Source organism: Durotheca rogersii (genome assembly GCF_024521655.1).
Source record: "Durotheca rogersii strain YMJ 92031201 chromosome Unknown GGS23scaffold_2, whole genome shotgun sequence".
Taxonomy (NCBI): domain Eukaryota; kingdom Fungi; phylum Ascomycota; class Sordariomycetes; order Xylariales; family Xylariaceae; genus Durotheca; species Durotheca rogersii.
Window position 1 is genome coordinate 183,708 of NW_026251233.1, and position 905,292 is coordinate 1,088,999.

The 905,292-nt window shown below is 56.3% G+C and overlaps 238 protein-coding genes, 3 non-coding genes and 1 pseudogene across 242 annotated transcripts; 125 read left to right on the top strand and 117 right to left on the bottom strand.

Annotated features, from left to right (window-relative positions):
* The first annotated feature begins 4,054 nt into the window (after nt 1-4,054).
* On the top strand, nt 4,055-7,442 carry GGS23DRAFT_547012 (uncharacterized protein). The gene is made up of 5 exons (XM_051515065.1): nt 4,055-4,279; nt 4,355-4,459; nt 4,525-5,221; nt 5,288-7,194; nt 7,276-7,442. The coding sequence occupies exons 1-4, from the start codon at nt 4,256-4,258 to the stop codon at nt 6,865-6,867; spliced, it is 2,406 nt and encodes an 801-aa protein (XP_051375855.1). The 5' UTR covers nt 4,055-4,255; the 3' UTR covers nt 6,868-7,194; nt 7,276-7,442.
* A 3,143-nt stretch (nt 7,443-10,585) lies between these two features.
* On the bottom strand, nt 10,586-11,856 carry GGS23DRAFT_163106 (uncharacterized protein). The gene has a single exon (XM_051511466.1). It carries the CDS (start codon nt 11,588-11,590, stop codon nt 10,805-10,807), a length of 786 nt encoding a protein of 261 aa, XP_051375856.1. The 5' UTR covers nt 11,591-11,856; the 3' UTR covers nt 10,586-10,804.
* A 10,700-nt stretch (nt 11,857-22,556) lies between these two features.
* Nucleotides 22,557-24,230, top strand: GGS23DRAFT_592493 (uncharacterized protein; the record flags this gene model as incomplete). Its single annotated transcript, XM_051517886.1, has 1 exon — nt 22,557-24,230. One exon carries the CDS (start codon nt 22,557-22,559, stop codon nt 24,228-24,230), a length of 1,674 nt encoding a protein of 557 aa, XP_051375857.1.
* Nucleotides 24,231-25,844: 1,614 nt separating this feature from the next.
* On the bottom strand, nt 25,845-26,640 carry GGS23DRAFT_163364 (uncharacterized protein). The gene has a single exon (XM_051511467.1). It carries the CDS (start codon nt 26,534-26,536, stop codon nt 25,985-25,987), a length of 552 nt encoding a protein of 183 aa, XP_051375858.1. The 5' UTR covers nt 26,537-26,640; the 3' UTR covers nt 25,845-25,984.
* A 3,084-nt stretch (nt 26,641-29,724) lies between these two features.
* GGS23DRAFT_612257 (uncharacterized protein) lies at nt 29,725-31,835 on the top strand. Its single transcript, XM_051520473.1, has one exon. The coding sequence runs from the start codon at nt 30,282-30,284 to the stop codon at nt 31,803-31,805; it is 1,524 nt and encodes a 507-aa protein (XP_051375859.1). The 5' UTR covers nt 29,725-30,281; the 3' UTR covers nt 31,806-31,835.
* A 1,459-nt stretch (nt 31,836-33,294) lies between these two features.
* GGS23DRAFT_163400 (uncharacterized protein) lies at nt 33,295-35,428 on the bottom strand. Its single transcript, XM_051511468.1, has 7 exons — nt 35,082-35,428; nt 34,627-35,019; nt 34,290-34,562; nt 34,119-34,238; nt 34,024-34,064; nt 33,800-33,960; nt 33,295-33,732 (listed from the first exon to the last, which is right to left on the bottom strand). Exons 1-7 carry the CDS (start codon nt 35,182-35,184, stop codon nt 33,399-33,401), a joined length of 1,425 nt encoding a protein of 474 aa, XP_051375860.1. The 5' UTR covers nt 35,185-35,428; the 3' UTR covers nt 33,295-33,398.
* A 502-nt stretch (nt 35,429-35,930) lies between these two features.
* GGS23DRAFT_163419 (uncharacterized protein) lies at nt 35,931-36,767 on the bottom strand. Its single transcript, XM_051511469.1, has one exon. The coding sequence runs from the start codon at nt 36,655-36,657 to the stop codon at nt 35,971-35,973; it is 687 nt and encodes a 228-aa protein (XP_051375861.1). The 5' UTR covers nt 36,658-36,767; the 3' UTR covers nt 35,931-35,970.
* Nucleotides 36,768-39,004: 2,237 nt separating this feature from the next.
* On the top strand, nt 39,005-41,829 carry GGS23DRAFT_163530 (uncharacterized protein). Its single transcript, XM_051511470.1, has one exon. It carries the CDS (start codon nt 39,273-39,275, stop codon nt 41,448-41,450), a length of 2,178 nt encoding a protein of 725 aa, XP_051375862.1. The 5' UTR covers nt 39,005-39,272; the 3' UTR covers nt 41,451-41,829.
* A 1,548-nt stretch (nt 41,830-43,377) lies between these two features.
* Nucleotides 43,378-44,382, top strand: GGS23DRAFT_163552 (uncharacterized protein). Its single transcript, XM_051511471.1, has 2 exons — nt 43,378-43,920; nt 43,972-44,382. Exons 1-2 carry the CDS (start codon nt 43,609-43,611, stop codon nt 44,170-44,172), a joined length of 513 nt encoding a protein of 170 aa, XP_051375863.1. The 5' UTR covers nt 43,378-43,608; the 3' UTR covers nt 44,173-44,382.
* A 2,292-nt stretch (nt 44,383-46,674) lies between these two features.
* GGS23DRAFT_163601 (uncharacterized protein) lies at nt 46,675-49,606 on the top strand. Its single transcript, XM_051511472.1, has 2 exons — nt 46,675-46,905; nt 47,089-49,606. The coding sequence occupies exons 1-2, from the start codon at nt 46,890-46,892 to the stop codon at nt 49,482-49,484; spliced, it is 2,412 nt and encodes an 803-aa protein (XP_051375864.1). The 5' UTR covers nt 46,675-46,889; the 3' UTR covers nt 49,485-49,606.
* A 992-nt stretch (nt 49,607-50,598) lies between these two features.
* GGS23DRAFT_547079 (60S ribosomal protein L17) lies at nt 50,599-52,014 on the bottom strand. The gene is made up of 4 exons (XM_051515066.1): nt 51,871-52,014; nt 51,454-51,667; nt 51,103-51,290; nt 50,599-50,993 (listed from the first exon to the last, which is right to left on the bottom strand). The coding sequence occupies exons 1-4, from the start codon at nt 51,871-51,873 to the stop codon at nt 50,835-50,837; spliced, it is 564 nt and encodes a 187-aa protein (XP_051375865.1). The 5' UTR covers nt 51,874-52,014; the 3' UTR covers nt 50,599-50,834.
* On the top strand, nt 52,015-54,070 carry GGS23DRAFT_547082 (Fibrillarin-domain-containing protein). The gene is made up of 4 exons (XM_051515067.1): nt 52,015-52,532; nt 52,602-52,729; nt 52,800-53,460; nt 53,525-54,070. The coding sequence occupies exons 1-4, from the start codon at nt 52,397-52,399 to the stop codon at nt 53,578-53,580; spliced, it is 981 nt and encodes a 326-aa protein (XP_051375866.1). The 5' UTR covers nt 52,015-52,396; the 3' UTR covers nt 53,581-54,070.
* A 55-nt stretch (nt 54,071-54,125) lies between these two features.
* On the bottom strand, nt 54,126-55,248 carry GGS23DRAFT_612263 (uncharacterized protein; the record flags this gene model as incomplete). The annotated part of the gene is made up of 1 exon (XM_051520474.1): nt 54,126-55,248. The coding sequence occupies exon 1, from the start codon at nt 54,918-54,920 to the stop codon at nt 54,126-54,128; it is 795 nt and encodes a 264-aa protein (XP_051375867.1). The 5' UTR covers nt 54,921-55,248.
* Nucleotides 55,249-59,949: 4,701 nt separating this feature from the next.
* GGS23DRAFT_163864 (family A G protein-coupled receptor-like protein) lies at nt 59,950-62,026 on the top strand. Its single transcript, XM_051511473.1, has 3 exons — nt 59,950-60,538; nt 60,626-60,892; nt 60,946-62,026. The coding sequence occupies exons 1-3, from the start codon at nt 60,279-60,281 to the stop codon at nt 61,874-61,876; spliced, it is 1,458 nt and encodes a 485-aa protein (XP_051375868.1). The 5' UTR covers nt 59,950-60,278; the 3' UTR covers nt 61,877-62,026.
* A 3,523-nt stretch (nt 62,027-65,549) lies between these two features.
* On the bottom strand, nt 65,550-68,541 carry GGS23DRAFT_547101 (uncharacterized protein). Its single transcript, XM_051515068.1, has 4 exons — nt 67,394-68,541; nt 67,082-67,334; nt 66,505-67,034; nt 65,550-66,443 (listed from the first exon to the last, which is right to left on the bottom strand). Exons 1-4 carry the CDS (start codon nt 67,803-67,805, stop codon nt 65,764-65,766), a joined length of 1,875 nt encoding a protein of 624 aa, XP_051375869.1. The 5' UTR covers nt 67,806-68,541; the 3' UTR covers nt 65,550-65,763.
* Nucleotides 68,542-71,916: 3,375 nt separating this feature from the next.
* Nucleotides 71,917-74,398, top strand: GGS23DRAFT_163960 (xanthine/uracil permease family protein-like protein). Its single transcript, XM_051511474.1, has 8 exons — nt 71,917-72,185; nt 72,345-72,434; nt 72,498-72,594; nt 72,656-72,749; nt 72,807-73,158; nt 73,220-73,329; nt 73,386-73,866; nt 73,936-74,398. Exons 1-8 carry the CDS (start codon nt 72,072-72,074, stop codon nt 74,092-74,094), a joined length of 1,497 nt encoding a protein of 498 aa, XP_051375870.1. The 5' UTR covers nt 71,917-72,071; the 3' UTR covers nt 74,095-74,398.
* Nucleotides 74,399-75,061: 663 nt separating this feature from the next.
* Nucleotides 75,062-76,748, top strand: GGS23DRAFT_547111 (ubiquitinyl hydrolase). Its single transcript, XM_051515069.1, has 3 exons — nt 75,062-75,528; nt 75,618-75,631; nt 75,739-76,748. Exons 1-3 carry the CDS (start codon nt 75,507-75,509, stop codon nt 76,735-76,737), a joined length of 1,035 nt encoding a protein of 344 aa, XP_051375871.1. The 5' UTR covers nt 75,062-75,506; the 3' UTR covers nt 76,738-76,748.
* A 94-nt stretch (nt 76,749-76,842) lies between these two features.
* Nucleotides 76,843-77,776, top strand: GGS23DRAFT_547115 (uncharacterized protein). The gene has a single exon (XM_051515070.1). It carries the CDS (start codon nt 77,250-77,252, stop codon nt 77,730-77,732), a length of 483 nt encoding a protein of 160 aa, XP_051375872.1. The 5' UTR covers nt 76,843-77,249; the 3' UTR covers nt 77,733-77,776.
* Nucleotides 77,777-78,102: 326 nt separating this feature from the next.
* Nucleotides 78,103-79,207, bottom strand: GGS23DRAFT_164020 (uncharacterized protein). The gene is made up of 3 exons (XM_051511477.1): nt 78,818-79,207; nt 78,203-78,749; nt 78,103-78,146 (listed from the first exon to the last, which is right to left on the bottom strand). Exons 1-3 carry the CDS (start codon nt 79,026-79,028, stop codon nt 78,122-78,124), a joined length of 783 nt encoding a protein of 260 aa, XP_051375873.1. The 5' UTR covers nt 79,029-79,207; the 3' UTR covers nt 78,103-78,121.
* Nucleotides 79,208-82,159: 2,952 nt separating this feature from the next.
* Nucleotides 82,160-84,728, bottom strand: GGS23DRAFT_164005 (CASP C terminal-domain-containing protein). The gene is made up of 2 exons (XM_051511475.1): nt 84,477-84,728; nt 82,160-84,401 (listed from the first exon to the last, which is right to left on the bottom strand). Exons 1-2 carry the CDS (start codon nt 84,595-84,597, stop codon nt 82,288-82,290), a joined length of 2,235 nt encoding a protein of 744 aa, XP_051375874.1. The 5' UTR covers nt 84,598-84,728; the 3' UTR covers nt 82,160-82,287.
* A 483-nt stretch (nt 84,729-85,211) lies between these two features.
* Nucleotides 85,212-89,515, top strand: GGS23DRAFT_164166 (uncharacterized protein). Its single transcript, XM_051511479.1, has 2 exons — nt 85,212-85,562; nt 85,645-89,515. Exons 1-2 carry the CDS (start codon nt 85,418-85,420, stop codon nt 89,106-89,108), a joined length of 3,609 nt encoding a protein of 1,202 aa, XP_051375875.1. The 5' UTR covers nt 85,212-85,417; the 3' UTR covers nt 89,109-89,515.
* On the bottom strand, nt 89,515-92,997 carry GGS23DRAFT_164162 (periodic tryptophan protein 2). The gene is made up of 3 exons (XM_051511478.1): nt 92,774-92,997; nt 92,596-92,708; nt 89,515-92,529 (listed from the first exon to the last, which is right to left on the bottom strand). The coding sequence occupies exons 1-3, from the start codon at nt 92,789-92,791 to the stop codon at nt 89,922-89,924; spliced, it is 2,739 nt and encodes a 912-aa protein (XP_051375876.1). The 5' UTR covers nt 92,792-92,997; the 3' UTR covers nt 89,515-89,921.
* A 629-nt stretch (nt 92,998-93,626) lies between these two features.
* On the top strand, nt 93,627-95,228 carry GGS23DRAFT_164209 (Septin-domain-containing protein). Its single transcript, XM_051511480.1, has 4 exons — nt 93,627-93,811; nt 93,906-94,068; nt 94,146-94,456; nt 94,514-95,228. Exons 1-4 carry the CDS (start codon nt 93,707-93,709, stop codon nt 95,087-95,089), a joined length of 1,155 nt encoding a protein of 384 aa, XP_051375877.1. The 5' UTR covers nt 93,627-93,706; the 3' UTR covers nt 95,090-95,228.
* Nucleotides 95,229-95,722: 494 nt separating this feature from the next.
* On the bottom strand, nt 95,723-98,431 carry GGS23DRAFT_547137 (alpha-ketoacid dehydrogenase kinase). Its single transcript, XM_051515071.1, has 4 exons — nt 97,839-98,431; nt 97,637-97,756; nt 97,247-97,529; nt 95,723-97,149 (listed from the first exon to the last, which is right to left on the bottom strand). The coding sequence occupies exons 1-4, from the start codon at nt 98,180-98,182 to the stop codon at nt 96,289-96,291; spliced, it is 1,608 nt and encodes a 535-aa protein (XP_051375878.1). The 5' UTR covers nt 98,183-98,431; the 3' UTR covers nt 95,723-96,288.
* Nucleotides 98,432-100,393: 1,962 nt separating this feature from the next.
* Nucleotides 100,394-105,948, top strand: GGS23DRAFT_547142 (cysteine proteinase). The gene is made up of 9 exons (XM_051515072.1): nt 100,394-100,888; nt 101,224-101,389; nt 101,472-101,619; nt 101,686-102,148; nt 102,228-103,170; nt 103,252-104,498; nt 104,560-104,874; nt 104,928-105,051; nt 105,103-105,948. Exons 1-9 carry the CDS (start codon nt 100,886-100,888, stop codon nt 105,213-105,215), a joined length of 3,522 nt encoding a protein of 1,173 aa, XP_051375879.1. The 5' UTR covers nt 100,394-100,885; the 3' UTR covers nt 105,216-105,948.
* Nucleotides 105,949-106,394: 446 nt separating this feature from the next.
* GGS23DRAFT_612269 (uncharacterized protein) lies at nt 106,395-108,483 on the bottom strand. The gene has a single exon (XM_051520475.1). The coding sequence runs from the start codon at nt 107,781-107,783 to the stop codon at nt 106,623-106,625; it is 1,161 nt and encodes a 386-aa protein (XP_051375880.1). The 5' UTR covers nt 107,784-108,483; the 3' UTR covers nt 106,395-106,622.
* A 1,622-nt stretch (nt 108,484-110,105) lies between these two features.
* On the top strand, nt 110,106-112,766 carry GGS23DRAFT_612275 (uncharacterized protein; the record flags this gene model as incomplete). The annotated part of the gene is made up of 7 exons (XM_051520476.1): nt 110,106-110,219; nt 110,286-110,326; nt 110,461-110,631; nt 110,700-111,326; nt 111,414-111,610; nt 111,713-111,936; nt 112,034-112,766. The coding sequence occupies 7 exons, from the start codon at nt 110,106-110,108 to the stop codon at nt 112,052-112,054; spliced, it is 1,395 nt and encodes a 464-aa protein (XP_051375881.1). The 3' UTR covers nt 112,055-112,766.
* A 1,011-nt stretch (nt 112,767-113,777) lies between these two features.
* Nucleotides 113,778-115,988, bottom strand: GGS23DRAFT_592512 (protein phosphatase 2A regulatory B subunit; the record flags this gene model as incomplete). The annotated part of the gene is made up of 4 exons (XM_051517887.1): nt 113,778-114,150; nt 114,206-115,461; nt 115,533-115,889; nt 115,968-115,988. The coding sequence occupies 4 exons, from the start codon at nt 115,986-115,988 to the stop codon at nt 113,778-113,780; spliced, it is 2,007 nt and encodes a 668-aa protein (XP_051375882.1).
* A 2,781-nt stretch (nt 115,989-118,769) lies between these two features.
* GGS23DRAFT_164707 (uncharacterized protein) lies at nt 118,770-121,348 on the top strand. Its single transcript, XM_051511481.1, has 3 exons — nt 118,770-119,083; nt 119,140-119,560; nt 119,619-121,348. The coding sequence occupies exons 1-3, from the start codon at nt 118,913-118,915 to the stop codon at nt 120,902-120,904; spliced, it is 1,878 nt and encodes a 625-aa protein (XP_051375883.1). The 5' UTR covers nt 118,770-118,912; the 3' UTR covers nt 120,905-121,348.
* On the top strand, nt 121,349-123,051 carry GGS23DRAFT_164708 (uncharacterized protein). Its single transcript, XM_051511482.1, has 3 exons — nt 121,349-121,787; nt 121,879-121,992; nt 122,078-123,051. The coding sequence occupies exons 2-3, from the start codon at nt 121,883-121,885 to the stop codon at nt 122,838-122,840; spliced, it is 873 nt and encodes a 290-aa protein (XP_051375884.1). The 5' UTR covers nt 121,349-121,787; nt 121,879-121,882; the 3' UTR covers nt 122,841-123,051.
* On the bottom strand, nt 123,052-125,049 carry GGS23DRAFT_164756 (N2227-domain-containing protein). Its single transcript, XM_051511483.1, has 2 exons — nt 124,635-125,049; nt 123,052-124,409 (listed from the first exon to the last, which is right to left on the bottom strand). The coding sequence occupies exons 1-2, from the start codon at nt 124,832-124,834 to the stop codon at nt 123,263-123,265; spliced, it is 1,347 nt and encodes a 448-aa protein (XP_051375885.1). The 5' UTR covers nt 124,835-125,049; the 3' UTR covers nt 123,052-123,262.
* Nucleotides 125,050-125,766: 717 nt separating this feature from the next.
* Nucleotides 125,767-127,041, top strand: GGS23DRAFT_547196 (uncharacterized protein). Its single transcript, XM_051515073.1, has 2 exons — nt 125,767-126,110; nt 126,185-127,041. Exons 1-2 carry the CDS (start codon nt 125,925-125,927, stop codon nt 126,452-126,454), a joined length of 456 nt encoding a protein of 151 aa, XP_051375886.1. The 5' UTR covers nt 125,767-125,924; the 3' UTR covers nt 126,455-127,041.
* Nucleotides 127,042-130,861: 3,820 nt separating this feature from the next.
* Nucleotides 130,862-134,554, top strand: GGS23DRAFT_164820 (armadillo-type protein). The gene is made up of 3 exons (XM_051511484.1): nt 130,862-131,573; nt 131,694-134,312; nt 134,370-134,554. Exons 1-3 carry the CDS (start codon nt 131,472-131,474, stop codon nt 134,469-134,471), a joined length of 2,823 nt encoding a protein of 940 aa, XP_051375887.1. The 5' UTR covers nt 130,862-131,471; the 3' UTR covers nt 134,472-134,554.
* A 1,212-nt stretch (nt 134,555-135,766) lies between these two features.
* On the bottom strand, nt 135,767-137,731 carry GGS23DRAFT_612279 (uncharacterized protein; the record flags this gene model as incomplete). The annotated part of the gene is made up of 2 exons (XM_051520477.1): nt 135,767-137,517; nt 137,582-137,731. The coding sequence occupies 2 exons, from the start codon at nt 137,729-137,731 to the stop codon at nt 135,964-135,966; spliced, it is 1,704 nt and encodes a 567-aa protein (XP_051375888.1). The 3' UTR covers nt 135,767-135,963.
* Nucleotides 137,732-138,193: 462 nt separating this feature from the next.
* GGS23DRAFT_547204 (uncharacterized protein) lies at nt 138,194-139,933 on the bottom strand. The gene is made up of 7 exons (XM_051515074.1): nt 139,826-139,933; nt 139,595-139,724; nt 139,419-139,512; nt 139,239-139,338; nt 139,158-139,171; nt 139,059-139,084; nt 138,194-138,987 (listed from the first exon to the last, which is right to left on the bottom strand). Exons 3-7 carry the CDS (start codon nt 139,472-139,474, stop codon nt 138,656-138,658), a joined length of 528 nt encoding a protein of 175 aa, XP_051375889.1. The 5' UTR covers nt 139,475-139,512; nt 139,595-139,724; nt 139,826-139,933; the 3' UTR covers nt 138,194-138,655.
* Nucleotides 139,934-141,139: 1,206 nt separating this feature from the next.
* Nucleotides 141,140-144,854, top strand: GGS23DRAFT_592520 (DNase I-like protein; the record flags this gene model as incomplete). The annotated part of the gene is made up of 3 exons (XM_051517888.1): nt 141,140-141,181; nt 141,239-144,669; nt 144,743-144,854. The coding sequence occupies 3 exons, from the start codon at nt 141,140-141,142 to the stop codon at nt 144,852-144,854; spliced, it is 3,585 nt and encodes a 1,194-aa protein (XP_051375890.1).
* A 1,233-nt stretch (nt 144,855-146,087) lies between these two features.
* Nucleotides 146,088-148,859, top strand: GGS23DRAFT_612285 (asparaginase-domain-containing protein). Its single transcript, XM_051520478.1, has 2 exons — nt 146,088-146,574; nt 146,910-148,859. The coding sequence occupies exons 1-2, from the start codon at nt 146,385-146,387 to the stop codon at nt 148,514-148,516; spliced, it is 1,797 nt and encodes a 598-aa protein (XP_051375891.1). The 5' UTR covers nt 146,088-146,384; the 3' UTR covers nt 148,517-148,859.
* On the bottom strand, nt 148,389-150,989 carry GGS23DRAFT_547213 (phosphatidylserine decarboxylase). Its single transcript, XM_051515075.1, has 2 exons — nt 150,318-150,989; nt 148,389-150,252 (listed from the first exon to the last, which is right to left on the bottom strand). The coding sequence occupies exons 1-2, from the start codon at nt 150,695-150,697 to the stop codon at nt 149,046-149,048; spliced, it is 1,587 nt and encodes a 528-aa protein (XP_051375892.1). The 5' UTR covers nt 150,698-150,989; the 3' UTR covers nt 148,389-149,045.
* A 759-nt stretch (nt 150,990-151,748) lies between these two features.
* GGS23DRAFT_165061 (uncharacterized protein) lies at nt 151,749-154,430 on the top strand. The gene is made up of 2 exons (XM_051511485.1): nt 151,749-152,109; nt 152,179-154,430. The coding sequence occupies exons 1-2, from the start codon at nt 151,840-151,842 to the stop codon at nt 154,255-154,257; spliced, it is 2,349 nt and encodes a 782-aa protein (XP_051375893.1). The 5' UTR covers nt 151,749-151,839; the 3' UTR covers nt 154,258-154,430.
* Nucleotides 154,431-154,945: 515 nt separating this feature from the next.
* Nucleotides 154,946-158,855, bottom strand: GGS23DRAFT_547218 (V-type ATPase). Its single transcript, XM_051515076.1, has 6 exons — nt 157,671-158,855; nt 157,489-157,531; nt 157,366-157,387; nt 157,155-157,288; nt 155,518-157,082; nt 154,946-155,423 (listed from the first exon to the last, which is right to left on the bottom strand). The coding sequence occupies exons 1-6, from the start codon at nt 158,160-158,162 to the stop codon at nt 155,367-155,369; spliced, it is 2,313 nt and encodes a 770-aa protein (XP_051375894.1). The 5' UTR covers nt 158,163-158,855; the 3' UTR covers nt 154,946-155,366.
* A 4,157-nt stretch (nt 158,856-163,012) lies between these two features.
* Nucleotides 163,013-164,295, bottom strand: GGS23DRAFT_612289 (ACT domain-containing protein; the record flags this gene model as incomplete). Its single annotated transcript, XM_051520479.1, has 2 exons — nt 163,013-164,196; nt 164,266-164,295. The coding sequence occupies 2 exons, from the start codon at nt 164,293-164,295 to the stop codon at nt 163,054-163,056; spliced, it is 1,173 nt and encodes a 390-aa protein (XP_051375895.1). The 3' UTR covers nt 163,013-163,053.
* A 3,512-nt stretch (nt 164,296-167,807) lies between these two features.
* On the bottom strand, nt 167,808-170,530 carry GGS23DRAFT_602411 (methyltransferase domain-containing protein; the record flags this gene model as incomplete). Its single annotated transcript, XM_051519322.1, has 4 exons — nt 167,808-167,900; nt 167,940-168,318; nt 168,352-169,580; nt 170,339-170,530. The coding sequence occupies 4 exons, from the start codon at nt 170,528-170,530 to the stop codon at nt 167,808-167,810; spliced, it is 1,893 nt and encodes a 630-aa protein (XP_051375896.1).
* Nucleotides 170,531-170,619: 89 nt separating this feature from the next.
* GGS23DRAFT_547239 (uncharacterized protein) lies at nt 170,620-171,088 on the top strand. Its single transcript, XM_051515077.1, has one exon. The coding sequence runs from the start codon at nt 170,721-170,723 to the stop codon at nt 170,994-170,996; it is 276 nt and encodes a 91-aa protein (XP_051375897.1). The 5' UTR covers nt 170,620-170,720; the 3' UTR covers nt 170,997-171,088.
* A 447-nt stretch (nt 171,089-171,535) lies between these two features.
* Nucleotides 171,536-173,749, bottom strand: GGS23DRAFT_165282 (GLE1-domain-containing protein). Its single transcript, XM_051511486.1, has 2 exons — nt 172,513-173,749; nt 171,536-172,463 (listed from the first exon to the last, which is right to left on the bottom strand). Exons 1-2 carry the CDS (start codon nt 173,368-173,370, stop codon nt 171,687-171,689), a joined length of 1,635 nt encoding a protein of 544 aa, XP_051375898.1. The 5' UTR covers nt 173,371-173,749; the 3' UTR covers nt 171,536-171,686.
* A 5,438-nt stretch (nt 173,750-179,187) lies between these two features.
* On the top strand, nt 179,188-184,272 carry GGS23DRAFT_165345 (RNB-domain-containing protein). The gene is made up of 4 exons (XM_051511487.1): nt 179,188-179,850; nt 180,033-182,578; nt 182,631-183,985; nt 184,052-184,272. The coding sequence occupies exons 1-4, from the start codon at nt 179,721-179,723 to the stop codon at nt 184,089-184,091; spliced, it is 4,071 nt and encodes a 1,356-aa protein (XP_051375899.1). The 5' UTR covers nt 179,188-179,720; the 3' UTR covers nt 184,092-184,272.
* A 3,265-nt stretch (nt 184,273-187,537) lies between these two features.
* On the top strand, nt 187,538-188,898 carry GGS23DRAFT_165351 (ferritin-like domain-containing protein). The gene is made up of 2 exons (XM_051511488.1): nt 187,538-187,882; nt 187,963-188,898. Exons 1-2 carry the CDS (start codon nt 187,710-187,712, stop codon nt 188,759-188,761), a joined length of 972 nt encoding a protein of 323 aa, XP_051375900.1. The 5' UTR covers nt 187,538-187,709; the 3' UTR covers nt 188,762-188,898.
* Nucleotides 188,899-191,117: 2,219 nt separating this feature from the next.
* Nucleotides 191,118-192,630, top strand: GGS23DRAFT_165416 (Clavaminate synthase-like protein). The gene is made up of 3 exons (XM_051511489.1): nt 191,118-191,513; nt 191,577-191,643; nt 191,706-192,630. Exons 1-3 carry the CDS (start codon nt 191,224-191,226, stop codon nt 192,438-192,440), a joined length of 1,092 nt encoding a protein of 363 aa, XP_051375901.1. The 5' UTR covers nt 191,118-191,223; the 3' UTR covers nt 192,441-192,630.
* A 3,932-nt stretch (nt 192,631-196,562) lies between these two features.
* On the top strand, nt 196,563-199,200 carry GGS23DRAFT_165448 (glyoxylate/hydroxypyruvate reductase). Its single transcript, XM_051511490.1, has 5 exons — nt 196,563-196,769; nt 197,039-197,086; nt 197,476-197,630; nt 197,873-198,417; nt 198,754-199,200. The coding sequence occupies exons 1-5, from the start codon at nt 196,767-196,769 to the stop codon at nt 199,098-199,100; spliced, it is 1,098 nt and encodes a 365-aa protein (XP_051375902.1). The 5' UTR covers nt 196,563-196,766; the 3' UTR covers nt 199,101-199,200.
* A 2,116-nt stretch (nt 199,201-201,316) lies between these two features.
* Nucleotides 201,317-205,389, bottom strand: GGS23DRAFT_165716 (timeless-domain-containing protein). Its single transcript, XM_051511491.1, has 2 exons — nt 202,736-205,389; nt 201,317-202,647 (listed from the first exon to the last, which is right to left on the bottom strand). Exons 1-2 carry the CDS (start codon nt 205,008-205,010, stop codon nt 201,509-201,511), a joined length of 3,414 nt encoding a protein of 1,137 aa, XP_051375903.1. The 5' UTR covers nt 205,011-205,389; the 3' UTR covers nt 201,317-201,508.
* Nucleotides 205,390-205,632: 243 nt separating this feature from the next.
* On the top strand, nt 205,633-207,058 carry GGS23DRAFT_165740 (3-hydroxyacyl-CoA dehydrogenase). Its single transcript, XM_051511492.1, has 4 exons — nt 205,633-205,678; nt 205,749-205,898; nt 205,967-206,066; nt 206,123-207,058. Exons 2-4 carry the CDS (start codon nt 205,773-205,775, stop codon nt 206,851-206,853), a joined length of 957 nt encoding a protein of 318 aa, XP_051375904.1. The 5' UTR covers nt 205,633-205,678; nt 205,749-205,772; the 3' UTR covers nt 206,854-207,058.
* An 8,177-nt stretch (nt 207,059-215,235) lies between these two features.
* GGS23DRAFT_547292 (uncharacterized protein) lies at nt 215,236-216,232 on the top strand. The gene has a single exon (XM_051515078.1). It carries the CDS (start codon nt 215,768-215,770, stop codon nt 216,089-216,091), a length of 324 nt encoding a protein of 107 aa, XP_051375905.1. The 5' UTR covers nt 215,236-215,767; the 3' UTR covers nt 216,092-216,232.
* Nucleotides 216,233-216,456: 224 nt separating this feature from the next.
* Nucleotides 216,457-221,449, top strand: GGS23DRAFT_165828 (uncharacterized protein). The gene is made up of 2 exons (XM_051511493.1): nt 216,457-216,757; nt 216,822-221,449. Exon 2 carries the CDS (start codon nt 216,886-216,888, stop codon nt 221,392-221,394), a length of 4,509 nt encoding a protein of 1,502 aa, XP_051375906.1. The 5' UTR covers nt 216,457-216,757; nt 216,822-216,885; the 3' UTR covers nt 221,395-221,449.
* A 3,236-nt stretch (nt 221,450-224,685) lies between these two features.
* Nucleotides 224,686-226,920, top strand: GGS23DRAFT_165859 (ent-kaurene oxidase). The gene is made up of 5 exons (XM_051511494.1): nt 224,686-225,077; nt 225,142-225,267; nt 225,346-225,505; nt 225,645-226,280; nt 226,416-226,920. Exons 1-5 carry the CDS (start codon nt 224,832-224,834, stop codon nt 226,871-226,873), a joined length of 1,626 nt encoding a protein of 541 aa, XP_051375907.1. The 5' UTR covers nt 224,686-224,831; the 3' UTR covers nt 226,874-226,920.
* Nucleotides 226,921-228,056: 1,136 nt separating this feature from the next.
* On the bottom strand, nt 228,057-230,334 carry GGS23DRAFT_165875 (phospholipase A2). The gene is made up of 2 exons (XM_051511495.1): nt 229,911-230,334; nt 228,057-229,791 (listed from the first exon to the last, which is right to left on the bottom strand). Exons 1-2 carry the CDS (start codon nt 230,234-230,236, stop codon nt 228,207-228,209), a joined length of 1,911 nt encoding a protein of 636 aa, XP_051375908.1. The 5' UTR covers nt 230,237-230,334; the 3' UTR covers nt 228,057-228,206.
* A 1,804-nt stretch (nt 230,335-232,138) lies between these two features.
* On the bottom strand, nt 232,139-234,762 carry GGS23DRAFT_165905 (aminopeptidase I zinc metalloprotease-domain-containing protein). The gene is made up of 3 exons (XM_051511496.1): nt 233,912-234,762; nt 233,497-233,836; nt 232,139-233,436 (listed from the first exon to the last, which is right to left on the bottom strand). The coding sequence occupies exons 1-3, from the start codon at nt 234,335-234,337 to the stop codon at nt 232,481-232,483; spliced, it is 1,722 nt and encodes a 573-aa protein (XP_051375909.1). The 5' UTR covers nt 234,338-234,762; the 3' UTR covers nt 232,139-232,480.
* A 717-nt stretch (nt 234,763-235,479) lies between these two features.
* Nucleotides 235,480-238,073, top strand: GGS23DRAFT_612299 (cytochrome P450; the record flags this gene model as incomplete). Its single annotated transcript, XM_051520480.1, has 7 exons — nt 235,480-235,485; nt 235,584-235,826; nt 235,918-236,332; nt 236,460-236,869; nt 236,959-236,980; nt 237,068-237,259; nt 237,332-238,073. The coding sequence occupies 7 exons, from the start codon at nt 235,480-235,482 to the stop codon at nt 237,769-237,771; spliced, it is 1,728 nt and encodes a 575-aa protein (XP_051375910.1). The 3' UTR covers nt 237,772-238,073.
* GGS23DRAFT_547309 (EXS-domain-containing protein) lies at nt 237,542-241,846 on the bottom strand. The gene is made up of 5 exons (XM_051515079.1): nt 241,490-241,846; nt 239,581-241,400; nt 239,443-239,532; nt 239,070-239,364; nt 237,542-238,975 (listed from the first exon to the last, which is right to left on the bottom strand). The coding sequence occupies exons 1-5, from the start codon at nt 241,527-241,529 to the stop codon at nt 238,182-238,184; spliced, it is 3,039 nt and encodes a 1,012-aa protein (XP_051375911.1). The 5' UTR covers nt 241,530-241,846; the 3' UTR covers nt 237,542-238,181.
* A 1,142-nt stretch (nt 241,847-242,988) lies between these two features.
* Nucleotides 242,989-244,549, top strand: GGS23DRAFT_166035 (glycoside hydrolase family 18 protein). The gene is made up of 2 exons (XM_051511497.1): nt 242,989-244,330; nt 244,386-244,549. Exons 1-2 carry the CDS (start codon nt 243,315-243,317, stop codon nt 244,393-244,395), a joined length of 1,026 nt encoding a protein of 341 aa, XP_051375912.1. The 5' UTR covers nt 242,989-243,314; the 3' UTR covers nt 244,396-244,549.
* A 444-nt stretch (nt 244,550-244,993) lies between these two features.
* On the top strand, nt 244,994-246,475 carry GGS23DRAFT_547318 (uncharacterized protein). Its single transcript, XM_051515080.1, has 3 exons — nt 244,994-245,368; nt 245,431-245,941; nt 246,006-246,475. Exons 1-2 carry the CDS (start codon nt 245,234-245,236, stop codon nt 245,761-245,763), a joined length of 468 nt encoding a protein of 155 aa, XP_051375913.1. The 5' UTR covers nt 244,994-245,233; the 3' UTR covers nt 245,764-245,941; nt 246,006-246,475.
* Nucleotides 246,476-246,830: 355 nt separating this feature from the next.
* Nucleotides 246,831-247,545, bottom strand: GGS23DRAFT_592544 (uncharacterized protein; the record flags this gene model as incomplete). The annotated part of the gene is made up of 2 exons (XM_051517889.1): nt 246,831-247,342; nt 247,524-247,545. 2 exons carry the CDS (start codon nt 247,543-247,545, stop codon nt 246,831-246,833), a joined length of 534 nt encoding a protein of 177 aa, XP_051375914.1.
* Nucleotides 247,546-247,985: 440 nt separating this feature from the next.
* GGS23DRAFT_166073 (regulator of volume decrease after cellular swelling-domain-containing protein) lies at nt 247,986-249,511 on the top strand. The gene is made up of 3 exons (XM_051511498.1): nt 247,986-248,460; nt 248,521-249,397; nt 249,452-249,511. Exons 1-2 carry the CDS (start codon nt 248,165-248,167, stop codon nt 249,194-249,196), a joined length of 972 nt encoding a protein of 323 aa, XP_051375915.1. The 5' UTR covers nt 247,986-248,164; the 3' UTR covers nt 249,197-249,397; nt 249,452-249,511.
* A 261-nt stretch (nt 249,512-249,772) lies between these two features.
* On the bottom strand, nt 249,773-253,012 carry GGS23DRAFT_592546 (uncharacterized protein; the record flags this gene model as incomplete). The annotated part of the gene is made up of 1 exon (XM_051517890.1): nt 249,773-253,012. One exon carries the CDS (start codon nt 253,010-253,012, stop codon nt 249,773-249,775), a length of 3,240 nt encoding a protein of 1,079 aa, XP_051375916.1.
* A 1,379-nt stretch (nt 253,013-254,391) lies between these two features.
* Nucleotides 254,392-256,912, bottom strand: GGS23DRAFT_166100 (uncharacterized protein). Its single transcript, XM_051511499.1, has 5 exons — nt 256,789-256,912; nt 256,488-256,704; nt 256,231-256,390; nt 255,610-256,109; nt 254,392-255,560 (listed from the first exon to the last, which is right to left on the bottom strand). The coding sequence occupies exons 2-5, from the start codon at nt 256,654-256,656 to the stop codon at nt 254,776-254,778; spliced, it is 1,614 nt and encodes a 537-aa protein (XP_051375917.1). The 5' UTR covers nt 256,657-256,704; nt 256,789-256,912; the 3' UTR covers nt 254,392-254,775.
* A 5,441-nt stretch (nt 256,913-262,353) lies between these two features.
* GGS23DRAFT_166131 (uncharacterized protein) lies at nt 262,354-265,625 on the top strand. The gene is made up of 2 exons (XM_051511500.1): nt 262,354-265,186; nt 265,441-265,625. Exons 1-2 carry the CDS (start codon nt 262,565-262,567, stop codon nt 265,540-265,542), a joined length of 2,724 nt encoding a protein of 907 aa, XP_051375918.1. The 5' UTR covers nt 262,354-262,564; the 3' UTR covers nt 265,543-265,625.
* Nucleotides 265,626-268,197: 2,572 nt separating this feature from the next.
* On the bottom strand, nt 268,198-269,682 carry GGS23DRAFT_547334 (uncharacterized protein; the record flags this gene model as incomplete). Its single annotated transcript, XM_051515081.1, has 2 exons — nt 269,270-269,682; nt 268,198-269,192 (listed from the first exon to the last, which is right to left on the bottom strand). Coding segments are annotated over exons 1-2 (649 nt in total), but the record flags the coding sequence as incomplete, so codon positions are not given.
* Nucleotides 269,683-271,161: 1,479 nt separating this feature from the next.
* GGS23DRAFT_547336 (uncharacterized protein) lies at nt 271,162-272,025 on the top strand. The gene has a single exon (XM_051515082.1). The coding sequence runs from the start codon at nt 271,401-271,403 to the stop codon at nt 271,887-271,889; it is 489 nt and encodes a 162-aa protein (XP_051375920.1). The 5' UTR covers nt 271,162-271,400; the 3' UTR covers nt 271,890-272,025.
* A 445-nt stretch (nt 272,026-272,470) lies between these two features.
* Nucleotides 272,471-274,456, top strand: GGS23DRAFT_592549 (general substrate transporter; the record flags this gene model as incomplete). Its single annotated transcript, XM_051517891.1, has 4 exons — nt 272,471-272,570; nt 272,636-273,359; nt 273,425-273,795; nt 273,963-274,456. The coding sequence occupies 4 exons, from the start codon at nt 272,471-272,473 to the stop codon at nt 274,454-274,456; spliced, it is 1,689 nt and encodes a 562-aa protein (XP_051375921.1).
* A 2,284-nt stretch (nt 274,457-276,740) lies between these two features.
* On the top strand, nt 276,741-276,992 carry GGS23DRAFT_547340 (uncharacterized protein). The gene has a single exon (XM_051515083.1). It carries the CDS (start codon nt 276,752-276,754, stop codon nt 276,980-276,982), a length of 231 nt encoding a protein of 76 aa, XP_051375922.1. The 5' UTR covers nt 276,741-276,751; the 3' UTR covers nt 276,983-276,992.
* Nucleotides 276,993-285,929: 8,937 nt separating this feature from the next.
* On the top strand, nt 285,930-287,050 carry GGS23DRAFT_166258 (uncharacterized protein). The gene is made up of 2 exons (XM_051511501.1): nt 285,930-286,638; nt 286,794-287,050. The coding sequence occupies exons 1-2, from the start codon at nt 286,276-286,278 to the stop codon at nt 286,851-286,853; spliced, it is 423 nt and encodes a 140-aa protein (XP_051375923.1). The 5' UTR covers nt 285,930-286,275; the 3' UTR covers nt 286,854-287,050.
* Nucleotides 287,051-287,214: 164 nt separating this feature from the next.
* On the bottom strand, nt 287,215-289,051 carry GGS23DRAFT_547349 (ubiquitin-conjugating enzyme/RWD-like protein). The gene is made up of 2 exons (XM_051515084.1): nt 288,259-289,051; nt 287,215-288,088 (listed from the first exon to the last, which is right to left on the bottom strand). Exons 1-2 carry the CDS (start codon nt 288,503-288,505, stop codon nt 287,835-287,837), a joined length of 501 nt encoding a protein of 166 aa, XP_051375924.1. The 5' UTR covers nt 288,506-289,051; the 3' UTR covers nt 287,215-287,834.
* Nucleotides 289,052-289,090: 39 nt separating this feature from the next.
* GGS23DRAFT_547351 (uncharacterized protein) lies at nt 289,091-291,722 on the top strand. The gene has a single exon (XM_051515085.1). The coding sequence runs from the start codon at nt 289,150-289,152 to the stop codon at nt 291,118-291,120; it is 1,971 nt and encodes a 656-aa protein (XP_051375925.1). The 5' UTR covers nt 289,091-289,149; the 3' UTR covers nt 291,121-291,722.
* GGS23DRAFT_166324 (uncharacterized protein) lies at nt 291,371-292,459 on the top strand. Its single transcript, XM_051511503.1, has one exon. It carries the CDS (start codon nt 291,621-291,623, stop codon nt 292,170-292,172), a length of 552 nt encoding a protein of 183 aa, XP_051375926.1. The 5' UTR covers nt 291,371-291,620; the 3' UTR covers nt 292,173-292,459.
* A 1,204-nt stretch (nt 292,460-293,663) lies between these two features.
* On the bottom strand, nt 293,664-299,016 carry GGS23DRAFT_166292 (uncharacterized protein). Its single transcript, XM_051511502.1, has one exon. The coding sequence runs from the start codon at nt 298,794-298,796 to the stop codon at nt 293,670-293,672; it is 5,127 nt and encodes a 1,708-aa protein (XP_051375927.1). The 5' UTR covers nt 298,797-299,016; the 3' UTR covers nt 293,664-293,669.
* Nucleotides 299,017-302,217: 3,201 nt separating this feature from the next.
* Nucleotides 302,218-304,556, top strand: GGS23DRAFT_612324 (ferric reductase like transmembrane component-domain-containing protein; the record flags this gene model as incomplete). The annotated part of the gene is made up of 2 exons (XM_051520481.1): nt 302,218-302,717; nt 302,776-304,556. The coding sequence occupies 2 exons, from the start codon at nt 302,218-302,220 to the stop codon at nt 304,487-304,489; spliced, it is 2,214 nt and encodes a 737-aa protein (XP_051375928.1). The 3' UTR covers nt 304,490-304,556.
* Nucleotides 304,557-305,607: 1,051 nt separating this feature from the next.
* GGS23DRAFT_166425 (uncharacterized protein) lies at nt 305,608-306,770 on the bottom strand. Its single transcript, XM_051511504.1, has one exon. It carries the CDS (start codon nt 306,527-306,529, stop codon nt 305,702-305,704), a length of 828 nt encoding a protein of 275 aa, XP_051375929.1. The 5' UTR covers nt 306,530-306,770; the 3' UTR covers nt 305,608-305,701.
* A 4,772-nt stretch (nt 306,771-311,542) lies between these two features.
* Nucleotides 311,543-314,652, top strand: GGS23DRAFT_166514 (uncharacterized protein). The gene is made up of 2 exons (XM_051511505.1): nt 311,543-312,830; nt 312,891-314,652. The coding sequence occupies exons 1-2, from the start codon at nt 311,839-311,841 to the stop codon at nt 314,425-314,427; spliced, it is 2,529 nt and encodes an 842-aa protein (XP_051375930.1). The 5' UTR covers nt 311,543-311,838; the 3' UTR covers nt 314,428-314,652.
* A 1,351-nt stretch (nt 314,653-316,003) lies between these two features.
* On the bottom strand, nt 316,004-316,372 carry GGS23DRAFT_547379 (uncharacterized protein). Its single transcript, XM_051515086.1, has one exon. It carries the CDS (start codon nt 316,314-316,316, stop codon nt 316,074-316,076), a length of 243 nt encoding a protein of 80 aa, XP_051375931.1. The 5' UTR covers nt 316,317-316,372; the 3' UTR covers nt 316,004-316,073.
* Nucleotides 316,373-316,888: 516 nt separating this feature from the next.
* Nucleotides 316,889-317,781, bottom strand: GGS23DRAFT_166547 (uncharacterized protein). The gene has a single exon (XM_051511506.1). The coding sequence runs from the start codon at nt 317,643-317,645 to the stop codon at nt 317,097-317,099; it is 549 nt and encodes a 182-aa protein (XP_051375932.1). The 5' UTR covers nt 317,646-317,781; the 3' UTR covers nt 316,889-317,096.
* A 7,556-nt stretch (nt 317,782-325,337) lies between these two features.
* GGS23DRAFT_547387 (uncharacterized protein) lies at nt 325,338-327,450 on the top strand. Its single transcript, XM_051515087.1, has one exon. It carries the CDS (start codon nt 325,739-325,741, stop codon nt 326,843-326,845), a length of 1,107 nt encoding a protein of 368 aa, XP_051375933.1. The 5' UTR covers nt 325,338-325,738; the 3' UTR covers nt 326,846-327,450.
* Nucleotides 327,451-328,931: 1,481 nt separating this feature from the next.
* On the bottom strand, nt 328,932-330,566 carry GGS23DRAFT_166585 (2-nitropropane dioxygenase). The gene has a single exon (XM_051511507.1). The coding sequence runs from the start codon at nt 330,242-330,244 to the stop codon at nt 329,129-329,131; it is 1,116 nt and encodes a 371-aa protein (XP_051375934.1). The 5' UTR covers nt 330,245-330,566; the 3' UTR covers nt 328,932-329,128.
* Nucleotides 330,567-331,206: 640 nt separating this feature from the next.
* GGS23DRAFT_547392 (uncharacterized protein) lies at nt 331,207-333,879 on the bottom strand. The gene has a single exon (XM_051515088.1). The coding sequence runs from the start codon at nt 333,256-333,258 to the stop codon at nt 331,936-331,938; it is 1,323 nt and encodes a 440-aa protein (XP_051375935.1). The 5' UTR covers nt 333,259-333,879; the 3' UTR covers nt 331,207-331,935.
* GGS23DRAFT_166622 (uncharacterized protein) lies at nt 333,270-334,157 on the bottom strand. Its single transcript, XM_051511509.1, has one exon. It carries the CDS (start codon nt 334,100-334,102, stop codon nt 333,404-333,406), a length of 699 nt encoding a protein of 232 aa, XP_051375936.1. The 5' UTR covers nt 334,103-334,157; the 3' UTR covers nt 333,270-333,403.
* Nucleotides 334,158-334,571: 414 nt separating this feature from the next.
* Nucleotides 334,572-339,604, top strand: GGS23DRAFT_166603 (SAC3/GANP/Nin1/mts3/eIF-3 p25 family-domain-containing protein). The gene is made up of 3 exons (XM_051511508.1): nt 334,572-334,745; nt 335,165-338,023; nt 338,152-339,604. Exons 1-3 carry the CDS (start codon nt 334,682-334,684, stop codon nt 339,234-339,236), a joined length of 4,008 nt encoding a protein of 1,335 aa, XP_051375937.1. The 5' UTR covers nt 334,572-334,681; the 3' UTR covers nt 339,237-339,604.
* Nucleotides 339,605-341,994: 2,390 nt separating this feature from the next.
* Nucleotides 341,995-343,783, top strand: GGS23DRAFT_166654 (uncharacterized protein). The gene is made up of 3 exons (XM_051511510.1): nt 341,995-342,508; nt 342,578-342,870; nt 342,934-343,783. The coding sequence occupies exons 1-3, from the start codon at nt 342,243-342,245 to the stop codon at nt 343,392-343,394; spliced, it is 1,020 nt and encodes a 339-aa protein (XP_051375938.1). The 5' UTR covers nt 341,995-342,242; the 3' UTR covers nt 343,395-343,783.
* Nucleotides 343,784-347,008: 3,225 nt separating this feature from the next.
* GGS23DRAFT_592565 (FAD-binding domain-containing protein) lies at nt 347,009-349,175 on the bottom strand (the record flags this gene model as incomplete). Its single annotated transcript, XM_051517892.1, has 4 exons — nt 347,009-348,103; nt 348,163-348,565; nt 348,616-349,018; nt 349,079-349,175. 4 exons carry the CDS (start codon nt 349,173-349,175, stop codon nt 347,009-347,011), a joined length of 1,998 nt encoding a protein of 665 aa, XP_051375939.1.
* Nucleotides 349,176-350,989: 1,814 nt separating this feature from the next.
* Nucleotides 350,990-352,635, top strand: GGS23DRAFT_166830 (uncharacterized protein). Its single transcript, XM_051511511.1, has 5 exons — nt 350,990-351,259; nt 351,328-351,353; nt 351,406-351,442; nt 351,536-351,998; nt 352,062-352,635. Exons 1-5 carry the CDS (start codon nt 351,046-351,048, stop codon nt 352,546-352,548), a joined length of 1,227 nt encoding a protein of 408 aa, XP_051375940.1. The 5' UTR covers nt 350,990-351,045; the 3' UTR covers nt 352,549-352,635.
* Nucleotides 352,636-362,951: 10,316 nt separating this feature from the next.
* Nucleotides 362,952-363,590, top strand: GGS23DRAFT_167051 (uncharacterized protein). Its single transcript, XM_051511512.1, has one exon. The coding sequence runs from the start codon at nt 363,219-363,221 to the stop codon at nt 363,552-363,554; it is 336 nt and encodes a 111-aa protein (XP_051375941.1). The 5' UTR covers nt 362,952-363,218; the 3' UTR covers nt 363,555-363,590.
* Nucleotides 363,591-365,395: 1,805 nt separating this feature from the next.
* GGS23DRAFT_167118 (uncharacterized protein) lies at nt 365,396-366,166 on the bottom strand. The gene is made up of 2 exons (XM_051511514.1): nt 365,998-366,166; nt 365,396-365,826 (listed from the first exon to the last, which is right to left on the bottom strand). The coding sequence occupies exon 2, from the start codon at nt 365,807-365,809 to the stop codon at nt 365,507-365,509; it is 303 nt and encodes a 100-aa protein (XP_051375942.1). The 5' UTR covers nt 365,810-365,826; nt 365,998-366,166; the 3' UTR covers nt 365,396-365,506.
* Nucleotides 365,910-367,144, top strand: GGS23DRAFT_547455 (uncharacterized protein). The gene is made up of 2 exons (XM_051515089.1): nt 365,910-366,239; nt 366,296-367,144. The coding sequence occupies exon 2, from the start codon at nt 366,409-366,411 to the stop codon at nt 367,114-367,116; it is 708 nt and encodes a 235-aa protein (XP_051375943.1). The 5' UTR covers nt 365,910-366,239; nt 366,296-366,408; the 3' UTR covers nt 367,117-367,144.
* A 1,634-nt stretch (nt 367,145-368,778) lies between these two features.
* On the top strand, nt 368,779-369,803 carry GGS23DRAFT_167100 (uncharacterized protein). Its single transcript, XM_051511513.1, has 3 exons — nt 368,779-369,089; nt 369,168-369,304; nt 369,402-369,803. The coding sequence occupies exons 1-3, from the start codon at nt 368,882-368,884 to the stop codon at nt 369,561-369,563; spliced, it is 507 nt and encodes a 168-aa protein (XP_051375944.1). The 5' UTR covers nt 368,779-368,881; the 3' UTR covers nt 369,564-369,803.
* Nucleotides 369,804-378,079: 8,276 nt separating this feature from the next.
* Nucleotides 378,080-381,079, top strand: GGS23DRAFT_602430 (PLC-like phosphodiesterase; the record flags this gene model as incomplete). The annotated part of the gene is made up of 1 exon (XM_051519323.1): nt 378,080-381,079. One exon carries the CDS (start codon nt 378,080-378,082, stop codon nt 381,077-381,079), a length of 3,000 nt encoding a protein of 999 aa, XP_051375945.1.
* A 6,891-nt stretch (nt 381,080-387,970) lies between these two features.
* On the bottom strand, nt 387,971-390,576 carry GGS23DRAFT_547472 (palmitoyltransferase PFA3). Its single transcript, XM_051515090.1, has 2 exons — nt 390,113-390,576; nt 387,971-389,989 (listed from the first exon to the last, which is right to left on the bottom strand). The coding sequence occupies exons 1-2, from the start codon at nt 390,306-390,308 to the stop codon at nt 388,479-388,481; spliced, it is 1,707 nt and encodes a 568-aa protein (XP_051375946.1). The 5' UTR covers nt 390,309-390,576; the 3' UTR covers nt 387,971-388,478.
* A 201-nt stretch (nt 390,577-390,777) lies between these two features.
* GGS23DRAFT_167300 (glycoside hydrolase family 7 protein) lies at nt 390,778-392,867 on the bottom strand. Its single transcript, XM_051511515.1, has 2 exons — nt 391,943-392,867; nt 390,778-391,820 (listed from the first exon to the last, which is right to left on the bottom strand). The coding sequence occupies exons 1-2, from the start codon at nt 392,585-392,587 to the stop codon at nt 391,080-391,082; spliced, it is 1,386 nt and encodes a 461-aa protein (XP_051375947.1). The 5' UTR covers nt 392,588-392,867; the 3' UTR covers nt 390,778-391,079.
* Nucleotides 392,868-393,860: 993 nt separating this feature from the next.
* Nucleotides 393,861-395,682, bottom strand: GGS23DRAFT_612348 (uncharacterized protein; the record flags this gene model as incomplete). The annotated part of the gene is made up of 3 exons (XM_051520482.1): nt 393,861-394,781; nt 394,841-395,445; nt 395,509-395,682. 3 exons carry the CDS (start codon nt 395,680-395,682, stop codon nt 394,313-394,315), a joined length of 1,248 nt encoding a protein of 415 aa, XP_051375948.1. The 3' UTR covers nt 393,861-394,312.
* Nucleotides 395,683-397,020: 1,338 nt separating this feature from the next.
* Nucleotides 397,021-398,116, top strand: GGS23DRAFT_592573 (UBC-like protein; the record flags this gene model as incomplete). Its single annotated transcript, XM_051517894.1, has 2 exons — nt 397,021-397,069; nt 397,185-398,116. The coding sequence occupies 2 exons, from the start codon at nt 397,021-397,023 to the stop codon at nt 398,114-398,116; spliced, it is 981 nt and encodes a 326-aa protein (XP_051375949.1).
* Nucleotides 398,117-399,057: 941 nt separating this feature from the next.
* Nucleotides 399,058-405,627, bottom strand: GGS23DRAFT_602433 (uncharacterized protein; the record flags this gene model as incomplete). The annotated part of the gene is made up of 2 exons (XM_051519324.1): nt 399,058-405,434; nt 405,561-405,627. The coding sequence occupies 2 exons, from the start codon at nt 405,625-405,627 to the stop codon at nt 399,058-399,060; spliced, it is 6,444 nt and encodes a 2,147-aa protein (XP_051375950.1).
* Nucleotides 405,628-405,882: 255 nt separating this feature from the next.
* On the bottom strand, nt 405,883-407,281 carry GGS23DRAFT_167358 (uncharacterized protein). Its single transcript, XM_051511516.1, has 3 exons — nt 407,148-407,281; nt 406,061-407,091; nt 405,883-406,011 (listed from the first exon to the last, which is right to left on the bottom strand). The coding sequence occupies exons 1-2, from the start codon at nt 407,186-407,188 to the stop codon at nt 406,188-406,190; spliced, it is 945 nt and encodes a 314-aa protein (XP_051375951.1). The 5' UTR covers nt 407,189-407,281; the 3' UTR covers nt 405,883-406,011; nt 406,061-406,187.
* Nucleotides 407,282-407,710: 429 nt separating this feature from the next.
* On the top strand, nt 407,711-409,330 carry GGS23DRAFT_167409 (uncharacterized protein). The gene is made up of 2 exons (XM_051511517.1): nt 407,711-408,072; nt 408,134-409,330. The coding sequence occupies exons 1-2, from the start codon at nt 407,864-407,866 to the stop codon at nt 409,104-409,106; spliced, it is 1,182 nt and encodes a 393-aa protein (XP_051375952.1). The 5' UTR covers nt 407,711-407,863; the 3' UTR covers nt 409,107-409,330.
* GGS23DRAFT_612350 (NAD(P)-binding protein) lies at nt 409,193-410,861 on the top strand (the record flags this gene model as incomplete). The annotated part of the gene is made up of 3 exons (XM_051520483.1): nt 409,193-409,779; nt 409,899-410,324; nt 410,566-410,861. The coding sequence occupies exons 1-3, from the start codon at nt 409,548-409,550 to the stop codon at nt 410,859-410,861; spliced, it is 954 nt and encodes a 317-aa protein (XP_051375953.1). The 5' UTR covers nt 409,193-409,547.
* Nucleotides 410,862-414,041: 3,180 nt separating this feature from the next.
* Nucleotides 414,042-417,298, top strand: GGS23DRAFT_612354 (uncharacterized protein; the record flags this gene model as incomplete). The annotated part of the gene is made up of 2 exons (XM_051520484.1): nt 414,042-414,875; nt 414,950-417,298. The coding sequence occupies 2 exons, from the start codon at nt 414,042-414,044 to the stop codon at nt 416,876-416,878; spliced, it is 2,763 nt and encodes a 920-aa protein (XP_051375954.1). The 3' UTR covers nt 416,879-417,298.
* Nucleotides 417,299-419,573: 2,275 nt separating this feature from the next.
* On the bottom strand, nt 419,574-421,170 carry GGS23DRAFT_167582 (terpenoid synthase). Its single transcript, XM_051511518.1, has 3 exons — nt 420,874-421,170; nt 419,760-420,734; nt 419,574-419,698 (listed from the first exon to the last, which is right to left on the bottom strand). Exons 1-2 carry the CDS (start codon nt 420,991-420,993, stop codon nt 419,811-419,813), a joined length of 1,044 nt encoding a protein of 347 aa, XP_051375955.1. The 5' UTR covers nt 420,994-421,170; the 3' UTR covers nt 419,574-419,698; nt 419,760-419,810.
* A 985-nt stretch (nt 421,171-422,155) lies between these two features.
* On the top strand, nt 422,156-424,886 carry GGS23DRAFT_547506 (TPR-like protein). The gene is made up of 4 exons (XM_051515091.1): nt 422,156-422,642; nt 422,713-423,276; nt 423,335-423,467; nt 423,521-424,886. Exons 1-4 carry the CDS (start codon nt 422,545-422,547, stop codon nt 424,742-424,744), a joined length of 2,019 nt encoding a protein of 672 aa, XP_051375956.1. The 5' UTR covers nt 422,156-422,544; the 3' UTR covers nt 424,745-424,886.
* Nucleotides 424,887-427,288: 2,402 nt separating this feature from the next.
* On the top strand, nt 427,289-428,259 carry GGS23DRAFT_167676 (uncharacterized protein). The gene has a single exon (XM_051511519.1). It carries the CDS (start codon nt 427,481-427,483, stop codon nt 427,973-427,975), a length of 495 nt encoding a protein of 164 aa, XP_051375957.1. The 5' UTR covers nt 427,289-427,480; the 3' UTR covers nt 427,976-428,259.
* Nucleotides 428,260-428,615: 356 nt separating this feature from the next.
* On the bottom strand, nt 428,616-430,184 carry GGS23DRAFT_547510 (uncharacterized protein). Its single transcript, XM_051515092.1, has 3 exons — nt 429,705-430,184; nt 429,564-429,633; nt 428,616-429,501 (listed from the first exon to the last, which is right to left on the bottom strand). The coding sequence occupies exons 1-3, from the start codon at nt 429,822-429,824 to the stop codon at nt 429,194-429,196; spliced, it is 498 nt and encodes a 165-aa protein (XP_051375958.1). The 5' UTR covers nt 429,825-430,184; the 3' UTR covers nt 428,616-429,193.
* A 186-nt stretch (nt 430,185-430,370) lies between these two features.
* On the top strand, nt 430,371-431,494 carry GGS23DRAFT_547513 (uncharacterized protein). The gene has a single exon (XM_051515093.1). It carries the CDS (start codon nt 430,998-431,000, stop codon nt 431,217-431,219), a length of 222 nt encoding a protein of 73 aa, XP_051375959.1. The 5' UTR covers nt 430,371-430,997; the 3' UTR covers nt 431,220-431,494.
* A 3,636-nt stretch (nt 431,495-435,130) lies between these two features.
* On the top strand, nt 435,131-435,767 carry GGS23DRAFT_592583 (uncharacterized protein; the record flags this gene model as incomplete). Its single annotated transcript, XM_051517895.1, has 2 exons — nt 435,131-435,384; nt 435,458-435,767. The coding sequence occupies 2 exons, from the start codon at nt 435,131-435,133 to the stop codon at nt 435,765-435,767; spliced, it is 564 nt and encodes a 187-aa protein (XP_051375960.1).
* Nucleotides 435,768-439,471: 3,704 nt separating this feature from the next.
* On the bottom strand, nt 439,472-443,499 carry GGS23DRAFT_167864 (putative GARP complex component). Its single transcript, XM_051511520.1, has 2 exons — nt 440,162-443,499; nt 439,472-440,079 (listed from the first exon to the last, which is right to left on the bottom strand). The coding sequence occupies exons 1-2, from the start codon at nt 443,311-443,313 to the stop codon at nt 439,812-439,814; spliced, it is 3,420 nt and encodes a 1,139-aa protein (XP_051375961.1). The 5' UTR covers nt 443,314-443,499; the 3' UTR covers nt 439,472-439,811.
* Nucleotides 443,500-444,034: 535 nt separating this feature from the next.
* GGS23DRAFT_547522 (MCM-domain-containing protein) lies at nt 444,035-446,822 on the top strand. Its single transcript, XM_051515094.1, has 4 exons — nt 444,035-444,515; nt 444,588-444,714; nt 444,776-446,184; nt 446,277-446,822. The coding sequence occupies exons 1-4, from the start codon at nt 444,379-444,381 to the stop codon at nt 446,788-446,790; spliced, it is 2,187 nt and encodes a 728-aa protein (XP_051375962.1). The 5' UTR covers nt 444,035-444,378; the 3' UTR covers nt 446,791-446,822.
* Nucleotides 446,823-447,684: 862 nt separating this feature from the next.
* Nucleotides 447,685-449,507, bottom strand: GGS23DRAFT_592586 (uncharacterized protein; the record flags this gene model as incomplete). Its single annotated transcript, XM_051517896.1, has 2 exons — nt 447,685-449,027; nt 449,084-449,507. The coding sequence occupies 2 exons, from the start codon at nt 449,505-449,507 to the stop codon at nt 447,685-447,687; spliced, it is 1,767 nt and encodes a 588-aa protein (XP_051375963.1).
* Nucleotides 449,508-450,518: 1,011 nt separating this feature from the next.
* GGS23DRAFT_167978 (NPCC-domain-containing protein) lies at nt 450,519-451,723 on the top strand. The gene is made up of 2 exons (XM_051511522.1): nt 450,519-450,892; nt 450,965-451,723. Exons 1-2 carry the CDS (start codon nt 450,645-450,647, stop codon nt 451,572-451,574), a joined length of 858 nt encoding a protein of 285 aa, XP_051375964.1. The 5' UTR covers nt 450,519-450,644; the 3' UTR covers nt 451,575-451,723.
* Nucleotides 451,724-453,862: 2,139 nt separating this feature from the next.
* On the bottom strand, nt 453,863-456,331 carry GGS23DRAFT_167938 (amino acid permease-domain-containing protein). The gene is made up of 2 exons (XM_051511521.1): nt 454,793-456,331; nt 453,863-454,706 (listed from the first exon to the last, which is right to left on the bottom strand). Exons 1-2 carry the CDS (start codon nt 455,810-455,812, stop codon nt 453,876-453,878), a joined length of 1,851 nt encoding a protein of 616 aa, XP_051375965.1. The 5' UTR covers nt 455,813-456,331; the 3' UTR covers nt 453,863-453,875.
* Nucleotides 456,332-457,750: 1,419 nt separating this feature from the next.
* Nucleotides 457,751-461,321, top strand: GGS23DRAFT_167985 (leucyl-tRNA synthetase). The gene is made up of 2 exons (XM_051511523.1): nt 457,751-458,632; nt 458,693-461,321. The coding sequence occupies exons 1-2, from the start codon at nt 458,120-458,122 to the stop codon at nt 461,129-461,131; spliced, it is 2,952 nt and encodes a 983-aa protein (XP_051375966.1). The 5' UTR covers nt 457,751-458,119; the 3' UTR covers nt 461,132-461,321.
* Nucleotides 461,322-461,618: 297 nt separating this feature from the next.
* On the top strand, nt 461,619-462,791 carry GGS23DRAFT_592590 (S-adenosyl-L-methionine-dependent methyltransferase; the record flags this gene model as incomplete). The annotated part of the gene is made up of 1 exon (XM_051517897.1): nt 461,619-462,791. The coding sequence occupies one exon, from the start codon at nt 461,619-461,621 to the stop codon at nt 462,789-462,791; it is 1,173 nt and encodes a 390-aa protein (XP_051375967.1).
* A 293-nt stretch (nt 462,792-463,084) lies between these two features.
* Nucleotides 463,085-464,862, bottom strand: GGS23DRAFT_612376 (carbohydrate esterase family 1 protein). Its single transcript, XM_051520485.1, has 5 exons — nt 464,360-464,862; nt 464,255-464,284; nt 464,046-464,170; nt 463,464-463,849; nt 463,085-463,333 (listed from the first exon to the last, which is right to left on the bottom strand). Exons 1-5 carry the CDS (start codon nt 464,678-464,680, stop codon nt 463,215-463,217), a joined length of 981 nt encoding a protein of 326 aa, XP_051375968.1. The 5' UTR covers nt 464,681-464,862; the 3' UTR covers nt 463,085-463,214.
* A 982-nt stretch (nt 464,863-465,844) lies between these two features.
* On the bottom strand, nt 465,845-468,241 carry GGS23DRAFT_168161 (major facilitator superfamily domain-containing protein). Its single transcript, XM_051511524.1, has 7 exons — nt 467,983-468,241; nt 467,826-467,888; nt 467,633-467,736; nt 466,631-467,517; nt 466,411-466,566; nt 466,067-466,335; nt 465,845-465,993 (listed from the first exon to the last, which is right to left on the bottom strand). The coding sequence occupies exons 1-7, from the start codon at nt 468,133-468,135 to the stop codon at nt 465,952-465,954; spliced, it is 1,674 nt and encodes a 557-aa protein (XP_051375969.1). The 5' UTR covers nt 468,136-468,241; the 3' UTR covers nt 465,845-465,951.
* Nucleotides 468,242-469,399: 1,158 nt separating this feature from the next.
* On the bottom strand, nt 469,400-471,438 carry GGS23DRAFT_168226 (kinase-like domain-containing protein). The gene is made up of 2 exons (XM_051511525.1): nt 470,753-471,438; nt 469,400-470,702 (listed from the first exon to the last, which is right to left on the bottom strand). Exons 1-2 carry the CDS (start codon nt 471,156-471,158, stop codon nt 469,681-469,683), a joined length of 1,428 nt encoding a protein of 475 aa, XP_051375970.1. The 5' UTR covers nt 471,159-471,438; the 3' UTR covers nt 469,400-469,680.
* Nucleotides 471,439-476,199: 4,761 nt separating this feature from the next.
* Nucleotides 476,200-476,338, top strand: GGS23DRAFT_t7 (annotated as a pseudogene). The gene has a single exon. The product of its transcript is annotated as a tRNA-OTHER (tRNA).
* Nucleotides 476,339-477,522: 1,184 nt separating this feature from the next.
* On the top strand, nt 477,523-478,803 carry GGS23DRAFT_592594 (uncharacterized protein; the record flags this gene model as incomplete). The annotated part of the gene is made up of 4 exons (XM_051517898.1): nt 477,523-477,729; nt 477,790-478,194; nt 478,271-478,675; nt 478,744-478,803. The coding sequence occupies 4 exons, from the start codon at nt 477,523-477,525 to the stop codon at nt 478,801-478,803; spliced, it is 1,077 nt and encodes a 358-aa protein (XP_051375971.1).
* Nucleotides 478,804-479,865: 1,062 nt separating this feature from the next.
* On the bottom strand, nt 479,866-481,380 carry GGS23DRAFT_612382 (uncharacterized protein). Its single transcript, XM_051520486.1, has one exon. It carries the CDS (start codon nt 481,252-481,254, stop codon nt 480,253-480,255), a length of 1,002 nt encoding a protein of 333 aa, XP_051375972.1. The 5' UTR covers nt 481,255-481,380; the 3' UTR covers nt 479,866-480,252.
* Nucleotides 481,381-482,062: 682 nt separating this feature from the next.
* On the bottom strand, nt 482,063-483,768 carry GGS23DRAFT_592596 (FAD binding domain protein; the record flags this gene model as incomplete). The annotated part of the gene is made up of 5 exons (XM_051517899.1): nt 482,063-482,083; nt 482,152-482,571; nt 482,641-483,008; nt 483,103-483,374; nt 483,467-483,768. 5 exons carry the CDS (start codon nt 483,766-483,768, stop codon nt 482,063-482,065), a joined length of 1,383 nt encoding a protein of 460 aa, XP_051375973.1.
* A 1,091-nt stretch (nt 483,769-484,859) lies between these two features.
* GGS23DRAFT_547556 (uncharacterized protein) lies at nt 484,860-486,571 on the top strand. The gene has a single exon (XM_051515095.1). The coding sequence runs from the start codon at nt 485,534-485,536 to the stop codon at nt 486,305-486,307; it is 774 nt and encodes a 257-aa protein (XP_051375974.1). The 5' UTR covers nt 484,860-485,533; the 3' UTR covers nt 486,308-486,571.
* Nucleotides 486,572-487,344: 773 nt separating this feature from the next.
* Nucleotides 487,345-488,839, bottom strand: GGS23DRAFT_168284 (uncharacterized protein). Its single transcript, XM_051511526.1, has one exon. The coding sequence runs from the start codon at nt 488,683-488,685 to the stop codon at nt 487,468-487,470; it is 1,218 nt and encodes a 405-aa protein (XP_051375975.1). The 5' UTR covers nt 488,686-488,839; the 3' UTR covers nt 487,345-487,467.
* A 2,039-nt stretch (nt 488,840-490,878) lies between these two features.
* GGS23DRAFT_168400 (uncharacterized protein) lies at nt 490,879-492,777 on the bottom strand. The gene is made up of 3 exons (XM_051511527.1): nt 492,495-492,777; nt 492,285-492,435; nt 490,879-492,221 (listed from the first exon to the last, which is right to left on the bottom strand). Exons 1-3 carry the CDS (start codon nt 492,552-492,554, stop codon nt 491,311-491,313), a joined length of 1,122 nt encoding a protein of 373 aa, XP_051375976.1. The 5' UTR covers nt 492,555-492,777; the 3' UTR covers nt 490,879-491,310.
* A 2,430-nt stretch (nt 492,778-495,207) lies between these two features.
* GGS23DRAFT_168458 (putative short chain dehydrogenase/ reductase) lies at nt 495,208-496,612 on the bottom strand. Its single transcript, XM_051511528.1, has 2 exons — nt 495,817-496,612; nt 495,208-495,689 (listed from the first exon to the last, which is right to left on the bottom strand). Exons 1-2 carry the CDS (start codon nt 496,443-496,445, stop codon nt 495,473-495,475), a joined length of 846 nt encoding a protein of 281 aa, XP_051375977.1. The 5' UTR covers nt 496,446-496,612; the 3' UTR covers nt 495,208-495,472.
* A 524-nt stretch (nt 496,613-497,136) lies between these two features.
* GGS23DRAFT_547604 (uncharacterized protein) lies at nt 497,137-498,782 on the top strand. Its single transcript, XM_051515096.1, has 5 exons — nt 497,137-497,655; nt 497,714-497,748; nt 497,838-497,974; nt 498,035-498,153; nt 498,214-498,782. The coding sequence occupies exons 1-5, from the start codon at nt 497,565-497,567 to the stop codon at nt 498,363-498,365; spliced, it is 534 nt and encodes a 177-aa protein (XP_051375978.1). The 5' UTR covers nt 497,137-497,564; the 3' UTR covers nt 498,366-498,782.
* A 2,227-nt stretch (nt 498,783-501,009) lies between these two features.
* Nucleotides 501,010-501,961, top strand: GGS23DRAFT_168552 (uncharacterized protein). The gene has a single exon (XM_051511529.1). It carries the CDS (start codon nt 501,162-501,164, stop codon nt 501,849-501,851), a length of 690 nt encoding a protein of 229 aa, XP_051375979.1. The 5' UTR covers nt 501,010-501,161; the 3' UTR covers nt 501,852-501,961.
* A 224-nt stretch (nt 501,962-502,185) lies between these two features.
* GGS23DRAFT_547610 (uncharacterized protein) lies at nt 502,186-503,641 on the bottom strand (the record flags this gene model as incomplete). Its single annotated transcript, XM_051515097.1, has 3 exons — nt 503,453-503,641; nt 502,719-503,385; nt 502,186-502,578 (listed from the first exon to the last, which is right to left on the bottom strand). Coding segments are annotated over exons 1-3 (1,084 nt in total), but the record flags the coding sequence as incomplete, so codon positions are not given.
* Nucleotides 503,642-505,349: 1,708 nt separating this feature from the next.
* On the top strand, nt 505,350-512,686 carry GGS23DRAFT_612389 (KR domain-containing protein; the record flags this gene model as incomplete). Its single annotated transcript, XM_051520487.1, has 7 exons — nt 505,350-505,518; nt 505,580-505,731; nt 505,831-505,911; nt 505,948-506,382; nt 506,416-506,557; nt 506,594-511,722; nt 511,826-512,686. The coding sequence occupies 7 exons, from the start codon at nt 505,350-505,352 to the stop codon at nt 512,684-512,686; spliced, it is 6,969 nt and encodes a 2,322-aa protein (XP_051375981.1).
* A 726-nt stretch (nt 512,687-513,412) lies between these two features.
* On the bottom strand, nt 513,413-513,501 carry GGS23DRAFT_t17. Its single transcript has one exon. It is a non-coding gene; the product is annotated as a tRNA-Arg (tRNA).
* A 689-nt stretch (nt 513,502-514,190) lies between these two features.
* GGS23DRAFT_547621 (Sucrase/ferredoxin-like-domain-containing protein) lies at nt 514,191-516,085 on the top strand. Its single transcript, XM_051515098.1, has 2 exons — nt 514,191-514,852; nt 514,956-516,085. Exons 1-2 carry the CDS (start codon nt 514,454-514,456, stop codon nt 515,751-515,753), a joined length of 1,197 nt encoding a protein of 398 aa, XP_051375982.1. The 5' UTR covers nt 514,191-514,453; the 3' UTR covers nt 515,754-516,085.
* A 312-nt stretch (nt 516,086-516,397) lies between these two features.
* On the top strand, nt 516,398-518,137 carry GGS23DRAFT_612392 (uncharacterized protein; the record flags this gene model as incomplete). The annotated part of the gene is made up of 2 exons (XM_051520488.1): nt 516,398-516,429; nt 516,482-518,137. The coding sequence occupies 2 exons, from the start codon at nt 516,398-516,400 to the stop codon at nt 517,791-517,793; spliced, it is 1,344 nt and encodes a 447-aa protein (XP_051375983.1). The 3' UTR covers nt 517,794-518,137.
* Nucleotides 518,138-519,332: 1,195 nt separating this feature from the next.
* Nucleotides 519,333-524,638, bottom strand: GGS23DRAFT_592605 (uncharacterized protein; the record flags this gene model as incomplete). Its single annotated transcript, XM_051517900.1, has 2 exons — nt 519,333-520,897; nt 520,954-524,638. 2 exons carry the CDS (start codon nt 524,636-524,638, stop codon nt 519,333-519,335), a joined length of 5,250 nt encoding a protein of 1,749 aa, XP_051375984.1.
* A 1,573-nt stretch (nt 524,639-526,211) lies between these two features.
* On the top strand, nt 526,212-527,938 carry GGS23DRAFT_168724 (uncharacterized protein). The gene is made up of 3 exons (XM_051511533.1): nt 526,212-526,394; nt 526,463-526,927; nt 526,989-527,938. Exons 2-3 carry the CDS (start codon nt 526,512-526,514, stop codon nt 527,557-527,559), a joined length of 987 nt encoding a protein of 328 aa, XP_051375985.1. The 5' UTR covers nt 526,212-526,394; nt 526,463-526,511; the 3' UTR covers nt 527,560-527,938.
* Nucleotides 527,939-529,863: 1,925 nt separating this feature from the next.
* Nucleotides 529,864-530,664, top strand: GGS23DRAFT_168627 (uncharacterized protein). The gene is made up of 3 exons (XM_051511530.1): nt 529,864-529,983; nt 530,045-530,415; nt 530,538-530,664. The coding sequence occupies exons 1-3, from the start codon at nt 529,957-529,959 to the stop codon at nt 530,605-530,607; spliced, it is 468 nt and encodes a 155-aa protein (XP_051375986.1). The 5' UTR covers nt 529,864-529,956; the 3' UTR covers nt 530,608-530,664.
* Nucleotides 530,665-531,275: 611 nt separating this feature from the next.
* GGS23DRAFT_168629 (uncharacterized protein) lies at nt 531,276-532,235 on the bottom strand. The gene has a single exon (XM_051511531.1). It carries the CDS (start codon nt 532,006-532,008, stop codon nt 531,517-531,519), a length of 492 nt encoding a protein of 163 aa, XP_051375987.1. The 5' UTR covers nt 532,009-532,235; the 3' UTR covers nt 531,276-531,516.
* A 1,843-nt stretch (nt 532,236-534,078) lies between these two features.
* GGS23DRAFT_168646 (uncharacterized protein) lies at nt 534,079-535,276 on the top strand. The gene has a single exon (XM_051511532.1). It carries the CDS (start codon nt 534,275-534,277, stop codon nt 535,265-535,267), a length of 993 nt encoding a protein of 330 aa, XP_051375988.1. The 5' UTR covers nt 534,079-534,274; the 3' UTR covers nt 535,268-535,276.
* A 1,205-nt stretch (nt 535,277-536,481) lies between these two features.
* Nucleotides 536,482-538,022, top strand: GGS23DRAFT_592609 (Hus1-like protein; the record flags this gene model as incomplete). Its single annotated transcript, XM_051517901.1, has 4 exons — nt 536,482-536,524; nt 536,635-536,740; nt 536,853-537,798; nt 537,996-538,022. The coding sequence occupies 4 exons, from the start codon at nt 536,482-536,484 to the stop codon at nt 538,020-538,022; spliced, it is 1,122 nt and encodes a 373-aa protein (XP_051375989.1).
* A 760-nt stretch (nt 538,023-538,782) lies between these two features.
* Nucleotides 538,783-545,906, bottom strand: GGS23DRAFT_547649 (Sec23-binding domain of Sec16-domain-containing protein). The gene is made up of 3 exons (XM_051515099.1): nt 545,544-545,906; nt 539,921-545,285; nt 538,783-539,869 (listed from the first exon to the last, which is right to left on the bottom strand). The coding sequence occupies exons 2-3, from the start codon at nt 545,211-545,213 to the stop codon at nt 539,253-539,255; spliced, it is 5,910 nt and encodes a 1,969-aa protein (XP_051375990.1). The 5' UTR covers nt 545,214-545,285; nt 545,544-545,906; the 3' UTR covers nt 538,783-539,252.
* Nucleotides 545,907-547,184: 1,278 nt separating this feature from the next.
* On the bottom strand, nt 547,185-548,909 carry GGS23DRAFT_592611 (FAD dependent oxidoreductase; the record flags this gene model as incomplete). The annotated part of the gene is made up of 3 exons (XM_051517902.1): nt 547,185-547,460; nt 547,544-548,475; nt 548,627-548,909. 3 exons carry the CDS (start codon nt 548,907-548,909, stop codon nt 547,185-547,187), a joined length of 1,491 nt encoding a protein of 496 aa, XP_051375991.1.
* Nucleotides 548,910-550,765: 1,856 nt separating this feature from the next.
* Nucleotides 550,766-552,070, bottom strand: GGS23DRAFT_168977 (domain of Kin17 curved DNA-binding protein-domain-containing protein). The gene has a single exon (XM_051511535.1). It carries the CDS (start codon nt 551,832-551,834, stop codon nt 550,797-550,799), a length of 1,038 nt encoding a protein of 345 aa, XP_051375992.1. The 5' UTR covers nt 551,835-552,070; the 3' UTR covers nt 550,766-550,796.
* A 490-nt stretch (nt 552,071-552,560) lies between these two features.
* GGS23DRAFT_168893 (aspartate kinase) lies at nt 552,561-554,901 on the bottom strand. Its single transcript, XM_051511534.1, has 6 exons — nt 554,619-554,901; nt 554,545-554,564; nt 554,396-554,476; nt 554,016-554,340; nt 553,036-553,954; nt 552,561-552,942 (listed from the first exon to the last, which is right to left on the bottom strand). Exons 1-6 carry the CDS (start codon nt 554,706-554,708, stop codon nt 552,845-552,847), a joined length of 1,533 nt encoding a protein of 510 aa, XP_051375993.1. The 5' UTR covers nt 554,709-554,901; the 3' UTR covers nt 552,561-552,844.
* Nucleotides 554,902-557,161: 2,260 nt separating this feature from the next.
* Nucleotides 557,162-560,763, bottom strand: GGS23DRAFT_547658 (RFX DNA-binding domain-containing protein). The gene is made up of 4 exons (XM_051515100.1): nt 560,268-560,763; nt 559,515-560,142; nt 559,114-559,410; nt 557,162-559,047 (listed from the first exon to the last, which is right to left on the bottom strand). Exons 1-4 carry the CDS (start codon nt 560,275-560,277, stop codon nt 557,538-557,540), a joined length of 2,445 nt encoding a protein of 814 aa, XP_051375994.1. The 5' UTR covers nt 560,278-560,763; the 3' UTR covers nt 557,162-557,537.
* Nucleotides 560,764-564,130: 3,367 nt separating this feature from the next.
* Nucleotides 564,131-565,771, top strand: GGS23DRAFT_547666 (TB2/DP1, HVA22 family-domain-containing protein). Its single transcript, XM_051515101.1, has 5 exons — nt 564,131-564,491; nt 564,617-564,832; nt 564,908-564,933; nt 564,995-565,090; nt 565,150-565,771. The coding sequence occupies exons 1-5, from the start codon at nt 564,441-564,443 to the stop codon at nt 565,268-565,270; spliced, it is 510 nt and encodes a 169-aa protein (XP_051375995.1). The 5' UTR covers nt 564,131-564,440; the 3' UTR covers nt 565,271-565,771.
* Nucleotides 565,772-566,708, top strand: GGS23DRAFT_547667 (uncharacterized protein). The gene has a single exon (XM_051515102.1). It carries the CDS (start codon nt 566,291-566,293, stop codon nt 566,660-566,662), a length of 372 nt encoding a protein of 123 aa, XP_051375996.1. The 5' UTR covers nt 565,772-566,290; the 3' UTR covers nt 566,663-566,708.
* Nucleotides 566,709-567,779: 1,071 nt separating this feature from the next.
* GGS23DRAFT_169166 (translation initiation factor eIF4e) lies at nt 567,780-569,329 on the top strand. Its single transcript, XM_051511536.1, has 3 exons — nt 567,780-567,910; nt 567,999-568,823; nt 568,883-569,329. Exons 1-3 carry the CDS (start codon nt 567,873-567,875, stop codon nt 569,076-569,078), a joined length of 1,059 nt encoding a protein of 352 aa, XP_051375997.1. The 5' UTR covers nt 567,780-567,872; the 3' UTR covers nt 569,079-569,329.
* Nucleotides 569,330-569,961: 632 nt separating this feature from the next.
* GGS23DRAFT_547673 (uncharacterized protein) lies at nt 569,962-571,182 on the top strand. Its single transcript, XM_051515103.1, has one exon. It carries the CDS (start codon nt 570,057-570,059, stop codon nt 570,813-570,815), a length of 759 nt encoding a protein of 252 aa, XP_051375998.1. The 5' UTR covers nt 569,962-570,056; the 3' UTR covers nt 570,816-571,182.
* Nucleotides 570,903-573,035, bottom strand: GGS23DRAFT_592617 (chromatin assembly factor 1 subunit A-domain-containing protein; the record flags this gene model as incomplete). Its single annotated transcript, XM_051517903.1, has 3 exons — nt 570,903-571,375; nt 571,476-572,789; nt 572,867-573,035. 3 exons carry the CDS (start codon nt 573,033-573,035, stop codon nt 570,903-570,905), a joined length of 1,956 nt encoding a protein of 651 aa, XP_051375999.1.
* Nucleotides 573,036-574,212: 1,177 nt separating this feature from the next.
* On the top strand, nt 574,213-575,910 carry GGS23DRAFT_169235 (uncharacterized protein). The gene is made up of 2 exons (XM_051511537.1): nt 574,213-574,960; nt 575,098-575,910. The coding sequence occupies exons 1-2, from the start codon at nt 574,845-574,847 to the stop codon at nt 575,420-575,422; spliced, it is 441 nt and encodes a 146-aa protein (XP_051376000.1). The 5' UTR covers nt 574,213-574,844; the 3' UTR covers nt 575,423-575,910.
* A 413-nt stretch (nt 575,911-576,323) lies between these two features.
* GGS23DRAFT_169290 (glycoside hydrolase family 3 protein) lies at nt 576,324-579,544 on the bottom strand. Its single transcript, XM_051511539.1, has 4 exons — nt 578,989-579,544; nt 578,452-578,880; nt 578,311-578,399; nt 576,324-578,255 (listed from the first exon to the last, which is right to left on the bottom strand). Exons 1-4 carry the CDS (start codon nt 579,245-579,247, stop codon nt 576,351-576,353), a joined length of 2,682 nt encoding a protein of 893 aa, XP_051376001.1. The 5' UTR covers nt 579,248-579,544; the 3' UTR covers nt 576,324-576,350.
* Nucleotides 579,545-583,570: 4,026 nt separating this feature from the next.
* GGS23DRAFT_592620 (FAD/NAD(P)-binding domain-containing protein) lies at nt 583,571-585,370 on the bottom strand (the record flags this gene model as incomplete). Its single annotated transcript, XM_051517904.1, has 1 exon — nt 583,571-585,370. One exon carries the CDS (start codon nt 585,368-585,370, stop codon nt 583,571-583,573), a length of 1,800 nt encoding a protein of 599 aa, XP_051376002.1.
* Nucleotides 585,371-586,267: 897 nt separating this feature from the next.
* On the bottom strand, nt 586,268-588,554 carry GGS23DRAFT_169337 (RNI-like protein). Its single transcript, XM_051511540.1, has 3 exons — nt 588,437-588,554; nt 586,631-588,377; nt 586,268-586,501 (listed from the first exon to the last, which is right to left on the bottom strand). Coding segments are annotated over exons 1-3 (1,833 nt in total). The 5' UTR covers nt 588,439-588,554; the 3' UTR covers nt 586,268-586,417.
* A 1,792-nt stretch (nt 588,555-590,346) lies between these two features.
* Nucleotides 590,347-591,233, top strand: GGS23DRAFT_169414 (uncharacterized protein). Its single transcript, XM_051511541.1, has 3 exons — nt 590,347-590,411; nt 590,680-590,804; nt 590,890-591,233. The coding sequence occupies exons 2-3, from the start codon at nt 590,714-590,716 to the stop codon at nt 591,105-591,107; spliced, it is 309 nt and encodes a 102-aa protein (XP_051376004.1). The 5' UTR covers nt 590,347-590,411; nt 590,680-590,713; the 3' UTR covers nt 591,108-591,233.
* GGS23DRAFT_547692 (uncharacterized protein) lies at nt 590,628-594,941 on the top strand. Its single transcript, XM_051515104.1, has 4 exons — nt 590,628-592,942; nt 593,024-593,234; nt 593,290-594,217; nt 594,287-594,941. The coding sequence occupies exons 1-4, from the start codon at nt 591,359-591,361 to the stop codon at nt 594,516-594,518; spliced, it is 2,955 nt and encodes a 984-aa protein (XP_051376005.1). The 5' UTR covers nt 590,628-591,358; the 3' UTR covers nt 594,519-594,941.
* A 24-nt stretch (nt 594,942-594,965) lies between these two features.
* GGS23DRAFT_547693 (methionyl-tRNA synthetase) lies at nt 594,966-597,447 on the top strand. The gene is made up of 3 exons (XM_051515105.1): nt 594,966-595,315; nt 595,380-596,644; nt 596,779-597,447. Exons 1-3 carry the CDS (start codon nt 595,108-595,110, stop codon nt 597,079-597,081), a joined length of 1,776 nt encoding a protein of 591 aa, XP_051376006.1. The 5' UTR covers nt 594,966-595,107; the 3' UTR covers nt 597,082-597,447.
* Nucleotides 597,448-598,853: 1,406 nt separating this feature from the next.
* GGS23DRAFT_169463 (pyridoxal-phosphate dependent enzyme) lies at nt 598,854-600,436 on the bottom strand. The gene is made up of 3 exons (XM_051511542.1): nt 600,239-600,436; nt 599,914-600,143; nt 598,854-599,819 (listed from the first exon to the last, which is right to left on the bottom strand). The coding sequence occupies exons 1-3, from the start codon at nt 600,322-600,324 to the stop codon at nt 598,966-598,968; spliced, it is 1,170 nt and encodes a 389-aa protein (XP_051376007.1). The 5' UTR covers nt 600,325-600,436; the 3' UTR covers nt 598,854-598,965.
* A 644-nt stretch (nt 600,437-601,080) lies between these two features.
* GGS23DRAFT_169485 (uncharacterized protein) lies at nt 601,081-602,205 on the bottom strand. The gene is made up of 2 exons (XM_051511543.1): nt 602,098-602,205; nt 601,081-601,964 (listed from the first exon to the last, which is right to left on the bottom strand). Exons 1-2 carry the CDS (start codon nt 602,141-602,143, stop codon nt 601,411-601,413), a joined length of 600 nt encoding a protein of 199 aa, XP_051376008.1. The 5' UTR covers nt 602,144-602,205; the 3' UTR covers nt 601,081-601,410.
* Nucleotides 602,206-602,648: 443 nt separating this feature from the next.
* Nucleotides 602,649-603,146, top strand: GGS23DRAFT_169512 (uncharacterized protein). Its single transcript, XM_051511544.1, has one exon. The coding sequence runs from the start codon at nt 602,733-602,735 to the stop codon at nt 603,042-603,044; it is 312 nt and encodes a 103-aa protein (XP_051376009.1). The 5' UTR covers nt 602,649-602,732; the 3' UTR covers nt 603,045-603,146.
* A 108-nt stretch (nt 603,147-603,254) lies between these two features.
* Nucleotides 603,255-603,782, bottom strand: GGS23DRAFT_592626 (uncharacterized protein; the record flags this gene model as incomplete). Its single annotated transcript, XM_051517905.1, has 1 exon — nt 603,255-603,782. One exon carries the CDS (start codon nt 603,780-603,782, stop codon nt 603,255-603,257), a length of 528 nt encoding a protein of 175 aa, XP_051376010.1.
* A 1,839-nt stretch (nt 603,783-605,621) lies between these two features.
* On the bottom strand, nt 605,622-607,325 carry GGS23DRAFT_592627 (protein prenylyltransferase; the record flags this gene model as incomplete). The annotated part of the gene is made up of 3 exons (XM_051517906.1): nt 605,622-606,499; nt 606,553-607,185; nt 607,280-607,325. 3 exons carry the CDS (start codon nt 607,323-607,325, stop codon nt 605,622-605,624), a joined length of 1,557 nt encoding a protein of 518 aa, XP_051376011.1.
* Nucleotides 607,326-607,567: 242 nt separating this feature from the next.
* On the top strand, nt 607,568-610,505 carry GGS23DRAFT_547712 (arginyl-tRNA synthetase). The gene is made up of 4 exons (XM_051515106.1): nt 607,568-608,029; nt 608,079-609,095; nt 609,149-609,759; nt 609,810-610,505. Exons 1-4 carry the CDS (start codon nt 607,766-607,768, stop codon nt 609,814-609,816), a joined length of 1,899 nt encoding a protein of 632 aa, XP_051376012.1. The 5' UTR covers nt 607,568-607,765; the 3' UTR covers nt 609,817-610,505.
* A 2,923-nt stretch (nt 610,506-613,428) lies between these two features.
* On the bottom strand, nt 613,429-616,022 carry GGS23DRAFT_547722 (mevalonate kinase). The gene is made up of 4 exons (XM_051515107.1): nt 615,857-616,022; nt 615,686-615,743; nt 615,090-615,583; nt 613,429-615,035 (listed from the first exon to the last, which is right to left on the bottom strand). The coding sequence occupies exons 3-4, from the start codon at nt 615,306-615,308 to the stop codon at nt 613,752-613,754; spliced, it is 1,503 nt and encodes a 500-aa protein (XP_051376013.1). The 5' UTR covers nt 615,309-615,583; nt 615,686-615,743; nt 615,857-616,022; the 3' UTR covers nt 613,429-613,751.
* Nucleotides 616,023-618,502: 2,480 nt separating this feature from the next.
* Nucleotides 618,503-619,996, bottom strand: GGS23DRAFT_169701 (uncharacterized protein). The gene is made up of 2 exons (XM_051511546.1): nt 619,549-619,996; nt 618,503-619,467 (listed from the first exon to the last, which is right to left on the bottom strand). Exons 1-2 carry the CDS (start codon nt 619,772-619,774, stop codon nt 618,854-618,856), a joined length of 840 nt encoding a protein of 279 aa, XP_051376014.1. The 5' UTR covers nt 619,775-619,996; the 3' UTR covers nt 618,503-618,853.
* Nucleotides 619,673-620,866, bottom strand: GGS23DRAFT_169924 (uncharacterized protein). The gene has a single exon (XM_051511547.1). The coding sequence runs from the start codon at nt 620,615-620,617 to the stop codon at nt 619,874-619,876; it is 744 nt and encodes a 247-aa protein (XP_051376015.1). The 5' UTR covers nt 620,618-620,866; the 3' UTR covers nt 619,673-619,873.
* Nucleotides 620,867-623,977: 3,111 nt separating this feature from the next.
* GGS23DRAFT_547730 (uncharacterized protein) lies at nt 623,978-624,955 on the top strand. The gene has a single exon (XM_051515108.1). It carries the CDS (start codon nt 624,039-624,041, stop codon nt 624,864-624,866), a length of 828 nt encoding a protein of 275 aa, XP_051376016.1. The 5' UTR covers nt 623,978-624,038; the 3' UTR covers nt 624,867-624,955.
* On the bottom strand, nt 624,934-625,887 carry GGS23DRAFT_547732 (ribosomal protein L38e). The gene is made up of 4 exons (XM_051515109.1): nt 625,685-625,887; nt 625,571-625,604; nt 625,333-625,461; nt 624,934-625,261 (listed from the first exon to the last, which is right to left on the bottom strand). Exons 1-4 carry the CDS (start codon nt 625,712-625,714, stop codon nt 625,206-625,208), a joined length of 249 nt encoding a protein of 82 aa, XP_051376017.1. The 5' UTR covers nt 625,715-625,887; the 3' UTR covers nt 624,934-625,205.
* Nucleotides 625,888-627,384: 1,497 nt separating this feature from the next.
* GGS23DRAFT_547736 (peptidase family M48-domain-containing protein) lies at nt 627,385-629,543 on the top strand. Its single transcript, XM_051515110.1, has 4 exons — nt 627,385-627,630; nt 627,683-627,831; nt 627,900-628,826; nt 628,879-629,543. The coding sequence occupies exons 2-4, from the start codon at nt 627,817-627,819 to the stop codon at nt 629,302-629,304; spliced, it is 1,368 nt and encodes a 455-aa protein (XP_051376018.1). The 5' UTR covers nt 627,385-627,630; nt 627,683-627,816; the 3' UTR covers nt 629,305-629,543.
* An 8,377-nt stretch (nt 629,544-637,920) lies between these two features.
* GGS23DRAFT_170336 (DNA polymerase family B-domain-containing protein) lies at nt 637,921-641,921 on the top strand. The gene is made up of 3 exons (XM_051511549.1): nt 637,921-638,860; nt 638,916-640,729; nt 640,807-641,921. Exons 1-3 carry the CDS (start codon nt 638,105-638,107, stop codon nt 641,546-641,548), a joined length of 3,312 nt encoding a protein of 1,103 aa, XP_051376019.1. The 5' UTR covers nt 637,921-638,104; the 3' UTR covers nt 641,549-641,921.
* Nucleotides 641,922-643,242: 1,321 nt separating this feature from the next.
* Nucleotides 643,243-645,679, top strand: GGS23DRAFT_170308 (NADP-specific glutamate dehydrogenase). The gene is made up of 6 exons (XM_051511548.1): nt 643,243-643,266; nt 643,354-643,646; nt 643,736-643,961; nt 644,174-644,223; nt 644,362-644,622; nt 644,761-645,679. Exons 2-6 carry the CDS (start codon nt 643,601-643,603, stop codon nt 645,630-645,632), a joined length of 1,455 nt encoding a protein of 484 aa, XP_051376020.1. The 5' UTR covers nt 643,243-643,266; nt 643,354-643,600; the 3' UTR covers nt 645,633-645,679.
* Nucleotides 645,680-649,494: 3,815 nt separating this feature from the next.
* On the bottom strand, nt 649,495-649,974 carry GGS23DRAFT_170446 (uncharacterized protein). Its single transcript, XM_051511550.1, has one exon. The coding sequence runs from the start codon at nt 649,866-649,868 to the stop codon at nt 649,602-649,604; it is 267 nt and encodes an 88-aa protein (XP_051376021.1). The 5' UTR covers nt 649,869-649,974; the 3' UTR covers nt 649,495-649,601.
* A 3,550-nt stretch (nt 649,975-653,524) lies between these two features.
* On the top strand, nt 653,525-658,231 carry GGS23DRAFT_612438 (FAD/NAD(P)-binding domain-containing protein; the record flags this gene model as incomplete). The annotated part of the gene is made up of 6 exons (XM_051520489.1): nt 653,525-654,167; nt 654,222-654,338; nt 654,445-655,003; nt 655,057-655,394; nt 655,452-655,641; nt 655,697-658,231. The coding sequence occupies 6 exons, from the start codon at nt 653,525-653,527 to the stop codon at nt 658,011-658,013; spliced, it is 4,164 nt and encodes a 1,387-aa protein (XP_051376022.1). The 3' UTR covers nt 658,014-658,231.
* A 2,271-nt stretch (nt 658,232-660,502) lies between these two features.
* GGS23DRAFT_547776 (uncharacterized protein) lies at nt 660,503-665,597 on the top strand. The gene is made up of 5 exons (XM_051515111.1): nt 660,503-660,988; nt 661,048-663,873; nt 663,939-664,115; nt 664,182-665,337; nt 665,397-665,597. The coding sequence occupies exons 1-4, from the start codon at nt 660,731-660,733 to the stop codon at nt 665,058-665,060; spliced, it is 4,140 nt and encodes a 1,379-aa protein (XP_051376023.1). The 5' UTR covers nt 660,503-660,730; the 3' UTR covers nt 665,061-665,337; nt 665,397-665,597.
* Nucleotides 665,598-666,568: 971 nt separating this feature from the next.
* Nucleotides 666,569-668,563, bottom strand: GGS23DRAFT_547780 (putative cytochrome c oxidase polypeptide VI mitochondrial precursor). Its single transcript, XM_051515112.1, has 3 exons — nt 667,825-668,563; nt 667,515-667,560; nt 666,569-667,288 (listed from the first exon to the last, which is right to left on the bottom strand). Exons 1-3 carry the CDS (start codon nt 668,028-668,030, stop codon nt 667,049-667,051), a joined length of 492 nt encoding a protein of 163 aa, XP_051376024.1. The 5' UTR covers nt 668,031-668,563; the 3' UTR covers nt 666,569-667,048.
* Nucleotides 668,564-670,910: 2,347 nt separating this feature from the next.
* On the top strand, nt 670,911-671,646 carry GGS23DRAFT_170753 (uncharacterized protein). Its single transcript, XM_051511551.1, has 2 exons — nt 670,911-671,078; nt 671,147-671,646. The coding sequence occupies exon 2, from the start codon at nt 671,223-671,225 to the stop codon at nt 671,559-671,561; it is 339 nt and encodes a 112-aa protein (XP_051376025.1). The 5' UTR covers nt 670,911-671,078; nt 671,147-671,222; the 3' UTR covers nt 671,562-671,646.
* On the top strand, nt 671,647-673,088 carry GGS23DRAFT_170763 (elongation of fatty acids protein). The gene is made up of 4 exons (XM_051511552.1): nt 671,647-672,151; nt 672,233-672,302; nt 672,362-672,574; nt 672,643-673,088. Exons 1-4 carry the CDS (start codon nt 671,732-671,734, stop codon nt 672,948-672,950), a joined length of 1,011 nt encoding a protein of 336 aa, XP_051376026.1. The 5' UTR covers nt 671,647-671,731; the 3' UTR covers nt 672,951-673,088.
* Nucleotides 673,089-679,253: 6,165 nt separating this feature from the next.
* Nucleotides 679,254-680,360, top strand: GGS23DRAFT_602468 (uncharacterized protein; the record flags this gene model as incomplete). Its single annotated transcript, XM_051519325.1, has 1 exon — nt 679,254-680,360. The coding sequence occupies one exon, from the start codon at nt 679,254-679,256 to the stop codon at nt 680,358-680,360; it is 1,107 nt and encodes a 368-aa protein (XP_051376027.1).
* Nucleotides 680,361-680,605: 245 nt separating this feature from the next.
* Nucleotides 680,606-681,374, bottom strand: GGS23DRAFT_612448 (uncharacterized protein; the record flags this gene model as incomplete). Its single annotated transcript, XM_051520490.1, has 2 exons — nt 680,606-680,880; nt 681,104-681,374. Coding segments are annotated over 2 exons (546 nt in total), but the record flags the coding sequence as incomplete, so codon positions are not given.
* Nucleotides 681,375-685,373: 3,999 nt separating this feature from the next.
* On the bottom strand, nt 685,374-686,206 carry GGS23DRAFT_170940 (uncharacterized protein). Its single transcript, XM_051511553.1, has one exon. It carries the CDS (start codon nt 686,088-686,090, stop codon nt 685,599-685,601), a length of 492 nt encoding a protein of 163 aa, XP_051376029.1. The 5' UTR covers nt 686,091-686,206; the 3' UTR covers nt 685,374-685,598.
* A 4,271-nt stretch (nt 686,207-690,477) lies between these two features.
* Nucleotides 690,478-692,596, top strand: GGS23DRAFT_547809 (uncharacterized protein). Its single transcript, XM_051515113.1, has one exon. The coding sequence runs from the start codon at nt 690,729-690,731 to the stop codon at nt 691,872-691,874; it is 1,146 nt and encodes a 381-aa protein (XP_051376030.1). The 5' UTR covers nt 690,478-690,728; the 3' UTR covers nt 691,875-692,596.
* A 6,475-nt stretch (nt 692,597-699,071) lies between these two features.
* GGS23DRAFT_602470 (uncharacterized protein) lies at nt 699,072-701,165 on the top strand (the record flags this gene model as incomplete). Its single annotated transcript, XM_051519326.1, has 8 exons — nt 699,072-699,097; nt 699,434-699,542; nt 699,577-699,672; nt 699,733-700,183; nt 700,308-700,574; nt 700,735-700,796; nt 700,836-700,943; nt 700,992-701,165. The coding sequence occupies 8 exons, from the start codon at nt 699,072-699,074 to the stop codon at nt 701,163-701,165; spliced, it is 1,293 nt and encodes a 430-aa protein (XP_051376031.1).
* Nucleotides 701,166-701,279: 114 nt separating this feature from the next.
* GGS23DRAFT_t16 lies at nt 701,280-701,403 on the bottom strand. Its single transcript has one exon. It is a non-coding gene; the product is annotated as a tRNA-Leu (tRNA).
* Nucleotides 701,404-702,676: 1,273 nt separating this feature from the next.
* GGS23DRAFT_602471 (GTP cyclohydrolase 1) lies at nt 702,677-703,599 on the top strand (the record flags this gene model as incomplete). The annotated part of the gene is made up of 3 exons (XM_051519327.1): nt 702,677-702,764; nt 702,907-703,193; nt 703,288-703,599. 3 exons carry the CDS (start codon nt 702,677-702,679, stop codon nt 703,597-703,599), a joined length of 687 nt encoding a protein of 228 aa, XP_051376032.1.
* A 1,365-nt stretch (nt 703,600-704,964) lies between these two features.
* On the bottom strand, nt 704,965-705,767 carry GGS23DRAFT_592645 (uncharacterized protein; the record flags this gene model as incomplete). The annotated part of the gene is made up of 2 exons (XM_051517907.1): nt 704,965-705,536; nt 705,614-705,767. 2 exons carry the CDS (start codon nt 705,765-705,767, stop codon nt 704,965-704,967), a joined length of 726 nt encoding a protein of 241 aa, XP_051376033.1.
* Nucleotides 705,768-706,119: 352 nt separating this feature from the next.
* On the top strand, nt 706,120-710,276 carry GGS23DRAFT_547830 (phosphoribosyl transferase domain protein). Its single transcript, XM_051515114.1, has one exon. The coding sequence runs from the start codon at nt 706,535-706,537 to the stop codon at nt 710,024-710,026; it is 3,492 nt and encodes a 1,163-aa protein (XP_051376034.1). The 5' UTR covers nt 706,120-706,534; the 3' UTR covers nt 710,027-710,276.
* Nucleotides 710,277-710,915: 639 nt separating this feature from the next.
* On the top strand, nt 710,916-715,248 carry GGS23DRAFT_171266 (NACHT domain protein). The gene is made up of 6 exons (XM_051511556.1): nt 710,916-711,660; nt 711,720-712,094; nt 712,165-712,725; nt 712,783-712,888; nt 712,945-713,202; nt 713,256-715,248. Exons 1-6 carry the CDS (start codon nt 711,165-711,167, stop codon nt 715,009-715,011), a joined length of 3,552 nt encoding a protein of 1,183 aa, XP_051376035.1. The 5' UTR covers nt 710,916-711,164; the 3' UTR covers nt 715,012-715,248.
* A 1,453-nt stretch (nt 715,249-716,701) lies between these two features.
* Nucleotides 716,702-717,866, top strand: GGS23DRAFT_592648 (P-loop containing nucleoside triphosphate hydrolase protein; the record flags this gene model as incomplete). The annotated part of the gene is made up of 6 exons (XM_051517908.1): nt 716,702-716,791; nt 716,885-717,144; nt 717,206-717,391; nt 717,462-717,612; nt 717,679-717,777; nt 717,843-717,866. The coding sequence occupies 6 exons, from the start codon at nt 716,702-716,704 to the stop codon at nt 717,864-717,866; spliced, it is 810 nt and encodes a 269-aa protein (XP_051376036.1).
* Nucleotides 717,867-718,037: 171 nt separating this feature from the next.
* Nucleotides 718,038-721,351, bottom strand: GGS23DRAFT_547839 (uncharacterized protein). Its single transcript, XM_051515115.1, has one exon. It carries the CDS (start codon nt 721,214-721,216, stop codon nt 718,682-718,684), a length of 2,535 nt encoding a protein of 844 aa, XP_051376037.1. The 5' UTR covers nt 721,217-721,351; the 3' UTR covers nt 718,038-718,681.
* A 1,484-nt stretch (nt 721,352-722,835) lies between these two features.
* On the top strand, nt 722,836-723,847 carry GGS23DRAFT_171348 (heat shock factor-binding protein). The gene is made up of 4 exons (XM_051511557.1): nt 722,836-722,889; nt 723,004-723,197; nt 723,316-723,406; nt 723,512-723,847. The coding sequence occupies exons 2-4, from the start codon at nt 723,147-723,149 to the stop codon at nt 723,598-723,600; spliced, it is 231 nt and encodes a 76-aa protein (XP_051376038.1). The 5' UTR covers nt 722,836-722,889; nt 723,004-723,146; the 3' UTR covers nt 723,601-723,847.
* Nucleotides 723,787-725,202, bottom strand: GGS23DRAFT_171365 (disulfide isomerase). Its single transcript, XM_051511558.1, has 2 exons — nt 724,538-725,202; nt 723,787-724,475 (listed from the first exon to the last, which is right to left on the bottom strand). The coding sequence occupies exons 1-2, from the start codon at nt 725,046-725,048 to the stop codon at nt 723,871-723,873; spliced, it is 1,116 nt and encodes a 371-aa protein (XP_051376039.1). The 5' UTR covers nt 725,049-725,202; the 3' UTR covers nt 723,787-723,870.
* Nucleotides 725,203-725,636: 434 nt separating this feature from the next.
* On the top strand, nt 725,637-726,273 carry GGS23DRAFT_171417 (ribosomal protein S14). Its single transcript, XM_051511559.1, has 3 exons — nt 725,637-725,882; nt 726,000-726,099; nt 726,191-726,273. Exons 1-3 carry the CDS (start codon nt 725,821-725,823, stop codon nt 726,197-726,199), a joined length of 171 nt encoding a protein of 56 aa, XP_051376040.1. The 5' UTR covers nt 725,637-725,820; the 3' UTR covers nt 726,200-726,273.
* A 1,996-nt stretch (nt 726,274-728,269) lies between these two features.
* Nucleotides 728,270-732,629, top strand: GGS23DRAFT_612459 (acetyl-CoA synthetase-like protein; the record flags this gene model as incomplete). The annotated part of the gene is made up of 3 exons (XM_051520491.1): nt 728,270-728,792; nt 728,916-729,070; nt 729,163-732,629. The coding sequence occupies 3 exons, from the start codon at nt 728,270-728,272 to the stop codon at nt 731,947-731,949; spliced, it is 3,465 nt and encodes a 1,154-aa protein (XP_051376041.1). The 3' UTR covers nt 731,950-732,629.
* Nucleotides 732,630-732,755: 126 nt separating this feature from the next.
* On the bottom strand, nt 732,756-734,703 carry GGS23DRAFT_602478 (MFS general substrate transporter; the record flags this gene model as incomplete). Its single annotated transcript, XM_051519328.1, has 4 exons — nt 732,756-733,371; nt 733,434-733,833; nt 733,900-734,163; nt 734,226-734,703. The coding sequence occupies 4 exons, from the start codon at nt 734,701-734,703 to the stop codon at nt 732,756-732,758; spliced, it is 1,758 nt and encodes a 585-aa protein (XP_051376042.1).
* A 6,431-nt stretch (nt 734,704-741,134) lies between these two features.
* On the top strand, nt 741,135-742,781 carry GGS23DRAFT_171556 (translation elongation factor Tu). Its single transcript, XM_051511560.1, has 2 exons — nt 741,135-741,441; nt 741,525-742,781. Exons 1-2 carry the CDS (start codon nt 741,232-741,234, stop codon nt 742,653-742,655), a joined length of 1,341 nt encoding a protein of 446 aa, XP_051376043.1. The 5' UTR covers nt 741,135-741,231; the 3' UTR covers nt 742,656-742,781.
* A 1,058-nt stretch (nt 742,782-743,839) lies between these two features.
* GGS23DRAFT_171563 (uncharacterized protein) lies at nt 743,840-744,450 on the bottom strand. The gene has a single exon (XM_051511561.1). The coding sequence runs from the start codon at nt 744,302-744,304 to the stop codon at nt 743,909-743,911; it is 396 nt and encodes a 131-aa protein (XP_051376044.1). The 5' UTR covers nt 744,305-744,450; the 3' UTR covers nt 743,840-743,908.
* A 7,801-nt stretch (nt 744,451-752,251) lies between these two features.
* On the top strand, nt 752,252-752,325 carry GGS23DRAFT_t8. Its single transcript has one exon. It is a non-coding gene; the product is annotated as a tRNA-Ile (tRNA).
* Nucleotides 752,326-753,915: 1,590 nt separating this feature from the next.
* Nucleotides 753,916-755,943, top strand: GGS23DRAFT_171880 (DUF1546-domain-containing protein). Its single transcript, XM_051511563.1, has 2 exons — nt 753,916-754,529; nt 754,592-755,943. Exons 1-2 carry the CDS (start codon nt 754,094-754,096, stop codon nt 755,608-755,610), a joined length of 1,455 nt encoding a protein of 484 aa, XP_051376045.1. The 5' UTR covers nt 753,916-754,093; the 3' UTR covers nt 755,611-755,943.
* A 389-nt stretch (nt 755,944-756,332) lies between these two features.
* Nucleotides 756,333-757,143, bottom strand: GGS23DRAFT_592658 (succinate dehydrogenase cytochrome b560 subunit; the record flags this gene model as incomplete). The annotated part of the gene is made up of 3 exons (XM_051517909.1): nt 756,333-756,777; nt 756,844-756,931; nt 757,104-757,143. 3 exons carry the CDS (start codon nt 757,141-757,143, stop codon nt 756,333-756,335), a joined length of 573 nt encoding a protein of 190 aa, XP_051376046.1.
* Nucleotides 757,144-758,199: 1,056 nt separating this feature from the next.
* GGS23DRAFT_171693 (uncharacterized protein) lies at nt 758,200-759,504 on the top strand. Its single transcript, XM_051511562.1, has one exon. It carries the CDS (start codon nt 758,527-758,529, stop codon nt 759,418-759,420), a length of 894 nt encoding a protein of 297 aa, XP_051376047.1. The 5' UTR covers nt 758,200-758,526; the 3' UTR covers nt 759,421-759,504.
* An 84-nt stretch (nt 759,505-759,588) lies between these two features.
* GGS23DRAFT_592659 (uncharacterized protein) lies at nt 759,589-760,971 on the top strand (the record flags this gene model as incomplete). Its single annotated transcript, XM_051517910.1, has 1 exon — nt 759,589-760,971. One exon carries the CDS (start codon nt 759,589-759,591, stop codon nt 760,969-760,971), a length of 1,383 nt encoding a protein of 460 aa, XP_051376048.1.
* A 152-nt stretch (nt 760,972-761,123) lies between these two features.
* Nucleotides 761,124-763,039, bottom strand: GGS23DRAFT_171917 (uncharacterized protein). Its single transcript, XM_051511564.1, has 3 exons — nt 762,198-763,039; nt 762,027-762,145; nt 761,124-761,910 (listed from the first exon to the last, which is right to left on the bottom strand). The coding sequence occupies exons 1-3, from the start codon at nt 762,576-762,578 to the stop codon at nt 761,277-761,279; spliced, it is 1,134 nt and encodes a 377-aa protein (XP_051376049.1). The 5' UTR covers nt 762,579-763,039; the 3' UTR covers nt 761,124-761,276.
* GGS23DRAFT_547872 (Adenosylhomocysteinase) lies at nt 762,963-765,568 on the bottom strand. The gene is made up of 5 exons (XM_051515116.1): nt 765,201-765,568; nt 765,025-765,091; nt 764,048-764,950; nt 763,543-763,978; nt 762,963-763,461 (listed from the first exon to the last, which is right to left on the bottom strand). The coding sequence occupies exons 3-5, from the start codon at nt 764,946-764,948 to the stop codon at nt 763,449-763,451; spliced, it is 1,350 nt and encodes a 449-aa protein (XP_051376050.1). The 5' UTR covers nt 764,949-764,950; nt 765,025-765,091; nt 765,201-765,568; the 3' UTR covers nt 762,963-763,448.
* A 1,395-nt stretch (nt 765,569-766,963) lies between these two features.
* GGS23DRAFT_547878 (eukaryotic translation initiation factor 3 subunit 3) lies at nt 766,964-768,432 on the bottom strand. The gene is made up of 3 exons (XM_051515117.1): nt 768,183-768,432; nt 767,620-768,089; nt 766,964-767,556 (listed from the first exon to the last, which is right to left on the bottom strand). The coding sequence occupies exons 1-3, from the start codon at nt 768,234-768,236 to the stop codon at nt 766,995-766,997; spliced, it is 1,086 nt and encodes a 361-aa protein (XP_051376051.1). The 5' UTR covers nt 768,237-768,432; the 3' UTR covers nt 766,964-766,994.
* A 1,090-nt stretch (nt 768,433-769,522) lies between these two features.
* On the bottom strand, nt 769,523-770,541 carry GGS23DRAFT_172085 (uncharacterized protein). The gene is made up of 2 exons (XM_051511565.1): nt 769,942-770,541; nt 769,523-769,882 (listed from the first exon to the last, which is right to left on the bottom strand). Exons 1-2 carry the CDS (start codon nt 770,415-770,417, stop codon nt 769,672-769,674), a joined length of 687 nt encoding a protein of 228 aa, XP_051376052.1. The 5' UTR covers nt 770,418-770,541; the 3' UTR covers nt 769,523-769,671.
* Nucleotides 770,542-777,900: 7,359 nt separating this feature from the next.
* GGS23DRAFT_592663 (uncharacterized protein) lies at nt 777,901-779,148 on the top strand (the record flags this gene model as incomplete). Its single annotated transcript, XM_051517911.1, has 3 exons — nt 777,901-778,314; nt 778,409-778,702; nt 778,816-779,148. The coding sequence occupies 3 exons, from the start codon at nt 777,901-777,903 to the stop codon at nt 779,146-779,148; spliced, it is 1,041 nt and encodes a 346-aa protein (XP_051376053.1).
* A 1,513-nt stretch (nt 779,149-780,661) lies between these two features.
* On the bottom strand, nt 780,662-783,288 carry GGS23DRAFT_172114 (chaps-domain-containing protein). Its single transcript, XM_051511567.1, has 5 exons — nt 783,158-783,288; nt 782,951-783,077; nt 782,479-782,890; nt 781,429-782,414; nt 780,662-781,378 (listed from the first exon to the last, which is right to left on the bottom strand). The coding sequence occupies exons 1-5, from the start codon at nt 783,178-783,180 to the stop codon at nt 780,836-780,838; spliced, it is 2,091 nt and encodes a 696-aa protein (XP_051376054.1). The 5' UTR covers nt 783,181-783,288; the 3' UTR covers nt 780,662-780,835.
* A 788-nt stretch (nt 783,289-784,076) lies between these two features.
* On the bottom strand, nt 784,077-787,777 carry GGS23DRAFT_172111 (Coatomer, beta subunit). The gene is made up of 4 exons (XM_051511566.1): nt 787,384-787,777; nt 786,866-787,286; nt 784,802-786,803; nt 784,077-784,726 (listed from the first exon to the last, which is right to left on the bottom strand). Exons 1-4 carry the CDS (start codon nt 787,686-787,688, stop codon nt 784,575-784,577), a joined length of 2,880 nt encoding a protein of 959 aa, XP_051376055.1. The 5' UTR covers nt 787,689-787,777; the 3' UTR covers nt 784,077-784,574.
* Nucleotides 787,778-789,102: 1,325 nt separating this feature from the next.
* GGS23DRAFT_592666 (Mago nashi protein) lies at nt 789,103-790,436 on the top strand (the record flags this gene model as incomplete). Its single annotated transcript, XM_051517912.1, has 5 exons — nt 789,103-789,143; nt 789,259-789,296; nt 789,452-789,547; nt 789,759-789,896; nt 790,297-790,436. 5 exons carry the CDS (start codon nt 789,103-789,105, stop codon nt 790,434-790,436), a joined length of 453 nt encoding a protein of 150 aa, XP_051376056.1.
* Nucleotides 790,437-790,919: 483 nt separating this feature from the next.
* Nucleotides 790,920-792,562, bottom strand: GGS23DRAFT_172492 (vacuolar import and degradation protein-domain-containing protein). Its single transcript, XM_051511569.1, has 4 exons — nt 791,931-792,562; nt 791,715-791,865; nt 791,247-791,604; nt 790,920-791,131 (listed from the first exon to the last, which is right to left on the bottom strand). The coding sequence occupies exons 1-4, from the start codon at nt 792,426-792,428 to the stop codon at nt 791,065-791,067; spliced, it is 1,074 nt and encodes a 357-aa protein (XP_051376057.1). The 5' UTR covers nt 792,429-792,562; the 3' UTR covers nt 790,920-791,064.
* Nucleotides 792,563-794,417: 1,855 nt separating this feature from the next.
* Nucleotides 794,418-796,425, bottom strand: GGS23DRAFT_612477 (tRNA guanosine-2'-O-methyltransferase TRM11; the record flags this gene model as incomplete). Its single annotated transcript, XM_051520492.1, has 4 exons — nt 794,418-795,091; nt 795,149-795,354; nt 795,407-796,251; nt 796,312-796,425. 4 exons carry the CDS (start codon nt 796,423-796,425, stop codon nt 794,907-794,909), a joined length of 1,350 nt encoding a protein of 449 aa, XP_051376058.1. The 3' UTR covers nt 794,418-794,906.
* A 477-nt stretch (nt 796,426-796,902) lies between these two features.
* On the top strand, nt 796,903-798,315 carry GGS23DRAFT_592669 (ribonuclease P 40kDa subunit; the record flags this gene model as incomplete). The annotated part of the gene is made up of 6 exons (XM_051517913.1): nt 796,903-797,046; nt 797,122-797,269; nt 797,338-797,400; nt 797,470-797,571; nt 797,630-797,755; nt 797,819-798,315. The coding sequence occupies 6 exons, from the start codon at nt 796,903-796,905 to the stop codon at nt 798,313-798,315; spliced, it is 1,080 nt and encodes a 359-aa protein (XP_051376059.1).
* A 20-nt stretch (nt 798,316-798,335) lies between these two features.
* On the bottom strand, nt 798,336-799,297 carry GGS23DRAFT_172836 (ankyrin repeat-containing protein). The gene has a single exon (XM_051511571.1). It carries the CDS (start codon nt 799,029-799,031, stop codon nt 798,357-798,359), a length of 675 nt encoding a protein of 224 aa, XP_051376060.1. The 5' UTR covers nt 799,032-799,297; the 3' UTR covers nt 798,336-798,356.
* Nucleotides 799,209-800,473, bottom strand: GGS23DRAFT_172787 (uncharacterized protein). The gene has a single exon (XM_051511570.1). The coding sequence runs from the start codon at nt 800,274-800,276 to the stop codon at nt 799,386-799,388; it is 891 nt and encodes a 296-aa protein (XP_051376061.1). The 5' UTR covers nt 800,277-800,473; the 3' UTR covers nt 799,209-799,385.
* A 2,962-nt stretch (nt 800,474-803,435) lies between these two features.
* GGS23DRAFT_172942 (uncharacterized protein) lies at nt 803,436-804,336 on the top strand. The gene is made up of 3 exons (XM_051511572.1): nt 803,436-803,701; nt 803,786-803,817; nt 804,067-804,336. Exons 1-3 carry the CDS (start codon nt 803,598-803,600, stop codon nt 804,270-804,272), a joined length of 342 nt encoding a protein of 113 aa, XP_051376062.1. The 5' UTR covers nt 803,436-803,597; the 3' UTR covers nt 804,273-804,336.
* Nucleotides 804,337-807,765: 3,429 nt separating this feature from the next.
* Nucleotides 807,766-809,231, top strand: GGS23DRAFT_612485 (Aldo/keto reductase; the record flags this gene model as incomplete). Its single annotated transcript, XM_051520493.1, has 3 exons — nt 807,766-807,788; nt 807,856-808,339; nt 808,399-809,231. The coding sequence occupies 3 exons, from the start codon at nt 807,766-807,768 to the stop codon at nt 808,786-808,788; spliced, it is 897 nt and encodes a 298-aa protein (XP_051376063.1). The 3' UTR covers nt 808,789-809,231.
* GGS23DRAFT_612491 (HIT-like protein) lies at nt 808,733-810,506 on the bottom strand (the record flags this gene model as incomplete). The annotated part of the gene is made up of 2 exons (XM_051520494.1): nt 808,733-809,626; nt 810,492-810,506. 2 exons carry the CDS (start codon nt 810,504-810,506, stop codon nt 809,054-809,056), a joined length of 588 nt encoding a protein of 195 aa, XP_051376064.1. The 3' UTR covers nt 808,733-809,053.
* Nucleotides 810,296-811,517, top strand: GGS23DRAFT_547944 (DNA directed RNA polymerase). The gene is made up of 2 exons (XM_051515118.1): nt 810,296-810,909; nt 811,129-811,517. Exons 1-2 carry the CDS (start codon nt 810,653-810,655, stop codon nt 811,151-811,153), a joined length of 282 nt encoding a protein of 93 aa, XP_051376065.1. The 5' UTR covers nt 810,296-810,652; the 3' UTR covers nt 811,154-811,517.
* A 162-nt stretch (nt 811,518-811,679) lies between these two features.
* GGS23DRAFT_602487 (uncharacterized protein) lies at nt 811,680-812,955 on the bottom strand (the record flags this gene model as incomplete). Its single annotated transcript, XM_051519329.1, has 2 exons — nt 811,680-812,503; nt 812,598-812,955. The coding sequence occupies 2 exons, from the start codon at nt 812,953-812,955 to the stop codon at nt 811,680-811,682; spliced, it is 1,182 nt and encodes a 393-aa protein (XP_051376066.1).
* A 1,468-nt stretch (nt 812,956-814,423) lies between these two features.
* On the bottom strand, nt 814,424-815,975 carry GGS23DRAFT_547949 (uncharacterized protein). The gene has a single exon (XM_051515119.1). The coding sequence runs from the start codon at nt 815,628-815,630 to the stop codon at nt 814,803-814,805; it is 828 nt and encodes a 275-aa protein (XP_051376067.1). The 5' UTR covers nt 815,631-815,975; the 3' UTR covers nt 814,424-814,802.
* On the bottom strand, nt 815,300-816,621 carry GGS23DRAFT_173177 (uncharacterized protein). The gene is made up of 2 exons (XM_051511573.1): nt 816,350-816,621; nt 815,300-816,292 (listed from the first exon to the last, which is right to left on the bottom strand). Exons 1-2 carry the CDS (start codon nt 816,450-816,452, stop codon nt 815,727-815,729), a joined length of 669 nt encoding a protein of 222 aa, XP_051376068.1. The 5' UTR covers nt 816,453-816,621; the 3' UTR covers nt 815,300-815,726.
* A 3,818-nt stretch (nt 816,622-820,439) lies between these two features.
* GGS23DRAFT_547962 (signal peptidase-like protein complex catalytic subunit SEC11) lies at nt 820,440-821,394 on the top strand. The gene is made up of 2 exons (XM_051515120.1): nt 820,440-820,716; nt 820,787-821,394. Exons 1-2 carry the CDS (start codon nt 820,636-820,638, stop codon nt 821,231-821,233), a joined length of 528 nt encoding a protein of 175 aa, XP_051376069.1. The 5' UTR covers nt 820,440-820,635; the 3' UTR covers nt 821,234-821,394.
* A 165-nt stretch (nt 821,395-821,559) lies between these two features.
* On the bottom strand, nt 821,560-824,567 carry GGS23DRAFT_547965 (uncharacterized protein). The gene is made up of 3 exons (XM_051515121.1): nt 823,799-824,567; nt 823,517-823,728; nt 821,560-823,429 (listed from the first exon to the last, which is right to left on the bottom strand). The coding sequence occupies exons 1-3, from the start codon at nt 824,253-824,255 to the stop codon at nt 821,672-821,674; spliced, it is 2,427 nt and encodes an 808-aa protein (XP_051376070.1). The 5' UTR covers nt 824,256-824,567; the 3' UTR covers nt 821,560-821,671.
* Nucleotides 824,568-828,018, top strand: GGS23DRAFT_547966 (cell cycle control protein cwf19). Its single transcript, XM_051515122.1, has 2 exons — nt 824,568-827,591; nt 827,669-828,018. Exon 1 carries the CDS (start codon nt 825,136-825,138, stop codon nt 827,284-827,286), a length of 2,151 nt encoding a protein of 716 aa, XP_051376071.1. The 5' UTR covers nt 824,568-825,135; the 3' UTR covers nt 827,287-827,591; nt 827,669-828,018.
* A 248-nt stretch (nt 828,019-828,266) lies between these two features.
* GGS23DRAFT_547968 (ubiquitin-conjugating enzyme) lies at nt 828,267-829,695 on the top strand. Its single transcript, XM_051515123.1, has 2 exons — nt 828,267-828,755; nt 828,866-829,695. Exons 1-2 carry the CDS (start codon nt 828,726-828,728, stop codon nt 829,313-829,315), a joined length of 480 nt encoding a protein of 159 aa, XP_051376072.1. The 5' UTR covers nt 828,267-828,725; the 3' UTR covers nt 829,316-829,695.
* Nucleotides 829,696-830,799: 1,104 nt separating this feature from the next.
* GGS23DRAFT_602493 (TBC domain-containing protein) lies at nt 830,800-833,568 on the bottom strand (the record flags this gene model as incomplete). Its single annotated transcript, XM_051519330.1, has 2 exons — nt 830,800-833,228; nt 833,331-833,568. The coding sequence occupies 2 exons, from the start codon at nt 833,566-833,568 to the stop codon at nt 830,800-830,802; spliced, it is 2,667 nt and encodes an 888-aa protein (XP_051376073.1).
* A 5,010-nt stretch (nt 833,569-838,578) lies between these two features.
* On the top strand, nt 838,579-839,800 carry GGS23DRAFT_173418 (uncharacterized protein). Its single transcript, XM_051511574.1, has 3 exons — nt 838,579-838,835; nt 839,082-839,185; nt 839,269-839,800. Exons 1-3 carry the CDS (start codon nt 838,738-838,740, stop codon nt 839,613-839,615), a joined length of 549 nt encoding a protein of 182 aa, XP_051376074.1. The 5' UTR covers nt 838,579-838,737; the 3' UTR covers nt 839,616-839,800.
* A 3,042-nt stretch (nt 839,801-842,842) lies between these two features.
* GGS23DRAFT_592684 (arginosuccinate synthetase) lies at nt 842,843-845,608 on the bottom strand (the record flags this gene model as incomplete). The annotated part of the gene is made up of 18 exons (XM_051517914.1): nt 842,843-842,968; nt 843,021-843,185; nt 843,298-843,318; nt 843,684-843,730; nt 843,918-843,941; nt 844,001-844,039; nt 844,090-844,233; nt 844,288-844,342; nt 844,400-844,420; nt 844,475-844,568; nt 844,621-844,713; nt 844,792-844,810; nt 844,881-844,973; nt 845,026-845,049; nt 845,108-845,277; nt 845,360-845,444; nt 845,510-845,523; nt 845,586-845,608. The coding sequence occupies 18 exons, from the start codon at nt 845,606-845,608 to the stop codon at nt 842,843-842,845; spliced, it is 1,257 nt and encodes a 418-aa protein (XP_051376075.1).
* On the bottom strand, nt 845,515-846,887 carry GGS23DRAFT_173522 (uncharacterized protein). The gene is made up of 2 exons (XM_051511575.1): nt 845,586-846,887; nt 845,515-845,523 (listed from the first exon to the last, which is right to left on the bottom strand). The coding sequence occupies exon 1, from the start codon at nt 846,573-846,575 to the stop codon at nt 845,781-845,783; it is 795 nt and encodes a 264-aa protein (XP_051376076.1). The 5' UTR covers nt 846,576-846,887; the 3' UTR covers nt 845,515-845,523; nt 845,586-845,780.
* GGS23DRAFT_547999 (ATP-dependent rRNA helicase RRP3) lies at nt 846,499-848,469 on the bottom strand. Its single transcript, XM_051515124.1, has 4 exons — nt 848,154-848,469; nt 847,287-848,088; nt 847,069-847,215; nt 846,499-846,986 (listed from the first exon to the last, which is right to left on the bottom strand). The coding sequence occupies exons 1-4, from the start codon at nt 848,328-848,330 to the stop codon at nt 846,664-846,666; spliced, it is 1,449 nt and encodes a 482-aa protein (XP_051376077.1). The 5' UTR covers nt 848,331-848,469; the 3' UTR covers nt 846,499-846,663.
* A 175-nt stretch (nt 848,470-848,644) lies between these two features.
* GGS23DRAFT_548000 (ribosome biogenesis protein-like protein Ssf2) lies at nt 848,645-851,019 on the top strand. The gene is made up of 2 exons (XM_051515125.1): nt 848,645-849,278; nt 849,357-851,019. Exons 1-2 carry the CDS (start codon nt 848,841-848,843, stop codon nt 850,344-850,346), a joined length of 1,428 nt encoding a protein of 475 aa, XP_051376078.1. The 5' UTR covers nt 848,645-848,840; the 3' UTR covers nt 850,347-851,019.
* Nucleotides 851,020-853,481: 2,462 nt separating this feature from the next.
* Nucleotides 853,482-855,194, top strand: GGS23DRAFT_592687 (MFS general substrate transporter; the record flags this gene model as incomplete). The annotated part of the gene is made up of 4 exons (XM_051517915.1): nt 853,482-853,682; nt 853,753-854,202; nt 854,277-854,952; nt 855,013-855,194. The coding sequence occupies 4 exons, from the start codon at nt 853,482-853,484 to the stop codon at nt 855,192-855,194; spliced, it is 1,509 nt and encodes a 502-aa protein (XP_051376079.1).
* A 1,379-nt stretch (nt 855,195-856,573) lies between these two features.
* On the top strand, nt 856,574-860,123 carry GGS23DRAFT_174068 (small oligopeptide transporter). Its single transcript, XM_051511576.1, has 5 exons — nt 856,574-857,295; nt 857,346-858,289; nt 858,348-858,855; nt 858,963-859,453; nt 859,541-860,123. The coding sequence occupies exons 1-5, from the start codon at nt 856,996-856,998 to the stop codon at nt 859,629-859,631; spliced, it is 2,334 nt and encodes a 777-aa protein (XP_051376080.1). The 5' UTR covers nt 856,574-856,995; the 3' UTR covers nt 859,632-860,123.
* Nucleotides 860,124-860,579: 456 nt separating this feature from the next.
* GGS23DRAFT_602498 (dihydroxy-acid dehydratase) lies at nt 860,580-862,445 on the bottom strand (the record flags this gene model as incomplete). The annotated part of the gene is made up of 1 exon (XM_051519331.1): nt 860,580-862,445. One exon carries the CDS (start codon nt 862,443-862,445, stop codon nt 860,580-860,582), a length of 1,866 nt encoding a protein of 621 aa, XP_051376081.1.
* Nucleotides 862,446-863,434: 989 nt separating this feature from the next.
* GGS23DRAFT_174320 (H+/nucleoside cotransporter-like protein) lies at nt 863,435-865,885 on the bottom strand. The gene is made up of 4 exons (XM_051511578.1): nt 865,412-865,885; nt 864,950-865,320; nt 863,921-864,885; nt 863,435-863,840 (listed from the first exon to the last, which is right to left on the bottom strand). Exons 1-4 carry the CDS (start codon nt 865,777-865,779, stop codon nt 863,655-863,657), a joined length of 1,890 nt encoding a protein of 629 aa, XP_051376082.1. The 5' UTR covers nt 865,780-865,885; the 3' UTR covers nt 863,435-863,654.
* Nucleotides 865,886-868,824: 2,939 nt separating this feature from the next.
* Nucleotides 868,825-871,946, bottom strand: GGS23DRAFT_174455 (glycoside hydrolase family 3 protein). The gene has a single exon (XM_051511580.1). It carries the CDS (start codon nt 871,841-871,843, stop codon nt 868,958-868,960), a length of 2,886 nt encoding a protein of 961 aa, XP_051376083.1. The 5' UTR covers nt 871,844-871,946; the 3' UTR covers nt 868,825-868,957.
* On the bottom strand, nt 871,947-873,974 carry GGS23DRAFT_612505 (carboxymethylenebutenolidase; the record flags this gene model as incomplete). Its single annotated transcript, XM_051520495.1, has 3 exons — nt 871,947-872,851; nt 872,960-873,554; nt 873,629-873,974. The coding sequence occupies 3 exons, from the start codon at nt 873,972-873,974 to the stop codon at nt 872,527-872,529; spliced, it is 1,266 nt and encodes a 421-aa protein (XP_051376084.1). The 3' UTR covers nt 871,947-872,526.
* A 593-nt stretch (nt 873,975-874,567) lies between these two features.
* On the bottom strand, nt 874,568-876,427 carry GGS23DRAFT_174343 (putative glutamine synthetase). Its single transcript, XM_051511579.1, has 2 exons — nt 875,783-876,427; nt 874,568-875,705 (listed from the first exon to the last, which is right to left on the bottom strand). The coding sequence occupies exons 1-2, from the start codon at nt 876,204-876,206 to the stop codon at nt 874,672-874,674; spliced, it is 1,458 nt and encodes a 485-aa protein (XP_051376085.1). The 5' UTR covers nt 876,207-876,427; the 3' UTR covers nt 874,568-874,671.
* Nucleotides 876,428-879,795: 3,368 nt separating this feature from the next.
* Nucleotides 879,796-881,372, top strand: GGS23DRAFT_174520 (NAD(P)-binding protein). Its single transcript, XM_051511582.1, has 3 exons — nt 879,796-880,118; nt 880,281-880,422; nt 880,568-881,372. Exons 1-3 carry the CDS (start codon nt 880,057-880,059, stop codon nt 881,216-881,218), a joined length of 855 nt encoding a protein of 284 aa, XP_051376086.1. The 5' UTR covers nt 879,796-880,056; the 3' UTR covers nt 881,219-881,372.
* Nucleotides 881,373-881,720: 348 nt separating this feature from the next.
* Nucleotides 881,721-883,485, bottom strand: GGS23DRAFT_602503 (isocitrate lyase; the record flags this gene model as incomplete). The annotated part of the gene is made up of 2 exons (XM_051519332.1): nt 881,721-883,126; nt 883,185-883,485. The coding sequence occupies 2 exons, from the start codon at nt 883,483-883,485 to the stop codon at nt 881,721-881,723; spliced, it is 1,707 nt and encodes a 568-aa protein (XP_051376087.1).
* A 1,470-nt stretch (nt 883,486-884,955) lies between these two features.
* GGS23DRAFT_174510 (citrate synthase) lies at nt 884,956-887,214 on the top strand. Its single transcript, XM_051511581.1, has 4 exons — nt 884,956-885,372; nt 885,454-885,638; nt 885,705-886,403; nt 886,467-887,214. Exons 1-4 carry the CDS (start codon nt 885,325-885,327, stop codon nt 886,957-886,959), a joined length of 1,425 nt encoding a protein of 474 aa, XP_051376088.1. The 5' UTR covers nt 884,956-885,324; the 3' UTR covers nt 886,960-887,214.
* Nucleotides 887,215-889,063: 1,849 nt separating this feature from the next.
* Nucleotides 889,064-890,579, top strand: GGS23DRAFT_174699 (uncharacterized protein). The gene is made up of 3 exons (XM_051511583.1): nt 889,064-889,498; nt 889,590-889,811; nt 889,967-890,579. The coding sequence occupies exons 1-3, from the start codon at nt 889,202-889,204 to the stop codon at nt 890,210-890,212; spliced, it is 765 nt and encodes a 254-aa protein (XP_051376089.1). The 5' UTR covers nt 889,064-889,201; the 3' UTR covers nt 890,213-890,579.
* Nucleotides 890,580-891,072: 493 nt separating this feature from the next.
* GGS23DRAFT_592698 (glycoside hydrolase family 16 protein) lies at nt 891,073-892,501 on the bottom strand (the record flags this gene model as incomplete). The annotated part of the gene is made up of 2 exons (XM_051517916.1): nt 891,073-891,568; nt 891,690-892,501. 2 exons carry the CDS (start codon nt 892,499-892,501, stop codon nt 891,073-891,075), a joined length of 1,308 nt encoding a protein of 435 aa, XP_051376090.1.
* Nucleotides 892,502-894,909: 2,408 nt separating this feature from the next.
* Nucleotides 894,910-897,939, bottom strand: GGS23DRAFT_602505 (glycosyl transferase family group 2-domain-containing protein; the record flags this gene model as incomplete). Its single annotated transcript, XM_051519333.1, has 4 exons — nt 894,910-896,051; nt 896,176-896,626; nt 896,741-897,388; nt 897,496-897,939. The coding sequence occupies 4 exons, from the start codon at nt 897,937-897,939 to the stop codon at nt 894,910-894,912; spliced, it is 2,685 nt and encodes an 894-aa protein (XP_051376091.1).
* Nucleotides 897,940-902,064: 4,125 nt separating this feature from the next.
* Nucleotides 902,065-904,590, bottom strand: GGS23DRAFT_548099 (glycoside hydrolase family 16 protein). Its single transcript, XM_051515126.1, has 2 exons — nt 903,473-904,590; nt 902,065-903,395 (listed from the first exon to the last, which is right to left on the bottom strand). Exons 1-2 carry the CDS (start codon nt 903,946-903,948, stop codon nt 902,459-902,461), a joined length of 1,413 nt encoding a protein of 470 aa, XP_051376092.1. The 5' UTR covers nt 903,949-904,590; the 3' UTR covers nt 902,065-902,458.
* Nucleotides 904,591-905,292: the final 702 nt, after the last annotated feature.

Sequence of the window (905,292 nt, forward strand, 5' to 3'; positions counted from 1 at the left end):
AAGTGTTCGGAAGTCCCGGGGAGTGGGGGGAGGGGGGAGACACAACGGCCAGCGGGCTTCGTCTGGTCCCCAGTGGCGGGTGATATGAACGAGACGGTTCGCTGTTGGTTTCCGCGTGGCCGGCGTGTATATTTTGGTCGGGTGTGGCACCGCCACCGAATCAAGCAGCCCTCGGCGTTTGTTGACAGGACCTGCAGGTCTCTCTCTCTGTGTGTGTCTCTCGTGTCGCTGCTCTGTCTGTAGGCAGGTAGGTACCCGAGTTAGGATGCCACATAGACGCAAAACGGCCTCGCAGCAGGCGCCCCCAGAGCGATCAATTATTGGAGGGGGCGCTCGGTAGGGTCTGTCTATCGCAGACCAGACGAGGTCGTGCTCCTCATCTCTTAGTAACTGTATCCACAGAGAAACTCCGGATTGGGCTGGTGGCTGGCTTTCGCGGCAAGGTCATACGCGCCTGCGCGATACTGAAGGGTGAGCCGGGGCGGGTTGAAAACATGGTAACGAAGGCCTCCGACAGTAGCGCGCCCCCTTCTTCCCTTCTGCTCATAGCTGCGTTGGCAGGATCCCCTTTGACGCCTAGGGATTCCTAGTGGCGCCGCTAAACCAAGGATTGCCATACCGTGGAATCGATGGTAAGGCGTTTTCCCTGTCCTCGCCCTGCTAGACGTTCTCCCTGCGTCAAGCGTTGCCTAGACGCCGGAAAAGAGCGCGATTAGCAGAGCCCGGGTGACAGAAAGAAGGGTTGGGTTCGGGCTCCGAAAGAGTCGTCCTCCACGCTTCCCCGATGTTCTTCTAGTAGGATGACGTGCGGTTCATCTGACACCTCCTAGAACTAGTTCCATAGAGATTAAGCACGACTCAGTTACACGAGGGCGACGACGCAGTCAATGTGTTGAGGATGGAGTCCGGAAGGATCTTGTGCTCCCTACCGTAGTGTCGAACCGAGCTTCTCTGAATTGACCTCGCAAAGTCTTTCCGACCGCGCTGGGACAGGTGGATCTACGCCCAAGAGCTTTGGGTCAGAAAGGAGGCGTTAATTTCGGGGGGAGTCGTAAAGAACATTAGGGATGAAGCCGTGGAGGCAGCCAACAAGGAACTTGGCTAGATGTCGTGGATGTCGAGGACTTTCGAACACATATGCCGTCTAAGCGATAGAACGCCCCCATCCCCCCGCCTCAGTAGTAGTCACTCGCTTCGGATATTGTGTCCTCTCTCTCTAATCATGTTGTTTGGGGGCCAGCAAAATCGATATTCGTGGCTGTTTGCTGCCCTTCTGAGAGCATACCTTCGCCCGACCAACTTCAGACTCGACTTCATCCTGCTCCCAACGAACTTCCTCACGTCCGCCTAACTCCTTTTCCCCTCCGTCGATGTCCTCCATGGCGGTTGACTCTCTCCCCTCCCACCCTTTTCTGCATGCCTCTGCTAGCTTGTCTAGCTAGCTGACTGCAGGATGGAAAACTGTCGTAACTAACTGCCTTCTCCTCAGCCGCGATGAATTCCGACAGAGCATTAGCCATACCCACGCATAAACACGCCGAGCCTGCTATAGCAACACGCATGGCTACCTAAAGAGCTCGTCTCAGTGTTACAACGGTCGATAGTAGAGAGAACGCTTCGGTCGCATGTCGAATAAAAGCGGGTTCGAGAGTGATGTTGACAATATAACATGGTTATCTCTCTAGCCTTACCTCTACTATCAAGCCGTGAATCCGGGGAACTCGGACGCCTTTGTTATCCCTCTTGGCCTAGACATATGCTGCCGTCCTTGAAAGCTACACCTTAGAAGCGGGTGAGGTCCATTCCTGCATTAACATCATGTTCGAATCGAGTTTGACTTGGTGACGACCACGGCACCCTCGACGAGGTGGTGGAATAGGGGCTTCCCGGACGTATGATACGGGACCAGCCTCGATCCGAATGATACTAACATGCAGAAAGCTTCCTCGATACTCGGTACCACCCTTTCGGACGTCGCCTAGACATCGTAACCAGAGTAGAAGACCGGCCTCGGGATAAAATAGAATTTGGAAAGTCTCTAAACAGCCTTCTCATGCGAGAGTATTGGTAATCATCTGCCTATTTCGATAGCAGCCTAGGAAGCTAACTCATCTCTTACTTAGTAGGGTATACCGCCTTAGCGAGCCCATCCCGCGCCTACTCGATGTATGCTACATATACTGGGTAACTGGAAGAGAGATGCTGTTGTTGGAAGAGCATCTAGGCTCCGCTTCCGCGTCCCGTTGGAGCCTGTGATTGTTTCCTTCAAAACTGGCCCTGATACATGGCCCGTATATCTTGGTCCTCTATGCTATGCCTATCCCGTCGCTACTGCGTCGACTTTGCCTGTCAACCGGCTCCCCTTATGCTGACAGCCTCGACCTGCACCCACCTTTGGTAACTCGAGCCTCTACCCTATCCAGGCATCCAACCCCAGACGGGTGAGGTGGGACATGAGGATACCCTTAAAACCGAGCATCCCGACGCCTTCATCTGTCGAAGGTACGGGGGATTTAAGGCCTCACGTTAGGCGGGTTTCCATAGATATTGAAACCAGCAATACTGCTTGCCTTCGGACAATCCTACAAAGCGATAGAGCAGTCGGTTGCCTCCATACAAGGCGAACACAGCGAAGGTCGAGATAGGTTCCTTCCCCGAATCCCATTCGATAGGTAAGGATAACTTGCTCAGCGGCCTCGACGTCATTTGATGTTTCCGCATAACGAGCGCAAGGTGACTGATGTCGTCGGAACGAGGGGCTCTCTACTACCTAATTCAACTAGGCTAGAATGATGCCGAGGATATAGGCTTCACGTACGGACCTTGCCTCGACATCTCGGTATGCCCAAGGTACTTTATGGTACCTGTTGGGTAGGGACGACGAGTTAAACTAGGGCTAGTTGATGCCGTAGGGGGGCTCGCGTATGAGTAGTCTCGAGCTCAAGAATGCCGTGAAGACCGTCAGTTACTCGAGGCCGGAGTCGTACTACTCGAGCCCGATCCTAGGGTTTCTACGAGAACCGACGCTACATTTATTGCAATGCGTCACTTGGGCATTGGAGGCCTCGGTAAAGGTAGGTCGTGTCGTGCCGGAAGAGCTCCCTTCTCTGTCGTACGATTCCTCCGGGATCTGTGACAACTGCGTGTGCTGTATAGTAGGTAGTATTGGCTCTACAAAGAACCGAGGGCATCGAAGACAAGAACTAGTGGTGTAGTAGATAGTCGCGAGAGCACTACGTCCACTGGGTTCAACAAGTGAAAGACGGCGATGAGAATCTCGCGTAAAAACTGCAGCAAGAAGACAGACGTTGCATATGCAGGGGCGCTGGGCGCCGGGCACCAATGCCCACCGAAGGTCTTGAACCGCCTGTTCTCTTCAACCCCTGGGTCGTAGACATGTCTTGGCTGCTCTACGGAACACGGAAACCAGTGAGACTTCCGGGTTATATGTGGTTAGGGGAGGGGGTTGTTGGGTGGGAGCATCAATAGAGAGAGAACAAGAAGACAGCTTGTTTCTCTCTTCCCCCTCTCTAGAACCCAAAAACAAAGAAGAGAGCTGCTCACAAGACAGGCTATACGTGCCTGGATAGAGAAAAGGCAAGTGAAGACGCCGGCGAAGGGTAGAGGAGAGGCGGTGTTCGGTCTGCGAGCGGATGGACCTCGGCACGCGGAGAACGGGAATGGGTAACGCCGACTGCGCCGGTGCCTTAGGTAAGAAGAGAGTCGGCCAGGACAATCGAGTCGTTGAGTCGCACAGGAGCATCGGGAGCTTGATAATCCGCAGGGTCCAATGAGAACGGCGCGAGCCCTTAACCAGAGCCAGCCCCGGTTGCGGACAGAGTCGCGTCATAAGTTTCAAGATACCTATCCAATACATGGACACGTGGTATTGGTAGCTGTCGATATAGGCGGCGTGCCTGCGCGAGGGCGGCGTGGCGGGGTACTCGCGGTCTGCGTACTGTCGAGGTACTCAGTGGGCCAGGTGTACAAAGCTACGCGGCCTAGTACTGGCAACTCTAATAGGTGGCATTTCCAATTCAACCTGTGCTTTGCATTCTGTCTCCTTGCCGACCTCCAGCAGCCCACCATCTTCTATCACCAAACTCCTTGCCACTACCAACCTGCCATCGTCGACCTGATCGCAATCCTTCCCGTGGTGGAAATGATGGGCACCTAAGCCGTTCCCCCCAGCCACGGCCTCGTATCCATACCTTGCACTTCTTCCATCATCGCCGCCGTCGCCGCCGTCGCCGCCATGCGACTCTTTTGGTACGCCGGGGTAAGCTTCCTTTCCCTTATCGTCCTCTACCACCCGTGACGAACTTCGAAGCTGATGCCATCTCCTGTCGCCCAGACATCAACCGCCCTGGCGGTCGGCGTCGTCGCCTATGCCTTCAACCAGCGCGCCAACTTCTACTCTGCCATGGTTTACCTATCGCAAAACAACCTTAGCCTCATGGTGCGCTCCGCTGCCCCCCCTCCGCCCCTCTACCAGATCGCTGACCCCCGCCGCCCCCGGCGTAGATCCTCGTGAACCTGGTCCTCCTGATTTATGGCTCCTTTGTCTGGGGCCTTCAACGATTGTGTTATGGCCCCCTCCGCCCCGTCGAAATCGAACAGCTGTACGAGAAAGCCTGGTTCGCCGTAACCGAGACCTGCCTCGCCATGACCATCTTCCGCGAAGAGGTTGGCGCCTGGTTTCTCGTCATGTTCACAGCTCTAGTCACCGGAAAGGTCTGGGAGTGGATTGGCGAAGGACGCGTCGAGGTACTCGAGCAGCAGCCCCCCGCTAACCCGCGCCTCTTCCACACGAGACTCAGCATATCCCTCCTGCTCAGCGTCGTATACGATACTTGGCTGTTCACCTACACGGTCAATGCCGTCATCCAGCAAGCTCGACCCAACATGATGGTTATGTTCTTGTTCGAATTCGCTGTCTTGGCTACCTGCTCGTTCCGCACCGGCTTCCGATACGCCTTGTCGCTGGTTGAAGCCGACATCGTCAGAAAGCAGACCCGCCAGCGACTAGAGAACCGACGTAAGCAAGTCCGAGAACAGCGTGCCGATATCATGAGGCGCCGGGAATCTGGGGATGCCGCGGAGGCAGCCGCCGCAGAGCAGGAGGAGCTGCCCAGCGAGGAGGATATTGATGTGACCGATATCGAAGTGCCCGGCTGGGAATCTAAGGGGCAATGGGTCCTAAGCCTCGACCTACTAACTGGTGAGTGTTCCCCCCTCTCCTAAAATGGACGAAAAAGGTGGCGACCTCTTTCTGACATGTTCCTAGACTTCGTCAAGCTTGGGATCTATTCGGCGTTTTTCGCCATCTTAATGATGTTCTATGGTCTACCTATCCACATCATGCGCGATCTGTTCATGACAGCTCGATCCTTTGTCAAACGTCTCAGTGCCCTGATGCGATATCGTAAAGCGCTGCAGGACATGAATAAGTACCCGGATGCCACGCACGAGGAGCTAGCGCGTGAGGACACATGCATCATCTGCCGAGAAGAGATGAGGCCCTGGGACCCATCTGTAGGTGCGGTAGAGCGGTCTCGTCCGAAGAAGCTTCCCTGCGGCCACATCTTGCACTTTGGGTGTCTCAAGAGTTGGTTAGAGAGACAGCAGGTATGCCCAACCTGCCGTCGCCCAGTTGCAATCGAGGGTGGCGCCCCCAATGGCGCCCCAGGTGCGAATTTTGGCGGCCAGCCTCAGGCTCCGGGTCAACCAGCACCAGGCAATAGAGCAGCCAATGGTGGTCAGCCCGCCCCGGCCCGTGGTGCTGGCAATATGCGGGTATTTCAGTTTGGTCCAATTCGGCTGGGGTTTGCACAGGGCAACGCCGAAAACATTCATGAGATGGCACAACGACTCCGTCTCCCCCTGGGTGGCGTCGACGCCCCCGCACCGGCGCCCCCGGCACCGGTTCCGGCCCCCCAGGCGGCCGCTGTCCGTCCTAACGATAGACTTCTCCACCTGCTCCAGATACAAACACAGCTATATGACATATCGGAGCAGATTCAAGGAGAGTTAAGGACCGTACAGGCGAGCCAGGCCGAATTGCAGGTTCTCCATCATTTGCTGCTAGAGTTCGACCGCGTTCGCGGCCCGCCTCTGGAGCCTGAAACTGCGCCGGCGGCCCAAAACGGACAGCCAGGCGTCAACGTCCAGTTTACTTCTTACCAACCTATCGTGCCACACCAACCCCTTCCCCATTTTCAACCGATGACACAGACACCTCCCTTTCTACCCTTCCCCTCTACTTTGACACCGACCGTGACCAGACACGGCGGTGTACCCTATTCTGCTGCCATCCCTGCCGGCAGTCCAGAACTTCCCGAAGGAGTTGTCATCCCTCCTGGCTGGTCATTGCTGCCTCTGCAGCGCCTCGATGGCCAGCCATCACAGCCTACGGGTACCCACCAACCCGCCCAACAGGTTGATACCAATGGCCAACAGCCACAGGCCGCCGAAGCGGCCAACACGAGTGCCGTCACCACCAGCGCTGCCTCGGTTTCACGACCGTCGAATTCTAGGGCTGGAGAGGCCGACCTCCGACGTCGCGAGGCGTCCCGTGGCGGACTTGTAGAGAGTTCTACTCCGACTGCTTCACATCAACAGAGAGAGCCTCCGGTCGTTGCGGCCCCTACGCCGGTTATGCCCAATTGGGGCAGTGCTGCACGGCTTTTTGCCGGTAGTAGCGCCGACAGCTCTGCCTCTACGGCTGAGACGGGGACAAGAGCCGAGGAGGCCACGACTTCTGAGGAAACCCATAGTCAGAGCTCGGACGACGAGCATGAGGCACCAAGCAGCGACGCGAAAGGGAAGGCGAAGGCAGTGACGGTCGAGGACGCGGAGGATGAATAGATTCGTTTATGCTGTCTTTCCGAGTCATGTTTCTGAGCCCGTTCGCGCGGGAAAACTGCATCAGGGCAAGGCGTTGGTGGGGTTCCGGAGATTCATGTCTAGAAAAACACTGAACTGTCGAGTTATACCTAATCATCAGGGAATCTCCCACCTCAGCACTTGACCTCAGGGGAGGATATGTCTAGGCACCCACGGCTCTGATTCGACTTTGCACCATCAGAGGGCGGTGCCGATGGAAAATGATGTATCTACACGAAGTCAGTGGGTAACAAAGTGGCCATCGTCCTGGCAGGGTGAGATCGATGAGATCTTTTTTTTTTCGCAGACGTATGTGCCCTGACGCTCGCGGCCTCCCACGGCCTCTCTTCCAAGGTAGAAAATGGATATCCTTGTACTCATATTGATTAGGGTGGTATTCTAAGGCTCAGTAGAACGAGTAATTGCCATCGCGCTATCACGTCCTGAGATACTCATTTCGAGAACGGATGTTTATAAATATGCTCATTAATCAAGTCTTGGCCTCGGGAAGTAGTCTATCATGCTATGAACATTTCCCGCCGCCATTGCCACTGTTGAAGAGACTGCCCTACCATGTCGTCCGCCAAAACTAAAGGAGTGCAGGTAAGGAGGCGAGCATAGGTGCCACCGAGTCTCGCCATAGAAATCACATGCCTACGCGTTACACGAAGAAATTAGTATGGAGTTGTCGCTAATTATAGAGCGCGAGTTTCCCAGCTGCGAGGCTCCGACTATCTTCGTCACACTAGAGGCGAGGCCACACGGTACACAGCACACGCCTCTCTGTCTCTGCCTCTGTGCCGCAGGACTGGGAGTACTAGGTGCGGTGGGCCAGCCACGCCACGTCGTTGTGGGTTAGAAAGTTATCACGACCTGGGCGTAGCTCCCGGTCGTCTGGAGGTGGTGGGGAAGAAGAGGAGCTGAGGATAGGACCCCTCGCGGCGTCCCCGTCGATTATCGTGATCCTGCTGAGCGTGAAATCGGACGTCTAGCCCCTTTTGCGCCCGCCTAGACACACCCCTGCCCGGGCCCAGGAGAGTCGGGCCCGGGTCTCGGCTTACGAGGCGCCCTTGGAGTTGCGGTGTCTGCACCGACCTATGTCAGCTAGCGAGGATACTTCGCGTCAAGCCCTCTCCTCCTATCGTCGATATCCTCAACCCACTCCCCTCTTCCCTCCCCTTTCCCTTTCTAGGTGTGGAGGCGCCGGAGAGAGAGAGAGGGAAGGGAGGGGGGGTAGAGGCGGTTACCTGGCAGTGTGACTAAGGGCTCTTATTAACGGGAAATAAATAACGGGGCTCGTAGTTAGTAAACTGACGCTTGGTCGAATCCTGCGTGTCCTGGCTTGGGACCCCGTCCCCTCGGGCACGGCTACCCAGCAACGTGGTCGAGTGCTATATATGGTTTTGCCACCTGTTGGAAGTAAGCGGAACGAGGCTATCCTCTGACCGATGCGTATCCTGTTGCTGATGCTAATATGGGATTCGGAACGTACTAGCCCTTCCGTAGACGAGGGAAAGCATGTAGTTTCGAGAGGCGACATCCACCTACTCTCTAGGTAAAACTAGAACCTCATTAAATGGAGGGCGTCAGAAGACTAGGGCCTCTGGTGCTGCGAGGCGCACGTCTTACTGACCGTCGCCGATGGGCGCGGGTAAGGTAACGCAGACACTTCCTCGCTATAGGGCGAGGATGGGTGTGCTCGGTCTAGACACCTAGATCCGGCCTCTCCAAGATCAGCCAGGGCGTGTCGAAAACAGCACGTTCGGTAGGCATACCAAGACGGAAATCCGAGAAGGCGGTAAACTAGGTAGAGAGAGAATGGGGGTCGACTCCTTATGAGCTATAGAGTAGTGCTTAGAAGAGGCCGAGGGAATAACTCTCGTGTGTCGACTTCGTAGATATTAGCTCCTGTTCCGTGATTTCGGACCTATGTAGTCGGGCGTCAATACGAAAAGAGGGTAGGGTAGGGCGGTGATCCCAGTCGTGATTCCGTGGCAAAACTCGACAAATAAAGTAGAGTAAGCCCACGTTCTCCCAGCCGGAGGAGAGGATGGTCTGGTCAGATTATATCTACGAGGCTAGCTAGCCGTCTAACTCCATAGAAATACATTTATGACTAGTCGGAGAGCGGAGACGAGTAGGGGAAGAACTCCAAGGTGGTGTACGCAGTTCTGTCGCCGCTCGCGGACAGCATCGTGTTACGGGCACTGTCCGGCAATAGTAACCTATCTCTCTCTCGCTCTCGCTCTCGCTCTCGCTCTCTCTCTCTCTCTCTCTCTCTCTCTCTCTCTCTCGCTCTCGCTCTCGCTCTCGCTCTCTCTCTCTCTCTCTCTCTCTCTCTCTCGCCACTAGCATACATCCCGCGTTCCCAAAAGAGGACGTATGGACGCCGCGTATGTATGTAGAGCATGGGCAGCAAGCGCTCACATCTTTATCCGCCGCCGCAGCCCTCACGAAAATCTCACGTAAGGTAGACCACCCACTCGTGCCCCCCTGCCCACCTTTGCCTTGGCCAACGCACGCATACACGCACCCAACGCGCGACCCAGCAGCTTGGAATCAATCGGCTCCACGGCACTCCGATGCGATGTCTAGCCAGCCATCCCACGTGCGTAAGCCGGCGGGCGCTCCTGCTTATGAGGGAGACTAGGGGGAGTGGAGGGGCCAGACGGCGACAGATGAGCGGTCAGGGAGGAGGGGCAGGAAGAGGAACAGGGGATGTATGTGCTCAGCAGCGCCGTCTATCTCGGCCGGTGGCCGTAGGCAGGCCTGCTTGCTTTGGCGCTGCTGCTGCTTACCTACGCCTTCGATCCCAGAAGCGACTAGAACGGAGGCGAGTTCTCTCGCCTCGGGAAGAGAGAGAAACATCCGTGTGATCTGCTCAGCCCATCCCGTCGGCCGTCGGCGAGCCTGCGGACAAGGACGAGAGACGGGACGACGCCAACGGGGCCAACTCGCAGTGTCCACGTCCCACGTGCTGACGTCGTCTCGTCCCGAAGCCCGCCCTGACCCCCACCGCCCTCCTCCCAGTCCAGGCCGCCGGCGCGAATCCCTGGGTATAGACACATCTATGTGCGTACATCCACGAATCCCCATACCTCCGCATATGCGCATACGCAACCCGCGGCCGCGCAGCGTGACGTCGTGCGACGTCGCCTTTCTCACCCCCCTCCCTGCGTCTGCGCCGGGGAGATAAGCGAGCAGTAGGCAGGTATGCGTATGCCGGGCATAGGGCTGAAAGGAGCACCCACCCACAAATCCTCGCCCTCCCCGAACGACTGAGGATCCCTGAGGGCAACAGGTGAGGAAGATATCGGGTTGGATCCGGGTGCGATCGGAAATGGCGAGGAACTGCCCTTTCTCGCTTAGTATATGTCTTTACAGAGGGAGCGAGATGGTAGAGGTGAAATGAGGCTAGATTCATCGCCTTGGCTCACTCGCGTCGGCAACCTATCGATGTAAGTCTGCCTCGTACTAGAACGGCCATGTTTGCAGCACGGATACATACGCGGAGTCGTCTGTGTCGACACCACACTTAGAACTACTGAACGGGCCTGAAGTTCAAGTGATAACATAGAAACCTCGCAATCCCAGGTATTGGGCATATTAAGAGCAGTTCGCAGAAAAAGATCAAGAGTCAAGCCACTGGGTTGACCGGAATGTAGATAGAGTAGACTTTGATATAGATACTGTCCGAGCCGCTTTCCGAAATGCGTACGCCGAGGTAGTACATAGGCGCCTGGGCAATTCAGAAGAATTCCCTCCACTAGATGATATGCCCGATCCACCCTCCTTAATGTGGTCCTTGTTGATATTACCGAAGTGAGATAGAGAAATGCAACCCCCTGTGACGCCGTTTATATGCATGGATGCCGGGCCGCCCTCCTGGGACAATGCAGACGTAGGAAATATGCTATTACTACTCCTTGACCGGTAGCACGAACCGAACCCTCTTCCGTGGCTTTGCAGCCGGTATGTCTATTGGTTGCGTCTTCCTCTCCTCGCCCTCAGAAAGGTACTCGACGCTCAAACCCATCTCGCTCATTGTCTCCTTTTCCGGTTCCTCTTCGATAGAATATACATCGGGACTGGGTTCGCGCCATGAGTGGCGTCGTTGAAGCGATTGATACGGCGACCTCCCGCGAAACGAGCGTCGTGGTGGTGCGAAACGCCTAGGTGGCCGTTCTTGAGGCGATCCGACATGAAATGATGCAGGGGATAACAAGGATTCTGTCGTTTGGGATATTATGGTGGAAGTAGGCCGCGTTTGGTCGAAAAACCTCTCAAACTCGAATGGCAACGACGTATGGCCGTGAGGATGGAATCGGATATACTCCTCGTCGTCACTTTCGTCGTCCTCGTCGTCGTCATCCAGGATGGCGCAGTCTGCCAGCCTGTCTCTGGGCTTATATTTCCTAAGGCCATCAAGGGTGGATGGGGAGACGGTCCGGGTGATTTCCTGGGGCCGGTTGGAGTCTTCGATTCCCGCGTCAAACTCGAATTCGAATTCCAGGTCCTCGCCTTTGGGGGTTGGCGGCGTCAGGAAATACATCATAGGATTTTCGCTGGACCACGGCGCATCTGGCTCGTCCTCATCTATCGAATTACTGTCGTCTTCCAACGATGGGGGAAGGCGGCTGGGACTCGGCGGCCAGGACGACCCGGGCCGGTCACGCAGGGGCGCGTCAGTCGGTAGCGGAGGCATGATGGTAGTTGTAGTAGACAGTGGGAGTGGGGGGAGAAGTTGGGGATGAGGCCAAACAGTAAGGAACTAGGCGACGATGGCTGGATTCCGCGTCGAGGTCATCACTAGAGGTTTATACCAACGGTCTGAGCGAAGTGCAACTGAGGCAGCCTGCCTTCTTGTGTTAACCCTAACGAGGGGCTGCCGGGCTCAAGCCGGCTCAGGTAACAGTTATCTTGAGAAGAGGCGAAAAATGAGAAAATCGAAGCCGGCCCACCACCCTAGAAGAAGAGACTGCGGGATCGTTGCAACGGAGGGAGCAAAAAGGGAAGGGAACTAGAATAGGCGGCCAGGCTGCCGAATATATACCACAGCGATCAGGCAGGAAATATATTCCCGGCAGTTTTGCGAGTCACCGGTCAGCTTGGAGGGACTGCCTTGTGAGTCGGCAAGCTGGGGGAAATGGTGGTCATGCCCTAGGGAGCCCAGCTGGAAAAGGAACGCTGTAGAACGCCGACGGTGCTCGTGAACGACAGTGCATCTTCGCAATGAATCATCGAATTGGGGGGGAGGCACAGCCAGCAATAGGTCCTAAGCTGATTTCCCAAAACAGCATCACGCGTCCAAGAGGGTGTGAGAACTGATTTAAACCTAGGTTGGTGGGTGGGGGTCGACGGCCTTGACTGAGCGTAAGCCTGCTTTCCAAGACATCGGGGCCACCCATCCAGGTTGAGTCGGATAGCCATCTGACAATGGTATGCGCATATCGAGAGCCGAAATGTCCGGGTGCCCGTGGTTTGGGTCCATCGTTATTTTGTGATTGCGACGCCTTGAGGCTCGTGGGCCGCCTTGTGATTCGATGCCGCCGAGCTCGATCGAATTGAATCGCTGCTGGATGGACGAATACGTATGCATCGTACCTTGCAGGATGCTGGACTGCGGCACCACTGACGGCGACGCGAATTTGTCCAGCTTCCACGACCATCAAGCACGGCCCCGATAACTTTTTTCCCGCTTCGTCAGTTGTCGCATACAGAGCCGACTCCACGACATCGATGTACTGAGGCTTAGAGCCGTCGGCGTCAGCATCACCCTCATGGTTACTAATATACCTACAGTCCTGAGATACATAGAGGTTGGCGCTTGCAGGGGGGAAGCATTCACCTAGTTGGTCACTAAGAGGATGGTAGAATTCCACCTGACCGTGGTAGAGGCTGTGATTTGCTATCCGGCCGGAGTCGAAGCACACAATCTTCCTTTGATGAGGGATAGAGTACTAGAGGCGCCAGCGCGACGGATGTGGCTCGTTTCCTGGTTTGGAGTAGCACCAACACCCCAAACGAGAAAGTGGTGTTGTATTTGTCGTGCCCGGCAGCCGTGTCAGATGACGGAAAGTGAGCTATCAAAAGAAGAGGTCTTGATCCGTCGTAGCAACGCAGAGTCGCAAATCCGCAACGACGCCGGCATTTGACTGTACTTCGGCGTCATCCGAACGGTCATGAGCAATCGATTAGCGGTCACCTCCTACTACATCGCGAAGACCTGCTTCTCTCGGTATTGCCTCTTCCATGCTATCGTGACGAGGGTACGAGAGGAGAGAGAAGCGCCGAAAGACATGCTGGGGTTGGGTCTGGGCGGCAGTTGGGCGAAAATCCGATCCAAACTGTGCCAGAATCATACCTAGCATCCGGCTTTCTTGACATCAGAGTTAGCACGTATCCGTATCCAAGGAGACGACTGTTAATACGCCGGCAGTAGCGCAACAGTCCCGTCTCGATTAGGGCTGGCCTGGGCGTGCGTCTCCGTCAGCGCAAGTGGGCGACAAGGCGTGCGGCGCCAGACGTGGTCCGATGGAGGAGAGCCACGGCCGACAGGTATACATTAGGTCGGTAGTGTATCATATCGTCAGGCACGAAGACAGGGGGCGGAAAGGAAGCTAATCTGCCTGTCAGGATTCGTAGCAGGTTCGGTAGCAGACCTCATCGTCCCTCCACAGATCGGAAGTGAAGATCTAGGTAGACGAGGCTCAAGCTGCAGCGTCCCTGCATGTCATCTCTTGACGTGCATACCCATATGAGTGCTGGCAAATTGGATGGGGAGGAGGGGAGGTTGTACTAGCACCGCCGAAGGGCCGACGTGGTTGGGCTGGTGATCATGACCCCAGGATCAGATCTAGACGGAGTTGGGGGGGGAGGACAGAAGAGGTGAAAGGGATCAGGCGGTACGTAAGGTAGATATCTGAATTATCATCTAGAAACGTACCCGCTTAGAAAGCTTTGCGGTTACGCATATTAATATATCGAAGCGTATGAGTAGTGTATAGGTATAATATTTTATACCTGTGCCTATACAGACATTTATGTAACATTGTAAGGTAGAGAGGTGGGTACGTGTGTATATACTAACATTTCCTCAAGTACATAATATTATGTCAGGTACCTAGTCTAGGTAGCTTAGGTGGTACACCAGCGGGTACCTGTACCTACTGTAGGTACCTACCTCTTAGGAACCTGTATACGGGCATCCATACCTGTACTAATCACGTGCAAGGCCCTTCAAATCGAAAGAGTTTAGGCCCTCACGTGGAACAACCTCGTGCGTACTCGTATACCAGGGACGCGTTTAAAAGACTGTGCTTCCATTTTAGAAGGTCGCCCTTCGTCTTCCTCCCTCCCCCTACAACCTACCTCTTAACCTTCCTCTTGCCGGACGACGACTTCGTGCCCAGGACCTGCCTAGTAGGCATAATCGCTGGCTCGGGTCAAAAGGCATTGGAGGCGTAGGCTTAGGACGGACCATCTTCTACTCAACCCCTCCTCCGCAGACAGGAATGGACATTTGTTCACATTCATAGGATACACATGCAGCGGGACCGCCCTCCAGTCAACCACGGGCTCTCTTCCAGAGATGGCGGCATATTGCAAGCGTTATTATTTCCTGTCTCCCACGACGTATGGCGTCCCGTCTCAAGGGGTTCCTCCCCACACAACCCTAGCCAAAACGCACTGAGCTTTGCAACCCAAACTGGATTTCGAATACTTTCCGATTGTCCCGACACTCGTATGCAGTTGCAAGACAGCATGGGCCCTCGATGTTGGGATATCGCCGGCCGTGTTTCCAGCTGTGGTTGGGCACCTATCTCTTTTTTAGGAGGAGTAAGGTCACCCTGCGGCATCTCGGTAAACTGTGCCCAACCTTCGCGGCCTTGTGATGCCATTACGAAATCCCCCCCTTCTTTTTGCAATGCCTGAGCAACACGTCGAGGACAGCTGTCATGATTACGCGGCCTTCCTGCGTCCGGCCCAAGCAGTCGTATGCCGGTTACGCCGTTTCACTGCTTTGGGATGGGTACCGCTTTCTGCGTGTGGAGCCGGCTCTCTCCAACATGAGAAGGGTGAGTTATCCCTCGATCCCTTGTACTGGGAGACAGGAGCTGGACGATATGCCGACAAAATAATCTTCAAGCAAACCTTTATTTTTTTATAGAGTTGACATAGTACCGCAAACTGGCCGGTTGGTATTGGAGTCGTTGCCTACAAAGAAGCAAATTTGTCTCCAGTTGTGTCGTATAACCCCCGAAGCCATAAAGACGTGGGGATCCTAGAGAGGGTGCCGGCAATCGCCAATGGACGCCTGGTTGGGATTATACTTCGGCACACACCCATTTTTCCAATGCCTTATCTCTTGGATGAATATGGTAAGGGAGGCGTCGTTGGGATGATAAACTTAGGAATGGCTATATCAATTGACGTCTTGAACCTTGCGTCCGAGAGTCGACGCCGGGAGCCGAAGAGCGTCGCTCCAAATATCGGAGCTAGGATGAATTGCCATCCTATTTCGGAATGATTAGGTCTGTCAGCATATTGGCGAAATTCTTTTCATCCCCCCTCAACCGGGCAATTATTGCTGGTATAACGATCTTGACGGTTGTTAGCAGTCTATCCATCTTGACTGACTCCATTTGGGTGTATGAAGTAATCATTCCGCTTAGTCTCTTATCCGACTCTTAGGATTGAACGTTAGCGCCCAAGCATTCGTTGGTACGAAGCCTTAGGAATATGTGCCTTAGATTGGGCTTGTTGGGGTGGCTTGAGCCGACGTCTCCGAGGTATCACTGTGTTCCTAGCCTCTGCTTGTTGGCAACTTACACGAAAGCATCAGCCCCCCAAAGCCACTTCGGGCGCGTTAAGCAGGCCCGCTCATCCCACACCTATGGTTCTAGGGACTTATGATCTCCCGCCCTAGAATGGGACCAAATTGTGGAAGAGCTGGTGTCGATGTGTCGTTGGTGTGTGTTGAGAAAAGAACCCCCTTTAGCGGATCTGGGGACGATGCCGGCACGACGCGAAGCCCGAGTCCCAACGGGAAAATTCACAGCGCATGTAGCTTATCCTCGACGACAGAGAGTGATCTCACCGACACAAGTGCTAGAATCGGTGGTTCGGTGTTGAGGCATCACAGAGAGTTGTACAGCATTGGTGACATGTGTCCGTCTCCCTAAGGTTCTAGGACATGAATGTTTTTCTTGTCGGTCGCCTCGAACATGGAGAACATTGCTTAGTATACTAGGGGATATATTAATGGTCGGGTAGGGGGTGGCTATCTCCCGTGGCGTCGGTCTGCCCGAATTGTTTGGCACAGCATTTTGTGCCCTTGGATCGAATAAGTTGACCGCTGTTTCGACGGCATCCTGCTTCTTGGATGTCGGTAGAGCGCCTGTATCTCTCCAGTTTCAACCATCCAATTGCCGAGGGAATCCCCACCAAGTTGACGAGTTAAACACCGTCATAAAGGGGGGAGGAGTTTCTGCGCCTGCAGAGAGAAGCCAGCGATGCTCGACCCAGCCAACCAATATCATACCAGACTCTCACCGAAATATTGTTCGGCTGCCGGCCGGCTGACAGTACTGTGGTAACAGACCACAGGCGTGTGTGTATCATCCAGTACATTTCTGTGGCAAATGTCAGCCTCATGAGATGTCCGGGTGTTGTGCCACTCTCGCTACTTACACATGCGACCCGGTGGTCATGTATGACCCATCCGTGGGGACGTGCCGACATAAAAGCTACGGAACGGTACGTGGTTAGCTTGATGCTGGGGAGTACGATCTGTAGAGGGATCACGCGTCTGCCCGTATATATGGTTGAGGTTGTTGTCGTGTTACATCTGGACTCTTGCATCTGCATCATGGCTTTGTTGCTGTGTGGCTACCCCATATCTGAGTGGTGTGAGTCTCCGTGTCCATACCAGACCGAGACAGCTACGCTTACTATGAGGCATGAAAGAAGCTAGCTAGCTCACCGGAGGCTATACAATACCTTCATAAGACTACGCAATGCTACAGCCGATCTCCACGGCATGGCGCGGAGGGGACTTTGCTAACTCCCCTGCACCACCTAGCCTCGAATGCGTCCATGGGCTCCCTTGGGAGCGCGATAGTCGATCACAAATTCTTAGATAAGACTTTGTGTCGCGGGACTCACCTCCTTGGTCTGCAGATGCTCTCGCTGGCCTGCCCAGGGAGACCGGGTCATCGCCGCCCCCCTTTCGAATTTACGTGCATAATAGGTAGGTACTGTATCCCCAAGGAATACAGCATAAGAATATGTATACAGGCGATTCGCGCACGCATCGTGGTACAGGCATCTAGGCGGATAGGGTTTGGCCTGTGGTATTCTGGGTGGATGACTTGCATCGCGAACGCGACACCAGACCGGGGAGATTCTTGAAGGCCCAGAATAGTCCTGGGCTCTACCTGCCAATCAGCCCAGACGCATCGGACAATCACCAGAAGTTTTCGCCCCCTTTCCCGTCTTGATTCGAAAAGGATCGTCGTTTTATATTGCTTATCGAACAACCTTCGCTCTATGAGCACCCGAAGGGCCGTATCGTTCCAGGATCGTCGTCGGCTTTCGCAGGAGCTACTACGTAGTAAGGTGGCGGTTGATGTTCGTGATCGCGTCACACGCTAGTACCAGGACTTTGAGCATGAGAGGCGGTGGGGAGCAGCAACGAAGCATCAGTCGTCTTCCGGGCCGCCTCATTCCCTCGAAGAACCGCGGGCTCGTCTCGCCCTATGCATGTTCGTCGAGGACCACCCGGCCCCTGTGTGCTCCGACACCCCTCCCAGGCGAACTGGCTATCAGATATGCTGGCCCGAAAGGCTTGACGCACGCTAAACGGGTGGGATGTGTACTGGTTCGATCCCGGCTAGAAGCGAGATGCGGCATCAGACGCGGAGCAGCTCGGTGATATGACCTCGACTCCCGTACGGAAGGCCAATCGATTGTCCTCGTGAATAGTACATAACCCGTCTAGCATCCTACTTAGACTAATGAGCATCTGCCCCAAGACGACGGGCAAGTTCACGCTTCATGGTGTAATATCTCCCCCCGCCCGATCCGGCTGTCTGCTATATGGCAACATACCTATACATTGGGAGCCTGGAGAGGGGGGCAGCGGAGGAGGAGAGAGACGGAAGGGAGACAGACGAGGGGAGACGAGCGGAGGCAGAGACGGGTTTGCACTTATGACTCCCCTCATCGTGGCAGACGGGTACGATGGCACACATGTTATCGTGGTTCGAACCCACATGCAGCCAAGGCAGTCCTGCCTATGAGAGACGGCGCTGGTGTGCATGCGTCCTGCATACCCTGATGGAGGCAAATGCCCAATGGCATCTCGGCTCTCCGGTGCCTCAGAGCCAGGAATGTTGCGTTGGCGAGCCGGTTCTGGCTGCGTCCCTCTGCCCCGTCCGCCAGCCAGCGAATGGCATCCCACGAGACGCAGAGCACAGGCGTCACCGTCGTCGTCATTATTTCCTGTCGCCGAGCCGTGCTCTACCCATCGTCCATCGATGCCCGTCGTCCTGTTTATTTCTAACCCAGCCGAAGGATCACGACCCATCGATCAAGTGATCCCGAATAAGAGCGTCGCGGGACCATTCGGAGACAGCTCGCTCGTCGCAGCAGAGTCAACCCGCGTACTGGTATATTTCCCGGCACCGTATTGGTACCCAAAGCGCGAGATATATAGAATCGGGCATTAAGGGCCGGCAGCTGATTTGATGGATTGGCCGCATCGCGTCTCGCCTTATCGGTGGAACTCGCCCAACTCGCTGTCCTTTCTGCCTCACGAGACAACGGACGACGTTTTTTTTTTTTTTTTCGCGTTGATCGGCGCCCAGGGTCTCTCCATCTCATCTCGGTATGCACCCACTCACACTGAGACGATTACACGTTTGCCACTGGACATGCTCTCCTGGATTGTAGAGGAACCACCAGCACCTATAAAAAAGAATCTTGCTAGACAACGCAACTCGGCGCTTATTCCAGACGGAGATCAGTTGCAGCGGTAACAACGAGGCTCGCGAGGAAATGAAGTATTTCAGGGATCCTGAACAAGGGGCACGCCTCGCCCCGGCCAAACTGTATCATGAGCGAAGGAGGGGGAGGGACGGTAGCCATCGGTTGGACGAGGCGGGATCTCCATTGGCGAGTATGATCCCGGGCTACGCTGTCGAAGAACGATATTTGTGGGATCTCTGGTCGTCCTTGGGGGGCTCGTGACCCACCGTTGGGTGTTGTCACCCTTTTTTTCCTTTCCTTTTTTTTTCTTCCTCTTCCTGCGTCTCGAACTTCCCAGGGATCTCTCTCCACTCCCTGCCCGGCTAGGCGTCTTCCTTTTGACGGGGATGGGCAGGGTGGGAGGTGAAAGCTGCCAAGCCCAACTCCCTCCACTCGATAATACACGTACATGCCGACAAATAGGTAGGTACATGTATGAATACGAATACCTATTACCTACCTCCTAGTACCATACTCTGGTCTGTAGAATGGATAACTCGCTCGCCTCAGTAGCATGAGAGTAGAGAGCGAGAGAGGGGAGCCGAGGGGAAGGGGAAGAAGGCGAGGGAAGAAAAGAAAAGAGTGATACATGGGCATGTACCTACGTAGGTATGCGCGAGATACCAGGTATGCAGGAGGTACCTAAGGCATTGACCAATTTTGAGGGTTATCGATATTACTTGCTGATATCTTATATCGGCATGTACCGCATCGATAAAACTGTGACAGGGACTGGGGCCATCCCCGCATGAACATATTATCCCTACATGTCGTAGGGACTCAGGGTTAGCCTAGGTAGGTACCTACGTAGTAGCAAGTACTCTAATGGTATTAGCGTTGCCTTTTTATTTCTCCCCGTGGCCGGAGGAGGCGGTAGAGGAGGCATATACTCATTTATATATCGCTTGCTTAGGAGACAGGTACTTACCTACTTAGGTCTTTACTTGCTTAGGTAGGAATGTAGGCACATCCTACAGTACATGCTTTTATATCTACCTAATATATCTATTCCATATATAAACGTCGAGAAGCAGGGCGGGAAGCCCGCGACTATACAGAGATACACAGAGTTCGGCGTTTCCACCCGAGATAGGATGAGAAACATCGGCCGGGACGTACCTCTAAGGGACAGATTTTGTCCCTGCTGCTGGCTCCCACGGAACGCTCGGTGCCCCATCTCAGATTAGACGGGCACGTAGGCGGACGCATGTAGGTATTTGCTGTGTGTTGAAGTATGCAGCGCAAGTCGATACCACCTTGCCCGGCAGGACATGGCATTGATTATGGCGTATTGTAACGCGTACACGGTCGTCTCCCATTCGCTCCTGTTGCGGGTTTCCATCTCGTCTGCTCCATTCTACATGTAGGTCAGCCTGCTTACCTATGCACAATATTGCCTGCTAGGTTGTCCTGCTAACCTTGCGGGCCTCTACCTTGGAAACGCTGTGCTGTTCAATAGTGTCTAGAATGGCTCGTATGTACACGTACACACCCAGAACACGTAGAACGCAACACGTCCATCACGAGCATGCCTAATGCAATGGAATACCTACATACCTACATACATGTCTACGCATCTCGTACCTCAGGTACCCAACGAAGGGACAGCCTCCCATATGGGTGGGCGCCAGGTACCTACCTTAGATACCTAGGTATCTAGGTACCCTAGCAACTTAGCTGCTTTACCTGGGTACCTACATGTAATATCTAGAGGTACTCGTCCACTCTCCTAGGTCCGCCCATCCACCGTCTTGCCCGATACGTACACGACCTCGGCGCGTAGGTACATAAGCTGTAGATAGGTATAGACCTGCCGAACTCGCTGGGATCAATGCCTACCTCCTACGCAAGGAGGTCATCCGCGCACCTAAAACATAATTAGGGGCCTGCCCGCATGGGGTTGAGGATTGAGCCAGAGCGAGGGGAAGTCCTAGGCAGGTGGTTAAATCCGGGTCGAACCCCGACTTGCCTGACTCTCTCTGGCCTGTCTCGGGGAGCTAGGGAGGATAGGTACCTAAGAAAATGGCCTTAGGGAGGGTTGCCCATGTACCTGGCCCAATGCGTGTCTATGTGTAGGTATTGTGTGCCTAATGTACCTAAGGTAGGCTAGTTGCAGGGGGGGGGGCGCCTTAGGTACCTACCTACCTACCTAATGCATCATACAGCCTACAGCCTTAAGAGGAGATAGGTACCTTAGGTACGTAGGGTAGGCGTAGCTGGCGGGAGCCTACCTCTTAGCTAACTTCAACCCGCCTGATAGGTACTTTCCCACACAAAGATTGCTGTTAGCAGAGGAGGTACTTGTACGCATACTCTGTAGGGAAACGATACCTTGCGCCTTAGATAGCTTCACGTATGCTGGGAGGTAAAAGTATGTGTACGTTGTATGTCATGTAAGTAGAAGGTAGGTATACAGCGACCGGCATCGACCCGGAGCAGGTCGGGACGTCGCTCCTTTAAGTACCTGCAAGCGCCCTCCTATCAACCCGGCAACGCCCTTCCTTCCTTCCGCTCCTCTCGCAGTAGCATCCCCGACTTTGTCTGTTGCGCCCCCCAATAGAAAGGGAAAGAAAAAAAAGAATCCCCCCCGCTACGCGTATACGTGAAAAGAGGAGAGAAAACAGAGAGAGGAGAACGGGGAAAAGAGAGAGAAAAAAAGGAAAAAAGAAAGAAAAAAGAACGAGAGCGAGAAAGAGAGAGACAGAAAGAAAGAAAGAAAGAAAGAGCGAGACACACACGCAGAGAGAGACCACAGAGAGACGAAGGGGAAGGGGCGAGACGACAACCACTCGATATCCTGCCTTCCTTCCCGATTGCCCACTGCGGGACATTTTTTCCCAGGCCCGTCCGTCGTCGTCGACTCGGTGCATCGTCCACATCCACATCCACAGCCCACGTCCGTGTTCGTCCCTCCACATCCACATCCGCTGCCTCGTCCGCCATCACCCATCACACTCTCGTCGAACTACGCCCACAGCTAAACGTGCCATAAATAATCTCTGATACAAATCCACTGCGTGCGTGCGTGCGTACATGCCTATAACCTACCTACCTGGCGATTTACCTGTCGATCTACCTTGACTATCCCGTCCCGTCGTCTGGCGAGTTCTTTTTTTACTCCCCTACATACGTCTCCATCCACACGCACATACAGACCAGGGCCCCCCCTCCCCCCCTTTCGCGCCAGTCTCCTGTCACCTTCGAATCAATCAATCAAGTTACCTGGTCCCAAGACCATCCGACTTTTCTGACACGACCAGTCTCGCCCGCAACGTCTGTTCGCGCGGGCCCCCACTTGGCCTGGGTCCATCGTCCATCCCGCCTATCGCTCGCCCGCTGCGTTCAGCCATTCATCCAATACATCCATACCTGCGTCCCCGTCCGTCCCCTACGTACAGCCCACTACATAGGACCTACATACGGCCTTTCCCTTTCCTGCTCTCCCAGAGGCACTCGCCCATATTATCCATACTGTAAGCACGCACAGTCAACTGCCACGCATTCGAAAACCCACTTTGTTGGGTAGCAGGACAGGCAGCCCAGCTCCGCCCGCTTCTGAGAGGCTCAAGCCTGCCTCTGGTCCATTTCCTAGCCTTGATCTAGTGACTGGATTCACTTATCAGGCCCTCTGCTCCCTCGGTATGGCGAAGAATTCCACTCCATCTGTTGCATACCTCGAGGAGGCCGACGACGACGGCCACGCTATCCCCGGCATCGCACCTAAATACGCCAGATCCACCGCAGCGAGCAGTCCTTCCAAGGAGCAACCCAACACGAGCAGATCGCGGAGAGACTCTCACCGGCTCGAGTCGAGATCGCCGAGCACCTCGGATTCGGAGTCCGACATCACCGAGCCCCCCGTACCGCCCTCCAAGCGAGAGCCCAAGATCAAGATGAAGGAGGAGAAGAAGCGGTCCTTCGTGGTCAAACCGCAGCGTCCGCCCCCCCGCACCCGCAAGACTGCTCCGCCACCCACCTCCCGTATCTCGGACGAGTCGTCCTACTACGGAGTCCACCCACAGCAGACTATGGCGCCCGCATCCTCGAGGCCTCGCGCCCATACCCGGCCCGAGCCCTCCTATAGCCAACGCCCGCCCCTATCGACGTCAGCCTACGCTCACCAGCCGCCGCACCCGCACCCGGCACAATTCCCTCCCCCTTCGTACCCCCCGCCTCAGTGGGCCGCCGGGGGGCCCATGGGCGGGGTGCCCATGGGGATGGGCCCTCCTCCCCTCCCTCCTCCGATGGGACACGCGCTGGTCCACCAGCCGATGCCCCCCCCTGGGTACGGGGAGATGAACCACGGCAGAGATCTGGCCTCCCGCTTCCGGCGTCCGCAGTCTGCCATGGGGTTCCACCAGCCCTCCAGGTCCCACGAGTACGAGCCGTCGAAGGAGAAAGCGCTGGCACGCCGGACCTCGGTATCGAGGAAGGCTGCCAAAGATCCCGACGACCGCATGCGGATGCCCCCCCCTCAACGACCGGCTTCTACTCGACCGGAGCGCTTGGTCCTGCGTCCGGGCCCGCCACCCCCGGCGAGGAGAAAGTCGGTCGGGTTTGAGGACGACGACTTGGAGGACGAAGCAGACCTTTACAAGGCCGTGGCCACCCGCCGTGAGGTGGAATACGGTTCTGGCGCTCTCCCCTCCCGATCAAGGGCGGAAACCTTCGACGTGGGCTCGGCTTACGATCTCGGCCACTACGAGCTGGAGCCCGCGTCGCGGAGTCGGCGAAACTCTTTTTATAACTTCGAGGACAAGGTGCGCGATGCTTCCCGGTACCAGGAAGACGTGAGCGGGCCCAACACGCTGCTGACGGCCGAATCCCTCCGGCGTGTGAAGAACGGAGGTAGCAGCCGCTCAACTCGCAGCAGCGAGAGTCGTGACGAGAGCGAGTACAAGCAATCGGCCACGACCCGCACCACCCGGTCTGGTAGCGGCGATGACGACATTACCATCAAGCTCCCTATGGGCGCCGTCATCGAGGTCGGAAACACCAAGATCCACTGCAGGGACGGCGGCGATATCAACATTGGCCGGAACGGAACTTCTCGTGGGGGGGGCAGCGACCGTGCCACTTCGTATGATGACGACCGGAAAAGCCGGGCGGACAAGTCGACAACGCGAACGCGGGCCAGCTCCCAAGCCGGATCATACTCCCGGACACGCCGCATGAGCTCGCGCGCGTATGCGCCACCCGCTTACGGGCCCTACGACGATCCCTACGATAGCTATTACGAAAGTCCTCGCCATGCTCCGTACTTGGGTTACCAATCCGAGGACCTCGATTACAGCGACGACGAGGAGGACGACTGACGGTGATCCAGCACCAATTTGAAAATGGCTATGGTGTCGAGAGAAGTTCAATTTGATTTTTGCCGGACCGAAGCGCTGCTATCTGATTTCCCATCATGTTATATTCGGGCTCTTTCTTATTTCGTATCTTCTCGCACCTATTATCTCGTTATATCTCAGCCTTGCACCTGCGGATGCCTCTGGTGGCTACTCATCGAAAAACCTACTCGAAAAATAAAGCGAAAAGATCAAACCCCCCCCCCCCACTCCAAAAATGGACTATAGAAGGGCACGTGGGATGGGGAACACCACAACTCGTTTCTCTTCTCTCTACCGGACTGTCCATGGTTGGTGGATTTTCCAACCGGTGTATACGACGATATGAGTGGACGAATGAATGATGGTCGGGTTAAGCTCTCCGGGGACAGCCAAGGGGGGGATATGTGTGGACCTGGTGGCTGTGTGCGATTCCGTCGAGCGCGCGTTGGCTTACGTTCTAATCTCATGAGAACATGTGTCGCCTCCCGTCCCGACGAGGGGATCCCGGGACGGAGACCATGTTCTATTTTAATCTTCTTCTCTACACAGGAACTGGCCGTGCCATACTGCTGTGCGATACCCTTTGTGCTTTGAAGCCGAGTCTCGCTCGCATTAGCATGGCGTAAGAGGTGGACCGATAGATCTAATCTGCCCCGCAATTGAAGTTCACACTTCTGTTGGCGGCGGGATACCATGCTTTGCATACAAAGGGGAGACGTTGTCCGCCTTCCTCCCTCGGCGCGGAGTTATTCCAATTGGACGATAGACACGAGTGAGGGAGAGAGGGAGAAGTTGGGGAATTTGTGTGTACCCTTAGCCAGCGGGTCTGGAGCCTGCCACGTATTACGTTGCGTGCGTGTAGGGTTGATGAGCCGAAGAAGGACGGTCGACCCGGGCGGGCAGGGCTCGGCTGGGTTGAGGGTATCGGTGGAGGAAGGCCAACGAGGCGGGGAGGGAGGAGTTGTCATTAATGGCTGTGGGCGCGATCTGGGATGGGTAATCTAGATGTGGTTTGTTCGGTTCGAAGTGCCGGTGGATGATGACAGTCGAGTCCTGATGTAACGAGCTACCTACGCGCGGACAAGGCATATACGCCACTTTACAGGATATCACCATCTACTCAATGGGGAAGCTTGTGTCGAATCGAACGGGCCAATACTGCTATTGTTATTGTGTTGCCGCTTCTTTTTCTTTCGCCTGTACTAGACCGTAGGCACACCATTACCACCACGGCCGGCGGCTTACTATGTGCGCGCGTGTAGATTGGCGTAGTATCTCCCTACCTAGTCACAGGTATTTGTATCGCCTGGTCATGTAGGAGTGGCGGCGGTCGAGGCGCGACGGGATACTACTGCGTAGCCAGTGAGCGAAGTCGCCGGATGGACAGTGGGAGTGGGTCTCGGAATATCAGGATATCAACCCATCACGAAGCCACGCGGGGAACGCGTGTTGGTAGGCGAGCAAGGAGGCGTCCACGGAGGTAAGGTATGTACGTTTGTATGCAAGTAAGTGAGAGGTGAACAAGTGACGACTGTGATACGGTCTGCCCTACTCCCTGCTGGCCCCCCTCCTCCTCGTCTCCCGTCTCCCGTCTCCCACTCCCCTGCCTCTCTGTGTCTTCTGTGTTCCCTTCCCCCTCCTTTCCCCCTTCCCTTCCCCCATGCTGATCGTGCCACGTCTGTGTGCGCGTACATGGCATATAGCCTTACATGTCCACCTACCTCCTAACCACTTACCTACCTACGTACTTCCCTAGGTAGGCAGGCAGGTATGTGCACATCCGAGTCCATTCGTGTGTATGCGTGTGGGGTATTCGCCTGTGCTGCTGGTACGAACGGAAAAAGAGGAGGAGGAGGAGGAGCGGGAGGAGGAAGGGAGCCAAGAGACGGATAGATAGGTTGGAATAAATCGCGCGCGTTGTTTTTCTCTCTCTTATCTTTCAACTGCAGTTCGATCTCGATGAGAGGTAGGTAGATAGGTATTGGATATACAGACACACGTACGCGGCTAGAGACACATAGGTAACAGAACCGACCTGGTGTCTCTTCTTGAGAATGAGATCTTGTATACCTAGATCGGACATATGCACGCGTACACGGCCACTCCCCCTCCTCTATCCGCCGGTATGTACACACATGCATACATGCCCACACACATATATAAATATAAATACCTAGATATATATTCATATACCCACACATGAATGTATGGATTGGAGGGATGTATAGGTTGATGTGCTCGGGCTGATCTGCTAGCAGGCTTACCCCCCCATACACACATACACACATGCAGACATGGCATACCTACCTAACCTGACCTACCCTAACCTACCTGCGTATATACATACACGAGGAGAAAAGGGGAGGAGCAAAGAGAGGGAGGACAGGACCAAGGGACAAGAAACATGTCGAGAGTCACGCGGGCCATGTTGAGCAGGACAAGGTAGTCAGACATACATGGGCGTGGACAGTCCGACGGGCCGATGCATGCCTGGGCATGTGTATGGACAAGATGGATATAACACCGTACGTTCATATAGGCAGGTATATATATATATATAGAGAGAGAGAGAGAGAGAGAGAGAGAGAGAGAGAGAGAGAGAAAAGTCCTAAAGTGTATGAGAATAGCACCTATCTCTATACCCCATCCATCTACCTGAGGTAATTTATCTCGGCTATTCTAGCTACCTAGGTACGTTAATTAGATATCTACCTGTCACCACAAGAAGGGAATAACCCGGCCGCAGGGATGTTTCCCTACCCAACTATTCATCTAGGTCCTCGTAGGGAACAGTGGACGGCGGCTGAGCCCTGCTGAGCCGGGGTGGGCTCGGCTAGGCTGGGCTGGGGTAGCTCGCTTTCTCCCTCCCACCGTTATATGACCGAGACACGCTCACTCCCTCGCCCATCAAAACCAAAAAAATACCGGTGCCAAGGATGGAGGGGTCGGCCGAGGGGTCGTGTGGGAGTGGGAATGGGCGGGTCGTCACTCCATCGTGCGTTGTTTCAGCGGCGGCCGCGCCCTCGTCGACCAAGCCTGCTGCCGACTTTTGGGGATGGGGAATTTTTGCCCATACTCGGAGATCTGCCGTGTGCGATGTGCGCGCATCTCTCTCTTTCTCCCTGTTTCACACTACGTTGCCTGCCGCTCGTTCGTGGTGACGAGCGACGAAGAGGTGGGATCTACTACACATAGACGACGTTCCCGATGGCTCGGCTTCTAAAAAAAACCCCCCAAGAAAAGACGTGCTAGTATCGCCTCGCTCCCGCTCCCGCACCAGCTACCCACACCCACACACGCTTACAACTAACTACCTACGTACTACCCCATGAGTCCATGTCTCCAAGCAGGGAGGCGTAAGCGTCCGCGTTTCCCGCCGTGTCATCTTAAGTGGTCGGGCCTAGAGTTACCGAGAGCGCCCTTTTCTCCTATTCCCGATGGCTTATTCGACTAGTCTCGTCAGACCGCTCCCGAGCCCCCGACGGAGTCAGTCCAGTCCAGTCCAGTGCTCCGGAATATGGCCGCAATCCTGGTAACTAGCGGTTTTTGGTACCCCGCCGAAGCGGTCCTTTCGCGTGATCTTGGTGAGGATGCCGTCGCCCGCCTCATCTATCGACTGGGGAACACGCACAGCCCTCGACCACATATACAAAGAGGGAAAAAAGAGGAGAACTTGCAGGCTGGCTCTCCCGTTGGCATTGGATTGCGGCATTGAGCGGCTATCGCTGCCTCTGCCGCTACTTTGGCGGCCGTGGCAGTGGGTTTCATCGCCCCGAGCAGAGAAACCCTCGGACGGCACTAGACGAGCAGCGGAAAAGACAAGTATGATAGCGGTAGCGAAAGTAGATTATGAGGCTGGCAAACAGAATTTTCGAAACGAGACTTTCTAGAAAAGGCCGGTGGGTGTAGTCTATCTTCTATTCCCGCATGCACTTCTGGGATTACCTATCTAGCTAGGTCCGTCCCATCCTAACCCCAGACGCCTTAGGAAGCGGATAGGTACTAATTCTACTACTAGTAGGATACCCCTTCTATTTTAGTACTTGGACAAAACAACCACTTGAACCCCTAAACCAAACCCTCATCACCCATCGCCTTTCTAGAGGCGTGGCGCCTGCGGTCTCTGGCGGCGATTGCCCACGGCCGAGTCCCAGTAATTGTGTAGGCAGTTCCCTACATGCTCCTACACGGCTAGGAAGATTACCTAAGTACTCATCGCTTCCCCCGCTAGCGGTTAATGCGACGGCGCCCATCCTATCACGCGTGCGAGAGCCTCTCGCAGTCTCGTGGTACCCTAGTGGGTAGTAGGCGGCAGAGCACCCGGCGCCGACATCCCACGGCAACCCATATCTACGTACGTTCGTACGCCTGCCTTGGGTGTTGACGAGAAATCCGGGAGGATATGATGGAGACGAGAGAGGCCAACACAGATATCCACTCGGCACAGAGAATCAAGTCATCATCCTCGGGTCCATATATAGGCATATGATCACGCCTAAAATAGGGAAAGAAAAAAAAGAAGAGCTAGCTGACGTGACTGCCCACGTTTCCGGGTCAATAGAGTCATGTTGAAATATGGGCGGTCCTCGATTTCACCCTGTTCGTCTACGGCCCGTTCAAGCGTGTTGCTCCTTTACCACTGCTGGTCTGAACATGGCCTGGAGTGTCACTCGCTAAAGTCACTGTTAGGCAGCCTGACCAGCGTCCAGCGTGCTTCGCGATCACCTGCTTCCACAGCAAGACTGGGTCCATCTGCTGATGATGTCTCTAACGCTGCCTACCTATATCGATCGCTCGACAGTGACCCCTTTTAGACATTCGCGGCCTCTGTGCTTTAAATAGGAAAGCCAGATATCTACCTGTCTATGGCCAGGCGTAAAGACCGCGGGGCTGCAAGGGCCGACTTGGCTTGATTTCCTCGGCACCAGGGCTAGCTGGCTGACCACCTCTGGGCAACCATTTCTGCATAGTCTCTTTCGACGAGACGCGGGATCGTGGCTTGCGGGGATGGCTGGGAAGCGATCACCAGGGACATTCTGCAGGAATGGGTGATAGGTATATGGGACATCTGACTGCTTGACTGCTCATGAACCGCGCCCAATATCGAAGGCGAATCCGTCTCCCTGCCCGTCTCCTTCGCCGACAACAGTGAGTAAGGGGGGGAGTTTGGTCCAAGGGAGGAGTAGAGACGCTTAGGGCGTCGCGATAATTCCCATAGAGTGGAAAACTCGGTGGAGGGGCGGCTTCCGATGTAGCTGTTATTATACGGGCCGGATTTGCGGCGACAGTCATGAATATGCGATCCGTTGATGATGCAGCAGGTGGTTGTTTTTCTGAATCTACAGGGGATATCCTAACGCCGTTGCCTTCCAATGGCATGACATAAGCACGCTTGTTCTCCGCCCTAGGAGATCATACTACATACCTGTTACGTGATATACCTAGACTGTTACATAAGGCGCCCGTATGCATAAATGCATTAAATAATTTATACGTGTATACCCCCCTTGGATAATGTTGTGAACAGTACTACAGGTACCTAGGTATCCGAGGTACGTCCACGGAGGTACATGTGGCTTGTCCTGAGCCTATCGATACCGCTTTTTAAATGGGCCATGGAGGAGTTGCCTGGCCAATGGAGGAAATGTTGACTCTTGACATCATCCCCAACCTCCCCCAGCCACAAATTTCCACAGCCCACGCCCCGGCCATAGAAACCACCAGACAACCAGCGGGTACGTGAGACAGTGACTTTTCTCTTTCTTTCCACCTCAACCAAATGAAACCCAATTCACATCCACACGCACCGCCCGGAAATTCCTGAGGTGCAGTGTAAGAAAAGCAACCCGACAGACAGCTCGTCTCGAGCCTCTTCAAGGAACGTGGGACTCCTGAGAGGACTGACTCGAATTCCTTCCGCAATCAACCTGGCTGGGGTTTTCCAGCAAAACACCAGCCGAGCCTACCCATCTCTGATCAACACACGCAAGCCCAGCTCCATTCCAACCGAAACCTTGCACGCCCGCCATCAAGATGGCTCCTCTACTCTCCAGCCTAGCCGCGCGCGCTCGCAGCCTTTTCGACTCGGCTCCAACCGCGGCTAGCGACGTCGCCGCCCGCTCGCCACCCGACGTCTCCGCCGAAGCCCTCTCGCAGCTCGGGCCGCTCGCCGCGCACTCCGTCCTGCTGGCCCGGCAGCAGGTCGAGGACGGCGCGGAGCAGATCGACCCGCACAAGGGCGTGGTGTCGCCGCAGGACATCAACAACACGTTCGTGTTCGTGCTGTTCGGCATCATCGGCGCGGCCTTCGTGTGCGCCGGCATCTGGTTCTTCTTCTGGGCGCGGAACGGCGGCTTCCACTTCCGCGAGAACGACTGGGACGACTACAAGTCGACGGTGCTGCGGCGCAAGGGCCCGAACGGCACCCTCCTGTCCAACGCCACGCCCACCACCGACCTCGGCGGCGGCAGCGTCTACAAGGACGTGCCCGACAACGCCACCGAGTACACCGGCGGCCTCACCCAGATGACGGGCGACACCGGCAGCACCCTGACCGGCATCACCGCCGGCGCCTCCGACCTGGCCGCCCGCGAGCGCCGCAAGCAGAAGCGCGAGCGCAAGGAGCGCGAGCGCGAGAAGAAGCGCGACCGCCGCCGCAGCGAGAAGGCCGCCGCCGGCCGCCGCGTCGGCGAGGACGGCGTGCTCGTCGACGAGGACGCAGAGGCCGAGGCCAAGGACCACCTGCGCGCCTACCGCAGCGAGAAGCCGGCGCGCGTCGGCGGGCTCAACAAGGAGAGCGAGGGCAGCACCTGGGACGGGTCGACGAACCCGGACCGGTCCACGGTCGCGAGCGAGCTGCTGAGCCACCGCGAGGGCACGCCGACCCGCGCCGAGGCCTACTCGGACGCGGCCGCCGGCCCCGCGCATCACGACGGCGGCGGCGACAACGACAACGACAACGACGAGACCGCCGCCCGCCGCCGCAGCACCGGCCACCGCCACGCCCACCGCTCCGCCAGCAAGGCCGAGGCCGACCGCAAGAGCCGCGCCGCCGGCGGCATCCGCAAGGTGTACAGCACGGCGGACCGCACGGCGGAGCGGGAGAGCGAGCGGCTGCGCGCCGAGGAGCGGCGCCTGCAGCGCGAGGAGGCGCGGTCCGGCGCCGGCGGCGTGCGGCGGGGCTTCAGCTTCCAGCGGGCGCCGGCCACCACCACCGCCCACAACGCGAGCGTGGTGTCGTCGTCGGTGCGCGCCAGCACCATCGAGGAGGAGGAGCCGGCCGCCGTCGCCGGCAACGACGACCGCGGCCGGTACCTCCCGGCGCCCGGCGGCTGGGTCGGCAGCGAGGCCGGCGCCGGCGCCCCCGCCGACAGCGACCTGGGCACCAAGTCGTACCACCACGTGATCCCGGGCCTGTCCTCGGTGGCGTCATCGTCCTCGGCGCCCGCGCCCGCGCACCCGCCCCCCGCCCGCGCCCCGAGCCACGCCGGCACCGCGAGCGACTACGCCGACGAGAAGCGCAAGAAGCGCGGCGCCGGCAAGCACCGCCGGGAGTAGGCACCGCGCCTAGAAGGAGCGTGTTCCCCGAGAGGGGGGGGGGGGGAGGGGACAGGGGGGCGCGCCGCTTACCTTTCTTCCCGTGTCCGCATGCGCGGGCCTGTCTTACCGAGGATGCCGAAGGGGGGGCAAGGGGAGTGAGTTTAATGTAGCGGCCCTACGCGGGCAGAGACGCTACGCTACACGAACAGTTACGGCGGCCCCTGTGTGTGTGTGTGTGTGTGTGTGTGCTGTTCTCGTTTCCTTCTGGCTGTGATGGCACGCCGTCACGTGGTCGCTCGTGCGCCAGCTACGGCACGCATAGGGCACGGGGGGAACACGGATGGACGGGTTTGGGTCGGTGGGTGGACGATGTGATGCGTGTAATGCTGTTATGTTATGTATGCCAGCACGAGGCCGGGCTGGTCCGGGATCGAGAGACGTGCCCACACGAGTATGTACGGAGTCGCTTGCTTTCGGGCGGGGGACGGATGGGCTGCCCGAGGTTGGGTCCCTCGGCAGCACACGCCGTTCGGTAGGAACGTCGGGGCGGGCCAGGTCAAAGAAACGAATAGAGAGGCAGGAATCAATGGTCCCCGGAGTCACAACGAAACGAAATAAAATAAATTCATCCATCGTATCGTCTTACCCCCTTTGGTGCCCCTATTTCTGGTATGATGCATTCGTTCTTGAAACCTGATGAGGCAACCTGGTGCCAGCAGTTGTGGAAGGGGGGCGGGTGATGGCAAGGAAACGGACCGTCGATACGGGGACTTGAGACGCCAGCTCGTTTCCGTCCCTCTCGACGAGGTAGAAACGACAAAACGTAGATCAAGAGGGTACTGCATTACTAGTGAAATGAGCCTGCTATCTTCATGTCCGTAACGGAGGGCGGAGAGGTGTGAGTGCAGACCAACATACGAAGAGGTGGACTCGCAGAATTTGTTTGGCCTGACTGGGGTAATTATATCATGAAAACGGACCGATCAGTCGGACACAACGTCCTTGATCCCTCCTTTCTCCTCTTCTATCCTATAATATAGGCTAAATGATAGACGTAGAAATAACCAAGGTGTTTAAACGCGGATAGCGGACGGATAGACAAGAGGAGACAACAACGCCCGGAATCCGTTTCCCCTGCTATTCAGACAAAATGCAGTCCTAATATCATAAATGATCACTCTGTCTGCGCGTCATTCTGCCCGTAATTTTTGTAGCTGTCGCATATTTTCTTTTCTCAAATTGCCTGTAGTGTCCGAATCCCTGAAGGCGGTCCGGCGTGTTAAGCACGGAGCCGCTTTGCCCTCACCCTTTCTGTTGTCGGTCCTCAAGTACCGGTGTAGTGTGCTGTTTTCCAGATCTCTTATAACTTGCAAATGTTGTTTGTGTGTGCGTTGTCGGAAGTAAAACGTGATGTGTTGAGATGTATGCCTTATACGTACCTACCAGCCCCCCTTGAGCCGGCGATGACAAAGAGTTGGGTAGTACAATCGTGGATGAGAATCTAAAAACGTATGTATAGCCTCGGCGCCTTTGGACACCATGGGTGGCGGCATCTGGCCGCAGAAGAACGTGTCGTTAGTGTTGTATGTCGAGAGGGAGGGCCGGGACGTTTCATCTCCTAGACTTCCTTGATGATCGGTGCATCTTCTTGTCCCAGCATTCGTTGACCGCACAGCGAACCTTTTCAAACTCGTCCCCGGTAATCGAACCGATGAAGAAGACTTTGACGTTGTGCTCGATAGTAACCAATTTGGAGTAATTAACTCGCGACTCCCTAGCAAGTTTCTCGCCCTCTGCGTAGACCTGAAGAGCCACTGGTTCGAATCCTAGCTGGGGCTCGTTCTTGAGCAGCCTCGGCTTCTGCCCTGCCATGTAAATGATACCATGTTTGCTGGGTCTCACGCCTTTCTTTAGACATCCCCTCCGGTCGTACGTCAAGATTGGGCTGTTCCTGCGAGTGAGTAGGGTTTTCAAGAAAGGGGGAAGAGGGGGAAGTTGAGCTCTATGCTTACACGCAAGTGCTGTGATGGCTTTCGTCTGTCGTGACGATAATAAACCTACGGAAGCCGATATAGAATCTGCCACCGCCCGCGATATTCATTTTAGTTACGTCGGAAATCGGGTCATCGCCACCGACTTGACCGCGAGGTTCAGACCACAGGATTTTGAATACCTAGGCGACCGGTTAAACGACTTGATGATCACTACTATAGATGTAGAGGTCTAGTTTACTTACTTCCCCTGGCTGGAACCGCGTAGAACGTTCTACTCGGTACCCTAAATGATCTTAACCCACGTCCGGAGCGGCTGAAAGAGGCGGGACGGGCTTACGACTATCTACCGTTTCCTCTTCCCCTGGAGTTCCTTGGATATAATTGGGATATAACGGGGCTATCGGAGAGCCGCTGCGGGGCGTCGGCGGCGAGCCCACGGCATCTGGCTGTGCCGAACCTGCTTAAACTCATCAATGGTTGATCCTTCTGGGTTGGACAAAGCACTGACCGAGCTCGTAAGCGTTTGGATCTACGGAGGGGGCCCAGGATGGCGGCGCGGCGGCGTCTTCTAAAGCTGTCGAATACGATGCTTCGCCCGTCTTCTTGGTTCCGTAATACTCGTTATGGCTCCTGCGGATGGCTTCCTCATACTCGGTTTCGTTGTAGGAGTGCTGGGCTCCCTCAGACCCGTACACATTTGCATGTGGATCTGCGATATTTGAAAAGGGGCTGGTCGTGGTGGTAGTAGTATTTCCGATACCCTGGTAGTTAGGCTCGATATCTGATATCGTCAGCTCCGTTTTCGTAGGGGCGTGAGCCACTGCGATCAACGGTGGCTGGCTTACATTGCGAGTGCGTTTCTGGGATGTATCCGTTGCTAGCCAATCCCAACCCGTCGGTGGCTTGTGGTAGGTTGCTGTCGAGGGAAGGGCGGCCGTATTCCTCGACCGACCCAACGGCGACCGACTTCCCCTTTCCTTTGTCGCTGTGCTGCTGCGCTTGCGGATTGTCCAAGTAGCTGGGCTCCTGGGTTTGGTGTGTGTCGAGCGTGTAGCTAGTATGCTCGACAGTAGGGTGGTGATGGCCTCCGTATTCGAAGGATTCGGCGTAGACGTTTTGGCCCACGCTCAAGTGTCCGACCCCCTCGGTCAAGTTGTCAATGGTTTGGTCGGACCGCGGAATGCTCTGGTCATGGGCGTCAGGGAGGGTCGGCCCGATCCAGTCATACTCTACGGTACCTAGCGGACGACCGCCCGTCAGTATGGGCCAGCACGGTCCTGGTAGATTACGAGAGACGTACCGTGCCGACCTACTCGCTCCGAATACCATTGCTGGTATTGGTCGTTCCACTTGGGTTCGCTCCAAGGGCGCGACGACTTTGACTTATGATTAGGTCTTTGCATTGTAACATTTTGCAATTTTGTTTCTCATTGGGAACCCCCGATAGACACGGAAGCGAGCGCGCGGAGTCTGGTGTGTGGACACCGGCAGTATTCACGGACGGACAGGGGGGGGGGGAGACGAGAGGATGCCGATGTGAGCTAAGCTTCCGGTCAGTTATGCGACTCTGTCATATATACGATTCTCCCTCTCTAATTATATTCCGGTCTATCACAAAGACAAAGACGGCGGCGGGCCCGCGGAGAGTGAGGAAGTTGTGAAACAGCTCTGCTGCACTCCGACCGAGCGCGTCAAATATCTCGTTGTAGACGAGTCGAAGCAATCTATTTTCTCTGGGAGCTCCAGGTGGCAGTTTATGCCTCGTGACGCAGCCGGCCGAGCGTCATTGGCCCCGAGAGTAGCTTCGCGGTAAAAAGAAACACAAGATGAAGAGGGCTCGGGGAATCAGATGGCGTGAGCGATGTGGGAATGGGGAAACGAACCGGTCAAGGGTTGCTGTAGGTAACCCAGAAGTGCAAGTGAAAAAAGCCCGGGTAGGCTAGCGAGGACCAAACCGGCAGCCAATCACCTGATTGAACGGCGATAGCTGCAGTCTGGCGCTTGTATACGGATGATCCCTCTCTCGGACTCTCTTTTTCTCGTTCTCAGGACTTTTTAGATAAGGGAGGGAAACCATGTGCGAGTGAGACCATGTCGGGACGCGGGACGGGACGAGGACGAGGGGAGGAGGGGAGGGGGGGGGGGGGGGGGGGCAGAGTCCGGGCGGCTAGATCAACGGTCAATGGCGGCTATAGACAGAAAACGGAGAGAGGGAGAGAGAGGGAACCAAAAAAAAGAGGGAGAGGGAGAGAAGAGGGCATGCTGTCGCGACAGAGAGCGACATGAACAAGCACGACCGCTACAAATGCATTCCGGTTTGGCCGTGTGCGTATTTCGGTGTCATAGTATGTGATGGTAGGGCATAGCGGAGATGGAGAAAGGGGGGGGGGGAGGGGTGGCGCGTTCTTATCATGGAATTTTTGGATACTCACTCCCTTGGTGGTCGACCCACCTCTATATGTATGTGTATAAGTATAGGCGTAGGTGCTTGTGTGTGTGTAAGAGTGCGTATGTGTGTGTGTGGTGTGTGGTGTGTGTTGTATAGTTGTATAGTTGTATATATGCGTGTGTAGAAATGTAGACATACCAGGTATATGTGTGTACGTGCCTCTCTCTCTCTCTCTCTCTCGCTCCTCTATGAGTATACTATCATTAGCACACACACACACACACACACATACACACACATACACACCACACATATGCGCTCTCCCTCCCTCTCCCTGTCCCTGTCCTTCTCTGTCCCCTTCTCTCTCTCCCTCTGTCGTCTGCCAACCCCCCCCCCCCCTTTTCCCACTTCCTCGAGGTATATATGCGCGCACGCAATTTCTCGTGGCCGGGGAGAGAGGGCGAGAGAGACAGAGCCCGGGTCTCATCCCCAGGGTCTCCCGTTGCTGTCTCGGAAGGTTGTTCGCTCCGGATATGCTGCGGCAAGGGGGGAGGGAAGCTCTAAACGGTCTGCAACCCGACGAAAGGGAACAATAGCAGATCAATCGTGGACCATCGAGCAGCAGCCACTTGGCGTGACTTGGGATGCCCCCAATCCGCCATGATCTGCGGCAGCATAGTACGTTGTTACAGCCGCAAATGGCCTAGCTAGCGATGCAGTGATGCAGCAGTGCAACGCAGCAGCGCATCCATTCTCCATGTTCCCAACGACACACCCCACCTACAGTTGCGGGCTGGTCGGGGCGTGTGCGCGAGCGAGCGAGCTGCCGGCCAGCGAGGATCGGAGGAGGGGAGGCCTGACGAGTCGTACAGACGCATGCGGGATGACAGGATGAGGCTCTGTGGTGAGTGAGGTCGCGGGTTTACCTCGTGCGCTGGATCGATTTGTATGCCGACTTGTAACTTGTCAAAGCTGTCAAAACTGCCAGAGGGGAGCATATCCGCGCGATTAATCCTCGACCGTGGCAGCGAGGCATGCCCGGAGGAGGAGGAGGCGGCCCTGTCAAGCAGAAGGGAAGTACCGAATGTAGGGGAGGCAGGCACGGGATGTACAATACGACGGATGGAAGGAATCGGTTGTGGAACTGCCTAGCGCTCGAAGCCACCACCATCGGACATCAGAGGCATGTAAGGTGCGGTGCAGGGAGAGGCTAGCTGCCTTGCCGTAGTCTCATCAGGTACCTCCCCCCTCCCCCTCTACCTCCGCCCTCCGCCGTGCTACGTAGCACATACTCATATTACCTCCTGCCCAGGTATCTCCGCCGGAGAGGGGTACCTGCTGCCTGGCGTTCGATCCGCGCATGCGCCCGCGTACACACCTACATGCCTCGAGAGGTACCCGGACTACGAGATTAAGGCCCGTTACATGGAGGTATTGATGAGAGGCCCATTACATGATATCGATGAGATGAGAACCTGGAGTTTGGATGGGTACCTCCGCATAATTGGTGGGAGTATTGCAAAGAGTGCCCCCCCCCCCCGGGCCAGGTGAGTACATCTGCTCCGCGGCTGGAAGTCTGGCAGAGAGGGCTTCCCTCCCCGACCGCGCTCTGGCTCTGTTATGCTATGCTACCACCTAAAGTAGCAGTATATATATGAGTAATAGGTAATGCACCATCCAAATAGCACCTACCTAATGGGGGCAGATGGGCTAGATAGGGATCGATGAGCAAGCCTAGGGAGATTTCGCGAGGGACCTACTCGGTACGGTATGCGCAGGTATATGCCTCTACCTTGGGCACCTAACCTCTGTATGTGTTCACATATTGGGTATGCTGTACAGCGTAGATTGCTGAAGGGGTGTATGAGTCTTCCGATATGGTAAGTGGAGGATTCCGAGCGGAACCTCGCTACGGCTACGGCCAAGTTCCTCCTCATGCACACATACCTCATGATAGCGTGATGGCAGAACACCCTTCCCAGGTAGGTACCTAACCTACCTGGGTGGGCTCGGCGCAGTTCGCACGCCACACACACACACACTCGCGCGCACACATCGTATATGTATGTACATACCTACATATATCTACCTGCATGTACCTTAGGTACCTACGTGCGCACCCCTCGACATAGGTACCTTTGTCGGTACGCATGAAAGTGACAGCAAGGTGAGAGGGTCCCCCCACCCCTCCTCCCCCTATGCGCGTGGATACCTACCTCGTCTACCTTGTACCTACCTACACGTACCTCTCTGACACTTGCAGAGGCCCCACGTACTGACCCGTCGACCAACGTTGGCGGGTTGTCAGGACGGCCGGGGGGCATTTAAGGACGACGGCAAGCACGGAACCACGAAGAGACCTCATCTCCGAGTGCCTACCCGACGACGTTGCGTAGAGGTAAGGTAGCTTCGAGGTTCCTGGCCGGCTTACGTGGACACGCCAGGCAGGCTCGATACCACCCAGGAGTACTGTCTGCCTACCTGTACTTACAACTCCTACCTCGGAGGCCCGTAGCCCGAGGTCTTCGGTAGGTACCCCTACCCCGTCAACCGCCTCTGGATGCATGGGCACACCTGCCTATATGTACCTCCCTGGTACATAATTACCATATAGCCGGTTTTGCTGGGGTGCGCAGGTAGGTTCCGACGACGACACGCCACGTGCTGAGCATCGCCCAACAGCCCGCACACCTTCTGGGCGACCTTAGCATTCCCGTATCCGTCCAGCCAAGGCGCCTACCGAGGTACCTACACTCCCGCCTTGTACTCACACGCGCCTCTGGCTTTGCTGTACCCCAGGCGGGTACTCGCCATGTCCATGTACAATACTGTCTGTCCTTTTAGGCTGCGTCAGTACCGGCGTGGGCCTCGTCGGTGTAACGGCCGTCGAGTCTCTCCCGTGCCTCTCGCCCTACGGCCAAAACATCCGCTCGCATCACCTCCACGTCACCTGCCCCCTACCCGCCGTGTTGACCAGAAGAAGACGAAGAACCCAAAAAAAAAGGACACCTACGGCCCGGTCCTTGGCACCTATCTACCCTCCAACATTTGCTCATACTTGCTAACCATGTCGCTGCAAAATCGCCAGGCGACTCTTTCTGAATGGCTCCGAACGTCGACCATCGCTATGTGATTCTGCCCAGAAATCCCCCGATCCTTTCCGACGTCTTCCCACCCCGACCCCTCGAGCGTAGCCGGCATCATGACTTGCACGACGGCGCGACCAAGCCCAGCAGTCAAGTCTCGATCATGTCCGCAGAGGACCTCCCCCTGGACCTCTCTCGCACTTTGACGACGGGGTCCGACGGCTGGAGCAATTCCGGAGACGACGACGAGTCGTCGGTCACGTCGGACACGTCGCATGCCCGCATCGCCCGTCGCCCGCATTTCCCGCCGGTCCTCCCCTCCGTAAATTCGTCTTCCAGCATTTCCAAGAGCCTGCCTCAAAAGTTGGCCGCCACCATTTCCGCAGTCGAGGGCTCCGCGATCTCGGCCCTCGGCCAGCGCCTTCCCAATCCGAGCAAGTCTCAGTCGCCATCCACCCGCTTTCGACGTCTGAAGCCGCCGCTGCCGCCCGCCGAGGCGCTGGGAGGGTCCCTCATATCTAGCGCCCTGCGTACCGGCTATCCACCGGATCCCGGGAGTCCGCCCGACCAGATCGATGTCCCGAAGAGTGAGCGAACACGGTCGCTGCCGCGTAGCGTCCATGAAGCGATACCGGCACCCGCGGGTTCCCTAGCTACCGCGGACTCCTCGTTCCAGTCACGCATCTGGAGCAGGCTGGAGGCGGGGGGTGGGGTAGGGGATGATGCCGACGACCAGAGTATGCCGGGCAGCTTTGAAGACGATGCCGACGACGATTACGACGAGGATGATTACCAAGTGCCCAGTCGCGCCTCGTACAGCCTCCGCCGATTGGCGGAACAGTACGCGAGGCTTAGAAACAAGAGGACTACCCTGTGGGAGATATTCGACGGCATCCGCGCAAGGCGAACACGGGTCCGAGATCTGCGTCATGCCAAACACGAAGCTAACCTCGCCTTTATGAGTGCTGTGCAGGCTATACTTCCAAGCAATCAAGAATTGGATCGGCTTTTCAAGGATATGCGAGATGCGCAGTTCGTGTGTCAGGAAGCCGAGCACAGCTTCGACGATATGCTGGACGAGCTTGAGCATGGCGAGGTCGAGCTGGAGCGCGAAGAGAGGCGATTCTACACTGCCGCCGCGGACATGGACAACACCGCTTCCGTCGAGTCTGACGACGATACCGCTTCCCAGACTTCCCAGAATTCGGTGTTGCGGGGGATCAGCGGTGATCGCCCAGAAGATATTCATCCACTTTTTGAAGAACTCCGAGAAGCCTTTCGAAATATCCAGCTAGCCAAGGAGCTGCTGGCAAACACCCGAATGAAGAGAAAAGCTATGGGCACGAGAAAATCCCATTTGTTGTCTATTGGTAGCATAGAGTTGTTAGAGCAGTACGGGGATGCAGGGAGGAGACGGGCGCTAGAACTGAGGCAGTCGGGGTTGATGTCGGAAGAGGATATCGAAATGTTGCAGGAATATGATGGCTTGGAAAAGAGGGCCCTCTTCGACATTGACCGGTATACGGAGGAGGCGAAAAGACTGGAGAAGGAGTGTCGCGAGAAGGGTGTCATGCCCAAGAACACCCCTTTTCAGCAGGAAGGGTTCGGATTCAACCCTGTCCACAGAGACGATATCCATTTGGGAGAGGGGCCATCCGGCAGACCAGCTCCGAGACAATATCGCAAGACGCTGGCGCACCCAATATTCCCGAAACTACTATACAACCCTACGCACGTTCTACAAAGCCCTCCGATGACAGCGCAACAACAACTTCGATTAGCCGTTTCGCTCCCCCCAGACACTCCCTCCCGGCAGAGGTACATCGACGATGCGGCTCGTGAGGTCAACATCCATTCGATTCTCCGAGAGACGGGCGACCAAGACAAGATTGGCTACATCAATCGCTGGCTGCTCCATAAGCTCCATCTGTCGCCTATGGAGGCCGAACTCCTGTGGTCCACTTTTCACGTCCGTCTCAAGATTCTCAACGTCGACAGATGGCAGCAGGACGTGCTCCACCTGTGGTGGAAAGACCAAGCCTCCAGCCTACCTTCGGCTGCATCCGAGTGCTTGTACGAAGACCGCAGCTCTGCGTCCGTAAGTCCAAGAGCAGACCTGCCCTCGAGGCGCCATTCCGATTCTAGCCAGCTGGATCGTCTGAACCCTTGTGATATCGAAGAAACGCCCAGTTGAAACAGGCGGCAATTTCGCTGGACCAGCTCTCTTTTTCTTCCCCCCCTCCTTTTTTTTTTTTTTTTTTGCGACAAGCAGGGGGGAAGGGCGCTTCCCCCAGCCACCATATCACATCTGCGGCCCCGGTTCCTCCTGTTTGATCTATACCGACTAGCTTGGCCTTGACATTGCAGGGCGCGATACAACGTGTAAACCGCGCTGGGAGAGAATGAATGACGGAACTGGCCCTATACCCCTTTGTATTGCGACTTTGCGTTATCTTGGTTATTTTCATCATGATTGCTTAGAAAGTGCCGAGACGGGATGTCCTATCTCGTCTACGTCTATGGTACTCTCACCTTGACACCAATGTGAGTTGCGCGGTGGCGTTTGGTTCGGTTCCATACAATATACCAATATACCCGGGGGCCGCCCCTAACTACTAGGAGGGGTTTTTTCCGTTTGATTTTGATCTCTTTTGATATAATCTCTTAAGGCGGATAGGCGAAACTGTGCGGGTGGACTTCTCAACATCCCCAATACACATACGCAGCGTCATATCTACCTCTCACGTAATGATTCACCCAGGCTCGTTAGTCCATAATAGTGAAGCTAATTCGGCGGCTCGTCCCACCCGAGGGCAAAGAGCCCGAAGCTCTTTACTATGCACATCCTTACTATGTAAGTCCTAGCTTGACTCAGGATTGGGGGTACAGACTACGTGTGTGTGTGGTTGTACGTACCCAGAAAGTTCTACTGGAGGTATTACTCGGTAGGATTCTCCTCCCTCGCTGTAGGCAACGAGTGCCCGTTTACAATACAACGATGTGGTTGAGGCTTGGGCGCGTGGGCGTCGAGGTGTCAACGGTTGGCTTGCTTGTAGGGAAAAGAGTCACGAAGGAAACTAACAAATCAAATGGCTGCGACACGGTGGGTGCGAGACCCGAAGCGGAGAGACGCATAGTGAGGAGAATTCGAAAGAGAAGGCGACGAAGAAATGAAGAGGGAGAAGAGGCAGAGGGGGAGCGAGACAAAGGCGGTAAGACCATACTCGTCCCCTCGCCGTATGTACTAATTTCGCCTCGCAGCGCAAGCTGTTCCTCCCTACCACTCGAATTTTTAGGGAAGATGACTGCATTCGAGGCCTGCTCTCGTAATGGCTCCGTATCAAACCGCACTACCCGAGCGGTGACGCCAAGCGCCGCAGGATTCGCTGCCGAGGGTCTTCTCCAACCCGGTCCACAGCAACTCCTAGACACGGGTCATCTGGTTCTATACTAGGAGCGGAGTCCCTTCGCTCGAAGGGGGGGGTCGCGGCAGCGCATAATACGTCCATTTCCGTCGTCGGGATCCGAAGCCTGCTTCCGCTGGTGGAGGGTACAAGTCGGGACTAGAATTCGAGAAGGATGTACGAGTTGTCGCGATATCCCTTCTTTAGATCATACCCGTGTCTCTCTCGCGCAAAAGTACAACCACACGCACCCCCGAGAGCGGGAGAACGACAAGACGCCCAGAGACACGCATGTGCGAGATGATAACACCACGCCCCCTCCCTCCCAGAAGTGCCTGCAACAGATGCGACAAATTACTATCGGCGGGTGACAAATCGGAAAATTGCATCCGGCCTCGTCCTTTTTTTTTCTGTTCTTTTATTATTGGTTCGCGAGGAATCCTGCTAGCGATGAGACTTTTCGGTACTCCAATCGCTGAACCATAGCTGCACACGGGTCAGGTGGTTAGGCCGCGATGCGCGCTTTCTCATGATGGCGACGTGGAGGATGAGTGCAGCGTTGAAAATACCCGAGCATAGAAAAATCTCCTAGGGCAGCCTGGTTAGGGACTGTCAACCTGCCGTTATGTGGACCGAACCCAGGCGATACATCCACCGGGGGTACCGTTAGCTACTCCAAACTTCGAAAAGATTCGAGGTGCCGAGATCCGTCCCACCACTCTACTTAGAGGGCAGGCAACCCGCCGATCTACGGCTGGTGATATTCCCGGTCAGGTTGAACGACAAACGATCAGTTTCGCGGATGTGGCCGCTTTTCAGTCGCCAGAGAGCCTCGGAGAGCCTTCGTCATGACCTGCCGGATCCCCCTACTCCGACCATCTGGCCCGCATCTCTGTTCCCCTGCGGCTCGAATACAAAATGCCGCCGATTGGGTTATCAAAGTAGTCCATGTCAACGCCGCGACAACACGCCATTCTTGCTTCTACCACGTCAACATTATCGTGTTGGCTCGGCTGCGCCTGCGATCCAGCAGCGACGTATGGAGAAAAACATGGGAATGTCGGGGGGTTTTTTTTAGGAGCTCACTCTAATATTTCCTCGATGTCTTCTTCTGGCAAGATCGCCCACCTATTCTTCGTCGTCTCCCTCTCTCTAACGCTCGGACTATGCGTCTTCGTATCCGTATGCTGTTTTCGGTTCTTTCGTAGTACCGACACCAAGAGGTTGCAGTCCCAGACGACGGGAATACGCTCGATAAAAGTATGCTGTGAGCTTTTGTGCCAGCGTTGGATTACTAGACTCACGTCTTAGAACGGCGTACTATGGCAATCGATATGCATAGGAGGCCGAGTATACCTTCGCTGCCCTCTCAGAAAGACAAAGCACTGCAACAGAACAGCCTCTCATGGACGAGATTCCAACGTCACTTGCTTGAAATCATCCAGAGGATCTGTATCAGGGAGCCAAAGGCAACGCGCAGATACCAGACAAGAGGTCAGCAGCTCGAGTTAAGCGCGGTATAAACAGTTGGAAACGGTATCTTTGGTGCCAAGGCAAGCCTTGGAACTGGGGGCCGGATTATTAGGATCTCTCAGATGTATGTCTGGCCCATCGATAAGTGTGTAACCATTCGGACTACTCCTTCGTATGTTCCAGGCACAGAGACACTACCGGAGTCCGGAGATTCAGGTCTACCATCAGGCGACAACTGCCTATATAACCAAACACGTCCACCGCACTACTTCTTTGCGTCAGACCATTTGAGACGCCAAAACTCGGTCAGGCGCCTGCGAGCGTGTAGCCGGGACCAAGATATGATACGGTGTGCATGAGGACAGTTATATTGTAAGTAGGCGTCAAGAGGTGTTATATAATATACAAAGAGTAGGGCTAATGCCGCGTGGGAAAACCACCGATGTAATAAAGCCTGCTGGTCCGAACGGGAAATCTAGGCGTCTTATGTTTCCACGTGACAGATGATAAGAGCGCCTGTAGTTCCGCATACTGAGGGTCTCATTTTAGTTGCTCGTAAGGAATTAGGGACTCTGATGATAATAAGTTTTGTGGAGCATTGAAATAATAATAGCGGCGCCATCTATAGATTGGTATTTGCAGGTGTTGATAGAATTGAACACCTAGTAATATCGTTGCTGTGGCTAGGAGTAGGCCGGCAGTCCGAGGAACAGTCTTCAGAAGTTCAAACAAGACGAGAGAGTTCATTGAGGTCATTAATAGATAGTATGGCCTAAGTGGTGTTTGGAACCGGTCTACACACTTTGGGAACCTCAAGAAAGGCATAGGTGGGTCTCCGTTCATCTAATATATAATTTCCAAGCTTGACGTTATTTTAACTATGCTTAAAACTGCATCTACCTCGCGAATGTACTTCATATATGAGCCCACCTTAAAGCACCTTCATTCCTTACTTAAACTTAAGAACATCATGGTAAAGTTTAAAGCAACACATAGGTACCTCCTATTATAGGTACCTCTCACTCAGGCAAGCATTTTCATTTAAGCTTAGAGAGAATGATACTTGAGATGATCTTGTGCAGTACCTATCCAAGTACCTAATGTATGTAAACAATTAAGTGTCTGTTTTCATACTTCCTTTATAGGCAATAAGCACCTGCTTACATGGTAGGCATCTGCCTAAGTACTCAAGCAATACTAGATCCTTTTAATATAAAGACAGGCAATATCAAAGTACCTACCGTGTACTACGTAGGTATACTCATACCTATACTTGCTAATAATATATCGCAAGAGGGCTGCAACACCAAGTGCAGGTACCCTCTTAAAGGAGGTAGGTACCTAAGGCGATACCTTAGGAGGCAGGTACCTCTTAGGCGCCCACATTCAAGCGACCTCTTAAAAGTAGACCACGATACATAAGAGGTAGGGGGAGGGCCACGTTATCTACCTTATCTCTCTTCTATAGGAGGTATGTACCTTACAAAAATGCGTTACCGTAAGTATAGGTAACGTAAGGCAGTTCCTTAAGTATCTAGGGTAGGTAGATAGGAGGTAGGTACAACATCCTGTAAGTATTTGCACTGTTACCTGGTTCGAGGCGAGGCTGTGAGGGAGGTAAATATTAACAATGTATGTACCCTTTCGCTAGACTCGGGGTCTCGTTCGGGGTACCCCAATGTGCGGGATTGAACTGTGGAAGGGTCTATCAGGTGTCAACTGTATCCGGGTAGGTTAGGTACCTACAGATAGTCGCCTAGGTACCTGTCTAGGGGTACGTAGATAGATGCTACAATCAGGTACCCTACCCTACCACCTCTGTGCCTACCAAGTACCGAGAGCTGTGTACACAACCTACCTCTAGGCAGGTACCCAGGGGTTTGTGGTACATGCTTCTGCGGGAAGATACCTATAATACATGGGTTGGGCTTATGTAGCCAAGCCTGAGGCTTAAAAAATCCGGGGTAAGTATTTCGTACCTGTGATTTGATTCCTAGGTTGAGATGGCAGGTGCCCCATTTTTATGCTGATCTACATGTAGAGCACTTGCCATAGCGGACTGATTCAATTAAGGTCTGCATCGAAGCAGGCCGGAAAGTGCTTCTTAACGAGCTCGACCTCTGCATACCTCATCAACACCCCTGTCCGCCTCCCTCTCTCCGAGTGGCCGCCGCAACCTATTCCACCTCCCCTCGACATCTTCTCTCCCATCGTCGCTCCATCTGCAAGGCCTCATCTCCTAGAAGCCTATATTCTATCCCATTGTCTCTCCTCACAACTCATATGTTACACAGCCTGCGATATTCCGTGTCTCACTACCGCCTAGCCGCTGCCTGCAGCCTGCTTACGGCATTGCAGTCTCGATTTCTGCCTCCTTGGTACCGCACGTCTTCTCCACCTCGGAGCAATTCACTTAGGCCAAATTGAATTGATTCAGTATCTGTCGGCGTCAAGTTAATTTATCAACTTAAAGCCTTACCTTTCCCCTAAGTATTCCCTTTGAAAGAGCAACAAACCTCACAAAATACAGACGACAGCATCGACAACATTGACAAGACCACCGTTGACACGCGATCCGTAAACATCACATTGCCAATACACACGTACCTGTTTTTTCTGTGTGCCTGTCGAGGTCCCTTCAGGAGAAGGCCACTTGAACGAGTTACATACACCATCTCCCTTTCTCATACTTTCCACATACCTATTTAGTTCCGCCGGAAAAGACATCTGATCTCGCATATCTGCCATCTCAAAGCATGGGTCCCTCCCCTGGTAAGAAAATCATCCATCTTCCCAAATCATGAAACCAGCTGTCCTCCTCCTCCTTCCCTCTCCCCTCTCTCCCTCTCCTCTCTCTCCTTCTCCCTCCCCACCCCCCGCTTTCCTTCTACGCAACCCCCCAGACTTTATTTGAGCCCTATTCGGGACTTCTATGGTTCCTGACTCATGCATCAGAACGCCGAGGGGGCTGGCCACCCAACACCATTCCCATCGAGCTGTTCGTCAAGATCGCCGGGTTGGTCGACAGCCGCCAAGACCTCAACGCATTGTGCCTTGTCAACAAGGAGTTCAACGCAAAGTTGGGATGTTGCCTTTTTCAGCGACTCGTGATCCACGTAGGACCTGGCCTCTGCGCAAAGGTGGATGCCGGCCTTCCTTATCGGACGGGTTTGAATTCGGTCGATGTTACCGACTACCTGTCAGATACCAACATTTTTCGTAACTTTGGCTCGGATATACGCCGGTTCGGGCTCGCACTCGAGCTTGACGAGCGCGATCTCGCAAGTCCCAGCACCGGCGACATGGAAGCAGTCGAGATTAGCCACTGGGGTGTTTACCGCTGGCCTGATCCGTCATGTGACTCTCGTGCCCGTTCACACCTAGCGTGTATCACCAAATCATTGGAGAGGTCGCAAGGTGTTTTTCGGCTTTTGTCCGGGGTAAGACAAATCCAAGAACTTGCTCTGTCTTGCGAAGGAGGGTTAGGATACCTCCAGGGACCCGACATCAACCGGCTGCTGCCCCCCACAAGATTCACTATTTTTGGAGACCCGAACCTGGCCCTCGCTACCGAAGATGATTCGTATCAAATCGAGTTTGACAAGTCTTATAGGCACGAGATGGTTGAACGCAAGCTAGCTGTTGCTGGTGTCGATCCCACGCTCATTCCTGGCCTGATAGACCAGCTTGTGGCCAATGAGAGAACCACTCTGGAGGGGTTTTCCCGCGAGAGACGCAGACGGCCTCTCCTCCCCGGAGGTGTCGATGGACGCAACTGCAGGGTTACGGCGCGTCCACAACGATATTACGAGATATATCGCCTGCAGCCAGATCTGCTTACCGACACGCAGAAAAGATTCCTTTACCAGCACGTCACTGCCCAGGCTGCGCTTGTTCAATCCTTTCTACTTGCCGCAATCGATAATAGCACACACTTCGAGAATCTGACGAAGATTAACATTGCCCGCCTTTCGAGCTTCCATATAGACTCGCTCTGTCGTGACGACTTCTGGTCTTGCCTCCGCGTCGAGGAGGTCTCTCTGGCTGTGGTGCCAGACTGGCGAGCTCTGACACAGATAAACGCATTTACCATCGGGGATAGAGAGGTTTTCCCGACGGATGCTATGCCGAAGGTTTTTCGACTATTGAACGACTACATCGGCAAGCAGCCGCACGTAAAAAAACTTCATTTCGAGTGGATTTGTGGCGGAGAGCTGGCGCCCGGACACTGCCAAAGAAACCAGAATATCCTGCCAGCGCCGTTCCTCAAGGAACACCGAAAGGTGGTAAACTCGTCTCTGGAAAACCTCCTTATCCTACCCTTCGTATCCCACCTGTCTCTGAAGAACTGCTGGTTCGCCCCGAACGTATTCTACCGCATCGTGCAGACCATGTCCCAAGAGCACCACCTTGTGTCATTGGAGCTCGAGACCGTCTCGCTCAGTGGTCCTTCGATTTTTCGAGCCAGGATGCTGGATGTGGACATCGGTAGTAACGACCAACATCTTGGTGACAACGATAATACACCTGCTCTGAACCCTCTTATGGCGCTATATGTTGCTGCCCGCATGGCTCCGGATCCGGAGCCAAACGAGCTTCGACGACCCCTAGACCTGTCTTGGTGTCACATAATCGATATGCTAACACCCGGTCCAACTATCGTGGAGCAGCTTCAGGGTGAAAATCGGGAAGATCACGTGAGCTTGCCCATAACGAAGCGTCTGAAGTTGCAGAAGCTGGTGTTCAAGTCGTGCGGTTATGTTATGGTTCCTGATGATCGCTTCATCTCGGACCGGCGATTTCGTCACATAACCTCGCCACGTCGACCCCCGGAAGTGATGCTGGAAGCCATTTTACAGGCACGAATGGCAATGAGGAATATGGCAGAGAAGGAGGCAATCTCCGGCATAATGCAGAAAAGCACGGACAGGCATCTTGCAAAAATCGTTACTCGCCTCGATCGTGACGAACTGTTTGCCATGCGAAGGGTCTTTGGCTTTCATATCGGATGGGACGGCATATATGATGCCAATTTTATCCGAGCTGCGTGGAGGGATGATGTTCCTAACCCTGGTGCCGGTCGGTTCAGCGGGACGATCCAATACCGTCCAGACTCCACCCGATATGCTTTTGGGGACGATGACACTGGGGGTGCTGTTTACGAATATAACAACTCGGTGTTTGATGAAAACTACGACGATAACGCTGACATTGACAATGTTATGAATCGCATGATGCATGATCTTGGGTATACAGAAGGATTAGGCAGGGGTCGCCCTCAGGCGGACCAGGAAGGCTCGTTATTATTCGAGTCCGACACCGAGGAGCCGTACCTCAACGGCGAGCGTTAGCGGCGCACGTTTGTGTTTTAGTTGGGGGGAGTTAGGCGTCTTACCAGGCGGCTCGCTAGGCGGCGGGCTAGGCGGCGAACTTGAACTCGCAGTATTTCGGCACTTCTTCCATGTCTAGAATACGGAGTCTTTCTTTTGGTTTCTTTCTCCCCACCTCGACGGTTTGGAGAATCGAAACCATATTCTGTGGTACGGCGGTGCTGTTTCTTCTGTTACCCGGGTTCGCATTGCACATCTTGCGCCCATGTTTGGTCCAGCTCGCATCGGCGCTCGTCCGGTCTTGGTTCCGTGTTGGCGTGTCTTGAGGGCGGAGGAACGAAGCTACGGGCTGGAGACGGCGAGGAAAACGACAAGACTTTTCAGGAACTTGCGTCGAAACTGGAAATGGGAACCGGAATTTACTTTTGATTCTCGACGCTCGCAGGCATCTTGATGTTCTTGATCCGGACCCGTCCACCCCTCGCTATCTCCGTCGTCTCCCCTCCCCTCCCCCCGGAAGCGGACGAGATAGGAGATTATCGTGAGAGGAAGAAGGAGAAGAAACAGAGGGAAGCACGGAGAGAAGAAGAGATCCTCCCCGCCTGCGATACTAGCCCTTAAGTGACGAAATGTAGTGGGGAGGGCGAAAGGGGAGGATAAAGGTGTACGAGTAATACATACCTCTGCTATTGTTGCTATTTGTCGGGTCGCCTGTTTTCCTAGATGATACCATAGATTTCTTGCACGCCCGCGCAAGCTAATTCATGCGAGACTTGCTGAAGACGGCCTCGTTGCTCCTCTCTGCCCGTGCGTTCCTCAACGTTCTCCCGTTAGCGCTGCCGCCGCCCTATAGACGGTAACACCCGCCCCTTGTTGTAAAGAGGCAACGTCCTCCCCTCTTACAAATATTCGAGGTTCCTAGCCTCGTTTTGAAATATTGAGCCTATGGGTGAGAGAGCAAGTGGGTGTGTACAGAAAGGGCTTAGATCGCGAAGCTCCTACTTCTTGACTGCCCGAGACGGTCTGTGCCGAGCGGGGAGATTCTATCGAGGTCGCTGATAGCAGCGCGCCGTCTCACCAGAATGGACCACTCCGGCATTGGAGGTCTATAGAACGTGGAGACGGGGAACTCGAGTTTTCGTTCATCAAATATTTCTTGTATTCTTTTTGTTAGGGGGGGGGTAATATCACGAAGAGTGTTTTATTCGCGAGTTGCATGCCATAAACCTAGACCCATGCTTTACGACCGCCTTTACACCTGGAGTGAAAGCAACTGAACCCCTGAACCATGTCGTCCATTGTTTTATCATCACATGCCTCTCTCTCGCCATCCCCGGCTCCTGCTTCTCCTACTTCCTCCCGCCGAACTGTCTACGAAGCGGTGATGGCCTGCCGGATGCGGGCACCTCGTTGCCTAGAGTTCAGGTGTGCCTCTTCGCGCCCGACGATCGCCTCCGACTTCTGGACCACCTCCTCGCCCTCGGTTAGGATGAGCTCGACGTGGCACGGGTTCGACATGTAAGGGTTGATCTGTAGAGAGGGGGGGAGGGGGGGGTTATGTTAGCAGAAGAAGGGATTGCTGGGAGAGCCGTCGTCCTCCGACTCGAAGACAAGTAGTAGTGAGAGGAGTGGGACATACACGACCGTGCGCTCGGTAGGTTCGCCTTCGTTGCTTGGGGGCTTGGTTGACCTGGATGTGCTTGACGATCAAGTTGCTGGTGTCAAGGCCCTTGGCATCGGCGTTGGACTCGGCGTTCTTCAGCAGGCCGAGGAGGAACTCGGCCGACTTGGTCGGCCACCGGGCGCGCGTCACACCGAACTGCTTGCCTGTACACATCCAGTGTCAGCTCGGTTCTTGTTCCTTCCCGATACGCGCGCAGCGCAGACGCATGCAAAAAAAAACATATCCCCCCCCTCCTCTCTCCGGTTCCATTCCATCGCCATAACTCGCACACATACACACGTGCTTGGGGCGGCTGCGTCTTCGTACCTTGGGCTGTTCGGCCTATGCTTCCGGCGTACCGCCGCATGGGGACGGCCTCGACCTTCTCCTTGACGTTCTCGAGGAACTTGACGGCGCGGACCAGCTTCCATCCGTTGATGGCCTGGGCCGTCTCTCGGGTGTTCTTGAAGGAAACGCGCAGGTAGGAGCCGCGGGCGCGGGCCGACTTTGCCGTGTCGATGTCCTGGGCAGCGTATCGAACCTACAGAGAAGAAAGCAGAGGCCTCCGTTAGCTACCGCCCAACTGCGTGGCCTGGATTCACGGGCCTAGTTTGCGGACGGCGACATCGCCGGCGAGGCGGAATTGTGCTATTTTCTCCTCTTCTTCCGGCCGTGGACAATTCGCGATTTGGGGATCGGCCTGCGACGAGCGATGCCGGGGGGGTGAGCTCGAGCAAAACGTACCATCTTTGCGGCGGTTGCTGCTGCTATGTATAGATTGGAGTTGAGATGGGTGTCGAGGTCTTGTCGTGGGTTGACTGAAGAATTTGGCGAAGGAGGCTCGGGACGGGTTAAAATTGTGGAAATTGATGAATTGTGCCCTCGCTTACTGCCCTGTGTGTGTGAGAGAGAGACAGGTACGTACCTCCTGCTTACCCACCTGCACGTTGCTATAGCTTACCTAAGGGGAATAATGGTTATCGGTTATCAGCACGTGATAGTAGGTATCTCCTAGTCCACTTTGTACCCATCTACCTCAGATACCTGGGTACCCACCTCGACATTAGCGTACCCGAGCTCCAGAAATTTTTCCTTCCCTTTTTTTTCTTCCCCGGAGCTCCATCGCAAACGACCAAACGTGCAACAAAAAATTTCACCAGCAGAAATCTCCCCCTCCCTAATTGAATCCGCAAACCTCCATAACGCGACGGAAATTTGCCGCCGTCGTCATAACCTGCTCGACGCAAAGTTCGCTTGGTAATAATAAACTATGGGCTTCCAGTCGAGAGGCGGCAGAGGAGGAGGAGGAGGAGGATTCGGTGCCCCCCGTGGCGGTGGCCGTGGTGGTGGTCGCGGCGGATTTAGCGATAGGGGTGGACGAGGAGGCGGCCGCGGAGGCGGCAGAGGTGAGTACGATTTGCTAGATCCGCGTCGTCGACTGTCCCGGACGTAGTGAGTTTACATAGCTTTCCCAGGCGGCGCACGAGGTGGATCTTTCCGCGGTGGCCGAGGCGGTCCGCCGAGGGGGGGGCGCGGTGGTCCGGCTCGTGGTGGTCGTGGAGGCAAGCCGGGCGGCGCGAGGGGTGGTGCCAAGGTCATTGTGGTAAGGAGCCTCTTCCTCTGCCGGTAGGACTGGTACATGGCATGATGCTGATCCTCTTCCCCCTACGCAGGAGCCTCACCGACACGAGGGCGTCTTCGTCTCGAGGGGTAAGGAGGACCACCTGCTCACCCGAAGCATCGCCCCCGGCCTCGAGGTCTACGGCGAGAAGAGAGTCTCGGCCGAATCTTCGACGAAAGACGAGGACGGCACGCCCATCACCACCAAGGTCGAATACCGAATCTGGAACCCCTTCCGAAGCAAGTTGGCCGCCGGTATCATTGGCGGCATCGACAATATCTATATGAAGCCCGGGTCCAAGGTCCTGTACTTGGGTGCTGCCTCCGGTACCTCTGTCTCCCACGTTTCAGATATCGTCGGACCCTCGGGAAATGTTTATGCCGTCGAGTTTTCGCATCGATCCGGCCGCGATCTCGTCAACATGGCCCAGAACCGAACCAACGTCATTCCGATCGTCGAAGACGCCCGCCATCCGATGAAGTACCGCATGCTTGTACCCATGGTAGACTGCATCTTTGCCGACGTCGCCCAGCCTGACCAAGCCCGCATCGTCGCCCTAAACGCGCACATGTTCCTGAAAGTGGGCGGAGGGGTTGTGATATCCATCAAGGCGAACTGCATCGACAGCACGGCCCCCCCAGAAGCCGTCTTCGCTCAAGAGGTGCAAAAACTCCGAGCCGAGCGTATCAAGCCCCAGGAGCAACTGACGCTAGGTATCATCTCCCCCAATTTCGTGTCCGCCCAGTTCTTGACACTGATGCTAATGCTTTTCGCCAGAACCCTACGAACGAGATCACTGTATCGTGATTGGACAATACCAAGAGGCGCAATAGGCACATCATAGGCTGAGAACAGAAACCTATCCTGTGTTGTATCAAAGTCTGGAATGTGACGACGGTAAAAAGTCCACGCGGTTCATAGTTCATGGGATGGAGTTATTCCCATCGGGACAAGGCGACTAGGCGTTTAGGGGTAATTTTGGCTCATGGTCTTTTCATCTGCGCATAGCTTCTGCAGGGACGACGAAGTCTTCAGGTTAATACCACGTTAGGCAGCTCCACCCGTCTGCTCATATATTCAGTGTGATGATAATTTGATGTGACGATAGTTCCTCGAGGTTTCGTGGCGGGGTCGAGCACGCAGCGACGCGCGTCTTGCGATCTAGACTTCCGACCCTCGGTGTTTCTCGATCCCTAATTAAACCTTGCCTACAGGCCTCGTTGTGCCTATGTGAATCTTAGCCCGGCCCGTCAAAGGCGCTCGGATAATCCACCAATAACACGTACCTACGTGCGTGATTCAAGGGCCTGGCCTGGTCCCCTGCGCGGCTTTAGCAGCCGGAGTCGTTCGTTCCGCTCTGGACACTCGCCCTGCTCAGCTACATAGGCACGGGCACGGGCAGCGGCGGGACACCGGCCGAGCCTGCGCCGGCGGCGGCCGCGAAGCCCGACGCGGGCGTGGGCGCGGAGGGAGTCGAGGCGTAGGGCGGCCAGGCCCAGGGCCCGGGGACCAGCGCGGCGACGCGCGGGCTCGGCGGCGACGGCGGGCGGGGCGCGGGGTCTTCTGCGGTGGCGCGCGCCCGCGGCGGCAGGAGCACGACGCGCACGACGGGCTCGGGCTGCCAGTCCATCTCGTCGGGGGCGGTGGCGCCGACGCCGGCGGCCTCGGCCCAGGCGCCGAGGCGCTCGCCGCAGCGCCGCAGCGCGCCCGCCGCCCAGTCCCGGAGCCGCAGGTTCGCGCGCCGCACAGAGCGGCACTCGGCGCAGGGGCCGCCGCCGCCGTCGTCGTCGTGCGCTCGCCCCCGCCCGCACGGGCTGTGGCTGCGGCACCTGCGCGCGTCCACGCCCCAAGCGCCCCCGTCCACGTCCCAGCCCTCACCGCCGCCGCGGCGCCGCCGGCTGCGGCTGTGCCGCCCCGCGGCGTGCGGCGCCTGGGGGGTTTCCGTTGCTGGCCGCGGCGCCAAGGCCCTCTTCTTCGCCCCCCTCCCGCCGTAGGACTGCCGCCGCTGGCCCTGGCCGTTGGGGGGGCCGTCGGCGTCCAGCATGGGGTGGTCTCCGTCGCTGTTTTCGTAGTCGTAGTCGTCGTTGTCGTCGAAGCGGACGGCCGGCTGTCTGTGTGCCGGGTTTGCCTTCTTCTTCGGTCGGTTGCTTGCGTGATTCCGCCTCTTTGCCATGTTGCGGATATCCGGACCGGGTTGACTGAGTATCGCCTTTCCTCGCGTGCCGGCCGGCTCGAATGGATAGTTCTTAGCCCAACCCGAGCCTTCTATAACTGCTATGCGAGGCCTCAAGACGCGCTCGTTCTCCTCGAAGCGTCATCACTGAGTGAGCGGAGTGGGGAAGGGGAGGCCTGGTGAAGATATATTGATACTCTGGGGCCCCAGATGGCTAGAAAGGACCCGGTAGATTCTAAAGGGGACTCTTTTCTCCATATCACACCTTCGTCGGCGCAGACACCTGAAAGGGTGTGATTCAGCCACTCGGCAGTATGGGTGAGGCGAGTAAACCTGCTGACTTGCCTAGTTTACAAAGGCATGATGAGTTGGCTAGTGAAGTGATGAGATTTCTCGAGAGCTACGAAGGCTATCTATCTAGGCTTGAGGTATGTAGAAACTCGCGAGATCTAGAATTGTAGCGTTCCTTTCTGATGCGAGGACCTGGCGCTTCTCTTATCGAAGTGGCTCTTCAAAGGGGATCTCACAAGCAAGGAAGGCTAACAGCGAGTCGGAATTCATGCAACCGTTCTCACGTATTTTCCGAAAAAACAATGGCCAATGTGCAGACGGGAAGACATTTCTTGAATGAACGAATAGTAGTTGACACAGGTGTCAGCCACCCAAGACTGTAGTCCTTTGTAATAGTTAGAAGAGTTATGGTGTGGGACCTAGCTTCATCCATGGTAGGGGAAACATATGTACAGGGGCGAAAGCAACAGTAGCTGGTTCTCAACTGTTGCTAAGTATCGCAAATAAATACCTGCATCGCAATGAGAATGCAACTCAGGGGAAATCGCTGGCTAGATACTTTTGTCAGATGCTTTTAGCGCGTGCCTATGTATGTATGAGAGGTAAGGTAGAGAGAAGAGGGGAGAGGGACAGTACGCGTGGGATCAACATTGACAATTGTAGGCAGGTTGCCTTCTGTTTTTCTGTGTCCTTGTCTTCCAAAGATGCAAAGACCTCTTTTCAAACGGCCTCACCCAAGACCTTAGGTAGCCGACCTTAGGTAGCCTGGAACGCCCCAGACGTCGTCACTTCTTGATTTCTTTCCTCAGTGGGATAGTCTCAGCCGTTGTCGGACATTCTCCGGGGTTCTTTCGGAGGGTCATAGAGCTGAAAAAAAATTGGGATAGGCGACAAGCTTGTTTGGTGGTGCCTAACTCCTCTTCTTAGGAGTTTTGAGCTTCACGACGCGCCAAGGCTTCGCCCAGCTTCGCGCGTCATCCCTAAAGGGAGAAGATATGAGGCGGCTATCCTAATCTGACATAGTTGGTCTCGAGGTCGTAACCCGTCCCTTGTCAAGGTCCCAGAGCAGCATGCCTGCTGCGCTCTCGCTACGCCTTAGGTGTTAAGACTTGCCAGGCACCGTAACATATGTAGGGTGCATACACGTGGACTCCGGATCCCAGATCTGCCGGACCCCACGAATGCATATATACGCGGGCGACGATGTGACAGAGTACGCTTTGACATTGGAGGATTTCTCCCAGCTTGGCAGCTCGGTGATGAGCATCTCCGGGGCGTGCTTCTTCTCCTCAGAGTCCCTGGGTCTAGGCCGACTACGAGATGCTGCTATTGAGGGACGAGCAGCGGGATGTAGCGAGAAGTAGTGCAATACCATACATATATGCTCGAGGAGGGATATCCCCTGCGGTAGTGGGCGACTTAGACGAGAGCTTTGTAAGGGGGAACGCATATAGCGTGTCGAATTCTGTCTCTCTAACGTCTAGCAACTCATCGCTGTTGGCATAGTAAGACGGGTTGAGGCGCCGAGTGCGATGATTGAGGCGAAATATCGCTTCAGGCTCACAGCTGGCTGGGGTTCGTTACCGCGCCGCACTAACAAGTGCGCTGGCTTAGGGCGGAACGCAGAGCGGAATGCAGCGAAGACGCGACGCTGTCTCCAAGGGACTAAGACCGATCGAGACGTTAGAACCGGAGAACAGGAGGAGCTAGAGGGTTGGTTGGTTATGCGACCCCGTCGACCCCCTCTCATTTAGCCACGAAGGCCGCCTAACGAAGAGCATTTCCGCTGTGGGATGATGATATGCTCTCTCTCTCCCTTCTTCCCCTTCTTCTTCTCTCTCCCCTCTCCCCCTCATACATACGCGCACGGGATGAGCATTGTCTGATCGCGATCTCGAGCTATTATGAACGCCGTCGCACCCGGGGTTCGTCATCTCCGGAGAGATTGATCCGCGACCGCGCTTGACCGCTCGGGGCGCCGTTCCCGAATAAAGTAGTGCGCCGTCGTTTTTTTTTTTGAGGGAGGGGGCGCCATAGTGCGTGCGTAAGCTCCGGGGAGTTGGCGGGAGGTAGAGCGGCCAGCGTGCCGGGTGCAGGCCGCGAGGCCGTCTCTGGCGCACCGCTAGGAGAGGGAGCACGATTCTCTCGTAGGCTCAGTTACTGCGGTCGTGTCTCGCGGGCGCTGCCAGTCAATAGATAGCAATGACCAGCCGCTGAGGGTGCGTTGCACGGCAGCACGTTGTCTCGCATTATAGAACGTGTCGGGCCGCGGGCGTTTGCTCGACATGCCACCAGTTGCTGTGCGAGTTTCCGTCCTCGACGAGATTGCAGGAGAGATGCATCATATTTATTTACCTGCTGACGCGAGGGGCGAATTTTTATACCTACTTGCCTGCCTAAGCAATTCCAGCGAGGGGGGAGAGCCGGAGAGATAGAGAGCGAGAGAGCCAGAGAGGAAGCAGAACGGGCGTGGTGAGTACGGGTGGAGGAGGTGTGGGTTGTAGGTGTGGGCGCGATGGCTACTATCATGGTTGTCGGATTTTCCGTCCCTCGCATGCGTCTCTTATGTAATCTCACTCCATACGTCAGGTACCTGGGTACCTTATGAGTAGGCACCTGTATACACAAATTGCAACGCGCCAGAAAAGAGGCGGAAAAGGTGGCAAGCTCAAGAAATAAACAGGTAACATGTCTGCCTGCCGCGGTGACCACATGTACAGGGTTTATCGCAAAACGCCCCGGTCCCCTCCCCCTTGACTCCATTGTTACCTGGTAACTCAGCTCGAGCGAAGAGGTACCTGGGGTGACTCAACTTATAGGAAGGAGGTTGGGGCAGGAAGCTTTCATAATTGGCCGCTATTGAGCTAGTAGGAAGTGCACCCTATTGATGAGTACCGACGGTGCCAATACAGGTACTACCTACAGGTTACCCAAGGCATTTCATGGCTTCAACAATGTGTAGGTACTTACCTACCTACTACCTCTACCTCCGAAGGCCCCTTGCCGTTATACGGAATGTTAGGTGGTAGGTGTAGTACCTATGTGTACCTGCAGTAGGAACCCCTTCCTATAGGTGCTTGGGGTGCCCCAGAGGTACCTGAAATCTTCTTATTTGTCCACCCCATCTCTCCTCTCCTCCTCCTCTCTCTCCACACACAGACATACACAGTACATACACACAGACACACACACACCATCGTCACCTTCGCCGTGAATGGTGCTGGATTTACTCCTCAACACTCGCTTGTTCGTCCTCGTCCTCATCCTCCTCTCCCTCTCCCTCTCTCTCTGTGTGTGTGTCTTGACAGCACCTTGTGGTTTGACCTTCAAACCGACCAAGGCTCGCTGGCCAGTCCCTAAAGCAGGATAGTCGTCGTGAACCCATTAGTGGCATGGTTTTCGGCCACCTTCACTGCGACCTCGCAGCATTGCCTGTTATTCTCCTCCTCTTCTTCTCCTCCTCCTCCTCCTCCTCCTCCTCCTCCGCTTCTCTTTTCACCCGCTAGCCCCCCCCCCCCCCCCCCCCCTCTTCCCCTTCTCCACAGTCGTTATCGATCCCCCGCGACGGGGATGGCACGGCTTAGTTCCGCCCCATGATAGCCAAATTGCGTAGGCATATGTGCGTATTCTGAGAGTGGATTCCCCCCCTAAACCTGTGCCACTTTCCATTAGAGGTTATATTTTCAAGGTTTTTTTTTCTTATTATCAGAGAAGAAGAAATTGCCGGCGGGAGATCTTCATCTTTCCCAGCTTCCCTCGCGGCCAGCTATGGCTCAGTCCCCAGGTACGGCCACCTCCCCGAACGCTGCTTGTAGTAATTTCGCGTATGGTAATGTTCGAGTCACCAAAGTATCCGATAGCCTGTAGGAGTATCTCCAGTGTCAGAAATGCGGCTGTCCCGGCGTATACTCCGACTGATATCATGTGTTTGCCCGCAACCTCTATCAAACCGCACCGCTCCACTGCTTGTCCCCCAAGCCTGTAGCCACTCACCTAGGCACGGGCCCATGGAGTCTGTCATTTGGCATGTCAACCATGTACTTGGCGAGAGGAATCCCAGCCTGCCAAGCTGGGGTAGGCTGTTCCAGGGAATTGGTGACGAGGTCTTTCTCCCTTGACAACCTAGAACCAGAAACCGGCGTCCACCTAGTCGACCAGGGCCAGCTGGTCGGATAGACACACGAAATCTCTACCTTCGTAGACCGAGCGCCGGCTACTTTCTCGCATGCTTCGAAGGAACATATATCCCTGCTACCCATTTCCGTGTTGATCGAGCGGCAGCCAGCGACCGACGCGATACCCTTTCCCTCTGGGGGAGCACCTAAGTCGTAAGGCGGTGGCTGAAGCGGCGAAATTCGACCAGATGGCAGATACGGAGCCTCTTTCCCCCTCCCCCCCCCCGGCCTCATCAGTCAGATTTTAACCCCAACATCAACATTTGCTCAGGGCACCCGTAGACTAGTACCGCGTAGCATCCCCGTCAGAGGCTTAGAGCTGCAGGGCTAGCGTCCCTATTCCGAGGGGGTGTCCCAAAAGCACGAGGACGGGGGCGCGAAGATGGAGAACTTGGGGAACCCTCCATGCCTCCAACGACTTCTCAAGGCCAGTTCGGACGGGCTAGCTTTTAGTTCTGTCTCCGCGAGAACACTGATGTCCAGCCGTTCATGCCGTACATGGATAGGTGGACCTCGGGGCTCGGCCGCCATCGATGGATCACCTTATAACAGATTAACCCACTGCTTCCTCTACGCATTCGGTGACGGATGCTAGCTGAAGGATAGATATTACCCATGTGAACGACGCCTAGGAAGGGGTTAGTCGAGTAGCGGTCGGATTCCCGACTCTGTGCGACTCTGCTTATATTCTGGCCAGTCGTGTGCTGTGTATGGGCGACTGTTGTCTGGATTGACATTTCATCCCGTCTGGCAAACAGATATATCGCCATTCACCCTCGTCTTACCAGTTCGACGGTGGGAGGTGCTGGCTAGAAAAGTCCAGCTTTCAGCTCCATTGACCGTTTCATACACAACTCCTACAACAACGCTGGGTCGATCATTCTCGTCCACGATGGCGGACGGGTTAACGCCAGGACAGCTTGAGGCAGTTGTCGTCATTGAGAGGGTCGGCTCCGTGTTCTCGATACTGGGATGCGTCTTCATCATCGTCACCTTCCTGCTCTTTAAGGCATTCCATAAACCGATCAACCGTCTAGTATTCTACGCTTCCTTCGGAAACTTGATGACAAACGTGGGGACGCTGATGGCGAGGGAATATGTGACCCAGGTGGATTCATTCGGATGCCAATTTCAAGCATTCCTCATCCAGATGTGAGTCCTCCCCCCCCCCCCCCCCCCCCTTTTTCTTTTCGTCTCTCAGCACCTATTTGCGTACTCGGCTAAAGTCTGTTTCCCAAGGTTCATGCCCGCCGACGCCCTCTGGATCTTAGCTATGGCCTTCAACGTCTACCTGACCTTCTACCACAAGTTCGACGCGAGACGGTTGCGGAGCATGGAAATTTGGTATCTGCTAATTTGCTACGGCATCCCCTTCGTACCCGCCCTCACGTTCATATTTGTCCAGAACGAGTCGGCCGGCAGGATGTACGGCGACGCTCTGCTGTGGTGCTGGGTGAGCTCGGAATGGGACATATTCCGTATCGCTACCTTCTACGGACCGGTCTGGTGAGAAGATATTGATGGTGCTTTCGGACTTGCATGTGCTGACGTAAACGTAGGGTCACGATCCTTCTCACGATGTCGATTTATATCCGGACAGGTGGAGAGATTTGGCGGAAGCGCAAACAGCTGCGGTACTTTGGCGCTAGTAGCAGCAGTGCCCATGACCCGGAGCCGTTCGGCGCGGGTGGTCCTTATACGATAAAGACCACCGAGGTCACGGTCACGACGGAAGCCGCCGAAGAGGGCCAGGACGGTATCGATCTCGCTCCGCTCGGCCGGCTCGCCGTGCCGAAGAAGAAGGCGGCATACTCGGTGACGATATCGTCGGCGGCGCCGCCTCCGACGCCTCAAGGGGACACGTCGTCGGTCAGCGCCAGCGCCCGGGATAGCATGCCGGCCGCAACGACGACGACGACGACGACGACGACGTCGACGGTTAGGGGACGGACGGCGGCGTCGGCAGCGAAGTCGCAGCGGCGGCGGGCGAACTTCGAGGCGAGCAACGCGGCGTGGTCGTACAGCAAGTGTGCAATCCTCTTCTTCACGGCGCTGCTGGTCACCTGGCTCCCCTCGTCGGCGAACCGCGCGTACGGGGTCGTTAACCACGACGGCGTGCAACCGGCCCTCGAGATCATGAGCGCCGTCGTCCTGCCGCTCCAGGGCTTCTGGAATACGCTGATCTACGTCGCGACGAGCTGGGAGGCGGTTAAGATGACCGCGGCAGACGTCATGGCCCGCGGCTGGGGTGGTGTCCAGGGCGAGCGGGCGGCGACGGCGACGGCGCACTTTGGCGGGGGCGGGAGCGGGGGCGGAGGAGGACAAAACGAGGGGGGCTTCCACGACAGGGACAGGGACCGGCGCGCGTTCGCCTTCCGCCTGTCGGGCCGCGGCGGGCGCAAGGACCCGGAGAGCGAGAGCATGACGGAGCTAGCCACGGAGGGCGACGACACGAGGAGTTCTAGCCGGGACGCCAAGGGGCAGACGTGACAGCGGGGCGCGGCAGGCGTCGTCGGTCCGGACTTGGGTACGGGATCGGTGTCAAGGGGGTGTTTTATTCTTTTCTTTTTTTACGGTCGACGATTGACTTGGTCACACATTCGCCATAGCAAATCCATGAATTCGCAGATATATCCCTCGAAGCCTAAGCTAACTATGGAATCTCCGGAACGAACAAACCTGATCGAACATGCGCGGAGATATACCTGGTCCCTATGTTATGCTTGATTCTCCCTAGCCATTTAGCCATTTTTTCTTTTCGGCCAATACCTACATACCTGCTCGCCTAGATGCCAGTCCGCCAACTGCCTACGATGGTTTTATATGAAGTAAACGTACCATGGCCTCTCTCTCTCAATCTCTGTTTATTTCCCCGGCGATTTCCCTTGGCGCACAACTCTTATATTCTGCCCATCCAAAATAAGCTTATTGATGCGACACCCCAGGCGGTTCCCTCGACCTGCTCTTGTTTTCCTGGGCGCTTTGCGTCCGGGGAACACGGTGGAACCGTTAGGCGCCCTCCGCCCTCCCTTCCCCCCTCGTCGTCGCACTGCATGCTAATTTTTACTTCATTTTGAATTGAGGGCGGGAATTCCGGGTCGAAGCGGGAGCGTGCATGTGTGCGTACGTGTATGTGTGGCGCATGTATGTGTGTATACATGCAGATGCACACATATCGTGCGAGGCGGACGGGATAGGGGTAGGTACCTAATGCAGATACCTTGGGTACCTACAGGGTACCTCCAACGTGCTAGGTCAGGGCTGTTGACCAATGGCGATTTTCAGTTTCTAGCTCGGGTTCCCGAACAGGCAAGGCACCCACCTAGGGCTTTGACCTCTTCTCTTCTCCTCTCCTCTTCTCGCCTCTCCTCTTCTCACCTCTCCTCTTCTCGCCTCTCCTCTTCTCACCTCTCCTCTCCCCTCCCCCCCTTCTCTCTCCCCGTCTCTCTATCTCTCTTCTGTGTAGTTGTCGTGGTTTTCTCGTAGTGCCTCGTCGGAAAAGCCTGCGACGTAAGGGCCTCAAAAGCACACCCACGTCGCTGGTAAGTGTCAGTGCTCGTCCTCTGGCCCTCCATCACGTATACCTACCCGTGCACGCACACGCCGTAGGTACATCAGGTACTATCTACAACCACGGCCCGTTCCCACACGGATCCCACAGCAAGGAGAGCCACAACAGGAAGGCGAAAAAAGGCAAGACCAAAGTTCGTCCACACGACTCGATATGGCCTTGGTTACCCGTCCCAGGCTCGGGGTCTGCCTCTCGGGGGTATCGTCGCTTTGGTAGAGGATCGACGGCGAGACCGGGGTAGGCCCGTGCGGTGGTAAATGCAGCGGCGCTGTATAATGACACCAACGCTCCACAACGTAGATTAATCTACCTACCTACGAGAGGGCCAAGAGAGAGAAAATTTTCGAGTGAGCGTGTTGTGCACGCGTAAGACGCAACATGTCGCAGACACCGCCTGGCTGCTGGGCCATGCCCGAAAGGCAGGGGCCTCGACAAGTTCCCTCGGCCGCTCCATCTCAATCCCCCTTCTCCTCTCCTTTCCTCGCTCCCCACCTCCTCTTGGGGATCAGCGACATCGCCCCTTAGTCTAGCGAGAGAAAGGTTCGGAGATATGAGGGCAAGCGGAAGACGGGCAGGCTTATGTACACGTATGTGTGTACGCGCCACCCGTCGGGTCATACGGCATATGTAGATACGCGCATGTTGAGACATCGCCGTCAACCGCGCGCCCCCGTAGCGGACAGAACATGCGTCGACGGGAGAGACGGAAGGGGCAGCGAGCTGAGCGAGACGACGCGTCATCGATGGCCGCCAGCACGATGCAGAGGGCTGGCTGGCTGCCTACGTGCAGCCTCTGCCTCGGCACGCGGGGCAGCCAGACGCAGCCTGCCGACGAACGACTCCCCGCGTACCTACTTAGAGGTCTAGACGTAGCCCCCCTTGGCTTTCTCCCTCCCGGTCGACCTGGTGACCTGTCCTGCCAGGCAGCCGCTGCGCATCATCCGAACCGGCGGGCGAGACTCAGAGCAAACATCGCGAAGCGAGGTGTGAGGGTGGCGGCTCGTCGACCTTACCCGACAAGCTGAAATGCCCTCGCCCCCCTCGGCCGAGAGAGAGTCGGACCCGAGGACCTAGCGCTCACGAGCCTCCTCCAGACGTGACGCGCAGACACGCAGGTGTATCCAAGTAGGTAAGGCAGGTTATATCTCAGCCATCGCACCCGGTGGAGCGGGCCGACGCAGGGCTTGCCCCGTCGACGGCATCCCACAGAAGGGCGGGAGCTGGGAGGGGAAAATAAGGACAAAAACAAAGAGCGGGCGGGAGAAGAAGAGAGAGAAAACTGCTGGTTCCCATCGCTACCGCACTCTACAGCAGTGCGACCCAAGCAAGCCCCCCTCTGCTCTGTCTCTCTCTCGCTTTCGGCTCGCCGCCGCGAGACACGACCCAGGCCTCGGGGCGCAGATCCCAGCCCCTTCGGCCGGCTGCGCGAGGGGAGCCCAGCCGTCGCCGCGGGTGGCCAGCCCCCTTACCTAGGTCCACACCCGCATCTCTCCCTCGGTGGCAGTGCGGCACGAGCCCAACGCGCACGGCACAGCATGTGTATGCATGCGGGAAGGTGTAGATGCGCGGATGTAGGGACGCTGTGTGCCGCGCGAGGCCCTTACCTTACCTGCCACCCCCCCCCCCCCCCTTTTTCCTCTCCTCCCCTTACCCTCGCATCCGCGCACACCCTCTCCCCAGCGACTGCGCCGTCGCCCCAAACCCCATACGTACGCGCCGCGGGAACCGCTCCCCGAGCCGCGTCTGCTTGCCTGCCCGACCTGCCCCCTCCCCCTCCCCGCGCGTCAGACCCCCGAGCACCCGCGTACCCGCTCTAGCTCTTCCGGGGCGTGCGCGTCGCGGCCGCGATCAGGCGGGGGGGTCGGCTAAGAGGGAAGGAAGCGGGCCGGGTCGATAGGGGGGCACGTATTAGGCGACATCTCGTGCGCCCGCGTGGCCCGCCCTAGGTAGGTAGGGGTCGGGCAAACCCGACTAGTCGCTCGCGCCTTTTTGTCCGGTCGCTCAGCCGCCCACCCGTGCTACGTACGGGCCGGCCGGCGGCCGGCGACAACGGCCCCCCCCCCTCTTCATTTCGTTTCGGCTTCCCGCTTCCCGGCCGGTATGCGTGTCTCCGAGCCTGCGCATGGCCGCGGCGGGTGCGCAGAGGCGGCCATGTGGTATACTACTTAGGTAGGTAGGTAGGTATGTAGCTACATCTATTACAGGCGCGTAGGCATACAGGTAGGCACAATATAGGTCTACTTTTGCTACGAGGTACGCACGTCAGCGATCCGTCAACGTCTCTACGAACCGCATTGGTACCTGCATCGCTGCTCTATCCCTCCGCGCATACGCGATGCATGCTCCCGTGCGGATACCTAGGCGATAGGGGCCTGTACGTCCAACCCAGCGGCGTGCGAAGATCAAAACACCCGGGCCTATCCGGCCTTTCTCGCCGTCTACCAGGACAAATACTAACCTAGGCGTCGCAGGCTGCCTGGAGCGAGCGCCTTTAGGTAGCTATGTATTAATTAATACCTACGGGCATTTTCCTACATCTGTGCCAAGCGAGAGAGGGCAAGATGTACGGGAGCAAATTTCCTTTAGGAAGGCTTCTGAGAAATTTGGGTACTAGTATTAAGGGGGAGAGAGGGGGTATCATGTGGGTATCATGTTATCCGTCCTAGAACGCCTATGCAATATTAAGCTGAATACACATTGTTCCCTTGACTGTCCTCATACACTACATCACGTCGTAGAAGCCTATTCTGCTTGCAATCTCTATCACTTAACCCCTTGCCAGAAGCCGGAAGGAGACCAGCAACGGTTACCTCCCGCTCTTCACGGCCACGACATGCGAGTATTGCCAGTAAGTTCCCCTCTCCACACATTCCTGAACGATCTCCTCTTCCTCCCACCACCATCGATTCGCATGTACATATTCGCCCCAGACTTCCTGCCAGAGCATTCTCGCCACCAGACAGCGGAGCTCGCCCTCCACCGGCCCGCGACCCTTTGCGTCCTCTCCCACCGTACCACCCTGATGTACAGCACGTACCGAAACTGTTGTGATTGTACTACCGAACCCGCGAAGTTTTGCGACAGCCAGCCAGGCTGGGAACGTGCCGCTCGGGTAGGTCGTGCGGCACCTCTTCTCGAGCTGTATCAGGAGCTTTTCAAACAGCCACTGCCGGAACTTCGGGCCCATCGACGACGAGACTGGCTGGGGGTCGATCAGCGTCAAGTGCAAAGCCCCATCTGGCGCCAAACAACGGTAAATATGACGAAGCATCAGGGGAATCTCGCTCGAAGGAAACAATGCCGGCATGGACAGGCACGTCGCAGTAAAGTAGAGCTGCGGGGTGAGGGACCGAGATCCAGCAGATGCGGATACTCCCGGTACCAGAATCGGGTTAACGTTGGAGAACGAATGGGACGATATGGGGTTGGGCGAAAGATGAGATATGGAGACCTGCGGGTACAGTGCCGCGAGAAAGGACGCGGATGCTAATCGCCGTATTAGCAAACTCGGACAGGAACAAACTAGCTGAACGGAGACATCGCACACCTTGAGTTTCGTAGAGCGCAAGAATTCTAGGTGGCAGCCTAGGTGGCCTGGATGGATCTAGATTCCCCAGGCAGTTGTCGTTGTGGTTAACCAGTGACATATAGCCCTCGTGCCGTAGGGCAGAAAACATCCACCGTTTCTTAGCCATCTCGAGCTCCTTGTATACCGTAGCATCTAGCCCATGTCCCATAGGACATTTGATGTTGGCGAGCATGAGCTCCGGGCCAGCCGCGGCCATCATTCGCACTTCGCGTTGCAGTGCCTTGAGGGTTGGAGACATGGATCGATCCAAATTGCCACCCGCTGTCGCGTTCGACAGCGCCTCTTGGTCTGGTGTAAGTACGTCGTCTTTGGGGAGAGTACCATCCCATTCATGCGGAGGTTTCCACGCATCTGGGTTTGCCAACCTGTCACTACCGCTCCAGTTCGCATTGTATCTGCCCAAGTTATGCTGGAGCTCGATAGGGGGTGGGGTTCGGGGCGATTCAAGCGGAGTAATGGAGCCAGGGTCATCGAATGCCACCGGATTCCTGCCATTTGTTAGAGCTGCTAACTCGGATCAATCTGACAGGCTTACGCTTCCTCGGGCAACTCTGATATGGACGGAGTCTTGACTTTTTCTCGGTCAGCAGAAATGTAGACTTGGGAAAACAACTGGCCAAGATCTGTCTCTGGATCACGAGTCGACGATATGACGTCCGTCCTCCTGGTGACGAAAGAAGACGGCCCTAGCGTTTGGACCAAATTTTCGGGCTTCGGAGTACCCGAGCTTTCGATGCCAGTGTTGTTAGTAGCGGTGGTTTGCTGCGTCCACTTTGACAGTGTCGAATCTAATACCCCGGGAAGTCAGTAGTCGTAGTAGGCGTCATGACAGCGCTGATGCTCCTACCTGGAGATGATAGGCTGGAGGAGCCATCGTTAATCTCGGGCAGCTGTAAGGAAGGATGGCTCGGCTGGGCAGGTTTCGTAGTGTCTCTCGAACTATCTCGATGATGCAGTACGGGCCTAGCATGATAACCCGATGTCCGGCTAACCTTAGCAGCATGATCGGCCAAAGATGCCGACGGCGAGGCTGGCGCGCCCTTGTCTTCAGCCTGAGGTGGTGTCTGGGCTTTCCTTCTGCTTCTCGATCCGAAGAATCTGAAGCTTCGATCACTTGACGTAGTGCTCTCTGTTGAAAACGATTGCCGATTGCGGTCTGACTTCTGCCTCTTCTCTCGCTCTTTGGCTTCTTGCTCTTTCCTGATAATCTTCTCGCCCATGAGTTCCCGGTTAGGGTCGGTCCACAGAACGTCAAACATTTTAAGGTACGCCGTCGAAGCGCGGTCTAAAGAGGTGATGTAGTTTCTTGTTGAGCAATTGCCCTAGCATCTGACGCGCAGGCGCGCTGTCACTCTAGTTGTGTCTGGATGATCGTAACCAGGTAGATTGGTGTAATATAGTTGTGGCAGCCTAATCTCTCTGCGAAGAACCTAACTCTTAAAGACGTTTCGGGCATGTCATGTCGAATTCGATCCGAGAAGCGCCGCCTCGTAGACCCCCAACGGAATACGACACAGTGCGATGAGCAACCGAGTATACGGTCGCTCTTGACAACGGGTAGAAGGCAGGTATGTGGCCCTCCACCACGAGCGAAGGGGGTCGATTGGTATCCCGGGATGACAAAACTTGCCTACACAGTTGGGACGAGGAATGGCTGCTCCTCTTCTTGTCGTAGTTAGTATGATGGCGAGGATACGAACACGCAACGGCCAGGGGGCGTGTGAGGTCGGATGCGGTCCAGAGATGAGGAGGGAGCAGTAGAAGATGAAGAAGCAGAGGAGAACCTGGCCGCAATGGAGGTCGGGAGGCTATAGGCTAGACCAGGGACACGGGAAGGTACGAGACAGAGAGACGTAGGAAACTGAACCGGAAAGAGGGGACGGGATGCATTCGGCTCCGCAGATTTTCGTAAGGAGAGAAGGTAGGTGCTACCTCGAGGGACCCATCACATTCAGAGATACCTGCTTTGGCAGGTACCTACCTACCTAGGTAGGTAGGTAGGTAGAGGTATGTATTTAACATATCTCTACCTCCTCCTAGTGGGTACTTACATTGGTAGGTAGAGTAGGTGTAGCTACCTCGTCTACCAGATATTCCACGATGCGTAACCTCCCGTGCTACCCCCTGTGGGACTTCTCGGAGGGGGTACCGAGGTATTTTTGCTGTATGTAGGTACGTACATGCCCGGCAGAAGATCAAGGCAGGTGGGGAACTCGGTGAGGTACTGAACACAATCAAGGATTGAAGAGAGAAAATTTAGATACTCTGATTTTAAGCAGTAGCTGTATAGTACCTCTTGAGTACCTGCTTACCTCCTAATCTATTGCTGATAGCTCTGGGTGAGGCGCACAAATGTACCTAAGGTACCTATCTAACATACATAAGTATATTTTACGTAGGTAGGTACCTATATAATACCTCCCGCAAGTAAGCTCCTATTACTCACCATTGGCGAACTGAGGTCCTACATCTGGGCTAAACCTCGGTACTTGAAGCTGTTGTTCCCATCGCCAATCTACCAGTTCTCCTTGCGTAGCAGCTACTTAGGTAGGTAGGTACCCAAGGTAGTTGTCCAATGTTGTGTACGTTGTGACATGTGGGTGGTATTGATGACTATTTGCTGCCGTTCATTTGTTTCATCCGGCCCAGACTTCGGCATTCTGCCCCTAAGTATTCTCCTGGTTTCCGGTTGAAGTTGCTACCCGGCCAGACTCCAGGCACTCCCCTCGCCATTGATAGCACCGTGCTCTCTCAGTCGGGGTTTTAGGTAACCAGATATGCTCATCAGGTATAGGACGCAAGGACTGGAGTGAAGTCTAGGTGTCTCCACATGCAAGCCACCGAGCGGGCTGATGCTAACTTGGGGTTTCCCCGCAACAAAGTCCAAGCAGGCATTGTTATTAACACCAAGTTTTGGAGGTTCCAGTCTGGCTTGACCTGGTCATGGCAGCCCTTGCAGAAGTCGGTAGCAAGCATTGGGCCGAAGAGATTATATTACTTTGAGACATCCCGGGCCTCCCCTCGCGGGGGGTACCCCATCGATTTAGCACCTTTCGCGGGTGAGCTCGAGCTTGCGATACCCGAGGAAGCTCGTGCTACAGAACTTGAAATGCAAGAGTTAAACAGGTTGGCGACGCGAGCACCCAATCCTTTTCGAGCTTGCTTTGCTCCCTGCAGCCTGCCTTGGTAACAAACTGCCGCCCAGCTTTTGCCTATAGAAAGACAAAGAGGTGCCGCGCTTAGACGCCCGTCGAGCGCGACACTACAGCCAAAGTCTCTATCCCCTGCGACGAGGTTGTCTAGATGTGACGAGACAGGAAAATAAGGTAGCTCTGCTGGTGCGTATGTTTCTATTTAGTGGCAACGCCCCCGCCCCCGTCCCCATCCGTGGTTTATTTGTCGGGTTGGTCAAGTAACACAAGTTAGATGGCAGGACACGATGTCGGGTAGCACCATTGCTACGGTGGAATGCCCCAGGATAAGTCCTCAGGTAGCCGTAAGTGTACCTACTCTCTGACACCTGGAGCCAATCGTATACCTAGGATTAGGCCATCACACACAAACCCTCTGAAGTTATCGAGTGTGGTGGCGTTACCTTCTCAGGCTAGCATGGAATGTTACAAATCTCACCAAACTAGGCGTAGTTGATATTGACATTACTAAGCTTCGCAGCAACGACAACTCCACATGGGTATAGGGCTGTAAGCAAAGCCGCCAATGCAGTCCACACCATTTTAATACCTCCCATCGGCTATCTAGGTATTACCTATACCTTACCTATATTAACATACATGGGCCTTTCTCGAAACAAACAGAAGCAGTAATATATGTATCTAGACTTAGACACGAAATATGGGATGGCGGGAGGACATATCATATTTCCACTCGTGTTCTTCCGTTGCAAGACGACTTGCTTGGTATTTCTAAGGGGTGCAAAGGGGTGCCGTAAAGGCAACCAGGGGTTATGGTACCAGGGGGTAGGATGGCAGATGCAATGCATGTACGTGACATTGGTATCTGCATGCATATCTGTTTACGAGTTGGTTGGTTTTTAGCTAGTGTTACACTTGTAGATCTTGCATACTGTATTATCCTATATCCTGATTTTTGACGCTGGACGGGCTTCTGTCAAGCCCCTCTCTTGACCAGGTGTTATTATCCGTTCAAGGCCAACCCACAAGACAGAGGCTTAAACAAGAGACAAAAACCGCGTCGGTTCGGGCAAGGCCAACACGCCTATATCGTTATTATGGATTGCATGAGATCGTCTGCAGGCGTATTACACCACCCTCCCTGCCCTACTGATGTGAGGAGAATCTACCATGGCACTGGTACAATACTTAACTTTGGGAAATGCACTCTCCACCATTAGAGGTCGGTAGGCAGGCGGTCTTTGCCAACCTGGGCCTGATTTTAATATGGAAATACTTGGGGCTCGCAGTTTGTACCTGCGGGTGCTTTAGGTACCTTAGGTAGGGAGGTAGGTACCTACCTACCTGACCTCTAAGGTACATTTCCCTTTAGGAGCGGTAGAATCGATCTGATCTGCACGTGTGTGCTCTTTTTAATCAAGCTGTAATATACCCAAGGCAGGTGAATATCATTGACACGACGTGCCGACTTCATATCGATTTCATATCGCTTCACCTATCACCACACCTCCTCCAGGTCAGGTCAAGAGGTACTTAACCCAGGTAATGTCTCCAAGCAGGAAGAATACAACGGCCCGGATCAGTACCTATACGACACTTGAATCAGCAGTTCCTAAAACGGACCATAAGACTTGTTGGCCTTAGGTACCTGTCTACCTACCCACCGAGGTATCACCACTACCATCTACCCATTTTTCACCAACGCATGCCTCCATCTTCCTCTTCTCCCCCCTCTGCTATCCAGCTCGGTATCCAGCCCAGACCTTCACTGCTGTCCCATACAGGTGCTTCCTCTCTAGGAGAAGACGCTGCCGACAAGGAACCCAGTTGATCTACCTATCCTCGACTGACTGACTGACGTAGGAATCTCCAAAACCCCTTCCCAACCCCACCATCTCGTCTTCCTCTCTACCCATAAATGCCGGTTGACCAGCCGTACTGCTTTCTCTCCCCCTTCTCTGCGAAACCCCGTTGCTCGAATCCCTCTTCCCTTCAAGCCCACGACCACTCTCTGATGCGCAGTCACGAACACTCCCTCCGCGACTAACGAGACGCACTCGGCATCTAGGACCGATCGACACATCCCCGTGCGACCCTCTGTCTGGTCTCAACATCTGCCTGCTCAGGGTGTCAATCTACCAGACGGACCACTGCCCGGTCAACTTCTCTCTCTTCACCCTCACTTCCTCGACGACACGCCACCAAATCTTTGGTTGGCGAACCCGATCCACTCTGGGGAAATCGTGTCCTTTACATAGCATTCACCCCCAACTATTTCGTCTTCCACTATCCATCGTTGGGTTTGGGTCCTGCTCTGGCCAAGGCAACCTCTGCTCGTCACCTACTTCGAGTTAGACTTTACGCCAGGCAGTCATGCCCGATCTAAAGAAGCTCTTCAATAACTGGACGAGCAAGATGGCCGTCTTCGAAGAGCGGATCAATGCCTCTACCTTCGGCCGCATTTTCCGCCTCGACGGCTCTGGTCATGTAAGTTGACTTGCTTGCTTTCGCTTCTACCTCACCACGAACCCTAGTATCACGGGCCTACCCGCCCTTGTGGGGCCTTCCTATGCAGCATTCCAGACTACGCGAGACGCCAGCTCGGCGCATAGTTGTCTTGGTTCAAGTCGTACTAACATTAGCTAGCCTGATGCTATCCGTGGCGCCAGCTTCACTCGAGAGATCCGTGCTGGATTCACAACCTTTGCCACTATGGCTTACATTGTTGCCGTCAATGTAAGTGCTATGCCATCCTCTTCCCGACGTCAACTTTGGTTACTCATCTGACCGCAACACAAGGCCGCCATCCTCGCTGATTCCGGAGGTACATGCGAATGCCCAGCTGGGTCACCGCGTGGCTGTCATAAAGATCCTGCCTACCAGAACTGCCTGGTTGGTATGTAAATATTCTCCTCCCGGATCTCGGCACAAGCTAACTGCTTACCACCCTCGTACAGGATTAAAACAGGATCTCGTCACCGCAACTGCAGCGCTGACGGGTCTCGCCAGTATCGCCTTTGGCTTCTTGACCAACCTGCCAGTCGCGCTCGGGTATGTGGGATCTTGATCGACATGATACGTACTTGCTATCTTCTAACCTTCTTCTAGACCCGGCATGGGAATGAATGCATATTTTACCTACCAGGTCGTTGGCTGGCATGGTACCGGCGAAGTCCCTTACCGAGTTGCCCTCACAGCTATATTCGTTGAAGGACTTATCTTTGTCTTCCTTGCTCTTACCGGAATGCGGCAGTGGCTAGTCCGAATGATCCCGGCTACCATAAAGACCGCTTGTGGTGTCGGCATCGGCTTGTACCTAACTGAGATTGGACTGTCCTATTCAACAGGCATTGGCGCCATTACCGGAGGATTTTCCACTCCGCTAGCTATCGGCGGATGCCCCCCAGAGTACCTCAACGACAGAGGAGAGTGTAGCAGCCACATCATGGCAAATCCGGCGGTAGGGGCTTCTTCTTCCCCTTAGCCGGATACCAGGCCGCCCCAGCTGACGTCACTGACAGATGTGGATCGGAATCTTCATCGGCGGCATATTGGTCGCTTTCTTGATGGCCTTCAAGGTCAAGAGTGCCATTATCATTGGCATCGCCCTCGTATCCATCATGTCTTGGCCGTAAGCGGAGTTTCCCAACCTCAGGGAATATTGGCTGACGAGCTGATGATTACTAGTCGCAATACTTCGTTTACGTACTTCCCCCACACCCCCGATGGCGACGAACGATTTGCATTTTTCAAGGAGGTCGTCGCATTCCACCCCATTAAGTCCGTCTTGGCCGTCCAGGAGTGGGATCTAGGGGGGACCAGCGGAACCCAGTTCGCCCTGGCACTGGTTACTTTCCTTTACGTCGATATTATCGACTGTACTGCAACCCTGTACTCCATGGCCAAATTTTGCGGTGTGGTCAAAGAAGACGGTAGCTTTCCTCGCTCGACCCTTGCGTATTGCACCGATGCGATCATGATCTCCATCAGCTCTCTACTCGGCTGTTCGCCCGTTACCGCTTTCATCGAGAGCGGCGCTGGGATTGCCGAGGGAGGTCGAACCGGACTGACTGCGATCTCGACTGGTTTCTGCTTTCTGATATGTTTGTTCTTTGCCCCGATTCTCGCGTCTGTTCCTCCCTGGGCCACAGGATCGACTTTGGTCTTGGTAAGTTCGCGGGGGAGGGGGGGTTTAGAAATCTCCCGTTTGAGAGACGACCGCTAATGTCGTTGCAAGGTTGGCTGCCTGATGATTCGTCAAGTCGTCAACATCAACTGGCGGTACATCGGCGACGCTGTTCCCTCTTTCGTAACCCTAGCCTTCATGCCGTTCAGTTACAGTGTCGCCTATGGCCTGATTGCGTATGTTTTTCACCTTTTGAATGTTCCCAGGTAGGAGGGACGTGAGCTAATCCCATTATACAGTGGTATGATGGTTTACCTTACCCTGAACGCGATGATCTGGGTCGTCGTACGGCTCTCCAGCGGCCGAGTTACGCCGTCGAATTGGCACCAGAAGGAGGTTTACAACTGGACATTGGGAATAAGGGATCTTCCTGGTTGGGTGCGGTCCTCGCTGCTGAAAATCATACCTATCCGCACTCAGGTGGACGACGACCGCAAAGATGGTGTCGAATTAATTGATAATGATAGCACCATGAACGCCACCACCAAGACGAGTTCTCGAGGCGGATCGGCCGTGGAGAGAGACGGAAACCCTCTTGCTAACCAACCCCGAATCCGGGATCCCGACGTCGACTCTCTCTACTAAAGACGTGAAAACATTGAGGCGGGGTGAGGGTGCCGATTACGACGTCATCCGCGAGTATTCACCAGCCTACCGTCGCGGCAACGTCTCGTGGAAGATATACCTACCGGCTAACACGTAGGATAGAGATATGCCACTAGTCAGGGAACAAAACCTGGATACGGGGGTAATATTGAGGAAGGCAAGGAGGGGGATACACGACATGTCGAAGAGGTTTCCGGAAAGTAAGAGCACCTATGTACCTAACTCAGTTTCCGTCTCCGGAGATGCTGCCATGTCAGAGTAGGGTCTGTATGAGGACCCATAAGCAGAGAGTAGAAGTGTGTGGGAAAGTGAAGGCCTTTGGCAATAGGGGGGGGAGGCAGGTTAGGTTGAGGTGATGTTAAGAGGTAGGTAGGTACCTACATAATAATCACTTGACCAGAGAAGGTACCTACTTACTTGCGGGGGATGACCAGGGCCAGCTTTATCTTATCTCAACCGAAAAACGTGTCGACCGCTTGAAGTCACCAAATTACTTAGGTATCTACCTAGATACCTAGGTACTTTAGGCCCAGGGGTAGGTTAAAAAATTACCTAGGTGGATAGAGGTACCTCCTAACATACCTGGGTACATGTGTACTTGCCAGAGTTTTATCAAGTTGGACTCGTTAGGTAAGCATAGGTAATTGACCAGGTAAGTACCTAACTCCCCTACACATACGTAACATCCCTGGCACACATGCCGACCACACCTTTCCCATCCTCGCCTGCGTGAAGGTGTTATGTTGAGTATTCTTCATAAACGGGCTTCCTACGACTAGAAATTCGACAACTTCCCAGAACTGTGTTGCTAGGTAGCGGAGCAGGAGGCGATATCTTGGCGCTTGCCCGCGTATTCCCTAGCGACGGAGTACTGGGCAGACAGCGATCTTGATATAGCCCGCACGGTCGGTCCTCGTGCCTCAGTTTCGACCTGGCCGTCGCTACCAGTGTTGTCGCTGAGCCCCTACCAACCCCTCAGCCTGTGTCTTGCCCACCTTGGCAAGCTCGGCTGGAAGATGAGCGGTGGCTGGAATACCAGTTGAGTCCATCTCCCCTGCTCCTCGATAGCTGCTGCTGCTCCTCAAGCACATGGGCGCCGGAATCTTAGGCTAATCACGTGGCTACAGTCGAGTCGGACGCTGTACGCTGAGTCCCGGCACCCGAAACATTCCTGACTGCCCAGTTCAAGGGCCTTTCTCCTTTCCCTCTCTTCCGCGCGAGCTAACTGCCGTCCCTATCTGACCACAGGGCGTGTTCACGTTCCTGGTGAACGACCTGGGCGCCGAGGACGTCCAGTTCGAGGAGCTGTTGTCGCTCGACCCGGATTCGCTGGCGGAGCTGTCGCCCGTGTACGGCGTCATCTTCCTGTTTAAGTACCCGACGGACACGCCCTACACGACGGCCGAGAAGCCGCTCGACGGGACCTTCGACCACGACGCGGCCGAGCGGCTCTGGTTCGCGGCGCAGACGATCCAGAACGCGTGCGGCACGCAGGCGCTGTTGTCGGTGCTGCTCAACCGCGGCGATGACGAGGTCGACGTCGGCGCCCCGCTGCGCGAGTTCCGCGAGTTCACCATGGCGCTGCCGCCCGAGTTCCGCGGCGAGGCCCTCAGCAACAGCGAGCTGATCCGCGGCGCCCACAACGCGCTCGCGCGCAGCAGCCCCTTCGTCGACGAGACGCAGCGCGCGGCCACGAACCCGGACGACGCCGAGGACGCGTTCCACTTCGTCGCGTACACGCCGGTGGCCGGCACGCTGTACGAGCTCGACGGGCTGCAGCCGGCGCCCATCAGCCACGGCGCGGTGGCGGCGGACCCGCTGTCGCCCGCGGGCTTCCCGGCGCGCGTCGCCGAGGTGCTGCAGCGCCGCATCGCGCGCTACAGCGCGTCCGAGATCCGGTTCAACCTGATGGCCATGGTGCGCGACGGGCGGCGGCGAGCGCGCGAGGCGGGCGACGCCGAGATGCTGGCGCGCGAGGAGCGCCGCCGCCGCGAGTGGCGCTTCGAGGACGCGCTGCGCCGCCACAATTTCGTCGGCTTCGCGGGCGCCGTCCTGCGCGCCGTCGTCGCCGCGAAGCTGCGCGAGGACCCGCCCGACGGCGGCGAGCGCGTCTACTCCCGCTGGGTCGAGGGCGCCCGGACGCGGATGCGGACGCGGCTCCAGAGCCGGAGAAAGGCCGCCGGCGGCGGAGGAGGAGGAGGAGGAGGCGGAGGGGGAGGGGAAGACGATGTGGAGATGGATGAGTGAGAATGGGCTGGCTGGCTCGAGAGGCGCCCGGTGCGCAGACGGGGGAGCGCTGGCTGTCTCGGTGCGTGACTAGGTTAATATATGCCACCGTCTGAGAGACGGGCACACGGGGGTATCTCTATCCTCTTCTATTTTATATTCTTTCGCCGACGCCGGCGGCAGACGACGGCGACGAAGCTAGTTTAATCGCAACGTCTCCGGGGGCTCGGAGGCGGGAAGGTAGGAAGACGGACGGAATTCTCGCGGCAACGGTGTGGACCAACCTGGCTGCTTCCCGGTACCTTACTTGCCTGTCTATCCCGTCGTGCTTCGTGCCTAGGTGAAATGCGTGTGCCCTCACCTGCGAGACGGCCCGCGAACGGTGGCCCAGTTCCCCCTCTTTTCCCAACCCACGCCGCCTCCGCTCGCAAGCAACGAATGCCCCTCCGGCAGACGGGCGCGCGCGGCGGCCCGCCGTGCCTCGTGGTCTCGCTCTCACCCCCCCTCACTCTCTCTCTCTCTCTCTCTCCTGCATGTCTCTGGCCACGGCATGCACAGCGCCACCACCGACCTATATATGCCTGGTAGGTACCTACCTAATGTATGTATGCGTATATATGTATATTGGGGGTACTACATCCGGGCCGAGCCGGGCATGCGCACGTACGCTTGTTTGCAGTAGAATAAATAGCATCGCACTGCACCCAGGCCTTTTCGCCTGGCGCACACGTGCGCGGGCAGGGCCCGACCCGAATGGTGGAGGCGCGCAATGCGTCCGGCGGTGCTCTTCCGGTGGTGGTGGCATACGACGGCCAAGGGAAGACGGGACAAGAGAGAGAGAAAAAAAAGGGCCCGGACGTCTAGGCGCTCGCTCGCTCGCCCCCTCCCCCAAGCCAGTGTGGGAGAGGAGGGCGAGTTCGTGGGTGAGAACAAGGAGGAGAATCACAGGTGCGAAGACGTGGGACGCGGGACGAAGAAGTGGATGGGTAATCAGGTCGATAATAAGAAGTAGATAGCGCCTATAATACCGAGATAGGAAGAAGAAGAGGAATGAGAAGAAGAAAAAGGGGGGAGGAAATAGAATAACAGGAAACAGAAATCGCTGCCGATCCCCAAAACAAATATACGGGATCGGCGGCGGGGGGTATAGACTCGTTTCCTCTACGGTCCTCGTCATCCTCATTGCTATCAATACCCGTGCCCGTGCCCATGCCCATGCCCCCCTCGTCGCCACGCCGCTCTCTGCGCCCAAGGCCCCGAATCTCGACATGCGACCGAGTCGCGCTCTATCATGCCCACGTCCTTATTACAAAGCACTCCCGTGCTTACCCTTTCCTCACATACCCGTTCTCTCTTTTTTTTTTTTAACATATAGTTTATTCTTTTATGGTAGAAGCAGGTGAACCTATTGGCTACGCCAGAACCAGTATCTATTTCTCGTGTTAGTAGATACGCCAAATCAAGCTATGGCTCGAGGGGGACGTACTGCGCGGCATATTGCCTCTCGAACGTGGCCGGCATGCCCTCGCACGTCGCGGGCGCACTGCCACCCACCGTCTCGAGGCGGTAGACCTCTTGAAGGTTGCCGGTGGCGCCCTCGCGGGTCTTGAGGCGGAGCCAGGGAACGGCCGGCTCGCCCAGCTGGCCCACGGGCGCGTCGGACGGCGCCGGGGTCTGGCTGTCCTTGGCACAGCCTGCCTCACCGATCTTGTACTGCTCCGTGTCGAGGTTGAAGAATGGCGTCGTGTTGTTGGTGAAGAAGTGGGTGCCCGAGACGATCAAGTTCGTTGGCCCCATCGGCGAGCCTTCCCGTGTGGTGAGGTTGAACTGCATCGCCAGCTTCGGCAGCATATTCAGCAGGTCGGGGTATGTCGAGGCAACGCAGCTGGCGTTGAAGAGCGTCGCTACGGCACCCGCTAGAACGGGGGCGGCTGTCGGGTTGGCGGTATCGCACGTGTAGTTCTGCGTACCGCGGCCAATGGCTACATGGGACAAAGTGAGGCCAGGGGAGGGAGGCGTCAGCGGCTCGGGAGCTGTGCTATTTGTTAGTCATTACTAGAAACAACAAGGGGGACGCTTTGCCAGATTTACGACAACGTACCCGCGGGCATCTTTGCCTTGGAGAGATCACAAACCGGCGCTATCGATAGGAGTTTTCCTACTGCGACCTTCTGCGCCAACATGTTGAAGTACTCGGAGACGGTATCGTAACCGTCAGTCTTAGCGGCGTCCCAGTTAACCTTTGGCCATATCGGAGCAGCGGTGACGGTGGAGGCACCCAGAAACGAAACTAATATCGTGGTGGCGTGCATCTTGTCGAGGTTGAGGGTCCGGGGAGGGAGATGATGAAGAAGAGCGAAGAAGGTCGGTCGGCTTATCGGGTTGTTCAGCGTCAAGGCGGGAAGGCTTCCAGAAATTTTGGGGGCAGTTCTCGTGTCGTTATATGGCGTTGACTAATAAGAAAAGAAACCCCAAAGAAAACCCGTCCGACAGAGATGGAGAGATAGAGGAGGAGGAAACTAAGGAAAGAGAAAAGGAAACAGCAAGGAGATAGGAAAATAGGAAAACGTAAAAGGAAACGATCTCTCGCAAGAGAGAAGATATAAGAAGGAGGCTTGAGGATGTGTGTACAACGGTTCAGCATCTTGCGGGAGCGGGACGAGGTGGCTTTATGCATGTTAGAGGCTGTAGCCCGCACCCGTCTTCTCACCTGCTGCCACGCCTTACCCCGGTCCAGCGGCACGACAGCGTGGGACCCGTGGACGGTCCTAAATTGGTACACGCGCGACCTGGTAGGGTACGATGGGAAAATCCGTGGCTGAGAAATGGCCATCTTTGCCTGTGAGTTTCGCGGAAAAGCAACGAGCTTAGGACTGGTAGACGCCGGGATGGTTGGATTGCATCTTGGCATATCCTTGCCGTCGACCCAACATGGGGATCTCTGTGGAGAGCTAAGCGATCCGCGGCCAGGATATGTCGACAGGGGAGGTGAGGAACTGCACCTCCACCGGGGCGGCGGACACGATATGACTGGCTGGTCAAGCTACCTTGCAAGCGCCAGGGCCGCCTCATTGCCGGCCACCCGCCCTACCCTCTCGGTGATCATTCCCTGGCGTATCCTCGAGAGAGATGAAGAGGGAGAGGGGGGAGGGGTGCCAGCGGCAAAAAGCTTGGTGTCCTGCCAGCATTGACTCCCGCTCGAGCTGGGTAAACATCGCCACGAACGATGAGGAAACTCGTGCATCCGAAGCGGCGGATGGGAGTGGGCGGGCCAAACCAAAAGTCACAGCAGACCTCGACTCGGACAGCCGCAAGTCCGGATTCTCGTAGCTTCCGGACGTAGAGGGAGGGAGCCAGCACTCGTCGACCCGCGACCGTGGCTTTGCCTTGCGTGAGATCCCAGACCTCAAGCATCGTGGGCGAGCTTGATCCCACGGGTTAGGTACGTGGCTAGCAAGGCAGGGAGATTGCGGGTTGTCACGCCAGCAGCGCACCCGTCCACCCATGGTACCCTATCCATCGCTTCACCTGAGGTAAGACAGGCGAAGCAAGGACGCCCAGCAGGGCAAACGGCCAGCGCCACTGAAGAAATGGTTGTCTCATTCGCCCGTGGGTCTGACGGGTCTGACGGGTCTGGGCGCTCGTAGATCCGGCTCGGGATGCAGCTCATCGCGATGCCACCACGGCCGGTCTAGAACCAGTCGTAGCCAGCAGCGCCGTCTCCCGTATCATTGGCGGGGGCGGCTAGAGGACTTGGGAGAAGAAGCGTTACCATGATCTCGGTTGCGTGCTGACTGCATCGACCAGGCGGACAGAGAGAGAGAGGGAGGAAGGGAGAGAAGGCCAAGTACCCACGTACCTCCTCTCGAAGTTGGGAGGGAAAGGCCGCGGGGTGTAGGGTTAATTAGCCCACAAAAACAAAGTCATCTGGGCTAATGGTGTGGCAGCCGGCGGCTAGTCAATTATCCACCCAAAAATAGCAACAAGCGCGCTCCCGGCTTTCCGTCCTAAAAATAATAGACTAATTAACCCGCATACACCGCATCACCGCATCAACGTCACATCCGACCCGGTCGTGGTAATATTGGTAATTTGCCCAGTCGTGCCAGCGTGCCCAGCTAATATACGCGCACGCCCATCGAGAAGCCGCCCGTGGCACGCCCAAGCCCGCGCGGCATAATGCGGGCAGATTGCACCGCGGGGCTTTACCAAGATCTGTACACTCGCCGTCGTCGCGAGTCACCGCGCTGCTTGTCACGTCAGCCTGCGTTAAGTACTTTGCTTGCGCACTCTCATGCCTACCCGCCGCCCCAGATTCCACGCGCACGCACCTATCGGCCCGCGGAGACGACCAGGCTAACAGAACAGGTGGACATACCCGCCTGCTTCCTGCCGGATCGGGAAATAGGCGCGGGCGTCTCGCTCGTCCGACGACGACGACGACGACGACTGTCACCACACCTGCTAGGCACGTCTACCTACCTCTCTACCCTACCTGTCTATATCAGTCCCATGTGTAGTGTAGTGAGTAGGCACGTAGGAGGTAGGTTCTTGTAGGCAGGCGAGCAGGCGGAATCCCGTCGTCCAGGCGGCCTCTCTCGCCTGCCGTGCTACGCTGGGCGCGCGTCGCATGCGCGGCGTCGGGGGAGAAGAAAAGAAGCAGGCTGGGTGGGAGGGATGCTGTCTGTCGGCCGGCGGGCAACGGACGAAAATTGCCTCGACGTAGGTACTTCTTCCCTCCTCCCCTCGGATCAGGGAGAAGGTGAGCAGACAGGACGGCCGGGGTGCTGGACCAGATCGATTGGCAACTCCCCCAACGCTACTCGCCAGGTAGTCGTCGGGTCCGAAAGGAGGGAGCTGTGGTTTGCGCGTGCCAAGAGACGGCGGGAGAGCAGGGACGGGGCCAATCAGCGCGTCCAAGTCCCCCCCCCCCTCCCCGGTCCCGCCAGCACTGTTCTTTTCTTCTTCAGGTGGACCGTCGCCTGCGGATTACGTGCAGGTGTCCAGCGTCCAAGCGCCCGGCTCGACCTGGCGGCGCATACCTAATCCTCCACGCGCGAGGACACTCAGTGGGGGGGATACACGGACAGAACCCCAGTCCTCCCGTGGCATCAAGCCTGAGAGTGAGTGGTTGACTGCTGCCTTCGGAAGGCTGATTGATTCCTCGATTTACAAATGGAGAAGCGGGCAAGTGAGCAACGCAAGCCGGGAATAACGTCGTGTTCTGTCCTCAACCCTACAACGCTCGACCGACCAACCCTTTTCCCCTCGTACAGTTCGTCTATAGTCGGACATGGTGTGATAGCTATGTACATTTGAGTTGATACCGGGAACACGCTGAGATATACCGGAGATGGAATATACAGTATTTGGGTCTAGTGTCCAAATACTCTCCGGATAAGATGCGAGGGCGCAGCCTTTGTCGCGAACTCTCCCATACTAGGCCTGCCGACTTGTGGGGATGGAGAGTGACATCAGTGGCACTCGTGAAATCGCAACTTGGTCTCCAAGATCGGTGTCTCGGCGCGGAATATATTACGACGACTTGCTGCTTGTGGGCGTATGCAATCATCATTGTCCGTGGAAGCCCTCCTCCTGCCAGTCACCGGGGTGGGCGACCTGCGCGCCTGGCCCAGAATTACCGCCGGCCGCCCCCTTCGCCGCGGCGGCGGCGGCGGCGGCGGCCACACCCTGACTCAGATTGCTCGAGTGCTGGCTAACGTCTGCCGTGCCGAGCCAATACAGCGAGAAGAAGACGAGGATGTGCAATGCTACGCAGTACGCTGCGAAGAGATTTCTGCTCGTCCGCGACGCCAGCACCATCCTCGTGATCGAGTACACCACCCTCTCGGGGAAACTCATGCGCTTGTAGGCCCTGGCGGACTCGCGTCCGCGGAAGGCTGCGAACGGCGATATGTTCGACTCGTACGCCTGCTTGTACCGATCTAGCGCGATTCCCGGGCTTCCTGTACCGCCCATGGCGACTATCGGCGGATTCGGGTTTGACGCGTACGCGGATGCCGACGAGGCCGACGGCCCGCTACGATTATATGTAGATACGTACCGTGTCTTCTCATACAGCTGCAGGTTGTCCTTCTGCAGCGCAGCGATTTCTTGCCGCAGCTGTGATATGGTGCGATGCGACTCCGAGAGCTCCCCTTCGAGTTGAGCATTACGCTTCTTGAAGCGATCACGCTGCGCCGTGATCATGGGCAAGATGCCGGAGCCGCCACCCATCGGCTCGCCGCCCATCGTGCGAGGATCGAAGCCAGATATGATGGACGAGGTTGGCGACGCTCTTCCACCCCTCCTCCCCGGCGCTATAGACGGCGCGTACCTCGTGTAGGTTCCAGCTACTGACGCACCCGACGGGAATGCGTTTTGACTCTGTGATTGGAGGCTGGCTAGATCATTTTCTAGCTGTGCATTGAGATTCTGCGACCTTTCCAGATCCGCATTCGTCTTCGACATCTCCTCTTGCAGATTCTCTAGCCGGCCCTGGAGATCTTGGTGAGAGACTCGCAATATGGTCAACTCGTCGCTCAACCTCTTATTCCTGGCTAACAACAACTGCTCGAGGGTGTCTCCTTTCCCCTTCGAAGCGGACCCGTTAGCTTCGGAAGCGGCCAGTACATCGTCGTCATCGCCCGTCGCAAACTCGATGCTCTTCAAAACCTCCAGCTCTTGCTTGATGTCTTCGTAGTCATTCCACTTTTGAACCTTGGCTCTCAGGCCGTCGCGCTCTTCCTTTAATAGGCCAACCTCTCGCTCCAGGCCCCGGAGCCTGGTATCGATGTCCCGCTTGAAAGCTTCCTTCTCCACCCTCGCCGAGTCGAGCTTGCGGATGAGAGATGAGTTTTCCGACCTCATGCGCATGTATGCGGGGTCGTCCTCCAAGACTGGCGCCGGCGCCGAGACCTGAGACTTGGATTGGGCAAGTTCTAGCCGCAACTGCTCATTTCTAGCTTCGATTTCGGCGAGTCTCGCGCTAGTCCGCTCCAGGTCCGAGTTGACCATCTCCAGCTCGGCACTAGCAACGTGGCCGTGATTTCCGTCGGCGTCAGCATTTTCGGAGCCCTTCAGACGTTGGTTCACCTCGTAGCTAGCCTTGATTTCGGTAAGTAGCCGATCCTGGCTCTCGATCTTGTCTTCGAGTGTCTTCTCTTTGGCTTCCCAGTTGTCCTTCTTCTCGTCTAAGACGGCGACCCAGGAGCTCTCCACCTCCCGAACCTTCGTTTCGAGGGTTGTCTCGAGCTGTTTTCGGTTCGCACTCTCTGTCTGCAGCCTCGACTCGGTCTCTTCTAGCTGTGATGTGAGCTTGACAACGTTGTCCTGGAGGTGCTGGTTCTCTTCGGTAAGCTTCGGGAGGGTATCCTCGGCCATAAGCATAGAGTCCACCGAAGCCTCGAGCAGGGGGTACGGGTCGGGAGCGTTCTCGAGGGCGGAGTAGATTTGTAAGAATGCGGAATTGGTGGACTTGGAGTGGTTGGTGAGGAGGTCGATGAAGGTCTGGTAGGCCTTTAAAAGGCTCTTGATCTCGACGAGTTTGGTCGCATCGTCTAGCTTTCGGAAGTCCTTGGTTTTCTGGGCCAGGTCCTTTCGCTGGACTGTGGAGTCTCGCTGGAAGGTGACGATGTCGGAAGCAGTATTATCAAGGGTCGATACTAACGAGGACAAATCGATGCCTGCCGAAGACGGTTAGAGAGGCAAATGCCACCACAGCAAATGCGGTAATGCCATCACCCGGCGGATGTGCGTACTTCTCCACGCTGAAATAGCATGCTGGAACCGGTTGGCCCCCTCAGGACCGGAGATATTGCCATGCTCGTCGCCAGCGGGATGGGACGGAGACGGCGGCGCGGGCTCTGCCACGTTGGCCATCCTCTCTCTCTCTCGGGGGGGTTGGCAGGTGTCGCTGCCGGGATGATTAGATCATCAGGTAGGCAGCAAGCGGACGGATGACCGACAGATCCGAGGGACGTATTAACACGTGGGGTATTATTATTATGATTAGGAACGAGTCGGTGATGTGGGAGGCGGATGGTTGGCAATAGTCAGGAGGCCATCAGCAGGCGGTTGGCAGGCATTTGCAAATGTTTAAAGAGGACGTGTTCGTTCTGTTCTCTCCCCCTTCTCACAGACTGTTACGGAGGTTGCACGGGTTGGAGGTTTAGTGCCTTGGTACCTATAACTGCATTAAGGTGCAGGTACCTTCTACGGAAATACATATCAATTATGGTTGCAGCCCAGGTACTCATGTATGTAGATGGGTACCTACCTATACAGATAGACTTGGCTGTCCCTCTCCCGGGCATTGACCTGCTAGGGTATATTCAGGTACCTAGGTATCTACCTACCTCATTGGTACTGTAGAAGGTACTTGGAATGTACCGCCTGTGTCATCGTGTTAGGTACATCAGGTACGTGATGTTACCTGTCCAGGTAGGTACTCGGAAAGGAAAAGGGGACAAGGGGCTAAAAGTAAATAGCCGCATCTAATGAACCTAGAATGTAACCTGTGGGAAACGCTTCATTTCGTTCCTACTAGTACTCATAGCCTCCATCTATTTCAAACCCTTACCTCACCATTCCCAGGCTGCCCTCATCTTTTGGCGATAGTCTCTTCATAGTCCGGCACAGGCCCAGAGAGCACCAACCGCCATGAGCCAATCGTCCTCGTTATGATGTTCGCGCTGCCACCATGGCATCCGATCCCCAGAGAGACGACCACCCGTCCACGGGCTCAGGTGCCGGTCCTTTCGTACTCCGCACCCTCTTTCCAGATGTGCCGCTCTCCGAAGATGGCACTAGAGATGACATAAAGATCACCTGTGTCGAATATCTAGGTACGCCTTACGCAAGGCCCCTCTACTTGTTATTAGTGGATGCCTTCTCGGTCTGGGCCGACTAGCTGACCTCTGCTCTTAGATCGGAACCTATACATAGGCACATCGGACTCGGAGCTGCTTCATTTCTTCCAGATCCCCGCAGACCCCGCCGACGAGTCTGGGGTCCCGACCTTTATCCTCGCCTCGAGACTGCGCCCTGTCTTCGCCGAGTCTGCCGGAACCTCCAATGCGACAAGACCCGGTGTCCAGCAGATACTGCTCTTGCCAACCGTGGGTAAGGCCTGCATCCTATGCAACTGGACCGTCACCTTCTACTCCCTCCCGGAACTGAGCCCAGTGTTTGGCTCAACTCAAGTCAAGAATTGCAATTGGATAGGTGGCATAGATCTCAACGCAGTGGGCGCCGATTCGGATCGACGAGAAGAAGGCGCGAGCGTCACTATACTCTTATCGTTGACCCGAAAGATCCAAGTCGTTGCGATAGACGATAGCGCTCGTCCCATCAAGAGGATCGATTTCGCCGGAAGCACTATATATGTCAGGAGGGACTCGATTGCCTGTGTGGCCGACTCGCGGGGCTATGCCCTCCTCGAAATCGAACGCCAGCTGAAAATTCCTCTAATGTCCGTATCTTCGCTAGATGAAGCCCAACCCGGTGACATCCTCGGTCAGGCCCAGCATATCTCTGTGAGTTCGGGTGGGCTACTACGTAGCAACTCATCCGCTCAAAGTCGCTCCCACGCGGCGGTTCCCGACCCTGTTGCGCATAGGCGAGGAACTAGTCTAGGCGATTTTATTACAGCCGCTACGCGAAGGCCAGACCATCACGGTGCGGAGGAAGACGGGTCTTCATCCCAGCAGACCACTTCTACTCCGCCAGGCGAGTTAACCGGTGCGGAAACCCCACCGCCACTGGATGCCGTGGCTGGCGGCCAAGCCAACCGAGCCGTCCCGCCTGCTAGGCCCCAGCCAGGTCTTCTCAAGCCGCTTATCGTGTCCCCAACGCCGGAAGAGTTCCTGTTGGTTACCGGCACCGGTCCGTTAGAGCCGGGCATTGGCATGTTTGTTAACCTAGATGGAGACCCAACGCGGCCGACAGTCGAGTTCGACCGGTACCCTAAGGAGATCGTCGTCGACGGGGGTCCGACGGACGTGTCATCATCACCAACATCCTCCAGTCCGGATGATGAGGGCTATATTCTGGCGTCGATGGGGAGGGATTTCCCGGATGGCGTCCACTACGGTCTAGAGATTCAACGTTGGGATCTCGATGTAGGCGAAGGTGAGCCGACGAAATACTGGCTTGAACCGCCAGACACTAGTGTGTCGGCGGTTATGCCGTCGCAAAGCCTAGGAATCAGATCCTTACGTGGGACCGAGAAGACGCACTTTCCAGAAATTGTAGATAGGCTCCGTCAGCGAAGATTCGTGCCGTTCTCCTCCGGCATCACAAAAGCCCCCTCAACTATGTCATTGAGGAGTTTCGACTCGAGGACGGCTCTCTCCGTCGAAAGAGTATCTAAGGAAAAAGAACTCTTTGAGAGAGATAACGATTCCCAGAGCGAGGAGTCTCTGCCCGATTCTTGGCAGGCGACTCGTAATGCCGAAGAAGAAGAATTCGCTCGTCGCCTTGCCGGCAGCACTACTCGTCTAGCTGTGTGGTCGGGGAAAAATATATGGTGGGCTATGCGAAATCCTTTGATTCTACAGTTGGATGCACGGTTAGAAGCGGCGGCTTCTATAAGTCAACCCTCTACTAAGAGACGAAAGTTGTTCACCATCTTGAATTCATTCCGTGGTCAAGACGCGAAGTCGGAATTGGAGTTTCTGACGTTCAACTACATACGGCAGCGAGTGGGTCTTCTCTTGTTAACGAGTTTCCTAAAGTCGGAAGAGGCCCCCTTTTCAGAACCAGAACTTCGGGCAACGGAAGAGATATTAGTGGATAGCCTCCTCGACCCTCGCGTCGTTCTCTCGCTCATCCCCGGAGTCCGTAACGAGGTAATCGAGACCAAGCGAGGAATATGGATTTTTGGGGGTGTCAAGTCGACCGCCGAGGAATATATCTCGGGTGGGGACTTTAGTGAGGATAGCTCCCTTATAGGGGCATTATCACAACCCGTATTGCATTTTCTAAGGCGTTTCTTGACCTCTTGGCGGGGGAAGAAGGGATTCGGTAGCATACCTGACGAAAACGAGGTTTTCAGGACAGTGGATGCGGCTTTACTTGCCGTTCTTCTTGAGCTTGACCAGCACTCCACTACCGGGCCAGCCAAAGCCAAATCCGTCCGCGCAGGCTTGTACGAGCTCGTAGATAACGGGGTCGACTGTTTCAATAGGGCGGAGACTCTGATCGAGTCTTACCACCGTCTTTATGTGCTCAGTCGGCTCTATCAGAGCCGCAAGATGGCGGCAGAGGTCTTGGCTACTTGGAGGCGCATCATCGAAGGTGAACGAGACGACGGCGGGGAATTGACCGACGGCGAACAACGCGTACGCGAATATCTCACGAAGGTCGGCAATCATGCTCTCGTCCAGGAATACGGCATTTGGCTCGCGAACCGAAACCCTAAGCTCGGCGTACAGATCTTTGCTGAGGACAGGAGCCGCGGCCCGAAATTCGATCCTAGCCAAGTTGTTCAGCTTCTTCGGGACGAGGCCCCCGAGGCAGTCAAGTATTATCTGGAATTCCTCGTCTTCGGGAAGGGCCACACCATCTACGTCAATGAGCTCATCACGTACTACCTAGACATCGTGACCTCTCACCTTCGAACGTCAGCTGAGGCCCACGAGGTAATGCTAGCTACTTACGCGGCCTATCGCGCTCTTCATCCTCCCAAGCCTACATACCGCCAGTTTCTGACGGAAAATGCCCCGGCCGATGATGAGGCGTGGCATAGTCGATTACGCCTCCTGCAGTTGCTCGGGGGAAGTTACGACTACGACTCTACGGCGATCAGAGAACGATTATCAGGTTTGGACAGCGCAGGCGAAGATCTGCTCGTGCCCGAAACGATAATCCTCGACGGTCGGGAGCGGAATCATGAGAACGCGCTGCGTTTGCTGGTCCACCGCCTAGGGGACTACGACACGGCGGTAGCCTACTGCCTTCGCGGCGGGGCGAGCATCTACACGATCTACCAGGCGCCGGCGCAGCAGCCGCCGCCGTCCGGGCCGGCGAGCCTCAAGGCGCCGCGGCGGCGGGACAGCACGCCGCCGACGCAGGACGAGCAGGCGCGCCTGTTCCGGGCGCTGCTCGGCGAGTTCCTCGAGCTCGAGGACGTGGGCGACCGCGTCGAGCAGACGGGCCTGCTGCTGGAGCGGTTCGGGGGCTGGTTCGACGTGACGGACGTGCTGGCGGCGATCCCGGACAGCTGGAGCGTCGACCTCGTCGCGGGCTTCCTGGCCAAGGCCCTGCGGCGCCTCGTCGCCGAGCGCAACGAGACGGCCATCGCGAGGGCGCTCAGCTCGGCGCAGAACCTCCGCGTCCAGCACGATCTCATCGTGCGGATCGACGAGAAGGGGCCTAGCATCGAGACGTAGTTGGATGTATGCTTGCGTGCACATGTACAGATACAGGACGACGATGCGACTGGAAGTGCGTCTAATATCGTTGCGGGCCCTACTATTGAGGGTAGCACTCTCTATACGAAGATCTACGAGCTGCGGATCGACCGAAGGGGGGAGGGCGATTGTTTTTTTCAGGAGATAGCATAGTTGGTCTATCGTTGTTTCCCGTCCCCTCTCCTTCCCCTTTGTGACGTGATGGCATTCCACGATCAAAGGACAGATCATATTGGAGAATAGCTTGCCTACTTCTCAACCCCCGAATTTCGGTAGAGAATTAACCTTCAGAACTAGAACTACCGCACAGTTCTTAAGAGAGCAAGACTAAAGATACGACGGGATAAGGGTTAACAGCTCAGACAACAATTCTTGGTTGGTGATCTTTTTTCGTCGGCTGTCTGGCCGAGTACCGTCAGATTCCGCTCCGAGCCCTCCAACCCTGCCTCGGTCGCTCGTCATCGCGGCCCTCAGGCTCTATTCTCGAATACGCAGCACGGCATTTATCAGTCGCTTAGAGAGGGCATAGAGACGTAGAAACGAAGTGGTATCATGGTATATTGCAGCAGCGGTGCGACATTGCCGGGATGAGATCTCGCTCGCCCCGCCCTGACAGGAGACCTCGTTGGCGGACGGGCACCGCGGGCGGAGGTAAACTAGACCCGGTTACGGGGTAGGGTCCGCAGACCGCCAGCACGGGTGCGGCGCCGTCGTAGTCGGGTGGCTCGCTGACCCGCGTTCTCGCTCTATGTACTCGCCCGTAGGCATATCGTTAGGCCCCAGTAATCATCGTCAATCAAGGCCGACCCATCCGCCCTCCGATTCGCTGCCGGACTGCATCTGGTCCTCGCGGCCGAGCGCTTCCTCCCCCAGCGTGAGCATCTTCATCGGGCCGCTGTCGCCGTTCCCGTTGGCGAGCAGCCCGTCTCGCCCGATCGCGCCCCATGCCGTCTCGGCGCTGGGCTGCTCGAGGAGGTAGTCCACCATGTAGACGTTCTCGTCCGCCAGCCGCTTGATCTCGTTCCGCATCCGCGTGATCGCCCTCGCGACGACCCGCAGCTCGACGTCGACCTTGCTCCGGTTCGTCGCGAGCCAGGGCCCGTGCTTGTCGACCACCGCCTTGATCCACAGCAGGCAGAATTCCATGTGTGGTGATTCTTCGGTTTGGGCCGCGACGAACCGCAGCAGTCTCGCGACGTATACCGAGGGGAGCTGCTCCACCAGCAGCGGGATGTCTACGTAGGGTACCGCTTGAAAGACCCTCTTTATCAGCCCTGGCTCATTGAGGCGGAACGCCATTACTAGCGCCTTTAGGTAATCCTTGTCGTTCTCGAGGACGGCGAGGGTTGACGCCGGAGTGATTTCCATGTTCAGGTCGAAAGGGTCGAATTGGAGGATGTTGTCTACGCTGTATATGAGAAGCCCTTCTGTCGACGCGGCACAGAACGAGGTGCCAGTAGGCGAGAAGGCCACGCTGGTCACTCTTACTTCTGGTATCTTTCTCCTCGCGGATAGATCACCCCCGCGTGTGGACCCAGGAAGGCGCTTGTCCCGTCGAGATTCACGGTCTGAATAATCCGTCTCGTCATCGATCAACTCCTCCGGCCCCGCTTCCGTGAGGTGTCGGCTGTTTAAGAACTCCTGCGTTCCCGACAACGATAGGTTGATGCTGACGGTGAACTTTCTCAGCAAGACCATCGTGCTCACCGAATAGAGACATATGTACTTGCTTCTCCCTGCCGCTAGGATACAGCTACCGTCGGCGCTATATTGTATAGTATTAAAGCTCTTGGTGTCGGCCACGTGGGCGGCAGTCTGGCGGTCGGTGATCCTCCGACCTCCCGACACATCCCTCCGACCGTCGAGGCCTGACACTTGCTCGGCTTCGGAGACGGACCAAAATGATATCTGGCCATCTAATGTAGAGATCGCAAGCTGTGCCGAATCCGGCCTAACGGCGATGTCTAGTACGTCCGCTTGTAACTGTAGAGGTTCGCTTGTTTGGGTCCGACTGAATATCGACCACATCCTGGCGGTCCGGTCCCAACTGCCGCTAAAGAGGAGGCTGCCATTTGGCGAGAATGCCAACGAGCAGACCGGGCCTTCGTGGCCGGACAGCTGGTCAAGCAGCTGACCAGTCTGTACGGACCAGATATGGATGTCGAACGAATCCAAAGACCCTGCGGCGACAACTTCGCCACTAGGATCAACTGCCATACAAGAGAAGGAAAGACGTGTCGGCGCTGTGAAGGTCCGGAAGTTTCTATATCTAACGAGATCCCAAGCTCGTACGGAACCGTCCAAGCTCGAGGTGAAGAGGACGTTGCCCTTCTTCGCAAACTCACACGCCGTCACGCCGCTCGTGTGCTCAGTAAAAGTAACGATACAGAAGCCCGAGTCGACATCCCAAACTTTGATCTTGCCATCGTCGGCAGCCGTCACGACACGTTTGCCATCGGGCGAATAGGTCAATGAGTTCATAGCGTCGAGATGGCCTTGCTGTTTTAGGATGTAGGATTCGGATTGCCATTCCCAGACGAGGAGCTGGCCCAGCTTAGAGGCGCCGAAGGCCAGCCATTCTCCGCTCTTGTTTATCGTGACGAAGTCGATATCGTTCTGCGATATGCTGAGGGTATGTATCGCATTGAAATCGGGCATCTCATACAAGCCGAATATGCCGTTGGAGAAGCCAGCCACCAGGAGGTTGGCCTCGGGGTGGTAAGAAGCGCACCGAACGCGCGCGTTGTTCTGCATGAAGTAATGGCGCTGGACGATCCTCCAGCCCATATCATCCGTGTCGGCGCCCTCCATGTCCTCGTCCTCGTCCTCGTCTCTCGGCGGCGCGTTGGGATGCCTAGCCCACCGCCAAGTAAAGACGGCGCCGTCCTTGCTGACCGTGTATATGGATTCTTGATCTTTTGAAAACCAGGCTCCGACGACAGCCTGCTTGTGGCCCGGCAAGACGGTGGGGGTGAAGCTTTTCACGCGGTTTATCGGCCATATCCGCGTCGTCATGTCCTTCGAGGCAGTCAGGAGGAAGCGCGAGTCGTGCGACCACTCGATATGGCGGACATCGTCGAAGTGGCCGGCGCACGTGCGGTGGCGCACAAAGGGCGAAAACTGCAGCTCGCCGTCCGGGTTGGACTCGGGGGTCGACGGGACGCGCCACACCTCGGTCTTCCTACCTAAGCCAATGGCAAAGTAGCGTCCCGACGGAGAGAAGGCGAGGGCGGTGACGGGATGTCGGAAGGAGAAATGGTATATGGGGATTTGCCGTAGAACATTGGTCAAGATGGCATTGCCGCCTTCGTCGACGGAGAGCAGGAGATTGCCCTGCGGGTTCAGGCCGATTCTCGATATGTTGGTCCGGTGGGTGAAGGGAAGGGTATGCGCCTTGTTGCTGCGAGGAACGAGCTATAGTCAGCGCCGGCCTGGCTTTGGAACTGGGGCGGGTAGAGTGACTCACTCTACCAGGTTGAAGACCGTGACCCGATTTCCCACGGGCGAGTACAGACAGGTTCCATCCGGGCTGAACAGCAGATTGCCCCGGCAGTAGACCGTCCCCAGCAGGTTGGAGAACTAGGAGGAGCGATCAACGGGCGAATCGTCGGAGGGAGGAGGGGCCAGAGCGGGCAGACACTCACCTTGAAATCTGTCTTCATTGTCACGACATAGCTGGGGGTATTTTTTCGCGGTCGGGTAGGTAGTTCTACAGGAAATTGTCGACGCCGAAGGAAAAAGCAGTCGTCGGCTGAAGTATTTCACCTTTCCAAGCCCATGTTCGATGTGATAGTAACCAGGCTGCTGTGCGATCTTAGCAGCAACTTGTGCTGTAGTTCTTTTTTTTTTCTTTCCCACCAGCTGCTCCTTATCGGCGATAAGATAGCAGCGACCCGCACCTCGACGAGAACGTGGCTTCCAGTCCCCCCAGCGCCTAATCCTCTTAGGGCTAGAGGCTGTTGGAATCGATGGCAGAATGCTAAGGTACGTACCTGTTGAGTGAGGCATGAGCCACCTGCCTGGGTGTCTAGTAGGGGTGTGGCAGGCGGTCAAGAGGCTCGGACCCCATTAATACAGGACATTAGGGACATTAGATATCATGTACTCAGTACTTGATGAAGTGCATCTTTTATGCGTACCTGTCCCGTTCCCCGCCCTGGCATCCGGTTGTACCCTGTACCTACCTACCTTGGTAGGTACCTGCTCTGGGCCTGGGTACCTGAGGTGTACCTGAGGTATGTGTTTTGTGCACACATCCCTGGATTGAATCGCTCGCCGTAGGAAATTTGCTGGACCAGCACCGCTCTTCTTTCCCCTGAAGCAGCCCAAAAACCTCTGTTCTCGTTCTCCAGTCCGTCAACATCTACGTCGATCCCGTCTCCCTCTCTTCCTCAACCACCCACCTGGTTGACCTGAGCTCTCTCTCTGTCTCCCCAACTACTTTATACCCGAGTTCGCCCTTCCTTGTTCCTTGGGTCCAATACCATCCTCTCTCGACTCGCCGTCGCTTCTTGTTCTGCACCTGTTTGCGTGATAGCTAAACCGCCTTGACCTGTCTCCCTAATACCATCGTCACCATGCCACCAGCCACCGCCGAAAGCGCGTCGCCCATTGGCATTGCCAATCTGCCGAACCAGCGCCACAAGATCGTTGCGAAGCGAGGTGCTGCCTTTACTATCATGGTATGCTGCTAGCTACACTAACTAGTCATGCTCCGAGACACCCATTGCCCGTATAGATCGTCCCTGTCTCTGCTGCTGACCACAAGTGCTATAGGTCGCTGGTGAATCGGGGTTGGGCAAGACCACCTTCATCAACACCCTCTTCTCCACCACCATCAAGAACTATGCCGACCACAAGCGACGGCACCAGAAGCAGGTCGACAAGACGGTCGAGATCGAAATCACCAAGGCTGAATTGGAGGAGAAGTTCTTCAAAGGTGCCCATCACCCTCCCCCTTCCCGCCCGGATCGAACAGTACCTAATTACTGACCCTTTTTTTCTTTCTTCCCGCAGTTCGCTTAACTGTCATCGATACCCCCGGCTTCGGCGATTATGTGAACAACCGAGATTCCTGGATGCCCATCATCGAGTTTCTAGATGACCAGCACGAGTCGTATATGCTTCAGGAGCAACAACCCCGCCGCCAGGACAAGATCGACCTCCGTGTCCATGCCTGCCTGTATTTCATTAGGCCCACCGGCCACACCTTGAAGCCTCTGGACATTGAAGTCATGAAGAGACTCTGCTCGCGAGTTAACCTGATCCCCGTCATCGCTAAGGCTGATACCCTGAGCCCTGTCGATCTCGCTAAATTCAAGGCCAAGGTGCGTCCTGCGTATTTTCGTTTGACGTGTAAGCTCTTATTAATAATTACGTCGTAGATCCGCGCCGTCATCGAGGCTCAGAGCATCAAGATCTACCAGCCCCCGATTGAGGAGGACGACGAAGCTGCTGCCCAACACGCACGAAGCCTCATGGCCGCGATGCCTTTTGCGGTCATCGGCTCTGAGAAGGACGTCAAGACGGGCGATGGCCGCATCGTCAAGGGCCGTCAGTACTCCTGGGGTGTTGCCGAGGTCGAGAATGAGGACCACTGCGACTTCAAGAAGTTGCGGTCGATCTTGATCCGCACCCACATGCTCGACCTAATCCATACTACTGAGGAGCTCCACTACGAGGCGTACCGCGCTCAGCAGATGGAAACCCGCAAATTCGGCGAGGCCCGCCCCCGCAAGCTGGACAACCCTAAGTACAAGGAGGAGGAAGAGGCCCTTCGCAAGCGCTTCACCGAGCAGGTTAAGATCGAGGAGCAGCGATTTAGATCGTGGGAACAGAAGCTCATCGCGGAACGGGACCGCCTTAACAAGGACCTCGAACAGACGCACGCCCAAATCAAGCAACTCGAGAACGAGCTCGAGCAAATGCAAGGCAGCGTCGCCCGCAGCGGCCGTCGTTAGGGGAAACAAACGCCCGCCTATATACCCCGTTCACCTAACGATACGCGCAGTTTCCTATAGCAGCAGGTAAACGGCCTTGCGACTACTTGTAAGGGAGTATGGAGTTATGAAATTGCCGAGGGCGTCTTCTCTTTTCGGCAGTCTCCTAATGCGGCAGAAATGGGTCGCCTCTGGCTGCGTGCGCGTATGTACGTAGACGGATCGACGGATCGACGAATGGATATGCTTACCAGCTTAATTGCGTGCGCTGCTCGCTTAGTGGATGGGGAATTGAGAGGATGAAGACGAAGAAGCGAATTGACAGAAAAGTGCCCACGGTGTCTGTGTATGTGTGTACTACATGCGATACGATATCGATACGCCACCGTGTGTCTCTGAGCAGAGGATGGCGATTGAAGGGTGATGTCTTTAATTTATCTAACACTCGGCGAGAGGAGGGAGAGGAAGAGAAAGAAAAGAATACGCAAAAGATATTTCACCTTTTTTTTTTTGCCCGGTTGAGGGAGCAAAAGGGGGGAGGGAGGTCTGGTTGTGTGGATGGCTTCCCCAACCCAACCTCTCTCTTCTCGTCTTCCTATCTCCGGTTTCTCTGCTACCGACGAGGCCGAAGACCTCGAGTTGGATTAAATTAGGTCTTTTTTATTATTATTTAGCTCTTAGCGACTGTTAATTCCAGTTTCTCACGATACCATTATTCACGCCACCGCCGACGCTGTCTCCTCTCTGCGGCTATTGGAGAGGAAGAGAAGAAGGGGGTGCGCTGCTATTCCTTCAAAAGAAGGAAGGGAAGTTGTCCAACTCATGTTCGCCAGCTACACAGCCCGTTACATGAGCGCTACCCTGTATCCCCCCCCCGGAATCGCTCGACAACGTCATAGACAGATGTCGTAATTAATGAGGTGAATCAAGGTATGCTTTCACCTCCCCCCGTCTCACACTACTGCCTGGGCACATAAAACATAAGTGAGCTCTTCCCTCTTCCTCCTTAGTTTCTTTATATGTAAGGAGGCCTGCGTATCCGATATACGGGTGTCCCCAAGCGGGATCGGTAAAATGGCTAGAGAGAAGTGGAAGAAGGAGACTCAAAGGAGAGGATAGGGTATGATTCCCTGCCCGCCTACCTACCCCTCGTCCATTTTCTCATCCCCGCCCTCTCTTTTCGTTCGATATTCTTTTCTTTGAAAGTGGTCTCCACTGGGTCAGACGGCGTCCATGGCGGCGCGGGTGGTCAGCTGCTCGTTCTTATTGCCGAGCTTGGAGATCTGCAGAAAAGCGTCGACGCCGTATCCCTCGAGGCTGTGCAGCTCGAGGCTGCCGGCCCAGTACTCCGCGTAGACGCGGCTGAGAGGCAGGCCCATACCGAGCCGAAGGTTTGGCGGGCGCGTGGACAGTGACGAGAGCGAACTCTCGTGACCGCTACCGCCGCCCGAATAGGGCAAGGTGGCGCTCTCGACCTTCGGGTCTGAGGGGTCCTTGCTGCTGCTGCTGCTACTAGCGTTCTCGCTATGATGACGGCCGTCGTCGGCCCGGAGCTCCTGCAGCGTGGCGGCCATAAGGGGCACCTGCTCAAGGTTGGCGAGATGCTGGTTCTTGAGGGGCCCTTTGCCGAACGACCAAAGGTACGGCAGAATATCGCGTGGGATACCGCCCCCTTGGTCCGAGATGCGGATGATGACGTGCTGTTGCGCCTCACACACCGTCACCTCGATGGGCGCCGGTAGTGCGGTGCCCTCTTGGTACTTCTCTATGACGGCCTGGACTGAATTTCGGAGGAGCTCACCGATGATGTACTCGAGGTGGCTCAGAATGTACGGGAAGGAGGCATCTAGATGCCCGTTGATCCTGATCTCGGGTACCTTCGTGTTCGGTCCGTTGGCGGATCGGGCAAGGCCCTGTACAGCTTTGGCGCAGTGTTCGATCACGTCCTTAGCCACACACCTAATGAAAACCTCGCCAATGAACTCGGATTCGGAGAGCTTGGCTCCAGGCGAGAACCAATGCGAGTTGAAGGTTTCGGTCAGAGCCAGATGCTGCTCTGCAATAACTCTACGAGATATTCGCTGCGGATTTAGAAGACATCGCCCCAAAAGTTAGTTAGCCACGCTACGCTAGGGCCTCCGAGTCTGATCGCTAACATCGCGGGGCATATTTACGTACGGATCGTAAGATGGTATTCATGAAGTGGTCAAGCTCAGCAGCGGGCATCAGGCCGCTACATTCGAGAATACCCATGGACAACTTAGGGATCACAGTCAGGTGCGCGCGCAGCATCCGGAAGATCTCCTTGCACAGACGTTCGTTGTCCTCGAGTGTCTTGACCTCCTTGATGCGCCGGAAGGTGTCGAAGGCGTTATAGTAGAGCTCGTACACGTCGCTGATGTGCGGGTTTGTAACGACAACGTAGGGCAGACGCTGCATGTCGCGGATCCGGTGAGCGATCCTGCACAGCTTCAGTGTGAGTCTAGTGATCTAATTGCTCTCCATTGCGCTCTCCTCCCCTCCTCCCACCCCCGATCCCCGTATCTCTCTTCATAGCGGCGGGTTTACCTGGTTGGCAGCTCGGTTCGAACGTAGTTTGCCGAGCTGATCAGTCGCGCCTCGGTCAGCGACCGGCCGAATACCATCAGCTGTCGCAGGCTGATCGGGCGGGCTTCCTTTGCCACCCATCTGGGTTCGCAGGCGACCCGGTGTCAGCCACGGCCGAGGGGATGCTACGGGGGCCAGAAGGCGAGGGAGAGGCACGACGTACTCGTCTAACACCCGTACCGGCCGCCATTTCGCAGAATGCGACAACCGTCTACGTGTTGGCGTTGTCCTCGGGTCGCCATAGCCATCTGTCGAGCTCGAGGCAACCGGGGAGAGGATGAGGCTCGGTAGGTTTGTCGAGAGTCTCGGGCAGAGGGTGGCTAACCGGAAGGCCTTGGTGACATCTCGCACCGCGCGTGGTAACATACCGATGGTTCCATGCCAGAATGGATATATGCCGCTGGGAGGTGGTAAGCGATTTGAGGTATCCGGGCGTAAATGCGTTTTCCCCCTCCCACCGTCTTTTCTTTTTCCTCTTGCCGTCCCTTCCTTTTGAGAGCGTGGCATTTGAGTTTGGACTTGCCCTGACTACCTCACATATAGGTAGGTCATTAGGTACCTACCTACACCAAGCGCCTGAGGTAGAGGTACAGGTGCCAGTAGGTATCAGTAGCAGGTACCTCCTAAGGTGTTCCTTGTACTCAATATGCAGATACCTAAGCTACCTGAGGTCCCTAGGGAGATTGGTGTAGGTGCCCGATCTAAAGGTACCTCCTGCAACCTCAGTAACTTGTAACTCTGACAATGACTCAGGGGTGACTGGCATTTGGTAGGTTGCAACTCTCACAATCCGCATGGCTCTCCCCTCCTCTTATCCTCGCAATAAGCTGACCGGCGGGCTGTTTAGGTACCTAGGTACTAGGTACGTACAAATTGTGCCCAGGCTCGGTCTCAGTAATGGGAGCTACAACATCTTCAAAGATGCTAAGAGGAGGAAGGTACCATATATAGGTATGATTTAAGTATGCAGATACTTAGTACCTAACTTAATCTTGTTTCTGCCCTCTTCTACATACCTAACTATACGTAAATACCTAGGTGCCTCTATGAGGTAGGTGCATTCATATTTATGTATTAGCAACTACCTGCTATAAATATTTATTATTATATAGTTCTTTTTCTTGCGAGCGGTCCTATTTTATGGCCTTTTACTTCCGAGTGGTATTGCTTATACGAAGTTATATAGATTGATTGTATATACTTATCTACCTTAAGTAGGTTATGAGGCCGCTCTCATCACTCTTACAGTTTACTGTCGCTGCCTTTCCCGAGCTAATTGGCTCAGCTATCTGTATCTGACCCTACCCGGGAACCTCCACACCACGATGTCCCGCGGCAGGTAGAAGGCTTTGATTAAGCCTAGACCCTTAGGGCGACTGGAGCCAGCCTTCCGGAGGGGGGTCCGTCATAGGAGACATATGCATATAGAGAGAGGCCTTTAGCGTTAGAGTCCTTATGAGTTCAAGAGAGCAGCTAGCTACGTCCATTTACTACTGCCTGAGCTCTTGACGTCTGTGCGATACCTATAGCGACACCCCTCCGTAATGCGGTTGTACTGAGTGTTTAGTAAGGCGTCCGCTCCTAAGCCGGTGCGTTGAGGTTTCTGCCCTACTAGTACTACCTTACGCTAAAACGAGAGCAGGGCGAGCAGCGTAGAGCATAGGGCAAAGCTTATCTACCATAAACTTACCAGCCTGTTGCCTAGCTCCCCCTATCTCTAGATAGAGGGGTGATGCTCAAGCAAGGGAATACCTAGGTAAGGGCAGATTCTATGAGTAGGTAAAACTAAGAAACAAGGTGGTAATATGAGAGGATATTAGAGGATGTCGGCAGGCCAAGAGATAGTACCCAACTACCCAAGGTGCCTCGGCATGTTCTTAGCTAGGCTTACTAGGTAGGTACCTACGGGCGTCAATATAGCAGCTGTACCGTACATCCTTGCTCCCTCTAGACATCTCCAACCTAAAACTTACATATAGTAGGGATATGGTATTAACAAGGGATATTACCTGCTCTGGGGGGACTTGAATGGCGTGGTGCTTCCTCTACACGTACGCATGTACCTACCTGAAAATGATGTCTTTTAAAAGCTGGGTGCTTAGCCCTCCTTATTCTACCCATAGGGGCTTGGCTGGGTTTTCACATCCAAACAGACTTGTTGTTTATAGGGTTGTAATTATGTGTACAGGGGGTAGTATTCACTGCAACCGCATCGTAAGGCTTTACAGAGGTAGGTACCTACCTCCTAGAGGAGGTACCTATGTATTATAGGCAACTCGAGGAGGTACCTACCTTAGGAGGTAGGCACCTACATATAACCTGAGGGAGATACCTAAGGTAGGTAGGTAATTATTACACATGTACCTGACCTTGATGCCATTATGCCTACCTAAGGCAGGCACCTAGGTAGGTACCTAGGTATTATACCTCTTATAGTAGGTACCTAGCCTAGGTTAACGTTAGGTTGCGAGTTTGATGTGGAAGATAGGTACGTCCGCCCGGCCTAGCATTCATTGAGATCAAACGCTTCGATGTGGGCACGTAGACAGGTACGAGCAATGTTGCATCACGATTCACAGTGCCGTGTACGCATTAGGCACATGTATAGCGGATCCAAACAGGCATCGATTTACACGTACGTACCCGCCGACCTTCTGCGGGGAGGTATATTAGGTACCTCGTACCTCCGTAGTACGTCGTAGCCTGGATTGCCCTGCCCATGGCTTCCGCACCTAGTATGGGGGAGAGAAGAGGGGGGGGGGCAACGTAGGGATCTCTCTCTGCGTCGACCTGGCTAGGTCGATGAAGCAATCCTAAAAACAGCTTCATCCTTACTTCCTACCTGATCAACTTACCCGATCAACTAACGTCCACTCCTCTTCGCTTCTCCCCATTCCCCAGCCTGCGCTCGGTCGCATCCATCCGCCCTACGTCCTCCATATACGTTACAGTTTCCGACTACCAGCCGTCTGCTACGGTTGCTGATAGCGAGCCAGACAGCCTATCCTCGTCTTCTCTCATTTAGTCGCTCCCACGCCACGCCACTCTGGAGAAACCCAGTCCGGCGGCGTTGTCGGCAACTCGACCACCTACGCAACCTGACGAGGCCGCGACCGGGGAGGATCATTTGACACTGAATGAAGCCAGAAGAACTTGGCCTCCGGCACAACCAGGTAGACTTACGCATCGTGGGCCATCCCACGCGCAAATATGGTGGGTTTGCCTCACCTACGCACTCCCAACCTTCTCTCTCGACGGCCTGGCTCCTGCCTGCCAAAGAAACATCATTTCACGCACAATTCACTCTTTTTTCCCGAGTCATATCGCCCCTCTCCTACTCCTCTACCCCCTCTACGAGCCGATTTTGCCCGCCCACTCGCCCGCCCGCCTGCTCCCCGAGCCTATGGAGAGGCACTGGTCCTGACAAGCCCTCCCAATTTCAAACACATGAAAATCTATCTGTGAAGGCTTCCCGCACCCCCCTCTCCTTCCCCCAAACCACCCCCGCCACCACGATGAGCCAAGCTAACTAGGCCCGTCTCCGACAGAGCTACGATTCCGAGATCCACTCGCTGAGTGACACGATGGTTGATAGCCAGGATGAGATGGTCGTCCAGCCGGCCTCGGGCGAGAGGGATCAGGTCGCTGAAATCAACCCAGACCACCTAGACAACGACACCGAACAATCCAAAAATGTCATCTTGGCCACCGACTGTATGTGCGAACCCGAATCACCGGCATTGTCCCCCTTCCCCCCCCAGAAGATCTATGTGCTGATGAGGCTGTTGTGTTCCAGTTGAGGCTATGAAGGCGATAGCGCTACCTCCTCTTCTTGACGAACCCCCGATTCTGGAAGATGCTGTCAACACCTGGACTGTGGAAAATTGGAGAGCTCTCTCGAAAAAAGAGCATGGCCCCATATTCGAGGCGGGCGGATTCCCATGGTAAGCACGCCCTAGTAGCACTACTCCCTTTCCCTTGGACGTCTTCTGATCGACCTGGTCCAACAGGCGAATACTCCTTTTCCCCTTCGGCAACAATGTCGACCAATCATCGATATATCTCGAGCATGGCTTCGAGGACACAAGCAGCATACCTGAGGACTGGAGTTGCTGCGTGCAGTTCGCGCTGGTCATGTGGAACATCAACCAGCCTTCCTTGCACTTCCACCACAACGCGCATCACCGCTTTACCAAAGAAGAGAGCGATTGGGGGTTCACTCGATTTCTGGAGCTTAGGAAGATGTTCCAACAGCCGTGGGACAACTCCAATCGACCTCTGGTGGAAAATGATGCCGTCAACATTACTGCATATGTTAGAGTGGTCAAGGATGAGACAGGTGTGCTGTGGCACAATTTCAACAACTACGATTCCAAGAAGGAGACGGGCTATGTTGGCTTAAAGAACCAGGGCGCCACATGTTACCTCAACTCACTCCTACAATCATTATTCTTCACCAACGCGTTCCGAAAGGTAAGACGGTACACTCGCTGCTCTGCGAGCCGGATGTTGAGCCCAAAGCGGGAACGCATGCTAACGTGCCATGGCATAGGCCGTATACGAAATCCCAACAGCCGAGGATGAGAGCATCACTAACAGTGCTTACACCCTCCAGAGGCTGTTTTACCAGCTCCAGATATCCAACTCGGCTGTGGGTACCACTGAACTGACCAAATCCTTCGGCTGGGATACTCGACATATCTTTGAGCAACAAGACGTGCAGGAGCTGTCCCGCAAGCTGATTGAGCGTATGGAAGAGAGGATGAAGGGCACTGCCGCCGAGGATGCCCTCCCACGTATGCTCAGCGGTAAAGTCAAAACGTATGTGTCCTGTATCGACGTCGAGTATGAATCCAGCCGAATTGAGGACTTTTGGGACATTCAACTCAACGTCAGAGGCATTCATAACCTCGAGGAAAGCTTCAAGGATTACATTCAGCAGGAGACGCTAGATGGCGACAATAAGTACTGGGCCGGCGATGAGTTCAAATACCAGGATGCTCGCAAGGGCGTCATCTTCAAGAGCTTCCCCGAAGTGCTACACCTGCACCTGAAGAGATTCGAGTACGATATCCAGCGTGATACTATGATGAAGATCAACGATCGCTTCGAGTACCCCGAAGTCTTAAACCTGGAGCCATTCCTCGACAACGACGCAGACAAATCTGAGCCGTGGATATATAAATTACATGGTGTTCTAGTGCACAGCGGAGACCTCAACGGCGGTCATTATTATGCCTACCTTAAGCCTAATAAGGACGGCTGGTTTCACAAGTTCGACGACGACAAGGTCACGAAAGCCACGATGAGGGAGACCCTCGAGGAGAATTTCGGAGGCGAGTACCCGGCATCGCTTGTGCAGGCTCGGACCGGCCTCCAAAAGAAGGCGCCAATAATGCGTCAGATGAGCGCGTACATGCTAGTATATATCCGAGAGTCTCGGCTAGATCAAGTTTTGACGCCGGTCAACAAAGAAGACTGCCCGGCACACCTCCGTAAGTTCCCCCGTCCCCACCACCCTCGGTTTGGACTCTCTGGTTTAAAGCAGAGCGATCGCGCTAACCATCCACCGGCAGAGAAACGTCTCGATGAGGAGGCGGCTGCCAGGGAAGCCAAGAAAAGGGAGCGAGAAGAGCAGCACCTATACCTCCCCGCCAAGGTCATCACCGAAGAGAGTTTCAGGCATCACGGAGGGACCGATCTCACAAATTTTGACGCAAACCCTGCCGAGGATCCCGCGGCGCCCAGGTTCTACCGCACAAAGAAGCAAACCAGCATGGAGGATCTAGTCGCGCAGATTGCCCACGACATAAACCAAAGTCCTAAGATGGTACGTCTGTGGATCATGGTTAATCGACAGAATAAGACCACTCGGCCCGACCAGCCGATAATGGACTTGAAGCCGACGATAGAAGAAACTTTCTCTCGAACCACCACGACAAGTAGAGACTATGCACTGAGGGTATGGGCTGAGGTAGCAGAGGAGGTCGACGCCAAAGGGGATGCCATTTGGCCTACCTACCAGAGCAACGCCAACGGCGTCGTCGTTAAAAATGACTTGATCCTCCTATTCCTGAAACACTTCGACGCCGAGAAACAGACACTCGAAGGGGTTGGCCATATCTACGTCAGCAAAGAGAAGAGGGTTGAAGAACTAGTGCCTATAATTGCGAAGAAGATGGGATGGGGCGAAAAGTTGCCCTCGGGGGAGCAGTTAGCTATGTGGGAGGAGATCAAGCCGGCTATGATCGAGAGCTTGAAGGCAAAACAATCCCTGAAGGCAGCCGAGTTGCAAGACGGCGATATAATATGCTTCCAGAGAGTGGTCGATCGTAAGTCTGGAGAGATACTTGGCAAGATACCACGCCTCGGGGACAGGAGCCCGGAGGAGACACCTAGGCGGTGGGACAGATACGACGATGCTAAAGCGTTCTACGACTTCCTGTGCAACAAGAGGGAGATTCGTTTCGACCCCCATCCGCGGTACGAAAAGGCAAACTATCAGAGTTTCATCCTGACTCTTAGCACCAAGATTTTCTACGACCAACTGGCCGAGAGGGTGGGCGAACAGTTGGGAGTAGAGCCGACTCACCTACGCTTCTTCACGGTCAACGCCTCGACGGGCACTCCTAAGGCGCCTATCAAAAGGGCGCAAGCCCAGAATCAAAACCTCGGCACCTTACTCAACAACGCTTATTCCACGCAAGGCACGCCAACTAAGCCCAACTCGCTCTTCTTCGAGGTTCTCGACATGAGCTTAGCGGAGCTTGACACCAAGAAGAATGTCAAAGTCACCTGGCTTAGTGAGGGGATAACGAAAGCCGTAAGTTTCCGGACACCCATAAACATGGTTGCTTTTTACTCTGCTCACCAAGGCCTCTTAGGACTCCTTCGACGTTCTGGTTCCCAAGCAAGGACATATCGAGGACCTCGTCCAGGCACTCACCAAGAAAGCCCAAATCCAAGATGAGCAGGAAGGCGGCCGCATAAGGGTCTACGAGATAAATCATCACAAGTTTTTCCGAGACCTCGCGCCCAACTATCCGGTGGTCAGTCTCAACGACTACGCAGATATTATCGCAGAACGCATCCCGGAAGAAGAGGCAGACGCGGACGATAGGGACTTCATTAGGGTCGTCCACTTCCAGAACGATTCGAGCCGAGTCCACGGCATCCCGTTCAAGTTCCTGCTCAAGGAGGTACGTAAATCTGGATCCCATCTAAGAGAATCGACAACGCTGATTGGATCTAGGGTGAGCCGTTCTCGGAAACGAAAAAGCGTCTAGAGAAGCGAACAGGTATCAAAGGGAAGGCATTCGAAAAGATTAAGTTCGCGATCTTACGACGCTATCAGAAGCCAGCTTATATTGGCGATGGTAAGAAAAGAATTCTAGTGACGCCTGCAAGACTGGGCTAACAGGTTGTAGACGATGTACTCTTTGACGAGGGTGGTTCGCTAGAGGATGATATCTTACTCGGATTGGATCACCCAGACCGGACTAGAGCAACGCGGAACGGCGGAGAAATGTTCCTCAGGTAGACATTGGCATCTATGTCTCATCCATTGCCGAGGTATTCAACTCTATCCTCTTGCATACTGCCCAGATGCGCTAGATTTCGGCGGCGTGACAAGGAGAGGCTGTCTGATGGTTCTAGCCGACGACGGCCTGCAAACCCGAGCATACCTGTTGTATTCAGTAGTCATTGGCTTTCTACGGCGTTATCGCCGATCCGTCCAGATGTGCTGGTGCTCCAAACAATCGCACGATGAATATAAGGCAAAGAGCAATCAGAATGGAGGCCGGGAGGGGTTCAATAAAAAATGGTATTGCGGTACCTTCTACAGGAATGAAGCGCCGCGGAAGTCCTAGGCACAGGACGATGTCCGCAGGGCCTGAGCAATAAGGTGGTTCTGTAGGCGACTTAGCCATATTAATGGCGTGGCCGTCGTGAAAGAAGAACTGGCTGGCTAGCTAGGTGCTTGGCTGCCCAGGGAGGAATTCACGGATCGGGACCTCGAGGGCTTTACGACCGGACAACAACACTGAGAGCCTCGTCGTTTTGCCGCGGACCCGTGGGAGGGCTCGGTACCTCGGAAGATAGGATACATATGATTATAGAAGCTTCGACGCGGGAAGTATTCTCTACTTTTATACCTACCTCCCGTAAGGGCTGGGCCGGACCGGACACCGTGACCCTGTCTAGAGAGTGTCTATGCTATGCCATAGCGCGCTAGGTAACTATTGCCTATCGGGCGGTGGGCGGGCTGTCGGGCGGGCGGAAGGTGGGCATGTAGGCTATCGCCGTCTGTGTATTTCCGTCGAGGTACAGCAGCGCGAAGCAGGGCTAGGTAAAGCTACACGGGAAGAGGCAGCCGTAACAGCGACGGCAAAGAAGCAAAGAGGTTATGACCCTCAGTTTGGTCTGGTTGGTTGATGTTGGTGGATCGATTTGACTAATTTCGATCGACTAGATCGATCAATCGGTCTGTTCCCTCCCCCCCTCCTCTTCTCCCCCTGGCCCTGAGTAACAAAATATAGTCCTCCGCGACGCCCTTCGCCGTCGAGATCCGGGAATATCGTCTCTTAGCCCAAGTAAAGCCGCCCGACATGTCTGTCGCCCCTTTGCGCGCGGCGAAGAGGAACTTTTCCCAACAGTTCCGACAAGGGGTTCTTATGTACATCCACGACCTCCGTCCACCCACGCAAGCATAATTCTGCCCCTTCTATATATCGCGGCGTGGGAGGTTGAGAAAATAAGGGCGACGAGGGAGAGCTGCGAGAGCGGTAGTGCTCTCCAGCTGGCTAAGGTATTAGCTTGCTTGCTTGCTTGGTCGGGGTATACGTGTGGGGGTGCGAGAACTGGACTAGGGGTAATGCGGTCGAGTGAACGAGTAGCCAGGTGAGAGGCGGCGTAGGGTATGTCTGACAGCTGGAGCGACCGGGGCTCATTTGCTGGCACGACGGCGAAGGCTCGGCGAGTCGTTGGCGGCCGCGTCTTCGCCCCCCTCGCTGTTCTCCCACGCACCAGGATGGTGGTTGCCGGGGCGTCCGCGCGAGCGGCCCGACGACGACGACGACGTTGTCACGACGAGCGTCGAGGACGAGGCGTAGGGGTGCGACGAGGCGCTGCGTGGGCCCGAGGGCGTCGATGGCGGCGGGAACCCGGACGAGGCGCCTGAGCTTGTCGAGGTCGCTGGGAACCTGGATGAGACGTCTGAGCTCGTCGCTGGCGTGCCTGGCGCTGAGGGGGGGGGCGCGGAGATTACGGCCACGACGGTCGCCGGCCTGACGCTGGGGAATCCGTACGGGTTGGTCTCGAGCGAGCCTGGGCCGTCAAAGAAGTGGCGGTAGAGGCGCTGCGCCCGCAGGTATGGGGGCACGTCGTCGCCCGTGTTGGGCTGGGCGCCATCAGCTTCGTGGCGCTCGCTGGCCTCGCCGTCGCTGTGTTCGGGGCTCTCAACGGCTAGGATCTCCACTTCCTGTGGCTCGTCTCCGTCTTCCGTATCCGTCTCATTCGCCTGGCTGCCCCGGCTCTTGCTCTCCGGGGACTCTGTTTCCTCGTCCTCGTCCTCGTCCGTTTCCTGCTTCTTGCCCTTCTTCTTGGAGCGCGCCGCCCTTTTCTGGTTGCGGGCGCGGGTGCGGGCGGCTGCTAGACGCTCACGCGCCGCCTCCCTCTCGAGCTTCACAAGCGGGCGCGCGAAGACGTTCTCAAAAATGTGCGGGGGGCGCCGCCACCTCCTGACACCGCGGCCCAGGCTCCTCTTCATCACCTTCTCAGCCGCCTTGGCCCTCTCGGCCTTGGAGTCGGACTGGGTGCCAGCGCCGCTCGTCCGACTCTTCTTCGAGGGCGGCGGCGGCGACGAGGGTGATGGTGGGGGGTGCTCGTCCTCGGCGGTCCCGCGCTGCTGCAGCCGGCACGCGCGGCAGAGGCCCTGCGGGTCGCGCTCGCGTGTCGGCACGGTGCGGTTCCGCAGGCCCTCAGAGCAGCACCCGAGGCGTCGTGCGGGCCGTGCCGCAACGCAGTATCGGTTACGCGTCCTCAACGTCAAGACCGCCGAGCAGTCGGGCGTGTGACAGAGCGTTTGGTGAAGGAGCTGCAGGCACATCCTGTCGGCGCCCCGGGAGAGATGACTTCGAGATCGAGTTAGTTGATTAGTATAGGGCACATAAGGTCTACTGCGCAAGAGAGAAGAAGGATGAAAAGAAAAGGGGGCTGGAGGATGAAACACAATAGGATTTACGGAGAAGGCACTGTGTGGACGTGTTGATGATGAGGAAGAGGTAGGTAAGTCGAGATGGGAGGAGTGGTGAATGAGCAGCCGACACGGCAAGGCTAGTATATAGATTTGATTGATGGCATGTTGGCTGTTTAATACGCCGTCGCCTGGTTGATAGATGGGTGTTGCTGGTTAACAGGTTGCTAGGTTAACACGTCTATAGGCGGACGGACATATAGCGGACGGAGGCAAGTAGAGCCAGTCGGTTGATTTTATGAGCAGGTGTTCGACGGTACTCGATATAAGACATGCATCTGGACTCTCCTTTCGCTGTCTTGGGATACGGGCTCGGTATGTATGTTGAGAGAAAAGCGTATAGGAGGTATCGTTCGCATCTACTCAACCTGGCTCCGTTCGGGTGTCCATCAAGGCGAAGGACGACTACGGGCTAGTAGGCGAAAAGGTGGGATGCTTAGGGCAACTACCAGACGAAACGCCCGAGCCTGCGGTTAGTCTGCCCTTTTGGCATCGCAATATTAGCATCGCAAAACATCGAACCGTGTCAAGTGTCACGAATGTTAATGTTATGGTTTTTGGCGCAGGCGCCTACGTGTGCGTCGGCGTTGGAAACTATATTGCGGGCGAACCGAGAGAAATCCCCGAACAGTAGTAAAGAGGGAGGAGGAGGGGGTTGAGAAGAAGGTGGTCTAGTGAAGTCACTTTTGCTACTCGCAAACTCGGGGGTTTGTGCTGGTTATTTTATGCGCCGCGAATAGGGGCCGGGCGGTTGTACTCGCACATTGTCACGAAAGACGAAGAAGAGAGAAACAAAGAAGAGACCGGTCTGGTCGAGCATCGAATATCGCGATCGCAATACGCCAGTAGAAGCGAAGTACCTCGCCGGGCATATAGCGTTCTACGCTCGTCGGAGCCGAACCTAGCGGATATCAAAGTCCCAAGGCAGGTTTTTTTTTTGGATTTGAGAGAGCTGTCACGTCCGTCTGGGAGCGACTATAGGAGCGAGCCATCGGAGGCTTGCCCTCGAGGACCGGGCCGGGCGCGTCGCAAGTTCTCAGCCCGCGAGAAGGCGGATGGTGTGTATACGGCCCGGGACGGAGGGCGGGAAAGATGTTGTTGACGTGCTAGCTTCGCTAGACTCCCGAGTAACACCAGCAACCACGACGAGAATTTCCCAGTTGAACCTGGAAACGAAAACAAATCGAAAGAATGCTAATTTGTTTATTTATTTGTCCGTGTGTTCGTCTCCAAAGGAGAGAGAGAGAGAGAGAGAGAGAAATGGAACCACGGTGAGGACGGAGGAACGGGGATGTGGCGAGTGCGGTGGATCTCGGGAGGCGCGACGCCGGCGAGATGGTTGATGCCGTGCCGACGATGATGCGGCGCCGGAAGGAGCGCGGGAGGTATGGGCCGTGGTCGGCTAGAGGCGGCTGCTGCCAGCTGCTGACTGTTCCTCGATCCGACCGTCGAGTCGTGTCGTCGGCTTTCCGAAGGCGGCGCGCATGACATGATCGACCACGCTAGGTAGGTACGTAGGTGCCACCACCACACCACGCATAAGTACCTAACATAGGCAGGTACCTACGCATTGTTGTCTAAGCAGGTTGCGTAATCAGGCGCGCCATTGGCTGGTCCGGCTCGCCGTGGCTTCCTAAGCAGCCGCTCTGGTTCGGACGATTACGTAGCAGACATGTAAGGTCATTGTCGCGGGCCGATCAGCTGATTTGTCGTGGTACCGACGTACATGGCGCCGGGGTCGACTTATAGTACAGAGGCAGAACCCAGCCAAGCTGTGAAGCCATGTGGAACGCTGCCCATACCAGCACCGCAACAGCCATCCTACCCCGATCCCAGCGAGACGACCCAATCGCCCATCACTGCGTGCCCTATGCCACCTGCTCGCTGCCTGCTTCGCGTGCCACCGATACACCTTTACGCTCCCCCCCGCCCAGATCTGATCCCATGCCCATTTGTAAGCCCAGAGTCCGCCTGTTGCTTCGGCCCCCGAGCTGGAGCGAAGCACGGATTTAGCTCGAATATGTGTCCCCCAGACCGTCGTAGACTACAAGTATGCCAGGAGCCCTGAGCCGTCGCTCGAACCAAGAGGGCTGCGAGAAGCCGCAAGGAGCTGCGAGAGTGCGCCTGGGAATGAGACTGTCTAGACAACCTCCGGTTCCGGTATAGCTCATCGCCATGGCCACTGCCTATACTATCCGTATCGCCCCCGACAATACTGGGCTCTGCAAAGTCCGACAGGATGAGTCCACCGCCAAGGCCGCCTCTGACTTGTTGCAGGACGACCTCGAGGTAAGCCTCGCCTTCGAGCGCGGCTGGTTGTGCTGATCGCCCCTGACCCGGGTGCTGAATGTCCAGAAACACCATGTCTTCTTCAACCCCCGGGGGTTCCATAACCAGTAAGCCAACCAACCCCCTTCCTCCCTCACGTCGTTGCCGAGCTCATACATACATACACCCACACCCACACGTACACAATATATACAGACATGCGTACAGGTAACCCACGTGCTAACTCGGGGTCGCAATCAAGTATAAGCCACCACATCCTGTCCTTGTACGGCACCGGCGCTTCCTCTGAGGACATGAAGAAGGGCTTCGATGGAAACAAGTCCTACCAGCGACCGGCATTCGAGGCCCACCGGGAGGTGATCGAGGGGCTGAAGGACTGGGAGGTGGCCAAGGGGCGTCTAGCAAACGAACTGTAAGTCAAGCCTCGTGCTCTCCAATCTCGACCGTGGCGGCTGACCTCGTGCCGGGGACCTGCGCAAGGCACTATCCCGACTTCCTCGCCTTCTTCCAAAAGGAAATCGAGAGGCTCGGGTGGCAGCAGGTGCTGAAAGAATATGTCTTCAACGGCGACACCAAGAGCGAGGACATGATGCTTAGGATGTTTTCCGGTGAGCTGGTCGGCCAGACGGCGATGCCGCGATACATGCTCCCCAAAGGGTGCCCGGACTGGAAGTTGACAGCTTCACCAGCTCTCCTCCACTCCCTGATCCAGCTGATGTACGGCGTGGAATGGGAGCAGCCCGCCATGGTCGCCATGGGCCTGGCGCAGGCCGCCGTCCACCGAGACAGCCTGAGAGCCTTCCTCCTCGGCGCGGAGGAGGCCGCCAAGTCGAACCCGGACCCGATGCCCAGTATCGTGAGCCTTCTCGAGGAGATCCGGTCGAACAAGACCGTTGCGGCGGCCGTCGAAAAGGCCGGCATCGACGAAATCCGCCAGGGAGTCCTCGAGGGAACCTGGGACGAGACCATCGCGATTGCGAGCCGTGTCAAGATCAAGCCCGAGGAGCTGGACGAGCGCACCGCCGAGATGTACGACTCCACCATCTACGCCAGCGCCGCCGCCGCGTTCCGGCCCGGCAAATACCCCAAGTTCGACTTCATCCTCATGTAAGCCCCAACTGCAGCCAGCCTTCCCACTCGTCGGGTCTTGCAGTGGGGATATCCGCTAACCGCTCGCGCGCGCCACCTCCCCAGGCACCACGTCAACGTCAATCCCATCTTCCTCGTCATAAACCGCCAGGACTGGATCCCGATCGAGAGCAAGGTGCGTCTCCTCGAGTGGAAGATACGCATCGATATTGCCCACTACGTCAACAGGGGCTGCCCCCCTCTCAGTCTCGAGAACGTCGCGTCGTATGTTCCGACGGATAAGAGTATTGGCCCGGCAGACGGTGAGTGTTATCTGCTTGATAACTCTGTCCCTTCCTCTCTCTCTCTCTCCCCTACGCGAGACGTGCCTATGTTGACAGCGAGAAACGCAAACCGGCAAACAGCCCAACTGCCCCGCGTCCACGCCCTGGACGACGACGGGCACGCCATCAAGCTCTTCCGGGCGCTTATCCTAGGCCGGGAGCTTAGCGAAAAGTACGGCGACAGGGACTGGGCCAACGTCAAGGGCGACTGCTTGTGGACGCGGCTCATCCACCTCATGGTCGACTCGGCGGAGTCGCCCGGACCGCGTTGGATCCGCAGTAAGATGCTAGGGGCGTCCTGGGCAGTGAGTATTTCTTTTTACGTCTCTACCCTCTGTGCTCGCGTACCCCCCCGCCTTTCCCTGTCGCTAGCAAGACCCAGTGGTTGATATAGCCTTGTAGTTTATCCCGGACCTACCGTAAGGTGGCGGAGGTGGTATGCCATTCGCCGGGTTGGTCGGGGAGGTCTGTTCTTGTAAGAACACGTGTAAAATTAGCACACACGCACACACGCACGCACACTCCCCTTTTAGTCATTGATTTTGGTGCGACGAGGGTACTGCTTGCTGTGTCGAAGAGAAGAAGGAAAAAAAATAAAAAGCCATCCTAGGCAGTTAAGGGGAGAGGCGGATGGTCTGGCGTCATCGTTCAGTATATGTAGCACCTAGGTACATATATAAACCCGAAATAACTCGGTGCAATACACGGCCAGTGTGAGCTTTACCTTGCCATTCTTTGCGGAGCGGTCAACGGCCCGGGGGGGGACAGTATCGGTCGACGTGCATGAGGCTCTCTCCTTCTCCTTCTCCCTCTCATCGGGGAAAACGCGGGGACCGGCGCGACGACGCCGCAACACCCTCGCCTCCAGCAACGCGCACAGCGGCAGCACCGCCCGTCTTCGCTGCGGCCGCGGCATATTTTCGCTTCTCTTCGTATCACGACGCACGACACGCGTGTAGGGTAGGATTCACGGCCATCATAGGAAGAAGAATAAGAAGAGAACCCTCAGGGATACGGTGAAACCAGGGAGAGAAAAAAAGTCGAGTTTTCTTTTCTTGGGAGAACAGAGAAGAAAAAGAGAAGAAAAAGAGAAGAAAAAAAGAAAAGGAAATGGGGTATGGGGTATGGGGTGGCAGGGGGAGGGGGAAGGAGAGGTATAAGGTACCCCATACACACACAAGAAGGGGGGGGGGGGCAAAGCCCCAGAAGTCTATGAAGATTGCATTATCGTTGACGAAGCAAGCCATTTCTCATTCCATTGCCCGGTGTTGTTGTTTTTTAGAAAACCCTCTCCCTTTCCTCCCTCCTCCTTTATACGCCCGCCACGCATAGGTCTGAGTCCTATTTTTTTGGTTGACTCCTCGGTCCCCTCCCCCACACACAGCACACAAACACCGGCAACGACAACAAGATCCATACACGGCATCGAGAGAAGAATCGGTCCTCCTCTGCTTCCTCGAGCCGTGCCGCCCACCCATCCATTCATACGTAGTAGCACCGCTTATCGTGCTCCGCCGCCACCAATGCGCGCGCCTCTCGATAAAGGGGGCCGCTCCCCTTCTGTCTCCAAGTGGTGTTGTGTGCTTTCCTCGCTCAGAACTGTCTCCCGGTCTAGTGTTTCCCCTCAATACCTCGTAGGCGGCGAAGAGTAACATAGTTTCCCCCAAGGGAATCTATGCGACAGATAAATTTCACCCGGGAAGGGGGCCCGTAGTTGGGTGTGTGGCAATAGAAATGGAGAACATCTGGAGCTGTCAAGCATGTACGCGGATGAAAGCACTGGAAATAACAAGTGCTCAACACCCGGGTATTGCCCAGGACAGGATCTCGGCTCCTAGTGGGGAAAAGAACCGCCAGACGACTCTCCATCAAGTCGAAATTGTGATCCGGACGTGGACGCTCTCGAGTCGGCCGATGCTTAGGATCCGAGGCCAGGCCGGAAGTTAGGAGGGAGGGGGGTTCCGTCGATTTACCGAAAAAAAAATCGTGGACGAGGGGAAAATGCATGGTTGTGCGCGGGTCAAAGTAGAATTTCTAGGAGGTTCGTGTAAACCGGGCCACCATGGCTTACAAAGTCTATCGAGAGGAAATCCGAGCACTAGAAACACGCTTCATGTCCAGACGAGGATAAAGACGCGGCGAGTAATCACCGCTGGCTCCTAGCGGAGCCTACCGAACTTTGCCGCTCATGAGCATTTGCCCGGCGATTGCTTCGGTCGGCATCCTGCAACTTAAGCGAATCCAACCTCTTTTGGTTGTCCTCCGTCACCGAATCCGCCTCCTCAACTCGTGGTAATATATTTAGCTTCGCCGTTGTGCTGCCGTTCCCGGGAACGCCATTTGACGGCCTCCTCTTGTTAGCTTGTTCTGTGATCGCGGCCCACTTCCTCTCTCGGAGAGCCTCCCTCGCAGCCGCATTGTTTTGCTGCTCTGTGTACTCGTGGGAGCAATCGTCGAAGAGCTGTGGGTTGATCTCCATAAAGAGCTTCATCGCGTTGTACACCATTCCGTGGATAGTACTGGGGTATCCGGTTAGCCTGAGAAACCATCACTCGTGCGCCGCAGCCTGCTTACCGGTTCCAATGTCCCTTAGAATTTTCGTAGAGCGGTGCAAACATGATGGGGAGGATAATCTCGACGTTATCGCTCACGAGGTTGCAAAAGTATTCGTTATTCCAGAAGTACAATGCCCGCTCCGCAACCTGGAAATGCGGGCTGGCTACCGATTTGGCGAGTTGGTGGAACAGGGGCTCCTGAACCTTGGCGAACTCTGCGGGATCCATCACCTCGAAAATGTCCTCGACTTCATTCAGATACATGACTTCCTTGGTGCTATTAACCTTGGGCCAGTATCGGAGTAGGCCGAGCACAACCTCTTCGGTGAGGGATGCGTCTTTTTCTAGGAATTGAACGATACAGTAGGCGAGCTGTGGGTGGTACATACTCAGACTCTTGACCTTGTGAAGAGGGAGTAGAACTCGCGTGAGAAATAGCTTGTGCTCCTCCTTGAGAGGCAGTGCGAATCCGTTAATGATAGACCCTAGAATTTCCAGAAGTTCGGCTACTCCGTTGAATCTCTCCGTTTCGTAGGTGAATTGGAAGAACACGTTATTGATCGAACGCCGGATGAAGGACCGGAGGTTGAGGAACTTCCCGTAGATTCGATGTAGGGTCGTCTTGAGAAAGTCCCTCTCGCGTGGATCTTCCGAGTCGAACAGCTCCAGGAGTTGAAGCACGAAGCTGTGGTCGATATAAGACTTAGCAATGTTGGTGTTGAAGTCCTGGCTCTCGATAAACCGCAGGAAGAACTCGTAGACGACCTGGATGTGCGGCCAAGCCACCTCGAGGACGGGTTCATCCTCTTCGGGATCGAACGCATCTCCCTGCGGATTCATCGGCGGGGGGATCGGGCGGAAGAGGTTCTTGGCAAACATCTCGACAACTCGAGGGTACATAGGTTCGGTGATTACTTGTCTATTATTGGCCACATAATCAAGCAACTCGTGCAGAGCCAGACGCTTGATCTCCTTGGACTTCATGTCGGCGCTGGCATCGTTGAAGTCGAATATGACATTGCACTGGTCAATCTTCTGCATGAACAACTCCTGTCGCCTGTTGGGCGGAACTTCGTGGAAGCCGGGCAGCTTCTCGAGCTCTCGGTGGGCAGAGATATCGAATCGAGACGAATGCTGTCTCTTGGGCGTCCTTAGGCCCTCGGGGACGTCTTTTGGTGTCTGGTGGAGGCGGTCGAACATGAGGGACTTCTGACCGGCTTTAGGCGGGGCAAGATCGTGCGGCATCGTCTCGGCAGCGCCAGGGGGTGGGATGTGCTACTCGGTAGTGCATTCATTAGCCCACATCTCGAAAGAGCAGTCAGGAAGGACATGGGACATCAGCATACTGGAGCGCTTGGGCTGATGACTACCGTCGGCGGGAGGGTACCGCCGTGACGAGAAGACGCGCCAGCACCATTAGGCGACGGCTGGGTACCGATATTGAACCGGTCGGGAAGAACCTGACTAGGAAGCTGACTCGGCTGGCCTTGCAGAGCAGGACCGCCGTGGTCGGGGCCGTGGATCCCGGCATTTCCAGGGGGCAGAGGCTTGTTTCTGATGTCATTCAAAGTCGACGTGGACGAAGACGGAGTCAGGACAGGCGATTGTGTCTCCCTCGAGCCGCTAGAGGATGGGGAAGCAGTGCCATCCTTCGAGTCCTTATTCTTCTTAGAGGACTTGCTGTCACCCTTGCCCCTCGAGAGCTGTTACACATCCATTGATTAGTGCGGATGATACACGGGAAGCGTCGAATGTAGCCAAGGAGAGCAAGCAATACATACAGCACGGCTGAAGCGCTTCATATTTATAGGTCACAGCCCGCGAGGTTACGGCGGGGTGGCGACGCCCGACTCGCTTGTCTTGTGAGGTATAAGTTGGCGAGGGGAGGAGGGGGGGGATAGTGTCGAAGGATGTCGGATTCGCGTTGGGAGACGCGTCGCCGAAGCGGAACTTTACCGGTTTCGAGACGTCGGCAGGGTCAGACAGGGTGCCCGGCAGTCGGGGTCGACGAGGGTGCGATCGACCGGAGAGGAATTGCGTGGTGTAGATGTGCGGCGGGAGGACCGAGTGAGAGAGACGAATGGATGGGCGGGATGGCTAAGCATTAACGATGCAGGATTGCGGGTTGCGAATTGGAGATTGCAGATTGCGGATAGGTGTGTGTTGAGGTTGAGGATCTAGCCAGGCCGTGGCCGTCGCAGTACACACACGCGGTGGCGAGGAGGTGAAGACAGGGCTGTCCGTGCAGTCGATGGGAATTGCAAGGGAAGCACGAAGGCTAAGATGGCTCAGATGGGGGCCTCGGGGAGGGGGGGAGGTGGAGGGACGGGGGAGTTATTGAGACTGGCAGGTCGAGAAATGAAAGAAGACGTCGGCGACGAGACACACTGGGACGGAACTCTTGGGTCTCCTGGGTAGGGACTGGTGGTTGAAGATAATGAGTTGTCGTGCTGTAAAGGTGGGTGGAGAGGAGACCTGGTGCTGGCAGAGAGTTATCCTCCTTACTGGTAACTCGGACAGCTGTTGCCAGGTCCGTTTGGCCAGGTTACCGGGTACCTACTCGCGCCAGAATACTTCCACTCTAGGTAACGGCATCGAAGGGCCAAAAAGCAGATTCGCAGGTTGTCACCTGCAGACAGCAGGTCGGGCTGGGAAGCACCTGAAAAGTTGCCTGTCGTATGTCTCTATAGGTACCTAGGTACCTCTCAACGTCCATGCTTGGGTTCCGCCCTGCCTATCGCCCAGGTACGTGCCGTACGGTAGGTACCTTACCTAACCTTAGGCAACGTGGTATGCTCCCCGGTCCGATGTGGGAGCATTTTCAGCTGTACCGGCACCTCCCTCCCCAACCTAGGAGGTAGGTAGCATGTCTTTTCCTAATTTCAACAAATGGCTACACCTGCCGCCAGCGGGACCGCGGTAGTAGTGACGAGACCATGTCGCTTAGCAGCGAGATTAGCTGCCTCCCATCCGCAGGTCCGGCCCTGTCCATACCTGGGCTGCTAGTTAGATTGAGGTATGAGGGAAAAGACCGTCACTGCCGTGATATTGTTTCTCAACGTGATATTAGGAAATTCCCTATATGAAATAAGATTAGTTGGGAGTCCTGGATATATCCAAACCCCTGTTATAGGTAAGCATCTTCTTTCTACTAACCCTGCCTACCTCCTTAGGTACTTACGTAGCATGTTTATATAGGTATATATGAGGTACCTAGGTACCTGCCTAGTAATAGGTACCTAGTACCTAAGGTACCCGCCTACCTCCTGCCTACACTTTTAGATACTGACTTTTTTCTACAAGTATAAAGATAGGATTTACCACCGATTCTGTATCCCTTCGGCGCTTATCGCAATAGTATAGCGTGTTGGATATTCTCTTCGCTAAGGTATGCAGGCACGTATGTCCCGGTATGCGGCAGCTTCGAATTCGGCGTATTTACGAAGACCGCCTGTGTGTGGGCAGGGAGGAGGAGAATGTGCATTTGTAAAGCCTGGGCACAGCCTGCGGTCCCTTAGGTCCCTAAATGCAGACACGCACTTCTCATAGTAGATACCTGGTACCTAGGTACCTAGGTAGATGTTAATATCGCCTACCACACAGGTACCTGCCCAAATGCCCGTAGGTACCTAATGTGTTGTTGTTGCAGTGGGTCGCTACCTAAGTAGGTACCTAGGTACCTTTCACCCAGCCAGGTACCTCGGGCAGGAGGTAGTATAGTATAGTAATGACGCAGAACAGCATCAATAAGGTACATAGCAAATCAGGGTTTGTTGGCAAGCGGGGGCGGATTGAGTTCAGACGAGAGGATGGAATACGTACATCTCCCGAGTGCTGCATGTACACACATAGGTACTTCGGACCGCCTACCACCCACCTAGGAACCTAGAGATACTTATCGCGACTAAAGTTATACTTTTATGCATACAACTGTGTAAAACGCCGAAGGCCGTCAAGTGAGTGCATGTACACGCACATAGGCATGTGCGCACGAAATGCATATACCTTGGGTGCCTCCATAAGGCTATGAGGTAGCTTTATGAGAGAGAGGTATGCTCCACTGAACACACTTATGAGTACCTATACTCGGCCCAACTGCACGTTGCTGATTGGCTCCCGGCCGTCTGCTCCGATTAGATACGCAAAGTAGATCCTACCGAATGTCGCACGCTGTGGCATTGGACCCTCCATTTCTCTCCCACCCACGTCTGCAAAAAGATATCGAGTCTACGGGTTCTTCCGTTCTGCGCAGCTTGACACTTACGAGTACAGTCCCGGGAGGAGATGCAGGGGTAGCCGAGGATTGCGCCGCATCCAGAGAGGAAAAAGACGCCGGCCAGTTTCCAGTTGGCCGCCGAATAGTTGTCACCGCCAGCGTGTCGGACCGGAATAGCTACCTACCAATACGGAATAGGTGCCACGACGCCGCCCAACGCTAAGTCGAACCTAAGCGTCCTGTAGCTTCAAGCTTCGACAGTGGGAATGAGACATCACGGAGCGACGTAAGGAAACCAACAACAGGAACCTGTCCGGGGTGTGTAAGTGCGAGAAGTACCGGCCATCCCACGAGGTGCGAAGAGAGCAACGCCCCTTATCGCGGCGTCGTTGATATCTACACATACTTCTAGATAGGTACACGCGATGGATGAGCGGTCCATAAGAGTCCGTTGGAGCTCCGTATTATGCGCGCCTCTACTATAGTCTGCAACAAAATACCTACTTCGTAATGATGGAAGGCGACGGTCCATATCCCCTCGACCATTCGAGTGAAACCGATGGTGGTGCGCCGGTCTTCGATGTGCCCGAGAGGAGGATAGTGGCTATAGAACACCCGTGTGTCTTGCGCAATCTCGATAGGGGGCTCGCTTCGTTTGGACAGGAGCCCGACTTTCACAAGGTTGGTACTCCTGCTGCTATCTGCTCGGACGAATATTAACCGCCACATCAATACAGCTTCTTATAGACACGCCAGAGCCGAGTTCGATTCCTCTATGGTTCCGGCCTGAAAACCCGACGTCAAAGCCTATCGTGTCGCATCATGCCGCGACCAACAACATCCTGCTCAAAATAACCGTCCCTAAGAGGACGGGCAGGAAGCGGAAGAGGGGAAGCAACGAGCCGTTTACCGGCGATGTCGACGGCGTCGATGCCAGTTCCTTCGGCTCCGAAGTCACTCAAGTCAGCTCCGTAGGCCGACGCGACACGCCAAGGTCTATCCTCCGCAAGATGCGGGACAATATCGACGATTACCAGACTGAAGTCGTCGGGGTGGTCCGAGATAGTCACAGATATCGGGGTCTCGCGGATTTCCAATTCGCCAACTCGAGCTCTTCTTTCTTAACGAAAACCGCGGAGCACTTGCTTCCCATGCAAGGTAGGCGAGAAACGCGGCCTAGCCGTCCGCGACGGGAGTCGGCTAACCTAGGTGCTAGTTCCCAAATTGAGGCAATTCCGGTTTTCCCCTGGCGTGGCGACGGGCCCGGGCCAGGAAATCATACCCCCGCCTCATTTCACCGACAAAGTCATCGGGTTCAATTACAACTACGAACAGAACCCGAACGTGAGGATCGGCGGCCTCGATGAGGTGGGGCAGCCAAAGCTCACGAATGTCCAGGGGAGGAAAAAACACTCGTACGGTTACTTCATCAACCACAACACGTTCCCCGTGCCCCAGAAACCTCGGCGCCAGCCAGATGCCACCTACCGGATACCGGACGACCTGCTAGGCCAACTTCGCGCTTTGATGGAAGAAAGGCCGGTGTGGACACGTCGCGCCATTCTCAATCGCGTAACAGGCAACTATACCGATTCGCTTCTTAGAATCGCGCTCCAGCTTGTCGGATACCAATTCAGGGGTGGACCGTGGCGCGACGCTTTCGTAAAGTACGGCGTCGACCCCCGAACGGATCCTAAGTTTCGAATCTACCAGACCCTAGCCTTCAAATTGGAGAAGAACATCGTAGGAACAAACAAAGTGCCGTGGGAAATTATCAGGAAGGACCAGTTCAAGAAGCGTTTGGCGGACAATCGCGATAGCCACATCTGGGACGGCGAACGCTTTTCTACGGACGGGAAGTTCTGGCAGGTCTGCGATATTACGGATTCGTTTGTGCGAAATATCATCGACCACGCGCCTCTTCGGGGCGAGTGCGACCTAGCGGACTCCGGGTGGTATTACCGCGGCATGTGGACCAAGGTCAAGATGGTCATGAAGGTGAAGATGGTAGCCATCAAGCGGGGAAGGATGGGCTCGGACGAGGACGACCCCCAGAAGCCGGGGTTCATCTACAACTCATTCCTCAATTCTAGAATCGGGCTATGGCCCGATACGACAGACAAGCCCATCGGCCTAACCATCGACCCGTTCCTCCGGCCGATAAAAGACCCGGACGGAAGACGACGCAGGCGCGCGCCCAATATCAAGCTGAAGCCGGACTCAGCCGAAGCGGATGCCCGCTCGAGCCCGGTCGGCGAAGATTTGGACAACTGGGACTCGGACGGGATGTTCAACGGAGAGGGCGGGCTAGGCGGTCAAGACGAGGGTGTCTTGGCGGAAGAGAGCGGTTGGTACGAGGCTATTTCCGACGACGATGCGGGCGAGGACACGGACGAGTATTACAGCCAGGGGAGCGACGGGAGAGACTACGGGGAAGAGGACGAAGACGAACGCGAGCAAGGCGATTACGATTCTGCGATGGAAGACAACCCGGCGCGATAGGCGGGCGAGTTAGCCGAGCCGGACTGCCAAGAAGAGAGAGAAAAAGGAGGGGAGGCAAGACGAAGCGAAGAGGCGTAGAGGTGTGTAGTCCCCACATACGACGCCCTCTCTCCGTTCTACGCGCCTGCTTGGCGCCCTCGTGATTGTTGGCGCACCGGTGAGCGACGAGTAGGTACCTAAGGCGTATACATTCCATTATCCATCCGTAAGCATGTTCTACCTACCTAAGGTACCTCCACGCACACGTAGGTACAAATGCGCATGGGATTTGGGTTATTGGGTACCTTAGGTAGAGGTGCCTCTAGTGCATCGGCCAGGTACCTGGCCTCGTTAGGAGGTACCTCCTGGTAGGGCCGTGTTGGGAGGTTTGTGGGGTTGAACCTGAACCTGATCGCTTGGCGGCCGTAAGCCTCGGCAAGTCCTCACAAAGGCCGGGGAACTTGATCCATCGCGCGCGCTACCTGGGGTACTTTGGCCGATGGCCGCGGGCGCCCACGGGGTCAAGTACTTATGGTGGCCATGTGCCCGCCACCGTGCGTTCTTGATAGATACCTACGTATATATTGACGCGGCAACGGACATCTCGCCCTCGTTCCAGGTTCATAATCCCTACAATCACTCCGACGAGTTGTCCAATTGCCCACTCGTCCAATGCTCAACCCTTCTGAAGCCGACGTCTCGTCCCTCTCCGCGGCGATTCGACTCGTATAGGGTTGTTTTGTTTGGGTACTTCTAGCCACGACCTTCACCTCGCAGCTCGTCCAAGTCTAGGCTACCTTTTAGCCCCGTATAGTCTCGAGTACTCTGCGGGACGCTTATACCACCATTACCGAGGTCGAGCCGGCATAGGTGTATATAGTATACATATCTAAGCACCTTACTTGTATGCCCATACCGGTCACCACTAACCTACACCGTCTCTCCCCGTCACCTTCGAAGCAACGGCCACTGATCATCACCCTCTAGCCACCCAGAACCATGGCCGACGAGACCGCCCTCCACGACTTCCCGTCGCTCTTCTCCCTCAAGGGCAAGATCGCCGTCGTTACTGGCGGCTCTAGGGGCTTGGGCCTCAACGCGGCATCGGCGTGAGTCCTACCCGTCCCAGGAAGCCAGGGAGGCAGACAACCAGCCCGTGGTCAACTCCGAGACTGACCATCCCTCTGCCCACAGCTTCCTCCAGGCCGGCTGCGCGACTGTGTTCATCAGCTCGCGCAAGGCCAAGGCCTGCGACGCCGCCGTCGCCCAGCTCAACGCGCTGCCGAGCCTAGCCCCGGGGGCCCGCGCCATCGCCGCCCCAGCCGACTGCTCGTCTCTGGCGGGCGTGCGCTCGCTCGTCGAGCAGGTCCGCCGCCACGCCGACCACGTCGACATCCTCTTCGCCAACGCCGGCGCCACCTGGGGCGAGGCCTTCGACACGCACCCCGACACGGCCTTCTCGAAGGTCATGGACCTCAACGTGCGCGGCGTGTTCCTGCTCGCGCAGCAGTTCGCGCCGCTGCTCGAGGCCCGCGCGACCCGCGACGACCCCTCGCGCATCATCATCACCGCCTCCGTCGCCGGGCTCAGCGTCGGCACGCTCGGGCCCCAGGCCACCTTCGGCTACTCGGCCAGCAAGGCCGCCGTCATCCACCTCGGCCGCAACCTCGCCGTCGAGCTCGCCCCCCGCCACGTCCTCGTCAACTCCATCTGCCCCGGCTTCTTCCCCACCAAGATGGCCAACGGCCTCCTCGCCCTCACCGGCGGCGTCGACCGCCACGCCCAGGCCAACCCCGCCGGCCGCCTCGGCCGCCCCGAGGACATCGCCGGCGCCGTCGTCTACCTTGCCTCCCGCGCCGGCTCCCACGTCAACGGCGCCGCCATCGAGATCGACGGCGGCTCCCTCTGGAGCCGCGGCGGCCTGTTCGAGGCCAACGCCCCCGAGCCCAAGCTGTGAGAGGTTGGTTGCGTCGTGCGTATATGTATGATAGTATTACTAGTCGAGAAAGGCCGAACAAGAGGGAAAAGATCTCACGAGGCTGACTACCGTGAACGATCTATGATATGGAAGGGACCTAGGAAATATGCAACTGTTATTATCTATGCAAGTTCTACGTCGCCATGTCGTATCACCGGCATATTCTCGCCTCCTACCATTATTGCGACCGTAGTATATATGTCTTATAGGTCACAGGTCTATAATATCCCTCCCTATGCATGTCATGACCTCGTTAACGTCTCCGCGCGCTGGCGGTAGAAGTAAGTGGTATCCGTGCGAAAGAGATTTTTTCGTCTCAAAACCCCAGATGCAAATGCTTGTTAGAAACTTCCGTTTCGCCCTCCCCTCTCCTCTCCTCCCGAGGCCTAGTCGGTACGCCCTTAGGGGCCAGTCCCGGGTTCGGCGGCGGCGACGGGTTTCCGCACAACCCAATGGCTGGCCTTGTACACCATCTGCAGCATGCTCTGGGCGTCCTGCACGTAGGGCGCGTGTAGGCCCTTCTCCCGCTTCTCGACGACGAAGCCCATGCGCTCGACCAGCGCGACGACCTCGTCGTCGGTGAGCTCGAAGCTCCCGGGCTCCGCGATGCCCGACACGCTGCTCTCGTCGTAGTCGCCGTCGCCGTCGTATCCGTGGTGCCCGGGCACGTGGTTCTCCCAGTGCCACAGCAGGGGGCCGACGTTGATGAGCACGCCGCCGGGCTTCAGGCAGCTCCGGATGACCTCGAGGTAGCGGATCAGGTTCGGGGCCGTGTCGAGGAAGAAGACCGCGGCCACGGCGTCGTACGAGTCCCTGTGGCCCTCGTCGCCGTACAGGCAGAGGAAGTCGGCTGCGCACATCTGCATCGACCCGATGCCTTGGGTCGACGCGAGCGTAGTTTGCGGGTGGATGTCGGGGATCTTGTAAGCTCTAAACTGGTTCTCTCGGGTCTGGTGGTTGGAGAAGCTGTGGATCCATGGGTATATCGTGTGCTGCCCCGCTTGCTCAGACCAATTAAGTATGTAGGACGACGCCAACAGCTGATGGTATGATATCTCGTTTCCTTCGCTCTCGTAGCCTAACCGGCAGAGATCGAAGACTAAGCGTCCCAGCCCGGCGCCGGGAACCAACACCTTCATCCGGACCCCGTCGTTACGCTTGGCCCTTTCTGCCTGCAGGACGTCGTAAACGGGACCGTAGCAAGCGTCGCGCTCGATGGCGCCCTCGGTCGACCAGTCACGGTAAAATTGCCGAATAATGCTCCGGGCCTTATCCAGGTCATTGTACTTAGCAATACCGGACCATTCCTCGGGCATGGTGGGTTCCTCTCCCGACGTCGTGCTAGCCACACCAAAGGATCGAAGGCCGGCCTTGACGATTATGCGAGCAAGCTCTGCGTTGCACTCTATGGCATCGTCTATCCGCGACAACATATCCAAATATGAGAAGGGAGGTTGGGCAAGCAACTGCCAGTGTGCTTGAGGCAGAGCGTAAAATGCTTGCCTGCGAAGATGGGTGCAATTTAGGTGGGCCGTCTTCGCGTATTGACTGTGTTATAGGTAGGTGTTCGTTAGTGTTCGCAACACAGATATAGGAACCGCGCGCCGGCGGAGGATCTATCCATATACTAAGAAGGACGGGGATGTATACTACGAGCGTGGAAAAACCTCTATCTTCCTCTCACTCATACAGAACAACCCCCCCCCCCCCCCTCCTCCCTCTCTCCCTCTCTCGGACACCCGCACACCCACACACATCTATATATATACATACATACCTAAGAGAGGGGGGCGTGGACGAGAGAAAAAAGCAGGAAGCACTGTAAAAGATACGATACGACGATAGGCCGATAATACTGACCTAAACGAATCAAGAGCGCAGAATATGACTCGGATCTCCTCTGGGTCCTCCGAGGTCTCCTCGACACCACTCCATTGTGAATTATCATCGCGAGCCCGGTTTACCGACTCCATCACGAGCGGTGAGAGACGCTACCCCAAGGAGGAGAAAGCAGGGAAAGAATCAGGAAGGGAATGGCCGGAGTTTGATGAAGACGGAATGGTCCTAACTGATAGCAACCAGAAGCTGACCGGCTTGCGGCGAGATGGCGGGGTAGCACGCGAGACGATGGAGCTGGGGAGGACCGGGTGGAGGGGCACACAGAGAGGATGACCCGATGACAGAGCGGCGGAACGGAGCGAGGTGGCTCTTCATCTACCAGTTGCTAGTATTTTGGCTGTATCGAAGCCAAGAAGAATACATCATTATCTGAATTTCATCATCAATTGCCCACGCAAGCATGGAATGTGTGACGGTGACGAGAGCCGGATTCCGGGGACTCCGGCGTCGTTTTCGAGGTGCTGACGCGGCGTAGCCTCGGATGGAGGGGGCTTGACGGGGAGAGTTAAGATAGTCGGTTCATGTGAAGGTGAGTTAACACAATCTCCGCGAGGGTGAGCCCGGAGCCACCAGATCGAGGTGTACGCCTAGGTAGGTATGTGAAATTGGGAGCTTGAGGTTGAGAAACTGCTCGAGGCGCCTCAGAATTTGCAGATCTCCCGATGTCGTTGCGTACAGAAGAGTACATAGGTACCTACCTGGTAGGTATCTTAGGTACCTAGAGGTACGTAGCCTTAGGGAACTTGGTGTGACCCGTTACATGTAACACTGCACTAGACGTCGCTATGCGTATTAGATAGGTAGGAAGTAGGTAGATAGCCTCGATGCTGTTACCAGGATATCTCTCTACGCAACAATGCTGCGAGAGTCCGGATTACCATATGTAGGTAGGTAGGTACCTACCTCCTACCTGACGTGGGTTGGGACGTAGGTACCTAAGGTACCAATAAACCCCAACACATTGCTGTAGGTAAACCGAATGTGTACCTAAGGTAGGTACCCGCAAATATCATGGAAGCTTATGAAAAGGAGTGCGTAATGTGCCTCCTTTCCTACCTACTATACTCCTACAAACCTAACTCGTACCATAATTCATACCAAGTCATCTGTGGTCAAGTCTGCCGTTGTAGAGGCTCCCCCTAAGTTGAATCCTCCAGTATTAAAATGGCTACGGCAGATACCGAGAACCCGATCCAACTCTCTCTCCCTTTACCACGCTCTTTAGATACGAGGATTCATATGCGCCTAGATATTACGTCCAAAGTTATCGTCATATTCCTCACCACCAAGTCTGTGGATGAGGAGCCTGGAGCAGCACCACTAGGATCGTTCGTCTACGCCTTACCTAACGTATGTAACCTAACCGCCACTCATGAATCTGCGTCTAATATTTTTCTGACATTGTCTGTGCTGCCCGTCTTTAGAAGTACAACCCCAGCCAGCCGCTGTCGACGGCAATCTACTCAGTAGAGGCTACGTTGGAGTTCACCACGCGGCTGGCCAAGATCTTGGCCAAGAAGACGCACATGCCCGTGTACGTGGCGAACTCCATCAGCCTCGCCAGCACGGGGCTCGGGGGGACGGTGGAGGAGGAGATGGAGGCGTTCAGGAGCGTCGTCGATGTCGCTCTCGGTAAGCTTCAGAGTGTCATCAAGCCACCTAACGCCTTGCCAAACGGGACTGGCAGTCCGTGAGGGCGCTACGGATCCCTATGCGGGAAGTGTGTTTTTGGGGAGTAGGTGGCATAGCGCCTTTGCACAATGCCAGCCTTATATAAGAGCCTCGATGGGTCGCGCGGAACCTCGCACGGTAGCCCCCGATAGGAGCTAGGCCGGCGGCTGTCGTCCGTATCTGTCGAGAGAAGCACGTGTGTATTCGGCAAGCTCTCGCTTGCCGTAGACCCAGAGGCACACAGAACGGGGTTCTCGTGAGACTAGACCACCTTGTTTAGTTCGGCGTGCTGCTTGGGGCGTCGATGTCGTATGAGCATATGCTCCCTAGGCCAGACCGGTCTGCGGAGTTAGGCAACCATATACGAGACCTATTAATCCTTCCATCCGTTTGCACGGTGGCTGTACGAAGAGGCACGGATTATAACGGCATGGCTGCCCGAGAGCCGTTACCTAGTTACGGAAATGGTCGTGCTCACTTCTGTCCAATACCCATAGCTCACTGCATATTCAATAGGAGTTGGTGTTGTGAAGGTTCGCCGGCCTACCCTAATGCATCGTCAACGGCCGTTCCCTAGAAACCCCCTCAAGCCGAGGCCATCCAACTTTACCTGTCTTAGGCTACGTATGAGTCTCAGGCTGCTAGAGAAAGCCCCTTCCCGAGTGGAAGAGGGGCTATATGAGTCAAGTACGAGCCGTCGACGGTATCCTATTTCCCTTGAATACGAACCTATATACCGGCTGCCTGGTCTCACTTTCGTGCTTATTATTAACGTTTGAATGGGGTTTATATTGTTGCCATTGGGTTATCCCGTCGCAGACACCTCTATCCTATCTCCCCCCCCTTCACTCGTATCACATCACCTACTTGATCGACGAGCAGTACATATGCCTTTTAAAACTCGGCCCATCGAACCATTCTTGTCTAACCAAACCCGCCATATAGACGTGGTTCGCCCGAGATACTTGCCATCTACAGCACTCGCGATCGAGACAACGCGTAGCACATATAGGAGGGAGACGCCTACGAGGGGACGTCGGTAGTAGTCTAGAATTCACTAGGCAGTGAGACAAGCATACGGCCTAGGGGGGCCTCTCCACTGCCGACATCGTCCTGCTCGGCCGCCCTGGCCAGGGCAGCGGGCTGATCTGCGTCAAAATCGGCAGCCCGGGCGCGGCTATCTGCATACGTCTTCTTGATCCGTGGTCTCTTCCCGACACATACGCGTGCGACGCAACCCCCGCCAGGATCGCCATCACCACCACAACCCGCCACCCACCGCTCGGGCGTACGTTACTTAGTAGTAGACGGCATAGAAAGGAGGGGGCAGGGAAGTCGTAGGATGTTTTCCTTTCCTTCCTTCAGAGGTAGGGTGCCGTCGATGTGCGGCAGCTGGCGGATTCAATAATGAATGCCCTGTGCAGATCCCCGGGTTCTACGGCATCTGGCCTGTCAAAAGTGGCTTGAAGGAAAAAAGTGATTACCTGAGGACAAACTTGAGGGGAAGGGAAAGCGGCCCAGGGAGTGGCCAGGAGATTGCTCACCAACCCGCTTGGGAGAAGCAGCATACCCGTACATGGGTGCGATATCGTATGTATCGAGATTACCTCTCGGGATGGGACAGCCAAACCGGATCCCGTGATATTAAAGAAACCCAGCATCGAAATGTTTGTGTTTCCCGTCGGCCTGAGGGTGCCGCTCACTGTCCCTTGGGGGCCCTTCCCCGAACCCTCAGCTGGACAAGCCCCACGGGAAGTGAATAATGATAGATATGAGAGATGACGGGGGAAACGGAGGGGTAGGCATGGGGATTGACGGGAGGTAGGGGTGATGTACAGGATTTCGTCATAGTGTCGTCCAGATCCCCAGCTGCTCGCCGCCACCGATTCACCTCGTATGTATGCAATGTGTTTATGTATGCCCAGTACCCGATTCTTGTCTCGATGTTCCCTCTGGCCCTTCGTCTTCTCGGTGTGAAGCCATCACCTGCCCGCCCCGGAAACAGGAGGGATGCCCCCAAAACAAAAGGGCAATTAAACCGTGGCAGCCTTTGGCTGACTTGCATCGGCCTGTACCCATCGCGCTGCTTCCACACTGTCTGCCTCCTGGGTAGATAACTTTGGTTTTCGTCCACGTTGATTTATTTTTAGACGAGGGGGCACTTCTTTAATAACAGCAGCCGTCTGGCCCGGCATCGTCTGGGTGGCGATCCGCGTCGCACCGGGGAGGAGGGCGTGCGGTGCCGCGGGTGGCAGTTCATTTCAGTTGCTGCTGTCACGGTGACCTCTCTCCTACACATTGCATGGCATATTTCGTATTCAGAGAGCCCGACCTGGCGGCCTCGTCGCACGGGCTACGACAGTATAGTACCGGCCGTAGTGGAAGGGACCACGAGGAGAGGCGAGTAGGTATAGGTGAGACCTGGCACCGGACGCTCTGTGCGCGGGCCGAATGTGCGTAGGCATACGTGTTCGGCGGGCGTGTCAACGCGTCGGTACGCTTGTTCTCACTCGCTAGCCTCACAGGCGGCCGGATTTATACGCGGAGAGGATAGGCGGGGAGAGGAATATAGAGACGGAGGCCGGAGAGCACGGCGTACACTAGATGGCCAGGGCAAGGTCAGCTGCCCCGTGGACCTGGGGTCTGCAGCGGGCGATGGAGTAGTGGAGACGTGGGTATCGGGAATGGGCTGGACGCTTCACCCGCGTTGAGGGATCTGCCTCTGAAAATCTTGTTTGATTCTTCTACCGCTTCGAGGGTGCCGAAGCTGTGTGCTACGCAAGCTTTGATTGAGCCGTGCGTAATTGTCAGGCCTTGTTTGAGGCCTGGGGGTTGTTTTGTTGCACGGAGCCGCGGCGAAGGTAGAAAACGAATCCGTAAACTGGCTGGCCTCTACATCCCTACGTATGCCTTGCCTACCTACCACCTCCTGCTAACCATTGCCAAGCCTGATGGGAAGATATTACTGAGTAATTCCTACAGAGAGGGAACGGTAGAGGTAGTTATTACGTAAGGATGGGTAAGAAGGAGACTTCAGGTAGCTACCTGGTACCTACCTCTTAAACTGCCTTCCGGGCCATGCATGGCAGGTACCTAACCTAATAGGGTTGCTTTTCCCCCTGGGAAACTGGTACGATTACAGAGTCTAAACAGGTACGTAACCCGATATTATGCACATATTTTATATTTTATTAATATGGGAGATCCCGCTCGCCCACCGTAAATTACTGTGCTACGTAGTATACCACTGCCTGCAGCGATGCGAGTATGAGGCCCTCTGCCATATGTCAACTTAGAGGTTAGGCGTATACGTATACGCAAGTAAATCACTTAATGTAGGTAGATACGCACCTAGGTACCTCCTCTATAAATACATACCTACCTAAGGAGAGGCAGCCTATCCACTTTCGGATACCAGAGAGGTGGGGAGACAGGTATCTGCCTATTAGTGGCATATGTACGTGTACAGCCTACCGTAGGTAGGTACCTTCTCCTAGGCTTACCCAGACCTGGCTAGAGCTTCATGCGTCATGTGCCCAGGGCGCTATCACCGCGCCGTTAGCTGGTGACTGTACCCAAGCCAGAGCCAGGCCAGCAAACTCCTCCCTACCCTACCAACGTTCACAGGTCGGCCCCCCGGCTGCTTGAATTTACGTACAACCTCCTACACATAGGTACCTAGGTATGTGTATTACACATCGACCTGGAGACAGGTCAAGAGGATATGGGACTGGCTCTATGTAGCCTACCCGGTGCCTACCCATGCAGAGGTAGGTAGGTATGTTATAGTGGTTGCATAGCCAACTTAGGTACCTACCTACCTAGGTACCCAGGTATGATAGAGTATGCACGCACATGTTGGGTACCTACCTAGATGTACGTAATGTACACACCATCTAAGCCGCTGTGGGGCCGTAGGAGATATACATTAATAGATAGGTACCTGGTCGACACACACTATGAGCACTACAGGTTAAGTACCCGGGTACCCACTTAGGTCAGTGTGGAGAGTGTGGGTGCAACCTGATGTTTTCCGTCGTCTTGCTTGACCAGCTGTTTATACTCTTACAGCCGAGTACCCCTCTCCATGTACCTGCCTTTGAAGAAGGTGGGCAGTCCTAACCGGTGGGGCGGAAGTGCATACATGCATACCTATATTAGGTACATGCATTATGTACAGATGGGGAGGATGGAAAGGGTTGAAGAAAAAAAAAAAAAAACTAAGAAGGGGGAGAAGAAAGAGGAAGGGGAAGTGGAGGGAGAGAAGGTTGCGGAAGGAGAAGAGGAGTCAACATAGCTAAAGTCACTAGTGGCGTGTGTAAAAAAAAAAAAAAAAAAAAGGTGCATGGCTCTCACCACCACCCCACCAATTAATTGTACCAGTTTTATCCATGAGCCCTGAGAGGCCCTCACCACATCCTCCCTCCCCCCCAAAATCCCACCCTTTGGTAACTCCCAAGGTCACGGCCCCCCCCTTTCCGGACCACAAGATCGATGAACTGTCTATCGATTCCTCCGGGTCACTTGTTACTTACCGTTGGATGTACCCCGATTCTCTTGTGACAATCCAACAGAGCCGTGACGACGACAACAGCCAGGCCGCTCGCCCTTCATTCATTCCACTTACCTCCCATCCCTACTTACACACTACCGCCCCTCGACAAGACAGATCAAGCACGACACAGATCGAGCGGACCCCAGGACAGCATCAAAGAGGGGCCCATCTTGCTGTTTTATCTCAATTATCCCCCGGCTCCCGTCCCTCTGATATTACCAGCATTTTGCCGTCTTTCCTCTCCCGACTCGGTTCAGTTGCTTTCAGCACACACCCCCACCATCACCAGAGAATCCCCATGATATTACTACCATCACCGCGGGGAGCCCATACCTGACCGCCTGTCTCTGCCTGCCTGCCTGCTTCCCACAGCTGTCGCAACACCTCGGGTATCCTCTCTAGACGCCTAGGAGAGTCGAGCACAGCCATTCGAACCTCTTATCTCGAATCCCGCTTCCCCCCCCCCCCCCTTCCCGCTGCCCACCATGGCATGGCAGCCCTCACCCGAGTCCCTGAGCACGCTGGCTGCTTGTCTCAAGGACTCCCTCAGCGGATTTGACGTCGCTGCCCAGAAACATGCCGAGAATGTGAGAGAAGACATCCCTTCCCTTGTCTGCGCTCCTGTCGTCGATAGGCCGTGGGCGTCTGTCGGATCCTCAGCACGCATTTTCGCCGGCGCAAGCTAACAGAGGCTCCCCTCCCTTCAGATGCTCACCCAAGCAAAGGCGTCTCCCGACATCAATAACTATCTCATCTATCTGTTCTCGAGCCAGGAGCCCCCCGCCGGCCTGCAGTGCTCCGTTCAGGACTATTTCCTCGTGCGGTCCGCTGCCGCGATCATGCTCAAGAACAACATCAAGACCGGTTCGAGGCAGATCGCTGCCAACAGCCTCGACCTGATCAAGATGGCGATCCCGCTCGGCCTGCAGGATAAGAACAGCCAGATGCGCAACTATGCTGGCAATATCGCGACCGAGATGATCCGTCGAGGCGGTATCATGAGTTGGCCCGAGCTGCTGCCGGAGCTTCTCAAGATGATCGGCAACGAGACCGGCCAGGTCTCGAATGAAGGCCAGGAGGGCGCCATGGCCGCCATGGCCAAGATCTGCGAAGACAACACCAAGATGCTGGAGCGCGAGCTGAACGGAGAGCGGCCTCTGAACTTCATCCTCCCCAAATTGATACAGGCGACTAAGAGTCCCCTGCCCAAGGTTCGCTCCCAGGCCTTGACAGCCATCAACGTCTTTGCTGCTCGAAAGTCCCAAGCCATGCTCAACTCCGTCGACGACTTGCTGCAACATCTATTCACTCTAGCTACGGACGAGAGCTCCGATGTCCGGATGCAAGTATGCAGAGCATTTATACAACTAGTCGAGTCTCGCCCGGATAAGATACAACCCCATCTCCCCGGTCTAGTCGACTACATCATCGCCCAGCAGCGGAGCGGCGATGAGGATCTAGCCTGCGATGCGGCCGAGTTCTGGCTGGCGGTCGGAGAGCACGAGCATCTGTGGCAATCCCTAAGTCCGTATATCGGCAAGATTATTCCGGTCCTGCTCGAATGCATGGTGTACAGCCCCGAGGACATCGCCCTGCTCGGCGGCGCGTCTGACGACGAAGACGAGGAAGATCGGCAGGAAGACATCAAACCTCAGTTTGCCAAGAAATCGTCGACGCGGCAAGCCAACGGCGAAGGCCCCGCGGATCCTTCGCAGAACGGAAACGCATTCGAGAAACTGGCTAGCATGGACGACCTCGAAGAAGGCGAAATCGATGACCTGGAAGACGGCGACGACGCAAATCCCGACGAGAGGTGGACTCTACGCAAGTGTTCGGCAGCTGCGCTAGACGTATTCGCCCACGACTTCGGGGATCCTGTCTTCGAGTCGATCCTGCCATACCTGACCAAAAATTTGAAGCACGCCGACTGGCCATATCGCGAGGTGGCGGTGCTTGCTTTGGGTGCTGTGTCCGAAGGCTGCATCAACGTAGTGACGCCTCATCTCCCTGAGCTTGTGTCGTACCTAATATCCCTCTTGAACGACCCCGAGCCCGTGGTTCGGCAGATCACCTGCTGGACGCTGGGCCGTTATTCCGCCTGGGCCGCGGATTTAGCCGATCCAACCCAGAAGCAGCTCTATTTCGAACCGATGATGGAGGGTATCCTCACCAAGATGCTAGACAGCAACAAGAGGGTCCAGGAGGCTGGGGCGTCTGCTTTTGCCAACCTCGAGGAGAAGGCGGGAAAGCGACTGGAGCCTTACAGCCTCCCAATAATCCAGCAATACGTTAAATGTTTTAAGAAGTACAAGGACCGGAATATGTACATCCTCTACGATTGCGTGCAGACGTTGGCGGAAAATATCGGGCCCGTCCTCGCTCGGCCTGATCTGGTCAACGAATTGATGCCGGCTCTCATCGAGAGGTGGACCAAAGTAACGGACCAGTCTCGAGAACTCTTCCCCCTGTTGGAGTGCCTGTCCTACGTTGCGATGGCACTGGGCGACGCCTTCACCCCATACGCGCAGCCGATATTCGCTCGCTGCGTCAACATCATCCACCGGAACCTCGAGGCGTCTCTTGCCTTGGCCAATGACCCGTCCATCGACGGCCCCGATAAGGACTTCTTGGTCACGAGTTTAGACCTCCTCAGCGCCATAATCCAGGCGCTCGATCGGTCCAAGTCTGCTAAGCTCGTCCAGGAGTCCCAACCGGCGTTCTTCGAACTCCTCACGTTCTGCATGGAAGACCCGACAGACGAAGTACGGCAGTCGGCGTATGCGCTTCTCGGAGACTGTGCGAAATATGTGTTTGCGCAACTGGAACCCTCGCTGCCGAACATCTTCTCCGTGCTTCTAAAGCAACTGGACCTGGATAGCATTCTAGACGAGGATATGGACAGCGGGTTTGGCGTGGTCAACAATGCGTGCTGGTCCGCGGGCGAGATTGCCATACAACACAAGTCGCGGATGGCGCCTTACGTGCCCGAGCTTTTCCAGCGCTTTGTCGAAATCGTTACCAATCAGGGTATCCCTAAGGGGGTGACGGAGAATGCTGCCATCGCGCTAGGACGCCTTGGACTCGGTAACGGCGAGCTCCTAGCACCGCATCTAGCCGGCTTTGCGGAAGATTTTCTCAAATCCATGGACGAAGTAGACCCATCCGATGAAAAGGCGACAGCCTTCCGAGGTTTCACTGCGATCGTGGAGAAGAATCCTATGGCCATGGAGAAGTCACTCTTACACTTTTTCACTGCCATTGCCCGATATAGAGACTTGAAGCTGCGCAGCGAGACCAAGAACGGACTGCACGAGGACTTCCAAAAGGTACGTGCGAGTTGGGTATCAAAATTGCCCGGATTGCGAGGTCTAACATCAAACTAGGCTATTGGTATTTACCGCCAGATTATCCCGCAGTTTGACCAATTCTTCGGCCAGCTGCAACCTCAGGACCAGGAGGCCCTAAGGACGACGTATGCCTTTTAAACTAACGACACGGAGAACGGTATGACTAGGGATTTAAACAGCACTTGAAGATATTGGGCAGACTTCCCTCGTGCCTCTCCTGTGGTTTTCGCCATTGGTGGTATCAACATTCCGGGACCTATAGCAACTCGCCACCCCTTCGGTATCTGAGGCGAACCACGGAGTATGGGCATGTGCGCCACGTCGATGGCATCCAGGGGCCGTCGCCCTAGGTCTGCGTCGAGGCGTATCAGTGTATGCGCGATCTTTGTTTATCGACATCTCTACGGCTGGATAGGAGAAAGGATGGTTTTGAGTTGTGGACGGAACCAACCGTCACGCACAACTTTAAGTAGTATGGAATGGATACGATTTGGCCGAAGGAGAGAAGCCATGAAAAAAAGCAACGAGCGGATAGCGCTCATACGTCGATGACGACGATGACGATGATGCCACCCACGGGTTGGTAGCAGGACTTGGACTTGGTGTGCCAACGAGAACGTGATAGCCTACCGGGCGTTTGCTACGTTCATCGTAAACACGCATTCATACCCACACGAACTCTACCACACGTACACATCTCACACATATTCACACACTTACACGAACACTTTTAGTAGATAGCACGTAGATAGACAATTTTGTTTCGCTCCGGGATCTCCCGCGAGAGAGAGAGGAAGAGAGAGAGGAGGGGAGGGGGGGCAGAAGCTCCTCTCATGTACCTCCTGTTTAAAAGAGGGAGGTGAATGAAAAACAAAGTAATGAGAGGAAAGATATACCTTGATACCAGATGACACGATTCCGATACGCCGAGGGGGGGTGAAGCAGCTGGGAAGAAGCAAAAATGAGAGAAGAATGGGTAGAAACGAATGAGATAGAAACGAAGCAATACGTAATATTTAGTCCGCGTGTTTTTTCCCCCTTCTTCTTCCCCCTTCTCCTCCTCCTCTTCTCCACCCCCTCCCACCCCTTCCGTTCTCCATCTCTCGCACGTAAGCACGTATCCGCGCAACGTATATATGTATATACGTGCCTAGGTAATACGGCACGTCGCTCACGTCAGAAGACGACGGGCTTCCGGGCCGGCGGCGACGGAGCTGCGTGGGCGCGTTCGCGGTAGGGGCTACGGGTGCGCGAGACGACGGGAGCGCGAGGCAGAGCCAGGCGAGCAGGACACGCGAATCGTCGAGCGAAGTTTAGCTAGCTAGCTGGCTACCTATCTAAGCAGACGGGGAGGTATCTAGAGGGAAAGCAGACAGGCAGACAGGCAGGCAGGCCCGCTGTGCGGATATATAGGCAGCGAGGGTGCGAGGGCGCGGCAAGGCTATACTCGTCGATATGCCCGGCAGCCTTCCCCCTCGCTGCGACTTCTCTGTAGAGTAGCACAAGGACGCCTTACGTTCCCGTTGTATACTTTCCCTCACCCCTTCGGCTTCACGTCGGAAGTGAAAAGGCCCTGTCTCTCCCCCTTCCCTGTATATAAAAAAAACAAAACAAAGTCGTAACGGACGAATCACCGGCCCCGACCTCGGTGCTGGTGATAATCCCAACCCCCGCGATGGCCGTGACCGTGATATTCTCCCCTCCCGCCCCGTCCGTACTGCTGCGGGGGCACCGGCGGCGGAGGCGGCGGGGCCGGCCACCCGCCCATCGCTGGCATACCCTGGAGCCACGTCGGTGGCATGCCGCCGATTGGTGGTGGTGGTGGCGGCGGAGGGTGCGGCAGCCACTGGCCTTGGAAGTTCGGAGGTAGAGGTGGAGGTACGATGAACTGGCTAAAGTCCGGCGGTAGCGGGAAAGAGTGCGGTTGCGGAAAAGGCGCGGGGTTCTGGTACTGGGGGTTTTGTGGTGGCGGCGGCGGCGGCGGTGGCGGCGACGTCCGGCCTGGAAAGCCGGTTTGCTTGCCGTTCGGGTTAGCGTAGTGATGGGGGGGATCGTAGGGTCGCGGGGGAGGCAGCGAGCTCCGTCCTTGGGACTGCGAGAGCGATCTGTCAGGCCGCCGGTCCCTCGAGGGCGAGGGCGACCTCGAGCTGCTGTACGATCGGTCCCGGCGCCGCCCCCTGCTGCTATAGCCCCGCCGGCGATCCCGACTCCCGCTTCTGCTCGAGTCCCGGGAGCCGGAAACTCTCTGCCGTTTGAAGGCCGGCCGCGACGGGCTCCGAGACGAACTTCGAGAGCGCGAGCGCGAAGTGCTCCGGCTACGACCACGGCCAGGGCTACGGCGTTTGCCCGCCCTAGCCTTCTCGCGTCGCTGTTTCATCTTCTCGCAGAAGGCGCGAGACCATCCGTAATAGGTTTCTCCGTCGATAACCTCCCCGGTGATTTCGTCAATCGTGATCCGCTGTCCGAGCTGATTGATGCTCTCGGCGGGCCGGTCGATTTCGCGCGCGTCCTTATTGTAGATGCGGTCCACGTCAGCTAGCAAGGCTCGCACGGCTCTGACGAGATCCTTATCCGCAGGTCCCACGGTAAGCTGTAGTGGCTTGATCATATCCGGGTTTATAGGCCTCGTGGAGTTGGGCTCGAGGGCAGAGAGCCAATTCGCCGCAGGCAAATCGTACCACGACGCGGTCGCGTCGCCGTGCATAGCCGGCATGATGAATGGAGCCTCTCTCGCGGATTTCGTGCCCGTAGCCGGAGCGCCGGCAGCCACGGCATCGGGTTTGGGTTCCGAATTGGGCGCCTCCTGGATGGTGGTCTGTAGCTTCTGGAAAAAGGCTTGCGTGAAATAACCGTTCTCGTTCCACAGGTCTACGAGTTCGTCGATCTTCTTGGCGTGCTTCGGGGAGTTCGGAAAAGCCGCGGCGGCCCGGACGAGGCCGAGTATGGCTGGTTCGAGCTTCTCGGCGAAGCTCGAGTCCCGGTCCCGGACGTGGACGTGGTAGAGCACATCGTTGAGAAGATAGAGCGTGTGAAGTCGTTTCCGTTTTGAGGAGGGCTCGCGGGCTTGTCTGCTGGCGGCAATATCCAGGGAGTAGGAGTTGGCCAAGGCTATGAGATACTTCCCCAGGGCGGCGATCCTAGCGGGGGACGGGACCAAATTCTTCAATATCCACTGCTTGCATTTCTACGCGACGACCGTTTAGCCGTGGCACAAGATACCAAGTTTCAAAAGATTGTGTTGCTCAAACCTGAACATTGGGCGGGGTGCATCGCGAGATGGTCGCGTCGAGCAGCTGGAGAAACTCGTCGATCTCGGGGCGCGAGCAGGGGGTCGGGTCCGGACGAAGGAGAACAGCAGAGAAGGAAACCCTCGCGATTGCGAGCTGCGGAGATGCCATGGTGATGAGATAGCGGCAGCGACAGGGCCGTGGGAGCGCATGCTCTTGAATTAGGAGGGTTGCGAACCACCAGGAGGTAGGAAAAGGGTAGGAAGTTAGGTATGTGAAATGAGGAAGACGAGCAGAGGCGCCCGGCTCGGCGCAGGTTTCCCTTCATTGCGTTAGGTTAGGTACCTACCTCCTCTCCGCTAGGGTGCTCTTAGGTACATAGAGGCTACTTAGGATCTGTGCCTGGTCCTGGAGGTACTTAGGGCACTGCTTTTTACGACAGAGTTGTGTTATGGAAAGAGGTACCTACCTAATGTAAGTACCCGTAATGTACCTAATGTAGGTACCTAACGTAGGTAGGAGATGAGCTAAACAACGAAGACTACCAAGTAGCGCTGTTAGGAATCGAACCTGTCCTTCGTAAAGTAACCTACTGATCTGTCGGTAAAACCGAGGACAAATCTGGGTCCTAAGTACCTGTAGGTACCTGGCGTGTGCTGGAGTTCTGCTCAAGTCCGGTGGGGCCAAATCGGGAAAGATGGCTGCCATTGTGAGCCGCCGATCAAGGGCATTGACGAGACCCCCTCCACAGCTTCATCCCTCTGCCAATCTTGGCCGTGTCGCAGACATTTTGAGGGCACATTATAGTCACCAGCTCCGATGTTGCTAGCCTGGTGAAAGTCCATGGTCTCCATGCCTGTGAGGTTTCAGCAGCTAGGCGTGCGCGGCATGCACCCATCTGTTATGTCATGGCACTTGGCATCAACCCGACAGCACAGAACCTATTATTACTCTAGTAGCGACAACTTACAACCACCTCCCCGGAGTAGAGTATGTATACTGATCAAAATGTTTTGGCGCAGAAACTTCTATACATGGAATTCTGATAATGGTCTCGTCATTGGGCCGAGATGGGCCCCGCCGTATCTACCATGACTAGGAGAAGCGATCGCCTTTTGGACTCTTAAACGGGGTACTGCTTTCGTACTTGCTCTTTTCTATTACTTGCTGTCCTTCTGTGGCGGGGGCATGCCTGGTCGGAGCGGGATCTCTGCTCGCCTCTTGACTTGGTGAGCCGGCGGTATCGGTTCGGGCTGGCGCTCCATTGCCATTGCCGTTCGCGGTCGCTGCGGATACGGGCTTGTCGGGAGGGTTGCTCGGATATTCGAGAGTGTCGATCACCTGCTTCCTTCGCCGGCTTTCCTCCAGGCGCGCAGCTCTGTCGGCATTGATGCTCTTCTTCGCAAAGTAGTACGCTCCGGCACCGGCTACACAGATTGCACTTGTTAGCGCCCAGCGGACGAGTTCGCGACGCGCAGACCAGAAAGCGGACGCATACCTAGACAGAGGGAGCCCCAGCCGAACCTTGGAAAGGGCAGCGGCAGTTAGCAACGCGATCGATTGGGTGGCGCGTCATTGGCGGTGAATCAGCACCTACCAGAACGATTTGGCCTGGGAAGGAGAGGGGCAAGTTAGTAGTATTCGACACTGGCGACACTCTGTGCGGTGGAACACATACCGTATTCATCTTGGGCACTGAGCCGTCGCTTGTAAGTTGGACAATGAGAGCGCGGACGGCGATGCGAGGGAGACGGTGTAGCTGCGTTGCAGTGGAAAAGCTTCAAAGAAAAATTAAGAAAAAAAAAATGATGAAGACGGGGAAAACGATCGAAAAATCGACGCAAGTTTAGGTACCTACAGGTTGCATATGCCCGGATTGGTCCCATTCTCGTCAGCGACTTCGCACTTTAGCATTACCTACGTCCTGTCCAGGAAGGTGAGGTACTCGGCTGCTAGTACATTAGGTTAGGTTGGAGGTGGATAGGTACAGGTAGATAGAGGTAGGTACCTAAAGCACCTAAGGTGGGGACTTACAGGCTCTATTTTTAGGCACGTTTGCCTCCGTAACCACTGACGAGTCTGATGTATAATGTGTACGAGGCCTACCAGGAGACGAGCTAAATAGGTAACGGAGACTACCAAGTAGCGCTGTTGGGAATCGAACCTATCCTCCATTAAGTAACCGATTGATCTCCAGGGAGAGATGTGTGTAGGGTACATGCTGCACATCACAGCCTTAGGTGAGATGTAATGTACTCTACCTACCTTTGATGTCTACTCGGGTACGAGACCGGGGGGGATTCAACTACATAGGCTGTACCCGGCGCCGGCCGGTAGGCGTTGTCGATGTTAGGATGGTTGTCACAGACAATCCCGGGAGTTGAGTTCTGGGTTCCCCGTCTTTCCGCCGCCTCTCTCGAGATTGCCAATTGCCATTCCGCGCCTGCGCCTGGCGATAACGTGCCTCAGCCAAGTACACGGTATTCCCGTACACATCCCGTACACATTACGTACCTCCACCTACCTGCTTTACCTGCCTTCCATCTACTTGTACGCAGGTACACCCACGTGTACCTAACAGATAAGGCACCTAACCCAGGGGGTGTGTGTACTGAAGCCCGGCGCAATCTCCACGCCGTGTCGCATCGAACCTTTTCGAACGACTAGTGAATCTCATACCGGCACGGTCCCCTACTTTCGATGGGTACCTACCTAGGTAGGTACCTATCTCGTACGTGCACGCCCAATGTGGGTGGGATGCCCACACGTACCTGTACCTCACGCCTCACGTACCGCCCGGAATGACGCGTGTGGTGTACATGCGAAGCCATACCCACGAGCACTCGGGCGTGTAGGCGATGATTCAAGTCCTCAGGTACACACACTTCAGGTAGCCCTTCCGCCGCTCATCGCTTCCGGCCGACACGCGGGCCAGCGCCAAGTCACGGCCCTGTATTCCTTTTGCTCTCTCCGTGTTACCGACTGGCCGTTTCGCATATTACCTTAACCCGTCGCCGGTCTCCAGGGCAGGTGGGAAATCCCCAACCCGAGACCAAATCAAATCAAAAACCGCCTGCAGACCCGTCTTTCATTTCCAAGACTCGGGAACCAAACCCAGACCAGCCGCCCCAATAGCAACTTACATACCAGCATAGTCGCGTTACGCCCGCTCATTTACGCCCTCTCTCCCTCTCCCTCTGTCTCTCCTTTTTCCTCCCTCTCCCTCCGAGTATGGTACACAAAGGGTCGGAACATGACTACGATCGACAGCCCCGGCCGACCATTGATAACGACAGCATCGAGTCTGACAGCATTGCCTAGGTCATATTACCGCAGCGGCGAAGCCCCAGCCCCAGCGCCCACGTGCCTCTACGTCTTATCCCGCCGTCACACTCGCTAGACTGGAACAAACGCGACCGAAACCTCCTCACCCACCACCTGTGCCGTCGAATTTGCCAACCCGAAGACCTGCTGGATTTGCTGTTGGATGATTTCGAGGGTCCCGACTCGAAGTTAGTAATGCCGTCGAAGCAGGAGGGTCGGCATATCGTAGGCTTATAGACGCAGCCTCTCCTCGCCATGGAGTCCCACGGCCAAGATGGGCCTGACGGCTCGTCCCTAGTAGGGTCCCCTCCCTTCGCGAGCGTGGGCTAAATTATATGCTGATGGGCCCTGCAGAAACCAGTCTCGTCCTTGAGATCCCATTTCGAGAATATGACCAAGTCCAAAGACGGCCTCAAGGATAGTCCGGCTCCTGCCCCTCCTACGCGCAATCAGTCGCCGTCTTCGATACCGCCCCCGGTCCCGGACACGAGACCCAGCCGGACTGTGAATGTGCCGCAGGAGAATGGGTGGGCAAAGCAGCCGAAGGACGTGGCGAATTCCTCGGCGCCCCGGTTACAAAACCCCGGCGACGCCGGTCCGGGGTATCGCTCCTCCGTACACATCATCGCCCCTCCGCCGCTGAGCCCCAGACCTATCAAGCCTCCGGCTGTCCTAGTCGAGCCGCCACAGTCGCCCCCGAAGCCGAGACCATTCTCTATGCTGCAGAGCGACACCACGGCTCGCCTGAATCCCGATATCTCGAAAACTCCCACTACGCCGACCGCACCTTCACCTCGATCCTTCAAGATGCCTACTCGGCCAAATACCCCGATAGTCGAACCCGGCCGAGCCCCCAGGCCCCCGGTTGTCTCCCAGCCACCCTCGCCGCCACCGCCGCGAAGATCTGCAGAGCTGCGGAGAGAACGCGAGGCCAGGGCTTCGCCTCCGATCCCGCCACCGATAAACCGCGCCGAGAAACCTGCCAATCGCCTGTCGAGACTGATGGGCAATGCCCCTAAGCTGGAGATGAGTCCTCAGGTTCCAGACCGACGTTCGCCGTTCAACAGCCCCCCTACTACTGCTAGCAGCCCCGAGATCGAAGAGCCTCCCCTAGTACCGAACCGACCCGCACGTCCACTTTCCCAAAAGGTGCCGCCAAGGGTTATACCGATAACCTTCGATCCTCCTCCCGTGCATCTTACTATTGCGAATATAAGGCGGGACCAGGAGGCCAATGGGATCGCCAGAACACCTATCGCAACTCAATTCTCCGACGACCGATCCGCACCCGCCCTCCCCGCTCGGCCACAGACGGTTCCAGACCCGGCGTCCGCGCGTGCCCCAGCGAACGCGCCCCTGAAGCCGCCGCCTCGGCCCCCGCGACCTACCGTGGCAACCGTTAGCCCAAGCGTAGACGCCCCCGTGTCTTCCCAGGCCGCGCGTGCTGTCTCGACTCCAACTACGCAATTTGCGCCGCCTCCGTCGCGGACTCACGGAAGATCCCTGACTGTGGACAAGGGCGCCGAAAAGATCCCGGCCGACGGCCATGAACCTTCGAGGAGGCCTGCCGCAAGTCATCCAAACGGCCACCCTTCCGATTCCCCAGTTTCGGGCACTACAAGCCACACAGAAATCATAACACAATTCCCCGATTCGGCGAAAATAAATCGCCGACCGCCTGTCATAAAGCAAGGCGCACACGAAATCAATACCAAATACGATACGAGGGTATTCGACGTTTGTGGACAGTACGTGTGCACCGCCGGCCAGTTCACTCGGGTCTGGAGTCTACTCGATGGCGAGCAGGTCGTGAGCTTTGCTCACGGCGAAGGGGTTCGGGCCACCGCGGTATCATTTAAGCCCACTCTCGACATCCAGGATGAGGGAATGCGCCTTTGGATCGGTAACAACGTCGGCGAGCTCGTAGAAGCCGACGTCGGGACCCAAAGCATAGTCGGTAACAAGACGAACGCCCACGGCCGAAATGAAATAATCAAGATCTACAGGTATTACAACGAGATGTGGTCCCTGGATGATGGGGGTACTCTGCATGTCTGGGGACCGGACGACGAAGGAATTCCCAACTTGGCCATCAACCCTCACCAGACCTACAGGCTGCCTAAGGGGCACACCTTTTCGATAATAGTCGACGGAGAGTTGTGGCATGCGACCGGGAAGGAGATCCGCATATTCGCGCCTACCGCCAACGGCCGAAATCAAGTACAAGTCCTCATGAGACCTCTCGTCGCGGAGGGAGCAGGCGAAGTAACGTCTGGCGCTCTCCTCAAATCGCAGCCTGGCAAGGTGTTCTTTGGTCACAACGACGGCAAAGTGAGCATCTACTCCCAAAAGGATTTCGCATGCCTCAGCGTGCTTAACGTCAGCACCTACAAGATCAACTCTCTAGTCGGCGTAGGGGGGCGTATGTGGGCCGCCTACAACACTGGCAAGATTTGCGTCTACGACGTTTCCGAGTCACCCTGGGTCGTCAAGAAGGACTGGCAAGCTCATAGCAACCCGGTTGTCAAGCTCGTTGCCGACCCGGCGAGCTTCTATAAGCTGGATCGATCTCAGGTAGTGTCTCTCGGAGCCGACAATACGGTCAGATCGTGGGATGGGCTATTGCAAGACGACTTCCTAGAAACCGAGATGAAAACCCTCGACAAGCAATATTGCCAATTCGAGGACATAAAACTGTTGGCGATGACGTGGAATGCCGGGGCATCGACCCCCAACAGTCTCAGATATTCCGACTCCGACGCCATGTTTATGCAAAATCTGCTGCAGTCGAGCGATTCTCCGGACATTCTCGTCTTCGGATTCCAGGAGTTGGTGGATCTGGAGGATAAAACCGCTACGGCGAAGCGCTTCTTCAAACCGAAGAAGAAAGATGCGACGGACCAAGAGCGGATGAGCCATCAGTACCGAGATTGGAGGGACTTCCTCGTTCGGTGCCTCGACGACTTCTTGCCCAGTTCCCTATATCACCTACTGCAAACCACGACGCTCGTTGGACTCTTCACCTGCATATTTGTGAAATCGACGCTCCGCGATCGTATACGAAATCTCGGCAGCGCCGAGATCAAACGTGGGATGGGGGGCTTGCACGGGAATAAAGGCGCCATCGTCGTGCGGTTCATGGTGGACGACACCTCGCTCTGCTTCATCAATTGCCATCTCGCGGCCGGCCAGTCGCAAGCCAATCACCGACATAACGATATCGCCGCCATCATGGAAAGCGCCCTCCTTCCCGGGGAACGCGACCCTAGCGTTCGTATCGACAGCTACGTCGGCGGCGGCGACGGGACCATGGTGCTCGATCACGAGCTCTGCCTGCTAAACGGCGATCTCAACTACCGTATCGACACCATGTCGCGGGATACGGTCGTGATCGCGGTGAAGCAGAACAATCTCGCCAAGCTCCTCGAGCGAGATCAGCTCCTCGTCGCCCGTCGGAGGAATCCGGCATTCAAACTTCGGGCTTTCGAGGAGATGCCGATCGAGTTCGCGCCGACGTACAAGTACGACGTAGGGACGGATACGTACGACAGCAGCGAGAAGAAGCGTTCTCCCGCCTGGTGCGACCGCCTCCTCCACCGGGGTTCTGGCAGGATCCGGCAACTTGACTACAGGCGACACGAGGTGCGGGTATCAGACCACCGACCCGTGACCGGCCAGTTCAAGTTTACGGTCAAGACCATCTCGCCTCAGAAACGAACGTTGGCTTGGGCGGACTGCCAGCAACGTTTCGAGGACCTCAGGGGGAAGGAGGCGAGCGAGGAGATGTGAGTGTGCCCTTCCTCTTCACGCGGATCTCTCTATACATGCCATAGACTATAAGTGCTGACTTGAGAAAAGGCTTAACTACCTCACCAAATTTATCGGATTTGATATGGAAACGAGTACGGAGCTGTTGCAAGAGAAAGCAGCCAGGAGGGACCACAGGAGTCCAAGCCGACTTAACGAATAGAGTAGAGAAGCGCCGAGGCCGACTCTACATCCTGCTGGGCAGACACGAGGAGAGGAGGGCCGGGTACATAGGCTCGGGAGATGCCAGTGAGGCAATCGAAGCGGAAGATAAGGTCAGCGCAACTGGTTACGAGGTTCGGGAACGACGAAGTTGAAAAGGAAAAAGAAAAAAATTAGATCCGCCAAGGAAGGCGAACGACTCCGACGTCGAGGTATTTGATGTCAAAATTTCACGAGGATCTCGTCGCGAAGCGAGCGACGAGGACGAAGGCACAGCCATAGAGAACCGGAATAAATAATGAAACCCTCTAGAATAGTAGACGCATATTGGTGGTCGGACGGTGTGGCGGCTCGGACGGATTGCTGTATTCGTTTCGGTGTTGACAGAATCATTTCAAGCTGAGGCGCCGCGGATTTTCGTCACCGGATGCCGTCTTGATTGGGCGGAGAACCGGCGAAGGAAGGGAATAAGGGGCCAGAGGTAAGAGGGGTGTAATGAAGTAGGTAGGTTAGGTAGGCATCCATAATTAGGAAAAAACCCCTCGCCCTCGTCCACGCCTCTCTCTGCTAACCGTTGGTAGGGGCTGGCTGCGTCTAACAATGACCGGTAATAGGCAGCAGATAAGAGACAACGGACAACAAACAGACAGACAGAGCCACCAGTATAGCACCAGTATAACCTACACATATATAGTTTTACATGGATATAATTACATACCGCACACACACACACCACACACACACACACACACACACACACCACACACACACACAGAGTACCTACGACATAGGCAACGAGAAGAAAGGATCCTCTTAACCAACCAGCCCCCTTTAGCCCTTTTTCCCCTTGTTTTTTTTTTTTCCTTCACATGCCCGGTCCCTATACAAGCTAGTTCACGGCGAAAGTGGAGTCTGGAGGCTTTTTCTCTAACGTAAGAGTTGGTGTAGGAACGCCCACGACCGGATGCCGGCCGGGCCTAGCCATTTTCGCCCGCATCCTCTCTTATATATTTGTACGTCCCACCGTACTCCCTCTCGTCGGCGAAAATCTCCGGTACAGCATAGAGAACAAACCCGAAAAAAAAAAGGCATTTCGGGTGCTTCTTCGTCTACTCGGGGAACAATTGACCAACGAAACGGAGCGTACGCGGATCTGTGCATGCGCTGCTGAAGGCTGTAGTGATCGGTGCGGGACTTACACCCACCTACAAACCTCACCACACCGCGCGACTTATACAGAGGAACCGTGATAGAGTGAAGCGGGAGACGAGGATGGGCTACAACTTCCCAAGACTTTAATACACGGGCAACCAATTCCTCATTCTTATATTCATTCTTCTCCTTGCTGCCTACCCGGCTGAGAGTGAAAAGAGAGAGACCTCACAACCGGCTGCTTACCTAACCTACTGTCCTACATATCCACCCACCTTACCTGAAGCCATCTTCCTCCTCCTTCCGTCCTCCCCATTCGTCTCCTCTACCTCTCTCTCAACAGGGACATAAAAATTTCTCGAATATCGCCGGCGAGACCATGGGGGCATTCGTGGCAGTCGACAGCGCCGGCGCCGAGCCGTCCACGTACCCTGAGTCGCGAGTACTCATCATCATTACCGGCGGTACTATCTGCATGCGCCCGTCGGCCGGCGGCCTCGTCCCCGTCAATGGTTTCCTCGAGAATGCGATGGCGCCGCGGCCGTCGTTCAACGATATGTCAGAGAGAGGTATGTGTCTGCGTTCACGTGTGCTTTAGTTCCTTGTTACGGCGTGTGTATCGGCTTCGGCGGGCGGAGCTACAAAGCTACGGCGTGTTCGAGACGCCCGCGTATGCTATTCCGTATCTACACGGTGAGAGCAAAATATGGGAAACAAACGGGGATATTGGGGATAGTTGGGAGAGGTTGAGGGGAGTGGGAAAGGGGCGCCATGCCAACTCTTCTACGAAAAGCCAATGTACCTCTTCCGGAGATGTCGCTTGGCATAAAAACAGGCCCCTAAATCAACCGAAAAGGATCAACCGAAAAGATTATACGGCTAACGAAACCGCACATATATGCAGTCCCGTTGACCATTGTTAAAGACGGCACCAAGATCACCGTCGACAGCCTGCGGACCCCGCCGAGCTCGTACTCGCGGCACATCCGGTACGGGGCGCTCGAGTTCGCGCCGCTGCTGGACTCGTCGAGCATCAGCAGCGTCGGGTGGACCCAGATCGCGCGGGCGATCGCCGAGAACTACCACCTGTTCGACGGGTTCGTCGTGCTGCACGGGACCGACTCGCTCGCCTACTCGGCGTCGGCGCTCTCGTTCATGCTCGAGGACCTCGGAAAGCCCGTCGTGCTGACGGGGTCGCAGGCCTCCATCTTCGCGCTGCAGTCCGACGCCGTCGACAACCTGCTCGGCTCGCTCATCGTCGCCGGCACCTTCGTCATCCCCGAGGTCTGCCTCTTCTTTCACCACGCCCTCTTCCGCGGCAACCGCACCACTAAGGTCTCCGCCTCCGCCTTCGACGCCTTCGCCAGCCCCAACTGTCCCCCGCTCGCCCGCGTCACGAGCCTCGGCCTCGACGTCAACTGGGCCCTCGTCCGCCGCCCCACTCGCATCGCCTGCTTCCGCGTCACCCCGTACCTCGACACCGCGCGCGTCGCCTGCCTTCGCATCTTCCCCGGCATCCGCCCCGAGATGGTCGACGCTGTCCTGCGGCTGCCCGGCCTGCGCGGGCTCGTGCTCGAGACCTTCGGCATGGGCAACGCGCCCGAGGTCGGCAGCGGCGACGGCGACGGCGGCGACGGCGAGGGCAGCCTCGCGCGCGCTATCCGCGACGCCGTGGCCCACCGCGGCGTCGTCGTCGTCAACGTGAGCCAATGCACCAGCGGCGTCGTCTCGCCGCTGTATGCGCCGGGATTCGCGCTGGGCCGGGCCGGCGTCGTCTTCGGGCACGACCTCACGTCGGAGGCGGCCCTGACCAAGCTCTCGTACCTGCTGGCGCTCGCGGCCGAGGGCGCGCTGCCCAAGGCCAGCGCGCCCCCCGAGACCGACGCCGAGACCATCGGGCGCCTCATGAGCACCTCGCTGCGCGGCGAGCTGACGGAGCTCGCCCGCCCCTCCTTCACTCACCCCGCGGCCAGCGCGGCCGGGCTGCGCGGCGACGACGACGACGGCCGGAACAATAACGACGGCGCCGGCGCCGCGCGCCTCGGCAAGACGGAGGCCGCGTTCGCCGCCCTCGGGTACGCAATCGCGGCGGGGGACCTGGCGGCGGTGCGGGAGATGCTGGACAGCGAGGCGGCAGCAGGGGCCGATAACGGAAGCACGGTTCGGGGGGATGCAGGGGAGGCGGCGGTCGTGGTGCTGCCGGGAGCGGGAGCGCCGTCGCCGGCGCGGGGCGAGGAACCGGCAGCGGCGCCGCCTCCGCCGGCGGGCCTGCTGCGGGGGGCGGACTACATCGGCAACACGGCGGTGCACCTGGCGGCGATGGGGCCGGAGGTGGCGGTGCTCGAGGAGCTGCTGCGGCGCGGGGCGAGCGTGCACGCGCGCAACCGCGCCGACAACACGCCGCTGTACCTGGCAGAGCGCACCGCCGGCGGCGGCGGCGAGTGCGCGCGCCTGCTGCGCGAGGCGGGCGCGCTGCTGTGGGGGGAGGAGGAGGTCGCGGGGCGGAGGTGATGCGCACACACGCGCATATGTTGTGCTCATAGATAAATAGATATACATATATCGCCTATTCTCTCTTGCGCGCCAGACGGAGGAGGGAATGCGAAGGCGATAGGAAGAGAGGGGGAGGGCCGAACCCGAGCTGGGCTGGATAGGGCGCCATGGCATTTCTACGTAGAAGTTGCTCGCATGGGTGCGGGCGGGGGTATTCTTGTTCTTGTTCTTGTTCTTGTTCTTTTGCTTTCTTGCTCTTTTTCGCGCTCCTCGCTTTCGAGATAGAGATGGGTATAGAGGTGGGGAGAAGCGGTTCTGCGGTTGTACACAGAAAGTTATCGTACAGTAGCCGGCCTACCCGGCTCGCCGTTCCTCTCCGCGTCTGCCCGTGCGCGCGCCAGGCGTCCGTTGCTGCGTCGCTACTATACAAAAACGACTTGCTTTGCGCTGTCCTTAACCCGTATCCCCTCTGCCCTTTTGCAGTATTTCCTCCATGTTTCTGTAGGCATCATTACTTTTCTTTTCGTCACGCGTGAGCGCAGGCCCGTCACTCCTCGACCGCGCCCAGCGCCTGGCCCATCTTGATCTGCTGGCCGCGCTCGACGGCCCAGACGAAGCCGCCGCGGGCGCCGGGGTGGTCGGGGACGGGGGCCTCGAAGACGAGGACGACGGTGCTGCCGAGCTTGAAGCCGCCCATCTCGTCGCCGCGGCGGAGGGCGTAGCCGCCGAGGACGGGGCTGGCGGCGCGGTAGGTGGCCTCGGCGAAGCCGTGGTAGGGCTCGCCGCGGGCGGCGGCGTGCTCGGCGGCGCGGGCGGCGGCGGTGTCGGTGAGCAGCGAGTTGGTGCGCAGCTCGCGGTCGAAGTTGACGGCGATGGAGCCGACGTTGGTCGCGCCGACGGGCACGAAGCTGAAGAAGCCCCAGCGCCAGCGCCCCAGCAGCACCACGCGCTCGTTGAGCGTGAACAGCCCCGGCAGCGTGCGCTGCAGGTACGGCGACACCGAGTACAGCTCCCCCGCGAAGTGCCGCCGCCGCTCCACCACCCAGTTCGCCGGCGAGTGGAACCGGTGGTAGTCCCCCGGCGCCAGGTACACCACCGCGTAGTAGAGCGCTGTCCGCTCGTCCGGCGACAGCAGCGCGTACCACGGCTTCTCGCCGAGCGCCAGGTCGGCGCGCACCTCCGAGACCGCACCCGGGCTAGACGGGGCGGCGGCTTGGTCCACGAGCTTCTTGCCGCTCTCGTGCGGGTCGTCGGATCCCGAGAAGAAATCGGGCAGCGTGTAGGAGATGCCGTTTACGCGCGCGAACTCTTGGTGCGCCTTGACGAGCTCCTCGTGGTCGTCGGTCTTGGGGGGCGGGTGGCCGTGCGCCCCGTGCGTGTCGGACACGCTATGGGCGGGCGTATGCTTGCCGAGGAGGGCGTCGATGGTGTAGGTCATGCCCTTGACCTGCTCGATGTCGTTGCCCTCGATCCGGCCAAACTGCAGCACGCGGCCGTCGGCGGGCGAGAGCAGCGCGTTCGGGTTCGGATCCAGGGGCCGCGCGCCGGGCTTCAAGGTCCGGTAGAAGAAGGCGGAGAGGTTCGGGTACGCGTGCAGGTCCGGCTCGGAGACCTCGTTCAGGTTGACGCCGAAGATGAAGGAGTACAGCTTGAAGCCGGGGACCCGCAGGTAGTACGGGATGGTCAGCTCGTTGAACCGGCCCCACAGCCGCGATATCGCCTTCAGAGGCAGAGTCGACATCACCTGAACCTGCCTGCGAAAGGGAGAGAAGGTAGGTCAGTCAGTCAGCGATCGTGGATGACGGGCGCGATGCCATACCATGGGCCGTCGGGTCGGACTCGCGGCCGCCTCTTGGGAGAGGGCGCCTCGGCATCGCCCGCTTCCCTGTCGAGCCTCTCCTTCTCGCGCGACTGGGTCTTGTAGAGCTGGACGAGGCCTAGGAAGCCAATGCCCAAGCCCACGGGTATGGGATACCACTGGACCTTGGTGTTCCTCAATGCCGTCCGCAGCCTCGACCCGAAAGGCTCCTGCTGCCGCCGTTTGCCCGACGACCGGCGGAAGGCTTGTCGGGACGTGGATGCGAAGTGCCTCGACTGCCGCGTCGCAGCCGCGCGGGGCTGGCGGAGGGCAGACGGCAGCGGCGGGCGGCACAGCCTGGGCGAGAGCCCTGGGGCCGATACGGAGCACCGAGCTATCATTGGCACTTGAGTCCTTCGCGGCGGTCGAGCGATGTTCACGGAGCCATCTAGGTCGCAAAGGAATAGCGACGAGAGGAGGGTAGGCTACCAATTGCAGCGTTTCGCAAGACCGATCTGGGGGGTCAGGGTGCGGACACCGGCGTGTGTGTCCCTTAGGGGAGGTCAACGGGGCGTGACCGTTGACAGCAATGGCATTCGTCTCGTAGGCAATGGGACAACGGGGTTGTGGCTGAGGATATTCCGGACTGGAGTTTACGGTGATTCTACCTAATACTCCGATCCAGAGAAGGAGGGGAGTTTTTAGTGGGCTGTACCAGTCGCCAAGGTGACGCTGAGCCAGCGACCCAAGGGTAACACGGGTACCTAAAGCTGGCGTATTTCCTACGTACCTCTAGGTGCGTCAATACCTTAGCAAGTACCTAGGTAATGTAAGAGGAACCTCATAAGATGCCTAATGTGCAGAGGCCATTTGGATTTTCCATGTATACACGTAGAATATCTCTAACAGATACCTCCTAGGTAGGTACCTCCACCCAGGTACCCACACGTACTGCTCTCGGTGTATACCAGGGCCATGTCCATAAGTACCTGTAGGTACCTTACCTCCTAGAAGGTCTTACCTAAGCACCTATAACCAACCTGGACATCGGGACAGCTTGCAATCATCGTCTTCTCATCCTCCCTCACTTACTCTCTCTCTCTCTCTCTCGCCCTCCCACCATCCCGCCGTTGATATAGTAATGTCACCAAGAGACTAACTACCTGTACTTTCCCCCCCCCTTTTCCTGTTCTCCCCAGACCGCCTTTCCTTCTTCCTCTCTTCATTCCTCTGTTTCTTGCCTGGCCCTCACAGAGAGACCCTCTCCTGTCCCAGACCCGTACCAGATCCACACGCCCAGACACCAACACACGACACCCGACTAGGCTGCCCAGCGCAACATAACGTGTCTCTCGCCGCATCTCTGTAAATGGTCTCTCTGCTCGCCGGCCTGCCTGACATGCTTCCTCTCTCTCGGGTCGAGACCTAACTAGGCGAATGTGTCCCTACTTGTAACCCCCGTCCGCTTACCTGCACCCTGTTCGCTGGCGAGAGGGCCTCTCTCACTACCCCGTCCCCAGCGCCTCCTCTGTGGTTGGTCACCATGGCCTCCGATCCCTCCGATCCGGCCATCTCCCAGGCCCAGTCCGACTCGACCACCTTCAAGTTGCAAATAATATCGCCCTCAGTCGGTGTCCCCCAGCCGCTAGTCCTACACGGGCTCCCTTTCCACCTCACTGTCGGACAACTGAAGGAGCGCATCCGAAATGCCATCGCCACTAAACCCGCAGACCAGGCCCAGCGCCTCATCCACCGGGGCCGCCTCCTATCTCGCGACAACGAGACGATGGCGGATGTCTTTAGCGAGGAATCTGTATGTGTCCCCTTATTCCTTCTATTTGCGTGTGTAAAGGCGCCACTCTGACTCGCCCTCGTGGCACAGCTTCGCTCCGTAGACCACCAAGCCGTACATCTGGTTCTGCGAGATCTATCCGACAGCCGACCAGCGTCCACCCCGACTCTTCAACATGCCGCGAGCAACGGCGCATCGCCTGCTCCGGGCCAACAACCCGCCGGGTCCAATACACCTAATGCTCCTCCGCAACCACAGCCCCAACCGCACCCGCACCCGCATCCGCACCTTCACCACCACCATCACCACCAGCATTACAACGCTCCCTTGCAGCCTCATGCCCAAGTACGGATCACAATCCCTAACTACCCCGGATTTGCATTTGGCCCTCCCCAGGGCCCCGTTCCCGGAATGCCCGCTACGGGCCAACCGGTCCCTCCGCAGGCGCAGTACAACCCTTGGGCAAGAGCTATGAATGCAGGTCCACATATGGGGGGTCTGAACCAGCAGAACCAGAACTTCAGCCAGAGAGATCGCGTTCCGATGGGCCCACAGGGAGCGCCAGATGCGTCCCACGCCGCCACGAGAGGGGCCCCGGGGACGAGCACACCGGGGAGCGGAGTGTCGCCATTCCAACCAGATTCTACTCGGACTATGATCCGCGAGGGAATTGGGCCAAATGGCGCGCAGTGGCGCATCACGGTGAACGAATCCTTCGTCAACCCGCACCAGCGGCCGGGAAGGACCGCGTCGCCGTTGTCGACGGCTGACGGCACCGCTCCGTGGATCCCCCAGGCGAGACCCGCCCCATCCAATGGGACCCAGCTGTCCAACAACGATGTGCAGAGCATCCTACGGGCTGCCGATGCTAGCTCGGCTACGAGAGTCATGGCCGACGCCATGCGCAGAAATGCTAGTAGCTCCTCGCTGGCGAACCTCGCGAGCAGCCAAGCTCAGCATCCCATCCCGCCTGGCGTTACTACCCCGTCGATCCCGTCTCGGGCGGGTAGTGCCGCCGGTACTCCCGATCCATTCAGAGCATCGGGTCAGCCCAGAAGCTCTTCGGCGCCCCATGTTCAGGCACAATTTTCGCAGGCGACGCCGGAGGTATACATCTTGACGTCCCCGAGCGGTCCGCGTGCTCTACTCCTTAATACCCCCTTAGAGACGTATTTCAGCCCCCCAGGCCGGGCCATCAATCTTCCTCCGGGCATGCCATTCCCCCACACGCTCGCCGTGCCGCCAGCGTTCAACCTTGGTCGGCAATACGTAGCCCCCACACCGACTACTCAACTACACAACGCTCAGGCAGGAGGGGGTCAGATACCCAATGCCCAAGCTCACCATCCACCCCAACATCCGCAGCCGCAGGTCCAGCTACAGCATGGCCTTCCCCAGCCCCCCCAAGCTCCCCCTCAGCTAGGACACATTATGGCACGCGCGGATAATCCGCATGTGCAGGCGGTCCGGATTGCCCAGCTGTGGCCCCACGTATGGATGATCATTCGTCTAGGCCTTTTCATATGGTGGTTCACGTCGCCGACTTCTAGCTGGTCCCGTTGGGTCACCGTCATTTCTATCGCCGTCACCTTGTTCCTCATCAATACGGGGCTTCTGAACCCTATCGCCGAGCAATTTTGGGTTCCCCTCCGCCGGCACCTCGAGAGCCTGATACCCCTGGCCGACGGCCACCACCGTAACGCCCGACCTGCAAGAGCCGAGAACGGCCGAGGCGCCGCCGGCGACCCCGGACCTCAGAGGGAGCTAGATCCCGCAGACACGGCAGCTATGCTGGTTAGGCAGCGGCGTAACGCCAACGCGAACTGGCTGATGAACCAGGCCAGGCGGCTCGAGCGCGCTGGCATCTTGTTCCTCGCCAGCATCGCGCCCGGGGTCGCCGAGAGGCACATCGCGCAGATGGAGGCGGAGGTGCGCGCCGAGCGGAGACGACGAGAGGCCGAGGCCGAAGCTGCTGCCATTATTGCCGCCGAGGCGACTGCTGCCCAGCAGGAAGCCGCGGAACGAAGCGCCGAGGATGGTGGCGGCGGCGGCGGGTCTACTGCTACCCCTGCGACCAGGGAATCAGAGAGGCAGGACCAGGTGGCAGGAGACGAGAGGGAAGACAACGGGCGACTGCGAGCCGCGGCCGAGCCAGTCAATGTGCTCTGAATTTGGGACCGTCCTCGTACAAAATACGGTACTGAATCACATGCCCGCCTATGGGGGCACGCCATCGGGCCGTGAATAAACGAAAAAGGAGGGGTAGTGGATAGGGAGGGTGAGGGAGAAAGGGGGGGGGGGGGGCGAGGCTAAAGACGATTAACGTATGTACGAGTTATCGACAGTGTAGTAAGTGTTGGCGGCAGAGGTCGGACGCGAGAGATGCCGCGTTGGGTAGAGCTGGGCAGGCCAGGCCAGAGTAGGGTAGAGTAAGGCGGGGCGATGTCGGGCGCCAGCCGGCCAACCAGCCAGCCAGCCAACCCGCCAGCTCGCTCCCGAACGGATATGTATGTACCTATGCTATTTTGCACCCGAGTCGCCGGGAGTGAAGCCGGGAGAGGCGGCAGACAGCAACGGAGGAGAGGGGGCTCTCCCTGAGCCTGGAAGGGGGGCCTACCTTACATAACCAGCTCCACTGAAGAAATGGACCTGCGCCCTGATGCGTTTGGCGTGGTTGTGAGCGGTGCTGCGTGCTGCGACCTGAGGATGAAAAAATCCAGAGCAAGTAAGAGAGCCGAGGGGGCTCGGCGTAGTGCAGCGGCATACTTACGGGTGCCCGTGCCTGCGTACAAACTTGACCACGGGGAGATGTGTGGGGGATAAGGAGAGAGTCAAGACACGACGGCGATAGCGACGGTGAGGGTAAATCATGTGTGGTGATATATAAATACGCGCGGGCAGCAGTAGCGTTGTTCTTCTCTCCGCCACAGCCACCACACACACACATTCTCTCTCTCTCTCTCTATCCCCTTTCCGGCGCTCCCTCTGTTCGTCTGCGACCTCTCGACTCGGATCCGGAGAAGAGACCGAGCGAGGGGCCACCCATCATCTTCTCTCCCAACTCGTCCCTCTCGACTTGCTCCCGTCCCCGGTCTAGGCTATGTACATGCGCACGCGCAGACGCACACACACCCACACACACCCACACACACACTCTCTCTCTCTCTGTTTTCTCTCCAAATAGGGGTAAGTTCGATCAGCGGGGACTCGAAAAAAAAATAACAAAACGCCCAAGACGTGCTATATAGATCCGATACTTCCTTCGTTGTTCTCATCCTCTACTCGTCCACGACCGAGGCAAATTTGTCCAGCATAGTTTGCAGGATGGCTTCGTACTGCACATATCGTAATAGGTTAGCCCGCCCGTCATGGCATTGGTAGTCCGTATTACTAGGGTGGGGAAAGGGGGGTTTATAGAAATGCACGCACCTTCTTGCTGATAGCCTCCTGGCCCTCGCTGGGCAGCTCGAACTTGAGGCCGCGCAGCTGCGCCTGCAGGTCGCCGGTAGCCTCGCGGACCTTGGCCCAGCTCTGGCCCTGGGCGATCGCCTTCTGGGCCTCGTCGTGGAAGCCGACCATGAGCTTCATCATCCACTCCGTCTTCCACAACGGGCAGAACTGGTCGTAGTCCGAGTACCCGTTCTGCTGCAGGAAGTCCTCCTTCAGCAGCGTCGCCATGTCGAGCGTGATCTTGTCTGGGTCTGACAACGCCGACTTGCCCACCAGCTGCACCACCTGGTCCAGCTCCTCCGAGTCGGACAGCAGCTGCTTGATGCGGTCGCGCAGCCGCGGGAACTCGGGAAAGTCCTTCTCGTACCACTTGTCGAGCGTGTTCGTGTACTTGCTGTACGATACCGACGTGTTGATCGACGGGAAATGCTTCCGCTGGGCCAGCCTCTTGTCGAGACCCCAGAAGACTTGCACGATGCTTAGCGTCGAGCTCGTGACGGGATCCGAGAAATCACCACCGGGAGGACTGACGGCGCCGACGATACTGACGCTACCCTCGCGCGCGGGCGAGCCGAGGCAGACCGTCTTGCCCGCACGCTCGTAGAAACTGGCCAATTTGGCGCTGAGATAAGCCGGGAAGCCCTGGTCGGCAGGCATTTCACCGAGACGACCGGAAATCTCACGCAGGGCCTCGGCCCATCGCGACGACGAGTCGGCCATCATAGCCACGTTCATACCCTGGTCGCGGAAGTACTCGGCGACGGTGATGCCGGTGTAGATGGAAGCTTCTCGGGCGGCGACGGGCATGTTGGAAGTGTTGGCGATCAGGGTAGTTCGCTTCATGATGGGCTCCTTGCGGCCGTCGACGTCGATGGACAGCTCGGGGAAATCCTTCAAGACTTCGGCCATCTCGTTGCCGCGCTCGCCGCATCCGACGTAGACGATGACATCGCTGTTCGAGAATTTGGACACGGACTGGGAAATGACGGTCTTGCCGCACCCGAAGGCGCCGGGGATGGCGACGGTACCGCCCTGGACGCTGGGGAAGAGCGCGTCGAGGACGCGTTGGCCGACGATGAAGGGGTTGCTGGCGGACAACTTCTCGGTGGTCGGTCGCGGTACACGGACGGGCCAGGTCTGCATCATGCCGAACTCGGTCTTGGTGCCGTTGAACTCGACTTCGAGGATCTTCTCGTCGACTGTGTATTCGCCCTTGGGGGCGATTCTCGTGATGGTGCCGCGGGCTCGCGGCGGCAGCGAGATCTTGTGCACCTTGATGAAAGAATTTTCGAATACTGTTCCCCAGACGTCGCCGCCGGAAATGTGGTCGCCGACCTTCAGACTCGGAGTAAACTCCCACTTCTTGGTTCGGTCGAGCGCGGGGGCGGAGATGCCACGGGGGATGTAGATGCTCTGAGATTGGCGGGAGATGGTCTCGAGGGGTCGTTGGATGCCGTCGTAGATGTTGTTTAATAGGCCGGGGCCGAGCTCGACGGAGAGGGGTTTGCCGGTGCGGTGGACGGGGTCACCGACAGTGATGCCAGCTATATAGGTACAGCAGTGTCAGCTCGGATTTCTGCTACTGGCGGGAGGGAGTGAAGATCGTTAAGACGCACCGGTCTCCTCGTAGACCTGGATCGTGGCCTGGTCACCGCTAATCCTGATGACTTCGCCAACCAAGTTATCGTGGCCTACTTTGACGAGCTCGTACATAGCCACACCGATCATATCCTCGGCGACCACGACAGGACTGTTTCGAACGATTAGCCAGCCAATAAGGCGGGAGGATTCGTGCGGACACGGAGAGGCAGCGCGGCGTGTACGAACCCGGATACGGAGTAGATCTTGCCTAGACGCACGCATTCGGTGGTTAGCTACCAGGGGGGGTGGCACGCAGGTGGTTGGTAGGTGGGCAATGGGAGGGGGAGGGGATGGGGATGGGTTTCATACCGCTATTGAGATGGTCGCGGTCGCCATTGGTGGCGTTCGCCGACTAGAGAAGGGCCGGACGAGTTAGAGAGGCCGAGGTGGCAAAGGCGGGAAAGCAAGACGGGCGACTCTTCCGGGCGGACTGCCGTCTTCTCGCAGGCAGAAGCAGAGAGGCGTGGGGGCTGATGATGGGTACGGCTTACCGGTGCCATCTTGGGAGGCTGTTGTCGAGGAATGGGCTGCTCGGCAGCTAGAGAGATGGAGGGAACGGCTAGAGAGATAGAGGGGACGGAGAGGCGAGGCGACGCCGAGGGCAGGAGGAGGGGCGAGGGGAGGGATGAGGGCGAGGTGGTGGTGGTGGTGGTGGTGGAAGCTGGAGTAGCAGCCGGGGTTGCAGCTATAGCTGTGATTATGGATGTTGTAGTTGGAAAGTGACCAGTAGCTGTAGCGCTGGCTAAACTGGTGGTAATGGTGGTGGTGGTGGTGGCGCTGGTGCCAGCTGTCGCCTCGGCGGAGGAGCTGGCAGCGGTGGTGGTAGTGCTGTCGGCAGCTGGCGACGGCAGCGGGCTGGGCGGCAGCGAGGGCGTGCTGGGTCGACTCGAATGGGGACTTGGACTTTGGCCGTTCCCCCGTCGAAGCAGGTCCACCAGCGACGCCCGGCCCCGGAGCGTCGGGCGCGCGTTGAGGCCCAGCATGCAGACGAGCGCGCGTTACGCATTCGTTCCCTGGCTCGAGATCCAGCTGCCTCCGAGACCCGCACAGCACGTCACCGCCCGCTGCGAGTCGTGCGCGTCTTAGGGAATGCCGTCGTCGCTGTAGATGCGACAATACTACCGTGCGACTGCTTACGCTTACGCTTACGCTGCCGTGGGCTGCATAGAGGGCAGTCGGAATTATGTAGGTAGCTCGGCCAGTCAACGTATCGAAGACGCTCGAGGTGAAGATGGGAGTAGAGTGGAGGTGGTAGGCTAGGGAGGTACGCGTCCGTCTGCCTCTGCCCCTACGCGATCCGGATACCGCAGGGAGACAGGGAGAATATCCGGGCAGCAAAGCGTAGGAATTTGGTCGCGGCTGTCGCTCCCACGCCAACCCGGTTTATTTCTAATCAGCCACGGTTACCAAGTCCTTAATTAATGACGGCACGCGCCTCCGAGGCACCGAACACAGGTAAGCATTATGTGCAAGATCACCGCCTCCCTCGAATGCCTGTAATCCCGTCTCGGGTAACTCTCTCTAGGCACTAATAGGCTCCGGCTCCAGGTTCACCCAACTCTCCAACCCCATTCCGAGCATAATAGAATAAACATACCTACAGATAGGAGAGTGTATGTATGTATATATATATATATATATCTCTCTCTCTCTTTATTCCTTACCTCTCAAGTTGCATCATATAACCCCGGCTTCTCCGTCGTTGATATTGCTGCTGCTAGATCCATTTCCAGCAAATCACCCTCATTTCCACGTCTATTAACTCACCCAACTCATCCACAAAGGGGCATTGCAATACGAACGACAAACGTAATGCGTAGCCCCGTTTACCTCCGCCGGCCTAATATAGGTACCTAGATTACGAATACCATCCTCGTTGAAACACAAGCCTTCTAGTCCGGATGAGGCCCTCACCATTCCTTTCCACAGTAATAATAGTAGGCGCTTACACGCCATGCGTAACAAGGCGACTTTATTAATACTGCCTAGAGGGCCGCTCACCCTTCCTTGATTATCTCCGCGGCGTCAGTCTAGCAAGCTACCAAACCATGTCCAGGGCTGGATGCGAAACATCTCCACGCCCCGAGTATTCTTCCAGCATGTCCAAAAGATTCGCACCGATGCAACGGTGCAAACAAAGGTGAAGGCAGACATTACCTGTTTCCCCTATGTTAGAGCAAACAGGCAGCACAACCCACCACCACAGACTCGCAGCATTCAATAGCTCAAAACGACAAATATCAGTTATCACAGATTGCCAGGTCGCTCTTCGTAGAGCACTGGGTTAATATAACTCAATCATTGCACACACCTAGCCAGGCAGAAGTCATGTATACCCACACATTTAGACCGATAATAGCTACAATTAAACACCCTCTACAAGCCTCCAAATATCCACGAATCCAACCACATTCACACAATATCTGCATACAAGAGACGAGTACACCACACGGTTGGGTTATCCGCGGACGCTCCTCCGGCGCTACTCTCTCAATATATGTATGTATGGTGTCGTCTGGAGGTGACACGGTGTCGGAGAATCCACGAAATAGCAACCGAGAAAGCCTACTTGCGGAGAAGTCGAGGCGAGAAGAGGGTAGGTAGGTGGGTGGTTAGATAGGTAGCCCGATAAATCCGACTGCCGATCAACCTGTTGTTCTAGAATCCAAATGTTCAAGAGTAGATACACCTATATAGAGACGGAAGGGCAAGTCAGAGAGCGAGTGTTAGGACGAATACCCGTAACATCTCGACAACTTGGATTCTAGGCGGCTAATAACCAGCGTAGTTTGATTTAGATAGTTATATCTCTATGTATGTTCTATCGTATGGCCTAACTACCTCGCGCGTTAACCTCACCACCCGCTACCTGTGTTCCTCCTACCTTTACGCTGACCTCCGCCCCGAACATTACGAAGTTGCACCCTCGGAAACTATCCTCTTCTCTAATCCTAGGCCTATATTATATAGTCCGCGTTTGCGGTCTTGGGGCCACAAACGTCTACGGGTAGAGGTGACAAACACGGTCAGAATCGCCTATCCACTTGTATCGATACGTAAACAAGGAAGGGAGGCAGGTAGAGGGAGAGAGGGGTGTACAGAAAGCTCGAAGTTAGGTACTAAAGCGAGCATCGGGGTAGATGATAGATGGGGCCTTCAAGGGGAAAACAAAAGGAGAGAAAACAAGAGCGACGATGACACCGGATCAGGTTGGATACGTAGAACGGGAAAGGGGGGAGGGGAAAAAAAAAGCAAAAAGCTCAGTCCCGCCGTTCGCCTGGTCCGGAATCGAACGGGAGACCTACGAAAAACCCGGCACTGCGCGCGGCAAGGGTGGGAGATTACCCAACTTCCCCTGCCTGGCGGAGGTGGGAGATTACCCAACTGCCTCCGCTGCGCAGGAGCCCGGTTTTTACTGACCGGTCCCCCTAACCACTAGGCCAAGAGCCAGGATCAGCCAGTGGGATAGGAGGTGTGGTCGAGGAGCGGTGCTCCTATCGCGGTACATACGGGCACGACCTGTTTGCCTCGCTGTCGTCTGGTTGCTGTGGCGGCGGCTAGATAAGGGGGGGCGGGAAGTACGCGGCGGCTGTACCTGTGCTTGCTTGCCTGCCTACCTCGCGCCCAAGCCTTGGGAAGGCGGCTCGCCGCGGAGGGGGGGGACGTGTCTTTGCGCGCTGTCCCGCTCTGCGCGTAAGCTATACCACCTACGCCGCCGCCGCGGTGCCCGCCCGAGGAGACGGCACGCGAACCGGGCCCCTTCGGCGACGCCGCGGCCTGCCGCCGTCCGGGTCCCGCTCCCGCCGGCGCCGCTTGCCTCGCCTCGGGCGCGTGGCGCGGCCCGCGGACGAGTTCCCGCTCCGGCCGAATCCAGGGGGGGGGGGGAGGGGGGAGCTTAGCGAGACGATGACGTGGGAAAAAAAGGGGGTGGGGGGCAGGTAGGGTGGCATGCATGGAAACGCCGGAAGACCGCCGTCGCGAGGCCCGCGCGGGCGTCCTCGCACGTCACATCGGGCTAGATATGCGGCGTGATGGGGTTGTTGGCGTCCTACAGATGGAGTTAGTCGATCGATATTTGGCCCTCAGGGTACGGGCGGGTTCTCGGGAAAGAGGCGGAACTAGCTGCCTTGGCTGACCACCTTCGCAGGCAGCGTACGATACCGGATCCCGCGCGCCTGCTACGGGAACAGCCGCTCGACCCTCGTCAGAACCAGGCGGGCTATCGCAAGCTGTTCCCGTTTCGTCGAGTTCCGAGGTCTCCTGGGCTCACCTACCCTCTCCCCCTCCTCGGGGGATATCAACTTAACTTATGACGTCCATTCTCCTACGCTCTCTGCCCCCCCGTTCGGAACGGTGGCGATGACAGCCACACCGAGGGGGTGTGTCTCGCGGACTCTCACGCCCGCGACGCCAGGCGTACGTGTAAATGGTCAGCTAGCCTGGGCTTCCGCGTGGGCAGGCACTTAGGCAGCCCACATGCGTCTCACCGCCCTCAGCTCCTCAGCAAAGGGTGAGATGGCGCTGCCCGAATCCGGGTCGGTGGATGGGGATGGCCCATTCGCTCGGTAGGCTCTGCTTTCTAGAGGGCGCTGAGAGAGCAGCCATACATGCAGCACTGAGGCGAGGATTGAATGATATCGCCGGTTGCAGTTAAGCCATGCACGCGATCCCATGCCCATACATGTATGCATGCATGAACTTCCCGTCACGGACCAATCGGAACCACGCCGGCGGGCATGTTGGGGATCTTGGGGTTCATTTGGGTGGCTGTGGATCTGAAGGGGACGGACGGACTCGTCTACGGTCACCAGACTGGTGGCATGTTTGCCATGCTGCCCTCCCGGTAAGGAGTTCTAGCTGGGATGGCGGGATGGATGACGCGAGCGGACGGCCGTGCGAGGTGGAGGTACGACATAACGGGGGCGTGGATAACACCTACGTAGGTATGCATTTCTCATAGCTTTGGAGTGCCACGCAGTATCGAGTGCCCATAGAGAGAGAACCGACCCCCCCCCCCTCCTTGACTGCTGGGTTAGGGAGTCTGTGCTATCACCCACTCCCACACCTCCGCACGAGATGAGAGGAGAGCCTCGTGTCGGACGTACACTTAGCGAGGCAACCTCTCTCCAGCCACTCCCTGCTTGGATAGGTATGTGTATGTAGGTGCTCGCCTCCCCCCCCCAACATCCTCGGGCTGGTGCCCCGATAAGGAGACCAAAATGCGCGTCTTCTCAGCCTTATGCGGACGGCCTACGAGTAAGCCCGTCCGCCAGTCGTTGACTTCATCCGGCCGACCCCCCGAAGTCGGGCTCTATTATCTAGACTATATTGACACTGCATGATAGGATGGAATGGACGCCTCCGAGAATGTAGGTAGGTATTATTGCCCTGCCCAGCGACTCGAGATGCATGCGTGACCGACCACACTTTTCATGCAAACCAATTAGGTATACCGCGATGCCGGGTCCTCTGCGTCCGGTGTTTTGAGGCAGTCGAGAGCGCAGCTCGTCTTGCCCCTTGTTTTTATAACCGCCTTCCGTAACCCCCCTCCGCGCGTACCCTGATGCACATGCTTGGCCCCCGCCCCCCTTTTCATGCTCCCTCCCGCCCAAGGCCGAGAAACGCCGCGAAAAGCAGTCATGACAAAATGATGCAAAAAAGAACGAATTCCGTTCTGGTGGCAGGCCGCAAACTGCCAGCCGGGTCCCTGGTGTGCATCCAGTGCCTGCCCGCTGTTCAGTCTCGTACGCCGTGTTTTCCGAGAAATTCCCAAAAATCCTTCTTGTCGTGATTCTTGCGCTCGTGAAAACCCCTCCCACGTCCCCTCCCCATCCCCGGGTCTACCTCGTATCGTACACGGTGGCATCTGCATTCCTACGCCTGTTCCTTTGAGAGGAGGGGCTTCAATATCTCCAGCGCCTTCATGGACTGTTGACTGGAGAGAATGACCGCGCCGGCGCGTGCGGTTGAGAGGTAAGAGAGCTCGCTGTTGATGCTCGTATCTTCGGTGCCCATCTCCGTAATGAGTCGGCCTGCAACCCCGGAAACGATGCCGGTGGCCTCCAGCGGGAGATTGGCGAGGTCCAGAAAAACCGGGACGAGGTCGCCCTCCGTGTCGCCGACGATGGAATCTCCGAAGACGCCGAGGTGTTCCTTATCTAATAGTAACGAAGGCGGGTCTTCCTGGGCGAGCGTGATGGAGAGGAACCTAGGCTGCTTCGCTAGAACGGAAATAAGGCTGGTGTATAGCTTTGTGTCGACATTATCGAGCCAGCTCCTCCGATGCCCGTTCCCCGAGGTCTGCCGGCTCAGGTTTGGCCGGTGGCCGTAATCGACTACCTGCGACGAGCGTCTGCCGGAACACTGCACCAGGGTCAGACACGGGCTGATGTACGGCGTGACGTTTCGCTTTCTCAAAAACTCGAACGTGCGCGCCTGCAGCTCGACCACGTTGGACGGCGGCGGTGTCGAGGGGGGATCGTGGTTGCGACTGGTGCCGCGGTGGCGAGGCATCACGCTGGGCGATACGTAGGCCGACTCGTCCTTGTCGAACTCGAAGTTCCGGGCGAGAAGCACCTGAACGACCGTCTGCCGGTCCTTGCTGGGCACCAGGATGAAATCCGAGTAGTACGTAGTGATGAAAAAGATGGGCACGCCGGCTAGCGCGAGGGGCGAGGTGAGGTCCATGACTCGGCCGCCCGCATCCATTCCAGCACTTATGACGGAGAGGATCAGGTAGCTGTCTCTCGAAATTGAGACCAGCTTCGAGACATGGGGCGGGAGGCGTTTTATGACTGGCTCGAAGACGTTCCGGGCCCAGCTGCTATGACACACCACCGAGCACTCGACGGGCGTGATGCTGATGTTGAGGAACCCGTGCTTGTTGTCGATGCTGAGACCCTCGGCCTCGATGGCAAGCGAATCGTCGTCGTCCTGGGGAAGAAGCACCTGCAGGATCGGCTGGAGGAAGGTCGAGTACAGGGTCAAGGGAATGTGTATAAGTCTGAAGGTCCCATCCTAGAATCGCGTTGGGTCAGTCAATGAACTCGGGTACCGTTCGCTCGGCGCATGCATCGCGGGCTGTACCAATATGCGCGCCGACAGTCTTTCCTCCATAGCCGCGAGGGGGAGGGGAGGGTTGTTGCGGGATGCAGATAACCAAGACTCGACCTCGGAGAGACTCTCTCGTGATCCTAGCTATGGTGACGGGCAGTTGTCGTCGTTGCGCCACCCACTTTGCAGTTGTATTGGTGCAACAAATTCGAGATAGGCGGATAAGGGAAGGCTTACGAGAAATGATATCTGAGCATTCATTATGACAATGTCGTATTTAGATAATGACGACGTAAGTAGATCACCGCTCGTGGGCCGTGGGCCGAAGCGTCCAACCCCGAAGATCGGGGGACAAAGGGACCCCTAGATCGCACAGGCCGAGAGTTGTGCCTCGCAACGAGAGAGCTGGACCGGGTTGTGATTGGCGAAAGCATCCCCTCGACCTTAGATCCGGGTTCGCTCGGCCGCCCAAGCTCTGAGATCCTTGTGATAGCTGGACGAAAGGAGCAAAGATTGAATAAAAAAAAGAAAAAAAAAAGATCAAGATAAAGGGGACCGTGCCAACCGAAAGGGGGAGGGGGGCGGGGCCGAAGAACCGGATGCTAAGTGGTCGTAGAGATAAGAGACTTAGGCCTCGCGCTGAGAAAGGAGCCGAGAGCGAACCGTCGTGGGCTGGGGGGGGAACAAAGGGAGGGGAGGCGAGGTGAGGGAGGGTTATAGCGTGGTGGGCTCCGAAACCCAGAGGCAGGAAGGCCTAGGTTTCCCTCCTTTTAATCAAGACGGACGGCGACCCTGGGGATGATGCCTCTTTCTAACTAAACACTCCGAGTCCGCCGGGTTTGTCTAGGTATGTAGATAACATGACATGGCACCACTCGATGGCCTCCCGCAGAGATCGGCGCGCGTCACGACCACTGGCACTAGGCCTCGTATACCGCGGCTGCTCGTCTATCTATGCGGATGCGAGTTGATGCAAGCAGCAGCAAACAACCTGGAATCAGGGCGGATCTCTATGGGGGACGAGACTCTCGACGAGCTAGGTCTGGAACATCGAGAGGGGTTGCCTACCGGCGGAACAGACCGACGCCGACCGACTGAGCGACGCTGGAGAGGGACGAGGGGGGAACATCGAAGGCTATTTATGTGCTTTTGGAAGTGCTGTAATCTCGCAAAGGCCGGGGTAACTTCGTGAGCCTGGCTGGTGTTCCTGGGCGCCGCCTTTTACCGCCTGCATACACACAGCGTCTGCGTGCTGGCGACCAACCTCCACGCGTACGCCCGCACGCCATTTGCTCCGAAAAAGGCAAGCCGCTACCTGAATAGGGTGCAGAAGGGGGCCTGCATAGAGGAGCGAAGAGGGCGAGAGAGAGGGCAAGGGGGAAAGGGGGGGGGGGGGCAGGAGAGGACCACCAAACTGTGTATGCTTGCTGCTACTCTCCCCCCAATCCTGTCTACAAGGTGCCTCGGGAAGGCATCAGCTCGAGAGCGCGCTCGGCCTTGGAGGGGGAGCTAGGTGAATTCGGGAGAATCTTGCAGGATTTGTTCTATATATTGGTACGACCTTGCAGCGCTGTCTTGCGTGGGGGGGGAGGACTAATGCCATAGCGCACCGGGAGATGGCTTCTTGCTGGGCAGTTCTGCAAGGAGTGTATATCCTCCTGCACGATGATGTCTGGTGTGTGCCGGGGGGGGTTGGCTGCGCTGCGAATCCGCATGGCTGTCTATACCTAGGTATGTAGCTCGGCCAGGGGAGGGGTGGAAGTAATATGAGTAGACTGCTGCAGACGAGCTGGACGAGGGCTCGTAGCACAGCAGATGTGATGGGCCGGATGGGTCGACAGGAAAGATGCCGTGCAGGTGAGTGCATTATCTGAAATGTGACCTCAAGACGGCGGAGAGATAGCGAGCCGTAGGATACAGCTACTACTACGTAGTATGCCAAAGGCTTGGCCGTAGGGACGCGACCTTGCACGAAGGGAGAATCTGTGAAGGGCGTCCGTAGCTGAGTTCCCGGGGCAAGACTCACCCTCGCCAACGCACAAGTGAGGATGTAGGCGGGCGCGGGCTTGGGAAGTGGGCGTTCTGTTGTCGTGTATGTACCTCTATGTAGGCACTGTTCGGACTTCTCGTCGAGATGCTGCGAATCAGGCCTCCTCTTCTGCCCTCGAACCCTGGACTTCGACCCTGGACTTCGACCCCTTGCTTGCCCCGCATTTTCCTATCTCGAGCCGTCCACTGAGTCCCGCTGATCCTGCCCGAACATTATGCGTAGGGGGAGCGAGAGCAGCGTGGTGGCATGGTAACGCCATTCGACGACGGTTGGCGTAACGCAGAACCTCGATATCGAATGCGCCAGGTCCCTGGGCGCTACGGTCACGATAGCTTGCGTGATATGATGCATGATGTCGAATATTCGCCCGTGGATGCCGCCTTTTCGACCGACGGACTGTCTTTGGCTAGATACGATCGGAGTATCCGGCGGGATGCATGGCTCGCGTTTTTCCTAAGCAAGAGTCGATTCGATCCGAGCCAGGTGTCACCCTTTCCTCTACCTACGTTCGATTCGTGATATCCGGTCCGCAGCCCCCCGCCAAGTACCCTTAATCCCACTATTGTTCCCTCTGGTTCGACGTTCCATACCGATTCACTCACTCGCGACGTGTCGTGCTTACCACGGCATCAGCTAGTCATAACAACAGGGGGGCCGTCTCGGGATTGGTCTATTTGCGCCGCGGCATTCCCGCTTCCTCGACAGATGAATGTGGGACCATTACCTATATGCAGAGAAGAGCTATTATACTTACTGATAGAGCTAGCATCCGCGGCTGTCGTCATGAGCGAGGAGAGCTAGACTGCTTCGAAAAGAAGTCGTCGGCTCATTTATCAGGTACGGCCAATCATCGCGCCTACGGGGCTCCGCTTCTAGCCTCCGCCTCCTTGGCGGAGGAGTTACATCACTAACGGATGACGAGCAACCTCGATGATGGGGCGCTCGGTACAATAGATTTGCGTTGAGGACGGTCTGCAGGCACGCGTGGGGTTGTGTGTTGGGTGGCATTGGGCCGTAATCGAGAACTAGGGTCTCCCTATAGTAAGCTCGCGTCCGGCTTGCTGTTTCGAATGCCTCGAAGCAACGATAGTCCGATATATGTTTTCTCTCGCTCGTTTGAGTTCGGTGAGAACCCGAGTGAGATTCGTCGGTACCGTGCATTCGTCTAAGTTGCCTTGTACGCTGACTGGCTTGACCGATCGACGCAATCTAGAGATAGGCAACTTTGCCGCGGTCCACAGATGCAGGTTCATGCATGGAATTGAGCCCTCATGTAGGGATACGTCCAATTACCGTCCCAGACTGTCCGGCTACCGCCAGAGAGGTGACCTCCCAATTATCAGGGGGGAGGGCAGGGAGGGGGCCTGGCAAGGATTGACAACGGCCAACTGGCTCGGTAGACGCGGGATCTGCGATCCTGGGATTCCCACGATGGTTTATTATGATTTGGTTATCGGCTCTACAACAGAGGAGTACCGTATCGTATGGGTAAGTACTGGAAAAGCTAGGGACTCTCCTGGCCGATCTAGGAGACCGGCTGTTTAATGCCGACGACCACTAGATTTCGAGGACTTTCGCGGTAGTCAAATACCGTCTCTACCCAACAGTCTTGTACTAGCTCGGGGTGTTGCCGAAGAAATAGCCATCTGTCCGTCACTATCAGGGACTCGGTGACAACGGAGCTAAACGCCATGAGACTCCAGATGGCGCTGAGTTCCCTCTTACGCGGGCCGTACGATTCCTCGTATCGGGCGATTTCCCCGTCTGTGATGTCAGCCATCTTCTCTTTGATTATGCCGCAGTACTCGTGATACTCGGAATTGGTGGTCAGCTTCGCGATCGCGCCTCTCACGTATGACCGGAATGTTTTGTAGCATGATTTGCGCAGAGAGCCGATAATGACGGGATTGGTGCTAAAGTTGAACGGGGTCTGGGATGGTTCGTTGCCGGCATGATTGCCACCACCGTCATGACGAACCTTGCCGATAACGCCTCTGTCGAGGAACATCTTTTGTAAGACCGCGCGGTAGAAGTGCCTAGTGAAGAAGGAGTCGCTCTCGGCTTCTGACCAGTTTTGCGGCGCTTGGCAAGCCATCATCCTCGCCGTGATATTAAGTCGGATGCCGTGATCGCGGTAGCTAGAGAGATAGTCACTCATCGGGAAGCCTTGCGGGTCTCGCCTTGCCGATTCTCTGACCACGCGACCATTAAGAGCCTGAAGACTTGGTCTCATGTACGGATGCTTGTACGTGGGGGGGCCTAGTTTCTCCGTCATGAGGTTATAGCAGCACCCGACGATAGCAATGGCTCGAACTCCTGGGTTCAGAACTAGGGACCGGATGCCGTGGTGCGAGAGGTTGCCGCAGGAATGGATGGAAATGGCTATGAGGGCTAGATCGTCTTGTCTTTTTACATCGGTCAAGGGGTCTTGCTCCAGTTGACCGATAACGTCGGACAGGTCTCCCGATTCCAGCCTCCCTTCAATATAACGTATAAATCCTTTGCCCTCCTCGGGGGTGTAGGTGGCCTCGAACTCACTCAAAGGTCTAAAGTCGGGCATGTACTCGTCCGAGATCTTCGGCGGATTAGCACCCCTCTTCAAGGCCTTCTCGTCCAATTGGTTCTCGGGGAGCATGCTATCGAGCTTTTGCAGCCAGAGCTTCTTGTTCCGCATGACTTTAGGCTTCTCTGAGATCCCAGCATGCATGTCGAACTCCTTAGCCCCGACGATGTTGTGCCCCCTACCCTCCACGGCGATGATCTGCCTGTTATAGGGAGAGCTAGCCAGCGCTCGTCCTAGATAGTTCTGTCCGCTGCCAAAATCTACGAAATGAGTGATCTGTGTACAGTACTGGGCAGAGATGTTGTTGGCGAGCATGTCCACGTAACTTGCAAAGTTGCTCACTTCATGCACTTTCTTTGGTTTCATCCCCACAGAGACCATCCGTGTTAGCTTCGGGAGCTTCTCCTTCTTGGGCGAAAACTCGCGTGCCAACGAGAACTTCCTAATATCCTTGATATACCTGACCAAGCTCTCAGGGGGTTGAGGATCTAGGGACGAGTCCAGAGTGTCTCTCATCAGGACGTCCAAGAACTTCATCGGCTCGCATTGTAAAACATAGGATTGCCACTCTATCGGTATCACGGATTGAAAAAGACCCGGCTCAGTGGTAAAGAAGTCCAGGATGTGTACGCCGCCACATAGTATCTGGAAGCTGTCTGATGTGGATGCGAAGTGTAAGAGCTGCTCAACGTAGGCTTCCGGGCCATCCCAGCAGTCTGGGTACGGTAGGGGCTTCTCTGGCCGCATAATTCTGGGGTACGGAGATGGCGAGGGGGAATTGACGCTGTGAGGCTCGTGGGTGAAGAGAGCGCACACAAAACGATTCAATCTTGGGAGTTTCGGAGGAAAAATGACAGACTTTGCCTACTTGGCTCATTCTTATTACCTATTTGCGTTGTGACATATTACTAAAAACATCATAAAAAAGAAACTCGTTATATGTATAATATATGCACATATGCAATAATCGATGCTTCGCAGCTGAGATCGAGAGGTTATGGCTGTCGGACGGCTGTCACCTAGGTATCTATATCCCACCAGTTGCAGACAGCTTCTCAAGTCCAATCCAAAGGAAACGAAAACACCACGTCATTCTCGTCACCTTTCCCCGTCTTATACTAAGCTAGCTTATCCAGCATTCGGCTTGCCGAGCACGATTCCAACGTGAATTTCACATACCGCATCGAAAATCTCGCTCCCCACCCCCGTGCCGAGCGCAGATGTAGCCGATACGTGTGCATCGGCGCATGTTGAAGCCCCCAGCAAGATGATGTCCTCAACTAATGAGGAGGACCCCTTCCTCCAAGTTCAGCAGTACGCCGAGATACCCGCCTCCCTACCCAAAAAGCTTATCCCCGCTAACATGGCCTCGCGTCGACTACCAACCACAGAGATGTCCTCTCGCAGATGCAGACCGTGCGGCCGCTCTTCGCCTCGTACCTGCGCATCCGCAGCCTCGCGGCGACCACCTCGACCACCTCTCCCACGACGACCACATCCCCCGAGCTCGCGTCCGCCCGCGCCGACCTGGAGCAGGCGCTGGGGGCGCTAGCCGAGGACCTCAGCGACCTGGTCGCCTCCGTGCAGGCGGCCGAGGTCGATCCGGCGCGGTACGGGCTGTCGAGCCACGAGGTGTTGCGGCGGCGGCGGCTCGTGCAGGAGGTGGGCGGCGAGGTGGAGGACATGCGGGAGGAGCTGGGGGGCGCGAAGGCGGCAGGGCGCGCGGCCCCTCCGGCGTCGGCGAACGCGCGGGCGGCGCGCGCCGCGGCCGACGGGGACCTGCCGTCGCCGAGCGCGTTCGCGCTCGAGGACGCGGGCCGCGACGACGACGACGGCGACGGCTACGCCGAGTTCGAGCACCGCCAGCAGCTGCAGATGATGCGCGACCAGGACGAGCAGCTCGACGGCGTCTTCACGACCGTCGGCAACCTGCGCCGCCAGGCCGACGACATGGGCCGCGAGCTCGAGGAGCAGGTCGAGATGCTCGGCGCCGTCGACACGCTCGCCGACCGCGTCGGCAGCCGCCTTCAGACCGGCCTCCAGAAGCTCGGCTACGTCGTCCGCCAGAACGAGGACCGCTACAGCGGCTGCTGCGTCGCCCTCCTCATCACCGTGCTCACCGTCCTGCTCGTTCTCCTGCTCATCCTATAGATACTTCCGGATTCTTACCTAACGGCGTCACCCAACCTGGCCCGGCTGAGGAGACTTTTTTCATGTCAGGGGAGGGGGTGGGCAACGGCAGGGTTTTGGATGATAGGCTCCCTGATAATGAGGCATGTCCGGGGTTTTTTTTTCTGTCAGCTCACTGTCTATTATATGTAGGCTTGATTGTACGCTTCGAACCAAGATAGGAAAACGAGGCGAGGGGGGGAACACGGCGCTTCTTAGTAATGACGGGCGAGCGTACCCTATATAGATTTAATACGGGAGACCTGTTCGTGGCTCTCTTCGTGCGAAGACGTATGCAGACACGCGGGTGGCGCGCACACACAAACTCGTATGGAGAAGAAAAAGCTGTCCTGCGAAAGCCAACTACCATAGCTGGGTATATTCAATGGTCTTGCTGAACCTCTCTAGACGCCTTCTTATGCCTAGTTTTTGCTATTATCGCTGAGGGTGCCCATTTACCAACGCCACCGGACAGACACATAACACATACACCCAGACAAAATCAAAAAAAAAATAATCAAAAAACAGGGAGGGTTGTTTTTTTAAAGGAGAGAGGAAACCCCTTCTCATGCTCCCACCCTCTTCCTCTTTCTATACCAGGTCCCAGATTCGTTTCGCACCGTGACCGAATAATCGTGACCGAGAATCTTCACTTATTATACAGATCGTCATCTATAATTCCAGTCCCAAATCCCGCTTCAATATCTGCGCCAGCACCTGCAGGCCGGAGACGCCCGGGGTCTTGATCTCGGCCTTGCTGGGGAACTCCACCAGCGCCTTCCTCAGCGCGGCTATAGCCGCGCTCCCGTAGAAGTGGATGAATCTCTCCTCGTAGATCTCGATCATGGCGCGGAGAACGATGCACTGCGTGTTCGAGATCTCGGCCGGGGGGGTGTTCACTATTCGCGCCAGGCAGGCCCAGTACTTCGACGGCGGCCACGGGTTCGTGTTGGGGGATTTCGAGAAATCCCTCAGCGTGATCGCGGCGTAGCCCACGCCTAGGCCCTTCATCCGGTCGGCGTGCTGCTGCTCGGGGGCCCATCCCGATGCGGTCCTTTTCCAGCCTAGGCGCAGACGGCCCTGTTCCGTCTTCTCGCTACCACGGTAACCGAAGAGGACGGGGCAGACGACGCGGAACTTGGCCATCAGTATGTCGATCAATGACTTACCGCGCCACAGATACGCTTTATTGGAGAATACCATAGCAGTCACGACTCCGATCGGGTCCGCTGTCTTGGGTTGCGCTCCACATTCGCTGATGAATTGGTTGATGACGGCTTTGGCGAAGTGATTTAGGAGGTAGATGAACAAGGACGGAAGCTGGGCTTCGTTATGCACAGCGCCATCGACAGGATCTCGCTTATCCGTGATGAAGAGCGAAGGGTCAACTGGTTCGCTTGGGACAGCCCCGCTCAGCGACTCGTTGAGCAACGTCTGGATGGTCACAACCTATCTCGAGTTAGTCAAGGACCTCGTGGCGTGTCGCCGGCGCACGAACCTGTTTCTTATTTCCACCCTTCTCGCCCACTAGCTGGCCCATGTTCTTCCGCAGTTCTCGTCTCATATCTCCCAAGCGTTGCTTCAAGAACGGTGACACTTTTGACTGCTGCACCAGCGAAGCCCGCAGATTCTTGAGGTTTTCGTGTATTTCGATGTATCGATCAACGTTAGTAATCGCTGGGCCTGTCCTAATGGACCCAACGAACACTCCATCCGACCGAGGGGTAGCCGTTTTTGGGGCTTGTGCGAAGGTGGATGGCGTTCTTGATGGTTGCCCCTCGGGCACGGGTTTGAAGGAGCTAAAGGGATTCGAGGAAGAGGGTTGCTGAGGTTTGACGCCGCCGCTAATGCCGTTGGCTTGTCCGGGCGCCCCCTTGAGGGAGGCTGGAGGTTGCTGAAGGAAGGGAGAAGGCTTTACGCTAGGTATCGTTTGCGAACGTCCAGTTGAGACGGGCTGAGGCTGCATGCGAGGAACAGCGGGACCGGCTGCTTCAGTGACGGGGGTAGGCGGTTCCGGCGGTAGCTTGGGGACGATCTTCGCTTTGAGAGCTCTCAGACGCTCCTGTTCTGCTCGCAGCCGTTCCTCGGACCGGATCCGCTCCTCCTCCTTCCTCTGCCGCTCTATCACTCTCTGATGCTCTGCTAGGATCCTTCTATGCTCCTCCTGTAACTCATGGTCGTGGTAGACCCTGATGGCGGCCGCGCGAACGCGCTCATGCTCGACTTGCGCTGCGGTGAGGGCATCTTGGTGGCTGAGCTCTGTATTTCGGTCCCCGGAGAACAGGCTCGACGAACGACTGCGGTCGGGGCTGGACCATTGATTCGATTTGCGGGTAGTGGGCGAAGAACCAGCCATTGCAGTCAGCGGGCAATTCTACGGCATTGCGGAGTGTACAGTTTCTGCCGTGGTGCGAGACGGTAGGCGATGTGTGAGACGGTAGGTAGCGACGGAGTTACACTGCCGTATGAATAGAAATTTGGGATAGGTCGAATCAACCACGAGGGGCGCCTCGAGGAACAGAAGAAATGATGTGTGCTTTATTCGGTCCAAAGCGACGGACAATGAATGGTGTAGGTCGGTACTCGGACTCTGCTTGACGCAGAACAAGGGTGGTCAAGGACAGGGATCGGTCATCCCAGTTGATAACGAAAGGTATGAAAGATATAGAGGAAGAGAGTAGACGGACAGGCGGGAGGGAGGCATGTAGATGTGAAGATAGGCGGACGCGGGCGGGTAGGTAGGTAGGTAGAGAGGTGGGTGGGTGGTAGGAGGGTAGGCCAGGTAAGGTAAAGCAAATGGATCAGAGAAGGTCGAGGTAGGTACTAAACAACGGAAAACGGAGCTTCAGACAGGTACCCCTGGCGACGGTGGCAGCTGGAAAAAGAGATTGACCGAGCGACGGTGTGGATTGTGCCGGCAGAATAACATCGATAAGACCTGGGCGGTAAGAGGCATTGGTAAGGCGCTGGACCTTGTACGGAGGTAGGTACCTCTTAGGTACGGAAGATGGACGGGGGCTGCGGACTCGAGAGCCGTGTAGATACGCGCGTATCGAGGTATCTAGGAGGGGTTTGGAAGTGAGTGCATAATAAGGTCGGTCTACCTGAGCTACCAATGTTCATACTCGGTAGGGGTGCCTACCTAAGGTTGGTGGATGTTACAATAAGAGGTTCACCCAAACGCATCGTCGATATTCTTGAGTCCAGTTGTCTCAGATACACATACCTGATATAGGTACCCAACATTAGGTACCTACACGGTTATATAGGAGGTACCTACCTACCTAGGTACCTACCTGTATTACGTGGTTAAAAGTGTATGTGGGATGCCAAGAAACAGGGGGGGTAAGTATGTATCCTCGACTTTCTAAGGCTTCTTATTTTCAAAGTCGCAAACCAACCTAGGTCCCCTATAACTTACCTTAAAACTGTGCTACCACCGCTACCACTACTGCTACTAGCACGCCAACTATCTGCACCACCACCACTCATTATATTGCCTCAAAATAACTCCCAAAGCAACATTTGATCGCGAAAAAAAAAATCAATTTAATACACTTTTGTACGGTAGCTAGAAGTGCAGTTAAAAGGAAAAATTTATACCTCTTGCAAAGAATAAGAATAAAGCTCCGTATAAAGCGGTACGGGAGTCGTAGAAGGTCGAGGATACGTACCCACCCCCCTGTTTCTTAGCATCCCACGTACACTACTTTTGCCTTTTACCACGTACATGTCCCCGCCTACCTCCGTACTGCTGTTCCGGCATCGTGGGAATTGATAATATCCCGCGTATATGCATGGTCGAAGGGCCGTGCTTTTTCTTTCCCGCCTTGGTCAAAACAGTTGTCCCGGTACACGTGCCTACACTCCAAACATATGATCAACTGTTGAGACGGGAGCTCCCCAAAGATGAGGGGAAATCTTGAGGTGATGGCCACTATACTCCGTATAGCGGTGCCTAGCCTGCCCAGGTTAGGAGGCAGGTGATGGATTCGTTAGAATTGCTGCACGAACATCTGGCGGCAGTACCGTCGTGGCATTTCTGCAAACTCGCCCAAGTCCCTAACGTCCTACCTCTCTGAGCCAGCCCCAAGGGCCGGGTTGTACATACGGGCATCAATTGTCCCACGTAGGTATACATGAATCTATACCTACCTCCTACGTGTAGAGAACATTGGGAAGTAAGTGCCTAAGGCAGGTGGCTAAGCTTAGGTACAAAATAGCCTACGCGGCGGTGCTGTCATGATTCAGAATCTCTCGTTTCCGCGAGCCCGTAAGAAAGGCATGTGGCACAGGCGGAGGGGATTTGGCTGCGCGATTCTACCAGTTAGGCCTCTAATACGCCCGCATGTACTTTACCTGCACACTCCCACCTCAACACGCCCCGTGTGCCTATCGGAGATATATAAGTACCCAGGTAGGTAGGTAGGTAGGTAGGTAGGTACCTATATATATCTAGCTCCTATATCTACGCATCGTATAGAGGTATCTACGTGCCTACGTGTACCTCCAGGATAGATCTCAGCACATATCATTAGCCTTACCTGGGCACATATGTAGGTAGGTATGTATAGATGTCTTAGGCAGCAGGTCTACTCATATATTAATGCCGTAGGAGGAGGCTATAGGCGGATAGGTAGAAGTACCCAAAGGTAGACCTGGTGGGTATGTGGGCTCGCGTGTGTGGATGAGAATCTGCCGCGTCCTCGCCCCGATCTCTCTCCTTCGTCCTCCTCCGTCCGTCTCCTCGCCGCAAAGTGATTCGAGCCAACTTACATGTGCGAACAATCGATCCTCGGCAGTAGGCAGCTAACGGCGCCGCTAAGTAGGCATCTCATAGGTCAACCTTGACTCTTCCGAGAGAGGCTCTAGCCAAGCGGCCATATCATCGCGTCGTCAGAGTCCCATGCCGATGAGACCTCGACGCCGACCTATTATATCAGACGGATGCCGTATCGAGTTAAAGCCATCGCCGTGGGTTGAGCTACCTTAGTGGATGGGTAGGTTGCGCAGCATTAGCAGCCGACCGTGTACATGGCCGTAATCTACACTGGACAACCTCACGTTGCTATCTCCACCCACCATACCCGAGCTCCTGTGTCTAAATCTAGGTAGGTATCACCTCTCCGTCTACCCGTAGGCATGCTATACCTAGGTATGCTCCTATACGTGATATCGGTGTGCACACATGAGTTAATATCTGGGTGGGTAGGTAGGTAGGTAAGGTAGGGAAGCAACATGCCGGAAACAATGCGATCCGTTAGATGCTAACCGTAACATGTCGGGTCCAATCGCATTGGCTTCACCGAAATCCGGGTCTCCGTTGTTGCGAGCGGTACCAAACATCGAATCTATATATCTATATATAAAAGGCAACCTCTATACGTACATTCACGTAGCCAATTGGAGGGAATACAGCTGTTATACATGATTGCGAGGTGACGCTTCTGATATCACACCTGCATCTGCCTTACCTACGCATCTACCGACCTTTTCCTACCCCATCGCCTACGCCACCTGTTACTGTCGGGCGCTGCCTATCTGTAACCTTGCAGGGCAGAGGCGACCTTTCGAATCGGCGAGCCCATTGAGATACCACTAAATTCGATAGGCCGGTGGCCGCCTCTGCGAAGTGAGTATGAGAGGCGCTCGATGTTCTCGACGCCCTCTCCCCCCTTCATCCGTCTTACCCGATGTGATCTGCAGGGCCTGGTCGTATCTACCCGCCTACGTACAGTAGGTACCTACCTTAGGTACCTTGGGTAGTCCCCAAGACAGGCAGACCCCTCCTTAGGTACCTATATAGAACCCATCGCAGACTGTAGGCACAGCCTAGGGGTCGAACACATCTGGGGTAGTAGAGGATCCTCCCCAGGTTGTAGGTCGAGACACGGTAGGTACTGAGGTTATAACCTGGCCACTGCACATAGACTGCGTCGCATACCGGAGACATTGCATGTACTATGTTATGCTGCACCTCTCTTATCACGAATTTCCTGTCTTAGGAGGTACCTAGGTAGGTAGGTAGGCTGTTGAATGAGTGGGTAGGTTCCATGTGAAAGGCTGGTGGGCGTTGGATGCGATTGGTTTCGGTAAATACCTAGCCGAATTGATAAAATATATCAGTATACGCAGCTGTGTACAAGACGTTAAGGTACCTAGGGGTTTACATCCCCCCCCTCCCCCCTTCCCGCGTGACCAGCGACGGCGCTAATCCCCGTTGTCCTCTGGCGGAGTCTTATCAAATATTACCGGGCATCCTTCTCGCTTACCGAGATAATAGAGAATTCTACGGCTGTCCGTCGAAAAAGCTAGCCTTAGCTTCTTTAACTTTTTGTTTTGTCTTTCTTCTCGACCTGAGTGCGCAGTCGAACGTTCGTTTTGTTTCAGGCTTGGGTACGGCTGGTGAGCCTCCATACAGGTACCTAACCTAAAGGATGTGTCCAATAGTAAGCATTACCTACCAAGGCACTTAGGTATAGATACGGGTACCTAGGTCGATACCTTAGGAAGAGGTAGATAGGTAGGTACGTAATTGCAAGGGAGGGATGGGATGTTGTCCCACAGATACCAAGGCAGTGGATGCGTTCAGTAATGTTTCAAACCATGTTCTACCACCTGCCTGCCTGCCTACCTACCCACCTATAGGTCCGCGGCGTCGACAGATAACGACGCAGAGGGAGCTCTCATGGATACATGTGATGATGTGCGTACCTACACGCGTGCGTACGCTGGCAGAGATGAGGCACATACATGGTAGGCAGGTTAGGTATTAGCAGAGTTGCTGCTGGGCCTTCTCAGGTGCCTAACCAGGGCAGGGGTCTTGCCTCTAAAACTACCGATGTTCGTATTAGCCACCTTAGCACTGAGCGCGATGGACTGATGGACCGGCGGAGGTACAACCTTCCTGGGTGTGCAATGCGTCAAATAACCTGGTCACCCCGTCCGCAGGCCACCCAACTCGTCGGTAGGTAGGTAGGTAAGTAGGTAGGTAGGCGCCTTTCCGTGGGCACAGCTCCTGGTATTAGGCATGTAGGTATGTCAGGATCTATGCGCGCATCCGCCGTGCCCCGGTCGAGCTTCTAAGACGTCTGGGCTGCTCGAGGCAAGGCATAGGTATACACTTGCCTAGTCCCGTTAAGCTCGTCTGGCCTGGGTTCGCTTGCCATGCACATGAATCAATCCGTGGCGGCGGCCCTCGGGGCCATCGACGCTAGCTGCTGGCTTACCAAATCATCGGCTCGACTGCGAAAGCACGGCATGGAAGAAGGGGTAGAACAAGGACGAGGACAGCATGTTTTTGTTCGATCCAATCCAGCCACCTGTTCGTTTTGGGACCGCCTGGACAATCTGGGCTTCCGCCATCCACCGGGGCCAGATCTATGACGAGCACGGGCCCCAATGCCAGAGGGGTGGCGGGCGCATACGCACGGCAATGCACACACACACATACACGGACAGACCTACATACATACACACGTACACACACGGTACATACATGCCCTCGACGCGCAAGGCAGCAGGGAGCTCTGGGCGGGCTGGCCGTCGCCTGTGCGTGTAAATGCGGCGGGCCTGCAGCTGGTAGCGAATGTACCTACGAATACTCGGTTCGTAGCTGGCTTCTTGTCCGTCGTACCCAAGACACACCACCGGGGCAGCCGCCCGTGCCCCCCCCGCTAAGCAATGCTCAGTGAGGTACCTAACCTGGATGGATGGGCACGTACCCGTCTCCATCCGGTACTGCGTGAAGGGAAGCCGTATGGATCTGGAGCCCAGAGGGCACAGCATTACGTGCTAACACTATGCTAAGTTGGGAGGCACCGAGCCTATAGTCAGTCCTCAGGTAGGTTGGAGGTACCTACCTGCCTGCCTACCTAGGTACCTGCCCACCCTAGGTAGGTACTTACCTAAGGTAGGGAGGTAGCTTAGGTTAAGGGTAGGTAGGCGGGCAGGCAGGTAAGGTTCGATACGGTGCCGCAGAGAGGAGGCGGCAGGAGGTAGAATACGTAGCGAGAAAAAGGCCTACGTACCCGTGTACCTCGTACCATTACCACATTGCGACGCTAGCAGCCAATCACATCACCCCCCCGGACCAGCCAGAAAGCCTGGCCCCACTCCAGTTGTTGCGTCCTGCCCGTGCTCGCTCTAACCCTGACCTCACTCAAGTCCCTCTCTTTTCCCCATACTCCCACCCAGCCTGGCCCATTGAGCGCTATCTTGGTTAAAACTCCAAAAGCTTCCCGGCCTCCATCGCCTCCCCCCCCCCCAATCCCTATCGCAACACCACACTCGTCTCTCTCCTCTTTCTCTCTCTCTCTCTCTATCTTTCCACCTCACCATCCACCCTCTCTCAGAACTTCTCACATTCCTTCTCTTGGAGTTCAAACATACCCAGCAGCTAGCATTGCAGCCTCTTTCCATCCTCTCATTTACCCTCCATTTTTTGTTAGTCGCAAAAAAACAAGTCCACGCAATCGCCCCCAGCAAAGAAGACACCGCAGCCACTCCTCCAACTTCTGTCCTCCGACATCCAGCTCCAGCTCCGACCAGCATCACAGCTCTACCACCGGCTTCACCACCAGCACTGGCTATCGCCTCCACTCCTCTATCCGCTCTAGCTGCTTCGGCTATTCCCACCAACCCAGCAGCCATTCCGGCTCCTCGCACTCGACTTGCTAGCTATTTAACTGCCGGGAGAGCCAGATCATGGACCAGCAGCAGCCTACTCCCCAGGCTGGGGGCGTCCCCAGACCGGGAGGCCGTCGCCTCCATATTGCTCACCGTAGGAGCCCGTCCGAGCTCACCCCGCTCATGAGCATGTTCGCGAACCCTGGAAGTAAGTCCCGTGTCTACATACATGTGTCTCTCGGCTGTCGGTGGTTGTAACCACCGTCGGCCTCGACGACTCGTTGCCGCTTCCCCCGCCCCCCTTTCCTCTCTCTCTCTCTCTCTCTGTCTCTTGCTTTGCTATTATTGGTGGAGTCCGGGAGCTGACCACGCTGGTTTCTTTGTGTCTAGTGGAGCAACTTGCTATTCAGCAACAGATCGAATTGTTGCAGCAGCAGCAGCAGCAGATACAAGCTACGCACCAGCAATACATGAATATGGGCATGATACCGCCGGGCCAGCTCGGGCCTGGCGGTTCCTTCAACCCCTTGCAGCCAAACATGGCCAACCTGTCGCCGCAGACTGCTTTCCAGTTTCCCAACCAGCTTCCGCAGCCGACTGTCCCCATGGGACCGAGTCAGCCCATGTCACATCGCCGTAACCAATCAGCTCTCCCTAACATGGGGATGGGACCACCCCCGGCTCCGTCCGCGGGGGCCGCGGGGACGGCCTTCGGGCAATTCGACAACTCGTCGGGTCAACAGAACCGAGAGAACGCACCTCGAGGAGGGCGAGGCGGCGGTCCCGGCCACCAGCGAAGACACTCGTTAGCTCTCGCCGACGCGAAAAAGGCGGCAGAGATTGCTCAGCAGAAGCGGACAACCTCCGGTTTTCAGTTCCCTGCCGCGGGTCCGCCCGAAGGCTCCGCCCCCGAAGAGCCGAAGCCGGTCGCCGCCGATACGCCTATTGCCCAGGGCTCGACCACCTCCGCCAGGGGCGGTCGCGGCGGCGGCCACGGACGGAGCCAAAGCATGGCCTCGACTAGCCGAGGCGGTGCCCGCGGCGGCGCTTCGTTGCACGTGAGCAATGAGGGGGCGGATTTCGGGCGTCGTGGCAGTGCCACGGGCGGCCACGCGCGATCTTCTTCGCGCAACTTCGAAGGGAACTGGCGTAATCAACAGGGCCAGAATCAGGGCCAGAGCCAGGGCCAGGAACAGGCTGGTCAAAGCCAGCCGGGCTTCCAGCCCGGCCATCGCTCTCGCGGCTCCGTGAACCAGTCCATCTCGAACATCGGGACGTTCCAGTATCCCGGTCAGCCCCAACTTATGCAGATTTCCGGCCAGGTACCGATGATGGCGGCGGCACAGATGTACCCTGGACAGCTCAACGCTATGCAGATAAACCAACTTCAGGCTCTCCAGGCTGCCCAGATGAACGGCCAGCACCTGGTTGGCCTCCAGGGCAGCCAGCATGCTCAGCAGCTTGGTGGCCAACAAGCGCAACAGCAGCAGAGGAAAACGCTGTTCACGCCGTATCTCCCGCAGGCTACTTTACCCGCCCTCCTCGGTGACGGGCAGCTCGTCTCCGGTATTCTCAGGGTCAACAGGAAGAACCGTAACGATGCGTACGTCTCTACCACCGACGGGCTCTTGGATGCGGACATCTTCATCTGCGGTAGCAAGGACCGTAACCGAGCTCTGGAAGGTGACCTCGTCGCGGTAGAACTTCTCGACGTCGACGAGGTATGGTCTCAGAAGCGAGAAAAGGAGGAAAAAAAGAAGAGAAAGGACATCACCGACACACGTTCGGGATCTACCAACGGCAATGCTCAGTCGGGCAACGCTAACGGCGAGGAGGCAGCTAACGGGGACGGAGGGATCCGTCGGCGCGGTAGTCTCCGGCAGAGGCCCACGCAGAAAAAGAATGACGACGTGGAAGTCGAAGGACAAAGTCTGCTTCTCGTCGAGGAGGAGGAAATCAGTGACGAGGCTAAGCCTCTGTACGCCGGCCATGTCGTCGCCGTCATCGAACGTGTGGCCGGCCAGATGTTTTCGGGTACGCTGGGCGTGTTGCGACCCAGCAGCCAAGCGACGAAGGAGAAGCAAGAAGCTGAGCGAGCCGCCCGCGATGGCGGTCGATCCCACGACAATCGCCAGCAGGACAAGCCCAAGATTGTTTGGTTCAAACCTACCGACAAGCGCGTTCCTCTCATCGCTATTCCCACCGAGCAGGCGCCGCGAGACTTCGTGGAGAAGCAGCAGGAATATGCGGGTCGCATCTTTGTCGCTTGCATCAAGCGTTGGCCCATCACATCTCTACACCCTTTTGGTACTCTTGTCGAGCAGCTTGGAAAGATGGGCGATTTGAAGGTGGAGACAGACGCCCTTCTACGCGATAACAACTTTTCGTCCGATGAGTTCTCCGAGGCCGTCCTACGAAGCGTCGGCCTTCAAGACTGGTCTATCGAGAAGGAGGATGAGGCTTCCATTGGTTCTCGCCGGGACTTCCGCGACGAGAAGACCTTCACCCTCGACCTTGCCGGCACCGGTGAGCTCGGAAACGCCGTGCATATCAAGACCGAGTCGGATGGGAAGATTGAAATCGGAATTCACGTGCCCGATGTCACCCACTTCGTCAAGCCTAACTCACTTGTGGATCGCGAAGCGAAGAAGCGCGGCACTGCTGTTCACCTCGTGAACCGAACCTGCGCTTTGCTTCCACCCAGGATTGCTTCTGAGCTTTGCACCCTGACCCCAGGGGACGACAGACTTACCGTCAGCGTCGTCTTCCGCGTCAATCCGCACAATCTTGTCGTCGGAGAGAGTGACATTTGGATTGGGAAGAGCATAATTAAGAGCGACGCGACACTGACTCTCGGCGAGCTCGACAGCGCCCTAGAAAACCAAAGCGGGTTCGCGCACGAAGGCGTCCAGGTCAACGACGTACAGATTCTCAATGTAAGACACACCGTTTCCTCTCTTATGCGGCCTGCTAACGCATCCCATCAAGGCTGTCGCGCAGAAATTCCGGGAGGCTCGACTAGGCTCTGAGGGTGAGCCGATGGCTCCTCTTAGACTGCTCCATCGGCTTGACGACGAGAATATCCCTATCCAGCACAACATCTTCTCTTCTACGCCGGGCACCGAGCTCGTCGAAGAGCTCTTGCATAAGGTAAACGCGTCTGTCGCTCAAAGGCTCGCTCAGGGTCTTCCCGAAAAAGCTCTGCTCCGTCGCCAATCGCCACCGAACGCGCGACGCTTGCAGACCTTTGTCGAACGCATGCGGGCACTTGGACACGATATCGATACCACGAGCAGCGGGACGCTCCAGAACAGCCTCTTCAGGGTTGACGACTCTGATATCCGCAAGGGTATGGAGACGCTGCTCCTGAAGAGTATGCAGCGTGCCAAGTACTTCATCGCCGGCAAGGCTAATAAGCAACTTTGGCCCCATTACGCCCTGAATGTCCCTCTGTATACCCATTTCACCGCGCCTACCAGGCGTTACGCCGACGTCATGGTCCACCGCCAACTGGAGGCTGTTCTTGCCGAAGACAAGATCGAGTATAACGACGAGATCGAGAATCTGGTCAAGACGATCGAATCCTGCAACACTAAGAAGGAATCCGCCCAGAACGCGCAGGAGCAGAGCATCCACATCGAATCGTGCCGAATCATGGACAAGAAGCGCCAGGAGGTGAACGGCGACCTGATCAGCGAAGGCGTCGTCATCTGCGTCTACGAATCCGCGTTCGACGTTCTCATTCCCGAATGGGGATTTGAGAAGCGCGTGCACTGCGATCAGCTACCGCTCAAAAAGGCCGAATTCAGAAAGGAGAAGAGGGTCTTGGAGCTCTACTGGGAGAAGGGCGTTCCAAGCTCAGCCTACGTACCGGAAGACGAGCGACCCAAGGCGGGCGCCTCCCAGCGCATCTCGAATGCGATGGCAGCTGTCAAGCAGGCCGAGGAAGCCGAGAGGGCAAAGAAGGAACGGGAAGAAGCGACACGCAAGCAGACACAGACGGAGACCGTGTCGGCGGGCGACGTAGAAGCCCTATTTGACGACGACGACGACAATGCCTCGGACATCACGGAGACCATGGCCGGCGCATCGTTAGCGGAGCGCCCTACCCAGAGCGTACCGGGTTCGCCGGCCCGGTCCTCGTCGAGTCCGGGGGTCCTTCACCGGACTCGATCGGACTCCAAGGTGCCTAAAGTGGAAGCTGTCGAAACTCGGCTGACTAATAAGGAGAAGTACCTCAAGCTGTTCGCGTTGAGGGAAGAGGACGGCGAGTACATCCAGGACGTGACGGAGATGACGAGGGTTCCCGTGATCCTCAAGACGGACCTGAGCAAGAGCCCACCGTAAGTCACCGTTCCCCTCCCCACCCAAAAGTTCAACTGCGCAGCAGGTAGACTAACAGTACGTAGTTGCTTAACGATCCGATCGCTCAACCCATACGCTCTATAGGAAAACCGTGACGGGAGCATTTGCCATGCTTGAAGTGTTTCAAGGATCAAGCGAAGCGACTGGGGACAGAGAAGGCTTTCTTTGGGGTGGTAATATGTATGCGGGGCGGAAGGCGAGGTAGATTGTAAGGTTGTGTGCCTCGTACGAAACCCCGTGAAGCCGTGTATCTCTTAACCTGTCGATAAAAGAGTATTTTGCTATTGGAGGAAGCGGATAGAACTAGGCAGCTGTCCCAACGAACAGAACTATCGTAGCAGAGATCAGAGACAATTCGAATCCGTCCCAGACAAATAAACTACATATTTTCAGCCGAGCAAGGACAGGAACAGAAATGGTAAAGGCGCAAGAGACGACGCGACGTGATGCGTGTCAACCCGAATGTCAACCGGACTAGCCAAGAAGTCAGAAGGTGGGCGATGCCGGCTCGGTCAGTCAGCTCTAGGAGTGTGCGTAATGCGACGGCGGACCTATACAGGTATAGCGATGCGCTAGCAGCCGATCCGACGAAACGGGAGGAATGGCAGAATGGTAGTGAATTGTAAGCGGTCGAGAGTACATTATTTATAGAATCGAAGTCCGGCAGGCGTCTCTACACATGTATATGTATATGCATGTATGTATAGGGTCGAGGACGGGTCAGGATGATGTGGCGCAGGACAGCCATGCGCATATACTCATCATGTAGGCAGAATAGATAGATGCTTGGATGCTTGGGCGATCTATACTACGTAGTATGGCTACCGGATATATAGATGGGTGGACAGGTGCGGTATAGGAAGGCCGGCATTTCGATGGGAGGCGATCGAGGAGGAGCCCAGGCGGATGCAGCGAGATCTGAGCCGAGGTTTGGGATGACGGGGTTATGTGGGAGTTTCCCTCACGCCGTGGCTGTTTGAGGATTCTCTTTCCGGATTACGGCAAAAAGGCGATCGCGATGCGAGTCAAGGGGTAAAGGAAAAGGAAGAGGGGAGGATTTTGATCCCGACCCCGCCCCCCTCCTCTCTTCCTTTACCTACCTACGTCGAAATCTAGTCTCTGGAGCTGGGTTGAGGGTCGATCCCGTCGACGAAGCTCGTCACGGGCCTCCACTCATCCCGTTCCCCTTTCCCACTTGTTCGCACCCCTTTCCCTCTCCGCCGGGAACGCAGAGAACCGAATTCGACAAGCGGGAGGGACCCGGGCCAGGGTGGCCCGTCGGGATCCGATCTCGCTGCCACTTTGGTTTTCTTTCCCGCTTCCTTTCTTCTTATTCTCTCTTGTTCTTCTCCCTCCCCTGCCTACATGTCTACGTAATAGCTAGCAAGTATGTATGAGTAGATGGGCGGACAACAACAGGTATGTGTGTACAAAGTCTATGTGTGCTGGTGAGAATGGAAGCCGGAATACGGACTGACAGAGCCTCCCTTCGCATGTACATACATACCTGACTTATATCTACACTTACATGCCTAATGAGCCCCATTCTCGACATAGGTAGTATTGTCTGTGTTGTATTCCATAGTCGTATCTGTTTCGCTCTCTCTTTATTTTATACTGTACCTCTTTTCCCATTCCGTCATTGTTTCCTACTGTCTCCAGCTCTCTCTCCACCTTTTTCTTGAATCATTTTTCAAATCAGGTCTCTCTTACATGGTAGGGACAGAATAGACTGTCGCCCGGACTCCGCACCGAGGAGAACAGTAAAGAGAGAGTAGCGGTGATGGTGGAAACGCGCGATACGACAATGTGGCCTTCCTGTCATTTCGATTTCCGCCTCGACCAATGACGACCCCGGTCACGACGGCGTACCCAGGGGGGCCCTCGCTGAGATCCCATCGCCATCTCGTCTCTTAAGCGAGGGAAAATAGAGTTAGTTGCTGAAATACCAAAATATGCTTAATCTCGGCGGAGGATGGCCATGAGGCTTTTCCTCTTTTTTCCCCCCCCCTCGTCTTTTTCCTTTCGCTTCCTGGGCGATCCATCTCGAAGGAGTTAACCTACATGTGCACGTATATATATATATATATATATATCTATCTATCTATAATCCGTGTGAGGCGACATGTTTGGCAGATGTAGACGTGCAGGCGAGGAGAGACTGGCGAGAGACCGATTCGGTAGGAATGGAGCGGGAGAGTGTGTATATGCAAATACACACGCCTGCAACTGATAACGCATACTATACAGATATGCATCTAAAGACACACGTACGGAGAGAGAAGAAGAGAGAGACCCGAAAAGAGAAACAGAGCGCGGATTTGACTTGGTATCGCCAAGCTGCGTCGCAGCATTTGCGCCGGTGCCTCATCGTCATCCAAGCTTAAAGATCCGTCCCGGCTGACCTGCATCCCTCGATTACTACTCCGACGCAGTGCCGCCAGCGCTCCTATTGACGACTGCTGACTATTAACAGCTAGTTCAGGAGCGGGAACATGGCTATCGACGAATCAACCGGCATCACTCAGTCTCCAGTTTCAGAGCTCGGCTGGCGGGCTGTCCGTTAGCTGAAACCGCATCTGAGGCAGACTTGGCTTCGACGAGCCGTCGAAACCCCGTGCGTCAAGCCCCCTTTTCCCTCAGCGCGTTCCCGCGACAAACTGACAGCTACGCAATGCTCAGTACCACGCCGCAAGTACTGCCTCTTCCGGTCCTCTCCCCCGGTCTTCGACCCCTAGTCCTCTCCTCGGCGGCTCTTGGCCCCAAATCCTCTCCTTAACCGAATGAGCGGCGATCCGAGCCCCCCGTCTCCCCCCTCCCCAAGGGCAGTAGAGAGCAGCTTTCATCCTAACCTTAACGGCCTTTTGACCTCTGGTGGATGATGAACCCGGCTCTCATTGGGCCGAGTCAAGCTCTTCCTCTTCTATCTTTGTTTCGTTTCCTCCTCTTCCTCCTCCTCCCTCATCTCATCCCTCCCTCCCCCCCCCTCCTCTTCCTTTCCTCTCCCCCACATCCCTAGGGCCTTGTCCCTAACAGATCCCGAGCGTGCTATGCAATCTAGATTGCCCGGGAGTGTGTTGGGTGACCCCCCCCTTGATTCTCGGAGTCGGAAGCTCGTGGGAAAAGATGGGTACCCTCCCTACGTAGTATGTAGCAAATGAGAACCGCCGGTCCTATTGACAAGGAGCCTCGAGGGGGTGCAGCCCGATGCAGAGGATCGCCCTGCCTACCGCCGGCCTGCCTTCTTTCCGTGACCCGCATGCCTATCACCTCATAATCTGCGGCCAGATGGCAACTTGGTTTTAATGAAGCGTTGTCTCCCGCCATCTCGGTTCTCTCTTTCCTTTCCCTTCCCATCCCGTTAACCAACTATTTCGTGTCCAACTCCGAACTTCAAGCGCTGGTCTGCTTCCCGCGGGATCAACGTCCTTTCACTCTCTTTTCCATTTTCGTTCTCCCGGCCTTTAATTCGTGTAGTAATAACCCCAGCGGGACATTTAGAAGAGAACAGCCAGACTGGTCTTGGTTTCGTTTTTTTATTTAATTCAACCGACGTTCCGTTCCCGGTCACGATATATATCCCCATCCGCTGTCTGTACCATCTGTCGATACCCGGACCCGGACGATACATATAGAAGAAGAACACGACGAGAAGATACCCAGACGAAGATCCACTCTCTCAGATCTAATCAGACCACCAAGATGCCTTCCATCACGAAGACCGTAGGAGTTGTTGTCGGACTGGCGGCCGTGGCCTCCGCCCTGCCGGCCCTACCGAAGCTGACGCCGAAACAAACCCACATCTACAACCTGGCCAAGCGCCAAAACGCGGCGGCCGCCGCTCTCGGTCTCGCGGATGTTGATATCCTGCAATTGTAAGTGCCTACCTGGGTGGACACCCTCAACGGAGACGCGCATATATAGGCGGGGGATCGCTAACCGAATATTCTCCCAGTGCGCTGACGCTCGAGTGGCTCGAGGCGACCTTCTACCAGCAGGGCTTCGCGCTGTTCGGCGACGACCAGTTCCGCGCGCTCGGGCTCAACGACGTGCAGCTGGCAGACCTGAAGGGCATCGGGTCGAGCGAGCTGACGCACGTGGGGCTGCTGCAGAGTGCGATCGCGCAGGCGGGCGTGCAGCCGGTGCAGCCGTGCGAGTACAACTTCGGGTTCACCGACGCGGCGGGCATGGTGGCGACGGCGGCGATCCTCGAGAGCGTCGGCGTGTCGGCGTACCTGGGCGCGGCGCCGCTGGTGTCGGACGGCGGGATCCTGGGCACGGCGGGGTCGATCCTGACGGTGGAGGCGCGGCACCAGTCGTTCATCCGCGTCGCGACGGGCGCGGCCGCGTCGCCGTCGCCGTTCGACACGCCGCTGGGGCCCAAGGCCATCTTCTCGCTCGCCGCGCCCTTCATCACGTCGTGCCCGGCCGGGTCGAACCTCGTGCTGACGGCGTTCCCGACGCTGGCGCTCGTCAGCCCCGCGCCCGCCGCCGGCGTGTCCGCGCTCGCCGCCGGCACCGTCCTCCAGTTCCAGAGCGACGCCGCCGCCGGCGCCACCCACTGCGGCTTCACCAACTCGGCCGCGACCGGCGGCACCGCCTTCGCACCTTTTGATGCTGCCGCCGGCACCTGCGCCCTCCCCCACAACCTCGCCGGCACCGTCTACGTCACCCTCACCAGCGCCGCGCCCATCACCGGCGTCCTGACCGACGACATCACCGTGGCCGGGCCCACGGTCCTGAACCTCAGCTAGATTACCCAAACGGAAACACAAAAAAAAGCCATGAGAAAAAAGATATATATACCTGTTACGTTCGGTAAAAAGCAAGGAGGGGCGTTCTTATCAGAGGGCGAGGCTTTATATTAAGCGGCGGGCATGGAGGGGAGCATGAGGGTGCCACGATGGCTACTGGCTACTGACTACTGGGAGGAGAGTAAAGGCGCAGAAAGAAAAGGGGGGGGGATAGGAGGGAGAGAAGAGGATACCTTTTTTTTTTTTTTTGAACGCTATTCTTTAACAGTCTAAATGACGCATACGTACATTATTCCCCCCCCGAAACCCCGTCGACGCACGGCGCGAAGCTTCTTCTTATCCTGTTATTATTATTACGATAGTAGGCTTTTAATCACGACTCGGGGCGCCTATTATTATTCTTACTATTCTTCCTTGCTTTTTTCCCTTCTCGATATTGTCGTGACTGTTCGTCCTTCTAGTTATGCCTCCTGGTGTTATTGCTGCTCGCGTATGTTGCTGTTCCCTCGTGTGTCGTTGTGTAAGACGGGACGGACGAAGAAAGGCCGAGAGAAGGGCGGGTGCGTGATACCCGATGCCGCATCTCGCTTCGACATAGATGGAGAGGGCCGGACGATTCTGATAAAAACGAAGAGTATAGGACTTGCCTTTTGCTTGACTGCAACTTATGCTAGCTCACTGCCTTTTTGGTGACTCTGGCCTTCGCTTCGCTATGTCTTTCGGTGATCCGCGGCTAAGTCCTAGGTTGTTGTGTATTTTCTAGTAGGTAGGATGGGTTGTTGTGTGATTCGATAAACGGGTACATGGTCATATTAGGCAGACTTCGCGAAGGTGGTGCCGGAAGAGCTCCTGTTGGGCTAGGAAAGCCAAGGGGAAGATCGGATACTTCATCTTCCGAAGTTGGTTCGATGCTTGTGTTATCTTCAGCAAGAGGTATTAGGATACGCACGCTGGCCGCCGTTCCTTCGTTCAGCATACGTTTATTAGCTGGCACAGGCGATGATATGTCGTAGTCTAAGTCTACAGAAGTACAAGACGAGTTGACTTGAAGGCCCTTCTACCTCCCTCCCTCTCATTTGTTTCATATGACAGACTAAGCTAAGAGTCAGGGATGGGGTAAGCACGTGTTTTCTAATACTGGAGCAAGCAAACGAACAGCTTGTACAATTTGGCCAGGTTTTTAGCAGAGACTGACTCGTCCCCGTAACCAGTTTAGAAGTCTGAAAAGAAAATCGTCGAAAGGTGTTGATACATAGAAGGGGTCCTATTTTGTTTAGCTTACTAAAATATAGCCTCAAACTCGACCAACCAAAAGGCATTTATCAACAACCTGGATCGTATGATATTTTCTGTAGGAGCCCTATGAAGCCACGTAACAAGTACCTGATTTCCCCGGCTCTGACGGTATTCTGTGTATTCTACGATCCGCGTGGCAGGGTAAGAGTCCAAAAAGGAAACTAATGTAATCACAGCTGAGACCAACACTTACTATAGACACTCCCCTTCGAAGACGGATATAAGTCATTGTTATTCAACCCATGTCTAGCCGCGGTTGTCACCTAGTTTCGGACTTAAGATAACATGTGCCTGTTTATACCCGATCTCCTTCTCGTCTCGTAGATTCCCATGAGAAGTCTAGAACCTGTAAGCATGAATATCCTATATAGCACCTTGTACGATTGATCAGGATGATCAGCTGAGGGGGACGGGAAGTTGATGATCGTGCCGTATTCATGGCACCTTAGACACCCTCGACGAAGACCTCACCGACTTCAGCATCAAAAGCCCGTAGATAGGGGCCCAGGAATGCGGAGATGGCTGGATAGGCAAACTTGAGATTGTCGCCAAAAGCCCATGCAAGAGGAGGCGCCCCTACACACCCGAACATCCAGGATAGATATCTGCCGTCCTTGGCACCACGTTTAATATAGATGTCGCCTCCTGGCATCTCCTGAAAACCCGACTGGGCGTGATAGATATTCGAGCAGGGACCTGGAATCTGCAGAGAAGGATAGGGTGCGGAGGTCGCACCCAGCCGCCGATCCAGGCACACGCGTCACCGGTTAAACTTGGAGATTAGGGGTTCATACCCTTTTCGATAGCGATAAGATGCCAAGAAGTGGTGTCAAAGCCCACGTCCCCAGAATATGGTCCGGTCCACTGGTACATCGCGGAGGAGGGCGAGTAAATATGCGACATCTGGGAAATGTAGGTGGATAAAAGGCAACGCGGGGGAGGGGAAAGTTGCATTCGATTCCCCGAAGCAGATGGAGGATAGTGCTCCGATAGGATAGCGTCTTCGTCTTCGTCACTGGTCTATAAAGTAGAAGAGTCCGCGAGTCGATGAGCGAGAGGACGAGGGAGTTTCTCGCATCGACATCAGCTAGGCAACACCCAGATAAAGAAAACCGGAACCCTCCCCCCAACACCCTCGTATCGAGCAGCAAGTACGCCTATCCATCATGGGCATCTCAACCGAAGTTCCCCAGACGGTGGAGTGGAACGGGAAGAAGGTCCCGGTCTACCCGATGGAGATCATCGACTTCTCGAAGCTGCTCTCCCAGGAGCCAGCCGAGATCGAGAAGCTCGTCCGCTCCTGCCAGGACGAGGGATACTTTTACCTGGACCTGCGAAATATCGACGGCCGCAGGCTGCTCGAAGACCAGCAGGAGACGTTGAAGCTCATGTACCGTTTCTTTGATGCACCTCTGGAGGCTAAGAACGAGTTTGGGCTTGTTGCTCCGCACCTAGGGTGAGTGGGACAGGGAGGAGACCAGTAGCGAGAAGACTTGTTGTTAACACAGGCGCGAAATAGCTACGAGCCCATCGGCTCCCGAACTGGAGTCCTCGAGAATACCAAGGACGGATACGAGATGATCAAGGTAAGATCTCGACGCATGGTACCGGAAGAACTGCGCTCACCGTTATCCCCCCCGCCGTGCAGGTTTCTCGAGACGAGATCCAGAAGGACAGCCCTCACCTACCGGCGGTCATCAAGAACAGCCCCGACATGAAGGTGCTGGAGAACGCCATAGCCGGTGCCAACATCGCCACAAAGACGATCCTGGCTGCGCTGTCGACGGGCCTGGGGCTCACGGGCGCCGCCCGGTTCGAGAACCTGCACCGCAACGACCGGCCGTCTACCAGCACGTTAGCGATGATGCACTACATCCCGTCGGAGCCGACGGCCAAGAACATCGGCCACCAGAAGCACACGGACATCAGCTCGCTAACGCTGCTCTTCGCCGAGCAGTGGGGCCTCCAGGTGCGGCCACCGGGCGCGAAGGAGTTTGGCTTCGTTGAGCCCAAGGACGGGTGCGCGGTCATCAACGTGGGCGACTCGCTGCGGTTCGCGAGCGGACACACGATGCAGTCCTGCATCCACCGCGTGGTGCCGCTGAACCCCGAGGAGCACCGCTACTCGATCGCGTACTTCCTGCGCGCCGAGAACGACACGTGGTTCACCGACAGCGAGGGCCGCTACATCACGGCCGGCCAGTGGCACGACGAGAAGTTCTTCGCCTTCACGAGCCCGCCCGAGATTCAGGCCCTCGCCCCGAGCTCCATGATCCTCGGCGGCATGACGGAGGAGGAGGAAGAGTCGGTCCAGCCCACCAAGGACGCGCCCAGCCCCGTCGTCGGCGTGACCGAGCTGAAGGAGGCCGTCCAAGCCTACTAGAGATGGGGCTCGTCCTTTCCTCCGCTGCCGCTGGGCCGGAATCAAGGGTAGAGATAGAGCTACAACGGGGGAGAGAATGAAGAAATGGAATACTGACGATCGTTAACTCCGCGTGAGGAGAAAGCCAAGCCCCCCCTCCTCGGGAAAGAAAAGCCCTTCCTCTTCCCACCGACGAATCGGCTGGTATACGGCAGGGATCGCTTCGATCGGTAGACGGGGGAAGGGCGCCGGCATATACCGTACCTTATTGTATTTAGTCCTCCGTATGATGAATTTCACTTGCGCTCACGAGATGACGGACTCCGTCGAGGAATGGATGTGATGCGCCCCTTGGAACGGTCGTAGAATCTCCTAGCAGCGTGTCGCGCCGAAAATGCCCTCAAATGTCCTCACGCGTAGTCAAGGGTTCAGTTGACCAAGAGCCATAAGGGGTCTGGTCTGCCCTGCAGTTGGGCAGGTAGGTAAAATCCGTTGGCAGAGAAGGGGGATGGAGAGGGATGAAGAGAAGACGGGAGGGACGGCCTGTGGATTTATTGAGGTATGCCGGAGTCGACGGATTATGGGTACGCAACCGACCCCGGACAAGTGCATGATATCGCCTTACACCGTGTCTATTACCGCGTCTGAACATATAGGTAGGTAATATGCAGTTATCCGCGCAGATAACTATTGCGCGATCAAATGGCCAACTTGGCACTGCTCTCTCTCCTCTCCTTCTTTCCCTTCTTCTTCTTCGTCCCAACAACCTCTCATCTCCCTCTTTCGCCTCTTCTTCTCGCCAGCTTCCGCTGGGAGAGGCACGCGCACTCCTCTGATGTCAACGCACCCGGCACTTGTGGAAGATCCCGGTAAACGTGAGACTGCTAGTAACGGTATGCGCTAGCTTTCGATCCCGGCGATACTATTAATACCCACAAGACACGCAGCGCGATGACGAATCTCTGCGTCGGGGATCTCTCGCCGAGGCGTTTCCAGATGCGACTCGGGGTAGCAGAGATCGTCGCCCAACGGTTCTCAACAGAGCAGGGTCAGCTGTGGTTGGCTTCCCTCATGCTGGGCGTGAGCATCGCGACAGGCAGATCTCCGGTTGAAAACGTCAACCGCATCACTTGCGCGAACCCTCGTCTTTCTTTATGACTACCAAGCCAACGGCAAACTCGGGGAAGGGGAGACATCCACCTCTCGTGTCTTCTTCTGCCATCGGCGGATGGGCCGTGTCTAGGTCCGTGGGGTTGCTGTCGCAGATCCGCGCCTCCCCTGTCTCATCTCATATTCAGTAACTAGGTTCGGTTGCCATAACACGATCTAGTCGCCGAGAATGCCGTGAGGCGGTCGATGCCCAGGACACATTCAAATATGTCGGGAACTATATCTTCCTCGTAGCTTCTCTGCTTGTAGTCATTTCGAATCATTTCACCTTCGTCCTAATATTTATCCTTCTCTTCGTCTGCTTCTTTTTCTCGCAATTGCTGGTCAATCTGCGCAGTGGTAGTTTTTAACTCCTTTTTTTCTTTCTTTCAAGATGCGGTGTGAATCTCTGGTCATATTAATAGGGGCGTCGGCGGTGCTGGCCGTTACGTCGCAAGGTTTTGAGCCTGCAGCCGTATCTAACCTGCTCGTCTCTTTCGGAAATGTTGTCGCAAATGGGGGAAACGTCCTAGCAAGAGAGGGTGAGCCATCGATGCGCGAGCTACCTTATACCTAGCTGGAACATCTTGTTGTTAACAGTCAGTGAAGTGACCCAGGCGACACCTAGAATCGGAACGCAGAGCCGGGTGCAGGGAACGTCGTTCGCCGTGCTGATGATTGACCTCGACATCCCGACGGACACTCCTCCCCAGACAGGAACGCTGCTCCACTGGTTACAGACTGGCCTTACGCAGAGCTCGACGTCGACAGCGATAAACACGACTACGGGGTCCACGACGGCTTTCCTATTCCAAACTCCGCAAGGACAGGCAGCGTTCGCGCCATACATTGGGCCGTCGCCCCCGGCCAGAATACCGCTATCCCATCGATACACGGAGATATTAGTAAATACGTCTGCCGCTACAGACGAGAACCTAGCTGTTCTCCAAAACGCCGCCTCGACTCGTAGAGGCTTCGATACGCTGGCTGTGCTGACGGAAGCTGGACTGGCGGATAAGGTGCTGGCTGGCAATTTTTTCAACGTGACGAACCCGGGCCCAGTATCGTCCAATTCTTCCACTGGCACCGGCAATGGCTCTGGGGGAACCGCTAATAACACCACGGGAAATGGCTCGGGCACAACACCGACTCAGACTCCGCTGATTCCCACAGCAGGCGCGGCGCAGACAGCAAGCGGAATGCTCCTGGCCATCGCTATGGTTGCCGCGGTATTCGTGACTTTGTAAATGGGATGGGGTTGGAAATGTGACGATAAAACATAACCCTACATCTGTATGTACGAGCGTGCGTGGGTGGAAGGAGAGGGGACGAGACAAGCGGCAGCCCGGGCAACGGGCAACGAGGACGAAATCAAGTAGACTGGCGGCACATGCTTGCCGGCACGAGGCTGTTTTGGAGGTCGACGCGAATCATCGCAAATTATGACCTACACGTATCTATATGTCGAACTCGGTGTTTCTCGGGAACGTGATCAGACGGAGTATCCATCGAAGGCGGGTGGGTTAGTGAGTGGCTACGTCGGAGGAATCCCAAAGCTCTAAGGCTACGCGCACATGAGCTCACCCAGAAACTCTGATGCAACAGTAAGCCGTTTCCTCATGCGGGCAAATAACTAACCCCGTGGATGAGAGGGCCGCTCTATACCGAGATTCCGCGACAGAGACAGGCAGACAGGGAGACGGATACCACTCTTCGCGTGCATCCACACCTTGCTGTCCACATCTACCACAGCACTTCCGGTTCCGTGTTGCGCTTGGGGTCTGGAGCAGGAAAAACTGCCGCGAAGTCTACAGGATTGATGCCGGGACGGCGCAGGCGTGGACCTCTACATATTGCCTTTCATTACCTAGTTGACATGGCCGGACCAATAGCCAGCACCGATGCTATTGTTCCTGGTTGCCGTCTCGCCTTTGTTATCTTGGCAGGCTGTCCGTGTGCCTCCATCTCCAACCGGTCGACGAGCTTTCCCCGCAGCACTTGGGAAACAAGGGGTTCTCGCAAGGCTCTCTCCATCGAACTAGTGGACACGTATACACATACGTTCTTGTCGTTGGCGTGGAGGCTTGCATGTAGTTGGTAGTCAGTCAGCACAGCGCCAGGGAGGCACTCGTATCAGAAGAGCGTTTTTCCAAGAATCTTCCTCCTCTCTGCCTTTTTTTTCGTCTCCTCGTCCTCCCCCTCCTCCCCCCGGTCGGTACTTATACAGCCAGACCCTCTCGGCTTGATCGTATGTGGATCATCAGATAACTCTCGGCTGACGATCGTCGACCTGTGTGGGCGGCGTCTTGGGCTAGTCTACTCCACCGGGGCGAGGGGTATCAAAGGCCTGGGACGCTTACCGAAACATCTCCGAGCGTGTCCGGCGGGCTTCCGAGTCCCCCTGAAGCCCAAGGTTCGGGAGATGGCACAGGCGGGTAAGACAAGCCCGTCCCATCTACGAGGCCCGGGGTGATACACGCTCGGGAAATGCGAGAGGGAGGGATGCTGGCTACTAATTATCGCTTCCGGCGTGGCTTAACCTGCGTCCAGATGCTACTCCCCCTCATCCCAGCCGACCGACATGGCCGGCCGCCTCTGTCTCTCCGCCCCTCCCTCCAACCGCGGATGGGGACGAAGCATCGCTTGGACGATGGCGTTAAACGCCCCCCCCTCCCCCTAGCCGTCGCCTCGCGCCGCTCATACAAGCAGCTACACCGAAGAGGCCGGCAAACACGACGGCGCACCGAAGATCATTGGTCAATGGGCGGACTCTCATCTGCCTCTGGTTAGCTCTGCGTGTCCGAGACTGCAGCTAAGACATTCCCCGACTGTGTCTACGACCCCTCCCGCTCCCCGAGCTGCTTGTGCGTGCGCTTTGTCGAACTACCACGGGCGAAAGATGCCGTTACGGTTCTGCCGTCTGACCTTTGTCCTGCGCGCGGGGGCTGGGCTCGATCCATAAATGGTCGAATATCCCCGCCATTGTAGCTCTTCTCCTCCGTCTGTGTTTCTCCCCGATCATCTTGCTCTCATACTCGCGTGGTAAAGTGCTCCCGGTCGTCTTCTAGTGAACCTAGAGTGATTCGTCGTCCCGGATTGCCATCATAGCCGACACCTAGTCCTTCCTCATCCTCGTCATCCCATACACACACGCGCCTGATTAGGCTGATTAGGCATTACCATCTAGCCAACTTCAAAATGGTATGACTCGCTCGCCGCATCCCCTTCCTGCTACCTGCCCTCTTCTCCCCCCGACGCAGACCAGACGGCCTTGTCTATCATTACGATAGTTCGCTCTGTTGGTAGTGAATGCGCGGCCTGGCTGGCCGCCACGCGCCGGTCTGACGTCATACGCAAGCCCGGGCGCTATCCGGGGGGGCGGTGGTGATCTGCGCTTCTGTTCGACTCGCCTTCGTACACCGCAAGTTCCCCCGCTTTGGCACGCCTGCTAACTGCTATATCGTCAACAGGTTAAGGTTCTGCTCGTCCTCTACGACGGTGGCCAGCACGCCAAAGACGTAAGTTACGAAGGGTTCTCGGGCTTCTCCCCGCGATTTCCAACTTGATTTGCTGCCTTCACTGCTGTCCTGTATCCTCTTCTTCTGCCTCTGGCTCTGCCGTCTCCCCCGCAGAGGCTGGGTTCTCGGTATATGCAGGTTAGCCATCCAATGCGAGCGGCCTGGGACGCAATTGGTTGAAGCGGGCATGCAATGGTCTGGATCTGGTAGCTGTACGTGTGCGGCAGATGTGAAGAGCGGAAAGAAAAGGAGAGGGGGGAAAGGGATTTTTGGGGGGGAAGCAGATCGTGTGGGGTATTGGGGGCACGTCGCGATTCACGCTCACACGACTATCCCTTTTTTTTCTTCCGGCATGGACTAACGGATCCTTCTCTTCTGCCCAATTATAGGTTCCCGAGCTGCTGGGAACGACGGAGAACGAGCTGGGCATCCGAAAGTGGCTCGAGGACCAAGGCCACACCCTCGTCACCACCTCCGACAAGGAGGGCGAGGACTCCACCTTCGACAAGGAACTCGTCGATGCTGAGATCATCATTACTACTCCGTATGTGTGGCCCCATTCTGCTACGCCTCACATCCCGTCCGGCCCTCCCTCTTCTTAGCAATGTAACCAAAAGATCCTATTAGGCTCAAGTGGGAGCGAGGAGGTGAGGGGGCGAGAGGAGAGAGGAGGAAACCAAGACTAAGGAGTACCACTATATCACCGCCGCTACCACCACTACCGCTGCTTCTACTCCAACTACCGCCTGCTGCTAGCCCCGGCTGGAGAGACTAACGTGACGATAGCTTCCACCCCGGCTACCTGACTGCTGAGCGGCTAGCCAAGGCTAAGAAGCTGAAGCTCGCCGTCACGGCCGGCATCGGCTCGGATCATGTCGACCTCAACGCGGCTAACAAGACCAACGGCGGTATCACTGTCGCCGAGGTGACCGGCTCAAACGTGGTGTCGGTAGCAGAGCACGTGGTCATGACGATCCTGGTGCTGGTGCGTAACTTCGTGCCGGCGCACGAGATGATCCAGGCGGGCGAGTGGGAGGTGGCCGCGGCGGCCAAGGACGAGTACGACCTCGAGGGCAAGGTCGTCGGCACCGTCGCCGTCGGCCGCATCGGCGAGCGCGTGCTACGTCGCCTCAAGCCCTTCGACTGCAAGGAGCTGCTCTACTACGACTACCAGCCCCTGCACCCGGACGCCGAGAAGGAGATCGGCTGCCGACGGGTCGACACGCTCGAGGAGCTGCTCGCCCAGTCGGACGTCGTCACCATCAACTGCCCGCTGCACGAGAAGACGCGCGGCCTGTTCAACAAGGAACTCATCGCAAAGATGAAGCCTGGTGAGTTGCCAGCTCTGACCTACCTGACCTTGCCTGCCTACCTCCTATGATACATGTGTGCATGTATACAACCCACCCATACATCGGCCCCCCCCCCCTCATCGATCACGTACATACATACACGTACATACGCATGCATGCGTGTGTGCACACATGAACACACACAGGCACACGCATACGTACACACACACATATATATATGTGTGTGTGTGTGGTATATGTATATATACGCGTGCATACCTACCCACATGCCCACACCGTCCATGACTCGTCACCCTAGCGCTTGTTTCTTTCTTGGGAGACTGAACTGACCGGCGCGCTTCTCGCCAACGACAGGCTCGTGGCTTGTGAACACGGCGCGTGGCGCGATCGTGGTGAAGGAGGACGTGGCGGAGGCGCTCAAGTCGGGCCACCTCCGGGGATACGGCGGTGACGTGTGGTTCCCGCAGCCGGCGCCGCAGGACCACCCGCTGCGGTACGCCAAGAACCCGTTCGGCGGCGGCAACGCGATGGTGCCGCACATGTCGGGCACGTCGATCGACGCGCAGAAGCGGTACGCCGCCGGCACCAAGGCCATCCTCGACAGCTACCTGTCGGGCCGCCACGACTACCGGCCCGAGGACCTCATCGTCAAGGACGGCGACTACGTCACCAGGTCCTACGGCCAGCGGAAGAAGGATTAGGGGGCGAGCGCGCCGAGGCTGGGCTGGTAGGAGGGGAGGAGAGGAGGAGGAGCACGTGAGGGCGACCCGGGACGTAGGTACGTGCGCGAGTAGGAGCAAGCTTGCGTAGGTATAGTGGTGGTCGGTCGGCCGCACTGCGCGGATTAGTGGATCATGTTACGATATGAAATACGACGATGGAATAATGAGCGGACCTTCGGATGGTAGCCGGGACTCTTTTGTTTATATGGGCGATCAGTATACCAAGTCCTTTTGCTTGGACCACGGCTCCCTCCCCCCCAAGGGCGCTGTGGCGTAACTGCCTCCATCTCCTATATGCATATAGCAACACGCCAAAATTGCAACCACGGCAGAGTGTGTTGCTGAAGAGACAAACGACGGTGACAGGGAGTTGTAATGGCAGTAACACCTAACCGCACATCTATTAGCCTAGGCGCCCACCTTTGAGAGAAGGGAGGGATGGATGTACATAAATCCCAACCGACCATGTGAGACTCGCCGTCTCGTGGACCGCGCCACAGCCTCTGGGAACAAAGGGATACCTCCCCGGGCCGATGTATGACGCTTACTGCCACGTCTGCAATGTGTGTGATGTCGACATGGCTCACCTACCTCTCCACCTGCAGCCCAGCGACGGCGCCGTACCCAAGATTTACGTCCCTCATACCGAAACAGGGCGTAATCCTGGGCTAGCTTCCAACCCGCCTCACTCCCGATCTCCGCGGAACTACAGCGAACATACCGGTGCCCGGTGACGTCTTTCTTACTCGATGGGTGTATGACGGATCTCGTCGTCAGAGACGCCGCCTCAATCTGGCGGCAGCTAGCGAGCCACTCGTCCGCCCGCCCTCCAGCTGGGCTGAGGAGAGCCATGCCCCCGCCCGCTGTCCCTCTCCGCTACGTCATTTGTCTGTGCCCGTGTCTGTGCCCGTCTGTGCCCGGCCCGTCTCCGCCTCTGACTCTGCACCCCCTCGGTGCTCCCCAGGTGGAAGTTGTCTAGCTCCCTCAAACGCACGCTGTCTTCTCCGGCCGAGGCGTAAGAGCAGCACGACCTGCTACGTAGGCAGGTAGTAGCAGCCAGGCACGGGGCGCACCCGGGCCGTTGTTGGATATATAAAGGGGCTTCTTCTCGCACCTTGATGGCCGACTCAGCTCCTCAGCAGCATTGTCCCCGATTCGACCAGCACCGGCCAATAGCAGTCAGCTCACCGGCGATTGCAACATACTCGCTCTCCATCGCAACCGTCGGGAACTAGTTACCCCCTCGGCCCGTTGTCTCGCAACACAATTACGCGATAATCAGCGCCTATATTCCTACCTACCTACCTATCTACCTACCTCCTTTGTTAACTCTTCCTCCGCCATGGCCTGCAACTGCAACTCCTCCGGCTCCTGCAGCTGTGCCTCCAGCGGCGCGTGCAACTGCCAGAACAACTGCGGCTGCGCCAACTGCCCCGTAAGCCGACCCCGATCCGCCGCCGTGTTGTTCTCTTCTTCTTCTTCTCCTCTTCCTCCCACTTTCTCATCCTCGCCGCCCTGCTAACCTCGTAACCCGCCCGCGAGCAGAAGAAATAAACCGGCCGACTCTCCGGAGCGCGCCCCCGTCCCGCCCGCTCCTACACGCCTCCTCCGTCCATCGCGAGGTCAGCCCCCGACACGCAGCCGCAGAATGCAGCAAACCCGCCTTGCGCTGGGGGGCGGGGACGGGGGGGCGCACGCACGCGGACCGGTAGGGCCGGCGGGACGTGGGGGTCCCCTGCTGCGACGGCCGTCGCTTTCTCTTCTCTCTTTTCACTCGTTCGCTGTACATAGTTCGCCCGCATCCCCCCCCGGGGGATAGGGGGGGGCCCGGCGAGGCAGATAGATAACATCCAACTTGCTAATCGGAGTCGCTCATTAAATTTTTGATCTGCGGACTGATGTCTGGGGAGACTATGCGCGCGTTTGTGTGACTGACCTGAAGGGGGGAGTAGCTAGGCTACAGAGAGCGTCGACGTGGTAACAGGAAACGATGGCCCCTTTGACTCTGCACCGGTAGAGGCTAGATCGCGAACCCAGAAAGTGCCGCCTACTCTACATATCTTGCGTGCTCGGCCAAGCATTAGCATAGGCTTCGCACGGGAGCACAAGGGAGATACATCACTCGTAATAGGAGCCAGCAGTCGTAAAACTAGGCATTATCTATAGGTATCTAGACATGCCCATAGACACGCACCACATGCCCGTCCCATCGACCGATCCGTCCACTCGCCCGCGCACAGCGCACGTACACGCAGCCCCCGTATCCGCCCAGCCCAGAGCAAGAGACACCCAACCAAAACGCCCGCGTGTACCTTCTCGCGTGCTCGCGTCCAGGCGAGAGAGAGAGCCGGAGAACCCAGGCCGAGACCTGCCTGCCGACTGTCCGGCTACTCCTCGTCGTCGCTGCTGTCGACCAGGAACCCGGCGGGGGCCCGGCGCCGCGGCGCCCGCGTCTGCGAGGCCGGCGCGTCCTGCATGTCGGCGTCCTCGGCTGCGCCGTCGTCGCCCGCGGGCTGCGGCTGGCGCTCCGTCGTAGCGGTGGCCGTAGTCGTAGTCGTAGTCGTAGTCGTAGTCGTAGTCGAGGCGGCAGACGGCTCCCGCGACAGGCGCCGCCTCTTGGCGCCGGCCGCCGAGCTCGCGTGCGGGCTCGACCGCGTGTCCGTGTCTTCTCCCCCTTCTTCTTGTTCTTCTCCCTCCTCGTCTCCCTCCGACCCGTCCGCGCGCACCCCAGCATCTCCGCCCCCCTCGTCGTCCGACTCCGGCGGCAGGATCAGGTCGTCGTCGTTGTCGCTCTCGTCGTCCGACGCCAGCGCCTGCGCCGCCTTGCGCTTCCTCCCGTTCTCCTCCTTCCCCTTCCCCTTTCCCTTGTCCTCCGCCTCGGCGACCGCTCCCGCCGCCGCCGCCGCTCGCTGCCGCGCCCGGATGCGCTCCTCGTTCGCGAAGAACTCGGCCCACCGCGTCCCGTCCTCGTCGTCCGACTCGTCGTCGCTCGCGTGCACGTACAGCTCGCTCTTGAACCGCCGCGCCTTCGCCCTCTCGCGCTCCCGCCGTAGTCTCGCCTTCTCCTTAAGTTGCTCCTCCGTCAGCGCTGGCTCCTCTCCGTCCTCGCTCTCGTCGTCGCGCCTTCGTCGTCGTGCCTTGGGCTTGTCCTGGGTCCCGTCCGCTACCTTGCGCGCCGTCGGCCCCCCCGCCGGGAACAGGATATCGTCGTCGTCTGCGTCGTCATCGTCGTCGTCGTCGTCGTCGAACACCGCCTTCTTCTTTCGCGGCGCCGCCTTCCGCCGCAGCTGGTCCTCCGCGAGCCGCCCGTCCTCGAACGACGGCGGCTCGAACTCGGCCCGCGCGATGAGGTCGAGCGACGCCTGCGCGTCGTCGGCCGTCACGTGCGGCGGCAGGATCCAGGCCGACTCCGGCGTCTCGTCGACGCCCGGCGCGAGCCGCTCCATGCCCACGAGCTTCATGAGCAGCCGGAGGTGCGAGTTCTTGAACATGGCTATCCGTCGCGCGTCGCTATCTGGACGTATTGCTATATAGGGAGGGAGGACTACTGGTTAGGTACGAACTCGAAACTAGATGGCGACTGGATGAGGGGCGGAAGGGGGGGCAAAACCTACAAATGGCCGGGGGATCTCTCCTGGGAGCATTCTCCTCCGGCTGCTGCTGCTCGCCTTCCTTCTCGGCTCCCTCTACGGAGGGTATGGCCTTCTCCGCTGCTTCCCACGCCCTCCGTTCGCTTTCGGCGGCGGACAGCTGGCCTTTCACCCAGTTAACGTGGTCCGCCAGGTTCTTGTCCAGCAAGACGCTAACGGCGATTGCGATCTGCTGGTCCCGCTCGAGGATATTCCGGAATTCCAGCTCGGCCGCCGGCTTAGATTGCGCCGTCGAGAGGGTCTGCTTATCGTATCCGTATTCGAGGTAATTTGCCGTCGTGTTGGTCTTCGAGAACAGCATCTCGATGATCAGCTGGGGCCGCTCCTCGATCTTGCGGATGCACTTCTTCAGTATCTGCTTCACCAGCTCTTCCCATTCCTTATACATCGGCGACCCCTTGTCGAGGGGCTCGTGGCCTTTTATCATGCCGTATAACAAGTGTATGATGTCGATCCGGAAGAGCATCACGCTCTTGTCCAGCTTAAAGGCTACGCGGTAAAAATAGCGATGGGCACGCTTCAGCTGAGAGTCATTCAGGTCCTGGTAATGCTTCGTGAAGTGCACGAATGTGTCTACGACGCCCTGGGGGACAAAGCGGCCCATGAAGCGATTGAAGTCAAACTTCCGCTCGCTGGAGGTTCGCTCCGCATTCGCCTGGTCATTCTCAGAATCGTCGACTTCTTCCTCTACTACAGGGTTCTCCTCGCCCTCCGCAACAGCTTTAGCAGCCTTCTTCTTCTTCCGGACCCGACGTCGTGACCGGACCTGCATGTCGACGTTCTGCTTCGAGTACGCTTCTAGAACGCGCAGGTATGTGTGCGTAAGCTCCGTGCAGGCGTCGAGATACTCAAAGCCTTGATCCTTGTAATCCCTAGCGATGCTCGCGACCCTATCGTGGGTCTCTTCCTCGTAGAAAATACGGCTGAGAATGTTCTCAGCAATCTCTTCGTCTTCCTCGTTCCCCGACTCAGACATCTCCTGGACCGTTAGGAGAATTTGCGTGAAACATCGCATGGCTGCGCATAATTCGTGCCAGCGCTTATTTTCTAGTGAGTCGGCAATGGCCCTGTTTAATGTGATGAACGTCTGCTGGTCGAGCACACCGGCGACGAGGTTGAAAGAGCTAACGTCTTGGGCATCGGTCGACTTGCGGCCCTTTGCAGCCTTCCTTCGAGCTCGTTCGGCTTCTAAAAACCACGCTACTAAATAGAAGAATTGTCGGGCATGGTATTCGAAGACGTAGTCTTTTTGGTCGTCGAGCTTCTTCCGGACATGTTGAAAGAGGGGGTTGAAGCCAGAGTCGAGGAAGTCTTCTACAAAGTTCTTCAGCTGCTTCCGCGCCCTAGAATTCAACGATACTGGGAGCCCAAGATCCAGTAGTTCCTTGCCGTCCTTTCTAGGTCTCCGCGGGGGTCTATACACCTTGCTGCTGTCCATCTTCCGCTGTCTCGTGGCAGAATCAAGTAAAGCATCCTGGCCGCTGACGGTGGAAACCTTGCCATCACCTCGATCGACCCAGATCATGGTTCCCCAGCGATTGTGGCGCGAGGGAGCTTTCCGATTGTAAGGGCGGTGCATCGCGGCTTCTTTGTTCATCATAGCCGCCAACTCGTCCGACTTCGCCTTGCCAAGCTCCTTGTCGTCCATAAACAGCTTCGATATGTCGACGCGCTTGACTAGGTGAAATATGATCTCCATCACAATGACGCCTTCTTGATTGAAGTCCTCCCCCATGTTGGAGGCCAGGGCCAGAAGGGCGAGGAGAATATCTTGGTAAGAAAAGGCATCAATTAAAGCCGAGCGCGATATCTGCGATTCGTCGCCATCGTACTGGACGCCCGGGGGTGGTGAGATCATGGCTATGTTTCGGAGGAACAGGAGGACAAGCTTGATTATACTCTCGTCGCGCGTTGATCGTTCGCTGCGAGACAGGGCTATGGAGGGCAAGGCAACCCGTACGGCAGTACGGAGGATCTCGGCCGCATCGAAGTTGATAATGGCACGCTTGTACCCGAATTGGGCGAGCTGCAGTACGGGGAGGTGTCGGTGGTGGTTGATGGTCATCTGGTCGGGGTCTCGTTCCAACGGCCAGGTTAACGGTACCATGATCTCGAAGCAGGCCAGGGCAGCCCTCGCCTTGAACCTATTGTCGGTGGCATTCTCGGGCCAGGAGGCGATGATGTGTAGCAGGTCCCCGTCGATGAGATTTGCTTCGGCTAAGCATCGCGCGACGTCCATCCGATTCGTTTTCTCGTCGTAGAAGCGGATCCATTTTTTGATATCTCGCAAGACCTCGAGGGCAGAGTCTCCGAGCACATATCGTCCGTCGTCGTCGGCGCTAAAACCACCAAGCTACAAGGTCGCGGTCAGCGCATAGCTCTCGAACGGAGGAGAAGGCCGGCAAGAAACTACTACTAACAGCTGAGACGAGACTGTTGATGTGCGCACGAACTTCGGGATGCACCACGTCAGTAGTGCCTTCTGACTGATCCATGATGGCGGCGAGGTATTGCCTCTCCCTGTCGAATTTCTGCCCGCGGTTCAGTCTAGGGAGATCATGAGTGCGAATAGTAGGGATTGGAGTGCCTCTAGAAATTGAAAACGCGTCACGCCCGCCCGGACGCGTGTCAATTAACTGATCCGCCGACTGGGGTGGGTACATTGGTACTTTTATACCTAGGTACCTGGGTACAGCTGTGTCGCAGACCTATGACGTAGATAGGTAGATGAATTACATAATCTTCTCCCCCCACCAACATCCTCCCCCACCTCTTACCTTAGCAGGATCTCCTGTCCTAGTCCTTCTTATCGATAACGCAGCTTTCCAAGCCCCTGCGGATATCTGTAACCCGAGGCTATCCGGTAATTGCCCGGCCTCCTTCGCAACGCTCAGCCCCGTAACACATGTAGGTGGACAGGCATACCTATTTTGTCTTACATCTCGTTAGTTTTCTCATCTCTCGAGTGGTCGTGTAGCCTTCGTAATACTTATACGTCCCCATGGCAAGTTCGATCTTGAGGAGCAGAGCGCTTCCGCTCACCCGCCAAATAAGACACTTCAACTCTAGTCCTGCTCACTATGCAGCAGAGGTAAAGAAGCTAGGTGTCCTGGGCGCCGGCCAAATGGTAAACAGCCTCTTTCACATGCCATCCGAGATAGCTGATTGCTCACATAACCAAATCGCCTCCTTCAGGGCTTGGGCATTGCCTTGGTGGCCGCCCGAAAAGCCGGTGTCTCCGTCACGCTGGTTGACTCGTCACAATCTTCCTTGGATAAGGGCATCTCCTTCGCGGGTCCGTTTCTCTTTCTAGTCTTTGGTCGACGTCACGGCATGCTCACCGGCACGCAGAGAAACTCCTATCCAAAGATGTCTCCAAGTCGCGGATCACGCAGGAGCAGGCCGACAAGGCGAGGTCTCTGCTCTCGCCTACGACCTCGGTGGAAGACCTGTCGGAGGTCGACTTCGTGATTGAGGCGGTGCCCGAAATTCCGCAGCTCAAGTTCGACATCTTCGCGCGGCTGGCCGAGGTCTGCCCGAAACACGCGATCCTCGCGACCAACACGTCGTCCATCTCGATCACCAAGATCGCCGCGGCGACGACTAAGGACCCGAAGGACACGTCGGCGAGTTCGCGTGTCGTGTCGACTCACTTCATGAACCCCGTGCCCGTGCAAAAGGGCGTGGAGATCATCAGCGGCCTGCAGACGAGCCCCGAGACGCTCGACACCGCTATCGCCTTCTGCAAGGCCATGCAAAAGATCCCCTCCGTATCCGGCGACTCTCCCGGTTTCCTAGCAAACCGTATCCTCATGCCGTATATCAACGAGGCCGTCATATGCCTCGAGACCGGCGTCGGCAAGCGCGACGACATCGACGCCATCATGAAGAACGGCACCAACGTGCCCATGGGCCCGCTGCAGCTCGCCGATTTCATCGGCCTCGACACGTGCCTAGCTATCATGAAGGTACTGCATCAAGAAACAGGCGACTCCAAGTACCGGCCGAGCGTGCTGCTCGCCAAGATGGTCGACGCCGGTTGGCTAGGGAAGAAGAGCGGCAAGGGGTTCTACGATTACTAGACGCGGTACATGTGTAAGTAGTTTCTATCGCCATTGGAATGTATCTATGAACCGACTGCCCATGGCATCTACCGTCATGGTAGGCTCATTTTAAAAGTGTGTGATCCACGGCTGTATCATATCAGTACCTACGGAGTAAGTCAAGAGGAATGAGGGCGGTCAATGAATAAAAAGGTGCGTCGGTACGACAAACCGGGACGTATGGGTTGCTTCTCAACTCAACACCAGCTTTGATAAATAGTTTATCTATCATCTGTACGCTCGCCTATATGTGTCACCGGCATCAACAGGGGGTCCGGCCACAATCGGTAGGAACAGGCTCAAGTCATCGATGATACCGGCAAGCTCAGAGCCACAAACCCTCGACTTGGACATCAAGGAAGCTAGTGTGTAGCTCGATCCACATAGGCTAACTGAACAGAATGCGGCCGGAGATTCTTCTTGTCTGACAGCATATTGGGGATTTAGGTATAAGTGCACCCATAGCTAATCGACACCCGGTGACCGGGTGCTGAGAGACAAAACCACCGGCGTCAGTGGCGGATATCCTAGCCTGAACTTCCAGGACTGTACGCCCCTTTTCCCACCAGAGTGGAATTTCCAAAGGCCCTGCACCCCGTGACCATCTCGGCCGATTCCAGAGCATGGGGACCATCGCTAAACGCGCGGGATAAGACGGCGGAGGCTCAGATATACCTATGCTCACCTGCCTAGACACCAGGCCACGAGGTCAAGATGGCACTCGCTCATTCCAGTGCTTAGGGGCATTGTCCTCTTCCCCAGACAGCGCTAACAAGGTTCAAGGAAGAATCGAAGACAACCAGCTGCCTATCGTCTTCGGATACGTTAGTCAAGATGGTTTTTCTTTTTGGATCTCTTAGACCCCAATTCCACCAACCCTGGACCATGCCGGAGGCGCATCTCACCTGGCGCGGGCGCCACCATACACGAGGCAACCCGTGCCCAGCTCCCGACTCGTTCGAAGGAGGACGTTAAGGGTAAGCCCGGTGGCGTATCCGCCTCGGCTTAGCCCTCACTAGCCATTACTTCGGTGTGAGGGTATACGTACCACGGGTTATAGGTAGGTGTCGCTGCTCGCGATGCGATCTAACAGGCAAGGCCTAGCGACTTGTCCTGGGTGGCCTCTTGGGGTCGGGACGAAGTATGAAAACGGACAAAAAAGCAACTAATATCAGCTCAGCCTGCATCCTGGGTGTATACATGTATACCTCTAGCAAGGTCGTCATCACCGCGTGTGAGCGGAACGTCGCGAAGCGGACAGTGAGCCGTGGTATAATGGTCCCAGCTTTGCGGACGGGCGCGTCGACGGGGTCGGGCTCGGGGGGACCAGCATCGGCAGCAGCCGTTGGCGGGAGAGTTCCTCTGGCCAGCGTAGCGGCGGCGATGCTCGCTTGCATCATCCTCGCCTTTCCTCGTCCCGGCAGCCGCTACCATAGCGCACTCAGCGGCTGGCGGCCCGATGAACTACGCGCCGCTAGGGAAGGCCTGCGCGCCGAACTACGCCGTAGGGGGAGAGACGGCGCCATCCGCGGCGCTTAACTGCCTACCGCAGGCCGCGCGCCGGGGAGGCTTCCGGAGGGCTCTCGTGGCGTCGGAATAGTAGGTATTGACTTCGAGGAGGGGGACGGACAATAGTGCGTGAGCATCTACTACGTAGGTGCACAATAAACATGGCCGCAGACTTAGGTACCTACATGGCTCTAATACGGACGAGAAACCCATGCGCGTCCACATAAGTATATCTACGTTGGGGCGGCGAAAGCGGCTCGGGGCGCGAGCGAGCGAGAAAACAGCCCGTAGAACCAAATTGTCGATTTACCGACAGCCTGGGACAACTTGTTCGACCCCGCGAGCATGACTACGCGCAATCTCTCACAGACGTCGGCCATGGGATCATGAGGCGACGCTGTGGGGGGTGGGTGGGGAGGGAGCGAGGTGGTGCGAGGCACGCCGGGAGACGCAGAGACCTGCTACCGGGGCAGTTCGCGTCACAGCGTGGGCCGTTAGGGATAGGGGAAGCGTAGCATTCGAACGCGGCGTCGAGCGCAGGCTCTCTCTCCCCGAGCCCTATCGCGACGGGCTGCTCGTCAAGCGAGATGCGCTGTCTAGGACCAGCGCAGCTCCAGCATGCGACACAGAGGCTTTACAGCCCACGTCGACTGTTCTAGATCAAATCCCTGGCCGCCTACGAACCTCATTCCCGCCCCCTGCCTCCTCCTACTCATACGCTGACAGCAAGCGGGCCACCCACGAGGGGAATATACTAGGCACGTAGTGCATATCTGCATACCGTAGGATGTGCTCACGCATGCGTGAACGGCGCATCGAAAAGGGGGCACGCAGGTACCTATGCTGGGGGCTCAAAAGGCTTTACGTCAGAATGTTGGTGGTAGTCATCTTCACCTAGGCGGCGCTGTCGACAATTCGTTGGTATTCCAACGAACGGCACTATGTGCAACGATGTTCTAACGTAGCAGTAATAGGTGGGAGAAACAGTGGGGGGTGGAGGGGGCTAACTACCTAGGTATAGTAGTGAAGAAAGCTATACCTACCTACCATAGAGGCACACATCCCCCACCAAGTTGAAGACACACTAGAGACGAATCCACGGCTTGGTGTGTGGCGGCAGATCGGACGTATCTGAGACATACATACACATCTGCATGCGTTAGATCCTTGGCTATGCCTCTCTCTGCCTCTCTCTCCCCCCCCCTCTCCAGCTGGTGTATGTAAGATCGCAGTGCGCACCGCGTTCCGTAGGCAAGGTAACCCGAACTGCATCCCTATCACCAACCCACACAACAGGGATATATACCTACATACATGCGTACACGAGCCATACATATGCCGCGAATCAGAAAGGGGGTGCCCCTTTCCGAGAGCCTGTTTTGTGCCCGTCGTATTGTCGTCAGCATTGGGGACCATCGATGGCTGCAATATTGCTACTTAATAAGTACGGCATAAGGAAAGAAAGAAGCCGGGCGAATTATCGACGCCAACCGCGCCAGAGGGGGGGGAGGACCGCGCGCTAATCCCGCATTTCCCCGTCGCTGACGGTACGCCGACGCCGCCACCAACTCGTGGTTTGGCTGGCCGTTTTGTGCTCCAGGGGCGAATAGAAACCGGCCCCTCAAAAGGTTGGGCGAGAGGGCTAAAACCTAGCGAGTGCCGTGCAAGTTGGGATGACCTTGTTCACCAGGTGGATACCCGCGGAGAAGTAGCGGCAGATATACCTCATGCTTCGTTGTTGGCTCGATTATCGTGAGAAGTGACCTGTGCCTTGAGAGAGAGGGGAGGGGAGGGGGGAGGGGGAGAGGAAAAGAACAGCCGCGGCGGCAGCAATTCGACCGAGCGAATGGAGAGCGGAAAACAAAAACGGAGAACCCGAGATAGGCTCGTAGAGAGAAGGTGAGAGGAGAGGAGAGAAAGGAGAAAGGAGAGGGAGAAAAAAGAGTCAGATTCCTTCCTGCTAGCCCTCGACACACCACCACCTTCTCGTCACGTTATCCGCGACGATACCAGAGTGCAAAGTCTTGGCTCCGAGCTGTCTCAGTTGCGCCGGCCAATGGTTCTGCAGAAGCACCCCGGTCCGTCCGAAGAGAAGGGGACCCTGGTTCGCGGCAGAGGAGAGAGGAGGGAGAGGCTCGTCCACGATTGGGATGGGCCGGGAACCTCGTGTGGTGCGTAAAGCCGCCAAGGAGGATCGTTCCGTAGCGTGCTGAAGATCCTCCTCGCCCTCACTTCTCTTTTTTTTGTTTTGATCTGTCGCGACTCCCCACGTACCCGTCCACAAGTCTTACCCCATGCGTGCGCACCCAGCACGTCCCAGGTTTTCTACGCAGACAGGCGGACGGAGGCCGCCAGGCGAACACTTCCGACCTCGAGTTCTCCTGGTTTCCGCTCTGCGGTTACGACGGGAATGCCACGTCGACGGGTCGCTAGATGGCACAGCCCACGTCGGAGCTGCGGTTAGGAGGGCGCCGCCCGCGAGGTCGCAAAGGCAGGGCTGGAGGACGAGTGTGTGGATGAGGTATGGGTCGCCTGGCATTGGGTGCTACGTAGGTACCTAGTATGTAGGTACAAGTCACAAGTCATGCGTATACGACCTGTGGCGGAGTGCATATCCTTGGTTGGCACTCGCCACAGGCCCGACGGCGGTGACGCACGAGCGGGCCCGAGCCGCTGGGCCAGCGAAAGACGAGGGGGGCTTCGGTGGCTAATGCATGCGTGTCTGTTACCTACGTAGGCAATATGTAGGTCATCCTCTGCGTCCGTACGTAGGGAATGGCAACGCGTTACCTACCATCGCCTCGCATCATGCCACTTTCAGCTCGTCTTGCTCTCACGTGCTGGGATGCGCGGTGCAGGGGACGGGTGGCCTTTGGGTCGGGGAGCCCAACCGGATAGTTGCTCGTAGCTCATGCTCATACCCCAAGCAACAAGCAACGGGTCTCTCTTCCTCTCGTCGACTCTGCATTGCTCATTCGGGGCGGACGAGGAGGTGGCCAAGTCGGCCGACCGCCCACCGCAGGCTAACTAGCGTTGGGACGTGGGGCGAGACGTCCTATCCTCGAGGCGTTCTAACCAGTCCACCTCAGTAAGCAGGGAGTCTGCCTGGCGAGCGACGAGATAGCCGGTAGCGGGTGGGAAGCGAATGAAGAGATGACGATGGCCGGAGCGGGAGGAGGGAAGAGAAGGGTAAAAACGGTCCTACAGCGCTAGCAGAATACACCAAAGAGCTCCAGTATCGCTCACATCGGGCGAATCAGATTACACGGAACGGTGTGTCCGATAAGATAAAGTCGCACACCCTTACCTAAGGGAGGTAGGTACCTAGCCAAAGGTAGTAGTACCGCGCAATCTATCGGTATAGTAACCCGCACATTAGGTACCTATAACCCTTTGATTAATGCATAATGCAATTTTATAGGTGTCCCAGGCAGGGTAGAGTATCACATACCTCAAGTTAGGTACCTCATCTGGGCCTAATTGCGGATACCGGGGACAGTCCAGGGTTGTCCGCAAAAAAGTATTGGACGCGTGGGAGCCGCCGGGGCTCTGCGAGGGGGCACGAGATGGATACAACGACTTGCCTATCAAAGACGTCGGGGAGACGTCGGCTGACTGAAGGAACGAACACGCCAGTTTCTCCCCCTCGTCCCTCGCCACGACTTCACCCACGCGCGATCGACATCGATACCAGCCCGTTGAGGGAGAGGAACGCGCTTCACCGAGCGCTCCGAAGGGAATAATCAATGCCGAGCAAACCTCCAACGGATCCTTACGGATAGGGAGAGACATGCAGACGGACCAACCCTCGCCTCACCACGACGGATTGGATGGAGAGAATCGTTGCGGCGTCCATTGGACCAAAAAGGGAGCGCCCAAAGACCAATCACAAAATTCAACGGCGTGGCTGTTTTTTTCTTCTTCAACTAGCGTATTCCCTCGACTTGCTAGTCATCCCTGCTGGCGACAAATGTAGACACAGAGATCTGAGATGGGGGCCTCTATCTCCAACCTGCTAGGTTTGCATAGATAGAGATCTTTCCCAGGGTGCTGGCGTTGCTAGTTGGATGCTTTACGTGATAGGCTGCCGGATAGGCAGCGAGCGTGCGAGGGTAGGTCTTGTCGAAAGGGGGTGGAGGGGGGGCGCGAAATACCTACTACTACAGGCTTACCTCCGTACCTACATGATGACATCCCATCGATGGCTTGCAGTGCGTCGCAGAGGAATGTAGGACGAGACATGTCGCCTAGTTATATGCGGCGAGATCGGCACTCACGGCCTCATCGTCTAAAGCAGTGTCGCCGATGACCAACACAAACGACACCTCGTAACCTGGACGGAACTTCCGGACCTAGCGCGCCGTTCCTATGCGATCGGAGTGCGATAGAGGCGGTTACAGATCGTGACAGGAAAAGCCAGGCTTCAGCGACACGCACGCCAGTCGGCCAATTCGAACACCAAACTTGCTAAATCCGAAGAAGGAATGGAATACGGCTGACAGCCTGCGAGTGAGAGGTAGTCACATGCACATAATAAGGTAGACTCGTCCAGGTGCCTTAGGTAGGTAGTGTGCCGACGACCAAACGACCTAACATAGGAATGCCCGTAGGACTTGGCGGCCTTGTATGGGCAGCTATCACGAGCGCCGCGCAACCGTTAGCTAGGGAAGTGGAGAGAGGTGCAGGGGTATTTCGCGGCCAGGTCGAGTTGGGGTTGAACCAAGATCGTCAAAGCCGGCGCAGCGATTCGGCCATGCAATGGGCTCCCTCGGAAGATGGAAGAGAGTGAGACATGCAGGAAAAAAAAGAGTGTGTGTGGGTGAGAGACGCAACGATGCAATGGAACGCTGATGGCAGCTTTCTGGAAAGGAGAGCGGGGGAGAGGAAGAGAGAGAGAGAGAGAGAGAAAACTGCGAAGCTAACCGTCTGAGACATAACACAACGAGGGCCAGAAACGGCTACTACCTCGGGTCGGTAATTACATGCCTAACCTAGCAAGATATGTACGTGTAGATTCTGCGGAATCACAGGCTTTTGGTGGACCAATATATGTAGGCATGGGTAAGCGCCGCACATATCTACCTATCACGTGGGCACGAATACCTACCTACCAGATGCGCAGTACCGGTGGGACGGCGAGGAACGAAGAACGGATTCTTCATCCCCTCTGTGGGTTTCGGTAGCTATGCGGGCGCTACGGAGGGGGAGGTTCTTCGTGACCCACCGTTGGGTGCTCAGCAGGCAGTCATAAGCGCTAATACCTAGCAGTAACATACCTACCTACCTACCTCCTAGGTAGGTAGGTAGGTAGGTAGGTAGGTAGGTAGGCAGATAACACGTACATCACGCCAGAGCCATGCCTCCTGGTCTGGGGATGTGAGCTTCGGGCTAGTGCCTACCGGCCATCATGCTATGTAATAACTTGCCCCCTAAGGTTCTTAGATTTAAGGGCGAGGAACGACGTCGCTGAAAAGTCAGGGATTCCCCTGTTGTTGGCAGTTGGTGACGACCTCGGACGGCCCGCTCCCTTCTCGAGATTCCGCTAGATGGGAGCAGTTGGGAGCTGTCAACTGTCATTGCTAGAAGCCCGACCTGCCCTCCCAGGACCAGGACCAGGACCAGGTTAGGCACCTAGCACCCTGAAAGGTACCTATCCCCAGAGGCGCTATACCTACCTACCTCTGTGGCAACGTTGGAAGTTAGGATAGGAGGAGGTAGGGCATATCATCATCTGTCTTACCGGGTCCCCTAGTCGAAAGGGCAATTTAGGTGATCACCTTAGCGTTGCCCATTGAAGCTGGACGCCCAAAAACGCGCGTGCTGGGCAGGCGAGTATCAGACTATTATCGGTCACCGCCACTGCCAGTTGTCATCTGCTCAGCAGCAAACGTCAATAGCTGTCTGGTATTAAGACGGAATACCCGTGTGTATTGCTCCCGAGGTTTCGTATAAGGGAACAAACACGCCTAGCCGGCTGCCTCCCTCCTCCGCTCCGGCGTCTCTCGACCTCTCTATGCGTCGCCGCCTGCACCCGATGCGACCAGCGAGCAACCAACCACTTGCCAGTGCAGGTTGAGGTGCACATGTGGGACGGGGCGAGGAGGGGGGAGGGAGGGGTGGGTTATAGGTACCTGTGGCCTGCAACGGGTCTGAAAGTACTCTGGTACATAGCTAAGTATCTTACCCGGATAAAGCAGTAGGAGGTAAGGTGGGTAGGATAAGGTCCCTCCTCATGCTGACAGCATTGATCAACGCAAGTAATACTGCCGTCATACAGTCCCACAGGTAAGTACCTAGGTAGGTATCCTTTTTGGGGGGGGTTTTTTTTGGCGGGCATTGCCAATTGCCATCAACCCGGTGAAGCACAATTTCTCAATATTGCTTCCCCTCTCCTTCACCCCACAATGCCACCAGGGACGACACGCACTTCAATTTCTCCTCTAACAAGACACAATTTGCTTGTAAATTGCATGCTAGCTACTTAGCGCCGCTATGCTCTGTCGCCGTCGTCGTCGCTGCTGACGTCCTTGCTATCCCTATCCGTCCGTATCCACATAGACGCTCCGGGTCGTCGTCCATTCGTGGCTCTCGTTCAGTTCCGACCCAGCGCCCAGAATGACCAGCGCCGAGCGAGGCAAGTAGGTAGTAGGATGACCGGCCTGCTTACAACGCCTCTTAGAGCGATCGGTAGCTGCGAGGAGCACCACCGTCGGATAGCGTCGTATGACCCCGTCACTACACGCTCCTCTCGCGCGCTCTTCCTTTCTTTTTTGTTTTTATTGAAATAATATGATCCTGCCTGCTACGTCCCTAGTAGGTGGGCTCGGCTCTGGGAGTGCTCGACTACCCTTTATTATACCTGGCTGGACCTAACCAGGGAAGAGGTCTCCAAAATGTCAAGGGTGTTTTGGACGAATAGCATCGTCGAGGGCTTGTCGCTGCCCTCCCATAGGACATCAGAATATGCACAATCTAAGACCGGCTTGCCAGTATGACCGGTGCGGTTCTTCTCGCTCCCGGCTTGAGCGTATCGTTAGCGGTAGCAGGTGGGAGCCGAAGAAGAGGCCATCGATGGAGAGATGCGCATCCGTAGGGTGCGCCGTTTGATGACGCAAACTCGCGAGAGAGCCTTCTCCAAGGGCGGCCAATATCCGACGTAGTTTGTTCGGTCCACGGCTTCGGCGCCTTCAGAGTCGCCTTTCGTCACCGGGTGTTGGTACCTACTGCTCGCAGCAGCAGGGTGCGTAAGAACCCTGGTTGGCAGGCATTCGGATCGGCTAAGGCGTACCTCTGTCGTGGGAATTGGCCCTGTGAAGGTCGATTCCGCAATGCTCGCCGCCAACCAAGCCGTCCACTCGGCGACTCCATCCTCGACAATCCCCAAATGGTCGCATCCTGCCCGTCCAGGCAGGGGTGTATGCGCCACACCAGCTCTAAAGGACTATTCGTCTGCATACTACGTACCGTCACCCATGTCTACACCCTTGGGTACTTTGCCCTCGCGCGGGTATACGAAGTGGAAGGACGATGCGAGCAGGAAAAATACAAGTATCTTGCTATATACGGCCATACGACTCTTCTCGCCTCCCGGATACCTCTCCTCCTGATATCGTCTCTCTTCTCCTGCCCTTATTGTGAGCTGCTAGCGAGTCTCTTTTCTTTCCGTTCTTATTATATTTTATGTTCTATATCTCTTTCCGTAAGATGACGTGACTGCTTCCGATCGGGGTTGTCGCCGCCGAGTACGTTTACGAGACGCGGAATTCTATGGTACCATCATCAACACCTAGGCCATCACTTCTGCCACGAGCCCTTCGCTGGAGCCAAAAAAAAAAAAAGAGAGAGAGAGAAGGAGAATACCAGCGCCATCGCTCGATTAAACGCCCTCGAGCTCACCCCTCACAACCTCTGTACCACCATACGGTTCTCTAACGAACTCGAGTCGACGTCCACACGGCAACATCCCTCCCCCCACCCATCCCTAGATCCTCCTCGAGCCTGAGTCTCCACGCCGTCGTTTAAGGACCTTCCCTGCTAGTCCATTCCTCCAGAGGATCTGTTTTGAGGATCATCTTGCCTAATTTTCATTGTTTTCGCTACATTAATATTCGAAGCTGCGGTTGAACGAGCCGGCTGTTATTGTTTTTCTTTTACACCATATAGTCGTCTTTGGCTATACCAGGATCCTGGGAGATTCATATCGTTAAATCAGCCGTCGTGGAACAGTATCGACCCTGCCTATCTATCAGCCGGTCTGGATCGCCTATTCCATTACGCCCGTCTTGCCGCCTCCGTGGAATGGTGTGGCCAGTCAGCACCTAATTGACGGACAGTCTTATTGTGTGAAGCCAATCGCGACAAACCTCTGCTATAGGTTGTTCCCGCAAGTATACCCGCCATCACGTCTCGCCGCTGACCACCCATCCCACATAAGCCAGCTGCCCCTACAACCCGGCCGTTAACATGGACACTTAACCGTACTCCGAGAAAGTAAAGACGGAGATGGTGTCTATTCGCCTACGCTCAGACTCTCGGACTCGGCCGAGTGATGAATCACGGCCCAAGAGGACAGGAGGCGTAATGGAGGCCCCGCAGCAGGACTTTCCGCCAACTACAAGTCGGATCGCCCGCACAGAGACTGACAGCACTCGGGTTGGGCCTTCTTCGGCACCACAGTCCAAGGCTCAGCAGAGTCGAATACCGCAAAATGTTTCTACCCGAAAACCCTCTAGTCAGAAGCCCTCTTCGAGGCCTCCTCTGACTCACGAGACGCAGTCTTGGTCGAGTCACCCTGGACGGCCAATGGCAAAGGCACCGACTTCTTCGGCAACTACCTCACGAGGTCAAAATGATTCAGGTCAGCCACCTCGGTCCGCCTTACCTCGAAAAGGTTCGGACAGGCCTCAGGAGCGACCAAGTTTGTATACCCAGCCGCGGTCACGCTCGGGGAGAAGTGATTCGTCGTCTTCGGTACCGAGGTCGCAAACGTCCGTAGATACGAGTGCTCCATACTCGGATCGCGGTATTACCGCCAGTCCCGTGGAGATGCGAACCTCGCAGGGGCTCGAGTTGCCTCGAACGTCAACACAACCTGCCAGGCTCTATCCTGAGCTAGACCGCTATCGAGATATCGATCTTCACCTACCAAGAAACGGGGCTGTTATAGATGTTCCGTTTAGGTTGGCCACCGAAGATCTCCCACCGCCGACCCCGATATTCTCCGGAGGGAGCAGCCACAGCCAGCTTAGCACTCTTAGTGCCAGCCCTTCCACTAGGTTTTCCGAGTCGCCAGGACCCGGACCATACAGCCGAGACACGACACCGACCTCAATGTCGTCGCAGTCCCCTGGGCTTGTCGCGCCGTTCCGCGTTCCTATCTCCAGAGTACGACAAGCGAGCCCAGCCGAAACGAGACCGCCGGTAACCCGGAGGAGGACCGGTAGCATACCGAACGAAAGCGAAGCGTTTAACGCAGATCCCCATGGCCTTGCCGCAGTCCGAGAAGCGCTAAATTCTTCTTCATCGGGTTCCACTGTGCGCGCGGGAGAGGGAAAAGAAAAAGAGAAGGGGGCACGCCGGGGTTTGTCGCCGGCGCCACTAAATCCTCCCCCAAGGAAATCATCCCAGAAGTTCAGGAAAGACCAGAGCCAAAACGAGCCGCTGTCAAAAGCACCCCCGCTTCCCTCCAGGACAATAATGAGGTCACCGTCTCCAACTAAACCGGAATACCCATCTCGAGATAGAGGACAGAAGACTACCCCACCTACCTTCACGCGACCAGCGCCGCCGTCGCGACCCAGCCGAGACGGGACACCCGACTTATATTACCAGTTAGGCGGCCCGATTCCTGTTATCCAGAGCAATCTTTCTTCGACGAGCCTTGCGGAAAGGCGTCACAGCAGCCAACTAGTATCTAGTTCTCTGTTAAAGACTACGTCTTCCGCCCAGGAGCGGTCGGTTTTAACGAAGGCCCCTGTTGCTCGAGAACCCACGCCAGCGCCCAGATCGGCGATTCCGAAGACCTCCCAGACAAACAGAGCAGAAGGAAGCAGCAAACCCGCCAGAACGCCAAGCCCCGTCGCCACTTCGCTCAAAACAAGATTTCCCCTGTTTGGGCGGCGGACTAAGACAACTCCTGATGTATCTCAGGTGGAAAAGAAGGATAAGCCGGCTCGAAAGGGACCGGCGGCGGGAACAGGCCACGAAGGATATGGTAGAATTGGCTTGGTCAAAAGGCGCAGTAGTAGCGCGACAAACCTACCGCGCGGGTTTTCGGGACCAGTTCCTTCTTCTGACAGCCTTGCAAGCATGCAGTCGACCGACCCCTTTCTTCTGGAGCGAATGAACCCGGTAATAATTGCTGGTGGAGAGGTGGTGGATAATCAAAATAAGAGCTTTGAGTTGGCCCGTACCGAGAGCAACCAAAGCGAATACTTTCCGAGTCGGTCGGGAATCTCGCGCAACAGCTCGTTCCTGTCGTCATCTTCGAGAGACGAGCCGAGACAAACGTTATTGCCTTCTAATATCCCTCGCACATCCACTCAGCTTCGTCCCTCAGATGGGAGTGACTCCGAAGGAATTTCGATGAAACCCACCATTGCGTTCCGAAGATCAGTCCAGCGCCTTCGATCCCCTAACCGTGCTCCTCTACAACTACCGAAGCCCATCATCACTGCGGGGATGCGTTTACCGTCTGTGGAGAGCGCGGGGGCGACGATTGTGACCGATGATTCTGTGCCAGATTCTAGACCGGAGCCCGTCCGTGAGAGGGTACAGCCGAAAGCCGCACCAAGGAAACTAACCAAGCAAGCCAGATCTCCCCGCAAATGGAACATATTTGGCAGGTCCCAAAGTCAACCCTCCACGGACCAAAAGAAGAAGGTCGAGGCGAGCGTATCTGCAGCCGTGAAACCCACCTCACGGAAGCCGGTTGCATTCTACACGATGATGGACTCCTCGGAACAAGACGAGGCCGAAGATCAAGATGTCTGCCAAGTTTTGAGAGAGGCAGAGGTTCTCGCACCGCTTACATCTGCAGACGGACGAGGGCAGCGGCCGTCTGTAGATGACCACCCACCAGAGGCGTCGCAAATTCGCCAAGCACCCCCCCAGAGGTCCTCGTTGGAATTACCGCGAAGTACCGAACACCCTCCCAGATCCAAGGATATCCCGGCGGCAACCCGACAAAATATAACCGCCAAACCCGCAGCTTTAGCGGTCCCTAAAGGCCGTCCAAGCAGGCTCCCCCAAGTTGGAAGGATACCCAGAGTAGTCAATACCCGCCCAGAACAGACCTCCCCGAAGAGCTTCTCTCGCCCCTTTAGTCGAATCAGTATGCAAATACAGCCCCTTGACCTGAGCCGGGTTGACCAAGACTCAGTTGCGAAAGGCCCCAGCCCACCTATGGTTACGTTACCAGAGCCCCCTCAGGAGGTGTTTTCAGCACCAATTGGTGATTCAATTTCCCCCGCCGAACACAATCTTCACACTGGAGATCTAGCTGTTGAGTCTAGGAAGGAATTCCTTGCGTTTTCGCCGCTCAAGGATTCGGAATGCACGACAAGCTCAAGCTCTTGCATTTCAGAACTAACGGACCTTCCTGCTGATGTGGCGCTGCTTGAGATGCCGACGGCTCCGCTTAGCGAGGATGAAATCTGGGACGAATATAACGATCTCCTGGGCGAGGTGCCGCCATCGACTACCTCCTCCCACGGCTTCCCTTTCCCTCTGGAAACCTACCAGTCAAAGCTTGTTGGAGGGCTAAGCGAGCCGCTTGAGTCGCCTACTATCAATACCTACCACTCCATTGACGTTCGTGATTCTATTAGGACTGGAAGGGCCGCCACCGAGTCGAGCCATTACAGCGCCGATATGACGGCTAGGATCAACGCTGCTTTTGGCTTCACTTCTGATCCTCCTGCGACGAGGTTTCCAGCATCGGAGTCTGCGTCTGGCCATAACGACCGTGACAAGGGCAGTGTCAATTTACAACAGGCTGCGCCCCTTGTTTCAACTCGGCGAGACAGCTCGTCCTCGAGCAAGAGCACCAAAACCAGGGGCTCGGATAGTAGCCACAGCAGCGAGCACACTCCGCTTTCCCAGGTTAATCTTCGGGTTGGTTCGATGACGGTGAGCAAGTGGCTTACATTTGGCCACGTGCTGTTTAGCCCAATCCGTGAGGACCTTGCGAGCGATGCCCACCCACTCAAGCGTAACTCGATACTTGTCATCGACGGACTCGGCAACGACGATTGGTCCTTCTACGCTGCGGAGACGTACCCTGATGCGACTTTTTTCAACTTGTCTCCGAGAGCGCCGCTACCGAAAGAGCAACAATCCGCGCCCTCGTTTCCCCTTTCGCCGCCAAATCATCATCAGATCCAATACGGCTCACAGCTGGACAAATTACCCTTTGGGCCGGACAGCTTCACATCGGTCGTATTCCGGTTCCCTTCTGCGGCTCCAGAATCCCACTACCGCAACATCATCTCAGAGGCCCGGCGTGTGCTTAAACCCGGCGGATACATAGAGCTGTCTATCCTCGACTCCGACTTAAACAACATGGGAAACCGCACTCGACGTGCTGTACGCCGTCTCAAGGAAAAGGTGAACGCGCGGCATCCCGATTTCAACCTCAGCAGCACTGCGGACCTCGTCCTACGCCTTCTCGGTAGGAAGGGCTTCGTCGACATGAAGTCTTGCCGCGTCGGTGTACCTGTAGCGAGTGCGGTTACCAAAGCATCCGGCGTCAAGGGCAAGAAAGACGAGCGAAGTCTGGCTGAGATGATGAATGATAAGACGGAGACTGGAGACGAAAACATCACGAAGATGGTCTCGAAAGTCGGCCGATGGTGGTATAATCGGTGCTACGAGGCTTCAACGGGCATAAATACTAGCATCTGGAACGACAAGTCCCTGTTGACCGAGTGCGAAGAGTGGGGGACGAGCCTCAAGTTGTTGGTATGCCACGCGAGAATACCTGACGCAGGAGGACGAGTGGCAAGCATTTGATGCTCGCCGTACGGATGACGGCCGAGACCATCCTGGATCTGCGACGACTTCATTGTCTACGCGACCACGAGCACCTGGATATTCCCTCGCTTCAAGACGCATGCCTCTCCCTAACTAGCCTGCCCGATCCCAATCAATATGTACAGCACCAACCCAACCCCGGATCCAAACCCCAATAGCATCATTTCATTTACTGTCAACATCATGGGCAAGGAAAATATGATAAAATGAGCATCGCAAGAAGAAGCCGTCCAAACAAGATTCCAGAAAGGGCGCGAGCCCATCACGAAAATCTATTTTTTTTTTTCCTCCCCTTCACTTATAAGAGACGGGCAGGGACCAGAGGACTCGAAGTCCCCACTTAGCAGGAGACCTGGGAAACAGCACGGCTCCGAACAACCTTTTCCCCCGCTGTACCCTTGATCGGGACCGCAACAACAAACGCTCTCACTTCTGGAAATCTACCTACCTTTACGGCAACACGTTTGTCTGTTATATTCGCCCTCGTCGAGTGGGCCGTACGAGTCTCTACAGGACGGAGAAACCTACTAATATTCTACATCGTTGCGGGATCGACCTCCAGGATGGCCCCTGCTACTCTCAATGGAGAGTATATCTAGGCGTTGAGCTGTTTTATTACGCATATTTGCCGGAGATGGAGGCACATTTCTCTTTATCTTTTGCTTGGTTGATTCGCGGCAGTAACTCGTTATTTCACTCTGTACGGTCACCTCGGTATTCGAGTGACCGTTCTCAAGGTGTGGGGAGACTCTGGGAGTGAGACTTGCATTGCACGGGAGAGCGAGCGAACCGCGTATTCTCTTCTTTTTATCTCCTTCATTGTTTTGTTTTGTTTCGAGGCCTTCTGGCAGATCATAACGAGTTATGACATGTAACGACGTGGGAGGGAGAGGAGAAAGCTTCAAACAGAAGCTTTGGAAATTTGGTACGAAGCCGGACAGAACAAGTAGCGTTGCGAATCTAGAGATACCCCGTTATTTTCTGATATAATTCACATTTAGCATTGCTCCGGCCCGTATTCGTTGATAGATGTCTGAACGAGTGGAGAGCGATGAGATTTGGTGCCTGTAAACTAAGCGGTGCTTGAGGCTTGCGAGGGGCTCAGTTGATATACCTACCTAGAGGACTTGCTAAACCTCACTTGGTAGATATGCGAACAATGGCGCGTTTCCACGTGCAGCCCCTGGGCAGTGTTACGGTGCGTGCTAACGTGGCCAATATGTAGGTAGGTATAGGAGCCTTACTGATACTAGTCCCAGTCCTGAATGAGGTGGATCGCACGCACACCTACATAGCACTGACAGAGCATGGACAAGATCGGCGCCGAACACGCCTTGCCTCCAGTTCCGTGCGCCTATCTCCAATGCCGTTGTGGGGGGGGCATCGATCATTCTCGCGGCCGACTTGCTTGTAACGTGGGCCAGAATACTCCCGAATAATGCCAAATTCGGGAATGTCCTCGAGAAAAGCCCCTCGTAAGACGATCGTCTCATAACGGATAACCTACCCGGCACAGCCGTGAGACAAGTAGGGTCGGGAACAATTTTATCCTATCATTCGGGGCTGAGATCAAGAATAGGTAGGTATTTACGACGTCGCGTGTGCCCGGTTGTTGGGACCAACAATAGCATTGCACATCTATAAGTACTCTTCTCTCTACTCAGATAAACAAGAATCTAAGAATCTTAGAAATGAAACCAGATCGATGGCGACGAAACAAGCATCGCCAAGATGGCTTGCTTCGTTGGTTCGGTTTCCTACGCCCGCGAACCAGGATATCGATATTTAAACAGGTAAAACCTCTCCGTGTAAGATGGATGGAGTGGTTTGGCGCGTGGCATGGGCGTTACCTCTCCGAGTATCCCTTACAGCTACGCCCGAAAAGCAGGCTTCAGGATGCCACGTCGACGTCTTTGGGGAAGTGTAGCGAAGGACGAGACAAGACTCGTAGAAGCTTGAGAGAAGGCCGGTCGAAGCCTAGGATCGGTACCAGCGCATGAACTCGCGCGGCTCGACTTGCCTTCGTGTTCATCTCGAGACTACTCCGTCGCTATTTAAAAAAAAAAAAAAATTACGACCCGAATCCGCTCGCCTGGCTCGTGATCTACTGACAGCTCAGACCGCACGGAAACGCAACCAGGGAGATTTCTGTTAGATATGCATGTAGATCATACTCGTTAAACTGGGCGGATACGCGTCTAGTCTAGTCGGGGGATCGACTCGTTGAGACGGCGCCAAGAACGGCACGGTCTACTTTACTGGCGATCCTGGGAGGGTCCGTAGGTACCCCTACGTAGAGGCTCCCTTCGCCGTACATGGTAACCACGGCGTCGGAATTAGCTGGCACATCGGAGCAAATCTGACATGTCCATCGCTAGTCATCATTTGCATCCGAGCAAGGATCGCGGCGAAGACGGAAAGATCATAGGCTGCCCGGGCGTCGACGACCGAGAGGAGGGAGACAGACGGAATACCCAGTCGCGCATCTTGCTGAAACGGGAAAGGTGAGGCGCTCCAAGCCGCGAACAAGAGCGGATGGAGGGCAACCCGGAGATGGCACCTCCCGGGGTTCCTTACCTTCGATCCAGTCACCCTCGTTTCAGCGTTCCTTGTTGGAAACCAGAAACAGCAACAAGGCAAACGCCCCCTGCGGTCTCATCAGCGCGCCGGCACGGGGGCCCTTCATCAGCTAAGCGACTTACACAAGACAGCAAGAAGGAAAAAAAGGACCAGCTAGTCGATGAAAACCGCCTTCGTCCGCGCTGCGTAGTACCGAGGAGGCAGGCCTGGAAGCGGCCAGGGTGGTGCCGGAAGGACGCGACGGAGCTGGAAGTGTTTCTCAGGCGCGCGATTCGGACCTCTCAGCTACGATAGTTATGTAAAGGCGCACAATTAGCCGGCGCCAGGTCCTCATCCGTGTAAGATGTCTCTGAATCCACATGGCTCTAGGGGCAGAGGACGCCTCTTTTCATAACCCCCTCCTCTCCGTCTTCTCTTCCCGCAATCACTCCCTACCTTTTTTTCTCGACATCCCCTCCATATTTCAACGTCTGAGCCGAGAGCGATAGTTGCCGCGTGGCTGCAATCCTCTCTATCAAACCCGACTTGCAACCGATTGCCCATAATACTGGATCGAATCGGTTGCGTATTCGTGCCCAGATAAGCCAATGACTTGAGCTATTTGGCTAGCCAAGACTATCCGTACGGATAGCGCTCTCTAACATTGACCCGACTGCTATCTTTGACCTCTGCGATAGGTCTCTCCTAAACAGATCCGATCACCAATGTTGTGTATCGGGAACTACACCCATGATAGGCGGTCATAGACATCCTCTTCCTTCTCCCTCCTTCTAAATCCCTCCCGACCTCCCTCGTCGACGCCTTGCTTTCTTGCGTCCCCTTCTTCCCTGGCCACGATGCCTTCCATGGTTGAGAATGCGGCCCCCCGCACGAACTTGACGGTAATAGCGGACGTGCTACCCGACCCGGGCCTGGGAGCCAGCCGCCTAAACTACTACCTCGCCATCGCCACGGTCCTGTTCTGCCTATGGCTGTTCCAGTCGGGGAAACAGAAGTGTGGCGTTGCCGCTCCGTTCTACAAGGCGTCTCGGTTAAAATGGATGTTCAGCGCCGACAAGCTGATAATGGATAGCTACTCCAAGGTCCGCACCGGTCCTCAGCGCCCTGCCGGGGGTCATCGCACAATGCTGACCTCTACTCTTCTAGTTCCGCGATACCGTATACCAGATCAAGACGACGGAGGGCATCCGGACCATCATCCCGGCGTCGTTGATTGGCGAGCTCAAGGGTCTCCCTGAGGATACCTTGAGCGCGAGGATAGCAGTGAGGGAGGTTCGTTTTTTTGCTAGCCAAGAGCTGATTCATTCTGCGGAGGAGATGTGCTAAAAAGGGGGGGCAAACCTCGAACAGGCTATGCTGAGCGAGTACACCGAGCTCTGCGCCGGCGATCACGCCGACACGCTGTCGCTGCTGCTGAAGTGCAAGATGACGGGGCAGCTAGCACGGATGGTACCGCAGCTCAAGGACGAGCTCGAGCACATCCTCGCGACGGAGTTCCCGGACTGCCAAGGTACATATCCACCCCGACAGGGCACATCTCCCGAAAGGAACCCACGAGAGGAGGGCAGTAGACGGGACGGACCTGGGGTAGAGGGGGAGAAGAGAGGGAGGGATAGATCGAACCTAGCTAATGCGGTGATTTCCCACAGACTGGACGCCGTTCAAGATCCAGCCGTTCATGGTGCGCACGGTGGCGCGGCTTAGCGGGCGCGTGTTCGTGGGGCCGGCGCTGAGCCGGGCGGAGGAGTGGCTGGACGTGAGCATCAACTTCGCGGTGACGGCGTTCATCGCGGTGACGAAGCTGCAGCTGTTCCCGCCGTGGATGCGGCCGGCGGCGCGGCGACTGGTGCCGGAGCTGGGGGCGATCCAGCGGGACCTGGAGCGGGCGCGGGCGATGCTGGCGCCGGTCATCGAGCGGCGGCTACACCTCGAGCGGCAGCAGCAGGATTTCGGAGATGACGACTACGACTACGAGAAGCCCGACGACTTCGTGCAGTGGCTGCTCGACGCGCTGCCCGCCGACCAGAAGACCGACTACCGCGCCCAGGCCAAGCTGCAGCTGCTGCTGAGCGCCGCCTCCATCCACACCACCAGCAACCTGACCACTGACTGCATCTACGACCTCGCCGTGCACCAGGACCTGCAGGAGGAGCTGCGCGCCGAGGCGCGCGAGGTGCTCGGCGACGGCGACGACCCCGCCGCCTGGGCCCGCGGCGACAGCCTGCACCGGCTCGCGAAGCTCGACAGCTTCATCAAGGAGTCGCAGCGGCTGTCCGGCAACGTCAGTAAGTCGCGGTCCCCGCCCTTTCCTCGTCCCTCTCTCCCTCCCTCCCCCAGAAACCCGACGTCCGAGACAGCGGACCTTGCTCGCTCGCTTGCCTGCTCACCCTGCTGACACCCACCCCCCCCCTTTCGCGCAGCCTCCTTCATCCGCAAGGTGACTCGGCCGATCGACCTGTCGGACGGGACGCACCTGCCGGCGGGCACGAACCTGCTGGCGCCGATGGCCGGGATCGCGCGGGACGCGCGGTACTACGCGGCGCCGGAGGCGTTCGACGGGCTGCGGTTCTGGAAGCTGCGGCAGCAGCAGACGCCGACGCAGCCGCCGTCCCCGTGCGGCAGCGGCAGCAGCGGCGGGGGCAAGTGGCAGTTCACGAGCACGGGGGACGCGAGCCTCAACTTCGGGCTGGGGCGGCACGCGTGCCCGGGGCGCTTCTTCGCGGGGGCCGAGATCAAGCTGGTGCTGGCGCACCTGCTGCTGCGCTACGACCTGCGGCTGCCCGCCGGCGCGCCGCGCCCCGCCCCCACCATGTTCATGATGACCCGGTGCCCCAGCACCACCGCCGAGGTGCTGTTCCGCCGGCGCGGCGGCGCGTGAGCGAGCTGCCCTCGTGCTTCCCCCTTCCTCGCCCGCCGGGGAGAAGAGCAGAGCGGGAGGACCTCCGACGATAGGTACCTACTACCTACCCAACTACACTTGATACCACACAGCGCGCAGAGACGCGACGACGGGGCATACACAGGACGGCGCGGAGGCGATTGATTTGGCGCGCCGCATGCGCGTGCCTATACTATACATATATATATATATACATATACCCAACGAGGCGCGTACGCCCCCGCGCCTGCTCGATCCCCGGGCGGATTGGCGGGCGGGCGTTACGGGGGCGAGCGGAACTCGCGCACGATAGAAAAGGAGGAGGGGGGCACTTGTACATACCATACCATGAGAACGGGACGGGGTGGGACGGGACGGGACGGGATGGGACGGGGCGCATCAGGACGGGAACGGTCGGGATCTGGGGAAAATATATTTGAACTAATACCTCTACGTATTACTGCGCGCGCGAGCGCAGAAGCAGGGAGTGTGTGTGTGTCTGTGTTTCGTCGTGATGCCCGACGCCAGCCACTGGGAGCTGGAATAGATGCCGAGCTGGCCCAATAGCGTGCGTGTGCCATCATACGTACGTGTCCCGCGCGACAATGCTGGATAGCAGTCGGTGCGTTCCGTAGGGCTTTGGGCTATCGAGAAAACCCACGGATATCCGCGCGGTGAAGAGGACCGCAAGATGTAGGTATACGTGGATTTGCATAGAGACTGTTGGAGTTTCTTGTATTACCATGCCCTCGAGAAGAGGGCTGAAAAAAAGGGGGACATGGAAGATTCATGTAGATGCGCCGTCAATTCGTGCGAACAGATCCAGTCCGATCCAGTCCAGCTCGGTCCGTCCGGTTCCCCCGTAGCTATGCGTACAACAGCCCGGCTCTCACGCGCGACGCCGCACGTAGGTAGCATATCGCCGCGGCCTTCTTCTTCTTCTAGCTCATCCCTTTCCCTACTTTTCCCGCCTTTCCCGTCCCTTACCACCTGTCTCCGGGTTGGAGCATTTTTTTCCTTCGCCAAAGCCTAGGGCCAGGCTGATATATACACACCCTCCTTCTCCTCCCCACCTTCTAAACCCGAATTCCTTTTTTTATCTTCACGGTCCCCCCTTACCCGACCAACCTCTCTATCAAGACCAGTAAAAATCCGTTTGAAACCCCTTCCTTTTAACTCCGAGGAGAGCATAAACAGAGGAGAAACCGACAAGAGAGAACAGAGAAGGGAGAAAATACACGGAGAGGACAATCGGAGACCCCGAAGGATACGAGCTACTGATAAAAAGAGGCGGTATTTCAGCCTCAACGCCAAATCAAGGTGTCATCCACCCTCATGTAGCAGCAGCAGCAGCAGCAGGGGCAATGGCTGTCGCTTTCGCGATCTTGCAGGAGGCTGCCTCCTCCGCGACGTTGGGCTCGATGAAATCGGCTATGGCAGCCGCGTCCGCGTCCTTCGCTCCCTCGGCATCTGCCATCGTGAACTCGCCCATGCCCACGATGTCGATCCACTGCCACGCGTCGACGGCGCCGTGCCCGCCGCGGTCTAGGATCGCCCTGTCGTCGTGGATCCCGTCGTCGGGGCCTCTGTCCTTCACCGCCATCGGCGAGGGCGACGGCGCTGCGTCCACCTGCGTGTTTCCGTCATTCTTACCACCGTCACTACCGTCCGCCTCGCCTTGGTCGGCCGGCACCGGCTCCTTGCCAAGTTTCTCACCGGTTTTCCCGACGTCCGCCCCGTCAACCAGGTCACCGGACCAGGTGCGCGCGACGGGCACGCCGTTGGCGCGCAGCACCTGGAGCATGGCGCGGCGGTTGAGGCGGAGCGCGCGCTCGGGCTCTTCCGAGCCGAAGACCTTATGCGTCAGCCAGGGGAATAAGACGCCGAAGTCGGACTGTGACAGGTGGGCCGAGCGCGAGACGAAGAAGAAGTGTGGTTCGGGCAGCTTGACACCCCGCGCGCCGAATGGCCGCTCCTCATAGAAGGCGGCAGCCGACACGGGGCCCGGTGCCGACGGGTCCGGCGATAGCGCGCGCGCCGTCGCGTGAAGGTGCTCTGTCCACTTGAAGAAGTCCTCTGACTCGATCGCCAGTAGTGCATTGCCGCCCGGCGCTGCCGGCGCGGGGGCGGACGAGGGAAGCGGGGGTCGCTCGGAGGGGGAGCAAGAGGGAGAGGAGGGAACGGGAGACGAGTCGACGTAGACGGGGAGGGGGAGGTCGAAGAGCTGTTTCGTCGTCTTGGCCAGCAGCGGGAAGCACCACATGTCCAGGAGGATAGTAACGTTTCGGGGTGTGATCTGACGGCAGAGGGCGGAGTCGCGGGAGGGTGTGTAGAGGGGATCTGCCATGGCCTCGAGCTCGGGGCGGCCGGCGTAGAAGACCGACTTGAGGAATTGGACGGCGGTGGCGGAGCCAAAGCTGTGGCCGATGAAGATAATGCTGCCGGGATCGTGGACGTGGAGCTGGTCGACGAACTGGGCGAGGGAAGGGGTGGTCTTGTTGAGATTCGTGCGGGAATGACCGCGGTCGATGGCGAGGACGGCGTCGTGGACGAGGCCGAGCTCCCAGAGGCGGATACGCAGCTGGTCGTTGCGCAGGGCGTGGACCTCGTCGGAGACCTCGTGGGGGATACGGCGGTATGGGACGACACGGCGCGTATTACGGACGAAGTACCGGTGCTGCTCGGAAGGAATGCGGATGAAAGAGGCGACGGCAGTGCCGTCACGATGTTCGGGGCAGATTACGACGACGCCGTGAGAGGCTAGGGAGCCGACGATCTGGGAGTAGGCATTGCGGCTGCCGCCGAGGCCGTGGGAGAAGATGGCGGTCGGCCAGCGTCCGTTCGGCGTGTTAGGCTCGAGTACTGGCGCATTTTTAACGACAGGAATTGACGTGTAGTGGAGGTGTCTCGGAAGAAAGCTGTATGCCAGAGGAGGTTTGTCGTTAGCTATGCCAATTCCTGTCAAATATCGCTATCGAGCAACAATGCAGTCTGCGCTGAGGAACGGACCGGAGTGCACGGTAGGGCTCTAACTTACGAGACAGCTTGCGCCACCATGGACCCAACACCCAGGAACTGTATGTATGCCGAGAGGTGCTCTCGCTGAGGAGCGGGCAGCCAGGTTATGCGCTTGCCCTGGGCGTCAGGGGGAGCCGGGTAGTAGATTCGGAATTGTACGGTCTCGATTTGGGAGGCGTTGTGCGGAGCTGGAGCGGGCGAGTCGAGCTCGGAGACAGGGATCTCGACGTCAACGGTACCAACCTTATAGGGCCCGGTGTACTCGGCGAAGCCCGGCACCGGGTTCAATCTCGAGAGCAGCGAGCTCCATTTGTCGGCGCTCGAGGCGTCTGCAGGGTGTGCCATGGCTGGTTTACTCGACGGCACCAAGATCTACGGTTTTCAACGGAAGATGAAGCAAGCAAGACAAGACAGGTGTCGGAGATATATGGGGAAGTGGATAGACGGAGGCCAATGACCAATAATGACGGAGTCGAACGACACGAATATGTGGTGAAAGGGATCGTCAGTTTCACCAGGTTGTAGCTCCGAGGATAGCTCTATGCTCTCTCTCTTCCGTATGAGAACAGTGCCGGAAATGCTAGTCGCTCCGGTAAGGAAGGTGACGTTGCGAGAGAGAGAAAAAAAAAGAAGGAATAGAAATAATAAAGTCGGTAGCAAGGGACACGAAGCGTTAAAAACAAGTAAGCGTTCGGCCACGATGAAATTTTACCGTGCTTGGGAGGGAAAGAGGGCGAAATGACAGAAAAGAGGTTAAATTGAGAAGTAGTGAAAGAAAAAAAATGAAGAGACGGGCTTGGACTGGCTATCAGGGTAACAGCCCCCTTTGCACACGAAGACGGACCAAGCTGTCGTAGTGAGGCAGAGCAGAGACCCGGGAACGCGGCAGTTGTTGTTCACTGCGGTATCCAAGCAGTGTTGTATCTAAACAGCGGCCGGAAGAGACGGTATGATATGCTTGGGGGCAGAAAAGATAAAATAAAATAACTAGACAACAACCAGAGGAGCAATAATAATAGGGGCAGTGATATGATATCTATTTATAACCTATGTTCCGCGAAACGAAAATGATAGGGCAGATTAAATAGGAGTATAGCATGTAGGTAGGTAGGTAAGAGGCAACCGGGGTATGGATGCGGAGGTAGCTGGTAGGGATGGAATTACGAACGCGTGGAGAGGGGGCCAGTCGGCTGCCGCAATTTAAAAAAAAAAAAAAAGGAAGAAAGGGGACAGCGGCTTGTAAAACAGGAAGAAGAGGCTGGTCGCGGAGAGCGGATGGGAGGCCAGCAAGAGAGGAAAATAGCCTGATGGTGTTCCATGTGTGCGTGGGTGGGAACGAGAGAGGGCTTCGAGAAAGAAGGGGAGAAGAGAGGACGACGATGAGGTTAGAGAAAGAAGTTGAACCAGCCGGCCGAGGAAGTATGTATTCAAGTACATGCCACATGCGCACATTATACGCTGCAGGAGCAGCATCCCTCGAGGGAAGTATGTAACTGGGTACATCCGTCATTCATGATTCAATTCACCGCCACATTTGCATGTGGCAGCCCACTCAAGGCTAGGGCACGTACCCACCAGCTAGGCGGGTTCCAGCCGGGGTCCGGGGGGATTAACCACGTCATCATCCAGGTCCATCGTTCAAGCCGGAGTTCAGCTACCACATGTACACCGCCAGCCAACGTTATACGACCGGATACCTCCAATCTCGGTACAGCATCCCGTCCTCCTACGCCCTCTTAGGGACAGGTGGTACCTACATGAGATAGCCCTCGGCCTCCCATCTGTTACCTGCCCTAGCTTCGTTCTACTCATAGGTAGGTAAGTCTGTCGATAGCAAGCCGATCTATCCGGGCAAGCCAGGCGCGACAGCGCGATCGGGCTATCTACGCCCACGCAGTCAGACATGGGTATCTATGCAGCCCGCCAATGCATGTAAGAGAAAGCAACGGTAATGTCCATAAATAGGTAGGTATATCTATAATGTATCACGTAGTGTATATAGACACGCATCGCCCTAGGTATGTGTAAGACCGTGGGGGGTGAGAAGTGATAGAAATGGTAAGGGCGGAGACGGAAACAAAATAAGAAGAGGGAGAGGAAGAGAGGAAAAGAAGAAGACTTCAGTTGGCTATGTTGGCATATAACCTTGAGTGGTCTCCTCCAAGGCCATACAGGAGACGACGGGTGGCGCTTCGCTACCTGTTTTGCCTTTTTGAAAAAGGTGCGGGCACCTTTTGCTAATAAAACGGAGAAGGCAATACACCGTATCGAGGAAATACCCTTTATTTCGCCCTGCTGTAACCCCCTTGTCTGTACACACCTTTAAACAAGACTTCGTCGTGGCCGCGCCACCTCTATATGCGTAGCGGGATCAGCGCCCAGCTTCTGAATAACCTACAGGCTACATGTACATGCTCTAATCCTCCCTCCTCTCGTGCCGGAGACCCAATCGACAGACGATACACGCGGAACCAATCCGCAACGAGCAAGAGGTCCCGTCCTGCTAACCGCTGTCGTCTCCCTCCCTCCCTCTGTATCAACACACCACATACGCTCCATACGCATACACACTCTTTCTCTCTCCCCGCCTCACTGCCACTCGCCGTCCACCTTCTCCCACCTGTCGAGGAACCCCTTGAAGAACTTGGCGCCGAGCCCGGGGTCGAGCGCGCCGCACGTCGCGCGGATCGAGTGCATGCTGAGCTGGGCCATGCCGGCGTCGGCCGCCTTGACGCCGAGCGCGCTGCTCAGCATCGGGCCGACGGTCCCGCCGCTGCGCGAGTCGTTGCGGATCTGGAACGCCTGGGCCGTGCAGCCGCTCAGCTCGCACACGCGCCGCAGCACCGCCGTCGACACCGAGTCCGTCGTCAGGTGGCCGTTGCTGTCCCCGCAGATGGTGATCCCCACGTTCAGCCGCGGCGCGTGCTCCTCCAGGTACCGCCCCGCGAAGTTGGGGTTCGCCGCGTGCGTCACGTCCGCCGACACCAGGAACGACCGCGCGTACGTCTGCCCCAGCACCCCCGGCCCGAACCCCTTCCCCGCCGCCCCGCTCAGCGCCTCCACCGCCCGCTCGATCGTCGACGGCAGGAAGTTGCCCCGAGCGCCCTGCCGGAGCAGCGAGCCGATCTCCTCGTCGTCGAAGAGCGCCACCAGCTTGATCACCCCGTCGTCCTCGTTCGTCTCCGACGCCAGGAGGCCCTGGAATGCGGCCCAACTGCACAGCTTGTCGTCGATTCTGCCGGCGAAGATGAACTCCCTGTCCATCCCTCCTACCGTCGCCAGCTGGACGTCGAAGAGCTCCAGTTCCCAGTCGACGATCTGCGAGTAGTCTTGGATCCGTAGCTCCTTAGATATCAACTGCACGAGCCTCGGCGGCTGGGTGGCGGCAAACGAGCCGACTGGGCCGAGGGTCTCGACCGGCTTAGGGTCTGAGGAGTATATGTCGGAATTATCCAGACCGATAATCGGCACCGCCTCGGTTTCCTTGTTATTCTGGCCCAGCATGCCGACGCCGAAATGCGGCGCGAGCGTCGGTATGCGCGCAACTGCAGTTCGTTAGTGTTAATATGCTCGGGCAGCTCGGCCGACGTGCATGGTAAGCTTACTGGGCCAGTCGAGCTTGACGAGCTTGCTCGACGTTTTGCCGGACTCGTCCCGTACGATGACTCGGCCTCCTATGCTCAGATCCCGGTCCCACCAAGTCTCGTTCAGAGCGCCGGCGTAGGGCGCGACGCCTAGCTGCACGTAGCCGGATTTGGTCGGCTTCTTGCTGATGGGCTTGAGCTTCGCGGTCAGGGCGTCGATATGGCCGGCAATTATGGCCACGCCGTTCCCGGGCCGGTACGCCTTTCCGACCGTAAAGCCGATGATAGAGCTGCCATTCCGAGTGACAAAGTACTTGCCGCCCGGCTCGAGCTTACCAGCCCAATCGTCGCGCGCAGGGAGCTGTGGCAAGTAGGTAAATCGTTGGCGCGCAACTCCGAGAAGACGAGATTAACAGGGCAAAAAAGCAGCACCTACCTCCTTGTAACCAAGTGCTATCATCTTGTCCTTGAAGTAGCTGACAGCGTGGAATACGGTGGGATTCTCCTGCAAAAACTTGCAGAAAGGCTCGGTGAAGGCCTCGGGCTTGGAGGCGAGGACATCGCAGCAGGAGCACGAGCCTCGATCGCTGGTGAGCTGGAAGGAGAGCGACTTCGTGCGACGATCCGCTATATCCCGGTAGCAAGAATCGCACAGGGTGAGGGATCGGTGACGAGCCAGCTCGCCCACGACGAAGGCCTTCTCGGCGTCGGACATGGCTGCCACGGTCTCGAACTCGGAAGGGTGGGCGAAGCTCGAGAGTTGAGACGTGTGTAGAGGGCTCGACGTTGCTGGGGCGGTGGCGGTTCGAAGAGACATGTTGGAAGGCCGCTGGCGCAAGGACTCGGAAGTGTGTCTGGTCATGGTTTTATCGCGAGCTTATGGTAGCCTTTGGTAGCCAGCTATCTGGGTTGGTTGGAGGAAAGGGGTTCTCGATAGAGAGAGGGTTGGGGATGATGAAATGTGTGTGGGTGGACATGTCAACAGACCCCTAAGCCAGCCACCTTTGAGACGCAGCCGGTTTGGCGGCATGGGGCACCTCCGGCCAAGGAACTGATAAGACTGCTTATCGGTTGCTAGGTCGCAGATGAGGTCATCTTACATACCTAACAGAGACCTCCAGTTGAGTCCTTATCCAATATCGCTACCGCTTCTATACACCGCAATATCGAGTCTTTATTAGGTATCTACAACGGAGGAGAGGAATACCGACAGGCACGTATCAAATCGGAAAAAAAAAGGCATCATGCACCTGTTAAGCATCAGTAAACTTCCTTAGAATTGTCCAATCAATGATCAAGGTATGAGTATCCTTCGTTAAGTAACCTACTGATCTGTCGGTGCCAGAGGTACATGCATTAGGTACCTGTAATTCCTCCGGGGGCAGCGTCCATAGGAATGAATGAGTAAGCAGTCCCGATAATCATGTGCCGGCATACTGGAAGGTAGGTACTAGAGACGCTGGAATGTAACGTCGTCGAGAACACACAAGAACACGCCGTGGACAACAACTAATTTCTAGACTGTGGCCGCGACTGAAACTCACAGTTTTCTCTTCTAACTACAGCCGAGAGCGTTCTCTACGCGTTCAGCGGCGCCGCAACCACGCCCGACTTATTGGGTCTTCACAGCGAAAGCACCCGCGTGTTGCGGTGTGCCGAGGGCTCACGAGCCCGAGCTCTAGCTGACGCCATCATTGAGGTTGGGCTCTGCTAGTGTGAGGAATTGGAATAAGATCACTCATTACGGGTAGCTCTATAAAAAGACTATGTGTCGTCGGCATCGGCATTCTCGACGCCGTCACTTCACGGGATGTGCCTGGGGACTATGGGGAGATTCCTATAGGGGGAGGATATATGGCTTCCGAGGCTGATGGCGAGCCCTCGCATTCATTTGCCACGGCACCGTAGGATCATCTCTCGAGATGACACCACGCGAGATGTTTGGTATTTCCGGGCCTGGCTTACTATGGCGCCTGACCCTGGCCGGGGTCTAGACAGACAAACATGACCGTTTCGTTTGGATCGGCGATAGCTTCTGAGCTCCTGTCTGATGGCATTCTACCCCCGGGGGCTGTTTCGATATATGTGCAATGCTTCTTCCTTTATAGTCTCCTGCCTTCGGGTCCGCCCTCAAACTAAATCTCTCCAACATCGTGATGGATATCCTCGCCTGCGCTAGCCTTTCGCTGTTGGAGCTGGCCGTGCTTCAACCCGCCGGGGAATTCAACGGCCTCGCAGCTTTCCGGCGGTTCCTCGTCGTCCTCGTCGCGCAGTATGCCGTGCTCAAATTCTACCGCGTCGTCCTGTATCCCAACTTCTTCTCGCCGCTTAGACACCTTCCGGGACCTAAGGTACAGTAGCCGCCCACGAACCTCTAATCGACCGCGTAGATATACATGCCCACGTGGGCCATCCCCTAAAACTAACCCCCGGTCCTTTTAGGACCACAACCTGCTCCTCGGCCAGGAACTGCGCAAGCTCAGGGCCGACGGCCCCGCCAGCATGCAGCTCGAGTGGATGCGGCGGTGGCCGGACGCGGCGTTCATCCGGTACGTTTCGTTCGCGGGGCGGGAGGTGCTGCTGGCCAACAGCCTGGACGCGCACCGGGCCGTCGTGCAGACGCACGCCTACGACTTCGTCAAGCCGCCCCTGTTCGCCCGCCTCGTCGGCGAGATCACCGGCACCGGCCTGCTGTTCGCCGAGGGCGCTACCCACCGCCGCGAGCGCCGCCTGCTCGCCGGCCCCCTCTCCGTCCCCGGCGTGCGCAAGCTCGCCCCCGTCTTCCGCGCCAAGGCCGCCGCCCTCTCCGACGTCTTCGCCCGTACCCTCGCCGGCAAGCCGCGCGCCACTATAGAAGGTGCGTACCGTCCCACAGCGCCCCCGGAGAAGGGGGAGAAGGGGGGAAAGGCGCGGGCCCGGCCGGCGGCTGAGTGTTGCGGTTCCAACCAACTAACGTCTTCTGTCCGTGTCATCCTCCTGCGCAGTCCTCGACACCTTCTCCCGATCGACCATGGACACGATCGGCGTGACCGTGCTCGGCGTCGAGCTCGACGAGCTGTCCGCAGCGCACCCGCTCGGCTTCCGGGAGCTGTACGGGCGGCTGCTGCACCAGGGGCGGACGGGGCAGCTGCTCTCGGTGGTGAACGCGTTCGTGCCCATCCGGCGCCTGGCCGCGCCGCTGGCCGCAAACCGCCGCTTCCTCCGCGCCACGCGGGACCTGCGCGCGATGCTGCGCGACGTCGTCGAGCGGCGCGCTGCCGAGCTCGCCGCGGGACGCTTCGGCGGCGGCAAGGCCGAATCCAGGGACCTCCTAACCTACATGCTGGAGGAGGCCCAGACCCGCCGCCGCGAGACGGGCGCCGACATATGGTCCGTGGATGACATCATCGGCCACGTAGGCTCCCCCCCCCCCTCCTCCTCCTTTTTTCCACTTCTGCTGCGTTCTCCCGCAATCCTGACGCTGACAGCCTCGCATATGCATAGCTCCTAAACTTCACCTCCGCCGGTAAGCCCCCCTCCCATGCTACAGCACCCGCCATCCCGACACCAAAATACAACCCTTCTCCGGCTATGCTAACCCCTGGCGCGCTAGGCCACGAGAGCACAGCTACCACGCTGTCCTGGTCGGTCTACGTGCTCGCGACGCACCCCGCCATGCAGGACCGCCTGCGGGTCGAGATCCGGGGCCTGCTCGCGGCGCACCCGGAGCCCGACCACGACGCGATCGCGGCGCTGCCGTTCCTGCACAACTTCGTGCGCGAGGTGCTGCGTGTCTACCCGCCGTGTAAGTCCCTTTTCTTCACTCCCCTCTCTTACCCCCTCTCCGTCTGACGCGCTAAACCCCCTCCCTCCGCAGCCTACATGGCCCAACGCGAAGCCGTCCGCGACCTGGTCCTGGACGGCGTGCACGTCCCGCGCGGCACGCAGGTCGACCTGTGCATCCCGCTGGCGCATCAGCACCCGGGGGTTTGGGGGTCAGGCGCCGCGGCCTTCGACCCGGACCGGTGGGACGCGCTCGCCGCCGCCGCCGCCAGCCCCTTCGCCTTCGAGGCCTTCCTCCAGGGGCCCCGTGCCTGCCCCGGCCGCGCCCTCGCCCTCGCCCTCGTCAAGGCGGTCCTCGTCACCCTCGTGCCGCGGTGGTGCTTCGTCGGCCTCCGCCGGCGACGGCGCCCGGGGCAGACAGAGGAAGAAGAGGAGGACGACGACGACAACGACGACGCTCCGGTCAAGCTCGCTAACCCGAGTCTGACGCTGGGACCCGCCGACGGGCTGCACGTGCGGTTCGAGAGGGTTTGACGAGGACGGGCGGATTTGGTGGGTTGGTTGGGGGAACGTGACGGAGGCCAGATAAGAGAGAAGCGCGATGGACAGGGCTCCCGTTGCTCCTGTTTTTTCGATACCCATCGCTTTCCTAGGGAGTCCCGGAAACGGACGTATTCTAATATATGCGACGGACAATTCGATCTCGCGTTTATTAGGCGTTCGCTCATTATCTCTTCTATCTCTACTAGGGTAGGACCTGGCCTTGACTAGATTTGATAGCCGCGCGTTTCGCGTACACGTATGCGTACGAGGGCGTGCAGGTATAGGGCCGCCCAAATCCGCTAGAATCCGTTATTAATACCATCCTTATTAGGTATTTACTCGTCCTATCGTCCCGGACTCCGCCGCACGTATGCACAGGTAGGTAAGTGAATCTCTGCGTCTCAGGTACGCCTCTCGCCCGTCTCCGGCGTCACCAGTCCCTCCTGTCGTACTTGCATGCGCTCGTCGGTTATGCTGCCCGTCTCCTCATCCTCATCCTCATCCTCGTCCTCTTCCTCATCTTCGCTCTGAATCGTGCTCACCAGCCCCCCGCCACCGCCACCGGACGTCCCGAGTTCTGACGGACGCCTCCGCTTCTCGAAGTCCTGCCTATGTGCCTCGGCCATGACGTCGCGGATCGACCGTGCGTGAACCATCTCGTGCTTCCTACGCCACCTGATTCCCCCGTTACTGCTGCTGGTCTGGGCGTCTTCCTGCTCCTGGGCATGGTCCTGGGCGTGCGCGCTCGCCGAGCCGCAATCGACGGCGCTTACGGTTGCTGTGCCGTCGGGGAAAAGAGAAGAAGCGCTTCCTGTCGTCCCCCGCCGTTGGTTTCCTTCTTCCTCTGTGCCCGCGCGCTCGATAAGCGGCTCATGGTCGAGGCGGTAGGGCAAGGGAATATCGCGGCTAGCCTTGTACTGGGCAACGTTGGTGCAGTGCTCGTTCTCGACGCGGAACAGCGCCCAGATACCGCGGCGGATCACCTCCGCGAGACAGATGAGGAAGGTCGCAGCGGTGCTATGCTGTTTGTCGTAGGCGAAAATGGTGTAGAATATCCAGCTAAACCGGAGTATCGGATCTAGAACCATGACGCAGTAGTACATCCTCCGCCGCTTAAGAGCTAGTATATCTCTCAAGAAGCGGTGGCGCGTGTCCGGTTGGAAGAAGGAGAAGTCCATGAAAAGGTCCCATATCGCTAGTAGGCACGCGTTAGAAGTTTCCCTAGATCATGAAGGGGGAGGGGGGGGGCGAAGGGAAAGCGTCGGAGAGAGGCAGCGTGAAAGTCTTACAAGTGTAGATGCTGTTGATGGCGGAAAAGGTGACGAAGAGCCCGAAGTTCGACTCGGTTCCCCACATGCGATAAAGTGACAAGGTCACAGCTGACATGATGGTCATGCCGTACTTGCCGCCGTTTACCAGATGGGGGAAGACGTTACCGGTGTCGTAGTATCGGCGGATACACTGTAACGCACGCCAGACCGGCGGGAGTGCGCTGAAGAAGCCGAGCAAGCGAGAGTTGCTGGAGCTGCACTGGTTAGGATTGGTCCAACCGTTCGCGTATAGGCAGAAGAACAGTTCGATATTCTACTCAGGGTTGGTTAGCCAGCCACCTGGGTTACGCGGTTGGGGGTTGCGTTGGTCGCGGGTGGGCTTTTGGCTTACAGAGGTAGCGTAGGTAAGCGAGCAATACATATCGCCGAGGAAGAAATCGCGGAACTCGACGGGGTACAAGCCGGCGAAGAATAACCGATACTACTGATGGTTAGGGCAGGCCGGTGGCATCTTGATCTCGACACTCACATGTGAATACGCGATCCACTGGCGGCTTCGATGCCATAGGATCGGCAACGGCAATAGGAGAATAACCAACGTGACCCCTATGAGGATCACGGGCCAGTAGATATATAATTCCTCGCCGCCGTACCGGAGAAAATTAAGCCAGAAGAAAAGCCCAAAGAGTAAGAAGAAGAAGCTCGGGAAGGCGGAGAGCTGTCTCCAATCCAAGTTATTCCTGGTATCAAACTCGAAGATGAAAGGGTAGTTGACCTTGTTGGCCGTCCACACGTAGCAATCGAGGCAAAACAGGAACATGAGAACCAGGATTAAGAAGTAGCCGCCGTATATCTGCATCAGGTATCTAGTCTGCTCTACTACGCTAGGGTCCTGGTCGGATAGGAGTTTAGCGCTGTAGACGAGGCCCTGGAGAGTAAATACAGCGCCGGTGCCGATGAAGAGTCCGCTCTCGAAGGCGACGTCGGATCTATCGCGGGGCCGTCGGTTGAGGCGACGGAGCTTCCCCGAGGCGATCTTTCGGTTTCCTTTCTCGAAGTATCGCGCGTAGAGGTCCTCGACCGCATGAATGTACCCGTCCACGGTGGTGCTGTTAACGAACCACGACGTGTTGACCTTCTCATTCATGTACCGATAAGGGGGTCTCGCCTTGACGGTTTTGTCATACTTCTTGTTGAGTTTCCGGAAGGCAACGCGGTTGAGCGATGCGTACGACTGTAGAAGTTCAAGACCCCGGTAGAATTCTTGCAGCGCCAACTTGAGCTTCCGTTTCGCTGTTCGGTACGACACGTCCTGGCTCGGCGGTCGCCTCGTGTAGTCTCTCCTTGCATGTGCCCCCACGGCATCCAATATGGGCGTGAATTGAGAGTTTAATAGAGCCTTCGAGTTGGCGCCAGGCTTGAATATCTTGGCCTTGATCGGAGCTACCCAGCCGTGAGAACCGTTGACGGCGGGCAACTTGCCCTTACCATCGTGGCCATTCCCGTTCTCGCCGCTCTCCCTCTGGCGCTTAAGCTCGGCGACCTCTTGCGTACGCCGGTTTCGCATCTCGTGCAGCTGTTCTCGCAGGGCCTGGAGCCGTTGACCGGCCTGCTCCTCCTTCTGGCGGTAGAATGTCTCTACCTTCTCCAGCTCGCGATCCAGAAAATCGGAGAAGTCTTTCTCTCGCTCCCTCACCGTCTCTATAGTCTGCAGGTCGTATTCGAGCTTGTTGTTTTCTGTGTTAGCCCGATACGGGCCTGTCGAGAAGATGCGCCTCAGCCTGCCGGGGACCGGGTTCTGTTGCTCCCTAGGGCTAGGGCGGGGCAAAATAGGTGGCCGAGGACCGGCTCCGACGGCCTCTCCGCTTAGCGACGCGCTGCGCCGGGGATTGACCGTATTCGAGGGTGCTTCGGTAGGGCGGGGTTGCAGTGCCGGCCCCGGTGCCCTCGAGTTTTCGGGCACGACAGGCATCAAAGCTGGAGCGGGCAGCTCGAAGGCGTTCCAAGCCTCCGCGGTGGCTGGCGGCGTGGGCACGAAGCTTCCATATTGCCTTTCGTGGCCCGGCGACGCAGTCAGCGATTGGCGTTCGGTCCAGATAGGAATTGGCGACGGTTGGGCCCTTGGTAGTTCGTGACCTCTCCCCGCTGCCTCGCTCTCCTCCGGTTCGGAGTCGCCACCCAGGCCTGGCCAACGAAAAGCTTGGCCTAGGAGATGGACAGTCTCTCGCCGTGAAGCGTCCCCTCTTCTTCCCAAGCTGCGAGGCGTCCCGCTCGCTCGGCTGATGGCTCTTGAGACGGCCTTGATGTATTTCTTGCCGGCCTTGTAGTTGAGGTACTTGACCCTCCATTCTAGTGGTCACGTCAACATCTGCGCCCGCGTTCCGGTCATCCATCGCTGACATGGACGAGGCCGCCATTGGCACGTTCTCGTCACTCACCTGGAACTAGGTCCTGCTCGAGTTCTTTGGCGAACTTCATGCCGTCGAGGTCTTGCGAGATTTTCAGCCTCGCCAACCCATGAGACGAACGGGTCTAGGCGGCCGCGCGGAAAGTGGGCTGAATTCAAAGAGGAGCCATCGAACGCGAGAACGGGCCTCGTATGGTCCAGGCGAGAGGGTGTGGCACGTCGGTGTAGGTTTTTTGTCGAGGATGGCTTCCCGGCAGTAGGACGCGAAGTAAATGAGGTGGCGAGAGAGAAAGAGAGAAAGAGATAGAAACAGAGAGCGAGAGCGAGAGGAAAGGAATAAATTTATTGATGTACCTAATGACGGAGTTGACACACGGACGGATGGGATTTTTGAGGCCGGCAAGCTTAGCCGATTGTTCAATAATGCCCGTTACAGGTACACCCGAACCTGCAGTAGGCACGTCGGTACCTACCGAACCTGTCTGAGGGTGACCCAGGTGGGCTCATGCACAACATGGTCGGGGTAGCCCTGGGACAGATGTGTGCGCTGCTACCACCAGCACTAGGGCCTCCCTATAGGGACTGCATAGGCACCTATTCTCAATAGGTTAGGTACCTATTTTTAGCGACGTCGGGACCGTTTTAGCGCACGCTCGGCGGACTCTAGCCCCCTCCTTTAGGTACCTATCGCACCGAAGCCTACGCGCCCGTGGGTGCTAATCCGGTTTCTGATGGCGGATACCGAGAGTTCAGGTATATTATTAGATTGGCCTTTGCCGTCACTTACGACCTTGAGTCCTACTCCTCGGCAAGATTGGTATCAGCAGTGCACTTACACAGACTTGGTTGTAGAACAAGACGTGGTCGAAGGCATGCGATTCCGACGTCGCACCTCCGGCCGTGTGGATCTCGGTATCACGAATGCAATCGCATAGCTCCATTCTTCGGGACTACCTAATAGCATACACTTCCCTGTGCTTTTACCACCCTGCAATCGAGCCCTTGAAATCATTATGCTGGGAAGACGTTGCCCACTTGTGATAGTCTTCTCTCGTATGCGCAGAAACCATCCCTACTAGGCCGTCCTCATCTCCTTCATCCCTCATCGGCTTCGACGCCTCTACAGAAACAACATGTCCAAAGCCAAGACGAAGCCAAGACGGTTGACAGTGACAGGTTTATCCATCGGACATCGGCCATATCTCAAGAGTAGGGTTGCGTTAAGCCTCTGTACATTCGCTGCAACGCAATCGGGCTCCTCCCGACTTCTTACTGACTTCTTACTGAAACCAGTGCTGGTCGGTCTTCGGCCACGGAAATGCCGCACAAAAGATATAAAATAGTTCGAGAGGCTGTGTTCAGTTAAAACGATAGCGACAACCTAGGCACCTATAGGTATTGCATTCCATATAGCCTGCCCATACCCGAGCCTGTCGTAGCTTAACCCCCGCCCCTTTTCAACTCTCGACGATTTCAGCTGCCAACGCCAGGAAGCCTATCGTCTATCGTCGTGCATCAACTGTGACGGACAGCCGGCCAGCCAGCCGGCGGCTGTCGGTTCAATCCTCGCCCGCCCATTTCCTTGCGACGAGCCGCTCAGCCATCGCCGTCAGCTTACCTTTATTGCTCATCGACACAGCATATTCACGAAGAGGTAACTAGTCTCCGCAGCCTTCGCTCGTCTGCTCGTCGTCTCGTACCTCCTCTGCCCTGGTTAAGTTTTATTTTATTTCTCTTCCCATTCTCTCCTTTCGTTCCTTTCTCCCCTCTTATTCTTCATTCATCCCTCATCCTTTTTTTTTTCTCTTTAGTATAATTCTCCCTCCTCCTCCCTGTACCCTAGACCACGCGATACGATGGCCTCAACTCTAGCGAGGCCGCGCTCAGAGTCGCGCCTCGTGGTCTATTACCAGACCACTCACGACCCGAGCGGCAATCTTATCTCCATCCTGCCCTTGATTACGAAGCCTGGCATCTCGGTCACCCACATCAACGTGGCCGCCATCCACCTCAACGAGGACCCCAATGCCATGACCCTCAACGACCATGCCCCCTCCGACCCCCGGTACACGACCATGTGGGCGGAGCTGCGCATCGCCCAAGCCAGCGGGATCAAGGTCCTCGGCATGCTAGGCGGCGCAGCCAAGGGCTCCTACACCCGCCTGGATCAGGACCAGAAGACTTTTGACGCCTACTACGGCCCGCTCTACGAGATGGTCCGGGAGAGGAGCCTCGACGGTCTCGACCTAGACGTCGAGGAGGACATGTCGCTCGCAGGCATCGTCCGCCTCATCGACAGGCTGAGGTCGGATTTCGGGCCTGCCTTCGTCATCACCCTCACACCCGTCGCCACCGCGCTCCTCGACCCAACACGGAATCTCAGCGGCTTCGACTACGAGGCTCTCGAGGTGATGCGCGGGTCGCAGATCGCCTGGTACAACGCCCAGTTCTACTGCGGCTGGGGGGACGCCAGCACCCCCCATATGTACCAACTATGCATCAGGAAAGGGTGGCAGCCCCAGAAGATCGTTCTTGGGCTCGTAACGACGCCGAAAAACGGCCCGGGCTGGGTACCCCCCGAAATGTTGGCCGCAACGCTCACCCTTCTGCGACACCAATTCCCCAACTTCGGCGGCGTGATGGGATGGGAGTACTTCAATAGCCTTCCCGGAGGCCAAGAACGGCCCTGGGAATGGGCACAGCAGATGACTAAAATACTTTCTGGTCCTCTAGCTCGCCCGAGCACGCAGGCGAAGGCTGTAGCGACAACCCAGAATACCCGAGTGGCAGAGAAGGAACTAGATGGAGAAGACGGAGCAACTATTCCCAAAAGTTTCGAGTACTACTCGGACGGCTCGAGTGAGGACGAGAGGTGAGCGAGATCTCTGGCACGGACCCCGTCATAAGGCCTTACTTAGATCGCATAGTCACACATGATTATGAATTCAGCATGGCCGAGATCGAGGAGAAGGGATAGAAGAGCTACGAAAAGAAAGAATCACCTGGAATTGTCAGCACAGTAACCATAAGGCCAGGCCAGGCCAGGCTTCGCATATTCCGTAACCGTTTGATCTCTGCCACCAAACAACCCTAGACGACGTTAGTCTAGTAGCTAGTCTCAGTATCATCCCATGATATAGGTAACATATCCTACCTCGAAAGCTACTTGCGTCAGTGTCATTTCCACCGTGGGGGTTAAACGGAAAAGGCGTTTGACTCAATCCCCCCTATAAATTCCTACTTCATGCTGCACTCTGTGAGTGGTTGAGGCTGGCATGCCTGCATCACTAACTGTCATCCGAACCTGGATTGTCAACGCATCGGCCAGCTGTGGTTCTTGCTGATTGTCCTCAAGGTACTCGCTCAGGCGCACCACTATCTCGACATGTCGACACATGTCGACACATGTCGAGACCATGAACATACCTCTCTTTATTCGTTCACAAGAATTTCAAGGACTCTTCGAGAGAAAACTCACACATCTCATATCCATCCGAACTCCCTGAATACCTAACAAGAAACCTCCATACGGTTTCAAACACCAAGAATCTCTGACCGGTAAGTCCAAACAACTGTATACTACTATCGGCCTTGGGGGGCTTGGCCTTGAAGATCAGCTACCACGCTCTGTTTTCCTTCCTCTCTGACGTCTTTTCTCCCTCCATCATATTGGTATTTGTCCCTGTCGCTCATTATCACGAGTAGCGAGGTTCAATAGACTGCTAACAGTTTCGTCCGTTACGTACGCTTACTGATTCTCAGTACTCTCGTCAAGATGGCCGATGCCAAGGATACCCAACCCGAGGGTATCGAGGAGCCGAAGCACAGCCCTCGGCGCGCCACCTCGGTCAAGATGCTCTGGGGACAAGCCAGGAAATCGCTCCCAGCTCTCCGCCGAGGTTCAAAGACGGTACGCCCACACCCTACCCGTTGCTCGACCAGCGCGCCGCGTCAGTTAACCATCGATCGCAGCTCGAGGGCGGGCCGTCCGGGGAGTTCGGCCCCAAGATGGCCCTAGAACACATAGAGAAGGACGGCGGCTCTAACAAGTCCTCCGAGGACAATCCCAAGCTCGCAGCCAAGTTCTACGCCGTTCCCGCTCAGGCCGCAGCCGACTCGCGACCCGCCACGCCAACAAGCGGCCGGATTAAGCCCGCCGACAAGTACAGCGCTATGGTGGGAAAGGGAATCGAGAAGGGCAAGGGCCTGGCCCGGCGCCTGACGCTGAGCCCCAAGCCGAAGCAGAAGGACCCCCTTCACCAGTGGATGGTGGACCACTCCGGCGGCACCATCCGGGACAAATAGGCCTAGGCGCCTGGCGACAACCCTGAAAGCGGCTGCCCTCCCTTTCCCCCTAAACTTAGCAACTGGAGGCGCGATGTTATAAAGTTCGGCTAGTCAAGGCCGGCGTGACTTTATGAGCCGGTGCGGCGATGACAAGCGCCGTTTTCGTATTGGCATATGTGCTGGTTCCATAGGAGAGGTATGTTGGTCTCGAGGTCGCGGATCTGCTTCTCGCTCCAATACTAACCTCCTCCAACATATAGGGAATACAGATTGCGCCAAACCTCGGGGTGCTGGGCCCGTCGAAAGTCACCATGCGAGATCATTAGCCTTGATAGAAAATAGAACACTCTGAGAGATGCGTTCCGTGGCATAGGATCCATTGGAACAGACTCGTATTAAGGACGTGGACGTGTGTAGGTTTGAAGACAGCCGAGCATAGATATATAAAAAGGAGATGTGGATCCACTCACGGCGATTACTATTGGGTGATTATGTGACCGAATCGGTGATCCAGGGTCGGAAATGCTTTCACTTTGGTTAACACAATAGGGGAAAGTCAACGTCTGTGAACTTGACATGGTCCGATGAAAGGGGTCGGCGGGAATGCGTGGCGTTATACCAGAAAGCTGGTTCGAGCGAGGTTCGGAGGGGACTTGGTTTACGAAGGGGGTTAGCTCCCGGGGTGTTTACGTATGTGGAAGAGCCACTCTATCGTAAGACATAACTGCCTACAGCTTATTCATTACGATGCTAGGGAGGGATGTTAAACGTTGAAAGCCTAAGCAAAATATAACGATACGAATCCGACGATGCTTCAGACAAATCGTACCAGGAACACTCGGATACTGCTCCCGCACGAGTTTCTATGCGCGCGCTAATAGATGAAAACACAAATGCCATAAAACGCAGACACAACCAAGAACTAACCACGACTGACAGGCCGCGATGAATGATCCCAGACGCCGAGAGCTCCGACACCAAGCCTCCCAATGCCATATTCAGATGAAGCCCAACCACAGCGCCGTAAGAAATCGATCACCGTCGTCATACTCGGTCCCCCACTTCCTTCCTCTCCACGCTCCCTTTCACTTGCCGCCGAAAGCTCGATCGAGCTCCTCGCCCTGGTCGACGGCCATCTCGCTGATAGCGGAGACGGGGCCGTCGAGGTCGGCGATGCTCATCTCGGCGAAGCGGCCGGCGACGGCGGCGGCGGCGGCGGCGGCCTTGCGCTCGGGCTGGAGGAGGCGGGCGTCGCTGTCGAGCCAGCCGGGGGCGACGCGGCGCTTCTCGGCGAGGTCGCGAGCGCGCAGGCGGGCGTCGAGCTCGCGCAGGAGGCGCTCCGACTCGTCCTGGACGCGCGCGATGTGGGCGCCCAGCGCGCGGCACGACGCCACGATGTCGTCCGGGTGCGCCGCGTGGCCCGACTGCGGCGCCACCACGTACCGCACCTTCTCGTCCGACGCGCCCGTCACGCCGCTCGCCGGCGCCGGCAGCGTCGACGGCATCGCCTTGTACGTGTACGGCAGCGTCGCGGCCGTCGGGAGCGAGACGAAGGGCGACACGGTCAGGGGCACCTGCGCCAGGAGCGGGTGCGTGCCTGAGAGGGGAGAGAGGCTGTTAGCGGGAGAAGAAGATGGTGTGGTTACGAGAGGGGAGTTATCTGGGAGGAGAGCTAGAAGTGAGAGGTTCGGAGGTGGTTGGGGGAGCGAGAAAGAAGAAGGCTAGGAGTGGAGGGACAGGCTGGCTGCCCTTGTTATATAGGAGAGGCGGAGACTTACGGTCATCGCGCATTGTCACCATGGTATACGGAATTAGGCGAGATGGTACTGCTCGGATTGAGAGGGGTTGAACGGTGAATGAAGGGGAGGAACAATAGGACCCGAATAGGGATTGTAGGAATATTGGAAGAGTCAAGTCGTACTACTATACCAGTCTTCCGACTATGCGGCGTGTGGGTAGGTGGGCATAAGTGACTGGAATTGACCCGGCTTAGTAGACGTGGCATGAGACGGAGAGGGACGAGAGGGACTTGGTGAGAGCCTCGGAGTTGGAGTTACGACGCAGGACAGCTGGCAGCGTATGTGTGTGCAGCTGGCAGCTGATAACGATAAGAACCCACCGGTTCTACTATTTCCCAAAGATGATGAATCAGCCACAATCGATAAGCCCGACTTGACCGGGCCAGAAACAGCTGACAACCAGCTGGCTGCCTGACCTCCGTACCTGAACTCCATCCATCAGTCGACTCCCGCCCAAAACCTGCAGCACCACATCTTCACTCACCGTTGCACTCGCCTAGCCTATTAGCAGCAACCATCTAATTTTCTGTTATTATCTCCCCATTGATACAGCTGCCCCCTCCCCTACACGTCTTTACCATTCTGGTCTTCCCCGAAGCATCTCTGATCTTGCCCAGATCATGCCACCAACAGTAATCAGGACCTGCCCGTCGGCAGACGACGACTTCCAGCCCCTGAGCGAGTACCAGGCCCAGACTCCCAACACCTTCTTCGATAGCAAGCCTATCCTCTACTACCACGATGAGAACGTAAAGGCGTGGGTCTCGGGCGAGCAGCACGAGCAGCTCTACTTCTTTTCCAAGGCCTCGGGAGACGACGATCTTGCTCTGTATCCCACTCCACCTGAGTCTCGTGCGCTCAAGGACGGAGATAAGCACTATCGAGAGGAGAAGGTTGAGGTTTTCGTTGCATCCCAGTAAGTCTACCGTTACCATCTCGGGATGGAAATGAATATTAGCTGAACTCTAATCTGCAGCAAATTGATCATCTTTTCTCACAAGAGCGGGACCGGTATCGAGATACCTTACCCGTCTATTACCCTCCACGCCATTAAGAATTTCCGGCTCGAGGAGGGAAATGATGACGCTTCATCCAAGTTCATCTCTGTTTATATGCAGCTCGAGTTATCTAGTTCGGGTGACGATGAGGACGAGGGCTCGGACCCGCTTGAGCTCTTCCTCATCCCGTACAAGGCGTCGCCGCGGGAGAATCCATCCGCCGAGGGGGCACCGGCCATCGACCCCCTGAGCGCCGAGAGAGCCACCGCGCTATTCAACCAGATCTCGGCGTGCTCGAATCTGCACCCAGACCCGGCAGACGAGGAAGAGGAGGACGGCGACGACGAGTTCGACCGCATCGTCTTCGAGGGAAACGTCGAGGGCAGCGAAATCGACGGCCTGCCCGGCGTCCTGAGAGGAGACAGCTCGGGCGGCCTGCCGCCGCCCATGCCGGGGAGCTCGGGTTGGATCACCGCCGACAATGTCGACCAGTATTTCGACGCCGACGGCAACTGGATCGGCCGAGAAGGCGTCAGCGGCGAGCTGGGGGACGGCGCGGGTCGCGTTCGAGGGCGCGACGAAGTGGAACAGGACGGCGTGAATGGGCTGCAGAACGGTGAAGACGTCGACCCGAAGCGTCCACGAACCGAATGAAAGCGTCACTGGTGGTATGGCGTGCCTCGCATTCTACGAGGCCACATGTCCCCGCCGAGGTGTCCATAAACCCAGAGGAGTTGCGGGATCCGCATCTGTTCTACAGGCACCCTAGTAGCTATACTGCCGTCATAGTATCGAATAGTACCCCTTGACCCCCAAGGCACGGGGGAGCGAGATAGAATTGCCTATCCTACCTAAGTAAGTTTAGTCCGTCGAGCTCCTCGTTAGAACAACGCGTTAACGTGCTAGTAGCTCGCGGCTCGTGCCAAATTAGAGTCCATGGGCACTGTCCACGACGTGGGAAGCCCGTGAGTTGAGGTCATCCGTATATTGATAATCGTCGCTAGACGTCTTGCCTGTATTGAACCGACTCTACACCCCAACTTCGCCTCAGGATATCGACACCACCAAGAAGTGAAATTAGGGGAGATTATGTTAGGCAGCCTTGAGTGAGGCTTTTGGTCATTGAAGATTGATATATCCGACAGGAGTGACAAAAGAAAAAAAGGTATTGGTAAGATGTATACAAGTCAGGAGGGGATAGATGCTCGTGCCGGGACCGCCCACCCACAGTTAACCCTTTAGAAACCCCTTTTCATCGTACAAGCTCTGCACGCTGCCCCTCTTGGCCGCCGCTTCTTCGCGCCTTATGTTGGAGGAGTGGGTCAGGATCTGGACAGTCTGTCTCGCGCCGACCGATCTGTGGCTATTTCCATAGCCCCGCATGACCTCGCGGGCCTCGTCGAGCTCTCTCTTCCTCGCCTCGAACTCCTGCACCATGGCCGTGCCGCGGCGTGGCCTCGCGGCGCCGCCCCTGCGCAGGGGGCTGAGGGCCTTGCCGCGCGCCGCGACGTCACCGACGGAGCCGGCGCTCGAGCGGGCGCTGCGCCCCGGGCTGCTGGTCCCGAGCGCGAGGTAGTTCCTGCCGCCGCTGCGGCGCACGCCGGGGCTGAAGCCGCCGCCGCGCATCTCGGGCAGCGTGGGGCTGCCGACCTCGGCCGCGTTCGCGACGCTGTGCTCGCTCACCGTGCTCACCTGGCTGTTCATGCGGCGCAGCTCCGCCACCGTGCTCGTCATCCGCACGCTCCCACCGCCGCTGCCGCCGCCGCTCCGCCGGGCCAGCGAGGCCGCCTTCGGCGTCGGCAGCGGCGCCACCCTGTCCCCCCCGTCCAGCGCCGGGTCCTGGTCCTGCGAGTAGAACGACTCGTCCGACGGCGCGCTGCGCCGCGCCTGCATCTGCGGCGTCGCGCCCACCACGCGGATGATGGGCTGCTCGCGCTCGCCCTTCCCCGGCACGTCGTCGCTGAACCTGACGGTGCTGCTGCGCCGGCTGTTGCTCCGGTACCTCGCCGGCAGCTGGGCCCCGGCTCGCGATTCCTGGCGCGGCGTCGGCGTGTCTTCTGCAGGCCTGGCCGGCGAGGTCTGGAGCGGGGTCTCGGGGAGAACGCGCGTGGTCATGGTGTCGTCGGTCGACTCGTCCATCGATGTGTCGTTGTAGCAGTAGCAGTCGTAGACGGATGAGAGCCCGGCTTCCGACATTTCTGGGCTCGATGCCCGGTCTGTCTCGCTGGGGATGGGCGACACGACACCTGCCCGGAGAGTGAGAGGCGGAGGCACGACTCTCTTCCGTGTGCTTCTCGTGGGCGATGGTGTTGGTGTCGCCGTGCTCTCAATATCTTGCGCCTCATTTGGGCCCGCATCGTCTTTAGACGGGTCTGCTGGCAATGGAGAGAAAACCTTCGATAAACGAGCGGGGCCCTCTGGTGTTTCTGATGTCGCCACGGTGAATGGGTCTTGATTATCTGCAGCACTGGTCGCAAAGGACAGTCTGCTCTTAGGCAGAATTGCAGGTTTTGTTGCTTGCGAGAAAGGCCGGGGGATGGTGGACGCGACCTCTGATAGCGACGGGTTCCCCAGGGTTCCCCTTCGGATCCGCAGTGGCTGGGGGCGCTCTCCGTCGTCGAATGCGAATTTGGGGCTGCCCCGCTCTTCTAGAGCGTCTAGAGCCGCATTCTCGTTAAACATATCAAAGGCTGAGAGAGTGTTCCCTCGACCCCGTCCCCCTCCATCTGGGGGAGCACCGTCGTCTGATTTCGGCTCAGTGGTCGGCGGGCTGCGGACCGAGGACTCCTCCATGCTGTATAACGTCGACAAGGCAGAGGACATGGAGCTGGCGTACGAAAACGGGCGTGGCTGTTGCTGGCCCGCTGCTTGAGGTCTGGGGGTAGTCCCGTCCGGCGCCGCATCTGACGTCTTCACCACGCGACTGGGACTGGACAGCGCCGTTGGCAATTCTACCTGCGAATCCCGTTTAGAAGGGATGAGACTATCCGAATCCGAAAACGTCGATGCCTGCGATGCTTGCGATAGGCGGGACAGCTGTCGTGAATGCCTCGGGGTCTGAATCGGCGGCAGGGTCAATTGCGCCTGTCGGCGATCCCTTTCGAAGTCCGGAGCCATCAGAGCCGCCGGGGCGCTCTTGTGGCTTTTGGTCGGACTGACGTCCCCGCCGTCGGAGGACCAGTTGCGGTGCATGTAGCTCCTGTTGTGATCAACCCGGCTGCTCTCGTACATCGGCTTCCGAGGGGAGTACGGGAGCATCAGAGTCTGTCGCCTCTCGCTGCGGCTCCCGTCCTCGAGCCGCTCAGCAGTCATGCGGAGAATCTCCGTAAGCTCGGTGTCCGTGGCGCTTTGCCTGAACCTCGGCGGCTTCGGGACCTGCGTGTGTGGGATAGTGATGGGTCCGGGTAGACGCGCCCCGCCCGCCAGTTGCTGTGCAGCGTTGAGCGCGACGCTGTTTCTGCGCCGTGGACTTTGCACGCCGTTTGAATTAGACCTCACGAGGCTTGCAGAAGCATTCCCAGGGCTAGGTAGGATGATGGGAGCGTATTGCTTTCGAGGACTGATATATACGGGTTGCTTCTGCGGCTGATTCAAGTGTACGACAGGGTATTTGTTTGCCTGAGTGCTTGATACTGGCGTCGTCAACTGCTTATTAGGGCTTCCGGTCGGCGTGACGTTCTGTTGCCCGGATCCGGTCTCGGTATAGGGCAAGGTCGGGCTTCCCATGCGCTCCGTCGTGTTACTCATCATGGAGAGACGGCTCAGGGAGCGGCTCAGGCCACCGTCGAGCCAGCCTGGCTTCTGCGCTGTTTTAGGCTTCACATTCTTCGCGGAGACGACCGTCGGGCCGTGCAGGGCGTCCTCGTCGATCCACGAGGACGTACGTCTGTGCTCGTATACGCCATATCCCTTCTGCTTCTCCGGAGACCTTTGCTTGCGTCTCTGCGTGGCAGCATCCGCGCTGCCACTGCGACAGCCCGGCCCGGCGCTGGACCTAGCGGTCGTGCCCGTTGTCGCCGTCACCGTCGAGCCCCCGATCGACACGCTCCCCGACCGCGAATATGCCTTCGCTGGTGACGTGGTGTGCTGGCTCGAGCGGCGGCTCTCGCTCTCCTCGCGCCCGACGTTGTCGTCGCTGTGATTGTTGACCGCGACGGTGGTGACGGCGGCCACCTGGTCTCCGGTGACGCTCTTCTTGCGCAACCGCCGCGGCGTCGGGGCCGCCGCCTCGGTACCGCACTCGACAGACACGTCCGGACAGGCAAAATCGGCTCGCCGCCGGTCGTGCCGCCGCGCTAGGTGGACGAGCAGGAGCGAGAGGCCCGCGAACAGCACCACCGCGCCGCCGACGGCGATGCCGGCTATAGCGCTTGTCGAGAGGCCCGTCGTCGGTGGGGGCACTATGGATGAGGAGGGAGGGGGAGACAATAAAGATACGGGGGCGTCTTGTCTCCGCGTGAAGGTAGGCATTTTAGGTATCTCGATGCTGTGTAGAGAATACTGTAACGAGGGCGGTTAACGGTGATTTCTCGTTATTCGTCGCCCGGGTGAACCGTCTTGCTTCGCTGCTGCTCCTGGACTGGTCGAATCGCAGCGGTAGGGTAACTCCGAACCGGTTTATACGAGCAACATGCTCTGCTATAGCGACGGGGGCTCTTAGAAATCTGCGATCCTTAGCCTACACCTGGCAGACACGATCCTTTGAGCTGGGTTAGGAGAGAGAAAGATGAGGTGAAGGCGATGAAATCGGAGTCCTCGAGAGGCAAAGGCAGGCGGGATGGGGGGACACAGCATCATAACGCGACAGATCCCGGACGACGAGGCATCATGAGACGTAAACATGAGCAGCATAGCATAGCATCGGTCTCTGCCCGGCAACTCCTTCCCGCCCTCTCACCGTGCGTGTATAAGTACGTGTTTGTCTCTCGCAGAAAGCGACCAAAGGGCCGCGGAATGCGAGGTAACGAGCGCGCGCGCCTCGGCTCGCCCGCCCGCACCGCCGCGGCTGGAATGCGTTGCCATGCTAGCCGGCGCCCATGACTCGGCAGCCCAGCTCACCTGAACAGTACGTGTGCGCGCGCGCCGCACTCTGCCTCTACTATGTCACCGCCCGCTCCGCCCGCCGCCAGAGACGTGGCATTCCAGCCGCCCGTCGTCATCGCCCGCGCCCGCCGAGGTCACGGTCCCGCGCCTCTGAGACATCGAGGCGGCCTGTGCAGGCCGCCTCCCTCCTCCTGGATGGTGGGGGCAGAGCGCTGTGCACAAGGCGACTGACTGGACGAGAGGCGAGATGGAGGCGTCGGCTGCTGGTTCGCGCAATCTAGATATCTTCTTCGGAAAGGGGGCACAAGTGCAGAGAGAAATAGACGCGAATACCATTCATCCATCTCCGTCGCAGCGCGTTTAAACGTCTTCCCTCCCCTCGTACTCGAACCTCGTACTCGAGCCGGAGAGAAAATGCACATTATTTCACAATGATTAGCACCGACTTCAATACACCCCGGCACCCCGGCCTGCACCACACCCGGTTGGCGCGTCCTCTCCGCCGCCACCAAGCCAGTTTCCAGTCCTCGGTCTCAGCGAGAGAGAGAGAGAGAGAGAGAGATAAGCTCAGAATAGAGTTCCGACGAGGCGAATAAAATCGTCTCGCTGACCCGGTAATACCATACCTTGAGCACCTTCTACAACGCAGCACCGTCACGGTTTCGCTAGTAGACGCGAACCACCCGAGACGACCCATCACATATTTAGTGTGCTCACAACATTCATAATTGCTCTGGGATCTGTCTTGTCGGAGAAAATAGCCGAATAAAAACTAAGAACACACGGATAGCCTAGACAACGCCGTCGGGTCTCTTCTGCCCGAAGAGATATACCCGTTATGCAATGCCGACGACTACGCCGCGTACTGGTATATGCCCGTAATAAACCTCCCTCGATTTAACGCCTTAAAGACTATGCCTCACGCAGTGTCACCTCCGGCCAACGCCGACTCTGAAAATAGCATCACGGGGCCTGCTCACAGCTTGTTTTTTTTTTCTGCCTGCTTAAACTCCTTCTAATTCATCACAGGCACTGCTTAGTTTCCCGGAATGCAGTGAAATAGCACTCGGACGGTGTAGGAACTCAGGCAGCACCCTGGAAAATGACGCAAAACATATCGTCCCTCACTACTGACGGGAGAATATCTCCATCGAAGAGAACATGAAGACGACCGGTCATCGACCTTGACGTCAGTGATGGCCGTGGTGTCGATGCTGCAAAGCGTGTCTTCCTTGAATCTTCCTAGCAGACCTCACCGCAGGAGGATTGACAGTGACTGTGGTGACAGAGTCTTCAGTCACATAAACGACAGGCTCCATCCAAACTATCTCCTCGATCAGGGGACCGTGCGTAATAGTCTGGGTGCTAACAACACGGTACTCCACACCAGGCTCGGACGTGAATACTGGGGCCGAGGTGGTGGTAGGTGGTGCGGGTTCCGAGCTCGAGGATTCGCTCGATGGTGTCGGTTCGGGTGGTGTCGGCTGGAGCGGTGAGGTGAGAGCGTTAAAATCTTGAGAAGACACCGCCGGGGTTGGCGAAGACTCGATGAAGGCTCCGCCTGGCGCCGAACTAGTCGCAATCGCGCTAGAAGAAGTGACAAGCGACGACGAAGTAGTAGAGAGCGCCGTTGTCGTTGTGCCACCGGCTCCGAGAACATCGCTTATGACACTGTTGACAACTGAGGCGATGGGAGTGGCATCAGCGGAACCACGAGTAGCCGACTGCGGGCCAGACTGGATCGCGAGGTTACCGGGTAGGCTCTTCAGATTCGGCACGGCACCGTCCTCGCCAGCCAACGCCTCGGGAAGGGCAAACTCGCAAGCATGTTGCTCCTCGTCGGTCTGGAGAGGGCCGTTTTCCACAAACACTGGGCAGTCCCGGATATCCCCCGAGTCATTGGTGCAGACATCGATGGCCTTTTGCAAAAACGCGGGATCCCAACCATTCATGAAATCGCCGTGATACCCAAATCCTAGTACCAGTTAGCATGATCATGTGGCATTTCGACACCATACACCTACCAGTTGGGTCTCCGTTTGAAATAACAAACTGCCCCTTGCGGCCTTGGAATTGGTTCGCATGCGTATCCCAGATGATCTCGTAGAAAAGAGTTGGCAACCGGGAGGTATGGGTGTCGGGACAGACGCCATTTCCAACTAGATCGGGATAGGCCACATGGCTCTTGTGGTCCTGCGCAGCGACTTCGCCGTTCCAGCACGAAGGGAACATGACTTCGAGGCGAAGGCCATCGATACAGTTGGCGTCGAGGAAGTCTTTGTCCGGCAAATAATGGCGGTCAAGGGAGCCCTCCGGAGTCTTCTGATAGTTCATGCAGTTAAATCCGAGCGCACGCTGTTCAAGATCTTCCTGGCTAGTCTGCTTGAGAGCGACCCAGCTGGACTGAGGGGGATCAGGAGCCTTGGGATCTCCGACGGTGTAATCTCGGCGATAATTGCTTCCAGCTACCATGTGGAAGTTGGGAGGAAACGCAGTGACATTGGGACCACGCAGCAAATAGTATCTATTTCCAGTAATTAGTACTGAAAAATCCCCCAGTCATTGGCCGCCACAAAATCGGTGAGACAGCATTCATAAACCTATGACAAGCTGTAGCACAAAAGAGTTAAGCAGACACCACTTACGCGAGCATGCCTCCAACCTGTGGCACGACTTCGAATTCTTGCGTTTCGGCATCTTGGAAGTAGAGGGCTGGAGTCCAATATGCCGACTTGTCCTGCTTGACAGCGCATGAGGTGCAGCTACCAGCAACAAGGTCGTTATAAGTGGCATCAAGGGCGAATCCTGTACACATCGTTAGCGAACACAATACGCACTATGTTACATGTCCCCAAGTTCATAAGAGACTACATTTGAGGGTATCGGTCGCGAGCGAGCTTACCTGAAGAACCGTGGACGGCATGGATGTGAGGAGAGACCACGCCCGGATCCATAATCGGGTCCATTCTGGCTAGACCTGTACGGCCGCGACACTCCATACGCCAGAAGGCCGCCACATCTTGGATGGCACCTAGGAGGAGGAAGGCTGTTGTTACAGCCTTAGTCGCCATGGTTAAATCGTAATAACCGACCCAATATGGAGACCAATAGGGGTAATACTGGACAGCGTATGCTGTCGAGTTAGAAGCGGCCTTGGAGGATCGATGGTGATGATGCAAGAGTATGCCTATTTCGATGCTCACAGAGTTGAGGTTTGGAGTTCCTTATTGAGAAGGCCGTAGCCTAGTGAACATAGAGGATGGCGTATTGTTTGTTTGTTGAGAATGGGAGAGGCTGAATCGTTCTCCTCTTTATGTAACAATTTCTTAGCCTGCCAACGCAGGGTGCGAATGATGAGTGTAACTCTTAGTTGTACCGTGACGACCAGCCTTTCTATGGTGTGGTCACAATGTGCGCTGGCCCCTGGGTTGATGCTGAGCAAACGGCGGACTGTAGTCAGGGCGTGCCGTCCTTCACGTCCTGACGAACGGTTGTCTTCTCAGTCACACACTTCAGATCGTAGGAGTTAATTTCTGGCCAATCTCCACTAGTCGATATCTCAATGGTTCTCACTGTTGTTGATATCTTTCCTGGTGCCGTCCGCAACAACCGGGAATGATTTCGCCGTCCGTGGATGGAGACAATTGCCTGGACGTGCCCGCGTGAGGATAGGATCGGACCCAACCCTAGGAGAATTTGGTCCGTCTCTTTGGTTCGGCGGCCAACGTACAGATGCGATGCCCAGCGCTGCCACTCCCGCACTCTTGGGTGTCGTGTACCTCAGTTTCTTGCCTACGGCCAGCCTCGGAGAGGGGACACCAAGTAGAGGAGGATGTTTGCTTCTCAGAGAATGGGAATGTGATCAACACAGGAAAAAGGAGCGTGATGGGGCCGATAGCCTGGATGAGGGGATCCGGGTTACCAGTCGAAAGGAGGTAAAAGGAGCGTGGTTGACAACTGTGGTCGAAGGAGAGTAATGAGCGGAAGGGTTCGGCGGAATGCGGTGAGGGGAGGGAGGATAAAGAGAAGGGCAACCAGAGGGACGGCGATTGAATGATCAAGAGAGAGGCGCGGAGGGAAGGGCTAATATCACGGGAGGGAAGGTGGGACCGGCGCATGAGGAGGTTGAACTATCGTGAGACAAAGGCAGGAGTAGCCACGATGTATCGGGTACATGGGGTACGTATCGGCGGATAAAGACCCCATTTCGTCATACCCCCATAGCATCAAACAAGTGGTTGCAGTGGGAGGTAATTGTTGTGATTGGAACCTACCTCTACCCTGCTAAGGAGATACCTTAGGTACCTCGGCACGTACACAGGTATCGGTACTTACAGCGAGGCGCGTTAAGAGGTACCTGCCTGCTTTGAGAGTAGGTAGGTAGATACCTAAGGGCAGGGAGGTCTCCCCAGCGAACGCTGATGTACCCGAGGCAGTTACTTAGCATACTACCTTAGGTACCTCTAGGGGCTGAGTGTGTGTACCTACCTCTACATGGGTACCTTCAGATAAGTACCTAGGTACCTACATCTTCAGATACCTGTGTATCTCCGGATAGGAATCTGGTTGCGATGACGGAAAGCCGTGACTTGGAGTGACGCCTTTTGCTCAGGAGATATATACCTATCTACCTCCTAGGTATCTTAGGTACCTACTTGCCTCTATTACAACAGCCACCCAAGGTACCTAATTCACCTATATAGCCCCTTTTAACCCACGTACCTTACCCACATACATACCTATACTGAGCATGAGTATACTCATAGGTACGTATATACAAGTTGGACGTTGGGAGGAGGAGACGGGCGGTAGATCTTGGCGACGCGACAGCCAATTCCCCTTTCCCCTTGGGAACCCCTGCAGGATCGCCATTCCTACCGAGAAAAGATCTGGTCCCTGCCTGCCTAACCGCATTGGGGCGCGTTGCCAAGCCTTCTAGCCTTACACGTCCTAGGGGTCCCCCTGCCGGACCTTCTCATTGGCTGGACACGCCACTTCGTAGTAAGATTCAGGGACAGACAAAGAGAAATAGGGACGAGAACCCCACGGGCACCCGGGGCCTGTCGAGACGGTAGAATTGTTCGGTGGCTAGAGAGAAAGAGAGAGACATACGAAGAATGACGAGGGTACTTGTTCTGTACAGCAGAGCAGAGGCCATCAATTCAGTACTCATAGCCAGGGTTGAAAAAAAAAGTTTAAGTTTTTAAGTTAAGTTAAGTTTTTTTAAGTTAAGTTAAGTTAAGTTTCCATTTTTAAAAACTTAAGTTAAGTTAAGTTAAGTTAAGTTTTTGAAAAAAATTTTTAAGTTAAGTTAAGTTTTTAATTATTTAAGTTAAGTTAAGTTTAAGTTAAGTTTTAAGTTTTTTTAAGTTTTTTTAAGTTTTTCTAAGTTTTTTTCTTTTGAAAATTCTATACTTTTAACGTATATTTATAAAACTTTATCGTAAAATATATAAAAAAAAATATTTTTTATAATTATATTAAATTTAAAATTAAATTACGTAATTAAATATTTAATAAATATTATAAAAAACATTTTTTTTAACCTATTAGTACGTAATTTAGAAACTTGAAAAAAAATTTCAAGTTTTTTTAAGTTTTTTTAAGTTAAGTTAAGTTAAGTTAAGTTTTAAAAAAATTTTCTTAAGTTAAGTTAAGTTTCTATTTTCAAAAACTTTTTTAAGTTAAGTTAAGTTTTCATTTTTAAAAACTTAAGTTAAGTTAAGTTAAGTTTCGTTAAAACTTAACTTAAAAACTTTTTTTTACAACCCTGCTCATAGCCCAAGAATTCTATGAGTGCCCGTCGATCGCAGCACAGCAGGCTATGTGCAGGGTACCTACCCCAGGCGCGGAGTTGCGAGTCGACGGACCGAGACGAGCCAATCTCGAGCGCCCCTGGTCCTGGGCGTTTCTATACCCTCTCGTCCTGCGAGGCGAGAAATGGGATTGGCCGCTTACTACTCTATCAGCTCAACCTACGCAACGGAAGTGTGCCCACGCTATGCTGGACGCAGATAGGCATGAGATAAGCTCCAAACAGCCTTCTCCACCGCAGGCATCGCATGGCGTAGCTGTTTACGTAGCCGCATTCGGTGGGTAGGCGGGCGACTAGCTACCTACCTGTCTCGAGAGGTGCCGTGTTAGCGAGCAGACGTAGGTATAGAAGATAGGTAGATGAAAAGGGGCATATGCGTAGACCATAGGCGTGTACATGCACCTCTAGAATCCACCCTCACCCACGATATTGTTCTATGGCTCCACCAGCCAAAAGAAAAAAAAAAACACCCTCCCGAAAAAGGAGGAGGGGAAGTAGAGGAGCTGCACCCACAACACGTAGGTAACACCGTGTGATATGTCACGCAGTGACAGTTGACTAGGCACCAGCCTGATACCGCCGTACTCACCTGCAGTTTTCGTGGGAAACGCAAGGCGACATGCCCGTCAGTTCATCAGTTCTGGCGGCAAACAAGCAGTTGGAGAGGGACGGAGAGCAGCCTGGCTTTAGCGACGGTGCGTTGGAGTGTTTGGGTGGGTAGAGGCACAATACCTGGCAAGCTATAGTCGACTTGGCGGGTTTGATGTTGATTGGCCCTTAGTATACCCTACCCCCACCTATCGCAACCCGCGAGAGTCGAAGATAATAGTTTGGGCCCTCTGCAATCCGACGATTGACTTACACGTGCCTAGATAGCAACTGGGTACCTATCATCTACCACCGCTACGAGAGAGACCCTGTCCAGGAACCCAATGCCGATGCGCAACGCCTCGGGAGTATCTTCGTTATGTAGCTATTCGCGTCTAAAGTAGCTCGCAACCACCCCTTCTCTACCTCGTCCGTCTCCGGGTGCATCACCGTACCACATCTCGGTCTGTGGGGAAGGACGAATAGGCGACATGATGCGGTGGCGCCGCTGTAGCTTCCTGACGAGATGCTGCCACGTACGCATCGCATCTCGGTTCTGGGTCACATAGCCGTCCGTGCTAGCTGGCGACCATACAGCTGCGAACATTTTGCTGTGGCGCCCACGCTGGCGCTCTTTTCATGATGACGGTAACTGCTTGGGTACCTAGGCAGGTTCAACGGGGTATAGTACGTAAAGCGCCATGCATCCATGAGGGTAAAAATATACCTCTCAGTAGGCGAGCGAAGAGAGGCGAGAGGGGTTGGTGCCTCCTGGACACCTCCTACGATCGATTTAGGTAGCTCTGCCGCCTCCGGTAGGGCCAAGCACCAACCGAATCGAAGCATGTACCCCGTATGTACCTGAACATCCCCAGGGGGAGACCCGTGCCAGGTTCCCGAAACCTGTCTCATTGCCCTGCCCTGGCGCGAAGTCGTTGGCCAATCAGGGCCGGATATTGCCATCCAGGATTGTTCTTCGGAATCCGTTGAGGACTGGTCTGTGCGCGGCAGGAAAATCCTTGGTGCCGACGCTGCAACCACTGGCAGCCGAGAACCCGTCTGCCCCGAAAAGGCAACCTGGGGGGAGCTCGCTTCGATGGACGACGGCGAAGCGCAGGATGCCCCTCTCCTCGAGGTGCAGTCTATCGGCCTACTGAGGCGACGGTCCGCGCCACGCGAGTCCCGTCGCGTCGCGGGCCACAGAACAGACGACACCAGCACTTCCTCGGCATCATAGAGGCCACAGAGGACGGAGCAGTAGGGAGAACACGCATCTCGAGGCAACATCGCCATCGGCAAGGTAGGTACCTAGGTAAGTATTGAACGTCGGCGGTGTCCTTTGCGTGCAGATAATAATGCGCAACAGATGTACATACGCAGGCACATATGCAGGTACATATGTATGTATGTAGTATTATCCATCCTATCGGTGCCCAATGACGTCCCGGCAGAAACGACCTTTAGTGCTCGCCTCTTCGATCAATGGGCGTAGCTGAAAATCTACCTGCCCTGCCAATCAGACGCCCTCGGTAGTTCTCCACGTCCTTAGCATCTACACGGTTCATTTCCACAGTCTGTTTTGGACCCACGCGAATTTCGTGCGTGGGACAAAATGGGATCTATACATATCTAGGCACCTATCTACCCTCTGCTATGACCGGACTGTGGTAAGCCCCCAGTCCCTCTCGGCCTTGGCCCGGATGATCGTAGGCCTCATTGGCGTACCTGTGCAATCTCCCTGGGAAGCCTGGCAGGAAAGCAGGTCGCAGACCCGCCCGAGCCGCTCCTGTGCTGTCGCTCGTAATGACGATGCGCCGGCTATCACATGGGAGCTGCCAAGTTTGAGAGGGTCACACAAGGTCCCCGACGAGGATGTCTATATTGCTCTTTGTGCACACCACAACTTCTGCGGTGATCAGCGCAATCGGCGTACGCGACAGTTTGGCGGGAATGCCGATGTGTGTGCATAGGTCAGGGGTTGTCGGAGAGCTATATAGCCTAATATTGAGCTAGGGGAAGACGCGAAAGGAGATGGGATCGTATTGCGAAATTCATGCCTGCACGACGCTCGTCAGATTGGCGGAAGAAAAGAGACGAGACCATTACGACATCCCTTTCCCCCCCCTCCTCCTCACCTAAACTCGGCCTCCGAAACATGTCGAGATCTGAAGTACGGGAACGCTTCCATCCCGGCCAACGTCGCAATCGGCTACGTATTAGGTAAGCATATCCGGGTAATTATCTCTAGCAATTACGGAAGCTTAGGGGATGTGGGCCGAGCAAGAGTTTCATTATGTAATCAAACGCCACACCCGTTCGTCAGTGTCCGGCGTCGGGGCGCATCTCTGAATCTTGTGGAGTGTCACTAGCCACAAAGTTAGTGGACCTCGTAGATTGGCGCCGCTAAAGGGGCATTTGGACCCTTCGCCTATTGCCAACTCCAACCAGATGCGGCAACGACAAACGACATCCACGCACCGCGCAACGCGTAGTCGATGGGGAACTCTGCCCGCGGGAATCTGACTATGTGGATTTCCTGATATGACGACACCCATATCACACGCTTTCCTACCGCGATGGACGATCTCTCTGGCCTCGACTGGTCTTCGACCAGCTCCGGCAAAGACACCAAGCCTTCTCCCGCTCTCGTGAACCCCGCGAGCTCAGCCTCTTTCTACCCGAGCCTACGACCGAACCCGTCTCCTCAGCTCTCCGGCCGGTCGACGCCGCTCTCGGCCCGAGCCTCCAGCCCTGCTGCCCCGAAACCCAATTCTGGTAAACTGGCCGCGGATAGCTTTAGTGGTCTCGTGAGCTTCGGTGGCGCCAAGAGCAACGCGAATCTCAGCCTTCGTGAGCGGCAGGAGCAGCTGGAAACACAGAAGCGCCAGAAGGAAGAGCAGGAGAGGCGGAAGTTGCAGGCGCAATATGGGGGTGGGCAGTTTTGGGACAACATTGGTCAGGGTTCTACGCCCGTGTCCAGAACCATCTCCCCAGCTGGTGTCAGCGGATCGGGATCTCAGGCCGGGCAGAAGCAAGATGATGACGACCTTTTCGCCGCGTTCAACAGAGACACCAAGGTCGACAATGCTAGTCACTTTCCTCCCCCTGCGCAACACCATTCGAACGCACCCCAACTCGACCTAACCAGCTCGAGTGCGTGGGGTAAACCCGCAGCTCCGAAAGGGAGCGGTTTCGGCGATGACGATGACCCATTCGGCTTGAGCCAGATGAGGTCTCGGCCGCAGCGGCAGCCTACGCTCGATGCAGATCAGGACGATGATTTGCTAGGAGATCTTGGCAAACCAGTCGAGGAGGTCCGGCGGAAGCAGCAAGCTTCTCAGCCAACCTCTCAGCCCAAACCGCAACCCGGCAGGCCCATCGAAAGTTCTGACTCTGACTCCGAGCCGGAAATCCCCTCGATAGGAGATAGCTCGGACCCGTTTGACAAAGCGGTCGCCGAATTGGTCGACATGGGATTTACAGCTGAGAACGCAAGGCGGGGTCTGACAGAAAGCGGCGTGGGCCTAAACATCCAAGCCGCAGTTGGCTGGCTGCTAGATGATGCACACAGGCAAGCTCGGGATGGTCAGGGTCCGAGGGAAGCTCCCAGAGAACGGGGAAGGAGAGACGATAGCCGCCCCGGAAATAGCGCCAGTCCCGCGTGGATGAGAGGCGACCAGGCTGAAGGCATTCCTTCTCGAAGAGATAGCCAGTCGCCCGCGTCCGGAGATGACTTCTCAAAAAGAGCCGCGGCGGTGGGCTCTAGCCTGTTTAAAACTGCCAATTCTCTCTGGAAGAGCGGACAAAAACAAGTCCAGAAAGCGGTTGCCGACTTCCAGCAAGAGAGCGGTGATTCCAACCAGCCGAAATGGATGCGGTCCGCCCAGGTGGACAGAGGGCACTCGGGAACACATGGCTCTCGGTCGACTACTGATGAGGCTTTGATGCTCGAGTCCGGCATGCGGCCCGAGCGACAATCGTCTAGATCGGCGCAAAGCCAGCATCACAATTCCCGAGATCGCTCTCCGGTCTTGCCCACCCGACCCTCTGCTAGCTCCTCGGGTGTGCCCAGATGGCAACAGGCAGCACAGCCAGGGTCACAGGATTCTCGAGGCCGCTTGAGCAAGCAGTCCATCGAAGAGCAGAGCGCGCAAGCGTACATCAGCCCAGCACGAAGGAAAAAGGTTACACCTCAACCCGAGCCGCAGCGTGAGCGTGAAGCCAACCTTCTATTTGACCAGCCTACTCTTCCACAGTCCTCACAGTCTAGGCCTCCCCTTCCCGCTCAGCGCTCGGCTTCCTCTTCGGTTCCCTCCGTTAGGCAGCCGACGCCTTCCTCCTCAGCATCCATCACACCTCGTCCACCTCCGCCCTCTCGTAAGATCCCCATGGTTGCTCAGAAAATCTTGGAAGCCTCTACGCGGAACCGTCTTGAAGGGACGGCGCACTTTAGGCGCGGAGATTACGACGCCGCACACACGAGCTACACGAATTCACTAGCCGGCATACCACAGTCACACCCCATCTGCATTGTCCTTCTTACCAACCGTGCCCTCACGGCTCTGAAGACCGGTAGTCCTAAGCAAGCAGTCAGCGACGCGGATGCCGCGATCGGCATCATAGGGCCCTCTCACGGCGAAGGCGAGAAGGTGGCGCTACCCGGTGGCGAATCGCGGGAGATGAAGGATCTCTACGGCAAAGCGCTCAGCCGCAAGGCCGAAGCGCTCGAGCAGATGGAGAAGTGGGCAGAGGCCGGAAACGTCTGGCAGCAGTGCGTAGAGGCAAGTGTCGGCGGCGCTAACGCCATCGCCGGACGGCAACGCTGCCAGAAGGCGCTCGCACCCAAACCTAAGCCCAACCCGAGGCCAGTCCAAGCAGCCAAACCCCGGCCGAAGGCATCGCCTACGTCGATACATAACGCTCAGCAGGGTTCCGAGGCCGTGCAACGCCTGCGGGAGGCCAACAAGGCAGCCGAGGCAGCCGACGACGAGAAATTCGCCCTCGGCGAGAAGATCGACGCGAGAATTGCCGCGTGGAGGGACGGCAAGAGGGAAAACCTACGCGCGCTGTTGGGCAGCCTCGACCAGGTGCTCTGGGAGGGTAGCGGGTGGAAGAAGATCGGCCTACACGAGCTGGTGGTCGCGAACAAGGTCAAAATACACTACATGAAAGCGATTGCTAAGTGTCATCCCGACAAGGTGAGCTTTTTCCCCTTCTCTCTCTCTCTCTCTCTCTCTCTCTCTCTCTCTCTCTCTCTCTCTCTCTGTCTCTCTCTCTCTCTCCTCTGTCTCCGTCGCACGCTGTTCCCCTCCCCAGCCCCCCTTCCCCTCCTTCCCCCTCTCCGTCCTGTCTAGGTGGGGAGTCTGTTGCGTTCGTATTTTCCCTCATAGTGGAGAAGGTTACTCCGAAGACAGATATGCGATCTCGATTGCTAACGACGGCGACGTTGCAGCTGCCGCAAGATGCCAGCACGGAGGTGAGGCTCATTGCCGGGACAGTGTTCGCGACGCTCAACGAGAGTTGGGACAAGTTCAAAGCTGAGAACGGGTTGTAGGGGGGGGGGAGGGAGGGGTGGGTGGGTGGATGCCGGCCGGTTTCTGCCCAACTTGCCAACCCGAGAAAGCGAGAAGACGAGGGGGAGAGCGAAATATTCCGGGACGTCGGGCACGGAAGAGACGAGACGATACCAGATAGAGCAATGAGATCATGAAACTACGTACATGCGTTACGATGCGCAGCCCAGAACGGCGATTGCGACGCGGTGTGATGATGTGCGATGGTGTGCGCTCCCAAGCCTACCGAATTCCAGAGCCGTGAGAAGCGCGCGACATGCCACCCCCCCGATTTGGCGGCGCGGTGGGATCGAGTCAGAGAGAATACCCACCGACGGATCGCGCTAGGCAGGTGTACGGTAGGATACGATAGATAACGCGGGCGAGGCGACGACACCTACGATAACCCCGGACAGGATGACATTTCTCAGTCGATACACACACCCGTCCATCCGCCGGTGCCCTCCCATGCTACGTAGGAGCCCGAATTACAGGTAGGGCGGGCCTAGGGAGACCGACGTGAGGTTGCTAGCCGCATTACACGTAGTCCCCTCGCCAGGGAGCGTGCAGGGCAGCCCCCTGCGCTGGGCGGCGCGATTTTTCTGCTCTCTCTCTCTCTCTCTCTCGGGGATAGGTGTGGTGTCACTCCTGTGTAGGAGCGGGAGCGGGAGCGTGAATGTGAATGTGAGCGTGAGTATGGGTGTGAGAGAGTTATCGAGTAGGAGTGGGAGCGTTGTTGTGCTTGGATGCTAGACGGCATCTAGAAGCCAGTCGGTATGAGGGAAACACGACGCACGAGGGGAGGGGCGCAAGAATGTGTGAGATGAGATAGGTCTTGTCGCACCCTCCGCCAGACCCAGGACGGCGGCAGCAGGTTACATAGATGTACACTAGCCCGACAAATGAACACACATCGTATTAGATGTATGCGACATCTGCAATCTATCGAGTGCCTCACGCGTCGGTCGTGGATAGCGGCAGCCACCCCTAATATAAAAAAAATGCCTTACGTATCTGCGATAATAACCTACCTATCAAGCTCGGTCATAGGGAATTCGCTCTTAGGTGTATATATGCATACCTTCCGAGGCAGATATGCAGCGCATCTATATACCTACCAGTACGTACGTATATGCACACATCATAGATTAAGCAGGCATCTATTCGTGTTTTTATTTATATATCGCAGACACATTACACACCCATGCCGACCCGCATACCACACGGCAGCACGGCGGCTATCGCTCTCCGTAGGGCAGACTAGAGCGGCCGGCATGTCCATTCCGGCTGGCTACGTCAGGCTCCCCAGCGAGGAGACAACAGGACGTAATGGAACGTGACAAGGCGTGTTCGTGCGCAAGACGTACCTACCAGCGGTATGCGAAATTAAGGCTCGAAGGCAGCACACAAGGCCTAGCTCAGGTGCCATATCACGATGCCCCCATAGTGAGGAGGTGCCTTTCTCTGACACGTTGACAGAAGACGTTACGTGCCTAGATACGTCGAGACCATCGCACATGACGCCTAGTACGCCAGGTACGGATAAGCGCATAAGTGCATAGATGACGAGTGCGCACCAAGCATAACCTAAAAAGAGCCCCGCGCGCGGCGTCGGTACGTAAGTATTGGCTTTCGGTAGTAGGCTAGCATGGGTGGGGAGGGGGAGGGGGAGGGGGAGGGGGGAGCCGAGCCGGCGCGACCTTTTCCCAGTACGACTACGACCCAACCGCTGCGACCTCTCTCGTCCGGCCGGTATGCGACCAGGAGGGCTGTGTGGCCGCCCGTACGTGCCTAGGTAGGTAGTAGCGCGCGATGAGATGTAAGATCCGCGGACGCTGTGGGGAGGCGCCGATATAAGACCGCCCGCCGGAAGCGAGCGAGCGGCCGCCGACCCACCCCCAGACCACGCGCCAGCGCCTCAACCCAGGACACTACGTCATAGCCCCCCCCCCCCCCTTCACTCGGACAAACGACCCAAGACCGAGGCGGGTTTGGGTAGGAGGGCTCGGCGAGAAGAAGGGGGAAAGAAAGAGAAAGAAAAAAAAAAGGAGAGAGAGAGAAAGAAGAGAAAAGGAAAGAGGCGGCTAGGCTAGGCAAGGCGAGACAGGGCGGACAGGGGTTGGTCGTTTCCGTCGCCTTTTCCCCTCCCCTTTTTGCGTCTCCTCGAAGTTAAAAGTCCTCCGCTTTGGGGGGGCGCTCTGCCGTCATGATAATACGAGGCAGGACAGGAGCGCGGGACCAGGGAGAAGGAGAGAGAAGAAAAAAGAAGCGGGAGAACGCCGGAGAACGAGAGGAAGAGAGAAGGGAGAAGGGAGAAAGAACAGTAGACCCGGGCACCCAGCTGCGCAATATAGAGGTACCTAGGTACCTACGATACGTGCCCGGCTCAGGTCCTGTTGGTTTTGATTGCTCGCCCCCCGGTGGTTCCCTGCGGAGAGATACCCACCCGGTACCTACCTGCGATACAGGGGGCGGCGGCGTACCGCGAGTAGGTACCTACATCTGGGTGGCCATCTAGATGTACACGCACACGCACATACGCACACACAATACCTACATCACACACACACACAACATGCCAGACACGCAGCCTGGGACGGCCGGGGTGGCCTAGGCTATATTAGGTGTTATTTCTCGGACATGCGCCGGCAGCAACCCACGACGCCGACTCAGTACACTCGTGCCCTGCCTTGGCTGCTGGCTGGCTGGCTGGCTGGCTGCCTTGCCTGTATACAATCCCAGCCCCGTTTCTCATCTCACAATTGTTCTCACCTCGTAACTACGGCTCTGCTCTTCTCCTCTCCCTAAGCCATCGTTCCCCCAATTTCTTGGAAGTGAGAGTGATCAAAACGAAACCCGGGGTTTCCGAATCCAGTAACCCGACGGCGAAGTTCCTCCCTTTTTTTCTTCCCTCGAGTTTCTCTTTTCTTTTTCCTTTTTTTTTTCTGTTTTCTTCGCCGCTCCTGTCCTGTCCTGTCGTTCGTGTGTGTCTTCACGGCTTGTCTTGGTTCTTTTTTTCCTTTCTCACCTGCTAGTTTAGAGTTTCACGGGTCTCGCTCGGGCGGCTCGCCTTGTCTCGTGCGGCGCGTCTCGCCCCCAAGTTCGCCTTCCGCCGAGGTTGGGCCTTTTCTCGGGGCCGTCTTTTCTTCTCTCTCCTTCTCCTCGCTTCCTGTTCTTTTGCTTCAGCTCCGTCGGCTCTCGGGGAGCGTCGCTTGGTCACGGGAGCCGGGGAGGGAGAGAGGCGAGAGAAGCAGGGCATCGCGGCGCGGGTTGCATAGGCGTCGCAGGGTTCCATGTTCGGGCGGGCGGGGCGTGGCCAAGTAAGGCGAGACGGCCTAGCCGCGCAGTTGTGGGCACAATACCATAGATAACATATCTCATACATATATCGGCTATCATCGATTTTATGGGGAGGGCCATCGAGGCCCGGAGAAACACCTCTCCCCCCTCCCCAGGCAAAGGCAAGGTTCCAAGCCGTCGTAGAGGTTGGTTGCCCGGTTGTGGTCATTCCCCATGTTTTGCGGGGGAGGAGATTTGAGAACCTGCCAGCTGGAAAATGGGGTCTTCCTCCATCTTTCTCCGCGTCCGCCGGACGGTTGGTGGTGAGGGGCCTATGGGGAAGATTCCGCCGCGGGAGAAGAGCACAGCAATCCTGCGTACGCGTGCGTACTTCAGCTGGGAGATACCTCTACCTCAGGTCTAGGTAGGTAGGTATGTAGGTACCCTTACCTGAGGACACATGGCTGAGGAGGTCATCCACATGGCATATCCGCATGGGGTAGGTAGCTATGTATGTGTTTGCAAGCTGGTACTTTAGGAATTGGCCGGTGCGCGCACGCATCTCGAAATCGAAAGAACACCGTCGGACCCATGGAATCAGGCATTTGTTCGATTGTTCGATTTGTAGCTACACCTTGTGCGCTGCCCGCGTACCCTATGACGCACGATGAGCGAACCGAGACATGGATGGCATGTTTACATCTCTGGCCGGGTGGATCGGGCGGGCGTTTCGCTTCTCTTCCTCTCGGTGTCGGGCCCTCCTGTTTACTCTAGTCTTGTCATCGGTTTTCTTCCCTACTACGGGCATGTGCCCACCTCGGCGGTGCGGGCTTATTCCTGTCGTGGTAATACTAGCAATGAATGCTTGCTATCCCCCCGTCCCCCCCTCCCCCCTCCGGAGCAACGAGTCGGTCAAGGTTTAGTAGGTATTGGTAGGCCAGGTTCGCGGACGCCGCCGCCTCTCCCCCTGGTGAAAGTTTGTCATCGCATATGACCTCCGGGAAGATGAATGACGAGAGAGATCTCACCTGCATGGATATGCTGGCCTCTGCTCTCTCGGGTTGCTTCGATGTCTCCCTCCATCCCCTCGCTCCGCGTACCGCCATTCCCACCCCCCTCCGCCTGCCCCCCAAATTACACCCCCCCCCTCTGTCGGAGGCAGGCCTGTACCAATCCAACATGTAACCTTTCACAAAAAGAGACCTGTCTATTTTGGGTTCCATTGCTCTGCTATGACTCCATACTGCTCTCCGCGCTACGTAGGTATGGGTGGTGGTATGGCAGGGTGTGCTAGACATGCAAGGCATGTGTACCAGCATGCCAACACCCGTCGCATCCAAGATAGGTAGGATACCACGTAGCACTGCTACAATGCGTGCGCATTCTCCGCGCCTTCGTAGGTACCCACCCAGGACACACCCCCGCCCATTCTCGATTCGGTCGCCTCCCCATGTTTCGTCCCCCGCTGGACCCTAAATGTTTTCCCTCAGCGTGTCCGTCTTCGTCCTCCCATTCCGGCGTCTGAGACCAACGACTTGCATGCTTCTGGCGTGCCGGCGGAGAGGGGAGGGCGTCGAGGTAGTTTAGTACCCCCGTACCTGCGTACCCGCCAGGGAAAACGCGGGTGGGCCAGATCGGCAACCGGTCAATCCATCAGAGCAGCGCGCGGCGCCCCCCAATTCGCCTATCAGCGCCCTCGCGCAGGCCCTTGTCGGTCGCGGGATGGGGCGCGGCATCCCAGCCGACTGCTGTGGTGCCCGACTGGGGACATCCCGGCTAGCCGGTGGCAGTCCTCGGCGCCTTGGCTGCCAGCCTGCTAAGCATCGATGACGGCTTCGACGCCTACACTTAGTGCCTACCTATAGGTATTCCGTGGGCGAGAGGAGGTAGGCTGGTAGGTAGGTAGGTAGGTACCTAGGTATGTAGTAAGGTACCTAAGGTAAGGTAAGGTATCTACGCACGCACGCGTGACCGACGGGGGCATGAGCGTGGGGATGACTGGAAGGCCGGTGCAATAGAAGATAATACTACGGTAACTTTACCTCCTCAAGAGGTACCTACCTTAGGTACCTCTGTGTAGGCACATGAGGTGCATACCCGAGGTAGGTACAAACATAGCAGGTGTACACGCAGAGTATTCGCATATCTAGCTCAGGTACCGACCGATTCACAGCGACCTGGACTAGCCCGAGCGGGCATAACACGTACCTAGGTAGGTGGGTAAGAGGTACCTCCAAACCTACACCTTTCCCTCTGCCTGCTAATCTGCTAGGTACGGGCTGGACGGTCCTCGGGCCTCGCTCAATCACCCCCTCCCCTACGTATCTACGTTCGTATATAACACAAAGTATAACTTAGGCGTATGGTTTGGCACCAGCTTGTAGGTATCCAATTCGATCCCTGCCTTTTGTAAGCCGTAGCTTGGAGGTACCAGCTCCGGTACTTAGGTGAGGACTGGCTAGGTGGACAGAGCCAGGTACCTGTCTCATGTGCGCACCTACGAGTATACGCCTCGCGCCTGCCGTCCACGTCCATCCCCAGATCCGACTGCCATTGCTCTTTCCGTAGACGGCCGCCTTCCATGCCTGCCGCCTCCAGCTCTTGTCTCTGCTGGTCCCGGACCTGTTCTGTTGCTCGAAACGTCCCAATGCGACTCTGTCACCAGTCTTGTCCTCCCGCTTCTCTTCTGCCTCCTCCTCTACCACGTCCACCAACCTCTGTCTTTGCAACCCTGCTTCGGCGGCTATCCCTCTGGTCCTATACTTCGGATCCTCTGTTTCTACTTCGGCTCCACATCCTCCACGCGCAGATCTACTTACATCCAGGTTGTACGCAATCCGCTTCACACACACACGCGCACGCACCACTCCCCAGACCCATGTTCCATAGATCCCGCATCATCGCACGTTTGTTCCCCCCCCCCCTCCGCCCCTCCTTCTCCTCCCCACTTACAGCATCCCCAAAGTCCCATGTTTCCTCTCTGGCTTGTTTTTGGGGAACCCTAGCTCTCGTGGCTCAAAGGATCGGCCTTGAGTTGCCGCGCTGTAGACTCTATATCTTACCTCTTTGACCTCCCGGCTTAAGTCACCCTTGCGTGGCGGACTCCATTGTTCATTTACTGTTTAAAGTCCTCTTGCTACGCCTTCGTCACACCCTACACCTACTCCTCTTCCCCCCCCCTCTCGTTTCGCTTATCGGTTTTTCGGTTTGCCTCGCCCTCTCTCGAGACATCCCCGGCCGAGACTTGACAGCCTATATAACACCTGCCGTTGTCCGCCTCCGCTTCCCCTTTCCCACCTCCTACTCACCTCTCCCATTAGCTCGAGCCTCTCCCGCTCTTACCTACCTACCACTCCCGTCACGACATATCTACTCCTTCTGTTGCCTTACTTGGGTCGACGTACAAGAGAGACCACCCCACTGACACGGCCTCGTTGACGTGTTGATCCTCCAGGATCGGGACCGAGAACGAGTAAGAGTCTTTTTACCTGCCTGCCCGTCCGCCTGCAAAGTCGTCGCCCCTGAAGCGAGACAGACTGCCCTACCAGCGAGACAGCCAGCCACTGCGTGCCATCTTGGCTCGACCCAGACTAACACCCCAGCCTCGCAGAAGCTCGCTAAGCCAGCACACCCTCTCTCGGCCTGCCCACCATGGTGAACTACTTCGGGAAGTACTTCGGCCTTCGTGGCCATTGGCTGAACTATGCCATCGGTATCATTGCGGGATGTGATTTCCTGCTGTTTGGATACGGTAGGTTGTCCCCTGGCGCCGGTAACCGGCCAGCCGCAAAACGAAACTTACACGAGCCGTGATAGATCAGGGTGTCATGGGTGGCATCCTCACCATGCATCAGTTCCTCGAGCAATTCCCGGAAATTAACCCAGACGAAGCCAATATCCTGCCGGAGGTCCAACGGAGTCGGTCTACGACGCAAGGAATATCCGTCGCCGCGTACAATCTCGGCTGCTTTGTCGGCGCCGTCACCACCATCTTCATCTCGAACCCGCTCGGCCGAAAACGGATGATCATGCTCGGCACAGCCATCATGATTGTCGGAGCTATACTGCAGGCTACCGCTTTCTCCCTCCCGCACTTTATCATCGGGCGTATCATCACCGGTCTCGGCAACGGCGGTAACACGTCGACTGTGCCGACTTGGCAGTCCGAGACATCGCACGCCCACAAGAGAGGCAAACTGGTCATGATTGAAGGCGCCTTGATCACTGGCGGTATTATGATCAGTTACTGGATCGACCTTGGCATCAGCTTCGTCGACACCAGTGTCGCTTGGAGATTTCCCCTCGCTTTCCAGATAGTCTTCTGTGTCTTCATCCTGGCCTTCATTTGGAACCTTCCCGAGAGCCCCAGGTGGTTGATCCTCAAGAATCGCGAGGACGAGGCCCGCGAGGTCCTTGCCGCCCTGTCAGACGTTAGCGTCGACGATAGGATCGTCGAGAACGAGTTCATGGCTATCAAGGAAACCGTCCTGGAAATGTCCAAGGGGTCTTTCAAAGACCTCTTCACCATGGATAAGGAGCGGTACGTATCAGCACCACTGCGTAGTATTGCCAGCCGTGCGCGGGCGGGAGCTTATTGTTTCACAGGAACTTCCACCGGACAATGCTGGCGGTCGTCAACCAGATGTTCCAGCAGATTTCCGGTATCAATCTGATCACGTACTACGCCCCGGTCATTTACCACCGCCTGAACATGAGCGACTTCATGGCCCGACTCCTTGCCTCCATCAATGGCACCGAGTATTTTCTTGCCTCGTGGCCCGCGGTCTTCCTTGTGGAGCGCGTTGGTCGACGAAAGCTCATGCTCTTCGGTGCCGTCGGTCAGGCCGTCTCCATGGCCGTCCTAGCGGGTACAAATTATGCCAGCGAAGCTTACGGTAGCAGCGGGGCTCAGATCGCCGCTGTCGTTTTCCTGTTCGTGTTCAACTCCTTTTTCGCAGTTGGCTGGCTAGGAATGAGTAAGTATTTTAGTAAATCCGCTGCTGTTCTCTTCCTCCAAACCCCCTGCACTAGAATACGTTACTGGAGACCTCGTGTCCCCAAAACGGAAAGAAAACCAGGAACCCGGCACACACCACAATATTTCCCCAATGTGAGATATTTATTAACGTCGAACTTCTCACAGCTTGGCTATACCCTGCGGAAATCACGAGTTTGCGAATCCGGGCACCCGCCAATGCACTGTCTACGTCCTCAAACTGGATCTTCAACTTTCTCGTCGTGATGATCACGCCGGTTGCGTTTGCCAATATTCGCTACCAGACGTACATCATCTTTGCCGCCATCAACGCCTTCATGGTGCCGGCAGTGTATCTGCTCTTCCCCGAGACAGCGTATCGGTCGCTCGAGGAGATGGATTCCATCTTCCACAAAGTGCGCGGGGCCCGGGGCTGGTTCGACGTTGTCGGTGCGGCCAAACGCGAGCCCCGCCGCTACGGTAAGAATGGCGAGCTGCTCATCGCCTACGACGAGACCGACGAGCACAAGGCCCACCTACCACAGCCTGCGGAACACCGAGAGCACGGTGGCGGGTCCGGATCCGGCTCACCCTCTCTCACGGACGCAGAAAAGGGAGGCCAGGGCACCTCCCTCTTCATCGAAAACCAGAACCGCGAGTAGTCGCACTGCGACACGCCCCCCTGCTAGGACGACTTTGCTGGCCATAGTATTTTCTTCTTCCTCCTTTGCCTTCGCTCTGGCAAATGGGTTCGAGTGTGCTGGAAGTGGTGGCGCTCTGTGAAGAATTTTGTACCTGATATCCCATCACTGTTGTCGAGAGTGGCCTCACGCTCATTTCTTTTCTACGTATTCCATTTTTACCGGGTATAGACATTTCGCGTGTCTGAAGGTGATTATGTGTTACCGGCCGCCATCTACGGCTCGGCACTTAGGTTCGGGATGATTCCTCCCTCGGAGAGCTCGAGAAGTACTCTCCCGGGGTACGATGTATCGGGGAGGGGGTGTGTTCTCACGGACAGAGTTGGGTGGATCGTGGATCTACGATATGGAGCATGATTAGATTCCCACGTCGAAAAATATGAGACGATGTAATAGTTCCTCTCCGACCGTATACCTGCGACGTGACCGAGCGCAACAACGCAGAGCATCGCGGAGCCGAGAGCATCGCGTTAGTCTGCGTGTCCTCTGGATGACAGTTGCGGTACCGAGAGGCGTCGATTTGTTCAGTGGGGAACTGAGGTTTCATCAACTACGACGGCGTCTGCACTGCAGCCCTAAGCACATGAGCATCAGGGGTGAAATAGATTAAAATGGCAGTCATAGGTGGCAGTGGAGAAATTCCCGCGCAACCATGCTAAATATCGCATATTGAACTGAGCAAAGGCGTGCCAGCAGAAGCCGGTAAGCTTGACCACGACCATGACGACAGCCCGAGCGATTCCCGTGCTTCTTCGTAGGCGGGGTTGCAACCCTTTGCCACCTTTCTCCCATCTCCGGCTCTTCCCCCATCCACACCGCGGGGACAGGATGCAACGGTATGTCTGACGTACAAACTCGTTGGGCTCTACGGGGGCGAGGCGATGTACCTACCTGTAAATACAGGTTTTACTACCTACCGTGCTGGCTCTCCATGTAAGATGGGGGCATACCTATATCGATAATATCGACAGGGAAGGGGAAAATAAGAGAGGTAAATTAAAAAAAAAAAGTAGGTAGGTAGTTTTTCCACTTAGCGAGAGGTGTCCAGGTATGAACGGGCGATCTTTATATTGTTTAGGTGTTGTGGAACTGGGATCGTAGCACGTTGGCGTCCGTTTAGGAGTAATATCTATGCGCGTAGATTTTCAGGCCCCTACGCGCTACCAACTAGACGGGCTGACGCTAATATGGCGGTCAAGTTGTCTCTCTCTCTCTCTCTTCTCTCCTCTCCCTGTCTCTTCTTTCTCCTTGTCTCTCTCTCTCCGCTCACTTTATGGTACCTTTCCATCCACCCATGCACCCAACAATCTGCCAATGTTACCGGGTGACGACAGCCAGCCAGCGAGCCAATGCCATCAATGCCAATCATCAAAAGCCGGTGTCAACGAACGATGGGACGGCGAAATTAAACAACCACATACCTAGCTGCAGGCTAGAAAATCGCATAAGTCGAATCCAAGACTTTTTTTTTGTCTTTTCCCTGCCCTTCACACACACACACACACACACATATTGCGTACGTAGCCCTATCCGTATCCCTTCCAGTCTCTCATCCGAGGGCGGGTAATAGGTGGGACAAAGAGTGACACGCGCCCCCGAGCACGCTTATAAATCAGCCCAGCCGGCCGAGCTCCGCCAACGGGACCGGAAATGCATGTATATTACGAGAGAGGCGTACACTATGTGTGAATAGGAGATAGTACATGGTAGGTAGGCATACGAGGCGGGATATGTAGATCGCCGTGCGAATCATTGCTGTCTTTGTCTGGGCGGCGTCCTCGGCTCTGCGAAAATAAAGAAAGGAGAACGAGAGAGAGAGAGAACACACTGCCCCATCCATATACGCACTGTCTTACCTATATATAGGATGGTCTGTATACACATATGCCTACATAGGTATGTTAGGCTATACGTACTTGTACACAAGTATGCTTGACGGTAATTGCAGGGTACGAAGGAAAAGGGGATGAGATGGGGGCAGAACGAGATGAGAGAGATGTATTCATTTTGAGGTGAAATAAAAAAGCAACAAATAAGCAGTAGATGGGAGAAGAAGAAGGAGATTAATTTCTACGAGGTCTGGCTCCGAGGTCTGGCTCCGAGCCTCATCCACGTACGGGAAGGAGACGATAATCGAGTCTCTGTCCGTCTTGGATTTGCCTGCACAGCTACGTTCATCTCCACATGACACACAGTTCGAGCCTTATCGCGATCGATTTATCTCCGACCCCGTCGGCTACGGCGTATTAATTAATAATGTCTGAGCTCGCGAGGACGACGTCGGCAATTCCTCTTGTTTTACGTTTTCTTCTTTGCGCCATCGGCCAGGCATCTCGCCGCTTTTCATTTATAATAAACGTGTACATATATTGTTGTTATACCTCTCTATTATATAGCTTTTGTCACCATGGAGCGGCCCTCGTACCACCCACCCTTTTTCCTGCACGTCAGTATGCAACGCGCGACTTCGTCTGGCCGAGCATCTGATATACGTACGTACATACCTACATACCTACATATTACATGCCATACACTCATTCATCCCACACGATGTGGGATAGGCGACCGCGAGGCGGCCAGCGACGCGGAGATACGGAGCCAGTCGGATCGCGAGCACAGCACCTACTCGCCCGACGCGTGCCGTGGCAGAGTAGAATGCACCTAGCTAGAGGGCGGGGCAGGCGACGAGGAGAGCCAGACACGACTCGGACGCTCGCTCGCGGAGGGTCGAGCTCGAAGCGGCGATCACCGAGGGGCTCGTGTTGCGATCTGAGACCTTGACCGCCCGCGCACTCCTCGCGCCTCGCCGCCGCCTCGTCGCCCGCTGGCGCGACGCCTGCGTCTTGGGTCGCGCACTATCAGCCGGTACGCGTGGGCACATACAAGCGTATTACTTACCTAACGCACGCGGCCGGCGCCAGGGGCGCGCATGGTTCGTGAACGGCACCCCCGCCCGCCGCCGGACGCTGCATATCTGCGGCAAAAGAAAGCGAGCAGGAGAGAGCGTGTCTCAGAGGGCGCGGCGCGCTGCCCGGGATCCGGTTCTCTCGCCGTCTCCCCCTGCCTCCCCCCCTGAGAATCATTGCCGTTTGGTGGTCCAACCAGACATGCGTACGCATACATACCGCCGCTGACTGGCTCTGCCCTCGGCTTGTGGGTGTGGCGTGCGCGTACATATGCGCGGGGTGGAGGATGAGAAATGAGAGCGGCGATGGCTGCGATCGGGCAGGGTGTTGTTATAGCTGCCTCTCGTCGGTGTCACGGTGCGGACACGGCTGCACAGTGGTGAGATTAGAAGTAAGACGGTGCATGGAGAGGCATGTAGGTAGGCCCAGCCATCCAGAGCCAGCCAGACAGCCCGTGGTGTCCGGGGCTGCTGACACGCAGGCTGCCGTGCACACCGAGCCCCCCGGCCGCCGTTTGGCGTCGCCGTCGCATCTCGTCTGTTCGTCTGCCCTCGTCCACGCTAGACAGATAGGCAGACAGGCAGACAGACAGACACGCCTGCGCGCGCACATACCTACATACTGTGCATAACATGCGCATACACGGCCTTCGTCTTCACACTCGCCGTCGGGTACGTGCATACGTGCTACCTCCCCACTGCATGTACATATGCGAGTGTCTACGGCACGGGCATGTATACATAACGTGCCTGTCTATCGAACCGGAACAGGGGAGCAGAAGGAGAGCGAGGGAGATTGTTGGCCCATGGAGCACGGCCACCTCGCCCCTTTTTTTTTCTTTACACACTATGTGCTGTTCGGCAATAGAATAATAAGGGGGGCCGGCGACGAAAGAAGACATGAGCGGCAACCGGTTCTTGGCGCGCGGATACATATTACACACACGTATGAGTATCTACGCGGGATCTCTTCGAGATATGTCCGTATGATACAGAGACGTCGATTTAAGGGTAGCTAACGAAGCGCCGTCGTCGTTCGCCGGTGTTGGCAGCGGTGGAGCGCCCAGCGCGCGCGATGTCACGCAAAGCCGGCGAGCTTCCAGGTTCCCGCCTGGGCCAGCGGGGGGTGATGGATCATGGATGTCCGGAATCAGGATGGGAGGCGTGAGCATTAACGGAAACGGGCAATCCAGCCAAGGCCGACGAGCCTAGAAAATGCCCCGGGACCCCTACTAGCCCTCCTCCCCTCGCGCTCCGCCGCCTCTCGATTATCTCCCCCCCAGCCCCTGTCCGCGCGATACCTGCCAAGTGCGATGGATGGCGTGTAGGTACGTAAACGCCGTATGTACCCAGGTGTAGACGTGTGTGTGTGAGTGAGTGAGCAAGGCCAGGTCCGCTGCGCCAATCCAGTCCCGCACCATCTTACCCCGACGAAAAAAAAAAAACCAAAAAGGGCTCCCGCGGTATGGCATGTCAGGGTATGGCGTGGTACGTCGATGGGATGTACGGTGTGGGCATAGCGCGAGCGCCTTCGGTTTCCCGTACTAGGTAGGTAAGATGAAGAAGAGGATGGAGGCTCTTATGTCATGCCGTGCCGACATTCCCACGGCCGCCTCTGCCCGCCTCCCCCCCCGCAGCACTTTTCTCTCCCTCCATCCCTCCCCCTCTCTCACGCACACCTGGGCAGATGACTAAGACGGCCGGGATGCCTGCCGGGTTCGTGGACGCGGCCGTGGCCGTTGTGTTCGTCGCGGCCGCAGTTAATAGTAGCCCCGACGTTCTCCTCCCTTGCCGTGGGAATTTGGTGAGGGGAACCGGGACGAGGAAGGGGGCGCCGCCAAGATAGCCCCGTGTCTATATGTAATGCCGCAGGAGCACCCACGCAGAGGCCGAGCTGGCCAAGAAGGCCAAGAATAGCCCATCGGCTCCCGTGCCGAACGCGTCTCGCTAGTGCGGCGTGCTTCGAGTAGGGGGCAACGATGGGTATACTCGCCGTATAGCTGTAGACGCGCGATGAGCTCGGTAGGGTATCATAGGAACCCACAGACTCTTAGTGCGTAGGAGTTGCGGTCTGCATTCTGCCCCGCCAATGTGCTCTTTGGGGACGTTGAGATACTAGCAGAGTAAAAATATTAGGAGTTAGTTAGGCTGCCCGTTGCTAGTCTGATACTGACAGGTTACATGCGTATTTGGCTTGTGCGCGAGTGTTGGACCAACTAGGCAGAGATAATAATAGACCCAGAGTCTTCTTGTGCGCCGTTGCGGAGTATAATACCATTGATCCAGCACAGAATTGTTGACCACCGCTTGTGTTACTTGAGAACTGAAGGCAATAAGAGGCTATTGTTAATGGGGACACGGAGACTAGCAGTGATTGAAGACTTGGTGAACTATTAGATATATAACTACAGTTATAATTTAGCCCAGAAGCATTCGCCTATTATACCTTATCCTAGATAACCAAGTCAACCTATTCTTAACCGCGGGATAAACACAACCATGTGAAGCATGGCCCGAGTTGCTGCTAGACACATTTGGTAAATAAGAGTGCTTCACCTCGAAAAGGACGAAGACCCTTCCCCCGGAGTTTGGAAACCCTCCCAAGACTTATCACACCTCCACGCCCACAGCCTGGCTACTCAGCTTAGCCCTTCTGTGATATAGATTTATAGATTATCACGAAACTAAGCTTATATCATCGGTTCTGCTTCACACTGTGCATCTATTAAGGAGTGACTGATTTGCACTCCCACTCTCTGAGTATTGAAACTACCCAGTACACCTACTTATCAAGATCACCAAGTGTTACACGAGCAAATTGCTCGAGATCTACATCTGTTGTATTTTCGACAGGGACAATTGTGATCTTAGGAAATACTGCTCGAAAAGTAGAGGCTATACCCGTTTAGGGGAATGTATATGAAGAATCACTGCTGTACCCGCTGTAGGTCTGTCAAAACAGCGGAGCCATGAAAGAAAGAGGTAGAAAAGTATATCCAGCGACGGCGACGTTTGTGATGATCTGTGAGAATCAGCAAGCTGAGAAGTCCATACAAAGCCTGAGCTCCCATGCCCTTGACTTGGTCTGGAAACCTTTCCCTCTTCTCTTCACACGCACACAGACACACACCACATCTGCAACACTCAAGCCAACTTCTCATCAGCATCCAGACAAGGCAAGACAACCACAAGTGTCATCCCAGACCATCAGCTCTCTCTGAGAAGCATCCATCCTCGGTAAGTAGAAGGCTGTGATACCCTCATCTCGCTTCCCCGGGAGCCCATCTCCAGTGTCCCGCTGGCTCTCCCGGCCCACACGCACGGATCGAACATGGGGAGGGGGGGGGGGCAGCCGCAGGAAAACTAACATCTCGGGTAGAAACGAGCAGAACCGCAAGTCTTCCTCCTCTAGCAGACGACTGCACTCGAGAAACGAAAAATGATGTACGCCGGCATGATGGCGGCCGCCGGCCTCCTGGTCTGCGCCTTGGTGATAGTGCTTGCGGGCCTAATCATCCGCCGCACCGCGGCTCCCAACGTGGAGCGCGGTGTCTGCCTCGCCCGCCTGCGACGCATGAAAACCTAGGCGCCCAGGCCGGCACGTGCGGCCGTCCCGGACGGACTGCCACGAGAGGCGTACGGTCAGCCCCGGACGGTACGAAGGGGCGTTGGTTGAGGCAGTGGTAGCACATACAATGCGGAGTTGGGCAGGAGAACGGACTCTATTTTTCTCATTATTCTCTGACTTTTGGCTTCGTCGGACGGCCAGACTATGTCATGGCGGGAAAACTAAGCTGGACGAATCTTCACACGCTCAACTCGTGTCATCAGTACTCTCTCTCCGACTAGTCTAGCACACATCGCCCGGGACTTGCTCCTCTGACCGTTGGGCGTTGGTATTCAACACCGAGACGAGGAGGCTGAGTTTCCTCGACGACAATACCGAAAAAATCGAGCTCCTGATCGCACCACAACTTGATTCCGCGCGTAGAAAGCCCTCGCGGCTTGTCGAAGCTGCTCAGCTTCTAGACACCTCTAGTAGACCCTGCTCGTGTGACTACAATTACCTGTGTCCTGTCGTGCTCACGGTAACGGGCTCTCTGTGACATGGTTGAAAATGCCGGACGGTGTTAATATTATGCGTTAAGCGAGGACCCCCGGCGAGGACCTCCCCCAAATCGGTGTGTATTTATGCACTGTCCCGCCGTATTTACCCCATCGAGAGAACACAGCCTAAGCTGCGTCGAAATATTATTACCTGTCTCTTTGGCTATGTTGCGAAATACATGCTGCCGGACGGGGAAGAAACAGAACACCAAACCCGTTGGTTCACCGGCTGCGGGACCAAAAAGGGGGGGGAGGGAGGCGAGCGTTGGGTGGTTGTTTATTTTATTTTATTTATTTTTTTCCTCCATGCGACGGAACCGCGGCCGGGACGCCGTGTCGTCGAGGGCAGCATGCCTACCGTTGCACCGGCAGCACGTGTAACGGGGCGTGTGCGTAGGGGGGGGGGTTCGAGGAGAGATGGGCGAGGAGAGAGAGAAAAAAAAAAGGAGGAGTCAGAAAGCCCGTGTGCTCCCTCTCTCCTCTTCAGCCCTACCGGCTGGAACGCTGTCATGTTCCGTTCCATTGCCCTCTGCCTCACACGTTACGGCTGTGACCATCCACTCCCGTTGCTGTCACTGTCGCGATTGCTACTAAACCTCTGACTGTAACCGTTGTCACCCCTCCCGCCGCCGCCGCGACTGCCACCGTTGCGCCGACCGGCACCCTGCCGCCGCACCGTCGTGTCATATCCTGCCGCGCATCTCTCCTCATCTCGCGCATGCGCCCTCCCTGGTCCCCGCGCGGAGCGCAGGGGAGAGAAGAGGGGGAGGAGGAGGAGGGGGGGGCTCAGCTCGGCTGCGGTCTCGTGCTCGAAGCCGCCGCTCCTGTGCCGCGCGGCGCGTGCGATTGCCGGTTTTGGGGGCGTGCGCCTGCATCGGGTCGGACGGCGGCGTTGGCCAGGTCAGCCCCCCCCCCCCCCCCCCTCCTCTCCTCTTCTCGCCTCGGCGTCCGCCCGACGGCGTCCGGTCGCTGGTGCACCACTACCACCACCCGGACCCGATCGGTGGGGGGAAGAGGCTGCAGGAGGGAGGGTCGGGCGAATGGCGCGGTGGCAGCGAGCAGGTGGGACGTGAGAGATGACGGGGCGGGGAGGGGGAAGGGGGGGGGGGGGGCGACGGAGCTGTCATGTGCGGATGCGGCAGGCCTGTCCGCATTGTAGAATATCACCCACCTGCTCACACCTGTGTTCTCTCTCTGCCCGTCCCAGAGCGGATGACGCGGGAGGCTATCGGGGATAGGGCACGTACGGCGCCCCCCCCCCCTTCGCCTAGGGCCCTCGGTGGCCGGGCACATGCGGTAATAGTAGGTAGGAGGTAGATTACGGGAGATGCCGTCTGGTTGCGTGCACGGCATGTCGCGACGTGGGCCTCTGGGGGGGGAGCGTGGGTGCGGACAGCGTCTCGGATCAGCAGGCATTCCGTCTTACGGCCATAATACCATAACAGCTGCAACGGCGACCGCAGCAGCAGCGAGTATGTAGATGCGCGCATTAGTCAGAGCCAGCATCTGATATCTGATAAGATGTTTGTTGCACGGGATGGCCCGCACCTTGTGCCTACCTACAGTGTCAGCTCAACCACTCGGTACGAGCATGACGAGAGGGAGAGTGGTGGTGATAGCGATAGCGACGGTGTCGATGCTTACTAGGTAACCCCCCGACGTCGTGGGATTAGTACGGGCAAGGTGGTGGGATGCGCCGGTGACGATGACGATGGGCCATGACGACGCCAAGGTCCGGCGTCCTATCAGGGCGCACATCCCTTGCGTTCCCCCCTGCGTGGATACTACGTAGCTACATACGTAGGTAGTACGTGTGTATGCGCATACCCTACCTGATTACCCACCCGAGGTACCTATCTACCCATGTACCTACTACTCGACGGGAGGCGGATCCGTCTGGGTCCGGTGCTCGGCGGTGGCGATGGCGATGGCAGGCGTATGACCGGCACCGCACAGGGTCGGCGGGGACGGAGCGAAGCCGGGGGCCGCGATCTGACGGCGTTCCGTCGCTCTCCACCATTTCTTGCGTGCCAATGCCGTTGATAGCGAGACAGGCACGCGCACCTATCCGCGATATTACGGCAATCAGGTACCTACGATCGCTATGCTGCACGTACCTACCTACGCGCGTAAGACGCACACACCCGCGCTTACCTGATACCTAGATCTTATCTTACCTATCGCCGACGGCTGTTGTGAGGGAGGTAGGTAGGATACCAAATGCCGCCGGGCTTGGCGGCTGGGAGAGGGGGGAGGAGGTCTCTTGCGTCGATGCTGTAGGTGTAGGTATGTCTCGATAGCATGGACAGCTGAATCCCGACGCGTGCGACGCGGTCCGCGAGTAGCTGACTGCAATTAGGTAATATCGGGACCCTATCGCCACACCGTTGCGGACGACGGAACGATAGCCTGGCCTGTCTACTCACAGGTACATACATACAATAACATACCTCCTACCTTAGGTACCTATGGGTGGGATGGCGTACTGTGTTATGTCAGGGGACGCTGACCGGTCCGGTTAACGTGCTGTGTGTTGGGTCGCACCCAGCATCGATCTTCCCATACCGCCATTTAGGTGGGTGGGCATTGATATTGTACCCAGGAGGTGGGTACATTAGATACCTACTTCCTCAGGTACCCAAGTCATCATATACCTTAGGTAGCATAAGTACATATCATATTTCGTATATACACCTAGGTACCTAGGTACCTAGGTAGATGATTACCAGGTATCCTGCGATCAATCCTGTAACAGGTATCTACCTGTAGTGACCGATGGAAGTTTGCCAACACCCGGGAATGAGGCAGGTAACGGAGTAGAGACCAGGGGCCGCGACGTTGTGATTAATATAGGTACCTAAGGTACCTAAGGCTTATTCGCAGGCGTGTACTTTGCCGAGTTTTTTTTTTTTGCCCACTCCTGTATGTACAATTTCTAGAGGTAAGGGGGATTATCTAGGTATCTTACACCGTGCTGGGGCTTGTTTGTGGACGCTCTTCGGATTTCTTGCCCTCGAGAAAAGGGCTATCTACCGGGTCCCTTTTGCTGTGCAAGGACCTGATACCTAACTAGGTGCCTAGGTACCTAGGGCCAGACACGGGTGATACCAAGTACCTAGGTCCCGAAGGTGGCGCGATGCCTAAGGCGCTTTTTCATCGCTTACTACCTACCTCCTATCTGTATCTCTAACGTCGCGTGTGCTAAATCTACGAGTACCTACGACATGCAGATACTGCCAGGGCCCGGGAGCTCGTAGCGGCGAGCTAGTGATTCTGTATACCTGCCCGTCCCTTGCCTCCTCCTACTGCCTGGTGATACGGTGCGCAGGCGTCTCATCGAGTGCTTCGAGGATCGATGCTGATACGTCGAAAAAGACCGAGCCCGACAACATTCATCCGTGGGTTAAAAAGTACGGCGAGAAGTGAGAAAATAAGCGGCAGGCGCCATGTCTAGCATCCGCATCGACGAGAGCAGACGGGGCCGACGCGCGCTGTTCTTATGGCCAGATCGGCCGTCCGATCCCCCTATTCGACGGGCATGCGCGATTGCTTGGGGGTTGTAGGCGGCGGGTTGTTTGGCCGCTGATAACGAGGCGCTGCGGAGTGAACAAACAGTATCTGCACTCGCAAGCTAACTCATATTCGTTGCCATATCTTTGAGTCGGTGTTTGTAGCGAGACTGGAGCAGCTCGAGAAGGGCCGGGCCAGGCCGGGCGATAGCCGATACCTGGGTAAGTGTCGATCTCGCGAAGGTGGGACTGCCTCCTTTTATGAAGACGGCACAAAGGGGAAGAGCGAGGTGGAGGCGGAGAGACCGATGGAGAGAGAGCGGTGCCGAGAAGGTTCCGTCGTCGCACACCGCACACGAATTAAGGATCGAATATTGGCCGATATCTGTGTGCCCGTCGCCGCGGCAGCGATCGCACGAATGACAGCCGCCAACCCGGACCAATGGACTCGCCTCTGTCCCTCCACTAATACGAGGTGGACCGACCAGCTCAGCCTCAGCCCTCGCCCTCGCCCTCGCCCTCGCCCTCGACCTCGCCTCGCCTTCACCCGGCCGAGGCGATCCCAGCTGCGAGAAAGGCGGGCCGGACTCGCTGCCGATCACCTCGTATTGCCTTTTGCTATTTCTCTGCATCTCTCTCTCCTTCTCTCGCGCGCTCTCGCCCCGAGCTCGTTTTCTCGGGTCCAAGCTAGGGAGAAAGCAAACCCGAGTGGACGACGAGTTGACGTGAGAATGGGAATCCTGCTGTGATCCCTCGGACCAATGGGCTAATCAGCCGACGTGGGCTTCGCTCCTCGCCCGCGGCAACAGGTGAGTGACGGTGAGTGAGGTGATGCCACGACACCAGTGCCTTCCTTGGGCCGCTCGTGTTCGGCCTAGTTGCCCGAGCGCTTTTGCCCATGTGCCATGAGGAAAACATCCGTATCTCCAGATGAGAATGTGCCTATCTGTCTGCGTGCGTGAATAATGCATACATGCCTACCTCCCTAGGTATCTGAGGATAAGCAAGCAAGCACCTGCCGTCTCGTCGAGGTTTGCCTCGAGGGTATTTAAGTCACCATCATAGGTGGCAATCTCCAACGAACCTTTCCACATCCTCGCAAGGTATCCCACCAGGCATCGATATAAATATTAATATATATCCCATCGGCTCTTTGTCCCTCTACACATCTCGGCATACTCATCTCCTCGCACTCATCCTGAGCAAGCTATAGCTACGAAAGCCTGCGGCCAAGCCAACCAAAAAAAAAAAGAAGCAAAATGCCTTCCGTCAAGTCCCTCCTCCTGCTGCCGCTGGCGGCGCTCGCGCGCCTGTCGGCCGGCTACATCACGCACGTAACCGCGCCGGCCGAGGCCGTGGCCGCGGGCGCCAACGTGAGGGCGACGCTGACGGCGGCTATCTACATCCAGAACTGGGATGACTTCGGCATCGTGTGGGGGCTGCGGCCGGCCGGCACGCCCAGCTGCGGGAGCGTGGTCTGCGTCGGCCGCCGCATCGCCTACACCCCGCTCTACCCCGACCACGTGCCCCAGCCCGGCTCCTTCGACATCGACGTCCTCATCCCCCCTGAGACCGCCCCCGGCGAGTACGACCTCGTCGCCGCCATCCCCTACCTCGTCGGTGTGAGTATTCTCCCCCCCCCCCCCCCCCTCTTTTTTTCCTTACCCCCGCTGTCCCCTAGCCCTTGGTGTCTCTTGATATTTTGGGGCGGGCGTATACCTATGTACTTCTGCACCACCGCCGGATGATGCCTAGCTAACGCACCCGAAATTACCAGGCCTCCGGAGTCACCGCCATCCAAACGTACAACGTGAGCGTCCGCGTCGAGGCGCCGTAAGCCGCGTCGGCAAGCGGCCCAGGGTTGCTGCATACTAGTCCGCGACGAGTGAAAGAGGGGGTTCCAACTGTACAGAGGGCTGCGTGGCATACATGTGGCACGACATAGCAACGACAGTGGCGCACATGGGGGTAATAATGGGATCGCCGGTACAGCTTTGAGGGGTAGACAGTAGACGGTTCAGGGATCACGTCCCCTACGAATGAAAATAAATACCTACGATAGCAAGGCTGTGTATAGGTACCTAATAAACGCGCTTCTTTTCATCAATCCGATCCCCTAAGAACTTTCACCCGTTTGGGCTATGCGCACTGGGACGAGAGACCCTCGCAGCGCCGAGCAAGCATCGCTCGCTTATCACGAATTCCCGACGATTGCACGAGACAGAAGCCAGGCATTGAAGCTGCCTACGTGTGGGAAAGGGATTCAACTTTTTGATTACCAACCGAGAACAGGCCTGCTACACCCGCTATGCATGATGTGTTTGAGCACGATTAAAATGGTTCGCCGCCGCAACCCCCTTCGACAGCGCCGCCGTGATCTAGATACTGTGATATCTCGACGACGCGATACATCCGAATTATCTGTCTCGCCTTCCGCGCCCACCCGGTCTGTCTCGCGGGGTTAGGTACTTACTGTTCCTACCCCGAGGCGCCATGGTAGCTTGTAATGGCGTCGTCTCGGTTCGAAAAACACGAAAAACATGCCGGGGAGAACTGCTAACCGCATAATCCCGTACATGGCGTAGGATGAGCATCTAAGTTCTTTCGTCTCACGCAGCGTCGTGATCTCGCAGCCACATTCCCCATATGGCGCGGACAGAAGAACACGACGTATCTTCCCAGACGCGCCTCTCCTCCCATCTTACCCACCCCCTCGGTCCTTCATCCACACGTCGCCCCACCGCCTTTCCCCCCTCGCTATATTTGATTCCCTCTGTCGCATTCCCGCAGCCCTCGCCCTGGCCCCCGACGGCCGGACTCAGAGGCCGAGCATGCGGCGGACGCCGTCGCGGACGCGCTGCTCGTACTCGGGGCGGCGGTCGCGCCACATCTTGGCGGCCTCGATGTTGGCGGGGCTCTCGTCGTTGGGCTCGGCGAGCATGCTCATGACGGAGATGAGGATCTTCTCGACCGACTGGATCGGGCTCCACCGCTCCGACGCGTGCTCGTAGTGGTTCGGGTCGTCGCCCGGCGGGTGCAGGATCGAGATGCAGACGAGCCCGCTCGGGTACACTGTGCCGATCGCGCGCGCGCGACTGCGCGTCAGCCCCCGCGGCGTACGTACGCGTACGACGAATGTGCGCGCGTGGATCTGTGAAGAGAGGGAGGGAGGGAGGCGGGGAAGAAATTGAGGAGAAGAAAAAAAAAAAAAAGAGAGAGGGGGAGAAAAGACGAGAACGTACCGTTCGGGTGGAAAATCTCGCCCAGAAAGGTCATCTTGGGCGGCGCGAGCGGGTAGTCCTTGGGGAACTTGAGCTCGGCCGGGAAGATGCCGCCCTCGAAGGGCGTGCCCTCGGGCCCCTGGATCAGCGCCTCCCAGTGCAGCATGTCGTCCTCGCTGACGGGGCCGGCCGTGATCCCGTCCGGCGGGTTGTTGGTCAGCATCTTGTACTCCTGCAGGAGGCGGCGGTGCGCGGTCGACTGGGCCATGGCGGGCGTCTTGTTGCCGGCGTTGGTGCTGGGGGGTAGAAGTAGAAAGGAGTGGCGCGACTTGTTGTTGTCTTGAGAGGGCGGAGGGAAAATGGAGTCGGATTCTGATACGTTTGGTGGTGGTGGACACGGCGGATTCGCTGTGTAGGTATTACCTATGAGGTTCGGTAGGTAGGTAGGTAGGTATGGTGCCTGTACGGAAACGCGACACTAGACGTGGGAAAACTGGACGCTCCTTAGGAAGCGTGGCGGTTGGCAGCGAAGCTACGTGAAGGTGGTGAGATTGGAGGTTGGATGTCGGAGGTCGGTGCTTAGGAACCTGAGAGAGTGGCGGACCCGCGGGGTTCTGTCGGTACGGAAGTACATGCCCGCATTGTGGTTGAGCCTTTGAGGTCCCTCTGTTCACAGAATAATTCTTATCTAATCTGCCTACCTCTCACCCTATTGGTTGCCCTCACTGAATAACCAACGCCGAGATGCCGAGGGGGATCCGACAGTTCCAAAGTGGTCCGGGCGTATCTCCGATTAGATAACGAAGCACTAAGATTAAGTAAGGCGGCCTGGGAAAGCTTGAAGCATCGGCAGGCCCATCGTTCGAGATTGCTTCGTTTTTCTGCCTCTCGACATCGGTTGAGGACTGGATTATGCCCCCTCGGCTGAGCCTGCGCCCTCTTGGGCACCGCCGTCCTCTCTTTCTCAAGGCGCAAAGTTCTGAGTGCAATTCTGTTTGTTTCTTCTGCTCGCTTTCTGTTCAATTTAATGCGGAATCTCGCCGGCGTCCGAGGCGCAGGTCGCAAAATCCCCGCCGCCTCCTGTCTTCCGCCTCAGCCGCTGCCTCTCTAACGGCTTCCGCCGATCCCGTAGTCGTTGCAGACCCCAGAAGGGAGCTGGAGAGCGTGCTGCTCGAGCTGCAGAAGCACGCCGCTAACTACGTTAACCTCTCCCGCTTGCAGCTGGCCCTCAACAGTCTGCGCCAACCGCCCGGTCACGAATCCATACGAGTCGCCGTCCTGGGCCTCAGCGATGGCCCGGAATCGGGCCGCACCGCGAAGCAAGTGCTGAAGCTTCTGCTCGCAGACCCATTAAAGGCCGAGGAGGACTGGGAGAAGGAGATTGAAGGCTACGACTTAACCCGGCCCGTCATCGTACGCGTCGGACCAGACCTGCCCCAAGAGCTTGGATCGGTGTCCATCCTGAAGGAGAGCCCATTGCGCGAGGTCAACGTCTCGTCGGCGACTCTGAATGAGCATAACCTCGAGTTGCTGCTTGCGGAGATAGATCCTCCCGTGCCTGTACGAGGGTCTACAACTCTGTCGCGACTCGAGGATTCGGTGTTGGTCCCTACCGTCGAAATCCCCACGTCGAGTACGGGGAGGCACACCCCCATCACCACCCCGGTACACAAGGCCCTGGTTGTGGCTGAGGGTATCTTGGGCGCAGCATCGGTAGTGCCGGCGACCGCGCTGGAAAGCAGAAATGTGGTGGCAGCAGCGGTAAACTTGCCAGACTATAAACCCACTGATGCTACCCCCTTGCCTTTTACTCCTATAGATATCGGAACCGCGAACGTCGGGCTGGGGCTCGTTCGCAATAATCTCGGCGATGCTATCAAATTCGAACACCTCTGGTTTCAAAGTAATCTCCCGCAACTGGTTGAATGGCTGAAGGCCGACACGGTGACGTCTCCGGATAATACGACCAAACTGCCCGTCAGGGCGCTCATTGGCTCGCTTCTTAGGAACGCATCCGCGGCGATACGCGACGAGGCGGCCCGTCGGGCTGGCTCATCGTTATCCGCGACGTCGTCCGCGTCCCTGAAGACTCTCCAGGCGAGCCTTGATGATTGGGCCGAGGGCGCGCACACCGAGTTGCAAGAACAGCTCGACCTAGCATTCTCCAGCAAGCGATGGCGCACGCTAAGTTGGTGGAAATTGTTCTGGCGTGTGGACGATGTGGGGATGATCACCAACGACATCCTCAGCCAACGATTCCTGCCGGCGTCGGAGAGGAGCGCCATATTTCTGGCCGGACGAATGAGAGAATCCGGCGTCGCGATAGGGCCTTTCCCCAACCCATCGGATTCCGAAGGCCCATCACGACCTTCGAGTGGCCAGGATAGCGCATCTACGCTTTCCGATGCCAAATCGGCTCCATCGCCGCCAGCGGTGCCCTGGCCGGTGAACATCCCCGCTACACGGCGCTACCTCCAAACAGAAACGATCCCCGCCCTGCAGGCGCTGGCGCAGAAGCTCGTGATGCAGAATCTGAGCACCTCGGGTCTCACCACCGCGCTTGGCGTGCTCGTCTACTGCGGCACCCTGACCACGACGCTGTACGAGGCCGGCGCGGTAGCGGCGCTGGGCATCGTGTGGAGCATGAGACGCATGCAGGAGCGGTGGGAGGCGGCCCGCGGATTCTGGGAGGACGAGGTTAGGGAGGAGGGCCGCAAGGCCGTCCGGGGCGTCGAGGGTGTCGTCGGCCAAGCCCTGTCGTCGTCGTCGTCGCCGGGTCGGGCGACGGACAGGGTGGACGACGGGGGCGAGGGTCGGGTCGAGCTGGACAGGGCCAAGGGCCTGGTGGAGAGGGCCCAGGAGATTCTCGGCCGGCTCAAGTGAGGCGTCGTCGGCTTCCTCCGTTCCCCCCCCTCTCCCCTCTCCCCTCTCCCCCTCTGTAGAACTATCGACACCTGTGCATAGCATACTGGCATTGGCCGGGAGAATCTGATGATACCAAGACGGCATGAACATTGACACTCTATACTGCTACCGTTGCGGGCTTGGCCTGCCTACCTGCCTGCCTACCTGCCTGCTCGCCCGCCCGCCCGTGTAGTCCCCCCGGAATACCCAATGCAGCGCCACCGCGTGACGCCGTGAGCTTGTGACCTCGCCCCCCATCTTCCCCCATTCCTTCATTCTGCGACCCCTCTCTGCCTCTGTATGCGTCTCGAGGTAACACGCGGTTTGGGAAGACCGCCGGCGAGAAAGGGGGGGGGGAGAGGGGGGGTTGGCGGGGGGTTCCTGTCCTTCCCCCCCCCATTCGCCGATCCGATTGAAGCCAACGTCCGACCTTCCTCCCGAAGTGTGCGATTCCCGTCTGGTGGTGCACGACATTTGACATGGCATTTCGAGAACTGCTTGCTTGCTTGCTTGCTTGCTTGCTGCTGCTGCTACTACCTGCCTGCCTGCCTCCACCACTGCACCGCTGCCACGACGGCCACTGCTACTGCTACCCATCCACGACGACGACGACGACGGGTACCGTCGCCACCGCTGCCGCATTCTCACCTCGCCGCCGCCCTCCTACCCCGCTGCGCCACCCACCCGGCGACGACGCTGCGGGCCTTGGCTCCCTGCCCCCCCGCCTCTTTCCCCGTGCACGAACGCCGTCGCCGGGCGTCGGCTCGGCGCCGAAGAGGAGGGTCGTTGTTGTATACGTGCGTACGGATGCGGTAGGATTCTGGAATGGACGTCTGCTGCGCGTCGACTGTCTGGGGGGGGGGTCTGCCTGTATGGCTTGTGTGCATGCGGCGTGTCGACATGTGTGTGTGTGTGTGTGCCAGGTATGTACGAGGGCCTGCGTGCGGTACGCGCGGCGCCGATCGACAGACAGACACGTATCTCTACCCCTGCCCCCCCTCGCAGCAGCGCTTCTTCTTCTCCTCTCCTAGCGGTTCGCGCCAGGCGTGCGGCGCGCGCCCTCGAGGATCGGGCGCTGCACGCATGTTTGTGCAGCGTAGCCTCGGCGTGCGAGTGCCTCCGCTCGCTCGACGACGAGTCGACGGCGCGAGGCCAGGGGGGAGGGAGTGAGGGTAGCCCGAACGGCGCACCGCAGCAACAGGCAAACCGCGAGACTATGACGTCGCGTCCGCACCCCGTCTGTCCGGCTTGTCCAGTCTCGGCGGCGGCCGGGGCGACAAGAGGAGGAGGAGGAGGAGGAAGAGGGGGGAGATGCGGGTTCTCGATCTCCACCCCAGCCAACGCAGCTTGGCCCGGTTTACTCTGTTGAGAGTCGTCGGGGCGAGTGAGGGGTTTCCCTCGTTCCCACTCCCCCGGACGGGGCAGGGCGTGGCGTCGATCAGGGGGAAGGAGAGAGAGGGGGAGAGGAGGGGGAGTGGCGAGTAAGTAAGCAGAGCAAGCAAGGGAGAGGATACAGAAGGAGTTGGCAGTTGGGGAAGAGGCACCGACGGCACCCGCCTAACACGTAGGGGCGAAGGGAAGAGAAAGGAGGCGACGACGGCGGCGAATGAGACGAGCGGCCTGGGGATCAGAGCTGCAGCAGTCTTCTCATCCGCCCCTTGCGTCCTCGGCCTCGCCTCCTCGCCCGCCTGCCCGTCTGCGCGCCGTCGTTTCTTGCCTGCTTGCTTGCTTGCTCGCTTGCCTGCCTACTTCGGGTACGTGACGTGCCCTCGCGCCCGACAAACGAACGAGAGAGACGGGCGCTCGCGGATCGACGAGCAAGCCCTCAGCTGCTCTGCTAGGCAACTCCCCCCCCTCCCTCCTTCGACCACGTACCTGAGTTGTGGCGCCACGCTAGGAGCGCCTGCATAGCGAAGAGAACGCTGCAGGCCTCGCGTCCCGTCGCGGCTCGGCCTGGCTACGCTGGGCTCCTCTATGCGTGGTGTAGCACAGCAGCCGTAGGAGAGTAGTCGAGGTACAGTGTTGTACCCTCGATGTCGCCGGTTGTAGACTACGACGCGACAGACTCGCTTTCCCGTCCAACTAACCTAAGAAGGTAAGGGGAAGGGGAGGAGGCTCTGGGGTTAGGTACGTGATGTAGATGGGTACGCAGATGCGCGAGGGGGTATTGTGTCTATGGTTGATTCCTTGGTGGACTCGAATAGGGGATACGGGATGGGGTATGGAAGAGGCAAGCTACGTTCCCTCACCTATACGGACCGTTAGTTAGCAGAGAGGAGTATACACGTCTGCACCGGAAAGGGGCAAGCTAGGAGTAGCAAGATAGTGATCGAGTAGGCAATAAATGGCAGGCTATGTATGGTTTACAGATATATTTATATAATCAGCAAGAAGAGGTACATTATCCACCGTCTATGATAACATGGTCTCCTGCACATGTCGCTATGCCCGCTAAAGAATACTGGTACGGGAAGACAAAAGAATTAGTATCGTGGGAATGTCACACCGAAGCTTGAGATCCTGGTGATTCACCAATCGCCGCCCGAGTAGTCCATCTGGACGAAGGCGCTGGCATCAAAGCTCATGCTCTCGTCGACGGCGGCCATTCCGCCCATGTCGCCCATACCGCCCATGCCACCGCTGCCGTCATCCATGTACATTGTCCCGCTCATGTTACCGTCCATGCTCACCCCAGCATACGCCGAGGCATCTATGTAGGAGCCGTCGGCGTACGTTGCGTCGATGTACGATGCATCGGTGTACGGCGTATCGGCGTATGATGTATCGGCGTATGATGTATCGGCGTAAGCCGTGGCATCTACATAAGAGCCATTGCTATTAGGGCCAACACCCGTCGGCATGCCCATAAACGCGGTCTCTGCATTTGCGTCCATGGCCACAGTGGTAGTAGAATCTATGTACACCGTATCCGCATGTGCGCCGGCATCTGCCCACACCGTCGTTTCGAAGTTCGCCCCTGTCGTGTTCACCGGATCTATGTAAGTTGTAGTATCAACCACGTTTGTAGTGTCAACCACGTTAGTCGTATCGACTATATTCGTCGTATCCAAAACCGTCGAATTATCGATTGCGACGTTATTGTTGATTGTGTTGTTGATGATGATGGTGTCAGACGCGGCTGCGGTCTCGGAAGCGACATGGGGTTCCCAGGTTGGATTTTCCGCTGTGTAGGTTTCGCCAGTTGGTGGTTCCGAGTATGTTGGATGTTGTTGCTCCGAGTGTTCCACAGCGCTGGGTTCGTGATGCTGATATTCACCCTGAAGCTGGGAATTTTCTGCGTGTTGCTGCTCGGAGTTAGCCTGTCCGGAAGAAGGCTCATTCTGTTGTTGCCCCGAGCTGTTCGCAGCAGACTGCTGTTGACCAGTCGGAGCCGCTCCTCCGGGTCTATCTGGGGCCAGGGCGGCGCCCAGGGCGCTTCCGAGAGTGGTACCCAAGGCCGTGTAGACGTCCGGACCTCCGTTTTGCTGGTAGCCTGGTTGATAAGGAGGCGCCTGGTACATGGGCTGGCGAAGAGGCGCTTGGTAAAAGGGCTGACCAGGAGCCGCCTGATAAAAGGGCTGACCGGGTGCCGCCTGAAAAGTGGGTTGGCCGGGAGTAAGAGGTTGTGGCTGAGGAAACGGTGGACGTCCAACTGGGGGACGAGGGATCTGATAATGTCCTTGGTTCATCACGTTCGGTTGAGGCTGCGGCTGCGATTGGGGTTGGAGTTGAGGCCGTACTTGTGGCTGTGGCTGTGGCTGTGGCTGAGGTTGGGGTTGTGGTCGTAGTTGCGGCCGCGGCTGCGGTTGAGACTGAGGTTGAGGCTGCGGTTGAGGCTGCAGTTGTAGTTGAGGTCGATGTTGTAGTTGTGGCGGTAGTTGGGGACGCAGTTGCGAAGGATTATTATTCGGAACCGCCCCAGCCGGTCCCGCGTTTTGCACTACAGGCGGCCGACCTGGCATTTGGAGGCCGATAGGATGCATGGCCGGTTGTGTCTGGCCCGTGTTTTGGACATACGGAGACGCGATATTTATGCCGGCTAAACCTTGAACTTGGGGCGGCGCCGTGGAAGCGTGTTGAAGACCTGGAGGCCGCTGGGGCATACCGCCTTGCTGAGGACGAGCCTGAGAAGTATTGAATATCTGGTTTGCCATACTGGCACCGGCGATTGCATTCCCGCCCATAGATTCAGCGACAAAAGCGCCTGCCACGATGGCGGTCGTTTGTTTCATAGCTGGCTTCTGAAATACATGCTGAACAAATTTCTTCATTTTCTTGTTTGCCCCAGACAGAGCGGCCTGGGTCGGGTGTGAAGGCCTCGCCGTCCCCGGTATCTGCGACAAATTAGGTTGGAATCCAAGAGCCTGGGCTTGTTGTGGCTGTCCTTGTCCCTGATCCTGCCCGACGGTCTGATTTACCAAGAATGGCTGGATCATTGAGGTAGCTTGACTCGCCAAACTTGGGGGCTGATTTACTTGGGACACCTGCAGCTGCTGGACCAAGGTACCTTGTGCTGGGGCACCCATTAGTTGCACATTGAGCCCCTGGCCGGCCTGGCCTATGTTCTGCTGAGGGTGCGGACTCGTACTCGGTAGACTTTGGACAGACTGCAGGAATGTATGTTGCGGGGTTGGCGTCATTGGCGTAGGCAGTTGAGGTTGAATTTGGTGCATAAGCCCTGGCATTGGCTGGCCAGATACGGAGCTTCCTAGAGTCGGTGTAGGGTGGTTTTGTATAGCTTGCTGCTGAAGCGGTCCACACATTGTTGCCTGCGATGCCGGTTGATTAGCTACCTGGTACTGGCTAGGCCTTACCGCTCCCCCGAGTCCCTGAAGATTCTGAGCCTGTGGTAGAGCTGTCAGGTTTGGATGGCCTTGTGAAACTGTAGGCGAACCAAGCTGCCCAGCGGTGGATGCCACCTGTCCCGGGAGCGTCGGATACGGTTTCATCACGCCGCCTACGGGAGGCCGAGAGGATGAAATGACCTGTGCGCTACTATGCACATGATTTCCTTGTGCAACTGGCGGTCTGGAAAGCTGGGGTGAATTCTGGTGTGACGGCGTCGAAGGTGGTGGAAGACTTAGTGAAGCAATCGATATTGCTGGCGATGATACTTGGCTCTGGGGTGGAGAGACAGAAGATACGGCTGGTGACGTGGGCGACGGTCTCCCTTGGATCGGTAGTTGACTAACTCCGTGTGTTACCGGTTGGGCAGTCGGTGAACCGTGACCCAAAGACGCAGCCGGGTTGAAATGGATTGAAGACGGTGTCTGTCCGGAGAATTGTAGATTCGATGCCGTTGTTTGGGCGGTGATCGGTCGGCTGGAGGTATTACCGGTGATGTAGATCCCACCAGGTGGTTGGGATGTCGTCCCTGGGTGTTGCAGCCTTTGGATAGATCCCTGTGAGTTAAGTGTGCTATTCTGAAGCGACTGTCCCTGCGCGTGGGCGGCTGCGTGGGTGACTCCATGGTTAGCATGTACTGCTGGTATCTGGTGCGGAGCTTGGGGAGGGCGTTGGTGCGGTCCAGATGTTGATGCCGGGCGTGACATGTAGACATGGATTTGTTGCCCAGATGCGCTCTGGGTGGCGGATGGGGCCGCCGCCGAATCAGGTCGAACCAACACTGCTGCTGACGGCGGTGTTCCCTGGTGAAGAGTAGCCTGATCATGTTGAGTTAATGTACCTGCTGCTTGTGGCTGAGGGGAAGTGTTCGCATTGACAGATGCCTGAGGTTGAGGAGCCAATGGATTTTGCCCAGGCTCTTGTTGAGGTCCGGTAGAGTTCCCTGTTATTGCCTGGGGGGCCACCGCGTGGTGTGCTTGTGGTGACGCGTGGGCGGTTCCTATTTGGGAAATAGTCGTTGTAGACGTAGGCTGGCCGATGGCCTGGCTAGTCTTAGGATGAAGGATCGCTTGCGGGAGAGGTCCGGACGCCGTAGAGGGCTGAATAGGTGATGCCTGTGTACCAGTAGGCTGGGATCCACCAGATATAGGAGAATCTGTCGCTAACTTGTCTGGAATCGTTGGACTTTGGGGCTTGGACAGAGATAGCGACGCAAATTCGGGAAGTGGCTCGTCAGTAACAGAACACGAAGATTCTGTGGATTGCAGAATTATCTGCGAGTGTATAACTGTGCTGGTCGAGGCATTTGCCGTGGTGTTGGAACCGTCTTGTGTGGTCGGATCTATCTTTTTTTCTTCTTTAGGGGGGCTTTGGCTCGAGGATATCTCCTTGAAAACAAAGATCCCTGGCCCACCCAGTCTAGGCGGCGACGGTGCGTGAGATGCCACAATATTCGGAAAAGTGCTGACCCTCTGCACACTCGGAGGAACATTATTCACGTGCCTCTCTATGGAGGTTTCGTCTCCTGATGGTGGATGACTTGGTTGACCATGCGCAGGTCTTAGTGATGGGATACTGAGTGGGCCGCGGCCGGTACCCTTACGACCCGAGTTGAGTTTCTGGAGAAACCCCCCCTGTCTTTCCCCAGTCCCTGGCAAACGCCGAGTGCTATTTTGCGGGCTCTGATGTTGCAAATTGTCTTGTGGCAATTGTGATCCGAACGGTGTTGCCGCAGGTTGGAAGACGGTTGGAATTGACGAATGTTCAGCCTCCCGAAGAGGGGTTGAACCCATTAGGGGTACCACAGGGGTCAACGCTGGTCTTAGTATGCTGGGAGTTCCCTCCAAGGACTTGGTAGGCCTAGAGGCAGAATGCTGGTTCTGCTCCATGGATCCGAGGTCCGCGTTCTGCACCTGGAGGACTGAAATAGTAGATGATCGCACCGAACCCGTATTTGAGCCGTTTGGTTCATCTTGTCCGGTGTTGCCCTGGGAGGGTCTCCACGTTTCGTACGTATTAGGGATTTCGGGTCCGGGTGGCAGTTGAGACACAGGAATGTCCTGCCCGGATTGCGGAGGTGAGCTCGTTTCTCTCACGGCGCTGTCGTTCGGGGGTCTAGTATCCCTTCTCAAAGGGGGGTATGCGAAGGATGCGGAAACTAATGGATACTCATCGACGGGTTCCATAGTATGCTGGGCAAATTGTTGAACCGGTTGCCTCTGCGCCGCCGAACGCCTCTGCGTTGGTAATTCTACCGGCGTATTCAGGCCAGGACCAGCACGCGGAGACGGTGTCACGATTTGGGTTGAATCCAATTCAACTGGAGCCAGTTCTTCTGCACATCTGGCGGTCTCGCTGCTCGCTAGCTCGGCAACAAAACTGGGCGGAGGCCGTATCGATTCGGAGCCTGCAGAAGGTGGAGTTCTGTTGACTCTAGTACTGACTGAGCCGATTTCATTACCGTTTCCCGTCCCAAAGTTTGTGAAGCTCTCGTGATCGAAATATCCCGTAGCCCCCATTTCATATCCTGTACTCGTTGATGTCACTTTGTCCCCTGTATTGCCGCCTGCCACCGTGGTGATTCCTGCACTGCCAGGCCCGTTAAGGGTGCTTGGTTGCCCAGCCTGCGGTTGACTAGCGGTTTCGTCGCCATGAGCAAGATCGAGCGGGCCAAAGCCGAGTCCCACGAGTTCAGGAAATTCATCGCCGGGTCGTGGGAAGTGATATTGCGTCAGACCCGTCGCCGTGAAGCGGTAAAACCACCGGGTGCCGTCATAATCAGACTCCCATCCCCTAGGAAGTTGCGCCATCCCAGCAGAGTAAAGCACAGGATGCGAACGCGATAGTCTCGGCGGAGGACCAGCAGAGAAGTGTACAGGAATGGGCGGACTCGTGGCAGGTTCGACAGCCGGGCCAGAATAGACCAGGCCAAGGGGAGGAGCCGTCCCTAGAGGTCCAACCCTCAATTAAGCATGCCGAGACGATGATTTCGGCCGATACGCGGGGTTGTAGAAGGGAAAAGCCTCTCTTGCGCGACGATGCCAGAGCCTGGCTGCCTCATTCAACCCAGGCCATGGGTAGGGCAGACATAGAAAAGTGCCTTGGAACGCCCACGAGGCAAAAGGCGAGGAGAGGGGGCATCTTTGGTCCCAATCAGCTTGATTCGTAAGGGCGCCTTGCCCTTCTAGATTTTGGTCCGTCGAATGGTGGCTTGGATCGTGCAGCAGCTGAACTCGTAGCCCCCATTTTGATGAAGCGACAGTCGGCGCGTGCCAAGGAAACCGACCAATCCCCAGCCGGCGCTTCACCAGCATCTATCACCAGCATCTATAAACCCATGTGTCCCGTCCCGGATACACCCCCAACGTTGTCTGACAGAGACGGGCGTGGCCATTTCGAAGAGAGTGAGGGCTGAAGGAAGACAGGCCCTAGTGCCGAAAAAGGACTCCAGGTCCGCAGCAGACGGTGATGAAAGCCCGAGCAGGGCCCCCCGGCGAAGGCGTGAAAGAGAATGGCAACACACAAATTTGCCGTAATCCTTCGAGGCTTAATCCGAGGGTAGACTCGCCTCGTTCGTGAGGGTAGGTGTGGGCTGCAGATTGCAAAGGCTTGACGGTTATTTGTCCTGTCTTGGACGAGATTCCGGTCAGAAGAGGGAGGTTAGGTTCGGTACCTGTCTCAGGTACCCAGCCTGGGGATCAAAAGGGTGCAACGTGGCTGCTGACTCATCCCAGCTCAGGGGTCGCGTTTCTGGCTAAGCTTGAGCAATGTAAGGGTTTAACGCCCTCAATGTACCTGTAACTTGGTATACTCGCACTGGGCCATGTACCTGTGGCATTCAAGTTGGCTCTCTCTTGGAGATCGTCCGCAGAGAGGTACAGGTACCTAGGGGTTAGGAGGTCCCTAACCTACCTAGGTTGGTATGGCAAGCGCACAAATGTGCGACCCTGGAAGAGGTCCTGTGACGATAGATTATGTAATTTGTTGTTCAGAACCGCCCCATCCAGCTCGCTAATCGCGGGCCCTGCTAGCGCGGACCAACCCCAACGCTCGACAACCGCGATAACCAAAGGAGTGAACCTCATCTCGCTGCGGCCCTAGACTTCGTGATCGCGTTTCGGCCGTATCCTTCTGTGCATGGAATTAGCAATAGTTACGACCGCGGCCTTGGTGCAGCGAGCCATTTGCCACTGGATCCCCGATCCCAGCCGTTCTGAGGAACGCTCTAAGAACAAACAGGAAGTAACCGACGATCTTCGTCACCACCGAGGGGCACCTTTTTAGGTATATGATTCGACCCGTTGCAGAAGAGACACTAAATTGAGCGACCGGCGACGAATTGGGTCACGAGCAGGCGCTCGAAGGTTTCTCGGCTAGTGCTCGAAGATTTCTCGGCCAGTACTCGTGCCCGCTCCGGCGCCGGCACTCCCCCGTCTGCTCCTCTTGCTGGTCGACCTTATCCTGGGGCATCCGATCCCTCTCAGATTGCAGCGTCTCCTCGAGGATTGACTTCGGCGCAAGCGCGGCCCGTACGAGAACAGCGTGGGTGACCATGGCTGATCGTCCGTCTCAGAACGATATCGCACGGACTTAACTGGGTCGCTGCTATGTAAGGCATCAAAACGTCACGCAAAGCCAACACGAGCGTCCCGGGCAGTAGCTCAACGACTTGGAATACTGGCGATGTAGAAAACCCACCGGCTAGATGGCGAGGCGGTGTCAGCTTATGAATTCTTCGGCCCCATGGCTTACCAAGAGCAGGCTGATGGCACCAAGGGCCCAGACACTTGGCGACGCGCTCCAGTAGTCAAGCAACTTTGAGCACATTTTGGTCGCTTTCTCCGCTCACTTGGGCCTGTCGACCTATATATAGTAGTCGTCGAAGAGGGACGATCGTGAGTGATAAGTCTCAACAGATGCGGATGGTGTACAGATCCAGCTTGACATTACCTTCCCCTAGGTATTTCCTATTCAGAATGCTTGTGCGTAACGCACCCGTCCGATATCTGGGCATCGATTCAAACAACTAACACATGCAGCAGATCCGGCACTTCAGACCAGCTAGCTAGGTCTAGTAGCCATTCCTTCTAGCACGAGATAGATGGATGGCACGGCCCGATAGGACGGGTCGCGAGGCCTCATTAGTAATGCCCATCATCTCGTTTGAAAAGGATGCCACGTTCTGATCCTTCTTCCGAACGCCGTCTTTCTCGAGGTCTCTTTGACGGTGGCTCACGCACGATTTTTCGGATCCTTGGCGTAATTCCTTCCCTTCATCCTCTTGTGCCCAGAGCCGCATGGCCGCGTTTCTCGTAATATCTCTGTATCAACTACACGCAGATGCTTCATTGCCCTCCATCATACTCTCGAAACGTTGACGACTCCTTAGCTCGAGGGAATTCTAGCTGATAACATATAGTAGTACGATGTTGTCGCTAAAGATTCCGAGGATTCGACAAATCCTGAAGCCACGAATAACCATGACGCCCATTCCGCCTCTCTAGCACATGCTCACGTCAATTGCGGGACACCACGGGGTGTTCAGGGTCTAGATATATGCAGGTTTGCCAGGGTTTCCGCTCATGTTGACGACGTCCAACCTTCGGCCAGGCGCGGACTCGGCTTGGCTGAGCATAGTTGGGCGGTTTCGTGCATTCGGAAATCGATTTCCGCCGGATACGCCTTGGGACGTACCCCACTGCGGTTACGCTAGTTAGATCCATCCGAGTTTGTGTGTTTAGCAGATATAAAATCCATCTGATAAGATCGATCATGTTTCGGAGGCGGGTGACAGCAGCATCGACGGATCTAACTCTCGAGATGATAGGATCCGTCATGTTTTGCCCACGTAGGTAAACCAGGCCTTGGTCGTGCGAGCCGTTCACGACTGGGTTCCGTCGAAGTAAGGAGCTGTCGAAGTGAGGAGCTCGACGCCTAATTCGTGGTAGTTGCCGTATACTGAGTGTCGCTGCACCGTGCAGTACACCCGCATGCCGGCGGGGAATACTTAAGTGTCAGGACGGAACCGGTGAACCATATATGTCACGTTGTCGTCGCCCTTAGATCAGGCACCGGTAATCTCTACGATTGGTAAGGACGAGAGATCCACGTTGCCTTTCAGGGTACATTTTTGATAAATAACCTCCCCCCCTTTCTACTCCCTCGTCTCGTCCGCATGCTCTCCTTCATCTCGTAGGTATCGTTTCTCTCGTGCCACGACCAGCTACCAATATGAAGCTCAAAACCGCTTTCCTTGTCCTGCCCTCCGTCGTCTCCGGAGAGATGATGTCGGAGGGCTACCGAGGATACGGCCTCATCGGACATGGAATATCTATGTACTACCCAACATGTGCATACGCATGTTACGGTATCCTGAAAGGGTACCAGCTCAAATGCTCTGACGGGCCGACGACATCCCCGGAGTGCTATACCACCGACGACAATTTCCTCCAGAGTCTCGCCTACTGTATCCATACGCATTGCGCCGGTGTCCCGATCTCCGACATCGAGGCTTACTGGGCAGCCTATATTCCTGGCCGCTTGCCGGGCCAGCCCAGCCCAAAGGAGCCGTATAGCGTAGCCTTGCTCCATGCCGACCCACCACCGGACCGGGTCATCGAATCTGGGGAGCTTCTCAACACCACTACCTTGGTCGACGAGGATCAGTATTTGGCAGCCTACAATAGCAACTCGTATTACGAACAGATGGAAGCCAGGCAGAGCGACTTCGGGTTTGTCTACCCCCCCCCTTTTTCCGCCACCCTGGACTCTGTTAACACGTAAGAAAAGATTAGTAGCTTTAGCCACCGGGGCTGTTATACCGATACTGCTTTCCCTACTTCGCTTCGTACCGTTTCCGAAGACTATCGTCAGCCGATTCTATGCCTACGTTATCGACCCGCCCCTGTTCTGCCACCGACATCGAGAACCAGTCTTGGGCCTCTTCATCATGCCAACTCGAGGCCAGGCGCTGTTCATAGCGTATTTCATCATTCTCAACGTTGTGCTGTCGTGCGTAGACTACCGCTTAGTGATCCCCAACTTCTGGTTTCCGTCGGAGCACGACCAGCTGGTATTCTATATTGCCAACCGCACCGCTGTCCTGGCCTTCGCGAACTTGCCACTCCTAGTACTCTACTCCAGCCGCAACAACTTCCTGCTGTGGCTTACGAATTGGTCTCACACCACGTTTCTCCTGATCCATCGCTGGATCGCTATCATCTGCACCCTCGAAGCGTGTGTGCACTCGTTAGTGTACCTGCGCATCTACGTCGCCCGCGGTGAGTATGAGTACGCGAGCGCCTTCGAGTATTGGAAGTGGGGGATCGCAGCGACCGTCGTAATGTGTGCCATACTCCTTTCCAGCATTTTGCCGCTGCGCCAGAAGCTGTACGAGCTCTTCCTCGCGACCCACTTCGTCCTTGCCCTCCTGGCGCTCCTCGCCTGCTACCATCACATCTACTTCCGGTACGAAAACCAGTGGGGCTACGAGACGTGGATATACGTCGCATTCGGCGTGTGGGCGTTCGACCGCGTCGCCCGCGTCGCGCGAATGGCTCGCAACGGCGTCCGGACCGCCTACGTCACCGTCCTCGACGACGACTACGTGCGCGTCGACGTGCCCGGCCTCGCGGTCGCCTACGGGCACGCGTACCTCTACTTCCCGACCCTAACCTGGCGCGTGTGGGAGAACCACCCCTTCTCCGTCATGGCTACTCCGGCGCCGTCGCTAGCTCCCTCCATCTCGGTCGTCGCCGCCGACGAGAAACCCAAATTCAACGCTTCTTCGACCTCGTCGTCCTCTCCCGAACTGGCGCCAGCCGTCATCCCCGAGCCATTCCCATCCTACCCCGAGCCAACTAAATCCTACCCCGAGGTATCTTCCTCCTCCTCCTCCTCCTCCTCCTCCTCCCCCTCCTCTTACACGCCGGGCCTCACCTTCTTCATCCGCACCGAGACCGGCCTCACGGCCTCCCTGCGCAAGCTCTGCCCGGGATCGGCGTCGCCGTCCGCGCCCGCGCCCGTGGCCGTGCTCGTCGAGGCGTCGTACGGGACGTCGTCGCTGCTCGAGCAGCTGCGCACGGCGCCGGCGCAGAAGTGCGTCGCGATCGCGGGGGGCGCGGGCATCGCGGGCGTGGCGCCGCTGCTGCGCCGCGCGCTGGCCGCGCCGCGCGACGGCGACACCGTGGCCGGGCCCGCGCGCGCGCGCCTGTTCTGGGGCGTGCGCAGCCCGGCGCTCGCGCGCTCGGCGCTCGGCGCCAGCGGCGTCGCGGCTGTGCACGCCGCCGGCGGCGAGGTCGCCGTCGGCCGCCGCCTCGACCTGCGCGCCATCCTCGAGCGCGAGGTCCCCGTCGGCCCTTCCCCCGCCGCCCCCGAGCACGAGCACGTCACCGTCGTCGTCTGCGGCCCCGACCCCATGGCCGACGAGGTCCGCGAGCTCGTCCGCGAGAGGGCCCTGCGCGGCGCCTCCGTCAGGCTGCTCGACGAGGCGTACAGCTGGTAGGCGGCCGGAGCTGCGTGGCGAGCTGGATGTGAGGAGGCGGGAGTGCGCGCGGTCTTGTGATGAACGAATTCATCACTTTGCCCCTTCATGGACCGTGCTTTTTGTACGGGTTTATATGTAAACGGACTTCCCGAGTAGTAAAAGGGGGGCACCGGAAAAGTTGTGATTCGTCACCTAATATGTGACGCGGTAGGTCTGACCAGAGTCTTTGCAAGGTTTCTTATATAATAGGTAATAAGTACGGGCCGCACGCCCATCTCGTCACGATCGTTTCTCCCCTGGGAAGTGCCAGGTAGATATTAGGGTCAGATAGGTCTATTGCTCCGTTGCTTCTTTCTTCGCCCTGATCTCTTGTTTTCCCGTTATCACGTAACAGCTGGCCATCACCAGTTACAGTAGTTGGTAGCTGCGATCATTCAGTCTCGTTCCCAAACGGCTTCCCCGCGCTGTTCCTCTTCGGTATGGATCAGCGCTGGTCGATATCTTCCTGGCCAATACACCGGGAGCTGGATTTAACGACGGAAAACATGTTATGGATTATTACGGTCGAACGAAACCGTCTCCCTGAGCTTAGTGGCATCCATGTAGTAGGGGCTACACCATTGATGCCGTACTTAGTCCTCTTTACTAGCGAGTCTCTCGTCCTTCCAATTAGGGGCTTCCAAGCCGCCGGGCCAAGACGCCGGTGTTCCGGATGGCCCTCTCGGCACTCTCTGCCGGATCTAACAATATGCCGGAACGGCTCTGGTAAACGATCACGCTAAACGCGTGGCGCTGTCGACTCCTGAAGTACACCCCTTATTCAAACACCGGATTCAACGCCATCTATGCTTGAAGTAGTTTCACTAAATATTAGTGTTTTCGGGCTACTATACGCATGCGCACATATATGCAAATAGGACACTTGTATCGAATAAACTTGCGAAGTCTGGTTGTGGGAATGAGTTATCACAATAATTGTCTCAGAAATCAAAACCTTAGAATTCCACCGTGTGATGTCGATATGCATGCCGGCTAAGTCCATTCTGAAAAGCCGCACCTACAGCTGCCAGCCGTATGCCGTACCCATCTCTCCATCGTACTGCTGCTCACGACGGCAAGAGAGCCTTCAAGAAAACCCACGGAAGTGAGAGCCGTAGAAACCTCCGCGTCTCCACGCAACAAATCGCACGACTACCTCGGCCTAGAGCGTGCCGTGGACCAATCTCGCGATCACTCCCCTAGCGCGATCCACGAGACGCCGCACGAGTAGATCTTGGTGTTAGCCCAGCTGTCTACGTTGACGGTGAAGCCGTAGGGATCGACGTCTGTCGCGTAGACGCGGACGCGGAAGTTGGCGCTGTTACAGACGTCGGCGGTGTCGATGCTGAGCGCCAGCTTGGGCGGCGCCGCGAACTTCCTGGCGAACTTGACGCGGCCCTCGGTGTGGTCCTGCGGCGCCGACCACGAGCGCACGTTGCTCGTGTTCCAGCTGCCCGCGTCGTACACGAGCTGAGGCCTCGTCGCCGCTATCGTCTGCCGCAGCTCCTGGCACTCCGCCGCGACCCTACCCGACAGCGAAACCAGGTCGCGTTGCACGCCCGCCGCCGCCGCCGTTGCCTGCTGCAGCTCCGCCGACTGCGCCTCGACCAGGCTCTTCAGCGAGGCCACCTGGCGTTCTAGGTCTGTCGTCGCGGCCGCCGCTGCGACCGCCCGCTGCAGCTCCGCCGACTGCGCCTCGACCCGGCTCTCCAGCGCGGCCACCTGGCGCACGAGGTCCGCCGCCGCCGCCGCCGGGCTTTTGGCCGCCTCGCTACTGTCGTCGCCGGTGGTCGTGGCCGTGGCCGGCGGCGTCGCCGCGCCCGGCCCTGCCGAGTTGAACACGTTGACCGTTACCTGCGGCCGGAACAGTACCGGCTTCGCCAGATCCTGGCCGTCGCCGCCGGCTGTCGCAGAGGCGCCGCCCGGCCCCACCGCGACGTAGTCGTCCGGCCACACCACATGCACCTGCTGGGGCCCCTGCGCCGGGACCGAGGGCTCGCCCATGTTCGTGACTGCCATGGGGCCGGGAGCGGAACGCGCGCACGCAACCGCACGCGGCAAAGAGAACTCGAGGGTTGGTTTGGGGGGCTGGGGGGGAGGGCGGCCAGAGATTCGACTCGGGCAGTTTCGGCTCGTCGTCCGCTGGCCTCGCCGAGGCGGCTCCTAGTGTACTGTGCTTACTAGAAGCGATACGTGCCGGCAACAAGGACAAGCTAGTGTGTTGTCTAGCGCATGCTAGTGTTCTAGGATTGCGGGAGGGGGTCGCCAGGATGGTGGTTGAGGACTTGGCGGGAGGGGGCGCGTTGGGCGGAAACCAGGCATTAAAAGCGCCACACCACCAATGGCGGGGGAATGTCGGCCAAAGATGGTCTGCGATGCTTCCGAGTCGATGACAACAACCCCTTAGCCACAACTGACCCAACGCGTGGCGCTGGATCGGGGACCCCAGCCACTCCCGCATTCGTTCCTGTGCTTCGTGGTTTGAGGACAGCAGAGACATCCTAGAGGTATATTCGGGCTGCCGCCCGTAACAGCACAGGCTGACTAGGGCTGAAGAACGACAACAGTGATTGCGTAGGACGACTCGGGGGCGATGCGTGGGGTTGTCGGGAGGCTTCACACCACGGTGCTAAACAGGCCGCTCCTAATGGCGGTTCTTGGCTGGAATTGTAACTACAATCCCCCTTGGATGGATAGGTTACGGACCGGCGCAATCCCATCTGTTGCTGTCATGTTAGGGGTAGTTAATATCTATCTGATAGCGGTGGCGGTCAGTGACATGTGGGCAATAGTTGCCAGTAAGGATAGTTACCAGCAATAGTTGAGGAGCAGAACAGTTACCATCAACTATGTTGAGATAGCCCAAGCCTATCGCGACTAGCAACAGCATGCGGGCAAGGAACGCGGCCGTGAAAATCCATCACGGGAAAATGTAACCGCCAGCGTTTCCTGCTTGGGCCTGAAGGTTCCGGCTTGCACGGTTTCGTTCCGATACGATAAAACCCAATATCCACGCTCTGGCGATAACAGTAGCCAAGGCCTTGATTATATGCCAACAGGTTGCTGGAAGCTTCCGTATAGGACGCAGACGCCAGTCTCGTTCTAGCACAGGACTAAATAGACTCGTGTTTCATAACACCGCCAGCGTAACTATCCAATTGCCACACTCTAGGTCCGCGCACAGATCAGTTGTAATAGTTAGACGGAAGGCTCGGAACGCCACAGAGACTAATAGAGGTACGCGTCCGCAGGCTGGTGGATATAGATAGTGTAGTGTAGGAGATGGAGACTTCTCCTTGGCCGATCGCCAGGGCAGGGCAAAGCCAGTCCTACCAAGTGGAACTCACTGAGGCTTTAAGATCAGTTTCTAGCTATCAAGGGAGGGCGAAGGCCCCAAATGGGCAAATGCCTAGATTGTATGTAAGTACCTAGGCATTTCACGGGTAAGTACACGTACACCATCAACTGGGCCCTACGATAAGGACAAAGCCGTAATGCTGGTAGCTCGTGTCTAGAGCCGGCCCTGTGGCGCCGGCGACTTGGGTGGGGAGCGAAACATGCTATGATTGTGGGCCCGATGGTGCGTGGCCTGGCATGAGGGAGAGAAGTGGTCGGGACCGGGTAAGACATAAAAATGGGAGAACCCTGGCTAGGTTCCTCGCGGGCCAACAAAGGCGAGGGGCGGCGGTGGCAATGTGCCGGCTCTCGTTCAGGGGTCGTAGAGAGGGCTCAAACCTTCGGGCTCTTGGTACTGGTGCCACGCCGCGATACGAGAAGACACCAGCCACTAGAAGAACCCGACACAGTACGCGCACATGTCAATCAAACCTTCTCGTCTTCCCGGCACGGCATATGCCGTTGACTAGGTCACCAGAATGCTGCCGTGCTAGCGCATGGTAGTTCGGTTCGGGTGCTTTACCAGACAGCTTCTCTGGGTATAGGGGTCCTGGGAGGGTCCGAAACTAGGCACCGTCGAGGGACGTGGGAATGAGAGGGAAGGAGGACGGGCGCAGAGGAGACGAGCAAGAAAAAAAAAGAAGTGAGAAAGAAGGAAGGAATTATGTATCTGAGAGGGTTATTTAATCATGGCGCTGATCGGCGCGTCCCTGTGATAATTACGGGAATTTGATTTAGCAGGCGACGCGGACGGGGTGCGGTGCGGTGGTGGGACTGGATCGCTGACCTTGCTGCGGTGGCCAATCCGGATGCTCGTCACGGACGTCGCGTTGTAATCCTCCGCGCCCAGCGATTCGGCAAGATGACGACAGGAGACCTGGCTCGTCTGTTTCTGGTCCGGCGGTTTCCCCGAACGGAGGTGGGAGATGCACCTGGAGAAGGTGGAGGATGACGACGGACTATCTATCGTGAGAACTGATCTGCGTCTGGTCGATCGTGGGGTTGGCTCCAGGTTCGCATGGGCGTCGAAGCTACGCAGAAAGGGCTCCGCACAAGAAAGAGATATATTAGATCCGACTTGCAGCGCATCCCTGCTTACTGTCTCTTCTCGTCCCTCGTTTCTTTGCCGTCGATATAAATGTAAAACAAGGCGAGGAATAAGTACTGGTGTCTCGATAGCTGGCAAGAGGCCTGCGATGGATGAACTCGACGACGACGCCGGCATGCGGTGAGCGAGGAGATGTGGATAGGTTATCCGGTAGCAATGGTAGTCTTGCAGCACCCAAAGGTCCCGCCGATCGGGCACGCAGCACGGGAATAGGATTCTTGTTGGTTGATCCAGGTCTGGACGGGTAGCTTGTTCGGTGTCGCAAGACGCGATCGGTGGCTTGAGTTGGCGGATCCATATGAGTGAATATCCAACAGACCCAACTAGTGCCTAGGGCGTGGGCGCCATTTCATCTAACGGGCGCAACACAGGAAAATGGCGATTTGTCCGATTGAGGTTGCTTATCTGCTAGGGCTTACCTATTTTGCCGCGTCTTGTTTTTTTTTTTTAATCCCCTTCCCTTGGGTTCGATCGATGGCAGAGAGCAGCATCTCCGTCCGGCCCGGCGACCGCCCCACGCACGGTCTGCCCGTCCAGGCCTAGACTCGCACACACGAACAAAGACGAATAAAAATAGCAATGCCGGCTCCGACGGGAGACACTACTATCCACCTGTTAGGTGCTCAGTGCTGGACCTGCGTACCGAGAAGAGACGTTGCAGTACCTGGTACCTCTACCTACGCGTTCTTCCCGTCCGCCCGAGCCCCTGGCCTGGGCAGGGCGACGGATTCATCGCACCAACCGGGAGACAACATGGTGTGCACACCGACACGGGTTATACTGCATTTTTGAGTAGCACGCCGCCGCCGCCGCCGACGCTCAAATTCGCCTTAGCGATGTGTCTTGTATTGCTCCATGGCCTGAGCACGCTGAGGTCTACATGAGCAGTAAGCAAGCAGGCCGGGATACAGACAGAGATGGGCGTTGGACAATTCCTTTGGGCTGGAGGGATCTCAAGCTCAGCACGGTTTTCCAGGGTGACCTGTACTCATATGTATCTTCTGGTCCCTGAACATATACAAGGCCAGGTACAAAAGCGCAGAGATGAGCAGCGAGGGGGAGAATGCAGGCACGTCCTGGTCGAGATTAGGACGATGACGACATGGTGGTGGGGCCGCCGGGAGGGGGGGGGGCCGCTTGAGGCCATGGCACAGCCTGGGCAGGACACGGTGCCGGAACCTGGGTAGGTACGGTACGGCACGGTACGGTACCTACTATAGTAGTGTGGGGGGCAGGTTAGGAGGTAGGTACCTCACTCAGCGAGGTCTCAGTTGGCGTTCCGTAGATAGGTAGGTACCTACCTAAGGTACCTAAGGTAGACACCAGAGCGCGAGTCGAGAAATAGGGACTTGTCGCTCGTATCGGCCGGGCTTGTCCCATTCTTACTGTGTACCGTCGCATGTGCTTTCACCCGGACTTCACCGTGACACTTTATCTCCCTCCTCCGGTACCTCAGGTAAGGTATCTTCGGTCGAGGACAACAAACGTGGCCCGCCGATAAAGAAACCTCTCTTTTACAGCTGGTCCACGCCTAGAACCCGAGCTGGCCTGGCCTGCCGGATGCTGCACGCAAAGCATTCCGGACCTGGGTAGATCCTGGCTAAGATGCCGGACGGTACGGGGTACCTAATGATCTACTATAGAGGCATTATCACCTTAGGTACTAACTACCTAGGTTGTAAGGTAGGAATAGCTTCGCACATGGCCCTATGTGCTACCCTTTGTTTCCGCCCTCCTCCCGACCTGTAGGCGGGTGGGTATAACTAACCACGCTGCCGCCTCGCGCACCCTCCACCGACGGTCCTATTGTACGGTCCTACAGTGTCCCCTACCTAGGTACCTACCTACTATATACCTCCCGCTATCTCTCCGTCTGCCTCTCCTCTCTCCTCCTAATCTCCTATTCATCTCTGTCCCCACTATTTCTAGCGGCCACTTAGCGCATCGGTGCCCCCACCCCTTTCCCTGGCCGGTTCCCTGAAATCCCAAGATTGTTGGTCGTCGGTTGCCCCCCGTACATCGACACCTCGCGTCACCTCCAAATCTTGGATTGTGTTGAGGTCGTATCGGTGATCTTCTCCTGAACAAGTAAAAAAAAGAGAGAGAGAGAGAGGCCCTCCCGTCTCCCCTCCGTCGACCTCACAAGCACCCGGCACCACGGGCTGCGTCCATTCTTTTATGTTCCCCTTCTCCCCCCGGGATACCCATTCCCACCAGCTATCTATGCCCATTCTTCTTCTCCCCTTTGCCCCCCCCCTTCAAGTTGTTCTCTCATCTCCCATCTGCTTAGTTATTGTCGAGCCCTGTTCAACCTTCACAGCAGAGATCTTCGAATGCATCTAACGCATCAATCAACCCTTGCCTAGGATCAACTCGACTGGGACAGATCTAGACCCGTTCGTTCATTTCGACAGCCATATACCGCACCTGATATCAACGCCTGTTCGATTTTTGGGTTGTCGACGGGTCAATGTCTGGCCTCTTCCACGCTCGTTTCTTGTTTCTCGTTTGCCCTCTGGCATAAATATCCTCGTGTTTCACTCAACCACCCCCTGTATTCCTCCTCCTACCTGAGTGATTTCGAATCGATTGCTTCCTCCCCTCGAGATACCTTCCCCCGAGATACCTTCACTCGAGATATCTTCTGCTACACGAGGCTGGTGTAGCTCTTGATTGTTGGTGGTGGCCAGGGTCGTGGGATATAAATATACGCGGTGCCCTATTGCAGCTATCAGCTCTGCTTTCTCCATTTCCCGCACACAACACGTCCACTACAGCTGATCGCCAGACCATTCTGCCTCTCCCGGCCTGGCGGCTATTCAAGATGGCTAGTGGACGCGACCATGACGAATTCGACGAGAAGCGCTCTCCTACGTTGACGCGCGCGGGAACTAGCTCCGACACCGCTGGCGATTCGGATAGGTTTCCGGATAAGTCTTTGGATAAATCCCACTCAGACCGACGCCAGTTCCTCCAGGTCCCTGACGAGACAGGCCGAGCGCCGACAGATCAGAGTCTCTTGTCAGATACCGAGTCCCGGGACCGAGCTACGCGTTTAGTCGACGATCTCACCTTACTCCAAGCCGAGCAGGCCGTCAGTCACCGCGAGTCCCTCGAAATTCGCCGTGCCCACTCCAAGTCGCGCAGCCACGAGCAAGTGAATCAAGATGTCTTCAACCAACCCGCACAGACCCCCACCGTCGGTTTGCCGCCCCAGCGCCAGAGCAGACTGAATAGAGCCTGGAGGGGTCTTAAGGGTCTCCCCCGCATCGTCCGCTACTTCTTGCATAGCGTACCCGTCGCAGTCATTCTCCTACTTCCCGTATTACTAGGAAGGATTCTCCCTCAGCAGAGCCAGGCTGTGATCGGCGGCCCCGGGGGCGTTCAACTGATGTGGTTCGGCATCTGGCTCGAGGTTGTCTGGCTCTCCCTGTGGGCGGCCAGAATCTTTACTACAGTAGTACCGTCTCTCCTGGGCTTCGTGGCTAGAATCCTAATCTCGGGAAACTATAAGAAGTGGAGGGGAATAGGTCGCCAGCTGGAGCTCCACGTCGCCTTCTTCCTCTGGATGCTGGCAGTCCGTATCTCCTATTTCCCCATTCTCAACAACCACAAGATCCCAGCCCAGGTTCCCGAGGAAGCGGATACCCCCTATCCCTCAATCTCGTGGATCGACATTGTAGACAAGGTCATCACCGCCGTTTTCGTCGTCACCGTTTTGAACTTCATCGAGAAGATGTTGATCCAATGGATAGCCGAGTCCTTCCATTTGAGGACGTACTCGACCCGTATTGCCACCAACAAGCAGTGCGTCGCGTAAGTACGGCTTCATTACCTAGCTGACGGGGTACCGTAGAAGCTGACTGCGAATGCTAGGTATTTGGTCCATCTCTACGAGTATTCCAAGGACAAGTTGGTTTCGGAAGCTTCAGTCAGCCAAGGGCCAGCATCAGGCAGCAGAACTCCCCTAGCGGTATTTTCGGAAAATGCCCGAGACGCTGTAGCCAAAGTTGGCGATATCGCGACCCGTGTGGCTGGGGACTTCACTGGACGCGAGGTCAAGTCCAGGAACCACCCCCGTAAGGTCGTTTCCGAGCTGCTTCGTAACGCCGACTCCGCCCGGGTGCTCGCTAGGCGCCTCTTCCGTACCTTCACCCGGCCCGGCTCCGACGTTCTGACACCACAGGATTTGCAGCTCGCTTTCCCCACCCCCGAAGACGCCGAAGCCGCCTTTCTCGTATTCGATCGGGACTTGAATGGTGATGTTTCGATGGACGAACTAGAGGCGTTCTGCGACGAGATTCACCGTGAGAAAAAGGCTATAACCGCGTCTCTCAAAGATCTCGATTCCGTCATCGCCAAGCTAGACAAGGTCTTCTTCGTCATCATCGTCATCATCGCCATCATCGTGTTTATCTCGATAATATCGGCCTCAACTGCTGCGGCGCTGACTTCGGCCGGTACTGCCGTCTTAGGTCTCGCCTGGGTGCTTCAGGCTACGGCTCAGGAGTTCCTCCAATCCATCATTTTCGTCTTCGTCAAGCACCCATTCGACGTCGGCGACCGGGTCACCGTCTATGGTAACACTGGATCCCTGATGCGAGGCGACGACTACTACGTCACTGAGATCTCGCTCCTATACACCGAGTTCAAGAAGATGGAAGGTCACATAGTTCAAGCGCCGAACTCGCTACTCAACACGTTGTTCATTCTCAACCACCGACGCAGCGGTTGCCTGGCTGACGTGTTTGAGCTCCGGATGAAATACGGAACGCCGTCAAGCGTGATTAAGGAACTTGAGGCCCGTATGGTGGAGTTTGTCTTGGACAACAAACGCGATTACACGAACAAGATCTTGACTGAACTCCGCAGCTTCGAGGATGCGTACTGCATGACGGTCAATTTCATCTGCTTTCACAAGACTAGCTTCCAGAACGAACTGCTGCGTCTTACCCGCCATAACAGGTTCGCGATTGAGCTGATGAATCAGATGGTCGCTCTCGGCATCGAGCAGCCTCGTCGACAGTACCAGATCTCGGGACAAGATTGGCCCGTCTACCAGTCGAATGTCCAACCCCCGGCGTATCACGAGCAGCAGCCCTCGGTAGACCCCTCGATACTTACTGCGACACGCCGGCGGGCCCATTCACGTACCATCGACACCTCGGGTGATGTTTTCCAAGACGTCTTTGTCAGCCGTAAGGCTAGCAACCCGAGCATCGGCCACCCGCCCCGCATTGATGAGGAGACGGCCGAAGCAAGCGGTGCTGCTGCTTCTGTAGGTAGTCCGCGCCTGGAGAAGCTTCCCTCGGGGGGCAGCGGCCGCCCGGGCAGCCAGAAGAAGATATTTGGACGGTCCATAAGCCTGAGGAAGGGTGGAGATCAGCCGGAACGAGATAGGGATATGGTCTAGGAACCGCGAAATTGGGACGAAACTGAGCAGGCAACGACGTCACTTCGCGGCGTGCTTCTGAACGAATGAATGGTAATGAAACAAAAAAAAAGGCAAATAGAGGGAGGTAGACTGGCAATATACCCCCCAGCGAGAAATGCCTGCCTGTCTATCTTAAGGCACGTAAGGATTGCGTTCGTGGCGTTAAAGCATTCTCGGCGTCATCTACGATTTTGGGCAGGGCCCGCCTAATGAAGGGCGGTGGGTGTGCTTAGTATAATGGCTAGCAAGGATAGCTGAGGAACTTACATGGAGGAACTTGAGGCGGCACATAGCACGGAAAGCACATCAGAGAAACAAGTTCTCTTGCTACCACACTCTTTTTTTCACTCGGTGTGCTGTAAAGCTGGCTGCTCTGTCTCTCGTTGACATTGCTGTGACTGGTTGCTCTCACGATCTACATTGATGGTTTACCAACGATAGCTAGGCCAAACAAGCCCCCGATGAGCTGAGGGATCTGGGGGGTTTCGTAGGGTCGCGAAGTTAATAGGGGTTACTGGAGCGTACGTAGTGTATAATAACCTGTCCAACAGCCCGAGGTATCCTCTTAACCCAACCAAACCACGACACGGCCCTGTCGCCCTCATCCACATCCCGAACGTGCGTACGCCTACCTATACACCCGCACACGTTGATTCCGAGCGGCATAATGCTTATATATCCTCGGATTCTAACTAGCCTATCTCCCTCGCACGCTCCGCGCCGAACCTACGGACCGGCGGGCGGCCTATTACCTCTGCTTCCGGCCCGCTGGCGCCGCAGGTCACGGCCCTGGCACCGAGGGCCGTGGTACTCCATGCGAGTGTATGCTGCGAGGAGCACAAGGCAACTATAGAATTGCGTCTCATTTTGCTCGGAAAAAGAGTGATAACAAAACTAAGCTATCTACACGCCACGTCCCTCCCCGCGCCCGTAGTCGAAGGGGGCAAGTTCTTTTTCGTATCCTGTTCATGTCCATGTATTTTGGCTCTTCGCTAGCGAGGATTATGCTACAGACATCGCCATACTATTCCGATTCCACCCGCCTGTTGTGTTCTCCAATCGACCCTCCTATCTTCTTCAGCTCTTCACACAGCGCGGAGACGGTACTTTTCAATACCACTGGTTCGGAAGCGGAGGCAGTGGATTCGGCGTGGCTGCTATGTAGGTATTTTGTTTCTTTTTTTTAATTCTGTTTTTAACCGGTCCTCCGTCGAACAAGGGGGCCCGGGGGCGCACTAATGACAACGATCGCGACCAACTAGAGAGTCAAAGCACTCTCCTGTTGAGCGCGACCACGAAGCGCTCCGTACGCACGGGAGACACGGGTCGCTGCGACGAGCACCTCGTCGGCTTGTATGGCTGGCGAGTAGTCCCTCACGAGTGGTGGTAAAAGGGCGGGCGTCGTAGATGTAATATGTGGTGGGAGGGATCTGTGATTACCGACGACCAGGCAGCCACGCCGCTACCCTATATTATAATTGCCTCGCGGGGCGGATGAAACGGAAAAGGAATCGGCGGTCGGTTTCCGCGGTGGAGTGGATCCGGTAACGGCATGATAAACTCGGGTCCAGATCTCCTCGTCAGATTTCCTAGTAACAATCGCTTCTAAAAGAGGGTTGACACGGTCAAAGTCGAAATTGTTCGTCGGAATCAGCCTTGATAGGTCGTGAATCTTCGTCGGATCCCTGCAGTATGTCCATCTTCTTCAGAGTGTCGTCGACGTACCCTCTAAGGTCACTCCCGTTGTGTTGCTCAACGTTGATCTCCAGATGGCGGAAGTGCGGTCGTGGCTCTAGTGAATCCGGCCTCATAGATACAAGAACTCGAACGGAAGGCTTGGTTCGATCCATGTCCCTGATGGTGTCCATCAATTGCCCCACCGCTTCTCTAGCACGAACCCCTAGGTCAGCCAACCCATCGAAGAAAATGGCGTTGCCAGAGGCTTGGTGGCTTTCGCTGTGTCTCGCTTCTTTGCGCAGTCGTCCCGGAGATGGGACTGGATTGTCAGAGGTAGGTGCTTTCTCACATGTGACAGTTTTGTCAATGTGTTGGAAGCGTGAGTCCAGGTTGTGTTGCAGCGTCTAACCGCTAGTTGGCAACAGTTATGGATTCGACGGGACGGACCCCCCCCCCCCCCCCCCCCATTCAGCTTCCCCGTGGTCTCGGCTGCTCTCTGGCATCCATTCCATGGATACCCCGTTGGGGTGTACTTGGCCCCTCGCTAATCATTGATACCCCCGGGACAGCTCCCACAAGAACGGTTTTGGCGCGGTAGGGTTGTAGAACCGACTGCCCTGGGGCCATTTCCCGGTTCCTTTGGCGCCGGTGTGGTACCCGGGTATAGCCCAGGGATTCCACGTGTCGGGCGTTGATCTTGGTCATGATCTCTGGCACCGAACTGGCCCAGTCTAACGGGTCTTGGAGAGGTGAAGGGTTGACTGTTTTCTTCAGTACCTGTTGCAAGATCTTGTTGAACACTTCTACCAGGCCCACGGATCTGTGTGAGCCCGACGGGGCGTTTACCACCAGTATTCCTTTGGACGTCAGATGCTGCACCATTCGTTGTGAGGTGAAAATGGAGCTTTCATCGCGGTTACCGATCTACATCATCTACCCCAGATCGGAAAATTCTCCACCACCATAGCCTACTACGCGCTAAGCAGCGAGAGCAGGGAAAGTACTGGCCTCTTATAAAGAAAGGATTGCGGGAGGCACCTCGGGATAAGAGGGCAACCCTTTTGAATTGTATCGAAGCTGTAAACGCGCCTTAGCTTGGGCGCGTACAGTACCACTGCGAAATGCGGCTCCGAATAGTTTTGGGCTTTGCGACGCCGCGGACCACCGAGATCCGTATGGATCGTTAGGACGATACAGGAGGCTGGGGATTCCGTCAAGGCCTTCTTTGTCTGGGAGTCGAAACTCCCAGATGACTGGTGGTCGAGCGTCCAGGCCGGATTCCGTTCGAAGACTGCCCGTCCTCTGGACAGGTTTTGAGCAGCCATCTCCTGTACGGACTTGATATGTTCCGTACTGAGGTATCTCCGTTTGTATACCGAGATGAGGGCGTTAGTAATGACGCGCCTGGAGTCGGCTAAATCTATACTGTCAGGGTCGAGAGGCGCCTGACGTTGGGTGGCGCTAGTTGGCGTGTTGGGAGGCAATATATTGCCTTTGGTTGCCTCGTAGATATACGCCATATCTGGCGTAGTCTCTTTCTGGTCCTTCCACCTCTTCTCGCCCCCATGTATCTCCCGATGGAGATCGTGGAGATCACGTAGATTACCACCTGTGCCCTGTCGTTATCCAAGCCGTGACAGATGAGCCAGCTGGAACGGCAGCCGGATGGCCGATATGGAAGAAGAGTACCGGCCGTTACAGAGCCGGCTGGTGGGTGCGCCGAGAGGGCAATATCGCTCAACTTCTCGGGATACCTAGTCATCTCCATCTCAACAAGAAGCCTATTATAATAAATGGCGCCGGACTATTCGAGGCGGGATCAACGGCAACGGTTGGTCCTGCGGGTGGCTGACAGAGGTCGCCTCTCTCGAATGCTCCTCACAGAGCGTAGCGCTCAGAACTTTGCCCTAACGGTTGGCTCTGTGGAGAGCTGGGAATCGCAGACGCCTGATGACAATCTGGTCGCTTGTGGATGTGCCGGTCCCCATGATGAGTCTCCATAGTTTCTTCCTCCTCCTCGTCAACGATGTTGCAGAGGAGGTTAACCCGGTCGTGGGTATCCATTACTGTCGAGAGTGTAAATAGACCCCCTGGGTCTTGGAAGGATGGTTGGACCACTGGTGTGTGGACGGTGATTTGAGGTATTTCTCTCCATTTAGTGGCTCGACAGTGTGGTTTATGAGCCACAGAATGGCCCTTACTCAACGTTAGCCAAGGATTCCCTGCAGCTTCGTGCTCTATCTGACTTCTCCTTACCGATGGCTGAGTCGCAGCTCGGATTAGGCCCCTGTAACGCGGGAGAAAAACCGACGCATACGACAGTACGTAGGGTTTGCCACAGCCAAGATCATTTGCTGCCCCGATACTCTACGCTGTACCGAGCAAGTTCCCGGATATAAATCCTCAACGAGGGGAGGCTCACGCTCCTGATTTGCCCGGAAGTATGCATGACGGTCGTCCTGGAATTCGTGGTTGGCGCCGTCGACAGAGAACAGACAGATGCCATAGGAGTACCTAAACACCCGTATCGCAGCGAGTTCAGCGCACTTCTGCTGCCACGACGGTGATTTTCTGAAAAGCGAGAGACGTCAATATATATGATCGATTCGGTGGGTGCGTTGTCTATACATACTGGAACCAGAAACTTGAATAAACAGTCAAGACAACGACCAAACCACTTGATTGTGTCGTAATCCCCCTTTCGCGGCACCAATCACTGACGAGGAAGTGTGATGAGCCAAATAGATTAGGAGATATCAGCCCACACCTACCCTACAAAAGAAGGGTAGTGGTAAGATATGGTAGGCGTCAATATATAGAAGCAGACTGGGTTCTTAGCGGAATCCGTCTCTCTGGCTACAGCCGATCGTAGAAGTCCTAACGGAGCAGTAAGCAATATGGTAAAGCCATGACTCCCAAGCTCGCGCCCGGCGAGCTGGTCTTCAATGCTTTTGATAAGCTCCAGCCGTTCCTCGAGCTCGTCGAAAGGAAGAATGCCATCGACCCCCTTTCGGGGCGGATCGGTTTCTAAGAATCGTATTACAGTATGCCGATCGTAGGCCGGGAGCGTCGGTTTCCTTTTTGATAAACTCGAGGATAAGTTTAAGGATTTTTCCGTTTTCCTTGCTGAAAGTCCCGCCTAGGAACTCGGAAAGCTATCCGGGTAAATCGCCGTCGTTAATACGCTTAGAACTTGCCATGTCCGTTGTCGTAGTCATTATCTCCCAATCTACCACTTGGCTCACTATAGTGTGATTAACCATTTAGTCAGTCAATTCAACCTCTTCCTCCCAGCTTCCATTGCCCCCACAGCAGAGCAACCTCAGCTCCATACGTAGCTCTCCAGAGTCATAACCTATTCCGTGGGAGGTTATTCTATGAAGGCATCTTATATGCTCCGTGCTTAAGAACTCCTCCAACAGTTATGACTCTGGAGAGCTACGTATGGAGCTGAGGTTGCTCTGCTGTGGGGGCAATGGAAGCTGGGAGGAAGAGGTTGAATTAACTCACAGTACGGTACTCCAGCATTGCTTCTTCGTCAAGCTCTACGAACAAGACATTCGTTCCAGCTCCCAGAGCCAGCCGGTCAAGATATCCCACGGACACCTTGGCTTGTACACGAACATCTCTCTGGGGAGCCGTGTCGGTTTGCTCGTTGGTATTGTCGGTTCGCCCATTGGTGTCACGCTGCAGTTGCTCGTGATAGCTCACGGACTGCCGGTTTGGCGGGTATGTTTGAGGCCGAGAGTAGGTACCTTGATGCTTCCGACAGGAGTCAAGTCTCGTTTACATTCCCGTTCAGACTCCTCCTGCCTGCCAGTGTTCGAAAGACTGGCAATTCCTCCAGAGCGCCGTTAGCCATGTATTTCGGTTGCAATGTGGGGGAAGCCATATGCCTACCATTTAGGAAATAGTAGTTTTTCTAAGTGGGAAGGGTTTAGATGAGACCCCTCCCTTGAAAGGTAAAGGTTTTCTGGCAGGGTGCGAAACCACAGGGTATCGAAAGGTCCCGGATTTGGTAGATGATAATATATTGATTGATGACGCTTATGATGCGTTAGGGGATGTAGGGTTTTCTGCAAGACCAGATATATACGGTGATATAGGATTCGATTCAGGGACTGGGCTGGAGATCCAAGGGGGATAATGGAGGTTAGGATGTGAGGACAGGTTTGAATCTCTCATCGGGTATTGGGGCTGAAGGGTAGTTATTAAAGACCTGGTAGCGGAAGAGAATGTATATGGGAAGAAGGTGTTGGAGGTGAGAGAGAATGGGAAGAAGGAAAAGAGTAATGGGAAGATGGGGAGGGGACTGGGGTATTTATAAAATTTTTTTGCCACATCCTAATCGGTAAGTAGTAGTAGTACTTTGCTATTCCTGTAGGTATTTGTTTGCCGGATTGATGACAATGTGCAAAAATTGTCGAAACAACAGCCATCGTCAGGATGAGGGCCATTGAAAGTGTGTATTGAGGATTGATTCACAGTGTGGGGGATTCTCAACAGTGTAAGAATGATTGACAGTGTGAGAATAATCGTCAAGACGACGCGTATTACCAGGGGATAGTTGGTATGCTACTACAAAGTAGCAGCCAGCTAATTTTGACTGGTGGCTACTAGATCTAGCTTAAGATCAGAGGGGGTTTGCTATTTACAAACTGGAATATTGCCAATTGCTAGAATTCAGACTTTGGGGGTGATGAGACTCCTTCCCGGCCTAGATTTCAGATGAGGCGATGCCAAGTTAGTATGTAAAGTGATGGATTCGTATCATGCCTGGAAGGTATAGGCCCCTGGCCCTTTGATCATCTTGGTGGTTCACGGCCACAAGACGGAGGGCTCTTGGGTTTCCCTATTTCCTTGCAGGAGCGTGAATGAGGATAGGGGGTCAAAGATGATGTATCAGAGGCCCCGATGCAACGTAAATACCATGGGAATCATAGTACATAGGAGGGAGAAATACGGAGTACGATGTTGATATGTTTATATTGTCAGCCAGTCGTGAAAATAACATGGTATTCAGCGGCTAGTGCCATCTAACATGCAGCTATGAGTACATATCTAATATAAATAACGGGTATATAAGAGTTACCACCGTACTCATGCGCTACTTACCTAGTATTGATGAAGTATTTGCAATTCTGTTGACAGGATATGGACTGGCAGCTGCTCCATACATAATCGTCATAATTACCCTGCTCTTTTCTGAGGATGGAAGACAGCTTGAAGTACGTAAAGCTCAGTTGGTTGATCATAATATGCTGCTGCTTGTGTGGAACGGGAACCAACCTAGATCTGTAACCGACACCCGAGACACGGTCAGCTGGAGCTGCCTGATGTGATAGTTGGACGGAACAATTCCGATACGCGTATCATGGAAGGGTTACAGGTAAAAAGGGGACCTCACAGACAGCGTAGGGAAACGGTGGAGTAAATTCAACACAAGATACTATCGAGGACCTTCAGCGGCCAGTATCAATCGGCGTAATTACAACGGGCGGAGAAAAAAACATGGGTTACAGGCCTACCCTAAATCTCTATGCTTATTGGTGCGAATCACAGGCGCATTACCGTATCGGGTAATCTGGTAATTTTTGAAGAGAGGCATGGCGAACCTCGGAGCGTGCAACTAGGTACCGCCTCACGACTTGATCGGAATACAGCGTAATGACGAAAAGGAAGCCAGAAAAGGATAAAGAAGGGGAAGGTGAAGATGGGAGAGATGCAGAATAGGAGGCTCGATGGAGGGGTTAGGAACTACTGACGTGTGCCCTGGTGAAGAGCGCCAAACTGCGATGGGAATCGGGGTTGAACAGCAGCTGGCGCTGGAGTTGTGACGTGATCTAGGTAGATCGCAGGATCGTGGGCCAGGAAGGATTGCGCGCACGAGAAGCCCAGTTCGTGAAAACACCTACGCGAATCTAAACGATACCCAAGTGCAAGTGTGTACGCTCTTTTCTCCGGTTTTGCATGCAGCGTAGGGGAGGACAGCGATGACGACGACTCGTTCTCGGCCACGGGGTTTCGGAGAGGCTAAACAAGCTCCAGGCGGGGGGGAGAATTGTGAAATAGACCATGGCCTTATTCTGTCCGTCCTTCGTCGGTGTTGTGATTTTCGTCGTTGACATCATTACGGCTGGGCGCGTTCGGCCCAGGGAGACGCCCGATTCTATCGCGACAACTCCGGCCAGTTCCGGCACGGCGACGAACATGACGTCGTTGCGGCGCTTCAGGAAATCTCGACAAAATGCAATTAGCACGGCCTGCGTGCCGAACTGGGCGTCTCTCGCAGGACTCCAGGCATGGGGAGGAATACTTTCCCAACATGGGATGCGGTGAAACATGCCGACACGTTGCTGACAGCGACAGTCCTCGTGGATTGGGTAGATGAAGCCCATGTTATCACTCGCCCAGAGCTTCGCAATGCATCATCATCTTATAAGCTCACGCAAAAATCGGCTCATCGAACGACGACGTTGCTGCGTACGGCCCCATACGCATCACATGGTCAAGCAAGTAGGAAATTCATCGTGTTGAACTCATCGTGGAGGTGTCTGTCGGTATGCAGAGCACCGGATCCTTCCCCGTCCCCTCCCTTTTCAATATTGTCCCTTTTTATTTTATTTTATTTTTTTCCGTGGTGACGAATGGAGGGCGACTGAGCACCGAGCCACCACCAATTTCCCGACGACGATCAATCTCGTGCGTGTTGATGTCATGAAATACACTGGGTGGACATTCGTCGTGTGCTATTAATATGTCCGACTGATAGGTTAATTAGAATCATAGACGCGGATTGCGTACTGCCGACTTCGCCTGGGTCGGGGTTCGGCCTTTACGCGGAGCGATGCCGCTCATCGATCTGGAGCCGACTTGGGACGCGGCGCGAGAATGGGCAGACTAGTACGTCGCGAAAAGCTAGGCGCCACGTAGACGCCGACGATGCATTGGGTAGTAGGTACTTGGGGTGTCATTTGTGATCATCGTCGCCTGGAGAGTCGGCATCGCGAGGGCACGATTCTGGCCGAGGCGAGAGACCGCCAAGCGTGAGTACGGTGGTGGTGGTGGTGGTAGTAAATCCCTAAATAACCCGTGTCGGTTAAGAAACACCTGCCTACCTAAGGTAAGGTGCCTGGGTAGGTAGGCAAGTCTAATCGATGTTCTTGACTAACAACAGCTCAGGTGTTGGTTCATGTCGCATGCGTCTCTTGCTGTACCTACCTCATGTATTAGTATCTGTCCATCGACGGCCTGCGAACATCCCCTTGAGGACATCTCCAGGGGGCTATTATCGCGGCGGCGTCAGAGAATGTAGGTAGGTATTAAGCCCATACAAACCAGGTACGGTGCCTCTCTTGTTCGTCTCTGTTGCCCATATGGCGGTACTTACCTCCCCTACCTGGGTACCTCTAGCTGTAAGGCGCTCCACGCCATATGGGAGACTCAGTACCACGTCCTACTCACCAAGTCCCCTGGCGTGCGGGCTTGGAGCGGGTACCTGCCTACCCCTCTCTAAGGGTATATAACCCGCCTACAAGTACCGTATGCAGAACGACAGGCGCCTTACGCAGGATACCCCGCCTTGGAGCCCACAATACGGAGGACGGAGGTGAGGGACCTCCGGGGTCCGATGAAAGCCGCGTGGGACGTGATTCAATGCCGCTGTCTAGCTTAAATTAGAAGACAATTTGGGTGTCTCCCGTAGGTACTTACCACATACCTAATATGGTGCAACCAACATCGCAGCTATGCATACCGACAGGCCCTGTGTTGACTTACATCTACCTTGGCGAGGCCACCGTCCTCGTATGGTGGCCTCCGCCCCCCCCTCTGCTTCATCTGCCTCGAGCATGCTCGAAGCTTCCGACGGCCCTGGGCCAGACCGAACTGCAGTCTAGCGAGAGAAAGAGAAGGGAGAGGGGGAGGGATACGACGTGCCGCCGGCAGCAAAAGCACCAATATCTAAGACAACGGCGGCTCCAGATCCCAACGCAACGCTCGCTGGCGGGTATTTCAGGTGCCGGAAAAGGCAACGTGTCTGCTGGCTCTCTCCTCCACCTCCACGATGCCGCTCTTCTCGTGGCTGTTACGACTTCTCCTCCGGGTCTCCTGACCGGTCTGGATGGTTCCCCGGTTGGCTGGAATCTGCATCGGCTTCTCCTACTGGCTGCCCTTTACCGTTCAACACGATCCGGGGTAGTTAGATAATGAAGCGCACTGGATGGAGCAGAGCCTGTAATAGTAAGCAGGGTGGTGGGTGGGGAGTACGCAGCTGGACGACCACGCGCCTGCGGATCGTCTTTTAGGTGGATGATGCGCCAAAGTAAGCCGTAATAGCGGCATGAGTCGCCGCGAGTCTGCTGGTGAGCACCACCCACTGCCCACCGTTGCATGGGGAGACGGGATGGCTCGGCAGAGTTAGCCTCTCTCTTGCGTCGAACGATCGAATGCAGACCGGTGGGAAACCACCGATCTAGACTAAGCGTTGGCAGGCATCACCTTTCTTCAGCAATCTCCACGCCGGACCGTCTCTAGTGACGAACTCAAGTGACGAACTCCAGCGAGGCTGGTCAACCACGCCCTCCTTAGACCGCAGGATGCCGCGAATGCATGCGTAATGCGTGCTCGACGGCCTGGCTATTGTGATCGCCTGCTGGCCATCTCCCCCGGTAGATCGTGCAGCATGAAGGCAACTTACGTGTCAACACTCTGTCATATTTACCACCGCCCCCCTTTTCTCTCTTCCCATCCTCTCCACGTCACATACGCAAGGTGCGTCTTCCCACGCGTAGCCGCAGCCGTGTCGCCTCGGGCGAGGACGCGGGCACGGAGAGTCGGCGACCGTGGCCGCTCTGCTTGCCATCCCCAGCGCATACACGCGCAGCTTATTGTGGAGGTCGGGTGTTACCCAGGTAGTCCTGGCTGTGGCTTTTGAGCCGCCTCGCGAGATCACTCATTCCTCATGTACGCGGTATCCGTGGCGTTGGCCGTAGCATCGTACCCGGAGACTCCATTCCCTGCTATGGGCCGGCGACTGGTAAGGGGGTCGCCAGCTATGGGGAGCATCCCGGGATGGGCTTGTCTCGCGTCGATCGGCGGCGTTCGCTCTTAGCACACAGCCTGGACCCTGTAAAGGCAGCCTGTTTCGCTCTACGGCCTGCCCAAGTACGTGTGTCTCTGCCAAACGTTGGCGTGGGGCAGTGAGGAAATGCTCACGGCCGTGATTTAAGACGAGACCGCCCTTTGCCCCCCGTTGCTCACATATAAACCCGACGACCCTCGGCGGTGCACTGCTGCCGTAGGATCGCCGCGCATCGCAGGACGCCTACATATCTATAGACCCCCCTTTTATTTTGCAGCAGAATCCTCCCAGACTTGCTCTGCAAGCCAAACTATTCAGTACGACCTGTAATCTATGCTCGCCAAGGGCTTCCCGGCCAATTGAGTATCATAGTCTGCACTGCAGCCATCACCTTACATACGCACGCATCCTTGCGGGGGGTGGGAGAGAGGAAAATACCTACCAGAAAGGACAATACCACCTTGGGGGGCCGCCCTCGTCATATTCCTTCAAGGGTCTACGCCGCCCAGAGCTTACAGACAAAGACCGTACATGGCCGTGTCGAAGAGAGCGGGCCAAAGCCCAAGTCTTTATTATAACAACTATGACGCCCCCCGCGTCGCAATACCTCTCATTAGTTCCATACCTCTACTTGCAAGCCTCTACCGCTGGCACCGGTCTCAATACCACCAGCAACCCAACACCATCAACACTACCATGGAGCAGACGCCACTACTATCACAACACTCCTCTGGGGCCCAAGGCCCCACCTCCTTCACTAAATTCAAGGAGCTACCCCCGGAGTTGCGTATCAAGATCTGGCACTACGCCATGCCGGAGCCTAGGACGGTCATCGTCAAATCACCCTATGCGAGACCGGGGAAGCGCGCGCCCCGGTCTCTGGAAGAAGCGCTTCCCGAGCCGCACCAGCACCCCGGCGAGGCCGAGACGTGGTACTCGCCGACGCCGGTCCCGGCGCTGTTGCACGTGAGCGCGGAGGCGCGGCACGAGGCGCTCAAGCGTTACTCGCTATCACTGGGGGCGGCGGAGGGCGGCGGCTCGCCGCGGGTGTACGTGGACCTGGGCCGCGACGCCGTGTACTTCGGGCACGCGGAGCTGCGCGCCGAGTGCGCGGGGCTGTGGGGGCGGACGCACGACCTCGCGCGCGTGCGGCGGCTCGCCGTCGTCGCCGAGGGCGCCTGGCGCGTCCTGCGCTGGAAGCGTGTCGGGCTCGACGCCCTGCGCCACCTCATCTTCGTCCACGGCACCGAGCGCGGCGAGCCCGAAGGCCCCCTGCCGCTGCTCGTCGAGGACGTCGTCGAAGACGAGCTCCCGGCGCGCCCGCAGTCACAGTCGCAGTTACGGGGAAACGAGGATCAAGAGCAGCAGCAGGAACATAGGGGCGAGGGCCTGGAGCTACTCTTTGAGGAGAGGAGGGAACGGGCAGGGGAGGGAGACGGGGAGGAGCAGAGGCGACGGCGACCCGACGATGGTGCTGCTGCTGCTGCTGCTGCACTGGATCCGGTGAACAAGCGGATGCAGGCCGCGCGCGAGGAGATAGACACGCTGATGGCGGTGCTACCGACCCAGTGGGAGAGAGAGCCGGCTGTATCCACAGCGGTGTTTAGGGAATGTGACAGGGACGAGTGGTTTTACTGATTCGCTGAGATCTGTCTCTCATCTTTCTGGGTGGGCTGAGACATTTATTCGTCATCCAGTACAATGTCTCGCCTTTGGGGCTTGTTTCAACTCTCTGTGCTCCAAGTGTAAACGTGTCAACAATGCCTTTGCGTATTTATGTGTGTGTGCTCGTCTACATGGCGCATCCGGGAGACAGAACCAGGCGGCGAGAGAGCGGGAGGGCAACGTTCAGATGTCCTTCCTACGCCACACGATGAGGGACTAGGCGTGGACGCCGTCCGACGTCAAGGGGAAGATCAATTCCTTGTTTCGGGAGGCTGTTAGGCATAGATTGCGACTCAGCGGGCGGTCCCTGCAAGACCTGATTCCCCTATTTGTCTAGACGCCCACTTGCAGGATCGTCGACGGCATACTCATGATTATTATCCCGCAAGGAGGGGCGCTACGACATGGACCTTACTAGCCACTAACAGATCCAATCACCATGCTTACCGTCTCTTCTGAGAAAGGACCCGTCAACTCTACTCTAGTCTCGACATCATGGGTGTGTGCAGAACTCCGCTGCCCTATTGTTAGACATGTATAAGAAGCAACAGCCGCTTCGCCGAGGCCATCGTCGTCGTACTACTGTCACTCTTTTCTGTATCTATCCTTATCGTCATGCTTGTTATGTACACACCACGCACTATTAGGTGAGATGGCTTGTTCCTGACGCATCGCCGAGAGCCACTGGCATCCTCCTGGGTCCGCCCCCAACCCGCAACTCTGACGATTAGAAACAGAGTGAGTAAAAAAAAAGAGCCAGGTTTCAGATACTACTGCGCAAAAAAGAAAAATGCGAAATCGAGGGCGGAACTACTCCCACCAATCTGCAAATGCGTGTCCCAGTCCACGTAACGCTTTCCAGGCATGCCTATAGGTGTGTACAGATACGTCGGTACGGCTTACATGCAGTGTATAGTTGCACACGCGGACGCCTCATGTAGGCAATTTACGGATCCGGGTATATCTTCAACACCCACCGCAGATTGCCGTGCAATATCTGACGACTCGTACGTTCAAAATCTGCCAATTATTAGAGGCGCGGATACACGCCTCGTCCGACAATATGTTCACATCTATTGCCTGAATTACGGACTGAAGAGTGGCCTATTCTACCCAATCTAGTGGGTCAAGTTTGAAGCAGTTATGCGTGTGTGTCGAGGTAGGGAAGATTTCTAAGAGGTAGATATCTAAATCGAGGTCAACGGCGGAAGATCGAAGAGCACGAGACTAGAGGGGGGAAGAGAGGAAAATAAAACCCTGCTGAAAATGACACATACACGCGTCCCTTGTCTCTCGACCCCTCCCGATCGTCGTCTCCTCCCGCCTCCTCTCCCTTCTTTTCCCCGTCACGGCTTGGGGGCTGTCGATTCCTTCCCCCCCCTTTCGAGCACCCACCTAACATTATGTCCACTGCATATGAAGTGCCGATGCGCGCCGCCGCGGCGCGTCATGTACGGACCGTATGTAGGCAGGCAGGCAGGCAGGCAGGCGAATAAGCAGAACCTGCAGGCAGGCGGCGGCGGGGGGGCCAGGCATGCTTACGTACCTACCTACACAATGCATGTAGCGAGCCGGCCGCTCGGACGACGAGGACGACGCCGACGATCGCGAGGCCCAGAACCACCGCCCGCCCGCCAACCCCCTTCTTTCCCTCACCTGGCGACGTTGTCGCTGCTTGGGCTGCGCTGCGCGGCCGCGTCGGCGCGCACTTCCACGGCCCACCGCCTGCGTAGGCACGGTGCATAGACATGCTCGCGGCACAGACGTGCATCTCGGTTGGCCGCTTACTACATCCTGCCGAAGGGCGAGTCCACGATTTGGTATAAAACGAATGTATGACTAATCTGTGCGGTGGCTATAGCGGTGGTGAAGAAAAGGAGGTGGAAATGTGTATGCGATATAAATATACATCGTAAACCCTACAAGGGCCAGTACTACACCACTGCTACAATATTGAGTGTAGGTAGGTAGATGGGAGGAATAAGCACTAGAGAGACGCAGCCAAAATGGAGACAAGATGGACATGCACAAGGTGTCGACCAGGGCGGGTAAAGGGGGGAGAAGGAGAGGGAAGTGACCAATCTACTGAATATCTCCCTGTATACGGTACTAGACGTGTAATCGTGTACGCGGCGTAATGTCGCGCTATATTACTATGCTACTCTCCTTCCTCGACACAGCAGTAATGCCTAGCTCTCAGGTGGTTGTCAATTTCCGCAGCTTCTACCCGCGACCCCTCTGGCCGACGTCGGCGCGTCACAGCTTGCTGCTCGGGGGGGCGGCGACGTCCCCGGCGGCGGCGGGGGACAGGTAGCCGTGGCCGCGGCGCAGCATGGCGACGGCGCCGTCGACCATCTCGCGGACGATGTCGGCGGCGGGCTTGACGTCGGTAATGGCGCCGGCGACCTGGCCCATGATGTGGGGGAAGTCGACGTCCTCGCCGGCGTCGAGGTCGTGGTCGAGCGGCACGACGCCGGCCGCGCACAGCTCGCGGATGCGCGCCGGCCGCGCGTGCCACGCCGTGATGTACGCGTTCGTCCGCACCCGCAGCGGCCGCCCGCTCACCACCAGCGTCCGCTCCGTCTCCTCGAACCCGCACCCGACCACGCTCGCCTTGTGCGCGTCGCTGCCCGCCCCCTCCGCGCTCGCCACGAACCGCGTCCCCACCCACGCCCCCGCCGCCCCCAGCATCAGCCCCGCCGCCAGCCCCCGCCCGTCGCCGATCCCGCCCGCCGCCAGCACCAGCGCCGGCGCCTCGCCCCCCAGCAGCGCCGGCCGGTACCGCGCCGCGACGTCGGCGACCGCCGGCACCAGGATCGACGTGGCGATGGCGCCGGTGTGGCCGCCGCCCTCGCCGCCCTGCGCGCAGACCATGTCGACGCCGAGGTCGAGCGCCTTGGCGGCGTGACGCGGGTGGCCGACCATGTTCATGACGAGAACGCCGGCGGCGTGGAGGCGGTCGACGACGCGCTTCGGCGGCACGCCGACGGCGCTGACGAAGAGCCGCGCGCCGCTCTCGATGGTGATGTCGATCAGCTCGTCGAGCTTGCCGCCCGTGTAGTCGTGGTTCGTCTTGCGCGCGCCCCCGCCCACCTGCGGCAGCGCCAGGTCCACGCCGAACGGCAGCGCCGGGTCGCGCAGCGCCGCCTTCAGCTCGCCGACGATCGCCCGCAGCTGCGCCGGCGTGTACTGGAACCCCCCGATCACGCCCAGCCCGCCCGCGTTCGACACCGCCGCCGCCAGCGCCCCGCCCGACACCCCGGCCATCCCCGCCAGCACGATCGGGTGCTCGATCCCGAGCAGGGTCGTCAGCGGCGTGACGATGGGGCCGCGCGGCGGCTTCTTCGGCGGCGGCTGCTGCTGGAGTGCCATCGTGTCTGCCGTCCTGTCTGTTTACCCGTCTCGAGGCGGGTCACGGATGTATATGTGTGTTTGTGTGCGGTCAAGCTGAGAAGTACGAAGGTAGGTAGAAACGAGTGTTCCAATGGCTGTATCCTGTAGTGCTCTGTCCGCCCGGTATATGTATAGCTGTGTCTGGGTCGGGGGCTATTGGGGGTGTGTGCTGCGCGGTGTAGAGTAAATGCTGCGTCGGCAGGATGAGGGTGAGGAGACCAGGAACGATGGGCAACAGAAATGATAGAGGGGGTTGAGGACCAAAGCGGCAAACATCAATAGATGGGTAGACAAGAGGGAGAGAGGCCTTTGTAGATCGGGTAGGTCGGGGCTGGCCACGGTAGGTGAGGCGCCTCAACAAGCCTCGGCTGGGCGGTTGATAATACCGAGCAGACGGCAACGGTAACGACCAATGGCTGCGACGGGTCTCGTGGCACGTAGCCAATAGCAATGGAAATATTTATAACAGGTAGTTAACCAGCTAGGAGCTCAGCAGGTTGCAGAAAGAGGAGGCGAAGAGGGAGAGGGAAGATACGGTGAGGCAGAAGATGGGGGCGAGAAGCTCGCAATTCAACCAGGCCCCTTTCAGCTTTCCTCCTAATGTAGGTAGGTAGGCTCTGTAGCTACGTGATATGTAGGTAGGTATGAGGAAGCTCGATTTCTTTGTTGTATTTTATGTTATTGTGCTCTGTCTCTCCCTTTTGACAACTAAGGCCCGGAATTAGTGCCGGAGACGAGGGATACCGATGCAAGATACCGTCTCTATTTTTCTCGACGGGGTCGCGATGGTCAGAAGCACTGGGTGGGGTTTCTGGGGAAGTGCGGAGACGGATGCCGAGGTACTTCTATTTTGGGCGACGTCCTGGGGAAAAGGGGGGGGAGGCTAGCGGATGCTACATTGTCGGTACTATGTAGGGCTGGGATGGCTGCGCATTCAGCGTCTCATATTTCTGTGATCTCGTCTCGTAGGTTACGTGACTAGTTCTAGTTCTGTCGAGTTCAGTTCTGTTGTATCGTAGCCGGACCAAGAGCTGCTCTCTCTAGCGGCGCGCCCTCGTTACCGTCCCGTTCTCTCGTATCTCATAGGTAGTATTACTACTATATATACCCCGTCTATATAGTACCGTCGTCGTCGACATGCCGTCAGTGTCGTGATTCCGGATGGCGCATCTCCCTAGTTGAAGAATTTGAACTTCTTAAACACATCCTATTGCCAACCATCACTAACATGGCTGCGGCATCATACACTTCGCGCCTCTCATACTACGCCTTTGCGTGCGTCCCCTCCCTGCTTCATCCTCCCCGCTGCGCCCCTGCCCTCTTTTCTTCACTCCCTCAATCTCTTCTCGTCCTCTTAATGGTAACTCATGGTATGGCCCACTGCACAGAAATGCACCGGCTGATCTTAGGTCGCTTAGGCGAAGCTGAATTGAGGAATCGGCAGGCTTCTCGCAGCATCTATCGTAGTGATGAGGCAGATTCGCGCAGCATGTAGTTCAAGTGCGATACATTTGTTGCAAAGCGTCACTACGCCTTATCTGGTGTAAATCCCCCTTCTACGTGCTGGTTTGAGCCGACGATCCTAGATATGGCTGTAGTGTTCCATATCTGCGAGGAGGAGTTGATTTGGACGGGACGGTTATCGCTGCCTGATAAATGGAGACCCATCATCATCGGAAATACGGGAGCCGCGCCGGCACAAACCCTTCTTGTGGCGGGTCGTTTGGAGGCAACTGATGCGAGATCGGATGATGCTTCAGTTCCCCAGACCTGGCCTCCACCTCGACCGGGTCTTGTTCGTCGTCTGTAGCCTCATCTAGTATCGCCTCCTCTGGCTCCGGGAGCTTCGCTACTTTGAAGAGTTCCGACTTAACTTCACGGACGGATTCAATCGCGAGGTTCTCTCGGCTCAACCCGCGCCGGAGGGCCAAGTTCGCCGCTGCCTGCCTCTTCTTCTCGATCGCTGCGCTCTCCTCTCTCTCTAGCCGTTCTTCTTCCAGCCTCATATCTTCTAGCGAGGATGCTGCGTGTAGTACCGGGCTTTCCGGCCGATCCGAGCTCGAACCCGGGTTAGGCCGTAGTGACGGTCGAGTCGAGTCGATCGTCGTCCTTGAGACGCTCCTCGGTATCCTTTGATCGGCTAATCTCTTCCCTTTACTACTTTTCGTCTTATTGCTTGCGCGGTCGTCGGCATGGTCTAGCGCGATGGTGAATTCGTCATCTAGTGGCACAGCATCTTCCTCTCCTTCCTCGTCGCTCGGAAATAGATCACCTCTCGACCTGTACGAGTCGCTCGTGTCCCCGCTACCCACCGTCCCGCTGCGCTTCCTGCTCTGCCGCGAAGATTCTTCGCCGTGAGCCACGTCTTCGTTTTCGCCCAGCAACGGCGCTCGTTCCGCGTCTAGTCCCGACCTCGACGCGCCAGGGTGCTCCTGGAGGTTGGCTGCGCTAGGCTTGTATCTCAAAGTGCCACCAATCTTGAATGGTAGGCGACCTAAAAATCCGAGAGGTGCTGTGCTCGGGATGATGGTAGGGTCTTCCTCGGCGCTAGGCTTCCTGCGAGAACTTTTTGTGCCGTAACTCATCGCTCGTTTCCGGCTCGCCGGCTGTTCGTGTATCTCGCCCCCGGCCCTCCTCTTCCCGGTGCCGGCCAGCAGGTGGTCCCAGTCTTCACTCCGCCATCCGCCCAGGAGTCCCCCGCCATCTTCCCCACCGCCCAGCTCCTCGTCCCAGTCGTCGTAGAAGTCGAAGCTGTACTCGGCCCTCCCTCGGGAGCGTTGGCGTTCCCTCGCCCGGCGCGCGCGCTCTTCGTGATCGCCGAGGCAAACAGAGGTGCAGCTGTCTATCGCCGACGAGACGGACGTTAGACATGGGGTAATGTAGGTGTGCCCGAAGCTCCAGATGCCTGCGGCTGCGTTTTCGGTCACCGTCTCTGTCGTGTGGGAGATCTGATTCCACCGCTGGCGAAGACGAGGGTCTTCGAGGAAAGCCATGGCTGGTAGCGGCGACTGTGGCTATGGGCTCACTTGTTATAGGCGAGTCTTCCGACGGGGTCGCGGGGATTTCAGTGGGGATTTCGAGATGGGGTACGATGCTATCTCGGACGGTTATCTGGTCGGAAATTCACGATACGATGGGTTAGCTAGCTAGATGGAGGCGCGGGCGTGTCAAGCTTCGGACCAGACACGTTACTCTGTCGCGCTGGATTGAATGGTCGAGAAGTGAATGGGATGCGGTTCTAGAGCAACTGCTGCTACTCGAGCGGTTGCTGAGGGGAGATCCGGGATAACAAGCGATGGCTGGGTGGGTATCGAGGACGAAGGTCGGGATGGAGGGAGCGTAGTAGCGGTTGGTATGAGCGTGGCTCAGGCCTTGGACGGGCCGGGGGACCCTGGAGGTTTGGAAAGACACAGTGAAGGGAGAGGAAGGGAGAGGAAAACTGAAGGGCCTTCCGCACAAGAATCCATCAAAGCGTGTTCGGATCTGGTCGTATTCTCTCGGCTGGAGGCTGATATCTGTTGGGTATACTACACACACCGGTACGACGTGATGGTGGAAAGTGGGTAGATAGGGAAGTGATCGATAGGTTGGGAGATCGCGAAGAGACATCTGTTGGTAGTAAATTTCGGATGCATGTAGGTAAGAGAGGTATGGGCGGTCTCGGCATGTAGGTATGCATACGTATATGCATTTTTCGGCAGACTTGCGCTTAATGGGGCATGCGACTGTGGCCAATCCGCAATCTGGTCGGTACGGCAATAGTTGGATCTGCCGAGCCCGAGACCTATAGGTACCCAAGGTACATAGGTAGCTGACCCACGAGATAGATAGGTACATGGGACCCGGGGGAATTTCAGGTGAGTGGGCAGTACAAACATAGACCAAAAGCCTAAGGTTACCTTGGGTATAGGTACCTTGGAGATCTCTGGAGGTACCTAACCTTCGCTGTAATGGTCCGGTCTAGGGCGGTCAGGTCAGGCAGGAATCCTCGGGCGGGTTTTCCTAGGTGGGCCTTCCGGTTGCGACCGTCAGAGCCTTATTAGGTAAGGCAGTGTGCGTACCGTTCCTTTGCGGTCTCGATAACAAAGAAAAGCTGCACCATAATCAACATCGACAGCCTCAGCATTGTTACGAGGAGACGGCAATCGACGACAGCCGCCGCAACGCCTACCGACGCATCCGTTCTCTACTGCTAGCCCGAATACACATTACCCTTTGCCTTCTTTCCCCTCTGCATGTTCCCACTCATCTGTATACGCTCCTTTTCCCCATCCGATCAAACCGTCCGGATCTCTTCTCGTCCATCGAAGCACAGAGGCCTCTGAGCCTTTCTCTCCCCCCTCGATTCCCGCCACCACCCAATCTCCCTCGGCCGACACCCGCGATAACCCATGACTGCCAAACCGGCGCGTCGAGATGATTGATCCCGAACGGCAGGGCGGCTGGGGATCTGGTGGACAGTCGGTCCCTTCCGCGAACCGTAAGTACCTAGATCCCTTTCCCCGATAATCACAGCTGCCTGCACTTGCCACCGCGAGCATCGATCATCTAGTTATCGGGTCGAGGCGCCGCCGAATGCGTGGGATTACCAAGCCCGACGGGTGGGTTGAACCGACGAAGAGGGGCGTGTTGTAGACTCAGGTGACGACGTGGCATGGGAGAATGATACGACAAGGACGCTTCGAGAGGAACAACGCGAGGCGCCTGGCCACCCGAGGGCATTTGCGGGACAGACTCGAGATGAATACTACGCGACGAGGTTATAGATACCGGCGCTCCGGGCGTGATGTTGGGTTTGCGCCGTCGCGACAACCTCTGATCGTCTACTTATCGAGGGAGAGCGAGGTGTAGGCTATACCTCGACGCGTTATACAGTCGCTGACGGAGCCTCTATTATAGCATTCGGCCAGCCGGCGCCCTCCCAACTAGCTAATCCTTTCGCCCAGCCTCCGGTCAATCCATTTTTACAGAAGCAGCCTAATGGCGTGGCCGCTGCTGCGAACCCTTTCCAAGCCAAACCCGCGGCTACGAATCCCTTTTTAGAACCCCCGGCGTCCACGGGGACAAAGAGATCAATTTCGCCTTTTGATCGACATCAGCAGAATACTACTTTAAAGCCTCACCCGTTCGCAAAACCCATCAATGGACATGGGCTCAAGTCGACAGCTAACTCAGGCAACAACTCTTCGGCGCCAAACCCCTTCTTAAAGACCACGTCGGCATCTTTCACTCAGGACGAAGCGCCCACGGCCCCAGCGCTCAGCGGAAAAAGGAGAAACGCCGACGCTCCCCAGCCGGCGCGGTCCAAGCAGCTGCGCAAGGATGCAGTCACGGCGGCGGCTCCTATAGGGCCTAGAAGCCAGGTCCATATGAAACGAAAAATCGAGGACGAGCTGAACGGAAAATCAAAATTCTCGAGACGTTCGCCAGACCCGAACCTCGCTTCCCTGCGGTCCCGGCCGCACGCCCAAGGTCCCAAAAATCAGATTCTTCGCGAAATCAAGCCACCCGAGGCGCCTGTACCTGCAGGACAACAAGACGACTTCGCGAAAAAGATTCTCAACCAGCTGGCGAAGGATAATGTCAAGCCTCCGCCATGGCCAGCGAACCCGGGAAGCTACTCGCAGCGCCAGGCCATCGAGGCCTTCCGAGAATCCTACAAGTCATACCGCGAGAAGGCTAGGAAGTCGCTGATACGGGCAGGTCTGATCGACGACCCCGACCAGAAGCGGACGCTCGACAAAGCGCTCGTCTTCAGAGGCATATGCGAGGACATGTGTCCCGAGTGGGAGAAGGTTACCCGCATCGTTGAGCACGACATCAGGTTGGCTGAGAAGGGAGAGGACGACAATGGGGATCTTGTTGCGATGCCCCCGTACATGGTCAAACGGCTCGCTCGTTCGGCGGCAGGGCAGGATGCTCCCCTTCCGATGGATGTGCGATCCTTCGCAGCTCTTCGACGAACTTTGGATTACCTCATTGACGAGCTCATTCCGTCCGACGACTTACTTCCTTCGCGACATAGCTTCCTTTGGGACCGCACTAGGGCCATTCGTATCGATTTCTCCTACCAGAAATATGCCATGACGGCCAAGGAGAGGACGGACCAGATCTACTGTCTCGAAACGATCGCACGTTTCCACGTTACCGCGCTCCATCTCTTGTCCCAGGAAGGGATTGCCCCCGAGGACTTTTCAGAACAGCAGGAGATAGAGCAACTAGGGAAGACACTGATCTCCCTTATCGAGGTTTACGACGATTGTGCGCAGCAAGGGATCGAGTGCGAAAACGAGGCCGAGTTCAGGGGGTATCATATAATATTTAATGCGCATAATCCCTCACTCATGGAGACGATCCAAGGTTGGGACCGACGGTTCTTGGAGACAGAGGGGATCAAAACCGCCGTGTGTCTCGTCCAGTCTATCGGGAATAGTTGGAGTGTACACGGTCCCCTAAATCCATACGCCCCCACCGAACTTGCCATCAACACCGCTTCAATATTCTTTTCAATCGTCGCGACCCCGCAAGTCTCTTACACCATGGCTTGCTTCGCCGAAATCCATTTTAATAGCGTGCGCAAGTCGATACTCCAGGTTATAAGGCGGGCGTTCTCCCGACCGCGAGACGGGCCGAAAGACCTCACACCCGCCTTCTTAAAGCAGTACCTTCGCACGGATACCGAAGCGGAAGCCATAGAATTCTTCGAGAAGCACGGCTTCGAGTTTCGGACGGACGGCGATCGTCAGTATCTCTATCTCAACGGTCGGCAAGAACCCACCGACCCCCGAATTCGGCACTCGTTTTCGCAGGGCATCGTAGAGCGCAAACGATCCGGACGACCTCTTCCTCAAGTAATACATCAGACCGTCTACGAAGACATATTTAACAGCTCATCTTCAATCCAAGTCTCCCCCGACCGCAGTCCAGAGGAAAGTTTGTTTGTCAGTGACGCTGAGGACGCGCCGCATTCAAGTCGAAATGGTCAGGGGGGGCATGACAGCGAAGCCGAAATCATCGAGCCTACACCACCTTCCAGTCCTCCAACTAGAACAGCGGAGCGGATGACTTCTGCCTTGACACAACTACCTTGCACATCGATCCCCGCGCAACCTAACGGCGATACTGGAGTACAATCTAGCCACCCCCTTTGGAACGCTACGGGCACTACTCAGACGCCTGGCAACTCTTCCAACATATACAATTCGTGGCCCCCGAAACCTCAATCGGAGGGTGCGCAGGTTTCGAACACCTCCGCCTCATCATTCCTCCCTACCAAGGACACATTCAAAAATGATGTCTCCAGAGTGTTGGCGAATCCCCCACCGGCAAGCAGCGCAACGCCGGGGCTTTTCGGCTTTCTCAATAAGGACGAAAGCAAAGGAGAAACTACTTTGCCTGCTGCACCACCGACACAACCCTTGTCGAGGGTCTTATCAAAGACCCCGGACTCATCGAACAAAGACGAGACTTACAAGTTGCCAACTCCAGGCGAGTCCGTGACACTAAAGTCAGGATCCACACTTTCAACACCTCCCGTACCAACCTTCAGTCCTTTCCCCGGCCTTCTACCAAAAACGTCAGACCCGCCAAATGCAGATTCGTCTCAACATGTGCCCTCGAGCGCATCTACAACACTGGGGTCGGGATTCCAACCCATGAACCCCCCAGAAGCCATTAGCAATATTCAACCCAGAAACCCCTCTGTGTTTTCTCCAAATCAACCTAGACATATTCCCCAAGCTGAACAAAGTCTTGCTGGTAAGCTAGTCCACGATATTACGAACACCATCCGGGACATCATTATACCTCATCGCGTCTATATCTCACGCCGAACCAGCTGCCGAAGATCTTGTATTTTCGCCAAAGCCATGCTAACAAACTTGCAGGCCAAAATTCAACGCTTCTTCACTCGCAATCTACGCGGTCATCTATAACAACGTCGTCTACCGGGTTGTCGTATCAGGTCGGTACTACAGACACCGCAGTTTCCCAGGCGCCTCCCCAGAAAGATGTGATGGGAGATTTCACTCGCTGGTTCGTTTGCGGCGACAAGGGATTAATGAAAAGCTGGCTTGTGGAATTTGCGGTTGAGCACGTGCTCAAGGAATTCTGGGACGAGTTCCAGGCCTCCGAGAAGGAGCGCATACGACGAGAGGAAGATGAGAAGTCCTGGGCTGAAGCACGAAAGTTCAGGGAGTATAGTCTCTCAGTCACATACTTCTATCGCTGGCGTGACGGGTTCCGCAAACGACAAGTCGTGAGGCGGATCAAGATGGAAAAGGAGAAGGCCAGGCAATGGAGGTTGCCTGAAAACGTGGCGAAGCGCGAGCAAGAAGCCAAGGCGGCAAAAGAGAAGGTGGTCGAGGAAGCGACGCACTCCATCCTAAAGAGGAGTATCCATAATGTCGACGAGGCCGTCAAGATGAGGGAATCGACTCGATCATCCCGGTCAAGTCTCATATCAGGGGAAGGCAATATCGAAGAAGCGTTACTGGCTACAGGTGTTTTCCGCGGCGTGCGAGACGAAAGAGCCGCTGCTCGACTGGCCGCTAAAGCAGAGGATCCAGAGCCGGAGTCAGAAATGACCCCTTCGGAGAAGGTCAGGTTACGATCCGAGAACCAGCGCCGTCGCAAACACGGCCTTCCTCCACTCAAGCAGCTTCCGGCGCCGAAAGTCTTCAAAGAGGGGTCGAAAACGGCAATGCTAAGGGCAGGTAACAGTGGCGCTGGGCGAGACTCCATGTCGATATCAACGGGAAGTATGCGCAACTCGACCTTTAGCTCGAGCTACCGCTCGAGTATCGGTTACAACAACAACAACAACAACAATCGAGTTTCCAAATCCCAATCAAGAGTCAGGGACCCGTATTGGCGCCTAAAGGCTCACGGATTTGTACGAATGCCAAATGGACAGTATTTACACGAGACAATAGCCCTTCCCATATTACAGGAGAAGGAACGGCAGAACTAGGTAGTTCTTGCGGCACTTTTGATGCATACCAATATATACATTTCCATACGGCTTCTTACACAACGGCGTTGATCTTTGTCTTATCGAGTGTATAACTAGCGCATTTGAACGATGGGGACCGACCGAACTGTTGTATTAGTACACGATGGGATTTCCTGGACCCTCATCTCAGCCCATGGAGATGTATGCATATATCGGGATCTCAGGATACTCTCGCACGTGCATCTATATGTATATAAAAAAGCCTTTTATAGAGGCGCCCGTGCAGAGTCGCACTGACTGGGGCGGAAATTAACGGGAGCCCACCTAAGCATCCATTAATCCATGTGCGACAGACGAGCCTAAATCCGACATCGTCCCAGTCTCTCGGGTCGGTGGTGACGGCTTGCAAGGGGGGGCGGAGAGTCCCAGGGATATCGAACCCCCCGATAGACGCGTAGCATTCCTTTAGGCTTTGACGCGAGCATTAAACTCGAAAGGGGGGGAAGGGAAGGTGGCGATGCTGTTTAGAGGCAATGGTTGCCATAGGGACGGCAGACAGACCGTTTCGTTCCTGGAATGACGAATGGGCGAATGCGTCTCGAGATCGTCGGGCAGCCTTGTACGGTGCGGACGAGGCAGATTTGACGCGCGGTGCTAGGCATGTGAGAGCAGATGCCTAAGGAGACGTTATTATTCGAGGCTTACAGCCACCCCCGGAACGCTGCGCAGCCGTCACATTAGCTCCCCTGGTAATTAACGATTAGCTGTCAACCACTCACAAACAGGAGCGTCGATAGCGTAGCCAACAATGGTGAGCCGTAGCAGCAGGCAGCCTATAGATCTCCTTCCAGTTATTAGCACCCCAGCATCATAGACACGTATGCAACCGCAGGAGATCCACCTAGCTAACTGTGCCAGTTGGAGCGTAAGATCGGCCGATCTGCTATCCGCTACTCGAGACGGATTTGGGAGTGGTCCGCTGGTGGACACCGACCTGCCTGGTGGCTCGTCGGCACGATCCAATCCCGCTGGCGACGAAAAGAAAATAAAAGAAAAAAAACCCCCCGTAAGAGAAAAAGGAAATGTCATTCGGCAATTCCGTGAGAATCGGCTTCTATGGGGTCTCTGACATTCAGCCACACGGGAATTTCCACTACCCATCCCGCCGGGAGCGAGTGCAACACGCAACCCCGCTGTCTAGGTAATATTCTTAGGTAGCTGGCTCTGTCCCCGCGTGCTATCCTCTGCGCTGACCCCGGCTTGGACACGTCAGGGCGACAGGTATGGATCCTAGGACATGGCACGTCGTGCGATGATCCAAATCACTAGGGCCAGCATGCAAGCGGCTAGTCCAGCCACGGTGGTCGTCGAGGGATAGAAATAATCAGATCGCAACGGGTCGGCTCGGGGGCTGTACGGATCCCTTAGAAATTGGCCGAATCCGGTCTCCGCCTCTAGCCGAATGCTGTAGCGTACGTCTGGTAAACGCGTCGTCACTGGGAGTGGGTGAGCCGAGATCGCTGTTGGCGCTCAGGTGCGCAGCGATGCTCCCTCTTGGCGATTCTCGCACCAAGGACAGTTTCGACCTGCAGGTGTGCAAGTTGGCAGCGCTGGTTGTTTGTTTCGCAATAATAGGTACTATAACATACGCGTGTCGCGCAAAGCTAGAGCGATATAGACTAAGAATGGGTGGGAAGAGAAGCACCAGTAACCGGCCGAGGCAAATGATACCTCTGTGAGTACGACGATTTGGCTGTGCCGTTGCACCCCGGAGCAGCAGCCACGTCAGTAAGTCTGGCAGGAGATATTGGAGGACCAGCTAGGAGGGGGAGGGGGACCAGGCGGTATTATGGTGCATCTCCTTTTTAAAGGGGACAACAAGGATAGCGGGACGCGAGTAAGAGAACGAAGCAGTCACAGGTTGGACCAGACGGTACGAAATAATACGGACGGATGGGAGTAATAAATTACGGAAATCCTCAATTCTTTTAGGAATCGATGTAGAATTCCGCCCCAAGTTTCCGAGTGCTCTTCTCATTATTAACAGTATAGGTAGTTCGTAGATAGAAAAGGCGCCTCCAAGACGATAAGACGACAACGCACACTCCTCACCACAACACGATAAAACTCACGATGCTCATCGCATCGATTAAGGTCTGAACGAGCTAGGCGGCCCTCGGATGTAATAAACCGGTATTATATTCCGTCCATAATCCTCGGCGCGGTCAGAACCAATGTAGTCTGCATGTACCATACGTATGTCTGGCCAAACGCCACCCACCTTGTCGCCCATCATCGCACCTGCGATGATGACGATGGAGGTGATAGCACAGGCGAGGCCAAATATAAATTTTGTCGCCTGCTTGGAATCACTCTCCGAGAATCTCTCATCCTATCTTCTAATTTCTCTTCCGCCGTCGCTTCGAAAGGGTCAGGACGATAAACAACGATTTACGCAAATGAACAAAACTATTTCCGACGTTAACAAGTGCGTGTCTAATAGCAAGTTAGCTTTCGGATCAGGGTCTTGCATGTTAATACTCACTGAACGAGCGCTCTGTCTCTCTGTCTCTCTGTCTGTCTGTCTGTCTGTCTGTCTCTCTGTCTGTCTGTCTGTCTGTCTGTCTGTCTGTCTGTCTCTCTGTCTCTCTGTCTCTTCACCTCGCCGCCTCTCTGTCTCTTCATCTCTTCTATAGCCCATTTGAACTTTTCTACCTCCCTACGCTCACCATTCACATACAGACGTCGATTTGAACCGCGCTTTGAAGAGAGCCTGTACTCCACCCACAACCTTGTCGAGAAGCAGGGCGGCTCTCAGGACATCGAGAGGTGGATGCGCTGCCCGACACCAACCCTGTCTTTCAAGTTGGTGGACGACCAGTGCGAATTCGAGAAACCGGCTGAGAGAGAGGCAGCCGTCATCGGGTTGCGTCGTATCAAGATCCTAGACATCATCACAGCGTTTGAAGAGGTGATACAGTTAGACAAGTGCTCCTCGTAGAGGACTCACCCAAAGCACTCGAGATGTTGTTTGACAGCCGCCTCTCAATGTCACCAGAAAATGTCAACAACTTCGCCTCGGGAACTCCGGTTATCGAAGCAGACTCGAAACCACTACACAGCTCAGCCGACATACTGAAGCTGCTCGAGACAACGGTTGAGACGATGTCCAATACCAATATCGATGAGAATCTCGCTTGCCCTTTCTGGAAGCATAATCCACTTCGGTACAAGTTAGTGAACAATGCATGTACAGACGGTATAGGATTCAAGGACATCGGGAAGTTGATGTTAGTATTGCCTAATTGACTCTTCTACACCTCCGGTCGAGGACTACAGCATTAAGACAATCGCCTTAGGGAACACATGAGACGGGTGCATTCCGGTAGATTCGGGTGCCCGAAGTGCCGAAAGAGGTTCACAAAATGCAAGATAGAAGACGTGGACAGGGAGAAGGCCAAACACAACTGCTGCAGCGCGGAGCGGGATGAGACATCCAAGGACCACGAGCCTGAGTGGATGGATAAGGACCAGGAAGCGAAATTCCAGCGTCTCAACTTCCAAAGGGACAAGGGACCTCCGCAAGAGTGCTGGAACAAAATATGCGAAGCACTGTTTGGTCGCGATTCGGTAAACCAGATTACAGGGCACAGTGAGTCCTCCGTGTAGCGAAAACACAGTTGTCCCGTTTCTCAGTGGTTACTGATCAGATCAGATCACGCCCCCGGATACCACGTATCGCTGTGCGTTTTCCTCCTAGAGCGGGGGCTGCGGAAAGCAACCGAGATAAAAATGAAAGAGTGCGGCGAGGAGATGCGAAATATAGTCGGACCCCCAGCTTCGAGCTACCCCCAGAGCATAAACCCGGTGGCGCTCTCTGAGAAAACCATCGCCGGTCTACCAGTCGGGCCCCCGCCCTTCTACAGAGGCCAAAGTTACGTTGACTCGGGATTGGGGACGGAGCCGTGGGGAACCCTGGACCCCGGGAAGGATTGCGAAGGGGAGATGTTTCCTCCGTCGCCCATAATAGACTCGATCTCCCACAATTTCGGGCTCTACGTGAATACCGGAGCTTGGACGCAGAATGAGACGCGGGACACACCTTCCGACTACCAATTCCATAATGATATGAACGATATCGGGATGACGACCGAGTTTCCTGACGCCCAACAATAGGGGCGGATACGAAGTGTCGGAACAGTACCCTGAGTCGTGAGGATTAGGAAGGGAGCGTTGGTTTGGATATTCTGGAGTCTTGTCTTGGCTAGCGCATATATACGAACCGAGATATACCGACAGATGATAGTTATGATAATGGCCTGTCTTTGCTTCGTCACTGCGTACCCACTCGTCCATTGCCACCCCGCAAAGAACGGGGGTTTCGTGAGGTTTTTATCGGGTATATTAGCCAGAGTGGGCCGGGGTTCGTTAACCGAGGAAGCCCGGGACGGGCCCTCCCTAAGCTGGCCGTCTCCAGGGAAACCCGGGGACTGGGTTTGGCGGCCCGGGGGATTCTATAACGACTGCCGCGTCCGTCGCCGACCGGCATATAAACCCTATCAAAGTTATCACTACCACCACCGTCTTTGCCGTCGTCGATAGGCTGGTTCGCTATAGGATCAATGAAACCGCCGGTCCTTTAATAATGCGAGGCCCTTTGTGCTTCATCGCTGATAAGCCCCAAGATTATTGAGGAGGGAAAGGGGCGAATACGATACATTATTAAACTGTCGGCACACGAGTGTTAAACAGCCGCAGCCGCAAGCGCCGATGGCTGGCACATGGAATCTTGTTACCTTCACTAATCGTCATTACTGCGAAAATGAGATGACGTAAAATGTCCCAGAAGCCCCGGTAAGTTGCCTTTATGCCACAGGCTATCTCATGTCGACGTGCGCCGAAATCTGGAGAGGTAAGGTCAAGTTAATTGATTTCCTGAAGCTCTAGCAGGCGATGGGTATTCGGGATACCAGACGGTCGCAAGCTAGGGATAAGAAATGGGCTAACACCCGAAGGCGGCTGTTGGCCGGCAGAGGGGTCGGGAAGTTGAGCAAGCTCGCTCCCCTGTTTATACCAGCTCAAGAAGGGCATATGCGAAGTTCGCACAAGAGTCCAGAGGGGATCTGCATCTCGCTAAACGGTCACTGACGAGGAGGCGTCAAATTAAGGACATTGGGCTGCTTATATATTATATACGACTTCGCATATCCTACGATTCCGAATTGGCTCGCTTCGTCTCTGCCCCCTCCTTCATGCTCCAACCCCACACGACACGACACGACATCGAGTCTGATGAGCGGGAGCAACGGTGACTCGCTCACCGCTCCGCTGATCAAGAGGAGGTCTATGTTGTGAAACGTGCAGCTACTTACAGCCTGCCCGGTTTCCTCGATGTCCTTCTCAGGGGGCGTCCAGATATTATGTATCAGACACTCGAAAATAATATTAATACAAGCGTCCTTGTGCAGTTCGTCTCCGTATACTGGGGCTTCGTAGAGGATCGCTTTCTACCCTCGGCCTTCGCAGAGTTCCCACGACACGGATTACTGCCGGTAAGAAATTCGTGCAATGGCAATCAATAGGCAACATCGCACCGTTAGGAGTCGAAGACAGAACCTGAGGTGAGGGGAAAAAGGACTTGAACTTGGCAATGTTGTCCTACGGGGATAGAGCCTTCTCCTAAATGACACAGACTCGAACGAAATTCCATTTCAACAACGCCTAGCCTGTCTCATCTTCGGGATGAATGTAGCTGTCCTCCTTTTCTACGTCGACAGTTTTCGTTTTCCTTCCCACGACAGCAAGCGCAATACACAGCATAAAAGGACGGCGGTAAACACGGCCAGTCCCTCCGTAAGGGCGGAGCCTCCGACGTAAGCAGCCATCATCTCCGGCGCCGTATCCCCTTTCATCACGCTCAGAATCTCATGCACCACGGCCCAAATGCCCGCACGATTCCGCGCACGCCAACTGGTGTGGTGAGACGACCGATTACGCTGCACCAGAAGGTAATAGCGGGGCAGAGAGCGGAGCCAAGGCGCCTCAGTAGAGTTGGAATATAAGCACCGATGATAGCTCCATGCCGAGAAACAGCATAACGAATTGGGCACAGAGCAGGTTCAGTTGTGTTGGGTTGACCGGGCTCATACTGAAACATTGCTGAATGAGGCGTCTTGAAAAGAATTTTCTAAAAAGGGGGAAGGGGTTTCGATTGTGGGCAGACACCCCGCTTTCTCAATATAATCGCGACAGTAATGCAACCAGGGAAACATACCTACATTAGATACGGATATATATATATCCCAGAGGCATTGTATTTCGGGGAATTTCAATCACAATGCCTAATACAGGACCCAGATCAGAAATCCGCACAAGGTTTGATGTTAGCATTTTCAAATCTAGCCGGGCAATTTTACGACAGTCTCTCCATTTGGGCGCTTCCTCATTTGCGCTCCTAATCTGAATTGTGGTAATATTCGGAGTGTGATCATGCGGGTAGGTATGTAATACTAGCAAATCCAGCTCAAACTTTCATATGCAATTAAAGGCATATATATATAACAAAACATAGCAGCGGAAATAGAGGTATCGGCTTACGTACAGTCATTCTATAAATCCATCATGGAACTTCTCGAGCGGACTGTTGGCAAATCCCAGTCCGTTTCCATCCTCAAGCCCTGCATGTCCCGATTTACACAATCAGTACTACTATGTGCCCGACTTACGCCAATCCCCTATTGATACCAACCAAGGGGGGTCCTGGGCCCCGTCCCGTCAACCCTTCTAGTTTACTGTGCAATACCGCGGATACTCGCAGAGGCGGGCAGGGAATCAGCTGCGCGCCCGGTTGCAGAATGGCACGACTGGCCTCGGGGAGTTCGGCACAGAATTCTACGAGTAGGCAATGCCCAGGGCGCGGAGTCCGAGAGCAGCATCTTGGCGCGCCGGGCGGGAGGGCCATGGCGCAGCCATGTCGTCACCCGACAGGGCCAGACGAGCGACCATCCCATCCGCCCAGTCCAGTTTTCCACTCGGAATGGGGATCCCAGCCGTCGCCATCCTTTCGCCCGTGAAAGCTCTTGGCGAGCAGCCGTTTATATACGCAGGCAGTGGTGCCAAGGGTAAAGCAGCCTACGCCAGCCAGCCAGCCCGACGGGGCAACGTCAAAGGGTAGTTAGGTCGAGAAGCGGACAGGTTGGAACAGTCTAATACCGCTGCCTAATTCAAATCCGATTATTAGCGTCACCTGCTGAAGAGCGGCATTGGCATCGTAACGGGCATTCCTCAAACATGATTACGATAGTAGTAGGTAAGTACTAGTCTGCCACCTCATACTACCCCTATCTTGGATTCCCCCTTTTACAAATAGGACCAGATCACAAGCGTTAATTTCGGAATTTAAATGCCAGCTAGCACAATGGTGAGGGCACAACTGTGTGCTTTCGTCTTGGCAATTCGCAGGGCCCAATACGTTGTTGGGACGGTGATAACTTGCGAAAGGATTTAGGGGCTATTCAGATCGAAATGCCGACATGAGCAAGTCAACAACAAAATGCCAATGAAACATGCGCTTCGTCTCAGTAACCTACAATATAGTCTCGAGTCTACTTACAACCCCAGAGCTAGCTCCACACACAAATTTGCTAGACTCTTAACATCAAGTTACCACCAAACCAAGGCCGTACGCCAAGGCGGCGAGACGCAAAACACGATATTACCTGATACCTACCCACGCACACGAGTCGACAACACGGCATGCCGGCTCCTCCTCTATTCTAATGCTATCTCTATTATACTCTACACAGCTTGCTATTCTGCGACGGCAAGTTCCCCAGTATCATCTCGGACATGGTCCAGTCCTCGGACCCGACCGCCGAGTGGGCGTAGAAGACGCCGAGCGGGTCGTAGCGCTGCTTGAGCTGGTACAGGCGGGGGTACTTGGACCCGAAGAAGGCCTGGGCGAAGTCGGGCTCGATGTAGTCGGCCTCGGACATGTAGGCGCCGGCGCCGGGGGAGACGTCGCGCCAGCGCTGGACCCAGTCGAAGGTGAGGCGGTCGCTGGCGGCGCGGATGTCGGCCTCGGGGCCGGACGTGTCCCACAGCGACGCGGCGATGGCGTGCATCACCGTCTGGCGCCAGGCCGGGTTGACGGCGTTGTCGGGGTACCCGGCCCTCGGCGCGGCCGCGACGTTGAACGCGATCACGTACCCGCCGTCCTCGACGACGCCCCGGACCGCGTCGAACGTCGCGTTCAGCCTCGCCGCGTCGCGCCAGCTCGCCCGCGGGAACAGCCGGCTCCCCTGCCGGATCGTGTGGCTGCCCCACGGCTCGACCGGGAAGTTCGCCGCCCACGCGTCGTAGAAGTCGCCGTACTCGGTGTAGACCGGGGCGACGGCGACGCCCAGCGCGCGGAACCGCGCCAGCAGCGGCGCCACGAGCGCTTCCAGCTCCGCCCGCGACATCCCGGGGGCGAACCACGGGCCCATGTCGGAGACGAACTGGCCGTCGCCGACGCGGGAGATCCGGAAGTACTCGTAGGTGCCGGCGTCCGTGTACGTGATGAAGCCGTCGAAGAAGGCGCGCAGGGCGGCCCAGAACTGCTCCGCGGTGACGGTCTCGCCCGTCGCCAGCACGTACGTCAGCGTGGTTACCTTGATCTTGGGATACGCCCTGACGACGACCGACGTCACGACGCCGAAGGTGGAGCCGCCGCCGCCGCGCAGAGCCCAGAAAAGATCCGGGTTCGACGTCTCGCTCGCCGTGACGAAGCGGCCGTCCGCCGTGACCACCTCCATCGAGAGCACCTGGTCGGCCGCCATCCCATACAGGCTCGATAGGGGGGAGTGGCCGCCGCCCAGGAGATAGCCGCCCATCACACCGACGGTCTGAGAGGTTGCGGGCTGTTAGCATCGGCTAAATCGCGATATAAGACGGGGAAGCTTACCCGCCCCTCGCCGCCGACAATAGTCACGCCCTGCTCGCGAGCTGCTTCGTAAGCTTCGAATGCTTGAACGCCGACGCCGAGCTTGAAGGCGGGTCCGAGGTAGCGGCCCTGCCGGTAGAGTCCGAAGAATTTGATGTCCTTGAGGTGGTGAGTCCAGATCGACAGCGCGCCCATGCCGACCGACTTGGCGGCGAAGTCGTGGCCGGTGTTCTTGATGACCAGGCGGAGGTTGAGGTTCCGGGCGAAGTTCACCGCGAGCTGGATCTGCGCCACGTTCCGGGCGGCGACCGCGTAGACGGGGTAACCGCCGATCGTGCACTTGGCCTTGGGAGCCACGAGGGTCGGCGGCATGCAGGTCAGTCCCTGAAATAAGACGGCATTGATCGACGTCGGATCTTCGGTGCTGCCACCGGGTTAGAACCAATGCACTGGCCCGCTCTCGATAACACGTACTGGTAGATGGACGCATTGATCCAATTGTTCGTGATGAAATCGCACTTGGCCTTGTCGTAGTTCCCAAACGAGTCGTAGCAGGCCGACGCGTAGGGGACCGTCTCGATCAAGGCTCCGCCGAGCAGCACATCAAACAGCTTCCAGACAGGCTTCGCGGGCCAGAGGGGGTCCCCAGGATACGTCTTGCATTTTCCGAACAGCGACTGCTTAGACAGCGTCTCCTCCGGACTGGACTCGCTCTGGAAGCTGAATAACGAAACATTGGACAGCTCCAAGTCCGTCAAGTTGGCTATGACGGCGTCAGTCAGCTGCAGCGTCTCGCCTTCAAAAAGAGCCGCCGTCGAGTTCGAGTCCCGCGCGTCTACGCTGGCTATAGCGGGGGCTACCGTGAACTCGTTGGCCGCTAATCCGGGAATTAGCTACGGTGTCTGGTCATGATCTCTTAAAGCTGGCGCAAACTAACCAACTGTGGAATTGTCCAAGACAATCGTTTGGGCCCATACAGCGCGCAGCCCAACGACCAACAGAAGGGTCAATACGGAATTTCCTGGGAGAGGCATAGTCGCTGCTACGTACGCTTAGAGAACCGGCCGGCGCGGGCAGCTTGGGTCCAGGGTAGGGTGATCAAGAGGATCTCCGCTTCGAGCGTGGAACACGTCCGCCATCGTCCTATATACTGGGCGCGCTCGGCTTCTGGATATCTTACGATGACCGCCGATCCTACAAATCCTGCATACATACCTGTTTTCCAGCCGGCGAGCGAAATCGCCATTCCGGCACCCCGTCGGGGTATCAGAACATGGGTAGAGACGTGCAATTCCCGCCAGCAAAGTGCGACAGTGAGTGGTACTATGTGCCCGGCAACGCGGGCATTGCCCAGGGCAGAAGGTGAGCCGGCGCCAGGTCGGTACATGCGACAGGCTCTGGGAACCTCTGGGGGAGGCGTTGGCCCCTCTGCAACTTTGCCGAGATCCCCTAGCGAACTGCGATATTATATGGCTGAAGACGTACGCTGATGTTACCTGTTGTATGCGATGTTTAGATGCCGCAAATTTGGACACAGCTGCGATGGCTTCATTTTATATTCGAATCTCTCGTAAGTTGCGGAATATGTTTATTAATCAATGTCGCGAGTCCAGAAGCCGTCGAGCACGTCCTAGACTCCTCATTCGAGGACAGGTCATATATACACCAGCAGAGCGGTCGTCGGCCGGGGCCTCTCCCATCCAAACGACAGGACGCAACCTTCCCCGGAAAAAGAGAGGGCTTCGCCAAGACAATGCGAGAACTCCTCTCCCGTGGGCGGGTCCACTTCCCATCGAGACGTGGCGGTATGAGGTCGAATTCTTCCCTCCCCCCTGTAGACTGGTTACATCGTGGGCGGGTTGGATAAAAGGCCCAGCAAATGAGGTCGGAGAACCAGCTTCTCCCAGACGCGGTCCCCAAATACCCCAGACCTGACCTCGACGGCGATGATTCGCACCAGTCGAGAACGAATGCGGGCCGAATGAATGCGGCCCGTCTTCGCAGGCGTCGAAGCCCCTCCTCCACACTGATCCCCGCCGATCCCCGCCGTGAATGGTGTCCCGGTGCGCAGCAAGCTCCTCCCTACGTTGCGACGCTGTAATGGGGTCGAATCTCGGTTGTATTCAGACGGGGATTCATTGGGCACGTCGCCCACGGGACATGGAGCTACGTTGGAAAGGCGGCGTCGGTCCACCTCGACCAATCGCTCCCGGTCAGGAAAGACGATTCATACCAAATCGAGCGTGTGTCCACGAGACGGTGTGTGTGCTGGCTTGCCGTCCGACGCAATGGCACACGGATTTGTCACTGCGAGCGCGCCTCGCTAGGCTCACCTCCTTCAGATGAGGGCGCCCGTTGCAGCGCCGGACTCGCGCGCGAGTTTTCCCATCCGTCCCCGCCGTGAGTCGTAAAACACGGGGGCTGAGATCCTCGTCGCCGCGGTGGGAGAGGAGCCGGCCTCCTGGGTAGGCCCAAGGGCCGGATTTGCAGCATCGCAGAACCAATGCCGCCGCCATCGACGGATATAAGCAAGTGAGCAAGCAAATGCAGAAGTGTATATAGATTCCCTACAAGAGAGAGCCTTGGCTGCAGGAAAACTCCGGCCGCGTCTTGCCAAACTCCGGTGAAACCATCGCCTTTACCCGAATAGAGACGCGTCGAGGCGGCAGAAAGAGGCTGAATTCGATATTGTCGTCGTATAACAGCTCTTTCGGCATGCATGCGCCCTCCCGTGCTGCCGCAGGACCCTGCTTGCTTGTTATGCGAGGCGAGCCGGGCAATCTAGAGATTATATAGATGCAGTTGCCACTGGTCCCGAACGTGGCCGCCGCCCCCTTCTCTTGGTCGTCTTTCTCCCGACGGGCGTAGCAGATCTGCTGAGCAGCTATAAGCGCCCAGACGAAGATGGAGTCTTCCCTTTACGGATTCCTCTCTCGCGTAGAGAAACGGCAGTCCCTCGAGGGGCCGGGGCTGCCCTCTGGAGACGTCAACAACGGCTACCCCTATTCCCCCCTTCAGCAGGGAGGCATCTTCATCCTGTTCTTCTTTCCCGCCATTGCCCTCGTTGTTATCTTCTTAAGAGTTTACGGGAGAGTGAGAAGTAGGCAGTTCGGATGGGGTAGGTGCTGGGCTGATGGACCAGATATCCCTTCGCGTTGTCCCGTAGCTGATAATAGCCCTTCACAGATGACGCTCTAGCATGCTTAGCCATGGTGAGGCGTCAAACACACACACGTCTCTGCAACTCCGCTAACACGCGTTCAGGCGTTCTCGGTCGCTGAGACTGGGTGTTCTTACATGGGTGCGTTTGCAGAGGAAAGAGGGAGACTTCCGCCACCAAACATATAGCAAGGGGATACGTTGTGCGTGTGATTAACCGTCTTCTCCATATCAGCCATGCGGACCGCCTTCCTAGGCGTCCACGTCTACGATATTCCGATGGGCGCGGACGTTAGCCTCGGGATGTTTTGGAACTACGTGATCCAGATCCTGTACAATCCGATCCTCGCCATCGTCAAGTCTTCGGTCCTCGTGTTCCTACTGCGGATAGGCGGGCAGCGGCGGAAGATCAGATACTCGATCCACGCGCTCAACGTGTTCAACGTCGGGCTCATGGTCGCCATCTTTGTCACCGTAATCTTCCAATGCTCGCCCATCCCCTATTTCTGGCAGCGGATCACAGACCCAACATTGGAAGGGAGATGCGTCGATACCGGAATATTCTACGTCGCGACCGCCGGCTTGACAATTTTCACGGACGTACTCGTCCTCGCCCTCCCGTTCTGGATCTTCATGGGGCTCAAAATGGCACCCAAGGTCAAGCTAGCTATCATGGCCGTATTCCTCCTGGGAGGGGTGTAAGTTCCGCTGATGGAACCGAAACGGAGTGGCCCACGAGGCTGACAGAACTTATTACCTAGGGTTACCGTTGTCAGTATCCTTCGGATGCTGTGGATCATCGAGACTTCTCTTTACCCGATGAAATACGACTACTCCTACGATATCCGATTCACGTACTCGGCGGTGGAAACGAACTTGGCAATAATCAGCGCCTCGGGGCCGGCCCTGCGGCCTCTGTTCATGGTCTGGTTTCCCCGGTTCTTCTCTTCGCTCCGCGGCACAACCAACCCGAATTACCGTTACCGCGATGCTGCCTACGCACTGAACGACACGGAAAATGCCAAGAAGTCCGCAACGAGAACGGGGACGCACGGGAATAGCTCGAAGTCGGAGCATACCTACACGCCGGCTTTCATGCTCAAGGATACCAAGAGACGGACAGAGATACGGGGCCACTCGCCCACCGACAGCGAGGAGGAGATCATGACGTACAACGGCATCGTACGGACGACCGAGGTCGACATCCAGTACGGCGTAAAGCCGCCGCCGTCTCCCCGTGAAAAATGAGGAAGGGGGTGTTAAGGGGGTGTTGTTAGCAGGGCTCTCTCTTTTCCTTCGAGGCCGAAGCCTGCTAGCGTGTACATTAGGTGCGATAATAGGTCTAGCTTCCATTGTAATAACTAATGCCGTCGTCTTAGACATTGAATGCGTGGACGAACCACCAATGGGGCATCCCATCGAGGTCGCTAATACCCAGCCACCGATGGTTTCATATTGCGAGAGATCGGCGTGGAGAATATTCTTTCACGGAAGTGCCACGGCATTGAGGGAATTCCTAGGCAATCTGGCGTGGTTTTGGATTTATTCGATTTGGTAGGCTGGGGAACTCTCGAGGACATTAAAGTGACACCTACCTAGATCTTGAAGCTATCCAGGCCCGCATACCAGCCCGTGCTCCTGTGCCCTGGTGGCTGGCCCCGACACACGACCCGGCCGCGGGATGGATCCCCCGGGCTTGTCCCAGTTCAGGGGTCCGGGGGTCAGGCCCGGTCGAATCAAACCGCAAACACGGCCAAACAACGAGGAAGCCCGAATCGCTAGTTTGTTTATTTAGTTGGCGCGCGGCCAAACGGGCTAGCGGATGTTTCGGTTTGATCCGCTGCAAATTCGAGGGCTCGATCATTTCCAGAAGAGGCCGAGGACAGAGAGGGAAATGTAATATTTACCAACTAATAGAATCCCGGCAAGTCGGTGGCGATCACGACATGACGTGGCCTCCAGAGACAGACAGGCCCAGTTACATAGCCCCGGGTTTTGGGAAAGATGGCCAATGTGGAAATCGTTCATATATTAGACCGGCTCCTGAAGGCACCGTGACGAATGCTGAGTGGTCGGGGAAGAGAACAGTCGAAACACGCTACCATCGCATCATCCGAAGTGATGTGGCAAGCACCGATAATACTACCTGGGCTCCCCGAACAAACTTCTAGAAGCTCGCCGGGGTGCGTATCTGGTCTATACTCGTTCGAGAAGTCGATGGAACTTGCGCTAGATAGCTGTCAGGCAAATACTACAGTTTCCGACTGGCTTCCACCGTATACACCGAGAACCGTATGCCTAGAAGCCCTTCCCCCCTCTCTAATATCTAGTTTAAGTGCCAGTTGGTTCACTTGAGACGACCTGGCTAAGGCCACTTCCAGCCTCGTAAACGTCTTTACAGGCCCTAGGTCAGCGACTCTCTGCCCCGTCAACTCATACGACGACGCACGTAGTTTGCAGATAACATGTGGCTGTCCCAAACCACTCCGGAGCAACACGCAACCCTGCTGTCGCCCCTCGGCCCATAGAGTATACTTAGGCCGCACGAACATACAACGGCGCCGTTAGAGCCCGCCCTCATGCCACAAGAACACTAGGGAGGAAAAGACAGAGCCTCGCCAGGACCCCTCCTCAAACCCACACACGCGCGGAGGAGGCACCGCGTAGACCCCCCCTAGCCCGCGCCGACCCATCGACGCCGGGCCCGCTCTCCTCGCCCAGGCCCACGGCTTCCTCGCCGCCCGCAGCCCGCGGTCCCCAGTCCCCGTCCTCGCCCGACAGCGCAGCAGCCCGCTTTCTCTCCTCAGGGTCCCGCCTCGATCCTGCACTCCCCTAGGCCCTCGACTCCTCTCGGGCGCAGCCTCGCGCGCCCTCCACACACGCACACACGGCACCGTCTCTAGCACACCGCCCGCCTCCCCCCTTCCTACCTGCCCACCCACCCACCTACCTAGAGCGCCCTCGCTCTTCGTACCCGCCAACCCGGCAGCCCGATCCGAGCATCCCTCTCTCTCTCTCTCTCTCTTGCCCACCGCCCCTTCGGAAAGGGGCCAGCCAGCCGCGGCGACGCCTCGCGCGTCCTGAACCGGACGTAGATTACCCCCCTCCCCCCCTTCCTATCCGCCCTCTCACTCTCTCCGGTTTCCCAGGTTTGTATTTCGACAAAAATGATTTTTTTTTTTCTTTTTTTGCATTCTCTCGCTTCTGCCGCTCTTGTCTCTCATCCTGGCTACGGCTCGCATTGACTCGGCTTCTGCTCTATTTTAACGCCCCCCCGCCCCCCCTATATATTATTATTATTATCCTACCTCCTGCAATGCAATGCAATGCCATGGATCGGTACGCCATCGAGACCCACGAGTCTGCAGACAGCCGTGGTGCAATTTCTTATGCGGCTTCCATTTGCTTTTTCTCTGCTTTTCTTGGAGCCTCCGGCGGTCCATATCTCTATTATCCAGCGCCGGCTGTCTAATATGTCCTGCTTCGTATATGTATACGTATATGTGTATGTGTATGTATGTGAGTATGTATGTGAAGATATGCGTGCGTGTTGCGCCGACGTCAGACTTCAGGTCAGCATTATACCCCCCCCCCCCCCCCCCCAATTCATTCCTCTCCCCCCTCTCTGATCTATACGCGCGCCCCCCTCCCCCAATATGGCGGCCAGTGGTCCTACCCACCACCGTGAGCCCGCGGAAGCATCTATCGTCACCCGCGTCCTCGCCCTCGAAGACAGTCCCCGACGCACTACGTTCACCTCTCCCCTATGTGCGCCGGCCAGTAGGGGATTTTTCTTTTTTTGGTCTCCCCTTTTTGCTTCTTCTCCCGCTGCCTTGTCCTTTCGTATAACCTGTCATCGGACGACTCTCGACCGCCTCCCCCGCTTACCTCAGATGTTGTTGGGAACTTGCATTGGAGATGGGGGGAGGCAGAAGTTCTGTAGCGAAAAAAAAAAAGGACGATCAACCTATTGACACATGAATAATGCTGGCGAACTAAAGGGGGCGCGGGAACGCAGATTTCTTCACATTGTCGCAACCGACGCCACCACCCACCAGATCGAAAACCTCCCCCCCCCCCGGCAGCTCGCGTCGTTGCGGTGTGATCCCGTATATTTTGCATGCGGTGCCCGGACGATTCGCCACCGCCGCGGCGGATCGACGGGCCATCGAGATAGCTCAGCTACGTAGATATAGAGAGGGGTTGAGCCCAGCTCGCGAGCAGACAGCCATGTTTTCCTATTTCGATCCTTTCTTGAAACATAACACACACACCCCACCTCTGCTTGCATGCATGCACAGACTCATACATATGTATGGACGCGCATGCATACACGGGCGGAAAAGCTGCTATTTAACACGGCCAGGCGAGAGTCATCGAAGATGAAAGAGGAGACGGAACGAAGGACCAAGGCAGGTAAGGCAGTGACATACCATCTCTGTCATACTTGCGTTCCGACACCGAAGCTGCCGCTTGCTCCGCTCGTCGAGCCGTGCGGCCCTTGAGACAAAGAGGCGTTCCTCTGCACGGCACCACGTCCCCGATTACACAGCGTCCTTTAGCAGCTCCTCTAGCCATAGGCGCGCGCCGGCCCACGAACTCCTGGCAGTGGGACGCCTCGTTCCCCTCTTCCATGAAGCCACCCTAGGAGGTGGGAGGAGAGAGTGATGAAAGGAGGCCAAGCGTTAGGATGGCTCTAGTGCCAGCCGAGGCGAACCGGTCGGGGGCCGGCCCGAACTAACGATCAGCTCAACAGGAGATCATCCGACTCTTTACTCTACCTCGTACGAGCCACGGGAGGAGAGAGAGAATAGAGGGGAGGAGAGAAATTCCTACGCGAAGGCTCTAAAACAGAGCAGAGCACACAGGAGAAATTGCAGACGGACACGAGTAGAGAAGGAGGGGAAGGGGGGGGGGGGGGTAACAAGCCACCAAAAACAGCTGACCCGACCGCTTTCGTCGGAGAAGCCGGAACCTATCGCGCGATATCGGATCGCGCGGTCCGTACCGGACGGGACGAGGTCGAAGCTGAGGCCGCATCAGTTATATAAAACATAGGGTTGCACCACGTCAAGCAGAGCGACCTGACCTACCTTACCTGTCCTACAAAAGAAATTAGAGAAAAAGAAAAGAAATTGGGGGCGGAGGACGAACCGAGGGAGGCAGGAAAGGAAAGAAGAAGAGAAGAGGGAGAATAGATGTGGAATTCGGAGGAGAGAGAATTCATTTCCCCGCTGTTTGGGAGGAATAGGAGGGCAAGAGGGGGGGGGGTTGAAGTGACGAGGAAAACCAGCCCTTGGGTGTTTTTCCCCTTAGACGACGACGCACATACAACCTACCACCGGCGCACACAGCGACACGAGACACACACACACACGCATACACGCATACATACGCAGGCCCGCGCACGCACGCGACAGGACGAAAGGGTAACGGGGAGGGACGAAACCACGCAAACCGTCCGGTCTATTTACCTACCCGTCCGCCAGTCTGACTGGCTAACCTGATGTACTAGGAGCCTTCTCGACCGCGCAGGGGTCCATATTGGGCGACGACTCTAGGTGTTGTTGCTGTCGCTGCTCCTCCTGCTGTATGACCGTCGCACAATAATATAGACCAGGGGAAGAGGGGGTAGGGGAGGGCGTAGTCGCCTGGAAGGGGTACCTTACCTGCAATAGGAAGAGGAGAAAAGACAGCACAGACAAACCCTGCTGTTCCCGCTGCCGCCTGCTGCTGATGTTACGGGATGCTACTGACACTGCGAAACGACCTCGCACCGCACGCGCGCACCGACTTTTTGGGGGTAGCCCAGGCTAGGCAGGCCAGGCGATCGCTTGATATCACTCCACCACACGCACGTGCCGGCTGGGCCCGGTGGGATGATGATGGCGGTGATGATGGCGCAGACGTATGTGGCATGATTAGGCGACCGACCGTGGTTATGAGCCGGGAGGGCCTTCTCTCGTGGAAGCGGGTGATTCGGCCGTCCGTCGATCGAAGTGATAGCGACGGGGTGGGGAGAGAAAAATGCAAGAGGAAAATGCAAAGAAAGGGAACCAGGGGATGGGATGGGGGAAGGAAAAGAAAGCAAGAAAAAAAAGAGGCAACCTGCCCGTCCGTACTCTCACATGGTCCGCGGCCATCTGAGCCAATGATTGATTTGACGAGCGGCAACCCAAACGCAGAGCCGATCCCCCGCGAGACCTATGCGCGTTCGTATTGCTTATTGCCGTCGCCGCCGTCGTCGTGCCTAACTTACAAGGCCCGACCTAGTCAACCGGGCGGCGGGCTGGGGAAAGGGACCAACCAGAGCTGCGACCGGGCGAGGCAGCGAGGTGAGGCGCCCAGGTACCGTGGCGTTGGGGTCCGGGATTAGAGACGTCGTGCCTGTGTGGACTGCCGGGAGCGCGCAGATACACCGACGCATGATTCGGTAGCAGGCCAAAGGAGGAGTAGGAGAAGAAGAAGAAGAAGAAGGGGAAAAACTGTTACTGCAGTCTGCTGGCTGCTGCATCAGGCTGCCTGGGCTGCTGGCCGGCCGCCCATTCCTTGCCTTTCTCCTTCATTGTTGCTCTCGTCCCTCTTTCCCATAGCATCTACGTCCGCGAGACATCTGGGTCGGCCCGTGAGACGTTTCACCATTCCCCACAGACTCTCTGACAGTCTGTGAGACGCGACAAGTCTGCGCGAGATGTGACATAGGAGATGATGGCGGAGGTGTAGGAAGCCAGGTAGGTCGTATTAGGTATCAAGCATCTGTATCACGGCTGCGAGCACCACTGCCCAGCGCCGCTGCTGCACGGACTGCCCGGCCGTCGGCTCGCTCGATCGCACCGACTGAGCATGCGGTCATGAGGCGATAACATCCTGCTTCCACTCGTCCTGGACCGGCCTGCCGACTTGGCGCCTCGGCTCACGGCAAAAGACCCATGACAAGTAGGCAGGCTGAGCACGAGAATACCTGTTCTCAAAATTTACTTCTACCCCTCCGTCCCCCGCCGAGAATAAGCGTGAGAGCAGGCGTGGTGGGAGAAGCGAGAATGCGCCACGTCAAGTAGCGCGGGATCGCCTCGAAAATAAGCCACGGTGGAGCGCGCACCCCGACAGCACGTGCCGGCGACGACAGCACGCTGAGCCCCTAGCATCTGCAACGGATGCACGGAGCGTAGCCTTGTGACACCAGGACGAGTAGGTGAGGCTCACTTAAGAATGCGTCAGCCGTATGGGTGATGTTCGATATACGAGACGCGCGCGCGCTGCAGCCCAGCGAGGGATCCGTAGCTAAGACCGGGCACCGCAGAGAGAGCTGCAAACGACCGGGAAAGGTAGGAGCCCAAATCCGGTGCCGAGCCATGGGCAGGTTATCTGGTCGATCATGCCGACCGAGGGACAAGCAGGCCCAATGCAGAGATCGGCTTCGTTGCAGGGCTGAGGCGAATGAAACTCGGAAATATCAACCCGATCAACGTGGCATTCAAATCCCGTCTGACCGGTAACGGTAGGTTCGGAGAAGAGGAGGGGGGGAGGGAATAAGGCCGTTCAGGGGATCTAGCCATCCCAGCTCGTAAGCGCAGACGGCCGTCTCGGACCGAATCTGGCTTAGACCGACGGAAGGATGCAGCAGACGGCGAATACGCCCTCGTTGCTGCAACGCGGAGCTATTTCTGGGTGAACGGAGGGGTGCGAGGGAAACTGAGATACGGAAGAGAGAGAAAACACAAGGCCGCGTGTGGTGTCGCTATTCGGACCCCATGGGACTACATCGCAATGGTGCTCAGATGACCCAAAGATCCCCCCCCCCCCTCCGCCCCGCCCCGGCCGTGCTTTGGCTGCCGATGGATGTACGATGGAAGATCTTGCTAAGGTAGCTCAGTCGTACTAGTCACTACTTGGGCGGTCAGGCGCCGCTGAGACCTGGCAAGGTCTAGGCCAAGGAAAATATAGAGAAAGAGAGGACTATAGAATGACTGCAGATGTAGGATGTCCTATAAAGGCAGTAGTCCACAGCTGAATGGAACACTGCGACAGGGCCCGGAGTGGCGGTCGGATTAATACCTCTTCGTTAGCCCAAATCGTAAACCAAGCAGGCGTTCGAAAGGCTCACCTGAACGTCCCGATAGCTTTCGTGTAAACCGAGTATGCTAGATCTCCGCGGCTCTGGGGATGAGTTGACGTCTTCCCGTAGGTGGGGGACAGCACCAGAACCGGGGGGGTATTCTCAGTATACAGGGGGAGGGGGGGTGGAACAGGGGAGGCGGTGTTGCTCGTGTCGAAGCAGGGAGACTTGAGAGCATGGCTTTCATGCGTCGCCGCTTGAACTAGACCGACGGCTAAATCTATGAAACCTCTCTGTAAGGTGGCAGTGACCAACGTAGAGACTGAACCCGAAACTAGGATAATATCGCCGTGTTATAAAAGATCGGCTCGCCGACTATTGCTCAATGTCTGTCGACTGATCGACCCGTCAGTCATCCTGGAGAACGCGCACCGGAGATGCGAAGATTCAGACCGCAAGAATGTACTCAGCCTGGCTGCCCCGAGTTCTGCTTGCTTTTAAATTAATTATTCGTCAGGCGCCTGCAGCCTTCTCTTTTGGGATGACTAGGAAACCGAATCGGGTCGGCCATGCTCGCGTGAGGCAACCGACGTAAGGTAAGCTGATACTAATTCGACAATGGTATCATGTCGCTTAGTTACTGCTACTGCCAATACCGCCGCCACCGTGGGATGATGAATTGTTCTCTTCTCTCTTGTATACGCTGTTCCGTAATCAGTTACGTCTTACCACGAAGCCATACGTACTGCGATTTACCGATTCCGCAAGCCAGATGAACGGATAGATGTATCTAATGTTCACCCTCAAAGGCTGCCACGTTCCCCCAAGTACCGATACCAAATGCTACTCTGGGTGCCCGATGGCCTCGATTCTACCCCCCTTGTGGACGATCTCGTTCATCCCCAAAGCTCAGAGGTAGCCCGCAGCGAGCCAGCAGGGGGGTTCGGCCTGCTGGGTCTAGCCGGCAGCGTCGAGGAACCATAAAAAATGACCTGTCAAAACTGGGCTCTCGTTCTGGTCCCCGTTTTCCCGCAGCGGTCGTTGCCGCAGCAGCAGCAGCAGCACATACCATTTCCATTGCCAGAACCTGCGAGGCTGGGTGACTTGCCTGACCTTGAGATGTGTCATGGTGAAGAAAGGTGTGCTCCGTTTCGAATCGCTACCAAACCAGTCTTGCTGATCGCACAACGCATCAAGCAACTTTTGAGTGATATGACATGCCCGTGTGTTACACCGTTTACTGCGGGGCACGTCACAATCCCATCCTCGAGTCCAAGTCCAGCAGTGCCGAGGATGTCATGGCATTCCTCTTCGTGCCGGGTACCTAGCCAGAGAATTGAGGTGGAGGCTCTCCTCCGGTAGAATCCATCGTGATGGATCCATGGTGATAGTGATGTATCAGGTGGGACAAGCGAGCCGTTGCGACATCGAGCAAGGCTGTTCTCGGTGAGGATTGGCCAGTCTCACCGACTGACCTGTCGTAGGCGGTATGCTTCCTATCACGAGCCTAGCCTGTCAGGTATGAGCACGAGCGGTGCAGCTCTGGCGTTATGGAGAAGATGGATACTTGGCAAGAGCAACTGTTGATCTGTGAGGTGGAGGGAGGGGAATGATGGGCAGCAGGGCGCCCCAAACGGCCGTCTAGCCGACAAGTCAAAAGTCGGAGCTGTCGCAGAGGGGGTTGTACCTGCTGTTCAGGGGCCAACGACAGCTGGCTCCTTGAGATAGCAGTCTCTCGGGGACTCAAAACGGAGAAAATAATACGTTTGCAGAAGAGACCCGGCCATTTGTGAAGTACCTATGGCAGGCGTCAACGGTTCTGTCCGTTTACATGGGAGCATGGCTCGGGCCTTACGCACCCTGTGAGGCCTAGGCCAAGCAAGGGACTTGAGAGGAGCCAGCGGGGGGAGGGGGGGGTGCTTTTTTTTCGAGCTGCCCACATACCTGACGGCGCGGATGGGCGGTCAGATGTGACAGGTCACGTCGGTCTGTTGTCGCCAGAGACGAGGGCCCGTTCAGGCTAGCTCACGATCCAAGCGAGCACGTCCACCCCAGCTGTCGGTTCGGTTACGACCCAAGAATCCGTCTAGACTTTAAGCTTATACTTCATGGGTGGGTGTAGTCCCTGTAGTCCCTGTAGTCCCTGCCATTTTGTTTCAGCCTCTGGCAGAGTTGGCTACCTGATCGGATAAGGGGCGGCGCAGTGCATGCGCTTATACTCATAATGCTGTCGCTTGCGAATGACGGCTGCAGATGCTGGTCGTACAAAGATCCTAGGAGAGCTGGTAGCTTCGAGGGGAACGAGCAATGGTCACTCACCTCCGCCGCCACTCTCCGGACATCTTCCACAAATTCCCTCTGCTTCAACCAAGCGTATCGGAGACCTGTCGCCGACGTGCTGGCGTCCTCGCCAGATCTAGGATGGTGGGTGTTGCTGTGAGTAGGCAATACCTATGGGGGTTGCACGTAAGAGCAGGCCCGACTCCCCGAGGACGCACGCCCCGGCCAGGCAGGGAGGCTGCTTTGTCTACTAACTTGCGTCAAAAACAGTTCTGTGGGGTAACGCGCGCGCCACGTCGATACGAAGGCGGTTATCTCGCCGTTGACCTTGACCCGCTAAGAGGTACGTAAGCGTAGTCATTTCCAGGGTGGTCTACGCGAAGCGTACGCCATCTCACTGAGGTAAGCATTGGTGTACCTATGGGGGGGGGGGGGGGGGGGGGGGGTTCTAGCCTCGCAGTTAAAGCGATATGGCCATTCCTAGCCAAGCCAGATAGATTGACTGGCGTCGTTGCTCCTACTGCTGTTGTCGTGGCTATTGTTGCTGCTACTCATGCCGCCGTTGCCGTGCCTTCATGAGGTTCTGTCGGCGGCGGATCGAAGGTGCTACGAAGGCGCCCGATCTGTTTGACTAGACCGTCGTCGTGATCGGCAAGCCATAAGATGCCAGCCTTGCGAGGAGGCATCGCAGGAAAACCGACGAAAGAGGCAGCATACGCGACCCCCTGACAGCCTGATCCGACGGCGTGGATAGGGGCCCATTTTTATTCACGTGTGAAATTGAAGGGATCTGGCTGGGATGATGGGCTAATGGGAAACGATGCTCACTCGCTAGAAAGCTTCTAGAAGAGGGAATGGAATTCGACGGGGCTCGCCTGGTTCCTCGGCTCAATGCAAGACCGCACCGTCCAATAAGCTGTCGGTGAGTCCGTAAGCCGTCAAACAGAAGCAGCAGCAGCAAAAAAAAAAAAGAAAAAAAAATCTCAGACATCCTCGCAGACACGATGGCTTGGGTTTCACCTCCGGAGAGGCACTGCGTCTTGCCGTCGTATCGCCTAAGCTGCAGATGGGGCCACTCTCCGAGTATACGCTGCCCCTCTACAGACTAGTAGATGAAAGGACCCCATGATACGAAGCATGCCGTGATGAATGTTGATTAACACAGCGGCAGATGACCAGTGGCGGTAAGCCCCGGAGTACTGCGGGACAACAGCAGGCGACGAAGCTCAATCTGGATATAGAAGTAACCGTGACGAGTCCCCCGTTGTGGCTTTTTTTGTCTTGGAAGAGGAGGGGTCGTGAACATCGGCAAGATTGTCGTACGATATGTGGAGACGCACAAGAGAAGACTGAAATCCGGTCCGGGGCGAGTCGAGAGCAAGTCACCGTACAACTGTGCCGTGGCATCTGGGCGGAAGCTTGGAGGGTCGGAGAGAGAGAGGATCGGAGAGAGGGGAAGAGGGGAGGGAGAGAGCTGTTGTCGCCGTGATGGGTTTACAGGGCTCGGGCGGTGGAGCATCGACGAGCTTTTGATCTGTTCGTCTTGGCCCTCGCATGGAGCTCAAACGGCACCGACCCGTGCATGTGTAGCGCAGCGGCAGCGGCAGCGGTGGCGGTGGCGGTAGCTGTGACCGAAAGTGCAGACGTGAGACGAAATGCTGGGCAGAGAAATTTAGCATACATTGCCGCAGCGATAGGGACGGAGCGAGAGAGAGAGAGAGAGAGAGAGAGAGAGGAGGGACAGACAAAGCCGGTGCCTGTAGGTGAGATTCTCAGGCTTACCTCTTCGGCGGTAGCTCGAGGTCCATATTCGCCAGAGCAGCGAATGGCACGCCTCGTTTCTCAGCTATTTTTATGTCGCTCTCCTAAAAATAAATCCACGGCGGACCTAGGCGGCGGCATGGCGCTGGCACTATAGGCATGCATCGTCCAAGCTGTGGCTAGTGGTAGATGTATGTAGGTAGTAGCAGATGTAAGGCAGGCCAGGTAGCTACCTGTAGGCATATGTGGACGACATAAAGATGAACCGTAGGGGGGCGGGAGAGGGTAGCAGCAGCGGCGGCAGCAGCAGCAAGGTTGTCGGAGGTTCAGAGGCGGCGGCGGGCTGTGGCAGAGGTGGTGAGGACAAGGAGCAACGGGTCATAACTATAACTGCAATTTAGGATATTACGTAACATTCCCACGAGAAATTCTCTCGTGCCATCCGGCGGAAGACTCCATCCTCTCGTCATATCACGCACTCTCCCCTTCGACGATTGTCTTCTCACACCGGGAGTTTCCTCGAGGCAACCTGAGGAGGTACCGACACCTACCTAAACCGAGCTGAGCTCGAATGTGCCTCGGTACCCCTGCCTCCTGCCTCCCGCTGGCTGCAATGCATACGAGCCTAAAGGGAGGTACCTAGGATAGATACCTGCGTCTGCATCCACAAGTACATCGCGGCAGGTACCTTGGCCATGCACCGAACGAACGCATCCACATTAGGTATACGTATGCGGCCGCTACCTGCCATACGGTGGGCGTGGCAGGGCCTGGCACCTATTTTTCCGTCCACTAATCGGTCGTAGCTCGGCCCTTAGCATCGACCAATCTACATTACATGACTCCTCCCCGAGGGTCCCTCGGGATAGCCTCCTGCTTCTGCACACGCGGGCTAGGGTCCGGATTGACGAGGCGCTAATCGCGATGAAAGCGTTCTAGCGGCCGTCGACAAGGAGAAGGGGGAGGGGGGGGAGCCGAGGTGCTCGTCGTTGGCTGCCCAGTAACGGTTTGCCAGTGTCGGACGGAATGGCGCCAACATCCTTCTTCTTGCAACCTTTTTCCCGCCCATCGTGGGCTGTTTGTTTTGCCTTTTTTTTTTCATCTCTTTTTCATCCCCTCCCTCCACCCGCCGGTGCCGCAGGGGAGGGAGCAGGGACGAAGATGCGAATCGCCAATGCATACGTGGAACACGTCGACGATATCAGGGGGGGTAGGGAGAGAGGGGAAGTGGAGGAGGGGGATAGGAGGGGTTAGTTTGTTCTCGGTCATCCCTATTGCAAAGTATCAGGATCGGAGGCGGGTCTGCGGTCCATCTTACGCCGGCGATCGAGCAATCATCGTCGGGGTTGGCCGCGATCCAGGCACGGCGAGACGTGTCTTCGCGAGTTCGATAGACAGCAGTAGGCCGCCTATTCGTGTGCCCACGTGGCAATCCGAGGCCTCGAGTGTAGCCTCGAGCAAATCAATGGACGCACAGTGTAGATCACGTACTTGGTAATAGACAGTACCAAGCAGACGGGGGGAAGGGGGAGAAAGAAAGGGGAGAGTGCGAGAGGGAGGCCGGGGATAAGCGAGAGGGGAGACGGCGAAGGGCGTGGATGGAAGAGTGGGAGAGAGAACGAGACACAACCACTCGGACAGAGACAGAAAGAGAGAGAGAGAGAGAGAAAGAGAGAGGGAGGAAGGGAGAGGAAGGGAGAGGGAGAGAAGAGACAGGCGGCGGAATGGGGGTGGGAGACGTTTCGTCGAACAAACATACATAACCTGTAACCCCGGACCGCTTTTTCTTCGAGTTGCGTGCCTCGCTAGACGTATGGGCGGTCGACAAATTGCGGCGGGTTGGGATGGAGGAATACCGGGTAATGCTGCAGAAATTACGGTATGCATATGTTGGCTCCGTCGATCTCCAGGACGATGCCGGAATTCCGTCTTGGGCGTGCTGTAACCCCCCTATGCTCGAGCGGAACCCGTGCGCAGGCCGAGGGGGAGCAAGGCTGTAAAACGCCAGCTAGAGGCGCGCTAATAGCATTCGCTTATGGGATTCTTTCTGTCTCGTTATTTGTTCTACGTAGTAGTCCTCCCGTGCGAGGCACTATTGTCTTGCCGTCATTAACCATGTGTCAAAGCGTACATGGAGGCTTTTGAGCTCTGATCGCCAGCCGGTCCCGAACGCACCGTTCCACCTCCCCCCCCCCTTCTCCCCCGTCGCCCTCGCCTTGGAGCACCGTAACCACCCACGACACCCGCTGCTACAGCGGCATCGGGTGCCATCGCCACGTCGTGGCCGGGTTTTTGCTTGGACATATTTGCCGCGGAGGGTAACCTCTTTCCGCTACAAGCCCTGGCTGAGGGCGAGAGAAGCGGAAATACGGAGGTGGAGACGGGGATGGCGAGAGAGGAGAGGGTAGGCATGATGTATTATGCCGCAGCTGGTGCAGCCCTATCAGCACACAAGAGCCCCTCTACATACGGTGACGGTGGGATTGGTGCGCACCCCCCCCCCCCCCCCCCCCTAAGCCAATGCGACTAGCCGCACGAAGTGGGCGCAGGCTGGATGGTCGAGCAAATACGGACGCATGCACATTTAACGAAATGCCTACCCGATTGTCTAACTACCTCGAAAGTAGCATCCTACCGGGCTTCTAGCTCTATTCTTTAATATGGCATGTTGGTCCGGTGCGGCCAGGTTTCAGCGCATCGTGCGCCGGCTGCCTCTTCAGGAAAGGATGAAGTGATCGCTATATGGCCGGTGGTCGATGGGGGCTGAAAGGGTCGATTGTCATAGGATAGGGATGACTCCGGAATAAGCTCCGCCCGTCGCGGGCCCCGTCTCGAGCGGCCGCTGCCGTGTCCGCCATCGTGAGCTTGTGACGGAGCGAAAGGGGGGAGGCCAGGCACCTCTATAGCGTCTTTTCCGACAGTCTGGCTTCGTGGCTTGTGGGAAGACAAATCGCGGATAAGGAAGGGGGCGCTGGAGGAGGTGCCGATGCGACGAGGCAGCTTTTCTGGTGATGAGAAGAATGAATACGGGCGAGTATAACCGGAGTGGAGGACGGGAGAAAGAAACGAGGGGAAAGAAAAAAAAAGACAGCGTGGAGGGGCTGATCTTGAGGCTCGCCAACCAGTCAGCTACCAAACCGCGGAGATGGGGATCATCACCTCCCCTGACAACTCGATCCCATTTCTTTTCTTCTTCTTCTTCTTCCTCCTCAAGCTGCACCACAAACATGCCTACATACACATGCACATGCATAATACCTGACTACGTACATACCCATCCACAACTGGTACACCCACACGCACTCGCGCTCATCACTTGCACTTTTCACTTATACACTCGCCTCAACATCCCCCCGTCCCTAGGCGGCACCATGGCTCGGTTGGCGCATTGTGCCGCCAGTACGCTCCCAATAACCCACGAGCAATTCCGGCGCCGTGATTGGTATAGTCCCCCCCTCGCGAGGAACCCCAAAGGAAAACCTCGACGGTTGCGCGGTTTCGTGGCATTGGGGGTAACTGACCACGCAGGGCCTAGAATGGGGGAGGGGCCTAGGTTGCGTTCTTCAATTTCTAGTTGCAGCCCGGGGCTGCAGTCTCGAGATGCCGCACGTAACGAGGAACTGAACCTTTCCGCAACGATATGTCCCTCTTGTCCTCTGTTGGCGATGACATGCCACCCCAGATGGCTCTACATCAGGTCGGCTGCAACATCACCGTAGATAGGTCACGTCGAGGGGGGGAGGGGGGGGTCACGTAGCCAACACGCAGGCCGCGGGCACGATCTAATATCCGAGGTTATCTTTTTGTCAGCCGGGTAGCTTCGCAGATCCCCACGCTCCCGTCTACCTGTATAGTAGATTACGTGGGCGTGGGCGTCGAGATAAGAAAGTGGATTGGGCTGTGCCGGACGAGATCGCTAGAAGCCGAAGCGGAATGTATGATGGGTGACGACGCGAGTGCGATGAGTCCGGGGAATGTCCCGTCGCTACAAGGCATAGCACGCGACATCGGTAGGTAGTTTGCCGTGCAACATAGCGCGGGAGGGGTTATCCGAGAGGCGATAACACCCCACCGGACCCGTTTGACGATGCAAGCCCGAGCAAAGTGAGCTGGTTGTCGTGGATAGGGTCTCTCGTGGATGTCGAGGGATTGTTTACTAGTTCGCGAACTTGGATCGGGATGACAGAACAAAAAAGGGGTGGGGGAGAGAAGACGACAGGCTACCTAGGAGGTAGGTAGTATGAGGTGGTATTACACGGATTGATGAGCTCACCAGGTACGCCGTCCCCCCCCCCCCCCCCCCCCCCCCTACGTACACTCCACCTCTACGCACCCCTACTAACCTCCAGAGGCCAAGTGTGGGATTACCGTTGATACCTCTGCCTACCTAACATAGCATGTATTGTCTGCGTGCGTATAGTTATCGTGACTCGGGCGGGTTCCAAGCTAGGAGGGCGAGTCCTAGGGATTCCGAACCGATTCGATTCCCTGCGAGCCGCTGTTAGCGAGGTCTGATGTGCAGAGCAGCATGGACTCTGCTCCTGCAATGAGCCACGCAACCATTGTCATCCTTGAGGTAAATTGTTGTCCATTACGCCGCTCAGGAGCCCTATGCGGTTGGCGTGCATGGCCCTTCTACGTGCGTGGGGCACGCTAGCTCGCGTCGTGGTCTTGATGCTAGCAGAGATACGCAGACCCGGATCGACGAAAGCATGCTAGCAGCTCCTTCACGATGGCCTATCCTCCGTGCTGGGTATCCGTGATGGGTACTGCGGCTGGGCCCGTCCAGGATGTGTATGTACATACGTACGCACGCATGCACGCACGCACCGATGTGTGCACATATACATACCTATAACTATAGGACAGCACACACACACACTTTCCCACCCCGCGCGTCGATGATGACCCGGTGAGAAAGAGGAGCCTGGCGGAGAGGAGGAGGAGGAGGAGGGAGGAGGAGGCGGAGGCGGGGAAGCAACCATTATCGTGATCATTAACCTGCTTGTTTCTTCTGGATGATCGCCGCCTTTTTTTTTTTTTTGCGCCGCCCCCTTCCCCCACCCGTGCTACCGCAGCCCTACTTTCTGGTCTCTCGCGGGCGGGGAATTCCGCCTGATGGGCGAAGATAATGTTGATCTGATTGTGGCAGGGCGCGTAGAGAGGACGTCCTCCCACGCTCCACGAGACTTGAGTGGTCGTCGCCGTACGGATGCCTTCAAGCAGAACGAACCACCCCTGATATCTCGTCAGTGTTGCCCTGCATACCAGAGACATTGCAGCGTGGTCCAAAAGGTCCTCGTGACACCTGCCCCTGGCTTTGTCGCACGTAGACTGCGAAGAAGGGCAGAAACGGCAAAGCCAATCAATGCGGCGATGGCTCTCGATAGGCGGCCCTGACAGCACCACTCAGCGTCCTCCCCAGTTCCAAAACGGGGTTTCCCATACGTCCCAACAAGGATTACACGGGAGCCTGTGATAGGCATGTACGTACGTACATACACATCCAGCCTGGTCGGGATTGGGGCCGGGCCTGTCTCTCGATCTCGCATTCAGCGGGTTCTCTACAGGGAGATAGGGAGATCAGTGGCCACTTATCGACAACAGGAGCGGTCATGTGCTCGAAAACGACCCAGGAGAAAGGGTTCGGGTTCGCCCTGCTTCCTAACCCTCGTTGCTGTATGGATTCTAGGTAGGTATCCATCAGGAAAATCGTCGAGCGGGCGGGCATGGAGCGGAGGGACTAACTTCGGCGCGCCGAGTCGAATAGGCAATCATCTATCCTCTTCGCTTCCCCGAGCCCAAGTCCTGCTTTACCCCCTTCGCGCGTTTGGGGACTTGGCTGATTTGACACGACGACAATCTCCACCGGTAGAGCCGTCTCTGCCGAAGATGCCGGTGAATCTTGTCCGTCACTCCGTGGCTCGTTGCTAGGCCCTCCCCACGCCCCTACCCTAGGAGCCATAAGGCACAGGGGTATTGTGGCTGCTGATTGGGTGCTAAGGCGATCGATGTCATCTGCTCGAAATGGGATGCAAATGAGCTGAAACTCGAGTCGCTAATGAGTGAAGAGCATGGGGAAAAACAAAAAGGGAACCCCCCCTCCAAAGAAATCGCACAACCTAAGATGATGAAACAATACGACACGTCGTTCTTAATTTTTTGATAATATTATGTTGGTTAAACCAACTTCGGTCGCCCACTGCTAACTCTTGATCACTTAACGGGTCATAGGATATAGCAGTCTAAATGGGGAGTGGATGGATGTCCCTGCTTGCTCGCCTTACATTTAATATTCTAAAATTGGCTTCTACCCTCTTTCAGTTTACCGGGTTTCTCCCTTTTGTGTTTCTTCTCTGAAGACAACCGTGGCCTGGGGCGCGGGGGGGGGGGGGTTCGCCGATGGTAGGCAGGTGAATACGAGCCGGTGCTGCTAGGGGTCTAACATGTATGTGCATAGATAAGTATGCGCGTACATAGAGAGTTGGCGACAGGCGAATCTCAGGGAGCGCTGCAAGATGGCATGCGCCCATCTGGTGCCGTTGAGCCAAATACGATACGACAATACGGTGTTGCGCAAGTCCGTGGATCGATGTCGAGCGACAAGATTGCGATTGGCCAGCGTCTCGAGAACCTAAGCTCTCCTCTCACTGCCTTTGCTCCCTCCCCTGACGCTAATGGCAGCATTGCGGTGTGGAGTTGTGCGCGAGACCCAACAGGGTCTTCGAACAGGGCTGCAGTAGAACAGAGAGATCTGCCTTCTGGAAGACCGTTTAGGCGTGTTGTGACTAAAACAGCACGGTGTACATCGGATCGTCGCCACCTAGTGTAGATGGAGCCACGCTTTGCCTATGAAACAGACTCCCATGTTGGCCTTTCCTGGATCCGGGGAAGATTATCTTGACGTGCGAAGCGGTACACCGTCACCAAACGGTGATGGGGCGAGGTGAAGCGAATGGGAGTCGGGCTATTATGGAGAGGAGAATGATTGCAGGACCTGATGATCGTGCCAGAACGGTTGACGTAATTCTTCAATGCGTCCCTGCGCGTTCGGACCATCGCTGTGACGATTCGATGAGGCCGCCGTGAGAGGAGGGAGAGGGACTAGGGGACAAGGGATGCCTTAGGCCGGGTCCTTACGCAGGTCGATCTCGCGCGGAACCTTTTCTCCTTCGATGGCGTCTCATCTGCCACTACGACAGTATGCAGGTATGGATGCATATACATACTACGTAGTAGAGCTGACGGATATCTATGTGCTACCTCTGGCAAAGAGGGTGAGCTGGTGTGATCCCACCCCCAGTTGCTTTGTAAAGTTGCAGTTGGAACGGTCGAGAGGCGATGAGTGTATGCATCCACATACGATACAGAGGGAGACGGCGAAGGGAGGAGAGACTAGAATATTCCAAAGCGTTTCTCAAGTGGGAATGTTGGTTCCTCCTCTTCTGCTATGCTGTCCCGTTTTACTATCGGGAATATCACCTGGGGCATAATCATGTGGTGCACATATCGTCGTCATCGTCGTCCACCATTTCTCCCCTCTTCTTCTTCCGTTAGCGCCCTGGAGGCGGTGAACGTGCCCTGCATCGGTTCAGCCTCTCGCCAATTATGAACTCTGGATCGGGGTGAACATGTCACTGGATACATGTTTGCGGCCAGTCAAACGGCGAAAACTCGATATCGCTAGACCGGGATATTCGAGGAGCAACGGCCGGCCTCTGGGGGAGGCTTGGTGCAACTGGACCTACTGTTGGACGCTTGCAACATCACAGCTGGCAGCCGTCTTCCAAGCCCACACACACAGACGTACGTACGTACGTACGGGTAATCTAGGATGAGATCTACATCCACGACTGGGGGGGGGGGGGGGGGGTTGAAGCGTGGGGCAATGCAAAGTCAGCGTGTAATGGTAGGTTGGATGTCGGCATCTCGTCGCTGTCACTGGCCGATAAAGTAGGCCCTTTCTCTGAAGGTCGTTCGCGAGAGGAGGCTGGAGAAGGCAATGGAGAATATGTGAATTCGACCCGGTCGGTCTATCGACGATGACGCATGGGGGATAGTCCTTATCGGTTGCGCCGGGAACTGGAATCGGTCAGTCCTCCAGTCTGGTAGCCAAGCCAGCTGGTAGTTTCGCCGGCCAGGGTTCCATTTTCCTCTGGGAGTATCTGATATAGTGTGTCAAGAGGTTGGGTGATGCTGGAGGAAAGGGGAGGCGATTCGAAAGGGAAAAAAAGAGTCCATCTATACGCAGATAGGATCAGGTGCAGATGGGGATGGATAAGACCCACCGGTACAAATGTATCTACACACATGCCTGAGGTTAGGAGGGGCCTACCTAACGTCCGGTGCCGCCCATCCTTCTCCAGGTCGGCACCTAGATACCTCCTATGTACCTAACATATTCACCCTTGCTCGTAACCTACCCAGGGGGTATCTTAGGTACCTACCTCCTAGGGAGATACCTAGGTAGACTAATACTTCCCGAATTGAACGAGCCTCTTGCGGGCAGACTCGCCAGGCTTTCTATCTCTCGCCCATCTCCCTACCTATGAGTAGGTATATATATATATATATATATATAGGTGCGTATACGTAAACATATAGGTAGGTATATGATATAGGTATATTGTGTGTAAGCATCGCTTCCAGTGGGTTCTTCTCTCCTTTTTGGTTAGTTAGCTAGCGTTGGCAGCAGCGATGCGCGCATCATCGTAGATATGTCTTGCATCGACAGGCCTCATTAAACAGGCCTCCGAGGGCAATGGGTGACTTATCGATTGACATCCCGACTGCCGGCAAGCAAGCAAGCAAGCCCGTCTTCGAAGCGTCGTCTCGCACGCCCCCTTTGGCTCCGGCCTATTGTCCCCTTTAGCGACCGCTCCATACGAACCTTCTAGACAAATCAGGACGCCCGAATCGGGTGGGCATCGTAAGTAGCTATGTACCTCAATTAATCCTCTCACATACGTCTGGTGCCGTTGAAAGCCTATCGTCATCATCACCACCGTCATCGTCATGTACAATTAGGTAGGTGTTATTAGCGATATTAGGGGGCTGTATTGTATGGAGTGTTGCGGCAGGCCGACTGTCTTGTTATTCTGTTATAGATAACCTATCTACCTACCTGGTAGCTACCTATACCTGTTATGCATCTAGGTAGGTACCTAACCTAAGCTGCCCACCTAAGGTACCTGATGCATCTGCCTAAGTACCTACCTCCTACGGATATGTATGAGATTGGAGAGGTACGCGTCGGGGAAACATAGGTACGTACGCGTGTACCATATATACGGTGAAATGAGGCAATCTCCAGTAGAACTTAAGCTTGCGTAATTAAGGGGTTTTCTAAGCCCTACATATATAACGTGTGTAGTCATGGAGGGGGAAAGGGGGGGTAGATGGTTGTTACTTGTTATCGTCATAGTCACGGTTGCCATCAGGTCTGTCGTACCAGATCTTCTTGTTATCGAACAATGATCAGAAGACGACAGGAATCAGCAATCGACCATCGAGGCTTGGAGCATGAAAAGTGAACGCCATAATGAGGAGACCGGCATTTTATTCGTCAATATCCTATCTTAGGGACCTGCCTATGCAAATCCCAGAAGCAGATGCCCGGGTACAGTAGGAAGTAGGGCACAAACTGCGTCGCAGACACGCATCATTTGTGTAGAAGCACCACTACGCCCTGGTATCGGGGCGGGTCAGCGATGCATGGGAACTCTCTTTGCTTTGCTGCTACCTCGTCTCGACATCAAGTTCAACCTGAGCCGGCCGGAAATGGCTGTCCGGCTAAAGCCCTTCTTTGATTTCCCCTTCCTTTCTTCTCTTTTTCTTCTACCCTCCCGTCCACCCACCCAGGTAGGTTAACCCTCTGGCTAACCGGACACCCCCTGCTGAGAGACATACCTCTCTCCCTTGTCTTGCTCATCTGGGCGGGAGCCGAGTGCGGATCGGGCTTAGGCGATTGATGATGTAGTTATGGGACCACCGTATATGCCGCCTGGCTCAGCAAAGCCCGCCTCGACTTGACTTGCCCCGCCGATACCTATACCTACGCCCCTGGTCTCCCTCTCGGTACCCTCGACTTAACGGTGCCAGTCCTAGCCACACCAAGCCTTAACGCATTTGCTCCTTCTGGAATAGCTCGTCGACCTTCTGAACAATTTAGCTGCCTCGTAAACCCAGCTAGCCCTGCCCGGCCTGGCCTGACCTCGCCTTGCCTGCCTGGCTGCAACGAAGACTACGGGGATATAAGGTCCTCACCGGTAAGAGGCGGACATGGATACCTTAGGCAGCCAATGTACGTAACTTCCAGTTTTGTTCATGGCTTAGGTACCTCTATTATCTCTGCTGCCAACCTCGAGGAAGCACCCGCATCGACCTCAAGTCTAAGTACCCCATGCAACTGAAGCTTAACAGAGAGGCTTAAGGGGTGCAGAGTACACGCTTGGTCCTCCTATCATGACGGGATATACCCATCCACATGTCTACCTCGTAGGTACCTTATACGTATACCTGCCGAATGCACGAGATGGCATCGAATCTCGAAGCGATAATACACACATGAAGACCTACAATTACGTTCTCTACTACTACTACTACGAGAGGACGATAGAAGTCGCAGAAGAGAGGGTTTGGCGGGCAGGTATAAGCAGACCTACACGTAAGGTGCCTGCCGACGTTCGGTAGCTACACCTAATACCACGTACCTCCTAACATACCTACCTCTAGGTAGCATGAGGTAAGATGCAGCAGTACCTACTTACACTTGTTTATATGCCTATGTACATCGATACCTCCACGTGCCGTCCTGCCCTTGATCAACAATGTCCATCCATGGCCTGTACGTGTATATTTACATATATGCACAGGGTAGGTGCGTGATACCTGATGTGTCTGCCTACATGCCAGCCTTGGGGAGAATAACAGAATGGAAAGGTTTGGTCGACAAAGACCCGGCAGAGCGCTTAAGTCTATCCCTCGGGGGCAGTGGGTGGATGAGACGAGGCCACCTGACTACCCCCTCTCGATATCAGTCGCGCAATGGGAGGCTTTGCCCTAGACGCCCAGCAGAAACAGCTAGGCAACCGGGGGGAGGGAAAAAAAAAGATTGTCTCGTGGGACGGCTTTTCTTGATAGGTAGCGGTGCTGATGTGATTGTGACGTCTTCCCCGGCCGGGTACCTGGGCAGATTAGTCAATTCGTTCTTTGTCGCGGTGCCGTTGTAGGAGCACTTTATGCTTGCGATGGACATGTCTCCTGACTCGCGAGAAAGGGGGAGAGAGAGTCATCAAACTCCCTATCGGTCCCACGTCCGGAGGCACTCTGGCATGAGAGCACCGTGGAGCCCGGCCCAATGCCTAAGCACAGTGGGACGAATGGGAAGCAGCCAGCAGGACGATGCCAGGTGCCTTTGGCAGCCAGAGCTGGAACAATTACGAAAAAAACACGACGAGACTCTACGGTAGGGACGCCGACGAGGAAAAAAAAAGGCCGACAACATGGCAGACAGACTGTCCTGAAAGGCGCGTAGGGAGCTACCTACCTACCTAGGTAGGTACCTCCTAGCCTACCTAACCGCTACCTGCGCGCAAGGCGGGCACACGTACCTTGGGTACCTGATGTCTCGGTCCCACATGCCGTGGTGGACAATGGCGCAACAAGGCGGAGGGGCAGCCGGTACGGTACGTATTCGCATCCAATGGCATCGGGACGGGATTATAAGCTAGGGGGGGGGGGTTTGCCAACCAACAAAACATGCCAGTATCTTACTGTATCCGAGCCAGAAACACGACACAGTAATGCCAACCTTGGCTTGGGGAGAGCGGATTGAAGCAACAGCGAAGAGGGCGCGTACCTTGTACCCGGCACGGGTGATGATGTAGGGTAGGTACTTACATACCTAGGTAGGTAGGTACCCGTAGGTCGGGAGGTAAGTGTAAGTACCTGAGGTGTGTACATACATGCCTACCTGCCTACCCGCCTACCTGCCTACCTGCCTACCTGGGTACCTTACCCAGGTACCAAGCCCAGCAGGCATTCCAAAGCGTCTGTTGCGCCGTCTGGTTGGCTGGGCCGGGCCAGGTTGGACTTGGGAAGAAGGGGGGGTTTTTTCTCTGCGCTCTTCGGCCCAGGCACGCTAACGCCTTAGTACGTGAAAAAGCCCACTAATTCCCAAGGTACCTGTGTACATCGAGCAGGAACCGGCGGCCAGGGAGACACGGGTGCTGGGAGATTCAGCATTAGGGCTTCATACCGCGCTCCCGCCTCCTATATGAGCATGCCTAATGGAACGTGCCACCTGACGAGCGCTGAAGTGGGTACGTAGCTCGGCATTGTATTTATTGTCGGGCGGCCGGTCGCCTGCTGCCATTGTGCCATTGACCTCCCGCCATCAAACGGACGTGTTCCTATAACGGGCTACTAATACCCAGTACATGAGGTGGGATGACGGTGTGTTGTACCGCCCAGCTCCTCCCTACCTACCTCTACCTACCTCTAAGCCTTAACTTAAGCTCGCCTTTGCGGTACCTCGCTAGCCAACATACCTCCTCGTACCCTTTTGCGCATCGTTTCCTCGTTCCTTTCTTCCCACCCCCTACTGTCTTCTCTCCCTGCCTTTTGCCCTTTTGCCATAGCTTGTCCCCTTCCTATCCGCTCCGCTACCTGATAATTTCCCGAACCCCATCCAGTCTCGCCCACCTGTCGACGGGGCTGCCAGCAGCGCCAGCAGCACCAGCACCGCCCAGCAGCTGGTGCACCTCGTCAGAGTCAAAGGTATCCTTTTTTTCTTTTCCTGTTGAAATTTTTTTTTCCTTTCCCCAGGGGGAGGAAAAAACTCTTTTTTTTTCTTTTCCTTCTTCGAGCCCTTGAACATCCTCCCGTCCGGCCCGCTGACTCTTCACTTAAGACCATTGATACGCCTGCGCATACTTACATGCATACGGACGGACGACGCGCATCTACAGACGTAGAGTCTTGACCACATTGCATTCCATTCTGCTCGCGTCGCACAGGGCAGGGTACGCAATCTCTCGCCATACGCGGACACCGGCTCACTACCACCTGCTGGCGACTCGCAAGTCGCTCTCTGCTGCCGGCTGCTGAGCCTCCCTGGACGTCATCACACAACGGCATCGCCAATTCTGCCGTATCACGCACAGAAATTACTAAGAGGCCGAGGCAGTCATCAGCTCGACGCAGTGACAGGATCCACCCTAACTCGTCTCCAGGGGCAAGACCGGGCCAGCACCAGCACGTAGGCGAACCTGGGACGCGCCAGCCAGACAGTTGGTCCGGCCGGGAAACTGGAATTGCAAGCCGGCTTTGCGGCGGGAGATATAAATATACACGTCCTGCGTGTGCGTGCGCGCGTGCGTGTGTGTATATCTATATATACACCCTCGCCAGAGGCTGGGGACTTACCGGGTCGAGTCGCATGGGCCAGGACGGCTTCCCACGAGCACCAAGTGCGGTCGAGTTGCTTGCAGGGGCCGCAGCAGAGCAACAATATCGATCCTCCTCTCGGGAGGAATTACATACATATCATCTCACTTGCAATCTGACGCTCTGGGGGGGAGGAAGAGAGAATCGTTCAGTTCCCCCCAACTTAGATATACCCAAACCAGCGACCTGCATGCGGCCTGCCACCTCATCATTTTTACCGTGAGCTGCTGCTGCAACATCAGTCCCCCATACCCGCCCTGTTTAGGACCTGGGTCTGCCACCTAGGGCGCGACGCAGCGCGGCAGCACCGCATCGAGGCGGCCCAGCAGCTGTGGCCCGTACCGAGACGTACCTCAGTCAGAGCACCGTACCAGTGACAGCCCTGTACTTTCTTATACCGCCGCTCCCGTACCCTTGCTCTCTCTGGTCCGCCATCGACGTATACGCACGTCGTGTGGAAAGGCGCTGCGTTTCCCTGCAGCGTCTCGAATTGGACGTCGACTGAATAAGTTGCCCTCCTTGGTGTTCCCTACCTACCTACCTACCTACCTACCTACCACCGTGGCCCACGGCCCACTGCAACGGCTTAGTCTACTTGTCTAACCTCACCCCCTGCTCTCCTCCCACCCCCCCCTCCCCCTGCCCCCCTTCTCCCTCTGCTAGATTCCCCTTTTTCCTTGGGAGGTGTCTCTATGAAAATCATATCGGCAAAAATGAGGCCTACAGGTTCAGCCCTCCTCATATAGACGCTGTCTCATCTTGTACTACAGGTACCAGCAGCGGTTCGACGCGGGCAGCGCCTCGCCGTATATCATGTCTTCGCATCCCAACCCAAACCCTTCCCGTCCCAGCGTCGAGTCCCGGATTCCTTCCAACACGTCCATCATGGCTGTCCAGAGTACTCTATGGCGGGTGCAACCGCCCAGCAAAGTCCAAACTAACACTCAACATGTTAACACTCTTCCCAACTCGATGCCTACTTCGGCCATAAGCGCCTCCTCCTCCGCCGCACCCTCTGGCTCTCCCCGGCATGGCTCTCCCCCCACGTCTCCAGACCGTGCGGTTTTGGCCACCAGCAGTTCTGTCCAGCCCTCGCCGGACCCGTCCCGCAGTCACGGTCCCGACGCCGAGCCATTCCCCGCCCCATCCCTCCTCCACCTCGGGGACCCTCTCGTGTCTTATAAGCCCGGCAACAGCCCCTCCGTGCCCGCTAGCGTAGGGACGCCGAGCGCTATGGCTGAGGCTTTGAGCCACCACACCCACTCGGGGAAGGGCCTGATTCGACGGCTGTCCAACCGGGCGACCAAGTTCGCCAGTAGAACGCGGCGGCAGTCGGCCGCCGCGCCCATGAGCCGGGAGGGAAGCGTGGGACCCGGCATTCTACGGCGTAGAAGCGATAGCACCAACACCGCACCTGCTGATGCCGTCCTATTGACGGATTCTGACGACGAGTCCCACGAGGACGCAAACGAGCTCAACTCCATCTTCGGCGCGGAGAGCATGACGCGGGACTTCTCGTCCGGGAGCGCTGCGCCGTCGGTAGCAGGGTCGGCCTCTTTTGCCGACGTCCCCACCGGACCGGTCGTGCCCATGGCCCTAGTCAAGGGGACCTATCTCGTCAAGGTATCCAAGAAGAAGAAGGCGAAGCGCCTGCTCTTCATCTTGGAGGCGGATGCCGGCAAGATCATCTGGGAGAAGGGCCGATCTACCAAGTGCATATACATCGACGATATCAAGGAAGTGAGGATAGGCTCCGACATCCGACAATATCGCATCGATTACGGGATTGCCGAGTCTGAGGAAGACCGCTTCTTCACCATCTTCTACGCCGTGCCCGACAGGTCTAGGAGCAAGACGATGCACCTGATCGCCGACGACGAAGAGACGTTCGCGCATTGGGTCAATGCCCTAGACTTGATCTCGAAGCATCGAGAAGTCCACATGGCCTCGCTGATGGCCTTCAACGACAGTGCCATCCGCGGGTATTGGGGCGGCGAGATGACGAAGCAGTTCGAGAATAGACTGCACTCGCCCGACGAGGAGGAGATGGACTTCCCCGGGGTTGAGCGAGTCTGTAGGAATCTCCATATCCACATGGCCCAGAGGGAACTCCGGGCCAAGTTCACCATCGCAGACGCCACCAGGACGGGCCGGCTGAACTTCAACGAGTTCCAGGTGTTCGTCCGCGAGATGAAGCGGAGGGAAGACGTCCGGCTGCTGTATCTCAGGCTAGCAGCCGATTCCGACCGGGGCATTACCCTGCCCGAATTCCTGCGATTCCTGCGCGACGAGCAGGGGGAAGATGTCGACAGAAACCTCGGCATCTGGGAGGCCCGATTCGTTCGCTATGCCTACAAGGGCGGCAAGCCCAGGACCGAGTCTCAACGTCCCGATAAGGATCTGATTACGATGAGCGAGCAGGCACTCGTAACATACCTAACCTCGAAAGACAACTTCCCCCTCGCGCGTGCACAGCCCGAGTACACGCTCGACCGGCCCTTCAACGAGTATTTCATATCTAGCTCACACAACACCTACCTAGTCGGCCGGCAGATCGCGGATGTTGCTTCCATCGAGGGTTATATCTCGACCCTGGCTCGAGGGTGCCGTAGCGTCGAGATCGACTGTTGGGATGGCTCCGACGGTCAGCCGGTAGTCAAGCACGGATACGCCATGACGAACACCATCTCGTTCCGCGAGGTGATCAACACCGTAAATAAGTACGCCTTTGTCGCGAGCCGATTCCCGCTTTGGGTCTCGCTCGAGGTTCACTGCAACGCATCGCAGCAGGAAGCCATGGCGGACATCATGAAGGATATATTCGGGTCCCGCCTCGTCACCGAGCCGTTAGATCCCTCTTCGACGAAGCTGCCGTCGCCTTCGGAGCTGAAAGATCGGATCCTAGTCAAGGTTAAGGGGACGCACGAGAACCCCGAGCAGCGACGCAATGGCGGCGGAGAGCCTACGATAGGCCGGCGGCGCGGGAACAGCCTGACGTCTCCCTTGTCGAGCCCGTTGCTGAGCCCGGTAAACCCGCCTCCCCGGCGCATGCCGGCCAAGCGGGTAGACACCATCACCGAAGGCGAGGTGCACGACACGGTGAGCAGCAGCACGAGCGAATGCGATAGCGAGGAGGAGAAGAAGGGAAAGCGGAAGACGAGCAAGATCGTCAGGAAACTGGGCGAACTCGGTGTCTACTGCACCGGCGTGAAGTTCCACGGCTTCGAGTCGGCGGAGTGCAAGAAGAGCAATCATATCTTGTCCTTTATGGAGGGCACCTTTCGGAAGCACTCCAAAGCCTCGGATTCGAAGCTGGCCCTGGCTCGGCACAACATGCGCTACATGATGCGTGTCTACCCGCAGTACTCGCGTCTCTCTTCCGATAACTTCAACCCCCTCATGTATTGGCGGAGGGGCGTGCAGATGGCAGCGCTCAACTGGCAGACCTTCGACCTCGGCATGCAACTGAATCAAGCCATGTTCGACGGCGGCACCGACAAATCCGGATACGTCCTGAAGCCGGAATCGATGCGCGAGATACGGATCTTACCCGGCGGACTGCCTGCGGAAGCCGTCGGGAAGTTGGAGCGCCAGAACATGTCCTTCAACCTCAACGTCATCTCGGCCCAGCAGCTCATCCGCCCGTCCAGCCTCTCGGCGAGCCGCACATTCGACCCGTACGTCGAGATCGAGGTGTTCCACACCAACGACAAGCGGGACAAGCACGATAGCATGGCCGGTATCCCCGTCCTCACGGATACGCCCCTCAAGTCCTCGACCGGAGTCGTAAAGGGGAACGGGTTCAATCCCGTATTCAACCACAACGCTCATTTCAACGTGACGACCAAGCACCCCGAGCTTGTCTTCGTCAAGTTCAGCGTGAAGCTTTCCGCCGACGGCGAGAACTCGTCAGGCCGCAATCCTACCATCGCGACCTACATGGTCAAGCTCGGCAGCCTCAAACAAGGCTACCGGACTCTGCCCCTGCTCGATTCTAACGGCGACCAGTATCTCTTCTCGACCCTCTTCTGCCACATAAAGGTCGACCCCACCACCAGCGTCTACCTCCCAAAAGCGTCGGAGAACGGCAGCGGCGAGGCTGGCGTGTCCAAGCTGAAGCACATAAGCCGCAACGTATTCGCCCGGTCCTCGGCCAACAGCGCCAAGTCGAGCTTCGAGAAGTCTAGCATCGACGGCGGCCATTCCGACGCCTCGCAGCACCCCGCTGTTTGATACCTACGTCAGCAGCCGTCACCATCGCTCGTCGCCGTTAACACGGATCGCCTTGTACCAACATTGTCTTTTTTTCCCCCGGAGTTTTCCCCTGTGCATAAATCAAGTCGCGATGATTTCCCCGATCCACCCGAATCTGCTACGAATACCCGTCGAACCACGTCCCCGAAGGGATAGTGTAGCATAGCTATAGGCGAAATGCATGAACCGGGGTTTTTTTTGTTTCTTTTTTCTCCCCCTCTTCGAGTCATTGTATCTCGCCTGGTTTCGGTGTCTCGAGAGAGTATCTGAGCAGTTTGCGGGAGCAAAGGAATGGTGGGCAAGGCATATTCATGGGTGTTGAAGGGACATGACAAGATAGATCTGGGAAGTGACAAGAAAATCGTTTTCATTTGTTTTCTGACGCATCGTGGACGGTGGCATTTGGGTTCTGGTGTTTTGTCGATTTGGGTCATTACGAGTTTCCTTGCGACGATATCATCATCACCCACCCCCACTTATCATCATCATCATTATCGACATCTTTGACCGTTGTCGCCGTCGTCGCTATCATCATCTAAGGCATATACGTTGGGAGTTTGTTTGCATTTCCATCTACGAGCAGGACTTGCATGTGGTGCAGCTGAGGCGCAGGGCCGCAATTGGCAGCAGCACGAGAAGGGGGAGTCTTGGGCGAGAGATTTGAATCTCACGGAACGGGGACTCACTGGGCCCCCCCCCGGGGGGTTCGGCGGCGGACGGTTCCTGGTGTCTTGATCTACATCAAGTTTGCGCCTCGACACTCTCCGCCTCCCTCTCGCAAGCCAGGTCCCTTGATGAAAGTAGCATTGGCATGTCGGCTCGCATTTACATGAACTCAGATAAATAACAGCCGTAGCTCGCGCTGCATACTACTACGTATTGAACCTATACCGAGGTTCCTGGCCACGGCAGCGCATTCGCCTGACGTGTCTGTCCGTCCCATCATTCTTAGTGCCTTGCAACCCCTTAAGGTCCCGAGCACGATAACGAATAGTCTATGTCGCCACCAACGAGGGTTAGAAGAAGAAGCACCCCCGACTCGTCTCTAACTTGGCGTGGCACGGCGGCGCACATGCTACCGAAAGCCTCTTAACCGGGCAGTTATTCGGGTATGTAGTTGGTTAGTATGCTCGCGCGCATGCCAGACAACCCCCAACGGCTGGGAATCCGTCGAGGTGTAAGCGGAGGCGACTGGTCTAAGGGGTGATTCGGATTCGCGGCTCAGGCGAAAAGGCAGCGTCGTGAGAGTACCGTGGTATTCAGCGGTCCTTGTCAGCCCTGGTTCGAGTCCTCCGCAACGAACGGCTCGGAATCTGGGTACATGGCCTAAGGATTACATGTCTCGCCAGGGTCTACTCGCACGATGCACCTAACCCCGCCGATCGCGACGCCACGGAAAACGCCTGGATCTGACGGCCATTCTTTTGCCCAAACTGGGGCACTCGACCGACAGCCTACGCTCGCCACGGCCGGTTCTACACCCGTCGCGGGCAAGACGAAGCGTGGCATGGCATCCTACTCTAGCTGCTTTCAGTGCATATTTATCCAATATGCAACGCGTGGCTTTTTCTTTTCTTTTTCCTCTCCATCTCCACAGCGAATGAAGCGTTATTGCTGGCGATGCGATGCCTCTTACCTCTATACGGTAAGGAACTGTCAGCTCGGCCCTCCAGTTGCTGACGCTCTCCGCGTATCTACGGTATGCTGCTTACTAGGAGCTGAGGGGGTTCTGAACCGGGGGCCGAGGGAGTTAACTACCACTAGATCGTGGCGCTGTTGTGACGGCCGGCCTCATCGCCTCCCCCCCCCCCCCCCCCCTTTCTCCCTCTTCCGCTCCCGCTCCCGTTCTCCCCTCACCTCCTTACTACCTATCCTCGCGCAGAATATCTAGGCGACACAGCCCGAGTCGCGGCCCGTATACTGCACACTGGGAACATAATGTTCTACCGATTACGCTGAGATGACCTCGATCAAGACCGAAGATTGGTTATTGGATGGTCCTGTACGGTGACAAATTTGGGGCGTGCGTAGAAGATGCGGGTGGGGATAGCAAAGAATCGCAACGGAGTCGTTTCTCAGCTTTCTAGCTTCAGCTACGAAGGGGTGTGAGTGGCGGAGAGGGAAGTAGAGAGAGAAGTGGAGGGCCACACCATGGGTAGTGAGAACGACGAGGAGGGATGCTTGGCTGCAACCTACTTGCTTAGCCACCACGTATAGCATTCCTATCACTACTGGTACAAGCTACGGCTGCTGGCTGCGCTTCTCCCTGCTGCATGTACTTCACATCTATGCACGAGGGCGTTCCCCCGTCACGTCCTTTCTTGCCCAAAAGAGAGCGACTGAGCTCCCTCATTGGACGGGGACGAGGAGAAGGGGGGTGAGGGTTACGCGGGCAAACGGAACGTGGTTCCTTGGGAGGGGAAGGGAGGGATAGGAGAGGAGGAGGATGGGGTGGCGAGTGATCCCAGCCCCCTGGACTGGGCACGCACGCGCAGCGGACAAGCAAGCAGGCAAGTATTGCTCACAGTATGGTGACGACGACGCGCTTACGAACCCCATCAGCCAGCCAATAGGTCTCACAGCCAGCCCTGTAAATCACGCAGGGACGCAGTTCCATCCTGTCGGGTCCTGCAGCCCGCGGCGACGGCAGTGGTGGTTAACGTGGCGGCATCATTGAACGCAGTCCCCCCCCTTGACCCCTGGGAGCCTTACGAGGCAACGGTGAGTGCCGTGATTACTTTGGGGCAATGCCACCACCCCCCCTCCCTTCTCGTCGCGGGGGGGGCATCGCGTCTCCCTTCCTGCGCTAGGAGACGCCATCGTACCGCATCCCCCATGCGCGCGGGCTCGGGCATGCAGGCCGCTGACAGAGCGGCCTACCCGATATGGTCAGCCACGGGAGTGAAATAGGTCCATTGTCTCTCTCCCTCCTTCTCTCTCTCTTCAGGGGACTTCGGAGACCACATTGGAGAAGCTCTCGGGGCAGATGAGGAACCCGCCATCCTCGAGCGGCTCCTCCCATTAGGTCCCGCTGAGCTTGCCTATCGTCCCGTCCCGTGCCGTCTCGACATGCCAAAGCCATGCTTGCAGGTGAGATAGGTAGGAAGCCCCTAGCATCTTACACTGTGCGTAAGCTGTCTTACTCGCGGCCTACCTAACCCACCACCCCTCTCGAGGAGCGGCCAGGGGTGCGTATACGGGGAGCGTCCCCTGACGTTGGTCGTCCGATGATGCCGCGGACCCGTAAGTCTCCCCTCCCTCTCGATGTCGCTCGCCCGGCCGAAGGCTGTCCGCGGGTTACAACACGGTAAATTACCCCTGGAAGAGGCCGATACGAAGCCGCCCTACCGCCGCACTGTATACTGGGGCGGGCTACGCTGCTGAGGTGACGCTGTTAGCACTGCACTGTTTCCGAGCCCGGGGCTCGCGGCCAGGGGCATCCGTAGCAGGGGCACGAGGCATCGCCTCGACCAACGCGGTCCGGCTGCGTCGAACCCACATATGCGAATATCGCGTCAAGATCGCTACTTACCGCTGCTGACGTGCCAGACCGGATGGGTGGTTCCTTGGGATGTATGTATCTATTGCAAGTATACGTACACACAGTACGTCCGAGTACAGTACGAAGGCCGCCGTGGGAATATTTAGCAAGGCACAGGCTTGTCGCGCGCCGTATTCACTAGACCCCTCTCGAGCAATCCAATATCCAAGACGGCGCGCTACGAGCACGGCTTTTCGCGTAGGTATATGCCTGTAGACTTAAATAAACACTTTAACCATGGCCCCCGCAACAACCTGCCAACCGGCGCCGCTCCTCTCTCGACGGCCGCGCCGCCTCACGGGCCGCGGCGTGGCTCCGGACTGCTGTCCATCGGCTATGCGTACATGTCGCCTACGTCTCCCTGGGCGGTGGTACTTTCGAGCAAGGGCAGAGGGCCGCGGAGAAATGCCCACAGGCCCGCCCCAGCTCGCCTCACAGTAGGAACTGGCATGCGCCGCGGCCCGGCCGGACGTAAAGGATACACGAGCCCGCTCATAGATGACAAAAACCCCTCTTACCCTGGATCGAGGAGGCATAACTCCGGGCCTGCGTGGTAAGACCCCCCCCCCCCCCCCTTCCCCCCTCAACCTCCAGGTCGCGAGGCAGTCAGACGCTCCTCGAAGCGAGACGGGCTATCGGATGGCGCGGGCTCACCGGCTCGTCTGCGGATTAACCCCCCCCCCCCTTCCACCCCCCGGCCCGTGGTTATTAGAGGTCGCCTCGCTGCGTCCCACCCAAGCGGTAATCGCAGCACGCGCGGGGGCAAGGCGGCGAACTGCCGGACCCAAGACTACAGCGCGCTGCGCGCGCGGTGCTGGGCCACAGCAACCCGGGTCCCTTCCGGTCCTATCCGCTCTCCGGGCCGTGCTAAGCACACACCCCCCCGACGTCGGCAGAGGAGGTACTCGAGTCCTCAAGGGGGTTAGTTGGGGAGGGATCGTCGTCTTTTTTTGGTCTTGGGGCGAGGGAGGGTCCCGAACAAAAGGCCCCAAGCGGCGCTCTATCCCCGTTTCGTTGTCGCCCCGACGGCAGCTCTTCCCCCCTGCCTCCCTCCCACCCCCCCTCTCTCTTCGCCCGCCTTATTTTTGGCGTCTGCCAACGGTCGCCGGGTTTACGAGGGCTGCGCCTCCCTCCCCCTCCCCGGGGGAATAGGGGGGGGGGGGGGACTGCTAGTCGTCTTCTCCGTCTCCCTCTCTCTCTGTATCTCCACACGCGCAGAGCTGCGGTAGGCTCGCTACAGACAAGATGGAGCCGACCCCCTGTCCGCCGGCGGGGGGCGGAGGAGGGGCGAGCGCCACTTGGCCGGTAGGTATCCACCACGGGCTATGTACGCAGCGTGCGGGCACGCCAGCGCTCGTCGATAAAAATAACGATGACATGCCTAGGCGCCCGCCGCGCAGGCGTCGAGAACAGGGCCAGGGGGGCGGGGAAGGGCAGCCAGCCAGCCAGCCAGCCAGCCAGGGGAGTAGGTGTGGGCGTAGACGGCGGGCGGGCGGCGGGACGTCGGGTCTGGGAATGCGCGCGCGAAGGGCAGCCTTGGGGACGACCGCGTGTGTGTACACACAAGTAGCGCTACCTCGCGTGGTATAGCCCGACGAAAGCGTGCCTCCCTATGGCGATTACGTACGTAGGCGGTGTATGTCCCCAGGAGGCCAGGCGGCGCGATGCCCTGCAGCGACGCAGCGCGGTCGCGCGGCGGGGAGGGTGAGGGGGAGAGACGTCGACGGCTGCCTCGGAACGCGCCTCTCCTCTCGATACAGACGGCTTTTCCCGATCCCCGAGGGCGGGCGTGATCGCCGACCTGCGAGCGAGCACACGCAGCCTGCTACCATTGTCCTGCCGATCTTGCCCTCATGCTTCCCTCTCTCTTTCTCTCTCCAACCCCTCGCACGCAAGGCTGTCGTAGGTTGCGTGCCGTACGCCTCAAGCCCGCCCGGCCACTCCGCGAGGGAAGATGGAGAAGAGAGGACGCCTTTTCTAGGCGACGCCTAGAGGCTAAAGTTACACCGCGTTGCTGGCGTTGAGAACGATGTCTCCGCGGAGGGGGTGGTGGCTGTAGGACTCGGGGAGGAGACGCGGCGGCGTTGGCACCGAGCGTGCGGGTGCGGGAAAGATACCTACGTGCTCGCTGTTTAGGATGACGGGAGAGGCCTGGAGCACACCTGGCTGGTAGGCAAATCATACTTCTTGCGGCGCGGAGGGCCCGCGTAGACTTGGATCAGAGCTGTGCTTCTAGTTAAGAAAAAATAACCGCACACTAAACATCCTACCTTTGCCCGGAGGTTATCTTGTAGAGATGCTGGCCTGGAGTTGTATACCTCGAGTTGAAAGAGAAGCAGCCCGGGACAGATTCGTTGAACCCTCTCCCGATGTCCTCTCCGACAGGCGTACAAGAGAGCCAGCTACTAAAATAGTGTGGAGAGATTCCCGTAATATCTACCCGCGACTATAGACCTAAAACGTGACTTTCTCATGGGCCATCTTGACCCAACTCGTCGATATCAAAGGGGGCATTCTCCGATCCGTCCTACACCTATGAAACCAGACATCGTCGTCCGTATCAGATCGTAAACCCGCGCTCCGTCCTTGACGTCGACTGCTAGGTGTCGAATCGCGGCAATCGCAAAACCCACCAACCGCCACCGCAGCCACCCCGGAACACCGCGAACCCGCTCGACGTAGAACCGCCCTGGCGCCCTCGACTTCCCGCCTGTCTAGCTCCATAGTACAAGCTTGCCCGCCGTGTCTCGGGCATCGCAGCCGCCTCCGCTCCCCCAGAGCAGCAGCCCGGCCCCTAACAACACCAGATGCCCGCCTCTCTTCTCTCGCCCTAAGCTCACCCGCGCCCTCGTTGCGCGCTCCCAGTCCGAGTGCCCTCGCCGCGCTCCTTCGCAGAGCGCACCCCGCGCCGGAGACCCCGGCCGCTAGCCCCCCGGCCGACGCAGCAGCCGTGGCCCTCCCCACCGCCTCGCCCCGCCGCCGCCCCCCCCCCCCCTGCCCGTCCGTCGCCGCCCCGCGCGCGGCCGAGCCAGCCGGACCCGACGGCCGGGCTATTATTGTATGGCGGGGGCAGCGCCCGCGAGTGAGGCGCGCCGCGGGCGGGGCCGAGACCCGCCGTGTCCCTGCTCCGCCGCGGGTGAGCTGTTCCCCGGGCCGCGGCCGGGCCGAGCAACGGGGACGCGTAGAGATCACGGCTTTTGAGACGGCGCTTGGTCTGCGGGGGAGCAAGCAGGCCCCGTAGGAGCTGTAGCGCGGGCCCCGTAACAGGCTGGGCCGCCTCCCGACGTAGGCGGCGGCGCAGGGCGCAGTCGCGTGGACGGCACGGGCACCTGGCGTTAAACGTCATTCATTGCGGCGAGCGCTACCTGCCTATCCTAGCCCCATGCCCTCCGGGATCCGTATTCCACCGTACAGAGCGAACCCGCTTCCCCGTTTTACTCCCTACACCTCCTCCCCCTCTTCTTCTCTTCCACCCCAGCTGCTCTGCCAACTTCTCCCCCGTATTCAATGGCCCCAAAGCAAAAAAAAAAAAAACCAGCTGTGCCTGCGTCCAAACGCACGTATTATATATGTACTGCCAGAATGAGATGTGGGGAGGAAGCAAACGCCCAAGCCATGCTAGTGCGCGTGCGCGTGTGGGCGACGCGATGTCCGCGGCGTACCATCATACAAGTTGTCCCCGTCTGTAGCCGTGACAGGGGAAGGGGAGGTACTTGAGGCCAATATGCCTAATCGAACCCCCCTCGACTCCTTTTTGTTTATACAATTCCGGGCCCGAGCTCCCTCTTTACCTACCTGCCTGCCTGCCGGGTCGTTCTACCGCTTCAGCCCTTAGCCTCAGTCGACCTCATCGTCGTCGTCATTTCGCGAGGACCGCAGCAGGGGGGTCGCGCTGGCCTTGGCGCTGCCGTTCCTCGCCCCTGTCGACGACGACGACGACGACGGCTTCCTCAGCAGGCCGCTGACGCCGCTCCGCGCCCACCCGCCGTTCGTGACGACGTTGAGCGCCCGCGTCTCGGCGTCGCTGTCATCTTCGTCGTCGTTGTCGTCGTCGTCGCTACTACCGCCGTCGCTCCCGACGTCCACACCCTGCCGGTTCAGCGTCCGCATCGACACCGACGTCGGCGGCTCGTCCGCGTACAGGTTCGGGTCGCGGCCCAGCACGCGGTCCGCCTTTGACGGTGTGCGCCGGCCCTGAACGCCGGTTCGAGAGTTCTGCGGCGGCACCAGATAGTGGCTGCCCGTGGCGCCGCCGACCCGCTCGACGGTGATGTGCGGTGCCGCCGGGTCCGGCTCGCCCCAGCCGGCGGCGCGCTCCCGCTGCGCCTGCTGCTCGCGCTCGCGCGCGATTTGTTCGCGGGCCGCGACCCACTTGGGGCTCGCCTCCCAGCTCCAGCCGTCGCCGGTCGTAGTGACGAAGGGCAAGGGCCAGAGGGCCGGGCGGGGGCCGAAGAGGTGCGCGAGGTTGCGCCGCACGCCGAGGTCGAACGCGTTCGGAAGCTTCTCCGAGTCCTGCTCGTCCATGTACTCCTCGTAACGCTTGCGCGCGCGGTAGCGCTCTATTTCCTCGTACGACAGTGGCCGCTGCCCCTGCCCCTGCCGCGTGATGACGTTATCATCGTAGTTCCCGTCCCGCGAGCTCCGCAGCTCCTCGCCCTCCTCAGGCCGCGTCACACCCGGTAACGCGTTCGCGTGGATATCGAGAAGCTGCTGGCCGTACCGCGGCAGCGGGATACCCTCGCCGTTGTGCTGGGCGATGAACTGGTGCTGTAGGGACTTCCGCAGCGGGCTCAGGTACCGAGTCTTCTCGAGACACTCGATCGTAGTCTGGCCGCGCGAGGCGAGCATAATGTGCCAGGCGGTGAAGGCGCCAACGACGATGCCGATGATTCCGGAGATGACGGATAGCATAATGAAGTTGACAGGCAAGAGAGTATTCGTATATTGGGTTTGCGTCAGCAGCTCAGAGTAAACCCAGGATCCGGAGACGGCGAAGCTGTAGAAGCAGAAGAGGGTGGTGTATATTAGGAAGAGCAGGAAAGCCTTGTGGTTGCGAAGGCCGATGCAAGTGGCGAGCCAGGGGCAGTGGTGGTCCATCTTGAGGACGCAGCGTCGGCAGGTCGAGCAGTGATGCGCGCGGTCAGGTTTCCGGGCCTGGCACTTTTTGCAATATCGCAGCTCGCCATTGGATTTAACGGTGAAGGACGTGGCTCGCGGAGGCGCGGTCGTGGGCAGGCCCGAGTACCCGGCCGAGTCGGTGGTGGTGCCAGGGTTCGTAAAGACGGCGGTGGTGTAGCACCAGTTAAGCATGAAGTAGAGGACGACGCCGCCGATGGAGGTTTGTGTTCCTGCGCGGCCCATCTGTCAGCTCCGGCTCTCGATCTCGCAGGCGCAACCAAATCCCAGTCCTCTCGTCGGCATCCGGCGCAGCCGAGGAGGGACACAGACCGCGAAAGGGGAGATAGACTGACCTATCCACGCCGGCTTAGACGATTCGTGAGAGCCGATACTGACGACGACCCAGACGGCCCAAGAAGTCAGGCTGTAGACAAAGGCTAAGGGAAAGTAGGTGAGGCAATTGCAGCAATAGCGCTCGAAACGCCGCGCCCATCGGCGAGCCATGTTTGGTGATTGTTGCCCGGGTGGTGACGGGACTCTGTCGTCCATGGAGTCAGGGACACGGAGAGGAGGGGAGAAGAGTACGAGGGAAGAGAGGTTCGACAGTGTGGCTTCTGTCAGATCAGATCGAGGCCAGTATCACATCATGAAACAGAACGCTAACTTATGTTGCTGTGTTTTTTTTTTTAACGGCTTTTAGATGGTGACGAGTCCCCTGAGGAATTACCTACGGACTTGGGGACGCGATGGGTCTGGCGGGCTGAGCTCATCTTGGCCAGGGACGACCAGTAGGTCAAGGGGTCGGCATGTTGATATCCCGGCCCGCTGCATAGCATGTGCCTGCGTACACCTCGTTATATGACCGTATCTCACGTAATGTTACGGTTAATTGGGTATCTTCTGGCTTATGTAGTATACATCTAAGTTACTATTGTGTGTCGCTTATCCTCCAGAAGCATATATGCATATATGCACATGTTATCGAATTCTTTTTTTATCTCCTCGACATCGTGATTCTTCTCTCTCTCCTTCGTCTAGGGTCATCACGTTAGAAGCCAACGATCACTGAGGAGATGGGGCGTATGCCCCTACACACATACGTGAATGAACTATGGCCATGCTGCCATATTCGACTGGCTAGGCGACTGTCCCTACTATCTTAATTTATGGCTACCAGTAGACGCCGCGTCAGACGCGTCCCGGCCCGGACACGATGGGTAGACGAAGCGGGCCGACCTGCTTTCCCTCCCTGGCCTGTCGCTGCCGCCGTCTCTCCACGCGTCCGTACATGCATAGCATACACGCGCGCATAACACATGGCTACACCGCCCCTGAGACGGTACCCTGCGAGCGGCCATATGTGCTCCCGATGTCGCCCCAGCGGATGTTCGAGAACGTGACGGCGGTGTCGGGGCGGCGCTCCTTGATCACGGCCGGGTTGCCCTCGCGGAGGTCGCAGGGGCCGGCGCGGCCCGAGTTGAGCCAGTTCATGAACTGGCGGCCGTCGTTCCAGATGCTGAAGGCGAGCACCATGCCGCGGTCGAGCGCGAGCCCGGCCGTGCGCAGGCCCCCCAGGTTCTCGAACGTGTTGCCGACCGCCTGGCAGTGGCTCATGCGCAGCGAGTCCCCCGGCGGCATCGCCGGGTCCGCCACCGCCGCGTTGTCGATCACCACGCCGTCCTGCACGTACAGCCGCCGCACCTCGTTGAGGGTGTCCTTGTTGATCGGCGACGGGTTGTTCGTGGTCAGGAACTGCGTCGTCACCGTGAACGGCCGCGTCGTGTCGATCGTGAACGGCGTCGCCCCCGGCGCGCCTGCCGTGTTGTTGCTCGGCGGCGGCGTTAACGCCGAGCGCGGCCCGTAGAAGGTCGTGTTGCCCATCCGCCATGTGTTGTACGCGCACCCAGACTTGTCACACACCCCGATGCTGCCGCATTCGCCGCCCGTGCACGCATACACGCCTGGTTGGCTGCACACGTGCGCCGTGAATGCCGACGCCACCGCGTTGGCCTCCCACAGGTCCATCTCGTTGCAGCACGCTCCCTTAGAGTCGAGGTTTGCCTAGATATATGTTGTCAACTTGGTCAGTTCGTCTCTTTTCGGGGACCGGCATGTGAGGTGGGCATTTAGGTAGAAAGGTAAGCCAGCTAGCACATGAGAAGAAAGGAAGAGGGAAAACTCACCACACCGTTGATAAAAGGTAGCTTCGGGCACTGTGCATCGCAGTATCCGGTGCCGTACCGCGCGCCGGCCGGGTTGAGAGCGCTGCGGGCTCCCGTCGAATTCATCTCGGCGAGGTACAGGGCGCCGTTCATGCCGCACACAAGCTTCGAGACATCGACGTCGAAGCTGATCTCCTTGTTCTTGATATACAGCACCTCGTAGTTGTCGCCCTCCTTATCGAGCAGGTAGACGCGCGGACTCACGGGCTCGAGGACACCGCGACGTTCCATGTACATGTTGAGGGTCAGGGAGCTGCCGTTGGCGAACACGCCGCTGCCCTCGTAGTCGGCCGCGTCGAAGACACAGTTGCGCGCGCACACCTCGGGGTCCGGGCATAGCTCCTTGCTCAGGGGCGGTGCCGCGCTGCCGATCCCATACCCGCCGCAGCTGCTCGTTCCGTTGACCTGCCGTAGCTCGTGGAAGCTCGCGTCCAGGACGATGGCCGTCTCCTGCTTGACGCAACCGCCCGTGTTGGTGCACTTCTCCGTCGACAGCCGCGGATGCGTGTCAGCGTTGCCAATGCCCTGCGCCGCCACGCCCTGCTGCTGCTGCTGCAACAACAAGGGCCACGCCCCGGCCACCGCGGCAACAATACGTGCGTGCATGATCGCCGTAGATCAAGGCGGCGCACCGGGGAACCGATGGAAACTATGCAGGCGAGGGATACAGGCCGCAGAGGTAGAGGTAGGTGGGAACACTCATAGGCAAGCGCATGCTGTGAGTTCCTCTAGGCGATATCACCAGTATCTCCCCTTTCCCCGTCGACGTTCGCGGGGTCGATATGGTAGTAATAACAATAACAGGTCAAGAAAGATTCCACGGCACGCAATCCTTCTCTCTCGTCTCCTTTCTCCTCGCCCTTCATCCGCTCACGCGTAATCCAAGCTCCTCCCCATTTCCCCCTATCTGCCGGCCCCTCCCGCCACGAAAAGAAAAACGGTGACCCCAGCCCGAAGGGTAATTTGCACGAACGCTTTATGCAGGGTTCGCGGCTGCAACGCTATTAGGCGCGGTCGCGGTGAATAGATTGCGATAGCCCCATTTTATTCAAAGGCCTATCCGTCGCCTAGACGGTTTACGTAGGTATGGTGATATCTCGGGGCGAGAGAGCAGGCAGACATAACACACAGCACAACGACTATATCTCGCCTGCGCCGACTGGGTAGATGCCTGTCGTCGCGTCGGCAATTAATTGTGAGCGAGGACGAACAGAACGGCTCCCCCCGCTGTCCGGTATCCCAGCACCTCTCCCTCTGTGGCAGCGCGGCCGCATCGCTCACTCCCAGCGGCGTCTTCCGCCCCCCCCTTTCGGCGCCGCGACGGCAAATAGCCGCGAAGCTTCCATATCACAGGAAAGCGTGCGGGAACAGCTCGTTAACCTACCCACCTCCCTACCTACCTAACCAACCAAGCCCGCCCCCCTACCCAGACTCTGCCGCCGTTCTTCTCGGCAAGTCCCCGCGACACTTCCCGCGCCTCGGCGGACTAGACCCGGAGACGCGCCTTTTCGGCTCCCTCCCCCCTTTCCCCCCTTTTACCACCCACCCGAGCAAGCATCCAGAGACCCGGCGCGGCTGAATACATGCACACACACACACACATGCATTCATATTAGGTACACGTGCCTACCCCCCTTTTGTCGGGCATCTTCTGTGTTCGCTCTAATTTCTGTGCCATACGAGACTCGTCCGCGCAACTGGGCCCGCGTCGTCGTCGTGCCGTGTCACACACGAGTGGCTATACACAATACTGCGCATACCGACCGATCCTACACCTTGGTTCTTCCCTACCTCCGGCTCCCGCTTCCCCGCGCGCGAGCGGTCGGTCGCCCCGGGTTTAAGGAAGTCAGTAAGAGGTGGAGAAGGGTGTTTTGTATCCGCTCGTCTCCATAGGTGTGCATGTACAGGTGCACGAAAATGAAATGCTTACCTGCGCCCCCTCGCGGATTTTCTTTTTCTTTTCCCCTTCGCGGCTCCGCCCTTATCGGCTGGAGAGACGCGATTCGAAAGCATTAGAAGTTGTCCGCTGCGGATCTTACACACCATGTCGATCGTTGTGAAACTTTTCTGGGATTTCCTATAGCAAGGTGTGTCGAATCTTCTGCCTACTAGACTGTTTCCTACGTAGACACTGAAGTATCTTCTATTTACAATCCCGGCGGAGAGAGCATCTTCAGAGAACACCAGGTGCTCGAAGCACCACTTGCAGTCCTCTCGAACACGACCGCCGTATCATTGAATATCTCCAGGATTAAACGATCTGAAGGCACGGGGCCAGTTGCGTCCGCCGTCAAGTAAATGTTGCCCAATGCATAAATGGGTGCCCGGCGTTTAGGAGGAGGACTCCTGCTGGGGTGAGCTTCCCGCCTGGCTGTCATCCGGGCGGTTTTCACCGCGTCCCTTTCCTCGGCGACGACGGCGCGATGGCTTTTTGGTGGCCTCCTCGTCTTTGTCCGTGTAATAAGCGCTCTTTCGTCCGTCCGTTCCCGGCACGGTGTGAAGCTTAGAAGGTCGCTTCGACTTGGCCCACTCCTCGTCAAACTTGAGTTTTGCCACACCATTGAGCAGCTGGCTGGCCGGGTCGATAACCAGAGCGCCATTGGTTATCTGTTGTATCATGAGGCCGTAGCTATGCAGCTTCCGAATACGGCATCTGGCCTCGCCGATCGTTTCGGCGTGTCTAATCCAAGCACTCTGAGAGACGAATGGGGCTCGGCAACCAGGGCAGTTAAACTTGATATCATAGTGGGCGGGAGATTTCAAGTGAGAGATCAGTCCGGTGCTGGTCTTGAACTTGGACCTAAACAGCTGTTAATGGGAAAATTGGGTAGAGGAAGGGAGGTTTATAGAATTACGAACTTGCAACTGTTGTGGGGACACTTATAAGTGTCGAGAATGGGATCGACGAAGAGGGCCGCATTGAAAGAGGGATGGTTGGGATCGATGATACGTCCTGTTGTAGGATTGGAAGCAGATGCTGGCTGGGCCAAGTCTTCAGCAGGAGGTGGTACGGTCTTATATGCCTCCTTGTATGCCTCTGTCGCAAACAACTTCTTTTGCTGGCCCCATGCATTGTCCTGGTCCTGGGCAAGGTTATCGATGCCATCCCCGGTCAGAAAGTCCTGCTGTGCGATGTCTCCGTGGCGGAATTTCTGCATGGCAGTTCGAGGGAAGTCGTTCTGATGTCCCTGCACATCAAACGTCGGACTCTTCTCATCGGCCCATTCATCACCCCAGACATTTTTGATGTGGGAGGGGGTATTCTCGTTGAGTATCTCATATTCGCCGGCCTTTAGCTTGCTAATGGACTCTTCTTTCATCTTCAATACCTTGTCCAGTCCCCCGGCCAAATCGGAAGGGAAGACGCGAGGACAGGCACCGTTCTCTACATGAACCATCCAGTCAGCGCCGCTGGCGAACTTGGCGTCACAGCCGGGGCAGATGAGATCTTGCAACTGGGGGCCCTAGATAGGTCCACGGGTCAGGTTGGGTCACCAAAGTCGGCTGGGAGAGGCAAGTTGGCTTACATGGGTGTGCACCGGTTGCTTGGCATAGAAGGATGCACCACAGTTAGGGCATGCAGAGTGGCCTTTGGCTTTCTGATGCTGGTCCAAACGCTCCTTGGTCGGGAACTTGCTCCCACACTTGTTGCACTGGTTTGTCAAGGCCGGAGCCACGATATTATCGTGCTTGGAAGCCATGGCTGCCGTAGCTGGCTGGGCTGCTCAGGAAGTAATAGTCAGGAGGAGGCGATGCTGGGCGGGAACGGCGGGAGGATGGCTGTTGAGAAAGACGGCGGAGAGAGAAAGGAAGAGGGGAGAAACAGAGAGACGAGGGGGAGAGGGAAAGGTGTATGGAGACGGATAGGCGAGACGGCGGCGACTTCCTCCTGTCAGCAGCCCAAACAAGGCAACGGCGTGGTGATTCCCTGTTCGGAGGATATATAAAAAGGGGGAAAGAATGAGATATGGAAGTGAAGTCAGGTATCTTCAGGTACCTTCAGGTACTTTACTTTACTGAGGTACCTGTTGATAGTAGTTTGCGTCAGGTAGGGCGATAACTACAGCTACGTGTGTCCTTAGCTGCTTAACCTCTAGAACAATGGACAGACAACACAACCTCCAACCCGGAATGAATACCTGCTAGGTAGGTATACAGTATTAAGAGGTTAGGAGGTAGGTGTAGGTATGCCGCCTCGAGGTACCTCTTAATATAGGTACATAGACACTAGTTCACTGGGCAAGGACTGCTATGTAGGCACCTTTAACCCACAGCATCGTGCGTCAACTGCTTTGAGGCAACTTGGATGGTTTGCTTGTTGTGTTGAGCTCTTGTCTTGATACTTGCCTCAATACCTACAGGTACCTATGTAGGTACCTATCTTCTGGAGGAGTAAATACCGTAGGGGTGCTTGTAGGTAGATGTGTTTACCCACCATCAAAATACAGGTTACCTAGGTAGGTAGGCGTTAATATATGCCAGATCTATAGGAATCTGGCTATCTAGGCACTCTGGTTGAAGCGACGTTGTTGATTTGCCTTACAAGCTTCCATTCCTACCTTATCAAGAGTTGGCTAGGGGAATGTGCTGACGTAATAGAACCATGCTGACATAATAACGAAATCCGATATCGTCATCGTCCCCTCGCCCGCCCTGAAGGGAGACCCTGCAGGTGACTTCGTACTACATCTTGAAACCAAATCCTACCTACCTCTATCATCAAGACAACCTGGCCTCCAGAGCGAGAGCAATCCATCATAGCCAGCAACATCAAAGCCAGCAACTTACTCCGCGATTTTAGTATCAGCCGGCGCTTTACCGATCAACTATTGATAGACTGCAGAATCAATTCCCAGCCTGTCTGTCCCAGCCCAACCGCATCCTGCCCGCTCCGTTTCCCCGTCCGCCATGACCTATAGGTAGATCGACTCGCTACCGCCCTCACCTCGCCTTGCCTAGCACGACGTTATCGCAACCCAGACCACATCGCGACTCCTCCCAAAACACCGTATCGGCCGAGCCGAAAGCCAGCAGAAAGCATGGCCAATCCCCAGTTCAATTCCAAATCGCCTACCATCCGGCGCATATGTACGCTCCTCCCCCCTCCCCTCCCTCGACACGCCTCTATACACGTCCAGCTCCCCATGCCATCCCGTCCACAGCCGACGTCTCTACCTCCCCCCCGTCGCTGACAACGAAGCAGTAAAAGAAGCCGCCGAGATCTCGTCCTCGCCGTCGCCCGACTACACGGCGGCGCCGCTCGAGACGGACCTGTTCGAGTGGCACTTCACGCTGCGCGGGCCGCCGGGGTCCGCGTTCGCGGGCGGGATCTACCACGGGCGGATCGTGCTGCCGCCGACGTACCCGCTGCGGCCGCCGTCGTTCCGCTTCGCGACGCCGAGCGGCCGCTTCGAGGCGAACCGCGAGATCTGCCTCAGCATCTCGGGCCACCACGAGGAGACGTGGCAGCCGGCGTGGGGCGTGCGCACCGCCCTCGTCGCCCTGCGCAGCTTCATGGAGACCGACGCCCGCGGCCAGCTCGGCGGCCTCGACGCCCCCGACGCCGTCCGCCGCCGCCTCGCCGCCGAGAGCCCCGCCTGGCGCTGCCCCGCCTGCGCCCGCTCCAACGCCGAGATCATCGCCGAGTGCGAGGAGCGCTCCCGCCGCGCCGACGCCGACGCCGCCGCCGCTGCCAGGCGCGACGTTCAGGTCCCCGCCGAGCTCCAGATGGGCTTCCGCGACGAGATGGAGAAGGCGAAGAAGAAGAAGAAGGCGGCCGGGGAAGAGGCGGGCGCCGGCGACGGCAACGAGAAAAGGGAAGCAGCGGACGGGGAGGACGACGATGACGACTCCGAGAGCGCCCAGCTCGCCGAGGGCTTCGTGCAGACGGTACCCGAGAGGGATGTCCCGCCGCCGCCGCCAGCGCCCGCCAGCGCCGCGCGGCCCGCGAAGGGCGTCCCGGTGCCGACGGCGGCAGGGGCGGCGGCGGCGACGGGATGGGCCGCCAGCAGGACGGCGCAGAGGACGCAGCCGGCAGACCCGAACGAGGGAGTGCCGGCGTGGGTCGACTACGCCATCGTGTCGCTCGTCGTCGTGCTGATCGCCATGCTCACCAAGATCCTCCTGGCGGGCTGAGAGAGCGGGCGCAGGTTCGCCCTCGGATCTGAATACGATGGCCGGGTTGCTCGACACCCGGGGCCGGTACCTAGATAATATACGCGTGATAAAAACTTTTTTTTTTGTCTTGCTTGCAGAGGGAGGGGACCGGACGGGAAGCATTGGGAATCGGCGTTCTGGTCGGGACACGGTAGATAGGAGAGTGCAGAGGAGAGGGGAGGGGAGGACAGGGGAGACGTTATCTGAGGCAGCATGCAAGAATGCACGGCGGGCCAGTAGTCCCCTCCTCTGCCGACCCCTTCCCCTCCCCCGGCGCGTGCGTCTTAAATGTCAGGCAGGCGAGCGACAGCGAGACCGAGCACTCTTTATTATATTGGTAGGGACTAGAAGTCGTACTGCTGTGGCTAGATTTCGGCGCCCGTCTCCGCGACGTTATGCACGGCCCATTCTCGCGATTGGCATCGACACGGTTTACGTCCGTAGTTGTTGAGGCGCCGAAGACGGTGGGCAAAGGACGTATTTATCTCTAGTCGGTAGGTCAATACCTTTCTATGAATTGGTCAAGCGCTGTGAGGTTATTACCTACTTAAAGCCTCTTTTTTTCTCCTGTTCACTATGCCTACGTGGCACGAGCGCGCGCGGTAGCGCTGATTACTAGGTGCTTATTTATTTACTTTCTACGCCGGGCCAATATACAAAGTGAACTCTCCACCGCAATTCAAGGTTGCCCATCACGCGACCATACGTTACGAAAGCACCATACCGCGGTGCAGCACGTCGGGGGGACGGGGCAATTCGTAAGTATATAATCTCGTCCGGCAAGGCACGAACAGAACTAAACAATACTGAAAGATTTTCCGGATTCCAACCCCTCCTATTCTGTGCCCTCTATCCGCCTCACTCGCAAATCCTAGAACGCGTAGCCGAGGGGGTGGAAGGATATCCTATAATAGCAAGCATCAGCCTTCGACGGCGACGCCCCCCGCCGCCTCCCTCTCCCTCCTCTGGCGGCCCTTCTCCTTCCAGTGCGCCATGGCCTGGCCGGCGACGAGCCACCACCACTCGCCGGCGGCCGCGCTGCGGTCGGAGGCGACGCGCTGGGCGAGGCCGAGGCCGTCGAGCCAGCCGGCCACCAGCTCGGCCTCGAAGGGCTCGACCAGGGGCTTCAGCAGCACGGCGGCGCCGGCCGGCGTCAGCGGGCCCTTGGTCGCCAGCGCCATCGCCGTCATCCCCAGGTACGCCGCCCAGCGGTCCTCGTCTAGCCGGCCGAACAGGTCGACCCAGATCGGCACCTCGCCCCGCGGCCCCCGCCGCGGCACCGCCGCGGCCCGCGCCCGCGCCAGCACCGGCATGTCCGCGTCGGCGACGTAGCTCGCCGTCGGCGCCACCTTCACCTGGAAGTGGTAGTAGCTCTTCGGGAACGTCCTCCCGTCGTAGTTGCCCGGCTCGAAGCCCAGCGGGATGTGCGGCATGTCGACCGGCTCGATGCGCACGCGCCCGTACGCTTGGAGGTTGAGCGCCGCGATGATCATCCCGTCGTTGGCCGCGTACGGCAGCAGGAACTCCTCCCCCCGGCCGAAGGCCTCGTCCAGCGACGCCTTGAACTCGACCGCCTGCGTAAGCTTCTCGAAGTGGGACTGCTTTTCGAGCTGCTTCACGAACACGCCGTGGAGTCTTAACGACTGGCCGAGGATCTTCCCCTTGCTCCTGGCCGCAATTTTCTCCGTCGTCAGCTGATCCACTACCCTTTTCAGCAGCTCGTTCGTCTCGGCTTCATCCCTGCCAGCCAGCTCGAGAAGCTTCGCACGAATCCGCTCCGGCATCTCGGCTCCCGTGATGGGCGTGCAGCAGAGAGACCGGACCCATGATCTTGCGAGGCTTATGCTCGCCTCATCAACGTGCGCGCTGGCCTCCAGAGGTTTCGAGAGAGGTTCGCCGGACACGGCTTCGACTCGGGAGTAGATCGACGCCCCACTAGAGAACCAGATCTCCCGCCAATCAGCGATTTCGTTGACGGGATTTTCGAGAGAATAGTTCTCGTCCAAGGCGCGGCGAGATCCGGGAAGGTCCACATTCTCGTGTGTCTCTAGCTTGCTCGTCCAAATGATCAGAGCCTTCCAGTCATACGAGTCGATGTCGTCGTAATTAAGAGGTGGGATATCGCCCGTCTCGTAGGCCTCGAGAAATGCCGATTGGAATTTCGACGTCAAAGCATCGATGTAGGTCTTTCGCTCCCGGCTGATCCTGGACCAGAATCTTCTTAGAGCCGAAAGAGAAAATTTGGGGAAGATTTGGAGAATCGATCCCAGATCTGCGAGCCTCTCGATACCCCCCAGGAGAGTCTTGAAGACAACATGCGCGGCTATTAGCTCGTCCTCGCTATTGAGGCCAATGTTTCCTTCGTCTGGCTTCGGTCTACTCACACGCCCTCGGTGTTGGATGGGAATTGGTCGGAGTGACCGCATCTTGTACTGAACCTCCGGTTGGGCTCTCCGAAGCCGCTGAGGCCTTGCCACGGCTTTCGCCTTCTCCGCGCTGGTCTTGGATCGCCTCTCGGGCCCCAGCCCAGCACCGTTATCTTGTCTCGGTCTACCCCGGCGGCGAGGTTGGTATAGAAAACCGGCATTTCCATCACCAGAGGGCGCGTCTTTGATCTCATTCGGCATGTTATCGGCAGTATATTGACTTTTACTCGGCCATTCGAGCGTGACAGGTACCGTGCCACCGCCCGAAACCTCAGTCCCGAGGGGGAGAAATATGTAATCGGGCGCAATTGACCCGTGCAACAGAATCTGGGAGCCTTCGGTCGATTGTTCCCATCTCTCGATCGCGTCCACTTCGCGGAGGAACTTGCCGTATGACGGGTCTACCCAGTTATTGGGGTTAAAGTGACCCCTACACGTTTTTACGATTTCCTCGGTGCTCTGTGGTAGATTCTCCCGTTGGAACCATCTGGCATCCGGCATGGCTCCGGCTAGCATGAAACTCATCGAATTCGATTCGAAGAAACTTGTCGGCTGTCGAGGCCAATAGCCCCGATGCGTACTTTGAATGATTTTTCCCTCGGTGAACTTTACGCTGAGCTCATTAGAACGGGCATTTGAAAAGTCGTCCGCATCGCCGTCTTGGTGGGTGTCAATCGGCGTGATGTCGTCTTCCTCTTCTTCAGATCCGACGTCTTCAGGCACAAAAGACGTGGATATCGACGGCTTCACGAATAGGTCCATCGGTACGGACCCCTCCGCGTTTTCAGTGGCGTTAAGCGCTATCCCTTCGTGCTCTTCGTTTTCGCCGTCTTGAGGAGAACCATCCCTGAGGCTCGTTTCGTAAAGCCTCATATGAGCCGGTCTCGACACCTTACTAGGAGCCTGGGTTTGGCGTCCAGGGCGCCGCGGCACCGAAGGCAGTGAATTCTCGCGAGTTTTCTGAAGCGACGATAAGACTACATCGACGCTAGGCCATGGGAAGGACACTTCTTCGGGGGGACTTGACCATGTCCCCCTCTCAAAGTCCTGGAGGAGGGAGGACCTCTGGTCCCAACTGTCCCGTGAGCTTCGTTTCTGGTTCCAAATGTATTGTGCGATATCCCCGGTTTGCCAGTACTCTCTTCGTTTCCGAGTCTTCTCAGCCCTCTGCGACTGGTCAGCTTCAACACGAGCTTTTTTAGTTGGCGCCGCATCTGTGTCCTCGACCTCTTCAATAAGCCGCTTCGAGTTGGGTAAATTCACGGGTACGTCGCTCATGATATGTGCTGGGTAGCGCAGAACCTCAATGTCCCCCGTCGCATTCGATTTCGGCTGTTGTTTACGGGCATCCCCCTCCTGTGAATCATCCCTGTACTTTGATGCGAGAGCATCAAACAATTCGCTCTCGACCTGGGACGGGGAAAATGCTTCCGGTATATAGGGCTCCGGAAACATCTCTCTCATCTTCTCCTTAATAATAACCACTTTGGCGTCAGTAGCCGAGTTTGGTGCACCATTTTCCTCTTGGAGATTTTTGACCAGGACGCAACAATCCTGGAGCTTACCACTGCCGTCGATGAAGAAGAAGTGATTCTGAGTTATCGTCTTTTCTTTCTCCATCCTGTTTACCACGTTCTGCAATACCTTCCAGTCAGGGGGGGGCATGTCGCTGTATTCTTTGATCCAGAAAGACACCACCGCCAAATACAGAGATCGTTTCCCGGGGAATACACCTTCATTTCCATCCAGGAGAAGTTGTATAATCCTAGAAGAACGTTCTCTGCGCGTGGCTCCAAGCGTTCTAGCAGACGGCTTGCGGCTTTTCCCAGAAATAGTCGGTAGGTCCGGTAACGCTGCATCGGTGATCGGTCCATTCTCCGATACCTTTCCTTCAGTCACCGGGTCTATTGGAGGATTTAGTGATGAGGATCCGACATTAGGTTCCCAGCAAAGCCCTCCAATCTGTCTCTGATTATTTGCTTCATGTCTGCCAACAGAATGGCCAGGAAGCGTGTTGTTTAATGTCTCCTTCCCTCGAGCAACTTCTTGTTCGTTCCTTGGCGGTCGTTTAGGTGTCCCTTGCGACGGTCCGTGTAGGGTCTGAGTTTGAGGGGGGTGGGCTGTTGTACTATAAGCGCTATGCGGTGCAACTTGAAGATTCTCTCGTCGTCGTCGATGATCAAGAATAGTATATGCTTCGATATCCTGTAAGATAAGAGAGCCTCTTATAGACCTAGGCTTGGATGGCGTCCCAGTATATTGGGTAGTTGTGCTCAAATTATTTTGGCGAATACGCTTGGAGGGGAGAAGGGGAAGACGCTGTTTGTCGTCCGGAGCACGATGGGGCGTCTTACTTGACAAATCCAACCAGCGACGGGCGGCAGGGGTAGTAAGGCCCCCGCGCTGGTTGTTGTCTGCAGATGATTTCGACGTGGAAATTCCCGGGGGCCTGCTCTCAGGGGGGGCTCTCTTAGGAAGCGGCGTGGTGGGTAGAGAGTGAGGAAGCTGAACGTGATTTGGGTTGCAAGTAGTACGAGATTTGGTGAGGTGATAATCCAAGCCGTTCGGGTTTTTCCAGCTCTTTCCGCACTTGTCACATCGGTAAGGCGCTGTACCAGCACCCCGAACCCTACCTTTTCCTACCAGCTGTTGTCCAGCCTCCGCTGCTGGTGCACTAGCAGAAGATGACGGGTCCTCTGAACCCATATTTTGAGATATGGTCTCTTCTGTAGCTGTGGCAAGGGGGGTTTCGACTTCGCGTGTCTCCCCAGCAGTAGTAGTTTGTCCAACAGGACCCCTTGCAAGGAATGACGCGTTCTTAAGCGACTCTAGCTTAAGCGTAAGAACAAGCGACTTTCTTCGACGCCCTCTCCGCCCAGGCGGATCGAGAAAGTTATTGGGCTCGCGATAGACACCTGGTGGTCTAGGAGGCGGTGGAGGGAGTGCTATTCGTTCTGGAGCATCACTTAGCGGGCGAGGGCTCGTGGTAGATGCAATTTCAGCCGTGTGTTCGTGGGGACGCCCTTCTTGGTCGTTCGTAACCTCCTTTTCCACGTTCACTTCCGTCCCCTCTATTCTAGCCACCTTTTTATCCCGTGGGCACTGGTCCCTGCTCGCGATTCCCCTAGATCCATCGCCAAAGACGCCCTTTCGTTTTCGCCCCCTTACAGTCTCAGGTTTTGGTATATGCAAGTAGCTACTTAGCTGAGCGAGTGATGATGCACTTGCGGGTGCAAACTTCGACTGTAACGGTTGTGAAAATGTTGGCCTGCTGGCCCGGGTACTAGAAGGTCGTTGTGAAGCCTCTCCATCAGTGGCTCCTACAGCAGTGGCCGCCTCCCGGGCCCTATCCCTGCTCTCGGGGATCTCGTCTTTTGCGAAGAAGTGGTAAGTCATTGTCTTCCCCACACGATATAGCTGTGATGTAACATCGAAATGTTCAAGATGGGAAGGTTGAGAATGTGACGAGATTGCTGCGATGAGAGCGACGATGTATTTTCGGTAATTGTACCCCAGTGTGCGGTGGCTAACCGCCAGATTCACGGATCCGTTTGGTCCTGCTCTCTTTATTATCTCGAATACCGTGTTCACAATAGGTTTGTAGGGAGTCCACAATGATTCCGCCGGCTCTTGATCGGGCGATTGGCTTTCTCGCCTTTTTCCCGGTGCTTGGCTCGCCTTGGCTTGGTGTTGCGGGTTAGATGCTTCTTTCCTATGCCTCTCCCGAGACGCTTGTCCTCGTTTCCCCAGCCGCGCTGATGGGAGCTTGACATAGGCCTTCGGTGTACTCCGAAAGACTCTCCATTCCTCGGCTGTCGGTTCCCGAATAAATTTGACACAATCCTTGAAGAGCCTGTTGTTGCCGGCGAATTTTGCGGCTACGAAAGCAACCGCACCGATGCTAGTGAACCACCGCGAAGTCTTTGCCAACGCTCGCATTTGAGGCACACGCTCCTCGACATCCAACTTGACTCGTATATCGCAATACCGGATTATGCCCCACGCCTTAACGACGGCATTGAATGCTTGGGCGATGGCTATGTAGTCGAGTCTCCCCCCGTTCCAGCAGTGACTGAATGGGACAGGAAGGAGATCTCTAGTCAAGGCCGCTTTCGTCAAGTTGACCTCTAACGGATTCAGCCCGTCACGGTTCTCCTTCGCGCTGTCGGCAAATTGAGCTAGCCATAGCATGCTTGATCGACATCCGCGGAGGATTATTGGCTGTTTAATTATGTACCCTTTTTTCGCCAGAGCATCGGTACGCATCGGGAGCGACCGCTTGTCTTGACCGGACAACCGAACCAGGTCGCCCTGGAGAATGCCCTTCTCCTTCACCGATGCAATGTCTACAAGTGCTCGCCACTCGTACAGCGGCACGCGCTTGAGATCCGGACCATGTCCAGCAAGCGTTTTCCATTGTCGCTCCTCGGATACACGGAGACGTGGTCTATGACTTGGAGAGGGAATTCCTGGGGCTCGTGAAGCATTCGAGCGACGCTTGGTTTTCTTGGCCGAGGTGACGCCTTCATTCTGTGATTTTCTAATTTCGCCCGTAGAGCACGAGGGGATCTCTTCTTCCGGAAGGCCCAAGATATCGTCCAAACTGAGATGATTAAATTGCCTGTCGACGCCAACTGATACATCCGGTCGCAAGACGAGCCATCGCCAGACTTTTGAGGCCACGGCAAGGTCACAGCCGCCATCATCACGTAACCCCCTAGATTTCTCATTTGAGTCAGCGATGTTTCCGTCGGCATCGCCTAACTCCCCGGGCCCTTCGCTCTGGAGCTCCGCGACAGGATTACTAGTGTCATCCCGAGGGTCTTTATAAAAGGATTTAATAGCCTCCAATAAAGTGGTGACAGAGCAACCTAGTCGGAAGAGGAAAATAGGTTAGTCGGGTTCGATGCATGAAATACCCTAGGGAGCAACCTGTCGCTACAGGAGCTGATCCTATCTCCTGGTTTTCATCACGCGATTGAGGACGGAAGGCTTACCTCGAACGCCAGAAAATGCGATCTCGGTCAACAGCGACTCAATCAGCTGATCGAGACCTCCCTCCATGTCGCGTGCGCTGGCGATCGAGCATCGGAGACGGCAAGACAAGGGAGGGAAAAGAAGGAGAAAAAAAAGGCTCGGAAATTTAGGCACTAAAAGGATCGAATCGAGGTGCTTCGGGGATCAAAGGCGGGCAATGAGCGGGAGAATGCTGCTGAATGGTTGTGAAAGTGGGGAGGAATAATATCGAGATTGAGTGGCGCGGACAAGGATAGGAAATTCCCTGAGAGGGCAAATCGATAAGAGTGCAACCCACACTTATGCCGCGTCAGCTGCCAACAGCGGGCACGTCATGAATTCACTCTTCATTCCGGTCCGCCACAGAGACTTGACAAGTACCTATGTATGTAGGTACCTAGGAGGTGCACTCGACGGCTTCCCATATTCAACCTGCGAAGGCGTCAGCGACCAGCTACGAAATTTACCGTAGGCACCTAACGTATCTTGCGCCCAGACCTGGTGGCTGTAGGTACATGACGCACTCCTCGACAGTGTCCCGAAAGACCGTATATAATTCCTAGTATCCCTAGTATTCGGGGTATAGGTATATAGGATGCGTGCCTATTTCACGACGAGCGTAAAGAGGGCCGCTTCTCGCCCATCAACTTCCGGTACGAGGCGACGACGTCGTCTCTGACGGTCTGCAGCTCTTCTCTCCGCCTCAAGCTTCCCGCTGCCTTCGGGATTCCATCGATCTCCACCGCCGCCCCCCTAACCGTCATCTTCTTGGACGGTTTAGCGGTGAATTCCGGAGGGGCTTGGACGACGTCATGCAGACCTGGCCTCGTCTCGCCGCGCTTTTTCCTCAACGCCTCCCACGGGTCTTCCTCCGTGTCTACGGCCTCTCCTAGATACCTCCCCTTCTTCCCCTTCTTCTTCTTTTTGCCAACGCCTCTCTGCAGGTCGAGTTTCCAGGTAACACCCAACTCATCCTCCTCGAGTTCCCTCTCCGCCAGGGTTTCAAGTTCGTCCTCTCGCTTCTCCTTGATTCGTCGCTCTTCCTCCCGCCATTCATCGTACAGCTTGCGCATCTTGATCTCCTTCTTCGTCCGCCATACCTTGAGGCCTAGGGGATCCTTCCCGTTTCTGACTGATTTGTTGATTAAGCCACCTATCGGAAGCTCAGCGTCTACTCGAGCGGCGAAATCCGACATCCGTTCTCCAGGCCGGATTGTAGGAGCCTGGGCTGCCGTTTTTGCGCCGGAGCGCGTGTCGGATACGGTGATCTCCTTCTTTTTTCTCTTCCCAGTTGGTTCATCGCCGTTGTCCAGTCCGGATCGTGGCTTCTTGCCCCCCGCAAGAGCCATCAATCTCTTGAACGCCCGAGGGGTGTCGTCTTTTCGCCCACCATCTCGCTTCCTTTTAAGATTCTTGGTTGGCTGATCTGAATTCTTGGCCTCGACCTTTTGCGGCTGCAACTGCGGCTTCACGGGTAGTGGCTTTGCGATTTGGGAGGGTGGTAGGTCGTATCTGACCGCAGTCCAATTAGCTCCTTGCCAGATTCTTTGGGATGTTATTGCGCCTACGTAGAGGGGTCCCTTTCCCTGCGCGTATGCTTGTGAGGCATGTTGCTTTGAGACACGGTAGGACGAAATGACCAGAGCACGGGATGCTATGTTGCACTTTTCTGGTCCTAGAAATTTTGATCTCAAGTTTGGCGATTCCTACTATGCATCTACCAGATTAGCGAGATAAGATAGGGTGCCTGATAAGCGGATATCGGAACCCGTGGTCATTGCGCCTGATCTCCGCCTTTCCCCTTTACATAAGCCGTCAAGACCGCGATGGGTCGCGCTTTAAAAGCCAGTCAATCGATCTCGGGATGAACCCACTCACTCTAACTCGAACGGTCTTCACCATTTTCCCGACCCCCTGTCTCTCATCCGAACCCCATCCCCTAATCCTTAACCTATCAACGTCATTGACCACCTCGTAGCTGTGTTGATGATTTGCTAGTTTGGATTCCTCCGTGAAGGGAATTATTCCACAACTCGTTCTGGTGTTGTTGACTCGATGCTAGCCAGCTCTACGGCATTCCGTATCGCTAGTTGATACCGGCTTCGTGCAAATTGAACAACACCACAGCTCTCCCCGTTCCGACGACACTCGCGATTGTGTTCTCGCAGTGATTAGCGGATCAAGCTAGTTTGCAACTTAGTCTGCCCATCCCACTTCTCCACGTCGATTCCGGACGCTTCTAGCCTGTATCTACTCCGTACGTCGTAGATATAGCCGGCCAAACATGGGGTTTTATTCACGATCCAGTAAAACTTTGCCTTCATTCTGGTCCCCAAACCCTGGTCACGACTACGCCCCAATCAACAAAGATGAAGGTGGCGACGATCCTACAGCAGCAATAGAACCTGCCAGCCGTACGGTGTCTCATACGCTACGAGAGCGACGCCGGTACAATCTTCTTAGGCTTTCTAGTGGCTTGGGCTGGTCCATATTGTAGGTGTTGCCGCCCAGACGTGTGGCCACTAGGAATTGCATGGCTGACACCAGTGCTCAGATTCGTATCCATCCTCACAAACATCTTTACCTTTGTCGGTCTGACACGAGCGTCGCCGGAAGACGACCCGGACGCGATTTTCAGCAATTGGGGGAAACCAGGCACAGGAACAGAAGATTTGGCCTGGTACCCCACAGATTTTCTCCGAGATGTCGTGCCGATACGGTGTCACTCACATAATGACTACTGGCGCAAGGTGCCTCTCTTTTCGGCCCTCCACGTCGGTTGCATCAGCGTCGAAGCGGATGTCTGGCTTTTCGACAAGAAGCCCGAACTCTTCGTTGGGCACGATACGGCCTCCCTAACTCCGAATCGCACCTTCGAGTCGCTTTACGTGAACCCTCTCGTCGAGCTATTGAACGGGAGCAATCCTCAGACAGAATTTTACAACGATACGCGCCGAGGCGTCTTCGATTACGACCCGGAGCAAACAGTCGTCCTCCTAGTCGACTTGAAAACCGACGGGGCTAAGACGTGGCCGCGTGTCCTTAGTCAATTAGAGCCTCTCAGATCTAGGGGTTGGTTGACCTATTTCGAAGATGGGGTTGTCCATCCAGGCCAAGTGACGGTTGTGGGCACGGGGAATACCCCGTTTGATCTCGTAGTGCAAAATTCGACATACCGAGACGCCTTCTTCGATGCACCACTCGGAGACATGTGGGAAGACCCTAGCAGTGCGAACCCGCCGTCCATCAGAGATGGCCCCGCACACGACGACAAAAACTCCTTCTACGCAAGCACGAGTCTGTTTGAAGCTGTCGGGATTGTTTGGGGTAGTTTTAGCGAGAGACAACTCGGCATAATCCGAGGTCAGATCAAGGGCGCTCACCGAAGAGGACTCAAAGCACGATACTGGGACACGCCAAGTTGGCCAATCAGTGTTAGGAATGAGGTATGGCGTACCTTAATAAAGGAGGGCGCGGACATCCTGAACGTGGACGACCTCAAAGCGGCGGCCGAGACGGAGTGGTGACGATTCAATTTCATCCCTTGATACCGTACAAGGTCGGTACATGTGGGCTCTTGTCTGACATTTTAATCCTACCGCCGTCTAGCGATCCCATCGCGGGTTCGATATCGGTATAATGATTATTGCAATATCCACTTCTCTAGACTACTACCTATATAGTATACTACCCGTTATACTAGGCATGTATGGGGGTCGGGCCATCTAGGGATTTCATACCTACACAAAGGGACCCCGCTCGCTTCTGGTCCGTTCCCACGTAATACGGGACAACCCCGCCCCCACCATTTATGACATAGGTAATGTGCTCTCCCTTCACGACAGACAGCACCTTGCCCAGCAGCATATGTGTAAGAAGCCCCTACTGCGAGTAAGCTACCTACGTAAGGTGGTGCTTTTCCACTACTACTTCATCCAGTCCGTTGGTCATAAACGCCAGGATAGAACATGTCCGCGAAAACCGTGTTGGTGACTGGGGCTACCGGTCTCCTCGGCAGGCAGGTCGTGAGAGCCTTCGAGAGAGCCGACTGGAATGTCAAGGGGACGGGCCACTCTCGCGCAGACGGGACGACGATACTCAAGGTTGATCTCGAAAACGAGCCAGAAGTCGTTGCCGCGCTGAACAAGACGAAGTATGTTTGCGCCAACCTCGTGGATCCCCAACTCCCGCTCGGGTTCCGTGAGTTGCGAGGCTGACCATCCCATCCGCCGCCAAGGCCACAGGTCGTGGTCCATTGTCAGTAATCTTCAGCGCATTTTCGGCCGCGAAGCCAGGAGACCTGCTGACACTCCGGCCAGGCGCCGCAAACCGATTCCCGGACAAATGTGACCTGGATCCCGAAGGGTGCCGTGCACTGAACGTCGAGGCTACCCGAAGATTGGCCTCGCTGTGTTCCGCTCGCGACATCTTCCTGATATACATATCCACCGACTACGTCTTCCCGGGCAAGCCCGGCGACGCTCCCTACGAGGCGGACGCGAAGCCGCAACCTACGAACCTGTACGGGCAGACGAAGCTGGATGGAGAGCAAGTCGTCTTGGAAGAATACCAGCGTGCTGGGAAGCAAGGCCTGGGTGTGGTCCTGCGCGTCCCGGTGCTATATGGTGACGCCGAGATGCCGACTGAGAGCGCAGTGAACGTGCTTATGGAGTCTGTCTGGAAGGTGCAGGAACCAGGTACCAAGATTAGCATGGATCACTGGGCCCTCCGATATCCTACCAATGGTATGTTTTCAATTACTCTGCTTCACGGGCGGGCCCCTACGGCAGTTCATCGTTATGGTCAAGAAGCTAACGTATTGTCAGTACGTTGTGTTTTCGTTCTTTTCCCTCATTGGGCCACGATGTGAAATATTAACCTGTAGTAGACCGAAGATGTAGGACGAGTGTGCTGTGGTAAGGTTCTCCTCATATCACGACTTAAAACTGTGCTGGAATTTTGGCGTTACTTACCTATACCTTGCAGATGTTTCTGCTAAATACCTAGGTTCTGATGATCGGTCCAAGTTACCGTCCATTCTACAATTCAGCTCGGAGGATAAGTTCACGAAGTACGAGATCTGCCAGCGGTTCGCAGAGATCATGGGCCTGTCGATCGCGGCCATAGAGCCCAAGACCGAGGGCAACGACCCAGGCGCTTCGGTTCAGAGACCGTACGACTGCCACCTTAGCACGAAAGCCCTAAAAGATCTCGGCATCGATGTATCGACCCAGGACTTCACCGGGTGGTGGCGGTGGAATGTCAGGGCCTTCCGAAAATGAGGGCCCCGGGGCACGGGTCTCGTGGCTACGCGCAGGGCCGGTTATACCTACGGCGTAATTAGCTTTCCCACGGGCCTAGTAGGTATAACTCACGCCCAGCTTTAATCGAACCTGAAAGCGCAGGGGACTCACTCAAACCCGCCGGATGTAACGAGGGGGCCGTCGGAATTTCGAGAATGGGGTGCAGACAATAAATACGGATGGAACTCAGCTACGCAACAAGAGCCCGAGAAGCGAGCTGCGAGCAATACGCGGGCGGAGAGGGGTGGGTACTGCGTGCACAGGCAAAGTAGAGAGTTGGCTGTTATCATGCTAATCAAGCTCAGGTCGAAGATGGCTCGCTCTCCAACATTGCTATGCGTCCCCTTTGGCCTACTCTATTTTCCTCTACTCACGAAATTTGTCCGCCATAGGTATTTGCTTCTAGAGAGGCATGTAGGACCTTAGTTGTGTGCACATACTACCTGACGTCCATAGCATACTACACGCTCACGTAGCTGCACCCTTGTTTTCGTGCACACAGACTTCACGGAGCTTAGATACGACGTCGAGCTCAGAACCCTGCATCTTAGCAGGACACGATATTTTCTTTTCGTCGGGCCCAATACGGGGTACGACGCCATATTTCGCTTATCTGCTTTGCGTTCTCGCGGGCGAAGGTACGCAGGTATTGTGTACATATATAAGTAGGCATACTCATATGCACACCATCTGCGGACTAATATGTGTAAATGATTGTTCGCGACGAGGACAAACTGGTCCCGAATTCAGCACAGGCCAAACCAAGTCAAGCAACAGGCGAAAGGACCGCCTGGGTGTCTCGACAATAGCCTTGTTGTGTCTCTCTGCTAAATTATGTCGGGCTGGACGGTTCTCCAATCGGGTTTAGTAGGTAGGTAGGCAGATAAGGGAGGTATGAAATGTATCCAGGAGGGAGGATGGCGGTTCAGTAGGGGTGGTCACGCTTCCGTCTCGGGATCCATGTCGGTCGGGTTCGCTTTGCTCGCCCCGCAGACCCTTTTACCCCCCCCCCCTTTCCCCGAGGTCTGTCTCATATACCCATCTCCTGACCGGCGCTGTGCTGCTGGCGTCACATGGGAGATTCGGCCTGCCTGTCGCGTGTCAGATGCTGTACTCTTGCTTGCCCCAGGCACCTCAACCTCAAAACCGCTGGAAGGGTCGGCGATGACGTGTGGAAGAATGGGGGGAGGCCAGGGAGATAAAGCGGGCCATGAGCGCCGGAGGTTGGATGGGACGATCTACGCGTGTTATGATACACATATCTATATACATATCTGTGAGGAGGAAATTTGCGGCCTCTGATAGGGTACCAGATAATCCGTGTCGGAGTGGCAATCCGCTGAGGATCGGCACGGGCCAAATTGGCCACGGCAAGTTTGGGAAGGAATGTGACGGAAGTTGGGAAGCTCTTGCCGCTATGCTGGGTTCTTAGGGAGAGGTACCTCCTACAGTCACCTGTATTCACCTGTATCGTATGTACCTGCCTATGTACCTAAGGTACCTACAGGTGCCCACTGTGATGTCAGGTACACTATGCCGCATGCGCAATACGTCAATGCGTGGCAAGGCTCCAATCTTACGTACCTGGGTCTACTTCAGAGGTGCCTACCAGATGTCAGATGTACCCAAGGTAAGTACTAAAGCCCCAATGAGTGCGCCTAACGCGATGCTACTAATAGGCTCTACATATACCTACTAATAGGCTGTACTGACGGGTGGGCTCGACTTCGGCGCCGGCAGCCGTTGAGTTCATTACGCGTTCCATCCATCCAATCCTCCTCCATCCAAACATTCGGAGCTACGTGCCTCTCCATGCCTCCATTCGTCATGCCCGTCATGTCATGCCCGTCACGCCCCGTCCCGCTCATCATCCTGCTAAATCCGCCACAGCGTAGTTGTATCCGCCGTGTCCGCAGCCATGGCTGCCATCACTATACCTACCGTTACCGCGCCCGACACCACCAGCGAAATTGCCCTGGTCTGACCGGGAAATGAGCCGACCCGGGTTTGGCTGGGTGCCGGGCGGTCAACCACTCGATATGGGTCGGTGACCTCTACCTTTGTTTCCTCCGCCCTCCTGCTCTTCGTGCCAGGCGCATCGCCCAGACATTTAGACAATTCACTTAACCCTCGCGATTCCGCTTTGGGTCGGCCTCGCACTCCACATCGCTCAGGAGGGAATATGGGGAGGACCCGGTATATGTCGATCCCCATGCGTCTGGTGTCCCCCATTGGCCTCTCAGCTGGTTCCTTGTACTCCTGTTTAATATGTGTGCATGTGTGTACATATGCGCCTGATCCTCTCGGCAATCTACCAAATTCGACCCGGCCCTCTTTTTCTTTATTGACCACTGGATCCTGCGCATAACAGGATTTACCTTGCCGCTGACAACCCCCCGTCCATCCCATCAACGGGTAGTAATCGTGACGGTGGTAATCGTGATGGTGATGGCGATGGTGATGATGATTGTGGTAGTGATACCGGACGGCACGACGAAGGGCATGGTTATTTAATTTAATATTATTTCAATCTTTTTTTCTTCAGGTGTCATTTTCCCTCCCACAGCGACTCGGCGGCGGAAGACGACACCGTCACGTTCGTACCCGAATTCTCCTAGCGACACTGGCGTTCAGGACCAAAATCTAGCGCCGACCCGTGCTATTACTACGCATAACCGGCCGGTTCCTAAAGTACTGTGGTCGTTGCTTTACCGCCTTTGTCGCAAAGTCGTTCTGACTGACCCGCGGGCCTACGAGGGGACTAGCTGTCATCTCCATTCGTGAGCGCCGACTTGCCGTTGCGCTCGATCTGAGGTCGCGGTCGAGATCCGATATCAATTATTGTCCATATCGATCCGTGGCTATCGCGGGAGCCGCTGGTGTTGTTGTTCATGCGCCCCTTGCAGACCCTGTCGAACATCATCATTATCTGTCCTGCAGACCAGTGGCACGGCCCAACCCTGCTCGTGCCCTGTGTTTCTTGAAGTGGTTTAGTGACACAGACCACCCCTGGCGACGTCGACAGGGCCCGAGACGGTCATCGTGCCGGCCACCCCGTTGCTGCCAAACTTCCTCTCGCGTACCACTTTTCCCTTCCAGCGCAAAGACAGCTCGAGACCACAGAGCCCGAGAGAGGACAGCCTTCCCACGCCCGCAAACATGGAGAATGGAGCGGCGTCGCAGCGCGGTCATCGCCAGAGCGGCGAGCACCAGAACCAGCAGCTAAGCGCTGCACCAGGGAATGCTACTTCTATCGCTCGATCCATGTCTCGCTACCGGAGGCGGGCGCATAGCGTTACTGTCAACGACAATGCAACCCCAAAAATTAATCCCGATCCACTATCCCCATGGGAACCTCCGAGAGTCCCCCCTGTGCCAGCTGTACCACGCCAGTCGAGAGCAGCCAGCTTATCACAAAAGCAGAATGGCGCCCCGGCCAAATCCTTACTCGACTCTCCTCCGCAGCATCAGCTGCGCCATACTGACACGGTGCGCCTACACACATTGCGACGAACCATGACGGATCACCAGAGTCGTCCCGGCACCGCGAAAACCGGGAAAAACGAGGAGAGCCCATGGCGGAAACTGGCGAGTCGGGACGGGCGACAGAAGAGACTAGATGGCGAGGGAGACGACGAGGCTGCCAGGCGCGAAGCCGCCCGCCTGGAAGCCGAAAGCTACCGACTACTAGCTGAGCAGAAGAGGAAGGATTTGGAAAGGCTCGAGCTCGAGCTGGTCAACAGCAAAAAAGCCGCAATCCAGTCGCCGGTGCACAAACCGAGGAGTCCCGTGGTCGAAAAGTTTGTTCTTCTAACCAAGGGCCGGAAGAATAAAGACGGGATGTCCCCTAAGCTACCCCCCGGACTCTCACCCACGGTTACAGTCGAGAACATCGAGTCGGCAAAAAAGCGCCCGATCGGTATAGAGTCCGGTGGTAGAGGTGCAGTGCCTCAAACGGATGCGCCGATATCTGCGATCAACGCAGGAGACCGGGTGAGTACGAGGCGGCTCCATGCTCTGGTAAGGATGGGATGGGATGGTGACAGCGTGCTAACTTGATCTTTCAGAATGTCGCGGTCCGCTTCCGGCAACATACACTCAACCTAGAGGTCACACCCGACACGACATCGGACGACCTGATAATCCTAGCCTCGGCGGAGATGTCTCATAACGGCATTAGCCCGGAACACTACGTTATCGTGGAAACTTATGCCGCGTTAGGCCTGGAACGCCGCCTACGACGTTACGAACGCATCCGAGACGTTATGAATTCGTGGGACCGGGACACGCAGAATCAGTTGACTATAACGACGTCTAATTCCGAGGAGGAGAAGTGGGAGCTCGATATTAGCTCGGTCCCGGGTAAGAATGAGCCGCCTCAGGGTTTTCAACTGAGCATGTATCACTCAAATCGCCCCGGGAAGTGGAACAAGAGATGGATCACCCTCCTCGAAAACGGGCAGATACTTTCCGCGAAAAAGCCGAATGGGAGCTCAATTGATAAAGATAGGGTGAGCTTGTGCCGCATGTCAGACTACGACGTCTACACACCTACGGAATCCCAATTGCGGAGACATATCAAGCCTCCGAAGCGATATTGCTTCGCGGTAAAGAGCCAGCAGAAGACTACGGTATTTATGAACACGGACAATTACGTCCAGTACTTCTCGACTGACGATCCCGGGATCGCGGCTCAATTTAGGGGAGCAGTGCAGGGGTGGCGCGGCTGGTACCTTGTAGATCGCCGACCGGAAGCGCTGAAAGCTTTGAAGGTCTCGACCCGTGATCATGCGGACGACAACCCGCCTCAGATCACGTCTCCAACTAGCCACGCACCAAAGAAGTCGACGAATGTCGCTTCGATGAACGGTCACCATCTCCAGGTGTCGGTCGACGAGACACCATATGCACTAGGCCAGTTCGAGCCGCTTCTCGACATGAGGCGCTTCGATAAGCGTCTATCTCAGTTCGGCCAGGACTTCTTGCCATCGGTACCGGACGTGTCGACGATGCCGAAGCAATTTCCAGCGCACCTGGTTTCCGATGCGAATAACGGCTACAGCAGCCAGAGGCTAATAGATACCGTCAAGTCGACTAGCAACGACGGCTTCACTGGAAGCGGCCTATTAGGTCAAGGATACCGAGACCGCAAGCAATCTATAACGGAAGGGGATAGATCTCTAGGCAGAGGAGGGAGAAGTTCTAAGGATGCCGGGTTCACCGACGGACCCTCGCTCTTGAACGGAATGCCCGAGCCGGAAACGCCAGCCTACAAACCCGAGTCCCCCTCGTGGTTCCCATCGGCTCTCGAGCATTCTGCAAGACAACGCACTTTCGATACGTCGTCCTTATCGGGGAGGCCGAGCACCTCGGCCGGCGTGATGCACACAAACCACACGCGGAGACCGTCATTCTCCTCGTCTTCCCGACCTCCGCTACCCTCTCTCGGCCGCAGGCCGTCGGCGCACGAGCGCTCGTACCCCCCCTCGTCGCCGTCGGCCGGGCTCTCGCACCAGAACCGCCGCGAGCGGCCGCGGCCCCTGGTCAATCTGGAGTCCACCTTCCAGGAGGCGCCGCAATGGTCGAAGGAGAAATTCGGCCACGGCGTGAGGGCGCCCGAGGGCACCCACCACCTCGTCGACCTCATCAGCGAATCCACTCCCGTCAAGCCTGCCCGCGTCGACCCGGAGCTCCCGCCGCGGAGCGCGCTGCGCCGCGTCCCGAACTCGGCGCCCCTGCCGAGCCTCTCCAGGACGCGGAGCAAAACCGCCGGGGCCCCGCCCCCCGCTAGGCTGTCGGAGGACACGCCCCCCGTCCCGACCCTGCCCGCGGGGCGTCTCTCCGGCGACGTATGGAAGTCGTCGCACCCCCCGCAGCCGCGCGGCAGGGACCGAGAAAGAGAAACGGATAGAGAAGGGAGGGGGCGGGAGCACAGAGAGAGAGAGGGCAGCTACAATTCGGTGCCCGGCAGGGTGGGCACGCTCCGGGTGGTATAACAACACCGATATCCGACTGTCTTATCATCAACGGCCGACCGACCTATTATTCCTTTCACGTCGCAGCAAGACGCACCACAGGGTTACCAAGTACGTTTTTTTTGTAATCACACCAAGCCAATTTTTCTCGACGAAAAACGGCACGGGCGGCGGAGTCCCGGGGAGGGGGAGGGGGCCAGGGGCCAGGGGCCAGCATAGCGGGAGATTCGAGTATTTAACGTTAACCGGCATGTTTTCTTGTTTTATGTACCTGTACCTGTAGTTTCGGATGAGGGAAGTGAGTCGAGTAAGCTAGGAAATATCCACGTTGGTATCGATTTGCATGGTTTCGCCCCGCGACCGAGACGCGGGGAAGGGGAAGGGGGGAGGATCGATCTCGTCGAAGGCCATCGGCACGTGGTGGAAAACTCTTGAAACCGCCGGCGTGGCGATGCGTGGTATCTGCCGCTATGTAGCAATGACAATGATCTGCGAGGCCGCCGAGCTCGTCCCAGACAGTCCTGTCCTCTCGCTCCTCCCTATGGCACGTACAACCATCTCCCACCCTCTAGCCGACCAGCGCCCGCCTACCACGTGCTCCCAGACCTCTCTCTGTCTTGCTCCTCGCGTATGCGAAACCCAGGTATGTGGGCGGGCTGCGAGTACCTAGAAGGAGGGGGCCGTCGGTCGAGTCTGCGAACTCGCGCGGCTACGGCTACGGCCGGGCGGCCCGAAGTAGGGAGGGGACTGGGTTCGTACCTAGGGGCTCGCCGCGGCGAACACCGCCCTCTCTCTCTCTCTCTCTCGCTCCGGAGCGGGACGAGTGCCAGCACAGGCTTCCGCGTCTGCTGCCCTTCCCCGCCCCGTCCCCCTCGCTCGTCGGGAGCCCTGCTGCTGCTGCTCCGAGGCCGGGTAGGACCTACATGTCTATACCGCGCACGGTGCGACAGCGCGCGCGCCTACTGTACGCGTGTACCCACGTAGATACGTAGGGAGCGTCTGAGCGCTAGGGACCGGCGTCGAAACGTCGCCGACGCGTGTAGCAGGCGGCTGGGCTGCCGGCCCGGGGAGCGAGGGACCTAGGGGGTCGAAGACGGGGAGGGGAAAGAGGGGGGGAAGCGAGGGAGGTGGGTACGCAGGGTGTCTCAGGCGCCACGTGTCTGCCAGCGTGCTTGCTTACTCGGGGGGGGGGGTATCTACTTGCTCTTCGAAGCGGGGGAGGGAGCTGAAGAAGACAAAAGCAAAAAAGGGAGGGAGGGCGGAGACGATCGCGGCCAATCGAGGTAGAGACCTCTCCGACTGTCCGCATATCTACTACGCCAAGGGGCCGGGGCGAGCGTTGCGTTGGGCGGCTGCGGTGCTGTGGGCTTGGGCCTCACTGGGCCTGGCTCCGGATGACGGCCGGGCAGCGGGTGCCTGGCACTGTCTCTCCCCTTACGCACCGCCTGTTCTTGTTGTTGTCGCCTCGTTCTAGGTGGCCTGTTTTACCCCCCCTGACTGTCTGCCTGTCTGCGCTCCTCACGCCTTCACCTATACGCGTTACCGTAGCACGGCAGCGGCCGCTGCGGTACTCGGTGAGGTACGGTAGGTAGGTAGGTTAGGTACCCCGTGAGACGGCTTCCATGAGCACCTACCTCCTCCTGAGACAGGCCGTCGTTATCCCGATGCCCTACCCAGGTACCTCTTCACCCCCCTGGACCGCTGCTTACTCGGCCGAGCTGCTGCTGCCGCCGTGGCGATATATACATAAGTAAGTACAGTTCCCATTGGCCAGGTCAGAAATGAAAAAGGAGGGACGAGGAGGAGGAGGCGTACGGGATGGCACCGATAAGCGCGTACGCGTGACCGGCTGCCCATCTATCGTACATAAGCAGGTACGGGCGGCACATGCATGGAGGAGGCTCTTGGGCGATCGTCGGGATGCTGGGACGGCCGATTGGTCCGCATGCACGGGCGATGCGGGGGCAAGGATCTGTAGGTAAGAGATGAGATGTTAGGTGGGACTGCGGACCGCGTGCTTGGGATCGCCGATGAGGTGGTAGCAGTGTTCGCGCGAGGCGTGCCTACTAGAGGAGCGGGTTGGAGTATGTATGGCCATGCATTGAAGGAGACACGGCTTAGGTAATGTGGCCGTCGGGTATAAATCGTCCTGTCTCGTCACCGTCATGGGGATGGCCCGAGTCTTATGGTTTTCCCATCCCTCTACCCCATCATCTCCGCCCCCAACACGACGACACTGCCGACTAGTGCACCCGCGCTTCCACCTCGACCACTCGCCATGGTGAGACCTTGATCTCACCTACTCAGTCGGGGGAAACCTTCTACCAGGCTGGATACGGCGTCTGTCGCCTCTGGACTCGGGGTCCCATCCGTGGGGGAGTGTCCCACCAGGTCTGGTGCGGCAGGATCCCAAACCGGGACCCGCGGGCGTGGGAATGTTCCTTACTGCTCTTCGGTCCGGAGCGGCGGTTGGTTGCGACGCATCTTTCTCCGGCTCGGCTCCGAGTTCGGGTCTGGGATGGCCGCTGCCACCTTACCATTTGGCTTTAGGACTCGGAGCTTCCCAGGCATCGTCCGGACGTGCCTGGTGACCTTCTCCAGAGCCGCATCCCGGGCCGAAGACGGACGCGACTTGGGCCCCGACGTTACATCTACACCTCCCTACTCCCTCCTATCTGCTCGGGCAGCGATCTAGCGTACACCTCTGTCCCAAGAAGCCTACTTTTCTATTCTGGGATCGGTACGGTTGACTCCTGTCTCTCTGAAATCACAGGGCCTATTGCAATTACGTGACTCCAAATTGACGGTTTGGCTGTACTTCTACTGCGTGCTGAGCTTTAGCTGTAAAATCGAGGGAAAATCATGAGGCATCCGACATGTGCCTGCTGGCGCACTAGCTTACTTGTCTGCCTGCCCGCTTCCGCCTTTCTGACCCCACATTCTTCCGTCCTCTTTACTTGCTTCTCTTGTAGATCTTCTGCAGGAAAGCCTCGAAGATGCTCTTTTTCAGCCCCGCGCTCTCGTCTATTTGGGAGATCAGTTGTCGGATCTCGCCGACGGTCTTCTCCTCGTAGTCCTGGTAGAGTTTCTCGAGCTTCAACTCGTCGTAGAGCTTCTTGACCTCGGCCTCGTGAGCCGCGTCCTTCCTGCCGTAGTGGTCCTCGAGCACCTTGCGCTGCGCCGGCGTGGCCAGCCGCAGAGCCTGGTTGACGAGCCACGAGCACTTGTTGTCCTGGATATCGGTACCGACCTTGCCGATGTGCTCGGGCAGGCCGAAGTTGTCCAGGTAGTCGTCCTGGATCTGGAAGTACTCGCCCATCGGGATGAGGATCTCCCGCGCCGACTTCAAGTTCTCCGGCGTCGCGATGTTGAGCAGGTGCAGGGCGAGGGCGACGGGGAGGTAGAAGCTGTAGTACGCGGTCTTGTAGATGACGATGAAGCTATACTTTTCCAGGCTGAAGCTGTTGAGGTTGACCCTGTCCTCGGGCGCGGTGAGGAGGTCGCACAGCTGGCCGAGTTCCGTCTGCATCGTGATGTCGTGGAACAGCTCGACCATGTCGATGTAGGCGGGGTGGCTCCGGAAGTGCTTCTTCAGCAGCACGTAAATGGAAGACTCGAGCATGAAGGAGTCGTTGATGGCAACCAAGCCCACGCCCTCCTGGCGGTACCAGCACGGCTTCCCGCGGCGGGTGATGCTGCTGTCCATCATGTCGTCGGAGACGAGGAAGAAGGCCTGGAGCAGCTCGATCAGCCAGCCTAGCGTGGCAGCCTGGAAGTACTCCTCCTCGGACAAGGCCTTGCCGAGGAGGAGAGAGACGGAGTCGGGGACGGACATGCCGCGATTGCATTTTCCACCGAGCGTGTTAGTCTCCAGCGACTAGATCCCGGTTAGCAGACAGCGTCGGGGAAACGCACGCGAAGCCAGCGTCAACAGCGGACACGAGAGAGGGGGGAGGGGAGAAGGATTCCGGCGGGCCTGGACCTCGGGGCCCTCCAGGAAGGGAACAATGGTATACCTTCTTGAACCAGTCCAGCTGCTCCTGGGGAAGGTTGTACTCCTTCACCCAGGCTATGAGGTCCCCCTCGAGCCGGGGAAAGACGGACTCGAACTCGGCGAGGGTCGTCGGCTTGGCCATCCTGTCGCGTCCAATGTTTTTGCGCGGGTGGGAGAGGTGAAGATAGAGGTAGAGGTAGGAGGTAGAGGTAGAGAGCGATGGAGGACAAGAAGGGTGGTGGTTGGCGTTGAGGGACTCTGTCCTCTTTGATGGGGTAGACAGGCTGCTGGGAATGGTGCGTGGAGGCGGGAAATAGCGCGACGGGGTGGTGCCCACCTTGCCATGCCCAGACGCCGATATTTGACGGACAGGCCTAGGAGCTCTCCGGCCGAGGACTTGCTACCGCCTGCTAGAGGAGGTATGTAGGTACCGCGATGCACTGCTATAGGTACTTGCCTACGGGTACCTAAGCTAGTACCGTGCCGTGCTAGGGAGATGAACAGTACCACCCGCCTCCTGCAACCTCCCCGTCGTGCTTCTCGCCATGCATGCATGTATCCCTCTGATGTCTTACGTAGTACACCCCGATGTCTGACCCCTTTTCGCGTGAGATACAATTTCCCGGTCCTGTTTCTCTGTTCTGTTTCTCTCTCGTCGCCTCTTCTCCCCTTGGCCTGTTCCACCCGGGTCTGCCGACAGGACAGCGCAGGCAAGGGGGAGAGCGAGGGGGGCTGCCGACACAGCTATGCCTTAACTACATGTCACCCGGTTGAAGAACGAGACCCTAAAGAAACTGTCTCGTTTTCCCTTAGGATTTGCCCGTGGCATGCTCGTGTAGCAACGGATATATGCATAGTGGTGTGCATCCCGACAACCCGTTGTGGAGAGGGGGCTTCGGCTCTTTTTTTTTTCTTTTCTTTTTTTTTCGTTTTTAGACTTGTGCCCTGTTTCCCGGTTGAGGGAAGCGGTGTAACGGAAATTAAGGAATCTGACAAGACTTCGGCGTCTATAGAATGAATGTGTACCGCACGTGCGGTGTGTACCTTACCTATTAGTAGTATTGGTGGTTGTGGTGGTGTACATGTGGGAGGGAGGCCCTCACAGAGGGTACCGAGGGTACCTAGAGGTCGGTACAAACCCTACCTACCTAGGTAGGTAGGTACCTACCTGGTAGGTAGCCTAGGCCGGGAACAGGAACCGATTCCTCCTGTTCTTATCGCTATCGGGGGCCGCGGTGCTTGTCTGGAAGTTGTACCGACCCGTGCCTCGACTATCGATAAGGTCAGGTCAATATTGACGTCCGAGGGGCAAGCCGGAGAAACACCGTGCTGTTGATAGCGAGAAGGGACGGTCGTCCTTAGGACCGTGTAATTGCATTTTTCCCGCCGTCTTCTTGTTCTTCTTCTTCTTCTTCTTCTTCGTCTGCGTCTGCTTCTGTTTCTGTTTCTGCTTCTGGCTTCTGTATCTCTACATACCTACATACAGGCAGGGAGGCATCTCCTGGTTGTGTGGCTGTAGGTATCCCTCCGTCGCAGCAGCCCGAGACTAGCACCACCCATACACGTCGATAGTGGTCGCGCCGTACTGCACGTTGCGCATCCCACCCACGCTTTCAAGAGCATCCGACAGTGGCTACATAGCAAGCAGCCGCCTCAGATCGCATCCGATGCCTATATAGCAGCACGTAGCGCCATGTCTCTAAATGACAGGGAGAAATCCCAGCTTCGAGGCGCCTTACAGGAAGCTGTCATCAAATGCTCCGAGAGGTGCCTCTATCAATCCTCAAAATGGTATCGCCCCCCCCTCCCCCCCCCCTCGGTGCCGGTTCTGCGACGGGTGCTTACCCGGCGTGTCCTCTAGGGCAGCTGAGCTCCTCAACGCCATTCCCGAACCCGAACCATCGCTCGATGACTCGCAGCTGTCGGACGCGTCTGCCGGATATGCCTCGACCATCATCGCCCCCAATACCGATCCCGAAGAGGCAGCGCTCGAGATGAGAGAGATCAACAAGTACCTGCTGGCCAAGTCCTTCTTCGATTGCCGAGAATACGACCGCTGCGCTGCCGTCTTCCTCCCCGACTCTACCTTGGCTGGCGTCGTAACCCTGAGGGAGCCCAGCAACACCACCCCCAAGGGCAAAGGAAAGGCGAGAGCTTCGGTCGGCGACGTGAAAGCTTCGGATAGCGCCCAAGCCCTGCCGCAGCTGAGCCAACGAAGCCTGTTCCTAGCTCTGTACGCCAAATATCTGTCGGGGGAGAAGCGTAAGGATGAGGATGCCGAGATGATCATGGGCCCGATGGACATCGGCACGTGCGTCAACAAGCAGCTGCTGACGGTCAGCCGCGTCCTGGAGGCCTGGTTCGAGCAGCGGAGGACTGAGGACGGCGAGGAGGCTGAGGGCAGCCAGGGATGGCTCGAGTATCTGTAAGGGGGTGCTGCCGCTTCTGTCTGCGGCCGCTGCGATGCTGACGTTCCGCGATAGTTACGGCATCGTTCTCTCCAGAGAAAAGAACGAGGAGCTGGCCTTGTACTGGCTCGTCCGCAGCGTCCATCTATTCCCCATGAATTGGGGCTGCTGGTTGGAAATGACTTCGCTCATTTCCCGGGTCGAGGACGTACGTTGGCCTACGCAACGCCCCCATTCGCCATGGCTGCTGACCGCATCTAGCTAAATCGAATCATGCCTCGTCTGCCGCAGAACATCGTCTCCTTCATGTTCCACATACACACCTCGCTCGAGTTGTACCAACACGACGCCAACCTCGCCAACTCGCTCGACCAGCTACTCAACATTTTCCCTACCTCGTCCTTCTTGCTCACGTGTGACGCGTTGCTGTCCTATCATGCGAAGGACCTGGTAGCCGCCGAGCAGCACTTCAGCCGCATCCTCTCGCTGCACCCCCACCGCCTCGATTCCCTGGACCATTACTCTAACATACTCTACGTCATGAACTCGCGGCCAAAGCTTGCCTTCTTAGCCCACCTGTGTAGCAGCGTCGACAAGTTCCGGCCCGAGTCGTGCGTGGTGATCGGGAACTACTACTCACTGCTATCCCTGCACGAGAAGGCGGTGCAATACTTTAGGCGGGCCCTGATGTTGGACCGGTCCTGCTTATCCGCATGGACGCTGATGGGACACGAGTACGTCGAACTCAAGAACACGCACGCCGCCATCGAATCCTATCGCCGGGCCGTAGATGTGAACCGGAGGGACTACCGCGCATGGTACGGGTTAGGTCAGACGTATGAGGTGTTGGAGATGCACGCGTATGCACTGTGGTATTACAAAAAAGCCGCCGGCCTCCGGCCGTGGGATGGGAAGATGTGGATGGCGGTCGGTTCGTGCCTCGAACGTATGAACCGGAACCAGGACGGGATCAAGGCCCTCAAGAGGGCTTTGCTCGCCGAGAGCTATTACGATACGGGCAGCAGCTTCGGGATATCGGGCAGCATCCAAGGCACGCATATGGACCCGGAGATCCTGCTACAGATCGCGACCATGTACGATAACATAGGCGAGGAAGAGGATGCCAAGGCCTACATGGAGATGTGCGTGGCCCAGGAAGACGGCGGGGCGGGCGAAAGCCAGGGCGAAAGCATCGCCATCCACAACGACTCGGGAGAGGGGTCGGACGACGGCGACGGCGACGGCGGAGGACGCGCGGCGACCAACGACGGCACGGGGGTCACCGCGGCGACTAGTAAGGCGCGGATGTGGCTCGCGCGCTACGCGATGCGCACCGAAGACTACGCCACGGCGAACCGCTTGGCCGGCGAGCTGTGCCAGGACGGCGTCGAGGTAGAGGAGGCCAAGGCTCTCATACGAGAGGTTAGGTCGCGGATGGAAGCTAGCGGGATGAACGATCCTCCCACAGGACGCGATGCCGTATGAATAGCAATACGACGGGGAATTTACGAGGTCTCGTAATAGTAGAGCTCGTGGTGCTTAATACGTCTCGAACGTCGAGGATATAACTAACGGCTTATGATCATCTGGAAAAAAGTATAATGGGGGAGGAGAGAGACGAAGCATGAGGGGGGGGGGGGGGGGGTAAGGGGTCCCCGCCGTCTCCCCGACGAGTATATCTGGTGATGGTGCGTCCCTTACTGGACTTACGGGCGAGGCGTCCACGAGCAACGTTTCTGGGAGGGAGTTCATAGCTAGCCTCTTAGAGTCCGGGTAGGGTCGAGATGACGTCTTGCCGTTCTCCACGGTTCCAAATCAAGAAAAGATCCTCGAACAACTCAGAGAGAAAAAAAAGAAACGAACAGCTCCGGCAGTAACGTAGTATGTTACAATAACGGCAGCGCTACTCTGACGGAGGGGCAGAGAGGGGAAGGGGGGACGAGAGAAGGAAGCTTACGCTGCGCACGCTGTGTAAGCACAACCCATCCTCTTAGATGGAGTTTTCCGTCCTACCCCTTTTTGGCCACGATGTTGGACCCAAGGCGCACCGGCGGCGCGTAACGTGCCGTGCGCATGTAGGCATGTTCTGAGTCCTCGTGTCGGCTCCTCGATCTAGGGATTGGTAGCTGCACATGCTTCCTCGGCCCGGCCTGCCATATTGGTAAGATCCTGGGGGAGAGCTAGGCGACCGCCAGCGGTTCTCGGACTCCACGCGCGGATCGGATCGGTCGAGGTCTGTAGACGTCGACGCCAGTTGGGTGACGATCCCTCGAACCCTCCCCCCACTCCTGGTCTTATGGCTTACCCGGGTCTCACGTGCGAGTGGTCCGTCATACCTACGTACATCGAGGCCGACGGCGATGGTGTCGCTGTGGGTTAATACCACCAACCGGACGCTGCTGCTACGACGGTGGTAACGTGAAGATCACGATCGCGAATCCGTTACGAGATCCCCTTTTTGTTCTCATTTTTCTTCTTTCCTCTTTGTGGCAGCTTCTAGTGTCTCTGAAAGTAGCATCCCGTGCTAGACGCCATCATACCGGGGTTGCAGCCGTAACCCATGGAGGAACGCTCGTGCGACGATAACCTAACGACTTACACATGTTCCTAGGCAGGATGTGCGCGCGTAAAGGGAAATGGGGATTTAGTGCCGATCAGGCCAACCCGTCAGCAGTAAGCCGCGGGAGTCATCAGAGTTCTCGCCGTAGAGAGATTCCTCTTCCTCCTTCGGCCCGGTGTCCAATCGCTGACTTTTACCCTGGCCCGAGTCCGGGGGATGCTCTAACGCTCTTTTCTCCTCCTCGACGTCTCCAGCTTCGCTCAAGCGCGAGAGGGAAGAGAAAAGAGGAGAGGGATTGTAAGCTCCCCCCTCTACCTCCCCCGGCTGGAATCTCACTCGAGGAACGCCCAACCACATCAACAAAGTTTTTATTCTCCCCTCTTTCCCTTAAGTGAAGTAGTGCGGGAATAAGTGAGCGAGTGAGAAGAGCGGTGATAGCGATGACGCCGTGGGATCTTCTGCCCCGCGTCGTCGTCTCGCCTGGTGCTTCCGTCCCCCCGGTCCTGCTCCCCTTCGCAAGCTACCCTACCCTGACACGACGACGGCCAAGTCGCCCCCGGTGGCATCGCAGCCAGCTTAGCCTTCACGATATTCCCAGTCGCCAAGCGACTGGTCTAGCACCCATGCAAGCTGGGCCGACGGCGCCGTGCGTCTGCCCAGCGGCAGGGCGGCAACGCAAATACGAGCTGGACGACGCCTTGGCGGCCACGCGCCGCCGAATCATCGTCGTACGCCTGTCGCGCGAACTGCCGTCGCATGCCTAATCCGTCACGTCCTCCATCCCCATCCAGCCCGGCCCCTCTGATAGGCATGGCGACGTGTAGGTAGGTAGGCACAGAGAGACGATGCACGTTTGTGGCGTGGCCCGGTACACAGCATCGTGCTGCATACCGACCTTGCATCCGTGACAGATGCGCAGATACACGCATAACGGTGACCGGAATATGGAGGGTACATGCCTCTTACCGGTACCGGCGGTGGTGCGCAAAGGAGCCGGGGGGTTGGTAGACCAACCAACCAACCGCCGGCGCTCCAAGAGGGAGGAAAAGGTAGAGACAGACAAGACAGACACACACACACGCACACACACAGAGAGAGAGAGAGGGAGAGAGAGACAGGGAGAGGGAGAGGGAGGAAAAAAAGAAGCGGGGGTTTCTTTTAAGAGGGGAGGAACTGGGGAGTCGGCACGGGTAGGGGAGTCTGTCTATGTGCCTGGTTGTCAAGTTGTCGGGGAGAGGAGATAGAGGCAGATTGACGAAGACGTAAACGCCACAGATCTTGACGCAGAATACCTTTTTGCGCACATCCACGCATACACGAGTAATGTCATGTATTCAACTATGTCCCCTTGCACTCGCACACGGATACCGATGCCTCCAGTGCCTTATCCGTCCAGTGTCTGCGAGTAGGGAGTTCCGTTATCCACAGACTTACTACGCGAAGATAAAAAATAAAAAAAAGAAATCGGCGGATTTTGTATTCTCTGTAAGAAACACACTTATAGAAACTTGGCGTACGTAGCCAATGCTACCTCTCGTCCCTATTGATAGGACGAACCTATGCAGCCCGGTATACACCTCGCCCAACTAACCAAACCAATATGCGTATGTAGCTAGGCAAGTATTAAGTCGGAGACAAGACGTTTCTTCTGCGGCTTGCTGATGCAGATTACCCGCACGCTTCGCCCTATCTCGACTCCTCGAGGTGTCTGCCTCCATCTTTTTCTCTCTCCAATTTTTGGTTTTCTGCTCCATCGCTATCGCTTACCTACCGCCTCCTCCATTCCCCATTCCCCATTCCCATTCTTCTTACCCCCGGAGAGAATACCCGCCAGGGCGAGGCGGAGGAAAAAAAAACCCCCCAAAGAACCCTTTCTCCAAAAAGTTGCCGAACAATCCACCGTATTACCCTCCCCCCATCTCTGTCCGTCCGCTGTCCGGCTAAGTCCCTCCACCACCGCGCGCCGCCTCTCTCGCCGTGCGTATACGTACCTCTACCTGCCTGCCCACGCGACTACCTGTCCTCGGCTCGCCTACCCGCGAGTCAGGTTGCCGTGCTGGCGGAGCCTGGGGGGAGGGGGAGGGGCTCTAGATACCTACGGCACATCTTGTCCTGTGTCTGTAGGATATGTGTGTGTGTGTGTGTGTGTGCCCTAGACGTACCTACCTACCTCATAGACCTCTCCACCATTACCCACCGACGTAGAACAGCCAGCCCCCCCTTTCCACTCCCCGGGCTCGGCTCGACTCGCTGTCCCCGCTGCGTGCATGCATATATATATTGCATCTGTACGCGGGCTCGCAAGTACCTAGGCAGGTATACGCGTGCGCACGTACCTCCCTCCCTGTATTCGGTACGTACGTCCAACGTACTCGGAGCGACGCCGCCCTCTTGCTGGGTAGACGGTGGCGCGCGCGAGAGATAAGGAGTGGGACCTGCTTTAGAAGAGAGGGGGAGGGGGGAGGGGATGTGTTCACTCGAACTGCCACGGCCGCGGCGGGCCCGAGGGCTAGGTATGCTGCCGCCGGCATGGCGTGTGCTACGTACCCGCCGATCCGCCTAGTCGTGTCCGTATGTGGGAGCGAGGGGGGGGAGAAGGGGAAAATAAGAGAGGCGAAAGAGAGGCAGGCTCGAGCATTGCGAGGTAGTGGGATGGTGTGTTCGACTTGAAGAGGTGGTATACAGATAGAGATAGGTAGGTAGGCAAGGTGTAAGTGGCTTAGTCGCTCCCTCGAGTGATAAGTCGAAACAGTAGTTATAGTATCCTTTTTCTTGTCACAATTGCGGTCCTCCGAGTTCAGTAGTTATTTACTGTTTATTTTGGTATTTCCGTGTAGGTTTGTCTGGGCATTATATATATCCCTAAGGGAGTGTGTGTATCTTCTTCAGCCGTAACGGCATAGTATTAACTACTACTATGTACTCTGTGAGAGCGCGCATGCATAGATGCGCACCACACCTCATATATAGGTATATATCGCAGTTAGATGGATCCCCAATTCCTTCTCTTCACCCGCCTCCTCCCACCATGTGAGCCTCAACTCCCCTTCAGAACTCCGTTTCCTCCCGTAGAAGCCCACATAACCTCGTCAATCGTCGTAACGTATAATTAAGGCACCAAGTGTCCCGTAGGGTTTCCTTGGCCGTCAAGGAGGGTATAGAACATTGTCCGCAAAAGTACACTCGCCCCCGCTCCGTCCGACTCTCAAGCTTGCTGAACCTTCAGAGAGACAGTTTCTCTGAAAAGCCCCTCTCTGTCGAAGACGAACAGGTTGGTAGTCGAATGCCACCTGGGATATTATAAAAGTAGAAATAAGAAAAAGGGGGGGTATCTGCAAAACCGAATAGCGTCACGACTTCTCGCGATACTAGAATTACAGAGCAAGAGCAGCCAGGCCCACGGCGATGAGGGCACCGACGGGCCCCATCCTTTCGGCAGCTGCGGTGGCGATCGTAGTCGGACTGCTCGTTGGCGGGGGCGGTGTCCTGGTCCCGGAGGTGAGCGTCGTCGTCGGCGGCGGCGGCGGCGGCTGCGTGTAAGTAGAGTTCAGGACCGAGGACTTAGAGATGGATCCCGTCGGGTACCAAGTGGGCTTGGTGTACGACTTAGTGATCGGGGGTGGCTTGGTGTACGACTTGGTGATCGGGGGCGGCTTGGTGTAAGTGACGGTGCAAGGGCAGTCTAAAGCATGGTTAGCCTCAGGCTGAACCTCATATGAATAGCAAGGTTAGACCAAGACTTACTGGTGACCGTGATGGTGGTTTCCGAGGTAGCAGTATAGGTCACATTGTGGTGAGAGAAGGTAGTCGGGGACTAGAAATCAAGTCAGTCGTGCTACAGCTCAGGATATGAGTTGGTAGTGAGTTGAGGTTGTATACACATACCGGGCAGTAGGTGGTATAGTCGGTGGTGAAGACGGTAGTCCAAGCAGTATGCTCGCCCGTAGTGGCCTCGACGGCAGCAAATAAGCCAACGGCGGCAGCAAGGATATGCGTTACTCTCATTTTGGTTGGTGATAGCGAGGGTTGCTAGCGATTGTGGTGGTATTAGGTTTTAGCAACGCGGTTGATCAAGCGACTGGGTGAGTTGCAAAACGATGGTGATGTCGGCCGAGACTCGACAGGATATTATGTATGTACTTAGTAGCGATCGCGATATATCTGTACGATACAGGATAGTGTGAGGGCAAAGGTCAACCGGAACTACAGGGTGAAGAGCCACCTATTTATTTTCTTGCCTCGAGACGAGACGAGAGGGCTTGTATGCACATGGCAACCCGATGGTGAGCAATGGGCGTAGCCTGATAGAGCCGGGCCAGGCCGCACATGCAGGCTTACTACCTTACCGAGGATTGGAAGTTCTTTAGACGATGCCATGCACGTTAATGGCAACGGGTGCGCATATCGACCGACGCCCGTCCGGGGTTGGCAAGCCCACTCACAAAGGCGGCCACACGACCTATGGCTATCTTTGGCCGGAGATATCGTGTGGTCGAGCCAGGTGATCAGTAGTTTTATAGCCTAAGACGATATAGCACTTTTTTAGACATGGCACTCTTTTAGTCATGGTGGTCAGGACGGAAAACGAACACCATTTGCCAACCTCGTAACAAGCCCCGGCGGAAGACGAGAGAGATACTATTCGAAAATAGCTGTTACGGGTGACAAGCTGATGGCAGAGGCTGGGGTCTCTTCATCCAACCTCGCCCAACCTGTAGGTACCGGCCTCTACGGATGGGCAGTGAGCTACGTTGCATCTTGATTAGGTGCTCGTCTATCGACTAGAGTGAAGGCGTTCTCTCTCGCAGTCACATAGGTGAGATTCTTTAGAGTGGTGTTCGGAGGTAATACGAAGTAACCGTCTCCTGGTCAATGAGGTTACCCGAGAGCGGCCGGGGGGGAGGATGGAAATTCTAGCGAAGAGAAAATCCGTATCTTGGGCAAATCGCCCTTCGGAGCCGCCCATGATGGGGTGATAGATAAGGTACCAGGGCATTCGGAGGGGTTGGGGACACCAGGCTGGGGGTCTGATAGGCCTCGTCCAGCCTCCCCCTGGCTCACCAGTCGACGATGCAGATGCTGGCCTGAGCTCATTGGGCAACGTGATATTGATCGACTGTCGATTTCGGACAAGCGGGCTTGGCTGGGCTGGTGGGGAGAGAGACCAGTTCGTTGGTGATGAGGGCCCTAGACCAGATCCAGCACAGCGATGCCACCCTGTTACCGAAAGGACCGAGAGAAAAGCTCGTGTTGCTATTGTTACTAGCTCCGCCCGTCGTCGCCTCGTCTGGCCGGCCGCCCAGGCCTCGAGAGACGTCCACGTTTCCCCCCCCCGTCGCTGGGGCCTTCCCTCGCGCGCCGTCACGTCGACAGCGGTACGTCAGAGGGTGCTATTCTTGACTCCCGTATTTTGCGACGCACTCCGCACGTCTGTACTCATAGATGGGGTGGGTAGGCGAGATCGGGCCTGGTCTGGGATTCTGCCAGGAACGCGTGAAATGCCAGCTGACCAAATCGATACGGGGCACGGAGTTTCGTAGCTTCGTAACTTTGAGAGCAGCCGGTGCAATAGCTCCGTAGCGGCAAACAAAGCATCAGAGCGTATAAGCTATTTTAAAGCGCATCGCTTAGGATGGCGCAGGCGATCTCGAGAGGTTGGTTCTGCATTGACGACAGAGGTGGATGGTTAGATCTGGAAGCCAATAGAGACGCATGGAAGAAGAGGCTGGTGGGCCAAAAGAGGGCGATATGCATGAAAGAGAGTCTCTGCATAAATGGATCGCCAATGGCCATCGCCTTACGGGTCCCTACACCTCAGATCTATGCATCTATGCATCCTTGGTATGCATATACTCCCCCTAATGCGCTTAAGGCGGGTGGTATTATGAGTAGAGGTAGGTAGGTAGAATCACACATCACGATAAGGGACAGGTGGAAAGCAAATGTCTCTGGCTTTTCTCCCCACCCTCCCCTCTTCCCACACCCCTTCCAGCACGCACTCAACTCAACCTCCGTATGTCCCTCTGTCTTCTCATCATATCCCCGAATCCATCCTCACTCGCCTCCACCCATCCTGGCCGACCGACGGGAAGAAGCTGAAGTGTTCTGCTTTGACGCCTTCAGTGGCGCTACGTGGTAAACGAAGACCAAGCTGCAATGATTCAACCACCCATCGACACGGCAGGGCCGGTAGCCCCCAGGTGCTGACGCGAGGGGGATCTCCGAATGGAAGGTATACCGTGACAACGATGGCGAGCCATGGGAACGGAGGGCTTGCGCGGCCTGTCTATTTCCGCCAGACGAATGACGAGAGAGCGGCTTCGCTGACCTCTAGCTGAACTATCGCCAGTCGGGAATACCGTCAACATTCTCGCTATGCCTTCGGCCCCCCTCGCCCTTCTATGTGCCTTACCCGCTTCCCACCTCTCGTCCGTCCACGTCTATTTGGGCGTACCTGACGAGCAATGCGCCAAGATACGGGCTACGAATCTTTGGCTCTCCCAATCTTCCCAGTACGCGTGGGATAGGTTAGGTAGCTAGTGCTATGCATGCTATCCCTTGTCTGCTGCTGGCCAAGCGCCCTCCCTCTCGGGTCCGCCAAGTCGGTACCGTCCCACACGGCATATGCCGAGCTTCCTAATCGCTCTGCACCTGAAGGGAGGCGGACCTGCTCTTCCCCTCGCGGTGAGCCGGCCAACACCGTGCACTCCTACGAGAGACTGCCGACGTCAAAGCCCGCCTTCTTCTCCCCGGTTCCCATGTAAGATTTTCTTTTTCCCTGCCGAAGAAGAAGGCTCACCGCCGTAGATACCGACGATGAGTGGTTGAGAGTGCCGAGTTGAGGTGGCTGGCCGCTGTGACGACCATCTGCATAGGTTGTGCTTGGCCAGGGAGGAAATGTGGGCACATTGCGACGTCTCGTCTCGCCGCATCTACTACGGCTCAGTGCTATATTCGCAGGTCTGGGCATCGCGACACATCTTGTGGTGGCAAACGCAAACTAGGGGCGCCATGCCGACTCCACCCCCATGTGCCGGCGTGTGATGGCGTGAAGGCACCAAGACTCTCTAGTGCCCGGCGATCCGCACTCACGGGCTAAGATCACCCTCTCCCCACATCAACTCCCATTTCCGAGTTTACACGTCGTCGAGTCCGGCTTCGGTCGACCGACTCCATCCCTCATGGACACTACCTAGCTTAGGTGCGAATTAGTTTTTATCCGATCCGCATGGCCTTCGGTGTTGGTTTCCCTTAATCGACGGATTCTCCAGCCTAAGAATTGCCGACTTATTGTCCCGTTATGTCTGCCTCGCCGCTTCGGGTTCTAGACCGCGTCCTTTGTTTCTCTTACTACAGCTAATGCCATCTCGATCTTCCTATCTCCGCTGGGAGGTCGGCACGGAACTCCAACATTGTATCGTCTCGTATCTCTGCGAAATGGGACAGGACCATGCGTCTAGCATATGGCCGCAGATAGGCCCGCATCTTACGGCGTAACCACTACTTTTCGGGCTAAAATCACCCCAACAATTTACACCGAAGTTTCTCGAATCCCCACCATCGCTGCCGTGCGAATCTGTAGTGCTTGCTCTCAAGCCTATCCACGTTATTGTGTGTAAAGTTCCGTCCGGAGGCGCAAGGGGACGCGGCACCAGTCTCCCAACAATCACCCATCGCTCACAATGCCTCTCAGCATGGCCATTTGGTCAAAAAGATCCCTCGCGTGCCTAACAATGAGATGCAATATACCGACGACGTAGCGTGCAACGCGCTGCCATCTGGCTCCACGTGTTGGGTGCTTTCCGGCGCAATAGAGGACAAAGGAGGCTCTTCTGACGACGATGCCCGACGACGCGTCTCTAGTTAGCGGCCTGGTCCCGCAGACCTAATGCATGCTTAGGTACGGCGGCATATCTCCTTGCCGGCGGTCGAGACCGGCGTTGTCTTTGTCGGGCGAAGCCCCCCTAACATGATAGAACCGAGGAGCACCTCTTAGAGCATGCCACATGGAAGAGCTGTCAGGTACCAGGAACGGGATCCGAAAGCCAACCAATCGGATCCGAACTCGCACGATTCATGCTAGGTGATATGCAGGTGCAAGAAAAAAAATCCCCTTCCCGCTCTCTCTTTGTGTGTGCCACCCCTCCCTCTCGGCCTTTGTACATCTCTCACCGTCTGCCCTGGCGGCGCTCAACACGCCCGGCCTCGTCAGATTGGTCGAGCTAGCAAGGTCTTACTGTTGACCGGCGGGGAGGGGCAAAGGAGAGAGGAGTCTTGCGGCGGCTTGCGTCTTACTCCCGCGCCCCCTTCCCGTTATCCGTCAGCCCTAAGGTTGGGTCTGCTAGCTCCGCGGCCCGGCAAGCGCTACGGATCAGGGCGGCGCGCGTTTCAATCAACTGCCGCCTCCCGCCAGTACATTCTAGAACTTCTCATCGCTCTCGGCGGATAGACTAAAGAAACGGGCGACGTGATGGTTCGATCGTCTAGCTGTTCCCCGGCATTTGACCCGAGGTTCTACTAAGCGTCCGGTTCGGAAGCAATGTCCAGTTCGGAAGCAACCCCTAGTTCGAGGCTTGCGGTCGATCTGATGTTGTCAAGCCAGCCGGATCTAGGATGTAGGCCGAGTTTAGGAATAGGCTATTTCTGTCATAGCTGGCCAATTAATGGCCTGGACCATGCCTGTACCACCCTGATACACTCACGGCCCTAGATGAAGTGGAAGGAATCCTGTACCTGGATGGGATCGGTGTAGGGCCGTCGACCGCGTCCCTACTCCGGATTTGTACGTTTCTTGCGAATTTCCCTACCATGCAATGGTACTACCGCCAGTGTACCCGAGAAGTTTCTGCTATCGTTGGGCCGTTTGATGGACTGGGGGCCACAATGGGGAAGGTCAGCACGCGGCCGCTAATGGTAAGTGAAGTCGCCTTTGTCCTCCCGTCTATAAAAGGGCTCGACTCACCCTGCAAAGATATCGAGACTTTGTAGACACACTCTTCTGTTGCACCAACGAGCTTTTGGTTCTTCACACTTTCTTTGCTCTTCGTAGCTATCGTTCCTTCATTTCAAGGCTTCTCAGCCATACACTCCTTATCACAGCCCTACTACATAGTTAGCTGCTGTACACAATCCTTCCAGTTCAGGTCCAGAAGACACGACGATCCCTCACTACGTTTAGTTTTCCGCAAAGAAACGCCTCCTTACCAACGTTTCAAAAGTTCACAACGAATTCGGTGGATTCTTTTTAGAAACCTGCATTTCGACTTCCCTTCCTATCCAAGCAGAAATCCGAGAACGACCAATAAGACAAAATGCCTTCCTTCACCCAAGTTGCTGCCTTCGTTGCCGCCGCTGTCTCGTTGGTCAGCGCGAACTCCATGACCTTCATCAACCAGGACGGGACGACTCGACGCATTGTCTTCACCCCGGACTACGGACATGCTGCCATTGACTCCATCACGCTCCCTGGAAACGCACAGGCTAGGGCAGAGTTCCCGACTGGGTGGATTGGTAACGCCTACTCCGTTAGCGAAGGAAAGGAGGATGTCCCTGGCATGCTTGCTGAGTAAGTCTCATGATGCGATGAAAGAGGGAGGTCCTCAACGTGACGAATCGCGTATGCTGACAGAAGGAACCAGGGTTGCATACCAGGGCTGGGATGGCCTGACTTACTTTGACGTCTCGGCCATCGTCAACGCTGCTGACCACGACGGTGTCAAGCAAATGTTCCCGGCCAGCCAGCTGTCCGTCGAGCCCAAGACGGTGTTCTCGGGCTGCCTCGTCTTCCCTTGCGGCACGGCGTACTACCTGCCCGACGACATTCAGACGGTGACGACCCCGGAGACGGACATCATCGTCACGCTAGGCAGCTCCCCTAACGACGTCGTTGCCCGCGAGGAACCCAGGATGGTGCCCCGTCACTACGTCCTCGGCAACCTGTCGGCCTAGTTGGTCGCTTTTCCTTTCTCGAACGGCGTGAGGAGGGCCGCTGTGGGGATGTATCGCGCTGAGCGCCGAGCATACGATGTTACGACGCTGCTGCGGTTACGGTGTTTTCTTCGAGATACCCGGTCCCACCCAAACTTCGCTTCTGTTCCCCACGGCTCATGGCAAGCCCAGGTTCTCGGGCAACGTTCACGGCCTCGACGGCCGCGCTGGAAAACTTGTTACCCTTGACGGGTGTGAACTTCTACGAGGATAGAATCCCGGGTTTCGCTTTGGAAGTAAAAGAGAGGGAAAAACAAACCAAAATAAAAACTTTCCGCCCCTATTCTTGACACTCGCTGGCTTACAATCGTTACAAGATCTGCTTCATGTATATACATTTGGTAACATGGGTTTCTGTGTGGGCTGCTTTGGAGACTTCAGAGAGAACAAAATAACAAGATACCCCTCAAAAAGAGGGACGGAAGGCAATAGAAGAATATTTCGAAATTTTACACCTAGACGAGCAAGCCTGCGAAACAAGTGACCCTTGCTCATAGAGTTAGTTGGCCCCCATATTGTGAAGCGACAAGGTATTTTTTTTCTCGTCTTTGATCGGGTCTCATCCTCAGCTATATTTAGCCACATCCTTGGCATGCCGAACACGCGACGACCCCTTGAAAGAGCGGGACGGACAAGAACAGAACAAACGGATCGGTCCGGCGACATCCCCCCGATCGAGACTAGGTCATTTCGACGGCCACAGGCCGGGTGCAACGCAGTGCCAACTGCGTTGCGCGACGTGGCCAAGCTAAGGGAGGTAACGGTCCCCCCCTCCCAACAAAGTGTTCTACCAAGTCCCTGAAAGGCGCTGTGGGTGGCCCAAGCCGGTAGCGGTATAGCAGGCAACCCACCTGTAGCCTACACTGTAGGTTAGGGGACACCCACATAAAGTACGAGCCTACCTCTAGGCACCTTACCTACCTCCTTAGGTACTTACCTACACAGCTAGGTACCTAACCTATAGGCCGAGCAGGGGATAGTTATACTCTCATGCTGGCCGTATGAGTAGGATGCACCTTTCTGCAAAACCGGGTATACCTAACATATGATATGGTCCGAGGCACACAACGCCGCCGGGCTAATAATAATAACAATGATCACGATCATGATCATATACCTATGTAACGGCAACAGTCGCAGCCAACCAGCAATTAGAATCGCAACGACTACCTACTTGATCCGTCTCGTAAGCAGCCATGTTTCCCATTCCCATCTCGCCGCGACCCCTTGCTTACCCCCTTACCCCCCTGCGCGCTACCCTCACATCCCACCTACCTAGGAGGTAGGTAGTGTGAGGTTACTGTGCGTAACGACGCAGGCGGACCAGCACCGCCGCCCTTCCCCTCTGCGAGCGGAACGCGCGCGCGCGCGTTCTCGCCTCGACCTACTCGTGCGTGGTGGGCGCCCGACCTACACCGCCCGTGCTGCGCGTGCGGACGCCGCCTCCGCCACCGCCACGACCACTAGCAGCGGCCGGCGCGAGGAGGCGTCGGCGGGGGGGCGCAGGTGGCCGCGCGGAATTCGCCCGTCCGACGTCTCTTGGCGCAAGCCACGGCGTGATTCCGATAGATAGGTAGATAGAGGGGATCGGGCGGACCGGCTTAGGTAGTGCTTGGCTGGCTGGCTGGCTGGCTGGCTGGCGGCGGCGGCGGCGGTGGAACGATGGGCCCAGTTCTTCCCTTGACCGCTCTCTCGGCGCCGAGCTGCTAGGTTACTGCTCGCCCAGCGCGCGATCGCGTCTTGCGTGGCGGCGGCCTCTGGGATCGGTCCGCCACGCGCGTGCGCCGCTGCGCCTGTAGGCGAGTGAACAATCTCGCCTTACTCCCATCTAATCCCACACTACCGGCCGACCCGTCGCCAACCTCCGGCGGGGTTCTTACTTGCATACTTGCCTGCGGGTTTCCTGCGGCTGTCTGCCGTGTCTCGGCGAATACAAGTACCTAGGTAGATGTATCCGCATATCGCATATGCAGAGGTGCGCGTCAACACCTGGTAGAGGTACCTATCTAATACTACAGTCTATCGGGTCGTCGGGGCCGCCCAGCTCGCTCCTAATTAACATGTACGTCGCCCGCCCCCGGCTGGGCATTTAATCGCCGAGATGTCACCCGCCAGCCTCGACTGGGGCTGCGACGACAGCAACGCGCCCCCGTCTCACCCGCTCCGGCAGTCGGACGAGTAGACGTGGCCAGGTGCTGGGGGCTTTACCGCTCCCCTTCCTCTCCTTCTGTCCTTTGCCCCAGATCAGTAGGTTACTTAACGAAGGATAGGTTCGATTCCTAACAGCGCTACTTGGTAGTCCGGCTCTCACGGATACCTACTTAAGCACCCTATGCTTATATGCAGACGGATCGACGCGCGGACAGATTGCCGGGCGGATCGAAGGGGGCGCGTCGTAAGCTGCGCGAGACAACGTCGTGTACCGGTGCTCGAGGACTCGCGGCGGCCTGGTTGGCTCGGCCCTTTGTCTGCCCCCCGCCCCCTTTTTGTACGTCCCGAAAATTAAATGTGCGCGTCACTTATCTGATAACTCACGCGTGGTCGTCGTCGGAGCCGAGTAAAGCGAGATGGGAATCCCGGAGCGAGAAGGCGGCTCAAGCAGGTAAGCAGGGGGGGTAGGCTAGCTATGTGTGCGATGCGTTTCCGCCGCGACAGCATGAGGCCCACGACAGTGAGGTTGCTCACGCCGGAAGCGAAGGCCAGCTTCAGCCCCGCTTCTGGCATTCTAAGTATGGCATGTATACCACCTATCCTCGCCATCTCGACCCCGATCCTTTGAAATCTACCATATGAGCCCTCGAGTAGCCCGAGGACGACGCGCATACTCCTCCACCATAGCTATACCCCTACCTGCCTGCCCCTCCCCCTCGGTCTACACCCACAACCCGCCCCCCTCTCCCGCCACGCCAGACAATAAGCTGGCCAGATATACCTCACTCGGTCCCTACCTCCAAAGAGTGCCCGCAGCCACGCGTCGGAGCGCGCGAGTCGGGGAGTAAAAGCGAGCCACGCGGGCCGGCTCGTGGCCGCTGCTGCCACTTTGCACTCTCTTTGTGTCATCCCCCTTTGTCTCCACCCCTCCTCTGCCTCTCTACCCGGCACTCCGGGTCTTTGTCTTCGCCGCTACCCCCCACTCCAGCCGGACAAGCGCGACACGGGCCAGAGACGGGGATCGAGCAGACAAAGCAGCCTTCGTGCCCCTCTTCCGTCCTTTTTCCGGGGCCCGGCCCGAGCTGCCCCCCCCCGATCCGATACGATCTAGGCCTACCTAGGTCGGGCCCAGGACGCGGGGGGGAGAGGGGGGGGGGGGCAAGGGAGGACCGCATAGCTCCCCGATAGGCAAGATCTTCATGTAGACGCAGGACACCCCGATCGGCCGCACCTCGTGTCCTTGGCGCCGTCGCACGCAACGCAGATATGTACGTATCTATGTAGACATGCCCGCCCCTGTTGCGGCAGCCGTAAGTCCGGCTCCTCGGGTCCAAGGCCCTGGCTCGTACAAGCGGCCCGGGCTGAAGCCGCTGGTAGCGCTGCTCGATGGCCTCGGGGATGCGCGCGGGGAGCAAGCGTTGCCGGGGATAGACCGAGAGAGAGGGTTTCCGGGTCGTGACCTCGTCAGGGACTTTTTTTTTTCATACTGACCGCGGTGCCGTGGTGCTCCTCCCGTTCGAGGGGCGGGGGCGCGGGACTCTGGACGCAAAGGCGATCGATCATATAACTACGTCTGGGAACGTAGGGCTGGAGCGGTATATACCTACGTGCATACATTACATACGTGCGCACCTCACCAGAGGATGATAACAGGGCCCGCGCCGCCTGAGGCGCCGCAACGGAAGGCTGCCTTATTCCTCGCGCTATGTGAGACAAGAGGGAAAAAATATTTCGTTTTCTCCCTGTGTAGAACTGCCAATTCCTTCTAATGGTAGACGAACGCCTTTTCTGATGCTGGACCGGGTGTGCGAGTGACCGTACGAGCGACTCACAATTAGAACGCTTCATCTCGCCTTACTTGCTCTCCTCCGCCTCCGCCTCCTTGGACTCGTTAGATGTGCGTTCCGGTTTGCCCTCTTCCTTCGCTTCGATGTCGTCGCTTTTCTCGGTCTTCTCCACCTCTGGGTCGGTGGTGACGGCGGCCGTGGCGATGCCGCTGCTCTCCGGCGCCGTCTGCTCGGGCTTCTTTAACTTCACGATGCCGATTAGGTGATCGTAGGTGTCGCCGAAGCCGTCTATTTTACCCAGCCGGTTATTGAGATAGTCGATATCGGCTCTCATCCTGTTTTGGGTTTCGAGTTAGCCAGACGAGCTGTGCGGTGGTGAGGCGCGACGATCTCACGATCGTGCGCCCTTCTACGTACCGGTTGATTGACGTCTCCGTCCTCGACTCCAGCCCCTGCAACGTCTTCCCGAGATGGGCCTTGTAGCTCTCGAACACGGGGGTCATGATCAGCCGGACGGTGCCCTCCGGTAGATGCTTCGTGAGCACCCTATGCAGCGTGACCGTCTCCTTGACGAGCGTTTCCATGTACGGGTTCGCGGTTTCCTCCGTTTTCACGTCCCAGTTGATAGCTTTCATGCTCTTAGCATGCGCGGCGGCGCGTCCGCTCATGATCTCGACTAATTTGTCGTATATGCTGTTCTGGTGCTCTTGGAACAGGCGCCTGACCTTGCCGAATTCGTTCATGAGGTTAGCGACGTTGGCATTGTTGACATGGGGACCGGAGCCTGCATGCCGGCGGACGAATTCGCGGACGTGGAGGATGAGTGTTGAGATGAATGCTAGCGCTTGTGAGGCGAGGGCGAGATGTCTGGTCGTGATGTTCTTGAGACCCGCCGAACGAGTAGCACCGGCGCCGAGGATGAGCTGCGTGCACCGAGAATTGAAGAGCTGTAGATACGAAATCAGGGATGTGGATATGTCGGAAGCCATAGAGGGGATTCCCGAGATGAGATGTAAAAAGTGAGACATCCCTTCGAGGCAGAGGATCGCCGAATTTGGCAGGATAAACGTCTCCAAATCTATAACCGCGCTTCGCGGCTTTTCCTTCGCTGCAGCATTCGACTCGGATCTAGGTCGCCCGCTGGAAGCTCCTTTGTCAGTCTCCGATTCTTCGAACGGTATGTAGATCTTGCTGTCCTCTAGCCAGGCAGCATTGTCCTTCGTACTGCATTCCAGCACGCGGTTGAGTAGCACAGTATCGTATTCGGTGAAATCCTTAGCGGCCCATTGATCGGATTCCATCCCCTGGGCTAACTTCTGCTTCTCCGCGTCGCCGTGCGATTGGATAAACTCCTTGATCTGGGAGTTGACGATACTTTTCAAGGCTGTCCCGCTCCGGCCGGAAATGGCTTCGCACTCGTTGGTGAAGTAGAGGTTAAGTGTGAAATACCGCAGGAACCACGCCAGGGGTAGGTGGGTACTCTGGTCGTTCCGGACACGGAGTACCTTCACGATTTTATCCTGTGAGATATCCACTGCCTGGCCAAGGAGATTTGCCATATCCATCGTCATATGGATGTCTTCCTGTAGATCGCGGTTTGCGTTGTTTAGGGGTGGCGACTTGAGAGGAGGCGGTGATTTTAGGCCTGCCTCGATAGACGGCTGTTGCCCCATCGAACTGACGACGTCAAATAGCACCTTGACTTGGGTACCTAGTCTTCGCAGCGTCTCCGTGACGCTGATATAGATCTTGACGAAAAGGGCCTCCGCATCCCGCTCGTCTAGTGCTCGAAGGTTTCGAGCTAGAATAGACGACTTCTCCTGTGGTGTCAGGCGTTTCGAACCCAGCGTAGATGCGGACATGATGGATTCACTGTCGTCGTCGTTAGAAGTGGGTAGGGGTCGCTTGATGAGATTTCGAATTTCGCGCAGAACCATCTCTCGATAAGACGCTATGGCAATAGAGACATGCTTAGAGCTGTGCAGCCCGTCGAATATAGGCACGAGCTGGGAGCGAAGATCTTCTGTATCGGCCAGGTATGACGGATACGCCGACGACTCCCTGCTGTGGGGTCCAGCTCCACGGGACCGCATTGCCGAGCTGCTCCACCGTAGGAGGACTTCCTGCGTGGGGACAGTATCGACGTAGTGCCTCAAATCCCCGATCAGCACGTCGATGAATTTCGTCTCGAACGCCTTTCCGATGCGGAACCGCAAGGCGGAGATGTCGCCGTTGACGCCTTGAAGGGCAACGGCGTCTCTGAGATCGCGCAACTGAGGCGCATGCTGCCCCTGCTCCTGCGCCTGCCCCTTGCCGGGTCTTGTCAGCTTCGTTATTCGTGTTCCGGCGATAAGCTTCTCCAAGGAATCGATGTTCGTTAATGCTTTTTCGGCTTCTCCCTCGTCTACCAATGCTTCGCAAGCAGCGACTGACTCGACAATCTCTCTTAGCTGCTTCACGGTGTCGTTCAACTGGCGAAGATTTTCGCGCCGCCGCTGTTTTTGGATGATATCTAGTCCCGTAGTCGCAATCTCCCGATCAAGGGTCTGCAGTTCGCGCCTTAACGTCCTGATTCTCTCGACGGAGTCGGCTGCCTCAGAGTGTAGTTCTCTCAGTGATCCCAGGGTCGTGAAGAACGTGGTGGAAGCCGTCGAGATGGAAGAGATCAGATGCATCTCGATAGTGTCCATATACCAGGACAGTTTCTCCTGCAATATGGCATTCGTAGCCAGAGCTTTGCGCGGGGCCGGAGCACTCCCGTTAGCGGCATTCTTCTCGTCCACAGAACCGGGAGGAGGTCGGACAACCTCGGACCGCTCGCTGACCACATCAAAGGTGCGGGGATTCTCGAGATGGAAATCCTCATCAAAGTAGACATTGGGAATGGTGGATAACGGAGGCGGGCCTTGATTTGCGGACTTTCGGCCGAGACCGGAGCTCGATCTCCTGCGGGTAGGGCGGACCAAGGGAGGTGAATCGATGGGTGACAGGGACCTCGTCGACGGCGCAGACACCTTGCGCGAGCTCGACGGACGGCTACTGGGTTTCAGGTGCCCGTCGTCGAAAACGCTCGAAAACTCGTCCATTCTGGTGCGCCCAAATACGTGCTCGCTGCCATCATCATCGCTCTCTTTGACACGTCTCAGTTGTTCATACAATGCTCCAACTTGGGTCAGATAAGGTTTGAACTCGGCGGCGTCTATATGGGGTATGTTGGTAAGGGTGACGGGTGGTATATCTCTTGCCGTCGGCGGCTTGTGAGTACTAGATGCGGGGGCAGAGGTGTGCGGTAGCAGTCCCGTGCGGACTATCGGCGGCTGGAGCAGGGTCGAGATGGCATTTTGGCCGGTCTCGAGGACGGTCTGAGACCAAGTACTGGACGTCTCGAGGTGGCTGCCGATAGAGTGGAGGGAGTGGATGGAGTGGATGGAGCTCGCTGTCGAGCCTCGTCGTGGGGCCGGGTGGGAGGTAACAGAGGGCTGCCGATGGTGGGGGAAGTCGGGTCGGGAGCTGGGCGACAGGGGCGGCAAGCTGTCGACAGACTTGCGAGCCTGGGGGTTGGAGAACATGGCGAGAGAAGCCGGAGGGCTACCGAGGAATCATAGCTATGCTGAAGCCAACTAGTTGAGTGTAGCGAGACGCCGATAGGGGCATACACACGGGGCGATGGGCGTGGTGAGGGGGTAAAGCTGCGGATTCAGCGGCTTAGGTGGATTAGGTAGCTTAGACGGCTAAGACGGCTAAGACGGCAAAAGTCGCAGACCCTACCGATAGGGTGGTAGGGCGGACGGGGAGGGCAAAAGGAAGAAACAGGATAACGAGAGAGAAGATTCGGGTTTGTAGGTCTATAGCTCTACAACGCGAGAAGGCCGAGTAGACAGGTGGTTGGCTGGCTCTCTGGACGTGGTAGGCAATGCGCAGGCCAGCCTCGGAAAGCTTGTGTTACGCGTAAGCCGATGGAGATTCAGTATCACGACGGTTTGGGCTCCGTGGAGGGGGTCTCGTTCTACCTAGTATAGGTGGTCTTGGTGGTTTTGGTAGCAGAGGCGGTAGTTGGTGATAAGTAGCAGCGGTGATTAGCATCACACCGGGTTACCTCAGCCAGAGAAATGTATGGGTACATAAGGGGTACCTAGAATGGTAGGAGTGGACGTCGATCAGGTCCCAGCAACCGGCGCGCCTGGGAGGGCAGGGTACCTTCTGACATGTACCCACTACGTCGTATAAGGTACCGTGTCCCCTATGCTCTTTCAGAGTAGGTCGGTGCGCATTAGATAATCGCAGCCTTAGGTCAGCGGCGGCGCTAGCTCCGAAGCGGACTAGAGGCCTATGCGACCTCTCAACCTCGCAACGCGTCTTCATACCGCGTTTTCAATTAACGCGAAATCCAAAATTCACCAGGAAATGAAATCTCAGCCGTCGACCCCTCGACCCACAACCCACCTGCATACATCGCCGTCCCTTACTAACCTGCCGCCTACCTAGTCGTCGATTAGTCGTCCGCGACACGTAACGCTTTCTCCCACCTACACATACCACAGGCTACTCACTCACCGCACTCGGGCTATGTAAATCGGGCGTACTGGCCCCCTAAACTTCTCCCACAAACAACAGCCCCCCCCCAAGCGTGCAAGATGGATCGCCAATCGGTCTACTCGGTTTCTGTCTTTCAGTCCAACTCGGGGCCTAACGAGGACAGCCGGCTGCAAATACTGGAGCAGCTAATGACCTTCATCCTCCAGTTTAGACACGACAATATCTTCGTGTATAGGTGCGCTAGCTTTCCCTCTCTCTTATCCTCTCCGCCGCCGACTGCCGGTTGCTGACCGATAGTGTGGTGCAGAGACCAATTACGAGAGAACGCGCTGTTAAAGAAGTATTTCTGCGATGTGAATATCACTGACTTGATCAAGTACAACGAGGAGCTTGCGCACCGGCTGGTGACGGAACCCGCCGATATCATTCCCCTGGTATGTTACATAGTGCTACTACTACGTCAAGCCGAACAAACCAGCTAAAGCGGTGCGGCAGTTCGAAACGGCCCTCAAGAAGTGCACACACCGGATTGTCTTCCCCCACGACCCGAAGGCCGCAATTCCCGAACATCAGCTCCTCCTCCACTCCAACGCCGAAGATGTCTCTATCCGCCACCTCGACTCCGAGACCATCGCCCGCCTCGTTAGGGTACCCGGCATCGTCATAGGCGCCTCCGTCATGTCTTCCAAAGCCACCGAGTTACACATCCAATGCCGAAATTGTCTACATGCCCAGACGCTACCCATCCTCGGCGGGTTCACCGGCGTCGCCCTCCCTCGACAGTGCGGCCGCCAGAGGGCCGCGAATGACCCGTCCGAGAAGTGTCCCCTCGATCCGTATTTTGTGATTCACGAGAAGTCTGTCTTTGTGGACCAGCAGATCATAAAACTCCAGGAAGCCCCCGATCAGGTACCCGTCGGAGAGTTGCCGCGACACGTACTGATTTCCGCCGATCGATACCTCACGAACAGGGTGGTTCCGGGATCGAGATGCACCATCATGGGCATCTTCTCGATTTACCAGAACAAGGGCTCCCGGAACTCGTCGACCGGCGGTGCCGTGGCTATTCGAACACCCTACCTCAGAGCGGTAGGCATCCAGACGGATATGGACTCCACGGCGAAGGGGCACTCGGTGTTCTCCGAGGAGGAGGAGCAGGAGTTTATGGAACTCAGCAGGCGGCCTGATCTGTACAACATCATGGCCGACTGCATTGCCCCGTCCATCTACGGGAATCGGGATATCAAGAAAGCCATACTGTGCCTACTTCTCGGAGGCTCGAAAAAGATCCTGCCTGACGGCATGAAGCTCCGAGGCGACATCAACGTGCTCCTCCTCGGCGACCCGGGTACGGCGAAGTCGCAGCTGCTGAAGTTCGTCGAAAAGGCCGCGCCTATTTCCATCTACACGTCGGGCAAGGGCTCGTCCGCGGCCGGTCTGACGGCGTCGGTGCAGCGGGACCACTCAACGCGGGAGTTCTACCTGGAGGGCGGAGCGATGGTGCTGGCGGACGGCGGGGTGGTGTGCATCGACGAGTTCGACAAGATGCGGGACGAGGACCGGGTCGCGATCCACGAGGCGATGGAGCAGCAGACCATCTCGATCGCCAAGGCGGGCATCACCACGATCCTCAACGCGCGCACGTCGGTCCTCGCGGCGGCGAACCCCATCTTCGGCCGCTACGACGACCTCAAGACCCCCGGCGAGAACATCGACTTCCAGACCACCATCCTGTCCCGCTTCGACATGATCTTCATCGTCAAGGACGAGCACACGCGCGAGAAGGACGAGCGCATCGCCAAGCACGTCATGGGCATCCACATGGGCGGCCGCGGCCTCGAGGAGCAGGTCGAGGGCGAGGTCCCCGTCGAGAAGATGCGGCGGTACATCAGCTACTGCAAATCGTAAGACTCTCTATCTCTCTTCTCTACTCCCCATCTCCGCGGAATGACGCATTCGATCGCTAACCCGACCTTTTTTTTTCCCCCACACACAGGCGGTGCGCGCCGCGCCTGTCGCCCGAGGCGGCGGAGAAGCTGTCATCGCACTTCGTGTCGATCCGGAAGCAGGTGCACGCGTCGGAGCTGGAGGCGAACGCGCGGTCGAGCATCCCGATCACGGTGCGGCAGCTGGAGGCGATCGTGCGGATCACGGAGGCGCTGGCGAAGCTGACGCTGTCGGCGGTGGCGACGGAGCAGCACGTGGACGAGGCCATCCGGCTGTTCCTGCGCAGCACCATGGACGCCGTGTCGCAGGGGACGTCGGCCGGGCCCGGCGGCGCCGGCGCCGGCAACCGCGAGCTCGCCGACGAGGTCGCCCGCGTCGACGCCGAGCTGCGCCGCCGCCTCCCCATCGGCTGGAGCACCAGCCTCGCCACCCTCCGCCGCGAGATGGTCGACGGCCGCGGCTTCTCCGAGCTCGCCCTCAACCGCGCCCTCATGATCCTCCAGCGCCGCGACACCATCATGTTCCGCAACCAGGGCACCCAGGTCTACCGGAACGGCGCTTGAGGAGGAGGAGGAGGAGGAGGAGGAGGAGGAGGCAGAGGCAGAGGTGGCGGCGCCGGGTCTGACCCCGGAAGCCGGATTCACGACGTGACGAGGAAACAAGACTGCAGTTTTTTCCCGACCCGTTGGCTCTGCGTGCGTTCGGCTCGGAGTTGGGGTGTTCTGCTTGCGTGCCTACCTATGTATGCTGCGTGCACGCGTGTCGGCCAGGTCGGCCGGCTACCTATCAGAATCGGAGGGGAGGGGAGGGGCGCGAGTAGATAGATAGCCAGGTAGGCGGTACACGATTATGACGATTCGCAGATGAGATATGCATGCGCGAGAGATGTCGACGGAGGAGCGGGCCTTAGTCTCTACACGAACCGCGAGGAGAGCGGGTATATGAAATAAATGAACAATTTAAGGGCCACCGGCAGAAAGAAAGGGGGCATGTCCTGTTTGAACAGACCCGCTCTGTCCTGGCTTCTTAGCTGAGGACACCGCTAAGCGTAAACAGATACTACGAGTTCCTTGGTCACCTAGGGTCTAGAGATGTAGGTCTATCTGTCGTAGGGTGAAAATGAGCGATAAAAACGATAGACGGAAGAGCCGACCAGACCTAGGCAAATTACCGTCTATCAACTTTGGAACAACGGACACAGACACCGGCAGGGTTACACTTCGAAGGTCGAAAGAAAATAGACTCTTTGCATTTCGCTACCTATACGTCAATGTACCTGTACATTGACTCCAACAAGCTGAACTGTTCCTCGCTATATCTCGTCCTATCCACTCCGCCATGCCGTATCGTACTATACCGAACCAAAACCGGCTTGTTGCAACCGCTCGCCCAAGGCCGCGCAAATCCGAAGCCTCGGGTCCCTCCTCTCGTCATTCCTTCTTTGCCCTCGTTCCTCTCTAGACAAGAGCTAGCGTGTTATCCGTTCTGATGGTGCCTACGACGCCGAGCGCGGCCTCGGACGCTCCTCCCCGGCCGTCGGCTTCGGTCTTGCGCGCGACCGCTGGGCCGCGGGCCACAATCTCGCCGGTGTAGTAGCTGTCGCCGGTGAACCTGTGGGCCGGGGTCTCACGGAGGAAGATCTCGATGCTGCTGACGGGTGGGCCGAAGTGAGAGCCGGTGCCATCGCCCGACACGCGGTAGTCGTGGATCTGGGTCTGCGAGACTGCGCCGGCCACGCGCGCCGCCGTCAGCGCGTACACGACGCGTGCCCCGGTGAACACGCGCAAGTCCGATAGCGTCTGCTCCGAGAGCCGCGGTGTCCCATCGTCGACTCCCGCCGGGTGCGCCACGAAGAGAAGCCGTAGCTTGCCCGGTGTCGGCGTGACGGCGAACGGGGAGGCACCTATCTTAGGATACAATGAGTCGTTGTACGACGCCAGGAACGAGGCGACTGGCCGTGCGCCGTTCTGCGTTAGGCTGTTCGTCTGCACCCAGTGCGAGATCTGTGTGAGCAACGAGCCGATCTTGGCCTTGGTCTCCTCGTGCGTCTTCTTGAGGGTCTGGGGTGTGGCGACGACGACGGTGGGTGCGACGCCGGCGGTGGCAAGGACGAGGTCCGGTGATGTTCCTGCGACAGAGTTGAATGCGACGGAGGCGTTGGAGTAGAGAGCGGCAAGGGTCAGTACTAGAGGGAACGATGCCGATAGCGACGCGGAGGGCAGAAACAGATCAGCGGGCGAGAGGCGCTCCCTCTGCGGGATGGCGGCGAGTTGGGCGGAGATGCCGGCAACGAGATTCCCTTGGCTAAATTGAACCACCTCCTCGAGGTTCCCCGGCTTGGATTGCCAGAAGGTGATGACGTCCGGCGACGTGGTCTGGGGGTCGACCTCGGGTACGTCGATGCCGACCCCGACGGGGCTGTTGTCCAGAACGTCTTGCCAAGTAGAGACGTTAACGCTGCCACCAGTACCCTTGGGAACCTCGTTCCAGTCGAGGTGCTTGTTACCCTCGTCGACGACCCAGATGAGCTGGCGGAGAGCCGGATAGCTTTTCACCACATTGTCAAAGGGGAAAGCGCCGGGCGCGGTGACAACGGTGTCGGCGTCGGACGCGCGCAGCATGGAGATTATGACATCCTCGGGCTGGTCGAAGGGCAAGAGGATGGCAGTCAAGTTGTAGAAGCTGGAAGCGAACAGTGTGGCGATGAATTCGACAGAGTTGGGAAGGTATATGGCCACCCTGCTGCCGCCCTGGGCGGATATGTGCTGTCCAATAAGGTTAATCTGCCGCGTAATGTCCTCTAACACTCGATTAGCCCTCGCTTGCCGGATGAGAGATAGCAGAGAAACAGCGTACTTAGGTCATGTTCGAGGACCTTCTCGCTGCCTAGTACGGTCAAGATGCGGCCGGTTGCCTTGTTGCCGGAGTCCTCGGAATTTCCGGTCACGACTCTACGCCAGACGTCCCTTAGGTCTCCGTTCCGGCCCGGCGCCCATTTCTGTGCGCCAGACTCCCGGACATTCAGGCCGCTGTTGAGCGGCATGCCATGGGGCGCCGAGTTGCCACGGTAGATAGGAGATTCTCCATTCTGTCGGACCGGCGAACCTGAAGCCTGGCGTGCGAGGAGCATGGGATGGATGTCAGGATCAACGCGGTTCATGACGGAATATGTGACGATGAGCGCGAGAACAGTGACAAGCACAGTGGAATAGACATTCCACTGGGCCAGCAGGGAACTCAGCCCATCGTCGAACTGGTTCAGAAGGCTAGCAACGCCCATGTTGGCTAGATGGGGGCGGGCTCTTCTCCTATAACGAGATTCGGATTCGGACGGATTCGGACGCAGGAAAGGATTATGTTCTCATGAGCAGCAGGCGTTTGCTTCGACATATGCTCTGGTCGGGCGGATCAGGCACCGGCCATCCAAAGGAGAAGCGGCCGGAGGTAAGATATAAAGAAGTGCGTAAGCTGGGGAAGGTCGGGAGGTGGAGAGACACGGGGTGGGTGGTCTGTCTCACTGCCGAGATGTTGTTGAATGGACGAAGCCGCAGCTGAGTTGGTTCCCGCCTGTTGGCGGGGCAGAAATAGAGTGGTGGCCAGTACGGAGTATGGTAGGTATGAGGTACTGCTTACATCGACGTGGGTACATAGCCGGCACTAGTGGGTACATGCGGGTGGCAGCTAATCGCGCTGTCTACGCGATGTATCTCGCCGGCGTCAAGGCCGTATCGCAGCTACGTTTTAGCCCTGCCCGGTACTTGCGAGTTCCGGGTGACGTAGCGATCCCACCAAAGCGGCAGGCTGCACATAGTTATGTATATGTATGTGTATATTCATACGTACATACTCTGCCAATACAAGTAAATACATAGCGTGTACGTATTGCTTACTCAAATATTTACTACAGGTACGTATACTTGGTACCTCTTAGGCAAGTGCCCTCTCCGCACAGCTATTAGATAATCCACCAACCACCCACTAACATCCCCGAGTGAGTTGAAGGACTTACGTAAGAAAGGGTACCGGACGATATGTTACTTCGTCAATTCCGGGCACTGGCTCGACAACCGCCTATCCCTGGACAATAAAAACAAAGCGACAAGGCGTCCTGGACGCAAACTCGACAACCACGGCGCCGACATACTAACATCAGTTACTAACTAGCACAGCAGCAGGCGAAAACGCAGAGAGGCAGCGGCCTCATGCTATAAAAATAATCTCTGAAACGACCCCGGCTGCGTTGATTCTCGCCTTTGTTCTCCCTAATTTCTCCCGTCGAAGCTGTCGCGACGCCCTCGCCGTTTGGCTTAGTCTAGTAAAACAACCCTCCCACGCCCCGTTCTCGAGGTCAGTCCCGGCCACCAAGCCATCACCTACCCGCATCGCGGCACGAAAGAAACGAGCACGGCCACGCAGTATGTCTCTATCCACCGCGCAAACAGCTGTCTCAACCCCCAAGAAATCCACCGAGGCGCCGGTCACTGAGAGCCCGGGGACTTGGCGCCATCCGCGACTCCCAGAGATCATCCGCCGACAAGAGGCCACCAACTTTGGCGAGAAGAATATCCGGCGTATTGCTATCAACGTTGCCGTGTTCGTCGGAACTATCGTGGCACACGCTCTGCTCACGCGCCTATTGCCGCCTAAGAAAGCGTTCCCGTACCTGTATGCTGCTGCCCTGGGCCTGCGTCCCCATCTCCAGCCGGATCAGGGAACTAACCAGAGGGTCTCATCTAGTGTGTGGTACTATTCGCGATGCGCGTACTGGGTAGTGCTCTCGATACCTCTCCTTAACATAGCCGTCAATTGCCTCCCCCTCGTGAGGCCGAAGGACGATCTCTCCGACATTCCCCTGACCCCCGGCCAGCGGCGACTGCTGGGCCTGCCGCCATCGTCCGCGCCTCCTACGCCGGGCTCCGCCTTCAGCACGCCGCCGCGTTACTCCCGAACCCCCTCAATCTCCGGGTCGGCAGGTAGCAGGCGCAGCTTCTCGACCTCGCCGCTCTCGAACCGCAGCATCTCGTCCAACTTCGGCAGCTCCGGCACGCTAACCGGAAACGGGAGCCTGAACGCGAGCTATCTCGGCCTCGGATCGCCGGGGAGCCCGCTGCTGCAGAAGGCGATGAACGGCGCGCGACGTTCCTCCTTCAGCAACTCGCTCGCGTCGAGCACCGCGAGCGCGAGCATCATGAACGCGAGCACCAGCTCCTCGTTCTGGGGCGGCGTCCCGGACAGCCCCAGCCCCAGCCCGTCGAAGAGGATCAATACCCTAGGCTTGAACAACAAGTGGTTGTACGAGAGAGGGCGGGACCGCAGGAGCTCGGCCAACGCCTGGTTGCAAAACTAGGCACGGGAGCGCCGATAATGAAATGACGATACACACTCCCATTGTCGGGGCGTTCGCGGCCGGCAGCTTGCAGAAAGCCCTCAGCATCAATAGCGACGTGGTTCATGTTACATATAGTACTCAGCAGGCTAGGCGTTTTGGTCTCCCAAATCCAACCGTAATGAGAAAAAAAAAATTATAAGCCACTAGTCCAACGCTCTTGTCCTGGTGTGAAGAATAGCTTGTCGTGGAAGCCCCGCGAAGTATCCCGAACATCGAACCCCTCGCTGTTTGAAATGCTACAAGAACCACGCGGCAATGGACCTACCTGCCTGTGCTCTGGTACACAGAACGGGCGACACAAGCGAGTCTACAAGGAATACACGTGTTGACGTGTCTCTCCCTCGAAGCCTCCGACGTGACCAATCGCCTTGCTCCGCCACTCTACCACTAATATTATGCGGGCGAGCCGCAGTGAACGCTTCGGATGGATGTATTACTGGCGGGCGACGGCTGGCCTGGCTATCCGCACGGGACCTTTTCTCCATCCGCTCGCTCCCGTTTCTCGAGTTTTTTTTTCCTGCCGGCGATCTGTTGCGACTGCAGCTAGAACGGGCCTGCGAGGATACGGGGAGGGGTTTCGGACGCTTAGCCACTTGCTCTCAGTCAATCTCTTTTTGTGGCTGTACATACACAGAGATAGAAAAGGGGAATTCTAGAGTAATCCGCGCAGTCCAGCTCTTGGCAAGCTCCGAACGTCCAGAACCAGAACTACGAGCAAGACACGCGGAAACGAACCAGCAATTCTATGGCAAATAAACCATAGCTATACTTCATCGCTCGACTCTGCAGAAGTCGCCGTATTCCGGACGGGCACCAGGGTGACGAGAGAAGGGGGTTGGGGGGGTACTACTCGGCTACGCCGGCGGTTGCCTACAAGAAAGCGCGCATAGGAGCTCGCAGCCATTAGAGTCAGTCGACAAAGTCCTGACACGCCGGTTTCCATTATATTTCAGCAAGCATACTACCTCGTCACACGGCCCGTGAGAAGAAGTCATCCAACCGGCGGAATAGGGGGGAGGAGAGCGTGCATATAAGTCTTCTTCGCGGCGTGCATCCACGATCCCAAGCGCCGGCTCCTCGTCGCAGCCGACCTGCCTCCATCTCCCGTCCGCCAGATCGTCGAGGCTATGAATTCGCGACGGCTTGTGGTCCCCGAGGGCGCCGTTCGCACGCTCGAAATGGGCGTAGGTGAGATTGGCGCGGGGAAGATATGGGGAGGCTCGGGCGGTGGTCGACGACGGGCCAGTAGGCATAGTACGTGTAACGCGCATCCAGACCTATCTACATACGTTCCCACGATAATGGTGCAGCGTATAACTAGTGTAAAGTTCGCGTACAACTCAATACCTGTAATGGTGGGGAGTATGTTGCCACGTGATAGACGTATTAATCGTTGGATACGTCCTCGTAGAAGCCTTGTTAGTGCTCTCTAGGAGCTAAGCTATGTATATTTCTAAGGGCGTTGAAGGTTACAGGGTGTTGGAAAGTAATATCGTGTCCAAAGGCAACCCCGGACCCTACTTATCAGCCTCGCCCTCGTCGTTCCGGGGTACATATCTAGGTTGGTGCCGAGGCTCGGGATCGGACCGCCGGTTGAAGTCAAAGACGCGGAGGTAGCAGCGAAGCGTAAAAAGGTGTGGCAGCCAGAGATCTGTCTCGGTGTGAGTGGAACTATGGAAGAACTTCGACGATCAAAGTAAGATGAAACAAGATCACCCCCCGGATGAGATGAAACCTTACACTGGATACTAGTTCATTGCATAACATAAAAGGGGGACGAGGCGAAATGTAGGTTGCAGAGAAGACCCTGGGGTGCGCATTGATTCACCGTGTGGCGAGATCTGGTCTCGTTCGTGTCGTTCGCTCCGCCGGACATTTGGGGCAGCCCGGGTAGTTAAGTCGCAGAGCAGGCCACAACCGGAACAGGCCTGCTAACGAGTCGCGCATTTTCTCATTGAGTAGTCACGCAAAGTAGGGCGATCGAGGGAGAGAGTTCTTAATGGAGGTCCTAGCTATAGGACCCCCATTTACGTGTATTACACCTCGAGGCACGCCCCGGCGCCCTTATATGCATGCTTTCTACCAATGGTATCGGTCTAGATTTCGACCCAAGTATGACGGTATGCTTCCGTGTGCTTTCTTACTCCGTTGACCTTATGCCCATTTTATTGAATGCTTGTCGTGTCCAATCGCTCACTTTGTGTCGAAAACGCCGGTCTAAACAACGAGCTTAATCATTTGCTTTTCATCTCCGTCGCTTCATCTCCGCCATCGTTTCCAGAACATCCAAGACGGTGTCGAGTCGCCAGAGCTAGTTTCTCGCTTCGTAACCTGGTCGCGACCATGTATTCTCAAAAAATACACCGGGATGCCAGAGAGGACGAACGTAACCACGATGAGCGTCTTTAACGGCTGGGCAAAGATTGCTCGGCTGAGGAGGAACAAGCTCACGCAGCAGAAGATGATCGGCGTTGTGATCCACGTTTTATACGGTCTCTCAAGATTCGGTTCCTTCACCCGAAGGATAATTAGGCCCAGTACCGTCAGGAAGTAGAACGAGTACCCGGCCACGCCATAAAACGTAACGAGTTCACCGAATTCACCCACTACCACGTAAATACCCGTTAAAACGCAATTCAACGCGAGCGCGTATACTGGGGTGAAGAAGAGTCCGGTTTCTTCATCGCCGACCATGTTACGCAATCGCTTCGAAAACCAGCTCCTGGACCTAATAGTCGAAGTCCCGGCCTCGCGAGAGCCAATACCAACGCGACCGATGATAGTCGGGATATAGCCCTCCTTAGCAGCCGCATAAACAAGCCGACTGCTCGTAAATGTCGTGGAGTTGAGGGCACCGAAACAGGAGGCGCTAACGATGAGCGCGAAGATGAGAGCGCCGATGGGACCGAATACTTGGCCGCCAAACATCACAGCGACCGTGTTCGTAGAATTGAGCGCGTCCAAGGGCAAGACAAGGAAGTACGAGACGTTGGCGAGAAGGTAGCAAACGATTACGAGGGGCATAGCCGTGTGGATAACGCGCGGGAGGTCTCTCGAGGGGTTTCGAAACTCGCCAACGACGTAATTTGTCTGGTGTTGCATGTTGTTAGCTAGAGGTAAGCCGTACCGGCTCTATACGCAATAGCATATCTCGAGGGGTTGGGGTGCACACTCACGTTGTCCCAACCATCGTAGGCCCAGAGCCCGGCATATAAGGCGACGGCCCAATGGCTCCCGTCTGTGCTCGTGCCATCGAACCAGGACTGGTTCTTCCAATCCACACTAGCGGTACCAGAAGCAGAGAACCCGGTAAGCGCTACGACGATCCCGACGACGGTGACGCCGATCAAGGCGATGAACTTCAAGAACATGAGCGTATCGTTCACGCGGGTGCCGAGCCGGGTCGACACGCAGTTAAAAAAGGTCACGAGGATTAGTCCCCCGAGGCCCACACCTTTGGCGACCCAGGGATTAACCGTCTCAGCTTGAGCGCCAATAACGGCGCGCACGAGATATTCCCCCATGATGATAGCTATGATGGCGGTGCTCCCAGGTTTCAGTACTAGGACGGCCACCCAAGTGAAGAGGAAGCTAGCTAACTCTCCCATGATCTTGGCTAAATAGGCTTGGGCGCCGCCATTGAGGGGAATAGCACCGCCAAGTTCCGCATAGCTTGCTGCACCCGTCCAGGCCAGGACTCCAGACAAGACCCAGACAATCAAGGATGCGCCGGGAGAGCCAACGTTCGCGTTGACTTGGCTGGGCGAGGAAAAGATACCGGAGCCGATGATGAGCCCGATGATCAAACTCAAGCCGTTCAAGTAGGTGAGGGTCTTGTGCTTTTCCAACGAGACTCCGCCTAGCCCCCCATTACGGTGTGCGGTAGATGTCGGGGCGCCGAGGGGGGTGTAGCCGGGGGCGTTGGACGAGGAGAGCGGGAAGAGATTCGCGGCAAAGTCGAAATTGGAGGTGACGGAGTAGGACCTGCGTTGGCGGGACCCGAACTCGGCGCGGGCGGCGGGATTGTTGTGGTCCAAAGGGTCTTCTCGCTCTAGCGAAAGCTTTCGCGACGAGGATATCGACGGCCGCGAATCTGTGTCTGAGTAGGCGTCGGGGTCGCCGGCGGAAGAGGCTAGCGACGCGAGCTCGAGGGAATCTCGGGCGCTGGGGTGGAGGGCGGAATATTGAGTGGGCATGGCAACTGCAGTACAGGTATTATGTGAGATGATATTTAACGCCTTAGCTAGTGTCTGTATTCTCAGCCGTGGCAGAGGAAAGCATTGTCGGCAGGTGAAGCGTCGCGAAGTGGTGGATTGTCGGGTGCAATATGGCGGCGTCGCTAGAGAGGCGGTAATGTCAAACTCCAGGTAGCCAAGATTTCGCAAGTATTGCACGGAGGAGGAGTAGGAGGGGGACAATTAAAATTAAATGCCAAAGCACCGTAGCCAACTTTCTCAGCAATTACGGACGGGACGGGTATCGCAATACACTTGGATAGAGAATGGAGTAGCCAGAGGAGAAGATGTTATGGAGACGGACCGGAAGCGAGAAGATGGGACAATGAGCTTAAGGGAAGACACCTGGAGGACGTGACCCATGCAGAGCTTAGCGTCGGTTGGCTGTCACTGGGCACTAAGCGACTGAGAATGCGCCCAGGGTTACAGCTATTCCCCCCTATGCATGTACCTATACATAGTACCTCCCCCCTAAAGGAGTTGGCATGTTAGGACTCAGGCGGTCGCCCGTGCTCCCTGCGTTTTTTTGGTTCTGAGGACAGTACCCAGACATGTTGTTGGCTGCGGTCGCATACCATTCTGTAGGTACCCTATACGTATTGGGAGTCGTCGAACCCAACCAGGGTACCCAACCTTAGGTGGAATGACCTCCTATGCAGGTTTCTGTACGAGCCGGTATTTTGAGCAGCCTAGCACAACCCTCTCCTAGACTTCATCGAGCTCCATCCAACGCGAGATAGGTGTGGTTGGGATACTGAGAGAGCCTGGAACCCAGGCCAGGTGCTTAGGAGACGACTATAGAGGACGGCATTGCTGTGAACGCCTCATCCGAGTACTCTATGACGGTATGGCTTCGGATCGACTAACCCATGGCCAACCGCTGTTCACATGGAGCCTTTCTCCACTTTGATCCCTCAAGTGCTCAATAAAGTATTCACCACCTCCCCCCGGATCTGCAGGAACCCCTTGGCGCTCACCATATAGGTATGCTTCGGCGGCATGACGGCGCCAAATTTGTCTACCTCGACCTTCGCAATAAGGATCCCAAGCGCGAACACGTCGGCCGGGCTGTTCTTGGTGAGATGCGTGGTAAATTCCCCAATGGACTTATTTATCGTTGACCTCGCTCGGAGAAATTGGAGACAATTCCTCACCGAATCCGAAGGGAACGATTCGATTGCGTTCAAGTTCGAATGTGAAGACGACTTCGTATCGTCATCTCATTTACCTACATCTCTCAGAGCTGGCCCTCCTTACGTCGACCCTTGGAACGCCTACCATTCACGACGAGGAACATGCCGGTGTTTGAAGGAGTGAAGAGTCTGTTTGACCGACTCTGGCCTCGCCCAGAGTGTGTGTGTGTTTGAGGAAGACGAGGAAGACTAGCCAAGGCTGGACCCCATAGCTCGGTAAGCCGATAAGGTTGCCCCGCTTTCGAGTTGAGTACCTAAAAAGAGGCACACATCGACACCTTCTCCCATATCTTCAGGGAATCTACCCCAGAGCGCACGCGATCCATCCGATTCGTGTCGAGAGGCTGAGGGATAGTCATCCTGCCTACTCAATCCAGGGTAAAGCCAGCTCTGGGAAACTGACTCTGATGAAAGTGCTCGGTCAACATCCCTAAACCTGCCCCGCTGCAACACCCACACCACCCCCGTAGGGCGTCGGATACCGCAAATCCGGTTCTAACCTCGTTTAGGCCAAGTCCTCGAAATAGGGCTTTAAGGCTTTGACGTAGATGTTTGATGTTGCGTAGCTCTAGGGTCAACGATGGGCTGGCGTAAAGTCCTAGGGGCGCGCCCAACGTACCTACCTACTCCAAGGTCGCTCCTAGGTATAAGTTAGACGCTTGCCTATGCCCACATAGAGTACGCGTAGGGGGTATCGAGGGTGGCTACTCACGTTTAGACTCGCCTATACATATGCATGGTAAGAAGGAAGACCAACCTGGAGATTATTTTTAGGGATGGTCTCCCCAGGCCAAGCTTCCCATCAGTTCGTATCGTCTAGGCTTGGAGGGAGTTATCGATAAACAACTCTGTTACCACCCGGAATTTCACAACCCTCTCTCTAAAAAGCCTCGACATTCGAGGACTGCCAAGCAACACTTAACTACAGCATATAGCTACCATGCACACGATGTAGGCGTGCACATCACAAACACTCTTCTCCATTCCTTTTCCTGTCGGGCTTCCAAGGCTTCTCAATTGCGCTGGGTTAAACAGGCTAGGATTGTTGTTCGTTTGACCCACTTCTCCCTAGCTCATGGCATGGCAGCCATGCGCGCTCCCTAGATCGCATCCAATGCAGTCCCTCGCGGGAAGGGCCATTGGCCAACCGAGACCGTTCCTGAATCTATATCGCTCGAGACCTCGATACGCCGTCCCTCGGCGGCTGTACGCGACGACGCAGCTCGACTTGCCTGCTCTCGACCAAAAATGGCGCCAAATTCGAAAGCAAAGCGAGACCTCCAAACCTCAGTCCGCTCAGCCTGCGTCCGCCGACGATTCTATGTACATCCTTTCCATGTTCCCGTATCCCTCTGGCAATCTTCATCTCGGCCATCTCCGAGTATACACCATAGCCGATGTAATAGCTCGCTTTCGTAGGCTACAGGGCCGCCGCGTTCTGCTGCCTATGGGTTGGGACGCCTTTGGGCTACCTGCTGAGAATGCCGCTATCGAACGTGGCATCGACCCCGCCGTCTGGACGCGAGACAACATCGCCCGCATGAAGGAGCAGCTCGAATTGATGAATGCGAGCTTCGATTGGTCCCGGGTTCGTTGAGGCACACCGTCATAGAGACAACTATAACCAGTATTGACCATCGCCCCGCAGGAATTCGCAACCTGCGACCCCGACTTCTATAAACACACACAGAAGATATTCCTTCTTCTCTACAAGCATGGCCTCGTCAGCCGGAGAAGAGCGACTGTCAACTGGGATCCCGTCGATAACACCGTACTAGCGAACGAACAGGTCGATTCGGACGGTCGGTCCTGGCGATCCGGGGCCAAGGTTGAGCAGCGCGAACTCGAGCAATGGTTCATCCATATAACCGAGTTCAAGGAGTTTCTCCTGAGAGACCTCGAGAAGCTAGGAGAGGACGATGCCTGGCCGGAAAGGGTCTTGGCTATGCAAAAGAATTGGCTTGGCCGCACAGAGGGTGCTTATTACCAATTTCCCATCCACGGTGCGGATACCATCTCGGAGTCGCAGGACCTAAAGATATACACCACGAGGCCAGAAACCATCTTCGCCGTTCAATTCGTCGCCCTATCCCCAAACTCGCCTTTCGTGCAGCAATTGGCTCAGAAGGACCCGGGTCTGCGCGACTTCGTGGACCGCGTGAAGGACCTCCCTCCGGACACTACAGAGGGCTACAGGATATCGTATCTGAGAGCGACCAACCCGTTGCAGTTCATAAAAAATGCACCCGGAGCTAGCTTCAAGCCTCTGCCCGTGTATGTTGCCGCCTACGTCAGGGGAAATTATGAGACGGGGGCAATCATGGGAGTCCCCGCCCACGACGCGAGAGATTTTGCATTTTGGAAAAGACACCACCCGGGCGAGAAGTTCGAATATGCCGTCACACCTGAGCCGGATGGATCAACGTCCGCCCTGAAGGGCGAGCCTTACTTTGATGCGGGGTATTTAACACCGATTACCGGTCCTTACTGCGCAAAGCCCTCGAGTGCCGCGGTTAAGGACATCATTGCCCAGATCAACACCGACTCGAATCTCGCGGAGGGCACCACAAAATGGAAAATCCGCGACTGGTTGATTAGTAGGCAGAGATATTGGGGAACCCCGATTCCGATTGTACATTGCCGCCACTGCGGGCCCCAGCCCGTACCGGATAGTCAGCTTCCCGTCACTCTCCCCAAGGTTGACAATCACTGGGCGAATGGTCGGGCAGGGAACCCGCTGGAGTCTGCCACGGATTGGGTCAACACGTCCTGCCCCAAGTGCCACGGTCCTGCTAAGAGGGACGCTGATACGATGGACACTTTTGTGGATTCGAGCTGGTATTACCTGAGGTTTCCCGATCCGAACAATTCAGAGGCACCGATATCCAAAGCTGCGGCTACGAGCCACCTTCCCGTCGATGTTTACGTCGGCGGTGTTGAGCATGCCATTCTTCACCTCCTCTACGCTAGGTTTGCGTACAAGGCCATTATGGGCACTCTCTGGCCCGAGTTAGAGGCAGACAAGAACAAGGAAGACGACGCCCGCACATCGCCACCCGGCTTCTCCGGGGAGCCCTTCAAGAGACTCATCACGCAGGGCATGGTACACGGTAAGACATACTCTGACCCGGATGGCGGCCGCTACTTGAAGCCAGACGAAGTAGACCTTTCCAACGCTTCGCAGCCGAGAGTGATAGCGTCGGGAAAGACTGCGACGGTGACGTTCGAAAAGATGTCGAAATCGAAACATAACGGCGTAGATCCGACTGCTTTCATCTCCAAGTACGGCGCTGACGCCACGAGGGCCCATATTCTCTTCCAAGCACCAGTTGGCGAGGTTCTCAATTGGGATGAAGACAAGATCTCGGGCATCACGCGCTGGCTGCGTCGGGTATACGACCACGTCCAAAGTGTCGGGGGCCTACGTGAGCCTCTGTCGACGCTAAGCGCAACCTTTAATGGGGAAGTATACTTTGATCGACCTGCGGGAGCACTGCAGGGTATGAGTGCCCACGAAGCAGCGCGGTGGGCGGCCGATGTGGAGGTCTGGCGCACCACACAAAATGCCATTCTCTCCGTCACCAACGCGCTGGAAAAGGTTTACCCGTTAAATACGATGGTCTCGACCTTGATGAGTCTTACGAACGTGCTCATCGAAAATAAGGCGGTTTCGGATCTGATCAAGTACGAAACCACGCTACAGCTAGTGCGGATGATGGCGCCGATTGCACCGGCATTCGCTGAGGAGTGCTGGAGCATAGTCGGCCCTCAGAATGACCGGAGCATCTTCGTCGAAGGCCAACGCGCCTGGCCCGTACCAGACGGGTCGCTGCGGCTGTTAGGGCGGAGCCGCATCAACTGCGCCGTCCAGGTGAACGGGAAATTGCGCTGCGTGGTGGAGATCCCAACCAAGCCGGTGGACATCGCGGATGGTAGCCCCGAGTTCCAGGACTGGGTCACCGCGGAGATCCTCAAGTCCACCGACGCGCAGGCCAAGCTAACAGGTGGCAATGACATCCGCAACGCGCGGAAATTCTTTGTCGCTAGGGGCGGAGCCGTCGTCAACTACGTGATGCCGAAGAAGTAGATTAAAAACGTGTGTATATGTGTATATGTAAGTAAGTGAGTAAATGGATACCCAGCTCGGTGCTTTTCGTCGGATGTAGAAATGATATACCTACTTAGAACGAAGAGGAATGGGAGTAGCTTGACTATACCTAACTAGGATCAAGATATACGGGATGCCGTGAATTACCTACCTACATTAAAATATTGGTGGGTTTTTTCCTTTCGTCCTAGGTAATCATTCTAAGGGAGAGACATATAACGAAACCCCTATCTCAGGGTTCTACCGACTTGTCAACCAATCACTAACAGCCATTATCACGGACCGGGTTAAGTAAGTGCTTAATCCCGAAAGAGAAAAAAAAAAAAGTCCTACTAACACTGTGAGTCGGTTTTACTACGACAAAATACAGGCCTCACTAGCGACTCTGCTTCCTCAATTTCAATCTCACCGCGACTGCGACCCGCAGATACATCTTTCCCTCCCCCCGAGCACGAACGGGGGCGCAATGCCGCGTCTGCCACCGTCCCTGTTCCGACGCGCACGCAGCATCTCGCCGCACGTAGCGACGCTTCTCCCCGCGTGCCGGGACCTGGACACGGCGCGGCGCGAGCTGCGGTGGATCCGGGAACACGCGTGTTCTGTCCTGTCTCGCAGCGCCACCCTGCGCGCCCGTCCGCCGACCGCTGCGCACTCCTCGCGCTCGCCGCGGCGGAGGAAACCGAGGGGTGAGCAGCTAGGCCATAGGCCAGGGACGGGAGCCGACGGGCGGGGAGCCAGCCGCGGCAAGCAACAAGGCGAGAAGCGCGCGGAACTCGACCGGCTCGTGGCCCGCCTGTGCCGCGAGCGCGGCGCGGGCAAGCCGCTGCAGTACGTGCTGGGGTCGCAGCCGTTCGGGCCGCTGGAGATCGCGTGCGGGCCGGGGGTGCTGATCCCGCGGGCGGAGACGGAGGCGTGGACGGCGCGGGTGGCGGCGGTGGTGGGCGAGGCCTGCGCGGCGGGCGACGCGCTGACCGTCGTCGACCTGTGTACGGGGACGGGGTGCGTCGCGCTGTTGCTGCACGCGCTGCTGCAGCGGCCGGGCCTGCGCATCCGCGGCGTCGACGTCGCGCCGCGCGCCGTCGCCCTCGCCCGCCGCAACCTCGCCGCCTACGCCGGCGCGGCGGCCACGCCCCCCGACGTCGCCTTCGCCCGCGCCGACGTGTTCGACCCCGCCGCCGGGCTCGCCGCCCTGCTGCCGCTGCCGCCGCCCGCTGCACCCGACGCCTGGCCCCGCGTCGACCTCCTCGTCGCGAACCCGCCCTACATCGCCCCGCGCGACTTCGCCCGCGACACCGCGCGCGCGGTGCGCAACTGGGAGCCGCGGCTCGCGCTGGTGCCACCCCCGGTGGCCGGGGAGACCTGGGCCGGCCGCGCGATCTACGCGCGCCTGCTGGACATCGCGGAGCGGACGCGCGCGCGCTTCGCTCTGTTCGAGGTGGGCGGCGCGGCGCAGGCGCACGGCGTGGTGCGGCTGGCGCGGCGGCGCGGCGACGTCGAGATCGAGATCTGGCGCGACTGGCCCGACGCGCAGCCGCAGGACGGCGAGGCGCAGGCCGTCGACGTCGACGGCGTCGCGCTCCCGGTGCGGGGCAGCGGACATATTAGGTCTGTGTTTATCCGGCGGGACGGGGCGAGGTAACTGCGAGGAGGAGGACGGGCGGGGACTGGGGAGCTCTGGCGGGTGCACGTGTGCTATCGACTTGCAGCTCCGTGGTGTGGATTTTACGGGAGGGGTGGCTGCGGTGGTGATACTCATAACTACCTACAGCAGACATGTTCTGGATGGTATGGGTGGCCTCTGAAGAGGAGCACTAGGTCGAGCATGGACTCACGAAGGCATTTCTCGAGCTTGACATTTCCCGTTGCAGTCTTTGGTAGGTATAGTTAATCCAAAGCACTTGCTCTAGGACTGTTGCCTCTCTTTCCAGATATCCCTTCCCCGAGGATACGGTCTATGCGCGGTATTACCTAGTCATTTATTCCGATGATATGTACAACGAACCCAAGAAGAACTCCTTACATATCCACACGCCTGTACAATTAATCGCCCTCTTCCCCCCACTCACGGCTTGGCGAACCGGTCGAAGAAGTCCATGATGATCCGCGAGGCCTGGATATACGTGGGCCCCTCGCCGGCCGCGATCTGGGAGAAGTTGATTTCGGTCGAGGCCCAGCAGTGTCCTGGGCGGGGGCGTCTCGTCAGCAAGCCGTTGGCGCTCCAACACGCGTCTGTCTCTCACCGCCACCATAAGAAGTGAAGAGAGAGAGAAAAAAAAAGGGGGGGGGGGGGAGAGAAGGGGGAGACGCTCACCCATGTCTTCAACGCGCCAGTGCTCCACGACGCCCTCGGCGCCGCCGCACGTCCACCTCTCGCGGCGCACCTTGCCGCCGAAGCTCAGGTCGACGGACGCGGGCGCGCCGTCGCCGCACGCGTTGCGCGCGGCCCAGCGCGCGAGCCACTCGGCGACGGGCGGCAGCGCGCCGCCCTCGCCCGCGCCGCCGGCGTACCGCACGCTCGCGTCCGCGGCGCCGTGGATCTCGAGCAGCGGCAGCGGCGCGCGCGCCGGCGCGCAGGCCGCCGACGCCGCGCCCCCGCTGTCCGTGTAGAACGACCCCGACGCCGCCGCGAACGCCGCGAACGCCGCGCCCGCCGCGCTGCACGCGATCGTGTTGACGAAGCCCCCGCCGTTGGACATGCTGCGCGGGTTTTTTGGCGAGGGTTAGCGGTTAGGTTGATTGTTTCTCTCTCTCTCTTCTTCTTCTTCTTCTTCTTCTGGGGTCGTGCCCGCCTGGAGGGGGAGAGTAGGGGCGGGAGAGGGTCTGCGAGTGGGGGAAAAAAAGAAGAGAGAGCAAGCAAGAAAAGAAAGACAGAATGAGAAAGGGCCCAACTCACCCCGTCGCGTAGATGCGGCTCTCGTCGACGCAGTACTCGGCGCGCAGGTCGTCGAGCAGGTCCGACACGAACTGCAGATCCTCGTCGACAGAAATCTCGGAGTAGTTCGCGCCAGCCCAGGCGCCCTGCGATAGTGGTCAATGCCGTTGCTAGAGGGGAGGGGAGGGGGGGGGGTAGAGGTGCGTAGAGGGAGATTGAGGTGTACTTACTCCAACGCCGTTCGGGTAGACCATTATTTTCTAGAGCGGTGGTGGCAGTTCTCGGGTTAGCTCTCTCCCCCCCTGCCCTCGATAGGGTCCGTCGCGACGACGTACGTTGGCGCTGAAGCGGCTCTCGCTCAGCTTGGTGTCGACCTCGAAGAAGAGCCCGATGCTGCTGGAGCCGTGAAAGCCTAGCACGACGGGGTACGGCGTGTTCTCGCTGAAGTTGCTCGGCAGGTGGAGCGAGTAGCTCCGGCTTCGCCCGCCGCTGGCAATGCTGCGGTACCGCGGCACGCTCGGGAACGGATGCGGCTTGCTGCAGCCGGCCGTGCCCGCCGCGGCGGAAACGGACGCGTCGTCGGCACGGGCCGGGGCGGCGAAGGCACCCGTGATAATGGCTGCCGCGATGGCGGTTGTGTATATAGAGAGCCTCATGGTTTCCTCCCTGTCCTAGCTGTGTGGGCGTGGTTGGTGGTGTCGGGGGTGCGGAGGATGTGGGTCTTGATATCTTCCTAGTTCCCAACCACACGCCATCACGACACAAAAAATCTCGATCTGCCAATCTCAACAGGTAGATAGATCCCTTATAAATTTACAGCCAGAGTGGGAGGATCGGCGGCCCCGACCCAATTACCGAAGGATCGCGTGTGACGGGCTACACGACTACGACGTCAGACACAACCACCTGCCCGAATTGTAAGGTCTGGCGGTTTGAGGCTGTGTTCTGGAAAGGCCTCAAGTATTAATAACTGCGCAGTTCATGCAACAGATGCTTCGAATATTCGTAGTATTCATAACCGACCCCTGTTCCGCTGCAAAATCGGGAGAGAATACGTTTCAAGGTCGGTAATTCGCACCCCCTCCCTCGATGATAATTATTGCCATCAGCATCCCGCATTTCCCAGCTTAACGAGCATTTGAACTCCTACTTAGGTCCCTCCTGGATGACAAAGAGACGTAACATCGTCCCTTTCCTCGGTCTTTGGCATCAATCGAAGCCGGGAAGGGAATTGTTCTATTTCGTTCTCGCAGCTACGGCTGCATGCCGAGCTCGCCGCTGTACTTTTTACGGCAGATTCGTCGCGCGTTAAAGTGCCTATTGCTTAATGTCATATTATCTACGCTATGCCAGAGACTTGGAACATATGTTGGCCTAGTCGCGGACATAATATCACTCTGGGATCTTGTCCTCCCGCTGCTCTTCTTCCAGTATCCCCTTGCAGCCGGCGCAAAAGAAAATAGTTGCGCGATGCGTTTCAGGACTGACAGTTCCAAACGTACGGATGACACTTCGAAGGTGATAGGGGAGCGAAAAGGGGAAACGAAGCCGTATGGCCTCAGGCACACCACCTTGCAAATTGCTTAAACATTCGAAATGTGAAAGGAACGAAGAAATTTTATTAAAATGCGTATTTATTCAACAGCGGACACGAATAACCCAACCGGTACTCGATAACCCTGCCGGTCTGGGGTATTATTATACCATGGGCTAGGATCCGGCATATCTTGTCAATTTTTATCTCTGCCACAACTTGATGCCTTGTAATAATAATCTAGGAAGCAGGTTGTATCCGATGCCTAGTACGGAAGCCTAGGCTTCCAAGACCAGAGGTCTCTAGTTAACCGTCCCATCGCCTTCCGGATCCCTTTCACGACCGCTTATCCAAAGGATCGGACGTCTTAATGTACACTTGCGGGCTGAAACACTAAGCAGCGACGGCACCCCCCTGGATGAAGAGCTTCTTCCGCTATAGAAATTATCTGGTTAGCACATGGGCCGCGCCCTCAAGTTCCTAAATGTTCTAGGGGCAGGGTGCTTACGTTCAAGAAAACAGACGTGATGAAGCCTATGGCACTGGTGCCAACAAGATAGAAGAAAGCGTCCCGGATGGCCAATGTCACTTGATCGACGACCAATACCTGCTCCTCGGGTACCAAGCTCTGATAAAAGCTTCCGCTGGTTCCAGTAACCAACTGGCTGACCTCATCGAACGAGGCATTTGGCAAAACGCCGGAGATATGAGTTATGGCGATGTTCTGGAAGATGGATCCGGACACTGCAAGGGATATTATGATGCCGATGACTTGCGCTGCATTTTCCAGTCTGTCAGCGAGGCAATCTGGAAATGCCTTTATGCATTTTACCGTGAGGTATCGGTACTTACAGATGGTCATAATGGAGACGGCATTGTTAATGTCGGCAGCTGGGGACAGTGCTGACACCACGGCGATACCGGCACTCTGGAAGCAGCCTGCCCCAAGCCCGATGAGCACAGTGAAGCCGTAGAGAGCGGAATCTGAGATCGATGCGTCGATAGTGGCTATATATACCCCGTATTAACAAACAAAACGTCGAGTCCGATAGAAGATAAGAGTCCCACTTACTCATACAAGCGGCGCCAGCTAATAGCAAAGCGTTGCCGAAAACATACCAAGGAAAGTAGTAGCCGAACTTGGGCATCAAAAAGCCGTTCGAAAGGCACCCGAAGACAATCATGCAGATGAGAGGCAAAATGCGGACACCGGCGTCCAAAGCGCCATCGCCCCTGGTGAACTGGAATATTAAAGGTGTATAGTAAATAGCCATCATCATGGACCCTGCGACGAGCATAGCTTGGAGGGGTAGGATGAGAAGGTCCTTGCTGCGCATGACATGCACAGGAAGCAGCCTCTGATCAGACGGTACGAAGGGGTGGAAGTAAGTGACGAAACCGAACGCGATCATCAGAACGACGGTCATGACCCAGAGGGCGATCTCCGAACCGCTGTTCCAGGCGTACAGGGTGCCACCGAAACTGCCGGCCATACAGAAACAGGCGCAAAAGGCGGTAAAGATGACAATTCCGACCCAGTCCTGCATAGCGAGCTTCTTTCTCCACGGCGTATCCGGCATGGCGTTGATGCTGGGCAGGCAGAAGATGTAGCCGGGCGCGAACACGGCGGCGATAGGCAGGTTGATATAAAAGCCCCAGCGCCAGGTCGCGGCACTCTCGGCGAGCGAGCCGCCCACGATGGGGCCCAGGACGTTGCCGACACCCCAGACGGACATGACGCCGGCGAGATAGATGGGGCGCTCGTGCGGGGTGGTCAGGATGCTGACGTAGGTCAAGCCTCCCACGTAGACGCCGCAACCGCCGACGCCGGCGATGACGCGGCCGATGATGAGGGCCGCCATGTTGGGCGCGGCGCCGCAGATGGCACTGCCCGCCTCGAAGAGGAAGATGCAGATCAGGAACACCCACTTCATGCTGAAGAGACCGAACGCTTTTCCACTACGGAGAGAGAATTATTAAGTCAGCCAGCCGGTCCATCAGTCAGTCAGTCAGTCAGCCAATCGGCGGCGCGAAAGGGGCAGAGGCGGAGACGACACTTGGGCGGGCCACGCACATGGGTAAGATGACGACCTGGCCCAGCACGAAGCTGACCCCGATCCACGCCAAGCTTTCCTGCTCGCCAAACGTCTCAACGATGGTAGGTTGAATCGTCGCGACCTTGCGAGGGACACGCGGTCAGCAAGCATTCAACCCAGATCACAGAACAGGCCGGGTCTGGACTTGGATTTGCGGTTTCGTCTACTCACGATGGTGTTATCGAGCGCGAAGAGCAGGACAGTCGACATGAGCGAAGCGTAGGCGAAAAACCACTAGAGGAAAAGAAAACGCGACGTCATCGTTAGCATAACAGCCATCGCACACGATGGGCGGTGCCAGGGGATGGCGACGGGACGACTTGCTCACCTTCACGCCGGTAATAGTCCTCTTGGGCGGCTCCTGGGGGCTGTCTTGTGCGCCGTCAAGAGTCTGGTGCTCGGGGGGCGTGGTGGTCGAACCCGAGACGGAGACCTTCTCGGGGTCGGCAGGCTGGCCGCCGCCGTTGGTAGCTGCCGTCATCTCGCCGGTGCCGTCTCGCGAGGTCGTCTATTAACGTTGCGATGATGCGTTGCCGTGGTGGGAGCTGGGGGTAGCACGCGTAGGAGGATCGTGGTCGTGGTGAGCCTGGGGAGATGCATGGGAGCCTGGGTAGTAGAGGGGGAGGTTTTTTGTATTTACGCAGCTGGGATAGTTATGGTGGAATTTGTAAGCAGTCTACATTTCTAAGCAGATTATTCGATATGTAGCCTGGACCCATCCCTTAGAAGGCTGTAGGTTGTAGGTAACGATCTGGTAGAGATTAATAGATCCGGCGGCATGAAACGTGTGGTCGTATGATCTCGGCACTGCAACTTGCAATTTCTCAGCGCGCCACGGTGGATGCGCCTCGCTCTACCACAGCGCCCTACACGATTCGCACTCACACTTGCGGCTACCGGCTAGAGAAGACCTATTCCTGATTTTGTTCATCTCAAATACCTATATATCTATCAACGTTTCCGAGGTGGTTTTGCTGGTACCATTCGTCTACCTGGTTACTGTGAACCGTGTGAGTGCCAGCAACCACACCCCATCTTGTCTGCAGTCTGACAGGCAGGGTCTGCTGGGATTACCGTAGGTATGTCGATCTCGACATCCGCAGAACACTCCGCTTGTGCGAGATTGGTTCGATTCGTGGGCTCTCGGATTGGGCTCACACGCAGGCTCTAACGTCCTACTCCACGACTGTCCGATTGGCTTGATTCGGATGCCTTCATGTCCCCTTCACCCTGTCAGTGCCGTACCCATATATCTGTTCTCTCCCCCCGACTGGCCCAACCCAACACGAACAGCGTCAGGCATCCCGGTCTACATCTACCTCCGGGCTTTGCTGACTTCTGTCGGTTACGTAGCCGCCTCCAGTTGGCAGGTTTGGCCCTCAGTCGCGTTGCCCGGCCCTGCCGCTCACTGACCTCCCTCTCCTCGCCTCTACGTTAATGAGGCCGATAGCGAGAAAGCGCTGTCTCGCAGCATCTGTTCGGACACTTGACGCGAAAAACAGAAGCACGATTACGGACGTGCTTTGGGGAGAAAACCAGGGAGCAGGTCGCGGAAAGTGGGAATAGGTGGGAATGAGACGGGGGCGCAGGTACGTACATATAAATTATGGGGCGTTTGCATGGCAGCGGCCCGGGAAGGTGCGGGGCGCGTCGACTAGCGCGGGCCGGGTGGGGCCGAGCCTCAAAATTAAGGTTTGGAAGCGCTGAAGACTTGACTCGATTCGGTAAGGCGCCGGGCCGATCTGACCGATCTACCTATCGCAGATCGTCCCATCTGGAGGTCCCACCCCGAGAGGCCCCACCTGCATGTCGAGCCCCCATTTGTCAAACCTGCTCCTACTCTTTCTCGACAATGCCAAGATCGACATTTCCTTATGTAATAATGTCATTCACGCCTCTCGCCTCCATGCCGCTGAAGGATATCTGTGCTCTGTTTTTGCTACCTTTTCTTCTCTCCTTCTCTCTCTTGGGCCTTTTTTTTCAGGGTCTCCCTTGTGCCATCTTGCAACTTTGCTACTATGAAATGCTAGTCATTCCCGTTCGCAGCCTTCTGAGCGTTCCACTCCTTCATCCAAAAGTCAACCAATTCTGATAGGTCGGGTCTCTTATTCGGATCCCGTGACATACATCGATCAACGAGCTGCTTCCAGGTGATGGGGATATCTTCAGACTTGTCCCAGTCCGTGACGAGCTGGTCGGGATGCTTAATGTCCTCAAAGTCGCTCTCTGGTTGACGAAGAAGCATCCACATACTTCTGCCTAGACTGAAGACTTCTGCAAGCTCGAGGGCCCATGGGCATGTATTATTCCAAATAGGGAAAACATTCCACGTATGCCACGGCGCATCTCCGAGGACGTCCTCGTCTACGTTTCGACGGGGTATACCACAGTATTTTGTGTACCGTAACGGAGGGCGCCCGGCCTGGATGGTCAGAAAGTCCTCGGTAACATCCCAGGTCCCATCCGCCTCGGGGGCGAGGGTTGTGGCTGGCGCGTCGTGCTGCTCCCAGTCGCAGAGAATAAGGTTATCACTCGCATCCGCGACAAAATTGCCAGGCTTGATATCCATGTGATACATCTTTGCGATTCGGTGCGTGTGGAAGACTGCCGTAGCCATATCGGCGCACCAATGCGCCTTGAGAAGTAGAGGAATGCGTACCCCCTTCTTGTTGCTGTCCTCGATGCGGGAAGCCGCACTACCCCCCGGATAAAACGGGAACAAAGCACCACAGAAGACTGGTGAGGCCGAACGGTCCGGCCACTGAATCGTAGCTAGTAACGACGGCGGAGGAAGCACGTTCGGGTGAGGCGGGATTTGCTGGAGGGTGTTGTACTCCCTCCACCAATTGCGAATCAGGTTCCGAATGACCTTATCACCTTGGTTGTCGCTGTACTGCAAAGCAGTTCGAAAATCGACGCCTTTGAAGACGGCGTATTCGCCCGTCGGTAGACGAACCCGCGTAGTACAGCCTCTTCCTCCGAGCTGCTCGTACCGGATGAGGCGGGCAAAGTCTACCGACTCGGCAGGACCAACCGGCGTTCTGCCGACTTTCGACTCGTCAATTTTAGGCCGCTTCAGCAAGGGTATGTTGACTTACGACTCTCCTCGGCAAGATTCCGAAGAAATTGGGGAAAGAGAGGATGGTTGTAGACATTCCACGTAACTTTCTCGATAGAGCCGTCTATGCTGTCGACCGCCACAACGGTATCCAACCTGATTCCGAGATCGGCGTGGGAGAAGTAGCGAGGCCAAACGTGACGAATTGCCCCCCAGATGGCGGCGTGCAAGTCCTTGATGGTAGGAAAGGTGGCTGCAGCGTCCTCCGTCTCGAGTCCTTCATATTTGGTGCACACTCGATTGGCTAGTGAGGTAGGAGGGTTGCGGTTGTCGGCAGAAAAGGAGAAGATGACAGTGAGATTTCGTCCATATCCCTGTGCGTACACATTACTGCCTTCATCGTCGACCCAAACCCATTCGGGCTCAAATTTATCGTATGTTTCCATCCTTCGTGCTGTAGTGTATGAGGGATGGTTTGTGTGAAATTGTGACGAGGATTTTGTGCGAGTGGACGAGGGCTATCTATGAGTCAATGGTGGAACGCACGGGACTTCGTCCGACGAAGTCAGTGTAGAGAAACCACGAATGGCAGTTACAGTCCATACATGGCTGAAGTAATGGCGTTCGGAATATCGGGTCTTTAGATTCTGCATTCAAAACGACGCATCAAGTTTTGGCGTAAGAGCCTAGGACTGATGCCTTTGGTCCCGGTTTCTTGCCCCGCGATCTGAACTCTCCAGTTTTCCCACGGCTACAGTAGCTACGTCATCCGGTCCACTTTTGCTGCCTGGTCATGGCGGCCGTCCCCAGCCGCCCGCAGATGGCCACGCGTCGGCTAACGATTGTCATTTGGTCGACGGGCGGCGATGTGGATAGCAACCACTACGAACCCAGCAGGCTCCATGTAGGCCGAACTTAGGTGTCTACCGGACTGCAAAACCCAGCTACCGCTTCATTTTTAAACGCCAAAGGCCTCCAGAAACGGTATAAATAGATGTTGTGGTGATGGGAATCGCTTATCAATTTTGTTTCCATAAGGGGCCGGAGTAAGAAATGATCCGACACGGGCTTGCCTCGGAGATTCCGCGGATTTGCCCTGGCAAAATTGGCGCTAACTCTGGGGACATTCCGCCAAACAGATGGCCTTCACCGCCCGGCATAATCAGGCAGCAAATTTGTCCAGCATCCTTTTTTACAAAATTGAGCGGCTATATCATTGGCTGACAGCTTTCCCGAACGACCATCCAACCCCGACACTCAGCCTCCACAATACAGCTCCCGAAATGACTAACCCGACTAACCACAACGATCTGAAGCCAGAATCAAGGCCCAAAGTGCGCAACGACGTGTAGGCTTCAGCGTGTACGTGCGGGAGTTTGCCGTAATTCCACGAGCAGGAGGAGCGGGCGGAGTAAAGAGGAGCAGAGGGCGGAGGGGTGGGAACGGGGAACTAGGGAGGAGTAGCGAAAGGGGAACTAGGGAGGAGTAGCGAAAGGGGAGTCAGAGGAGCAGAGGGGAGTAGAGAGGAGAGGAGGGCGCCATGTTGCTCTTGAAGTGTGTGTTTGAGAGCGAGGCAAAACAATACCCAGCCACTTATATCAACCAAAGGACCATTTCACCAACGAAGGGAAACCGGGGCAAGGTTCCAACTCGGCCACACAATGCGCTTTTGAGCCATTGGTCCGCCGATCTACCGGCCATCATGAGGCAGCCAACGGGTTATGTAGATTCATGCAAGGCAGAATGAAGTCGAGGAAGGCAGATTGTTCCCTTGCAGTGGAGATGTCCGTATGTAAGTGAAAGGGGAGGGAGGCCTCTGCCCAAGGTAGGCCACGACATGTGGCTTACGGGCTACGCGTGTCGAAGAACCACGAGACTCGATTCTTCTCAATGAGTCACGGGACCGTTGTTGGTGAAGTTTCAAATTTAGAACTGCATGATTCTAAGCCTCTTCTGCCTGCTGTTCCATGTACATCTGAGCCGCCGTTCCTGCCGTATCGTCTCGATCCCGCCTGCTTCCTGGTCGCCGCGTCAGCTGGCCCCTTTCTCGTAGTATCGGCCGGAGGAACTCCCCTGTCGGCAGGGCGCAAGATGTCCTATGAGGAGATCCTCAGGGCGTTCCGGATGCCGTAAGTCTAGGGGCGCAGGCGGCCTCCGCGGTCAGAACTTCCTCAACGGGAAACCTTGCGTTTCTGTAACGGCATGCGGGCGTATGATTCCGCCTGATCGACCAAATGGAAAGTGGTACTCAGGCGAGGCTGGTCCGAACTGCGTTCGGGGCCCATCCGTCCGAGCTTCCTTTCGTCTTCCAACAACGCTACCCAGTTATGATGACACCCATACACCATTGAGCGTTGGCCATCGAAACCTGCCCTGCTGGCGTGGCTTCTTGGTGTTGGCCCGATTCCAAGCGCCGGCGTCGTCATCAGCTGAATAGGCTCATGCCCTCGCTGTGCCACGATGTGCTGATTCCTGGTTTGCCCGCCCCTAATCTCGCCAGGTCCCTGTTCTTGTCCGCCTGACCCCAGGCACCCACGCCTCTATCTAAGAAAGCCCTGATGGCCACGTCGGACTGGCACCATCAGGGATGCCGCTGGTCCTGGGTATGGTCCTGCCCTGCCGCGTGTACCTCTCCGGTCCACCGAGATTGAGAACGAGCGGCGAAGGGCACCATGCGTCTTCCTCAGCCCCTGAACGGCCAGCAATGAACCCCAAGACCGGTGTAATCCCTGGGAGTTCAGAATGTCTGCCCGCGACGCCTAGCCAGGGGCGTCCCGTCCCTGTTCGCGGTGACCATGGCGATTAACGTTCGCGTACTTCGTTTGTCGACAACCAAAGACTTCTAGCCCGTTGGCTGCTGTTCCCTGGGCCACGCGGCTGTGCAGGCCTGGCTCACCCTGGCTCACCCTGGAGCAGCGGCAGCTCAGGGCCATGCGCGGACATGGAAATTGCTGAGGGCAACTCGTGCGTAAAACATAGAGCTGTTCTAAAAGACGAATCCCGTCATTGCCCCCCTATAGGGACGCGCGTGATTTCGGATTACTTTTATAGAGATTATACCGGCGCTACATACCCTAACATATGTGCTAAGTAACCCTACACCGGCATTAACCCGTAGCGCTTCTAATTACTTTATAATTAAGTCCTATAGTACTAATCTCTTGTATAGCACTAGTATAGGGCTAAAAACACTACTATAGTACTAGGTTACTACTGTACTAGACTATAGGCGTACTACTTTACCAACCCTGGCTTCAGGCTACATATACTTAGGGATTTTAGTATACGTTTTGCCGGGGTTTCCTGACGTCACATGTGGAGCGCGGCGGCGTAGCGGATAGCAGAAAGGCAAGCTCGTCGATGGCACTCTGGCCTGCGTAGTCGACTTCCTTTGAGACGCAAATAATCGTTTTCTGCGGGAGCCTAAGAAGTCATCTGATCAACCTGTGTATTGATGTGAAAGAGCAACTATGCTCGGCGATAGCCTCGTAAGGAACCTGACTTTTCCCGACCTCTTCGACGTTACTATAGGACGGGCTCTTAGAGGCACCAATTATCTCTCACTGCCAAGTCTACCACAGTTCTGAAACTCGCTCTCAATACGTCTGTTCTGAGTTGCAAAAGACCTGGGAGAAGTAAGCGGGCATATTCATCGCTTGCCTCGCGAGCAATCATAGTGGGGAGATGGTCAATGGCAATGATGCGCAGCTCAGGTCCGCCTAGTGTGCCCGATGGCAAAATAGCCGGGCTGTCAAAGGAGCTGTATCCGGAATAGACGGGAATTGGGTTGTTCTCGTTATTTGGGTCACAGCTTACATCGCATATCACGCGAAGCCGCCTCTCCGGCGTCGACAACGATTCGAGTGTGGTAAAAGGCGGAACCCGGTGTGCCCTCAGATAGACGCAACTCAAGAGGATATCAACGTCGACAATTTCGGGAAAGGGTCCGCCACGGCTGGTCTCAGCCATGTCCCATTTGAGAACCGACTTCTCGGGGATTCCCTCAGCAAGGCGACATTCAGTTGCCCCTTTTCCGCAACGACCTAGGGCTCCGATGATCATGAGACGGGGGTACTCGCCATCATTTAGTGGCAGTGCTTCTGTAATAGAAGATCGAACGAATTCCACCAAAGCAGAGGCGGAGTCGAATGCTGGCACTGCGCCTTGGGGAACTCTAGGGTAGAGAAGTTGATGCGCCTAGGATAACAAGGCCAGCGCAGCATCAGCAAAGCCCGCGCTGAAGCCGAACGCCGCTATGCGCGCACCTCTATCACCCATGAGAAATTAGAGATCATAGAGCAGACCCCCGGCCTTGGCAAAGCGCGAGAGCTCGGTGGCCCATCCATCCTGCTTCTTGAAACAGTGGGCGAAAAACATTTTTGCGACGAAAGAAACTACAGCGCCAGATTCGTCAGAATGCAAAACGTAATCCTAACGACTTTTGGGTATATTGCCGCATTTCTCATGTTGACATCGAGGAAGTTTCCCTAGCTTTACTTACCGTGTTGCCGTACCCGAGGTATTTCATGCATAATGCCTCCTTCCACATCCCGTTCCTCCTTACTCTAGCGGAGGCGGTAGATGTCATCTATCTCGGAAGCATCGCTCCTGGCAATGCTGAATCCGCTGCGTCATGGGCAGGGGAGTACGGGTACAAGCTGAGACCGCGTTCTATGCCGCAGCCACCTTTCGAAGGCCTGAATCAAGCCCTTCCGCTCAAGCAACCGACATTACAATTTGGTTCTATCACAACAAGACAATTTTAGACCCTAACCGAAGTTCTTTCATTCATCGACATATTCGCCAGACACCAGTGCCAGCTTTATTGCGATTCGGTCCCAGGCAACAAACGAAATTTGGTGGTCAAGCTTTTGGAGCAGCAAGGAATTTCGAAGAGCAGGAAACAAGGACAGCCATTGTACCAGCAACTGTCACAGGATCGAACATATACGGTACCCGGTTTATTCCTCGAGGAGTCTGAAATCGGAATTAACAAAGGAGGACTGATTTGAAAGACCAATTCATACAGTCGTCTATCGGGCTAACATCCTCATCATGATGTGAAATTTAATATTATTATAAGTTGCCAATGAGGCTATATCTGCTCCGGACTAGTCTACGTCTTGTGTAAAAAACCTAACCCAATAGACTACCTTCAATTAAGCAGTAGTTAAGATTTTCTTGAGCAGCAAAAAGGTGACCAGAGTCTAACAAGGTGAAAGGAGGAAAAAAAAAACCAGTGAACCTAGCTAGGCTGAGTTGTCCGACAAAAGATTTAGGGATCGACCTGGGCCTCAGAATTCATGGTGAGAAGTTTGACCTTAGTCTGACCCGCTTCCTGGGGTGGAGTTAGTGGAACCTTGGGATGATGCATCCGCTGTAGGTAAATCGGCAAAAAATTGCACAAATCGCCCCCATTTGCTTATGTAAGCAAGGCGGTGAGAAGAAACTGAAATACTTTCAAATGGACACATTATCCCAGCAAGCGGGGCGGTGGCGTAGTTGGTTAGTGTTTAACCACCTTGCGGGAATGGCAATCAATTAACTCATTATAGGGAGCGCGTCAGACTGAAGTCAACTTCATCACATAATCTGAAGGTCATCGGTTCGATCCCGGTCCACCCCAGAATTAATTTTTTCCATCTTTATTTACGGGTAGACACATTGGCTGAGTTTGCTTCACTTAAGATACCACGTTTTCAATCACGTGCTGAAAGACACGGCGTCGCTTACATGGGCATACTCTTAAGACTATCAGAATCTACTAGCGATGTGGCGCTCTCACATCTATGAGGATGGTTAGACACTGTAAGGCCAGCTGATGACTTGAATCCCAAACCTTATAAAAGTTTAGGCATGAACTGCTTCCTCTGGTAGAGTCTACCAACTACTGTCACGGCACTTAGGAAAGCAGAGGGTAAAAGCCAGAGATGATATCTCCATTGAGTAGGATCTCAAGCTGAGGAGAAAAGAAAACTAGAAGCTATTTCCAAGCTACTAGAGGCAAAGGTATACATAGTCTTAGGCATATGCTTCCCATACGTTCCCTACCGTAGCCCAGTATCAACATACCGCATCTGTAGAACTTGATCCTCCATCCAGACAAGGCCATTTCCTCTTCTGCTTCTGGCGGCCTAGATGTAGGTATGTCGTGTTGTAGGAGTTTGAAAACGACCCCCTGTAGCTTTGTGGCTTTGATTCCGCTTTTAGCTTGTGGCAACTTTAACCAGGTAGCAGAATGAGGCTTCCAACAGCGCCGCATTCCACACACCCAGCATTCCCTGCACACCTTGATGACAAGCATGTACGTGTAGATCTAGATAGGATGAACAGGGGCCTGGACTAAGCCCGGCCTTCCTAGTCATTCATCATCTCAATCAGCTGTTTCTAAGGCAAAAGTCCGGAACCCGACTCTTGAGCCCTTTCCTTCCACCAACCACAACTGCAGCAGAACTTATATGTAGATTTGCGAGACGCGTGTAGCCAGTAAGAGGGATAGAGTACAAAAAAGGGGGGTTTTTCTTATAAAAAAACGCAGTACCCTACGTTTAAAGACTATAATGTTGCAAGAGAGAAAAAAAACAGGTGGTAGGTTGTATGGGTGCGCCGTTCCGTCGATGACGTCGTGCCCTAAACCTTCCTTCGGAAGTCACATTTCTACTGCAGTTTTCGTCCACCATTTCACATTTCATGGCTCACGGCCATCGCAACGATACTTCCCTGCTGCTGCTCAACCATATCCTCCCTCTCCCACTCGTCTCTCCTACACAAACCAGAAATACAGACTTCGCGGCGGTATGTGCAAAGATAATGAGGGAGGACGACCCCCTTGAAGCATTGCGGGAGCTATTTCCAGGCCGCCATAGCCTTCAGGCATTTATGGACTGGGTCTATGAGCAAGTAAGAGAGGCAGCGCCAGAGACTCTTACCCGGGACAAGTTTGTAGTGGATATAGACAACGCTCAATTCTTCGACCTAGGTTTCCTCAACAGCATGCTGCGATCGACGAACGCCCGAGTCCTTCCTTGGGTCGCTGTCGGCAGAGATGGACATTTCAGTTAACGGCTTACTGTCGAGCTATTTGGTCTAGAGGCGACCGCCGATCAGAATCTGGCGTCGCAGCTTTCGCCCTGCATTCTCGCGTTCCAATCGCATGAAAAGCTAGACTTTGTCTTCTTCTGGCTTGGGAAGCTGGAACACACTCCATACACCGATACCGTCGTCAACGCCATCCGTCGCTGGGATGAGACGGGGTTCTATGTCGTTGCTCGAGTTGGACAGAGTGGCAAGATGGACGGCGTTTTGCCGTCTGTAAGATGCCTTCCGAGGATGACGATATGGGTGAAGCTACCGATGTGGAAGATTCCTGGGGACTGTTGCCGACACCACTTGGGGTCCTTGATAGCGTGGCGAAACGGTTCTTTTGCGCACGCCTGGGTGGAAGTCTCGGGCAACTGGGAGATGGATGGTATTACCATGAATGTCTGCTGCTCGTCCCCTATCTTTCACCCACCACATTCCGGCCACCGAGGTAATCAACACACTTCCCGTTTCAAAGCTGGCGATCTATCACGATATCCTCGCGGATGCCGCACAAGCGTTAACAACGGACATCAATCTCTTCATACGCGAAGGCCTTCACATCCCGCAGCGCCTAATTTCGGAAGATTTATTAACCGCCGCCAGATATTACAGCATAACATCAATTCAGGCTTCGCTGCAACAGCTAAACCAGCAGAGTAGTTGGCCAGTTTCGCTTGCCAAAGAGAGAACGAGCGAAGATACCACGTTCGCGGCCATGATGCCAGCCACAAATCGCCTCCGCGGCAGGATCGATGACGCGGGCTGGAACTTTATATGGCCGTCCCCAAGCTCTGTAGTTCCCTCGGCTAGCCTGTACCAATGCCTATACCGAACTTTGCTAGAGCGGGCGGGCTTGGCTAGCGTGAGGGACATAGGGAACGTGAGAGACTTGCTACGGAAGTGTCCTCCTGTCGCTTAGCAAATCCTATGTTGCTAAATTCATGACAGTGTCAGGCGAGCATCGAAGACTGTCACGTAGCGGCTATGGGTATGAGGGAGCGAGTATAAGAGCGTGAAAAAAAAAAAATAAAGTCGATAGAATATTCGTCGAACCACTCCGCTTCGCTTCGTTAAATTCGCGAAAACGTGGGCACGCCGTTCCTCTTCACGACCTTATGAGAAGAGTTGCTGAAGAGACCGGGAACTCTCGGCAAAGGAAGCCTTCATCTGGACAGTGCCGGCAGGATGATGTCACTACTCCTACGGCAGTTTCTAATATGCACAGTTGCATTGGCTAGGCTTGGCGGTTCCAACTCTGAGAACTCTGCGTAATTCGGCGATGGTATCAGATAAGGGGTGGCTAATGGCTCCTCTAGGTCAGAACAACTGGGCGGCTAATCTCCTAGAAGTTAAAGTAAGGCTAGGGGTTCATATAGCCACCCATTAACTGCCTCGACTCTTCATATTCGACGTCCTGTATTATTATAGATATCCGGGACCCACCTGGAAGTCGATCGGAAAACTGCTAGAGCTAGAGTATTCCTGATTCCGTGGAAGATTTAAAATTAACACAATGAGGCCTGCTGCTTCGTTTTCTTACCCGTCACGTAAGGTTACGCTTCAGGTGGCTCTTTAGCCAAGAGCTACTACTATAGAGAGCGCAACCTGACTCAACCAAGTTAGGTTAAATGTATATGTATATAGGCTAGCTAGCTCGACACTCTAGCTAGCAAGTCAGTTAATCTACCTTATTTCCGACATCCACATACTCCACGCGTAACCCATCACCGAACGCGTTGCTCGGAACTAGCTATGTGTCGTTAAGTGAGCTGTAAAGGGCGGGTAACTCGGATTAACCCCTACTTCTCTTCGGCGTCACAACCCCTAAACAAGACTTTGCTTAGGAAAAGAAGTAGAGAGCGTTTCCCCAACCAAGTGGTGCGAAGCTTATTTTCGGTTGCCAATCCAAACCAACGAATGACTCGCAGTCTCGAGCAAACGTCACCAGATCATGTACTCCCTTTAAGGGACTACGCAGACGCCACCACCAAGCATAGACAGGCCTGGCAACTTAGCCCTAAATATGTTTTGAAAGCAGTTACATAAGTGCCAGTCGAGTGGAATTTGCTGTAGAGTCCATGCCCAGCATCAAGGTTTCAACCTCTCGAAACTCGCTAGCTTTATGACGTTAGCCCCTGAAGGCCAGCAAGGCGCCATAACATCTAGACAACTAACGCTAACACGGCCGCTTTAGGAGGACATTTTAATGGTCCCCAATAAACGAGACGATCGGAGCGAATCGTAGGGGAAATGTGAATTCGGTAACCTTCATAGCGTGATGGTAACATCGAAGAAGACATTAAGTTACCTAGATAGTTAGCCAACATTGTCAGCTAATAAATCGATCTGACCGCCTTAAATCAAACCAAGTTCCCTGTTAAGTAATATGGGTATGACAAATCCATGTACAGATCAGTGCCGGCGGGCGCGGCAAGATAACAATGGAAAGTCCCAAGTCTATAAATAGGGTCGAAGGACTTCTTGCGTATGGTCCCAAATCTTTCCTGCTGCCTTCTCTCGAAGCCAAGACACGACCTTCACATTCGGGGTACAGTCGCACTTGTAATTGGCGAGAAACAATCCGTCCGCCGGCTGCCCTAGCGAATTTATGCCGGGCTTGCCCTTCCACGGTACGCCGCGGCCGCCGAAAGCAGCGCTCGTGCTCTGGAACAGGTGCCTCTGTCCGGACTCGTCGTCGCTGATCGCCAACAGGCGGATGAGGGGCTCGAGGACGAGCCAGACGAACCAGGCCCAGAGCGAATTCGGATCGGAGCCCCTCCTCACGTTCCCCGTGTCGACCCACCCGGGCCAGGAGTGGACGAAGGTCACGCCGGGGTTGTCGGCGGCGAGCTTGTCCAGCGCCACGGTGTTCATGGCGGCGTACTGCGGCTGGGCCCTGACGCCGCCGAAGCGGCCGGGCCGGCGCAGGTCCAAGTCGTCCAGGTCGACGGCGGCGCGGCGCTCCAGGCCGCCGGCGAGGACGCTGACGACCCGGGGCGCGGCGGCGGCGCGCAGGAGCGGCAGCAGGCGCAGCGCGAACAGCACGCGCGAGTAGTACTCGAGGCTCTGGGCGACCTCGACGCGCTCGGCCGTCTCGGCGCGCGCGGCGCCGAGCGGCGCGTAGCCCGCGCTGAGGAACAGCAGGTCGACGCGCGACTCCGCGGCCCGGATCGCCTCGCACACCCGCCCGACTTCGCCGAGCAGCGCCACCTCCGCCTCCGTCCAGACGACTTCCGCCCGCGGGTTCGCCGCGCGCAGCTCCCGGATGAACGCGCGCGCGCGCTCGCCGGCGCTCGGGCGCCCGACCAAGTAGATGCGCACGCTCGCCCCCGTGGCGACGAGGGCCCGGATCGTGAGCTTGCCGATGCCCGACGTGCCGCCGACGAAGACGGCGACACGCGGAGCCGTCGCGTCGTTGATGAGCGCGTTCGAGGCTCGTATTTCTTGCGAAGAAGCCATTCTCGATAGGTAGATTGACTGGTTGTTTCTGTTTTCAATACGTCCAAACCGTGTCAGACTGGGAAGGGATTACAAGAGCGCGACGGGCACGAGAAGCAATGTTTTGGAATGTTCTCGTGAATGATTACCTACATGAGAATATATAGAACTTAACAAGCACCCCGGCGCGCGCCGGGTTTCGGGCTCCCGGGCTTTTTCACATGCCGTAGGAGCGACACCCCAGTCTAGTTAGTTTCTAAGAGCCCCTCCAAGTTGCTGTAAACTACGGTGCGCTCCCACGCCGGCCTCGTACTCTCAGTTGGTCTGCGCTATTGCTGATCCTAGATAATTGTAAGTATTCGAAAGTGGACGTTAAGCTAGAATCCTATTTAATTACCTAATATCACGTAGCAGTTGCACCAGCCCTTATATGCCTACATACCGCAAAGCGTAAAAGTAGGCGTCTGCGTTTTACGCGATAATTAAACTGTTGCAACGGCTTTCTCCTCACTGTGTATTCTTGTTCTCCCCAACACTATGGACTGAGTGGAATTCTTTAAGGAGACCGTGCTTGTGTTAGGTTCTAATATGTATCTCTTGCGTATCTCCGGATAAGAACGGCCTTGACTATTATCTCTAACGGACAGGTCGATGGGAGCTCGGCATGATTGTGTGTGAGCTACTCTGGCCCCTTTTATCGTTCTCCCGAAACATTTTAACAGGCTGCCTGCTCCCGGGGCCAAGCAAGCCGATGTTTACAGTTATATGCCCTTCGCTGATAGGGTTCTCTGGTAGAAAAACTTATGTTCGCAACCCCCACTACCTGTAATTAAACCCCGAGACCCAACTGCTAACCGGGAGAGAGAAAGTCTTCGCCGCATAATAGTAATAAAAGACGATCATAAAGGCTGTAATCACGCTCAGCCCGCCGTAGCCGCTCTTGCTAGGTTTGATATCCTCGTTGGCCGTATACTTCCACGGCATGCGACCCGTAGGGAACTCCCCGACCTCGAGGAAATCCAGCTTCGGCGCCGAACTGATGATCCTCCCCAGGTTGTCGGCTAGCACGCGCTGCGGCAGCAGGGGGATCAGCCAGGTCGACAGGATCCGGTACCACACGGTGGGCCAGTTCTGCGCTTCGTTGGTTATCGAGGAGAACTTGAGCATCATCTTCATGCGCTCCAGGCGCTCCTTTTGGTATCTAGCGAGCGCCTTCTCGATTTCGGCGCTGCTCGGCTTCTTCCAATGGTTATCCACGAGCATCTGGCGAAGGTGGTTTGTCAGGACAGAGACCGACTCGATGCTGGCATTTCCCCCCAAGGCCATGTTCGGCATCACCTAGCCCGGTTAGCATTATTATCGGGAGGGGGGCGGTGGCTACGCCAGCGGCGGTTCGCCCTCGCTTACCTTGTGCGCCGAGTCGCCCGCCAGGGCGATTCTTCCAAAGTACCAATGGTCCAATATGCCTTCCTCGAGGTTCACAACGGTCGCACGCACCCGATGCTTCCAGATCTCTGCAAAGGTCAGCGTTTCAGACATAGGTTGGTCGGCGACACGTCTAGCCAGGTCGTCCGCATCCTGGTCCGTGTATCGTGGCACTGCAGGCCAGGTGGAGGGCTTGTCCAACTTGAAGTACACAAAGAAGTACCCTCGCTGTGGGGTAATTGTGAACAAGTGCGAGTAGTGTTTTCCGTGGATAACCGTCAGGTCGGAGGTCCCGAGCTCTGGGATGCCCGTTGTCATGAAGACCAGGCATTTGTAATCTGCCTTGATCGCTGGAAAGGGTCGTCCGTGAGCAGGTGTCTTTGGCAGTGGGGAAAGGGCATGATGCCAGAGGAATCTCAGAAATAGGGGCTGGGGTGATCATACCTGTCTTCTCCTTTACCGTAATCATCCCCGGCGAGGCCTTGTTCGCGTAGTCCCACATGATACTCTTCACCATGCTATAGACCCCGTCACAGCCTAGAACCAAATCACCTTTATAAACTTCGCCATTGCTCAACACCACCTCAACCCCATTCTCATCTTGGGTGATGCTATGCACCGGAGAATTTGTCTTGACGCGTGTCTTGTCAGGTAACGTTTCGTATAAGGCTTCAAGAAACTCCCGCCGCTCGATGTTGAGCATGCCAAAGCCATGACTGAAATTATCGGCCGGCGTGTATAAATTAGAAATGACTCAGATCAACCAGATATCTGTCGAGAGAAGAAAGAGACCAGGTGGTGGGCTCACTTGTCCTCGAGGTAGCGGAAAAAGCTACTATCTATAATCTTCTTGCCGCTTGGGAGCCGTGCATACCAGCGGCCGCACCGGACGGTGGTCTTCTTCACCCGATCCAGACAGCCCAGCTGGCTCAGAATCCGAGCCCCGTTCGGGTATATAGCAATGCTGGCACCAGCTTGTGGCGCGACAGTGGACCGCTTTTCGAGTACGACGTGGTCGATTCCAGCTTTGTAGAGGACATGGGAGGCAGCCAGGCCAGCCACGCCGCCGCCAACGACAATGACACGAAAGGGGGACTCCGGGGTTGACATATTGACTAATTTTGCAGTTTATTGTAATTTGATACTGGTGATATAACTGAGAAATTATAGGAATGGACTGCGCTTGGTGTCTTTTATACGGTTTGGCCCGACGCCACCCCCTGGAGCCAAACGGTGTCCGTCTACCACGCCTCCAGGCCTACTATTCCCTCTCTTCAACATTATACACTTAGTAAGAGCACTGTAGGTAGAACGTTAGGGTATACTCTGACCCTAGACTGCGTAAGTTCTTCGAGCTGCTGTGGTTGCTCTGTCTGCCCGGGCCGGGTACTCCGTTCAACGGATAGCTCCCCTGTCTATAGCTTACTTGGGTGAGGCACTAAACCACACGAGTTACTGTGTGCTGCAATCATCATTCTCCCGAACTCTGTGATTAATACCCCGGTGATTGTTAGTTTGGACTATTACTGCTTCCAGCTGAAAGGTGAAGCTCAGTATTAGATGTGATACCTTGACTTTTACGACTCCGAGCTCGCTCTAGGCTCGGATATCCGAAATCATACCGGCTATTCAGTACTCCAAAATAATCTCGTAGTTGTTGCCTAAATCATGAATAGTAATAATAGCTCCACAAAGAGAGCATACATGGCGCAGAATTCGGGGAGCATCATTTTGGGATGCCCTGCAACTTGGATACGACCTTGGCGCTACACGTAATCCTCGCAGGTATGACATAGTAGCGCTGCTATGGTCTTAGCCGCTTCTACATCACTGTGCGATCTAGAACACTGGATGACGGGATCTCGAAAGGCGCCCGTCGCCCCGTATCTCCGAGCAGCGCTTGCGAAGTCTTTAACCCAATGAAGGGTTGCCATTCCCGCCGGGCTGAGTGGAGCTTGACGGTATAGAACTGAGGGGGGATGCTGGTGCCTTACAGTCACTCGGGAGCGGCTCTCTAGCGAAATTTGCGATGAAGCCGTCTGACTAGCCAACTGGGGAGCAGCCCCGAGCTCAATCCCTCCTTCGGACCGAGGGCGCCGAGGCTCCTGGTCTGCCAGTTGGTATCGAGCTTCATGCCGTGAACCTGGAACCTTGGATGCCATGTTTCTCTACGTGAAGACGTAGTTGGCTTCCGCCGTTAATCTGATATCTTAATGTTTTTACAAATTGGAGATACCTCGCTACCGTTACGCTGCTGCCTATACTGCCTGCGCAATGACCTGATCTACGAGAACGAAGCCAGCAGTGTTTTCTTAAGCGTCTCTGTGCCGTCTATCCCGGATATCTCCGAAATAGTGTCTGCCCTGCTAGGCGCTAGGCTTTCGCACTATGAGATCGCGACTGGATTCCGGAATCGGTCGCATTGACCCCCAATCCCGTCTAATAACCAGCTTACCGAATATCGAGCGATACTTCCGTGTCCTCTTCTATGCCGCCCTCACTTTCCTTTGGGGGGGTAATCTCGTCAACGGGACGGTCAAGGCCCTCCTCCTGGCGGCGTGGAGGGGCCGTTTCGAGAACGGCGTCCCGCTGAGAACAGATTATACGGGCTTCCCTCCTCTGGACTACTGCCTCGCTATCCTGGTCGCCTTCTTCTTCTCCGGTACGAACGGACAAGAAACCGCATATCAGCTCTTCTTATTTGATCTGTACATCAACCTCCAGCTGGGTTACCTATGGCTGTACGCCGAGGCAGTCCGGCCGGGACCGAAGCCGAAATGGATCCGCAAGTGAGTTAACAATACCCCTTACCTGTCACAGAAACAGGAAGGTCGGGGAAGATGGGACTAATACCAAACACCGATGCCCCAGCCCCATGTATTTGGCGCTTCTCTGGCAAGCGTTGGGGGGTGCCGTCGCCATGCCGCTGTACTTTGGGATGCATATCCGATGGACCTGCAAGCAACGGGTTACGAAGGTCGCCGACCCGCACCAAGCCCGGGCCCTGGCCACGGCGTTCTGGCTGGGCGCTGTGGTCCCAATGCTGTGCCTCATGGCGCCCACCTGGCAGGGCCAGGCGTCGCGGTCGCCAGCCACGCAGCAGGGCATCGTCGCATTCTTCCAGCCGACCCCTCTCTATGCGTCTGGTATCATGATGGCGATGACCCGCGTTTCGACGCATCTGGCCGGCGGGCTAGGTTCCACTACAGAGACCCGGAAGGAACAGGCCTTGGCAGGACGGTGGATTCGAAGACTGTACTTGGCTGCTGCTGCTCTCGCGGCCATCGGGCATCTGTACGTAGTTGGTAGGGCTTTCCAGGCCGCTGACGGCGGCATAGTCACATTGACGCGCATGTATGTGCCCTCCCCCTTCCCTGGGCCGGCGGGTGTAGGCGAAGTTCTCGTCCGAGGACCGTGGCTGTTCCTACAATGGGACGGCATCATTATCGCGCTAGCCAGTCTATCGTGGGGGGTGATTCTCCTGAAACAGGCACTTCCAGCCGGAGAGGCTACGACGATCACGGTGATCCTTGCGTCTCTCGTGGGGGCTGTGGTTCTCGGGCCAGGCCCGACGGTTACGCTGGCGCTGTACGTCCGGGAGGGTTACTTGCAGGAGGGATCGGAGGAGCGCACGCAGCGTGGAAATTAGGAGCTGGTTTCGTCGTATTGCCGGTTTATGTCTGCAACGACACATAATATACCACGTAGTAAACGCCGATGGCCAGTGGCATCAAATGTGAGCGTAACACAACACGTGTTATTAGAAGGCGGCGAAGAGTGCAGGTTGATGTTCCTGCAAGAGGGGCGGGAATCGCCAGAAATACCCATTCCGACGGACGTGGGGAAGACGGCAACATGGGTGTAGATATCGAGGTACCGTTAGGTATCTTAGGTGGGTGGAATCGAACTACTAGCCAGGTACCTGAGGTGGGTAGGTTAGGTACCTACCGCATGCCTGTCACTATTCCATGGGTCCTTAGGTGGGTTATCTAGGTACCTTTAGGTGCCCAGTCACCTAACCCACCCAAGTATAGCGCTATAGTAGGTACGTAAATATGGATATCGGGGCTCGCCTATCCATGTACTTCTTAGGTACATGGGAGATGAGCTAAATGACGAAGGCTATCAAGTAGCGCTGTTAGGAATCGAACCTATCCTTCGTTAAGTAGCCTACTGATCTATAGGTAGGTAGAGGTACCTAGTTTCTTATCGCTGCGGCGTATGAACGGACTCAAAGCAACACCCCTTCTTACCTCCGGGATCACCTATCAAAAGAATCGTTTTTTCCTAGATGTAGATATGCGACTCCGTAAAAGTGCCTAAGTCGGCCCTCGCTACTAACGGCCCAGGCCGTTCAGCCACGGTACCTATGTAGGTACCTAGGCGAACGAACTGGTAGCAGCAGTTGAGCCTCAGGTCGGGAGCCAACCCATCACCTAAGCAGGGTATACCCTGCTTACTTAAGGCAGCGTGCGCATGATTCAACTACATACCTACCTAGGTACCTTTACTCCACACTCCTTTGAAGTCATGCTCATGATCGATACTGAGCAATGCATCTAATTCTCCGAAGTTCGTAACTGGCCATCTCGATACGGTACAAAGGTAATTTCTTATTCTACCCCCTCTTCTCGCTGATATGATACACGCACGGCTAGATTAGACATGACGAGGACGGCTAGGTGTATTCTATCCCGCTAAGATGCGTGAATTCACAGAAAGAGGTAGGGTGCGAAATGGTGAAAGCGGTGATGCACACCCTCTTTGGTCCTTCAGCGACAGCACTCCCAGCCAACCCTATAACCCCCGTCACCCGCGATTTAATTTCTTCGCGTCCGCTTTCCAGGGACTATGGATCTTGGGCGTCACCCCGTACAGTACTTCGTCTCGCAGCCAGCTCACGGCCATGATCGTCGTGCCGGGCCCGACGAGGAAGGAAGAGAGGAGGCAGACGACCGCCATCCGCGCCCAGCTGAACGATCCTAGGGGCTGGTCCGAGAAGCGCATCGAGTTCTGGAGCTGCGCCAAGAACACGAGCATGAACATCGTGAACCCGAACACCTGGTCCCACAGCATGAACCCCCAGATCCCGTCCCCGGGCGTTCTCACCACTTCCATCCCGATCGGCGGCACCGCGAGCGATAGAGGACGCAACGCTTCCGCGTACCCCGGGGCGAATATGGCCGGGAACAGTGCCGCCGAGAAAGACACGGCCGTCACGGAGGCGTGCATGGCGAAGCCGAACACCACAGACCCGACGCCGAGCCATCTTACCGCGCGTAGGTGCGCCTGCCGATCCGACAGCTGGCGGCCGGCCAGTACTGCGCCCAATAGCGGCTGGAGTGCGTATACGATGGCGACCAGGATCAAGGGAAACACATTCCAGATGACGATAGCCCACTGCTGAAAGTTGCCGGAGACGACGGTGGGCGACGGGATGCCCATGAGGACGGTGGTGCCCGCGAAGGCGACGAGCGTGGCTGGCAGTAGGAGGCTGGCAGCGATGGGCGACGCGACGAGCGAGACATCCTGCAGGGCGCTAAGCCCGACGGACGGCGAGAGCGTCGGCGACGAGGCGAGGTAGACAAGGGCCCAGGCGGCGCCGCTGGACCCGACAGCAGCAGCAGCGAAGACGAGGTACCAGAGCACAGGCCGGAGCAGGGACGCGCCGTTGCCCCTGCGCAGCCCGTCCAGGTAGATGGCCACGATGGTCGGGGCCATCTGCCCGGCGAAGTAGAGCCCCGCCGCTGCGTTCTTCGGATGCGAGCCATCCACCGACTCCCAGAAGAACACGACGAGCGTCCGCAGCAGGTAGTCCACCGGCCCGATTCCCGTGAAGCTCGGCAGCAGCTTGCACGCCGATCCCGGGAGGGTGTATTCGTCCTGTTCCAGGGCCGCTGTGATCAGACCCAGACTACCGCTCCCCACCGTCCGGCCCCAGGTGGCTATCGTCCCCAAGACACCCAACCCTACGAAGACGGCTTTTAGGCTTCGGCTGCCCGAAGAAGAGTGGCTTTCGTTCGACATTGTGGCGGGAATAAGAGAGGTATTGTGGCTGATAGGTGTGTGTGTGTAGTCTCGCGGCAAGAGAGGGGGGCGGGGGCAGAGAACGCAGGATTCTCTATAAAGCTATCCAGAAGAGCTTTGGAGACCCACCCAGAAGGTTTGCTCTGGGTTGAGAGATATAGGAGATGGACCTGCTTACCGCGCGCCTCAAGACTGCCCCGGATATAGTGGAGTCCGGGCCGTCCCGGCCCGGGATTCATGGGATAGTGCTCATGGCGCGGCCCAGGGAGGCCGAAAGAGGAAGCGGAGGAAAACAGAGGGCAAAGGGCGTTAAAGAAAAGAATAGTTATCCTGCCGTGCCCTGATTCTTGATTTGTCAGAATCGCTGTCCGGAGCGTCTTCCTCGCTACCAAGGTACGCAAAACAGAGCCTCCAGACCTTAGTGGCTATATTATTCCCCGATAAGCCGGAAGCCCCGCGGAAACCCGCATCCTGCTTGCTGCTTACCTTACACGGGCAGCGATAGGGACTTACGTAACGTCTATCGGGCATTTTCCCTACGAACGGTATCTTGGCCTAGAATCAGCATGCGGTGGTGTCGATCCGGTGTTGATCGTCGAGGCTTAGTTAGGTGTGGATACTCTTTGATCGGCTTCTAATGACGTACGCCGGGACGACTACCGTAACGGGCGAAGCGTTCGTAACCGGCAAGGGTTGCTTGGATTATTTGCATATCTAGCTTGGTTATTTTCCTAGTAAGGAACCCTTGCAGAATCTCTATAAGCCACCGTCCCCTGTCCTCTCACGAGAGCACCTTATTGTTCCGTTCCGCTAACCGGCCATCGCCACCCCCTGTCGCGAGCCGCTCGGAGTAAACTCCTAAGTAGCAGTGTTCCCCGGGCGACAACGCAGCGGATTAGACAAAGCCGAGGGTGAGATGGGAGAATTGTGGTAAGTCCGGCCTGGCCCCATATTAAGTCCTATTCCCCCAGGGTCTCTGCATGACCTACAGCCAGACCTCGAGAACAGGCGACGTGTGGTCTTATAGGTTGTAGCCGGGGTTCAACCGTTGATGTGGTTGTCTAGTCCATAACATTGCAACATCGAGAGGTCTCCACGGAGCTAGCTCGATGTCGTAATACCGAGAACCCATGGCGAGATAGCTAGAAGCGTCCAGTATGAGGGCGGGCAACCCGTTAGCCGCCGGCCTGCCACGCGACTCTCCGCATGCTCGTTGCAGACGCGCATGCAGCCAGCTGCGGTCATGCTCTGTCGGATCCTCCTCGACCGTAGGTGGCTAGATAACGGCGTGCGAGCATGCATGGAGCATGAGACCAGCTGACACGCGGATAGTCGGTGAGAGCCGAAGCGCATCGGCGAGCTATAATGGTCTATTTCTGGGTCGAGCACGGCCAGCCTCTAGACTGAATAGGGTAGGTAATATCGTGAGGGTCGTCGGCGACGAAGGGATTCGTGTCCGTGGTTCCTTTCTTTCACCTAGGCCTCTACGATACTACCCTGTTTCTACCCAGCATGCTCATTGCCAGACCCGATAACGATTTGGTTGTTTCAGTCCAGTCATTATAAACCATGCTTGACGTGGGGTAATAATACTCTTATTCCGCTTTGTATCGGCTTCCTCTGCGTATGTACGAATTCTAGGCGCTTTGCCGGGGGAGGGGGAGGAGGAAGGCGAGCATGGGTGTCCGATGACTTTCTCGTGAGCATTCATGGTTAGTTAAAAATTCCTTCCTACATTATCACCCCTGGTATAATGTCATCCCCAGGGCGTGGCCTGTCTGTCAGCTGTTGAAATACCACAGTTGGCCCTCTGTTAACGCCGAAACCTCCCCGGTCCAGCATCCCTTGCCTGCAGGAAGCGCAAACTACCTAGTTATCCCCCTCGCCTTATCAGTGATCTGGGATATGCTCACGTAGGGGGACTGGGGGCAGAAGGAGTACGTCAGACGAGACGCGAAAATCGGACCCAGGGCGGACTGGGGCCGTGTATAGTGAGGATTACATAGTAGTGCCGCCCCCGCATATGATAATATCATGTGGGGGGCGGGTGAACACATCCGGGTTTAGTTATGGGCACAATCTGTATAATGTGAATTTGCCCGGCTCATAGTCTGGGCCTGATCCTCCATTGCCTACGTTCTCGAATAAAACATTCTCGCCGTTGGTTCCACGGATTGTGTGAGAGGCGACACATGATGGCATGAGGCGTGGAGGGAGCTATGATATATGTGCATTTATAAAGTCGAACCCGACTTGTATCTATACCTAACGGTACGGTAAGACCCCATGGATCAAAAAAAATATACCGCGTACGGGGTTACGGGGTGCTGACCCCGTCGTCTAACAACTTGACATAAAATATTTTCCGGCAACCCATGTACTTTTTGATCATGGGTACCCTCTTTGGGTACATTGTGTACCGGCCGTTGCCGCAACTCCGGACATCGTAGGTAGGTTTAGGGGCTCCGGGGGATGGCAAGGATGCCTTGAGAGCTAAGCTTGTGGTGGCATAACGCCGGCACTCGGTCTTGTCATAATCCCAAATGTATCGCGTTAAGACTTCTTTCTTCTAAGCAATCCGTCGCGTGTTCGTCGTAAGCTACACGCGGTCTTGCCGTCAGGCCGTCAGGACGTGCCCCGAGGCTGCCCCGCGAGGGCGGTACAGGGGTCATAGCGCGTTTTGAAGAACTGGGACAGCTCAAGCGATTGTCTCTGGAGATCTTCTTCTAGACTGCTGAGCCTCGCGGCCATCGAGCCGCCTGGCGGCGCCACCCCCTCGAGTGCCGTCAGGAGCTCTCGCAACTCCCCGTGGTGCTTCTGCTGCGCTAATTCGCCCAGCTCGCGGAGGCGAATCTCGATGTTCTCGAGCATGCTCCTGATCACCTCGCTGGAATTGAGCGGAGAGCTGTTGGTCGGCACTGCGCGAATCCAGGCGATGTAATCGGCCACTACGGAAGCCATCCCCGCCGCCTCGCACTGTGTGCGGAACATGGCCGAAGAGAATGCTGCGAGTGTGTTGAGGATGACGGCTCCCGTCTCTTCGCTTACTTTCCCCATCGCCGCAGGATCGCGTGAGGGCGTGGGTGAAGGAATCGTGGTGCGGCCCGACGACAGATTCCGCGTATATATGCTCTCCTGCCCGTGGTCACTGCTGTCTTGTTGGGAAGGGTGCCCCCTTTTTGAGTAAAAATCCATATTGGCGTTATCGAAGGTCACTCTCTCGTCTACCCGGAACTGGGCTGAGCCTTTCCTCCCGTCCATCTTATGCTGGTTAACTCCTTGGGACGCCTCCATAAATTCGTTACTTAACATCCCCGCCGCCTGAAGCGACGACTGATACAATAAGTCTGGGTGTCCGGGCTGGTTGGTGGAAGGGCTGATCCCGCCCAGGGGTACGATAGAAGGAGTCGCAACGCTGGACGATACCAGGGTTGAAAATTCGCTGTTACCAGACCAATCGGAGCCGTAAGAATAAGGGGTACTCATGTTATTGTTTGAAAGGCCGCCCATTTTAGAAATTCGGGCTTCTGCTTCACCTTTTCGTGTAGTGTTAGCTAATCGTCCCCGGGTCGGCTGGACAGCGGTTCGGGTTGTCCAACCTAATCTCTTCTGCAGATCCTCCACAGTTTGGGCTAAATCGGCCTTGGTGGCCTTCTGGGTCGGGAGGTAGATACATTCGTCCCCTGACCGCCGGCACTTCTCGCATATCGGCTGCTCGCCAGGACAGCGAACCTTCCGGTCACGGCAAGGCTATATTATAATATGTCACCGTCAGTCCGGGTCGATAGGGGGTTTGGGGAGCAGCCAACCTTGCAAGCCATATGACGCGAGTATCCCCCCATTATTAAACTCGCGTCGGCGGTGGTCATGGTCTCTCTCAAGAAGCGAGGGCCGCGAGTACAGAGGGTAGCGTCTGGTAACCAACGACGGCGGCGGGGGCAACAGAGAGGGAGAACAAGGACAATATAATTAATATATCTTTATAGCACTCGCGTTCCGGATTTAGCAAGGAGACGGTATCTGCCGAAGACAACGTAAGCGATTCGCCAACCTTGCCGGTGCCGCAGTTCCCTACCGAAACGGTTGCTGTAGGCCAACTGGCATCAGTACCAAGTCCGGTCCAGGATTCGCTGCTCACCAACAGCCCTTGGCGACGCGGTATTTCCTGAGCAAGCGGCTTATCGCCTTGGGTAACTAGGTTCGGATGCGATAGAGCGGGCTTGGTTACCCTTGGAGTCGACGCGCGACGATTAGCTTAATTTTCGAAACCTGCCAGATATCTGCTTATGCTGTCTTTGGTGAGGCGATGCGGGGTTCAAACCGCAGACACGCGAGCCGCGTATGGCTCGTCCCGCGCGACGCAGTAGGTACATGTTGGTACCAGGGTGAGAGGCGGATTAGGCGACCTGTGGCCGCGGGGGGACGCGGCATCGAGCCAGGGATGTGCAGTATCGGCATGTACTCCGTAGTATCCGGGAGGGACATCGCGAGAGAGATCAGCCCCAAGCACTCGACGCTTCGATCCACGTGACGACCCCGGAACGGAACAGATGCAGTGTCCTTCTCACCCTAATCTCCTGCGGTTAGGCGCCTACAGGCCTGTATCAGGGACAAACGTCAGGCACCTTGGGGGTACCTACCTATCTGCTTTAGGTGTAAGTAGGTACCTTGACCTTGGGCAGGTGGCATTAATTAGGCCCCCGGGTAGGTACCTAAGGTGCCTAAGCGGGAGGTGGGAAGCACGTAGGGAGCTAGATACCGCACATTCCGTGCTAGGGTTATACCTACACCCACGAACCCGCGGGCACCGTTCTCAATCGCGTTACCGTCTCTCATTCTGGCTCCCTAGGGAATCCTGGAACACGGCGTCGCCAGCGGTGGGGGTCAGGTCATCCCTAAATATACCACGTAAGGAGTAAGCACGCACTAATTGGTTCACAATTCCAGGCGCTGGTAATGCCGTGGTGTATGCGACGAGGGAGCGTCTCATGCGCGCGCGGCTTTTCAGAGCGGAGCTAAGCCGCTTCTTCTTCATGGCCAGGCCGCCGTGTGCGCACCCGGAAAGACACCAGCCATATCCGATACCAACCAAACTGCATGCGGACGCAGTGAGAAAAGGCCTGGGGCGGGAGGCCTATACAAGACCTTCAGCGAAGAAGACACCGAGCACGACTAAATACGAATACGACCACCATCAAGGCGCCTCCCAGGCTTGCTTACCTACCTAGGTAGGTAGGAACCTAAGTACGTGTAGTGATGGGCTAGTAGGAGGTAACTTAGGTAAGTCAGCCTCCGGACGGGGCGGGAATAACCCGCTACGGCAAATATACCTACCTACCATCGACATCTTCCACTACCGTGGCGCATGCGACCCCATATGCGACAGGTCAAGCCAGCCAGACAGGCTCCCTCTATCAGCACGGCGCGCATATCAGCACCACTGCGCCTATCGTCACCTTCTCTCTCCAGCTCGTAGTTAGTGCCTGGTTAAGCGACAATTAAATAGCGCATACTGCGCGAACCAAACGCCGCCCAAGCACCTACCAGGGCGCTAACATACCTACGCGTTCGTTCGACAAAAGAATATGGCACCGGGGCGAGGCGAGGCAAGTCTCTGCGGGTTGTCTTCGATGACGGATAGGAAAAAAGCCCATACTTCTACAAGCTTGATGCCATGAGTATTGCAACCCATGGGTATTGCAACCTTCGCGAAGGCATCAGCTCACCCGTGACTAATACGCGCCGCCTTGGGTCTTTGGTAAAACCACCCCAGCGATCGACGACTACCAGCACAACCCCGCCGATGGAGACCCAGAGCTGATGACTTTGGACGGATAAGGGATTGACAACGTATAAGAGGATTTATTTTTTCTGCAGGGCCGCTTAAGCCGCTGGCGAATTGCTTTCGACCAGGAGAACCACTAGGTATGCGGCAGGCTATTTTTGCTTGAAGGAGACGGGAGCGGCTGCGAAACCTCGTCAGAACAAGCTTTCGTTACCTAGGTATGAGGCCATCGCTGGTGGGGGCCAACGCCCAGACGGAAAACAGGGATTGTCCCCTAACATCTGCGGCAGCTATGTATGAGTATGTACACACCACATACTACAGGCCCCACGATGGCACGGCGTTCGGAAATACGAACCTGGTGTGCCGATTAGATCGCCGGTCGGTTGCGATACGAAGCATACGAGGGGAAGGGCGGGGGGATTAGGTCAGAATTTCGGAATAGCTTCAAATGTCGCGTGTCACGGGACAGGAGGGGTTTTGTTGGCTACGTGAGTAGATCAGACCAGCAGTCACACTATTCGCGTTGAATACGGCCACCATGGCCCCTCTCCCCCCTCCGCAACGACAACAAAAAAAAAACCAGACCAGAAATACTGAGAAGAAGAGCACACATACAATACAACCTCTCAGCTGGTGGTCAGACGGATACTGCGCTTCACGCAATGCGACCCCCAGTTCTAACAACCACAACTTCTTACATGACTTCAGAGGTCCCCTTGGACGAACTGGGTAGGGATGCATCTACACTTGCCGAGATAAGTCGGCGCCGTATTACAATCAGCTGACAACCCCAATCCAGAAGATCAGCCACAGGAATGATCGTCAAGTAATACCGAACTAACACCCGAACTTCAGAACCCGAAAACGGAACTCGCTCTTGTCATTAACAACCATCATATTTGCCCTCCGCGAGATCGCTCGATGAACGAATGCCTACGTGAAAGCCTAGAGAGTTTCCATCCGCTTCCGTCCTTCCCCGCTGCCGTCAGTCTCGCCGACCTAACCTGCGCAGGACATGCCTCCGTCAATGGTGATAGGCTGGCCAGTGATGTAGCCGCTTTGTGGGCTCAGGAGAAAGGCCACTACCTCGGCTACCTCCAGATCCGTTCCTAGGCGGCCCAGGGCCGCCGTGGGTCCCCTGCCGTACATGTCTGCAGACGCCGTCTTGCCCATGGACGCCGCGACTGCCTGGAGCATCGGCGTATCGATCAAACCGCTGCGCGTCCGTTAGCGCGGGCCGAAGCCGGAGATGATGGAGGGGGGAGGGGGGGGGTTGGGGAAGACATGAAGATTGGAGAGAAGGATGAGGAGACGCGAGGCAGGACAGCGAGAGATATACTCACGGCGCGATAGCGTTCACCCGGATGCCCCTGGGAGCTTCCTCCTTGGCCACGGTGCGCGTTATCCCGATGACGGCGTGCTTGCTCGCGACGTAGGGCATGTAGCCGCCTAGGCCCATGAGGCCGGACAAGCTGCCGGCGTTGACGATGGCGCTGCCTTCAGCGGCGGGGGCGCCGACGCCGGCCTCCCGCATGTGCGGCAGCTCCGAGCGCAGGCAGTTGATGGTGCCCCGGACGTTGACCCCGAAGATGAAGTCGATCTCGGCGTCGCTGCTGTCGCGACCGTCGCACGCCGCTGCCTGGGGCAGCGTCACCACCCCCGCCAGGTTCGCCGCCCCGTCGATCTTGCGCCCCGCGAAGTGCGCCATCGTCCCCGCGATCCAGGCGTCACACGCTGCCTGCGAGCGCACGTCGCACGGCGAGGTGAAGACGGGGTCCGTGCCGTCGCTGGTCCCCTTCGCGGCATCCCCCCTCGCACTCTGGATCTCTTCCTTTAGGGTTTTTAGGCCAGTCTCGCTCACATCCGAAAGCGAGAGCAGGGCGCCGCGGCTGGCCAGGATCTTGGCCGTGGCCCGGCCGATACCGGAAGCGGCGCCGGTGATGACGACGAGTTTATTCTCGAAAGAAGCCATTTCAGACGAATAGAAGTAGCAGCAGACTCAGATGAAGGACGCAACGTTTGCCGCGCGATCCCCCCAGACTTTCTAGTATATTTTATGTTCTCCCCAGAAGTCATGCATGTGTGACGCTGTCCTGTTCTCACTCGTTTCGGTCCGTTCGGATGGATGGATGTAGGCAACGTGCCATAAGACTACTGTACCCATTAACACTCATGGTACACCACCGGAGATTTCCCCGATGGCTTTAAGACCTATCGCCGCGGTGAGTCTAAGCGTTGATGAGGTTCTAGATCCTGTCTAGCCATCAATACACATACGCACCCCAACCAGCGTGTGTTACTAGGTTTCAGCCCCTAGTCCTCCGGAAATATCCTAGCAACCGGGTCGCCCGGCACTCGTCCCTATTATCACCTGCCCAATTGCCTCGTCGACCAACTCCCTGCAGACCCGCCGGCTTATCCGCGGGCGTGGGGTACCTACTTTCATTCGTCCCCAATAATGGTTTGGCCCTCGCTCCAAGTTCACTAGGCGACTTCGTATCGTAGGTATACCGAGACGAAGGTGACCAAGGCCAAGATGCTTGGTCCCCAATCAAGCACCAGGGTAGAGATATTCCGGGGCATCCACCTGCGCCAAGAGCCCTGCCGATACCCCGTCGTGGGAACCTGAATCGGAGGATTACAAAGATTACAGGAAGTCCGTGGGCCGAGCCGCGCCGGCTGATGATATAGACCAAGGGTGGCCCGTTCCGCATCCCGGGGATTAACCGCCGGCCAGGGGCGAATATCGCCTGCGAGGGACTCGCTGACCGAACCCCGGCCGGGCTCTCCTTTTCCCTTACGTCATGCCGAGATGTGGGTCCCGGGCCGGGCCGAGAGGTCTATTCCCGAAACCCTCGGACCGAGAGCAGTGTAGAGCATCATCCCAAACTAGAAGTGAGCGTCTACACACCGGGAACTAAGGCATATCAGACGTCGATGATGGGGTTGCCATACCCCAAGAGCGAGTCGCAGGCGGTGGATATATCCGCACCTAGGTTCTCGCGGAGGTGGGGTGGGTTAGCTCTCCAGACCGCAAGTGTTTCTTGGCCCCCCCTTTCGAAAACTGTACCCAACGCCACGACGAGACATCATGGCATCCGAACTCCAAGGATTCGCGGCCTTGAAGCCGTGCTGTATCACCAAGGTGAACGTCGACGTGCAAAAGGGAATCCACCCTTTCGGTACGTAGGACTCGTCCTCTGGCGATCGGCGATGAATACGTTTGCTCATAGCTACTAGGGGAGGCCTACAACGGCTCTAGACTTACGCATTTTGTACGTATCGGCGGCCTTGTCACGCTCGCCGTGTATCGAGGCCTACCACTCGCTAACGCAACGTTTCCTCTCTCTCTCTTTCTCTATAGGAGTGTCCTTCTGGGACGGTCGAGAGCGTTCCCGGATTCGAGCCGGCCTTCAAGGCCAACTTCACTTTCGGCGGAGACTGGTTTTCCATGGACGCCGATGGCAAGCACGGACGCGTTGACTTCCGGGGAATTGCGAGGTGCGTGATCGAGAGGCTGAACGTCGACGAGCAAGGGCTAACCCTGGGCCCGGCCTCCAGAAGCGAGGAGGGACACGAGATCGACGTCCGCGTCTACGGCATAGTCAAGATGGGTCCGGAGGCCTCGAAGGTCTTCAACCTGCAGCCGGACATGGCTACGGTCCCGTTCGGCTGGATCAGTCAGTCCCACCCCTTCCACGCACCAAGACACGATTTCCTACTGACGCCCCCTATTACAGCTGCCAAGGCTGAGTACATAGTTTCGGACCCCAAGTTGAAGTTCTTGGAGACTAGCATTCTCGTCGGCAACGCACGCGTACTCATCGACCCCGAGACGGGTGTGACGATCGAGAATAGGCAGTCGATAGTTCTTAGCACGACAGCCGAGTGAATACATGTCTAGGTGGAATTATCTGAGTCGAGAGCGATGTGGGTAAAGCGGTCTGCTGCGGTATTACTGCTTTATTTACGGACAGGGGGTCTAGATCCCGATAGGAAAAGTCCTTCTCATCATGGAATTTGGGCTTGATTGGTTGTTGTTTTCGTGCGGTTATGCGCAATTCCGATCCTTTGTTCCGTAGCACTCGAAATATCCACCTATGAAGTCCTCAGAAGTCACCATCTACCAACGTTGAAGGAAACACTAGGCCTTTTGTCCTCGGAGATATTACTCCGAACCCATCTTCCCGACTCTGTATTGCCACGAGAAAAGTGTGGACGCCTAAATTAACTTGTGTAGAAATGCTAGCATCTAATATACTTAGGGGACGCTTCCTTGGGATTATGTTTCTGGATAGGTACCAATCACAGTTAAGACCTAATATCCTCCTAGTCGGTCTTATTTCCCTTTGAATAACCGCTATTCTACCCTAAAACTCATTCCTCTAGCCACCGTTATCGGGAAATTCAACGAATGAGGCTCTCCAGAAATATATTAACATCTAATCTCTTATGTGAATAGGAACGGTAGGATTTCTTCTTCAGATCGGCACTCTTTACGTCACCCCTCAAAACCCCTCCTCTTCGCATATGGGAATGGCATTTATGTTACTTCGTAGCGGGGCGTGAGAGCGTTAGAACCGATCCCTATTTTCTTCTGGGGCCCCTTTCGCGCGTTGGCCCTCTTCGTACAGCACATTAGCTAGTAGACCCTACACTGACGCGGCCGCAGTAGAGGCGAAGGTGAAGAGTCTCGCGCCTTGGAAGACCACCATCAACGCAGCTGCTGTGCCCAGTATCCGCATCATCTGAGAACCAAGGGATCCCATCGAACTGGGCTCGGGTTCTCCATCCTTGAACGTCATACGACCCGGACCAAACCCCGCATCGCTTAGAAAGTCTAGCTTCTCCCCCGCCCGGATGATCGCGGAGACCTGGTCCGCGATCGACCTGTCCGACTGCAGAGGAAACACCCAAGTATCCATAAACTTGTGCCACGGCGTCTCCCACGACTGGACCTTAGTGACCAGACGGCACAGGTCGGCTACCTCTTTCATCCGTGGGAGACGCTTGGCCTGGTAGGTTGCGAAGATGTGGTCGAGCTCCACGTTGTTGGGTTTCCTGCCCTTGCAGTCTTTCAGCAGCCGAACTAGTTCGTTGCACAGGACTGCTATATCTTCGATGCCGCAGTTCCCGCCAAAGCCCATATTTGGCGTTACCTGTTGCATAATTACTTAGTAAATGTGTAACACCGTGTAGGCTGGTCCCGACCTTGCGTACCTTGTGCGCCGAGTCTCCGGCGAGGACGATACGACCGGCATGCCAGTGATCCAGGACGCCGTCTTCGAGGTAGATGAGGTCGCTGCGGAAGCGGCGCTTCCAGAGCTCGCCGAACGTCATCGTCTCGGAGACGGGGAAGTCGGCGACGCTCTGGGCCAGCGTCTCGGCGTCCGGGTCGTTAGGGTCCGCCCGCTTCGGCATGGTGAAGGGCTTGTCGATCTTGAAGATGAAGAAGAAGTAGATGCGGTCCGGCTGGGAAAAGGAGATGAACGTGTGCCCCTTGGCCGACACCGACGTCATGTCGCGGTCGCCGAGCCCGCCGGGCATCTGCGGCGCCACTCCCACCACCGCCTTCCAGGTTGTAGTATAAGCTGACACGCGCCGATCTCGTGGTTAGCGGGGGGCCGACGGCAGAGCCAGCGGTACGCGGACTCGTCGCGAGTGAAGGGCCGACTTACTGGTTTTCTCCTTCACCGTAATCAGCCCCGGCGTGAGCTTATTCGCGTGATCCCACATAATGTTCCTGATGGTGCTGTACGTCCCGTCGCAGCCGAAAACGATATCGCCAGTCTCGACCTGGCCGTTCTGAAGCACGACTTCCACTCCGCCTGGAACGTGCTTCACGTCTTTTACGCCATTTCCGGTCTTGACGAATGATTTGTCGGGCAAAGTATCGTATAGGATTTGGAGAAACACCCGCCTTTCAAGCAGGATGTAGCTACAGCCGAAACTATAGAATTAGAGGTCTTTGTCAGCGCAGTGTAGACTCACTATAGTAATCTCTCGTCTCGAGCCGCCAGAGCTAATCGATGGCGGTTCATTTTTTATTCCGAGGGGAGGACTAGGAGCTTTGGTCACTTACTTCTCCTCTACGTGCTTGAAGAACCCATTGTCCATCGTCGTCTTCCCGTCCGGAGTGCGATACCACCATCTCTCGGAGGGCACGCACGCTGCTTGGACAGCTTTCAAGCAGCCGAGCTGGTGCAGAACCCGTGCACCATGGGGATACATGGCGATGCTAGCACCTTCCGGGGGCGCAACGCTGTCTCTCCTCTCCAACACGACGTGGTCGATACCTGCTTTCTGCAACGCATGGGAGGCCACCATCCCAGTAACGCCCGAGCCGATGATGATGACTCGGAATGGGCGGTCTGACTCCGACATTTTGGCTAACTGTGAAAGAACGAGGTAGGCGATTACACAATTTCGTTTTCTCCCTGGATAGCACTGCTACGGCCTAAGCGGAAACGGCAGGCATGATGATAATAATATGTTTTTTCCTCTTATTCTTTTGTTCGTTTCTACCTATGTGGCTCAGCAGAGCTAATACCGAAACCAACCACCGCCACTATCTCTCGGCCGGGGGCATCCAAGCTGAGGCGATTAGTGTGCATGGCCTCATTCCTCACCAAACCTGATTAGGGTGACGCCGAATATCATCGCCCACAGTGTAGCGGAAACTGCCGTCATGCCACCGTCGGCCCGGGTAGGAAGGGGGGACGCCAACACCAAGCCGAGAATGGCGTTACGAAACAAAACCGATCACCACATCGCGGTGAGTCCCCCCCTCAGGTATCCTCCGCGGCCTCGCAAGGTCCGACTTAGCCGCTGGATTCTCGGCGTGCATAGGGCTGTCGAAACCGTGAGAGCGGAAACCCCTGCTAACGGCTTAAGGAGGACGGTCGTCTCGGAATATCCGCATGCGATGATAAAGGAGGGTTATGCGAGCCGAGCCTCCCTAGATCGCTGGTCGCCCTCGGCCTTTGTGACGCTGCACCAACCAGGGAAGTCGGGGAGATTCGGACCGGGTCTGTACGTTTCCTCGAATGCTACGTCGTATGTCCACGCCGCAGGCCGGACAGAGGTGTTGTGCATACACACATGCGCTTACGCAGCCAGGGTGTTGGCGGTTCCTACGGCGCGGCCCTCGCTGGACCCAAATACCCCTCCAACTAATACGCCCGGATATAAGCCCAGGAGTCGTAGCGGGGCCGGGGTCGACGCGTTGGCTAAGCTCTGGCAGAGGACCCAAGCAGGTAAGGGGTGGACGGCAAGCGTACCTCCTCATGGGTTCTCTTTGTTTCGTGTTGTTATAGGAGTTGGCATTACACGGCGACATGGTCGGCATCCCAATGTCTTGGTGGAAATTCGGTGTTAGGCTTAGACACGTACTTCGTCGTTTTGTGAGGCTGCAGGGACAAGGGATAATAGGAAGCTAAAAAGACTGGTGGCTGATAGTAATCTACCGTCTTTTAGCAGGCATTCAGAAGATGCTTAACGCTTTAAAATTCGTTGAAGTGTTGATATAGAGGTCCAATATATGATTCCATGAGCTCTGGCGTGCCGTTTCCACCGTGGCCGCCTCCCTATACCCCCCTTACTGGGCTAAGCTTAGGTACTCAATACCTACGGCACGGCATATACTTAGCAATATTAATAGCACCACTAGAATCACGCTTGGGAGCTGCTGAGTGAGAATCGGCGAGAAAAGATTTCAGGGAGGCCTTCTGTTGGCAAATGAACGTGGTAAACTACACCCATCCATGTCGTAAATAATATCGTCTTTAATGCGCTCTCCGGCCTGTTCCTTTTTCCCGTGTGGCCTATTTCTGCGTCCCTGCCGCCCGTCATCCTATCAGCCAAAACATCGCCGCACATAGTACCACAACAGCCATCACCAGCAGCATAACCTGCGCCCACCCGCCAGCATCAACCCCAACATCAGCCGGCACTGGCTTTCCCCCACGCTTTCTGATTTGGACTTGCCAAAACTCCTTCGTCATGCCGCGGTAGTGCTTCGGGTAGTATGGCAAGAACATGTGGGCCAGAAAGTTGGTCTTGCGCCTCGTCTCGACGCCCAGGTCGCTGAGGAGAAGGTCGATATACTGCAGCAGGTCAGCCTCAACGTTCCCTTCGCTCGCGAAGTCCTCCGGACCCTGGTTCGCGGCCCGGCGTGTCCGGCCCCGCCCGCCCCGGCCACGGCAAGACCAGGGGGGCAGGCCAGATTCGAGGGGTGGGTGCTTACAGAGATGTAGTCGTAGATGGCATAGGAATGCTTGAGGCCTTGCGTGAGGTACCGCTTGCCGGTCCAGACGTTCCATTCGGCTATCTCCCTCTCCATCTCGCGCAGCGGCGGCACGTCCTGCAGGCCGAGCAGGAAGGCCACGCCCCACAGGGCCTGAACCTCGCCGACCAAGGGGGTGTAGACGTTGTGCATCAGGCCCGGGAAGATGATCGATCTGTCGCCCTGGGCCGCCAGCGCGGGGGCGACCATCCGCCTGTAATGCCGGCTCGGCCCGTACGAGAGCTCCCTCTTCTCGCCCCCCACGATCTCGGCGTTCATCGCCTTCAGCTTGCGGAGCGGGACCCCCGGATTGCGAAGAACAGGGAGCACCTCGTCGACTGCCTTCACGGCCTTAGCTTCGAGCCCGGTCCACTTGTCAGCTTCCGCGGGATCTAGCTTCAGGCCGCACGCGTATTGCAGCTCGCGACTGAACGGCTCGTAGTTCTTGTCGAAGCCCGTGCACAGTATCACGTAGTCGGTTTGTAGCTCCGTGCCGTTGCGCAGCTTGACCGTGCTGCCCTGGAAAGACTCCGGCTCGCTTCTGTGCACGGTGCAGTCTCCGGCGTGGAACACTTTCCAGAAATTCGGGACGCTGGCACAGCCGAGGCCGCCGTTGGCCCAGAAGATACTGTTCCGGCCGTTAGCTACCACGAATCGTCTCCACGTAGGAGAAGTCGACGACACCACGAACATACCCTTCGCCGCGGGGGACGGTCCGTAATTTGGACGCATTGGGCGTCCTGCCGTATCCAGCATGAGTTTCGGCAATCCAGTTAGTCACCCTCCAGAACGCCTTGTGGCATATCCTCCCTGGAACGGTCCTGTGTATGAGCCTGTAGCTGTGACCCTTTGTGGCCATGATGCTAGCACCAAAAGCGGCGAACATTCTAGTGGCCATGACATCAATCGTGTTTACCAGGCCAAAGATTGTGGGCGGCATAAGGGCAGCCGGCCCTGCCCCGCTCTCCCGGATTGTCCAGTCCACTTGCTTTCCGGCCTTGAGGAGGAGAAAGACCGTGTCGAATGCGGACTTTGCGCCGCCTACCACAGTTGCCCGTTGGATCTTATCTAGAGCATCGAGATGCGTTCCCGTCTCCGACGAGTGGATGACGGGGGGATTGAAATTAGACGTGGGCCATGAGGGGACAACCGCGTGTGATGTCGGCCCCGAGGCGTATATGAGCTTTGCGCACTCTATAGGAGTTTTGCCTTCCTCGAGCTCCAACCTCCAGCCACGACCCGGCAGGTGGATTATCTCGCGGACGGTGGTGGACAGACGAGACCTCCTGACGAGATCGTAGGTCTCTGCAAAGTCCACCAGATATCTGTTGATGGTGTCTCCTGGAATGTAGCCATCGTTACTGATGCCTTCGCGGCGCATGGGGAAGAACGAGTATTCAAACTGGCCATATTTCACTTGAGCAAACAAGCTGGGGTAGATCCTTTCTGCCCTCCAAGAACCACCGACAGATTCTCCATTGTCAATGAGAAGCAGATTGGCACGGGGTTCGAAGTCGAGATACGTCTTGGCGCAAATGAGACCTGTCCAGCCTATAGCAAAAGTGTAAGTATCAATCTCGACTCTTCAGAAAAAGACAGACGTGAGAACAAACCAGTCCCAACCACTACACAATCCACTTTCTCCGGTTCCATAGTTTCGGATAGAATTCGCTATAGACAGGTTGTTACGTAAAGCGTAGACGCCTACATTCACGCTTTGCGGTATGTAGGCTTATATAGGCTGGTTTAATTACTACGTGACACAGGTAGAAATAATTAAGGCCGAACCCGGCAGGTTGGAACTAGATATCGACCAAGAGTTATGTCTCGGATAGTTATCGGCTTTACTCCTTCTATATTACGTGAAAGCCGTGCGATAATAGAACGTCCTTCTTCATCCCTGATAATCGCTTAGCCGTGGCTTATCTCAACAGACGCTTCTAGACTCAATGTTTGATTAGACACCCAGTAGTCAAAGGGGACATGCAGAGTGCTTCTTCGGTGTTTTCTCCCGAGCCTTTCAGACTCCCCGCCTCAAGTTAGGGGACCGGGGCGAGTCTATACCTTACTCAGCGCCGGACCACAGACCCGAAAAATCCTTCCCGCGATTATGGTCAGACACATAAGCAGTTCGGCAGGGTGTCACTTCTCGGATCTCGATCCGGCATATGTTACCAGATTTAGCCTTCGGCCGTTTCGGTCCGCTTACATGACTCTTCCGAATAGGTCTATCGGAAAGGAGGCCAGGGGAAGTTCTCCGAGCTTGCTATTCGGCACCCCAGCTTGTCACCGACAGGCCAGTATGCTCCCAGATCTCGACCGCCCGAGAGCGGGCTCGCCAAGAATGTCGATATGCAAATGCCTATCGAATGCAGCTTAGTCTTATCTTTTGAAATAGACAACAGTATAGGGGTGCGTAGTCAGTCCCGAGCGAGTAAATAGTATACTAAATACACAACCATGTCCAAGTTTGTTGGGGTGTTTCCAAACTAGATATCTGTTCAAGACATCAACTCGGGAAGCTTGTCATTCGACCATCATTCGATCTCTGTAATCTCAGCACTGTAATCCCTTGTGTGGAATCATCACAACATGCCAAGCCTAATCCTCGAGTCGCGGCCCTCCTCGAAGGACTCCCGAGGGAGTCGCGGATCCAGCCGAAACTCGGTTGTAGAAGACAACTACCGAGCTAGTTATTTCCCGGGGTATTCGGAAAAGCCACTTGATGAGCAGTTAGAGCCCATTGCTGTGATTGGAATGGGTAAGCCCAAATACCGAGACCGGGGAGGGGAACCCCTGAAACTGACAGCACGTGTTTCTAGGATGTCGCCTGCCAGGGGATGTTGCTTCGCCAGCTGATTTCTGGAACTTGATGATGAAGAAAGGAACCGGCCAAACTCCCAAGGTTCCATCATCACGGTTCAATATCGATGCCCACTTTCACAAGAACAATGACCGACCGGGAAGCTTCGGCGTTTTGGGGGGATACTTCCTCAATGAGGATCTCTCGGAGTTTGATCCGGCTCTCTTTAATATCACTCCCGTTGAAGCCATATGGATGGATCCACAGCAGCGGAAGCTCCTGGAAGTCGTCTACGAGGCGCTCGAATCCGGCGGCGTTTCGCTCGAGGCTATTTCTGGCACTCGGACAGCCGTATTTGCTGCCAGCTTTACGGCTGACTGGCAGCAGATGTCCTTCAAAGAGTCTTCCTTCCGCCACAGCCTATCCGCCACGGGCGTAGACCCTGGTATCATTAGCAATCGAATTAGCCATGTCTTTAACCTAAACGGTCCCAGCATCATGTGCAATACGGCCTGCTCCTCGTCTGTCTACGCCTTACATAACGCATGCAATGCCCTTCGGAACCATGAGGCTGAAGGCGCTATTGTTGGCGGTGTCAACTTGATCATCACCGTCGACCAGCACATGAACACCGCAAAGCTCGGGGTATTGTCGCCAACCTCGACCTGTCACACGTTTGATATCACCGCAGACGGTTATGGCCGTGCCGACGCGGTTGGCGCTGTCTACCTGAAGCGTCTTTCTGATGCGGTTCGCGACGGTGATCCGATCCGCGGGGTTATTCGCTCCAGTGCCACCAACTCGAATGGAAAGGTCCCTGCCGTCGGCATAACGTACCCGAATAGAGACGGACAGGCCGACGTGATCGGCCACGCTTATAAACGTGGGGGAGATCTCGATCCCCGTCTCACCGGCTACTTCGAATGCCACGGCACCGGAACTGCCATCGGCGATCCTATCGAGGTAGAGGCTGTGTCCATCGCGATGAATAAAGGGCGTAAACCTGGAGAGGACCCCTTGCTGATTGGGGCAGTTAAAACCAACATTGGGCATAGCGAAGCGGCCAGCGGCTTGTCAGCGCTGATCAAGGCCATTCTGATGGTTGAGCGGGGTGTTATTGCCCCTACTAGGGGTCTTGTTACGCCGAATCCTAAGATCAAGTGGGATGACTGGCAGGTCAAGGTGGTCACAGAACCAACGCCCTTTGCTGCTCACCTCCCAGTGAGACGAGTGTCGATTAACAGCTTCGGATACGGCGGTACTAACGCACACATTATCGTCGAGGCCGCCGAGTCTTTACTGGAGAAGGAACAGACTTATAAATTTATCGACAACACTACAGATAAGCGGCCGAGACAGGCGCCCCGTCGCGCTGCTCACCGCAAGCGTCCGTTTCTGCTACCATTTTCGGCCCACGACAAGCCGACGCTTCTGCGTAATATCACTGCCCACGGAAAAATCGTCAATGATTACGATCTTATCGACCTTTCTTATACCCTGTCTACCCGCAGAAGCTCACTCCAAAGCAAGGGCTTTGCCGTGGTTAGCCATAGCAACCTGAAGAGCGTTTTTGATAACGTATCGACTAGTTTCACTTTCGCCGAGAAGAAGAAGACGCCAACTCTGGGCTTTGTTTTCACTGGCCAGGGGGCTCAGTGGGCTTGCATGGGGGCCGACCTGATGAAGAACTCCTACCGCTTCCTTAGGTCTATCCGTACCCTGGATCTGGCGCTCGAAGAGTTGCATGACGGACCGTCATGGTCCATCGAAGACGTCCTGCTGGAGCCACCCGAAACCTCAAGGGTTAATGAGGCTGAATATTCTCAACCTCTATGCACCGCTGTGCAGATTTCACTGGTACAGCTCCTAGAATACTGGGGCATCAAGCCAGTCGTGACTGTTGGGCACTCTTCCGGCGAAATGGCTGCTGCTTTTGCCGCTGGCCTGATATCTGCCAGAGAAGCCATCACGCTTGCTTACTACCGTGGAGTGGTCACGCGCGAGGTGAACACGGACGGCGCCATGATGGCTGTCGGTCTTGGTGCTGAGGCTGTTTCGCCATACCTCGAGGGGGTTAAGGATAAGGTGGTTGTGGCTTGCCACAACTCGCCTTCGGGAGTGACGCTCAGCGGAGACGCCGGTGCGTTAGAGGAGGTCCGGGTCGAACTTACGAAGAAGGAAATATTCGCCCGCGTAGTCAAAACAAACGGGAAAGCATACCACTCGCACCACATGGCACCCGTCTCCGCGAAGTATGAGAAGCTTGTGCGCGCGGCCAAGAAATATGCCAAGTTCGACCCTGCTACACCCTCGTCCGCTAAGATGGTGTCTTCGGTGACCAACCGCGTCCTGCCGGAAATGGCTACCCTGGATGAGACCTACTGGAGCAAGAACTTGAGGAGTCCAGTGTTGTTTAACCAGGCTGTTCAGACAATCTTGACGTCAGACGAGTTCTCTAATGTCGAGCTCTTTGTTGAGATTGGTCCTCACTCGGCTCTAAAGGGTCCTATTCAGCAGATCAAGGCAGAGATGAAGGCAAAGTTCGAGTACCTACCGACTCTTCTCAGAGGTGCCGACAGCGCAGTTCAACTGCTGAGCCTCGCCGGCGAGATGTTTTTGCGCAGCTATCCCATGAATAAGGAGCGCGTCGCACATGCCTACGTCGATGAGCCCTCCCACGGCGGTAAGCTTTCCACAACCAAAGGATCCATTATTGTCGACCTTCCCCCATACCAATGGAACTACGCGCGACCCTTGTGGGCAGAGAATCGGGCCAGCCGCGAACAGCGTCTACCCAAGTTCCCCCGACACGATGTGCTAGGACAGCTTGTCATAGGAGCTTCCCTCGCCGAGCCGACGTGGCGGAACGTGCTTAGGACCCGGGACTTGCCTTGGTTGAAAGACCACAGTCTAGGTGGGGAGGTTGTCTTCCCCGCCGCGGGATACTTTGCCATGGCTATGGAGGCCGTCACCCAACTAAACGAACTGAGCGAGTCGCCCATCGCAATCGAGAGTTACGTCTTACGCGACATCTCGATCCAGAAAGCTCTCGTGACCCCGGATAATGACGAAGGTATCGAAGTTCTACTCAACCTCCGTCCATCCGTGTACGGTGGCGAGTCGAAGACAACCTGGTGGGACTTCGGGGTTTCGTCGATTGACGGCGAGGGAGTTATCAAAGAACACATGGCTGGCAGTATAGCGATCAACGCGCGCCCCCGCGGAAATAAGCCCCGAGAGATACCTCAGGGTACGCAGCGTGCGAGCGGCAAGGCCTGGAATGAGGCCTTACGTGAGGTCGGCTTCGATTACGGGCCAACGTTCCAGGACATGGAAGACGTACGGTTCGACGGCAAGAACTATTGGTGTAGCTGCAGCACGAACATTAAGAAGCAGGTGGACGAGTCGCTGGGAGAGTCTCGATACCCTCTCCACCCGGCTGCCATCGACTCAGTGCTGCAGCTCTCCATTGCGGCCATCCACGCAGGCCGTACCAACGCCATGGATTACGGTGCCATCCCAATTCAGGTCGACGAGGTGACCATCTGGCCACCAACTGAGGCTCAGGTTGAGAATACGAAAGCATTGGGATATGCTTGGTGTGATCAGCGAGGTATTCGCAATTTTAATACCAGTGCTCAGATGACCGCATACGACGGAGAGCTCGTGGTGGAAGTAACGAATCTCCGCTGTGTCAGCTACGAGGCGGCGGTTCCCCAGAAGCCTCCATCTGCCTTAACCGAAGCTCCCTACGGCGAGATGGTCTGGGGTGTTGACTTCGATAGCCTGAAGACAGCCTCAGATATCGACGGTCTGTCCATTGCCGATTTAGTCAACCTAGCGTTATTCAAACACCCCGGCAAGAAGGTCCTACACGTTGGCTCAAGTGACGCTCGGAATATCCTTCAGAAGAGTCCCCGCGCCGCGTATACGATAATAGCGAGGACCGACGCCGAGGCGGATGCGCTCAAGACATCTCTAGAGGAATACCAGAGCGCAACTGTTCTCAAACCCGCAGAGGCTTCCTCCCTTGCGGAAGGGTCGTACGACATCCTAGCTGTAGACCAGGGGGCATACACAATCGGAGATATTCTTCCCGCAGCTTGGAAAGCTCTCAAGCTCCACGGCTCTGCTTTCATAGACTACAGCGACGAATTCCGAAAGGTCGGTACGGAGGGTCTGGAAATCACCATCCATAACAGCAGCACCGGTAGCACGATCGCCCGAAAGGTGACACCCGCCGTGAACGGTGTGAACGGTCACGCAAACGGAATTAAAAAGCCCAGCCGCACAGTGCAGTTGGTTTTCCGCGAGTCTCAGGCCGCCATCGTCTCCTCAGTCAGGCTTGCTCTAGAGGCCCTCGGGTGGGACATTCAGGTCTGCCGCTTAGACGCTTGCGTTGAATCCGGTGTTAAAGAGCACGTGATCATACTTGCGGATTTCGAGCGTCCCCTTCTGTATACCGTGACGAAGAATGAGTTTGAGTGTATACAGGCGATCATCGACTCAACGTCTTCACTCCTATGGGTCACGGCCGGGGGCCTCTTAGAGGGCAAGCAGCCGGAGTTCGCCATGGTGTCAGGGTTGGCTAGGACCGTCACCTCTGAGCAGGCGTCGCTTGACTTCCGGACCATCGACGTCGATCTCGAGAACGTCACGCTAGACTCGGCCGTCGATACCATCGTAGAGGTCGCGCGGAAGCAAGAAAAGGCAGATGAGGAGATTCCAGACCGGGAGTTCTGCCTCTCCCAAGGGAAGAGGTACATCAGCCGTCTCGTTCGAAACCACGACCTCAATAGTCTCTTTTCGTCTACAGGTCCCAAGCCAAAGGCATTCCGCCCAGGGGAACACATATCAGGTAAAGTTGTCGGTGGCAAGGTTATCTTCCAGGAAGAAGCTGCTACTGAGGACGAGCTCAAACCTGGTCATGTCCAAGTTCAAGTCCAGGCTAGTGGGTTGACAAAAGAAGGCGTTCTCGTCATCACGGGATCTGACTACCCTACCACTTTCAGCCACGAAGTCGGTGGAATTGTACGAAAGGTCGGGGCAGGCGTCTCCGGCTTGAAGCCAGGTGATGTGGTTGTCGGGTTCCACGCGGACACGTTCGCCAGCTACCAGCAGATCCCAGCTTCTATGCTGAATAAGCTAGACAGCAACGATGACTTGGACGAAGCCGTAGGCGTCTTAGCGGCCTACAGTACTGCGTTATACGGACTGGAGACACTCGCGGGGATCCAGCCGAATGAGAAGGTCCTCATCTTGCCGAACACGGGCGCGAGCGGCATCGCCGCGGCGAAGATTGCCCAGAACAAGGGTGCCATCCCGTACGTGGTCACGAAGACGGCCCACGAAGTCGCCTTCCTGGAGAAACACTTAAAGCTCGACGCACGACGACAGATTATCGAGCTTTCGGGCAATGCCTCGATCTACGAGCAGATCCGAGGCCTGACAGGCGGACATGGGGCCGATGTTGTTTTCAGTGCCGGAAGCACGGACATAGATGCTTCCCGTGAGGCCTGGCGTAGCATCGCGCGTTTCGGCCGCTTTCTCGACAGCGGCCGCAAGGATGCTCTGCGGCGCAGCGCCCTCTACGGCGTGCCCGCGCAACGGGGAGCGTGCTACATGCCGTTCGATATCCTCGACATCTACGAAGACCGGCCCCAGATCCTCTCTAGCCTATTCCCAACCGTCCTCGGTATGCTACGACAAGGCTCTATTGTGCCTCCCTCTAGCACGCAGCATTCCGTAAATCTGGCCGACCTCGACAAAGCGGTGGCGAGGTTCTCGGACGCCTTTGGTGCCTCTAGGCCCATCATCAAGTACGAAGCATCCGAGAGCCCGGTCATGGTAGTGCCTGCCCGCGCCCCGCTGAAGTTCAGCCCCGACGCCACTTACCTGCTCGTCGGCTGCCTAGGCGGTCTAGGACGCAGCTTGACGTCCTTAATGATGAAATCGGGCGCACGAAGGTTCGTCTTCCTCTCACGCTCGGGCACAGACGCACCAGCCGCGGCGAAGCTCGTCAAAGATATCGAAGGCGCTGGAGCCATCACACAGGTAGTGAGGGGAGACGCCACCTCGAGAGAGGACGTGGTTCGGGCCGTTCAGGGAATCCCCTCCGAATACCCGATCAAGGGGGTTGTACATGCGGCAATGGTACTTCGGGTAAGTCATATACTGAAAGCCGTCACGTATCTGTCGGCATGTACACAAGATAGATGAAAGAAGAAAAGTATAAGAAAAGCTAACAGCGAATTGTTTACTCTAGGACGGTTTATTCGAGTCGATGACCTTTGAAAATTGGAGGACGACCGTCGAGCCGAAGATAGCGGGCGCTGCCAATCTACACTCGGTGCTGGCCAACGAGCCGCTGGACTTCTTCCTCATGACGAGTTCGGTGTCTGGCGTCCTGGGCAACCCCGCGCAGTCCAACTACGCGGCCGCCAACACCTACCTAGACTCGCTAGCCCGCCACCGTGCCGCGTCTGGAAAGACAGCGACCTCGCTCGTGCTGCCCATGATCCTAGAGGTAGGCGTAGTGTCAGAGAACAACGACCTGGAGCAAGCGCTGAAGCGCAAGGGCATGTACGGGATCGGCGAGGCAGAGCTGCTCGAGAGCTTCGAGGCGGGCATCTTGTCAGCGACCAAACTAGAGGGGACGGCACCCGATCATATTGTCGTGGGTCTAGACCCTGCGCGGTTGAAGAAAGCTATAAGCGACGCGGCCGTGACGGACAGCTACTGGCTCGAGGATGCGCGCTTCAAACAGGCCGTGCACGACATCAACTCGGCAGAGGGCACAGGAGGGAGCAGCGGCGGCAGCGGGCAGGACATCATCTCTACCATCGCGGCGGCAGCTTCTCCGGCGGAGGCGGTAGACGCGGTGACGGAGCATTTCATCGCCAAGCTGGCCCGCATGCTGCTTCTGGAAGACGACGCGTTCGAGCCCAGCGTCAAGTCCATCTCGTCGTACGGCATCGACAGCATGATCGGTGCCGAGTTGCGCAAGTGGATCTTCAAGGAGTACAAGATGGACGTGCCGTTCCAGCAGCTGCTTGGGCCCACGTTAACTGTCACCAAGTTTGCGGGCCAAGTATGTGCTTCTCGGGGAATTGAGGTGGCAGCATGAAAAGCAGGACGTTGAGGTTTTTTTTTCTTTTTTTGGTATAGTTTCTTCTCGGGAGGCCACAAGGGCTTAGTAACGACGTAAGAGGCCATCTGGGCTTTAGCAAGAAATGATTATGTCAGCTCATACAGCCTCCAATATTTCCTGCTTATCTAATCAGCTCCTCCATATGGCAGAGCCGTAGATACATTTGTTTGGTTCTCCTAGCTACCTCCCTGTTCTATAGACAACTATCCAACTGTTCCACCAACATGCTTGCTCAACGTTTGATCAACCACAGGATACAGATCGTCCATCCTAGCATAATAGCTGGTAATGGTACATTTGCCTCTCTGCTTTTGGCAGCCGACGAGGTCTTGAATAGAATGCCGCCATTGGGAACATCCCAGTGGTAATTAGGTAGGTACGCGTGCAACACTGGTTAATGGGGTCAGTGTCCGCCCAAACGACACTTCTCCATCTCTTACAGGTGCCCCCCGGCATAGGGCTATACAGTATAAACTGAACGACTGGCCAACCGGTTCAGAAACTGTCTGTGGGTACAGTTAAGGTTAGAAAAAGAATGCCTATTAATTTACCCACTCACGTTGGGCTGGGGAAGGAGGCGAAGAGCGTCTGTCGCCTGGAGATAGACAATGGAAAAAGACGGAGGAGAAATTGAAAGCGATAAAATGGAATTGAGTTAGGAGGGCGCTAGAAAAAGAGTAGGGAAGGAGTAAGAATAGAAAGCGCCCTACCCTGGACTCGAACCAGGAATCTTCGGCTTCTTAGCACTGGGTGTTAGAAGGCCGACGAGTTAACCATTTCTCTAGCAGGGCAATTGAGTCATCTAGATCTGTCACTGACGTAGCATTATAAGCATACAAAAGGACAGGCAGGTCCATTACTCTTGTCGGGCATGGGACAGTTGGCATGGCTCAGTTACTCCTTCGGCAAGAAAAGGAACGTCATAGGTTGTTGTTTTGTGAGTTTGTCCGCGCTGGAAGTTTGTTAAGGCAACTCGTGATAACGCACCCGGCTGTCCACCTCTCCTTGTCTCAGATCCTAGCCTTGATTTGGACTGTCCAGAAGACAGAAGATGACACTTTCTACATAGGTTTACAATTGTTACCTGAAGTTATCGATGTACTTGCCAATCTTGTCAGAAAGAGCTGTAGAGCGCAGGTGTCTTAAGGAAGAGAAGCGAAGGGACAGTAGAGGAGAGGGAAGTGGGATTAGAACCCAGATATCTTCGGTCATATCGAGCCTAGGTAGGTACTTAAGCTTCTCTATATAGGTATTACCTGTGAGAGGCATCTGGATCTACTAAACTGATACAGTTCCTAGGCAATTCGATTTCTCCTAAAGGTAATCCCACACGATATGCATTTATGCATACCACGCTGTATTCTCACGCATAGATACATAATTAATCGAAAATAGAGCATGTGCTCACTAAGTCATATCAGGTAATTCCGCTATCACCGCTAATGCCGGCCTAGACTAGGAGAACACGCTCTGCTTAGCGGTTGCGCCGATCGGAATTCCGACGTTCCGAGGTACTTTTTAGCAAGGCAGCACGCAAGGGGTCGAGAACAAGCGGCACGCCCCTAAGATAGGGAGGAAGAGACAGATCGCTCACATAAATAAAAAAAATAGCCACAGCCACGAGCATAACCCCGAATGTGAGAAGTCCCGTGCCAGAGCTCCCGGGGCTGACATGGCCTTTGCGAGCCGCACCAGCTCTCAAACGGGACGCGATCCTGCCGTAACGTCATCATCATCTCCGCAATGTCCACCGCCTTCGCGCTGCTGGCCCGCGGGGGGTGGCGGATCCGCGCCGCCTCCAGCGGGAGAAGCAGACCAGCAAGAAGAGGCTCGACATTCGCGGCACCGCTGCTGTTCGGCGCCGCGAAGGCCGCAACGGCAGCGCGCGGCCGTCGCCTGCTGAACACAGTGCCGACGTGTCCGGAGCCGACGTGCGACTGCGCCGAGACGCCCGCGATGCCGTTCGGCTCCGGCATCGACCGGTCCGCCAACCTCAACGGGCTCATGCCCGCCTACGCCCAGCAGGTGCTCATCTGCACCGGCCGCGACGACTGGGCCTCGCGCATCGAGGAGGACCACAGCGGCGACAACCTCGCCGCCGACCTCAAGGAGCTCATCGGCCGCGGCGGCATGTACAGCGACGTAGGTGGCACCCCGGCGCTGAACCGAGCAGCACCGTTTTTTCGTCGTCGTCGTCGTCGTCGAACCTTCGTTTCTCTTAACTGACGCCGCCTCCTCCTAGTAGCCATTCCACAACATATCCGTCCTCAACGCCTCCTTCCCGTCAGCCGTGTCGCGGCGCCCCGAGGTCCAGACCACGTCCGCGTACCTGCTGCCGAGCTTCACCTACGTGCCCTTCCTGCCGCGCGTCTCCTTCGACTCCGTCCAGGCCCTCGTCAAGGGCTACCTGCTGCCGGAGCGCCTGCACCCCATGCACGACGGGCTGTCGCCCATCCACCGCGACCGCCTGCGCCGCAGCGACGCCTACCGCGCCCTCCTCTACGGCGTCCGCGACGCGCCCGACGTCCTCGTCCTCGTCTGCGGCCACGGCACCCGCGACCGCCGCTGCGGCATCTACGGCCCGCTCCTGCAGGCCGAGTTCGAGCGCCAGCTGCCGCGCGCCGGCATCCGCGTGCTCCACGGCCCCGCCGTCGACGAGAGCGTCCCCGCTGCGGCGGTGGTGGTGGCGCCGCAGCAGCTGCCTGGCGGCAGCAGCGACGGCGTCGCGCAGGGGGAGGCGGCGCCGCCGCCCGCGGATGGCCCCGCCGCGGTCGCGGCTGCCGAGCAGACGACGGCCAGGGTCGGCCAGATCAGCCACATCGGCGGGCACAAGTACGCGGGCAACGTGATCATCTACCTGCCGCCGCGGCTGCGCGGCAGCGACGGCGGCCCGCACCCGCTGGCCGGCCACGGCATCTGGTACGGGCGCATCGACCCGAAGCATGTTGAGGGTGTCATCGCCGAGACCATCGTCAACGGCAACGTCATCGCCGAGCACTTCCGGGGCGGGATCAACCAGCAGGGGGAGATACTTAGACTGTGAGAGATTTGGAGGCACGACAAGCATCTACGACGTAGGCAGGATACTCTTGGAGAGAGGAGGAAGGGGCGCAATTGGGCGACGAGTCATCTTATACTATAGTAGAACACAAATCCGCTCCAGTTCAGCTAATTTATGAAAAGAGGAGTGATCTAAGGCATAAATGGGTATGTTTATTTCTCCAGGTAAGGAGGGCCCGAAAGGTGTACGGAAGCGCGCAAGAGACGGGAAACTCAGATTCCCGGTTACACAACCGAACAGTTCTTATTTCCGCGAATATGACCACCTCCTCTATGACCCTTTCCGTGTTCACCCGGTATATTTATATTTTCCTCATCTTTTCTCTCTCCTTTCCTCTATCTTAGTGTTATGCTCGACGCCTAGAAAAATAGGGGGGCTTGGCCTTCGGCCCGCCACTTGGCAGTAGGTCCCCGCCGGTAGAAAGTCCAAAGCCATACAGCTGTTCACAGCCGGCAGTAACCCTTTACCCTCGTTGTTGTTTTTGACTGCCAGTTACATTCTCTCTCCAATCTTCCCCCGTTACTTACTCCATCAGACAAGTAACCATCACCGCATACCAACTCTTTCCCCCTTCCCGCACGGCCTCAAAATGAACCGTCGTCGATGAGTTGTCACGTAGCAATCCGATGCGCCAGCCGGACAAGACCGTGCTCCGGGGGTACGCTAGCCAAGCCTGGTACCCCTTTTTTCGCACGCCTCCTCCTCCCTAGCGGGACCTCCCTCCCGCGACCCTTCGCCTCCGGCCCGCCTCCCCTCCAGCACCAGCTGCGTGAGCGCGAAGCACCAGCGCGCGCTGCCGGCACCGGCACCCCGAAACGCGGGCGCCCGCGGTCGCGCGCCCTGCTCGTCGGCGCGGGCTTGTGCGCGGGCGTGGGCGCCTGCCTCGCGCTGCTGCGCGGCGGGGGCGGGCCGGACAACGACATCCTCAGCGCGACAGACTTCCGGGCGTTTGCGATCGTGGCGCGGGAGGCGGTCTCGCCGTCGGCCTTCGAGCTCGCGGTGCGCGCCGACGGCCCCGGCGCGGGCAGCGGTCCCTCGCCGGCGCTGGCTCGCGCGCGCGCCCACGGGCTCTGGTCCGTCGAGGTCAAGCAGCCGCAGCTGCAGATCGCGCGGCACTACACGCCGCTGCCCTCGCCGCGGCGTTGCGGCGACGATGGCGACGATGGCGACGACGACGACGACGACGACAACGGCCGCACTCTCCGCTTCCTCGTCCGCCGCGTCGCCGGCGGCGAGGTGTCGACGTACCTGTCGAAGCTGCGCGTCGGCGACCGCGTCTGGCTGCGCGGGCCGCACCTCGGGTTCGACGTCGGGCGGCGGCGAGGCGGCGCGGGGAACGTCGTCTTCCTCGCCGGCGGCACCGGCATCGCGCCCGCGCTGCAGATCGCGGCGCGGCTCCTCGACGGCGGCAGCGAGCAGGGGGGTCCCCCCGACGTATCGGTGTCGATCCTCTGGGCGAACCGATATGCCGCCGATGCCCTGGGCCGCCCGCAGGCACGCGGTGGCGCCAGCAGCCTCCCCCGCTGGTGGTGGTCTCTGGGCCGCAGTCAGGTGCCCGAGATAGCCGAGGCGGCGGGCGCGGACTCGGTGCTGGCGCACCAGATCCGCGGCCTACAACGACGGCACCCAGACCACTTCCACATCGCGTACTTCGTCGACGACGAGGGGACCGCGATCGGAGCGCGGGATGTGCGGCTCGCGTGTGACTCCGGCGCCTCGCCGGTGCAACTACCGCCCGCGAACCCCTCCTGCCCCTGGCACAGCCCCGCGGCGCTCGAGCAGCTGCCCGACGACAAGGACGCGGGGCGCCACCGCGAGGGGTGTGTCTGCCGCGGCCCGGGGGTCGGGGCAGACTTGCTCTGCGTGTCGGGCCCCGACGGCTTCGTCGCCGCGTACGGGGGGCCGAAGGTCTGGCGCGACGGCGCCGAGACCCAGGGCCCGGTGCGCGGGATGCTGGGGCAGATACTGGCCGAGGAAGAAGAGAAGGGGAACATGAGGAATTGGCTTGTGCTGAAGCTATAGGCTAGGCTGTTCGTTTGTGAGCAAACGCGCCCGCACTATAGGCTGAACTATGGAATAGGTACCTCTCTCTACCGGCATATATGCACATGGAAGCAGAGGGGGGCGCGAGGTAGCATGGGGGGGATAGATGTATAGACACTACCGCCCGGATATATACCCGGACGAGGAGGTATAGACGGGTTGCGGAGGCATGGCCATACGTGCAACGACGAAATAAATAAACAATGACAGGCTGAGATGCCATTTCACATGTACATATACCTATCCTCTAACTGATTATGCCGATATCTTACCGTCATAACAACTATCATCACTTTCTGCAGCCCCTCAGGTGCAGGGCCCCTACATGCATCCATCCTCTCCTATCTACTCTATCAGGTTAAGAAAAAAAAAAGGAACACGTCTCCCCGAATAATACCCATCGAACGCGCAACTTTCCCTCTCCTATTACCCCGTCGTCGTGTCGTCCTCCCGGATTTCTATTCGTGCTTTCGTAGAATCTCACGAAAACCTCGCCACCAGAGCCGTCGACGAACCGCTCTTAACATGCTACGCGTACCCGCAACCACGGGCAGATCGAGCCAAGAAGCGAACAATTAATAGTATCTCTTCGTAGAAACTACAAGTCTAAGTAGTGTGCAGTATACTATGTCCTTATCTTACGGCGTCTCTCCTCTCTCCTCCCAGCTCGTCGAGCTCTCTTGGATTTTATTTTTCCTGTCTCCTCCTATCTCTCCGTTTCTCCCTCGCCCGCTCTTCCCGTGCTCTTCTCCTTTACCACACTCCTGCCTTTCTCCCCTCACTTCACTGTGAGCGTTTTCAACATGGCCATTCCCCAACCCGTGCACATGAGCAGCAGCTGCCCAAGATTAAAGAAGATTTTAAAAAACCGAAGCAAGCCCGGTCCCAGGAGACCGCTTCCTCCCCTGTCCCTCTTCAATTAGAAATTGGATGTACAGAGAAAAGTCTTCTGAGGCTCGTATCGTCTCAAAAAATCATGACATATAGAACAAGTAGGTGGGTAAGTAAGGGTGTCGTGACGAGGCGACCTTGGGTGACAAAGGGGATGCGTATGTATTTAAGACAAGCTTTTGTGATGCAGCAGACAACAAGGCTCGGCCCAAGGAATCCATGTACGGTTACTCTCGGGCCACACTGGCCATGCTGTGTCTGATAAGAGGAATGCGAATAGCTTCCACACAGGGCTATCGTACTTAGGAAACGCGTGTGGTGTGTGAGGTGTTGTGCTTTGTGTGTAGAAGCAGTTTAGCGGAAATGCCGGCCGCAAAGTCGGAGACTTAGAATGGGAAATCTGTGCAAATAGATGTTATTGTGACCTCGGTGCCCTTTTCGTATAGGGTCGCGGTTTGGGGACGACCACGCCAAATTCGAGGCGGTGGTGGTCCTCGACGGTTGGTATACGTGCTCGTCCTTCGATAGGTTATAGGTATCGTAGACATTATATATCGTACTGGCTGAGAAGATGGAACTCGCCAGGCTTGTATCCTATTAGCTCCTCTCGTATTGGGACCGTCGCTCTCACGGTGCCGCGGCTGCTTCGGCTGACGGTTCCTCGGGTATAGGGCTCTTCCTTCCATCGTCGCCGTTGGTACTACCAGAGGCTGCACCGGGACCGGCCTTGAACCGACGACGTCTGGCTCTCCTCTCCTCCGCTGCCGACTTTCGTAAACTGTCACGCTTCTCGGGATCCTCTTCATCGGCGGTGTCGCCGTTTCTCATGTCCTGCAGCAGCATAGCAGCTCTTTGAGCCAGGCCGTCTTCTCCGGCTTCCGAAGGAGTCTCGCTAGTAGGCGATACAAAATCGGGGCTGAGAAGGTTGCCGTCGGAATCGGCACCACTGTTAGTGTTCTCTACACGTATATTGACCTCGGCTTCGGACACCTCGCTGAGATCTGGAATTCTCTGGCCTGAAGCGATACGAACTTGGTGGCGATCTTTGAGACGCGCACGCCGCCTTCGGTCTCGCTGATCCCTGGTTTGGGGTGCCGCCGCGCGCAACTTTTCGAGGAGAGAGTCCATCGCGCCAGCAGATGCCGGCGACGGCGGCCCGCCCTCGACAGCCCCTGCGACCCTGAGCTGGGCATGCTTGCGTTTCATGCTGGCTTCGTTCTTGCGCCGCGTCTCTTCGTATTGTATATTCTTGTCCCTGCTCTTCTTCCATTCCTGAAGGAAGAGCGCGAGCTTGGCGAAGAAATCGCGGCGGGCATTGTCATCCTTGGGATCTTCGCCGTAGAAGACCATTATGTCATCATAGGTGCGCGACATCTCCTCCAGGTACAGAGCCATCTGCTCTGCTTTGCGACGCGCATCCTTCATGCAGCGCTGAACGATCTGCGAGACGCGGTCCTGGGGATGGAACTTCTTAGGATCGCTGAGGTTGCCGCTGTCCAGTGACGTCTGTATGTTGCGTACGTTGTCGATGTATTTCTTAGCATCGGTCTGCAATTGCTCGATGTTGATTTTCTGGGCGGCAATGACAGGCTGGATGTCGTTGGCGAACCCCTCCCACTCCGGGTACTGGTTGCGCACGATACGCTCGACGAGGTCTGCTAATGTCGACTCGTTCTTGTCGTCTTTCACCATCCCCAAGCGGGCAAGTGAGCTCAGTTTGAAACCCCGTGCTTGCTTGTTTGCGTCGTTCATGTAGTTACCGATATCCAAGATCAATCCGAGAACATTCATCAGGGACACGGAATCCCGCAGCGATTCGGACACCGAGACGACTTGTCGAATCTTTTCGTGAATCTCGTCATAGTCGGCCTCGTAGCTCTTCGTCAAAGCCAATGCTCGCATCCGGCTCTTCCAGTAGTGGTGCAGCTCAAATGCGGTGAGCAGGAAGATCTGATCTTGCCGAGTGAGCTCACTCGGATCTTGTTCCCGGTTCTCCTTATTGGCCTCTGGACCAGTCCAATCCTTGCTGTATGGTGCCATGAGCTTCGATGTATTGTCCGAAATGTTGCACAGATCCTCCCTTTGTAGGAAATCCATGACCACGGGATTGTCAAGTACTTCCTTGTCGCAGTGTATGATCATCTGGGTAACCTTCTCTACGGAGTAGTGTGAAAATTTGGCAAAAGCAATTTCTATAACGAGGTCAGCTTTCTAAGTAGTGCGGATGAGCACCGGGATTCACTCTTACCATAAGCTTTCCGAAGATCGCTAGAGATGATTTGCTTCTTGTCATCCTTCTTAGAGGCTCCAACCCCAATCTTCTTGATCTCCTTTGCCAAGAACAACTTCTCAACTTCATCGAGGATACCCTTCCTGCTGAGCTCGGCATACTTCTCTTCTCTTTCTTCTGCCGAAGGCGCATGTGCCGCCCAGTGGCTTGTTTCGGGAGTATCAACCTTGTCCCAGTGAAGAGCCTTGAGTTTCTTTTTCGGCCTCACGACGGGCAGACCCATAGAGGGCGATGGGGTAAACCCATTTTGCGCCGACAAGAAGTGACCAGACATAGCGCCCGGCATGGGCGGGGGCGGGGGGGGCATGCCCCCGGGAACTCCAGGCATAGGTGGCGGAGGTGGAGGTGGAGGAGGGCCCCCTGCTGACGGCATTCCCGGCATTGGGGGAGGCGGAGGTGGCGGCGGCGGCGGCGGCGGCGGCGGCGGGGCACCTGGAAGTTGACCTGGCATCGGGGGTGGAGGAGGGGGCGGCGGAGGAGCACCCGGAAGCTGCCCTGGCATCGGAGGAGGTGGTGGCGGCGGCGGCGGCGGCGGCGGAAGCGGAGGCGAAACAGTCGTATCGCTAACTTGAATCTTGGGTGGCTCCATTTCGCTGGGGGTAATGGGGGATTGCGATTCGAGGCTGGGGTGTGACGGGCCAGTGGTAGCACCCTCGCCCTCCTCGGAGTCGCTGGCATCCTCCCTCCTCCCTTTCGCCTGGATCTCGCTGAGCAGGCTGGCGGCCTGCTTGGGGTCCATAACGGGTCTCCGAATTTCGACCACCCGAGGTTTCTCGTAGACAACATCTTCACCCTCAGTGGTGGTACCTTCGTCGCCGGAGACTGGCTCTCCTGACACGTTGACAGGCTTCCTCGAAAGCCTGGTCTGCCGGTTGACAATCCCGAGCATGCCGTTGGCCATACCGTGCGGGGATAATCCTTGGCCATCTGGCGCACCGGAATAGGTATCTGGGTAGCCATCCATCTCTTCGCGCAGTGCGCGCAACCGATCCGAGGGGCCGACAGCCTCGCCCCAGACCCTTCCTTCAAGTTTGTACTGGGTCTTCTGCCGCTCGAGCTGCATCGCGAGTCGGTCCATAAGCCTTTCGCGATCCAAGATGCCTTGCATCCGAGCAGGGTCTTCGTCGGCAATCTTGCTCCCGGCACCGCCCTTGACGGCCTGCGAGGCAGCGACATCTTGGGCATCCCTGAGCATGAGATACAATTCTCTCGTCTCCAGCTCGTACCGCTGAGCCTCTTTGGCACGGATCGTCTGCATGTTCTCGATCTCGGCCTTGAGACCATCGGCCTGCCGCTTCTGTGCCTCGATAAAGCGAGCTTGTTCGTCCAGCTGCCTCTGAAGCTTAGCGACGAGTCCGTCCGCACCCAGTTCCAACTGAGCTTTCACCTCGTCCCTCTCTGCCATGGCAGCATCGGCAATCTGCCGAGCCTCCAACGCTTCGTCCAGAGCCTGCCGGGCCTCCGAATCGGTGTGCAGCTTGTCTAGAAGGCTTTGCACGGTGAAATTCAGGCTTTGCTTCAAGTCCATGTTGGGCAGGCGTCGGTCCATGGCCACATAGCTGAGCATCGAATCGACAAGCTGGAACATGCGCAGCCGTTCTTCTCCATCGTTGTCTCGGATCAAGAGCAGATGTTGCAACGCCGATACGAAGTAGTCGTGAGTCTTGGAGCCCTGCAATCGCTGTTGAATCGCATCGACAATCTGAGATGGGTCGTTCAGATCCTTAACCTCGCCGTCGACACTATCCTTGACGCTGCTGTTCTCGCGCTCGAGCATATCCTCGTAGTCAATAGCTTCGTTGGTGCGGAAGCGCTCGATCTGCTTGTCGATGAGGTCGTACTGGAACGCCTCCATCTTGGTGAGGATCCGCTTGATCCCGCAGGCGCCGAACTGCGCTCGGATGTGCATGCGCAGCTGGAGATCATTTTCGGGCGCATCGATGATGGAGTTGACGAGGATGAGCGTGGCAACTGCATATTCCATAAGGAGGTTCTCCATGCCAATACCACCACTGCGCACTTCGTCGCTGGCTCCAACCAGACTACCCATCTTTCCTCGCCCATCGACCGTGACCTCGACGAGCCGCATCCACGCATCAAACCGGCCATTCTCATTCTGCTGGCTCTTGACTACGTCCATAGCCTGGATGACCTTGAGGTGGCCTTGACCGCCATCCCAATGGCATAAGAAGGATAGGACGTCGCTGACGAGCTTCCGCGTCGTGAGTCGCGGCGATATGAGCGACGTGACGAGGGCCACGACCACCTGCTGGTGCGCAAGCGCGTCATCGGCACCATACTTGTTATTCAGCAAGGCCTTCAGGCACTTCAAGATGTCGTACTCCTTGTCCAGATTCTTATCGCTCGCCTTTACGTCAGCCGGAGTCGTAGGACCTACTGCGCTCTTCCGGTTCATCTTCAGCAAGACGTTGGTGAGAGCCACCTGTCCTTGGCATTCGATGAAGCGCTTAACCCAGCCGATTTGCTGCGTTCTCAGGTTGACCTCGAGGCTACCGAGGCCCTTCGGATCCAGGGTATTATCCATTACCTTCCGAACGTACCACTCAGGGGAACCTTCTTCGTCAGAAGATTGAGCTACATCGTCGTGCTGATAGACCCCTGACTTCCCCGCCTGCCTCCTCTTTTGGTCACCCTGCCACTCTGCCAGGCGATCCTGATATATGAGCGTCCATTTTTTCGACGATGGGTAGGCCTGCATCTGCCGGCGGGCCTGTTCCGGGAGGTTGTGCCACCCTCGCTTCTTCATCAACTCATAAAACATCTGCTCGGTAACCCTATCATCGTCCGGTCTGGTGAGAGAGAATCCGTCGGCGGGCGCTTGCAATCCGGGGCCTGGAAGTTTGGTTAAACGATGTTGAGAGTCTCTACTTGAGAGCTGCGAGGCGATGGAACTCTGGGATGTTGCACTGGGGAGTGCTATTCTGGATGAGCGCTTGAGTGTGGCATAGCTGGGGGGTACTCCATTACCTGAAAAGACGCTGGACTGGTCGCTCTGTCGAGACGTTCTGCCGTGGCCTGGCGCGCCGTAACCGGGTAGGGAGTCCCACCTCTCGCCGTAGCCGGCCGTGAGCAGAGAAGAAGCGGTGCTTCCGCGAGGCGTCGATCCAGCGGAGGCGGGGCCCCATTGATAGAATTGGGTCTGGCGACCCGTGGATGCCATGGTGATGTTGGCCGCGCCGGGAGGGGGACGCTGGCCGGTCGAGAGATGGGATCCGGTAACATTGGTAACGGTGCTCGCGTCGAAGGTTGGATACTGGTGGAAGTCGCTGGTCGATTTGTTTAACTGATGCGGCAGAGGGTCCCGGCGTGAGGACGCCTGGTCCCGAGGAAGATATTCGACAGGTATCGGACTTCGCTGGTCCGCATGCGTAGTGTCGTAAGGGATAGACGTAATGATGCCGGCGTTGATGTTTACGCCGGATTCGGGGGAGCTCGGTCGGTCGAGGGATATTATCGACGAATCTCTAGTATGTCGAGATGCTCGCGATGACGAATCGTGCTCCGTAGCAAGGAATCGGCTCTCTTCGCTGCCGGTGTGTCTCTTATCGCTCCTGTGTTTACTCCTAGAAAAGAAGCCGCCCTTCCCGCCAGAGGACTGTCTGGTCTTGTCGGCGGACGACATGGCTGGCTGGGTGGAGCGCGCGCTAAGACGCCGGCGCTCCAATGGCCGTTGAACAATCGCCTATCGACCAGACGGCTGCTTGATGGATGTGTTGATTTCTCTTCGTAAGGCGGGGGGGATTCGAGATAAGGGAAGCGGCACAAGCAAGGTATGGTAGCCTATGGGGGATCTCGGGTTCCGGCTGTCAGAGTGTTGGATGCCGAAGGGGTCGGGTAGATGGTTGCATCATGTTCTCTAGCAGGGGAAGCGTGCTTCGCAACGAATGTATAGGCTGAAATCGAGGATCGAGGACCGAGCGAAGACCTGCGAGTACGGGTGGTGGCATTAGCGGTGGCATTAGGCAGGGTATTCAAAGGACGAGGCGGCAAAGGGGCAATATAGCATATTTGACAGTTTTATTGCGAAAGGAGTCAGAAGTCATGAAAGAAGAATGCGCAGGAGCAGAGAGGGGGGTTCGAGGGAAGGCTGCTCGGAGCATACATACATAGAACTAAACACGCGAGACTACATAGAAAACAAGTACTCTAAGGTCGGCAGTTGGCTCCTGAATGGGCCGACGATGTCGTTGAGGATTGGAGGAAGCTGGGGGAGTGGAGGGGGTGGAAAAAGGAAGAGATGGTGCTCGCAGCGGCTGTGGCAGTGGAGGCCGCGGTGGTTGTCGTAGTGGGAATAGTAATAGCACTGGTGGTTTGTGATTACCGGGGTGTGTGATAATATGTAATGTCGCTCAAAGGAGGTTCGACCCGTCCGTGTCTGATGGAACCGATGAGACGCATTGAGGGCTACATGTACCTAGCCTAACCTGGGCATCTGGGTGGGTGGGCGCATGTACACTCGAAGGTACCTGATGTACCTTACCTAGGATATGTAGGTACCGAATGTACATAACGTGGGCGTCCTGCCTTACTATATACATACAAGAGGTATATAGGTACATATTCAATCCGTGCATCGAGCCCAGGCACCGGGGCGTGTGTTTATATGCATACACGTACTTCCGTGTGTGTTGTGCCTGGGCCAGTTACATGGTGGGTATGCAGGCGGATATGTATATACCCGTATATAGGGTATGTATATGTATGTGCGCTGCGAAGCACCGAGCGCTCAGTGACAGCCTGTCGCCTGTCTGTCTGTCCGACCAGTGCGATGCAATAGCAGGGGTGTATCCAGATTACCAACTCACAAGCCCATACTTATATTCCTACGTTTCCCTCCCCCCTCCCAAATTTGCGATGAAGCTCCATACGCAGGTCTATCTTAAAACCAGGAACTTCGTAGCCCTGTTTAACCACGGAGTTCCTACGCATTTCCTACGCATTAAAATCGCTAAGATAATATAAGGACACGTGCATTAGACGTGTGTGCATGTACTACGCGGTGTATACGTATAACCTATCCGTTCCAGAGTCTCTCCATTCCATTACCCCGTCCCCGTCAACGCTGGGTAGAGAAGACGATCAGGGGGTTTCGTTACAGCTCAAAGGTCACGTTTTGCTGTCCTGGGTGCCAATTTTTGGCTAGCTCCGACCCGCTGTTTTTGGCACCCTCGATCACCCTTCAGAAGTACCTAAGGTACCCCTAAGCTCAGCCATAGGTACCGACCAAAGTCGACTTTACAGCCCAGAAAGAAACTCCAAGTGCGCACCGCAATTCAGGGCCGCAGAGGCATCACAGCATGGCCTGAAGGGGAGCCCGGGAGCCAGGATCCGGGAGTCCGGCTACCCAAGGGATTTCAAGTGAGATGCTGTCCCACTACGTAAGTTTGTCTCGATAGTGTATTTGGGTTTCCTCTTAGACTTCTATAAAGCTGTTGTATTGCACCAGACACAACTAAGAAGATCCCGCTATCTCGCCTCAACTCCATCGCCCAGACATGCCGCACGTCATCTACACTCTCGACAACGCCATCGACAGCTTCTTTTCGGAGGCTGGGGCGTCGTCGTCCAAGATGCAGTGCGACGAGGTTGCCCGCCGAAGGTACGGAGGAGAGATCCGGCCTGTTGATATCCAAGGCTCGACCAGCTATACTGTCATTGCAGGGCCGAACGGCGACAAGATCATCCAGTTCCGAGAGCAGACTGCCTTGTTAGACATGAACATGTTAGCGCTGGCCAAAGATATTCACCAAGGCGTCGTGGCCAGCTGTTCTGAGCTTGGGTGGATCGGCGACCTAAGCGGTTCACAGCTAGCGATATACGAGATGGACAGGCTTCCTGGAGAGAACTATATCACCGCTCGCCCCTCTCTCACGCGCGACCAACGGCTGAGTACCGTGTACAGCTTGGCAAGGTTTCTCGAGACTGCAACCTTACTTTTCCTCTTCGCGTCAACCTGCTGATATGAAATGAAGTTTCTTTGCACAGTCGTGGCAGAGAGGCACGCCAGCAGATTCGCGATTGGCCGATATGTCTGTTATCAGCGCCGAATGCTACGCCAGGTTTGAATACCTAGCTGGCACCCTCCCCGAGCGCTTCCTGCCAGCCGTCACAGAAGCACAAGCCGCCCTACCAGCACTCCTCGACGGACGCTATCCAGTGGTCCTTACGCACAGCGACCTCAACGAGATGAACATCCTGGTCGACCCCGGCAGCGGAAAGATTACAGGCGTTGTCGACTGGCCTGGCGCGAGCATCCAACCGTTTGGCTTCACCCTTTACGCGCTAGAGAACGCCCTCGGCCGCATGGGCTCTGACGGATGGAAGTGGTTCGATAACATGGATGACCTGAGGGATGCATTCTGGAGGGCCTTCAGAGAGCAGACTGGCACGTCCGAGCCTCAAACAAGACTTATCAAACTTGCAGGAAAGGCCGGCATCCTTATCCGCTATGGCACCGCCTACGACAGCGGCTTCCCGGGAATGATAGGAGTCAGAGATCCGAACGCTGAGGATTTTAGATATCTTGATGCGCTCCTTTTCTGAGAAGCCATTCCTCGCGCGTTCGCTGGGATGAAAGACAGAAGAATCGAGGCTTGGGGCGGAGACACGGAAAGCATCTCATAATCGACCTCGCGACTTGAGCAGCTGGTACGGGGGTCGCCACAGGATCGGGGACCGTGCACCGGATTCTGATTAGCGGAGCAAGGGACCGGCTGGAGCGAGGCGAACCACTTAGAACCCGCCGGATGCCTCGACAGCAATACACGTCTTATAACGAACAATGATCCGTCGGATGCGAGTGCGCACTAGCAGCAGCTGAAAAGATAACCCGCGTATCGATGGGACTGGTTGAATGCGATCGAAACAGCGATCGACCGTCCATCGTATTTCTGTTCTTTATTCCAAACTTATAACATAGCATAATACGAGGCCGGGATTTACTTCTATACCAGGCTTATCGCGTTGTGTCTATATGTATATATGGATACACACCTACCTAGGTAATAAGTAATTACTAATACCTAGATATCCCCGGATATTTGGATACAGATATGAGGTTAGGGGTGCTGCTGTGTTAGAAGGGTCCCTAAGGTACTTGTGGGTACGTACGTTCTCATCATGTACCTACGCTCTCACACATTTGTATAATGCCACGCGACGACCACGAAAGGGAGAGGTGGAGAGAGGGGGAAGAGAGACGACGAAAACCACGCTGCGCGGTTGGCGGGATATCGAAAGGTGCAGGCGTTCCTGAAACTTGAAATGGGACACGAAACCCCTGGAAGATCCAAGACAAACGATGATGATAATGATGCGATCTGGGCGCGGCCCCAGTCCCCAGACTCCAAGAACTCAGGACGTTAGGTCGGACGTACGATTGGCATTCCCGATCGGTGCATCGCGGACACGCTACCAATATACATACATACGATATACACACCCAGATACGGACATCTCGGTGGCCCGTCGAGATTGGGGATAGACGGATCGGAATATTACATGTAGGCAGATAGATTCATCGTCGGGATCTCTCTCATCGACATGCGAGAGAAAGGGGGCTGCATACCTACGTTTTCAATTCCATCCATTGGTCTTCTTGTTCTTCCCGTGCGCTCAATGCTATAGGTACCTCGGGTACCTAGGGTACATACCTACCTACCCGGAGATGAGCTAAGTAGCGAAGACTACCAAGTAGCGCTGTTAGGAATCGAACCTATCCTTCGTTAAGTAACCTACTGATCTCCCGGGTACAGGTACCTCATCAGATCTTTCAGAAGGACCTCATTCAATGACGGACAACATAGCGAGGTACCTACAATTAAAGCAGTCTTCTTGCGGTGGAAGCATTCCACACTACCTACGGTAATTACAAGTATTCCCAGTACGAACGGCTCATCCGACCCAATGCAAGAAAAGCGATATCCGTCACCATTGGTATTTCAAGCTATTACGTCGGTGATTTGTGCTGCTATCCCCCTAAAGAGGATATTCTTTCTCAACTTCGTATTGGAATATGAGATTGAGCACATCTATGGGGCGGCAGAAATACCTGCCTACCTATATATAACGTACTTAGGTAGGTACCTACCTATATCTACTATTGACGCTACGAGTACACACTACGAAGCACCTACGCGTCGACGCAGAGATCTGATTGGTACAGCACCCGCTACCCACGGTAGCGGTTGGAAACCGTTTGGTCGCCCAGCGAGCAGCCACCTCGAGCCAATAGTACGGGAAAGAACCCCCAAAATAGCTTCACACAGACCAGGAGAGAAATTAACATTAGGTAAGCACACACAAGCCGGCCTACATACTATACCTAAATGCGGGTTCATAGTGCGGGTGTGCCCGCGGGCGAGGTTATGCAAGATGTAGGTATGGTAGGTATGTACCACCCACCTACCTATGTACCTGCCTGTAGGTACCAAGAAACTACGCGTAACTGCCTGCCTACGTAACCGCCTCCGTCTCAGCCTTGACCCATCATTCTCTGGGCGTGCCGAGGGTTCCAGACGACCCAGAAGGCGGCATACCTACGTGAGGTTCTGTGGCGCGGAGACCCTCCGCATCGACTCCTCCAGCCTCCTACCCAACATTGTCCAGAGATCGAAGTCACACACAGAGAGAGGCGCGGGCAACCCTCCGGACGACCATCCGTCATCATCGCGCTTCCAGCCTCTGTTGCCGGACACTTCGCTTCCCGTCACCGTTTCCGCTTGGGTTGTGTACCAAGTCAATGGTTCAACATAGGTAGCTGTGTTTTTGGTCGAGGTTTCATGCAAGATCGCGGGCTTGTAACCTGCGCCGTCAGATCTTCGTCGCATTACGCACACGACAACACGCCATTTAGTCCTCGCCCCCCTCCTTAGCATGCCCTTCTACCACTCCTCCTGCTCCTACCACTAGAATTCGTCGCTTTCCAGTTCCGCCAGCGCCATGGGTACCACGCTCTCGGTAGCCAAAGTACGTCGCCGGCATCACCAGACGTGGACGCTGTAAGAGGTAGTCATTCTGACCGTCACAGACAATCATCGTACCCGCCGTCATCTCCCTCATCCTCTTCGTCCTCTCCACCTACGTCCTCGTCCCGCTATGGCAGCGCTACCGGGGCCGGTACAGCCAGTACCTCCCCCTCGAATCGATATCGAACCACACCTCCACCCTACGGGGCAGGATACAGAACACGATGACCCGTTGGCTCGTGCCGTCGAGGTGGCGGCGGCGGCGCAATGTGGGCGATCGGCTCGTGGTCGGGGCCGACGAAGCGTCCGACCTAGGCCTCAGCTCCGAGGACGGTGAGGAGTTAGACGAGGTCGACGACGAGCGCCGCCACGCACTCTCGCTCGACACGCGGAACGCCGAGCGCATAGACAGCGCGGGAAGGCTTAGCCGAGAGTAGGTCAATGAGCAACACTTCCCCACTCTCGCCTCCCCCCCCTCCCCTCCCTTTCCGTCCCACGCCTTCGGGCAAGCAGCGAGATTCGGTCTCGCGATACGGGCTAACTACTGCAGCCTAGTCTAGAAGAAGGCTTCCGAGACGACAGCGACGAGGAAGACGAGAATGCGCGTCGAGACGGCCGGCGGTAGTGACGTCTATCCCAGCGGCCAGCCACCACCAACAATGCTGCATCGGGGCTACGGCACACATATTCGTCGAGATTCATGGAGCAGGATACCACGGCCCACCATACAAAACACTTTTTAGGATAACACTATATAGAAGTCGCCCGGCCAAGTAGCCATAGGTTGGACGAGCGCGGATTCCGTCGGGATATGCGTGGCGTTAGGAGGATCGGTCTTATACATGAAGTCGGTGAGCTCGGCCTTATCAACCTGCCGTCTCTCAAGGTGACTTCGTCCGTCTCCAATCACGGCCTTTTCGCCCTGCCCAAACGCTGTTAGGAAGAGAAGATTGGATTGGACATTATCCAATTTCCGAGATGCCCGAGTAGGTGGTGACGCGCTACTATGCGGACGGCCCGTGTCATGTATGGCCACGAGGGTGGCTCCCATTTAAAAGTTGAAAGCCAAGTAAACAAAGCCTTCATTATCGTCCGCTCCAGTCGCCATCTACGGACCCCGAGTTATGCATTAGAGGCGAGATCCGCCTTGGGTGAAAATGGTCCTATACGGCGAAAAGCCCTATGCCCCTCATTTCAACCCTTGACCCAAAGGACATAGGTACATGCCGAGGAGGTCACCTGTATACATACGACGAACAGCCTTCGTTGTACGAGACACAAATGTCGGCGTAGTAGATAACCTGCCACAATTCGGCCAGTCTGTCAGGAGACACTACCTACGTAAGACAGGTCTACGACTGAGGCGATTTGTTGAGATCTGTTCTTAGGTGAGCTGTAGTACCGTGAGAGCCAGGTCGAAGCAAGTCGTTCAGTCCGTTTGGGTGTCTCGACGGATATAGGTATTGCTTCCGCTACGTGACAGAGTTCACGCCACCGAAACCAGCACATGCATGCACGGCTTCAAGTCGTAATGTCACAGCCGCCCGGTGCTAAGGTTGCGAGGAACCCCCAGCCAGCCCTCCAACCAGGAGTCCGGATACACGGGTGCGGAAGGTCGAGATATTATAGGTAACCCCCCCGAGCTTATTCTTACTGCAAGCAGCGCGCCTCGGTAAGTCTCGAGGCGGATAACGACGAGGCGGACACGGACGAGAATGCCTGAGGTTATCCGGGTAGCGTCGGTGGTTTTCCGTGTTCGCTCGTACACCACATCGACGCAGGTCGGCAGCATGCCATCCCAAGTGGGTAAAGCGAAATAACGCCATCCCCGTTGCGACTCCGGGCAGGCGGGTGATGCGCAGCTGGACCGTCGGACCAGATATCTCGGAGGTTGGTGCGGGCTGGCGCGGGGAGCCTGGCAAAATTCCCGAGAAGGGGATCGTCGAGCCCGCATGCGGAACGATCCAAGCCTGACCCAGCGGCGGCGGCTAGCGTCTGCGCAACCGCAGACTCCAGTCCATCGCATTCACCGCCGACAGAGAGAATACCAATCAATCAATGTCTAGCGGGCCTACACTGCACGTGGACAGCATCACATTCCAGCCTTATCTCAGGTCTCGGCGCTCACGCATTCGGGCGGCCCGCAAGGGTAGGTAGGTAAGGAATAGAATCCGCTGCGCACATGGGGAACGCTTATCTGCCCTTCCAGTTAGCCGCTAGAGCGATATACTGCACATGATGCTCATGATGGAGGTGGAGTTGACGGTGATCGACCTAAGCGGATCGAGGACAGCCAACCAACGACAGGAGGCACCCAACACCTCGCCGTTTGTGAGCACTTTAGTTTGCGAGGGCCACTCGCCAGCATAACAGGCAGCCACAGAAGGAATCCTGTGCCGAGTAGCCAACCCATCCTCGGATCCACCCGGTCGCGCAAGGACATGCGTATCGTGTGTGTCTGTATCCTTTTCCCCCTCCTTCTAAAATAGCTGTAGGTAATTCACGCCCAACAAAAAGTCTACAGGTCCAGCGAGACACTGATTCGTAGGCCTCGCTGCCCTGGACGGGACCTTGATTGGCAGTAAGCTCGGATCCATTCGCGGATTCGGATGCCCATCAAACCGCTCTCGTTCGTCTCCTGCTTCTGTTTTCGCAGGGGGGGAGGAAGAAAAAACGAACAGAGACAAAGGCGCCCCCCCCCTCCCCTCTACTACCCCCCCCCCTCCAAAAAAAGCCGACAACGAGCCAATTGGCCGCGCTCGTGGCCGGATCATCTTGATCGCATTATTAGGGCACACATACGCGCGCTCTGAGCTTCCTCGGGCGACCTGGCGGTTTCTCGCTCTCCGGCGCCCGTCGTATCGACTCAACCTCTCCGTCATCGTGAAACTTAGGCATCCGCAACCCGAGGGCCCGTTACGTCCAGGGCAAGCTAAGCTTAAGCGACAGTGGCAGACGGGGAACCGCCGAGCAAACAAAGAAAGAAACAAGGCATTCACCTAAGCCCAGGCACCGCCTATTGTTCGCTTACCGTCTGCCTATCAGTCTGCCTGTCTGCCTGCCTACCTCTCTCTGCCTACCTACCTCTGTCTACCTACCTCTGTCTACCTACCTCTGTCTACCTACCTGTAAAGAGGCCGAGTTCTTCAGCTCTCCCGCTCTCCACCTCTGTGTGTGTCTCGGAGAAAGAGGGGAAACGAGAAGGTACAGAAGAAACAACAACAACAACAACAACAACGCAACGACCGCAAGAGAAGAACCAAAAAAAGAAAAAAAAAATAGAAAAGAAAGAAAGAAAGAAAAGAAGAAAAAACAGCACGCGCAAATAGGCGACACAGGAGCGGTTGACGGTTACATATCTTCAAGTCGGCCTTGGAGGGGTCATCATCATCATTCTTATCCTCCACCCCTCCATCCCAGCCCACCTTTCCTTGCCCAACTTCGCTCTTCTCGCTCTTCTCCTCTCTCGTTCTTTCTTCTCGCTACCTACCTCTACCTCTCTTGCTCGCCCCCTCCCCGCTTGCCTCCTCACCCACCCGAGCAGGAGTCCTCCCTTTCTATCCTCCCATCCATCTCAGCTAGCCACCTCTCTTCGGGCGCCGGACTGCACGATTCGATTGAACGCGCCCGCATCCCTCTCGGGTGCTGTGTGCGCGCTGCGTTCCCGGCTCGCTCAGGCGTCTTTTCGGTGTCGCAAGTCGGTCCCACTCTCTCCCGCGCTGTGCATCATCGTTATCGGCCTCGAGCGCACCTCTCTCCCCCTTCTCCTCCTCCTGCCGACGCTTCCCCGCCCTCCCCCGGCCACGCGCTACCTCTGGCAAGGCAAAGGAAGGACGGCTGCCTTTTGGCCGGCACAGCGACCACCGTCTCAGCACCGCCAGACCTGCGATAGGTAGGCATATATTAGATACCTGCCTACCTATTTACCTACCTACCTATTTACCTCCCTACATATTTACCTACCTACTCGCCAACATACCCAGTATTCTGCTGCGGCCCTTCGCTCCTCAATCGTACTCGCAGTTCACCTCTGCCGTCTTCTCCTCTTCCCTCCCCATTCCCCGCCATTCCTTCACTCCTACACCATCTTCTAGATACCTCAGGCGCCTATCTTTTTACCTCGGGTATAACACAAAGCTTGTAACAGCCAGCCTTCCTACACCTAGGTATCTCTCTTCACTGTTTCTACGCAGCCTAGCCTGCAATAATACCTAGGTACCTAGGTAATTATCCGACACACACACCCACATACACCCACATACACCCACATACACACATATACACGCCGCACAATGCGTACACTCCGGGCCGGCCTCAAGTTTCTCAGGAAGCTATGGCCTCGAAAGACCCGTGCCGTCGTCACCGGTGCCGTCCCCTTCGACACGGCGGCAGCTCCCGAAGCGAACAAGGAAGCCCAGCCTTCGTCCAACCAGTACCAGTCGCCTACGCCTGTCCCTCCCCACCTCGAGGAGTGTCCCATATGCCACGACCCCGTCGGCATCGCGAATCCAGAGGGCATCATCGAGTCGTGGACCAAGCTCCACTGCGGCCACAAGTTCGGCACCCACTGCATCCAGACCTGGCTGCAGGAGTCCATCGACCGAGATGAGCGGGCCAACCCGACCTGCCCCATCTGCCGTACTACCGCCAAGCACCCGTGCGGCCATCTCATCAGCCCGCTCCCCTTGTTTTCATCCATGAGCTTCGCCGACAGCTACGATTGGCGGCTCTCGCGACCGCCCCCCGCCTTCGCGCCCCTCCGACGCCGCCGCCGCCTCACCCGCCGCCCGGACCATCCGCTGCGGCCCCCTGCCCCTCCTCGCCGCGCGGCACAGACGGTGGGCGAGTGTAGGACGTGCGTGGCCAACGCCGAGATAAGAGCCCGCCTGCGCAGGGCCAGCGTAGGCCACGAACACTACCGTCAGCAAGAGGAGCAGCAACAGCAGCGAGAGCAAGAGCACGAGCGGAGGCGGCGGCAGCGACGGCAGAACACGGACGAGTCGACCGCTAGCACCGGGACCGCCCGGTCGACAGCGGCCGCCATCAAGTCCCTCATCCCAAGCCGCAAGAGGTCGGCGAGCTCGAGGGTCCGCACTACCATCGTAGACATGGACGAGGGGGGGCCGTCGCGATCAAGCCAGCGTCACCCGAGCCAGGCCGGCTTTGGCGTCCTCTGCGATGCTACTTCGAGGATGCAGATATCACCCACTACTACATCAGAGATGAGTGCGATGCTCCGATCCGAGTCCCTGGACGAAGGGTACGACAGACGGTTGAGCCTGTAGGGGAGTCTTATCATAAGCTCACAGCTCTTTCCCGCCCCTCCGTTTGTCCTTCTTCCCCACAGGGTTACGGCTATGGTATGACGCCTGAACGGAGAGGCTAAAGTGCAAGACGGAGCAAGAGACGGGGAGGGTGGCTGGGGGATTCTGAGAGAGAGGAATGCAGCGCGTAGGCGAATAAGGTTCTTTCGACCGACGCCGGTAGCGAAGGGCGGGTTGCATGCCATTTCCGGGCATGAATGAGGCTGATGATAATGTGTAGGAGGGGGAACTCGACGTTGGGTAGGTATACTAGGTATATAGATGGTCATGGCCATAGGTTCTCTGCTTTGTTACCGCTGTTGCGATGGGCGTCTTTTACGGGTTTGTCGGTGGATTGGCTACATGTGTACGTGCTTCACGTTCTTCATTAGGGAGTAGGAGGGCTGTGCCACACAGGGAAGGATATCCGACGCCGATGTACTGCGTTCCCCATACCAGCTAATGCGACAAGGGTTTCTGCCGCCGCTGGCTGTTCCGCTTACTATCTGCGCCCTTCTCTACTGTTGCTATTGTTGTCGCTGCTATTGCTCGCTGCTGGGACTACGGATGTTGGGGCATCTCCCTAACGGGACTGATGAGGAGGGCGATGATAACGATAAGTGGTAGGTACCTAATAATGAAGATGGCGGGGTAGGTCCCTCTCGCGCAGGATGTACCTACGTACTATAGAGGGGCTTTGGTTGCTCCGGTTAGGAGGTACCTCCGCTTTGCCCGCTCTTAGCGCCGAAATAAAATACAGGTACAGCGTGTACCTGTTAGGTAGGTACCTAACCTAAGAGTAGTACCTAAGGCACCTAGGCTAGAGGCAGAATGGGTAACCTGGTAACCCAGCCTAGTGACCGGCCTATAATCTTTAGTGGGTAGGTACCTATTTTGTGCGCAGTATTTACCTAATCTACAGGTACCTAACCTATCCAGGGTGCACTATTACTACCGACGCTAGACGCCTGGGAACAATCCCTCCACCGCGTTATTATCACAAGTCCTCATCCTCTACCCTTCTATATTCTACGCGTCCAGCCTCCGCGTTATTTCTCCTCTCTCCCCACCTCCGTTCGTCTGTTCGTATTGTCCCAAGGTATCCCAGCATTAGGCAGAAGAGGGGGGAAAGCAGAAAGAGAAGCGGTGCTCGAACCCACGACCAGAAGCCAAACGACCCGTGCAAAGATGCCAATATGAGGTTCAAGTCCGATCTCAGGAACATCCGCACATTCTCGAGTGAGCCCAACACCCAGCCGAGCCAATCCCCTCCCCGCCTCCGCCCTCGACGACGCTGCGTACTCCTTCTCCTATCGAGACACTAATTAGCTGGCTTCCGCCACGATTAGAACTAGTCGCCGCCCTCTCCTCCCTTGAGAAGATCGCCTGGGTCCGTCTCGACGATGAGACCGTCCGCTTCACCGTCATCCCGGACACCGGGTCCCAAGTCTGGGCGTTCGTCCCCCTTCCCCCCCCCTCTCTCCCCGCGTCTCCCGAACCCCGTCCCCGGCCTGCGTGTAACCCTCGTTCTCTGACCGGGTCGGAGCCATGGTTGTGTGTAGTTTAGGTCTTTCTCGATGGACTTCATCTTCAAGGACTACGCCCTGCAGTCCGCCGAGCCGATGAACACGATCAACCTGGAGCTGCCGCTCGGGCCGCTGCAGCGCGCGCTCAAGTCCGCTCTCAACGGCGACTCGGCCTCGATCCGGCTGACCAAGAAGGACGACGGCATCCCCGTGCTCTCCCTGACCATCGTCACCAGCGTCCCGCGCGCCGGCGGCGGCGGCGGCTACCCGGGCCAGGGCCCCGGCCCGAGCGCCGCCCCGCGCCTCGGCGCGGCCAGCGCGGCCACCCTCGGCCTCGCGGTCGGCGGCGGCGACGCCGTCTTCCCCCACGAGCCCCTCGTCACGAACCTGCACCGCGAGCGCGAGAAGATCGTCACCCAGGACATCCCCGTCCGCGTCCTGCACCCGGACACGGTCGAGATGATCATGCAGCCCAAGGTGCGCGAGCCGGACGTGCACATCCAGCTGCCCCCGCTGCTGCAGCTCAAGGCGATATCGGACCGGTTCACGAAGCTAGCGCAGGCGTCGCGCGCTGGCGGCGGCGGCGGGAGCGGGGGAGGGGGCAACGCTGGCGGTAACAGCGGCGGCGGCTCCTCCTCGTACTCGCCGAAGCTGGAGCTCAGCGCCAACATGCACGGGGAGCTGCGGCTGCGGCTGGAGGCGGACACGCTGGAGGTGGAGAGCCGGTGGTCGGGGCTGGAGAACCCGGAGCTGGACCCGGCGCAGCTGCCGTGCGCGCTCGAGGACCACCCGAGCACGCGCTTCCGCGCGGCCGGGCCGGCGCGCTGGGCCGCGGTGCGCGTCGACGGCCGCGACTGGAGCCGCGTCCTGAGCGTCGGCCGCCTCGACGGCCGCGTCATCGCCTGCTTCGCCGACGCCCACGCCCTCATCCTCTACGTCTACGTCCCCCACCACGACGACACCGGCGCCGAGGACTCGGTCGTCACCGTGAGTCTTGCGCCCCCTCTCTTTATCTTCTTTCATCTTTTCGAAAATATGTATATATAGTCCTACTGTATTCTCCTCACGACGCGCCCCTAAGTCCTCGGGGGACTTTCCGTGTCCCTGGAGACCCTCGAACCAGGGACGCGCGGGGCAGGTTTCTCACGAGCTGTGCCGTGCTAACGTCTCTTCACCCCCACTAGTATTACGTCTCGTCGTACAGCCTGTGAACCGGCCCTGCCTCGCCTCGCCTCGCCTCTCCTACCCGTCTGCTCGCCCTAGAAGGCAGGAGGCTACCGACGGGGCCCCTGCCGCCTACGACCTTTTGCCGCTTAGCGACGACGACCAGGGCGCAGCCAGCCGCTTACTCGCACGCTTTTCGCTGTCGCTGCAGTACGTCCGCTCAGCTCGCGTTTTTTTTTTGGGGAGGGGGGGGGGGGGGGGGGAGGCGATCGATCCCCGGCACCGCACCCGCGCGTCCGCGGGATCCTATTCCGACCGTAGAGGCTGACGAGGGGAGGGGAGGCCGCTGCGGTGCTGCGGCGTAGAAGGGGGGCAGGGCTGGGGGTGTGTGTGTGGTTTGATCTGGCCCCCCCTGCCCCGCGCTGCGCTGGAATAGTAGGGACGCGTCGCGACGCTGACACAGGTACACATACTCACTCATACGTATCTGCCTCCGACGGGCCGGGGTGCTACCGTCTACGCACTGCCCTACGTAGTAGATAGGCGCCGGGCCGCGCCGGGCTCGCTGTACCTACCTTCTCCACGATCCACGTGTTATATTCTCCTTCCTCTCGTCCTATGTCGTGGCAGTGTGGTGCGCAGCGAGATGGGCGGAAATGCGCAGATTGCGCAAGTGTCGAAGATGCATGTATATATAGGAAAGTGAGCTTGAGCTCATCTGTGGCTACACAACAAGCTCCCAGCTATGCATCTGAGTGTACACGCCGCGCCGAAGATATGTCAGATATAATATATATATATATATATGCCTGTAACAGCAAACGAAAGGGAGGGGCTCGACGGCCCGCATTACAACGGTCATACATACTAATTTACGTCTATAGTACAGTGGTTGTGTATAGGTAACTACGCACGGTGCGGCACGATCCCCAGCCACGTCCCATGCGTGGTGCTCTCTCTCTCCCTCTCTCCCGCACGCGCTCTCTCTCTCTCTTCTAACTGGATAGCTGATAATACCGAGCCCGGCTACCACAAGCACGTCTTGCTTGCCCCGCTCTCGTTCCGTCGTTCGTCTCCTCCGTCCTCGTGCTCGCGGGTCTTTCTCCCCATCCCCGCCCGCAAGACCCTAGTTCGTAAATCACACGTGTGCGCACATTCGTCTCTTCTTCGTCTTCTCTCCGCCCGTTTCCCTCGTCGTCCGTGATCCTTTTTCCTCCAAAAAATACCGTCAAGTCGTGATTTCGTGAAGAAGAAGACTCCTCCTCTTCCTCCTCCGTCTACTTCGCCATGACGTCGATATAGCGCCCCGACTTCCGCGCCTTCTTCCCGCCCTTCCGCGGGCCTGCCGCCCCGAGCAGGTCGTCGATGCTGCTCGCGTTGCTCAGGCTCGTAGCCGGCCTGCTAGGCGGCGCGCTCGGAGGTCCGACGGCGGCGCTGACGGTACTCTGGTTCGAAGCCGACCGCATCATTGGCGGGGCGCTGGGAACGCTAAGGCTCTCTTCGGAATCCGCGTGGCTTAGCAAGGCCGGCGAGGGGGAAAGCTGAGTGCGAGGAGGGCCGGTGGGGGGGCCCATGGGAGGGCCGGCGGGAGGGGTATTTAACCCTCCCGCTGGAGCCGATGTGGGACCATGCGGTGGAGGAGTACCGAGACCAGAGGCGGCGCGAGGCGGTGGTGGCGTTGCTGCTTTGGCGGGGGTATTCTCGGCTCCCGGCTTCTTGTTGACCCAGCGCTTGAGCTCGGGGTCATACACAAAGGTGCTGGCTTCACCTAGCTTGGCCTTAATAGGTTTGTTGGGGTTGGAGAGGTCGGCCGACTCCTTCTTGCCTCCACCGCCGAACCACCCTCCGAAGCCCCAGCCTTTCTTGAATGCCTTTGCTTCGGCAGCTCGTTTCGCTAGCATCCTGTCAGTGCCGCATCCCGGGACGTCTCGGTTGCAATACTCACCTTCTTCCTCGGCTACCTTTCGCACCATCTCCTCGTTCTCCCGATCCCTCTCCGCCTTGGACTTTTCCCGCGGCTTCACACTAGGTATATCATCTTCGTCGTCATCAAAGAAGCTCTTCTTCTTTGGCTTTGACCCTGTGGGGGAGTCCTCCTCGTCATCCGCGGGGCCTGGCTCGTAAGACGGTGGCTCGAAGCTAGATGGTTGGTATGAAGGTGGTTCGTATCCGCCGCTGAATCCTTCGGATTGTTTCGTGGGTTCTTCGGTGTTAGTCGAAGGCGGCTCATAACCATACGACGGAGGCTGATAGCCTTGGGTAGAATTTGTGTCATTCACGGCCACATCCGGCTTCGAGTCCGTTACTAGCGAGCCGCCTAGCTGAGAGGTGCCGGAGTACGGAGAATTTTGTGCGGCGCCATACGGATCGTATCCGGTAAACGAAATACCCGATGGCAATAAGCCCTGCTGAGCTGAATCCGATCCTTGCGAGTTGGGCAAATATGGCGATGTCTGCGAAGCAACCGGCGCCATCGGCTGATAGCCGGCAGTAGGGACAGAATTCGATTCAGGAGTGTACGGGCTTCCGTAAGCAGAATGCATGTCGGACCCCCTTCTCGGCAATTCGTAAGAGCTTCGGCTCATCTCGCCCGAGGTCCTCTCCATGGAAGACCGGGGAGCCGGGTTATAAGCATTAGCAGTATCGTAAGGGGAGCCGGAAACTTGAGATCCCACAGGGGCGTAGCGTGACGCAGCTTTGGTAGTCGGAGCGGTAGGTGAAGGGCCGCTATTCCCGTATATTTCGAAATTCGAGACGGACGGAGAACGACTGATCGTCGGCGTCCCTCCCGCTATACGGGCGAAAGGCCCAGATTCGGCGCCAGCTTCGCCCGATGCTCCATTTCCAGAATTATCTTCGTCATCGCCCGCGACGAATTTGTTAAAGCGACTCCACATGTTGTTGGAAACTTGATCCATCCTAGGCTTCGGGATCCACGAAGACGACTCTTCCTTCGGGGCCTGCTTCAGTCTTCTCATCAAGTCGTCGACCACCGATTCGAGAACAGGGTTGTAGTATGGCGACCTCTTGGTCTGAGAAGTGATCGCGTTGTATATCCCTTCGCAATACTGCAAAGCTTTATCTCTGAAGCCGTATTCAGCAAGAGTCATGGCATACTGCAATTTGTACGCAGCAAGGTGTGGGCAACTCTGAGCAATATTCGAACTAGCAGAGAGCGAAAGTGCGTATTCGTAAACCTCGCTAAGCTGGAGAGCCTCGGTTTCTTTGGCGAATTGGTCCGCCTGCCGACGGTGGTCGGCTCCTACGAGGACGAAATTGGCGTTGGGATCATCGAGGCCGCCGAATGTAGCAGAATTCCTTGCAAAAATGTAGCAGATATGAGCCGCCTCTGCTCTCCCGTATCCGGAAAGCAGGTTACCAAGTGACCTCAGGGCCTGGGCGTCACCGAAGCTCCTATTGCTTAACACCAGCCCGAGCGTCTCGCGCCATTTATCCAATCCCGCCAGTGCGTCTCGCGATGCGCCACTAGAAGCCGAAGTCGACATGAGCTGGAGACCCGCCCGCGCATGGACCGGAACCAGCTCATCCACCGACTCCTCGAAGTTCCCAGATAGAACGCCGTAGAGGGCAGCGAGTGATTCGTTACCGTGGCCCGCATGATTTACTTCCTTCTTTATGAACTCCTGCGCAACCTGCTTGTAAAGCTCGGGACCTTGCATCGTGTTCGATATAAGCATCGCATGGCCCCATAACCTCTTATCTACCGCGGCCCAGACAGCTTTTTCTCGGTCGCCAGATAGAAGGTGGTGTCTAATCTGTTCTACGGCTGTAGAATTGACGGCATCCGCCTGTATCCCTGTCACTGCGGAGGGGAGTTCGGATAGGTTAGCACCTGTCAAGATCGAAGACCCTAGTTCAGGGCTCTCGCTGTCGAAGCCGGGAGTGATAACCTCCCTGACAGCTTTCACTACTGAGGGATTCCCCTCGAGAATGCCGTCGTTTTCGATGAAGACCCTGAGAATTTTCCACAATAACACTCTCTCGATAGCTCTCTTATCCTCATGCGAGGCGGTCGAGTGGAACGGGATGTTGGGGAGGCCTTTCTCGAGAATTTCAATACCGGCGGTAAGCCACGCCAGAGTTTCTTTCTTCTTTGACTTGCCCCTCAGGGGGCCTGGGAATTTGGCTAAACGTTCCTCCAGTGGGTAGACGTCCTTAACGTGTTTAATCTTCACCTCGCCTGGGCTTCGCACGATCATCGGCAGCGCTTGGCTTATACCATAACGCGGAACGTTGGTTGGAAATGAGGACACGAGAATCCCACCCACACCCCATGCGGTCACCGGTGCTCCCCGCCATCTCTGCAAGGGATCCAATTCTCGACCATCGGTCGGCGGGACGAGGTTCAGATGCTGAGACACACCCCGAGCTCTAGCGGAGCGGGTAGCGTCAACATTTTGTATCGACTCGCGAGGCGAAGTTGCGCCTTGCACCGACGACGGCCGAGGAACGGGATCAGCATGTCGTCCGGTGACTTGATTTCTGTGAAGCGCCCCGGGAGACTGCGTCTGAGACCGTGGCGGTGGAGCAAAGTTGACTTCCTTGTGTGGTGCCGCAGCTGGCGACATTGGGATGTAACTAGAAACTGAGCGTTTAGAGGGAGATGTGATATTGTACGGAGGCGACGTAACCGGCGGCGGGGTGTGCCTGGTTTGCCTCGGACTGTATTTCGACTCGATCGGAGGTTTGGGGGCTGTCGGAGGGGACCGTAGAGGCTGCTCTTCATCGACCTCCCTTGTCGGCGGTAATGAAGGCACTCTAGTGAGGCGGGGTTCGTGCTGAGGCGGGCCGCCACGATTCAACAGCGAGTTACCGTCACCATTTGTCGCTCCCGCAACTGGCCTTTCATGCGAAATTTCGAAGTGAGAATGGGCAAGAGGACTCGAAGTTCGCGGTTGATGAGCAAGCGCCGGGGACGGAACAGCGGCGTATCCAGTACTAGACGAGCGAACGAGAGGCGGAGCGGGCGAGTATCGACTCGAAGCTGGTGGGGGATGCCCTCCTCCATTGGAAACTGCCAATTGTGCGGGCGCGGGGGAATATCTGGTGTTCGACACACCCAGAGCACTCGGCCGGGGCTGCGAATTAGACTGCAAGGCGGTATAAGGACTAACACGCTCGGGCGGAACCAGCGGTGCAATCCCGGCGGCATTCTCCTGAGGCGGGTGAGATAGGGGTGGAGGCGCGACGGCGGATGTCACCGGCGGTCCATAAGGCGAGCCATGAGGTGGTCCATAAGGTGAGCCGTGAGGCGAACCATGAGGTGAGCCACGTGGAGGGCCATGTGGAGGGCCTTGGGGTTGCCCGTACGGGCTCTGCTGCGGCGGGGAAGGGAGGCCGCCGTGCCGTACTGCAGCCCGCGGCTTCGACGCGATCGGCAGATCCTCAAAGAAACTAGGTTTCGACTTGAGGGGGGGAGTCGACTGATGGCCCGTCGGGGGCGGGTGCTGGTTTGAGTGGCTAGAGGGCGGAGGCGACGCGCTCGCATTCGAGCCTCCTGAAGGTGGCGGCGGCACTTGAGAATACATGCTCGCACTCCTCGGAGGACCCGGTGGCGGTGCCAAGGGCGTCGCCGTGGTAGATCGCGGAAGCTGCTGCATGCTGATCCGCTTCTTCGGCTTAACAACCTCCATAGGGAGATCGTATGGTGACGTATACCCTCCCTTGGACTTGTCAGCAAAGCTCTGAGCTTTCGGCGCAGCCGGCTGCGGTGGCGCCCCGTATCCTCCCGTTACCGGCGGAGGAGCCGTGGCCGGCTGGATATAGGTAGGATGTGGCGGTTGCACTTGAGGGACGGTTGGAGCCGGAGCGTAATGGTTTGTGCTGGGCAGCGTCGAACGTTGCAGGGCGTCCGGTACGTAATGTCCATTCACACCCGGAGGCTGCGCGGTTGCGTTCACACTGGCATTGGGTTGAGGCGCCGGCGCCGTCACCGTTTCTTCTGGCGTTTCCTCCAAGAAGCCCTCGTCATCACTACCAAATATGTCGGCTGGATCCAGCTCCTTTGTCTCCGCAGTTGAATCTACGAGGAAATCGTCGTCGTCGTCAAACGCAGCCGCCCACTTTGCATCAAGGTCCGATGATTCTGGTTGCGTGTCGGTTCCACCCGTTTCTTCCTTCGATACGGAGTAGACTTCGTCGCTAACCGCCCCTGGCGCCTCGGTCGGAGTAGGGACTTCCGAGTCGGAATGATTTTCCCCTGTCGTCGCATGCATAGCTTCGCTAATTACCATAGTCGTAGACTTCCTATGTAAGGCGCGGTCGAAGCCATCGGAGCCTAGCTGGGAGCTCTCGTTATTGATCTGGCTGAAAAAATCATCTCCTCCCTCCGCTGCGTCGTCCCGCGCGAAGGCATCTCCCAAGTCCGAAGCCTGATGCGCACGGTTATCCCCCGAGTCTAGCGCTTCGTCATGCGGAATTAACGGTAGGCCCTCCTCGAACCGAGCATCCGATTCGTCCTCCTCAGCACCCACTAGATCCCCGCCAAGGTATTGTTGCGAAAAGCTTCCAATAGCCACACCGGCATTCACGTCTTGGTCATCGCCCAGAGCTCCAGGGAAATCAGACTGCGCGACCGCGTCGGCATGGAACTCGTCTCTCCCCAGATCCTCCAGGATGTCCCGGGCCTGGCTGGACGGAGGCGGGTGGTCCATCTGATCTTCCGTCGCATCCTCTCTTTGTGGCACCACGGGAAACGAATTTGACCTCTCACTGGGAGGCATGAAATTGAACGGGTCCGTATCCGCCCGCTGCAAGTTCCACTCGCTATCGTCACCATCACTGAAGCTCACATCGTGGGACACGGTACGCGTAAAAGATATTGTGCTAGAGTGCTTGGCCGCTCTGCTGGTCGGGGCCGATTTCGGTTCGAAGGTATCAGGTTCGTCACGAGAGGCGAAGGCATGGTCGTCGCCACCTTGCTCAGCCAGAGCAGAGGACGGATGGGACGGATTCGAGAGATCCCACGCGACGTCCCCCGCAGCATCCTCCTCCCCATCGAATTGGCCCAGGAATGCGCCATCGCTCGAGTCTTGAGGTTGGGGAGCGTGCTGTGGTACCTCGGCATCTGATACATCTTTAGGGGGGTGCTCGAAAGATTGCTCGCTACTAGGCAACACGGGTTGATTTGGCGACGGGTCAGGATCTGAGGCTTGTTGCTTGGGGCGATGAGTGTTTGGCATCATGGCTGGATGCCACGTCGCATTTGGGGTATCCATCTCCGAGTATAATGACGGCAAATTAGACTAGCATCGAAATAAACAGCCCGCGAAGTACAATGAAAACCGGTACTGTCAGGAAGAGGATTGTCAGCCTAGGAGGACGATCTGCGACTCTCTCGTGTCTACACAGGATGCAGCAGCTACAGATGGGATCGGATGCTAGACTTGGGGCGATATACGGGACAGGCAAACCGCCTGCGCGTGCATCAATAAGGGGATGACGGGTGGGCGAGCAGCAGCTACATCCGGCGCGCATCCAAGGCAGGGAAGAAGAAAAAAGGAAGAAAAAAAACAAGATACCTAAGACCAGGCAAGATGACGACTTACTTATACAAGAACTAGGAGTAAAGAAGCAATGGCAGAGTCTTCCTACAAGCCAGCCTCCATGCCCATCTCAAACGAGCATCGAGCTTTGCATGCTGGTATTTCTCGTGGGGAGGACGGGTTTGGGGGGTCGAGGCAAAGTGGCCGATCCGGGTCGTGAAGAGGTGACATGAACTTCGCATACGAAGATGGGCGGACGGGGTGGACGAGCAATGGTTATTAGACCTCTTCGGGGGATCGTCCGTTGAAAAGGCCAGGTTCAACTAAATACATATGTACATAGCTACCTGGGGTACAGGCGCCGCCCACCGCGGCATGTACCTACCTACATTGAATGGAAGCATGCGTATTATGCAGTGGGGAGGGGATATGCGGATAGACAGCATTATCATGTCGCCTTGACTAGAGGTACCTACCTCCTACCTGCCCACGGTATCCTCTATAGCAGCATGAAAGCACGCCAGGAGGGCCAAATCCTCACCTCGGAATAGCGATAGCTTCCATTGGACATAACGTTCCTCTCGCCGGCCCGAAAAAGTACCTAAGTAAAGTATGTACCTATACGTGGTATACAATAGCAAGTGCTATTGACGTATAATGACATAAACGCGGTGGTGGAAAGGGACAGATAGCACATGACAGAACCGGCAACGGGGGCGGCAGCGGACTTCCGCATATTAATGAACACATCGCCTCCGCCTGATTACCCGAAGAAAGACTGTGCTGGTTTTGCGATATGCCGGAGGAGGAGGGGGGTTGTCTGGATTCAAACGACGCGCCTCCGAGTCGGCTTAACCGGGATTGTCTACGTGTACCTGGGAAAGACAGGTCTCACATGCTTACCGTACACGCATATATCGATGTTCGAGCTCACCGGCACGCATAGGATCGATAGCTATATGTCGGACTGCTACGTCGCATGTTGTATCTGTAGCATCCCGAGTACATGCCTCCCTTAGGTTAGGTAACTCTTGGAGACAAATTGCCGTCCCGTCTACCCGATCGATATCAACCCATAACGGTATTAGGTACGGAGTTCACGTCTAGGTACCCGGGTGTATATGAGTAGGCAGGTAGGAGGTGAAATGATACCATTAGAGACGCCAGAGTCGTCACTATTTATTAAAATAAATAAATGAAAAAAGAGGAGAGATTAGAAAGCACCTAACGGGCTCCTAGACATAACTTTTATGTACATAACAGATACCTCTGGTACCTCTCTCGTGCCGGTGGGTACTTCTTATGGACGGCCAACCAATCAAGAGGGACAGCCACGCCGATAGCTGTTTATTTATAGGTTGCATCGTTAGCATAAGCTCCGGCCGCCGACGCCGCGGTCTCTCGTTACGTAACGAGCCACTCGGGGACATTCCAACCTAACAAGTTACCTATCTACAGCCTAGGATTTCTGATACTATGGAATGTCTCGACGGACACACACACGCTTTCCGTTACGCAGATGATCGACGATCGAGCCGAAAAAGGTAGCAGCCCCGAACCAATGTCTGGAATCAGTCACGTAAGGTTGGCAAGTATAGGTACAGGTAGGTATACGTGAGCGTCGAGCGAGCGAGCAGACCCTCTCCATCCCCCTCCCCCCTTATATCGCACACCCATCCCCCCCTGATCTCCGTGTCGAAACCGTCAGAACTTGAGATAAACATCCGCCCGCGCGCGGCCCGCCGTCGCCGCCTCCGCCGCCGCCTCCGCCTCCGATATCTGCCGGAGGCGCTCGGCGGTGGTCTCGTAGCAGGCGGGGACGCCTGCGTCGGCGAAAGGGGCGCCGTCGCGGACGATGCGGGCGAGGCCGCGGGCGCAGAGCAGGGCGTTGGGCAGGCCGCCGCCGTCGAACCCGGCGCAGACGTGCAGCCCCGGGCGGCCGGGCACGGGGCCGACGTGGGGCGCGCCGTCGGCGGAGCACTAGGCGCTGCGTCAGCTGCGGCAGCATCGGGAAAAAAAGGGGCGAAGGGGGGAGGAAGGAGGAAGAAGGAAGCGGCACTCACGCCCACGACGCCGGTCCACTCGCTGTCCACGCGCGCCGGCACCGCCTCCCACCCGAGCAGCGTACGCGCCGCCCAGCCGCCGAAGTGCCGCGTCGCCGGCGCCATCAGCGTCGCGTCGTCGTAGTTGCGGTGCCAGAGCGCGGGCGGCGCCGCGAACGCGCGCCCCGCGCCGCCGCCCAGCACCAGGCTGCCGTCCGGCGCGCGCACCGCGTAGGCCGCGTCGCCTGCCGCCGCCGCCGCCGCTGCCCCGGCGCACGGCGCGTCGAGCGTACACGCGCCCAGCGCGAGCGGCGGCGGAGACGCGGGGGGGGAAACGACGACCCGGCACGCGGCGCCGCGCGCCGCGCACACGGCGTCGGCGTACTCGGGCAGCAGGCCGGCGAGGTAGGCGCCGGTGGCGAAGAGGACGTGGCGCGCGCGGGTGGGCCCGCGGGCGGTCGACAGGGTCCAGCGGCCGCGGGCGTCGGGGCCGTCGACGGCGTCGACGGGGGTGCGCGTCTGGAGGTTGGCGCCGCGCGCTACCGCCGCGGCGAGCAGGTGCATGGCGAGCTTGTAGGGGGCGAGGGTGGCGGCCGGGTAGGTGAAGGCGGCGCGGGCGCCGCGCACGCCGGACGCGGCCTCGGCGGCGGCGGGGTCGAGGTGCGCGACCACGTCCGGCAGCAGCGGGGCGCCGCCGCCGCCGCTGCCGTCGCTGCGCAGCCGCGACAGCGCGTCCCACAGCTGCGCCGCCCGCGCCGCCTCCCCCGCGTCCACGAACACGTCGCCCGCCGTCACCGCCCGCAGGTCGCAGTCGACGCGCTCGTCCGCCACCAGCGCCGCCACCGCCCGCGCGTTGGCCACCTCGAACGCTGCTACCTCGTGCGCCGTCGCGAGACCCCGCGCCTGCATCCGCCGCGCCACGCCGACGAAGAGGTCCGGCCGCAGTTGTCCGCCTGTGTGCGATGAGGTACTGGTTAGCATTTTACTACTCATACGTCTAGACACGCGCGCACACGTATACATCCGTATATATACACCTATATATACGTATGCGTGGCATGTATCGCATGGCGTTTCATCGCCTTTTGCAGCGCGCGGACTTACCGTGCCTAGAGCTCGCGCCGGAGCAGGCCTCGCGGGCCTCTAAGATGGTTACGCTCGGCCTCGGCCTCGGCCTCGGAGCCCGGGGTGTCTCGCTGTCGCCGTCGTCCCCGTCCTCGTCCTTGAGCAAGTAGTGTGCCAGGGCGGCACCGGCGAACCCGGCACCGATGATGACGATGTCCTGCTCCTGGGGCAGCTCCGGCGTGCTGCGGTGAGAGTCGAGCGCGTGCAGCTCCGTCCGCCAGTACGGGACCGTCGGGTTCGGGACGGGGAAGGGTCCGGTCATGTCGCCAACGTCTTTCTCTCTCTAGCGATGTCCGAGCTGGTAAGTATGGCAAGCTCGCGAAGGCGTCGACGATGTAGGAATTTCGGTCAGAATAGGTTCAATCGTAGTAGCTTTCATCTCTTTAGCTATACTTCACCACCACATCCTACTTCGACGTTTTATGAACTTCGTTTCTACGCCCGTGCGCGTAGGACTCTACGCTATAGTACCGTGACTCGGCGGCAAGCGACGGGGAACCGTCGTAAGCAAGTGCGCAATGGAGTAGCAACTGCCTGTAGATGCATGTCCCAACAAAGTCGTCTTTGGCTTCGGCGTGACTCCATAGCTATCTATCTGTCCATCTAACCACCTCTCTTCTGTAACTCGGCGCGCGTACGTGCGTGCCAGGTATACTCCGCGAACGCTTCCTAGCGTTGTCGACATCGTCGCGACGTCCTCCCGCCCGCCTGCCGCCGCTCAGAGACATGGATTAGAAATGTGGCGCGCGAGAGCGCCGCCAGCGAGATGGCCAGGCGAGGCAGTCGTGGCATCTGCGTCAGCAGTCCTTTTCCTTTTCCTCTCGAGTCTGAGCTGCTGCCTAGGGAACCCGCCGTCGCAAAGCGATACCCGAGTTGACATAGGTAGGTCAGGTGTAAATAGCATTACTATCCCATGCCACGGAGCGTTTACGCGTCTGCATCGATATCTATCTACCCCGTCATGAGCGGGTGATTCATCTTCCCCCCCCCTATCCTCTCGATCTGACGACGCATCCGGCCTAGCCTCTTCTAGCGACGTCGATTCAATGATCGCCCGCACTAATGCTCGCCCCTCTATGTAGACAGGCACACGGAGCCGCGTGGTGCTTGTAGCCTGCAAGCGTTATACCGAGGCAGGCAAGCAGACGGCGCCGACGACGACGGCGATGACGACGACGGGGCCGGTGACTACGCCAGCAAGCGAAGAGTTGACAGCGGGCCGCGATTCCGTGCGCAAGGCGCGAGAGCTCGCTTACCCGCCTTGCCGGCACACGCCCACGAAGGGGGGGGAGGGGGGTGGCATCTGGGGCATCAAATTTCAGCCCAATCTCTCGTCATGGCGTCGCGTCGCCGCCCGCCGCCAAATTCCGTGTTTGCTACTCCCCCCCCCTGGCCTGGCAGGGCCGGGGTGGTGGTCGATGAGGCGGTCGCGCATCGGTCCATGGACCTGGATGTCTACGCAATACCCAGCTAGATGGGGGAGCGGGGAAAGAAGGAAAAGGGAACGCATGGAAGAGTGAGGGGGGGGAGGGAAAAAGCACACGTTACATGCAGCATGGGAGACAGCGCAGCCCGGTACGCCGTAGAGCCGCTCCTTGATGACGCGGCGCCGCCGTCACGTCAATGGCCGACTTCCTCCGCTACCGGCCGACGAAGAACAAAATACACAACGACGACAATAACCAAACACCATTAGGTATTTAATAGAGGCAAGTAAGCAGCCGTGTGAAAGCTGCGATGAGGGAGATGGCTAGGGGCAGGAAACCGCAAATTATATCGAGTCCGACGTTGCACGCAGACAAATAGACAGATCTTATATCTACACGAGCCCGTCTCCATGTACGATCTACAAAGGCCGGTACCAAATAACCCCAACACCGCTTGCGCCAGAAAACACGTCCCAGGAGGCCTAGTCAGTTTACGCTTTATCCGAGAGCCCGCGTATGCATCCATCACTCCCTCTTCGACGCCGTGCGGTGTTCGTGTTACGCCCGTGCCGTGCCAGCCGCCTTCTGCCGGCGTTACGAGCAATCGCAGAATCCGTCTCCACGCCCGTAGGCAAATCTGCAAAATCGAGTCGGTATAACCCACCCGCCTAAACGCCATCTGATGCTTCCCGGCCCCTATTCCTTCACTCGCCTCACCCCCGCTACATCCGCTGCCTCTTCCCCCCGCCGTCCCGGCCCGAGAACTCGCGTGGCCGCTTGCGCTCCAGCTCCTCTTTCATGATGCGCTCCGCCTCGCTAATCTTCCTCGGTGGCTCAAACGCCTTCTTCCGCTTCGCGTCCCCACCAGCAGCCAGCGCGTTCCTCTTCGCCGCCGCGAACACGTTCTTAGGGGCCGCCTTCGCGGCCCCCATCTTGAGCGATACCGCGTTGTTGGTCGGGGCCGTCGATGACGAGGAGATGGCGGTGGAGGCCGCTGTTTGTTCGGTCGACGCGGGCTTCTCCGTGTCCCCGTCCTCTTTGGGTGGGGGCGACTTCGACGACGCCGGCTGAGCAGCAGAAGCAGCAGCAGCAGCAGGCTTCGCGCCAAAGGCCAGCTTAATCTTCTCTCCGTCCAGCCTCTTGAGCTCCCTGCTCTCTGCATTGTCCCCGCCCTCCCCCTCCTCGTCCTCGTCCTCGTCGCCCTGCCCGGCGTCCCGCCTCGCGCGGCGGATCTGCTCGCGGATGAGCATCTGCTCGCGCTCTTCGTCGCCCTTGTCGAGGGCCTCGCGGCGGCGCACCTGCTCGCGGCGCCGCAGGGCCTCGGGCGAGTCGTCGATCCAGGCGACGTGGATCCCCTTCTCATTCTCCTCGACCCGGCACAGCCCCGACCGGCCCAGGTGCTTCGCGAACTCGGTCAGCGAGTGCCACCGCGTCGCGTTCATGTGCACGTGCTCCTTGTCCGCGATGTACCCCTGGTAGAAGTGGTTGATGTGCACGGCCTTCTCGCCGTGGCCCGTCCGCAGCTGCTGCAGGAAGTCCCGCTCGAAGCGCGCGCTGAACTCGTCGATGTGCTTCGACGGGTCCTCCCCCACCAGCAGCATCTTGCGCGTGTGGCTCTCGCTCTGCGTGTGCATCTTGAACGCGTTCGCGTCCCGGCACTGCTTCTCGCACACCTGGCAGTACCATCGCAGCCGCTGCAAGCCCTTCGACTTCAGCTTGTTGCTCAGGTACTTGGTCGACCCGACCTCGGCTCGTGGCATCCTGGCGGTGTCGGGAGGAGATTCAAAGTTGGGTTCGGCGGTAGCGGGGAGGATCGGGGGTGGAAGACTATTCGCAGTGTTGCGATGACGGCGGGCGAATTCGTTGATAGGGAGCGGAAATTGATAGATTCGAGTTGTTGGTGGGATAATATGGGCTGGCTGCGAAAGATGTCGGCGCAGGGATCAACAACCGTGGCTTATCGATATGAGAACACGCCACTTGGCAACAGCCGCCAGTCATATTCCATCTCCCCATCGTGGGGAGAACAGCTGTTGCCACCCGGGTATACCCGTACCGCTACATTCCGAAGTACACAAGAGGTACATTGGGCAGGTACCTAAGGTCACTAATCAGCTCATCCCCTATACCTACAGTCTACGTATCACTAACACTTGGAATACCCTCATTCTAGCATTACCGTCGCGAATAAAAAGTATTTGACGACGGTCGTACCTCGGTCAAATTCGGAAGTCTCTCTCTTCCTCTCCCTCTCTCTCTCTCTCTCTCTCTCATAGAACCGATCACGGCCACAGGACAGATATGATGAAACTGCTCTCTATAAACATAGCCTACATACATACCTATATACCAGCAATGCGCCGTTTTCTCGTCCCGCTTACCCGGCGAACCACTGGGTATGTGGATAGCCGGGATGCGTCGCGCGTAAACCCCCTAAGCTACCTTCCTGCCTTTTCCAGGTTTTGATAGCCCAATTTCTACACCCGGTTTCCCTACTAACCCCTTTTCCCGTTCTATACCTAAAAATCCGTGAAGCGCCGGCCGGCTATTCCCATCCTTCTGCTCCGTGTATGCGTATAGATTGTGTGCGAGTTTCAGCGCCTCCCCATCTGCTTAATGCTCTCGGCGCTAGATACAATTCGTAGAAATCGTGAGGCCCGCTACAACAACCGACCTTCATATCCGTCTGTCCTCCACGCCCCGTATTCCCCCCTTTCCCAGATAGCTGGGGAGAGGCAGGTTGGGTGACCGCCGGCAGCGGCTACGAGGTTTACTCTAAAAACGTAAACAGGTTCGTATGCAATATGTTCATCGCCCTCGTAGCCTCTCTAGCGTCGAGGACACACGAGATGTTTATCTCGCTCGCGCCTGTGTAATTAGTTAGCCGACGAACCAGCCTGTAGTATTAAGCCTCCCCTCCGACGTGCTCGTTCACTAGCCCGTGTGTAGCCACTCACGCACCTTGCGATATCATCTCGATATTAACGTTGTGCTCACCGAGGGTGGAGAACATGCGCCCGGCGACGCCGACCATGTTCTTCATCTCGGCGCCGACAAGGCTCAGGATAGCCATGTCGAGCAGGATGCTGACGTCGCCACACTCCTCGAGCTCGGCCGTGGCCTCCTCGAAGTGGTGCACCGACGGGGTCGCCGAGTGGATCGCCATCGACACGTGCACCTCGCTCGTCGAGATCAGGTCGACCGAGATCCGGTGGTTGTTGAGGATCGAAAACACCTTGGCGAAGAAGCCATGGGAGATGGACCGCTTGTTCGAGTGCACGTTGATCACAGTGATGTTGTTCTTGATCGTCACCGCGGTCGGTCGCCGGGGCGTCTTGCGCAGCGATAGCTCCGACGGCCGGGACCTCCGGATCTGCTGGCTCGGCGCTTGTACGGGATCCGGGACGATGGTGGTGCCGTTGCCGCGAGGGTTGTTCACATTCTTGATACGGATCGGTATCGGCGGGTCGGCCTTGATGACTTGGTCCATGGTGAGATGGTGGATGACTTCGGAGCCGTAGAAAGTGAGCTCGGCCGCCTCCGAGGGCGTGATGGTCGCTAGCAGCCTTGCCGTCGGGACCTTGGTCGGATCGGCGGTGAAGATGCCGTCCACCTCCTTCCATATCTGAAGCTCCTTGGCCCCGAGACCTACGGCAACGAGAGCGGCGCACAAGTCGGTGTACCCGCGGCCAATGTCTCCGTCCATCAGACTGCCAGGGACGTTGCCGAAGAAGCCCGTAATCACCGGCACCCTGTCTTGGCAAGCCTGGACACGCTTGCGGAAGGCGGCGGCGGCAGTCTTGTAGAAGGCCGGACTCAGCCGGTCGGTGCTGTCGCAATGCATCAAATCGGACAGGTCCACGTATTCAGCCTCGATATGCTGCGACGCCCGTTAGCCAAGATGAGCGGATGGATCTGTTCACGCGGGAAGTGGGGCGAACCCGGTCTCGGAGCAGGTACGCCATAAATCTGCAACTCAGCTTCTCTCCGAAGCTCACCACGCGATCCTTAGATCGGGCATTGACCTCCAAGTTGAACCGCCTGGCTGCGAGGACGTAATCTATCAGCTCCTGGCAGTCCCCCTGGATGTCGGCGGCGAGCGCCTTTTGCAGGGCGGGGTTCTTGACGAATTCCTGTACGGCGGAGAGGTGCTCCTCGCAGATGGCCTGGATAGCGGACTTGGCCTCCTCGACAAACTCCTGCTGAGCAATGACATCGGTGGTCGCTACCGAGACAGAGCGCAGGTTCTGATAGACGTCTAGTAGGCTACATGCCCCCGGTCAGACGGTATAAGGGGAACAGCCCGGCCCGTGTGACTCACCGACTAGTAGTGCCCGTAGCCTTCTTGCCGGAGCTCCTCGCAGAGCAGACGACAGCGATCCTATTCGAATCCAAGCCGGTTCTTGTCATCGAGGGTCAGCATTCCATCACGGCGAGGCCCCAATGGCAACCTCAGTCTGCGGGACATACCGAACAATATCTCGAGCAATCTGCGGCCAGGTCAGCTTCTGCACTACGCGGGTTGGGCATAACTAGGAACGAACAATATCTGGGAATTTGCCGATGCTGGTGCCTCCAAACTTCTGCACGATCCAACCTTGATCGCTGGTGTTGATACAAGGTAAAGCACCCATGGCTCTCGGAAGAACTCGAGCAACGAAAGGGGGAGGGGGGAGGGGGAGTTATGCTGGTGTCACCCGTCGATGTACGTCGAGGTAGCAGTGGCTACGTGCGACGTCACGCCCAGAGCGCAAAGGTGTAGGAGTTGAATGGTGAGACGACCTCGGTGCGCACTTGGGACGAGTACCTAGAGCAGAGTCGGAGGCGATATCACAGAGAGCGGCACGACAACACCGACGGCGGGGAATGAACAAGAGTGAACAAGGGAGCGAGTTGCCAGGTAGGTCGGTAGGCAAGAGGGAGGTGAAGCTTGAAAATAGATACTAGGTCACTTTTTTCCCACTGGTCGTAGAGCAGTCCCAGCCGGGTCCTTTTAAAGAAGAGCTGGCCTGGCTTGGCTTCACCACGGGTGTTTATCGATAGTCCCCGGGAGAGTGGCCTGGATCGGAGGTGGGCAGATTGGGTAGAAGAGAGAGAAAAAAAAACAAGAAATGAAGAGACGAGACGAGAGAACAGAAGGTAGGTAACGGTTTAGCGTGCTAGAGCGGTCCAAGGGAGACGGGGTCTGGCAGACGGAGCTAACTTGGCCTGTCGTCTGTCGGCTACCTCTACTAGACGTAGACGTGAGGTACTCGTAGGTAGTATAGAGGTAGCTCGACGAAGAGGCCAGTTGGGAAGGCGTCAAGCACAACACCGGCCAAGAAAACGCAACCGCGATGGCGGCACACAAAAGCGGGACCGATGTGGGGTGGCTTCCGTACCTGGCCGTATGCAGGGAGCGGAGGTTATGGTGGTAGGGGGGCACGGAGGGTGCTGTCCTTCCTGCTATGCAATGCGAGTGTTGTTGTACATACGTCTAGACCCGCACTTGCCTTTGAACTACAAGGGGTGCTTGCCTTGGGTTGGGTACGGTAAGGTAGGTAGGAGGTATGTACAATACGATCGGTACATTAGGTACCTTAGGAAGTACCTACCTACCTACCTGTATGTGGGTTACCTGGGGTAGCGGCATTTGTAGTTGCCTATCTACCTACCTGCCCAGTAATACCTCCCAACAAGGCTGCCTATACCCGGTACCTGGGAAGTGAGTGAGACTAGGAGGTACCTAAGGTACCTAACCCTACCCTCCTGCGGCCCTCCCCATACCGGATGCTATAGGAGCAACGGGGACGGCCACGGCCACGGCCACGGCATCACGCATCCGTCCATTGGGCAGGCGAGGCGCCTCGGGGTAAGCAACCCAGGGTACAACACCGACCTACCTACCTATATCGGGTCGCCTGCGCACCCTTAATTACCTTGCTTACCCGGGCAGGAATGCCCTAGCGTCAGGGTACGCTCAGCGAACCAGGAGGGCAAAGTCAGCTTGGCCCAGTGTGTTCAACGCCGACGGGCCGATCTTTGCTATACCTATACTATGTAGTACGCTTGCCTGCCTACCTTGCTGTCGCCGTCCAACCTCCCCTCGTAAACCCGGCCGCCGCCCTCCTACATGAACCCTACATGCGTACGTCTCCTAGTAAGACAAGTCCTGCGACGCCGACGAGATGCGCGCGCAGCCTGCGTCTCGCGGCATACTACCTACCTAAATCGGACCCCGAGCTGAGCTGAGCGCGCCTACCGGAACGCACCCAGGCCGCACGCACGCACCGGCGGGACAGCGCGCGGGCGCGGGCGCGCGGCGAACCCCCTTCCCTTCCCTCCCCTCCCTCCCAGGACGAACACGCAATACGCGCGCCGCGGGGACCCCTCGCGAAACACTAGCTCTTACTATCGCGCCGTCGTTCTAGGCAGCTCGGCGCAGGAGGCAGGGCCGGTGGCGTCGAGAGAGGTTCGCGGCACGAACACGCACCGCTCGCGACGCTACCCGGCCGCCAGCTGAGTGAAGGAGGGAAGGAGGGAAACGAAATTAAAATAAGACGAATCCGATGCACATGTATAGTACACACATATGATCGCACCTTCGGCTGGGCGCGCGGAGGGCGGGCCGAGGGCGAATCGCGCGCGCTCGTGGGTATCTTAGCAAGTTTGCCTATCTGCTACCTGTCTGGCCGCCCCTATAGCCGAACGTGTCAGGCAGGGGGGTGGGCAGGCCGTTATAGTAACAGACCAAATGGCACCGAAGACCAATTCCGTGTCGTGCTTCCTTCTTCTTCCTGGGAAGCGGAGGGGAACGCCTACGTCCCCCCCCCCCCCCCCTCCTCGAGGAAAAGGCGAGACAGATGAAAAAAGATGAGAAAAAAAAAAGAGCCACCGAGGCCGTCCCCTCGAGACTCTTGACCGTTCACTGTACAGACCTGACTGATACGGAAATATCAGCCCCGATATCGTCTCATCCGCCGTACTCAGACGCCCTCTCCTCAGGCCAAGTCCAACCGTTACCAGGTTCCAGTCCAGGCCTACAAAAAAAAAAAGAAAAAAAGAAACCACCCCCCCCCCCCCCTTTTTTGTTCCCTCCTCGCCCTCCCCTTAGTATCTCAGTTACACAATTACAAGTGATACTCCTCTCAACCGACCGCAACGAGTCCATCGTCTTCTCTTCGAGAAACCCCCCCTCCACAAACTAGTTGCTCCCGGTCGTCTATCGTGTCTGGTCATGCCATCGTACCTTCGTGCGTGTGTGCGAGCGTGCGTGCGAGCGTGTGGTGTATGCGTTGTATGTTCGGTGACGGTCCCTCCTCGCGTGGGACTACGCATGAAATGGAAGAAGAGAGGAAAAAACGGGAAAAGGTGCCTCCAACGCCGATTATTAATATATAGGTAACTGGGTCCGGGGTGAGTGGCCCGGCCGGCGTGGGGCGCGCGCGAGAAACGTAGTCGAAGAAACAAGGGCGAGTCGCCGTCTACTGCAGCTCGTGGTCCAGGCCGAGAGACTGCAGGCTCTGGCCGTGGCCCGGCTGGAAGTCGTACTTGTCCACGGGAAAGTCTTCCTCGGGCGTCCGGATTCCTATTCCGCTGTCGTCGTGGTTCGTCGACATATGGATCGGGTCTTGGTTGTTGGCGTCCGCTTGGGATGGAAACAACGCGCGGTCGGGCTGTGGTTGCGAGACGCGCGGCATGTCGATGTCGTCGCTGCTGCCACTGTTGCTGCGGCCGCTCAAGTGCGAGCCTCGATGGTTGGCATCGGTATCGGCCGCGGCGGGCTTGGGGACGCTAGCGGCGGCGGCCGAAGACGAGCGCTTGGCCTTGATGAGCCCACCGAGCTCGGCCAGGAACACGATCATCTCGTCGACGAACACCTTGGTCACCCACCACGAGCTAAAGCTCTTACTGCCCGCGATGGTGAGATCGCGCATCACCTCCATCCCGACGCGTTGCACGCATACGACGATATCCGCCGGTGACGCGTACGGGAAACGCCCCGGCAGGGATCGCAGGAACGCGACCCATCCGTCTAGCACTGTCCGCTTGTCGACCTCGCGGGATTCCGCAGCCGGCGGGCTTCCCGCCAGCTCTCCGTATAGCGTGAGACACTCGAGGTCCCAAGGAACGTTGGCAGGGTTGATCAGAGCGCGAATCTCGGTGAGCAAAAGATCGACGACGTCGTCCATACCTCTGGCGGGCACGCATTCCGAGATCTTGCGGATTCTGACCTTAGTAATCCAATCGAGATACATCAGGTCCCGGTTGGCCGGGTTGGACAGCATGTTTGCGGCAGCGTGCGCCGTGAGGTTGACGCGTAAGATGCGGTCGAGAAGGTTGGCGAAGATCGTCGCGGGTCCTTCTTTGGCCTTGAGGAGGTGGCCGGGCTGTCCGTTGAAAGACTGGCGGATGTGAGCGACCAAGCGCTCCGAGATGTTACGGAGGGTATCTAGCACCGTTGTCGGGACCACCTGGAGGGTGAGATTGGATAATATCTGCATCATACGTTTGTACAGTACGAAATCGCACTCCTCGATCCACGGGGCGATGCTAGGGTTCGAAAAAAGCTTCTGCACGGGCATGGTGAGCGTGCCCTGGAAAGAGGTAAACAGGTGAAAGAACGCCCTCTCTTTACAGTAGCGGATACATTCAACAAGCGAGGTGCAATGGGATCGATACAGAGCCGTCAAGGACTTCGCCGCATCGGGGTCGGTTCCGTCGGGGAGGAAGGGATCGATACTGGGCAATATGAGAGCTTGCGACTGTTGGAAAGACTCGTCGGCCTCGTCCACAAACGCTAGGCGCAATGTAGTCTTGGCCTTGGACGAATTGAGCTGGTCCATAGACGTAACGTCGGGCTGGTTGTAGACGCTGACAATTCCGTAGTGGGATTTTTGCGATATTGACTGGGCGTCTGGATGCTGTCGTAGCGTGGGCGAGGCAAGGGTCGAGTTCTGGCCGTTCAAGGCAGGAGATTGAGAGGGAGCGGCACTGTTAGGTGTCAGAATAGAGGAGGGCACGACGTAGCGCACGCCGCAGCGGCCGGGTTGGGCTTACCTGAAGGTCTGGGTGAATGTCATGGGCTCCGGGAAGGGAAGCGTTGGCTGGGAGGCCGGCTCTCCAGGAAGCTCGGGCTGCTCTTCGATCAATGTAAAGTCAACGTAGTGATATTTAGACTCTCCGCGAATTCCGAGACGACGCGTCTTCAAGTCACGGAAGAGCACTCGGACCAGCTTTCCAAAGCTAGCTGGATTCAAGACCGTTATTCTCTCTGTCGCACAGCGAGATGCGTAATTCGCATACACTCGGCTCCTGGGCACAGAGCCTTTACCGGCGCTGCAGACTTGATTGATCCTATACGAGAGGGGGGAGAGAGAGAGATCCCAGTTAGCGGAGGCGGTCTCTTGCCGACATCATCCTACTACCCACTTCCGCCTTCTCGGCGGGTGTGAACTTACCACAGCATAGCAAAGATCTGGCGGGCGCGCTCGGAGTTGGGGCCGCGTTCGTTGCCGTGGAGCTCCTTGGCGACGTCTCCCAGGTACCGATGCTTGTTGGCGTGGAACAACTGGCGCATCTCGAGTTCATTGTTTGCGCTAGCTCGGCTCGAGGACGGCTTCGAGGCGGGCATAGGCCCGGCGAGCGGCTCGCCCTCGTCCAGGTTGTCGCGGTCCATGATCTGGCTGTCGGCGTCGGTGAAGCTGGCATTTGTGCCGAATGTCTCGGGCGGGAGGCCGTGATGCAGGGCCGGGTGCTGGTGGTAGGCCATGGTGGACCCAGCGGTGGAATGCATGCTGGAATCGACGGGGAAGGACTGAGCGGCATGCATCTGCGAAGCGGGACGGAGCATCATGTCACTGGCGGGCATCGGCTGTACGGCGGAGGGATCCCTGGGTTGGCTATGGTCGTTGGGGACCCATTGGTCTGCGAAGCCGGGGTGGTGCGGCATCAGACTCGGCTGGTCGATGGTTGGCTGGGTAGCAACACTATGAATCGAGGCAGTCGAGCCTCTCGACAGGGCCCTCTTCCTCGGGTTGAGGGGGCGGTGATGCTGCGACATGGCGCCGGCATCGAGAGGCTGGGGATCTGCAGGGCAATTAGAGGAGAGGAACAATGGAGCTGCATGAGGTAGCAAGAAGACCGGAGGGTCGGAGTAAGGGGGACTCGGCTGCGGTGGTGCTTTGCAGGCTTTATTGGCAGAGGGAACATACTGGTCTCCATGGGTCGTAGGGTTGTTTACCCCGTGCAGGTGGTATGCGACCACGATAAACACGGCAGAGGCGGCACCACAAGCGGCGGCAGACAAAGGCGCGCGGTTAGAAAACGGGAAGAATAATGCGAAATCGGTACAAGAATCAAACCGTTCTCGGAGCTAGCGTGTGCAGAGAGAGACACCGCGTCGCGACGGTGCATCGGTGAGGGCGACAAGCCTGGACAGATGCTGGGAGAGCAGGAGCAGAGATGGAGGAGACGACCAGCCAAACAACAAGAAAACTCTCGTCGGGGCAACGGTGGAGAGCTGGGCTAGGATTTTTGTGGGAGGGATGCGAAAGGATGGGTGGCTTGGTTGATTGGTCGGTTAGAATTACAGATGGGGAAGAAGTGAGTAAGAGAGTGAGTGAGTGAGGGAAGCGGAAGAAGCAGACTGGTGCGGGTGTGCGTCGTGTGCGTGTGAGAGAGAGAGGACGAGTACCGGGCCACCTAACCCGGACTGGAGCGTTGAGGAGACGATACAAAAAATAAAAACAAAAAACACAAGCCAGGGAGCAGACGCAAAATAAAATAAAAATAAGATGAAAATAAATAACCTATCAACCCCGAATTCGACGACGAGAGAGGAGGACAAGCGTTAAGCCGTTAAGCCTAGCCCCCCCCCGCCTGATCGCTTCTACCTGACAGTTTGCTAAGCAGGTACCTAACTTAACCTACTATCAATCCTCGCGGCGCGTTACGGGGCCGCGATACGGTTAATTTCCCCCCAAATTCCTGGTAATGCCAAGGTACCCGAGACGCGGAAGACCACAGCGCTTGGGAGTATCCGCGTATCTGCGATATATCATCGTGATCCGCCCACCCGAGGTTCATTATCATCAACGTCTACAAACGCTTGCACGCACGCATACCTGGCCAGAGGCTGCCTAAAGTACCGCCGTTAGACACAGGCATAAATTACTCAGTAGTAGTGCCCTCGTATGGGGCACGTGCCTACAGAATCTCCGTACCGAAACGTAAGCAAACAGACACCCCGCTGGTACCGTATCTGCTCCTCCCCCGCACGCGTTGGGTACGGTGTCGATTATCAGATCTCGAGGAGGCTGCAGGCGGCATTACTCACATGATGCCAATGCCCATATGTGTGTGTGTTAGTACGCATGTATGTATATACGTACGTATACACCTACCTACCTCCTAAGGTAGGAGGAGGTACGCGGGCAGAGACATCGATGGATCTGCATTCCGAGGTACGTCGACATCAGTGCTTATATACCTACCTGAGTAGGTATGTATTACCTCCAGTCGGATACATCTTGCTGGGTAGTGGATAGACGGCGGCTAACACGTCGATGGGGCTACCTCCACAGGCGGTGTAAGTAATATACCTAGGTATATAAGAGGTACCTAAGCGCCTACAAGAGGTCTACCAGAGGCATGCACGTAGCTTTACAGGTATGAATGTGTTTCTCATAGCACAAACACCCAAGGCACCTATATAGGTATGTGGGTACGATCTGGCTGCCGCATTCGATGATGTTTTAGGTATACCATATATTACCATATGTGAAAGTAAGCTGCACTCAAACGAGACTATGAGAACGAGTTTGCATGCCTCCGAACAACCCCTAACCTCTACCAACTAAGATCCCTCTTCATTACGCACCTAATATAATAACACATGGGTGTATCTCGTGTATTTAAGCCCGCATTACCTTCCCGGGGTATTCATACTTGCCTTCTCACACATAAGAGGTACCTCCTAATACGAGTAGGTAGGAGGTAGGTGGGAAGCCCAGCAATATACCTCTACCCAAGCCCCTTTTATTATGGGACGATATACCAAGTTCTTCAAATGCTCATGAGCGCAAGGAGAACCTATATCTCTGTAACGGACCTGGTATTTACACCCGTGATGTAAAAACCATAGATATATCTGCATAGGTACCTAGCTACCTACGTAGCACATGATAATAGGTGGCACACATATGGCTATGTAGATATTTTATCTTCGAGCGTGTACCTCCTTACTCTGGACATATATATCCAAGGTAGGAGAAGCTTCCAATTGTGAAGTGCAAAACATCTCCATCAAAGTGTGCACGTTCACTCGTTGGACGATGTCTCGTCGTGCAATTAGACATTACTATCCACGTGCATACTCGCTGTTTATCATCCGGAATCTCGAAATTTCCACTTGGTGTCCACCCACCTCGAAATCCACATCTCCTCACACGACACACATAGCTACTACTCCTTAACGTAGTTAGGTGGACCCGTGAATGCTATGGACCTCCATCTAAGACCAACTCCAGTAGCGTTCATGCTAGAAGATATCTATAGGTATATCCACTTCATTAGAAAGGCCCAGCGGGCGTCCTGATCTCCATACCCTTAGCCTGGTAACACTATCCACATTGCTAGTTTGAGGGCCGCAGCAATAGACCGGAGAATACATGTACTTGAACTTGGCAAGGCTGTGCAATATTCACCTGGTTCTCGCTGTGCCTCCGACTATTAGAACACGGCAGGCAGTAGTCGCAGATATACCCCTCCTCCTCCCTCGCCCGTTCTTATTCCCTCAACCAACCTTACGGCTTATCACCTCAATGGTCGACGAGGTGGGCATGCTTTTAGAGACAACTTCGTTAACGCAGCACAAGACCTGTCGGAGATAAGGCCAGTGAAGCAAGCGTCTCCCCGCAACCTATCTACAAACCGCGCCAGAGAAGGCTTGCACCCGATGTGGTAATGGTCGTGCCATGGTACGAATCAGCTTCCAGGGCCGCTGTCCGGCATCGCGTTTATGAAAGGGGTCCATCAAGGTACTCATGGAGGCATACTAACCGCGAGAAGAATGGGAGAGCAGCAAGCCGAGCTTCATACCAAGGAGACATGATAAGAGGGAAGTCGTCGTCTCCGGGACCTACCTACATAGACTAGTTAGAGATGTCCTCGAAACAGTCGACTCCACACGTGTTTCCAATCTCATAAGAGACGCAGCCTGGAGACATCTTCTCGGAAACTTGGTGGTCTCTTGCTGGATACCTGAGACTTTTGAGAGAACCAGAAGGCCGGCTCACACTGTGGATCTAATACTCTTGCTGTGGGTATTAACCTTACCTGGAGGCTGGAGGCACCCAAAGTGCGGATACCTAAGGCAATTATGCTAGACGCCTTGCATTGCTTGTTCCTAAACCATGAATAAGGCCGAGAAATGAATTGCTCTACGTCATCTAGGATGGGTATACTAATCAACAATCAACGATCCAGCCCTTAGGCAGGTAGGTTACCTAGGTATATATGCTAACATCTACTAGTAATTATATACTCGGTACATTATTGCTATCTTCCATTGTATACCTGCCTCCTGTATGAATGTATATACCTCTTTCAGGTTCCTTCAGTTCCTTTCCTATTATGTCTACTACGTCATTTGTTATTAAAAATTCGTAAGGTACCTTTCAATACTACCTGTGTACCTAAAATCAGTGTGCAGCTAAGAGACACCCAGGTACCTACCTATTAGGTACCTCCTATCTGGTATGCCTGCGCCTTTGCTGTACCTTAGATACCAGATAGGTATTGCTTAAGGTAAACTTGAATCTTCCTCCATTCCAGTTCTATCAACTCCATGCTATTTGGACATGTATAATAAGGAGAGGTATTGGCTCATCCTGCAGACGCTTTGGATTCCTTATCTACCTACCCGTATTGCGCCAGAGATCCCATCTCTGTCTTCTGTCTACCTAGAGGTTGGCAATGCCATGCAAAGGCTGGACGTTAGGCACAGTACATCGTATCGAGCCCCTCTGGGTACTGCATGGGCCTCGTTCCTCCACGTATCTGTACCGTACCCCTAGGTACACAGTAGGACCAGTCATCGTAAGTCCGGATAACAAACGCCGATGATCCGCCATCCCACTTCATTCCTACGTGTACGTTGCGTCCATATTAAGCAAGGTGGCTTTTTTTTTTTTGTAAACTACTAGCCCTAAAATACTACCACAGCCGGCTTTCCTCTGCCTCCTTTGACATTGGCAACTTCATCATCACCCCCGCCCTCCACGCAACACCTTATCGACCTGGTCCTCCTTACCCCTTGCCAAATAAGAAGAGTGTCATCTCGCAGCCCGTTCCAACCTTTACACATATCTAGCAATCAAGCAAAGATGTCTGCCCAGGATCGCGTCCAGCATTATGTGTCCTTACTTGACCGAGAGGTATGTGATGAAAACCACCTTTACCCTATTACGTACCTTGGCCCTGCCTGCCGTCCTCTTCCTCGACCTCGGGCCGAGTCAAATCTCCGACCAGACCAGAAGACTAACGGCAGCTTGCATAACAGCTCTCCAAGTATGATGCCCTCAACAACCTAGAGAAGCAGATAGGCGTCCCCAAGGTCTATGCCGTCATCGGCGTCGCCAGTCTCTACTTGTTCTTCATCATCTTTAATCTCGGAGGCCAGCTCCTCACCAACTTCGCCGGCTTCGTCGTCCCCGGATACTATTCCCTCGCCGCCTTGTTTAGTACCACCAAGTCGGATGATACGCAATGGCTGACGGTATGCTCACGGCCCCTCCCCTCCGCCTCGACTGCGAAGAGGTATTATCAGCATCCTGTTGCTAACTCGCTCTAGTACTGGGTCGTCTTCTCCTTCTTCTCGTAGGCCACCCGCTGCGTATAATCCGTTCTCTAGTGTCTGCGTTGCTGATACCCTTCACAGCGTCGTTGAGAGCGCCTTCAGCGTCGTGTATTGGTTCCCCTTCTACTACACCTTCAAGTTCATCTTCCTCCTCTGGCTCTCGCTGCCCATGTTCGGGTTAGTAGTTGCCTGCCGAAACGCCCCGTGCTACGTCGACAAAACTAACCGCGCTCCAGTGGTGCGCAACTGATCTTCCGATCCTTCCTACAACCTATGCTCGGCCGATACTTCTCCGAGTCTGGCTCGACTGCTGCCAACCTACGCGCCAAGGCCGACTCGCTCGGCAAGGACCAGTAGGCCAGTCTATCTGACCGGACCATTGCTACGAGCATGGAAGCAAGGAGCGCAGCGACCCGCACTATTCCAGCAGACAAATAAAGATTTACCGAATCGGTGGGACTAGAGCACTTGTTGGCAATGGCCCATACTTAGGGGGGGGAACGCCCCAATGAGGAACCGAAGAGACGAGGCGATGACGTGGTAGGGGAGGACTCGTCCAGCACCGCATCGCAACATGGTTACTGGTTCTTGCAGCGTTGGTACTGGCTCGTCTTTGCGCTGGGGATATGGTTTCGTTGGGCGGACATAGACACAGGCTTGAGTGTGTGTGGCACACGTACCTCGAGGGAAGGTATAGATAGAATGTGGATCACGAACAACTTGGTACTTTGACAGCATTCCCGGCGCTGGAATCGTTCTGTTGAAGCTCAAGTTTTTTTTTTCTTCCTTCACTGTACGGACTGAGTAGTATGTAGGACTTGCTTTGTCCTGAATTATGATTGATGATTTGAATTGCTATCTGGTCCCCGGCTAATAGGTGGCTGCGTGTTCCCGGCAAATCAGCTACGTGCTCGAGACGCTCGCCCCTAGCCATCGCTATTCTGCGCAGGTGTCAAGTCAAATCTGACGTGGATAAATGCGCAAGGGGACTGAGCAGGGAGGGGGTGGTTGAGTATTTGACCCATTCAAGTTACGATTCGAGAAGCTTCGGGGGATGTTCGCACAGCTTTTTATTTCTCACGTGTGGATATTGTCGATTCTGTGTGACGTCTATAGAATTAGCGTATGGGCGGCCCAGTGTTAGCGAACATCTGCTTGGTTGCCATGTGTGTAGTCTCAGAACCCCCCTCCGATTGTGTTATTAACTCAGTGACTGCCGTTTTCCGCAAGCTCAACCAGACAAGACGACGGCTGAGCGCCATCGGGTTACCAGGCTCAAAATAGTCATCAGGGTATATCGAAGGGGTTGCGCGAGAACAATGCCGTGGCTTTCCTTTCCTCTTCCTCGGACTTACCTCCAAGACAGACGTGTAACGCATGCAGCCCTCCTGTAGGTACTGCTCCACGCTGGGGGTAGACCAGGAATCGGCCCAGCTTGCCGCCCGCCCACGTGCCCATCGTAGGTGCGAAGCCGCAGCGGTGCGCCGGCTGGCAGATTATGTCCGGACTTGCTTCAGGTCATCACCGCATCATGGTAGCCAGCAGTTAAGGGCCCTCGTGATGATGGTTTTAAGCAAGGGATTCATCGAAAGTTACTCTCGACGCACGCAGCAGAGTCGCCAGCAGCGTGGAAACACACGGTGGGTGGGCGAGCTGGCGGTGGTTTTGCGTTGGTGGTCTTTTTCAAATGTTTTTGTTTTGGAGAAAGGGGAAAAGAGGGAAAAAGAGGCGAGGCATGCAAGAAATTAGCACCTACCTCCTAGGTACCCAGGTACCTGAGGTAGATTGCATGGCTTATAGCCTATAAGTAGGTGCCTTATCGGGTTCGATATCGTGCCCGCTTCTGGTGTGCCTGAAAGGCAAGCGTCGAAAAATGACGTCCGAGAAGGGAATTGTAAGAACGGCGTTCACCGCCTGCCCTAATTTAGCGGACATTGGGTTAGACATGTACCTACCAACGTTGCGGCCAGGTACCCGGCGCCGTAAGGCCATAGAAGGTGCCGAAGCCTGGAGGATAGCGGAAGGGCAGCGCCATATAGGCATCGCGTAGGGACGGCTATACACTCGCCTTTATGAGTAGGCGTTTGGGGGTTATCTCGGACTTGGGCACGTACCTGAAGCAAGGCCTTCAGGTACCTACTTTGGGTGGCGCCAGGGCGTGTGGTACATGTGGTCGACAAAGAGGTACATACCCGACCGCAGGCGCACCGCCGAACGAGCTTCATTTTTGGCAGTTTCTGGGCGCTTTGCATCGACCAATTGGCGAAAATGATTTGTACCCGGTACATTTCCGTTGTCACTTGTGCGTGTAGTTCACTCCGTCCTCTCCTCCAGTCCCTCTCGACGCAGGAAAAAATCCCCAATCCCCTCCACCTAACCGTCGCCTCTAAAACAACACCAGCAATAACCTACCTGCTTGCCTCCATATATCCGTACATACATACATGCGTTACCTGCCTACCTACCTCCTGTCTGCCAATTCCTACACATACACCCGCCATTCAGCCCGCCTCTTTCCTACACCACACCACGCCAGCCCGTAAACCTGCCCGTTCGAAATACCCACTACACGATCCTGTGTTAGCCTCTTCCACAGATCGCACCTCTGCTATAATACAACTTGTCCGTTTGTGGCCTGTCCCCATCCCACCTGGTCTGTCCCCTCCTGCCGACCGGACACCTTCACCCGGCCAAACCCGACCAACCTGCTCGATCACCACCGCAAGCCACCCTCGACAGCAGCCCCGGCACCACTGCCGTACCCGTACCTAGAAAGAGTCTACCCCTCCGGTTCAACCCTCTCCTAGTCCTGTCATATCGACAGCGTCGCTCGCTACAAATATCTACGTGATACCGGCCGGCTCCGAGATCGCAGAGACGACGGGTTGCCGGGGACACTTGGGAGCTTGTGCATACTCATCCTGGTCAGAGCGGCCGAGACAAGCCACGGGAACTCAATATGGAGAAGCAGGAATCGATATGGACTCGTCGTAGCAAGTAGGTCTCGTCGTGAAAATTTCCCCCTCTACCTTCCCCTCCCCCCTCCTCCCCTGCCCCTGATCCTAGTCACTTATAGTCCGGCTAGTCTTAGCAGCCTCTCGCTGTCCACGCCCGGCCCGTCCGATAGCTCTCCCTCCACTACCCCGCGAGACTTCTCAAGCCTGGCACGCCGAAATGGCGGTACCTCGTCCGCCACCCGCTCCAACCCCTTCAGCGCAACCACGCCCGGCGGCCTCACGTCTCCGACCAGCGCTGGCGGGTCTAACCAATTCGGCCTCGGGTCCGGAGCGTTCGCATCCTTCGGCTCGGCAAAGACACCAAAGGCTCAAGGCAATCCCTTCGAGCATGCGATGGGTGCCGTCGGCGCCAAGACCCCTTCCTCCGAGAAGACGACCAAGGAGGCCGTGCGATCTACCGCTAGCAGCAAACCCTCGATGGGCTCCATCGCCGAGACGGGGTCCCAGCAGGCCTCGGCGCCGACCACACATCCCCTCCGCGACACCTGGGTCTTTTGGTACCGCCCTCCCATCACCAAGGCCAACGGTTATATCGAATATGACAAGACGTTGCACGCCATGATGGCGGTCAAGACGGTAGAAGAGTTCTGGCTAGCCTACTCGCACCTCAAGCGGCCTTCCTCGCTCCCTACGGTGTCGGATTACCATTTCTTCAAGAAGGGCATCCGTCCGATATGGGAGGATGAGGAGAACAAGCAGGGCGGAAAGTGGGTCCTTCGACTGAAGAAGGGCATCGCCGATCGCTATTACGAGGATCTCCTGCTGGCTTGCGTGGGCGATCAGTTCAGCGACGATACTGACGAAGTTTGCGGCGTCGTGCTGAGCATGCGCAATGGAGAGGACGTATTGAGTATCTGGACCCGTAGCACGGGACAGAAGGTCCTCAAGATTCGGTACGTATTGATCTCCCCCACGCCTTCTCATCTCGGGACCGCGGACTGACGGTACGCAGCGAGACGATGCGTCGCGTGCTCAACTGCCCTGCTGAAACTCGCCTCGAATTCAAGAGCCACGATGCCAGTATGCAGCAGCGCTCAGCCATCGACGAGATGCGCCGCGAAAAGGCAGCTCAGAACCACCACGGAGAGAAACGACCGCACAACAACAACACCAAGACCAGGCAATCGCAAGATGAGCAGCGATTATAGTCGGGCCGTGTCGAGAGAGGCCGACACCGGAGCCGGGCACAGGCGTCGAAATGCGCTCGTGGTGCCATAGACAAGTTTTAAATCAACGTATTATTAAAAGAAATATATGGCTCTTACTAAAGATGAACGAGATATCCCGGTGAGGGTGACATCCCCGACGAGGACCAGGAGTGAAGCGTTTTCCCCCCAGGGTATTCTAATCTATATGTCCGCACAGACTTCTTGCGCAGGAGAAACGAGGGAAAGTTGGGGGGGGGGGGGGGGGCAGGGTTGAGGGGTCGCGCAATTGAAAGCATGCTTTTATGGCTCCTGGACGTTGCTACACTGATGCTTGCTGCTCTGTTTTTTTTTCTTCCCAAAGGGAACTTACCATGTATGTGTATGCTGTACAATACGGAGAGGGCAGCGTCTGCGAAAGCAATTTGCAAGCCCTTTTCACTCATTTCCCGCGTCTCTGCATGCCCGCTTATCGCCCGCGCGATCTGGGAAGCCTCCGAGCCTGGTTCGGTTGGCCGCCGGATCGGGGCGGTGGTGGTCGAGGGCCGAGGCGGGACTGGCGCCAAGGGGGTTTTTTTTTTTTTTTGCGCTCTGTCTTGTTTGGAGTCCGGGACGGACCGGATGGGATGAACGGACTGGCGGACGGATGAATGGACGGGCGGATGGATGGACGGCGTGTCGTCATAATCCCTCCCCTCGAGGTTTCTTAAAAACAAAACCAGAAACGACAGAAAGGAAAACAAAATAAAATAAAAACCCGACACTGCTACAGGGCTGTATCAATATCGTGCGGATGAATGACGACTGGTTCTTGGGGACGGATGTGAGGGCGAGAGGGGAGGAGGGGATAGTGGAGTGGGGGGGGGAGGGGAATAAGGGGATACGGGACAGGCCTAGGGCATACCAGCGGGCCGTCGACGATTCGGCGTAGCCAGCGTCTCTCCCCCTGGCGAACGCGAGCGAGGTTCACGCCGGGCATGGATGGATAGATGTACGAATATTCGTGTAGCCACAGACAAACGAGGAGGACAGGGGGGGCGCGGGCCGTACGTATTATTCTTCGTGTGCTATGTCGCCTGGTATCCATCAGGCGCGTACGGTGTACCTACTAGTACGGTAGGGCAGGTAGGCATGCTCCCGACGACGACGGCGACAGGCCTCCCTACCTACCTCCCTCCCCCGCTCCCTCCTGACCCGGGAGCGCCGGGCCGCAAACTAGACGGACCGAAGTGCGACTTCGGCACGGCAGGGCGCATAGGTACGTCTATCTCTGCCCGGGCCGAGGGGGGCAAGGGGCACGTGCTCTACGCTCTCGTCGCGCCGAGCCGCTTTGCCCCTCCCACCAGGCGTGCGCGAGGATGGGGAAAACGCTCGGGTGTCTACGCTCCGCTGCATGTCACACTACGCTCGGCTCCCGAAGCGCGCGAGGTGCACACGGTGCGCGTGCGCGCGTCTGTCTCTTGGCCTGCCTGCCTGCCTGCCTGCCTAGCCCCCCGTCCGTCCGCCGCACTCCTTGCCCCCCCCTGGCGGCGGACTGCGGTCCCGACTCTATGTGTACAAGTGCGCGCGTCGCCTCGCGCGTCGGCTCTAGTCTTTCTTTCTCTCTGCGCCTCGAGCGCAGGTTCCCCCGGCTGCTGGTCTCCTTCTGCTCTGTCTTCTCCCACTCCTTCTCCCGGGGGCCTTCTCCTCGCCCTTCCTTCTCGCGCCAAAGCGGGCGCGGGTTGTTGCGGCGGTAAGTAGCGGGAGCGGCGGCGGCGCGTCCGCCCCCCCCCCCCCCAGCCGTCGCTCCCTGCCAGTACGTAGGTACGTATTGCGCTCGCGCTCGCGCTACGTCGCGAAGGCGGGCAGCAGCTCCCAGCGCTTGTCCGACTTCCGGGGGGCGCCGGCGGCGGCGACGCGGCGGGCGACGCGGTCGAGCGTGGCCTTGACCTGGGCCTTGGTGCAGGCCGGCGCGAAGCGCTTCGCCAGCATCTCCGCCACCGTGCCCTTGGTGAAGCCGCGGAACTCCTCGCTCACCACCGCCGCCCGGAACGCGTCGAACACCTCCCGCGGCACCACGTCCCGCGCGTCCGCCACCGGCCCCGAGCCCGCCGCCGCGTCGCCCACCAGCAGCCGCGCGTACGCGTCCGCCGGCGAGGCCCCGCCGCCGGGTGGCGCCCCCGGCACGGACTTCGGCACCAGGCCCGCCGTCGGCGCCGCGCAGTTCGCGCTGCCGCCGCTCTTGCCCGCCGCCCGCTTCGGACCCGACGGCCAGTACGATGTAGAGAAGGGGTCGATGCCGACGCTGGGGTCGGCCACGTCTGCATTCTCCCGTTAGTCTAATTAGCCTCTCCCTGCGTAGCGCCGGATCCACGATGCGCTCGGGCCGCGAGAGACGAGGGAGGAGGCCGGGAGACTTACCGATCAGGATCTCGAGGCGGTACTGGTGCATGGCGGCGCAGGGGTTCGCGCCCCGGCCGTCCTCGTAGCAGATGCCGGTGCTGGTGGGCTCCTTGTCGCCGAGGAAGGCGGGGCGGGCGGCGGCGGCGGCGAGGACGTCCTCGGAGTCGTCGAGGAAGTCGTCCATCTCCTCGTCGCCGTCGTGGTCCTCGTCGTCCTCGTCCTCGTCGCCGAGGTCCTCGCCGTCGTCCTCGACCCACTCCGCCTCCGAGTCGTAGTCGTACTCGAGCTGCAGGTGCCGCCCGGCCGGGTCGCGCGCCAGCTTGCGCAGCCGCCCTGGCCCCGCCGCCGCCGCCGCCCCCGTCGCCGTCCCGAAGTACGCCGGCCGCACGTCCTCGTAGAACCGCAGGCACTTCATCCGCACCGCCCTGAGCTGCTCCTGCACCCGGCTCGGGACCGCCGGCGCGGGCCCGTCCCCGTACGCTTGGCTCATGATCTTCCGCACGCTGACCGGCGGCAGGCCGCGCCTCCGGGCCGGCGGCAGACCGAAGGCCTTCGCCGGGTCGAGCGGCTTCGGGTCGAACTCGCCGCGCTCGCCGCGGACGTACTCGTCGAGGGCCTGCGACTTGGCCGCCCTGGTCTCTTCGTCCATCTCGAATGGCGAGCGAGCCATGGTCACGCCGGGCTTGACGAAGAAGGGCTGGAACGCGCGCTCGTACGCCGACTTTTCGGGTTTTGTCGCCGCTTGCGATGCGGCGGAACTCGCATCGGGTTCGCTGGGTTTCGTCGAAGGCCCCGGGGCGGTTTTGGAGGGCGCGGTAGGTGCTCGTTGGATGAAGCTGGCCATGACGCTCTGCTGTTTTTCCTTTTTTCGCTTCGCGGCGAGCTCCTCCTCCTCCTTTTTCCGCCTCTTAGCCTCCTCGGCCGCCTGTTTCTTGGCCTTTTCAGCTGCCTTTTCGGCAGCCTTAGCGGCTCTCTTAGCAGCCTCTTCCTCCCTCTTCTGGCGCTTCTCAGCGGCTTCTTCTTCCTTCTTCTGGCGTTTCTCCGCCGCTTCCTCCTCTTTCTTCTGGCGCTTCTCCGAGCGTTGCTCCTGGGCCGGGGTGGGCTTTCGTTTCGCCGGCTGTAGGGTCTGGTCCACGTGCCCAGGTACTTGAGGGACGGAGGCGCGCAGTTGAGGTAGTTCGGTAGTAATGCCTTTCGGCCCGGGAGAGTTCGACAATGTCTTGTTCGGGGAGTGTGGATCCCGAGCGGGCGGGCTAGACCTAGCATCGGCCAAAGCCGCGGGACTGCCCTCGGGAGCGGAGTTGACCATGATGGTTGGTACTAAGGGCAATTCTATACGATAAGGGTTAGTAACCTGATTTTCCGAGTGAGGCCCAGGAAACGAGGATGGGGTCCGGGAGGCTTCTTACGTAGTTGGGATTTCGTAGGTGGCGGCGGCGGTATGGCGACTGGTTTCTGCTCGCAAAAGTTTTCGGACTGCGTAGATTGGTCCATATCTAGCCGGCCGGGACTGTCGATGAATTCGTCATGCGTTCTCTTCCTCGAGCCGGCATCCGGTTCGTGGATATTCGGGGACATGTCGAATAGAGGCATCGGCACAAGGGATCTAGCACAGAATCGCCTGTACCATTACAGGAGAATGCGTCGATAGATGTAGGGGCGTTGCCAATTAGGGGGGGGGGATCGGATGGGATAGGGCGGCGCTCGCTCACAGGCGTCGAGGGGTTACGGGTGAGGGAGGCAGGTTCACGATGACGACGAGGGCCGAGGGGCGAAGGCGAATCGAGAGGGTTGGATTAGATCTAGGGTGAAAGGGGCTATAGAGGGTGTACGCTGGACGAAGGGCGGCCTACGTTCAGTTCAGCGACTGGAAAGATCTCGAGTTGCACCCCCACTGGCGAAAGGGTCAGTTGGTAGGATGAATTGGTCTGGCCAGGATTTGTGGGTGGAGCCCAACACGCGTTTGGACGCGCCAACCACGGGCCATCCGGTCGCGTCGGCCTCGATGGCCAAATTAATTTACCAGATCAGAATTAGCGCGTTGTTCACGTGACGGAAGTGTCGGACTAGAGGTACCTATTCCCAAAATGCCACGTGACCTCTTCTGTCTATCTGCACTTAAGTACTTGTGTATCCATGCCAATTAAGGTTAGGTTAGGGTAGGTACCTAAGGCAGGTATACTAGGTACCCGGGTACCTGCTCACCTTCGATCCCATCCACAGGCCGACCCTTCTTTCCCATTATTCGAGCATCCCCTCATACAAGGCGCGGCAGGTACGATTGTAAGAGGAAACACCTAGGTACCTACCTATTTACGTAGGTAGAGGTGTAAAAAGAGACCCGTATAGATGTACCTTACAGCGGGAACAATAGACGGGTTGCTGGACCCGCACATGTACTAGGTACCTACAAGTGCGTGGCGCTGACAAGGTCGCCCCTGCGCAGGAAGGGATAGAATTCTGCCGGCCTCTGCCACACCGCCCTCACACCGCCCTGCAAAATGCATATAAATACCTGGCTTCCCTCCCATCTTCTCAACTTTTCTCTTCTTCTTTTCTTCTTCATACTTACCTTGTCCGAAGAGTCCTTGCTCAAGAATAAGGGCTCTTAAAGGGGGAGACCTGCATTGCACAGCGCGGCGTCGACCCTTTTCTATTATCCTTCGTGGATCGTAGTGGGCGCAATTTTTGTTCTCTTCAAAAACCTCATTTTCATTGTAGTCGACGCTTGAAGCATCGCTATGAAGAAGATGAACGTAGTCTAGCTCGGTAATATCTTGTGGGAACCAGCATCCCGAAGCAAATATGAATTGCCTGCAAAGACCGGCTTGAGGTATATTGTTATGAACGCATGGCGTGTGGTTCCGCGAAATTTGTGGCTGTCCCCAACATGTGCGTAGACATACAGCGAAGCAGCGAGAGGCAACTATTTCCAGCCAGGCTTTGCTGCTCCCGAGGCCCGAGGGTTGCGTTCTAAAATATTCACTACCCTCGCCTTGTACTGGTGCTCTCAGGCCTCTATCACAACGTAGCCAATCTCGTTGCAGTCTATCCTCGATCCATCATAACTTCTATCTATTGAAGCCTTATCATTTCTCTCACTATCTTGCCATCGCTCCCTAGAGGGATATTGCAGCTCGTCGACGTGTGGCCTGGGACTTCAAGTCAAGAATTGCCCGCCTTTTCTTTCACACAAAACTCTGCCACATCCCGCACACAAGTTCTACCGGACCGTTGCCATCCGCCAATCTTTCGCACTGTGAACTATTTTTTGTCCCAACCCCAATTGACCGACCGACAATCCAGCAGCAGAGCCAGTCACACACACACGACACAGCTGGCCAGCTCGCTCGCCCGTATCGGCACTGGCCCACGCCTGCACAGAAAATGCGGCCTCTCATTCTCGCTTCCCTCCCGAGGGCCTGCGGCTGCGGCGGCTCTATCGGCGGCAATGCTGCTGTGCTAGCCGCAACGCCCCTCAGCCTGCGATGGGCTACGAGAAGGTGAGGAGGAGGAGGAGACGGAAGAGACGGCAGCACACCCACTTCGCCCTCACAACCCCCCTCCCGCCAGCACCACCATCGCTACCAAGCCCCCTCCCTCTTCCCACGCCGCTAGCTAACCGCCTCTTCCTGTGCAGGACCTTCACGACGCTGCCCGGCCTGCGGCCGACGGTCCTCGCCCGCTCGCCCGTATTCCGCTCCTCGACCACGAGCCGCGTCGCCCTGGTCCCCGGAGGCGGCGGCGCGGCGCCCGACGTGGTTCCCAAGACGGCGATCACGGCGCACCCGGCGCTGGCGGGGGCGGCGTCGCAGGTGCGGTGCGGGCCGCGGGCGACGCTGGAGCGGTCGAGCCGGCTCGTGCGCAAGCGCCGCCACGGCTTCCTCAGCCGCCTGCGCACCCGCAACGGCCGCAAGATGCTGCAGCGCCGCAAGGACAAGAAGCGCACCATGCTCTCGAACTGAGCGACGGGGAGCGAACTACAGACACGCGGGCGCGGAGACGAGAGAGACCGAGAGTGCGGTGCGCCGACGCCGACGCTGACGCCTAGACTTCCCTATCTAGGTATATACCTATCCACTCGCCCAGACGGACCGGACGGCGGTGGGAGAGCGCGACGCAGTGCGAGGCGGCTGCTGCTACTGCTGCGCGCGCCTTCGTCGGAGCGTAGAGTGCGATCGATATACACCTACCCACGACTCCTCTCGGTCGGTCGACCCTTGCACGGAGAATAAAGGGAGGAGGAGGAGGGTTGTACTATAGGCGCCAGGCATGGCAGTTATACTGAGGGAAAATAAATCACCCAAATAAAGAGACAAAAACACCCCGAGACAATAAGACTGCTCAGGCTCGCAGGTGCGGAAGTGGGAATGGCTGTGTTCTGGGTGGCATCTATGGCACCGACACGTCCTCTCCTCTCCTCTCGCAACTATATCTGAGACGTTGTCTATCGCCGTCTACTTCCGACCTCGTCGGGGGAAACCCATGCCCCTCATCATCTCGCTACGAAAGCGGGTGACAGAAAAACGGGGGCCCGAGTACGAGCTGCCACCTGCTCGCGGAGACGTGCATAGCCTACGATAAATGCTGCCGGAAGCATATGTGCGCGGTATTATATTCGTGACAAGGAGTAGATATAAACATAAGCGTCCCCGACTCGGGACTATCCGATTCATATATATCCACAAGGCAAAGAGCCACAGCCGTTGCGCCCGCGGCGAAGAACAGTCCCACAGGGGCGGCTTTCTCTTTCGCCTGCCCTCCCCTCCTGCGTCCCGCCTTAACCCAGATGTCCCATACCCATCACTCCTTGCTCCGAATCCGCCCACCCAAAAATAACGAAGCAAGTCGAGGAGAGGGGAAAAGCCTTCTTTAATCACCCCTCACCTTGGTTCAGACGGGGGGCTCGAGACCCTCCTCGCACGTCAGCGTGTCTGTGTAGCACGCGACCCGGAGGTTATCGCTCGCGTCGCCGACCCAGATCGCGTAGCGGCCGCGCGGGTTCGGCACGATCCAGTTCTGGCGCACCACGTCCCACACGCTGACGTCGCGCCGCGTGAGGCTGAGCCGTAGCTGCGCGCTCTCGCCGCCGCCGAGCGCCTTGCCCGTCTTCGCGAAGTCCCGCAGTTGCACCGGCGGCGTGTCCCACGCGATCCCAGCCGGGAACTGGACGTACGCCTGCGCGACCGCCTTGCCCGCCGGTGCCTTGCCCGTGTTAGTGTTCGTCACCGTCACCGTCACCTCGTACGCCGCGTCCCATAGCGCCGGGTTGCCGCCGTTGGTGCCGCCCGCGACGGGCACCTCGGTCCGCTGCTCGGGAGAGTAACCCTCTGGATACGGGTACTTCTCACGGCCCTCAACACCAATCGTGTACGCCTTGTCGGCGTCGCCCTTATCGAGCCACGGATACAGATACCGCCAGATACGGTCGAGGCCAGACTCCGGATAGTATGCCTCAGTGGCGTCCGGCAAACTGACGTCGAGCCCGGCGATGGGCGACGCTAGCTTGGGCGGCCGCGCGGGCGGTTCTTCCGACAGTGGCGCGTTCGGGACACGCTTGATCGTCGCATTGGAGAACGTGAACGATGCGTAGCTTAGCCCGTGGCCGAAGGCGAACCGCGGCTTGATGCCGTGCTTGTTGAGGTACCGGTAGTCGATATATATGCCCTCCGAGTACGTGTCCTGCGTCTGGCTCAAGGGCGTCGCCACGAGGCCGACGCTATCGGGGAAGTCCTTCTCGGAGACGGGAATGGTGTACGGAAGGTGTCCGCTCGGCGACGCCTCACCGAACAGGAGTTCTGTTAGCGAGTCACCGGCTTCCTGCCCTGGAAGATGCGCGACGAGCACGGCCTTGACCGAGGGCAGATCAATCCAGGGCTCCACAACAATAGGGCCAACCGTGTGGACGACGACGACAACGTTGCTGTACTTCGCAGCTGCCTTCTGCACAAGCTCGTCGCCGTTGTACCAGGCCACGAGCCCGCTAGCGTCGCGGTCGCCGTGGTTACCCTCCACTGTGTACGTGTTCTCGCCCCCGTCGGAGCTGATGAAAACGATGGCGGTGTCGCCACCACCTGGCGTCTGGACACTGGGGAAGCTATTCGTCGCGTAGTAGGTCACGTTAGCCGCCTTGCGCCTCAGGGAGCTGATGGGGTCATCCAAGTATGGGTAGTTTGCCGAACCCGAACCCCATCCCATCCCTAGGAGGCCTCGGTTGCAGCTCTTATCCACACACGAGTTGATGCCTCTGGGATCCGCCTGCGCGTCGGTGCCGAAGACGAACAGTGGCGTCGAGGTCGATAGAGGAAGGAAACCCCCGTCGTTCTTGAGCAACGTGATCGCCTCTTGGGCTACTTGTTTGGCCACCACCTTATGGTCCCCCTGCACGTTAACGTATTCATTAACCACACCAGACGGAGAGAACAGGGCACCCGGATATAGGGGCCCTTCTCGATCGGCCGTATTGGTCGAGAAGTTAGGAGGAGGGAAATCTTTGTCCTGGCCGAATTGATACCACGTCGCGACGATACGCGTGGCCATATCATTGAGGCGATCAACGGGTACGGAGCCGTTTAGGACCGATCGCGTGAGCTCATACATCCAATGGGAGTGCCCAGTCAGAGGAATGGCGTTTCCAATCGTGTCTCCAGGCATGGACATATCGAGACCGGCTAGAGCAGCAGCAACGCCCGAGATCTGGGAGAGCCAGTCGGTCATCACGAAGCCTTGGAAGCCTAGTTCGTCTTTCAAGAGGCCGTTGAGAAGGTAACTATTCTGAGAAGCGGCAGAGCCATTTACCTAAGAAGACGGATGGTTAACGAGGGCAGCATAGAGGTTTGGTCAGGAAGCGTACATCGTTATATGCTGACATGATTGAGCCCGCGCCAGCCCTAACGCCTTCTGCGAATGGCCAGAGGTACACTTCATGCATTGTTCGGTCGTCTGCTGTTCGATTAGCCCCGTATATCACCGACTTGTTCACTGGAAGACATGCCGATATTTGCGCTGTACGCTCGTTGAAATGGGTTGTACATGCGGTAAAGCTCTTGCTCGTTTCCGATCAGGTGCTTAAGCGTCGCAATAACTCCTTGCTCCTGGACGCCCTTGATCGTCTCCGCTCCGGCTATTGCCTGGAGCACCGGGTCCGATCCGAAGCCTTCCCAGTTACGACCCCCTCTCGGTTTCCTCCCCAAGGCACCGACGCTCGGTCCCAAGTAGAAGTTGGCTCCCTTGCCCCTGAATTCCTCGCCGAGGGCAACACCTCTCTGGTATATAAGCTCCTTGTTAAAGGTCGCACCAGTGGTAATCCCGGCGGGGAACGCGGTGTTATTGTCGGTCGAGCGAATACCAAGGGGTCCATCCTGTAGGCAGAGCTGCGGGAACCCTAATCGGGGTACGCTGCCGGTGTTGCCAACACAGCGCCCTTTCGGCCACAGCCATATTAGTATCGAGACTCCCCTCAGCCTGACGTCAACATACCCTAAGGCTACATTAGCGAGAAACAGTGCGCGGGAATGGGCTTGCAGTAGACCTACCATGAAAAGACCGGTACCAGCAGTGATGTTCACCTTCTCGGCTACGGTCATCTGCGATACCAGCTTGGTCGCCTTGCTATAGCTCTCAGCCCAGTCGTCGGCCCACCCGCCGTAGGGGGATGGATAATACGGGGGGGCAACAAAGCCATCGGGAATAGGGTCTCGAGGTATCACGGCGGCTGATGCTGTACTCGCCAGGAGGGCGAGCGAGAGACCGCGGAGTCCAGAGGGACACCCCATGGCGAAAACCACCATCGTTATCGCTCGGGGACGAGTGGGGGCAGCTAGACAGGTGGGTAGCTAGGTGGCTTGAAATACCAATCTACTAACACCCGGGAGGGCGCGCGCGAACTCATATAGGCACGCGAGCTGTGTATGGGCAGCTTGGACCGCGATCGACCCGGACGCCCATGATTGGCAACCATATCTTGGAGAAATACACAGCCATCAGGATGACCCCTGGGCCGGGGGGGTCTGAGAGAGGAACCTTGACGCTGGTGACCGCTACAGCCTCTGCCCGCCTGGTCGCCCAGGACATTCCGTCTGCACGAGGTATCCAGTTCGGATTCGATCCGAGCACAAGGAGGACCATCACCACTACACCGACCCAGGTACTCGAGCGGTACGAATGCGAGCACATGGTGTGTGCTATCGGGATACCCGCGGCGTGAAGAATTAGCACGAGCAGATTGGCTGAAGGGGGAGATATTCATGTGCCTGCCAATGCGCTCGCCCGGCCTCGAAGTACGGATCGACACCCCCATACGGGATCAGCCAAGTTCGTCAATGGTACCTACCTACATGAACCGGAATCCGGCACGACCTCGGCCCACGAACTTCGCAGAGGGCTAGGACTGGTTTACTGAGGGTATCCTTGAGGGGGGCTGAGATGTATACTCGTGTATGCCGTGCCTATGAAAAAGAAAAGAGGTAAGTCACACGGGGGACCGGGGGCGTTCCGTCGCTGTCACTTGAGCACTTGGCTGCTAGGCATTGGATATGGAGAAGATCGACAACGCAGTAGGGACTCATTCTCCAGCAATCGAACAGATACATTGCCCTAGTTCGCCCAGAGCCGACGATGCATGTCGAAGTCGTAACCAGGGTGGATATCGGCAGCATTGCGGTTGCTGTGCATCGAGGGCGCAATCTAGATGCAGATTCCCAGCATCCGATGCTCTCTACTCGACCAAGGTAGGAGATGTATTGGAGCCCGTGCCAGGGTTCTCAACGGTGGCTGTCTCCTGATGATCAGCGCCCACACGGATACCTGAGCCTCGGCAGAATCGACGACCACGGCCAGGAGATGGACGAGAAGAACGTTGGTTCAGGTGGCTTCGGGGGAAGGGGGTGGGCGAGAAAGGGAGGGAGGTGAGTTGTACGTGTAAGGTTGGAGGAAAATATGGTGAGGGAGGTTATAGAAGCGTCGGCTATCGACTTCGCAGGAGATTCGACCTGCGTCATAGGGGGTTTCGTCAGTATAGAGCGCGGGTACCTACAGGCTTAAGGGGGCTCGTCAGGGCACATGCCTGGTTGATAATATGTACACGTATATCGGCATATGCATACTATACCTACATAACTTGTAGGTACCTCGGTATACAGACCGCGTATACGAATATAGTATGGAGGTTAAGAGTTAGGTACATGGATAACCCCCTGATATAGGTACCTAGGTAGGTATGTACTATATGCAGATACGAAAAGCGAAAGAACCCATTACTTGGGTGCGACCCAACCTTGACACATCAGGTACATGTCCGACCTGCCTTTCACATGTCCATGTGCGTGCGTTGCCGGCGTTGGGAGGTATCTAGGTACCTCTCATAGGTGCCTACCTATGTACCTATGTAGTTAGGTGACGGGCTGCCCCCCAGCTGGCCAGGTCCACTCCAACGACCTAGGAGGTAGCTGGTAGGCGGGGTGGACCTAAACAAGCCGACTATTTCCCGACCCCCGTTATGTAAGATGATATCATGCGATGTCATTGGTGCATGTGGGTGTGCCCGCCTCCCAGGTTACGTAGCAGCAGATGTGCGTGTACATATAGTATAGTAATCTTCCATTGCTACACTGCTACGTACAAGGCACCCTGTACCTTGATCCTCCAAGCCATCTGTCCACTAGACCTTCGACGATACAACACAAATCCCCTTCTCCCCGTCCACCTCCCCTACCCGTCCAGCATAATCCACGATGGGCGTGGCCACCTAAGATGACGGGGTCTCTTGCTTTTTCCCTACTTTAACGTAGCGCCTCCGAATGATAACCCTCCGTGTGTTATACCATACCCATCTGCCACCTGCCTCGCTGCCTGTCTGTAAGACGCTGTCAACCTAGCGAAATCATATAGCCTTCTTAGGTTAAAGGCCCGACGTCGACGAGTCCGGGTTTTCTCTGGTCTCGGCCTTGGCCTCCGAGCTACTGATACTTCCCCAGACATACCATGAGGCATGCTTTATTTCATGTGGCTCTCATAACATACTTATCCGACCCCCTTCTCCCCTCCTCTCTCCCTTCTCTCTAGAAAAACGGACACCGTGGGGAGGCTGAGTCGACGGGGACTCGGAAATCGGAAATCGGGGCTTGCTTCTCAGCCTCTCTCTCTCATCTCTTTACGCGCTGACACTGTCAAGCTTTGAACTCGACGCGTGGCACCGACGAAGCGTCCCAGATACCGAACCGACAACCAACCCCCGCTCTACTCTCGTCACGCCCTAGGCTGTGGGAAACTATTGAGTGATAGCCCCTGTTAATATTTCGCCGTCGTATTTCACGATCATTCCTACCTTGCGGATTATATAGCCCTACCTGGACAAAGGCGGTCTTGGTCCGTGCCACGGTGTATCGGAACGTGTCCGTAGGGAGAGGCCACCAATAGACCACCCGGCGTCCATTCGACAATCCTGCCGTGGCCTCTTCACACTTACCCCAGCATACGGCCGGGAGACCGCGACGCCATCTTAGTATCGCGCAGTTCGACTTGGAGAAGCTATACGGCTCTGGAGATAGCGCGCTCCATCTCAGCTTCCGCATTAGGCGGCCCCGCGTTCACGACGACCGTAAACGGGGCGGGGAAGCAAAGCGAACTAGACCCCGTTCTCTTGACTTAGCCTACTCTACGTTCTACAACCAGGGTGCGAGCAGAAGGATACCCGAAATCTAGACGCACGAATCTGGTAACAAGGCCTGCTCTACCCCGACGACAGTCGGGTCATGTGGTACTGCTAACGGACCGACATCGTGAACTAATTAGCACAATTCTACCGAGGATAGCCCCCGGGGAAACTATGCATTTTATGGGGACGTCGAAATTTAAGCGGCAAGATGCTGGCCTGGCGCCCGAGCCCTCGCCGACCATGCTCGGTGGAACTCTCAGACCACAGCATGGCTCTGTCAGGTCTATGCGGTATGATCACTCGAGCAACGCTCGTCCACCGTAAAATCGACGAGTGGAGAGTCGGACCTGTTGCATAAACGGATGAAGAGGGTTCCGTGCATCGTGCTGCTCTCGATATCGGCATCCTGCCGAAATAACGACTGCCTATGTCCTGGGTGAATAGGCGGGCTTGAAATGGTTTCTAGTATATATAATCCCCAACCCCGACCACAGATGTAGAGATGAAGTTGCCCTGTGTTTGTGCTTTGCACTCCATGGAATCTGTGCGATTTCTTCAGAGTCCTCGCGATCGCCATCTCTGCTCCTGTCCTAGAACTCAGCAGGCGCTGTCGCTTTATGGACATACTCTGGCCTTTTATCGATTCCCGGTTCCTCGTTAGAGACGAAGCTCTTTAGTTGCTTCTAATCGCCTACTCGAGCCCTTTCTCCCCTAGCAAATCTGGCCTCTCTAGTTTCCGGGGCGAATGTTCGTGTCGAAGGTCACGGCGTGTCTTTCGCACACGTCCACGCAAGGGGAAAATGAGAGTTGGCGGGACACTAACAGCCCCCAGGTAGGCGAAACTCGCCCATCCATTGTATCTCCGTAGCGGTCGGAACAGCCGCTCGCTCGCTCGCTGGCCTGCGGAAGCGGGGCTTCACGCCGACGCCCAAGGCTCCGGTGGCGAGTCTCGGGTCCGTATCGGCGACTGCCTAGCCCCTGTCCGCGGCTTCGAGCGCATTGCCCGACACAGTGGCGACTTCACACCTAGGAGCACGCAAGGGGAGGTACTAGGAATCTGGCGGCGGAGCGGGGGTGTATGGGCCGCGGGTTCGCTACCAGGTTGCCGTAGAAGCTGTGGACGTGTCGCTTCATAAGAATCAGGCGCCGTAGGTAGTGCTAAGTCTAAGTATATTAGATAAAGCTCCGTGAGATATATTAGTTGAATCTCGGTCGTGTCTCACGCGAGCACGCACATGTCATTGTATAACCCCCGAGAGGCAAGATCTATGCCTTTTTGATTCTCAGAGGTGCGATGTTGTGATATCCGGTGTTACATACTCCCTGACCAATATTGCCTGTTCTGTTTCTGAGCCCAAAATTTACGCCCGCCCCCCTTGCCTCAGTCATGTCTATCTAGCCCGAGTATACGCTGCGCTTCTTCCCACACGCATGTTGCATGAATATAGGTATGCAAATATCACCCCGCCACATTCAAACCCGGCTCCTCTCCCTTCTTCTTCTCCTCCTCCTCCTCCGGCCCCTCGCCCTCGGGGCCCTCGGGCGCGGGCTCGAAGCGGAAGCCGAGCTCGGCGAGGGACTGGGCCCTGCTGCCGTCCTTCTCGAACCGCATCTTGGCCTCGGCGAAGATGCTGCGCTGCCAGAGGAGCTCGGGGCCCCAGCGCGGCGGGGGCTTGCCGCCGGGGCGGGTGGTGCGGGCGGCGACGAGGTCGTGCAGCTCGTTGAGGTAGCGGCCGTCGGCGCCGGGCGGGAAGACGTGGTACTTCTCGTCGGGGTCGCGGCGCGCCGCGGCGGCGTCGGCGCGCGCCTCGTCCGCCGCCCACCCGTCCACCGCGTCCAGCAGCGGCAGCGCGTTCGCCCACCCCCGCGCCAGCACCGCCGCCTGCGCCTCCGCCAGCGGGAACGGGATCACCTTGATCGGCAGCGCCGGGAACGCCAGCGTCGGGTGCGCCGCGCACACGAAGTGCTTCGCCAGCCCGTGCACGCGCCGGCCGTCCGTCACGAGCGGCTCCTCCTCCTCTTCCTCCTCTTCCTCCTCTTCCTCCTCTTCCTCCTCTTCCTCCTCCTCCTTCCCCCCCCCCTCCCCTTCCTCCGCCGAGGAGCGCGACGGGCCCAGCGTCCGCGGCAGGAACGGGAACGTGTACAAGTAGCCGGTGCAGAAGACGACGGCGTCGACGTCGCGCTCGTAGCGGGTCTGCGGCGGCTCTGCGCCCTCGTCGCCGTCGCCGTCCAGGGGGTGGAACTCGACGGCGCGCTCGGCGGCGACGAAGCGGCTGATGCGGCCGACCTGGACGAGGCTGGCGGGCGCGTCGGCGGCGAGGTGGGCGAGGACGTCGGCGGCGGCGGGCGTGCGGGCCGAGAGCAGCAGCGGCGGCGCGCACACGCGGCGGATCTGCGCCGCGATGTCGAGCCCCGAGGGCCCCGTGCCCACGACGACCACCTTGCGGCCGCGGAACGGCGCCGGCCCGCGGTACGTGCGCGAGTGCGTCACGGCGCCGGGGAGCGCGGCGCGGAACTCGGCCAGCCCCGCCAGCCCCGCCGGCGCCCGCGGCGTCGCGTAGTGCCCCGACGCCACCACCACCGCGTCGTACGTCTCGCGCGTCTCGCGCCCCGACCGCAGGTCCCGCGCGCACACGTCCCACTGGTCGAGCGCGCGCCGGTCCTCCTCCTCCTCCTCCCCTGCGCGCCGCCGCCGCCGCCGCAGCGCCACGCGCGTCACCTGCGTCGAGAAGCGCACGAGGTGGCGCACGTCGCGCGCGTACGCGAGCAGGTAGGCCTGCACGGCGTCGCGGGGCGGGTAGAGCGCGCCGGGCGCGGCGAACGCGCGGTCCGAGAAGCGCATCAGCGTGTGCGGGATGTTGGTGTGCAGGTCGTCGTACATGGGCGAGGGGAAGCGCGGGGTGCCGTCGCCGGCGAGGACGACGGGCGCGTCGAGCGGCGGGTGCGCATCGCCGGTGAGGGGCGCGCCGGCCGCCGCCGCCTCGACCTGCGCCTTCGCCGCGCTGTCGTAGTTCCACACCCCGCCCGCCTCCGCCTGCTGCTCGAACACGTCGACCCGCGCGAAGTAGCACCCCGCCGCGCCGCCCGCGCCGTGCGCCGGCTGCGCCAGGAGGTACTTCGCCGTGGCGAGCCCGCTCGGCCCCGCCCCGATGATGGCGACTCGCCGAACGCGGAACGGGCCCTCGCTCTCCGCGCTCGCAGGCCCGGCCGCGTCGGGCCCGGCCGCGGGCGAGGAGGAGGACGGTGCCGAAGAGCCCATCGCTGGCAACGGGCGTGTGGGAAGAAGGGTAGTGACGGCGGGTAGTGTGCGGTCGTTGTCGTGTATATCGGTAGGTATGGCCCTAGTGTGCAAGGTAGAAAGGAGCTGGCCGGGGCACCGGGAGGGCGGAATAGATGGGAATATCCAAAAAGGTTGCTGCAGCAAGGGAAGAGGGGCGTGTTTAATAGAAATGTCCGACCAGGGGCGGTACGCGAATATCCCGCGATGCTCAGTCGACACGCTGTAAGCTTTCTCCCCCGAAGACGGAGGGAGACTTAGTGCGGTGCTAGGAGGTATGTCTCAACGATATATATTCTTATCTGCTTATCCCAGGCGCCTTGCGAATTTGTCTCGTTAGAAATGAGATGGAAAGGGAAATGAAAAGGAGCAGGAGAGAAAATCAGACGATCAAGCCATCATCGGTGGACATCGGCAGTCGAATGGGGGCGATTGGAAAACCGGGCGATGGCGTAATACCCCCTACGGCGGGACCGGCCGAGCTAAGTTGGGTCCGGCGCCGGAATGCACCAGAACAAGTAGAGATCATGGCTTATATACCCATAGGTTTGGGTGGATAGACGCGTGCTTGCAGCGACAATGTACTACGAGACAAATCAAGTATTTACATAGAGCTACCACACGGCTCTGCTTGGCCTGAGAGCTGCGTGCGAAGCGTGTCATGAGATCATATGCTGTACACAAAGGACGTAACTGTGCATGATGCATCGCCGCCATCACCGTTCGCATCTCTCCAGTGACATCGCCTTATCTTAACGTGGGAGCACAGCCAGAGGGAAAAGAGAGGGTGAGGAAACAGAGGGTGGGCGAGAGAAGAGATAAATGAGGGAAGTAGGTACATGTAGTAGTGTAGGCGCGTCGACTGTGTGGGCTTACAAGTAGGACGAAGAGCTACGCCGAGTCAGTTAGTAATAGGGGTGGACAGGGCAGAAGGGCGTTTGCCTATCCTCGTCGGTGTCAGCATCGTGCTTGGCGCCCGCTAGACGTCGCGTAGAGACTGGCGGAACCGTGACGAGAACGTCGATACTTTCAATCGTCACCCTCGATGACCATTCCTATCGCGTTCGGCATGCCCACCAAGATTCTACCCTTGGGGACGCGAACGTCCTTCACCTGCAGGCCGCCGTGTTGTTAGTCTTGACGAGTGCCGTACGTGTCGGGGACGGTCCCATCAGGGAGCTATTCGGACGAAAGACGAGCAAAGAAAAAAAAAAACAAGGGAAAAAAAAAAACTTAACGGACCCTCATGCAACCGAAAATGTTCAGTTTCTTCAAATTGGGGCAGCTGCGGAAGATGGACCCGACGACGAAATCCGTGACCTCCTCGCAGAAGCTAATCTCGAGGTCGGCGAGGTGGGGATACACCTTGTCGGCGGAGAAGACGTCCTCGAACGCTTCGCGCGAGATATGCCTGCACCCGTGGACGTTGAGCTTTCTTAGGATCCCGCCCGAGTGGCTCATCATAGCCCGGAACCCGTCCGAGCAGAGGCCGACATTGTGCCGGTTCTGCCTCGGCTGTTCGGCGTCGACGTGGCGGCAGAGCTCCAGGTCGATGGACGCGATCTGTTTGTTCTTCCATCCCTTGAAGAGCCTGGCGAATCCGGCGTCCGTCATCTTCTCGCTGTGGGTGATGCGCAGCTTCGTCAGCAGGCGGCAGTGTTCGTGGAGGGCATCGAGCAGACGGTCGTCGACGTCCGGGACCATCCGCAGCGAGAACGTGTGGAGATTTCTTCCGACGTTTCGAATGACGTCGACGTAAGGCTCCGTCGAGGTCATCTGGACGAACTGCAGGCTCAGGCGCTCGAGGTGGCGGAGGTGCGCGATGTGCCGGATGCCTTCGTCCGAGACTTGCTGGTTGTGGCAAATCTTCAGGTGCGTCAGGGACGGGCAGTGGGTTTGTAGCGACTGCACAACCTCGTCGCTAAAATGCTTATCCGTGTAATATACGCGGAGGCCCTTGAGAGCTGCCCCCTTTGCCTGCAGATACTCGGCCCAGGAGGCCTGGGATATGAGGTTTGCGCCGTGCAGATAGATGCTCTCGAGCGTGATATGTCTTCCGATCAGGTACTTCATGACGTCGTCGTTGAACTGGATCGCGTTGCGCAGCTTGAGATTCTTCAGCTTTGCACAGGTCTGGAATATTCGGACATAGTCATCCGAGCTTAGGCGAGCTGCGTCGTACAGGCTTAGGTCCTCCACGTTAGGCTGGAGGAAGAGCGGGAGGGTCTTGGGATTGAGAAGCCTGCGTTTGGATAGGTGTCTGGCAACGCTGTCGAGGGCGGTGGGGGGGAGGTCGCCGAGATCGTCGGCGAGGCCGATGTTGTTGGCCAGAGTCTCGACGCAGAGGGTCACCAAACTCCTGACCCCGATCTGGCCGTCGAGCATCTTGCTCTGGACCCTTCTTCGCCCGCCGCCAGCGGGGCCGCTGGTCGTGGCCCTCTTCTTCTTCTTCTTTGCGGCCTGGTCGCTCCCGGCCAGCACGCTCCCGCACTTCTGACAGAGCAGACCGCCCTGGGGCCCCGCGCGCGAGTACGGGGTTACGGTGAAGCGTTTCTGGCAACTCTCGCAGTTCTCCGTCTGGCCCGGTACGGGAGCCCATTGCTCGGGGTCGCGAGCCAGCATGTCCATAGCCAGATAATACTCTTCGTCCTCCTCGCCATCCTCTCCAACCCGAGACCCCTTCTTACCCTTGGAAGCGCGCTCGAATTGCTTACGTCTCGCGAAGGCCTTGGACCTCTTGATCTTTCGGATCGCCTCGGCTTCTGCCTTGCGCTTCTGGGCCCGGGTGGAAACCTGTGTCGCCTCTTCCTCCGGTGCGGCCTCTTCCCCCGCGCCCTCTTCGCCTTCTGCAGCGGTAGGGGCGGTGGCAGTGCTGGCGGCCTCGCGACGTGCCTGTGCCTGCCTGGCGATGCGGCTGGCCGAGATGTTCTGGGAAGCTAGGTAATCGGTGAGGGCGGAGCGAGGCCCGATGATGATATGGTTCCGACTCCTGAGGTGGGGTTAGATTGTTAGTTAGTTGTGGTCTCTCCGCCATCTGGTGCGACATACATGGTGGAGGTTGCACGCGGGCCTGCGAGAGGGCCACTCGGATAGGATGCACGGCGGGTTCGGATGGGAGCTTGGGATGAAAGCGGACCGGGGTGGACGGATAAGAGGGAGGAGAGATTAGGTTGCCGTCGATAGTAGGGCGAGACGGGAAGGGCCACGAGAACAAGACTGCGCCGACGAGACTGTTATGGTCGTCGGGCGCGAGGTGCCACGATCAATGCTGGAATGCTGGAGATTATCTGCCGGGACGATCTGCAATTCTGTTCGGTATCCTTGGCTGTCGGGCGGAAAATGTGTGGTGAAGTTGGTGGGAGAGGAGAGCTAGGGAATTTCGAACTGGGACGAGGGGGGGTTTCTTTTTTTTTTTTCCTTCCCAATGGCTGGTTGGTGGGATGACTAGAAGGCAGGTATGTAGGTTGGTAGGTATCTGTCGAGACAGAGCAATCGATGGCGATTTCGAGCTCTGAAAGAGAGGGCGGGACGGATTGGCTTGAAAGAAGCAGTCCCTATGTAGGGAGGCGGAGAAAAGGCACCCGAGACAACAAAAAAAAAAGCAGCGATGGACGAGTCGGCAGGGAGGAGGAGGAAAAGGGAGCGTGTAAAGTGTCAGACAGACATCCATGGCCACCGCGAGACAGCGCGTTAAGTGCCTACGTCCGACAAATGTACCGACATGGGGCGGGTACCTGGGTGCTTGGTCCCTCTGCTATGGAGGTAGCAGGTACCGAGACAGCAATCCGCCGTACCGGGAGACAAGGGCCCCCCCTGGGCCATCCCGCGTGGCAAGCATCCGATTAGGCATGTACATCTCTCTTCACACACCCAGCGGAACGGCGTGAACGTGTCGGTACCCTCTGTGCCCTTGACCTCCTCCTTATGGCCTTCCAGGCTGCGGCGCGCAACCTGAGGCGGCGATTGGCCAGCTGTGGACGTCCTCAGGGCTTGCCAGGGCACCCTTCCCCCCTTGAGTGGGCGACCAGGTCACGGGCTTGCGTGTGTCATTCGCGAGAGCCATTTTCCGGTGGCGCGCTTGGTTGGCTTGCTTTTTCTTTTCTCTCCCTCTCTTCCCTCGCTCTTCCGTTCCCACCCCGTACATATATTGTCAGCGCTTGCTACAGCCACCCGGCCCGTACCTGGTGCACGCAGGTACATCGGCACTCACGCTGAGCATTCCCTGTGCCGTACCCGTCTACGTTGGTGGAAGAGACCACAGCCGGTGGCCAGTACAATGCCTTCTACTTAGACTTGCCCTTCCCCAACCCGGCAAATGCGGTACCGGCTGCACCCACCTGCATGTACCTCAGGCCCACTGCATTAGGTTCACGGGTACTTGGGCAGGTACCTGCTCCTGGACGGGTACATCCACACAGGCCATGCACCCAATTGGGGAATTCAGGGTCAACTCGGGCTGGTGTTTTAGGTACTTACTATACCTCCTATGCATATTTAGGTAGACCACCTCCAAATCTTCTCTTTCTTTTTTGGTTGCTTCACACCTAAAATTCCTCCCCTTGAGGATCTCGTCCGACGGCTGCCTGACGTTTACAACTCTTCCACCAATTCTCCTCAATTGTGTTTTTGTTTTTGTTTTGCCCACGGCGCCACCGAGTAGCTGCCTCCCTCCTGGCACCTCTCCTGGCACCTCTCCTGGCACCTCTCCTGGCACCTCTCTGGCTGCTTTCTCCTCTCTGCTCAAAGTAATGGCCCCTGTCGCCTGGGAGGTCTCTCGTCCTTGTCGTCTCCGCTCCCAGCTCTCGACTGCCAACCCTCAGTTCGCAGTTCTCGAATCCTCGAAACCGCTCCAATATCATTGAGCCCGTCAACCGCAGTCTGGGGCTGGATCGTCTGGGGGCGTGTCTGCATCCTGCCTGCTCGCTTCATACATACATATGCGGGCAGCCGGCGGGCAAGTAATTGGATCGATCGAGCCGTAGCCTGCCGCCGCCGCCGCCGCCGCCGCCATTGCTTCTAGGAGGTAGGTATTCCCATCCCTAACCCAATCTACGCTGCTAGTCTACCATCTACGCTACTGGTTGACCTCCACTCCCTCTACCCCCCACTGCCCGCTCTGTCTCACCTGCACTTACGTCTATCCCAACCTCGAATCCCTCCCTCCCTCCCTGCCCTGATGCTACCCCTCTAAGCTAGACCCCGTGTCCGCCTCTCCTCTGCCTCTGCCTCTGCCTCTGCCTCTGCCTCTGCCTCTGCCTCTGCCCCTGCTAACCCTCCAAATACGTACATAGGCTACATGCCAACAACGCCCGGCTCCGTACGTGCATGCGTGTACGCGTTCTGACATGCAGCAGTCTACCTATATCTTGCCTCCGTCTGCAACTGTCTGGGTCATTTGTCTTTTTCAGCTGCCGCGGTGCGCCCTTCTCGTTGCCTTCGCCTATAAATTCAGGCACCTAATATAGCCCGCCTCCTGGTCTGCCGCCAGGTTGTACCGCCAGACCCTGCTGGGAAAGTTCAAACCTCGATAGGCGCGCCTCCGACTCCGACTTATTTCGCCATCCTCTTGGACGATCCGCCCTCCTTACCTCTTTACCTCTTTTTTCTCCTTCTTTTTTTCTTTCTTTGGCCACTTTCGCTCGCGCCCCAATTCATCCTCCTCTTTCTAACCCCCATCGTCTGGGTGGCTTACCTGGTTGCCGGGGAGCTTACCTCCTAACCGAAGCAACCACTAAGGCTTTGGGGAATAATACTGTACAAAGCCACTCCTGGGCACGTGCAGAGCGCGTACGACACACCCTGCCTTTTCCCTCTGCGTCGTTGCCAGTCCTCCTGCCACGCCTACCCAACCCGGCCAGGTTATATAGGAGGGGCCGCGGCCTATTTACGCTCGTTTTTGCTGCCAACTGCTACTTTTCCGTAACCCATTCTTGACTATCCCTCGCACTCGCGCGCCTCCGACCTAACGCTATGGCGCCTACTACGCGTCGTGCGAAGCGTGCGCAAGGGAGTCTCCTGGGTGCCGGCGCCGATACCCCTGTTTCGGTTGAGCCTCGGGCGGCACCTGTCCCGAAGGGCCGTTCACTCATCAAGCTTACTACGGAATCTCACGTCGCCGCTTCTACCGATAGCGTCTCGACCACATCGGCACCCACCCCAGCTTCGACCGGCTCGGACGGCGAATATTCCACTCCGGCAACTAGTAATACGGTGACGCCGTCGCCTTTTAATATCGCCGAGTCCGCTGAGCGTGCCGCGCCGACGGGCGGGCGTCGGTCCAATCTAGTCATCGAGGTGCCCGCAATCCCGCAGAGCTGGGACACGACTGGCAAGAAACCCAAGGCATTCACTGCTAGGAACACCCGCCGTAGGCCTGGACCCGTCTCTTACCAGCCGGACTCGGAAGATGAAGACGATGACGAAGTTGCTGATGCGTCCACGCGTCGCAGCTTAGCTCTGATTCGCCGGCTGCAAACCGAAGGGGGAGAGAGGGCCGCCGCTGCGCATTCGGCCTCTCTGTCATCCAAGCAGCGGGATGCGAAGCCTTCTCGTGGAACCGGCCAAGATCTCACGTTGAGTGTCGAGGACATGCCCGCTGCGCGTAAAAAGAGAGTGATGCCATTGGTCAAGCATGAGGATGACAGCGACGACTCAGAGCCGATTGCCGCTCGCAAGAGACAGAAGACGGCAGATGATATCACGGATCCTGGCAATATGAGCGAGCTCGCTTTCGTCAAGCCTGGCAATGTTAGTGATGAGGTGGGATGGGATAGCGACTTGAGTGCGGTTCTGATGGCTATCGATAACAAGGACGAGAACGAGGAGGATGAGGATGAGGATGAGGATGAGGATGAGGACGAGGACGAGGACGAGGACGGACCGTTTCACTTACGCCCTACGTCACGCTTCCGTTCCCGTCAGGGCTCGAGGACCTCGCGTTTCTATGGAGGGGGTAATTCTCGAAGAACCCAGGCGCGAGAAAGGCTTGAGAAGCATCATCCGGAGATCAACACGATGTGGACCGAACTCGAGAACATGCCCATCCTCAAAGCTGGCAAGGCCGAACAGCCGAAAACTATCTCGCGTCAGTTGAAGCCGTTCCAGCTGGAGGGACTAGCTTGGATGCAGGCTATGGAAAAGACGAAGTGGAAGGGTGGCCTCCTCGGAGACGAGATGGGCCTCGGCAAGACGATCCAGGCTGTCTCTCTCCTCATGTCTGACTACCCGGCCAAGGCACCGTCGCTGGTGCTCGTCCCTCCCGTCGCGTTAATGCAGTGGACATCCGAGATCGAATCGTACACGGATGGCCGACTGAAGACGCTTGTCCTCCACGGCAGCAACTCCAAGGCAAAGAATATGACCGTTGCCGAGCTCAAGAAAATCGATGTCCTTCTGATGTCATACAACACGCTAGAGTCTATGTATCGTAGACAAGAGAAGGGGTTCAAGAAGTCGAACGGCAAGGGCGGCAAGGTGGCAACGCGCAAAGAGAAGAGCGCGGTGCATCAGATCAAATTCCACCGCGTCATCCTCGACGAAGCCCACAGCATCAAGGTAAGCCTACTCGCAGCAGCGACCCCTCTTCCTCTATCCTGCCTCTCCTTGGCCGTCTCGACTAACAGGAGCGTATCCAAGTCCAAAACCACCATGACCGCCAAGGCTTGTTTCGCCCTCGAGGGCACGTACCGCTGGTGCTTGACCGGTACCCCGCTGCAGAACCGAATCGGCGAGCTCTTTTCCTTGGTTCGATTTCTCAAGATAACCCCGTTCGCCTCCTATTTCTGTAGGCAGTGCTCCTGTGCCACCGTGGACTGGGCAGTAGACGATCAAGGCCAGTGCCTACATTGTGAGTCCGCCTACCCTCTGTCAGGCGGCGCATCGTGTCGGCTAACCGGTCTCAGGCCCCCATCATATATTGTCGCACATATCGGTCTTCAATCAGGAGCTCCTGGTGCCCATCCAGAGATATGCCCACCAACACCAGGGGAGGGAGGCGTTCAGAAAACTACGACTCCTCACGGACCGGTTCATGCTGCGCCGTCTGAAGAAGGATCACACGAATGCGATGGAGCTCCCCGTCAAGGAGATCTACGTGGACCGCCAATTCTTCGGAGAGGAGGAGACGGATCTCGCCAACAGCATCATGACGAACAATGAGCGCCAGTTCAATACCTACGTCGCCCAGGGCGTAATGCTTAACAACTACGCCAACATCTTTGGCCTCATCATGCAGATGCGACAGGTGGCCGACCATCCCGACCTGATCCTGAAGAAGAACGCCGAGGGCGGGCAGAACGTGTTGGTCTGCTGCGTCTGCGACGAACCGGCCGAGGAAGCGATCCGGTCCCGGTGCAAGCACGATTTCTGCCGCTCCTGCGCAACCAGTTATATCAATTCTCAGGAGGCGCCCGACTGTCCCCGCTGCCACATCTCGCTATCGATAGATCTCGAGCAGCCGGAGATCGAACAAGACGAGGCGCTCGTCAAGAAATCCTCCATCATCAACCGCATCAAGATGGAGAATTGGACGTCGTCATCCAAGATCGAGCTCCTCGTCCACGAGCTGCACCGGCTGCGGTCGGACAACGCGTCGCACAAGTCGATCATATTTTCGCAGTTCACGACGATGCTCCAGCTGATCGAGTGGCGCCTCCGGCGAGCGGGCATCACTACGGTGATGCTCGACGGCAGCATGTCGCCGGCTCAGCGCCAGGCATCGATCGAACACTTCATGAACAACGTGGACGTGGAGTGTTTCCTCGTCTCTCTCAAGGCGGGCGGCGTGGCGTTGAATCTCACGGAGGCCTCGCGCGTCTTCATTGTCGATCCGTAAGTAACCCTCTCTCCACCTTTCTCTCCCACGACGAAAACAATGTTGCTTACCGTAAACAACTATAGGTGGTGGAACCCGGCAGCGGAATGGCAATCGGCAGACCGGTGCCACCGTATCGGCCAGACACGACCATGCGTCATCACGCGCCTCTGCATCGAGGATTCGGTCGAGAGCCGCATTGTGCTGTTGCAGGAGAAGAAGACGCAGATGATCCATTCGACGGTCAACGCGGACGGCACATCGGGGCTCGAGAGTCTCTCGCAGCGTGACCTCGAGTTCCTATTCAGAGGTAACTAACCCCCCCCCCTCCTCTTCTTTTATACCATTCTCTTTTTCGTCCGATGGCGGAGGAGGGAGAGGACGGGGTGCACTAGCTGTAGGCATTTGCTAGGATGACGATATACCTTAAAGTGCGCGCTGCAGCTTCAGGCGAAGGGGATAACGTGATAGGGACGATGGTTATTAGGGGCGCCGAGGGACTCGGTCTAGACTTTGTGTGGACACGGGACGGTAGCAGGAAGCCGGAAGTTGTAAATAGCTGTGGCTGGCTCTCGACGGCTGGAGCAGAGTACGGCTTTTCCGCCGGCCTGCCGTCGGCATGATGCGAACGACACGAGCTTCCACTATGTACCTAGGTACTTATGTATTTATGTAGGTACATAGGTACCTCCTGGGCGAACGTGCCCGATGACGTAATACATAATATGAGGTACCTCCTTACCATGTTGACCTCCACCAGCAGACTGGGATGTACCTAGACAGACTCGAATGGAAAATCTGTGTCGACACCAAAACATGAAGCTCCAGATCCTGCCCGCTACCAGCCACCTATAGCCAGTCGCAAAGACGAGAAGGAAGGGGAAAAGGCAGGGAAAGTCTCCATGCCATGAAGAGTCAGTGGGGCGTCTTGAGCCGGCGGCTATCCATAGGCGGGGCTCGGCCGACGGCGCACCACGGCTGGAGATGTCAATCATGTCGCGGCGGCCAGACGCGGCGCAAGCCGTTTAGCACCACCGCCGCCGTCCGTGACAGCGACAGGGATGGCGATGGTAAGCCGTACTATGTGACGACGCCCATCTTCTACGTCAATGCCGGTGAGTCGGGCCCTACCAAGGCATAGTGTCCCGCGTGACTGCTGATACCGACCCCGTCCGGAAGCGCCTCATGTCGGCCACCTGTACAGCATGGTGATCGCCGACGTGCTCAAGCGATGGAAAGTCCTGAAGGGAGAGCGATCGTTCCTAAGCACCGGTACGGACGAGCACGGGATGAAGGTGCAGCGCGCCGCCGAGCTCCAGGACGTCCAGCCGACGGCGCTCTGCGACGCCAACTCGGAGATCTTCCGGGACCTCGCGAGGAGGGCCGACATATCTAACGACTGCTTCATCCGGACCACGGACCCGGCGCACCGCGAGGCCGTCGAGCACTTCTGGGCGCGGCTGCGCGAGGGCGGGCACATCTACGAAACGAAGCACGAGGGGTGGTACTGCGTCGGCGACGAGACCTTCTACTCGGACAAGATGGTGGAGAAGCGCGTGTCGCCGCAGACGGGCAAGCCGTTCACGGCGTCGATCGAGACGGGCAACGCGGTCGAGTGGACCGAGGAGCGGAACTACCACTTCCGCCTGACCGCCTTCCGCGAGCCGATGCTGCGCTTCTACGCCGACAACCCGAACTGGGTGGCGCCGAGCAGCCGCTTCGCCGAGGTGATCGATTGGGTCAGCAACCACCTCGAAGACCTTTCCGTGTCGCGCCCGGCGAGCCGGCTCAGCTGGGGCATCCCCGTGCCCGACGACCCGAGCCAGACCATCTACGTCTGGGTCGACGCGCTGATCAACTACATCACGGTGACGGGGTACCCGGGGTGGCAGCAGGGGACGGGAGCCTGGCCGGCGGACGTGCACGTCGTAGGCAAGGATATCTTGCGCTTCCACGCCGTATACTGGCCGGCGCTGCTGATGGCGGTCGACCTGGCGCTCCCGCGCCGCATCCTCAGCCACGGGCACTGGCTCATGGAGCGGCAGAAGATGTCCAAGTCGACGGGCAACGTGGTGAACCCGTTCGGGGCGATCGACCGCTGGGACACGGACGTGCTGCGCTACTTCCTCGTGTACCACGGGTCCGTCGCGAACGACGCCAACTACGACAACGGCCTCATCCTCGATCTAGCCAAGAAGGGCCTCCAGCGCGGCCTCGGGAACCTGCTGAACCGCATCGTGGGCCCGAAGCTGTGGGACGTTAGCTACGCGGTGGCGAAGATGACGGGTGACGAAGACCGTCCCGGTCTGGCGTTCCTACGCCTGCCGGCATCTGTCGACGCCCATAAAGCGCGCGTAGAGGCGATCACGGATAAGGTGCAGGCGCACATGGACGAGTTGGATCCTACCGGGGCGCTAAAGGAGATTATGGAGCTCATCTTCGAGGTAAGTTGGACCACGAGGTTACGGCCCTCTTCCCCCTCGCCCTTCATCCCTTTTCCTTTTTCCGCTGCGGTCTCGGGTCCCCCCCCCCCCCCCTTTGCACAGCTCGCTAACCTGGCCTTGAAACGTACGCATAGACGAACAAATTTGTACAGGAGACGTCACCGTGGGTGGCGGCGGGGACTGGGCGGAAGAGGGAGACAGACCTGATCGTGTTCTACGCGGCGGAGTCGTTGCGTGTCGCGGGCATCCTGCTGCAGCCGTTCATGCCGAACAAGGCGAATGAGCTGCTCGACCGCCTGGGCGTGAGCCGCGAAACGCCGCGGCGCTCGTTCGCATTCGCGCGACTGCAGGCGGACAACGCGTACGGCAAGAGTCTAATAGAGACGGGCAAGGGGGCGTGGAAGAGCCTGTTTCCACCATTTAAAGTGAGTGATTGATGGCCTGCCCTGCCGGAGGTAAGAGAAGATGGGGATGCAGGTGAAAATGACGAGACAAGAGGCCAGCTCTCCGTTGGAGAACGTTCTGTGTAGGCGTATTCCCACACTACGCTGGGCTACGCCATGGTTTAGATACCCCTTGGGTGCGGAATCCAGTACAAGCCCCCCCCTGCCCTCCCAGCCAGCTCACGAGAAGGACATGTCTGGTTTGTAGACGTCACATTAAACAGCCCATCTGGGAGGAATCCGAATAAGCGACGGTAAGAGTCTGGTTATAGCCAACCGGTAAGAAGACGTAGCCGCTGAGTACAGGGACGAATGCAAGGACAAGCGTAGGTAGGTACCTATATACCTATGTTATCCAGCTTATAGCGATCAAAAACGGGGTGCTTAAAAATGAAGAAAAAAACCCGCAGTCAACCCTACCCTAACTCTTATTCTCAACTGCGGAATCTCAACATCATCCCAGCTAAACACCTCCCTCGTCCATAGGTACATTACACACTCATACCGATGCGCCACGGCTGCACTTCTGGCTCACTTACTTAAGTCCCTACACACCACGTCTCGCGACTCTGCTCAGCGGGACGCGATGCGATTGAACGAGAACATCGGTCAGTGAAGCCAGCCCGCCAGCCTGTCGTCTTCCTGGCGGCCTACGCCGAGAAGGCGGCCGTCGCTCGGCACCAGCGCTGACGACGCCCCACGCAGCCGTGTCGACGCGCGACGTGCTGCTCGTGCCGTACGACGCGCACCACGTGCAGCAGTACCACGCGTGGATGGAGGACCCGGTATGCTCCTGTTCTGTTCTTTTCACGCCTTCCCCCCCCCCCCCCCTTTCCCCCCTTCCCGCACTGCCCCGTTCCCGCATCCGGGACGCGAGGAAGAAGAAGAACAGACCGGAGCTAACTGCGGGGGGTGACACGTGTAATAATAATAAAAAAGGCCCTCCGCGACGCCACCGCCTCGGAGCGCCTGTCGCTCGCCGAGGAGTACGCGAACCAGCGCCCGTGGCGCGCGGCGGCGGACAAGCTGACGTTCATCGTGTGCGAGGCATCGGGGCCGGGGGCGGCGGCGGCGGCGGTAGTAGCGGCAGGCGTGGCCGACGCGCCGGCGCGCATGCTCGGCGACGTCAACGTGTTCCTGACGGAGTGGGACGGCGACGACAGCGGCGGCGGCGGCGGCTGCGCGGCCGAGATCGACATCATGATCGCGGAGGCGGCGGGGCGCGGGCGCGGGCGCGGGCGCGCCGCCGTCGCCGCCGTCCTCGCCTTCGCGCACGCGCACCGCGCCGCCCTGCTCGCCGAGTACGGCGCCTCGCTGCCGGGGCCAGGCGCCGCGCCGCCGCGCCTGCGCGCCCTCGTCGCGAAGATCCGGGCCACCAACGCCCCCAGCCTCGCGCTGTTCGCCGGCCTCGGGTTCGCGCGCCGCGGCGGCGTGAATTACTTCGGCGAGGTGCACGTGGTGCTGGAGGGGTTTGCGGAGGAGGAAGGGGAAGGGGAAGGGGAAGGGGGCGAGGGGCAGCCGATGTGGAGGAGGGCGCTCGAGGGCGCGGAGTACCGAGAGCTGGTTTACGATCGGACGGGACTGAAGGCGGCAGAGGGGGGGAAGGAGGGAGGCAGAGAGGGATGAGGTGGGTGGATGGGCAGTGGGTTCCGTAAGGCTTGGTTGGGAGAGGTGTTTGGGCCCAGGACAGTAGGATAGTGGCCTGGTCTATTCCTCGCGACGCCCCGAAGTGCCTACACCCCCCGGCGCTACAAAGGCCGCAAGACAGTGGCTAAAGAAGACGATGATACGATAATGGGCTTCCTTATTTACACGTGCCTTTAGTGTATCTATTTCTTGACAGCATCTGGCGCTCTACCCCCCTCCTCCGCTCCCACATCACTGCCCCGGTCCCGTCTTCAGCCCAAACTTCTCCTGGTACGCCCGCAGCAGGTCGAGCGAGATGTTGCTGCCGCCGCACACGATGACCACGACGTTCTTGCGGGCCCACTCCTCGTCACCGAACCCTTCGTGGCCCCTGCCCTCCTCCGCGGCCAGCAGCCGCCGCAGCTCGCCGCTGTACGCGACCGCCAGCGTCGCCCCGCACGCGACCTCGACGAGCATGCGCGCGTCGTCGGCGAACCGCGCGGCGGCCGCCACCGCCTCCGCGTCCGTCACCACCACGCTGACGAGCTTGCGCCGCTGCCGCTGCCGCTGCTGCCGCCGGCCGTCGTCGTCGTCGTCGTAGTAATCGTACTCCTCGGTCGCCCACCGGAACGTCCGCTCCGAGACGCGCGGCGCGCCCAGGCTCGTCGCCACGCTCGTGATGGCGGGCAGCGCGACGAGGCGGCCGGCGGCGAGGCTCGCGTGGAGGCTCTCGGCGCCGCGGGTCTCGGCGACGACGACGGTCGGGCGCTTTCCCCCCGCTGCCCTCAGACGCCGGCCCGCGCCCTCGTCCTTGCCCTCGTCCTCGTCCGCGGGCTCCGGAGCGGAGGCCGCCCCGTAGTTCCGCTCGACGCCCTCCATGACGCCGTTGAGCAGGCCGCCGCCGCCGCAGTTGCATAGGATGGCGTCGGGGGCGGGCGCGTCCGCGGCCAGCTCGTCGACCAGCGTGCTCACGCCCGCCCAGATGTCCGCGTGGTCGAACGGCGGCACGTACACGCCGGCCGGGTCGCGCGCGAGCAGCTCCGCGCGCAGGTGCGCGTCCGCGCGCTCCCAGTGCGCGCCGACCTGGTGGACCTGGGCGCCGAGGGCTGCGGGGGTAGCCGGGGGCCGTGTGCCGTCAGCTAGCGGCGTGGTAAAGGCGGGGGGTGGGGGGGGGGGGGGATGGGATGGGACGGGGCTCACCGCGTATCTTGTCGATCATGTGCGCGGGCGTGGTCAGCGGCACGACGACGGTGCAGGGCCGGCGCAGGGCGGCGGCGGCGGTGGCGCAGGCGAGCCCCGCGTTGCCGCCCGACGAGCAGTAGAAGCGCGCGTCCGGCCGCGCCCCCGCCGCCGCCCGCATCATGTGCCCGATCCCGCGGGACTTGAACGACCCCGCCGGCTGCAGGTTCTCGAGCTTCAGGAAGACGTTGCTGCGCTCTCCCCCCCGCCCCTCGGCGTCAGCGCTGCGGCAGAGAGAGAGAGAGAGAGAGAGAGAGAGAGAGAGAAAAGAGGGCAGGGCGCTCACCACCCGATCGCCTGTGAAAGCGCCGCAGACCGGATGCAGGGCGTCTCCGTGTAGAGCTCCTGCGGCTCTGGCTCGTAGGAACCCATCGCGGCCCCTCCGTCCGAGTGTGTAGGCGCGTTTGGTGAGGGTGGACAAGCAAGTATCGTCGTCAGTATCGTGCCTGGCGGCCGCGGTGCCCCGGGTAGGTGGGCCGGCCAGATTCTTCGAGACCTGGACCGAGTCAGGGACAGGGTTTTAAATTCAGACTTCAGAGGACGCAACTGGACTCTGGACGGTGGGTGTCTGTGCACCTCTCGCCTGGAATGGACGGATGGTCTCTTATAACGCAGGGAGCGCTCCGATTCCTGGACGATCGACGACGTTAGGGCGTACCGGCAAATGGACAATTTATACCTACATACTTAGCATAATGACCAACCCTGGGGATCGCGGTAGGGCAGCACTGCAGGGTCGGCTGATAAGGGGGAACCTGCGTGTGGACGGGGCTGGTGTCCTACGGCTGCGAAGACGGGAGCGAGAGAAAGCAGGGGAACGGGACTGGGAGGAATCCGGTAACGGCCTGCGTGCGCCCTCCCGTCGATTGCCGACGCTGGCCGGTTTGCCATCCATAATTGTTACCTAACCGGCCCAGGACCGCCAGCCCCCGGGCTCCGGGGTCGTGATATGTGATTCCTCGCAGCCCCCATGGGGATCGGCTAGCAATTACTGCAATGTGTAGATATGGCTGCTAAGGTGGAAAGTGGCCTGGACTTGGGCCGGTTTTCACGTCAGCCTGTAAATCATTCACAGCCAACCGGTTCTCATATCGGTCGTAGGTAGTGAGGGTATTTGGTTGGGACGGTGGCAGGGAAAATAAGTCTATCATTTTGTGGTCTTCCCTGTATGTCTCCTACCCCATAATGCGAAGATATGCGCACGCGTGCATTCTCCTATAGCTTCCCTCCGTGCTACGTGGAATCCTCTGTAGTGTTGACCGCGACATGCGGTCTAGCATCCTTGACCCTATCCGCTTCTCACGGGTGTGCGTGTGCCGGCTGTGTGGCTGCCGCTACTATTGATACGATCCACCTGTTCGCATGTCTCATCTCCCCTCTCCATCGCATGTGAGTTTGGCCGATATTTACTACTCCTCCTACTTCTCCTCCTCCTCCTCCTCCTCCTCCTCCCAATCATCACAGGGCCCGGAAGTTCTGGCTGACAATCACCCACTTTCTGAGGTTCCTGGGCGCGTTCCGGGCCCAGGCCTCCCAGTGCGGGACCAGCAGGAAGGCCTCGTTGAAGCCCTTCTCCACCACGTCGGCCTTGCTCCCGCCGCCGAAGATGGCGCCCCTGCCGTCTTTCGCACCGCTGTTGGCGCCGCCGCCGCCGCCGCCGCGCCCGTACTTCACCACGCCGCTGACCTGGACGGCGAAGCTCATCGCGTCGCCGTCCTTGACCTTGGCGCTGCTGCTGCCGCCGGCGGGGTCGGGCTCGCCGAGGACGTAGTGCGGCACGACGGGGTGCGCGTCGAACGAGGTCACCTCGTACGCCACCGGGCGGCCCTGCGCGTCCAGCATCGCCTCGTACTCGGCGACGCCCCCGTCCGGGCTGAGCACCTTGCCGTTGATGCTGATGTCGGGCTTCACGCCGGCGCCGGCCAGACGCGCCGACGTCGACGCGTAGAAGGGCGCCAGCGGGCGCCGCTTGTCCAGCGCGTCGTAGAAGTGCTCCACGAAGGACTGTGCGGCTGTGGGTGTGTAAGTAAGGACTCTAGGCGATAGGTAGATAGGTAGGTAGAGGGGTGTATAGTAGAGGAAGTGCGTGGAAGTAGATTGGCAAAGGGTCTCGACGTGTAGGCGACTAAAGGGGGTTGCGCTCACATTCGCTAGCGACTCTAGATAGAGTCTCGGCGGTTGGCAGCGCCATGTCTTTTTCCTTTTGCACGATGCTCTTTATCCTCTCGCCTTACTCTCGCAACTCCAGCTGACGGGCGCGAGAAACGGCACCTGTCGGCCGATTAAATCATTCCAGCCCCCCACGGCTACGACCAGACAGGTGGTGCGAAATATGATGGATGTCTAGGGCGAGGAGAGAGAAGCCTGAATATGTAAGGGAGGACGGGGTTTTCCGCGGTACAAGGCTGACGATGGGGGCCCGGGATGCACTCGGAGCTCAACAATACAAGAGTAATAAGACGAGGTCGAGGGAATGGGATGAAAACGAGAGGTATCGTCGCCAGCATCCGCCTATATGCTACCAAACGGTAAGAATTACGATGTGGTTTTGGTGGCATCGGGTAAGTGAATTAAATACGATAGCCTACCAGGCTGAGCACACTGTGCGCGGGGCGGGTGGGGGGCCTGTATAACTAGGGTAGATTGGGCGATAAGACCGTGAATCACGCTGGAATGTAGGAAGAAAAACACGGTGTCAATAATACACACTCCATACCATTTCTATTTCCTCGCCGCATAATTACATAGTCGGGTCAGAACTAACGGGTTCCTACATACATATGCACCTACACCACGCCGCCGAATTTAACTTGTTACGGTATGTTCTCAAAGCCTTGCTTGCCTCTTTGCTACTATTTTCTTTTCTTCATCATTTAGATCGCAGTCTTCGCCGAAACGACGAGCATTCCCTCGACATCGGAAGATGTACGCTCACCTACGCTAGGAGCTGCTGTCCCGCGACCTGCCTAGGGCTTAGATATGTATGTGCGCCTTTATTCCCAGGTATGCTTGAGATATGCCTCGATGCTTCTAACCCCAAAGTTATGAAATCTTGCGATGCTCCGCGGTTTTCTGGGTCGGGTTGGCGATGACTCTCTATATATACGCTCGATAACCCAGAGCCTTCTCGGCCTGTCCGAGGCTCCCCACGCTGTCCGCCGCTATGCGATGCCGGTCGTATCCATGCCGCGTGTTTCCTGAGTGTATCTTCATATTTGTATTCCTCCCGCTCCACTCCCATCCTTCCATTCCTTTCTTTCCTTTTCGTCCCCTCTCCTGTGTATGTGCATAGGTGTATGTTTCTACCTCGGAAAACGCCACAGGCCCAGCCGCTCCACCACGCTGTACCCCAGGCCCAGGTAGTCGCACAGGGCGACCCAGTTGTCCGCCTGCGCGGCTCTCTCGAGCGCGAGCACGTCGAGCTCGAGGAGCTGGCGGGAGCGCGATTCCCGCGCGAAGAAGGACCGGACCGGCTGGGCGTGGTCCGACGACGCGGCACCCCGGGGCAGGATGAATCTGGCGTTGGGCTCGGACCGCGCGATCTCGACGAACTGCGCGGTCGACGGCACCTCGATGTACGTGTTCGCCGGCGTCGCTTCTCGGTAGTCGAGGTCGCCCTCGAGGCTCTGCTGCCGGGGGCCGTGGTGGCGCCGACGGTAGCCCAGGGTGTCGAGGGCCTTGCCGAGGGCGGCTGTCGCGGGATGCGTCGTCCGCAAGACGTAGACGGGCGACGGGGCGACGGGGCCGTCGAGCTGCTGCGTGCTGTTGCCGAACGAGGTGTGGATGTCGGCAGACAGCCAGCCGAGGCCGAGAAGCGGCGAGAACCTCATCGTTGCGGGGGACTGGGTAAGGGTAACTCTCGGGATCTCGGTATTTCGGTGTAGGTATTTATCTCTCTTTTTGAGGGGGCTCGAGCCGCGGAGAAGTAGACGCGATTATAATCGCCGAAGGTCGTCACCGGCCGGCCAGCAGAACTTCCGTAGGCGAGGAGAAGGCAAAACAAAGGAGTAGCTAAGAGAGTGATAGACGATGATTTGTGTAGATTTGATAATGAGTGACGTTGTCTTGACCGCTCAGCTCAGTCGACAAGTTTGGTATAGACGTGGGCCACGACACATTTGTTCGTATTAGATTCCTCGTCGGTGAGACGACACGACGCGTCCCCGCATCTACAGTATGTCTCTACAGCAGATTCGAATCCGTATTCCTGCGACCCGTTGGCTGCGAATCTAGGTCAACTGTAGGTGATTTCGCACCACATCAGCCCTAAGAACATGGGGTTACCAGTTAGGTATCGCGGTCGTGCTGGGGAAGTGCCGAGCCGTCGGATCTATTAGTTAGGTATGTCTGCTATGCCGCAAAAAGTCGCCTTGTTTTCTCCGAATATGCCTACCTACAACGCAAAGGGGACAGGGACGATAGGAGAGAAAAGGAGAACTAAGGAATGGATAAGGCTGTAGAAGATCAAACGATCGAGGAAGTCCACCATCCTTACGCCCAAGCCCCTTTCCCCTCGCTATAATGGTTAGACGCCAGGGTGGGCGAGAGACCCTTCGCCAAGCCGATCCTTGGCCCAGGAGGCGTCGTTTAGGAAGACAGGGGGTGAGATCCATACATGGATAGACCAGGGGCGCCTAACCATTCTAATATTTCGCAGACAAACGAAATCAAGCAGCTGACATATATGGATACTTACCATAAGGCTTAGTAGGGCCAGCTGGGGGTAGATCCAGCATCTATGAGTATACTAGGTAGGTAGTTATGTAAATTCAAGTGAGGGTGAGCCACGAGCGCTAAAGGAAGCAAGCATAAGACGATCTGCGTAGTGCATATGCATCCGTACATACATACCATCGATATATCTATACCTCCCCATGTACCCTACGTAGATGGCAGCTTATCGTTACCTCGATATGCATCAAGGAATTTTACCTCAGCCCCTATATTTAGAGGCAGGTAGGTATATTCCATCCATATTCCATCCACCCATCCACTCGGTAAGGCTCCTACGGCTAGGTATCTGGTAACGATAATAATAGTAAGCGCTTTACGAACCCGAGATCGTATGGACAGACGAGCAGCTGAGCCCTCTTCCAGAATCGCACCCAGACCAGACCAGCCCGCCAAAAAAAAAGGCGATAGAAGATGATTTATCTTTCTTTTCGTCGGTGCTAACGTGCGTACATTATCGAAGGAGAGCCGCTAATAAAATACTAGATAGATGAGCATCATTACGCCTTGCCACACCGAAGCATCGCCTCCTACAGCGCGACACATGGATGTATTATGTAGTTGACCAGCTGTGCGCTGCGTTCGTGAACCATTGTAGCTTTCTTCGCCAGGGCCACGTATCCGTATAGATACTCCCCTAGCCCATCTCGCCGCGCCGGATCTCGGCGTGGCAATCGGGGCATGTCGTCGACGCGCGCGTAGGAATAAATCATTAGGCACCGCGTCCCGGGCAGGCAGCTTCGCGGGGATCTAGGTATCGTCAGATTTGCAAACCTATGGACCTACATGGCTGCGTCCGCAGAACCAACCGGCCAATCCATCATATGTATATGTATACAACACATACAACCATGTACGGGGGCCCTGCTATCCACGCGATCGGAGGTTGCCTTTCCAAATCGGAAGCGTTTGCTCCCCCTCCTTTATTTCTACCCCTTTCAGGATTGGTCGAGCAAGCCTTTCCTATATTCCCAGTAGCCCCGGCGGATGCGGTCCCACTTGAACGACAGTCTCGTCAGGCATAGCAACGCCTGCTCCTTCTCGCCGGCCTCCTTGTAGATGTCAGCTAGGAGGTCGAGCGCGTGGGAGCTGCGCACCTCCTCGGCGTTGTCGTCACCCAGGTTCTTGACGAAATGGCCGCTGAACTCCCTCGCGGTGCCGAGCTTCCTCCCGCCCTTGATCAGCACGCCCCGCAGATAGTTCCACGGGCTCTGGTTCTGCGGCGCCAGCATGATCTTGTCCTGTGTGTATGCGATCTCGCGGTCGACGACGTCTGCCGGCACCTTCGGGTCGTGCTCCGTCGCGTGGGAGCCGGGCGTCGTGTAGGCCGGGTCCGAGAAGACGACGAAGAAACGGTGAGACCACGCCGAATTATTGCGCACGTCGAGGTGGATCAGGCTCTCGGTGCTCTGCCGCTCGACGTCGCCCCACATCCCCAACTTGCGCACGAGGTACTGCCGGAATGTCCAAACGTGGTAGTTCTTTGCGTCTAGCGCCAGCATGCGCGTCATGAACGCCCGCTCGCTCTCTGCAAGTGCAGCCACATCCGAGGCCGACGTCGCGATGGTCGGGTAGTAGTGGTCCATTAGCAGCTGTCGGTGGTTCCAAATCTGGTAGTTCTTGATGTAGTTGAGCGAGACGTCGTTCAGCCACTCGATCTCGTCCGGAATCGAAATATTGAGATGCTGTATGATGGCGAATCGGTAGAGCCAGACGGTGTAGTGGGCGGGGTTTTTCGCTATGATATCTTCGGTGAGTCTCAGGCAGCGTGGCGTGTGTTCCTTGGACGCCATTACAGCGCGGAGGTAACCCATTGCTAAAGACGCGTGAGTAGCGAGAGCAAGGCAGGCAGAGATGCCAGAAACGTACCCTCGGCGTAGTCCTCGGGATACGCTATCGCTGCGAGAGCTCCCTCGGGCTCTGACTGGGGTATAGGCGTGACATCGTCCCAGTCGGGATCCAGCGAATACGGACTCAGCCTCTGCCCGTAGAGTTCTCTCTTTAACTCGGCCATCTCTTGTCGCCTGGCCCTTTCGACGTCCAATTGTTCGTCCGAGCAGGTGTATATAGGATGCGCGCCGTCGCGTCGTGGAGCGTCGTAGGCCCTCGCGTTGCTGGATTTGAAGAATATGCTGTCGTAGAACAAGCGCAGGTATCTGTCTTTCTTTTCTCCGTACGCAGCGTACTCCTCGAGGGTGTAATCCCCGATGTCTCGGCCGTTCTTGTCGCGGCCCCACTGGTCGTCGCTCGGCCGGGGCAGGCTGCGAAAGGGAATGTTGGCCTCGTTCACCCGCTTCCAAAACTCCCTCTGGGCTTTGTTCGAGAGCGTCTTTACCCTCCCCGGTTTCAGATACTCTTGGTCGCAGTAGGCTTGTCGGTCAGCCGGGGTCATGCCACTGAGACCGTGCTCTTCGTAGGCCTTCTGGTAGGGGTTTGTAGCATAGTACCGCTGCCACTCGAGTTCTCGGACAGTCTGCGGTTTCTTGGGCTCCTCTTGCTTAGCTGGAAAGTCGGATACCACGTTAGCCACAGCCGGCGCAGCGGAATCAAGGGAACAGCCATGAGCTTCCGTACGATGGCGTCAGTCATAACCTACGTTCGGCAGCTTTGCCCCGCGAGCCCCCTTTATTCTTAGGAGGCATAGCGAGAGGGACTGGTTGAGGCGGTTGAGGACGGACGGCGGGGTTTAAATACAGGGCACGTCGAGAGAGGAGCGTGTTGGTAGGTACCTACTGGTTCCATCGGGCTCTTTATCTATCGATAGGTACCCAAGAGAGCGAAAATGGGCGGAGGGGTACTTGCGTAGGTACCCCGGCGTCAGGAATGCCGCAAAATCTGACCCGCCCGCTCCCGCCTTGCATCCTAGGGCTTGGAGGGGCAGGTGCAACTGCGGAGGCACATGTCGTGGCATCAGAATGCGCCTGAATTGCGGGCACGGAAAAGGGCAGCCAGACGAGACAAGTAAATTACTGCCTCTCGGTATTCGCTTAACCAGAGAACTTATTAGCCCATTACTGAGGCTTTTCAATCTTTCCATATCTCGCCGCATCTGGATTACTTCCCGTATGAAGCATTCGGGGTCATGGCGCCCCAAGTTCCCGCTATCCCTTCACAGGGACTGCAGTCTGCCGACCGCAGCTTTTTCCCGGACCTCAATCCGCTGGATCGGTTCCGCGTTGCCATTGCTGAGGAACTTTCACGAATCTCCCATATAGATAAGAGCTTAGCACTCAGCGGCCTCGACCGGACCACGAATTTGGATAACGGTGATTTGGTATTGGTCGTTCCGCGCCTTCGCATGAAGGGTGTTGCTCCTGCTGAGTTGGCCAAGAAGATAGTCGCAGAGGTATGCTGCTGTAAACTCGACGCTGGATGGCGTGGCTGATATGGTCTAGTTCGAATCACACGAGGGCGCGAAAGTGAAAGCTCCCATTGCCGACGGCATCTCCATCAAGTTCTTCTTCACCCCCACCGAACTTACATCCACTCTTGTTCCGCTTATTCTTCAGCAACAAGAAGCCTACGGCTTTAATCCGAATCTTGGCCTCCGAGACCCTCTGAATCCAGATTCAGGGCAAAAAACCGTGATCGTTGAGTTCTCGAGCCCGAATATTGCCAAGAAATTCCACGCTGGCCATTTACGGAGCACGATCATCGGTGGCTTTTTGTCAAATCTATATGAGCGTTCGGGTTATAAAGTCGTTCGTATGAACTACCTTGGCGACTGGGGTCGGCAATATGGCCTCCTGGCTTGTGGCTGGAAGCGCTACGGCGATGAAGATGCTTTTGCGAAGGACCCCATTGGCCACCTATTCGACATCTATGTCAAGATCAGTGCCGATTTCCAACCTGAAGAGGATGAGTTCAAAGCTGCTGGCAAACGCGGGGAAGACACCTCTGAGCTGGAATCAAGAGGACTTCTTGGTGAGGCGAAGGCCTACTTCAAACGGATGGAAGATGGTGACGAAGAGGCTCTGCAGCTGTGGCGGCGATTTCGAGATCTGAGTATCGAGAGGTACAACGAGACGTACGCACGTCTGAACATCCGTTTCACGGATTACTCTGGAGAGTCCCAGGTAAAGCAGGAGACTATGAAGAAGGCTGAAGAGATCCTTAGGGAGCGTGGTGTTCTCGAGAGCGACGAGGGCGCATCGATTGTCGACTTCAAAAAGCACGGTGCAAAGAAGCTGGGCGTGGCTGTCGTCCGGAACCGAAACGGGACATCGAATTACCTTCTTCGGGATGTCGGTGCTGCTATTCAAAGAGAAGATACATATCATTTCGATGAACTGCTCTATGTTGTCATGAGTGAGCAAGAGACACATTTGAACCGCTTGTTCAAGATTCTGGATCTGATGGGCGAGGGATACGCCACACTGTCGAAAAGGATGAAGCATATTACCTTTGGGAAGGTGTGTTGAACCCCTTCCTACGTCTTGACCTGCCTGACATGAAAGCTACACAGGTTATGGGTATGTCTACTCGAAAAGGAAACGTCAAGTTTTTAGACGACATCCTTGCGGATGTTGGTGACTTCATGCACGATGTCATGCGTCGTAACGAGACGAAATACAGCCAGGTGGAAGATCCTACTCGAACAGCCGAACTTCTTGGTCTATCTGCTATCATGGTTCAGGATATGTCCGGGAAGAGGATTAACAACTACGAATTCAGCCTCGAACGAATGACTTCATTCGAGGGAGATACGGGACCGTATCTTCAGTATGCCCATGCAAGATTGAGCTCCATCTTCCGCAAAGTGGACATCACGCGCGACGAGATGCTCGGCGCTGATTTTTCCCTTCTCGCCCAATCCCCTCATGCCATCAGTATGCTCCGAGCCATGGCCCGATTTCCTGACATGGTGCATCAAGCACAAAAAACACTGGAGCCAACCACGATCCTGATGTACCTGTTCAAACTAACCCATGAGCTAAGTTCGAGCTACGACCATCTAAGGGTCGTGAATCCTCCAGAAGGTCGTGCTGTCTCGATTGCCCGAGCAGCATTGTACCAGGCTGCTCGCCAGGTCCTTCACAACGGAATGGTCCTTCTTGGACTAAGACCACTCGATCGGTGAGACCGAACCCCGAAGCTTAACAAGTCCACCAACTAACACCGTCCAGGATGTGATGGTTGCCAATGACAGCGACAAAGTGAGCGTTATACCTATCTCTGGGTTACGCGGAGGCGATGCCTGTCCGGTTGGCCGCTAGCGGAACGCTGGCCCATAACCAAGGCCCAGTGTCATAGACGAGAGAAAGGAGTGAGAAGAAATTAGAGAAAACAATCGGTACGCAGGAAATCGAAGTAGACAAAGCTATCATATAAGTCAATGGCATTCTGAGCAGTAGATAAGAATTCCATATTCTTTTCTAAAGAGTCGTACTATGTCAAGGTCCTGCAAAAATCGAACAATTCATAAAAATTTGAAATTTTTTATATGGGGGTTTTTTCAATGAGCCGATTTTATTGCCAACTTATCTCTCTAAGTGGTTTATTTACCTGCTCTCTTAACCTGTCTCTTAACATTAGATATTACCTTAGTACGGGTTGGCGTCCCCTCCCCGTCTGTTGAGTTCAGAACGCTTGTGGAGAAGTTGAGTATTATTTTAGCATTGAATCCCAAAAACCCTGCAGCAGTATAGGTCTTAGCCAAACATTACGAGCCCACCTTTCATAGCAGATTGAAGTTAGAGTCGCGCCTCAGGTAGAATCCCAGAAGGATCCGGGACCCAACGGCTCGGACTTGGAAGACCGATTGAGCGAGACCGTCCCCTTTCTAACATTCCCTACCCTTCTCAAGTTTGGCTTGATATTCACCTAGTCATAGAGCTCTGGTTGGGCTGCAGCGGAACTACCTAGGTAGGGAATATTTCTTTGTTCTTGGCTGCATCTGCTGACCTCCATGTGTCCTTCTCTCCGCAACGACAAGGTTATAAAACATACCATCCCTGCCATGGACGCTGCCGAAGACCTTGCCCGCCTCGATTCTGCACTTATGGAGGGTGCTGTATTGCGAGCTACCTAGGTGGTCCTGTTCGCCGATGCCCGTTGTGCTGCTGGTTGCGGAAGGATCCGGCTTGTATTGTCCGTCTGCACACCCGTCGCCTGGCTTGGAATCCAGTTTCCTCTCTTGAGCCCCTGATGTAGGGAGGCGTATCTGCCCAAACCGCCGCGACGAACAGCAGTAGCGGGTCGAGTTCAGAGGCCATGTATGTGCATCACTGCATATAATTAGATGTGACTAGGTGCTCCGACCCCACCTCCATCTTATTAGATCCGCTCAGCCTTTTCCTCTCGATATCGTCACACATACAAGACAGAACCTTGCAGATAGATTTTGACAACCAACAGCCTCAGTCTTCTGTTTGCCTTGTGTTCTGTGAGAAGCCTTTGTTTTGACTTGATAAGCGCCGAAAGAAGGGTGCGTCTTGGCATTTGAGCCGCACACAGCCCGAGGTGCCAGTGGGGGGCCGGATTACCTAGGTTGGCCACAACTAGATTTATATCGGTTACAAATGAATCTAACAACGCAACTAGAATTGGACCAATGGCAACCTTGAAATTCGCTGTGCCATATCTGGCCATGACCCGGCCAATATCTGGCCCCACATATCTATGTCTAAGCCCGGGACCCTGGCCATCTCAGAGCCGCCGCATGCAGGCGCCTAAAATCAAGTGTCTGGTTGAGGGGGCACGTTCTCTAAGTAGCAAGACACCAACAGACCCAAAGCTGAACCTCCATAGAGCGCTTACGAGTACACAATATGCTCCGAGTTTGGATCTATTCGGCTTAGTTGGCGCCCATCCTCACCCTCGTGGTCACTCTTTTCCGTGTTGATAATTGGAAACGAGACCTGTCATTTCAACCGTGATTGAAACTCTTTAACACTTGGCAGGTGCATCGCGGCGGCTAGGTGTCGAACTGGAACCATCAAGACGAATTCCTTCTTCCAGCCATGTCTAAGCGCCCCGAAAGGGGGTGTGGAAGATGGTGATGAATTATAAATACGGGTGCTACGTCTCCTTCAAATCATATGTTCCACTCCCAGAATTGTGTACACAACTCTTCTCCCAATCATTACCGAACAACCGGATTAGTTCTACATTCCAGCACCTGTCAGTCGTTGTGTTTGCCTTGCCAATTCGATATACTTCCGGCCTGCACTTTGCGACTCTTGAAACGCTGCGCCCCCGTAGCTCGGAAGAATGTGTAATATCGTTCGTTACATCTGTCCCACCTCCGGGAATCATTGGAAGACTACCGGAAGTCGCTGTTATCTTCGACGAGAATATGGCTGGTTAGGGCTTCTCTTGTTATCGCGGGCCATAGTCTCACATAACTAACGAAACTGCCAGCCGGGACGGGAGAGAGTATAGGGCATGTGGCCAGTGTTATACTGGCGTAAGTGAAGTTCGACACAGGGCGTCAGACGGGTCTGGTGTCTATCTTAAATTCTGCGACGGACGCTGGTACAGCAAGAGGTCAACTGAGCAGTGAAGAATTTGGCGGGATTCCTTCCGAGGTAAGTGCCGTCTTCTATAAACCAACTTCAACCCAACCCGCGTGTCCTCTAACTTGGTGATAGCAAATAGGAGTGCCCCGGGAGTAACACTGATTACCCATCCCGTCTAGGATTTACTTGGTATTTAGAATGTATGGTTATATGGTTTGAGGTGCTGCGATCGTGTTTATCTTGTCTGTATTGTCATTTTTGAATTGAAGGGGTTGGTATTTCCTAAGTAAGAGTTGCAATTAAGTTTATTATTATTAGCACCGCACTGGGTTTGTAAACTACCTTAAGAGTATGCTGTGTCTTTGGCTTATTTGGATTAAGGGATAATGAACAGGAGCAGCGTGGGCACGCTGTGATAGAGACGAGTGCAAGACTGCCCAACTGCCAACAACTGGCCCAGTGCCGATTGAACTAGATCACAGCTGTAAACAGCTGATCAGTTGATCGGCCAGGTGAAAACGGCAGTCAGGGAAAGACTAGGAAGGTGAGATAGAGATGGCGAGAAAAGGCAGTTCAAGAAACGAGTGAATAGCTGTAGGTTGTGATGAAGAAAATATGAGTGCGAGGCCCATATAAATACACATCTGAAAGGCTACGTGGCCTAGTCCCACCGCACCACTACAATATAAAATACCCGGCTCGCGAAGGGGTGGCTCGCAGAGTGGTACCCTAACTTAGTGCTGTTTTATTACTAATAATTAAGTTTCCTCTCCTGGAGAAAAACATCTCGACTATGACGGCGTAGATGGAAAGTCCCGCGAATACTACGATTGCCGACTTTGAATATCTGACCTTACGTAGTCTTAGGAAGGTCCCTTATTAAGCCACTATAGCTGATGGCTACGGCGAATGGATCGTTCCTCCCACCACAATCAATCGTGGCATTACGAAGGGGAAGCTCCTCGACAAAGTAATAAGCGTAAGGCAGATAACAGGACTGTTCCGTTATTTAATGACTAGAGACTCTGGGACGGGTTTGCGATAGGCCAGACGGAGCAAGCTGTGGGTATCAAAGTAAGTATGTACTCCGTAGTTGTATACGGTGTGAACACCGTCATGCCCGCGGCCGAGGAGCTGGCCATGTGCCGGGACACTGGCACCCAGAATTGCAGTCCAGGTCGGCAACTGTATGGTTAGCCTAAGCAGGAGCATGAAACGGTGCCAAGCCACCACTCAGGTCAGGCTCTGATCACCTTGCTCACCTCCCTAGATCACCTCTAGCTCAGGTTAAAGCAGCGACAGCTCAGGTTCCAAACACCAGAAACGGATTTGGATAGTAAGATTTGTCGGGGGTTGACTATTGAGGTAGGTGGGTACCTCACCTATATAAACAGCGACCGTTTGGTGCCCCAGGACTCTTCGTAATTAGGTACCTCCTCACTCGAATTAGGCCTCCACACCCATCCTCCTCGACCAGGAAACTCTGATCGCACCGTCGACTCGCACCTCGCATTCCTCACAGCATCCGACAGCACTATGCTTTAGACAGCGATCAATCAGATAAAACGGCATAGTGCCGAGCCGCCCCCTTCCCTCGACGCGCACCCTTCACTGACTCTCGACACGCCAGAACTTCCATCCCTCCCTCTCCCCGCTTCCGCCGGAGACGCCGACGAGCTTCTCTACGCCGTCGTTACCGGGCGCGTTCAGAAATTTCTCGAGGTCAATCTCCATGCCGCCCTCCTCGTCCTCGTCTAGGCCATTCTTCAGCACCGCTGGCCACAGCACGCCGACACCGTCCCCGCCGAGCGTGGTCATGAACTTCCAGTAGCCCTCCTTCTCCAACTGGCGCTCGAGTCGGTCCACCTTGTCCTGAGGCACGCCCGGCTTCATCAGCGTAATTGAACATCCGCCGCCTCCCGCGCCCGTGAGCTTCGACCACCCGACCCCCTCGTGATCTACCAACTCGCGTATCCGGTCGAGGCGAGGATGCGAGACACCCAAGGCGGTCAACAGGCCGTGGTTGATGGTCATTAGCTCTCCCAGCCGCCGTAGGCTCTCTGGGTCCTCGTTGTCGAAGTACTCCTCCTCGATTAGGCTCTCCGCACTTCTAGTTATTTGATCCATGGCGTCCATGATGGTTCCCACCAGCTTTGGATGCGTGTTTTTCAGCTTCGCCACCTTGGCCACCTGCACGTTCGTAGACTTGGGCGTTCTCGTGTCTACCAAGAGTAACGGTAACTCGGGGAAATCCCACAGCGGCGTTACGTTCGGCGGTTTCTGGTAGTCGGTTCGCTGAAATACGACGGCCTTCCCTTGGGTCGCTACAGTATTGTCCACCCCGGAAGGATTTCCGTGTATGCACATCTCGGCTACGAATGCCCATCTGTTAATCCTCTCCACTTGCAGGCGTGCCTCTTCCGAGGGCTGGTCCGGATGCGGACCCGACAGGGTACGGATCTGCAGCAGCATGGCAGTAGCCAAGCAGACGGCAATTGACGCGCTACTACCAAGCCCAGCCCCGATCGGTATAGTAGATCGGAGCGTGTACCTGAAGCCTGGCGATTTCTGCGACCCTAGCGACAAGAACAAGTAGAGAAACGACGCGGCCGAGTTCTGGTGTATCTTGCGCTCAGCGTCGGGTTTATTTGGCGAGATGTGCACCAGATGCGGTTGTATAGCCTTCAACAGATCGGTGTCGAGGGACGTGACTAGGTCGTAGTAGTATTTCTTATTAGACGGGTGCGAGAACTTGTCCCAGGGCAATTGGTCAATGTCCCAAGTATGGACGAGGTCGATATCGGGGAATTGAAGGGTCACGGTGCGTCTGGCCTTGGATAGGTGCGTGACGAGCAGGTAAGAACGGAGCGAGATGGAGGCGGCGATAGCTGCCTGCGAACTGGTGAGCCGATGCCCGTAGGAGAGGGGCCATGGTATCATTCATACCTTGCCGTGGACCACGGAATGCTCGCCGAAGACGATGACTTTGCCAGGCGCCGAAACCATGAAGGCGGGCATCATGGGGCTCGAGTTCTTACGGTTCGACGCGGTCCTCCTCACCGGCTTCTCTTCTGCCAAGGCGGGCGCGTCGACGTCGCCGTTCAGGGATACCTTGTCCATCTCTTTGTGAAAGCCATTGGACACCCCGTTGGATGGCACAGACATTTCGGAGGTGAAACTGTCAGGAGTAGTTGGATTTCAAGTCATCCGGTTGGGAATATCGTAGAGCGGATTCGGCGACGGGAGAGGAGGCTAGGTAGGTAGAAATATCGGGTAAGCCAAGGATCTCGCCGAGCTGCCGGGTTCGTGGGACCGTTCGTTGGGAAATAATGACGAGATGGAAAGACTCCAGCAGCAGGACCTCGCTAGTGGGACAGACGCTTCCGACGCACCTTTGTGCCGCCAGAGAATCGCGGTAGAAGGAGGGTGATGTATTGGTGCTGAGACAAGAGGAGGACGAGGTCAGCACGAAAGGCGGACAATGTCGAGCTTCAGGAGGTACTCCAAGCCTAGAAGGATGGAGGAGGCGGGGGGGAACCAACTATTAGGTGGGATAGGCGTGACAGCGGCGCGCAACAGGCAAAAAGAGCCAATATCGTCCTAGCGAAATTGACGATTCATTAAGACACAATCCTGAAATAATAATAATAATAGTAACGATAATAAAAATCAATGAGGAGGTAAATAAGCACCGGCATGGGGATGGTACATACCTATATACGTAATGGAAGGTAGGCTAGGTAGGCGGCTATTAGGTTAGACGTGTTAAGGTACGTGTAGATGCACGCAGGTATGTCTGGGCGGATATATAGTAGTGATAGGAAAATGGGACGAGGAATTGGTGGGTATTTGCGGCGAGTGAGCGCGATCACGACAGCTAAATAATCTTCAGTCAGCTATGCATAGGTAGGTCAGCCAGCCGCGGCCCCTGACACCGATTTAACAGTTGGGATTAGCTACACGCACCTTCAACAAGGACTGAGCGGCGTAGAGGGAGAAGAGGGAGAAGAGTTGCCGGCAAAGCAGGTTGCGGGTTTGGCTTCCAAGGTAGAGAGGCAGGGCAGGTAGATATCGTCGCCGCAAGGTATGGGATTAGGTATCTTCCTACGTACCTAGGTATGTTAGACATCAATGCGGGTCGGCCAAGGGATCTTTAAAGATTCGTCAGGGTGGAAATTTCGCGGTTCCCACCCAGCCAACACCTCACAACCCCCCCTCCTCCTCTCCGCCCCTTTTTGCGTGTGTGTCGTGTGAAATTAACCAACAAGCCACCTATCCGGGCCGTTCCACCTCGTCACGAACCGCCCAGATCTTGACCTGCCTCCCCAGGCGTACACGCAGGCGTTCATCGCATTGGACGTCTATGAGTAGGTAGGATAGCCCGCAATGTGACGGGACGAGACCAGCTCGAGCCCCTAGATTCATCTGTCCGAGACAGAGCAGCAACGAGTACGTGGAGGCAGGTTGGGTACCGAGAGAGGAGGAGGACGTGGGCGCCGGCGCGACGGGAATCAGTGGGAAATCTTAACGTAACCCTGTGAAGGCTGGACCAGTCACATCTGACCAATTAAAACTCCAGGAGGGAAATTGGCTGACCCGAACGACAGAATCCCTGCTCGGCCACGCATCCGATTACCATCCACCCCCAGGCCCATCGCCCGCCCACCCTGGGACCTGTTCCCCAACCGGGCGCCGTCGTTCCCCAACTGGGCGAATGACGAATTCCCTACACGGCTAGTACCCGTATCGGGGAGGGCATACGACAATACCTACATCCTGTGCGTTGAGCAGTATGAGTAGGCCTACCTACTTAAGCTCCCGCTACTATCGCACTTCCACGCCCGTAGCCCGTGCGCGCGCACTACGTACCCACCTATCATCGTCCTCGCGGTAGAGACGTCCTCGCCCACCGGAAGTCGGCCAGCGCGTCAGATTCGGTGAGACTCGGGCCCCGGAGGCAATTGGATGCCATCGGGACCGTTGAGGAGTAAGCAGCAAGAACCGAGCAGGTGGCGGGAGGAAAAGGGCAGCTCGCGTCCGCAGAGGATGCTACCCTGGGGTTGGATGAGACTCCGAACCGCTCCCTACGCTGTGAGTGAGACGGAGTGGCGAGGATCAGGCACCTGCTAGGTAACTACCTAACTCCGTTCTCAGAGAATCGGCACGGAGAATTCCTCGATAGGCTGCCGCGAGTACCCTGCCTGTGCTACACCTCAACCTACCTGAGGCGCCTCGAAGTTTCCATGAGATGCACCAACCAACGGAGAGGAGATCGAGGGTACCTACCTACATCAAGCGTTGAAGCTCCCTGGTCGGAGGGGCTGAGGTAGCTCCTATCGGATGTCTCTTGCTATCAAGGGATTGCCCCCTTTACTGTTGAGGGGGATGATGTTGAATCGCCGCAACTCAACGTAGCACTTCCTCAGTATCACTGCAAGCCTGTTGCATCACCGATCGGGCTCAGAAACGTACGCCTCCTCTCGCCGCTCCGCCTGACGAATGCGTCTCGGAGCTCGAGGCTGTGAGGTTGTATGCCACTGGCGTCACCAACCGCGATGGCATCAAGCCAGACTCAGGACATGCGCTTCAGGTTTAGTATTCCCGTTCGAATCGATCAGGCGCGATAGACGCCTCACTACTGCCCGCCCTCTCATCGAGCTCAGAAACAACTTGTCCCGATGTATACGCCCCCGAACTTCATGTGACGGAACGAGGTCTAGGAATGGGATGTGCCAGCCGCGAGGCGTTTACCTGAGATCAAATGCCCGAGCCTTTCTCCATCAAATCCCCAGTCAATTCCAGCATTACTCGCCCAACCCGCTCGTCTCCTTCCAAATCTGCTCTCCCTCCCCTTCTAGTTGCGCTGTACCTATCCCCTTGCCGTCGCACATATCTACCTCCAGGCGTTGCTCGGAACTTCACAAAAGGGGTAGCGGAACTAGGAGAACCGCCTAATTACCTACCCTTGTCTCAAGAGTCAGTCGACAATGATCATCGAGATGGCCCTTTCGTCGTCGTTCCCAAGAGGGGAGGAGTAAATCGAGCAGGCATCCACCCCCACCATTTGGGGCGGGTTAGGCCGAGATCAGACGGGTAGGCATGCCTACATCTGATTCCTGCGACGAAGACGCGGCACCAGTCCGGCAGTATCCCGTGAGCACAAGCGCCAGATACCATAGAGATATACACAGAAGGTAGGTATGCATAAAGAAGAAAATATGTCTATGCACCGAAATGCCTCTATACAAAGATCCGCGCTCATGTACCCCCTTCCCAGACAACCGATCTAGAGGTTCAAAACTATATACACAGAAGTTTTTTTTATATATCTCCGAACTGAAGCGAGCTCCCAGTTCACCAGCCAGCCGGAGAGGGTGCGGAGAAGTAGGGTAGGCAAAGCGATATTTTATCTTTTTTTCTTCTATATCTTCTCGCGCTCCTCCTTCCCGGCCGGCCGACATCATTAAAAACACCTGGGCGAGCGAGCGGACCGAGCCAGCTCGCTCACCCCGCCATCGTCGTCATCATCATCACCACCAAGCATGGCCCGAGCAGTACGTTTCGAACCGAACAAGGCGGGAGGAAAGAGTGAGAAAAAAAGAGAAGAGACATTCGTGATGGGATGGCCGGACGATATACGCGTCGGTATATATAGATATATGCATATATTCCGGCTCTCGACAGCCTGGGGCGAGAGAGAGACCTGCTGTCTACAAGCCGAGGAACACGAGCCCGCAGGCGAGCAGCAGGGCGCTCGCGCCGGCGGACGTGGAGATGCGGGCGGCGCCGGCCGGCAGCGGGGTCTCGGTCGGCGGGGGCTGCTCCTGGGGCGCGGTGGGCTGCTCCGGCGACTGGGGCTGCGACTGCGGGCCCGAGGGGCTGTGCGGCACGGTGCTGTTGCCGCCGGTCGGGGCGCTCACGCTGCCCGTAGTCGTCGGGTAGGTGGGCGCCGTCGTCGCTGGCGGCGGCGGCTGCTCGGCCTCGGTCGTCGACGAGGGCGCTCCCGGCACCGTCGTCTCCGACGTCGCGGACTCGCCCGTGCTGCTGCTGCTGCTGCTCTCGGGCGCGGACTGCTCCGGGTACGACGACGACGCCGGCGGAGGCGGGGGCGCCTCGCTCGTCGGCTCCGGCGCCGCGGTCGTCGCGGTCGTCGGCTCTGGCGGCGGCGGCGGCGCTTCCGTGGTGCCAGGGGCGGGCTCCGTGGTCGGCTCCGGAGTGGGCGTGGGCTCAGGCGTAGGCTCGGGAGTAGGCTGAGGGGTAGACTCCGCTGGCGGGTTAGCAGCGACGGCGGCGCAGAAGTTGTCGAAGCCGGTCATGACGGCGCCTAGTTACCATGTTAGCGCCTCCCCATCTCTCGTTATGGTAGAAGGGCACGGGACAAGGGAGCGAGGGAGGAAAAACGGACCATAGTCCTCGACGGAGCAGCCCCTGCGCAGGCAGGCCTCGCCGTTGCGCTTGAGCGAATAGATTTCGCTGCAGACGCACTTGTTGTCGGCGACGTTGCAGAGGGAGTTCCTCTCGATGGTGGCGGTGAGGCACGGCTGGCCGCAGGACGGCACGTACTCGGCGAGGTTGAGGGCGGCGGCGGCGGCGGCGAGGGCCGGCAGCGCGAGAAGGCGGATGGGCGCCATCGTGGTGGTAATTACGACTCCGGCTTTTTTCGGTTCCTTTTCGAGTTTCTTTCCTTTCTTGTTGGCCTATTCCTGTTCCTCTTCTTGTGTTTCCCCCGTCTAGTGGCGTGGGTGAGGATAATGTGTATAAGTGAGTAGGTAGGGTGTATAGACGGATGAGCGTTGACACGAAAGTAAGGCCGGGTGGGTATATGTAGATGTATAAAGGGAGCGAGCGGACGGAGACGGGATCCTGCGTCGTGCGGGCGAGCCAGGGATTGGATCGTGTCCTAAGGAGATATTATTACCTATTTCCGTAGTGGCTGTCTTAACTAACGGAAGCAGGTCGTCTCGGAAGATGCACGAGGGGTAGGAGGGCTCCTTTATAAGTTGAGATGAGGAGGGACGGGGGGGCGTTGGACGTAACAAGAACAACAACAAGTTGCCCAACGGAGAAGGTGGATTTGGTTTTGGTTTCCTGTGGGCGTCGGTAGTCGGAGACGTGGTAGATGTCGGCGGATCGACGCCTTGCCAGACGCATTTAGGTATAACGGATCGACACACACGATGGAGGGCGCGCTCGTGTAGCTCTGACAGGGCTAAGTGGGTTAATTGCCCGAAACCATCCCATGTCCCTCGTCTTCCGCTCGTTCTATTTCCTTTTTTTTTCGTTTCTTTTCTAATTTCTGCTTTCCACGAACCAACATTCCCCCTCCGCCTCCTTCGCCGCCCACCCCTGTCCCCTGGTCGTCCAGTGCCGTGCGGCGGAGCGACCTGCATGACGGACGGTCGGCTGGGTTGGTTCGTTGGTGCGAGGCGAGGGGCATCATGGACTCGGGACGATTCGAGCGCAATGGCGGGCATGCAGGCGGACGGGCATACTACCTGTCTACCTACCTGTCTACCTACCTACCTACCCAACCCGCCTCGAACCCACCTATCTCCATCTCTACGCAGACAGGTTAGACCCGCAACCAAACGGCGCACACGCACACGGCGATGTCGTGGATCGTTGGCTGCACAGGCGTTCTACGACGCGCGCAGCACCACACGCAACTGGGCACGTAAGTACGACACGAGGGGGCGTGGGGAGTGCAAGCAAGCGGCCGAAGTTACAGCGGACATGCCGCCGATCTCTCTCTCTCTCTCTCTCTCCTCCTGCCCGCCTGTCTCTGTGCGTGTGTCTGTAACCCGTGGCGTGCGCTCTCTGCCTGCGGGTGGTTATCGTGCCCACGTTTAGGGTTCCCCATCCCAGGCGCAACTTCGCGCGCAGACCCGCATACAGAAATGCCTACGTTCGGAAATCCCCTCGCTCACACATCCCACATAATACACCTCTCCCCGGCTAGCTGTAGGCATCTTCAGACGGGGCGGCAGACCAACGACCCGCAACTACGCTGCCCACCCGGGTCTCGAGGGGGGATAGGGCATGGCGAGGTAAAGTGGGTTGAGACTTGGGTGCCTGACGTAAATACCTCTGACGGGGAAGTGGGAAAGTCGAGCAGGAGGCGGTAAAACACACCAGGGGATATACTTAGGACGGGCCGGGGGGGCGTGGTGTTTGTTTCACGGTCCCGATGCGGCAGGTTGGCGTGGCTGAAACGACCGAAGGAAGAGAGGGCCTGCGCGCCCGCCGCGCCGTCGTAAGGTGCTAAGTAAAGTATCGGCCGGTTTGTCTGCGCTGGGTCTGGCATTGCCTTGCCAGGCTTCACCTACACGATGGAAAAAAAAACTAGGGCGACGGGGAGAGGGAGAGTGAAAATGAAGGGGGGGGGAGGGAGAGAAGAAGAGGTGGTGCTACGAATGCTTATTCGCGCCGTCTCGCTCTATAGTGTAACGCGCCATCGTCTACCCCAGACATCGGCCCAGGTACCTACTCTATCTGAGGGTAGGCCACAGGGTGCCTGCGTCAGATAGCCTAGGTACCTTGGGTACTGTTAGATACCTAGCACACACGTATCCTGTTGGCAGATACTTACCATTAGGTGCCTACCTACACTAACCCCCCACTGGTCTTAGGTACCTGTATATGAGTAAGTACCTCTTCAAATCGAGAGAGGGCCTTGTCAGCACCCTAGGAGGCGCCCAAGCCAACTGCCTACAGGTTTTATTTCTGAACGCCCCCCTCCGCCAAGCGATCCCCGAATCTCGCAGCTGAGCGCCGTCGACGGCCGGCCATTGGCTGCGCACCCCGTGCCTGGCTTCATATACCCCTTTCCGTCCTAATGGATGTTCGAGTAGGTCCGGAGGAGAGCAGGGCAGGGCAGGGCAGGGCGCGGCGCTGTTTATAGAAATCTCACCGGCGGCGTTTCGTTTCCCAACTTGCTGCGTCTCCCCAGCGCGTTCTTCTTCTTGTCTTCCTCTCATTTGCCCGTTTCTGCTCGGCGCATAGGCCGTCTCGGCGCGTTTTCTCGCCTTCCCACTTTCTCCCTGGTTCGACGGTGATGTTTGTCTCTCTCTCGCTTTACTTCTATAGCCAGCCAGCTAAGAGAAGGTAGGTAAGGTGAGGTAATGTGGGATCAGTTGCCTTCCCGAGGAACCTAGACCCTCATCCAACACACCCATGCCTCCCCAAAGCAATTTACCCGGCGCTGTCGTGTGCAGATGTGCGAGTTTTTCCTGATTTGAGGCACCCCAAGCCGCGTTCCCCTTCCCCTTCCGCGCCGGTTCAGAAAGGTAGGGAGCGGGGGGTAGATAGCCTATCCACGGGGCGCATCGTGAGTGTTGGTCAGGCGGGCCGCTCATGTTAGCGTTGGCAGGCCTTAGGCTTCACTGGCAGATGACGGCCGGACATGCACCGCCGAGGCAGCCTCGCACCTACCTACCTACCTACCCAACCTACCTACGTAGACAGGGTACGGGCCGGCGGGAGACCCGGGTTAAGGTTGCGTTCCGCCGCCCACGCTGTTGAGAACCTAGGTAGGTATGTCGCGGCGTGGCTAGCCCGTCTGCGCAAGCCAGCGTCGAGCCTCCTCGCGTGCCACGCCCTGGTCCGCGACGTCCTAACGGCATCGTGCCGCTTACGCAGCGCCGCCAGCCTGCAGCGCGCGCCGAGGCTGGGTAGCGAGGGTGGAGAGGCGTGTTGGCGTTGCTAAAAGTCTGTCGCTCGTGGCAGCGACGAACCAACACGTCCAAAAATACCCCGGGTCTTCGGCACCCGGCCTATCGGGGCGAGTTTCGCTCGCGGAAGTCGGCGGGGGAAGGGCTCGAGCGAGCGCGTGGCCCCCGGGGTCGTAAGCTCAGGGCACCTAACGAGCCTGGATGTGGTTATTATTATCACGAGCCGCTTGCCGAAGCGAGACTCTAACGATGGAGTTGGTTGCTCAGATCCCCGCGAAGGACGTTTCCCCTAGGGGGGAGCCTAAGCGAGGTAGACGGGACTTCGGCCCCTCGCGGTGCCACGGAGTCGTAGGCGAGCAGGTAGGTTGGTAGTGATTCACCCCAACCTACCCTCTTCACCGAAGGCCTTGACCCGGCCTATCCCCCGAAGTGACCGCACCGCCCGAGCTACGCCATCTCATCTCTCCCCGCTGTCGCTTCCCTCCGTCCCACCTCTAACCTTCTCCCCCTCCCCGGACGTCGAAGGCGGCTGTCCCGCGGACATGGCGTCCCTTCTAGCCAGCCAGCCGTCGCGCCCTCGGGGACTTTCGCTCACGACGGGGCGGCCGCCACGATGGGCGCGGCCGTCTATCCCTCTCCCTTTTGCACGAGGACAACATGCGAGACGCTGGGACGAGAGGCGCATACCAGGCAGGCTCTGTCCGACACGCGCGGGCGCGGTCGGCAAGGCGCCGGCAAACCACCCGGCAGCGAATGGCGAGACGGTCGGGACGCAATACGGGATAAGAAAGGCGACGGACGGGAGACTTGGGGCATCGAGGCCCGTTCGTGCAATCCAATTGTGAGAAGTAGAAGGAGGCTATGGCCTAGGTAGGTAGGCAAACGCGTCCCTTCTTGCTCCGCGAAGGGATTTAACGACACGGGCTACTACGGCTATGGGCTAGCCGTCCTTGTGCGAGTTGCATTCACGCTGCTGCGGAAGAGCCTGAGATAGGTAGGTAAGTAGGTAGGTAGGTAGGTATAATATGAGAGAGGCTCGGTGATCCGACGTTAGCGGGTACCTACATCGCGCAGTTCGTCGCGGGCCTGCGGTTTACCCGCCTACCGTACCCCCTGGTGATAGATCTAATCGAGCCGGCTCGCAATGCTACGCGTCGGGTGTAAGGGTTGGAGCCACGTTTTGAGCAGGTAGGCAGCGATGTGATGCGTGGCCCTGACTCCTACTATGGGTCCTGAAGGACACCCCCGGGCCGGACCACATAAGTACCTACTTAAAGAGGCCTACATGGTATTTCAGCGACCTTTGTTATTCCCCAACAAAGGCGCTTTACCTCCGGAACTCATTATTTTTGCAATTGGCCCCATCAATCAAGTCATCGTCATGGTAGTCACGGAATTGGCATGGCTAGTCACGGCTCTGGGCCCGGTCACCCCGGCCGGGAGGGAGGCCGTGAACCAGGCCCTGAACGTCCAGGATGAGTGGTTTGCTCGCAACGCGCCGAACATGCCGGAGGGGAGGGAGGAACGCGGCGTGGGCCTGTTCCAGCAGGTAGAGGAGCCGTCCATCCACCTCCTGACGGCCCACTGGGAATCCGTCGACCAGCACGGAGTCTGGCTGGAGAGCCCCGAGAACAAGGCGGTATTCCCTACGCTCGGCGCCTACTTCGAGCTTGAGAAGACGACGCTGTTCCACGTCGACGACGTCCAGCTGTTCGACGCGACCGGGGCGGTCGGGAATGTCTCTCTGCTGGAGAGCCCCGTCGTCAGTCTGGAGAGGCTGACTGTCGCGGCCGAGGGGCGGCAGGCCTTCGACGACGCCTGGCGCGAGGTCAAGGGTGTGCTAGAAGAATTTGCGAAACCGAACGTGGTCAAGGGCGGCTGGCGCATCGAGAAAGAGAGCCCGGCGCTCGAGGAATTTGTCGTCGGCTCCGGGTGGCCGAGCGTCGAGAGGCACGGGGAGTTCGCGGCGTCTCCGGGGTTCCCCACGTACGCCTCGGCGATAGAGCCCTTGATTGCGGCCCGCGACACCAAACATTACCAGAGGATCCTGTGATGGGGTTTGGGGAGCTAGGTATACCTACCTAGCATAGCGGTCACTTCGGAGAATACGAGGACGTGAATCGTCAAAAATCTTTTGTGCAATTGATGTGTGTGCGTGTGAATTGCCTACAAGCCTCTTTCGTGCTTGAGAATATCAATTCGGAAGATATCCGTAGACGCCGCCTCATGAACATACCAACCCAGCGCCGGAAAAATACGCGCCGGGTCATCGGCTTCCGATGACCACGTCCGCAGATGCTTTACCGCCTCCCATCGCCGCAGGCCTCCGGTAGTATCCTCTCAGCGGCGACCGGCCGCTGCTGTCTCCTCCCCCCGGACGATCGAACCCGGCTTACGCCGTGTGCTTGCCCTTCTTGTTTTTCTTAGGCACCTCCTTGATTTGCAAGTCTGCGAGTCTCGGCGTTAGTTCCTGTTCCCTTCCGAAGGAGCTGCGATGTGCCGAGAGAGTCGGGGCGTACTTGGGGGCAAGCTTTGCTTCAGCTTCTCGGCCTTGTCCGAGTCCTTGAGGATGAGGGTGTAGAGGTTGCGCTTGCACCGGACCTTGAACTTGGTCTGGGCCGGTTTCTTGTTCTTCTTGATCCGGGCGGCTGCAGGGAGAGGCTGTCAGACATGGCTCAGAGAGACTTCGTTTTTTCTTTCGGGGGGGTGTTGCTTTTTAATTTTTTTTTTTTTTGCCTGGTGGCCTTTGTCACGTACACTCAGCGTCCTTCCGCCGGCAGATCTCGATGAACTGTAGATAGAATTGTCAGACACAACCCATTCGTCTCGCGGGTGGACGATTTAGGGGGGTTATGGTCTTGCTGTACCTACCTTCTTGATATCAGCGATTTCCCGAGGCATCTTGACTTAGCGGTGAGTGCGACTGGGTAGCGGCCTTGGAACGGGCGGGAGGTCGAGGAATTGGCGAAAAGATGGAGGTGAAATTATTGCGACGAAATTGTGTGGGCGAAATTTCGTCGACGAGGGCTCGAAGCGATTTCTCACCTTTACCCCCGGGATGTGGGGTAGAGCGTTGTTGGGTCAGGTGCCTAGGTACCTAGTACATATGTACCTAGGTACCTACTGGTACCCATCTACGTGCTTACCTAACGGAGGCCTGCTCGTCTCGTCTTCCTCGGCCGCCGAACTACCAGGTCCAGAAAGCTACTCCTCTGCCCCTACGAGGAGTGGCTTACTGCTGGGTGCTGTAACGGCTCAGCATCGCCCCATCGCCGCATCGTATCCGGTGCACTCCAGCAATAACCACAGATCATAACACTGCTGGGAGCGCGGAGTAGCGGAGGTGACAAACGGGACAGCGTTGCCACATTCCGTGAATGCCTGCCTATCAAACGTATTGGCAGTATCCATCGCTCCCGCTAATCCGTCTTAGCATCTTAGCTATGGCTAGTGTAGCTGAAATGACGAGGATACGTAGACTCATAGCTCCCAGAAATTCGCGTAACGTTCTGGCCTCTGTGGATGATTCCACCCTCTCTGGCGGTTCCATACACAAACCCATATGCGCCCGCTTGCTGCAGAGTGGTAACTTGTAGTATTATCACCTCCCTGCCCCCTGATCGCCCACCATCCTATTTAACACGTGCAACATGCCCACCTTGCTCGACAGTGTCATGAAATCCAGGGTATATATATCCTAAGTTCTCCCCAGACGTCGTCGCTGCTGCCTACCCGCTTGCCGACGGTTCCTCCCCCGAAAAAGTACCTGCGGCTGACCGAGTTGTGAGCAGAACGCTGTACTAGGTATCTTCACAAACCTCGACACGGCCTCACTCCGCCTTCCCGCTTTCCGATACTGATGGAGTTCTACTTCAAAGCCTTCTCTGGACTCGTGACCGGCGCCCTCATCTGGTCTATGTGGGGTGGAAACATCTTTCCCCCGTCGGCAGATCCCAAGGGGGACCCTCAAGAGTGGACGCGGGAGGAGCTCAGAAGATGGCTGGCCGCTGTGAGAACGGACCCGTGCTTCCACTTACCCTTGACGCGACCCGTGGACTGACTAGTGTGTGCCTACCTAGCGTAACCTTCACCCTCAGGAGGAGGACTCGCGGGAGCAGCTTCTAGAGAGGGTCAGGGCGAATATGCGATAGGGACAAGTCTAGCTTCGCTTGCTCGCTGGGGTGACAGTATGCGCCTGTGTCATATGGTGCGGGGATGATTGGGGCGGGAGTGCAAGTCTGGTTTTACGTCCTACTCGTGTGCGGTTGCCTATAGAGTAAACCGCAGAGGGAACCCATGCTGATGAGCGGATGGAGAGGGAGGGATATCGCCCGGGGACAGATTTACAATTTATGTACAGGCCTGGAGAAGAAGTGCGATGGGAACGGAGGTGCCTCCTATCCTTGTCGCTTACAGACTCGGGAATATCGTGCCCAATCGGCCGCATAAGTCTTTACGCAGGGAATCCGAAGAAGAAGAATAACAAACTCCTTCTACGTAGCACATGGCTATACTATATATATGATTAGGTCTCCATACAAGAAATTGTAGGTAAGTGAGCGGGTTTGCGAGGAGGAGGACGTCGTCGCCATTTACACTGCTACAATAGGTACCTCCCGAGGTATGCAGGTAGGTACCTGTATTACGCGTCTACCATCTAAAAGTTGGGCTGTGCAGGTTGCTGTGCCACACGACAGAGATGAGACAGGTATACCTGGCCAGTACCTGACCAAGTACCTACATGAAATGGTAAAAAGCTGGTGGGTGCCCTTTGAGGGGAGTCTGCAAGTTTGGACGGTGTCTGAGATGTACTTTAGGTAACCCCCCCTGACACTAAGCCACGTTTGATCTTTAACGAATTGACCTTAGCCGACACGGTTTCTCGATGACGGCTTTGCCCAACGAATTTTCCAATCCCACCATCCATCATACACCTCTCTCTCTCTACTAGGTCATTCATCACGTATGCTCCCGTCACCGCCGAAATCCCCCATTTCGGAGAGATGGACATACTCCAGGTACGTGCCGTGGCATAACTTGGGGCTACCTAGCTAGCTGTCTACGTACTAACACCTACCAACTATAGCGCCTAGCTCGGTTCTTGGACCGGCCTCTCTTCCCGTGGAAGAAGCTGATCATTGGTTTCTCCGTCGCCCAGTTCTGCTTTGAGGAGTTCTTATCTTTCCGACAGTTCCGAGTGTTGAAGAATACAAAGCCGCCAAAGGTCCTCGAGCAGGAGGTGTCTCAGCAGGTGTACGACAAGAGCCAGGAATATGGCCGAGCTAAGGCCAAGTTTGGGTTTGTGAGGAGCCTCTGGGGCCAGATCCAGAATGTCGCCTTCATCCACTTCGATGTTCTCCCGAAGCTGTGGTCTTGGACCGGTGGCCTCCTTCGTTTCCTGCCTGCTCGGTTCTCCGGCGAGATCTCGCATTCTATCGTCTTCGTCCTCACCTTCATTCTGATTCAGCAAGCCTTGTCCCTCCCCGCGAACGTGTATCACACCTTTGTCCTCGAGGAGAAGTTCGGATTCAACAAGCAAACCCCCAAACTGTTCATCTCCGACATGGTCAAGTCGAATCTGCTTGCTTTTGTCCTCGCGCCGCCTATCCTCGCCGGGTTCCTCAGTATCGTGAAGAAGACTGGGAACCAGTTCGTCACCTATCTGTGGCTATTCGCAGCCTTTCTGCAGGTTTTCTCGATCACTGTCTATCCGATATTCATCTTGCCGCTGTTCAACAAGCTATCCCCTCTCGAAGAGGGTAAGCTGAAGACGGAGACAGAGGCGCTGGCGAAGAAGCTCAAGTTCCCACTGCACGAATTGTTCGTCATCGATGGCAGCAAGCGTAGCGCCCATAGTAACGCGTACTTCTTTGGGCTTCCGTGGAAGAAACACATCGTCATCTACGACACGTTGATCGAAAAGAGTGAGGAAGCCGAAGTCGTTGCTGTCCTAGCGCACGAGCTTGGCCATTGGCAGCTCGGCCACACTACGAGGCTCTTTTTCATCTCTCAGGTAGGCCGAGGCCCTCTCCTTACGTATGCGATACCTTCCTGACTATCTACAGATCAACGTGCTTTACATCTTCAGCCTGTTCTCTGTCTTCATTAACAACGCCTCCCTCTATGCGGATTTTGGTTTCCTCCAGGAGCATCCTATTATCATCGGCTTCATCCTCTTTTCGGACGCATTAGCACCTATGGATCTTGTGATCAAATTACTCATGAACATCATGAGCCGTCGCTTCGAGTTCCAGGCAGACGAATTCGCCCGCAACCTCGGCTACAAGGCTGAACTCGCTTCCTCCCTGGTCAAGCTCCAGATCCAGAATCTGAGTACCATGGATGCGGATTGGATGTATGCGAGCTATCACTTCTCTCACCCCATCCTTTCAGAAAGATTGAAAGCCCTCGATTGGACGCCTACTGGGAAGGTGGTAGAGGAGAAGTCGGAAGAAGGCGGTGTCGAGAAGGCCAGCGGAAGAGAACTATAGAATTTGTATTTATAAGTCTCTTGAAGATGGTTGTGTCTGCTAGGCGCAGGCCCTCAAGTAGAATCGAAGACGTTTCCTATCTGCTAAGGCCTTGGTTATGACGTGCCGGGGCTGCGAGGGGGGTATTTGGGTAGACACTAGGTAGGTCCTTAGGGTATGCGTTTTGGTGGCGGTTCCTTTCGTGGCCTCGCTACCTTAATCTTAAGGCACGTAAGACGAGTTAAAAGGTAAACCTAGTTAATTAATTAAAGGTATAAAAACTAAACTATTAAAAAGGCTTAAATATAGCGTTTTACGAATAGTTAGTTGTTACGTATTTTTCTTTAATTCTATTAATTATAGGGCTCCTTTTTTAATACTTAATTCCTTAGGTGTTATATTACTTCTTTTCTTACGAAAGGATCGTTCTTAATCCTTAACGGGCGCGTTTTACGATGATTTTTAGTATTAAGCCTTATTAATATTATTTTTACGTAATCTTAAGCTAATCTCTTAACCGCTAACGATCTTATTTTAGTAAGCGTTTACTAGCATATTATAAACTACGTACGGGATATCTATCGTTAACGTACGCCGGAAATAGGTTAGTCTTATTATATTTACTCGGTATTTCGATACTTCCGGGGCTCCTTATCTTATACGTATTACCGGCGTAATAACTTACGATCGCCTACGGGCCGTCGTAATAAAGCTCGTATTTACTTAACTTTTAGCGAATTCTTAATACCTAGTCTCCCGGAGCGTAAGTCTTAATAAGTCCTTTCTTTTTTTATAGGTAGGCTTATATTTAATCTCGCGATACCTTTAGGTTATTATAGTAACTTCGAGCTATCGGCGCTTCGTATTACTTCGTTAGTTATTATACGAACTATAGCTCCTCTTTCTTCGTCGCTTCGCGAACGTATTCGGCGAATTCTATTTATTATTACTCTTATAGAAGCTACGTACCGAATATAAGAAAGAAATTACTATAGCCGCTTAGCTTTAGCGTTTTATTATATATCGTAAGGGCTCGACGTAAGAAATTAAGAAGGCTTCGTATTATTAAGTTTACTTAATATTCTCGTAGTATTATACGTTTAACGTTATCGTTAGCCTTTTCGACCTTACCGTTACCTTTAGGACGTAATAATATAATAGGTTTTACGACGGAATTATATTAACGATATTATTAAATAGTTTCGTCGCTCGTAAACGCTACGCTATTATTACTTATTTATTTATAGGAATATCCGAAGGTTTCGCCGATACGAGTTAATAGCGGGATATAGTCTTTAAACGCGATTAACGGTACGACCTCGCTTTTAACTTATCCGGTAGCGTATTCGACGGTAATAAGTAACGTCGATTAATTAATAAACGTATAATTAATCGCTTATTTCGTAAGCGACGTAAGCGGTAGGATAATTTATAAGTCCGGTAGCGTTAAATCCGATTTCTTTATAAGCTAATAGGTCGAGTATTCCATAATGATTTATTATACCGCGAGCGTAATTTCGGAATACTAATATAACTTTAAAATCTCCTTAAGGATAACTCTTACTATAGCATGCCCTTAATCGTAATATATACTTCGTAGCTTTATTAATAATTTATCGTATTCGATAACGCTTTAAAAGCCTACCGCTTCGTTAGTTATTCCGGTAGCGTATAGCGGCTCTTCTTAAGCTCTAGTATATTAATTAACCTTATATAGTCTCCCTTAATATATTACGAAGTATTTTTTAATTTAATTCTCGTTAAGAGTATTCGGCGGCGGCTACCGAAGTTAAAGGTATTCGTAAATCGCTTAAATATCGAAACGCGTAAGCTCGTAGGAATATTTAATAACTTTTTCGGATATCGCTTCTTTTATAAACGGTAGTATTCCGTTTATTAATATTTCCGAGTTATTAGGTAGCCTTAATAAATAATCGGTTAAAACGTTAGCTTTTTTAACTTTATAAACGATCCTAACGCTATAATACTTAATGGTATCTAGAAAACGTATAATTCGGATAGGTTACTTAGCTTTAGTATTAATAATCTTTAATAACTTATAATCCGTAATTACCGTAACGTTTCTTCCTTTTACCTAATAGCGCTAGTACTAGAGCGCTAATAAAATATATAAGAACTTTCGTTCCTAAGCAGAGTAGCGAGATTACGTTTCCGTAAGCTTCCGCGAGAAATACGTTATTAGATAGAGTATTTATTAATCGCCGTAGAAATAAGGTTATTATAATACCGCGCCGATATCCTTTTAGCTAGAATTAATATCGATAATAAATAAGCGCCTTTAATCGTAATTTTTTACTACGGGCGCCGTTATAATCTTATTACGGATTAGCTTCTATGCTATTATAGCCTTATCGTTTAGCTTTACGGGAGCGTTTTTAAGTCCTTTTATTACGTCCGTAAGGGGTAAGGAATACCTAGCGAAGTTTTTAATAAGATACCGAAGGTAGCTTATTACGTAAATAAAAGCTTTAATTTCCGTAGTCGTTATTAGCTAAGGTCGATTTTTAATAGTAGCGACCTTCGCTAAGTTAGTTTAGATATTATCCTTAGAGATAAGGAAGCTTAGGAATACGCCTTTCCTAACGAATAATTATAATTTTCTAGAGTTAATTATTATGCCGTATTGTAGTGGTGCGGTGGATCTAGGCTACGTAGCCTTTTCGATATATATTTATATGGGTCGCGTACTTATATTTTCATTAGTTAGACTTAGACCTATAGACCTCAGGACCTATAGCTATTTATTCGTTTCTTGCCATGCCTTTTTAGCTATCCTCGTTTTTACCTTTTTAGTTTCCTTTCCTAGCTGCCGTTTTTAGCTAGCCGATTAACCGATTATAGCTATTTATAGCTGTAATCTTAGGTTAATCGGTACTAGGCTAGTTATTAGTAGTTAAATAGCCTTTTCGTGCCTCCGTCAGCGTACTTACGCTACTCCTATTTAATAGCGACCACCTAGTAGCTCGAACCTCACCTTATCTTAGGAGTAACCTTTTAATCGACCGTTTTTGTAGTTAATAGGTTTAGGATACGACGATTAGGAGATTCCCTATTTTTTAGTTGATTAGGAGCTGTTTTCGTGGCTCCAGAGCCGTTTTCGTAGCTTTTGGATTAAGCCTTTTTAGGTTAGGTAACAGGATTAATAATAGGGAGGGCAGATAACCATGGCGATCATTAATAACCACGCCCTCCCATTAGCTTTTGATTAGCTTACCTGAAAGCTCGTTCGCCGATCGGTAGGAATCCCTGTTCTCGTTTCTTAGTTGTTTCTTTTAAAGGAGCTATGCCCGTTTTCGTTTGGTTTTACCTTTGTCGTTTTTTACCGGTACCTAGATGGCCGTTTTTCTTAGTTAACCTAACTCCGTTACCGCTACTACCCCCTTTTTATAACCTCGTACGCGCTTGAAGGCATCCGTTCTTTACCGATCGATTTATTTTAATTATAAGAGGCTTACCGATAGCTCCGATTGCCTTTGTTTTATTCCTTCTAGCTAGTTACGGTACCTAGGGAGGTTTCTCCTCCTTAACCGATAGGTGCTACGATGCCTTTAATTGCTATACGAAGATACCGATATACCTTATACCTACGTCATAAGCCTAATCGGGGACGTACCGATTAGGATTAAAGACCTATATAGACGATACCGCGATACGAGATAGATAAGATATTAAATAAGACAGCCTAGAAAAAAAAAACAGTTATAGATTAAGAATAGCTATAGGAATAGTAACGCCTAGAGACCCCTCTTATCGCCTTTACCGATATATGGTTAGTAGGAAGAGCTAGAGCCCCTAGAACTACGTATAGGGGAGGGATCGAGGGTCAAGGGAAGCCCGGTAGATGCTACCGGACGAATAATAGTTAGAACGGTTACACGAGAAATAGTCGGGCATGAATAGGATATATTAGTTAGTTTATAGGATTAGGAATTAGTTAAAAAGGATCGGTAAAAAATAGCTATAAACGAGAAGGACGGGATTACGTTATATCGTATGGGATTATTTCTTTCGTTTCTTACGGGAGCTACGCTTATTTTACCTACCCGTTATAGTTCCTGTTTTCCTAACGGATCCCTATTGTTTCTTGATAGCCCTAATAGACCTGGCTCGCTCCTAGTTAATTAGGGTTAATTAGGAATAGGTTAATTAGGTTAGTTTATAGGTTATAGCTCCGCTAGCCTAGTTCTTATTATTAGATCTTTTCTATTTCCTATTAATCGTTAATTAAACTAGCTTAGCTCCTAATTAGTAGCGATTAAATAGGTTCGGGATTGATCAGGTTTAGGTTTAGGATCAGGCACGGTTACAGTTACCTACCCTACCACCTACTTATTACTGTTACAATCGTTCCTAGTTGACCTATTCCTTAACTTATTCTATTAGTCTTTAATTAAACTAGCTAGCTTTTAGTTAATTAGGGTTAATCGGGATTAAGTTAATTAGGTTTAATAAGAACGAGAGCTACCGTACCTATTATTATATAGGAAGTTTAATTACTCCTTACGGATTAATTAAACTAGGGAGGCTATAGTAGTGCGGTAGATCTAGGCTACGTAGCCTTTTCGATGTATATTTATATGGGTCGCGTACTTATATTTTCATTAGTTAGACTTAGACCTGTAGACATTAGGACCTACAGCCATTTACTCGTTTCTTGCCATGCCTTTCTAGCTATCCTCGTCTTTACCTTTCTAGTCTCCTTTTCCTAGCTGCCGTTTTTAGCTGGCCGATTAACCGATTATAGCTATTTATAGCTGTGATCTTAGGTTGATCGGCACTGGGCCAGTTGTTGGCAGTTGGGTAGCCGTTTCGTGCCTCCGTTAGCGTGCCCACGCTGCTCCTGTTCAGTATAAGGCGAATTAAGCGAATAATAATCTTATTCTTTCGTCGAGTTATTTTAAGGTATCGCCTTAAATAATTACGTCGTTTAAGAGGCTAACTACGAACTCTTAAAGTAGCTTGAGAATTTCTTTTATAAAGGCTTAAAAGATAGCTAAAGCGTTAATTAATCCTATAGGTATTACGGTTTATTTGTAAATACCGAAAGATATTACGAAAGCTATTTTCTCGTAATACTCGTCGGCGATACGGATATGTTAAAAGCCGTTAAGTAAGTCGATAAACGTATACTATCGATGGCTTATTACTTTATAGACTTAGTTTATAACGTTAGGTAAAAGGTAAGCGTATTTTTTAATACGCTTATTTAATTTACGATAGTTATAATAAAAGCGCTAGATAACGTTTTAATCGGTTTTCTTTAGTATTACCGTTTAGTTAGGAGCCTTCTTAAGCGTAAATAATAATAAAGATACCTACGGGCTCTTATTCTTACGTATAATCGTACCCTCGTACTTCTTAACGAAATCTCGTAAGGCCTACTCCTATAATAAGCTATATCTTCTTAGCGGTAGTTTTACGGGAGCGTAATTATTAATATTAATATAATATCGTATCTTCGCGCCGATATCCGTTCGTTTCTTATTAGGATTAAATAAGTCTAGGAAGTCTTTAGCGTAACGTTTTAAATGCTCGTTAACGATAGGATTAGAAACTAAGGTATCCTTATGCTATCTAATGCCGGATATAGGTTCGTTCGACGTAAAGGCTAGGTCTCCGACGATATAAGTAGTTAATAAGTTAATAGGTTAAAGTATCGGATAATTATCGTATCGATTTAGGGTAATTAGTTTATTCCTTATAATATTATATTTATAATTAATACCTTACTTATAAAATATATCCTTATTAATCGTAAGGTTTCCTAGGAAGGTATCGTTAGGTACGATTCCGGCGGATAACGTAAAAGGATCGGATTATCCGTCGGGTATCTTAAATCGAGCCGTTACGATAGCATTATATATTACCGTAGGTCCTATACCGCTAATACCTCGTATAGCGGATCGTCGTTTCGACGCGTATAACTTTAGGCTTACTATAACTATTTTTAAGATATAATAAGTAACGTAGCCGTAATCGAAGAATACTATAATCGTTTAGTCCGTTATCGTTTTAATATAGAATAGGTTATAAGGCTTTCTAGCGCCTTTTCGTAGCGGTTTATCTTTATATGGTAATAATTTATCGCCGGCGTTTACTTCGATTTAATAAACGCGGTTATCCTAAGCCTTAAGGTCTTCGAAGATACCCTCTAGCTATTCTTCGACTTTAAAATTATCGAGGATATCCTCCGGATTACGGTCGTTTTCGTTATCTTCGTCGGGCTCGTAATCGACGGCGACGTAGCTTCGCCTTTCTTTACCTTTACCTTTACCTTTATTCTTTTATTTATTATATATATTATTAATCTTTTTAGCGAAATTACTACGTCCGGCGGTTACTACGTTATATAAAATACCTTTAAACGTAACCTTTTTACCTTTAGTTAGTTACTAACGTAAGAGTTTTAATAATTACTTATAATCGTAAGTTTAATATCCCTTCTTTCCGTAGTTAAAATATTCGCTTTCGGATACCTTAGTTATAAAACCGTTTTCTTCGTTAGCTACGTAAACCTTACGATCGTCGGTTCTTAGGTTAGAGATCTAGGATATCTTAGTTACCTCTAAGAAGGTATCTCGGATATTTAGCTACCGAATCTAAGCTATGCCTAGTTTCGACGACGTAGTTACCGATATATTTAATTAATAAAACGAAACGAAGCCGCTATATAGTTATATTATAACTACTAGCGTATCGTAAACTTTAGCTTTAATCGCCTTACGCGTAAGAGATCCTACGTAACGGAACATACGCTCGATAATATCGTACGTATTTTATATAGGAAGGCCGTTTTCTATAACTATTTAAATATTAAGTAGGTAGTTACGGATTAGATCGAAAACTACCTCGCGGATTTATATTATTTACTATCCCTAATAAGGTAATTTATAAAATGCCTTACGTAAGCGGCGTACGAAGTTAATAATACTTTCGTTTTAAAAAGGTAATAACGTCGTAAGTAACGTTATTAAGCTATAAAGTACGTAGTTATTTACGAATACTTAAAAGATACCTTCTACGAAAGTTACCTACGAAGGTAAGTAGTTTCGAGCGAAGATAACGACTTACTAAAAGTCGCCTATTAATTCGATCCTTATTCGTTACGTCTAATAATTATATAGGACCTATACGCCTTAAAAACGATTCTAAATATCGTTTAATTTCTAAAGGATTATATTATCGGTTTATATTAATCGATAGCTTAAGGATATTACGACTTTATTCTTATTATCCGATAAGTAAAGGTATATTACTTCGCTAGAAAGGATTACTCCTAGCTATAAGGCCTTAACTCTTACCTCTTACCGCGTAAACGTTACGCTTAGCGCCGTATATCCGTAAAAATTAATTCTTCCCGACGTATATCGTAGGCTAGGTTCGGCCTCTTATACGGATAGAAACGGTACCGGATACGTAGCTACCGCTATTAACGGCGGCCTAACCGGCGGAACGGCATAGGGAGTCGCTAAAGATACGGCGGGATAAATAGCAGGAGGTACTACGGGAGGAGCAGTAGGAGGTACTATAAAGGGAGCGATACGAAGGGTTATAAAAGAAGCTATACCTATTATTAAAGATAAGGCTTAAGTAGGAGCTAAGCCTTAAGGACTATACTATAAAATAGCCTTAGACCTAGGTTATTTAGGCTATTATCGCTTCGTATTTCCTAAGACCTTACCTATCGGCGGTAAAGTAAACTAAGTAGCCTTAATTCGTATAAGAAAGCTTAAGGTAACCCGTTTAAGTAACTAGCTTATGGATTAATTAATCTTACGATTCTTACGCTTTAAAAGGAGTTTTATTATTTATTATAGTTAGTATTCGAAACGCTTATCTATACGCCGATCGAGGTTCTGTTATTATTATTCGAAACGCTCGTCGAAGCGCTATTCGAGGCTTTACTCGAAGCTAGCTCGAAGCTCTTCCATACGGGAAGTCGTTTTTATACGGAAATTACGAACTAAAAGCTTCATTCGCTTATAAGTACCGTTTATTATTCTACCGTAAGTAACTCGATTACCTATAAGGGCTTTTAGGTCGGTAGTAAGCTCGGCGCTCGTCTCTACGGGCGGTAAGGACTCGGGGATAGGCGGTAAGGACATCGTAGAATATTAGGAACGACTCGTAGAGCCGTTAAAAAATTAGGAATAGCTTTAATTATAATTAATCGATTAATAGCTATATTATTAGCGTTCTACCTATAATAAATAGCTATTTATACGTTTTAATAACGGTTTCTTTCGTAGCCTCGCTACCTTAATCTTAAGGTACGTAAAACGAATTAAAAGGTAAATCTAATTAATTAATTAAAGGTATAAAAACTAAACTACTAAAAGGGCTTAAATATAGCGTTTTACGAATAATTAACTGTTACGTGTTTTTCTTTAATTCTACTAATTATAGGGCTCCTTTCTTAATGCCTGATTCCTCAGGTACCACAAGGGGTAGGAACTAGGTGAGGTGGAACAGGGTCCGCATATCGGCGCAATTTACTGGTTAAATGAATACTATGCATCTAACATAGTGTGTGCCATTATACGATGTAATTAAATCGCGATGACGTTTGGGAAGTTCCGACGCGTTGCCCCGCTTAAAACGCCCCTGCCGCTTTTAGAACACGCGACGCGCTTCTTTGATACGCCCACATCATGGATCCTCGTGTGCTTTTCCTGGACTTTCCTCCGCCATTATCATCAACAACACCACCACATTGAATTTCTGAGATATCGGATGTGGAATCTGATGCTCTGAATTCCCCCATATTCCCCTATAGTCTTTGTTTACACAGGACGTAGCCATGGCGAGTGTGATTCTGCCCAAGAAGCGCATCCTGGGCGATGGGTCTAATCGCCGAAATATCCCCTCGGATTCATCCACGACAAAACGGCGCCGTCTGGAGCCCCTTTCTTCCTCCCCAGCATCGCGCTTGAATAGCTCTCAGAAGGGCCCCGGCTCGAAATTAGCCTCTACTCAGACCAAGAGCACCTTCGAGTCGGAGGTCCTCGAGAAGCTGAGCCAGGACATTTCAGAGCTCAAACAGGCGAACTCGGAGAAGGATCAAGCATGGGAGCGCCCTCCTGTTGTTGACTTCAACCCCCAACGGGACAACCTCATCTTCCAGCAGATAGAGGTGGAAGAAGGCACTCTGCATGGCGGCCAGGCTACAATAAAACTCTTCGGCGTGACCGAGAATGGCCACTCCGTCATGCTCCACGTTACCGACTTTAAGCATTACCTGTATATCGCCGCTCCTATCTCCTTCACCCCTGACCTCTGCGAACCGTTCCGGGCCTACCTGGAGAACCACCTGGGAAACCAGCCAATCGTACACTCATGTCAGCTTCTCGCCAGGGAGAACATTTATGGCTTCCAAGGCAATAATAAGAGCCCCTTCATCAAGATCACTGTCACAGACCCGAAATTTATCCCGAGAGTGCGCGCCGCATTCGAGAAGGACGAGGTGAATTGGAGAGGAATGTGGAAAGGAGTCGATGGCGGCATAATGACATTCGATAATTTGCAATACGTCTTGCGATTCATGGTCGACTGCAAAGTATGTCCGCCTCTTGCGATCTCAAGCAGGATTCGTTTACTGACTGTTGCTCTAGCTTCCTGGCATGTCATGGGTAGAGGCCCCCGCCAAATCATACCGCCTCATCTCGGAGAACGAGCGGCAGTCGAGTTGTCAAATCGAGGCCGAAATTAGCTACACGAAACTGATTTCCCACGAACCGAAGGGCGAATGGTCCAAGATGGCGCCGTTGCGGATCCTGTCGTTCGATATCGAATGTGCTGGGCGGAAAGGCATCTTTCCGGAGGCCAACCACGATCCCGTAATCCAGATTGCCAACATCGTGACGCGCTACGGAGAGAGCAAACCGTTCGTTCGAAACGTATTCTGTCTAGAGAAGACAAGTCCCATCGTAGCTACAGAAGTGCTCGCGTTTAACAGGGAGGAAGACATGCTCATATCTTGGAAGAGGTTTCTCGACAAGGTCGACCCCGACCTCATCACCGGCTACAACATTTGCAACTTCGACTTCCCGTACCTCCTTAATCGCGCGAAACATCTCAAAGTCGGTGGCTTCGAGTATTGGACCCGCTTGCCGAACGTCAGATCCTTCTCCAAAGACTCTAATTTCTCGAGCAAGCAAATGGGAAATCGGGACACAAAAGTCACCAACACGAACGGGCGACTGCAGCTCGACCTCCTGCAGCTCATCCAGCGGGACCACCACCTCCGAAGTTATACCCTTAACTCGGTGTGTTCGCATTTTCTGGGGGAGCAGAAGGAGGACGTCCACCACACGATGATCACTGAGTTATTCAACGGCACGCCCGAATCCAGGCGACGACTGGCAGTGTACTGTCTGAAGGATGCCTACCTGCCCCAGAGGCTGATGGACAAGCTCTCTTGCCTTGCGAACTATACAGAGATGGCTAGAGTCACGGGAGTCCCGTTTAACTATCTTCTCTCCCGAGGACAGCAGGTCAAGTTCATGAGCCAGCTATTTCGAAAAGCTCAAGAACAGGGTCTCGTGATTCCAAATATGAAGTCGGACGGCTCCGAGGAACAATACGAAGGCGCTACCGTTATCGAGCCCATTCGTGGTTACTACGACGTGCCAATTGCGACTCTCGATTTCGCGTCGCTGTATCCTAGCATCATGCAAGCGCATAACCTCTGCTACACGACGCTGGTGAACAAGAGGGCGATAGAAAGATTCGGCCTCAAGAAGGACGAGGATTATATCGTCACGCCTTGCGGCGACACGTTTGTCACGGTCAAGCAACGGAAAGGTTTGCTCGCCCAGATCCTCGAAGAGTTGCTCACGGCGAGAAAGCAGGCCAAGAGGGAACTGGCCGTGGAGACAGATCCTTTTAAGAAAGCCGTCCTCAACGGTCGCCAGCTTGCTCTGAAAGTCAGCGCCAACAGTGTGTACGGGTTAACGGGTGCGACGACGGGAAAGCTGCCCTGCCTAGAGATTGCCAGCAGCACCACCAGCTACGGCCGGCAGATGATTGAGAAGACGAAGGCCGAGGTCGAGAAGAGGTATAACATCGCCAACGGATACACACACAACGCCCAGGTCATCTACGGCGACACTGATTCCGTCATGGTAAAATTCGGGACGAAGGACCGAGCCGAGGCGATGAGGCTCGGGGAAGAGGCAGCAAATTACGTCTCGGAAAAATTTGCCAAGCCGATCAAGCTCGAGTTCGAGAAGGTCTATTTCCCGTATCTACTCATCAACAAGAAGCGATATGCTGGCCTATTCTGGACGAAGCCGGACAAATTCGACAAGATGGATACCAAGGGTATCGAGACGGTCAGGAGAGACAACTGCCTCCTGGTGCAGACGGTGATCGAGAAGGTGCTCCGGATGATATTAATCGAGGAGGATGTCCAAGGAGCCCAAGAGTATGTGTCCCTTTCCCCCGGCCCTTTCCCCCGCCTTTTACCCAGTCAGGATGGCGTGGTGTTGACCCGTTTTGCAGTTACGTCAAGGATACCATCGCAGACTTACTACAGAACAAAATAGACATGTCTAAGCTTGTGATCACGAAGGCGCTTACCAAAGAAAGTTACGACGCCAAGCAGGCCCATGTCGAGCTAGCGAACCGCATGAAGAAGCGAGACGCTGGTTCGGCGCCTGGGCTGGGTGATCGAGTGGCGTACGTCATGGTCAAGGGGGCAAGCGGGTCGAAGAATTTCGAGCGCTCGGAAGATCCCATCTTCGTGCTGGAGAACAACGTGCCGATCGACACTAGGTACTACCTGGACAACCAGCTGGCCAAGCCGCTCGGCCGTATTTTCGACAGCATCCTGGGCGAGACCAAGTCGAAGTCGCTCCTCACGGGCGACCACACGCGGTCCATCTCGGTGGCGGCGCCGACGGTGGGAGGCCTGATGAAGTTCACGAAGAAGACGATGACGTGCATGGGGTGCAAGAAGCCTCTGACGAGCAAGGAGGAGAGCAGCGGGGCGGTCTGCGCCGACTGCGGGCCGCGCGTGGGCGAGCTCTACAAGAAGACGCTGGACCACGTCTCGGACCTCGAGGTGCGGTTCGGGCGGCTGTGGACGCAATGCCAGCGCTGCCAGGGCAGCGTGCACTGCGAGGTGATCTGCAGCAGCAAGGACTGTCCCATCTTCTACATGCGCATGAAGGCCAAAAAGGACGTCGAGGACGCTAGCAAGGAGCTGAAGCGGTTCGACTTCGACCAGTCGGCCATATGGTAGGTAGGAGAGAGGGCTGGGTACGCATCCCACCCAGGTCCGAACCGGCCGGCGGTGCCCGGGTCGAGAGAGAGAGAGAGAGAGAGGTATTGCTACGTAATGGCAGGCCAGGTATGGAGAAGTGCATGGAGGCGGAGTTTCGGGTCGATTTGGGTGTGTTTCTCTCACGCACACGCGCCCGCCCGCCGGGTGGCTGTGGGGAACGGTTGTAGTAAATAATCTAGCACGATGGGACGAGGAGGCCGTACACGGCAGCACGCTACTACGTGCTCCGAGGGATCCCAGACAAAATATATGTACATGTAGTTGAATCTGCTGGCTGGGGGGGTGCGCGCTCGCTCGCTCGATGTCACGTTTTGGCGTTGTTCCACGTAGGAAAAAGGGGGCTAAGGGGGGGGAGAGAGAGAGAGAGGCCGAGGTGGTCCGATCCCGAGTGGTGCCGATTTCGCGAGGATGAAAATGAGCCGGAAGAGAGCTGGTCTCCATTACGCAACAGTTATGCTGGTCGGGCCTATGGATGGATCGACATTTGCGACGAGGCCTGTCCTGCAGGGTCTGCGGTGCTGGGCCCCAAGGCCTTGGCAGGGTCGTTCCGCGAACGGCGGCGCTTTGGAGGGGGGGGAGAATATCTGAGCCGGCCCTTATAAGCGCGAAGGACGGTCTGGCGACTAGGGGGGGACTCGAGCAATCCGTTGACGTGAATGCTGATGTCGTCGCAAACTGCGCGGGCGAATCAACGGCCGCTGATAAGATGCCGCAGCTCTCTGACGAACGACCTGCGAGCGAGCGGTTAAGCTTCACGTCTGTCCATGCCTCGTCCGGGCCACGATCGCTACCCTGCCGCAGCGCGGTTCCGCTGGCCCTCCTGGTTGGCTCTCGTGGCACGATTCAGCTCTAGATCCTCTCCCCCCCACGGGGACCACACATGGCTTGGCTTCGCCGTAGCAACAGCAGGAAACCCGCCTCCGCCACCGGTCTGTCTGTCGTCTCTCGCTTTCGCGTCGACCCTGTACGTAGTAGGCACATAGGCACGCGCACACGCACGCACATAACACGTACATCGCTCTCCCCGAGCTAGCTCTTACGACCTAGCGGGATCGAACCAAAGTAACGCGTCGACATCTCCGTACCCCCCGCTCCCCCCCTCCCTCTTCTGTCCCTGCCTCCCTCCCGGTAGCCTAGTACAAAATATGTCGACGCGGGTGGCATGTGACAGGTCCTCTATGCGGTTCATATATCTCACCTATGAGGTAGCCGCGTCTGCGCCAATCGCCCGCTCGAGTCCCCGAGGGGTCCAGGCCGACAACGCTCTCGAGTTCGGACCTGCGGCGGAACAGGATGACTGAGGCATAAACCATCGCGTCCCATCGAGCGCCGGAACAATGGCCTCAGCGTGGCGAGGGCCAAGAAAGCAAGCAGTACGGAGGGGGAAAACGCGAGCAAGCAATCAGTCGGGAAACGTTACCGTGACATAAGGCAACCCCCCCCCACATCTTTCGACCCAGACAGGCGAGGCTACGTGCAAGCTTGCCTCCTCCTGATTAGCGAATTATTGCTGTCATCGAAGATAGAACTAGCTCACCCTCCCCCTCCCCCCTAGGAAAGCACTGTACGGGATGACAAACACACGGGCAAGCGAGCCATGATCGGCAGATTCAACCACCTGGGCAAGTGGGAGCACCGATGACGGTCCTCGCTGGCCTCCTCCTGGCCCTCTCCCGGTCCGTCCTAGCCGTGGCCGCTCGAGCATATAATGCCTCAGCCTGGCCTCCATCTTCCTCCGTAGTTCTGTTTTTGACCTTTTCTAGGCCCCCCTAAAAATTCGCATGCAACCCGTCTCGCGAAGACGCTCTCACGGCTCATCGACGATACCCCCCCTTTCTTTACTCTCATCACCGCTTCACCCACTCACCTCTATTTGCCATTGGCAGGTTGCGAGGCACGCGCTCTCCGAGGTAACCAAGGAAGAGGAAAATCAGCTCTACTGATCGATACCCGTTGCCCCCTCCTTACGACCGAGCCTCCTACTACGTCGTGAACCCCGTTCGTGTAATCATGTCTCACCTTGCGGCGGAGCCCGAGTTCGAGCAGGCTTACAAAGGTAAGGTTGATTTTTGGCGAAGTCGGGGCGGGCTGGCGGCTTGGCCGGGCACGGCAGACGTGGGACTGACGAGAAGGGAAACAAAACAGAGCTCGTAGCCACGCTCGAGGACAGCACGCTGTTCGAGGAGTACCCCGAGTACCGAACCGCGCTCAGCGTCGTCTCCATCCCCGAGCGCGTCATCCAGTTCCGAGTCGTCTGGGAGGACGACAAGGGCAACCTCCAGGTGAACCGCGGATACCGCGTGCAGTTCAACTCAGCTCTTGGCCCGTACAAGGGTGGTTTGCGATTCCACCCCACCGTGAATCTGTCGATGTGAGGGGACCCCTTTTTTCCTTTTTTGCTGACTTGGCTCCAAGACCACATACGACCACTGGAAGAGAGAGGGGGGAATAAAATAGAAAACCACCTAATTTTTCAGTCGAGTGGAGAAGAAAAGAAAGAGAAAGATTTGCAATGAAAAATATTGAAAAAAAGGAAAAGTCGGACAAATCGGACTAGCCGTGCTAACATGTATTGATCAACAGCCTAAAATTCCTTGGCTTCGAGCAGATCTTTAAGAATGCCCTAACAGGACGTAAGTTCACACCCCCGCCACGAGAGGAGAAGAGAAAGCAGATGAAAAATAAGAAAATGATAAAAAAAATGAGACATGTTGCGTAGGAAGGAGGATATTGGACGCTATGCTGACTTTCCCCCCTTCTCTCGTGCGTAGTGAGCATGGGCGGCGGCAAGGGAGGCGCCGACTTTGACCCCAAGGGCAAGAGTGACAACGAGATCCGACGATTCTGCGAAGCCTTCATGCGGAGGCTGTGCCAGCACATCGGCGCCGAGACCGACGTGCCTGCCGGCGACATCGGCGTCGGCGGCCGCGAGGTCGGCTACATGTTCGGCACCTACCGCAAGGAGAGGAACAAGTGGGAGGGCGTGCTCACCGGCAAGGGCCTCAGCTGGGGTGGCAGCCTGATCCGACCTGGTATGTGCTATTGTGGTTCCCCCTTTTCTCCCACCCCCCACCTCCCCCACCGCAGTCCACTCAGCGAGGGAGCTCCCTCGGGCCAGCGAACGAGTCTGCGGGAACACGGTTGGGCTAATTAACGGTTCTCACCTGTAGAGGCCACCGGCTACGGCCTCGTCTACTACGTGGAGCACATGATCGCGTACGCGGGCAAGGGCAGCTTCCAGGGAAAGCGGGTGGCGATCTCGGGGTCGGGCAACGTGGCGCAGTACACGGCGCTCAAGTGCATCGAGCTCGGTGCGACCGTGGTGTCGCTGTCGGACTCGACGGGGTCGCTCATCGCCGGCGGCGACAAGGGCTTCGCGCCGGCGGACGTGAACGCGATCGCGGCGGTGAAGCTGGACCGGCAGCCCATCACCCAGTATAGCGGCGCGGCCGCGTTCCGGTTCGTTCCGGGGGCCCGGCCCTGGCGCCACGTCGGCCGCGTCGACATCGCCCTGCCGTGCGCGACGCAGAACGAGGTGGACGAGGAGGACGCGCACACACTCGTGCGCAACGGCACCCTGTTCGTCGCCGAGGGCTCCAACATGGGCTGCACCCAGGCCGCCATCGACGTGTTCGAGGACGCGCGCCGCGGGGCCAAGGCTGGCAAGGCTAACGGCGTGCCCAAGGCTAACGGTCACGCCAACGGTCACGCCACTAACGGAGACGCCGCCAACGGCAGCAGCATCGCGGCCGAGCCAGTGTGGTACGCGCCGGGCAAGGCGTCGAACGCGGGTGGTGTCGCAGTGTCGGGGCTGGAGATGGCGCAGAACAGCAGCCGGTTCAGCTGGACGGAGGAGCGGGTGGACGAGCGGCTGAAGCAGATCATGAAGAACATCTTCGACCAGAGCATCGGCAACGCGAAGCGGTACGTCAAGGCGGAGGTGGAGCAGGCGGCGCCGCTGCCGAGCCTGGTTGCCGGCGGCAACATCGCCGGCTTCCTCAAGGTCGTGCAGGCCATGCACGACCAGGGCGACTGGTGGTGAGCGAGGCCGTCGCGAGAGAGAGAGAGAGGCGGGAGTTTGGGATGGGGGGGGGGGGAGACGCACGCACGCGCGCGCGTGTATGTATATGTGTGTAACGGATTAAGGCGCTGGCAAGGCGTACGGACGGACAGATAGGGGAAGGCGGCGAAGGGAGGAGAGAAAGGAATGGCCTCGGGGCGAGTGCGTCCGATGCGCACGCTCGCCTCTAACCTGGCCACCGAGGGGAGGCCTCATACGACAACGGGCTCTGAGCGAGAAGGACACGAAGGTGGAAGGATTCCGTTGTGTTCGCGGCACTCAAACGAGGGTGTCGAAGGATATGTCCATCTCTGGACAGGCACGCGTTGCACTGCAGGCGAGATAGAACCGGCAAGGCAATGCATGGGGGCGCGTTGTGTCTTTTTTTTTCTCTTCTTCTTTTCCTAGTTGTGGCTGCGAGGGCCTACGCGGCTGGCGTTTCTTTTTTCGGGATTTGCAGGCCGCACTCTGGGGTCGTGGCGAGGACCCCCCGCTCCGTCTCCTGTCTCGACTGCAGATAGAGACCAGAAGGATCTGCCTCCGCCCCCGTCCTCCCCCCTTCAAGGGTGATTGGCTCCCCTTCGCGCAATTCGATGCTAAATAGGGACGGGAAAAGGGGGTAAAATGGGGGCGGGAAGACGGAGGAGGGGAGAGGAATCGGAACGCGCACGCGAGACGGGCGAGCGGGAAGAAGGTCTACCCGAGAGAGCTGGATACGCCGGCCCTATTTGGCCTATGAGAGGTCGAGAGGCGACGACACGCACGCATACACGCCCTCGCACGCAACCGCCGTGAGACGACAGGCACATACGATGGCGAGGGGAAGCGGAAGGGTGGCGTGTCGGTGTCGGCACGATATACTTAGGACTGTGCCTGGATCCCTCACGGACCCCACGTCCCGACATGGACTTTGTCCGGTCTCTCTGATTCCCTCTCCGCCTCTATCCCTCGCTCTCATCGTTTTACTCCTGTGGGGGAAAGATGTCCCTCGGTCAGTCGCTCGTGATGATGTTATGGCGTCCGGAAGGATCGCTGATAGGACGCACACGCCCGCGACCTGCACGGGATTCCTGCACAGCTATCTGCCGATCTCTATTACTAGCCCGTGTCCATCCACCGCTCACCCCCTCCCCGGTTCTACCTCCTTACATCCAGGAAGGGGGCACTACCGCCGGGCGGACGCGGATCGAGGCTGGCTGACTGTCTAACGGGAGCGCCGGGCGGGGCTGCGCGGGCTGACGGATAGGTACCTAGACGCGTGCATGCATGCATCTCGCGTGCACGTATACGACGTATATATGTATGCGGCCGGTAGTTTAGCTGGTAGCAGCAGCACACGGGAGCAGCAACGTAGCGAGTTAGCGCGCCGTCGCTGTTGTCCTGACGAAGGAATAATGAAGATTTTCTTTTCTCGGTTGCCTCCCCCCCTTCCTCTCCCCCACTCGCTTAGCTCCCTCCACCCCCATTTCTCCCTCCCGCAGTCTGTGTAACCACCTTCTCCCCCCCTTCTCCTCTCTTCTTTCTTGGCAAAATAGATGACCGTGTGGAAACGTTGTTCGTTCTCGGGTAGAGTGACCAAGACACCTCACGGTAGGGGCAGGGGCGATGGCGATGGCGAGAGGACGGCGAGATAGAGGAGAAAGGGCGGCGGACACAGGATCAGAAGAGAGAGGATCGGCGAGGAGGGGGGTGGTAGCGGGAGCGTAGACCAACTTAGCGGGTGTGTAAGTGTGGACGGACGGGGGGAGATAGGTATGTGGTACATGCCTCTCTCTCTCAGCCCTTCCCTTCTATCCTTTTATCGGCCTTTTACCACACACGGAGACACGCTTGCAGACCTTGAAGACAGCGGGGGGCTCGCCACGAGGTGTGGTAGGGAGCGGCGAACTGCCAGAGTTAGCTCGGTACCCATTCATAGATATCACGTTGGGAGGGGGGAATGGGTAGCATGCATGGACGCATACGCATATGTATGGATGCACATATATGTGCATGCGTACCACATTGGGAGAGTAGGGGACAGGAGGCGAGATGGATGGCGACGGCGGATGTGATACATGACGGCACGGCGCCGCCCTCGCTCGCGCGCTCTCCGCGCTAAGCGAACTCGCAATGCTACCCGGCACAGCACAGCACAACGGGACTGGCGGCCCCCCCCGCCCTGCCCTGCCTTGCCCTATTCTACCTTACCTAGGCATCGGAGGAGAAGGGGGAGCAGGAGTGTCGGGGTGTCGGGATCTCTAGACGAGTATATCTAAGGGAGCTACTTGGCTTCGCACACTGTCATGCCGCATTGGTAGATGCCGTTTGTTGATCTTAAGCACGCACGTGTGCTTGTGTGCATAGGCACATGTCTTGCTAGATTGAGACATTGGGCCTATACATATGGGTGTGTCGACGGTGCTCCTACGTGTGTGCAGCGTGAAGATCGACTAGGTGCTAGTCTTGGTATTGGCGTCGACGCGACCACCCCTACGTCTCGGGGGGGTTAGCTCATCGGCTGGGTGAGGACGACGCCGCCTTGATGAGACGACGGCGACGATTCTCTTGCCAGCGAAAATTGCTTGGTAGGCGGCACTTCGGGCGTGGAGAGCTAGCGAGGCTCGATCCGACCCGCGGCCACTGGACAGCCCAGTTCGATAACGTGTGCATGTACAACGCACGCAGGTGTGTAGTGCTTTGCTTTAGCGGGCAGCGAATGGGTTAAGAGAGGGGGAGGGTTGGGGGGAGTGGGTGTGCGCCGGTGTCGCGCGATAAACGCGCGCGTGGGCGAACATAAATGAATAGACGACCCGGAACAACCGAGGGGGTGGCTCGGAGAGGGTTGTTACCGGCTTGCCTGCATGCTTATACGCATATACCCCAGTATGTAAGAGCATGGGGGACTATGGCCGTCTACCGGGTCCGATATTTGGGGGAGGTGAGGCCGGCAATGTAGCAAGTAGTATGCGTGTGCCATGGGTATGCAGGTATATGCATGTTATGTAGGTGTGCATATGGATGTGTGCTGCATCGGGTCAGCGTGTAGAGAAGCGCAAGGCATCATCTGCCTAATAATACGCGACTGCGTAGGTGGTTATAATGCATGCAGTATACCTACTTAGGGCCGTAGGGGCATGCAATATTAGAACAGGCCTAGCTACTCGTCGTGCTGCCGGCGTGGGTATCGGGCGTAGGGCTGACTGTGTCTACACGGTCAACGAGGCGATGCTCGTCTTACCTAAAGCGACGCTGGTTTGGCCTGCCGACGACGAGGCGCTCTCCTGGCCAGGTATACGATCGATCTATCTAGGCTGCGGGTTGGCCCCGAAGTAGCTTAGGTGGCCGGGTCACGACCCCGATGTGGCCGAGGTTGCATGAAGTGTACACCATCGGTAGCTAAGAGAGAAGATATGGGCATCGATCAGCGTAAGAGCCGTGATATGGATTGTAAGCACAGGAGGCAAGCCGCCTCTATCACGACAATTGTTCCGACGGAAATTCTGGGTTAGGCTTTTGAAACTACCTACCTATAAGCCGTGGCAGTTCCAGCATATTGTAGGCGCCTTGGAATGACGGATAACCCGACCGACCAACATCGTCATTTGGACATACCTCGAGCTTACTGGTCGTCCTTCAACCGGGGGCGGACGGCGCCTCGTCTAGAAATATCTCCGGCCTGTATCGTGGAGTCTCAGATAAATCTGGGGAGAGGCTTGCCATGGTGGATCAAGCCGTTCTCGTGTGCCGTAAGCTGAATTTTGGTACTCGACCCTGCCTCGGGGGGTACCAAAGGACGGCGATAATGCGATCCTGCATACAGATAGGAGGGGCCAGGACGTAGGCCGGGTTACCCTCCGATCATATGGCTTTTACTAGTCGTGGATTCTGCTGTAGATTGGCTTGAGAGTGTTAAAGAGATATTACCTCTACCCCAAATAGAGTAGTAGTAGTACCACTTCTTCTTTTTGGTTATCCCGTCCACTGTCCGCCGTCGAATGTGCGAGCCTCGTAGCAACCAACGGGCGGGGGGGGGTCCACCCGGTCCGTCGATGAACGACATTTGCCTGCCGCGTTGCACGAATACCCACAGCCACTCACGCCCCGCCAGCACAACAAATATGGTGCCGACGGTGGTGTCCGGGGGGAGCAGGCGGGTGTGCTCGCCGTCTGGGACGTGGGTGTTATCCGAAGAAGTAACCCAACTCGGACGCCGCTAATCCGGATTCTGGCCGGCATGTCTATATTTGACCGAGTCCTGGGGACGGGCGGTTCGTCGGACCAGTCCTTGCTAAGAGATGGACGGGTTCAGAGGCCGTCGCACGGCTAGTCGTGTAGAAGTTACGCGGATGACCTCGCCGATAAGACGGCTGTGACGGTGATGCGGCGCCTCTACGGCCTAAACGAGGTGGGCGACCCGATCTGCTGTTCTGTCTCAGAAGAGGCGAGACACGCAGAGAGACGGGTGAGACAGACCGGGAGCACAACGGCAGGGGGGAGCAATGGCCATGTCGCTCTCGCGCCCTGTTGCCACTTACCACATCGTATCGCATTGTGTCGGGAGAATGTACGTGCGATGGAGAGGTAGATGGCTGAGCAGCATGCCGACGATGGCTAAGAGGAGAGAGGGTGGATGGGGGGACGATTTCGAATTTCCCCTCCGCCTACCTCTAGAGGTACCTACCTACCTGGTAATGTTAGGCACTTCATGGACGTACCTACCTCTTACCTTCATATATAGGTACCTCCTATGCATAGGTATCAGGTACCTACCTCCAATGTACCACACCGAACGTGCCTCGCTATAAGTCGATACATGCACACACCGACCTGATGGGGAGAGCTACCTCCGAGCCTATGAATGGGTTCAATTGAATACAAAACATAACGGTACCTACCTACCTAGGCATTACATAACGTTGCAGTGATGTCATCATAGCTGCGGGCTCCAACTGGACCGTTACACTATACGTATGGTCGGGCGGTACACCTAGGCAGGTACCTAACCCTAGGAACCTGACGCCCCAGGACAGCGACGCCATGCCGTTCACCGCGGCTCTTTTAATAAATTACTCTCGACTTGCTGATCCCACGTCTGAACCGTCACAGCTTCCGCCCGCCCGTACCTTATCTGGACGGGGTGGCACCGCAGGTAGGCTGGACACTCGAAGACGGGCAAGCCTGCTCCGCAAGATTCCGGCCTATGAGTGTATTGCCCCCAAGCTTCCGACGGAGGGTTGGCTCGATGCGTGGATGAACTCTTCGCCTCTCGACCGGTTAGGAAGACGGGCCAAGCGAAAGCAAGGGGTAGTAAGCCAGGGCAGTCAGACTCGCGGTGCGCCTGTCTGATGTTATCACGACACGGTGGATCGCTGCAGCGGCCCATTCCCTCCTCAACCAGCTGCGGGCAACCGAAGATTCCGACAAGGTGACGCCGAGCTGGCATTGGTCCCAACTCGCGATCTTATCGGGCACAGGCTCGTGATGCCAGCTCCTAATCCGGAATTTGCTATCCGGCTGAGCCGGCCGTCCCGTCTCGTTCTCTTCTGCGACCCTCGCCAAGGTACCATAGCCGCTGGACTCGGCGGCCTGACTTCGTAGCACCCCTTACCTAGGGGTGGTACGTGCCGCTTACCGTGGACTCGCCATTCTCCAATCCTAATTCTCGCCAGCGTAGGTCTCCCGTCCGAATGGCTTACCGAAGTGGTCGCCTTGATCCTCTCGAGGTTCGTTTGGCGAATACTAATCCCCGATTGGGCGGTGACCACTTCAGCCCTAAATCCTTCAACACTTAGAATAGCCAGCCGGCTTGGCAATCGTGTCTTGCCCGTGCTGGCGCTGGCGCTGGCGCTGGCGCTGCTGGAGGTTTTAGAGTACTGCCATCTCTAGCACGCTATTAAAAGATGCGAGGTGTGCCGTACCTTGCATTCGTAGGCACGAGGCATCCAGATTTATCGTCAACGGTCGACCTTCTCAATTGTTATTGGACAGGCGCTTTACATGGTACACACCATCTCCCTCCTTCTGTTTCTCCGTCTCTCCTCTCTTCTTCCCCCAATGTGTGTTTCATATGGTGGCTGGATCCTCGAAACGGCCTATCAACGCTAACCGGCAGGCTCTGGGGATTCGGCGACGTCAGCGCAACCGGAGATCGGGCGGAACAGGCAGAACAGGCGGGGACGGGTCGCGGGCTGTGAGGTCGAGTATGGATCCCCAGACGCATACCCGGGTTGACGAGCCACGAAATTGGGGCTATAGAGAAACTATAGACCCCTTGTATAGAACCATGGCGACATGGGTATGATGGAATCGCGTCTACCTAAACCGCCCAATTGGGGAGCCCAAGGTGACTCTGCAATACGACTATGAGTATTCATATGGGTGTGTGTCCATACATAGGTACCTCCGTGTGTCCACAGTCGAGACCGAGACCCAGAGCACGCGGGCTTCTTCCGAAGGTCGTTCATTGACCAATCAACGGCTGCGACCCCGATGCGTCGACGACGAAAGGAGAAATGAAGAGCTGGGCAGATCGTCGATTATTGGATCCCGAGCGGGACGGCAAAGCCACTTGCTTCAACCCTTCCCTGCGCTCCCCGCCTCGTCGATTTATTGAAAGAATTGATTCATCTGTCGCAATACCCTCGTCCGCCTCCCTGGACCTGGAGAGGGACCTGGAGGGAGAGAGGACCCAAACGGGAACGGCCGCCTGTGTGCGTCCGGCTCGTTGGCCGGCGAGCGCGTAGGTAGGTATGTTGCATCTACCTATACCTACGTACACACGTAGCCCATACTTACCTATATTACCTAGGTACGTACGCGCGTTGTATGAGGATGCGTGTGTGTATGGAAACGGATGGGCAGGCTGGTTGTGTACAATGCCGAGACCGGTGCAGATGACGCTATACATACGTGTATGTATGCTCACCCCGTTGCCAGTTATCGAGCCGTACGCACTAACGTACACCTACTACTTAACCAAGTCGATTCAATCAACACTGGGCCGTCTACACGTTCACACCTACGTAAAACACACCATCGGGGTTCCATGTCGATGAGCATAGTCCGTTCCCTTGGGTTCTTCCCTCTCCCCTGCTAGGGCTCACGCCCCCCCCACCAGGTACCTTGCTCAAAGTCATCTCCAATCCTTGTCTTTCATTGCCTCTTGTCGAGCGGATTTCGCTTTTGGTTAGCTTCATCCTCTTTTGTCGTTCAGCTGCCTAGTGTGTCCGTACCGCCAATTATTGGACATCGCCCGAGCTACCCTCTAGTACCCAATGGCGGCGGGAGACGGCAGAGCTATCATCATTACTATGTGGTATCCGAGGGTTACTAGTATATGAGCTGACGATCAGGTTCAGCCCTGCCTCAGCGGCGAGAGGCCTGCGCCTCCCCGGTCTCTTACACTTGCATTAGCTCCTCTGCAAGGTGAGCGCTGTGTTCTTTCGCGTGCAATCCCAGCCGTCGTGAAGCCCAGATCCCACACCCCTCGACCCTCCACCTTTCTATAACTCATATTCACATTCCTAATACAACAAAGCTCTACGGTTGAAAGGCGGCCTCGAGCTTGGCTAGAGGTCTTAGTGCTTCGAGGCATGTAGGTATATGAAGCCGCTGCCGTGTCGAGAGTAAGACTAGTTTCCCACTACCCGGTGTTTGACCCTCGTCGCCTAAACACTCTCCTTCCTCACCCCTCCTCTCCTCTATCCTACTTGCCCATCTTTTAAGGCTTCGGTCTATATTGGGTCCGACTCTCATTCTTGAACGTTTCTTAACCACCGACTCTTTCGCTCTTGGAACACGTTGGCCGACCCAGACCCGACTAACGTAGCCGGCCCGTGCCGAGGCTAGTCTTGATATCGGTATTAGCCAGTCGAATCCTCTCCGTATCCACAATGCCATCAGTAATTTCTGATGTCACGGTCACCGCTGCTGATGCTGCGAGCGTCGTCGGGCCTGAAGTGCCATCCAAGAACGGGCGTTTCAGGAAGCTCACTAATAGCGCGACCTGGCATCCTGGCACTCATGATCACCCTAGGAGCTCGAGTCCTTCGGGTAGCTCTACCGACTCTATGAACCAAAGCTTCAACGTAAACGTCGGGGACGGATGGGACCGACCTATTCCCAACGGCGTTTTCGGCGCTTATGAAACCGAGGCGGGGGGGCCGCGGTCTCGCGCCTACGCCAGGATACAGACTTGGGGAGACGACCCTAAGACAGCACAGTTCCCTCGCATATCAAAGAGCGTGGAGCTTATGCGCCACTCCTATGACTGCGTTGTCATCGGCTCTGGGTATGGCGGTGGCGTCGCCGCGTCTCGTATGGCCCGTGCTGGCGAATCCGTGTGTCTGCTCGAACGCGGCAAGGAGCGATGGCCTGGCGAGTATCCCGAGGACACAGGTGACGCCATGAAACAGGTCCACTACTCCGGCGAGTTCACGCCCAGATGGCTACCCGGGAAGGTCGTTGACGGTGGCGATCCTACCGGCATGTTCCACCTGATATTCGGTAACGGCCAAAGCGCTGTCGTCTGCAACGGTGAGATGCCGTCCTCCCCATTCACAGCTTATACTAGGGCTAACGGCGATGCAGGCCTCGGGGGTACTAGTTTAATAAATGCCAATGTGTATCTGGAGGCGGATGATGAGACTCTCCAACAGGAAGCATGGCCAAAGGAGATAAGGGATCGCAAAGGCTGTCTGAAGCGATGTAAGTTTCCCCGATTTCCCGAGATGTTTAGAGAGGTACGAAGGGGAGGGGAGAGAGCTGGTACCGCCTTATACTACAAGGAGAAATACTAACACCGCTAAATTAGACTATGAAAAGGCAGCCGAGGTCCTAGAACCAGAGACGTACCCTGAGGACTGGCCAAAATTACCGAAGCTTGAACTCCTCAAGAAACAGGCAGCTTGTTTGAGTATGGAAGACAAGTTTAGACGGGTGAGGCAGACTACACGATTCCGGAACGGGCCAAATAGTTGTGGCGTAGAGATGTCGCCTTCGGCTCTCACCGGCCAAGATTGCACCGGGTTAAACGACGGCTCGAAGAATACCACTCTCGTCACTTATCTAGCCGACGCGTGGAATTGGGGAACTGATATGTTCTGCGAAGTGGAGGTGCGATACATTGCCAAAGCCCCCAGTAACCAACCCGGGTACATCGTCTACTTCGCTTGGCATGGTCGCAATCGTGGTCATTTCAAGGCCAACCTGCACGGCGACCTTATGTGGGTTCACGCGAGGAAGGCCGTGTTTCTCGGCGCCGGCGCCATTGGTACTACCGAGATTCTCCTCAGAAGCAGAGACATGGGCCTCGAGTTGAGCGACAAAGTCGGCCAGAATATGAGCGGGAATGGCGATATATTTAGCTTTGGGTATGTCACCGCGATAATGCCGTGCCGAGTTCTTGATTTTAACCCATTTATAGGTATAACGTAGACGACGAAGTGAACTCGATGGGGAGACCGTTCCCGTCTCCTTACCACCCTATCGGGCCCTGCATTACCGGCATCATCGACAATAGAGAAGGCCATGATAACCCTCTAGACGGCTACGTGATCGAGGAAGGCACCGTCCCGGCAGCCCTCGCGCCGTTCTTGCAAGCCATGCTTGAGCTATTGCCTGGGAGTATCGAACCGACGGGAGAAGGCTTGGTTGACAAGCTGAAGGCGAATCTTGCTCGTGTTGGCAGCGCGGTCCTAGGTCCATACTTCCGGAAGGGGGCTATAGGGAAGACCCAAGTGTACCTGATCATGTCTCATGATAGTGAGTCCCCTTGACACCGAAATGTCTTAAATAGCCGGCTCATCTAACGAATTGCAGCCAACCAGGCATACCTGAGTTTGAAGAACGACAAGCCGGTCCTTGAGTTTATAGGCGTCGGTCGCAGCGATCACGTAGGATACCTAAAGCAAGTGCTAGAGAAAGCTACAAAAGCTGTTGGCGGGACATTTGTCCGGAATCCCTTCGACGCTTTGATGGGCGAGCAGCAAGTTACTGTCCACCCGATTGGGTAAGCGATCCGAGGCTGAATTCCCTACAAGGAACAAGATGCTGATACTCCCTAGCGGTGCCTGCATGGCTCGGGACGGAACTGGTTCCACTGGGGTCACAAACCACCAGGGCCAGGTATTCACCGGCTCGGGCACTGAGGTCCACTCGGGTCTCATCGTCACAGACGCAGCCGTCATACCAACTGCTCTTGGTGCGAACCCGCTTGCGACGATCACGGCTCTGGCCGAAAGATCCGTAGATCTCTACGCCAAGGAGAACGGGCTCGAGATCAAGACGACGAAGAATGAGACGCTCGATCTCTTCGGCTCGCCTCAACATTCGCACCATCGCAGCAACCGGGGGTGGAAAGACCGCGTCGAAGATACGCAGGAGAATGCCAAAATAATCAGCGCTCATACCACGATAGAGACTGCTCGTCGCATGAACGATGCCGGCTTCGGTTTTACGGAAGTCATGTCTGGCTATATCCATCGAGACAGAGGCCTCAAGCGTGACAACATCGACACCTACGAGTTGGCAGCCAGGACGGCGAAATCCCTCTCCGAAACGGCACGATTCTTCTTGAGCGTGCAGTCCTTCAACATCCGATCGATTGTACACGACCCCAATCACAAGGCGCTGCTGACCGGCACCTTCGTCTGTCCCACCATTGAGGGATCTCCTTTCATGGTCCAACGGGGCGATTTCAACTTGTTCTTACTCGATCGCAAGGCACCCGGGACGCGAAATCTAACGTACGACTTCGACATGCGCGGCATAAACGGAAGGAAACTCCATTTCCATGGATACAAGGTCGTCGACTCCTCGGTCGCATTGTCGCCGGCTCAGTTCTGGAGGTCGACTACCACCCTCTACGTCACCATCACCGAGCCTCTGCCAGAGTCCCTGCGCCGATGCGCCGACGCGGACGAGTGTGGCCTCCTGGGGGATATAGTTGCGAGAGGCATCATGCGTATCCGACCTGAGGACTTCGTGTCTGAGGCCATGACCCTCACCCCTACCGGCAGCAGCCTCCTCCAGAAGGCGATAAGCGCAGGCAATTTCCTCACCTTCTTCACGCGGAAGTCATTGTCACTTCTCCTTTCGCCGCTCACGCCGCTGCAATACCCTAGCCAGACCTACACCGGATTCGTAAACAACACACCGCCGACCACGACATACAAGATCAAAGCGCGAGACGGCGTCGTTACCAGCCTACATATGTGGGAGCCCGAAAACCCCATGATCGAACCTAAGAATTTGTTCATGGTCCCCGGCGCTTCGGTCGACCACCAGATCTTCGCGCTCCCCACCATCCGGTACAATGCCGTGAACTACTTCCGCCGCGCCGGCTATCGTATATTTGTGCCGGTACACCGTATCGGTATGTTGATGGTGGCGCAGGACGACTGGACGACCTTTGATGCGCGCCTCGACCTCAAGGCCTGCTTGGAGAAGATACGAGGGGACTTCCCCGGCTCTGATGGGGAGCCCGAACCGACTTACATCATTGCACACTGCATGGGGAGCGTGGCGCTCTCTACCGGCCTCCTCGACGGTACCATACCCGGAAGCTGGGTCAAGGGATTGACCTGCAGCCAAGTGTTCATGAACCCTATATGGAACACGATGAACATGATCAAGATCATGGCGCTACCGATTCCCGCTGACCGCCTCTATCGACTTGTGGCGGGCGACTGGTTCAGTTTCAGCACGGGAAAGAATGACAGCCTTCTTCAGAAGGCCTTCAACGAGCTGCTGCGGCTGATGCCGGACGAGCGCAAGGAGCTCTGTAACAACGCGAGCTGCCACCGGTGCACCTTGGCGTTGGGGCGATGCTGGAACCATCGGAACCTCAACGAGGCGACGCACCGGCAGATCGACCGCTTCTTCGGGGGGGCGAGCATGACGCTGATGCACCTGCTGATGAAGCAGGGGGTCGCGGGCGGCGTGATGGGCAACGGGCCACTGTTCGAGCGGCTCGACACACTGGACAACATCCGCCGGCTCAAAGGGATCCCGATCATGCTATTCGTCGGACGTGACAATGCCGTGCTAAGCCCCGAGAGCACGGAGCGGACGTACGAGATTCTTATGGACGCGTTCGGGATGGGCAAGGGCGGCGGCGACAACATGACTGTCGCTGGGGCGTCCGGGGACGCCGCGGGCACGGGCAATACCGCAGGCAAGAGCGCGGGAATACGGTACCACCGGCGGGTCGTGCCCGGGTACGGGCACCTCGACTGCTGGATGGGGCGCAATGCTTGGAAGGACGTGTACCCGTTCGTCCGCGAGGAAGTCGACCGCGTGGTGCGCGGCGAAAAGTACCACTTCCACGAGCCGAACGACCACTTTAAAAGGCTAGTCGACAGCGGAAAGCTGCTGTACTAGAATCGAGGGCAGCACACATCTAAACGGGGTAGTATGCATACTGGATGGCTGGAGTTGTATGCGATATGTTAGAAGATGGGATGGTTAGACTGGAGTTTGGGGGCTTGGCGGCTTAGGGGGGAAATGGGGTTCCGGTGATATATACCCATTTGATATATCTATTGTTTTCATACCTGGTTAGCTTGATGCCGCCTTGAGAAACCGCAGCTTTCCCTCTTCCACCCGTGGTTAAAAGGACCAGGGGGAGACAGTGAGCCGCCTGTGTTCGTTACTGCCCGCCTCTGGGAATGATAATAAGGAAAAGATTGCGCGGGGCGTATTTTTGCCGATACCGTGATGGCCCTAGTGATTTCAGGTATACAACAGAGGTTTCTGGAGGGTTGGAGAGTTAAGTTGCCTCTTATATAATATTACCTCGGACGGTCGTCTAGACACCTAGGTAGTCGTTCTACCAGACCCCAGGCCCCCAACATGCAAGTTCTGAAACCTATCCAGACCTGCTTCATCCAGGCACGCAGTTAATATACTAAGGGAGATGCGATAGGCTGCGTTACCTCGGCTTTCTGGCTTGAGACATAGTAAGCGACCTGGGTTCTGTCCGACACATACTATAGGTAATCGATTTGCGCCACCAATACTTGTTGGGTGATGCTCATTGAGAATAGAAAGCAACGAATGGCCGGGCATATTTGATCCATCGAGCTTGCGAGCCACAAGCGCTTAGGATATGTTTCTCAATATTAGACGAGTTTGTAGTATACCTATATTACAATAAGGCCAAGCTCCACCCCCTCTTTGCTGTTGATAAAACTTGACCAAGTTTTACCGGCGACCAATCGACGCTTCTAGGTAGGTACGCTTGGTAGATTCTACGACCAATGTTCTTAGTGAGACATCGGCACTTTTTTTTTCTTCCAGCACCCTCCCCCTGAGGTCTTACCGCTTTTCTATCCTCTCCTGTCTAGCTGCCACCTCAGGCACAAGCGCGCGCTCTTCCAAGTTTCTATTCTATTCAGCGACTTACGCAACTTATCACTCAGGCCGCTTGGGAAGACAGATAGCGCGTGGCATGTGGTGGCAACTCGACAAAGACTCCCTGGGCTTGCGGAGAGTTGCTCGCTCTACGCTAGCAACACGAGTTGTTATCCGGTTATCACGGGGACTCACCAGCACTATACGGGACAGAGCCTTTAGAGACAGGTTTAGAGCTGAATATAATAGCATATAAGGGAAATGGCTCGTGATCCATACTCGCCTTTCTCCTTTTGTGCCAACCTGGTTAACCCAGTGGCTCGCCCAGAGACACACCAACAACAATGATTACCCTATACGGCAACTACTGGATTGCCAAAATTTACCGTCGCCACCCCCATCGTCACCAATGGTCCATCCAGGGCATCTTTATGGCGATATTTCATAATCTGATACCGGCAGTCTTTATTTCCATATTTCCTTATTTCCTTGCTAGGGCTAAAGTAGGGGATAGGTTAGGCCACCTTGCCGCCCGTCCTCCTGTCTCTCCTGGTGTCTTCCCCTCCCACGGTTAGGTGTCTAAATTAATTAATATTACGACAGGCCTCCTCTCCCCATACCCATGATACATGGGTGCCACGTCACTGCTGCTAGACTCGAATGACTTGCAACCCAACCAAGACCGGGAACCCACTCATACCTAAGGCGCACAGGACTTAGGCATTGGAAGAGATCTGCACGCAGCACCTTCTCGTCACTACCGAGACGGCCGGGCGGGAAGATCCATCACCATCAGCCCAAGGCAGAATACTCCGGGCATCGATCTGGCCTCCTACTTGTTCGAGACTTCCCGCGCAATCAAACCCGGCCCTTTTCATCGGGACGGCTATTTCCCCTCTCGCCATCTACGACGTTTTGGTCCTCCGTCGTCCATCTCCATCCACCCACCTACTCGCCTGCTGATAGTTTTCGCCTTCCCCTGGTCGGACTGCCGCGGACCGTCCCTTGGAGCAGCTGGACTTCCTTTCCCCCCCCCTCCCCTCTCCCGTCCGCTTCGGTGTCACTGCAGACCTACCTACGTTGCGAAACAGGCGGCAGTAAGTAGTTGCCCGTGACTCTCGCATCTTAAAAAAGGAGCAAGGAGGTTGTGGTTTGGTTTGGTGAGATTGGTGAGAAGGAGGTAGCATTTTGACCCGCGGCCACACCCACGCGGACCCCCCCCCCTGATCCCCGTTCTCCGATCCCGCGATCCCGTCCCGGTCGCTGGGTGTTGAAACGTAGGTACTGACTGGCGGTTTAGGGGACGAGCCACAGGGCCCACAGCACGTCGTAAGCCTCTGCCACAGGGGCTTTTCCGTACCCACAACCACCCGAGGCCCAGCCATCCCGGGTGGCTCAGGTACCCAGGTACCCAAGTACACAGGTCACCCGCCACCCCTGTACCCGCGCCGGCCTCGCAAGGCAGGGTACCTCGATCAGTACTGCCGAAGTGCCTACCTATAGGTACCTAACGTAGCCCACCCAAGGTACCTGTAGCCTCGCCGCACGGCTACAATCCGTTGCTCCGGCCTCACCAGCAATCGCTGCCTCTTTTCAGAAACAACTCCCAATGGTGCATAACCGCCACCGGGGTGAGGGCCAGCCTTGTTGCGCATTCGTTGCAAATCCGTCCTATTTTTTCCCTTCGAGAGGCTGATTATGGAATTGTTTCTGCTGCAGACCGCCGTCGAGGGAAGCTACCGCCAATGAGCGCGGCGCCGTCCAACACCCGTACAGCCCATTCCTCCAACAACCACCGCCATCGCCAGCCGTCGAGGCGCATCTGCAAGCACGGGCCCGAGCCCAAGGGGCGAAAGCCGACCCGGAGAGCCAAAGAATCCGACGCGGACGAGTGGTTCAGCATCCGGGACATCGTTGACGAGAAGTCGGAGCGTGGGAGGACTTATTACCTGGTAGATTGGGAGGGCACCGATAGGAACGGCCAACCGTACCAGCCATCTTGGGTACTTCTGCCGCCCGCACACGCCGCCGTCCCGTCAGCAACACAGCTGACTTGATGCAGGAGCCGGAAGTGCACGTGACAGAGGCTGCCGTCCGAGCCTGGCGCGACAGGAGGACTGCGACCAAAGCGCGGCCTGGCACCGTCAACGAGGCGTATCCTCCTGCCCAGACATCCCCCCAGGAGAACGGCCCAGCCCAGGCGTCCAACCTGCGACGCCGAATCCGAGGTAGCAACACGTCCGAACACGGTGATAGTGCGCGGGGGCTGGGGTGTAGTGAGGAGGCTCCGCGTAAGCGTAGGCGAACCGACAGCCCAGCTCTCGACCCGGACTCCGCCGGCCCATCGCCGAGTGCGGGTAGGCTAGGCGACAGCGGCGTAGATAAGCGTGCCGCGCCAGAGACCAAAGGGCCTCAGGGGCCACAGCACACGTGCATAACGATCGAGCTACCCCACAATCCTGACCTGGACCGTTCGGCCTACGTATACGTGCCACCCTCGCAGACAGGAAGTCAGTTGTCTGGCTCTGTATACACTGATACAACGCAAAGAGCAGGCCTCCGTGACGAAGACCACCGAGTCATACCCGACTCTCAGGAACTCTCGGCATTCTCCTCTTTCGCCACCACTTCCGAAACGCAGGCTAGCAATCCTGATCATCGTTGGTTAGCCGTGGCAGGTCGAGCCCAGGGAGAGGCTATTGCTACGCGTCAGGACACGCAAGACCAACGCGCCGGGCCCTCTTTTCAATCCACGGCAGAAATTCCGTCGCGCCAACCGGATCACGGAGCCCCTAACCGCTCAGCGAGCTGGCCGAGCTCTAGATTCGTGCTGGGAACGGGCCCCTCGTCCACCCAACATAACTTGGTTGACAACTACCCTGGAAGCCGAGACACCAGCTTCGAAGTCAGGCCACGAGCGGGCACAAACATAGAGAGCTTTGATTTCGCGACCCAAGAGAGCTTTCCGGTCGATTGGAACCCTCCGACGTCCCAACCAAGCAGCACCCGGCCAATCTCGGATGAACACATCCCCGCGACGGATTTAAGCCAAGGCCAGCCATCTACGGTTCACAAAAGCACCGCATCGCAACAAACTAGCTCGCAGGCAGCCCAGATCGTACAACCTCTGAGCAGCCAACACAGCGTCCTAGTAGCACAGAGCCAGGCCGACTTCACAGTCTATGACGACGACCTGGCCGTATCTCATACGACTTCGAGGCAGCCTCAGGTCGAGCACGCCTCTCAGGGTTCGAGTCAAGCCTTAAGCGAGCTGGACGGCAACACCAGGATTACGCCATCTGCTCCGAGCGGCCGCGAACTCGTATCACAGCCCGAGCGACACAGGTCTGCTACCTCCGATCCCCTCGATAGCTCGCCACCTGTGCCTGAGCAACCAGCCGCGCCCACTAAGATGGAAAACACCCGGCCGGGGACGCCGATGTCGGCACGTGAGCGGGTGAAGCTCGTCAGAGAGAAGAACTTTGCTAGGTTGGACGGACAGTCGCCAGTAGATTCGCCAACTCCCAAGGACCCCGTCGGTACTGACCTGGCCGGCGCCCAAGACGACGCCCCGGCAGCATCCCGTACAGACGTGTCAGAAGAGGCACAGGTGCCCGTGCCATCTGTTTCAAACGTTGGGCCTATCGCATCGACCACCCCGGCTTTCGCTCGATCCCCCGAAGCGCCTCCGAACGAACGCCCCTCTGGCGAGCAGCAAGCAACAGAAGAGCCCCGTCATGCTGACGCGAGCCTTGACACTCCCATCCAGGAACAACCAGCAACCTTAAACCCATCCGAACTGACGCTGTCCATCGAACAAGATATGGATGTCAGCCCCTGCATACCTCCCGACGATGCGCTTGACCCCACTCCGCCAGTGTTGGATGAGTTCGCACCGCACGAGGAAGAGGATATCCCTCCCAATTACCCGAAGAGCCTCCATCCGTATGTCCCGACGGGGCCTAACGAATATGTCATCACGCTTCCGCTGCAGTCTAGCAGCCGGCCTGTGTACAACGACATCCTGCGAGAGAACGAGGCGCTGATACGCGAGTTTAACGCCTCTTTTCTCGTTTATCCCTACACCACGCCGCTACCCTCAACGGTATGGAAACTTGACGAGGTTTTCACCCGCCTTTTCGATATTTGTGACCAGCCCCACTTCATGGAGACCGTGAGAAACATGAAGCCCTCCGAAGTGGCTAAACATGTCACCGGTACCAATGCGAAGCTCTCTTTCGTTGCGGAGCTGCTTTTTTGCTTGGCGGAGGAGGAATCGGATAAGAAGATTCTCATCCTCGCCCGCCCCGGAGATACCATGGATTTTCTCGGTTCCATAGTCGAAACCGGAGGCTACCGCTACTTTCGATCTGGCCTAGAGGTGGTTAGCGCTTCCGCTGCCCGCAATCCCTTAACCGTGGTCCTTTCATCGACTGTAGACAAAGCGGCATCAATCCCGGAGGACATTGACGCTGTCGTGGCATTCGACCACACGTATCGACAAGACTTACTCCCGTTATCGGTCCGCGAGCGTTCCCCCATAGTGCTAGCCTTGGCCAATACATGCACTATCCAGCACCTCAACATGCGTGTGTCGGAGAACCTCGAAGCTCTGGAGCGGAAGAACGTGCTCGTGCTCGCGCTCGTTAAGGCGATGCGCTACGTAGAGGATCCGGATTGCACCAGGAGCTTGCCTCAGATTGCCGAACTCTTTTCCCGGCACATTCAGACGCCCGACGACGACGACTTCTACTGGGAGTCCCAATCGGTGCCGGAGGACGTCTTCGAGGACCTGCACGCCAGCAACCCTGAAACGCAGTTGTTACAGCCCAGGTTATCGGGCCTCGGGACTAGGCAGCTTCCCGGTAGTCGAAAGAGATCCCACGATGTAAGTCGGCCCTTCTTCGTGACGGTGGCCCGTATGCGTATACGTGTACTAAACCCAGGTGTTAGGATGAGGACGACGAGAGTGTATCGAAACGCGTGAGAATGTCACAACCGTTGGTGGTAACTAACGTGAGTCATATAAGCGACTCACTGAAGAGCCTCATCGCGGACGACCACCTGAGCGACTCTCCAAGACGAACACTCTCATTGTCAGTCAGCAAGCTAGAGGCCTTGTCTACTAAGGTTAGTTCCAGGTTGATTGTCGATTTCGAAGTCCCCCACGAATCCCTAGCTAAACTGTGGATGCAGATCACAAGTCTCGAGGCCCAGCTGAGAGAGAGTAAGCAGCGCGAAAAGGAATTCCGAGAGCTGAGTGATCGAGCGCAGAAAGAAGTGAACGGTTACTCCTCCTCGATCAACTCTATACAAGTCAAGTACATGGATGCGCTCAAGGACCGAGGCACGTACGAAGCGGAATGCACAAAGATCAAGGAAGAGGCCAGGATACTTGCGGCCCGTCTCGAGGCTAGCGCAAAGGAGAGTGAGGCACTCAACGAGAACAATGCCGAGCTTCAGCGAAAGCTGGCCGAGGCAAGCAAGGCCCTTCTCGGCTCCCCCAACCCCGAGCTTGCCAAGTTGGCAGTGCTGGAGAAGGATTTCGAAGAGGCGAAGAATAAGATTCTCCAGCTTGAGAAGAAGATAGCCGTCACTCGAAGTGACATGGAATATGCCCAAAATGCATACCAAGACGCATCCCAAAAGGCGGTGGGACTCCGAGCTGAGAATATCGAGCTCGAGCAAAAGATCGAACAGCTCGGACGCAAAGCGGACGAGAATATCGTCAAGGTCAACCGCATCCAGTCCGTCAACGAGGTCAAGGAACTGGTTCGGCAGCTGGACGAGCAGAAAAACTTGGTCCGCGACCGAGATATGGAGCTGAGCCGGCTCAAGGAGGAGCTCAGGGCGCTGAAGAACGGCCGACGGGAGACGAGGCAGAGCAGCGTTCCTCGGAGCCCCCGGCTCGGGGCCCTCGGCGTCATGAGCCCGCGAAACGGCGGCCGGGTCAAGGGCGGCTCCAGTAGTCGGGGCACTAGTCCTGCGCCGCCTACCGGGATTTACGACGGGCCCGCGGGCGCTCCGAATCCGAACAGCCGCTTCTCGCACCTACGCAACGCCCCATTTCAGTAGGGTGAAGCCTCTCGGATAGCTCACACGTGCTCTTTCTCTCTCTCTCTCTCTCTCTCTCTCTTGATCTCACATCGTCTGTCCGTGCGAACTTGGTGGCGGGAACGAATATAATGGGAGGTCATTTCTCGGGGGTCTGTTAACTAATCCTCGTAACTCCCACCGCCTCCTACCACGACCACCGCCGCCATCTCCCCCTCCACATTATCTAGGACTCGTTAGTACGCATTTGCGGCCATCCCTCCTATCTCGCGATATGCGGGGACGGCCTTACGGAGATGTTCGTTACGATACCCTCCCCCTTTCCCTCTCTCCGCACCTCTTTAACATTAGGTCTAGCGACTTTTTTTTCCTTTCAATTTCTGGCCGCAGGGTTTACTGGGGTAGCTAGTTCACCCGTCTACTCTTCATGTACGTATGGGCGGGACGGACGGACGTCACGGTGTGCGGAGAAGAGGATCTCATAGAATGATAGGACAGACACAATAGAGCTTTCTTGCACTCGTGCCTTTGGGTAAAAGAAAAAAAATATCAGAAATCCCCCCCAAAGCCCAACCCAAACCATGCCAAACGGATCCCAGCACCTCTGCTTGGTTCGCGGTCTCGTTTCGTAGTGCGCGCGGAGGCTGGGCTCGAGAGCGCTGGCGTCAATGGCTAGCTCTGGGTGCGTACGGTGAGATAGCCTGTCGTATTACGGCCGCGATCGCTTCTTCTCTTCTACTCTTCTCTTTCCCCCGCCGATTTCTCCTACAAAATCACAAACAAACGAGAAAGGAGGAGCTTACCCCCTGTTCGCGCGCGCGGCGGTTCTGGCTTATTTACGTCTGCCCCCCTCGTCTGCGCAGTGAAAGGGGGGAGGGCCAGGACCCGCCGTTTCCCACGAGGCAGCCGTCACATCTTACCCTCTCCTTTACTTATCCTCTTACTTACTTGCCCTCTCATTCACTCGCCTTCTCACTCACTCACCCTCTCAACCTCATTCTCTTGCGCGCCAGGGCCGAGCTGTGTGGGGCGACGCAGACGCGGGCAGACGGACGCGATACAGGCAGGTCGTTCACTCCCACCCCATTTCTCTGTTGCTGGGATTAGGGTTAGAGGGCGGGCAGCGAGACCGGAAGGAGGATGTTGGCGAGCAGTCGTCCGTGGACGAATAGATACCTACCTAGGGGGGGGGCACCGCGTCCCGGACGTTACCTGCCCGCGGACGGCCGTGGCACTGGCCGGCTGCGCGACCGCACGGCTCGCCTGTGCCCCCGTGCCCCGTGCCCCGTGCCCCGTGCCCCCCCAACGAACCGCACCCGGCGCGAGCCGAAAGCGCGGCAGGAGGGGCAGGCGGGCGGAAGCGCAGACGGTACCGTCGAGGGCCGGAGCAGGAGGGGGGGGTGCGCAGAGGTAGTTGGGCTGCCGCGTCCCGGACGCGGACGCGGCACACGCATGCGCCTACGGGGAAGGGCGCGCGCGCGCCGCTTGGTGCGGTCGACCGGGCGGGCGGACCGTTATACAGCGCGCGGCGAGGAAAGAGGGGGGTAGGAAGAAAGAGAGGATGATGAAGAATCAAATATGGTTGATTTTTTTGGCAAGATGCTTTACGTGACAAGGATTATAACAAGAACAAAAGCAGGAGCAATCGCGAAATCTCGCCTCTATCCCCAATGATGCAGACGTCTTGGATTTTTTGGTTGGTTTTGGTGTCTTTCCTTTCCGTTCCTCTCCTCCCCTCTCCTGTCCTCTCTCTCACTTCTCCCTGGTCGACTTATGCGCCTGGCCGGAACATCCAAGGCCTCTCCTATCCCCTCTCTCTCTTTCTCTCCTCCCTTTCATCTCTTCATCTCTCTCTCTCTCTGTGTGTCTCTCTCACTCTCTCTCGCTCTTCTTACGCGTCGTCTCTTCGTGTTGCCTAGTGTTTTCGTCCGCCCCTCACCCGACCTCCCGAAGAACGAGTTCCTCTTCCTCCTATCGGCCCCGGACCGGACGGGTGGCGTGACGGCGTTCTATTTCGATTCTTCGGGGTATAGGTCCTCCTTCAGGATGACGCCGAGCTCCTCGCGCAGGGGCTTCAGCTCGTCGAGGTACTGCCGGTACTGGTCCTTGTTCTCGACCTTGGCCTTGATGCCCTCGAAGATGCGCACGGCCGTAGGGAAGTCGTTGACTCTCCGGGCGGCGCGCAGGGCGGCCTCGACGACGGAGGGGGACGGTACCAGGTCGTAGGCGAAGGCGTTGTTTAGGTTGCGCTGCGGCGGACGGGTTAGGACCAGAATTAATCCAACTCTACGACATCTTCGCTTGTGTTTCTCTGACGTCGTGGTGGGAGCGGCTCGTGTCATAGGTGTGGAGAGGGGAGTGGGTCGACGGTGTCTGGCGGTGTTTGGAGAGGGGGCAGAGGGGGGGAGGGGGGATAGGCAGAACAGGCCGGGGAAATTGGGCACGGAGAACTTGGGGAGAGAGCCTTGCACGAACCTGAAGCTCGAAAACATCCTGCACCTTTTCGAATTCACTCTCGTATCTGTCGCGAGGCAAAGTTAGCCGTCTGTATATATGTACAAAATTGTTCCCATCGCGGCCCCGCGTCCAATTGAGCACTGAGCGATATTGGAGCTCCCGCAGTACTGAACCAATTGACAACCCAGCCCAAATCTTTTTTTTGGCCGTGACAATAATTTGCGTCTCCATTGGGTGACGGGGTTGGAGCTTGGACTGCCCCTCCCTGTGCCCTCCGCATATCGTCCGCCGGGGTCCGAGTAGAGGGGAAAGAGCAGCGCTCCCTTACCTGGCAGTGAACTCCTCGAAGGTCTCTTCGTGGTGCGCGGCAGCGGAGTTGCAGGCGACCGAGGTGCTGAAGTTAAGGCTGGAGCCGGCGACTAGGCCCGGGATGAAGGAGGCGCTAGATCGGGCGGGCGCGACGGGTCGGTTGGCGCGGAAGAAGTTCTTGGGGGGGCCTCGCGAGGCAATTCGAAGTAGCGACAGGGACGACATGGCGTTTGCGGTACGGGAGAAAGGAAAAAAAAAAAGAGAGCGGAGAGTTCCGAGGAGAATGGGTGAGAGAGAGGATGTGCGAAGAGAGATGCGGCAAGAGTAGGGTGCGATGCCCGCCCGGATGGTGATTTTTCTAAGCAGGAGGAGGAGAGGGAGGAGGACACTTGGGGGTGTTCGCGGGAGAGAGGGACAGGGAGATGTTGCAGTAAAGATAGCTAGTGAGTAGGAGTAGTGGTGATATATCAGGTGGTGGTTTGTCTTTTTTAGGATCTAGTCCTGCTTGGGGGGGTTCTTGGTTGGTTAGCTGGGCGGTGCTTCGGCCAGGCAGAAGAAGAAGCCTCTCGCAGCGGGAGACGGGCCCGTATGGGTAGCAGTGGTCAGCGGCAGCGGTACCGACAGGCGGTAGCGACGGTTACGGTTACGGTTACGGTTATGGTGGTTGGTGGTTGGTGGTTGGCGCTGGTGCCCGTCGAGCTCTCTCTTCTCGATGCAATTCAACAGCGGGAGAAATTCTCACATCGAATGATGCGCTTCGCCGGGTCTGGGAAAATGGAAGCCCGGCTCACAAAAGGAGTCGCGCTGATTGGCGGCTCGGCCCCCCTCTCTGGTGGGGCTTGGGACCGTCTCGTGGAGGGGCTCGACCTATCTGGAGGCTGCTAACCCGCGACCTGTCCCTCCTTTCGTACTGGTACTTTGGGGGTGTCTGCGCATTTCCCCTACGCTTCGCGCGCTCACCTGGTGGTATCTGTAACCTATCTCCTAACCTACCTCCTAACCTGAGGAGGTATAGGTACCTAGCGTCCGCACAAACGGGGCCAGCCGTCGACATCCAATGGTGGCCCAAGCGTTGCTGGAGCTGGGTGCGAAGCAGCAGAGAGGGAGCGCAGATGCGACTCGTCCTCGGCAAAGGTGGGATTTGAGAATCTGCATCTGGCGTCGGCTGTCGACGACGTCATTGGCACCTCGCATACATTGGCATTGGCATCTGTTGGGGGGGGACTGTCGAGGCACTCTGGGTGTGCAACCCGAGGTCTCTCGCGTCCTGTACTCATACAGGCTGCCGTACCCATCCCATCATTCCCTATAGGGAACACCAAAACCCACCCTATGCGTAGACGCGATAGCTGTAGCCGATATGAGCGCATCTTGCCTATACCGCTGGGTACGGGTATGATGGGATATACTACGTGCGCCGTAGTGCACTATGACATAGAATACACACAATCAAAAGGGACGATGCAAACCTTCCCGATCCCCAGAGCATGGGACGGCGGTTCCTTTGTCGCCCGGGCTCCGAGTCCGGTCTGAGGTTAATTCTAGCCCTCGTCGGGCCCCGACAGAAGCTTTTGGCGAGTTTTAGCCGGCACACATAGCTTGTCGCGCACGACTCAGAAAATCGCTCTAGTCCGTCCTTGCTTGCAGCCGAGTCGCGTGGATAGTACCTCCGTCAGTTGGGATTCCAAAGCGAGCGCCTCATGGGGTGCGGCGGAGCGGAAGTGTACGCGACACATGCCGTTAGATAAGGTAGGTAAGTGCACTTAGGTATTATTGTCTTTTCCTATCAAGACAGGGTTGAGGGAAGGGGAAACGGCAGAACGCGGAAACATCGGTTGGAGCATATAGGATATATAAATCCATACACACACAAACAACCCAAGCGGGACGTGGTGAGTTTGTTGACTAGAACAAGGCATCGTGCATAAAGGACTGGCCGGGCCCGGTATCGCGAGAGTGCCCGACGAAGAATCGTCCGGCGCGCTACTTATGAGTAGAAGGCGATAGGCTTGTCGACTTGCCCGAATCGTCATCGGACGTTATGCTTATTAATAGCCCGGGCATGAGAAAAAAAAACAACACGAAAGGGGCCCCCGTTTCTCATTTCAGTTTGGCCGAGGCTTACGCGCGAGCTCCAAAGCCGGACCTAGGCAAAGAGAGAAATGCCTCCAGCCCAGTTAAATTACCTTCGATAAGAGCCAGCGTAGCGCGCAGTGCGCGTGTGCTAGCGTGTGGCACGTTGTCGTAATACTGTGTTATACTCCCTACCCTACCTACTACTTAGGACGGGGGGGGGACGGGATAAGATAGGCCATTACCTATATAGCGTGCACCGCATCCGCCAATGCCGAAACTCGGGTTGGACGATCTCGCTTCAGGTCCCATGTGCAAACAGGAGATGCGATCGAAGGAATGCGGGAATAGACGATGCGTGTATGTGTGTCTGTATGAACATACACTGAAATTAATACCTCTTATTGTCCTCTCCTCCGAGGCATTATTAGAGGGGAGAGAAAGAGGATAAGCCGTCGACCGTCTTAGCAGCCCGTGATATTCCTGCAATATGAAATTAATGTTTGTTGTATCAATGCAAGCCAGGTAGCCTATACATGCAGCCGTTGTACTCCGAGATGCCCTCCCACCTGTCACAGGCGCCCAGCATCCACTCGGGGTCGTTGATTAGGAATAGCCCAATACCTGCCGGGGTACGCCATGCAGGTACGTGGTACAACGCCGCGTTGCTCGCTCCGGTTGCGCGGAGAGATTTTATAGTACTGGCAGTACCTATGTGTGTACCTCAGGCACCTTCACATAAGCCATTACCCGTCCACGCGGTGTATTACCCGCCTGCCTCCGGTACCTCCGGCAGGCAAGCAGCGGAAGTACCCTGGTGTACTCCCAGTTAATCTCCTCGATAGGTACCTACCCAGGTAGATAGGATCTCACGGATCAGCGTGTTGATAAGAGAGAGAGAGAGAGAGAGAGAGACACCAACCTCAGACAGAGGTGAGATGCGTCGGTACGTCGAGGTAGGTAGGCAGCCAGGGTACATGCATGCCTAGGTACCTACCCACCTACCAGGTAGGTACCTAAGGCATGTACGCAATGGGCCAATTGGGACCTTATTGCTGTGGTCAAATTCGTCCCGGATTGTACCTACCACATAGGTATATATACCTGGGCATAGAAGACCCGGGTGTGTACTTGCATTCAACGGGTGGACAGGTACCTCTCATATCTCCTCATCGACGCAAGCGAGGGTAGGTATAGTAGGTAAGTACCTAGGTAGGTAGGATGTGCGGCACGGACTGGTCGACGGCTGACTGACTTGCCCTTCGCAGCGCCGCCCGAGAGTCCCGTCAAATCCGATCGGTGAAGCTGTGCTGGCCATTGGCCGCGCAGGGGCAGGAGCGTGCTATGGGTAATGGGGGAAGCCCCAATCCTGGCGACACAGACGCGACCGTCCAATGGGAGACCGCGCAGCTCACGTCCCCCTTTGTTGGCGTGGAGTTTAATGAACCAGAGCCAAAAAGCGCGAACCTCCCGCTGCCTCTTGTCGCTCTCAACTTTTTTTTTTTTTTTCCATTCTCCATCCTCACGAGCCTCGTCAACACCGTGTTCTCTTTTAGTTCTCCGTCCCGGCTCCCGAGTGCCCCGATCTTCTTCTCTTATACTTCTTTTTCTCTTCCTTTCTTTCTCTCTTCTTCTCTTCCCTTTCCCACCTCTTCCGGCCCGCACCCATCGTCACCTGCTTAGCGAGCGAGTGCACCGCCAGCACGGCTTACCCGTTTAATTCCCAGACCCTTTCCTTCGCGTCACTCCTTCAGCAAGCAGGCCGACAGCTGCTCGCGTGGTCGGTTCAGGTCGCCCGGTGTCCCCATATTGACTGCCATTGAGCATCGTCGGCTGCGTTGGCATTCCGCGTCATGGCTTCTGCCGCTCCTACCCTCTGGGACACCCTCCCCATCCCAACCCTCGACCGACCGTTTGGTGTCCAGCTATGGCCCTACTTCAGCAAGGCCTTCGAGGTGGTGGCGGGCTATCCCGCCGACGACTTCCGATTCGTGACTGGCAAGACGCCCATGTCGACGCTGAAGGAGACCTTGATCTTCCTCACCATCTACTATAGCGTCATCTTCGGCGGTAGGGAGTTCATGCGGGACCGAGAACCGTTCAAGATGAGATCTCTCTTCCTGGTCCACAACTTCTACCTCACCGCCATCAGCGGCATACTGCTGGCGCTGTTCGTCGAGCAGCTGCTGCCCACCGTCGTCCGCCACGGCATCTTCTACGCGATCTGTGACGCTGACGGAGGCTGGACGCAACCGCTGGTAGTCCTTTACTACGTAAGTCGACGGCGCACGCGCACCACACACCGCTCCTCCGCACACGTTCGCGCCGAGCCGCGAAGCTAATTCGCCTTTCAGTTAAACTACCTCACCAAGTACCTGGAGCTGTTGGACACGGTGTTTTTGTTCTTGAAGAAGAAGCCATTGAGTAAGCGCGCCTCGCCGAAAGGGATCGAAACCGAGTAATCTAACCGTTGGCACTGCTAGCCTTCCTGCACTGCTACCATCACGGCGCGACAGCCTTCCTCTGCTACACCCAGCTCATCGGCTCTACCGCGGTCTCGTGGGTCGTCATCACGCTCAACCTGACCGTGCACGTCGTCATGTACTGGTACTACTTCCAGAGCGCCCGCGGAATCCGAATCTGGTGGAAGGAGTGGATCACCCGCCTGCAGATCATCCAGTTCATCATCGATCTTGGTATGTCGAGCCATTGGACCGACCCGCGTCGCGTACGAGGCCGGAACACGACTAACCAACCCACGCAGGTTTCGTCTACTTTGCCGCCTACACCTACTTCACGTCTACCTACTTCCGGTGGATGCCCAATGCGGGCCAATGCGCCGGCGAGGAGTTCGCCGCTTTCGCTGGTATCGGCACTCTCACTTCGTACCTGGTCCTCTTCATCTCCTTCTACTTCGCGACGTACAAGAAGGATCATAAAGCGCCTAGCACACGCAAGACCCTTCGCCGCATGTCGCAGGCCCCTCTGCCCGACCACCACCATACGGTCGCTTCCGCCTCCGCCACTGGTATGAAAGCCAACGGCGTCAGCACGCGCTCCCGGAAGGCGTGAGCGCCAGAATCGACGAGCACTTGCCAATCCGGGGACGCGTTGCCTACGCGGATTTGGGGCCAGTACGCCATTTTTGCATTACGGAATCTTGGGTTCCGACATCGAATCGTGAGCGAAAAAAACTCAGGTGCTAGAAGAGCCGTCCCTCTACGACCATTCAACCATTGTATTAGTGACATTGTAATCGATGACGAGGTATATATATATTTTTTAACAGTTGAGGGCTACAACGGGGTGACGAGGGAGTGGCGGCATTTGTCAGGATTTTCGGCTACTCATGTAGATATTGTATACGACCGGAGGACGAAGGAGAGGAACGAACACGCGCCTCTGGTTGTGAGGAGTTTCGGAACGGCCGGGGGTTGGTGACGAACAAGACAAACGAGGAGGAAACGCATCTCAGGAGACATGACTTGCGCGAGGAACGGAACCTTCGGCGAGGGATTGTGCATACACACACACACACACACACTTCTTCTAAACCCCTTCCCACCCCCACCCCCACGACATAATTTATGTCGGCGGCAGCGCCTGCGGCCCTTTTTCTGCGTTGGAAACAAATAGGCCTGCCCCCTTCCTGAACACACATTCCCTCCCCAGAACAACGTATAATGACCGCAATTCAAAAAAAAATGAAATGAACCGATACTAAATGAATGAAGAAGGGGATGATAATTGGCAGATGTCTCGACGTATTGTATGCCTGTAGATGTGGGTTGGGTGCGCGAGCGACGGTCGGTATGGGGAAGGTAGGTTGGGAGAGGGCGGGCAGCTTGTTGTCAGGCACGTGCTCGGTCGGTCGGTTGGTCGGTCGGTCTTGCTTGGTTCGAGGTTACCTAGCTAACTAACTAGAACAACTAAGACTATCGAAGTCGGTGGTGATGCTGTAGTGATGCTACGGTAGCGGTCCATGACCCTGGGACGACGGCAACGGCGGCGACGGTACCGGCGGAGGTGGTCAGCCGCGACAAGGCTAAACCGGACTCAACTAGCCCTCCCGTCACTGATTATGTAACGAAATCACGTGATGTAGATGTGCCCCACTTAGCTAGTCATTATACGCGCAAGTGGGAGCCCCCGCCCTCAAATACCAAAACCTCCCAAACCGACGACTTGCTCATCTTATAACCTCCTCAGACGCCTCCAATACGGGCGATCAGTTGGGCTGGTAGAAGTGTTTAAGCGGATTCTGCAATTAGTGTTAAAGAAGACTACTAACCCGGCACTGCTAACCGCTTTTGACTAACCATTGAGCTGGGCTTCAGACGTACTTACCTATCAGACGTGATGGCCCAAGCTAACGTCAACCTCGGTACTGGACATGCCGGCAACTGATTTGTACCAACACCGTGTCCGGTTGAGACCAGGAACCCTTCCATGGAACAAGTCCAAACGAAAAAGTTGGACGCCTCCGCGAAAATATTGGCTAGATCGTTTGATTCAAGAAGGAGTCGAAGCCAGTCAATTTGAATCCACCAAAGTAGCCAATGGGCACTTGTCAGACTGGGCTGCTCAGCTAGTCTTAGTACCGAAGGATAAAGATTCTTGAGATACGTTAACTCGCTGGGGTTTTCGCTATTCGAGACATTGTATGGACACTTACCTATGGGAACATACTAGCAATCTTCGATCTTCCCAGCCCTTTATCGTCAAGCGGAGTAGGGGATGGCCTAATGGTTACGCAATCCACCAGCCTAGCTTTCGTCTTCCGCACTACAGACAACCAAGATTGGTCCGCTGATTGCACGGTCTTTTATCGATGACTGTTTGATTTTGATATTGCGAAGCCTGTTCTTGGAATTGTTGTAGAGCGAGTTTCGCTGGTGTCGTTGGGGGGGGGGTCTGCTTCCTGGTTACCAACCCACCTACCTCTCTCACCTCTCAGGCCCAGGAACGACCATTCGGGCCTTTATCGGGATTTTTAGGCTCCGGGATGCGCGCTGGAGTTCACAACCATGTCGTCGGAGTTGCTGGACGAGCCCAAGATAGGGGGATCCCCTGAAGAACATGAAAAATGGGTAAATTCCGAGTAGTATTGGGAGATTTGTGAGCTTATAATCACAGGAGGATTAAAACGGACGGGCACAGTCGGACGAAGTGGAGATCTCTGCTGAACCAAGCAAGGGAGCACAAGATACGAGACTCCCACGTGCAGCATTACCACAGGGGCATCTGGAATCAATGCCTCTTTCCTAAGGAAGTCTCCAAGGCGCTGGTCAAGGCCCATGATGAGGCAGGGCACTTCCCGAAATCCCTCACCCTGAAACGGCTCTCTTCCTCGGTTTTCTGGCTAAGGATGGCCTCCGATGTGTCTGCATATATAGACGGCTGTCTACCTTGTGCCTATTACGGCCCAGCCCGGCCACCTCACCCCGCACTCCCTATAACCGTTTATATCCGTACTCATCCCCATACCTATAGTCACAACCGCCATCAGGATGGCCTCCTTATCAGCAAAAACCTCCTCCCTGTTAACAGATTCCTTCGGGCCAACAAAACTAAAAGCAAAATAATGGCTACTAAAACAACAACACTGGTAGCAGCAATAACAGCAAGCCAACTGCCGGGTGGCTCCCTAGAGGGAATGCCTATTAGAAGCTTCAAATCCAGATTGAGAAACGTCTGAGCACTCAACCGTAAGCGGCTCAAGGCCTTTGAAGCGAGGTGGACGGGTCCGTCTCAAATGTTGCTGTTTGGACCACATCCAACCACGCTGTGAGGTTCCACGCGAAAGCCAATTGGTCTCATGGCTTCCGGGCCCGTGCAAGTCCATAAACTGCGAACAAGGTCCGAGAATGTCAGTAAACTGCGATCAGCAAGACCTAGTCAAGTCTCTAAACTGGACCTAACCCTCATCTATTTCGAGGCGTACGTCTTCAACGTTCACTGGTTGAAACTGAACCTTCCTTACCGTTCCACCTTTGCAGGTGTCAACTAGCTTTCTTTCCAACTCCCACGACTCACCGCATCTTCAGAAGAACATATCTCTCGTCGACATATGGCTTGTTTCGCATCGACGTTAACAGCAGACAGTTTGCCAACTTCAGCAATGATCAAGTTTTACCCTGTTCGGGCGAGGTCGTCTGACCTTATTGACTCATCAACAGCTATTGATCTAGCAACACCATCCGAGGCTCCGACTACTAGATCAACTTGTCTGTTTCCGACCTCTCGACGTGTGGAACATCTACTAGTTACTAACAACGATCGAAGGAAGATGCCCTGCAGTGGCTCAACAAAGCAGGGGTTAAACTGGGGCCTTTAGTGTCTGACGGGCTCTGGCTCAAAACCGCATATGGACTGCACACCAATCGTGAACTGGCGGAAACATCTGTCATAGATATGTTTATTATCGACCTCTACCAGCATCGTGTGAGATTGCGACCAGGAACAGCCCCTCGGAACAAGTCCAGACGAAAGAGTTGGCCCCACCTCAAAAGTACCGGCTAGATCGTCTTATCGAAGAAGGCGTCAGAGCCGGCCAGTTTGAGTCAAACCAAGAAAGCCAACGGGCGCTTGTCCGGCTGGGCTGCCCAACCTGTATTAGTTCCGGGGGATAAAGCCTCCCCGGATCCTGATCCCTAGGCTGAGTCTCGGCTCACCTTTAATTACAGCCAGGTTGAAGAAGAGATTCCGGGAACCAACGTCACCTTGCTGGAGGACGTCCATAATCAGTTTGTCTCACCCTGGTAAAACAGTCCATTCTTCGGGCAATGGTTTTCCCACCCCGAAACAGAGAGGATACTTTTAAGAACGGGATACTTGTCAGTGAGCTGCTGCCGATGGCTCACAGTCAAACGACATCATCCCCCCGGCAGCCGCCCAACTGAACTCCCAACTTATTACGTGCCTAGCGCTGAGATAGGAAGTTTAATCAATAACTACGTTTTGGAGCCCATCCTATATGTATAGGTAGATAGGTGTAGGTTAGGAGGGAAGTAGGGGAGGCGGAGGTCGCCGAATTGCCCATGTAGGGTCCAGCATACGTACATACCTACTTGCACTCTTCCCTCTTTCCCCTTGGCTGGCTGTCCGTCCGGGCCGGGCATTTGTCGGCCTGCCTGTGGGCAGCGGAGAAATGGAGCGGGGGAGGGGGGGGTTAGGGTAGGATTGGGGGGGGGGGGGGTTAGAGAATAGATAGATGAGGGAGAGGACTGTCGCGCCTGGTCGAGGTAGCTAGCATGATGGTATCTATACCTATCCGCATCTATATCTATGTCTACCTATATATCACAGGTGTCTTGGTTCGAGTCAGGGCAGAGGAGGGCGGCAGATGTCTAGACATGCATATTCAGTGGCGGACGACTTGGTCTTCTCGTCTACCGAGCCTGAGTTAAGTCGAGTGCCACTATTGCAGAGCCACTATTGCAGAGTTTCCCGTCAGAGCCGAATTATCTATGTACTTCGATGTAGGTAGATGCATACTGGAGCGGCCGGGCTAGGCCTAAGCGAAGGACAAGCCCGACAGGAACCAATATTGCCACGCCACTGCGCCACCGCGCCGACTTGCTGCCGCTTTCGAGGCGGGAGCTGCCGCTGGAACCGGGACAAGCGCCCAAGGGGAGAGAGGCAGGTGGACGGATATCACGGTATTTTGCACGGCTTTACGTGGTTAACCAGGGACGCGGCTGTTACGCTACGCCTACCCCAGCCCGAGGGTGAGGATAGACACTAATACTTTATTATACAGGCGGAGTGTGGAGTCTCAGCGTGGGTTGTCTCCGACGGTGGCGCTGAGGTGCGAGCGAGGTCTGGGCAGGGAGCGAGGAGGACACGGGGAATACGAGGCGGACAAGGCAGGACAGTAAGACAGTAAAAGTGGTTAGCACTCTTATTCATGTTTACCTGCCTATACCTAGGTATATACCGATAGACAGCCGACTAGTATGGGGCTATTCGACGAAGAGAGGAATCGTTCGCGGATAGCAAAGTCACCTTCTCATCTTAACATCACCTACACACCTATTACATAGGTACGCAGAGATACGAGAGATCTGTTAGATAGACCCATGTACACAGCACACCCCTATGCACACACCACACACACACATACCGCGGTTAAGCATCCGTCTATCTGGCTGAGATGTGAGACATCAATAAACATCTCCGGTAATTTCCTTTGCATTACCTACTAGCCACCTTGTTTATTTATTTTATTTTATTTCCCACCACCTTTCTTTTTTCGGCCTACACGTACTGTCCTCCTCGTCAAGCCCCTGCCCCTATCTTCTCGACGCCTCTTACGCCCGTTTTGGTCTCGCCGCTGCCCACGATCGAACAGACCCGAGAGCGGGGGGAGACCCCGCCTAGAGTACGTCCTGGGTGATGGCACTGCCGACGCGTCAATGGCCGCGGACGAGATGAGTTGGCTGAGGTGCCGCCTCTTAGCGCGCATCGCTACGTCTGCAATGGAGAGCGTGTGGGCTTTTATTTCCTGGCTCGCACCCGCGCCTCACACACGTCTTTTGTCGCGTATCGACCGACTGCTGCCCAGGACGGACATCCACCCTCTCGGTCCGGCAGATCGTCGATCGTGCTTATGCCGCCACCAGCCTAGCCACCAGCAGCACTTGTCCCCGAGTATTGTCGCCGACCCACCCAGGTGGACGGTTCGCCCGGGGGGGCCGGGCCAAGGGCGCTTTTCAGCCCCGATGCTGCCTGTCATCGTGCTGCTCTGTGTCCACCATTAACCTGGAGAAAAGGGGGGGCCTGGGCGGTTCGATAAAGCCCCTGCGTCCGAACAGGAAGTGCCTGCTGGGCGTGAATCCGTCGTATTGATAGGCCTCTCTCGTCCGGGTGGTACCGCTGCGCCGGCAGCGATGGGCGACAGGACCTGTCGATCAGAATACGCGCGAGCCGCTAGTCTCAGGCACCTCTCTATCATTAATCGCTAGCTGCCTCTATCTATCTTAACCTAGCAGAGAGCGAGCGGGCGAGACCTGGTCGAGTTTACTCGGGTCTCTCCTCTCTCTCGTCCCACGCTTCGTGGCTGCGGCGATGTCTCGCTCCCATTTAAAGCACCAGCCGCCACCAGATCGTAAAGTGAGATTTTGATAGGCGACGCGCAATCCCACCGTGAATATCTCGCCGGGCTTTGCTTTCTTGTCTCGCCCACAACGCGCTATTGAGGGCCACTGGATTGCGAGGTGGTGCCATGATCCGTGATATAAACCTGACCCGTGTCCCTGGGCTGGTTAGGCCCTCCGTACAGCTCGTAGGGTCAACGCCGTCACCCGGGGGTTTTTGATTGATTTTTTTTTTAGCGCTCCAGGACGTTCGTTGCTACCAGGTCCACGGCTCACGATGGGTATCCGATATCTCGTCCAGGCGTGTCTGCTCGCCTCCGTCGCCACAGCGAAGCCTATTCTTGGAAAGCTGGGATCGTTCCTCGAGACGCAGAAGCTCGCGAACCCGAACTATGGCCCGGTCCCGGGACAAGACCCCCTCTTCAGCGACTACTACGGCGTCGACGCCCCCTTCCCGGGCAACCTGAGGCACGCCGTCTTGCCGACCGCGTACGGTCCCCCCGGCGCCGACGACAGGGTCTGGCAGAACCTGCTCGCGGCCGAGTGGATCATCTTCGACTTCTACCAGACGGCCGTGCAGATGTTCAACGAGTCCTCCTTCGTCGCGGCCGGCATGCCGAAAAACACGTACAAGCGCATCCAGGAGATCCGCAACAACGAGGCCGGCCACCTGCGCCTCTTCCAGAACCAGATCTCGCCGACGTCGGTCAAGCCGGGCGCGTGCGAGCACCAGTTCCCGTTCCGGGACCCGGTCGCGTTCCTCGCGCTCGTCACCGTGCTCGAGATCTCGAGCATGGCGTTCCTGACCGGGCTCGTGCAGCAGGCGACGCTGCCGGCGTCGCAGGCCGCCATGCTCGCCATCGCCGAGACCGAGACGCGGCACGAGGTGTGGAGCCTGATCGAGATCTGGGGCGCGAACCCGTTCGGCGGGCCGGCCGACACCGTGTTCCCGTATGCGAACCAGGTGCTCGACACGACGAACGCGTTCATCGTGCCGGGGAGCTGCCCGCCGCAGAACCCGGTGTACCCGGCGCCGCGGCAGGGGCTGCCAGCGCTCAGCGCGGCCAAGGGCACCGCGTCGCTGACGCCCGGGTCGACCATCGACCTCAGCTTTCCCGACCCGCGCAACCAGCCCGTCTTCGCGCCCGGCACGCAGTACTACGCCGTATTCTTCCACGCGCTCGCCCACGTCAGCGTCCCCGTCGACACCCGCCGATGGCCCGCCCGCCCCGTCCGCGTCACCATCCCCGCCCAGTTCGAGACCCGCGGCGTCATCGTCGCCGTCCTCGCCGACGCCCCCGGGGCCCCCACCCCCGACTCCGTCGTCGCCGGCCCCGGCATCATCCTCGAGCAGCCCGTCGAGCTCGCCACTAAGCTGCTCTGAAGCGCCCGCGCTAGCTAGGTACAGCAGGGGTTCGGGGCCACGCTCCCTCCCCCGTGCGACTTCGTCGTCGCGCTCATACTTCTGCCACATACACACAGAACATCCTAGAGCCATGGGGACGGGCCCAGCCGTTTCATCGCTGCGCCGCACCATGCTCCGCTGGACACTCTATTGGCTTCACTGTACATAGTTGCTTCACATGTAAACCTCGGTTGTGTATTAATCTACCTGTTCCTCAACCCTCTGGTGACCATCATCCATCCGTCGAATCTAACTACACATTCCCCGCATCGTCTGCCGCGGCCGGCTCTGTCGCCGTGACGTAAGGTATGCGTAGTCATTGCCCACCCCGCGCTGCACCTCTCCACCTGTTCATGCCCGAGACTCGGCAGCCCGCGTCGTCTCCTAGACCGATTGCCGCGGCGGCGCCGGCACACTGTTAGCAGCAGCCGTGTCGGGCGTGCGACGGGGAGATCCGGCGTGCTCGCTCTCGCCCTCGCCCTCGCCCTCTCGCCCGCGACTTGATGTGATGCAGTGACGTGATAGATCGCGTAACGTGTTCGCCGGCGAAGGACGGGAGGCGCGGACACATATAGGTAGACGAAGACGGAACGTGTCTGTGTGCAAGGGGGGGTGGAGGGGAGGGGGTGCGCAGCTCGGAAGGGGTAAGCGTGCGCGAGGCAGGAGGAGGAGGAGGGGGAAGAAGAAGAGGACGGGCGCTGCCGGAGTCGACCTTACCGCACATGATCTTCCACAGCTGGGAGCAGATGGAGGCCGAGGGCGCGTCGTCGGTGACGCAGTTCGTCGCCGCGGACGCGGTGAAGCACCTGGAGTAGGAGCTCTCGGGCGCGCCGGGGGGGCAGGAGACGGCGATGGTTCCCAGGGCCTCGAGGGCCGGCGGCGCCGTGGTGGGATAATACGGGGTCGGGGTCGAGGTGGGGCCGGCTGGGACGGCGACCGTGCTTGCGGCCGCGAGGCCGATGAGCAGGGGCAGGCCGGGCACGGCGCAATGCATGGTTTCGGCGGGGGCCAGCGTGTTGCGGCTGCGCGGAGCTCTGGCGGGGTTCGGGTCTGGCGCGTAGGATTCTCGTGCTCGTGCGGACGCGGGAGGAGACCTGGTGGTGGCTTGGTAGTGTCGGGCGCGCTCGTTGGGGTCGGGGGAGGAGACGCGGGCTAGATATATAGGTAGGTAGGTATGCGGTGCCGGCTGGAGGGAGAGTAGGTAGGTAGGAGGCCGTACGGTAGTGGCCTAGTGCTCTGTCGAGATCGACGCCGCGGAGGTTACTATTGAGTAGCGGTGACGAAGAGAGTTTGCGCCTCGCATCACCTCGGGCGCTCCCATTACCTGGACTTCGCGGCCAGATACTCTCAAGATGCCGTCACCGAGCTTGCTCGCTGCACACCGGACAGTCTGCAGCCGGGGGGGGGGGGGGGGTTCGCCGCATAGGGCCGCGTGCATGAAGCGCTCGTTTCGCCTGGTGTGGCAGACTCCGTATCCTGGAAGCCATTCCCAGGCCTCGTCGCGAGGCGAGGTGGTTGCGTCCCCATGTGCGACGTCTTACTGACAGGAAACGACGTCGTGAGAAGCCGCAGACGAACCCCATACCAGACGACGTGGCACATGATGCCCCCCTTGGCTACGTCGATCGCTGGACGCTGCCTCGATGTTCCCTGGATGGGAACTCGTGAAGACGCTTGATGGCTGCTGCATTAGCCTCTCACGGTTTCCCGTATTACCTCCCATCGAGACGAGAGACTGACGTCGCATCGACGGCCACACCACGCTTCCGAGTTTGTAAGTGTTGTTGCCTCTACGAGGTGTATATAATGGCTGTTAGCGGTGATCATCTATGTTACATGGCTGCGTCTACTCACATATACGGGCTGGGTGTTATACTCGTGCAACGGTAACCATGATAACTACTAATCGCTCGTTCTGAGAAGAAGGATATACATGTTGTATGACGACCCTTCGTGCTTTCTGGTTTCAGTTGGACATTTTTTATTTATTTATTTAACTACAAGTGGGAGGGGAAGGTATCGCTGAGATCGGAGAGCTTAGTCCAAGACGGGTAAGCAGTTGATCATATTAGATTCGGTGGTTGATAGTTTGATGACTTGACTGGACGAATGATGAGACTAAAACCAAATGTTGAAGAGCAGTTAAGAGACATGGTTAGGTATACCGTTACTAAGCGTTGGAAGTCTACCTGAGTTCTCTTTATAGGGAAAAGCTGAGGTTATTCTAGTTGGTCACTCTTGATAGGGTAGATATAGGTGTGTGGAGTGTAGTTTATTAGGTTTACTCCCAGGAAGTTAAGACTCTCACGATAGGAACTCAAGATAACCTAGGTAGTCTCTAATTCGCCTCTGGGTAGCTACGAGAAAGGGGTTCAGCTGAGCTGGTTGGTCCCTTGACTCCGTATCGTGTCTCATTTCTCGTAGGCGACAACCGGGATGCTTATAAAAAAACGATGTCAATCAACCAAGAGGTAATATTATACTACTGCCGGGCCCGCATCTACCTATGCCTCTGACACTACGTCTCGCAATACTTACGTGCGCGATAGCCTATGCAATGTTCTAGTGGGCGTTGTTTTACGAGACAGGGTTCACAGCCACTTCGATGGCAATCTATATTAGCAACTCGTTTGCCGTGCCAACTGAGCGAGGTCGTTGTGGAGAAGAGGGTTGATGAACCAATTTGGTATCTGATATTAGCCATCGACGCCTGTCCCCATACCTGGTGGGGGAATAGACAGCATTCGGCAGATCAAGACCGTTGTATCTCTGCCGTGGTCTCAAAGACTCCAAATCTGTGTGCTAGAAATGCAGCTGGGGACATTGAACCGAAGGCGGCCTCCTACAACGTCCATCGTGCTCTCTGCCCACGTTTGAGGAACGGGAAACGCTTCGGCCATGATACGATCGCGTATAGCCAACACGTACGAGACTAGGAAAGACCAGAGGCGAAGCAGCCTCACCTGAAGCGATTCACTTGTGCCTAGTAGCAACAGTAGGACGAGAAACCAATATAGCATCGACAGCAAGAGTAGGATCTATCGTGAGCATTACGATAGTGGAGGCAGTGGTGTTTCTCAAGTAGCAAGGCACACTTCACCTGAGGGAGGGAGTATCGACCAGGAGGCGTACTCGGGCCATCGCCAATATTAAAAGGGAGAAATGATAGGCCCGAACAATTTTATTCCGCTTATTCGTGGGCGGGCGGTGTGAATACGACGGCTTCCTCCCTCCTGATCTTCCGGTGAAAGCCCCAAGCTAGGCCGCGCACACGAAAGGGCAGAAGAGCGAGAGTTTCAATTGCCCGACCCCGGGCAGGCTAGTCGAACGGTTCTGGAAGGTATCCCTGGTGTCGGAAACGCCATTTAATTAATAAGGAAGGGGGGGCGTGGAATGGACCGCGGCGGAATACTACAGAGACCCTGCTGCGCGGCCGTGTAGAGTAGAGTAGGGCAGAGCAGAGCGACGGGGAGGAAGGGCAGGGCCCGACGCTGCTTGTTTCAAAGAAAGAGAGAGAAACGGGCACGCCGCACGTTTTTATCGCGTTCTCCCCTCTGGCCACCTGCTCTCCGCGCGTGGGAAGAAACAAGAAGAAACAAATCCTTCGTCCTGCGCGAAGGATCTCGAACAACCCCCTCGAACCCCCCCCCCTCGACTCCCAGTCAGCCTCTGCCTCTTTTCCTCACCCCCTCTCTCTCCGCATTGAAACAAAGCGACGGTACCGGGAGGACGGGCGCAGCCACAACATCGCATGAACAACCGGCACTTTGCTAGGCCCAAACCCATCCTTCTTCTCGCAGCTCTCCTTCTCGCGCCTGCTGTGCTCTGCGCGGGGACGAGCGTTATCAATTCGTTTTCCCGCACCCACGCCCCCCTCTCGTCCCGCCCCTCGCACGACTGACATGGGGGAGACGTCGGCGCGCGCAGGCGTTCTAAATCCAGGCCGCGGGGGCGCCGTCGCAGGACACCCACCTGAGGCGGCGATGCCTCTCTTCTGCCGACGAGCCTAGGCCGTCGGCAATGGGCATAGGTATGGCATTTCGGCTTGGGGGGCTCTTGTTCGCAGGAGAGCCAAGACGAATAGGTGCTGAGGGTTTGGCTAGGCAGCGAGCAAAGCACGAATGTAGGCAGATGTGCTCCAGGAGACAGTGCAGGATGCGTGCGCGGATAGGCCGCGAGAACTTCCCGCCGCCGGCTACGTGGCTGCTCGTCGTGGGCCTCGCTTCGGGAGTCCGGCAGGACGGACGCCTGCCTGCCTGCCTGCCTGTCAGCTTGCTAGTCTTCGACATAGACTCCGCCATCCCTAATTTATTCCTCGCGTGCACGCACACATGTCGGCTCTCCAAGCCGGCTCTGCTGGGGTAGCCACGATGTCTTTTTTACTAACATCATCACTTTTCTCAATACTTTTTGGATCCCGTGAGCGTGGGGTAGCTGGGCATACTCTACCTATACCTAGCTCTACACGTACGCGCGTGCGTGCATCTGTAAGCCAAGGTGCCTGGTAGACTGCTAGAGATAGAGTAAGCGCCGCCTCGGCCGTCTCCGTCATAGAAGACCCTTTCCCCTTTTCTTACCCCTTTGGGATTGAGCCTATCCGTTTCGAAGGGGAGGGAGGGCCGAACTTACTACCAATCAGCTCCCGCGTCCGTTGACCGTCTGTAGGGAGATCCGATTGTGCGGCTGAGAGTGCTGAGCCGTGCAGCAACGTGCCCTGCTGACGCCCCGTACGCGCATAGATACGCACTCGGGTGGGAGGTACCCTCATATGGGTAGAGGGATAGATAGATGAGCTCGTATGGGGTCGGCCTTGGGCGAGCACGGGTGTCCCGATTCCAGCACCCACCTTCCTGCCAGCACCTGTCGCGGAAGCCCGACGCGACAATACCGGGTGAGTTCGTAGTAAGCAGTGGCGGGAGGCTCCTCGCACGGATACTAGGTATATGAAAAATCAGTAGTGGCGATGGCACGTATGCCCCCCAGCAGCAGCAACACAAGCCGTGGCACAAGTAGCAGCAGCAGTGGCACCGGTAGCAGCGATAGTGTTACTGCTACCCAGGTGCGCGTTTTGTTTCCTCACCACACTCGATCTCATGGGGGAGGGGAGAACAGGGGAGGAGGGCGAGCGGTGTTGCGCTCTAAGGAGTCGAAACAACACGTGCTGCAGGGGGGGGACGAGGTAGAGAGAAGGAGAGCCAGAACTGGCTCGCTGATCGTCTATGCGTATACTAATACTGCCGACGCAGTAGGAAGCTCGATAGCTCGACTAGGTCTTGGCGGCGCCGAACGGACCTGCCTAGACCCTCGCGACCGTTCCCGTCTGTCATTTCTGCTCGCTGGAAGCCGGGAGCTCCCAGGTCTACCGTAGCAGTCGAGGATGGCTGGCATGCTACGACCATGTGCTAAAAGCCAGGGGAGAGATATTTTTAAGACAGCATGCGTGCACCCGTGGTAGACGATGGAGCGCCTGTTGTCCGGGTCGAGATCGTCGAGATCGAGGGGATACCGCGCTATCTGCGCACAACATGGGAAGGGGGGAAACGATGTTTCGCGTGCTCGGGTGGCTCGCAGGAGGAGAGAGAGTGAGAATGCCAATTTTGGAGACGGTCGGCAGCAGAGACGCGCGTATCGGGATACCGCCGAAGCGTATAAAGGTCTGCACCTAAGCCCGGCTCTTAAAAGGGGGCTGCGGCAGGCTATCGACGCCATCGTAACGGGTGGCGGACAGCATGTCTTAGTGACGGGTAAGATCTGTCGCGATCATACCACTGCTTAGAAATGTCTCAGGACCCAGAACGAAGGCTACTCGCTCTTGTGCGACAGGATCCGTAGCACCTTCACCGGATTGTGTGTGCGGGTACACCTAGGGTTCGGGTTGTTGAGAGGGTTGCCCGACTGACTCCGTCCACCACCGCGCGACCAAGAGAGTAGCTGGTAGCTACCTAACCTAGTTGAAGATACCTACTCGAGCAGCGGGCTGGGAGGCGGAGAGGAGGTAGGTAAGCTGCCAGCGCCAAGTCGGGTGAGCTTCTTATCGAAGCTTCAGGTGGTGGATGGCGTCGAGACGGATAGCTTATCGTAGGTGATACCTATAGGCTATAGTACTGCTAGTAGTAGGTAGCATCGTGCCGAGATGCATTTTTAGAAATTTGGCGATCGGGGATAAGGTTGTGGGGATGCAAGGCTAGGCCGAGGAGGGACTAGCGTGCCCTATTGGGAAAGCGATTCGAGCTGGGCGCGACGCGATTGGCTGCTAGGCGCGACGTAAACCCTGAGGGGGGTCCACAGAGTGACGCCATACCTACCTCTACCTGTCAAAAACGGACACGAACGCGAGGGTACGTACCGGGCAGTACCTGGCCGTCAGGCGTGTGAAGGCGTGCCTACGGGTTCCGCATTGATTAGGTACTTCGCACAATGGGACGACGCCTTTTTTATTCTTAGAAATTTAAGATTGTAAGGTAGAAGTTCTGACTGCTATCATCGCTATACGATGGCGATGGATGGGGAGTGGAAAAAAAATTGGTGTGTATGGTACGACGAGAACCCCGCCAGATGCAAGCCCCCGATCGTGTCAATTGTTCACAACAGACGAAGCTGCAGATCATAGGCTGCAACAAGGAGAAGGAAAAAACGTGACGTGCACGATTTCAGGCTATGTGTCGATAGGTCACGTCGAGTCCGGCATTGAACCGACCGAAAAGGAGAAACGCTTATCGTCGAGGATGCCGCAGCGGCCGAGAAACAAACGTGCTCGAACGCGGGGCGGATTGGCCGTGCGCTGGGACGATCGACGATCAGAAACGTGTCGCCCAACGGCGTAGCGTAGGGAGAGAAGAGCGTCAAGGTCAGATCAGGCCCAGGGCCAGGCGTGGTAGGCATGGGCAGACGAGGGCGCCGACGCTAACGGGCGTGACGTTGTTTCATCATGGCATCGAGGGTTGAGAGGCTGCGCGCTATTCGTCTTCAGTCGGGGCATCGCGTTTGAAACCTCCCGGCTGACTAGGGCCGGGATCGAGTACGTAGGTACTATTAAACGTATGGCACCCGTCAGCGTGTAAAGACACCAGATGCGATGGCTATCCCGTCCGAATCGAGCAGGTACCCAGGTCAAGGCCCGGCGCAGAGCATTTAGCTGCATTACGTCGATCGAGCACGTAGATAAGGTAGGTAGTAAATTTACTGACGACGACGGCCCCATACACCGGAAGTAGTCGCCCTGGCGGCGGCGGCGGAGTGCGCGCCGACCCAGCTCCGCGCCGGTGCAGGCGAGTCACGACGGCGGCGGGGAAAGAGGATGGTATAGGGTTCGGGTCGGTGATGTGGCAAGAGGTTATTCCTCAAACCCCCATCTTCTCGTGCGATGCTGAAGGCAACCCTAACGCAGGTAACGACATGAAGGGCATGTGGTGTATGGAGCGCAACTTGGGACGAATGGCCCCCTCCACCCCCCCCTAGTGCAGTCGCCAAGCTGGTGAAGTCGACGATGGCAGACCAATCGCTTCTGCGAGGGCCGCTATCACGACCCGGTGGCTTGCAGAGGCCAGAGTCCAACTCTCGTCGAGACGCCCCCGGCTATTCCATTCGGTACGTGGATACCTATTGCACCCCGAATACCTACGTAGGTACGCAGACACCGCTTCGTGCCTATAGAGGAATACAGGACTCTATAGTAGAGGTATAGGATAGAGGCAGAGGGATCGACGACCAGGTTTGGGGCGTAGTCGCTATATAATATAGGAGGCACCACTCTCTGCTGGCGCGAGACTGATGTTTCCCGGTAGGGCAGGCAGCTTTCGCGCTGGGGTGTTTTACATATACAGGTGCCTCGTATACCCAGCGACTCCGTTTGGCGGCCCCGTATTATAGCGCAGTACCGCCCAGCACAAGGGGGGGTACCTATCAGCAAACCCTCAGCAAACCGCAAGGCCGAGTTCGCCCGCTATACCGGTGGCGTCGGTAGCAGGCACAGGTACATTCCGACGCCTGTGCCTTGGCGCGCGTAGTGGGGTCCAGGGGGCTTTAGTGTCTGTGTTGGCGGCTTGTCCGGGCAGATGGTCGGTGACGTTTAGTAGGAAAAGACACCTGCCTTAGGTACCTACCTCACAGCACGGGTGCTAAGACTAAAATATCTAACCCAATTCAGGCTACTTCTTCCCCCTGCCTCTCCCTACCTGACGAAAACACCAACATCAGGTACAGCCCGCACTATGTATAATACACAATGTCGAAACAAACACCACCCCGAACCCAGCCTCACTCGTACCGTGCAATGCCGAAGTACCTAATCATCTAATACTACGTTGGGTGGTAGGCATCCATCTTACGTTCGGCTACTTGCGCCTACGCCTGCGCCGTGCAAGCAACAGATGACCTGCTTACCGCCGATCATCGTTGACGGCTGCCGTCCGCCGCCATCGCCACATGCACACTAACTGGCAGCACGCTCACTGAACGAACGAGCGAGCCTATCCTGGGGTAGGGGCTGTTCCTCTCACCTCTGTCCCTCAGCTGTGGCCTCGAGCTGGGCTCACCGCGGAGGCCGAGGGCCTTATTCTTCTTACCTCCGGCCGGCCCCATCGTCGTACGTGGTGAAAGGATTCTGGATGGACGAAGATTCCGTCGGTCCTGGGCCGATCATGCTCTCGAACGGGAAACGTGGATGCACGCGTTGGCCAAGCAAGCTCCACCGCCGTGCTTGGTCAGGCAGACGATCTTGTCTACGTCGAACGTCGACCCTCCGTATCCCCGTGGTGTGGCAGAATGGACCAAGAGGCGTCGAGGCGCTCCTGGCCTCGAACCCGGAACGAGCTCTCTTCCTGAACCCGAGGGGCGTTGGTGATGATTTCTAAGGTAGGTAACACGTTGGTGGGTGAAGAATCAAAAAATAGCGTCGCTTTCCCGCCCCCTTCTCTCTTGTATTCTTAGCCCTCGGCGAGGCAAGTGATGTGATGTGAGAATAGCGAGAAATTGTGGTGGCTATGGTCCTCCATGCGTACCAGTCATCTGGCATGCTGGCGCGGCCCAACCACCGTCCGAATACCTACATATAACCCAGCTCATGGCCCGTTCTCGGCCGGTTCGCTACTGGAGCTCGATTCCACCCCGTTCTTGGGGTATGCGATGGTTCGTTCACTGGCGGCATCGGTCCACGATAATTCGTAGCCGTCTTCTCCCCAACCCACCTCGCTCGTTCGGTAAAAGTGGTGCATCCCACATTTCCTACCAACCCAGCTTCTCTCGACTTCTGGTCTCGTCCAGATTGCAAGGCCTGGTCACGGCATCAGGCACTGCAATAGCTTGACGGTACTGTCGAAGCATCTAATAATAATCGTCGCCTAGCTCATCACCGACGCCTACCCTACCTACCCACCCACCTCGACCAGTGTCTTATTAGAGCAAAGCCGCTGCGCTGCTCGAAATTCCCATGTTCACTTTGAAACCGCGTATATTGGGCTACTGACCACCGCGCTGGCTACGAGAGAATCCTGTCCAGGGGCCATTTCGGTCGACGAGCTGTTCCCCCAGCTGCCGGATCTCGTAGATTATCTATCGATCGAATCGCTTCATTCCTGCAATTACACTCGCCCCTCCCCTACCCTCAATCCTCTTCGACTTGACCGATTTCATATTGCACCGACCCCTGCGCTCTCTTGGGCCCACCCCTCCCCCTGGCGCAACGAAGAAAGAGAGAGAAGAGAACGAACTGGGGGGGCCATCTAGTGCCTACACTTTACCCCATCTCGGCGGCCCCTACTAGGTATGTCTAGGTACACCCTCTTATCCCTGAGGGCCTAGGAGTCGTTGCAACACCTGCTAAGACTTGAGAAGGTCGTGTTGCAGTGTTCCAGATTTCCAGGTTCAGGGGACTCTTCCCCCTGGCCCCTGTCCTACGAGGTACGTAACTACTTACGTTCTGGTCTCCATTCGTTTATGCATCCCGGTCTCTCCCTTCATCCTCCTCCCCACCACTACCACTTACACGCAGAAACTCGCACAGTCGAGAACATTGCCCGTACCCATCCATCTCTATCTACCTCTCGCATATCTACATATGTCACCCGCTGCCCAACTTCTTTCTGCTTCTCCTCGCGAAGTTGCTCTTCACACCTCAAACCCACTCGACCCACGCGGTTCTTCTCTCCCCCCCCCCCCCCCCCCTCCCAGCTACGTTCTAAAACATCGAAGAGCTGGACTCAGCTTACAAGTATATATATCTTTTTTTGCGGATCCAGACAGGTTCAGTCCCAGCCTCTTTACTTTCCCATCCCACACTGAGAAACCACACCGCACGCACCCAAGGATCCGACACTAGCGGGTTGCTATCCGAGAGTTACCAAGGTCACCATGTCTGCAGAACCGTCTCGCCGCTTGATGGAGCGCGGTGAGGCTCGGGAGGCCGCGATTTCGAGGATAACTAGCCAGGACGCCCACGACGAGTCGACGCACAGCTTCGCATCCTACGAGGACGACCTGCCCGAGCTGCTCGTGAACGTCGACGATGACTGCCTGATCGAGGAAGCCACGGTGATGGACGCTAAGGAGATCACGATCGAGACGCCGATCGTCCCGGAGAAGAGCGCGCTGCGCAGGGCGAGGCTCCTGCGAAACCTCACGATCGACACCACGGCCAAGCCGCGCACCGACCCCCACGACGTCTACCTCTCCTCGGAAGAGGACGCCTCGTCGTCCGCCGACGACTTTTCCGACTACGACTCCGACAGCGACGAGTCCGACGACGCCCCGGCGCGACGCAAGAGCCAGGAGGACACCGCGAGGGCGGTCTCGGTCGTGTTCGTGGGACGGCCCTGCGTCGTCGACCTGACGAGCGGCCGGCGGTCCGCCTCGCCCGTGCGGACACCGCGCGCGCGATCGTCGTCGCCCGCGCTCCGCAGCGACTCGCTCAGCAGCCGGTCGAGCCGCCCACCCCGCGAGGGCAGCCCGTTCTCGACGCAGGAGATGCCGCGCGAGAGCCCGGCCTTCCTCACGCAGGACCCGTTCGCGGGCGAGAGCTACAGCAAGCCGGAGCCGCCGTTCAAGACGACGGCGCCCGGCGGCCGCGGCGGCGGCAGCGCGGCGCACGCGCGCGCCCCGATGCTGCCGTTCCGCCGCTTCCGCGGGTCGCTGAGCCTGGCGCGCAAGCGCAGCCGGCCGAACCTCAAGGCGGCGGCCTCGCGCGACAGCCTGCTGCTGGACCCGGCGGCGTCGGCGTCGACCTCGAGCCTGCACGCGCTGAGCTCGCCGAGCCCGCCCGGGGGGGAGGAGGAGGAGGAGCCGCCGCGGCGCAAGTCGATGCACCGCCGGCCCGAGTCCGCCGTCGCCTCCGCCTTCCCCGACCTCCCCGTCACCTACCACGACATCATGGCGTCCGCGAGGCGCAACGCCGGCGCCCACCTGCTCACGAAGCGGCCCACGAGCCCCACCACCCCCAAGAGGGGCATCCTCAGCGGCCTCCACATGAACCGCCGGCGGAGCCTGCTGCTCAAGCCGTGAATTCGGAGCACGCGCACGCTCTCCAACTAGCTACTGTTATGGATTTTATCCCTTTTCTTTGCTGCTCTCTCAGTCTCCTCTTTTTTTCCCTTTCCTAGTCTCTCGCTTTCCTATCTTTTTTTATACTCTCGTTACTACTACTATTACAACTACTACCTAATTGCATGGACGGCGTTACGAGAATATGTGGAGCTCGGGTTCCGGACAGGGGGGCAGGGGCAGGGGGTGAAGAAAGAGGGAGGGGAGGGTAAGGCCACTGTCACGATTCTGTTTTTTTTCTTAGCCTCTACTTCGTCCCCTACCGCACGACTACGGATGCGAGGGGAAGCGCTTTACAGTACCAGGTTTACTGCTGGGAACGCTATATACGATTTTCCTGTACTTTTTAATCTATATTCTGGATGGTGGCCCGGGCAACATGGAGGAGGAGGTGGAGGCGGGGTAGACCAGAGAAGGGTGAAGAAGAAACGGAAGTGTGTGGTTGAGACCTTAGGAGGACGTATCTCTCCATATCTCTCTGTCTCTGTGTCTCTGCATGGCTATCTCTTCCCGATGGGGGGCGCGGAAGAGGGATTTCGAAGCAGGTAGCAAAAATAGGCTGGCGAAGAGGATCTCTTTTTTTGCATGCATGCGGGTGGTTCGAATGATGATTGATTGATCGGCGCTGCTGGCTCTACTATAGCACAAGAGGCTAGACGACGAAATGATACCACGCTACTATACTCTTTTCGCCCAATGCCACCATCCGAACGAGTGAATCTTGTGTGTAGACTCTTGGGACGAACGACCGGGCTTCAAAAATGTTATCAAAGCTAGGCTGCGAAATGTGTGTGGTTGGGACGGTTCTCGTGTTGCGCCCACCCATTATCGTCTAACGCCTTTTTGTTTCCGTCTGAACTAGGAGCAGAAGAACGTGGCCTGGGGAGTTATAGAAGTTTCATTATAGCGGCATCTCCCAGCCTGCTGGTTGGCGAGAGGAGAGGAAGTCAGACGACAGCCAATTCGACCAGACCGTCCTGATGTCGATACAATGCATTCTCAACACCACCAGTTTCAGTCCGCTTACCGCACTGCAAGCGTCTGTGGTCTGGCCGACATCGTCCGTACCGCTTCGCTTTTCGTAACCCCCTTCGAGAAGCTCCCCCTTCCCCCGAACAGAAAAAAACCCGCGTTTCTGGTTCTTTTGTTCTGTTTCTTCTCTGTTTCCCGTTTCTCCTTCGCCTCCCCGCCCCTTGCTAGGAGCGGTGAAGGCTCAGGAGCAGGGCCTCCGCGATAAACCTGACCTAGCGATAAGTCGGCTACTGCACACCCAATGCCACGGTAGAAATCTGCGTACACGGATCTGTACTGCGACCCGGCGTCCTCGCACCGCAGCAGCAGGCACAGCTTACGGATTGGCACATGCAAGGAACCAGGACCTTGACACCATCGCGGAGCGGCCTATCAGGTCTCTGCGTCACCGGCCAACCCCCCAACCTGCTCCTTTTCGGTGCGTGTCAGCCAGCAGCGCTCGCCGATTCTGTTCTAGCTGCCGGGCACTAGACTCGACGAGCTCGAGGCATCGCACCGGTGGGCAGAGGAGGCGGGCGAGCAGGCGTGATTGGAGGAGCGGCCAGGGGAATGAAAGGCGACATCTATATTGGCGTACCATCGTTGATGCGTCGTGGTGTGCAGACGACCCAGCTGGGCCAATCTAAGACTAGATCTAGACAGTGTTTTCTGTCTTTCTGTCACTTGCCTCTCTATCGCTGTCTCACGCGCCCACTCCTACTTTCTCCGTGTAAAATACAGGCAAATGTGGAGAGAGAAGATGAGGCACGCCCCCGTACACAGGTAGGCGATGTGTTACCTACCTACGCCCACCTACCCGCCCGCCCTATGCGCATATCAGGCAAATGCGCCAACGCCCGGCCGGAATGTGGCCGCCGAGACTGTTTTCAGCAGAAGAGGGAGGACAGAGAGGCGGTCGTGTGCAGCAGTCGGGCCCCTCCCCGTCGCCCGCTCGAGTACATTAAAACGAGCGTTGGCGGACGAAACCTGCCAATACATTTTCTGCGGTTACCATCATCTTGAGATTGGGTGCGCGTGGGGGGGGCGGCCTGAGGGAGGTGGAGGACGAGGGGGGGCGAGGGAGCCACGGTGATTCGACAGCGACGCGCAGGACGGCGCCCAGGAGCAAGAAGGGGGAAGAGGGGGAGTGGTGGTTGTCGGATATGGGAAACGAAAGCCCCCAGTGTCGTCCGTCCTCTCGTCTCAAAATCTGATGTCGCGGCCGGGGAATTTCACGGCGTGTGTGGGTTTGGGCGCTGGCTTGAGGCGTCGAATTCTACGTACGACTCCACACGACCACTACGACGACGACGATTGCGGCGGGTTGCCAACGTCGGTGCACCAACATCGCCCCCACCAGGCCCCCCTCCTCCCCTCCGCTCTGCGCTTTCGGATCTACGTAGGTAGGCATATCTGTTCTGGTCTGGCAAACGGGCTGCATTAGCGACGCCTATCTTGCTGTCAAAAAAAAAAAAAAAGGAACTCGACGGTTCTAGAGTTGCACCCAACGCTGCATGCGTACAGAGATGTGTGGGTGCGCGTAGGTAGGTTCTGTGCCTAGGGTATGTGCGCGCGCGCGCGATACTACATAACATCCTACGTATACGAGATGCAAGTTGACATCTCGACAATGCTGTCCACTTCGTATGACGCGCATGAACGACGCTAGACGGCCGATACGTGTAGCGAAATGCGTGTAGTAGGTAGGTCACGTAAAGTTGGCCGAGTCCGCTTGAGCAGGGCAAGGAGATGAGAGAGAGCGAGGAAGAAAGGAAGAAGGGGGGCGGCATCTAGGTAAGTACGACACGAGCCAGGATGTGGAAATCCCAAGGACAGAGAATTAATTCTCCTAGATACAGATGACTTACATGCGTGAGGTGGCAGCAAATCAGCCCGGTGGGCGCACGAAGAACCAAGCCGATACGACGACCACGTACGGCGGCGGCGGCGAATCAGCGACGGAGTCGACGAAGAACGGGGGGCGCCATACACACACCCTCTCCGTCTCGTCGACACCCACCACCGCGGCCATACGTGCCGTGGGTATGCCTAGGCGCCGACCACACCCACTCATGGCGACATAGCCACTTGACCCGAACGCATGAAGATCCAGTCTGAGTCGATCCCAGGTCACACCCACACCTCTCCGCGCCACACAGACACACGCAGACACACACCCTCTTTTTTTCTCCCTCTCTCTCTTTCTCTGGGCCTCTCTCTCACTTCACGCACGCACTCTATGCCATCTATCTACCACACGTAGTGCTCGGCCCCCCCCCCCCCGCTACCCCCTCACCTCGCAGCGCAAACGCAAACGCAAGCGAGAGCAAGGCCCTCCCTCCCGTCGGGATCCCGGGCAGATCCATGCCACGCAATGCCGTCCGCCCCATCGCATCGACCTCCTCGCCCAGGCCTCTCGCGACGACGGCGGCGAACTCTAGCGAGCGAGCGAGCGAGCGAGCGGGAGGGAGCAGCCTGATTGGCCTGGGCGAATTCGGCGCTGCCGCTCGCTTGTCGCACATACATAGGGTGCGCCTGTCTGGCCCGCGCGGGGAGGGGATGCGCGCGGATTGCGTGTCCGATAGATAGGTGCAATATATCTGCGTGCCGAGGGAGACGGGTAGAGAGACCGTGTGTGCGTGCGTGTGCATACATACCTACGTGTACATATGCGCGTGTAAGCATAGGTAGGTAGGTTGTAGGCAGGCAGGTGGACAGCTGGGTGCTAGGGACCCGGGCCTCACCTCGCATTGCCGGGGCCGTCTGTCGCTCTCGCTGCCTCTTCCGCGCACGCACGCACGCGGTATGCCGCGCGCCGCGCCCTACCGCCGGCAACCCCTGCTCCGATCACACTCCCCCCCTCCCATGCCGTCGCCGTCGCCATCGCCGTCGTCGTCATCGTCGCCACATATTAAGCTTAACCCCGACGGCGTCAGACGTTGAAAGTTTCGTTCCTCCCTCTTGAAAAATGCGCCCCCCCCCCCCTTGGCCGACGACGGCACTGGAAGAACCCGCGACTATTACGTTTCCCTGCTCCCTTGCCCTTCGCACTCCCCCACCCCCTTCCCCCTCCCCCCGGCGATGAAACAGAGAGGGTCGGGACGATGATCAAACCGTGGCTCGGGCCAGCTCGCAACCAAGCAGTACCCAGCGTACTATTTGGAAACAAGTCTTGCTTTGCCTGCCTAGGTACCTACCTACTGATCCATGCTTGTGGGCAGGCAATATGTACCTCTAAGGTTTGGGTAGGTATATGCCTGCGGCAGCTAGGCACATCTCAACAGCGCACGCCCGCCCCGAGCCACCGCCGCCGCCAGCGCTCTCGGCCGGCCTTCTACCACCCGCGGCAAGATCCGTGTGCGTGCGTGCACCTGCTTGCCGGCGGTGCCAAACCGAGATTGCCGGCGGCAGTGTTCCTGCGCGGGGCGGCGACAGGCGAAAGCGGGCCCCGGTGGAACTAGAATTGGAATTTGGGGAGGGGGGGGGGGGGATAATAAGTCAGTACCCCCTCCTCCCCCCCCAGCGAAGAGAGATTGGAGCCCCGTCTCGTGTGCGCGCGCGCGCGCAGTCGTCAGCGGTGGGTGCGGGCGACGCGAAAGTGGCGGAGCCGGAGGGGGAAAAAAAGGGCGTCACGAGAGTGCGCGACGGATCCGGGCGGGCCGTGGTGGTGTGAGAGGGCGAGACAGCGGGCGCGCGCGTGAGAGCGTGTGTCCTTCTTGAAACAGGACGGCCGGGAGCGAGGGCGCGGACACGAGGGCACACGAAACTCGCCGTGTTCATGCTCTCTACTCGCTGAGATTGGAGGTTATTTACCTCTCGCCGCTTCTCTTCTTCTCCCGTCGTCCTCGGGATGGGGAGAGATGGATAGGTGGGTGGATAGGCAAGGTAGGGAATGTGTAATTAGGTCTCCATCTCATCCCATCCCACACACACCCGCCAAGTCGTGTGTTTCTGACTATTTTGTCCAAGTACCAGACGGGCCCCGCTGGCCTCAATGCGCGCAGTATCAACGCGTGCTTTCGACGTAGAGCATGGCATAATACCATGGCCTGCCTATGGTCGAGGCATCGAATCGCCCATAGACGGCAGTAGTATGGGAGGAGCCTGCAACTCCAAAGTCGGTGTGTGAATGGAGGCACATATTACATACCTACCTATCTCTAATTGCACTTACACTGCTATGCGCTGATGTGGGCCGTCCATCCCGCCCGTGCATGCATTCGATGCCTACAGGGGTCGTCGCAGGACGTGCTAGGCGAAATCGTCGCTCAGGCACCCAGTTCATTGCTGGCCCTAGACGACGACGTAGATGTAGATACCTATACCTTGCAGGCACTAAATCTACGCGATGTAGCGGTGGGTGAGGGCAGGCCTGCATCTCATCACACCGCTTCGTGGAGGCAGGTAAATGTACCTAGGTCTTGGTGCCTACTCTCGTAACTAAGTGTAAAGTGGTCAAATGCAAATACGCCGCACCCCATTCCCATCTTGTCCCACTGCCGCGGGTCAGCTACGTGATCCGGATGCGATGCTTCTTTCTTTGCCTGTTTTCTTTTTTTCTTTTTCTTTCACTGTTCTCCTTCTCCCCTGCCCAAGTGCATACCTAAGTAGGTATGAGTAGTATAACTAGCGAAGCCAAGGTTGACTTACACGACCGAGAAATACCTACCTACCTAGTGTGCCCTGTCCCTACCCCGCGCATCGAATCTCTCGCCGCGAAGGGCTCGAGGATAAGAAGACAGACCCGGCTCCCGTGGATGAAACTTGGGACGAACAGATGGGGGATGGGCGGCGCGCACAGACGATGGTCGGCCAGGGGAAGGGGCACGGCTACCGTGCACCGCACACGGCTTCCAAGGGTACGTGAGTTAGTATGCTCATACCATATGCGCAGGGAGGTTAGGGACGTGAACATCCCGGGCGATGCTCAAACTCGATGCTTCGGGGGTCCCCTGGCTGCCGTCCCGTGACCCCATACCTAAGTCGGTAATCGTATGTACACGTACATATATTGTAGGTACGTGTGTAAGTGCACATGTTCGTGGCGGCTCGCTAACGGTATGCCTCTGCTATTTACTCGTGTTTCGCAGCCCCTCGCCCCTTTTATCAGCGTAATGGCGTACATGCGCCGGCAACGAAGTGCATATGCCATATGGTAGGCAGGCGTGGGTTTGCGAAGGCGGGCAGGGCGAGAAATGAGCGAGGGGTCGGACGGACGAGCTAATATTGCTAGCCGACCAACTAATCTAACCATCGGGTCCCCGGAGACAGGGGGGGCATCGCGATGCGTGGAGGGCACGTGGTCTCGGACGCGAGATTGCGAGATCACGGGAAGGGTGGATTGCGTACGGGTATTGGTAATGCAGGCACGAGTATATGAGTAGATACAGGTACAAGTATAGGGATGAATGGATACGGGTACGAGTGCCGAGTGTACACGTTTCTATTTGTGGCGATGGATGTGTCGTCTTCAAGTCTACGGTCCCGCAATATCGGATCGAGTAGCACGGAGATCGTGTGCGGCGATCCTTGGCTTCGACAACAGAAATCGCTTAAAATTGCAAACAATCGGGGCGGCCTTGGCTTCACTTGGGTAGTCAGGCCTGGGTTGCGTCCAGAGTGATTGGGGCCTGGCACGGTCTACTCGGACTCGCATAGGAGTATTATTGGGGATAGACTTGTCTCCTTCTAATACACATCACTGTTATCTCACCCATCTACCACGACGCCTACCTAGCCATATGTATAGTTTTCCCGCATGCGGTTTGTATAGGTAACTAGCGATATCACTGCCAATATATGGAGCTTTCCCTCACTTTTCTTGTTATGTTGGAGGTTATATCAAAGGACAAGAGTCACTACTATATAATAGAGTCAGTATTCTCGTATTTGAATTTATAGGATCATGACCTAGTAGGATAAGTCTAGTTTCTCTTAGCTGCCCTTCCCGATTGGTCTAGACCTTACTACTAAAGGAATAGCAAGAAGGCACTTCGGACAGGACTGAAGGCGGGAGCTTCGTAGCGATGAGGGGATTTTGCGTGAGTATCGTCCCTTCGCATATATCCACGTCCTTCTTCTTATTACAGTGTAGAAGGTTGTTCAAGGTTCGGAGTGACTCGTGTGGGTTCACCACAGGTCGAAGAAATGAACGGTGGTTATACTAGCGGTTGGTTAGTCCAATTAATAGTAAATGCGAACGAAAAAAGCAGTATCTCGACTGTATATATAAGTGGCCTGCTTAAGGTAGTGACTCAGAGTGTCGCTCTATGAAGGGTAAAAGCTAGTTAGACTCGGGAGAGGAAGTTAGCTTAATTTTATCCTTGACGTAGTATCATTCCAAGACCTACTTCAGCGGTTTCGTTAATGAGAGCTAGGAAAGCTGGACCGTCAACTTTTAGTTTACCAATGCAATAAGAATCCAAAAGCTGATTGGGCTTAGCCCCAGCCGCTGAGACTTCGTACAGAGAATCAACAGACGGAGCTTCAATCTGGGCAACGGGCGAGAGTTGGTTCCAAGTTCCTCCTGTCGCACAGGTTACGCTTACAAGAACATTGCCGCCCGGTGTGACAGGAAAGGACGTCATCCTAGCCCTCTGTCCTCTCTTCCCTGCGGATGTGCTCTTTATTTTATTTTAACCATGGTGTTGAGTTTGTTGGCTCGGAGGAGGCCATGGCTCGCCTCTCTATCGACGATCAACTTACCATCAGTAACATGTCGACGGAGTGGTCGGCGACTTCTGCAATGGTATGTTCATATGTAATGATTATACTACTTCGTCCGTGTCTAACGTCTTGTGTGTTATAGTTCCCGATTGATAAGACTCTGGAGCGCTGGCTACGGAATAAGGCTACAGAGGCAGCAACCTACGAGGGCCGGACGACTCCGGAGAGGCTCACACACGACAAGATCGATCAGCTCTACGCCGACCCTACGCATATCCAAGCTGATCCTGGGGCTCATTACGCCAAGAAGCTACATCTCAACCTCTCTACTCTCTTGCCTCAAGTCACAGGACCCAACAGTGTGAAGATATCGACCCCGCTCAGCGAGCTTGTCCCGAAAAACATCAAAGTTGATGAGGCTTACATTGTGAGCGGTACCAACTCACGGAGCTCTGGACTGAAGGCTGCAACCAAAGTCTTCCAGAATGCTGCCAAGGCCAGCGGCAGCAGGGAGATACCCGAAATCGCAGACCATGTTCAGCTCTATATCGCGGCGGCTTCGATCAATGAGCAGAAGATCGCCGAGAAGGAAGGTAGCTGGCGGATCTCTGCCTCGAACCGCGACTTCAAGGGCTAGGTGGGCTCGAGACGTCAGTCCCCTCACTATGCTTGAGATTTTTGCAGGAGATTGACTGGCTGTGTTCCTAATCGCTCGAGCGTACCTTGCCAGTCCTGAAGTGGTAGCCGCCAGTGCTCTTAGCGGTGAGATTTCAGGTGCCGGCGTATATAAGACCTCCGAGAACCTCAACGGCATCGAGTTCGGTTATGGTACTGGCTCGCCGGCGTCCCCTCTGATCGAGCTCGAGAGCGCTGTCGAACAGCTAGATTCTCTCATCGACCGGGCCGAGTCTTCTGTCCTCCAGGACGACGACGCCGCAAAAGAAACGACTTGGATACTTCTGGGCTTTCCTAAGAAAATCAGGGGTGAGATTTTATTCTGCGACGTCGACAGCCTTGATGTGAGAGTTCTCCCGATTTATTTCTATAGAGCCGTTCATTCTGATGTTGATGTTCTCTAGACCGACAACATCTATGCGGCAAAATGGACGTACCAGGATGATATTACGAAAGAGGGGCATGGCAGAAGTCTGTATGGTGCACTACGACCCAGACTTCGGCTCAGTCGCTAAGCCGAATGATATCCTTGTCTCGGGATAGAACTTTGGCATGGGCTCATCTGGAGAGCAAGCAGCAACAGCCATCCTTGCCAGACAGATCCCACTCGTCGTAGCTGGGAGCTTCTCTAGTATCTTTGCCCGCAATAGCATCAACAATGCGCTCTTGGCCATAGAGGTGCCGTGACTTGTTAATCGTCTTCGCGCTGCTTTCCCCTCGTCAGAGAAGGTGCTGACACGGCGGACAGGCTGGACCGGAACATGGGACATCTCCCGGAGCACCATCAAAGTACAAGAGGGCGAGGATGGAGAATGCTGGGAGGAAAAGGTCGGCCATATTCCCAGGGAATCTACAAGAGATTATCGCGAAGGGGGGCTTGACAGAATGGGCCAAGCATGATGAGGTTGCGAAGGTCGCTGTATAGAGTGTATAAAAGTACATGGATTGATGATCCGATTCTGGTCAAACGTGTTCGGGGAGTGCCGAATATTTTTCGGCGAGAAAAAAAAATCGAGGATTGAATGAGGATCGAACTCATGACCCTGAGATCTGCAATCTCATGCTACGAGAGGGATTAGTTAAAGCAAGGAAAAGGCAAATTGATTAAGACTAACCTCTACCACTGAGCTACCAATCCAATTGATTTGTCCGTCCTTTGACCAGACTATATTGCTCAGTCTCCATCCATCTCTCATTTTCATGACTAGCCGGATCGGGCATGCGGTTTCTATTGCCCCCCACAATCACAACCCTGTGGTAAACTTATAGCAATGGCGGGACCGTACTTGACTGGCTGCGATAGGTGGATGTACCACTACAGGGCACAGCCTCTTAGGCCTGTAATATAGGAACCCTAGCATCTATAGTAGGCACTCATCTCCAATATACCATGCAGCCCAATGATCTAGGTATACAGCCTTGCTGATGTGCTATTGTGGATAGATACGACTCGTTTTAACCGCGGGGTTGGATAGGATGTTTTTCTTCATCTTTCTAAAGAGTAGTTATATAGCCCATTAATTCCGTAGTTATTTTAATAGACGACAAAGGTCAGAACCAACAAGGCCTCAGGCATAAGCCACCCAACTAATATACAGGACCACATAGAGTACATGGTCCGAAAAACTCCGGCCAGTGTCTACGTACGTACGTGACGGCACATAAAATAAAACTGAGGTGAAAGAAAACTACCCCATACTCCGAGAGACCCCCTTGTATCCTCGGGAGTGTCCGCGCTCCTTGGGATCCACGGAGTCCTAGATACTCCTGGGAAATGCCGGGGTTTGGGGCAGCATTTTTCCTATCAGGACGGGTACGTAGGAGTAAGGCTAGATGGGCGGTTAGGTCTTGATAGTGACTAGCCTGGTTGCAGAGATGTGATTCTCCACCGGTAATACTGAGGGGGGTTGGGTCAATGAGATTCCGTTCATTAATCAACAAGTTGTTTTTCAGCAGGTAGGATATCAGGCGCAAATAAGTATGGCCATGCTCGGCAACACCAAACAACATACTGCCATCGTCATAAGACCTAGCTTAAGCGCTTCATCCACCCGCTGTAGTATATCCAGTCTTGCTTGATGCCCCATGATTGCTTTTGGTCAGGCTAGGTGTAATACGGCTGATTGCTGTCGCTTAGCACAATCGGGCAGATGAATGGGAGGCTTGCTGTGGCTCAGACACGGACTGGAAACCCGCATGCTCTACAGTCAGAACTATATAAGTTTTTCCAGCTAGGTGATACTGTATACGTCGTTACCCTAAACCGCGGCGCTGTAAAGGAGGCTCCGTAGATGTAGTGAGCCTGTTACAAGTGCGCCTTAAAAAAGGCCTTCGCCGCTGTCATCGTTGAACTGCCATCTCGGATTCCACGTTGGAGCTTCAAGGTTGTATGCATGCAACATCCACACATCATGGCCACGACATCTAGTTCGACAAACGGGGCCTTGGCCAACGGGAGCAGGGCTAGCTGCGACTCTCTGCTGGCGAAGGCAGATTCCGGTAACGAACTTGATGTGCATGGCACTAACGAACAGAGCAAGCATGGCCCCTGAGTCCCATTTGCAACTCTTCTGGTCTGATCCAAGTCGATGTCTAGCTACTGTTACTTCACACCCTAGGCTGGCCTGGAAACCGCCGCCAGACCCATTGGTGGACGATGCTGCGGTTGTGCCGCCCCAAATCGGCATAGCAGCTGCTATCCGCGGAATTCTGCCTCAAATCGGCGAGGATCCCACCCGCGATGGTCTTGTCAAGACGCCTGAGCGATACGCTCAAGCACTGCTATTCTTCACCAAAGGGTACTCTGAGAGTGTAGAGGAGGCAGTGAACGACGCTGTATTCAGTGTCGACACCCACGAGCTCGTCCTTGTGCGGGATATCGACATTTTTAGCATGTGTGAACATCATATGGTGCCATTCACGGGAAAGGCAGGTCTTGTCCCCCCCCCCCCTCCCCCTCCCTCTCCCTAGGTTGATGGCGGGACAGGGCACACCCACAGGCTGACATGGTGGGACACGCAAGATGCACATCGGATACATCCCGAACGGCCAGGTGCTCGGGTTGTCGAAGCTGGTGCGAATTGCTGAGATTTACGCGCGCAGGTTGCAGGTACAGGAACGGTTAACAAGGCAGGTTGCTGCGGCCATAGAGGAGGTGCTGAGCCCGCTGGGCGTCGCGGTGGTCTTGGAGTGTACGCATATGTGCATGGTGATGCGAGGGGTGCAGAAGACAGGGACCGTGACGCGTACTCAGAGCATGACAGGCTTGCTGAAGAACAGCCTCGAGGAACGGCAGCAGTTTTATACCCTGCTCGGGCTAAGACAGGGAGGCTAGGTTTCATTTGGAAGAAAAACTCCGGGTAATAATAAGGACAGGGGCTGAGACAAGTTGCGCCCTGTTGGCATATTTCGGTACTTGCGATCGATAGAGTATGCCATCATGAATTGGCGTTTGGCTTCCCCCGTCGAGTCTGGCTACCTCTGGATTGGATACATGCTGCATGTAGGAGCGGCATATTTACCGCATCGTCGGCGGTTGTCCGCGGGTCAGAACAACGGAAAAGGTCGTGTTGCCATAGGAAATCCTACTCATATAACCATACATATCCAAACTGGAAATCATAAGCGTCAATACTTTCACCTGACATGGTGCATATTGAACTGCATTTAATTAATACATACATATGCCACGTATGTTGCTTTCTCCCAGTTTCCTTGAGTGGCTTCGGGTTCAACAATATCTGCTCTCCGCTGCCCGAGAGGCATGACTCATTCCGAGCCTCCCGCCTTGCAAAGTTGTTGGGTGGTTCTTAATATAACAGCTCTATGCATTATACACAGATTTCCCTCAGGAATTCTCGTTGTTAGACGCGGCCCTGAGCTGGTGCTGTTCGAAGGTAAGTGTGACAAGGGGATATGCTTGGAATAACTTCAATTCAGCTAATAATTCTATAGGGGGTCTCTTAGTCCTTAACCTTCTCCGGGTTTCCTTTAGTTACCCGTCCGACCTAATATATCTCTAAGGTATCTTTATATCTTATACCTAAGTATCTTAGTACCTAAGTATTTTCCGCGGATATCCGCGTCTTATTTAGGACTTCTCTTAGTAGGTCGCCGTACCGACGACCTAGCTACCTTATTCGCCTAATATCTGCCTAATATTGTCCTCCTGACCTATGTGTTGGTATTGGGGTGCATCCCCGTGTGACAGTGAGCTTATGGTGAGCTGTGGCCTGCGTCTGTGGCATAGCCACGGGACCCAATCTTCGGTCCGTTGACTATAGGTAAATTGACAAAAAAAAAAAGAAATATCTCTCTTAGGACACTGCCGTATAGCCCGATGAATCGCTCTTCTTCACCGGGTGCTGTAGTGGTGCGGTGGGACTAGGCCACGCAGGCCTTTTGATGAGTATTTACCTATATGGGTCTCATACTCATATTTTCATCGTGCACGCTTCAACCTGTGTTGATCACCATTGACCACCTACTAGATTGAGTTCACTCGTTTCCCATTATGGCTTCCAAGTCGCCATCCATTCATTCTTACTGCTCCCAGCTACCATCTATAGCTGGTCGATCAACAGCTTACGGCTGTTTATAGCTGTGATCCTGCTTGATCGGCACTGGGCTAGTTATTGGCAGTTGGACCGTTCCTGTTCCTGTCCGGGTTCCCCCTACAGCGTGCCCACGCTGTTCCTCTTCAGTACCCCCGTGCCAGCAACCGGCTTACGACCGGGCCCAGACCCGCTCGGCTAGCTTTGAAAGCCGGGCGACGTCCACCACAACATCCCGCTCCCCCCCGCGCCGGGTCTGCCGGCTGAAGAAACAGCAGGGAGAACTCCAAAATTAAAGGCCCGTCCATCACGTCGTGCATGACGGGATTGCTGCTGGGATGCGGCGCGATGGTAACGACCTGCCGTAGCGTTTGTGAAACACCCTTAATGTGCTTCTCTAGAAGAAGCGTCCGCGAGGCTCGCGACACTTTGACCAGCAAAACGATTTCGACGGTGTGGTTGGAGGCCGCAAACCACCAACGCATTTTCCTGTGCAGGCTCCGTAGCAACTGCGTGACGCCGGTCTCAATCACCAGTGTGGGCCACCCGTTCGGATCCGAACCGCGCACCGACGGCATGAAGCAGGCGTCGGGTTCGCCACTGCTATCGCTGCCACTGACAAATTCGGTCGCACTGAAAGGCTCTAGATCTTCTTCTGACAGGCCAATACTGTTTAGATCACGGTAAATGAGAGCTCTCAGCCTGCCATTCACCACCTCTGGAACACGTCCGTGTCCACGCCTACTACTTGTTAGAGTGACCTCCATCTGCTTCCTACGTCTCCTCGGATCGTACCTTGAAAAACGACAAAGTCGCCATCGTGCGCCCCAACGGTGCGGAAAAGTCCCGCGATGCTAGAAGAGACGGTCGTAACATCGTCTCCGCCTACATTAGCATCGGTTGGCGGCGTCGAGACGTCGCCTGGGGGGAAGCGGAACTCATCGTGCATCCCTAGTGAACTTGTCGTTCCGGAGAGGACCACCTAAAGCTCCCAATGAAAAGGAAGTAATATAGGCGGGAGTACACCATGCGGCCTGAAGGCTAGGGATGGGGAGTTTTTAGTATTTTTGAGACGATATTGTGCCTCACCGTGCGCTGCCTGCCACATTTTACCTGTTTTGGTTTAGTCTATAACATTATGTTATATATTAGTATATAGGTAGTATTTCAGGACCATCACATTACGTGTACGTACTGTCCTAACATACGTGCAGAAGCTAGGCTGTAATGCACTGTACTAAACCTTGGATTAGGATGCAGTTCTACGACTCTGGTGGCTTAAGACTGTCCCCTTACGATTATTTTTTTGTTTTTTTTTTGTTTTTATTTTCCGAATGTCCAGAACTTCGCAAAGCACTGCCTACTTGACGAAACTAATTTTGATGGTGAAACTATGGGCCACAGCCCGAGTAGTGCCTGAGCAAAGCGGTGAGGGGTGGCATAGTCGACCGGGGTTTGGTGAGGGCAATCTATGCGCAACGCAACAGTATAAGTAGGTATATGTCAAGATGTGGAAGTGGTCGGAGTATTGTATTGCTGTGCTTCCACCAAGGCGTGGGTAGAAGCATTGCACTGTGTTAGCCTCAGGTGGAAAGCTGTACCACTCTGTAGGACTTATCTACCTAACTGGCTGCCAAATCGCCGGGAGGCTGGTAGGTCTTCCTTGCCTGCTCATCGCCATGAGGCCCACATCAGCTACACCATTACCGAACTGACATGGCTACTCTCGACACCTTGAAATGGGCCCTTAGGCAGAAAGCCAGCACGACATCGTCCCCGAAGCGGTCCCTGTCTGACGCACAGTATAGCGCTGGCTTCAAAATCTTGGTGCAGGGCTCAGGATGGTTGACGTACCAAGACTTCATTATCCCTCAACTATCTCAGCTGCTGGCATCTCTCCTCCACTCGCGTACCCATATCTCGGTGCTAGAAATCGGACCTGGCCCAAAGACTGTGCTTGGGTATCTATCTGGTTGTCTGAGGCAGAAAATCACGAGATACGTTGCGTTTGAGCCCAATGCCTTATTTGCTACCGGGTTGGAAGAATGGCTGTGCTCTGCCTCCGAGACGGAGTCGCCGCTGCCCTGTTTGGAGAGCCTGCCTGACATTCGTCGAACCCCGTTTGTTCTGGGTAGCAACATAGGGAGCGGTACCGGCGCCGGCACGACTGGCGGGGACGAGAAGTTTGACGTCATCCTATTCTGCCACAGTATGTACGGCTTGAAGCCTAAACATAGGTTCATCGAACGCGCGCTGGGAATGCTTGCCGAACGGCCAGGAGGCGGAATGGCGGCAGTTTTCCATCGCGACGGGACCCTGCGTCTGGATGGATTAATGTGTCATCGAACGGCTTCCTTCCCTACTGGAATAGTTAGTGTGGCAGATGATGACGGGTTACTGGGCCATTTTTCTCCTTTCATCGCGGGGTTTGTCATGCAAGATGTAGACGTGGACGAGGATGTCCGGTCTGAGTGGCATAAAACGTGCCGGGCCTTGGGCCGTCGTGAGGAAGACCACCTAGATCGTCTCTTGTTCAGCGTGCCTACAGTCATGGCGACCTTTACGCAACATGCGACTATGTTGCCGAAGCTGACGGCGCAGGTGCCATTGCAGAAGGGGGACAGGATGGTCAAAAACCGACAGGCTCGCCTCCACCGTCCCGCCTTGGTTGTTAAGCCGACAGAGGTCCGACACGTCCAGCAGTGCGTTCGATGGGCTCTGGAGCACGGGGCCGGCCTTACCGTCGTCGGTGGGGGTCACAGCGGCCACTGTCTCCAGCCCCACGTCGTTTCAGTCGACATGGAGGCCTTTGACCGAGTACACATTCTCACGGCTGGGGATGATAGAGGAAAATCCGGCTCTGATTCCGGTTCTTGGGTCGTCGCTGAGACCGGCTGCAAGACAGGGGATATCGTTCGCAAGGCCATGGCGGCGGGCTTGACAGTCCCCCTGGGCTCCCGCCCAAGCGTGGGCGCGGGCATGTGGTTGCAAGGTGGCATCGGACATCTAGCTAGGCTGTACGGACTTGCCTGCGACGCTATTGTCGGTGCGGTGGTAGTCAGCGTCAACTCTGGTCAGGTCTTCTGTGTCGGCCATGTGCCAAGCCAACACCAACCGGCCGGTGCCGTTCGCCCGGAGCATGAAGCCGACCTGCTATGGGCGATCAAAGGCGCCGGGACCAATTTTTGCATCGTGATCAACGTTACTTTCAAGGCTTTCGCGGCTCCCAATTATTTGGTGCGAAACTGGGTCATCCCGCTGAGGGATAATACCGAGGCACAGCTTAGGCTGAGTGATTTCGACCACTTCGTCGCCAGGAAGCTCCCCCCAAACTGTTCTGCCGACGCGTATCTATATTGGGACAACGACCAGCTGCATCTTGGCGTGACCACATTTGAATCTTCCACGGATAGACTCGCATTTGAAACGCCAGCGCCTGTGGGTAAAATTTTGGGGCTGGAGGATAATGGTAATGATTACAATATCGTGGACGGCGTGGGTTTGTTCGACACCGAGATGTACATGTCCGGGATGCATGGTGGGCACGGCGGCGGCAAGACCTCATCGTTCAAGCGATGTTTATTCCTGAAACACATCGGAGCAGTACACATCGCCGATATATTAGTGGCGGCTATTCAGGCTCGCCCCTCGCCATTCTGTTATCTCCATCTGCTGCAAGGTGGGGGAGTAGTCAGCGACGTGGCTGCCGATGCCACTGCCTTCGGCTGTCGAGACTGGGAATTTGCCTGTGTGGTCACTGGCGTCTGGCCCCGCGACCAAGACGGAACCGAAGCTGCTCAAGATGCCATGAGGTGGGTTTACAACGTCGCCAGGGACTTGTTGCCGTTGAGTAGCGGAGCATACGGTGCCGACCTCGGGCCGGACCCCAGAGACGCGCCGCTGGCGGCCAAGGCTTTTGGACCAAACCGACCGCGTCTGGCTCGTCTCAAACGCAGCTTAGACCCGCGCAACGTGCTGGCTTACGCCTGTCCGCTCCCGAAAGCGCCGATAGGACAGAAGCTCATCGTTCTCGTCACAGGTGACAGCTGCGCCGGCAAGGACTATTGCGCTGGCATTTGGGCCTCCATATTCACCACATGCACCTCGAAAAGACTCACGGCACGTGTTGTCAGCATCAGCGATGCGACGAAGCGAGAATATGCGTCGGCTACCGGTGCCGATATAGACCGCCTGCTTGGGGACCGTGCCTACAAGGAGCAACACCGGCCTGCGCTGACGGCATTTTTCCAAGACCAGGTGCGGCAACGACCTCGGCTGCCAGAAGAACACCTGTTGAATGTGGTGTACAGCGCCGTAGATGTGGACGTGCTGCTAGTAACTGGGATGAGAGACGAGGCGCCGGTCGTAGCCTTTTCGCATTTGGTGCCAGACACTAGACTGCTTGACGTTCACATCAAAGCGAGCAAGGAGACGCGGCGGGCTCGCCGGGGGTGCCACGGCTGTGGTGACGATAGCGACGAGGATAGGGACAGAAAGACCAACAACGGTGGATCGAGTTCGGCGGCCTTGGACTACCGTCCCAGTGTCACCTTCGAGAACGACACGGCCGGAGACGAGGCGGCGAAAAAGCTTGCCGAGCAGTACCTGCTTCCCTTCCTCCACGAGGACTTGCAGCGACTGGCCGACATGGTACGTCCGGTACCCGACTTCCCACGTGCAGGCATCGAGTTCCGCCACGTGCTGGACATCTCACAACAGCCAGGCGGGCTGAGCCTGTGCGCGTCTCTGCTGCAAACCCGCTTCGCCGGCGACTGGGCCGAAGTCGAGGCGGTGGCTTGTTGCGAGGCCGGCGGCTTCGTCTACGCGTCGGCGCTAGCAGCGCGGGTCGGCCTACGCTTAGTGCTGATTCGCGAGGCTGGGAAGCTCCCGCCACCGACCGTCTCCGTCACGAAGTCGTCGTCACATATCTCGTCTTCGGCATCGGACGATTCGAGGGAGCAGAGAATCGAGATGAACCGGGGCGTGGTTCCTCGAGGCGCATCCGTGGTGGTGGTAGACGACGTGCTTGCCACGGGGAAGACGCTCTGTGCGGTGCTACAGCTGTTAGTTGAAGACGGTATCGATGCTGAGCGTGTTAGGGTCATGGTTGTGGCCGAGTTCCCGGCTCACCGTGGCCGAGAGCTGTTGCGCCAGTATGGCTTTGGCGGAGTCCATATTCAAAGCCTTCTGGTCTTTGGTGGCGCCTAGGAGAGGAAGGAGAGGATCTGGGAGTCTTGGGTTTGCGAGAGGAATGTCTGGTGATATGCGTAATCCTCGACACATTCCCCTTGTCGTTTGCTTTGGCGGACATGAACATCTTTCCCTTAGACATAGGTAGGTACCTAGAAGTTAGGGAGAAGGGCGATTTTGTTGTCGGTGGATGGCGGGCGGTTGGGCGAAGCCGCGAAAGCAGGTCAGCAATCCGTGGAATTGGCACATCCCTTGCAAGTGAATGTACCCTCCGACCTGTTCCCCTAGGTACCTAGGTACATAGGTAGATGCCTGTATTCCTGCCTCCCGCTGCAAAGCTTTGTATTACCTAATACCCACCCACCTAGATTCGCGGAAGCCTGCTAAACAGGACCTACCTACCTCCTAATGTACATCCGACTGGATACCCTGGAATACCTACTGATAGATGCCCCCGCTCCAGGACAACATCAGCGTCTGTTAGCATCCCATTTGTGCTCTGTGCGCGCAACCAACAATAGCAGCAGACACTGTCGATTCCCTAGCCTCCAGACTCGTCGTCGTTTCGGAGTGAGGCTCCCCCAGCGTTGTCCTCTACGTACGACGGAGTCGCACAGCTACGGTGAACCCGGGCGTAGTTGGCGTGTGTGACAAATCCAATTGAGCAGTCATAGGTTCCTACCTTGAACCATCGGAAGGTACCTACGTACTTATCCGTTGCGGCCCCTCCTGCCTTTAATTTACCTATTACCCACAACTGCCTTCAATTGCAACCATTTGCCTTATAAACAAATACGAAAGGACGAGAATAACCCTTATAATTAGACAGAGTATGTAAATTACCGTATATATAATAGTAAATGACCAGTAATATGCATTAAAAAGCGACACATCTTCTCATTAAAGCGTCGTTTCCCTCATGTAACTATGCGACTCCACGCCTGCCGCCTCCCATATTTATGACCCAATTGGTGCTGGGAGGCAAGGAGCATACGCAGAGCCTCGTGAGGGTCAGAATACGCATAGCCCCTGGTAAGGCACGCTCGGGTGATTCTCTTATTTATTATGGCTTCTGCGGCAGGGAATATGACACGCGCTGCTCTACTTTCCTACCCCATTGTCACTATGCACGAGATGCTAGCCACCGGTACTAGCAATGGCGGCCGTTTTTGATCCTATCCAAGCGGTCTTCCAGGATGTGATGCGTGATTTCCGGGCTGAACTGGACGATGAACAGGTGTACCGTGACATATTGCAGACAACCACAATCGACCAAGTCCACGATGCTGCGGAAAATATCCAAAAGGAACAAGCCAAAAGCGGTCATCTTCGACATTTGTCCAAGATTTCGCCATACTTGGACCGCCTTGCCGAGTACGCGACTGTGGTGGAGATCTTCGTTCAAGCGAAACCGGACGTCTTGGCCCTCATTTGGGGGCCCATCAAATTACTTCTGCAATGGACGAGCGCCCTTAGGACTTCATATGATGCCATCGTCAACACGATGGCTGAGATTGGTGAACTGCTACCGGAATTTAAACGAGCGCTCACCATCTTTAACCAGAATTCCGTACTAAAGGATGTCATGGCCTTATTCTTCAGGGACTTACTGGACTTCTACTTAGTAGCGTTGAGATTTTTCAAGCTGCCGCGTAAGCTACATATGCCATCAACGCAGCACTTACAATAACTAATAGAGTGAATCATCCAGGTTGGAAATATCTTTTTGAATCACTCTGGCCCCGGCACAGGGATCGAATCAAAGTCGTCATGGGCCATGTTCAGAATCATGCGCGTCTGATGAGGATCGAAGTCGGTTTGGAACACATTCAGCAGGAACACGAAGCTCGGCGGCGAGCACTAGAGCACTTTGAGAAGGACGAGAAGTTCCGAAGAACCCAGGAGTTTCACTGCATCAAAACAGATATAGCACCACAATCCTATGATGATAAACTCGACGGGTTACGAGCCCGTATCTGTCAAGGCACGGGCCACTGGCTGCTACAGGAGGAGGCATACAAAAAGTGGCTAGAAACTGCCGCAGAGCCACCAAGAACGTTGTGGTTGCAAGGCATCCCGGGTGCCGGTAAATATATTCCCTTCGAAATCTTCGACCGACCTGGTCCTTTTTATCCTGACTTACGTGCATCATCTAGGCAAGACATATTTAACCAGCACTGTAATTGACAAAGTGCGATCCCTCGGCCACACAGCTTTCGTCTTCCTCAGCTACAAACAGGACCAACGTGCAACTGCAATATCTGTGCTTCACTCTTTCATATTCCGCTTAGCTTCTGGGGAAGAAGACCTCCAGACAGTGGTTTGTCAATCCTGTAGCGAGGAATCCAAACGAAGTCTCCAAGGAGCCGCGGCACTTCTCACCACGGTTCTTTCCTGTACCGGGCCAGCCTACCTCATAGTGGATGGCCTGGACGAGATGGACGAGGAAGAGCGAGGAATCCTCCTCCCTCAGCTTCTATCGATCATTAAGTCCTCCCACGAAGCTAAGCTTTTCGTTAGCAGTCGGGCCGAGGCCGATTTGACTTCAATTCTTCGGAACGAGGCAACAGCCATACGCATTGACAAAAGAAATTCTGACTGTATTCAGACATTCATTCAACAATGGGCGCAACACTGGTTCATCGAACGCGAGTTCTGGCCGGAGGAGCAGACTCAGATCAAAGCTGGCTTAGCACCACTAGCGACGAAATCGAAAGGTAGTCCTTATCTGCGCCCCAATCATTCCCGCTACCTCAGCTAACTCCCCACTCGAGGGATGTTCCTCTACGCGAGGGTTGTGCTAAATGGCATCCAGTTCCTAGACAACTTTGTGGATATTCGCGAGGAACTCAACGCTCTCCCTGAGACACTTGACGATGCGTACGTATTGCATACCCGCCATAACTCTTGAAATTCCGGTTCTCACCAAGCCTCAGGTATAGCAGAATCCTCAAAAGGATCAATAGTCTGGATCGTGACACCATGAGAGAGAGGGCGCGCATGATCCTGGGATGGATTGCCTGTTCCCCAACACCACTGACAGTACAGGAAATTCAACAAGCGTGGAGTATTGATCCGGAAAACCCAGAATACACAAGCGGAATACATGGAAACCTCAACCTTGTCCGAATATGTGGTCCGATAGTGGAAGTTATCGACGACTACGTCCAGTTTGTCCACTTTACGGTTAAAGAGTCTGTATTTCCACTGGCTCCACCGGTGATTTCGTCCATTAACTATAGACCAGGTACCTTTTCAGCTCGAAAATCTCGGGCTTCATCGATATAAACCGGGCCACCCTTGATCTTGCCCTGCGCTGCATTACTTATCTTTGCCAAGCACACCACGACCCAGCCTTGACGGATGACCAAGTCTACCAGAATATCCGCACGGGGGCATATGTACTGGATTGGTTCGCCACCCGTATGTGGCCGCAACTCACCCGGAAGTATCTTAGGGATACTCTGACTCAACAAGAGGCGCCTCGTTCAGAACTAATTTCGCATCTCGAAAGGCTCCACTATAAGAGGCTCCAGAACGAAACACTGGAAGACAAGGACGACGACGATGATATTGACAGTCTTCTCCCAGGCCTGGGCGATATCAAACAGACCCATCCAGAAATATACGGGTTGGTAGGCCAGACAATACGATTTCACCGGCTTTGCAAGGCCTCAGAGGCTCGCATGTCCCGCGGAGCGCCTTGGATAGACCTTGACCCGCTGGGGAACTCGGAGCTATCCGTCCGTATACATGAAGCAATTGAATGCCCACCCCATCAGATCAGAGACAATGAAGGCGTTCATTGGGCGACGATGCAACGATGGTATGGTAACCGGCCTCATAAATGCAAATACCTGTATTGCCAATTCAACCGTGTCGGCTTTCAGCACGCTTCAGAAGGGAAATCTCACGAGAAATTCCATGATCGCCCGTGGAAATGCAGTATTCCTGGCTGCGAGTACGCGGAAGGCGGCTTTCTATCTAGAAAGATGCGCGACGACCATCTCGACCGAGCTCATTCGAACCAGAACGAACGTACCTTCGATCTCGGCAGTACAGGCGACGAGAACGAGACTAAGCTTATGCTTCTGGACTTGATAAAAGCAGGCTTGGTAGATGCAGTGGAAAATATGCTGTCATCTCATGCCGAGTTCACAGTCAAACACGCAGATGATATGTTCCGGGCCGCCATTGAGTCTGGGTCCTTATCAATGGTTGAATTCTTGGCACCGAAGCTGGGCGACAGTACGCTGCAAACCGAGGCGACGCAGCTGGCTACTCGACTCAACCAGGCCGAGATATTCCAATTTCTCGTTTGCCAATATCCCCACTGTCGTTATTTGTATCCAGCCTCATGGAAGAATATTATATCACTAGGCAGCTGCCAGATGGCTGACAGCTGGATACAGGCTGTGGCTCCCATGGCATATGATGAAGAAACTAGGACACGATTACACTATTATGCGACAGCCTCCGGCCGCTCAGTCTTAATTCGGACTGCGGCTAACGACAGGGCTAAAGAAAAGCCCCTCATCCAGCTGTGGGAATTCGGGAAATCGTTGGGGGCTATTAAGGCCTCAGATCTCGGGGGCTTCTTAATTGATGTTGCTAAAACGACTTGCTCTACTAATCTTGCCCAGTTTCTTCTCGATTCTGGTGTCGACGTGGACTCTCGCCGGAGCCCTAAATACTTTACCGCACTTCGTTATGCTACTAAACAAGACACCGCTGAGGCATCGGCTTTAATAAAGTTCCTGCTTCTGGCCGGCGCCGATCCCGACATCGAGCAGGAGTTTATAGCCTCTACTACTCGTAGGGCCGATTTTGTGACCAAAATGGAGGATGAGAAGGGGGCACGAGGTATTTCGAAGTGGTTGGGTATCACCTGGAACGAATTGCTGAAAGAGACGGAGGAATGCAGAAGTAAGGGCAAAGCTGAGAAGAAAGAGACACGGGGGCTCAAAAGGAAACGAAGCGCGAAAGATCAGGAAGAGTCCTGAGATCCCGAATGCATAATACCCGTCGCAGCTTGTTTAAAAGTTGAAACTTAATGCAACTGACATTAGCCAGGCATGATATTATAGTTAGCATTTCCAGTTCGGATGGTGTGAATAGTTTAACCCCGTGCCCGAAGTTGACCTCCAGCCGCCGACATCTATGCGATGCTACTAAAGTGTCTTTGTCAACGAAACAGAAAAAGGGTCGGCCTTAGCAGAGACCAGATAGCCTTACCTGGCATTTTGACATTTATAAGGCTACAGCAGCTAGCCTGCTGTCATAATGTAAGACTTACATATCCTTCTAAGGTAAAACGAGGATGTTATATTAAGGATTACGTTAAGCGTTATAGCGTTTAGATGGTGTGTGACGATAATTAATAAGGTTGTAAGGCTGGGTTCCCTGGAGCTCTATTTAAACTCCGCTATATTCAAGATAAGGCCCGGCTCACCGCTACAGAAGAGAGAAGGGCAAGCAGCCATAATTTGATGAGCTCAATATATTACCTATGAATGAATCCCCATTATAACACCTGCGGAGGCTCTTCTCAACTCCCCACAGCGCCTCGACGTTTAGATGACGTCTATCTAGGTATATATGCCTAAGCAGTGAGCCTCGTGTAGGGAGCGAGTCTTCTGCAGGGAGCTCACCTGGCCAGCAACGATATGTTTGTAACCACTAATAATAGTATGTTCACATTCAATATTATCGTCAATCATACCTATTAAGCTGTCTCCGTCATCCGTACAGTGCTAACGCAGTTAGCCAGCTTCTCGACATGAGGCATCTCCAGTATACCGATAGAATAGTATACTGGACTTGGGGGTCACAATCAGAGTTGTCATCGGCTCCTGGCTTCTAGCGCTTGCCGCCTAAACAGAACCAAGACGAGAACAGATGAAAGCTAACAAGCTAAGCGTCTTGCCCAGTCCTATTTTCTGGATGGCTGTTAAAATGGACTTTCCCTTCTCCATATGCTTTGATGGGACCTACATCTGCGATTATCCCTCCACGAATGGAAATTGGGTCGTTGGCAGAGATACCTGTAATCGCATTGCGATAGCTTGATCCCATGGGATTATTACCTGTCGTTGGTACATATTTCATGAGATGTCTCTTACTTCCTCTTTCTAGCTCCGTCCGGTGCTTCAAGCCAAAGTGACGAGGACTTGAGATTGCCCAAACGACCGGACTCTTTCTCGATCATGAAGCAAGGAGCTTTGATTTGATGCCTACATGGAGTTGAGCAATTGTTGGGCAGATGGGTTGAGCAGGGTAAGAACCTACTTCATCAAGGGCGTGTGAAGGGGAAGACTAGGGGTCACATTCACTTCAGCTTCTCCTCCGTCTATGTAATCAAATATTCTCAGTAGTCGGTTTCTCACCATGTCGTCTAATATAGTTGTCGGTGCGTTCTTTTCCTCGTAGAGTGTTTTGGGGCATGCTTCGAGTTCGTCTTTTCTCTCCCTGGCCGCGCTAAAGCGGTTTCAGGCTTGACTTTTGAAAGATATCCTCTCAACTTAACCATGTATGACCCTAAAAGATAGCATAAGGCTGGAGCGGCTAGAATGCCTGCGGAGTTCCGAGTCACTTGATACTCTGAGACGTTTAGTAGCCGCTACACCTCCCCGGCGAACAAAAGCAGCATGCAATTTGTCTGTGCCCTACCTCGATGGCAAGAGAAAATCCGACATGTTAGTCTCTTACCAGAAGATCAAGAGTTTCGGGACTTCTTCAAAGAGGCTGCAAAAAATCGTCATTCGGAGGTCTAGAGATAAACATGTACGGAAGAACAAACGGTCAAAGCCGCCTAACATTCTGCTGCTCATTACTCTTCTACGACTCGCGTGTGGTCATGTTAAACTGTTCCCCTAGTCTGAGATTGACTGTTGGAAGAGAGAAGAAAGCGATCCCTCCACCGAGGAGGAAGAGATGTTTCTTAACTCAGTCTATGGTATGGAGGGGGAGGATATGGGAACTCCAGAAACAATCTTCAACGATACCTCCTCTATGCAGATTGGGGAAGCAAGCACACCAGAAGAAGGCCGTCCTGCACACTCGGCAAAGGTCGAGGCATTATTGACGAACCTTGATTTAGAGAGAGCTAACTTCGACAGGCCGAAGCCTCTGAAAAGGTCGGTACATGAACATTCCAGCGATTGTTTTGTGGCTCCTTACTTACCCGCTTGCCTGCAGTGTCGTCTTCAGCTGCTGGACCAAGATGCTAGACCTAGTCCAGGACGCCCTCCGGGCAAAGGGGTTCAACTACCAACGAATAGACGGGCAGTCGAGCCTGAAGGCCCGATCAGAGGCCATGGAGATATTCACCGAGGATAGCAACTGCACAGTCATGCTGGCGAGCATAGGAAGCGCCGGCGAAGGGTAAGGGGGCCGATTCACGACGCCTTGACGAGGCACTAGCAGACGGCAGAGCAGAGCTGACATAGCTCAGTGTGGATTTCACAGTCGCACAATACGTCCACCTCCTCGAGCCGCACTGGAACCCCATGGCCGAGGCCCAGGCTGTGGACAGGGTGCATCGCATCGGCCAGACATCGCCCGTCACTATCACGCGATACATCGTGCCCGAATCTGTCGAGACTGTGAGTAACTCCCTAACTAGACTTTTCCGGCCTGATCCCCCACTACTCATGCTTACTTAGAGTCAGTACATCCAATGGGTTCAGAGCGACAAGCTCAGAATTATCAACCTGTCTTTTGACGCAATGAGCGAGGATGCGGTGAAGATCGAGGAAAGGCGGTGGCAGGTAAGTGACGTTCCGAAAACCTCTCTCATCAGCTCGACCAGAACGAAGGCTAACTCGAGTCCAAGAAACTTCAGAGTTACTTGCAGTAGCGAAAGGCGGGAGCTGGAGCGCCTGGGTTGAGGGACTCGTGCTTCAAGACTCACACCCAGGAACAAAAAGCCTACTACAGGCCTTATGCTCCTAGAGTTTCCGCGATGTTGACTGAAATGATGGGGATTTCTATATTTACATGTCACGTAGGCATACGCCTCTAGCGGAGATAAACCTAACTTACCTCAGCTCGTTGAGCATATATACATATGTCTAGCTAGCTTCGCACTCTTTTGCATATCTCATTCCTAGCAAGTTGGTCAATATACCCATTCTCACCCGCGTTCTCATGCTCCCTCTGCGCGTAAACTATCCTCTCAAACGTTGCTTGAGTTAGTTACGTGACAACCAGCAAATCGCATTATAACTGTAGACGGACTTCGTATTAGTTGTCGACGTGCTCCACGACAGACCTAAACAGCAACAAGCCAGGTTCCTCACGTTCACACTCGGAGCAATCTACGCAACTAAGACTTATAACAGCTGGGTATACTCCCCGCAACAGACAACTTTGGTACAAAAGATGTCGAGGGCACAGTCAGAGCACGTGCCTCCGGGTACAGACACCGGAACGACAGTCCGCAGTATTACACGGCGCAAATATAGCGATGACCTCGTCGCGCCACCCATCTAGTTGCCACTGGCTACGCACTACACGGCGTCAACACGCTTAAACCGCGCCCACAGGCAGGCTGAAAAAGTAGGCATTACGACACGAAACGGAGAAATTTCGATTGATCTACCATCTACCTACCATCTTTCCATCTCCGCTCCTCCTCCCGCCCCTCCCCTCGGTCTCCCGGGCCTCGTGCCCTCACAGCGGCGGCAGCTCCTCCCTGCATATCGGGCACTGCAGCCGGAAGCGCATCCAGCCCTCGAGGCAGGCGCTGTGGAAGATGTGCCGGCACGGCGTGACCATGTAGGCGCGGCGGGCGAGCACGCCGGTGACGCCGCCGGCCGCCGGGTCCTCCGCCCCCGCGCGGATCACCGGCACCTCGAGCACCTCGCGGCAGATGGCGCAGTCGATGACGTGGGTGCTCGTCCGCTGCTGCGGCGCCAGCAGCGGCTTCTTGCTGCCGCTGCCGCCGCCGCCGTCGTCGCGTTCGAGCTCCGGAGGAGCGCTCGCCGCCGTCGGGCTTCCCGGCGCTGCCGCCGCCACCAGCCCGATGGGCAACCCTCCCGCCTCGACGTTGTCCTCGCGCAGCACCGGGTGGTACTCCCAGGCGTCGGGCATCCAGCCGCGGGGCACGCCGAAGCGGGGCCCGAGCACGGCCTGGGCTGCGAGCGTGCAGGTTTGCAGCCAGAGCCAGGCGGCGAGCGCGGCGAGCGCCGCCCGGTCCGGCTCCGCGAAGGCGAAGTTGCCCGGCACCGCGTAGAAGTAGGCCACCGGCAGCAGCCGCAGCGCCGACTGCCCCGCCACGAACCGCCACGCCAGCGCCCGCCGGCAGTTCCGGTACGCGTTCCGGTAGATCTGCGGCACCCAAAGCGACAGGTACACGAATAACACCGTATTGAAATAGGCCGCCCGGATCCGCGGCCGCCAGCTTGCGGCCGCCAGGCTCAGAAATAGCACCCCAATCCCTATCAGCAGCAGCCGCCCGAATACGTTGCTCAGTTGCGTCCGTAGGTTCTGCGCGTTGGCTGTGGGGTTGCCTGCCGTCACTGGGGCGGGGAGACCGGTGGTCTCGTTGTTCGTGTTCTCGGCGATTTCGGCATCGACATCCTGGTCTGAGGGGATGATGATGGGGGGAGACGCTGATCGGCGGGTGGCGGTATCGGGAGGGTTTGGACTTGTTGCATGTCTCGGCGTCGTAGATGTGGGTGCATTCTGGCGTTCCCTTTCCCGCTCTTGCCGTCGCCATTCGGGTTCTTGGGCCCTATGGATCTCAGCTAGGAAGAATGTGGTAACGGTCATGGATAACAACGAGACACATGTGATGGCGAGTGACGGCAGCAGTGTGGTGGACGCCGAGAAACTCCAAGCGGCGGAGCCGGTGAAGATGATACCGTCGGCGAGCAGCATTATGCAGCCAGTGTAGAAACTGACCCGGCACAGGGTCGAGGGCGTAGAGGTCTCTCTCATCTGCATCTTGAGTAGCTGCAATTGTCCAAATATGGTGAATGCGAGGCCCAGAAGAAAGGTGCTAACGCTATAGAGAAACACTTCTTGCTTTACGCCGATCAAATGCTTGCCGTCTTCAGGCGCATATGCTGGGGGGCCTTTGGTTTCGAGGAAGAATGCGCAGTCAGGCGAGTACACGACAGCTGACATTTGAAGTTGAGGTATGCGCCGGTGGCCGGTGCCTTGAGGGAAGCGAAGCTCGTCCTCGATATCCTGGATAGCCTTGGCGACGTTCTCCGGACCTGTTAGGGTAGGCTGCACCCCTAGGATATCCTGATCTAGGGGATAGATCTGGACGTAAAGCAAGTACTCGCAATGTGGAGATGGGCTCCAGGCTTCTCCCGGCGCATCTAACGTGGAGGTCCAAGGATCAAACTGGTCGTCGAAAGTGCGCTTTTCTTTCCTCTCTAGCGCCTTGTCTAGAGTCCGGTTTAACAGGGCCTTGCTGGATTCGAAGAAGTCTTCACGGGTGGTGAGATGAGGTAGGCCGAATATGCCGGCGAACTTCTCGCTCGTGGTCGTGAAGAGCATGACTCCCTGGCGGGGCCAATGAACGCCGTGGAGCCGCATTTCCCAGCTGCTCCCGGTTCCGTCGGCATCATCGACGTTGATCGTAGCGGCTACCTCTCGGGCCTTGATCTCCGCCTTCTCTAGTACTAACTTGTCCACCTCCTCCGGCTCTGTCGCGCCATCCTCGTAGTCCTCTATGCGCACTAGCATCCTCCCGTCCGTGCCGGTAGCGTTTCGGGTCCATTCCGAGTGGTAGCCCGACCACGTAACACCTGGACTGATCTGGCTCAGGTTGTAGCTCGAGTGGTACCGCGGCGATGATGTGTTCGCCCTGTGCCATAGGCCGCGTATGATGCCGGTCGCGTTCTGCCAGACCGGCACGGAGGCCTCGGGGATGCCGACGGCGTTTGCGCTCCACTCCTCGCATCGGTTCTGGAAGCGCTGGAAGTCTTCCCACGCATAGCCGTCTTCCTCTCGGAAACCGGTTAGGTTTAAGTACTTGGACTCGGCCTCGGGCGGGTTGCCCGCTCGGCGTGGCGCGAAGTCGCCCCACTGGGTGCTGTTTAGGATGCCGAGGGCCTCCCGTTGGCGCGCAAGACGGCTCTTGACCAGGGCGGGGCCTGCGATGAACCCCGGGTTTGAGTCCGGACTGGTGGCGAGCCAGAATAGCAACAGGAGGAGGAAGAGGGTGCCTCTGTTATCTTGTAGCTGAGACATAGCAACGAGTTGTTATCATGGTGGCTATATTGTGGCTAGATGCAGTAGCCGGAATGCGTCGCAAGGGGAGTGAAGATGGCGACCATGTACCTATAGAGAGCCGCCTTTGGCCTGTACAGGGATACTGTCTTGCTTAGGTATAGTTTAAAATAAGACCCGAATTATTCTGCGAAGCAGAATAATTCGGGCTTATTTTTAGCAATTACGCTAAAAATAATAACCTATCCGGAGGATAGAGAGATATAGGAAGTATACTTAGTTTATTTAATAACGACTTTTAGAGCTACGAACTTTATTTATAATAAAAATATAGAAAGCGCAAAAAATTATATATAGAAAACTTACATAAATATACTTAGTTTATTTAATAACCATTTTTACGTTTACAAACTTTATTTATAATAAAAAACATAGAAAACGTAAGAAATTATATATAATTTTTAACGGGATTAAAATCTAAGACTAGGAAAGATTAAGAAAGATTAAGAAAGATTAGGAAAGATCAGGAAAGGTTACTGCAAAACAGGTCAGGAAAGATTAGGAAAGGTTACTGTAAAACAGGTCAGGAAAGGTCAGGAAAAGTCACTGCAAAACAGGTCAGGAAAGATCAGGAAAGATCAGGAAAGGTTACTGCAAAACAGGTCAAGAAAGGTCAGGAAAGGTCACTGTAAAATAGGTCAGGAAAGGTCAGGAAAGGTCACTGCAAAACAGGTCAAGAAAGGTCAGGAAAAGTCAGGAAAGGTCACGGCAAAATAGGTCAGGAAAGGTCAGGAAATAAGGGTAGAAAACGCGTTAGAAAAGGTCAGGAAATAGGGGTAGAAAACGCGTCAGTAAATATACGTAAGGATTTCAAATTATAAGACTCCATTTATCCCGCCGTTTTTATTAGGTGCACGCATTTTTAGGGACCCATAGCGCGTTTTTTAGCCAGTAAAAACAGAGTTTCCCCCAAATGACCCCTTTACAGGGTTATTTACAGGGTTATTTACAGGGTTATTTACAGGGTTATTTACAGGGCTATTTACAGGGGTATTTAATCCCGCAATTAATCAGCATGACAGGGGGTTATGCGTATTATAACTATCCTCCGGATAGGATGAATAGTAGGCTGGGGGAGTTGTGATCACAGGAGAGCGCCTTGGGTGGTTAATTGTTAATTACCCTTGTTGTCCTGTCGACGCCTGACATCCCACTGCCCCTGTATGGACGATAGGGGTAGTCGTAGCAGCGGTAAACTTCATTCGTAAACAGCACGAAGGGGCCCTGAGAAATATATCTCATGTGAGTTCTCTCGGCTCAAAAAATCGCACATACTTCTGTTTTGTAGAAGAATGAAGGCTAGGAAGATGATGAATAGGCAGGTATATTTGGTGTTGTAGGATTGAGCCCACTCCTGAGAAAATAGTCCCTGATGGCTTTGACAGGCCACCTGGTGGGGCGCTGTGCCGTGAGTCTGCCAGTGGCAGATGACCTGTCAGATATGTATTGCACAGACGTATCGCGCAGACGACAGTCTGACTTACCTAGGATCAGCTGATAGCGGGCCGACATCCGGCCGCGCACCGCTCATCAACTACGCATGGTTATGCAACTAAGGGATCTAAGCCTTGGGTATTAATCAGCACAGGCCAATGAGAAAAAGCTCTCGTAGCCTCCATAGCCCGCATTGGTAGATATGCATATATCCAGCACCTACACCATAATGCCATAATATCAGCGACCGGACGCGTGCCGGGTTAATCAATTGCCCTCAGTATTTTATCTCCTTTTCAGGCTGACCTGCCTACCCTCCTAACCACCCCTCCCCCAATTCTACCCAAATCTACGGATTCCTGGATTCCTGCCTACCCACCACCTCCGCTTCGACGGCTCCCATCCCACACGGCACGGCACCGCACCGCCCTACACACGCCCATCCCATACCGAGGCAATGTCATCCAATAAGACGGAGGAGACCCCGAAAAAGGAGGCGACCACCAACGTGAGGAACACCTCCACCCCTCGCCCGCTCCCACCCTGCGCAATGCCATGCCACACGCTCTGGTCGCGAGGCTAGCAGCTAACTAACAACCGCCCCCCTCCTCCCCTGTGGGTAACAGAGCACCGACGAGCTGACCGTCGTCGTCGAGGAGCTGCTCAACACGCTATCCAACAAGTTCGCCGGCGTGTCGAGCGAGATATTCGCTAAGAGTAAGCCCCGGTCCGAGAGAGGAGCTCACAACTACGCTTTTCTTTTTTTCACTTTCTTTTTCCTTTTTTAGTGGTATGGCCTCGGTGCTGACCGCGCTGCTGCAGTGGACGAGATGTCGCGACGCCTAGATAACCTCGAGGCCGCGCTCCAGGCCAACGACGAGAATAGTGCGAGCCCCAAGTCGAAATCATGATTGTGACACACCCAATGCTTTGGAGTCGACGCGTCGAGAGGGTGTGAGGGGGGTGGGGGATTGGAGGAGGGGCATCGGGGTACACTACTGGGGAGCATGGCATGGCGTTACGGGAGCCTGAGACATGACTTTTTTTTTTCGGAAGGGGGCGGTTTCACGCGGCACTCGGGTTTAATACGGCAACACGGTGAGCAATACGAGATGAACGTTTGTTTTTTGTGTTCATTATCTTGTTCTTCATACACGCCAACACGTCTTGCAACCAGGGATTTACAGCTCCTCCTTTTCATCAGCCTCCTCCTCGGACTTGGGAACGAATTGCTTCAAGATGTTGGTCTTGCTCTGTAGCTCGTCGAGCTTAGAAGGCGCGAGACCGCCCTTCCTAATGATACCGTCTAAGCGCGCCGCCTCCTTCGCAACGTAGCCCTCGTTCTGCGACAGCTTGTCGAACACCCTGAGGTAGTATTGAGCGTACTTGTACCTCGCGTCTTCCGTGAGGCCGGCAACGACCTTCTTGGTTTCAGCCACGAGATCGGCCAGCTTCCCGCTGCCAGCAGCGTACTTGGCGGCGATGCGGTTGAGAACGTCGATGGTGCCGCCGACGGCATCGAGACCACCGCCGGGAACACGGTGAGTGCCGGCCTTCTCGTTGAGGAAGGCGATGAGATCCTTCTCGGTTCGGCCGCCAGAGTAGAGCTCGCCCTCAGTCGAGCCCTTGGGGAAGAACTTGATGGTCGGATAGGAGGCGACGCCCTGGTCGTTGGCGGTGGCCTTGCTGTTTTCGGCTTCGGCGTCGACCTTGGCGATCACAACGCTCGGCTCGTTGATGAAGTCCTCGGCCAGGGTTTCCCAGGTAGGAGCCAAAGCCTTGCAGTCTGTTCAGAGGCCAATTAGCACGTGCGAACGTTATGGGAATAGTAGACGGGATAGTACGTACGACCGCACCAGGGAGCCGTAAAGGCCACGAAGACGTTCCTGTCACCGCCGATGGTCTCTTTAAAGGTAGAGTCGGTCAAGATGTTCACCTGGCTGGGCAACTCCAGCTTCCTCTTGGCCTTGGCGCCGCTCTTTTCCGTTACGAACTTGGTCAAGCTCTCGAGATCTCGGCCGCCTTCGTAATCGATCGGCTTGTCGCTCTTGCCGTCGAACCACTTGAGGGTGGGGAAGCCTTGGACGCCGTACTTCTTGCCCAAGTCCCTCTCGGCGTCGGCGTCGACCTTGGCAATCTGCACATCCTTGGACGTGGCGAAAACCTGAGCCAAGTCTTCGTAGATGGGGGCGAGGTTTTTGCAGTGACCGCACCAGGGCGCGAAGAACTCGACGAGAGTGGGCTTGCCCGACTTGAGGACGACCTTGTCGAAGTTGGACGGGACGAGGTCGAGGACGGCAGACTTGGCGGCCACGAGGGCGGCCAGGCCGGCGAGCACAAAGCTCTTGACCAGAACCATACTGGCTCGGCTCGGATATTCAGAATCACGATAAGCGATCAAACTCGCCGGGTCGTTGTTAGGATACGGCGAGAAGCAAGAAATAAACGAGGGGAAAAAAACAAAGAACTGGAATTCGAGGATAGATTGGGTAAAAAAATCAACTTAAGTCTCCCAGCACGGCTAAGAAGGTAGATGATCAGTAGGCTTTCGTCCCCCGGCAGATGGAGGATGCGCTGGATTAATCAGTCGAGACAATGGTTTGATATGACAAAGCAACAAAGAAGCCACTTTGCATTGAGCGATGGGCGAATGGAGGAGTGAGCGGACATGGGAGCAGCAGAAGCTTATCTGCTCTCACTCTACCTCTTATCTCAGGTACCTCAGGTAGCTCTCGTATCATTGATTCCGCCTATCGATAGAAGGAAGAGCTTGCGCCACCGGCACGAGACAAGCTGTGGCTGTGGCTGTGGCCGTGCGGCATTAACTCCCCGGATTTGCGCATTTACGCGGGAAGGTGAGGGAAAATATGGTTACGTAACATTTGACATATGGGGGTACCAGGGTACAAAGGTACCCGCTTGCTCGGCAGCCCTGAGCGATGCGACGGGGCGCACACAATTTACTCTCTCGTCCATTTTCTCGCCAAAATCTCGCCGAAAGATTTCTACGCTACGCCAGACCTCTCCCGCGACAACAATCACGATCCGACCCAACACCGCACCGCACCGCTCCCCTGACGCCGAGTCCTTTTTGTGATCGCCCTCGCATCATCCGTCGCCTCTTCGACAATATGTCTCACGAATCTGTCTGGAACTCGCGCCCGCGAAGCTACGGCAAGGGCTCTCGCTCCTGGTATGTCGTATATGCCCCCGTCGCAGGGTCCCCTCTTTGAGCCGAGGGCGGAGGATGCCATGTCATAGGCAGATACATAATGGATAGCTAACACATGTGGAATTTCGTCTCGTATAGCCGAGTCTGCACCCACAAGGCTGGTCTGATCCGCAAGTACGGCCTCAACATCTGCCGTCAATGCTTCCGTGAGAAGGCCGCCGACATTGGCTTCGTCAAGGTACGACCCTCCTCCTCCCGCGACGGTGGCACCGGTCAACCTGCATATACGAGAACGAGATCGACGAGACTAACACGCTGCGTGTCTATAGCACCGATAAACGGAACGCCCTCACTCTGTCACACACGCACACACGGCTTCCCCCCTTACCGTGATATCTATCTCTCTGCTAGGCATCATTCACGCGGTCGCGCGTAAAAATGGAGTTGTCGGTTTTTCACATCTGGAACATGGTTTTACGCATCCGCCTAGGGTGCAGGCGGCTGGTTATGGACTTGCGTGGAGGAAGAGGAAGAGGAAGAGAAGGAGCGGACCCGATGGCCGCTCGTTTCGACTAGACCTGCTAGACCACCACTGCAATGCCTACGAGAATTCGGTGACGATGATGACGATGGTGGTTTCGCCTCTATACCCGTGCGCATGTGATGATTTTCCCCGCAGAATCCCGGTTCGACGTTTGCAGGTTAGCGTTATCGAAGACACAACGGTGTCCCAAGGCTCTGGAGGTACTCCCGGGTATCAAACTCCCGCAGGGCGTTATTCCTCTCCTCGCTCGGCACTTAGGAGAGTCTGCCTCTTTGTGTGGGATTGACTATGGCAGGGCACGTATTCCGAAAAGTGCCCAAATAAATGATACCTACATTCGCACGTAATCCACGATTTGAAAGGCCGCCCGGAAGTATCCATCGATTTCTCTACCATGCCACGGGAGCGAATGGGTGGTCCGAGGTTCTCAGACCCGTGCCGTTGATATGCGCATATTTTCCCGGACACGACGGCTCATCGCCGGTCCAATGGCCTGCGACCCAAGGCTCAACCACACAACACCGGCAGGCAACCGTGGAGCAAGTCGGACAACGTGACCCCCCTCTCCCCCCATTCAACTGCGTGTCTTTCCCGGCAATATCAGGCAACTATTTTCATGTTTGTGATATCCTCGTCGTAAGAAAATAGTGCTTCTAGGAAGGCGTACGTAGGCTGTGCTGGGTCCGTAGCATCTAAGCACTCTCTAATCGGCCAAAGGAGGCATTAAACCCTTCTTCGGTAGCATTGTGGCTGATAGATGAGCACAGCTTTCCGTTGGAATGGGGGGTTAGGATGGAGGGTCACGAGCTTGACGTAGCCTCTATCCGGCTTGTATTCGGCGTTGGACCTTTAGTGATGTGTATAGGTTTCCTCGAAGATAATTCGAAGTTGACGGTAACATTGTACGACGCGTTCTGAAGCCTCCAACTACATATTTGTGATTTTCATCGAGATAGTCGTAGCAAATACGAACTGCTTTACAATTGTAGAAAACGCCCTCGTCCTTCCTAGGCAGGCAGGTTTTCTCTAGGTGGTTGATGCCTTGGTGATGCCGCCGGGAAAGGATCCGCAATTCTGCAAGTGATTCAAAATAGGTAGGTAATAGCCGGCATTTGAGACATCCTTAGTGGAGCAGGTGTAAGTGCCATCCTGGACAGCTCCGGTAGTTCTCGTGGGTCGAGTTATAAATGGCGACTCGCTGCTACGTTCACGCGCAAAGATTCACGGCCTCCCTTCCTCCTGATGTACGCTTGCTCGGCAGAGCTGAGCCTCTACGAAGCCAGGGAGAATGCTACCCAGATCAGCCAAACAGTCGTCGTCTGCCCGCCTTGCTGGTAACCAGAGTTCATGGCAATAAGCCTGGGGGTAATTCGGTATCTTCAATACCCGGATCCCACACACACCACATAACATGATACATGGCACCCACCACTACGACCGTCGACGGTCTGCCGTTTCCCTTTATACATATACGTAGGCCACTGATCGATAGGTGTGACGAGGGCTCGCATGCATGATACCCCTGGCAAAGAGGAAGCGATGCCCTGGCTTTGAACCGACGTGTACTTCGCAGCGACGAGATCCGCTAGAGCGAGGTGTCGACATCTTCCAAGGTCGGCTCGCCACTAACTTCGCGACCGGAATACTAGTAGTGCTCGGCACTGCGAGATATGATGAACACTCGTCAGTGCTACCACCCCCGATGGGGTGGAGAGGTGCAAGGGGGATGGGTGACAAGGACTGCCTCTCGCTGTCCTTCCTTACCTATCTGTGTCTTCGACTCCTTGCGTCCATCTCGCCGAGCCAGGTCTTCTATTTTTCCACCTGACAACCTATCCTCCGGCCTCTGCCAAATCCGTAAGCCATGGCTGGTTTCTGCGAGCTGGTGCCGGACATCGTGAGGAGGCGAATATCCCAGACGCGTCCCTTGATCATCATCAGCCATCCCAACCGTGAGCCCATCCGTGTGACATACGCCGTCCTAGACAATGCCGTTAACAGGGCCGCCTGGTTCCTCGAGCAGAACCTCTCCGCCGACGAGGAGACGTTTATATGGATGTCCCAGAGCGACGTGCGGTACCTGATATGGGCCCTGGCCGCTATGAAGACCGGCAAGGCGGTCGTGTTCCCGTCCCTGAGCAACCGCGTGCCCGCCAACCTCAAGCTGTTCGATACCGTCGGGGCCAAGCACATGTTCTTCGGCCCCGAGTCCGCCGAAGCGCTCGGCGAGCTGATCACCCAAGCCAGCCCAGCCGTCATGGCCAGGCCGGGGCTCTCGCTGCTGGATATCGTGTCGAGCGAGCCGGTTGAAGAATACGCCTTCGTCGAGGAGTACGAGAAGATCAAGAACAAGAGGTTCATGGGCTTGCATACGTCGGGAACATCAGGTCAGAGATACTTCACCTAGCCTCTCCCTAATTATCGCATCTACATCCACTCTCCCTGGTCATCCCAGTGTTTAGGCCAGAACCTAGGATTTAAATGCTCACACTCTTCACCCGTGTTACCAGGGCACCCGAAACCGATATGGTGGACGCATGGGCACTTCGAATGCCTGTATTCCATAATGCACGACGACGGTCAACCCGGACGGACGAGGGTGGAGGGACACACGTTCAGCACGATAGACGGGCACGACGTGCTGCTCATCGGATCGCAATCCCACGTAAGTTGCCAAGACGTCTCGTACAACGCCGCAAGCAAGAACGGCACAGAACTTTTCTAACCAAAGCCCCTCTCCGGACGGTACCCGTGTAGGCCGGCGCCCTGCTGCTCACCTTCGGCTCGCTGCGGTGCGACTCGACGATCATCATGATGCACCCGGAGCTGCCCGCCGTGCCGGCGCACATCACCGCCGTGCTGGGCCGCACCGGCGCGGACAGCCTCATCTGCCCGCCGGCACCGATCGAGAGCATGCTCAGCGACGCGGCCGGCGCGGCCGCGCTCGCCCGCCTGCGGCACGTCGGCTACGTCGGCGGGCCGATGAACCCGGCGCTCGGCGCGCGCCTCGCCCGCCTCACCCCGCACCTGTACAGCTGCATCGGCACGACCGAGGGCGGCGTCGCGCACCTCGACTACGGCGCGCCGCCGACCAGCGACCGCTGGGACGCGCTGCGCTTCGTCGACGTCGGCCAGCGCATGGACGAGGTCCTGCCGGGGCTCTTCGAGCTCGTCTTCCCGCGCACGCCGCGCGTCGAGCGCGCCTACGCCTTCTTCCGCTCCTGCCCCGAGCTCGCCGCCGCCGCCGAGTACCGCACCAAGGACCTCTTCGCACCCGTGCCCGGCGCGCCCGGGTGGTGGCGCTTCCGCGGCCGCGCCGACAACTGGGTCGCGCTCGCGAGCGGGCTCAAGCTCGACCCGACCGACTTCGAGGCGGCCGTCGCCGCCGCCCCTGGCGTCCGCGGCGCCCTGGTCGGCGGCGCCGGCCGCGCGCGCCCCTGCCTGCTCGTCGAGATGCGCGACGACCGCGCGCCGGCGACGGCCGCCGAGCGCCGCGCCGCCCTCGACGCGCTCTGGCCCGCGATCCGCGCTGCGAACCGCGCCGCCCCGGCCTTCGGCCAGATCGCCCGCGAGCTCGTCCTGTTCGCGCCGCGCGACAAGCCGTTCCTGCGCGCCGCCAAGGGCACCGTCCAGCGCCAGCTGACGCTGGACGCGTACGCGGCGGAGCTGGACGCGCTGTACGCGGCGGTGGAGCGGGGCGCGCTCGCGGGCGCCGACAGCGACGGCATCGCCCCCGTAGCCGACCTGTCGGCCGCGGGCCTGGCCCCCCTGCTCACGCAGCTCTACCGCCTCGCGCTCGACGCGCCCGACGTCGACGCCGACACGGATGTATTCGCGCGCGGGCTCGACTCCAACGGCGTTACCATCACCATCGCGCGCCTAAAGGCAGCGCTGCGGCGGTACATAGATGGAGGCAGTAGTGCCGCGGACGCCGGCGCTGATACGCTTGAGGATACTTTGCGGCATATCAATATCGGCTTCATGTACAGCGCGCCGACCGCGCGGGCGCTCGCTGCTAAGCTATCGGCCTTACTACTGGGGGACCGTGGGAGCCAGAACGGCCGGACGCAGAACGGAAACGGCGAAGCTAGCAAGGCAGACGAGGAGGAGGACGGTGGCGTCGCCGAGATGCTCCGGAAGTACCTCCCGCTCGCGACGCGCGACGGCGCGCCGCACTCCATCGTATTGACCGGGTCCACCGGCTCGCTGGGCACTTACCTGCTAGCGGCGCTGCAGGCGCAGCCGGCGTCGCGCGTGCGCCGCATCTTTTGCATTAACCGGGCGCCGGACGCGCGGGCGAAGCAAGCCGCGGCGCTGAAGGCGAGGGGCCTACCCCCGGCCGAAGACGGCTTCGCCTCGAGCGAGCTTTACAAAAGCAACGGTAACGGCGTAAGCGAGGGAGACGAAGACGAGGACCCGGGCGCGGGCCGGCCGCGCGTCGTGTTCCTGACGGCGCCCGACTTCGGCGCGGCGCGCCTCGGGCTCGCCGCGGCCGAGTACGCGGCGCTGCGGGCGGAGGCGACGGCCGTGATCCACAACGCGTGGCCGGTGAACTTCCTGCTGCCGCTGGGCGCGTTCGAGGGCAGCGTGCGGGGGGTGACGCGGGTGCTGGAGCTGGCGCGGGGCGGCGCGCGCGCGCCCGCCGTCTTCTTCGTGTCGAGCGTCGCCGCCGCCATGGCCGCGGCCGGCCCCGTCCCCGAGGCCGTCCTCGCCGACCCCCGCGGGCTGCGCCTGCGCCAGGGCTACGCCCGCTCCAAGCACGTCGGCGAGGCGCTCGTCGACGCGTACGCCCGCGCCACCGGCCGCCCCGCCGCCGTCCTGCGCGTCGGCCAGGTCGCCGGCCCCGCGGCCCCCGGCGCCCCCGGCGTCTGGAACCCGTCCGAGTGGTTCCCGTCGCTCGTGCGCAGCTCCGCGCGCGCGCTCGGCGGCGTCGCGCCGTCGTCCCTCGGCACCTGCAGCCGCGTCGAGTGGATCCCCGTCGATGCGTTGAGCCGCATCGCCGTCGAGATCGTGCTCGGCGACAGCTACGAGAGCGGGGAACGGGGGGAGGATGATGGCCACAACGCCAGGGGGGACGCCGACGGCGACGAAGAGGAGGAAGAGGCCGAATATACCGGCCTGGGCGTCAAACGGCCTCGCCACTCCTCCCAGCCGAGCAGCAAGCGCCGCCGACACTGCGATGGCCTCCGTCACGCCGGGGCGCGCGTGTACAACCTAGTGAACCCGACGCCAGCGCCGTGGTCGGACCTGCTGCCGGCGCTGCTCGAAACGGGCGTGGTGTCGGCAGCGGTGCCTTTCGAAGCGTGGATCGCGGCTCTCGAGCGTAGCAGCTCCGCCGCCGCCGCCGGCGACGCGTCGCCCGAGGACAACCCGGCCGCCAAGCTGCTCGACTTCTACCGCTCCCTGCTGCCCCGCGCCGGGGCCGGCGAGGACGACTATGTCTGGCGCGTCGACAACGTGCTCCGCGCGAGCCCGACCGCACGCGCCCTGCCACCCGTCAACCGCGAGTGGATGAAGCTGTGGTTGGAGCGGTGGGGTCTGTAAGGTCTGTGGCTGGGCACATACCTACCTACCTAGTACAAAGAGTGGTTTGCGAATAAAGGTGTTCGGGCCGGGTAGGGATGGAGGCTAATTTGTCTATTTGTCACGTCGAAGAAAGAGGGTGGGCGCTACGAAGCTCACCCGGCTGTCATAGTGTTGATGCGATCACGGATAAACAATACGCAATCGGAACGGAAGTTGGTATTATGGCCTCCACAGGTCGATTTATTCCCCCTTCTAATACTTGTTGGTAGGAACACAACATTCAAATCTCACATCCACGCTCAAGCCATATGGTCCTACATGTAGGCCCATCTTCATTAGACAATCTCCCTAAAGGTAATAATTTGAAAACTCATACATGAATTCATTGCGTCCAAGACACACACAAGAAATAGAAACAGAAAAGTGATATCTTTATCAAGATCAAGGGAACGCTTCATCCCTCCAGGGAACGCCTCGAATCTCCCACGTGAATAATTATTCACTGAACCTCTCCCTAACGCCATGACATCCTCATTATCTATCTCCTTTTCCTTGGTTCCGATGGTTCCCATGATATAAGGTAGACCAAAATAGAAAAGCGCTGGGTACTGCGGGACGCCCTGATGGAAGCGGCCGCCAGGATACTTCTATACAACGCGTCGAATAACACCGTCGACGCCCCCCAAAAAGGGTATCCATGACTGCCTATAAAATCTAGTCCAGTCTATACACGTCTATACGTCTAGACGACCTCGTGAATTTGTCAGCCCCCACATAGATGAGGGTAAGTGTATTCAATACGGTCCAAGCGAACGTGGTGGTGTTTAGGGATTGCTGACGTAGCTCCTCGCGCGCCGAAGGTCCTGGTCCTCCGAGTCGTCTTCCCTGACGACGGGACCCGTATCATCGCTCGCGTCCTTGACCTTGTCGTCATCTTCGCCCGCGTACGCGAACCGGCTGCGCTGGCGGATGCGCTCGCCGTACTTCCAGAATAGGAACGGGATGCCGCAACACAGCAGGCTGATGCCTGCGAGCAGTGTGCTCGCCCACTGGTATCCGAGCCGGCCGTACATCTGGATTGTAAAGAGTACCACGGCCGCGCCCCAGAACGACCGGATGCACGTCTTGGCAGCGAGTGCCGACGCCGCCTGGTGCTGGTACGCGTCCACGAGGTAGTTATTCGCGCTGTTGTATAGGAAGATGAAGCCGAAGCCGATGGGGAAGCCGCCGAGGGCCGGGCCCACCCATATAAGGCGCGGGTACGACGTCCAGGCGAAGATGATCAGGCCGATCGGGATGAGCCAGCAGGAAGCCATCATTGGGATGAGTCGTAATTCCGGCGGCGGAAGACCGTGGTGCTTCGAGATAAGCTTTCGGTAATGGGTGTTGGCGATGGGGGAGCACATGGCCGATAATACTACGCCTACGGCCAATGGGATGCTTCATCGGATATGTCAGCAACAGAAATCTGAAGAAACGTTATCTAGACGGGTTCAACTTACAACATGAGGCCAGTTGTACCGGCAGAATACCCCTTGCCTTCCTGGAATATGATAGGGAAAGCCACAAAAAACATATAGAGCAAGCCGTACAGCACGGACATGTAAAGGCTGATGAGGAAGACGATGAGCTCGCCGAAGAGGAGTTGGAAAGGCCGGATGAGGAAGATGCCTACCCTTTCACCGAATGGCCTCTTGTCGATATCCTCTTCCGTGACGTATTCCTTCTCGCCGGTCTGCTCCCGGAGTTTCTTCGCTCTTCTGGAGAGAATGGTGGGGGCGTATGTCTCGGGGACAGTGAAGGTGATCAGGACCCAGACGATGAAGGCCAGAATGAGCTGAATCCAGTAAAGCCAACGCCAACCGGCGGCGTCGGACAAGTAGCCGCCAACCAGCGGTCCGACTATAAGACGCGTGTTAGTATGAATTGAAAGCAATGAGGTAGGATACGGTCTCGGGAGATCCTTACTAGCGGGGCCGATAAAAGGAGCGGCCGAGAAAGCAGCCATGGGAATACCTCTCTCCTCGGACTTCCACAGGTCGGCCATCGTGCCGCCGACTAGGGTCATGGGGGCAGAGAATGCGATGCCGTCGATGGCGCGGACGACGAGGAGGGTAGCGATGTTCTTGGCCACGGCGCCGGGAATGATGAAGACAACGGCGACTAAGAGGGTTGTGCCGTAGATGATCCGTCTACCGTAAACTTCAGACAAAGGGGCGAAAACCATGGGTCCTTGGTGCGCAGTTTAGTCCCATCTCCTCTAAAACTAGGCGTTTTCGAGTGGGTGCACTTACCGATTCCGAATCCCACAACGAACAAGGTGATGCTAAGGAGTGCAACCTCCTCGCTGACCCCGAATTCCTCGGCTACGCCCACGATGTCGGGAGTGACAACACTGGATGCAAAGGCCACGACGAAGCAGGTGATAGCCACAACCATAGTACAGTACCATTTGTAAGCTTTGGACCAGTTCTTGGGGTTCTCCGGGTCGTTAGGAAGAAAAGTGACAAGCTTGTAGCGATGTTGGCCATCTGGCTCGAGAGGTCCGGGTATCTGCCCCGACCTCGTTTCTGTAATGTACTCGGAAAGGTTGGCGTCGTTGGATAGCGTTCGGTAAGGGAGGTTGACGTCCAAATTCGGGTCCCGAATAGTTTCCTTCGTGGAATGGCGAGCCAACGGAGGGACAACAGAGGTGTACCGAGCCAGGTGATCGGAGTGGGCGGCTGTCTGACCAGACGGCCCCTCTGTTATGGGTAATTTTTGCTCGTCCATGTCGCCCAAACGGACAATCACGAAGGAATCTAGAAGTGAATCGGGTCCCAGGGGGGCGGAAGATGAGGAAAGGGGTTCAGTAGCGCCGAGAATACACTCGCTTCCAGGGGGAAACATACGGGTGGAGGGTAAGGGGCGGGCTTCATCCTTCTTATAGGAAGCGATAATCCCCATCGACAGCCTAGCCCTGTCCACAATAGTAAACACAGCTCCGTAGCGAGGGCTGGTGGCAGGCTTTATTGGATACCGCCCGGGAACAGATGTTCGAGGGGGTAGTAGAGAATGTATTGGACGGATGCCGATGACGGAACCACTTCGTTTCTCAATCCGGCAAGATCCCCATTGTTGCGTGAGACAGCACAGGCTCCCTAGCCACTAGGAGAGGCAGAGGCGGGAGGCTAGGTAGGGCTTAATCGCAGGTTTCTACACGGGCACGACTCGAGTGCTGGTGCTGGATGGAGGAGATGGCTCGGCGAATCTCGGAGTTCACCCAGATCCACAGGGCCGGGGCTGCTGAGAACCGGGGCCATACGGCTCGAATTTCAGGGCCGGGCCACCAGCGCGGATGGCGAACATCGCGGCGCAGTCGAGGCCAATCTCGAAGGCTCGACGCTGCAGGTCCACGGCAGCCGTATTTTTGACGCGCAACGCTTTATTTCGCTGTCGAACGGGCCGCCGATGGCCTGGACACGACGACCAGACGAGCAGAGGGCGTTGGAGCAGATGGGAAGCGAAACAGAGAAGTGGTGTTGTGGTGAGAAGCCATCGAAATTGCTTTGTGTCGGTGGGCCGGTACGCAGGTACCTAGTAGATACTTACTACGAAGTACATGCCGCCGTGGGTCCTGCGAGCCGCAACTTCCCTGACAACTCGGGAGGGCCCACTTTCCAGGTATAGCAGTGCGGGTCGCACGAACGCGCCTGCGATAGGCCAGTCCAGTCGAAGCAGGTACCTTCCAGCCAGGAACGTCTCCACTGAGGCAAATACCAGGGGGGGGAAAAAAGGAGAGAAAAAAAAACGGAATAAAGGGCGAAAATTAGTATGCAGCTTACCCGATGGGGTAAGACTCTAGCGGCGGAAGCGCGAGCAGGCGCAAATCAAGGCCAATGGCGGCGAAGTAACCGAGTTACAGAAGCCCGCCTGGTTTTATCGAACCCGCCCGAAGCCTCTCACTCCCTCCTCTGCCAGTGTCCTACACAGCGGATCCAAGAGAGACAGACGGAGAGAGGGAATATCCCCGTTAATCATCGTCGATTTTCGATCCTCGATCGTGGCGCCCTCCCCTAACACCGCGATTTATCCGAATTAAATCCCGTCCTCGCACAGATATACTACGCCTCGCGGCCTTGTCGCTATTAGTACGAAGCCCTGGGACCAGTAGGTATAAACGCCGCCGCCATGTTACTGTGGCTTATTCGCGAGGGATCTCAATAAAACAAACGCCAAGCCGGTCTATCTCTCTATCGCTACACCATCCATGTCTATCTGCATATCTATACGTTCACGCTTCATGTAGCATTAGGTTACCTACATAGGTTACCTACAGGCTACATACGTCTGTCATCCCTGCACTGCATGGCCTCTGCCCCCCCTAGCAGCCGATCGCTACACGCAACTCGCGACACCCACCAATGGTACAAAGAGTTATTATCCTTTTCCCGTTTGCCTAGACGTCTCTCCCTCGCCGCCTCGTCGACCCGCGGACCGGATAAAAAAAGAAAGAAAAAAAGAAAAAGGTATAATCGGGGTATGGCCAGGGCTGTTATCCGTTGAGACCTCATAAGGCGAACCCCACCGGATTCCTTGGCACCGCTGTTCGTTGAGTTGCAAGTCACCGTGTGTATTTATTGTGCTACGTGGGTATAACACACCTCCTCTTCAGTGGATGGGTGGGTGGGCAATGGCTCGCTTAACACTGGTGTTCTACAAATAGGGTTTTTTGGGTTGTATTTCCCTCCCGATATCAGGATTGGGCACAGCTATCAGATCCGGGTCCCTGTGATGCAGAGGCAACGACCCCTTTCCTCTTGCCGGGCCTTTACTAAGACGTACCTACATACATACACACCTGGTAACGGAGCAAGAGTCTCGCAAGGCGTCCAGTATGTCGGAAAATCAGGTCCAGGCGCGGGCGCGGGATTCGCGATGACAATGCTTCGCGAGCGGGAATAAGACGCCGGAGGATGGGCGCAAGCCAAGAAAGTGAGTAAGTGTAAGTATACGTGTGCGTCCAAGGGTAGTGCCCGTTCGCTGCTGCCGCCGAAGCTTGTCATCCTGGATACCCGAAGCTGAGAAGGGGTCGAGTTGGGCATCGCTTGGCCCATTCCTTGGTCTAAGCGGCGCCGGAGGTGACGCGGAAATAACAGCCTTAAGTCGAGCCAGCAGGCCTGGGAATAACGTCTACGTGCTAGGGAGTATATGTATTATGGAGCCGGGCACATGGATCTGATTACCTCGGTAAAATCCACCGACGGGTCGGGTTCGATGACGCAGCGATTGTCGAAGGGGTGTGTATATATAATATCTCTATCTATCAGTCGGCATCCATGCATGATCTTTCGGCGAACAGAGCGACGATCCTTACTCATACTCTTAGCTCGATGTGGTGAATGCTCGACTCCCATTCGAGCGCCAGTCTAGAATTCTGAAACCCGCTCACCGCGCCCAACCCAATCAACGGCCACCGGCCGGTCGCCTTGCTGTCGCTCATAACGAGTTCCCGGAAAGGCTCGCCTTGTACAGGACTTGTGTCTAGGACTGTGTCGAGAAGGAATCTCCTCACAAGACCGGTAGTCGTCGCTGCCTACGCAAGCATTGTTACATACAGTGCCCTAGGTCGAAATAAGTGGCTGTGATTATCGTATCGTTCGTGGACAGGCTTCAAATGACGTGATAGATCTGGGCACTCACTCACGTAGGTATCCCTAGCCTACCACGGTCCGCACGACGAGAACATCGTTTATCTGTCTCCCTCCGTTATCAGTCTACTGCTTCCAGTGGCATAAGCGCAACGATGGAACTAGGTGTTGTGCGCCGAAAGGGGCCACACCTCAGCTTCTGTTGGCGGTAGGTAGCGAATTCCATATCTTTTGCGTATACTTTTTGGCAGCCAATGTCTACGAATGCTTAAACACAGAGCTACAGGCGGCTAACACGATTTTAGTAGTACCGAAGAGCCACTCCCCTTCTCAAAATTCCGTTGCTAATCGACAGTAATCGAACTAAACGGAATCTCGTCATCAAGACCAGCTTCAAGGGAATTCCAGATAACCCTCGATATCACATGAAAACGCAAACGCCTACATCTCCCTCGTAGACAATGCAGGTTTGTAATATAAGTAGGATTTCCTAGCTGACACTCCTAATTTAGCGTATGTCAAGCAGCCTACTTCGGTAGACCCGTCTAGCCGTATTTCCTCCTCTTCAATGTCCCAGAATAGCTAGCCGGTATAACCTCCCGCAGTCGAGAGGTGGAGAATGCAAGCGCCCGATGCACTGACTACCAATAATCGAGACGATGGAGGGGGGGGGTCGGTTGTCAGGGTATCAGTGACATAATAGAGTGTGCCACTACGAGGAAGGCCGTGGATCCGACACAAAACTGGATAAATAAACGAATCGACCCGGCAGGTGTAGAATCGTTCATTATCTGGGACGGGTTCAAAGAAAATCCCGAAGTCTGGGAAAAATGACGAAGACTATGAGTAATGGTAATATTAGCGTTGCGAGCCCGATCATTGATATCGATGCCTTTAATTCGACGCTTAATATTGTTATGTGAGGGACTGCGAGCGCTGCATGCCCAGGCAGTTCATATACCGGGTTAAGTTGAGAAAAATAGGAATGTTATAAAAGAAATAAACCTGTACCATTCGTCCTGTAGGAAATCCTGCCTATGGCGTTTACGTTTTCACGTAACACCATTCTCGAGCGAAACCCCATCGTCATCTTGAGCGTTCCTGCCGTGACGGGTAAAGCGGTTTATCGCTTCACGCTCATCAAACGCTCGTGACATCACACAGCGATGGCGATTACGCTCTAGGCAGAGAAGTCCAAGAGTTGATAGTCAGCTCAGCGTTCCAACGGAACCTTGCATTTTTCCGTCTCCGTCTGCTCTCGGGACTGCGGGATGGATGACGGGGGAGGGCCGCGGTGTCATGTTACCGACAGCTTCTATTAGAAATATGTATATTAATGACAGCGACTAAGAGATGGAGAGGCGATTGATTCGTGGGTCTTCGTCAGGGAGGAGATAGTCATCCAGAAGATAGTGAGCGGACCTAAAGAATTCCGAGCGGATTTACTCAAAGTCGTCATTCCTATCCTCATCTATTAAAAGCACCACGACGGCAAAATAGTCGCGCAAGATATTATCTTTAGCCGCCTCAGGGAGTACATATTCGTAGTTGTAGCGAACAAGTTGAGGGCGGGAGTAAGGGCGTTTGCCCTGGCTCTTCTCGGTATCGAAATGCGCGACAACGTTATGGAACCGACGCTTGGCGATGATGTGTTTTTTGGGTTTGGCTCAAAGGGGGCCTTCGTGAAGAAATAGATGAAGTCATGGCTAGAGAGCCGCGGAAATTGCGATGGGGACGGCAGAGAACTCTCAAGAGTATGTATATCGAACGAGTTGCCCCTGTGCGCCGAATCAATCGCGGGCAGCCGAAGCGTCAAAGCGGTCAGCGAGGATGAATAGCATGGCAAAGGTTGGTGTTTGGTAGCTTGGGGTCACTATGGGATGGCATAGAGCCCCGGGAGAGCAACGTACTCCCAGCGGTCCGTGTGACGACTGTTAGGTCGTGGGCTGCCTGAAGTAAGGGGAGTCTGTAAGGCGATTCGAGCTACAGGGAGCCCGGAGCCTCCAGATAAGGCGTTAAGGATGGGTAGAAGCCGAATACTAGGTAAAGTAAAGGACGGCTGGGTTGGATGGCCTTATTGGACTTGGATCATACATATCTGGACAGAAGTCTGTAAGGTGTAGAAGCACGGTAGCAGCAGCAACAGTGGGCTTCCATCAGTCTCCAGTAGTACCTACATAACTCCTCCTCTGGTATGGGACAAAGCACGCACCGCGCCACGGGATCGAATTATGAGGCCCTTCTTGTGTTTGTTTATGGTCACACAACTGAGATCCCACCTAAGCAGCCACCTTGTTGCGATAGCCAACCTATTCCCGAACCGTCGAGAAATATACCCTGGACCAGCAGTCCAGTAGGATTCCAAGGCAGTTAACAGACTTTAGACACCTCATACGTCCGGCTGTTCCTCACGCCCGGCGAGAGAGAGAGAGAGAGTGTGAATTTAACGTCTCTTGTTCTACCTATTTACAGATAATAAGACGGGGCCTACGACGACGGCGGTATAAAGGATATAGATAGCCGTATAATCGCCCGTTCAGTCGGGAAAACCCCCTACGGCTAGATATCCACGATATCGTACCCGTATCCTTCGTTCCCTAACGCATACCATGGCGATAGAAACCATTCGGGACGGTTAAAGGTACCCGAAGGAAAGTTATACTTCCAAAGGCAACAATAAAACCTCCGTTCCTTTCCTTTTCTCCTTTCCTAACACCCTATACCTAGTCAAGCCTTACTTACTACCCCGTCGAAAGCGGGGTAGGGGGACGAGGAGGCCGCCTCGAAGTAATCCCTCGTAGTTTTTACTATCGCCGTTAAGATAGACTTTTCATCGATACGCGCCGTGGACTTTTCACTACGCCGAGGCGTAGAACCGAGCGGCGGCCGAAACCGAGTCGAGGCGTCCGTTACGCATCCTAAGATCCTTCCCGCGCGCGTCGATAAACGATAAACGAAAGGCGAACAGGACCAGGCCGTTAGCGGGAGATAGGAACGGCGAGACGTAATTAGCTGGATCAGTCCTGGGAAAAAGATGTTCGGGGGAAGGTGCCCGGCGAGAGGGTTGAAAAGGAGAGGCACACGCCGTCCATCCTTTGGTCAGATTTGGTAGCGATACCTAGATGCTTGCCGGGGGCTTCTCTACCCAGTGTCGGCGAGATTACTTCAGTGGTTAGAAATCCTGATATGCGCAGCGTTACTCTACCTACGTGTCTGATCTGGTGTATGGCAATTTTACTATTAGGATGCAGCTGTTCAAACGGAAGAGTGAAAGGGAAGGGAGAAAAGCACGAGAAGAATGAGAGAAGAATGCAGGGAACTGGACGTGAAGTATTTACCTAGACTTGGCTGCTGAGTAAGCTGGGGCCTGAAAGCTTTGGGTAGGGGACAAAGCGGGTGGAAGGGCCAAGCTTCTGATTGGATGAACTAGAAGGTCACGTGTGTGGGGCAAATCGAGGAATGAGAAATTCGGCATCCTCAACCCCGATACAGGAATATCAAGCTATTCAGAGCTTTTTTTTGCTTTAGAGGGGGACGACGAGAGAAAAAAAAACCACCCAGGTTGAGTATACCGGATCACTGTGACCCTCACTACCCCCCCCACCACATAGTCCGCTTCTGCCTTCCTCTGTTGATCCTCATCCTTGGTCGCGGGCCACCCTTCGCCAAGATGTCCGCGTCTTTGCGAACGATTCGGCCCTTCCTGCGGGCCTCTCGGCACTCTCTCCGATCCGGCAGCGCTGCCAACCCGCTGCGGTTCGCAGTGCGGCAGCAGAATGTGGCTGCCGCCCTCAATATCACCCGCTCGTACGCCGCTGTATTCGAGAGAACGAAACCGCATGTGAACATTGGCACTATCGGCCACGTCGATCACGGCAAGGTATGTTCCCCCGCATCGATGCGATGGGAATCACGCGAGCCGAGGCCGGCACAGATCGAGTCTAACCAATTGGCCTGGGACAGACGACACTATCCGCCGCTATAACGAAACGTCAAGCAGAAAAGGGATTGGCGAGTTACCTTGAGTATGGTGCTATCGACAAGGCCCCCGAAGAGAGGAAGCGTGGTATCACGATCTCCACAGCGCATATCGAATACTCGACCGACGCGCGCCACTACTCCCACGTCGACTGCCCCGGTCACGCCGATTACATCAAGAACATGATTACTGGCGCCGCCAGCATGGACGGCGCTATCATCGTCGTAGCGGCTTCCGACGGCCAGATGCCTCAGACGCGAGAGCATCTCCTCCTCGCCCGACAGGTTGGTGTCCGCAAGATCGTCGTCTTCGTCAACAAAATCGATGCCATCGATGACCCGGAAATGTTGGAGCTGGTCGAGATGGAGATGCGCGAACTTCTGACCCAGTACGGCTTCGAAGGGGACGAGACGCCCGTGGTCTTGGGCTCGGCGCTGATGGCGCTGGAGGGCAAGCGGGACGACATCGGCGTTCAGAAGATCGACGAGCTGTTGAAGGCCGTCGATGAGTGGATCCCTACGCCCCAGCGTGATCTGGACAAGCCTTTCCTGATGTCGGTCGAGGATGTCTTCTCGATCGCCGGTCGTGGAACTGTCGCCTCGGGCCGTGTCGAGCGCGGGACCTTGAAGAGGGACGCGGACGTAGAGCTGGTCGGAAAAGGTACCGAGGTCATCAAGACCAAGGTCACCGATATCGAGACCTTCAAGAAGTCGTGTGAGGAATCGGTGGCCGGCGACAACTCGGGCCTGCTTCTGCGAGGCGTCCGGCGAGAGGACGTTAGGCGAGGTATGGTGATTGTCAAGCCAGGCACGGTCAAGGCCTACACCAAGTTCCTGGTGTCGCTATACGTCCTGTCGAAGGAAGAAGGCGGCCGACACACCCCCTTCTTCGAGAACTACCGACCGCAAATCTACCTGCGCACCGCGGACGAGGCCTGCGCGCTCTATTTCCCGGACGACGTCAAGGACAAGTCGAAGGCGGTCATGCCCGGTGACAACGTCGAGATGATGGCCGTCCTACACAACCCCATCGCCCTCGAGTCCGGCCAGCAGGTAAACGTCCGCGAAGGTGGCCGAACGGTCGCGACCGGCATCATCACCCAAGTCATTTCGTAGAGCTGGCCGCGGAGCCGCGGAGGGTGGGGCGGATCGTTGGTAGGACCGGCTTTTCGACGGCTGACTTTCTTTGCTCATAGCCGGACACGGAGGGTAAAGCGGCGTTCTCCTCTGGTGCATCAGGGAAATCAAATCATGTACAGTACTATATATCCTGGTGCCCATGTACAGTTGACCTTCCCCCGGGGCTCGTTTACTCTCCCCTCTACTCTGCGCTCGCCCTTCCCCTTGTCACCTAGGTAGAGCAAGTGATGAAGGAAACAGGCCTTGTACAACAGAAATCTCGGCGTCGAGCATGCGGCTTGCCCCCCGTACGCGGTAGAGAGATCGTGCTGGAAACAATTCTGGTTGAGCCCGTCTACGGTAGTATTCGACGCAGAGAGTGGGGAGTTAGATCACTAGATCGGGTACGTCTGCAGGGCGCTCATGTGCGAGCTAGATTTGCCTATGCTTAGTTGCCCTTCTGCTAGATCAAGAGTAGGAACCAACACGAAGATGAGGCCGAGTTCTACTAGCACACGAATAGAATCTAGGTCCTTCATGTCTGTATATGCTTGCTCTATCGAGGGAAATGCGTAAAGGATAGAGGGGTGTTTAGCGGGATAGTTGAATTAGATAATCATAGAATCATGGCCTCCTCCTCCACTCTTAGGTATTCATAGGTTTTAATTGTATACTTGGATCGTATCAATTCGGGAATAGTACTAGCGCTGGTAGTGTCATAGAGAGATACGATACCAGTCGTCTCCAACCTTGGCCTCCTCCTCTTAGTCCTGGGTTTAGTTCCAGTTCCATCAGTTCAGCGTCTCCGAATTGGCGCCTGTATACGGTACCTAAACATCATATTCTTTAGAGTCCTCCAATATAAATAGTATATCTTACCGGCTCTCGTATATCATCCTGTGGCAGCAGGAGTATACTCTCGGCGAGTTATTGCTTGCCGCATCATGACGGGTGCAAGCGTAGGCAATATATTGTCGAACATGCGGCGCAATCAGGCCCGCTTGTCCAAATACTGCCGCTACCGGTCCGTTCCGTGCTTCGCCGGGCTGTGGGTTTCGGGGGTCGGCCGTGGGGCGATTCTATTAGTTTCGAAACTCTCCACTTACGGTTAACGGATCGTTCGTTTTGATATCGTTTCGACTGAGGAAAAACTACATGGCGAGATTTTGAGGAAGTGAAGCTTTTTGGCCTTCGATAATCATGCAAGCCTCGTCTTTGCACACAGGCAGGGCTTGTTGGGGTCGACGATATTATGTGTCGGGGTCCATACCATGGAGCCACGCGTGTGTAGGATTGATTCTGCCACGGTCCTTTCTGTGGCAAACCAAAATATCGCGCTGGTAACTGGTGGTCAGGCACACCGAGTTGCCTTTGCCCCTAGGCCAATGTGCACCCATCACTACCCTTTGGTCATTCCCCCTTAGCCCATGGTCTCGATTATATGTATGATAGGTGCGGCATGTAGTTGTGGCATCGCGGAAGAAGCTCGGGCGATTTGGCGGAACCGCACCACTGAGGCTCTTGTCTCTCCTTGCGTAGCAAAGGCAGGAACACGCGCTAGGGTCAAAACACGCCATCTCAGGCAGAGAACTGGAAGGATATGAAGGTAACTGAATTCCCGCTGGCCCTTGTTGGACAATACGCATTTCCTACCACACCGAATGTCTACAAGGGGGATACCTCGGAGGTACTTTACCTAATGATAGCACCGAGACGAAAGGAAAGTTTACTCGTCGCTAAGTTTCTACTCATCATTTGAATTTCTACCAGGCCGGAACACCAACCCGACTAGACGCCGACAAGCAAGCATACACAGAGTAGAACGGACCCCTAATAACGCATACGACGACGGACACCATAACTGTCACACGGGGATGGAACCCTGCGCTAACGGATCAGGCCATAAAGGTTAGGAGGGTAATATCGGGCATTAAGGCCGTTACTTCGGCGACCTACCAAGGAAAGTCCTAGATAAGCTTCGGATAGCTTCGGTATTAAAGTATAAAGGTATAAAGGTATAAGGGTACTTCCGGGTTATATTAGAACGAGAAGGGAACGTAGAACTTGGAAGAAGATAAGGACCTAAGAGATCCCCTATAGAATTATTAATTAAATTAAACCTATTCCAAGTATATCCCCTTATTATAGATAATTTTATATTACTCTTACCTTTATAACTTTACTATAAGTTAGTAATAAAAAAAGCCTACGCCTAAGCCGGCGTTATACGTTAAAGCCGCTACCCCGGTACCATTACTACCGGATTAACCTCGACCTTTTACTAAAGAACTAAAACCGTAGGCTTTCCTACTCCCGCGATTAGCCGCTTCGGGGGTAGCGCCGATCTCTATAGCGGAAGTAGCCTAGATAGTAGCTACGATTAATAAACTAAAGGCCGTAATAACGGAGTTAAAGGTAAAGGACGCCGAACGAACCACCTTAATGCCCTAGCCGGAATTAACTAATAAGTCCCTCGTCGTATACTAACCCTAGGAATATAAGGTAGTTATAACGGATGCTCCGGAAATCGCGAACTTAGGAGTAGTTATACGTAATTCCCCGTAGTAGATCGTAGATTTATATAAGTAAATAGGATAGGTATATTAAAGCCTAGTAATATTAGTTAACTAGGTCGACGTAGGATACCGATAAAATACGATCCTAAAGGAATAATACGAATAACTACGATAGCTTTACTAAACCGCTACGGTAATATAAACTATCGGTATTCGAATTACGAAGATATAGATCTACGAGTTCTAGAAATAAGTCGTGGAATAAAGTACCTACTTCGCTTAGAACGTATAGGAAACCGTAGCTAAATTTACCCGGTAGGATAAAGTACGAACGGCCGTAATAAATTAACTTCGAAACGCCGTATTATAAAACTAACGAGCCTTAACCTAACTACGCGAGGAATATAATAAGTTAATAACGGACGTTAGCTCCTAGGTTACGTAAAAGGATAAATAAATCGGCGAAATTCTTAGTAAAGAATACCTTACCTCCGGGGCTATAGAAGAAAAAACCTAGCTAATTAAGGACGACCTTAAGGCTTATATAATTAATTTAATTAAGGAATACTAATAATAACGATTAAGTAATTAGTTAACGGATATTAAGTTTATTATCGTAGGAGTTAGTTAGAGGATAAGAACGCCTACTCCCGCGCCGGGTACCCGTATTACGATAGCGTTTACCGGGAAATATATTAGTAGCGAGGTTAAAATAAGGGAGATTATTTCCGACGGCGTATTTTAAGACGCCGCGGCTAAACGTACCGCCGCGCGCGTAAGAGCCCGTTTCTAAGACGCCGCGGTAGGCGCCTTTATATTAGGAGGAGCCGGGTAAGGACTACCGTAACCCTTAAGAACCCCGCGGAATACCTTAGGGGACCTAAGGAATTCCGACGACTCGGATAACTTAGAATCCGGGAATCCGTAGAGGCTACGACGCCCGCCCGGCGCCCCTAAAGAACCGTAGGAGCCTCTCGACCCGGCCGAGGAACGTATAATTAAGGCTTAAATTAAAGCTATAAATAGTCGACGAAGTATTACGGTAACGATTAATCTAGTATACCTTATTAAGCCTACGGCTTATAACGGTAAAGACTTAATTAAGTTCCGACTATAGTAAATTAAGGTTAAATCCTACCTCGAAACTTATAAAGAAAGCTTTACCCGGGACGTTTAAAAAATTAACTAGGTAGGATCGATACTTACCGAAAAGGCCTAGCTTTAGTATTAATAACGGCTAACCTAGGTAAAAAGATTAATAGTCGTCGATATTTAGGCGGGATATTCTTAAGTACTTTAAGAACGGTTTAAAGACCTTGCTAAACGATATCGTAACTTTAAGAAAATATAGGAACTAAAATATTAAGGAGATATCTTTTAATACCTTACCGAGCTTATAAACCTTAACGATATCGTTTAATGGTCCGGGACTACCTTCTAGAATTATATCGCCCGTACCTTACCCGACGAAATAACTAAGTTAGTTTATTCGCGATTAAGTAGCATTTCCGAAAGCGATAAAGCCTTCCTTAAAGTAATTAAGGAAGCCGGCTAAATCTACGAAAATATAATAACTAACCTAGGAATTTCGGGAAAAGGAGGGTCCGCTTCGTAGAAGGAGTATACGAAAGCGGACTAATAATAACGGTAACCCGTAAAAGAAACTCGTTCCCGCTTAAGCTAACTAATAAACGAACGTAAGGAAAAGGATAATAAGAAACCCGTACCGGCTAAGGACTTACGATAAGTAAGTAATAAGGAGGCTTTAGCTAGGATTAATTAGGCCGCTATCGATTAACGAAAGAAGGATAAGAAAGCCTATTAGAAATACGGAAGGGATAATTACTAAACCTTAGCTTACTTCGTAAAAAAGGACTTAAAAGGACGGGACTTACCGGCGCTACCTAAGAAAGTCTTATCGGAAAAAAGAGGAAGGAAGGAATCCGAGCTATTACCTAATAAAAGGACTAGGATCGATATTATTATACGATACGAGGAAATTCTTTCCCGTATTATAAAGCTATCCGATTCCGATAAAGAACGGGATTTTTAAATGCCTTCCCGTAAGCGTTAACGGAAGATAGGGGCGATAAAGATAACGTAAAGATTACGGTTATTAAACGGCCCGGAACGTTAGAAGTAGCGGAAGCGGTACTAATAGTAAAGAAACTACGAGTTCCTTAGCGTAACCCCGACGAGCTAAGGTTAGATAAACGGCCTATTTATACGATATAGATAAAATATTAGGGAAAGGAATACCTCTTGCGAGTCCTTCTAAATACCGGTAGTAAGGTACCTTTAATTAACGCCGCTAAAGTCGAATAATTACGCCTTCCTATTAACTAACGCTCCAGGGCTAGAACCTTAGTAGGATTCGACGGCTCGGAAATCTCGTTAAAAAGACTTTAATATATAAATAAAATAAAGCTCCGTAGCTACGACTATATTTACCGTATCGCTTAAGAAGTTAGTAAATTAAACGAAAAGGTCGATGTTATTCTACCTTAGTAATAAATAAAGGAATACCTCCCTTAAGGATTATTTATAAACGGACGGCTATACTTTAACTCGTTACGGTATTAGAATTATTACCTACGGTTAGCTCGTATAGGGATAGTACGAGAAGTAGAGGCTTTAGTATAAGTACCGGAATAATTTCGCGACTTCGTTTCTATTATAACTAAGGAAGTCGGATAACGATTCCTTAATCGGTAACCGTAGGACTACGCTATTAAGCTCCGACCGGGAATTATTCCTTTGTAGGGACCTTTATATGCTATAAGCGGACGATAGCTAGACGCCTTAAAACCTTAGCTCGACGAAATAATAGCTATAGGGAGAATCCGAAAATCCAAGGCCCTTTACGGCGTATCCATAATATTTATAAATAAAAAGAACTTAGGTACCCTAAGACCGGTAGCGGACTACCGGAGGCTAAATAAAATTATAATACCCGTCCGATATCCGATTCCGCTAATTAACGAATTATAAAACCTATTCTAAACGGCGCGGTAGTTTATTAAAATTAATTTAAAATCTAGGTTCTATATGGTACGGATTAAGGAGGGTAATAAATGAAAAACCGCCTTTAGAACGCGATACGGGCTATACGAATATATAGTTATACCTATGGAATTAATTAACGCCCCCGCTACCTTCTAAGCCATAATAAACTATATCTTCCGCGACCTCCTAAACGCCGGGATTATCGCTTATTTAAATAATGTCCTAATTTATATTAATACGCTAAAGGAATATAATAAACTAATTAAAGAAGTCTTAAAACGGCTTATAGAGAACCATTTAGCGGTAGCCCTAAAGAAATATACCTAGCGAACGTAGGAAGTTAAATTCTTAGGATATAATATAAGCCCCCGAGGTATTATTATATCTAAAAATAAAATAAAAGCTATCCTTAATTAGCGTATCCTAGCTATACTTAAAGACTTATAAAGCTTTATTAGGTTTGCTAACTTTTATCGTAAATTCATACGTAATTTCTCGGGCATAGCTAGGCTAATTATTAGTATAAATAAGGGAAACCGTAAGCTATAGAAATAAGAAATCGAGATAAAGAAGGCCTTTTAGGAATTAAAAGAAACCTTTACGAAGGCCTCGGTATTTATATATTTCGACCCTAACCGAGTTTTAATTATCGAAACCGACGCCTTAGATTTCGCTATTTCCGCGGTTCTCTTTTAAAAGGATAATAAAGGGAGACTAAAACTAATAGCCTTTTTCTTACGACGACTTACCCTAGCGGAGATAAATTATAAAATATATAATAAGGAATTATTAATAATCGTCGACGTATTCGAGAAGTAACGATATTATCTCGAAGGTACTTAGTATTAAATAGAAGTATATTCCGATTACTAGAACCTAACGTACTTTACTACGGTAAAGGTATTAAATCGACGCTAAACCCGCTAGGCTTAATAGCTTTCTTCGTATTACTTTATAATATATTATCGCCTAGGAAAGTAAAATAAAAAGGCCGATATTTTATTTAGATTACTATAATATCGCCTTAAAAAAGGGGGAGCTAAGGACTAGCCGATAGCGACGGTTCTATAGGAAAAGCATTTTTTAAAAAATTTAGGCTTACCCGCGGTAATATTCTTTAGCGTACGATTAAGTAATATCCTAATACCCGCTTAAACTATAGAGTTCGTTAAATAGGTTAAAACGGTAGCTATATAGGACCTAGAGTACCAGGCCTAGCTAATTAAACTACTCGGTAAGGAGATAAAGCTCTAGGAAGGCCTCCTTTATTAGCGAAACCGTTTCTAAATACCTAAGGACCTATAATAAGAAGTAGTTAAATCGGAATACGATATTAAAGTAGCGGGGTATATAGGTATAAATAAAACCATAAAACTTATTACTCGTAACTTTTAATAGCTTAACCTAGAAGTAATAATTAAGGAATTCGTTAGAGGATACCGCGAGTACTAATAAAACAAGGTACCCCGATATATCCCGTTCGGATTACTATAGCTTATGGAACTATATTATCGACTATAGTAAACGATCGCGATAGACTTTATTACGGACTTATTAATATTTAACGGTTACGATTTTATCTAGGTTATTATAAATCCCTTTATTAAGATAACGTACTTTATCCCGTTAAAAAAGGACGGTAAAAAGGCCGAAGACTTAATACCTATCTTTATACGTAGTTATTAACGGCTATATAGGATCTCCTTAGATATTATCTCCGACCGAAACTCGCGATTTACCTCCTATATATGAAAGGGCGTTTTAAAGCTCCTTAGCGTTAAGCCTAGAATAAGTACCGCTTTCTACCCTTAAACGGATAAATAAATAAAGAGACTTAATTAAATCTTAAAAGCATACCTACGCGCCTTCGTAAACTACGAGATAAGTAACTAGGAAAGCTTATTACCTACTACCGAATTTACCTATAATAATACCGCTTTAATAACTACCGGTATATTACCTTTCTACGCTAACTATAAGTAGTACCTAGCCGTATATAACCTCCCTTTAGGTACCCCTAAGAATCTAGAAAGTAACCTCTATACTTATTAAATAACTCGGGTATATAACGAGGCTAAGTAGCATTTAGAAAAAGCACGGTAACGGATAAAAGGATAAGTAAATAGATACCGAAAGAAGGAACCCCTTCTAGAAGTCGGATAGTTCGTTATATTAAACGCCCGTAATATTAAAACTAAACGTCCTATAAAAAAAATAGATAAAAAGATACTTAATTCCTTTAAGATCTAGAAGGTCGTTTCCCCTACCGCCGTAACTCTAATACTCCCGAAAGGCTAGCATATTTATAGTACCTTTTACGTATTCCTTATCGAATCTTACCGCGTTAGTAATTAGGAATTACCTAACCCTAACTAGGTCCTACGGAAGGTAGCTCCGATCGAAGTAGAAAACTACGAGGTAAATAAAGTACTAGATTCCGTAAGGACCGGAAAAGTTATTAGATACCTAATAAAGTAATAAGGATAACCGGCTAAGCGCTACTAGACTTAGGAACCGTAGGAGTACTTTACTACCGAAGAAGCGAAGGGAGCCGTTAAGTTATTTTACCTATAGAACCCTAATAAACCTACTAACCATCGGGCCTAGGTATTACGCTTAGGGACGAGCTCCTCCGAAGAAGGGAGATAATATTATACGGGAATAAAACCCTACGCTAACGGATTAGGCTATAAAGGTTAGGAGGATAATATCGGGTATTAAGGCCGTTACCTCGGCGACCTACTAAGGAAAGTCCTAGATAAGCTTCGGATAGCTTCGGTATTAAGGTATAAAGGTATAAAGGTACAAGGATACTTCCGGGTTATATTAGGACGAGAAGGGAACGTAGAACTTGGAAGAAGATAAGGACCTAAGAGACCCCCTATAGAATTATTAGTTAAATTAAACCTATTCTAAGCATATCCCCTTGTCATAATAACGGTGGTGATGGTAGCGGCAGTAGGAATCATCCTACTACCTACTACCCCCACGTCGACGCTACAAGCCTAGTAAGAGCGTGATACTAGGTTTCTAGCTTGGCCATAATTCGCTTTAGGTAAATATGCCTACCATCGAAGCTTGCGGGGTCATGTTCAAGTCCGTGTCGGTCTTAATCATTGCCGGAAATAGAGATTCCGAGCAACATGTAACCGTGATCTGAGGGGGTTCATTGGCAGGACGACGCATAGAGGCACCTGTGTTAGGTAGTTTACTGGAGGATGATGAGGGTTACCACCCTGTATAATGTAGGTTCAAGTGTGGATGGTGAGAATACCTAAAGGCAGGTAAATGCGAGACCTAGGCATATAAATTAGGTACCTACTTATCCGAAACCCTACAAGGGCTAGCCGCACCGCACAACTACAATAGTTAGCTTCGCCCTCTAGGATATAATTACCTACCTCCTAAGGTATTTATGTAGGTAGGTACCTTTAAGGCAATTATCTCGCCATTTCCCTCGATATCGGATTTTCGGCAGACCTTTAGGTTGCTCAGTCCCTATGAGACAATCGGTCGCTGATAAGAATAAGAATATCTGGGTGTACGTGTGAGACACCCGGGACGAGGCCCCGGGGAATGTCAGTTGCAGGCACGGAGGGCGAACTCGGGACAGTGGCTATGGACCTCGGTATACTCTTCGCCCCGGACCGAGATCTCTTCCGGTGAGCATTACGACGTAGGGGCTGGTGATTACCGGTAGGCTCTGCCAGCTAAATAGGCGTCTTGAGGATAGGGGTAAGGTGACAGCATGCCGGTAACCTACTTATACCTAAGAGTTCGTCGGCGGAAGGAATATCGCAAAATTATATTACCACAGCTGCACCACGCCGCTGCACAGCCAGAACCATCACCGGTGAGATGTCATAGGTAGGGCTGTGATTGGACGACGCAGCTCGACTCCTACGGGCTCCGAGCTTCACAGCGATTGGCCAATCTGGTCATCGCGCACTACCTAACTACCTAGTAGGTAATGCCCGGTGCTCAGATAGCAAGTGTCCACTTGATCGCTTACAGAAGCTTGGCTTCGCAACCGGCGCGTTCACGCCTCTCTATTCCGCAGCGGCAGAGAAAGGTCCCATAGCTCAGTTGGTTAGAGCGTCGTACTAATAATGCGAAGGCCGAGAGTTCGACCCTCTCTGGGACCAGCTCTTTTTCAACCCTCCGGGGTTGCTTTTTTGGGCCGGAATCGACAGAACCGTCTATGTGATCTGGCGGTGGTTTGGTACTTGGAGGATAATACCATCAGAAGTTGACAATGCGTTGACTCGACGAGCCTACATGGCCCTGTATGTAGGTATGTAGGTACTCGCACACCATCCTTGCCCCACGTGTTATGGGGATAACAGTCCGTAAAGGTCTCAATTATCTCGTCAATTTACGTGATTTTTTTTCCTTTTTAAGGCGAGTTCCAAAGTTCTCCTCGACCCTCATTGATACTCTAACTACCTATACGTAGGTACATAGGTATATAATCGGTCGGATTAGCCTCATACCCGATCCATATGCGCCGCTAAGATTATTAAAAGAGATGGGGAAATCTTGATATTCATAACACGATCCCTACCTAGGTATAAGGAAATGACCTTTCAGCCTGGAACTTAATTCTACTTTTTTTCATCGTCGTCCCATAACTGCTTTATCAGTAGAGGGGGAAAGGGAGAGGGGCGCATGTGTCTTGGAACGATTGTGTAGTTAAAGCAGACTAACCCGATGAGAATTCTTCTTCCTCGGAAGGTGTATGGTGCGAGGATTACGTGATCGACCAACGATGAGGTAAGCTAGGCAGTACTAGGGGGTGTCTTTAGCAAGTGTCTGGCGCTGCTTATTCAATTCGCTGGTGCCGGTCCCGGTGAGCCCCACACCGCCCAATCCGAGGCTGAACCTGCATCTGATGTCTCAACTCCCTCCAAAGCATCAGCAGCCTCGCCAGTCTCGTCGCGTTCGACAGCTTCGCGTCAGCCACGAATACTTACATTCCTACGTCAACGCGGCCGACAACTTCCTGCAATTCTTCTTCTACGTCACAACGCATCACGGGCATTCGTAGGCAATTGAGAGCAACCACTTTCTCATAGTCCTATCCCCGTTCCCCTCGAAACTACCGATAGGCGGCCGACCTCGAATACGCCGCGACGCAGTCATCGACGCACCTCATTCACCCGTGGGCTGCGCACTGGCTAGCCGACGAGAAGGCCCCCTCGAGTCTTTTGGGCAACCGAAAACCCTTCCTCGATTCCGCTCCACCGATTGTCTACTATCGCCCCAAGATTCGGACTGTGTCAACACGGGGTAACGGACGACGTGCCCGCCGGGGAAGAATAAGCAATACAGCAAACTGATGCCCAAAGCGAACGGGACCGTGGCTGCGTCATCGCCGAAGGAAACGAGAGTCCCATCCCGACCAGTGTGCGGATGCTCGGGAGGCCTGCGTAATTTCCACCTAGATCGGCCGGTTCCCCTCACGACGTCTTTTGCAATCTCCGGGCACGACGCTTTCCCCTGAAGTTTCTGGTATCTACCTAGGAGACATATAAGGAAGCCTACTCCCTACGCCTCGCCTCTTTTATTCCGTCGAGCAGTTGGGCAACGCCTATTGCCACACCCACCATTATTCACCTGTGAGCTGCCCACCATGTCGATAGCTAACCTCCCACAGGGTAGTTGGTTATCCCCATCCTTGATATACCAACCTTTCGTCTCCTAATTTGCAACAGATTTTTGTTACGCGTCCGATCCTCTCTCTTCGGCCTCGCTCCGCAGCTCTTTTCAACCCCATCGGCGAGACCTCGATTTTAACCATCAGGCCCCGAGGCTTACCTCTCCCGACTGTCTCTGCTAGTGTGCTTGGTTTGTGTACATCAAATTCTAGCTCCTTGCTGGACTGCTGTTTCTGCGAGCAAGTAGTCAGTCACGATGGCAGCAAATAAGGACGCTCGCGGCCCCGCCCACGATCCCGCTACCAAGGCACAGATCCACGAACAACGCCTCCTCTGGAATCCTGAAAACGTCAAAGATGTCGCAGAGTCTGTCGGCATCTCCAATATCGGCGACGAGCCGTTACGTACGCTCTCCCAGGATGTCGAATATCGCATTGGCCAGATACTCGTCGAAGCTCTTCGGTTTATGCGGCTTGCCAAACGCACCACGATGACGGTCCAAGATGTGTCCCAAGCGGCCCGGGTTCTTGATGTAGAGCCGTTGTATGGGTACGACTCTACCCGACCGCTTAGATATGGGGAAGCTAGTTTGGGTCCACAGCCGCTGTTCTACATCGAAGACGAAGAAGTCGACTTCGAGAAATTGATCAATGCGCCGCTACCAAAGATACCGCGAGATATGCACTTTAGCAGTAAGTATCATGAGGCTCCACTATGACGGAGAGCTCTGGACAAGTCCTGACCGCATCTATAGAACACTGGCTGGCCGTTGAAGGTGTCCAGCCTGTCGTCGTCCAGAACCCCACCACGGCGGAGTCGCGGTCACAAGACCTGCTACCCAAGGGTCCCGGCGCTAACCCTGCACTTGCTGCTCTGTCCGGGCAGGACAATCCCAACTTTCGGCCCGCCGTCAGACACGTCATCACGCGGGAACAGACTCTCTATTTCGAGAAGATTCAAGCGGGCTTAATGGACGACAGTTCCGATATCGAGGTTCAACGACTGCGGGAGGCCGTCTTGGAATCTGTCAGCTCTGAGCCCGGCATCCATCAACTCGTCCCATACTTCGTCAACTTCATCTCAAACCAAGTCACCCACCGACTCGACAGCCTCTTTGTTCTGCGTCAGATGATGGAGCTTACGAACGCATTAATTAACAACGAGTCTCTCTTTCTGGCGCCGTACGCCAGTTCGCTATGCGCCCCCGTGCTCACGTGTATGCTCGGCCGCAAGGTCGGGCCGGAGAACGGAGTCGAGGCTCTGAAGGAGCAGTACCTACTACGAGAGTTCTCGGCGACGCTGGTAGGGCAGATCGCGCGTAAGTACTCTCCGCATAATAAGATTCTGCGGCCGAAGCTGGTGCGGACCTGCCTCAAGAACCTGCTTAACCCGACATTCCCGCCGGCGGTGTGGTTCGGGGCGGTCCAGGGGCTGGTGGCGGCTGGCGGGGCGGACGTGGTCAAGATGCTGCTACTGCAACACCTCAAGGACTTCGAGGCAGCGATGCTGGCGCCGCTACGGGAGCGGGGCGACGCGACAAGCCGCACCGAGTACGAAGCGCTGGTGGGCGCGATCCTCAAGGCGATCCGGCTATTGGCCGACGACGACGGGGGCGCGGCCGCCCCTGTGGTCAACGGCATGAACGGCTACACCAACGAGAGCGAGGCCGCCCAGGTGAAGGCCTTCTTAGGCGACGTCATCGGCGAGCGAGTCGTCCAGCTCGGCGACCACAAGCTAAACCAGGTCGTGCTGGACGCCAGGAACTTTAGCTAAAACCCTGGATTGGGGGGGTTGGGGGGATAGTGGACGGACCTAGCCAGCGGTGCTGGGGGGAGGAGGGGAGAGCGATTTGACGTTTTCCGAACCGCACACGGATTTTGGGAGGTAGGTGTCTCGAGGCGGATGATACCCCATTGATAAAGACAAAAATGGATTATTTTATCTTAAGGCGTTTCTGGACCTGCAACTACGGGCGGTGCTTGCAGAGGAGAGAAGGACAGGTATCGCGGCGGGTAATTGATCGAAGGACCTTTGTCCACTGGCCACCGGCCTCTGGGCTGACCGGTCCGTGCTGGGTGGCCGGCATCACTTATAGAAACGAAAGAAAGAAAGAAAAAAATCATAGATAGGTGTGCTGCATTCCGAGTGACGTTTAAGTATGTGTGAATCTTGGATAATTTCTTCCGACACTCCTCGTTACGGGGACCCATGCATCTAGGGCAGGGCGAGTGGCCCGCAGAATAGCCAGCGTCTTCATCCCGAAAAGTTTTTTTTTGTCCTCTTCCGCGCCTAGTCTACATGTTTCAGCAATCTTAGCCAAGATAGCTGCGAGGTGGGTATCTTCCCGATACACCCCTCTATCCAGGCTCATCCCATATGCCCACTTCTTTCCCATCCGTCCACCCTGAGCCCGGCAGAAGACCGTTCGACTTGATCGGATGGCGACGGACTTGGGGGAGGGCAGGGAGGGGGGGGGTTCATCGAATCGAGCCGTATCAGATAAAGATGACGGCGGCGAGAGAGGCGACCAGGCTGACGCCGAGGACAAGGTTACTAGTCTTGTTGATGGTGGGGCGCTGGAAGCCGATGGCGAAGTCCCAGACGAGGTGGCGGATGCCGTTGGCGAGGTGGAAGAAGAAGGGCCAGGCGGCGAGGAGCTTGAGGGTGCCGAAGAGGGCGGGGGGCAGGGCGGCGGCGGCGGCGGCGAGCGTGGCGGACTCGAGGTGCCAGCCGGTCAGCGGCGCGGCCAGGTACGCGAGCGAGAAGGCGTACAACCCCGCGCTCATCACCTGGCCCGTCACGCGCGTCCAGATCGACGCGCCGAACCACGTCTGCGCGTAGTCGTACACGCCCAGGTGCGGCGACACCGGCCGCCGGAGCCGCTGCGCGGCCAGGAGCGACTGCGCGTCCGTCGGGGTGAGCTTCTGCGTCGAGGCGACTCTGCGGGCGCGGACGGGTGGGTTAGCTCTGGGGGGGGGGGGGGGGGGTCGGGTTCGGGCTCGTTACCTGATCTGCGAGGTCATGACGCTTGCCGCCAGGGCGAGGCGGGGGACGTTCTGGGGGAGGAGGAGGGCGTTGGGCTGCCTGGCGGCGACTGTTTGTCTCATCGAGAGAGTTAGCGACCTCAATCTTTCACATGTGGGGGTTTTCCCACGGTCCCCGGCTCGGAGGAGGCCCGTTCGCGGGGTGCTCATAGGCATCACGGAGCTACAACAGCCGCCGAGCTGATCGGCGGCGAGTAGTAGGGTAGGGTGGCAGCTGCCTACCTTGCCGCAGGGCCCGCAGGCCAACTCTCTGTGTGCTCATCGTGCTCTTTCGGGACCGAGGGAAAAGTATGCGTGGCGTGAGTGCGCAGCTCTGTTCGGTCCACCACGCCGTGGCTGCGATGGATCGGCTCGCAAATGATACCCAGCTAGATGAGGGAAGAGACGAGACGTGGGGCTCGAGCGCAGGAGCGGCTGGTCGATTGGCGAGCGCGGGCAGGTGAAGTCGAGGGCGACGACGACGGGGATGCGGGATGAGGAATGGGGATAATAGGCGGAATGATGGAGGGCGTCGATTCTGTCCAATCCCGGCCGCTATCCTCGGCTCTCGGCTGGGCCAATCGGACGGGCGATGATGGATGGATGCTGACCATTACCTACATCAGGTACTTGGGTACCTACCTATATCAGGTACCTCTTGTGCTTCCAGGTACCTACGTATTTTATCTCGTGCCCCTCTCTGGAGCCATTACATCACCTGCACAATCTACACGTGATCTCATCCACGTGATGACATGGTTCGTGCCACGACATCTCATCGGGCGAGATAAAAATAATGCACGAACTCTGCGGCCTTCTTTCTTTCCTCTCTTCTCCCCCAGATAGCACAGAGCGCCCAGACTGGCGATGCCCTTTTCCCCCATAGGACATCGCATAACGTCGGAGGCGGCATTCCGCTGCCGTGGGTGCCTCTCAGAGCAACTATTCTTGGGAAAGAAGGATCCGTCGTTAATCTCGACGTCGAGCTGTTCGCCGTCTCGACGCCGTTTCATTTTGAGATCCACATACGCAGGCCCGCCGCGGTACTGTCGATCCGGAGGTAGCTGACGGGCTAGGGGGGCACCTACCGAGGCATCTGCCTGAGTAGCACGATGCCCACGGCATGTATACACATCAGGAGCAGCAGTGGAAGTGGCCTCGCTGCACGGGCACAATACCCCGGCGCATCAAAGCCTTACTCATCGCAATGCTGGAGCTGCAAGGTGGCATGCGATTGAATTGCAATTGTATCAGCACGCATCTGCCACAGCTACCATGTTTGCGATCCCACATACCTAGGTAGTTTAGATATACTCGCACTGGTCCCAGGTATCGCAGGCTCCACCGGCAATGGTAGTAGGTCAAGGGGGAGGGGACGCAACCAGGAAAAGGAAGCACACGGCAGAGGGCCTTGAGGGTGGACTTTCGGGGAGTCGCCGGAGGGGAGCAAACACAACTATATAGGAAATTCAATACCGGGCAGGCTCATTTCCAAGGTAGGCGATCGATGCCGCGATGCCGCGATACGTAAAGGGGTGACAACATAACCTCCTACCTAGCCGTAAACAGGCAACCTACCTGGGTACGCGTCCAAGGTGTCTGCTATGCTGCCTCGAGCGCCTCGGTATGCAGATACGGAGATCGACCAGGCACTCAGCCCGGGGTTATGCAAGCAGCGGGTGAGCTTGTCTCCCTTCCTCCCTCCCTCTCTCCCTCTCTCCCTCTCTCCCTCTCTCCCTCTCTCCCTCTCTCCCTCTCTCCCTCTCTCCCTCTCTCCCTCTCTCCCTCTCTCCCTCTCTCCCTCTCTCCCTCTCTCCCTCTCTCCCTCTCTCCCTCTCTCCCTCTCTCCCTCTCTCCCTCTCTCCCTCTCTCCCTCTCTCCCTCTCTCCCTCTCTCCCTCTCTCCCTCTCTCCCTCTCTCCCTCTCTCCCTCTCTCCCTCCATCCATCGGGTGTCTATCTCTCCGTCTTGATCCCACCTGCCTCCGGCCTGGCTTGGTTTCTTGGTCTCGCCTCAGGTGCTTCGGTTCCGCACTCATATCTACCGAGCCTAGACCTCGCCCCCTCCGTCTCTCGATTCTGGACCGAGATCATATCGTATTCTCGTATTCTCTACGTTGTTATTCTTCTAGGGCTACACTTCTACTACTTCACGTTAAGTCAACAGGGCGAAGTCCCGCCACTCGTTGTTACGACAGAGCTCATTCTAGTCTCCCACCATCCCCCGGCACTAGGTTGTCTCTGTCACACCATTTACATTTCTTGCGATTCTTCTCGAATCCTCTTCCCGGTTGCTTGGGGACCGAGGCCATTCTCCTTGGGTTACATTCGACTTTTTGGGAGCCTGCCATCAAGTGCCCGTCCCCATCACCAGCCTTCTGCCCACCTGGGAACCTCCCACTCCATACCTCGGGTATACGGCCGCAAGCGTTGCGACAATTTCACGCGCATACCGCTCCAATACTGAGTTGTCTTCTTCCCTGCAGGCTCTATTCAACCGCTAGTGCCAAGGTAAGATATCCGCACATCGGACTCCTGTTGTGGCGTTTGTTCATATGTTGACACCTTAATCCTTCGTAGACATAGTACGGTGACTCCACGTGTCAGAATACGGAACACTCCGCCCACCACGATCACCCATTATTAGCTCCAGATCCTTTATCGACAGAGGCTGTCGGGAGACAGATTCCTGATCTCAGCAGCACCGTCGGAAGGCCTTCCTCGACGAGCATGGATGAAGCATCCGGGACAACGGCCGAGAAGGCCACCAGTACGGACGTGTTTTCAGGAAATCACTCAAACCTAGAAACAAACCAACCTATGCCTAAAAACAGCATGGGTTCATTCTCTCGTCCGGACAACAAATACACTCGGGGGAAATCCGAGAAAAACCCTAAACCACCCCCCACACCACAGTTTTCCTTTATCCTCCCCTATAAGGCCACGTCGGCACAGCTACCACAGCGCCCTATAAAAACCCATATAGGCCTTGAGCTCCCTCTAGATAAGATCCCGGTTAGACCCAAGCCAGCCAAACTCGAAAGTCCCTCCCAATCCTCAGAACACGACGACCTGCCCGGTGAGAACAAAAAGCTCCAAGCCAAGATCACACACCTCACAACCATGATGTCGACCACAGAGGATGACCTCGCCCTCCGCAATGAGGAGCTCGTTGGAGCCAAGTCTGAGCTAGCCGCCAAAGATAGAGAAATAAGAAGCCTCAAGTTTGAAGTCCTAATTTTAAAGAGGCGGCTAAACGATACCCTCCCCATCTTGAAGGATCTGTCCCGCCAGTGTCAGGACCTTGTCCAAGACAAGTCAATGGAAATTAAAGAGCACAAGCTTCGAATCGCAACTTTGGAGAAGCAGCTGGACGATACCACCCTAATGCGCGACGAGGTAGACCTCAGGGGTAGGGTGATTGATCACTTTGATCACTTGCAAAGTGAAATCACAGATATGAAACGTTCCATCGATGGCGGCCTGATCAAGGTCTCTCAGATTTACGGTCCCGATGGCACCGCCGAGGCTTTTAAAATCGAGACTAAGGAGAGCATGGACTCCAGACCGGCTCTCAAGTCAGAGCTTGGGAAGACTCTCGACGTGAACGCAAGGGAGCAGAAGCCGATTACCCCGAGCCCCCAACACAACCACCGCCCGCCCTGCATACGCGATCAAAGAATCCCAGACCATAGGCCAAGCGTTCGTGAGAGGAGACAAACCACAACCACGGGAAAAGATCCCGAATCTGCACCAAGAGCACCGGAGCTAGATGGGGGTGGGGGTGGCGAAGATTGTATCAGTGTCAAGGGTGAGGGGGGCCGGGGGGCGCTGGTGGATGCGTTGCCCGGGTTCGACCGCAAGCTTTGGGAGGTGTATAAATGCCAGAATCCGAACCGGGAGGGAGAATTCCTGCACAGAGTATTCCTGAACAGATTCTCCAGATTGAACCCGGCCCCCCCACCGCCCCTCAGAAGGAGAGGTATCAATGGTTTTAGAGACGCTGATGGAAAGAATGGAGAGTCAATCGGCGCCGCGGCTGAGCCCAAGCCATCCGAGGTCTCGGGTAGGGGCTTACACCCCCCGTCAGTTGCCGGCGGAGTCGACATTTAAAAGGAGCTGTCGGGAGACAACTAGATCTAGCGGCGCTTGTCCGTCCGACCCGGCGATCCGAACACAGCTCCTCTATAGCCGCGCATAGCTGGGTGTTGCTACCGGAACCCCATCCCAGAAGTTTCCAGCGGCATGCGAGTACGGCAGATCCTCGCGCTGTGACGGTGGTGGGCTCCTACATTCTTGTTGCTTTCTTTTCTTCCTCGTCTCTCATTCTACGGCTTAGGAATTTTAATAGAGATATTGAGACGAGAGCGAACATGGCGATGAATGGGACGAAAAGTAGGCGGGATAAGGCTGTATACCTAAGTTATCCCTTGAACCACTTTCTTTAAGAGAGCGTCGATGAGCGAGGAGGTGGCAGAAGGGGCTAGGGCGGGAGGAGTAGCTGTAGACAAGTATAGCGGGGGCAAGTAATACGATTTCATCTCGGGACATTCTCTGTTATAAAGCGGCGTGGCTTCTAGGTATAGGGAACTCCGGAAGCGAAGAAAAGTTTTAATAAACCCCTCATACACTCCGAGAATATCTTTCCTTGAACCCTCCGCCCGCGCCCCAGTGTCCTCTTTCTCCAACCTTCTAATCCTCCTCACTAACAGTCCCACGGTAAGCGGACCAATGATGGTACAGAGCACTATGGCCCAAGTGATGATGAGGAACATCGCAGACACTTCCTCGTCTTCGCCCCCTGATTCATATTCGTTCCGGAAGATACCCTTACTCTCGGCGAGCGACGAGATAAGAAAACCAAGCTCCCCACGTGCAATCATAGCGAAGGACAAGATCCCCGCCGGATACAGAGACAGAGGCTTCGTGGGCGATTTAAGAACCGTTGCCTTGTACCTCTCCCCTCTGCCACTAGGCTCTACCGCAGTATCTGGGCCGCGTACCCGTGAACCGGATGTCTCCTCTGCGGCCACAGTTGTTTCGCGGGATTCCCTTGGTTCGTGATTAGTCTGGCTGCAGTGGCTCTCGCGCATGATAATGCCGCATGCGGACGACGTAAAGCCCGTAATCCTTCGGCCTATACTCCGTCCGGATACAGGGAAACGAACCAGCCAGAGGCCGCAGAGAAACTTTGCCGAGTGCCATGAGCAGGCTTATAGATCATGCCGCGCCAGACGACTTCCCCTGAAAACATCTCGGAGACGGGGATCGAGAATCCGATCGACGCCTACTAGAGAATTAGTCACCTTTCCTTCGTTTCTAGGAAGGGCCAAACGTACAAAGAAGAACGGCTTGAACGCCCGCTCGGTAGCCTGATAATAATAATGATCATAAACATTGAAAGAGGGCATATGTAAAGGCTGGGTTTCCCCCGTGGGGGCAATTGGAGTTTTGACTCGGACCGTGGGTATTTGTCGGTTGTTGGGTTGTAATAGTTGGCTCATTCGCAATAGTTTCGGCGGTAGCGGGTGCGGACGGCATGGCTGGAGAGGAAGACTGAGCTTCTCTTCGTTCCACCAACTGACCACGACTCCCGCGATATAAGCAGCAAGCAGCACGGAGGCTCCAGCATAGGCAGCTGCAACAACGAGGGCAAGTAGAACGGCGGTCTGAATCAAGAATGACCCCTGCCTTGTGTGCAATGCCGCGATACATCGCATCTCGCTACCCGAAACTCGGCGTGCTCCCAATCGCTTCAGAAGCGGGCGCAGACCGTAGCGACAGGCTGCGGGAGCCTCCCAGCCACCCACCTACCTGGTACCTTCGTGTCGACTTTGCCCACCGGAAGCTGAGAACTAATGCCACCGTAGACGGGTCCAGCCAACAGGCCAATATCTTCCGACGAGCTACATAGGTAGAGCCTAGTACGCGAGCGAGGCCTGACGATTTCTCGGCTTCAATGCCGGATCACCCCCTCCCTCAACTATTACCGTCGCGCACCCGCCTAGGGGTTTTCGGGAACGGCAAGGCGTCGTTGGATACGCGAAGGTGGTAGTGGGTAAGAAGTACCGCATGTCACAAGTGCAGCAGACAGTTCACTCGAGATCAGCGAGAACGACATTCGGCCATGCTCCATCCACAAAACCCACATTGTCGGGTCTCTATTCTCTCCCCATCATCTCTCTATCCGAATCCGGTTGACGGATGCATGCACCACCAGCTTATGGCTCTAAAGTGTAGCTGCTGTGTAGGTATATACCAAGGCTGACCGTAGCCGACGGCCTGTAAAAAAAAAAACGATCTCAGAACGCCATGAGGGGAATCATGCACACAAAAATGCCAACGCCGTTTTTTGTTGAAAAAATGTCTGACCCGCCGCCGGCACCCCTGGTTCCTGTTTTTTTGGTTCGCCTCATTCCCCGTTTCATTTCCCCGTTTGCCAGTTTGATGCGTAGACCCATGCTTGTTGAAGAAACACAGACTAGCCCCGTCCACTTGCGGGAGCTTAGTGAGTTCTGATTAAAAAACTCGTATGTGTGCACCATGTTGATGGCCGTGCACGTCGAAGTAGGTCATGTACAGGAAAGAAATTAGTATCGGTAGCTGCGTGACAGAGTTAGCAAGACGATACGCATACTCTGCATGATTGGCAGAGGAGAGGAAGGGAGGGAGGCGGGAACGTACTGGTCGCTCTTGAAGGGACCCTCGAGTTCCAGTCCGAGGTACTCGCCCTGGACCTTGGTGAGCGTGGTGAGCTCGGCATTGACGTGCGAAAGGTGCAGCCTGGCAACCTCCTCATCGAGGATCTTGGGAAGCACGAAGACACCGACGGGCAGCTCTTCCGCCTTGGCGAAGGCAGCGTACTTCTGGCCGAAGGCCTTGTCCCGGGCCTTGTACAACATGATCTGAGCCAGAACTTGGTTGCTGAAAGAGCAAGACATGACGAAGGAAGAGTGGCCGGTGGCACAGCCGAGATTGACCAGTCTGCCCTCGGCCAGAAGGATGATGTGTCGGCCGCTGGCCATGAGGTAACGGTCGACCTGAGGCTTGATGTTCTGAACGCTCTTGGCGTTCTTCTTGAGCCAGGCAACGTCAATTTCGATATCGAAGTGGCCGATGTCTAGTCTATCTGTTAGTCACGAGCGACACTACCGAGACAACACCGAGGGCGGGGACGGGGGGCACGTACTGCAGACGATGGCGTCGTTGGGCATGGCCTCGAAGTGATGGCCAACCAGGATATCTCGGCAGCCAGTGGTGGTGACGAAGATCTGGCCGACAGAGGCGGCCTTATCCATGGTGGTAACCTGGAAACCAGCCACGGCAGCCTGGAGGGCGTTGATGGGGTCCACCTCCGTAACGAGGACGCGAGCGCCCATTCCGTGCAGGGCCATAGCACAGCCCTTGCCGACATCACCGAAACCGGCGACGACAGCGATCTTACCCGCGATCATGACATCGGTAGCACGCTTGATACCGTCGATCAAGGACTCACGGCAGCCGTAGAGGTTGTCGAATTTGCTCTTGGTGACGCTGTCATTGACGTTGATGGCAGGGACGAGGAGGGTGTTGTTCTTCAACATGCGGTACAGGTGGTGGACACCGGTGGTGGTTTCTTCCGACACGCCGAAGCACTCCTTGAGCTGCTCGGGGTAGTTGTTGTGGACGAGGTGGGTCAGGTCACCACCGTCGTCGAGAATCAGGTTCAGCTTCTTGCCGTCCTTGAAAGCGGACAGCTGCTGCTCCAAGCACCAGTTGTACTCCTCCTCGGTCTCGCCCTTCCAGGCAAAGACGGGGACACCGGCGGCGGCAATGGCGGCGGCGGCGTGGTCTTGGGTGGAGAAGATGTTGCAGGAAGTCCAGGTGACCTCAGCACCGAGAGCTACTAACGTCTCGATCAAGACGGCGGTCTGGATGGTCATGTGCAGGCAACCGGCGATACGGGCACCGGCGAGGGGTTGGTCTGCGGCATATTTCTTTCGGATAGCCATCAAACCAGGCATCTCGTTCTCGGCTAGCTCGATCTCCTTGCGGCCGAAGGCGGCGAGCGAGAGGTCGGCGACCTTGAACTTGGAGGCGGGAGCAGCCATTGCTAGAACGTCTGTCAGCGGATCCGTAGTAGACACCTCTCGAGGCCGGGCTCCGTACGGGACAGCAAACACTTACTGATTGGAGGGAAGGGCGGTGTGAGGAGGGAACGTAGGACGAGGGCGTCGAGGACGTAAGCAGCAGACTGCACCAGGCGGGGTTAGTAGTTGCAAGTATACGCAGATAGGGCGACGTAGCCCAGAACAGGTTGAAGCAGGAGGCGAGGACAGTAGAGGTTGAGCTTTATCACTTACGACGAAGATGCCTGGCGAGGGAGGATGAAGATGATGAATTGCGGGAAGGGTGAAGGAGGAGAGGGAGCGGAAGAAGAGAAGGGGCCGGAGAGGGGAGAGGTATAAAAAAAAAAAAACAGAGACGGCCTGACAAACTCGGACTCCTGGTAGGTACCTAAGGTAGGTAAGTATGAGGTAGTGGGTACCTGCGACGTAGGAGGGGCTCGAGGTCCGATCCAGGGACTAGTGGCGTATCGGGGTACACGTAGGGACGGGCGTGGGTTGCCCGAAGCGGAGGTAGCGGGTACACGGAGCCGGCCATGTAGGCGGTACCTCGTAGAGAAGCTGGAGGTTTATCTCCTCTTCCTTCGAGGACCGCCTGAGGATGCAGGTAAGCAAGGTACGGAGTTAGCGAGGTCCAACAATGTGTCGGGCATATAAGGTCCACGGTGGGATCCCAGTGGAACCTACGGGGCAAACCCTTGAGCCTGTGGACAGGTGCGGACGTGTACCGGTTGGCGCAACAGGTACCAGCACATCGGCGCCGAACAGGTAACGTGGCGGCCGGAAAGTGGCTGCGACAGTACCTGCGAAGCTGGCCGACGTCGGGTACACTCGGCGGCCGATGTACATGCTCTCTTCCATCATTCACTCCTCCGGCCCAGGGAGTCGACCCCTCCAACCCCTCCCTCTTCTCTCGTCTCAACCTCCCAACTGCGCCCGCCCGCCAAATTTCGCTGGCGCGGCACCGGCTCATTGGCTGCTGGCTCCGGTGCTGACGGCTGCGGCTAATCCGCTTCCGGCCTAGAGGATCCGGTCCCTGAAAATTGCCCCTCACTTGCCCACTCGGCAAATCTATTCGCGCTTCCTTGCGAATTCAGTTACTCCGTATCTTCGCGAGCCCGTGCATGTGGCTTCGGACCTCTCTCTTCCCTTTGCCTATCCTCTCCTCCCTCGTTTCTACTCATATGTACAGATTCTCCTCTGCTCTCCTTTTCCCTCTGCGCCTTTTCGGAGACGGTTTCTCTGCAGGTAAGCTCTAGCGGGGTGTTTATGCGCGGCGGCTTACGTAACCTTGTGTGCAACACACCCGATAACATTCCGTCGAGGTACCTGCCTGAGAGGTCACCTAAGATATACCTAGGTACGCTACCTGCCTGGCTGTACCCGATACCTACACCCAACAGTGTGCGTGTGCATCGGAGCCGTCAAGGTCCTAACGGATCCTTCCAATGCAAGGTGATACCTAGGTTCCGCACCTTGCTAGCTTACTGAGGCATTATCTAAGCTCCTCCCCATGGAAAACATCGCTCCTGAGGCATAGAACGGCCTTGAACACGTACTACATGGTTACTACATAGTTTACCCTACGGTTTCTATTTCCTAACTTAAGCATAGTTGAGGGAGTCTGAACAGCACCTAAAGGCTCAAGCAGCTGTACACGATAAGGAAGTAAGACTCTTTGCGCTTGGCCTCTCTGCGTGACCAACAAACTGCCCGTATCGATTTAGTCTATACCAGTATCCAATCTTTCGTCGGCGTCACCACCATCGCCTTAGGAATGGAACTGATGAGAATTTTCTATTCTCCCCGAGCCCCGCCATATAGATTTTGTTTTGCTTTTCTCTAGCATGTCTTTCGGCCAGCGATAGAGTGGGGCGCCATGGCATTGTAAGCAGTTGATAGAATTTAACTCTATAGATGCCCGAAACCCCTAACAACGCCCCCAGACGCCAAACCCCATGCATGCCCATCAAGATCCCGATCACGTAGAGCCGCCGCTCCCCCCCCCCCCCCCCCTTCGCTAGCGATCGCTTATTCCGGCAAGAGATTCCCTCTGACGGCAAACATCTTGGCGCTGACATTGGCCGTGAAACCGTCGATCTGCTTGCTGTACTGTTCGACTTGCTTCGCATTGAGCATACCTTCCAGTCGGCTGGGCTCTTGGGGAAGCTTGAAGATTCGCTGCCAGTCGTCTTCCGGCAGCGGCTGCTGCTTGGCCGCAGCGCGTGCCGCGTTCTCGGCCTTGCGCTTGGTCTGCCACGCTGTAATCTTAGCCTGCTCCCGGGTAAGCTGCCGCTGGTAGTATTGGTGGTTGTTGAGCTCGGTGTAGTGCGACTCTATACTTTCGAGCAGGAGGTCGCATGTCTTCTCGAGGAAGGGATCTATGGAGAGGTCTAGGATGTCTGTGGACGGGTGGAGAGGCATCTTGATAGGGTCGCGCTCCAGATCGGAGAGGGAGGTGGGCAATGGGAGGTCGCCGGCCGTAGGAGCGGCGGGGAGCTGGTGGAGGAAGGAAGTCAGGAGGTGCGAGTTGTGGACCTCGATCGGAAATTCGACGAGGGTGTCCTTGAAGGAGAGCTTTGACTTTTGCAAGCTACATTGGCATGTTAATGCTCTATTCCGCCTCTAGCAAGCTCTGCATTGGGTTATATCTGACCTTTCAGTTGTGAATTTCCCCTCCTTGAACGCCGCCATGAACTTCGGCGTCAGCTTGAACGCGCGTAGGCTTAGCGCGCCTTGTGAGCTTCGACTAACGTCGTGCACCAGGGCCACCGTGTGCTCGTTCTCGCGCTGGTAGTGGTATTGGTTCTCGATGAAGCTAGAATTGACGAAGTTGCCCATGGTGGCGCTGACGTACCAGCCCACGTTATTGGCGTCGACATTGACCTCCTTGAGATGGCGGATCATTTCGTTCTGGTAGACGATGTTCGCCTTCGCGCGGGGCGCGGCCGCGGCGATGGCCGAGGCGTCATTCTGGTGACTGCCTTCGACGTTGGCCACGTCGACGGTAGGGAATGGGAAGGTGTTCGTGACCTCGAGGACTCCCTCCTTATCCATACCCACAATGGACCCCGTCGCGGTCGTGGGGAAGCTGGTCGAACAGTGCTTAACAATCTTCATAACCACCTACACAACAAGCGCAACCGTAGGTCAGTTTTGGCAGTGGCTTCGAGAGTTGGCGGAGGCATGGAGGGGTAAATTTGGTGACGGGTTACTCACCAGGGCCTCGACCCGAACCGCCTTAAACGGCACATCTTTGAGGGATTCGACCATGGTCGTAGCTAGGTTATCGCCTAGATATTTATTCCTCTCTTGGGCTTCGTGGGTGGTTTGCGGGTAGCGAGGTCGGGCGTGGTTGTGCGCGGATGACGATGATGATACGCGGCGATCCAGCGAGGCGAGTCGAGGCGAGTCTTTCCGATTTTGTGCGCTTTTGGTGGGATGGATGGCGATGCGATTTTCTGTGGGTTGCAAATTCGGGCGGGGGGATGCGGCAGAATTTCCCTACCTATAGGCAGCAGTACTTGGGTACATAATCACGTTTCATCCATGCTTACTACGCACCTAAGTTACCTAAGGTATAACGCTGAGCCTCGGGTTGATGCACAACTGTTGTGGGTCCCCGCCACCCTATTCACTGCCAACGGCACCTTAGGAGATAAGCCAATATTCGCTGTAAGAGGGACCCATAAAAGGAGCTGTATATGAACTTGTCAATTAGCAGTTGGCTCCTAGCTATCTCCCCAATAGATCAGGCCCAGGTTCAGCATCCCAAGATTCGCATACTAGTTGATTACTAACTGGTGTCGTGGGATCACAGGAAGCGGACCAGCCAAAACGCACACTGTCGTGTCGCTACATCGGTTATACGCGTAAACGTGTAAACGCATCGTGCCCTCGGCTAACCACATAGAGAGCCCTATCCTGGCTGGCGTCGGCATCGAGTGCCTGGGTTGGTGAAGCAGCCAGCCTACATCCCACTCGGAACCCCCACGCCCTGTTGTCATTTGCCATGGCGACATTCCGCAAATAAAACATATATAAAGAGCCTCAAGGCAACGTCGTCCGTTCCCAGTTTTCGAGTCCTCTGCCATGCGCAGTATTCCCTGGTCTCCTCTGCTCGAGACTGGCCCTGTCTCCCGACAACGGCTGGCCGCCCGGAGTCGGATTGACTTATCGATCTTGAGACCTACAGGGTCGCCAAGCTTTACGGGCTACGACAGCAGTGCTGTCTATGTACCTCCCTCCCTCCCTTCCCTGCCTCTCCCTCTCTTACTCTCTGCTCTGCCGTGGGAACAACACATATACGATAGTCTCGTCACCGGTCCATCCTCGATTGGGAGAGGGAGGCCGATCCTCCGATACGCAGATCCATCATCGCTCTCTCTATCCCCCCCCCCTTTTTTTTAAAATAAAAAAAATACTTTTTTTCTTTTCTCACTAGCTCTATCTGTCTCCCTCTATCTCGACGACCCGCGTCCCGGTTCTATAGTCTATCACCCTCTTCATCAATCGTGGAAAAAACAGCCGATAACCGACACCCTGCTGGCAATGAAAAGCACAAGATAAAAAGCAGTCAGATATGGATGGCCCCGTCTACCCCCAGGGACTGATCCCATTCGCCGAAGCCGTCGCCTCTATCTCGGACACGGGAGAGCGAAGCGGACTGGGAGGCCAGCAGCTTGCAGCCAAGTGCAACCCTACTGCCTCATTCCCAGTCTATAATATCCCAGCTCCGCACGTCGTCTCGAATGATAAGCCTATGCCGGTCTATCTTCCAATGCGAGTATAACGACCGGGCTGCCCCGGCCGCCTTCCGATGTGCCGGGCCGACTCCCCCCTTTATCGCGTGTTCCTGCGACTTCCACAGGCAGGTCGCCAAGTTTCTGCCGTCCTTATCGGGGCTTCCAAACCAGTATCTGGAAGGCCGTTAGTGCGCTGTGCCTCTGATCAGAGGCGGAGCGGACGCTGCACCTACTTGAGGAACCCCCCGCTAGCTGTCGCTTCTGCATGGGCGGCCTTGTCTAGCACGCCCAAGTCCTCGTATACCGTGGTCGGCGGGATCTGCGATCGAAAGGCCACGACGAAGAAGGAAGTCTCCTTCCATTGGTGACCATGCTGTTGCGCGAGCCGTGCCAGCTCCTCGATGATCTCCTGCCAATTGAAGATGTCGATGTAAGGGGCGGTGGCATAGTCCGGCCGGAGACATGTCATGCCAGCGAGCGCCCGAGCGAGCAGTGCGTTCTCGGCATCCAGACTTCTCAAGTCGAGAAGGTGCTCCCGTTCGCCATATGGCGAGACAACCAGGAAGTGGTTCTCGTCATGTGTGAAGATGTCGAGCGTATCTCTCCCAGGCGTGTTTACCTCTCGGGTCGAGATCTCTATGGGCGCCTTTTCTTGCGGGACCACAGACAAGGGCCCTGGGCGGTGTGGCGACACTTGCTCGACGGCCATTTTGGGACGATTTAGACACAGGGTGAGCTCTACGCGGTTGGGAGTCGACCAGAGGACCGAGGTGTCGGCCTGCGTATACAAGTTGGAGATCGGGGCGCGGCTTGCTGTCTGGAGAAAGCTGGGAGGAAGGGCAACTGATCCAGAGCAGGCAGCGAGCCAGGCTTTATGAGCGGACGGATTCTAGGGTCCCAGTGATACCTATCGGCTTGGCCGTGGGCAGCGGGAGGGAGTGCCGGCTCAAATGGACGATGAGGGAGACAATCACTACCACGTTGGCTGCACAGGTGGGAGAGGTGCTAAGTTACCATCTGGCAGCGGTATGGCGAGCGGGCCCAGCCGCATTGCATGATAAAGGTAGTGTGTTCCACGTGCGTGTAGGAGCAGAGGGAGGAAGATACGAGTGTGTGTGCGTGTGCGAGTGTCGGTGTTGGCCAGCAGCTTCCATCACTGTGGGCTGGTGAAAGACCACTGGGTCATTGTTCCCTCTCGGATAAGATCGCGCCATCCCGCGAAGCGCTGACACCACCACCCGCAAGCATTTAGCCAGGTAGCACGAATCCGATGCCAAAACGTGCCAAAGATTGCGAATCCTGTGGCTAATAAGACTATGGCGATGTAATTCCCGGGTACTTGGATATAGACTTGTTGTTGTTGTGCTATTGGCTTGGTTGGCGTGGTTTTGCTGTGTGACTCGTCTCTCTCATCTTCTCTCGGCCCATCTTTTGCTACTCTCCCTTGTGTTGATTATGTGTATTCCTCCCCTCCCATCCTCCTCTCCCTTTTCTCTAGTTGTCTACTACTTTTTTTTTTTTTCCTTTTCTTATAAAGACAATGGAGACACCGGCGGAGAAAAGGAAAAGAGGACAGGAGCAGATGGAGGAGAGAGGAGAAGAGGGAAAATGACCGATATCTCTCACCCCGGTCTCATGGCAAAGGGACACGAGGGGGCCAGAGAAGTCTAATCAATCGGCATACGCGTACAACTACACATACAACACACATATCACACATCCCACGCATATGTACACCTTCGCACACACATGTCCGTCCCGCTTGTCTATCAATCTGTCACAAGCCAACCGAAGCGGCGTGCGTGCGTGCGTCGCAGCGCAGCGCAACGCATAACTTATTCATGCGGCCTCGATCTCGATAGATAACGTGCTCAATCTGCCCAGAAGGGTATGTGTATACCACCTAGGTATATATCATAATCATATACAAATATATCCTGAGCTGCCGTCGTGGTGGCATTGACAAATCGGTGTCCGTCGGGCCAGCCCTTTAGCCCGGCCTAACACGGTGAGTGCGAGTCTGCAATGCGCCGCCGTAGCCGTCCAAGAAGTGGTGTGGCTTGCTGCTGGACGACCAGCACGGCGCAGAGCACAACATGGATCGGTGATGAATCACCTGCATCTATCACGAACCTGCGGCTTCGGCATGTCGTATGTGGCCTCGGGGAGTGGAGGGGTGTGGCTTATCCGTCCCGACTGCCGAGCCAATGCGACGTCCTATCACCCCTCGCCGCCTCAACCCAGAGGGCATTGCGGATATGCCTACGACGACCTGCTCGCCCGTTCCTTCGATAGGCTCGAGATAATGCGATACGCTGGTGGAAGCACGAGCATTGCCACCGCTGAGATTATCCATCAGACGAGTCCGGCCCCGACTGTCGTATGTGCATCCATACTTGAGGGGCGGCTTCGCGAGAGGAACCGAAGAGGCATGATTTTTTTTGGTTTCCTTTTCTTTTTGGGGGAGGGAAGGGGGGCCGATGCCGGGAGGATGGATGACTCGGGGAGGCTTCGCAACGGTTCACCCATGTCGTGTTAATCTGGACCAATCCGCTTGATTTGTCCTGGTTGAGCAAGGAAATCCCATCTTCGCGGGACCAGGCTGTTGGAGCCGCGAAGGCGCCGAAACCGCCAGCGCATGGCCCAATGCGATATCGACGACGACTCCTTTCGGCCAACAACCGAACAGAGGATCGTCTTGGACGAGCGGTGGTGTCACACCGATCTGCGTGTCGTCTCGAAGCTCTCGAGGATTGGATCGAAGCCGTCGTATCACGGGGATCTGGAGCCTGGAAGGAGAGACTCCATTCAGCCCAACCCCTCACTAGCACCGCGTTCCAGGGGGCATTTTCCACAGCGCGGTTCGACCCCTGAGGGACATTCGCACACAAGCTATGACAGGCCGGCTCGTCGGTGGAGATCTTACCCATTTAGCCCGCGCCACGACCGATCCTTTCGTAGCCCTCGGCGAGGCTGCAGATGATCACTGACTAGACAGGTAAACAAGCCAAGATCAGCGTTCCTCCATCTTGTCTAATAGGATGTTTGCGCCGATAACCTCGCATGCCATCGTGGTCCGAGTGGCCGGTTCTACGGCGCGGGAGTTGAGTGCCTCAAGCCACCTCCGCCCCCTATACTCTCCGTTCCTAATACTCACCGAATGCCAATATTTCCCCCCATTTTCTCTTTACTGCGCTACCTGCATGGAATACTTGCATAATAGCCCGAAAACGACGTCGCAGTCCTGGAAACATCGGAATCTAAGCCTGCTGCTCACCGCGGCTCGGCAGAAGCGTGCACCGTATTATAGAGAGAAACATCCCAATTTTTAAAAGTCTCGGGAAATTCCAAGCCAAGCCTTGTCCACATCTATTACGGTTTCTTGTTGAAGAACTGACGTTGTACCTACCAGCTCTAATTTATGGCTATCTTGTCTCGAACCCTTAGGAAGACTTTTTCAACAAAGAAACAGAACAAAATAAAAATAAAAATGAGGAAAATCCCTACGGTAGAGATCCCCCCTGCTGGCTTAGTTTAAGTTGTCAAGACTGCAGAGCCTAGAGCGCAGCGCGTGGTCGGGTAAATAGAAGTCTTGGCTCTGATAGTTACAGTGGCTAAAAGCCCACTCGAGAATACATGAGCCAATCCCGGTCGAGTATCGAAAGATCGTAGGGGTAAGTGAGAAGGGCTAAGTCGACAAGGACTGTTGAATTGAGCCTACACATAGGTAGGGCTTGACGTGCACGTAGACTTCCAATCGAAACCAGTCTAGCAACTACTCATATATCACAACTGCCCGCGTGGTATGCATCATCCTATTGCTACGCCAAGTCGGTCTCAGTTCTGTCTCGGCTAAGAGGGTGGGGGGTAGACATGAATCATGTCCCTTGGGAACAGTGAGGTGTATATGCGTCCTCGTCGGAGTGCTGCTGTCTTAGACGAACACTACCCCGAGAGATGCCCGAGGGACGCCCTTCGGGGGTTCAAGAAGCAAAATATTATCGCTGCGAAACTGTGGCCTACGTTCAAGAGAGTATCGGTGACATACCAGCTAATAGTAACCGGAAATTTCCAGGCGATTACCTGCCCAACTGATGATCCACGCCTGGACATATATACACAAACATGCATCCTGACGTAGATCTGTTGAGTGTCTCGTAGATCGGAGAACACAAGCTTGACCCGTCTGACAGTAGGATCGGGCGAGTCGCAGCACAGCATACGGGAAAGTGCCGCAATATTACAATATCTATACCGAACGGGTGCCACGATGACGATTACCAAACCTCCGGAACGGCCGCCGCTCTTCTAGGCCGGCAATACGTGATTCTTGGCATTCTTCACGCACTACTTCCCTCCAGCGTCGTCGTTCACCTTCCACTTCGAAATCTGGTGCTCGCCAACTCGTCGAAAGGACGCCGGCCACACCTCCCGCTCTGGTAGGATGTGTAAAGAGGCCCGCCTTCGCGGTGCAAAAGAGAATACAAGCCCCTATACTAAGTTCTGTGGGCACCTACAGAGGATTAAGCACCCCTCGTTTCGCCTTCGAGAATGGGCGTTCCTTGGCTGTGCAGGGTAAATAAGTCGGGGGATGCAACGGTAACGGGAATGCTATATACCCACAATACCCGGGCTGCTCCTCCGACCCGTACCTCACGTCTTATGGGCGAAAGCGCGATAATATTCAGCTTAGCAAAGCTAAGTGCCTTACCACATCACATAGACATAGAGCCCTCGTGGGACGATCGGAAAAGCTTGTTGCGTCCGTGAAGCTCTCTCTAAGCTATGCTAGGGTTTATAAGCCCTCCCTGGGTTAGCTAATCCCTATCCTTCTCCATCTTAACCTTCCTTCTACTCTCACATGTCTTCAGGAGTATTATTCGCACAAACGATATTATTCGAAGAGTGTAACTCTATATACCTTGCTTTCTTCGCTCATCATCCTTGGGGATGTTTTATCCGCATCTATACACATTCCGGGACAGAGGGGCGTAGAGACGGGAGACTGACAAACGGCCACAGGTAACCACCGATATAATAGGGGTAAAACGCGATGCTACCTATTTACGCCTACCCCTTCGTCCGAGATCCACTCGCTCTGGTTTGGACTCCCCTACGCTAGACAAGAGGCCGTTTCCTCTCCGTCTAGCTTGCCAGGTGCGAGATTCCCACAGCCCAACCATGGGAGCACGTCTCCTCTCAACTCGGCGCAGGTCCCGTTGATTTCGCAAGTATAATAAGGATAGCCCCATATACTACTCGAAACTCCAGCCTTCCTCACGATAGCACACCGATCACGCAATAGCTATCCGAAATCGTACATATTAATAGTCTGCCGGTGCCTACCACCGCTGCGAAGGAAACGAAACTAGGCAGGGATAGAGACGCTGGGGTAAAAATGCTTGTTTCGACCGCGACCGTTTGCCTCTCTTCGGTCCAAAGGTGGTGAAGCTAGTAGCATTGCTGCTCCGTCCCGGGAATCTCAGCGTTCGCATCCTCCCCGATGACGAATATCAGTTCTAGGCCAAACCCGCGCTGCCGTGTAACTAGACTCCCTGACGGGACCGTCCTCGGTGATGGGTTCAGTGCGCTGTGGCCGGTATTAAATCCGTAGATTGGGCGTGCCGGGGCAAACAACGAGCTCGGGTCGGCAAGTCTAAGTTGGTTCAGTTGGGAGAGCTTCGACACGTGCCCGTCTGCTGGGCGTCGACGGCGAGCGGGATGGGACGAAGAGGAACGTAGAGAGCCTCTCCTTTCTGTTACCAGCGAACGGCGGGTTGCAGTGTAACCTCGGAACAAACCGCATGGCTCGACGTCTCTCGAGAGAGGTTCGTTTGTCGTAGCCTATACTCGATTACTATTCTAAGAAGGAGGAAGGAAAATAACTATCTAGCGGGCTCGCAACGTGCAAGGTACCACGTTCGTGGACAGCCGCTCGGGAATCACGCAAAGTCCAGTGCCCGGGACCCGGAGACAGGCTAAGCCGAGATGACAAACACGGCCTCGTCTAAGCCGGCTCTCTTATCGGCTCACGGGATGCGGACGGGAGAGATATAGTAGTGGCTATGAGAATACAGGGGTATTAGCTTCTCTCTCTCTCTCTCTCTCTCTCTCTCTGTGTCTCTCCCCCTGCCTCCCTCCCCCCCTCCCTCTCTCGCTTGAGATAACGGCGTGTCTGCAAGCCACTGAATATCCGACAACACGGCGGGCGTGCTACTCAACCCCACGGGGGAAAATGGTTGATGCCATTGGCCCTCTCATCCTTGTATCACCCACGTGAAGAGACGTTTGCTTGGAGAGGTCGAGTTGCGAGAGGCTCGGTGAGCAGGGGAAAGCACTTATTTCTCAGAGGGGGGGGGGGGGGGCGCCCAGAGAAAAGCCCGAGGTCGGACTGGAAAAGACTCTGGTGGGGGGCCGATGGCGACATCGAGGTATGCGAAAATTAATATACAGGTCGCGAGTGAGGTGCCAGGAAGGAGGCTCGACCCGTAGATGACGGCGTCGATCACAGCACGCAAGGACAGGGATTCCCGGCCAGCGATGCTGAGCATACTAGCAGATGGCTTGGTGTTGTCGTCCCAGGGGCTTGGAGCACAGCGCAAAATCGTGTTCTCGGCACACCGAATCCCAGTCAGGTAGTACCCGGCGCTGGTCGCACAGTTCTATCAAGTACCCCTTTGAAGCCCTCGAGCTCGAGGTCCGGTCAGCGGTATTCCTGGTTCGCTAGTTGGTTGCCAGAGGGGCGGCAATGGGCGGGAGGGGTCTCTCTCGCTCAACAACCGTTTAGTGGCTTCTCAGTTCAGGGGTCGGCCCTCTACAGGTCCCCGCCGCTTTCGCCATCCGAGACGATCTGGATGGGCGGATGTGCGTAGTAAGCGATGCTATCATACCCAAGAGACGTGCATCTACATAGCCAGATCTCTGGTACTAACGTCAATCCTGGGCTCGTAATGTCCGCTGATACCCGACTGGGGAGTACACAGGCAATCTCAGGATCTAGAAACAAGAGGGTAGGCAATATATACGTGAAGCGAGCGTGCGATAGCCACGTATATGCCTACCGTGGGCAGGCAATTTGGGAGCAATCAAGTCCGTTGCTGGAACCTGGCATCGAATGACGCGCGTAGCTTAAGCAAGCTATTCTGAGCTCGCATGCGAGGGAGACGCAATGGGAAGGTTATATCTACTCTTCAACCTTCACATACAGGCGTCAAGAGGCCACACTAGAGATACGCTCGAGACCCGTGATATCAGGAACTTCAGGAATCCGTCGGTTGGTAGCGGCCAGGCTCGCAAACAGGTGACATCTGACTTGACGCATGCGATGGCGATCCCACGCCAGCGACGATACACAGCGTCGCGAACCCTCTTTCCTAGATGGTGAAAAACGTGAGGGCATTCGTAGGCTTGCTGCGAAGATCAGCACCGCCGCCGAAGAGCAGAGCGGGGCCCGACGAGAGGCCCTAGGCCCTCGTCTGAGAACACGTTCCATCGCTGCCCGAGGCACCGCGCTGTTGGGCGGGGATAGATAGCAAACTGCAAGGGAACACAGAGATTAGGCAGTACGGTACCTATCCCAAGGGGACGGCGACGCGGGTAGTACACCCTTGCCTAGATTCACGACCGGTTCCTTCAGACCTTTGTCTCGCCATCCTGGAGATATCCACCCTCATCTTCCTCCGAGGTCAATTGCTTTCGGATCATATCGTTCAAGGATAAGGCGGCGCGCTACGCTATCGTTATCCCAGTAGGAAAAAACAGGGACCCCTATGAACCCTCTAAATGGGGTTAGGAGAAGAGAGAGAAGAGGGCGCGGGGGATGAGTCGCCAGAGCGGATAGCAATCAGGGCACGGTAGATCTCGGAATAGCAGGTGGTCAGTAGAGAGAAGGGCCGTAGGTTACAAGGATCTCTTGTCTCCCGTGATCTCGATAGCTCGACATGCCGCGCCGGTCTTCAAGATAACTGCTTTCTTCTCCAGGATGTAACAAACCTCTCTCTGTCACCTGTCGCCGGGGGCTGTTAGTATATAAGAGAAGCTATGCTCCCCTGATCGCACAACGGGAACTCCAGGGACACCGATAACCAACTTCAGTCACATCCTCCGCGCCCGTTCTCAGGAACATCTTCTATCATTGGAGCCAACCAGCCGTTCCCCCCGTCCCCTTTCTTCACCCGTATAACTTTGGGACCATGGCACCGCTGGCCCGCTCCCTCTCCTTCCTCCTGTTGTGCCTGGCTTTTGCAACCGCCAGAGCCTCCTTCACGCCGTTCCGAGATAACAAATGCACGAGCGAGATCACGGTGCTCAGCGACGGCGAGCAGGTGGGGGGCAACACTCTGATCATCGATCGGTCCATCACGGACTGGACCCACGCCGCGGGCCGCTACTACGACAACCTGACGTTCCCGGACGCGCCGTCGACCGACGAAAACGGCTGCGGGACGGGCGCCCAGGTCATCTACTGGAAGGTGGACCAGCCCGACCCGACCTGCCGCGTCATCCTGATGAAGGACAGCTCTATGCAGTGGGAGGTCATGACGGACCTGCCGGGCATCATGATGATACGCGCGGAGAACGAAGGCTGCTATTATGGGCCGGTCGAAGTGAGTACCTCTCCTCCGCCGCCCTTGGTCGAGGCGAGGGGCTGAACTGACGAGACGGCGTCCGCGCGACGGCGCGCGACGAACCAAACAAAAGCCCAACGGAAACTTGATCACGAGCTTCTGCTGCGGCGTCGACGACTGTAAGCGCTTCGAGATCGAGACGCAGGCGCCGTCCCAGGAGCCTGATGATGTCCCCGAGCCGCCCCAGTGCACTATCATCAGTCGGAGCTCATCCCCTAGCAGGGAAGCCGGCCGCCAGCAGGCCGTGACGAAGCCGCAGTTCTGCGGCACCGGCACCTGCACCCACACGGTGCTGGAAAGCGTCGCGGCCGGCACTGCGCTCGCCTTCACTCAAAGCCACGAGTGGTCCCGCGAAACTGGCGGATCGGTAAGCCCCCCTACACCTCCCCTTCTTTCTCGCTCGGCACTCGCGCCGGGGGCCTGGTAGTAGGAGGGGGAGCTTCGCCTCGAGGTAGGACGAGGGCTGACTGTAACGCATAGCTCTCGGTCAAGTCGGGCATCAACTTCATCACCGAGGCGGACGTATCGGCGTCCTTCACCTTCAACATAGGGAACTCGTGGATGGAAGCGACCGAGACGAGCCAGTCGATGGGCAACACTTCGGGTACCTGGGAGGCCGGGACGCAGGTCGCCGGGTCGACCGCCTTCTACGCCTTCACGCCCTCGTACCAGTGCTGGAGTGGCGACGTCGTTTGCGGCAAGGACAGCGACGGTAACGACATCATCATCAACGACTCCTACTTCTGCCAACCCGAGCTCCTTCCCTCCAACTTCAGCTCCGGCATCCTGTCCATGGTCTACATTAGTATTTGAGGCCGTCCCGGGCGGGCGGGGGAAGGGGGGCTGTGCGCTCCGCGCTTAGCCTCTGGTGGCCTGGCTGGCGCTTCTCGTATCTGGACGCCATAGACATGCCGTGATAACTCACGCGGCTGTGTGAGGGTCGCTATAATGGCTGCGATGTTTTTCACTTATCCTCTTCTTTTTCACGTCAGGAAAAGTCATATATACCCGAATCACCCCTGCAGGGAGTGTAGGGGCCTGAGCTTCTTGTCATGATAATAATCTTTCTTCCTCCATTTCCTCTCTCGGTTCCCATTGCCGATGGTAATCGCTGGGGGGGGATAATGGCGGATGCGGACGAAGGGGAGGCGGAAGAGAGCGATGTTGTCGCGAGAGCATGAGATATGTATATATATATATACGCGCCGATTTATCCCGATCATGATCCCATCGACCTCGTTATTACTAAAGGGGCCCGACATCGTCGTCGGCACGTCCCTTCCTCTTCGCGGGCCGGGCCCTGGCGACTTCACAGGCTCCGAGGTGCAGACCTCTGCCGACAGCGCTCCAGACATGACGGATAGCGCGTTCTGCCGCGCGGCCTGGAAGTTGCCGGTGCGATAGGCTGGGATGAACAAACTGAAGACCGGGGTGGAGGAGACCGGACGGAATGGGTGGTGGTCGATGATGGTGTCGGATAGACAGGTAGGTATCTAGACAGCCTCCGCCTTGTCGCCCATCAGATAAGGTGAGTCGGCGTACCTCGGTACCTAACGCAGGTGCCTCGCACACCTACTGTGCCTACCTAGGCAGTTTCGTTGGGCTATACTGTTCGCCTTTGTAGGTGCCTCCGGTCTCCCTATTCTCTTATGCGGCATACCTACAGTTGTGAGCTGGGCCATCTCTTGGAGAGGATAATGGTTCCCTGTCATATTCTCGGTATAGGTATTTGTCTCGTCCCACCACCAGAAGCTAACATGCCTTAATTTCCCAGTGGTGCTTCCCTGCTAGGTATATGCTAGGAACCATGCCGTCCGACCGAACTCACTCGCTAGGGTAATCTTGTATACGTCGGCATACGCTACCCTAGATCGTGTGCAAGATTCGCATCTCGCATGCAATTGCGGCAGGAGAGCGGCGGGGAGGAGAAGCGAAACGGCGGGCCGGCGAGGGGCGCATCGCAGTCAAGCCGATGCATGGCTCGTTTGGGTGCGGATATCCGGAGACCTGGAAGCGTCCCTTCGTGGGGGCAGGCTTCACCAGAGAGCGCGAGCATGGATAGATGCCGATATACGTGTTTTCATCAGATGCTGTCCATCGTGCCGGTAAGCTACGGCTCGCTTCACCGTCGGCTTCAACATAGGTACTCGTAACGTCGAGCGCATCGACCTTGGAGGTGGCGTCGGACAAGTCCAAGTTGCGGGTATTATCCGTAGAGCTACACTCGATGGTGGGCAGAGACAAAGCTTCAAGTTATCGGTTTGGGATATACTTCGTCAATTGGGCATGGTCAAAAACTTCAGTGTTTTTCTTTTGGCACATTGCGTAGCACAGCTAGACGTCTAATTAAGTCGAGCCTCTAGAACCCGCCCCGGTCGTATCGAGCATCCCCGACTTGCTTCAAGTTCCTCGTCAGCACCAACCATAAACAAACATGGATATCATCCGAGGGGCATCGCATCCTCCCCCTACATCACGTCCCTACGGGACTGTTTAGTTGTCAGCCGTCCGTCCCGTTGCTTCGGAATGTCGCACATAAGGCCGCGTAGTGGTGGGTTAAATCTAGCACGCTTTGCGGCAGGCTTGTCGCTTGGATGATGGATCGAACCTTGACCGCGCCCTCTTCTTCGATCAATGCGCGGATGGTGTGCAGTAGTTCAGGCGAGAACTCGGAATACCAACGGTACTGCCACGTCACGAGGCGGATCACCGCACCCACGGTATCCCTCGTGCTTTTCTGCTTCTCCAAAGCTCTCAAGATACCCGCGAGCGCTTTCGGGCTGAACCGCGCAGCCAGGCACGCGCTGTACGCCTCGACCGCTTCGTCGCGATGTTGCAGCCGCTCGGCTAGCGCGCCAAGAATCTCCCACTCCTCCGCAGACTTCTTGTACTGCATCGACTGAGCCCTATGTTGGGCCACCTGCGTCCTCCATATCGTATACACGCGCAAGTCCTCATACAGGACCATGAAGAGGCTGTCGAGCCATCGTTCGCAGAGGCGCTTATTATTCAGGCGGGAAAGATGCTCGTCAGTACTTGCGGTCTGAGCAGCTTATTAGCAACATGGTCGTCTACGTAGATCGAGGGACTTACGGTGTCTCCGTCGGCTTTTACCTCGCCGGGATCGATGGTGTGCGTTGGCTTTTCTACCGGATTTCCTTCACCGTGACCGTTCGTCAACGTGGGCACGGTAGAGTCGGCGGAGGATTCGCTCTCCTCCTCCTTCTCCTCTTCCTCCGTCTTATCACCGTTGGTTGGGGGTTCCGGAGTCCCCCGTAGTGCGTCAGTGCTTGGGTTGCGTTTCGTCGGCTGCGAGACACTATCTTGCTTTTCGCTCCGGTACTCGTCCTCCATCACGAAGACATTGCTCCGGATCTTGAGCAATTGGTCCCAGCCAATCTTAGCGGTCATCTCCGTGAGAATTCCGTAGGCCAATTTAAACGTGCCCCGGTACGTAGCCGCGCGAAGGTTGAGGAGACTTGGGTCTACTTGTTCGGAGAATCGCGACTCTGGCTCGCTATCGATCTCGTCGAGGCGAGTCTCGGGCAACGTAGGCAAGTAGACATCCTTTGGCTCCGGCATGGCCGGCGCGTCCTTGTCCTGGTAGGTAAACATCGGACACGAGTTCAGGATGGTAAGGGCGTTCTCCCAATCCTCCATGGCGACATAAACTTGTGCCAGCCGTGCCCAGGTGCCGAATTCGCTCGGTGCGGCAATGGTACTGCGATCGGCGCAACCTAGAGCCATCTTAAGCCTCTCCTCTTTCTGGGCCGGAGTCGCGGCGGTTAGTGCCTTCTTGAGCAGGAACTCGGCCTGGGTGTCGAGCATGACGTAGTCCATCGGCGAGTTCTTGAGCGCCTGGTATAAGACACGCACGCCTTGGACTTCTTCGTTGCCCATGAACAAGACCTTGGCAAGAAGGGAAGACACTTCAACGTTCTGCGTCCTCAGCTTCTCGAAAAGGTTAATGGCGGACGCGAAGCGACCGGTGGTGTGAAAATATCTGAGCAGGCCAGCGGTCAGGTGGTTGGAGACGTTGTTGGGAGCTTGGACTACCGAATCGGAGCCCAATTGCCAGCCTACGGAGAGTGGGTGAGCTCGGGTGTGCTGAGTTGATACCGAGTCCGTCTCGGGCGTACGTACCTCGGAAGAAGAGACTCTCGGCGGCGCTGAGAAAGCGATGCTCGGTCTCGGTGTTGGTCACGGGGTTGAATCGCCTCACGCCCATGATCTTTCTTATGGTGTCGCCGCTTCCGTCATCGGCATAGGAATAGGCACGCAGGACACTGCAGAGGTAGGTCTCGAGCCACAGCTCGTCGGTAGCTTTCCGCTTCTCGCCCTTTTCGTCGACGCAGTAGGCCTCGACGGTGCCGGGGATGGTAACGTGGACGCGCATGTCGTGTCGGGAGAAGGCATTGTAGCAGCAGTATAGGCCCTCTACGATCTTGTGGGTGGCGGCCTGGCTGGAGTCACTGTACGTGAGGGTGTTGATGTAGGCAGCGAGACTCGCGGACGATGATGCATCGACGCCGGTGACATGGTGGTAGACGCCCGTCTGGACACACAACCGCGCTTAGCATGGATCGGCGAGACGTTGGCCCTACTGTTGGCATACCTGTTTCCCGGTGCTTCTGGGATTCTGCTTGAGAAGGTGAACGAGATCGGGCGGGCCGAGTTCGCGTAAGGATATCAAGGTCTCGGTGCGGGCATCGATGGACTCGTGGAGTGTCTCCTCTGAGATCCTGCCGAGATGGTTAGCCTAGAGCTGGGGCCGGCACATAGCTATTATTGTACCGATTGTAAAGTGGAGGGGGGAGCTCACTCTGGGACGGCTGGGGCCGGCATGGCGAGTGGACGGGGTCGAATTCAGTCCGGTCCAGTCCGGTCTGGTCTCGTCTGGTCTCGCGAAGCTGATCCGAATTGAGAACGGCTGCAGCTGGTCGTATCCCGGGATTGCTTCTGCTTTTCTATCTCTCTAGGGATGGATCGACGCCGTCCATAGGGACATCACTGCGGACAATACTAGGGGTTGCCTGCAGCAGTCGGCACCAAAAAGATGTGATGGACTGTGCTGTGCGGAATAGCTTCGTGGTGTTGGATGAAGGGGATCGATTTGCTGGTGAATTTCCCAGAGCCTGCCAAGCTCCAGTCCCCCTGCGCCCGTCTGGCGAGGTGTACCGTTTCAGGTACGTAGATATGTACCTACCCATTTTTCACTCGGTGCCGTGTAACTGCCCAGCCTCTTAGCTGTGCGACCGCGAGGGGGGTTTCGTCCGCAGATTAGGTAATCTCGACTATCCGTTAGGTACCTACTCAGGTATCAGCTATATCCTCATACGGGTGCGGAAACACTTGACTGGCCGTCAAACGTGCTTCTATCCCGCCTGCCCTAATCATGCGATGGAATAGCGCAACATCATGAGCGGCACCGTCGTAGGTCGTGGGGTCACCTAGGCCAGTATCCGAGATTATTTCCTGGCCGTGCAAGGGAATCCCTACTCTCCTCGGCCCCTGTCCTCCAAAGATAGGAGCGAATGCGATGAACCGTCTCATCTTCGGATAGAAGTGTAGCCGTAGAGACGACGCGATAAAACCCACAACCGTACGCGATCATCACCTTGTGTATTGGGGGGCTACGCTCCTTTATCCTCGCCGGCTAATCATAGAGAGTATACGTAGTGGTATCTGCCTGGTGGAGTTGTGTAATACGTGGTTAGATTCGCTTAAAGATCTATATATGTCGCGCGAAGACTCCTCGCCTACATAAAACCTCTATACCTCAACAAATGTAGGCGTCAATATGGTTCCTGTAAGACATCGCTGTAATCTGACCGCACCTACGCCTCGTTAAGTCTTCTAGGCACCTAACTCCCGTACTAATTTGGCTCGCTTCTCGTTACCAGGTACCAGGGCGTCGAGCCAAGTTGACTGGCACTTTCGTTGAGTTAATCATCTGCACATTGTCTAAATCACACCAGGGGACCACATCAGTAGCACCATGTTCTCCGTCTGTCCGTCCGTCTCTCTCTTTCCTTTTTATGTATGTTCCGCACTCGTAGCTCGAGAATTACTCGTAGGACATCGACATCGTAGATATCACAGCATCCCAGGCTTGTTACATCTCCCCCTCTCCCCTCGCCTTCCCGTATCCCCTTCCCGGACATCCCGTCGTAACTACATAGTACCGCCTCGCATCGTCACCCCTCCCAGAAAGACGATCGGAACTCGCTCGGATGACCTCAAGCAGCCGCTGTCCCAATCTTATTAAGCCCCTTGAGCGAACCTAGACTTAGGGCCAATCCCTGCGACCTGCTTCTTATACGGACGAAGCCAGTAATCGGCCCATCCTCGCCCTCCTTCTCGATGCTCAGGTTGGCCAGCGCATCCTCACCTAGAAAAAAAAAAAAGGCGGGTGTTAGTCTCCGCTCGAGTTTCGTTAGGGAATCGCAAGAACTCAAAAACTTACCAAAGACGCTCTTGGCGTACAGGTTAGCGCTTAGGAACTGACAGTCGCCCTTCATGCTCGCTTCCGGTGTCAAGCAGTTCATGTTTGTGCAGGCCATCAGCTGCTCCAGGAATTCGCGTAGGGTCTTGGCTTTACTGTTAATATTGACCTTGTTCTCCCACTCGAATTCGGTCCACATCGTGCGGAACTGCGTTTCCGTGCACGTGGCCGGTTGGATGTAGTCCATGATGTCAACGTGTAGATCGTTGAGGATGACGACGTTGGTGTCCGTGCTGTGAGCGCCGTCGTATACGACGTTTCCGAAGATGACGCCCGTATCAGTGGACGAAACCTTGATCGTGCATTGCACGTTGTGGAAATCGTGAGGGCCGAGATTCTGCGTCGTGGGCCGCTCCACAACCTTGAGGTCGCCGAGCGTAGCGAACTCGACGGAGAGGTTCTGTAGCGTTTCCGTCGTCTGATTGACGAGGAGAACGTCCAGGACGATGTCGAACTGGTGCACCTTGACGTATGCCTCGGCGTACACGGGGTCGGAGAAGCCGGTGAGCTGGACGACACGGCTCAGCTTCGACGACAGATCCTCGGCTACGGCCTCACCGCCCGTCGCCTTCTCTAGGTCGAGCTCGATCTCGTCGGTGCCATCTCCCGCATTCTTCTTTGAGAGCTGCCGGATTTGCACGACATCGTCCACTTGAATGGCAGCTTTCGCCTTTTCGAAGGCTACCTTCGCCGCCCGCTTCTTCTCCTCTACCTGGACCATAGCTCGGAACGCTTGCCGCGTATCGTCCAGGAAGACAGTCTCGAGCTCTTTTCTATCAGAAAACTCAGCCAGCGACCGCACACAAGACATTATTCTATCAACCGAGTCCTCGTCGATGGGAGCCTTGACGAACTGGGACTGGCCAACGCGGATGATGGAAATCATGATCAGCATGGCCTCGGCCTTGAGGGCATTTGTCCGGGCCTTGTCCGGAGAGATCTCGGAATGGCGCATAACGAGCTTTGTAAGGGTGGCTGAGAGGACGGCGGCTAAGTAGTAGTCGCCTTCGAGGATCAATTGTCGCAACGGGGGCTTCTGGGCAGCTTTGACAGCCTCGAGCTTAGCGGCGGCGGCGGAGCTGCTGGTCAGAGCCGTCTCTGTTGCGTAGGTGCCGTCGGCGAGAACCCTTCTCGAACCGGAGGGTGCCGCGGGCTTGGAATGGCCATTGATGTGCTCCTTTTCTTTATCCTCTTCGCCGTCGACGTTGTCTAGCAATCGCTGTTCAGAGGCGAGGATGGGAATCTCGCCTAGACTTGCGCGTATCCTCTTCCACGCGTCTCGGATGTCCTTCTCTTCGAGAGAGTACTCGCCGATGGTCCAGATGATGCCACGGTAGACTTTTCCGGCCCTTACCTCGCTAAGGGTATCAACTAGTCGCGAAACGATGGACGGCCGCAGCTTGGGGAACTTCTCGACCACCTCTTTTACGAACGCAATGACGTCAACGGCAGAAGAATTGCTGAAGTCGGCAATGAAGTCCATCAGGAGATCCACAACGCTCGCCGCTACTTCTGAGAACTTGATGGCGCACTGGTGGATGGAGTGGATAAGCAATTGGCGGTACTCGGCGTTCTTCTCATACTCCTGATCGACGGTCTTGGAAAGCTCCTTTTTAAGTAATAAGATAACCTCTTCCACATTTTTGCTCGACACCATCTCGAGCGCAATGGTAAGAGCTTTTCGTCGAACGTCAATATCTGGACTAGAAAGCACACGTAAGATCTCCATCACAAGGTCGTCTAGGACGCCCTCGTTCTTCTGTCGTAGCTGGTCGACACGGTCAAGAACGATGAGCTTGACGTTGTTATCAGCCTCCTTAATGCTGAGCTCAATAAACTTGCCGGCGGCCGCCTTTACCGCAACGGGATTGGTCGTTAATGCGGTTAGGGAAGAGGCAGCTTCGTACACAACCGTGGAAGCGCCAGCCTCAAGGAGGTCGAAAATGAGTCGCAAATATCGCGCCTGTAAATTGGTATATGTCAATTGCTGGTACGGCAGCAACCAGAACTAGAGAGCTATCCCACCTTGTGCTGTGAGTTCTGAACGGCATCTTTTCGGATGAATTCCAGCTCCACCAGTTGCAACAATTCCTCCGCATTGGGGATGCCGTCGAAAACGGAGCTCAGGTAAGCTAGAGCCTTCTCGTGGTCGATGCTAGCCAGAGCAGCGAATGCGTTGCGCTTGCAGGTTGCGTCACTTTCTCCCTCTAGGAAGGTGGCGATCAGGTCGGAAGCGTCCGGAATGAGGGACGGCGAATGTAAATGTATGGAAGAGATGGCGAAGACGGCATTCTTCCTAACGTAGGCGTGGCGGTGCTCGAGACACGAGCGCGCAGAAGACAGAAGGGGCTCGATCAACTCGGCTTCTCGTAGCTTGCACAGGAAGCGCAGCGTATTGCCTCGTATGTATTCGTTGGGATGTTGGAGATCGTTTCTGATGCCATTGCTAAACCAGAGGCGTTAGCAGACTAATTCGATTCGTCCCCACGAAGGGAGAGAGGGAGGCAAGTCAGTCAGACTAGCTAGTGGCTAAGTACACTTACCAGACCAGGATCATCTCTTGCTTTAGCTTGCCATTCGTGTCGTGCTTGGGGCAGATCTCGTAGTAGAAGTACAGGAGCTTCTTGAGTGGCTTATATTTCGAGGGCATGACGAATCGGATGATGTGCATGAGCAGCTGGGGCATGGGATCGCCGTTGAGCATGATGGTCAAGATGCGCTTCATAGTGTCCACCTTGGTTTCGTCTGTGCCCTTCTCCAGCTGGATGCGCAGGTCGGACATGCTAGGGACGTCCGCAGCATTGTCCTGGTGGACCAAGCTGTAGGCATTCTCTAGGAAGGTCGTCATGCTGGGCGGTCGTCGCGGCTCCCGACCGCCTTGTCGCAACGAGTCTTACTTAGCTAAGAACGAGGGGGGAGGGAGGGGAGGAAGGTGGGCGGAAGCTCGGTTGCTATTATGATATTACAGATATCCCACTGGACACTCGATTTCTCGCAAACGCAAACCAGGGCCGAGTCGGGGAGGTATGGAGCGAAGCGGTCTCAACAGACAAGAGGTGGTCTGCAGAGGTCAATGCGATTATGCATCCCAAGGCGACCAAGTGTTGCTTGTGTCCTCGAGGGCGATGCTGTGCTGGATGAAACAAAAACCGGGTATCGCCGCAGCCAGAAGAGACGCCCGTCGAGGGTGGAGGGTCGGGAGTCGAGTACGGGGAGGCGTATCGAGGTTAGAGGGCGTGGTGGTGGCAGAGGTAGGCGGACAGTGGCAGCGAGTAGGGTGGGCTGAATTATCTCGAGGTGGCCGACGTTAAAGCGTTGTCTGTCCAGGCTGGCCCAATATCGAAACTACCGATCCCACACATATTACAGAGGCACGGCACGGAGGGAGAAAGGGATAAGCTACACTGCTACCACGCACAGAAATCTGTCCCTCCTGAAAGGGATAGGGTCAGCCGGCTGGGGGCGCGGCGATTGGCTGATAGCTCTCTCGACCGCTAAATAATCCGTCTCCGACAATTTAGCGAGAAATATATTATGTATCTGTGTGCCTGAGGTATCTGCCAAGATCCCTCCGGAATCCACTGCCAGGCCCTACCGGACCGGCAGCCTCTACTGAATCAGGTGGCGTTTTTGACTTCCGCCTGGGCAGAACGAGCCAAGTTGTAGGCACCTAACCCAGGTTGGTACCTAAAGTAGGTACCTCCCAGTACCTACTCCGAATGCCGGTCAGGAATTTCTGTGCGTGAATTCACCGGCTTTCGTGCCTCTTCTCTGACGATGAAAAGTATCTGTCGGTAGATTCTGCACTTCTTCCTGTCTGACCGCCTTCCATCCCTGCTCTCCACGTTGCGGTATGAAACGAACATGTACTATACATCTACGTAAGTACCTAGGAATTTGTTTCCTGCCCCGCCAAAAAACCCCCCGGCCCACATACAGGGTTATTAGTGCACAACTGGGAGGTACGTAGAGGCTGCCCGCCCTACCATGTACCGCGCAGAGTGGTGACGGTTGTCCCGTCGCAGCTCTTCTCAACTACCTACCTTCGTGATCCCCGCGAACAACCCGGCACCAGCAAGCGACTCGACACAGCCGAACACTGCCCGCACCTACCGACTATCCTGTCGCCCGGGAGTGAGACGAACGGCTGAGATCCACGGCTCGTGCCGTACGCGAAGCCAAACGCGGCATCTCGTGAACCGCCTCGCCAGCCTTGCCCAGACCGCGGCCCGCAACCCTTCGGCACTGCGTCCGGCGCCACCATGGCGGCCTCATCTGGCGAGCCCTTCTACCTACGGTACTAGTACGTGCGAGTGCCCCCTCCCCGAGCGCGCGGGACGTACTCCCCCACCCACCTTGCCGCAGTCGCCCGCCGAGACCCGTCTAGCTAACCCGTGTCGCTCGACCGACGTATATAGCTCCGGACACTCCGGCCGCTTCGGCCATGAATTCCTCGGTGAGCTTCCCGGGAACCCGACGGCGTGGTCCGCCCGTCCCATCTCGCACCCCCCAGCCTCCGCGCCTCAGCGGGTGCGATATACAGACCTCCCCAGGCTAGGCCCCTCCACCCCGAGCAGACGCAGACGCTAACCGCGCGTGGCTCGCGCACAGAATTCGATTTCCGGTCCGTGGGCGACGGCCGGAGCGCCCTGGCGCGGTACGCGAACAATTCCAACTACCGCAACGACAGCCTGATCCGTAAAGAGAGTACGTGTTGACCCCTCTTCCCGCGCCGGCCCGATCCCCACTCCACCGCATCTGTCCGAGAAGCCCTTCTATTCCAATGCTAGGGCAAGGGAAAGGGAACGAGAGAGTGGCAGACAACAGGATCAGAATGGGAGAACCGGGCAGGGCCGCCCAGACAGGCAGACAGGGCTAACCCTACCCTACCCCTAAAAAGTGTGTGTTAGTTCCCTAGTCGTCGATGAGATCAAGCGCATTATCAAGTCGAGCGAGATCATGAAGGAAGATGACGCGAAGTGGCCGCAAAAGAACAAGGACGGCCGACAGGAGCTCGAGATACGGCTGGGCAACGACCATATATCATTCGAAGCAAGTCTTCTTTTTCTCATTTGTGGCACCCCCTTTTCAGTTCTCGAGCGACTCCTACACTACCCTCCCCTACTTCCACCCCCCTCAGGCCCCTTACCGATTCGCATATCCATACTCCGATCTCGTCTGCCCTGGCCGGCCTCCCACTTCCTCCTCTCCCCACGCCACAACCGTAAACATACATATCTGTATGCACGGCGTGACCTGCCGTGGAACGGGGTGGCGATACCCGGACGTACGGTAGGTGGGAGGTGGCAGATAGATAGCCAGTAGGCAAGCAAGCCTAGAAGCCTATGCGCTCAGTCCACAACCACGCTACCACCCATCCAACGGATGGGACGGGAACGCGTGTATATAGCCCACTTTGGCCTCCCTTACTGACATGGCAGAAACGTGACAGACAGCTAAGATTGGCTCCCTCATCGACGTCACCGAGTCGGCGGACCCCGAGGGGCTCAGGGTCTTCTACTACTTGGTTCAGGACCTCAAGGCGCTCGTGTTCAGCCTGACGTCGCTTCACTTCAAGATCAAGCCCATCTCATGATGACGGCGTCGGCAAACAGGGGCGGGTATAGTAGGGTGGATTCTTGAATGTGGGAAGAGTCGGGCTGTGTGGGAGGCAGGTGTGAAGGAGGGGAGAATGCAGACAAAGACGAGAAAGAAGAACAACACCACACACATCATCGTAATTATGTACAAACACACATACACGCAGCAAAGTGCAACGCCGGCCACGTCGCTTCGGGGCCGGCTGACCCAGCCATCATCATATAACTCACTCCCCAACCTTGCTGCTGGTTGTCGTGAGAAAAATGCCATACACTATGATACTCTTCTTGTCATGAATATTGGTGTCTCCAGTAATAAATATGAATGCCGTGGGAGACCAATCTTACAAGTCTCTCCTCTCTTTCCCCTCCGTGGAGTCTTCCTCGGCACGATCCCAAGATCTGTATCATGTTTCCTTGCGCGCGAGACTAAAGTACCCCTTAGCTTAAGCAGCACGCATGTCCGCCTGCTTATCGGTGATTGGTAGTGGTCCAGAATGAGGATCAGCCGTGTTGGGTGCTACCGAAATGAGGAAAAAAAAAGAAAAAGGGGACCACCTGCGAGCTCTCTAACCTTCTAGGGCCGCCCGTCCTATCCTTATGTCAGAGCCGCAAGTCTTAATATCATCGGAACTCCATGGCACTGTAACAACCCTTATCTTCAACATGTTTGAGTTCTAGTTGTTGGAATCTAGAAGAATGCCAGGGTTAGCAAGGTCAAGCTTTCCCGGCAATTGAGGCTCGGAAGAGCGGCGCCACGGACAACAGGCTGCCGGAAGAGGGAGTTGGTGGGGGATTAGACGTACTTCTCACTCTTAGAGTGGAAATATATGCCCTTGACACTTCCTTCCTTCTGGTTAAAACAGATGTAATAAAAGCCCTCGAAGCTGGCCCCGTTGATGGTCTTGACGCGATGATCGGGGACGAGGAAATGCTCCTTCCATCGCATGAAGATGTTCTCGCGCTGAGCGAGGTTCGGTATTAAGACAGGCCCCTTGCGCAATTGCTTGCTGTATTGTCGGAACGCGGAGAACTTGCTCCAGTGGTTCAGATCAATCTTCTCCGTCGCACCCCAGTTCTCGTGTTTCGTCATGAAGCCATACTTGCCGCCGATGATCTCGCCCTCGAAGTAGGTCGTCAGCGTTGGGTTGTCTTCCGTCAAGCCTGCGTGGGTTTGTTAGTGTCACGAGTCTTGCGAGTAGAGGCGACAGGACAAGCCACGAGTAGAGCGCGAGGCAGGAAGAGACGGAGAGGGATGCAGGTGGCAAGCTAACCTTGGATCTTGAGAAAGCCGCATAGGAAGGACTCCCTCAGATCAACATACTTGATTTCCACTTGGACATCGTAGACTTGGCGTTCGGATTGCTGCGTGCCGTGAAATCTGCTCCCCGGACGCAGGAAAGAGGACGACGAGGTCGGTATTATCTCGAATGAGGTCAGCAGACGTCGAATAGACGACGTTCCGAGTTATATTCTAGCGCACGACGTACTCTGATATTAGTGGAATCGAACCCCATCGGTGGCGCATAGGCGTCATCCGGCAGTCTCCCCGGCATCGTGCCGTCTTCCAGCTTGTCGTTGTCCGCGCCGACAGGGGTCACAATATCGTAGTTGCCACTGCGGCGGCGGCTTGATGATGATGCATCGGTATCGGCCTTAGCCAACGCATCGTCCTCGGTGTCGGTTGCCTTATGTGACTGGGATGGGGTTTCGGCAGGGTCAGGGGCAGACGAGGGTTCGGTGCTGCTCCGCGAATCGGGCCTAGGCGACTGGCTGGTGGACCGAGAGTCCGTCGCGTCTGGGGTCCCGTTGAGCAACAGCGCACTCACAGGTTCGGGCGACGCGGACGATTCCTGGTCGTCGATATTCATCTCATGCTCCTCCCCATCGGGCGGCCAGCTACCGGTAGATCGAGTGTCGTCGGGACATAAAGTGGCATGGGATCGAGGTGAAAAGTCTGGTGGAGGATTGCTGGACGGGGTAGGCATGCTCGAAGTGGTGACCGACTATTCTTATACGCAGGCCCTTGATGCTATCGAGATGCCTCGTCAGGGGGGAGGCAACGCGATAGGTGGTGCGCGTGAGACGGGACGGATGACGGAACGGTCGTTTCTCGTAGGTACCCGTAGCGCAACGAGCAACGTACGTGCAAAGCAAATTAATGTCGGGATACCTGGGGGAGTAAATGAGAAAAATTAAGAAATACAATAGTTGAGAAATCACACCAGAAAGAGAAGGGAAAAAGGAGGCCGTGTGATGTTGAGCAATGGTTGGGCAGGAGAGTTGGCAAGAGAGAGAAGTGCTGGATTGGGGGGGGGGGGGGATGGTAATGAGGAGCGGGTAGAGAGGGTAGAGAGAGAGGGTCGAGTTGATGGGTCAACTCGCAAAAGGCTCGGGTCAGGCAGTTTGGTCTTTAGGATGGACTTGTACCTGGCGTTGCTAGTATAGTTAGGGCCCGTCCGCTGAAACTACTCTACCACCAGTCTGGGGGTGGAGGTGCCAGGCATGATTTTTTTTTTTTTTTTTTAAAAAAGGTCGCAACATCACTTACCTAACCTCCGCATAGAGACGACAAGGCGACAACGAGACAACCAGAGCAGACAACGAGCGGTGCAACCAGCCTACCCTGCCCTGCGGTGGCGCTACTTAGCATGCAGGTGTCGTTGCAATGGAAGCCATGGAAGAAGCAGTCGGTGTACGGTGTGCCGACATACTCATATGCATATCACGTTGGCCAGCGCGAGGGTTTCCTACGTAGCAGGCAAGGTACCTCATACCTATATCGGTATGATATGTATCATCGTTGGCATTGACACACGGATTCAGGGTTCGGTGCGTGCATTCGCAGGCGATTCCATACCTACGCATACAAGCGGTATCGCACACCTCGTCGCTCGGGCCAATCAGTCCACCGAGCTGGTTGAATCAGACCGGGGCCCGGGCCTGGCCAACGCTGCGTGCAGAGGCAAACCATGTATATCATATGTCTACATCCATCCATCCATCTTGTCTTGACCGCTTGAGTCGAAGAGACCCCCGACCAAGGAGATCCCTACACACCTACCTTAGGTATTATCTGCCTACGTAGCCACCGATCAAGTCTCCCTCACCCCCCGTCACGGCCTCTCTCGAAAACAAGAAAAGTCAGACATTAGGCATCTGGGGGGGAAGGGGGGGCCAGAGGCAAGAAGATAGAGTGAGAGATGGGTACACATGGAATATTGGATAGGCCCCCAAGTACTGCCCTAACGCTGATGGATAGTTGATTCCCTAGATTGACCCAAGTCTGTGCCGCTTGGCGGCCAACACCAGCGAACCCCGCGGCTTCGATATGGACGGATCCTTCACCTGGAATAAGTAGAGCACCATGCTGGCGAGTAAAATTCAGAGGGCTTCGTAAGGAGAAAGAAAGCCTTGCGCAGTTACACCAGACTTACCTATCGACGAGCGTGCGTAAGCTTGCTTACACACACGCACGCACCTAGGCATACCTACATACGTAGTACGCACACACGCCCACACGCCCACGCGCTGGCCTGTAGTTCCGCGGCGACGCCAGCGTCGACGTACGCGTAGGCTGGGAGGGCCACGCAGAGAGCCAGCAGGTAAGTAGCAATTCTTACCACCCGTCAGACGCTACAGGCGCCGCTCGCAGGATTGGGACGACGAGCATACTTGTCATCTCTATTAGGTCATCGGCATCCCCCCGATACGCAAGTAGGGTCTGCCAGAATGACGGGAAGGTGGGTGCGACAGAGAAGGATGCATCGGGCCCCTTTAAACTGACAGATCTGTAGGGAGGTAAAGGCAAGGGAGCGCAAGGAAACCCTCCGGGCCCGTGATGGTTGAGGGAGGGGGTGGTGACAAAGGAACAAGCCAGCATCTCCCCGTCGCATTGGCGCAGAGTGAACCTGGCCTAACCGCTAACCCAACCCAGCTCAGTCCGCACCCCGGAATCTCGAAAGCATGGACGAATTCAAAGTCAGTCAGCACGCATTTTTAATGGATACCGAGTAGGGCGATAGAGGAAGCCGGGTAGAAGGTAGAATGTCACTTAATCTAACTTCCAGCCCGCCCGTACAGATCTTCGCAGAAGGGGTGGGCGCTCCTCTGTGAAGAATGGCAAGACAACCACGCCATACTCCCAGGCCAGGATTTCCCACGCGCTGAGTCGCAACTCGGGCAGAGTGGAATCGGCTCCCCCGCCTCAGGCCAAGACCCCTAAGCTACCCACGTAGAACCACCGGGGTACACGCACGGGAACCCTTCTAGTATCTATCGTGATTCATCGCCAGCCCTAAAAACGACATCGTGACGTAGCTCTCTCTCCCGCACCGAGGCCTCGCAGATGGCCTTCTTCGTCGCGTTTCAAAGAGAGAATCCCGAACCCCGACCTACCGCTTGCTAGCCTAGTTGACGGATCCCCCTGGAGCTTGTGGCTAGAGCGAGCATGTCCCCTCCTCTAGTTAGCTCGCGACATTATCGCCACTACCTTGCTCGGGCTTGAAGCCCCTGAAGTAGACCCGGCGGAAAGGGTTGAGGTCGTCTGCGGTACGGCCCTGAACCTGCTCCGCTTGCTTCCTCTGTTCGAGCGCGGACACGTCGACCTCCGCGTCCGGCAGACGGCGATACGTAATTAGTCTTCGCGACCCTAGCACACCCAATAAGCTAGAGCGTCCGCGGAGCTAGGTTAGAATGGAGATCTTACATTTATTAAACGCCTGGGTGCACACGACGACCATGCTGAGGCACGGGTGCGTCGGCACGGGGATTTCTTGTTCTTCGTCGTTGGCCGTCGGCATCCAGAACGAGAGGCGTCCGTGATCCACGAGCATGTCCGAGGCGAAGTTTAATATGTCATCTAGCATCGCCGTGAAACTGTACGGTTTCTTGGGGGGTACGAAGGATGGGTTTCTAGTCGGTTAGTAGACGCGACCTATCTTAAAGCTGGGCCGGAGAAACGCACCGGTAGGTTCGTTTCCCCTTCTCTACGATCTGGGCGTCCTTCTCCGGATCTCTGCATCCCAGAACTTTCAGTCCCTCCCTCACGCCATACGGCGGGTCGCAAACGATCCCGTCCAATATCCTCGCTTTGCGCATGGGACTATTCGTCAGGTCGCTAACAAACACGTCGCCCAGTAGCCTCTCTAGCCCGTATTGCTTGAAGTTGCCCTCCAAGCTCTTCGCTCCGCCTTGGCCACGGACACTACGGCCGTCGATATCGCTTCCCCAGCCCATGGCACCGAAATGCGCGCACGCTATCGGGAAACTACCAGTCCCGACGAAAGGGTCGTAGAAGATCTTGCCCGGCGCGGCGAGCGCGATGTTCGCCGTAAGTAAGGCCAACTCTGAGTCCATGGAGGTTGTGCTGATGTATCCCCGCTTCTTGAGATCGTAGGTTTTCACCAGTTCTCGTACCCCGTGTCCGACTAAACGGCCGAAATAGATTCTCAAGGGGTCAGGCAAGTTTCGCGGCACTGCGTCGAACTCCCATTGCTCGAAGATGGTGAACTCCTGGTCTGGAGACGAGAGAATAACCAACCCATCAAATGGCAGGTAGGCAAAGTCATTTATGAGCGCCAGTTTCCGCTCCGAGGAGCGAGAGCCCTGGTAGGCATCTATGTTGATCTTGAACGAAGCCTGCTTGTACTGCGCCCATAGGTGGGATGTCTCCCGCTTGACAATGCGATGCAGCTCGTCATACGTCTCTGCTGTGCCCCAGTGCTCATGGATAGTCTGCGCTAAGATGGAGCGTCTAAGTAATGCCTTTGCAGCCTCTTCGGAAGGGAGCCGGACTAGGCAAAAGGGTGACTAGATGGGAAGTTGTGTAAGCACGTAAGATTCCGCGATTGGGCGATGGATAACAATCACCTCGTCGCTGTACGAGATGACCTCGAGGTCGATGCCTTCCACAACGGCAAGGGCCTGGATTTCTGCCAAACGGAAAGTCTCCAGAGACTGCGAGAAGCGAATGAGATATTCCATCATGGGCTGTCCTGCAGTAATCGTCCGTTTTGCTGTAGCCAGAACAGTTCAGACGTTCCTACCGCAACGCTACCCGCACGTCGCTCCATCTGGGACCTTGGAATGCAGTCGGGGGTTGGAGGTGAAAGCACCAAGTCGCAGCCTGTAATCCTGTTGCGGTCGTTGTGAGAAGTGAAGAGTTTATAGGGGCCGCGTAAATAATGCTGATAATGAAGCGAGTAGGTATATCACTGATTATTGGATATTCTGTATAAATCCATAATCTGATAATATGCGATATGAACAGTTTCTTGAAGCACAAATTGTCATCGTAAAAAGGATATACGGCCAAGTCCACAACCCCCCAAATTCCCTTTTGCATTTATCCCAGTTGGACCTCTATTTTGGCAATCATCGTAGGAGCATCACCTTTGCACGTGCCTGCATAGTCTACTCCTGTAGTCAAATGCGCTGTGCGCACCGCAGCGGTCTGAAACGATGTTCTCATTCTCGACGCCAAGTGTCTACCAGTCCTCCAAATGCTTTGTGACATATGGAGTAATGGGTCATCTCGACCCTAAACAACTGCCGAGCAAGGGGAAGCCATGGAGCGCCTTGTCAGCGCAAGACTTCGTCCACAGGGTTCGAAACATCCCCCCTCCTCCCTAGATCTGACGGGATTAATCGTGTATACTTGATGCTAACTTGAGCCTCCAGGTGGATCTGATCTTCCCGGAAGAGCTGCTGCATGTTATCCAGGATAAGATCACCAGCGATCCGGGACGGGCGCCTACATTCTACAGGGTCATCATGACTCTAGGGCAAGTCCTGGAGGGTGACTTCTTCACAGAGTACATCAAGATCGGTAACTTATTCGAAACCTCCACCCAACCCAAGAGGCGTGAGACGCTGATATCTGCCTCGCCGTCGAAGGGAATATCGCGATGCTGTCAGAGGGAAAGATAGACTCTGATAACGTATTCTCGCTCAAGGATGGTAAGTAAGAGTGCAGCATCTAAGGGACATGGACATTCTCGGGTGGCTAATGACAAGTCGGAACGCTAGGCGTGCTCACGATGTACCTTGACAGAGAGACTTACGAACGAGCTGGACTTGTCGGGAAGCCTTACGGGGTTAAGGGTAAACGAGGTCTCAAACCAAGATGGAGTAGGTCGCAAAACAAATAGACCCAGATTTCCATTATGACCGCTAACCATTTTGCTAGTCGTGGAATTTAACCTTCGAAGTCCGTCGATGCTTCATGGGAAGAAAGGCTTCGACAGATTGGCATTCGCATGCAAGAATGTGCTGAATACACCCACCACCTGGCTCTTCTCTAATCTATCCAGGAGTAGGTCTCTGTCCTGCCACGCTTGTGGTTGATACGCCTGTTAATCTATTATACCCTATGTAGCGCCGGATCCAGACCCTCTTTTACGGCACTATCCCACCAAGTATACGTCACACCCTGAGGTCCTGGGAGGGCTGGATATGACGCTTCCGCCGCTGAAGCCCTTGCCCGCTGTTCTCGAGAGCCAAAACCGTCTAGAGCTGGAGGAATTCGCAACGGATACATACGAATGGTTATCCCTGATCCGACTCGACAGCCCAAGGCTGCATGCGGATGACACAATTGACCCCTATCTGTGCGGGTACTCCGTTCCCGGAGATCCGGAAGATGCCCAGCGAGGAAAAGTATGCCGCGTCCGCTGGCAAGGCTTCATCCCGCCAAAGTGGACGCAACGGATCTTGGTGGACGTGATTCTTGCTGTGCCGGCCCGGGCATGGTTTTCGCTGAGCGCCACATCCTTCGCAAAAGGTATGATGGGTGACGCTGCCGACTGCACTATCCTAAGACCGCCAGACTCGTCGGGGGAATACTTCCTCTGGGACATAAAAAAACACGATTGAGGGCCGAATTCTTGGTCGAGATTGGCGGTCATCCAATTAAACTACTCTTGCCTCGGCCGGACATTGCGATCTGTGATATTCTGGCTTGCTAGAGCATCTTGGACTAGTTGTCTAAGCTCGGCCTGCCCGGCTTCGGTGTTTATGTCGTCGCGTCGAGCCAATTCTTCTATCCTCCTCCGGAATTCGGGATCCGGCTCCAGCTCGTCCGCCTCGCCGGGCTGCATAGTGCCGACAGATATATTTAGGCCTTCAGGCAGGCTGGGCACAGGATCTTGTTCCCCAGCTACGCGTCTCCCGTCTCCTCCGTTGACGCCGTTGAGGAGGTGGTTCTGGGCGTCGCGAACTGCCTCCTTGGCTTTTAGATACTCGGCAACCTGGGGGAAGTCGCCCTCCTCGGCTATCTTCTGGTATGCGGTGTATCCCTCGGAGCCGCGAATCGTAACATCGGCACCCAGCTCCTCGACTAACAGCCGGGCAGCCTCGACGGTCTCGACAACGAAAAGGGCGGTCTCTTCGTCTTCGTCTCGCAGGTTGACGTCGACGTTGAACTCGCGGACCAGGGCCCGGAGGAGATCGAGGTGGTTATAACTCGCTGCCGCGTGGAGTAGGGAGTAACCGTGAGGGTCCTGCTGGGGGGCCAGGGCGGGGTTCGCACGGAGCAGAGGTAGCAGGGCCGGGCTGTTGTCGGCGGCGAGAAGGAAAGGATTGGCAGACATGGCGTAAAAGGCCGGAGCGAGTCAATAGTCTGGACGTTGCTGCGGCTTGACTCCAGCAACCAACCGTAGATAGTATCGGACGGTCCCGTGGGTTTGGACCCGGCGCGCTTCGTAACGAGTGGAAAATAATGCTCTCTTTTTTTTAGGGAAGGTTTTGGTATGACGCATTCTGAAAATTAATTTCCCCTCCACTGCCACCGGATAAGTGCATAACCCACTGTACATGCCTACCGGCAAATTTCCGGGGTAGGTGTAGATCTCAGCCACTACAGAATGAAGCCGTATTTCACTGTAATCGACAATATTCACCTGAATCCGATTGATACTTATCAATAAGCTGTTCAATTGGCAGTTCTAGTTCATAGTTATCCCCCTATAGATCACCGAGCCGCAATAATCCTCAACCACCTGGATAACGGCTTCCACCAATGTCACCCAAGACGGCCGGTGATTACGCGCAAAGATAGCGACTTGCTGGAAGTCTCCGGCTAGCTCACAGATGATTCGGATTACCCAAAGCTCGTAAGGGAACATGGCGGCCTGCAGTCGGTCCTGAATCTCTCCCAGCTTCTCCAGAGTCTTGTGGTCGGCCCATACCAGTCGTAAGCGTGATGGGATCTCGACCCAGTCCCCACCGGCACGCGTCGGGAACTTGGCGGCTTCGCTAGGTAGTATCACCGGCGGCCACTTGGCTCTGACGAACCTTTCTTGGTGTGTCTCTGCCGTTCCGAGATACAGAGGTCGGTGAGGTCCTATTTGTGGCTCGGGTCCCACTGGTGGATAAGCGCTCTCCGCCTTGGGATGCTCGGTTGGATAAGCCGGCTGGACTGGCTCAGTTACCGGATGGGCTCGGTCTCGAGCGTCGTCAGTGGTTTTGGCCTCGTTTTCGCCGTTGCTGTTGCGCTCGTCGACTACGGGCGCTGCTGGCGGCGAGGGACTCGGTGGGCTCGGTGGGCTCGGTGGATCAGCTAACCGACCTTCGAGAAGGGAGGTTAGCTTATCGAGACGTTCGTTGATCCCTTTTATCTCTTGGCGTAAGGCTTCAGTTTCGTCATGTTGAAGGTTTTTAGCTATGAACTTAATTCGCTTGTGGATGCTGTTAACCGTTTTGCTATACGGCTTTCGGGGGCCGGCAATGGCGGTGACGTTGATGGATCGCCTGATGAGCCGGCTAAGCTTGTTGGCGTTTTGCTGGGGCTGCTGCTCTCCGTCGCGAGCTTCGTGTGTTGGGGGCGTGGACGACATCGTGATGGCTTCGTTTCGTCACCAAACAGGGTACGTCGGAATAGCTTCGCTTCGGTGTTCTGGCTGTAAGCAAATACCTAGCTATTTGTGCGTCCCGGCTAGTCGGCTTCCTGCGATCCCATAACACTAGTAAACACTAGTAACTAGTAACCAGTGTTAGAACCCCCGGACGCTGAACCTGATGCCGTTGATCTATTAGGAGGATGATTAGGAATTGGAACTGCTAATTGAACAGCTCATTTATAGGTATCAACCGGTTATAGTAAATACTAGGTACATCCAAGCTTTTGTTTGCATAAAGTATTAGACGCGGAATATGACACCACTCTGTGACTCCTGAGGCATCAGCTAAAGGCATTGGCGCTTCAAACAGCAACCTGTATCGACGCCTTACCTAATCAAACAGAGGCCTATTCACCATCCGCGCGTACAGAGGTTGGAAGATGGCGAGCGACCATGCGCCCACCGACTTGCCTAGGCGTATTATAGTATGTATGAGCTGCCCCACGGGGCATCCAGGAGAATGCTCATTTTTTGTAAGGATGCGTGGAGTGAGCAAGTACCGGGTTGGGTTCGCAGGGCCTCGGCTGGGTTGCCTTTCTCGCATTCGGCACCTCAGGCACTTACGAAGTGCCCCTTTTCCCCGCGAAATACTGAGAGCCACGGGGCAACCCAACCTTACCTGCCTAGGTGATTCATCAGCTCCTCGTCTCCTACTGCAGGTACCTAAGGCCAAACCACGACAAGGTACCGAACGTGGGTGATGGACGAGACGTGCTACTGAGACCGGGGGAGCGTGGTCAAATACCTTAGGTTACCTGAGTAATTTGGTTATACCTAGTATGCCGATAAGAAATAGTAGCGGCTCGAAAGCCTCCCATTGTTTCGACGGATTCCAAGGCCATGAACAGCCACGGTATATATATGGGATAGAAGATGTCCAGTTCAAAGTCGAACGGGGGTGCGGAAATCAACTTTGCAGCAGAAGATACAGCAGAAGAAAAAGGTTACCTCCATACCTACCGCCGGAACTGCCGTCCATATTACCTACGACAGCAAGCCACGTTGATAAGGACCGGTCAAGCGCCTATCGAGCCTGGGTGCGCCACATGAACCGCGACGTGTACCTACATGTACGAGTAACCACTCCTGCCAAGCCGACCCCTCCCTCGCGAGACCACCAAGCTGCCCGGCACGAGCACACCGAGCTCGTGGTGAACCCCCTGGAAGAATCGACGACAACGACGGGGATCGAGCAGTAGAAGGGATAGAAAGTATAGGTAGCGTTTGACAGCGCGCGTCCGACTGGGTTGACGCCTGCGCTCGCTAGCCTACGCGACGCCGCCGTCGATGCGCCGGAGCGCGATCGCACCGAGTTCCCCGATCCGAACAACAAGGCCTAACAAGTTAGGGAGGTGTTGTCCTACCGCCCGGGACCTGAATCTCCCTCTCTCTCTATCTCTCTCGGCCGTCGGGTTTGCGAGAGAGTTGTGCCCCAACCTATATACGCCAGCCTACGCCCGTCGCACACATGCTCAACATGAGATACGGCAGCGCGGGGGCGTCTGAGATTGGCCCCGTCGGGCCTGGGTGCCAGCGGGAGATGCAGCGCGAGATACGTTGGGCTGAAGATCTACGGCGACGGCGCCAATGAGGAGACCGTCCTCTTCCCGTCCCCCGCCCGTCTCCTCTCTGCTGTTCCTCACAGGAGAGGTGCGGGTATGTAGGTAGATGAGATGTGAGATCGAGGTAGGTAGGTATAGATACCTACCTAGCCACCAGATGCATGAGGGTAAGTAAAGCTGGCCTCCTATTGCGCCTAACAACTCTAGACTGTGAAATCGAATGTGTGCATTATCCGGGTACGCGTACATCACCCAGTTGCCGAGTGGGTTGTCGCGGTTCGGCATCAACATCAGGTTTAGACACCCTAGGCTCGTCGGGCTGTCCCGGTAGTACGGATTTCCGCTGGTTTGTGCTCGCCCACCGGCTCAGCACACAGGTAACTATCGAATGTACCTAACCGAGGTAGAGAGAGGAGGGCATCTCGATTGCCATCCTCAGATCATGAATACCTCTACCTACCTAAATAGGTACCTGCCCATAGGTGCGGTAGGTATATGATAGTACGTACCTACGTGGGCAGGGCATCGCTGACGATACCCGCCTATCGACGCCCCGATGACCCCACGATCACACGACACTGCGGAGGTTGCATATGTGTTACCTATGCAAATCCCCAGGGGGTTGACGGTAACTTGTTCCCCTCCCCACCTGGGCTGGTCTGGGCTTAGCCTGCTCCCGCGCCCTCTCGCGCACTCCTGCCCTCCACGCCGGGTAGCACGCAGGCATATCCCAGTGTGCTTTCTGGCATCTGTTAAGCCCAGAGGCAGATGGGTTCCCTTCCCGCGTTCGACCCGGAACCGGGTACACCTACATACCTGCCTACCTCTTGGGTGCGTAAGAGAGGAGCTGGCACCATTAGACGAGGGCAGGGATGGCCGGCAGGTAGACGGACAGACGGACAGGCGGGCGAGTAGGAGAGTCGGGTCCTGAGGCACCGCAGACGGGAATGGAGGATTATGTAGGAGGTATGTACGATAGGTAGCATTACATTTAATACATCTAGAACCTACCTGGGTATTTAATATCCGCCTTCCCAGGGGTTCGACGGGGCGGACGAGGCAGGTAGTAGATATACAATATGTCCCCACCCGGTCCCTACCTACGTGTAAGTGCATGCACACCTACCTACATCGCATCGTGCCATCATCCCATCTCGGCTCATGGCCGTCCCATTCCACCCGTCGTAGTCGTGCGAAGCAGAGGAAAACAGCCGTCGATGGACATCGCGCGAGCATCCTATTAATAGTCTGCGCCTCCTTCCTCTTGCCCGGCATCCTGTCGGGACCCAGAGCTCAACTTACGTGCCTCGTAACCTGTCTAGATACCTACATGCGCATAGCCTTCTTGCCCTCCATCTTCTCTATAGCCTAGGATTATACCCCCCCCCAAAACCGATCTCCCCTAAGAAACCTTCTTTTCTTCATCTAAACTCGCACTCCTCCAGTTCCCAGTAGCGTCGTTCGAGATCCCTGCCGAAGCTACCTAGCCTTATACCTAGGTATTATATCCCAAAGCGTACAAATTACAGACCCGTTCCCTACTGGCCTACTGCTGCTGCGGTAGAAAGCAGACACGACCATCTCCAACCTTTGTTAACAAAACTGCCTGCCGACATCCTCTCGACATCTCAACTGCCGTTGCGCACCTATCTCTTCGCGCCGACTCTTATACCGATTTTCCACACACACACACAAGATGCCTATCAGCTTCAACTCGCCGCGGCCCTTCTCGGCCACCTCCCAAGTCCACCCGAGCTACCTCCCCGCCCTACACAAGTCTGTGCGGCTCGAGAGGAGAATGTGAGTCCAGCAGCAGCAATCCCCCCCGGCCCTGCCGCCGCCGCCTCTCGGCTGGCCGCTTGACTGCATACTGACGGGTAACAGCGCCACAGCCACCGTCGTGGCCATAGGGATCGGTAAGTCCAGCCTAGCACGCCCCAGCCCAACTCGACACCCCCCCGGTAGTCGGGTCCTTGCCGCCGATGCCTCGGTCGCGGGTGCGCGCAGGGGAAAGAGCAAGATGCTCCCTGCCCACTCACTGCCTCTGCATACCGCACGCTCTCTCTCCATCTTCGCCTACCCGGCCCCCCCCCCCCTTCTCGTCCCCTCCCTCGCTTGCCCTCCTCGCTCTCGCACGACCGTCTAACTCGCAGGCGCACAAGTAGGGTACGGCCTGGCCAGATACAACGCCGGGCAGTGGCGGGAGCACCAGGCCCAGCCGGGCCAGCTCCCGGTCGCGCAGGTGTCCCCCGTCGCGGTCGAGGCCCGCCGCCAGAACGAGGCCCTCGAAGCCGCCTACGGCGACCGCTCGAGCCTGGCCGAGCTCGAGGCCGCCGTCGCCGCCTACGAGACGCGCCGGAGGCAGGCGTAGCGCGGCGTAGCTCGCCCCCGCCCCCACTGCGCCGCGCTCTGCGAGGCGGCGTGGCCGGTTCGGCTTTCTCGTGTGTCTTTGCTGTCTGGGGGGAATTCATGGCTACGGGCGTTTGTGATCAAGCATTTTATTTTGGGGAGGGAAGACGTCTTTCCCTCCAATAGGGGGAAGCGGTGGGATGGGTCGGTTCTCGTTTCGTGTTTCTCGGCTGGAGTTTGGGTTGGTTCCGGGTGGGCAAAAGGGTGTCGACGGACGGACGGACGGGTGGTCGGCGGGACGGCGTGCCATGCCATGTCACGGGTGTGTCTGAAGAAGGCGGGCAGACGCGGGGTAGAGGAAGAAGGAGGAAGCTGCGCGGAAACGTCTCCCCTTCTTCTGTAGAGGTTAAAGCTAGAGAGAGTTGCGTCGAGAGCAATATCACTCGATGATCCCCTCGCTCCCTCCCCCAACCCCTCTTGGCGGCTAGATAGGTACCTATATCGGCCTCGAATATCAGAATATTATCTCTGCTCGCGCTGCTTCCTCTTTTGCTTTTGGCCTTGCTACGGTTGCGTTGGCAGTCGTCTAGCCTACGTGTCGGGAAAAGGGGGATTAGTGGGGAAATCAGAGAGGTGTGTGCTTGATCCATGCTATTCCACGGATATCGCTCCCGCCTCCTCCCTTTCCCCTCCTCTCCCGAGACAGATGAGGTACGCACCTAGAGAGCTAGATCCTCGGTTCGAGGAGACGTGGAAACGCCCTCAAGCATGCCTTGGTTAGCAGATCAGAGCATCCTCTCCCTTCCCTTCCCGCCCCTCTTCTCGCAACGGACGACAGTTCAGCCTGGCTCGTCATCTCGGCTCCATCCAGGGTCGTCATTTCGTTGGTTTGTGTGCGGCGCGCAGCGGCGTCGTTACCGCAGCACCGTATGCTCTGCGAGACCGAACAGCCCCAGCGGTGGGCTTGCGTTCCTGCAAGGACGGGTCTTGTCTGCTAGCTCAGGTCCGCGACTCCGCGCTGGGGACCACAGCGGGAGGCACGGCATTTGAGCGGGTATTCAGGTCGCACGCGCGGCGGCTAACGGGGAGTCGTCACGTTCGAAGAAGGCGAGATGGGAGGTGGGAAGATGGGATGGTGGCCCGCTGCGGAAGGCTCTCCGATGCAAGGTTATGCCGTGTGTTTGGTGTTGTTGGGGGCACATAGGGGATAGGTTGGTGCTGTGGGATGTGGCAGGCGTAGGCGTAGTGCAGGTGAGGCGAGGCAAATACGCCGTGTTCCCCATTGTGGACGGGGGCGAGGAAGCCTTGGTGAGTTGCTTGTTTCTTTGCACGGTCACTCTCCAGTTTCTCTCCCTCTCCCTCGCTGTTTCTAAGAGAGCGGTAGATACGAAAGCCTTTCGAATAATCCCGTAACAACAGGGCATACCCACTGATGCATATACCTAATAGATTACGTGCCTATGGTCTCCGTTGCGACCTTATCTACATCGATATCAAGCCTCAAAGAGAGGAGTTTCGCTAACCTTGTGGGGGGTGGGTTGTAACTGCAGGCGGGGGCTATTACCAGCGAGGTCGAAACGGAGGTTGTGCCCACCGGAACCAAGCTGGTCAGCTGGACAAGCCGGATCGGCTCGGGAGGAGCCCCGAGATATGCAGACCTGCTATGTTTGGTAAGGGTAAGCATCAAGCAACCCAGCCCATGCGTGCTCCCCCTACCTGTACCACCTCCGAAAAGGCGGATAGATGCGCACCGCTACGACGGCGAGCGCCGTGCCTAACGCGCCCTAACGCTGCGACGTACGCATGTGAGCGTATGCATAGCCTGATCGCGGCGGCTGCGTGACGTCGTGCTTAGATACTAGCATCGCAAGCAGAAGCGCGTGAGCCAACGACGTCTTGAGGTTGAACGGGAGTTTTCCATGCCTACCTGCGTAGAGCCGCGGGTTAGGAGGCAGCGATATTCGTCGGCGCTTTGCATACGCTCGCACACCACCTACATCGTCAATGCCAGCCAGGGTCGTGTTGTGCCAGGGCCGGCCGCTTCTTCCGTGTAGAGAGGCAGGCGACTGGTCCGTAGCCCAACGGTATACCCACCTGCTTATAATACCTATATGGGAGACAGGTATACACATATGGGGGGGGGGGGAGCAGTAGCATGTACAGGACTCCGTGCTTAGCTCCCCGCTGCCAGCCCTGGTCGCAACCCATGATCGGCAGCGGCGGTGATCGCGGAGACTTGCTTCGTCGACGCCTCCTTCGGACCTGTGCGTTCCCGCGCAGCCTGCAGGCAGGAGGGCCACGAACCTCCGGGGGGGGAGGCTATTCCTGTTGGGTAGGAGGTAGGTAGAGAGGCAGTGACGTGCATGCGTCGGGCGTGGCCACGGTCTGTATGCAGCGCTCTTGCGTGAATATGACAGAACGTGTCAGGAGAGAACCCGGCACTGGGACGCCGGACGGCGATGCTGTAGGCAGGTATTGGGAGGAAACGATACGATGATGCTGGATACCTACCTGCCAGTGTGCCACTTCTTCCCAATGGGGCATGTCCTAGAGCTGCTCGACGGCAGACTTTGGGCGGCTCCACGGCGGAGGGTGACGCTTGGCCGGGGACCGTCGTATACCGGCCCCTCCCTCTAGTACCTTAGGTGCCTATTATGAGTATGCCGCGCCTCAGGTACGTCTCCATAGCTGTGGTCTTCGCGATGAGGACGATGAGGCAAGAGGGGGGAGGAGTCCACTCGGACGGGTCCCTCCGGTAAGGTCCCTTTTTCCGCGCAGGCCGGCCCCTGATTGGCCCGTTGGCAGGCCTTTAGTTCCAGTTAGGCAATTGTTACAGTTTAGGGGACGGAGCCACGGGCAATTAGGTAAGTGAAGCGAAGTTGCCCCGCCACGATCAACTTCCTCTACGCTGCTTCAAGGTAAGCCTGGTGGCTACAGAAACACCCATGAGTAAATACCTGATATCTTGAACCGATAAATGACGAGTTATAGGCGATAGACAGCTGGGGCAGAAGCGACAGGTGTGCGATACCTCATCGTTGCAACGTTCCCGGTCGGTAGGGTCGCGCCTAGAGTTGCGTTAGGCAGGTACCGGCCCTAGTCACTACCTGATCTAATAGTCTGTGCCACGCGCATGTCGGGAGGCGTCATCCCGCACCACCTGCATAGGCAGGTTGCGAGAAGCCGTTGAATAATGGTAACGGTAGGTGTTGAGCAATCAGAGGTACAGGTGCCTACGCCGGTAGCAGAGCTACGCGTGCAAGCCGGTAAACCTCGGGCAGGACGTGCCAGCGCGAGAGGGCGTGTTTAGCCAAGGGAGGTCACGAGAAAGGAACCGGGAAAATGTGAGAGTATGAAAACGGCGGCCCTCCTCCTCCTCCTCTTCCGCTTCCCATCTCTCCTACTCTTCCATCCACCCCAATCCTGTACACCAAAGCGCGTAGAACGACGTCCTTCCTCTTGCACACCTACGCCCTCACGTCCTCCGACCGTAGACGCCCCGACCGCCCGATAGCATGGCAGCTCTCAAGAATTCCAGGTAAGCCGTTCCCTCTCCAGAGCTCCGTCAAACCGCGCGGTATGACCCGTTCTGACCCCTCCGCTAGCAAGGTCTTCACGCTGGCCTCGGGCGACAAGATCCCCGCTATCGGCCTCGGCACCTGGCAGTCGTCCAAGAGCCAGACCGCGAAGGCTGTCCAGCACGCCATCTCGGTAGGCTACCGCTACATCGACACCGCCTACGGCTACGGCAACGAGACCGAGGTCGGCGAGGGCGTCCGCGCCTCCGGCGTGCCCCGCGAGCAGCTGTGGATCACCACCAAGCTCGACAACCCCTGGCACAAGCGCGTCGCCGAGGGCCTCGACGCCTCCCTCGAGAACCTCGGCACCAGCTACGTCGACCTGTACCTCATGCACTGGCCCAGCTCCGTCCTCCCCGACGACCCCAAGAAGGTCTACGACGACTGGAACTTCGTCGACACCTGGCGCGAGATGCAGAAGCTCCTCGGCACCGGCAAGGTCCGCAACATCGGCGTGTCCAACTTCGGCATCACCAACCTCGAGAAGTTGCTGAACGACCCCTCTTGCCAGGTGAGCCGAGATGCGCTCTTAGTAGAAAAGTAGCGCGCGGTAGCTGACAGGGCATTTAGATAAGACCAGCCGTCAACCAGATCGAACTCCACCCCAACAACCCTTCGCCGAAGCTGGTGGCCTACTGCCGGGACAAGAACATCCACTGCACCGGCTACTCGTGCCTCGGCAGCACCGATTCGCCCCTGTACGAGGACCCGACCCTGCAGGCCATCGCCCAGAGTAGGGGCAAGACGCCGCAGCAGGTGCTGCTCCTGTGGGGCATCCAGAACGGCTGGGACGTGATCCCCAAGTCGGTCACGCCGGAGCGCATCGCGAGCAATTTGGACATTGACGGCTGGGAGCTGACGGAGGACGAGATAAAGAAGCTCAACAGCCTGCCGGGCCGCACCAAGGTCTGCAAGGACGACTGGCTGCCCGAGAAGGTCTTCTTTGGCGACGACGAATAGTCAGGGAGAGCGCAGGGAGCGCCCCGGGATAGACTAGAACACATGTTTTTTTCTAAGCATCTCGCGCATGTAGACATATAGACCTTGAGTGGTTGAATAAATGCCCAATTGACGAGATGGAGAGGCCTGGCTTCGACGTTATGCAAGCCCACGCGTGCCGGTCTCGCGGAGACAAAATTCGGAAGGTGTCGACTGCGTGTGTAAGTGACTTTTCTTTCTTTCGTCTTTTTTTGCGCCGAATGCCAGTCGTAGACTATATGATATGTCACAATTTTCCTCTCTCAGGTTTCTTATCTTGCCCCTCCTCCGTCTCCCACTCTTCCCCCCCCTCCTCCTCCCCGGCCTCCTTGAGGACCTCGGCGAGGGAGCGGCGGAGGAGGTCGGCGAGGGCGGCGGCGTCGTCGTCGTCGAGGTCGCGGCGGACGCCGCGGCCGAACATGGTGAAGCTGCGGGGGGGAGGGGGGTGGGCGCGGAGGTCGGGGCGGGGGATGAGGTGGTAGTGGACGTGGTCGACGACCTGGGCGGCGGCGGCGCCGTTGTTCTGGACGACGTTCCAGTCGGGGACGCCGGTGGCGCGGACGAGGGCGGCGGAGAGGAGGCGGAGGCGGGCGCCGAGCGCGGCGGCCTCGCGCGGCGTCGCGTCCGTGAGCCGCGGCCGGTGCGCCCGCGGGCACAGCAGCAAGTGACCCCGCGCCAGCGGCTGGATGTCCAGGAACGCCACCAGCGACGCCGTCGAGAGCACCACGTACGCGGCCGGCGCCACGCGCGACGGCGCCACGAGCGGGGAGGTGGGCGGCGGAGGGGAGGAAGGCGGGAACGGCGCGTAGGACTGGGATATCTTGCAGAAAGGGCAGGAGGGCGATGATGACGAGGAGGAGGGGGAAGGGGTGTCGAAGAGGGATGGGTGAGGGAGAGGGATGGGAGAGGAAGAGGAAGGGAGGGAGGAGGAGGGCCCCATTGTGGACGGATGGGAGATGGGAGATGGGAGACGGGAGAAGAAGCTGGGTAAAGGCCGAGCGAGTCGCGTGTGGGTTTGCTCGATTTGTCGGCGGCGTTTGTTGGGGATTGGGTTGGGGGAGTAAGGTCGGTTGGCGATCGATCGACGGACGGTAGGTAGGTAGATGGATGGGCACGCAACGCAGCGCAACGCAATTGGCAGCGCGCTGCGTCCGGGCGCTTGGAAGCAAGATCGACAAGTCAATCGCAAGAAGGCTTGACCTCTTAAGGAAGGAAACGCGCGGAGAGGACACCTGCAAATGCGGATGGAAGCTCTGGGGGGGTTGGGTCGCGACGCTGGCGGGACGGCGAGGTGAGGAGTATGCTGGGTATTGAGGGAGGTTTCTCTGATGTAATGGCTTGCCGAGGTACGGCGGGCTGGGCAGGCGACGCCGGCGCCGCAACGCTGTAGCGAGGTCATGCGAATAAGGGAGGACGTTCCGGTACGGGGTACCTCGGTACCTGCGCTCCACCTGTCGTTCCTAGACTTCGCCTTATCTTAGCGCGCCGCAGGAATTCTGCCGGTCCTTTGCTCATCGACCGCTTTTTTTCTTCTTCTTGCGTCTTCTGTTTTCGCCTCAGACACAGTAGCTTCTAGCCATTCCTGCGACACACTCACCACCCGCGCCATCCGAGCTCTGCTACTACCTAGTCAGTTTCCCACCGAATCCCCGCAGCAAACCCTCCCTCCGTCTTCTCTCGCGTACCCGCTCCGGCGGCATCGTACATCCACGCGACCAGCTCCCCGACCGTCGAACCTCGCGCGCAGCCGCCGGACAAAGAGCAGCCAGACGACGAGCTCTCGAGCGCCGGCATCTCTCCTTCCCTCCACCCCACCCACTAGCCAACCGACCCGCCCCGGCCCAGCATGAGCGGCAGCACGCGCGAGTCGTACCAGATCCCGTCGTCGTCGTCGCAGACGCCCGGCGGCGGCGGCCACGGCACACCCTCCGCCTCCAGCCGCCCCGCCGCGTCCGCCAGCGCCTTCGACCTCGACGCCGGGGGCGCCGGCACCATGCATTACCTCTGCGGCGACTGCGGCACCCGCTTCCCCATCAAGCGCAACGACCCCATCCGCTGCAAGGAGTGCGGCTGTCGCGTCCTCTACAAGGAGCGCACGAAGCGGTACGATCCCCCTCCTCTCTCCTCTTTTTTTTCATATTTCTCTCTCTCTCTTTTCCTTGAAAGTTCCTGCTCCGCTTCTCCCGCCCGTGTCCTCTGTACTAGAGGTAGGGCCACGGGAGGAGGAGGGGGGGGGAATGGGGGGAAGGGAGGAAGAGAGAGGGAGAGAGACATGCACACAGAAAGTGAAAGAGACAGAGAGAAAGCTGACGACGATATTAGAATGGTCCAATTCGAGGCCCGCTAGGCCAAGCCACGCGTACCCCACATAGGTGAAGAAAAGAATAGGCAGCCGAGGACGAAGAACGTAGGACAGATGGACCGATGGATGGATGGATGGATGGATGATGATGGGACAGCCTAGTCCCTAACGAATCAGCGGTAACGAACGGCACAGTTGTACAATACCGGTGACGAAGTATCGCGGACTCAACATAAGTTGCATAGGATGTCGCTGTTAGTGGTGGCGGCGGCGGCGGGGTTTCGAAGCACGCCCCCGGGCATGCCTGTCTGATCCTGCCTCCATACATACGCCTACAACTTGGCAGGGCACCGATCCGGAGTTCAGGTCAGGGAGTTTACTGAGGGGCGAATAATCAATGAATCAAGACACTCTGTTTCAGCCTCGGCCTCGCGTCCTGCCGTATGAAATTTCGTGGTATCGTGACATCTTCCAGCGCCCGCCTGTATACCTGCCCATACTATCATAATGGTAACTCCGTACTCCACCCGTGAACCTTCCTAACACACCGACCGTCCCGCGGCACACGGTCTTACCCCTTTCTCTGCATATGTATATACTTGGCGAAGCTGGCCTCGTCCATCGTCGAGTCGGCGCTGGCCTCCATGGCGGCCGCGTACCTCGCCTGCAGGCCCTCGCGGTCGTACTCGTCGTCCACGTCGGCGTAGTCTTCCGCGCCCTCGTCCTCCATGTCCTCGTCCTCTTCGTCCTCTTCGTCGTCGTCGTCGTCCCGGGGCGGCTGCGGCAGCTTGTCGGTGCGCCGCCCGCCGCCCGAACCCATCGACATGCCCTTCATCATCTTGTCGAGTTCCTTCTCGCGGAGCTTGTGCTTCTGGCTCTCGCGCTCCTTCCGCTTGCGCTCGAGCTCGGGCCGGTAGTCGCGCCGGAACTCGTCCGCCTTCTCCCGGACGGCGGCGAAGAAGTCGTCGACGCCCTGGCCCGTCATCGACGAGACGCCGACGACGCTGAGGTGTGCGTAGAACTCCTCGAGCATGAGGCTCATCGAGTTGAGCAGGCTACTCATGTAACCGCTGCCGGAACCCTCGCCCTCGACGCCACCGAATGCGTTAGCGGCCTCGTCGCCCGCCAGCGCCGCCTGGAAAGCCTCGAAGTCCGTCATCCACTCTTTAGCGAAGCTAGCGTCTTTGATATCGGTCTTGTTAAAAACTAGAATCATGGGGAGCTTCGTCTTGTACAAGATGGAGCATGCGTACAGCATGTTGCTCATAAAGGTGCTCGTCGAGGCGGTGCGTGGCGTGTCGATGATGTAGGCGATGACGGTCGGGAAGGTCGAGGCGAGGGACTCGAGGAGGATCTGGCCTGAGGCAGACCACACAAAGACCTCGATCTGTCCGGCTGCAGGAGAAGAGAGTAGTTAGCCAGCCCGTCGGAGAAAAAGAGCATGGATAAAAAGAGAAACGAGGGGAAGAAAACGAGAGGGAGGACGTACGTGTATCGACGAGCACGTTTTTAATGATCTTCTTGCCGGGATTCTCAGGATCCGGGCCCGTTCGCTTCTCGAGCAGCTTGAGGATCTGGTCGACCTTGGTAGAGAAGAGATTCAAGGACGTCAAGATGCCGCCGTTGGGGCCGAGGTTGTACTGCTTCATGACCTCCTTGTAGTTGACCGAGTCTCGGATGTCGATGTTGCTCTCGAAGGGCACGGTGAGCACGGCGGGATCGAGGTTGATGACGTAGGGAGGCTCGCGCTGCGCATGCAGGTGCGCGTTAATACGCTGCATGAATGTCGTCTTACCCGACCCGGCCATGCCGATGCATACAACGGCCACCGGTTCCGAGTCTGCCATTGTTGTCGTCGCGGCTGCGGCTGTTCCCGTCGTCTCTGTGCTAGCGGTAGGCGCTGGTGACTCCATAGGGGCTATCGGAGCTACCGAAGCTGTAGGGGCCGGAACCGATCCGGAGGCCATCTTCAATCTGTTCCACCCTTCGGTCGATGGAAGACGATTGGCCGGGATATAAGGGGACGATTAGGTCGAAGGGATCAAGAGCTGGAGGTGTTGAGGGTGTAAACGGCCGAGAATTTTGAGGTTGTAGACAAGCAATGTCATCGAAGAAAAAAAGAGAAAAAAGAAAGTGAGGTTGAGAAGTTGGATATTTACATCTCGAGATTAACAAGCAGGTATCGAAGACGATGCCATGATTACTTAATCGAGGGAGGGGTGGCGGGGCAGAAGCTATAAGTCCGTCTCTAGCATCGAATAGTGCCCGAATGGTGAATATTCCATTAGTAGCATACCGTCCAATCTTCTATACATACCCACGTACACCATTCATACACAGATAGATCGATCGACTTACATAGTGGTGGTGGTGAGGTGCAGGTGCTGAGAGTACACATCACGTCCCATACCTACATCAGCAGCATCGTCACCTTCGCTGGGATACGAGTCAGGCAGTCTTTTGAGGTGGCCGAATTTCTCATTATCTCGCCCCGAAGGGCTTAGGCTATATGTCGGTCGACAGCTACCATCCGCTTGGGACGAGCCATGTCTCCCTCAAAATACTCGTGTTCGTTTTTTTTTTCCCCTTCTCTTTCTGTAGCCTCTGGCTGGTCGTCAAGACCAGTATGCTATTGTCATTTCGATGCCAGCTACTTGCGTGCTAGCAGAACCAATTCAGCTGTGGCAGCATCCAATCTTTTTCCTCTCACGTTGCCTCCGACACACACACGCTCCGCAGTCCCCCTATATGGGGGTCCGCAGTGCACGTATGCGCCTTGTCGATGTGGGCTTCGTCGCGAGCGTGCGTACTTTTGCCGTTGCTGTTGCCTGTTCTTCCATTCTTGACAAATGAGATGGTTCGGCGGCGATGAGGCGCCCCAGCCTGTGGTGCATTTCCAGTCTGCCTTCTCCCGGTTGCCATTGCGAGTTACCCCAAAAAGCATGGTGACAATCTGGTGGTGGTGGTATCATTGTTCTTAGTGTCGCTCGCCGATAAAACAAAATGCAGTGCCGTTCCGAAAAGACAAATCCGCGAGTAAAGCCGCAACCCGTTTCCCCTATATCGACCTCTAAACAGTCGGTTCGTTTCTCTTCTTTCGTATTTTCGCCCAGCGAATAAGCTAAGAAGAGCAAAGCAAATTCCCCGTCGGAAAACTAGTCGAAAATAATCCAATACGTTCTAGTTCAAAGGCAGATAAAACCGTGGAGTTGGGTTGCTATTGTTCCCCCGCCCCCTTTTTCTTCCTTTTTTTGCTGGTTCTTTTCTGTTGGGTCATGAGAAGGACAAGAGTCCGATGGGATCGTGATATAAGCCAAAAAAAGAACCGTGCCCGCGTTCCGAACTCCCTCCCGGTGCTCCTGGATAAGGTAATGTTTCATCAAAATGGTCGGCCAACCTCGATGAGAAGCGGAGTGTTTGCTGGTGATGTAGTAAACCCTCCCAATGGGTGTTCCAATCTGATGAGTCCTATCTGGGAAAAGGTCGAATTGAGGGAAGAGTGCCAGAAGCGAGAGTGAAAGCTGAATCGTCATCCCCTTGTACCTATGTCCGTTCCTCGCCGAAAAGAGAAAAGAGAAGAGAGAAAGCAGGGGGGAACCTTTCCGAATGCACGCGTGAACGCCGTAATTCTGCTCCGAGGAGCTTGGTGTTGTTTGGCAAGCCCATGTTGTTACAGCAAACCATCAAAACGTCTTCAGATCGTCTTGGGCGTCCGGGAGTTGGTCATCTCCACGACGTCGTCGAGATGGTTGCACATGGCCACGAACAGGTCGAAGAAGAGCTTGCCGCCCCGTTCCATCTCTGCCTGCATGGTTCCGCTCCTCTTAAACGTCTTGCGACATCGAATGATCAGAGCGAGATAGTGAGCGCGTAAGCGCGAGTCCGAGTCCGGCGTGTTGTCGTAGGCGTACTGGGCCGACCGAAGAATCGTTCCGACGTCGATCCCACTCTGCAGACCCTGCTTCCGAAGAGACAGGCGCTTGAGCTCCTCGAGTCCGTATCGATCGGCGGCGCAGTACACGACGGTGTCCCGAAGGAGGTATTGTCCCACGCTAGAGACGTACATAGTAGCCTCGACCGCTCCGCGGCCAGCTCGGTTGTTTTCTGAGGGATCTGGTGACCTCACGGCGTCCTCGAGCTCCCAAGAGTTCCGGTGCTTGTTGTGCAACAAGCGCGGGTAGTAGTCACCCTTGTACAGGTATTCGAGCACGGCCGAGAAGATCTCGGGCTCCTCGTCCGGAAGCGAAATCCTCTTGCTCTGCGCCTCGAGGTACTGGTCCCGGCACGCCTTCTCAAAAAAGGGCGATTGGCACAGGACCTCCTCGTGGGCTGCGAAAAGTCGGGCCTCCTTGCCGACCGTCAGGGTGACGATGGGGGAGTTGAGGTTCTTCTTGGCAGGGCCAAGTTCCTCAATCGACTGTTGTATTTTCGCCAGCTTCTGGACATCCCGAGCCGTGTTGGCCTTCTTCAGCCTCGCCGACTTGTCCACGCGGTCCCCGGACCGGAACGAGCGTTTGAACATCTTGGCGGTAGTTTTGTGGACGAGGGATAGAAACCGAGACACGGTGTCGTGAGATTCAGGGATGCCGAGGGGAAATCTTTTTCGCGTTTTTCCCGCCTAGGTGTTTTTTATAATTGAAGGGAGTGACAGATTATAAAAGAGCGTAAAGGCGGTTTTCGTGTTTCTGGGTAGAGGAGGAGGAGGGGGTGTGAGGGAGGTGAGGGTGGAGGAATTGGTGGTGAAAGTCGACGCACAAGAAAAAGATTGGCAGGGGTCCGGGAAGGCTATCCCAGAATCTATTCGAAAAAAAAAAATAACGAATGAGTCTGGTGATATCCAAAAATGGCTTTGCGACCCTGATGGTTGTGGTGGGGGGGGAAGAACCAGAGGAAAAGGAGGGGAGAATTGGAGGGGTGATTGGCGATATTTATATTTCTTAGCGGTGGTGAGTGCACAACACGCAGGCGGGCACACACGCACTCTCTCTATCTCCTCCCCAGGCCTCGTCCAGCACTGCCGCCTTGGGTGCCTTTTTATTTCTGTGCTTCCCCAGCCTGCTGTCTTAGTGGTGTCCCATCCCACCCTCTCCCGGACAGGCGCTGCGGTCCTGACCCCGGACTTGCATCGTGATTCGCTGCACACACACGTATGTCTGTCTGCATTGTCCTGTACGCCAGGCCATGCTGGATATGCGGTTAGATATGACGCCTACAGGGGGGAATCCTGCGCAATCCGCATACCTTCCAAGTAACTGAGCCGATCAGGGAACCAACGTGGAAGCAGATACAGAAACGGCAGAGGGAAGAAGACAACCCCTGCCTGGCCTCTGGCCGTTCGCCTCATCGCAGATGCGACCTAGGCGGGCTAGGGCAGGACCCATGCCCAGGTCCGTCGACTCCAGAGCTCTAGAAGGGCGAACAGCAAGGCGGTGCGGTTAGGATTGGGCAGGTCACCACGTGGTGGGGGGGAGGGGCGTCGAAGAGGGGAATTCTCCCCCCTCCCCTGCCCTCTTCCCCCCCCTGTGAGGCATCATGACTGACAGCTCACCACCGCGATAAGGAGCTGACCAAGCTACGGCTCGAGCCAAGCGGAGCTTTGCTTAGCTGCGCCAGGAACGCCGAGATCCCTAACGGTAGCACGACGGCGCTAGAAGTCGATCGGAACTTCGGGAAGGCTGAAAATGGAATTGCCCCCTTGCCTCCTTGTCGCTCTTCGCAGGCGCTGCCGTTCCCGGGAGGGGTGTCTCACGTCGTAAAGCGCAAAAAGTAGACGGCGCGGGCGAGTTGGTCAATTGGCGAGAGGGTGTCTCTGTGGCACCGTCCCGCGGCCTATAATCCGCTCGCATTCGAGCCGCCGAGGATGCGACGGGTTCGCGAATCAAGGTCGCGCGGTCGCGCAGGCACTTGGATAGCAGTAGGTACTAACTACGCAGCACCGCCCCTAAGCCTACGGCACCGGCGAGTTGATGGCGCCTACGTGTTATCGTTCGTCGCATCGGGTCGGGCTGGTGGATCCGCCAGTGCTAACCTAGGTACATGGTGTCCGGCCGTTGGCTCGTCGCTTAGCTCTCTGGCGTCGTCGACAGCGACGCCAATATGTCTAGGGCGCGCCGCCCGCCCGCCGTGCCGCGAGAGGTTCGTGGGATCGATGGGGTGGACGGGTGGGCGGATGGGATGGCGACGGGTGTCCACCGCGCGGAGAGGTACTAGCCAGAGATACCGGCTCCATGCGCAATGATACGCAGGCAGGTTATGTGCCTTAGGTAACGGCGGTCTGCTACGTAGCACGTACGTATGTGGGCAGGACGCACTGCCCACACAACGACGTCGGCGTCGATTCACCAGTACACGTGGGGTAGAGCTGGCCCCAAGTTGCGTCGGGAGAGACCCGGGCGGGGGACTGTCGGACGCGGGATCGGGGGATCGGCGACGGGGAGGGGCGCGATGGCTTCCCCCCTCTTCTTTCTCCTTGCCTTGAAATGAGGTGGTCCGCCCCGTTCTAGGGCGTGTAGGGACTAGTCTAGGGAGGGGGTGGAACACCTATTTCCGGTAACAGCTCCCTGTCTACTAGGTACCGCCTGTGCCTGGAATAGCCCCGACAGATGAACAAGGACAGGTGTCTAGGTACCTACGAGAGGTACCAAGCTCAGGTACAGTAGGTACTTGACGTAACGGGGCGGTGCAGGGCTGTTGGGTATTTTCCCATACTATTTGGTAAATATAGGTACATACGATATATGCTAACCTCTCCTGTACTAGGGGGCAAGCAGGTACCTAAGGGTAGGCGGGCACGTAACCAAACCAAACCAGCCCACAACGTCGGCCCACAGGCATCACCTACCTCTAGATACAGGTAGGTACCTAAGGTAATAGTGGTTAATAGCGGGCCTTCTGACCCATTCCTCTCCACCCTTCCCTTCGCCCTGCCCTGCCTCCCCCTCCCTCCACCCCGAGAACAGCCAATCGACCCTACGCCCATCCGCTTCCCCGCCTCCTCCGGCCCCTATTCGCCTCTGCGCAAGGAACCCAGAGCTCCTCGCACGCTGGTTAGGTACCGTACCTGTTTCCCATCTGTTGTCGAGCATACCGCCGGGCGCATAAGTCCCCTAGCCACCAATTACCCCTCCCCCTCTGCCGCACCCATGTCTATCACAAGCTATCGCGCTTCGTTGAGAGCGACGCCATCTTCGTGCCAGCCCATTGAGCCGACCACGTCACCGCTGCTCCTGAGGGGGAATTGGCAGCCTCTCAGCAGCGAGGCGGGTGGTCACGATGGGTCACGGCGCGCCGCTGTCACTGTCTCGCGCATCGCAATCAGACCGTACACGTATGAGAAGATTGTGCCAACCAAGAGGTAGTCTTAGCATCTCCCTCCCTTTTCCCTTTCCTCCAGCTCACGTTTCCCCGTATTGTGGACCTTCGCTCGATGAGCTACCTCCCGTCTCTCGAAGACGAGTTGCCCCGCAGCCATAACCCCTCCGTAGCTATCGCCCGCCTTCGTCAAGCCGAGCCAGGAAAAGCTCTTGGTCACCCGTTGCGCGCTTACTTGCCCCCCCTCTCCCTCTCCCCGCCTGGGCGAGAATACATACAGACCGCTCCGGATTATGACACCAACCGTATGGGTCTGGACGCCAAAGCGCGCACTCGCGGTTGGTCACCGGATTCCCTCGAGCAGCAGAGAGTCCCGACGCTTGCCATGACGCGACTGGGCGCTTTGAGGACCGACCGTGCTAGACACCTGGGTTAGGCGCTGTCCCAACAGCTCACCATCTTTGGTTGCCCTCAGCATTTCCCCGAGCCGGCATTCGATAAAGATAGATTCCTGTGCCGCCTTCCTGCGTGTGATATCGGGCATTAGGCATAGCTAGACACCCGGTTTGAACCTGATCATCTTTCGTCCCGTGCGGCACGAGCCGTGGACCTAATTCTCCGTGACCACTCGGCACGAACACACGTCCCAGTAGAGGAAGACATGGGCTCCAGCGCACCCGAGTAGGGTATTCTGGAAAGGGGATGACGAAAGGCCGCGATAGCGCCTGTTCCGACAGAGATAAGGAGCGAAGCCCAGAGGTCGTCTGTGGAGTCCCCTCTCTATCGTAGGCGCAGGGCGTGGTAAGTCGCGGTCCAGAGCTGGGCACGTGTACTCGTGCTAGCATGGCCAGGGCTACCGAGGCATCATGAACGCGAACGAAACCGGCCGTTACCTGCATGGTATGTGTGTCTGCTGTAGGTAGGAAGTGACTATTGATGTCTGAAACAGGACACGTCATCGCCTCATCGTGTCAATTCTCGAGAGAGAAGCCGGGAGCTCTTGATAGACAGCCGGTGAGCACCGGAGGAGAGGGGTAATAGAACCTTCTAGTCGAAGATGCGTCAGAGAGGGGGGGAGCGATATGCGCGTGGGAAAACCGGCTGCGGAAAAGGCGGTCGCGTGACTAATTCGAGGATCTGGGGGGCGGTGAGGTCTACGGCGCCATCTCTCCGGCTTTGGACGGAATTTGGACGGAACCCCGCGACGGAATTGGGAGTAGGAGCTCTACGCTGGACGAGGCGATGACGGGGCCGTGATGTGAGACGCGATCAGAAGGGTCGGGGTCGCCCAATTGATCATAAACCAACGGCTCTATATCAATTCATCCGCAGTAGGTTATAAGAGGTATATCGAACGAATACCGGAGATTGCTGGCTGAGAGAAGGGCGCGGACGGACGGCGCCAGGGCAAACAGACCGCCCCCGACGCGATTAGGTACCTATACCTGGATTACACCCGAGCGGGATGGACGGCGAAGGTCTAGCCAGGTACGACGAAGCCCTTCATGATTACGAGAGGGAGATAAGTCGGGACAATACCCAGGTTTACCCACCTATGTTGATGATCAGACACACGCACGTCGTGTACCGGGTAAGACAGACGCTTGGGGCGGTAACAGGAGACAGTTATACGAGAGGAGGAATTGGGATGGTACTGCGGGCCATGGGAGGAATTGTTACTCTTCTCATAGTCCTTCAACGGCTCGTCATCATGAAGGGTTAGAAATGGGGAGGAATTGCGGACGAGCAAAGCAGGAGAGCGAAGAACGGAGACAGACGGCTTATATAGGAATTCCTGGTCACAAAATGAATGAAACAGCAAGACCTAGGCCGGATCTGAATCTGGGCAGAAATGGCCTGCCTAATCAGGTAGGTTGGGCTACGGTATACGAAGACGTCCATTGGCTGGCTTCATCTCCAGCTGGCGGCGGTCTGACAGGTAATTTGACAGCCGGCATATTATCGATAAGCCAATATTGAGGCCACCTTCGACTCGGGGCGTTGTCGTCACGTACCACCAGCCCTGTCAAAGGTTATACTCGCTCCCGCCCATTCATCCTCAAGCTGGCCTCAGAATTCCCATCGTGAGGCCAGCGAGCCAAGACATTTACGACCTAACCTACCTCCGAACGAACGAGCGAACGAACGAACCTCGGCACCGCGAAGAGAAACAGAGAGAGAGAGAGAGAGAGAGAGAGAGAGACGCCCATCCGAAGATGCTGTCGAGCCTGCAGAACCCGCGGCAAGCCGCCTCCCAGGTGCTCAACTTCGCCCTCATCCTGTCCACCGCATTCATGGTACGCATCTCAACCCCACGCACGAAAGCGAGCTAGCGCAGACGAGCTGACCCCCGGCGGGCGGCGACAGATGTGGAAGGGGCTATCAGTCGCGGCGGACTCGCCGTCGCCAATCGTGGTGGTGCTGTCGGGGTCGATGGAGCCGGCGTTCCAGCGGGGGGACCTGCTGTTCCTGTGGAACCGGAACGTGGCGGCGGCGACGGACGTGGGGGAGGTGGTGGTGTACAACGTGCGGGACAAGGAGATCCCGATCGTGCACCGGGTGGTGCGGCGGTTCAGCGGCGACGGCGACGGCGACGGCAGCCTGCTCCTCACCAAGGGCGACAACAACGCCGCCGACGACACCGAGCTCTACGCCCGCGGCCAGGACTACCTCGCCCGCCGCGACATCATCGGCTCCGTCGTCGCCTACGTCCCCTTCGTCGGCTACGTCACCATCATGCTCAGCGAGCACCCCTGGCTCAAGACCCTCATGCTCGGCCTCATGGGCCTCATGGTCGTCCTCCAGCGCGAGTGACCGGGCCGTGTTATCTATACGGAGAGAATGGAGGGAATGGAATAGTAATAGCTAGATATCACACGCCCGCATCTGGGTGCGTGGCCACCTCTGGAATGTAAAAAATACGCCTACCTACCTACCTACCTACCTACTACCACAATTGCGTTTTGTTGTGATAACCCTGTTCGTTCTCCCCGAGTATGCGCACAGATGAGCCGTGGCCTTACGCCCGACATGACGCGACCAAAGCCCAGATTAAAACATGAGATGCCTATTGTTACCTGCCTATCTCCTGACAACAGCCTGAGAGCTATACCCTGCCTAACAAGGAAGGGAACACAATCACCACGACAGGAATTCCGGGGCCTAAGGACATCTGTTTACGGGGCTACACATAGTTTATAACCTGTTATCTACCCGTACTAGCTTTCCGCATAAGGCGATGACATGAATGTGCTAATAGTATTCCTCCTCGTCGTAGCCGTCCTCGTCGTAGACGGGCTGGTCCTGGTCGTCGTCGTAGTCGTACGCCTCCTCCGCCACCTCCCCGTGGTCCTCCTCGTGGTAATCCTCCTCGGCCTCCTCGTCCTCTGCCGGCTTATCCGCCGCTGCCGCGGTGGCGTCGGATGGTGCTGCTGCCTGGTTGCTGCGGGCGCCGGCCGGCTGGGGCGTGCCCGCGTCCGACACGCTGCCGGCCCGGCTGGCGAGGCGGCTGGCCGTCTCGCTGTCGTTGCGAGACATCACCGACCCAGGCCCGCGGTTCTTGTTGCTGCCGGAGAAGAGGCTCGTGATGGCGTCGTAGTTGATCCGCTTCGAGTACGTGTTGCGCTTCTTCAGCGCTTCGACCGCGGCCTCGCCCGGCGTCGAGGCCGGCGTGAGCTGACCTTCTCCGATCCGGGGCTTCTTGACCCGGTTACGTCTGCGCTTCGGCGGTCCCAGCTCTTCCATCTGCTTCCGGTAGGCTTTCTCCTGCTGCTTGCGCAACCAGTCCTTATTCGCGTTGATCCAGATGCTCTCTTTTATCTTCACCTCCTCTTCCGAAAGCTTGCAGTGCTGCACCTCCGGGTCATCGGCAAACTCGTCCTCGCTGATAATCTCGCCCATCTTCAACTCTCGTGGTGGGAGTAGAGAGCGCGCCCATTCGCCTTTGATGTATGCTATATGCGCAGCAGTGGCTAGGGCTTTCCTATGTGAGTCGCTGTGGGGGTCGTTGATCACCTCCTCGATCTGTTTCTCGAGTACCGCCTCGTCCTGCTCCCACTCGTCGCTATAGGTCAGGACCGGCTCGGCAGACACCTTCTTGCCGCGGCGTCGAGAACCTGCCTCTGGTGGGTCCGCCTCTTCTTCATCTTGATTATAATCCACCTGTTCCTCTACACTACCGTAAGCTGCCGCCAACCCGTCTATCGCATCATCGCCCGTAGGATCCTTAGCATTCAGACCCTCCGCGATATCCTTGTCTCCCAAATTTTTCGGGGCGGGCTTCGGTACGTTTTCAGGGTCAAAGGGCGTAATGTACTCTCTACCTTCGGCATTATCGAAAGTTCTAGGCAAATATTCCGTGACTTGGCGTAGGGTGGATGTGTCGGGTGGCGGACGGGGCACAGGCGGCGGCGGCATACTTTGTGAGCAAGGCGAAGGGCTCGGCCTCGTGGTAGAGTTCTCGGGTCCTGATGCTCCGGCAGCCAAGTCCGGTTCTTCGGTACCGTCGATATCCTCGATGACGCGCTTCCGTTTCTGGCCGCCTTTCTCCTTTTCTATCTTCTCTTTCCATTCGGCGGTATTCTTGTAAAAAGACGGTGGATCATGACGGGATTCGAGGAACTCTTGGTTTAGGAAATCTTCAATGGATAGATCACTACTCTCGGTGACGGTGAATTCGCCGAGGCGTTGCTCAATTGTGTGAGTCGTGACTTTAACGACATAGACGACCTCCCGAACGGTCCGTCGGAAGTTCCACATGCGGGCAGCCATGAGGATGCAGGCGCCGCAAATGCCCGAAGGCCGACGTCCCATAATCATCCAGTCGCGCCCCATCCTCTGGCATAGCCTGGTCGCGTCTGCCGCGACCTTGTTGGTAAAATCCCCAAAGTCGAGCTTCGATGCAAAGCGGTACATGAGGTCCTCGGGAATGATGGACTTGACGTGGTTATTCTCAAAGGAATAAATATTGTTGAGATCCTTGAATACGTGTCCAAGCTCGTAGACATTGACCTAAATACCCTTGTAAGCCGGAGAACACGGGGCCCCGTTCGAGGGACGCGGCAGAAGGAAATCGAGGATAGACCCGATAACGCTTACCTTGACAAGCTCGGCAAAGTCGATGAGCATGACTTTGCACTTGTCCTCTCTCCGGCACGCCGTATAGAGGCATACGGGCACTACTTTGTCCATCCCGCGCCCCTGGAGCCAATTCTCTTCCATGACCAGCTTAAATATTTGGATGCCGGTGTCCACAGCACCTGGAGGGATTTCCCTAAGCTGATGTGCGAACCCAGCCATCATATTCTTAGCTGTAAAAACCAGTTAGCCACATGTCGATTCCTATAAATGTCACCTAGGAGGTCAGGGGTAAACACTCACCTTCGCGGATCGTCTTCTCTCTCGCGTCGCTAAGCCCCCCGCCGAGTCGTCGGTACTGCGGCGCTAGATTTCTAGCAGCAGAGCCCTGGTCGGCCCCGACGAAGCTACCATGGACAATAGCGGCTCCGGATGAGGTTTCGCCAAACTGGATTTCGGCGACAATGTTGGAGGAATCGATCTCACGGCCACAGGCGGAGCAGAAGCCGTCTGTGACGGGGGCGGAAGGATTGGGACAGCCGGGATTGGGACAAGACGGCTTGTCGCTAGTGACGATATTTGGCGTCGAAGATGGGTTGAGGCTGGGCGCTGGTATAGGGCTCATGCCCATCGCCCTCTGGCTCTCGATCCGGTTGCGATTCAGAACCTCTTTGAGTCGGTCGCTGGAGGCGGCTCCTCTGGGCTTGAAGTTAATGCCCTTGGATTTCGTGCCCTTGAGGGGCTTCAGAAACGACGCCATATTTAGTAATTAACCGAAGAGATATAGGTGTAAGTTGGTGGAGGTATGTCGCTTAGAGAGCATCGTCTTTATCAAGCCGGCACAATGAAGGGCATCCGATGACGCCCATCCCGGCAGGGAGGTGATTGGACCCGTTCAAGGCCAGCACAGAATAATCAGGTCGGCGTAGGAGCGCCGGCAGCCTGCAAAAGTGAATATAGGGCTGAGGACCCCGGTCCAGTATAGTTGCTGGGTGAAGCTGTATGAGTGGATGGACCTGGAATGGGAAGGGGGATGTAAGTGCTGGAGAAAGAGGTGAGAATGGACGTTGCGTGTGGGGCAGAGTGGGCGGAGAAAGACTCTGTGGCCGAGGGGTACGATTGCGAACTGCCTTCATGAGACCCCGCGAAAAAAAAAGCTTGCTTCGGACTAACCGCGCTAAGACCGATCGGAGTCGGCTGACTCATAGGCAGCGGGTCGGAAATTCAGTCTGAGCAGGGCCACGGTTCAAGTTCCTACCAGGCCGCTTTTACCATGCATCGTTTTTTTTCCCTTCAAGTGTAATTAATTAAAGATCTTCAAGAGAGGACGAAATTGAGAGAAAGAGACTCGAGGTAAATCGGACCTACCAAAAGAAGGGAGTCTAAATCTGCAATAAGATAAAACGCAGTAGAACATTAGGGTTAGATGGGTTTGTATGCTCCGTGACGGAAATATGCTTCTAGCAGGTCCCAAATCATAGGTACATCAGGTACCTCTTGAACCCAAATTTCCAGTAAGGTTGTCGTCACACCACCGGCTCCCATTCCTACCTGGTACATGTATTTTCTGCCGTTCACTCTCCTCCCTACCTCTTTCATAAGAAGCTCGTACCTTGAGCACACTGCCCGACGTCAACTTGATGCAGCCATCTCCACCGATGGACGGCCTCGAAGAATTTGAGAAGGCCCTTGCCGCAGAGAAATCCGAGAAGGAGCGCGCGGACCGCACCTCAGAAGACAAGAGACATCGAAAACACAGACATCACCATCGACGAGATCCATCTACGGAGCGAGACCGCGACCGCGACGGTCACCATCAGAGTCGCCGCAGATCACGAAATCGGCGCGAAGACGGCGACAACGACGGCCACCGGCAAAAGAGATCGCGCCATTCCCGAGACGATGAGCACGGAGAACGCCACCACGGCCGCGAGGACCGCAGAGACGAGCGCGATTCGGACAGACGCGCTCGACACGCGAAGGCCTCAGACGCTAAGGAAGATCTACCATTGCCCAACGAGGAGCAGACGCCCACGGGAGAGTCGAGCAGGTCGTCCGGCGTTGATAAAAAGCTGGTCCGAGATTCCTGGATGACAGATCCATCTGCGTTAGATATCGACTACACTCAGAAAGGTTCCAGGCCGTCTAAACCCCCGCCGCCGTCGGATCCGGCACCACAGAGGGAGATTCACAAGCGGGAGATCAACGCCGTTCAGCTGCAAGAATTGAACAGCGGGAAATCACTCGACGAACTCGAGCTACCAGCCCAGCATAACGTCGACTACACATTCGGCGACAGCGGATCGCAATGGCGCATGACAAAACTCAATGGGGTGTACAACACAGCCGAACAGGCTGGGCGACCCGTCGATGAAGTAGCCTTGGAACGGTACGGAAACCTGCGAGACTTTGACGACGCTCGCGAGGAGAAGATTGAGATGGATCGACGTAAGCTCTACGGGCGGGACTATGTTGGCAAGGAGAAGCCCAGCGGAGAACTGTTTCAGGAGAGGAAATTGAGCGAAGGCGTTCATGAGAAGCGTCAGGCCCCACCAGAGCCAATTACCTTGGAGCAGGGCACCGTAATTCCCAACGACGCATCCGCCCGTGCAGCTGCTCAGCTCGACCAGACGGCACTAAACCGATTAAAGGCCCAGATGATGAAAGCGAAGCTCAAGAAAGCACCGGATGCAGCCAAGTTAGAGGCGGAGTATAACCAGGCGGTCGCAACTGTTGCATCCCGGGGCCCCGAGGCGGTAGTGCTCAACGTCATGGAGAATCGCATGCTAGCGGGGACGCGCGGGGAGGCCAAGTCCGTCGATACGAAGCGCGGCCGCGAGAGGGGACACGTGGAACAGAACGACGACATGACGATTGAGGACATGGTCCGAGAAGAGCGGCGGACACGCGGTCAGATGGGCGGGGACGGATTACGGCTGGCCGAACGGATTGCGAAGGACGCCAAATTCGACAACGACTTGGAATACATGGACGAGAACGCGGAGAAGCTGGCCAAGCGGGTGCAGAAATCCGAGATAAATCTCAAGAACACGGCGGTAAACGAGTTTCAGAAGATCAACAAGATCCTCGACAACTGCCAACTATGCCATCACGAGGACCGCAACCAACCGCCGATCGCGCCCGTCGTCTCGCTAGCAACGCGGGTCTACCTGACGCTACCTACGCAACCGGAGCTAAGCGAGGGCGGGGCCGTGATCGTGCCGGTGCAGCACCGGACCAACCTACTGGAGTGCGACGACGACGAATGGGAGGAGATCCGCAACTTCATGAAGTGCCTGACGCGGATGTACCACGACCAGGGCCGGGAGGTGATATTCTACGAGAACGCGGCGACCCCGCACCGGCACCTGCACGCGGCGATGCAGGCGGTGCCGATCCCGTACTCGCTCGGGGACACGGCGCCGGCGTTCTTCAAGGAGGCGATGCTAACGACGGACGAGGAGTGGACGCAGCACAAGAAGGTGATCGACACGGGGGCGCGAGCGCGCGAGGGGCTGGGCAAGCTGGCGTTCCGGCGCTCGATAGCCAAGGAGGCGCCGTACTTCCACGCGTGGTTCAGCCTCGACGGGGGACTGGGCCACGTGGTCGAGGACACCAACCGATGGCCACGAGGAGACCTGTTCGCGCGAGAGATCCTGGGCGGGATGATGGACGTCGGGCCGGATGTGATCAAGAAGCAGGGACGGTGGCACAAGTCGGACACGCGAGTCGAGGGGTTCCGGAAGCGCTGGAGGAAGTTCGACTGGACGAGAGTGCTCACTGACGCGTAATGGCGCGCGGCGGGATGTTAATATCAGCCATTATTACCCTACCATGCAGGGGGACCTAGCCTTGGATAGATAGATGGGGTAGGTCTGCCGAGCGCGTAGAGTATATAGCTCGAGAAGAATAAATGTGGCTAGCTACGGAAGACGGGCCAAACAGCATCCGAGAGGAAGAAAGGAGCGGTGATTGATTCGATTCTCTCGGTTACCTAGGTAGTCGACCTCCCATCTTAACCAAGAAAGGACCTGCGCACGCGGGGTGGAAATTTGCCTTGCACAGGGACAACCCGCTGCAGGCAATCCGAATCAGGCTACTTACAGCTATCTGTGAGAATTCTGGATGGCAACACCTCTCCGAGAGGTGTCCGGAAGACTTGCGTCTACTCACCAACTATCCACCAATGAGATGGGGTGGTGTCGACTTAGCCGTAATGAAGCAGGAGACCTGCCGGCGCAGGATGCAGAATCGCGGCCAGGCCCCGACGCGGTTCTCGTTGCCGAAGGGGGAGGTGATAGGTTGTACGTAGGTAGCATGTGCGCAGGGGATACGTGAAGAGAGGTCGTATTTGCGGCGGCTCCGGCGGCACGCCAACTAGCCCTCGTACTACGGGTATGGGTGAATAATGAGGATCGTTTTGCGAGTGTAGGTACTCATAGGTGGCCGTGACACCTGCAACGGCTCTGATACCTGGAACACGAACAGCTGTAACATGTAACAGCTCGACGTGGAGGCGATCGCGGTAGCGGGAGAGAGAGAGGCGAGCTCAGGAGGGGCAGGCAGGGGGGGCGCGGAGGTCACTCAGACGTCACCTGGACCTCCCCCACCTGCCATTCGGCCAACGGCAGACCCGGCAGGAGCTTGGGAGCATGGTTAGGCCGGCAGACCTGCCTGGGGGTGCCTGCCGCCTGGCCTTGGCTGCCTCATTCAGATATACTACCTCCTATAGGTAGTAGGTAGGTACGTAGCGGCACGCAAGCAGGTAGCCATGATATCATCGCGCGACCGTTGGACGGAAGGCGTATCTGCGAGCGATTGCCTCCAGCGGCGAACGATGCAACCTTGACGGTCGGGGTCCGTCCCGATTACCTAAGGCTGTGTGTGCAGATGCATGCCTCTCCTCGTATGCTGCCTCTACAATACCTACCTACGTGCTGCTGGACGTTCCGCATCCTAGACACCACCAACGCACCACCACCACCACCAAAGCACCCTGGGCCCCGAGCCTGAACCCGTCATCCCGTTCCCCGACAACCTAAAGAGCCCTGCCTAGTCCATTCCGGCCTCATCACCGTTTCACCCAGTCTCGTCTCGCCACCGCCTCTGACTGACTCCGCCGCTGCTTCATCTACCTACACGTACCTACTTGTTCTCGACCGCGCTCTCCATCGCCGTCCCGCCCCAACTCCCCGGACGAATTCGCTCCGCGGAACTGCAGCTGCCCACCATGTCTTCATCGCAGAAGCGCATCAGCAAGGTAAGAGACCCCGGCCTCGGCCCCCCCTCCCTCCCTCTTCTCCGTCCACACAACCCAATAACCTTAAACCCCCCTCCCTCCTCCTCCCTACGCTAACCCCGCGCTGCCAGGAGCTCCAGGAGTGCACGGCCTCGCCGCCGGCGGGCATGACGGTGAGCCTGGTGTCGGAGGCGGACCTGCACACGTGGGCGGTGACGCTGGCGGGGCCGGCGGGGACGGTGTACGCGGGGGGCGTGTTCGCGCTGACGGTGGTGCTGCCGCCGGACTACCCGTTCAAGGCGCCGCAGGTGACCTTCGCGACGCGCATCTACCACCCCAACGTGACCAACGACAGCGTCGGCAGCATCTGCCTCGCCCTGCTCAAGCCCGAGAACTGGAAGCCCTCCGGCCGCGTCCGCGCCGTCCTCGAGGCCGTCCGCCACCTCCTCATCGAGCCCAACCCCGACGACCCCCTCGAGGCCCGCATCGCCGACGAGTTCCGCTCCGCCCGCCCCGAGTTCGACAAGAACGCCCGCAGCTACGTCGCCCGCTACGCCCAGCAGCTGCCCCCCCGCAAGTAGCCCAGCCAGCCAGCCAGCCGGCTTCCCGATGGACCAGGAGGGACTTATCGGTCGTATGCGACCGCCGGGACGTTTACGCCTAGTTGCTATCGCATTATGCCCCTCGGAGTGGAGGGAGTTCAAGGAGGAAGAAGAGCTAGCTGAGCAGCAATACCTACCATGAGCGATATGACCACACGAACTTATGAACACAAATCACTCACAATCATACACCCACACATACACATACACAAATATAAGTAACCTTGGGAAGAATTGAAAAAGGAGGATTCACTTCATACAGACAGACGATAACACACACACACACACACACACACCCGCAAATGTCGGGAGAAATAAAAATAGCTTTTTCAAAAAGTGAACCCCTCAAAAATTACACGAATAAATAATACTTATGATTTGCCTGCCAGAGATGCTTTGCCATCGTTTTTAATTTTTGCCTATGCCGGGAATGCATGCTACGCCGCCAGCCGATGCTATGAAAACCCCTTTCTCGCCCCTCGCGCACGCGCTCTGCCTCTCTAATGCGAATAATATGCGACACACGCTCTCTCTAGCGAACCGAACGAAGAATTCCCCTCCGGCCATGCGATCGATTTCCGTAAACGCGACAAATTGAGACCCTTACATAGATATAGCCCTATGCGACTCCGGCCGGCGTCGCCCTGCCAGGAATATTAATATATCAGCGCCCCCCCCTTACCTCTTAAGCTTCCCTCTCTCTGTCTTATTAACCGAGGGGGAAGAAGAGGAGGACAGGGAAGGGGGGAGGAGGAGGAGGAGGAGGAGGAGGAGGAAGGGGTAGAAAGGAGGAGCGAGGAGGCTATAACGGTGAGGGAGAAAGGTAGTAGTAGTAGTAGAAAGGATATTAAGACCGCATCTGCGCCGATCCCTTGCGGCGCAACGCTGTCCTGACTGCGACCAAGAGCGTCGATGCTGTCCCACCCGACATTTTCCCCCCCCCTCAACCCCGAAAACAGAAAATAATAACAAAACCGCAGTCGACCACGCGGTCGTTCCCTGTTTTCCTCACTTTCTTACTCTCACTCACTCACTCTATGTATGTATAACTCCACCCCCGCCGAGAGACACTTTTGGGTGTTGAAAGGAAAAAAAAAAACGCAATCAAACATAACGTGTTATGTCGTGAGATATCGTCAATGGCATGTACATGCTCGAAGCAAACAAGACGTCGTCATGGAAGCGAAGTGTGCGGCATGGCAGATTGCCGGCTGCGCGCACGTTCAAGGGGGACTCGCCGTAGCGAGCCGAAGAAGACAGATGGCGCGCCCCGGGGCGAAATCGTATATGCGGGGCAAGAATCGAACATAGACGCCTCGTCGTCGTCGTGGGCGCGAACACGTCCCTCCCGCCAAGGCTCACAGCAGCTCGGCTGGACTTCGACTCGGATTCCTGCGCCGGCCAAAGAGAGCGGCTATCCTCTTATTCGTCGTCGTCTTCTCTCCCGCACGCGGGCCCACTACCTAGGTGGTCGCCAGCTTTTCCCGCTCGGCCTTGACTTGGATTCGCCTCTCCTGTCTCTTCTGTTCCACCGTCTCCTGGCTGATGTGGCCGAAGCCGTTACGACGCCGGAAGCAAGCCTCTATCAGCCGGTTGGCGTCGACGAGTCTGCGGGGTATCGTCTGCACCACTTGGAAGATCTCCATCGGATCTCCGACCGCCTTGATCTCGTTTTCGCCCATCTTGAAGATCGCCAGCGCGATTCGGAAGAGCGTCTTCGACCCTTCGTAGAAGAATACGTCCCACACCCGGAGCGTGCTCTCGATGGGCAGGGTCCCGATGTAGCAGCTCATGAACCAGGCAGTCATGCACAGCGTGATGGGCGGGAGCCGGGTGGGTTCGGTCTTGTTGTGCCTATACCTTCGGGTTTTCGGCCGCACGGCGTCCGTCCCGTCCAGCTCGCCGCCTATCTTCGCCCACACGTTAGGCATCGCATCCCTCAGCGAGGACATCAGCACCCCGAGATCGACGTTGGCGCCCTCGAGGTTCATCTCGTGCGTCCCCGGGAGGTAAACCCGCGTGATGATATTCAACAGCCAGAATGCGTGCTCCTCCGATTCCACAAACAGGAGGAGCAGGCCGGCCAAGAAGTTCAGCGACTGGCAGTAGCCGATGCGTGGGTTGTAAATGGAGAAAGCGTGGAGGACACGACGCAAGGATGAAATCATCGGCTTCTCGTCCTCCCGAGACGCGTTCTCCCACCGCCTCCTAGGCGTCCCTGGACTCATCGGCGTTCTCGGGCTGCTCCCATGAGTCGTGGCGGCAGAAGAAGTAGCCGAGGGCCGAGCATTGCGGAACCTGACGTTGTCCGGAAAGGTGCGGTGCAAGTCGCGTTCGATCGCCTCGACGTCCACCTCCTTCGCTGTCTGCTTCAATAAATTTTCGTATACGCCAGCGTGCTTTGCGACGACAGCTGGCCCACCGGCGTAGTAGAACCACGCTGCTCCTCTCCAATCCGGCGGGATACCTTTCCGCACGAATCTCTTTGTTTTCGCGGACCGAGGCGGGAAGCGGTTGGGGTTGTCCGTCATGAGCCCGTTCTCCTTCAAGAAAACAACCCACTTCCTCCTCCTCCTCGCCAGGTATTCGATATACCCTTGATTCCAGTCGTCGTATTGCTCTCGGTTTATGTATTGGTTGCTCTTCCTGAATCCGTAACGATCTCGTTCGTCGTCGTCTTCGGCAATGGTAAGGTCGGTTTGCCGGCGCATAGGTGGTGGCAACTCCTCGTCACCGACTTCGTCTTCGCCATTGCCGATTGTTCTGTCGCCGTTGCCGTCGCCGTTATCGTTGCCGACCTCGTTATCGTGGTAACTATTGTCGTGGTCCGCCTTGTTTGCCCTGCCGCGTCCGTCTCCCTCATCTTCGGCTTCGATGATTTTATTTTCCCCCTCGGCTTCCTGGTCCTCAGATTCCTCGGGTAAGGGCTGCATATCGGAATCGTGGAACATGTTGGTCGAGTTTCGCGCGGTCAATTCGGAGACGGGCGGCGATATTAGCGACTTGCGCGGTAATAAAGGTCCGGATATAGCTTCCAGCACCGAGGCCCTCCTCCGGCTCAATTCTGATTTCGCTGTCGGCGGCCGCGAATCGTCATCCTCAGGCATGGAATCGTGGAAGCCTTTCTCGTACATTCCCATGATGTCGTCCAGGCTAAAATCGTCATCGGCACCGTCGACGGCGTCGACGGCTTCGTAAACGGATGTTATGGAGCTGCTCTTCGTCGCGACGCTGCTTCGCTCGGTGGCCAGGGTCCCCTGCGCCGTCGACGTCGAAAGCTGGGATCGGTAGCTGGACCTGAGCTCCTCAGACGGCAAAGACGCCATTCGGGGTATAGGATCTCTCGCAAAGGTTGGTCCGCTGCTCTCGGCACGACTATACAGCAAGGGGGGTCGGGAGAGCGGAGTCTGGGGTTGCCGACCCCTACCGCGATGGTTTTCTCGGCCGTACATGTCGGGAGGCGCTCGAACGGGGACAGATGCGAAGGTGGAAGCGGATACGTTGGAGGAAACGGAGTGGCCGCGCTCTCGCGGCCACGATACGGTGTAGTTGACGACGAATTCGGGCTGGGACTGGCCCGATTCCATCGAAGACAGATTGGCAGGTCGTAACCACGGAGACTCGTGGGAGGACTGTTTTATGCTGGCCGTCCTCGGTCTCGAGAAGTTATCGACGCGCGCCGGCTCGGTAGCGTTCATCTTCGTAGTAGGCGACCAGTGAGTTTCATGTCTAGCTCTAGAGGTGAGTGGGTGAACACCGGGACGCGACTCGTCGGTCGTATTCGTAGATTTCGCGTGGTAATTGCCCGGAACTGGCGACGCAGGACCTAGGCAATTACCAGGTCGCCGGTAGCCTAGAGAATCCCACCGAGGCGACAGCGGCGAGATGTGTGCTGGTGGTTGGAGAGGCGAGCAGTCGTAGATGGGGGAGGAGGAAGGGGAACGCGAGTACAAGGTGAAATTTGTCGATGCAGTGCTGCTGGTGAGGGTAGGACTTGTCCAGGAAGCGATGGTCTCCGACGTCGTTGTTGCGGTCGCCTCGAAGTCATTGTCCTCGTCGGCTTCGTAACCGTCCGGGTCGGTGGTGTACAGGTCGTAAATGTCAGCGTGGAAATTTGGGCTGTCGTCCGGGGGGTGTTTCGAGCCTTGGTACTCCTGGGCTGGCGAAGCATGGACTCCATACCCTTGGAATTCTACGCCGCGCTCTGGTTCTGGGCTAACCCCGGCAGCCATCTCTAACCCTGGTCCCGATCTCGAACTAGATTGTGTCACATAGCGAGTAGGTGTAGACGCAGTACTCGCAGCGACGGCATCTCGGACTTCTTTTCGCTGCTGCTCTCGCTTGTGCTTCTGAATTTTGCAAGAATTGGGCGAGACCGTATCATCTTGTAGTAAGTCGCTGGTCATGGCTTCAACCCGCGCCGCAACCTAGAGCCAAGCAACCTAGAATCTCGCTCCGCTCTGAGAGGGGAAAAACGCCCTCCTTCCTCTCTTCCTACACTAGGCTTCCCAACTTGCTTACTGTGTAAGGGTAATCCAAGGGGGGGGGGGGGAGCTTGGTCAAAGAAAGTCTTGCCCGAGGTCAAGAAAGGGGGAAAAAAGAAAGAGAGAGCGCCCCTTTACCTACAGCGTCCTTTGAGTTACAGACACACTTGCAAGGGAATCCAATTCCTTTCAACGACAGGAGACAGCAGCCTTCGGGATTGGCGCACGCACAAGGGGTGGACTGGTGGCACCCAGCCCGAGACCAAGTTTCGAGCGGCAACAAACGGTGGTTATATGCTCGATGAATGGATAATGGGGGGAGGGTGACTGTAAAACAGAGCGAGCGTCGTGGATCAGGAGTCACCGAGCGTCGACAAGAGAAAGAGATGGGATGGAAGTTGGCCGGGCAGAGTATACGGTTCAGGATCCTTCCATAACGGCTGCCGCCCGTCGGTGATGTCGGACGAGGAGAGAAGCCGGGCACCTCGAATATGCGCCTTCCCGTCTATTGACGTAAGTCAACAAGATAAGTCGCCCCCCCCGGCGCGGTCGGTGAGAGGGGGTGCGGCGTCTACACGTATGTGACGATACCTAGGTGGGATGGGTTATCCGAGCGCGGGTTGCGTTGTCTAGGCCAGCGGCAGCGGCTAGGAAGGTCGACTCTACACGTACATGCAGAATCAGCCGCTGGTGTTTTGTCTAGGCAGTTGAGACAAGGTGATGAAGTTGTTAAAGCCCGTCTGAAGACATGTCGTCAAAGGAGGCCCATAGGAGAGGGCGCGGCGCGGCGAGCCCAGGCGGATACCTCAACCAAACTTCGAGGTCGGGATAGAGAGAGGGGCGCGGGTGGTGCTCGTCTGGAGTCTCTAGATGTCTGCACACATCGGTGTGGCCTTGTACCGCAACCAGGAGGCCGAGCACGGATACGCATATTAGGTAGGGCCGCGGTGGGAGACTAACTGGCCACGCAGCAGGTACCCTGACAGCTGCCGTCGGTACTGGAACTTGAGCTGCCAAATGTACCCAGGAGGCAGGTCGCCGCCTGGCCTAGGTCGATACAACGGGATTTACAGACCTACCTACCTACCTAGGCACCTAACGTACCTACGACCTACCTGTTAGGGGGTAGGCAGGTACCTAACGTACCCATAAGTAGGTACACCCCTAGGTGCCTAATGTATGCTACCTTTAGTTATCCTACCCTACCTTAGGCCAGCCCGGGTGGTATCTGGCGGCATCTCAACCCTCAGATCCCCACTCTCCAGGGCTACCTACCTACCTAGGTACCTATGTAGGTGATATAGGTCAGGCGTGTTCATGTAGGCCAGGCACCCGAAACCAGGTAGGTATAAGCCAAAGCTGCATACATATGCACACGGCAGCATGCGACCTCGATAGAGGGACTCAAGCGACATTGCGAACTGCGACTCGTCCGAAAATTGGCCTGACAATTGGCTCCGGTGAGTCAAGGGACCGGGAGCGCGCTGGAGATGACGCGAAAGCCGAAGGGAAAAAAGAAGAAAAGCACCAAGTACTCTCGGTATCTCCATCTGGGTACTCTGGCTGGGTTCATTTTACGTAGCACCCTCCGCTCTTCCCGTTCGCCCTGAACTCCACATTCGTAGTATCCATGCCAGTTACCTGCACACCCGCCCAAGCTTATAAGCCGTCGGAGGTACCGGAGATGTAATCGTGGAAATTACTCCCGCGGATGCGGAACAGGCTTGTGGTCCCCGCCCGCCATCCATTGGATAAGGCTGTCCAGCGGGAAGCAAGCCGGCTGCTTCCATTGGCCCAATTCGTCTGACGGCGATCAAAAAGGGTAAAGAAGGAGAACCGCAGCTGATCAGGCTTGACACTGACATCATTTCCCATGTTCTCCGTCTCGCGACGAACATTGCAATTTCCCAAACTCTGGCCGCACTTACCGACAACAACAATACATGTAATAACAATAACAGAACAACAACAGCGACGAGACAATAACACCGAAGAACCTTCCCCCTTCTCCCCCCACTCAATGGATCCCCTCGGAGAGATTCTAGCATCTGCGCAATATTAATTGGTTCAAGGTAGGGTTCTAACATTAGGCCCTCGATAGACGACGTACATATCTTCAAGAATGGCAATATGGAATCACTTGCATGTCGCGTGTGGACATATATGAGTACAGATCTATTGCCTGTGCGTACCTGATGTAGTATATAGGTACGTACGTACCTAATGCAAGTGATGTTTATGTAGAATATTGGGGCCTTCCCAGCATGGATCAGTCCATCCCGACGGAGGCGTCGAAGGCCAATGTGTCGTTTCCGACGTAGGCCCGTCTCTCATCGACAGGGAAGATACGGGGAGATGTCGGGTTTGCTGTGGCTTTTCTCTCATCTCACCAATGCAGTCTAGAGTGCTCCCGGCTGTTTCACAGTCTCGATTCGAGTCGAAGGTGTCCTAACCCAAGAAGAAATCATTGCTTCTAGGAGCGCCTCGTGCGAGGGCTAACTGTGGCCGGGTACGGCGTAGGGGGAAGGGAGGGGGCCTCCCCGAGGACATGGATCAGGGGTAACAGCTTAGAGTGTAGTAGTGTAGTAGGTACATTGCTTGGCGCAAATGGCATACACCCACCACGTTGGTAAGTACCTGCCTCTTGGGTTCCTATTGGCGAAGGTACCTGCCTGCCTACCTTTACCTAGGACTTAGCTACCTAGGTACCTAGGTAGGTAGGTAGGTACCTAAGGTAGGTACATACCTCCGCCTACCTCCTGGTAGGATGTACCCGACGTACCTCATACCTGCCTATGGCCTATAGGTACCTGTAGCCTGCCTACCTCCAGCACCTATGTGCCCGAGGCATAGCGCTGTGGACAATAGCGGGAAGGTCTGCCAGGAGGTACCCGAGGTAGGTACCTGCATGGATACTACACGTACTAGGCATACTGCAGGAACCCTCACACCAGCCTGCCTCCGCTTGCTGACTCCTTTACTGCCTCCCACCACATATTACCGTCCATACCACATTCTCACAGCCCTGACGGCGGCTAGCAGAGTGAACCCAGCCTCCGCTAAAGCCGTAAGCGCAATTTGGTGCTGTCGAGGCGGACACGCGCACGTAGCAGTAGGCAGCCAGCACCCCGGAATCCGAATTCATCAGTCATAATGGATCTCCATCTGGCAATTAATCGGTTATCGTCAGCGGGAAAATTTTTTCCTCTTCCTTCTCTTCCTCACCACGTTGGGCTCAGCCATTGACCATGCGCAATTAGCGGGCTGTCGGCACTGCCGAACAGCTGAGGAATGTCCCCTCTACCTACCTAGATATATGCCTATACACATCTTGTCCGATCTGCAAGGCCGCTGGCGCTGTCCTCGCTGCTTCAAGGCTGCCCTCCGTCCGCCTCATGAGACGTCGACCTTTGGGGGAGTGCTCTCCCCGCCACCTGCGATTGGAGCTTTCCTCTGTTCGACCTTAGGCTACTCGACGCGTGCCTACGCGTTTTCCCCTTGACTCTTGGCTCTTCCCGTCGACAAGGCCTGTCACGGATTCCACCAATAAGCATGCCGATCACTCGACCATCAGCTCTGCTTACATCCCTCCTCTCTCCATGGAACGTCGCGGGGGTCTCTGTCCGATCCCCCCGCTTACGGCAGCGTGTCCTACCCCCCCCCCCCTCGGGGATCTTCCCTTAGGTCTTAGGGCTTTATTTCTATTTCTTTCCCGTCGTCGCAACCGACGCACGGAACCGATGCAAGCGGAGCAAGGGGCCTCTGGTATAAAGCCAGGTGCAACTGTGCAGCGGCCATCGCATGCCATACCTCGGACGACTCAGGTATTCTCGATTCTCGAGAACTCTCCCTCTTCAGGTGGCATGCGGCCTCGATCAATTGATTGGTAGGCGACCGCTTGCCGCCGACTTCTGATCGTTCACGCGCAGTGAAGAAAGGTGAGGTATCGGTGCGTGTCCTCTCGCAACGCTTCACGAAAAGCCAGGTATGCAGTAATGGAGGCTGCGGGTTTTGTCAAGCTCCGCGGATAAACCTAGTGGCTTGCGGGAGGGGAGGTGGAAAACGGGAGGGCGCAAGAAGGGGAAGATGTGGCTGGGGGGTGGGTGGGTGAGATGCCTAGACTCGGAGCTACGGCCTCGCAATCGTCATCAACCGGTCAAATCCAACGAACTCCACTTCCACACTGCCTTCGCTTTGGTCTGCTTAGATCCTGAGCCTCCCGGCCCCGATCAGGCCCAGGGGGGTGGTCTGCTCCAAGTATCACGCCAGCGCTCCCACGGTTACGAGTGACTTTGCTGGGTTTGGGGTGCGCATTGCTAGCCCACAATGACGGACTGCCTCGAGCCTTTCCTGTTAGGGGAGGGGGAGGGGGAGAGGAGGAAGAAAGGGACGAGACGAGCGGCGAGGGCGCGGGAGAGGACGGGCGAAGGAGAGAGAGAGAGAGGGAGGGAGGGCGAGTGGGAGCGAGGGGAGAGGGAGGGAGAACGCGCCAGATCTGGGGCGTCCCGGTAGCAAGCAGCAGCACCAGCAGCAGCACCAGCAGAGCTCTCCAGAGCTCCCCCAGTCTAGCCCCCTTCCCCCTCCCTCCCTCTCCTGCATTCCGTCCACCCCCCAAGCTCTGCCAGCTCCTCCCTCTCACAATCCACGCTCTGTTCCCTCCCCTCCCTCCTCTCTCCCCCCCCCCCAATTCCTGTCCTAAGCAGCCTTTCCTTCCCGAAGCGCAACGGCCGACGTGCCCTGCCAACCCCCCCCCCCCCCCCCCAGCTCTCCCTCCCCTTTCCTCTCGTCTTCCCTCCCTCTTCTCTCTTCCCTTCTTTTTTTACCCGTCGCCGCTCCATCGAACTCCCACCCCATTTTTATCGCCGAGCCATCCACCCACGCCCCCACAAACTCCCGATAACAATCTCGTTCCAAATTATGTCGAGCATGACTTCCCGGAAGAGAAAGCAAGAAGAGGAGGAGGAGGAGGAGCTCGTTGCTCTCCCCAGCGATGAGAGCGAAGAGGAAGAAGAGTAGTAAGTCCAGCCCTGGAGCTCGTCGTGCTTCGCCTAGAATTCCTTGGAATCGCGCACTGGCGGCACAGTTGCCGATGAAACCGCTTGTCGCAAACGATGCGACAGTGTATCCCATCAATCATTATCGGCGTCGCGCTCCCCGTCGTTCTCCGTGTCCAATGCTAGATGTCCCCCTTGTGATAGATAGTTCAACTGGAGAGCGGGTGCATCCGGTACTCCTTGAACAATTTGCTGACTTCCACGTAGCGTAACGGACGGTGACGAAGAGGATGACGCCGACGACGTTGAGGAGGAGGACGAGGAGTACGACGAGGACGACGAGCCTGAAGATGAAGAGAACGGCACGAAGCGTAAGTATACTCTCCTCGCGAAGCCGCCCCCCATCGGTCGAATTCCTCTTGTATTCCGCTCCGACTGACACATTTCCGTTCAGCCAAAGCCCCAGTCCCCGCACCGGTTCAGGCTCCTCCCAAAAAGAAGCTGAAGACGGTTGACGCCCCGACCGAACCCGTCCCCGTCGTCAATGACGGCGAAGAGGAAGGCGGTGAAGGTGACGAAGAGGAGTTCGACGAGGACGGTGCGGAGGTCGACGATGAGGACGAGCTAGAAGAGGAAGAGGAGGACGGGTATGACGATGAAGGCGAAGGCGAAGACAATGAGACCAACGGTGTCGTCCTGCCCAAGAAGGTGGTGGTCGAGGTCGACACGGTCACTAACGGCAAGGCCAAGACAGCAACCGAAGTGGCCGCCAATGGCAACGGTGTCGAGGCCGAGCATTGAGCTTCTTTTCCTCGCCCGTCAACCCTCGCTTCACCTCATCTCGTCTCGTCTCAGGCTGGGGCAACTCGCTGTCACATACCACTATCCGGGCTCTTGCTCACGTAGTGACGGTGAGCAGCTACGGGCGCACGCATTGCCAGCCTGGTGTCCTCTTCGTTCTGATGTGTTTCGGACCCTCCTTATCTGTTTCTCCAGTTGTCTGATTTTCCCTCGTCAAAGGCGTCGAAGGATTCTTGTGTAATATCCAGAGCATACTTAGCGGAGATCACAAGATGCCCTGCTTTCGTTAATTCTCAATAGACTACAGGTGCTGAAATCCGAGCCGTTGCTTAACTAGGTTGATGCGCTGTGTCATTTGTGTCTTTTCGCGATGCTATCCTTCAATTCGCACCATAATTATCGCATTCGTCGGTCTCTCCGTAACAAGACAGAAAAGCTACGCTGCTCCCGCTCGGCTTCAGTCGTGCGCAAGCCCGTCCTAGCAATAGAGATACTTGTCGGGCGCAGACGAGCAGACGCGAGGAAGCATCGCAGCCTCTTTATGCCCTATACGTGTTCCGTCACGTACCCCACATCCCCACGGTCCCTCGAGCTAAATAGGGCCAAGGGGAGCCCCCCTGGGGTGTCGACAAGTGTCGTTCCGTCTCTGGTTGGTCGAGCCGATCACGAACTCGGCCAGTGACTGCGGCCTAACGGACCCGACGGGAGGAAAGCGGGCAGCGATACGGGGAGAGGGAGAGAGCGTCGGTAGACCCACCTTCGTGGATACGTCAAAATGGGGCGGACGCACGTCTGCTCGCGACGGCATCTGCGCCGACATGCAGATTCTCGCTCGCGGTGCCGAAGCGAAGCTCCGCAGCGCTGCCGTGCGGGCAACCCGAGAGGCTGGGCAGGCGGCCGGCTACATGAGGCCTTCCAGCGGGAGGTAGGTAGGTAAGGTAAGTAGGTAGGTAGGCAGGTATAGATAGTACAGCTCCGTAGGAACGTGCGGTCGGAGCTTGCAAACAGAAGAGATAGATGCCCACCTATATACCGCGCACAACCGCTTCCTCTTCAGCTCCGCGAGCCGCTCCATCGAGACCAGGTCTCCCGCCTTCTCTCCTTCGCAGCCGCGAGGAGCAAGCTTCCGGCCCTCACCCGCCGGCGCGTCAGGCCTCCCGCAGGGCTGCACGGCGTAGCGAGGTCGCATCGCGGCGGGCCTGAACTTGCGGTTTGATAGGATCGCGGCGGCGGGCTGGGCGATGCGGGTGCTGGTTGCGCCGGTCTGATTGAGGACCTGCCCTGTCGGCCTGCCTCCTACTTGGGCCGATGTGTAGGCACACGCTACGGGCCTGTAGAATCTGCCTGCACCTCCGTGCCCTAGGCGACTCGCGTGCTAGCGGATTGTGGGTAGATGCTACTGCCACCGCCGTCCCGCGTGCCCTCTACCTACGTCTTCCTACCTGTCTATCTACCGGCAAAACGGCTCCTACGAGGCAAGGAGGACGGCTCGCGATTCGAATAGGCGCTAGGTTGATGGGGAGAGGATGGGCGGATGTGCGCGTCTAGACACCTTACAGCTGAACAGCATAGGCGACAATGCGAGGCGGTGACTACGAGAGGCAGCCGAGAGGAGCACAGCGTGTCCCTCACCTACCTTCCCCTCTTCCACCCGTTTTCTCCCACGCCGGTCGCCCCAAGCGTCATCTACCTACCTACTAATTTGAAACCCATCATTTGCAGCGCGAGCACCACGAACCACGCTGTTATTCTCGAGCTCAGCACCGACCTACCTAGGTAGTCTACCACGAAAACTGAGAGACCAGCCTCCGGGCCTGGTTAGTCAGCACCGCCGCTCTCACTCAGGCTTTCATCACCCTTGCTCAGTGAGCATCACCTTTGCTCACCCTAACCTCCCTCCTCCCTCCAACGGGCCGCCTGCGAAGCTATCATCGACTACTAACACAACCTTTTGTTTGCACCGTACTCCATTAACTTCATGCGGCCATCGCCATGGTTCGGGATTTAGGACGCGCCAGGAGCGAGGGGCGAGGGGCCGAGGGCAGACTGGTTGGTGAGCCCGGCTTCTGGCGTCCCCCTTCATTCTCTTGACACCTGGATGCCTGATGCTCGGCCACTACACTTGGAGGTGGCGCATGTCTTAAATTCCCTATATCACGTCCAAAATGGAGTTGGGCGCTCTAATCCTGCATAAATATACGGAGCAGTGGCCCTCGACTCGACCGGATGAGGACATCATTGCCTCGCAGGTCTTTTCACCTAAGGAGTGCATGGAGTCACAGTTGCCAGCTGAGGAGCCTCGCGCTGCGTTGGCAGACTTGGAGTAGGCTCCCGGAGCTCAGCAAGAAGGGGAGGGCCCAGGGTTCCTCCCCTGGCTTCCAGATGGAAACGTCCCCAGCCGCTTCTCCGGCAGCTTCATGTCCAGAAGAAATCGACCAAAGAACCACCCTCCTTCATCCCAATCAGTTCCAAAGCCGACGTTGAGGGCATTCCTGTTAAGTTTATCTGGAAGCAACGCGCTAAAGGGTGGATTGACCAACGCGATGGAAAGAAACGTCCCGTTGCCGAGTTCATTCCGCATCTTAGGTCTGTGAAGGTAAGCCTGAGTCCTCGTCTATTTGGCGTGGACCTGAGCAGGAATGGTAGGTAATCATTGGGAGGGGCATGACATTCAAGAAAGAGAGCTTTGCTTCACCAATGAGGAGATTGCGAGGATGGTACTGAACTATGAGAGGGGTCGTTTCATTTTCAGACGGTAGCTATTTCTTTGCGCATACGCCAACGGATCCAACATTCTACTCGCCCGCATCGTCACCAAGAGACAATACAACAGTTTTTCCGTGAGATCAATGTCCTCTATTGATACCCATGGCTGGACCGATTCTACCCAGCGAGCAACAGGGTTGGGCTTATGACGGAGTTTCCGTCGCTCAACTCACCTCGGGTACGGAAGTTATGGACAAAACGTTGCGACATTAGCGCAAGACAGGCGGTGTAGTTGCAAGCTAAAAACTATTACATACGAATACAGGACTTAGAGACGTAATTGACTTGAAAGTCTCATAGCAAGTAGGAAAGGAACAATACATTCTAAGGTGCTTAATCGTACACGTCAGACAATGAGTTATCGCAGGGCTTTTGCCCACAACCTGCGTAGGTAACAGCGAAGAAGGTATTACACAAGAGCTTTTCTTATTGTTTCTGGAAGGCTAGCATCCCAAGTCTGTCTACTTACGCTTGGAAAGGGGCTCGCCATCCCTGATCTTGCGCTCGCCATACTTGGCGATGCGTATAGCATTCACGTTTATAAACCCAGTTGCGTCTTCGACACTCCAATCCATTTCAAGAGTGTCCTGCATTTCTTATGTTAGTTTTGATCCGAAGTGGTCCTCTTCAGGTACTTACCATGCTGCTCTCTTCTTCGCTGTAGAGATTGGATGTCTCGCTGGAGCGGCCAACGATGATAACGTTGCCCTTGTATGCCAGAGCTTCGACCTTGCCATCAACCTGCTTCTGGCTGATAGAGATCGACTGCTGAACGAACTCGCGCTCAGGCGTAAAGTACATTCCCTGAAAAGATGTCAGCAATGTCTAATCCGACAGAGCTTGAAGAGAAGGGGCTACGCGCGTTGTATATACATTGCGCCCAGTCATCCGAGAGACGGTCGCGAATGATGCGCACCTTGCTATCCATCACGAGACCCTGAGCAATCGTTAACTGGAGTCCTATACTTATTAAAGATAGAGGGTGTTTGGATTGGCTCATGCTCAGGTGACTCTTGACTCCCTGGATTGGCATTGTATTGCAATGGGCAACGGCACAAGCCCAGAGCGCTGGTCAAGACTGCCACACGAAGGCCGGACTGCAGAAACCATGGGCCTCAGGGGCTGAGGTCCAGCTGCTTTGGCCAGTAGCCTGAGCCCTTTAGGCTTTCGAGGGCTCTTGAGGCAACCCCGCTTGTAAACGGCAAGAGGATTTCGGCCCAAGAGACGACTCTGGAATCGCATCAAGGGATATCAAACACCGCAGCATGAGCCAATCCAATGCTCAAGGAGGTGACAATTTACCTCCAGGTTTTGATGCAGCTTGCGCAAAATAGTCAGGCCGGGGGTATCTGCATACAAGGTTAGAACATCCTGTCAAAGTGCATGGGGGAGAGCGGAACAGGTGTCGCCTGCGACGGGGCCATGATCTACGTCGCCGGCCGCGCACACCAAAACATCGACAATGCATCCGCAACCTCAAAGACGTCTCCAACAACCACAAATCATTAGAAAAGCAAGGAAATAAACGCGACTGACCGTAGCAACCACGAGATTTTAATCCTGAAATAAAAAATTAGCAATCGCGTGCTGATGTTAAAGTTCCCTGAGAGTAGACATACCGATGAACCTCGACTCGACGATATCCTCGCGTCCAATACCTAGGACTACGTCAGTACTCGCTTGAAAGCCCTTCGGTTCGCAGTCCTACCGTTAGCACGGCCCAACTCGTTGGCCTCCTTGAAGATCTCTAAGGAACCAGTAACGGCCTTGCCCCCAACTTCAAGCTTAATGGGAACACCCTCAGCAAAGTGGACGGTGAAGCGAGTAGGCTCATCGGGAGCGTCCAGGGGATCTTCGGAGAGGCATTAGCGCAAAATCTAGAAGTGTGTAGGCTGAGTCGCCTCACCAACTGTGCGCTTCCACATGTCCTTCGGGGGCTCCATGTCTGTTTGCTCGAGAATCTAGCAAGTTCAGGGTCAACAGGGCGCAGAGAGAGGTGTTCCCGTAGGAGGACTTACACCGGCCTCGTATGAGCAATGCTATCGGATCGATAGTCAGTATTACGAAGAAGCAATGGGACCTTTCATACATACGATGATGTTGTCGTCCATAGACCAGGGGGCCTTGGGAGTGGAGCTGACGGGGATGTTCTGCTCCTCGGCGAACTTGAGAAGATCGGCACGTCCCCTGCGGAATGATTAGCTTGAATATGCAGTAGTGAACACAAAAGGAGGCTTACTGGAATCGGTTGAAGAACGCAGGGATGCGCCAGGGGGCCAGAATCTTCATCTTGGGGTCACATGCCTTCCACGCCAGCTCGAAGCGGACTTGGCTAGAAGAAGGAAGTTAATACGGTGCAAGAGCGACAGAGGGCGACAACATATGTATCGGGATCATGATCAGGACTTACTCGTTGCCCTTACCGGTGCCTAGGGTTAGAGTTACGTGTTAACGACTGGATCGAACAGTAATGAGACCAGTTGAACCACGACAACTTACATCCATGGCTGAGGATCGTGCAGTTGTTATCCTTCGCAACTTGCACCATTGCCCTGGCCAATACCGGCCGGGCTAGGCTTGTGCCGAGAAGGTCTTCAGGGCATTAGCGATGTCATCGAAGAGCGTCCGAGGTGAACCATCTTACATTGTCCTTCATAGATAGCGTTGCCTGGTGGATTCCGTTAGTAAACCCGCTGCATTACCATAAACAGCCTGTGAAGACTTACACTGGATGGCGGGCCACACCAAGTCGTCAATCAGCTCCTGCTGGACGTTCTTGATGATCATCTTCTCAGCGCCGAGCTTCAGCGCCTTAGCCTTGACGGCATTGAAGTCTTCCTCCTGGCCGCAGTCGCCGAGGAAACACACGACCTCATAGCCTTGAAGGACGAGCCACCTAAGAGTGATTGGTCAGCTCTTGTTAAACAATCCCACATCTTCGATGATTGTCGTCTCCACGTCGAGCTCGAAGACTTGACAGCGTCGAAGTCTTCTCCTTGCCGCAATCCGTCAGAAAGCAAGACATGGGGGCGCAGTACTTGAGAATAGTGGAAGTATCCAGGCCTGTCCATTGGTCAGAATATCTGATGTTGATGTTGATGATATTGCTTCTAGAGTTCTCAACCCACCGCCAGAGTAGGCACTGGACAAGGGTCAGTTATCTTGCTCGAACCAAAACAAGTAATTGAGTGGCAAATGACTTACAGGCAAACACGTTCGGGAGCCATGATGAATGTTGTTCGAAGTTTCGTGGACAACACGAGACGTTAATGTTGGAAGTGACTGATAGATATATCTCGACAAAATGTTGTTGTCGCGCGAGTGTCCAGCTGTCGAGGTTTTTTGGACGCAGCTCCGAAGACGGCCGAAGCGAGTCACAGCCCGCAATGTTTGGTGGGGTTATGCCCTCTTCTGTTGGGTGTGTAAATATGGTTGCTTATCTCTTATCGTTAATGCAATGGTCAGTGCTGGAAATGCGGAGATCAATTCAAAATCACGAAGATAAACTGCGGCGGCGGGGCAGCCGCACCGGGAATCTAGGCACCAATGTCGCTCAGCGGCCTCTCGCCGGGTCGCATCTTCTGCGATTCGAGACCATTCCCACAATTGTCCACAGTGACCCTGGCGCGCGTGTGCCCGGGCCCTGGAACTGGGCTGTGTGCCCCCCCGGCTGGAATGCGGGCGCTGCGCGCATAACATCGAGACATGCATCAGCAGGCCGCGCGCCTCGTCCTGGACACGACCGGTGTCCACGCCGGTCTCCCTCGCAGACACACACCCCCGCTTGCTTGCCCGCGCGGGGCGCGCGCACGCCACTACCTTCCTGTTGCTTATTCGAAGAGAGGCAGGCCGTTGCGTGGGTGCGAGAGCGCCGGCCGGATGCTGCCCCCTTCTGCTTAGGTGCCTCGCGCCCGAGCGGCCAGTTGTTGTCGTGGTGCCGCGGGTGTGAAGCTTGCATGTAGCGCGCAGCTGGCGCGGGGTACGCTGGGGAGGGAGTCGGCCTCGGTAGGTATGTAGTGAGGGCAGAGCAGCATTCCTCCCGACGCTAGCTCTGGCGCTCGAGGAGCTGCTGGCTATACCTACGAGAGAGAACCACTGCGCACACGCATGGCAAGAATGGCGTACGCGAGGGTAACGAATAGGGAGAGAGGTCTGCGACGCTATGGGAAACATTGTAGCACGTCGAAATGCCATTCACTTCCACAGTTACGGATATCTGCCTGCTTTCATTCCATTCCCCCACGCTCGTTCCCCTCCACCTGCTACCGTCATCGTCAACAAATCACCCTTCCTCGGCGTCCATGGCGTCGTCGCGCCGCCGCTTCTTGTCCCTGGCTTCGTGGCGACCCTTCAGCACCGCACCCTTCTTGCCGCGGTCGTCGAGCAGCTGCTTCATCTCGTGGCGCGCGTGCTGCTGAGCCTCCTCGACCCGCGGCTTGAACACCATCACCTCGTCCCGGCTCGCCTCGTACGCCTCTAGCTTCTTGCCGAGCGCCGCCTCGATCCGCTGGTAGACCTCAAGGTCGTACTGGTTGACGATGTTGATTGCCTGTCCGGCGTTGCCCGCACGCGCTGTCCGCCCGACCCGGTGTACGTATGTCTTGCCTGCGCGATTCCGTCAGCCCGCGTCCCCCCTAGAGCATAGTAGGTGGGGGATGATTCCGCTCCTGGGGTTGAAAAAACTTACTGTCCCTGGGCATGTCGTAATTGATGACGACGTCCACTTTGGGTATATCTAGACCTCTCGCAGCGACATCAGTCGCCACTAGGATGCTACGCGACCCAGCCTTGAACTTGTTCAGGGCCCCCAAGCGAGCCGACTGCGACAGTTGGCCTACGGAGGGCAACGAAATTAGTACGTGCGCGGGCCGGCAGGAGGAGGAATTGGGAGATTCTTTGGCTAACCGTGGAGAGGTATGGCTCCAAAGCCCAAGAACCGTAGTAAGATGGCGACCCTCTGGGCTTCGTAGACGGTTCGGGTGAATATGATAGTAGATCGCCCGACGAACTCGCTCGCCACCAGGAAGATCAAGTATGTGTCCTTGTGCATGTAAGGAATGAAGATGTAGTATTGTTTCAGGGTCGAGACCGTCTGGTACTTGCTGGAGCTGATGGTGACGCGAAGAGGGTCTCGTAAGCTAGCCCTCTGCAAGCTCTCGACCTTGGACGACATGGTGGCGCTAAAGAGGAATGTACGCCGCTCCCTCGGGAGGAACTTGAGCAACTTGTCGAATATGGGGCCGAAGTCCATATCCAAGAGCCTATCGGCCTCGTCAATCACCAGGTACTTGGTATTCGATAGCTTGAACCCCTTCGTCTTCTCGAGGTGGTCCAACAGTCGCCCCGGCGTGGCAACGACGATGTGAGGTCGCTTCGACAGAGCGATCGATTGAGGGACCATGTCCAGGCCGCCAACGATGACGGCGCATCGTACCGATATCGTGGCCCCGAGGGCCTCGACCGCCTGGCCGATCTGGGTAGCCAGTTCGCGGGTCGGCGCGAGTATCAGGCCGAAGAAGGGCGAGGGCTTTTCCAACAAGGCTTGAAGTATGGGCAGGACGAAGGCAGCCGTCTTCCCGCTACCGGTTTCGGCCAGACCGATAAGGTCCCGATTCTGAAGGGCGAGGGGGATAGATTGAGCCTGTATGGGAGTGGGCGTCTTATAACCGAGCGAGTGGCAGGCCTCAACTAGAGGGTCGACGATGCCCTGCGGAAAGAGCGTGCGTATTAGAAAGGGCCCGGAATACGGCGTCGCAGCGAGCACAAACATACGAGTTCCTTGAACGTCTTCGGAGCCTTCTGGGAAGACTCGGCGGTAGAACCTTCGATAGTCGCGGAATCCGGCGACTCGTCATCGGGTTGCTCTAATGATGGCGGGGGGGCAGTGGCAGACTCGGTATCGTGGTCGCCGGGGGGAGGCGACAACTTTCTCCGTTTGGCGGAAGACATGGCTGTAATATTGTTTAATTCGATCTGTAGCGCTCTAGTTACCGCAGAAGTTACTACGATTGTGGTGCAACGTGATGTAGGTATCTGTATCGAGTGAGTGGTTGCAGGCCGGCGACGAGGAGGAAGTAAAATATGTTGCTATAGGTTGGTTGATTCTCTTCTTTTTTTGTGCATTTGACATCCTATTATGCAGGCTTTCATAAAATCCCCTTCACCGCCTTCTTCTTTTAGCTTATCTGTATTATCATATCCATTGTCTGCCCCCCGCAAAGCCGTAGTGCCGCGTAGCCTCTACCCGTGGTGTTGTAGGCTAACACAGGTCTGTATTAGTACCCGGTACCTGCAGAAAAAAAAGCTGTTTATGCCTGGCAAATCTCCCAATCTTTCTTGCTCTTATTTTTTTTCCTATCGAAAGCTTCCTCTTGGTTTGTGTGAAGCTGTTATTCCACCGCGAGAGAGCAGTTCGGCCAAATCGACTATTATAGACTATCAGAATTAAGGGGGCGGACCATGGCTAAGGCTAGGACGAAGAAGCGCACCCATGTGGGCGCGAACAATCCCAAGCACAAGGCGCCTCTGGCGGGGCGCTCGGTAGCCCAAGATCCCAAGAGCATGGTGATCCGCATCGGCGCCGGCGAGGTTGGGTCCAGCGTCAGTCAATTGGCCAAAGATGTCCGCCAGGTCATGGAGCCTGGAACAGCCAGCCGTCTTAAAGAACGTCGCGCCAACCATCTACGAGACTATGTCAACATGACCGGTCCTCTCGGCGTCACCCACCTCCTTCTCTTCTCGCGGTCCGAGTCCGGCAACACCAATCTGCGCATAGCTACCACGCCCCGCGGACCTACGTTGCACTTTCGCGTTGAGAAGTACTCCCTGTGCAAAGATGTGCGCAAAGCCCAGAGACGTCCTAGAGGCGGCGGCAAGGAGTACACCACATCCCCGCTGGTACGAACTCGCCCGATTGCGTCCCCTGGAGCTTCCCCCGTACCCTATGTGGTCAACTGCTGACCCTGTGCTTCTTAGCTGATCATGAACAACATCTCGACCCCTGGCGCCGATGCCAATTCCAAAGTACCCAAACACCTCGAGTCGCTCACCACTACTGTATTCCAGTCTCTCTTTCCCCGCATCAACCCGCAGACCACGCCCCTCAGATCCATACGCAGGGTTCTCCTCTTGAATAGGGAGCCCTCAGGAGACGAGGCCGACGGCTCGTTCGTGCTCAACTTCCGACACTATGCCATTCACACGAAGCCTGCCGGGGTATCGAAACAGCTACGCCGACTCGACGCCGCCGAGAAACTCCTTAGCGAGAAGAACCGCAGAGGCGGTGTTCCGAATCTGGGGAAGTTGGGGGACATCTCGGAATACATCATCGGCGGCGAGAACGGCGAAGGCTACGTAACAGACGGCACGAGCGGCAGCGAGATGGATACCGACGCCGAGGTCGAGGTCCTCGACGAGGCGCCGCGCAAAGTACTCTCGAGCAAGGCTCGCGCGGCCAAGCTGGAAAGAGAAAGAGAGGGAGAGCCTGCTGCCGAGGACGACGAGAGGATAGAACGGCGGCGCGTTGCCCTGGTCGAACTCGGGCCACGCATGAAACTACGCATGACCAAGGTCGAGGAAGGACTCTGTTCCGGCAAGACGATGTGGCACGAGCACATCCACAAGTCGAGGCAGGAGATCCAAGACCTGGAGCAGCGGTGGGAGAAGCGCAGACAGGAGAAGGAGGCGAGGAGGAAGGAGCAAAAGGCCAACGTCGAGAGGAAGAAGAAGGAACGGGCGGCCAGTGGCGCCAAGCAAAATAAGAAGGAGGGTGAGGGCGACGACGGTGACGACGGCGGTGACGACGACGATGTCGAGATGAACGGCAACAACAGCGATCTGTTTGACGAGATGATGGATGACGACGAGTTCGACAGCGAAGGAATAGCGGGAGACGCCGAGGAAGCTATCGGCGAACAGATGGACGACGACGAGTGGGAAGACGAAAGAGAGGAAATCGCGGGCTGAGACCACCTACGTCCTCCTCCGCCTTTGGCGGGACCTACGTGTTGGCATAGTTATGGCGTCCCGGCGTTATCGAATCTACTCAACATAAGTGTTGTTATGTAGTAGTGCTATTAATAGACATTTCGAGCTACCGGAGGTTAAATCCATTTAGGGGTCTTTCCGTCTCGGTCTCCCCGCGCCGATTATTCATGTGTGTGCACCGCGATGCCATGGCGAGGGCAACGATGTGAACGATATCTAAACCTTTCTGGCCCCACTAAGTCTAGCGTTTGATGACGCTCGACGAAGCGTCCCAGGACAAAGCGGAGTTGCGGGGCAGGACACTAGCAAGTCCGGGTTGGAAGGGTGCCGTGACCGCCGGGATTCTCAGGTCCGGCTTCGGATTTCTCAAAAAGGATCGCAATACGCTCGGGCAGTGCAGCCGGCGGGAACGTCAAACGCTTCTACGATAGACCGAGCGAGCTTCTGGCGCCGCCGTGAAGAGCGACTATACACTTCAGGCCCAGGCCTTCTCGACGGTGGTGGTACCCGCTCAGGTCTACTTTGGCCGTTTGGCCCAAGCTTACCTAGCACAATCGAGAAATACCTAGCATTTATATCGTATCCCGACTCACATGCGGCTCTTCAGAAAGGCCCGAAGCGCTGACAACCCCGCGGTTAGATTAGGTGATTCTCGTCACCTTCGTTCGCCGGCCCTGAAGTGGCCTAGGGTTTGGTACGCCTTCTGCCTCCTTACCACTGATGGAGAACCCGCCACACCCCGATCTCTAGATCAACTGCGTGCCTGGTTTGTAGCACGGATTGCGAGAGAGTACAGGCGACCACTGTGAGCTTGGATCTTCATATAGGTAGACTGGCACTGTGCCGGTCAATCTTTTTCTATTTAGCCCTGGGAACCTACCAAATCGGTTTGAGAACAGTTCAACGTCTCACTTACGACACACCTCTCATCTTTATTACTAATCTACTTTTATTATGCCTCTCGCCCTGCCATGGCATTCCGTGATCGTTGGCTTAAGATGCCTGATGGCCGCAACTTTGATAGCCAGCATCTGCTCTCACCTTGGCCCGCAGTGGTGTAACTGTCCGTTCCACGATACGTGGGATGTGGACCTACTCGTCCGGGAAATGGAGGAGAATCTCTGTACCCAGGTGGTTGATATTCCATGCGTTTCTAACGGCCCCAACAACCACCTGCCTATATTAGTTCTGGCAATTCCCGAGGTCAACTTCGAGACCGAGGTATATAAGCTCCTGTAGATAGAACCGGATATCTTACCTAGCTTCTCGTTTGCTTTATTATCGCATCCCCGTACAGCATGAGCTTGATAGAGACATCACAGGCAGGCGCTTGGTTGCATTCTAAAGAGCTGAAGAGAATAGCGTACGGGGTACCCTTGACCCAGCTCAGAAGGTACGGGCGTATATTAGTCCTGCTGCTCCGTATGTCGATTTCCTCTTCTCGTCTTGCCTTCTTTCTCGGGCAGCTCACATCCATTGCAATCGAGATGTTGCGAACGTCAAGGTCGCCGTGGTCAAAGACGAAGCGGTAGGAAAGACTCTCGTGGGAGCAACAGTGATGGGAAACGATTCCCGCTTCTGCTCAAAAAGGCGTTCACGAAGCCAGGTAGAAGCGAATCCCGACTGGACCCGGAATCTATATAACGATGCGCGGATGCGAAGAGCGAACCCCCTGCGACGTCCCTGTTCGACTGAGAGACCAGGCGCATTGTGGCAGCGATCTTGTCCGGCCGGTTGATGGCGGTGACCGTCGATTTGGTGGCTGATGAAGATGCGAGTCAGCTACTGTAGTGGAGATCGCAGTCGTGAACCGGCCTTTCAGGGACTGGTTTGCGTGAGGCGGCGGGCGCCCGGTTTCCTCCATGGCGTCGCCTCTCCGTCTACGTGTGCGTCTTCTCTCTTTCTCGACATGACGGGCGGCGAGTAAGCTATTACGGCACCACAATTACGCATAGGCGACGGCGGCGATAGATCGGGCAGTGTCGCGTGTCCGTCCCGTTGACGACAGCGACATTCTCGCCGTCGCCGACTTGCTCCCTCTTAGCAACTGCCCCTTGGTTTGCGTAGTAGGTATCGTCGGAATTTCTTATATCGAGACGAGCAAGGCCTCGGGCACGAGGGAAGCATGGATGTGTGTGCATAGGGATAAATGTGCTCGCGATCAATGCCGTCTCGTATTCATTTCCGCCTCAGCGGCTTGACCTACCACGCGCGCCATCGTGACCATTTACGCAAGACCACTTACGTAGGTACATGGATACCTGCCTACCTGTAGGCATGGCCCCGCGAGCCGATTGGGTGCGGGATATTGATATGTACATGTACGTACGTATGCACGTGTGCATGTACACGCATCAGCAAACTCCGGGTACGGACCTCGGTTAGCCCAGTCAGATATGTACACGCTACGTAGTATAGGTACATGGGACGGAAGACGGGATGAACGAAGACAACTTCGGCCGCGTTCTCGAATGTATCTACCTCGATAGCGGCACGTACCAGAATGTACGCAAGCCCACCACCGATGTTTTTTCTGTCCTTTTTTACCTACTTCTTCTTTTCGCCCGTCCTTCTTTCGAGGTACCTGAAGGGTGGGATAGGGCGCAACGCCAACAGCCTCAACACGATCCTGAGACGTGCCCCGTTCGTGCTTAGCGTCGACTTGCGGAGGAGGGACGGGGACACGGAAAAAGGAGGCGGGCGTGCGAGTCGATTGGTTTCATTTGGGGCGAACCCTGGATCGTTTGGGACGATGCAGGGCCCCCTCGGGAATGCTCTGTTGTAGGCAAATAAGGAGGCCGACCAAAGTCCAGTCCGGAGTCAGCCAGGAGTAAGTAGGACGGGCAGTAGGAGTGGTGGATCGTGTTAGTGCATTGCTTCTTTGAGCCACGCTCACCTAATGCTTCTCTCTTTCACCCGGACCGCCCCCCGGACCGCCCTCCCTCCCTGACCACGATGCCCACGCTTTATCAAAAAGTCAAAAAGCACGGCGCCTCCCTTGCTCCCGGCCCATCCATCGAAATGGCAAACAAGACAAGCTTGCTCCCAGTATAGCGATATAGCGTGACCGGCCACACCGGCACTCTCTAGGTTCACCAACCTACCTGCCCTATCATGGCGCTGAGCATCTACTGGACCGCGCTGTTCGTCCTCGCGCCCCTCGTCGCTCTCGCCGTCGGACACCAGATCGTCTCACGCCGGTTCCTGACCTCGAAGCCCGAGGACACCACATCCGCCCGCGATGCCGACGCCAAGGGCTTCTGCAAGACGTTCATGTGCGTCTACCTGATCGTGATGGCGTCGGAATGGCTTCAGGTAAGCGGACGCGCGGCCGGGGACGAGGGTGTGCGCGTACGCTGACGTCTTCCTCATCCGTCCTGTCTAGAGCCCCTACACCTACTCGCTTTTCCGCGACGAGAAGCAGCTTAACGAGCGGTCCGTCGCGCTCCTATACGCCACCACCTATGCCTCCGCCGCCGTGTCCGCCTTCCTTACCGGCTACCTCGCCGACCGGTTCGGCAGGAGATCGGCATGCCTGGCGTCGTGCGCCATCCACTCGCTCGCCTCCCTCTCGGTTAAGTTCGACCAGCTCGAGGTCTTGATCGCCGGTCGGGTCCTGAGCGGTATCAGCCTCAACCTCCTCTGGACCGCCTTCGAGAGCTGGATGGTTACCGAGTACAAAGCCCGCTCGCTGGAGAAGAGCTCTTTGGCGCTGAGCACCATGTTCAGCATCATGACCACCTTCAATAGCATAACCGCCATCTTCGCAGGCATCTTGGGCCACTACATCGTCCTCGCTTCCGGATCCAAGGCTGATCCATTTTTCGCCGGAGCGGTGAGGCTATTTCCTTTTTATCTGTCCCGCGCTGTCGGAGGCGTCTACCTCCTGCTAATACCCGATGACCATAGGTTTTGGATGTCTGCGCCGCGGTGCTCATGCTTCGAACGTGGAACGAGAATCGAGGAGCCCCTCGTGTCGCCACCGGCCTGGACGATGACGGACGTAGCCCTGAAAGCGATGCCGATGAGAAGACTCACCCCGAGAGAATAATAACGGCGTTGAAAGACAGGAGAGTCTGGGTTCTCAGTTTCGCCTCGTGCTGTTTTGAGGGAGCCGTTTTCCTCATCATGTTCTTCTGGTCCGAGTTGCTCCAGAACGCATACGACAGGGAGCATCCCGAAGAGGAGGGCGGCTCGATCCAGTACGGCGTGATCTTCTCGACCTTCATGGCCACCGTAGTTTTAGGCTCGGTGCTATTTAACTTCATCACCCGAGACACCGCGCCTTCGCCCACGACAGAAAAGGACGCCGAGGTGGGCGAGGTCACCCCGAACTTGCTCTTCGGCTCGGCGCTCTTCGTGAGCGCGTTGAGCCTTCTCGTCGCCGCGTTCGCCCAGAGAGAACTGTACCTCTTCCTGGCGCTTCTCCTCTTCGAAGCGTGCAACGGCGTCTATTCCCCTAGCATGGGTTTCCACCGAGGCATGATCGTGAAGGATTCCGGCCGGGCCCTGACCTACGGCCTGATGAACGTCCCGCTATTCGCTTTTATCATCATCGCGCTAGGTACTACGGGCAGCACCGGAGGTGAGTGAACCCCGAATTTCCCTTGTGGCGTCTATATATACTGACCCTAGTTTCCTATAGCCGAGCATCGGCAGATCGTCTTCATATTCTTGGCCATGCTGCTATTCATCGCAGCTTTATCTATCATTCTAGCGCTTGGGGATTCTGACACCCATCTGGGCTTCCAGCAGGTGTCAGATATAGAGCTCGAAGATGCCGACGCCGCTGGCAAGGAAGAAGCGCCAGGCAACAGCACGAATTGAAAAAAAAAAAAAAAAAAAAAAATAGAAACCTCCTTTCCGGTCTGCTAGGTAGCATAGGACCGTTGATAAGAATACGAACTAGACCTGCTTCATTCGATTAGGATCCATCGATTGGCTGACTGCGCCCGGCATATTTACTCCCCCCCCCCCCTCCATTGTGCAATAAATAGGGGAATCGCCTGGCACTTCGCAAGTCGGATTACTGGAAGATAGCCGTGTAGTCCACAGAAGCGTCACCGGCTGAGAGTAGCCACTTGACCAAAGGAGATCCTGATGGTGACGCCGGCTCGGTTCCCACCAGGTTGACCCCCGCCTTGATCCACAGGCCGCGGCACCGAACCTAGCAGCAAGAGTCCCCGAGCCGCTACGCCGAGATATATGCACAATATAGTTGGCCGACGACGCCGGAAAGCAACGCTACGGTAGCTTTGCGGGGTACGAAGATCTCCGATTCGTTCGACGAACCCCTTCACGCGCTGCTCTGTCAGAAATTGCCAGGAATTCGTGGTCGTAAGCCTCACCACAGGTGTCCACTCGATAGAGGACGCAAGATTGAGATCTCCGTACGAGAAAAGCCACCCCCTGGCGTGTTACCGACACGATTCTTCAGCCCCCCTGCGGCAACAGCGATTCTGCTCTTGTCTTTTATCAGCTACTCGTAAAACAAGAGTCTCCTGCCATCATTGTCGTGATTTCGTTTCACGGAATAAGGAATCTGTAGGGACCTATGAGGGGAGACATGCAGAACGAAAGGAGATGGCGCACCGAAATGAATGGCATGCCGCTCGTAAACATTAGGGTGCCTCGAATCCTGCTCGCCCTGAGCTGTGCGTACCCCGACTTACATATACTAGCTTGCACCCCTAACCCCACATGTATATACCATAAGAGAGTGATACGACCTGATTATTGTCGCGTTGTGTCTGGTGTGCCGGTGTGTGTCTTTCCACTTGAGAAGAAGAGTACCTAGGTAATAAGACACGCCGTTACGTGCCTGGGGCACGTACCTAAAGGTGCGGAGGGTCAATCTAACAGCCGGTGGCAGAAAAGGGGTAAGCATAGAGCTGCCCTGCCGTAGACGCCGGGAATGACTAGGAAATAGTACCAACGCCCGCGCCGCAGCGGTGTCTTTACCTTCTTCTCCCCTCTCCGTGCGAGAATCGCGACAGCAGCCCTCGAAGAAGATTTGACGGGTTCTCGAGTGAGCGGCCACGGATGCGGATTCCAGCTGTTGCCGATCCCGAATCCCGGTGCGTGGAGGTTCTAAGCATGCGACACCGTTAAGTATCGGCCGGTATAGCTTCGCCGAGGAGGGGGTTGGTTATTGAACGCGGGTTTGAAGTAGGCTTTTCGATCGTATCATTTGCGAATCTAAGAACCAGCAGCATCTCTCCTCATATGCCTGGACTTTACACCTTACTTCACACGACCGAAAGGGGCAGGAGGAGGAGGGTGGTGTGCGGCAGATAAACCGACACGACGCGATTGGCCCCCCCCGGGGGATACGTCGGTTGGCTATTCCGTCCCGACGCGCAACGTCGCTATCCGCGATACGGCTGCTACCAAGACGGCGTCAAGATGTGCAGTTGCCAGCATGCAGTCGCACCCTGTCTACTTCGACGGCTTAATGGCCGGCTGGGTTAACCGATGGAGATACGTGATAGCAGGTTTTCGTGCCCTGGTCGTACTGCGGCCTGGGAGATAAAACCATCTAACGGCTGCCGTCACTGTGACACCGTGATTACCTTCACCCCTCATCATCGTGGACATTCCCATTCCCATACTCACGTCCGACGCCACGATGATATCAGAAAAATCACAGAGCGTGGGGGTTGAGAGCGATGGTGGCCCTGGTGACTCGAGGGCCGTAAACCCCGAGCTCAAGACTACGCTAGACTCCTTTGTTGAGTGTGACGTCGAGGTCGCGAACGGGCATCTAGCTAACTTGGAGGTGGACGTGGGCGGCGTCCTCTCCAGGGCCGAGGAAGAGGGCAGCTGGGATGCCGACACGAGCCCGTTTCCGGCCGTGCGCGCCGTCGTGCCCGAGACAGACGACCCCGCCATGCCCGTGAACACGTTCAGGGCCTGGTTCCTGGGCATGGTAAGCATCGCGAGCTGAGGAGACGGGGCGGGGTTGTTGACGGCTCGCAGATGTTCGTGCTGCTGGGTGCCGGCGTGAACCAGTTCTTCTCGTTGCGGTATCCCGGCATCCACATCGTGTCGCTGGTCGCGGAGCTGCTGGCCTTCCCGCTGGGCGTCGCCCTCGCCCGGAGCCTGCCCATCGGCCGGCTCAACCCCGACCGCCGCTTCAACATCAAGGAGCACGCCCTCGTCACCATCATGAGCAACGTGTCCTTCGGCTTCGGCTCCGCCGACGCCACTAATATCATCCAAGCTGCCCGGTTCTACGGCTTCGAGGTACCCACCGGCTTCTCCGTCCTCGTCGTCATCTGCTGCCAGCTGTGCGGGTACGGCGTCGCCGGCCTCTGCCGCACGCTCCTCGTCGAGCCCGCCTCCATGGTCTGGCCCGGCGTCCTCGGGAACGTGGCGCTGCTGAGCTCGATCCACTCCCGGGCCAACGCCCCCGCGGACGGGTGGAAGATCTCCCGCATCCGGTTCTTCCTGCTCGTCGGTGCCGCCGCCTTCGCCTGGTACTGGGTCCCCGGCCTCCTATTTACCGGCCTGAGCTACTTCACCTGGATATGCTGGATAGCGCCGGATAACCTGGCCGTGAACCAGGTCTTTGGTATGGTCACCGGTCTGGGCCTGTTTCCGCTGACGTTTGACTGGTCGATGATCGCGTACAACACGAACCCGATTCTCAGCCCCCACTGGGCGGCCGTCAACGTCTTCGCCGGCTTCGCGCTGTTCTTCTGGGTCGTCACGCCCGCCATATTCTACACCAACACCTGGTTCACGTCGTATCTGCCCCTCTGCACGGCCGACGTGTACGACCGCTTCGGGCAGCTCTACGACACGGCCAGGGTCATCACCGGCAACCTATTCGACCAAGAGAAGTATGCCGCGTACTCGCCACCGTATCTGCCGGCGACTTTCGCCTTCGTCTACGGGCTCTCGTTCGCGTCAATTACTAGGTGAACCTGCCATGCTCTCTCTCTCTAGGTCGATAGTGCCTTGCTCACGATCCCACAGCGTTTTGTCACACATCTATTTCTTCCACTGGGACGACATCGTGCACGCTCTCCGGGGGTCTCTCAAGCTAGATATCCACGCCCGACTCATGAAGCGCTACCAGAAGGTCCCCTGGTACTGGTGGGCCGCGATCATCCTCGTCGTTTTCGGCATGAGCGTCGCCCTCACCGAGGTGTACCATACGGGGCTCCCGGTCTACGGGGTCGTCCTGGCCCTCATAATCCCGGCAGTATACATGGTCCCGTGCGGGATGATCCAGGGCGTGACTAACGTGAACGCTAACCAGCTCAACGTGCTGTCCGAGTTCATCGGCGGGTACATGTTCCAGGGACGCCCCATCGCCAACATCCTATTCAAGGTGCTGTCTCAAGACGTGGTAGGTCAAGGGTTGTACTTCGCCGCCGATTTGAAGCTAGGCCACTACCTCAAGATCCCGCCGCGCACTCTTTTTTGCGCCCAGGGACTAGCTACTGTGCTCGGCGCGCTGACCCAGGTGGGCGTCACGTTGGTGCGTGTTCCTTCGTTCGTTCTTGGTTCTTTGCTGTTCTCATAGAGTCAGAGGGCACGGGTCCGAACCTTTTGAACGGAGTAATGCCTAACGCGTGGCGGTGATAGTGGATGCTCGGGAACGTGCCGGACATCTGCGCCCCAGACCAGCCCAACGGCTTCAGCTGTCCCAACGGCCGCACCGTCTACAGCAGTTCGGTCATTTGGGGCTTGGTCGGGCCGGGCCGGCTCTACTCCGTCGGCACGATCTACAGCGGCCTGCTGCATTTCTTCTGGATCGGGCTGATCCTGCCGCCCATCACGTACTACGTGTGGAAGAGGACGGGCAGCGACGTCGTGCGCAAGATCAACTGGCCGCTCATCTTCGTGGGGACGTCCAACGTCCCGCCCGCCACGGGAATCAACTACAGCAGCTGGTACATCGTCAACGTCATCTTCAACAAGATCATCTACGCCCGGGCCTACGCCTGGTGGGTCAAGTACAACTACGTCCTCGCCGCGGCCCTGGACACGGGCCTCGCCATCAGCGGCATCGTCATCTTCTTCGCCGTCACCTACGGGCCAAACGTCCAGTTCCCCGACTGGTGGGGCAACACGGTGTAAGAATATAGTTTCCCCTCCTCTCTCACCCCTCGGAGCGGTATCTTGGGTGACTAGGCGACGAGCGTGCTGACGCGTACGTCTAGGTGGCGGAATACCGCGGATGGACAGGGCTTGCCCTGGCTCCCCATGCCGGACGTGGGATACTTTGGACCGCCGAACGGGACATGGTCGTGACGGGCGGTAGCGAACACGGTGCCGGATACTTCGCCATCATCATCATGCTGTGAGATCTCGCTGCGTCTTCTGGCCTTAATTAGTCGCAGGGCTCGGGTCTGTCAGTATTCAGTGCCGAGTACTGGTCTTCGTGCTTACAGGATCGGCAACATTTCCCTGCGTATACCCCTACGTGGCATTGCTTAGTCTATTATGGTCCTAGACCTGGATTAGAGATTTGTTTTTGTCGCTCGTTTTCATCTTCGTGTCGTCTTATCTTGCCTGGCCTTCAATTATGAAAGTTCGCGGTAAAAGGTTTTTGTTAATGCTCACATGTCCGCAAGCTTGTGGTAAAGTAAGTATGAATGTATTTCAAGTCAAACCTCTGATATCTGTAGGTAGCCCCTTAAACGTACGGGGTATGTAATGTTGGTGGTCACTGCTCATCATTGCATCCAAACATCTTACGAGTCCCGGATGAGCTACAGCGCTCCCCCGTTACGAATTACGCGCAATTCATGTTGATTACTATACGACAATGTTACAAAGCCTAGATCCTTTAAATAACACCTATCTCTATATATAGGAGCCTCTGCCTTAAGATGGTCATCCCTAGCTATGTAGGTAGTGCTTATGGCGTACATGTCCATGAACACACGTAGACAGACAATCCCCACAGCGTATTACCCTAATATACAACTGTCTCTATCTCGTCATACCAATGTGCTCTCGCTGGCTCACCGTCCGATGCCTCTTCTGGAAAATTTATCATGGAGTAGAGACCTTAGTAGAGACCTTAGGGACTTGTGGGTATTTCGGGCACGTAGGTATAACTTATTGTGCTGTGAGCAGGGCATAAAAGCTTGCACCTATGATAGCCTCATCATATCACAAGGTGTCTGCAGAAGTAGTTTAAGGGCCGCGCTCGAACACCGGCGTCGACGGTGCTCCTAAACACCGAGTTCGAATCTAGGTGTTCGCCGGCCCGTCAGCGGTCAGGAAATCAAAGTCGCAGCCCTCGTCCGCCTGGTTCACGTGCCGCTCGTAGAGGCCGCGGTATCCGCGCGTTGTCTTCCTCGCCTCCCAGACGTCGCGACGCCCGGGGAGCGCGGCAGCGGCGGTGGCGGTTTCCTGCCTGCGCAGCTCGATGCGGCGAGCGATCTCGGCGTCGTCGACCTCGAGGTGGAGGCGGCGGCGGGGGACGTCGCAGGAGATGAAGTCGCCGTCGCGGACGACGCCGAGGACGGAGGCCGGGTCGGCGGCCTCGGGGGCGACGTGGAGGACGATGGTGCCGCCGGCGGTGCCGCTCATGCGGCCGTCGCTGAGGCGCAGCATGTCGGCGACGCCGCGGCGCGCGAGCTTGCGGGGGATGGGGACGAGCCCGGCCTCGGGCATGCCCGGGTGGCCGACGGGGCCGACGCCCTGCAGCACCAGCACCGAGTCGGGCGCGACGCCGAGGTCCTCGGCGTCGACGCGCGCGCTCAGGTCGCGGCTGTCGCGGAACACGCACGCGCGGCCGCGGTGGCACAGCAGCCGCCGGTCCTTGGACGCGCTCGCCTTGATGACGGCGCCCCGCGGCGCCAGGTTGCCGTACAGCACGGCCAGGCTCGACCGCGCGTACAGCGGGTCGGCCAGCGGCCGCACCACGCGCCGCGAGTACGCGAAGGGCGCGAAGGGCGCGGCGTCGAGCACGGCGCCGAGCGGCTCGCCGGTGAAGGTGCGCGCGCCGAGGTGCAGGAGCGGCCGCAGGGCGTGCATCAGCGCGAGCATGCCGCCGGCGCGGTGGAAGTCGGTCATGTAGCCGTCGCCGCTGGGCTTGAGGTCGACGAGCAGCGGGGTGGCGGCGCCGACGTCGTCGAAGGTGCGCAGCGTGACGCGGCCGCGGACGGCCGGGTGGCGGTTGGCGAGGGCCAGCAGGTGGACGACGGCGTTGGTGCTGCCGCCGATCGCCTGCAGCACCACGATCGCGTTCACGAAGTTCTCGTACGCGAGCAGCCGCTGCGGCCGGAACGCCTCCGCGTCCTCGAGCATCTTGACCGCCTGCCGGCCGGTCGTCTCGGCGACGCGGAGCCGCGCCGACGACACGGCCGGGCTCGTCGCCCCCGCGCGCAGGTCGACGAGGCCCAACCCCGCCGCCACGCAGGCCATCGTGCTCGCCGTCCCCATCACGCCGCACGTGCCGGCCGTCGGCGCGAGCTCCTCGTTGACGTCCATGATGTCCTCGATGTCGAGCTCGCCGGCGCGGAACTTGGCCCAGTTGTTCCGGCAGTCGGTGCAGGCCCCGACCCGCACCCCCTTCACCGACCCGGGCATCATGGGCCCGGTGATCAGGGGCAGGAAGGGCTTGTTGGCGGAGATGCCGCCCATGAGCTGCGCCGGGACCGTCTTGTCGCAGCCCCCGATCATAACGACGGCGTCCACCGGCTGCGCCCTCACCATCTCCTCGGTATCCATGCTCATGAGGTTTCGCAGATACATGCTCGTCGGGTTGGCGAAGCTCTCGTGGATGCTGATGGTGGGGAACTCCATGGGCAGGCCCCCGGCCGACAGGATGCCGCGCTTCGTCGCCTCGATGAGCTGGGGCACCTGGGCGTGGCAAGGATTGAAGGACGAGAAGGTGTTGATTATGCCGATGATGGGCTTGCTTAGGGACTCGTCGGTGTACCCCAGGGCCTTGATGAAGACCTTCCGGAGGAACAGACTGAAGTGGGCGTCGCCATAGCCGGGCAGGTTTGATCGCAACCCGCCCTGGTCGGTCGAGATCGGGGTGTTGAGGTCGTAGTCAGAAAGAATCGACCCGTCTTTCGCGGCGCCGTCTGGATTTGATTCCACCATCCCCGACTCCCGCCCGGGTACTGGCCCGATCCGAATACCTGCCAGGCGTAGGATCTTCTGTGCCTTGCCGTATGCCGAGCAGCCCCGGAAGCTGACAACGCAGGTATTTCCAATGCGTCGACGGCTCTGGGATGCGAGGGGTAAGCAACGATTCTGGGCACACACATGGGTAGATGTGTGAGGCAATGGATAAGGCGTCATAGGCCCAACTACCAGTAGCATCCTCTCTAAATGTAAGCTAGAGATGGAGGGGCACTGCCGAGCGGAACCGGACTCCGACGGGTTGCCTGGCCAGAGGGGGATGGGATGCGGAGCGGGAGCCCCTTGTCGGCTTGCACTCCACCGAACGGAATGTCCATTTCCTAGACGAGTGCCTACTTCTCAGGTGCGTGGTATTCGGCGACAGGTAGGTAAACATCCCCAAGCAGTCTGGGCACTATTATAAGATGATGTTTAGGTATATACACCTATCGCGAAAACGGGCGAAAACGGGCGAGGAGGGGAGATCTCGATGGACGGATACACATTTCCGCAGTGTCTTATTGCCGAATAACGTCTGTACCTCAGTATTACCGAGTTATATTTTATCCACTACTCTGATAAGCACATAACCTCGTATTTCCCCAGCTTCACTTGATGCGCCCTAGAGCTGGTAGGGCCAACAACTTGCCTAGTAAATCTCCCCGCCGAATTACTTAATCTCTGTATGAGGAGGAAAACAAAGGAGACGCACGAGTATAGACACAAGAACCCTATCTACTAGTGAGCTATCGATGTAATTAAGGGGTACCGTTATGGGAGCCTCAACTACCTGCGGGACGAATCAGACCCGGGGTTAGTCTTAATACGCCCCCAACAATGTCACCGCTACGACGGCTTCCTCGCCAGATTTTAGAACCAGACAAAGAAGGGACTGGGAGAGGGCCCGCTGGTCCCAGGGGAGAATATCGCGAAGATAGGCGATAACAGAAAATAGGCGAAGTAGGGACCAGGGACGAGGTCATGACGGGCCACAACTCGGACTTTAGATGTAATATAACTTGATTATACGCTACTACGTCAACTCGACTCGAGTCCACCCGCGTGTAGTTATATCCGGGCATTACTAGATATTCTATCTGGGGGCACCTCATTCACGGATTTAGCACTACGCTTGTCTACTATGTGACCTTTGAGTATTCGACTAACATATCGTCCCTGTCGGGCCTCCTAGACGATAGCAGTACCTATCGTGTTAGTATACAGCATGCCGGCAACGCTGGCGGACGTCAGCGTCGAGATGACGCCTGAAATCAAAGCTGAGAAGGCAACCTTGGAGACATCTCCAGCGCGGCCGGGGGCGATCTGCGACAGGACACCGATCTGGGTCCCGAGAGAACCGAGATTGCCAAAGCCCTAGACACCGCACTGAGTTAGTATTTATTATGGGTGATTTTTGATTAATAGAAAAAAAAAAGTAAGAGCCTTCAACTCACACAACAAGCATAGGTAGCGATAAGCCGGGCCCGGTCGGTCATGTCCTGGTATCGCTCGACGTTTTGGAGGGAGCGGAACGCGGCGAACTCATTGATGACAATCTTCTGCCCGATGAGCTCGCCGACCTGCAAGAGGTTCTGATTGGGCACGCCGAGCAGCCAGGCTAGGGGGTAGAATATGTAGCCAAGGATCAGCTCGAGCCTCAACGGAGGGTCGTTGATACCCCAATAGCCGCCCCACCACGTGAGGAGGCCGTTGATCAGGCCGACGAACGCGATGATGCAGAGCAGCGTGGCCACGATCATCCCCGAGATCTTCAGGCCGAGCCAGGCGCCGTTGGCAAAGGCGTGGAGCGCGTTTGCCGCCCTGTGCTCCTCGTCGTCAGGGATGACGACGCGTCCCGACGTCAGCGTCTCCTCGGTCTCCGGATACCGCATCTTGGACACGGCTAGGGACGCCGGGATGGACATGATGCAAGACGACACAAGCGCCTGCGCATTCAGACCGAACCCAATGTACACGATCAGAACGGAGCCAGCGATGGTGGCAAAACCGCACGTCATGACCTGGTGGATCTCGGCCATGGTCATGTGCGGTACGAACGGGCGCACGAGCATGGCCGACTCTCCCTGTCCGATGAAGGGCGTCGCGGCGGCGACGACGGCCTCCGCACCCGACACCTTGAGACCCCAGAAGAAGAAGACGGCAAACTTGCCGATGAACCACTGGATAAGACCGACGTGATACAGCAGGGAGACGAAGGCGACAAAGAAGATGATGGGCGGTATGACACCAGTGAAGAACCAGGGTAGCTCGGGCACCGAGGGGTCCGTGAGAAATATGACTCCCTCGTCGGCGAAGCCCAGAAGACTTTGGGCTAGCTCGGAAATGAAGTAGAAGATGTCGTATCCGGCCTGTGTTCGCAAGACGAAAACGGCGACGATAAACTGGGTGAGCATCCCACCTGGGAGAAGGTGTTGGTTAGTCGTCCGATAAGAGAGGAGGGCGTGACATTCGGTCCAGCTTACCTATGACGGTATGCCAAGGGATCTTCCTCCAATTCCTGGACGTCACGGTGAGGACAGCGATCATGACGACGAGGCCGAAGAGAGACTGGGCTCGGCTGGCGCGGGTGTTCTCGCCCGTCTCCTCGGGCACCATGGAGCCGATCAGGAAGACGGCGACGGTGACGGCAGCAGCGATCGGGTGGTGAAGCTTCTTCGGGGTCATCTCGTAGGCCTTGAAGGCCGTGTGACGCCATACTAACTTGACAGGCATCATGGCGTACTTGATGGGGATCCAGAGGAAGACGATGCGAAGGGTGATGGCCAGATACACCAAGAACGGGATCAGCCAGTTCTTCTCATTCCGGAAGCGGACGAGGCCGTAGATCCACCACCTGAATGGAGCATGCTCGTTAGCCTCAAGACTACCTAGAAAGACTGTGGTGGGACGCGTGGCTTCTCTAGAAAATGCCGCGGCAGACTTACGCTGTGAAGACGGCCCAGATGGCGAGGTGGACAACGAGCCTAAATTTCCGGTAGTAGTATTTGATGAAGCCCTTCGCGCTACCGTCCCTGCTGCTGCGGATGTGGCCCACGTTTCCGCTATCCTCGTCGGTGACCGACTTCTCGGCGGCGGCGTAGTCGCGGGGCTTGTCCATGCTCTTGTCTGGTACAGTTGCCGAGTACATGACCTCATCCGGGTGGTTGGCATGGTCTGCAGCCGGGCCACCGTGGTGCACATGTTCGTGACGGTGCTCGTTCGCGAAGTCGAGAACGGGATCGGGGTTAGCAGCCACGCCCTCTTGCGCGGAGGCATTGTGGCCGGCGGGGCCCTTGTGCTCTGGAGACGCCATCGTCTCGAAGTCCCAGTCGCGGAGAGGGCAATTCCTGGACAGAACACTCCCTGTGCGGGTCCGCCCTCGAATTGAGCCCCGATTCTCACCAATTCGACGTACCGAGGTCGTATGAGGTAGAAACCGGCGTAGCGTCCCCCGGGCGCGCAACGGGGCGAGGAGGCGAAGGAGCAGAGAGGAGGGATGAGGGGCGGGTGAGGGTAGAGTATCAAATGACCTGGGATTCCCCGGGTGCGAGCGAGACCTGGCGAACTGGGCAGGAGAAGATTTTTAAATACTTTCCTAGGTCAGCCTCGGTGGACGAGACATGCACATAGTGGCGATCGTGTGGCCGGGATAGGAACCCTGCCCGCGGGTTGGAGGGAGGTCTTCTAGAAGGGGAAGGCCGTCCTATCTCGTCTGAGCGATAGACGCGCCCAGCATCCATCCGTGATCCCGGTAGATAATGATACCTACAGCGGATTTATCTCGAGGTTGATAAGTAGCCGGCCGACACCCGCAGAGATAAAGGTCGTAATACGGCGCCACCGCCTCAGAGATGACAGCCAGTGAGGGTTGAAGGGAGAGAGCTCCTGTGCTAGCGGCGCCGGGGGGGAGGGGGGATTCTCACCCACCTATGTCTTTGTTTGCGATAACAGGTGTACCCAGCGGAAACGAGAAATGCACATACAATTCAACCGGATAAGAGTTCTATCTGGTGGTATGAACCACAGCTTGGCTTCTTCATGTTACAAAGAGGTAGATTTACCTCCATCTGCTACTAGGCTTGGAGAGATGGCCGAATTTTTTTTTTTTTTTTCCTTCAGAGGAGGACATCACTCTCTTCCTCTCTGTCCATGTCCGCCTGATTGGGTAGCCGTGTCATGATAGCGAAGAAACTGATGTAACCTTACCTTTTTTTCCTTTCCTCTCTGCCTCCCTCCCACACTTGTGCTGAATATCGGGCAGGGTTGCGATTCGGGGGACGCACCAAGGATGGTCACCCCGGATAGCCCTTTGCCTTGTCGTCCCACCTGTCCAGATCCACTGCTGATAGGTGCTGGAGGAGAGAGCAGAGGGCAGGGCGTTTGCCTTCGGCGGCGGCGACCATGGCTGCGGGCAGCCTGCGGGCGGGTTACTTCGCCTCAGATACCCGTAGAGCTGCGCAGGTTGTAGGAACGGAAGGACGCGATCGTCTGCACGACGCCCTCCCCGCGGACGCGGATGTCACGCACACATATCTCCACGGGCCCTGTCGTCTCGCGACAACACGTCCGCTCAGGCGATGCGGGGAGGCAATGCTACCTGCAGGCTCGCGAATGAAGTCGGGGCTGACAAGATATCGTGGAGACACGAAAGGTGGAAACGGGCACGGTAAGGCCGACTGTTGTCCCGCGGACCCATTCACCAAAACGGAAAGGAATGTCTCGAATTGCATCGGTCATCCCTACCATCTCCGGCTCCTCTCCGTTTGGACGAGGGGATTGGTTCGGTTCGTCTTTATGCCAACGCCACTCACTCGGGCCGCAAGCACAGACTTCTACTGCACGTAGGCGATGTGGCTGGCATAGGTTTGGGCTACTCCGCCACCGCAAATTTAGGTAGGTAGTGTAGCAGTGTGGGAAAACGCTTCGGTAAGGGCAGACCGAGAGCTGAGGTGTCCAAGGCGAGACGTAGGCAGGTATTCGTCGGCGGGGATCCCATGCGGCGTCGAGATATGCAGGTAATAGTAGTATCTGCGTGAATGGGTGTGTCGACGTAGTATGTTACGCCCACACATACTATGCCGTCGCAGAGACAACCTGAACGACAAGCCCAGGCCAAGAATCGCCGCGCAACTACATATATCACCTTCCCAAAAGGGCTGCCCAACACGTGCACGCACCCCGGCTCATTGGTTTTATCGTACCCCAGAGGTCAGTAGTACTCTAGGCCTTATGAGCACTAGTAAGAGCATCATCAACTTCCCAGTTGGGCGCTGCTCCACCACCGATAGTATCACTCCACGATACCCTCATCGTGGTCGGTCTCGGTGCTTCGCGTAAAGAGCTAGGCAGGGCGCCAACGCTATCTAGCGACTCGAATGCGGGAATGGCTCCGGGGCAGAGCCAGCGGCACGTCCGTCTGCTTCGAGGTGTCTTCATCTTGATAAGCCGAGATGAGGTAGTATAGGAATGTCGTGGTGGTGGACGAGGGTGTCCGGCGTTTAAACAATAACTTAATACCTAGGTAGGTATTGTGTCTTGCTCTGCTTGCGGATAGTGCGGGACGCTCTGACTCAGCTGTTCTTCTACGTCGGGGCCACCCTGGTGTGGGATAGTAAGAACGGCAAGCGTCATTTATGTCTTTTGAATCTCTCGCGCCCGTCGGACGCATTGGAAATGAGGTGGCTTCTAATGGATGCTAAGAATGGGGGTGTTGTGTGTAAAGACGACAGCGGTAGGTGGATATGTTTACTCATAGGGGTTTCTAGCACGTGCGAGCGCTGAATGGTGCGGTGCGGTCCATGGCGAGTCGCTAGGCCACCAAAGGCCCTATCTGTATTACCTAAATGTTCCGAGTAAGCTTAGCTCTATAGCGATAACAGGCAGGTAGCGCGCTGTATAGTACCTACACGTAGATGCAGGGGGCACCTAGGGTACCCCATAAGTATTTTTTACCCCGGCACATGGTCATTCAACTTCCAACAGGTAATAACCTAGGTAGGTACCTCGGGCAGTTGTCACAGCCATGAGTACACCTACCGAATGCCCTAACTGGGCACGGAGGGATCGGGGTTGGCATCTCTCATCATACCGTACAGCTTCCCTCGGAGCCGCAATGATAGACGTTGATAGATCACTCAGATTCTCAACTTTCTCCGATCCCGTCTTTGTCCGTATTGTTTTGATTCAGCCTGTATTAGGAGTGAACTATATTCCCGGCGAATGGCCTCTACAAGAAATGTCCGCTCCTGCAGGCCCATGCAGGCCCATGCACATATCCGTCGGTATTAACAGGTAGGTATACTATTTCGATATCTCACCACGAACAGGCCGACCTATCTGAGAAGGCAACCCCCCCCCCCCCCCCTGACGCCTACTGCACCTTTTCGCACGCTACAAATGAACGCAGAAGAGAGATCCTACAGGGTATACAATGGCGTAATGTCGAGGCCTTCCCGGCCGTGTCGCTCTGCAGCTGGGGTGGCGGTGGCTGACTACCACTTCGCGGTGACGGGCAGGTCTCTCGAGCTCCGGCCGACCATGAACGTGTACTCGCCGTCCACGACCATGGCCCAGTTCTGGAGCTCCACGTCCCAGTAGCTGAGGTCTCGCCTCGTCAAGTTGAACGTCACCGTCTTGGTCTCGCCCGCTTCTAGTAGCACCTTGTCGAACCCGCGCAGCGTCTTCGTTGGGAAGTCGACCGCCGACGCGCCCTGTGGGTAGCCTAGGTACAGCTGCGGCACCACCTTGCCCGGCTGCCCGCCCGTGTTCGTCACGTCGACCGACACCCTGACGTAGGTCTCCCACAGGTCCGGGTTGCCGCCCTCGTCGCCGCCTGCCCCCGAGCGCGGCTGCACCACGTCGTAGCCCTCGGGATACGGGTACGGCTCCGCCACTATGTCGTCGATAGAATCGAGGTATGGGTACACGTATTTCTCCAGCTTGCGGATGCCCGCGGGGAAGAGCGCCTCTTTGGCGTCGGGGATACCTTGGTCATACGACGGAGGGGCGGCGAAATCCTTGGGTCTCGAGGCAGGGAGCTTGCTCTTGGCCTTGAGGCCGTTGACGACGGCGCTGTCGAACTCGAAGGTCGTGTAGCTCAGCCCGAACCCGAACTCGAATCGCGGCTCGATACCGTACTTGTCGAAGTGTCGGTAATCGATATACAGCCCCTCCTTGAAGTCCTGCTGCGGCACGATGCCGTTCGGCAGATACATCACCTGCCCGCCCTCGCCGTATGCGTCGAGGGACTTGCCGATAGTCCAAGGTAGTCTGCCGCTGGGGTTGACATCGCCGAATATGACATCGGTGAGCGCGTTCCCGCTTTCCTGCCCGGGCAGGTTGGCTAGGAGCACCGCCTTCACGTTCGGGATGTTGATCCAGTTCTCCATCACGACGGGGCCCACCGTGTGGATGACGACTAGCACGTCACCGTCCCCGCCGTGACATCCTCGTGCGACTTGCTCGATGAGGTCGTTGGCACCTTTCTGCAGGAATAGATCGGGCCGGTCGCCGCTCACGTCTTCCCAAGCCTTAAAGCCCTCGCCCGAGTCCGCGTTCCCGAAGACGATGCAGAGCTGCGCGCTCCGGAGAATCTCGGGATGTGTCGAAAAGGGCGGCTTGTTCGTGGCGTAGGCGGACACGTTCACTGCTTGGTTGCCTTTCCATATTTTAAGCAGTGCGTCCACCGGGGTAATGAGATAGGGAAACTCGACGGAGCCGGAGCCCCAGCCTGAGGCTAGTGTGCCCTGGTTACAGCCGCGATCCTCACAGTAGTTAGCCCCTTTCCCGGCCCCAGCATCTTCGCCGAATATGGTAACCTGCATCGGGCCGTCGAGCAAAGTAGTCTTGTTCAGACTAGGGCGACCGTCGCGCGTAAGGGGGAGCAAGCCTTCGTTCTTAAGGAGGACAATGCCTTCTGCCGCTATCTGCCGCGCAATGGTAGCGTGATCCTCCATCACGTTGACGAACTGGTTCACCACGGTCTTTTCTTGCTTAGTTGGACTGCCCGGTGCGAATACGCCCTCGGCTTCGTCGGTCCACGACGAGAAATTGGGGCCCTTGCGGTCAAACTTGGTCTCGTCGTCCTGTCCAAGCTGATACCACGCGGCGACGATCCTCGTGACCATGTCGTTCAGCCTATCGAGCGGCACGGAGCCGTTGAGGACGGATTTCGTGAGCTCGGAGCCCCAAAGGGACTTGCCATTTTCCCAGAACAAGCCATCGCCAGGCATCGTCATGTCGAGACCAGCGAGCGCGGTGGATACGCCGCCCCTCTGCGCGAGCCAGTCGCTCATAACGAAGCCCTGGAACCCCATTTCATCCTTCAGTAGTCCGTTGAGGAGCTTCGAGTTGCCGCAGGCGTACGAGTTGTTCACCATGTTGTAGCTACACATGACGCTCGCCACACCGGCCTTGACGGCGTCCCCGAACGGCCACAGGTACAGTTCGTGCATCGTCCGGTCGTCGACGTTAGCGCTGAGAGCGTTAGCGAGTCCCCACTCCCACGACTGCCGAAAGTGCTCCTGTTCATTCGCGACCAAGTGCTTGATTGTCGCCATGACGCCCTCCTTCTGGATACCTCTGATCGACTCCGCGGCCGCGATGCCCTGGAGGTAGGGGTCGGCGGCGAAGCCCTCCCAGTTGCGGCCGCCTGCCGGCATGCGGCCCAACGGCCCAATACAGGGACCAAGAATTACATTGACGCCCTTCCTCCTAGCCTCCACGGCGTGTGCGTTACCCCACTGGTACATCAGCTCCCTGTTCCATGTGGTGCCGACTGTCACGCCGGCCGGGAATGCCGTTGCGTTGTCGGCGAACCGGATGCCCAGCGGACCGTCCTGAAGCGCGAGCGCCGGGAAACCCACGTGCACGGCAGGCCCCGTGTTGCCGACGGCAGGGCCCATCTTCCAACCCGTGCCGGTCGTCACGTTGACCTTCTCGGGGAGCGTCATCCGCGCGACCATCTCGCTCGCCTTGCGGTAGCTCGCTGCCCAAGTCCGTGCCGTGCCACCCTTCGGCGTCGGGTACCACGGCGGCGACAGCCCGTCGGGCGGTGCGTGTGTATACTTCTTAAAGGCGAAGAAACCGCTTAGGCTGAGGACTAGCCACGCGAGTGCGCCAAGTCCGACGCATCCGAGCATCCATCTCGTCGAGCGGCCGGCGAGGCATCCGCATGTCTTCCGTAGGAGCCGGTCGCGGGGCCGCGTCGAAAAAGCGGCATTGCCGGATAACGGTTTCGAGGAGGTAAGGGGGTCTGATTGTAGGAATTCGGCGGCGTCGAGGTCAGAGTCGACGTCGGTGGACTCGCGGGCGTCGTACGAGCGCCGGAAGCGCTCGAATTCGAGGCCCGGAAACTCCTCCTTCTTGCTCGAGCCCATCTTCACGCGACTCCAATGAGCCCTCCTCCTACTCTCTCTCTCTCTCTCTCTCTCTCGGACGGGTGGGTGTGATTCAACGGACGGACTCTTCTCTGAGAACTAGTTATTTTCTTTTTCGGTGGCCGGTCAGGGAACTTGTGTCGGATAGACGAAGGTGGACAAGGAAGAGAATCCTGTCTAGAATTCGTGTAGCTCTGTCAAGTATTCACACACCGCACACATGTGGGCAGCCAAGTAAGTATAGGTAGGTATAAGCAGTCAATTCTCCATCGATATCAGTCGCTTGATTATCAATTGATGATGCGAATAGCGGGCTCAGGGGCGGTAGCAAGGGGGGAATTGAGGATTCATTAAGGTATTGACCAGCGTTCATACACATCACCTCGCGTGGGCAAAAGTCGAATTCGGAATGCCGAGAGCATCGTGCCCGAAATTGAAGCATCGACTCAAAACCCGGGGATCGGCTTGGCAGCAGCGAAGCATTGGACAACATGTGTAGCACCGTGCGTAGACTTCTCGCAATGCACCGTGCGTGTCTTTGGCTTCTCCATCATCTAGTTTATCTCTCTCCTCGCATAGACTGCCTCTGAAAGTCGATCGATTCCTCTGCGTACGCCGAACATACGGTTAGGTCCCTGTATTCATTTAAATAACTCATCGCTCATGGGCCTCCGATCGTCGACCTAACCGGATTCGCTTGGCCCGTTCGGCCCCCTGCACCCATATCCCAGCATCGTGTTCGACACCACTGAGCTCTGGCTGGCAAGCTTCTCTGCGCTCTCGACTCCTGCTACCGGAAGACGGTATTCCCAACTAGCAGCGCTTGCTGCCGCCTCGCCGGAGACGGGGTACGGGAACGGGAGGTAGTCTGGGAGGAGGCCCAGTTGTCGGAGTAGCGTCGCTTGGTCCCAACTGATGTGTTCGTGATAGAGGCGGTCGCCGCGTATGTTGACTATGCTCGTGAAGGGGACCTTTATGTACCGGCCCGTGGGCGGCACGCCGGGAACCCTAGACGACGTGCACATGTTTAATTACGCCATCCGTCCCTTCATCGGGAGAAGGGGAGAAGCCACCGACCGAAGCCTACGGGCAGATATAAGGCGGAGTTACACGTACAGCCAATCGATGACGCGGTCGTGAGTCAGCTTGAAGAGGAACTCGTCGACGACGCGGTCGATGCCCACCGTCCTGCTTACGAGCTCGAGTTCCGTGTCGGGCGGGTTGCTGAAGATGAAGTGGTTCGCGTAGAAGTCGGTCAGCGCCCGACGCCCGACGCCTCCGGTCAGGGTCGGCACGTGGTTGACGTAGGGCTCCTCGACCATCGTCGCCATCGTCTCCTCGACCGACCGCGCCTCGAATTCCCAGTACGTGTGCTCGTCCCAGATCCGCTCCAGGTCGAAGTAGGGCCCGCCGACGAGCGGCTTCAGGAACGACAGCGTCCTCGTGTGGGCCAGCGAGGCGGACCCGGAGCGGTAGTGGTCGTGCGCCGGGATGGCGAACCGCGGCCCCGCGCCTGCGTAGTAGTAGCACTTCACGTTCTGGCCGTCGCTGCTCACCTCGTCGCCGCTTCCAGCGCCGGCGATGTGCGCTATCGACGCAAGCTTGCCGCTAACAAGGCTCGGGGGCGAGACCCCGTAGTAGACCACAGCGCAGATCTCTGCACAACTCTCAATTGCCTCCATCACGGCGGCCCCCACGGCAGACATATAGGCTTATTGCGGCCATGTGGTCAGTCGCAAGCACAACGGCAGGCGAAGCAGTTGATAAACGTCGCTATCTACTGACTGATGATGCCCATCCTCTCGGATTGGTCGCACGATGGCAACGCCGACAACGCAGAGATCGCAGCCCGGAGATCGGCACTCACCGAGGTGCGTCCCGCCGAGCTGGCGATCTCGAGCTGAGCGACGGCGAACCCCTCCTCGGCCCATTTGTGCAGCGGCGGCGGATCCAACGTCTTCTCGTGCTTTCCGAGGTCGAGCCCCGCATCGACGAGGAGAAGCAGTCCCGGCCCGCGGCCTCGTCTCGAAAGGGGCGCTGCTATTGTCGCACCGGAGCCCTGGTCCGTTAGGCGGGCACCCGGCGAGTCGACGGCGGTGGAGTCTGCCGGCATTGCTCCCGGAATCGACATCGTCGAGCCTCAGAATAGCAGCATTCTTTTTTGTGTTGGGGTCTATTGCAGCAGTGGCAGTACCTTGCAGAGCAGGAGAAGCGAGGCCGCTATCTGCGTGCGGGGTTTCTTGGCCTCGAGGCCGTGTGCATCCGATACCTACTGTGAGCATGTCGATATCTCCAAATACCACCTTGCCGAAGAGGTAACAACCACCAGTATGATGAGTGAATATGGCGGTGCTTCAGCTTAATACTAATTAGGTCAGGTCCCCTATTTCCCCGTCCAATCAAACCCCTTTCAGGTTAGGACTCAGTGCTTGAAGCAGGTCGGAAATGGCAATCCTTCTAATATACCGAGCTTCTCTCTCGTGGATGTGAAGGAGGCAGTGGAAGCCTCGTCGCGTGACGTGATGGGTCACCGCGACGGGCATTTTAGACCTACGCGATAGGAGAGATATTTTCCGAGTTGATATATCACATGCGTGGGATACAATGATACTGAGCAGCATTGGGCTGATGCCAGAAGTGCTATTCTAGTCTCAACTAAAGATACAAAAGAGGTGGTATGCATATAAATCTAGGAAGATAACGCGTACAAATCATGCTGGAAACCATGGAGCCTGGGCGAGATTAGGGGCCAATCACTGCGACGCTAATATTCGGGAAATCGTAGATCTCGTCGTCTGTTGCGACGTCCGACGTAGGTAGGTATCCAATCACACCGTTTCGATATACCGCTTCAGCTCCCAGTCCGTCACAGCCTCATCCCAAAGGCGGATCTCGTGTTCGCGAGTGCCGCCGAAGTGGTCGACAAAGTCGTCACCGAAGACTTCGCGAGCGATGCTATCCTTGCGCATGAACCTATCGGTCGCTTCCCTCAGGTTCCTAGCCAAGCGAACTCCTTTGTCGGCGCCTCCGCTCGTATCCTGGCCCAGCCCGAGCGGCGGGATCCGGATCTCGAGTTTCTTCTCGACGCCGCGCCAGCCCAGACCCAATATAGCCGACATGATAAAGTAGGGATTCGCGTCTGCGCCAGGGACCCGAACCTCGAACCGAGTAGCCCCGGGCGCGGAAGTCGGGGGTGCGATCACGCGGACGGACGCGGCACGATGCTCCAAGCCCCACGAGACCGTTACGGGAGCCCAGAAATTCTCGACTAGCCGCTTGTAGCTATTAATGGTAGGGGCCAGCATCGGCATGACGTCAGGCAATCCGTCCAGGATGCCGGCGAGGAAATGCCTCCCGAGATCGCTCAGGTGCGCGATGTCGGGGTACTGCGCGTTCTCGTCCTTCTCGCTGCGGAAAAACATGTTCTTGCCGTCCTTGTCGACGACGGATACATGGGTATGGCCGCTATTCCCGGGCAGGCCATGCCTCGGCTTTGCCATAAAGCAGGGGGTGATCCCGTAGTCGCTCGCGACCGACTTGACAACATACTTGAAGAGGGACGCCCTGTCGGCCATCTCGGAGATCTGGCCGAACTCTAACGCGGCCTCGTAGACGCCGGGCCCGCTCTCGGTGTGCCAGCCTTCCAGGTCACACCGGAACTTGGCGCATGAGTCATACACCTCGTGATAATAGGACTTGTTGAACGTCGGCCGCGTAATGCTATACCCGAACATACCCTCGGTGAGAGGGGGTAGATCATGCGGGTGATTATCGTTAAGATATGCGGCGACCGACGTCGAGGCAGAGCCGGTCGCGGGGTCGCCTACCGGCGGTACCCTGAATTGGAAGAATTCGACCTCGGCTGCATCGTCGTCGGCGTCAACATGAAGGAAAAACACAGGGAATCGGGGAGGGGGGCGCGAGGGAAATCTCACGAACCTCCTGCCATGGCATTGTAGCCCTTCTTCTCTAACTTGTCAACGACGGTCTTGATTAGACCGCGCGGGCAGGCGCACAAGGGTTTCGAGTCATCGTTAAAGAAGCTAATGAGGAAAAAGGGAATGTTGTCTTCCCAGGGTATCCTTCGGAAGCTATTCAAGTCGGGCACGGCGATCAAGTCGCGGTATCCGTTCTGCTTGTTGCTGATCTTAAGCTCGGTGTCGTAGGTCTTATCGTGCATATCCCAGCCGAAGATGACGCTACAAAAGCCGAAGCCCTCCTTAGCTATGGAGAGAAACTTCTTCTTGGAGACGATTTTACCACGTAGCATTCCATCGACATCCACCCCCGCCAGCTTCACCTTGGTGTCGCCCTTAAGGAGCTCTGGGAGAGCCTCGACTGTGATGGGATATGTCAGAGCCATGTCGGCGAACGGTTTGATAAGGGTAAGAAAAATAAGGGCTGTGAGGATCGGGCAAGGCGATCGGTGGATAGCGTCGATTTGTGATGTGACGGGGGTGTTACAGATACACGTAGAGATGAAGAAGAAGAACGAACTGCTCGGGCCATGCAGGGATCATCAGTCCAAGTTCGAGGGGGGGCGGCGAGGATATATACAGCGTGCTGGGAGCTAAGGGGAGGAGGGGAGGGGGAGGTAGGCAGGTGAGGTAGGTTGAAGGGAGGAATCCCTCGGGAGGGGGAGACGCAAGAACTGGCAGTAAACAGAAAAGAGAGGGAGAAAGAGAGAAAACAACAGACGGATTAGGGAGTCGGACCGCATACGAGGCTCAATATGACGGTATCAGATGTGCGTCTGCTAACCCAGCGTCTCCGGAACCTCTTTCGATACAGGTAAAACCTACATGTATGTATAGGGCATGGCTGTCGAATGTAGGTTGCGCGTCCGTAGATGGCTGCATGCAGAGGAACGAACGTCGCATCGGGGACCGACCTGGCTGTAGCCCAAAAAAATGGCCTGCGCATGCTAGGGGAGAGAAGGGAACCAGCGGATCTGGGGCCAAGGATGAACGACCGACCCCACTTACACCCACGTACTACCTCTCAGTAGGTGGTAAAAGTAAACACATCGTCGTCTTTGCCTGGACGTACGAAGGCAACTCGTGTACTATAGTGCGTGTCACCGCTGTTGGTGAGGTTCGAATGCACGCCCCCCCCTCCCTCCGGCCCGGATATACTGTAGGTACGCAATTCCGTCCGCTATATGTCTGCCTGCCTACCTAGGACCTGGCACCTCGTAGGTAACATAACTTACCTAGGTGTCCTCCTATCTGTTACCTAACCTCCCAATGAAGTACCTTAGGTAGGTAAGATACCTTCTACCCAATGAACGCGTACATAAGGTAGGTAGGTAGGTAGGTAGGTAGGTAGGTAGAGGTACCTACCTCCTAGGTTAGGGTACCTGTTTCTTGGGATGGGTTTAATACCCGGTCTATACCCCCACATTGTGCACATTGTGTTAGGTAGGTACCTAAAGTGCATGGGCTGGCACGAAGATAAGCAAGCTCTCTCCAGACATTAGGTATCCTTACTCCGAAGTCCCCGCCCCGCTCTGCGGTGCAGCCTCTCGTGACCTTGGCCTGAAGGCATATATAAGCCTTCGGCGCGGTCTTAGGAGGTAATAGGCACTTAATATATGCTGTGTCATATAACGCGTCGTCTAGGTTCGACACATGCATAGCCTAGCTGGGTTACCTACCTACCGAGGTAGGTCCTTATGTCCAATACTGACCTGTCACACGTAGCGCATAGATGCATATGCATATACCTGGGCAGGCACAGGGTATGTAAATCCATGCCCACTTCCTACTTAGGTGTTATGCCGAGTTATGTTACCTGTAGCTGGTTCCTAGGCGAGATTACCTAATCTTAAGTGTTGGACGTCTTTCTTATCCAGATCCGCCCAATCCCGATAGTCCCCATCGTGCCGAGCACTTCATGCAATACGCACACCTCATCTCATCATCTCGTGTCTCATAGGCCGCCCAAGGTCACGATAGCTACCTACCTACCTGCCTGCCTACCTACGATCCCGCCCACGTTGTCCGGCTAAGGTCGCATGCTACCTACCTACCTACCTACCTACCTCAAGCGTGTATGTACGTCTACGACCAATTCCCAGAGCGTGGCACCGCTGCGAATCGTAAGGCTGCAGTAGCGGGTGAGGTCAGATGCCCGTACCGACGACAGATGAATCGCCAACCCATCATCGTGCCGAGCCTCCAGTCCAATGAAAAGGCACCCGGCGCCTTTCCAGCCACGAATCTGGCCAAAGGGCGCTTTGTAATATCACGTCTACCTAGCGGAGAGACTGGTTGGTAGCTGACGCCGCGTGACTGTCTTTGTGCATTCGATGCTATTCCGACTTCGCGCCTTACGGCCGCCTCCCAAAAAAAAGAATTCCTCTCCGTGTCTAACCACCCAACCAAAGGTGGGATCCCATTCAGAGGACCCGTCGCCCGTCGCCCCACGCGGCACCGTGCCGAGAGACCATACGTCAGCTCCTCAAATATACCGCAGACCGAACGTCCTCATCCGTATGCCGATGTACTCGCGTTGCTACGTCTGGTAGCTAAGCTACCTGCCGGCCTATTACCTTGGGTACTTCTCGCCTTGCTTAAGTATCTCTATATATAACTCTTTAGTTGGGCAGTCCGTTGTCATCTCGTCTTCTCCTCCACCTTTTCTTCGATTACCTGCTTCTTCGCCTTCCCGTCTGCTGCATGGCTTACCCCCGGTGCCCGGTGCTAGTAGGTGACCTCCTGGACTGAGCGGCACGGATCTGACCTGACCCTCTGTAAGGCGACCTCCCGCGCTTTCCCCGCCTTCGATATTGCTTACCTCTCCGTTCCTTTCCCCGATATATCGTACTTGCTGCCAACGTGACAACAAATTAGACGCGCTGGACCCGGCAGCGTGGGTATATGTCGTGCGTCATCGTTGTTTTTCACCGCTCCCTATAAGCATAGCGAGCCCAGTTGCGGAGGCTCCGCGCGAATGAAATGCACGTCGTATTCTTCGTGACCCTCAAGGCAAGGCCGGCGGACATCGGTGTAGCCTACGTTGAACATGCTCTATATAATCAGCGCTTGTCCGCCTCGAAGCGCTCCTGGCTTACGGTTTGACGAGGTTCTCGATGCCCAAAAATATCGCCTAGATTACTGCGTCTTGGCAGACACCCGCACTGACGTGTAACCGTTTTGTGCATTTCGACAGCACATCGCCATGCTTCTCGGCTAGATTCGAGGGCCGCTAGCCGTCTCGTGGCCCGTCACGCCCGCTTACGTTCGGCATCGACCGAAATTCGGCGAGTCTGACGAGAACTCGGGTGCGAAGCGGCGAATATGACGTCGCGGCCGGATAGGACCCGAAGTGTCGAGGTGGCTTTCGTCGAATCCTACTCGGAACGTCGGGAGTTTGAGCAATGAGAGCTACAGGTAAGCCGCTAGTAACTTTGGCTCTTTTACGAGGAGTGCCATTCGTGTGCCTGCGGCGGGTGGGTCACGTTCTAAGCCAAGGAGGACCCCCCCCGCGAGAGCTTCGGTCAACGGGTATAAACACGCAACGGGCAGCGTCCGTCAGTTACCTAGATCTATACGCACCACGTGCCAGCCGCATTATCATTAGAGGAAGATTGGGAAGGGAGAGGGTTGGGTTCTGTGCCGTCCACGACCACGGCCGGCATAACAGCCAGTATAAGCAGGGTTTACTGATAAGAGAAATGCGTCTGTAACTTCACTATCAGTCTAGCTCGCGCCGATCCGCCCACTTATCGATCGAAACTAGCCCGTTACCCACCTGTCTTGGGCAGGGTTCGCCGTTGTCGGAAGCTGGCAGATGGGGGGAGCGGAGGGACCAGAGCTTCGGCGACGGAAATACCCCTCTAAAGTTGCTACGACGCCGAGACATTACCTAATATCATGTCTCGGACTTAGCTCTGGTGACTCTCGCTAGGGTTTCGTGAACATCCACTATCCAACTTACTATCTCTAGGTGCCTCTCGCCACGATACCCGCGTAGCCGCACCAGCTAGCGACAGTCACTTCCGTGCTTGAGGATCCCGCGTCTACGGCCGTTGACCCCCTCCCTCCTCACACCTGTCTAAGCAAGCAGACTTATTATACCGATCTCGCGTCCCCGACCTCGACGGGCTAACTCTTCTATACCCTCCCCCTCCCCCGCCCTCCTAACGTTGTTTGCCCCGGGTAGAAGGGGACCTCCCTGTGGCCAAGGCAATTTACTAGACGACTGTGAACATGGCCTCGGAGACAAAGGGCCGCTTGGCCGGCAAGAATGCCATCATCACTGGAGGCGCTGGGTACGTTGTTTCCCGCCTTTCTCAGTTGTGATCTCTTATGTTGCCCGCGGTGGCCTTGCGTCCGCTGAGATCTAGCCACCCATCGGTGGGTGGCGTACTGTGGGGTAGTAGGGCCAAGTGCTAGTTCCGCAGGCTCGAGACTAATTCGCGTCGTCTACGCAGTGGCATAGGCCTCGAGACATCGATCCTCTTCGCTAAAGAGGGCGCGAGTGTTTTGGTGGTCGACATCTCCGGGCCGGCGCTCGAGAAAGCGAAGGCGAAGGTCTTGCAGCTGGTACCGCACGCCAAGCGGGTAGAAACAGCGGTATGTTATCGTCAGACCTCGACCCCGTCTCCGAGAAACAACAAGCCTTAGCATAGGCAGGAAGGCGGTCCAGGCGTCTGGAGAAATGCTGAATTTGCGGGCTGACTCGCGCTTCTCATCCCCTCTTTACCCCTCCCCCCAATAGACTTGTGACGTTTCCAAAGAAGATCAGGTCAAGGCGACGATAGAGTCGCTAGATTCGTGGGGGGGCCTCGACGTTATCTTTAATAACGCGGGAATTATGCATGCGCGGGACGACGACGCGGTCGGCACGCCCGAAGATATCTGGGACCTGACGATGTCGATCAACGTGAAGGGGGTTTGGTACGGGTGCAAGCACGCGGTGCTGGCGCTACGGCGGAACAAGAAGACGAAGGGCAGCATCATCAATACGGCGTCGGTGGTCGCGCTCGTCGGCTCGGCGACACCACAGCTCGCGTACACCGCGTCGAAGGGGGCTGTGCTGGCGCTGACGCGCGAGCTCGCCGTCGTCCACGCGCGCGAAGGCTTCCGCTTCAACAGCCTGTGCCCGGCGCCGCTCAACACGCCGCTGCTCCAGGACTGGCTCGGCGACGACGCCCCCAAGCGCGCCCGCCGCGAGATCCACTTCCCCACAGGCCGCTTCGGCGAGGCAGTCGAGCAGGCCCAGGCCGTCCTCTTCCTCGCCTCCGACGAGGCTGGCTTCGTCAACGGCCACGACATGGTCGTCGACGGCGGCATGAGCAAGGCCTACGTTACCGCCGAGGGCCCTGCCCTCCCAGCGCCGACGAACAACGCCCTCAAGAACGAACTATAGATGCCGTCGCGGCTGCGAAAGCAGCTCTTGACGAGATAGCTGGGTCCTACGACTAGGCACCGACGCAAAAATGTCCAGAGAGCAGAGTCTAGGTACCAGAGAGGGGCCGAAGCGGCCACGCGGTATCAACCCTGACAATCGAATATGTTCTTTTATGATATTTCTCGTTTGTTTGCTTGTTTCTCCTATATACCGCGCTTGCTCTATCATATCCCAAGCTTCGCGGCCGCCCGAGCTACCTCTAGATATTATCGGACGGCCAGTAGGTATTAGCTGTAGTGACCATCTATGAAGCACCTCCACCGACCATGTACCCGCATGTACGAACCGCCTTTTTTAATCTTGTGCAGCCGCGCCGCCGGTCAACACTGGAGAGAGCTGTCCCAAACTCCGACGCTGTAGAAAGAATTGAGAGAAAAATGGAAGCGGGGCCGAGCAGGGCCCGGAATCAGGCAGGTAAGACATGCATCCATCGCTAACTTAGGTACAGCCGAGCCGACGCTCAGTCAAACTGGCCCTCGGTGTTGCCGTCGCCCATACTCTTGCTACTGCTGCTACCGCTCTGGATGGCGCCGAGGATGCCATCCATGTAGCTGGCGCCGCTCCACTTCTGGTGGGTGAGCACGTCGCAACCGAGCTCCTTCTCGCGGCGCTGGACGAGCTCGACGTAGGCGAGCATGCCGTCCGTCTTGTAGCGCCGGGCGAGCTCGTGCGTGATGGCGGCAGTACTGTGCAGGCCGGCGAGCGAGATGAGCTGCAGCACGAAGCCCTCCCGCGCGATGTCCCAGATGAAGGACCGCAAGCTCGCGTCGGTGAAGCCGTGCGCCATCCAGTTGAACGACGGCGACAGGTTGTACACCAGCCCCTTGCCCGGAAATGCCGCACGCACCGCCTGCCCCAGCCGCGTCGCGACACCGACGTCCGGGTCACCCGTCTCCACCCACAGCAGGTCCGCGTGCGGCCCGAAGGCGATCGCGCGCTTCGTCGCCGCCACCATGCCGGCACGGTAGTGGTAGAAGCCCTCGCGCGTGCGCGGCAAGTCCCAGCTAAACGCGATAGCCTGACTGCCGCCGACCTTGCGGGCGAGCGCACGGCGCCGCGTGATGCTCATGTTGCGGTCGGCGGCGACGGCGCGGAGGTAGGCGTCGATGCTGTCCTTGGCGACGCCGCGCGCCGTCATCTGCTCCACGGCGGCCTCGTCAAAGGTCACGAGCCGCGTTTTCTTGACCCACGCGGCCTCGAACTCATCGATCTCGGCCCCGGGGGCGCCCGCCGCCTCCATCTCCTGCAGCGTCTCAGCGAGCGCCGCGCCCGCGACGGCCTCCTCGCCGGAGACGCCAAGGATGAATTCGTGGTCCCGCACGTCGACGGCGCTCGAGATGAGTCGGCCGCTCTCCGAGTCGGTGCGGGCGATAACGAGATTCTCGGTGCCCATCACGTCCCACTGGAAGCGCGCGGCTGTAAGGCGGTTGATGTGCTCGCCGACGGGCACCAGCACCTTACCAGCCAGGTGGCCGCACTTCTTGCCGCCGTGCATCTGGTCCTCGAAGTGGACGGCGGCAGCGCCGTTCTCGGCGAACAGCTTGGCGAGCTTCAGTACGGTGGTCAAACCGCCGTGGCCCATGTCGCCGTCGGCGATGATAGGACGCAGGTAGTCGGTGTAAGGCGTCTTCTTACGGCCCTCGGGCGTCATCTTCCGCCGCAGGTCCCATTGCTTCCGGTCGTGCATGGACTGGGCCTTGGCAAGGCGCTGGACCTGGTTCGGGACGGTATTATAGGGGTAATCGCCAAAGTCGGGCGAGACTTCGTTGGTGGTGGTGAGGACCGAGGAGCAGGCCCAGCCGGAAACGTAGAGAACCTCTTGGTGCGGTGCCTGCTGCGTCATCTGTACGGGGTCGATAGCGCCCACTATTCACACACGTTAGGGAAGGGACAGAGACGTTCTCAACGCGCGGCCCGGACGTACTGGTGTGTACCGGCTCTCCTTTCGCCCCCCTCTCCTTGAGCAGGTTGAAAAGCTTTCTCGCCATGAGGGAGCTGGGATAGCTTTGCAGCTGCGACCCGCGCTTCGACACGACGTCTGCGGCAGTGTATGGCCGTACGATGCCCTCGTACCTAGGTGTGGCCCACCAGGCCTCGACATCTCTTATCTGCTGTTCGTAGAGGGCATCCTCGGCGGCACCGGGCTTCTCGGCTTCCGGGAGGAGCTGGAAGGCGTCGGAGGGGAGGGCGGTCGACACGGGGGGGTTGGCGGGAGGCAACGCCATCCGCGTCGCGGTAGAGGCGAAGTATCTCGGGACAGCGAGGCAAGCGGAGGCGCGGCGGGGAAGCGCAATGCTTCGAGGAGCCCGGGCAGCAACTCGGCGGAGCATCGCGATCGCTTGCCTGGGACTGTGAACGAGCCTATTCACTCTGTGCGCGCCGTCTTCCTCTGCAGGGGTATTTCGTACTAAATATATACAATAATGGGTATCTGGGTAGGTATGCAGGTAGGTATACGGTTCGTGGGGGAGGGGTAAGAGATGGTATATTGGTGTTGAGGATCAGATCGGCCATGGAGAGAGAAGAAGCTCCTCGGCTACCTTAGGTACTTGTACCCACTAGAAAGCACCTCTATATTCTGCTGATTGATTGACAAATCGGCTCGCCGATAAGCCTCCGGTCTGCTGGACTCGGTACTGGACCTGCCCATCAGCAGGAGAGGCTTAGGTGCTTCCGGGCTAACTTGGGTAGAGCGGCTCAGCGCATCTCGGGTACCTGCTCGGCCTCCCTAGGTACCTACAGGTACCTAAACCTATGACCATTGCTTATGGCTCCTCGCTATATATATAGGGACCTCCGACGGCCGGGAACCCTATAACCAACCCAGGCCAGACGGGGGCACGGGGGTGGGCTGCTACGTACCCAGTAGCCGCGGGCCTGCATCGGCAACCTGCGGCTTTCGTCTCGCTCTGGCCTAGCGCCTCATCCGGCCGGCGTCTCCTGGCCTTCGGACAAAGAGCTAAAACCGACAAGAACGAGCCCTTAACCGAGGCAACCGACTTGAAGGCTCACCTCACCTTACGACGGCCCAGATCGTGTGGTGAGGTATGTGGCTGCTACTACATCGCTGGCTTCTACACGACTGCTAGGTGCATGATTACGGCACGACTACGACACGACTCTCCACCTACGAGCTCGTTGCAGAAGATCGAGCTCTCTCTGGCCGGACGCAAACCTGCGTACCTACTGCTCACTCGTACATACGACGCCATGCATTCGCCGTATCACGACACGCACGCAGTGTCGCGACAGATGAGCGTGAATGTACCTACCTGATAAAAAGTCACCGAGACAATGGGGTTGCCGTCATCCGATTTCTCAAGCCATGTCTCAATGTGTCGGCAACTTGCAACGTCGTCAAGTCTGTCCCGCCCTTGCTTGAAGTGTAACCGGCAACGCGAATCCTTCAGAGTTGGCGTCGACGGACAAACGGGGCAGGGCTAGCGGGAGACGGGTTCCCTCGGTTGACGCGGGGGAGAGGGAGCGCTGAGTAGGCACCCCCCCACACCCCCTCGAGCCCCCCATACGTAGGCACAACGACCTCCAGATTCCCCCATTAGGGGAACTGGGTAGCCTGCTAGGGAGGGTAGCCTGCTAGGGAGGGTAGCCTGCTAGGGAGGGTAGCCTGCTAGGGAGGGTAGCCTGCTAGGGTGGCCTGCGAGGATGGCCTGCTGCGACTGTTGAGAGGGGTAGGTCAGGTAAGTAACGGGGGGACGGGGCGGGGGTTAGTAGGTTCACCTTTGTGCCCTGCATTGCATCCTCCTCCCCACGTCGCCGGACAGAGAAAGGTCTAGGTAGTTGTTCGGTCTTGGCCTGGGGAATACCCCGTATATTTTATTACACGACCTTCCCTTTTTTTTTTATCCCTCGTCGAGCTGGCGCTAGTATTTGTTCTCTGGTTTCCCCTCGGGTCGCCGTAGTTTTTTGTTATTTTATTTTTGCTTCGCCATCTTCGCTTTGCACGCTGAACATACCGGACATACCGCTCTTTCACGTTACACTTTTGCTTGGTTGTAACCCCGGCCGAGCCAGATCGTCGACGGCCCATCCGCCTTCGTCCCAACATGGTAGCCAAACTAAAAGCCGCCACGAGGGCGTTGGGTGCCCTGAGGGTAAGTCGGTTTGGCGAGAAGCAGATACCTGTTTCTTTCTCTCTTCCCGTCCGTAGATCGTGCCGGCTGACATCTAGCTAGCCCCGTACTAACCCGGCCGTTGTCGTCCCCGCTGTCAGGTCCTACTCCTCCTCCTCCGAGCCCAGTTTGAAGGATGCCCTGAGAGAGGCAATCCCCGCTAAGAGGGATCTCCTCAAGAAGGTCAAGGCACACGGCTCCAAGGTCATTGGCGAGGTCAAGGTCGAGAACACGATCGGCGGCATGAGGTTTGCTGCCTACTTCCCTTCACAGCTCTTCGGATCTGCTCGGGTCGGCTAACACCTATGCCGCAGGGGCCTGAAGGCAATGGTGTGGGAGGGCTCTGTGCTGGATGCGAACGAGGGTATCCGGTTCCACGGCCGCACGATAAAGGACTGTCAAAAGGAGCTCCCCAAGGGCAAGACGGGCACGGAAATGCTTCCGGAGGCCATGTTCTGGCTTCTCTTGACCGGAAAAGTCCCTTCGGTCGGTCAGGTCCGACAGCTATCGCGTGAGCTTGCCGAGCAGGCCCAGCTCCCCGATTACGTAAACAAGATCCTAGACGGTTTCCCTCGAGACCTCCACCCCATGACCCAGTTCGCCATCGCCGTCAGCGCCCTAAATTACACCTCCAAGTTCGCCAAGGCCTACGAGCAGGGTTTGAGCAAAGCCGACTACTGGGAGCCTACCTTTGACGATGTTATAAGCTTGCTGGCTAAGCTGCCCACCATCGCCGCCAAGATATACCAAAACTCGTACCGCAATGGTGGTGCTCTCCCCGGCGAGGTCGACCTGGAGCAGGATTGGTCGTACAACTTTGCCACTCTGCTTGGTAAGGGTGGAAAGGAGAACGAAGATTTTCAAGACCTGCTGAGGTTGTACCTGGCGCTTCACGGCGACCACGAAGGCGGGAACGTCTCGGCGCACGCCACTCATCTAGTCGGCAGTGCTCTCAGCGACCCGTTTTTAAGCTACAGCGCTGGACTCCAAGGCTTGGCCGGACCGTTGCACGGGTAGGTGGACATCGTCGCTCGGAACCTGTCTCAGGCTCGGCTCAGCTAACAATTCTCTCCTAGTCTTGCCGCACAAGAAGTCCTCCGCTGGATTCTCCAGATGAAGGAGAGCATACCAGCTAAATACTCGGAGAAGGATGTTAACGATTACCTGTGGTCGACGCTCAACAGCGGCAGAGTCATCCCCGGCTATGGCCATGCTGTCCTTCGCAAGCCCGATCCTCGGTTTGAGGCGCTGATGGATTATGCCGCTACTCGCCCGGCGATTGCCAACGACCCGGTATTCCAGCTGGTGAAGATCAACAGCGAAATCGCCCCCGAGGTTCTGAAGAAGCACGGCAAGACCAAGAACCCCTATCCTAACGTTGACTCGAGCAGTGGTGTCCTGTTCCACCACTACGGGTTCCACGAGACTTTGTATTACACTGCCACCTTCGGTGTAAGCAGAGGATTGGGACCGCTGGCCCAACTTATCTGGGACCGCGCCCTCGGCCTCCCCATTGAGCGGCCCAAGAGCATAAATTTGGAGGGTATACTGAAGCAAGTAGAGGCGTAAAACCGGTTCGCGCGTAGGCCGAGGCTTGTGGTGTCGCCTTAGCCTCGAGTTGGGAGATGGGGTCGTGACGTTCCTATGCTCGCCAAAGTTGCACTGCACTTTCGCGCGCTCCTCGAAACCACAAACCCTTGGCTCCCTAGACCTGTTAGACCAATCGATGGATAATTTCACAACACGCGATATAACTCGACTCCCGCGGCGGCGCGAGGGCCCAATTGAATCTTTTTCAGAGCTCTTTCTCCGCGCCAGTTCCGGCCACCTTGAGTGTCCCTTTCCGGAGCTTAGCTCCCCTAGCTCTAAATATCCCCATAAGATCGAAAGCCCTCTCTAGTCAGCCTCGTTAGCTCAAGACCGCTGCGCGACAGGGGCAGGTCAACGTTTACCACGTCTTGACGATGTAACCGTTGCCCCAGTCAGAAGACCAGGGGAGGGACTCGTTTCAGAGCGCTGATGACGCGACGGAGAGTCGAGATTTCGCACAAGTTGCTTATTTACTCGGTAGCAGAGCTTCTAGCCCCTCAGCGGGGAGCAGGTGTCACGCCCAGGACTCCGTTCATCAAAAAGAGTTAGCCGAGCGACCCGGTGTGAATCTCGCCATGTCCACGAAGGCGGAGCATGGCATATTAACCGCCAACATCTCGGTTGCCGGATTGCAAGGGCGGTTCTAAATTTGGGGTAAAGACGCATCTCACGAAAGCCACGATAATGCGGTTCGTGCGACCTCGCCGCTCTCCCCCTCTGCCGCAACGTCGTATTCGTCCGCCACGTCAAACAGTCGAGACGCCTTCAACGGAAGACCCAGAGCGTGTGCTCTTCCACCTGCCCTAGCCATGTGTGTCACGATCTGAATTCCAGCCCATTCCCATTGGCGACAGCTAACTTCCCCCGGGAAACGGCTTGGTCCTTGGGAGGACACGTCCGTATTCGGATCAGCTCTCAGCCCAGAGCACCAGCAAGGTTGGTCTGCGTTGTCGGAATTCGGACGATGCAGCCCATCCCGTCCTCGGGGAACACGTGTGGGCAACATCGAAGCGGACTTAAATGCGCATCTCCCCCTGCTGCTCGTCAACGCGGCTAAAGAGGCTAAAGAGGATTGAAAGCCAAAATATGGAGATCTGCCTCATACATGGAGCCAGGACGCCCTACGCGACGCGGTATTCCCTCCCCCCAGCGGAAGCAGCCGAATCGGTATCATCTTTCGTCCACATGTCTCTGGACTGACTCACCGCGCTCATGTGGCCTTACGTTCTGCGCTCCCGATCCAGAATGCACCACTTTGTCCCTATGCCATTTCCAGCTGAACGGCTCTCCGGAGGCGTAAGCCTGGACTGCTGGCAGGCAATGCGGCCGCGAACGATATCCTCCGATATCTGTTCAGAGTACATTCGGATAGCCCAGCTGGCTATAACGTGCGGTATCGAGAGCGGCTGGCCCTCCCTGCCCTCGGTGGCGAGAGGCCTGACGCCGCCTGTATCGGGAGGAGCGAGTCACCGCATCTTGTCCCAGCGTTCCGGCTTCAACTTGCGGTCGTTGGCGTAAGAGTCGACAGGCCTCCAGGATGGATAATCAAGCTCACTCTCCCGGGTCCCAGAACGGACTTAAAATAGCATTGGGTGCGGTGCGTGTGTCTGGATGCTCAGTGATGTGACGTCTCGCATCTTTATCTCGGAACCTAGATCTCGACTCGGTACCATATTGTCTAAGTTGCCAGTGCCCAGGTTCCTGTCTTCAGAGCCTCCCTCAGGCATCCCCCGGCGGATCTCAACTTAGTGTATCGCTAAGCACTGGGTTGCCTCTCAACCGTGTCATGTGGCCGGCTTCTCGCCTTCTACTGGGGTTTCGGTTTGCTAATGCTGTTACTATAAAAAGAATCCGGCACCGAGTCGACGGAAAGACTATAATAGCTAGGCTCGCTCGACTTAATATGAATTCATCTATTTCACCTTGTCCGCCAATTCAACCGTAAATTTGTAGGCGAGGCTGGACGGCCGACGGCTAGGGTTTCGCTCCTAAAGCCCACGGTCTAGGTTCGCAATCTATTCCCGAAATTAATCAGCGCGTCTTCTTGCGATTTCTCACGATCCCTCACGATGTTATCGAGAGCTTCTCGGTTCGCCAGAAGCTAATATCCATGCTGGCCGGAGGAGACTCAGTCGTCGACTGGGTTGTCCGCCTTGGGCTCTGCTGATTTGCTATCCGTCGACGAGGATCGAGGACTATATAAGTGTGGCCATATCCCCCGATGAAGTCGATTCGGGTTCACATCAGCACAACAACCCAGGAAGACAGCTTTTCCGGCTTCCCAGTACCCGTACACCCTTCAAAACACCCATCTAACCAGATACTCGGTGTATCAGAGGTCAAAATGCGGTCCTTCATCGCTCTCCTGATGCCCCTTCTTGCCGCGGCTAACCCCATTGGCATCATCGGCAACGGTGACACCCCCAATGTGAACGAAATTACCATCGTCAGCGCTTCCGCTAGTGGTAACGGGTGTCCTCAGGGGACCGTGACTACCGACCTCTCCCCTGACCGAAAGGCGAGCCCCCTTTTCGACTCTCGTACATGGAATTTACCACCCCCATTATCGCCCCCCTGTTTGGCTTACGGGCTGGCTGACTCGATACTAGGTCATCACCTTCGGATTCGACGCCTTCCAGGTGTACACCGGACCTGGCACCAAGGTGTCTGATAAGTCTAAGAACTGCCAGCTTCATCTGAACCTCAAGTACCCAGGCGGCTTCCAGTTCGCCATCGTCGAGTCCACGTACCACGGTTATGCCCAACTCGACCCTGGTGTCACCGGAACTTTCTATTCGACCTACTACTTCTCGCAGGACGCTGGTGCTACCGTGAGTACTCCTTACCCCTGACTGACACCGCCTCCTGATCCCCGCATTCGTAACTGGGACCTCGGGACAGGAAGATCCAGAGGGCTCTAGGAGGCGGTTGCAAAATCCCCACCATTTAGCTTTTCAATGGCCAACAATGTTAACCCGTCGATTAGACTACCACACGCACCTCCATCGAGGGAGGCGGTATCTGGGCTGGCGGCCAGGTGTACACCAAGCAGGACCAGGTCCCGACTGCTTCCGTCATCTGGTCGCCCTGCGGCGCCACTGGAATCCTCAACGTGAACAACCGTATCGCGTTGACGTCGAGCAACGCGACCGCCTCGGGCCAGATCTCGGACGACGATGCCACCGTTGCCTTCACCCAGCAGGTCCACGTCAGCTGGCAGGCATGCAAATAGATGGAAAAGAGCGGTTTCCGAGCACCCGAATGAGGAAGAGGTTTCCTAGCTAGGACGCCGGCGATTGGAAAGAGGATATCGTACGGGGGAGGGAGGAGCAGGGCGAGAAGGTGACAGGTTACGAGGGGACTAGGAGGACAGCCCGCACATATCGTAGGATAGCCCGATGATCCAATATATTCTTTTGAAACTCGAACCGGGAACGGGGTGCGAACAATCAATCCATGGGCTCTCTTTTCTAGAACAACAGGTTGCCGCTCGAACATACGGAGACCCAGAGGACGGCGAGCAACGCACGCGCGCCTCAGTTGGAGTGTAGCCAAATACGAGCGAGAGCTTCGCGCTGGACCACGGATACCAGGGACTGTTGGGAGGGCGGGGGGTATTTTTACTGTTTACGTCGGCGCTGTATTAGTGAACCCGAGAACACCACTACCAAAGACTATAGGATCCCCTCCCTTCTTCTCAACTACAGAAATGCTAGATATTCCCACCACCGTGGTGGCAAAATGCCACGGACGACACAACAACGTCAAAATATGCCCGCCCCCAGCTCCTCACACCGGGGGCCGGTCCTGCGCGAATAGTTGTATAAATCTCGTAAACCGTTCGTAACCAGCCGAAAAACCCGAACTCTTTTTTCCCCTCTCTCCGCTTCCTCTCTTCTATTGCCCCACCCATGCCCGTCTGCGCCCTTCCTCTCCCTAGCCCCATCTCGATGATTTCTAGGGGGTAGCAGTCTAGCGCCTGCCGACCGATTCGATCCCAGGGACCGCTCTACTCGGCCCGCAGGGGCACTAGTATCCAACGAGAAGACATCCGAGTCCGGGGGGGGGGGGGGGGGGAGAGGTACGGCGACCTCAGAAGCGGCCCTGCTGGGGGGGGAAGCTGTTATTCCGGGGGGGGCCGACAGGGCTGTTCATGGCGTCGTCGCGGAGGAGGGGGACGGCGGCGGGGGCGGGGGCGGGGCCGGTGGGGTCCCAGGCGGCGGCGGGGGGGCCGGCGGAGGTGCCGGGGGGGGAGTCGGGGACGGCGTAAGCAGCGGTGGCAACGCCGGCGGCGCCCTTGTACTCGGCGCCGTCGAAGCGCAGGGCGTCGGGGTCGCGGCCCTCCTTGCGGAAGCGCTCGAGCTCGAGGCGCTCCTGCTCCTCGCGCTGGGCGGCGAGCGCGGCCTCCCGGCGGCCGCGGCGCCGCTGCTTGAACGAGTACACGGCCAGCGCGACGATCAGCAGCCCGCCCACGCCCCCCGCCGCCCCGTACACGCCCATCTTCGTCCCCGCCGGCAGCGCCTCCCACTTCTCCGACAGCGACTTCTCCGGCTCCCGGTGGATGTTCTCGAACGCGGTCGAGTTGCCGCTGCGGGGGGGCCCGCGGTTAGCGAGGGGTTTTGGTTTACGCAGCTGTGACGGAAGGAAAGAGGAGAAGGATATGTCTGGGCGTCGAGGAGCCGACGCCGCAGCAGGGAATCACCACTTACCTAACGATCTTGATGCTCTCCCACGACCCGCTGTTGTCGCTGTACGAGTACTCCTTGCCGGTCGAGTAGTCCTCGACGAAGGCGCTCTTGACCCACATGGTGTAGGGGCGGGAGTAGTCGGTCTCGCCGCCGGCCCACTCGATGGTGCCCTTGGGCTGGTCGGGGTCGCCGCCGGCCCAGATGCCGAGGCTGAGCTTCATGGGGGTCTGGGGGTAGTAGTAGGAGTCGTTGGCGTCCTTGGCGTGGAGGGTGCGGATGAGCTCGCCGTCGATGAACCACTCGAGCTTGTCCTCGGTCCAGGTGGAGGTGTAGTTGTGGAAGTCGTCCTGGACGCCGCCGGCGACGGGGTGGTAGCCGGCGTTGCGGAAGTCGGGGTGGCCCTTGCCGAAGTAGTTGGTCGACGCGTGGGTCGCGTTGCCGCCCATGAACTCCCAGTCGACCTCGTCGAGCACGTCGGAGGACCAGACGATCGAGCTGATGATGCCGGTGCCCGACGCGGCGCGCAGCAGCACCTCGGTGCGCCCGCCGAAGAAGTAGAAGTTGGAGATCAGCGTCGGCGACTCGCCCTTGCGGTTGATCGTGAACGCCGCGCCCAGGTCCGCGCTGTAGCTGACCACGCCCGCCGTCGTGTTGAACGTCCCCGCCGGCGGCGTGCTGTTGAACACGAACGTGTGCGCCGTCCCCAGCGCCGGGTCCGCCGGACACGTCTCGTTCAGCGGGTTGCAGTCCGTGTGCAGCTGGCCGGCGACGGGAGATACGAGGACCGACGCGAGCAGCGCTAAGGCCGCTACTAACGACGAGGAAGACGGCATCGCGACGGGTAGCCGAGGATTTTTGGGGGGGGGGGGGTGGTAACGACGGTAGCGGTAATTAACGATCGAATGGTTCGGTTGGGCGTCTCGTCGGGACGTGATTTACGGCGCGGAGAGGATTTGACGATCCCAGCCTCCTCAAGCCAATAGATTGAGTCTGTACGGCTATATCGTCCACGACATAGCTCTTGAGAAACTGGAAAGAGAGAGAGAGAGTGACGGAGAAGTTCAAAAGACTGTGTGTGGCGGTATGAAACAGAGGCAAGCAAGGAGCGAAAGTCGGGGGAGGGGAAAGGATGGAGAGAGCGCGTCGCTAGGTTCCAAGGCCCGATTAAGACGGAGAGATTATCATCACGATGGCTAGTATGGATTAGGGATCTATAATAGCAATAAGGACGGACGCTGAAAGGCCTGCTAGAGACCTGGACAGGCGGTAAGGATCGTGGGTGTCGTTTCAAGTCGTCGCACACAATATGCGATGAAGGAGCGTGGGTGTGTGGCAGTTTTTTTTTGCACTTGGTAATCTTGGTAAGTCTTGGACTTTCACCAGGGCCTCGACGGGAAACAATAGAGAGAGAGAATAAGGGTCAATGGAGCATTTCCTGCTATGTGAAAGCAAATGACGAACGAAGGCGGAATGGACAAGGGGAGGGAAGGGATTGGAGGGGGGGGGGTGGCCTCTCCTCTCTAATTAGCCCCTTTATTCAACCCCGTCATCCCTTGTTCTGCTCAAAGACAACAATAGCTCTCGGTGCCAATGATGAGGGTGTCGAAGTAAAATGACGGTAACACCCAAGGAAGCCCCCCAGGTACCAGTTGGGAAAAGGGGGCACCCGCCGTTGGCTCCACCATACAGCGCCACGGAGCACTTTAGATAAGGTCGCCAGGGACCAGGGGTGGCTCTGGCGATCTGCAACGGGCGTCGTTCGACGCGTTGCTTGTTGCAGTCTAGCTGATCGGCATTTAGCCTGGACTTCTACACGTGCTACGCCCATCGACATAGGTAGGTATAATACCCAAATGTGTGTGTGTCTTAGGTAGTATGTAAGGGGAGGCCATCGTCGACCTTCTCACCGCGGTGCAGGAATCGGTAATGAGATAGACATATGGGGTTCGCGCCTCGACGGCCTGTCTGTGGGGAGAACCCGGCAAGGAGGAGTAGCGGCAACAATCGCTTCCACGAGAGATACCGTCTCCTCCTCCCTCTCCCTCTCTCTCTCTGTCCATCTCTCCTTTTTACCTACTCAAGTCAGACCAACTACGGATTCCCAAAGGAGTGAACTGGAGCGAAATATGTGCTTGCGCCCATAACGTGCATAGACAATAAATATATAGCTAGGCCACATTCTATGTATACATATATGCCAATGGTGTGGGATGGGGCTGGTTGGTTTCACTGGGCCTGGCTTGGTATCTTGGTCTCTAGCCAATATTACGGCGCAGACCAAGAGGATTCACAATGGCATCAGGCGGGACGCAGCACCCGTGTACCTACATACAATACCAATCCATCGTGGCGTTGGCAAAAGGGCGACTTGGCGGGATTAATGCCAAGGGCTTCTTTCGGCTCGGAAACCGCACTATTGGTCTTGACTCTCGGGAGAGAGCCGAGGCGCGTTGAGTCGTAGCTGTGCAAACCCTCTCTTCTCTCTCTCTCTCTCTCTTTCGGAAGGTCACCCATCGCGGCCTTCTCTGGATATTCGAAAGACGAAGAAAAGAGAAAACGCACGTCACTACTATTCGCTACTAGAGAGAAGCTGAGAAAGCGTTCCGCGAGGCCAATTCGTATGTATATTCTGTTCTCCGCAGCGTTCCATCGTCTCCCCTCTCCCCGTCACGATCTATAGTATTACCTCCTACTACTATTACCACTCGTCGTATACCGCTGTCCGGTAAATCTGAAGCCGGGTTATGTCGTGAAAACGGACCACAAAAGAGAGTACCGCGGAGCGTGGACAATGCATTATATGTACATGTTCCTCTCCACCGCAAGAACTGCCGCCGTTCCGTGGCGGCAGGGAGACATTAAATACGTTCAAGGGAATTCGCTCGCTCGCTCCCGCGCTCGTTTATGCCAGTGCAGTGTCTAATTAAATGATTTCGTGAATATTCGCCCGAAGGCCCTTCTCGTCTTCGTACGCCTGCCGGCCCTCCACCGCCATTCGTTTCCCGTACGGCCCGGTAATTGGCATGCCGTGAAAAACTTGCGTCGTGTGCGTATCCAGGCCTCCTTCTAGATGTAGATCTCGCTTCTCGCACTCAATCCATCGTACTATTCCCGTCGCGGTGCGCGCGGGAGCGCTTCATCCAAAAACGGTCTGCAGACAGAAAGAGAAGAAAAAAGAAAAGAAAAGGGCAGAAATGAGGGATCAGGCGGGATCGAGTCGGTGTCGCCGCCGACATGTCGATCACCACGAAAAGGTCATCAGCGCCGGGTTGAGGGCGAGGGGGAGGAGGAGGTGGCTGCCCGCGACGGTCGCCATGGGCAGGATGGCGACGAAGTCGCGGATGCGCCAGCTGTAGGGGACGAAGGGCGCGACGGCCAGGACGATCATGGCGGTGATGAAGATGAGGGAGAAGATCATGGAGAACTTGAACTTCTTGAGGACCTTGGGCACCTCGATGAAGAAGTTGGAGAACTCGGCCTCCTTGGACGTGGCGCCCCACGTCATGTTGATCTCGAACATGTGGGCGAGGATGGCCTGGCTGACGTGCAGCGACAGGCCGCCGAGGAAGATGGCGAGCAGCAGCGTCCACTTGAAGTTCTCGAAGATGGCGTGCAGCAAGCTGCTCTCCCCGACCCGGTATCGCATCACGGCGAGCGCGATGTTTCCGAAGCCGTTGAACACTATTATGATGGAGAACCAGACTTGCCACGAGTCGATGTAGTATTTGTCCAAGTAACCGTTGAACCAGCCGACGATGAAGTAGTTGACCGACGTCATGATCCACGCCGCCGCGATGGCGTAGTAGGTGCCGATGTACGAGACGATCGTGATCTTGGATGTGAAGCGGATGTTGGAGAAGAGGAAGCGGCGGAACAGCGGCGTGAACGGGCCCTTCCACAGCCACATGCGGATCGGGTGGAAGAGCAGCTCGTTGCAGCCGTACGCGTACTTCTCCCACCGCGCGAGCTCGTCGTACACGGTGAGCGAGACGCCCTCCTTGAAGCCGTCGCCGGCCCAGGCGGCCAGGCGGATGATGTAGCCGCTGCACTGCAGGCGGAGCGACATGTCGAAGTCCTCCGAGACGTGCGACTCGGACCAAAACTTCTCGTAGCCGTCCTCGTCCTCGTAGGATACCTGCTGGATCGCGCTCCACCGCAGGATGGCGTTGTGCCCGACGAACGGCGCCACGTCGCCGTTAGAGACGGTGTACCTGATCGCACTATATATCAGGTTCGTGAAGAAGGTGATGCCGTTCTCAAAGTACGTGTGCACCACCTGCATCACCCCCGACGAGAACTGCATGATGCCCACATCGGGAGACTGCTCCATCTCGGAGACGGCATCGAGGAGGCAGTCGGCCGGGACACGCGTATCGGAGTCGACTAGAGAGGAAGCAATCCGGTTAGCAATCGTCGGTTCCGTCCCGCCGCAAGGCCCGCGGTCTCGTAGAGTCTGGATAAAAGGAGGAGGCGGGGCGATGGAAGGAGGGTGACGGTAGGGACTTACTGAGGAGGATGTAGTCTCCGACACGGATGTTGCCGTCGGCCCAGGCCCGGCCGTCCTCGCCGATCACCTCCTTGAGGGCTCTCTCGTAGGCGGCGGCCTCGTCGGCCTGGGTCCAGTCAGGGCCGCGCTCGTACAGGGCGAGCTTCTCCTCGACCTTGCACGAGACCATGAGGGCGAAGTTCATGTTGGACGCCTTCTTGAACTTGCCGCGGCGCAGGAACCCGTTCTCGCCGTGCTTCGGCCGCGCGACCCAGCCGATGCTGTGATCGGCGTAGAACTCGATGCGCGCCCGCCGCTCCTCCTCCGGCAGCAGCTGCAGCCCGTCGTCGTTGACGAACAAGTTGGCCGACCCGCCCTGCAGCTCGTACGTGCTGATGGCCTGCTTCACCGATCGGACCGTCGGCTGGATGACGGCCGAGAGGCCTTCCTTGTAAACCGGACATTGCACCGTCTTCGTACGTCAGCAACTAATCCTATCCGAGAGCCCCTGGGGGCGGAGGAGGGGGGGAGGGGAGAAGGGAGAGTATAATAGTAGGTTACTCTTATCAAGGGGGCGGCGACTCACGACGTGCGGTAGCATCGCGCCTCGCAACCTCGGGGGCGGGCGGGCGGAGTAGAACTTGGAATTCTGGGTAAGCTGGCGGATGGGACCGAGGACCTGAGCCAAGCAGCCGATGATGACCTGGGCGAAGAAGAGCGTGAAGAAGATCTGCACGGGGAAGAGGGCGATCAGGGCCAGCCGCGTGTAGCTGCCGTCGACGGAGACCTCGATGGCGAGCTGCCGCCAGGCGGCGCCGAGGGAGACGGTGACGACGACGAGGACCATGGAGACGAGGTACGTGTTCTGCAGATGGACGGGGCGCTTCTCGGGCTTGATCTGGCCGCTCTCCTCGTCGATCTCGGCCTCGACGGCCTTATAGCGCGGGCTCTTCTCCTCCTCCTCCGCCATCTCGTCAGTCCGCCAGACGAGCTCCATCAGCTCGGACTCGATGGCCTTGGCGCGCTGCACGAGGTGCAGGGCGTCGTCGTCCCAGACGACCAGCAGCGCCTCCGACGCGACGAAGGCGGCGAACTGGTGCTTGCGCGCCCTCGCCAGGTCGCTCACCGTCGGCACGATCTGGATCCGGAGCCCGTTCATGAGCGGCACGTCCACCGCCTCCGGCGACCACGACAGGAACGTCTTGATCACCCGCGAGTTGACCGTCATGGCGCACTGCCGTCGAGCGCGGTCAGCATGCGGACGGACCCTTCCGGCAGCACCGAGAGGAGGAGGAAGAGGAGCCTGCGCGCGGCAGGGAGGAGGGGAACATCTCGACTTACCTGGACGTTGAGCGCCAAGCAGGCGTTCGCCAGATCCGAGTCCATTAGGGCGGGCGGGCAGGCGAGATACGTGCCTCTGCTCTTGCGGAGCAGTACGCCCTCGACGTCGCCGCTGCCGTCGCTGACCCAGAGGTGGGAGCACTGCTGCTGGTAGAGATAGTTGACCATGACCTCGTGCTTGATCTGCTCGACGAAGATGGAGCTGTTAGCCGACACCGCGGAGCGCGCCGATAAGGAGTTGCGCGACGAGAGCGCGTTCGAAGGCGGCAGCCGGAGGCTGGCGAAGTCGTCGTGGCTCATCGGCGCCTTCTCCGCAAACGGGTTGCTCATCACCTGCGGCTCCTGCGACGCTGACGACGCCGCATTCTTATTATTCTTCTCCTCTTCCTCCTTTTTCCTCCTGGCCTCGGGCTTCTGCGCCCGGAAGTAGTTGGATATACCCATGGCCACGCGCTCGTTCGCCTGGCCTGGTCTGTCGCCGGAGGGCTAACCCCCCCTCCTCCTCTGAAGTAAGCGAGTGGCTAAGCGGCTACCTAAAACCCGGACCGAGTATTTTGAGAGAGCGAGAGTGGTGGTGAGAGGGAAGAGAAGCACCGACGAGCTGGGTACCGTATGGTGGGTTATGTTAGTATAAGGCGAAAGGCAAGAGAGGAGCAGCACATGGATGCGACGTACGGCGTCCAACAACCGGGGTTCTCTATTCCTGCTGTTGCTGTCGTGGGATATCATATGGCAGGGAGGCCTAACATATAGCCGCTCCGGGTCTCCCGAGTCACAGGTACTATAGAAGCCTTAGCTGTGATCTACGAGCAGGAGGGCGAGAGGAAACTCACAAGAATAGTAAATAAGAAGGGCCCGAGGTGGGGGTCGGCAACCAGAAGCGAAAACTAAAGGGAGGGGGTATTATGACGATGCTGGTCCGATATTAAGCCACCACAGCTCTAGAATTATTTCCTGTCGTCGGAAGAGGTCGACGGATCAGGCAAGTAAGTAGGTAGCGAATGACTGTCCCACGTCCACTTGACTTTCGTAGGGATGGGGTTAGGACTCTGGAGGCTCGGAAGAAGGTGAGAGGGGCCGTATACAGATATGGAGCGAGTGGGAGGGTAAGAAGGTGGGAGGGGAGAAGGCGTGATAGGTCCTAGTCGAGGAATCGACTGGTCTGTTTCTTCGTCCTCCTCTCTTCCGCATACGAGAGCGAAGCAAGGGCAGCTGCAATTAAAAGCTTACGGGATGGGCTGGAAAGGGACGAATCGATAGCTTCCAGCTTGACCGCTTACACCAACTCTCTCTCTGCCCCTAAGATCCTCTTTTCTTCTTCTTCTCGCGCCGTTGGTCTAGTCGACAGCCACATCCGCTGCGCGTAATCCTCGACGAAGGGGCCAGAGCGATATCTCTGGACGACCAATAGTCGCCGGACCGGGACCGGGACAAGAATGGACAGCGAGGTTTGGCCTCGCAACAACCGCACGACGAGAGGGAAAGAGAAAAAAAAAAGAGCAGGGACTGGAGATAGTGGAATTCCTAGTTAATCAATAATATAATAAAAGCTTTCCGGCTCGGGATAAGGGCAGCAGCCACACAGCTGTCCCTCGTCATCCGGCTCATCCCACGCAGAATCCAACATAGAGTCAGTCGCCCGGTGGCAGTCAGTCGACTGGTCCAGGGCCAGCGTGGGCGGATAGACGGAGGCCCACCATGACGGGCTGGTTGCCAAGGCAGGCCAATTCCAGCAGCGCAACAGGGGTTCGGGAGGAAGAGCTTTCAACTCGAAGTTGTCGTTTGCGATTAGATGGATGTGACATGGACTTGGCTGACTGCTTTCGGAAGATACATACCTTCTCGTTAGGTGGCTATCCAAGTGTTGTTGTCTTCCCTCTCCCCTGGATATATGCAGCTAAGATCTCCTGGCCCCGCCCCTGGTCCCCCCCTCCCCCTCCCCCCCGGCCCCCGTCTCCATATGCAGTACTTACAATACATAGCAGCGGTCGTATCGCCGCCGCTAAGCCTTGCTTGATTGATGTTAGTGACGTGGTATAGAGGAACTATTGCTACGTAAGTTCAGGTGGTGCTGCGGATGTCGACCCCGGATGGATACGGAGTCGAGCGAGGGGCGAGCAAAAAAAAAGATTTCACCTAGAGAATACTGCTTCTCTCTGGTGGTGACACCCACACTGCTTGGGGCGACTCGGCTCTGCCGTTAGCAAGAGAGGGCTTTGTGAACTGACGTAAACATGCCGGCTAGGATATACCCGGGGAAAGCTTCGTTCTGGGCTTCGAGGTTCGATGAGTATGCGAGCGGTCTCGTGGTATAAGGCTCTGGGCACGTTCTAGGCAAGCCGAGTTTGTGGTGGGAGAAGCAATAGATTGGTGCTGGGCTGGCGGGCTTGCTGTCAGAAGACCCTTGCCCGACTCTGCATTGTGCACCTTTGAGCATATGTGTGTGAGTCTACTTGCTCATCTCCGGGTGTGTGAGTGTAAGTCGCATGCAACCTACATGAGCTACATCCATCCGGACATACCTAAGGTGGGAAATATCTGTGTGTGTACATAGAAACATGGGCATTGCGATCCCAACTTACTGAGTAACCGACGACGGGGTTCGCTAAATGGGATGCCTGGAAGTTTCTCGCTTCTCTTCTTCTCCTTCTTTCTCTTCTCCCCCCACTCTCTCTCTCTCTTTCTACATTTTCCCCCCAACGTGCATGCATATAACCACACAAATATGCGGTTATTTATATAGTCGCCGCTGGCGGTTGGCGTGATAAGGGGACAGCTCGCCCACCTCGACCCAACGCGCGCTTTTCTTCCATAGGCTGCGAGCATATGCTACGAGATAGCGTCTCCCGAGGTGGAAGGGGTAGAGAAGGCTGCCCCTGGCCCGCCGTGATTCTCTCTACAGCTGTGGCGTAAAATAAAAGTAGGTCGGTAGCCTCTTTCGCAATCTTGCAGCAGGATACACGATAGACCGACAAGTTTAGACGGGCTACTGCTAGGACACCGCGGAGTTTTACTACGTGGTAGGGACCATGTACGTAGGTAGGCATGGTCCACGAAGTTCAACAGCCCACGGTGCCGCAGCCGTACACAAGCCAGGACCCCTGAGTGCCCATCCGCCCCCCCCCTTGCCCTCGTCCCAATCGGTCGATAAAATAAATAGAATAAATTCGTATTTTGCCGTGGTACATCTCTGTACACTGTCGTGACCGGAGCTACCGCGATAACGAGCGCAGTATGCCATTGGCGCACATAAGCAGATTGCTGCTGCTGCGTGGCGCGCATCGTGTGTGCCCTGGTCCTCGACCGGGGTCGGGATTGGAACGACGGGGGACTGTTGGCCATTTTGGGCTCCTGTCGCCTTTCTCGTATTCTTCCTGCAAAGACTCGCGCGCAAGGACGCTCCTAGCAGATTCGGCTCGACTCCGAGCTAGTCTGGCTAACCTGTCAACCGCAGACAAGCTACGCCGTATAGGAGGGATTGCCTCAGGTGGCTCGCTCTGTTGTTTTCGTTACCGCCGATGCCTCATCCTTAGCACGGATAGCGCACTGCGGTCCGATTCCCATGCCACCTGGCTTGCAATGACGGACGAGCAAACGACCATGGCGTATTCCACCTTCTCGAGTGTCGTGCTGTTCTCGTGAGGGCATAGCGGCTGGCGATCGGCGGTCAGCTCTTGTGACTGGTCGTGTCCGTCGGTCTACACGAAAGAGGGCCGATATCTAAACCCCATCACCGCTTCAAGTTCCGGTGTTTGAGGCCGGTTGACGTGTAGATGTAAACAGGGTGGCCTTGTGACGAGCCATTGTAAAACCACCTAACCAATCGACATTTTATTCCGAGACAGACACTACGCGCCTACGTCACCGGTTATGCTGAGATACGAAATTGAGCTATCACGTCGCGCTCTGATCTCAGAAGTCATCGTCCGCAGTCGAATCCCCTTCTAATGGTTCACGGCGGGTGCGAGTGGTGGCCAGGATTGCCGCGGGTCAGGTCGTATCTATGGCACAGTGTGTCAGGTAGGCAAATCCTTACACGCCGTCCGAGCATACCTGGCGGCTGGAGGGGATCCGGCGGAAAAGGAGAGACGCGGGTAAATATCTGAGTAAGCCGACAGCGACTCTATCGTCTACTTCACCAAGATTGATTAGACAGCCCACCTGATTGGCTTCGGATATAGAACAGCGAAGGGGCGGTATGAGCTTCGTCTCGTTGTCTACTTGACTAGAGGATGTCCAGTCGGGAGCCCCCGAGTGTACTCACATATGAACCACCCGGGGATCTGACACAGCAGGTCAACTCATAACGGGCGGATAACATCTGCGTACAATGTCCTCAAAAGTTGCCACGCATCGTTGACATGAGGGCTGGTACACTAAGCTCTGCCCTCTGTCTCAGACATGTTGAGGCTGAGACCCGACCGTGGCCGTGGAGTAGTTACGAGGAGCGTGGGAGATCAGGGTTCTTATCCTGGCACCCTGGCTGCCTTATGCTGCTGCATCTTGAGATCCCTAGCATCTGGTCCGCCAATTAGTTGGCCCTTCGCCGTCGATCAATTGCCTTCATACTCACCCTTCGAGCCGCATTCTCCCCGCCAACTCGGGAGGAAATCCAACCTCAGTCGTCGCATCATAAGTGATTTGCTCTCGCTTAAGAGTGTACCAGTGTCTCCATTATCTCAGGCCCTGTTCGCAAGGGTGCTATGGGTGGGGAGGCCGTCCCGCTTCTAGTTGCCCGCCATTAGAATAGTGTAATAGTGTATCTCGTTTCCTCCCTGTCTTCGTGTTGTTCTGAAGCGATCGCCCCTCCCGATGAATTACGTGACACCCTTTCTCTCTATGATATCCGAGTAGCCAATATTTGCCCTGCCTATGCCACATGTGCTGAAACAGCCCAGCACGTCAAAGTAAAAAGAGAAAAAACGCCTGTGTGCCCACCCCACCAAGAGAACTTCCGGGGCCTCTATAGTTCCTCGTCGCCGTCGCATTGCTGCCACATTATTACTTTGCTAACCTCCATAGCCGGGCTCGTCCAGGTAGGAAGCCAACTATCTCGCGCATTCCAAAAGTCCTTCTTGGCGTTAGGACTACCGTTAATCCAGGGCTTCCCGCTCTTCGAGTCCTCAAACCATCCGTTGGTACCGCCGATAGCGACGTTTATGATTAAGTAGAACTCCTGGTCGAAAGGGGTGCTCAAGCGGCCCGTCCCCGTCCAAGTGTCCGCGAGACGGGTACCGTTGCTGCTGGCCTCGGGGAAGTTCCCGCGCTTCCAGAGGGGTTCGTCAAAGTTAGTGTAGAGAACCTGCAGCAGGCGAGAGTTTACGTAGGTGAAGAGGTACTTCTGGGACCACTCGAGGCCGAAGGTGTTGAATCCGGCCGAGTAGGTAGTGTGCAACGCTTCGCGCTTGACATTGGTCCTCCACCAGGCGTCGTTGGCGGGATCTGGTCCCCAGTGAAGGGCCGACGATACAATATTGTTGCCACCCTGACCGTACGTCCAGTTGTTTCCTCGGCTCTCCATGATGTCTATCTCGCCGCTTGCCGGCCACGCCCCGTAGGTATCCCTGACGGGCATCATCCAGATGGCCGGCCAGATCCAATCTCCCTCGGGCAATTTGGCGGTAACTTCGACGCGACCATATTTGATACTCGCACCTTTCTTCGTGTGAATGCGACCAGACTTAGTCGGGGGCACAATGGTCGCGTTGCCAACGGTCGTGTTAGTCGCAGCTATGCAGTCAGACGGCTGCGTTGAGGTACAGGTTCCGTCCTCGAGGAGATTGATCAACGCATCATTTTCAATCAGGTTTGCATCCTGAAGAGTGGGTCTGATGATGAGGCGGCCGTCCTGGACAAAGACGTTCTCATCATTGCCGGTGGTCTGCACGAATTCCCCGTTTCTACGCGCTCCGACGTTAGTTCTGCCGTCACATCTCTTGCCTAGAGGGTAGGATATCGTTTTTTATCGAAAACTTACCCGAATCCGCCGACCTGGACTTCCTTGGTCCACACATCCGCGTTGAAAGTGGCGAAATTGTCCTCGAGAACTAAGCAGTAATCATGCTTGATCACGCTGCGTATGCCATCCCATACCAAGAACCCAGAGATGCCCAGGCCTACGAGGATACCGAGGATCGGGATGATGGTAACCCACTTCTCCTTGGGGTCCTTCTTCTCCAGCCAGGGCTTCTCTACCTCTCCCTTCTTCACTCTTCGCGAGTGAAAATAACGCGGACCGGGCGCCTGCCCAAGGGCATCGGTGCTATCGTAGCTAGAATTTGGGCGTGAGACGGACGGTGACGTGAAAGGGTTCACGGGGCCGGCGCTTCGCGAAGCCCGGGACTCTACCCTGTCGTCCTGAGGAGTCCCGTCCGTATTGGGGGTCCCTGGTCGGACGGGTGTGGGTAAAGCCGTCGACTGGACGGAAGGACTGCCTGCCTGATGTTGTTCCATCGCGCCAGGTTTCGCGTAGCCCTGAAGTATTAGGACTCCGGCGTGGATGGGAGATACGAATAGCGCTGGCCAGCTGCAAGTCCACCCTGACGTAGCCCTTCGATACCAGACGAACTCAGAAGAGGGCCAAAGGGAATGCAATTATAGGATGAGGCAAGCAACCAGCCCAGCAGGAGAGCAAGTATTTATCATCCGATCCTAGGGAGCGTCGAAACCGGGTGCACCTTTTAAATCTAGCTGGTAAGAGAAGCAGGCAGAGGATATACCGGGTGAGGGGGGTAAAAAGCAGGTGAGGTCGACAAGAAGGACTGGCCTTCCCGGTGTGTATATCCCGGGTCCAATCACGACTTCTCTCCCTCTCTACCTCCCGGTCCAGAACTCGCTGTTCGATACTGTTGCTGTGCTTTCGAGGGATGGTTCGTACATAGCTAGGCAAGCACGTAGTAGTATTGGTGCATACATATGTATGCAGCTCGAGGGCTGCAGGGGGCCAATATGACAGTAAGTACCAGGGAGTAGAGGCATGGTATCAGGACAAGGCTCCTCTCGTTCCTCGTCTAACTTGAACGGGTATGTACCAGCGGGCAGGTAGGCAGACAGACATATGGGCAAATGGCATGGTGCCGCCCTGAAGGATCTAGCCGCCCAAACTTTTGAGCTATGCCAGACAAGAGAAGCTTGCCTCGGCGACTCTCAACCCCCTAAGGTCGCAGGAACTACGTAGAGACATACCTACTAGGCTAGATCAGCTACGCGGTCCGGACGCCTCGGCAGAGACTGGGTGATCGACACTTTGTAGACTAAAATGCCCTGGTGCGCCATGATGGGCGCTCCGGGATACGACGATGCATCGTCGACGAGATTCACTCGTGTGGATGGGCGACCGCCAACTGACTGGCCCGGTCGCTTCGGCTCTGAAGGCTGATATCGCCATGCTCACCGCAGGGCATTCGTTGGCCGGAAACTGTTTGCGCCCCGAGCGGCTGGACCTCGAGCTGCAGAAGCCTAAGGCGACAGGTCACTTGGCAGGCCGGGAGGCGAAAGGTGGGCTGGGAGATTATTGATGGGCGTGGCTCGCATCCGTGTGACGGAACGGGCGAGGAAATTTAATTTGCCTAGAGTCTCGAACTTGGGACGTGAAGAATGTGTGCCATGTAAGCTGCGGCTGGCTCAGCTCTGGCGTCTGGCTAAGGTCTAGAGGTGGAGAGTGATGGGTCCTGGAAGGGTTCGCGAAGCTTTGCTGTCTGAACAGGCGTCCTTCAGCCCTTCCGAATCATCAATGCCACGGACATGACGAAATATTGACCAAACCAGCCCGCCACCGACATCGATAGACGTGTCGAG

Excerpts from the sequence above, each read along its gene's own strand:
- GGS23DRAFT_547012 (XM_051515065.1), top strand. The coding sequence starts at position 4,256 with ATGCGACTCTTTTGGTACGCCGGG. Across the intron at positions 4,280-4,354 it reads GACTCTTTTGGTACGCCGGG|ACATCAACCGCCCTGGCGGT; the intron begins GTAAGCTTCCTT and ends CCTGTCGCCCAG. Across the intron at positions 4,460-4,524 it reads AAAACAACCTTAGCCTCATG|ATCCTCGTGAACCTGGTCCT; the intron begins GTGCGCTCCGCT and ends CCCCCGGCGTAG.
- GGS23DRAFT_163106 (XM_051511466.1), bottom strand. The coding sequence starts at position 11,590 with ATGCCTCCGCTACCGACTGACGCGCCCCTGCGTGACCGGCCCGGGTCG.
- GGS23DRAFT_163364 (XM_051511467.1), bottom strand. The coding sequence starts at position 26,536 with ATGTGTGTATGTGTGTATGGGGGGGTAAGCCTGCTAGCAGATCAGCCC.
- GGS23DRAFT_612257 (XM_051520473.1), top strand. The coding sequence starts at position 30,282 with ATGGCTCCTCTACTCTCCAGCCTAGCCGCGCGCGCTCGCAGCCTTTTC.
- GGS23DRAFT_163400 (XM_051511468.1), bottom strand. The coding sequence starts at position 35,184 with ATGCAAAGACCTAATCATAAGTCAAAGTCGTCGCGCCCTTGGAGCGAA. Across the intron at positions 33,961-34,023 it reads CGCGGTTCCAGCCAGGGGAA|GTATTCAAAATCCTGTGGTC; the intron begins GTAAGTAAACTA and ends CCGGTCGCCTAG. Across the intron at positions 33,733-33,799 it reads AGCCATCACAGCACTTGCGT|CCCAATCTTGACGTACGACC; the intron begins GTAAGCATAGAG and ends TCGCAGGAACAG.
- GGS23DRAFT_163419 (XM_051511469.1), bottom strand. The coding sequence starts at position 36,657 with ATGAGACCCGGGCTCTGTCTCTCTCGCCCTCTCTCCCCGGCCACGAGA.
- GGS23DRAFT_163530 (XM_051511470.1), top strand. The coding sequence starts at position 39,273 with ATGGCTCCGAACGTCGACCATCGCTATGTGATTCTGCCCAGAAATCCC.
- GGS23DRAFT_163552 (XM_051511471.1), top strand. The coding sequence starts at position 43,609 with ATGTCAACGCCGCGACAACACGCCATTCTTGCTTCTACCACGTCAACA. Across the intron at positions 43,921-43,971 it reads CGGGAATACGCTCGATAAAA|AACGGCGTACTATGGCAATC; the intron begins GTATGCTGTGAG and ends CTCACGTCTTAG.
- GGS23DRAFT_547079 (XM_051515066.1), bottom strand. Across the intron at positions 51,291-51,453 it reads CATAGGCCGAACAGCCCAAG|GCAAGCAGTTCGGTGTGACG; the intron begins GTACGAAGACGC and ends GGATGTGTACAG. Across the intron at positions 50,994-51,102 it reads CCTACCGAGCGCACGGTCGT|ATCAACCCTTACATGTCGAA; the intron begins GTATGTCCCACT and ends CCCTCTCTACAG.
- GGS23DRAFT_547082 (XM_051515067.1), top strand. The coding sequence starts at position 52,397 with ATGGGCTTCCAGTCGAGAGGCGGCAGAGGAGGAGGAGGAGGAGGATTC. Across the intron at positions 52,533-52,601 it reads CGGCCGCGGAGGCGGCAGAG|GCGGCGCACGAGGTGGATCT; the intron begins GTGAGTACGATT and ends TAGCTTTCCCAG. Across the intron at positions 52,730-52,799 it reads GTGGTGCCAAGGTCATTGTG|GAGCCTCACCGACACGAGGG; the intron begins GTAAGGAGCCTC and ends CCCCCTACGCAG.
- GGS23DRAFT_163864 (XM_051511473.1), top strand. The coding sequence starts at position 60,279 with ATGGCGGACGGGTTAACGCCAGGACAGCTTGAGGCAGTTGTCGTCATT. Across the intron at positions 60,539-60,625 it reads CAAGCATTCCTCATCCAGAT|GTTCATGCCCGCCGACGCCC; the intron begins GTGAGTCCTCCC and ends CTGTTTCCCAAG. Across the intron at positions 60,893-60,945 it reads ACCTTCTACGGACCGGTCTG|GGTCACGATCCTTCTCACGA; the intron begins GTGAGAAGATAT and ends ACGTAAACGTAG.
- GGS23DRAFT_547101 (XM_051515068.1), bottom strand. The coding sequence starts at position 67,805 with ATGTTTGACGTTCTGTGGACCGACCCTAACCGGGAACTCATGGGCGAG. Across the intron at positions 67,035-67,081 it reads TCAGAGTTGCCCGAGGAAGC|GAATCCGGTGGCATTCGATG; the intron begins GTAAGCCTGTCA and ends AACAAATGGCAG. Across the intron at positions 66,444-66,504 it reads TGCGCTCTACGAAACTCAAG|CATCCGCGTCCTTTCTCGCG; the intron begins GTGTGCGATGTC and ends TACGGCGATTAG.
- GGS23DRAFT_163960 (XM_051511474.1), top strand. The coding sequence starts at position 72,072 with ATGCCCGATCTAAAGAAGCTCTTCAATAACTGGACGAGCAAGATGGCC. Across the intron at positions 72,186-72,344 it reads GCCTCGACGGCTCTGGTCAT|CCTGATGCTATCCGTGGCGC; the intron begins GTAAGTTGACTT and ends AACATTAGCTAG. Across the intron at positions 72,750-72,806 it reads AACCTGCCAGTCGCGCTCGG|ACCCGGCATGGGAATGAATG; the intron begins GTATGTGGGATC and ends ACCTTCTTCTAG.
- GGS23DRAFT_547111 (XM_051515069.1), top strand. The coding sequence starts at position 75,507 with ATGAGCGGTGGCTGGAATACCA.
- GGS23DRAFT_547115 (XM_051515070.1), top strand. The coding sequence starts at position 77,250 with ATGTCTCTGGCCACGGCATGCACAGCGCCACCACCGACCTATATATGC.
- GGS23DRAFT_164020 (XM_051511477.1), bottom strand. The coding sequence starts at position 79,028 with ATGCACGCCACCACGATATTAGTTTCGTTTCTGGGTGCCTCCACCGTC. Across the intron at positions 78,750-78,817 it reads CAAGGCAAAGATGCCCGCGG|CTCCCGAGCCGCTGACGCCT; the intron begins GTACGTTGTCGT and ends CAAATAGCACAG. Across the intron at positions 78,147-78,202 it reads GAGAGGCAATATGCCGCGCA|ATACTGGTTCTGGCGTAGCC; the intron begins GTACGTCCCCCT and ends CACGAGAAATAG.
- GGS23DRAFT_164005 (XM_051511475.1), bottom strand. The coding sequence starts at position 84,597 with ATGGCCAACGTGGCAGAGCCCGCGCCGCCGTCTCCGTCCCATCCCGCT. Across the intron at positions 84,402-84,476 it reads TGCTATTTCAGCGTGGAGAA|GCATCGATTTGTCCTCGTTA; the intron begins GTACGCACATCC and ends CGTCTTCGGCAG.
- GGS23DRAFT_164166 (XM_051511479.1), top strand. The coding sequence starts at position 85,418 with ATGGCATCCGATCCCCAGAGAGACGACCACCCGTCCACGGGCTCAGGT. Across the intron at positions 85,563-85,644 it reads CACCTGTGTCGAATATCTAG|ATCGGAACCTATACATAGGC; the intron begins GTACGCCTTACG and ends CTCTGCTCTTAG.
- GGS23DRAFT_164162 (XM_051511478.1), bottom strand. Across the intron at positions 92,530-92,595 it reads ACGGTCTTCAACCTGGTAGA|CAACAAGGCGCATACCCTTC; the intron begins GTGAGTCACTCT and ends CGTTCCTCGCAG.
- GGS23DRAFT_164209 (XM_051511480.1), top strand. The coding sequence starts at position 93,707 with ATGCCACCAGCCACCGCCGAAAGCGCGTCGCCCATTGGCATTGCCAAT. Across the intron at positions 93,812-93,905 it reads GTGCTGCCTTTACTATCATG|GTCGCTGGTGAATCGGGGTT; the intron begins GTATGCTGCTAG and ends CAAGTGCTATAG. Across the intron at positions 94,457-94,513 it reads TCGCTAAATTCAAGGCCAAG|ATCCGCGCCGTCATCGAGGC; the intron begins GTGCGTCCTGCG and ends ATTACGTCGTAG.
- GGS23DRAFT_547137 (XM_051515071.1), bottom strand. The coding sequence starts at position 98,182 with ATGCCACGCTCTCAAAAGGAAGGGACGGCAAGAGGAAAAAGAAAAGAC. Across the intron at positions 97,757-97,838 it reads CCGGTACGGGTGTTAGACGA|ATGGGTGGCAAAGGAAGCCC; the intron begins GTACGTCGTGCC and ends CTGCGAACCCAG. Across the intron at positions 97,150-97,246 it reads TGAATACCATCTTACGATCC|CGAATATCTCGTAGAGTTAT; the intron begins GTACGTAAATAT and ends CTAAATCCGCAG.
- GGS23DRAFT_547142 (XM_051515072.1), top strand. Across the intron at positions 102,149-102,227 it reads TCACCAACGCGTTCCGAAAG|GCCGTATACGAAATCCCAAC; the intron begins GTAAGACGGTAC and ends GCCATGGCATAG. Across the intron at positions 105,052-105,102 it reads GCCAGCTTATATTGGCGATG|ACGATGTACTCTTTGACGAG; the intron begins GTAAGAAAAGAA and ends AACAGGTTGTAG.
- GGS23DRAFT_612269 (XM_051520475.1), bottom strand. The coding sequence starts at position 107,783 with ATGTGCCTGCAGCTCCTTCACCAAACGCTCTGTCACACGCCCGACTGC.
- GGS23DRAFT_164707 (XM_051511481.1), top strand. The coding sequence starts at position 118,913 with ATGATGGAAGGCGACGGTCCATATCCCCTCGACCATTCGAGTGAAACC. Across the intron at positions 119,084-119,139 it reads AGGAGCCCGACTTTCACAAG|CTTCTTATAGACACGCCAGA; the intron begins GTTGGTACTCCT and ends ACATCAATACAG. Across the intron at positions 119,561-119,618 it reads GCACTTGCTTCCCATGCAAG|TTCCCAAATTGAGGCAATTC; the intron begins GTAGGCGAGAAA and ends CCTAGGTGCTAG.
- GGS23DRAFT_164708 (XM_051511482.1), top strand. The coding sequence starts at position 121,883 with ATGGCCGACGAGACCGCCCTCCACGACTTCCCGTCGCTCTTCTCCCTC. Across the intron at positions 121,993-122,077 it reads GGCCTCAACGCGGCATCGGC|CTTCCTCCAGGCCGGCTGCG; the intron begins GTGAGTCCTACC and ends CTCTGCCCACAG.
- GGS23DRAFT_164756 (XM_051511483.1), bottom strand. The coding sequence starts at position 124,834 with ATGGAGTCGGTAAACCGGGCTCGCGATGATAATTCACAATGGAGTGGT. Across the intron at positions 124,410-124,634 it reads CGCCCCCCTCTCTTAGGTAT|TCAATACGCGAAGACGGCCC; the intron begins GTATGTATATAT and ends CCTATAACACAG.
- GGS23DRAFT_547196 (XM_051515073.1), top strand. The coding sequence starts at position 125,925 with ATGGCTACGGCAGATACCGAGAACCCGATCCAACTCTCTCTCCCTTTA. Across the intron at positions 126,111-126,184 it reads TCGTCTACGCCTTACCTAAC|AAGTACAACCCCAGCCAGCC; the intron begins GTATGTAACCTA and ends GCCCGTCTTTAG.
- GGS23DRAFT_164820 (XM_051511484.1), top strand. The coding sequence starts at position 131,472 with ATGGCATGGCAGCCCTCACCCGAGTCCCTGAGCACGCTGGCTGCTTGT. Across the intron at positions 131,574-131,693 it reads CCCAGAAACATGCCGAGAAT|ATGCTCACCCAAGCAAAGGC; the intron begins GTGAGAGAAGAC and ends CCCTCCCTTCAG. Across the intron at positions 134,313-134,369 it reads TGCACGAGGACTTCCAAAAG|GCTATTGGTATTTACCGCCA; the intron begins GTACGTGCGAGT and ends ACATCAAACTAG.
- GGS23DRAFT_547204 (XM_051515074.1), bottom strand. The coding sequence starts at position 139,474 with ATGCTAAAGTGCGAAGTCGCTGACGAGAATGGGACCAATCCGGGCATA. Across the intron at positions 139,339-139,418 it reads AATCCGGGCATATGCAACCT|CTTTTCCACTGCAACGCAGC; the intron begins GTAGGTACCTAA and ends TTTTCTTTGAAG. Across the intron at positions 138,988-139,058 it reads CTGGGGCTCCCTCTGTCTAG|CCGGTGCCGGAGCGTACTAC; the intron begins GTATGCGTCCGC and ends CAATCTGTGTAG.
- GGS23DRAFT_612285 (XM_051520478.1), top strand. The coding sequence starts at position 146,385 with ATGGGGGCATTCGTGGCAGTCGACAGCGCCGGCGCCGAGCCGTCCACG. Across the intron at positions 146,575-146,909 it reads CAACGATATGTCAGAGAGAG|TCCCGTTGACCATTGTTAAA; the intron begins GTATGTGTCTGC and ends ACATATATGCAG.
- GGS23DRAFT_547213 (XM_051515075.1), bottom strand. The coding sequence starts at position 150,697 with ATGATAGCTCGGTGCTCCGTATCGGCCCCAGGGCTCTCGCCCAGGCTG. Across the intron at positions 150,253-150,317 it reads GTCCGACCCGACGGCCCATG|GCAGGTTCAGGTGATGTCGA; the intron begins GTATGGCATCGC and ends TCCCTTTCGCAG.
- GGS23DRAFT_165061 (XM_051511485.1), top strand. The coding sequence starts at position 151,840 with ATGGCCTCCGATCCCTCCGATCCGGCCATCTCCCAGGCCCAGTCCGAC. Across the intron at positions 152,110-152,178 it reads ATGTCTTTAGCGAGGAATCT|CTTCGCTCCGTAGACCACCA; the intron begins GTATGTGTCCCC and ends CTCGTGGCACAG.
- GGS23DRAFT_547218 (XM_051515076.1), bottom strand. The coding sequence starts at position 158,162 with ATGCTGGGCCTCAACGCGCGCCCGACGCTCCGGGGCCGGGCGTCGCTG. Across the intron at positions 157,083-157,154 it reads CCAGGTCTACGAGGAGACCG|CTGGCATCACTGTCGGTGAC; the intron begins GTGCGTCTTAAC and ends GTACCTATATAG. Across the intron at positions 155,424-155,517 it reads AGGAGGCTATCAGCAAGAAG|TACGAAGCCATCCTGCAAAC; the intron begins GTGCGTGCATTT and ends CGATATGTGCAG.
- GGS23DRAFT_547239 (XM_051515077.1), top strand. The coding sequence starts at position 170,721 with ATGATGCGCGACCAGGACGAGCAGCTCGACGGCGTCTTCACGACCGTC.
- GGS23DRAFT_165282 (XM_051511486.1), bottom strand. The coding sequence starts at position 173,370 with ATGGCTGGTTCTTCGCCCACTACCCGCAAATCGAATCAATGGTCCAGC. Across the intron at positions 172,464-172,512 it reads AGGGTGGAAATAAGAAACAG|GTTGTGACCATCCAGACGTT; the intron begins GTTCGTGCGCCG and ends AACTCGAGATAG.
- GGS23DRAFT_165345 (XM_051511487.1), top strand. The coding sequence starts at position 179,721 with ATGGACCAGCAGCAGCCTACTCCCCAGGCTGGGGGCGTCCCCAGACCG. Across the intron at positions 179,851-180,032 it reads CATGTTCGCGAACCCTGGAA|TGGAGCAACTTGCTATTCAG; the intron begins GTAAGTCCCGTG and ends CTTTGTGTCTAG. Across the intron at positions 182,579-182,630 it reads ACGACGTACAGATTCTCAAT|GCTGTCGCGCAGAAATTCCG; the intron begins GTAAGACACACC and ends CATCCCATCAAG.
- GGS23DRAFT_165351 (XM_051511488.1), top strand. The coding sequence starts at position 187,710 with ATGCCTTCCATCACGAAGACCGTAGGAGTTGTTGTCGGACTGGCGGCC. Across the intron at positions 187,883-187,962 it reads GATGTTGATATCCTGCAATT|TGCGCTGACGCTCGAGTGGC; the intron begins GTAAGTGCCTAC and ends ATATTCTCCCAG.
- GGS23DRAFT_165416 (XM_051511489.1), top strand. The coding sequence starts at position 191,224 with ATGGGCATCTCAACCGAAGTTCCCCAGACGGTGGAGTGGAACGGGAAG. Across the intron at positions 191,514-191,576 it reads CTTGTTGCTCCGCACCTAGG|CTACGAGCCCATCGGCTCCC; the intron begins GTGAGTGGGACA and ends GGCGCGAAATAG. Across the intron at positions 191,644-191,705 it reads ACGGATACGAGATGATCAAG|GTTTCTCGAGACGAGATCCA; the intron begins GTAAGATCTCGA and ends CCCGCCGTGCAG.
- GGS23DRAFT_165448 (XM_051511490.1), top strand. Across the intron at positions 197,087-197,475 it reads GTGGCCAGCACGCCAAAGAC|GTTCCCGAGCTGCTGGGAAC; the intron begins GTAAGTTACGAA and ends GCCCAATTATAG. Across the intron at positions 197,631-197,872 it reads GAGATCATCATTACTACTCC|CTTCCACCCCGGCTACCTGA; the intron begins GTATGTGTGGCC and ends ACGTGACGATAG.
- GGS23DRAFT_165716 (XM_051511491.1), bottom strand. The coding sequence starts at position 205,010 with ATGGACGTCGCGCGATGCTTAGCCGAAGCAAATCTCATCGACGGGGAC. Across the intron at positions 202,648-202,735 it reads GAGAGATCCCCCGGCCATTT|CAATACGTCCAGATAGCGAC; the intron begins GTAGGTTTTGCC and ends CTCCCTATATAG.
- GGS23DRAFT_165740 (XM_051511492.1), top strand. The coding sequence starts at position 205,773 with ATGGCAAGTTCGATCTTGAGGAGCAGAGCGCTTCCGCTCACCCGCCAA. Across the intron at positions 205,899-205,966 it reads TCCTGGGCGCCGGCCAAATG|GGCTTGGGCATTGCCTTGGT; the intron begins GTAAACAGCCTC and ends CGCCTCCTTCAG. Across the intron at positions 206,067-206,122 it reads TAAGGGCATCTCCTTCGCGG|AGAAACTCCTATCCAAAGAT; the intron begins GTCCGTTTCTCT and ends ACCGGCACGCAG.
- GGS23DRAFT_547292 (XM_051515078.1), top strand. The coding sequence starts at position 215,768 with ATGGTCGCATCCTGCCCGTCCAGGCAGGGGTGTATGCGCCACACCAGC.
- GGS23DRAFT_165828 (XM_051511493.1), top strand. The coding sequence starts at position 216,886 with ATGGTGTCTATTCGCCTACGCTCAGACTCTCGGACTCGGCCGAGTGAT.
- GGS23DRAFT_165859 (XM_051511494.1), top strand. The coding sequence starts at position 224,832 with ATGCCTTCCATGGTTGAGAATGCGGCCCCCCGCACGAACTTGACGGTA. Across the intron at positions 225,268-225,345 it reads CGAGGATAGCAGTGAGGGAG|GCTATGCTGAGCGAGTACAC; the intron begins GTTCGTTTTTTT and ends AACCTCGAACAG. Across the intron at positions 225,506-225,644 it reads GGAGTTCCCGGACTGCCAAG|ACTGGACGCCGTTCAAGATC; the intron begins GTACATATCCAC and ends GATTTCCCACAG.
- GGS23DRAFT_165875 (XM_051511495.1), bottom strand. The coding sequence starts at position 230,236 with ATGGCACACCCTGCAGACGCCTCGAGCGCCGACAAATGGAGCTCGCTG. Across the intron at positions 229,792-229,910 it reads ATGGTGGCGCAAGCTGTCTC|CTTTCTTCCGAGACACCTCC; the intron begins GTAAGTTAGAGC and ends TCTGGCATACAG.
- GGS23DRAFT_165905 (XM_051511496.1), bottom strand. The coding sequence starts at position 234,337 with ATGACCAGACACACTTCCGAGTCCTTGCGCCAGCGGCCTTCCAACATG. Across the intron at positions 233,837-233,911 it reads TAGCACTTGGTTACAAGGAG|CTCCCTGCGCGCGACGATTG; the intron begins GTAGGTGCTGCT and ends TACTTGCCACAG. Across the intron at positions 233,437-233,496 it reads CGTCAAGCTCGACTGGCCCA|TTGCGCGCATACCGACGCTC; the intron begins GTAAGCTTACCA and ends AACGAACTGCAG.
- GGS23DRAFT_547309 (XM_051515079.1), bottom strand. The coding sequence starts at position 241,529 with ATGAAGTTCGCCAAAGAACTCGAGCAGGACCTAGTTCCAG. Across the intron at positions 239,533-239,580 it reads AGTGGATCGCGTATTCACAT|TATCGGTTATTCTTCGCCGG; the intron begins GTGAGTGTCGAG and ends AACCATCAGTAG. Across the intron at positions 239,365-239,442 it reads CGCTTACCTACGCTACCTCT|AATATCGAACTGTTCTTCTG; the intron begins GTAAGCCAAAAG and ends AACCCTGAGTAG.
- GGS23DRAFT_166035 (XM_051511497.1), top strand. The coding sequence starts at position 243,315 with ATGGCCTCAACTCTAGCGAGGCCGCGCTCAGAGTCGCGCCTCGTGGTC.
- GGS23DRAFT_547318 (XM_051515080.1), top strand. The coding sequence starts at position 245,234 with ATGGCCGATGCCAAGGATACCCAACCCGAGGGTATCGAGGAGCCGAAG. Across the intron at positions 245,369-245,430 it reads TCCGCCGAGGTTCAAAGACG|CTCGAGGGCGGGCCGTCCGG; the intron begins GTACGCCCACAC and ends CATCGATCGCAG.
- GGS23DRAFT_166073 (XM_051511498.1), top strand. The coding sequence starts at position 248,165 with ATGCCACCAACAGTAATCAGGACCTGCCCGTCGGCAGACGACGACTTC. Across the intron at positions 248,461-248,520 it reads GAGGTTTTCGTTGCATCCCA|CAAATTGATCATCTTTTCTC; the intron begins GTAAGTCTACCG and ends TCTAATCTGCAG.
- GGS23DRAFT_166100 (XM_051511499.1), bottom strand. The coding sequence starts at position 256,656 with ATGGCGACTAAGGCTGTAACAACAGCCTTCCTCCTCCTAGGTGCCATC. Across the intron at positions 256,110-256,230 it reads CAGGTTGGAGGCATGCTCGC|ATACTATTTGCTGCGTGGTC; the intron begins GTAAGTGGTGTC and ends TACTGGAAATAG. Across the intron at positions 255,561-255,609 it reads TTCAAACGGAGACCCAACTG|GATTTGGGTATCACGGCGAT; the intron begins GTAGGTGTATGG and ends AACTGGTACTAG.
- GGS23DRAFT_166131 (XM_051511500.1), top strand. The coding sequence starts at position 262,565 with ATGGACGATCTCTCTGGCCTCGACTGGTCTTCGACCAGCTCCGGCAAA. Across the intron at positions 265,187-265,440 it reads CTAAGTGTCATCCCGACAAG|CTGCCGCAAGATGCCAGCAC; the intron begins GTGAGCTTTTTC and ends GCGACGTTGCAG.
- GGS23DRAFT_547336 (XM_051515082.1), top strand. The coding sequence starts at position 271,401 with ATGCCTGCCGCCTCCAGCTCTTGTCTCTGCTGGTCCCGGACCTGTTCT.
- GGS23DRAFT_547340 (XM_051515083.1), top strand. The coding sequence starts at position 276,752 with ATGTCTGAGCTCGCGAGGACGACGTCGGCAATTCCTCTTGTTTTACGT.
- GGS23DRAFT_166258 (XM_051511501.1), top strand. The coding sequence starts at position 286,276 with ATGCCTTCCGTCAAGTCCCTCCTCCTGCTGCCGCTGGCGGCGCTCGCG. Across the intron at positions 286,639-286,793 it reads CCATCCCCTACCTCGTCGGT|GCCTCCGGAGTCACCGCCAT; the intron begins GTGAGTATTCTC and ends CGAAATTACCAG.
- GGS23DRAFT_547349 (XM_051515084.1), bottom strand. The coding sequence starts at position 288,505 with ATGGCCCAGTCGACCGCGCACCGCCGCCTCCTGCAGGAGTACAAGATG. Across the intron at positions 288,089-288,258 it reads CGAGATTTTCCACCCGAACG|TGTACCCGAGCGGGCTCGTC; the intron begins GTACGTTCTCGT and ends CGATCGGCACAG.
- GGS23DRAFT_547351 (XM_051515085.1), top strand. The coding sequence starts at position 289,150 with ATGCCCCCTCGGCTGAGCCTGCGCCCTCTTGGGCACCGCCGTCCTCTC.
- GGS23DRAFT_166324 (XM_051511503.1), top strand. The coding sequence starts at position 291,621 with ATGGCATTTCGAGAACTGCTTGCTTGCTTGCTTGCTTGCTTGCTGCTG.
- GGS23DRAFT_166292 (XM_051511502.1), bottom strand. The coding sequence starts at position 298,796 with ATGGCGCAACTTCCTAGGGGATGGGAGTCTGATTATGACGGCACCCGG.
- GGS23DRAFT_166425 (XM_051511504.1), bottom strand. The coding sequence starts at position 306,529 with ATGGCAGTCACGAACATGGGCGAGCCCTCGGTCCCGGCGCAGGGGCCC.
- GGS23DRAFT_166514 (XM_051511505.1), top strand. The coding sequence starts at position 311,839 with ATGGCTAGTGGACGCGACCATGACGAATTCGACGAGAAGCGCTCTCCT. Across the intron at positions 312,831-312,890 it reads ACCAACAAGCAGTGCGTCGC|GTATTTGGTCCATCTCTACG; the intron begins GTAAGTACGGCT and ends TGCGAATGCTAG.
- GGS23DRAFT_547379 (XM_051515086.1), bottom strand. The coding sequence starts at position 316,316 with ATGGACACCATCAGGGACATGGATCGAACCAAGCCTTCCGTTCGAGTT.
- GGS23DRAFT_166547 (XM_051511506.1), bottom strand. The coding sequence starts at position 317,645 with ATGGCGTATATCTACGAGGCAACCAAAGGCAATATATTGCCTCCCAAC.
- GGS23DRAFT_547387 (XM_051515087.1), top strand. The coding sequence starts at position 325,739 with ATGGCCGTGTCGAAGAGAGCGGGCCAAAGCCCAAGTCTTTATTATAAC.
- GGS23DRAFT_166585 (XM_051511507.1), bottom strand. The coding sequence starts at position 330,244 with ATGGCACTCCAGCAGCAGCCGCCGCCGAAGAAGCCGCCGCGCGGCCCC.
- GGS23DRAFT_547392 (XM_051515088.1), bottom strand. The coding sequence starts at position 333,258 with ATGGCTTTCCTCGAAGACCCTCGTCTTCGCCAGCGGTGGAATCAGATC.
- GGS23DRAFT_166622 (XM_051511509.1), bottom strand. The coding sequence starts at position 334,102 with ATGTACCTATCTATCTCGTGGGTCAGCTACCTATGTACCTTGGGTACC.
- GGS23DRAFT_166603 (XM_051511508.1), top strand. The coding sequence starts at position 334,682 with ATGATTGATCCCGAACGGCAGGGCGGCTGGGGATCTGGTGGACAGTCG. Across the intron at positions 334,746-335,164 it reads GTCGGTCCCTTCCGCGAACC|CATTCGGCCAGCCGGCGCCC; the intron begins GTAAGTACCTAG and ends CCTCTATTATAG. Across the intron at positions 338,024-338,151 it reads AGCTGAACAAAGTCTTGCTG|GCCAAAATTCAACGCTTCTT; the intron begins GTAAGCTAGTCC and ends ACAAACTTGCAG.
- GGS23DRAFT_166654 (XM_051511510.1), top strand. The coding sequence starts at position 342,243 with ATGTTGTTTGACAGCCGCCTCTCAATGTCACCAGAAAATGTCAACAAC. Across the intron at positions 342,509-342,577 it reads AAGGACATCGGGAAGTTGAT|GGAACACATGAGACGGGTGC; the intron begins GTTAGTATTGCC and ends CAATCGCCTTAG. Across the intron at positions 342,871-342,933 it reads AAACCAGATTACAGGGCACA|ATCACGCCCCCGGATACCAC; the intron begins GTGAGTCCTCCG and ends TGATCAGATCAG.
- GGS23DRAFT_166830 (XM_051511511.1), top strand. The coding sequence starts at position 351,046 with ATGGAGTCTTCCCTTTACGGATTCCTCTCTCGCGTAGAGAAACGGCAG. Across the intron at positions 351,260-351,327 it reads AAGTAGGCAGTTCGGATGGG|ATGACGCTCTAGCATGCTTA; the intron begins GTAGGTGCTGGG and ends AGCCCTTCACAG. Across the intron at positions 351,354-351,405 it reads CTCTAGCATGCTTAGCCATG|GCGTTCTCGGTCGCTGAGAC; the intron begins GTGAGGCGTCAA and ends ACACGCGTTCAG.
- GGS23DRAFT_167051 (XM_051511512.1), top strand. The coding sequence starts at position 363,219 with ATGTGTAGCGCAGCGGCAGCGGCAGCGGTGGCGGTGGCGGTAGCTGTG.
- GGS23DRAFT_167118 (XM_051511514.1), bottom strand. The coding sequence starts at position 365,809 with ATGCCTACCCTCTCCTCTCTCGCCATCCCCGTCTCCACCTCCGTATTT.
- GGS23DRAFT_547455 (XM_051515089.1), top strand. The coding sequence starts at position 366,409 with ATGAGAAGAATGAATACGGGCGAGTATAACCGGAGTGGAGGACGGGAG.
- GGS23DRAFT_167100 (XM_051511513.1), top strand. The coding sequence starts at position 368,882 with ATGTACGTACGTACATACACATCCAGCCTGGTCGGGATTGGGGCCGGG. Across the intron at positions 369,090-369,167 it reads CGTTGCTGTATGGATTCTAG|GCAATCATCTATCCTCTTCG; the intron begins GTAGGTATCCAT and ends CGAGTCGAATAG. Across the intron at positions 369,305-369,401 it reads CGAAGATGCCGGTGAATCTT|GCGATCGATGTCATCTGCTC; the intron begins GTCCGTCACTCC and ends TTGGGTGCTAAG.
- GGS23DRAFT_547472 (XM_051515090.1), bottom strand. The coding sequence starts at position 390,308 with ATGGACGACAGAGTCCCGTCACCACCCGGGCAACAATCACCAAACATG. Across the intron at positions 389,990-390,112 it reads GTCTAAGCCGGCGTGGATAG|GAACACAAACCTCCATCGGC; the intron begins GTCAGTCTATCT and ends TGGGCCGCGCAG.
- GGS23DRAFT_167300 (XM_051511515.1), bottom strand. The coding sequence starts at position 392,587 with ATGCACGCACGTATTGTTGCCGCGGTGGCCGGGGCGTGGCCCTTGTTG. Across the intron at positions 391,821-391,942 it reads TACCTTTTATCAACGGTGTG|GCAAACCTCGACTCTAAGGG; the intron begins GTGAGTTTTCCC and ends ACATATATCTAG.
- GGS23DRAFT_167358 (XM_051511516.1), bottom strand. The coding sequence starts at position 407,188 with ATGCCTCACAAGCATACGCGCAGGGAAAGGGACCCCTCTAC. Across the intron at positions 407,092-407,147 it reads AGGGAAAGGGACCCCTCTAC|ATACGACCTACCACCCTCCC; the intron begins GTAGGCGCAATA and ends GACTGCGGTCAG.
- GGS23DRAFT_167409 (XM_051511517.1), top strand. The coding sequence starts at position 407,864 with ATGGGGTTTTATTCACGATCCAGTAAAACTTTGCCTTCATTCTGGTCC. Across the intron at positions 408,073-408,133 it reads GGCTTGGGCTGGTCCATATT|ATTCGTATCCATCCTCACAA; the intron begins GTAGGTGTTGCC and ends ACCAGTGCTCAG.
- GGS23DRAFT_167582 (XM_051511518.1), bottom strand. The coding sequence starts at position 420,993 with ATGGCCAAGCCGACGACCCTCGCCGAGTTCGAGTCCGTCTTTCCCCGG. Across the intron at positions 420,735-420,873 it reads AGCTGGACTGGTTCAAGAAG|TCGCTGGAGACTAACACGCT; the intron begins GTATACCATTGT and ends ACCGGGATCTAG.
- GGS23DRAFT_547506 (XM_051515091.1), top strand. The coding sequence starts at position 422,545 with ATGTCTCTAAATGACAGGGAGAAATCCCAGCTTCGAGGCGCCTTACAG. Across the intron at positions 422,643-422,712 it reads CTCTATCAATCCTCAAAATG|GGCAGCTGAGCTCCTCAACG; the intron begins GTATCGCCCCCC and ends CGTGTCCTCTAG. Across the intron at positions 423,277-423,334 it reads CAGGGATGGCTCGAGTATCT|TTACGGCATCGTTCTCTCCA; the intron begins GTAAGGGGGTGC and ends GTTCCGCGATAG.
- GGS23DRAFT_167676 (XM_051511519.1), top strand. The coding sequence starts at position 427,481 with ATGCAGATTACCCGCACGCTTCGCCCTATCTCGACTCCTCGAGGTGTC.
- GGS23DRAFT_547510 (XM_051515092.1), bottom strand. The coding sequence starts at position 429,824 with ATGAGAGTAACGCATATCCTTGCTGCCGCCGTTGGCTTATTTGCTGCC. Across the intron at positions 429,634-429,704 it reads ACTATACCACCTACTGCCCG|TCCCCGACTACCTTCTCTCA; the intron begins GTATGTGTATAC and ends CTTGATTTCTAG. Across the intron at positions 429,502-429,563 it reads AACCACCATCACGGTCACCA|ACTGCCCTTGCACCGTCACT; the intron begins GTAAGTCTTGGT and ends ACCATGCTTTAG.
- GGS23DRAFT_547513 (XM_051515093.1), top strand. The coding sequence starts at position 430,998 with ATGAGGGCCCTAGACCAGATCCAGCACAGCGATGCCACCCTGTTACCG.
- GGS23DRAFT_167864 (XM_051511520.1), bottom strand. The coding sequence starts at position 443,313 with ATGTTCTCCAACCCCCAGGCTCGCAAGTCTGTCGACAGCTTGCCGCCC. Across the intron at positions 440,080-440,161 it reads ACGGAGACGTCAATCAACCG|GATGAGAGCCGATATCGACT; the intron begins GTACGTAGAAGG and ends AACCCAAAACAG.
- GGS23DRAFT_547522 (XM_051515094.1), top strand. The coding sequence starts at position 444,379 with ATGGATCGCCAATCGGTCTACTCGGTTTCTGTCTTTCAGTCCAACTCG. Across the intron at positions 444,516-444,587 it reads GACAATATCTTCGTGTATAG|AGACCAATTACGAGAGAACG; the intron begins GTGCGCTAGCTT and ends AGTGTGGTGCAG. Across the intron at positions 444,715-444,775 it reads CCGCCGATATCATTCCCCTG|TTCGAAACGGCCCTCAAGAA; the intron begins GTATGTTACATA and ends GCGGTGCGGCAG.
- GGS23DRAFT_167978 (XM_051511522.1), top strand. The coding sequence starts at position 450,645 with ATGTCTCTATCCACCGCGCAAACAGCTGTCTCAACCCCCAAGAAATCC. Across the intron at positions 450,893-450,964 it reads AAGAAAGCGTTCCCGTACCT|TGTGTGGTACTATTCGCGAT; the intron begins GTATGCTGCTGC and ends GGTCTCATCTAG.
- GGS23DRAFT_167938 (XM_051511521.1), bottom strand. The coding sequence starts at position 455,812 with ATGCCCACTCAATATTCCGCCCTCCACCCCAGCGCCCGAGATTCCCTC. Across the intron at positions 454,707-454,792 it reads CCTACGATGGTTGGGACAAC|ACAAATTACGTCGTTGGCGA; the intron begins GTGAGTGTGCAC and ends ATGCAACACCAG.
- GGS23DRAFT_167985 (XM_051511523.1), top strand. The coding sequence starts at position 458,120 with ATGGCATGGCAGCCATGCGCGCTCCCTAGATCGCATCCAATGCAGTCC. Across the intron at positions 458,633-458,692 it reads CGAGCTTCGATTGGTCCCGG|GAATTCGCAACCTGCGACCC; the intron begins GTTCGTTGAGGC and ends ATCGCCCCGCAG.
- GGS23DRAFT_612376 (XM_051520485.1), bottom strand. The coding sequence starts at position 464,680 with ATGAGGCTCTCTATATACACAACCGCCATCGCGGCAGCCATTATCACG. Across the intron at positions 464,171-464,254 it reads TCTACCCGAACGGCGTTGGA|GGCGCCTGGGCTGGCGCGAA; the intron begins GTAAGTACACCT and ends CCACTATCGCAG. Across the intron at positions 463,334-463,463 it reads CTGGCGCGTTGAAGACATGG|GACACTGCTGGGCCTCGACC; the intron begins GTGAGCGTCTCC and ends GCCCCCGCCCAG.
- GGS23DRAFT_168161 (XM_051511524.1), bottom strand. The coding sequence starts at position 468,135 with ATGACGGCAGCTACCAACGGCGGCGGCCAGCCTGCCGACCCCGAGAAG. Across the intron at positions 467,518-467,632 it reads CAGGTCGTCATCTTACCCAT|TGGAAAAGCGTTCGGTCTCT; the intron begins GTGCGTGGCCCG and ends CTCTCTCCGTAG. Across the intron at positions 466,336-466,410 it reads CGTCTCCATTATGACCATCT|CGCAAGTCATCGGCATCATA; the intron begins GTAAGTACCGAT and ends TGGAAAATGCAG.
- GGS23DRAFT_168226 (XM_051511525.1), bottom strand. The coding sequence starts at position 471,158 with ATGGAAACATACGATAAATTTGAGCCCGAATGGGTTTGGGTCGACGAT. Across the intron at positions 470,703-470,752 it reads GAATCTTGCCGAGGAGAGTC|TCGGCAGAACGCCGGTTGGT; the intron begins GTAAGTCAACAT and ends ACGAGTCGAAAG.
- GGS23DRAFT_612382 (XM_051520486.1), bottom strand. The coding sequence starts at position 481,254 with ATGGCTTCTTCGCAAGAAATACGAGCCTCGAACGCGCTCATCAACGAC.
- GGS23DRAFT_547556 (XM_051515095.1), top strand. The coding sequence starts at position 485,534 with ATGTATTTGGCGCTTCTCTGGCAAGCGTTGGGGGGTGCCGTCGCCATG.
- GGS23DRAFT_168284 (XM_051511526.1), bottom strand. The coding sequence starts at position 488,685 with ATGTCGAACGAAAGCCACTCTTCTTCGGGCAGCCGAAGCCTAAAAGCC.
- GGS23DRAFT_168400 (XM_051511527.1), bottom strand. The coding sequence starts at position 492,554 with ATGACCACCGCCGACGCGAGTTTAATAATGGGGGGATACTCGCGTCAT. Across the intron at positions 492,436-492,494 it reads CGCGTCATATGGCTTGCAAG|CCTTGCCGTGACCGGAAGGT; the intron begins GTTGGCTGCTCC and ends ATTATAATATAG. Across the intron at positions 492,222-492,284 it reads GGATCTGCAGAAGAGATTAG|GTGAAGCAGAAGCCCGAATT; the intron begins GTTGGACAACCC and ends CTACACGAAAAG.
- GGS23DRAFT_168458 (XM_051511528.1), bottom strand. The coding sequence starts at position 496,445 with ATGGCTTCTTTCGAGAATAAACTCGTCGTCATCACCGGCGCCGCTTCC. Across the intron at positions 495,690-495,816 it reads CGGGTGAACGCTATCGCGCC|CGGTTTGATCGATACGCCGA; the intron begins GTGAGTATATCT and ends ACGGACGCGCAG.
- GGS23DRAFT_547604 (XM_051515096.1), top strand. The coding sequence starts at position 497,565 with ATGGCATCCGAACTCCAAGGATTCGCGGCCTTGAAGCCGTGCTGTATC. Across the intron at positions 497,656-497,713 it reads AAAGGGAATCCACCCTTTCG|GGGAGGCCTACAACGGCTCT; the intron begins GTACGTAGGACT and ends CATAGCTACTAG. Across the intron at positions 497,975-498,034 it reads GACTTCCGGGGAATTGCGAG|AAGCGAGGAGGGACACGAGA; the intron begins GTGCGTGATCGA and ends CCCGGCCTCCAG.
- GGS23DRAFT_168552 (XM_051511529.1), top strand. The coding sequence starts at position 501,162 with ATGCCACCGTCGGCCCGGGTAGGAAGGGGGGACGCCAACACCAAGCCG.
- GGS23DRAFT_547621 (XM_051515098.1), top strand. The coding sequence starts at position 514,454 with ATGTCCACCGCCTTCGCGCTGCTGGCCCGCGGGGGGTGGCGGATCCGC. Across the intron at positions 514,853-514,955 it reads GCGGCGGCATGTACAGCGAC|CCATTCCACAACATATCCGT; the intron begins GTAGGTGGCACC and ends TCCTCCTAGTAG.
- GGS23DRAFT_168724 (XM_051511533.1), top strand. The coding sequence starts at position 526,512 with ATGCCGCACGTCATCTACACTCTCGACAACGCCATCGACAGCTTCTTT. Across the intron at positions 526,928-526,988 it reads ACCGTGTACAGCTTGGCAAG|TTTCTTTGCACAGTCGTGGC; the intron begins GTTTCTCGAGAC and ends TATGAAATGAAG.
- GGS23DRAFT_168627 (XM_051511530.1), top strand. The coding sequence starts at position 529,957 with ATGGGTACCACGCTCTCGGTAGCCAAA. Across the intron at positions 529,984-530,044 it reads CCACGCTCTCGGTAGCCAAA|ACAATCATCGTACCCGCCGT; the intron begins GTACGTCGCCGG and ends TGACCGTCACAG. Across the intron at positions 530,416-530,537 it reads GCGGGAAGGCTTAGCCGAGA|TCTAGAAGAAGGCTTCCGAG; the intron begins GTAGGTCAATGA and ends ACTGCAGCCTAG.
- GGS23DRAFT_168629 (XM_051511531.1), bottom strand. The coding sequence starts at position 532,008 with ATGCGATGGACTGGAGTCTGCGGTTGCGCAGACGCTAGCCGCCGCCGC.
- GGS23DRAFT_168646 (XM_051511532.1), top strand. The coding sequence starts at position 534,275 with ATGCGTACACTCCGGGCCGGCCTCAAGTTTCTCAGGAAGCTATGGCCT.
- GGS23DRAFT_547649 (XM_051515099.1), bottom strand. The coding sequence starts at position 545,213 with ATGGATACCCCAAATGCGACGTGGCATCCAGCCATGATGCCAAACACT. Across the intron at positions 539,870-539,920 it reads AAAGGTAGCCGAGGAAGAAG|CGAAACGAGCTGCCGAAGCA; the intron begins GTGAGTATTGCA and ends ACAGGATGCTAG.
- GGS23DRAFT_168977 (XM_051511535.1), bottom strand. The coding sequence starts at position 551,834 with ATGCCACGAGCCGAGGTCGGGTCGACCAAGTACCTGAGCAACAAGCTG.
- GGS23DRAFT_168893 (XM_051511534.1), bottom strand. The coding sequence starts at position 554,708 with ATGGGTGCTTTACCTTGTATCAACACCAGCGATCAAGGTTGGATCGTG. Across the intron at positions 554,565-554,618 it reads TCGGCAAATTCCCAGATATT|ATTGCTCGAGATATTGTTCG; the intron begins GTTCGTTCCTAG and ends ACCTGGCCGCAG. Across the intron at positions 554,477-554,544 it reads ATTGCTCGAGATATTGTTCG|AACCGGCTTGGATTCGAATA; the intron begins GTATGTCCCGCA and ends CTCGATGACAAG.
- GGS23DRAFT_547658 (XM_051515100.1), bottom strand. Across the intron at positions 559,411-559,514 it reads CAGATCTTTGCTATGCTGTG|GATCAATCAAGTCTGCAGCG; the intron begins GTAAGTTCACAC and ends CCTCTCGTATAG. Across the intron at positions 559,048-559,113 it reads ACATTCACCCAGACCTTCAG|TGCCGCTCCCTCTCAATCTC; the intron begins GTAAGCCCAACC and ends GACACCTAACAG.
- GGS23DRAFT_547666 (XM_051515101.1), top strand. The coding sequence starts at position 564,441 with ATGTCTGCCCAGGATCGCGTCCAGCATTATGTGTCCTTACTTGACCGA. Across the intron at positions 564,934-564,994 it reads GTCGTCTTCTCCTTCTTCTC|CGTCGTTGAGAGCGCCTTCA; the intron begins GTAGGCCACCCG and ends TACCCTTCACAG. Across the intron at positions 565,091-565,149 it reads CTCTCGCTGCCCATGTTCGG|TGGTGCGCAACTGATCTTCC; the intron begins GTTAGTAGTTGC and ends ACCGCGCTCCAG.
- GGS23DRAFT_547667 (XM_051515102.1), top strand. The coding sequence starts at position 566,291 with ATGCAGCCCTCCTGTAGGTACTGCTCCACGCTGGGGGTAGACCAGGAA.
- GGS23DRAFT_169166 (XM_051511536.1), top strand. The coding sequence starts at position 567,873 with ATGGAGAAGCAGGAATCGATATGGACTCGTCGTAGCAA. Across the intron at positions 567,911-567,998 it reads ATATGGACTCGTCGTAGCAA|TCTTAGCAGCCTCTCGCTGT; the intron begins GTAGGTCTCGTC and ends TAGTCCGGCTAG. Across the intron at positions 568,824-568,882 it reads CAGAAGGTCCTCAAGATTCG|CGAGACGATGCGTCGCGTGC; the intron begins GTACGTATTGAT and ends GACGGTACGCAG.
- GGS23DRAFT_547673 (XM_051515103.1), top strand. The coding sequence starts at position 570,057 with ATGGATAGATGTACGAATATTCGTGTAGCCACAGACAAACGAGGAGGA.
- GGS23DRAFT_169235 (XM_051511537.1), top strand. The coding sequence starts at position 574,845 with ATGCGGCCTCTCATTCTCGCTTCCCTCCCGAGGGCCTGCGGCTGCGGC. Across the intron at positions 574,961-575,097 it reads CTGCGATGGGCTACGAGAAG|GACCTTCACGACGCTGCCCG; the intron begins GTGAGGAGGAGG and ends CTTCCTGTGCAG.
- GGS23DRAFT_169290 (XM_051511539.1), bottom strand. The coding sequence starts at position 579,247 with ATGGTGGTTTTCGCCATGGGGTGTCCCTCTGGACTCCGCGGTCTCTCG. Across the intron at positions 578,400-578,451 it reads AGCGTACAGCGCAAATATCG|ACGACCGAACAATGCATGAA; the intron begins GCATGTCTTCCA and ends ATCGAACAGCAG. Across the intron at positions 578,256-578,310 it reads TCATGTCAGCATATAACGAT|GTAAATGGCTCTGCCGCTTC; the intron begins GTACGCTTCCTG and ends CCGTCTTCTTAG.
- GGS23DRAFT_169337 (XM_051511540.1), bottom strand. Across the intron at positions 586,502-586,630 it reads ACATTTTCGGTTGCATGAGG|GTGAAGGACGTTCGCGTCCC; the intron begins GTCCGTTAAGTT and ends GGCGGCCTGCAG.
- GGS23DRAFT_169414 (XM_051511541.1), top strand. The coding sequence starts at position 590,714 with ATGCGTGTACGCGTTCTGACATGCAGCAGTCTACCTATATCTTGCCTC. Across the intron at positions 590,805-590,889 it reads TGTCTTTTTCAGCTGCCGCG|ACCCTGCTGGGAAAGTTCAA; the intron begins GTGCGCCCTTCT and ends TTGTACCGCCAG.
- GGS23DRAFT_547692 (XM_051515104.1), top strand. The coding sequence starts at position 591,359 with ATGGCGCCTACTACGCGTCGTGCGAAGCGTGCGCAAGGGAGTCTCCTG. Across the intron at positions 592,943-593,023 it reads ACGAAGCCCACAGCATCAAG|TCCAAAACCACCATGACCGC; the intron begins GTAAGCCTACTC and ends AGCGTATCCAAG. Across the intron at positions 593,235-593,289 it reads TCAAGGCCAGTGCCTACATT|GCCCCCATCATATATTGTCG; the intron begins GTGAGTCCGCCT and ends AACCGGTCTCAG.
- GGS23DRAFT_547693 (XM_051515105.1), top strand. The coding sequence starts at position 595,108 with ATGAAGAGTCAGTGGGGCGTCTTGAGCCGGCGGCTATCCATAGGCGGG. Across the intron at positions 595,316-595,379 it reads CATCTTCTACGTCAATGCCG|CGCCTCATGTCGGCCACCTG; the intron begins GTGAGTCGGGCC and ends CCCGTCCGGAAG. Across the intron at positions 596,645-596,778 it reads TTATGGAGCTCATCTTCGAG|ACGAACAAATTTGTACAGGA; the intron begins GTAAGTTGGACC and ends ACGTACGCATAG.
- GGS23DRAFT_169463 (XM_051511542.1), bottom strand. The coding sequence starts at position 600,324 with ATGGGTTCCTACGAGCCAGAGCCGCAGGAGCTCTACACGGAGACGCCC. Across the intron at positions 600,144-600,238 it reads CTTTCACAGGCGATCGGGTG|CAACGTCTTCCTGAAGCTCG; the intron begins GTGAGCGCCCTG and ends GGGAGAGCGCAG. Across the intron at positions 599,820-599,913 it reads CATGATCGACAAGATACGCG|CCCTCGGCGCCCAGGTCCAC; the intron begins GTGAGCCCCGTC and ends CTACCCCCGCAG.
- GGS23DRAFT_169485 (XM_051511543.1), bottom strand. The coding sequence starts at position 602,143 with ATGGCGCTGCCAACCGCCGAGACTCTATCTAGAGTCGCTAGCGAAT. Across the intron at positions 601,965-602,097 it reads ATCTAGAGTCGCTAGCGAAT|CCGCACAGTCCTTCGTGGAG; the intron begins GTGAGCGCAACC and ends ACACACCCACAG.
- GGS23DRAFT_169512 (XM_051511544.1), top strand. The coding sequence starts at position 602,733 with ATGCACCTACACCACGCCGCCGAATTTAACTTGTTACGGTATGTTCTC.
- GGS23DRAFT_547712 (XM_051515106.1), top strand. The coding sequence starts at position 607,766 with ATGGCGCCCCAAGTTCCCGCTATCCCTTCACAGGGACTGCAGTCTGCC. Across the intron at positions 608,030-608,078 it reads CCAAGAAGATAGTCGCAGAG|TTCGAATCACACGAGGGCGC; the intron begins GTATGCTGCTGT and ends GATATGGTCTAG. Across the intron at positions 609,096-609,148 it reads AGCATATTACCTTTGGGAAG|GTTATGGGTATGTCTACTCG; the intron begins GTGTGTTGAACC and ends AAAGCTACACAG.
- GGS23DRAFT_547722 (XM_051515107.1), bottom strand. The coding sequence starts at position 615,308 with ATGTCTGTGCCATCCAACGGGGTGTCCAATGGCTTTCACAAAGAGATG. Across the intron at positions 615,036-615,089 it reads ATTCCGTGGTCCACGGCAAG|GCAGCTATCGCCGCCTCCAT; the intron begins GTATGAATGATA and ends ACCAGTTCGCAG.
- GGS23DRAFT_169701 (XM_051511546.1), bottom strand. The coding sequence starts at position 619,774 with ATGGCGCCCATCCGCCTTCTCGCGCTGCCGGCCCTCGCCGCCGCCGCC. Across the intron at positions 619,468-619,548 it reads CTGCTCCGTCGAGGACTATG|GCGCCGTCATGACCGGCTTC; the intron begins GTCCGTTTTTCC and ends CATGGTAACTAG.
- GGS23DRAFT_169924 (XM_051511547.1), bottom strand. The coding sequence starts at position 620,617 with ATGCCCGCCATTGCGCTCGAATCGTCCCGAGTCCATGATGCCCCTCGC.
- GGS23DRAFT_547730 (XM_051515108.1), top strand. The coding sequence starts at position 624,039 with ATGGGTCCTGAAGGACACCCCCGGGCCGGACCACATAAGTACCTACTT.
- GGS23DRAFT_547732 (XM_051515109.1), bottom strand. The coding sequence starts at position 625,714 with ATGCCTCGGGAAATCGCTGATATCAAGAAG. Across the intron at positions 625,605-625,684 it reads AAATCGCTGATATCAAGAAG|TTCATCGAGATCTGCCGGCG; the intron begins GTAGGTACAGCA and ends TTCTATCTACAG. Across the intron at positions 625,262-625,332 it reads GAAGCAAAGCTTGCCCCCAA|ACTTGCAAATCAAGGAGGTG; the intron begins GTACGCCCCGAC and ends CGAGACTCGCAG.
- GGS23DRAFT_547736 (XM_051515110.1), top strand. Across the intron at positions 628,827-628,878 it reads GGCTCTTTTTCATCTCTCAG|ATCAACGTGCTTTACATCTT; the intron begins GTAGGCCGAGGC and ends GACTATCTACAG.
- GGS23DRAFT_170336 (XM_051511549.1), top strand. The coding sequence starts at position 638,105 with ATGGCGAGTGTGATTCTGCCCAAGAAGCGCATCCTGGGCGATGGGTCT. Across the intron at positions 638,861-638,915 it reads GATTCATGGTCGACTGCAAA|CTTCCTGGCATGTCATGGGT; the intron begins GTATGTCCGCCT and ends CTGTTGCTCTAG. Across the intron at positions 640,730-640,806 it reads GATGTCCAAGGAGCCCAAGA|TTACGTCAAGGATACCATCG; the intron begins GTATGTGTCCCT and ends CCCGTTTTGCAG.
- GGS23DRAFT_170308 (XM_051511548.1), top strand. The coding sequence starts at position 643,601 with ATGTCTCACCTTGCGGCGGAGCCCGAGTTCGAGCAGGCTTACAAAG. Across the intron at positions 643,647-643,735 it reads GTTCGAGCAGGCTTACAAAG|AGCTCGTAGCCACGCTCGAG; the intron begins GTAAGGTTGATT and ends GAAACAAAACAG. Across the intron at positions 644,224-644,361 it reads TAAGAATGCCCTAACAGGAC|TGAGCATGGGCGGCGGCAAG; the intron begins GTAAGTTCACAC and ends TCTCGTGCGTAG.
- GGS23DRAFT_170446 (XM_051511550.1), bottom strand. The coding sequence starts at position 649,868 with ATGCCGGCCAGAATCCGGATTAGCGGCGTCCGAGTTGGGTTACTTCTT.
- GGS23DRAFT_547776 (XM_051515111.1), top strand. The coding sequence starts at position 660,731 with ATGAGCGCGGCGCCGTCCAACACCCGTACAGCCCATTCCTCCAACAAC. Across the intron at positions 663,874-663,938 it reads GTCGAAAGAGATCCCACGAT|GATGAGGACGACGAGAGTGT; the intron begins GTAAGTCGGCCC and ends CCCAGGTGTTAG. Across the intron at positions 664,116-664,181 it reads TAGAGGCCTTGTCTACTAAG|ATCACAAGTCTCGAGGCCCA; the intron begins GTTAGTTCCAGG and ends CTGTGGATGCAG.
- GGS23DRAFT_547780 (XM_051515112.1), bottom strand. The coding sequence starts at position 668,030 with ATGTCGTCCCTGTCGCTACTTCGAATTGCCTCGCGAGGCCCCCCCAAG. Across the intron at positions 667,561-667,824 it reads TTCGAGGAGTTCACTGCCAG|ATACGAGAGTGAATTCGAAA; the intron begins GTAAGGGAGCGC and ends GCCTCGCGACAG. Across the intron at positions 667,289-667,514 it reads AGGATGTTTTCGAGCTTCAG|CGCAACCTAAACAACGCCTT; the intron begins GTTCGTGCAAGG and ends CGTCCGCCGCAG.
- GGS23DRAFT_170753 (XM_051511551.1), top strand. The coding sequence starts at position 671,223 with ATGGGTAATGGGGGAAGCCCCAATCCTGGCGACACAGACGCGACCGTC.
- GGS23DRAFT_170763 (XM_051511552.1), top strand. The coding sequence starts at position 671,732 with ATGGCTTCTGCCGCTCCTACCCTCTGGGACACCCTCCCCATCCCAACC. Across the intron at positions 672,152-672,232 it reads CGCTGGTAGTCCTTTACTAC|TTAAACTACCTCACCAAGTA; the intron begins GTAAGTCGACGG and ends TTCGCCTTTCAG. Across the intron at positions 672,303-672,361 it reads CTTGAAGAAGAAGCCATTGA|CCTTCCTGCACTGCTACCAT; the intron begins GTAAGCGCGCCT and ends TGGCACTGCTAG.
- GGS23DRAFT_170940 (XM_051511553.1), bottom strand. The coding sequence starts at position 686,090 with ATGGCGTCGATAGCCTGCCGCAGCCCCCTTTTAAGAGCCGGGCTTAGG.
- GGS23DRAFT_547809 (XM_051515113.1), top strand. The coding sequence starts at position 690,729 with ATGTCTGCAGAACCGTCTCGCCGCTTGATGGAGCGCGGTGAGGCTCGG.
- GGS23DRAFT_547830 (XM_051515114.1), top strand. The coding sequence starts at position 706,535 with ATGGCTACTCTCGACACCTTGAAATGGGCCCTTAGGCAGAAAGCCAGC.
- GGS23DRAFT_171266 (XM_051511556.1), top strand. The coding sequence starts at position 711,165 with ATGGCGGCCGTTTTTGATCCTATCCAAGCGGTCTTCCAGGATGTGATG. Across the intron at positions 712,095-712,164 it reads GCAAGGCATCCCGGGTGCCG|GCAAGACATATTTAACCAGC; the intron begins GTAAATATATTC and ends TGCATCATCTAG. Across the intron at positions 712,726-712,782 it reads ACTAGCGACGAAATCGAAAG|GGATGTTCCTCTACGCGAGG; the intron begins GTAGTCCTTATC and ends TCCCCACTCGAG.
- GGS23DRAFT_547839 (XM_051515115.1), bottom strand. The coding sequence starts at position 721,216 with ATGTCTCAGCTACAAGATAACAGAGGCACCCTCTTCCTCCTCCTGTTG.
- GGS23DRAFT_171348 (XM_051511557.1), top strand. The coding sequence starts at position 723,147 with ATGTCATCCAATAAGACGGAGGAGACCCCGAAAAAGGAGGCGACCACC. Across the intron at positions 723,198-723,315 it reads AAAAGGAGGCGACCACCAAC|AGCACCGACGAGCTGACCGT; the intron begins GTGAGGAACACC and ends TGTGGGTAACAG. Across the intron at positions 723,407-723,511 it reads GAGCGAGATATTCGCTAAGA|TGGACGAGATGTCGCGACGC; the intron begins GTAAGCCCCGGT and ends GCGCTGCTGCAG.
- GGS23DRAFT_171365 (XM_051511558.1), bottom strand. The coding sequence starts at position 725,048 with ATGGTTCTGGTCAAGAGCTTTGTGCTCGCCGGCCTGGCCGCCCTCGTG. Across the intron at positions 724,476-724,537 it reads TACGGCTCCCTGGTGCGGTC|ACTGCAAGGCTTTGGCTCCT; the intron begins GTACGTACTATC and ends GCCTCTGAACAG.
- GGS23DRAFT_171417 (XM_051511559.1), top strand. The coding sequence starts at position 725,821 with ATGTCTCACGAATCTGTCTGGAACTCGCGCCCGCGAAGCTACGGCAAG. Across the intron at positions 725,883-725,999 it reads GGCAAGGGCTCTCGCTCCTG|CCGAGTCTGCACCCACAAGG; the intron begins GTATGTCGTATA and ends CGTCTCGTATAG.
- GGS23DRAFT_171556 (XM_051511560.1), top strand. The coding sequence starts at position 741,232 with ATGTCCGCGTCTTTGCGAACGATTCGGCCCTTCCTGCGGGCCTCTCGG. Across the intron at positions 741,442-741,524 it reads GCCACGTCGATCACGGCAAG|ACGACACTATCCGCCGCTAT; the intron begins GTATGTTCCCCC and ends GGCCTGGGACAG.
- GGS23DRAFT_171563 (XM_051511561.1), bottom strand. The coding sequence starts at position 744,304 with ATGCGTATTGTCCAACAAGGGCCAGCGGGAATTCAGTTACCTTCATAT.
- GGS23DRAFT_171880 (XM_051511563.1), top strand. The coding sequence starts at position 754,094 with ATGGCAGCAAATAAGGACGCTCGCGGCCCCGCCCACGATCCCGCTACC. Across the intron at positions 754,530-754,591 it reads GCGAGATATGCACTTTAGCA|AACACTGGCTGGCCGTTGAA; the intron begins GTAAGTATCATG and ends CCGCATCTATAG.
- GGS23DRAFT_171693 (XM_051511562.1), top strand. The coding sequence starts at position 758,527 with ATGCAAGCAGCGGGTGAGCTTGTCTCCCTTCCTCCCTCCCTCTCTCCC.
- GGS23DRAFT_171917 (XM_051511564.1), bottom strand. The coding sequence starts at position 762,578 with ATGCGATGTATCGCGGCATTGCACACAAGGCAGGGGTCATTCTTGATT. Across the intron at positions 762,146-762,197 it reads CGTTCAAGCCGTTCTTCTTT|GCGTCGATCGGATTCTCGAT; the intron begins GTACGTTTGGCC and ends ATTCTCTAGTAG. Across the intron at positions 761,911-762,026 it reads TTCTCTGCGGCCTCTGGCTG|GGAATCCCGCGAAACAACTG; the intron begins GTTCGTTTCCCT and ends TCACGAACCAAG.
- GGS23DRAFT_547872 (XM_051515116.1), bottom strand. The coding sequence starts at position 764,948 with ATGGCTGCTCCCGCCTCCAAGTTCAAGGTCGCCGACCTCTCGCTCGCC. Across the intron at positions 763,979-764,047 it reads CAACGACGCCATCGTCTGCA|ACATCGGCCACTTCGATATC; the intron begins GTACGTGCCCCC and ends CAGATAGACTAG.
- GGS23DRAFT_547878 (XM_051515117.1), bottom strand. The coding sequence starts at position 768,236 with ATGGTCGAATCCCTCAAAGATGTGCCGTTTAAGGCGGTTCGGGTCGAG. Across the intron at positions 768,090-768,182 it reads CGGTTCGGGTCGAGGCCCTG|GTGGTTATGAAGATTGTTAA; the intron begins GTGAGTAACCCG and ends CTTGTTGTGTAG. Across the intron at positions 767,557-767,619 it reads GGGAAATTCACAACTGAAAG|CTTGCAAAAGTCAAAGCTCT; the intron begins GTCAGATATAAC and ends ATGCCAATGTAG.
- GGS23DRAFT_172085 (XM_051511565.1), bottom strand. The coding sequence starts at position 770,417 with ATGGCCGTCGAGCAAGTGTCGCCACACCGCCCAGGGCCCTTGTCTGTG. Across the intron at positions 769,883-769,941 it reads GCTAGCGGGGGGTTCCTCAA|ATACTGGTTTGGAAGCCCCG; the intron begins GTAGGTGCAGCG and ends ACGGCCTTCCAG.
- GGS23DRAFT_172114 (XM_051511567.1), bottom strand. The coding sequence starts at position 783,180 with ATGCCGGCCCCAGCCGTCCCAGA. Across the intron at positions 782,415-782,478 it reads CGAGAGTCTCTTCTTCCGAG|GCTGGCAATTGGGCTCCGAT; the intron begins GTACGTACGCCC and ends CACTCTCCGTAG. Across the intron at positions 781,379-781,428 it reads TAAAAGCCGACGGAGACACC|ACCGCAAGTACTGACGAGCA; the intron begins GTAAGTCCCTCG and ends TAAGCTGCTCAG.
- GGS23DRAFT_172111 (XM_051511566.1), bottom strand. The coding sequence starts at position 787,688 with ATGACGACCTTCCTAGAGAATGCCTACAGCTTGGTCCACCAGGACAAT. Across the intron at positions 787,287-787,383 it reads CAAGAGATGATCCTGGTCTG|CAATGGCATCAGAAACGATC; the intron begins GTAAGTGTACTT and ends CCTCTGGTTTAG. Across the intron at positions 786,804-786,865 it reads TTCAGAACTCACAGCACAAG|GCGCGATATTTGCGACTCAT; the intron begins GTGGGATAGCTC and ends ACCAATTTACAG.
- GGS23DRAFT_172492 (XM_051511569.1), bottom strand. The coding sequence starts at position 792,428 with ATGCCTACCCCGTCCAGCAATCCTCCACCAGACTTTTCACCTCGATCC. Across the intron at positions 791,866-791,930 it reads TCGATTCCACTAATATCAGA|ATAATACCGACCTCGTCGTC; the intron begins GTACGTCGTGCG and ends ACCTCATTCGAG. Across the intron at positions 791,132-791,246 it reads TTCCACTCTAAGAGTGAGAA|ATTCCAACAACTAGAACTCA; the intron begins GTACGTCTAATC and ends GCATTCTTCTAG.
- GGS23DRAFT_172836 (XM_051511571.1), bottom strand. The coding sequence starts at position 799,031 with ATGTCTGCCAATCCTTTCCTTCTCGCCGCCGACAACAGCCCGGCCCTG.
- GGS23DRAFT_172787 (XM_051511570.1), bottom strand. The coding sequence starts at position 800,276 with ATGTCGTCCACGCCCCCAACACACGAAGCTCGCGACGGAGAGCAGCAG.
- GGS23DRAFT_172942 (XM_051511572.1), top strand. The coding sequence starts at position 803,598 with ATGCCTATCAGCTTCAACTCGCCGCGGCCCTTCTCGGCCACCTCCCAA. Across the intron at positions 803,702-803,785 it reads GTGCGGCTCGAGAGGAGAAT|CGCCACAGCCACCGTCGTGG; the intron begins GTGAGTCCAGCA and ends GACGGGTAACAG. Across the intron at positions 803,818-804,066 it reads CGTCGTGGCCATAGGGATCG|GGTACGGCCTGGCCAGATAC; the intron begins GTAAGTCCAGCC and ends GCGCACAAGTAG.
- GGS23DRAFT_547944 (XM_051515118.1), top strand. The coding sequence starts at position 810,653 with ATGAGCGGCAGCACGCGCGAGTCGTACCAGATCCCGTCGTCGTCGTCG. Across the intron at positions 810,910-811,128 it reads TACAAGGAGCGCACGAAGCG|AATGGTCCAATTCGAGGCCC; the intron begins GTACGATCCCCC and ends CGACGATATTAG.
- GGS23DRAFT_547949 (XM_051515119.1), bottom strand. The coding sequence starts at position 815,630 with ATGTTCAAACGCTCGTTCCGGTCCGGGGACCGCGTGGACAAGTCGGCG.
- GGS23DRAFT_173177 (XM_051511573.1), bottom strand. The coding sequence starts at position 816,452 with ATGAGGCGAACGGCCAGAGGCCAGGCAGGGGTTGTCTTCTTCCCTCTG. Across the intron at positions 816,293-816,349 it reads TCGGCTCAGTTACTTGGAAG|CATGGCCTGGCGTACAGGAC; the intron begins GTATGCGGATTG and ends CCGCATATCCAG.
- GGS23DRAFT_547962 (XM_051515120.1), top strand. The coding sequence starts at position 820,636 with ATGCTGTCGAGCCTGCAGAACCCGCGGCAAGCCGCCTCCCAGGTGCTC. Across the intron at positions 820,717-820,786 it reads TCCTGTCCACCGCATTCATG|ATGTGGAAGGGGCTATCAGT; the intron begins GTACGCATCTCA and ends GGGCGGCGACAG.
- GGS23DRAFT_547965 (XM_051515121.1), bottom strand. The coding sequence starts at position 824,255 with ATGGCGTCGTTTCTGAAGCCCCTCAAGGGCACGAAATCCAAGGGCATT. Across the intron at positions 823,729-823,798 it reads AGAGAAGACGATCCGCGAAG|CTAAGAATATGATGGCTGGG; the intron begins GTGAGTGTTTAC and ends TGGTTTTTACAG. Across the intron at positions 823,430-823,516 it reads ACTTTGCCGAGCTTGTCAAG|GTCAATGTCTACGAGCTTGG; the intron begins GTAAGCGTTATC and ends AAGGGTATTTAG.
- GGS23DRAFT_547966 (XM_051515122.1), top strand. The coding sequence starts at position 825,136 with ATGCAGCCATCTCCACCGATGGACGGCCTCGAAGAATTTGAGAAGGCC.
- GGS23DRAFT_547968 (XM_051515123.1), top strand. The coding sequence starts at position 828,726 with ATGTCTTCATCGCAGAAGCGCATCAGCAAG. Across the intron at positions 828,756-828,865 it reads CGCAGAAGCGCATCAGCAAG|GAGCTCCAGGAGTGCACGGC; the intron begins GTAAGAGACCCC and ends CCGCGCTGCCAG.
- GGS23DRAFT_173418 (XM_051511574.1), top strand. The coding sequence starts at position 838,738 with ATGTCGAGCATGACTTCCCGGAAGAGAAAGCAAGAAGAGGAGGAGGAG. Across the intron at positions 838,836-839,081 it reads AGCGAAGAGGAAGAAGAGTA|CGTAACGGACGGTGACGAAG; the intron begins GTAAGTCCAGCC and ends ACTTCCACGTAG. Across the intron at positions 839,186-839,268 it reads TGAAGAGAACGGCACGAAGC|CCAAAGCCCCAGTCCCCGCA; the intron begins GTAAGTATACTC and ends ATTTCCGTTCAG.
- GGS23DRAFT_173522 (XM_051511575.1), bottom strand. The coding sequence starts at position 846,575 with ATGGCATTTCGACGTGCTACAATGTTTCCCATAGCGTCGCAGACCTCT.
- GGS23DRAFT_547999 (XM_051515124.1), bottom strand. The coding sequence starts at position 848,330 with ATGTCTTCCGCCAAACGGAGAAAGTTGTCGCCTCCCCCCGGCGACCAC. Across the intron at positions 847,216-847,286 it reads TGGAGCCATACCTCTCCACG|GCCAACTGTCGCAGTCGGCT; the intron begins GTTAGCCAAAGA and ends TGCCCTCCGTAG. Across the intron at positions 846,987-847,068 it reads TTACGACATGCCCAGGGACA|GCAAGACATACGTACACCGG; the intron begins GTAAGTTTTTTC and ends GGAATCGCGCAG.
- GGS23DRAFT_548000 (XM_051515125.1), top strand. The coding sequence starts at position 848,841 with ATGGCTAAGGCTAGGACGAAGAAGCGCACCCATGTGGGCGCGAACAAT. Across the intron at positions 849,279-849,356 it reads AGTACACCACATCCCCGCTG|CTGATCATGAACAACATCTC; the intron begins GTACGAACTCGC and ends TGTGCTTCTTAG.
- GGS23DRAFT_174068 (XM_051511576.1), top strand. The coding sequence starts at position 856,996 with ATGATATCAGAAAAATCACAGAGCGTGGGGGTTGAGAGCGATGGTGGC. Across the intron at positions 857,296-857,345 it reads GGGCCTGGTTCCTGGGCATG|ATGTTCGTGCTGCTGGGTGC; the intron begins GTAAGCATCGCG and ends GACGGCTCGCAG. Across the intron at positions 859,454-859,540 it reads GACTGGTGGGGCAACACGGT|GTGGCGGAATACCGCGGATG; the intron begins GTAAGAATATAG and ends GCGTACGTCTAG.
- GGS23DRAFT_174320 (XM_051511578.1), bottom strand. The coding sequence starts at position 865,779 with ATGGCGTCTCCAGAGCACAAGGGCCCCGCCGGCCACAATGCCTCCGCG. Across the intron at positions 865,321-865,411 it reads ATCTGGGCCGTCTTCACAGC|GTGGTGGATCTACGGCCTCG; the intron begins GTAAGTCTGCCG and ends TGCTCCATTCAG. Across the intron at positions 863,841-863,920 it reads TCGCTACCTATGCTTGTTGT|GGCTTTGGCAATCTCGGTTC; the intron begins GTGAGTTGAAGG and ends TGCGGTGTCTAG.
- GGS23DRAFT_174455 (XM_051511580.1), bottom strand. The coding sequence starts at position 871,843 with ATGGGCTCGAGCAAGAAGGAGGAGTTTCCGGGCCTCGAATTCGAGCGC.
- GGS23DRAFT_174343 (XM_051511579.1), bottom strand. The coding sequence starts at position 876,206 with ATGGCTCTGACATATCCCATCACAGTCGAGGCTCTCCCAGAGCTCCTT. Across the intron at positions 875,706-875,782 it reads CTACAATGCCATGGCAGGAG|CCGAGGTCGAATTCTTCCAA; the intron begins GTTCGTGAGATT and ends ACGACGATGCAG.
- GGS23DRAFT_174520 (XM_051511582.1), top strand. The coding sequence starts at position 880,057 with ATGGCCTCGGAGACAAAGGGCCGCTTGGCCGGCAAGAATGCCATCATC. Across the intron at positions 880,119-880,280 it reads ATCATCACTGGAGGCGCTGG|TGGCATAGGCCTCGAGACAT; the intron begins GTACGTTGTTTC and ends TCGTCTACGCAG. Across the intron at positions 880,423-880,567 it reads CCAAGCGGGTAGAAACAGCG|ACTTGTGACGTTTCCAAAGA; the intron begins GTATGTTATCGT and ends TCCCCCCAATAG.
- GGS23DRAFT_174510 (XM_051511581.1), top strand. The coding sequence starts at position 885,325 with ATGGTAGCCAAACTAAAAGCCGCCACGAGGGCGTTGGGTGCCCTGAGG. Across the intron at positions 885,373-885,453 it reads GGGCGTTGGGTGCCCTGAGG|CCCCGTACTAACCCGGCCGT; the intron begins GTAAGTCGGTTT and ends ACATCTAGCTAG. Across the intron at positions 885,639-885,704 it reads AACACGATCGGCGGCATGAG|GGGCCTGAAGGCAATGGTGT; the intron begins GTTTGCTGCCTA and ends CCTATGCCGCAG.
- GGS23DRAFT_174699 (XM_051511583.1), top strand. The coding sequence starts at position 889,202 with ATGAAGTCGATTCGGGTTCACATCAGCACAACAACCCAGGAAGACAGC. Across the intron at positions 889,499-889,589 it reads ACCTCTCCCCTGACCGAAAG|GTCATCACCTTCGGATTCGA; the intron begins GCGAGCCCCCTT and ends ACTCGATACTAG. Across the intron at positions 889,812-889,966 it reads CGCAGGACGCTGGTGCTACC|ACTACCACACGCACCTCCAT; the intron begins GTGAGTACTCCT and ends CCCGTCGATTAG.
- GGS23DRAFT_548099 (XM_051515126.1), bottom strand. The coding sequence starts at position 903,948 with ATGGAACAACATCAGGCAGGCAGTCCTTCCGTCCAGTCGACGGCTTTA. Across the intron at positions 903,396-903,472 it reads GTCCAGGTCGGCGGATTCGG|AAACGGGGAATTCGTGCAGA; the intron begins GTAAGTTTTCGA and ends CGGAGCGCGTAG.